This window comes from Ischnura elegans, chromosome 1, assembly GCF_921293095.1.
Source record: "Ischnura elegans chromosome 1, ioIscEleg1.1, whole genome shotgun sequence".
NCBI classification, from domain to species: Eukaryota; Metazoa; Arthropoda; class Insecta; order Odonata; family Coenagrionidae; genus Ischnura; species Ischnura elegans.
The window spans coordinates 123,598,237-124,751,669 of record NC_060246.1 but is presented as its reverse complement, the minus strand read 5'-3'; the positions used below and the strand labels follow the sequence as shown (position 1 = coordinate 124,751,669).

The following is a 1,153,433-nucleotide window of genomic DNA, read 5'->3' as shown; positions in this document are numbered from 1 at the left end:
GTGTCGTTGAAGTTGAAGGCGTTTTTGTTTAGAATCAGTTCAGCTAATTGGGTGATGAAGTTGGTGGAGGGAGAGTGAGGCTGAGGGCGTTGGGCAAGAAAGTAGTTGAGGGCATTGAGGCCTTCGTGGTGGGGAATGGAAGTATAAAGTGAAACGACGTCAATTGTCGCCATTAGGAGATTGGTACCGGTAGGGATAGGGGTTGAGTTAAGTATGCTTAGGAAATGATAGGAGTCTTTTATGAAAGATGGGAGGGTGGTGACAAGAGGTTGCAAGTAGTGATCTAGAAGGGCTGATATTCTTTCGGTTGGGGAATTGCGGCTAGACACAATGGGACGGCCAGGGTTATTGGGTTTGTGTATTTTGGGGAGAAGATAGAATTGTGGAGTGTTGAAATCGGCAGGTGATAGAAGATTAATATCGGAGGGGCTTAGTCCTTCTACGGGGCCAAAATTTTTAAGAAAGGAGAAGATTTCTTTTTGAAATTGCGGATTGGGATCATTGGGGAGGGGAGAATAGGAAGTCGGGTCGTTCAGTTGCCTTAAACCTTCCGCCACATATTTCTCTTTGTCGAGAACGACTACCGTTGAGCCTTTATCCGCTGAGGTTATGATGATGTCTTTGTTGGCGGAGAGATTTCTTAGGGCCTGAAATTCCAGGCGTGTGAGATTTTTAGGTGGGGTGAGAGAATGGAGGAAATTGTGATCACTGATTCTGTTGAGAAAAAGTTTGATGAATATTTCTATTGGGTGAAGAGTGTCATTCGTTGGCGTCGAGGACATGCGAGGAAAGGTTCACTACATTGTCTTGGGGGGAAGGGTTCGCAACATTGTCTCCCTCGTTCTCACTCTGAGTGTCTGGAGGCGGTCGCGGTGGGGGGCGAGGGTTGGGTGGTGCCGGAAAGTCCATTGGTGGGGGGGGGGGAGTTTGAGTATAGTGGCCAGGTCAGGTTTGTAAAGGAAGAGAGGCGGAGGAGTGGGTGAGGGTGGGGGTGTGAGACCAGTGAGGGGGAGGTGAAGACCGGCGCGAAGAAATGAAACACACAGATTTGACAATTTATGTAGATGTTTGGCGCGTCTACGGGCAAGATGTCGCCGGGCGGAAGAAAGAATTTGATTAAGCTCGGTTAGTAAATGTGGCTGGGACATTGCAATGAGTTTTGTGAGGGATATGAGATTGCTGGTGTGTTTGTGGAGGAGGGATTGATAGTGGGATAATAATAAATTGGTGAAGAGAAGAGATTGATGAAAGATTGATATGCGTAGATGAGAGTTTACAATAATTTAATAAGAAATAGAGTAAGACTAAACATGGGAATGAAGATAATTTTAACTCGACAAAATTATCCATTAGTCAAGGAATTGCTGATAAGAAAATAGTAAATGCTCCTTGTTATACGTATGGCCGATACGTTTTGTGGTATTTTTGTGAAATAAATAAGACATTTTGGATTTGGGAGGCTTATTATACATTTTGAAATGAAGAATACCTAATTAAGTGAAGGTTCAATTAAATATATATTTCCCATCAACCTGGGAGTTCGACGTACCTACTGTAACGCCTTATTGTTTAGGCAACACACCTTATCTTTTAATTTCTTGCATAACTGGTAGGATACGTGGGAAAGAGTATGAAGTTATCGAATCATTTCCTCTTCGTTCACCATTTTACCACGAGAGTAGACAACCAAAATTTCATTTCATCATCCTCATCACTGATCAGTAATCCTTAGATTAATTTTACGCAGCTCTCGACTCCATTCTTCTTTCAGCAAATCTTTTCACATCTACGTATTTCATCTCTTTTACATCCATCTTTACCTGTTCCATTTATTGCATTAGAGTTACTTCATTCCCATTTGTTCTTGCTGACTACCTACTTTTCCCTTGATGATTGTCTTTATCAGTCATCATGTCTCAAGATACGGCCTATAAAGCTCTAACGTCTTAACTTAAGTTTTTATGAGATCTTTTCTCTCCTACACTTCTTAGGACTTCCTCATTACTTGCTTTTTACTTATTTCATTTATCATTGAGAACGCTTTAATATTGCTTTAAGCTTATTTATCGCCCTAAATAAACGTCGAATTATACTTCCCTTGTAGCAAGTTATTTTGTCCAAATGCATACAACGATCTATGAAGTATTTTTCCCTATTTATTTGCCATAAAAAGTGGTTGGTCCTATAGTATTTTTATTTTTTGTCATTGAATAAGCAAAGAATTCTAACATTACGAGCATGCGTATTTCGTTGCCTGTTATAATTTTGATAGATATTTCGAGGATAACCCGATCCTCTATCGCTGAAGGTTGCTCATACGAAACAACAAAATGTACCCTTTTCTCGGGAAAAATAAATTAACTTTTCGCTGAAATATGTGTGATTGGCACCTAACTGCTGTTCTAAATTTTCTATACTTTTAAAATGGCTCCTCCGATCTTAAAATTTTATTTCATAGTCAGTGATTAAATTCGTGAAACTCTATTTCGAACATGTGTACTCCATTTTACTGTGTGCCTTGGAGGAGGAATATATCGATTCTTTATTAGGTGGTACCAACTATACGTGATATGATTAGACGATTATTTTAAGTTTGCTTCTAGGGTGCATTATGAATACGTTGGCTATTAGTAATTCTATTTTTCCTGAAATACGGTCGTGAGTTAGGAATTCTTTACCCAATAATTCTTCAAGTCTCGGTTACAGGCCCTTTCCACTGTTATTTTCTGCTCTTCGGTCTGCAAATTTCCTTTCACAGTATGCGGCGCGACAGCACACAGTGGAGATATCGTCAATTTAAATAATAGCAAAGGAAAATATGTTCCATTAAAATTCGTGTCTCCGTAAAATTACAATGAAAACAAAACGGCTGTAATAAATGCAGTAGTAATTTATTTACACATCATTATTTTTAAATAAACAAAAAAATTCTCTGTATCGCAATTTCTTGACATAATTGAAGTTGAAACAATTTTATTCCATAACATTTAAAACGAAAATAAAAACTTATTTTTTGTTCTTTTAGGCATAATTTTTCTTGTTTTTTTTGTAAAAATTTTCACGATTTTAATTCATGAATTTTAGCGGTTATATTTATATTCGGAACTAAAAAATAATTTAGGTTATTGTGTTAAAGGCTTTCTCATTTAAAGTCCATTCGTTACGTTCAATGGTTTTCCCTAATTATCATATTTTTTAATGAAATGCTCTTTTTAATGAAAATTTTTAATGAAAATCTTGTTGTATTAATGCATCAGTAATTCATGGGAAAAAACATGGTTTTCAAAATAGCGTTGCATCTGCTTTCCATAAACTCAACCAATTATCGATATTCTGCTCTTCACGCTATTCCCTCCGGTCTCTATTATTTCCATTCCCTTTTACATTTCTCCCTTACCTGCCTTCCATTCGACCAACGTGCTCGGCCTCAGGAATTGACTCACTCTGCGTGGAAGGTTAGTGAGGATGACTTTCGCATGCGCCATCTTCTTGCAGAATATAAAGTGACTCTCTTTTATGCCAGAAGAACTATTTTTTTTCTTCCCTTTCAAGCCATCATTTTTATTTAATGTTTATAATATCACACCATTTTCTTCCTCATTCAATACCAATCAATCTCATCATTTACTCGAGAAAACATGTTTTATGCAGTTATAAGGCGGGAGTAAAACTTGTGATATAGGTGCTACCTAAACATTTCCATTATTCCGCTTTATGAATCTCTATCTTTAGATGTCTCTTTAGGAATTAGCTTACTCATTTAGTTACCATTCTATGACAAGGTATCTCGTTCTGAAAGCCCACGAGCTTACCAATCCTGATGAAGTCATGTCTTGTTTTCTCCATTTCCCTGCTCAATGGCTTATCTTTTTCTATTATTCTTCACGCATGTTCTCATCTTCCCCCAATTCCGTGCTCATTATCTCATTCCTGTGAAAATGTGAAAGCCTTTTCAGAGTAATTTAATCATTGAAGAAGTCTCCATCAGAGGAGACGAAACTGTTGGTGCATATTTTTATGCTGTGTTACGGGTTTACCCGAAAGAACATCGCTAGACATAATTTATCCCTGACGATCTATACTATTCATGTTTTTTTAAATGTTTACTTGGCACTCTCCATTTATTCCCATGTTAAACTTTTTAAATGTTTTTATCTTCATTTGATTTTATTGTAGGTTTTCGAAAAAAAATTTATTCTATTTTCACCATCATAATGAAAGTAGATGTTATATTTTTATTTCGAAATAAGTAGTGAAGTGCGGAGCAATTTGGTAGAAGAAAGAATACGAGAAACGAATAAAGGTTCGAGGGTAAATGTTTCTTGACCGGTGTTGCAATCGGAGAGGGAGCGTTTAAAGGAGACGTGGCTAAGGGTGGGGAGGACGGGTGCGTTGGAAATTCAGGTGTGAAAGAGCACTCTTCGAATGTCGTTGGCGTTTTTGCAGCGGCAGGGAATAAGTGGCGAGGGCGTCTGCCTCCTCGGAGGCTAATGATAAATGTGGTAGGGTCGGGTGGCGACAGTCGTTTTGCATGGCCAACCCGTCTGCTTATCTTTCTCTCCTTTTTCATCCTTTTCTGCTCTGGAAAGTCAACCATAACGCATCTGGCAGTGTACAGTTTTGAACTAAATTGTTTTAGAGCCCGAGGAAGTACGTGCGTTAATGCATGAACGTGTGACTACGATAAAGGACTTCCTGTTTTCATTCATTTAACCTTTTTCCAGCTGTCTTCTTAAATTTATGTATTTAATCTCCCTTTTTTCACCGCATGCATATTCATACCCTTTCCTAACCTTAAGGTTGCAAATTTTCATTAAAGTGAACTTTATAAATCATGAATGAAAAGTAAATTAACGTGGAGTGCGTTTTGATTGCACCTCACAGGTGAATTCCTTGGCCAATGTATAAAGGACCCTGATAAATATGAATTGATGATAACCACCTAGCTATGTGGAAGTGAACTGTTCGTTTTCAAAGTTTAAGCCGTCTTTTATTTATTGACGTGGATATTCGGATGTCAGCGCTTTCCTTAAAAGACGTATTTTCAAACTTTTTAACCCTTATGCCGGAAATCGTGGCAAGATAACATGATATTTTCTTTTTCACATGCTACGTTCGCCCATTTTCCATTAAGTCTTAAGCCAAGGGGGCTCATCATTTGAAGTGCTCTTTGGAGTGGAATGAAGTTATGACTGGTCAGAATGATAGGGATATTCTCGTATATATTAAAAAAACTTTATTTAAACAATTTATAAAAATATATAGTGAAACAACTGGTAAAATTTTTGCGGGTGGAGAAAAATAGCAGGTGGGAGATTATTCTTAGCATTTTGTAAAGAATTAAGTTTTCATTCAGGGAATTTGCCTAGCATAAAAATGTTTTATTGTGATAATGACTTGGTGACAGCCAAAATATTGAAAAATAGGAGCAGTTGCTCTTGTTTTTATGACCGTTTGTTTAGTTTACCTTGCTTAATGAAGGTGAAGAAAGTTTGAAACTCTTCCATCGTTTGTACACATATTTTTAAAAAAGAAAGGATTGTTATAAAGGAAGCAATAAATTTCATAATATCTCCCTCTTCTTTCTACTCTTACTCATTTCAAATATGCTTGCATCAACTTAAGATTCCATTGTGACATGTTGAGTTTGTTATTATATTTACTTATAATTTTTGTAGGTTGACATCTTAAACTTGGACCACAAGGATGGTCAATATTGTTCCCATATTTGAACTTTTTAATGTTATTGTTTACAAATTTTTCAGAACATGTAAATCCTTTCGCTGCCTTTAGGAACCTCTCTTAATACTGTATTTATAAATAAATCGTGATTGATATTCATTTTACTTCATATTCTGCCTTCATCACTGGGAATATTTGCCTAAATTGAAAATTATGGCTGAAAACCTTCTGAAATAATGAATATGTTAGTCACCCTCGAAGAAGTAAGACATGGATTAGGTAGCTATAAGACCCATTCTAATAAATGAACCAAACTTTCTCTATTGATCAGATTGATCCTTATTGTTATGGTCAATTTATGTAAAAATTTTTACCGCGGCATACTGTAGGTTATTCGATGGTTGCGTAATATATTAGACAATGTGTGAGGTCGTGCAATCCCAGTGAGAGCCAGGTTAGATGATGCTCGAATAAAAGGTCGTCAATGAATTGTCAGTGTTGAAAACCAAAAAACGAAAAACTGTCATTGACTTGGGTGATGGGCATAAAATTAATGATGAAGTAAGACTTTGAAATATCTGGCTCTATGCTGCACCTGTGTAATACAACTCTCATGATGCCTCAGTTCCATTCTATTTTCTTACCTTTTACCATTATAGATATTGAGGGTGGCATTAATGAGGGTAAAAGATACAGGGAATTGGAGAAGTGAGAAATTTACTGAGGCTGGAAAGTATATAATACCCTGGAGTTGAGTTCGAGGGCGCCGATCCAACTGGGCCAACTGTCATCAGCAAAGGCCGAGGAACTAGAATTCAGGGTGTCAATTTGGATGGATTGAGAAGTTGATAAAGACCTGCAAGAAGAGGCGCCTGTCGAGCATTCAAAAATATTTGAAGAGGAAGTGAGGAACGCTTTGTGTGGAGAGAGTTGAGGGCTGGCCCAGACTCCTCATAGATTTTATTGGAAATATGAGTAAAGAATGTGAGGAAGTAGATGTGAAGGGTTAAGGAAGAAAAAATTATGAGATGCTGAAATGAGTGGAAAGGAGTGGTTTAAGAAGGGGAAATGGTTTTGGCAATGTTAAATTCAATATTGAATAAGAGAATCGAGAAGGAATGACCGTGGACGTAAAAAGAATGAAAGATGTCAGAATAAATGCCATGCTTACAAGGAGACTTTGCCTAACTGATGTCAAGAAAGAAGATGAAACCTTTTTTATTTGAAAGTAGACACTTAGATAGGAATACAGTTGAAGGGTTTTGTCCAAATACGCCCGGGTTTGAGAGAAAAAAGCATTTAAAAATTGAAAAATATGGTCACGTTCAATTTAATGTTAAAACTTTCACCTATTGTTTAAAAGCGATTTGGCCGAGTGGTACCGTGCCGCGCTTCTGGTGTGTAAGTTCAGGGTTCGAGCCTCGATGTCGGTAAATTTTTTCCAGTCTGCCACCTCCTCCATTTTTTGTAATCCGTTCCATGTTCTTCTAATTTGTTCATTTCGGACGTTTTATATTTTATTTACTTGACTGCTTTTTGAGACAAGCCCTAAACTGACATTTATGTAGCTAGCTAACCCTTGCTTCGAATTATTCTTTCCATGCCAAGATTCATCAAAGCAGGAGTTATAAAACGGAGGTGCTGGCATCGATGTGAAGGGAACTCATTTCCAAAGCAAAATATTTTAAACATGGATGTGTCCGGAGAGTTTCCCGGGTTCCATACGAGAGAAAGATATAAAATCAAGGGGAACGAAACTCGCCAAGCTTGAAATGATCGACAGATGGGTATACGATCGCTTTGTGGAAGCCAGAAACAGGAATGAGCCGGTGATGACTCGGAATATACAAGAATATGCTATTTCAGCGTGATTTCAGCACATATATCCAGATTTTGAGTTCTCTGCCAGTGCTTCATGGATTGCATCTTTCAAGATGAGACACCGAATCGTACAACGTAAAATAACAAAATACGTATCAGCGGGCGAGCAAGCGTGTGCTGAAGAAATGTTGCAATCGGCAATGACGTTTTCGAAGCAAACAAAAAGCCCCATCTCCAAATGTAATAGATTTCGTAATTAATACATATCAGACCGGGTGTCCGTAGAAGTGGATTTATAGAGAATGCGATCGAGAAAGGGAGAATATTGTTCAGGTTGCTCTTGGGAGCGTGATCAAAGTAATACACTCATATACATTGCAGAATGCTATTATGTAGCTTTCCTGAGGCAGTAATGCCACAGCCTCAGGAAAGCTGCTTCCTAAAGTTTTTATTGTGCTTGTCAGAACCTGGAGGTGATTTTGGTCCGCAAGTGAGCGAAGAAATTGGAGAGTGAATTTTAAATGTTTCTGTTGTGCACTCTAAATCTGGAAAACTTACGAATGGGTTGTATTTCAAATTTTAAAAAAATGTTCTCCGGCCATGCGGTAAAAACAATACATTTTTATTGCTTATTGATTTGTGGGGGACAAAAAATAGTGCCATTTATGATGAACTATTTATCGACGAGGAAGGATAACCAAAATGCAGCGTAAAAACTATACCACCGAAGTCCACATCCGTAAGGCAACCGTGCGATGCACACTTTTACAGGCAATTAAAGCAGTTTATTGCACGAAACCAGAACTGCACCTTACTCCTTCAAGGGAAAACAGATATTTCCTCACGTGAGGATGGAATAAAAATCCATTCAATCGTGCGTCATCAGTTGTCCTAACCAGCGTTCAATGATATGCTGAGGTATGCATAGTATGCCTCGAAGTTAGTAGAGAATTGAATTGTTTAAAAAAGTTAAGGGGAATATGTTTCCTTGAAGATATAAAGAAACACAATGGCGAATGCTCAGGTAGCAGTTTTATAGAAAGAGCATGGTGCTTTTCAATTAATTGCTTTTCTTGTTTTATTACAATTATCACCCGAACTCCTGTAAAGAGGCGAAGCAATAAATAAATATTGGAGAAGGCAGTGGCAATTGCAGATTATTCAATTTGATATATTTGTGCCTTATGTTATGGAGCTATTCCCTCCAATTCATGGTCCTTTATGCAACAGAGATTTCTTGTGGGCATAAGATCTAATGAAAGCAAGAGAAAAACGAATGATATCGTGCTACGGGAAAAAGCAAAAGAAGAGGAGGAAAATTGGAGTCTGGCGAGGCCACGAAAAAAAGGAAAGGGAAGGGACGAGCCAACAAGCCAAACTAAAAACAGTACTATCATTTGGACATAGACCTCAACAGGTGCGGGCCATGAACAAATTTTAAGTTGCCCGAGTAGTATATTCCAGGTAATTAAAAATTCACATGTAACGACAATTCGTTCCCCAGCTTATACAGCTTGTTTGAAATCTCTAGGCACCTAAATACGCGGAAATAAGGACTCTGACAATGAGAGGAGAGTAAGTTTGTGGGAGCAAAGCATACCTCGCCCATCGATCGGCTAGGGCAAGAGGAATAGGGAATAATGGTCGGCAGGGTGCCCAAAAATGGCTTTATGGAGACACAATTCCAACGAAAAATATATACTGTACTTCAACCTACTATCCAGGTTACTATGTGTCGAAAGAACTTCGTTCTAATCGTCTAGCCCTTCAACTATTCAGGTTTTGTGGACAAAATTTCTTTCTTTCCTTCCAAAATCCTATTATACCTACACAAAAAATTAAGTTACCAAGGTGAAAAAATATACTACGGGAGAGCAAAAACAGTCAGAGGAGCAAGAGCGACATTTAACACTTGGAATACTCCAAATTGATCGCATTGGTAGACGAGTGAAAATTGTTGTTTATTCTAAATACTAATACAGCAGGAACCCGGGAGACTCTCCGGACTCGGCGGCTTTAAAGACGGCCGTGCTCGAACCCTATACTTTCACATCAGAAGCGCGGCACGGTACCACTCGGCCAAATTGCTTTTAAACAATAGGTGAAAGTTTTAACATAATATTCAACGTGACCATATTTTTCAATTTTTAAATGCTTTTTTCTCTCAAACCCGGGCGTATTTGGACAAAACTCTTCAATTGTATTCCTATCTAAGTGTCTACTTTCAAATAAAAAATGTTTCATCTTCTTTCTTGACATCAGTTAGGCAAATTCTTCTGTTTAGTAGCCGACTAAGTTAGTCACCCTACTAGCGTGTTTTAGCGGAAATCTATGAATACGGCCGTTAGTGTCGTTCATTTACCTTGATATTCTTTGTGAATTTAGTTTCCACTTCACTGTGAAATGTTTTATTCGTGCATGCGATGTCTCTTATGTTGAAATATAAGGTTTTTGAACTATTTCTCAATTATTTTCATACGAAAGATACATTGAAATAAGTGTGGAAAAGTGCAACTACCTTTTATTATACTATGCCGAACTTCCGCTTTATCACACCAGAATCGTTTGAATTTTATGACTCTGCTATAAATTTGCTCTTAAATTTCATTCTCGTTTGTCTTTAGCAGTTGCGATGGTTAAATTGTCAAACCTGATGAAATACTTCATCAGTTTTAGCATTTCCTTGTATTGTTTTAATTAATAGCGTTCTTATATTGATCCATGTGACTGGATGACTTTCCTGCCTTTTTTAATGTTTCTTGCCTTATGTAAATAGCATGTAAAATGTGTTGTATTGAATTTCTTAGCGAATCATTGGACTATCATTGCTATCCTGCCAACTTTCTTGCCAATTAACATTACGGTAACATTGCATTTTCCCATTAATAACGTTTAAATTGCTTTTTCACCCTTCCACACTACTCGTCTAATTTTCTTTCGTTTTAACATTTTAATTTAACATTTTATATTTCATTTTAGTATTTTTTAAACATTTTATTTTGACACCATACACCGCATTCCAATTAACTTTGGTGAAAATAATTTATCTCTCAGCATTTTAGAAAGTGAAATAGAATAATGTTAAATTTCAGACTAATAATTAACACACACTGTCTTCTTTTTGCATCAAAAGCTTGTCAATATAATCATCCAACAATCTCTTACACAAATGTCACTAAAGTAGATTTTTTAGTATTTTACTTTACGTATTAATTCCCGTTTGGCCTCATCACCTCAGTTGTGGTAGATAGTGAGAATCTTTGAGCGAAAAAGTCTCTTGATATTCAACAACGTGAATTGATCTGTTCAACTCGGAACTAGTTTGATCATTGGTTAAATCAGAAAAATGTCTATTTAAAAAGAGATCTGAACAAACATAGTTCTGATTTGACTCCGAAAAATCCCGTGAATATTTTTATATGGATGGAAGAAAGCATATCTGGCCTCTGTTGCTGGTTAATTTACTGCCAGATAAAATTGAAGTATCCCATTCGTCAAACGCTGCCTTCGAAAAAAAGACGGAAAACTTGAGGGACGGCGTGAGATCAGCAGTTAGCCGGGTCGATCAATTAACGACGCTCCCTCGCCCATTTTGTCATTATTTTTTGCACCTTCTCCTGGAAAAAGCTTCCTCAAGTGATTCACCCGCTTTCTTGCTAAAAAAAAAAGAAATCGCTAAGCAACCCGTTTATCGCACGCCGTGGGTTGGAGCGGGGAGCGATGGAAGTGACTCGGAACATCGACCTGCGGCTGGAGATAAATGGAAGGTGGTTGTGGTTTAAAGGCGAATATGGATGCTTGGGAAGAGGAGAATTAAGTCGAGCGGCCCCACGAATCCACTTCGAAAAAGAAAACCTCATAGCGCTCTGTATCCTCTCGCTATATATCTCCTTCATTCAACGGTCGCCCCCATAATCTTCCCATTTCATCATTTCCAATAACATCTTTTGCTCCTGCTTATTCCGTTCTATTCGTGGAGATTTTCGTTGCAATTTTTCTACGAGATACGAGAGTACTCAATTATTAGGGCGAAGTAACTGGCGAAGCCGTCGCCGTCGAAGTATGGGCACTATACAAAATATCTGAGCTAGTATTGAAAATATGAGCGACAAAAACTGCGTAAAACTATTAGAAGTCATGAATCGAAGATTTAATTAACACGCGGGCCGCAAAAGGTGAAGTGTGGATTGAACAATAGGGTCGTAGCGTAAAAAATCTTAGGTATTTATCGTAAGGCACAACGTTCATAACTAGCAAAATAATGACGACCTACTTTTTAAAAATTCACTTATTCATGATTAACTTTGTGGTATTCCATTATAAGTTTTCTTGAATATTACACAATTACTTATACTAAAAAACTTGTTGAAAAAAACTTCGTTCTAATCGTCTTGCCCTTCCAACTAATCAGGTGTTGAGAACAAAATTTCTTTCTTCCTTTCCAAAATCCTATTATACACAAAAAGTTTAGCCTTTTAACTTTGAACTCAATATCTCCGGTAAATCGAATTCGCTTGAATAGGTTCTTGGCAACAAAATACGAGCGGCAAAAGTTATTCAGCAAAATAAATTAAGTTATAAGGGCATTTCCTGACAATTACCAAGGTAAAAAAATAGACTACAGGAGAGCAACAACAGTCAGAAGAGAAATAGCGACGTTTAGCACTTGGAATACTCCAAATTGATCATACAGATAGACGAGTGAAAATTGTTGTATATTCTAAATACTACAACAGCAGGAACCTGGGAGACTCTCCGGAGACAATATGTTTAAAATCTTTTACTTTGGAAATGAGTTCCCTTCACTTCGAAGCCAGCACCACAGTTTTACCACTCCTGCTTTCATAAATCTTGGCACGGAAAGAATAATTCGAAGTAAGGGTTAGCTAGCGACAAAAATGTCAGTTTAGGGCTTATTCTCAAACAACAGTCAAGTAAAAAAAATGCAAAACGTCTAAAATGAACAAATTAGAAGAGGATGGAACGGATTACAAAAAATGGAGGAGGTAGCATAGTGGAAAAAATTTACTCTCACCGAGTCTCGAACCACGGCCGTCTTTAAACAGGCCGGAGTGACCGATGTGGCAATGTCGCGCGCCCGTCATCTAGGAGGCCTGCGGGATTGCTCTCACCTGCGACCAAGTCTATTGTTTCGGCGTAGAATATCGGCAAAAGAAATCGCTTCGCGGCAAGGAAATCCACTAAAAAACTGCTGTTTTACTTACCACGGGATAATCGTGCATCCATTGCTGATTGTGAAGCAGGAGCAGACAGGAATGATACAAATTAGTCATGTATAAAACAGATGATTTTATTGAAATATATAGTCACCGAATTGAAAGCAGTCGCATAATTGTAGAGTATTTTCTCTTATTGGAAGTGTGTCTAGCGACATCCAATCTGTTATTCCTCACTTTTGTATAATTATTTAGAAATACATTTGTCAGAGTTTTAATAAATCTTGCAAAAAAAATAACTGTTCGGTACATTGCACTGAAAACAGCTGTCTTCATAAATTCCTCTTAAATTATCGTCAAGGAGGACAGTTTTAAGAAATGTAGCCTCATACTTGGGTTCCGCTAGAGTCATCACGATGGCCAATGCATGAAGACCAACACTTATTACAGACATACAAGGAGAAATAAGTCCGTTTTACACGGTACACGGAATTGCGCAATCTGACGTACGTGCGAAGGCGCAATCAAAATTGCGTCAAGTAAAGCGGTGAATTGCTAGAACAAATGCGAGACGGCAAAATTGTAGCCCAATACCAGGAAATCCTGGGTAAGAAACTAGAAGAAGGAGCAGAGAACCTGAGTGTAAATGACTCGGCAGAGAGAAAATGGCTTAATATAAAGCAGGCTATGGAAGAGGCTGCAAAGGAGACCATAGGAGAAAGAAAGAGAACAAGGAATGAAGAATCGTTTGATATTGAGTGCAGAAAAGCTATAGAAAGGAAGAATATAGATCGAAGGAACACCGTCCAGAAAGAGACAAGACAAAATGTCGAAAGATATAAAGAAAGCAGAAGACAAGCAAATAAAATACTACGAAAAAAGAAAAAAACAGTACTTAAAAGGGTATGTGGAAAAGATTGAGGAACTGAACGCACAAAATGAAAGTAGAAAGTTATACCAGGTAATCAAACGGATGACAAATAAATTTCAACCAAGAACAAACGCATGTAAGGATAAGAATGGGAGGTTGGTTGGAACAGAGGAAGAAGTAATGGGAAGATGGACCGAGTACTTTCAGGAATTGCTGAATGTCAATGAGATAGATGAGGAAGATGGAGAAATGTGGAACATGAGGGTGGACACCAATATTAGTAGGCCATCAATTGAGGAGGTGGAGAAGTCGTTAAAACGGCAGCGGAATGGGAGAGCTCCTGGGGAAGATCAAATTCTACCGGAGTTAATCAAGTATGGAGGAAAACATTTAACAAAGAACCTACATAGACTGATATGGGAGAAAGGAGAGATGCCTGAGAAATGGAAGATTGGTTTAATTTGCCCTATATTCAAGAAGGGAGATAAATTGCAATGCAGCAACTATGGGGGAATCACATTACTAAATGTCACTTATAAGATACTTTCTCGCATACTGCAGAGGAGACTTAACACGTATGCTGAAGTAATCCTTGGTGAATACCAATGTGGCTTCAGGCCGGGAAGAGGAACAACCGACCAAATCTTTGTAATGAGACATGCATGCATGGAGAAATGTTGAGTACAACATTGATATGCTACATATGCTTTTCATTGATTTCCAGCAAGCTTTTGATAGTGTCAATAGAAGAAAAATGTTGAAGGCATTGGAGGGATGTGGAATACCAAAAAACTTATTAAGTTGGTAAATATGACTATGGAAGGATCTCAAGCTAAGGCCTATATCGGGGGCAAGACTAGTAGAGTAAGACAAGGAGATTCTCCATCAGCAGTACTATTTAATCTGTGTCTACATGAAGCCATGAAAGAACTGGGGTTAGAGGGGACAATTGTGCATAAATCTACTCAGGCATGTGCCTATGCCGACGACATAGTTCTAATGGCACGGAATATGGATTCTCTGAAAGAAATATTTAAAATCTTAGAACAGAACAGTAAGAATATAGGGCTCAGAATCAATGAGAGAAAAACGAAATACATGAAAATGTCGACCACGGAAGACAGAAGATTGACTCAAAACGTTACATTTGGGCAGTACAACTTTGAAAATATAAAATATTTCAGCTACCTCGTTATTAATTTAAACTGTAAGAACTCAATGACAAAAGAGATCAACAAGAGGATAATGGCTGGAAATAGGGCTTACTTTGCTAATATTAAGCTCCCGAAGTCAACTCTTCTATCTAAGGAGATGAAATTCAAGATCTATAAGACGCTTATCAGACCGGTCGTGACATATGGAGCAGAAACGTGGAGCATCTCCGCTGGAAACGAGCAAGCTCTGCGGATATTTGAACGGAAGATTTTGTGGAAGATATATGGCCCCGTGACAGATGGGGTAACTTGGAGGATAAGAACAAACAAGGAAATAGAAAATATTATCCGAGGCGAAGACATAGTGAGATTTGTGAAGACCCAACGGCTAGCTTGGCTAGGTCATGTAAAAAGAATGAGTGAAGAAAGGATGCCTAAGAAGAATCTACATGGAAATATGGATGGAAAGAGAAAAAGAGGAAGACCGAGGAAAAGATGGATGCTGGATGTGGAAGAAGACATAAAGGCTATGAGGATTGTCAGATGGTGGGAGAAAGTGCAGAACAGGAGAGAATGGACAGGCGTCTTGACGGAGGCCAAAGCCCATACTGGGCTGTTCTAACCAAGTGCTGTTCTAACGAAAATAGAACATGGGCTATTTTGCCGTCTCGCGTCCACGCATTCTCGCATGTGTTCTAGCAATTCACCGCTTTACACGACGTAATTTTGATTGCGCCTTCGCTCGTACGTCAGATTGCGCAATTACGTGTGCCGTGTAAAGTCTTTGAGATAGGCATCTTCACTATCCTCATTTGAAGTGCATGAACATGCACATATATCAATGGTTAAGTGCTGCAATGCCTTCCTGACAGCATACCCACAAACGTAATTGAGACCCGAATATTCCTCGGCAGTGATTAATATTGGTTTACTCATAATTTCCAGGAGGTCGAACTGATTGAGTATGAGCTCATCATCTTCCAACGCTTCAACTACAAATAAATAACTTACCTTCGACTACAGCTAATATGATAGGTTAAAAAATGAATCTTCTAACGTCATCTCCTGCAAAAATAGGGTTTAGAGGAAGAAAATTAACTTCAAACGAGTCATGTCGAATATCTTATTCACCACGAGTCCACTATTGTAGAATGATAAACAAATAATAAACAGGCCTCCTCCGCGTTGTTGCCAAATATCATCCCTCCGGCCTGTTTAAAGACGGCCGTGCTCGAACCCTAGACTTTCACATCAGAAGCGCGGTACGCTACCACTCGGCCAAATATCTTTTAAACAATTGGCGAAATTTTTAAAATTAAATACAACGTGACCATATTTTTCAATTTTTAAATGCTTTTTTCTCTCTAACCCGGGCGTATTTGGACAAAACCCTTCAACTGTATTCCTATCTAAGTGTCTACTTTCAAATATAAGTGTCTACTTTCAATATAGTTACTTTAATCATTATAATTTGCGCCTGAAGGTGATGATAATTCATCGAAACCCGGGTCGCGCTCTGTAAAAAAAAATTGGTGTGAGTAATTGTGTAATATCGAAGGAGACCTACTTAAATCCAGATTAAGAGAGCTCATACGATATTGGTGGAACTCATGGTTGGAAGGCCCGATCTAAGGACCCACCAAGCCGCTGACTCGCTAGAGAGAGCTGCGAATAACACAGCATGTGTAACAAGGTTTACGTATGTACGTTTCTTTTTCATGTAAGTGAAAGACTTTTTTATAGTATGCTACACAATGCGGTGTCACCTGATAAAGCACATGACACCGTAGTAAAATTACAACACGCAATACGTGGCTCAGATTCGGTGATCATTGTTCCTGTGCTACGAAAACGAAAGGGCTACGGGTTATAAGAGATTCAGTGTATTAAATCAATATTTCAAACCTAAATAAAATTATTGTGATAAGTTATGACTTGAAAATAAAAGTCTTAGAGCCATGTAAGAATTTGTTATCTATTCTAGTTGAATAAAAATGAAGGTGCAATTTAACCTTTTCGACAGAGAAAACTAGATAGTGCATTAATTAAAGAATCAGGATTCTTTAACTTAATGCCGACCAGCATGTGGGGCTAATATATGGACCACATAATACATTTGTCTCCCAAATTTTGTTAGTTTTATTGCCGTATTATACTTCGGTTCAGCAGATCTTCATTTCCGCATTTTCAAAATAATTTTAATTCGCCTTTGCGAATGAATATTTTTAATTGATATTTTGATTGTAAATAAGTTATGTTGATAAACTGAAATTTCTACAACTTGAGTTGAGTGATACTAAGTGCGAATTTTACTATTAATTATATCCCTTAAAATAATATCATTAATTATGAAGATCAGGGAAACATAACTGTGTTTTCAACTTTCCTTGAATTAAATGGTGTTTTAGAGTATTCATGGTTAAATAAAAAAAAAAAAAAAAAAAAAAAAACAGTACTATTCCACAACCTTATATTTGCAGTCTACTAGTTTCAACGTTACAACGTCATTATCAAGACTAACTGAGAAAAGCATACAACATCCCGCCTTATTTATCCAACAATAGTGTGAGGGAAGGAGGAGGGGGGGGGGGAACTAAATGAGGAGGAGCATTGAGCATTGTTGGTTGGGCATTGTTGGTTGGATAGGAGGTTCAAAACAAAAAGTATAAAGGTTTGGGGAGGTGGGGTGGGGGCAGGCAGATAAAAGTCAGGTGGTAACGAGGTTAATGAGAAGGGGAGGAGGAAGGATTGTCAAGGAAGAAGTCAGATTTTAAAACAGTAGATAAAAAGTTAGAACATTTGAATACAGTCATATCATTAAAAATTTCGATGTTGCGTGCAAGAGTGCATTTGGTGATTTCTAAAATTTCTAAAATATCCAGTTTTACACTTTTGTCATGTACATGTAAAATTTTAATATTAAAATCACTGTTGTGGCCGGATTCGGACAGGTGTTTAGAAAAATGGGAAATGGAGTCTTTCAAACGAGCACTTCTTTTGTGTTCATCGACACGAGTTTTAAACTTGCGGCCCGTTTGACCAACGTACACACCGTTGCACTCGTCGCATGTCAGGGCGTAAACACCACTTTTGTCTTCAGGATTCACTTTGTCCTTGGAGTTAAAAATCACTTTACCAAGGGAGGTCGGGGAGTAAAAACACACTCTGTATTTGTCTTTGGGTATGAGGTTGTGAACACTGTAAGACAGGGGGCCAAGGAAAGGTAATTTGCACCACCGTTTGGGTTCCGTTTTGGGGACCGGCAGCAAACTGGTTAGGGTGGGCGATACTCTTATTCGGGTTTTTTTGGCCAATAATTTACGGATGAGGTCATAATGATAGCCGTTATTAGAACATATCGATTTAATAACATCAAGTTCCTGGTTGAAACTTGAAGCAGTCATTGGTATACAAAGGAGTCTGTTTAACATAGAGTTAATGCCTGCAATCTTGTGGGAGTAAGGATGGTTTGAGTCTGCGGGGATAAGTACATCCGTAAAGGTACTTTTCCGGTAGATTGAGAAGTCATGTTTGCCTTCTTTGAGGGAAATCGTAAGATCTAGGAAGTGGATTGAGTCACCTCCAAGTTCAGTTGTAAAATTGATGGATCGGTGGAGGGAATTGAGTAGCCCAAGGAAGGAGGCCAGTTGTCTCTTGCTACCGGTCCATAAGCAAATAATGTCATCAACATATCTAAAGTAGTAGCACAAGTTTTTTAAGAGGGGGTGATGAGAGCTGAACAGTTTACTTTCCAGGTTATCCATAAAGATATCAGCCAGGATAGGCGAGAGAGGAGAGCCCATAGAGAGACCGTGGTTTTGTCTATAAAACTGTTGATTGAATTGAAAATAATTTTGGTCCATGCACACTGATAATAGTTTTTTGAAGTCACTCACTAAGTCGTCATTGACGGATGATTTTCTGAGCCAATCTAGAGTTATATCTATGGCTTCTTTGGCAGGTACGGAGGTAAAAAGGTTGGAAACATCAAATGATACCAGTTTTCCATTTGGTGGGGGGGTTCGGGGTTCAAAAAGTGGTGTTTATGCCCTGACATGCGACGAGTGCAACGGTGTGTACGTTGGTCAAACGGGCCGCAAGTTTAAAACTCGTGTCGATGAACACAAAAGAAGTGCTCGTTTGAAAGACTCCATTTCCCATTTTTCTAAACACCTGTCCGAATCCGGCCACAACAGTGATTTTAATATTAAAATTTTACATGTACATGACAAAAGTGTAAAACTGGATATTTTAGAAATTTTAGAAATCACCAAATGCACTCTTGCACGCAACATCGAAATTTTTAATGATATGACTGTATTCAAATGTTCTAACTTTTTATCTACTGTTTTAAAATCTGACTTCTTCCTTGACAATCCTTCCTCCTCCCCTTCTCATTAACCTCGTTACCACCTGACTTTTATCTGCCTGCCCCCACCCCACCTCCCCAAACCTTTATACTTTTTGTTTTGAACCTCCTATCCAACCAACAATGCCCAACCAACAATGCTCAATGCTCCTCCTCATTTAGTTCCCCCCCCCCCCTCCTCCTTCCCTCACACTATTGTTGGATAAATAAGGCGGGATGTTGTATGCTTTTCTCAGTTAGTCTTGATAATGACGTTGTAACGTTGAAACTAGTAGACTGCAAATATAAGGTTGTGGAATAGTACTGTGTTTTTTTTTTTATTTAACCATGAATATCTCATCGTTCCACCAAGTAACGCCTAAATCTGTTGATTTTATTCGGTGTTTTAGAGAATATATTGTGACGAAAAGCCTCGTCACGGCTCATTCTGCGTCCGCGTCCTTTTCCCTATTCATGTTGGCGCGCGGCAGTATCAAGCGATGAGCGACCTTCTTTTTTCTTTTTGTCGTCTGCTATCATTTTAGTATGTCTTTTGTTGTTTAATTGGGTATATAACGCCCGGTATTGTGTGAACTCGGGTCGATTCCGGAGAAAGCGGTGGTTGATTCCGCTAAAGAAGACGGAGACCAGAGGAGACGCGGTGAACGTGCCGAGGGGGGCACAGCAAGAACGAGGCCGCTACAGACGCGGGCTACGGCGTCTTGGAGGTCGGAGAACGCGACTAGGGGGAAGGCGTGCCGGAGAGGAGAGCGTGGAGTACAGTCGAGGAACGAGAAAAGTGTCCTCGCTTTCGTCAAGACATCACGACAACGTCCAAGGATCCGCGGGATGTGGTTCCCCGCGATTGACGCATCGTGATTCGGCGACCAGGATTCGGACCCGCCGTTTGACATTTAAGTACTCTAAACCCTCTCCCGGGACGGGGAAATAATCCCGATCCTCCCCCGCTCCAGCCAGCCCATGCGCCCTCGAAGAAAGTCCCCAGTGTTGATTGATCAGAACGTGGAGCATGTAACATTTGAAAGTATAACAACGAACATTACCCATAATTGTCTTTGAAGTGCCGTGGTTTTTGTCGCAACTCGAGCAAGATTACGAGTGCCCGTGTCATAGCAATCTTTGAGATATGCAGTGTTATTTTTGTCCATTTTTGTTCATTTACCCCAATAATAATCTCATCCTTCATTTATTAGATGTAAGATTTCTTTCTTTTTGTGTCTGGCATATTTGCTTCGTTTTTCTTTTTTGCAAGTGTATCATTGATGTCTCGCCCAAGTCAGCATCACCATTCCATCCCTCATTAGTGTTTAAGGACAAAAGTGTTCGTTTTATTTTCTTTGAATAAATTTTTGTATGACAGTCATTCGCTGTGTACGAGGTCATTCATCCCCTTGCTGTGCCATTGCGTTCAATGCCGTAAGTTCCCATCTTGACCGCGTGTATCATTTTAATCTCACGTTGGAAAACTCAATTAGCTAGAGGACGAATGCGCCATAGGATGTTGTGAAGGGCCCTTATTCGGCCGCCTACTGAACTTTGAAAGGGCTGTGGAAGCTAATACAATGCTCCATGGGCATATTCTAGCATCTAGTCACCAGTAATTATCGCGCTCCGAGGCGCAGGTCGTGAGCTATCTCAGAGGTTGCCCGTCGCATGTATGAAAGGGATTAGAAAAAATGGGTGATTTTAAAATTTTCGTCCACTACCGTGTGAGAACCTTCGGATCATTAAAATGCCTCCCTGCATGTTGGGGCTGGCCGTTTATTGAAATCTCGGCATGAAATGCGATGCCGTCCTTCACGAACCTTTCCCTTGCTATAGACTACGAAGCATCACATCCTCTCTCGTCGGTAAAAAAAAACGAGAGCGAAATGAGCCACCACGTCTGCCTCCGCATAAATTCATTCCCATAGTAACGAGTTGCGCTCCGAAGCAACGACCTTCGTTGGATGGAACAATACTACATTGGCGGCAATGGAAGAGGTGTACGAGGCATTAAAGCCAAAACAGAACGGGCGGAAATTAAAAGGAACCTTCTGTTTGGTCTCTGAATCAACTTTTATTCTGTTTCCATAGAATTGTTTGCAATCTTATTAGGCGTAATTCCTTTTTCAAATTAAAGGAATGGTAACAATTGTCAATGGTTCTTCTCCTAAAATTGGTAGATTGCTCAGCATACCTTGAATGCTCAAATCGAGAGTAAAAATATTCATTTATAAACACTAAATACGAATATAATTGACAATTTTTTATCCAAGTAATGAAGGAATTTTTTTGCACTGCTGTAACAAATAGCGGACCTGGCGGTGGCAGTAAAGGCCGATGATGTATATAATGCGTCATTCACGGTGGTATAGGTCTCTATTTTATAAATGAGTACTTGAGCAAAAATTAATCTCATGTATGTCACGAAAATAAATAAATATTTAAATTTCTCCGAATACGAGTTTATTCATGAGTGATGGAATAAGAATTCAACATTTTTGAACTTCCTACAATTCTAATAAATTTTTACAGCGAACTTTAAAAGGAATTAATTACGCATTAATAGTACTGATAATAAGTACTGTTAATTGAAAATGCTATTTTACTGCCATCACCATCTCCAGTTCACCCCGTAAAAGTCAGCTATTTTTATATTTTTAATAACGCTATTATCCCTATGTTGAAACTTGAGAATACAAAATGTTTATGTTTTATGCTATCGAGATCTCTTTAAATATTTATTCAACCTTCTGAACATGATGATCGTTCGTGTTTTTCTGAGTATCACTCCTGTATGAGGAGACTTAAAATTTCTAAGGATCCCTTATAACGGTGTAAAATGGGCTTAGAACCTAGTTGAAATATATTTGTAGCTGGGAAAACAAAGTTTTAACGGTAATCAAATTCTTGGATATGAATGGAACTTCTCGGTACGCCTGCAACTTATTCTGGCAGTGCGTGACGAATACCGTGATGTGGCTTCGCATTAGTGGAGGGATGGAAAAAATATTCGCTTGATAAGCCGTTTTATTTTGCTTTTAAAACGTGATGGATCATTAAACTGGGTATAACACTTATAAATTGAAAGATTGAAAATTATAGCTTTTCTACTTCTTCTGAAAAGGTTATTTTAATTATTGATTTTTATTCTCTAAATAGCTCGTAGATCTATTAGTTATTTCCCTTTTTAAACAAAAATTTACCTATAGTCACCTATTTATGTGAAAAGTTATCTCATGCCATATCGGTAAAAAATATGAATTTAATATTCCTCGCAAACGCATCGTACCCGAAGAGATCGGCCTACCTTGGTCAAAATGTAAACGTAAAAATAACTTAAGGCAGGAAAAGGAAGCGAGATATGGTATCGGTGATTTGCGGCGTGCCATTTTGATACGGCTGCCCAATTATTGTCTGGGCTGGGTTAGGAATATTATACGGAAACTCGCACGCTCCGCGCGCTCGTTAAGGGGCTCCGCCCCTTAAAACCCCGGTTCCGGCTTCGCCGTCTACATTTGTGGTCGTTCGAAGACTTTTGAAGTTCGAATAATCTCAACACGGCTAGGGGCCGGCTTCGCCGGCCAGGGGGTAGGGAGGTGCCCCACTCATTCCTCGGAACGGCTTCGCCGTTCCTCGCTGAAGGGCGGCTTCGCCGCCTGGGGGTTTAGTGTGCCAGAGGGCGAGGGCATTTCGGAACTGTTTCACCGTCATTCGTTTAAGGGACGGCTTCGCCGCCCAGAGGTGGGGGGAGTCCACAGCGGTTGCGCCGCTTGAACATCGGGGCGGCTACGCAGCCCGGGGGTTGCTGAAGCTCCCCCTCGCCTACGCCAGTTCCTCGTTGTGGGGCGGCTTCGCCGCCTTGGGGTTGAGGAGCCCCCCCGCGGCTGCTCCGCCTAGCCCTTATAAATGGTCTTCCCCACCGAGAGGGGTGCCCAGGGGGATTCGGGGATTTTAATGTGTTATGCATGCGGTGACCAAAAGTGCACAGTGATCATGTAGCGATGATTGTAAAAGGTAGTGCAATGCGGATTAATAGTGGCGACAAGTACCCATAAAAGAAGACTTAATGACAAGTTTTTCATTTTTTTTTTCGGGGGGTTCCTACGGAATACCGGGGGTTTTATACTTGTGTTAAACCAGTGGTCACTAAAAGTTCTCATAAATTCCGTGCCGATAAGTCCTAGGGGACCGGAAGAGTGGTCTTACGATTCTTTTCCCTGGAGAGGCTATTTATTAGAAATTTTTTGGGAGGTTTCACGGGGTTATCAGGGGTTTTAATAAGTGGTAGGGCCACCGGTTAAATTGTGTCGAAAACTATTCGGAAAGGCGAGTTTAAATTTGTTTTATTTTTTTTTCGGCGATGTTCCAGGAGGTAATCGGGGGTGTTCTGGTATTTTTTCCCGTATGGTTTACGGTGGCTCGCCCTCACCAAATATTCCGGATCTAGAGCTCAGAGGGGACGGGTAGTGTGGCGTAATGTTTGCGAGAAGTTCCCAAATAGGAGACAAAATGACACATTTTACATTTGGGGGGGATTTCACGGGGATACCGGGGGTTTAAATGTGTGTACTCCTGGCGGTCACCATCCATTCACATAAATTTCGGGGGGATGAGTCGTTGGGGGCGGTGGAATAGTCACGAAAAGTACCGAAAAAGTAGACTTATTTGAAAATTTTTTTTTGGGGGGGCGGGGGGGGGTGTATGTGGGTTTACCGGGGGTTTATAGGTTTTTACTGCCAGCGATCATCAATCGTCCACATCAATTCCGTAGCGATGAATGGTAAGGATTGGAAAAGCGGCGGAATTGTGACGAAAGGTACCCGACAAGGCTACTTATATGCTAATTTTAATTTTTTAGGGGGTTTTGGGGGGTTAAAAGATGACGGTACTATATGGTCACATTCATTTACTGTCATGTCTAAAAGAATTGTGCCCTATGACATCCATATTTCGAAAGTAATACAATAAAAAGCAAACCAGTCCCTGAAAAATGTTAGCAGTGCCCGCCATTTTTATTTTTTCGCGGTTAAATCCATTAAACTATTATTAAAATGTTTATGTTTTCTGAAAGACAATGCATAGCTGTATGTAACTACAAAGTTTGAAAGAAATCGGTTGAGGTAAAATTGACAAAACCTTGTGTTAATCTTTTGAAAATCGTAATTTTCGGTGATTTTCGGAATATTTTAATTTTATTCTCAGTAACCAAGGACGATAAAAGAAAAACGTTACCTACATTTCGTAGACTATGTTATGAGCATATATAATAATCATTTTCAATATCCTACACCTGTAATTACGACTAGGGGAGCGGAAGTTATGAAATATTTTTGGAAAACCCAATTTTTGGACGCCATTTTGGCAGCACATTTCTTAAAATGAAACTTATAACATAACATAATTACGTTACTACATTTACCAGCTTTCAAAAAATGCATTAACGATCCGTGTGGCATGCACAATTCGCGCGCAGTAAAATAAAAACCGGAAGACGGTCCCCGGAAAAAGCGCGATTTCGGCCATTTTGTCGTTCTAGCGACGACACGTGGCGGAAACTTCCGGTTTTCGGATTTTTCCTCCGAATCATTTCCGGTTCCCCGCACGCGTGCCAAATTTCAGCTCTCCAGCACTTCTAGAAGTGGTCGGGAATTTGTATCCATCAGTGAGTCAGTCACCACGAGGGCTGTATATAGATAGGATATGACGCAGATGTAAATAACTGCTAATATAATTGGATGGCCGTAGCTGTGAAAGTTTTGAAGATTAGGAGGCACCTTTAAGGTGCATAGCTAGAATGAGGATTTCTCTAGAGAGAGGGTTTGCTGGGAAGATTAATTTACTTACTTTGCAGTTTCTATTTGGGAAAAAAAGATTTCTCTAAACTTGGCTATGCATTGCGCTATTGGATGATTAGAGAATGGCTGGATGGCGGTACTTCATTTTAATTCAAATTGTGGTCGAAGTTTCATTTTTATCGTCACAGCTTGAATTTAATTAAGATCATAGGGTAGCTGCGTAGTAGTAGTAGTGGCTAATTATTCTGGCACGGTTATACTCTTTGTACTTCGCGATGGCTCTATTGTCTTTCTCTTACCGTTTTAAATCTGCATAATTGCGGGGAATCGGAGATTAGTCATTGCCTTCACTCTCGGCCGAGTGTTACACACGAAGTCGCTCATTGGAACGCCACGCTCATTATCTTTCTAGGAACAGGGAGTCGTCAAGGAACGAAAATATTTCTTACTAGGGTAGCTACGAAAGTTTTTATTGAGAAAAAAAGCCAGCTTGAGGAATGTTAAAAGATGTTGAGAAAAGTAGGTAATTTTTAAAACTCTGGAGACCAGGAAGACGGATTCTAGTCGGGACTTCATCGACAGGTGTAGTAGTAAAGTTAGTAATTGGTTAATTAGGGCATAATCTGTGAATTGGAGCTCTGATTTGTGATGAGCGAGGTGGATAGAATATTTTCTTTTGAGGTTTCTTGGGAAAATTGCTGACTCCCTGTCGAGAGTCTTGCTCCAGGGGTGAAGCGGATGCATATCAACTGAATGTGAAGGGGTCAGAATGGAAACAGAAAGTAGATGGGAGGATTGTCGCAGCCGACAAGAAAAAGAATTCAGGCGGAGTGAAGCTCTAGGAGTTTACTGAGAGTGTTGAGGAGTGCCATTACCCGCTTAGGGAACAAGTTTGCACAACATGCGTACAGAATTGCGGGCGATAGTACTATTTTGTGCTACTGTAACGTTTTCAAGTAAATGGCTTGATTCAAATCATGGGGCGTTTCTGAAGAAAAAACGAGATTTTTCTCAGGTTCCGTTTTGTAAAAGCTCGTGAGATTAGAGGAAAAGAACACATTGTGGAAAATTGAGGATAGTATCTTTGGTGGTCATTGATATTTCTCGTATTTTCTGGAGTATCCTGGATGTCATGATAATTTAGTTCCTGGCTGTGTCACTTACCATTAGCTAATAAATACCTAACGGTAAATATCTTTTCAGCTGTAAAGTTGCTCATAAAACTCTCAGGAGACCTGCTTACAGATCTCCTAAGGTACTTTTGCAATTATTGGGCCGCTGCTTTGCGATTGATTTTGTTTTAGATGGCCTTTAGTTTTCCTATTCCGAGAAATAATATATTTCTGATAATTTTTTCTTCTTGTTATTGTCAGTGATACCCAACCGTGGTGCTTGTTTTTCCAAATTTTATATGCATAAAAATTTCACTCATCTATGTCCTACTGATAAAGAAATATGAAATGGAAAAGGACACATTTTGTCAAGGAAATATCGGAAAATGTCTCTCTCCGCATCCTAAAAAAGCATTTCTATTGGAAAAGAGGGAGTGAGGGGGTATTTATGGAAGTCGAGCTTCATGCTAAATGGATACGAAATGGTAAATAAATGATTTTCCTCCTACCTATTGCCTTTGTGAAATCCATGGGCCCACGTGGGGCCCATATTGATGATCGGGTTCCGTGAAATATATTCGCTGTGGGTTGCAAATTAATAGTGATATAAAACTCGTAAGAATTTCGTTTATTTTTCAAGTTGAACATTTTACGCACAAATTTACGCGTGAAACTTTGTAATTTGTAAGTTAAATTTATTAATTCCTTCAAAGATGGAAGCTTATTTGAGTAAAATCCACTCAATGCTTTTGAACCACTTCATAATTCATTGTAATAGCATAGTACCTTAGCTGTGTATAAGGAGAAATACTTATCTGTATTTCATTTAGACCCTATTGGCCGTACAAACGAATCAAAATTAATGCGAGTTCGCTGTATTCCTAAAGAACAACTACTTCAAATATGAAACGTATCACCTTCGTAACAGTTAGATACCTTTGATGGAAATGTATACGGTTGATTAATCCGGTATCGAAGTAATAAATAATTTTGCCGAAGCTCATACACTCACAAATCACTTCACTTGTCGTTTCACTCTGTACCATCGTCTATATGCAATCAATTCACTTAGGGGCGCACTGAATGCACAAATTGTGTTCACTTACGCTAAAGGCACAAGCTCACTGCACTTCGCAGCTTCCTCGCAGCTGCACACAACTTTCAATTCCTGTCAACCATTACACTACATACGTTGTCTGCCTTTCTTGAAGAATGGATTCTCGTATTCCATTTTGGCACAAATGCATAAAAAATCTATAACAGTATTAAAATAAAACTTGAGTTTGGTCATCCACAACGGTCCGCTATATTTAGAAGCGCCCTTAGACAAGGATGGAGGGCGACTAAGAGCTAGCTACTAAGATAGTAGCATACTAAGCTTAGTAGCCCTTACTAACGATCTATGAATACAATTGTGCTAGTATGCTACTACTTAGAACGCTTCTTAGGCGTCAGTAGCTTACTAAGGAAGCTATGAATACGGCCGTATCTCTCTTTAAAGACCACGGATTGTTATTACTATCTTCATTTGCGTTGGTGAAATGGGTGTCTACATATCTATCTAATGCAGCAGTAGGAGTCAGCAACATGACATGAACTTATGGTAAATTTTCACGTAATTGTTTCATTACTCTGGGGAAAGTGGTATAAATCATAGCCCATTCCAAAGTTTCAAAAGTCGTTCACTTAGAGAAGAAGTCATTACCGTTGCCTACAGTTATAGTTTCTCTTCTTACAATTTCCTTCCCATAGCTGCCTTATCTCCACCGACTAGATGATATGAGTTCCAATGCACGTCTCCAGATAACGAGCTCATGAATGTGCTTCCAGTTCGTTGAGCAAGCAGAAAGTTACGCACGGACGGTGTAAGATTTTCCCCTCCTTTCTCTCAGTCTCATTCGCTCCATTTAAACACGGTTAATAGGGCTCCGCAAATATCTGAAAGGCCTACGTTATGTATGGGAGACACTATTCATTATAAACAGCAAGGTAACGTTAGAAAAACCTCTCTGAAGGAAGTGGTGTTGGGAAATTTAATTTACGAACTTCGAATGCTCAGCAGTTTCCAGTTTCTCGTGGGTTTTACGACTGAAAGAGTTGAGATGTCATTACGTTCCCAGAGGTAGATAGGATTCTCTGTCATCTCGTTTTACTTCAATTACCAATGAGTTCGGCCATTTCAATTCAGCGGCTCAAATTTACTCCTTCCGAGATCAGTTCAAATCAAAGTTAGAGTATACGGAGAGAAATTCAGGCTTCAGTGTTCCCATAGGATGTTGATGGCTTGATGCACTGTAACACAAAGATATTTATGTATTGAATAGATTTTCCTGTAAATATTTTGGTGAATGAACTTAATTTAATACTAATTACGCTCACTCATTAATTTCACTAATTTTATCGATTTCGATTTTATAATAAACCTATAAATACTAGAAAGAAAACAAAAATGTATATAGCAAATGAGAACTACAGTGTGTGCAGTAAACAGAGTCAACTCACAAAAAATGTTTCAGAAAACTGATTTTTCATGCGAATGAAGGTGAAATTATGGAAGAAATATGGTGCATCGAGCACGTCATGCACCATATTCCACAAGAGTGCGTCAAAATGATTCCAAACATGGGTGCCGTTGAGCCATGCATGACAAATGCGAGTTTTGTTGATTACTACTCGAGGCAGCGCGAAGCATAAAAAGCAATCACCTTTTTCGGCAGCTGCTGGAGGATCCCATCCTGTCAGTATCTGCGATGCACGCCCTTATGCGTTCAAAGTCGCGTGATTGTAAGTCGGTAGCAATATAAACGATCGTAGATTGCGTTTGTATGCCTGCAAACCGTCGTGTATCTGACGTGCCTGTTAACTCACTGCTGCGTGAGCAGGTGTCCGCCCCGTTTCCAATGGACGAACAAGTAGCACAAAACTTGGCCTTGAGCTCAATAAAATAGAGCAAAGGTTATGTAAGGTGTCGCACTATTGCCTCTTAATACGCCCCCGCACCTCGCTTCCCTTTCCCTGTATTTAATTCTTCCGGGCCAGGCTTCAGTCTTCACCGACAAGTGATTTCTCCTCTTTTTCATCCTTCCTTCCTCTCCATATCGCTCACAACTTTCTACTTGCTGTAGGTGCCTTGAAGTAGAATTGAATTTATCTTCTAGAGAGCGAAATGAGCAGCGAGGGGAAAAATTACGTCCTGCGTTTGCACGAGAGCGTACTAAATTGGCATTATTTAATAAAACCGTCCTGTAAACTCAGTCTTACATTTCAAATTTCTCCCACATAGTTTTTTATGGGCAAAATTTCTTTTGTCTTGCTTATTTGAGAAATTTTTATTTGAATTCAAGTAAGTCTCCTTTTTCCAGCCTTAAGAGGACGCGAGTGTGATATTAGGAAGTATTTTTGCTATCGGTGACCTAAAATATTCAGGTTTAACTATTTCCTGTTGGGTAAAACAATCCAGTTCATATCCTATTCCCGATTAATTAAGAAAAAAAAATTGTAATAAGTTAGGCATTTAAAGGAATTTATAACTAAGCGAAGTGAAAAAATTTGAAATGCATATCAGAGGAATAAAAATTTAGAATATTATAACCTATCATGAGCAATGGAATGGGAAGTAACTGAGCAATTGATCTCTGATTATGAGAAAGAATAATGTCTTTTTCTGTGTTGTTAGCACAGAGAAAGTTAAGACTCTCCGATCATTTAACATTTGCAAACAATACGAAAGCTCAGACTTAAAGTCTCGGTTATATCGGATTTCATAATGAATACTAAAACCCGATATCTCTCAAGAGGCATCCAAGATTTCGTCGGCAGAACGGACTCCTTCATAAAAAATTCGGCACATATTATAGAGATCCTGAAAGACCTTCGAGTGACCCAAAGAGATATTTTAGTCAGCTTTGATGTCACGTCGCCAAAGTTCCTGTCCCTGATTCAGTGGAAATTTAAAAACTCTTACAGGTGATGGACTACCAGAGGACTACCCAAAATTGGTTGAATTCTGCCTTCGAAACAATTATTTCCTTTACAACGGGGAAATATATGAACAAAAACATGGCGCGGCAATGGGTTCCCCGCTTTCTCCCGTGATAGCCAATTTATATATGGAGTTTTTTGAGAAGAAGGCACTTGAGACGAGTGAAGAGAAACCATCATGCTGGTTGAGATATGTGGATGATACTTTGGTAATCTGGCCACATGGGAAAGAAAAACTTGAGGCATTCCGCGTACATCTAAATACAGTACATCCAGACATAAAATTCACAAAAGAACTTGAAGAAGGAGGTTGTCTCCCTTTCCTAGATGTCCTGGTTAAAAGAAAAATGGATGGAAGCCTAGGCCATTCAGTGTACAGAAAGAAGACTCACACCGACAGGTATTTGAATTCAACATCGCATCACCACCCACAACAAAAGGCCTGCGTCATTAAAACGCTAACCCACCGAGCCAAAATCGTGTGTGATGCAGAGCATATCAGTGGTGAAATGCAAAACCTTATGTGGGCACTGAAAGGTAATGGTTACAGTGTTTCTTTCATAAAAAGAGCGATGAGAGAAAGACACCCGCCTCAAGATGACGACCACAAAGGGAAGAAGCCATTAACATACGCGAAACTTCCATACATCTCTAGGGTCACCGATAGAATCGCTAGGATCCTTCAAAAAGGCAATATTAAGACCCGCCTCTGCACGGTGAAGAAAATTCAAAATATCCTACCTTCACCGAAGGATAGCCATCCTCCCCTTCAATCTATGGGATTGTATGAGGTTCTCTGCTGCTGCGGCAGAAGCTACGTGGGACAGAGCAAGCGTTCTATCTCCCAAAGGCTTAAAGAGCACGAAAGAGCGTTAAAACTTCATCAGTGGGACGCTTCAGCTGTCGCTGAACATTATGCCTCCAGCCCTGGGCATTAAATAATGTTTAACGCCACACGGGTATTGGCGAAGACGGAAGAACATCATCCGCGTCTTATACGTGAATCCATCGAGATAGTGAAAAGGCCTAATAACTTTAATAGGGAGGATGGATATAACCTCAGCCGTATATGGAGAGGGTTCCTAGCCCAATATAATGACCAACGGCTATCGCCTAAATTTCAAATCCGGATAACAATGACAATCCGGACAATGGGTAACGAAAAACATATATAAGATCGGGACGAGAATAAATTCCTTCCATTCTCTTGATAACGCTCCCAGTAGGAGGAGTGAAACGTTGAGTGAAAATGTTTTCTACACAGCAATACCCGAGAACCACCACCAACATAATGAATACTAATCGCAATAATTCCATTCATCGCCTTTAACTGCTGAAAATGTTTCTTAAACCATTAAACCTTCGCTCTGAGCTGTTACTAATTAGCTGTTTTAGTACCTAATCTTTACTTTCCAACATTTGCTGTAATTTCTGTATTTTCTTCGGGTTCTCACCACGTCCGTTGGGTTTTGTTGACAGCAGTTTCACAGACATTATAGTCAGCGAAATTGTTGTCAACAAAATCCAATGCACGCGGTGGAAACCGAAGGAAATGCAGAAATTATCTGATCAACGCCGTGAAAATCTTTGAACCTAAATTTTTCCGTTATGTTTATCCCTATGGGTGTAGATTTAAGTCATTGCTTATGACCAGGTTTTTCCTCATTATTCAATCTTCTTGTCTTATCATGCACAGTGGAATAAAATGTATTTTATTCTGGGCTAAAAACGACAAAACCGGCTCACGAAATTAGCTCTTAGGGCTAAGCGCATTTTCCTCGTACCACTCGTTTTCTACTAGCTCAGAACTACCGAGCTTTTACAAAAAAGATAAAAAACGAAAAAATTTATTCAGCCGGTTAAATAAGAATGGGTCGTTGAGTCTTTTACTACAAGCCAAAACCGCCCAAACGGCCTAAACGACGTCATGAAGAAAGAGTAAAGACCTGCAACGTAAAGAGGGAAAGAAAGAGTTTAAAATAAACCGGTCAATGAAGGAGGAAGTGGCTGCAATTGGAAACGCGTGGCTGTTGAAATGAATTATTTTCAACTTCTAGGTGATAACGGATATCACGGATAATTTTTAATAATACAGAAAACTTAATGCTTGATTAAATTCTTAAAAGCATTTGCACAATATCTTCTTTTTTCCAGTACTTGCGGAAACAATGAGAATGCAATATTTCCAAAACTCTTACAAAAAAGCTTTTTAACTGGTGCATATTAATAAAGTTTTATTTTTATTTTTTTAAATTTATGAGAATGATAATCGTTAATTTTTATTGATATATTTAACAATTAAACCATGATATCAAATTTCTCTACTACTGCGAAAATATATTTGCCTGTGACTTTGTGTTGTTTTTTTTACAATAAGTGGAAATCTATTATTGCAGCCAAGCAGGCATTACGTGATACCATTCATGCTAATGTCTGTATTGAAAAAACTTCAGATCCACTTACTATTGAAAGAAATTGGTTTGTCACTGGGCTTGATGCTGCCCCGAAATTATTTGAGGATCTTGAAGTAAATTGAAATTCAAAATTCAAAATATATTTACTGTGGTGGATTATTTACAGTTTCAAGATATGGCTATTACTACATGTTTTGGAGAAATTTTTTTATGTTCATGTTTTATGAGACATTACATCCGAAACCAAATTACGTTCGTTTAATGTTTTTGGTGTTCATGATTTTAATGCAGATTTCCTCGCTGATTAAAACTATATCACCAATAAAATTAACTAAATTAATTAACATATCTTTCCTTGACTGTCGAGCGTAATGAATGAATTATTTATTCTAGATCCTGTGTTTATTGATGAATTTATTGTGCTTCCAGCAAATGATTTTTGCTAATAAATGACCTGAAATGGCCGTTTCTGTCGTATGCCTCTTATGTTAAGTGAAAATAATTACTTATGCTGCAAGACGTTGGTACACAATGTCTAAAAAAATCTGCTCTTAAACTTGATGGTGTGAGCGGTATTCATTAACTCATGTGGAAAGATAGAATTTAAATACGGCCAATTTTGCCTATTATAGAAGTTTTTTAGGGTTAAATTTTATATTGTGTTGCGGCTTTTACACATGGACTTAAAAGCGGACGCCACGTGAATTGGGTAAATTCATTAAAGTATGACGAAGGATAACGGCTATTGTCGTTCGTTTGTTGGAAGCTCGGACGTAATGGGAAGATTGGGGACTGCGAAAACTCTTTCGGTGAAGTTAGTGCCAATTGTGTCTCTCTTATTACTTACGGTCCCACGACATTAGCAGTCAACGTATGTCCTCTCTACCAGTTGGCGATTTACTGGCTCACCTCTCTCCATGTACCTCCATTTATTTTGCGCTCACCATCTGGTAACGTGTCTCCCTCCGTGTGCCACTGCCAAATCCCTCGATGCCCATTCTTTCCTCTCAGCCCTTCGACATCCATTCTATCTTTGCCGCTTCCCCAGAATATATCCTCCTTTGTGTTTACAACCCCGTTTAGTCGCCATGTATTCTCTCTGTCCCTTGTTTCTTACCAATTCCTCTCCCGAGAAGTCAATCACATTACTCTTCCCGTTTCAAAGGGCACTAGTTTTGGTAGAATCAAAGCCTTCGCTACCACATTTTCATAATGATGGTTTTTCATTTTTGAGGATTTAATTGAATGTTCCGTTTTCATTGATGAAAATTCTTATTTTCCTCGCAATAATTGTGGGTATTGGAGTGAAATATTTTTAAACTTATTATTTTCAGTACAAATGAGCCAATGACATTTAGTTCAAAACTTGCCCTCTTTCTATCTCCTTATCTTGTTTGCATATGAAAAACGATTATTTACCACGGAGTAATTATGTGGTATTTTTTCACCAAAGTTTCACTAAAATATTTTACGGCAAGGGGCTTTTATTTTAAAAATGTCCTTGAATGAAATGCGTTTCCATAGAGGGATGTGACGGAGCTAACATATGGATACGAGTGATTCTTTGAGATGCCGCGGCGTGGTTTCCTCCCGCGAACTAGGGAGAGCGATCTGATTCAGGTAATATTGATGGGGTTGATTATCGATAACAAATGTTTCGAACCATTAAGTGAGTGTGTTAGCGTTGGTGTAGCGGTGAAATAAATGGTAAAATAAAATAAATTACTTTGTTCTATTTCACACTTTATTTTAAATAGCAGGACCCGGGTTTCTGTATCTTATGCTATCATCAGGTGATCCTGATCCTGATGATATCATAAGATGCAGAAACTCAGGTCGTGCTATTTATAATAAAGTGTGGAATAGAACAAAGTTTATTTTATTTTATGATGAAGCAGTTTCACAAAGTAACGCCTGAGACCGTGTGTTATAAGAAATATATCTTCATAAAATCTTTTTGATTTAACTTTCTCTTTCATATCCCAGAGATGTACTTAAGTACAGGTACATTATCCCTGACCACGAAGCTGAGGAATTGTTTTGAGAAATGCTCGTGTCTGTGGCTTCTATTACAATGAATACATCCGTCTCCAGTTCTCGAAAACGCCCCAACCATTCCCTTTCTCCGAAAACGGAGGAATCCTCACTTCAAGCAAACACCCCGTAATGGACAGGATCAAATTGGCTTAAATCCTTATGTATTCTTAGGCCTCTGAATTCCTAGTTTTGAACAACCCTGCAGATGCTTTTCTTGATCACTTATACTACGTTACACTTTTCATTCCTTTTGTACCACTTTATCATCCCATTGAATGGCTATAGTAGGTCTTACTGTAACATGTAGGTGTATACATTTCTGTGTAGATAACGGAGTCATCATGTATTCACTAAGTAGCTCGCATGTTCATTTTGGTTTTCCACCCCTACATTAAATATTGCTAATTCGAAGTGGAAAGAAATATTTAATTATACTAGTAAATGTCATTGACTTGCATTTAAATTCATTCGTTCCAGAGTTCTGAGCAACATGAACACTTTTGTTATTTCATTTGTCTTCTTTTACTTCGTGAAAGTGTGAACCGGGTGGCAATTTAATTTCGTTAATTCAAATTCATTCACTCCGCCTTGAGGTCATAAACATTCCTGACTATAAATAGCCGTTATCCCTGAAGCCACATAGAATGCACAATGCCATTTACCATCCCAGGCATCGATTCGGCCATTAATTGAGAGATCAGAGGGAGAGGGGAGAAAGCGTGTTTGGTCATTGATGGATGTTGGGACCAATATGGTGATTTTTTGAGGCTGCGGATGAAATGATCTGTTCACACAATGAATATCGCCCGTTAAGAGAACCCTATATAAAGGTCGCGTTGGATATGGTGAAAGGGGAGCATAATTAGAAATTCCAGGCAAATATTTGTTATTATGACTCCAAAAATGGGATGAATACTTTTGAGGCTTGTTGAGTGGCACTGAATCTCTCATGTAGGAGTTTCAGCTGCTGTTATGGATATGGAAAGTTAGATTCAGATAGCTTGATACAGATAGCTTGATAGTAACTTAAATCACTACACACAAGTTGAGCAAAAAATGAGTGAAATACGCAAAAAATGTATCCATAAAAAGGAATGGAATATGACATTCATAATACTACTAGCTGACCCGGCGAACTTCGTACCGCCTAACAATCAATGAACTTAGAGTCTAGTTATACCATTAATAAATCAAGAGCGGCAGTATCATCTTTAGTCATATTTAATTTATTATACTAAGATAAGAATACAAATTCAATAAAACTACGTAAATGAGCATCAAAATTGCTTATCAGAGAGATATTTTCTTTATTGAATAAACATAGGGTGGATCGGAGCACGTTTACGCGGATTTTTTTCAATGAACTTTCTTACGTTTTAGCTTAAGAAATTTTGGGCATGTGGTTTTATAAAGCAATCAATTAAAAAAAATATACGCATTCAGTTATCGACTATTTGTATTATTAACCGTAAACATACCACGTTTAATTGACCATGAGAAAATCATGGGTTTTCATTAGCACATGAGCACAAGCATCACAAAACCTGAAAGACTGACCATGCGATTTCTTAATCGTTATCACAAATGCAACACGAATTGGAAATTGAATACGTTTAAGATCAAAAGGGCATATAAGTTGGAATCATGGAATCTTCGGAATTAGAACTTCCTCATCTTTGAATTTTACTTCGAGTAAAGTCGCGTGAATCACATGCACTAACAATTTTTTTTAATCACCAAACGTGTTCCGTTGGATAGTTTTGGTTAGTTTAGGTTTCAAAAGATCATGGACACAGAGCCTACATTTAGCTGTAAATCGTGCCTTGGTAAGCCAGGTACGTCCAAGGACTTATTATATTCAGATAGATAGTTGGTGATTTCGTCTTCGTTTGTTACACAGTTAAAAGATTTGAATTCATGCAGACTACCAACTATTTGATCTTTACCTCGTTTTAGTCATCCACATCTTCGTTCTAGGCCGTCAAAATTATTCGCTCAATCAACCATTTTTGATTTTTGTGGTGATCAATCATATTCTGGAACACTTTGTTGATGAGCTCACCTTCCGATGAAACTAATTTGCAAACATTCCGAGGAAGTTAAATGAAACTTCTCGATTTCTCGACAGGAACACGGACATTACCGTTTGTCAACAATTGCTTGGAGATTTGTTTACAAACACGGTAGGGGAGAGTCAACTCGAGCTGGGCTTACAATCACCTAAAATTAAATTTTAAAATAAAATTTCAATATTTTGTATATATTTATTAATTAAAATATATTATTGTCACGAAGTTCAGTTATTAAATTGGAAAAAATATAATTTTATTTGTAGTAATGACCGATTTATCAATTGTTGTTGCGTTACTAACTCCTAAAAACATATCACTAAGAAAGAGATGAAATTATTTTGTGAAGTTATGCTTTTTAAATGACCTATATGTTATCCGGGGCTGAGATGAATCCAAGGAACCTAATATCATTAAAATCGGTGCAGCCGTTCTCGAGTTATAAGTGTTCTAACACGATTTTCAACTTTCTTCTGTATTTATAGATTAAGTACTTTCCATCTTACAAAAATGCCTAATGAAATGTCATAGTGACAATTTTTGTAAAGCCATCGCCTGTTTCAATGAAAAAGTAACAAAAAATGACTCTAAATAAAACCGTGGTGAGACCTTTTTTTGCCATGCAGAAACACTTAGACAACAGAAACGCCTGCCGTGAGAATATACGAGAGACTCTTGATACTTAAATGAAAGGAAATGTATTGAGCCTGGGTTGCGCCAAGCTACTTCTTACGCTTTGGAATTCTTAGTAAAATTTCCAGCGTAGTGGTCTTTTTTGGCTGACCGCGAGTCCTGTTTACGGCTGGTAAAATAAATTCAAATCCGATAAACTTATTTACGTTTTATGATTCATATCATAACGAAATGTGTTTATACTACTATTGACCTGAATCGTTTTATTTCCGCTCAAATTGGGCAATAATTATTATCAATTGATATCTTAGGCTCATAAAGCAGCAAATTAATACGTGTGCCCTGTTGGTGAAGGTGGGCATCATATCCAATTTTCCGATTAAATAGTGGCTTATGGACGAAGAAAGTTATAATCGAAATGATAAAAAAATGGATTAAAAGCGTATATATGACGGTAAATGAAAAATAAAAATACTCTTTGCCTTTGTAAAATTCATGTTTATTAAATTTTCCGACGGATCCTGTGTTTCAAATTTACAAAGTTAAAGCCAAATGGAGTGAAAAAAGCAATGATGCAATTATTTAGAAAGTCCCACAATCAATAAAACAGCGTGAAGCTTGTATATATTACCTGCGTGGAATATCAGAGTCTCTTCGTTGAGTAGGAGTAAATATTTGAGGGTCTATCTCTGTTTTCGGTACTGACCTATAGCCTCGCCCATAGTAGAGCTGGCAGTAAATCGGAATCGATTAAACATAAAAAATTGACCATCTTATAGCCTGTAGTTAAGTATTTTGAGTGTGTTCGGTCTTGAATGCATTACTTTTAGGCCGACCCTTAAAATTACAGATACAGGGCCGGCTTTTCCATTATTTTTTCATAATCTGGAAAAGTTTGCTGTTCTACTTTGTGTAATCGCAAAACTATCGTGTATAGGGTAATTTAGTCCATCCCACCCACCCTTACTTTACCAGAGGAATTCAAACCCTAATGCAAGACTTTCTAAGTGAAATCTAAAGTAGTGATAGGCTTGTGATTGAAAAAATGAATTAACTAGACTATCTCAGTGCAGATCGATAAAACTGATGTAGATATACTCAAAGGGTTTAGAATGGTTTGGGGGCATATGCTGAGGAATCACTCAAAAAACTGGTGATTTGGTACGTATAAATAAGTTATGATGTGGTTATTTATGTGCATTCTCGTGCTTGAAACTTATTAATCACTGGTGTGAATTATGTTTGTTGAATTTGCAACCATGGTTAATAAGTGAGTCTATATCAAAGTAAATGGCTGTTGAAATTTTTTAAAAACTATAGCAGCAATTAATTCCACTCCGTCAACAAGCATTTATTTGAGTGGTAGCTTCAAATTGTAAGAAAGGAACTCGTATTCTTCCACGCAATTTAGCTACTGTAGTTTTGATTTGATAAACATTTTGCTTAAAATATTGTGCATTTTATTTGCGTTATTTGAAGCTCATCGAGTCATTTTCTCTTCACTACTTACTTATATTTTTATTCAATAATTATATTAGATTATTAGCTGGGAAACTCAATTTCATGTATAAGCCATGGCTCAGAGAGCATTTCATAAGATAATGAAACACGTCAAGGCAAACTTTTTGGTATCAGAAGTTACTGCGAATTAAATAAATTATATTTTTACCAAGTGTATCGTCTTCATGCATGCATAATAATGGCTAAAGATACGGTCCTATTAAATCTTCCGATATTAAAAAAAGCACCATCATTTAAACAGCTTGCTAGAACACATCAATGAACTGGACGAGAAATTATATTCTTTTAAATACGCGTTCACATTGTTTGAACATATGACAATTTTAGATCTTTGAGATTTTGATTATTTTAACAGTTAATTACGCTAAGGTACTATGCTCGTAGGTGTCGATACAGGACTATATGCATGAGCCCATAGCATCGCTTGGATGTTCTTCCTAGAAACGCGGGAGAAAAAATTTACCTGGTTATGCAAAGGATGGGTATACATCGTCGACTGAAGATAACAATATCAGGCTTTCCGTAATATGGTATCTGCACACTTTATTTGAAAAATAGATGTTTCACGTACGCTCTTGAAGTGGTGATTTTTAAACGTAGGCACTATTGATTAAAATACTAATATGAATGCCGTTGTGATAAAGTTGAATACATAATAAAATATAAAGTTCATTACACCCAAAGAAAAGATGTGATTACCTTCTAGGCATCCACTAAGCTTGAGCTAAGCTAAGCTGGAAGACAAGATGTAGGTGAATCTATATTCTATTCGCCCAACTCTGGGTTTGCATTATATGCTGCTTTTCTTAAACGAGATTATGCTTGGTAATTTCACCGACCTCTTCTTTCATCATAAATGCCGTCCCAGTCAAAAATTAATAGAGTGGAAATCACAGAGCCGTTGGACCCTCCGATGGGGGATGACCATCTGAATCGATTGGAAGACATTCAAAGGAATGGGTGACCTTGCCGGGACTGGGCGGTTCAGTCGACGGGAGTGCCAGCGGTGCTGAATGAAAGAGGCATTTGGGGGATAGCGGGACTACATGGCTTCTATCTTGTTCCGCAGCTTTTAACTTTCCATCCTGTTCACTCTTTCTTCCCTACATTCACCTTATCATCTATTCATACTAGCTTTCTCTCTGCAGCATGTACTTATGTCGAGAAAGATATTAGACTAAGAAATTGCTTGATGCGCGATTTGATTTTAGTCGATTTCCGCAAAATTTAAAGAAATATTTGCTTCGATTTATGGCAGGAGCAGTCTAGAATATTATTTATGCTTCTGGTACTATTCCGTATTTTTTAAATCATATTTCGCTGCTTGGCCATCCCTGTTTTCGCTTATTTGCTTCTGGTTATTTCGAATAATCGATACATACTTTCATAAAAGAGTGCTGCAAACCAATAGCCAGCGATAGGAGATACATCTATGGAATAGACTGCTCGGTTTAGGGCTCCAGTGCGCAATTCTCGTGGCGTCGACCGGGCAGTAATCCTTCCGTTCTTACCCTTCTGCTCGTCCTCAGATGGATCATGGATGTGAAATTAATCGCATCGTTGAATGCACCCCACACTATTCAAATTCGTGCCCCCCTCAACCAACGGTAGCCGCGTGGCTATACCGAGCCAATCACGTGCTCCACCAGGAATCTATTAACGATCACTTAGCTATGAACGGTTACCTATCATCCGTTGCAGCTTCGTGTTAACGGTTGACAATCCCATTCTCGGTCAAGGAATGCTTACAACTGGCCTATTAGCACCCTTTATCTGCGCTCAATTCCCGTTGCTAATTTCCCACCCAACACGCTGCTAATCTCTGTATGACATCAATAGCACTCTTTTTTCTCGCATTTCACACTTTTTTGTGGGTAGATGAAAGCTTTTTATTCGCGTATCTGTGCCTACCCGTGAATCCGTATGTCATTACCTCTTTAGTTTTTAAAGCTACATTTTTAGTTGCTCTTCTTCACGTTTTTACTATAGATTGGCCTCAGGGTCTACCTAGAAATTCTGGCACAATTTTCACAATTTCAATTTTTTTTTTTTTCAAATTTCAATGTCAGTGTCACAATTTTCATCTCTGTCGACGTTCCGAAGGTCCATTGTATGCAGTGTATATGGTGGTGGATTTTTTGATGGGGTCATACATTCTCCATCAGAGTGCATGTGTCGTCTGATTTGCTAGTGCTTTGCCACCTTTTTGGGCCCTCTCATATATTCCTAAGCACAGGTTTCATAAAATGGCTGAATGAGTAGTATTCGGTGTCGCGGTTGATAGTGGCGGTTTCATAAATTGGCTGGGCGCACGTACAGTCTCTGCTTCATCCTTTCTGCCCACTCTTATTCCAGTCAAAATTTTGTTTTGCCTGATCTTTTTTGGACTTATTTTTATTTATTGCTCTGGATCTGGTTTTTAGATTGCTGCATTATAGTTTTTTCCGGATAAATTTCGTGACTCATAGCAGAAAATGGAAAAAGCTATATTTGCAGATTTTATGTTTAACATTCGGAATGCGACGGCTTTTGTCAAGTTACATATCAATCTCAAAGTTGTGCACATAGTATTTACTAGGAACTCGGTCCTTTAATTTCAGAATTTTCTTTTTCTTTGTTTCCTCAACAAAGCGAGTTGGCTCCAACGACGAAAAACTGTAATAATATATATTGTACCCCGAGGTTAATGACAAAAAGTTAAGTGGAAAAAATTCAATAGGTTAGTTAAGATCGTATAATCAGTGCAAGAAATAGATACATTCAATGCGTATATAATGGGTGTCATCCAACTTTTATTTTTTTAGGATTCGAAGCATAGCAGTTAAACCCAGAACTATTTGGTCGGTAACCAAGTGCTCTACACTTGGCCGTTGTGCTAAATGAATGTAATTAGTGCTTTATCTAGTTTAACATCGTGGAGAGTTTTCGTCGTGGCATTTCCATCTTATGACGACAAATGCTGACTAAAATTATATTTATTGGGAGGAAGTGGAAAAAACAAAACCGAATGAGGCGCGAAAATTAAATTATTAGCGGCTGAAACAAAAAAGTAACTAAACAGAAAATTTTGGCCTTTTGTAAATAAAATTCATCTTTATTACACCGTCCATTGCTTCCGCATCCGTGAAATTTATGTGTTGTTTACCCATACGGTGAATAGCTGTGAATAAATCTCCTATCAAGGGAATAATGCCTGTTTTATTTAATGCTAAATCTATACAATCAATCATAGTTTCCTAGTTTTTTCGTTTCTTACGTTCTTTATTTTAGAGCAGTTAAAACGTCTTTCTCCCATATCCCATTTTAATCAATGAGTGATTAATTGACATTACATCATCGTATTGCTTGTATTACAATTATTTTCTTTTTAATTGTAGTTTATTATTGTTTGTTTGGTACGAGAGGAGGGAAGAGATTTCACGCATGGGTTTTGTCTTTCAACTCGTACTTGGTAGGAGAGATCAGTCGAACACGTAAACCCTCTTGGTGTTTCCAATGATTCAGCTAATTTATTCGTCAGGTAACCGCGTTGTTCTGTTGTCGTGAGCCTACTCCTATTGGGGTAGTGACATACAGCTCCATTATCTAGATCCCTTTCCCTAGCAAAAAATCCTTTTTCGTGTGTACTTAATTTATTCTCGTTTTTTAACTCATCTGGAGTTCAAATACGTGTTCTCTCAGTGGTTGACGAAAAAGGTTCGTACTAATGACGATATTTATTCCCATGTATCTCACATGGCCTTATCATCATTGTTTCTTCCCTGATTCTTTTAGAACAGTTTACCTTGTCGCGATCAATACAATTAATTCAAACAAACATTGCTTTAAAACGCAGTTATTTAATGACCTTCAGAGAGCAGATCCGGAAGAAAATCACAATTGAATTAGTTCCAAGGGACCGTATTTACTCACTATTTATCACTCAAATGATATGTATAAATTTTTGGTGGCAAACAGGGCAGATAAAGTCGATGATAACATTTGATTTTGCACCATAAATATACAAACAGAAGTAAAAACGTACTATTTGCTATGCCTACTGATTGAGGGGTCTATTGATCGCTTTTACGCTTATTAAGTCATGTAGCTATTTTCAGAAGTTTATTTATTTTAGTATTTTAGCATGTTTAGCTATTTTTCAAGCTAATACACAACATGTAATTACTTGTTATTTTCTGTCCTCTGGCGAATTAATCTGTGGAGTCGAGGGTAAAAGTGATTCGTATGCAGAATAGAATTTGTTACGAAACACCCAAGTTATATTTAAGTCTCAATTGATTTATCAAAGAATGCTCCTTTGGCATTCGTAATATTGAAAATTTTGTCATTTCTATAGAAATTTTCGACAAAAAATATTCGCATGAGGATTGTTACTAATGCGGGTCATATGGCTTCTTTTCAACTTAAATGCCGTTCCCATGCTTTTGGGTGAAATTTTAAAGCTGCACGAAAAAGAAACGAAAAATAAGCGTGGCAAGGGGGAATGAGAGCATGTCGGGGGCGCTTGTATTCGGATGGGAATTCCCATTCCTGCCCTGCTCCTCATCTGCTTTTGTGGGAAAGGCCCTCTTCACGATGGTGGGGTCAGAATGTACGGCATTCAAGGTGGGAAATGGGGAGAATGCCCTCCGGCATAACATCTCTCCGTGACGCTCAGCGAGGCAGTTCGCACTCGCGTAAATCCCTCAACAAAGAGAGACAGCACAGCAGCAACGACCTAAGTACCTGGATTCACAGCGACTGCCGTCGGCAACGGAGTGGCACAAATTCGGGGCGGTCCATGGGGAGTGGGGGTTCCTTGGGGCGACTTGCTTCGCATTTTGCCCGCCATTTCCAAATCTACTTACCGTCACTCACCCTCACTAACTCTTCACCTCTATCGCTTTCTGGGCTCCTCTCGCCTGTCTTCTTCACATCAGCCTCTCCTACTCCAGCTTTCCTTCGAATACGCTCCCACGTCAACTTTATCAGCTTATCTGTACTTGTGTTTTACTTGTATTAATCTTTAATAAATGACTTTAAAGCCTGTTTCGGAGTTCAATGGTGAATACGTGTGTATTTTTTAAAGCAAATTTTTTTTTATTTGTATCGGTTAGTTACAGAAAATTACTCAGCTTACTCCAACATTCAAGTCCATCAACCCCAGTAATCTTCAAGATATTCTTCTCCTCGTCTATTTCGCTTTTCATAAGCAGCCAACTTTTGTCACTTGTAATGACTGAGATGATATCAGATAAATGATGATAATGAACTTTCAGTGTTAATTGTAAGGCTATTTACAATGGACATGCGCTCGTTGCCTTCATTACCTCTTGGCTAGGCACTTAGTGAAAAATTTGGCTAATTATTCCTGAATTGGAGAAAAATTTGCATGTAAAAATATTAAATGTGCACCAAGGTTGAAATAAAGAAGGAACATAAGCATTACAACATATTTCTAGCATTGGAAACTCATTGTTCGAACGCCAATATCTTTCTGTCCTTTCTCTGTCTCGTTCCTCGCTCGCGAGTTCTTCTGACATCGAGATCTCTTCTCGTGTACTCAATAATTAAAGATTCTTGTGAAAGAAACGAAGGGCATCGTGAAGATGCCAAAGACATTAAAAAAGCTTCAGTATTTTAAAAAAATAGGGGTGTTAAAAATAAAAACACCAATGGTAACGGTTTCTCGTGTTGGTTTCCAAAGGTATTCGAGACTCAAATGACCGATGGCGGCGCTGCTGTCAGTGACGTCAATTTCCAATATGGCCGCCAGAATGATGGTAAAATCAAAACAATCGTAAAGCATTGGCGTACGGAGAGAACATAAACCATAATATCAAGAGATTATAAGATAGAAATATTCTTTTAAAACCTTCATATGGTGTATTTATCGGCTTCTTTCGCCCGTAAGAAGATCTAGAACTGAAGAAAACTGCTTTACGATGTAACTAAAGGTGTTTATAATGTACCTAATCATTACCAGTCAGGTTTGATTCTCGACTTGCATCCATCCGACTCGTATTGCGTTTCTTCCTAGCCATTTCTTTCGAATACACTACAAAAGAACTTAATTGTATTTCATACACAATCTGCCGCTTCAATACATGGGACCTTAATCCATTCCAGGCAGATTTCGTGCTGTATTTGGGCGCCACAGCCGTCTGCTTCACTGATGTGGATTGCTGTGTTCACCTATATTATTATCATATTTCCGGATAATAAATGAACGAAATAGTTATTTGGTGTGATTTACCATTGGGAAATGATTTTGTTTGGTATAATTTAGAAATTTAAGGAAGACTTAAGGATCTTTACCGTTGATTCACATCTTCGTTGACTACCAGTTCTTGGTAAAATCATGGAGACGATAGTTATTCGTTCTTTATCCCCATGTTGAAGTATGTAGTTACTGAACAGCAAGGTTTCAGATAAATAATGTCTACTACTACTAATTTAGCTACATTTAATAATTTCATTAATAATTCCTCAGATGAAAATATACAAGTTGGTGTAATTAATAGGTAATTTGCAAAAGGCTCGTATGTATGTTAGGTTTTAAAAATTGTCTGCTTTGAGTTACAAAAACACATTCATTTGCTCAAAGTGATTACAACTGAAAGGGTACAAAGCAAATTTTAAACTACTATGCTGGATTCAATACTAAACATATCCCATACAGAGAAACAATGCATATTTTGGATATCCAACCGCTGATGGTTAGAAGGAAACTGAATGGCCTGATATTTTTACATGAATCATGTAATAGTATGATAAGTAGTACTTGTCTTAATAATATTAGTTTTAATCGTTCGGTTACCTCAGAAAGGAATTGCAATATTATCTTTGTAATATTCTGTAGAAACAATAGTATTTATAGCAATCTTATTAACACCAGGTTATGCTTATTCGACGGAGCATCACATGAAATTGGCTGGGTTTTGAATTTAAGTTGGGTATCACAGTTAAATAATAATCCGATGAATGAGTTATTGTAACTGTCTACGGGGAAAAGAATTTGGGGACTAAGCTTATTTGCCCACTATTACATTTCAAAGTCGAAATGAAACTTGGCATTGCCTTGAATAGGTGAAAGTCATCCATTTCTTGTCTGAAAGCAGTATGTTCTGTGACTATGCATGACTTCGAATTGTCTACTGAATTGACACCTGGAATCAATCAAAATAAGCTAATAATGTTTACCATAATTCATATATTACTAATTTACATCGTGAGACGCTGTTAAAAATTGTTCTTTCAAAGGTACAGTAGGTTCATCCTCCTTGCTATTGATACTTAACGTCAATGTTGAGTTATTATACTCAGCAACTTTAGGTAAATTGTTCAATAGCACATCGCGCACAGAAGAAAAAAAACACATTTATCAGACTAACACGGGTAAATACCATCCTGCTCATAATAATGGCAATGTAAATATTGAGTGTGTTATAATGAAAATCTCGAGAACCGCGATCACGGATATCGGATACTTTGATGCATTGGATATAAGCTATTTTTCTACTTTTTTCTGCATAACCTGATACATGAACGATTTTCAATTGAAATAACACTATATTAATAGTTATAACATGTAAAACCAACGTATCTCCATTAAAATCGTCCTAAGCAAGAGCTTTCTGCTCCTACCTACGTGCGGGAACAACAGCCGTCGCCTCGCTTTGAAACAATTCCACTTCTGCTGCAGTTATTACAGGGTCGTAGAATTAAAGAATATTTAACCTCAAGTAACGGTAATAATTGCTTTGAAACCAAAAAGTAGGTATCCCCCCGTAACTAGTCAATAAAACAGTGTAAAGGTCTCATATACACTATTCCTCATAGCACTACCGCGTCATGTCCATCGTTCCTCTGTTTCGAGCGTTCTCCGCCAGGTGGTGTCTCCCTTGGCTGGAATCACGAAATATCACTGCACTAGCTGTGCTCCATCACCTCTAATTTTTTTAAGGACTGCTATTTTACTCTAGCCGGATTATCCAGAAAAAAACCCTCAGTAATCGAACACAGTAACTCCGCTCGATCAGCCGCAATATTCCTCGACCTTAGAAGTCGAAGACAAATGCACCGACGACTGCGTCGCTGCGCAATTCTTCAGTCCCCTTCGGTGCGGTATTCAGGATACGGCTTCTTCATGCGTTCCCCTTGACTGTTTACTAAAAACAAATATTGTAGAGATACAGAATTTGACACTTGAGCTTCTAAATGAGGTTTCAGTTCATATGTATGCACCCTGGTTTTATGGACCGTGGTCTTAAATTTTCCGTTGCGTTGGTCTGCGAATCCCAAAATAATCGCGGGCGTGAGGAAACGCTGAGTGACTGCAAGTCCATTTCAGCGATAACTCAGGTTAGCTGCAGCATTATCCAACGTCTTGCTGATTAGGTGTGATATGCATAGTAGAACATCACCACTTTGAAAAAACCTTCTTGCTCTATTTTCTTTATATAGTTGCAGAGGTTTTTTTTTACTTGCTGCCATCAACTTTTTCTTGACTGACTGCATCTCTCCCATATATCCTTAATAGCGGCACGTTCCGACAAAAGTTTACTCAGCTACCATAAATTAGACCAAGTACCATAAGTTAGTCGCCTGGAAAATAAATTAATCATTCCTGAGGAGTGAATTTATGACTTTCTAGCCTTGCTGAGGTAAATGCAATTTTCAGCCAGGGAGTGCTTTTATCCCACGTCGTGTATTTGCGAGCGTAACGGGAAATTAGAACTGAGTGCAAAATTCCTGTGAAAATGTTCCGCGTGTGACGGCTTTGGGTTATCTGGTGCAGTAATAATATGCTTAGTACCATTTGTATTGTAAAGGTTCTTAACATTTCGGGAAGTGAATTAAAGTCGTTATTGGAGACAGTGTTTGAAGGGAAATTGAAATGTTTAAATAAATTTTATTTCAAAACAATTATAGTATATTGATTGTTTGAGATTTCTTGAGAAGATTATATTATTTTACCTTGAAATGTTGCTTTTTTCAAGAGAGTAAGCCATACAAATTAAAAAAAAACGTCTACACAAACTGGAATCATCTTATTTCCCATTTTCATTCAAGGAGCTTACCCGCAAAGCACCCGAAAATGTTTGCCATTGATCAATTCGAAACTTCTGGTGTAAATATACCCAATTGAGTTTTTTGCGCCGACTTTCTAAGGGAACACATTTTACTTCTTAAAGAGAGTGTGTAGTCGTTCAAAATTTTCCACGTCACCGTCATTAAAATTTTAAATAATTCTTTAAGTCAAATGCGGAGCATTTTAACCAGAATTTGCACTCATCTCTCATTGGCTACCATGCAGAAACATAGATGACTTGGAAAAGTCTTCCCTGGTTCTTAACAGGTTCTAGTTCAGCGAGGCGCGAAAGTTCCTTCCACGTCACGACAGTAGAGGAAGGCACTGAATATATGTGTACTGGAAAAGTCGAAAATACTACCGGAAAGAAAAAGTGATGGAACCAACAGTAGTAAGAGGGATAGAAGTGGCGCTTTGGAAGCAAGATGAGTATCTCATGCAGCCACCCGCATTCCAGTTTAGTGACGTAGTCGAGGAATTGCACGACTATGCTCTATATGGCCCGGTCCTCCATATGGTAATTAGTCAATATTCCCTGCAGAACTGCCGCTGCTCGTGGGTCATGCTAACACGACTCAATTTCCAACCTATGACCTGTCGGCAAGAACGTATATTCCCAAGCAAGTTGACATTCTCCTCAGCTACCAACATTTTACGCCTTAAACCTCAATTCGCACCCGCCCTCTTCTCAATTTCTCTCCTTGTACTAGTAACTGCACAGCAGAATGCAAGTCCCGGCAAATATACTTGGACGAACACGCGAAAGCTTACACTAAAGGGACCTTTAGTCGGCAGAAATTCTCCAAAAACCCAAGTCATTATATTCAGAGCAAGTCTCTAATAATGGTACTGAGTGCTTTATCGCTCCGTCACTAAATTCGAGAAACACCGAGCCAAAATACCCTCTCTTTTGTCCAAAAAATATCTTACATTGAGAGATCGTTGCTTTTGAAAGATCAAAAATCATAAACATTAGTTTCCTAGGCTCTTGCCTTATAATATATCTACATTTCCAAGAACCGAAATATTAAAAAAATAAATAGTAAACAGAGTAATATAAGTTTTTTAAAAGGCACTTAAAAATGGAGTCAAATCAATGACACCCAATATACTAAGATATAAATGATAGAAGGCGTTTCAATCTTTTTTACATGCCTTAAATAATTGAGGTTTCGAAGCCTCAAGCCCAAAAACAAATTTTTAAACCAGAATCATAATTACAGCTCAGTCTAGGCATTACTCTCTCTCTCTCTCTCTGTCACGATCTAGCACCTCGTTGGATATACTTTCGAAATTGGATGTATTGAAAGCTTAGGATATACTCACTATCGCCAATTTAGGATCGCCCACTTTTATCCTACTCCTGAAAGCCTTTTTATTTTCCCTACTGGTCACCATTACCACACCCACATCACTTACGGACGTAGTTTGGTGGAGTTTTCATCGCTCTACTCTCCTGTAAGACTGAAGTGTGAGGCGATCGATATATGCGCTACCAAGCGTTTTATTCTTTGAGCTAGTAGATGAGTGAATCACTCGAGAGGCCCTTTTCCAGGGAGCTAGTGAAAAGAATAAAAATGAAGGAAAAATAAAACATGGGAAGAGTCGGCCTCATTAATTGATCGATTTAACCAACGGTTGATCTCAAGCAGAGGATCATGGTGTGGGGACACTATTTTCCTTTTTTTTGGAACTTCTTGAATTAAGGAAATGAAGTCCACAATTCCCTTACTCACCAAAACCGTTTCACTAGCATTAAATACAATCTTTTTCACCCTGATGCCGGATAGTGTGTTCTTTCCACCCTTTTTTTTCCATTGCATTTCATGAACTTTAATATATTCGTTCAAGGAGATAAAATTCATCTCCCTGGAATCTACTCTGATCAGGATAGTTATAATTTACAGGGAAACAATTTCTATGAAAAACTTTACGGTTGTTCATTGGATTGTTCATTTTACGAGTTTTACGATGAATTTAGGCTGGGTTAGATGCTTTCGACTAAATGAACCGTCAGCACTTTCCTCAAGTATGAAACCTACGCTTACTATTACACATTTTCCGCAATATTGCATTTGTGGCAACCATACTTTCATGGAAGTACTCGGGTACATGAGTGAAACTAGTAAGGCATGAGTTCATCAGTTTTGACTCAATATTTTTGAGGAGGTTGGAGCCAATTTCCCACCATGCTGCCTTCTATATTTTTATGGGACAACCATTTACTTTGCTCAGCATGCATAAATAGCAAGTTTTGGGAGAAAACATCGTGATTGGTCTCGTTCTTCTTAGAATCACGTGCATATTACTAATACTTCATTCTAATGAAATTACAATACCAAATCCATAAGTCATGTTTAGACATCTTTGAGCCCTGTGTGTGACTCATGTGGCAGTTGGTCAGCAGAAATGGGGTGCATGGAGGTAGGCTGAAATAGAACAGATGACAAGATTGACGAAGGGGGAAGTTAATCACACCTGAACAGCAAACGTTTAATTGAAACAAATTCACTTTAGCAAGTCATGGCTGGCTCAATTGAATACTGTTGCGAGTCTGTTTATCCTCTTAATTATCTGAATCCTCAAACTCATTTGTTCAAGAACGCTAAATTATTTAGCAAATCGAAAATCAATTTTCCACAATGAACTCTCGTTCTTCAGGTAATCACCTGATGTGGGGCAATTTCCGAGTACCTACACTTCCTGCGTTTCAGCTTCTCCAATATCTAGTCACAATCAATAGTGGCTCATCAGGTGAGACTACAAGCAATGATCCAATTTCATGGACAAATGCGCGTGCTGACATTAATTTAACTGCGGAGATGATGATGTGATTGAGTTTGACTCTCTCTCTCTTATTTTTCACTTTTTCGATAGATCTTTCATTGTTGCCACGGCTCTTCCTTATAATATATTCAATTTCTATTTTATGAAATGTTTTAATTATTAGTTAAGTTTCAATCTATTTATTGCATTATCTCTATAATTTGTAGATTTAAAATATTTTTGGCGCAAGTTTGAAAACCTCCTGTTCTGCTTGTCGGTACATAAAAAAAACCAGTTTAAAATTTTTTGTAAGTGACTTGAAAAAAAATCCCGCCTTATCCCTTTCGCCGAGAACAACATTTTAACAAGGCGTAAATATTACTACCTAAGCAAACGAACGGCACTTTAAAACGGCGTCAATTTTTCTGCTCTAACGAACGAACGGCGTGTTAAAACAGCGTTGCCGCTAAGCTAGCCCCAAGCAAGCCTAAAAGGTATATGTTACAAAGGACTTCTTTTCAGGACGCCTTACGTACACTTTCTTGGTCCACGGGAGAGGGTTATCCCTACCCTTTATGGCAGTGAGCGTCCCACTCGAATGGTGGGTCCGCAGTCAGTTGCTGATTGGTGGAATAACAAACTTAGAGCTTACTGTGTAATCGGCAAATTGAGCACTATAAGTGTTCCTTATGCTCAGTTCCACAGATAAACATTTTAATGGAGCTCTATAGTTACTTTTAACTTAGTTCTTTCGAAGGAATTTCCTAACAATTTACTATAGAGAGCTCAATAGAAAAGTGGAGCTTAAAAGGTATTGCCAAATTTGAAATAATTTGTTTCCGATAAAATTAATATCGTTATTGCAGCAACAACGCTTTTAGCATAAGCATTGCAAATATAAATATTTGACCGCGACGGCATGCTGTTAAGGGGTCTCCAAGCGGGAAAGAGAGGAGATATCCCGAGATATGCCCGAGAAAAAGGTTAGGCACCCCTATGGGGCCAACCAAAATTAGGTAAACGGGTAGCTTAGAGGATTCTAGAGTAGTGAAAGCTCCGTACTCGCAATGCAAAACAGATTTAATGACATTTGTCTGGGAAGTAGCATTTTGTATCATGTGACCCCGTCGCGAATGGGTTATGTATTCATGAAGCTGGTAATTTTTTCTGGAGCTTCTCATCATCCGATTGAACTAAAAGAAATGTGACAAGAGACTCGATATGGGCGTCACGCAACGGCATAATTACTTTTGTCAACTTGCAAAACTTATCAGTTCAGAAGAGGCATTTTGACAAAGTGTTAGTTACACAGTTTTATTTCCGCCTTGGGAACATTTCCAATTCTTCCCCTTCAAATGCCTTCGCTTATGATTTATCTCTTGCACTCTTAATATCTGTAGGCGGAGTCAACATTTTTCTTTGCATAACGATCTTTTCTGTTGCATATTAACCAATTTAAAATAAAATAGATAATATAAAATGCAAACTTAATCTTTAAACTTAATAAATTATAGGGGAGAGCTTATGTGAGCTAAGGATAGATATCTTTCATATCAAGCAACACGGAGAGCATCATATAAGTACCCCATCTATATTGCGACAGAAGGGGTTAATTACGAGAGATTTTTGTCGAACGGATCGGTAAACGAACTCGTTTTTTCCCCGAGCAATAAAGGACTTAAAACGAGTAATAAATTTTAGGCGGAACTTCGTTAGACATTTCCTTTTAATTTTCTAACGGCTGGTTTCCTTACACATTCTGGATATAAGTGCAAATTGTGGTAATATTATGATCATGTGTCGAGAAACTCGGAGTCGGTGTTCGTCCCATTCACGCCTGGTTTCTCTGCACCTTTACTTATCTTCCTTTTATTGCAAATGCGAAGAGATACCGCCCAATTTTCGTCTGCGAACCCTTTCCATTACATGAAAGACCCTTCTTCCTTGAAATGAACGTATCACGCAGACTTTTATGTACTTCCCCGCAAAGGAGTGGTTGAGAACGGGATCAGGGGCCACGAGATGTTCCCCAATTCCCTGCGAGATATATGGCAGAGATTCCTACCCTTTGACTCGCATAACCTGATGGGAAGCGCAGCAGGAATTTTTAATATGGGGGCAATGGAAAATGGCTCATTGGTTTATGGTAGGGTGAAAGGGAGAAGTGCCGCTAATATTGGTTTCGGGTGTACGGCGGGAGGGTAATGGAGGTTTTACGAGCTGTGGTACCAAGATGCTCATTATGTTGAAGGAGCGTGCTAAAAAGTGCTCAATAATATTTTATTTTCATTCATCTCAGAGATCCCACTCGTAATGGATATTTTTTAAACGTACCAGATTAATGCTGTATGGAGAATTTGGAAGACCCACTCACGCCTCACGCATTGTCGTGCATTTGAGTTGTACAAATACATTTTCTCTAGCAAAAATATTGAAATTTCAGTCATATATTGCGGATACGAGTGTAGGGATTTAGTGTACGAAGGTATTTATCAAATTTGATGCGCTTCAGTAAAACTTCGGGAAACTTTCAGCCGTGGCTCTAGATTCAAGTGGTCATGGATATCGTGTGCGCCTGAATTCCAGGACAGTGAATCGCATCTCTCCATCACTGCTCATTGCTCTGCCCGACCGACCTGTTCTCTCCCTCTCCACTCATAATAATGTAGCCCATAGATCAAGAGATCCCTGCTGAGATCGGGGTGTTCCCACACGATGACTTAACACACGTGCACAGCTAGAGGGGCCCCTTGAAGCCACTCGTAGCGTCGATAAGAGTGCATCAGTGCGTCTTGTCGTCTGCCGTGGCCGAAAGCTACTCAAAGCGGCAAGGACGCAGCCTTCGATGGCTCTTCAGCTCATGTCCTGTTACGGTGGAATAGCCCATTCAGTGAGCCGTTTCTCTGTCTCCATCGGTCTACCATGTCTTTCCCTACCATCTTAAGACTTTATAATTAGCATTTAATCTTTATCTGCGTTTTTAAGCAAGCAATTCCAATGGAATTTGGTACATGGTCAATGATCTCGAACCTCTCTAACCTTATGCTAAAACTTTTTGCAAAAAAACGTGGAAAAAGTTATCCAGTGCCTATTTACCTTGATGAGAATGTCCTCGCAAAATCTATTTTACATGTCATTCTGTCTGCGCATTTTTCCTCTTATATATTATAGTCATTATTTCTATGTTTGTTACACGATCGGCTGCTGTAATATTTTCCATAAATTTCATAGCTGTTTCTTGGTGGTCTAAGCTGGAAACGGGTAGTAGATTATTAAGTGGCACATTTATATCTTACTATTTTTCCGTTGGGATTTATATGCACTCCTAGCTTATAGCTTTTTACACTGTTATCCGATATTTTGTAGCTTAAAAATACCCCTTGGCAACATAGAATTTTAATCTTCCCTTGTGTATTCAACGACGCAATAAAGATCGTTGAAATATTCTTTTTACTCGCTACTATCTGCAATGCCTGGTCCCTTAGCCATGATTATACTACAGCCGATCGGTTTTCTCTCATATCTTAGTGTTACATTTCTCGTCTGGCCCTTTTTTCTCCCAGCAATAAAGCCGTGTTCTTTTAAGATTTTTCGCAATGCGGAAGGGTTTAAATAGTTTGTGTATCAATCCTGAAAATGCTGCTGATTGAACTATGCTTTCTATCAAGCTTTCATTTTGTAATATCCATTCTCCTACCGGCCTGGGCTGCCGCTAGGCATATCAATGCAGTCATACTCGTAGAAAGGGACTCATGCGGGCAAGTCGAAGTTCTTTTTTACCTTCCCTCCGGCATTTCCCTGCCCTTCTCTCCTCTTTCTCCTCTTGGCCCCTGCGATACTCCATCTCCCTCTTTCCCCATCCATCTCGCCCCTCCCCTCCTGCGCCCTTGCATTGTTCCTCGCCTCCTTCATCCTTGCTTTACGTTTCTCCTCTCACACCTCGCACCTCTCCCTGCGGCTATTCGTAGTAGTACCACCAATCCAAGTAAAATAATCTGTCGGCTGTAACGTCAAGTCACCTGCAATATATCAATGAATGGAATCCTTGCTATTGTTCCCATTTCCTCAGCTAAACACTTTTAGTTGCCGCTTTGTTCCTCTATAAGTGTTTGTAACCCATCTTAAGCATGGGAAAGAATATGTATGAAGATGCGCTCTTGGTATGAAATAAAATATAAAAACGTTGAAAAAGCTTGATTTTTATGTACCGAGCGAAGGCATGCAAGCTTGTCATGCTTTTATCAAAAGCGGGGTATTTCATGGATGACCATAAAATTAACATTCGTCCTAAAACAAATTTAGGCCATTCAAATACAGTTTGGGTCAATTATTAATTGTTTAGTCGGTCCGATTGATGTAAGGCGTAATTGAATTTTATTTCCAGTTATGTTAAAAAATTATCAATTATTTTTTCTTTGCCAATTAAAGATGGTCAATTGTTTTTTCAAGAAGAAACGAACAACCGTATTTCCCTCAATGTTTTGTCCTGCTTCAGATTCTTCAGAATCTTGAGGTCAGATTTTTATTGTAAATAAAACTTCTTTAGTTTGACACTCCCTTCCTGTCATTCCAATAGATTGCATCTTGGCACATGCATTTATTCTCGAAGAGAGTACCATATTAATAAATCATTTCCACTTGAAACTTATGAAAGGATTCAAACATGGGCTAGCGTTACTGTCGGAGTAATGTATTGCTCTTATCACTGGTGTCATGTTTCATAATATAAACGGGAATGAGCATTGAATTAAGCACTACTAATGGATATTGCCCTTGGAATTGAACTGGGGGATTCGTGGAGAAATAATTAAAAGAGAGGAAATTAAAGATGGGTCATATACCGCTTGAAAATAGAATGAAAACCCAGAGAGTTAGCCTTGTTCAAGGGGTGAGGGCTTGAATAATGCATCTGAGAATGAAAAGAAGAAAGGAATGGGGGCAGGAAAAGGTTGGGTGAATAAATAAGTCGGGGTGTGAGGGAGGCATTGAGAAAGAGGAACGCGAAAACTCGATGTTTGCTAAACTTGCGGATAGTTTGAGACCGTTGTAATAAGACCTTTCATGCTGTGCTGTCCCATTATTCCCATATCTCCTACCTCCCATTATTCACTACTTAATGTAAAAATATTCAATGAAGTTAATAAATTATTAATTTTAGGAAAATTTTTAATAACTGAAGTAACTGGAGAAGTAGAGAACCGACGAAATGAGTAGGAATTTGGCGGTAGAGATATGGTAGAACGAGGTCTAGTGTGATGTTGATCAGTGGAATTTCAAAACCTCTGAAGTAAAAATCATGGGGTCTCATCGATTTTAATTCTGACTGAAAACTAAGCGCAAAATGAAAGATATGGATAAAAGTTTGATGTTATTGTGAGGGAGAAGAAATAAATCAACTCTTAAACTGACATTCAGGTTTTGGAGCTAGTACGGAGTTTTGACCTTGCCACTCCATTGTCGAAATTGAAACATAACTTCTGCCTTAATCTGTGAATGCATTCAAGAATGAACTCCAATGCATTCAAGAAAGGCCAACTTGTAGTATTCATTGTTTTAGTTTTACCTGGAAGCTCGATATGATTGAGTGACTGAATTTTGGTAAGTGTGGTGGAAATAATGCCTCAAATCGTCTAGACACAACTTCCAAGGCCATGTGCGTCACTCAGCTCGGCTTCCTTCAATCAGATTAGTTATTTGGAGATGCCCATTTGACAGGCATGTACGAGGTGTCAGTATTGGTTGGGAAAGACCAAATGAGATGGAAAACCGGGGATAGTGGATCTGTTTAAGTGAAAGTTCTTCTCTTGAGCTCGGCTGATGAGAGGTCTGTCAGTTGGACCGCAACTTTCAGCGAAATATGTGTTGTCTTGGAATTACGAGTGAAAGGAACATTTTAGGTATGAAAAGAAGGAGAATGCCTCTTCTCTTTTGTGGGCGGAAATATTTGTATCAATCAAGCTGTTTAATTTACATTCCTTGTACGTTAAAAAAGAGCCCTGTCGCTTCTTTGAAATCAGGACGAAAACAGAAATAGGAGGCCACTTTTACCTTTATTCTGAATCGGAAGAACTTGTCCAGCCTGGACTCGAGTCCAACAGCTTCGGCTTAGGAGACGAGAGTGAGTAACCACGTGTAAGTACCTAAAGTAACCACGCGTTTACTTCGCATGCAGTGGGGAAAAGTGAACAATGAAATAGATGTTTCTTCATGCTTTGAATCGCTTTTTCTACTGATCGCGCATGTGGACTTAAATTGCCAAAAATTTCAATTGGTTTAAAAACCGTGTTTTCATTTCTTCATGGTTATTCTAAATAAATTGCCGTTAAAATTTTTAATGGCTAGATTGAATTTTTCTTCTTATGTACGTCGTATTTTAGCCTTAATCGATCTTTAAAAATAATTTATCAGAAATAAAATTTCCTGGACTGCGATTGCTCTTGGTATGGACATAAACCTCTCATAACGTTTAATGAAAGAAAAGAATCAGAAGATGCTGGCTTATTTTAGTCGGAGTCCGTTATTGAAAAACTTCCACCACTCTTACTCAAAACAAACGAACTACACGTCTCAACTCGCTTAATCCCTTCGCTCTTATTATCTGAGCTGAAACGCAAGGAGTTGTTTAAATTTGGGCTCAGAGCTTATTTCTTCTTTTGTTTCATGACTTTATCTCCCTGTACAGAATTTATTTCGCCGAGACTAATTTCTTCCATGCAAAAAGTGAAGGTACTTATTGCATATATGTGAGTATGCGTAACTTGGTTTTCTCCGAAGTGAAAGGAGACCGGTTTCATCACGTGAGCCGGATATTGGGAGCAATTTTAGAATGAAAGTAATGAAAGTGGGGATGAGGGAGGGTCTCGTTTGTTGCGACGCCGGTGGCAGCCCGACGTAGCTGTCTGTAATAGGGCCTCACTCTGCGAAAAGGATTGATTGATTTGTGATGGTGAGATAACTTACGGAGAAGAGAAGAGAGTTAAGGGGTATTGGGGATAGAGGAGGGGCCGTGGGAAAAATAGGAATGGATGGACGATAGTGAATGGAGAAGGCGTTGAGTGGGCGGAACCTTGGAAAGCTTATTTCACCCTCTACCTTATTTTTAAAGCCAGCGTTCAACGTTTTGAATGTTAACTTCCCATCGTTTTCATTTCCTACAATTCTGGTCGTATTTATAGCTCCAAAATTATTTACATATTATCCTTAAAATTTTTGAGAAAGGCAGACTTCGGGTTAGGGGGAATTGTAAACTTGTGAATTAGTGTCTTTTGGCGCCTTATTTTCTGAAAATATTCGCGCCTTTTGGGAGCGAATTAGCTTCGTAATCTGAAATGATGCCGAGAATGCCTATCATTTAACGAGATGCCGTGCTTTGCAGTCTACTAATGGCTGTCATCTGTGAAACGTCCATTGCATCAAATGCGACATTTTGAGGAGTTTGAAGTGCGAGATCAAGTGGCTTACTTCCTTGACCTTTAAAACATCAAACAGAATCACTCACGCTGGAGTTTAGATTGATGTTTTAATGATATCGAGAGTACCAATATTTGCAGTATATGATGGTTAATTAATCAATGTGCAATACCTCAAAATAGAACATTTTTTCTCGATATAACTTGAACATTCCCCTACTAAAATATTATTCATGGTATTGATAGGTTTCTCAGGACTGTTGAGTTCTATCTTTCCCGCCATTTTTACAGTTGCAATCTGTGAATCATAAGCGTCTAACTGAGCATATTAATAACGTATAAACCTAATGAGGAACAGATTTATTCCATTATCAGAAAAAAATTAGAAGTTTCAACGACTATTTTTTTAAACCAACATGGCAATAATTTGATGACACGTGAATTGGTTTGATGAAATTTTATGTGGAAATCGATTTTTTCCGTGTAATGAAGTACTTCCGTTTTCAAATTTACGTATGGAATTGGCATAATTTCCATACTGCTTGCAATGGACTACGCTCAAGGGTGTCTCTTTTGAAGTAACACTTTGAGGATTACAAGTAATGTAACTCTCACTCCAGTATTAGCAGTATTCACTTGACACGTTAGCCAAAAAATGTCCGCTTCCGCTCGTCTTCTCGCTTTGTATTCTACAAGATCACCAAAAACATATATCTGGCATCTGATCACACCAAATGTTGCCTTTCCTCCGAATGAAGTACATGTGCGTAGGCAAACGATTTCATACGGGCTAATGCATGCCTTGGATTGGGTATGCTAAGACCATTTTGCGGTGGAGCGGCTGGGACATTCTCTCCGTGTTTTTCTGAGGATTACGGCCTCTATTAGCGGGGATGGTGACTCGTGTGAAGGCTTGAATAGGATTTTGGCTGGCAAGTGGAAGAATATACCGGGTAGGCAGGATGTGCGTTTCTTTTGCCCAACGGGAGTCGAAGACGGCGGACTGGGAGATGAGTGAGGGTGGGCCGCATTGGGACCTAGACGACATTCTGCGTGCTATCGACAACATCCATCCACATAATGAGCGTGTAGGGGGAGGTGACATGATAGGGCGGTGGAGATTGTGCTTAGCTTTTTGCTTAATTGATTGCTGTGATAGCTTTGAGGGAGTAATCGGGGGTGTTGGCATGATGACAGCTACTGAGAATCTTTTATCCAGTACATGATATATTTTTATTAAGAGAAGCCTTTTTTGGCTAAATAACTTTCAGAGATAAGTGCAAAATAGTTCGGTGAAATCATATTTTATGGAGTTGATTTATTATGCATTTGATATATCTTCATCTCTGTATATTCCGTCATTCATTTTCAATTATTGAATTTGATAGTAAGTTCATGGAAATATTTGTTATTTTTAAGCACATGAAAATGACGAGGGTAGACTTCAAAGTAATTCATGTGCTAAATCTTAAACTAGGCCGATAGTTTTGTGAAACTTTAATGAATGTAGGATTCATTAAGAGAATCTGTCCAAAATTTAACAACATTCATTCTTTAAGGACAATAGATATTTATCGCTCTGGTACGTTCCAAAATATGATATACCCAGTTGTTAACTGGTCATATTGTTATAATACTGACTCAATCCGGCTTGAGCGTGTCCGGAATAAATTTCTAAACTTTAACAATGACAAATTAGGAATCTCATTGTGTGACTACAGCACTTCATATCTTCTATCCCATGTACATTTAAAACCCTTACACTGCAGACGATCTTCCAACGTTGTCCTATCCCTCTACAAAATTATTACCATTTTAAAGATTGGTGCTATCTCCTTTCATCACAAATTTTTTTGGACCACGTGGTGTAGTTCTAGAAATCCTCACCCGCCTTATTACCATAGAACAAAGTGTGCCTTCAATTCCCCGCTATTTAGAATGATGAGGTAAAACTAAAACTAGACCAAACTGTCAGTGAGGTCTTGATTTAGAATTCATCAAGAGAATATGTCAAAAATTTAACAATATTCAGAAAAATACATATGATTCTTATTATTAAATTAGGGTAAGCATAGATTAATTAACTAGGTTCAAGTATTGATTTTTTCATGTATTTATCTAAATGTGACAGTTATTTGTGACAAATTTTATCGTGCAATCCTGTATATAACAGCTTTGATTGGTTTATGCTGTATGTGTGTTTATTACTTCCCATCATCTGCGAAGTTTAATGCAAAAAAATGATTAATGTCTTAAACCGAATATAAAGAAATTAAAAAACTGGTTTTGTGTAGTACATCCGCTTTCGTTTGCTAAATAAACATCAGAAAAAACTTACCACTTATATCCTTCCATTACCTGCTCAATAATTTCTTCAGTAGTTTCCATAGATTTTTCATTTACTAGATTCATGTGTAAAATATGTAAGATCGTTTCATGATTGCAATAGTGCGTAAGAAATGTTTATGCATCGGTCTTCATTTTCTTACTGTTTTTTCTCAGTGCACAAGTGCTAACTGTCGTAAGTTGGCAGGGTAGGGTACTAAGACCTACGATGGTAACTCCGCGCGTTCACATGATGTTTTGGGGCTACCATGGTATGGAACGCGATCTGCACGTGATTAGTGTAAACGGCGCATTAGCCGTTACAACTCGAAGAGCTATGCAGTGGCCGAGTCTATGTATATACATACTGCCTAAAGAACGCTACCCAATACTTTCGTATGGCCATCTCCTCAGGGAGAATTTTTAGCCTCCGAAGATTGGTAGTCAACTAAATGGTAGCAGTTGAGAGGCGGTTTAGCTCTGCTCTATTTTACTTGCCTTTAGAATGTGGGGTTTGCTTTATTGGACTCATTGGGCTTTTCGAAGCTGGTTTCTTCTTGGAAAGTTCATTAAACTGTCGGCAATTGGCAAGGCTATTTAGGCCTGCCTTCTTAGTGAGGACGCTACAGGTTTCATGACTGATACGTACGTCCAGCACATCTTAGCTGCTTTTTTCCCGAGGTCAAGCCTTAGGCGAACCCGAAACGCAATGGCTGAAACTAACTGATAAGCCTGCGACGCGTAGGCCCAGACTTCTTCCTGAGAAGAATATTTGGTTCATTTTTTGCAGTTGTATTATTATTTCTGATTCCCGAATGTCTTGTCCTTCAATATAGACCATAGACCTTCAATATAGAATAGATAGTAAAGGTCATGCAAACCTCACCATCGAGAAAAATTTATGGAAGCCCTATAAAAAGCAGTTACGATCTCGTTAGCGATGAAATAAGTTGAAAGCAGATCATAAATATTGGCCGTTGCTATCTTGAGGATATGAATGAATGGCGGAGCTCCAATTTTCTCTATTACGTTTTGATTATAAAAAATATGGTTCATTCAATTGATTTATTTTTGTTATCATACTTATTGGGGTTGTTATCACCATCAAGCCTGTGTGTCCTTTTCTGGCCGCAAAAGAACCTGCTTGCGGAGATTTCAAATCGTGTCATTTTGTGTCAAATTAAAATATCATGATTCAACCGCGCAACGCCACACTATTTATTCCCGTTTTTGCTATGATCGCGGTCTTTTTTCTCCGCTTTAAAATGCCCTATACCCCATCTAAAGAAATCGTCATTTCTTTCTTTGTGGTATTAGCCCACGACTTATAATTGTTTACCTTCATTCGTGTGATGAGAGTACCAGAGATTTAAATGGACTAGTAGAACAAGCGTGAAGGAGTAAGGTGAAAATCGTGGTGATTATGTAATGTGGTCAGAAGTGGTTGAGCTCACGTATTTTATTGCACTTCACTCACGTAACTACCGTTTGTTTATTTCCTAAGCGATTTTGATTTATTAAAATATTTTATGAGATTTGGTCATGAAATGCAAGCGGAGAGTAATTGCAATGCTTTTCATTGCCATCGCTAATGCTCTTGAACAATTTATGCCTTCCTTTCCTTGTGTTGGCATGAAATTAATAAGCTTATCCTTAGTCACATAAAAATAGGTATAAGATTCATATATAATTCTTTTTACTGAATATTTATGGTTTCCTATTTATATCTCTAGCATTAAGTGTCTATATAAGATATATCAGTTTCCGTTAATTGTCATACTTCATTCCAGCAATTTTCATGAAGTTTTACTTAACCTTTCCTTAAAGTTAGCCTTAAAACTTCATCGTCAGCTATGGGCTTATTATTTGATTTTTTGGCAATTGCTTGAATCTGCTCGTTTCACACCCGATAATGGATATCTCTTTGTTATAGATGTTCGTGGATTTCCTGCTATCCCTTCTTCTATCTTTTCGTATTCATGGCCAGTTTTTCTGAGCCTCACTCTAGTTTTTTTCCCCTGGACCCTTCCCGTCAATCCTTCCCTTGCTACCCATCCTATCACCTGACTTTCCCCCAGACATGATCACCCGTTCCTTCTTTAGTCAGCGACGGCTGCATGCAAGCGAGGCTCGTACGTGTGTGGCTTGGCCTCTATCTGTTAGCGATTGGGGAGGGAGAAGGAAAGACATTAAGTAGGGTGACTGTTCTCTCTTCCCCTATCCACCTTCCTAAATTCCTCTCTCTTATATGTATTTGGTCCTCAGTGCTGTGCATCGTCCAATGGCGGTCGGAGAGAGGACACGGTTATAAAAGGAGAGAGCCTGGCCATGTCCACATGTCAGGCCCTCTCTATTCCGTTCGAATAAATGCCTGCGAGATAGTTGTATATATGTTGATCCACAATCATCTTGAGGACCTATGGATATTTTGCCATTTGGAGGCTTTGCCTCAAAAATCATCAAAATATTGTATTTTCGAGATATTTCATTGTATAAATAAACAAAAATTCAAGTATTAAAATAATTATTCATAAAAATAATAAACGCTTACTGAACGAGTTTTCTTGAAATTAAGGCCAATTTGATAAAAAAGATTCCTTTGAAGCTTGCCTGAAAAATCGTTATTGTACTAGGTATTAAAATGTCGTTATTATTACTTTTATAAGATTTTCTAGCACCTAATTGTGTATAAACTTTATATCCGCGATTTATGCACTCTTATTTTCACATCTGTCCACAGAAACAATTTTATGCAAATTCACTCTAATATCGGTCAAAATATATGCTTACTCTAAATATCAATTTTTGTGTATTTGTATAGCCTACTCTGGTGGTAATCATGCAGGCCTAAATGGAATGAAGCATTCTGTAAGACTGTTTTGAGCAATGTTTTAGTAACTATATATCTCATAAGTATACCTGAAAACATCGTAAAGTATAATCTGTCATTATTTCACGGCCTATCTATTTCATTAAATATTTTGATGCGACCTCCCTGAGCAGAGGATTTGTACGTGTAGTCTTGCTTCGGAATTATTTGCAGTGAGTGAGTCTATAATTAAAAAAAAATGGATGCGTATTCGCCTGTAAATTGAAGGATGAGTTCGCCGCACTCCTTGCGTAGCTGCCTGGGGAAGTAGAGTGTCAGACTATGCATTGGAGTGGCTAATAGATCAGTCGGATCCGGGAACATTGCACGATGTGCAATGCACCCGGATCATTGCACAATCTGCAATGCACATGGCAGCAGCGTAGTTTCAATTGCCTGCTGTGGGATGAGGAAGAATCTACTTCTGTGGCCTCGACCTGTCCTACTAACATGCCCCTTCTGCCTGTATACATTCATATACAACGTTATAAGAGCGTTCTGGTTAAATTTCTGTCTCAGAGCTAAAAATTTAAAACTATCCACTATTAATCATTAGTGAATTTTAAGCGATACTTGACTAGGGGATACAATATAAATTACTTTGTGCCAAGCATATATTTTCATCAGTAGGAGTGAATAATCAAATCAGTCCTGGTTTCCGCAGTGAAATAATGCTATGTTCCAAGCGATAATCGCTTTGATTTAATATTCTAATGTAACCCCGCTTTTATTAATAATCATTTTGTCATACTATAGTTAATCATGGCATTCCCTAAACATGTTATTCCACCGTTTTATCAGTATTAGTATAACATTTTTCTTAACTCCTTGAATTTTTAATAGAGTTAAATAATTTATAAACGCTAAGAGTTCATGTAATGAATTTCATTTAATAGTCCTCATGAAGTAAGTTTTACTTTGTGCCACGGAATATTAACTTTGGAAGAGTAAAACTATTTACTTTTATATACTCACAAGGGAACAGTATCTAATACCATAGCAGTTATCTTTCCAAAATGCCGAACGAAATTAGCGGTAAATGTCCAGCGGAAAGTGGTGCACTCGCGAGCTATCCTTTCCGATTTTATGCCATGCATCAGATGCACCTGACTGAGCAGTGGATCCATTTGGTATTTTACCATCTCGAACGTCGCCGACGGGAGACAGACATTTTCTTCGCGCACGAGTCGTAAAATATCAGGATGTGGAATGAAAGCATCTGGTCCCAGGAAGAGTAGACATCCTCCCGGTCACGCAAAAAGAACGTCCTTGGCGGAATGTGGCAGCAGTAAGAGGAAAAGTAATATTTTACCGCCTCGAAATTGAAAGAGACGGCGCATAATTTCATGTCGTGGGGATAGTATTACTCCGCTATTCTTCTTGGAAAGGAAATTTGGCGATCGATACAGTAAATGTAGGCGAACGCTCCGGCACCATAACTTCGGTTCCGAGTCAGTCAGCGGCGAACTAGGCCAAACTGGAGACACTGCCCGTTAGAGAAGAAGACTATAAGTAGTAGAGAAATAAACCAAAAAAATTTCGCTCTGTAGAATTAAAGATTAGAATTTAAGTAGGCTCGAGTTTTAATAATAGAATGTTACAGGTTTCTTACCCGGGGCCTCAGAGATCTAAACTGGATGGTATGACCCTTAGGATCATAACCAGTACCCAGCTAACCCCGAAAGTGCGCTCTCATTAATGTCCCTTCACTATACGCAGGATAACTCAACCTGTATCATGTCAAACATTTATTAGCCTCACCATACTTCAACCCAAAATATTAAGTTTCAATTCAATAGACAAGCCCTTACTAAAACAGTAGCTCTTAAAATCCCCGAAAATACAATATCCGAAGCTCAAATGAAGATAAAAAAAAGTGGTTGAGGCATTTTGAAAGTAAAATTTAATTTTAATTACACCGAAAGAAATTACTGCTTGCGGAATATTTACTAGCGTTATATTCATAAACTGGAGGATTAGGCTCGTGAAGTGGAGATATTAGGTATTTGCTTTTTCTTGCTAATTCTTCCGCTTTCAATGTTGTGTTAGTAAACGTAATCTCTCCTACTTATCATGTTTGCAATTATCAAATGGCAAATATTACCCGAATTCAAATGAGTAAAATCTCTGTAATTTTAGTGTTATGAGCTGCCTGGGTAGCGCTATGGCAAGAAATTCTCTCCCAGACTGAAACTTCCTTGTCGGCATTTATTTTGTTTGATCATGTATCAATAGGTTAAAAATTGGCTATGGATGAAACATCGACATAAATGCAGGTAAACAAATGTCCTTATGATTTTATCTACTCTTTCAGTGTTTAGTAGTGAAGCTCGTATTGAGATGTTTCGTAAAGTTAGTTGGCTATGGATAAACGAAAGCCTTTATATTTTATACTTTTCATTGAGAATAAAATATGTTCTTAAGCTGTCATTTCCGTCATACTTTAGTGTTGTATTTGTACATAGAGAGTCTTTTTTTGAAGTTTTTGCAGCTCGAGATCTAATTATGAAGCTCTTAAAGTTGTGACGCTAAGCTTTGGAATTTTCAATATTTTCTGAAAAGTAGCAATTTAATTCATTTAATACATGAATTTATTTAGAGTACTATTAATTTATTAAGTGACACTATTACAATTGATTTATTCTTCTTTATCGTCACCGGGCGATCACGGAATGCATTATGGCGCTCCGAGCAATACCTAAATGAATCCAACTAATGGTGGGAGGAGGCACGAGAAGTCATCGGAAAGATCGCAAATCCCCCATTTGTACCCATTCTCATCCCTTCCGCTTACTCTCGAGCATTTAAACGCTCTTCTGCTCGCTCAGTCATCGTAAACGACTGGTAATGTCTAAGAACTGGGGCGTGGGTTCAAAGAATATGGGCATAGGGGACGGTTCAAAAAATGAGGAGAGGCCCTTAAAACACCCGTAATCCTCAAATCAAAATGCCTTCTTCTCTTTTGAAATAGGTTCCTTGAACGTACGCTGACGTGTTTTGGGTGTATACGACGGTCGAGATACTCCCTGTGATACGTGATATACGTGTTAACTTGCAGTACTATCACACCCATTAGCGTTATAGTTCCTCCTTTATTGCTCCTAGCTCCGTGGCAAATTATATTTCGCCTCCCTCAATCGCCGTTGTTATCGTAGCCGTCCTATTTCTTTACAACCACGTAAGTTTTTTTGTTATTGCATACGTGCATTTACGGTATATGATGAGGAGGAGGAACGGGAAATGGCTCTACAAAAGAGAGTAAAGCAAATATGTGTTGCATTGTGAGGGAATTGTAACTGTTATTGCACCTCAAAGTGGTTTTATGATTTTCTTTTCAGGTAATAGTTTGAGGGAATGGGATTTAATTTAAGGATCTCCTATTCGCTGTTAAATTTTTAAGGACATTTTGATATATATTATCACGATTTCATTCAGGAAAGTGGATACCTATCCAATGTTAAAAATTCAGTTTACAATGAAATGAATTCAAATAACTTTCACAACTTGTTATTACTTTTGTAACATCCATCGACTAAATTTTATGTGATAGTAATTCCTCTGAATTACACGTATTGTTGCATTCTTTTTGGCCTCATTGTCTTTGGCTCTACTTCGGTTAAGTAAATGCAATTTATCTGGAAAGAATAAAATCCTATATTCTTTTTGAACACTTAGGTATCCTTATTTTTGTGTGAAATCTTAGACGCATCGACGTTTGCAGGTTAAAGGTACGTAAAAACCGATTTCATTTTGTTTTCGTAGTTTTTTGGAGAGTTTGATATTATTTTTCACCCATTAAGTTTGGTGATATCTCTTTATATTTCGTGACTTAAGCGTGCTTTAAATAAACATTTGTGATTCCTCTCGCAAAATGACTTTTCATCTCACTGTATGTAATGAAATTTGGGTTTCTTTTTTACGCATGAAGTAATAGAATAATGAAGTAGATGATTTTATCGAGCAAAATTTCTTCCCTACTGCAATGCTATTGAATTTAACAATGAAATCAGTCATTTTCGCTTTAGCCCTTTCTGTTCAATGCTCGGCAAATTAGCAGGTATTTAGAGGAAAGCACAGTGGAATTACAAGGTTATGGTATTATTGATTAAATCGTAAACTGGAATGTACTATGGATGTTTGCGTTTAGGCGTCACATACTTCGTAGTGAATTTTTATCGGCTTTTAATCAGAAGTACAATTTGATGCTCCGAGCTGTGTGAAGAATGTTCATCCCCGTCCAAATGGTTTAGTTTGGTTATCGTGACGTCCAATTGTCTGTTAAGATGGATATAGGGAAATTATTAATAATGTAACGTAGCTTGTGCAGTAGTTAGGCAGATAGAGAAGCGCCTTGGAGCCCGAAAAACTGTGGTGCTCCATGAAACTAAAACTGAAATGAAAACCACAAGTACGACATGATTTGCTGCGTCCTACTGTATTTTTTTACTTGTCATTCCTATTTTCGTGATTCAGTTCTGTGATCAATTTAACTTTAACACAAAGTTTGGAAGCTTTCAGGAATGCATTGTAATTAGTTTATTCGTATTATGTGGAGGTAGGATATCTAAATGTAGCCGCTGGACTTATTAGTTGAGTCTATTTTTTCCTACTCCTAATACACTTTTTTAGTTTCCATTTCATATTTTCCTGATTCGGTTCTACGACTAATTCCACTCCAATAGAAATTTTGGAGGCTTTCAGAAATGAATTGTGATAAGTTTATTCGTATTATCGGGAAATAGGATAACTGCATGTAGCCATTTGGCTTATTAGTTGTCTCTCTGTTTTTGTATATAATTTTCTATATTTTTCTTAACGAAATTCAAAGTAAGTGATCGAAAGAATGTTGCAGAGTAAAATTTATAAAAGTAAGTCTGTATGACCTTATCGCATTTTTATGAGACCCTGAGATTTCTGAAATTTAAAACGAGGATTAAGGGGTATAAAAATACAAATGCAAGCAATAAAAATATGTATCGAGTAAAAATGTAGTACAGTAACTATCAAATAAGGAAATTCTGTACCTCACTTGTGTATCGTTATGTTTAGCTTTGTGGATGTAGTTACTACAGTTCAAAAAATTTTAACAGCCCGGAGAGGAAATTTTTTATGGATACCCAAGAACAAATTTTCTTTTCAGAAAAAAATCTGGATTGGATGTCAAAGCGACATTGTAGTCGATCCTCCCCACATTCTAGGCCATAAAAGTTCGCGTTCGTTCATCATGTCAGTTGCTTGTTATGCAGGTACTTTTTTTAAATTTCATCTGGGGAAGAACCAAGGAGCGAAGGATGTGGAATACGTGACGGAATGAAGGATAGCATTTTTTTTATTCGATAGAGGTTGCGCATGCATTGTACCAGACTAATCAAACCCTTTAAATGTTTTGATGCAAGAACAATGTGGTGTAAATCACATTTGGAATCCGTGCGGAATTGCTACAGCCGTATTTTATTACGTTTTATTATACTCTCTTTCTTGTTTGTTCGTCCGGGAAAATTTTGCAACTCAAATTTCGACGACTTCCCGAGCGCTGAAATTTTCAGGTTACGTCAAAACCTCGTAACAATCCAATTTTCTTATTCTTTTACTACCATATAAACAGTATTTCGTGTAGTATTCATGAATGAAAATCAAATCTGGAGTTCCAAAAATTGGTCACTAAAAGGCAGGCGCTGCAATCATTATAGCTGTATTTGACTGACTTTAAAGGCCGTTTTACACGGTACACGGAATTGCGCAGGTTAGAGCTGCATTAATTTCTAAAATGGCGTGGAATTGCGCGAATGCATGAACGAAATTAGAACGGGCTATTTTGCCATCTCGCATCCACGCATTTTCGCATGTGTTCTTGCAATTCACCGCTTTACACGACGCAATTTTGATTGCGCCCTCACACGTACGTCAGACTGCGCAATTCCGTGTACCGTGTAAAACGGCCTTAAAACGTAACACTAATGACTTACGTGGTGCGCACTTAAGATTATAAAATTAAACCATGCCGGTCAATATATATCAGACTTGTCAGAGAAAGCGGGTGTAACCTTACATGCGCACCACGTTTTTTGTTTTTTTGTTTTTGATATCTGAAATGCTCTTCCAAAAATTATTTTAACTTTCTCATCAATCACATTTGAATTTTTCAATATTTAAGACGCCTCAGGCCATTATTTTCTTATTTTTTAATAAAACTTGTGTTTTATAAAAATGATATTTTTATATTTTAATATTATTATACTTAAATTATAATTTAAGGTTACTATTGTGGCGATTGCACGGCAATATAACGGAGATGTTCCGACTCGCAACGGCGCACCGTGCGCCCTCTGAGGACGTCCATGGAACTACCCGGAAAACAGCGGCCAAGCGATGCGCGCAAGTTCCCGAGGGAGTTGCTCGTGAAGGAGTTGTGCACCAGTCAGTCTGGCCGAGTCACCGACGCCGCATGTTACGCCCGTCGATGCCACATCGAAGCGCTTGCCTATCTGTACAGTTTAACCGACCAAATAAAATATAGTAAATCGTGCCTGCGTGTTACTATCACCTCCGCGAGCGTACGAAAGTACCTATTATACACTATCTTAACGTATTGACGTAATTATAATGTAAAATAACTATCTTAACGTATTGACTTAGCTGGTTTACAATACTAATAATATTTAAGCATAAAAATATTAATTTTTTAAAATTTTTATAATAATTTTTATGCTTAAATATTATTAGTATTGTAAACCAGCTAAGTCAATACGTTAAGATAGTTATTTTAAATTATAATTACGTCAATACGTTAAGATAGTAACCTTAATTATAATTTAAGTATAATAATATTTAAATATAAAAATATCATATTTATGAAACACAAGTATTATTAAAAATTGAAAGAAATACTGCTTTGCAAAAGATGTGAAGAATATGTTTCGCGACTGTGATAGTATTTAGTTAATATTTTTCAGCATTTGTTATCATGATTGTTACTATTTTGTGGCTGTGACCAATTTATTTTCAATTTTTTTGTAGTTATATTCCTGTATTGTTCGCCCTATAATTATGTATATGTTGGGCGAACGTTAAACATAATAAATAAATAAATTAAAACAAGTTTTACCAAAAATTAGAAAATAACGGCCTACGGCATCTTAAATTATTATCTCAAACACCTTGCCGCTCCTGACCATTTATACGAGTCAAAATTAATAAAAACATTTTGAAAATATTCCTTTTACCTCTAGAAGAAATAGGCAATTTCAGGTCGGCATGAGATATTACAGCCAACCGTCGTGATTGGCTTATACACTGGTTTGAGGTTCTCAACCAGTTGTGGCCTTCTCGAATTCCATTCTTCCTCGTGTTGCCATCTTAGATTGGTCGCGAGGGCTAAAGATCTAGTAGTCCCCCGCGCGCATCTGTAACGCATTGGCCAGGAAATCAAGGTCTGTGGAACGATTCCCACCGCAGGGAAAATTTTCTCGCGGCAACTTATGTTAGCGATGGAACTATTTTTGGACTGCTAAGTTTTCATACTGAGATTTGTGAATGCTCTATTTCTTCTATTTATCTAATATTACTTGACGTGTGGTATTGTTGATTAGCATGCCAGAAAAAAGTGTAAACTGGAATAAATAATATCATAAAATATCAGCCTTGCACCTTTGTTAATTTGATTACTTATTGAATATTTCTTGGAAAATACACAGGGACTTTTTTGCATTTTTTAGTTGAGAAAAATATATATTTAATTAATTTTCCGTGTCCCCTTGCTCCCTAGCCTTTCAAATCTGAAGTATTAAATATCCATAGTAGGGGCTTCCTCAAGATGCTTTTAATATTCACTTAAGAGTCCATCTTATTTTTTAAACGTATCTTTGGATTTCCTCCCCCCGCTCTTCTGAGGACCCCATCCCTCTTCTTGCCACTTACTCTTTCGATTGTCCTGAAAGTTCTTCTTACGACCCTTGTATTATTATGCCTCCCATCGTCTCCCACTACATCTCATCTTATTAAAAATATTCTGGTGAAAAGATCTCATTCCATTTGGCTGATTATCTCCACTTGGCAGTCATTCAACGCCGAATTGAGGGAAATACTCTCTACTTATTAGATATTCTTTTCATATTTACTGTTCGGAATATTTCTAGAGCTAGAGGTCACTGTGTCTAACTCATCCTCATCAGCTTTTTTTTGATATTGCTCACTTTCTAGGCAATAGGTATTCTATAACGTAGTTGTAGTCTTGTTTAATGAATGTTGTTCATTGTTACCGAAATCCTAAAGATTTCACAGTGACAGCTCAAATGATATAATCAAAGTTTTTGGGACACATTTATTAAATGAGGCTAAGAACATTTTGGGGGGATGAGCAATTATTTTATTTTTTGGTTTAGGAGTCGTTAATGAGTGAGCAAAATTTCAGCTTGGATCTTCATGTAACTGACGGTGCCCGATGGCACCTAAGGCTTGGAGCTTCTATTGTGCCAACGTAAAATAAAGTTATTATTCCGTGACAGGGGGTGGACGATGGATTTGCATTATCTTAATTGCTGCCCATTGTTACCCTTTTCTCGTGATTAGCCGTCATATTTCGCTGTGCGAGTCCTTAAGTTCCTATTGAAATTCCTGTTTTCTACATGTCATTGAGCTCTTTTAAAATATCCTTGTTAATTGTTTTCCAATTTCCTATTTTTGTATCAGCTGTTTGAAAATATTTCTGTATAAAGTATATTAGCAGCACTGGTGACTTTCGAGGACGTGGTTAAGTCTATGGTGTCATAATATAATGATTTTGATATGATATGTTTCACAATAACGAAATTAATGAAAATTGTGCAATATTATGAAATAATTCCTGATGTTCTGACATAATTGTTAAGAGTCGTTTATTCCTAAACACCGAAGGATACTTAAATGGTATGATGTTCATGTCAGGTTTGTAAAATTATGACATAGCAGCTACAAGTGATTACTGGCTGAAGTACAAATAAGTTGGTCCTGATAACTTTGTATGGGAGAAAAATAGATTCAACTTTAAACTTAATTTACATAAAAGCTCACCTCTAACATTTTTATTTTAGGCAATCATATTGTCTTGAATCTAAAATATTTCGGCCATCTTACACCTATGTACTACTTTCGTATCTGTGTATTTTTCTTTCCGCGTTTATCTTTCACTCCTAACTCCATTACTTCCAAACCTAATTTCCGCTTCAGAACGTGGCGTAATGCTCGCCTTGTGGTATATGCGGTTTTTGATGCGTAAGCAAAGCGTATAAGATTCAAGCAAAGTTTTCGGTAGACAGTGAGTGAAAATGTGCCTCATTATACCTTGAAACGAGTTCATACCACGTAAAGTCTTCTATCCTTTTTGCATACTTTTTCGTGGTCCCTACGACGCAGAATTTTCTCCGGCGCTGCCTTCCCTGCTGGAGCGTGTCTTCGTGGTCTTATCCACCGATTCTCAAGTTTCCCTTTCTCTTGAGTCAGCTGCTCTGCGGAGCAAAAGTTTTCTTTTGCATCAGCGGTTTCCATCTTCTGCTCCAACATTGTCCCCACCTTTTCTTGCGTGAATCTTCCGCATTTTATAAGCTACCGCAGCATCCCGAGAACGTATTTCATGGACGGGATCGATTGGAATTTCATAGTGCCAGCTAGTAATATCATGTGGGGATTCTGTTCTTACCAGAGCTTTCATTTCCACGTAAGCTTCCTCATGTATGAGCTTTAGGATTAGAAAATTAAAATGTGAACATTGCTCCATCCGAAGAGTTATCTCTTGAAAAGAAAAGAATGTAAGTATATTGGGTTTTTAGCATAGTATTATAATTTCTAAGTCTATTTTACTTGAGACGCACTGAAAAAAGAGACATGTGATCTAATGTAGGCATAAATTCGAGTGCCATATATTTGACAGCTATGGGCGAGAGGTTAAAGAGTAGGTCAGCTATATTAAACGTTGACTAGTTTATGATTTTCAATCAAAGAATTGAGGTAGATTGTAGGTTATAATGGAAATGAAATGATTACCTGGAGAGCTCTCTTGGATCGGCTGATGGTAATGGTGGAGAGGTTGGACTCTATTCAGGGTTATTTTTAAGATAGGGATAGTAACTAAGACTGGTCCGTGATTGGGAATCACTTTTACGTGGATGAAAATGAAGGTTTAGAGGGTACAGATATGTGTATGCATCATACCATGGAGAAAAACAAGGGATACAAGTGACGGAGAGATAATGGAAGACTGATTAGGTGCATCTTGACTTTCGAGTGGGTTCATGATCTTACACGTTCATCTTTACGAGGACAGTAAGTGAGAAATACTTGAGTAAAACGAATCGCTCAACAGAACCCAACGCCGTGCTCTTTTAAGGATCAATCAAGCGAAATAGTATAACTTCGGGGAACGGAAGGGGAGAGGGTGGGGGGAGGAACCAGCGTACGTGTTCTTGAGAGGGATGACTCGAGATTAAGGCAATAAAAAAGGCGTGCAGGCGCTAGACTACGAGGGATTGTGAGGGGCTGTTGGAATTGCGGGGCCGAGGGGTGCTGACGGGGATCGCTACCCCTTTAGAAAGCGTCGAATCAGGCCATCACGAGGATGATACTCTTTTTGCTGGATAATCTTAGTGTTTTGGCAATTTCAGTTGTTGGTATACGCTAGGGGTTGATGAATCTCTGCTTCCATTGCGATACATTTTTAAATACGGAGTTTTGAAGGATAAAAAAGGCTTCAGTATGATGTTTTTGGTTCCATTAATATGATTTTATCCAGTTTTTTTTCCTCAGAAAAAGAAAAGTTATGTCGTTATATAAAGGATTGTTTTTATATGGAAAATATTTTGTATATTTTTTTCCGATGAGGGTGGAACTCAGAACGAATTCGGGTAAAAGTTTTATGTCTTAAGTCTTGCTGCGTCTTTTTTAGGCTTTCGCATATAATAACTTAGGGTATCGTGTGTATTCAAGTATATAAACTAGATAATACACGTATGAAGTAGTTACCATTACCTTCCTCATTAATTGTCTTTTGTTTTTATGTAGTTAATATTGTGATTTTTTCCGGTGAATGGAGTTAAAATATACTATAGCATATTTTTTCTTCTCAATATATGATACTGCTAAAATACAGTCATATAACTGTTGAGGAACTAAAAAATGAAATATTTCTGTTCAACTGTAAATGTTTGTTCAAACTGCTAAATTCTAAATGTGCCTGAAATTACTATGCAACTTAATTTCATCTAACTTCGAATTGCCTGTTATTAAAATTCTTAGGCCTATTTTAAGTGTTGATGATTGAAGGTTAAAAAGACATCCGTTCTGAAGAAGTTGTATATTTATTTTCATTTATAATTGACCTTGCTGTACTTTAATTAGGGATCCTTGGTCTACCCTTATATTTTTACAACCGCAAACTGAATTGGTAATTTTAATGCTACTTTCATGGCAAGAAAGGGAGTAAAAAGAGCGCTTGATACAGTTTAAACTCATTTAAATTAAAAATTCATGATGCGTCTTCAACTGGAAACACTATATGCTCACATTAAATAAAAGAGAAGGAAATCAAATATTGAAATAGCTTAGGTAATTGTAACATTTTAGTAAACCTATAGACAATGTAAACTTTTCTATTGCGATGTATTAAGAGGATCCATTCTATGTAGCCACATTTCTTTGAGTTTTTCATCAAGTGACCTTGAATATTTAATTGCGTTTAAGCAACCGAAAATCAAGATTGATATTTGTATTGATGAATGTGATGGAATTTTATATTAACCATGAGTAAATAGAAACGCGTGTGGTTATATTTCGTTTTTCTCCTGCAATTGACTTCAAATGGGCTCTTTTAATCCAAAGCGTTATAAGGAAACGCCTTTGGTTAGAGATACTATCATTTGCAAAAGTCTTGCAACAAATCGAGCGGCGCCACTTTCGCTCCATTGTCGATTTCTGGCCACCATTAAGTTTGAATGATCACTATCTAGGTATGAATCTTCATGGTAGCTCGGGAACGACTCACGAACGGGTCATCGTGACACGGGAGTGAGACGTAGGAAATCATTACGATGTTCAGTTGAGTAAACGAGCGTAGATGTTGTTAAGTTGCCGCGGCGTTTGAGATTATTTTTGTACCCGTAGTTGACTGAAGTAGATAATTGAAAATATTTACCCGTTAAAAGAGTGGTGAGAGTTACCTATGACGCCTGGCTTCCAATGGTAAACCCCAAAAGGCCGGCTGAGGGCACGAATTCGCCATTAGGAACACGGAAATCAACTCGCTCGTAACCCTTTTTTTAGGGATTCAACGTCGTTCAGGAGACTTTACATTAAGTTGTTGAAATATTTGTTCGATATAGAAGAATTAATAAATGAAAAAAAATTAACTGGCAATTTTCCGAAAAAAAACACGACTCTGTCGTCTCCACCATATTTAATTGATTGGCATTAAATAGTTCTTTACGTCAGCTAATAGGTCCTGCACCTCGTCTTGCCCTACATCTTTATCCCAACTTTACCAGCAAGGGATGAGGAAGTAGGTTACCTGGAGTAAAACTTGCAGGCCGTAAGTGATTCTCACGTACTTCCAAAATAGTGAAAATAGGGCCAATAGGGTAGTTTCTTTCATCACAGAAAACGAAAGGCATTGATTGCGATTCGTTACCCACCATTAGTGTATTTATTTGGTTTTTGAAATACCGGTTTAGACGAATATCAAGGGTCAAATTTTATCCTCATTTGAAAAAGGCCAGATTGGCGCCCATGCGATTCCACTCCACGTGACGTCACAGGGACCTAGTTTCTACACGAGAGGATAGGAGTTATACATCGTCTGAGGTTACCAATGCATGCATGAGGCACAGAGCTCAGGGAAACATGTCTTAATAATCACCTACTAAAACTGGCTAAGGTCGGAAAGTTTTCTTCGTTTGATAAGGTATTAATAAACCTTTTTTAAGCCAAGTGCTACCATTCAGCAAGGTACTCAGCTACCCGCTGGCAGCCTGCGACGTATCAGCGCTAAGCCTCGCCTCAAGGTCACCTCACCGGGCGGGAGGGGGAACCAGAAATACGACGTACGGAGATATTTCCCGACATTCATACTTGAGCGTCGCGTTTTCGCGCGCTTGAAAATTTTCACTTTTCATTTAATCGCGAAAAATAGATATTGTCATTTAAAAATCTAAAAGCGTGAAATACGTACTCCAGGAGTAATAATCTTTCGATTAAGTCAAAAAAAAATAATAGGAAACCACCCTATTTGTAGCCCTATCATATATACATGTTGATGCCACAATTTGCTTGAAGAAAATACGCACTAGAAAAATAGTTGATAAACACCTCAAGATAAGCCTTTCCTATATTTAAAAATAAGCGCCGTGGTGCGTGCACGATTAAGGATTACCATTGCATAGGTTATTCCTAGGATTGTACTTAGTAGATAAGCTAGTCTCACATTCTGTCTCTTTCCAACAAAATTACTGTATTAAAAAACACTGATTGTAGAATACTGAAGCCTAAGGTTTAAAATAAAATTCTTCACTTAATTTATATCTTTTTCTATCTCTAAGAAAAGTTTCCGTCACTGCTCATTTACGAAACGAAAAAGGGTAAAATTGTTCTGAAAAACTTTACTGGAGAAATTAACTTGGTAGGAAATGGCGACAAGTTGATGACAAATAGGCAGCATACAACATAGGCGGGCAGCATAATCGCTGCAAAATATCATTCATAATTTTCTTTTTAATCAGATAAAATTGATTCTAAAATTGATTAAAATTGATCTGATTGGAGTTCCTTCAAGAAAACGCAATTTATTCGTCCTACCGCGCTAACTACGCATGATTCCCGTCGCACGGTCATTTAAATTAGAAATTGTTGCAAAAAATGCTCAAATGCAACAGCTGGTACCCTCTTAACATAAATTTCAAAAATAAAAAAACTTTAAATACGGCTGTGCGGGGGATAAAAATTTTCGGCCATGGGAAGGACTTGAACGCGAGCCCCTCCTCACACCAGCCCGACTGTTTATCCACTGAGCTATTTCTACCTCAAGGTCATCGCATCGTAATTTTCATTATTTGTTCGTATTGTAACACTGAGCTCCTTCATGTGCTTCTGCTACGGCATCTCATTTGAACGAATTTGATCAAAATAATCACTTTCTCGGTATATTAGTCTTTTATTCGTTGCTATGTTTATAACTTGAGCACGGAGGCTTTCGCATACTCTATGTTTCGGCTGGTTAGTATATACAATAGGAATATAATGATGTTGTCGCCTGCGACTTCGGTATGGTGTCGTCTTTTTAAGTTATTATTATTTGTTATTATGTTTCAAACTCGGTACTTGTATTTCTAATGAAGCAAGCGTATACATTCATTACAAATAGAAATTCTGTTAGGATTTGCTTACGTCCTTCTTACTCGACTTGAAAGGTTTTATTAAATGAGCTGCAGTTCCACTGATGCCTTAAACATAAAACGTATGGCCAACAAACACATTTCCTAATACAATGTAACCTACTTAATGCAAGTAGATAATTCAATTAATAATGCTAAGTAAGTATCCTACATTATCCCGAATTCATCAGTGTATATGTAAATGATTGCATCTAAATAAGATAACTTAATCATCAACGACATATCAGCTTAGAGTTATTATTCGCATTCACACTAATTCAGCTGTAGAACATATTATCAAACAATACCTGTTGAAATCCGACAATCATTAAAAATGGGACTTAAGACTGGAATTAAGTTTTCCTCGTCATACTTTGAATAAGTGGAAAGGAATACATCTTTACCGATTGACGGACGTCGGAGAACTCTGTTATTACTTACGCAACGATTAATGCCGATCAGCTTAACTAATTCATACTTTACGTGTTTGCTCAGATATTTATATGATGAAACACTGGGAATTTCAAAGCTGCCTCGTATCATATGCCGTATATATTGTATTAAAACATCAACCCGAGTCGATAGATGTAAACAAAAGTCTACCATGTTCACAGTGAACGACTCGTGATTTCCAGCTCTCTGAAAAGAGCTGAGATCACTCAAAAAGAGCCAAGCTACCAACTTTTTAAAATCTCTCCGAGGAATTACCTTCGATCTTTCCTACTGCATTAATTGCTACAATGTGTTTGGGGGAATATCATGAACATTAATTTCACTTAAATGGAAGCGGTCAAATCCCGAGACTGAAAAGGATGACAAAATACCTCAACCACCCAATGACCCGTTCTCCATGCATTGAACCATGAAGACTAGTATTGGATTGTTGCATACACCGGATATCCATACAATTTCTGGGCACAATCTTTGTGGAGCGAAAGTGGCGCCGCTCGATTTGTTGCAAGACTTTTGCAAATGATAGTACATTATTATCGAGTGAACCAGTGAAAGCGGTTCTGAATGTTCGGTTGGATAAGTATGAAGATGTGAGATGCCGTAAAGGAGAAGAGGGCAATTGTACGAGATGAAAGGGGACGAGTTAAGCTGGAGAGGGTTGTCGTTGGAATGACAAGGTTGTCAGCTGCGTGGTGGAAAAGAGGTTGTTTGAGGTGATATACGCTAAGTTTGGCTCTCCTCTCAAGGGGAATTTTGAGAATAAAGAGAGATATAAATTTGGTGAAGAATAAGGGTAAGTATGGGAAAATGAGCAGATATTATTGCTAAATGGAAGTAATTGGAGAAGGGGTTCAAAAAACATTTTGCTCGAAAGCTCAGTGGAATAGTCTTATTTAAGGGAATTTTCATCCTTTTTAACTTCAATCTGTTCGTTGTCCATGTGTGATTTTTCGTTGTTTCATTTTACGTTATCATCTATATATCTATCGTTACTATCACATTGGTAGTTTTGGCAAAAGTTATATTAATATCGTAGTTTTCTAGAATTTACTGACGGTTAATATTTATTGAAGGTTAAGATGTTGGAGAGACTGAAACAAACCTTGGATTCGGATGATGATTGATGATTAAGTCAGTCAATAAGAAATAATTATAGGGACTTTGGTTGTTTTCATTACTATTAGCGGAAGGTGGATTGTTAATAATTACGGTAGACCATAAAACTTTAAACAATTTAAAGGTATTTTATTTTTGAAAAAATACCCGCCTAAATAAGAATTAAATAAGTAGATAATAAGAAGTCAGTTCAGCGGCAGGAGAAAATATTCTCCGTATGTTGCGTTTCTTTCGGTGAGGTTTGCAAACCAAGGACTCAGGGATCATTTTAACACTTTGTAGAAGTGGGGGATGGAATATTAATGGGGAAGGTCCCTTTATAACATAGCATATATATTATATCATATCATATAAGATAATATGATACGATATCATATAAGATAATATGATATGATATAATATAATATTTTTACTCGTTTTCTGAAGGGCATATCAAACATTAACAAATCTGTCAAATCACATGCGAGAATGAATTCAATTTATCTAGAACGTGATGAGTATTCAATTTGCAGGTATCGTTTTCTATCGGGGAATAAATGGTGATGAACCCGTCGACGAGAGGCAATGCCGGAGACCATTCATCATTCTCGGGTGTCGAGCAGAGAAATGATGGAGAGCAAAAGGGAAGATGCGGGAGGCCGCGGCTGGAATATACGATCAAACTACAGAGGATTCAGACCCTCTGGTGAATATTATGTAATTCAAAGTCACTGCATGTTGCAAGTGACTTACAGTTAGTACGCAGTCGCGCTAGCGGGCGTCAATGTACACCAAGGTGAAATTTGGCATACAAATATCATTTTGCTCAGCCGAGATTCGAATCCGGATCTCCCGATTGCCGGTCGGGTATAGTGGACTTTGTGGTGTAACTTTCAACATTCTTTGCCGGGCGCAAACTTCCCTTTCTTCTCTAATCGTGCTCCTAAACTAGCATCGGAGTCTTCTATTTTTACATTTGTGATACCAGAAGTGACTGACAATGCATTTCTCAATATACTCTAAAAATTTCGCACTGAGAGAGAATTTTCAAACTATTGGCAAGGAAATGTAAATGAAAACTACCTGATGCCTCCTCCTTAGTGCTTGAAGATTGATGATTTGTTAGTATTTTGAGTTATTTCATCTTTTGTGATACCAAATTTGAAAATAAATCGCGATATAGCGATTTCATCACCATTTATTCCCCGATGCAAAACGATGCCGGAAAATTGAATACAAATCACGTTCTGCGAGAAATCAAACACTTTTTGCTGAAAAAAATATATTATATTAAAAAAGTCACGGACTTATCAAACCACCCTCTTAACACCCAGGGATCGCATGGTATGAACAATGCGCATGGGATGTAACGGGTGATAATCCAAGGTTCTGGCTATGATGGACCAGAATATCATGCAATTGGAAGGCATTCTACAGAAAGCGTCAACAAAGGCAAGCCACACTACCGCATACATTTTATGCTTAGCTCAAATGAATACATATCCTAATAAATTATAGTTATGTGAATCTTGTGGGAATAATAAAATATAAAAAATGATTGCGATTATACCATTTGAAAAACCATTCTTTCATCTATACCTCTACGGCACCCTGAAACGTAGAAAACGGAAAAAGTGACAAAAAAATATGATAACCGACTAGCTTTTCCCCATGCTACTAGACTTTATTTACACAGAAATCATCTTCCGAAATAAAAGTTTTATTCCTTTAAATGCATTGATTTCGCGAGGATATTTGGAGATGAAAAGACCTCGCTAGGCATAGGCATACATGTCCTCTTTTTCTCCAATTCACCATGTATTTTACGATACATACGATATTTTATGTTTTACGACAGAGATAAAACGTACCAAATCACTCACTAGTCGAATATCACACAACAAAATAAAATTATTATCCATGAAGAATTCTCCAGCCCTAGTGCCGCCAACTCAATTTGACGCCAGTCAACTATTTAACCTTTCCCTTTGGACGACCGATGGTCGAGGAGAGATCAATCTGAATGAAATTTCAGAAACTAGAATTGCGATCGAGGAGAAAAACTTCCAATTCGACGAATTCGAATATGATTGGATCACGAGATTAGCAGTCAAATAAACTCAATGACAGTGGTCGCAGGGCATGGTTTTATCATCTCCCACCTCCGCCGACAACATATGCTCTGTCCAAAGTTCGACCACTTCAAATTCCTATAAATATTTTCGCCTAAAAACGAGGTTAACAGGCTTCACGAATGCTTGTTTTCCTGCAACAACCCCACTCCTTTTTTCATCTCTCTATTACGAATTGCTCTCAAAGTCAATTTAATATCCAATATTGTTTTCCAAAACTGATTGGAAGTCCAAAGGTTTTCCCTCTCTATCATTTATCCCTACTCCTCTACATCCATCCCGTATCTAGGAAAGGCACGTATAATTCTAATCAAATGTATAATTTACAAACCCCGAAGCAACCATTTCATTCAAAATTCATTATTTTGGCCATATATAAAATAATTTTCATTACCCTTATTCGGGCGAGTTTGTATGAGAATTATTATCCGAATTATTTGATTGCCTTCAAATTCCTCGACGGTTTCGCGACTCACGATTCCTTTTTCACGGATTCCTAGCGTGACGACCTCTTTCCGGCGTCCTGAAAGTTAGGCGTCACTTGTGCTGATACGACCACCACGGAATAAGTAGGGGGAATTTGGCGACTTTGGGACAAGGTCAAATTAAGCGTTCCCTTTCACTCCCAGTGAATTCCAGACACGTGCCGAGCCCATAGCTTCTCCCACTCGAGTTGGATATGTTCCCATTGGCAGTTAGCAAGATCTCCTCATCCGTGGAGGTAACGTGAATCGTATTTCCCCGTCTCGGCATAGTCAATAACTGATATAATACCTCTAACTACTTTTCTATTGAACATTTTTTGAAAATAAATCCTTTTAAGCAAAAGAGGAAGTAATTATCAGTAAAAAAGGTCTCTTGCACTTTTTCGATACAAGTCATAGTTATGGAGATAAATAGTATCTATATAACATGAAGCCCCTTAACGACCACTCATTCATTCATTCACGTATACAAATGTTTGGGGTGAACGAGACGAGATACGGCAAAAAGTCTAATGAAGACCCCCTCTAAAATTGTCTGAAACCCCAGGAAAAATTATGAAAACACTAAATTTACAATTATTTATCCGTCTATTCGTATAAAATTGAGTGTATGAGGATTAGTTCAAAAAATGGCAAACCAAATTCCAATGGCGGCGCGGCAGTCATACAAACGAACTATCATAGCAACATATTTGTTTATGCAAACAAGAGGAGCTAAATTGGGAAAGAAGATAAGGGAAATGAAACGAAAACCTGATAAATATAAGGTAGGAAATTAAGAAAGTAATAATTGAAGTGTCTATTTCTTTGCGTCTTCTTTCCGCAAGAACAAACATCTGTTTAAATCAAAGCGCATTCAAATCAAAAGCGGAGAAATGTAAGGTAAGAAATTAGTTGTTGTTTTTGGTATATTACATCGAGAGTGTGGTGGTTATTAATTTCACAGTTAACAAGTGCTCTAAATGCCATATTAGAAATATGATTCGTGCTGTTGACTATAGTTCGTATCTTGTTGGCGGTACACGATTGTAGTAGAAAGACTTTTAAACAAGTCTTACATAATATAGGTTGGTAAAAATGATTTTATTATCGTGTTTTGTGATGGTGATAACTTTTTATTTTTGTTCACGTTCTTTTTTCCGTTAATTTCCTTTTTAATGTACAATGTTATCCGTGAGCTGCAGGAGTGAATAGGCAGTGAATAATACAATATGGAAGATAAGTGCAAATAAAGGTATTTCTTATTCAATTATTTGTCTTGCGTTAATCACGTTTCCTTGAGTGACTAAGTTATTCAACTGTGAAAATTATCGAAATCTTGACATTCACAATGTCTTGTAAACCAAAGGCTGTGATCCGTTACTCACTCCGTTCTCACCAGAGTTATTGCGCATTGCGTTTTGGATATTAAAGCTGAGATATTTGTGTATCCCGATTCATTAAAACTTTAAATAGAGGCATTTCTGAAGTGAAATCATTCACGATCACGATAAATAATATTTCGATAAAATTCGTTATACTAGCCCCAATTCATGCTAAGGCGCATTTGTTTCTAGATATTGATATTCAGTCCCAACGTAATTCGCTTACGAAGGGGAACAGCTGTTACATCTTATTCGTATATCAAGAATTTGGTTGTTTTGTGGAAAATAATTAATAAACGTGTTTTTCATTGTAATTCGTAAAGTCGTTATGTTATGATATTACGTATGCATTGGGTGTTACAGTGGAACGTGGTCTCAACGTTTTTTGTATTTGAATTGAATAAGTTAGAGAAACTCGTAGAAATTTATTTTACTTTTTTAGCCCCTCAGAAAAACGTTTCTCTTTATAAATATTTACATTCACATTGTAGCCTACGTACCATGCGCTCGTTTTACGTGAAAGTGGAAATATTGCTTATACCTAAGTTAGCCAGCTTAAAAGTAAACGATCCTTAAGTAACAAGTAGCAAACAAAAAGTGTAAGACCTCCCACAGTGAGCATAACAGGCCGAAGGCCTTTTTCGGGGGGGCCTAGGGGGGGCAGAGCCCCCCCAGCGAGCTAAGCGAGTCTTGTCTTATAAACAATTGTTGATTGTTAAAAATCGCAATAACTTTGTTAATCTTTATGCTATGATCACCATTCAAATTCCTATCATCATCAAATTCAATCTAGAATACTTTAGCATTTCCAAAAATTCGTCACCACAGCGATAAATACTCATTTTCAGAACCCTCCTCAAAAACTGCACTTATTGTCTATGGGATGAGGCAAGGCTATAAGTGAAAGGCGTTTCCAAGCGATCTAAGTGGGATGGGTAGGTTACGCCTAGATTTGCCCCTTCCACGTTACCTTCTAAGCAGTATATAAGGCCGTGAAGTCTCTGAGAAAATCACCAGCGGTCCACTTCCGCGTAGCAACCGCGGGGAAAGGCGTCTCGCTGTACAAGCCCCCATTAGACGCACGTACCGAGGTCGCCTCCGCCCTAAACATGACCATACGCATTTCAAAACTTGGTTTTCAAACATAGCTACCGTCGACATAAGAAGTCAATAGAAATTGGGAGGACCACCTCAGAGAGTGGGTGGGTGGGTGTCAACCTGAGTCCATATTCTTTTGGCTATTTTTTTTAGAAGTCCATGGAAGTGTTAGGTCATTAAAACCGATAAAATTGATCTGAGAGCTTCAAAACACCTAACAAGGGAAATTCTGTCAACTAGCATTAATCCCTGATATTTTTCTCGAAAATACCCTTTTCAGGGTATTTAAGGGTATTCAGGGTAAGGGAAATTTAATTTTGTCCTGACACCCCCTATGTACCCCTTAAGGGGTCGGTCAGGGCGGGGGGTATTCACTACTACGTAGTGAGTAATTTCCCCAAGTTTCAGACCGATTGGACCAACGGTTTTGGCCCTATGACCAAAAATCCCGAAAATTTCGGGAATTTTGCTCAATAACTCCTTTATTTGAAGAGATAAAAATATAGTTTAAATTGGAAAGTTGTTCAGTAAGTAACTGGTCATCCATTGCGTATATTTTTTAACACCTTACACTTCGGGTGTGACCCCTACACTCTGGGGGTAGGGCATGAGGATAAAACTTAAACCTCAATATCTTTCTTATTTGAAGTGATAAATGAAAACTGTAAACGGTAAAAGTGATTTAGTTTAACTGTCCTTCGAATACAATAATCAAAATTTATCCGACTCCCAAGGATTCAGGGTCAGGGTAGCCTTGTACCCTAATTTGTAGAGTTAGCATTTTGACAATAAGTATCAAACTTGTTCGTCTTTCAACTTTATATGCGATAAATTAATTTATTTTTCATAATTCCCTCTTAAAGTGCCCAAAAATCGATTTCAAATGGAGTTTGGACTTGAAAATTTTTCTCGTTTGGGGGAAACTTATAAAACCTTAAATATCTTCCACATTTGAATAGATAAAGTTTTGCTTTAAACGGCATAGCTGTGAGCATTTAATTATCCTTAGATTCCAATCATCAAATTTCCTAATACTCACTCAGGGTCCATAGTAAGGGTACTAGGGTATCCAACTTGAAGAGTTAGCGTGTTGACAGTTATTACAGAAAATGTTCCTCTTTCATTGTTATACACGAATCACTGATTATATTTTACGAATTCAAACTGAAAGTCTCTAAAACTGAATGCCGATCCTAGCGCATGACGTCACAGCTTCATCTACCTTTAATATCTTCCACATTTGAATAGATAAATTTTTGCTTTAAACGGCATAGCTGTCAGCATTTTATTATCCTTCGAATGCAACCATCAAACTAACTAAGACTTATTCAGGGTCCAAAGTAAGGATACCAGGGTATCTTATTTGAAGAGTAGGCGTTTTGTCAGTTATTACAGAAAATGTTCCTCCTTTGCCGTAATATACGAATCACTGATTATTTTTTACGTATTCAACCGGTAAGCCTCCAAAGGTGCATGCCGAAGCTGGCATATGACGTCACAGCAGCATCCAAGTTTAATATCTTCCACATTTCAATAGATAAATGTATGATTTAAATGGCATAGCTGTTAGCATTATATTATCTCTCGGATGAAACAATTAAATTTTCTCAGACCCTTGAGGCTCCATTGCCAGGGTGCAAGGGAACCCCTATTTCACGATATATCGTTCTGACGTCTATTACAGAAAATGGTCATCCTTAAAGCTAATAAACGAATCCATACTTTGTATTAACCTCTTCTCTAATATTAATACTTTCTATTCTAATATTCTAAATTAGCCTTAAATTTTACACTGTTTTTAAAATCGAAAGATCATTCCCATCATTCTTATGCAACCTCTAACATATTTAAGGGTTATTGTTCTGGGTAAATAAATTAAGAAATAAATAATACATTTTTTTAATTCGTAATGTTTTTTATTAATTTTCGTGCATAAATTTTTTCATCCCCGTTTAAGTTGTAGAAACATACTCCCCCTTCAGTCGTCTTGAACATCCGGGGATAGTATAGATTTCCCTCTCCCCCATCATAATTAATTAGGGTCAACAACCCCTCTCCGTATCGGGTACTAATCCTCTCCTTCCGATACCTCACCCATCCTCCAACGCTTACTTCTTGAGGAAGGTGAACACCTCCAGTACATCTTGTAGTCTTCTCCTTAATAGTCACTGCCAGAATAAATGGATAGAGAAAATATCAGGTATTGATAAATTAGATACATTATCATATATTTCATAACGAAAAAGAAAAGAAACTCTTTCAAATGAGCAGGAGGAGCTTGCTGTGTTGGTGAGGGTATGAGGTGGTGGTCGTGTAAGAGGTACCGGTCGTGGTAGTGGAGGGGATTTCGATCCTTCCATAACAAAAGGGAGAGAATAAATTAACATCATCATATTGAACAATGAGATTTAAGAACTCCGATTCTTTCCTCCATGATCTGTATTATTTTTTATTGAAGAAGCAGATCTCATTAATTATTTCATTGATTATTATAGCAATAAATTATAGTGATCTTCCTCTCAGCCCGTAAAATTCCTTATATTTCACTCACGATCAACTTAAAGTTGAATCTCAACGTTTACAACACTCATAAATAACACTTTTCACCCATTTCCACGAAACACCGCATGGAAACGGTAGAGTACATTTCTTCTTCTTTATTTTAGGTATTCTAGTAGACATTTTTTCCATTTCCTTTCCTTTCTTAGTTCTGCAACTTTTTCTAGTGAGATTTAGGGGTAGGGGGTATCACAGGGGCCATGACTTCGTAACTATCTATGCAGTTATGCCTGTAATTGTTGAAATAAAAGTGTCCTCCATATTAGATGAGTATTATTTTTTTTATTAGACGAACCATTACTTCACAATATTGCGTCAAAATCGGGTGCTTATACCTATGACGTGGGAAGTCAATGAAGATGACAAATATGCGTTGAAAAGTCGGAAAAGATATTAAAAAATTGGCCCAACCTCAAAATAAACCAGAAGCATCACTAATAACTAGAGATACCTGTAAATAGCACTTTCATTTTAATTTTATAGCACCTACAATTATAGCTTATAGCATTGAGTAACGTCTTTCTTTTCTTTTTTCATTATACATTATCAGTAGATGACGAAAAAGTGCGGTGAAACAGTTATTTGAAAAAATACGGAACAGTTTTAATAATGCGTTGAAAAAAATTAATTAAGGAATAAGACATATACTAAACTATCACACCCCCGGTGAACTTCGTACCACCTGATAATCAATGAACGGTTTCAAAACACCAGTTCTAAATCAAGAACGGTTGTACTGATTTTACTGATTTTTGAATTATTATAAAAAAATATTAGTAAAAAATGTGCACTCAAGAAAACTACAAGAATAAGTATTACAATTGCTGGTTAGAAAGACATTTTTATTTATTCTATCTACGTTTGGTAGACGGGAGACTTAACTTGCCCGCTCTTGGGACAAGCTTACATAACGCTAGACCGATGCTTGATTGACGTAACATTCTCGTGAATAGGCCCTAAGGAAGAGCATTAATATGTTATGACTTATGGCGCGCTATAGTTTTAACTCGGTTAGGTAAAGTGCACCGCTTAAATCTACCCCATGCGTAAACGTACCTCTGTCTACCCTACACATTCGGGTCTATTCCATTGAGCCAAGCACCTTCCGATATACAAGGCAAAACACAAAATATCATCGTCGTATAGATCGCTAACGATCTTTGGTAGCGTTTTTAATAACCGTAGTCAAGGTGACATTCTGAAAAAAAAAAACATTCTCAGGAAGAAAGGTAAAGAGGGAGAAATGCTTCTATATTCCAATAGGGTGGTTTCCTATTATTTTTTTATTGCCTAAATCGAAAGATTATTACTCCTGGAGTACGTATTTCACGCTTTTAGATTTTTAAATGACGATATCTATTTTTCGCGAAGAAATGAAAAGTGAAAAATTTCAAGCGCGCGAAAACGCGACGCGTAAGTAGGAATGAAGGGAAAAAGTCCGTACGACGCATTTCTGGTTCCCCCTCCCGCCTGGTAGGTGACCTTGATCGAGGCTCTGAGCGCTGATAGGACGCAGGATGCTAACGGGTAGCTGAGTACCTTCCTGTCTGGTAGCGCATGGCTTAAAAAAGGTTTATTAATACCTTATCAAGCGAAGAAAACTTTCCGACCTTAGCCAGTTTTAATAGGTGATTATTAAGACATGTTTCCCTGAGCTCTGTGACTCATGCATGCATTGGTAGCCTCTGACGATGCATAACTCCTATCCTCTCGTGTAGAAACTAGGTCCCTGTGACGTCACGTGGAGTGGAATCGCATGGGCGCCAATCTGGCCTTTTTCAAATGAGGATAAAATTTGACCCTTGCCATTCGTCTAAACCGGTATTTCAAAAACCAAATAATTTGTGTATTATGAATACACTAATGGTGGGTAACGAATCGCCATCAATGCCTTTTGTTTTCTTTGATGAAGGAAACTACCCTATTGGGAAACTCACCGATTATGCGCCTTTTAGACGGAAGCGTGCAAAAATGGGCTGGCGGGGGTGGTGGTGTAGCCTGTATGGTCTAGTTTGAGTCTCATTCAATTAGCAGTAAGAGTCGGCAGAGCATTTCCACAGAGCTCGTGACTAAATTTACGAATTTTACCATCGAAAAGACAAATTTGCTGATTAAACATCATAAAAGTCCAGTCATCGCGCCTATGTCGCATTTATTCACGTGCATCGCATCAATGTCGCATTTATCACATTCGCAATTTTTACGTATCACTACAAATAACTTATTGGTCATGAAGCACACTCGTTGGTTCAGACAGGAGATACCCATTTCCTCTCGTTTCTCATTGTTCTCTAAGCTCTCATGCTTTCACTTATTCTGTTTTTATTTTGCTAACTATGTCAAAAAATTGAAGTATTTTCTCAATTATCGTTAGTATACATCTATGCTGGTAATCACTTATTTATTCGAAAATTCAATGGTTTTCATTACAAAAGTAAGCACAATCTTCTACCATAATCAACGTATTTTAATTTACGTCATCCTAATGAGATTTTTTTATTTTGATATTTCGTACAGATAATTTTCTATCACAATTTTTTGTTACGTATCTCCAGCTTAATTTAGCAAATTCCACAAGCAATATAAGTGTTATGCGTCATCAAAATGGCATGTGAGAGTAGTTTCCATTGAGGCAAAGCTGTTTCCTGCTCCGAGTTCGATCATTATAATGTAAAATTTTAGAACTCAGGTCTACAAGCTCCTAACATGACTTATGATCCCACCAATCCAAACAAATATATTTTAGACGTCAATTTACGGGAAGAAATCTCTATCACATTCATTTATAGCGATTAATTTACCCACTGGAGGCGCTCCAATTCCCCCCCCCCCCCGTTGCCCCCCCCAAAGCCTTTATTTCTTAGCTTACCATGATCTAACCTTTATGTGATCCCGATGCGTCATGCGTCTTTCAAACAAAAAATTTTTAGAATGTGTAAGCTTTATTTGAGTGATGGAGTCACAGATGGATACCACTTATTTATCTCCAATGCTCAGAAAAATATGGTTCAAACAGGAGGAAAAATATCAATAAAGTTCAAAGTTCATGCCCTAGAGACATAGGAGTAGGAATAATTAACATATTTGAGTAATTATCAAGGATTCTGACTATGGAAAACGTACATGACTTTTATTCATCTAATCAATGAACAGGTAACAGAATTTTTTTGTAGTATATATATATCAAGCCGTCATGAATCATATGTTGATATCTGCACTGTTTGATTTCCATTTCTTCAATCAAATTAAATAATTATCTCCAAACTTCTTTGCAATACTCTGTGATTAGAATTTTTTTTGGTAAATATTGTTGTGTCCGTAGACGTCCAGTCGCTCTCGTTGCGGCTCGTGAGAGAACAGGATGCGTTCCAAGTGTAAAAGGGCGAGTATTCTGCTCCACAATTGTCAGGTTTTGGTCCAAAGCCGAATCTTAACCTACGGAGCACTAGCCTCCCAGTGAACTAGAGAGAGAAAGACTAACTCAGACGGTTATAAATTCGTTAAGTGCTTTGACGTCTTGACCCTGATTTCCCCCAAGCTCCTCCGGTTGTAGCCCGGACGGTCTACAACCCCGATTTTTCAGGGTCCTGTCCTGATCGTCGTAGGGATGCGACAATATTTTATTCCAATAGATCAGCATTTCTTAGAAAAACAAACTTCCATTACGGTGAAATGCAGGTAACTTACAGTACATATTACTGTAATGAAGTTTATTATGAAGAATACTTAGATAGTTTATCTTCAGCGTTTAATTGCAGGCTATGTTTTATTCACGGAGCCTTGATATTGAAATTTTCACTTTAACCAATTTGTTATACTTGTAGTAACTTGAGTGTTTTTAAACCAAAGCTCCTTAGGCACATACCATTCTTATCATTGGAATAAATGAAATTAAAAGTGACGGCGATTTGGATTTATCGGTGAAAACTAACGCCATCTATTACTATGTATCGTCTTGCATACGGCGATAAACAATCATCAAAAACAAGCAAATGACCATTGGAGAGAAAGAACCACTGGTTACTATTTGGTTTGGAATCCTACGGTACACTTTGGTATTTGGCATTTTTGCTAAATTTGAATATTTTTTCATTTTACTGATTTTCCGATACTTCCTGAATGCAAATATTTTTCACTCCATTAGCAATGTCACATCAGCGACGCCTTGGAGCACACACTGATGGAGTTCTAGCCTTTACCCCTTCATTTATGCCTGGCAATAATAGGATGTTGGTCCTGGAGGGGATGGTGAAACATTCAACCAATCACATTGCACGAAGCGATTGAAGATAACGACCTTGTTCGGATACATAGTAATAGATGGCGTTAGTTTTCACCGATAAATCCAAATCGCCGTCACTTTTAATTTCATTTATTCCAATGATAAGAATGGTATGTGCCTAAGGAGCTTTGGTTTAAAAACACTCAAGTTACTACAAGTATAACAAATTGGTTAAAGTGAAAATTTCAATATCAAGGCTCCGTGAATAAAACATAGCCTGCAATTAAACGCTGAAGATAAACTATCTAAGTATTCTTCATAATAAACTTCATTACAGTAATATGTACTGTAAGTTACCTGCATTTCACCGTAATGGAAGTTTGTTTTTCTAAGAAATGCTGATCTATTGGAATAAAATATTGTCGCATCCCTACGACGATCAGGACAGGACCCTGAAAAATCGGGGTTGTAGACCGTCCGGGCTACAACCGGAGGAGCTTGGGGGAAATCAGGGTCAAGACGTCAAAGCACTTAACGAATTTATAACCGTCTGAGTTAGTCTTTCTCTCTCTAGTTCACTGGGAGGCTAGTGCTCCGTAGGTTAAGATTCGGCTTTGGACCAAAACCTGACAATTGTGGAGCAGAATACTCGCCCTTTTACACTTGGAACGCATCCTGTTCTCTCACGAGCCGCAACGAGAGCGACTGGACGTCTACGGACACAACAATATTTACCAAAAAAAATTCTAATCACAGAGTATTGCAAAGAAGTTTGGAGATAATTATTTAATTTGATTGAAGAAATGGAAATCAAACAGTGCAGATATCAACATATGATTCATGACGGCTTGATATATATATACTACAAAAAAATTCTGTTACCTGTTCATTGATTAGATGAATAAAAGTCATGTACGTTTTCCATAGTCAGAATCCTTGATAATTACTCAAATATGTTAATTATTCCTACTCCTATGTCTCTAGGGCATGAACTTTGAACTTTATTGATATTTTTCCTCCTGTTTGAACCATATTTTTCTGAGCATTGGAGATAAATAAGTGGTATCCATCTGTGACTCCATCACTCAAATAAAGCTTACACATTCTAAAAATTTTTTGTTTGAAAGACGCATGACGCATCGGGATCACATAAAGGTTAGATCATGGTAAGCTAAGAAATAAAGGCTTTGGGGGGGGCAACGGGGGGGGGGGGGGAATTGGAGCGCCTCCAGTGGGTAAATTAATCGCTATAAATGAATGTGATAGAGATTTCTTCCCGTAAATTGACGTCTAAAATATATTTGTTTGGATTGGTGGGATCATAAGTCATGTTAGGAGCTTGTAGACCTGAGTTCTAAAATTTTACATTATAATGATCGAACTCGGAGCAGGAAACAGCTTTGCCTCAATGGAAACTACTCTCACATGCCATTTTGATGACGCATAACACTTATATTGCTTGTGGAATTTGCTAAATTAAGCTGGAGATACGTAACAAAAAATTGTGATAGAAAATTATCTGTACGAAATATCAAAATAAAAAAATCTCATTAGGATGACGTAAATTAAAATACGTTGATTATGGTAGAAGATTGTGCTTACTTTTGTAATGAAAACCATTGAATTTTCGAATAAATAAGTGATTACCAGCATAGATGTATACTAACGATAATTGAGAAAATACTTCAATTTTTTGACATAGTTAGCAAAATAAAAACAGAATAAGTGAAAGCATGAGAGCTTAGAGAACAATGAGAAACGAGAGGAAATGGGTATCTCCTGTCTGAACCAACGAGTGTGCTTCATGACCAATAAGTTATTTGTAGTGATACGTAAAAATTGCGAATGTGATAAATGCGACATTGATGCGATGCACGTGAATAAATGCGACATAGGCGCGATGACTGGACTTTTATGATGTTTAATCAGCAAATTTGTCTTTTCGATGGTAAAATTCGTAAATTTAGTCACGAGCTCTGTGGAAATGCTCTGCCGACTCTTACTGCTAATTGAATGAGACTCAAACTAGACCATACAGGCTACACCACCACCCCCGCCAGCCCATTTTTGCACGCTTCCGTCTAAAAGGCGCATAATCGGTGAGTTTCCCAATAGGGTAGTTTCCTTCATCAAAGAAAACAAAAGGCATTGATGGCGATTCGTTACCCACCATTAGTGTATTCATAATACACAAATTATTTGGTTTTTGAAATACCGGTTTAGACGAATGGCAAGGGTCAAATTTTATCCTCATTTGAAAAAGGCCAGATTGGCGCCCATGCGATTCCACTCCACGTGACGTCACAGGGACCTAGTTTCTACACGAGAGGATAGGAGTTATGCATCGTCAGAGGCTACCAATGCATGCATGAGTCACAGAGCTCAGGGAAACATGTCTTAATAATCACCTATTAAAACTGGCTAAGGTCGGAAAGTTTTCTTCGCTTGATAAGGTATTAATAAACCTTTTTTAAGCCATGCGCTACCAGACAGGAAGGTACTCAGCTACCCGTTAGCATCCTGCGTCCTATCAGCGCTCAGAGCCTCGATCAAGGTCACCTACCAGGCGGGAGGGGGAACCAGAAATGCGTCGTACGGACTTTTTCCCTTCATTCCTACTTACGCGTCGCGTTTTCGCGCGCTTGAAATTTTTCACTTTTCATTTCTTCGCGAAAAATAGATATCGTCATTTAAAAATCTAAAAGCGTGAAATACGTACTCCAGGAGTAATAATCTTTCGATTTAGGCAATAAAAAAATAATAGGAAACCACCCTATTGGAATATAGAAGCATTTCTCCCTCTTTACCTTTCTTCCTGAGAATGTTTTTTTTTTTCAGAATGTCACCTTGACTACGGTTATTAAAAACGCTACCAAAGATCGTTAGCGATCTATACGACGATGATATTTTGTGTTTTGCCTTGTATATCGGAAGGTGCTTGGCTCAATGGAATAGACCCGAATGTGTAGGGTAGACAGAGGTACGTTTACGCATGGGGTAGATTTAAGCGGTGCACTTTACCTAACCGAGTTAAAACTATAGCGCGCCATAAGTCATAACATATTAATGCTCTTCCTTAGGGCCTATTCACGAGAATGTTACGTCAATCAAGCATCGGTCTAGCGTTATGTAAGCTTGTCCCAAGAGCGGGCAAGTTAAGTCTCCCGTCTACCAAACGTAGATAGAATAAATAAAAATGTCTTTCTAACCAGCAATTGTAATACTTATTCTTGTAGTTTTCTTGAGTGCACATTTTTTACTAATATTTTTTTATAATAATTCAAAAATCAGTAAAATCAGTACAACCGTTCTTGATTTAGAACTGGTGTTTTGAAACCGTTCATTGATTATCAGGTGGTACGAAGTTCACCGGGGGTGTGATAGTTTAGTATATGTCTTATTCCTTAATTAATTTTTTTCAACGCATTATTAAAACTGTTCCGTATTTTTTCAAATAACTGTTTCACCGCACTTTTTCGTCATCTACTGATAATGTATAATGAAAAAAGAAAAGAAAGACGTTACTCAATGCTATAAGCTATAATTGTAGGTGCTATAAAATTAAAATGAAAGTGCTATTTACAGGTATCTCTAGTTATTAGTGATGCTTCTGGTTTATTTTGAGGTTGGGCCAATTTTTTAATATCTTTTCCGACTTTTCAACGCATATTTGTCATCTTCATTGACTTCCCACGTCATAGGTATAAGCACCCGATTTTGACGCAATATTGTGAAGTAATGGTTCGTCTAATAAAAAAAATAATACTCATCTAATATGGAGGACACTTTTATTTCAACAATTACAGGCATAACTGCATAGATAGTTACGAAGTCATGGCCCCTGTGATACCCCCTACCCCTAAATCTCACTAGAAAAAGTTGCAGAACTAAGAAAGGAAAGGAAATGGAAAAAATGTCTACTAGAATACCTAAAATAAAGAAGAAGAAATGTACTCTACCGTTTCCATGCGGTGTTTCGTGGAAATGGGTGAAAAGTGTTATTTATGAGTGTTGTAAACGTTGAGATTCAACTTTAAGTTGATCGTGAGTGAAATATAAGGAATTTTACGGGCTGAGAGGAAGATCACTATAATTTATTGCTATAATAATCAATGAAATAATTAATGAGATCTGCTTCTTCAATAAAAAATAATACAGATCATGGAGGAAAGAATCGGAGTTCTTAAATCTCATTGTTCAATATGATGATGTTAATTTATTCTCTCCCTTTTGTTATGGAAGGATCGAAATCCCCTCCACTACCACGACCGGTACCTCTTACACGACCACCACCTCATACCCTCACCAACACAGCAAGCTCCTCCTGCTCATTTGAAAGAGTTTCTTTTCTTTTTCGTTATGAAATATATGATAATGTATCTAATTTATCAATACCTGATATTTTCTCTATCCATTTATTCTGGCAGTGACTATTAAGGAGAAGACTACAAGATGTACTGGAGGTGTTCACCTTCCTCAAGAAGTAAGCGTTGGAGGATGGGTGAGGTATCGGAAGGAGAGGATTAGTACCCGATACGGAGAGGGGTTGTTGACCCTAATTAATTATGATGGGGGAGAGGGAAATCTATACTATCCCCGGATGTTCAAGACGACTGAAGGGGGAGTATGTTTCTACAACTTAAACGGGGATGAAAAAATTTATGCACGAAAATTAATAAAAAACATTACGAATTAAAAAAATGTATTATTTATTTCTTAATTTATTTACCCAGAACAATAACCCTTAAATATGTTAGAGGTTGCATAAGAATGATGGGAATGATCTTTCGATTTTAAAAACAGTGTAAAATTTAAGGCTAATTTAGAATATTAGAATAGAAAGTATTAATATTAGAGAAGAGGTTAATACAAAGTATGGATTCGTTTATTAGCTTTAAGGATGACCATTTTCTGTAATAGACGTCAGAACGATATATCGTGAAATAGGGGTTCCCTTGCACCCTGGCAATGGAGCCTCAAGGGTCTGAGAAAATTTAATTGTTTCATCCGAGAGATAATATAATGCTAACAGCTATGCCATTTAAATCATACATTTATCTATTGAAATGTGGAAGATATTAAACTTGGATGCTGCTGTGACGTCATATGCCAGCTTCGGCATGCACCTTTGGAGGCTTACCGGTTGAATACGTAAAAAATAATCAGTGATTCGTATATTACGGCAAAGGAGGAACATTTTCTGTAATAACTGACAAAACGCCTACTCTTCAAATAAGATACCCTGGTATCCTTACTTTGGACCCTGAATAAGTCTTAGTTAGTTTGATGGTTGCATTCGAAGGATAATAAAATGCTGACAGCTATGCCGTTTAAAGCAAAAATTTATCTATTCAAATGTGGAAGATATTAAAGGTAGATGAAGCTGTGACGTCATGCGCTAGGATCGGCATTCAGTTTTAGAGACTTTCAGTTTGAATTCGTAAAATATAATCAGTGATTCGTGTATAACAATGAAAGAGGAACATTTTCTGTAATAACTGTCAACACGCTAACTCTTCAAGTTGGATACCCTAGTACCCTTACTATGGACCCTGAGTGAGTATTAGGAAATTTGATGATTGGAATCTAAGGATAATTAAATGCTCACAGCTATGCCGTTTAAAGCAAAACTTTATCTATTCAAATGTGGAAGATATTTAAGGTTTTATAAGTTTCCCCCAAACGAGAAAAATTTTCAAGTCCAAACTCCATTTGAAATCGATTTTTGGGCACTTTAAGAGGGAATTATGAAAAATAAATTAATTTATCGCATATAAAGTTGAAATACGAACAAGTTTGATACTTATTGTCAAAATGCTAACTCTACAAATTAGGGTACAAGGCTACCCTGACCCTGAATCCTTGGGAGTCGGATAAATTTTGATTATTGTATTCGAAGGACAGTTAAACTAAATCACTTTTACCGTTTACAGTTTTCATTTATCACTTCAAATAAGAAAGATATTGAGGTTTAAGTTTTATCCTCATGCCCTACCCCCAGAGTGTAGGGGTCACACCCGAAGTGTAAGGTGTTAAAAAATATACGCAATGGATGACCAGTTACTTACTGAACAACTTTCCAATTTAAACTATATTTTTATCTCTTCAAATAAAGGAGTTATTGAGCAAAATTCCCGAAATTTTCGGGATTTTTGGTCATAGGGCCAAAACCGTTGGTCCAATCGGTCTGAAACTTGGGGAAATTACTCACTACGTAGTAGTGAATACCCCCCGCCCTGACCGACCCCTTAAGGGGTACATAGGGGGTGTCAGGACAAAATTAAATTTCCCTTACCCTGAATACCCTTAAATACCCTGAAAAGGGTATTTTCGAGAAAAATATCAGGGATTAATGCTAGTTGACAGAATTTCCCTTGTTAGGTGTTTTGAAGCTCTCAGATCAATTTTATCGGTTTTAATGACCTAACACTTCCATGGACTTCTAAAAAAAATAGCCAAAAGAATATGGACTCAGGTTGACACCCACCCACCCACTCTCTGAGGTGGTCCTCCCAATTTCTATTGACTTCTTATGTCGACGGTAGCTATATTTGAAAACCAAGTTTTGAAATGCGTATGGTCATGTTTAGGGCGGAGGCGACCTCGGTACGTGCGTCTAATGGGGGCTTGTACAGCGAGACGCCTTTCCCCGCGGTTGCTACGCGGAAGTGGACCGCTGGTGATTTTCTCAGAGACTTCACGGCCTTATATACTGCTTAGAAGGTAACGTGGAAGGGGCAAATCTAGGCGTAACCTACCCATCCCACTTAGATCGCTTGGAAACGCCTTTCACTTATAGCCTTGCCTCATCCCATAGACAATATGTGCAGTTTTTGAGGAGGGTTCTGAAAATGAGTATTTATCGCTGTGGTGACGAATTTTTGGAAATGCTAAAGTATTCTAGATTGAATTTGATGATGATAGGAATTTGAATGGTGATCATAGCATAAAGATTAACAAAGTTATTGCGATTTTTAACAATCAACAATTGTTTATAAGACAAGATACTATTTATCTCCATAACTATGACTTGTATCGAAAAAGTGCAAGAGACCTTTTTTACTGATAATTACTTCCTCTTTTGCTTAAAAGGATTTATTTTCAAAAAATGTTCAATAGAAAAGTAGTTAGAGGTATTATTTCAGTTATTGACTATGCCGAGACGGGGAAATACGATTCACGTTACCTCCACGGATGAGGAGATCTTGCTAACTGCCAATGGGAACATATCCAACTCGAGTGGGAGAAGCTATGGGCTCGGCACGTGTCTGGAATTCACTGGGAGTGAAAGGGAACGCTTAATTTGACCTTGTCCCAAAGTCGCCAAATTCCCCCTACTGGAATACAGTGATGCACTTCTTCACCATTGAAATTGATGGTGTAAAGTTTCCCTAGCATTTACAAAGTCTTTCCTTGGTTTCAGTGACAGTTTTTTTGCTCAAAAAATAATGTTTAGTTAGTACGAGAAGTTCGATTTTTTCCGTCTTTGTTAAAATTCACAAGGTAGTTTGCTTTCGGTGGCTGTCAAACGCAAACTAAACGACGGAGCTAGCTCAAAATTTCACAGCTTTTTATTAATAGATGGTAACTAACTGGATAATTGCTGTTTTTATATTAGCTTTGTGGTAAATTCAAAAAGTCACGGGCTTATCAAACAACCCTCGTATTTTCTATGGAATGAATTATCTCCATCTCTATTACCGAGCTGTAATGGATATTATAAAACTCATTCAAGCGAGCAAATAACGTCAGCAGTACTCATGAAAGCAAAATGGAGACCACTCAGTATTTGAGATGTTGATGTTTCTGCGGTGTAATGGAGATCTGTTTTTGTTTGAAGCTGTAGCTTAATGCACTTTCCAAAGGATATCCTCTGTAAATACAAGAGGCAGTGTTCCATTGAGAATAATAATTGAGACACTGTCCATCTATGGCCTGCTGCTCTTTGCTTACACATCGTTCGAGTGAAGGCGAAGAATGGTCAAAAGTAACGATGGAGGGGAGACTCAAGGAGACGGGATTGAAATGCGTTTTTATATTTGAGATAAACAGACGATTATGTGACGAGAGGTTTCTATCACTCATTAGCATGGAAAATCCACCGCGAAGATCTTCTGCACGGGAGTCGTAGAATGCAATCTAGCCACTGTATTAACCTCATAATCTTCCTTTACGAAGTCCATTCCTTTTTTCGGAATATTTTTGTTTCAACCATACGTTTGATTTAATTTTTTATTGATGATTATTTTATATGGTTCTTTTTTCTACCCTCATCCCATTTTATTTGCTTTAATAATTGGTAATGTAAACAACCCTTTTGTTAAAATTATCGATAAGATGATACAATGACGTGAAAGTGCCTTTTTAGCGTAAATTCGTACGTTTTAGCTGTGTATGAGCGCAGCACTATGACACTACTACTTTTGTACCATCTAGTAACTTTCAAAATTATTATTAGCTGATAGACATGCCCATTAATTTGATGTTTCACGAAGATAGCGGCTTCTAACGGAGCTTACCCGACTTATCTATTTTTAACGAATATTTAATATGAAAGGTAATATTAGAGACTGTTTATTGGTTTTGACGGCGGTAACTTCTGTACGTTCTAAGCTTTAAAACGCGTTGAAAACACACATTTAGCAAATATTCAGCGCTCTCAATATAATTAACTTCCTACGTTTCTCTAGTTTCAGTTTTGCCTCTCGTTCCTCGCTCTCTTGCCTCTCCTCATCACCACTCGCTTTTCGACTCAGCCCAATTCACCCGTATTCATCTTCTTCCATCATAATATCCGTCCTAATTTCGGCCTTCCCTTTCCCGTTCTGCATCCTCGAAAGGCGTATAACGTTCCTCTCCCTTTTCCTTCCAGGATTCCTTTATTTCTCCAAACCCTTTTTCTCTCATCACGCCACCGCCGCCGGATGCCGAGTTTCACCCTCTAGATTGCCTTCCTTAATCATTTATCACTCGACGCATCGTCCGACTCATCTGCTTCCTCTCGAGAGCTCTCCCCTTCTCCCACCCCTCCATTTCTCTGGTAGCCAAAGATTCTCCACACGCAATTGATGCTCTATTTCAGAGTTTTTTTGTGCCTAAGAAAGACTATCTTCGCCTTAAATATTTGATCTTGGCTCCCCTGGACGCTTATTTCGCGTGCCGCGATTCTTCTCAACAATGGGCTTGTGAACTATTTTCCTGAAACTATACTGAAAAGATCTTTGCGTCAATTTGTGTGTTTAATTAGTTGCTTTCGCAACCTCATTTTTCATAAAAAATAAAATTAAAAGTTTTTTTGGCCAAAATTTATCAAAAACAGTAGAAGATTTCGGGCGGGTGTGAGAACAGTAGGAACGCGAAAATTTGGGAAAGGACGTCACACGCCATACCTACCGAGTAGCTGATGCATTATTTACTACGGTATCCGTTGTTGTTGAACTGCAGAAAGCCCAACTGCTACACAAGCTATGGCTTCTGTAGCTCAAAGTATGTGGTGGTCTGTACCGATGTGTAATAATACATAATAAAATTTCGCCTGAAATGGTATTTGTTACGGCGAAAAGAAAATGCGAGAAGCTTGGTTTCCGACTTTCACGACCCGATATTATTCTTTTCCCTTTTTCAGTTTTGTTTTGATGTGGCGATTACAGGAACACTAAGCTGTCCCTATTAAACTGTATCCAAAATAATAAAATTCCAATTCTAAGAATGCAACTACTAGTATCTACAGTAGCATCAAAGAGTGAAAATGCAGATAAAATAACTTAGGACGTGTAGCAATGCATCGTTACTCTGACTTATGGATTGATAGATGATTACAGTAAAGCTGTTGTATTTATATATTTTAATCCAATAAATTTATATTACTGTGCAGTAGCATCTGTGTTTTAATGTCTTTTTGAGTTGCGAGAATGAAATGGAAAATTTCATGTATCACAAAACAATGGGCGGACGGATTCTTCGTCCGAAAAGCGGGTCAGGGAATTTAATCAAACTTCGCAAAAGTTACAGACCTTCGAAAGCTGTCCTCGAATCATCCCGCATGTGGGATTACATAACCAACAGTTTAAACTTAAAAAGCAGTTAAACATCGACAGGTCGAATGTATTCCCGTATAAAGGCCTGTTTTCATGGTACATAACAGGCATAAGTTAAGCGAGAATTCATGAATGCTTTTTGTAATGGACTAAAACGGAGGATGTACGAATGCATGAACCAAATAAGGACAGGTTCTATGAACATGCGTTCGCGCAAGTTGGGAGTTTACACGGTGAATTTTCGTGTTCATTCACGTATTCATACTTTTTACATTAAATTGTACATGCTATTGTATTGTGTAACGAATCTTTAAGAGCTCGATTTCTGGGAAGTGTCGTAGTCCAGTGGTTACGGTGGTCGAGTTTTCATGATGACATCCCAGGGCCGATTCTAGCATGTGGCTATTTGTGTCACCATTTATATCCACTTTTTATTTTGCAGAAGCTTGCTTTTCATCGTTATTTCCATGATTTTCACTGAAAAGTTTATTTTCATGCAGGGAATTTTTTCCAAGTAAGCACCAACCTGACTTTATGTATGAAGCTGCATGACTCCATTTAGACAGCTACACAACTCTATGTAGGCAGGTGTGTGACTACAATCATTTGGATAAATAGGATATCACATGCAATCGTTTACATAGGATAGCATCCATTTCAGCATACAATGTCGGTTTTGTTATATTTTCACTAATGCAAAAAATTATCGTTCCAATTAATCATAACGACTCGTGCTTCCTAATTGCTTGAATATTTTCCTTGCTATTCCATATCAGTATAATCTTCATATGGTATTCAAGCAAACGAAATAAATGAATTCGTAAGGAATCTAGCGTTAATTAGCCATTTAAAAAGCAGGCGTTACTAGATGACGCTGGGCAATCAAAGCAGTTCAAATGCTGAATTTTTTCTTCCTTTTCATTTACTGTAAGCGTCAATATGTAGTCCTTCCAAGTAATTTTGTGCTCGGGGAAAACTCGTTAATAAACTATGCAGTTATTTCCCTCCCGCTTCACTTCAACGTACACTAAGGCGGAATCGCTAGAACTCTCTGGAGCTTTTCGGCAAGTAGGTGATTTTGGAACTGGAAATTTATGTAAAAATATAGGCCTACACTGAAGTGTTAATCTTTATTACTTCTCTTTGCATAAAACTAATCATTTTTGCAGCTCACAAGGCACAAAAGAAGAACATATTTACGACCTCTTCTAAAAAAGAAACAAGCTCCAAGCAAGGGAGAGTCTACATACGACGATATTGATGTCTACTACGATTCTCTTTATCATCGCTCCTCTAACCTCGTTGGTTTTGAAACTAAAGCCTCTTCTTAAAAATTGCGAAGGATAAGAATAGCAAATGCAGGTGCATTATCTGAATCGCTTTTAACACAATCTTCGTGATTCGTTCTGAAGGAATATATCTCGCGTGAACTTAGTAAAAATCCACTTTGTCACAGCGTTTGCCGACAATGCATACTTTGTGTGCAGTGGCTCAAGCGACAAGGCTGCCGAGATATGATGTGTGACGTCATCCGTCGCTTTCCCAATGGAAAGGCGTTTGACGGCGCTGCATATGTGTGGTTTGGGAGAATTTTGATGGTGTGCCCTGCATAGTAATGCCGAGTTGCTAAAAACTCATAAGCGGGGTGGAAATAGTCTGTTATTGGTCTTATCACGCTCAATTTTCTTTCTAATTTACGAGTACCTTCATCCGTATCCTACGTCCTTCGAAAATTACCCCACAAGTTCTTTTCTCTGGGTGTAGCTCGCATCTGTTGGCCAAAATATGAATCGGAGCCACCTTGGCCGCTAGAGAGTGAAGCCGATTCATTGCCCTTGTGCACCTGCAGGCAGTCGTTTCGAAGAGTCGATTACACACTGCAGACACCGGCTCTTGTTTGTGCTGCATTTGTAGGACGTCCTTGTCCAATTCCGTCCTTGTCACTCTCTTGTCCCATTTGATTGAATTGACGTGTTTCTCAAGTAGTAGGTCGTGAAGGTGGTTGTCAGCAGCCTCATGGATTGTCATTCATCTGCAACGATTTTTTTCTCCTTTGGATTTTTGCTCCTGAGTTGGACTTTCGCTGGTTCAAATTCTGGTGAGTCAACCTTCACCTATTCTATATTTGAAAAATAGAAGCTCACATGAGTTCAGGTGGCTGCTTATTGTGGATTCGATGACTTAGGCATACCTTAAAATGCGTAGTGATTGGGGGACGTTATATATTGAGTTAAAAGGGAACAATGTTTGGTAAGGGGATACGAAGAGGACGGCAGTGCGATTCATTGATATGTCAATTGAGAAATGGGCATTTTTCGCTATTGTCAAATGGATCGCCTTGTGCTCCATACTTCTCCGTACTCCAACTGATTATTATAATTACCGATTAGGGTAGATTGATTACATGAAACGCATACGAAGTATTCTAGCGGAGTCTCCTCCAATTCATGGGCTAACCTCTTCAATTCGCAAAGCGTACTAGTCCTGAAGGGTACGAGGGAAAGCGATAGCATGGATGCAAAGAGAAAAGCGTGTGAGAATTCACTCGGAAAGGGCGTCAGACGAGAGGAAGTGGGAATATAAAAGCAAGGGAAGCTTAAATGGTGCCGTCGTAAAAAATGCTCATTCCGTTGTCTCCTAATTCCTCTCACCATACTCCTCTATTCTCTCAGGCCTTTCCATATCACTATACAGGTTACAGACGCGTTCTTTTCAATCACTGACATGAACTTCATTTTAGAGTGACTTGATATTTAGTGCAATATTCTCTGCAATGCCTGAGTGGATGATCTGTATTCAGTGATAAAAATTTGGCGACATAAACTAATTAGTAATCTCTTTGAATTAAATCCATAATCGATCCTCCGATAATTTAAATGCAAACTATGGTCCTAACGGAGAATACTCGTTCTAATTTTTGTGTGAGAGAAAAAGTTTTATAAAGAATGATTTACAAAATCTTATGCCATAAACTGTGTGAGGATCTGTCATTACAATAAAATTACAATTCAAATGAAATTAGTGCAGGTTTTTATACTGTTAGGATTTTGATTTGTATATATTTTCAGTTACAAAATGTAGTCTTAATAGTGGTAGGTGGCAATAAATTTACCATAATTCCTCTTGCGTTTAAGCTTTCGTTTTAGTGTATAGTAATCGCATGCACGACTATTTCCATTTCCCCAAAATCTGCGATTGAGTTGTCTAATTTTATCCATTCCCTCCCACTCTTCATTCCTGTTTCCTTTCTCTCTTGGCGAACGAATGACGTCTTATCTGTCATGAGCGCTTTCCTTTGAAAATTATTTGTTTGCACGATTGAAATTTTCTTTCCATTTTACCTCCCTTGCAGGTTTATCACTTTGCTCTCTCGGCTTCACCCCGCTTATATCCCATTTCGATTAATCCCACAACTGGGCTGCCACTCTTTCCTTTTCTCCAATTATTCCGGCTCTACATGAGCGTCGCATACATTCTTCGTCTTATCATGGGCTGTTTTTGTTGAGTCAAGCCATCAATATAGTCGTATGTAGACTGTCCCTTGCTTAGTGTATGTTTCTTTTAATCTCTTCTAAGCACTTAAGAATCCTCATCATTTCTGAGATGTGTATGTATGTTACCTTGCTGTTTTGTCTTATTTTGGTGTTAAACTTTCGGAGAAAATGTTTTATTGTCGCGAGATTCAGAGTTTCGACCAACCTGAAACTCAGCGTAAATCGTGTTATTAATGCACTATCAGTAGCACTCGTATAAAAATCCTTATATATTCTAAGTATAAGTTGTATACACGTGCATTCAGCGACTCCAAAATAATGGAAGTAATATACGATTTGATATTCTGAGAACCTTCTTTTTGATAAATATCAAATTGTATATCCAAAATAGATAAACGCTTTAATGTTGGAAAACTGACATGCGGTCAATAGAGAAATTTGAGTTGAATTATTTTTTTTTTTTAGCTATCATCTAAGCATGTTGAACTTAAGGGAGGCATTATTGGCCAAATGGAAGTTTTTTCTCCGCTTTCTCTCCTTCATAGCCTTGAAGATTGGTGTATTCACGTATTTCATTCACCTCCCCATGGGCACTTCTACCCCTTTCACTTTTCATCCGCCCGACTCCCCCTCTCCCTATACGAGGTTTTCGAGCATGGCTATATTTGTATTCTAGTCTTTTATTCTTTATTTTCTTCTGTCTCGGACTCATGTGGCTTCAGTAAAATGCCGTCTCAGCCTGTCGCGAGAAAGGAAAATAATGGAGCTCCGTGGCTTTTTGCGGATGAAGGGGATGGAGTGGCAAGTAAAAGAGATATTCGAGTGGGTTATTGAAAGGGAGATTGGTGTTGGACGGAAATATAACAGAAGGTTTGTTTGGGTGGCTTCCCCTCTCGGAAAATGAAAAAGCAAGAGACCTGGAGAGCTCATCTTTCATCATAAGGGGAGAGATTCCATGGGTGTACATTTAGACCTTATCTCTTCTTATTCCTTACATATTTCCTCTTCTCGTCCTTCTCTCAGCCCTTTCGATCGGAAGCTCTCGCTTCATCTTTCACGATGCCTCTGCTTTCATATTTCGTCGCTTGATTTTCGAAGGTTGAGTCTGAATGAATATTAACTGACTACCTCTATGTTACCTGGCAATAACGACACCACAATTTTACCAATCATAACACCCCTAACCTCAATCTCATGAGTTTTTTATCTCGCGGAGTCTATTAATTGTACTCAGCTTTACATTCCTCAACATAGCAATTTTTTCAACTGAGGGAAAGAAAGAAAAACTAAGATATAATGAATTCTAGTATATTCCTGGAATCCATTATTTTCATATTCAATATTATATACAATATACATTCAATATTAACATTTTGCATAAAATACTGCTGAAAAAAGTATAAGTATCTTGAGTAAATGTTGAGTAATCAAACAGTAAGTGTTACGTTTCAAGGGTAAGACTGATATTTTAAGTAATCCCCTCTCCAGATCGTAATAGCAAAAATGTAAATGAAAAACGGAAAAGTGAAAGAATGGGAAAATATGAGTTAGAGTTTATCAGGGTATTAAATACTCTCGCGGTAAGTGATATTTTGAAGCTCGTAAAATGTAAAGGAAATTTGATGAAGGTACTATCAGCATGCTTTTTTCACACACTTGACATGTTGCTTAGGTGTTTTTGAGTTTTTTCAATAGTTGAAATCGTAACTAATTGTATGAAATATATGTTTTAATCGATCCACAAAAGACGATATTTTATCGAGTAGCCCAATTCATGTTTCCTCTATGAGCATTGCCATCGAATGAGAGAATCGCTTTCTTCTAAATTCTTCGAAATACTTCAAAGTTCGTCCGTTTAGTTGAATGTGCTACATATCCCTATAAAGGGAAGCACGCCTTCATCTATTCTGCACGATATTCTACGGATATCTTGTTAAAGCTATTTTCTCTAGATAAAATCGTTAATGTTTATTTTTTGGCTATAAAATAATTTTTTACCACCACCCTCACCGTTTTTGTTCTCCGTCATAATTAACTTCCGATAACGTAAACAGAGCAAGAGCACCCGTAGTTCTGTTTACTTTCACCTTTATCTCTTTGATACCATGTTTTTCCTTTTCTATCTATTCATGCTTTTGTTGTTTTGAAAGCCCGACTACCATCTGAAGTTTCATTAATTTTAATTTCATCAATTTACCTTGTTTGTCTCCAGGAAAAGTTACAACAGCGTAAAAATCTTATTTTTTCAATGCCTCAATTTTACTTCGCCAGCCTTACAATTTGCCTAGTATTTTTTGTATTATTTTTGCGATACACTATTGTGATCCCCTAGACATTTTTCTTTCAAAAATACGTTTATTCTCCCGTTATCTCGTGTTTTTGCCTTTTTTTTTGGCTGAATTGAATTCGTTCCTCCATTCCTTCCTTCGTTCCAATTTATTTGCTACATTTTTATTTCCCTAGTGATAACATAATTATCTTCATTGCTAATTCTTCGTTAAATTTCCGTTGCCGATAGCAATATCCTGAAAATTAACTCATTCCTTTGCGAGCTTCATTGCCTTGACGCAGCTCCCCATTCAATTGTCCTATTATGTTTTCAAACCAACGAATTTCTTCTCTTTCGCATTTTTCTTTACTAATTCCATATATTTCATTCGAGGCCTTCCGTTTCTTTCGTTGCCATCTACTTGTCCGTCGACGATAGTTTTTTATCAGGCTATGATCTGTCTTCATATAAAGGTTTTTATGAGGCTTCTCTTGTCTCCTGCTCTTCTTAGGACTTCTTCACTACTTACTCGGTCGATCCATTTGATCGTAATCATTCTTCTTTAACACATTTCGAAAGCCTCCACTCTTGATTTCTCTGCCACTGTTATTGTCCATGCCTCACATACATAGAGAACTCTACTCCAAGTGTATGTTATAATGAATTGTGTCCCTACTTCTATGTTTAAATTTACTGCTGTTAGTACATCTTTCTTTTTGTGGAATCCTCTCTTCCTTTAGTCTATTCTGCTAACAATTTCTTTTTTGCTTTTCATCTCCCTAGTTATCCTCCTACGTCCCTACTTCCCATTTCCCAAATAACAGAGTTCATCCACCTGTAACAGCTTTTGTCTCCCTACTTTTATGTTATTGGTGAATTCTTCTCTTGTACTGCTTATCAATATCATAGTTTTCTTTGTCTTTATTTTCACTTAATATCCACCCATATCCCTACCTATATTAACCTTAATCTTTTTCAAATCCTTCTCTGTCTCTGATATGGCAGCTATGTCATCGGAAAATAGTAGCATACTACTTTTTATCGATGGATATTCACCAGCAAGGCCTTTCCTTTGACTGTATTAAAGACTGTCTTTAAATAAAGGGGCTTTTTTTGTAATTGCATATAAACCACGATATAATGATAATTTTTACTGATCCTTGCTGTACTAGTTGCTGAAGTTCTTCACATGTACAAAAGAAGCTGAAGCTTATCTTTGCTCTTGTAAAATGGAGTATTTCATCTTAGAGACCTGGTACTACTGCCTGCTTCAATCTTTACATGCCTCTTAATATTACGGATTTGCATTGTCAAGTGTGTTTTATGGGTATTTAACTTCGTAGATCACTTTACGTGTCTACTTTTACAAATACACAAAATATTCCATAATCTGTAGCAGTATTGAACTAAATGTAGGTGGAGTTACTCAATTATGGATATAATGTGGGTGAAATTTCCGATACATTCACCGCACCACCGGTGGTCATTTGTGATAATTGTAGAAGAAAAGGAAAGGCAAAGACAGGACCAGGCTCTGGGGTTAGACTCCTCTTGAATTTAATTCACCTAGGATTGTTTAATATTCCATGGACGGGGTTTCTTGAAGTGCCCTTCTTACGATACAAATTTAGGGGTTGGTATACCTCAGAAAAATTACTTAAATCTTCAAAGTTTGAAAATAACCGCATGAGTTGGAAATCCAGCCCTCGAATCAATCCGATTCCCTAAGGAATGAAGAACCTGGTAACATTTTTAATCAGCACGAGGTAATCTGAAGTATTGTACTGCTGATTATTTTTTGTATCTAGTGATTCTATGCGTGATGCTGATGTGTGATGGCTATCTTTATATGCAAAAATGTATTCAATTTATTATTTGAGAGTTGTGATTTTTTTATTTTAGCAGTTCTATATGCATGCCGCACAAAAAGCGGTGGTTTGAATAATTTTAGGCAGTTGAGTGAGAGGTTTGGCTCTCAAGTGGATATTAGAAAACTTTCACCCATCTGTCCCTCATTCCTCTGATTTCTTTTACCCTTTCTCACCCCTCAAACTCGTCCCGTGAAGCCCTTTCACGGTTATAAAAACTCACGCTCTCTATCTTTCTCCGCGATGAGTAAATTCCCTTGTCTTTCTCCTTCCTCCAGATCTGTGAGTCATCACAGCAATGGAAATTTCTCGCTACCCGGATAAAATCCCAATGAATGGAGGTGTCTCTGCTCCTGGAGAATTGATTGACTTAGCAAGCTTTCCCGTTTTTATCCTTTGTCACGTTCCCACGGTTTGATTAACCCGCCCACCGTAGAAATATGGCTTCATCCTATTATTCTTAATATATGAGGCTCTTGAAGAAAGCCCGTACTCCTTTTTTCTGTCTTATTGGCACAAATATGTTATTGAATCATTCAACAATTTAATCCACTCATTACTTTACTTTTGAAGCCGGTCGAAATATGCCCACCGTCTGAAATAGTGTAGTGCGACACGTAAATTCAATATGGACGGCTACTTTCTGTAAATTGCATGTAAGTATCATAAAAGAGATCAATAACTGGCATTTTTTTATTATTTTCATTTTCCTTCATCCAAATATATGCATGCCCTGCATATTTATCCTTTCTAACAAGGTTACTCGTAGAAATTGAACAGCATTAGATTATGACCTCGTTGCAACCCAGTGTAGTTGTATGGCTAACGGTCATTCTAAAGAAAGAAATTGATTCATCACCAAATACTTCATTGGATAACTTAAGACGACCGCAGAAGCAACGTGCATAAATATGTTTCGCAATAATATAATCGCAAGCAGAAAGTTTTCTGGGCATAAATAGGTTAATTTCTCACTTTATTGTCAGAATAGAACGCAATCAGGTACTTTACATGACTAAAAGGCCTTACACTTGTCTAAGATGCTCTTTTTAACGAGGAAATAAGGGTATGAAGTATCTTTAACTACGCTCTATGTTTATAACGGGACCTGGAAATAGGTGTCTCTCACAGAGGTTTCTCACTTATCCAGTTCTCACACATCGGTTGTACTTATATGGTGACCCTTCTTCCGGAAAACAAGAATCCAGGGAATTTATCTGTCGGGAAAGTCGTAAATGAAATATTTCTTACATGGAAAAAATCTGGAGAAATAATGTAGAAGCATTAGGAGAGGTTTTATTTTTTTGCTTCATCATATCTTTTATTCATCTTTTATTTTCCTCTTCCCCTTACTATAGGTAATTGGTGTCTGGATCCATCTTATTCCATATATTTAATATAGATCTTTCTCAATATATGTAGTAAAAATGAAACATCAGTCCATGCAGTCGACACAAAATTCAATGCAGAAATTCCCAAATCGATTCCCAAATCCTTTTCTCGTTAGTTCGTCGCTAATAGATTTATAATGAAGTGCACTATGCTGATCGTAATAATAGATCACCTTGATTGGCTTAGGTGTTAGCCTTCAAACCTTTTCCTTAAAGCGCTGCACCTACACTTATAGGATTATTTATATGTAAGTCCTCTTGAATCAATCCATTAAATCTAATACGGTTTACAGTGTATAAACCTTTCCTGGAACCTGGAATGGAAGTACGCTAACTTATATAAAGATGTACCGGATCGGCAGTTGCGCAACCGTGGTCCGTCTAATACCTATGTCCTTACTCACCCTGAATTACATTTTATTTATGCTCCCCAATACGCGTGTATTTAAGAAGCCCTGTATATGAGAAAAGGATTGAATTTTCTTGTTCTGGGTAGCCTCTGTGAAAACGCTCACGACATGGAGATTGCATAATCGCTTGAATATTATTTACGAGAATAGGAAGTGATACTCTAGGCCTTAGTATGTGAAATAGTAATGATAAATTGCTGTTTATTCTACAGGTGTTATTCAATTTGAGTCATGCTGTTAGGATGAGTGGGATATAATCGGTACATTCGTGGTTACTAAACACAAAATTTGGTGAAGTCCGTTGTACGTATATACTCTTTTAATTTGTAGAAGTGGAATATACCATTTACTATCAGAAACACCAAAGAATCAAGGGGAAAAAACGCTTCTCAATAGTTTCAGATTTTTTTGCATTATTTGGAGAGCATTTGTATTAGTTTTAAGGTAAATTCTTGGGAAAACAAAAATGAAAGAAGGCGAATAAATTAGTGGTTGAAGGGGGAATGGACAACTTGTTGGATAATTCTGACAATAGGGTTATTGGTTAAATAGTTCTTGAAGTATAGGTACCTATATTAATTAAAGAATGTCAAGATAAGAAAAAAATTAATTATATAATAGAGTTTTGGCGGATAACATGATAGGATTTATGTAAATGCAAATTTAAGATGCAAATTAGACTAGGTTATGGTTAATAACCTATGTATCCCCAACTTTCAGATTTTTAATGATAATGTCATTATTTTTGTTTTTTTAGGTGAGTTGCCGTTTCGAGAATATGGTCAATGTTGATCTTATCCAAGTATTGAGTTAGTCCGCCTCAACGTTACGTAAGTGTTATCGACTTTAATAATTATTTTGTTAGGATTGATTTTTATAATGGTAAAATCATTAGATTTGAAAAGATTATTCGCTGTTTTACACATTCTTTTTAAGCATAATTAAATTAGCTAGTAACGTTATGATCATATTTTCTGTAGCTACAACACTATGTGTGTAGTTGTTATTTTAATAATGTACACGAGATTATGAATTATAAATAATCTGTGATTTATTGATGCTCAGCTATAGCTTTTCACGTGTGAAAAAGTCTTTGATTATCCATCAAACTACGTGAAAACTTTCAATTACCTGTAGATTAATTTAATTATTGCTTTCATTAATGAATGAAAATTTTCTGCTTCGGTCACATCTCACGCGCGCTCGGAAAGTGAAGGTGAAAAGTTTTTCTTTTAAGTTGATATTATTACGCCCTTGTGCTGTGAAAAACTTCATTATGTTGTCTTTTGTAGGTTTAGGTGCCTGGAAACTAAAAATATATTGGCAGAAGGGTGGCAAAGAAAGCGTAAAAGAATGGTAGTGTGTTTTTGTTTACTCATGTCCATTCTCTTATCTCTCCACCATTGTGAGCTTGATTTGTTCTCCTCTCCATCGCTCATCCTGTCCGCGGCCCCTTTACTCCATTCGACCCTTTCTCTCGCGTTGTTAGCCCACCATGCACACCCTCCAGCTCCCATCGAATACCAATCGCGAGTTCTTTCTTTCCCAATTCGAAGTTACTCCCTGCCAACGTTCTCGCCTTTTCTCAATAGGACTCTCTCTTTTCCTGAAACGATCATTTCTCATCCTTCTACCTCCCTCATTAACTTCTTTGTCTGTATTATTTATAAAAACTTTTGTGTACTTCAGTTGCAGAACAGAATAGAAATTGTGATGAAATTGCTGATTATCTTTCAATGTTGTGAATTAATTTAAGTGGAAATGCTTTGGAGAAATAACTAAAATGAAAGTATAGAGGATAAGTTTATGGTTGAAGAGGGAATATACTGCTTCCTTTAGAAATATTGGCAGGGTTATAATGGATTGGATGATTGTTTAGCAATTTTAAAGGGTTGATGAAATGTAACTGGGTGTTAATATAAAACTGGTATGTGTTTAATTTAGATTTTGAAAAATGATGTTATGATTTATGATTGTTTTAGGTGAGTTTTTATTTCGAGTATATTCTAACTCTAACACCTACCAGGATTTTAAAGAACGAATAAAAGAATGAATGATCACTTTTCAGGTTTTATTTCAGAATATTTATGGAGTAGTTATTTATTTAGTTCTCAAAATGAACAAACATGAAAGGCATAATGCAATAGGCAATAAAATAATTGGGGAAGAAATACTCCGAAACACATAGTCGGATATTGATAGAATTCACTAGAACGATAATTCTGAATTTACGAGAAATTATTAGGCACGATGTGGTGATGGGTCAAAAAGAACCGAATTGCTAAAGCAAAATTTTCACGGAAATTAAATGGTAGGCAATTCACTATAACTCCCTGCTCACTGTTTACATGTTTGTACTGCACTCGTGTGGCGTATTCAGACCAGTGAGTATGATCACCTAGAAGTATTTTGAACTGCAGGTCAGTAACTAGATGACTCCAGCAAGCCAGCTATGGTTACAGCATGTGACGGTTACGGTGCAAACCATCGCAACGCCGCCACAGCTGCATCGTAGACCACCGAGACTTTACCCTTCCTACTCTCCTATATCCCTCCGCCTTGCCTCTAGTCGGGACAAGGGCAAACGCCTATTCGAAAATGAACAGTTCCATTTTCAATCGATTCGTATTGGCATTCTTTTACATCTGCTCGTTCCTCTGGGTGTTCATTTCATCTAGACGTTAATTTTGTCTGGGCGTTCTTTTACAATCGGGCGTTAGCGTTCACCGTGCCATTAGCGTTCTTACGGGCATTCGCGATCATTTAGGCGTTTGTTAGAAAGAAAACAGCTCTATTTTTTTACAAGTTATCTGTCAAGTCTGCTTCTGCATTATTAAATTGTAATTAAACAATGGAGGGGAAGAACTTCCAACTCAGCCGGAGAAAGTCAACGGAAGCATTTACTCATCATTTTCTGTTTGATGAAGTCAACCACGTCGATTATATTTGATGAGACATGTTATTTTACGGCATTTTCATGAAATGGCTATCTGACCACTCTTCTTAATTGCTCATAACTAAACCTCAGAATTGAAACTATTTTGCATTAGTAATCCTTCACTATTTTAAAATTGTGACTTATGAAAAATGTGATTTAAAATTATGACGGAAAATATTTTTATTGCTTTGGCAAGACGCTTATATTTGTAAAAATAAATAGAAAGGGGAAAGAGTAATAAATCACTTCAAACGCTGTCCTTAAATAGGTTCTCAATATTCCCTTTTTATTTGTGTTCTTACCCCAAAACATGTTGAATCGTAATGCAACTTTTAACTTCACTGTGAAAAAGTTCACCAATTTTCAGGTAAGCTAAAAAAAGTTTTGGAGGGTCGGGAAGTACGAAACCAAAGTTTTGTATCTCTAAAACCAGTACAAAACGCTTTCTCTCACAAATAGACTCGGAGTAAACTTTTTCTCAGCTACCTTGGTTAACCTGTTATCCTTATTGGTTTGGCAAGGGTGGTGATGTGATCGGTGTGAAGGAATACGAGATAGGAGAGAGATGCCAAACCAAAAATACGCGATGGAAATTGAGCATACTACGCGTTTTTGTTGCTATTTCATCGAACAATTCCTATAAAACATATTTTTGACGAGTTTCTCTCGGTACCGGTTTAACTCAATTCCGATGAACTCCATTTCATTGATGACGGCGTCGACCTTGCGGGAAAATATATATCTTACTCCCTGAAGGGGTATGCATCCGATACCAAACGTATCGAAACCCCGATTTTCAATAAAAATTCAATTCGAAAATCTTATCTCTCCTGACCCCATATTATTTACAAGAGGACGTGAATAACATTGAATACCTCACTGAAATATGTCTTCACTCAAGTTTGAAGCGGCGTAAAATTCTCGGAATATTTTATTTGTCCTTCTATCCAATGCAACAAATATAAGTTCATTATTATTACATTTATTTTGCGAAGTTGATATTTCTTACTACTAAGGCTGATTGATTGGCTACTGGTTGAAGGTTATCGAAAGTTATCAGTAAATTTTATTTTTATTCTAAACTACTTAGGCACCAACTCATATCTCAGGAGATATTTACCCTAAAGTATTTAACGGTCTCCCTTTGAAGAATATGATATTATCACATGTAATTTCCTATAGCAGGTTACTGACCACCAATAATTTCTCAATTATATATAGTGCATCACATGGATGCATTTATTCAAAAGTTTGTCATTAATTGAGGAGTATATACATTCAATTATTGCACTTTGGGAAGTCGTCAGCCTCATAAAATTCTGCAGTCCTTATCTTAAAAAAGAGCAGCCTTTAATTGGAACGTTCTCTATGCATTTTAGCTTCCGTAGAAGCTTTAATGTTGGAGAACTCATTGGCACGGAGGCGTCTAATTTTTTTTCATTGATTTATTTCCTAATGAAAAAATGAATGCATACTTTTCCATACTTTTTCAGGCACCCAACTTGCAAAAAAAAGGCACCAGTCTTTTCGTCCAATTTTTTGTGTAACTCTCCTCCTGTGTTTCATTCACCAGAAAGTTATGGTTGGAATTTGAACAAAGTTTTGGTAATGAGCGCATTTGTAGAGGGCTTTCCTCAGTCGAGACGTGAGGGGCGACACTATTCATGGAAGACTAAAAGCCAACAGGTGTAAGGAGGTTTGGGATGTGGGCAGCGCCAAGTGAGGGAGCACAAGACGTGCCAGCTCTTGTTAGGGGAAGATATAAGATGAAGGCTCAAGTCTTCGTGCGTCCCTGGCCCTTTCACCTCCCTCGTTTCTTGAGAGGTAGCAAACACGTAGGAACGTGTGTGCTCCTGTGGAAAGGTGGTTCCGAGATCTTGAGCGTAATTATAGGCGTTGCAGACAGATGGGAACAATGGGACTCGTCTTTTGATTTCGGGCCTTGAGAGTTAGTGACGACTGATTCCTAAAAAGTCATAAAAATTATCTATTCATTCTAAGAATTATCATAGTTTTCGTGCTTTCAATTCACATACACATGGTATCATACTTTACTTTCATATTCTTCCATAAAAAAGTTATATTAAAATTAGTTTCATGTTTCGGCTGATGTATGAAAAAAATTACGAACCAAATTCGAACCACGTGTAGGACTCTTCTAAGAGGTTAAAATTGCATATTTCTTTCCAACGGTGCTCGTATTTATGACTATATGTAATATATGCTAAAAGCCGTAATAGGGATCTAATCGATTTCTTTTCAATTCAATATCATTCAATAATAATCCACTCGGTCTTTCTGAAAATAATTTCTTTTCTCACACTGGAATACTCTGGTTTCCTCCAAATCCACTCAAAGAGCCTGAACAGAATTAAGGTATAGCCATTGCATATTAATATGGTGTATTATCAAAATGTATGCAATATTTCGCTGATTTCCGGGGATCCATGGTAAATACATCATCCAAATCTTGCCATGGCCTAAATATACAGACAGTCGCCAACGAAAATTGGATGTATGCGTTTCTTAAAAAAACTACACCACTAAAACTCAATGCATCGAATGTAAAATATGGTTAGGTGAATAAAATTGTATGCTCTTGGTTGCGGGATACTGCTTGGTTAAGTTTTTCTCATAGAAACACCAATTCTAGGGTAATGCCTTTGGTGATAACCTTTCTTTTGATTATTCTATGTCCTATTCTATATATCTCCCGTATTCTTTTTGATGAGTATTTTGCCATTGACAGCAAAGCGCCCTGATTTGTCTATGGTGTAAATATTTCATGCTTGCAGCAATCCTATTAATCAGAGAGTAGATTACCATCAGCCTCCACGGCTTAGGTTGGATTAGCACAAAAATATTCATACTCGAGGGTCGCTTTTATTTTTTTAAACTCCGATAGCCCATGATTAATTATTATTTCATATCTAAATATTAAGCACACTTGTGGTGTCCTTTCGCCATAATTGCATCGGCAATTGAGGAATTGGTCGTGGCCATGGAGAAGCTTTATTATGCCCTCTTGCCGCTTATGACTTCCAATGAATGTTTGCTTTGTCCTGAAGCTCATCGCTCATTTGAAACCGCTTCCCTTTCAGCCACATCTTCATTTCCGCGTAAAGATGGAAGTCACACGGCACAAGGTCGACATTTCACGGCGGGTGATCGAAAATGTGCCATTGAAATTGCTCACGGAGAAATTGGGTTGAATCAGCCCTGAGATGACGAGCGTTGTCAAGGATCAGAACACTTTCAGATGCCAGCATTTCTCTTTTTTCGTTTTGAATGGTAATGGGCGTAATATTTCGCAGTGAGCAGCTAAATTAACGTTGTCACCGAAGGCATGAAATCCACGAACAACGCACCTTTTTGAAACAAATCTTGCTCGATTGCTGAAAGGATCGCCTGAATTTTATTTGTTTGCCTGGTGATTTTTGGTGCATCTATCGTAGCGATTTTTGGTTTGATTCAAGGGAGCAGTATGTAATCCGTCTCATCTGTAGCCATAATACATCAAAAATATTCTCTTCTATGGATATGAATGTCAAGACATGTCAATTCTGAAGCCATTCGGCGAGATTTCTGGTTGTCGCTCCCCTGTGCACACTTGGCGTGAGATTCAGTTGAGGTAGGGTAGCTGATGACATTGCCACTAACTTTAGACTAACAACTTACGATCACAAATGACTTAAGCGTGTGGTGCAGAAGTCGCACACATGCCCTATCCGCACATTACCCGCATGTCACTTTGTATGGTTTTTTGCTGAGCTATAGGAGGTTGAAAAAAAACCTGCTCACCAATGTTATAGGTAAGGCTCTCAGTAAATCCTCAAGTAGGTATGTCATAATGACTTTTTTCCGTTATTAAGGGCTGATTATACGGAAGATTTTATCTTTTCCAGCTATTGGTAGGCCTCATTTCCTCAAAGTAATTGAGCGACGAACGTTAAAATTTCATCAGCAGAAAACCCACTATAGGCACATAAATAGACGGTAAGAGCTTTTCAATAAACCCTAAAACAGCTTTCCAAGCTTTCAGTAGCTGTTTGATAACCTTAATGGGATTTAGACGAAGATTATAATGCAGTAAAGGAACTTATTAGGTTTATTTAATTCTTTAGAAGCGTACTGGATTGGGATAGATTTTATAAGAAAACTCCAGGAATTGACGACTGAGTTAACAAATGAGTGCATGCTTCCTGTCAGCTAAGTTCCACTTTGACAAAGATTTGCCGAGAATTGGGAAGGAAAGAGTCGGACTTGCATTTGCTTGATTGCATTGCGTTCCCCTCAACTTCCTTCCTCCCACAGAGTTTCCGCGAAATTCTTTTACCTCCGAGGGAATTAAATGAAAAGTTCCATCTCCGCATTCTCCTATTTTAAATTTTCTCTAACATTGACTCCTCTCACAAAGCCAAGCCTTCGCAACTTCCTATCTCCTTAAAATACCGTATTCTAATCCGAAGTTAAGTCTTTGCCAATATTTTTTCTGCTATTTAAGTTTCCACAACGTGATGCCAACCAAACTTTGGTTGTTCTTCTTTTCTATTTTCCTGGGGAATTTTTACCGTTTGATTGGATTTTTTTTATTTTAAGGCTAAGACTTCTGTCTTTGTTATCCGACCATATTTTACGAATTATAACTTTATTCAGAGTTAACTGAGTGACATGAAAACTATAAGCGATGCAATATGCAGGAAGCTATACGAACCTTTTCCCCATTTTTACTTAATTTTTGTTGCGACTCCATTTGATTGAGAAACAAAAGAGCAATGCTTTCATTTTTGACCTTTTTAAATTTTCTACTTCTGCGTTGTATAGTCTTAGAAGAACATAATGGAATATTCCAATTCGGAAAATTTAAAGTTAAGAATTGGATCAAATTAAAGCTGGTAGAAGTAATCTGCTCCGTCAAATAACTTGATATCGTCGAATGAGGAAGTCACAGAGGTATTAGCCATGGAAGAAAAGAGGGCGAGGGAGTGGAATTAGGAGGGGAGGGGATATATCGCATTGGCCCTTATCCGGGTGACTTTGTAAATAATTAGTGATGTGGAGGATGAAGAATACGAGGAAAATGCATTGAGAAGGATGATAAAAGGACAAAAAGTGAGAAATTGAGGGGGGCGTGACGTAAAGGGAAATGAAAATGGTTGAGGGGAATTGAGGGAGAGGCTGCGCGAAGCACTTTAAGAACTCGCTGTGGGTGATTGCCGATTATCCCCGTGGGGAAGCCCCGAACGGATGACAGGAGGGTTTAAGTTTTTAGGGATGAAGGGGAAGAAAGTGAGGATCGGCAACTCTATGGATATATATTGCGGAGATGGAGAATGAGTACATATTTAATGGGTGAAAAATGGGACATAGAATTGTGACAGCGAATTGTATGCTTGAAAGCATTTTTACTCAGGGCCAGCAATTTTCAGTTGTCAATGTTAAAATGAAGCTAGTCAAGGCTAACTTTAAAAAATGAACATTTATTAGGACTATGTTAATTACGCTCCTAAATGCCAAGCTATTATTTACCTCTGAAAGTTTAACCAATAAAAAAATAGGAGTAGCCTACTCCTATGATTATTAGCAGAGACTTAGGACTGAATATTATTCGCCATTAGAATCCAAGGAATTTTTTGAGTAATTTATTCGTATTCAAATTACTAGTCATAATCAACGATAAGATACCCAAAGGTATTTTTTGTGGGAAAATGTACTTCATTAAGCGCAAATGAAGTTTATATAACACATATTTAAAAATTTGACTATGGATTTTATTTTCATATTGATTAAAAATATTGGATATATTCTCAATTGAGCAATTAGCTATGATTATTTCTCTGACAGTATCTTATCGGAATTTCTGGTCTTGTTTTCGTCTTGTCTGGTCTCTGGTCAGCTTTGGTTCGCTGAGACCTAGACCGTATATGCCTTAATTTCAATAGCTTCTAGGTAGAGGAAAAGCCTATAGTTTATCTATTCTGTTACATTACGACTATTTCTCCTACATGTCAAACGGAATTCCAGAATTGGGCTGCCTCTGGCTCCTCGGAATAAAGGAAACCATTTTAGTCATCCATACCCTCTGAAAAGATGCTCTGTAAATTTGGATTCATCGTCGTAATTTATTATCCGTCTCTTTTACCCAAAATAACGTATTGTTAGGATTATTTCATCATAATTTTATTTTCAGCGACCACTTATATTATAATATGATATATATTGCACTTGTTGTGGAGTTTTAAAATGAAATCAATCATAAATTACGGCATAATTTTGTATATTTTCACTCTGCTGCTCTACGATATCTCTACAGATAAAGTTGACCAAATACATTTTGGAGCGTCGATCAGGTGACCAACTCGACGCCGCCAGCAGTCTCATACCAGCATCGTCAATAATATCGGGGGAAATAACTCCTGGAAAAAAGCTCGAGGTATTTAAATTTATTGGAGGAATATGCCAAATTTTAGATTTGGCGGCAAATATCGAAAAAACTAATCCGTATTGCTCCATCAACAACAGGATTTTAGAGCACAACTCTTAATGTCTTAAAATCGACATCTACATCATGCCGTAAGCTTTTACGAGGACTTTATTTTTATAGGTGTAAGAATTGGCCATGAGCGATTAAAAAGATGGAAGGAAGCTCACAAAGGGTGAGCTGACAAAATGCTCCACAGCTCTGCCATCCCCTTTCACCTTGTTAATTCTTCCCCTCACAACCTGGGTCCCCAATCTCCTCCTCCAATTGTTCCCCTCTTCACTACGCTTTACTGCTCCCCGGACGTCTCCATTTGCCTTCTAGGTTGCTTTGGTGCCTTGGGAGAATTGAATTTGTCCCTTTTTGGAGAGTGAGAAACGGGGTGCTAAATGACATTTTTTGCACGCGCAAGAGCGTACCAAATTTGCTTTATTGAATTTTCTTCGCCTTCCCAATTCATCCTCTATTCCTCTTTTTCTCTTCATTTTTAAGGCACTCGGAGTAGAATTTCTTTTGGCATGGCATAGGCATATTTATCTTCAGAAAATAATTCTAAATTAGGCAGATAAGTCGTTTATTTAAAAAATATTTAAAACTACTGTCCAGTTTTGAGACATAATAGCTGAATCTGCTTAAAGTTAAATTTAAGTGCTAAAATGATGTAATATGTATTTCCAGCTGTCATTTTTCAAAATTTTCCTGGACCCCTGTTTGGGGGGGGGACCTAAATTTCGCTCCTCCAACCCCTGCCCAAAGCATATTACTAGTTACGCCACTAATTTTCGTACTTAAGAAGGCTTATTGATTGGTAGATACGCATGAAAATGTAAGCAATTTTGACCTTCCGTAAATGTTTTTTTGATTTATTGAGACATTTTTTACGGGAAGCTAAATAATTGCTGCTTTAAGTTAAAGTGAATGATATAGTTTCCCTTTAACACGAAATTTTATTTTATATCTCTGGTTTTCCTAATATTTATCTATAAAATTTTTTTTACTCCGTTCGTGCTTTCATTTATGTTCCTGTTATTTGCATGAATTAGAGGAATTTTGGCTGATAGCGTGGCACCTAGTCAGGTTATCCAAAATTATCCACCAAAATCTCTTGGGTACATTGGGATGTAGTTGATATAAGGGACTATCTCTGACTCTCGATTAAGCAGTCCATCCAAATGCATTTCGCTTCAAACCCATTCCCATTCCTCCGGCTGCCATCACACTTCGTTCATGGGGAACGTTTCCGAACGTAGAACATGCAACACTTGTCCTCCTGAATACAGAACATTCACCGCAAGACGCTCCAGGAACACATGTTTCACTTTATCCGCTTTGCTTCTCTCGAGGATAGTGGACTCCGTCTCAATTAACAACAAGGGGCCAAAGATTAAACACTAAACTACTGGAGTTGAACTGAGGGTTCGGAAATTTTTTTTCGGGTATGCAATTGAGTATCCACTCCTTAGATCTTGTAGCGACCTTGAAGAAGTACCATTGGTGGATCTAAGTTCTACATGAAATCGGTATTGAACATATGAAAAAGGGTGTCATATCACCAACTGTCCATTATTCCAGGAATAAATGGGGTTTAATCCTTGTGTTCCTCGCTACGTGACTTTTTTCCTGCGTAAAATTGTAAATAATAATAATAATGATATATAATCTCCTACATTTTGTTTTTGCATCTGAATACAAAAATAACAAGAGAAGGAGCTTCAGTTGGTCGCCAAGGTCAAAGGACCAGAATTGAGCTACCATCAAATGACAAAATGTGTGCCAATAAAAACATAATAATGCAATAAATGATACATGGGTTTTTTAAATAAATAACATCAAAATAAATTTTCAATTATTAGCCATTAGCCCTACTTTTATGCCAGTATTAAACAAAGGTTCCAAAATAGCATGAAGGTACTACTTTTTAGCATAAGTAGCAATACCTTAAAAGGTTATTTTTACATTTTTTTATTTTGTCAAGAACAAATGGTAAAATAAACAAAAGTCGCACCATAATTCACCTAACGTCTCTATCTTTTCCGACCGGCATAAAATATATTCACTTCTTGGATGATTTTTATCTGCCAACGGCACTATTATGATGGCCGGGAATAAAAGAGGGGAAAGTAAAAGCCCTTAGAATGAGCGGCTGATTATGGCGCAGGAGGAATTTTTTTGTGAGAAGGGGGAGAGTTATCTGGCAAAAATTGAAGTAGCATAAGTACCTGCGAATAGGAAGTTTGAAAAGAGAGAGATAGGAGAAGGAAGAGAGATGAAAGAAGATCGATGATGGCAAAGCAATGTACAAAACAGCTCTTGAAGGGAATAATTTGGCTTGGAGGAATTATTATTGACCAAAGCCTGAAACACACGGTACTTCTTCCGTCCATCTGAGTGAAAACTCTTGCGGCAGCTTGTCAGGGACCAAAAATTGATCCCTGGACTTAAAATTTTCTGAATCACACGGTCATTCCGCCGTCTGTTTTTCCATCACCTTTGCCACTGTTTATCCTTTGCCATTCCACCACAAAGCTAAGCGTCGCATTACGACCACTCTTATCGGTCATACATTCTGATTGACTGGACAAAGGTGGCTGAGATGGCGTCAGCGATGAAAATATGAGCGTGGCGAATGATGGAAAAGGCGTTGGGATTCCCATTCTTGGAGTCATCACCGAAAATGATCGCGTGAGACGGTCATTATTCCACCACCATTGGCGTCATAACTGGAGCTATCGCTCCAAAAGGGCGGGAAAATGATCTTGTGATGCAGTCTCTACCAAACATCTACTTATTTGAGAAGAGAGAGTGATATAATGATATTTAATGAATTTCGGCACCGTATAATTTTCAAAGCTAAAAAAATGCTTATTTTGGAATCAGCGTTGCATGAATAGTATTCGGATGAAAATTTTATCTTTAATTATGTGGGACAAATTTTAAAGATCTTTTGCGGAAGGAGGGATGAAAGAAGTTTGTTGAAGTTATGGAAGGAAATGAAGTGGTGCGGAAAAAGTGTCGAGAGAGAGGAATGAAACTGAAAGTGGAGAAGTTTGGATTCCAAATTGGCTTTTAGGGAAAGCGGTTGACTTTGTGAAAAGTAACTGATCCGTGCCCGGATTGATTGGCAAAAGTTTACCTAGAGCGCCCGGGCAGATAGGAAAGAAAGAGATTGCTGCGCGATGGAGATAATGGAAATTAGGAAGAAGTTATTGCTGCGAGTTGAGCAGAACAAATAAATTAAACTCGATTCGTCGGGATTCATCATGTTAAAACCTTGCTGAAGAGTGGATAAGTTTTTAAATTTTTGAGTGTAACGGCATCATGTTTATTTACCACTCTATATTGGTCTAATTTTTCACATTAATTTCAAAGGAGGAGGTTATATAGGTGGAAACCTGGAATGAAGAATCCATTTTCCCAATTAAACATAATGGCGTTCTGTAAATAGGTTAGTTTAGCGAGATTTGCAAAAGAATTTATTGTAGAGCTCAAGTCCGAAGACAATGATACTTTGAAGCAGGATAGTACCTAAGGCTTAAATCTCGTTTCACATGAGGCACGTAAAAGCAGAATTTATTGCTAGCTCACACGATAGAAAAAACGAATCGTGTAAAGCCGTGAAATGAATGAACGTGTGTCTAAATTCATTAAAACTTGATGGAAAATAGTCTCTATTCCAGTTCTAAAATTATTTCACGCTAAATGAGAAAAAATGTAGTTTTAAGCAACTGTATGCCCCGTGAAAAACACGATACAATATTACGTCTTCTTACTGTTTATTATCGCATAAATTCTCATCTTTTCTCCTAATCACTCTTCTGCCACCGATGCCTCAACTAACATGTGATGGCTGCAAAAATGAATCACAGCATCCTGGGTTCTCGGGGCCTCATGCGCTATTGCACAAGCGAGGGCTCGAAAGCTAGAAATTCGTTAACGTAAAGCAATGCTTCCTCGCAAAACGACGGCCTTTCAAGGTTATAATCTTCTGGTTGGACTTAGAAAAACGAAAAAAATCCATAACTTCCAAAATAGATACCATAGAGGTCATATTTGTGACTCATGGGTTCCAGCTATCTCTAACTAACATCCCTCAAGCCGAAAAAATCCTAAGTACCTCGCAGTTTGGTCAATGTATTTCAAACAACCCAGGCAATTTTGCCCGACATTTTTAATTATCCTTATATATTTATCATTGATTCCCCACAAGTAAATAATCACAAAACACCTTTTGAAAAAATATACAAGCTATAATTTTTTTTGGCAGCCTTTTTTAATGGGGCGAAGGGAAAATTTTGATGAAAAACGTAGTTTGCATATAGGTTAATTTCGAAGCTATTTTAAATTTATCAGAATAGTTTTAAAACCAGTGTTTTATCATAAAAAAACTTTTGGAAGCCATTTTATTTCATTTTTCTATCATAAAAGATGTCCAGCCAAAATCTTTCCGTAAAAACTGGAGAAAAAATTGGTCAATACTAACTTTTTAACGCCATAAATTTTTATGAAGGAAACGAGACTAACTAATAAAATGTTGTTTCTGAGTGGAATACTTTAAAAAACTACTTGCAGTATAAGTTTCAGCACTGAGAATACACTCCATTTTTTTCTAGTGCTTGTCAAACAATGCCGAAAGCCTTTTAGCGTCGATTTTCGCAGGTGAATATCTAAATAGGAACTGAATGTAAGCAAGTGTAAATTTTATAGAATGTTCTTTATGCACATATAAATATCTCATTGAAAAATTATGCCTTAGACTTTTACATTTAAAGTAGTGGAGCAGTGGATTCCAAACAACATGCAACCACTTCACACGCTCCTGCAGTACAAAAAAAAGTCATGTGCAGTGCAAGTTAGCACACAGGGGCTTCATAAAATAATTACTCAAACAATAAGTTTTGTTTAGTAAGTTTAAGAAAATTTATTTAAAAATAGAAATGTTTTGCATGGTCTGCATCGTGACCACCATAATTTGTACCTTATATAAAGTTTAAGAAATAGAAATACAATATTGTGTTCAAAATTTCATATTAAATATTACCCGTTTTGCTATCAGCAAACGCTGCTGTGGTTTCTGGTCACTGTCTTGAAGACTCGACGGCAACGTGTAGTTTCGCACAACCCTATTTTAATTATTTTCTGCCTTGTCTCCTTTCGACATTTGGGTGAATCCACTTTCCTCTTTTATTGATCATACTTTGCCTTGAAAATCTTATACTTGTTACGTAATGCTGTTTGAATTAAAGGAAATCCGGGTCTTACGATAGTGCAAATACAGCATAAATCGTTCCATTAATAATGAAGTTAGGATGAATTCACTTTTCGTCGCTTTAATTCATTTTTGCACTCTCGGTTCTCATATGTCGACCAAATCGCAAAATAAGAAAGGAGACATGCGATGCGATGGTGGTTGGCGTAACATGGTGAAACTCCTTCATGATGCACAAAGGTTAAGAAAAGACATTTTGTGAAACAGCTAAGTCTTTTCTGAACCTTTTTGCATCAAGAAAAGAGACAACATTGCAGCAGAACAATAAAATGAGGGAAATACATACCATAACAATGGAATAAACTATTGCACCAAAAATGCCTGAACATGAAGGTAAAGGTTATTAGGAAAAATGTAGGAAAACATTTTTCTGCTTACTAATCATTTCAGTCAACGATTCAAAGGTGATTTGGATAAAACATTCTCTTTGGGATATAAAAAGCTTTCTGTGGGAGTTTTGAACTGATGTTATCCCGTATATAATGCTGCTTGCCACCACAATGCGAACGGACAGTAAAAAAGTTTTCATAGAGATTCAAGCGAGTATTTTCTCATATGAGGTCTCGTCACTTTTTCGTGCCACTACTTCCATCATATCTAACCATATGAAGTATTTTCCTATCTCTCCATCCTAAGGCAGTCGAATCAAAGCCTGACTGCATTATAATCTTGATAGGGCATCAAGGGGAACTCTTAATTAGTCAAAAATTGGAACGGATATACGGGCAGAACGCGGGCGCAAGTCATAATTACAATTTTCAAATCGGCCGCAGTTCAATTTACTCTCAGTCTTTTTCTCAGTGCATCTCTTTGTATCTTCACCTAATCCTAGCCCTCTTTGCCTATGTTGTCATGAATCTAGCATCGAATCATGAAAAATATTTTTATAAAATTATTCATCGGTTTGGCGTGATGCTTTGAGATGTGCTACCTTCAAGGAAGGATCAAAGCCTGACGTTTTATTTATAAGCAGCGTTTTTAGCTATTTCATTTCCAAGTGTGAATTATTTCTTCATGCAGCTCCTTAAAAACCACTTTGTACCACCATTCCCCGAAGCTATATCGTCTTTCGTATGCTCTCATTATAGACGTCAGTTCTTGCCTGAATTTTGTGCTGTCTCCTTTTATTACTTACCATGCTCTTATTATTCATTTTCCTTTCGAAGACCTTAGGGGGAGAGGGTTAGAGGGTTCATGACCGCCGAATCTTAAGAGTACTCCTTCTCAATGATTTTCATTGATCTCATCGTAAACCTGAAACGGCCCCTATCCCAAAATGAACCCGTGCTCAAATATTTTATTATTTCAAGAAATCATGGAGCTTCTTCGGTAGCAAGAAATTTTTGTTTTTATGAATTTTATAAATTTAAGTATTAAGTACAATGATCGTATATTAATTTTAGGCAAAAATAGAGATGATATTGACAACTGTCTCTTCAGAGATTGCACTCTTTCAAGCTTCATCTCTCATACCCAGGTGATTGATTTAAATGTAAGAAAGATGTTCCATTTTCTCGTCATAAAATAATTTTGAAAGAGCGACTTATAATTAAATTCCAAACATATGAAGTTGATTTGTGAAAACAATCCAAATTTTTATAATTATGAATCAAAGTTGGTGCTATTTTAAATTAATGAAATTGTGGAATGTGAATTTATGTTCCTCTGCAGACTGACATGATATGCAGCTCTGGATGCCCTGCAGTCATTATAGTATTTAATTAACTTGATTTAAACTATGGTTTTTAGTGAGTTAATATTTTAAGCAACGCTTTAAACTGCATGACGAGACGGTTTAATTATATCCCAGTATAATAGCTCGTCTATCCACTTAAATAGCTCATAGTTTCACTTTGCCTTTTTGCCCATTCCTGCTAATAGCCAATAACTGCAAAGATTTATTCATGACTTTTTTTCTATATATTTATCATATAATAAATCGATAACTTCATGTCTTAGTTTTTAGCTGTTGCACCATTCTGTTCCGTAAAATACATTTTATCAGAATGGCTAAGAAATGGAAAATATGCTGAGGAAATTTTTAAGAATTTCAGGTTAATATTTTGATGGAAACTGAATGTAACTTTCGTGAAGATTTGCAAAAATTCCTTTGGTCAATACTGATTTGTGCTTAAAATAACGGGCTCTCTTAGATAAATGCTTTGATACATTTTGGCGTGTTCACGGATTTTCCGCCTCTCTCCTTGAACCCTCTCTCTCTATCATTCTTGGGCTAACATTGGTGACGTTCTGTATCCCTTAATGGTCGGTTAACAAGGATATAATAGTGTATAATATAACACAGAAGAATTTCAAATGTTTCTTTCCTAGAATCGAAGAAATAATTTGAGGTGTATTCCAAGTTTGGTGTATTCGGGGAATTTTCTGCAACGACTTCGATGAAAACTTTCAGGATGATGGGTTGGCATGCCTATCGACATGCGAATGTCATATGAATAATAAATACATAATTTTAATTATGTCAGTTTGCTTCGTATTAAATGAATCCTTCCTTTCAAGTCTCAAAATCTTTATCAGTCTTTAAAAAGCTGATAGTGGACATATTTTTCGGTAGAGTCGTAAATGATGAAGGAATATGTTAGTAACCTTCTGAATAGGAAAATTCTTAAATTTATCTCTTTGGAACAGCGTTCGACGTAATTTTCTTGCGGCAGTGGGGTGTAGCTCGGTAATTATCGGCGGAAATTGGTCTAATGTTCGTCATGTGTGGAAGTATCTTCGAAGATATGAGTTATTAGAGTGATTAAATTGAGTTCTGCTCCTCTAATAATTAACGCTAATTCTACGAATGGCAAGTGTGAAAGTTTTTGCACGGATAGCATTATCCTACGATGAAAGAGGCTTCTATGTGTCACTTTAGAGCAATAAGACGTGAGTGGACATCTATATTGAGAAGTTCCGCGTAGGAAATATTATTTACTAAGTCCCGATCTAGTTTTTAATCCATAATTTGCGCCTAAGGCACTACCTAGTTAAATTTTGAAGGCGTCTTATTCTCCTACTCATTATTTTTATATTAGGGAAAAAGGCCCGTATCCGTGCATTATTTTTTCTCGTAGATGTGTTGCAGTGAGGGGACTTCCGAGTGCCTCCATAAAAGTTTACAGCTGGCCGCGCTGCGGCTATTTCCTAATCATAGCTCTGTAGAAGGTACTTTGTGCATTAGGATTTTTGGCAAGGTCGTGGGTTTCAACATGAAACATAGGAGACCTGCCTAATTACCAACCACCTGTCCTTATAAGAGGGTCGGTCAAGCCCTAGTTTTGTTCGAAGAGATGCATGTATGCAGAGATGGATGCATGTGGAGGTATCAGGTGGATTAAGTATAAGTGCTATCTATCTTAGTGCATTTTCTAGGTGGTGATGCGATGCGCTGGTAAGATATCTACTATAAATAACAACCAGCAAGTCTTTAGGTTACTTCACCCTGCTCATTCGGCCGTTAGTACAACCACATTGAGTGTGGAAGCCGATGTAGCAAAGTCATAGAACTGCATTGATCCAATGGAAATATTTAACGAAGTTCTTACATGCTAAAGAAAAGAAACGATGAAGTAGTTGAAAAAATACCATTCATGCGTTCAGATATTGTCTTTTTTACTCCCCTTATACACTTAATTGAAATTTTATACTTACCATAAAATCGGAAGTGATTCCATCGAATTTTTCCATAAAACTGTCTATTTCATTTCAAGTAGTGGACTAGTCTTTGTATTGGTCAGTGTCTTTTTGTATCTGCATCGCTCCTTGCTATGGTGAGTTAGTATAGATTGGAGTCATCACGCCTTGTGTTTGATAGTATTGAAATCCTTATCTATGGAAATACATATATACTATAGCTGTTAGTAAAATTTGCCATCTATTTAAAGTTATGACAGCAAATCTTAATGGAAGACCTCCCACGATGACTCTTATCTCATTTAAATTGGGATCAGAGCAGTTTTATTTACTTTGTGTTGTAATATTCATTATTTTCATTTTTCCACCCACAGTTTTATCTCATCGTTTCCGTGATGTAAATTTGATAGTAAAAACGATCCACGACTTTCTTTGCGAGAATGTTTACTGCTTCAGCATCTTATGAGTATTGACTGCTATAAAATACCAATATTTCAAAATCGATTACTTACATTGAACGAAAATTTTTAAAGATTACTTTACCAACCTGAATTCAGTCATTCTTTATAACTTCATTAAATATCCATGTTGCACACGTTCTCTGCAAGGCAAAAGCTAATATTCCGTGAAATTAAATTGTGACTAAGTGCATATCCAGTTCCATCAAAAAAAGTATTCGGATAAAAAGCTTTATCCGTATTATGCAATATTCAGGCAACGACTCAGTTTGGGAATTTTGCATGTATTTCAGACTGAATTTGGTCACGAAAAATTCTAAAATGTCTAGAGTTTTTATTTTGCGTGTCATGTCTCCCAATAAAGCCCCAATATTTATGAATTAAATATAGCGGTGAGAAATATCGGGCTGCATGCTTGCAATGCCTGAGCGCAAAGCGGTGTGCTTTGAATTCAACATATATTATGGATTATGCATCAGTATCACGCATTGCTGTGACTTCATTTCATCAATCTCACTACGGTTCTGCACATTTACTGAACTGTTAATATTTAGTGAAGACCGGGTGGACTTATGTCCAACAGAGTATTCCTAATGGCCGTTTTTTTCATTGCATATTTAATAATTATTATCCCGAGCGTCTCTTGTGCTATTTCAATGTGTTTGCGACAATACCGGAAGCAGACGGCGTTTTTATAGCAAAATAACCATTTTATTTATTTTCTTTAGTAAATTTACAAGGCTCGTCGAAATTATGCACGCCAGCTTACTGGGTTCACTGTGTGTCAGCGTTTCCCCTCTTTTCTCTGCACAAGGCTTAAATGGTAGGAAGAGTCCTGGGATATATCACTCAAGGAACGGGAGTTAATCTCAGTCAAACAAACACGTCAAGCAAGCCTGAATCCCTTGTATTTATGATAGTGTTACATCTACGGATTTTCTGTTCAGGATGAGGTCAGTAAAGCCGAAATAGACCGAATTAAAAAGAGAACGCTGGGATAATGGTTTTTAGTTCAGTGCCTGAGCAAAAAAAAAATAAAAAAAAAGAGTGAGCGGCGGCGTTTTGATTTAACCAGGCTTTGCGGATTCAAGCAAATGAAATCCATAACTTAAACCGTATTATAGCCTGCCACTCTTCCTTGAAATTGAACTTTTGGGCTTTTGAAGAGGCCTTTAAGTGACTTTGATGTTTAAAAAATTCCACTCATCATGCCCGTTTCATATTCCTCTCTTTATCGCATTCCATAGGATATATGGAATTCAAGGTTGAGTAACTTATAGCAGTATTATTAAAACCCCTTTGATACTGATATGAAGAAAGTTTCGGAACAGGTTGGATCAGTTTCATGCTTATTGTCATAAGTCATCGAATCCTGTATTTTACCTAATGTTGGTTACTTTTTTATATGACTAAATATATAAACGTCTTAAAATTGAGATTTTTAGTAAAAGTAATTATTTTGCATTGGAGCACTGCGTGAACACGAATCCAAAGCATTTTGTTTCATTTGTGCCATATAACGATATCATCGAACGATGAATTGAGTGACGTAGACGAGGGACAACGCGGAGAGTAATATAATTAACATTAAATTGCAAAACCTATGGTGTTCACTTCCAATCTCAAAACTGTGGCGTAATGCGTAGGATCATGCAGTCCTGTTGCATTATACTATCGATCTCTATTGTATTGTACAACCCATTATGTTCTTCATGGACCAGCCCAAGAACAATAAATCATATTATAATTATAATAACGTAAGTCTTACAAGATAAGTGATTTAATTAAATCGTATTATAGTATTATCACCTCCGAAATCCGCCGCGTATTACTAGTCAGCAAAATCTCAGTTGCTAAAAAAAAGGGTCTGCGTTTGAAGAGCTTTTTATAACCAACTCCTCATCCAACTTTCTTTTCCTCCCTTCCCTTTCACCTGGCGAACATAGCATATAAATATGAATAAAATCCTTTCCTGCAGATTCCTTAAAAGAAGCGTCAATTACTTGTCGGGAAACTTCAGGGTCAACCAAAGAATGACCAATGGTCAATATCCATCAATCGTAAAATATTTAGCATGACCTTACTATCTTCTTTCAAGTCACTAAATGGGGGTCGGCTTCATTCATTGCTTCTTCAGGTAATCGTTTTTCTCAACAATATATTCCATGTTTATAATTTAATTTCCCGATATACCATTAGCTTACCTGTGTTATTTTTATGGAACTATTACTAGCCAGCTTGTACTCGGTTTTATTTATCTTATTTCGGTTTCTCGGTTTTAATTACCAAATCAATCGTTCGAAATATCCATATTGTATCTAAGAAAATACTATTTAATCCTGGAGAGTTTTTTTGTTTACCTGCACAATATCTGCCAAAAATTCGCTTTATGGGAATGAGAGGATTGATCTGGGTGGGCTACATAAGCATTCATTGATCCTAACTCCTAGTGCTCTCTATCCCGTGGCTGTAATTGCGTCTATAACCTTCCTTTGCGTCCTCTGTCTTTCAATCTGTTGGCCGTCACGGTGACCATTCATTCAACAAATCTGATTTTCTTGTCCCGAAATTCATCGATGTGTTTTTCCTTCTTTTCATCCGTCGAACGTAATCAAGAGGTTGAGGGATTTTTGAAAGCCTTTAATGCGAAGATCTTAATTAGGGACGGGCATTTCATAATTCGTTCCGTGGCCAAAATTATGAGGAAACATACGTCTACCATCGTATAAATAAAAGAATAAATGCTTGTATTCTTTGCGGTGACAAATGCACGGAGTTGCTGTGTTTCTTATTTTATCATCCGTTATTTTGCTAGTCTATTAATACAGACTTCAACTACCGAAATATGCCTTCCTACTTCCAATTTTTGAAACTGAATTCCAATTAAATTTCCATAGTGCTACTTATTCCATTTTTTGCATTTAATATTCTTGCTATTCATTGTTATATTCATTATATCATTGGTGATACAGTTTTTTTTCGATTTACTTTCGAAATTCATTTTATGCCTAATACTAGAGAAGTATTCCATTAATTCTTATCTAAACCTAGAAAATATCGCCCAGTTATATTTCTAATCTTGGTCGTGTAATCTGAAATTATCACCGAATTTATACTTTGATAATTTTATATATTTGGCAAAACTTGTTTTTTTGTGCCCGAATGAAACATTAAAGTTGAAGTTTTGCTTGATACTCTAGGCTTGAATGACATTAAGTTTTTCCCACGCACATTTTACCCATGACGATACGGTGCTAAATTTTAATTTAGTTGTAAATCACTTTAAATAATCTCTTTCAATCAATTATGAGTATTTTCCTAAGTCAAGTAGAATAAAATTAGGCTAGGAAATGTTTATTTGAGATCAGAGGCTTGCGCTTCTTACTGCTTTAAGAAGTTTTGATTAGGATGAAAATAATTTTTTAATTGTATGAATTGCATTTTTTTTCTCTCTTATTCAGTTCTCTTGGCGAGATGATTTCCTTGAAAATTACATTACAAGGTTGTGTAAATTTAAAAAAATCGTGTATATTTCTCTTCATAAAAATAAGACAGTTATTTCTTTGTCAATCATTGAATCGCTAGTCGCATAAAGACTCGATATGCATTCAATATCCTTAGATAACCTTTACATTCGTGTTTAAGACGTATGGAAGTTCTTATACCCATGTAACAAACGCGAGGCACCTATTTTTTTTAGTAGAACTTAACAATGGTGCTTTATCGACCGTATGTACTGAACGTGCTTCGGTGTCCCTTCTCACACCTCTCCGTCTACTACAAGCTTTTATACTCTCCGCAAACATTTGGACTATCGCCATTAACCGGTTGCTTCATTTAAATTGGCTGGAAAGAGTAATTAAAGAAAGTGGTCGGTGTGAGTTTCGGGTGGTCAGTATGGAGCTCTGGACAAAGTAATAAAAAGGAAAAGCAAGTTAAGGACGTAAGTGGTGTGACACCTTTATCACCCACACCTCTTCCTCGCATTCCTAACTCCAGGCCTCTTTAACAATGGGATATATAAGTATCTTTGGAATTGTTTTTGCAGTGTAGTGAATTCCTACTATCTACTCTAGCCTACCTTTTTATTTTTGCCCTTTCTTTCTCTTTCCTTTCTCCATACATCGTTTGCTTCAAGTTCCCTCGTTCTCTTTTTTATCGACGCATTGTTTTTGGAAACAATTACTTTTAGGTATAGCGTTCTCTCCATCCCTTTTGTTATGGCGTCAGGTCTGTTGGGTGGAGCGTTATAAAATCCATAAAAATGTTTGAATATAAAAAGCTAGATATACAGTGAAGACGAATTATAATTCCATTCCTCGTTGAAAATTTTGTTTTTTAAAAAACCTTATTAAACAAATGGTTTTATGATCGCCTCTTAGGATTCCATTTTATTTCATCTTTTATTTCAAATAACTCTGTCTATGACATCTTTTCTCCTCAGTCTATCTCTTATTCCTACATTTTGCATCTGTTTTCTGTAATTGTCAAATTTGCTGTGAGTATATGTATTAATGTCATGTTGGTTATTTATTTCATTATAGCAATCATGATGACAAGAACAAGGATTGAAATGATCTCTTCTTTTATCGTGATATCTTATTAATCCAGAAATCCTAAAATATTGAAGGCTACCACCCTTGAATAAAATATCATAAACCATCTTGCTTGCATTTCTCTTAAAAAGTGACGTGCATTGTACTTAGGAAATGTTTTTGGTGAATTTGTTTCAAATAGCGTTTTATCAGTTTACTATGGATGTATTTCAAACGTTGAAATTCAAATTTTATATTTGGTGATATCAAAGTCTTTCGTTGATAGCATTCGTGTTTCTTAGTCCAAGTACTCCACCCGGAAGTATGGTTCTGGAAAAAATATAGCGAGTGGAACGATAAATGTAGGTAATATGGCGTCTACTGCTTCTATAAATTAGACCTTAAGTCCTCATTTGCAGGAGGTGATCTATGGTAGTTGCATATGACCAAAGAAATCGGGGGTAAAAAGACAAAAGCATTCAAATTCCAGTTTTTGTGGGACATTAGGTTATGAAAATGAAAATTTAGTATTTATTCTTACAATGTACGTTTTACTGCAGTTCCCACTAGCTCTCTAACATACTGCAGTATTATTTTTAGTTTGGGATTGCCAAAAACAATCCACCAGTCTTCTAAGTTTCATATCCAATCATTTTTAATTCAGGTTGTCAAATCCCTTCAGGTCCTCGATCTCAAGGCACTTGAAAAGGTCCTACACTGAGGCAGTTATAACTGTCTTTTGGTTTCTCTAGTATGAGCATGTTGAAAACTCAGCCGTTCTCTCCCTTCAACCTCATTCTTCTGCGTTGAGAGCTATGAAAAAAGGAGGAGGTGGCTCTATCGGCGAGTCACCCTTGGCGACCGCAACCTACAAACATAAAAATTAGCGAAATACCTGGCGCCGATTCTGCAGCCCGCAGTAGAAGAAGCGAAATCATACGTAAAAAACTCTCAACATTTTCTTCGGATTATTAGTGGCATCAAGGTCAAAAAAGAAGACATAATAGTCAGCTTTGACGTGACATCGCTCTTCACTAACATTCCTTGTGACGAGGCGGTAAATGTCATCAAAGACAGATTCGAAGACAACATCGCCAAGCTGGCAGTGATTTGCCTTAGAAGCACTTTCTTCCGGTGGAGGAATAATTTTTATCAACAGACGTCTGGAGCAGCGATGGGTTCCCCTCTCTCCCCGGCAATTGCAAACTTATTCATGGAGTGCATAGAAGAAACAGCGATTCAAAACGCCGCCCACAAGCCTAAGATTTGGGTCAGATACATCGACGACACTTTTATAATTTGGACGCACGGCAGAGAAAAGCTTCAAGAATTTTATACTTATTTGAACGGGATTAACAACAACATTAAGTTTACAATGGAGGTGGAGGAAGACGGAAAACTTCCATTCTTGGACGTGCTCGTGGAAAAGAAAACGGATGGAATATTAGGGCATACAGTGTATCGAAAACCAACATCAACAAATCGGTACCTGCATGCTCTATCTCATCATCACCCAGCCCAAATAAATGGAGTTATTAACACCTTGATTCACCGCTCCTACACAATAAGCGGCCAGGAAAACTTTGCCGAAGAGAGAAGAAAGCTAGAGGCCATTCTACGGGGAAATAGATTCGACAACAGAGTTATCTCTCGTACTTTTAACAAAGTCATCAAAAAGAACGAAATGAAAAACAACGCCGCAGAAGCCGCGAACCCATCCATAAACGACCTCAGCGACCAGAAGAAAGCCTTCCTGCCGTACATTAAGGGGACGACAGACGTAATAGGAAATATCCTTCGAAAATTCCAGATAAGGACAATCTTCTCGCCTCACATACAGATAAAACATCTCCTAAACACCGTCAAGGAGAGAACTCCACTCCAAGTGGAAGGGGTTTACCAAATTCCTTGCCAGACCTGCGGGAAGAACTACATCGGCGAAACAGGCAGGTCGGTCAAAACACGCCTAGAAGAGTACGAGAGAGCGATTCGACTGGGGCAACCAACAAAGTCCGCGGTAGCCGAACACGCAGCGCTTGGCCACATCATCGACCTCAAGGAAGTCAAAATCCTCGCCAGAGACTCGTCAGAGAAGCCATTGAAACATCCAAAGAAGATAAGAATAATTTCAACAGAGACACCGGCATTAAAATTAGCCGTACTTGGCAACCCGTAATAAGAAAAAGCAAGCAGCAACCCACTCCCCCAACCTCCGGCTCCCCTCCCCCCACCTCCTGATACAGACACCTATATAAAAGATCTTAAATTCCCATCTCTCCATAATCCCTTGAAAAAGCGACCAGCATCGGTCGGGAAACGATGGGGCCACCCAAAGCATTGGCGCGGCGACATAGCCCAAAAGTTTTTAATCATATTGACGAGCACCCGCGAAAGTTTTAACGAAGAATTTCAGATTCGTAAATGATATTTGTTATTTTAGGTTTCGAAAGTTCCATGATAAACCATATATTCCAATTTTATTCATTCTCATTGCTAAAAAGTTTTATAAATAGTTATTAACAGTCTCAAGCCGTAATAAAAGGGAAGGATTAATTTTGGTTCGGAGAAGATGTGCTAGAATATTTTTTTCCTCTGAGAATCGCATGAAGATAGGGGCTGACTTAATCCTGTTTTTCACAAATTGGCAAGTTGACTCGTTGAAGGAATGAAAGTGGTTGAAGTGTAGAAGGGAGGTGGCAGAAACTTGAGAGAAAACCTCTGTGGTAGCGAGTATAACGGGTACCGTGAAAGGGTTAAGTGAAAGAACGTTTCAGGAAGAGACGAAAACCCTAATTTCCGTTTAGTAATGGAAGTACTGACTGAGAGGTAAAGTTTGAGTAGGATGTGTGTTAGCCGAAGGTGAGAAAAAGGGCAGGGGATGTATGAAAACGAGATGAAGGTGCTGCTCGTGCTTAATGGAAGAGAGGAAATGAGAAAAGGATCAGGAAGGGAATATTATGCTGGAAAAGGGACGGAGAGGGCTGAGTTGAGGTTTTCCAGTGGATAAATGGTGAGCTGTTAGTGATAGAAGAAGAAAAGGTTGACTGGGTTGTGAAGAGCCTTTGGGATGCTGGCTTAAAGGGCTGTGGGTGAGAAGCAAAAGAACACAATAGATTCCTCTCGTTAGGGTCGTGGGAATTTCGGAAATAAGGGAGAGAATGGAGGGAGGGAAAGGCAGAAATTTCGTGTACATGGTACATGTGAGTTACGTGGCTTAGAGAGAATTGGGAGTGGTCATTTCCGTTGTTGACATTTAGGTAGGCTAATGGTTAGTCATTATTTATTTTATTCATGAGAACAATCTAATGCCTCACATCATTTCTTATTCTTTTTTATAATTTTCATATTGTCATTAAAATACTCAATAAGCGTTAATTTTTCCAATAGCCTTCTTTGTTAAATACAGTTCCCTTGATAAAAAAATCTGTTTTTTTCTGGCGTTAGACATTCAGAAGCTATTTAATCCATTCACATACATTTATAAGGCTTATTATTTTCAAATTTACTCAAGAGTGTATTATTGACAACTACGTGATATTGATAGTGAAATTGTACGAATAGTTGAGATTAACATAGGCTATTATGATAGAGTGATGCTTTATTAGCTGAGACTTAAAAATAAATGAATTGGAAGAAATTTATGAGGCCGGATGTAAAGATCATTGTCCACAGAATAAATGCCATGTTTGGGATCAATGGACCGGCCCGAAACGTTTTCCAATAACCTTGAAAAATTAGTATGCACATTTAATTGAATTTTAGATTTTCTCTCTGAGGTGGGTCAGACCCTAAATATGTCCATCTTTCTATTTAGAACATTATAATTTATGTATTTTTAAGGCTTCAATTTCCCAATCATGTGACTGCAAGGGGCCATTTCAAAAACGTGTTGCATCACTTCTGTTGGAGGCTGAAGTGTAGTCATTTGAGAATTTTGTTCTTTCCTGGAATTGTAAACCTTATGTTCAATGATAATGTTATTTATAATTTACCGAGGCGTTCCAATTCTGTACTAGTAATTATTCTATTCCTGGCCTCTTGTCCCATGCCTGGTAATTTAAGTCTTTAATGCTGCCCACGTTAACATACCCACCGAGGGTGTCCATAAATACCAATGGAAAGATAAGAGCTGCAAGGGATAGAGCTATTGGGGTTATGATTTCCTTTTGCATACAAAAATATGTTCATATTCATTTCACCCAAAGAAGAACTGGTTGACTCGTTAAAAATTTTAATTTAGCGTAGGAATTTGGACTGCTATATTTCAAATTCCACTTTATCATGGTTTGGTAAAACACCTGACTTGCTGATGAGCATAGATTTTTCAATCTGAAGAAATAATAAAGTTATAAAAACTGAATACTATAGTTCAAAACATCTACTAATGCATAAGAGTGGCCTTCGAACATTTCTATAAGAATTGAATTCGTTCATATTGTCATTGAAATGATACTCATCACGGCAGATAAAGCTAAATACTCAGTCAAAGATTTTAATAAGAGAGTGGAATTAATGGTATTGGCGAACTATACGACTATATAATTTATTTAAGTCAAATGATAAGTATATAAGACAAATTTTATTACTCCAGTTATTGATAAAGACACTAATATTATTGGAATTTATTTTATGAATTATTATGGTTCAGCATAGGAAAAACAAGGAAAATATTTGCTTTAAGTTGGATGGTTTTCATTTGACCCTAATTTTTTATCATAGTTATTTCCCTCGTTATGTTCACACTATCGCGTGGAAAGCCCAACGACATCTTTGAGGAGAGACTTTTTTACCTTTGTTAAGTTCTTATCGCTGGAAAGTCGATGCAAGATCTTAAAAGGGGAACAATTTTCTGAAATAATGTGCTCTGTAATGGAAGAGACGTGTTTCGTGTCAAAGATTGATGTAAACACTGCCATGGCATTTAAATTATGATGGCGTTGTATCGTCTTCCACTACATTAATCTTCGAAACATCTTCGTGTACTTCAAGCAAGCAGCTGTCATCTCATTATGTCTCAACTCCGCCGCACCAAGCAGTAAATGAATAAAATGGTGCTTTAGACTAAGATATTTCTAATCCACGTTAAGATGCAGATGTATTTTTCTTTTATTGTTTCCAGCGCATTTTATTCACTCTGGAGCGCCTTCGTGTCGAGAGTTTTTCAGTGGTGCATAGCCTCTATTCTGTGCTTCACCCCAAACTTCAACATCCCTGACACTCACGCATTCCACTTCCATTACGCCCATCAAACATTCTCTCGTCTTTCTCAAGATTTTACAGATTTCTCCATCAGCCGTGTTCCAATGACGGTACTCTCCTCCATTGTATCCCCGCTACACCCTCTCTTCGTCTTACTCGCTTCTTCTGTCTCATACAACGCGGAGTCGATCTGCGGCACTCATGCTTACTCCGCGATGCATAAATATTTTTAAGCCTTTTGACCATTTTATCTCTAGTCCATATTCTTAAGTACATCATTTTCTACACATAAATTCAAATTTTTAATCATATGCAATGATATTCTTTTTCTCTTTGCGCAAAACTCTGAAAGAGGACACGTCCTCTTAGCTTATTTTTGGTAACAGTGCAATGGCATTATCGCATATATGTTTAAGTATGTTTATGATAATAATGGTGAAGCAATAAAACACGGGTACAATATTTTTACCATATGAATATGGTAGAGCATTATACTTATGTGTACTATAAGGCGAGAGTATCAGCTAACGGAGCGATGGAGTCTCCTGTTTTCCTATTTTATATAATTATGGAAAACACGGGATTGATGGGATTTTACTCGAATGTTAGCGCTGGAAATTTTATAGACAATTAAGTTCTTGTTGAAATTTGGTGGAGTGGAAAATATGGTATAAATTGCATTCTTTGCTGTCTAAATATTTGATGTGTCTGATATAGCAATATCTAATACATTTTGTTTTAATTTCGATGTTAGTGACGGTATACCCTGCTTTCGGATGAACATGAGGGATGCATGTTTGATAATGCGATATTTTATTGAGTCAATACGTTGCCGAAGGCAAGAAAACGAGGTATGATACATTCTAAGCTGTATTCTTCGTCCTTTACTGCATCTTTGAGCTATTACGTTTGAGTTGTGACACGGAGATTTGTACATCATGTGAGTGATATGTGTGGCGGCCCAATTTATTCGCAGTTCAAGTGGATGGACTCAAACCTTGATCAATGATTGAAAATGATCAAAATAATCCATTCATTAATGAATTATTAGACAAAAAATTCTTGTTGTCATGAAAGATAATTTATAAATCGGTAAATGAGTCATGAGGACTGTTATTATTTCTTCTTCTCAGTATTGTAGACCATTTTTTTTCATTTCAAGTCTCCTTTGTCGCCCTTAACGTTCTGATGATTATTTGAAGTCGAAGCGGTGCATCATTTTCCACCATCATTCATCATTTTCCACCATCTCGATGGTGGAAAATGTTCATTGTTAGCTAAACGTATGCCCTAGAAGTCTTTATTTATACTCTGTTGTTAACTCTAAATAGGCTATGTACCATTTATTTTAGCCTGAATTTCGCAATATATCGTTGGCCTTGTCCTCTGACTAATTTATTAAGAGCCTTTTTGCATTAATTTTTTAAGTATTTTCCATAGTAGTTTTAGAATATGTTGAACTAAAATCATGGGTACGATTTTGGATTATTTGGATTAATTGATTGTTGTGAGGAGAAAAAATAAACTCGAAATTTGAAATTCAATTAACTTAAATCGTGTATTAGTTTGACATGATCTGTAACGATTCATCTTTTTCTGAAAGGTTTTATTTCCAGCTATAACCAGCGATGTATTTCTGACTAATGTTGAACATTTAAGTAAAATGGATCAAATTGGCTCTTTTTAGGTGCACGGAAGAATTTTTTGTTTTTTGTGCAATGAAGTAGCTCATTCGGAATCTGTTCCGCCATTTCTATCGTTCACGGTTGAAGGGAAAGGGAATCAGCCGAATTGTAATAACTAAAATTTTCAATTCCTGAAGAAGCAGAAATGATTGACGAAGAACTTTTCTTGAAGGTCCAACATCAACTGCAGTAAAATGACACAGCATCTAAAATTTTAAGCCCACATGAATCCATCTGCACATACGAAAAGTGGTGATTCTGATTCAATAAAATAAAGAAAGGGAAAGTTCGTTGCATGACTTCATCTACAGTGCTGATTATTTACATAAAATCTTTTAGCCTTGATATAAACTTCTGTAATCAGATGACACTACCAACAAAATAGGAATGTCAGGAAAGGGTGTGTAGAGAAATATTAAATATTATTCGCTGTTTTTTTGCGTCACCGTTACATTAAATGTGAACTAGCTTGCCTAAAACCTTTTTCATACAATTAAAAGAAACGCTGCATATTTTTTGCCTTTCTACGACGTTTTTCTGCGGTTGTGAAGGGCCTCTTCGGCATAGCAATCTTGTATGATTCGCAAATATTTTCATGTATTTTTGGAAATATCTGATTTTATTTAAAATAGGAAATTTTTATCTAATACTTGGCTTGTGTCGGTCGTCTTGTTAAATCATCTTGTATGGGCGGCTAATGCTAGATAAAGTAGATGCGACCTGCTTTGTGCCGAAAAAGTGTGAAAAGACAGGATGAAGATGGGGCTGTGACGCAGAACTCACTTTTAGCTCGCTTATCGATCGGATATGGTTTGGAGAATTTTTCACTGGGATGCCAAAGGGAGGTTCTTTTTCAGAGATGGGACTACAGGACAGGGGATGGGCGAAAGGGAATAGGACAGGAGAACGACAGATATGATGACGGGAAGAGGACGTGACATTCAAAAGGGCAGGTGAGGTCTAGGTCGACAGGATTCATTGGGTACGCCTGTGTTCCGCTCTCATGGCCTCATCATGCCCATTCCCTACAAGACTTTATTCTGCCTCTCACTTCCCATACCTATCCTTCGCAATCCTTTCTTGTTATTCCCGTCCACTGACAATGAGTCAACTTGCCATTCCGACTTCTCTTTGCCATCGTCTCAAACCATCGGTTCTCTCATTCATGATCACATAGCTTGGAATCAAAGTTTTTTCCTATATCTTTCCTCCGGAATTGATACCTTATCTACCGAAATAGAAATAAAAATGACGTGAATCACTGGAAAAATTAATCAGGAGCCAAAGAATACGCCCCTCTGCAAGAAGTAACATGAAAAAAATTTCAACGGCAGTAATGCAGTCAATTCATTACCGTAGAACCTCGATTAGAATGTTGACTGGGAGAGTTGCTACGAATCATTTCATCGTTTTCTAAGAAACATTTTACACTGAATGTTTAAATACTCACAAATAATTATGGCGGTCAAAAATACAATTGAAAAATATTATAATCTGAATTCTGCTGGTTTTTCCGGGTATTCTTCCGCGTTTATCCATTTGTAGGATTTGTCCTACAAATGGATAAACGCGGAAGAATACCCGGAAAAACCAGCAGAATTCATCATAATCTCCGCGGAAGCCTACTTGGAAATATTATAATCTGATTGAAAAAATATACTTGGTATCCTTCATAGTGTAATAGACTTCCACAAAGTGACACATGAAGATGTCTATCTGATTTTAGTTACTAACTAAACATAGCATTTTAATTTGAAAACTACGTTGCTTGTAAACTATCATCTTCTACTTTTTTAAGTGTTGGTTAAGGTATATTCACTATTTCTGTATAATTAGAACCCTTGTCTTCAGATGCGTATTTCTATTCTCGTTCATGCTTCCTACAACAACGTAACTCGACCTTTTTTACTTCGAGGTATTAATGACTGATTTTCTCGTTTGTGACTCATTTTTAACGTATGCTTCAGCACCGCGAACTTCTGTTCAGTTATGGGACACATACATACTGTCATGTCCCGACAACTCGGTACACACGACTGAAACGGAGAGATTGATCCGAGTGGCTAGATCAACTCTCTGAGAGGGTTGCTGGTACTTAAGAATTGAAATTCAGAGTGATGCTAGTGGGAAAGAGACATTTATTTCAGAAAATCTTACAGACTCCAGAACCCTGGAGTAGCGTAGCCTTTGGCAGCGAGCGAGGTCTCTTCCCGCGAGGTCTATGGATGCAAGGGTTTATATACTCTTATTCCTAGATAAGGGAGGGGGGAGATCAGTATACGTTTCTGAGGCAGGGGAAGGAGAGTGGGAGAGCTTCTCCCAAAATGGGCCTTTTAAGTTGTTCCTGAGGGTTCCAGCTGCCACAATCCCTTTAAGCTGCACTCGTCTATCCCCCTCTAAAAGCAGTGAAAATATCTATGACCCCTTTTAAAACAGGATGCGTCTATTACCCCTTTAAAAGTAATGAGGGTATCTAGAACCCTTTTAATAGTGTCTGTCTTGACAGGCAAATGATCCGTCCAGGCATGCACGTGGTAGGCCGTCGCGACGAACCCTTTTAAAGAAGTGAGAGTGATACATTTAACTGTCACTCTTCCCAGAACAGCTGAGGGTGGCCCTTAGTGTTTTCGTCTAGGCATGCACGTGCTGCAATTCATTACACCTCCCCTCATACCGAGAGAAAGCAACAAATACCTAGTTGCTTTCTCGACATCTTAAGCTTAACGCTTAGATACAGCGCCTCTCGACCCTGGGCGACGGCCTGGTCCTGGAGAAGACATTATTTCATTTAAACAAACCCCCTCTTCACATTGGTCCTTATCTGCCATGACCTCGTTGGAAGTGTGTACCTTATTAACAATTTTTGGTCTGAATATAATAGTAGTGCATGAGTCACCGTTTTCACAAGACCTAAGAAACCTTGGGAAATAGTCCTTACAACATTTACAGCAATAGCAACAGAAAATTAATACAATTACAATTAATCCAATAATTGACATAAATGAGAGATTATATACTCTCTCGGTCTGTTTTTGTTTCCATTCTTCTTCAGACAATAAGTTCTCTACCTCTTGCACCTTATGACTTGCGTATTTTAAGTCCTCTATATTATTCACAATATGATTCAGGTGAGTATCAATTTTCATAGAATTCACCGTTTCTACAACGTTCCCATCGAGACAACAGTCATATGACAAACTCAACGGCGGAATCACATCCTTGTTGCTATAGTTAGAGTTGAACACAAACTGTGATTGGATTAAAACTTTCGGTCCGTAGCCTTTACACTTCTTAAACAACCTTAGCTTTCCAGTTCCGTTAATAAGTACGTCCACTGGGTCTTGTTTCTCACACAAAATGGTAATTGATTCTGGTCTCCCGGACACATATAACCATTCATTATTGTCCAATTGAGTCCAAAGTGTTTGGTTAAGTATGGCTACTCTTACAGAACAATCAGATGGAATTTTTCTAATTGGCTGAAGCATCTTGGCTTCGCATTCTTCATGCAAGTGCTTATACAGAATAGGATACACTTGTTTACATACCCTCCAATACATATTAATTTTCTTACATTTAGATAAATCACTCTCAGTAAGCTTAGAATAATATCTTTTTGCAATATCCATAAAAATATATGGTTTCTCTGGTTGAATAAATAAAAATTTAAAAGCATTCAATTCAGTTCTTATAGGAAATGGAAACACTTGATAAACATTAAATTTTATGTGATCCGTTAATGGTACCTTAATCACATACACAAGAACATTGTGGTTAATAAACACATCAAATTCCATAACATTTAATAAGGCACTACTGTATGCCACACTCATAGGGAATGGAAGGGATAAGTCATTAGGTATCTCATCCCTGCTCCTTTTCATCATCTCAATTACTTGTACCGGAGTAATTACGTGTGGTTGCAATATGCCCTGTTGAGCATTCACTATAGCGTTGACTATCAAATCGTAATCCTGTTCGATTTCATGAATGATGCGGTTCAGTTGCATCATGTGTTTTTCAAGAATTAAGGTGACTGACAATAGACGGATTTTGCCCTTTAACTCTCCGTCCTTTTGATCTAAGTGATCCTCTACAAGTTTTAAGTTTCTTAACAGCGCGTCTTCGTTCTCTTGTACCTCCCTAATGGTTGAGTTTACCGTCCTTAATGTGGCTTTCACTACGGTCATTTGTTCCCTGGTTAGTTTTAATATACCAGTCTGTTCAGTTTCCAATCTATTAATCTTTTCAGTGTAATATTTTGCATCTGCCTCGTCCATCGTTCCGAACAAAACCTTGCTTAATTCCCCTATAAAATTAAGAGCACCTCTTTTCATTCTCAGAGGGCTTTCTTGATTACGTGCTAATTGATAAAATAATTGTTTTTTATTACTAATGTCCTTAATCTTAATTGGTACATAATGCAACATCTGGGTGCAATCTGTGACATTAGTCCACGTATTATTAACATAAGTTTGGCAAAAACCTATCGTAAAATTAGCGTACTTAAGTAGACTTTCGTACTTAACATCTATATCTGACAAATTCACATATGTAACAACTTTCCATTCAGAGCTATATAATTGTGCCTCCCCTTTGTGTTCGTAGTACAGCCCGGGTGAGTCCTCTATTTTCTCAATTGAAAAATCAATCTCCTTGGCGCTAGCAATGCTGGTAAACAGCAGCAGGAGTCTTAGCACTACCTCCATTTTCATTCCTGCAATGGATTAATAGAATAATTTCAGCCTATTTGCATGAACCTTCATGAGTTTTCTTTTCATTTTAATAGTCACATTGACTCCATTTACGCTAATTATTTCATAAGGTCCCACCCATTGAGTTGATAGCTTCCTCGACCTCCCTCTTCTAACAGATTCGTCATAGAGGAGTACTTTGTCCCCTTCTTGAAATAATTCTGCCTTACTTGTCCTATCGTAATACTCTTTTGACTTGACTTTTGATTCCAAGAGACCTTCTCTTGCCTTCTTATAGCAGGTTTGCATCCTTAATTTGAGGTCGGCCAGGTAGTCGTCGTATGTGTAACACCTGTCCTTTGGCTCCACCTGAAAGCATCCAGGTATATTCGGTTTCCTACCGAACATCACTTCATGAGGGGTGAGCTTCGTACATGTATGCGGCGTTGTATTAAAGACAAATACCGCGAATTTGACCCATTCATCCCAATTGGATTGATCACTAGCGATGTAGTGACGGAGGTATTCGGTAAGCGTTCTGTGGCTCCTTTCCAGAGCGCCATTGCTCTGCGGGTGAAAAGCTGTCGTTTGTATCTTTCTTATTTTCAAAATTTTGCACGTTTCTTTAAATACTTCGCTAAGGAAATTTGCTCCCTGATCAGTTAGTACGGTTAATGGCGTGCCATACACGAGGACGATTTTTTCTACAAAAGCTTTTGCAATTGACGTGGCGTCCTGCCTTTCCAACGGAATAGCCAACGTGAACTTTGAGAGTTCATCCTGGAAGGTGAGAAGATATTTAAATCCGCGCTGCGTTACAGGTAGCGGGCCCACGATGTCCAAACTGCATTTCTCGAAGACAAACTCGGGTGTTGAAGTTATTTGCATCGGCATTTTGGTCTTCCTTCTCGTGAGTTTATTCTTCTGGCATGCCACGCACCTGCGGATGTATTCTTCCACATCTTCCTTCATTTCCGGCCATGAGAAGAATAATTTCATCCTCTCATACGTCCTCTTCATGCCTTGGTGGCCTCCCACCGGCGAATCATGGAATTCCTTCAATATTCTCTTCTTTCTCTCTTCCGAAATCCCGTCCTCTTCTTTTCTTCCTTCTTCCCCCTCGGGCAGCTGCATAGGTCCTTCAGATTCCTCCCTTGACTTCTCCCCTTCATCCTCCGTGACGTAATCTTCACTCGTGCCGTCTTCCTCCTCCCTTTCATCGAGGAGCGACATCTGGTGCACTCTGCTGAGGGCGTCGGCGTTGGAGTTTAATTTTCCTTTCTTGTACACCACTTTGTACTCGTACTCCTCCAACTTGAGTCGCCAACGCATCAATCTTGACGTAGGGTCTCGGATGTTAAAAATCCAAGTGAGGGGCTTGTGGTCTGTTACAATCGTAAATTTCCGACCGTAGAGGTAAGGTCGAAAATATTTTGTCCCCCATATTATAGCCAACAACTCCTTCTCTATTGTCGAATAGTTCTTCTCTGCCTTATTGAGGGATCTGCTTGCATAAGCCACAGGCAAATCCTCCCCAATTTCACCTTGCGACAATACGCAACCCAATGCTTCATTACTCGCATCGGTCGTCAGGATGAATTCTTTTGAGAAATCTGGATATTTGAGGATCGGCTCCGTGGTCAGAAGAAATTTCAATTTTTCAAAACTCGCCTGTTGATTACGGCCCCATTCAAATGTAACATTTTTCTTGAGCAGCTCATGTAGCGGCTTCGCTATCTTACTGAATTCGGGGATAAATCTGCGGTAATATCCCGCTAATCCAAGAAATCCCTTCAATTGCTTAGTGGTTTTAGGCAATGGGAATTCTTTTACCTTCCTGACCTTTTCTGGGTCAGGTTTGACCCCATCTTCTGATATTACATGGCCCAGATAATTCACATCTTTTCTCAGGAACTCGCACTTATCCGGGTGTAATTTCAGGTTATTTTCTCTCAATCTGTCTAAAATCTCCCTGAGCTTTTCGTTGTGATTCTGCAACGAATTTCCATGAATCACAATATCATCTAAATAGATGAAACATTTGATGCCCTGTAGCCCTGATAAAACAGTATTCATCAAGCGCTGGAATGTCGGCGGCGCCCCTTTTAAACCGAACGGGGTTCGAACGAATTCGAAGTGCCCGTAAGGACAGCTGAAGGCAGTCTTCTCCCTGTCTTCTCTTTTCAAGGGGATTTGATGGAATCCGCTTGCCAAATCTAGCGTGGAAAAGTAGCGTGCCTTTCCCAGCTGGTCAAGAATCTCATTAATGTTCGGAAGCGGATACGCATCCCCCACCGAGACGTCATTCAGCTTTCTGTAGTCCACGACAATCCTCCACTTTTTCTCTCCGGAGGCATCCAATTTCTTTGGGACGACTAAAATGGGCGAATTCCACGCGCTTTTGCTCGGGACGATAATTCCATCTTGAAGCATTTTCTTCACTTGCTTGTCAACTTCCTCCTTATGTGCCTCAGGTAATCTGTATGGCTTCACGTTGATTGGTTTGGCGGGATCAATCAGAGGAGTCGGTATTGCATACTCTATAGCGTTGGTGCACGAAAGGGTATCACCTGGCAGGTAAAATACGTCTTGGTATTTTTCCAATATATTAATGAGCTCATTCTTTTCTTCCTTATTTAAATGTCCAATCCTCAAGGAATCCATCAAGAGTTGCTCCCTTTCCAATTCTGAGCCAGCTTGATATCCTTCGAGTGCGTTTACCTCTCTAGGATTAATTTTCCCATTGTCAACCCTTGAACTAAAGGTATCACTCTCACAATTAGTTTCATCACTATTAATTGGCATCAATTTCACGCATGGCACCTCTATCTCCAGGTCCTCCTCATTCGAATTTACGAGGCTCGTGATGCACTCGTTTGCTACACTGACGGTAAGTGATGCCGCCATGTGTACTCCTGGGCAAATCTCCCTCTTTTCTACTATGCCCTCGCCGTCTTTCTCTGAAAGACACTTGACTATTACTTCACTTCTAGCGGGTAGTGTTATGTGGGTCATTCTTCTTGCTGGCGGGCAAATTTGCTCATCTGGTCGGGAGTCAAACTTGACGATAACGTCCTGCATGGTTATCATCCTTTTCTCATAATCAATTTTCGCCTGCATTTCGCACAAAAAGTCCTTACCCAAGATCCCATCATGCTTAAGGGTAAGATTATCATCTGCGATTTGAAATTTATGGGAAGTCTCTCGGTCCTCCGTCATTAGGGTGAGACTCACGGAACCTAGAGTGCTCACTACCTCCGCCGTCACTCCCATAACTTTCATCTTTTCCCTCGGGAAGTAGTCTGTTCCTCTTCTCAATAACGATGCCTTTACTATGCTGACATCTGCTCCCGAATCCACAAGGAAGGCAAGGCATTCCCCCTCACATTCCTTGACGAAAAACGACACCGTGTCAACGGCGTCGGCCTGAAGGGCGTTCACCCTCTTCACTGAGGCAACATTTTTACCCTGCCCGTTTTCCCATTTTTTTTTCCACCCCCTAGGTCCCTCGTTTCGACTCTTGGGGCGATTATCTGGGTCACTCTTGAGCATTGGGCAGTCCCTCTTCAAGTGGCCTGGGCGATTGCAACTGAAACATCGCATTTCGTTCAACGCCCTCACACCCCTTGGTTCATCTACGCTTTTCTTCAAATAGCACTTGGACAAGGTGTGGCCTGCCTTATTGCAGTTTTCGCACCTAATTTTCGGGCCTGTGATTAACCCTTTGCTGCCCATTTCTTTCTGTGATAATATTGCACTTTCCTCTTCCAGCGCAATTTCAATAGCAGTTGAGAGAAGAATTTTCTCTCCGCGGCTTCTGACAATGGTTTGTATCCTATCATTACTCAGCCCCTGTATAAAACACGCCTTAGCCAAATGATTGACGAGAGCAATTGCTCCATTTATTTCTTCATTTGTCAAATCCCTCCTAGCCGCGTCTCTCAATTCAGTTTGCATCGTGTCGATGCGACTTCCCCACGAAGCTATTGACTCAGCTACGCCCTGTTTCGAGTTAAACATCTTACATGCGTAGTAGTCTAATGTTCTTTTAGTGGAGTAATTTTCCTCCAAAACACTTTTCACTCTATCCCAAGTGTCTGTTAGATCCCTTACGATCAATTTCGACCTGGCCTCGCCAGTTACTTTAGCCTTTACAAATTTTAACAGTTTTTCGTGGTTATCGGGATGGACGAGTTCAAATGCAACATCGACATTATCTATAAATTCCCGTAACTTCCTTTTATCCCCATCGAAAGGCTGTGAAATCAATTTTATTGCCTCCATAATTCCGCAGTATTCACTTGAACCTGCTCTATTGCTACTCTCGGCCATTTTCTTGGATTTGAGATACCGAACGACAAAATAACTAGGGTGAGGAGAAAGGAATGAGTGTGACTCACCAGTAGTCTATGGGTCAGCGATCCTGCGACAGCTGTTCTCACAGCTGATTCCCCTCTGCGTCGTCTGCGGCGCTCCTCCTCCTCGAATCCTCTTGTCGTCTCTGGCTCCTGCCTCTCTCTCTGCGGCGATCCGGCCTCCCTGGCGGTGCGGCGTCTAGGCAGTCCTTTCTCGTCGGCGGCAGCGTCTCAGCTCCCCGGCGAATCTCGGCTCCTCTCAGTGACGGCAGCGGGCCTGCTCTCCGTCGTATCTCGGCGACCCACGGCAGCAGCAGCGTCTCTGCTCCCCGTGCAACCTCTGGCGTCTCACGGCGACGTCAGCTCTCCTCCGCTCGCTTTTTCTATTCGAATCTACGTCAGTCTTCTGAACGCAGAATCTACCTAGCAATCACTGTACCACACCCAAGCACCTGACACCAATAACGTTTCTATGTCATGTCCCGACAACTCGGTACACACGACTGAAACGGAGAGATTGATCCGAGTGGCTAGATCAACTCTCTGAGAGGGTTGCTGGTACTTAAGAATTGAAATTCAGAGTGATGCTAGTGGGAAAGAGACATTTATTTCAGAAAATCTTACAGACTCCAGAACCCTGGAGTAGCGTAGCCTTTGGCAGCGAGCGAGGTCTCTTCCCGCGAGGTCTATGGATGCAAGGGTTTATATACTCTTATTCCTAGATAAGGGAGGGGGGAGATCAGTATACGTTTCTGAGGCAGGGGAAGGAGAGTGGGAGAGCTTCTCCCAAAATGGGCCTTTTAAGTTGTTCCTGAGGGTTCCAGCTGCCACAATCCCTTTAAGCTGCACTCGTCTATCCCCCTCTAAAAGCAGTGAAAATATCTATGACCCCTTTTAAAACAGGATGCGTCTATTACCCCTTTAAAAGTAATGAGGGTATCTAGAACCCTTTTAATAGTGTCTGTCTTGACAGGCAAATGATCCGTCCAGGCATGCACGTGGTAGGCCGTCGCGACGAACCCTTTTAAAGAAGTGAGAGTGATACATTTAACTGTCACTCTTCCCAGAACAGCTGAGGGTGGCCCTTAGTGTTTTCGTCTAGGCATGCACGTGCTGCAATTCATTACAATACTTTCATTTAAATCAATTGAAGAAAATATATATGAAATGGTAACGAGAGCGAGAAAAAAGGCTGAAAGTTGTTGAAATTGATTTCTGAAGTTTTGGAGGGAGGATTCGAATAAGGATAAAATATTTGAGAACATATTTATTTTATTTTATCTCACAGTGCATTAAGTTTTTTTCAGTGGAAGAATGTAACGAGCATCAACGTAGGAAGATTCAGAACTTTTGTCGTATCTCTTAACTCACGAAGTGAAATATACATAATCACAGCGTAAATAAAATACGGCAGCTCCCCTAGGTACTTAGCAGACCTTTTCCTTCTTTTTCCAGTGATATTAGTGTGTAAAATCAGAAACGTGGGAGGGATGAGATCAAAAGTGAAAGTATTCATTTGGTTTTGATTAGAAAACGAATTTCATAATTATCAACTTCGTTTTCTCATTCTAATTTCTACTTATAATTTTCTGAGAAGTTACTGATGCTCGTTTATGGAGTATAAGTAGTTTATCAATATTATTTATAGGTATTAAAGTATGTCATACGATTGCCGTTTTTGAAGCAACACTTAACCCGCCAACATTCGTTGCAAAATATGTATTCAGATTCCATAAAAAAATTTCTTTAAAAGTTTTAGGAGTCAGTGGGTTAGACTGAGTAATATCAAATCAAAATTTGCTTATTAATTTAGACATTTGTTCAAATCAGTTCGATGTTAATATTTGGTACTTGGATTTATACAACATATATTTTAAAACTGAAACCGTGGAAAATTGAACAATGTAATTTTTTATTATATTAAATGATAATATTGAGAGAAGAGAATCACGCAGTTCAAAAATGTAAGTAAAGGTTAATGTTATCTACTGGGAAAATTAAGCGAGATAAATGGAGACGTATTTACAAATAGTCAATGCTTGGAGTAACAGTCTCGGGGAATGAAAAGTGGAAAAGGTTTTGGAAAACTTAAATGGAAAGAGATAGTAGGGAATGGAAATGGGATGGAGGGTCTCAGTGAACACTCTTGAGAACTCGATTTCGAAGTTGGTGTAGATCGTTTAAGTGGAAAGGGACTCCAAACTGCAGAGGAGGAGAGCTTTCTGTCGATAGCCGGGTATTGGGAAGAATTAAGAGGGAACTAGGCTGAAAGGTGGAAGACGCTTTGATGAAGGTCGCGCTCAAGCACTTGGCGAGATGGTGGCAATTTGATGGATAAAGTCTGAATCACACGATCATTTTCTTTCGTAGAGAAAAGTGATCACTGGAGCGATCACTTTTCGTGACGGGAAAAACGATCGCTTTAGTGATCATTTTTCTGAATCACACGGTCCCTCCCGCCGTCGCCTTTCACCTCACTTCCGATATCACAGCTCGTTGTCATAGGCCCCGCATAACGAAAATGTATAGCGTGTTTGTTTATCTATGTAGTTTCCACGATTGTCAGACGTTGCGCTGCAATCGCTCAATACGGGCATTCGTTCTGATTGGCTGACATGGGTTTTTAGTGACGGTTTCAGCGACGGAAAAAGCGACCGGACGAGTGATTAAAAAAGTGATGGGAATCCTCATCGCGATCGTGATCGTGAAAAACAATTGCCAGCGACGATCATTTGCGAGTGATCACTCTAGTGATTAAATGATGACGGATTAAATGATCGTGTTATTCAGGCTTAAGTAAGAGGAGGTGGTGGTAATGGGCGGAGGCATCCAAGGAAATGGACGGTTCTTGGAATAGGGAGAGATCAGACTGTGAAAGAAATGGGAGGAAGGTCAGTTGGAGGCGGGATCTATAGAGAATATTAGAGTTTGGTGAATTAAGGGGTCCTTGGTATAAGAATAAGTATATGAAAAAAAGGAAGTGCAGGTAATGAAGAGTAAGAGATAATAAGTCCTTTGGAAAGCTAAGAAAACAAGATTTAATGGAAAGCTTAGTCGATACGGGAAAAAATGTGGGGTGAAGTGTGGGAAGAAGAATTTCAAGAAAGATGATGTTAAGAAACACATCAAATAAGGATGAAGAAAGAGAGAGAGAGTAAGTAAAAAGGAGTTAACTGAATTCGGTTCTCAAATATTGGAGGATATGGCATATATAAAGATGCATGAAGTAGATTCCATAGTGACACGGAGGAGTTATTACGGATATACATTGGAAAGCTTTTTCAAATGTGTGATGCAGAAAATGAGGAATAGCTCTGAAATGGTACAATGTGAAGGATTGCAATTTGTTTGATTCCATTACCCTTTGAAATGTGACAGCTTTGCAAAATGGTCTTTCATTTCAGCATTTTCTTTCGACGTTTTCAACTTTTGTTCATATTGGACTTATTATATGGTAAATTTACGTTCAACAGACTTATCATATCTTCATGAGGAAAGTAATTTCTTTCTACGAGCAGTAATAGGTATTGAATTTTGTTCGACGGGCTCAACAGCTGATGCTACAAAGTACGGGCATAATTGACTACGAGCCATGTAAAATGATAACTTCCGTGATTGAGGATCAGCCTAGGGCCACTGCTTAGGATAAAGCCACGATTAGAAAGAACGAGTAATGCTGCAAAGTTTGCAGCATTCCTTTATCAGTTTACTCTTTTATCAATAACTTTTATCAGTTTACTTTTAGAAAATATATTATAACCTCGTTCATATCATTTTAAAATTATTCAGCATTATTCCTTATAGTAATTTGCTTAAGGAAAGGTTTCGCATTTTTTTGGAATCCATGGTATACACTCATTGCGTTCGGTGAGTTTTTAAATAAATGATTGAAAATAGCAATTAGAGTTCTAGATGGTTCAATAGATTTTTTGATTAACTGAAGGATTCCATTCAAGGATATGCACGTAGCACAACGCCTCATTGTACTGGCAGCACAAGCCTACACACTTTCGTGTAGTCGCATAGCAGTAAGGATAATAATAAAAAGGATTAGATGCAAAATAGATTCTTCTTTATCGTTCATTCACTATTTTTTCGGAAGGGAAGGCAATCAAAATGCCGTTCACCATATAAGTACTTCAAATGCTTATTCTTCGCTTATCTGTTGCTCTTAATGAGTTGGATTTTACTTATAATTGCCATATAAATAAAACTATTCTCACCAAATATTGTCGAAAAAATAGTGATATATTATAAAATTAGTGATCGAAAATGCATCTCATTGGACTTACATTTTCATTTTGAATGCTTATTATGTGAGAGAAGAGAAGTTAATTAAACATTGAGGGAAAGTAGATGACATGATAAGGAAGGTTACGTAAACTGAATGGACGTGCGAGAGTTAGTGCTTGGAGTAAGAGTAGGAGAGTGCGATGTTGTTTGATGTACATTTGGAGAGCGAGAGCTGAAAGGAGACGTGGATAAGAGTGAAGAGGCTGGGTGCGTGGGAGATTCAACTGTGAAAGAGTCGAATGTCGTTGGCGTTGTGGCAGCGGCATGGAAGGAGTGGCGAGGGTGTCTGTCTCCTCGGAGGCTGCTGATAAATGTGGTAGGGTTGGGTGGGGAGAGTCGTTTTGCATGACCAACCCGCTTCTCATTCTCTCTTTTATCATCCTTTCATGCTCTGAAAAGTCAACCATAAAGCATCTGGAAGGGGGCATTTTCGAACTTCATCTTTTTAGAGTTAAGGGGAGTGCGTGCTTTAATAAGCTAATGTTCGAATTCGGTGAAGGCCTTCCTGTTTTTCTTTATTTGCACGTTTTTCAGCTGTCTTCTCACATTTACATCTGTATTCTCCCTTTACTATTCTTACTTTTCTTATTGTAACTTCGTGAATTTTCAATTATTAAAAAAATATTTAATGAACACCAAATCACCGTGGAGTAAGTTTGAAGTGAATTTTTCTGGTGAATAACTGGGATTAAGTTTGAATGACTTGCCCTGATCAAGCTTTTAAGATCTACCTCGTGACGTTGGAGAGTTTCTCTAATTAAAAATTTCAAGCCGTCCATAGTTATTTGAGATTCATATTCGATTATAAGCTTATTTTATTGAGTGGAGGAGCGGAAAGCCTGCCCGTTAATTTCGTTCTATCTTGAGCAAGCCAGGAATGTCCAATTCAAAAGCTTTCAATAACCATTCCCAGACGAAATGGTTTTCCTTTATGTCTCCATTTGAGGCGCTCCGTGATGTCACCGCTCGCAGTTGTAGTCGTAAATGCGTCCCGGTCGATGTTGGGTAGGTGTTGAGCCAACAAAAGCGGGCCTAAGTGTTGGAATGGAGCGAGAGTGATTCCATGGGTGAGAGGATTCCCCGGCGCTGGTGGAGCGGAGGTCATTGCGGATTTCAGCGGTGTGTTGTCATCCGCTGAGAATAACACGATTGTGGGTCTGCGCTCTGGGATGCCCGGATGGGCTTCCAGGAAGGTTCAATGGTGCAGTCGTGAAAAAAATGTTTCATAATGGGAAGATGGGTTGTTAGAATGGGAGGACGAGGGTTAGGGTGTATTTAATCGACAACGTCTCAAGTTATTTGAGTCGTTGTCAATCCCCTTCATTTCCATCTGGTCTTCCTTATTTTCTGGTGTTCATTTCATATTCCCATGGAGCGTCTTCTGCTCGTTATAAGCGAGATAAGGCCTTCCGTTGGCCCCGTTCTCCTCACCTTCTGCCTTATATCCATCATCTTCCTACTCTTGTGGGAAATCCACTTGTGATGCATGGATTTGTCTACAAACGAAATTTACGACCTAAGGGAGAGTTTTCGGTATATCCTCGTGAAGAAAAAATGGCTCTCCAATTAAATGATAGACTGGACTCTGTGAGTCCTTTATTTAAGCATAGGAAAAAACGTATCTATCATTTGATTCCTGAGCTAAATGGAATTTTTCCCATGTAAATAAATCCAATGGAAAAAAAGGAGGTTTAAGGGTCAATTAACGCAAGAATTTATGGATATTGGTGTGTTAGAATTTTCCAATTATTGGTCGTACTGTCCGGAGTCATCAAGAAAATTAATTAGAGCTCTCTTCGTTGCATAGAGAGGAGATTAGAATGACTTTACGTGCATCTGAACTAAGCGGATTCGTACTCACAGATGAAGCAGGAGAATTTGTCCTCTTCCACTGTAAGATTCTTGTTGTTGTCACCAACTTATGAAACCTGTTGCAACCTATGGAAGGAAACAGGGCCACTGTTTCATTTTCGAATGAAATACATAGGATCGTGTAGAAACGGAGTGATTTAAATAATTTTGCTGTTAGATAGGACAGTTTGGTGGTATAGCACGGCAAATATAAATAGAGTGGGTCACGTGAAACAGAAAAGGAGGGTTATTATTTAAATTGATTTAGGATTGGGGTTAGGGTCGGGTACGTAATCGGATAATATCTAAAGTATGAGTTAAAATCATAGTTAGTGTTGAAAACTTAGCCTAGGTAGACTCTTAAATCGGTTTCTTAAATTGATTCATTTATAATGATAGTTTCATGTGTTTTGATACAGTTATATTTTACGGCTTATTTTATTGAAAAATGACAGGAACCCAGAAATTTTCCTTGCCAATTAATTACCAGTTCACTGTTCAGAGGGTTGTGCCAGAATAGGACGAGATAATATCTTCTCCGCTGCTCTTCATCTGAACTGCGCGCGAAATTATCTCTTCGATTGGAAACCGTTACGTATTGATGACATTCATGAAAGTAACATAATGGAAGAATGGGAAAAACCAATGAGGAGGAAATTAAGGTGGGATCCATATGCATACATAAATTATGAGGTCGTAATACGTTCATGGAGTCCTCTTTTCTCTGGAACTTAACGGGAGGGCGTTCTGATGAGAAATATTGAGCTAAATTGGATTTTTGCCCATCTCGTTTCGCTCTCTTGCTCTCCGGTTTTCGGAGTTCGCACTTTGCACCTGCATCCTCGGTTCTCGGCAGTTTGATGACTTATTTTTTTGTAGCCGTGACTTATTTCGTCCCAATTTTTTTGCTAGTACCAATAAAACAGAGCTGCAAGATCCATTGATGGATTTGTGGGGGTTATTTGTGGATTTTAGTGGCTTTCAAATTGAAGAAAATCGCTGGGAGAATTCTTTATTCATAGTATTCTTTGATTTTGTCAACTGAAATTGATAACTCCGTATTATTTTACTCCTTTTTTATTATAAGCCCTTGCCTTTTTCGCGAGCGAGCGAAGCGAACAAGTTTACACGAATGTGCTGTTAGATGTTTCATTTTTTTCACTTCCATGGAGTGTGCGAAGCGTGGAAAACTGGTAAACCCTCTTTTTATGGTAGAGCAACGAAAGGAGAAAGTCGATAGAGAAAGTGATTATAATTGGAAGTGAGTATATGCAATTATCGTACCTGTGCACATTGATGTAATAAACACCAGCTCTTAAGAAAGGTAGTGAATCAAAACATCGCAGAGTTTTGCCTAGTCAGATCGTTCAATAATATTTTAAAATAATTGTAAATTTAGATGCTAATGTAATCATAATCTTATGTTGGAACGTGGTAAATGGTTAAAAATCACGTTTTATTTTTAGGTCGTCATTCATCTCTACATATATCAGGAAAAATATTGAGGTCAATAACCTCTAAGTTTAACGACCACGGAGTGGGTAGATGGAACGGAATACTTTCGAATGCCGTCAGGATGACTCTATCCTGCGATCTCTCTTCCATATAAATTGTAATCTAGATTTAGGTCGTTGACTCAGTCTCCATGAGGATTCGAGCACAATGGGGATTCAATGAAGACAATATTTATTAGGGTCATCAGATAGCGATAAAATATATTCAAATAAATAGAAATACAATTAAGAAAATAAAATGTTGAGGTACAACAACAGGTTGGAATAGTAAATGATAAATCAAATCCATTCGGCAAGTGAAACCACTGTAATGTTTTACAAGCATAGTATTTAAATGGCTAATCCATTAACTTTGGCAGTGAGTTCTGAGACGATTATCGGTTGCAGGGATATTATCAAGTTTGGTAGCCGGATTTGCTTATATGCTTACAAGCATCTAAAATTTGTATGTGGATGTTTACATTGCCCTGCATAAAATATTAGAATGCCAAGATAAGTTTTTTAATGCTAAATACAATTTTACATGGGCGAGTTAAACTCAATAGTCTTTTGTGTATTTTTTAAACCCAAACTAAAGGAAGGAATTATACATCGTTGTGTTATGATGGTTAGCTCCCTCTGAAAATGAAATGAAAATATACTGACGCAGTTGAGAGAACCACTGGTTCCGTTGTTTGTTATTAAAAATCCAGAGCTGTTGCAAACGAAGACGCATTGACATTTTGTTGATTCCGCGGTGTAAAAGTTTGGTGGATGAAAGTGGTTTACGTCGCAACTATGAAGTCGCTTAACGGAGCACAGCTAAATTGCACCGAGGAAAGCTTCTGATTTATAAGCATAAAAATTGACCAGTTAAGAAGTTTTCGATTATTCATGCTCCTTGGGATCTTAGAAGATGGCTCCGGTGGAGCAGGTGATATGCAATACCCCGACTGTCAGAGGAGTTTGACGTTGTGCTAACTGCAATTATCCGTGCTTCGTCCGCTTATGAATCTCTTTTTGGGCGAATATACTGATCTAGTACTAACCTATTATATTTAAAGGAATCATATATTTTCCCTCCTTATTGAATGGATATTTATGAAGTCGCAGCATTGCTTTATGACAAGATGTTTTGGACGTATGAGTTGCGTAATATGATCTTGGTTGTAGGTTGTAGGTTGTAGGCTGTATAGTTCAGAGAATGGGGTTTTATCTTTGAACGAGTGTAATTAGACGGTAATTTAGCTAGAAAGAACGCCTACCTCTTCAACATAGCACATGGTTTGAGGATGAATTTTTATGTTAAAATAGCCATGCATGCCAACCTTCTCTGCTCTTCAGGAGGCTTTCATGTATATTGTTTTAAAACCATACCTGAAAGCTACTGACACCCCTAAACAAGTTGCGAAAGCTCTTTATGCTTTAATGTGATGAAATATTGGTTATTAATTAACAAGTTACTTAAAATACGAAAAGGTTGCCACCAACTGTTAATAGCTTAGCTTCCGTTTGAGTCCTTGAAGTATTTTTGTTTCCAAGTTAAAATTCGAGCAAACGAATTTGGCTTGATTTTTGCGTAGCTCTTGCTGTATTATACAATTTTTCTAAATTATAATTGGCTTTCAGCAAAATTAAATAATTTTTATTGGAAATATTAATTTTATGTTCTTCATTGGAGCACGTTCTTTGGAATTGTGATCTTGTAGCAGGTACTAATTTCGGAATCAGAATATTGTTGCTCTGATTAGCAGGTATTTTCCAAATGTCCAAAATTATCTGTGTACCATTTTATAAAATCAAGGGATCTATTCTCTCTCCTTAAATTCAAGAAATATTTTTTTTTCCTTTTTCTTTGAAACCGATTCCATTCATCGATGAATCCTGATATTTACCATTTTGACTCCTCTTTTGGCTTGTAAGCATTTACTTCCGCTTTAAAAGTGGTGATTTAGTGTCTCAAAAAATCAATATAGAGATGTGAGATTTCAAGCGAAACCGCTTCAACGGGGTAAATTGAGCGCCTCGATGAGGAAGGATGGTATCGACTGTGAAGGCTGAGAGAAGATTGAAATATATCGATTGGAGTGAGGAATAAAGTGCTACGTTTTGCCATTTCCACCAGATTAAAAGAGAGAATTTAAAGTCCCGGCAGAAGTTTCCATGCCAGGTTGATAGTGCAGATATGATAATTATTGAAATACATTGATAGGTATCTTCTATAAGAATTTTTACCTCGAAGTCCGAAATTGAAAATGTAGTTAAACCTTGAAAGGCCATTTATTTGTCCATTTTGTAACTCTAAAATAATGTTACACCTTATCCCAAGAAGTGATAAGAGGTAGTAAGTGGCACGGAGCACTTTTCATTTTAATTTTTGCTAAGCTGTAAATAATCCGAGAAAGGTGTGTTCCCCATTTTGTCTGAAACATCATGGCACAAAATTTCTAAAAATAGTCAAACAAATAGGCAAAAGGCTTGATAATGCTTGAGTACGTCCTTAAATCCAATACAATAAGATTAGTGTATATAAGATTGGCTCCTCGGGGATCGGGATGCCACTATTTTTTTGGTGTGGATTTAGACAAAGATTGAATTACACACATGAAATTGAATGAAATTGGTGGTTGGTTAAGAGCAAAGTTGGGTTGGGAGACTTGGATGATAATTTTGGGCAAGTGAAGGAACGAACTTCCTGGGGGTGGATTAAAGGAACGAAAGTAGCAATCAATAAGTCTTATTGTTTTCGCTCGCGCTGTCATCACCATGTTGTCTTTTTATTATCACCATATCTTCTCATTTAGATAGCCTACGAGGCCGTTCATGAGTAAATATCATCACAGCGGAAGGTGTTTCACGAAAAGGACCAGTAAACTATTTGATGGATGAAACAGTATATTGAATACAGAAATGAGTTAGGTAAAGTTAGCCATAATACTTGAGCGATTAGTGGTAATGTAGGCGTTCAATACTAGGGAAAATAACGTCAAATAAAAGATCTTTTACCTTGACTACTGGTCCATGATTTGGTAAGGAGCTTGGAAAGCAAATATTAACAGTGGTAACTAACAGAAATAAATTGGAAGTGCTGAAGAGAGGCAGTAGGTGCCAATGTAACGAATGGAAATTTTATGTGAAGTTAAGGTGAAGCGAGGATAGGAAGCTTTGAATTTTATTAATATTGGAGAATAATATTAAGATATAGGTATCATTGTATGACGTAAAATAAATTGATATTTATTTTTGTTATGGAATGAATGGAAAAATATTTTGAAAGTGTCTTGTGTTCGTGGAATTGAAACATAGCAGTTAAGGTGAAGAAATATTAATGTGAATAGTTAACATATTAAAAACTATGCCTATTTTTCAGTTTCTCATGTGCCTATCCTCTCTAAAAGAAAACTTTGGCTTCTCCGCAAATATTTGAATCAAAGGTTCGAAAGAAAATTGGGGTGTTCAAAGGAATCTCCCGAGTGGTGCAGCCATGTCCATCGGAAGCATAAAAATTTACTGCTCTCCATCACCTCGCTCATGTACCTACCCAGTAGGTACGTGGTTTACAAAAATCGCACGCATGTTACTCAGACCTTTAAAAAATATAAATTACTGCAATCTGTCTTAAATTTTGAAAAAATGCATTGTATAAATTTCAATATTGTTGGCCAGTATTTTCTAAATCACCATTATTATTTGTATCGCCTTTTTACATATGTTTACACATCCAGCTCCTATAGGTTTTTCTAGTCTTAATGTGACCTTTTTTCGGGTTGGCTACCTGCCATTCCTTTTACAGTGGAACATTCATTTAATCCCGAGATTTCAGATAAGTTAATGATGAATTTTAGACTAAATCCCTCCGGGAGTGATGACAATGCTTTCTAGTTTTTGTCACTCACTTTATATTTTTGAAATTTTTTGTTTGATGCTTACTTTCCTGCAGAGCAGTAGAATGAAGGTTAACTTTTCCCGTCCATCTTTAATTTCATTGAGACAATAGTTCGAATATGAAGTGCTCTCCGTATGGCCAATGAATTAGATCAGGGGCGGTTTTGCTCCCTGAGCAACTTTGGCGTAAGGCCATTGGGTCATTCACACCGGTGGAATAATATAGAACACCACCCTCTCTCTACAATGTTTGCAAAACATCTCGTTCCCGTCTAGTGCAATTACAAAGCCTGCATTTCTATCCAGCTACTCAGTCAACCTCTGTGTTCTCCTAAGGGCAAATACAAAATTTTAAATATACGGAAATATCATTTCAGATCATCCATTCATTACTGAATACTACTTTCGTTTACCTTACACCGTATACCCATTCCCTGAGGATGGTATCCCTTGTAGCGAAATTAGCTGTGCGACAGTGTAGATATTTGCTCCTATGGAACGTGCAGCCTTAAAGGACTGTGAAAGAGGGATAGTTGAAATACGTCTTCGTCTTTTTCGTGCCGGGTAGAAAAATAATAAATCTAATGAAGATTTCATTAGACATGCAAATAACGTTCTGCATTCGATTATGATTAAACTAGGGAGTAGGAACTCACAAGGAAGGCATTAAAAATGCAATGTGTTTCCTCGTACGCTCTGAAGTTATTGCACAATTTTTACTGTTATTCGAGTCTCGTCCCTTTTAAAAATATGTTTAAATTTTATTATTATATATGGGTTCTTCTTCGTAAATATTACTACTTCATAATTCCTGGATAATTCGGGCCTTTTGCTCTGATGAGAGGCTTGAACTCCAGTCCTCAATTTTAGCTCTTTGTCCAGAAATCTTCCGAGTAAAATTCGTGTATCAACAGCCAATTCAGCCCATGCAACGTCTAAATCCTCTCGCCGAAATCTTAGAAATGTGCACCTATTCCACTCCATAATCTACTATGTGGCCTCATAAGCTTGTGAACTTTTGATCCAACTCGATTCTGATCGCTTGGACACCTGCACGCCCGATTAAATTGCCGTGATATTTTTTACAGGTAGTATTTTTTTCTGCCATGTATTTCCTGTTGTTTCAAAGTTATATCTTGAACCTATTTCTCAAACTTTATGGATAAATCTATTGTATTTTTCTATATTGTTGAAGGTTACATTCATTAAGAAACCTAAAAATATCTTGGAAATATCTTCCTTTAACCCTCCGGAACTCGCGCTGAGCCTGACAGGCTCACATTGTTGATATTTTCTTAATAGTTCTTGACAAATTCTCAATAATTCGCTTAGATTTTCTCTACCTTTTCCTTACTCTTTTGGCTACGTTTTACATGCGCAGAATATCCCGTTCAACCTATCATAAGGTTGGAATATGATACTTTTACTTCGTATGCACGTGGTGTGAGCCCCTCAGGCTCAACGCGAGTGCTCGCGTTACCTTTTTGATTCTCACCCTTGGCCTATTCTTTTTCTCTGGTTGCCTGTATAGACACAATGTAGGTTGTTATGGATAACCTCTAACAATATACTCCTAGTAAAGGTTCTTTTTCTGCCAAATCGGATTGATATTTTGAAAGTCAAAACTATTTACATGGGAGTATGTCTGAGAAGCCAATGTTGCTCTTCCTACTGTCATTACAAGCGCGCTATAGTTGAAACAAAGTAAGTACTTCTATTGATTTCACACAATGTTATAAGCAACCGCTCGTTATAATTACACCTCTTTTCGAAAAGTGTATTCACTTCGCCACTCGGCGGCCATAAAATTCGGAGGACACGGTCATTCTGACTAGAGAGTGCACAGATATTGGAGGTGCTCTTCTCGCTGAAGTTTCAACTGCGCCAGTTCCTCCACAAAACCGTGAGTATTCTGTTTCAGCATGCTGGCAGTGATTTTTTGCTTGCGAAAATTATAGAAAATACAAATGATAACAGCAAAGAAGACAAAAAATGATAGGATAGCTGTTTTCATGAGATATTTGAAAAATTTGACAAACGTAAAAGTTTTTTCATCATTGGTGAATACACAACCATTTATGAGAAAATTATGAATTTTCGAGGTCTTTTCTCATTCCAGGAAAAAATCCCAAGTATGCCCAACAAATACGGGATAAAAAATTTTGCTTTGCTAGGTAGTTGCTAGAATATTTTGTACTTAGAACTTTGAAGTGTATGCTGGTAAACCACCTGATGGATCGTTTTCGGCCAACAACAGCCCTTCTGATATCATGAAGAGGTTATGCTCCCCATAAGCAGTTCTGGTAGAAATATTTTGATTGACAATTTATTTGCCAGATTTGTTTAGTAAATGAACTCTTGAAATTCCGACGTGCCGTGATTGGAACAATTCGGAAAAATAAGCGGGAATTCCCTACTTTTTTTCGTTGAAACAAAAAATAAGAAATCCAGTTCATTTGATTTCTGCAAGAACTGTTTTTTTGCGTCATAAACTCCAAGAAAGAATAAATTTGTGTTTATGATATCAACCAGGAACTATAACAAAAAAATGATGAATGTCGTGGAGATGAAAGAAAGCCAGAAATGATACCTTTTTATGGCATGACAAAATCGAGAGTAGATACTCTAGATCAGTTATGCAAGGCGTACAATGTATCAAGAAATGCACGGCGTTGTCCAATGCCAAGTATTTACGTTATGGTAAATATTGCTGTGGTAAGTTCCTACATTTTTTTACCTCGGAAACAAAAACTTAGAAGTGATATCTCGTAGAGCGTTATTTAGGCAATTGTCAGCTGGGCTCGTAGATGGACACGCGTAAAGAATCGCGCAATCGCTCCCCAAAGAGTTAGGGCTAATTATAAGACGAGCCTATCAAGACTAACAGAATAGATTAACCAAAGACAACTAAAAAAAACAGAGAACCCAAATTTCACTGAAATTTGAAAAATGTGTGCAGACTGGGGATACACGAAAAATATATTTACCGGGTATGTCTGCGAAAATAGTGGAAAGTGTATTTGTCTCGAGCATACACATTTATTGTATGGTGCATGCTTGCAGAATAAGATCATAGCTAATTTTGCCTTATAATATTCTTTCTGCCCTAATATTAACACTGTATAGTGGTTTTACGAGTCAATAAATCAATAACTAGTAAAGGTAATATATTTTATATTGCACTCGATATGAAGAAATAATTACATATTTTATCAGACGTAAATGGACTTGATTTTCATGAAATGGGCCATTTCAGCATTATTAGTTTGATTTAAACAAGAGAAGAGGTAAAATAATCGACTTTAATAGGTGAGGATTTGAAAAAGAAAATTGAGCCTGACAGGCTCAGCGCGAGTACTCGCGTTCCAAAAAGGGGCGCGAGTCCTGCAGGGTTAATTGATCAGCACGTTCTTACCAACTTTCTAGAAACCTTTTCATTCATAATAATTTAGTGTCAAGAGTATTTTTGGGTCATTACCTGAAAACTTAGGATAAATTACTGCCATTAAAATGTTTATGAATTAAGGTTTCATTCAAATTTGCTCATAAGATCCTGTACTGTTGAAATTTGTTTCCGTTTTTCTGCCTGTTGACTCGGATTTAAATCAGGAGAGAAAAAGAAACGAAATATATATTTTACAAAATGTGAGAAATATTGGTGGAGAAATGGATAAGAATGCAATTTCGCGCAATACGCTCAGATAGGGCCTACGCTGTCCCTTTCCCTTCGCAGCGTGAGGGTAGAATCATCCTATTCACTGCAGGAGATGATGGAGTGGGATTCAAGAATGGTAGGGGCAGGAAGCGAAGGGAATTCCCTCGGGGCTTAAATCAGCGTACGACCCAGCGAGACAGTTCGCACTCGAGCAAAACCCACTGCGCATACTCGCAGCAAGCAATGAGGAAAATGGAGGGAGGCATGAAATGACTGCTGTTGGCGATGTCGTGGCACAAATTCGGGGTTATCCCCTTGGGGCGTGCCTCGGCGACTTACTTCGCACTTTGCCGTTCCTGAACCTCCGCCGCATTACTCCCCGAAGGCCGCCTTCCTCGAACTTCAGCTCATCTGCCCACTGCACCTCCTGCGGGTCCCTCCCTCTAACAGGCAGCTCCAACTTCCAGTTCCATTTGAATACTCTACCACATCTTGGAGCATTTCCGCTTTGCATTTCGAGTGTGCTCTCCGTGATTTTCGAAAGAATGGGAGCTGCCAGACCTCTGATGCACGTGATGAACGCATGAAATAACTCTCATTCAAGCTCTGTGTATCGCGCTTATTTCACTGTTATATTATTTTTCATATTATTTTATTGATAGTTAACCTAATCTCCACTGAATTAATTCGAGCTTATGAGCCCATAATATAAATATGATTTTAATTGCTGTGCCCTTTAATTTTTGACAACCAAGTTAGGAAAAAAGGTCAAAGAAACTTGAAAATTTATTTCTGTGGTAATAATATTCACCATGGAGGTACTTGGTGCGCATACGAGTACGCACAGATAAAAAAGACGTTGAACTTTATATTATATCGTTACTCGTGTTTGTATTGTTTTAATCTGTAACGAGCATTTTAATTTCCCGCGGTGAAATTTCCGCTTTTTGGCAAATAGGTGCTCTCAGGATACAGAGCAATGATTTTGTGAGGAATCTCAAAGAACGCTTTCTGTGGTTGTAGAACAGGAAGCCTCAGACGAAAAAAAATCTCTTCTTCTCATGTTTCATTAGAATCTTCTTCAATAGGTTGCTCGAGGTGTGACCGGAGAGGTGTTCCAAAATGGACCTAATTACTGGGTAATCGAATGCATCGCTAAAGAGGCTAACGATACGTTTCATCCGATCCCTGATGAAAGAAGCTTCGTTGGGGAACTGAGCGAAGCTTTCAAATGGTTCCGTAGTCACTCGCTGGGGAGCATTCTCAGACTCGGTGAGCAGAGTGAAAGGCTCTCCTAATTGGCTGTAACGGATCGGGTGTGGCAGTTGATTATTACTGGTATCAATTGCGCTGGATGAAATTAGTTCGGTGATAAAGTTCACCTCGACAAAACCGAACTGTCTAATGCCCTTGCCTTTTGTTTATCCACTACAGAGAAAAAGATAGAGGATTGGAAATTATGGTATTGATCCTCCTTATATTCATTTTTGAATAGGAGATTCACTTGATGTTAAATTGATTTTGCAAATTTCTTGCTGTTCTTTTCATTTAACACAGGGGTTAAGTTTCTCACCCCAGGAAATGCAAAAAAATAATGCTTACAATGGGATAATGTTTGGATTAAGTAGGCTAGCATTTTTAAAGGTGTCCTTCCAAGGGTATATTGACAAACCTCAGAAAATATTAAGTCATGGCAAAAAATTATTAGAAAGAGACATGATTTCCTCCCTTGGAAAATAATTTGTAGCTTGTAATCAGCGAGAAAATTCCAGGTCAACCTTCAATAGGCGGCCACGAATTCGTCATTAATCCATTCCAATTAAATATCCTTATTGGCAAACTTCTTCTGGATGGAAAATGTTTAAGCGTATCGAGGAGATCTTAATTTCGCTTTGACAAGAGATTTCTCAATTATTTCTTAAAAGAGTTTCTAAAGAATTAGTTAAGTATCTTTAAAATTACAGATATCGAGACAAAGTTCTCAATTCTCCTTAAACTTACATATTCCCTCCATTTCCAATGTAATAAGTTCATTATAAGCCTTAGAAAACAGCCAAAACCCACGAAAGTTTAACTACTCTACATAAATGTAGTTTCACGCCACAGAACAAGTCAATAATATAGATGGACATACAATAAAATAAGGAAGTACTACCTGTGATATTTTCCATTGCAATTTTACAACTTGACCTGAATTTGCTGAGATAAAGAATGCAGTCAATTCAAATTCTTGCGCAGAATACAACAGCTCATTTTTTATCCTCCAAATCGTGACCCTGAATCTGCTCACATAATATGCCGCTATCCTTGACTATCAAAGCTTATCCCTGATATATCACGTCCAAAGGAGTTTAATCCTGCGAATTCCATTAACGGTATTCGAACGGTAATGCCTGTATGTGGTGGAGTCTTAGAGATATCCTGCTGATATGTTAGTTTACCAAGTCCTGGCTTTTATGATTGCATTTCTCCTGGCTTCGCTTGTGTGTACGGATAGAGCGGGAATTCCTGTACTATTTCTAATGTTTTCATTTTTTTCATGTTCACCTCAATGTTGGATACCGTTATTTTTAAGTTTTCTGAAGCTTTCCTTCTTGTTTATTCTGCTTCATAATTTTCCTTCTTATTATAGCTCAATACATGCGATATGATCCTTGAGTAACAGAATAATGGTATTCTCTTTAACAAATTGATTTTAAAAGGGATGAGTAATGTAAGATATGTGAAGAATGGCACACATATTGCGTAACGTCATTATTAAGGGAACATGAAGAAATGATTTCCCGTATATTGGTCTTTATTCGTTTTAAATTCTATGTATTTCTTTTATTAATGATATTTGACTTGTTTTTACAAATATGGAGCCCTTTCAATATTATGTTGGAAGTAAGTGAAATTAGAAACATTAGTGCCGTAAGATTATTGTCTGAAATGAACTAAAGTGGAGATGTCGTTCATCAGAAGCTGTTTAATGGAGTTGGAGGCTAAAATTGGGGAATCATTAATTCGATAGTATATTTTTGTTTAAATCTGATTTTCTGTTTTTCGTAATCTGCTTGAAGATAAATCGCATTCACAGGTTTTATTAGTATACTTTACAATTGTATAATTAATAGTTTTAGTATTGAAGGAGAATCCAAAAGAAAAGAAAATAACGTGAATCCCATTTTGAAAATTTCTTCTAATACCTTATAAAACTGCAAAAGAGAAGTTTTACTCCAAGCTGAGCGAGGAAAAAACCCGAATTATGTATAAGTGATTGAACGACCTGCGGCCGTTGAACAGTTGAAAGAAAATAACTTCCCCAGGGCCGTACTCCTTGGTGGGCAAAGTGGGGGGTGAGAAGTTACAAGGCTGACAGGGGGGTAAACATACGGAAAACGAGCTAAAACACTATGAAACAAAACAATCGCGCAGCTCACTCACGAACCTCGTGAGTTTGCTCCAAGGAACAAATTTCCGCGTAGGACACATGTACTCACTCACACAGGTTTGTGAAGTGTGTGAGGGGATGCGTGTGTCCCACGCGGACATTTGTTCCTTGGAGCAAATCCGCGAGGTGTGTGAGTGTTAGCGTGTTTCTCTTAATTTTAAATTTTTGTCTATTTCCTGTGTGTGAGTGGGTCACTGTCGTAAGCGAGAGCTTCAAAAACCTGTGTGAGTGAGTGCGTGTGTCCTACGCGGACAGTTGTTCCTTTGAGCAAATCCGCGGGGTGCGTGAGTGAGCTGCGCGATTGTTTTGTTTCATAGTGTTTTAGCTTTTTTCCGTGTGTTACCCCCTTGTCAACCTTGTAACTTCTCACCACCTACTTTGCCCACCAAAGAGTATGTCCTTGGGGAATTTATTTCTTTTCAACCACCCAAATTATATTTTCACGGATGAGTCATTAGCTTCATGGAATTTATTGTGTGAAAAAACACAATGCTTCAATGAGTGCCTGATTTATTTAGGGGATGGGGTAAGGAAATCTTATTGTGAAAGTCTGTGAATTTTCACAAGTGCCCAACTTAGTATTGGTATTTTATATCCAATTTTTGGTCTCTTTGGGACCTTTCAGCTATATTTTCTCATGACCGGTTCATAGAGCTATTGTATTTATTTTACGCCTAGTAATAGTTTCGACGTAGTTTCCTTTCCTATTGAGTGACTTTTCGGCCACCGTTTTCACTGACGTTTCGCTTGTAGTCCTCCTCGATTTCTTTCTAAAAACTTCAGCATGAAGGGAGGTGAAATTTATTTTAAGAAATATTTTAGGAAGAAACACTTTCTGGTCTCTCTTGGCTTCGACTAAGTGTATGGGTATAGCGGCAGTTCCTGTGCTCGTTATTATTTTCATTTTGCCACTATGTTCACCTCTCTCCTATTGGACACCATGTTTTTGAAAGTTCCACAAATGTTTCCCTCTAGTTCAGTGTGATTCATCATTTTATTTCTTGTTGTTTCCCAGATCTATCTTTTGCTTGCTTCTCTCACAATTTTTGGAGTGTACCTGACTTTCCTCTGGCTCTGTCAAGGGAGTTAAAGTTGGTTCATGTGAGAAAAAAACAAAATAGGAGTAAGAAATAGTTTTACAGACCAGGATTCGAGAACAAGAACTCGGTGTTTTATGATTTTCCTACCTCAATTCACGTTTCTATTGCCTCCTCATTTTTTGTGGCATCACTCTTCACGAAAAAATACCAGATAATTACATGGCACATGGAGATAATAATATTCAGTTAACGTAATACTTCCAGTACTTATTGCTTGTTAATTGACTTCATTTTATGAGGAACTAATAATAATGGCAAAAGATTGACAAAAGTATTACCCTTAGGCTATAATTGAGCCTAAGGGTAATACTTTTGTCTCTGTCAGCCTGTGTTCTAAAAGATATTCTGAAGAAAGTCATCATTGGTCTCGAAAAAGTTGGTCTGGAGGTGGTTTGTGTTATAAGTGAAAACAAATCCATCAACAGGAAGGCAGTATCTCTCTTCACCAATCCACCAAGGCTGAGTATAGTTTATCCACATCCTTCTCATCATTCTTGACCATTACTCTAAAGGCTTGACTGTCCATATGTTTAAATGTATTCGCAACAACTGGATCAATAAGAAAAACTATTATTTTCCCAACTGAATGCGTTATATATGCTACATTTCTGTGTTATCAGGTAGGACATGGTATTTTTCCATTCAAAACTATTTCCCCAGGTGCTTTAAAGCAGCAAATCCTAGTTCACCGCTTCTTAAAAGGTTACAATTCGCCCCGTTAAGTGCATAAATTGCCATGAAATTATAGTTTGCAGATAGGTCTAATCAAAACAATCCCTATGTCATTTAACAGAAGCACAATCTAGTTTTATCCAAATCTTGTGCATGTGTAAGAACATAACTTTTTTATTTCATTATCGTTTAATGCAGCGATGCTGAAAAAATAGAAGCCCCGTGAAAGATAAAAATCCTATGACTTCTATGTTATAAGTTCCACTGATGCGTAAAAAATGTTTTACTGAATATAAGACTTTTAATGATATTCTCGAGGTTTCGAATGCATTTGGAAGCAAGCTGTTTCTCTTCGAAGAAGATTTTTCGGCGAAGGCGTAGGTCCATTCGAGACAATTATGTTTCCCGAGGTAGGGATTTACTGTTAACATCATTTAAGTGTATGTACATATGATATTATATAAGGAAAATTGTAGCCGGAGAAATGTCTGTTCACATATCGTTTGGTTTTCTTACGCATTCCCCATCAATCGGCGCTATCAATGGCAGTCTTCGCTACTCCCTCCGTCTGCCTACGACTCGTGACGTCACAATTCAGCGCTCAGGCCTTGTCTCTCGGTGGTCGTGCCAATACCCAGCTCCAGAGTCACTCCCGAGACCGTTGTACGCGCGTCAACTGCATACACGGTCGCTAATTTCCAGGCGGTGGGTCCAACATTCTTCATAGGTCAGTTGAGGACGCCGCACTTCGCTTGCTCGCTGGGGTGCACTAAATGGGAGCTATCCGTGACAATGAGAGGCTGGAGTAAACGAAGAAAGAAAAGGAGAATGTAGATAGATAAGGGGGAGGAGGATTGGGAGCTTGGAGAGGTGGGAAAAAAAAGGGCAGAAAGCGCCACAATATGTGATGTTGGGAAATGAAACCTAATTTACATTTCAATTAGTAGATGGGTCTAATGCAAGTGCTTTTATTCCCTGGGTAAATGTGGTGTGGAAGACAATGAAAACCACAGTCGTGTGGTATGTGCAGCGTTAAAAAGGAGATTTATATAAGGTAACATTTTAGGCGTGAAATATAAATTTTTTTGCAATTCAATGCAAAGAAAACAACCGTTTGAGAACAGAAAGACAATGTTTGGGATTTCAGTCTCGTTTGTTTTTCTCGTTAATCCTTTTTTCTTTTTAGAGCAAGGCACGAAACTTGTGAGTTTTTTGTGTGTTCAATAAACCTAGTACTTACCGCAGTTTATTAAGATAGCCAGTAGTTACGCAACCTTCAGACTCCAAAGACAGAAAACTTTGTATCATAGTTAGATATTTTATAAGAATTCGGGGAACCCAGGACTGGGTGAATATATTTACAGTCTCGTCGAAACCTGGCGGCGTGGCGCAGTAAGCCATTTTGGGACAGGAATAATCCTATTTTGCAGAGGTTTTTATGTTATAGGGATTTTTATTGTGTAATGTATTATTATAAATTTATTGCCGTGGGCATATGGGTAACACTGGTGTGGTTATATTCAAAATTTTCTTTGCCAAATATGAACTAAGTCATATTTAATTAATGGATTTTAATGCCTGCCATTCGCTCACTTTTCCCTCTGCATATATCGCGAGGTTTTGCGTGTACTGCAGTAAATGAGTGACATTATCTCTCTTTATGTTCTTTACTTAATGGTTTTAAGACGTTTCATTGAAAATTTCTCGCTTCAGAGTCTGCCAGATTCATCTCTTAAACTGTCGAAACTTTTGCTTGCTAATTTTAAAGAGATACTACTGTGAAGAAATAAAATGGATAACGAAAAAAAATTTCAATCGTATAAATCTTCAGTTTGAAAAATTACATTTTTAAGTATTTCTTCACTGAATCCTCTGTATTTCACAACATTAATTTATTCCGCGTATTTATCATAGGTACAAGATAAGCTTATTGGTAGAACTTCTTAACATTCATATATTTCGCTACCGATGTGTCAATTTCGCTGAAAGAGCATTGGATGCGAGATTTATTTTGGCGGCCATTCACTTTTGGACGAAACCCCTCCCTTTTTCGTCAAAATTTGATTTTTTGATAACACCTGAGGAATCTTGAAAGGAAGAAAATTTGGTGGGTGCCCTTTTACGCTTCTTTCAAAGCTACTGCATTGAATTTCCATGCCTTGGAATACACTTAGCACGCATGTGTATTCATGACTGCGGGTTCTTGTGGTAGCTGCCTTTTTTTGGACCTACCTAGCCTCCTTTACGGCTGTGTAATTTGTTGCCATGTTAACTTGACCTCTTCAGCATGCACGTAAAAATGAAGAAATTTTTTTTAGTATGCTTTATTAAACCTGAGGTATTTTGAGTATAAATGTACTTTTTAACATGGAAAATTTTAACCGTAAAAAATTAATTTATCATTGAAGTCTTTTTCATGAAAATTTATCATGCTGAATCCATCTTGAAAAGCTATATTTAGCACTCACTTCTTTAGGATTTGATTTTGGCGAAGAATAAAAAAATACTTTCCAGATTTTTGCTTAATAATAGAAATATGATTCTTAACTTTTACGTTATTAAATAAAATTTTAAATCGAATCGTTACTATTTTCCACTCAAATCCTTGATTGTCCCTGGAAATGCACTACTTATGCCATAAAATAAGCAGTATTTCGCGGCCAGTCTCTGTTATTCTTATTTTTCGTAGGCATTCTATTTTCTCTTATGATTTGCGGATTAATTTCTCTAATATTATGTATTTTCTTCATTTTTTTATAATCACTCAGCTTCCCGTGTAATGCTCTCCTTAGGCGGTCAATGAAAAGAACAACTCGCAGTTTTTTAGTTTTGAATTTAACTTCTGGTGTATTCCAGCCGCATGGATACCTTCAGCCAATTCCGTTATCCATTTTACATTCAAATCTACTGCTCATTTACCCAATAAGTCACCAGATCATTTATCTACGATTCACTCCGCGCAGGAAAAAGACCCCTGTATTTTTAATAGTACCCACTTTTTCATTCTTATTTTTGATTTCCTCATTCTTGGTAGGTCGATGATGAGGAAAGAGATTTCTATTCTAACATGATAGCGAGATAAGTTCTTGTTTAAATAGGAGTGCTTTCCGTAAAAACACAAGCTCGTCTGTTGAATTTCTTTGTTCATGGAAAAAAAATAATAAAGCGGTAACAGAGATATTTAAAAGATATGAATATTAACGGAATTAGCTGTGCTAAAATATTTTCACATTTGAAATCAAGGATGTTGCTCTTATGCCGGGAAAAATGGTATCGTCGTTGACAGATCATCTATAATTTCCGTTATTATTTACATATATTTTTCATATTTCAATACATTTCCGTCATATTTTAATGTCACAATCGTATGAAAGAGAAGTTGGTGAGTATCGAGACGAGAATGGATTAGGGACTTTCTGACCGGGCGAATAGTCACTTTGCGGGTACCGGGAATCCCTTCTTACGACTGGCGTATAATCCATACGGGTGTCCCTCAGGGGTCATACCAGTCCCCCATGCTCTTTTCCCTCTACATTTACTATGTAACAAGTCTTAAGACCACGGGAAACGACATGATTTACGCTGACGACATTTTTTACTACCGGGAATCAGAAAACACAAATGTCGAAACAGTGGTGGTAAATGATGACCGATGACCTTCATTTAGTTTGTAAGTGGCTAAACCTCAGGGGCCTGAAGGTCAACGTTGGGAAATGTCTGGGGACATTTTTTGGCCATAAAAGTTTTATTAATAAAATCTCTCTGAACACAATGCCAAAAATGTTGGTAAACAGTGACCTAATATCCTATTCGGACCACGTAAAATACCTGGGAATCCAGATGACAACCCTTTATCATGGAATAGACAAGTTTAAATGATAATATCACGCGTCCATTGGGGACTCCGAAGGCTACGTGGTATGCACTTCAGTCCACCCAGCAAAATAAAATTCCTCTTTGTGAAGTCCCTACTAAAGCCCATCATTGACTTTTGCTTAGTATCCTGTTCGGACCTCAGTGGGAGAGAGCTACAGAGGCTTTAAGTGGTGCAAAACGCATGCATGCGGTACGCCTTCCGCCCGGGTGCCTGGGGCCATCTGACCTCCCTTTATGCTCGTGAAGGGTGGCTGAAAATCAAGGAGCGTTGAACACTCGCAGTGCTGCAAACGGGGTGGAAAATTTGGAAGCACCGTGTTCCATCCTTCATCTACAAGAGCATGGCTCTGCTCAGCGATATCCACACGTGGAACCCGCGACATGGGGGAAACAAATTTCTGGTCCCAATCCATAGGCCCTCGCGTATGGCGGGATCATTCATATGCACCTTTGCCCGCTCATTTAACGCCCTGTCGGATGACCAGAGACACGACTGGTCAAGGACGAAGATTATCTGACTGCTGGAAAAAAATACAATGTGGCCTTGCTATATAATATAAATTTATCTACCATCATTTTAATTTTTACTGATGCCTGTATTCCTTTATTTCCGTATTTATAACCTTGTAAAGAGAGCCGTGGTTCAGAGGAAGAGGGGGCCTGATTGTGGTCTGATCACGGCCAGGTAAAAGCGTAAATCAAATCAAATCCTTTTCTCTATCATTTCATGCCCAATTTAACCATCCCCTGTGATGCTATTCCTTGCATTGCGAATGAGGAACTTGCATGGGTCGTAGATTGCTCTAAAAACTATTTTGTATAAGTCAAAAAGATAGATTAGCTCGCAAAAATACCTTCAGTTTCTCCATTCAACATCAAAAGAAATAAAAAAATTGCATTTAAAATCGAGAAAATTTTCTCTGAGCCGACCACTGCGCGAAGACACCCGAGCGTTGCCGAGGCCAGGCGTGACGTCATAGGTGCCTAAACAACCGTAGGGAGTAGGGAAATACGCTGATCGCATGGTGTAAAATTTGTTTTGAGGGAGTATTTAGCCGCTCATCGTCACTTTATTTTGTTCTGTTATTCTTGGGCAAGTTTTCCTATTGCTATTGTGCCTAGATTATTACTTGGGATATTAATAATGCGGCATCGGGATGATGAAGTACAAGCATTTCACTTCGTGCGTTTTGGTTATCAGAAAAATGGATGATAACGTTGCCACTCGTTCGAATAATACACCTGAAATTCATCTACGTCTACATAATACCCCGCAAGCCGCCTAAAAGGCGTGTGGCATGGGGTGTTAGGACACCAGCCTTTTTTTAGGACACCAAAAATTGATGCCACGACCCTCATGGAATTTGTTAAGACAAATTATTGCTATACGTCGGCGGCAAATCGAGTTGTAAAAGAAACCGTCCTACGGTACGAATTCACAGCAAAACAGTCTGCACACAATCCAAATGTGAGATCGCGAATCGGTTCCGCTACACACACAAGCTACAACCTATTCCAATAATATAGGTAAATCCATAAACAATATACTAGCATATACCATAAAAATATAGTGGGAAATAGGCAAATACTCTTATCAAAAACTGGATGTCACTATCACATTCTTATATTCATCACGTACAACCAGGTATAACTTACAATAACAGAACTCGTTATGATGAATACAACTATTTATTCACTGATTTAAACCCTTAAATTAGCCCACACAAGTGACACAGGTGACATTTCTCACTACTATTCGTTGAAATAATGGAATAACAAACTTCACACACAGTTTTTATTTCAATAGCGTGATCGTGAAATGTCATATCTACGGTGAACAACGGAGATTAGCACGCCACTGACAATTTTTACACTACTGTTAAGGCCTGGTTACACGGTACATGAGAATGTACAAGAAAATGTGAGAATGTCTGAATCTCAGAATGAACGCGAAAATGCACCGTGTAACCACGCAAAATGTAAGAATGTATGAATTTCTGAACGCCTGCTCTACTTTCGTTCAGACAATCATACAATTTGAACTCAGAGTCACCTGGTGGCAGACTACGAAAACGACACATTCATTTCATCTGGCTTGTATAGGCGACTTCTTTGTTTACGTACGGCCCCGATAGTTATTTGGATTTGATATGATCTTGCTTGACTTGGATATCTTACTGATTGAATATGCGTAGCGAAAGAATGGAACACAAGAAAAGGGGATGGGTAAAAGGAAGGATCACATGGAAAGGCCATTAATGTATGAACCGCGAGAATTATCCAAGAATGAGATCCAAATGATCGTTAAAAGGTCATAAAAAAGCATGAGATAGCCAAAGAAATAAGTTTCAAGTACTATTTACGATGTATTTACTCGAGTTCCTGTTTTTGAATCAAGACCGACTGCAAAACGAGTCGAAATGTTAGGTGTTGCGTTGATATGCAGCGAACGCTATGGGCATCGCAGTAATAAATACTGAATTTACTTTGCCAAAAGCCTCATATTTCTAGTATATTCCTGTAGCGTGCGCCGAATCACAGGAGAAGGATGGAGGGAAATCACGACACACTCGCTTTCAAGACTAAAATTCAACTGCCTTTATTATGTCCTGTTTTTTACATCACAAGGCTTAAGGGCACGAGAAAATTTTAAAATGTGTTTTTATTATGGAACACTACTATCCAACAAAATTTGAACGATATCGGCGAAAGACACTTCGTGAATATTCCTTGTTAGGGGCTGCTTTCGACGAGAGGCCGGCCGCCCATTACATTCCTTATTTTTCTCCGTGGTTTAAACGTAATCAGTATTTATTCTCGTAAACAGTCACTTTCCTTATAATTTGATCCTACAATGGGTAGAATGATAGGTACATTTATAGAGTTGTTTACAAAGTGAAATAAGTAACTTGATAAAATCCTGCGGTAACCATGATTTAAGAGTGTACTTACGTTGAGGATATCCCGTTGACAATATAGATAATGTATTTGGCTCCATTCTGTGAATCATTAACCACTTATTCCTCTTATTTTTGTCCTTTCGAACACAAGCAAAAAACTTCTCCGGCGAGTAAATAGAGGTACTAGACGACGGAGCACGTTATATGGTTTTATGGGATACACTATTTATATGGTTTTCTCACGTTTTTCTATTGAAGGTCCATGCTGCATTACACTTACTGCATTAAGCAAATGATGTAGGTGTGTAACGTAGATCACAATCTGCAATCAACTTATTTGGATTTAATCTTTCCAAAGCTCCCCAAACAATCGCCTTTATTTATTTCAACAACGCCTTGGCAACCCAAAATATTCACAATCCGAAGTTTGACGTTAAAACAGCAATTATATTCGCCAAATATGCGTTTGAGGCCCCACATAGACAGTTTTTCTACCCACTTCCTAGGCCTGTCATCAGTGGATACCGTGCCGTGATGTAACGTGCGCACGCTCCGTCACGTGTTTTCAAACAGTCGATGAAGATTATTTTTAATGACTCATATCTCAGCTATAAAACATTATTCATCCACGAAATTTTCGGCTAGTACATTTGAGGTAAGTATCTTATTGTTCTAGTACTTTTAAAAAAGTTTGCATGTTCCCCTTTGGTTAATATTTGAAGTTGAAATAATTTGTTGCGCATTTAAAATGTACGAAAAAATGTCCGAAAAAATGTACCGTGTAACCACCCACTCGTGGATCTTGTCCATGAGAATGTACAAGAATCTGTTCAGAAAACCATTCAGAAAAATCTACAGAATCTTGTACATTCTAATGTACCGTGTAACCAGGCCTTTAGACATTTATCGATAGCGTAATAGCACTTTTTACAATTCAATCACGATGGAACACTGATAACTCTTGGCCGATATTTTTCAACCTTGTCAAACTTGATGCATTACAACCACTGGCACTGTGATTATTAGCAGTAGCTTAACGGGAGATGTCACGTTGAAAATTACACTATTTTGGCCCAAAAATGTTCCTAGATGTCTCCAATCAGCGAGCAAAAGTTGCATTGACTGGAACTCACCCCATAATACAAGCACAGACTATCCTAAACGACGAATTCTCCGGTACCTACGAATAAACGGATGAAGTTATTGTGTATAAAAGCTAAGCGGACATTAGTAAACGTCAAAATCGTTCTAATTACATACTTAAATGAATGATATGCCGTCGATAACATAAACTTACAATTAACGTATCCCTCTTCCAATGGCCGTGGCTCAGACTCCTACAACGATGTTATTTAGGTATTATCAAATTTTTGGTTTAACTGCTCCAGGTTTATATTTTATGCCCTTACTCAGATATTAATATTATAAATAATGCAAAATACGAGGGCTTCCAAGCCTCTATCGTCGGATATTTATCTTTAAATATAAAATAATCAACACGTCTAACAAACGAAGCTCTCACAACTGCTGGCAACTATTACAAACAATCACAACAATAGCTTCGCGTGATGTTTAGGCACCTTTGACGTCATCGAGGCTTCGTCTGCAGTGGCTTGGGGGGTGAGGGAGTTTTTCCCGCGCTTTAAAATTCGTTATATTTATCATTAAATATCTCGCGAAGGAAAACTCAGATATACATGCAGTTTTCTTTGTTGTATTCAGAAAATAATTTTCTGTCCACCTATGAAATAAAAAAAATTCATGCAAGTTCCCCATTAGGGCGTGTACTGTTTCTGGAGAGCTTGTATGCGTTTCTACAAGATTGTACTCACGTGATCAACCTGTCAGGATTTCCGAGGTTTTCCTTCATCACATGAAGCAAAATACGGTGTTCAAAAATACGGTGCGCACAAACATTGGGTTCTCAAGTGGTTCGGTATGGCATGATTCAAGTTTTTCTTCACCAGATTCATATTCTCTGATCAAGAACCATATCATCAGGATGCAAAGGAACGTTGCGGAGAAGTATGTAGTACTCATGAATCCATTGAAAGACTTATTCGGGTCAACCATCGCGAAGGAAGTGCAATAAGCCAGAGGCGCTGAACTCATGGAATCGCAAAGGCGGAATACTAGGCCTCCCACTCAAGCACTGCTCGCTGCAAACACGAAGGAAATAAGCCCACCCCCTCTCCCTGGTCACCCCAACTGCTCTCATCGCCTTTTCCTGCCCAAAAACTCTCCACCTTACCCTGGCCTTCCAACCAAAGGCCTTTGCATTCGAGAGGGTGAATTACTTGCATTACATTATTCCCTCTATCGAAAAACAGGTCGCTCAATTCACGTAGGACTCTAGTGGAGCATTAAAAATTTCAATTTCCCTCGATAATGAGGACATTAGTTATATTTTTCCAACATATTTCAACAAATAATTCACAAATGACACCAATCCTCCAAGTACCTAATTTTTGAGTTAGTACGGTATTTTAAATTTAGACCTAATTTGAAGAAGAAATAAGAAGAAATTATACTTATATACCCATTCTTCGTTTAACTTACATTTTTTACAATATTTTACTTTTGTTCCAACATATTTAAAGGGAAGAAAAAATATGAAAGAGTAAAAATGTTCGTTTCCGTTCTCTTATTATGTAGATCTCGCGAATCACTGAATTATGATTCCTCTTTACTGATTCGAAATTTAATGAAAATAATACTTAAGTGTAATTAGCTCCTCTTTTCTTCTTCTTCTCAAAACTCTGAAATAACTGTCGACAAGACTATTGTTTTATTGTGACTCAGCGTTGTTATTTTACTATTAATTAATTATTCTGCTTGCATAATGAATATAGATTGGATAATGCATAATATACATGAGAATTGTAAAGCAGCAAATTGGTTCTCATAAAATCACGTTATTTATATGCACTCCTGACTTTGTCACTTTTTTTAGTCTTTTGTTTTATGTCCCAGTTTTCGGCGTTCTCAAGTAACTAATTTTATGTTTTGGTGTACGCTGTCATATTTGACGTTGCAAAGAAACGAAATTAGCCTAAGGTCTTGGTAGATGAAGCTATCTTCCTATGTATAAATAATGTGGGTATCTACTTGGGTTTTGGGAAACTATTGGGGGCTATCTCAACTTTTGACCAGATGAGGTGGGCTGTATGCTTGTTTGTCGTAATTAGTGTTTTTAGTTCACTTTTGATTGTACTGTCACGTATTATGTATTATCACAATGCTAGTATCGATGAAAGTTTGCAATTCGTGTTTTTATCCTTTCAGAATTTACTTTTTGTTAACACATAGGTAGCTTGAAAACCGATTTAGAAATTTTAGGCTCGTAATTTTACGCAAATTAAGCGCAAAGGCATTAAAATGTTGTATGGCTGTCTAACTGTGCTGAATAGGAACTGGACTAACATAGGATGATTTTTCCTATCCGTAATTTCAGTGATAAAAAGAAACCATGAAATATAAACATGATATCAATATTAATCTTTTTTGACTGGTTTCAGCAATACCATTAGATAATAAAAATAATAGGGACGATGGTTTGATTGGGCTAAATGTTATATACACCGCCTGCTATTTGAGGTCCAAGTATTTTAGCATAGCAATTTATTAAACTAAACACTTGTTTGACCATTTTCAGTGATATTTTTTACTTGGTTTAATTAAACCCTGAATGCACGTCGTTTATCATCACCCCTCCCATAAATGGCAATTATGACTGCTGAATCGAGAAGTAATTCAATAGCATTATTTTTACTTCAACGGCATGAATCTCCATTGCAAGTGGAAATTTATTTAAAATAATTTACTGACTCATTCAAAAATAGTTGCAGGACTAAAATTCAAACTTATTATAGTATTAAATTTAAAAGCTTTTATTTAGCTTTTAAATAAGGGAGTGGTGTCAGGAGAAAGGGAATCCTGAATGGAATGGGAATTGAACAAGGACGTGGCTAACTGACGACGCAAAGGAGCAAGGCCTAGCGTCTTTAACTGAGCGGAAGGACCCTTTGAAGAAGGAGAGATCGTCCCAGGATAGGGAGAAAAATGTGAGAAGTTGAGGCATCTGACTCACATTTTGTGGGCATGAATGGATGTTCAGAATGGAATTTCGTGCATAAAACTTTTTCCTCCATGGAATGGAGGAAGAAGGAAGGAAGGAGTGTGCCATTGCGTCGGGTTAGGACGAGCATTTGAGAGTCAGAATGGGACGTAGAGGACAGGAAAGGAGATTTTCAGTTGCGCTCAATGGTTGCGTATGGGTTTCAGTTGGAGCCTGGGGAGGGAAGCCAAGAGTTCAGGAAAAGGACGTAACCTTTACGACAGGCTGGAGTGTAGAGACGTTAAGGCGAGGATGAGTCGCCGCATGGTTGAATGGGACAAGGTTTTCTCCCGAAGAAAAGTGTCTGGGTGAGGATTGGTGAGATTTTGGCTTCCGCTGATATAATAATGCCTGGAAAGAATGGAAAGCAGTGTGAATGGGTGATTTTACTATTTTTCTGGCGGTATTACAACCCTAGACTTGGTATTCTGCGACTATCCAATTATATGCATCCCATTCCAGTTCATTCGCTTCCATGTGGCTTTTCTTCCCTAAAGTACGCTTGGCCTGCTCTAAATGTACATCTCTTATCCTTTCTCAGGGAGCCTTTTCCTCTCTTTTTCTCACTATTTTCTTCTCTTATTTGCAAAGTTTATTGATATTTCCCATCTGCAGGGTCTTTGTTTGAAGTATAGTCCTCAAAACTGCCCCTTCTTCTCTCATTCTCCGGCGAACTCCCACATTTCTCACTCGATGACTCTATGTTTAGGATTCAGTATTCTCGTCCAGCTTCTGGTTTCAATGGCTTTTATTTTACTATAATCAACTTTATTCCATGGCAATTTTTTCTGATTCTAAGAGTACCATTGATCCATGAGTAGTTTCAGAATGACTTTTTCCTGCGGGGAGGTGATTGACAGCGAATGGCGAGAGGTGGATATTTGTACTCACGGCAGAGCTATTTTGATATAAGGCAATGGATATATGGGTGGAATTCAGGATGTTGAGTAGATCATTCGTCGTTTCTAGGAAAATGTGTTCATCCTAGACATTTTGTATATTAAGCTGTCCGTTATTGAAAACGCAGGTGCGCGTTCATATTTGAGGAGGATTTAGTGAGCCAGGGGAATATCAACTTGAGTGACCGCCATTCTCGATACAACTGCTGTGTGTTTGTATCCTTTACTTGCTCCAGTTGTCGGCTGGGAAGGCCTTCAATCCAGTAAATGGAGGACCAGGCGAAAGCAGAGCTTGGATACTTCCTGGGCTTTGAGGGACTGACAGGGACATGACTCTGACTGTTTCGTGGAACTGGCAGCGGCTGACCGCAAGAATTGAATGACTCTCAGCCGAAGCGCTATTTATATTCCTTTTTCTCCTCTGAACCATAAGTTTGCCTCCCTTTCTTTCCAGAATCGTCCTGAAAATGGTACAGCATTTAATCTCTTTTGAGGATGTGTCATTTACTCATTAGCTCGCGAAAGTAACTGGTGCAAAATAGGGTACTTCTTTTCGTGACTTAAGAATGAGAACGGGTCAAAATCATAAGTTGTCATCTCGTGTGTATGTTGAATTTTGAATGGCATTACTTGTTGTTTGACAATGTTTGTCCACTCTTTCAAAAATAGTTGAATAAAGTATTTTTCCACGCAGTATATGTCTAATTCTTTGTCTATTCTGGTAGTTACGCAGTTTAATTCAAAAATATTAAATTTTATATTTTAAAACATGGATAAAACCCCTCAAAACGTGCATTGAAATTCTTTCCTTTCATTAGAAGGTTTTAATTTCTCTTTGGCACCTTACCGTGCCTTTGCAGAGTACCTTACCTTTACCCGAGTCATACCTTTGATTTCGTGGCATTTGTTGGTGATACTCATGGTTTTTTGGTGGATATAATTGTTTGGCTCAGTTAGAGAGAGATAAATAGTCACTTGAGTGGATATATATTTTGTGATGGATTTGGAGTGACAGAAGAAATACGCGTGCAAAATTACTGATGCTCAAGTTCAATCTCTCCTTCCTATTCCCCTTGATTTTTTCTCTGACGTCCGCTCTACCTGTGCTAATTCTTCTCACAAATGCGCTAATGCCGGCGTGCAAGGTCGACTCCCGAAGGAGTAAGAGAATGCACTATTGACGGTCTATACGTACCTTGGAGTGATTATGGGCGGGATAGAAGGTACAGAGGAAGAGAATACCGGCGGCTGGAGGACTTGCTGCTCTAATTACATCTTGTTCATGGATTCTGCGCTCCTTACAGCCCCTGGAACGCTCGTTTAGAAGCACTTTGAGATGCTTTAATTAGATAACGTGCGCGTAGTGGTCCGCAATGGATACGGTTGGCATTAATTAATTAGGTCATGTCTACCAATTTTGTTTGGAAAATAGCTGTTCCCTGTTATTTTGATGGCCTAAATCTGGTTGCGAAATTTTATGGTGCCATAAAATTTCAACATTTTGATGAGCCATCATTTTTAAATATTAAAAATATATGAGACGACAGCTGAGGAAAGGTATTAAGCGATTTATAAACTAATCGTAGGCTTAATACCCATAAGCCAACTTATGACGGCCAAAGTAAAATAAATATTTTGCAAATACATCGTAGGAACGACAAAACATTGTCAACCAAATGGGAAGGTAAGTTCAAATGGAAAAGAAGATGTGTAGGTTTATGTAAAAGGGCGTGAAATCAAATAGATTCAATCATTTTTTCACACTCTCAATTCACTTAGTGGGATCGATTTCAAGTTAGCGTGACGAAAAATCAATTTTAGTCGTTGAAATTTTTTGTTTTTCTTCCCACAAAAAAGCTAAATCTTTGTAACAGGCGGCTAATTAATGTCAGTATCTAAGGCATACGAAAAATTGGAATAAAAATATTAAATCATGCCGTATGGGGATGAATCACTGCTATCAACTCGTATATTTGCTCGATTTAGAAGTGATGATTTCCATTTTATTTTTTTAATTTGGATTTTCTCACATAATTTTTATGATTCGGGCAGTGGAAGGAGGGCCCCGGGGGGTGGGTTGGTCATTGAGGCATAGATTCAGGGAACTGCTTGTGTTGCGGTTTGAAAGATCGTTGTCATGGGATAGATAGATAGCTGAAGGGTAGGTGTCCCTAGGCCGGTAGATACGGAATGCTTGTAGAAAGGAAGGGCGTAAAACTGGAGGGGTGCTGAGCGCATAGCAGGGCAGGTGAGGACAAACAATTTTGATTCGCTTGATGTTATCCTCTATGCAGGCCGTGCGACAAAATAGACTTCAAGAGCGTGGGAACACTTTTAATTTACCCGTAAATATCAATATATGTATCCATAAGTATTCATTCTCTCCTTTCACGTGTTTGTGTTTTTATTCCATTCATTTTTTTGAAATGCAGTTGGTACAGTGCGAAGTAAGTAAGAGATTGCGTAGTTACTTAAAAGAGCAGTCTATTTTTCTGAAATTAAGCTGAAGATCGTGCATTAATCAGAAGAAAATTGAATTTAACACTGTTAAATTTCTCTTCTAAATGCTGTTAATAAAATGAGCCATTACTATAGTTTTTTTTAATAGGATTAACGTTGAATTAATCGGTTATCCCTGGGGGTAGCTGGGTTCTGATTACTGCTGACGCATTGTCAGCCAGTTTGCCATACCTACTGATAAGATACTCCCTGCAAGCTACTACACGGGAAACATAGAATTGTTGGTTGATCGACTTTTTATGTGTATCTTGCATTTTAGGAAACATTTCACCTTTATATTTTATAAAGTGTAAGTTTAAGTTTTTGAGTGGCTGTGTAGTTTCTGAAATTTGTTCGTGGAAGTGAGTCAAAAATGAATAATGAACTTTCCTGTCTTGTCATTTCAGGTGAGTTTCAATGTTTACTGGAGCGGTCATTCTCCACTTCTTTCTCTCTGCGAAAAAGAGCTGATATATGCCTTCTCGTCTGAGGTATGCTTTTATTTTATCACCTAAGTAACAAAAACGTCTTCGGAAAGCAGAGGAGGTTTTATATGACCCTATCGACGCTTCTGGTACGTACTTTTATGTCCACCCGTTTTTAGTGTATTTGGTTTTAATGTTATATATTTGACGGTATACGCCTCTATCGTTATTCAGAGCAAACACAATTTGGCGGCTGTTGCAATAAATGAATTGAGATTGTTATCGGGTTTTTAGTAGAGAAAGTGCTGGGCTGCCGCAGAATCGTTTACTCATGCTCTTTTCAGCGAGTGTAAATTATTCTTTGAAAGTAGAATATGCTTCTAGTAACTTATCTTTCTTTGACCTGATGTTAAAGATGTACACATTTAATACCATTCTGTAGTTTTATCGTATTGGTTTATGGGGATTTGCTTATGAGGATGTTCGGAAGGTCTCGAAGTGAACGCGGTCAGGGCGTAACGAGGAGTAGTGGGACGAATCAAAATGGGAAAGGGAATTTTATGTAGTCAAGTTTGATTATGTCCGTCTGTGTGCCCGTTAAGCGCGTGGATTGCGAGGTACGCCCAAGAGGAGCGGATACCACGCCGGTAATTGGAAGGGCCGCAGTTCAGAGCGCTGCAGCGCGCTGGCGCGGTGAGAGGTCCTTGCCTTTTCATGCATTCGCGTCGACGCGTCCGACGACCGGATATGTGCTCCTAAATTGTTCTGTTTTGCGATGGGCGGTAGTTACACGGGAGGAACGTTTCGCACTAGTGGACCCTCCTTCAACTCCCGTGCTCTCGCTTCCTCGTCCAAACCGTTACGGAGAACTCCAGTGCTCCATTTCTTAATATCAGTCGAGTAAATTTCAAAATATTTGAATAGTTTAGAACCCTATGGATGTGCGTAGAAATGGCACTTTAAGACTGGAGAAATAATAGGCTCAAATATTGATTTCTCGTTATAAAGATGGCTTCCCAGGTGAAATAACAGAATATATCCATAACCGAATATAGCCATATAAATATATCGAATGCCATTATTGGTGATTGAACTTAGAGGTAAAGGCAAATATTTGAAAAACTTTTGGGCTGTATGTTGAACTTCTGTTTCAAAAAAAAAACTTTGAAATGTTAATTTGAATGCTCAGAAATGGTTTAAATAATCATGAACTTGTTTGTGCTGATTAAGGAAATTATTGTGAAATTATACTTACGTATACTGTTCCTCATTACTATGAAAATCTGTATTTATGCTTCGCATGTCTCCCAAATTCTTTATGAAGTTGCGGGCCGAAGTCTCGTACGCCATTCTCCATCCTCCCTTACTACTTCCCACAATTCAGCCTCAACAATCGAGCTTCCCATGATCCCAATGACCACAGCATTATCATTGCAATCCGTCTACCCTCCCATTCCACGCCTCAACATCACCATTTCCCCTAAAATATTTCTTTCACTCACCTTAATACGAATTTCTCCATTTAATGGGTGTTTCTACCTTTCCCTTTTTTATTTTGCCTTCCTCGGGAGTGCCTCTATGCCTCCGAGCCCGTCACTATTGTTAAAGCTCTCCAACTGGGGCTCCAAGTCGAAACCAAGGGATACATGTAGTCTGCTGTATTTAAGGATATCACTTTCACTATTTTCCTGGATTTTTCACTTCCCTTAGCACCTCCAATTCGTGTTATCAGTATTGCTTTAAATTCTCTTTCACTGAATAATGGGGAGGAGAAAGGGAACCGTGGTGCACCGTACGCCAATGATAAGACTTGCAATAATTATCAGTAATTATTTTAGGAATAAAATGGAGGGAATAGTGGAAGGAACAGTCCACGAATGAAAACAAGAACAAGCTTTTGGTAGTTTACAAGGATCTAGAGACTCAGGGTACAAAAGCAATGTCTTTAGCTTGGGAGAAATGATGGGATGCAGTTTACCAATCTTAGATTTGCGATACTACGAATGAATGAATAATCCGCTATTTTTCTATGTTTCACCTTTATCTAAAACCTCCGCTGAAAACTAGCCTTCAGTCTGTGAATGACGTCTTTAGGATCAACTGGTTGTTCACTGACCTTTTAATCTCGCAAACACTGGATTGGCTCTTCCCCTTATTCTCTGTTTCTTCTAGGATGTGCACCTGAGTTGGTAGCTCGACCTCGGCTCATTTTTCATTGCTAGCTCCATGTCTAGTAATTTTTTCCCTTTTTACCCATGGCTCGTAGCTGTTGCTACAACCACTTTCCTGGTCGAGTTGAAGGATTGTGCTTCCATGCGAGCCTCCTGGTAACGAGCAATGAAAGGGTCGTTTCGCGGGTCACGGATTGCGTAAGACAAATTGCTTACCGTCGAAGGTTGACTCCCGCTCTACTTACAATTTTCACCCCGTTGCTCCTTGCCTACTTCCCTTTAAATGTAGACGCCTATTTCTGGGCTTATTTTGGCTTTTCCTGCGTGTTCTTTTTCTTTGATAAAAAAGAACTCTCTTTGAACTCTCAAAGAAGAATTCTCTTTGATAAAAAAGAACTTTTCTTCAATGGTTTCTTATTAGGTTGTCATCACTTACATATAAAATTTAACTTCGATGGGATTTCATTTACTAAGCTATTTTTCCGCAACGCTTAAGTTCCTATCTCAATCCTTAAATTTCGGTTATTTGGATAATATTCAAGTTATTCTGAAAAAATGCCATCTTAGTGAAATTTTTGCGTGAATAGGTTTCGTAATAAAACTAGCAAATTTTCTCATGCTAATAATTATTATATGTTCTTTTTTTATTATTCAACGCATGAAATCATGAGTAAATAGCAGTTAATGTTAGTTTTAGTTTTTGTTATGTTTAATTAAGCGAATTAGCAAAATGTGTGATGAAACTACCTTCGATTATTTCATCGGATATAGCGTATTAGGTTCTTTTATTAGCATTTATACGTGGCTCTTTTATTATATATATGGCACATTGTGCAAATAGGGGTAAAAATTATCATTCGAAATTGGTAAAACTCATACTTATCCATATGAATTTTGTAAGGTATATGCGCAATAGATGTATTTGATTGACTAAATTACATCAGTTCCCAGTGGAATTAAAAGTGCAATTAAAATTAAGCTTTGTGACAAATAATACACGGCATCCTAGTTCCAGTATATTAGGTATATTCAAACATCAATTTTGAAGCGCAGTCATCTTACAGAATGAATATCGTGTCATAAATATTTGTATTACTTTAGATGATAGAATTAGGCTTAGGATCTTATTTAAGGGTATACGAAAGAATTTAAAGCTGAGCAGATAATTTCATTTCCTGAAATTGTTTTTTTCTTCATACTTTACAGTATTAAAAGAAATATTACTCTTATTAGATTAGAATTTCTTCCGAAGTACTCACTATGCCAATCCGAAAACACCGTGTAACTAACCTATGTAAAGCAAGGTGGCCAAAGCAAATACTTTTTGGGCAATACTATTTACCTTACATCTATTTATTTGTGAGGAATACTAGTAGCTACGACTAGTATTATTGAGCTATGTTTCACTTTGCTTTGTGGATATTCAGGTTTAATGAATCAGGGATCTTACCGGTCAGGGGAATTAGGCGATGATGGTGGAAAGGATCAGGGAAAAATATCAGAGGTGTTGCGAAAAATTGATAAGATGGTAAACGCGCGGAGAATTGCTGTGTTCGGGGGACGAGGTTGGTCAATTGTTGCCGTCCTGGATGGGTTTTCGAGGTTAAGAGGTGGCACAGCCTTAGGCAGCTAGATTTTATTTCTTCTACTACTGCTCTCTCTTTACTTTTCCACAGTAAACCTTGTTGAATTTTTCCATAAATTCCTACCAATTTTCCATTGGTATAAATTCAGGCTCATATAAAATATTCCGACAAGTGATCAGGGAAAAAGCATGGATAATGAAAGTCAGTAGTTGGTATTAATTCTGTGGAGTCTTTTGGCTCTGAATTTTTATTTTGGTTTAATGCTAGTTCTTGCATATCCTTTCTTATTTTTTTTCACTTAAGCATCCTTCTTTTTTATCATATCTAGACTTTCTCCCGTACATATTTGCTCTAATATTAACCAAGTTCCTCCTTGCGGCAGCTATGTCATCAGACAATCGCAGGTTGCTATTTTCTCCTTTTAATTAGGATTTTCCAGCCTCCTCTTTGATATAATCGATGGCTCCCTTGTATCAAGCATTGGTTATTTCTGGATATAGGGTTCAATCTTCCTTTTCGTTCCAACCTTCCAGTTTGAGCCATATGTAATGGTATTTTATTGGTGTTTATGCATAAATAACCTATGAGATTGTAAAAAAAATCATCATAGTTTTATCACATTTACTAAAAAGACATAAAGACATGCTATCAATGCATGGTCAGGATGTACGGTCATTTTACCTAATTACACTATTTTAGCAATAAATAAGAAGGTAAGAAATCATTTTAACGATAATATTTTATATTCAGTCGTAATATATTAAAATTTATAATCGATCATATTTAACCTTCTATAACCCATGAGCAATGAATTCCCTAACTTCCTCTTGTGCTCGCAAATTTGATTTACGTGCCTATGTTAATGTTTGCATGCAGTCTGACCATGTGCCTCCAGCAAATACCCTACTCGACGCACCGCCCCAAAATGTGTGCTCAACTTGTTTACAACTATCTGCCTTGAGCTTTGGAGCTAATTTTAGTCTGGATCATGAACTGAATAGCGTAGCAGATTTGCTTCATTCCAAGGTTTTACATTTAATTTGTGGTTCTTAAAAAGAATTTTCAATTTCTCTTGGTCCGAGGGAAAATATTCGTTAGCCTTGTTGAGTAATTCCAAGACATTGAATAGTTTTCATAGTTTTATTTAATTTCTGCAAGGAAGTCAAAAGTATAGTCGTAGATTTCAATGTTCCACCTTGCATCATTTTGAAAGTGCTTACCGTAGAATCCCCAATAAGTGAAATTATTCAGTAATCTCATTATCATTAATATCAACAATCGTAGTCTAAAAAAATCTACCCTTAAATGCCTAAAGGAACGGAATATTTAGAATGTGTAATTACGGTTTTTCAGACGAGTTGGAGAGGATACAATGAGTATATTACCAAATCTTATAGTCAGATCCCTGGAAAACTTAATAGCAGGCTTCGCGTATCGCCCAGCATATATATCTTTTCGTTCATTGCCTATTTATATATTTAAACTACTTATTTTTTATTTACTTTGAACTCATAGTGTCCCATGTAGCAATTACATTGAGCCAATACACTGAGAAATATGAAAGAGAGGGATTATTTTTATTTTGCACAGGTCTTAGTAGCATAATATTCATCCTTATCTTTCTCTATCACAGTTTTTATATCCTTTCAGTAAATATGAATCTCTTTCGTCAGTTAGTACTGATATACTTTACCATGAAGATTTTTTCCGCTAAATGGGCAAGACTATGCTACAGGAAATTTGATATTCTTCTTCCTCTTCAGCAATCCAACTTCGGGGCTCGCCGTTATTTTCCTTTGTTTGAGGTAGTTTGAGTTTGTGGCGGGACAAAGATAATTGAAACGTGGCCTCACAAACCAATCCCGTGGCTATCCTTGATAAGTTAATATTTTCCCTGAAATTTTCCCGAAATTAGAATGCTATTAGCTTCTGATTCCTCCTTGGTTTTAGCCTCCTGATATTAGGTGATCAATTTTCCTATGCCTCTTTTATCCTGTTGGAAGTTCCTATTTTAGCTCTCAACATACGTTTTTCTGTCTTTCCACACTTTTCCATCTCTCTTGTTAGTATTTCTTCTCATTTATATACTCCGTTTTTTACACTTTTCCCTATCCAACTTATGCTTAAGGTAATATATATCTTAGTGCATTCAAACTAGCTTCATAATTACAGAATTAATTTCATCATAAGGGCTATGAATTTTAAAAAATTAACAATAAAAATACATGTTATAGAGCAAATATTTTCAAGAGGGAAACATTGGGAGCTTGTGGGACCCAGGTACATTGAGAGTTGAGAGTGGATAGTACATTTTAGAATTAAATGAACGCATCAATTAAAGATGTTTTAAATTTTTAAAGTACGTTCAGGACACATTGAACCCTTTTATAATTGAACTTCAATTTCCCGAATCGCTGCATCTTAAGAATGATAATGGTATTAATCCCCTCAGTATCATTGAATAAATACCGGTCAAAATAGACATTGACCTCTGCATAAATTCCCAACAAGCTGAAAATTTGCATGGACGTAAGAGATGCCACTCTATTGAAATCCTGAAAAGTCCTCATCATTTTTTTGACCAAATGGTTATTTTTACGATAAAAATTGCTTAGAACAAAATTGTAAATCAGGAAATTGTCTACAAAATTGCCAGTTTACTTTTATCTCAAGGATTTACCATTTATGAGAAAAATCCATCCGAAACTTAGCTGGAGCTGTATTCTCCGTAATATGCATGACTATATTGTTGCGCTCTTAGAACATTTTTGGACAGCAGCCTAGTCCTTTCCCTTAAAAAGGACTTATTATTGTGGTTGAAATCGATTGAGGTACTTTTAATTCATTTTTTAAAGTGCGTATTAGTTCGATTCACGCGTTGAGCACTGTAATCCCAATTAGATTGCAGGGTCCATGTCGGAAAAATATTAATCTTGATGGTATATAGCACTACCGTGTATCTTCATAATCCTACACTGATTATCTCATGAGAAAGCGGGAGATGCTGGGGGAAGGGGTCCTTGTTTACTCGTACCCTTCTATGAAAGGGCCGTGCAAGCGGATCCACTGCAAACTTTTTCTAGCATCTAGATGCCAGTAATTAGCGCGCGCCGAAAAGCAGGTCGTGGGTAATCCCAGAGGCGGGCCGCTGCGTGCATAAAAGGGATTTAAAAAGATGGATAGACCTAAAACTTGTGTCCCCTATTGTGTGGGCACTTGCGGGTCATTGATATGCGTCTTTTCGGCTCGGGGCACGGCCGATTTTGAAACCTCGGCATCAAATGTGTCGCTGTGTCTCGTGAGCCCTTACCTTAATCTCCATCACGGAGCATCACATCCTTTCATCTAGGCAAAAAAATCGAGGCTGAAATGAGCCGCCTTCTGCTTTCGCGCTGATTCATTTTCACAGTAACGAGCTGCACTGGGAGGTTATGAAAATTGTTGGAGAGGTCAATAGGAGAGTGACGTCAAAGGAAGACTTATTGAAGCTAAAGGAGAATAGGCGGAAGTTTAAAGGAGCCAATCCGCTTGGTCTCAGTATTAAATTAAATCAGTTTTTAAAAATTTCATTGAATTTTATCCTCTCGTTAGATTCACTTCCTGTTTCCACTCGAATGAAAAAACTTCTGCTAGGTTTTTCAGTCGTAGCAGGTAAATAAATGGTTTAGATCAGCGTTTCCCGAACTTTTTCTTTCCACGACCCATTTTAGCCCATACGTTTTAGCCGCGACCCCTTAAAAATGGTTGTCTAAGTCTAAGTACATAGTTCACCATATTATTTGTATACATCTCGCGACCCCCAGTTTGGGAACCACTGGTTTAGATTATCTTATATACGTCAGATAAAAGGATGAAAAATCCCGTTTCATGACTATCGATGACTTCCAAGGATCAATGTTAAGCGTTGAGCTTTTCCCACGCCATATTTGAAAATAGAGTAAGACCCAAAAATTTAATAAAAATGAACTTTGACATGGGGAGTGAATACGGTATGATTTCTGGCTGTATAATTGATTTACCGTTATAAATGGTTTCCGGAGTACAGAAATCTGATGTAATTGTAATTTACTTAAATATTGCATCATTCATGTCGGTACAGTCGTCTCTTATTACAAATGAATACATATATACTAGCCGGCCGGAGGAGGCCTTCGATTTCGATGGACACTTGTTAAGTCTATGAAGTAGACGTTGACCGAAGTGAAATTTAACCGTAGTTATGGAAACGGTAGTACGAGGAATAAACGTGGGTACGTTGTAACCACTGCTATGAGATAATCTCGTAGAGGTGATCACAAAGCACAGGATTGGCGTAAGAATCCTCATCGAGGAACTCGTTTTTGCGCGCCCAAGAATAGGTCACTGGACTGTGACTCTCTCATAGATCTTTGCTGAAGAGAAAATTACTTCTCGCTGGATTTGCTGCAAGCCTACAAGCTTTTGGCTTATACTAACGGTGTTTGACGATTTTTGGGATGGACGCATTGGTCTTAGTATCAGTGAACTGAAAGGATATATCTTGAGTGCCAACAGTGGCGGATCTATGGGGGGGGGGGAGCTGAGGGGGCTATAGCCTCCCCCTTGGAATTCCAATTTCCACTAGATAGAATGGTAATATTTGTTCGGACCTGCAATACCTCTAGGAGTTTACCCCATACTTACCCCCCCCCCTTGTCCAAATCCTGGATCCGCTACTGAGTGCCAATTCTGCTCGTATACTATCGTAATTTGCTTTTTCCCTTATAAAAAATATTTATGCATAATTACTGAAAACATTATTAGCTACTAATTTTATTCATATGAATTATGTTTATTCTTTGGTGCTTACAACTTCAGTCTTTGTACATTTTAAACCAAAATTTATCTCTAACCCCCGTTTTGGGCCCCGAAGAGACTAGCCTTCTTAGGTTGACGCGTTAATGTGAAGAGACCGAATCAGGTGAGGGGACAGGGAAACAAACAGGGAAACGGCCTTGGGGATGGAGAGAGCGGAAGTGGAGAGGAAGGTGAAGGAAGAGGGAAGTCTTATTAAAGCGACCGCCGGTTATTGTCTGAACTGGGCGAGACAAAAATTGCGGAAATATGAAGCAGCTGGATGTAAATAACGACCGATGTAATTGGATAGCCGTAGCTGTGAAAGCTTTGAATAAAATGAGGTTCTTCTTTGGGTTGTAACCAGAACTAATATTTCAGTGGAGAGGCGGTTTCCAGGAAAAATTAATGGACTTAGTTTCCTGCTTCTAGTCGGGAAAATTAGGAGCTCCTTCATTTCATATGCAGTGTGCTTATGCATGAGTACAGTGAGGTTGGAAGGAAGCGCTTCATTTTAATTCAAATTTTTGTCGACGCTTCATTTTCCTCGGTGTAATTTTAATTTAATTAAGCTAATAGTCCGTAGATCCCATAGTCATCCTGGTTGATAATTCTTGCTCACTAATGGTATTCAATGGCTTCATAATTTTTCTGCGGCCATTTTAAATTCAGTACTCTTACTATGAGTGTAAAATGCGAGACCCTTCATTACCTTAACGCTCGTCTCAGAGTGTCTAATACGTCCTCAATAACTTTCTAAGAACGGCGATTCGTGGAAAAATATTTTTTTAAGAATAGAAGCTGTGCAAAGGCCATTATTTACAGAAAAAAATACAAAAAAGTTGATAGGAGCAGTAATAAAAAAAACCTAGTGACCCAGAAAGATGAATGGCAGTCCGGATAAAGGGTTTGAGTGGTCCGAGTTGGCTGCCGCTGAGAGGTAAACTCCGCCGCCAGTATAATGAAATGTTGGGTGGGAATTGACGTGTTGAGGTTCCGAGTGCTCTACGAAGAAAAATGACGTTAAAGGCAGAAAGAGGTAGATTTGTAGGTTGGTAAGTTTCTATAGCATGTGTCGGAAGATAATGCTGAGAGAAGCAGGTGGAAATTACTACGGGTAGGGTAAAAAGGTGCGCGGTATCGTTTTTTTCTTTACTTTGCAAACAGCTGCGTTTAATTCGAAGCAAATACATTATATTAACCGAGTCAACCATTAAAAAAGTCAAACCGTTTTGACCCTAAATTAATTTTACGTAAAAAGGAAACGTTACTGTTTCTCTTCAATTGAAACTAAAGGATCATTATATGGATTATTTTGAAATGTGTCATTTGTTTTCCTATAATTATTGTAATTCCGCTCCCATAGGAACAGAAATTTGTGGATGTATGTGAAATTTTTCGGTAAAATATTTCATGCAAGCGATACAAGTTATAAAAAAAGAGCTTGCTAACGGTGATAAAAGAATGTATTGGATAATATCTAAGGGATTCTAAACAATCTTTTGGTGACAAGAAAATTTCGGTTGTCGATTGATCTCGTTGTAGACTAGGTCGAATAATACCGGGAAGTTCAGGCATGGAAATTATTTTTTTGGTTGAAGTTAGAGTTGAGTATATCGGTCGACAAAAATTTCATGAGCCTAAAGTTTGCTAAAGGGTGAGACAACCATACTGAGTTAATTGCGAAGGTTGTGTACTCCATGCAGTAGCAAGGAATGCTATGTATTCATTAAATACTAATTCATTAAAAGGATCAAATGGATCAAAGTTAAAATGCATTGGCCAGGTATATATACATTAAAACGTAAATCTCGCTGGTGTTGATGGTACAGCTGAGCGTAGCGGATGATATTTCCCTTCTAAATGATGATTGTGCGGATAAATGAATGCTCTTTGTAGCATGAGAGGTCGTTGGAAAATTTCGGAAGGGCATTTCACTGATATAACGCTGTTTTCACATAAAAAATAAAGGAATGATAGGGATGGTGAATGCAGAAAAGATGGTAAGCGAAGAATTGGCTGCTTGGCCATTAATCAAAAGCGAAGCGTCTGCAACGGCTTACGCTCATACTATAGTCGCACAGCGTGTCTAGGGAATCGAAATGAAACGACATTGCCAAAACGAATGAAGAGCTGCAGTGGAGAAAGAGGAGATCCTCACAAGGGATTTCTGTGAAGCCGTCTCGTCTGTCGTGAGACTGATGGACGAGACGACCCTTGGCGAAAAAACTGTTGAAATTTCAATTGCTAATTGGGACAACTGTTGAATCCAACAGTAACTGCTGAATCCAACAATAACTTCTGAATTCATCAATAATTTTTGGATTTATTAGTTACTGTCAGAATTTACAGTTATGGTTAGTTTTAACAGTTACTGCTAGTTTTTAAAGTTACTTTTAGTTTTAACAGTTACTGTTAGTTTTAACAGTGGTCCCAATTTACTGTTGAATTCAATAGTTACTGTTGGATTCAACAGTTGTCCCAATTAACTGTTGAAATTTCAACAGTTTTTTTGCTAAGGGGAGGCAGAACGAGAAGGGTGAATTTAAGGAGGCTGAGGTCGATTGTTGGACACTCAAAGGGGTGTCTAATGTCTAGCCCTCAGGAAGTACCAACTCTTTGGATCTTTCTCTCTTTGTCAATTTCTCTTCGATCATACTCCTTTCCCAGTCTACTACTACTCCGCTTGCGGTCTCATTTGAGTACGCATTGAAAACATGTTCATTCTGTTATGTTATTTATTATATTTACTAATTTATATTTATTATGAGTTATTTTTTCATTATTATAACGGAATTTTTATTTTTTATCGGTCATTTTAACAGTAGGTATTATTCCTCGTTGGCAAGCTATCGAAATTCTTTTTGAGTGAATTGACAATTCGATTTTTTGAGAGCATAACATCCTTCTCTCTCTCATTAAATCTCTTCTTACTTCATATACCATTCATTTTTATCTTCCGCGGAACTTGAGCCAGTTAAAGAAATGTGTGAAATAAATGAAACAATCGTTACGACGGAGGTGAAATACCTTTACCGTAAAATCATTATTCACGTTCAGTTGTTGCCTTAGAGCAGCGGTTGAGCTGTGAGATGGTGAAGGTTGTGGTCCAGCTGACATGAAAGGAGTAGTAGTAATTGTGAAATATGAGTGTGTTGCAGCGCTAAGGGTGCACCTGCGCCTCACGCATTCGACAAACTGACATCCATCTAGGGATGCATAATGGCACAACGTGGTACGGTTTAATCGATCTCTGTTTGGTATGCCAAAGATAACTGGCAAATTCTTAAGTAGGGGGCCAAAGGCTAACTCAGGATTAAAGAAACGATTGAAAAATACGTCGAAGAGAACGAATAATTTACAGGATGGACTATAAATTTTGGGGATCGGTTAAGAACGCCTAACCATTTGTTAAGGCGCATCCTCTCTACTACACGATAGTCAATGAAAATCCAAATACTTGTGTATAATAGCTATAAAAGGCTCTATTTATCCGTGAGAGGCCCCATTGTGAGCTTCATTCTAGAGTGCGTTTTTTCTATACACCCGAAACTAATGTGCCTGAATTGGTATGTGAGTGGAAACCTTTCCAAAAGAGGTGGAGATATTTTGTACGAACTATCTTTCCAAATAACGAGATATATATTACAGTCAGTGGGGAAAAAAGGTAACATGATGGATTGAAAAGGAAGGGAAGTTTTGGCGTACTTGGTATAGGGGTACAAAAAGCATCTCTCTGCTTTTGAGCTGAGGAGACTTTAAATTGGCCCAATTTCAATGGCCCCCTAAATACAGTTCTCTGTGCGTAAGACTTTAATCAGCGTATTAATTCCTTTATTTCCTCAATAAACCATAAATAGTAAGATGCCTAAAAAACAATGAAACGTAGAGGAGTGACGACAAAAATTCTACCTACCTAAAGACGTTCCTCTGACATTGAGAGCTATATTCTCTCAATTACGAGTGAGGGTGGGATTTGGGTATGGAGTGATTACGGATAGCTATTATTCTAATTGTAAATGAGTTTGGAGAAAAACAGCGTTCGATAGAACATATAATCCCTCTAGTGTTCCTAGCAACGAAGGATTTAAGAGGACGTCTTACTCTGAATTTACTTATTTTGTTGAGGTACAATTTTTTCAAACTTACACAAAATGTTGACAACGGTCTTCTCCGTGGTAAAACGCTTACGTCATACATGTGTAGGGGCTTGCGATTGGTAAGCTTTGCTCTGGCTCATGGCAAGTAGAGATGTTCATTTTTAGAAGATAAGCAGGGATTTGCGGATTATTTGCATATTAAGTGTATTATAATGCTTCAATTCGGAGGGAAAGGAGAATACCCGGGTTATGCCACCTAGTCTCTTGTGTGGGATAAGGATTAGATTAATGGGAGTTAGTAGATGCCAATGCTCTCCGAAATCCATGAAGTATAAATTCTGATGTTCTGAACTAAAAAAAAAAATCTCGGAACTGTTGAATACGCACGCTCCATTACACACTGCGGCGAATAGCATGGGGCATTCAATTTCGTTGGAAGCTTTAAATTTATTCATAGATTAGATGTTTAAACAATTTACCGATGTTATTACATTTCCGTCCACGATAGCTAGTTTATAGGACGTTTCTCTGTACGTCACTCCTGTGTCTGTCTGTTTCGATGGAATTTTACATCTGACTTTAACCTAAATTTCCCAAACAAAACTAATGCCTATTTCTCGAATTTTCAACAAATTAATGCAGAATATTGAGGTCCGTTCCAGAAGTTTCTACAAATTTCAAATTGGCTGAATAAGAAATAAATGAAAATATGTGTCACGAAAAAAATATAGTTTAAGTGCATGCATGTGAAAAGCGTTGTTTTATGAATATTTTTACATTTTGTACCTTGCTTCAGTATGGACTGTCATCGACGCCACTGCGCCACGCCTAAGTTTTCACTGGGCCTCCAGTTTCGTCTCAAAACATTATTTCAAAAGTGGCAAGTTCCATGTTGGCGTGGGTTGGCTGTAACACCCATACGAAAGGTAGAGCGAGGTTAGGTGGCTGCCGTGGCTGCTAACACAATTCACCGTGCTCCCTGCGTGCGAGATAAGCGGGTAATATCATGACCACCTAGATACTCAGGTGGTCATGGTAATATACGCCTCGACTTTTGGCTTCCCGTTCAAACGTTCGCCAGCTAACATTTGCGTCCACTCGGGGAATTGTATGCGTTTTCCTGCCACGTTTAGCGTCACCTCGCGGCTCCTGGGACCGATGTCTCTCAATTCTGTTCTGTATATTGCCTATTCCACACGCAACCTCTACACCGTTTCCGCTTCAATGAACTAGAAAATACCTCGTACAATACCGGGCCTTGGGTCTTGAAGGCCTCGCGAGAAAGTGAGGTGGGTTTAGGAAAGGATTCGACCTAATGGCTCTAGGGCTTAGCGCTTCTGAATAAACTCTGATACATTATGGATATGTTCTCGAGAGCAGAATTCGATGCATGCATGAACTTGTGTACAATTTCATGCATGTTAAATGAATAAAAATTTATTAAGTAATTAAAAAATTCAATGAAAATGCTTACCTCTGTGTGTTAAACACAGGAGTTAATCAAAATAGCAAATCTGATGTACGAAACCTTCAGGATGTTGAATAGGAATTACTTCCCGAAATTTCACAAAATGTGTTTGAGATTTTTGGAATTTAATGTTCTTAACTTTGAGATCATTTTAATTAGTGATTAATAGTAATGTTTTAATCACATTAATCACGATTGGTGCGGACTGAGCGCAATTTATTTCAACTAGATTTTACTATAAAATTATTCTGTTAAATACCTAAATTTTGTGATTCCATAGGCTGTAGGCTGGAATTGCGACCCTCGTTTACTATCCTGGAACTGTAGGTGGTAAGATAGAAATTGTACGCGGCTGGGATTCATTCTTTCTTGAAGACTACCCTCAGTTAATTTGCCGTGAGGTGCACTATTTTTCTTAAAAGAAAAATGCTTGTGTATTTAATAATACGTATGATTGATGATGAAGAAGTGGTGGTATTCATAATCATAGGAGGTGAATGGCAAATTAATGTTTTTTGCACTGAAAATTTGGTAAATTGCATCGTCCGTCACTATTCATCCTTGATTTCTGCCATTAAAATCATCCAGATTCATGCCAGTGAAGATATGCTTTATTCATTTCTATAATTTTCTATTTACATTCTTTTTCCATTTGTTTAGTTATTATATTACAATATCGCACTATAAAAATATGTATTAAAAACTGCATTCTAAGGACCATTATTGTACAACCATTTTGTAAAAATTTGAAAATAAAAGTTAAATAATGAAGTAGGAGTTTTCCAAAGCCTAGGATTTAAATAGCTGTAAGTTGTTATTTGTGGTTTTAAGAAAGCGTAAAATTTTTGTTCTCTAACGTAGCTTATGACAATTATGGATGCAAATTATTAACACAAATCACTTTGAAAACGCCATTTCATTACTATTCATAAAATTTGAAAAAAATTCGTATGCCAAATAAGTCTTACACGATTTACGCCGACGAAGCATTTAATATCATCGGTCAGTCTCCAAGGACTGCCATATTTTTTTAATGCAGTTAACTAGTTGGCCTGGCCTCTATTTGCTAACGGCAGTTTTCAGGTTGGATAGGAATGCTTAAGCTCTCAACTTCTGGAACTATGGGGGAACTGTTGATCTTCCTGAACCACGTGATTGCCTAACACAAACCCGTGAACTCCTTGGGTCGATATACACTGAGAGTCAAGTCGGACCCTAAAGCTAAATATTTCCGTGTGTGCCGATCCTTCACAACCCTACTCCTTATCCATCCACCTCGAGGCCCGTGCTCCAACACGTATATTATTGCCCCTGGTATATTCTCAACCCCGTGTCCTAGCTGCCTGTAGACAGGTAGTCAGCTCGAGCGTAGTTATTCCCTACGTTGTATGCAACGTGGCCATTTTGCCTTTCTCACACCTCTCATTATGGTAGGGTATGTAAATTCATACCAAGTTATAGCTTCTCACGGCTCTTATTGCAGCAGCCGTAAGTTATTGTCAAATGCTTAACATAAACCGAGGAGAACATTCTTGTATTAAAAAAATATCCTTGTAATTGCAACAAAATTTATATCTGGGTCAAGAAACACATTTTTGCTGTCCTTGGTATATAGAAGGCATTGTTAATTCTGTACAGTCCTCGCGTTTACATATTTCATGGAGTGTCAGATTACGTATGAGGTAAGGTGTATTACAAGACTTATTCTTTATGTTATCATTAGTGTGGATTGGTGAAAGCACCTATATTTATCTAAGAAAATGCAACGACTCTTTTGACTTTGCGACGAAACGGAATTTTGAGGGGTTACTCGATGCTATTTGGTTGTCAACTCATGTCTACGAATTATTTTTAAACTAGTTGTATTTATTGGCAAATGGTGATCAAAATAATAACTCAAATACTAGCCCAAGGGACCAAGGAAGGCCTTCGAAACCTTATAGTTCCGATCATAAATCTATGATTGGCCAGATCTTTGACTAAGTACTTATTTGTAGAATTTTGAGAAAATTAGCGTTTTTGGCATTAAAAATATAATTATCATAGTTAGTTAATGGTATTTGATTGCAGGTATGACAAAAAATCAATTTTATTTAACACTAGAATGCCGAAGGGTGTCATTTTGACACCCTACGCGTACATTTTTTTACGGAGCTGGCCCTTAGAGAGTGTTTTAGAAAAAAATCTTTCGTGACTTTTATTCATTTTTAGATCTTAACAAAACGGCAGTAAAAGGGATACCCCCCCTAATTTTTTTCGTCTCAACAATTCAAATTTACCTTGAATGCCGGAGGGTGTCATTTTGACACCCAGTATATAATATCATTTCTTTCTTCGGTTTAGGTCTCTCGTGGGATGCGGCTTGATAATTATTTGTCAAATTAGTATAGTTTAGTACATTATCTTCATGTGTAGTACCTTTAGGTATAGTATAGTATATTTTAGTATAGTATATTACCTTCATGATTGTTTGTTTTACATAATTTCAATGAGCATAGGCTGTATACTACTTATTTCAAAAGTTTAGTAGCTCGTAAGGTAAGTATATTCCGCTGCCTTTTTCAAATGATTCGCCTTGAAACCAGCTAGTTTTTTTTACCGCGGTGACACTTATTTGCCCTGAAACATTGCAGTGAAGTGACGCGCGCGACAATGCAGTTAGCTGCTGCCGAGCCTCTGTGTTCGGCTGCCTGGCTCTCGCGCGTGTTTGGCGGACTGGGTCGCTTGTGTGTTGCGACCTGCTGCTTGACTTGCTTCGGCAGTTCTGTCTTGATAATGGCACTGCATAGACGTGTTTCGACGGAGCAAAGTATTGCAATACTAAACGATATTTCTGGAGACGTGTCGGAGAAAGGGTCTGATGCAGATCTTGAGACGGACAACGATTGGGTTGCACAGGAGGTGCAATTTAGATCATCCAAAAATGATTAAAATAGTGAGCACGGTCAGTTTCAGTGTTTTTTATATTACAGTTTAGTAATTTAATCACGAAAGATACACATATTTATTTTACAATACGCATATACACATAATTGAGTTACTGGATCTGCACTGGTTATCGGACAGAAAAGAAATTGTGCGTGGTCGTGACATGGTTTGCCGACGTGGAAGGGGCGCTGGGTAGACTTCAAGGCGACTTCAACTCCTTGTTCAAGATCCTAAGAAGGAGATGGCCATGCTGAGGAATCATAACCTGAGCCTAACATAACCATTGACGAACAGCTGTTTCTAAGCAAAGCTAGATGTCCATTCAAGCAATTCGTGGCACCAAAGCCTGATAAGTATGGGCATAAATACTGGTTTGCAGTATATAAAGAGAGTATGTATTTGGTAAACTGATTCCATTAACTTCCAGATTGACCAGAGGCGTCAAGGACGGCTCTCGTCAAGCTGACGATCGCGTTTCAGATCATGTTTCAGATCACGTATGCAACCCTACATGAGAAAGGACAGGAATGTAACCACTGGCATTTGTTTCACATCACTTTTGCTAGCTCTACTCGAAACAAAAGGGTACTTGCCTTTCGGGAACCGTAAATAAGGGAAGAAAGGAAATACCTGGTGAAATAAAAGTTTCTCGGGAAGAGTTGTAATCAACTAAATTGAACAAAAATAGTGACGTAACACTTACTGTTCATCACGGCAAACAGAAAAAAATGTGTTCTTGTTCTATGATCTCTTCGCCCTCATATTGACATTGGTAACAACTCTAACAAATCGCCCGAAACTGTAAGGTGTTGTAATGAGATAAACTTTAAAGTAGATATTATTGATCATATGGGGCGGAAATATTTGGTCAGAACTAGAACCAGGCCTGTTTTTTCTTTCCGGAATACTTTTGACTTGGTCACTATAAATTCCTGGATAATATATATAAGGAAATAACTTCACAAAAGATGTCCCGAATTATTTTTACAAAATTTATCAGAATAGCTTGCATTTCCTTACATTGCGTCAACGAATATCTAGCAACCAAATCCAGAACTGACTAGGGATTGTCAAGTATAGATAAAATGCAATGAAAACAGAACTGTTGCTTTTTGTAAGCTTAGTGAAAAGTCAGTAAACCTACGGCCAAAACAGACCAAAAGTGCCAGAATGTAGAGAATCTACTATTTAGATGAAGGTTTTTGTAAGTCTGTATGAAAAAGTGTTCGATTTCTTTTTGGGTTCATACGAAGTTTTTGTATTTTATTTTTAAAAATTTCTTAGTTTTGTGGCCGCAATGGTTTTATTTTAATTCTCGTCTTTTGAAGCACACTTCTACATTCTATGACGAAAAATTGATGAAAAAAGTTAACAATAATAATAAAAAGAAAAGCAATCCTGTCATATTCATTTTAATTGTTTTGTGCACAAAATTTAACCAATTACAGTGAACAATAAATACTTATAAAAGAGTATTCAATGATTATATATAGGTATTATTGCACTTTCATGCGTCCTCCGACGTTTCAGCGCAATCTTTTCGATGGATGCCGCATTCTAGGAGTGTATTTTTTTGTAAAAAAAATTTTTACTTCAATGGCACTCTATTAAAACATTAACTTTTTTTAAATATTAGGGCACAAAATCAGTATCAAACAAAAGTTGACATTATTGACTCCGAAATAAAGCTAAGCTGCAACGTAACATGCATATAAAAACATGGGTGTCAAAATGACACCCTCCCGGCATTCTAGGGGATACAAATTTCCCGGCATTCTAGTGTTAAGCTACTGTGAAACCTGCTACTGCATCTAGTAAAGCATTAGCTAATCAAAGGAGGTAACAAAAAATCCTTGTCATCACATTGCAGATTTATACGATGAATGCTCCCAAAAATTTCCCTTCGCTTCGAATTATTATATTCGGAATATGAATGGCCTGTGAAAATTATATATACCGCAGGTACGTATTTTTATTCCTACCAGGTGAAAATGGGCGGAAAAAAAACATTGTTTTCGCTTAATAGCGACTAGTCAACATCATTCTGTTTTGCTGGGATAGTGACTTTTTTGGTGGCTTACCTGGAAAATATGTGTAGTTTTGAAACTTTAGCTGCCTCATGACAGAAGATGGAATGAGAAGAGAGTAAGCCTTGCTTTTCTCGAGAAGAGCATCCTTGCAGCGTCTAGGTTTCGGTAGTCGAGCCCCACCCATGAGAAAGATCGATCTAGATTCCGTCGCTGGCGTGAAGCTAAAGTAGATTGTTAGGAATGAGGAAGGATGGGGTGGTATTTCAGTAAAGGGCTGAGAAGTGGACGGGTATGCTTGGAACATGTAAGGAGGAAGGATTTAATATTTTTTAAATACATACAGTGGAGGATAACATATAAATGTTCTCATTTCCTTGTTATTAAGGCGGCATAGTGGTCGTTAGAATTTTGCACAATAATATTTTATACAATACCTTTTTATCAGCATAAGCATGACAATTAAATTTTTTAATCATCTTATTAATTATTCTGGTCTTGCACATAAAAATATCAACCGTCTACACTATCCATAACCTCAAGAAAGACCTTTATCTTAGCTTACATTGAGGGAATAATTATCTTCACACATAGATAAGTAATATATTGAATTGAAATAATTCCGAAAATTTTCTCAGTACTAAATGTTTCTTTTCAGGTAAGTGATCACAGTCATCCCCTTAACAGTAGTTAATGAAGATGGACATATGTAGTGAATTGTTCATCATTTATATTTTTACAAAAATAAATAAATTATTTCACGATTTATCACATCGATTGCTTTGGCATTAGCCTCCATGCGATGTTGTTAAAAAACTTGACCTGTCTCATTCGTATGTAACTTCAAAAGGTGAGAATAAAATTCTTCATCTCATTTTTTCGATTATTCCAGTGCGCCTTTGGAATTATCCAGTCTTCATTTCACATCGTCATTTGCATAAAAAACCATTCATTTGTTATTCATTGATTTTCGCTTCTTGTTTTTTAATTATATTCAGTTATTATGTTGTTCAAACTTATTAACCATGACTTCTACCTCTATAATTAATAGAATGAATCTAGTGTAGGAGCATCTTCATTACACTGGAGTAATATATTTGGCAGATTAAGGGAATTTTTTTTGTGATTCTCATTAAACTTCATCTTTAGACATATGCTCTTTTTTGTGAAATCAACGGTTCCATATTTAAAGGCTATGTGCTCGTTCAATTATTTACGCCACTTAAAAATCATTAAATGAATTTGCAAGTTGTTTGTTATTTATGCACAATTGCCAAAGTATTATTAAAGGAACGCGAGCCAAAGTAAACCATGGTAATGTTACTTTCTGATAATTTTCTGTGTTATTGGAAAATGTACAAGGGAATTTGAGAATGGCCTTGAATTCTAATATTTCGTCATGGTTAACAAATTCTTGGATGACGTGATATGTAATTGAGTCACTGAATAATTGAAACTGAATTTAAAAAATAGTTACTGAATTTAATGAAAATATAATTTTATAATTACAATCAATGTATCATATATTAGGTCTCACTCAAAAATAATCATGATGAGGAAAATAAATTGCTGCCTAACTATTTTTTCATCTTGATTAAAAATTATCTTGTTTTTGGCCTTACGATCACACACCGTCTCCTTAGAATATATATTTTTCCTTGCTTGATGTCTCCCCCCGCATCGCGTCCTGTATCTCACTCCAACCTCAAGGCACGCCTCTTCGTCTAGTGCTCTGACCGTGGCATACCTGGCCGCATTTGCCTAACTTGGAGCGAGACAGAACGACGCATGAAGCTGAAGCCGGGTAGCGGTTGCATTTGGTGCAGGAAATGCCTTTGAGGATGGATTGAGTGTCAGTGCGAATAGCGAGATGTATTGCGCTCGTCTATTCCACTCCCTCGGATCAGTAGCACTGAGGCAACTTTACTCATTAATTATGTCTGTCTTTTCATATTATCCTATCGTAGTTTTGACTCTCCTGATTTTTTCACTCAAAATAATCGGATATTTGTTAATTTGCTGTATAAACTTCGTTTTATATTTCGCCAAAAACTTAGATACGTAAGGCACTCTATCATTCAGGTATGACAGTACCATCTTCAATCTCTTTTCATGCTCAAAACACCAAAAATTCCAAATAATAGTGTGTTTGCATGGGTGAGGAATAAGCATGAAACCCTTTCCATTTAGTGCATACATGTTTGAAGTTCACATATGTTTAATGAAAATTCCATGTGTTTTGTTATTAATTTATTATTTAAGTTTTAATAACCTTTGTTTTACCATCGAAATTCAGGAGGGTAAAACGACCTGTAATTGGCTATTCGTTACGTGACGTCATCTCCCATAGTATAGTTGCAAGCGGACGGGAGCATTGATGAATAACTTTTATTTCACGTATTTTACGTGATATTTCTTCATTTTTCTGCAAGTAAATTTGCAAAATGGAACCTGGTTTCGTTAAGGCTTGTTCAAATAACCTCCCAGACGTAGACCCCTTCGTGATCGGTGTATACCTAGGGCCTATATCTTCGTTTTTGTAAGGTCTGTAACTTCGTTTTCTCCCGAGTTGGGAGAAAATAGACTCGTGAAGCGTTTCATCCAACACCTAAGTCTCTAACTCGATTGCATATAGACGATGAAGTAAAGAGTGAAGTGAGTTGTGAATGTAACATCTTCGAGGAAATTATTTCTTCCATGCTGGTTTAACCAACCGTATACATTTCGATCAAAGGTATCTGACTATTGCGAAGGGGATATGTTTCATATTTGAACTAGTTGTGCTTTAGGGATACATCGAACGCGTATTAATTTTCATTCGTTTGTTCGCTTCTAAGTTCTGTTTGATTTTATTACGTATTGAACCTATTGCCAATTCATTGTGAGATTTCGCCAGTGTTTACATTTCACGCATTTTGTTGCGCTGTTGTTCGTTTTTGTTTTGGTCATATTTTGGTTACCGTAGGAGTGATAGTGAAATTCGAAGTTTTTTGATGTAACGATAACTGGTTTAGCAATTTGTTTCATCCTATTCATTTAATTGTCTTCGCAATGTTAACGTGAAATAACGTAAACTGATTCTAAGTCCTTAGTGATGTGTGGGAAGTGAGATGTGAAGAATCCTTTCGAATTTCAAGGAGTGCAAATTCTTTTAGTGTGTTCAGAGTGATTGGAAAACCGATAATCATGCTTTATTAGTGTTACATAATAGTGTTTTATATTTATTGTGAGCCAAGTTCTTCATTGAAATAGTTGATTCGGCATATACTGATTATAAGTAGGTATCAAAAAGACAGCTCGTGAAATGTGTGCGTGGTAGTGCTATTTGTGATATGATGAGCAATAAAGATGTACAAGTAAGGGTAATTTTGCATTGTTTTTTATACATAAACACCTCTATTAAACTATTTTTCCCTGTGTTTCCGCACTTTTATGCTGTCAATTTTTGAAAAATTAAATGTAGCGAGGCAGATTGTTGTGTTTCCTCAACTATAACATTTTAGGAGTTGCAAACATGTTACTAATTGCTCGCATGTAGGTATTTGCAATGCATCAAATTTGCATCATTCATACATTTACTGTAACGTTATTTTCTTTACGATTCTTTACTGCATTGTAAAATTTTTAAATTTTCCTTTTCCACTCCAAAATTGTGTATATCTGCTTTTCGAGTATAAACGCTTACAATACTGGCGTTGCAAATTATGTTTTTCCATAGTCATCAAGCATACATGATGAAAGTAAGCATCCGAAGTGAAAAAATATGCAATGTATATCATCAATGAATACACGGCCGTTCGTATACAGGAATAACTGCATCTCAAACACACATATGCTTCAGTATTACGCATTAGTCTCTCCTTTCTGAATGGAATAATGTAATAATGGCATCGACTTAAGATCCCTCCGGGCATAATTTCCGTCGTAGTTCAGGCTTATCGGGAACATCCACAAAAATCTTGTTCGGTGTAGAAACACGGGTGCTCCCACATATCGGAACAAAACAATATTCATTCCGGAATTTTGTCCTACAAGCCATTAATCTATCTTCGCTCATGGCTACGAACTTATAGAATTATTGTACGAAATATACCACTAATTTATAGTAGGACAGGTAGTTTATTCCGTCAGATTCACCTCAGTGTTCGTAAACAACAATAAACAAGGTTTCCATCAATCGCAGGTGATCGGAGGAACTGCAGTCAGTTGAGTATGGGGATTGACGTCACAAGCCGTCTGACATGGCGGCGGAGTGTTTTAACCCGGCGGTAGTCGCGCCCATTTACCGAACATAAACGGTCGCGTGGGGTGTCTCTGACACCCCAAAAGATTTTCTTCAATTTCTTTCAAATACTATATATTAATTAAAAATTTCACACCTCGACGTATCCTTTGTTTATTTAGGAATGGCTATACGATATATTTCAAACCATGAATTCAACTTTAATTTTTTTAAGATAATGTTTTGAATACCCTATTTTCCAGTAGGCAGTCCCAGTTCCTCCGGGAAAATTGCCAATTTATTTTTGTTTCAGCCAAAGAACACAATTGAAATGTTGAGATATATATATAACGATACTTTTCTAAACATCAACCACTGTACCTCATCATATTTTCAGCGTCGACCTCTATTTGCCTTACGTAAACATTAATAAATGTACAAAATTAATTTACTTATCGATATTGAATCGATTTCCCAAAATGTATTCTTGAGGAAAAATTTACGATGATATTACGGTCACTTATAACAATTGAAATACTCCTGTTACAAATTAGATACAGCATTGGAAAGATAAACTAACAAATATGTAGTCCTCAACAGAAGTTCAATTTCGCGCTATTGAAAAGTTTTATTGAATTTAAAGAACGTAGAAAATAAATCATGTAAACTATTTATTTGCTTCTAATCACTTCTCAAAATTTTCAGCAAATGTGTACCACGCATTAGTTTCTAACACAGTTCACAGTATATTTTTGTTTTCATATCAGTTGGAACAAAACACATCTTCCAACTTTTATTCTTTTTTCTCCTCATCCTTTTCTCAGGCTCATTTTACGCATATTTCTCTATTTTTCAAGTCTCTAGAGATCGTGTTCAGTATCGATCTAATTTTACTGTATGGAAAAGTTAACGATCGAGTTATCTCACGAAGAAAACTTCTTTACAATGTGCTAGTGTATTGGTATAACTATGAATAACAAATGCACTGATGCCAGCAGTGTTTGGCTAATGAAAGAAAATGGCCATGGACCATCTCCTGATGTTTCTGTTTGCATGATAGGCGCTGCCTATTTTGTCTAATGTGGCTAGACCTCCTTCAGTGCAGTTATAAAAGGTCAATATTTCCGGTTTTCTTTTATTTTCTGTTCGTCTTGGATTCATTGACAGAAATAGCTGTGTGAATTGTTGGCGAAAGAATTACATTCTTTGCCCATTTTACGACGCAGGAAACTAGAGCTTTTTCTTCCTAAACCAAAATAAACTGCTATTTTCTCCCTTCTTTTACACATACGACTTTCAGTGCTAAATCTCTTTTATTTTTTGCGCACTGTTCCCGCAACCGTCAGATTATTGCTTAGAATTTTATCCGCTTGCGGAATATTATTGAACCAGTACTTCAAATTATGTTCCTCCCGTTTCTATTTACAAAAGAAAACATTCGCTTTAACTCCTCTTTTGGACTGTTATCTACAAAAAATGGACCCTCTGGTTGCCACCCTGAGTAATCGAATTTGCCAATGCAAAAATATTGATGCTATATTTTGCGGGGTTGGAAGGTAAATATTGCCCATATGAACATCTTCTTTGAAAAGGAATCAATTGCTCATCAGCTTTTTCTCATGGCCCAATTCTATAATGTTGCCGTGTATTGCGAGCCAACATCTCAAATACATTTCTACTTTGTGCTAATTTGCCACTTTTCATTTTCTCCACTCTAGCAGTCACGTTGTCGAAACGAAAAGATAAAGGGGAAAAGAGAAATATGTTATGGCTAATGGGGGAATAACATATTTCCACTCCTAATCCATTTTGGTCCCAAACAATAAAAAATCGGTTACTCAGTTTTATTTGCCGTGGCTAAAAGTAAAATTCTATTCAGAAACACTAAGTCTTTCCTTTCTGTTTCACTATCTCTGTTACGAGATAGTGAAACAGACAGAATTTTCAGTGACTTTCTCTACCTGAATATTATATATACCTAATATAATACGAATACAAACCATTCGTGTTTTGAATCCAATTTATTTTGCTTATAAGTCCACTCCTCTCAGTAACACTGCTACAATTTTATGTTCTTATGTTTGGTCTTGATCCCTGCGTATTACACGTTGCAACTCCATAGTTCCCCACGTACATAAGCTCCCTTCCCTTTTACAAAAGTTCATCATCTCTGCACTGTTGTTCAGTGTAAGTGTCATACGCTGCTACATGACACCCATCTTCTTTTTCATCAGAATCAATCTTCTTCCCTCAAAGATTCATTCAATAGAAAAGACTCTTCCTTTTACTCTAGAGGTAGCTGACATCTAGTATCAATTGAAAACGATGAATGTAAATACTACAAGGCCAACCTACAATGGTAAATTCACAGAAACATGTAAATAATGATTTTTTTGAATAACTACTGCACTAACGTAATTGAACGAAGTCTTCAAAAAAATCACTTCTAAAAATCGCATTTTCTACAAAAGTTGACGTCAGAAACAAATAATTCCTCATCCAAATTTTCAATCAAAAGTCAAAGTATATTAGCTTTTTCATTTTTTTAAAAAGACTGCAGGAATCCATAGTGCACTGAATGATCGTGCTGTAAGTATTACATGATCGATTTTTCGTGGCTTACTTCGAGAAAAATCACTGTAACATTACTAGAAATTACTAACTTTCTATTTGTTTACATGAATTTATGCAAAAATATACGAATAAATAAATATTTATTGATGTAAACGTAAAAAGACAACTTTGATGGCCAGTTTCCGAAAAGTAGCTATCAAATGCGATGAAAATGGATGAAAAACATTCAAGGCGACTTTAAATACTCGGCGGCAAACCGTAACGAGAACGGTCGCGTGGGGTGTCTGGCGCACCCCACTCTGCAGAGCTTTGACAAAAGTAATTTTTCTTAAAAACTTGCATTGATTTTATAATAATTCTTAACACGTATCCTAAGAAAGCTTAAAAAATCAGCTAGAGGAGGTTACAGGTCATTGCAGTCACAATTGCAAGAAAAAATAGCACTTATATAAGGCTGGGGTGTCTGGGACACCCCACGCGACCACTGCCGGGTTAAGCGCAACATTGATTTTGGAATGTTTATTTGTTAATAACAAATTCACCCATGGTCGTACGACTGTAGGAATTGGAATTTTGCTTAATTAAACCAAACTGATATTTTTAACAGGCCTCACCAAAAAGGTGCAAATACTCTATTATATTCATACTTATATAGTAAATTCTTATTACCAGGTTCTTTTGGTCCAAATTTTATTTTTATCTCTCTTCCTTGCATTATATATCAAGTCTTAAGTGTGATCTTAGAGAACCAAAATTGATTTTATCGTAAAGATGAATGCTTTAAAATTTGTGAGGAAAGAAAAGGTATATGTCGCATTATATTAATTTACAGTAATTATCCAACTCGCTCTACAAAATCCAAACTGTGATTTCAAATCAGATCGTGCTATTATTCGAAGTAAGTCGGTCTATTTACTCTTTCCCTAGGTAGTGAGGTTAAGGTGGCATTTATAACAGCGAAAATATTTCTTTGGTACTCAAATCAATTATTTAACTTGCCTTTTCATTGAAGTGAACTTGAATATTCTTCAATTACTTTTACGCTTTACATTCTATGGTCACTGGAAGAAAACTATATATATTCACTATTAAAGTTGAAATTTGAGTTTCTCTCAAAAGTGTAAGCTGCAGTAAACTGGATGTCAAAGTTTCTCAATGAAAATAATAATGGCAGGTTCATACGAGATGGGACGTATCTAGAGAGGGCAGTGGGCAAACAAGGAAGCTGGTGCAAGAGGTGGTCCACGTCAATATCGATTCCGTGGGGCCCGAATTGGTTACCACATGTCGTCGAAGCGGTGGTGTGCAGGAAAATGGACGTTTGGATGAGGTGGAGCTCTTTCCTGTGTGAAGTCTTCATATACATTGACCACCTCATTCCTCTCTACTCTCGTAGGGCATTGGAGCACATGCCTAAAGCCGTTGAAAAGCCCATCTCCCCTGTAATCCGATCCCCACTGTCGGCTGAAACTTTACGTGGAGTGGTCACTTTATTCTTATCCACTAGTTCCCACGGGGAAGGCACTTTCAGTTCTAGTATTGTGAAAATTGTTTTCCTGTGGTGGCGGAAGAGAAAATGTAGATTCAACTGAATTCTGTTTACCATCTCTTATCGCGTTTAACTTTTTCGCACATGGCATCCCATTTCTTCCGACCAAATTTAGGTATTAGTCACCTTGGTGCGAGGCAATGAGCGCCGCTAAGATGCAGGCTGCTAGCAGGTAGTAGTGTACCCAGCTAGCAGGTAGCGCTTGGATTAAATAAGGATTATTAATATCCTATCAAATGAAGGAAGCTTTCCAACTTTAGGCAGTTTTAATAGGTGATTATTATTCATCTAAACTGGTATTTCTAAATCCAAGTACATTATTTGTATATTATGAATACACTAATGATGGGTAAAGAATTGCAATCAATGCCTTTCGTTATCTTTGATGAAGGAAACTACCCCATTTTTCGTGTATCTTGAAGCTAATTAAAGTTTGAGAGCTAAAATAGTTTTGCATGCATAGGGTTCCCTTTTATTTCAGCACGAATCTTTCAAATTATTTTTAGAGACATTTGAGAGAACTAATCACCATCTTCACCAATGGAAAAAGTCAAGGCCTGAGGTGAGTAGGTTTAAGAATACACGAGTTCGAAATCGAAATGGGAATGAATGCAAAGCCATTCAATGTTCTTTAAATTCCACGGAATTGGACATATCATCGACCACCTGTAATGCATTAGATGAATGAGGTGATATGAAAAGCCGAAAGCACACAACTAACAATTTTTTTGCCCTTTTATTGTATAGTTAGCTTGATGAATTCTATATTCTGTAAAATATTATTTCTATAGTCATGCGTGAGGAAAGAAGATCTGCGTCAAATAGGTGTCTCGTGCTAATGAAAATTTTTAAATATCAACAAGTTCACTTTCTTTCGTGTGTTTCATAGATAAAAGAGGGTAATGACAACTTTCTGCTAAACTAAAAAAATGTGCTCTATAAATTGATGGTGATGATACACAATGCAATAATACTTAGGGAAATAATGGATCCAATTTCTATGTCACGAGTTTTTCAGGTTAGAGGAAGTAAAATCAATTATTATTTTCTACTATTTGGCTACTACTCGTAGCCGCTGAAGAGGGTTTTATGTGCATCGGAGAAAGACATTAATGTAGTCAGGTGTGATTAAGGTGAATGGTTAATGCCGTTCATTCATTGGAAGCACAGACGGACGTGTTGGGAGGCATGGTGGACTTTGGCATAATGGGTGTGTTGGTCGGTGCAGTCAGTGATAAGAGTGGCTCTGTAATTACTTACGGATCCATGAATCAAGCAGTCAACGGATATCCGCATCACCAGCCGCCTCCTATTCCCTGAATAGCAATTTACTGGCTCCCCTCCCGGTATATTCCTCCATTTACTTTGTGTTCGCGTCATCCTTGCATTTGAGCGTCTCTCCCTTCGTGTACCATTTCCAAATCCCTCGGAGTCCATTCCCTGTACCCTTCGACACCCTCTTTTGTATCATCAACCACATTACGCCTCTTGATTCCTTGCTTTCCCCTGTCACAGTTGGTACATAACATTATTCCTATTTAAAAGGGTATAAACTGGCGGTGGTAGTATCAAAGCCTTCTTTACCCCATTTGCTATTGTGTGTTGCTGGTTTTTGTGAGACGTAATGCACGGTCATAAATTAGGTGATTCTATCCTGTCCTTACGCGCCTCAATATGCGTATGGAGGGGGATATCTGCTGTTAGAAAGTAAAAAAAATGATCTTACGAAGTTTCGCCTATCATTTACTGATGTTCTTTATCATTCGGGGAAAAAGAACTCTCTAACCTATCCGTTCGGCCAAAAATCTCTCATCCAATATCTTTTCTTGTAGCCCTGTGAATATAGTGGGGTCCTAATATGATGTTCTCCGTGTCGCTTCAAAAGATATATTTTCACAATTTCTTTAGCAATCCAATCCTAGCGCGCAGCCCCAGTGTCTCAAGCGGCTTGCAGCTTAATTTGTGTAACATCAGTGAAATGATTTCTGCACGCAAATCATTTTACCTACGTCGGTATCCCGTTCTCCTGGAAGGATATGAGTGGACACAAGTGACTTTTAAGGGCATCGTCCCGATAAAAAGTAAATGGAGTCCATTTCCCCAGATTTTTTTCTCGTGTTTTAACACGCTCCCATCTCCGAGTTGTTGGATAAACTATTTCTGCGAACCCTGTTTATTTCTTGAGTATCTCTGTCAACCTCACTGCATACAAAGCATTTTAGCACACACACCTTAGTGTCCTACTTTCAATATTCATCTTTGCTAGACCTCACATAGTCGTTATTGTAATTGAAGGAAATTGAAATTTAAAGAAATAAAACAATATTTAATTGAATTTTGTCTCCAGAATTTGGAATGAAATCGGCCGAAAATGAAATACGTTTTCTATCACCGAGGTACTGTGAAAAATTTAGTGAAAGTAAAAAAAAGTGTGTAATTGACTAGGTACCTAAATAATATGCAAATTTGAAATTCACCTCCTAAGTGTGTGTAGTTGACTAGGTACATACATAATATGCAAATTTAAAATTCACCTCCTATGGTGCACATGCAACTGCTTCTATAATCATATTCGTATTGTTTTTCCCGTCTCGACTACACATACTTAATTGCAGGTTTGGCAACTTAATAGGAGGGAACACTCAAAATTAGAAATTGGATTTCGTTATTTTAAACCAAAAAGATATGAATGAAAAACACACACGCCAAATTTCAGAGCTCAAATTCGATTTTTAACCGAGGTAAGTAGCTTTAAAAGTCCGCTAGGAGCTTTGGCCACGCCCACGACGCGAAACGTATTTCTATTGGCTGACGCCGTGTGACGTGTGAACCTCATGAATGCCGCGGGAGTAACGCTTGAAGAAGCCGTATACACATTGTGTTCGTGTGAATAGTGGCCAAAAGTTTATCATCATTGTGAAAAAAACGTTAATTATTTTCTGGCTGATTATCAAAATGTACTGACATAATAAACCGAGGTTCGATGATCATTTTTTTGTCTTAAAACGAATGATTTCATTGAAATGAAACTTCTTAAGATGAAATGTTTACAGTTTTGATAGGGACAGTAATCACGGCAATTAAAGTGCATGCTTTAATTTGTGGAAATACCATTGTAAAATCCTTTACTTATTAATGGTTTTTAGATTCCGGATGTAAATTATGTAATAAATTAAAAAATGTGCTATAGTTATAGCTGTTTTCTTGCTCTCTGCTGTGAGAAAGTTCGGGGTTCTCTCCGTTTCTTTTAGGATTAGCATTCAAATTTCGTTGGAACAGCATTTTTAAAGCTGAGGCCAGGCTTTGGTCAACTGTGCTCCTGATAATTCTTCAAGTCAGTTTCGTACTATAAAAAATGGTAAGCAGCTGTCATCAAAATGAGAGAGGAACTAAGAGATGGGGATTTTTACGTGAAAACATCCGTTAGTTTATTTATTTTATTTACATCTGAGTTACACGTACAGTCACTTTCAAAAGTTTTAGGATTAAGTTTGTGGCACCACTACTGCTTCTGAAGAAAATTTAGTATCCTATACTACTTTCGTAGTTTTCTGCTATGCTCCACTAATATTCTGCTTGTAAGTGAATATATATATGCATTCAAAGGGATAAATTATTTTATACTGCTAATTTATCATTCCGCTTCTATTCATGCAGGATGTAATAATTATTTCGTATGCGTTTACTGATTACTTGAACCGGTTTTCACCCTTATTTTTTATAATATTTATTTTTTGAGTAATTTTATGTTACCGAAGCGGCCAAGTGGCCATCGATTTGAGCTGTGCTAGTAAAGGTTGAGGGATCGGACTGTCTTTCATAATTTTTTCAGCTTTTTCTCTCATTTTCTTTCTTATTTACAGGTTTTGTGTATTCGTAATTTCGCTGTCATTGCTAGTACGCTTTCATTGAAGCTAATGCATTTTTTTTTCATTAAGAAAAAAAATGGTGGATAAAATCATGACGTCAGCATTAACGTACAGTTTGAAGTCTAGCGAGAGGAGTCACACGTTACATTGTATAATTTGACACATTATTTTTCGATTGGTGACTGTTCAAACTATTTGCTAGAATTCATTCAGTATGCATTTGCCTTTGGTTTCTCTGTTTTGCTGTAAGATTAGAAAAGTTAAAAAAGAAAGAAAAGTTATTATTTACTATTTGTTCCTCTATTTATAAACCTTGCGGCACCGTAACTCAAATGTGCTTATTTCTGCTTGCTGTGAGTAATACGATATCGTAGTATTTCCTGGAGTACAAATTTGTGATTATGATGTATTACTTTGTACTATTTGACACATCACCAGGTGATCGTCGAAGACCCTTTCCGTTACAGTAGTTGGCTTTTAATGCGCAAGATATAAACAAAGAGTTAAAACCGGGGCAAATATGTAGTAAATGCACCCGACATAATCATTACATTCAATATAATTTGAAACATAAGGATATATTTGCAATTTAAATGTAAAATTTCCCGTTGAGCGCGTATGTATTTAATCACGTACCAACTTTTGCGATGTGTGGCCAAAAACAACAAAAGGAGTAATGGAAACTAAATCCCATTGAGAAGCAGAAGAGACTTACATTAAAATGGCCCTCACAAATTCTATAAGAGCCCATATCTGAAGGAATATGCTGTCTCCGTGCAGCGTTGTACCACCGCCGTCCTCGGTCTGGGTCGTCTGGCACAACAAAAAAATACTTTTCTTGTGTTTAACGAGAGGTAGATTCACATTAGGCACACAGCAGTACACGTAAGGTTTCCTCCCACTCATTTAAAATTCCCCGTTTCATCTACCATTTATTTATACTCGAAATAGCGCCTACGATAATGCACTCCTTATGCAAGCAATGCAGATATCAACGTCATCAACATGGCGTCGCCCGAGAAATACGTTTTTGGCGCGGAATTCAAGTTGAAACTTCAAACTCTTCTTGGGGCGAAATTATTCAGCGCTCAATGATAAAATTTGGTGACAGGCTTTCTTACACCCATTGCTTTATAAATCAAGCATAATATTTGGTAGTGTAATCCCTTCTATTTATACTGCCTCCTGGAGTTTTTTCCGGGTGAAACACATTTTATTTTTACCTCCGTGGCTATAGTATTACTCTAACATCGTGCTTCAAAATTAGCAATCTAGGCATTGGAGAAACGAGAAAATCTACATAAGGACAATCGCGGATCCAGGATTTTTTTCTTAGGGAGGGTACAAGGACAGGCAAGGTGGTGCTTGTCCTAGCAATTAGTGTTGCTGAATTTAATTACTAAATTGAATTTGTGTTGCCCTAACTGTGTTTCCAGCTCTGTTTGTCACTGATTCTTAAGTACTAGGTCACCCGTTGACCTCTTTTATCAATATTTTGCCTAAAAATAAGGATGCAATAAAAGTTATTTCTCAAAACCTTCGTTTCAGCACCAATTTCTTAATTGAGGAAAGGAAATATCTCGTGGTGATAAGAACTGAAATTTTTGAGTGTGCCTTGTATTTCAGTTCATCCGTAAGCTGATAGAAAATTGCCGATTTCGGTGGGTGGGAATCTAACTGCTAGACTGCTGCGACTTTGTTGAATCAAAGTATGCGTGTCTCAAAATTTCTTATTCCATCCATCAGAAACTATTGGTAGGGTGTGTGTAAAAACACGAAAAGCTTATGATATATAAAAATTGGGAAAATTTTGCTCCAAAAATTTCCAGTGACATTGAACAATTCTGTCCTTTATTCTAAAAGACTTTTGAAATACGTACTTCTTCACCAAATGAACCTGAGCATCGTTAACAACATGAGTAATTTATTAAACTCAAGACTTTTCCAAATGACTATTTCTCTTCCAGCTCTCAAAACTAACAAACTATTTTTACAGTGTCCCACAAGCGTAGCTATTCCATTCTAAATTATCTTTGTCAATCGAATACGCTTTATGCCATCTTATATATAAAAATGAATCGCAAAATGTGTTGGTAAGCGCATAACTCAACAACGCCTGGACCAATTTGGCCAATTCTTTTTTTAAAATGTTTGTTGAAGTCCAAGGATGGTTCTTACGGCGAGAAAAAATCGAATAATTGCCGGGAAAACCCTAAAAACAGCCCTTTTCTTTTTCACATACAAACGTTTTCTAACTAAAACGTAGAATCTATATTAAATTGCTATTATATAAAGTTCATATTAAATTACAAGCACTCACTGTTATCTAAGAAATGTAGGTGTATTCCTAACGTCAAAAAGTAAATTTGCACTTTCTTACCGCTATACAAAGTTCAAATTCAATCATATCTATCAAAACAGTGTGCGTGTGTGCGTTGGAGCACAGATTACGTCGTTGAAGGATTTAATGTCGCGTTCCGAAACTAAAAAAAAGTGATTGCGGACCCGACCAAATTGAATAGTCACAAAATATAATAATAACAACTTGGTTGGATTCGCGATATTATTTCTTTTGTTTTACTTTCGGCAGGCGACAAAAAAAATAAAAAAATTGGTATGGCTTTAAAGGATTTGACTTCAAGTCATATCAGATCAAAAAAAAAACAAATTAAAAAAACAACTGTCAATGTCGATTTGCCGCCTTTGCCGGTGTTGTTTTTCTTGGATTTTCTGTTTTACTCTACTGAGTGTGCTTTTGTTTTTTTTGCAGTGTTTTGTTATCTACCTATGAAAAAAAAGTTATTGCATGTGACACAATATTTTAATAATGCCTCCTATAAGACGAGGCAATTTAAGTAGAAGAACACGAAATGCTACAAACCAAGCTAATTACCGATCTAATCGTACTGCACAAGAACGTGACGACCGAAATGAACATGAAAGAATTAGGATATCACAAACACGTGAAGCGCGAGCACGACTTTCAAGTAATAATAATCGCGCAAATTTGAATCGAGCTGCTTTCAGTTACGTAACTACAGTTACGTAAAATTGACTACAGTAACTACCAATGTGTTGTTATTGGTTCTATGAACTCGGTTTGCTCACATTGTAAAGCATTAAAATACAAAAACGAAGCCAATGGATTGTGTTGCGCAAATGGTAAAGTGAAATTAATACCATTGAATTCACCACCAGAGCCATTTTACTCATTGGTTTCAGGAATAGGAACAGATTCCATACACTTTTTGAAAAATATCCAACAATATAACAATTGCTTTCAAATGACTTCATTTGGGGCAACAAATGTGGTTCGGGAAAATTTTATGCCAACTTTCAAGGTATGTATTAAAGCAGTTAATCATAATTATTTTAGCGAACAATATTTTCTGATATATAATTTATAATAACAAATATTATTTAAGTTTGATCACTGACAATACATAAATTTATTCTACACATTGCTTATTTATTTTATTTTATAGTGTTTTTGGTACAAATATAATATATATATTTTTTAATTTACAGATACAAGGCCAAATATATCACAGAGCAGGTTCATTGTTACCAGTGCCAGCTAGCAACTATGAATTCCTGCAAATTTATTTTATGGGCAATTCACAACAAGAAATAGATCAGCGTTGTGCATATAACAATTTAGTAAAGAGGCCTATTGTAGAACAATTACAAACTTTTTTTCATGAACACAATCAATTGATTATATTGTTTAAAACTGCACTTGATCTGATGCCATCTGATAATCACAAAATTGTAATCAGAGCTGATAAAACACCTGCGAGTCAACATGCAAGACGTTTTAATGAACCAACTATTGATGAAGTTGCTATCGTTGTAGTTGGAGAAAACCTTGAATCCCGTGATATTGTTTTACATCGTCGGAATGATCAATTACAACGTATAAAGGAAACACACCGCTCATATGATGCACTGCAATATCCCATTATATTTTGGCAAGGTGAAGATGGCTATGATTTCTCAATAAAAATGATAAATCCCATTACAGGTAATTAAAATATTAGTTTAGCTATGGCGATAATATCTCAGTCAATATATTTTGTATTTTAATTTTATATTTCAATGTTATTAAAACAAAATATATTTACAGGTTCTGAAATCATCAAAAAAGTAAGTTCAATGAATTATTATTCATACCGCCTAATGATTCGGGAAAATGAAGACAATCACATATTGAAATGTCGGCGATTATATCACCAATATCATGTTGTTGACATGTATGTTAAAATTGAAACGGAGAGATTAACATTTATCAGGTTGAATCAAACTAAACTCCGATCTGAAGAGTATATTCACCTTCGAGATGCGATTAATACAGATGGCAATGCACAGAATGTGGGACGGATGACAATTCTTCCAGCAACATACATCGGAAGCCCTAGACATATGCACGAATATGCTCAAGATGCCATGTCGTATGTTCGTCATTATGGTACAGCAGATTTGTTCATCACATTTACATGCAATCCACACTGGATAGAAATCAAGCAGGAGTTATTCCCTGGGCAATCACCCATTGATCGTCATGATATTACAGCCAGAGTCTTTAGACAAAAGTTGAAATCTTTGATGGATTTCATCGTAAAACATCATGTGTTTGGTGAGACACGCTGCTGGATGTATTCTGTGGAGTGGCAGAAACGAGGATTGCCACATGCACACATTTTGATTTGGTTGGTTGAAAAGATAAGGCCAAATGAAGTTGATGCAGTGATATCAGCTGAAATCCCTAATGTACAAGTAGATCCTGGATTGCATGAGGTAGTTATCAAAAACATGATACATGGTCCCTGTGGAACTCTTAATCAAAATTCACCGTGTATGATGGATGGTAAATGTTCGAAACGATATCCACGGACATTAATATCGGAAACAATTAATGGTAATGACGGTTATCCACTGTATCGTCGCCGATCGACAGCAGACAATGGAAGATCAACAATTGTAAAAATAAATCAACAAGATATTGAGATAGATAATCGCTGGATTGTTCCATATTCACCCATTTTATCAAAGACCTTCAAAGCACACATCAATGTTGAATCTTGCCATTCAGTGAAATCTATTAAATACATTTGCATATATGTAACCAAAGGGAGTGATATGGCTGTGATTGGAATTGGTGCAGAGAATTCCAATGATGAAGTTACTCAATACCAAATGGGCCGCTATGTTAGTAGTAATGAAGCAATTTGGCGAATATTTTCTTTTCCAATTCATGAGAGACACCCTTCTGTTATTCACTTAGCTGTGCATTTAGAAAATGGACAAAGAGTGTATTTTACAGCAGAGAACGCAGGTCAAAGAGCTGCTCATCCACCATCTACTACATTAACAAGTTTTTTTGAGACATGTCAAAACGATAATTTTGCACAAACATTGCTATATTCTGAAATGCCAAAATATTATACTTGGATTCAATCCTCAAGGAGATTTATACGACGGAAACAAGGAAAACCAGTACCAGGATACCCAGATGTATATTCCACCGATGCGATTGGTCGAATTTATTCAGTACATCCAAGCAATGATGAATGTTTTTATTTACGACTGCTATTAGTCAATGTATGTGGCCCAACATCATTCCAACATTTACGAACTGTTGATGATGAATTGTGTGGATCCTACAGAGAAGCCTGTCAACGTTTACAATTGCTAGAAAATGACGCTCATTGGGACCAAACTCTCAGTGATGCTGTAATATCTTCACACGCTCATCAAATACGAACATTGTTTTCTATAATCATATCTACATGCTTCCCATCAAACCCAATTGATTTGTGGATCAAGTACAAAGATTATATGTGTGATGATATTTTGTGTCAAATACGGAATAGAATGGGAAACCCAAATATGCAAATCAATGAAGAAATTTACAACGAAGCATTGATTTCAATTGAAGAAATGTGCTTGATGATGTCAAACAAACTATTAATTCAATTAGGCCTGGCCGCGCCCAATCGTCCAATGCATGAATCTTTTAACCAAGAGTTGCACCGAGAAAAACTGTATGATCTCAACACTTTGAAAGAATTAATTCAAACAAATCTTCCACTGTTGAATGAACAACAGAGGTATGTATTTGATACTCTTATGAAAGTAACAAATGATGAAACTGGGGGGATTTACTTCTTAGATGCACCTGGTGGTACAGGAAAAACTTTTTTGATTTCATTAATATTAGCAACAATTCGCTCACAAAATAAAATTGCACTTGCACTCGCTTCGTCGGGAATCGCAGCAACTTTGCTTGAAGGTGGTCGAACAGCCCATTCAGCACTAAAATTGCCATTAAATATGCAAAGCAATGAAACTCCAACCTGCAACATTTCGAAGAACTCTGCAATGGCAAAGGTTTTGCAGCAATGTCAATTGATCATTTGGGATGAATGCACGATGGCACATAAAAATTTTTGGAGGCTTTAGACAGAACCTTAAAAGATCTACGGAGCAATCAGAACCGATTTGGTGGTGCAATGATTTTATTAGCAGGAGATTTTCGTCAAACATTGCCAGTGATTCCACGATTAACGCCAGCTGATGAACTCAACGCATGTCTAAAGCCATCCAATTTGTGGAAATATGTCAAAGTACTTCATTTAGGCAAGAATATGCGTGTTGAGTTGCAAAATGACCAATCTGGAAACATATTCTCTAAACAACTCATTGACATTGGTAATGGCAATTTTCCTATTGACATGTTGACTGGATGCATTAACTTTCCTCAAAGTTTTTGTCATTTAACTCAATCAAAAGAAGAACTCATTCAGAAGGTATTTCCAGATGTTGCTCAAAATTACAGAAACCATGATTGGTTAAGCGAACGAGCTATATTGGCAGCCAAAAACATTGATGTAAATGAATTAAATTTCAAAATTCAAGAACAAATTACAGGCGAATCGAGGATATATAAATCAGTTGATTCGGCAACTAACCAAGACGATGTAGTTAACTATCCACCGGAATTTTTAAACTCGCTGGATTTGCCAGGATTGCCACCTCACAATCTTCAATCAAAGGTTGGATCGGTAATTATAATGTTGCGAAATATCAACCAACCGCGCCTTTGCAACGGCACACGGTTAGCGATAAAAAAACTACTAAACAACGTGATAGAAGCAATATTGAAAGGAAAAGTATAAAGGAGAAGATGTTCTCATACCGCGCATCCCAATGATTCCGACTGATGTGCCATTTGAGTTTAAACGACTACAGTTTCCAGTGCGGCTTGCTTTTGCTATGACCATAAACAAGTCCCAGGGGCAATCATTAAGTGTTTGTGGTATTAATTTGGAAAACCCATGTTTCTCACATGGTTAATTGTATGTTGCCTGTTCCCGTATTGGAAAACCATCAGATTTGTTTGTCTATGCGCCAGGTAATCAAACAAAAAACATCGTTTATCACAAAGCACTACAATGAAAATAGAACTGATTTTTTTTGTTAATAATTATGGTTTACATGATTAAAATTACTTACTTTTAAATTCTTATAGTGTTTTAATTAATTATTTTTAATTCACACCGAATTATTACCAGGGTGACGGTTCTGTTCAGGATAATTTTTTGCAAAGAATATAAAAAAGGTAGGAACAAAACACTGCCACATAACAAATTTTTTTGACAGAACGAAGTCTGTCGGGTCAGCTAGTTTCATTAATATTTTAGGGATTTTCGACATCACAATAGCAGCCTTGTCTTATCATACAACATAGAACACTCAAAAAATTTCTGCATTTAAACACTCATTGGTATCACCAGAATTTAATAACTCCACAAAATATTTTTTTGCGCTTCCATCGTTTCACTTCAAAAAGAGATGAAAATGAGATTGATTATTCATTGCTGCAATTCAAAATGGGCTAGTCTGCATCGATGAGAAGACCGGCAAAAGAGAACGATGTTAAAAGGAGGAATAAAACTACGTTGCCTCTCTCAGCCCTGTAGACATTTAAGCTGTCGAAAATATTTCATCCTCAAAGTGGTTTAATAGTTTTAGTTTTTCATCAGCAGCATTCGTTAATTTATTTATACACTGTAGCGCATTATGGGTTTGTATGTTATTTTCTGGTCTCATTCATTTTTGTGTGTCGGTATATAAATAGTTAATATACAATGAATTTACTATGGATACTTTTGTGTGCCTTCATTCGAGCTCATTCGAAGCGTTTGAAGTTTTTTATGGACACACGAAAATTAATTATGAGCATCATGGGTCATGGGTGACGTTTTACCCGTTTGAGGCAAGCAAATTTTTAATTGAATTTTTGCGTTATCTGTCGTGATGTGTGATGTTCCAAAATGATACTCTATAACTCCGTTCAGGTCATTAATCGGTTGTATTTTTAAGTTTATGCACTCATTTTTTTATTCAGAATTTAATAAAATATTTGGTTTTTTCATCGTTGAGCATCATAAACGTGGTTTCAGTTATCCGATGCTTGAAGCGGATGACAGACTCTCTCCCGTTGTGGTCACACAAAGAGAATGCCATCAATAGAGACTCAGAGTGTTTCATGGAAGCGGATAGCAGAAGGGAATAGAGCGAAGTGATGGGTCATATTTTGACCGAAACCCATCTATCAACTTTTCCTCTATTTTTAAGTGCACGTTCTTGTGATTATTTCATTATTTTTCATCCAAAATTACCTCCAAAATGTGTATTGTTATTACAAATTCCTGTTTCGTTGAATTTTTTATTTGGGAAATATATGCATTAGTGAAGAAAAGTACACGGTGCGTTCCAAAAGTAATGCAATTGGATTTCCTGCGCCGCTTCTTTTGGTCGGAGTGGGATCAAACTACGTATAGTTGGTGGGGCCAACGCTTAGCTTTACAACGAAACCTATTTTAGAGACCTTCAAGCTGTGAATACGGCAGAACGTCAGTCATTGTAAACTTCTACGCGCCGACCTTGTCACGGAAAAAATGAAATCGACATCTGAGCAAAGCTTAATTTTTATGCTAAATTGAAAAATTCTCTTGAGGAGAGAAGCAAAATGATTCGTGAGAATTATAGGGATTCTGCTCTGTCCTATTCACAATTTTTGAGGTCTTTGAAAGCCTATAAGAAATGCTGGAAAGGGGTAAATCTCCAAAATGGCAACAATGAGCAAATCAAAGGTGAAATCAGTGTTCATCGTATTTTAAGATAGAAATTGAGTGGTACGTAAGTATTTTATTTCTCAAGAAAAGACGGTCAATGCTGCGTATTACATGCAAGTGCTGGAAAGACTCCGTAAAAGGGTCATCAGGACGAGAATAGACATCTACGCTTCCTGGTTACTACATTTCGACAAATCGCCTTGCCACAACGCCCTACGAGTGCGCGCGTTCCTGGCAAAACACGAGGTTCAAACGATGCCCCAACCCCCTTTATATAGTCTAGAAGTCACCCCAGCAGACTTCCTTCGATTACCTCAGATTAAGTTAGCCCCGTAATGAACCCATTTTTCGTCCTTAGAAGAGAGACAATCAGTCGTGATGAGGACCTTGCGAGAGGCTTCCAAACAAGCCCTCTTGGGCACGTACCGGTTATGAGCAAATCGATAGAAAGAATATGTAGAAACCCAAGTAAAGAACTTTGAATTGTTTAAAGTGTTTGTATACGTAATCTTTCAATAAGGTTCTTTTTAAATAAATAATTTAATACTTTCGGAACGCACCCTTTACTTCCTGATAGAATGCTTAATATCGACCCATTACCTCCGAGTATTTCCATGATTCGGTGTATATTTTCATTGTTTTGCGTCAGAATTGAATTTTGAATCAGAGGGCTTCTCCCAGAGGATGATATCTTACTTTTAAACATATTTTTTGATTGAATATATCATAATAAGTTTCCTATATTTTTTTTATTATCACCTACACTAATATTTTTCTTGACGGTGACGATTTTATTAAAAATAACTTTTTAGGAAATCATTAATTAAGTGATCCTCCATATGAAAATATTTGATTTGGTGCTAAGTTTTCTTTGCGTTTTTTTATTATTCGGCCATGCGATAGTAGGAGTAAGGAATGGGAAGCACAATTGAGTGATCAGAATCACTGTTGAGTCACATGAGGAAGTGGAATTTTTTGTGCATCAAAGTTGTAATATTATATTGGACGAATGGATGAGGAGACGAGGTATTTGCACTATGGTAGAAAAACTGTAGATTGCATTTAAAGCCTGTAATGGAAAAATGGTTTTTCTCTGAAGCTAGAAAAGTAAGTACGGGTGGGTTCCTCCCAGCGCTATCATATTGGTATGCTTAGTGATCCGTAATTTAACAAAGCCTCGCATCTTTCTTTCAGATTTTCTACGGTTTCATGCACCACATATTGAACTTTAAAGTTAAGAGGTAGAATAACCGTACACATTGTTGTACTCCTTTAATGAAATTAACAATAATAGGCCTGTTCTGCATCAAAGCGGGGCCTTATCTTTTGCTGTAAACTCGATATTATCGTAGATTTTCCGATACAATCCCGTCCTCCATGAAAAGGTATTTTACTGCTGTCGATGCAGACTTTGTGTTTCCAGTTAACTGGGTTGCTAAAAAGAGCCCCCGACCACTTCGCTGCTGGGAACGTTCCCGCATGCTCTTTATACAAGCACATGCGGTGTCTGTGGTTGTGGGAATGCCGGAAGACTGGATAATGCGGGATTATAGGTCGGAAACCTGTGGAAGTGTTTTTTTTTGTGGAATTGCGGAATGTTGGGTTGGAAGTGTTTCCTAAATACTGAGGATTAAATAGCTTTTAATTTAAATGGGGTATCTTGAAAATATTGACCCAATTTGTACTAGACCCTTATCGGTAACCTCCTTTTAACATCGTTCTCTTTTGCCGGTCTTCTCATCGATGCAGACTAGCCCATTTTGAATTGCAGCAATGAATAATCAATCTCATTTTCATCTCTTTTTGAAGTGAAAACTTCTTTAGTGGCGTTAAGCACTTTTGCGGGATGGGGAAAAAGCATAGAATTCGCGTGGGAGTGACCGACCCGACACCGCGATCGCTACAGCGAGATCTACATTTCCTCTTAAAATGCGTTTATTGATATCTCATCCTCGGTAGTGTATTGGTCAGTATCCCCGCCTGTCTCGCGGGAGACCGGGATTCAATTCCCCGCCGGGGAGGATTTTTTTCTCAATCTCATACAATTAAAAAAAAATTACAATGGATATTTCAACTACGAAGGCTGACTAGGTGTAGTAAATAAACTTTGTTAATACATTGTTAATATAGAGACTGTTAAAGTCTTTTTGTTTTGAAAATATTAAAATTGAAAATAAAAATCTGTAGTGTATATTGTATAAGTTCATTAAATATAAAGAGCTCGTGCATGAACGTGCAGAAGTACGTAAAAAAACGCGCATTCATCTTTTTCGTGAATCGTGCGCGTATTCTTTCTGCTTTCAAATTTGAAATGTAATTAGAACTTTGTTTAAAATATTGCAATATGAACTTTTTGAAGTGAAAACTTCTTTAGCGGCGTTAAGCACTTTTGCGGGATGGGGAAAAAGCATAGAATTCGCGTGAGCGTCACCGACCCGACATCGCGATCGCTACAGCGAGATATACATATGCATAGTGTGTATAGTGTATACAATGGTATAGGTTGCGTCACCGCTATACTTTTACATACTGAATACTGGCATCTGTCTGCTTCTAGTTCTATACTGTACATGTGTACTTTTTCTATACAGTGCGTATTATTTTGTAGACTGTAAATAGAGATTAATATATACACTTTGTTGATATATTGTTAATATATAGACTGTTAAAGTCTTTTTGTTTTAAAAATATTAAAATTAAAAATAAAAATCAATAGTGTATATTAAATATAAAGAGCTCGTGCATGAACGTGCAGAAGAGTGTACACGCTATAAAAATACAGGTCAGTAAAATTTAAGGCAGTTTCTTTAATGTGCATAGTGAACAATTATAGGTTTAAAGCATATTAAATAAAAGAAATAAAAGCATATTATATTTTAATATATAAATGATGTTACTTTCTATTCATACACATCGTATTTTTAATATATATTTAATAACAAACAGTTTGCTGAAAAAAATAATTTCAATTTTTTTTTTAAAATGAGTATTACTGGAAAAATTAGTTCTTTAATAATATTAAATCTATATAAAAAATAAATGGATAATAATTATTTCAGTTTTCACTTCTGTCGGCCAGTCCCACGACTGCCCCGTTTTTTTTACCTATTCGCTGCCTTAGTTTCCCCTTTTTTGTTGTTTAACACCGCATGGCAGAGTTTTTTCTTACTATCGGCACTTTGTCTGCTGCCTTATACTTATACTACACTGTCCTTTAGACAACCGTCCAGCAATTTTAATCGTTCCTTATCATTTCTAGCTCGTTCTTTTCCCTTCTTTCACTCCCAGGCCTCTCTCATGCATCTTGTTCCCAGCTCTTCGACCTTTCTATTTCTTCTCAGGCTGAAATTTACGAGTTCCCATGTACGCTTCGGGGTGGCTAGTCAATGAATTTGCTTCCAGTGCAGTGAACAGAAGGTTACACACGGTCGAGGTGGGGTAATCTTTTATTTCTTTCCGTCTCATTCACTCGATTCTCTCCGTTGAATTCGAAATAGTCCTGAACTTTTTTCACATATCTGGCAAGAAAGAGTTAGATCGGGAATGAATTCATGGGGTTGAAATTAGAAATACGAGTGTTTTTTTTCTCCTCAATTTCTTTTAATGCTAGGTAGTGTCTTGGCGTGTAGATCTTTAATAATAATGACAAATTATTGGAAATCTACACTTCAAGACACCAATTAATGGCGAAAATACGAGTGCCATGGAAAAAATCAATCGATTCATATGGCTCTATGTGTACATGGCTTCAGTTTTTCATGACTTGAAGAGATTAAACATCGAGGATGACTATAATACTGATCTTCTTTAACTCAACTGGTCACCAGATTAGGAGATTTAAATTTGGGTACTGATTCCATAATTCTCAAGCAAAATTACTTATTTGATGAAAAGATATACAACGTTATTTCCTCTGTTTCCATTCAGATTTGAGACTGTATTTGTATAATTTCACATTTTTCCCGTAGAGCCAATGATAGAGATGGATTTGGAACTATAGGCCATCTAAAAAAAATGCTTTACGTACCCATTACAAAATTTTAACTATGAGAATAATATTTAATCGCATTACTTTTGCATGAATCTGCTTGTGTAATTGTATCTGAATTTGCACTTCAGTAATGTTTCAGTTTGCTAATTATGGATCAGACTGGGCGAAAATGCAAACGAAACCCTGAATTTTTTTAAGGTTAATACGATAATTTACCTTTTATGAAGATGCTTCTACGTGTTAAAGCCTTAGCTGAATTGCTCATTCAATCTAGAGGAATGTTTATCCGCAAGAAAAAAATCGTACAGCATATAAAAAGTTAGATTTAGGAGAGGTTTTAAAGACAATATTCACCTAAGGTATGTTAACTCAATTTTAATCATATTTTGCGGATATTTTTAGCATAAACAGCCCGGTATATTCTTTTTCAGCACAGGTTTTAAGGTCTGCAGTAATATTCAGTCGCATTTATCCCTTCGGCTTCCTCTCTTCCTGTCTCTTCTTTTACCTGCTTCTCTTCCCTGGCTTAGCTTAGATTTTCTTGGTATGTAGTCTGCTCAGATACTCGTGATGTGACTATTCAAACAAACAAGCATCGAGAGAGGATACTTACGAGGAGGGGATTAATCGATCAAGGAAGCGAGCGCGCAGTCTTCGAGCAATCGACGCCGTCCATGAATTCTCCCTTCCCAGCAGCCCTTCTGATTGTCCTCGGTTACATCATGGATGCGAAATCAGTTGAATCGCAAACCGTACTCCACCGCTATTCATATTATGCCCTGGATACCAAGTAGCAATACCCATTAGGCTATACCAAGCCAACCATTTGTTCCACGAGGAATCTATTAACGATCACTTGGTTCTGAATGGCTACCTAGCATCCAAGGTATCTAGGCTCTACCTACTGTTATTGGGTGATTCCCCGATACTGGGTCAAGGAATGCTCACTACTGGCCTATTAGCTTCCCATATCCCCACTCAAGTCGGTGATTGCTCGCCCAAGATGCTCCCAATCATCATACTGCTTTTTGTAAGTCCTTGAAATTCTTTTATTCACCTAGTTATTTTTTAATTGCGCGAGTCTCGGAAGCAATGATAGATGCTTTACGAAGGGAAAGGAAGATAAATAATTTCATTTGGGACCGTCGATATGTGACAATATTTTTATGAAATAGGATCTTACGAATCAAATTTGTTGGCAATCAATTGAATCTAGAATGATAAAATATCGATAAGAGTTTCTTTCATATCCGGGTAGACCTGCCCATCTCTCTTCATGCTTGCTAGAAATAATATCGTCTTCCGGTATCTCTACGGGAAAGAGTAGATGGAAAAAATTTTATATAACTTAAAAACTTTTATACTTGCATTTTCGTAGTCAGGAATTCAAAGAAACCTTTGAAATTGCGGCATTTCAAATTCGCTGAAAAATAATTATTCTACTTGATACGAAACTATAAGCCATCGTGTTGAGCTTACATCCATTTCCCTGAATTGCTGAATCTCCCACCAGCATAATTACATACCAGTGACGTTTGCGCTTTTAGAAGATCCTGAGAATTTTTGCTGGAATATTTGGCTACTGGAATTTGAACTAAGGATTTGAAACCAGGACTAAGGATCCAGGTCAGTTTCCGAGCGCTCCTTTCTTCAGACCATCACGCTTATTGGATTTAATGAATGACACATATATAATTATAAATTTCAGAGAATTTCCACCATATCACAAACTTTAATCATTAAATTAAACTCTTATCACGCGGTTATCACCTGTTTTTTTCACGCTTCAGAGGAAAAACAAAGGGCATTTAAAAGTTACATTTATATTGGCGGATGGTCTGGCAGGAAGGGAAAAAAAGCATTTACAAACAGGTTATTGCCGTGGAATCCATCGTTCATAAGGGAGGACAGTCGAACCCCTAAACCCACTTTCTCTGTCCAATGAATCAGCTTATGGATTGGGTAGTGGACCTCGTAGGTCTTCTCCCTGCCTGTTGCAATGCACCTTTTGCTCTCGTTTCGTCACTATTCCCTGATCGAAGTTTTTTACTCCCCTGTTGTTCAACTCATGTGTTCAATCAGTGGTTGGCGCAAAACATTCGCCCTAACTACGATATTTACGACCAATGTATCCCAGATGGTCTTTCCATCATTGTCTCACAGTGGCCAACCCCGTTCCTTATAGGACAACAGACCTTGCCGCGATTTACGACCAAAGGAAGGATGGTGTAACGTTTTTGCCTAAGGGAATGTAGTCAAACATGCCAGGCTGCAACAGGGAAGTGCACTAGTGTTTCAAATGCACCAAACACATTCTTTAAATTGGAGTTCAGAATAACATAATGTCGTAAAACCACAGTTTAAATCCTAATAGTGAATACTTTATTCGAGATGACCGTCTGAAATATGGAAAAATTCAAAGGCCGCGAAAACGGGTGTCCATGTTGAATATTGGCCGTGACGTCACAAGGCAGTAGCAGAAGGCAGCTTCTACTCCGTTTAGTTCTACCACATTGCATTGTCTATTGCATAGAAAAATTACAGAATTTGAGGGTATCCGTTTTTTGCTGTCATAAAATATCTTCAGAATATATATATGTGGCTGCTTCTCTTTTGAGTAAACGACTTCATCATTGCGTAATATATTAATATTCATTTACGTGTCAACTTCAAGTTTGGAAAGAGTAGTACGAATAGCACATTGAATCTTTAATAAATGCATGATGGCATTTATTTTTCGCTGGGTATATTTTGACACAATGCCGTTTATCATGCCAAAACGTTTTTTGTAAGAACCGAGTCAAACTAATAAACCTATTTCAGACCAGGCGCGCCGACTTACAAAAAATATTGGGGGGGCTCTAACCGGGGATCTTGCCCTGGGAAATTTTATAAGTAGTGAGTTTTAAGTTTTTTAAGCATTTATGAAGAGTCATATGATCAACATTAGAACACTGATAACTCGAATCTCGATATCTGAACACTCCGGGGAAAATCTACAAGCCTGACACATTATTTCCTCACACCCATAACGAATTTTTGAGGGGGCTCGGGCCCCTTCAGGCTCCATGGAGTCGGCGCCACTGCATGATAATATCACTTAATTAAATTCTTGAATTATTGGGGGGGCTCCGCCCCCCCAAAAGAATTATTGAGGGGGCTCGAGCCCCCTCAGGCCCCATGGAGTCGGCGCCTATGTTTCAGACGTTTGCTGCAAGACTTATTCGTTGCGTATGTATTCACGCCGCGCCGGCCGGAACGTTCGCCCTTCGCAACTAGAATCATGGGATGTTAGCCTTATTTCCGAGCTGGCTGGTTGTTGCAATGGTTCGCTGTCCAGGATGGGTTCAAGAAAAGATAATCTTGGTTGGGAGAAGGAAAATTCCAACGATTTATAAATGGTATACCAAACTTTGATGTATTTATGGTTAATGAATTTTTGAATAAGGAGGACAGGTTCAACGCTCCATAGAAATGCGAGACGTTAAGGCTAACAAGGGGAGACCGCGTACCTTGCTGCATCTTTTTCAATTAGGGCGTTAGTTAGGCTGTAATTAATTAATTTTCATGCGTTACTTTTTACAAATTATATATATAAATTCAAAATGTCCCCTATTTTTCAATGGGTCGGTTGGGGTAGTGGTAGCGTGCACATTTGAAACAATAAATCTCACCCGAAGGACCGTGGTTCACGACTGCGTCACGGCATTATTTTTTGTTGTCTTCATTGTGATTATACGGCATCAAGTTTATCATTAATTATAATTGCAGCAATCATTGACATGAGACAATTTTTTTTATCATCATTATGGCGTTTAGGTATTTTAGCAGTGTCATTACAAACGCAGAGATACGATGACTACAAGGGTTGGTGTGCGCTAAAATGTTAATTTTTTCTTTGCTTATACTGACCAACTTCCACGTTAAAAATGAAAACCACTCTTGCAAGAGCACATACCATTAAAGGCTCGCGGCAAGCAACAATATGCGTACAGGCATAATTAATAAGAACACAAAGCGAATATAAAATGCCATATATCTCGAACACTTGTAATTCACATTACTCCAAAGGGAGTTTACTTACTCAGTACATACCTCAGTACCTTGTACTCACTACCTACCAGTTTACCTCAGTAGCAGTGCTAAAAGAACCATTCTGAAATATAATTTCAACTAACAAATAGGATGAAATAAAAGTTGATAACCCTGGACCGGGCGCGCTGGCGTATAAAATACGTCAATCTTTGAAAACCAAGGATTTCGACATTGTACGTACATTCTGGGCTATAATGGTCTCGTGTATTCTTACAATGTACTTTGACTGCCTATATTGCGAGTTTTCAAAGTTCGAGGTATTGTAGCTAATTTTTTGGATCAGCAAGATGAACCCGTCACCAGTGGAGTACAAATTACGCCGCGCGACCTGCCGTGTACCTTTATATCTGTATCACCTATAAATGTACTAATTTCAACATATAAAGATTAACTTTAACAAAAATCGTTTGTTATCATATATGCACATATCATGGGCAAAGTACGCATTTTGCCCGGTCGTGTAAAAAAACAGTCGCGCCATAATTCTTTAACCAAACTACTTTCAGTTTATAAATTACGTAGGTCTACGCGGAAGATGCTATATTTTGACTCAACACACTTTCTGATGTGACTGAGGTACCTATTAAGTAAATTATTATAATATAAATATCAATTTGATCTTAAAATACCTTCAAATGATCTTCAAAACAGAATATCATCGATAGGTAAAAGTCAGGAGCAGCCTTGAACCATTTATTCCGTATAGCTTGTGCTTAAGGCACGGGAATGAATATCTTCTCAAGGCTTTTGTTTCGACGTCGAGATGAAATTTGGAACAAAAAATCATTTGTAATTATATTTTGAATTCATGTTTTCGGTACAAGACGACATTTTTAGGAAGCAAACTCCACCGATTCCCGGAAACTATCGCCGCGCTAAAGAAGGCGACGGAATTCAGCGATACTCCACTGGTGACTACTGCCTTGTGACGTCACATCTCAATCAAGATGGAGGCACTGTGTTTCAGCGCAACATGAAATTTTCCGACTTTCAAAACGTTTTAAAGTGCATACCCCAGATGCAGAAAATAAAAGTGACTATACTAATGTTTCTTTTTTAGGCTAAACTTTCAAATTCAGCAATAAAAAAAAATTAGTGCACTTCCCTACTGCTGGTATTAATTGGCCTTTCGAGAATGATTCCAAAAATAACATCCGAATTGAATTTATCTTCCCAGAGCGATGATAACTCACTGTTCGTTATTTTTATGAATGATTTTCATTTGTGATGGTAAAAAGAAAAATAAATCTTTGAAGGAGTCATTTTATTTTATGCTATAGGATTTACCAATAGAGTTCACAAAATATATTTTAATGCTTGACGGCTCTATTGATCATAAATGAAAAAAATGTGTAATGATGGTTATGATTTATTTCTCTATCCATTGGTCACCAACAGAGAAATAAATAATTTACATGGTTAAAAATTTTAGTGTGAGTTATTTTCATCAAAGACTTAATTTGGACGGATTCCAAATTTTTACTTAATTTAAAGGTTTGGAAATTTAAATCCTAGAAATTGCATTTTATTGAATTGGTTGTTTATCTTCCCAATCTAAGTCCTCTCTCCGCGTGTTGGTAGGCTTCGTGTTTCAAGCACTATTATCCTTTGTGTAGTCCTCTTCTCAAGTAGACGTTAACCCCCGCCAGTTAACGTTGCTGTATGCATCCGTATTATGCTGCGTTGACATTAATCCATCATTTTCACTATTATGCCTTTGCCGTTAAAAACATGCCTGAAATATCTATCGTATACTCTATTTGAAATCTCACTTATTACCTGAGCATGACGCGTCAGTGGCACGGGCGTCCGTAAAGCCTGTATCCGCGTGTGTGTCTCACCGTTAACCACGAAGTCTAGAGTGCGCACTTGTGTGCTTTTGCCTCGGCGACGCACTCGGTCCGTCTGCTCCCCTTGACGACAAGCACCTGCTTTTAGAAGCCCTTGATTGTCGAATGACACCCACTCCATTTCCCGCTCTCCCCCCAGCCGCCTCTCCTCTGTGCTCTCATACCAGAGTCCACCAGTCTCCATCTCCTTCCCATCATCCTGCACCGCAATTATTTTCCATATGCTCTCGCAATCAACACACTTCTCTGGCAGGAAGAGATTTTTTTAGCGATAATGAAATGATTCATAGCCAATCATCTTATTAAATAATCCATATTTAGTTTATTATGAAATAAATATATTATCAGTAAAACTAAATTGTGCAATAAATATGGAGGTACCAACTTATTATTGTTGCATGCCTTTATTTCGAATTATGGGCGTACAATAATAAATAACGGAACGTGATTGTAAGCAACAGAATAAAAGCTTTCTTCAGCTCATTATGTATTAATAAGGTTTTTTAACGAAAATTTATTTTTGAAAAAGAAAAAATAATCACAAGTTAACTGCAAAGTTATGTAGAAGTTTTATGGAAAATGTGCCTAGTACTCAAATATTATGATAAATTATATCAAAGAGAGTCGTGAAAATTTAGGAATTATCATGGGGAATTTCCTCAAGGTCACGCCCAAGCTTTCATCGGTCAGAATTCTAAACGGGTCGCCTAACTAGAGTTGGCCTTTAATTGGGTAAAACATCGTAATGGAAAACATTCTAGTGAGTACAAGGATACGAATACTTATGCGAAAACTTTTGCTTTTCTTAATAGGTTCCATTGATATATTTCAGTGTTTCAGCTGTTGTAGTCTTGTTTCTCGAGTTACACGAGACGTTGAATGACGTTTTGTTGCGTGATTTGTGTTATTTTTGTATGATGTGGGACGATAGCAAGGCTACCAATATTCAGCTTACAATTTTAGCAAAATATTACTATAAGGTCTACAGTTTTGAGGTCTGCTGAATGGATGCTAGAAATAATGGAATTAATTTAACCTTTGTAACTTTACCCACACTTTTTATTTACCCCAACCGTTTTGGCGGTTACAGCGCCATTTTAAAGGTACAGCTATTGTCGTGGCTGAACCCTTTAAAATAGCGCACTCAATACCGACCCGATAGAAAACAATTTGTGGATTTTACAAAGATTTTATTTCTCTCACCAAAGTACTACTCCTGTACTTATATCCTTAGAGTGCAGTATGAAGCCATACACTCTCATCTTAATTGCCACATATTCTTTTCGAACCTCTTACTGTTAGAGGAAATATGGCTAGGAGGACAGGCAAAATGGAAAATCTCTGTTATACTGCCCCTGTTACGCTTTTCATTTCGTATCCTTCTTCACCCTGCCAATCACTTGTTTATCGTTTCTCTTCCGCCCAAAGGGGACGCCTGCATTTTCCCTCTCCGCCGAATCTCGTAATCCCTTCAATATGTCACCTTTAATGCCGTCCTTCGGAAGGGAAACATTAAATGCATGTGCTATCGCTGGCAAGGGAAGGAGTCTCTTCCGCCGAATTTCATTTACCTCAGATGGCTGTGGTTCACGTCTCCTTGGAAACTTTTAATTCTTTTTGAGGTTTCTTAGAGCAAGTGCGTAGATAGACTTTGATTTCAAGGAATGGGGTTTCCTGTATAATCTATTAAATACATTGAGGAGATGAATGGAGAGAATATCATTACAAATAGAAGCAAAAAAATGGGATATGGCAGCAAATAACGAGATGGTTTAGTTCATCAAAAATGAAGGCATGCTTCTCATTGAATTCTATTTTAATGCGCAATTCACTTACAAGAGGAGCTGATTTATTGAAAATACTATTAGAATATGCTTATCGACAAAAACATTTAATTAGCAGCAAATAGTAAAAGACAATTTGTAGTTTGGCACAATGTAATCGATATGTTAATTTAAAAAAACCTCTTATCACTAGAAAATGTTTTCGGAGACCCAATTATCTCGGGTTCAACTATGTAGTATGGACGACACGACGACATAATTATAGCTGCTAAATCATTTAAGCTGTTTTTCTCGTCATATTTTTGCATAAATTACTCTGTGAAATCCTTTTAAATTTAAAAATTGCATGGCCAACTTCTTTTGCAACCTATGGAATAGGTGTAATTAGCATTTAAAAATGCCAAACAAAATCTTTCGTAATCTTTCTGGAGCTTACTCTTCATCCGCTTCGGATACGGTTCCGACTCTAATATCCACGATCAGTATTTCCGCATTCACATTCATTCATTATATCTCTTCCGCGTCAGAGAGCACCCAGAGCGACATTTTGATGACGGTGCAATGCTGCCTTGCGAATCACAGTTTGTTTTCTATTCCAGTGGTGGTTCTCCGCAGTATAAGAGCCCAATAACCCAAGACAAGTGTTCATATAGAACGAGATATGATTTTCTCATTTTGTCGAGAAAATATTCGTTCCATATTCGTATAGAAAAAATAAATTTTCAAACTGAATCGAATTTTAATTTTTCAGCAGCCTGATTCAACCGTAGCTCTCCAGCCCAGTGACATAGGTATTTTCTCTTGCGTGTATTAATATGCAGGCTCATTCTTTTTAAAATTATCAAGTAACTTAACGTTCTAGTTTGAAATATGACCGTTGAATGGTAAATCTAGTACTTTAACAATAAATGTACTTGCTTTATGTGATATCTCATTATTAATTCTTTCCTAGTATTAATGAATCAATTATCATTTGGTAACATCTGGAAAATTACAAAGAAAGACGAAGTTGCTACAGACGGAGCTAAATAGCTGATTTAGTCGATGATATACGATTCAAATTCCTACCACCAATAATGAAATCGAAGTCTGCCGCACCCAGCATATCTCTTTGGTTGAATTGTTCATAATTTACTGCCCCTGGCATGCACTAGATGAGATAATTGGAGGACAATCGGTTCCTATATTGAACAAACTCTAATTGGGTAAAAGTCATTTATTGACCGTATTCTGACTGACCGTCCGTGATGTCCAGACTCGTTAACCAGATATGTATTCTGATCATTCGTTCTTTCCCTGAATTCTAATCAATGGATCGTAAAATTTTTGTTTTCGTATTCTGAACGAGATTATTGATATCAAATCTTACGCATTTGGTAGAATCTCTGATTTGAGGTAATTGAATGTGTTCCACCTCGGATGCCGCCTTAATTAAAGCTTCACTCAGGTAAACCTTCCTCCAGAAATTTTCTCATTTACGAAACGGTTCTTTGTACTGTGATCTCCCTTGGTGGCCATCGTTGAATATCAAGCGAAGATCCATTAACCTTTGCCCCTTCAACTATCTCGAAGATAGCGTCTGTTTGTCCTTTCTTTTCCCCTCTCCGACTATATATGTACTCTGCCTTTTCTTCTTCTTTCCAATCCCTATTGCCGATTTCCACTTTTTCGTGCGAAAAAAGTTGCATTCATGCAGAATTTCAGTGGTCATATTCATTTTTTTTTCTTTGATAATTGGCCCCAAAATCCGGTGCTTTAGTAAAGGTACTTTTCGTATGAACTCTGGAAGATATTGCTGGGGGTAGTGCGTTACAAAGGCCCATAAAGTTGGTTATGGTGAGATAATTATATTTTGAGTCGTAGTGCGAGAGTCGCTAATTTCGAGGCTAATGGCATAATGGTGTACTTTGAGGTTAAATACCTCGGTTGCGTAGACATCCTACTCCCGGAGGAGTGCATGGTGTTGTAAACCCAGCGGCAGAGGATAAACTCTGTGTTTCTCTGTCTGTCCGGGGAGAATTTAAGATGATAGCGAAGGAGTGCGTTTGTGCTTTAGTTGCCGTAGTTCGAGAGTACGAATTGCGCGTTCTATTGCAGTGACGTGGGTTGAGTAACGTGGAGTTTCATTTTCTCGGGGAGACGATGGTGGAAAAGAATAGTTTGGGCAAGTCTTAACCCACAAGTCGTACCTTATGTCTTCGGGATAAGGCTGCGGAGTTGTTGACGCTATAGAAACTAAACCCCTTCATACTGCTTCATAATTTCATCTTCTATACTTGATAGTGACCGAAATTTGAGTACTCTCCTGTGTGTCTTTGCCAATACAAAACTAACTTGATGATTTGTGTGCTCCTAGAGTTTTCGTCGATTTTTTTATTCATTTGTTTTAGCTTAATGGTACCCATTGGCTAGTTTCATGGCCGTATCCAACCAAGCCTCTATAATATATTTCGCCCATTTAGCTTGACGCGTTATCTTTTTGTTCCCATATGTATATCTTCTGGTTGTAAAATTACAATTTTCTAAGGAATTCGCGAATCCAATGACCCACCGAGGAATTATCCGCATGGGGCAGCACCATCGGGTGCAAACGGCCCATGAAAAGCAATAGAAGAAATCATGATTAGATAACATAATCTATCTTTAGGGTGCGAAATGTTGCCAATAATGCGGTGGATCGCCTTTAATGCACAGTGGGATAATGCACAGTTCTTTTACTCATTTTAGGGTTCTAAAAAAGAAAATAATAATGTTCCAACCCTATAAGCTAATGATTGAGATCAACAGTTGGCTATATCGATCGTTTAAAGAGACTCACTCGGTTTTTTTTTTATTTCTTTAATTTTTTGTTCGTTTCGCTAACTCCCTGGAGAGGTTCTTCTAAGTGTTTCTCTCGTCTCCTTGCTTAAGGACGAAAACGCTTTTAAGCGCTTTCATCGAACGCCGAACACCTCTTTCGAGATTGCAGCAGAGACGAGTAAGCGGTGGTGGTAGCTACTAGAGAAATGTTGAAATTATAGGAACAAAATTGAGCAATCTAAGATTACATTCCGTCAAAAATAACAGTGAAAGCTCTGTATTTGAAAGCCGTTTCGCTATCTCATTGGGTAGTTTGCCTTTCTTTCCTCTTATATCTTCTTAATCTACTCTACTCTCCTCACTCTTGCTTCCGTCAACATATGCCTGCACAAAGACACTTTTTTGCCTGTTGAAGTAATTTTTTTTGTCATAAGAAGTAATTCAATCGAACCATGAAGTAAATTGGACCCTTTAATATGGGTTAATGTACTGAATTCTTCTTTCTCTCGATACTGCGTTCGTATAAATTGTCAATGCAAAGAAACCACAATTTTAAAAAAATTGTTAGGAATTGTTATGTGTGTCATGAGATGAATAACTTGCTGTAATGATCACATCGTGATACTTTCGAAATTCACAAATCGTGTACTTGCGCGTGTTTTTCAGCAAATGATTACTCCAAAAAAAAAAGACTCAATATTCTTTAGCATTAAAATTTCAACAAGTCATCCGAATGGCCAAAGGAATATGAAATATATCAAAATAGAAGTTCATTTTTAAAATACGTAAAACTCAGCTGTCTGTTATTTTTCCACCTCAGATTGTGCCATGATGGGTTCATTGGTAGTATAACTTATTTTGCATCACAAAGAGGCTGGTTTAAACGAATTGATTTATTTAGGAGAGTTCAGATGGGCTCGTTAGCAGTTTTGGTTTTGTTTTATTTTTCCCAAGGAAGACTGAAAGATAATCATGACTCTGGAGATAAAAAAATAACAATGTATGATGCTTTTGTATTACATGTCTTGAATATAATATGACATTGATGAGATTGAGAAGGACCCTTTTTCTTACATTTGGCTTTTTTGATATGCCTCTTGTTTGACGTCTTTCCTTTTTTATATCTCTACATGCATAGGAAAGACATTCAGTTCCTCTTATCTCTAATAAATACTCCTTGGGTATAATTTTAGCATATTTATTCCATTATATTCATATCCTGATGATTTTAATACATTCTTGGCGTTAAGGTTTAGGTTTTCTATTAATCTGCTTGTAGGAAAGCTATGTCCATATATCGTTTGCAAAATAGTAATGCTGTAAGTATTAATAATGGGTCTAAATTTTTCTGACCCTTCATGAAATTTGGTGAGAGAAAATAGCGTCGAGAAGAGGCTTCTTTGGGGATTTTCCATTATCATAATTTTTTGCGAGCTGTGCGACTAGAATTTTTCTCCTGACGCGGGGAAAGTTATCGAGTATAATCTTCTAGGGTGGCAAGAATATTTCAACCGATTATCTCTGAAGATTAAAAGACTGATCCAAGAAATCAGCTAATCTCTTATGCTATTATACTTTTATTGAAAGACGCCTTTACCCTTGAGAGTTCCAAAATGAAACAATTCTGTGCTCCTTAGATTTTCTAAACCTACGCTGAAGGGTTTTATTACATTCAGAGCTTACAAAAATTATAAATAATTGTTTTCTCGTACGTCCCGAATGTTTTAGTACATTGTAGACTCCTTAATAGTGGTAGATTATTTTGTTTCTTCTTGAAAAATACGGTAGTAGAAATTCGCGAGCACCTCATTTTTGCGGAAGAGGCTGCTTTTCCGAGTCCCCCATTTCACATGCGCAGGGAGACAGTGAAGCGGCGATTGGCCGTGAGTGAGTTGAGAAAGCGATGGGAATGTTTCAGTTCACGTTTAACAGCGCTTACGAGAGCAGATACTTTTCTGGTATTTCACTGCCTAGCTACGATATCACTTCAATGTATTTCATTAGAATTGCATCCATTGTCTACGCTACAGTGAATATCATCTAACTGGATAAGTTGGTTCATGCATAATATCATAGATATTGCCTACATCTCTTTGGATTCTCAATAATATTCAACAATGGATCGGAGGGAGTTTTACCTTCAATATCTTCTACTGTAATCGTTTTTTTTACACATGGGTAGTACTTTTGAATTGTCAGGTATTAATTCGTTTACGTTTAATTTAAATTAAGCTTCTCTCATTTTATGGTGAATAAGGTATAAAGCCAGTGTATGTTCTTCTTCCTCATTTTGATTAAAATTTCATAAATACATTCATGGTAGATAGTAATGCTCAAAACTCCTTGTAAAGTTGTACTTGTTTTCTTTTTTTTGTTTTAATGCCAACCGTTGTTTTTCTATAGTAATGACAGCAGCTCCGACATCGCTATATGCTACTAAATAAAAAACAAAGTATGCATTAAAACTTTTACATTAGATTCTATATACTATTAATAGTAATTTATGCTATTATCTTTTACACTTGTTACGTTTTCTTCTTGAGAAAATGTCTGTTACTCTTTCGGAATTAGAAACTGTAGAGAAAGAGTTCCTGAGAGGTATTGTGCAAATATTTTTGTTTCTTTTTAATTATCAGCAGAGGATTTTGAAGTGTTATGAAAAGGTAAGGAATGAGATATGAAGTTTCGTAGTGCATTTAATAGATCGTAGTTTTCTTGCCTGGTTTACGCCGGTGCTTACGGCTATGATGGCGGCAACTGTTGGAATAGTTAAAACGAGTTTCCGGCGGTCGATTTTCTTCCAGCGTAACTGTATTTTTCTCGTTTATCACTTAATGCTCTTCACCTCATTGATGGAACCACTGCCAGACAGCGATAAAATCTTGTTATAGCATTTGAGTGGGTTCTGGTTGGACAGTAATTGGAACGCACATTCGGGCAGTTTACGGCCACGAAACGCTATTATTAATTTTACGAGGGCTGCAGTCGCCACAACGTTGGCTTGCTGTCTTATTTTATTCTATCTGTCTATTATATATATGTATTCGCGCATCATCACTTTTGCTGAAACTTTAATCGTCCATTATTATCATTCCGAAGGACTTTCCGTTTATCATTCGTTTCACATTAATTATTTCCTTTTTAAATTTATGCTGCCCCCGTTTCCTTTTTGAAATAGTTCTTACCTTTGATGCGTAGTTTTCCGCGGCGTTGTCTAGATGATATCTCCATGTTTCTGGGTTTCACCGCGTGGATTTTCTTTGTGACGACAGTTTCTCCGGTATTCCAACCGGCGTCTTCAGGTCGACGCCGGTCATCATGAAACCGCGTCTAAAATTGACCCTTCTTTGCAATATTCATTATTACGAGAAATTAAAGCATACACACTTCATGAAATATATGGGTATGTCAAATATCGCAGTTTTCTTTCAACCACTTGGTCTTGCCTCGTCCAGTTGTCATTCGAGAACTAAGGTACTCATAGCGTTTCCATGAATTAATTCTGGTGCTGAGTAATCTAATAGGGATTTAACGATCTACTTTTGCAGATCCTTTCAAAGTCCCTTTCTCTTTCACCTCTCGCCTACAGCTTTTTTCTCAGTAATAAGTGAAATGCACTATTTTTTACTTACCGTATTTTTTAACCAAGCAATTCATTTTCAGAAGTAAGCAAATTCAAAAAGGAAAGCATTCTCTCATTCTAATTTTCTTATTCTCCTTTCTGAATTCGATTACTTCTCCTTTCTCTGTGCTTTTTGAATTTCATAAGAATTCATCCCCAAAATCTATGCAGCCCGGCCTCCCCGGTCGCTTGAAACATCTGGGAGTTAGATGGAAGAGTAACTCAGAATGATAACATGTGGAATGCTCGTTCAATAGAACAAAGAGAAGAACTTTCTTAGTGGAGCGAGGGCTTCTGCAAGAGCTTTCATTTTTCCTTATGGATCGTGTTTTTATGTCTTCCTTTCCTTAGTTTAAGAATCAGTGTTTTTGTAACCCATTGAGCTGTTAAATCGCAAACTATTGCGTTGAGTTTTCTATGAGACAAGCATGTTTGAAACGTGGGATGTGGTCCTTTTGGGGCTTTTTTTGTTTTAGTGCGGCAATAATTATACTGTAAAGTGTTTGGAGTTTCATTTGCTTAATATCATGATTAATGGCCGATTATATGAATGAGAGCGAATAATAGACCCGTCGCAATTGTTATCTTTGATTGTCTGCGCTTCTACCATTATTTTAAACATGAAAATGACTATCATGAAGTGTAGTTGGATAAAATCATATTTACGTTGCGAAACATTTTCTCATAATTGTGGATGTTCCCGGAAATGTATGATTGCGAGAAATGCGATCCAATACTTATTTTTATAACTCATTCACCATCAGAGAAAAATTTTTGTCTTTATTTCTAAATTTTTAGAAACCTCTTATTTTTTTTATAATTTTTTTTTTAATTTTTAGAAAGATTTTCATGAAATTTACGCGTATTTTGCGTAAATTTATAGTTGAATCCCTCATATTTCCGTCCGAATACTCTTCATCTCTCAACAAAATTTCATGATTATTTTTATTGATATTTTACTCCATGAATATCATGAATTACAGATTAAATATCTGCCATAGAGATCTCTAAAATTGGTAGAAACGAAGCTGTAGATGGACGATTTTATGCTGGTCCTTCATCGAGCACCAGTATTAATAGTTCCAATTAAAACAATCTGTAATGGCTTGACTGAATCATAATTTGATCTTTTTGGTATATTTTTAAAAACCGACTTCCATTTTATTTCATATTCTGCGTCACCGTGTCATTTATTTTCTGAATCCTGATTAGAGCAATTTATTGTAAAATTATGGATTTACTTGATTGAATAAGAGAATTCCCCTACCGTAGCCATTAACTGCATTATCAATCAAAGTATTAATGTTATTCAACTTATCAGTCTTGAAGAGGCGTCACGAGAGGGTGTTAATAACAAATTCAGATTCATCACCTTTGGAACTTTTAATTTTATTTCCCGTCACCTCATAATTGACCTCTTTGCCGCTTAAATATATGTTTGGGAGGCAAATAAATAAGAGCTTACCAACACTATCTTAACACAGGCTCTAAAATAATAGTCAATTTTAATTTCTAGATTTTTAAACCATGTATTGAATGTTTTAAGAGAACTTATTGTGATGAAAAATATTTTCTGACTGCTTGGGAATTTTGGATGAAGTTTGTAAATCTTTTCCAATTTCTGAAACGGAATCTCCCCTTCCCATTTCCTTCAATTCTTTGACAGGTATTTTATATATCTTTTCTCGTTTTCTAGCTCATACAGTGGACAATTTCTATTACTTCTCTACTCTCTCTTGTGTCTGTAGCGATGGCTACGCTAAATAACACACTTCGGTTATCTGCAGAGAGGCGTTTATTGTGACTTGACAATACAGAACTGAACTGGGTAGCCCAGATGGCTAGCTTATATACATGCGGCGAATATTCTGGAACGCCGCGCCGGAACTTCCTCGAACCTTCTAGAATTCCTGAAAAGATATAGGAAAAAATACCGGCCGGCGCCAGGACTCGAACGCGCGCCGTCCGATTAGTAGGCGGAAACTTATCCACTGGTCCAACTCTACATTGTGGCGGACGATGAGCCACACTACTCCCCCCCTTGGAGGAGAGACAGAGTGTTGGCAACAAAACGTTCTGGAGGACGGACGGCGCGGCCGGAGCGAGTGGTGGTATCTGGTGACGGAGTAGGCGGAGGGTCCTCCTCAAGAAGATGGGCTGGCTTGAGACGGTCGATTGATATAGTGGCTGGTTTGCCATTGATGTACAGGGTATACGTCTTCTCACCGCGGCTGAGGACAGGATATGGTCCCGCGTAAGGTGGTTGCAGGGCTGGCCGCAAAGCGTCTTGGCGGACAAAGACCTGGGAGGATGTGGCCAAGTCCTTGTGGATGAAGACACGCTGCGATGAGATGTGGCGTGACGCAGGGGTCGGACGCAGCTGGCTAATGTGGTTACGCAGCTGAGAAACAAGATCCTGGGAGTCCAGATGCTGGGCAGAGTCGACGAAGAAGTCCCCGGGAAGACGCAGTTGCTCCCCGAAGAGGAGTTCGGCAGGTGTTGTCTGCAGGTCGGCTCTCCAAGTTGTGCGGAGGCCGAGAAGAACTGTGGGTAGTGCGTCCATCCATGAGTTGGAAGAAGAGCACATGAGGGCCGCCTTAAGAACGCGATGTAGTCGTTCGACGAGTCCGTTTGCCTGGGGATGGTAGCTCGTGGTGTGATGTAGCGTTGTTCCCAGAGTGGTGCAAAGTCTCTGGAAAAGAGATGACACAAACTGTTGTCCACGGTCGCAGGTGATGTGTTGAGGACAGCCGTAGTGAGCAACCCATCCCAGGAGAAAGGCGCGGGAGACGCTGTCTGCGGTGATGTCTGCTAGGGGTTCTGCGACTGGCCAGCGGGAGAATCGGTCGATAATTGTGAGGAGGTACCGGTAGCCGGAGCAAGACGGGAGAGGACCCACGATGTCCATATGTATGTGTTCGAAACGCCTGGTTGGCGGAACGAAGTCTCCAAGTGGCGTTGTGATGTGACGAGACACCTTGCAACGTTGGCAGGAGAGGCAGCTGCGAGCCCATGCGCGACAGTCCTTTCGCATGGATGGCCAAACATATCGACGGGAGACGAGTTTAATGGTGGAGTTTGCACCAGGATGACTAAGGGAGTGGATGTTGTCAAAGATTTGTCGGCGATATGAGGGAGTAACGTAGGGGCGTGGGGTTGGCATGGAGGTGTCGCACCATAGTGAAATGTTCGTTCCGGGTACAGGCCTACGGTGAAGTTGAAGAGCCGTACCGCTGTGGCGTAGTCTTTGGAGCTCTTCGTCTTCATCTTGGGAGCGAGAGAGAGCGGCGAAGTCAATCGGAGACGGTGTGGATATGGATTCTACCCTGGAGAGACAGTCCGCGACGACGTTGTCAAGTCCGGAGATGTGTCTCACGTCCGTGGTGAATTGTGAGATGAATTCCAGGTGATTAAATTGTCGTGGTGAGCAGGTGTCGCTACTCTTCTTGCTGGGGCCAAAGGCATAAGAGAGTGGTTTGTGATCGGTGAAGATGGCGAAATCGCGGGCTTCAACCATCGGCCGAAAGTGCCTCACTGCTTGGTAGGCGGCGTAGAGTTCGCGGTCGTAAGTGCTCCACTTCTGCTGGGAAGGTGTCAGCTTGCGAGAGAAGAAACCGAGTGGCTGCCAAGAGTTCCCAAAATTTTGCTGTAGGACAGCGCCGATTGCGGTTCGGCTAGCATCGACGACAAGAGCCAGAGGTGCTGAGTCGATTGGATGCGACAGGGTTGCCGCCTTGGCTAGTCCGCCTTTAGAGGCATCGAAACTCTGCTGAAGTTCTGGTGTCCAGAAAATTGGAGTGGAGCTCCTGATATCAGGACCTTGAAGTAGAGCATTGAGAGGGGCCTGTGTGGATGCGGCGTGTGGTATGTGCTGTCGATAAAAATTCAGCATACCGAGGAATCTCCGAAGGTCCTTTATGGTCTTCGGTGGAGGGAAGTTGTTGATAGCAGCTACCTTGTCAGGTAACGGCGAGCATCCGTCAGCGCTCACGTGAAAGCCCAGAAATGTGACCTTGGGAGATCCTAGGACACACTTAGCTGAGTTGACGATGACACCGTAGTCAGAAAGGCGCTGAAATAATATCCGCAGGTGTTGATGATGCTCTTCCTGCGAACGGGAAAATACTAAGATGTCATCTATGTAAGGAAAGCAAAAATTTAGGCCTTCGAGGGCTTCGTCGATGAAGCGCTGCCATGTTTGGGCGGCATTTCGAAGTCCAAATGGCATAAATAGGAATTCAAAAAGGCCGAAGTGTGTAATTATGGCTGTCTTCTCTATGTCTTCGGGAGCCATTGGAATTTGAGTGAAGGCCTTGGCACAGTCGATAACACTGAAGATGTTGCACCCCTGAAGAGCGTGGGAGAAATCCTTCAGATGGCGGACGGGGTAGCGGTCCGGTATCGTACGTGCGTTGAGAGCCCTGTAGTCACCACAAGGTCGCCATCTACTATCCTTCTTGCGAACCATGTGTAGTGGTGAGGCGTAAGGGCTGTGTGAACGACGAGCAGTGCCTTCGCGTACTAGTAGCTCGAATTCTGCCTGTGCATCTCGGAGTCGATCCGGGGCTAGACGACGGGCACGGTGGTAGATCGGCGGTCCAGGTTGTAGGCGTATGTGGTGCTTGGTATGATGGTGGATCTCCCGAGGAGTCCCTGATGGCCGCGTGATATCAGGAAATTCGGCCAGGAGGTCGTGGTAGGATGAAGAGCCCGACAGAGCGCGCACGCTGTCCTGGTAAGTTCGACCTCGATGACCCGATGTAGAATGGCCAGTGATTGCGTCGATTAGCTGAGCAGTGGCCATGTTAGGAATGAGTTGAAAGTGGGTTAAAAAGTCTGCTCCGATGATTGGCTCGGCAACGTCGGCAACGATGAATCTCCAAAGGAAGTCACGCGGGAGGCCGAACTGAAGGCGTAGAAGTAAAGTACCATAAGTACGGATCCTACTGTCATTGGCTGCGGAGAGCTCGTAGTCAGTGCAGGTTCGTTGTTCGGTGCATAATTTTACAGGGTAGATTGAGAGATCCGATCCTGTGTCTACGAGGAAACGCCGCTGGGAGAGGCGGTCGGTGACGAAGAGGCGGCAGCCTGTGATAGAACGACTCATAGCCGCCGTTACGAGTCGCTGTTGGAGTTTACCGGATTCACTGCATTTGCGGTGCATGGCTGGATGCAACGTCTGGCTTCGGCTCCAAATTTGCGATGGTAGTAACACATCTCAGGCTGAGCGGGGCGCGGCGCGGGTAGAGATCTGCTCCAAGTCCGTGAGTACGGAGGTTTTTTCAGATGAGCTTGTATATCTTCGAGCTGCTTTGAGAGTTTCTCAACCCGTTGGGCCAATGACGAAACATCGTTGGTATGGCGTACTGCATGGATGGCGGGTGCAGTTGGAGGCGGAGCCACGGCGACGATGCGGTCGGCCATATTTGCAAGTTCATCAAGAGGCATTGAAGTAACTTGCGTTTGCAGGATGGCTTGAGCGTTGGCCGGAAGACGTTGCAACCATAATGTGCGGAGGAAAGAATCCTCCACACGGGTGGTGCTGATGAGAGACCGCATGCGTCGTAATAGTTGCGAAGGCTTGGTATCACCGAGCTCTTCTGCTGTGAGGAGTTGCCGCACCCGTTGATCCTCGGAGGGAGAGACGCGCTGTATCAATAGGTTTTTCAGCGTTAGGTAACGATTCTCGGCCGGAGGATTCACGATAAGATCGCTTATTTCACTGGCAAAACGATGGTCTAGGTTTCCCACGACGTAATCGTATTTAGTCTTGTCCGAGGTGATGTTGGCCAAAGAAAATTGTGCTTCGACTTGGGCGAACCATATTTCAGGCTGAGCTGGCCAGAAAGGAGGCAGTTTCGGAGTGACGCGGTAGACGGCAGCAGTGTCGACGCCGTAGGATGATGGAGACGGTGAGGCTTGCTGCGATGACAGCGTTGTTTGCTGCTGTTGTTGCTGCAGAGCCTGCTGGTGCTGTTCTTGAAGGAGCGCTAGCTGTTGGCTGTGGTTCGTTTGGTGTTCGGCGAGTTGCTGCTGGAGTCCCGCGATTTGAGCCTGCAGTTTGGCGAGTTGATCTGCGTCTGCCATGGTCGCGTGTTGTCGGGGTCACCACTGTAGCGATGGCTACGCTAAATAACACACTTCGGTTATCTGCGGAGAGGCGTTTATTGTGACTTGACAATACAGAACTGAACTGGGTAGCCCAGATGGCTAGCTTATATACATGCGGCGAATATTCTGGAACGCCGCGCCGGAACTTCCTCGAACCTTCTAGAATTCCTGAAAAGATATAGGAAAAAATACCGGCCGGCGCCAGGACTCGAACGCGCGCCGTCCGATTAGTAGGCGGACACTTATCCACTGGTCCAACTCTACATTGTGGCGGACGATGAGCCACATGTCTTTCGCCCATATGACACTCTCTCCGTCTGCTTTCTATTTTTCTCCTTCCAATCAACTCAATTGGTCTGCGATTACTCCCTTTTCCCAGCTTTTTACCTATTCCTGCGACTCAAGCTACGCATAAAAATCTATTTGCTCAGCCCACAAATGTGGTAAAATCATTTCCTAATGGAAAGCAACTGAAGAAATTGATGGACTTGAGACAGAAGTTGAAATGAGGTTTTAAGCATTATTCCAACTGGTCAGCTACTGGGTCGAATAGTCGAATAATAGAAATAAAGCAGTCAAAAATTAGACTGTGATGAGTTAAGTGAAAGTGATATAATTTTGGATGTATTATTTTGCCGCAAAATATGGCCAAATGACGCTAAATTTCTTCTGGTGGGAAAATTTTTTTTGAGAGACGCTATTATGAATGTCATTTAGGCGGAGAATAAGGAGGACTGAAAAAGGCAGCGGGCATTACGGGCGAATGAAAATAAGTGACAATAAGATGATATTAGTAAAGAGACTGACGTATTAGTATCCCTACCTACATACTTGCCTTTTCTTCAGTAGGACTTATCGAGAAAAAAAATTGGGAGGAAAACTGTATTTTCGAAAGAATCCAGGGTTTTGATCCCCTATTCCTCCCAAATTCCTCCTTGCACCTTAATTCATATATTATTTATATCGCTGCGTATTTTTATGATAATTTCTAGCCAACCGGATAATCATTGTAAAATTTTCAATTTTTCGATGTGCTGATGAAGACGTTTTCGCTAAAAGCATCAACTAAAAAGATAAGCTGCTTAGGATAAAATCGCTGGCGTGATTGCAGGCCATTTTTTATAAATCGACGATAAAATGCCTAATGGAATATCCTCTTTGATTCGGATTTGGTAGAGAGGTGAATTATAGCAAAGGCTACTTTGTCCAGTGAAAAATCTTAGCTTCACTTGTAGAGAAAGTCGGCGCAGGTGTTTTTCTCCAACACGCCGGGTTTTTAGATGGATGATTTCATTAATGATACGGGTGAAGAAATATCTTCAAATTTTCGTATGCGAGCACATAAAATTTTATAAAACAGAACCTATTCCCTAAAATTAACGCCACTGTCAAACAATTACGTCCTTTCTTTCATGTTACTAGCTGACCCGGCGAACTTCGTACCGCCTAACAATCAATCAACTTACAGTTTAGTTACACCATTTATAAATCAATAGCGGCTGTATCGTTTTTAATCATGTTTATATTATTATAATAAAATAAGGACAAAAATTCAATAAAACTACGTATATGAGTAGCAAAATTGCTTGTCAGAAAGATATTTTCTTTATTGAATCTATATAGGGTGGATCGGAGCACGTCTACGCGGATATTTTTCAGCAAATTTTATTATGTTTTAGCTTAAGAAATGTTGGGCATTGTGGTTTAATAAAGCAGTTCATGAAATAAAAATTATACGCATTCAGTTGTTGGCTATTTGCGTTATTAGGTGTAAAAAAATGTTTTTAGGTCCAAGTCTGTTGCGTGAACATGGCCCGTTCATGGGGCAGGTTAACACAAGGCCAGACCGACGCTTGACTGATGCTCAAAATCGTGTAAGAAAAGCCCCTATGAAGCAGCATTCGTATCAAATGACTTTAGGCGCGCCAGTTATAGTATCTCTGTTTGGAAAAAATGCACTGCGTAAACGCACCACGGTGTGCCCTACACATTCGAGTTTAATGTCTTGCGTCAAGCACCCTCTGATAAACAACAGTTTTTGTTTTGTTATCAGGCGCAAGATAAAGCGGATGAAGCAAAATAAATATAGCGAAGCGAAGCAGTGACGTAGCGAGGGGGGTTTTTTGGGGTTAAATACCCCCAAAGAGCTCAGAGAACATTTTTATAAAAACTTTTGTTACCAATATTAGGGGGACGGATGAGTAACAAACAAAACATATTTAACTATTCACACAGCCGCACAACCCACTATTCTGAACTATTTATCTGAAAATAATGTCTGGGGGAGGGCCCCCACACCTCTCGCTTACCTTAGCAAGTTTCTATACCATACAGACCCGTAATATTAGCTGCGCCTAAAAACCCCTATCCTTAATTCCTAGCTGCGCTCTTGAAGCGAAGGAAGAAATACAGCGGATGGTTTACCGACTCGTTAACATACCACGTTTAATTGACCATGAGAAAATCATGGGTTTTCATAAGCACATGAGAACAAACATCACAAAAACTGAAAACTAACCATGCGATTTGTTAATCGCTATCACGAATGCAACACGAATTGGGTATAGAATACGTTTAAGCTCAAAAGGGCATATAAGTTGGGATCATGGAATCTTCGGATTTAGAACTTCCTCATCTTTGAATTTTCCTTTGAGTAAAGCCGCGTGAATCACATTCACTAACTTTACTGCCAGTAAATTCCTCTCTTGTTTGTGTATACCTATTGGTCTGTGATACAAGTGCAACCATTGGTGACTCTGGGTAACTAGTTTCCTCGGAGTGAAAGGTGGCCGGGCTCCTCACTTGAGCCGGAAAATGGGAGCAATGTTGGAATAAAAGCGACCCTTTTAGGGATGAGGGAGGGTCTCGTTTGTTCCGACGCCGATGGCAGCCCGACGTAGCTTTCTGGAGGAGAACCCCGCTCCGTGAAAAGGGTCGATTGATCTTCTGGTAGAGTTACCGAGATTTATCCGATAACTTACCGAGGAGAGGATGGGGTGAGGTGAATGCAGGAGAATGAGGAGTTGCGGGTGAAATAGGAATGGATGGACGATGGTGAATTGCGAAGGTAATCTTTGAGTGGACGGTATCGTGAAAAGCATACGATGTCAACGATGGCTTCCTTTCGCTTCTAATCCCTACAACTCAAATCAAAGTTATCGCATTACCTGTCTTTTGATTTGGTCCTTAAAATTCTTATGAAAGGGAAAACCGTAGGAAACGGTGTCTTCGGAGGTAATCGCTTTAGTCGGATATGATAATCTGACAACAATCCTGGGGCTTTTTTTAAATAGGCATTTTTTATACGATGATTTTGTTGTATAGGTATTATCTTCTCCATATGTCCTCTTACGCTACCTACTACATATATATCTTATTCATTTTCTGGTGGCCCTCGGATTTTTAGGAAAGAACACTTGAACCTAACTTCGATCAACTTCTTCATATTGAAGTTTTTCCTTTGAAAGTCATAAACGGTCCCCATTTGATATAAAAACTATGACTAAATAAGCTTGATATTTTGATTGGTAAGATTGAAGTTTTATTGAAATATTTTAGCTTGCTACTTTTAAAGTTTACCCCAAAAGTTTTCTTTGGTTTTCTATTGCTTGGACTGGTAGGCATATACTTACAATGGGTATTAATGAAATCAAGACTGGACATCCTTGATCTATGTTTTTATAAAAAAATATTGCCTCTTCATAGTTGAGGATTGCGACGTTTGCCTAAATAATGACATCCATTTATTCTGATGCATTATGTGAGCCGGTATGAGAGAGGATGTAGAGATTTTCGGCTGAGACCTATCCACTTGATGGAAGTTGCAGCCATTAATCAGGGGAGCAGAACTTCATAACCTCGGTATTCCTGCCAAAGGACACATATTTCTGCCCAGCAAAATGCGAACACAATTGAGGCAGATCTGAATTTTGCATGAAGCCTTTGCCGTGCTAGAGGAGGCTTGATCATGATTAAACTGTAGGGATGCATGAAGCAGCATAATTTTCCTTACTCTACCGGGTACAGTGTACCGGGATGGCATCCTAACTTGTCTTTCTGTAAAAATGAATATGTAGTAGAATCATTACGATGAGCGATCGACTTGGTTCACATTTTTTAAAGAACCGTTGGAAAATTAAAAGCAATATAAACGATTTTATTTTCTCCTGGTGAATACTATTGACGAATTCTCCTCGAGTTCTCAGCAAGGTTAATTCTTTTGTATAAGCCGGCGTTTCGAGAGACGACTTGTCTCCCATCTTCAAGGCCGTGTTACTCTTAGAATTTCCAGTTTCACACTTTGAAGTAAAATTGTACGTCTTAATTATAATCATTGTAATCCTAACCATTGATTTCACACTTGAGTGTGAGATTGGATTTTCAAAGAGTAAAATGGCCTTGAAGATGGGAGACAAGCCGTCTCTCGAAACGTCGGCTTAAACGAAAGAATTAACCTGGCTGAGAACCCGAGAAGAATTCATTAAAGCGATACAATTTTGACTCATGTTTTGGATACATAGCTATGTTCCCCCGACAAAATTATTAATTTTGGCTCGTCCCCTCGCAATGTGCTCAGCGAGGTCGTCAACCGCATATCTCTGGCGCCACATCTCGTCGGAAGCTGCCTTTTCCTCCTTATCAACGGCGTCCGCACGCTAAAATGACTCTTAACGAGCTATTCCATGCGTTAGATTTGGGATAATAAGTCCATTTGCGGTAAAGCAGGCCTGCTGGGACATCCTCCCTCTGATCCTCTGAGGATTATGGCCTCTATTAGTGGAGTTGGTGGCTCGGGTGAAGCTTTGAATGGGATTTGGGTTGGCGAAAGGGGAGGAGGGACATGTAGATAGGGGGTGGCTCTCTTGTGCCCATAGGAGTCGAAGGGGGTGGACGGAGGGTTGGTTTCACTGGGACTGGGGTGTCATCCTACGTGTTATTGACGACAGGCATCCTCATGCTTCCCATGTGGGGGAAAGGTATCATCAATTGAAATGATTTTGAGGGAAAATTGTTGAGTAGCGTTCTGAAAGTAATCAGAGGTCTTGGCATGAACGCCACTGAAACTCTTTCATCCTAAAACATAAATTTAAAGTATAAATACTTCACTTGGTTGGATAACATTCATTACATAAATTTTTTTAATGCTCCTCAAAAAGATATATTTCGTCGGTACAAGTTCTTGTGGATTAATTACCTATTGCATGGAAACCTAGATCGGTGACAACCTTTTTCATCGGTGATGACGCAATGATTTAATTTAATCTGTTTATACACGTCTTATCCTTTTCAATTATTGAATCTTATCAAAGTGCATGCTAATTTCAATGCATAATAAATAAAGCATATATCCATAAAATTTTGAAATTTCCCCTTCATAAACAGGCTACCCTCGTGGTAGCCTATTTCTTATTAGAGCATTTGCTTCATTTTAGGAAACTACCCACCTAAAAAGTCTGTACCAGCCAAATTGCTGAAATCACCTTTTTAGCATAAGATTGGGTTTTCTCCATGGAATTTGTTTGTTTATTTCTGTATTCTGATTACAAGCAACTCCCGCTCTCCTTGGAAGTACCAATAAATTGAATGCGATGGTGGTTGGCGTAACATGGTGAAACTCCTTCATGATGCACAAAGGTTAAGAAAACACTTAGCTGTTTCACAAAATAAAATATATTGCGACCGGTTTCGATACAGCGTATCATCATGATGACACGCTGTATCGAAACCGGTCGCAATATATTTTATTTTGTGAAACAGCTAAGTGTTTTCTTAACCTATTTGCATCAATACCAATAAATTGTTAATATAGGATGTACTATTTAAACCCCTTGCATTTAAAGGATATTACGTTCGAAAAATTATTTTTGATGGAAGAAAAAACTTCGCATAGGGAACTACGCGAATAAGACCTAGAAAGAGTACCGTTTTGTTCCGCGATGCTCAGGTACGATAATTTTTACCCTGGTATAGGTCTTCATAAGCGTGCCAATCAACTCAGCATAGAAAAGGAAGTGGATTATTGCCGCTCAAAGGCGTTTGACGACGACCCCATCATTGCACTTGCACGGCTGCGAAGTTTATTTCAGACTAAGTGCATTCAAGTAATGAGTAAGGTGAATTTTCAATGTCAAAAACAAATGGCTTGGTGTTGTTAATGATACTGAATTTATGTTAATTAAAGTTTAAAATAAAAGAATGATAATAAAAAGAAGCTGGACATTTTCATTTGGGCCTTATAAAACTACATCACATTCACTGCAATAAATTTTATGGAAATGTCTCGCACACGAAGATACTGTATTGAATTCTCTGCCCTAAGGTCGGGGGAAAGGAGAGTTGAGAGGAGGATCTAAAAATGCAGTGAGTCGGCTGATTGCCATCAAAATGGCCAATTAGGCACTTATGTTAGTTGAATAAAATAAGAAAGGGGCATCTAAAGCAGTGAGCTGCAGATTTCTTTGTTAAGCACTACTCTTTCTCAAAGGAATGGATAAAAGATGGTTTGCCGGTTCTACTTTGATAATTTTTAAAGAAGAATGATTTTATGGCCAGCCAATTTGATTCAAAAGTGGAATCCAGTTTTGGGGAGTCATCTTTCATAATCTCACATTTACTTACATTATATGGCGGGATTTTTTTGTTTCTGCCGCTTTTTAGTTCACATCCAAGCTCTGAAACGACAGTTGCTCAAAAGCAATAAACGGACCAAGATGGTCTTCAATACAATTGAAAAATAAGGGCTCAAGGCAAAAAAGAAAACAAACTCCCGTTACTAAATCGTCTTCTGCCTTCGGAGGGATTTTCTTTAATACTGCTATCAACTGTCAACCATTTCCCGCATATTGGTAAAGTTTCCTTAACTCCTGAGATCAAGCTTGGGTTTTGCCGCCAACGATATCTATAAATGTATGGAGAGACGAATAGAGATACGCTAACGACATCCTTTCCTGCCTTTTGAACTGCAAGAGTCAGAGTTGACAAACAATGGCTCACTGATAGGATATAAATTTCTTAAATATTTTTTGCGATGATAATTACTTGAGTATTGCCATATTAGCATATTAAGTATTAGTAGTGTTTTGCTCTGAAAAATGTTACTTAAGAGGTAAAAACTTGTATACATTACATTCTTTGAGATTCAAAAGTATCCCATTATAAAACGAGATAAAGACATTCGATTCATAAAAACAATTTACACCTAAAGATATGAGCAAAATATTCTGCCCGCGAGGTCTCAGCGGCAGCGTAGCAGAGTTATAATTTTGATTAAGCCGTCAAAAGTTTATAGCACCAAGGGTTAGTGACCTCGACAAAAGTAGTCCGCAGTAACCGTAACCGTCCTTACGGGAACGACTGCCCAAAAAATTAATAGCTAATTTTCGACAGTTTAATACCCTTGCATACTAGCGCCATTCCGCCTTATAAAGCGAACCATACAGCATTAAGGCTATAAACAGGAGCAGAGCTCGCTCTCGCGTGGCAGAGTAAAATGTAAGTGCGTAACGTATCATTCGGCGATGCGGGTAGGATTGGACGAGGAAGTTAATTTACACAGGATCTACTTGTTTCTACCGGATGTATTTATGTCTTATTTTGCATGACCAAATGTTGACGTAATGTCAAACGCATATATTTACAGATCAAGCATTCAAGTTTGTTTTCCGGCGCCGGACTATTTACCATGGGGGGAAAAGCATTCCCACAAAATATGCGCCGCCACTATCGCTCCGCCCGAAAATTGGATTCCTTTTTGATGGTATTAACACTATAAGGAACGAGGCGTGGGTAGATCAAATACGGCCTATTTTCAGCAGCCAAGGTTGTAAAGGAATATCTTTTGCCCACCTGCCCCGAGCGCTATTTGCGCTAGTCACCAGAATGGTAACGGTGCACTGGATATCATTCGAAATTTACATTCTCTTTCCTTCTCCTGACTTCCTTCACGTCCATTCATTTTCTCCATTATTTACCTTTCGACCTTTTTTCTTTCTAAGCTTCGCGCTTACTCTTTCACTCATCAAAATGTGAACCAAGCTCATCCCCACTCATTGGCTCTCTGGTCTCTGAATATTATAGGACAGAAGTTTCCGGGCATAAGGAAGTGATCTTCATTATAAGGTTTCATGGACAACCAAGAATACAAAAAAACAACCAATGGAATACTACACAGTTAAGAATGAGTTTGTGAATTTTATTATTGATATGTTATCTTGAACATTAGAATAAATGAAGAATAATGCTGCATACTTCAAGAAAAACCATAATGTCACATTAATTAGTCATTTATTATATCGTGTATGGAAATATTGAATAGAACTCAAGCAAATCAAAGGAAAAAACGACACTATTTGTTTCTTTTCTAAAATCCAGTATTAAATTATTTATAAAGCGTAATATCAGCTTATTGGAATGTGAAAGGTACTTTTTTCATCGTCACCCGTGCGTATATAAAGTATAAGCAGTTTCTGACTTAATTATCATTCATAAATCAGTAACTTTGAGGATATATGGATAACGAAGACACCAAGGATTATAAAGGATGTTAAAGAGAAGAAATACGTCCCTATGAAAGGACTAGCGGATAGGAGAGAGGAACGGAGAGCTGCGTCAAACCAATCTTAAGGTTGTTGACTAATGACGATGATCATTGCTATCCAAGTGGCTTTCGGTTTCCAACCCAACTACCTTCCCAATAAATAAAAAACACACCACTGGAGTAACTCGCTTAAGCTCCTATGGGAAACAACTCGCGTACTTATCTTAATAAGATTGATACCGCTATTGTGGGCCAAATATCCATGTAATCGGAATATTACCCACGGATTATTCGGGATTTAGCCTCCCTGGATAACCAGATGTGATTAATAAGCAACCTGTCTCAGCGTTGCTGTTTCGGGGCTCAGAGAGAAGTGAGCCACATTCTGAATTCAACCTGATCTGAACTGAAGCCCCATTTATATCCAATGGCACTAAGGAAACGTCCGCTTACCGTCATCCCTATTCAGCTGTCCGCATTCCTAAGATACCAAGTGCGGTAATAACCGCCAGTTACGCTACGGGGAGATATGGAGGAAGGAAGAAGGAAAGGTTGAAACAGGTCTACCATAGAACGCAAGGAAGCAAGCATATTCAAGAGAGGCGGGAGATAAAACTTTTGAACGCAGTCGAAAGATACATAGGTACGCAGGTACATAGAGGTGAACGCGAGAAGAGAGAAAATATTCACATTATGATAAGCTACAAAAAATACAAATTACTTCCAAGGGCTGAAATGATGGTTTTCCTAAGACCTACAAATATGTTTAAAACATTTTCCAAGTGATTCTCATGCCAACATTCTTTTTTTAAACTCACTCCCACTGAGTTATGTATACAAGTTTTTACCTCTTAAGTAACATAAGTTTTCAGAGCAAAACACTACTAATACTTAATATGCTAATATGGCAATACTCAAGTAATTATCGTCGCAAAAAATATTTAAGAAATTTCTATCCTATCAGTGAGCCATTATTTGTCCCCTCTGACTCTGCTGCAGCGTTCTTGTTCTCTCCTCCGAGAGCTTTTCTATCTTTTTTATTCTAGTACTTCATGCGACCTCTACTATTTTCACTAATTCTAAGAAAAAGCGGAAATCATAGCGGCACAGTGGTGACTGACCACATGTAAACTATGTAATAATAACTTTATGAATTCCATTTCAAGGCAACTATTAACAACAGTGAAGGACATAATATGAATAATACTTGATTGCTCATTTAACAGCCTTTCGAGTGTTTACCATGGCTATCATTTAATTGAGTAACGCATTAAACTGAATTTAGGGTATTTATACCGTCAAAAATTGATTTAAAATTTGAATTTTTTATAAGTAATGCAACATTTTTTAATATCATATAAAAATCCATCAGTTATTGCTTTAAAACCTCATAATCAGACATTGCATGCCTTTCTATATGCATAATCTGCGGAGATATAATGTCTAATGAAAAGACCCTTCCTTCAAATCGCAGTTTATGGATCTCCCTGCCTCTTCTCCTGCATCTGCGACTTAATGGTAACTTTTTAAATAAAAATTGCGTTGTGCTCAACCTTTCCCTATTATTTTGGACTCCTCCCACGCGAGTCTTCCTTTGATATCGCTGCAAACAACTTCCTCCCCCTTCTGTGGTCAATGACGGCTGCATGCAAGCAAGGCTAGCACGAGTTTTGCTTTTTCTCTATCTGCTCGCAGCTGGGGTGGGAGAAGACGAGTCTGGCTCTTCTCTCCCGTTAACCTCTTCCCTCTGCGGTCTGTGGTGCTGTGCATCAACAAGCGGCGGTCAAAGAGATGAGAGATAGCAGTAGGAGAGAGCAAGGTAATGTCGTCCTGTCATACTCCGATCAAATTACCGGGAGATGATGTGGTGACTGTCAGGAAAAAATAGCCATTTATTGTTGAAAATTCAGTATGCAACGAAGTCACTGCAATATACCTTCCATAGAATTTTAATAGTACAAATTTATTTGGCTAGACATATTTGCTTGCTTATATTTAAAATTGCGTCATTTAAAATACTTATAAAGGATAACTTTCGCGTTGTCTTCAATATTGAAAGCAGTTGTTTTTCTGATTTAATATATACTACTATGAAGGTTTCGCGAGTTTACATAATGTATAGCCTCATTTAAATACTCACTCCATTGTCAATATAATTCAAAGTGTGCATTCTAAGAAGGATTCTAAGAAGATTTTATATTTTTTAGAGTGTTGATCAAAGTACAGTTACTCTAAATACCATTAACTGCAATGGTAATATGTGTAAAGGATTGCGCAGTTATGCTATTATGTAGAATTTTGAGACTTACAAGAACTAGAACATTCTCGAGGACGAATGCGTCGGTCGAAATTATCAATAAGACAGAATAGTTTAGGCCTGAGGCATGCAAATTTCAGCCCCTAATTATCATTGGGCTATCACTATAGTGCAAATTTCATGGTGATTTGATAAAAAAATTTGATATTTACATTGAAATCAGAAAATGACTCCGGCCAATTTTTTTCATAAGAGACCCTTACCTGTTGCAGTGCACGTAGGTTTTATATTGTGTTTTAATACTAGATAATGGAGGGCCAGCCATCGGACATAATTGAATATACATAATGCATCGTTTTTGTTGAAATTTGAGGTGCCTCCATGTTGCGCAAATTTTATTCAAACCTATAAGTCTAACAGCAGATACTCTTGCACGGCGAATTGAGAATACTAGAAAATTCATAAATCTGTTATTGAATGCGTCTGAAATACATATCGGCTTTCGTGACTTGAAATTTTATGGAAATTGGTAGGGCGTTAAGTTGACGTAGGAGAGTTTTGTCAGTATTATAAATATTGTACAAAAAGTATTGTTTTTGTGACCATATTTTCGTATTTCGATACGTTCATCCATTACGATCTTTGTCTCAAATATTTTATGATTGCCTGACAATCTTATTCTGCTTGCTGCCATATTAAATATTTCTAAGTAATTTATAATTCAATAATAATAAATAATTCCAGTCAATTATTTCTGCTGTTTCTAATCAAGTCAACTATTTCTATTCACTTGTTGGATTATTTTTATTTTTTTGTGAGACGATTAAGGCTTAGGATTTACTCGTTCAAAGTGGATATCCGTAATTTTTACCTGCTGGAAGGAATTTTTTTTGAAGAAATTGGTAGTATTTTTATATTTTCAGCCACTAATAAATACAAATGATTAAGGTGCATATAGCTGCGTTAATAAACTTAAGTAACCTAATGTAATTTGCAAATAACCTTTGTTACACTCTTCAGTGATACGTTCATAATTTTAAGTCTCATTATTTTTTGCTATATGATTCTTACTCCCTTTATATCCCATTTATGCAGTATTACGGCGAGTCTCATTGTTATTCCAGGTTATTTTTTTGTCATTGTAGCTTGCTCATGGTGGTTTTATTTTGTGCCTTTACTTTTGTTTTTCTGATGATGTGGCTGTGAACTGGCTTAGTAGCCTAATCCTGGAAGGAAGAAGAAGAAGACTTGTGTAGTGAAGTGTTTTTCCTCGTATTTATGATTGGTTTTCTTCTCGCCGAATGTATTGAAAACTTAAAGGAATTGTTTCTTACTTCTCGGTAGTGGTAGGAGAAAAAGAGTTTAATTTCCTAACGTGTATTATGGTGATACTTAAATTATTACTGCAAAATCTAGCATAGTCATTTTATTCCTGTTAGCTCGTAATCATCAACGTAGTGGGGATCACGAGTGAAGCAAAGGGGAATTATGGGAGCATGGTAATATTGATTTAATCGTAAACTGGATGCAGTTGGGGGTGTCTGCTGTTGGGTGCCATGCGCTTCATCGTCGATTTCTAATGTCATTAATCGCTAGCAAAATTTTATTTTTTATGATTATAGCCTCAGCCAGGTAGCGCCTTTTGAAATTAATGACAATGCCTTTGTTGAAAACCACCCTTGTTGGGTACACTTTACGACGCATTGACAGTTGAGACAGATATAGGGCCATAACTGGCAATGTTTAGTGGCTAGTGAGGTTTGAAAAAAAATTAGAGCTCTGCCCTTGGGTCTCGAAATTAAAAGTGGACCAAGAAGAGAAAATTGATACCATGCCATCATCCCACTTTTTTGATGCGTACGAAGTAGTATTTTTTGTTTTCTTTCCAGTGATAGTATTTTTGCCAAAAATATTGCTCATAGAGTATGATATATAATACAATACATTACAAAAAATATTACTGATTGAGTATAGTACAATGCAATACACAAATGTTTTCATTTGTTTTTTTATGAATGAACTAATGGTATTTTATTCTATGCGAGAATATGATTATTAAATTAGATTTAGTGCTCCATTACGCTAATGCTTCTAGAATGAGCGTATTTATGCTTTCGACTACATGATATGATAAAATTAATGACAAAATGCGGTATTCCTTGATTCTCCTGCACATTTCAGCACAATATTTTATTAATATCAATACTTCATTTTTTGGGTCATAGTACAAATGCTAAGTTTTACAAATGTGTAATTACTTACACTGATCATGAAAGTAGAAATAATGTACAATATATCCCTGCGCTTTGTACACTCAACTTCTTGATTTTGATCTCAAGTTGTCAATGATATATTTGACAATGATACTGGAAATAAAGAAAAATTAAACTATAAAATACATTCCCTGCTATTTGTTGACCTTAATTACATATTTAATTATTCCTCGTTAAATTTTCTCCTCTATTGTATCATACCAGAAAAATTCCTTTTCGTTTATTTTATCGTGCCCTCCTGCTCCTTCGCCTTCCAAATTGAAATATTAATGACGTTTTACCCAAAGGAGGGGCCTCATCAAGATTTTTTTTCTATTCACTTAAGTGCCCTTCTCATTTTTTAAATGTCTCACCAGAGGGCTCCCTCATCCTTCTCCCGAACCACTTACTCCCTTCATTGTTCTGAAAATCTTTCTTTTGGCCCTTATGTTTCAATGATTTCCACTGTCTCCCATCTCGTATCCTCTCAAACCTTTTGATAAAGTGAAGATTTCATTCCATTTGACTGATTTGTTCCACTTGGCAGTCGTTCAAAGCGAAATCAAGAGAATTTTTTCCTGCATATTAGATATTCCTTTCATTTGTATCCAAGAAAGTGCTCGCTAAATAAATCAGTTCACCTGTCTAATCTCCATATTTTTTGCATCTATGTTACTTTCGGGGCATTATATTCAGAAATGTTACCTAGAAATTTTTTTTCGTCAGTATCTATGAAGATGAACATGATTTTTAACAGATTTACTTCGGAAATTCAGTTTGGGTATTTAACACGCAGAAATATTTCTGCGTGACCAAGGTTGGCTGATGATGTTTTTTTATGGAAATAATTACTAATAATAACGTCATATACTTTCAAACAGATAAGGAATTTCTTTTATAAAAAAAACGAAACTTCATCGCTTAATTTCGCATTATTTTTTAAATCGGTGAAATAATTCAATAATAACGGTACAAAAACTACTGGTTGAAATACGAAGACGTTGCTCGAAAAACAGTGAATACGGTAATACTTGATTCATATTAAACCGTTATTTAGAGTAACGGACAATTCCAATCTGGGCTATTACCGGGAGGCTTTTTTCTAGCTCACACCTCAGCTCATGATAGTGGTCTCCTAATTTTATTTCTTCCCGGTCTAGCATTTCACTCCCAACAACGCTAACCACAAACCTCGTTAATTTTTCCGAACATGACAAATAGAAGGCAATTCTTCTCATTACGTGCATGTGGTTCTCAATTCTTGTGAACACTAGGTTCATGAGATGTTGTTTGGTACGTATTCATTAGCATTGGGTCTCTCTTCGTTAATGTAACATCAGATTCGAACATTTAACGGGATATGTAACATCTATACTAAATTATAGATCCTTTTGCCTGACTTCTACTCCACAAGATTCTTCTTTGTCATTCTGATTCATTCTCTATTGAAGTGCGCCTTTGTGGACGAATTCACGTAATATCAAATGAGAGAGCATAATGAAAGACTATTTAGGAAAGTATATCATAGCTGGTGTGAGTAGGTAACCTTTGGGTAGAAAGGCATGAAATTCGCATCCAAATACCCAATAAGTGAACAAAATCATCCTTTGAATGCATCATTTGAACAAGATAATGTGAGAATGTCTGAATATCAGAATGAACGCGAAAATTCACCGTGTAACCACACGGAAATGTAAGAATGTATGAGTTTCTGAACAGAAATTAGAACCTGTTCAAATTCCGTTCAGACAATCGTACAAGTTGAAATAACAGAGTCACTTGGTGGCAGACTACGAAAACGAATCATTCAGGTCGTCTGGCTTGCATTGCCGACTCCTTAGTTTACGAGAGGCTCCGATAGTTATTTAGATTTTGACCTTTTGCTTGTCTTAGATTTTTTACTGATTATTTTTGGCAGTATTTGCTTCATTTCAAGCAGATTCGTCCCTGTCTTCATTGATAAGACTTTCACTGCTAGATCTTTCATTAAATGCACTCCACAAATTCATTAACAGAATATTGCATTGATAAGACTTCATTGATACATCTTTCATTTAAGGCACTCCACGAGATACTTAAGAGAACATAACATTTTTTATTTGAAAAAGCACTTTGCCAAAATACTCTTCAACTAAAATGATTTCAGTCAAAAAACCCGGAATTAGAATCCATGACGTAGATTTTGTTTGTCAAACACTTGATAATGTTTATGGAAAATTCCGCCTTTCTCCTGCAGGAAATAAATAAAAGAGACAGAAGTTAATCATCCATCGAAATCGTCGGCTGTATGGTGTAGGAATATGTCGTCGCACCCAGGGATTCTACAGTTGACTCCACCGTCTTTACCCCTCAAAAATGGAGAGTTCGTCCCGACTTTTATTCATTTTTAAATAGGCTTCTGGACAAATAATTGCCGAACATCAATTTACAAAAACAAGTGCCTTTTTTTACAAGAAACAGGAGCCGGCAAGGGTATATGTAGAAGTTTTGGCCCTATCAAAAATTTCTCTGAAATATACTTTATCGTTTGGTCCACGGAACACACACCACTCCTCTTGTCAGTGAGAAGATAGTAGACCGCCGACGCCCGGCTCACCCCCCGGCTCACCCCCCGGCCTACCCCCGAGCGCTTGCCGCCATGGACGCACTGGCACCATGAAAATGTAAAATAAATGACGAAAGCATGGAGAGGGGAAGTGGGTTAGTGGGGAAATAGGAAAAAACTGAGCGAAAGGAATAACGGAGGGTGAATGCCGTGGTGGAGGAACTGGGGGTGGGTAGCTTTTAACGGCGTGGGCAGTGAAGATGAAAAAAAGAATACGGTGCAAATCCTATTTTCGGAATCCCACGAAAAAGTAAAAAATTCTGCTTCTGGAAATATTTCTGCACAAAATACATCCCTGTTCAAAACGATCTGATAGAATTCTGGCCAGAATTAAAACACAGGAACTAAGCTCGGAGGGGTTATGGGGAATATTTCATCCACTATTTACATCGCTTTTGGTTCGAATGCAATAAAGCACTACGCCTGTATTTATTTACATTGAGCAATCGCGGATATGGAATTTCATCTCTTTTGTGAATATCATCGCTAAAAATGTAAGTTGCAGCGGTTGATTCAGAGTAGTATTTATTTTTAATCTATTCGTCTGCTGAATAGAACTCGTCGCGTGAGTACTATCCCGAATAATCTGATCGAAGATGTATATTGTCAAATAATATTTCGGGAATTTGATAGTTAAAAATTTTTTTATATTAAAAAACCACATAATAATTTAATTTCTGGAATATTTTAAAATAATTGTTTCCTGATATCCTTTAATTTAGAATAGATTCACAGATAATAATTTTCAGGGTGCTTTTAAACCAATTTTGTATTAGTTCAAAAATGAAGAATACCCTTTTAGGTAATTTAGAATTTATTTCATGAACGCTGCTCATATTTTAGTGGTGAAAGTATAGACTATTTTTGGTGTTCAAAGTGCCAGTACTTATTAAAAGGAGACAGTTAGTTGATTTTCTCGATCATCACTGAGATCTTTAAATATCTCATCCAAGAAGCATTTGGCTTCAATCACAGTCTTTCACAGGAACGAGCTCGAATTAAGGTGTCCCCTATTGTATGAATCATTGCCATTGGAGACGGATTAAATGCGACTAATTTTTTTGTTGATTCTCTCATAGCACATGGACATTTAATTCCTTTCCTGAATGGTTTTCATGGTAGTATCACCATCGCATGCCCAAATGATCGTCGCTGTTCGAGCAGGATTTTTACAATGTTAAAATAATTCATCTGCACCACCAGCTAACCCTATAGTTTATTATATGGGCCTGTGGCTGTGTGTGTTAGGAAATTCTTCTATAGATGGAGCATATATTTATTTTGAGAAATATTCTTACCCATGTCTTTCTTCCTCAATCTATTTACGACGGTTAATGCAACTCAAAGACATTTCTGCTTGCGGCCAGGTTGGGGACTGCACTAATTTTCAATATTTTAAATACATAGTTGATAACGATTGTCTAATGATATCGATAGACTAATCTATATCGATGTATGACTAATGAGCTCTATACTATTGATGAAAAAACAAAAAATAGAATAATATTTCAGGAGGGCTACCGTGTGAGGTGGAGATAATGTGAATGTATATCGTGGTGTGGCGAGAACCTTGGAGTTATCTTCTTTAAGCTTCATTTAGGCCGGAGCGGTGATTAGGGAGAGAGGGAGTTGTGAAATGAGAAGATACTTGCAGATAGCGGCGTTGTTCCCTCATACCTCTGTATTTTAATTCGGTACTCAATTGCATGCGTCTTTTGTCTTCCCTTGAAATCGTTTTATATTTTCGAGATTCATTTTTCGAACAGTTGATAATTCGGGTGACTTCCAGTAAAAATGCTCGCTAGTTCCGGGTTTTCAAAGTATAGCTCTCCAATTTTGAAGGACAATAATCACACGGGACTGCTTAAGGGTTTATTTTTAAAGATGAAAATTTTTTCCCTCAAAATTAAATTAAATTTTAGTGATGGTAAATACTTGAGTCAAATCATACCCTGGTGCTGGTTCCCAGCGAATAATTGAGATTATTGGCGATGGAAGAGGATGAAAGATAATTGGTAGAGCAGGCATGTGTTTTATAATTGATGAACAATGACTTTTGAGTGCTGAGGTAGCGTGATTGGTTGTGAAATAGACACGTGCGATTGTAACTCCGAAATTTATTCCGATAAGTTTGCATATGCTTGTGATTTGTGCGTAATGAAAACGTGTGCAAAAATCTGCTAGGGTGCTTGATATAGAAATTTTAGTTATGCATGTTTTTATAAATTCCACCATTCTTATTAATACCTTAATGTGGTTTTTCTATTCCTTAGATTAAAATTTTATAGCATATTGTTGTCTCTTTACTGACTATACCTTATTTTTCAGGTAAGTGATTATGGACAGCCCAGTTAATTTGGAAAATATAGATGAATATTTTCATGTAAGTAGTGCTAATTGATGTATTTTCTTAACTTTAAGGTTTTTCTTTAAATTTTATTATGCAAGTATTGTTTTTTAGAAATACTTCACCGCTCCATTTAATGTGAAATTATTACTTAAATATTAGTTTACCTCCCTCAGTTGCGCTAAGCAATAATTTATCAGTCGTTTTGTTAGTATGATGGTAATTGTGCAAACAGTTTGAAACAAAATGGTTCGAAGACTTCTTCAGCGTCTATTACTCTTTCATTTCTCCCCCTAGTATTAAGTGAATTTTCCGCTCGAGTCTCTTTATTATAGTTACATATAGAGAAGAATCTTTTATGCCCACTAATTTGGCGCCACCGATTACGCAGGTGAAATAAGTCAAAGCACGATCGGACCATTTTGAAATGTTTAGCTTTCCCATTGTAATCAAATCCTGGCTTTTCTCTAATTTTATTTTCCCCTTCTGTCTTTCGCTATTCTTCTTCTTCTTCCCCATTCTTCCCTTTCGCTATCTTGCCTCTCATTATCATCACTTGCAATTCGAATCGGCCGGAATCACCAACATTCGTCTTCTTCCATCATTCTGTTTATCTCTACGCCGCCATTTTATTTCACGGTCTACTCCCTCAGACACCATATAAAAGTCCATCACCCCTGTTTTTCCCTGCATCTACTATCTCTCCAAACCATTCTTTCCCTCATACCAACTTCGCCGGATGCCGGGTCTCACCGTTTTCATTACCCTCCGTACTCATGTATCACTCATCGTCTTGTCTTACCCCTCTGCTTCCACAAGAGATGGATGATTCTGCTTCATTATCATGGATGGCATAGAGTTTTTTTTCGGCTTCTAAGGAAGCTTAACCTCGTCATTCACGTTCACGCCCTACATCATTTTTTTCTCTTGGCTTTGAACCCCGAGTCGTCCATTTCGATTAATACCACTACCACTTTTTTCAACCCCCTCCTGCCACTCCGTCAATTTTCGAGGTTTATTTATGTCCGTCGCATGCACGGTCCGTCTTTCCACAGACTTTGTCATTCCAGGTGAATATAGTTGCAAGAAGTGCTCTCAATAAGAGTATAAGTTCATTGCCATTTCCCGAAAAAAAATATGATGCAGGAAAAGAGGATACATACACGTTCTCTTTAAATTGCACTTAACCCTCGCTCTGGATACCACAGGTAGATTGATATATGCGTGTATTTCAGAGATAAATATTAGCCTAGGGCTGTTTGAGGACCCTCGCTCCACTTAAATTTTCAGACTTGACGCAAGTCTACGATGGAATAGCAAACCCTGTCTCCTCACGTCACTACCTCACCAAAAGAAGGATTGGTTAATTTTTACATCCAGAGGCTCTTTTCGTCATCGTTCTAGGGTGATTTTTAGTTTTTTGTGCGACTTTTTACTAGATTAAAATATCGTAAATGGGTTTTATCAATATTTTAAGCAAATCCGTTAAGCTCCATTGGATCTTTCAATCATTCTTGAAATCAGTTGAATTGAAACAGATTCACTCTTATACTTCAATGTCTCTTAAAAGTTCTATCACTGCTTATTTTTGTACCTATTTTTTGCTCTTTAATATTGCACTAGTGTTGGGTCTCCATTTCATTACGTGATGTTTTATTTAGTTTTAGTTTTTCATAAAGTCCTAAATTTTATTAACTGAATAAATCTCGTTTAGATATTATTTTTTGCTATCGTATTTATTAATTTAAAATTTATGTATTTTCTCGTTTTATAATTCTTTTAGCGAGAGTTGTTTCAGCATCACTACCCTTCATTTTTATTTAATTGTTTAAATAATCATTGAATAATCTTCTTCATTCCCATTTTCAGTTATTTCAGAAGTATAGTTACCAATTTTATCCTATTTTTACGTTTTCCTGAAATTATCGGGTGTTTTTTCTTTACTCATTGTTTACTACTCCACACATAATGAAAGGCTAAGTCAATGACGATATTTTCTTTTATGTTTTCTTCGCCCGTCTTATGGTTACATTTAGATTTTTTCATCATGAATTCCTTGTTCCTGATTTTTTTCTACTGAAGATTAAGTATAAACTTGCTACATTTAACTTTCTACATTTTACTTGCTAACCCAGGCAGATTCTGGGAGAAATTGAACTTTACGATCTCTCATTTAAAGAAAGTGAAAATCTTCTATTCAATCATAATAACTATGGCAACTAAATATTTCATCGTTAAACTTAACAACAAAAAATACGAAGTTTAAATCTTTCCTTGATAGAGCTGAAAATGTATACATTTTTGATGTTACTTAGAAGCAACATTTGGTCATAATGCGGTATTGATGTGAAATGTTGTAGCTACAGTGGTACGATATTATCTTTTAAATATTCCACTCGATTATGGCTTGTGTCGATAAATATATAAGGGGAATCATGTGGTTGATTGTTTTTGTGAGATTTTGATTTACCTTGGCATGTACCTACAGTTGCCAAGACAGTTAAGAGGGTATATGCCTCTCTCACTTGGCCTCATTTGAGATAAATTTTAGCTCCAGCAGTTAAATGGCTTTTTGAAATTTTGAAGTCAGATTTTTTTAATTTTTCCAATGGTAAACTTTAAAATTTTAAATGACGCCTTACTTCATAACATAAGGTTTGTTTCCCAATTTATATTTTTCTTAAACTTCCAGCTATATATGATCAACTCAAGTGTTTGCGGAAAGTAATTGCTGGATTTTCTGTAAGCTTAACATATTTATCAGAAGTTGTGGAGTATTAAATCTGTCGTAGTCTCAATTTCCTTGTCGCAGCTGAGTTTCTCCCACCATGAAGTACCTCTGAAGTGCCGAATTTCCAACCAATCAGCCGTAAGAAGAGTTATCTCTCTAAGCAAAACTAAGCTTCCAATTAAGAAGTTTTGAGTCCTCGTTAATCAATTGAGGTATCCCTTGAGATAGCGACGTATTTCCTATGAAAGCATATTTTATGAGTGCGCCTGCTCTCAGAAGTTTCGTAAGACGGCTTCGTCTCCACTTTTGTCTTTTTTCCCGTGAAGATATCCTCCTTGTAAGGCCTGAACCGAGAGTGCTTCGTTGCGCGCAGTTGAAAATTCCCGAAACATTGTCAGTGAAGGAAAGGAAAGGAGGAGACAGAAATTCACTTAACCACTGCTTATGAAAAATTAGTCGTGAAAGTAGGAAACTACTTTTCTATAATTTTTCATTCTTAGATACTGCTACCAGGGATAGGCTAGTGCATTTTATGAATTTTATTTCACTTGAAAAGCCTTAATATTAAAAAATTGGCTAATTACCCCCTCGTAAATTATGAACTGTTTCATTTAACCTCAATGGTATCAGATTTCAATCTTTAATTTCTACAAACTACATGATAGCCGTTTCGATTTCAATAATTTTTGGTAAAAATCTTTATTTATCCATTGTTAGCGGTTTTTCTTTGAGTTAGGTCGGTTTTTAATGCAGATGTAATTAGATGCAGTCTAAAATTCTGGCTAATAATGATGTACCTTGAAAAAGTTGAAACAAAAATTGTGTTTCTTAAAATTTCCGGATGAAAGCTCCGAAAAAACGACAATCTGAGATCTTTTATTTCTAGAAACCTCAATATCTGAGTAATTGCGGTGTTACCAAGTACACGCAGTACTAAGGAAAAGACATCAGTTGGCCGTAAAATGTCCTAGTTCTTAAAAAAGAGTTTTTTGCGATGACTTTCGTTCATCAGGCATTCGTATGCACTCACTTCATTAATTGGACCATCTGATACAGGAACGTCCTAAATCCGTATAATTGCATTCTGTAAATGGGCGTAAAATTGTGTAATGCAATTTTTCACATTTTTGGAGGCTTTTGATAGCGATGGAATGACGGAACGAGGAAGAGCATCTTCTCAGAAGGATTTCGGCAGGTTATGGTTTCATGGCGAACGAAACCTCGCATAATATATCCTTTTAGTAGGTTTAATTTGTTTTCGCGGAAAACATTATTTTTTTTATCGAGGAGAGATTATAATGATACGGAGGCATGTTTCACCTCAGAAACGGTCTGTATTTAAGAAAACTACCGCATTAATGGCTAAAAAGTTCCCATGGGAGCTACTTTGAAATGAATTGTGTAATGTATTAGTCAATTAAACGAGTAGTGAAATGAGAGATTAATATCAAGTTTGGTGGAAAAAATATGACGTGTTCATCGCATTTTCTCTAGAAAAAATGATGCGGAAAAAGTGCAATTTCTGTATGGGTCAAATCAATTGAAATTAATGCTTAGTGAAACCCTAATTGTATGAAAATTGTATCATTTTGACTAATAGTCAATAATTAAAGCTTTTCAGAAGTATACGCAGAGTTTCAATTGCAGGAAGGACAGAAAGACAAATTAGGCAAAGGAAATTAAGGAGTGTTCCGTTTATTGGTAATATATTTCCCCATAAACGATGCTGCTCAAAGTTAAGATTAAAATACGTTACCAAAAAGTAAATGATGAATAATTAGATATAAAAATATCGCCTTTGAAAATTTTTGAATATAGATATATTCATATTCAAAACTAATTATTAGTTTTGGCTTTCATACAAACAGTAATGACTTAACTCAAATGTTCTATTTGTTCTAATGTTCTTTGTTCTATTTAAAATATATGGACGCTAGAATGGATGGCCCGTAGTATATTAATATTTACGCATGGAAGTGGTAATGTGGCAGTTATTGCGTGAATGTTCGCGGAAGCAAAAAAAACCTGCCTCTTATGATGTTGATTTGTTAGGATATGATTGAAAAAAAACAGGCTATGTATTTTCGTGTTGAAAATATTATGACTGCTTCAAAACCACTTGGCATCGCAGTAATGCTAGCAGCAGTCAATTCATAGACGTTTAAACTGTGGTGCTGCAAATTAAATAATTAATTCAAGCTGTTTTTCAGCCTGTTCATAGTATAAAATTGAACATTATTGACAACACTGGAAACTTTATTATTTTTTATTAGGAAGTATTTTTATCAACGGAACTTCATATCATAACAGACATAATTTATTTTCAATTTGGTGACGAGGAATCCTCATTGCGAAACTTTTAAATCGTTACTCAATGAATTCATTCGAAAAAAAAGCTATTTAAGGGCTTATAATAGGAGAAAGTACTGTGGAAATGCCTTTCAATAATTTACAAATTTTCAGTTCATTGCCAATAGTCGTGAAAATTATAAGAAATACGCTGTCAAAAACAGTATCGGCTTAATGGGTTCCAGTGCTAGTCTAAAAATTTTATCTTTAAAGCGTTTCAACCACGCTACAAGATGAATGATCTTAAATCCCTTCATGAAATCTAGTGTGGTGTGCAATATTTAAGCATTTCCAGGAACTTGGAATGGAAACAGGCCAACTTCTATGGAGATTTACTGAATATTGGCCATTCGGCAACCATCGGACATCCAATACCTTTGTGATTACTGTCCCTGAATCCAATTAAATTAATGAACCGCAATAGGGTTGAATTTTAGACCTGAATTGGATTTTCTTGTTCATTGTACCTTTTGTGAGAACCCTCAGAATAGATAATCGCTTGATAATTGTTAGCTTAGATTACATCGATTTTTAAAGATTTTTTTAGAATAAAGTCGACTTCTATTAAGTCGAATGAAGTCGATAATCGATTTTTATTAGGAGTAAATGAAAATAGAAAATTACATTTAATTGTAAAATTGATTATTTTGAAAAAATATTTGTTAGTATTAAATTCTACAAGTTAGTGTTATTGATTAATGGTGATACTTTGCTTATGAATGCTTTATAAAGTTACTATATTATTAGAAATTTTACATGTTAATGAAGGCGAAATTTAATAGATCAATTGAAATTTTAGTCTTAATGTTTAACAATCTGAGCTTCAACTTTTTTCCGTCATCAACAACATAATGTGCTTGTGCGGTATTAAAAAAAATGTGCAGGCATTAAGAAAACATAAATGCTGTATGGTTTATTCATGCTCTTTACATATTTTCTCGGAGGACAAAATAATTCAATCATTATAATATCTGACGGAGTTTGATTATCTGAGGATTAGATTATTTGATTCGCTCATGCGCTTGTAAAATGAAAAATGCTTTATATTTATCCAAAAGAAAATTGAGAGCCTTACATTTTTGGGCTTCGAGGAATGATCTATCCCCCTGGCCTTTGTAGATTTAGGCTCATGGTGATAGAAAAGCTGACAGTAAAAAGGACTGAAAGAAAGTGTAAATGAATGGTAGCTTGTTTTTCCCATATTCCATTCTCCTTTCGCTCCGCCGTTGTGGGCTTGATTTTTTCTCCATCGCTCACTCCTTTCTTCACCCTTAAACTCCCTTCAAACTTTACTCTCGCACACTTTTTACTCGCCACGCACAGTGTGCGTCGCACACCCTAGTGCTCCCATCGAATACCAAGTGCGAGTTCTTTTCTTTTTCTAACTCAATCCCTGACCGCATTTTCCCATTCTTTCCACAGACATCGTCTTATCTGGACCGATCATTCTTCTACTTCCCTCACTGACTTCATTACAAGCATCTTAAGTTAATTTTAGAGAAGTTTATGGCGTGATAAAATTTTATTTTCAATTCGAATGTTCCATTTACCAGTATATTTTAATCCAATGATGAATTCGTGATCTCTTATCACTCTTAAGATTTATTTTCAATAATCTTCAGGTTCATGTAGGTATATTCCTTTTAATTAAAATTATTTTAAAAAGTTTTTCTCGATAAAGTTTTTATCCTGTGAAAAAGGCAATATAGATGAAAGATGGTTTAGAGAGAAAAAGGATGGCCGTATTCACAGCGTGGGATTAAAGTTTCAGTTTATTATTACATCTTACGGACGGAATATGATACTTGACGTCTTGATGTTTTCTTTCAGAGAAAAACATTCATTTTTCCGGTATTTTTGTGTGTATGTACCTTAAAAATTCGGTTTAACACCAAGTATGAATGATGCATGAATATAAGTGATGTCAGAACTTTCGAAAATTGCCAACTTCAATTCCTCTGTAACACCAAAACTACAACTCCTAATGTAAAAAATATGGGATTCTCATTTTTTTATTTTATTCTTGCATTTGTTTGCTAGGGGTTACAGTTTTCGTGTTATGAATTAAAAAACGTTAAAATATGATTTTATAGAGGGTTGTTAATGTGGCTCAGTTCTTCCACTGTGCCAAATTTGCTACGGAGTGATTTTTTCATTAACCCGGTTTGAAGTGTCATCTTTGGATTCGTAGTATTATAAATGATAATGTCTTTAGAAAAGCAGGAGAAACTTTCTCCTCTGTATAACGTGTTCGAGAACCCAGTAGAACCTTTAGCGATATAGGCGTTAAATTTAACTAATTACGGAAAGAGGTGACTCTAAAAATTTTATTTTAATATTTGTTAAGTTCACATAAAAACAATTCCAAAGTTTTCGTAAAATATTAGACGGAGTAGGATATTATTCATTGTTTTCGCCCTCGAGCATTCTTAGCCGGACATGGAATCAGCGATTGCATCACCAGAAGCTCCAATCTTCCACTGTTCTCTTAATTGACATACCAATATTTTCCGTGTGAGAGTAGTAGAGGGAGTATGTCAATCGTCACCCTTGGCCAATGCAATTCTTTTGGTTTGTTGTCCCGCCTCCCCCTGAATTCATTTCATCCGAATACCTTTTTCTCCTAGGTACGCCACGATCTTAACTTTATTTCAAACAGTGACCCTACAACGCGGAGAGAGTGGAACTGAAGAGAAAATCTCGTCTGTCAGTTTGCAGAGCAACTTTGTCCGCAAACACCATTAAGCATTTGTGAGGCCGCTGTAGGGAGGCATAGAAAGCGACGAAAGACACTATGCCCAAAAGGAAAAATAAATTCAAATCGCGCTTTCATGCATTAAAATCTTTTTAATGACATATTATTTAGATACATCTTAAATTGATAAGGGGTCAGAATTCAGGCCAATAATGTGTTAAGCTATGAATTCCTTATTGTGGTATTCATGGTCTGCAGCTCGTATTTAAGCTTCTCAATGTCGTACATCCTTGAACTCCTTCTAATTGGACTCTCACACAAATCGTCCGTATTTCTACCCATTTAAATATCTTATCCTTTATTAAATTTTCTTGATAATTTTCCCGTTTTATTTTTATATTTTCTTAGCATATATTATGTTTTTTCTCGTGATAATGCTCATTTCAATAATTAAAACGAAGCTGTTACAGTCAAAGACCGAAAATTATCCTTCTTTTGAACGTTCTGGATAGCGCTTTGGAGGTGACGGCTTAATTAAGCTGCTTTTATCCTACTAAAAACTGTTCTTAATGGTTTATTTGAATTATTATTTTCTATAAGTTTTATCCAATACAATGGTGATTACGTGACGAACTGCGGGAATAATCTATTTCTTACTTTAACTTTTTAAAATAAAATTTGTGAATTCGTCTCAGTACTGAGAGAGTAAAATTTCCCTATTGAATTCGAATAGATGATAAGTGAGTCTCAGATGAGGCATGAAAAACGGCGATTTTGAGTCAGTGATAATTTATTAGGAACGAAATTTTTAAAATTACTTGGTGATAAACCGGTGGGAAGCTGTAACTCGAGCAATGTACATTGAAAAAACGATTCGTAGGAAACCTCTACGGAGATTAGGAAGCTTTCCGAAACAAGAGGTATTCTAAAGGGTGTAATTTAAAATTAGCGACATTTTTCGGATTCCAGCGGTGATGAACACCTCGAAAAAATAGTGAACCGGCGCTTAGTTGAAAAAGGTGGAACTGGAAAGTGTATTACGTCTAATGGTGGATCAGAAGAGAGTTTGAGTGGAACCACTACTATGAGATATTATAAGAGAGGAATTCTATGAAAGAATGTGGTTTATGTTTTAAACTATAAATAAGAGATTCCTCATCCAATGCTGTGAAGTTTTTATGGTCAATACCAGGCTCACGGTGTATATATAATTTTAACTCAATATGGTGTCGTAAACGTTAAAACAGGTGTATTTCATAAATGTCAATTTCATAAATGGAGGTGGCATTTGGCAATATATGGATATTTATCATGAATCATGATCATGGATAGTGAGGAGAGGATGCATAAAGGAATTAGAAATACAAAAGATTAAGAGCAGAAAGGATTTAAGGTGTCCTGTGAAGAGAAGAATAGGTTTTTGTCTTTTTTTGTACATACACAATGCTTTTGCTCTGTCTTTTCTATTTGTGCAGCTATATATACTATATGCTGTGAATTATTTCAGTTTGCACCGATCCATGTTACTACTCGACCATATCCCTTTAATGATAAGAGAACACTGGTCAGCCAAGGCGACGTAATCTCTATTAGGGTCAGGATATAATTACATTTTGCGCTGGTTATGATGATTTGTATTCTTGTCACGGCGCACTTTGAATTATTACTCAGTTGCCAGATTTACCGTAGAAAAGCTGATCCACTCTCAGGTAGGCTAGCAAAAGTTGCATGAAAGGTGGAGAAGTTACGAGAACAAAGTTTTATGCCTCCGGGCCTGCTGGCAAGCTCTTCTCTTGTGAAAATGGTTGTGGAGAAAACTTTTCTTCTCCTACCTGCGTTTAACTGTTATTTCGGGATTCATCGTGTCGGCAAGAGGTTATCGAGGAGCAGATGTGATGGAATGGATTGAATACAAGGATAGAGGGCGGTGCCAAAAAAGAATGCAAGATGGAAATGGAATTAATCCCGCGTTTTGGTTGCTGTCCCAACGGCGTAGAAACATTCCTCTAAAATTTTAAGAGGGATAGGTTTATCTTCAGAATCCATTGTCAATGAATAAACACGTTTGGATGCATATTGTTCTCTGGAAACGTGTGCCTCTGTCGCCAACGCATCATAGCTCTGCGTAAGGATAAGTAAATATTATGAGACTACTGTTAAAACTGTAATCTCATCGTATGCCTTAGGATTCGTAAATTATATAATATTTGCTATCAATTTTAGTATTTTCTGGCCTTCTAATCAATGTAAATCTGTGTATATTGCTCAGAAGAACTTAATCTTCTTTGCGTACAAAGTAACAAATTTTATAAGTTCATTATCGCTTTTCTTTTGTTTAGTAAATGCCGGTTATGCCCCTGCTGGTTATTTATTTTCTTTTATTACCATACCACCGAAAACAAATCTATACGGCCTTATTCATCGGGATTATAACAAATATTAACAGTTTAACGTAAACAAACAACCATGCCGTGGGTAGGGGTAACTTACCCAGGTGGGGATCGAACACGCGACCTCCTGTTTTAATCAATCATATGTAATAAAAAAATTCTTCCTCACTAGAAGAGAATCTTTATTGCCCACTACAAGAGTATATTTATTGCACCTGCTGTTTTCTCTTATTAAAAAGAGCAGCATCCTCTTCGATCTCTCTCTCTCAGCATTTTAGCTGCCAATAAATAAATTATATTTAATATATAAGAGTGACAGAAGTGTTACTTATTTCAATAGCTCAATTCCAATGTTTAAATCCGTGCTTACACCTTGCGATGATTTTGCAGCCATTGGTTAATTCCCAAGTTAACACTTTTCTGCACGCGTTTCAATACTCATGCAGCCACCCAACTCTTAAGCTTCTAGCATTAGTCTTCTCTTCTATGCCTGTTTTCCGTTCTTTCTCAACAAGAAAACTCCTAATTGGGGCTTAGGACAAAGTTTTGGTAATGATTGTAGTTGTTGAAGAGGTTTCTCAGGAAGGAAGTTAAGAACGACAACCTTCATGGAGGAATAATGGCTCACAGGTGTTAGAATGTTTGGGAATGGTTCGGCGTTAAGCGGGGACGCACAAGAGGTCTTGTAAGATTAAGGCCTACGTGTTCGTGTGTCCCTGGCCCTTCCATTTCTCTCATTTCTTGAGAGGCAGAAAAAAAATCGGGACGTGTAGGTTGAAGTGAAAAGGTTGGCCTGGAATATTCGACGTTGCAGACAGAAACGAGCAATGTGAGTCGTCTGCTCAGGAGTGCCATTTAGACTCTTGGGCCTTGGGAATTAGTGGCGACAGCCCGATCCAAAGCAGTGTCTCAAAAATTATTCACTCATATAAAAGACATATTTCTTATTTTCGTGCTTACTATTCGTCAACCATGTGTTACCTGCTTCAATTTCATTACTTTCAAAATAAATAACATATCAGGTGATACTTAAGAATATGAAACAATACTGGAGACTTGTGGTAAATAATGGCACTGGAAACACCGATGAAATTGTATGAACGTGGTCAAAATATTTATTTTTATTATTAAATTTCCTAAAATTAATCGTTATTTGCATGACAGATTATTATAATATGGGATTGTTTTAAGGGTTATTGTTAAAATACGTCTATGTTATAAGATGTCTCGCTCTTTTAGCGTAGCGTATTTGTGAAAAATGTTTAATATAAAATTTCTTATCCAAGTGCATCATATGGAGAATTTATTGAAGTGTACGTAAGTAAGACATGAATGTGCTCTAAACCAATTAATTATTTTAATTTCAGGATAGTAACAGGTTTTTTCTATAACACCTAAGAATAGAGTAGCATAGTCGTCTAGTCGGTAGAGCTTACAGTTCATATTAGGGGGCCCCGAATCCAAATGTAAAGGATGATTTTTGTCGCCACCAAGAATATTCCTTAGTTCGAATGCCCAGGGAAAGCATTTGGCGTCCCTACTCTGAATGTTTCAAATTCATTCTTATTGGCGTATCCCATTGTGAACTCTCTTCTCACCTATTATAATAATCAAAACTTACTTTGGATTGTAAAGCCAAGAGCTAAGCTGAAAATCCTGTTCCATTTTCTTGTCACGTTAAAATTAATATATCATAATGGTTTTCTATCAAGTTTATGCATGCATTGCTTCTTTTTTAAATTTCTTTGGCATAAAATAGTTTGTCTATTTAAATTTGACGGAAAGGAGATCATTAGCTGAATAGGATGGAGAAGTATGAATGTGGTTTATATTTTATTAATCTGTTCCCTAATATTCTGTTAAAGGCTCTCAGTGAATCCTTCATTTGGATTTTTTTGCGTTGCTAAGGGTTGCACAGGAGTTGTATTTCAACTTTTATTAAGTGATATTAGTCTCATATTCTCTGGGGGACAGAATAATGAACACCTGGATGTCGTCTTGCAGGAAATGATAGTTCCAGAATCAGTCGGTGAGAGCTTTTCATTAATAATCTCTTTAAGTTTTCTGAGCTATTAGTAGCGGTCTCATGATCTTAATAGGAGTTAAGTTCGACGTTTAACTAAGTCAAGAGTGTTGGTTCATGGAGGACACGAATAGGACTTTTCCACATTATGGATGAGAGATTCACGAATTTGTGAGAAAGTTGGTGATGGAGTGCTACGAAGTGCTGACGTACCAAAATTAGCAGCATATGGTCAGCGGCCAAAAGGCTATGGTCGACTGCTGCTTTAATATGTTCATTTGTAATTACTATGAAAGGGGAAAAATATTTTGTTGAGACGTGGGCATTAAAGGGATGGTTAGCTTCGGGTAGAATAACAGTTACTTGAAATTATAAAATCATTACTTATTATCAACCTACATTATAATACGATGTCTACCAACCGCAGGGGATTCTTCTGAGTTTCATTTAACGTTAACGAATTATAATAATTAGTGGTAACGCTTGTGGAGAACGATAATTGGTTGACATTTCGTAGTGACTTGTCATGCTTTAAGCTATGGTGAACATTTTATCCCGGTAGCTCCCCCTCGTGGATCTCGGGTCGAATTTTTGTTTGTGGTACTAGAAGTATTTACCCATACCGCCTTAAAACGAAAGTGTTCGATTGTTATAGCGTAATTAATCGCGTTATCACGGCGGCTGACGAATATCGAAAACTTTTCGACGCGAATTTTGCTTAATAAATGATCTCTGCTTATTAGTACTAAGGGGAGATGCTAATTTGCTTTAACTGAACCCGCTTTGTTTTATATAAGTATATATTTATGATTAAAATATATTTCCGTATTTCCGCAAGAATTTTATTAATTCTACCGTGCTGTTGATAGGTAATTGCACTATTCAGGATACATCAATTCATTAGTCAAGTATTTTTAAGTTAGGGTACATTAAACAAAAAGTAGTAAGCATTACGCTTTCGGTTTCAGTATTTCATGTCCAAAATTAAAATATAAGAAACTTCTGAGGAAATTTTATCATCTTGCGCTATTTCGTTGCTAAGTTTTAGTTTAGTATTAATGCGGAAAATGCTGGATATAATAAATAACTTAAAGGAAACCTACATGAAATGCATGTTTTTAATTGTCTTTACTACACCCTGTTTTCTTTAGGAATTGATACATTAGGTGAAAACTGAGGTAATAGAGCTAGAAAAAATCCTTTTTGGGTTCCTGAAGAAAAATGTAATGGCTCCGCCTCAATCCTTGCTTTACCCTTGAGCTTCTTTTTTTCCTTCAGGAAATATTACCAGTTCTTTGGTTGAAAACTTGTCTTTATAAATATGAATTCTTTCCACTTTCTTCATAATTGTATAGAATTCTGAAATTTCAAAAAAGCGGCATATTAGATACCTAAAAGCCTGTTCATTGTAATAAGGTGCAAGTGTATTCAATACGATTGTTGCACGAGATCTTACTCACAAGCTCGCGCAGTGATAAAAGTGACTTGGGCGTCATCCATATCTTTTTCGAGATGGTCATGGTATAAGTTGTTAAATAATTGAGAATGCTTTCACGCCTCTTGAATTTCCTTAGCACTTGGTGACGCGAGGTGGGCGTAAGGAATGAATGTTTTTTTCTGTTTCCCTTCACTTTGCCGAGGACTCCATTCCCATTTAATTTCATATTTTAAGGCCCGTCGTGCTCAGCGGCATAGCGTAAAAGGTAAAAAGGTGGAACGAAGTCAGTATTTGCGACGACGAAAATTTCCGGTTGCCTCTATCCTTTTTGAGTGGTTCTCATGTTATGCGCGAAACGTAAATATGAACTTACAAGTACTTAGGTTTCAGCTCCGAAGTGCTTCTATCCTTTTCACTCGAAATGTTTGTTGGCGGTACACCCATTTCCTCTGTCTCCCCCACAAGTAAGGAATAGCAAAGCATCGAATGTAAACTACGTATAAGATATGGAGACGAGGAAATTCTTGTCAAATATCAAAACAAAATATTTACCAAATCATCATTAACTATAAGTGAAAGAATTTAAATGAATTATACATTTTATAATAACATTGTACCGAGTTTTTTTTTTTGCACAGGGAAAAAATGGATCTCTCTAGACATATAAATTAAGTTCCACGATTATATTTAATATTGAATTTCATCAATGAAAATAATCTTGACAAATAAAGACGCAATACGATACTTAAATTGGCGCTCAACTCCTTGCTGCTGTACAATCAACATTCACCAACATATGTGGGTTAATATATGAGCATGGTTAAAACTAATTTATGTATATGCTAATGTTTTATAAATATGTGCCAAAATTTTACATAATTTACCCATTGTAATTTTACTGTACACATCACATTAGATAAAAATAAATATGTTCTATTCTTTATTCCACTATTAATTTTCGTTCTCTCCGTCATATTACGTAGTTAAATCCGTAAATTGATGTATTGTTGATCTTTATATCTAAATTTCTCAAGCTAGTTCCTTCAGTTCACTGAAAGTCCTTTTGTCCTTCTTTATCTGTCACAAGTATTCATCTTAATGTCTTTCTCAGGGGCCTTTTGTGATAACTTTTCACTCCATTATATTCCAAACTAATTTTCTATGTCTTATGACGGATAGAGACCTATGTAGTTCTACTAGTCCTCTTCCGGCTTATCGTGCTCCACTGTTCCCTTTCTTGTCCTCTTCATTGGCAAATTTACTGTTATCCACTTGATAGAGCCGTACGTTCAAAATGAGAGTTTGTGAATATAACAATAAATTAATTCAGTGCGAATGGCGTCATTGAATTGCTTAAGTGTAGTTGATCGATTGTTATTTGTACCATTTTACCCATGGGGCCCGCCCCGCATGCCGTAAAAGCTTGTCGACCTCTGCAATAAAGCAATGTTAAAAAATAAACTGGGGCATACTCTGTTCAAACATCCATAGTTAGTCAATTAAAATTGGCAATCTGTTGCATTAAATTCATTATTTCTACCAATAAAATGCAATATTACGCACCCATCTATAAGAATGAAAAAAATGAGTGAGCACCTACGAATATAATAAAATTGAGTAAATAATCAGCTATCGCATAAACATACGATAGCATCGCACATTATTCATTCAAGATATCTAATGGCATTGCATTTGCTTTCTTACATGTACTAATTTTTTGAGAACGAATCTAAAATCTGCTATAAATCCGCTGAAGGATGTAAAAATACTTTGCTAAAGACATTACGGGTTTCTTTCTGTAATAAGCTTAAGAACGTTATCTTCATCACAAATTCACTGTATTATTTCTTCCTTTTAAACAATTAATCTCTCTCCTTGGAACTTAGAGGCTTCTGCGAGTCTCAAAGTCTTCAATGCTCGATGAATGGCGAGGACTGACGTGCGGAGAGGTCGAGGTGTGAAGTGAAACTATCGCCACGGCTTTTCAGGGTTCATTGTATTGAGGAGCGATCGCTCTCCAACCAGTCTCAAACCTCGCCGTCTGCATTAATCTCTCCCCTGATGAGAGAATACTTCCTGCTTACTAAGTGCCTCTTTGACAAACAATTATCGTGAAATGGGTGGGAAATAGATTGAGCATGAGTCGTATTGAGCGGAGGGGGCTGCCTGGAATACGTTTCGTTACTGTTATTTGGTGGAGGTTGCCGGAAAAGAACGTAAGGAATATTAACCGGAGTTACATTTCTTCAACTGCATTGCACTCCTCCATCCAGCCTCCCACTATTAATCTCACTGGAGATCTCCCACCTCAGAGGGGATCAAATTAGCAGTTCCATCTCCACAGTCTCCTGTTTTCCATTATTCAGCCATTTACCCTCTTCATAGATAGAGCTTTTAAAATGTTACATCTCTCTGAGAGAATTTTTTTTCTGTACTAATTTCTGTGATTGCTAATATTTTTTCCTACATTTAAGTTCCCTTAATCCGAGGCCAATCAAACTTTAATTATCTACTCTTTTTTTCCTGTATTATTTTACTGCGTATTAGGAATCAAGTAATATTTTCTTTCAGAGAATCCAAGATATTTTTTTGCTAGGAAATTACTCCACTGAATTGTATAATGTGTTCAAATACAAAATTAAATTTCATTTGAAAATCTATGAAAATGACGTACATATACTGTAACGGTTCAAACCGCGAGAGCCGCCCGCTCGCCTCTCGTTCGATATCTCCCCGTACATGTGATTGTTAACTCTCCACTCCCCCAAAATAGAAAATTGCCCGTACGGAGACTTACCGTTTCCGGGCTTAAAATCAAGTTCCCCAATTGTTCGTGCCTGCACGCACACTCACTTACAACAGGATTTAAGGAAATCGTGGCAATAGCAAAACAAATAACTTCAATGACATCCCTTTTACAATTGATTTTTAATAACTGAACTACCGTAGGTTCCAAAATTTACACTGACACTAAAGCATTCCCCAAACACACACAATAAATCCCCGTTCCAAAATCCATCGGCGTCACCTCCAACATGAAATATTCACCTTCGGCTTCTCCTTCAAAATTACAAAAGCACTTTCTCAATGATTATAAAAAATTGATGTTTCCAACAACAAAATATACCCACTCTCTTTGGCGAATAAGCAACGTAAAAAATAGTGACATCAAACTTACACAAAAAAAACTTTCCGTGCAAAGCAAGTATAAATTGGGCGTTAGTCTGGTCACGTGGCCACCCGTCTTGAAGTCGGGCTCAATGATCCGCCAAGTGACACTAACATTCAGATATTATGCTCAAACTTCACCACGTGCCGCACTTAAGTCTTGCAGGGCCGTGACTAAGACCAGCTAACAGTAAATTCACTTGGGCCTTATTGTGGGGAGCACACTTGGGACTTTCAAAGGGGGGAACAATCTGGACACAAAAGGATCTATTCGGGCTTTGGTAATTTCCAAGCTTACTTCCTTTATCCGATGTTCTCGCCACCCCTGAAGAGCTGTCCTCGTATCTGCCTCCACCACGTGCCGTAGCTTGGCTGCTGCTGCTTGTCACTGAACGCCACTATTTGACTTATCTCGTGTCAGACCGTAGGAGAGAGAGAGCACTAGACTTCTCGTCTCTCCCTTTTATCACTTCAGTACTACCCACAATCACCTCTGGTGCACCACAACGCCCTCTTTTTCCCCGGCCGAAAGGCGGGTTTTCAAACGCATTCCGGGAGAGAACCACTGCGTCGCCTCTCCCGGAAATCCACTCTCACACAATTTCACATACATAAAAAAATATACTACAATAAACACAAATAATAAACCCTTTACATAAATCCAGTATAGAATTCCTTAAACAAAAAAATGCTAAAATTGTGAGTGTGCGCGCAGACGTAACCCCCCCAGCCGCGATGTTAAAACATGATGCGTCGGGCCGGCTCCGGTCCGTACCGCTACAATACAAAGACTCGATATAGAATTCGTCGTATTTTTTTGTTTTTTTTTATTCTACTGAAGAATAAATAGGAAATGCATGGCGTTTTTTGCCTTATCATTTTTCTCTGCGATTAGAAAGAGCAGTATAAACCTGAGTCCAAATTGGAAAGCTGATAGTAAAAAAAGTGATCAAAATAAGTTTGGTGAAAGACAGCTTAATCTGCTTATATGAGACCTCTGAATAAGTAAGTGAATGACTTTGGCCGGGTAACTTGGGAAATGATTGGTGAAGTGAGATGTGAAGAAGACGAGGGAAATGCATTGGGAAAGATGATAAAAAGATGGGAAGTGAGAGATTGAGTAGGTTTGACGTAAAGGGAGAAGAGACTAGTTGAGAAGAACCGAGGAAGTGGCTGAGCGAAGCACTTTGGGAACTCGATTTAAGAAATGGCCGATTATCCCCTTAGGGAAGTCTTCATACTGGTGATTGGAAGGTTTCAATTTTTAAGGAAAAAAGAACAAGAAAGAGAGGACCGGTATCTCCCAGAAAATTGTTAGAGGTTTGTAGAAAGAGGTCACATTCACCACAACATAATAATTCACCATTAATATTGTTTGACTACATCTCCTGTATCATTTCCGTCATTTTACCAGAGAAGAGTTTGGTTTTTTAGCAATTATGTCACGAATGATTAGAAAACTATCTGTATTAGACAGGCCTCAATTAAATACCGCGCAGTTCGTAGCAACCCTGATAACAAGGGATATGACAATCTTTAGCAATGCAAGTGTAATTGTAATTATAAAGATTTGTGATCAAAAGAGACAGTGAAATTAATCCGCCTTTGAAACGTAGGCATAGTTAAAATAAAATTAATATCATTCAAATTCTTAATTTATTCATCAATTTATACATGTATAAGCAATAAATTCGTGTAGTGAATTTTGAATAGGATGGGGAAGTACGGATGCCATTTATATTTCATTAATCTGTTCCCTAATATTCTGTGAAAGACTCTCAGTGAATCCTTCATTTTGATTTTTTTCGGTTGCTAAGGGTTGCACAGGAGTTATATTTCAACTTTTACTAAGGACTATTAATCCTATATTCCCTGGGGAACAGATTAATGAACGCTTAGATGTCGTCTTGTAGAAAATGATAGTCCCAGAATTAGTCGGTAAGAGCTTTTCATTAATCTCTCATAAGTTTTCCGAGCTATTAGTAGCGGTCTCATGATCTTACTAGGAGTTAAGTTGAAAGTTTAACTTAGTCAAGAGTGTTTGTTAGTGGAGGAAATGAATTTGATTTTTTTTAGTGAATTTTGCTCTACTAAATGTCTTTTCATCATACCTTATGTAATATTTAACAGCCAAATTAATCAAATACATCATATTTGATAAAATATTTGATCTTCATTTTTTTAATAAATTTTAAATTATTTACTGTATTCTAGAATAGCTGCGACTTTTTGTCACAGCGTATATTTGGTAAAATTAATCCGGTATTCAGAGTCAGAGTTTTATTATTCAGACTTCCATGTTCTCCAAGGCTTTAACATGAACGAAAACTGTCATTGATTGCCTCTTTTATCACCGCCACCTGATATCGTCTTCATGTGGAAGTCTAATCTGGTGATGGACTTCCTCGGATATCCTGGAATGAATAGAAAAGATCCAAATAATATTTCCTGAGTTAATAATAACGTGGCTTTTATTGATATTTCATGTCCAACGCCATCATGCCCGCCTAATTATGTTATTTTTGTGGCATTGATTTTCCTGCTTGTTTCACTTTTTCCCAGGCTTAAAATTATGCTGCGATTAAATGATAATTTTATTTTCTTCGTGGACATAAATTATTATTTATTTGTACAATTTTCATCACTTGACTCGCGCACGACGTCATGCGTAGGTTGATATGTAATGAAATATGCCTGATAAACAAATAATGTGACTGTATTTAAAAATATTTTTTAACTTCATATTTCGTAGGGATTTATTTCTGGTGCATTGGATATTTTTTTGCAGTGCAATTTATTCGTGATGCAACAGTAATAATTTTTTTGTATGAATGAATCTCAACAGTGTTTGCTAGTTTGACTTGAAATCAAAACGTGCGAGAGATAGAGACAACGTAAATGTGAATGGCATGACATCAAATGCAGGAAATATTTACAGAAATGTACCGTTTTACGGGGAGTGAGTATAAAGGATTCCTAAGAGATTTAATCTTAGAATTTGGCCCAGGGTCCGGGCGACGAATGAAACGACGTCCGTATTTAAACAAGCCTCCTTTCCACATTGATATCCTTTCAATTTCATTTTTTTTATCTCCCATAATGTTTAATGTTCTTTGGAGATATTATCTCCCCTTTCCACCTTTCAAAACGGGGAAACCGTAAATGATTTAATTATTTAATAATCTTTATTAAACTTCAATGGAAACGCTTTACAATACGTGCATATTAAATTTTTAATTTTGTCTCCATCACGTCATTGCTGACGACGTATTTAGCAAAATTTTGAGAGGCTAAATATCAGAGTTTAAAATTATAATTCAAATCCTAATAGTTAATATTGCCTCAAAGTCACCAATTCTCGTGATTCATTTTAATTTTTTATGTCTCCGAGTACCTTTCGAAGTGAGTATTTTCCAGTATAATAAAGTAGCGGCGTTTCCATAATTTTTTCAGCTTCAACTCTGAAGGAGCAATTATGTTCAAAATTTGTAATTAAATTATAACCGATAAGATAGTTATACTTGAATTCCCGGAAGGATAGTGTCATAATAAATTATTTGGAATTTTTATTCAAAATATTAAATTTTAGTATAATGAATTACGTAAATTTCTTGAAACATTTCATAAGATGACAATTATTTACTAATTTAATTTATTTTATAAGATACTTTCCTTAAAAATTGAAATCCCAGACAGTGGGAGTTCTTGTTTTTAGGTAAGTTTTTTTCTTTCCAAAACAGGTATTGGAGCCCTCGTGGCTACCTCTACCCTGTGAATCCACTCTGCCTTCTCATTCTTCTATAAAATATTCACAAAAACTACACAGCCGCCATTCATCGTTTTCCCCTCAATCTCTCTTTTTTATTTTTTCTTTGCGGGTTCTTCCGTTTTTTTGGACAATTACTTCACGGGATATTTGTCTTGCAATATTTTTTTTCTATCGTTATACCGCAGTTTTTTTCAACGTAATTATCCAATTACGAGAACGTACTCTTATTCTTGAAGCTAATTCTAGTCAAATTGTACCCTTAGGAGAGTGAATTGACTGCTTTATGTATTCTTTTCCGTTTTTAGTGAATTGTTAAAATCGTATTATGTTAGCAATGCATTTTTTGTCTTCCTCGATTTTTGATACACTCGTATGAAAACGTTCGATTTTGGCATAGGTCATAGAGGAGGGTAGTTTTCCTGTGATATTATTCAAAATAATTAATCACTTGTAGAAAAATTAATCCTTTTTATTTTTACTATCGTTACCATTACCGTTTTGATGACAACGAATCAAAAAATTGAGATGTTTGCATTGTAGAAATTGTTATTTCTCCTCCCTCATGCCTTTTATTTTTCTTTGCCCATATTCTTCACGATTCCGCGATTCTTTTCTGTTTGCAGTACATTCCTTTTCGTCTGCCGTCCCGCGTTCGTTTTATCTTTTTCACCTGAAGAGGGATCTGAAGAGAAGCCTATCTGTTTCCCGATAGCTGAAGTGATTGAATGGCTGTGACAGCATCGAATGAGGGAATAACCTGAAAGTGGTTGAAAGGTCGTCTTTCGTGGGCGATTGAGATTAGTGATGAGGCGTTTGAGTCAACTAGGAGGAAGGAGTGTTTGATACTGGGTTTCAACTTCAGAGAATGAATTGGGAGCGGCATGGGAGGAAAAAGAGTTATTTGGGAATAGATAGCATCAGGATGAAGTGATGCGGTGATGGTAAAAGAAACGTTGGCGAATAAATTAATCGAGTGCTTAACTTTTGAACTGAAAATCTTGCAAATTATGGCTACGGGCGCTGATTTTGGCTGCGAGAAACCCAGCGGTAATTACTTTCGCCCTGATTCGTTTCTCAATTTTTAGTTATAGCTGAAAGCGTGAGTTTGTGAGCAGCTCTGGCCTTACGTCATGATATTTATTTTTTTATGCTTTAACATCGCTCTTACGAGTTTCTGTCCACGAGTGTATATATTGTGTCTCTGTCCTCTGGATTTAAAATAATTGTTGTCGCTCGTCACTTTTACATTAACTATCGATTTTCCCCTATAAATGATATTCAATAATTCACGTTTACTTTTCTTATATTTATCTACTAGAATTATCTTTGTTTACGTGCTTGCTATCATTCTGCTATGCGTGTGAGGTTGGTGTAGGTATTTATAAATTCAAAGAATTAGAATATATAAAATCGGAAACTTGCACTTTATTAGTGCTTCAGAAGAGCTTTGTGTAGCATTAATACTCTGTAATCGCATGTATGATCACATTAAAGGACAGCATCTTGCGGTAAAACCCTCTGTATGCGTAGCCGCGAAAATAGCGCCTTCACCAGGGACGTAACGTTCCTTCCTCGCCTCTGGCCTTTGTAGGTGATGTTAGAGCTAATCCCAACTGTCTCACTACCGATCATCAAGTCCATCCAAACCATTTCGCTTGAAACCCATCCGCTCATACCGGCTAGCATCCCACTCGGGTCTTCTGGAACGTGCAACGTGTAAACTAGGACGCAAACAATTTCTCCTGAAGTAAAACATTCGGTACTAGTCATTCCCTCAACATCTATCTCCCCTTGTGCATTTTGCCTGCCTCGAGGACAGTTGACCTTGTCTCAATTAATGGTCAAAGGAGTCGAGATTACGCGCTCAACCTCTACTGAGAGATAAATGAGGAAAGAAACTGAGAGAGTGGAACAGCTTGGTGTTGGCATTTGACTGCGGGTATGAATTCGAATGATAATGATAACTTGAGGTAAAGTAGGTACATCGGAAAATATATTAGAGTACAATTGGTTTATATCATGGAAAACAAGTAATCATGTTGCCAACTGTCCATTATTTCAAGAATCGTAAAATCTTTGTCTCGTTTTGCGGTTTCTTCTCGAATAATAAATTGTAGTAATGTATAGTAAATCCCTAACAATATTTCATAATTTTACAAAGGTGGTAAAAAGACATGAAGGCACAGTTATAATATTTTATTTTTACCTAATCATTCCTAGTCTACTAACTATTGAAAAGTAAAATTTTAGGACATAACCATTCAATCAAAAAATTGTTGCTTGAATCTCTTCACACTTCACCCTATTGTAATAACTGCGTGTTTGTGACTGTGTTCTGTGTATCATTAATATTATGTGTATGACGAAGGGTCAGATATTTTCAATGTGCATGGTATGTCTTTGTCCCAAGGTGCGAGACGGTCCTTTGAGCTGTCGTCTCGTCACCATATTCGTCGAAGGCAAGGGTTCCCGCTCATAAATTTGGGTCATCGGTCGTCGAGGCATATGTAGTCAGTGTCTCCTCGACCAGTCGTAAACGTCTAAATTTTCTGGACAAATGGTCATTGTCTCGCTGACGAAGATAAGTTGCTCACTTCCTAGGGTGGATCGAGTCAAGCCACCCTTCCCCTGATCTTGGAGGTATTGACCTGTGCCCTGACGACACGAGCGCGGGATTTAGGGGCAGTCTGTGGGTAGACACGAGAGCGACGGGGTTTGTCTGCCCGTCGCAGTTACATTTGTAAAATCATCACCAACCTCGGTCAATTAAACTTCTCTGAGATCTGATTTGCGTGAATTTCAATTCTTTGGTATCCTAAACCCGATTCCGGGACACGCAGCCACTCGACTCTCCCTCCTTGATCGTGTCGATCACATCGAGGTTTTTCACTTATTGGTCGATTTTTATTGTCAACTGCGCCATCAAATGACCAGGGAATATCAGTGAAGCGGGAAGGTTAGTAGTTTCAGAGATAATGATGGGGACTGATTATGGTTATTGATTGATAGAGAGCAATGTTTTGGGAAAAGGAGAAACATTTTTCTGGAAAGAATTTTAATTAGAATCAACGAATGCGAAGACTGAAAAGAGAGCAGTGAAGGGATGGAGCGGCGATAGCATAGCATTGCACCAATAAATAAAAGAAAAGGAAAGGCTTGGTGTAATGGGTTCGTATACACGTTTTTTGCCCATTGTTGAAAATAAATAGACCCGTATCAGTTCGTTTCTCGATTAATCGCATACTTCTTTTGACATTCGAAGCGAAACCATGTGGCCTTAACCCTTTTGTAAATGGTTTTACGGTATCAAAGACTCAAATATAGTGTCACATGCTCTCTACTCCCCCTTAGATTCGCGTTTCAGCCCTACTTGGTTCGTGGTTGTTTCCGCTCTTCTTTCCCCAGTGTCTAAGCGATACTTTCCCCAATGAGTGGACAAGTGAAGGAACTGGAACACAGGTGAAGCTGCAACATCAACTCGTTAACAGTGATTGCAAATTTAGCATTATTCTTACTCTAATTTTATGAGCAAATGACTGCATGAGGGTGATTTATTTCGTTATAAATTATCTTTCCCTCCCCTCCCCCGATTAGTTTTATACATTGCGATTTCTTTTTTAATTGGACTATCTCATTTTTATTTACAATTCATACTTCTCTGAGTGTACAGTTTACCAATTCCATAAGTGACGTTTAAAACCTAGTCAAATAAATAATGTTTGTTTATTTTCTGGGAAAAGGAGTGCAATGGATTTATTAGGTTATAATCTTCTTTATAATCAAATTCTTCACATGAGCTTCGAAGCAAAATGATTAAAAAGCTATAAACGTTATATGAAGAAGCAATCCTTCCAATAAATATTGCGGAGGACGGTGATAAAAATAGTTTCGCGTAATTTTTGAAGGTATTCAAAGTTTCTTTTTCGACTTAATAATTCCTTGATATAAGGCAAAGCTCATGCCTTTTAGCTAGCTTTACCCGAGCCACACAAATTCATAACCATGAGAATTTATGATTTATCCTTGTTAAAATTAATTTGACGAATCATTGTGTAAATTCGTAAATTTATGATCGCGTTTGCACATGCTTGCACACGCATACAAGGTGGAAAGCGGAATAGAAGTATCAACAACTTTGCTATATCCACATAGTAATTTATTGAAACCGACCATGGTTTCGTTACACAGAAACATTATCAGGGTGAAAATGTTACTCTGTAACCACCTTGATAATGTTACTCTGTAACGAAATCATGGTCGGTCTCAATAAATTTTTATGTGGAAATCGGAAAGTTGTTAATCCTTCTATTCCTACAATTATGGATTTCCACCAAGTTACGCCCGCTAATATTAATTACAAGGTGGAAAGTCATTGCTCTAACTAGAAAATGATTTCACGCCCAACTGAGACAAATGCAGATTGGAGCAATTCATTTTCCAGGAAAAAACTATCATTAGAGTGTCCGAATATGCCGTTCTAGTATTCTTTTAGCCGACACGTCTTCATACTCAGCTTTTCGCATAGCATTGCGTCGCTTCTTCTGACCACCCTTTCGCCTCGGGACAAATAAGTGGAAATCACGTCATTCTGGGTTCTTATGGCCTCACGTGCGATTGCATGAGCGAGGCCCTGTAAACGAGGGACCCGTTGAGGTGAAGTGTCTCAAAAGCAACAAAAAAGTAAGCCTTTCAAGGATTAAATTTTTTGATAGAATATAGGAATATGAAAAAATCACTAAAATCCGCTGTAGATGCGCGATCCATAAGTCACGAATTTCTGCATAAAACTTAAAAAATAGAAATAGTAGTAGAAAATAAAAATGTCAGCTTGTTACATTGAAAATAAGTATTTCAAATATTAATTAAAACGAAATAGCCCCCATGAAAATGTAAATTCAATAAATGAATACCATATTTTTCTGTCTTCAGTACAAATCATCGAGTGATGCAAATGGGTGAAGCAGGTACGTAGGTTTAGTAGCTACTTATCACGGAAATTCATCGTGGTTTTCATCGCTGTATTCGGTCAATTTATCATCATCATCATCAATATTCAACAATACTAAGATTGGTTTGACGCAGCTCTTTATTTTTCTCTCCTACCCTAACGAGTCTTTTCTCAGCGACGTATTTCTTCTCTTTTACATCCTTTATAACCTGTCCAATGTAACTCATTCGGGGCCGTCCCTTGCCCTTCTTCCCTTCCACTTGTCCTGCTACGGTTGTTTTCATCAGGCCATTATGCATTATAGTGTGGCCAACTAAATTGTCCCGTCTTCCGCACTTCCTCGTTACTTACACGGTCGATCTATTTTATCTTCACCATTCTCCGATAGCACCCATCATATCAACTTATATTTTTTTTCCTTACCTTGACCTCGTTTAATTCATGCTAAAATATTTCTTGTAGTATTCTTATATACATCATAGCAATTAATGTCATTGATCGTAATTAAATATTTTTAGTACTGGGATCACTAGAGGGAAGAAGAAGAAGCTCTGTAAGAAATTTGAATCGGGCGGAAAATTGTGTGGTAACGATGTACTAATAGTCAAAACTCATCCCCATTCAACGACGTAAAGCGAGGAGTCGTCACCCCATGGTTTATCTGATCACTGACCTCGGGGAAATCTGTTCGCTGTGTTTGTCGTATAGCCGTCCTCCCTCTCTCTCCTCCCGACCCCCTCCTCTCCTTACAGTCCTTGGTGCGCTTACTTCAATGCCGTCTCGCCCCAGTGCGCGTGCGTCATGAGCGAGGATTCGGTAAGCGACCAAGGGCGGGCTGCTAAAGGTTCAGTGCACGTGTAGCCGACCTCCAAGCAGGAGGAGGTGCAGTGATACGAGCCTGCGTTCCGGTGATCCCTCTCTTTTCGTATCGTGCTAAATTAAACGACGCACGCTGTTATCCTTTCGCTTGTGTTGTTCGTGTGGGCTGCCAAGCTGTTCACCAACATGACTTTGGGTTGTCAACGTCCTGCTGCTATGTCGCGCGTCCTTGGATTTATGTTCCTGATCTGCGTCTTCGTCTCTTCTAATTCTGGTGAGTTGAATTCGTTTAATTTTCGCGTTTCTGATCAATGCAGTGGAGAATTTCCGCGGAATTTATTTCGGATGTTGCGGCTCTTGAAAATATTTAGGCTTGCCCATCATCCATCCTTCCGTCTCCAATAATATGATAATGTGGTAGTGTTGAATCTATGGGACTATAGAGCATTGTAATGTTCGTGTTTGGGTTCTGAGTATGCGAAAACGGTGCAGTACCATGGTGGTGTCAAATGGTACGTCGTATCATTAATGCCAGTAAAAAACTGCCCCACGGGACAGTCTTATTGCAAATGCTGTCGTCTTAAGGTATGCTTGACATAAGTTTCGTAACTTGCGCAATGTTTACGTTTTAAATTTGTTTCGAAAGATTGAAAATGATAAGCTGCGCGCTTATTTGCCTCTTATGAGTTCAGCAAGCCTAAATTATGAATGCAATGATTCGTATGATCCTAATTTTATTATATTATTTATACCTCAGGTAAATGCATGCAGTACTTAGTTAAGGAAATTTTTTCATTAAAATGTATGCTACCTTTCATGCTTCATACACCTTGAAGTACCTCTTTAAGATGAACATCATATTAATTAACTGTAATCCGGAACTACGAGGGCTTGTGAAAAGTATTTTGTGCCGTACAGTTGTATTATGGTGAGGTAAGCGTTTATTTTGCATGCGTATAGTTCAAAACCTTTGTGAGATACGGCACTTTTCAGCCCTTCTACTTAGATAATTTTCAGTTGACCACGGCATTTCGTCAACAATTGCTCTGCTCCTACCATTTTCAATTTTTATTCGTAAGGTTGATATACACAGCGACCCTTGTCTGGGTTTGCGTTAAATTTCTGAAAAAAAACTTTGTAAAGAGATTTATCTTTTGGCGAATAAGATTTGTCATAGTTTTGCAATTCCATATTTGAATACAGATTTGTCAAAAACTGAAGCAATGGCAAAGACAGATAAATATTTGAAGCGATGCGTCACTACATGCCATGAGGTTGCATGCACAAAGGGTAAATTTCTGTGCAAAAATATCAATGAACTTCTTCGTAATTTTTATTCCCTCGATTATTGCAGGATTTCCAAGAACGTATCCTAAAATATGCCCTGCGAAGTGATATACACTGAGGGATGAATTCTTTGTGAGTGTATCATTCCGTGAATTCTTCATTGCATTCGACCATATCCACTCCTGTTTTTCCTTTCGTGCGCCATACCTTTGTTCGACTTTTCTTTGCACATATTAAGTGATCCTTGTCATGAGACCGGTTCTGAAACTGTTCTTTGAGCTCGAAATACATTAGAGAGGGATTACAAAAGTGGTTCTTCTCTGGTGCAATATGCGACGATACGATGATTTTAAGGTAAACATCTCTGTACTTACAGTGGGCTTGAGGGTAAAGGTGGGGCTCGGCTCCTTTTCATGTTGACTAGATTTGCAGGGTCTACTGATGGAGGATGAACCACGCAGTGAGTCCTCTTTTAATGCTTGCGACTTTCCAAACAACGTATGAACCATACTACTTGATTATCGCACTCAAGTAAGCGGTATGCGTGTTTCATTTGGCTGAATGGCTATTGAGCCAAAAATGTTTCCGCATTCCACTGTGTGATTGATCGATTACAATTATTATTTCATGAAGAATAATTGAAAATCATTCTAATCTACTTTTACAATGCTAGCTTTATATATTACTTTTGATTATTTAACTTTTTTATATTCAGATGCGAGGCATAAATTTTGCCTTGCTCTAGAACACTCGACAAAAAATTGCATGAACTGTCATTGTGAAGGCCTATTTGTGAAAGAGATTACTTTCTTGAAGAGTAAGTCTCGAATAATTTTAATGCAAATCATTGCCAACGTTTCGGTATATTTATTTTATCATTATATTATTTATTCATCAGGGCTTTACTATATTCTAAGGTTTTTCTTGGATAGTAGTCAAAACTTTTCATTTATGCTACTCCAAAATATGCGTTTCTGTTTGACGTTGTTTTACAGCTTACTTCCTCCGATCCTTTTTCTTTTACTTCTTTACTGGTGATTAAAATTGTCCTTTTGTTTTTATATTGATTCAGGGATAATGAAAGAAACTTTTCGGGGTTATAAGGGGTATTAAGGGAACCTCATAAATGTTGGTGTTTTTAGTAACTATCCCCCGATTCCTGTGGTTCACTTGACGTGTGAGGAGAAAGCGTCGCATGGAATTTTTTGATCTAAAGATTCTGTCTGAAGAAGTCTGCCGCTATCATCTTTCTCCTTGCCTTTCAGTAAACTTTTCGTGTTTTAGTTCCCAAATCACGCCCTAACATATATTTACAATATATCTGTGATATTGAGCGGCATTAACTACCTTAATTCTGTTGGACGGTATTAGTTATTTTGGTTTTGGTCCCGATAGAGGTCATGCTGATTCTCTTTCACCCCCATCGTAGCATTGATTTTCATCCCCTAATCCTCATAGTCCTTGCATTAGCGGTTCATCCTAGATTCTACATATGGCTCTATCGTCACTCCCATCAGCAGCAGCTTCTCGCGCGAGGGAACCTCCACCTGGCTTGAATTTGTGTTTCAACGCGAATGTCCTACATCGTATACACACATTCTAAGGGATCCCTTAAGCCAGGGGCAAGTTGAACACTGGAGCAATGACCCGATATGAGTGCATCGGTGCGTCACGTCGGCAGTCCTCGCAATCGACTCATAGCAAGCCTCCCTTGTCTCTGCATCCCCTGACCTTCATCTTCTCTCTCCCACGGTCAAACAGTTGAACCAATCTCCTGTGCCTGCTTTCCTCTGCGCTGCCCTTTTAACATAAAATTCAGTGTACAAGTAAACAAGAAAGATTTTAGGCTTATTCCGAGTTGAATTTCTGCTTTCGAAAGAGATTAAAATTGAGCCGAATCCCAGATCACGTGATGATTGACGGTTCTGTTGGCTGTTTAAGGCGATTAATTTGTTTACATGTTACTTATACCAATAGGATATATCCTGCATTAACGGAGAACTATCAGAATTATGATGATATATTTATTGAAATAAGTATATGTTTCATTAGGTGCCATTTCCATCCCTTGTAGGTAAAATCTTTGAAACCCTTGGCCAATGGTTTCTCATACTCCAAGTAAAGTTTTCGCGATTGTAGCTTTGTTATCTGTGAATTGCGGATCCAATGCTTGCTTGTCCTTGACTTTTTTGCCCCTTGATTGAGCCTTTGGTGACAGATTCAACACTTACTGCTCTGATAGTCCACAATTATGAATTTTCTTTCTTTTATTTTGTGTTGGCCATATTCAATCCTTAATCTTGCGTAAAGATAAATGCCATAATCTCAGAGAAATATGAAAGCGTTAAAATATTTTCCACAGCTTTTTTGTTCCAAGGAAGTTTCTAACTTTAATATTCGAAACCAATATTCTATCATCGAATATTCATCGCGTGAAATGAATTTTCCATTACAATGGCTGTTTATGAATTTGCAGGAAAAAATTTAAAAACCTTACTTCCATTGTACTTTTCATACTTTCGTTTACCTTAATCCTCGGTGGGGAAATTTAAATTCACAGTGTAAAAATAAAATTAATAGCGGTAAGGTCTTCAGCTTTACAAAATACGCCATTAAACAGGGCGAAAAGCATCAGTTATTTTACTGGAAGTAAAACTCACTTCACCCTCATAAATATTTCCACCATCAATTTGTATGTACTGACTTCTTATGCAGGATAGACTTGGTTTAAATAATAGCCAATAGGATACTGGAAAAAGCTTCAAGATATAATTCATTTGAGCATCTGCATCTCCCTTAATATCTGAAGACCTTTAATCCATGTGTCATTTTTTCTTTAAAATTATTCTAAAAACCAGAGCATATTTTTCAATAGGAAAAATGTCATTCAGAACATAATGCGCCTCAACTGATCCTATCTATGCTTTTGGGACGGCATCCGTAAACTGGAAAAATTTTCATCATTTATGCAATAATGTTATCATTGAAAACCTATCCAAGTGGGTTATCAGACGATCCATTTGGTTATCAGGTTTCGTTCATGGAAGTCATAGAGCACGAACAGGCTTCAGTTTCTAGGGGGAAACCAGCAATCGGGCTAAGCGCAAGAGCCTCAAAGCCAGAAGTGAGTAAAAAAATAAATGCATATAAATCCACGAATATTTTAGGAATTTCTCGTCTCTCATGTTGGAGTACAATCCGAACACTAGAATGAAATGATGTAAAATAAGTTTCGGTAACCTGCGGTCTCAGAAACAATTTAATGCAACCTACAAAATTATCACTAACCCTTCAATGACACATCGGCAATGGTAGTTCAAACGGAAAATTTCCTTAAAAAGTAGTTCCTTAAATTTTACACATATCGACAGCTAAATATTATAATTTTGCAAGCCATTTCATAATTTATAATAGATTAAAACTTATTTATAGATCGACCCAAACCTTAAGAAGCAATGAGTAACAGGTTCACATTATAAGCTGATTTGATATTCGCATCCGGGAAATGTCACAGGCTCTTAAGGATTGGGGATGGTCTGAATTTTTTGGATCCCAAAAATGAGAGAGACGGAGAATAGAATGTAACGAGGGGTTTGGCGGAGGAACGCCACAAAGACGGATCAACGCCCACCCGTTTATTTTAGCAATCGGATTCACCCAGTAACTGCTGCCATATTCCCCGCTACACTCCATATAAGTCACTCAGATACAGATATAAGTAACAGATAAGGGCATAAATACCGATATCGCAAACGGAGGAAAATTGAGCGTAAAAACGGAAGGAATGAAAGCAAACGTACTAAACATACTCAATTAAAGAATTTTACATCCATGCAAAGGAGTTCAGGCAATCCATCAAGGCCAGCCTTCTCCCCTTACCTATCCAACTCTCCCTTTCCTTACATCGCCTTACTTTCACCCCAAAATCTGTATCTTTCCAATTCCTTAGCGCTTAAAATATATTTTTATCAATAAAGTACAAATTGCTCCATGAGGAATTTTATTGTGTAATATCATTATCGATTTTAAGTTAGCATAGGTACCGATGGTTATTTTCACACTTAGGGGAAATATTATCAGAAATGGAAATAATGGTTTATGGTAATCGAAACTAACTACTACGATCATGTACTACGTGGTCTTTTGATTAAGGAACTGATAATTAAATGTTTCAGAAAATCGATGGAGCACAATATTTTTTCGAATTTCACTTTGATCACGTGCTTTCTTATAAAAAAAGGTCTTTGATGCTCTTAGTATAAAATAAATGGGTCATTCAAATGATATATTTCAATGTGCTATAATTTAATTGCATTCTAAGCAATGGTATGCTTCCACCACATTGGCAGTAAGTGCTCTAAATAACCTTGAACCTCATGGAATTTTTTATCAGAGGCGAGTGGACCTTTTCTGGCCCTCATTGCTTTCTGGGACGTGATAAGTCGCTGAGAAACTATTTTTGAGTGTGGAGAGCAGTTCCTCTCCCTTTTTTGCAGTTGCATTTGTTTTCTACCCTGTCTTTTAGAATTTTTATCTTCCATACTTCACGTGTAAGTGCATAATACCTTCGGGACTTACTCTCCGTTTTCTTGAACGTATTTAGTATATTTTTTATGCTCTTATCTTTTCCGTCTCTTTCATCAGTTTCCTCTTCCGTCTGGAATTGCAAAGGCAATTGTGCCTTTTAATAGCACTTCCTCATCCAAACTTCAAGAAGGTTAATGTTGGACAACGGTTCGTTTTTTTTTTGTCCTTCGATGCACATTTCTTCTTTTTTGCTCTTTTTTATTTCTTCTCAATTTATTTTGTTGGGAAGATGGAATGGATGAATAGATTAATCTGAAAATATGAAAGTTTTGAAATGCATGTGACTTGATTGCGGAGGAGAGTGAGGGTTGGAATAGTTCTGGAGACGGCTCTCCCACGTCTAGGATTCTTGAGTTGAGCTCCGCCTTCGGAAAAGATCGATCTAGGACCTGCAGCAGGAGTTTGGCTGTGGTGGCTTGCAGGAGGAGAAGAGGGTTAGGTGAATGAGGGACTTAAACACATGAGTTGTTGTACACGAAGACGAAATGGATGAGTGAGATGGAATGGGGAAATTCCTGCGCTGAGCTAAAGTTACGTTAGGGAGCACTTTCAGGTCCGTATTAAGGTTTTGAATTTCTATTTAACTTTTCCTCTCTTGCCTCAATGTAAGAGTGTTGATTCGGGTAAATTATTTCCAACATTATTTTAAAAATCATTAATTTAAATTAGAACCTGGAAAAAGCAGGTATTTCATGAATGAAGACAAGAATCTTTTAAGTCGGTGTCATTGTACCTACACAGTCTGCGGTAATATTTCCTCTATTGTGTTAGGTAAAAGTTTTAATCTATTTTGGGGTAAGTTTATATTGCAATCTATCTTTACGCCGAAATTGCCTTACCTCTAGCTAAAATCATTTTGTTCCATTGTGTAGGTAATCAATTTGGAAATATTCGTTTGATAACCTGGAGCCATAATGAAGCACAGTGGTTATAATTTTCCTTTTCCTCACTCAAAGGGAATAAAAAATTTTATTTGCTTTTCAACGTCGGGATCGGGTTACATACTCGGCAGCAAATTCGGAAAGGAAGAAATACAGTTTAGATAGGCTACGCTGGGATAGAGGATAGAATGGTATGAATTGGTAGCAAATTTCTCCCTTTTGTGTAAATACAGAGTGGCTGTGATGATAGAGGGAGCTTCGGAAAATTGCTGTTTGAGGGTTGTCCGCTGAGTTCCAAGCTCTGCCGTCTGGTTATCCTCAGGATGAGGAATTTGATGTTTCCCAGTGGATAATACGCATAAAATCGTCTAGGGCAGTCAACCAGGTGAATGGCTCCATATCCAATGTTCCGGCTCCTCACACTGCTATAGAAGAGTGTAACATTCCTTGCTCCTGAACACAGTAGCTGAGTGAGCTACTAAACGATGGAGATGGAGTCATTCAACCAGTTGACAATACGGTTGATACTATTCATATGTATGATTCTATGTTAATGCAATCGACGGTTGTCCCCACCACTTACCAGCCGCCTCTTATTCCCTTTGGGGTTAATTCACTTACTCTTTTCTATTCTCGTACTATGTACTACTCCCATCTTTGCATGTGGTAGTTTCTCCTGCTTACTTTTATGCTCCCTCCAAGCTCTGAAGGAGAAATGAAATCTTGAACCGGTAGTTGATTCTCAAAATACTGATCAGGAGTAACAGGGTTTCTCAGCAGATACGAAAATATTTCATTGAACCTTTTTTTCTGCTGAACTAGTGGTACTAAGTAGTTCTCTTTGTACAGAAATTTCTTCCTTTCCTTACCGGTTTCTGCTATCACACTTAATTGAATTTCATGTAGATTTGTTGGGAAACTGCAAGTAAAAAGTGAAGTAAAGAGAGGGTAAATGGCTTTTATGTGTAAATAGGCTCCACCCATTAATGGTTTAATTAATTGATTTCAGTCAAATAGCCAAAATAAAATATTAAAATAAGATGGTCATGGTTTTTATTTTCCTTAACACATTTACTACGATGACCTCTTTTTTGAGAAACCTGGCAATTAAATAAATTTAATTTTTGTGGAAAGATGTATTGTCATGGATAGCGACAAAATAACCTTAAAAATCGTGTTTTCTTCTAAGACTAACAATAAGTTGTATTTTTTAATGAATAGTTTTGGTCCTCGATAAGATTATTTAAGCCAAGAATACCCAATTTTCGTGGTGCTCTATGTGTGTCAAAATAATTCTTAATTTAAATATTTATTCAATCTACTTAAATTCTTCGGAGATTAATTTTTAAAATCTTATCAAATTTGTACCCTGTAAAGGGGAATTATTTTTTTAATAAATAGTATTTATCAGGGTGAAAATAACGGAACTTTATCTGAAAATGTCAAATTTCAGATTTAAATTCCAATGGCCTTCTTGATTCTCAGCTCTTAGCTTTCCTTTGACACACGTTTTACGAATTTTCCGTCCTCTGACTAGAGTTGGGGAGATCAAATTGGCCGAGGAGGTGTAATGACCTCGGTTTAGATATGTGATCTAACGGATGGAATCGTTCGATATATGTGATTGCATCGATCGGCTATGCGAGACAATATATTTATGGGTTGTCTCGCGTCGACCTAGTTTCGTGACAGCCGCTGCGAATGGTGACGAGGAAGGTATTGTTTTCCGAAGTGCGCGCTTATGTCTCCACCACAGTAATTGATGCATCCGTCCCCAGCACTCGGAAGCATTCTTCGACATTTTTCCATCATCCTTCCGCTCTCTCTTGGAAGGCGAAGTATTTCGCGCGTGTTAAAGGCACATCCAATTTAAAGTGTGCCACCGACTTGAATACAATATTTCTATATTTTTCACTTCATGTTTTTGCTTCTATAATTCCTATCGCCATCCTTCCTCAGGGTGATTCCACCATAAGAGGAAACATTTTGGTGCTCTGCGAGTATAATTTATGTCATGTGAAATCTGGTTTCCTCGAGGCCTACGATGACAGTGAAGATTTCTCTGGTCTTGCGTCGAGTAAGGTTCTCCATGTATCTTTCCAACAGTTTGTAAAGCAAATTTCTCAACATCTTTTGATTCCTGAATCCTCGAAGACGATAGGCGAGTTGTTTATTGGAAGGATATATGGAGGATCTTACCCAGTATGATACTCGAGAAATCCTCACTGCCATAATTTAGGTCGTTTTCGAGAGAATGGGATAGTTGAATTACTTTTGATTGTTTGCCGTTGAAGTATTGTAGTCTGGGACCAAATTACCTTAGATATCCGTTATGAAACGTCGTTGTTGCGTTATATGACTGAGTTTCCTCAGTGCTATTGTTAATTAATGCGAGTAGCTATTCATATGGCTACACTGTGTCGAAAGTTTTTTTTTTCATTTTCCTGGCAACCCATTGTAATTGACTATTCTCTCCGCTGTGGCGTGGTATCAGTTGTTATTTTAGTGAGCGCGGGCCAATCATCGACAGTCCTTTACGCAGCGTACAATGAACCAAAATGGCGTTTTTTATGGATCCAAAGTTTATTATCCGCCATTATTGATTTTTGGCGATATAATGAAATGAGTTTACTCTTGAAATAGATAGCGCAGTGTATGCGGTATCGTCAAATGTATCTCACAGAATATTCCCTAATAATTTAAGTTTAAGTTTTATGTGCATATTTTTGCACATTTAAATAACTAGAGTATCTTAAAAAAAAACATGTATTGCACTTTTTGGTGATATGATAATTGAAAAGGGACTGTTACCCTTAATTATCACTATATTGGTTATTTCAATGCTGATTTAAGGAAAATTTCAAGACTGAAACTCATTCTTGGTTCATGTTAAGTGGTCTATATTTGGTTTAGTGTTACAAATTTTCCAATAGATTTTTTTCCTCTTTTAAAGAAGTCTGCGATTTTCCATTACTTTTATGACTTCCCATGAAAATTGAATTTTGCCACTTGGGATTTTCATCATCGAACATTAATTCCGCCTTCTCTATGTTCCATTAGCTCTCTAAGTGGACACTTCGTCTCTCCCCAATTTTCCACTTCACATATTCATGAAAAAACGTTGTTTTGTTATTTTTTATGTTGCAATTCTTTTTTTTATTGTTGGAGAGTCGTAATTAGCTCCTTTCTGAAGATGCACTACTTTTTGTTTTCCAAAACAATTGAATAGATCTGTATGCATAAGGAAAGAGCCTTATGGTCAAGCTCATACGTTGGCGCATTGATTAAACCATAGCTGTGCCAGTAAATCCCGGATAGCATCGTTTTAATGGGTCTTATGGAGCTTGTCGCCATTTCAGCCGGGCAATGCGACGTTTGTATCGAAATGGGATAACATTGGTGCATTACGGTTCAGACATATGCTCTGTGGGGGAATGTTATGAGGAATTGTCATTTCTCTTGCTAGATTTCGTGCTCCTCATTGTCTTAATACTAAATTGGATTAGACCTAGTGTTTTTTATTTCTACATGAAAATTCAGGGAATTTCATATTAATATTGAATTGGTAGCTTAGAATGTAATTTGGTGGTTGTATAACAGAAGAATATTGTAGGCGTTAGAAGGTTAACGAATAAGAGAATTCAGTGAAGCAAGCTGCGTCAAACCAGTCGTGCTTTTCATGATGATGGAAAGTGGGTTGTATACGGGGTAATGTGGAAAGGCAGTGGTTTTCATCATAAACCGCAGGAGACTTTAATTATAGGTTGAGAGAAAGGGTAGGCTTTATCTCGGAGACATAGTTTACCTCAATGTTTCCCTTTTGTCGGGAGAGAGGCCTCCTAGACGTAATTAGGTTCAAAGATATACGAAAGTGGTCTACGTATAAAATCTTATCAAGTGTGTTTTTTCGATGAAAAAGTGCTGCACCGGTGAGAATTCTATTATTTAGATAACCACGAGCCACAACCGCTTTAGGATACATCACTATGCGTATGCAGCCGTTATCTAGTTTCTCCATCTGCGGCATCCTATGGATAGCTAGAGAAAATACAAACAAGTGATGATTGCGCAAACCTTGTTAGAATAGTTATTACGTGTTGTGACAAGTCAAGTAAATCCCATTTGTGAATTCCGAATATAATTTTCCTACACTAAAACGTGATTGTATATGTTTCATCAAATTTTACGGTGGTAAACTTGATTTATTCAGCAATCGAAATGTTTTAGCAATGCATTTCGAATTATTTGTATTTTACACCTGCTGTAATAATATTCACCTTACGAAATATGAATTAGAGAATTAAAGCTAGCTAAAATTTTCTTTTCAATTAAATATGGCGGCTACAGTAACTGCACGTTATAGCTCGTGTATAAAGAGCAATATTTGAAATAAATCGCGCCGATCGATCAAAAATTCAGTTTGTATTGCATACTTCAGTTTAGTTAACTTTTGGCTTCTTCATGATTCTTAAATCTCTATTTCATGATTGAGATAATTTATTTTTCTTTTTTCAGAACAATCAACATCTCCTTATTGTACCTCCTGGCATTAGGCATACGGTAGAAATTCACTGTAAAAAGTAATTTATGCAAGGGGGATATGACCACCACTGTTTAAAATGAAGGAGAAACGTTTTGTGAACATTTTTTAATGTTATAATTGCGGCTCGATATTGAAATTTGATATGTGCGATACACTGAATTTGGCTGCAAAAAGAATCTTAGAAAAAAAGTTTCATTTTGCGCGACATGTTGCCCACCAAAAGCCCCACTATTTACGAGTTAAAGATAGCCGTGAAGCTTAGTGTGCCTGCATGCTCGCAATAACTTGGCGCGAATTCTATTTGAAATGTACGAGTTGAGTATGCAGCATGAATTATGCATCAGAGTTGCATAGTGCATTGGCATTATTTGACCATATTCTTTGCTTCTACTTTACTATTCATATCCTCTTATTGCACTCAGTATATTTGGTAAAGACCCGGTATCCAACAGGTAAGTCCAAATGGACGTGTCTTCATTATGAATTTGGTTCTTATTTGCCTGAGCCCCCTACTCCCGAGCAATTTTTCAGCGAGTTTGTGAGACTACCAGTGGTGCTGCGATTGTAAAATTTATTTTTTTTCACTCTCTTCATGGAAACCGGCTTACTCACAACGCCGCTTGTCAGCGTTTCCTCACTTATCTCTCCATACGATTCAAATGGCTGGAAGTGTCCAGGGATATATCGTTCAGAAAATGGGAGTTAATCCCAGGTAAACAAACACGTCGAGCACGCATGAGTCCTTTGTATTTATGATAGTGACACGTCCGCGGATTTTCGTTTCATGAGGCAGCGGTCAGTTAAGCCGAAATGGAATAACGAGACAAATGTGATTACGTGGCATAGTGGTCTCTCTCACAAGCGTAGGTTGGGATGAAGAGGATTTAGGCATGCAGCGTGAGTGAGAAAAAATAGGTCGGTGATGAGGTTTTGAATATACCGGGCTTTGCATGTCGTACAATTTGGAATCCATTCCCTGAAACGTACCGTTGGCTGCTGTTCTCCTCCAGCTACAGATTTTTGGCTTTTGAAGAAACCTATATTTTAATGAGGGTTTAATAATTCCTACCTATTTTTTCCCGCCTCTAATCCTGCTTTCTATCTAATTCTGTGGAATTTATGGAATTTAAGGATAAAAAAAAATTTGGTATAGTTTAATTTATATCGAACATGTCACCCTGATATGAAGGTATTTTGTTTTAGAATCAGGTATTTACACCGATTTTCGCTGGATGGTTTCAATACAATTTTAATGCTTTGAAAATGATGTAGTAACATCGAAACTCGAGTCGAATTAAATTTTATTTTTGTGGAAAATTGCAAGTCAGTGTTATGAATTAATTCCACTCCATCTCGCTTGATTCTTCGAATTTTATGCTCATATTCTGTTTTGTAATGCGGCTTGATAGCTTATTTTGGTGTATAATTTAAATGGCTTAGAGGTTTAAAGCTGAAAAATTCAATTAAATTCATGTTGTACCGTCAAAGTGTTTGAATTCACCCAAACAATTAGCTAATCAAATTCGATTTATTTAGATAAGACGATGTACGCCATTAGACATCACTAGTGAAGAAGACCGGCGCTCGGCCTCCCATCTCCCCCCGCCACGCGTGGGCGTCGGGGAATTCTAGGCCTTAGCTGGAGAATGGCTTTTATTATCACCTTGATGCTAACACTGGCACACTCAGACACTCATCGGCTCTCATTATAGTTAGGCGGAATGAGGAATATCATGGTGCGCGCGGTCCTTCAATTTCCGAATCTTCTCCCCCTCTGGTGTTTACAGCAAGGTCTTCATTCGCATTCTCCCAGAATGATACCATGATTATGGGTCATATCGTTAAGTTCAGGAGGGACGCCTGCGCCCTTTTAAAATTTTATTGTTAAAATTAATGAGTGATAGCCTATACTGCTCATCTTTACACTCGCAACTGTGGCGTTATGTGTGCGGTCATGTATCTTTTTGTTCGTGGAAGCCTATTTTGTGAGACGATTCAATCATTTTTTTCTTCTTTTATCACCTCAGGATCTACTGCGGATTAATATTCAGCTGAAGCTCAATTGTCAAAATTGAAGCTTCTTCTGAATACACGAACTCTTAGTCTCTTGGGGTTGTGCTTGAACCGCTGCATATCATATCTATCGCAAAATCACGATATAAGTGGACTAAAATGAAGGGTTAGTGAATTAATACTTCATTAAACAATGTAGGTGAGTCCTTGAGAGTATGCGCACGCAAAATATATTTATAGCCGCGGCCGCTGTGCATGGGACAAAGAGTCAAATCGCAAAATCCGAGATCAAGTGACAGATGTGTTAAGCTGACCGCGACGACAGCCTTGTTTTCACTCCTTTTTTTCGATTGTAAATTCTATTTCAAATGAAACTCTCGGACAAGGAGAGGTATTAGGATTTTAAGAATATTTTATCGTTCAAAAATGTAAAAAACTTTGTAATACCATATAAATTTATTATTTTACGACCTAGGTTTTAACGTGGATGTTATCAACTGCATTTGCATACAAGAGTACTTAGATGATGACGCTTCTCGTTGACACCTGAAGTTGCAAAGTTTTTCATATTTCATTGCTATGTTGATTTCATGAAGTCACATCCGAGACGATGAATTATGTCGTTAATATTCTATTCACTAACTTTCTTCATTTCTCACAATGATGCTGAAGTTGAGGTTTTAACATTGGCCTCTTATTATTGGTCTGCGCAGCCATCTTGAATCACATGTATTTAATTTGAGTATTAATTTAGTACTTGTGCGGAGTTTGTCATGACTGGTGTAATCCAGTGTGATTCCAATGGAACAGACTGATTAATTCAGTTTGTCGGTAGGAAAACCGTCAAAAACTCTCTTTTTTGAACTGGACTTTAATCTGGGAAGATTATTAAAGAATATTCTTTGTGTCCAAACTGTGGTGCTCTCGATTCCATAGCTTAGATTTTGTTCCATTCTACATCCTTTTTGTCTGTTGTCCCCTCTTTCTGCCAGCCCTTGCTTCGCCTTGAATGTCCATTCTAGAAATACTCCTTTTGTGTCTCAAAAATCACCGATTTTGTGATTTTCCTTCTTTTCATCCATTGAGCAAAGAAATTTTTCAAGAGCAAAAATTTTTTTTCAGGCCTTTGATGGCGAGATTAATTTTCGATCCGGGTATTTCATAATCCTTATCGTCGCCAAAAATCTCATTCATCACAATTCTACAGTCATCGTACTGGACCGTCGTACCTGCTTTCTTTCACGTAGTGGCCACTGGCCAGTTTTACTCTTCAGTAGCAACTTTTTCTCTACGCTTTTAAATTTAACTAAGCCTATATTTTCATTCCGCTTTCATGTGTGTGTTATTTAATATCCATTTTTAGAAAAAAAATGGAAGTGACAGCTCTGGTAGCTCCAAGGATACCTAATATAACTGTACGAGAATCACAATATTAACTGGATATTTTTCGTAATGTTCCCACATCCACCACCTTCCACACCATTTACATTATTTTGGCAATTACTATGCACCGGTATACTCTCGTAGATTGCCTTCAAAGGAGGCAAATAATTGGTTGGTTTGAGTTGGATGTGGTGGGCCGCTAGCTGTGGGAATATCAATGAGAAGGAAAAGTGAGAAATGGACGTGGGTAGAGTAACACCCTTATACTCCGGATCCCATCGCCCACGTTCCTTACTCGCAGTCTTTTTACGAATGTCTCATTAAGCGCTCGTCGGATGTGTTTGAGCAGCCAGAGGTATCCGTTTATTTTACAGCCGAACGAACCAAATTTTTTCGTCCGTCCTCTTGCCGCGAGAGACTTTAGTCTACTTTTAAGGTCATATCCGATATTTCCATTGCTAAATGTATTAATTCATCTTGCTGGCTCTGTAAAAGTTAAACTGACCCCTCCAAGTTTTTGCCACGTCTCACTTAGTGTAACTTAAGCAATCCCATTCCCAAGGGTGAGGTAGATTCAATTAAAAATGCTCTTTTTGTTACCTGAGTTCATCGTGGTAAACAGAGACTTCACAAAACTAATATTGTATCTCAAATCCTCCGTCATAACTTTAATGCCTGCACGAATGTGTTCATATCGATTTTATATATCTAACATCTATCGGTTTTTACCATTATCGTTTCAAACCATTTCATTAACAAATTCAATTCAGTTATAAAATTTTAAATATGACTTAATATTTCCCAAGTTATCATGCTATGGGTAAAAAAACTGGTTTGCGACAGGTATTTTACAGACTTAAGAAAAAGCATTTTATTTCCAATATACTTATTGTAAATTTTTTTGTTAGGAAGTCGAGGTTAGGTAATAAATGAAACACTATATCCCCGAGCAATGCGATCGATTTCCGTGTTTGATGTCATTTGCTTACGTAATAACGGCCATGGCATTAAATTAAGGAGTGTTTTTTTGATGTAGTTAATCCTCGTAAGATATTCGTGTGTTTGAAGCTAGCGGTTCTCATCTCATTATATCTCTACTCCGTCACGAGCAGAAGAGGAAAAAAATGGCGCTTCAAACTCATTCCTCATCCGCATTAAAATTAGGATTTTTTGTTTCTTTCTTCTTTTATTCCTTCCGGGGCGCCCTCATCTCGAGTGTTATCCGCTGAAACGTAACCTCTTCTCATATCTTCACCTTGAACTCAAGCATTTCCGTCGCTTTAGTTACTTCAATTTTCCGTCTGTCATATCCATTACGCCCGCCGCGTCTTTCCCCATTTCACTGAAGCATATCGATGGCTAAGTTCTAACAACACGTATCTCAAAATTTGCCGTTCTGACACAGGTATCTTATGCAAAGTGTAATAACATTAACAGGAAAAAATTCATGCAAAAAACAACTCTTTTTGGCATGGATGTGTTTCTATTTTCCGTTTTGTGAATTTTTGGTCTTCAAATTTAGCGTACAATTAGAAAAAATTAATCGTTTTTTTTTCTCTCCTGGAAAGTTTCTATTTTTGAGATACGTGTTGTTAGAGCTCAGCCATCGATATAAATATTTCTTCAAAAACTGCGTTCGTATGACGGTTCGTTCCCATAGCAAATTTATCTCTCTAACAGAGCGATGATTGTATTGCTATAATTCTGGGTAAAGTGGCCGTTTCACACGATGAATTATCATATTAACAAACATCATTCCATTAAAACGGATAACTCAGTGAATTCTTTGTAGTTTGCAAAAACATTGGAGTATGTTCTTATTTTGCTTGAATGATTCTTTGCATGAAACGAGCGCGCGGCGTCCATCTTGTGAACTGCCACCACCTTCGAATTGTTCTATACAATACAGCTTTAAATGCTCACTGATACCAATAATGGCAAATTTATTCATTACGTGTGTTAAGAGAACGCACATTCACACATACCAATTTTGAAAGGTGGGTCGTTAAAACCATGACGGCTTTTAATCAATGAAAATAGGTTATGCCACGGGAAAATCGTGGAAGGTAATGTGAATGCAAGTAGTCTTTCTTGAAATAGAGGTGAGGATTGGTAGACATAAAATGTGTTGGAAAACTTAAATAAGAGAGAAGTACCTAGATGGGATCGGAGGTCTCGGAGAACACACTTGCGAACCCGATTTCGAAGTTTTGGTGGATCGGTAATTGAAAAGAAATGTTGAGCTAAAGAGGAGGAGAGATTTCTATCGATAGCCAGGTATTGGGAAGAGTTAAGAGGAAAAAAGGGAAGAAGGTGGTCCACTTTCGGTAAGGTCGCGTTCAGCTAGCGTCAATAGGGTAGAAGGCAAGTTGATGGATGAATTTTGGAGGATAGGTAGATGATGGTGGAGAGTGGAGAAATCCATGGCAATGGACGAAGGTATGTGGAATAGAGAGCGTTCAAGCTGATAAAGAAGGGGGATGAGTTTCCTTAAGAAGCGGAATCGATTAAAAGGTTAAGCTTGGGAAGTTAGTGACCCCATGGGTAACGAATTTTAGATTGAAACGAAAGGAAACTGAAGAGAGAAAAACTGTCGACATGTATGGCAGATAGGTCTTTGAAATTTTGCCATAATCATTCATGGATAAATGGAAAGCCATTTCGATCCTGGAATATTCGTAATTGAATTCAAAGTTTCTAACACAAGTAGAGTAAAAGAATCATGGGTGGTCAGCTTAAGTGGTGATACCGCGATACTTCAAAGATATGGGCATAAGATTGGCACTGGCTAATCAAAAACAAATAATTCGAGATCTGGATTTGAGTTGGCTTTACGGCGTTCACGGTGACAAAATGCATAGAAATAGAATAAAAGTTCAGGAACTCCGAAGATTACATTTATTGTACCACCCGGTCAGATATAATTTGTATATAAAATAGTATTTCGTTGTTTTTTTTAACCTGGAAATACTTGAAAATAAATTTCTCTGAGCAAAATGATACCAAATTTACGTAATAACTCCTTAGCAATTTTCGGCTCTTTTGAAATTTAACCTCATTTCATGCCCTTTGCCAACGCCTCTATTAGTCTTTTTTTCGAATTCGTAGAGTAATTTTCAATTGAAAGTTCACGCAAACTCGTGCCAAAAGGGTTTTAACATATGCCGTGTGAGGCTATGCTTAGGCTTATACTTATTGCATAGACATTATTCCTCGGTGAATCGTATATTATTGCGGTTGCTGTGTTGTACTCCAGCCGTGCTGTATCATAGATTGATAGTTCTAGATATGTGCATATAATTACAGGTGTAAAACGAAATACATCCTTACTATAGCGGACGAGTTGTGATGAAACTATAGGTAAAACAGAGTGAAAATTTTAACTTCGGCTGGGAAATTTATTACGTATAGTTTTACCTCGCATGCTCAGACCAATTCCCTGTGAAGACTACTTTTATTGCTTCGGGATTCGGGAAAGTGGGGTTTATAGTATTCTTAGGTTACATAAGTAAATTTATTGCCAAAAAATCTCATTTCATTTCCAGTTCGTTAATCTCTTTTGTAGAGTAATTTTGGATCCAAGGCGCGAGTGTTTATTAAACGACTTCTAATATATACTCCCTCCACCCTGATTTTTTCGTCATTGATGGTAACAATAAAGGCACTCCGTGGCTTCTCCGTGATTGCTCTCTACTTTGATCGTAAACGCGTCCCAAAATGTATTTATGGGGCCGTTGAGCCCGCAGATGCCAACATAACCATTGGAATTAAAGCGAGGGTTATTCTAGAGGTGAGTGGCTCAAGTGGAATTTCTTATTCAACCTTTCGGATAAATAGCGGGAAATATACCATTTAGATCACTTTTAAAGGGGGACATTTCCAATGGCATCCTCACTTCTCACAGAGAATATTAAGTTTATTGTATAGATTTGAAATTAAAATGCTGGATACGCGAACCGATCTAACGCTCAAATCGATCTCTCCTCTCCGACCGCTTTCATTTCAAAGAATGTCACAGAACTGCATGGGCAGATGTTACTTGTGAATGGTGGTGCGATTCTGCAGTGTGGCGGGAAGTAGCATATTCGGCGGTGAACTCGGCAACGAGCTTCCTACGGAACGGAACAGAGCCTCACGGAACTCGCTCCATTTCGTATTACCCTAATTTACTGTGTAGTGGGAATTTTTTCCATTCTATTACACTATTATTACAGTAATTATAGTTTACTTTTTCATTGGATGCTTTGAACAGCTACTATTATACCCCTTTCATGCCAGCTAATTAAATTGTTGGCTGATGAATTCTATTGTTTCTTTATGGAGACATATTTTTTTTAAATTTTCAATTAATTTTTGGATGAATAGTACATTGAAAACCAGCATTAATTAGGAAATGTATTTTTTAGTTCTTAATTGATTAAATTTTAGATATCCTTATGACCCAAGTATGTGATTTTGTTCCTCATTTGATTAATATATCTTGCTTACTAGAATCTCATTTCAAATCCTTGCTCGTTTCACTGAATATTGTCCCTTTGATCCATTATTAATCTTGTACCATTTGTGCGGATCCAGGAAGCATCTGATCTCGGTAGACGTTTTTGTTTCTACTTTGTTCATAGATATCGAAGAAATAATTTATGCCTGCATTCAATCAATTTCAATCCTATTGAAATCCTTTTCTCAGGATAATAAACCAATAATTCTCATCCTTTCCTTCTACCAATATTCCGAAATTAGCTTTCCCCTCTAGATAAAATATTCTACTGTAAACAGCTTTCCGCTTTAGATTAAATATTCTACTGTAAACAGCTTTCTCCTTTAGATAAAATATTCTACTGTAAATTTTCCACTTCGGTGATTTAACCATTCACTCATCTAGTGTCCACCATATTCATTATTTTACGTTTTCCTCGCAATCGCCATCTCCCCTTCCTCTCATAGGTCCCTCCTCATATTCTCTTCAATATCGAGGGCTCTTTACCATCTATTCCTTCTCAAACTCTCGTCCTTTTCGTGTCTACTCTCGCAGAAAGAAGCCAGTATTTATGCAGGTCTAGATTAAACTAGCTTATAGATTTATTTTCACTTCACTTAGCGGAAGAAATCGTATGGAGTTATCTCTTTTCCTTGCTATCCATTTAAGCTGAGATAATCCTTAAGTCCTTAATCTTCTTTACTCGTAGAAAACGTTAGAAATGGAACCTGTTGTAGGAACTAATGTGACGGGGTAATCTATAAACCAATGAGGAAGAAACTATCGCACTTGTGAGGATGTAATTCAAGAGGTTAAAATATCTATGTGGTCCCCGTTTCTCAGAAACTTAACGGCGCGACGGGAAGAGAAAGGAAAAAAATCGAACCTGGATTAATTTCAACGAATCTCATTTCCGTTGGTTGCCCACCCGATTTATAAATACGCATTTCTGAGAAATATCACTTTTCCTCTGGGGTCCAGAGGACATGATCTGCCTGATGCCAAGGCATGATCTGCGTTTCCCATACTTCTAATGGTGATGGTCTAAGCTGGTAAATGCGAGATCATAGCCCTTTGTCGCTATTCATCTTGTTTTTGAGTGTCCTCTGTCGATAAGGAAACTGTTACTAGTAAATTGCAGGTATTGCCCGATATTTAAATTGCAGTGAAGTAGAGTTTTTGTATTTAGCTGATCGTATTGCGGTTTTACTTGAGCTGAAGACTCCATAGCATTTCATTCCTATTTTTCTACATTTTTGGAACACATAACTGCCTATTTTATATTTTTGCAATGTAATAATATGTTTTTGCGAAAGTAGTTTTAATAAACTACTACCCACTCTTCATTACTCGAGTGTCTTCTCCATCATCATTACAGGATTGCTATCATTTAATTACTATAACTTGATTCGACTTTTTTGATCCGTTGTCCTTAACCTGAGAACACCGCTCTGACCCCATTCCTTACGTTCATGGTTCATAATGCGTATTTTATGGTGATAGAAACGCAGAACGCACGGCGTGATTTGTCTCATTTCTCTTATTATTTTCACGCTATAAATTCCCTTTTCCATAGGATTCAACACCTCTACTGTCCAAGCTTCTTTCTGCCTGTCATAGAGATAATTTTTCACTTTTGTCATCTTATGATTTTGATTTATAATCTCCCTTTCCTCTCCTAGACCTCTCTTTCTGATGCAACAGTTTTTCTCGCAGGCTAGCCAGTGCACCTGTTGTCCGCAAGCTAACTGACGTGGGAAAAAAACCGAGACAAATGCGGAGGTAAAACCATTACGGCGGAAACCTTCGTTCAAACTAGTTAAAGTTTGGCCCTCTGAAATATTTTGGGTATATTAAAAGAAAATTTAGATAAAAAGATGCTCTCATTGCTAAGGATTGATTTGAAGTAGGTAATTTGATTTATGTTAGTATCTTTTGAAAAGTCATATTAATCATACACTCTGCTCTTTTTAGATGATACATAATATTCGTTAGTAACATATTGGTACTGAAAAAAACTACATTGTTATAGCCAAAGTAGAACGTCGTAGTGATGTAGATTTGACTGTATCCCTATGTCCTTACATTAATGCCTCTGGAAGCAAAAGCAAAATTAGAGGTTGGCTCAACCATAGCACTGCAGATGGAAATGGACGGGTGAAGATTAGGAAAAAATGATAGGGCTGTTAGGACGAAACGTAGACACAGGTATTCTAAAGTAGGGCATGAGTCGCCCGGTGCATGTGATCCGTAAACATTTGGTGACATGGCAGATGTAAAGAATGGTCCTCACTTTAGGCGTTGCAGATACCCACGAAGTGTGAGGCCACGCTTTTGTAACGCCAGAGAACGTCGTTACGTGCTAATTGGCATTCCGCTTAAAATGAAGCGCTTAAAATGGAACCATCTCTGTTGAAAGAGAAGCAAATGAAGTGATTTGAAGTGGATCGTGTCCCTTCATGTCCTCGGTTGCTCCAGTGGCTAAAGCTGGAGGCCTTGGAGCTCAAAACGTTGGCAATCGTCTTTTGATTAGAAACCGTGGCGCGAAGGTAATGGCTGTTTTATGTCTATGAAATTGGTCGTAATCTGGAAATGAAATCGAAGTTTTCCACTTTTTTGAAAACCTATTTTCATCTTGTTCAAATGCCAAAAGATTTCTTGCCCGTGCCCATTCTATCTTTCTCTATAAGCGACTTAGACGTACTATTCCTCACACAAACTTTTCTCTGCCGCTTTTCGCTTGCCACCTTGCGCCGTCCGTCATGGCCATACCGCACCTTTTTTTCTACCTCCAGTTTTATTTTCCCCATCCAATATGCTCCTTTGAAAAATATGTGAAATTATTAACAAAAAAAGCACACCACTTCACCACCAAAAGCAATTTTCTCCCTCCTCTCCTACGATTCTTTTTAAAGATTTGCTTTAATTAGTACATAGTATTTTTCCTTCCGTGGCTTTTCCATCCCTATATTACTCCCCTATCCCATCGTCTTTTTATTCCACTGCTCAAAGAAATAAGAGAGCATTGTTTTCAGCTCATGTGTATGTATTTATGTATTCATGAATTCCCACCGTTGCGTCCAAGTGGTTACACCTAGTTCAATAAACAAACAACTGGTCCTCTCCTCCAATGAGATTTTGGCCTGGAATTTCGGAAAATTCGCCTCTGTGCGTCGGCTGGCAAGCACTGCCCAACTAAGTGACGTCACGTCGCGTCGGGGAAAATAATTTTTTTCATTATTTTTTATCATTGAACATTTTGATTTCTTGAGAAAAACTCGTATACTTGGAGGCTACTGGTATTTTTAGAAATCTGTTTGTATATGATTAATCTATTTACCATTTTATATAATCTAAGGTATGCCTGCATAGTATTAGCAGAGACTTAATATGGGAAATATTTTCGAGTCTTTAATTACTTTCAATATATCGTCTATATGTTCTTTTTGCTTGTTTCGTCTAATGAAGAGTATTAGAAATTTGTCGCTATCCAGTTCTTTCAGGATTTTTTCAAGGTGAAAAAATAACCGAAAAATTCTGATTGCTAAATGAATAAATGTACGACTTATTAAAGTGATTACAGTTCAAATTTTGTTGTCAGACCTAAAAATCCCTCCACTGCATACAAAATGATGACTTCGTTTGTCTCCGTAGTTTACGACCACGCTGTACGCCTAAGGAAGAGAATATTTTAGGGTGACGCCAGGATGACTCCATGCTGCAGTCTCACCTCCAAAGCTATTGTTAGTGTTTTACTCATATGTCTTTTTTACAATCTCCAAGGGAAGACAAGTAGCATAGGGTCTTAAAGGAATACCGTGTACGAAAGGTCTAACGTTTAGCAAAAAATTATTTTTTAGAGGCAAAAGTATTACCTACCTGAAATAATTAAATGGCCAGGTAATTAATATACGTAATAATCTGGGACACTGCAATATGAAAAAATCAAAGTCTAAATTAAATACACTCGTTAATTTTTTGACAAGCAGATACTATGACGCTCAGCTATTGATAACGACAGTAGGTGCCATGTGCCAGTAGGTGCTGAAACCATGGTTCGTTTTATCATCAAAATATTGACGGAAAGTACTTTTCGTTTTTAAATGCTTAGTACAAATTGTCATAACCTGATGTGTATATATTCGAATAAATTGATTTAATTAGGGTTAATGAAGATATTGCGTCATTCAATTGTAAAATGCCAAGAAGAGTGTTATTATACATATTTTTATCTGGTTAGAAATTACCACGTCATAAAATAAACTGGGAAATGAGCGTCATTATTGTAATTTATGTGAACACAGGGCATCAGCTTTTTAACGATCATAATCGCATTAGAAACAGCGCACAGTGGGCTAGAATCGAAGAAAGCTGGCCAAAACCTCAAAATCGATTTTTTTTGAGCTAGGAAGTTGAAACTTCGCATATATATTCTCAACTAAATTGTGCATAACTTTCCAGATTATTTTTTTCCTGTGTTTTCACGTTAACAATATATGTGAGGTCGAAGTTGAACAAATTTAGCGAAAAACGACCACCCTCGACTTTTTCTGAAAATTCCCAACTTTATCCTCGTGTAGTGATTTCATGAATAGTTATATCGAAATGACTGTTATACCACCTCAATTGGCAAATTTATTTCTTCAATTTGAAGGGTTTTTAAAGATTTTGTTTCATCAATAACCATAGATTTATAACAAAATGGCGGAGCCTCTTTTCAGCCCATTTTTTTTACATAAACGCAGAGAAAAAGTAGACATTATCATCTGCTTACACTAAGTAACTTATACCATGTCGTTCTTTGAAGCTTCTACATTGTGAATCTAAAGTCAAACCTTGCACCAACTTGCAACTCCGAATTTTAAATCGTTTTTTCGAGAGTGCGGACGACTACGGTTCTGGCCGGCGCGGCGGCGGCGGAGAGTACGGCGACGCGGCAAGCGTGTGGGTGCAATATGGTCTCATTCACTTTTATATCTGGATAATAGATGTAATAGTGACAGAAAAGAATCACCAGAAAGAAAAATTAATAAATATTGCTACGAATGACTCTTATTATGCAATCGCTGGGCGCTGCAAGAGATGCAATGAAAGGCTTCTTTCTTTTGAGTGTATTCCACATACTACTACGAAGAATGGACTTAAGTCGTGTGCTTAAAGTATGAAAACGGAGTCTTTTATTAAAAAACAAACTCTATTTACAGGCAACAGCTATTGACAATCCATGCACTTCCTCACCTCCCATAAATATTTACAGGTCTACCGACAAAGTACACGCGAGTCGTTTTCTGCTGATATTTTCGCGGGTAATGAGTTCTTGAATTGAATTTATTTTGCAAATACGTGAGGAAGTGGAATGAATGTTCATGAGTGAATAATAGATTCCTTAAACGTGATGGAAAATGGATTTTGCCGAAAATTCAAGTACTGTATTGCTGCTTGAAGATTACATTATTCTTATCCAATAAGTTTATTAGTTTATAAGTATCCTTGATTTAAAGAAATAAATAAGGTACACGCAGCACCCTTATGCAGCATAATGAACACGTTGCTTTAATTTAGCCAGTGCAGGTGGACGTTAAGTCGTATGTTTTCAGGGTAGTCAGATAACGAAAAGGACGAAAACGAATGGAAAGGAAGATACAGTGGCCACACCTCGGAGGCAAGAAGGACACTTGCCAAGTAGATAAAATGCAACCCCAAGTCTTATGTGATGTCAGATTAAGAGGCCCCCTCACTAAGTAATTGTGTCCATGCAGCTCACAAAATTTCAGTACAAGGGTCTTCGGAAATCTGAAATGCCATGGATATAATCTTAACCCCAGTTATGAGAGAGTGAGGCGAGCATAGGATTCCATTTACCCGAGTGAAATTATTGTGGCAGAAGCTATATAAGAAGTTTCCAAAAATGGTTCTGCATCTTACTGCGACTCGAATCACAACATGCATTTCCACAGATCCAAGTCTCGCGTCGCATATAAAGTGAACTTTAATTTGCAAACACGGCTTTGACAGCAGTTAGGACATGCGCAATATAATCTTACGTGGGAACGAGAGCCTATGTCTCATGAATTCTTGCTCGTTAGCACCCTTGAGCCTTCTTGTTTTGGTGAAAGATTCTCTTCGTTTGGCAAAGGATAAAACAGGTACGAATATTCAAAAGTCATCACAATTATTGTAGATTTCCTCTCTAAATAGCCATCACTTACGCTTAAAAATATTTGTTTGCCACCGACCGTACACAAAGTCTTCATTCGCGAAGAGTCCATTCTTAATTGTGACAACTGCCAGGGGAAACAATAGAGGCGCGCAATAAGTACGTGAGAAAGTTCAGTGAACGGTTGACTAGAAATATGTCACGAGTGGCCACAAATCAGGATTTATTCCAAAGACAACACCCGGCGTCATAACTGATAATTACAAAAATTACACCATTTACACAGGAAGACATTTACACCGAAAGAAACATACAGCTTGCCGAAAAATGTAATGGATCTGTTTTCGAAAAAGGAAAACAATAATTAATCTCAGATATTGAAAGTGATAAGACTCGTCAGATAGTGAACAAAAAACAATAACTTTTTATTGCTGAAAGTGAGAATTGCAGTATATTAGTCGGGAAAAGTATAAATTGTGTTATTTTTGTTTATGATTTGTTTGTACGGTAAAATATTTCTGAGAAATAACGATTTTGTCAGCAGCGCAGTTAATTAAGAACAACAACTGTGATATATGATTAAGAGATTTATATCAATACTTTAAATTGAGCATAAGGCACAAATTAAAATAAACTATTTTTTTGAAAGAATACATTATCCGATGTAAGTAATATGCCTTTCAAACCTTCTACAGCTAGCAGAATGGTATACCAAAAAAACCGAAGGGATCCGCAATTCAAAAATACTACAAAACGACCGTTTTCAGCATGCTTTAAATATTTATGGGAGTTTAGGAAGGGCATGGATCGTCAATGGCTGTTGGCTGTAAATAGAGTTTGTTTTTTAATAAAAGAGTCCGTTTTCATAATTTAAGCACACGACTTAAGTCCATTCTCCGTAGTAGTATGTGGAATACACTCAAAAGAAAGAAGCCTTTCAGTGCACCTCTTGCAGCGCCCAGCGATTGCATAATAAGAGTCATTCGTAGCAATATTTATTAATTTTTCTTTCTGGTGATTCTTTTCTGTCACTATTACATCTATTATCCAGATATAAAAGTGAATGAGACCATATTGCACCCACACGCTTGCCGCGTCGCCGTACTCTCCGCCGCCGCCGCGCCGGCCAGAACCGTAGTCGTCCGCACTCTCGAAAAAACGATTTAAAATTCGGAGTTGCAAGTTGGTGCAAGGTTTGACTTTAGATTCACAATGTAGAAGCTTCAAAGAACGACATGGTATAAGTTACTTAGTGTAAGCAGATGATAATGTCTACTTTTTCTCTGCGTTTATGTAAAAAAAATGGGCTGAAAAGAGGCTCCGCCATTTTGTTATAAATCTATGGTTATTGATGAAACAAAATCTTTAAAAACCCTTCAAATTGAAGAAATAAATTTGCCAATTGAGGTGGTATAACAGTCATTTCGATATAACTATTCATGAAATCACTACACGAGGATAAAGTTGGGAATTTTCAGAAAAAGTCGAGGGTGGTCGTTTTTCGCTAAATTTGTTCAACTTCGACCTCACATATATTGTTAACGTGAAAACACAGGAAAAAAATAATCTGGAAAGTTATGCACAATTTAGTTGAGAATATATATGCGAAGTTTCAACTTCCTAGCTCAAAAAAAATCGATTTTGAGGTTTTGGCCAGCTTTCTTCGATTCTAGCCCACTGTGCAGCGTGGCTGCTATAAGTTAGAATTTTTTAAATTCCTTTGAAAAGATAAGGAAGTGCTAACCAAAAGGTGACATTTGTGTTGTCATTTCCCACCCGATGTTTTTTAATCATAAATTTAAAGATGGTGTACAAAGTCGCATTTACCAGTCCTAAAATCCATGATAAGTTTCTAGATGAGAAAACTATTTTGGAATTCATAAAAAAATATAAAAATGAAGGACTCTTAATGATTGCACTGAGGAAAGCTTTTACTTCATGTGGGAAAACTTTTCTAATTAAGAAGTTTTAATTCATAGATGCTCTTTGTCATCACGCGGCAGATGGTGCCATTAGAGTGGATGTTCGTTGCATTATCCCGTGGGGCCGAAGAGTTTTGTGTGGGAGAGTTGCAATCATTCGTCTTTAGTGCATTTGTAATTTTAATTTCTACCGCATTTTTGCGCTAGTAAATGTCATCCTAGCCTGAATATAAACCAGCGCTCTGATATAGCAACGAAAATGATAGGTGCATGCAAAATAACATTTTTTGTAATTATGAACTTGAAGATGAGTTATTATCGTGTGTCCTGTTACATATGCGGGTTGTGTGATATTAATTTAAGTGACCTGCGTTTTTTTCTCGCCATATATTAAAATGCCGGGAGGCAAGTGAAATTGAGTAACTTTCAGAGAATATTGAATCTAATCCTTCTTAAATTCAAGTCTTTAATTGCATAAACATCAGACTTGGTATCCATATTATAGTACTGGACAGAAATTTATTTCATATTCATAGTGTAACAAAGAAAGAGTCCGGTCATAAGATTCAAATGCCCGTATAATAAGCGGACCAGGGCTCTTCTTAACACCCATAAGGTAAGTGTCCTGACTCGAGCCATTTTTCAACCTATATTCGTTTTCATGGTGAATAAAGTTTTGGGGATAAGAGCGAGGAAATATGAATCTCTAAAACAAACCTATAGTATTTATGGTATTTGGAAATGTTTTACTGTCACTGCGAAATTTCAAACTAAAAAATGAATTGGAAATGATAATAGATTCCTGGGAATACTTTTCGTAAAACCTTTACGGGAGTGGCAATGACTTCCTTTAAACTATGGGTATGTTTAAAGTGTACGTACCAGTTTTCGCAGAAGTAAGAAAATTATAATTGAATTGAGTAATTCTCTGTTTCGGAAAAATTTTCGTTCATTATATTTTAGCGTCATCTTATTTTTGGACCTTTATGCTAAAATTTGTAAAGTTAAAAGTTCCTCATAAAAATTCAATATAAATGGGATACCACTCAAATTAAAAACAATATCGTTGACCATATGAAACTTCACTCACTTTTTGTGCTTTTTGATTCAAAGCTACCTTAAGGAGAAAAAAATGGAAAAAGAGAAATCGGGGATTTGCCAGATATAGCTATCGAGAGGAGGAAGGTGATGAGGAATGTCGCTATACTGCTCAGGAGGAAAATCCCATGTTCTCGCTTTTCCTAAACCCTCATGAGGGGTAAAATCTACCTCTTGATTGTGCGATTGATGGGGTTGGAATTGGAGGGATTCGAGAAGGGGACGGAGTGGAAGCGAAGGGAATTCCTAAAGGGGCTACATCCGCATGACTCCATGATACAGTTTGAAGTTGATCCAAGTCCACGCTAAGAAGTAGAAAGGCTCACAGCAAACAGTGAGGAAACTGATGCTGGGAGGTAGGCATCAAATGACTGCTGTGAGCAATGTCGTGGCCCAAAATTAGAAGCTGTCTCCGCGGAGCTTGCTTCGGCGACTTACTTCGCACTTCGACGCTCCTAAACCTCAATCAAACCTCTACTGTTGCTTCTCCTCCACTATTCACCGCACCTCTTCCGGCTCTCTCCTTCATATTCGCACCTCAAACTCACGGTTACTCACAGCATACTCCCAAATTAAATTTTTGATCGTTTTCGCTTTGCAACACGTTTCGTGTTTTTCGAAGTAGAGAAAGTAGGTGAAACTGTCTGAGATCTCCCGTTGCGGTTGGGAGCACATACTCAGTCATCATGATCATCACCGATTAACGACGAAAATACAACCAACCAGCTCCATTCGTCCCCGCCGTGAATATTTTCTCCTGATTGAAGTTGGTTTGCACTGCGCATTTTGGTAAATTACAGTGCTACTTATTTAAAAAGGACGTGCTTTACCTGATGTAATAGTGGATTATAAAAACGAAAACATTCTGATCAACTCATGTTCTATTTGAGTCGTTCAAAAAAAAAAGTCCACCTGGTTCTGGTCGGTACCAAACTCAAAAATCAAGCTAATTACCGTTACGTTCTCAAATGCATCGATGAAACAAGCAGATTGTCTGGCTCACCAAATCCCTTGTAAAAGAAGCTTCGTTGGACTGACGTAAGCTTTTTAAGTGGTCTCGTCATCATTTGCTGGCGAACATTCTCAGACTCGGTGTACAGAATGAAAGGCTTCTCCTAATTGGCTGTAGCGTGTAGGATGTCGCAGTTCTTTGTAACCGGTGTCAATTGTGGTGCGTGAAATTGGTTTCGTTGTCAAGGAAACCCTCGTTAAAATCGAACAGCGAAATTCCTTACTGGGGAACCCTCAGCCTTTCATTCGTTCGGCATAGAGAGAGAGAGGGGAAAGGAATGGATGATCTCAATCTGCCTTACGGTGCGATCGTCCGGGTACATTCATTAGTAAATCGGAAATTTACTTAGTGTTATGTTGCTATTGTAAATTCTGTTTGAAGATTAGATTCTCCGTTACCAGTTTAGTTCCTTCACTATAGGAGAAGCGAGAAATTGAAGCATTTCATAGGTTAAAGTTTGGTGTGAATATGTTAAAAATCGAAAATGGTTTGTTTTCGTATCTTAAGTGGATTTTGGCATTGTTTAAAATAAGTAATTATGAGTATATAAGTAAATTTAATCCGATGGAACTACAATTCATTCTTTAAAATTTAATTTAATCTGAGAATGATGTTCCAGAATATGTCCAGTAAATTACTGGAAATTTCATTGACTGTGTGGATGAGAGTACTTTTCTCAAAAGGTTGTCACTAATGAGGATTTTTCTTATTGGTACCTGGTAGATGATAAATGGCTAATAACGTAAAAAGGAATTAAGTTTCATTTTATGTGATTTCAACAACTTTTAAATGCTCTTCCATCCTAATAGAGGGAGATTACAGTCGTGAACGAATTTTAAAATTCATTATAGACATGATCTTCATATAATTTTTTATTCCTGTTTTCCGTCTCGGCGTGAATATGATGATGATGAACTTTTGGAAGGGTTGAAAGTCTGTTTCAAAGGAAAAACTCCTCCCAAAGGTACAGAATTGTCGCAATGGCAATAAGAAGATGCGCCACACATCACCACCTGAATAAAACAGAGGTATGCCTTGTCTCCCTTGGGTAATAATATTTGGCTAGCAATCAGTAAGGATATTCAACTATACCTAACCTTCGTGATTGAGCAAAATATTGCGAGGTGAATAATGCTAACTCTGTCCATTGAAATACCTGCTGTCTCAATTTTTGCTTTACATGGACTATTCATAAAGAAGAGAGTACCTAAAAATGCTTATAAATCCATACATAGCTCAAATTACTCCTAAGAGTACAGCATTCCACCTCGTATTTTCATAATTCCGTAAGCTATTGTGATAGCCTCAAGGTGTAGCCACTAACCAGTGTAATAGTAGATATAGGATGAGACCCGATCCAATAATGAAACACCTTCCAATAGATTTTTACATTTCCTGTTTAATATCTTTTTTTATTTCCCATTTATACTGAAATGAAGAATGCAGTTAATTCAAATTCCAGCGCATAATTGAGCACTCATTTTTGACCAAAAAAATGAAGCATAAATCTTGCCTGATGACTCATTTCTTTCCTCCTCACTCACATTCCTAAAGTTCAGTTCTTGCAATTTTTAACTAACGTGCCTGAACCATTTTCTAATGGTCCGCCTTTTTACAGTACTGAATGATACTTTCTGCTTCTTATAATGCCGATGTATGCGTGATATAATTCATAAGTAATCGTACCATTTTAGTCACAAAATTCATAAAAGCATAGGTATATGGCCGAAATGAGAATGGCATACGCGTTGGGTAACAACGTATCAAGGTTGCATCAGTGTTACCACCTCCGTTTTTTTCACCTCCACGTTAGTCGTGCTGGGTTCTTCATTTCTTTCATTCAGTGAAATATATGGTTGGTATCCGTTATACCTGCTTTTCAAAGGTTGAGATCTGAATGACCAATTGTTAATGTAGTTCTTTTGGAGGAATTTTTGTCTTTGCTATTTCATTCAATCCTATTTCACAATTTATGGCGGCTGAACATCGCTTTAGAGCTGGATATATCTAGTTTGTATTACTTGTATTCACTGCAGTCACCATGACGGCTATTTTCGTGAATTACATCCCCAATTACCTGGGGAAATGAATATAGTTTAAGATTAGCAGCTTGATTGCTGTTGGTAACGCAATAAGTGGTTACGGATAAAGTTTCAAATTTATTTCACGTGAGTTTTGATCGAATGCAATTTTAAGTGAAAAGTAGCAGTAATGTAGCATATCAAACTAAGTGTCTTTTTTATTTATTTTCAGGTAAGAAATGAAGTCAACCTCTGGATTTTTTGAGCCTGATTATTTTTTGGATGGAGGTGATCGATGGGGATTACCCTAAAACGCCGATGTGTGGTAGAAAATGGACGTATAGTAGGTATTTTAAGAAAATATTGATCATAAGTACTGAGCACTTTATTTTTGTATTTATTACACTTGATCCAAACTGAAAATCTTGACCACCAATTCATACTTTATTTTTTATATTTCCATGTGTTTCCGTCCATTTCTTTTATTTAAATCAATTTCTTTCCTTGTGGTCTATTAAATATCATATTCGTCTATGCCTTTTCATTGCTTATTTCTTCTAGCCGTTTCTTGGAATTTCTTTGTTTCACCATTGTACAGTTATTTCTTAGCAAACGTACTCAATTTGTGATATCTCAATGACCAAATTTATAAACTCAGGGAATATCTTGAATCGTACATTTACACCTTTTAATGTGCTTGGTGAATATGAGTCACACGTAAAAAACACTTTTATTAATGATTATTATTTTATGTAAGCTCTTACAGCTTGAAACCGTTTTCATAAATTTATTTCATCTTATTCTGTTGCTTTAATTTAAGTTCAGCTTGTGCTTGTATTATATGTGCTGTAAAATGTGTTCAAGTGGGCGTAGTTGAATTTAGCTTTTTCATTAGTATTTCCGCGTTTTGGCACGGCACCGTTGTCGAATACTCTCTTATATCCGCTTCATTTTCTCCCGAAACCCAAAGAGTGTCAATTTTCCCACCCCTCTTCTACTACGAAGTAACTCCATAGCGCATTGTATGAACGTCCAGTGTATTCACGGTCGCTAATTTCCGTGCGGCTGGCTAAACATTCCCTGTGGGTCAGTGGAAGACATAACATTTTGCTGCTCGCCGAGGTGCAGGGAGCTTTCTGTGAGAATGGGAGGCAGGACAAAATAAATGGAGACAAGGATAATGAATGGTGAGGATTGAGAGGAGGAGTGGAAACTAGAGGAGAAAGAAAAATATACATTAGAAAGCGCAACAGTTCCTGGTGTTGGGAAATGGAACCGAGTTTCAATTTTCGATACGTTACGAATGTGTTACAATTCTAAGAAGAAGAGAGTTATAAATAGAATGTAAGTCCACTTTATCTTAATTTGCACTCCAAAATTGGCCTTTTTTCTGAAGTTTATTAGCGAGGTTAATTCTTCTCTTTCACGGTTTGTATCTTTGTCACGTGGCCGAATCAAACTAAAGGCTTCGTATCCATTGATATTTCTTCTCATTAATTAATCCTCGCCCTGTACGAGGATTGGAATAAAACGAAGCCTTCGGAACTAGTCGAGAGAAAGTTTTCTTAGCCTCTCGGCTGTGAAGCTGGTCGCATTCATTCGTTGCTTCAGAGCTGCCTCTCATCATCACTAACGATTCGTACTGATTCTCCCTCTCTCGCTTTTTTCTCTCTTCACTTTCCTTTATCATAAATGCTTTCGAAATGTATAGCTGCAGTGCACGAAAATCTTACGTCATTGAAGAAGTGAAGATTTTGGGATAAGAGAGGTTTTTTTCTAAAAATTAAGTGGTTGACGAGGGTGAAAGGGTTGCACCGGCAGGGTAACATTAACGATTTTATTTAATTGCTTGAAATGGGTCAAACATGGCTTCGATTAATGAATACAGCTCTGTCCCATCCTTGACTTACCTATTAGAGAAAGTGGTACAGCAACCACTATCCACTTCGTTTACATCGAGTGGAATATTCGACTATTGATAAGAATTCCATTTCTTCGCCACAACAATATTTCAGCCATTCAGCTTACCTGGTGCTCATATTTCCCGCGAGTTCTTTCTCGACCTCTCCTATATGAATCGACCATTCCCTGAGCCTGGACTTCAACTCTCCAGAGGACTGTTGAATTAGTGAGTTCTCCTCTTCTCTTGCCCATCTATTTATTACATCAAAATGGTTGATTGAATGTTAAATTATCTCAGAATATATCAGCTCAACCAGCACGCTTAGTTTATTGAAATACTTAGTCTGACTTGATGTTCCGAATAATTTGAACCAAAATGAGTTTTAAATATTGCATGTCTTTACCACATTATATGCCTCCCTATTTTCATGTATAACAATATAACTTCCATAACTTTATGGAATTTCTTGCGTGCATTACTTGTTTAGGATAAAATGAAAGAGTTATAAGAAAAAGAGAACCATTTAAGCATTTATTCATTCCATTCCCACGATGTGCGCCAAGTTCAAGGGAGAGTAGGTATTGGTAGATATTTTTATCATTCAAATTTTCAAGTGCCCAAGAGTGAAATACGCTATAAGAGCAACGGGTGCGAGATATTTTTTCGGCAACCTTTTACTTTTTTGGGCAAATTCCTTCTGCACTTTGATAGCTAAGAATTTTTTTTAAGGTCTGACTTTTTTTAAGCGTTAAAAAAAGAGGGAGTCTGGTTTTCAGAAAATTACTCGTGTGCGTCTCTTTGAAAGTGGCTCCTTAAGCTACTGCATTCAGTCTCAATACATTGAAACGCACTTTGCGCACATGTGTACTCACGAATGCGTCCGCATGTCGCAGCAGTTTCTTTTTTTTTAATGCTCACCTCCCACTCTTTACGATTGCAGAATGTTTTGCCCCTTAAGTCCGCCCTCTTGTGGAACTGCATTTTAAAAAACGGGTCACCTAGAATGAATGCAGGAAAGCCTGGCGTATTTTAGGCCAATACGGAGCTTAAAAGGTGACAGCATTCATAAAAACACGTAAAAATTTTCCATATGACTATTTCAACAATATTATTATGCCAAATTCATCACAAATTAGATTCAGTTGACATTAGTTAACCAGTGGGACAATGCATCACATGTCAGATTCAGCTTATATTAGTTTACTAATGAGACAAGTGTTTTAATTCCTGTATTATTCAAGTGTGTAAAAAAGGGTAAAGATACAATTTTTCGTCAGATGTGTGTTCAAATATTGTATCAAAAGGGGGTTCAAACATCCAAAAAGTCCCTGCCCATTCCTTTTCATTTGCTAACGGCTGGTGTTCTTACACCTCCTTCCACACGTCTGTTGAGACGGCTTGTAGTGTATTAGATTTGGGGACATGTAGATTTAGATGTAGATGCTGTTAAAGTTGTTTCATCGGAAGCCTGAGCTATACATGCTTTATTTATTGTAAAAAAGTCCTCATCACTGAAAAAAGGGATTCAGATCATTACTACATCTCCTTTTTTGATCCAAAAAATGTAAATGGCTTCCTTTTCTGTCTAAATCGATTAAAGTTAGCAACATATATTTTTCGGAAAAATCTGCATTGGCTTGCAAGTAGCGTTCCGCAATAAAATTTGATGTTTCCCTTTTTAGCCCCTTATATCTTTTAATGTCGCCATTCAAGCAGCTCATATAACGCACAAATTTCTATTCAATCCTTTTCGCTAGCAGAAGACATTCAACTGATGCTTTGTTGCTTCATTCCGTGTAGTAAATCCGGCATTTGAATTTAAAATTTCGGTTAGCCTTTCATTCTTATAATCTCTTGATGACGACAAAATAGAAACTTTTTGCTTTAATTTTTATGGTGAGACAGTTTTTTTATGGCCGTGCTTTTTGTTGATGTACTAGTGCGTGTCTTTAATGTCCATGTTCTTCAGAAAGTAAATCTGTGGTGAAGAAAATGTGAGTTGGTACCGAAAATTGCTGCTCTAGTATTTTGTCTGCACTTGGCTTGTAGAGCACTACTTTCTTGTATAGAATAATACTGCTGTAGTAATTTTTCAGTAGTACTTTTTGGTAGTTTTAGTTTTTTTTAAATGAGTGATGTTCTTAATTATTCGAAAGAGCTATGAGTGGTAGTTATATAGTCTTTCGATAAAATGTTACGCTGATTTACTCGCAACAGCAATTTTTTTCTCGAACTTTATCTAACTTCGTCGATATAAATATTGTTAATTCCGTTGAGCGTTAAAACTCCTTGCTTGGTTATAAATTTTACCTTTCATTTTTTAAGACCCTTATTCAAGGAAAATTATCACCTCATTCTAATTATATGCTCACAAACGGTATTGCTTCCGCCGCTTGTAACTCGAAAAAAAATATTTCTCCGCCTTTGTTTTGGATGTAATTTTATTGATTGAATCCGTTGGAGATCTTCATGTGGGACATTAATAGCGGCAGGGGCTAACGTAATTTTTTTAAAGAAAATTTTTATTTCACGTTTATAAAATCAGTTTCCATTAGCTAATATTTTTTCAGTGGGATTACCACGTTTTAATCCATATTAAGCTATTGGAGTTGGCTTATCCCCCAGGACTTGGTATAGTTGAAAGTTTTTCCAGCCTTTTAAACTTAAAATATGCCTCAAACCCCATGAAGTAGTTGATACTTGAAAATATAGGTTCCCAATAAGCAGTGGAGGTTGAGCAAAATTATATCTCATTTCCTCCACCTCTCGTTTGACTAATTTTAGTCTGCCGTTTCTCCACCTTAATTTTCATCAATTAGCCGTCAGCTGTCGTTTTCTAAGCTATCACCTCAAATTATTTTTTTTCTGTGACTTTCGAAACTTCTCTTCATTAAATCTCTTGGTCTTAGGTCTCTCTCCCTCTGTTTTCCCTAGAAGTCCTCTCCACCTATTGTCATTCACTTTCTATTCCGCACTTCTTTTCTTCTTCCATGTTACCCCCTCTCCCAGATATTTTTAACCCCGTCCCTCTCCTCACAGCCTTTGATACCCGTCTCTTCTTACTGAATCCTCACCATTAATCATTATATTATTAACCATTATATTATTAACCATTAATCATAATAAGCGCGTTGTCTTCGGGAGCACATCAGGCGATATAAATGGGCAATGGGTGGAATTAAAATACTTCGTTTGGCGGAGTGTATCCGTTGAAGAAATGGGGAGTAAGATTAAAATATGGAATGGAAGTTTTTATTGAGGGCATTTTGTAAGGAAGGTATGAGGTTGATAATACAGCGATGGGATGAGAGAATCAGTTGGTTGGATGAGATTGGATTGATCGAGAAACTGTAAGGGGGCGGAAGGAAGTGGAGAGGGAAATGGGATAACTAGCTTTATATACGTAATCAAAAGGGTTGTCTCGAAGCGTACGAATGGTTTCAGTCACCAGCGATTGGTGTCGTTAAGTGGAAGAATGAGGGTAATAAATTGGGCTCGTGAAAGAGGGGAGATGAGCAACTGGTATCATGATAAAAAAAACAAGAATTTAATGGATAAGGGAAAAAATCTTGGTATCTGACGTAACATCAAAATCTTTTGCTTTCAAACAACATGTACTCCTATTAATATTATTTTAATTTCTCGAGTTATTTTTGGTATATTATTTATGTTTTTATAGTAACTAATCATCAATGATGTGACAGTTGTTCGGGAATTTCTTGACATTCACAAGCGAATACAAATTTCATAGGGCATTTTTTATATTCATTCTTTCTTTTTCCTCACATACTCCCTCGATCATGTTTGGAAATTGAGTGATAATTGAAACAGCTCTATTTTTAGCTTAATAATGTACGAGGAATAATGTGATATAAAATTATGCACTCCAATGATTCTATTTAATGATTTGAAATTGCGTGAGTGTCCTTAAATTTGAATGAAAATTGCCTGGGATGATCAGTCCCTCACACTCCTCCCTCCGATCTCACTCCTACCCTTCTTTCCTTTCCGATTTTCTACTCCGTTCAGCTGCGCCCGCTGGTGGCGTTGCTATTATGGAGGCGATGCTATGATTATGAGATAATTAAAATTGCAAAACAAATTTATCACGGTGGGAAACATGTTTGTAGCGTGTGAACTTTAACGCTTTTACATCACGTTTTTCTTTTCGTCATCACCGTTGGATCACGATAAATTAATGAGAAATAAACACTTGACTTTCCGTAAATTAAAACGGAATCGGTTGTTACATTTTTTTGGCTATATCACTGCGATGACATGGCGTCCTTTCAATCTTTTCATGTGTAAAGAAATGCTAATTGATATTTCCAAAATCTATTTTATGTCCGTTTTCATCACCACAATCTATTTTATCCCCATCTACATCTTTTAATAATGTTTATGCTTTGTTACACTACATTTTACGCCCGTTTTCATGTAAGTTCTTCCAATACTTTCCCCAGATCTCTTTAAAGTTTTTTTCTTCTTCTTGGCGTTTAATTTTTTTCTTCCTAGTTCCCCTCACTTCAAGGCCTTATTTGTGTGACACTTTTGATAAGGAAGTGGCTCGCTTACATTCACGAACATCCTCTAAGTAATCTGCTCATGGTTTTACATCGAGATCTTCTGAGCTGATTCCATTATTTCTTTCAATTTCTCCTGCCATGTTTTCAGCATGGAAATCTTTTTATCCCTGGATTACTGCTCATTCACTCACACCCTTCAGTGACTAGAGAATGAAAATTTTATTTCATTTTAATCCAAATGATATTAATGTTAAAATAGAAATCGCATCCAAAACAAGATACTCCTAAATGTTTAGTTCCTTGCATCTTGAAAATTACTATGAAAGGAAATTTTGTGCATGAAATATGCAGTTCTATCAGTTATTGCCAACATATCCTCAGATGTATTTTGCTGGTGAATTCCTGGTGACTAAAGAATATAGGGGTTAAGAATATTCAGAAAAGTAAAATTTAACGCTTTAATTACATTATCTATCACCTTGTTTATCTCGACTATGCTCTCAAGGTCCTCGTATTTATAATCCACCGCAAATGCTTTCAATCCTATCATTGGAGTCATTGACCATTCACAGTCGATAAGGCGTTTTCAGCGCTAAATTGTATACCGTTGGATGAGTTTGAGAGTTCATTTTGTCATAACTTATGATTATTAGGGCACTAACTATCTCTTAACGAGTCGTCATCCAGGGAGTTATTGTTCGATGGTGGAGCCCAAGATATTCCTTGAATATGGCGTAGCAATATGACGCAGCCAATTTAAGCTGTCCATTTCATCAAATGCGAGAAAATAATACGTTTTCTGATTTTTTTCTAGGAAATAGCTGTTCTAGCTTGTATTCCTATTTATCATTTCAGCTCAGTAGAGAATATTTGAGCGGAAAGGCCCTTTGAAGTCACATTCTATCTATTCAGCTTCAGACCCGGTTCGTCTAGTGGTTATATCAGTAAGACATTTAAATGAAAATGGTTGCAAAACAAAAATTAATAGTTTTTACTTCGAAAACGCCCTTGAAAAGAATGCTTTTCATATTTGAAAGAAATAGTTGGACCCTGTAGCTAGTTGATGTGCTACTTTACTACATTTCATTCGTCAGGTCTTCGAAAAATAGACGAAAACCTTGAGTGGCGGCCTGAGATCAACAGTTGGCCCGGCCGATCTCTTAACGACGCCCTCTCGCCCATTATATGTTTTTTCACTTTTGGCTGGATCTAAAAAACAGCTTCATCTTAAGTGATTCACCCGTTTTCCCTTTTTCAGAAAAAAGAACCCGCTACGCAACCCGTCTATCGTACGCCATGCGTTTCTCTATGGAGCGAAGCGATGTGTAGGTGACTGCAAACACCAGGCTACGACTGAAGAAAAATGGGAGGTGGTTGTGGTTTGAAGGCCAAGATGGATGCTTGGGAAGAGGAGAATGACTTTAGGTGTCCCCAAGCATTCAGAAAAAATACCTTTCAGGACGCTGTCTTCTCATGCTATTTATATTCTTCGTTTAGCGGTCGTCCTCATTATCTTTTCTTTACATTATGCTTTTGCTTATCTTTTGCACCAGTCATTGTTTCTCCATTTGTACATTCTTTCGTTGCTAGTTGATCACTCCACGAGATACTGAAATAAGTTCATGTAAGTTGAAAAATTATGTGTTTTTTATTAATGTTAATATGATGAGCGTTCTTGGTTTTGCCTCAATGTTTACTCAATTTTCTTGAAAGTAGTTTTTTGGAAGTATTTTATGGTAATCGTTAACTACGAAGGGGATTCTTTTTTTCCTAACACGAAAACGGATATACAACACTTGCAGTTAAATCAAAAGACTTTTTGAATGTGGAAATGCTTTATGAGTGCGATATATTTAATTACTAATACGAAAATTTCTCCTTTTAGTATTACTGCAGTGATTAACGGAAGTCTGAAAACACAAATATGTGACCAATATTAATCGTTTCTGACTCCGCATCTGGTCACTGGTTCAGAAATTCCCCTTGATAATAATGCAAAAAACTACGGTGAGCGTTAGCTCTGTTACCGGATATCGTCAACTATGTTAGATCGAATTATTCCAGTATTGCCATTAACTAAACGAACTGTTGTTTGGTAGCCAATGCTAAGTTATTGCTTCTAATAATATTAATTCACTTCGTTTAATGTGTGTCGTTAACCACTACTCTTACTTTTTCATTATAAAGAAAGCTGCTGAGGAAAAAGTTTACACATTGCAAAATTAATTGTAGGACTAAAATTTGATACGTTTTTCGGATCAAATTTCATATTGTCTTGTAATTTTATATCGAAAATATTTTTAAAGCACTAGTTATTAATTTTGACTTAATTATGTGGTACTTCTTAGCCATATATAGCTTTCGAGCTTTTATTTACTCTTGATTTCTTTACCAGGCCATGAATGTTAACCGTCGCTTTGCAGTACCCTGCAGGACTTTTCATTGGCTATGGCGAGCACGAGAGCGAGAATGAGGTGGGGATAATTGGCAAGGCATGGAAGGGAAAAAGGAAATCTTAGATGGAAATGAAAGACAGTCAAAAGGCGATGCGTGAAAGGAGCATGGACGAGGGTAGTTTTGTGAGCGGAGCGACCATAAAAAAAATTAGAGGTCGCCGAGAATTGGGGAAAAAAATAGAGAAATGGAAGCATGTGATTCACATGTTGTGAAGATGCAGAATAGACTTTAATGGATGGAGCTGAAATGGGACGAAGGGGAAAGAAACGGAGAGTTTCAAATTTACTCAATGAATGTGAATGCTTGGGTTTTTAGAGAGAATATGGGGCGAAGAGAAAAGAGTTTCGGGTGGTGGGACAAAGTCTGATGGAAGACGATACGTTGAGGCCTTACGGTGAGAATGGTGAGCTACATGGTTGAAATGAACTGGCTTTTCCTCCCGAAAGAAACTGTCGAGAAGAAAGTAGAATTTTGAAAGTTTCCGCGGCAAATGCTTCTGAAGAATAAAGAGGCGTGTAAATGAGGGATAATAGCTTTATAACCCTAGGTTTTATGTACTGCAGTCAGCTATTACTCCCTATACTATGCCAGTTTTTTTTCCTTTCCTGTTGATTTTTCCCTGTAGCTCTATATACCCATCTCAAGGTCTCGCTCGTGGTTCTTCTCCTTCAATTTTTATGTCTATCATCTTCCACTCCCAACGGGGGAGTCTAATGATGATTCACAGCTGCAGGATTCTTCTTAGAGTTATGATCATCCACATTGCCCTCTCTTATCTGGGATAGTTACATCCACTTTTCTCACACAGTAACAACATATTTAATTTTTAGTATCCTCAGTGGCTTCATAAACGTCAGTCGTCAATCGGGGGTCGTAAAACTGCTATTCTGAGCTTTCAACTTTTTTGACGACCACGTAATTACAGAAATAGGTTTAACATCTGTGGCATTTACATAATTGACCGATTGGTCACTAAAGTTATACCTAATTTACTCTAATCAGTGCCAGAGTGCTTCAATTAGTTTCAGTACCACATTTTTCTGACTTATCTGCCTCCTCATTATCATTATAGTTAAAAGTCCAGACTTAAACAGGGAAGAGTCGTCCCCAATGCAAGTAATACCATTTTTTTCTCAGAAAAACTTTAGAGGTGATTAATTTTATGCATTGTGATATTTGGAATTGTCATTTTTCAAATAGTAACTGCTAAGCATTTTACAATAAAAATTTATCTGCTGATTATGAAGGGTTCATTACACCATTATAAACTCATCGTTAGTGCGTCATGTGGACCTTGGGGCTGACTTATTTAGTCGTACACCTGGGAATTGAAAGTAGTCGACCACTGGTATTCATTATTTTAGGATTTCTTTTCTACGTAAAAAAATTGTTCATAAGACCTTCAAAATTTCCTGCTTGGGGTACCCATTATAGGTGAATAATATGTCTTCCAAATCTGTGAATTACGAAATACGAATCGAAAAATACGTAGTGCGGAACTTGGAAATGCAGGATCCCCCCACCTCCTCAGTAATAATCATTGGTCGTTAGTTCATTCCGTGTAAAGGAGGATGAAGACAATATGGTTATAGAATAGGGTAGTTGTGCCGAAGGCAATGCAAGAAAGAAATAGTTGGCAATAGATGAGCAAAATCTCTGAGCTGAGGCTGAGGCTGATTTTGCGTGCAATTTGATTGGTGTAATATCCTTCGTTGCCCCTATAACTCTCACCCCTGTAACATAGGCAATAAATGCCGGGACGAGGGGCACAAGAGGTCATTTCCCATTTTTATGCGAGGCACAGGGTTTATCGGCTGTGGCCTCGCAGCAGCGTTAATGCGTAGGCCTTCCATGAATGAGGGGGAGAAGGAAGGTCGAGGTAACAAGAACGGCAGAACGGAGCGAGGGCGTGGCGTAGGAGGGAGCTTAGTATCTCTCTCAACGGCCCTGTCGTGAATTCCAATATCCGTTCTCTCACATGACACGTCATGGATAATTGAGCTCTTGCCATAATACATTTTGCTCATTTTTGAGCTTGTGGATGAGGCCATCTAAGTCCTCAAATACAGATTTTAACCACGTCCAAATATTCTATTTTTTAAATTTATTCTAATGGATGGAAATTATTCTACATCCATTTAATTAGGTACTTATTTTAATGATTTTGTGTTGGGTTTAGGTGTATCATATTCTTTAAAAAAAACACACAATTTAGTTATCAAATGGTTTTATGGGTCAAAATGTATTGTTCTTATGGGTGAGGATATAGATAGGAGATAATTTTGGGAGGAGAAATGGAGGACCTGACCCGGTGCGAAACTTGAGAAAACTTCACAGCGGTGAGGATATAGTTTTGCAACCCAATATATGCATTTTCAATTCATTTTTAAGGTAAAATGAAATGGTACTGCGGTTTAAAGGAAAAGTGACACAAAATCTTTCTTATTTTATGGTTTTCTTTCATAGGAGGTCGACGAATATTTTTCTTCGTTAAGAGTTCCATTTTTACCGTGGAAATATAATTCTGGTTTTATAGCTAATGCTTTTAAAGTTTGAACCAATAATTTCAAGATGTGAGCAAACCCAAATATGTGCTTCGATAGAGTAGTTAAAATAATTGGCCTCCACTTTAACGTTTCAAATTATTGCTAGCCGCTTCGAGTTTCAAGTAGGTACTCCAGGGAATGGAATGATCCCGTACCCTGCATTGCCAATATTGTTAAGTAATAGATAAAACTGGGGTGAACTACCTTCCCTAGCTTCATTTCAACGTAGTTTTATTTAGTTTATTCAAATTATTTTTTAAATGAGGAAGGTGAATTGTAGAATCACAAATAACGAGTGCTCACTTTTTTTAGAACGAACCAGTAGAAATGTCACATGGGTGAAAAAATAAGGCGCTAAATTTTAATTAGAGGGCCGAAAATATGCTCAGAAAGTTGAGATTTTGTATAATTATATACATTTTTTAGCTTTTCAGTTAAAAATATGAATCCAAACTATGCTAAATAAATTCACTATCACTTGTATCCACATATATATTTCACATGAGCATTGAAAATTACCGACAACTGCATACTTTTTCGTTACATTAGCTTCATCGCAGTTTTAATTTTACTTTCATACTTTTAGTATATGAATTATTCTTATATTTTTGTACAATCTAAGATTTCATTAGATGTTCTTAAAAACGTAAGAGCAGGGAATAAATTTACTCTCTCTAATAATTTTACCAAGCTTTACTGTTTCATCTGTGCATTCAAAATATAAGCCATACTTTTTGGAGACAGCATTATTTGCATATTCAGTTACAATGTTTTATTATTTTATTTTATCACATTTACCTTTTTAATACCCTTGGTCTGCACACCTTAAAACTACCCCATTTTCCCCCTATTTTGGAACACCTGCGTCTGATTGTGTTTGCTTGCAGTCTGTGTTTGCTAAGCCGTGTGCCTCCGACAAATACCCAACCTGTCGGCCCTGAATGCATGCACAACTCGTTTTCTGCTGTCTGCAGTAAGCTTTGACTGCCATAAGCTGTGGGTTGGGGCTGAATCAGACTATTGTTTGAAGTATTTTTTTCTTTAGAAAAAGATGCTTGTTTGTTACCATAAATAGCTCATTCAAACAATTCCGGTGGCAATTTTTATGCCAGTGAAGTTACCTTTGGTGTTTGATGATGATGACGAAATGCTAAATATTGGTGATATCCTCATCCCTAACCATTACCGTCGTATGTTATTGCCCGTTATAGCTCAAGTAAGTGGTGTTGGTAGGCCTCAGGAAATTTCCAAATTCCATGTCTGCGTAATTAAGGGGAGAATTCAATTTTTGCTCAATGTATTTATTTATTTTTATTTTTTGTGTTAATTACGTTATTTAATGAATCTATTGAAGTGAATTGACAAATTAATACGCATTATACGCTCAATGCGTTCAATTAATTTTTTTTCGGACAAAGTATCACGTGCATATGTTATGTTTAATGGTTCTACACTTCGTTTCAATCTTTTAATTTCAGAATTATTTTAGAAGCACTAAGCGATGAATGTTTCGCAGCTGATTTTAGAGTCTCTAAATCATTCATGACTTTTTCATAACTTTTTTTGGGTGGTACATAATGGGAACTTGGTAACTCAATTAAACATTAAGGTAATATCTCTAATTTTAAAGACGAAAGAGACCTTGTTATCCTATTACAGCTTTCCATTTTCAGGTATTGTAATACGGAAGGCTCATATGTAAACCTAATATGGCATTCCTATGACTTAACAACATTAAAAATAACTTCGTTAAAAATTCGCTATAAGATCGTGGAACAAAATAAAATTGCTCGTGATGGTTAATAATCTAATTGTGTATATTTTTAATCTCAATCAGAGAGAAAGAGAGGGCAGGCGCGTTAGAGGATTCTGGGAAGGGCCCTTGTTCGTCCGTGCCCCTATTTGAAAGAGACATGGAAGCGGAGCCACTGCTTTTTTAGGCGTTTTCTAGCATTTAGACGCCAGAAATTATCGTGTCCCAAAGCGCGGGTCGCTAGCTGCCCCAGGGGTTGCCCATTACATGCGCTAAAGGGATTATAAAAAATGGAAAAAAATGAAGCTCTGCCTTGTCCACTACCGTGTGGGCACCTTCGGGTCATTGAAATGCCTCTTCGGCTAGGAGCTCACCCGTTATTGAAACCTCGGCCTCAAATACGCGCTCTCTCGTCAGTTTTACCCTCGCTCTATACCATGCTCCTATCACATCCTCTCATCCCGGTTAAAATGAAGTCGAGGGCAAAATGAGCCACCCTTTTTCGGCCTTCGCGTCAATTTGTTTCCATGGTGACGAGCTGCGATGGAGGCGGAAGCATCGTTGGAGAGAACGATAGGAAGTGCGACGAGGAAAGAGGTGAAAGAGGCTTTGGAACCAAAGCTAAACAGGTGAACAATAACCTTTTTATTTAATATCTATCCTATCAAGCTAGTTATAAAATAAATTTCCTCCCTTGGAATAATATGAAATCAATTTTCCTATTTGACGTATTTAAATTTTCTACTGAAGTGCAGAACGTTATTTCTGAAAGATTTCCTGATAAAGATGTCAAATGGTTTAAAATCTCTTCCATGCGGCAAAATTGAGCTTCCTGTTTTGTGTAATTTCTCAAATAGTAGAAGCCATTCTGAAGCGGAGGATAATGCATATGCTAAAATATCGAGTGCCGAAAATATCAAATAGTGAACGGAGCGAGAAAATGGACGGTGCACGAGTTGTTTCGTGACTTTACATCACTCTCTCCAAATTAAATAAGAGCCATAAGACTTTCAACCATGAAGAACTTTTAAAATATGTGATCCAATCTCTCATCTGTGTTATTGGTTGCATATTTTTTTGAGTGGCCCAAGGGTAATTATGACCTGCCTCAATCAGTACCCTCAATCAGTCCATGAGAGAGGGAGATAAAACTTCTAGAAGCCTTCTTGGTCTATGGGTTCATGTGAAGGGTTTGAAGAAGGCGGCGATTAATGTGGAAATTTTCTACATTCAGGGAGCACATGTTGTACCTACCACAGAGAGGAAGTAGCCATCGATTGACTAATAATTGAGCTCTGCTCCCTGACCAATTCATATCTCCTCACTGAGAAGAGAATACCACCTGACTGCGACGAATGCCACTCGTCTTTAAACGTCCAACCTGTTCTGACCAATTTCTACGGGTACAGGAATGTATGAAACAGCCTAGAAAGCAGCATAGGGTTGGAATATTCCTGAGGTGACGGCCCTGAACGCGTAAGCCATTTAATATTGTTTTAGCTTCCTTGATTCATAAATAAAGTACATATAGGCTTATACTCCGTAGTAACTTCGACTTTTTAGTTTAATTATTTTTATTTTTTATTATATTTATTCAGCAGACATACCGTGCTGCCAATCACCATAGTTTTCGCACCTTCGTTTTACTAAAATTTATCCTAATTCCCTCATTTTCGTTCTCTAAGAGACCGACATGGTTAGCTCGACGTGTTAATGTGAAGAGATCGAAGCAGGTGCGGGGATGGATTAAAGGGACCGCAAGAGAATGGAATGAGCTCGTAGAAGGTACGAGGGAAGGCGGAGGAAATTTGGAGGGAAGGGGGCGAGTCATGTTAAAGGCGACCGCCCGGTGTTTGTCTGGGTTGTGTGAGGTAAAGATTGCGGAAATATGAGGCAGCAGGATGTAAATAACGGCCAATTTTATTTAACGACCGTAGCTGATCGAGTCGTGAAAAAAATGAGGCATTTCTTTGGGCCATAACTAGAATGAGGATTTTGCTGGAGAAGAGGTTTGTAGAATAAATCAATGCGGGTAATATAATGTTTCCTGTTTGCTATCCGGGAAAATGAGGAGTTTCTTCATTTGATCTGCAGTGGTTATATGCATTATCTAGGCAAATTTGGAAGGATGCACTTCGTTATTATTCAAAAATTGGTCGGTGCGGCATTTTCATCAGCACAATTTGAATTTAATAACAAGGATAGGTTAGGTACGTAACTCGTATTGGATAATGATCCTTGCTCGTTTATGCTACTCCATAGCTAAATTGTATTTTCATGGATACATTAAATCAGCAACCTTAAGTATACGAGTGTTAAATGCAAGGCGCGTTAATGACTTCACTCTCGGCTGATTGCGAATGTTAACAGACAAGAGTCGCTAATCCTAGGGAATGGCGTCGCTCTCAATAAATTTTCTACGAGCGGCGGGCCATTGAGGAGCATTTTATTTTTTATTGAGAAGCTGAGATTAATACTGTTTGGGAGAAAAAATCCGGCTGGAAAATATACGGTGAAGTCGAGAAAAAATGGAGTAGGAAAACGCAGTGACCCAGAAAGACGGATATTTGTCGATGTTAAGGCTTTGAAGTTGCCAGAGTTGGCTGCTGTTGAGAGGTAACCTCATTTTGCAATTAAATGTAGGATCGCGTGTTTCATCAAGGCAAAAGCTTGAAGAGATAGTCTTGTACCATGACGATTTTTCGCTGCAAGTATTGGAAATAATTCAAAGAAAGCTTTATGGAAATAACTACAGCTCAGGTTAAAAATATGTAATGGGTGAGATGAATTAGGGTATTATGTCGTCAGAGTTGAACAACTGTCGCTATCCAGTCACTCCTCACACAATCGAATGGGAAGGAAAACATAAATTTCAACACTCTTCACTCGTTGGATAACCCATCACATTTTATAGTTGGATTTGGAAACTATATCGAATAGCGGATGGTAAAAAGAATGAGAAAGGTTGCCGACTGGCTCGCATGATAGGAGCAGCAGCAATTTTGAAACATGAGTGAAATGCAGCGCTAATGGTTCACCTGAGCCTCGCGCATTTGACGACATGCCATCCATCCCTGGATTTAAAATGGCAGTACACAGTCCGGAATAATCGATCCCCGTTTGGTATGCAGAAGATAATGAGGGAGGCCTAAAGCAGAGGGCTATCAGCACAGCTAGGATGAACGTAACGATTGGAAAAGTCGTCAAAGAAGACGAATAATGGATAGGATGGATTATGAGAGCTAGGGATCGGTAGTGCTCGCAACCCACTGCATAAAACCTCATCCTCCCTCGCACAAGATATGCTTTGGAACTCTACTTAACTCTTTTACCAGAAATGGTTCTCTCTATCCCTTAGAGACTCTCGTGTGGGCTACATTCTAGCTTTCTTTTTTTTCTTTTCCCCTGCAATCCAGTACTTGTGGCGATCCGGGGATGATGTGCGTTGCGCGTTAGTGGAACGCTTTCCAAAAGAGGACATACGTTGCAGTCACATGATAGATGGAGCATGGGGGTACGCTTGGAAAGGGATATGCTAGCGGGTGTGGATGAGCATCATCTCTTCGCTTTGTAGCTGAGAAGAATTTTACATCCTATCTTGCCCTCGCAGATGTTCCCTTAAATATAGATGTGGTCCTCAATATAATGAGAGTCGCTTTATCTAAGTAAATTCTAATTTTTTCGCATTATATTATTTTAGCGTCATCATTATTCCATTAATTTCTCACAATAGTCTTGCTCGCCTATTGTCTCAAATATTGATGCTAGTTCTAGGTAATAATTCTTCAATTAAAAATTATTTAAACACATTAATAAATCATTTTATCGATACAGTTGTCATGTAAGTGATTTTGGAAGAGCAAAAACCGTCTATTGAAGCATGAATGAATCTTTTAAGTAATTTATCGCTTTTATATAGGTCCCGTAACCGCGATGCAGTTTTTTGCACGAGTTTCTTGCGCCAAGGAAAATCATTTTTACTAGAATTCCTGAAAAGAGTTCATTTATGGTGATATATATTACTGTCATTTTTATTCTTTACAGTAAATTTCCTTTTTCCAATGCAGCTAATCATATTGTATGTTGAAATTGCTTAGCATCGCATTTCAAAAATAAAAATGAAATAGTCAATTTTTGTTTAGAACAGAAAGAGATAAACATATCTGTATGAAATAATGCCCTTTAATTGCATTCTTTAATTTAATCATTGCATCATCGGTGAATAAGTGAAAAGCACCTCCAAATACTTGACAAAGGATTGTACTATTTTGGTAATTGACAGTGTCTTGTATCTTCCATGCAGCTATTGTATTTCTCTACTGTATCTCGATTAGCCAGAAATAGTGATGTATGTGTACAAGAAGATCGAAAAACAAAGTTTAAAGTAAAGAAAACGGCTACTTAAATATTTCTTGTAGACTTTTTCTGAAAATGAGATGAGATTTTTCTAAATGACGTGTAAAGGCGGTGGATTGATATGGTTTATGATCATTCTAATTGAAAGGCTATTTCTAGACTAACTAGGCTGTTGCTAATGCCGATGAAATACTTTCTCTCTCTGATTTACCTATTAACAAAGAACTCAAGGAAACGCATCTCCGTCTGGAGGTATAGCTACTTATTTGTTGTGTAGCAAGTGTACGATATCATCTTCCAAAAATACATAGCCCTTCTAGCACCTTTATATCAGGTATAAAAGTTTGCTTTCGAGAAAATAGTGATGTAAAATATTCAAATTCAAGATGCAGAAAATTTTTGACAAAAGTGTGCCCCAAATATTATGAAAATCTCGAAGTGATATTGTAAGCTTTAAACGAGTAATGCACCACGACAGAAGACCATTCAAGCATGAGTGCTGCGTCCTCATAGTGTGATGCTATTGCTTGTGGATACTTCGTGAGACGGGCATTATCATCAGAATAGCAAGTGAGATGCTCTTTATTCCTCGCTTAATGCATTGTATCTATGGTGATGGAGGTAAAAATCCTTGGTGTCGCTTATAAAGCGTTTGGGGCGGCATGATTAGCTCCGTCCCGGGAACGGACAGAGCTTCTGTCGTAAGAGGATCCGGAGGGATTAGTGGAGAAATGAGGGTCTTGGAAATAGAGCGTCTTGGAATGTCTGGCTTCGGAAGAAGAAAATAGAGTGGCGGGTTGCGCCGCCCAGTCTGTTGTGTGGGAGTAGGATAAGGTGAGTTTGGGATTGTGTTTCTGCATAACTTTTCCCCTTCCTCCCAGTCTGATTCCATTTTTGGTAGCGTGGAATATTGATTGTGGAAGTTAGTGTTGGGGAGTACTCCGTGTGGATAAAAGGTAAGGCGAATGAAGGAAACTGAAGGGGTAGAATACGTGTCAATCATGGGCGTACACAGCGAGGGTCAGGGGGGGCAGCTGCTCCCTCCTAGAAGCAAAAATCGCAAAAGTCCTCAAGCAAAATCAGCACTGAATTGAAACGAAAGTATTCATAAAATTTTCTCGTACACACGAAAAATGATATGTTTTAGTATAAGATATGTAGCTAAAACAAAACTGAATTTTCAAGGTAATTATCTCATTAACTAGTAAAGCGCTGTTTTAACTTTCTTGGAATGTTGGTTTCATTCACCTTTTCCATGCTATAATGTCACAACTTGGCTTGCCCCCATTGAGTCTTGGTATTCTCCAGGAAAATAATTATTACTTTACCGATATCCTTAACAAACGAAAAAGCTATTATTGTGTTTCGGCCGCCTTGGCTACGCATTATCAGATATTAGACTGAGCGAATTATTACTTATGCGCAATCTCAAAGTTTTAATAATCCTTAATGCCTTTTTATTTTGCCGTCCGAATACCTAATAATCGTTATCATTAAAAGAATAGCAAATCGGTAATTCTAGCATTGATGCTTTCCTTCAGTAAATATTTAGGTTCTCAATAAATCTATCAGTCATTCCATTTTACATTCTAAGCTACTGATGGCTTATTGTAGTTTAACCTTCTTACTTAAAAAAATCCATTGCTAGGAAATATCTACGCACATTTGGCTTTTTGGTGAATCTGAGTCTCATTGAAAGTGATGAGTGTATTAAGAAGGGACTGGGAGACGAGTAATATCCTATGGATGATTTTTTCGTGAATACTGTACAAAAGTAAAAATATTTTAGCCAAGGAAAATCACTATGAAAGGGGAAACTAGTAATCATAGGTGAAGATAATTAAGCAGAGCTGATAAGTGGATGTTAGGTAGTGATTTGAGGGTAGCTCAGGATTTTCAAATACGCCCTCCCTCATTTTCGATGCGAGGGTATTGCTGTTGTTGGTACGTGGCAGGTCTGGTGGAGTGATTGGAAGATTTGGGGAAAGCAGAATAAGCACGTACAGTTTGCTCACTAATCCACGAGATAATTAGTCTCCCTCTGCCAATTTCTCCATTGGAATGGTAGGCTGCCCTTTTCTGATGAATCTCCTAAATTCCTCTCCATCTCATTCTTTTGGCTTCCCGCTTAGAGAAGAATGCTGCCAGTTTGGACTATCGGAGCTGGCATTGGATCGAAGAGCTGAGAGAGAAAGCATTTAACATCCAAGTGTGTTCATGTCAATAAACGGTTCGTGTAATGATTAATGGTCTGTGGTTAAACCCCTATTTCACTCTAACAACCAAGCAGCATTATGTATCATCCAAATTTCTGCTGAGTAGGCATTTTTGGTGAAGGAGGAATGGAAACCCTCCCTTACCCAAGTATTACCCAATTCCTCATTGCCGTCCCGTGTCAGATACGATTTTAGCTTTCCGCAAGACTCTGACATTCTTTTATTTTTGGATCGACTTTCTGTGTAGATCGTGGTATTCTGTCCCATGCAATACTAAAAGAAAATACTCTTCTATACATACTTACAAAAATGGTTGATTGCCATTTCATATCGTGGCATATTTTTTTGTATTTAAATGCATTTATGACTAGGCGTATTATGTTTCTAAACCAGATGGCATTTTTGTAGGGGTTGCGCTGCTTTCATAATTTCTTTTTGTCTTACAAAATTCAAATCTGATACACTCCTTTCATAGCAATTCGTGTCTAGTTACAAATATTTAGCCTTTATCAGAGAATATTTTCTTTCCTGCATGACGTTGAGTCGTGCTGATACATACACTGAGCAATACTTATTTATTTCAAGCTAATTTTTCTTGAGTAATTGAGTTCAACGTGTCCAAGCATCGAAATGATTATTCTCTTTCGCACAAATATTTCAAAATGCTCTAGTTAACAAGAGCGTATGGCCGCTTAATTTTAAATGAATGAGAAGTCTTAATTACCTTCTATGAGATTTTTATAGTTTAATGTATATATCAAACTCCCGTTTACTGCAAATTATTTCTAGTTGTGCACCCCTCACGGTCGTTTGAAAATGAAGCGTTGTGTATCAATTTATCGATATGAGAAACGTAATCCTCCCATTTACCGCAGTTCCACACAAATGGGGATCTAATCTAGTTAATTAGAGTAGACGCGGCCAAATTCAATATCCATTTGTGGTAACTGAGGTGGTTGGGGTATTGCCTTCTGAGAGTCCTCGCTAAAATTGCTGGTCTCATCCCAGCGGAGAGTCATGCTCTGGGCGTTAGGCGGGTGGGTGCTGACTGAATATTGAAGCGCACGAGTGGCAACGGTAAAAGAATGGGGAAAGGGTCGCTCCTGGAGTGACTGAGTTTCAAGTGGGGTGAAGTTGAAGGAGTATCCAAGGTTTGATTGAACGGTTGTTGCACACCGAGGGAAAACGCCGCCAACTTTCCAGAAACCGCGATGATATTATGCTTCCTTTTCCACAGTTTTATTGAGTAAATTGTTGGATTTGAATCATGTGATTTTTATTTGAAGAAGGTGTTTTGCATGAAGAGTTCTCGGGATCGCCACCGGGTACGGACCTGCATTATAGCTGACGTTTCGATGTCCGACTGAATTCATAGCATTGAGGACTTTAGCCTAGCCGGACATCAAAACGTCGGCATTACCCGGTGGCGATCCCTCTTCATGTACTCTATTTGCTGGGAAAACTCCGAATCTTCCTTCAAATATTTTTTTTCCCAGGTTTTTCTCAGTGTAATTTCGTAAAAAGATTAGCGAAAAAAATATGTGTTGTAAGGAAAAAAATGGATGGTATCGTTTCTATTTCACTATCATTCTTTTCCATACATGCAATATTCTGAATCATGGTTATCATAGTCATCCTGGATTAGTTTCTTGCCCTTAGAAAATAAAATTTCTTCTTATAGAATATGCCTGCATAGTCTACTTCATACTTTTAAATTGCCTCAAAATTTATTATTTGTTATAAATATTTAAACTCAAGCTGCTGCGGAAGTGGAGCTTTATTATTCGTACACAAGTTTTCTGATAGTATTTCTTGCAGTTATTTTTCTATTCAAGTATTCTACTCGCGAATTAAGTAATCTCTTTTGATGTCGCACATTTATGGCTCTCATTAATTGCAAATATTCCTATTGTAATGGAAACGGAAGCAGAAAGTTCATGAATGGAACTCGGTGGCGGTAGGATAGTCAGTATAGGATACCAAGTTAGCCGTCCTAAGAATTGATAAATTTATTTCTTTGCGTATTTTTCAATTAAGTAATTTCAATCCTTAGTTTTTTGACATTCCATTGAATGGTTAGGGTTGATTTTTATGGAAACGCTTTGCTTTATAAATAATCTGAGTTTGATGGACCGGCTATTAGTCTCTAATATTAATTTCTTCTTTTCGTTGAAGTTGTAAATATCGCATTACCATTTCATTCCCTATCACTTTGGCACAGACCGAGGTAAGGAAAAAATGCAAGAATAAAAATAAAAAGACAAGACTGAGCTAATACACGCACATAATGTGCCTCTACCGCCGCAGCCCTTTCCGGAAAGAGATAAATCTTTTTGCTCGTACCACCGGTTGTTGCGACCGGGTTGTTCTTCTCAAAGGGCATTCGCTGCGGCTAAAGAAACCTACCGCTGGGAGTCATTACAGCGTCTGCTGATTCTTCATGACCTCCTTTTTACGGATAGTGCAGCTGAGTCTTTCTCTCCCCCCCCCCCCCCACACACTCACACGCTTAGCTTTCAGCTCACGATTTTGCGCATTCACGCGTTTTCGATGGCTACTCTTTGTTTTTTTTTCGTGCGCAATTTTTTCTTTGTCATTCTGTGTTGATAAATTAGTTTTCATCTATTCGTTGATAGGATATTTTATTCATTGTGCTTGACAATTAAATCCTATGCCTTTTCAAAATCTGAATGGAGTGTTTTACATATTCTTAAGTAATTCAATATCGTTTGAGTCCCAAAGTATTCTAGGTATGGGGTTATTTCCACACTTCCAAGATGATTCTGTTCTATGAAGCTCGCGTAAGTGATGGGTAGATATATTTCTGAAACATACATCCAAGAGAATAGTGGAAATCATGCTACTCTTTAATTAACGATATATTATTGCCGATCAAATCATTTAATGCAAAATTTTGTTTTTCAATATGTTATGAGTAGAAATCTTTTCTCAATGTGAAGTCATAATTTAAAAAGGAGTATTAATTCGACGACATCCAGTAAAAACATGTTCTTCGAGCAATCGCTTGTTCAGAGCATTCTGCATGAGGCACGATTTTTGCGTGTTATCGGGCAATATGATAACTTTTAGCCGATTATTTACCATATATTCTTTGCATATAAAAAAACTTCATTGTTGGAAAGTGAATTGGCCTCTCTTTGCATGTCATCAGACCCTATTGGCGAAACCTTGGGATTTATAACTTAAAATTCCCTGGCCTCAACACTGAAATATCATTCAAGGCTCTTATTGAGAAAGTCAGCATCTAAATATACGTATAAAACAAAAACATTAAACTCAACAAAGAGTGGCTCATTTACTTTCCATCTCGCTTCTGATGTGTCGCACTTTGCAAGAGACAAATCTAACTTTTCTCATAATTTAGGGATCTTCTTTAAGGATGGTCGAAAAGAAGAAAAAGGAGGGGTTATCAAAAGTTTTGATGGCTAATATAATTTATACTTTCATGACTCTGCCTAACAGGATTTTCAGTGGTGGAAATGCGTTGATCATTTCATTTATATTATTGTCATCTTACACTCAAATATGTATTAGTCGTCTATATGCTTCCCGTTTGTACTTTCAGACATGGGAACATTTTCTTTCGCGCAGGAGAGGCGAGATGGATGAAACTTGAGATTGGTTAACCAGCAAGTCTCGTCGTTTTCGTTTTTTCTGTGATTTAGTGCGCTGAACTGAAACTTTGACCCCACCTTTGGTCGCATAGGTGCGGGAGAGAAGGCTTCAACCAAGCCTTGGTAAAAAAAAGCCTTTTTTTTGTTATTCCGTCCAAATTTCGGTCTAAAACCTCGTTCCCGTTGCATACGAATGAGATAAATATCCTGGGTTCCCGAAATATTTCATACAGCAGCCAACGCCATTTGTTGCATGTTAAATTTAACCTCATGTCAAAGTATCCTCGTACCAGGAATCCCCCCCTATTGATTTGACTGAAAGATCATTCTATCCTCGACAGCATTTCCTGATAATGAATGCCTTCTGTTGTCCATCCAAACCTTATTTCTAAAAAGGTTTTACAAAGAGTATTTGTATGATTTTCTGATGTTTAAGGTAACCCTTAATTTTATTACCCATTCTTTCCCGGGCATAAGTATTTTATTTGCTTTGAAAGAATTTCCTTTAACAAAATATGTTCTCGGAGGCTTAGTAGTCTCGAGAATCATAATTTAACTGTCTCAGGGAGCATGCTGTGATATCAGTCGAATACATATCGATTTTCCTCGTGTGGAACCCAATTTTACGGCTATCATGGAGTTATTTCTTCTCTATATTCGCATTATAGTAGAAAAATAGCGAAGTACTTAGATTGTAAAATTTTAATTCCAAAGCTGTAGACGATAGGTATGGAGTGATTCCAATGACAACTGCTGTTCGTCATCCCACGTAAATTGCACGCCTCGTTTCCTTGGATTGAGCTGTTGAGATGCTACCTATGAGAAATTTGGAATGAACTTACTGCAGTAATTCACTATACCGATGAACCTGGCAATTACTTTGCGAGTTCTGAGTGATTTATAACTTGAATTGCCTTGGTTCTTTCAGGAGCAATCCGCACCCAATTTGACGATGCCAAGTGCACCAAAAAGATATTAAATTTACCACAAACCTAGCCGTCTGAAGATTATAAATATATCTTTGCTTTGTTGCCTGTGGTTAGCACTGGGTCAATTTTTTTCTTTTTTCCTCTTCTACGAAAATTAATTTCAGCAGTTTTTGGTACGTCTAAGCTTTTGTCAGGCCACCTCGGGAAATTAACGTACACGTATATACCAAAAAAAGTCCCTTTCAATGCAAGTTGGAATCAAAATTAGCGGTGCAAGTAATCAAAGGCAAATAATATTGAGAATTATTTGCATTTTTCAACAAAAAAATAGATGTCGGGACTCATATTAATTTTCATGTCATAGTCGCAGTTGATGGCAGCTGACTATTCTTAGCCTGCACTCTTTGGGGTACATCTATTAAACGTTGACGTGAAAATATAATTGAATTATTTCACGAATTAGCCGGCTAGATTTATAACTTTTATGCTACAATCTTTCCTTAATGAGGAAATAAATGTTCAACGCCTAAAATAGTGCAGATTAATGGCTTCACTTGTTAAATTGTACCTTGTACCTTGATCTTGAATCAATTAAAATTTAAGTAAATTTTATATTTTGCCAATATGTATTCATAAAAAATATCCATCTTTCTATCTAAATTATCAGTGAAAACTTTTTGTGCATGACTGTAATTAAACAAATGGAATAAAATCATATGTTCTTTCTTTCATGTGGACCTGAAGATAAATTAAATGGTGTGGAAAATTTTCGCCAATTCTTTGGTGCATTGCTATCCCATTATCCCAAGTTATTGGGAAATATAAATCCAAAATCTTTACTGTCGTGTACGCTAACAACTTAAATTTTATTCCTGCCGTCGTTTACTTTCGTCATTCCTTTCTGCTTCCAGCCTTTGGAAAAATCTTATTATTTTGAAATTCGCAAAGATCTTTCTCATCGTCTATTAAACTATGCTTGCGTTTTCCCAAGTCTCCGAAATGCTTTTTTTTTCTTATTTACTCCCGAAGAAAAATTAATGAAGAGTATTTAGTATATTTTAATTAGGTAAATCTTTCAATAAATTTTCTATAACCTCTTGCCGTTTTTTTCTGGCATTGTCTTCAATTCATTTTAAACGGGGTTTCTTATACAATTTCGCTAAATTCGGCCTGACTGTGACTCGAACCCAGATGTTTACGCTTATGTTGTTGTGTACTATATAAATTCATAGAATGGGAAGGATGTGAAAGAGAAGTGACCTCAGGAAAAGGACCAGGATAAAAACTGGTTACTATGTGAGCGTGGGTTGGTTGTGGTACGGAAAGAGATATAGAGCGAGAGGAAGCTTCTGCCGTGGTTGCTAACGTCATTTGCCGTGCGCCCTTTCAGCGAGATAAGGGAATAACGAAATCCTTAAAGTTCAACTTCCTGTTCAAACGTTCGGCCATCGCACTTGTGTTGCCCACCCGAGGAATTTTATGCGTTCCGTGCCTTTTTATGAGTCACCTCGGCGCTGTTGAGTCCTCGTAACTGCTACCTCAGTGTGCTGGTCTCTGTATTGCCTACTCTCTACGCAACCCTTACGTCGTTCCCGATTCACTCAACTTGAAAACACCTTGCGCTAAACCGAGCCGTGGGTGTCTATCCTGCAGGTCACAGGGGAGAGATGGTGCGTTTAGGAAAGCATCCGACGTTGTAACGGTGCTCATGGGATTGGCTTACCCCGTTAAACTTGAAACATAAACATATTATTCCGCGTAGATGAAACACTTTTCGACGCTTAGGAAGAACGAGGACAATAATAATGGCGATGGACATCTAAGAGCTCCCATCGATTTATGCTTCTTTTCTTGGTACCAGTAGTTTTTATCCCATCTTCCTCGACGTATTTTGCATTTTTATGGCAAAAATTACACTGTTCTGCAAAGAAATAGTTTAAAAAAATGCCCCGCTACAATTTAGGGTGTTTTTGGCTAATTTTGGGTCGCTAAATCAGAAAATGACCTCCGTTTTTTTCTATCACCCTCCATTTTTATGCAACCCCTAAATTGGGGAAAACCCCTTATCTAAACTTATCGCTTTTCAAGGTACTTTTGCTAATGTTATATGCTTCTGATTGAAAAAAACTGACGTTTTAAAGCTATCAGGGTCAAGAGAGAGACAAACTTCACTGGGGTTGAAAAGATTTAGGGGGTAAAAATAAAAAAAAACTTTAAAAAACATTAAAGTTACCATTTTTCTTCGTTTTTTATGACATATGATATGGTAGGTAATGGAAAAGTTTTTAAGGGATGAATACACTGTTAACCCCCCCCCTATTTGTAAAGGGTTAATATAACATAAAATATAAGAGGGGGATATACGAGTGGTACCACTCGTATATCCCCCTTCCCCTCTAGGAAATTTGTTCATTTGCAACAATATCTCGCATTCTTTAAATAACTTTTATCAAAACGCGGCTAATTCCACATTCAAGTCTCCTGTTGATACGTAAGTATGTGTTATCATGTGCGTTTAACAGAGGATAGTGTAATTACTTCCAATGTTGTGTTTAAAGAGTGACCTCTGACCTCAATTTGTTCATGAACATTCCAATTAAATTTGCACATAAGACTCTGCCTTCTTTTTTACATTTTAAAATTAGAAACGCGCCTATCCCTCTGTGGACCTGCATTTAAAAAAGCGGGGGAAGCCCGCTGGGAGCGGGCGCAGCACGCTCGTAAGTTTTTAATTTCCACTTAGTTTTCAACTTTTTTTCATTTTTTACGTTTTCCATTTTTGGAACATGTACCTACGCAACTTATATTCATTCTATCTCTTCCATAGTTTTTTCATACTTTTCCTTTTAAACCTTCCTTTTCGGTGTGTTGTTCCTGCCCTCACGCTTAGGTTTGTGGCTTTTCATCGTTAAACAAAACACCTTTCCCCTGAATTTTGACCTTCCTACGCTCTTTGAACATTATTCTATCCCTGATTTCATCGAAATTCGAAAAAATTACATTGCACCAATTTTTTCCGCTAGTTTATCGTCATCAGTAGTAACCTTCTCCATCGTTTTCTTCATTTTGTACTTTAAATATTCCTGATCATTTATCGCAGGCACATTTCTTCTTCTGTAGTCACCTTATCTCATCGATTTTGGATCATTTACCAACGTAACTCATACATGTAACATAGTAATATAACATGTACACATGGTAAAAAGCCTCATAAAATCTATTCAGTTTGTTTCTTATTCTGGTACCAAGAATTTTAACCGGTATTTATCTGCGTGTGCCATCTAATATCTTTAATAATTTTGAATTTATAATGTACCCAACCCTCTTCCTGTGACCATCTTACATATTTCAGGTAGATCTCGAAGATAACCATGCATTATTGTCGTTGGATTGATGCCGATTATATCAATGGTGGTAATTTTTTCAGTAAACCTATAAAATGGCTAATGACTCAGACTATTGTTGGATATGATTGTATTTTATGCATGCAGTGCTTGTTCGTTGCAAACTGTGTATGGAAAATCGTAATATGAAATAATGATTGATTTGATGTCTATGCCATTTTTTATTGCTTATTATTGATTTTTACATTTTTTTCTCAGTCTTTAACCTAAATTTTTCATCTCATTGAAGCGTAAATAGCTCAATTTAGCTCTATTATCTTGTTTATCACCATCAAATTTTTAATTTACGGATGATGAGAATATTTCATACTTTTTTACGCAGAGGGCGATAGTTGATGAGGTTGTTATAGATTTTATCGAAAATGAAAGTTTCTTTTTTCCATTTAAATTTTTATTAATACGCGTTAAGCATGATAAATTTAATTAGAATTATTGATAATGAAAAAATTATTTTGCATAGCTGTTAATTACTATCATTGGCTATGCAAACTCAAGAGTTTTATTGATAAAAATAATTATCAAAAAATTAATGCTAGCCTTGAAACAAATAGTATTTCCGCCGCCGATACTATAAATATATGTTGGAAGGCGAGGATATATAAATATCTTTTAACAGCCGCAGTTATTTTTTGGAGTGATTGTTTTACATTTTTTTATTTTCATTAACGTCTTCTTTTTTCTTCAATTAGTTTCGTTTTCTTATGAATGACACTCGAAGTAATGAATAAAATGCCAAAGGGTCAGCAGCCTTATATCCCCTGTGTACTAAATACGACGAATTCCCAAAAATAGTTCTTCTGCTCTTATGACCGTGGAATGTCAAGCAAAGAAAAGTGCCGGATTTATTTTTAGGCAGAAGGACGTGAGGGTAAAAGCTTGCGGAGAGAGGAAAGACCTCGAGTGGATTGAAAGTGAAAGAGTGAAAGGACGATGTAGAGGCGGCAATGAAAGGACTGCGGGTTTGACTCGTGACGAAGTGGAAGGAAAGTGGAAGTGTTTTCAGGAAATGAAACCGAGGGTGGAAAAGTGCGGTTGCAGGGCAAAGGAGTCGAGATCAGTGGTTCGGTTCTACAGTGGTCGGAAGATTGAAGCGAAGCTAAGGGATTCATAGATACGTAGCGTTGCAGTCCGAAGATTGGTGTACCGCAGCCCTCCATATCTCCTTATTCCAAGATAGTTCTATTACCTCCCTTGGGTTCTTTCTTCCATAACCTTCATGCTCTGTCCCAGGTACTTGCCTTTGGAGACTTTTCCATCATTTTTTCCTTCCAATATGTTTCCCGCGTATCACCTACGCCTCCTGACTGGTCTTTCGCTAGCGTACAGTGACCAAAACTGCCTATTCCTCCCCCTTCTTCTTTATGCGTTTAAGTTTCCCACCCTATCCCTTTATTTTATCTTCAGCATCCTTTCGTACCACCAGGTCTCTCAAGTTCTCTAAAATTTTGTGATCCCTTTTTTGGAACAAGCTTCTGAACTATAGAGGGCCAATGCGAAGAAAACAATTTTTGACGTACTTCTATTGCAAGCTATAAATGCGGTGGCATTAAATGGAAACTGATAGAATATAAAATGTCCCATTTAGAGAAATCGGATTTTGGAGTGGAATTCATTTTAGGGGAAGGAAAGTACGCCACCAGACTCTATTGACCGCTTAATAAAGAAGGCGACGGTGGCATTAGGATTTCAAGTAGAAGTGAAGTACAGAAGTAAGTGCAGTTTTCTTGCTTCCATTGACGTGTGTTTGCTGGTGCTTGTTTTGAACGAGCGAGCCAGATGTTACACGGCTTGTTTTGATGGTTGGCGGAAACTAGCAAATTGATTGAAAATGGTGGAAAGGTACTCATCGAGATCAGTGGTACAAGGTTTCTTTAGTTTTGCATGTTTTTACGTGCTAGGAAGTGGCGCAACATAGCATCGAAAGCTGTTTCTCAACGAGCCTTTTACTAGCACGTCCAACTTATTCTCTATATCTGTGTTTCTAACCATCTAAAACCCTTCCATATAAGCTGCAGTCTATAAATGTAAATACCAGCTGGGTTATTGATTATTAGCACCCATCTACCCGTGATGATCCATGATAAATTATTTTCCAGAGGTATGCAAGTGATAGTGTGTACCTGTGAAATACCGAAATGTCTTCTAACCTGCATGCGTCAAGGAAGCAATGCATTTGGCACAAAATTGTATTAATTCATAACATGTGTGCTCTTGCTTATTGTCATCTAAGACTATATTTTTATTAGGGTTTAAAATTCTCATAATCGTCATTTTCTCCCTCAAAGTGTAGTTTGACCAGTTTTGGTCGTCATTCAATGCAGATTACCAAATTTAATTATTTTTGTAATAGGATCGACTTTTTTCCAATTAAATGTCTTTGTCTCCTGCACATAATCGTATTCATGCTTTAATTATATATTTTCTCTAACATTGCCGAGGAAGTGAAGAAATCATACTTAAAACGTGAAATGAAAGAAAGGTATCAATGTGCTAATTATTTTATCAATCTGTTTCTTCCAAAGTAGTCTCGCGTTTAGTATTTTTTTTTATTTTTTCATGGCAGTCTTAATTTCAGTGGACATTTTTTTCTTTCGCTCTTGGTAAGAGAAATGTAAATGTGGTTGATACGAAAATTACTGATGCATCTATGATCAATTTGCGAGAGCCTCTCGATAATACTCTTAGTAGGTATCGGAGTTAGTTGTAGAGTATTAATGAGCTTAAAGGGAGTTCTATTGAAATCTTGTGTGTAGGAACGAGGGTCTAACTTATGGAGAACTTGATGAAGAAATCGGATTTGCTTCCTTTGTGAGAGAGGTACCCGCGACTCAGCGTTGAAGCCAACGAGGTAGTTCTCGAATGCTGATACACCAAAAGAATGTGGAAGATCTACAGGACCGAAGGGCTGTAACTCCTTCGTCCTAATTTTAGGGAAGTAATAAGTGACTATTTTCGCATTCAAAAATTCAAGGAGCTAGGTAAATTTTCTAAGAAAAATATTTTAAGTAAGATAATATTCAAAGACTGCTGGGAGCCATTGATGATAACATCGAGGTGTAACATAAACACTTAAAACTTCTTAATCTGTCTTTTCCTTTAGGTCAAGTCATTACGCTTTTGGCTAACAATTTTGAGCAAAAAATAGCCCGCAGTTTTCCAAAGTGACAAAAAACTCAAAGGTGTGCTTTCTTCTACTCATATTGTATATTAAAAGTTCTATTTGATTAATAAGTTTTGCAGCAACTTTTTAAGGCACACAATCAATATATTATCGTCCATTCAACGTAGGCAATTCCTTCAGGGATGGAAAAATCTGTGAATAAAATGCAATTATTACTCTCGAAAAAGTACATTGTATATTATTAAATGAGCGGAGTAGCCGATTTTGAAGAGTGACCTCATTTCAGTTCTTTGAAATCGAAATAGTTATTGCCGGAAATCGTTTTCGATATTTCATCCGACCCAAATCTATCTTCTTAGACTGTAGTTAAATCATAACTACCTTTTATGGAAATGGGTTATTTATAGAGTTCTATTTTTAGCAAATGCAATAGGAGTAAGCGTTGGTAGACCTATAAGTGGTCTTAATTTCAATGAATCGTTTAAGGCCTCCGGAAAAAAGGAAAAATGGTTCCTAACATAATCTATTCCAAAACTCCAAAAGCCATTATCTTTGTAGAACACGGTTATCATCCTATTCTAAAATTTTAGATTTTTATCCCGCGTTATTCTAGTTCCCGATCTCTCATAAGTTCTGCCCTATCTCCTCCGGCAAGATGATATGAGATCCAATGCACGTCTCCAGATAACAAGCTCGAGGGTGTGCTTCCAGTTCGCTGAACGCAAGGTTACGCACGGACGGGGTAAGATTTTCCCCTTCTCTTTCCCTGGCTCATTCGGTCCATTTAATCAGGGTTCATAGGGCTCGCCAAGTACCCGAAAGGATAGCGTTATGTATGAAAGACACTCTTCTTTATAACAACGGGGAACGTTAGAAAAACTTATGAGGAGAAGTATATGTTGGCAGATGTAATTTACGAACTGGGTTTCTGGGAGAGTTTACAACTAAAAGAATTGAAATATCATTAAGTTCCTTGAGGAAGGAGGGGATTTTCTCTTATCTCATTTCACTTGAATGCTCACCGAATTGGGCCATTTCAATTCAGCAGCTGATTTCCGCTCCTTCCGAGATTTGTTAGAGTTATAGTTCGAGTCTGCTGCGAGAAATTCCAGCGTTCCAATAGGGAAGACCGTCAGCGTTTCCATGGGATATAGGTTATATATAGGTTCCATGTATATTATGAAGCTCTGCAAATAAAAGATAGTTCTATATTAAATAGTGTCTCAGTAGGGCAGAAAAGGATAGGCAAAAGGGATAGGCGGGTTCTGCTGCCATAGTGTGATTGAGCTGGTAGAATTTTTTCGCAAAATAGTAACGTTTCGTTTAAGCGAATACTTGCGCGCAAAAAAAGCTTTCTCGGTGCTATTCTCTCTTTACTAACTCTTAACTAACTATTGTTTCATACTTATAGGATACTGCCAATAAATATTTTTGAGAAAACACTTCAGTATTTTTGCGCACCTGCGTGAATATTCAGCTGCCTCCTTTGGATATTAGTATGTCTTCCATACTTGTATCGTGTTCATACTATTTTTTTCAATTTTCAGGGAGATTTTCATCCTCCTATTCTACAAATACACATAAAAACCAGTGGCGGCTCGAGAGTCAATGCTGGGAGGGGCACACTCCACCGGGAGGGTCAACATTTTTGAATATTTTACGTATTTTAGTGAGTTTTGCAGGCAATATTGAAACCTCTAATACACAAAACAATCACTAACACTAAAACACAAACAATCACTAACTCAATTAACTCAACTACAACTAGGCCTATTTACATTAAAACAATTTACACATATTAAGTCAACTGGTCACTAAAACAAGGTATTCGGCTGCCGTGCGGCGCGGCGATGTCAACTGACTAGATACGTCTTTCTGCGCATGCTCGGGCGGCGTCCCAAGACTTCCATAAGGCACAAGCTTATTCGCGTCATAGCTCCAGCAGCCCCCACCACTACCACTATTCATATAACTGCATGGTGATGGATTGGGACGTTCTAGCCAGCGCCCCGCGGCTACAAATGCGAACTTCTTGCACCATTTTTGCGTGTTTTGTCCTACATTTTCGATCTATGCGATTGAAAAAAACACCGTGGTTAACAGATGTATAGTTACAATTGAATGGGTATTTAATTTTTTTCCTTTTTCAAATCTTTGGGAGGGGCAGCGTCCGATAGTCCTTATGTGCTAGCCGCCACTGATAAAAACCATGCAATGCATCTGTATTCTTTCATATCTTCTTTTTAAATCTCCAGGCATCATGATTAATACGGGAGTGATGTGATCTCGGCAAGCAGTGGAGTAACGCCTTAGGCTCAATGACGATAACAGAATATGCTCCAACCCATTCTATAACGGCTTCATATTGTGACTTCGTTGATTTATTCAGTGTTTAACACCCTCAGCTACCTTATATGTTTTAAAATGTCACTACCAATTGGAGAGCCCTCACCTTGTCTGAAATATCTCTGAAATAAGAATCTTCCTCTTCGAGGCAACTCTTGCATTCCGTTACAACTGAAGTAATGGTTATGCCTTGACAGCATCGTCAACAAAGATGTGGCTGTTGGGGAGACGAGGATGTTAACAGCTGTCGACACGGTGACATGACGTGTTCGGGATAGCGGATTATAATTAACATTGGCGGCAATGGGCGGAAGCAGAAAGGGATAAGCGGGGTCTTCTGCCATAGACGAATACAAGCTTCCCCTTTGAAGAGAAGGCATAAGGAAACGACAAGCATCGTTTTTGCCGAGAATGGTATCCTTGTGGAGTCTAGGATACGGTATTTGAGCCCCACCCTTGAGAAAGATCGATCTAGGGCCTGCTGCAGGAGTTTGACTTGGGTAGCTTACGATAGATGGGTGGACTCCGTTGCCAAGGAATGAGATGCGAGCAAAAACAATTGAAGTCGGAGGATTAAAAAAAAATAGTTTTTTTATCGGAGCAACGCTGTATGATGTGACTACGTAGATTTCCGCGGTGTTCAGGTTCCAATTTCTCCATATTTCCGGTGCAACCGCGTCGGTTTGTTGGTGATGACAACAGTTTCGCTGGCACTGCTGCCAGCGTCTTCAGGTCGAAGATGATGCCGGTCCACGATTTTCGTCCTCCTTATATAGGGGGTCAGTCCCGCCAGTTGTGGCTGCCGCTCTCCTATTGGTCCGCCTAATGAGCCTCCTCCAATGGGCATCCAGATGGTAGCCGTCGTCTCTGTTAAAATTGTCCGTCCGGGCTATCTCAATGGATTCGCGGATGAGTCTGGGAAAATATCTGCCTTCTTTCACTATTATCTTGGCGTCGTCAAACTTAATGTCATGTCCAGGGGTCCAGGCGTGCTCCGATATGGCAGACAGCTGGAATTGCCTGTTTTTCGTTGCCCTTCGGTGCTCTTGCATCCGTATCTTGAGTGAACGGCAAGTCTCACCGATGTATGCTTTTCCAATAATAATAAACAATAATTACTACGAGCAGATAAAAGGCGCAGCAATGGGTTCGCCTTTGTCACCAGTGATAGCGAACCTGTATATGGAGCAATTTGAGAGAAAGGCACTGGCCTCTGCGAAGCACAAACCATCCCTTTGGATTCGATATGTGGATGATACCTTTATCATCTGGCCCCACGGCAAGGAAAATCTACAGGAATTCCTACTGCACCTGAATTCCCAACACAAGGATATACAATTCACCATGGAGTTAGAGAAAGACGGCCAGCTACCTTTTTTGGACGTCTTGGTAAAGAAAAGGAGTGACGGTCACCTCGGGCACTCTGTATATCGGAAAGCCACGCATACGGACCGGTATCTAGACTATGCCTCGCACCACCATCCTGTGCAAAAGGCATCCTTGATAAATACACTTTTTCACCGGGCCCACCGCGTTTCGGATGCTGAGTCGCTGGCAGAAGAAGAGAAACATCTAATTGCAGCATTGAAAAAGAATGGCTACCCGGATTCGGCCCTGAAAAGGACCATTAAAAGAAAACCACTTTCAAGTGAAAAAACGGAAGACGAAAGAGCTTGGGCCGTCATTCCCTACGTCGCAGGAACCACCGAAAGGATTGCCAGGGCCCTGAAAAAGCACGGCATCACCACCAGGTTTAACTGTACGACAAAAATTGGTGACTTGCTGCCCACAGCCAAAGACAGACTACAGCACGACCTTCATGAAGGTATTTACAAGGTACCTTGCTCGTGTGGAAAAGCATACATCGGTGAGACTTGCCGTTCACTCAAGATACGGATGCAAGAGCACCGAAGGGCAACGAAAAACAGGCAATTCCAGCTGTCTGCCATATCGGAGCACGCCTGGACCCCTGGACATGACATTAAGTTTGACGACGCCAAGATAATAGTGAAAGAAGGCAGATATTTTCCCAGACTCATCCGCGAATCCATTGAGATAGCCCGGACGGACAATTTTAACAGAGACGACGGCTACCATCTGGATGCCCATTGGAGGAGGCTCATTAGGCGGACCAATAGGAGAGCGGCAGCCACAACTGGCGGGACTGACCCCCTATATAAGGAGGACGAAAATCGTGGACCGGCATCATCTTCGACCTGAAGACGCTGGCAGCAGTGCCAGCGAAACTGTTGTCATCACCAACAAACCGACGCGGTTGCACCGGAAATATGGAGAAATTGCAACGCTGTATGAATTGTAAATCCATATTACGGTTTGGGATACAACTATGAATAAAAATTTCTCTTCTCCCGCATAAATCCAGTTTTGAATCGCATTTTTTCCGTCACAATCAATATTTCTGGGAAACATTAAAGTTATCATTATTTATCAGCTAGGTTATTTTTATCGGCATATTGGAAATTATATTCAATTGTATATTTTTTGGTCTTCAAAAATTTGAACGGCTACTGCTATCTCCAATCTTTACTGTATGTATAAAAAGAAATTTAAGATTTTCCTTTTACTTTTGTTCTCTTCCAGAAAGGATTCACAGCAAATTTCATTATGAACTGTGAAAAATATTTTAACAATTTTTTTAATTTTCGGAAAATCATTTCCTTTTCATGTGGATATCGGCTTCGAATTGAAATAATCCGATGTGTGTCCAAAATATGTTTGAATAAATTCAAACTTTCCAAATTTGAGGCCCTTATGCTCAAGCACCTTATTTTCCTAATATTTTGAGATAATTTTGATCCACCTGAAGAACTTCTTTAAATGATATATTCATGCCCTCCATACCTACAGCCCCGGTAATTAAGCGACCCTCATAACTTATTTTTCCCGGGTATCAGCCGGCCCTGTAACCTGCTTTCCCCATAGTCTAAACTCAAAAATCATAAGTTCTCCTTCAAGCGTAACGGTTTCATGCACGGCACCTTCCATCGCAGCGTGATACCCGCTGTCAATGTACACTCCATCGATTTATATACTCAAGTGTGTGCCTCGCCTATTTGTTTAATTACCACTTACCTTGAGTTCTCCACCACTTCCCTTTGTTAGCGTGCCTTATTATAATATTTTTTTAGCTTTCTCCATTTTTTCACTATTTTACCTCTACGTAGAATTGAAAAATCATTTATTTTTTCATCCACCCGTTATATATTCTCCCGTAACAAGATTCTTGCCCTTGCTAATTGTGATCTTCTTTCTTGAGTCATTTCGTTTTTTTTTGCCTCATGACTACCTGATTTAAAGGAATAGTTATAATTCAAAGTCATTCTTCATGATATCGTATTAATAACACTGACCGTCCAAATCTAAGCTTTACTCTACCTTAAATTCCATGCTTAACAAAAAAACCTTTAATATATGCTTGAAATTAGGTGATAATTATTTTTGATGTTCGATGTTGCTCATCTATTAGCTTTAATTCATTTACATTTTATTTGTTATTCTGAAATGTTTCCTAATTGAACATTTTTTGTTTTCAGGTGAGTGATCACGATTATCCTCGCAAATGGCGGGAACCGAAGACAGGCACATTCACGGGGTTGGTACGTCATTTATTTTTCACGGACAAAAATGAAATCGATGCAAATAATTTCACGAACTTATGTATGTATTTTTATTAGATTTTTGTCATTTTTTACCACCCGTCTCGGCTGTATCCCAGTATGACAGGTGCGCAAATTAGTCTCCCATCTTACTTTTTGTTATATTCTCCTTGCCTTTGTACCAATCGTACCTTATTTTAATGTCGTCATTAGTACATGAAACCACTGATCAGTAGTCCATTAATACCGTGGCTTATCATTTGATTGATCTCAGTCATTAAATTACAAAATAATCAGAAGAAGAAAATCATAACCTTTACTCTCACATCTAGATACCTTTGGTAGGATGAAACTAGTTAATTAATATCATGCGTATCGATTGGTAGCTGAACTGATTTTCTTTTATATATTGACATTTTTTTGAAATACGCATTTGGTCTTGTTGTGGCTTTTAGGACCTAAGGAGAAAAATGATAAGGTAGTTCATTTTAGCCGTGCAACTAAATAGATCTTTTGCAAGAATTTTCATCGCAAGTACTCAAGTGTATATTAAAGGCGCGTAAACCGAAGTAAACATAAAGACATAAAAATATACTGAACATTTGAATTAAAATATTTTATAAACCTTTCCCATACTTTTATACAGCATTGTGCTCAACTCTTGACAAGCAATGGCTTTGTGAATCCACTGTTCAAATCTTACACATCTTTATGGTCATCCCAGGTTTTGAATAGGCAAGGTGTTATTAGTACAGTACCTAATTTGAATAACAATTCAAAACTAATTATAGTAAGTTCTCATTGCGCCAAACATTATTCCTATGGAAAAAGTCATTAATATACAACTATATAATCTTAATATTTTTTTCGGCATATCTAAAATGTTCCAGTGCTTTCTCAAAGACACTCCATCTCCTAGGCGCTGGTCTATTTGGTGCACCATAATACTTTGCTTGCTTTTTGTTTTACCGGTTTCATTTCTCGCTTCCCGTGCCTTCTGATGATCACCCCTCTTGGCTCAATGTGCCATCTACTTATCCGTCATCTCTGTTTTGACATATCTCCCTGCTATTGTCTTACTTGGTATCCGGGGAATGCAAGACGGGACGTCATGCGGAGTGGAAGTCAGGTACCGAGTATACTCTGTGCAAGAAGTGCATTTGAAGATGGATTGGGTCCCTTTGAGGATGGAGGAAATTTTTGGTTCGTTCATCTCTGTCTATGCCTTAGATCCGCAACATTGTGGCAGCTAACACATTAGTCATGTCTTCCATTAAAGACTTGGTTTTCCTGCTAAAATGAACGAACTATGGGAACGTTGTAGAATTAACTTGGAATTTACTCATCAAAACCCTAAAGTGCGAGGTGGCCCAGGAAAAAGAACTGGTCTCTCTACGCCTGGGGTTTGTTAAGGATGAGTTCTACCCTCACCTATCCAAACCAACATTCGGGGTAAATTATCGAGTGGAGTGTGTGAGGGAACTTAGTTTTAAAAAGTTGACCCCGGTATTACCTTGAGGAATTTTTCAATCAATTTAAGAAAACATTTCCTTGGTAATGATCCACCCTTTCTGTTTCAACCCTTTTCATAAAACACACTCCGGTCCAGGCTTCGTGGGGTGGCACGTGGGTTGGTGTGTGTTTATTTTAAAAGTTAAGATAATTAACCGAGTAGCGCTATTCTTCAACCATAATGTTATTTTTACTCACAATTGAACACTCATGCACGAATGATGCCCTTTCCTGAAGCTATGAGTGATATAAGACAGGGTCTCATTCGTTACTTTGTGGAAATACTTCAAAATAAAATAAAATAAATTATTTGATTCTATTCCACACTTTATTTTAAGTAGCACGACCCGGGTTTCAGCATCTTATGCTATCATTCAGCATCTCATGCTGATGATATTTAAAATAAAGTGTGCAATACAACCAAGTAATGTATTTTATTTTACTATAAATGATACGTGTTCAACGTTTTTTTATGATTGAGGGTCCTTATCGATTTTTCCGAAATAAAAACATAAGTACATGCCTAAATAAGAAAGTCTAGAAAAACCCAGATCTGCGCACCGGAATACTTTAAAATATTTAGCATTTACACGTTTGAAACAAGTGATTAATTGTTGTATTGATATGAAGCAGATATGATATGACAGAATTCGGCATCATGAATATTACAGAAGTAGAAAAATATTCCATTCAACTTAAATGTCAGGCGAATTTATTGACATGACAATCACGATGATTTTTTCAGTTTTATAATTTTCACCCCTGTATGCGATCACTGAATTGAGATAGAGAAGTTATTATGAACTTTAATTCTATCCCTCTATAAATAATGGCTGAGTTTTGAATAGTTATTGGGAAAACTACTACAACTCATTATTCTATTCTGGGCTCTTATCACTTCGAAATCAACTTCAAAGCGTTTAGCTTTACGCTATTGCTTTTCTATAAAAATGAATGAAGAGAGACTAAGCCCATGGCTTGGAAACGATCACTATTTCACTGCTAAGAGATTAATATCGAATTTAGACGGATGATACTGAACCTGGTAAAATAATACTAATGATTTCTTCTCAATGACTAACTTTGGTATCTAAAGCGGGCGTCGCCGTATATATTCGCGTTCAGGGCAGGTTGAAGAAATGCACTGAAGTAGATAAGTGTGACAAAGGAGAATTCTTAATGGCCGTTCAAATGTAGGAGACGTTGACACGATGAAAAGCAAGGTGGACTTGGGCGTAATTGGTGTGTTAGGTCGAAGCAGTCAGTGTCACGAGTGGCTCTGTAATTACTTACGGTTGCATGAATCAAGCATTCATCTGATATCCGCAACACCAGCCACTTCCAATTCTCTGAATGGCTTCCCTCTGTGCAAGTGCCTCCATTTACTTTGTGAAAACCCCGTTCTTGCATTTGAGCGTATCTCCCTCCGAGTACCGCTGCCAAATCCCTCAACGGTCATTCTCTTCTCTTGACCCTTTGACATCTCACCACTACTCAGCATTCATCCTCTTATTTGTCTTCACCCTATGTTATCGCTTCTCCCTCGTTTCTCACCACTCTCTCTCTCTCTCTCTCTCCCGCGAAATCAATTACGAAATTATTCCTATTCCTAGGGGATTAAACTGACTGCGTTGGAATCAGAGCCGTTACTTCTCCATTACCCGGCAGTTTGTTGCTGATAATGATGGTATTTCATGCTGAAGTACCGTAGTTGAATGGCAAATGAGAATCTCTAACCGCTTATGTAACTAAAATTTTATCCTCCTTCAAGAGAATATCGGCTCAGGGGAAAACATTTACCATCTTTCAAATTTTTTTTGTTCACTGGTAGTCATCAATTTTTCTGCCACAAAAGCAAATGACATTGTAAGATATTTTCTCCGTGATTAGCCTTCTCATCTCATATACGTTTTGAGAATTCCCTTTTTGTCACGCACTAATGAATTGGTTTCATTCTGTAACAAAATAAACTATATCACTAAAATATTCTATTTCAAAGCGCTTTTAAGTTCAAATAATATTGTTTAATGCATTGTGTTTCGCTAGAAGAATGTAACAGAGCTTCTGTGGTGATAGCGTTGTTTTTCTTAGTGACGATAACGCGTACTCACCCATGAACTGCATGAACTAGATGAAGTGATGTGATTTTGGAAATATTCATGTGTGGGTGAGACCGATATACATGTAAAAAACATATTGTACTGTTCAATTAATGTTGTTTAATCCATGGCGTGGTGAAAAAAAATGAGCTATAATTGTATTCGCTTCTATCTTTGCTCTTCTTCGCATCGTCCTATTTTCGTTCGCATTCCTGACCATGAAGCCAGCGAATGTATAGCTTTGAGAAACGCTTTTGCCTGGTGCTACCATTATAATTGATGTTTCTTTCCCAAGCACTCAGGAAAACTCTTCGCCTACCTTGCTAGTGTATTTCAAACCGTTAGCGCAAATGAAGCGTCCACGCATCACATGCGGAATCCACCGACAGGATGCAACTGACTCCAATCCTCGGTTTCTACATGTTTATTTTGTGTCCGCCTTTCCCTAAATAGCAATGTATTCCCCAATAAATTGATGATTTGGCATACACTACTCATGAAAACAATTTTCAATAAGAAAACTGCAAGAGTCATAAAAATGTGGATTGATCAAGATTAAGGTTTTCAATCGTATGCATATTTAGTTAGCTATGCTCCAACAATGACGTTTTAATAATGAAGTCCTCTATTTCCGAAGACCTCATTATTTTTCCATGCCTGCAACCCACATCAACCCGTACCATCACTTTCAGTTCCCTGTTTTTTATCTTTCATGTATTTTTCATGACTTTTTCTAAGTACCTTACCGCTAATCTTACTTAGGGAACTTTTGCTTTTGACCTGGGGATGTCGACTGTTCGATGGAACCGTGGATGTGAAATAAATTGTCCTTTGTAGGTTGCTTTAAGTTTAGCGGGACTAGCCACGGAGATAACTATGACGGAGTCACCCACAATGCACAAATTGTGCAAAAATTCGACAGAGATAAAAAAATCAATCGCCTTGACTGGGATTCGAACCCGTATCACCCCCGAAAAAAATCCATGGGGAGGAATGACGCCTTGGTATCGTAACTGGCAAAAGCACTCGGTCGGAAATCGCGGGTTTGAATCCAGGTCAAGGCGAATGATTTTTTTCTCCGAGGAATTTTCGCACAACCTGTGGAGGTTTTCAACGGTTGCCTCATTGGTTCAAAGTGCGGTTATCCAGCCAATTTATCCTACTAACAACGAAGAAAGTTCTAACGAAATTACGTGAATCTTGGATGTAAGACTGGTTCGGTGACTGGATTGAGACCGTTTGCACAATGTGAAGGATTGAAGGGAATATTCAAGGGATAAAGGGGTTTCGCGGGAAAAGTTATCCTACAACCTCAGCATTGGAAATCACAAGGGAAAGGGATTGACTTGTCTAAATCTCGGGGCGATGTCCCTCAAAAGGGAGGCATCCCTTCCGAGTGAACGAGAATGAGGACGCATTGGTGAGGTTAGAAACTTTTTGCATGCTGAAAGACCGGATGGAATCACCTCGAGCTAGATATTCATGTCTTTGGAGACTTAGGGCCAGAAGGGATTCGAGTATGTAAAAGTTCGGATAAGGCTTTTTTGAACGTGGAGAAGCTAAAGCCGGAGGGAATGCGTAATGGTTAAGCTAGAACATAATCTAAAATGCCTTTTTTCTCTTACTGGAAATAGCAATTTTATGACGATTGAAATTCATTTATGATTATAATTTATGACAATATTTTGTCTAAAATTTCTCTTTTATTTTTTAGCGTCTTTTTCTAATGATATCGTATATTTATGTATGCCTAAAGGTAGTATTTATCTAAGTGTCCCACACTTCTCTTCATTTTTGAGTTAACTAGTTAATATTTCATTTTGTATTTAATGTATCAAAGTGGAAACAATGGCATGAAACATGCAGAGAGAAAAATTACCCAAAGTTACATTACATAAAGAGGAGAAAAAATTTTGCAATTTAACCTGTTGTGTACTTGAGATGGTTTCCATTGTTTAAGATCTTATTATTTGAAAGCACCACTTCGTATTCGGGTGAAAGGAGACGCTGCTCAAATTCGATCAGGGGCCATTAATGTTTTTGTTGGGATAACGAAATACTGTATTGATTATGCAGTCTACCTATGCTCAAAATGGACCTTGCTGGCAAATGCTTGAAAGTATTTTTTTTTCTTTTCTCTTTTGTCATTTTTGTCGTAATGAATCCGATTAAAGATGGTTGGTCAGTGAAATTTTTTGACGCATTGGAAGACATGGAAACGCTTAAAATATACATACATCTTCTCAGAAAATTTTCATTTATATTCGTCTCCATCAAAACCCACACACCTGACATAACACCCCTTTTCCCACAGCCAGTCATTGACTTGGAGTCATCTGGTGGCCCTGAATTCCTAGACCTCCGTATGCCAGTGATTCTTAAATTGATCTCAGTAGCCAGCACATTTTATCCCAGGAAGCGCCTACAGCTTCAGAATTCGCCATTCCAGAGGCACGCTGAGCTTTTGATTAATTAGTAGGCGACAAGTGGGTAACAAAGAGCCATCTAATCCTGCGCCTCCAAATGCTTGTTCTCTTATCTCTAGTTAGAACATCTGTTGAACCGGTAATTTCTCACTGCTACCATCGGATTTTTCATTCCTTCTGTCGTGGCAATGAATTGCGCCATAAAATTAGTATTTTTCCGTTAAATGAAAAATTGATATTTTTAGTACCTCCATGGTGTTTTGGATTTTATTTGATTGCTTTTATATTGACTCTTCAATGGATATAGAAAATATTCTGTGAATGTTAACTTCCCTTTCTGTTAGTCATTCCAACAGTGCACTTGAAGAAATTTTCATAAAATTAATATATCTCATGACACATGAATGACAACAGTAAGCCCTGGTTTCAGTGGTATGTTGTATATATATCATCACAAAAACGTCTATCCAAACTTTGTCAGGCAACTGCTAAACAAGTTAGGCTGAAATAATTCATTTTTAATTTACATCTGCTCCACAACTTAAATTTAAAATACAAAATTTTGGCAAAAATATGATTGCTGAGAAAATAATCTTATATTGATAGAGAGAAAGTATATCTTATATTCCGCAGGGTTTACTCTAAAACATACGAGTAATTTAATCTTCAATTGTATGTTATTTGGTTTTTCATTTGCTTCTAACCATTTTCGTTTTTATGGAGATTATAAATACTATTGGCTAATGCCAGTCTGGCTTGTTCCCAACTTTAATACCATTCCCATGTTCTCTGGAGTAAACTTCTTTTTTGGTGGAGAAGGAAGGAGCATATGTAATGAAAGCAGAGCATGTAGCTCCGGCATGCAGATGGGATTTCTCATTCCTACGTTGCTCCTCATCCCTTTTTGATGGAAAAGTTCTCGGGTCTGAGTGTGAATCAAGGTGGCAACAGAAGAGAAACCTCCCTTGGATTACATTCCTCTGTTTGCCTCGGCGAGGCATTCCCACTCGATCCAAGTCCACTGCAAGAGAGACAGGCATGCACCAACAGCCTAGGTGACTGCCTTCAGCGACGGGGCGGCACAAATTCAGGGCACTCCCTGGCGGCTTGCGACTTGGTTTGAATTTCGTCCAACATTCCTATTCCTCCTTAGTGTCACCTCTCACGTCTTCCACTTCCCCTCTGTTATTTGCTGGGTCTCTCATACCTGTCACTTCCCATCTCCGAAACTTTTTACTCCCGGTATGCTTCAAACACGTTCCATATTAAGTTTTCTCAGCATGTTTTATGCATGATTGTTTCTTATATTCATCATTTAGGCTTGATTATGAGGTTGTTGCAGAAGGTAATGGTGCATACACTTGTATATTCAACGACGATTATGGGAAAGAGGATTATGCTATTTTGAATGTGGAATTGCTGACGCTTCGCGGCTAAATTACTTTACCTTTTCAAACCCTTCTACCGAAGAGTACATAGATATACTCTGCTTTTTTCTTGTATTGATTTTCATTGTTAGCCATTAATTGTATCGTAAAAAGATAACAATGATATCAGGCAAATTATGATGATGGAACATAGTGCTTTTATAATTTACTTAGGTGTTGAAATGATAGCATGTCCATAATAACCTTCTGGCTACTCTCTTTCCGAAACATGGTAAATCGGACCAAATATTAAATTAAAAAGTATACTACCCCATGGTTGAGAACGCCAAAGGAAGAGAAAAATTATAACAGTCCGACGATGAGGAACATGGAGAGGAGTCGAATGTGGAGAGTTTGAAACCAAGCTCATCCTGCCGCCTCGTTGGATTAGTTTTTCCTACGTCTCATCCTTGAACCAATCCCGGTCGAGTTTTTGCGAAAAGGTTACGTAATCTCCGATCTTCCTGCCCCCAATACCCCCTGCCACTCCGCGTATACTACACCGACCCCTCTACCACCCGGAAAGCTTTGTTTAGCTCCCCAAACCACCTCAACACTGCTAAGGCTTTTATCCCAAGTCTTTCTCTGTTGGGTTACCATTTCACCTCTACAAAATCTCTACCCAATTCCACCTAGTACTTGTTGCATCGAGTCCCCTCCTCATATGCTCGAGAATTGATAATCCTTGTGGAAGAGATCGTTGGAAACAGCGTTACGGGAAAAGGTTACGTGAAAAAGAGAATTGTGAGAACTGAAATAGAGATTGATATTTTGTTCTCAAACGATCTCTTGCTCAAGCGCGACGACTTTCTTTCCGTTTCCAATGCTAGAAGTTAACAGAAAATAAACAGATATTGCATAAAATAAGGAAGTATTTGCATGATGAATGAGGTAACTTAAGCAATATCCAAAGTAGGGGAATACTCATATGAATTTATCATTCAGTATTATTGCCCTATGTTATCTATTTTCTGCTCGTCATATTTTCTGCTTTATTCCTCCGTCATACAATTTTTTTTTACCAGCGAAGCTTACAAATTTGTTTGAAAATAGGTGACAACGGATCAATGGAAAAGATAATAATCAACACGGAATGGTCTGAACATTTCGTTTTCGTTAAGGTAACAAGAAATTAAATTGAGACGAAATAATTGTTAATGTAGTTGAGGAAACAGGTATATGCGAATGCTTACTCAGTTCAAGAATGTTACGTCTCCTTCAGATAGCCAAATTTCCGTTACTTTCTTCCGCGGCAAATTAAGCAGAAACACTGCAGTTTGCTGGAAACCAATTCCTTCAGTTACTTGTGAGACCTAAAATTTTCGCGATGGCAGCGTTCGTGATCATTATTTCATGAAAAGTGTTCTGGTGAGGATGTAATCGTTTCTTATTAATTACTCTGGCCAGTATTCTTAAAATTCCGAGCGTTGTGTCGCAGTAGCATTTGCTATTTCAGGCATTTCCCTGGGTTATTTTTCGTCATTGAGAAACCTGGGTTATAACACGGAAAAGTCTGAGTTCCCGTTTTCTTTTGTTTCTATGTTTCAAAATCTAGTTATTTATTTCTTTGTGTGTCATCGCTCAAAGCGCATTCCTCAAAATGCATGCATCGGCCATTCAGTCCACGTACCTACTTTTTTCCTCGTGTTCGTCGTCTCATCAGTACCTGCACCTTCTATAACACCGTTTTTTTTGTGTCTATCTTTCCTCCCTTTTAATCAATGTTATATACTCACTTTTTTCGGATAGTATTTGAGTAGTCAGGGTTTCGCTTTCTATGTTTTCTGATAAAAGAAATGTATTATGAAGATGGATTAAGCAGAGAGCGAACACCTGCCGCTAAAAGCGTTTCATCTCACTAAAATATCACCTAAACGTGTACCACCTTCGTTTTCCTAGCGCCATGCCTGCTCTAAACGGGTTGGTTTAGGTGAGTAGGGTTAGCTCGTAGGCTGACGGCTTCGCGGCACCGTGACTATTTAAAGGAGGGACGGAATTCAGGGGATTGGAAGGGTTGTTGCGCTAGTTGTATCGAATACCTAGAATGTGCACAGCTTCCTCCTCGTGTGGAATGCGTTATGCGTCACTCGTATTTGTGGCGGAGTAAACGGTGACAGCGGCCGTAATAGCTCGGAGTAGGGATTTTCGGGAAATTTCGAGCATTTGAAACCCTTTGATGACAAATTAGGTTCCCTTTATGATCAGTGAGGGGTCACTAGTAACTGCCACATTTGTGTAAGGAATGTATCTATCTAAAAATTCCAAGCGGGTGAATTCAGGTCTTCAATGGCTGATAAATTCCTTTCTTAGTGTAGTGTATTTTTGAACATTATATTTCAGTTCAAAGAGTTCCGTGCATACAAATTTCTGTTCAAGGATGAGAAGTACAATGAAAATAGTTCATCTTAGAGTTCTTGACTACCATCATTCCTTCCGTGATTTTAAAACGCCTTTTCTCCCTTACATTGCAAGAATTGATTATTGTATTCCAGGTGTTTCTTTGCAAAGTTTTCGTTGAATAGTTCCCGTGAGGGGAAGCCTTGCACATGAGATGAGCCATAACTCCGGATGCATTATACCCACACCCATCGTTTCGTCAATCTACTCTCAAGAGACCCTACTGCCCCTTCGCGTCTCCGAAATCCAATCTCCTGTTCAATCCCACGAGCTTAGCACCCTGCCATTCTTTTTTCGGCAGCCATCCTCGAGAGACGTGAGAATTGAAAAGGCGTATGAGCACTTAGGTCGAGGATATCGAGCGTTGATATCGATAAAATGATGGAAGCTGCTGATGGAATAGTACGTGTTCTGATTTCGAAGAAAAGGCTGTTGAATTTACTCGTCATCTTCTATTTCCATTTTGATTCCTTTTATTCATTTATATTATTATTATACGCCAAATAATTTGAATACGATACTTTTAATGGTTCGATTTGTTCATACCATATTATGAATCGCAGAAATTGAATTTTTATACGATTAGATGTCTATCAGCAAAATATGCATTTTTCTGTTATTCGGCACATGGATGAGAGAAGTATGCGCTAAAGCTGACCACTTCCGAAATTCCGCTTCCGCCTCTATTCCGTTGCTCGGGTATAATTTGTCAACGGAGGCTACCAATTACGTTAATCATGCTGAGATTGAGGTAGAAAAACCCGCGATGGAGGCGTTGCAATTCCGTTAATTTTGAGTACAGTGTGCGTAATCGAGTTGGTTTTGGTTGAACTTTTTATGCCATGTACAAGTAAGAAGCAAAGTTGGTAAAATCAAAATTTTCACGATCAGCTTTTGAAATGTTCAACCCATTTTTATGTGTTATTTTTATTATATGATATTACTATTGCTGATATGTTTACTCAATAGTTATGCTTTCCAGGCTTCTGAGGTCCTATAGCCTCCTACGCATTGTTCCACTTATTTGCTGTTTCATATTTTATTTTTCTTATATATGACCTCACCATATATTTATATATTTTTAGCGTCGTACTTTTCGATGAATATGATATTTTTTTCTATTAGGTTTTTTAAGCATGCCATTGTATAAAGTACATATTTTAAATGGAATTATCTCGTGATCGATACTGAGTTCTTAATTTTGTAGTCGATTCTGCTGCAATTAATTTTACTTTCAAGAAATCCCTTTTTTTTCAAATTCTCGTTATGAAGGAGATGTGAGTGAATGTATCATTGAACTTAGCATCCTATTTTTCTTTAGGTCGATCTGAAAAACTTATTGTTTAGCATAATTTTCGCGGCGTTAATCTTTTGTAAGGTTAACGCCGCCAAAATAGGTGTAATCATTATGTACTGTCAACAAGTACATAATGATTACCCCGACGACAATTTCGTACTATGTTATATCAGCGTAACATATGCGATTAGCTCAACGGTCAAGTTTATCTTAGTAAATATTATGGCCCATACGTGATTTGGGAAATTAATCTGAAAAAACAGTAAAATATAAAAAAATAGTAGAATTTATGGATATGGAACATCTGTAACAGCTGTTGATTGGAGAAAAATTTCACTTCCCTAATTGGCACGGCGATGAAAAAATTGCTCTTTGGGGCAAAAGATGGCAAACAGATGCCTTGAGGGACATGAGACACCAAAAAACGGATGGGGATGGACCGTCTAGGGTGCCCCGGAAGGGGTAGGGAGAAGAGACAATAAAGAGTGAATGGACCAGAAAGGATAGGATCAACAGTCACAACAGATCAACGGTCGGCGTATGGCGCATATTCTACGACTGTAATAACGATTTGTAGAAAACTAAAATACTGTCATTTTAAATCACAACGTTATATTTATATTGACAACCCGAAGATGCAACACTAATTTGTATTTATAACATGCACAAAATAAGATAAAAATTCTGTTTCCGTCGAGCAAATACCTGCTCACTTGGCCTCGCCAAAATATTTCATCCGAGCAATGCGGAATCGATTGATTTATATTACATGTTCAGGTGATTCCAGATTCGTGAATTCGTTAGTTATTAGCTTTTACGTTGCAGACCTCTGCGCCTAAATCCAATCTCCCTTGCTTTTATGCCATTTATGTACTCATAAAAATACCTATTTATTTGCGGTCACTGAATATATTAGGCTTCTAAAGCTTGAATGCATGTGGTTTTCATCTGACTCGTTCCAATTACACCTATTACATATCACGTTTATATATATTAATTATCATCATGAAGCTAATCAATGGTGTTATTTCGCGTTGTAACTCAGGGCTTTGTAGATCACAAAGAAAAATATTCCCTTTGTCTCGACGTTCAATGTTCATTAGTTAAAGTGTATCATTCCCTTTACTGTATTGTTGGTTCGTTCTTATTTATTGTTATTTATTCACAGAAAAAATGGAATAAAGTATTAGCTCGTTCCGACGCCTCTCGTTCGTTTGATGTGTGGTGGGAGATTTTCCTCGCTGACAGCCCCGGGTACGATACAAGCGGCAAGCGGCGTGGGCGGCGCCACTCTGATATCGGTCCTCATTTAGTTGCGTGTAAATCCATTGAGGGTGGGTACGATATGTTTGAGCGGCGAGCGACAGTGAGCGGCGCCGCCCAATGCCGCTCATGGTTCCAAGTCCAGACCGATTTCTTTTCCACTGCCGCTCGCCGCTCAGTAGATTCATCCTTCAGTGTAGTTGAAAATGTAAGCAGAGAAACATCAAAGTAGTGAGAATACGGCCAAACAAAGGAAGACTGAAGTTAGAAAAGGTGAGAAACCTGAGTGGTTAGAAAATTGCCGCTCGTATTGTAGCCACCGCTGCCGCTCACGTGCCGCTCAGGTTGCCGCTCGCCGATTGCCGCTCGCCGCCCGCCGCTCGTATCGTACCCGAGGCCACTCTCCCGTTATGGTCTCACAAACGTTGCTTCATTAACAAAAGAATCTCATACCTCCCTCCCGTCCTGCTAACGCTCTACCCATCTTGCACCGCTATTCGCCAGCATTTTCCTTCCGTTGCTCCTATTTATATTTCTCTTTGGAACTTATTTATTTCAATATGGAAAAAATTCCACTCCATCACGCATGGGTCTTCGGATTAAGTGTCTGCCTTTGTTAGTCGGCGTCAAAAGACATACAGCTATGCACTCGTTAAGTAAGCCTGTTTTGCCTATTTTAAGGTGAAAATCAGTGATCATAAGTAGAGATACGTGAAAATCGCACTTTCATTTTTATTTTATCGCACTTTCAATAACATTTTATCGCATTTTGTAGCGTCTATTTTTTATTTTCATATTGAGGTAGATGACGATAATATGCAGTGAAACACAGTTACATGACAAAATATAGAGTATTTTAAATAATTATGTTGTTGAACAATAATAAATTAAGGAATAAGACATTTAGTGGCGGAGGTATAGCTAGCCCGCGCCCACTTGTAGTTCGCGGCCACGTAGAGTCCCAGCCAACTAGCAGCTGGCCAGTCGCTTACATGCTTTAAGCGGTGAGTGTCGGCGGAGCATTTCAACTGCGCTAGGCACAAAATGTACGAATTTTGCCGTCAAAAAGGAAAATTTACGTAAAAATATCATTAATGTCCAGTCATCGCATCTATGTCGCATTTGCGATTTTCACGCATCTATAATAATAAGTCACGGGCCCCTCACAAAGTGAGCTAGCATTATGTCAAGAAATAACAGACCTGGGGGAAGGGAATAAAATAAATTTCTTATGGGCTTTCAATGTTAAAAAAAATCGAGATAGAAAAAAGTCTGAATTTCATTGGCCAAGATATCAATTCTTAGGTTTTCGGGCGCGAGAAATCTGAAAATAATACTTTTATTGCTTTATATAACCTATTTAGACAAAAAAATTATGTCATATAATGGCTAGATCTTCCTTATTTTGCATGCTATAAGTGATAAGGAAATATTATCATCTGCTGAGAAAGGAAATTATGACTGCATTTCGAAGATATTTGTGTGGTTTAATGGGTAGGGCATGTAACGTATTCATTATTCAGTGTTTTTTGCAACCCCCTTGATGTTTCCCTGCTCTCCGAGGCATCTTACTTCTCTCCTTCACCATCTATTAGTCTTGCAAATGAAGGGGCTGCTCATTGGAAATTCCACCTCCTCTTTGTCGTCCTTCAACGCTCCTTTTAACGCGCCTGGGCCTGATATCTTCCCTTCCCTTGAGGGCGTTAAACTCACTTTTTTTCTTCCTAGAATTGCACCCTGATATTATCGCTCCACCTGTTTGGCACACTGGGGCTTGTTTTTCTGGGTTCTTACTCCTTAATGTACTTTACTTGAAATCACAAAAGAAGAGATTCAATGAGATTGACTGTTTGTAAAGTAGCTAATACTTTCACTTGTGAAGTAAGAGATTGCGAGGATTATTTAGGGTATTCAACAGATATACTGGAACATGGATTTTATCTGTTCGACTCTTCAATATAGTCTTCGATAAAGGAAGACTTCTTACATCTCCCATGGAAAGACAATGAATATTCCATTTAATTCATTTTCATCCTTGTCCACTAATGGAGTGATATGATTTACTGTAGGTGTCTTATCGTCTTTCCAGTCACATCGACTTTGCTCCCAAATTGATCAAAATATCCCAAACTTTGTCTCTATCACCATCTGTTTTTGTTTCCTCATTTTCGTCTTTCTTTTGATTCGCTTCTTATGTGCAGTTTTGAGGAAGCCGTTTTGTCTCGTAACATTTAAACACTCTGTACTTCTCCTTATGGTTGACTTTTTCATTTTTATTACAGTATCTCGCAATTATGTGAATTATCGATTAATCGATTCTTTATACTGTTTTGCCTGACTCTTATATTTTTTAGTTAATATTTTTGAAAGAAATCTTCATGAATAAGGTATAGCCCTGTTGTGCTTCATTTTTGTTTGCTTATCATTTTTATCTTGTCAAGCCTTAGCTGATTTGAGCATTAATTCTGAAAATACATAAATTTCTCCCGCCATTATTGTGATACCAAATTCGGCTGAAAACAAAATACTTTTTTATTTTGTTGGTTAATTGTGTAAAAATCGCATTAATATCATTTTGTACAATGTAATTTTTTTTTATTATTCTTGCCTTTTTTATTACTTGATTGCTAAGGAAGAAAGGTGAAGGAATGTTAAGAGAAAATAAGCATTGTATTTTATAAGTGTTGAGGGGATAGGGCAATAGCTGAATTGAGAGAATTGTTTCCCCTTCAGTGAAAAAGCCTGGCGGGGAGGGAGTTTGGATTAATTGCGCGAATTAAAGAAGGTGAATTGAGAGGGTGGAGCAAAGAATCTTCAAAAGTGTTGAAACGAGCGACGACGACTGATGGAGAAATTTTAGGAAGCCGTGAAAGTGAAAGTTTCAAGGCGAAGGTTGGCAATGAGGAAGAAACGTTCCCTGAGGACATTTAGAAAGAGCTGGAAACGGAATGACTGGGAAGAATATTCACATTTTAGTTTCTATTCGTCTGGGGAAATCATTGAAACCATTGCGCGGATATAATTAAAATAAATGGGCATTTAAAATACCTTTTCTCTGTAGATCATTAATTTCAAAATTGGAGAGAGGTGCTTTCTCTTTACATTGCTTTCTCTCTCTTCTCCCTAGAATTTCCTCTTTGGATCAAAGCATCGTTATTTTCTAAAGTATTTAACAATCCATAGAAAATTTATAAAATTAAAAGATGTAATCTTAAAATTCATAAAATATTTATACACCTGGTAAAATTGGCCTAAGCTTTATTTAGGGCTGAAAATTTCAAACGAGAAAAATAATAATACGCAGGACGTGGCTGGGTATGTGTTGAAACTGCTTTCAATGCCGCGAGATTATGGATAGTAATGATAAAAATAAAACAATATTAATGGTATGAGGAGAAATTTTCGCGTTATTTTTAAACCTTGGATTGAAGCTGCCTTCTAGGTACATGGAGCTCATTTTATTCGGTCACTTGTGAATGATCATCTTCAATGTAACTCACCTAATAACCCATTTACTTTGTTTGATTATGACGCTTAAATGTCTCTCCAGTTCGTTACTCGTTGCACAAAAATACGAAATGGCATTTGGCTGTTCGTTGGTGGAGTATTTTTTATTATTTTTTTTAGCCAAAATGTTCACACTAATCTATTTTTATGTTAGAAAACGATTATTGCGTGGAGAAAATACTGTTCTGGAATAATTATTCAACCGTGGCATCGAAATTAACTTAAATGTACTTATTTTATATTAGATACTACTATACTTATCATCTTCCCAAATCGTATTTTCTATGCATTTAATGGGGAGATCAATACCCTAATGGATAGAGCCTTCAGCTGCTAACCGAATGGTCCCAAATCTTGGGTGAAACCCCTTGCCTCGAAAAAACCCCTGTCAAGATTCCAGGGAGTACAAAAAGGCCCAGGGAAACGAACTCCCCCCCCCCTGAATTTGTGATTTCCATTGTCTGTAGTTTTGCAATCACGAAAAATGATCAAGATGTTTACACTTACGGTAAATTGTCATGTTGTATTAGCTGGTTATAAGTTTCTGGCCAAAGAGAGCAGGGCTGAGAATATTTTGGTAGGTTTTGCTTTCCGTCCTTCATAATATTTTTTTTTATTTTAACTAATAGTTACACGGAAAGAATTTCAAGTAATTCAAACCTGTTGTATATTTGAATCGTTGCCAATATACTAAGGAGATGTGTGTACTACAATTTATGACAGTTATTGCGAAAAGAAGGAATTATCCTTGTTCGTTGCTATTGAATATCGTTTCCAATAAGTTCCTTGTCAAAGCTTCCGCTGAATTTAGGGATCAGTAGGAATATTCCGTCGAAATAGGAAACTAGAAACGTTCTCTGAATACGTTGATTCTCGAGTCTCAGTATTTACTCCCTCAACCATCTACCTAGTATGTCATGTCTCGCATTCGTCTTTTTCTCTGATATCGTTTCCTCACTTCGTAGCCTGGGACACTGAGCATGAATGAACAAGGGAAGAGAGCAGAAGAACAGCTCCTTCTGCTCTGGTTTACCCTCATACTCTCCATCCGCTTGATTTGACTCTTCATTTTCTCATTCATCCCCATGCCAACCACTTGTTATTCTTTTCTCTTCCGCCCGAAAGGGAAGTCTCCAGCCGTGCGGATTCTCTCTCCTCCGATTCCCTCGACCTCTTCAATATTTCCCCTTTAATGTTTCTTGATGGCGAGGGAATACTGTGCGTGCGCGATAGCTAGTGGAAACTGCTCTCTTGCCTTTTACTCCCCTTTGCAGACTACGCGCGTATTTTTTTCTCTTCACCATGGTAGCTTTTAGTTTTTTATTTGGGCGCTTGAAGTGTTCCTTCTCGTGGGGGATTTTTAACGAAGAATTTGACCTTTTTTCCCATTTAATTTCCTCTCTTGTCCTGAAATTCAAGCATAGAAGCTCTATTTCTACTGAACTCTTGAATTTTAATAATAATATATCCTTATTGTTGACTTACCGTTGTAACCTGGAGTTATTGCTTCCATCCTTCAGAAAAGATTTCCGTGTTTTTTTTCTGGCTTGCACCTGATGGCATGGCCTTCATTTATGACCTTCAAGTGATACCTGTAAGGTTTTTTATCAGCCCATTTATAATTCATGTGTCTTCTTCTCTCTTCATGGATGACGTTTCGTGAGAAGTGTTGTGATTCACACCCATTTTAAGTCACACCCCTTTGCAAGAGCAAATTATGTCAACTTAAATTCCTCATTTTGATCATCAGAGAAGGCATGTATATTTATTATCTCTTATGATTCAATTATAACTTTCATTTATATTTTATTCCCGGAAATAATTCACCGTTTCAAGCTGGCTATTATTCTATACTGTAAAACGTACTTTTTATTCCCATCTAGGAGAATTAAATATTAACGGGTATCTTGATTAAAAATGCTTATTTTTCTTTTCCTGCGTAACAGCTCTTCACGCACATGAAAATCAGTAACGCGGTTTAAAAGATCAGTAACCGTTACATCTTCCAAGTTATCGTCCCAATATACTTGGCGATATAAGATTAAATGGTTGCACGATGTGAAAATATTATCATATGAGTTTTGTTTTTCTTGTATCATCAACCTTATTCCCATCCTCAAAAATGCTCTGCTAAGCAATTTACTCTCATCTCTTAAAAATTGTTTCTTTTATGTGTGAAATTTTTACTTGGACATCTTGTATAAAATGTTATTCATTTAAACGCAGCACAACTTTTTTTTCACCAAAGCTGACTGAAATCCCTGTCCAGACCTTTACTTATAGATTTTAGAAGTTCCCTCTTAAAATTGCTGCTTAAGGTGGTCCCTGGGTAAACATACCGATCAAGATTTCTCCGCCACGAAAGTGCTTAATTACACCGTTATTTCTCATGATGGTTCTCGTTTAATTGGCGGTGAAATCCATTGCCTTCTGTCCTTCGACACCCAGAGGATTACACCTGATCTCTCCTTTCCTCCACTTACATGTTGCGCTTTCATATTCCTTCTACCTCAACATTTTCACCACTGGTTAATTACTTTAAACTTATCATCTCCATTTTTCACAACTTCGTCACACTTTCTGAATGCTTGATTTTACCTTGTAGATGATTCGACAGGGAGGATGCCAATTGTCTTGTGGATGGAGATTAAATATTTCGATGGTAAATGTCATCAATGAAACTATGACCACAACAATCACACCAATTACACCATTCCCCCACCTACATTCGTCCCAGTGCCGTTAGAGTTTTAGTTTTTGTGATAATTTGAAGTGTGATATTTCTAGTAAAATTATAAATTCCAATTAATGTTCCAAGTATTGGAAATATTTACTGCTTCGAAATATAATTTTTCTTAGTCTTATGCCGCATCTGTTCTCCTAAAATGTATCTGTAAGGCTTTTTAAATTTAATTCCTGAGAATAAATTATCTCTGCATTTCTTCAAGACTGAATCTTTGGAACCTTGCAGTATATCGTGTACGGGAGTAATCTCCCACCACCCATTCGTCCCTTGTCTTTCTCATAATGAAGATTTTTGAAGTTTGAAAATTAAAAAAAAAATGATATGGTTAGAATATATATGCAAAAATATGCATAAAAATTTATTTTGGCGTTTTAGGGTTGAAAGTTGCCCTAAAACTTTCTGCCACGTTGCATTTCATTTTCAGAGCTAAATATTAAATAATTTCAAATTTTGTCCTTTTCTAATATTGTTCGCTTATTCGTTTAATATCAGAATACCGCTACAGAAACGTTACTGACTCCGACGGAAAGTTTATTGGAGTAACTGAAAAGCAGGAGTGTACCTTGATGATGGCCGAAAAATAATATTCTTTTTCTACAGAGCAATCATAGAAATTATTTTTTCATGATTTTTGACGTTGGTGGAAGACGTTTGCTTGGGATGTAATTAGTAGGTCTGAATTTGCAGTGCATGTATTAAAAACTCGGAAGCAAGAACGAATGGAGTTCCTGTTTGGAAGTGATAAGGCCCACACTGCTTGACCGCTGAGCGTGTATATCTTCAAAATGCGTTGAATTGAATGAGAAACTAAAAATTTCCCGTTTCTAGAATCGTTTTTGCAATTAAAAAAAAATCTATTGCATCGCATTCCTATTTCTTACATCTATGTCTTTAGCTCAATGTTCTGTGAATTGCCTTTTTCTCTTGCGCAATATGATAAATGAGCCGGCAGTGAATTGTGTGAAATGAATCCAATTTATTAGAATTATTGGTTGATAATTCTATACGGCTTCCTTTTGCCATCCATATTTCATTCAATCCTCTCCATCATGTTCCGCAAGAAAGACAAGTGACGCAAAAACGGAAAAATATACGTAGTTAAGTGTGCAATTTTTTAAATCAAATGTTCATAATCCTGTTTTCAAGTGAGAGGAATCTTGAAAGGTGAGAGTCTGTTTCTTAGAGAAATAGATTGTCGGAATTCATTACTTAAATTAAGCAATATGTATCAAAGTAGTTATGCGTATTATAAGTATATTATAGTTGTAGCAATGAATTTGGCGATTCGGATTCAGAAGAACAGAAATCGAATTTTTTATGGGTTAAGAGTCGGACCCAATTGTTTAGACATTCGATTATTTCGATGCTCGAAGTTTTTCTTTACTTTAGTTTTGAATCCAGGTTGTTTTTTTCTCATCATAGACGGCTCACGTGGTTATAAATGGGATAATTTGAATGCATCTTCGTTGTTTTTTTCCTAGGCCATAAATTTTAAGGATATTTATTTTATTTTAATAGTATTGCTACACTTCGGAAAAGATAGCTGGAGACCTTAGAACTGACTCGCAATAACGTAATTGAAATAGTCTAACGCTAATTTTTCATGCTATTTATGAGAGATTATTTTTACGATTCAGGCTAGTTAAGAATATAAGAATACGAAGGTAGGTTATCTAGAGCATTGTTTAACTGGCGATGGTTATTTAAAACAGGTAAAGAATATTCATTGAATAATGTGGTAAAATTGGTTTCTTTCAATGAGAGGAATAAGATGCTTAGAATTTCTCTGCGGACTACGTCCATTGAGATGCTGTTAACATTCCGTCATTGGCCACATATGTGTTTTGCTCCGGCTTCATGGTAAATGATGTGCCTAATATAAATTTCCATTGGCAAATTTGTCGGTAAATGAAAAACGCGTCATTTTCATTATGTTTTGTACTTAGAAATACATTTAAAAGCAATTTAGGAGAGAAATGAATCTCTATTTTGGCTTTTACACCGTGTGAAATTCTGCTGTTATAGTTTTAAAGATAAATGAATGGGTTTAGGAAGCATAAACGTGGTTTAATAAAGTATTGGGGTACCGATCGCGGTGTCACGGTTATAATTCCGGGTAAAGCGTTTGAATACCCTTAAACATTAATGCTAAAGGCCATGGGATAGGAATAGACCCCCTACCCTGAATGTTTGATATTATATGTCCATGGTATAATCAGGGGCGAGCTCTCTTTTAACTAAACCAACCTTCGGGTTTAATCAGCTTGTGAATCATTTGAGTCGGTGAATGATTTAATTTTTGTAGCTTTAAAAGAATTATAAGTGGTGCGCATGCTCTTATGTGGGATTCAGGGAAAGAAGTAGCAAATGCAAGCTCCGGCATGGAGTCGTTCATTAAGACTCATAGTCACAACCCCTCAAAGAATTCAGTAGATGGAAGGGTAATTTTTGATGAAGGTGGAATAACGTACCTCGCAGAGCCCTTTCTCTATAATTTCAGGTTAAAATAACGCGAAAGTTTTCACTTACTTTAAATGAGTGCGTGATGCCAATAGAGTTTCGGCTCAGCAGAAGACGACAGAGGAGTACTACATGATAGTTATCACTAGTGTCGTCGTATGAAGGTGTTACGATGGAAAACTATGGAGAAATGGATGGCTAGGGAGATAGCATTTTTAGAAACAGGAAAAGTTTTAGAAAAAAATAAAATTCAACCGTTTCAAAACAATGAAATGGGAAAGAGGAATAAGATTAAGCGATGAAGTTGCAGGAAACCTGCGTCTTTTTGTAAGCAGAGGCGCCTGTGTTAAAAAAAAGTGGACCACCTTGGAGTACAGGAAAAGGAGTGAGAAATGATGGTATATGATACGCTTTTTTGGGCGTGAATTGTTGTGTGGAATGGAATTTTTATACGTAAAAGATGGTAGCTGGAAAGGAAATTTGTTTGCCGTTGAGTCAGAGGGAACGGAAAGTTGCGAGTTGAAATGGAACGATGGAGACAGAAAGAGAGACTTATAATAGTGCTCAATGGATTTGGATGGCTTGGGTGGCGGAGGGAATCTGAGAGGAAGAGCTGAGAGTTACGAGGAAAGGATGAAACCCCGATGGAAAGATGGAGTGGAGAGCCGTATCTGCGCGGGTTGGATGTCTACATGTGTTAAAGGGGTTGGTTTGGCCTCGAGGTGGAAACTTTCATGAGGAAGGGAAAGGTTTCGTTTTCAGCAGCGGATTCCAGGAATACGAAGAAAAGCAGTTTAAACCACAAAATCACGGTGAATTTTTTTACCAATTTTCCTAATCAGATTTTTTCTGTCCAAAATATAAAATTAAAGTTATTTGTCGTGAATTCTATATTTATTGTGAATTTTTGTCACTGCTTTCAAGTTACCCATTTTTGAGATGAGTAGATGGTATATTTTGCAGATTACCAACTAGATATGTAAGTTAGTAATGCTATGCACTAGATATCTCGTATATCCTCACTTTTCTTGGATCACAACGAGACAATAAAAATGACTTTCCATGGTTGGAACTGTATTTAAGGAAAGCGTATCCTTGTTCTAATTTTTCAACATAACTGTCATCAAGTCTTAGTTTCGAAGGTGGCCGCTGCACTATTGGGAAGCCGAAAAGGGTGATAGTGTAACCGCAGGGACCGAAGGAGAGGAAGAGAGGACTCGGAAGGTCTGTCGAGGAAATTAAACATGGTGATTAAAAGATGTGTCGTATTACAGGGTGAAGGTCTTTACTGAGGAGGAGATTAATTTTTTCCTCAGGCATCATTTGACCCCGGTCTTACCTGACCCATTGGACGATGCTCCTTAACATGAATAGTGGTGAGAACTCTTTGAGGCTGCAAATTTCGCGAAAGCCTTATTTTCAGATGAAATAGGCTTATAGAAAGGGGAAAATGAGAGGGAAGAAGGAGTCGGGAGGGACAGCTTCTCAAGAAAGCAGCTTCAGTAGGGAAAGAAGCAGCAATAATATTCACGCTTTAAATTGACGAAAACCGTGATTCGGGCCGAAGACCTAAGTGAGGTTATTACGTAACTTATGAATTCAAGCTTTCTCTTTCTATTGAAGGAGAATGTAAATTTGATTTTTCTGCAACAATTCTTTAGTGTTTGCTTTCTACGTCTCAGGAGTTGGAGGAGAAACTGAGATACCTTTTTTCGTAGTCCTAGAGCTAATTATCATAAATGTTACCTATCAACCAAGATTCAAACGAAGGAATTGTTCAAGTCTCCTCCTATAAGTCGTTTTACATAAATGTCTATGAAAACTGAAGACTATATAGTTGCTAGTGATCTCGCAATTGGCAAGGTCAACTTAGTATGCAAATGCCACTTTATTTGGGTAATAGGTTATCGGTATCCGAGATCCTGAAATCCTGCCTAGCACTAACATTACGTTACGATGCTCTTTAAGGGTTTAGTGAAGATTTGTAATATAACTTAGGTTAAAGAATATCAGCATATACGTCCATATAAACCCGTAGAACTGTCCTGTTGCACATATTAATATCAGAAATATTGTTGATAATTACAAAATTGCACATATATTTTGTGTCTGCACTTGCATATTGCCGGTGCTACTTCACAGGATTTAGGTTGGTATGCTATCTGGTAGTGTTTCGGCCACCCGTTTACATCCAAGCTCTCCTATTCGGGTACTGTGGAAAGTGTTCATGAGCCCTGAATATTCAAAGGGAGCGACTGGGACATTTTCCCTTCCCTCTATCGCAGCACTCACATTGAATTATGCGCCATGAAAGGAAGCGGCGCATAGCTTTATGAGTCGAGGGAGCAAGAGTTGCAGGACAGTCGCCGTAGGGTGGCGCTGTCCGCTGAAGCTGACCTGAATTTTAATTTCTGCTGCTGCTTCACTCACTTCATCAGCATCCTCCAGTGCAGGCCTCTGCTTATGGCAGGGGCTTAGTCATCTACTGAGGGAAACTAAGGAGAGAAATTATTCATCTTCAATAACTCTGTTATATTTATAAGTTTTTAAAAACCTTTTTGGTACTTTATAAGTACATAATGAAATGGCAAGGTTGTAGGTTGAAAATAGGAATGAATTGTTTGCTTTTCCGTGTTGAGAACGCAGAATGAAACATTATCATAATTTTATATTAATTATAAATCTTTGAAAACTAACTTGTTAGGGTAGGAAGAAAGAACGTGAAAGGTTTTATAGTAAGGTTAATTAGGCCAGTTCAAGAAGGTCTGAAACAGTGGGGTATAGGGATACACTGGAACACTATAGGAACAGGATTCAAATCTGACTCCAACACAATCCCAGTATATTGCTTACATTATGTTTATCATTCGAAGGCGCTTGTATTACGTGGCTTATAGAAAGTATGCTGTGCCTTCACATCTAACTAAATTGTATTGAATTTAGGAATATATTTTTCGCTTAATTTGTCTCCTCTTTCATAATCGTTAAGTATATTCTAGCTCCACTCAACAATTAATTTATAAAAACCAAGGGATAAATGAAAAAAATAATTTGATTACGTTATAACTTTGTGAGCGATATTTTTAAATGAGAAACATTCCGCTATATCAAACACTCCGGTCCGACAAATATTTTTTTTAATTTTGGAAGAGATCCAAGTAATTCGTTACTTTGAAATGTCCACAAAGTCCTTATCGAAGAATTCATACTTACGTAAAAGAATATAGTTTACCTTGAACAACACAACTTACTGCTGTCCTTCTGGATGTTATTGGTAAGAAGAAAAAAGGTTCTATATCCCGTAAGAGTCAAAAAAATAATATAACTTGCTAGTTTCAGCACTCTTTGGCATTCTCTAATAGTTTCATTCATTCACAGTCTGTTTTAAAATTGATATCTTTGTTCAATAGGCAATGGAAGACATAAGTTAAATTTATTTGCTGAATTAAGATTTTACCTTTCATTTCCATTCCAAGTATTATTTTATATTTCTTCTGTCTCGAGTTTCATTGTTTTCTTAAAGCTGCGGCTCAATTCCTCATTGCTTACTACACAATTAATAAATAACAAATTTACCTCGATAGCGGGCGTTAGAATCCTTGCCTTCCTATTCCGGGAACGCAGTTTCCTGCCTTAGCTTACCCATCGAGTGACAATGATTTCGTAAATGTGTTCCCTGAATCGACAAAACTGTACGAATAAAGCTTGGTTCCCCAGAATAGCAGCTGCATTTGACTTCAAGATCAACAAACTGGCGCCTGAATCTCACCCCCGTTTGATTCCTCGGAATTCTGGCGAAGGGAAAAAATAAAGATTAAAAAATTATTTTTCTCTCTATTGCTATCTCTCGTTCGGGATTAAAATTATAGAGGGCGGAAAGGAGAAAAAAAGTTCATCGCAAAGCCGAGTCGATCAGCCGGAATGTGTGTGCACGAACATTTCTCGAGGAAAAAATATTTCAAGAAAAATATTGAAGAAAACAAAAGGAAGATGTTCTTAGGTAGTTTTCATCGTAAAAGGGCACGATTTTGTTTTAAGCTGGGTGGGCCAAAATAATTTATTTTGCTCATTTTTCAAACGTAATAAAACCGAATATAATCACTTTTAGGTCTAGTTTTTCCAATAATTTTTCAACCTCAAGGAATACTATGGCATTGGTAAGAATATTTAATTCAAGAGTTGTAATTTGCCTTGTACGCAAATGAACTGTCAATTATATTTCTTTCAAATATGCATTATATGCTATGCTGGGAAGTTGAAAGAGAAAATACGCTAATAATTCATGTAAGTTATCCAAGAAAATACGCAATAAAATTTTTGTCGTTACCCATATTACTCTCTAATTTGGCCGCTTAAACGCTCAAACATCGGTTTCTATCTTTATTCTTCCGCTCCTATGACGGATGTTAAATTTTACTGGCCAACCCCACGTACCAAGCACTCAGCCCTCGTCTCATAGTACCAGAACTTCTGCTTCGGTACTTCTCCAGCGTTGTAATTTGCAGTTGGATTTCTCAACTGACAGTGGTGGCTTGTCAAATTACGAGTATATTGGAAATTAAAATTTAGGTCCATCTTTTGTGCAGTAGGGATGTAAAGGGAGAAAATACTGGCACATAAGATTGGAAGTTCTAGTGGCAATATCGATGTCTTAGAGAGATATCATTCAATTGAAGTAAGTCTATATAAATGTAATCATCTTTCATTTTCCATGGGCTGCCAGAAAATGCTCGCAATCTCTTTATTCCTACAGTCCATCCTCGACTAACAGCCACAGCCATAACATCTTTCCTCCGCACTGCCCTCCGAACCACTGCTGCTGGCTCCTACTGCACACCACATTCGAAATGCCTCCCGCGGGAGCCTTGAAACTCGGGAGAGAGGGCGATGAAAAGTATATAACTCCAGAGGACGGAGGGAGGAGGGAGACCAATTACATACTATTCATGTGGTACATAGAGGCCATAGGCGATGGCGTGGAGACGGAGAAAGAACGTGTGAATTTGTGGGAATGGGGTGAGGGTAGGTAGGAAAGGGCAATCACCAAAGAGTGTGGGGTGGAAGAGGTGGAGATGAGGTCAAGTGCGGCAATAACTCCTGAGAATGTCATTGGCGTGAGCACGCCTTTAGTACTGCATGGCACGCCGCCTCAATAGGCGTCTGGCGGGAGGCAACCGTTGCCCTTAAAAGAATACATCTTCTGCGCTAAGAACTAAAATTATTAGTGAAGTGAGTGGAACTACGACGTAGCAGTTATTACCACTCCTTTATTGTTCAAAGGGAAGACAATTTCATAGAATCTATCCGCTCCATAACGCTTCTCTTTTACTTAATCGTTTCTGTCAGTCCTGGTAATATATTGTGCTTTTGATTTCATTCCAAGATGATTTTCTCCGTGTGACTGTGAAAGATGTTTTTAAATACTCAAGCATTTCGTGCCTACTGCATGGCAGTCGCTCCTTTAGCAACTACCGAGTTAACCCTTGCAAAAATTGTGTAACTTTTGTTCGCTCATTGCAGCTTTTGAGGCATCGCGCCACTTCCCTTTTTACTTAGTTCACGAATTATATTTCTTTGCCCCTTGACTTGCAGCAATAAGTAATGCTTATCTATCAGGAACAATTTTCCCCGATTTAAAATTATTAATCCCCACAAATTTTATATGATTATCATGGCCCCAATCTTCATATAACGCTTTTTTCTTCAAAATAAGCTTGAAAATTATTCCTTTTATCGAATACTGGCATCAGATTTGATTTTGTGTGCTTGGTAAGTTATAAATGGGTAAAATTGGTTGTAATTTTTCTTTTGCGGCCGATAATAATTAGTGATGGCAAAATTGAATTATGCTATTACTACCCCAACAGACCCATTATTTCCAAGAATCTGGTTCCCTGCGGTTCATCAAATTGGGCCATTACTCACCTCTCCCAGCAACCCCAGTCTGGTGAAATGAAACTTCAGCCTGATATTTACCCATGTCATAACAGTCATTTCGTTCATCATACTCAAAGCCTGGCAACACCCTCTGGTGCTCAATCTAAGTCCTTCGGCCAAATTTTGGTCCCATCGCTCCCATGCCACCCTTCTCCATCCCTATCCACCTATTTACTCGCCCGAATACTCAACCTTCGTGAGCTATGCCTTTCATATGTCTCCTGCCAAATCCTAACAGCTAATTAATCATCACCTTCCATCTCTTACTCGCTCCATCAACCATACCCAGGTGGAAAGTTTCCCTTTCTCTTATCGATATTAGGAGCCATCTCGTGTTTATATGCATATAATTAGTTTTTCGAATGACTTTACTTGAATAATAAGCATCGATTACCCTCAAGTATTTGTATTTAATCTCAATTTTCAGAGGTCTTACCTTTAAAGCTTACGCCGTCATGTTGAATTTTATCGGATGGATAGAATATACACCTCACAAAATTATATCTCATTGAAAATACTTGGGTAGTATTTTCATATTTTAGATACCAATATTATTTTATAAGGCTCTGCTCAATTTAATCTACTGAATTCCAGATGATATAATAATATTTATGCAAGTAATATATGAAGAAATCAGACCAACGAAACGAAATCGCAGCGTCCTCTTAATGTTACTGATTTCATCAAAATTTTAACAGGTAATGTTTGCCACAGTGGATCATTCCGAAAATTTAATAAAAGTAGGTTGTAAGACCGGGCAGTATTTACTATTTTGTTCCACCAGGGATAAATAAAGTACCATCGTCTGAACTTTCACTAATTGCTACCGTCGTGATGAAGGCTATTGACTTATCAGGATGCCTTTTCCTCCCGTTGACTGTTCAGATATTCCAGTATCGTGGTTGCTGTCCTAATTTATAAGTTACTTTTGCAATGTAATAAACACAATCACGCAGGCAGCACCTCTACCCCCAAAATTTGCTGTTGTATTTAGTAAATCGACATTTTCATGATTTTTTTAAGTGTGCCATGCCTAATATGGCCATTAAAAATATAAATTTCCACATTAATTCGTTTCTCTTCCGGAAGATCCCGGCGATACTTAGGCCAGTGGTAATTTTGAAGTCAAAATTCCCGTAAATTGCTAATGGGCAGAGGCAGTTGTGATAATGTCATTTTATGCATAATTTTATCCAGACGGATCATATGGAAAATCAAATGAACTCATAGAAAAAGACGGACGTCAAGTAAAATGTGTATCCCGCGTTAAATTGTTTAATGCCATGTATTGGCTTTTTACTTTTCATTCCTAATAGATTGTCTTAAAAGTCAATTTTTTATTCGAACTAGCCATATCACTTCTCTCATTTTTTATCGTAATGGATCGTTGCATGATAAACTTTGTCCTCCGATGTATGTTTCCATCCACGATATTATGAACTATATTTTTCCATTAATAAGGTACTTTGGAATTTTAATTTTCTCGTCATTAAGTGGCGTTTAAAATTCATTTGCCACATAATAAGGCACTTTTTCGTGTTTAAGAGCGATTATTTATTCCCTTGCCTCACTTATTTCCTCCGCCGTCTTTGCCTTAAAGGCTCTTATATCCCTTTGCTGAAAATTTCGTCCCTGGCAATTTCCTCCCCTTTATTGGATATGCCCATCCTACTCTTCTTCTCCTTTCAGTTCGTTAACTATCTTATCCTTTTACCCTTTTCTCCAACTTTCACATTTACCCCTGTGAAATTTTCGTTTTAACTATCCTTAACCGAGACATCTTTGTCGCAGTCTATCTCTTTGGTATTTATCACCTATGCACATTATCTTTCCTCCTTCATTTCCTATTAATTTATTTTGTGACTGAATTACTTTGCACATAGTTTTCTTTGGTTATTTTTTTCTGACGGTTAAAATCCTGAAATGTCTTGGCTAAAATGTTAGACACGACTCTTGAATGTGATTTGGCCACTCATTTGTGATTTTTCCATTGCTGAACCTGAAAAATTAAATATCTGCCGGCTAGGCTTTCTCTGTAAGCTTGGACCCTACGATCCTATAAGAACTTAGATGAGCCGCTAAAATGAATTTATGACTCCAAAGGACTTACTTAATAATATTTATTTTGGATTTAATTATGAAATACGATGGATCATTTATTTTTGTTAACTTATATTCTCGATTGAGATATGGGTCCAATGGGAGTAAGAAGAAGAATATAAAAATTCTATGCTTTTTTATACTTGGGGGTTACAAATGTAATGCAAACCAGAAAAAGTATTAAATGGGCGAAAAGGGCCATATCTAGGAGCCGGAGTTTAGAAAGATGGGCTGCAAGGTCGGTTCTTTTGCGGCAGGTTAAAGATTTCAGGAAGTTCAAAAAATAGGGAAAGGATATTAGCTTTGCTGGTGTCTTTGTGGGTACGCAAACCTTGCGTTTCTCATCCTCACAGATCTATTCCTATTTCCGCTTTTTTTGCTTAGTTTTTACTAATTTTCGCTCTCTCTGTCAATCGGTCATCCCTCCCCAAACCTTTCAACCCCACAATCAATCCTCCAGACGCCACGATTGAAAATCGTGCTTCGGCTGGTGTTCCCTTTCATAATTTCTCCTCCCTAACCTCTCCTATTCGAAAGACTATCCCACCAATCCTGTCCAGTTTGGCCAGCGTTTCAAAGATTTGACTCGGTCTACCAAGGATCATTTTTTCCACCTCTCATCTTCCGGACCGGTTGATTTACTTCCTCCATGAGGAGTATTTCCTTTATGCGAAAAATCCACAGTGGAAAAATCATTCGCCTTGAACGGGATTCGAACCCGGATCCCTCGATTTTCGGCCGAGTGCTTTAGCCAGTTAAGCTACCGAGGCGTCATTCTGGGCATATTATGCGACTGACAGTCCACGTCTACCCTTATTCTCCCCCGATTCTCTTTTCATTCTTATTCTAATATGCATTGGTACACAAAAACCTTTTAATGCATATTTTTCACTGATATTATATTAATATATTCATGTTTCCTTCATTTAGAGGCGATAAAATTTTTGATGATAATTGGCCATACTTTCGGATTTTACCACATTTTACTTTACCTTAACAAGTTTGCCTTTGGAAACAACAGTGCAACGCCAAATAGGCAGGAAAATAATCAAGTGATTCCTAAGGAAGTGTGTAAGAATTTCCATTGGCGATGATGACTTTCAACTTAGTAGGAACATTTTTGGAAGAGCGTATTAACAGGAGAAATATTCAGTTTGTTGGAAGATATTTCTCTCTCGTCTTCCCAGATGTAGTGGAAAGTAGAAATTTCTCTAGGGAGATCGAGTCGCGATATGAGACCTTTTTGATTTAATTATTAGAAGAAGATTCATACACAGGTGTAATTTAGTCCATTAGAAGGCTTAAATGCAATTACTAACTAGTACTCGACTGTGATAAATGTTACAGAATGAAGAGAGAAAACTACTGTTAAGGCATACTTATATTCCTTCAAGTGGTGTTCGAAAATGAATGAGCGATTAGATAAAGTGAGGAATGCTTATACTTCTTACAAGTCAAGTTCTCATAATACCTAAACCTATTGTAAAGCGGCTAACATGCATGTTTGCTCTTTTGCCTAGTAAGAAATACCTATTTATGGCTATAGCTTGGCTGTAAAATATTAAGTTTAGTTCTTACGATCTTATGGTTCCAAATGTCACCATTCTTACATTTTCAATATCTACTTTATTGCGATTTCATAGAAAAAAATCATAAAAATAATCATGACTCATAATTTACTTAAGTTTATTTAAAAAGCTGTAGCAATATTTTCCATGTCACCTAGTGTCAAGCTTTTTTTAAAAATCATTGAAGTATGTATGGAATGGATGAGGACAGGGAGAAATATACATGAGGGGTGACCAGATCTACACATCCTAGGCTCAGGAACAGAGTGAGATGGGATGGGAAGATAAGCAAATTAGAGGAACCCTTGGAAGATTTAAGTGGGCGAGAGGGGTTGAATTGTGGCGATTTTGTAAATTATTGGGTGTGCAAACGAGGTCGGGTAAGGAAGGGGTAAATTGGTGACCGCAGTGTAGTTCGTGTTGGAGGCGATGTACAGCATTTTGCTGGTTTTGAGGGACCCTGGGTGTATGGTCCTCTATCGCTGATCCGGTGATCTGTCAATCCTCCATTCCTGCTTTCCCTTACGCCATCGATAGAACAAGCGTGCGTGGAGGGGGACTGGTTGATTTCGCTCCCAATAGTGTAGGCCTTGGGGCAACTTTCCACCTCTTCTTAATCTGATCTCCCCTTCATTTTTCTCCCTTTACCTTTGCAGCATCCTTTGCTACTCTTTACCATACTCACTCGCCCACCTGAGACACCCTTTCACCCTAGCCAATTTCAGAGGGCTTAATTCACTTTCACAAAAACTTAACTTAGCATAACCTGATAGCCCAGACTTATAAGAGGAATTCTCCTCCTATCCTAACTCACACTGTGTATAAATCGTGAAATAGGAAAACTTGGAATAAAACATATTGCTGACGATTTATGTTATAATTTTCCTTGCTATTGGCTACTCCCAAGATATAAATCATCTTTTTTCAACTAAAAACCATTCCAGTCCTTTTACGACTCTTTTAAGTTGCTATGAACCGGTCGCTACCCTTTTCAATTGTTCAACTTCTTTCCTACGTTGAGTTAAGTGTTGTTGTGCTGTAGGGATCCTTACCCTGGTACTTTATCATCAATCCATTCCTTCGCGAGAAAGTGTCGAGGTCGGGTTATCTTTAAGGATTGGATTTTGCCGAGATTTACCCTATACATGTTTTGCAATTGGAGTCATTTATCAAGCCTCTGCTAAAGACGTAACTACCGGGCGGGCCCGAGGTAGAAATAATTGAAAGAAAAGTTGACAATACCACGTGGGATTATTTCATCTTCCCTTACCTTGGAAGATAATCGAAGAGGTTATTGAATGGAGATAATGATATGCTCTCATGGGAAATCAAGTAACAGCCACCAGTGCGGAACGAAGCAGCCAAAGAAAGCGCGATGGTCTAGGCCATCAATCATACGCGAGGTGTCGCCAATGGCTTATGCTTACACGGTAGGTGCTCATTCGGCCTGTCCAGAGCGAAATGAAATGGAAGCGTGCCCCAAGAAAGAATGGTCTCGGTTTCATGCTGGCGAAAGGCGAGGAGGAATTGAGGAAAGAAATGGATGCGTCACCATGTGGAGCCAACCCCAGCATCAATCGCCGAACGTCAGGCGAGAGCCACTTGCGCTCGTCGGTGGACGAGGTGGCGGATAGGGCCTCGTCGAGTAATGTCGAGTCCTCCAGCCAATGTTCTCTTTGACCCTATCCTAGTTTGAACTTCGTTGGTCTTTCCAGGCAGTTTTTAGTATGTGCCTCGCCGTTTTTCCTTTCTATCTTCCTGATTAATTCCATTTCTTTGCGCTTCCCCTTCCCCTTCGTTTATATTTATTTCTTGACGCGACTTTTTCCTAATTATTTATTATTCAAATTGAAAACCAATGTAATTTTCCTGTAAAAATTTGATAACATAATGAATTTTTACAATAGCATAACGGTAACTACTAAATGTGATGTATTTATTTGTCGACGTCGATGTAACTATTTTGTGGATGTATTTCCCATTTTACCATTTATTTATTGTCATCATGCTTCTATTTATTTTATCCACTTTATTATAAATGGCTGCATTTTTGTGACATTAGTTAATCAGTCAATTAGAAATAGAGCATTTAAAATTAATTGTGGTTTTTTTATAAGTTACAGCTGAGAAACAATGCTGCGAAATATGTCACTATTGAATGGAGGCATAACCGGTAATGTTATTCGGGTAAAACACTTGAGAATAAAAATGGATCGTGATTACCTCGTGAAAAGTATTAAGTTCATGATTGAGGTATTTCAGGAATAATCCTGGGTAACTTTAATAAAAAATTCTCATCATCCAGGGTGGCCTAAGGAAATTGAACCTAGCCCCTAGCCAAGTATATGTAATGGGAATTGTGTTTGTGTACCTATCCTACAGGAATATTGAAACAGGCCTGAACTGATTGGTTGGAGATGTAACCTGGCACATTAAATTTACTTGAAGGATAGCGTCGTCACTTTAAACGATTCGTTGTCATAAGAAGATACGTTTCGCTTAGCTTGTAGCTGACCTATACATTTACAATAGATCATTACTAATTATCTACATAAAAGAATTTTAATTGGTTTCGGTTTATTTAAATCTATTTTATCTCTCTTGTTGTGATGTTATGAGTCAAATACAGACGTTTTAGACCATTGTTGATTCTTCCCCGCGTATAAAATTGATTAAATCCTTTCTGGTTCCTTAGTGAATGTTTTAATTACTGCCTAAGTTCACCTAAGGCGATTCGTCATTACTAATGCCAAAATATGGGACAAAATGGAGTGACCTTGTTTAAGAACCGTAAAATCATCATGAAAACAATTATAACAATTTCCAAACGTAAAAGGAAATGAAAACAGGAACAATGGGAACGGTGATCCCTACGATTCCTCGAGAGACACCTCTGGCACTTGGAAACCCTTACCCAAAGAGTTGTTGGAACTGGTCCTGGGCGTAGAATGTGCGGGATGAATGGTTTCAGAAATACCAAGTTTCTGGAATGGAACACGGAGGCGAACTTAGCTGTCTCCTCCAGCCGATCCAATTTCTCCTTTCGTCGGAGTTCGGCGCAAGAAAAGGGCGAACTCAGATTTGCACAATACCGGTACTTGCAACTTCTCCTAGGAAAGGATCTTTATACTCACATGAAAAGTGGAGGGCTTTTTATTCGCTTGACGTGTTGCCTGCAGGATGGTGGTAAATAGGCAGCTTGGTTGGGCTGTTGACCTTGCCACTTCGGTAAGAGAGCATGTCTCACTCCGGTGGTGCCTACCCTAGTACAGAGATAAAGTTTCGGTCGTGAGCCGGATTGGTGGGGATTTTCGGAAGAATGACGGGCGTATATATTGTGTGCATTGGCATATTGGACCGCGTAAGGAAAATGTAGGATGTTGGTGGAAGAGAAATCTCGTTTGCGACGTCATTTGAGGGAGAGTGGATGTATGCTTAAGGTGTAATGGAACTGGAATGTGTTTATCGTTCTCTTCCTTGTGGGAACCCTGTAGAGCATGGCCTTTGAAGGTCTGATGGTGGTGGGATATTAATTGATAGCGCTATTGAATGTTTGAAAAGGAAGGAGATGTATTGGTTGGAGCAAGTAAAGAGGAAAAGTTCAACCAATCGCGGAAACTGGGACAACGGGATTAAGTTTTAGGTAGCATCTCGTCGGATTCCCCGATAGACTGGACGTCTCCTAGGTTTCAGTGGGAGATTCTTAAAGAAACGAAATTACTTCCCATTTCATCACTTTCCTATTTAGGGCCAGAGTTTTTTTCCAAAAATATTTCAATGGTCTTCTTGTAATATCTATCAGTATGCATGGAGAACGATGTGGGTTGTGTTCAGTTCCGCGGTTTTTTATACATAATAAATAATTTAGCCGCGAAAAGTCAATTGTTCTTTCTGCATAGCAACTTTCTGCTGCTAATTTATTCATGGATTGTATTGCGAACTAGGTGTTTTATGAATCAGCTCTCCATTTCTCCGTAACCAATTTATTCAGATCTCTTTAATTGATAACCCTCGTGTCCTTCGTGATCTGATCCAAGTACATTTCATTTTCAACTGAAGGCTCGATTTTCCAGTCTAGACCTCCATGTATTTCATCTGTCATTACTCTCTCTCATAACATCGCTAATCCAACGTATTGTTCTTTTGAGTTTGGTTACTATTCCCTGTATTTTATTATTATTAGCCATTCGTTCTATACTCTATCCTCCCATTTTATCTTCGGTACCTTTTTCACAGCATAGTCTATTCTTTCCAGATCAGTTTTTTTCCAAGCGCCCATATTACTTTTAATATAAGTACCAATTTTCTCCGTTATTGATACCACTGATTTCATTGCGGAGTATCAATCACGCAGTATAAGTGTTTTCCAAATACTTGCACCATGTTCCGATAAATAGTGTTAATTTTTTTTCCATTTTCCATTTTCATGTTATGATTTTGTGTTTTAATCACTCGTTAATATACATAATTATACTCGTCGCTTGCTCGCATTAAAACGGTTTCATTTCTACCTTTTACTGCCACATACCGGTTCTATTTCATGTTAAATGGAAACCACATCTTAATTACCTAATCACCCTGTTTTTAGAAGCTATACTTCATAATTTCACGGATTATTTTTTATCTTCTTATTAACCATTTAGTCCGTGCAGCCGAGGCTTGAAAATGGTATCTATACAGAATGCAACGAGGCGATGGGAGTATCTTTAGCCTTCCATTAACCGCAGCTCTATACAACCACGACTATAATCGGGTTGATTACAACAGAAGCGGTGAATTGGAAAATCCATTTGCGGTAAGCGAGGCGGTTAGGGCATTGCCTTCTGAGCGCACTCGGGCAAATTTATGGTCTCATCCCAGCTGAGGTTTACGGTGAGAGTATCGGGTGTGTGACAACTGAATATGGGAGGATACGCCAGGAAAGGAAGGTGGACATATAAGGAGTCGCTGGAGTGGAAGGGGATTCAAAAATGGTACAGAAAAAAATAGATAATATATAAAATGAATAAATAGGTTGGATTTGGGGTTCCGGCTATCATGACAAGCTTTTATTTTAACGGAAGCAAAGTTAAAGGGCAGATAAATTAAAATGAAAGCAAAACACTTTTAATTAATTAAATATAGTCGGTAGAATTTTTCCTTTATTCATTGATATTTTTAGGCGGTGAAGTTAAAACTGAATAAAACGTACCTATAAAAAATACGTGTTATACTTCTGATAAAACAAAATAAAGTTGGTAAATACGTGGAAAAGTAATTGAAGCAAAGTCACTAGAGCCATTAGCCAGCGAAACATTATCAATAATGAAATTTTAACATATAAAAGGAAAACTACCCCCTAGTTAGAAACATAAAATCCCTTCTCTAGAATTCCCGCCTAGTCAATTCGACTACCGTCTGAAAATTTTCAAAGTTTCAGCATTGAATTGTTGCTCTTTCCTCGCTTGAATTAATCTTTTGTCGTTATTTTCTCTCAGTCGGATGTAAGGCATGATTTAAATGTTGACGGTGCGCATAGTTGGTATTCATTATTTAAACTAGCCCTATTTCCTCATTAATAAGTATTTTTATAGATTATAACTTATGCACACGCAAAAGTTGCGAATGAAGATGTGTAAGGCCAAGGCATATTGACATTTGATTTTTCTTGGAGCTGATTGAAATCCATCCCACTGAGCTCAAGACTCACCGTTATTAGCTGCTTATCATTTTATAGATAAATTGGTTGTTTAGTTGCATATGTACATGTTTTTGATTTCGAGAAAAATCAGATTACACCTAACACCTTAGGAGAAAAAAGTAACCAGAAAAAAACCCACTAATGTTTAAAATTGGCCTTTGGATGGTATTATTGTAATAAATCATCATTTTGACGCAGTTTATCTTTAAAAAAGCAGCATATTTACTTTTATTATAAATTCTATATTATTTTGAATTATTTCCATCTATTACATATTAATTATCCTTCCTTCGCGACGTTATGTATGTGTTTACATACGCACATAGCTGTGAGAGCGTCGGCGCTGCGTCAGCCTCCTCTCACTAAAAGTAAATGTCTGTTGGCTTTGGGCACCCTCTTTGGGTAATTCTGCTCAAAGACCGTTTACTGCTGAGTAAGAATCCTGCTACCGCCGCCAAGCGTCATTACTGCGTCCTCGTATTCTTCATTTCCTCTTTCAGGCGAATTGTGCGGCTAGAGGTTTTACGGCATTTCATTGCTCGCGCATCTCACGCGGAAAATGGCAATGCAAGAGAAAATGTAGGAGTTGGCGACGCCGCACCGGTGGCTAAGCACTCATTTTCCGGTTGCCCCAAAACTTTTTTTTTTATTATTATGAAATGCTTCTGGGAAAATAACTAATTAGTCCTCGACCTAATAGCTTTAAAGAATAAAGTAGAAACCGTGGTAAAGGGTTGAAATATTTTTTTGTAGTTATTTCCATTATTTTTTCATGACATTTTCGTTTTGGTTTTGAATGAAAATGAGACATATTTTTCTATTTTTTGCGGAATTTATAAAGCCAACGGATAATAGAGTTAGTAATGCAAAGACTTGGATTTTCTCACTTTTTTTCGGATTGATTTGCGTATGTTGCAAGCTGCAAATATTGCAATATTTATGGATTATTTCATATTTTTAGCTATATTTCACCAGATATGAAGTGAAACACTGGACCTTCCACATAAAAATAAATGCAAAATTTTTATGTGGGAAGTGCAAAGTGTTTCACTTCATATCTCATAATGGATCTCCACAAAGTATCTGCCTCATCCATCCAATTAATGTTTCACCACTTCCACGCTATGTTCATTTACTCTGTTCTCTCGTTTATTTATTCGCAAAGATGCATTGTTTTCAAAAGTTTTATAAATACACTCGCTTTCATTCCGTTTTGTTTATTTCATCTCTGTCATCGATCACAGTTCGCGCCGAGCCAAATTTATTCAAGCACATTGCCTGTGGCTCTGAATGTTTTACGTACAAAGCAGCACACTGTGGGCAGATTTTGCATTGAACAGGGTTGAATGCTCCCGGCTACTTCGTTCACTTCACTGGCGCTACCTCTCTTCCTCCTACCTCATGACACTCTGCTGTTACTCTTTGTGTTAGCGGCTCCACTGATCCTAGTGGTCCCACCAACGTTGTTGTCGCGTCCCTTAGAGCCAAGTGCTCTTTATTTCCTTTCGCCAGTGCGAAGAGCGCGGTGCTGATCAGGTGAGTGCGGCTGATGTATATACAGGGCGATGCTTTGTCGCGCGGGAGTCCATCGCGGAGATTAGAGGCGAGCTAGGGCAGAGAAGATGGGAAGGGGAGGAGTAGAATGGTATTGGTAGAGGAAAGAGGCAAATACCGGCTGAGTAAAGTACACTTTGCGGACTAGTTCGGTGGCGGACAATAGTGCACGAGTATACGGCCCGAAAGGAAAACGATGCGATTTCAGGATAGCAGTGTAATTTAGGTGATAATTATTTCAGGACATTTGGATTGAGGATATCTGGCAGACTTGAATAAATGTTTAGGACCGCTTAATTGTTTTTACTCTAATGTCATACAGATTCCTTTTCCACGAGCCATTTCATATCTGTCATTGATCACAGTTCGCGCCGAGTCAAATTTATTCAAGTACATTGCCAGTACTATTTCCCATGATAAATTCAACGATAAAAAATGATTGGTTGACTCAGGTTGGTTGACTTAGGTTAGGTAAATATTAGGTGACCATGTATGCGGTAACAAATTCATAATTTTTGGGACTGTTTTGAAAGGTGAAGGAAGAATGATGGTACTTTGTCCATGCATACGGTTATCATGTGATGTACTCAATGAGTACTACTCATTTCCTAAGCCAAATAATTCCTCTATATCGTATTCCATTGCAGGATATTTTAGTGGCTACATACGCACTCCAAATACCTATCCCCTAGACCAGCGTTTCCCAACCAGTGGGTCGCGGCGTGGCTCTTGAAAATGTACCAAATTTAACTGATTCACCAGATAATTTTAATTTTATGTATGTGTCATTTTTATTATTTTTTTAACATAAAAAATCTTGGTGCAATGCTTGCCTATTACATTGAAACGAAAACAATAGCGTATATAAATGTACTAGCTGACCCGGCGAACTTCGTACCGCCTAACGACCAATGAATTTACAGTTTAGTTACACCTTTTATAAATCATGAGCGGCTGTATCATTTTTAATCACATTTAATTTATTATAATAAAATAAGGATACAAAACCAAGAAAACTACGTAAATGAGTAACAAAATTGCTTGCCAGAAAGGCATTTTATTTATCGAATCTACATAAGGTGGATCGGAGCACGTTTACGCGGATTTGTTTCAATGAATTTCCTAACGTTTTAGCTTAAGAAATTTTGGGCATTGTGGTATTATAAAGCATTTATTGAAATAAAAATTATACGCATTAAGTTGTTGGCTATTTGTGTTATTAACCGTACACATATGTTTTTAGGTATAAGTCTGTTGTATAAACTTGGCCCGTTCACGGGGCAGGTTAACGCAAAGCTATACCGACGCTTGCCTGTTGCTGACCATGGTGTACCCAACACATTCGGGTTTAATGCCTTGCGTCAAGCACCTCCTGATAAACAACAGTTTTTGTTTTGTTATCAGGCGCAAGATAGAGCCGATGAAGCTAAATAAATATAGCGAAGCAGTGACGCAGCGAGGGGGATTTTTGGGGGATAAATACTAATATTATACTTTGATAAATACTAATAAATACTTTGTTACTAATATTAGGGGGACGAAGGAGTAACAAACAAAACATATTTAATTATTCACACAGCCGCAAATACCGCTATTTTGAAAAAAAATGTCTGGGAGATGGCCCCCACACCTCTCGCTTACCTTAGCGAGTTTTCTATACCCTACAGGCCCGCCAGTATTAGTTGTGTCTAAAATTTTATCGCTTATCCTTAATTCCTAGCTGCGCCCTTGAAGCGAAGGAAGAAACGAAGCGGATGGTTTACCGACACGTGAACATACCACGTTTAATTGACCATGAGAAAATCGTGGGTATTCATTAGCACACGAGCACAAACATCACCAAAACTGAAAGACTGACCATGCGATTTTTTAATCGTTATCATGAATTCAACACGAATTGGAAATTGAATACGTTTAAGCTCAAAAGGGCATATAAGTTGGGATCATGGAATCTTCGGATTGAGAACTTCCTCACCTTTGAATTTTACTCAAAGTAAAGTCGCGTGAATCACATTCATCATCAATTTTTCAAATCACCAAATGCGTTCCGTTGGATAGTTTTGGTTGGTTTAGGTTTCGATAGATAATGGACACAGAGCCTACCTTTAGCTGTAAATGGTGCCTTGGTAATCCAAGTACGCCCAAGGACTTTAAATATTCATATAGATAGTTGGTGACTTCGTCTTCGTTTGTTATACAGTTAAAAGATTCGAATTCATGCAGAGTTCCAACTATTTGATCCTGATTCACCTCGTTTGAGTGATCCACATCTTCATTCTAGGCCGTCCAAATTTTTCGCTCAATCAACCGTTTTTGGGGGGTTAAAACCCCCCTAAAAGCTCAGAAAATCTTTTTATAAAATATTTGGTTATTAATATTAGGGGGACGGATGAGTCACAAAATATTTAACTGTTCACACAGCCGCAAACCCTACCATTTTGAACCTTTTATCCTAAACAATGTCTGGGGAGGCCCCCCACACCTCTCGCTTACCTTGGAGAGTTTTCTATACCCTACAGACCCGCCAGTATTAGCTGCGCCTATCCTTAATTCCTAGCTGCGCTCTTGAAGCGAAGGAAGAAATACAGCGGATGGTTTACCGACTCGTTAACATACCACGTTTAATTAAACATGAGAAAATCATGGGTTTTCATTAGCACATGAGCACAAACATCACAAAAACTGAAAGATTAATCATGCGATTTGTTAATCGTTATCACGAATGCAACACGAATTGGAAATTGAATACGTTTAAGCTCAAAAGGGCATATAAGTTGGGATCATGGAATCTTCGGATTTAGAACTTCCTCATCTTTGAATTTTCCTTTGAGTATGGTGGCGTGAATCACTTACATTATCAGTTTTTCAAATAACCAAACACGTTCCGTTGGATAGTTTTGGTTGGCTTAGGTTTCGAAAGATCATGAACACAGAGCCTACCTTTTGCTGTAAATCGTGCCGTGGTAAGCAAGGTGCGTCCAAGGACTTTAAATATTCAGATAGATAGTTGGTGACTTCGTCTTCGTTTATTACAAAGTTAAAAGATTTGAATTCATGCAGAGTACATGGACATTACTGATAATAAACAATTGCTTGGAGATTTGTTTACACACACGGTAGTTATGTGTCTGTTGACAACTCAATTCGAGCTGAGCTTACTTTACTTCTAATTCAATAATTTTAATACTATTTTAATATTACTTTAATATGTTTAACATGTTTGAACATTTAAATTTTTTTTAATATTGTTAAAAAGATCAGTCAATACATTAGTAAAAACGAAAAAATATCTTAATTTTTTGACCGTCTTAACAATCAACTCCTAAAAACATATCTCTAAGATAAAGTTGAATTTTTTTTGTGAACTTTTCCTATTTTTTAATGCCCTATATGTTATCCGGGGCTGAGACGAATCCAAAGAGCCTGATGTCACTAAAATCGGTGCAGCCGTTCTCGAGTTATAAGTGTTCTAACTAACACGATTTTCGACTTTCTTTTATATATATAGAAGATATAAATACCAATTAAGTGTACAATATGCATACATACGTATTTGTATGTGTGTGTGTAACAATGGGTGGCTCGCGAAAATGGAAAAAATTAAAAGGTGGGTCGCTAGACATAAAGGGTTGGGAACCACTGCCCTAGACCATTACCCGAACAATTCTTGTCACTACCATTTTGTACGGGGTCGCCGCTCCCCTAAGGTATTTGGGACAAGCTTCCAGTTGAGGCACTGCCAAAATTATTTACCAGCGAAGGGGTGGAAGAAAGCATTTTGATGCAATTGTGCTGCCCTCATTGGCTGCCACTGACAGGTAATTGCCACCTCTTTTGGCCAAACTACGGATATTGGGTTTTCTACTACGTCTAACGGTAGAACGGTCTACGCTACCCGTATTTGCAGAATAGACTACGACCATGTCACCGAAGCGGGAACAAATTGTCTCTTACACGTCTTTTTTGCTTCCTCGCCTTCATCCATTTTGGCTGATCTGGAATGGCTAGCTTGTGTATTTCCACCACTTTACAAGACCGTTCTTTTTCAAGCAACTATTCCAATATCCCCATGACATGACACATTTCTATCTCATTTACCACCATACGCTCAACGGTTAAATATAGTTTTTACTTCCCTGTAAGGAAAAGGTATCTAATTTAGACTTTTTCGACATTCAGACATTTTTTTTGATAGAATACGTTCATATCCATTTAATTAAAAGATAACTACTTACATTTCATGCGCGTATTTAATAATAATTTCCTACAGAGATGAAAGCGTACGATTTGCTGAGAAATGGTTGTTTTTAAAGCTGAATATGTTGAATTATTGATTGTTTCATTTTTTAAATTCATTTTATGAATATATACATATATATATTGTGAATGGAATTATGTAAATTAAAGGAATCTTTGCGTCGTATGGGCCCGATGAAGAAGTAATAAAGAACTGATTGCAAAAGAAGATCGGCATGTCTTAAGTATCAATTGTTTAAAATATTATACCGAATTTTAAGCTAGCTTATGCAGAAAAATCAGTATACATTATTGGAAACTGTTTTAATTTTTGATGTGTTTTAGCATATTCTGTTATTAGTATTTTACGCATGAATTGAGGCTAGCTGAAACCTTTCTCATATAAAAAAGAAAAATTAATATTTTACATGCATATGGACTCAGTAGTTATTCAAAACAAAATTATTTGCCAAAATTCCTCAGAAAAAATTAGCCCCCTTAACCTTGACCTGAATGAGAATCATTCCAAACCCTAGATATCCATTGAAATCGATTTTAAGGAAGAACACCTTCGCCTGCAGTTTCAATTGAGGGTTGAATTCAATAGCATAATTGCCAAAATGATCGTAATAGATATCGGGTGTCCTACTTCATATCCAGTTAATGGAAATTCATTTTTCCTCCATTTTACTTGCACACTCTACTAGCGCTTTGAAAAGAGTGCATAATTGGTCAATGACGGCAATTCCACGGTTAACTTTTTCATTTTTATTCTTAAAATATGATATTATTTTAGATGTTACCATGCATAGCGATAGTATACGTAAAAAAGTCACAGTCACCAACGTGAAGCGAAATGGGAGAAAGTCGGGAAATCGGCCCAACATTTATTCCCTAACTAGTGACTTGTTGATTATTTACGACTTTCCAGAGGTCAATGCATGTCTGCCCCAACAGCCGCTTCCTATTCCCCGCTTGGGAATTTACGTTCTCCTCTCTCAGTATCTCCATTTACCCGCCCGGTGCACGTGAGTGCCATACCTCCGTGTCCTGACTTACTTTGTCTATCCTCTATCGCAGCGGTACTCAAACTTTTTCTTTCCGAGGCCCATTTTAGCCCATACGTTTTAGCCTCGACCCCGTAATAATGGTTGTCTAAGTTTAAGTACAGAGTTCACCTTATAATTTTTATACATCTCGCGACCCGCAGTTTGGGAACCACTGTTATAACGGATATCCATCTATGCCGCCTTCTGTTGGCCTTTCTCTTCATCCTCGGTACTTCTTCTCTATAATAGAGTCAATATCTCATGTCTATCTATTCAAAAAGCCTGATGCTTTTCATTAAAACGCCGAAAATATCAAACCCCTCGCTGTGTGTATTTATGTATTTTTTATGGTTATATCTTACGTAATTCTAGACCTTTAGATTGGATTCTGGGCTGTAATAATAAATACATATTGTTATTTATATTATTAACTTAGGATTGATAGCGGAAATAAACTTTAGTCCCTGAAACATCATATATCTGTACCCCAGGAAAATTCACGCCGCATGCCTCCAATCCATCTGGCCTGATAATCTACTTATTTCAGTAAGCATAGGCAGTAATTTATAGTTTTATTGTGTCATTTGAGCAATTTTTTAGGAACTTATTATATTCCAAACTATTACATTTAAATTTTGAATCGTTGAAATACTTAGATGTAAACTTGTTCTTGTATGGATTATGAAAGCTTTCTCTTACATTATGTTAGCCCCTCAATCGATAGCCTTCCCCATGACGTTTTTGACGGAGGTCACAAGAAAGTACCTCAATTCGCACGCGTGATGAAAATTCGTACGTTTTCTTCTCAAACCGGAACTAAGGGAGAGGGGTTAGAGTTAGCGAATGGAACAGTCGCATACGGGATGATCGGACAGAGTAAACCAATCGATTAATTTGATTGCTTTTAATGCGTTGCAATATAAATATTTTGTAAGTGTATTTATAAGCTGTGCTCAGCCTGCGTCAACCTATTTCCGATCGAATTTATGGCCATGGAAAAAAGAACTCTATTGTCTTCGAAAGAGCACGCATCTGGAGTCAACATTATCATAGATAAATCCGTCCCTATCACTCAGAAGTACTCATCATCATCCCGGATCGTCGCTTTTCAACCGCTCTCTTTTGTGGAAAGCGGGCAAATAATCATATGAGAGCATAGCAATTGACGGGATACAACCGACCCGCATCCCTAGCATCCCTACCATCCAGTAATGTCAGCACCAGACTGTCATTCTTTCGATTCGAGTTTTTTTATTTCCTCTGAACAGAGTCCTCCTCCCAAGAGTTTCGGAGGTAAGGAGTTGGTAGGAATCCCTCCTGACTTTCCTCCAAGGAGGACTCCCAAACCCTGCTTTCGAAACGCTCTCCGGAAAAAAGTACAAATGCCCATGTATGTTTCCCTCACATATCCAAGTCATTTCATTTGGAATTTTGGAGATCAAATAAGATGAAGGTCAATAAGTGAATTGAACAAATAATAAACGTACCAGCGACGTTTGCGCGGCGTTAATGGGGAAAAGTATTATACTTTGAATCATTTTATTATTTGAAAATACATTAACGTCCCACTGGTGGAATGAGTGACTCCTAAAAACCTACTTACCCTCAAGAAGGCAGTCTTATTGTATTTCAGCATGTAGAAATGTCTTTAAAGCTTTGAGATATCACGTAATATCACGTAATATCACGTAATATCACGTAATAGATAACAATAAATATACTCATGATCGAAACATCAGCCAGTTTAGGACAGCATTATTTCCGTTTGCCCTCTAAATTCTTATTTCCCGCGATGTTTCAGAGTGTAGAGCAAGAAATAGTCTTCATGCTAGTTTTAATCGTAATTTAAGTCACTTCATCCACAAAAAGCTTACTATTATCTTAAATTAGTCTTGACGCATCAGTATTAAGTTTATTATAGATTCCCGATAAAGAACGACACTTTTCACTTTGTCTTTTAATGGGTAATTTAGCCTCTAGTCTATTTAAAAGAGAGTAGAGAAAAAAATCCACTGTCAAAAATCCCAACCTATGACTATAGCTTTGGATTGGCGAGAGGGTGTTACTACTGCAATGAGCTCTATGTATTATGGTCTCTCTATATCCATGGTCTATTTTCCAGATCTTTGTCAAATGTACTGCTTATCTTTTGCAATTATTTCCACCAATTACTCAACTATTCTACCTTTTGACTATAAAGATTTAAAGCCGGCGCTAATCCATTGTTAGAGTTTTATTTATTTTTTATCGTTTTTTGATATTCGAACATATTTTTTAGGCGTGGAATTCAATAGAGAGGATGCTTTCACAACACAGCTTGGAGGAGCAAAAGCTTTGATAGCAAGAGCAGCTTATTTCATCAGCCTTTCCCAAATCGTCATTCACCCTTGGAATGAATCAATCATGCTGCTACAATTTTCCTGAAAAGTAGCCGATGCTTTACCAACTTTTAACCGCATCAAATAGATTATTTAATAGCAGTTAGACTCTCGTTCTTTGTAAGTTCTACCTATCCCAAGATGCCCCAACTTCTCTTCACCAAGATGGTACACGAGGAAACGCTAACGAATCTCGAACAAGATCAAAGCTATTCACTCTCTTTGTGTTAAGCTTTGATCTATATTCTGCAAAACTGAAATATGTACGGCACGTAAAATTTCAAGACCAGAATTCTTCATAAATTAAGTGTTGTGTTGAAGTTCTGTGACCTTATTTTTCAGCATCTCTTGTCATGTCATGACCATTCATGACGCCCTGCATATTTGACGTGTACCAGGTGGACTCATCAGCATTCAGCGTTGTATTCCAAATCGCCGTTTTTCAATTTTAAATTCCGCCGCACGCTTGAGCTTATCCAATGATTTTTCGGGTGACTTCGTGATACAGAGCTTCCATATTGAAAGGCTTTTTTGTCTCCTCGATTTGTCGAAAACATGTTATAGGCGAAGCGCATCGACCTTGTTTCAGTCGTCAGCGTTTTCTTGTGTACCATTTCCTCTGGTATAGAGAAATATGGAAATCTTGTGATAAGTACAACTTGCAAAGACCGGGAGTCTGTTATAAAATAATGAATTTTATGAGTTTAAAAGTTGGTAAGGCATCGGCCATTTTTTAATAAATTTATAAGTGCATGATTGATTCATTTCAAATGGTGAAATGAGTGACGGCTTGAGAAGAGCTAACGAAATAAGATGCTCTTGCTATCAAAGCTTTAGCTCCTCCTAGATTAAGAAGATACCCATATTTTATATTCAGCTAAATGTCTCCCTTTTGGATGTGTATCCGTATAATGGTTACTCTGAGTTTCCCTCCACGTCTATCCATATTTGGTCCCAGGCTTTGGACAGTCATCGAAACAATCTCCGCTACTTTATGAGTCCGTGGAAGTCTTCATTTGAAATTCAATTAGATGTTTAATATTTAAAATTGAAAAGTTTTCAGTACCTATCTCTTTGGTAATATTATTAGCGGAAGGAGAAATAACATGTTTGACAGGTGAAGTATGTGTACTTCCTGATAAATAAGGCGAATGCGACGAAAGTGCCTTATATCAGAGGTCACATTGGCATTCCCCGTGTATATATCGCGGGGTACGGAGCTGTGAGAACAACGAGGATATTCAAATATTTGTCATCCGGAATGACTTTAAAGGGGAATTGAAATGAAATATGCTATGGCGTGGAATTGATAGCTCAACGAGCACGAGGCTGAATTTTTTTCGGAGCGGAAAATTGTGTAGAGGAACGATGTGTGCAATGCACACTGTGCATGTAAAGATTGCGAAGGACCGGTGAACTGAAAAACATTCGGCCTGAGGGAAAAATATGCGTGAAATAGATTAGCGGTATTGAAATTGAATGAGGGCAAGGTCTTGCTACTGTGGGAGCCAATGCCAGCTATTTTTATGCAAAAACACGCATTCCTGGTAATGTTCTATATTTTATTTATTATTTTAAGAGTTTATCAGTTGGTAGGTACCTGATATATGAATCAGCTTGATATTTTTTAATGCTAACTACCTATACATGCATAATATTACAGTAAAAATTATTGTCAAATCATGGTATGGCTGTTGTCATGAATTATAATAAGGAACATTTAGTATAATTTAAAATTGTAGGAAATACGGCCGCCCAAAGGTGGTCCAAAACCTACGTGGCTTGTGGAGAATATATATCTTGTACCATAGAAGCCGCGTAGCATGAAGGAAGCAATTCCGTTAACGATTTCATGTGAACTGAGAAACTATGCTTTATACACTGATTATGACTGGATTTTAACAATGGAAGTTCCAATATGGAAAATGTACTGGCCAGTAGTGGTACATATTGCATCGCTTAATATTAAAAATATCTTGTTATAATGCTTATATATGATTCCCAAGTGTCTATTTCAGTTGAAATACGCTGTCCCTGCACTAATAAAGATGGGCGACCTTGAGCCTAAAGGGATATCGGTGAGAAAGCGTGTGAAAATCAGGATCGTTCCCTAATATCCCTCTATATAAAGGAGAAAAGACGGAGAGATGTGACTAAGGGATTAGTTGTTGACGGAGGGTGAAAATAGGGTAATACACGTGGTTTTTTAAAAAAGCTGTGTTTTTTGAAGAGTTTGAGGTCGAAGGAATGAAGAAATGGAAATGTGGTGAGGGCTGAGCAGAGGCTGTCCAGTAGGTCGGCCCTTATATTTGATAATTTGGAAAAGGCATGGTTTCATTGTCTCAAAGTTAACGTAATTTTGGTTTACATACATGTGCTAAAATTTAATTACTTCCAGAAGCGGGAAAACGTGTCATAGGGTATATTTGTCGTAGGTAGAAGCAACTAGAATAGAAAGATAGGACCAAGAGTTAAAGCGGGTTTTGGAACGGATTTAGTTGAACCATTGGTATCTCGCACACTCTTATTGGTACATTTAAAAAAAACGAAATTTCGGCAGTGAAGGGATTACTTGCATGTTTTTCAGGGTTAAAATTGGAATTTTTTCAAGCCAAAAAAGTCCAATTTTGCATCGTTAGCACTTAGCACCCTTGTAGCATAGATTCTCATTTTTTTAAAGCTACCAAATTTTAACGAATGAATATAAACTTAATTCAGGTATCATCATTATTCAACAATCCTAAGATTCGTTTGACGCAGATCTCCATTCCTCTCTCCTATCCGCTAGCCATTATATGGCTACGTATTTCTTCTGTTTTACATCCTTTATAACCTGTTCTATATAAATCGTTCGGGGCCGTCCCTTGCCCTTCTTCCCATCCATTTGTCCTACTACGAAGTTTTTCATCAATTAAGGTAGGTACATAAACGTAATTTTGTAACAACAAAAAAAACATTATTTTTACAAACTGTCGCAGATAAGGGCCGAATTACCCTGGTAATCATTAGTGCGACTCTAATTGGTTAAGGTAAGCAGGTATTATGCTTGGCGAACGTCATACATAATTTTTTTGGTAATATTGAAGTTTACCAAAAATCAAAGACCTCACTTTTCTCAGAAAGAATATGTGAAGGAAGTTGCACTTGACATGGGTTAGTATATATGTTGGAGGCACGAGCATCTAGAACAGAAAGATAGTACCAAGAGTTTAAGCAAGTCTAGATGAGTCTTTCATAATTTACCTGTCTTAACCCTTAACAACTGGCGCGGCGTGTTGGTAGATCCCTAGGCTGGTATTTTTTTGTTTACTTCCAGAGTGATTTGGCAACATCGCTTAACTACTTAGTAGCTTCAAGTCTACTCCCCCTCTCCCACAAAACTGGTTTCTGTCAGTCTATCTCACCCTTGTGAAGTGTAAACATAGTGCAAAGTGATCTGGGGACTCGGTATGTCCCCGCGCCAATAGTTGCGTTATGGATACCTCGTTTTTTGTGTATTAAAGTAACCACTATTGTGAAGTGAAGTGGTGTATATTAGTTTATTTTGCTATTTGTTATAATAATTGAATTATGAGTTCCCAGGACCTGAATGAAGAGAAAATTAAATATGATTTTACTTTTTCACAAAAAAATGCTGTTTTTTCTAAAAGTTTGAAAAAAACATATTGCAGTAAATGTTGAAAATATCAAAATATAATAGTCTGCTACTGTTGAAAACAATTTAAACTTTTAAAAATGCATGGTGATTTTTGACAAAATATCAGTAGTTATTAATAAATTAAATAAAAAATTTTGGGATCTGGTATGTCCCCACGCCAGTACTGACGGCTCAAAAACCGCGCCAATAGTTAATGGTTAATGAGTTTAACAGCAACGTTATTTTTTATTTATTGTTTGTTATAAATTCGTATGTTATTTTCAAGTTTTTGTGAGAATATAAGATACTGTACCTTTAAGTACTTAAACATACTTCAAAATGCAATTGCTGTGACCAAAATTGAAAACTGCGAGGAAAACGTAAATTTCCCATAATTATGTGATGCTAAATATGAGTCAGCCCGCAGGATCAAACGGTATTCTGCATAATGTTTTCTGAACAATAAAAAGGTGTAGAATCGGAATTTCGATAAGGTATAAATAGTAGCTATTTGATATTAAATTATACTTTTTTGATTGGTTGCGTAATAATAACAATGGTTTGAATGAAGAGTGGTAAAAGGTTGCAACGTCGTCTTTGGAATCAAATTGCCGGTGCTGCGATCTCATGTTTGCCTCTTGCAACATCAATTTTGTTGTTTTAACTAAACTTCCCTTGCCTGATATATTGTTTCGTCAAAGATCTGCTGCAGTGAATATATCTAACATTTTATGGCCGGATGACTTTTATGTGTAAATAAATTTTTGGTTAGCCATGAGTCATTTTTCTCCACATAATTTCCGTTGGTGTGCAGTTATTCTTTGTGCATAGTGTCCGTTCATTCAGATTTCATTTGAAACTTTTATTGGTCTTCATCGAATCATGCATTTTTTATGTGCATGGAAGCGATCAGAGGTGGGATTTTTCACATAAAAAGCTTTGTGAATATTCTAACAGAATTAAGCCTTTTGTGTTATGACGTGTGGCGTTCATAAATGTCAATGCGTGATTTTGTTTTGGTTATGTTTGGGTTCTAGTCTTTTCATTTCTCCACAGAAAGAACGGATTTAACTATTAATTCGTTCCCACGCCTCTCGCGCAGAAAATAAATGGTTGGAGGTATTTGATGCTATTTGCAGCTGACAGATTCTCTCTCTTTCTCCGCTTGTGGTTTCCCAAGTCAAACGCTATGGACAAATAAACCCCAGCACATTCTCTTCTCTCAACCTTTCTTTCCCTCTATTAATGCCTCTTCGCCAAGAATGTTTGTTCATGGGTTTTTTTCAAGCATTATATATATTTGCATTATCCTATCGCATTTGAGCCTTTAAATTCGGTTTTCCTGGTTACTTGGCTGTGGAAATACCGACGGCCGTGTGGATTTTTACTATCGCTGCCATGAAATGTTTGACTCGGGAAATGGATTAAAAAATAAAAATATGCGGGTAAACTTTCTATTAGTAATTTTTTACAATTCACCAAAATTTTGTCGCGAAACATTTTAATATGTGTGCGGAAAGACTACTAGGGCAAATTTATATCTGAAAACGATAACACTTCATTTATTTGTTTAACAGGGACAGTCTTCACTTCGTGAAGGTTACTAATATTCATAATTATATATTTGTACTTCTCCACTAATTTTTAATGTTTGTACAACATGTGTCACCGGTAAGCGGTATCGTCCGATAAATCAGCATTAAAGAATTTTTGTTTTGAAATGTAATAATCCCCTGTGTGTAATACATGTAAATTATATGCTGTCGCTAGATGTTAAGAACAGAGAAAAAGTCCTACTGTATGTATTTTCATGCGTATAATATTTTTTTTGCCCCCACAAATGAACTTTCGTTATCATTGTCTTTTAAAAAGGCAAAACCTTCTTATTTCTAAGTGTAGTCAAGTTCAGTTCCTTCTTATTTAAGTTAAAAAATTTCTATTGTATGCATTATTAAGCATTCTAAAATGAATTCTTATAAATCAAGTTTTATCGCACCTTTCATCCATCTAATCCAGAAAAAGAAAAGGGACTCGGACTTAATCTGAGCAAATGCATGTCGGTACATTTCTTGCGGAGTTCGTCCAATTATAACCATGTTCTTGCTGTGGATGGTATTGTAACGTTTTTAAATATCCACTACTAACTTAACGAATAATTTCAGTACAATTCAAAAACAAGCTCTACATTTTGAAACTTGGGAGCAAAAAAACAACATCAAAAAGCCACCATGACTATCACAATCCCATTTATATTATCCGTACTACCACTCACTGAACCACCACCATGAACTGCACCAGTGTGGATCTTGAGTTCTGCCGTATCCCTTTCCTCCCGTTCTCTTCTCCTCTCGTAGGCGCCTCCTTTTCTCTGCGTTCTCTTCTTCTCCCTGCCGATCTTGAATTCTGCCGTATCTCTTCCTCCGCTCTCTCAATACACCGCTACTTCAGTCTTTCTCCCGATCTTTCTTTATAACTCGTCTACCTCCTCCTTCTCTCCATACACGACTCTCCCTTTTTCGTTCACAACAATCTCCCCGTCCCTCACTACCATTGTTAGTTTTAAATTATTTACAAACAACATGGTGGATTGTTTACATTATGCAACAGTATTAACAAAAAGTATTTACGATAACCTCAAACCTCTTGTGGGGAAGACATATAAGGAACATTTGCGGCATAGCCCTGAAAAAATTAGGATTCGTCAAGCGTATTATGGGAAGATTTTCGGATGAGAAAATAAAAGAAAGTTGCTATTTCGCACTCGTCCGACCGCACCTTGAATATACAGCGAGCGCATGGGATCCGGTTCAGAAAGACTTAGGCACCATTCGCTTAAGTCTTATGCACCAAATCAATGAATAGCTAATGAGCGAAGGGGGCGGAAGCGTTGTGTGCTGTTCTGGGTGTGGAGAATTCGGTTTCTAGGCGACGGATTAAGGGATCAAATTCAGACGATTAAGTGGTTGGACACTCCCAAAATAAATCCATGCTGATCGAAGTTGGCTTTGGGAAGGAAATTGGCCTTTTTGCCTTGAAAGTGAATGGGTGAAATTCTCACGCCTGTGGCTTACATAAAATTGAAAGTCAACGGTAACATATAAGTTGTTAGCGTATTTGCTGAGTGGTTAATAATTATTTTCAATGAAGAATTTTATTTGAAGTAGATTTTCGGTTGTGTCATACCAATATCTAATATATATCAAAATTGGCAATTCATTTATGCTCATCATATTTCTATGTCCCGGTTTATTTTTTTTGTTTAGCTTCGTATTCATTTTACTTTGAATCACTATTCTCGATCGTTATATACGCTTAGCTAGTTCTGATTCACAATAGGAACATCTGGGCCTGCCATTCTGTTGATGGCAAACTGCGAAACACCGTCATCTCAGGAGATAGAGGATTGGAACACTGGAAATGGCCATATAAGTTCATGGAATGTTCTCGAAGATATTTTGAGTGCCGTCGGATATGACAATTCATTAAAAGTCCTACGCATCATATGCTCGGTGTCATTTTCTTACACCCAAAGGGAGGACCCGCAAACGCTGGAAGCGGAGATTCGTCATTTTTGACCCGGAGCTCATTGTCGGGAGGCGGTTACCCACGCTCTAGAGTTGTAAAACTAAATACAACTCTCTTTAGATTAACAACGTATTTTTCATTTCCTTGAAACTGCCTCGCCTTGAAGACTACTTCCATAGTCCGGAATTCTTCAGCGCCAGTCAATGATCCTTCAGTGACGTCCCGTGCTGAGCTGTTCACGAGGGGACACGACAATGATGACCAATTTTTTGCAAGTTTCAGATTTATCCTCGTTAGTAATGGTTCAGATAATATCGAGCTGCTATTCAATTGAAAATAAACGAGAAAAGATTTACAAGTGAACGCTTCCATTAAATCAGTACCCATTCATTTTCGGATGACAAAACATGTGACTAGTGAATCATTCGAACGGATCTACGGTTCCGATTCTCCTAAAATGTAATGAGAAGTTTTTCGTCGATTCCTTAGATTCCTTAAATTCATCGATAAGTATTATTTTTTTCATAGAAACCGAATCTTAAATAAATTCTCAGAAATAGTATGAAGCTACTTATGTAAGGTGAAAGTTCAGCTGTGATCAGTACGAAATATAATTATTATCCACCAAGCGTGCACGAGCTCCATATTTCTGCCTTCACAGTTACTTACGTTCGCCTTAAATTCTAAGTTTTCCTAGTAGAAACAGATCGCTTTCAAAGACATTTAAAATGGACCTTAGGAGGGATAAAAATTATCGACGCTGGGAATGGTAACCAAATGTTTTCATTCCGAACACGCGATATTCGTTGATTCATATCAAGCTATGACATTTATTGAAGTAATGGGATGTAAAGGTCATAAATATCCCATGAAACTCATTCTTGATGGATAGCTGCATCAACGCATGCTCGGTCACCTGTGAAGGCGGAGGGTAAATGGACAAGCTTGAACGCGGAAAATTGAAATTGATTTTTGATGATTGCGCTACTAAAGTGAACACATCCAACGTGTGAATAAAATGGTTACAAGGAGAAATATCGATGCATTTAATGATTAAGCATTGAATATCGATAAAATCAATTGATAATGCGGGTAGAGAAGAATAAAAGTATATATTAAATTGTCTTAGTTGCCTGAGTTGACTTTTAATACTGATTTTCTACCGTTAAAATATTCAATTTGATGCCTGTTTAGTTTTTAATACTTCTGGTGGAATCCTGCTAAGTGAGTCCGAACTCATCTTAATTACTAGTGTCATTTGCCCGTGCTCGAGGGCCCTTTTACCTTTGAAATCTTTCTGCGGCAAAGTTATTTTTATACAATTCATGAAATATAACTCTTTTTATATCACGCTGTTATATTCGAGAGGGAAAAATTATCGTAGTTGAGGCACATTTTAATATTTTTGCTCTTAAGATGACCCCGTAACAATTATTTTCCGTTCCTTACCTGTTCTTGTTACATTTTAATCCCTGCAAGCACACGATCACAAGGAAAACTTCTACACCTTCCCCCTTTTAAAATCGTCCATTTTAAAGGGTTATATTAATTCATTGTTGGTTCCCCCATTGTTATTTACCCGTTTATTTATGTTTACCGGTCATATACCATTCTCATTTTCGATAGAAACTTATTGTCCCTCATTTTATAGAAGACTAAATTGTTTTCAAATTCGGAAAGCCTTTATTACGGTGTTGACTAAAACAGATTACCAGTTTTTTCCTAGAAAATATACTCATTGGTATCATCTAACCTCGTACTTCATTCCCGAACAGGAAATCCTTAAAATTCATTACACTTCGAAATTCCTCTTTTACTTTAAACCTCCAGAAGACTACCGTTTGGGGAATGCAAAGTTTTAGATGCTTCTGGCAGACTAAATGTAAAGTTGATATTTCATCATCTCCACGACGTCACTGGGAAAAATGTTGTTTTCGTCCTAAAGGAGTAGTAAATGGGAGATGCGGAGATATGAAGCATCTGGTCCAAGAGCGGGAGGCTCCAAAACCACTCAACTACTATCTTCTTAGGAATTCAGAAGCAGTAAATCGAAAAGCAATATTTTTCTCTCGCCAAAATTGAAAGGAAGGCTATTATTTCGGTGTTACAGTACTTTGATGAGTGTATCTCCTCATTTTTCATGCGTATCGAGTGAGACGTAAAGGGAACGCAGAAGAGGGCCTCAGCGGTTGAAGCGGTAAAAGGGCACTACTTCGCGTTTGTGGAGGACTCTGGCGAGTAAGAACTAACTGAGAAATATCTTCAAGATGCGTTGCGAAGGGCATAAGAGGATGGAGCTTAAGGAGATATTGCGAAAGATCTTTTATGTAGAATTCATGCCGTTATAATATAGCATAGAGCATTTGCACGAGTTTGAGAGGCTTTGATTCCACGAGAATCCTTATTATATTGGCCAAATCCACTGGTACGTGCATCATATATATGCAATTTACCAAAATATATGTTGGTATGTTTCTAAAAGTTTAGATATATTTCTAATAACATTTTAAATACATATCCGTCGATTTTTAATACAAATTCAATGCAAATGAGAAAATCTTAAAAATATAATTCGTGATCTTCGCGATTTTAGAAATCCAAAGGTTAAGAAAAAAGTGAGGACGTTGGTAACTTAACAGTGATGGTCTACATAATGTTTTCTCTTCACTTAACTCGTCAATTAAGAAAAGATCAAACGTAATTGGAAATTATTGAGAAGTATTTAACGTATTACATCTAAGTAAAATCATTATAGCCAAAGAGTAATGCTGATGTTTCGTTGCTGTGAGAAATTAGGAAAAATGACGAAGTATTTTCCAAGAGAAGATTGACTATTAAATGGATATATTGTAACAACTATTGAAATTTCTTTTTAAACCCATATCATTTGATATCATCAATTTACTAAAGCGTGTTATCATAACTACGAATATCATTTTACCAAAGCTTGCTTATTGTATCTCAGAGTATATTTTTCTTCCTCTTGTGTTCAAATCCAGGCATCTATCTTGGTCCCCATTATTTCCTCGTCTTATTGCATCGCATTCATCAGCTGGATCCTTTCTTCTTTCTTCCATGCGTCGCAGTTCCTCAAGCATTTCCCACACACTTTCATCTACCCTTCATCATTTATTCAATTCATTCCTGCTATTTATCAATGAAGACACTCACCGCCACCATGAAGCCAACCTAAATGACGTTCTTCCCGTCCGTTTCTCGTGATTGACATATTTATTCTCAAATTACTGTCCATTTTTATCATCTTTCTGCTCCATAAGTAGGTATTATTTAAGCTATATCGTGTATTGCAGTGCATCCTGCCAGGCGCGCCTGCTAATCCGTTTTATCACGGGATATATTCCATATGCCTAGGCGGGGAGAATATATTCCGCGATAATCTTGTCTTCTCATGGAAAGTTGTCATACCAAGGAGAAATATGAAATTAATATGCTTTTAGGTGTTCAATGTCAACTTCAAATCGATGTGACATACAAATTCGAATCAATTGCTTAAAAATTGGAATACAATATATATGATAATAGTTTTCCAGTAAATAGGTACTCCAGTATCAATCTATCAACCGGGTGAGGATATGATTTAACATCACGTGAGAGTACGCTCTTGTAAAATGCTGATTTTATTTTCATTTTCATTTGGTGTATTAAGTCGTCGGCGAGATAATTTACTGTAATGAAGTTGAAATTAGTTATTTATTAAAATAATATTACAAATTTATGCTTTCATATTGATGAATGGAACGGTTCAGACCTCCAAATGAACAAGTAGGAAATCAATGCACACACAACTGTGAACGATGCAGCGATAAAATATGCCGCCTAGCTCCAAATTTATCCAGGAGAAGAAAAGATAACGTACCAAAATTTCCCACCTTAATTACTACAGAACTATCTGTTTAATTCAAATGCCCACCCTTGAAGTCTAAAAAATTTATTAACATTTGCAATATTAGGAGACATTAGTAATTAATCACTGGAATTAGCCACTTATCCCCCTCTGATCTTGCTTCTTACCTCCCCATTGTTCCCTTCACAACCGCCGCATCCCTACACTTTGCGCAGACACGTCGATCTCGAACTTCCCATGCGGGTTTTATATCGACCCTTATGGCTGGTGAGGTCCTATTCCTGGATGCTTTGTAGCTTCTGTAAGCGAATCTTCCTACAAGCAAATCCAAACATTCTCCAACCTCGCCATTACCGCTTTTGGAGGCCATTAAAAGCCATCTTTTTTTTCATTTTCCACTCCACGTGGTCAAATAAACCATGTCTCTTCTCCCCTTTGCGACAGGGAAAAATAAAATATGCGAGCTAATGAAGCATTCTGATGATTTTGCCTTTTCTCTGAAATTAAAGAGGAAGATATTGAATCTGACTGGTTACCAAACTAATTTTGCTCTTTCCTGTTACGGTTTTTTACTTCATTGCCTTATATTTGCCAAAAACATGCGGAAGCAGTGTATCAATCGCCTTATTTTAGTTAAGCTAGTCCTGGAGTAAACAATTAAATGGAGAAAAGGCAAGTCATGAAATCCTTTTAAAAAATTGGCGTATTATTGGAAAGCCAAAATAATGTTTGGCATGAATACAGTTGAGGACATCAATATATCTTGCGTCCAATGAAAAGGATAACTCTTTCTCGGTTAACGGTTTCTCTATTTTCATTTCCATTTTATTCTTCATGTGACCTCAATGTGTTCTGTTAAGAGGATCATTCACTCTTTAATATTAATAATCACCTCATTTCAACAACTTAGCACCTTTATTTCTCTCATTTGAATGAGAAAGGCTGGCACTGGTGAATTCAGGCCTTATTTCCTCGCTTGCTCTCTCCTTTATCCAATCTTTCACTAAATCGCTCTCATTTAGGCATCATATTCATATTCATAAATTTTTATGAGGCATTTATTTCTCAATACGCTTCCATCAAACCGTTCTCATGGCCTCGATCTCCACCTTTCATTAATGACTAATTATATTCCGCAACATTATTACCATTGCTTGTGGATGTAACAGCTGTATGGATTGAGAGACAAGATAATTGAAGTTTTCCTTTGTTATGCATTCCCTTTTCGACCTCTTAGATATTATCATTCTGGATCCACTAACACTCTATGCACCTTTGCTGATTTCCCCCTTTTGACTAAACGTCCTATAGGTCCTACCCTCAAACCTCTTACATTACTCCGAAGACCGCCAGTGGGGGCTAACTGATTGAAATAACTAACCATAATTTTTTAAAGTTACCTCACGAGTTTTAATGCTTATCGTGCATTTTATTAAAATAAATATAAGTTCAATCATTTAAATATTTAAAACTGTTCTGAAAACTATGATTGTTATCTTTTATATCGATTTACAATCACAGCTAAAGTCTCGGGTATGGACAAAGTAACCTTATATTGCTCATGCTCTAGAGGTATTAAATTTTCTTAGACCTCCTTTCCGTTAACCTGAGAGAGTAAGTTATAGTATCAAATCAGAACTAAGTAATCGATCTCGAAAAATCCATGATAGCTGCACGCATCGAATAAAATGGCGGTCGAAATAGACGTGTTTTCCCATGTTTAGCATTAGGAAGTAGTATCAAATATCCTAATCAAAGGAAATGGGAGCAGGTAGACTGGACTTTGGATACTTGAGTATGTGATCATGATCCGTTGAGAAAAGAGGCAAAGAGTTGTAATCATGGTCCACAATTTATCCATTTCAAAGTATTTCTCTGAACATCTGCGTCACATTAATTTCCTTTGACTTTATAGGCTTTTCGATATTATTTAAAAATTCAAATATACTCCTTCAACTTTCCCTTTATATCAATGCATCCCAGTAAAAGTATTACATTCTCTGCCAAAAAAACTTCTCATCAGGTGCAACAACATAATGCATATATGGATATTGGTGTATAATAGGAAAACTAAATTATATAGTACGGATCTTGTAAATGTATTTTCATCTTGCTATGCAGGAATTACGTTTATTTAGCGCTTTTTTCTGTTAACCTTCGAGTGTAAATTTCCGTATCAGATCAGAACTAACTAGTAAGTGATTAATGTAGATAACTCCATAATATTTATCTACTTGTCGAATATTATGGCAGATGAAATTAATATGTTTTTCCCACGGACTTAATTTTCAGCGTAAAAATGTGGTATCAAGAATCCTTTTTAGAGCAGATGAAAGTGAGCAGACTGGTCTTGGGATGCCTACATATATGAACATGATCCGCTGGGAAAATAGAAACAAAGAGTTGTAATCATGGTCCACTATTTATTCAATCATAGTATTTTTCTGATTTTCATGCGTCACGTTACGATTGGCTTTTCGATTTTACCTAAACAAAATCTTTCCTACTATAATACATCTTCAACTTTACCCTTACACCCCTCTATTCAGGCTGAAATATCATTTTCTTTTCCTAAAAATTCATGCCTTCCCTATTTTCTCCAATATTCGACTTTAAATATTAACAGCTTTCAATGGTGAAACTTCATCAGGCGCACCTACATTAGAAAATGTCGACATTATCACTTCACAGGCTGTGTCTAATATGTGCCGTACCACTCTTGGTTATTAAAGTAGTCTTCATCAACTCTCAGTAAACTGCACATCCAGTGAGTTTACTATAACTGCTATATCATTGCTTTCGATATTAGAACATTTAGATATTCTACGAAAGTTACTTCAAGCAAATCGAACTAAGGATGAGGTCTATGGTGGTTCGCTGACGCCGAATGCAAATAGGAAACAATAATCGGTGTGAAATAGGTAGATGCAAGTTTTCTGGGATTTAGGATCCTTGGGTCAGAGATGGTTCAAAAACATCAGCGTCCAACTATGGGCCCCTCCTTGTCTATTCGACTCTCAGGCTCCTTCCTTCTGCTTTTCATTCTTATTGGACTTTGACCCCACTAGGGATTACGGGTGATGGGCATGAGTAGGGAAATGATGGGTCAGGAAGTTAGGAGATTGAGAGGAATAAGGAACTCGGTGGGGCGTGAACGCAGAGATAGGAGGTCGTTTTCATTGGGCTCATTGTGGGGGCGGAGACACGAGGAACTAGAATTGAGGGTGTGAAGTTGGAGGAGACAGGAAGTTGAGAACTGAAAGGGAGGGTGAGAGAGTGAATTTTCTGAGAAAGGTGCAGAAAGAGTGAGACAGATGCTTTGTGAAGTGCGGAGGGTTTAAGCGAGGGATCGGAATGAATGGGGACGACGCGAGGTAGTAAAGGGGAAGAAGTCGGGAAAGGCGCTGAATAGAGAAGCACTTAATATAGATGGAAAGGAGAAAGGAGGGGTGAATTCCAGTGTTAAATGTGAAGACATTAAATGAATCCACAAAGTTGTTGTTGGGATCCAATGTGACCGATATGAAGGCATTTTGAAATCAGGAAAACTCGAAGTGTAACTATAAAAGCCATCAATATTGTGAATCTCAAGTTAAAGGCATCAAATGCACTACTTATTTTATGTATTCAATGCCAATTCAACTATTGCCTCAGTGGAAATGATTCATGCCTTGAGGAACCCTAGCTGAGTATTACTACGAAGGAAGCACCACTGTATTAGTTACGAAATTTTTTCTCGAAATCATTGCTCATCTCATTGGCCATGTTTGAAAAATGAATGACTTCCTCCAGGATGATATTAATCCTTAAATAAAAAGTGGCTAAGAAATAATTTCTGTAGCTACTTTCATTCGATGATGCCCTTACAGAGGCATAGCCTCAGTTTGCATAAACTATATCTGCTCTTTTTCACTGCCTATAGCCAATAGCTATTGGAAAAACGGTGTATTTCTTTAGCGTTTTCTTAAGGTTGAGACAAAACATTAAAGGTAATATGGCGAACACAAAGATTCAATATTACTAGAGGTAAAGGTGAGAGTTAAAATATTTTAAATAAAAGGATTAACCAATGGGTTGGGAAGTTTTATTATGATCTTGGTTCCCCTATTAACTAATGGTTTTCAACATAAGATTAAAATGAAGTAGTTGGCTACGATTACGAATTTACCGGCGAATATTATTGGGATATAAAACAGGAAGTAGAGAGTATCATATGGTAAATAAAAGATGGCAGGGTGTATTAATACGAAAAACAACGAAACGTTTGGCAGATACAATGCGAGAAAACTGAATAAAAAGATGAGTGACAAAATGGAGAACTATTCAAATCAGCGCAGCACTAAGGAGGAGGTCCGTGGACGGAAAATTGAAAATTCTTAAGTGGCACTGCCAAAAATTTTCTTTTTCTTCTTCTGCTATGAAGAGAAGTAATACGAAATATGATGATATGCGAAAGACACGATGAATATGGTGAGTTAACTGCATTAACATTGAATCGGAGTGATATTATTCGTAAATATGAGGAAGATGATATGCAAAGGAGAAAATATAGTATTTTTTTATAGATCTTCCGAAAAAAGCGTAGTATCGAAGGAAAGAGTAGATGAAATGGAAGTCTCCTTCATTTACTTTCCAACGACGAATATCGTATGTTTAAGGTCGATTACGTGGGTGAAAGGACAGAGATGGCACGAAAACTAAGAGAGGTTGAAACACTTATATATATAAAATAATAAAATGTTCACGCGTTGTTGATGCTACTATATATTTTTATTGTTTGCCGTTCGTATCATACCAACGCAGATGCTGCATCCTGTTTTTGTATTTCTTTCCCAAACTTTTATACCTTGGTCGTCATTTGCCTCCCAATCCTACAACTTTCCCTTCAAAATTTTTTTTGCTTTTGTATTGTGTTGAGCGACATTTCCATTAAATTTTACTATTTTCTTGTTTTCCATCTCCGTCAGTAATCTTCTGTATTATTGGAGACTTCCGGATTTCATTTTCTTTCCTTTTAACTTTTTCATGTAATCTTCCGTCATACCCACAATGCATTAGCCTCAATTTTGCTCCTTTTTATTTGCCCATGGTGCAACTTTCACTTTCATTCACCAATTTTCTCCATTTAATTTTTTCTAGAAATGATTTTCCATTACCTATATCCTATAGTCTACCGATCAGAATTGAATATTATGCATGGTTACAATTTCTTGCTCTTCCAAAGCAATCCCTCAAAGCACGAAAATAATACAATAAATATTTTCTCTAAGAATATGTTGGGAAGAGGTAAAAATTAAGGAAGTACTCTCTATTGGTTGCAGATTACCGGAGATCCATCTTTAATGAGTTAATGAAAAGAGAGAGAGAGTTGCGGGTTATGCAATGTAAAAAAGTAATATCTTGCAAAAAGACTAGAATTTCTAATACACTTTACCGAAATGTCGATTTCGCTGCTTGATTATCAATATCAGAGCAAAAAAGAGACTAACTGAACCATTTTAAAGTCTCAATTACTAATTATTTTGTACATTTTTATCCTCTAATATACTGGTGTCCTAGCCGTCTGCCGATCACTAAGCCTGAAATTACACCGGCAACCCCACTCCTTGGCTTCTCCAGGATCAATTGTAACCCATGCTTGTAACCAAATTCAAAGATAAAATATATTTTATAGCATACCATAAATTCTTGAGACTCATGTACAACCTCGTTTATTTCCACAGTTAGTGGCAACATTTTTTTTCTTGCAGACCACTTTCGAGACTTTCTCGGATAGTGGACGAAGTGTTGAGAACCCACTGTTTTGAAGTAAATATTAAACACAAAATATGATAACTGACTGTTTTCCTGTGTAAAACTTGGAATTTATATTTTTCCATTAGATTTTATATCATATGTTTTGCTTTCTAATGACGCAAAAACAAGTAATTTCATTCCATTTCTTTTGATGCTGCTACCACCAATCCGTTTTCTTTTCTTTAGGTAAGTGTTGAATTTCCTGCCATTGGATTTCCGTATAGAGTTACTAGCTATGCGGTGCAATAACAGATGTTGATTTCAATCATAAGTAAAGGTTAAAGAGCCTTTAAACTTACGAATCATTTTCATGTCACATAATTTATCCCGTGAAAATAGACAATTCAGACGTTAAAACGGGAAGGATGAAGGAAAATAGGGAGGAATAAGAAGAAGGGTTAGCGAAAGTTTTCAGGAGACAGAAGGAAGGACGCGAAAATGACATTAAGTATGATAGCTTGCGTCAAGAAATGGTTATTTTAAAAACAGAAAAATAGAGGTTCTAAAAGACATGGATAGGCTCTAGAGAGGAAAAATACTCCCACTTATGCTGTGCTAATAGGACGACCAAAGTGGAGGAGGCGAACTCTTCTAGCGCAGGACCTTTTAAGAGAGAGGGTTTTTTTGGTTCAGTCTGCGATGCGAGAACAATGTGGGCCGGAGAGAAATGAACGTGAGGCATTAGGGTGTGGTGTGGTTCTGACAGTTGGGCGCCAGCAAAAAGTTGCCGTGAAATCGGGTTAAGGGGTGCTTTGGCCCGAGGGGAGGAGTGAAAGTCTAATGGAAGAAAAAAATGCACATACGTTAGCGTGTAGGTACTTTTCATTCTCGTGCGATGACAGCCAACTACCTGCGGGAACATCCGAAGATAGTATTCCACCATCTCAGGGCCACCTTCTACGAGTGGCACTGGCGATATATGCCGAAGATATTTAAATATAATGTACCATCTTGGAGAAAAAATATCTGTTATATTATTTCTGGCACATCCACATGCTGCTTTGATTTTACTCCTATTAATTAAGGCTAACTGTGTAAGTAAACCTCATTTTTAAATCAAAATTTTTGTTGCTGCGTTATTATTAGCGCGTACAATTAACTGCCTAAACCCTGATATTACGGCTGGTGGCACTTATCTGCCAAGGAGGAAAAGCCTATATGTCGGTCCGCGGCACTTTGAGGGTGAAACCATTAAATCATATGTATAAGTATTTATTTGGCTGTATTTAGAATAGAAAATGCATTTATCAAACGGTCGCTCCACGACCTATCGTTCTGAGTAATGATACAGGCATGTCATTGCATTCTTTGGAGTCAGCGTGAATTGCTTTTTTCCTTATCCATGGAATTCAAGAAATGAAATGAGAATGTTCTGAGGAAATTTTATCTCCTCAAACACGAAGATAAACACATAAAGGGAAATCAGCTTAATTTTGTAATTTCCCTAGCATTTCTTATGATGGACCAAGCCGAGAACATAGTTAAATAGAGTTAATATTCTTCAAATGCATGTTATTTGATGCCATACAAGCAACAAAATGATGATAATTTCGTTAGATTTACACACTGGGTCATATGCTCAGATTTTAAATATCTTAGTAGAAAATACTGTATGTCCTACTGTGTTGCGCTTTACACATTAGGTACTTCTTATTGCAGTTATGTGGTGATGTATCACTATCATCTTGCAGCTTTGTTGGCCTGTACCATTATGTGGCCATGTAATTTGATTCATATTCATCTGTGGATAATGTTCAGGAAAATACTCGTAGATTCGCAGTCGGAGATGAAAAAAAGACATAAATTTACTGATTAATTTTTATTGATGCTCCTACGATCCATATTCAGACTGCATTCACGTTATTATCATGAAAATCTAAGATTCAAAAAGATAGAATTTTTTGTGTGTACATTTTGGAAGAGAAATAAGGCTTAGCGTTTTGATATTAAAGTTTAAATGTCTTTTCTAAAATGGCGGTGAGCATTGGAGTGAAACTAAGAGGTGAACTTGTCGACACAGGGGACTAAACTGAACTGGATTTCCGTAAGTGGTCGTCCTGAATCCAAATGGCTCTATTAAGCGTTGGACTAAGTTTGGAGATAATGAGGTAAGTTATGATGGCATTGTAGACGAGGTGAAGATCAACAGACTGAGAGAGTGGAAAGGGAACTGACGAAGAAATAAAACACAGGGGTATCGGCTAAGTTCTTACAGCTAAAAAAGGGTGATTTACTTTAAAGAGTTCACAAAATGTAAAGAGAATCCGTAGTTATGCCTGATTATTTCCTTCTTTCTTCTAATGAACCTCAATAATAGCGTCTTTCAGCTGTGTCATTTATGAACTATATGGGTGAATTCCTTGAAAAAGTATCATCAGCGATAACAAGTCGTTCATGGCCTACTAGTTTCCTTGCGCACCAGTAATGATCGATAGGCTTGAACTAGCCCTTGTTTTTATATATACCCTGTCTGCTTCCGATCATTATCTCATCATGCGTAACATGGTCACCGTTCATAAAGTATTGAGCTTTGGCGCCCTCACCGTTAATGATCACCGTTGTGACGATCATGACTGTATTATCAGCGTGCGTAGCGAAATGTGATGCTGAAGAATTTTTCCTTAAAGAATCAATACGTATTGTGGCTCGGACATAAATTTTAGGTGATAATTCTGAACTAATCTATTTAGTAATAAATAATAATGCGAATGACCCCATAAAAATTTTTCCTTTGTTATAATTTATTTTTACCCAATGCCTGAACTTCAAGGCATAGAATTTTTCTACTTTTCGAAACACCGCGGTGTCGCATAAATAAATCGAACTTTATTATTCATCACATTAGACTACAGTGCAATTTATGCTTAATTTTCCTTTTACTGGTATTATTTCCATTCACGAAATCTATTTCTTGCTCCTTACGTTCCCAATTCTCTAATGAGGTTTTTTCCTTATTTCTGGAGAAAAGGCGTTAAATATTACTTTTTGGAGCCTCTTCTACTAATCATAATGGCATGGTTATCCCCCCTTCTTCGTCATCCTTCTTGCAGTTAGAATCAGTTGCTAGTTGCCAACCAAAAATAGATCGCTAAAAAGATATTTAAGTAATTACTGGTAAATCGGACGGAAAATATAGTTAGATTTAATCGTTATCTGAATGTAAATTAACTGGATATTACTTACAGAAATATATTACTTTCTTAAGATGTAAGCAAGTAAGTTTTCCAAGCTCCGATGCATTGCTCTGACTGCGGTTTATGAATGTATGCGGAAACAAGGCCATTTTTGTTCTCCAATTCAAGATCCCTAGTCCTCAAATGCTGTTTTCTCCTTTTTTCTGGCTAAGGAAATATTGACTATGGGAAAAAATTATTATTTAAACGTTTTTATCCACTTTTTTTGTGTGAAGTAAACTAGCAATAATACGAAATTATCTATCCATTTCTCTTTCATGGACTATGTTGGCAACTTGCAATGTGTTGGGCATACCTTTTCAAAAATTTGGAATGTTGTCGTTACGTCACTCTGCCCGAGGACTAGGGCATTGTTGATAAAAGAAGAAAAAGTAGTTTGAGGTTTTTATAAATAAAGGCAAGGAATCCGATGCCGTAATAATTTAATGACTCTGATTTTTAAGGCAACTTTTGTTCTATTTGGCATGGGAATGGTGACTTAATCCCTGTTGTCCGTGAAATTAGTAGACTATTCTACATTGCGCTATTAATTTTCTTTTAACGTTGACATCATAGGGAATTATCTTTAGGTGTATATTGCTGTATTTATTTTCACAGAAATTACCTTTTAGTGTTTTTTACTGATCTCAAGAGTGATTCTGTTACTGTTTGTGATTTATTTAACTCTTTCTCTGAAGTAGTTTGCTAGGTTTTTTTTCATATTTTGAACGGAGTATAAATTTTGGTGCCATGTTAAACACTCTAACATATAGCGTACAATCCTAGACCCTACATCTGAGTACTGAATGAAAAATATAATCCCCCTTAAATCATGGCGTGAAAAACAACATTTTTATCCGTCTTATATTTTGATGCAGTATCTTTAATGGTTTCTTCAAAAAATTACGATTAAATTTTCACACTTTCAGATTTTATTTCGAACATCACATTTGCGTGGTCACTTTCCCTGGATTAAAATAAAATTTCGACAACATCACGATCTCTCCTTTGATCGTCAATTCATATTAGAGTGATTTACGTGAGGCACTCTAGTTTTATTAATTTAAGGACTGTGGTGTGTGGCAGTATGGAGGCGCATACACCAATTACGCAATCCATTTAAATGGAAGGCATTTGCCCGCTAATATAGGCATGATTATCCATGGTTTATTACGCCTCTACGTGAGCGTTTGGACGCATACAGACGCATCCCTCTACCTTTAAAAGCTTCATAATTCCATCAACTTTAGAGGTAACAGTGGATGAGTTGACTTTGTGAGCTGTGTTTATGATTCTATTTTTGTGGTATTATCTCTTTTGGGATTTTCTTTGATGAGATTTTATGTACTTTGAATACTTCAAATTATTTTCCCCAATGCTAAGCTATCAAATTACCAAATTGATTTTTCATATGAAACTGGTTTTAAGGGATAGGATTTATGATGGAAGTCTATTCGAGTAACCAATTCTAACTTAGGCCTGTCAATTTGCTGACTTGTTTGAAATTAGGTTTTATTATTATTTAAATATTAGAAGCCTTGAGCTACATTTAGCCTCTAAAAGATATTTCTTTTGGCTCACCAATGTGTTATCGTAGTGAGAGACAGAATTATTTGTGAAAATCTTTTGAAGAGAGGTACTTATGAGTTGTTACCAAAATATTGGCATAACTTTGCAGCGTATAGGTCTCAATTATTAGGCTCCTGGACTTTCGTTGTAATTCGAACTTGTATGCAATAGTAAGAGAACTGGTCTGTCATGAACACCTAATTACAGACATAAATTTTACACCCAACGAAATTGTCCGTGAAACTTTTTATGTCTACTTTTTAATTTCTAAATTGTTGATCAGGAATGCTAACGATCACACTGGTGGTTGATCGGATCGCAACGGGGTTCTGGGTTCAAACCTTGGTAAGTTTTTACGATTTTCATTGGAATTTATATGTCCGTTATGCATATTTTCACACCCATTCAAGTCATTACTCTCCAGCGGCGTTATTTTTTCTTTCAATTGTTGAACCCACTTATCATAATAATATATTTTTTAACTGCTGTAATCATCCGAATATAGTCTATACTAAACTAGCCTACACAAAGCATAATATATCAGTCTTCGGGCAAAGCTATACATTTTAGAAGTTAAGGACCAGCCCCCTCCAACTCCCGGCCGCTAGGTGGCCCCAAAAGCTTCCGTGCGGATGGAATCGCCAATAGATGGTGCTAGTGGGTGTCCGCGCGTACAGAATTACGAAATGGCATTGAACCAAATAAGATTTTTGATCGCTAGAACAACGAATTTAAAATGCATTTAACTGAATTGAACACTAAGAAGCAATTTAATAACCTTTTAATTTCATTGACAGCCAGTGAGAAAGTCCATGTACACAAAACTTTGCCGTTAGAAGGAATAGAATATGCGCTGCTATCGTCTGCAAGCGGTCGCATTTTATAGCTCTACTACATCAAAAAGAAGTTACTTGCGTCCTGATCATCATAAATTTATCGCTAAACGGCATACTGCCCGACATATTATTAAGGAACCGGTCCCTAAAAAAAATTGGCGATACAGACAATCGAGTCGGCGTTTCCTCCTCCTAGGAACTCCAGCGCAATTATTCTGAATGGGGAAATGAGTTTTGGCTGCAGAAATTTCCTTTAAACTCTCATTAGGTCACCTTAAATAGGCAATCCTTAGCAGGTAACTACGAGGAAGCGATAATCTCCGATTCAGAAATTAGGTACTAGATCCGCAATGAAAAATAACTGCCCCAAAATTAATTACTAAAAGCTTCCCATAATGACACATATTAAGGTTAGATTAAGACTTAATGGTTATACTGAAATGTTAAATGCACGTTTGGGAACCCTAATTAAGAGTTGGCTGAAAAACACTTGGCTAAATTCTTAACTCAAGAAAGTCACAGAAATACACATCACAAGATCAACCGAAACAGTAACCAATATAAAGGAAAAGGGGACAGTTGGGAACGGTAATTGAAGAAAATGGTTGTTGTTAAATTTTCAATGCATTCATTCATGAAAGCACAAGCACTATCATTAACACTGTACAGGCGAGCTGAAAGGATAAGGACAAAGGTTGAAAGTGAGAAAAATGTAAATAAATCTCAAAGTTCATGAAGATTTGAGGGTTTTCCAAGGTTGTGGCAGTATCACTTCCACCAAAGAATCTGGAGATGAATGACCGCCTAGAAATAGAAATTTTAAAAAATTAGGCAGCGTTAAAAAATAATATAAAAAATAACGGTTACAATCCCAGGTCGTATCAGTAATAAGTATGGAATGACAGTAATTTTACCACGAAAGATCCCCACAGTTTGCTAATAATTGCTTTACATGAGGTTATGTCACACAAAAAAATTGAGGCTTTGAGGCATGAGAAAATTATCATCATGAGAGGGTGGGGCCAAATTTTCGATCACAAATATCAAGAGCTAAATTCATCCTTTTAATTCTCAATGTTACCACCATTTACTTTATTCTCGTGACTTCCTTTTTGATTACAACTAGTAACCCCTGCCCCCTTTCAGCAAAAAATATCCTGACCACATTACTGTTGCACTTTGGTTACAACTAAAACAATTTCTAGACTACAACGTCAGAAAATCCACATAAATAAAAAAGAATATGGAATAATGCCATGTCCCCTATAATAATGTCGATATTTGCGTAGGCGGATCACCGTTAGTCCATGTAGATTATTGTACGCTACACAACATCAATTCTTGCATAAAATGAGCATGGATGCAAGCATAACTAACGCCAGGTCACCATAAACCTTATCCCACCAGATAACAGAAGTTACCATAATAATTTCACTGTCATAAGAGTCCTAAAATTAGAGTAGGATACACATCAACACTTTCACCATGATCATAAAAACACTAATTCACTAAACAAATGTATCTAATAGAAATAAAATAATACAAGTTTTCCCTATCATTATAAGTAAACATTCGTGGTGGTGCGATATTTTTCCTCCACTTTTCTGTACTCACACAAAATTCCTCTCTAAATATCTAAAGCCATCCATTAATTGGAAAGGGAACTACGAAATCAACGAGGTAATAAAATTGTAATTAAGTACAATGACACAATAAGTAAAAACTGATGGAGCCATGCCTCCACGGCTATGTGGCATGTTATAATTTCGGTATTATGTGAAAAACATGAACCATTGAATTCCCGCGATAATAACAATAAAAAGTTCACTAAATAAATGAGGAAGGCTAATGTACTCTGCCTAAAATTCACGTCAGCCAGTTAAACAATCAAAATCATTAAAAAAAACCACGTGGGGTATATGAGATGGAATATAAGTTATTCAAACGCATGAAGTAAAGTCAACGTAATTTAAGCTTCAGCTTGAAGCAATAACCACGAGAAAATTAAGTGAATAAATATCGCATGCTTTGCAGTCTTTAAAAACAAGAGAAAGGGCATGCATGGAAGAATAAACAAGGCCGCCATTGCAGATACTGTAGTATTTCCACTATCTATTTGCACCGCTAATTTATTCTTAGCGAATAACACATATTTTCAATTAAAAAATTAGGTCGCTGAGGTCTAAAACCATGAAACAATTACCAAATTAACGATATCAGGAGCCATAAAACTAACATAGGTAACCCACCGCATTTTGAGTACTTACCACTGCTTTGAAAAAACTTTTAATTTCAGCTCAGCCTTCCTTCCTGGTTTCCCTGTATCTTGTAGAATTATTAGACACATAACAAAAGCGCGATGCACGGACCACCTTCAAATTTAATACCTTTTAGCAATATGAAACATCTTCCAAGTGACGACATTCACTGGTTCACCGTTGAAATTAATGAAACGGCAACGCGACACTGGACGCGCGACAAGCTTGCAGCGCCACTGTTACCAACTAAAAAAAATTGAATGACGTGGGAGGATTTTGGGGCTAGCCAACCAACGGCGTAGCAGCCGAGTTGGAGGGGGCTGTTAAGGACAACGAAACTTGAATATCATTCCACTACAATTAGTAAAACCTTCATATTTGCTACCATTTAAAAGTCTTTATCGGGTTTCTTTGGAATGAAAATGTGATCCACGAGAAGGTAATACCTTTCCTTAATACTTTCCGTTTTTCCACTAATCTTACATCTTTCCTTTCATTAGGTTCCTCTTCCAATTCCTCTGCAGTCTTCGTTCTGTAATCGATCATCCCTCTTTATCCATCCCTATCCCCATCTCTTATTGCCATTCCCCTGAAAATATTCCTCCACTCTTTAGTCGATATTTAACGGTCCATGAATTTGTTTCATTGTCGTTCTTTATATTTATTAATATGTCGACAATTTACTTACAGCATTGTTATTCTGCTCATTTAACAAAGTTTCATTAGCTACCCTAAATTTCTAAGCTGCTTTTTCTATTCATATGCATACTATTTCATTTTTTAATTCAGAAAATTCACAAAGAAATGAGAATTCCCTGTTCGCCGCTTATTCCATTTATCTCGTTCTAATTGACAGCAAGTGTATTTATTATTACAGCTTGCACTAGCCATGACGCACATATAGTGATTAATATGAATTATAAATAATCCATTTTAAGTAATTTACCACTTAGATGCGAGAGAGATTGTTTCACGCTGATGATGGGTAGATATGTATTCCACTTTTTTAGATATTAATTTTCACATTTTTATCTAACTCTAACCATTTAACTTAATTCTGTTGCGATAAATAAATAAAATGCTGTATAATATATTCTGAGGATTATGCACTAAGTACGTTTTACTTCCGATTGCTTTCATCACATTCCCCAAACTGCTCTTATGAAATATTAAATACTGTAACCTGTAGTCCAAATATCTCTCTCCCGCATGGCATTAATATATATCTATAACGATTAATATGAGGCCAATGTATTAAAATACAATTAGTATAATACGAATCAATGAGGAGCCTTGCAAACTGCTATGTTTTATTGGAATATTATGCTTCGTTGTGGATGAGGAGAGATGTATAATTTGACAGTGGGTGGAATGGTTTCGAAGGATAACGCTGATGAAGTTTGAATAGAATGTGAGTGTGCACATGTGGAATACACATTGTCTCGTACTGATCCGTGGAATCATTCTTTCAAAGTTAATGTTTGTTTTGCCCTTCTTTATCTGCATATTTTCCTTTTCCATTCTTTAATATCTCACTTTTCATCCGCAGCCCCTTTTCAAATGACAACTCAATGGTTTCAGAAGATATGATCATTCCCTATTCCTGCAGTCCTGTTTCATCAGTCTTTTCCACATCTCCCTCCATTACGCCTTCTCTTCCAATTTTTAACGTCAAATGCTGTCGATGATCTCTTCTTAGTGCCCGGAGTACTTCAATTACTAATGCCCGCCCCCATTTCTCTCCTAGTGCAGTGGCGCCGACTCCATGGGGCCTGAGGGGGCCCGAGCCCCCTCAAACATTCGTTTGGGGGGGCGGAGCCCCCTCAATGATTCAATAAAATAATTAAGTTATATTATGCTTTGTGAAATCACAAAAATATATTGGTAATTTTTATTTCCCATGTTGACGATAGTTACCTTTTAAAATAAATTCAACAATGTGTTAAAACAAATAATTATAAGGTTAAGCAAAACTGAATCAAGTGGTGTGAATCATGATAGTGTTTCGGTGCTGCGACACTGCTGCTTGGTGCTGCACTGGTGCTGCTTGGTAATATCTCTTCCCGGGGCAAGACCTCCGATATGGGCCCCCCCAATATTTTTTATAAGTCGGCGCCCCTGTCCTAGTGCAATACACTTTTTTTTCGCGACAAACTCTTCGTCCTTTCTCTGTCTCGAAAGTTTCGCAGCAGCGGTGATGGGAAAAGTGACGCAAAATATGGATGTCTCGTCGAATGAAGAGACTAATTCAAAAGAGAGAAACAAAAATTCTTTTTGAATACATCTGCTTGAAACTTCGTTGTGAAAGCTTTGAAACGTAGGCGGAATATGAAAATCTGCGAAAGTCTGTCTTTAAGGGACCGTTATTCCGCGCCTTGCTCTTTTTGTGTCCAACTGAGGAGTTCTTTCCCTTATTCACCATTTATTCTCCATCATAACATGTTCTTCTCTCACTGAGGGAGCTGATAACTATTAGGAAAGAAAATGCGCATGCATACAAACTAATTGATAGTTGTATTTACCCAATAATCCAAATCAGTAAAGGGAGATTTTTCCATATTAAGACGATTTTTTGTATGAAATATTGGATGTCTGTCCTTAATAACGCGTTGCATTCTCTGCACACTGACCTTATGTTAAAGTATTCTACCTATTAAGGTAGGTTTCAATAGAGTACTTAAGATGCATTCTGGGGGTCTCCCATTCTTTCTAGCATTTCGCTCTTCAATTCACTGTAAGGCCTATTCTCTTTCATCCTGTCTAAAAATCCTACCCTTCTACCTCCTCTCCTTCATTTACCCAACATTCTACCTTCTAACACGCTTTTCAATATCCCCTCCCCGCTAAGTGCTCGCTCCATCCATACCTTCTGTCTCCTGCGTATCTCATCTAAAGCTGCCGTTCCTCACTCACCATTTCCAACACTTCATCGTTCCTCCTCCTCTTCGTCCACTTCACCTTCTCCATTCTTCGCCTCACCAACATCTCCAATGCCTCCAGTATTATCTCGTCCTCCTTCCTTAGTTTCCACGTTTCGGCACCATGAAGAGCTACACTCCAGATCAAACTCTTCACTAACCTTTTCTTTAAACTCTTATATAACGATCCTTTCATAAGCTCCTTCCTGTTCATGAACGCCTCCTTTTCTAATTCAATTCTCTTCCTGGTGTCCTTAATGCTGTACCCGTTTTCCGCTAATGTCAAAAACATGACTTTCATGAGTTCTAGACTTCAATTCGTAAAAATCTTACCATATTGCTCAAAATTCCTTTAGGAATAATTCAGTTTTGTCACGTTGAATTACTTTGCATTAATTACGAATGGATTGAAGTTTACTCTCACCAGTTCAGTTTTACCTGTGTGACTCACAACAAAGTCCTTTTTTTGTGGTTCTTGAGGATGATATAATGAGATTTCTTCTTTGTCTTGGTAATTACATGCGGCTGTGAGATCATAAATTTTTCAAGAAAGACATATATTTTCAAATTTTGGAATTATTTATAATTTTTTCTCGAGATCGGGTGTTTGGCCAGCTTTGATTAGCTGAAATAATGAGATAATCATATTTCATCTGGACAAATCCGGAGGCATTTCTCCACAAGCGTGTCTCAAGCGTACCTGCTGCTTCCTTCCCCTTAACACGGCTGCGCGCGGAGCGCATGCGTAGGGTAAGAAGGGGAAGCGGCGAGCGGGCGTAAGCGAGAAGCGAATGCGTGGAAAGACCCAGTACACGCGTGGCGGCCTTTGCGAGAGTAGCGTCTGCTTGAGAGGAATTTGACAGTGCATCGATAAGATCCTCCAAAAGTACTTATTCAGCATCGCGACGTTTGCAGTGACGCGACTGCCATCTCGTTGGATAGTGTGTGGTTCATGGATGTTGTGAAAGTGCTCACCTACGTTCCCTTGGATATTCATCGGCCCTCAGCCATGTCGAGGTTGTACGGATTACTGTTTCTGAGTTGCATCGTCGTCGCTTCTAATTCAGGTGAGTTGTCGATGAGATGATGTTAGATGAGCTGTTGTAGTGATATTTTATTCAAAATTTTCCGTTATTTGTGGCATAAATTCCCACGAGTCAGTTGGACGTCATTAATCATGCGGAAGCTATTATTAGTGCACTATGGCTTCAAAAATGGTTTACTTTTCCATGCCTTCATTTTTAAAATTTAATTTATGCGTGTTTTCTTGTTATCTCTACATCCCCCTAATCCTAATCTAAGATTAATGCTAAGATCGTGAGCTATCAGGTTTGGAGTAGAGAGACAGAGGGAAAGTATAAAGGAAACGCGGTTTCTCTTGCGTAGGAAATGCGATGATGTGAGGCATTTGGAAAGAGCAGAGTCCAGAGAGGGATTTTTTGCCGTGAGTTGGAAGAACCTCAAGCATAAAAATGGAATCTAGAGAAAGGGAGGGATGGGGAGTGTGTGAAAAAGGGGATAAACTGAGCTCATGTTGGAGGAAGAGGAACGGTTTCAGTTTTCTCACCCGTTTCGTTTTTATATCGGACCCTAAAAATAGCGTACCTGTGAATCGAAAAACCCTTTTGAATAGCCTTTGAAATAGAGAAACTCTCCATGTTATCTACGAAATTTGAAGTGGAAAGTATCACATCGTTGCCTTTTATATATTTCTCGTTTACCTATATCAATTCTTCTTGCGTTTCCCAGCGGTTGATAGGCTACATATAATCTGCGAATGGAAACCCAAGAAAAATTCTTTCTACATTGAAATAACTTTAGTGCTTTATGCATGTATTTCCTTGTTCTCAGAGTCTAGACCAACATAGCGAACTTATTCTGCACTGTACTGTGTTTGCCTGTATTTTCAGTTTGTATTTTCTATCTTTATTTCTTTTCTTTTCTACGGCCTGTGCTTATTTATATCTAAATTATTTGCGTAAAAAAAACTATTGATCACAGGATTCGAGGTATTACGCCGAACTTTGATGGCAGATATATATTTTTATATAATATTTTAAATAGTACAAAACGGCTGAACGATAGGATTTTTCTCTGAGTAGGTTATTTATTTTAGGTCATAAAATTAATGGTAATTTATCGTTCAAGAAGTACTTAAGTAGTATCTGATGTGATTCTATCCCGCTAAAGGCCCAAAATATGGACTATCAGTACTAACAACGACTACAACGCTAAATCAAACACGACAGCATACGTAAATTCAACACAGCACACCAATGAGTACATTCAACCGAGAGTTTTGTCTATTATCAGTATAAAGTGCAGTATTTGTTGACTAAGAAACCGCTGTTACTGACATGTGTACATACTACTGGAGTAACACTGTTATTAACTAACTGAAAATTTATTTTCAATCAAAACTCAATCGGTAAAATAGTGATATAGCGTATTTTTTATAATTAGGTTTATGCTAAAATAAATCCTAGCATCGTATGTCCCTTGAATTAATAGTCTTCATGATAGGTGGCGCAATGTGGTGGAAAGTTTTAATAAGTAGGAAATTTCAATATTTTCACTGAATTTTTTTCGTAACACACGTTTCATTTTACAGCTAAAATATTGTTGCAATAACAAAACGCTTTGTTCAAATATGAACTAAGTTGAGACATAACAATGCCTTAAGGTCTCGTTAAGGCCAAGCAAACATCGGATAAAAATAGGAAACAGTTTAATGTTGGGTACAAACTCTTTAGAGATCTGATTGCCATCGATTTTACGTACGATTTCTTTATACGAATTTTAATGCCAATGATTCCATCTCCTCCTATGGAAAGGTTTGAACATATACATTTTGGACGCGATTTTTACAGTTTTAAGGTTCATTTACACTAAGATTGAAAATACATATTAACATCTATTTTTATGAGTGATCTATCAATTTGTTGATGATGCGATACTGTGAAATTTAATCACAGAAACTTTCATCCTCTAGTTTTTTATTCCAAATCATCCTGAAAGTTTTACCATTATATATTTATAAAATTATTAACAAAATTTCAACAAAAAGATATAAAAAATAGGAATTTATTCACAGATATATTTACTGATTTACGTGTGCTCTAAAAAGCCGTTATTTACATGTTCTCTCTCTTCAGCGTCATTATTTCTAGTGGTTTGTTCATGTATTACATTTTATAGACCGCGAGGAAGGTGATCTTGTAATAAATGCCCTATTTAAAATTGCTAAAGAGAGATTAGCAAAGTTCCACTTAAAATTTATGAGATTATATTTTTTGTGCCACAATAACTTTTTCCGCTGCGTCCAATTTTTCTCTCGTAGCATTTTCATGGTGTCCTCTTTTAAATCAGTTGCCAGTTGTATTTTCATAAAACAGAAATACGAAACACTCTTAATTTATTTTTAATTACTTGCTTTTATGTAGTCTTTGAATATCAAAAAAGCTTTTGACTACCTTAGTAGTCCGTTAAATTCCTCAGCACTTTAAAATACTACATGATTTAATGTCTACTATTCTGCTTCTGTCAGTTGTTGAGACTGTACAAGTATTTATTTTACGTTTGCATGAATTATTTCATTAACAAATACACTTTTGGTGCTGAAGCTGCAATGGAGATTATTTTAAGGCCTAAAGGGATTTATTTTGCGGATTTCGTTTACTTCACTCTCGAATATTCTTTAGCCATCTTTCCCTTTGATTAGATCATATTTTTCTATCATTGAGTCTGTATAGTGTGTACCTTTAATTTTACTCAGGAATTCTATTCTGTTCACTACTTCAGTAAATTCCTATCTCACCTCGCATTTGCTGTAACTATATCTGTGGTTGAACTCATAAAATTTGTACTCGTGGTTGTTTTCACGCTTGTGTGCAATAATTTCCTTCGCCACACATCATTGTGAGTAGATGCTTACCTTCACAAGGATAATTGAAAAGTTCTTTCGAGAGATTAAATATTGGTCTATGAGTCAAATCACATCCTTGAGATCACCGAGCGTCTTGAATTATTTCATATTAAGTTGAGGAACCAATGAAGATTTTAGTTGTGCTTTTTTCTCATTACATTTAACGATAAATATTTGAAACCTTTAGGCTTTCAAATTTGCATATTATAACGGCTAATTTTTCTAATCATTCTTTGGTGGACTCACTTGTTATTTCTACTCATTGCATTTCCCTCCATTTGGTTCTAACTACATTAAATATATGCCGTAAATGGTCATGAATGTTTTTTTTATCTTCTGAAAACGTTTACAGGGCCAAAATTGCTCTTAATGCGGATAAAAATCATTCAATGCGTCAAATAAATTTTAAATTTCATGTTTGTTTTTCTTGGATTTTTTTACGCCTTAAATTTTGATTGCCATACCTATTCATAACAACCTACGCTACGGGTTGAATCACTCCCTGAGTGAAATTTCGGTTGAAAAAAAACTATTTTCCAGTCATTTATCTTTATATCAATTTTACACTGAAACCTTAGTGGAATGAGTTCAAAACGCTCTTGGCCTTGAATTCATAGGTTTTGCATATTTAGAACGTTTTAAACATCCATCGCATATTGGCTTCTTTCCGTGGCCACCATCATAGAGTAAGTATATATACTTACTCTATGCCACCATCCAGGGCCCGCTGGCACCACCCAAGCCATTTTACTCTTAATTTAGCGAGCCTCGATAGAATCTGATGAGCCCTCATCTGTCAATCTATTCTCAAATATTATGATGAAAATTACATCAAAAATGAGAATTCGAGGTGTTAACAGTGCTGGTGAGCATGTGAATTGCAATTGCAGGTTGCTAAGACATCATTCCAGTCTTCAACCTTTGAGTATATATCGGAGAGTTTTAATCGACACAAACTTCTCTTAGTGATCATGTTTGTGTTCACCTCTATTGCTACGCATGCAAGCGTTAGAATATAGCATTCGAGTAAAAATTATATTTTTCGTGTGAAGGTAAATATTTGTGAAAATCCGCCATTTTCGCCGCAGATATTGGCTGTTTATGAGAGATGCATTTTGGTTGCGGAAACTGCGTCGCGACGTGTCGTCAGAACGTGAAGGTCGAGATTGGGAAGATTCCTCTTCATTCTTTCCTTCCACTATGAACTTCGAGTTCTGCTCCTGCAAAGAGAGCCTCAGGTTTAAAGACTGGTCTCAAAATTTGTTTTTAAACTTCGTAGACGAAGTTAAGTCGCCGTATGCATCATCAATCATCCCAAGTACATTCACAACCAATATTTTTTGGAAAAAAGGCCCTCAAGAATTTTCAGGTCCTGTGAAGCGGTGCTCTATTCCATGGATATCTCATATTCCGAGCGGTAGGTTCACGTTTGTGTCCTGCGAAGAGATTTATTTCGTCGCTTTTTTTATGGAATTTCAGTCGCTCAATTCTACATTGCGCTACTAATGCTACTAATTATGCTCTGCCCCGGAAATATGATTGTAAGCAAGGAAATTCTTTGATCTTAATTTTTAGCAGCGTCTTATTATTTTTCGGCCGTATCTAGTCACGCCGTTAGCGTAGTATATGGCTGTTTGTTGCCCTATTTATTTTCCTAATCTTTTCTAATAATTAAATCCTTTTATTTTTTTAAATTCAAGGTATGTAGGTTGGACAATTTGAGAGATACCCTCGTACCACAATAGCCGACCCCGTGACGCTGTATTTAGAAATAAAAGATACTCATGAAAAAATTTATAAAACAGAAGCGACATGTCTGAACCCGCTAATCATGGACAATAGAAATTTTTTAAAAAACGAATCAAATTATGACTTTAACTGTAGCCTACTCATTCAACTCACAAGTTAGAGACCCTGATAAATGGGTCACTGTCTCAGGTAAACTTAAACTACGTTGGGCATATTTTTAAAATCCCAATTGGTTACATAAGGGGTATATTATGAACTCAACACCTGAACTTTTAATATAATTCCGAGACGTAGTCACAAGACACCCCTCCTGTTGATTCCCTTGCCGCTCAGGACCGTCTGCTTGAGGAAATCCTTCCACAGCCCTCTTTTCAAACACCATCGTCTTTCGTCATCTCCCCTGTATCCCTCCTACGAACAGTGTTCTTCCTCTCTGAACTCCATCTGTCCACCGCTCCTTTCAGGAGTCCTCCTTCATCCCTAGTCCCCCCTAGCTCTCTTCTCGACTCCCTTTTATTTCCGCCCCAAGTCCCCGGTACTTGTTGCAGCAGATCACACATTCGATCGACCGTGAGTTTCCATTAGATGAAGCAAGGAAATGGATTTGGAATCCTGCGGAGGCAGAAATAAAGGAAAGAACAGGTAAAGAAGTGCGATTCCCGGGAAGAACAAATCCTGAGTCGAGATTGAAGTGAGCAGGTATTCTCGGAGAGATATTTTGTGGCTGCCGTACCAGATGGCGGAAATGATGGACATTGGAACGTGGCGGATTCTGTGTGAAAACTACCGGGAACCTTTTTTTAGGCAAGGGGTGTTTATCTGCGAAATAATATGTGTATAGAAATATTTGAAAATGAAAAAAAATTGAAATTTAAAAATTAAGATGTCTTTTTTCCATTCAAATTACTATACTTCATGCTATTTGCTCCGAACTCTATTTGCATGGCTTTCCCATCCACTTAGTTACCCGGTTAGTCGTTATCCTCCTGATTAGGTCTTTGCACCTACATGAGGATTTTTTTTCAGATTCCCCAGGGCACAAGGATTGATTTTGTGGTGATAGAATAGAGTGAGGAATGTAAACGAGGCGGTGATTGAGGAGATGAAGATAGAAAAAATATTTTCGACTTTTCTTTTTCCTTCGAAGAACCTTATTTACGAACGTGCCTATGGTTCGGCCAATAAAGAAGGTGGGATTCGAGTTAATTAGTGGTTACCGAAAAGTGATTTTCAAAGGAGCAGACGTCACGGTTCACCGCCCCTATTGAAAAGAGAACCCTGAGTAGGACTGAATGGACTTGTGGCAGTCCTTCCTCTCATTCGCTGGAGAGTATTCATTCTAGAACCAAAAGGCGAAAGAAGCGACTAATTAGCAATCGGTCGGGACAGAAATCTATCGACTGGTATGGGCCGCAATTCCACTCAATTGATTCAGCAGGCGCGTAATCTAGAGAAAATGTAGGTCGTAGAAATACTTAATTACTTAAGTCTGCTGTTTTTGCGAAGGTTTAATTTTTTTCTGAAGTAAAATCTAATTCTGTTCACCATAGGTTTTTTTCATGATTTCAGTTGACTCTATGGAATTATTTTTGTTGTCGATAAAACTTCATAAACTTACCACTCGATTTTCATCATCTTTTTGCAACTACCACCCAAAACTTTGTTTTTTTTCTATCTCACCGTTCATTCATCTGCAATATTTGATAGATAATGGTGTGGATGCTCACTACAGGTTAGAATTATGCCTTCAACCATGAATCACATAAATGAATGCTCATGTATAGCGTTTTCGTATCTTAGTATCTCCTCGTGTGAAATAAGAATCCGCTGAAATGGTATTTTTTTCATATCCCGTAGGAGTAGAATCAGGGAAGTTTTGAGTGAGAATTTCTCCTGTTTCCCGGCCATGGACGGTTTTGAAAAATATTTCAGGTGTCCAAATTCATTGGCGTAGTATTTCCCAAGTACCAAAATAAGTTTTTGGGCAAATCGGTGGTTACTCGTATCTTTTGTGATCTATTTGTGTTTCTTGTAATAAATTAATGGTATATGGAGTTAATAGTTCTAAATTCTTGGAAGGTCAGCATTAATCTAGGTCTCCGTTTGCTCGGAGAAAGATCTATAATGTAGACGAAATTTCCAAATCGTCAACCTAGTTTTGTGCGTAAAATAATTAAGGAAGAAAGTTATTTTTCGTTACGTTTTCCCATTTTTTTCCTTGATTATGAGGTTTTTCTCTCTTATCATACTGAGGTAGCTCTTCACATGTTATTTTACGATTCTTGATTTCACGACGCTTATTTCATTATGCTTCGGTAAACTTAAGTTTTTCTCTTGCCTTTTCAGACTTTCAGTAACGATACCCTATTTGAGCCTTCGCCTCTCGGCCAAATATTGTACTACTCATTGAATCTTGTGCTCGTTGAAATTCTTGTTAATGGCTGAGTGACCTCCCGCGACCCGTTTGTAATACAATATGCGTTTTAGACATATGTAGATTGTCTTTGTCGTCCCAGAATGTGATTCCGTAGCTCAGTTTTCGACATTTTTTCCTTCCATGCCTGAGTCATTGCAGCTATTTGAGAGGAATAAGAAATATTTTAAAATATCAATCGTGATATTTATGTGACTATGTGAATTAAAGATGATGAGATAACTTTTTTGCATTGGAAAAGTGTCATTAAAAAGTGAAAAACGAGGTAAACAAATGGAATTACAGCACGATATTTAAGAGAAACGGGGAAACTTATTTTTTTTAGCACGTAAAACAAGAGCGATTCAGCTTTAATTTCCTGCCTACTATATCAAAATAAATTTTGCTGAAGCTACAATATTATCAAAATATTTTTTCATTGATTGGAGTAATAAGCGTGGCAATCAGCTAATAAATTATAACCGTTATTCCAATACTACTGTTCAAATTTTATTCAATGCGGTTATTATTTATGAAATTGCAAATTATATATTTACCAGAATATTGTCATTTTCTAGATGCATTATGAATAATTAAATCGGTTGCCAAATCGGATGGAATTTACCTTGGTACTTACGCTTTGTTATTTCCGAAAATTATGGAAAGTGGCGTGGAACTCTGGCAATAATCTGGCACCAAGTTTACGTGATTAAGTAAGAAAGACAATTACTTTAGCGGCGTAGAGAAGACCGGAACAGTACTCACACTCTTAAATATCAGCTTTTTTGGGAATACAAGACCCCAAATGAAAACTACTCAATTTTCACCGCTCAAAAAATCGCTTTAGTCATCGTACCATAAGTAATTACACTTCCGAGCAATAGCGTACCAAGCAGACTGGTTGTTTTAGTTGGAATGGGATGAGAACGCTGAGGCCATGTGATTCTTGAAATAGTATCTAAAGTAATATTTCATATTTTTAATTTTTCTGAAGCAGAAGTAGGTCTTATAATGCATTAGAAATCTTGAGTCCTAATTTTTGCCACTTTTTTATCATCCATAAAAGTTTTGAGGAAATATTTTCAGCATTTAAGTCTTCTCAAAGCACGCATTCTGTTGCCTATTTCTTCGCAGTCTTTCCTCGTTCATTTTTAAAACTTCAGAAAGGAATTTTGTGATTTTTCATCAAAGAGGATAATGAGGAGAGCAAATCTCTTTTGAGATAATCAAAGTCTAAATAAATCAAGTCAATGTACTTCCGTGAAATAAAAACATCTTTATTTAGGGCTCTATAGATTTATTTTCAGTTCCGCACACGTATTGAGACCTAGGTACTTAATCGCCTTACCTTATCATTTGATAAAGAATGGAACCATTTGGCTGGCAATCTTTGAGCCAAGTAAAATAGTCTTTTGTCTTCGTTCAGTTAAGCCGAGTGCAAATTTTAATATGAAAGTTATTAACATGACATGAAGTGATTCAGGCCTAATACATATAAAATTACACACACACATACTTACATTATGGTATCCAAATAATATATCTTGTCTATTTTTTAAGCTCCTGGGGGGGGGGGGCGGACGTGCCCCCGTCCCCCCTAAATCCGCCCATTGTTGTGAGGTAGAGTACTCTAAATATTATTCTACTTTCGCTTACAGCAACTGTAAATGAGTGTCTTGAGTGTAAAAGAGTGTAAACATCTTGGAATAAATATAAATGTGGGAAATACTGGTTATCACGGTCCATGAAGTCTTTCAAATTTCAATTTTCGGTCCTCGCGTAATTGCCAAGTTCATTTGCGGTCTGCATGTATGGAAAGATAGCCGACCCTTAATCTGAGATACGACCTAATCTAAATTTAATTAGAGATTCACCAAAGAGCCCGTGATGAAAGTCATTGATCCTTACGTCGCCACAAATAATGGCATGTTCATCGTTTTTTCTCCGATCTTCACAGTTTGACGCACTCACAAAAACCTTCCTCGTGAATTCCTTTCCGAAGAGTTTTGGTTTTATCAACTCATTCGAAAATTCTTATGGCATTTTTTAAATTTAAGGAGGAGTATTTTCTTGTACTAATTTTCAACAGCTCTACAAACAAAACTTTTTATAGAGTAAGTACTCACTTAAATATTAAGGGTATTTTCTTATTTCTGTGGACCTAAATTATAAAACAATATATATATAATTTACATGTATGCCTAATCTATTAATGTAACTTAATTTTTATTTTCAGGTGAGTGAGAATGAGCTCCGTAGAAAGTAAGTGATATCCTTGATATTACTGAAACCCTGAAGATAACTTTTTAAGGCCATATAGCTCTATTAGAATATGGACATGGAGTTCTTCAAGAAGGTAAAAGAGATTCTCCATCGCATTTTTTTACAAAAATAATGTTTTTATTTGTGATCACTGTATTTATTTGAAGGTTCTCAGTAGTGTATTAATTTTCGTTTCAATTTCCAAAACTATCCGTAGCAACTGCAAGCTTAAAATTTCCTTTCTCGATAACATATACTAGTATAAATAGGCCAGAGGTCTTTGGAATTTTCTGAAACCATCAATGCTTTTAAATCATGACAGGCTTTGTTTATTTGGCCATTCAGGTAAATTTTATCATTCAAGCCATAATATAATACTTTTTCTATTGTCGTTTGATTTTCTGTGCTACCTTTTTATTGCAATCAATTGCCATACCCTGAATCGTTTTCCGTTACCAATTTTTATTCTTTTATTTCCAACAGTTTGATTCGAATATTCGCACTACTCGTGTAACATTCTAGTAAAATATAACTCTCTGAAGGTAATATTACTTTCCCACAGAGAGAAACAACCACTCAGTTACAGATCATCACCGCATTATCGTGATTTCTTCTTTTGTTACATTTATTCTACCCCGAAATATCATCTTCAAATGCCAGCACCGCCCATGGTCTCCCAGTTTTCTGTCATCGCCCGTCCTATGTGTCTGGCCTCTCTTCTCCTCTGCCGCTTCCTAACTTGATTATATCACTCACCTCTTCACTCAGTGTCATGTATCGTAACTCGTCTTCCTGCCATTCGCCTCGTTTCTGGACTGCCTCCAAATACAACTATGCGTAACCCTTCTTTTTTCCACAGTGATTGTTCCTATTTAACTTCTATGGTGGTTATTTGGTATCTTATATAAGAGTTATTCAAGGAAATAGCTTTAAATTACCTTGCGATTTACCTTACGGAGCCTCCCGCAAGTGCACGTTAAAGCCGAAAATTCTGCAGAGGAAAAATCATTTGCCTTGGCTTGAAAAAGACAACACAGATATAAAACATTTGTGGTCATTAATACATACAGGGTTTGTCCGGAAAGTAATAGGACTGTTTTTCTTCCGCCGCGACTGTACTTCGAAGCGTGCACGTACCGACTGCATTCGGAGGGCGTTCCTAGCTAACGAACGAGTGGCTTGTCGTTTGTCTCTGAGCACCTGGAGAGTCAGGACAGACATTTTTGCACTACGTGTCTCTGTTAGTGGTGCAAGCCGAAAATGCAGCGTTCTTTAGAGCAGAGGTACGCGATTAAATTCTGTGTGAAACTCGGTAAATCTGCAACAGAGACGTTTAATATGATCAAGCAGGCTTACTTAGATGTTGCTTTAGCAAGAAGTGGAGTGTTTCGGTGGCACCAGACCTTTTTGGAGGGCCGGGAAGAGGTCGCTGATGAAGACCGTGCTGGAAGACCTGCGACTTCGACAAACACCGACAATGTGACTCGAGTGAACAAAGTTTTGAACTCAGACCGTCGACTAAGTATTCGTTAAATTGCCCAGATGTTAAATTTATCGAAATCTGTGGTTCATGAAATGATGACGGAGAATTTGAACATGCGCAAGGTGTGCGCGAAGATGGTCCCAAAAGTGCTCACTGACGACCAGAAATTGCGGCTCGCACCGCCCTTCTTGTGATCAGCTACCTGACCGACGGACGCTTCCGCAGCCGCCTTACAGCCCAGATGTGGCCCCCCCGGACTTTTTTTTTTATTCCTTGCCTGAAATTGCCGATGAAAGGCAAGCATTTTGAGACGACAAAGGGGATCCAAGCAGTATGCACCTTGGCTCTCAAGGCTATTCCGGAGAATGCCTCCCGTGACGCCTTCAATGCTTGAAAATCGCGCTGACAGCCCTGCATCGACGCAGAAGGAGCCTATTTTGAAAGTTTTTAAAGAATTGTAACGATTGGCTCAATAATTTTTTTTAATCGACTCAGTCCTATTACTTTCCGGACAAACCCTGTATAATGGTTATATTTCTAATTATTATTCCTTGGTAATTGGAGGAGATGGAGTTCAAATCAATAAGGAATTTACATAGGAGAGAACTTTTACTGTTTGCAAAGTTGCTATTTAAACTCTTTCCCCACGTTCAAGCCGGGTCGATATGAATCTCCCTTCGGAAAAATCACTTAGCCTTTCTCCCGTATTTTCCTCTTATTCGATTACACCTTGGTCCTAAGCCAACCGTCATATTTCTTGGTTCAAACATGGAATAGTTATCATTAGTTGCCGCTAGATATTGCTACTCCAAAGAAAGAGTGTTAGTCCTAGGAAAAGTAGCCAGCCTATTCCCGGATAAAGGTCAAAGAGAAAATTTCCTAACCAGATAATGCAGGATATGAAACAAAATATCTTTAAATGTGCTCGAGTCAACCTTAAAATGGTAATACTTCCTGATTACGATGGAAGGTAATCTCGTAATTTATTTGGGACTCGGCGAGGAATAATAAATCTATCGTAACTACTCGTGTTAGGTATGATGCCATTATTTTTATCTGGAATTATTTTCACTGTCAGTATGACTGGTGGATACTTTTCTCATGATTGCGATGTTTCGCTGGCTTCGCGATAGACATTTAATTTTTTTAGCGTGAAAAAGAGATTTCTTCCCATTTTCTTCTTCATTCTTCCCATTACCTTTCCTAAGGCGTGTTTAATGCATGAATCTTGAACAATTCAGAGAGAAATGGAAAGAAGATGAATATATGGGATGAATTTAATGGAAGCGTTGATGGAAACTGATCGGAAAGATAGGATTCCTATCAAATTTGGATCCGCGTGGGCGTTCAAAGAATGTGATCGGAGATTTTCTGAAGGTTTCCGAAGGTTTGGGGCCAAGGGACCGGCTAGGGCGTCATTTCTCTTTCCGCCCTGAAGGAGCGATTGAGGAGGAAATTGCTGGTACCAGGAGGAAAGGTTGGAGGGAGGAGCCAAATAATCTGTTTGAAAAGCGATACTCGTGCGTATCTATCTCTCGACTAGAGAGTTCTCTGTCCAATAAACCCTCACCAAATTATCATTTCGCTTCACTCTTCGAGCCCTTTACGAAGCCATCCCTGTTATTTATGACTGATGGTGTTTTTTTTGAAGATTTAAAGGGAAATGCTTTTAAAAAGTGAAAGGGAGGAATACTTACTACCTTTTTTAGTCCATCGTCTACGCTTGTATGTTCAAGATATTTTTGTTGCTCCTTGAACCCATTTACTCCTAGGTTTTGTGTTGCGTCACTATGCTGTCTACTCTCTTTTTACAGTTCATCGCTCACTGAGTGTTTAGTTATTTCCGACGCTGATTCCAAGGCCTACCAATCTCAATATAATTTTCTATTCCTTATTATTAACATTTGTAAAACTTATATGGATTTATTTGAAACTTTAATCACGACCGTTCTGTAAAATACGTGTTGATGAAATACATACTGAGGTAAAATTTGTTTCCAACTTCAGACATGAATTTTAAACTTAAAATGCATGTTTTGTAACCGAAATATTCATCTCTTTTTTATTTATTTCCTCACCACCGAAAACAGCGGTATTTGACTTTTACATCGGGGTTTTGATAACATGTAACCATAAAACGTACACAAACATCCATTCCCTGGATAAAGTTAAATTACCCAGGCGGAACTCGAACCCGCACCTATACCGAAATACTTAACCTCTTGGTTAAGAAATCCTACCACTCCACACTACAGTTATTTTTTCTGTACCTCTGTTTAATCATCAATCACTCCTTTTTTCCATCTACCGTTCCCTCCCTAGATGTTCCCTCCCGTTTACTTCTAGGTTTTTGTGTTGCCCCCACAATGCTGTCTGCTTTCTCTTTTGCGGTTTGAGTTTTTTTGTTAATTTAGACGCTGATTCTAAAGACCGCTATACACGGCGAATGATTTCATTCGCATGATCATTCACCGTGTATGATGGAACAATTCGCGAATGAACCTTCATGCGCATGACCATTCAGTGAAAATTAGAACATGTTCTATTTTGCATGATCCTGTGAACGATCGCCTGATCATTCAGCATAATCATTCGCATGATCATTCACCGTGTATAGCGGCCTTAATGCCTACCAATCTTAATGTCATTAAATATTCCTTTATAATGGGCATTTCAATGCAAATTCTAAATGGATTTTTTTGTATTTTTAATCATGATCATCCTGTAAAATGCCTGTCGATGAATTGTATCCTGAGATGAAATAATTGTAATCTAACTACTGACGAAAATTGCAAATTTGTGATGCATGTTTTTTTTACCGAAATATTCATTGCATGGTAAACAAATCCTACCACTTTCCTTAATACTCTTATCTCTATCTTCAGCAATGGCCTGCCAACCTTCCGTCATCATTTCTCCAGAATGGACCTCCTTCAATTTTATTTTGTCCTTTAAATCTGCCTGGACATCAGTGACTACTTTTATTTCCATCTTCCGTTCCCTCCGTAGATGTTTCCAAACCCTAGTTTACTCCGCTTTTCCTACCTGACACCTCATACTGATTATAGCGTGGAAGTTTTTTATTTTATTTATTTTTATTTACCACTTCTCGGTAAATAGCACAGAACCGCCTTTACCACAGAGCTTCAATATTATAAACAGAACCTCACAAATAGCCATGCCCTGGATGGGGACCACCTATCCAGGCGGTATTCTAATGCTGCACTTTGGCAGGCGAGGACTTTACCCCGCCGCCGCCGAAGCCGGCGGTATAAGTCGGTATAAGTATATCCTCTCATTCCCGATACCTTCTTCTTATTATTCACGAGATAATTCATTAGCTATTTGTCTCCTTTCTGCTGTTATTTTTTCACTTTAGAGTTAGAGTAATCAATAGTTACGGTTTAACAATCAGTACAACTATTTTTGCGCATTGACCTTCTCATACCATCACTTGAACGTAGTTTATACTCATTGCAATAACCTTTTTTGCGGGGAAAAGAAAATTCATGCACATGTTCCCAGCACACGATGGGGAATTAAACCTAATTTAGCGCTAGTCAATACCTGTGCGTGGGCAGTGTATAACGTACGTTCGTATGTATAGTACATTAATCGCAAGTAAATTTGCGCTTGGTCACCTCGAATCTCAGTTTGAATAATACCTATAACTGCAATAGATTGCATTATATTCAATATATATTGGCTTTATTTCGGTGCCTTTTCTGAATATTCCTCTCTGGTATTTAATTTTCCCAGCTCAGTCTTTTTTATTACAGCTCTCTCTCCATTTATATCTCTCCTGCGGTGCAGTTATGTGCTACTTTTGTTCCAAGAGAATTAACCTGCTTATGGGCCTAGCTTTTCACATGTCATTCTTCTGAGTTTCATGTGTTAAATTTTCTGTCTATAAAATTAACAAATCTGCCTTTAAATCTCTGCGCATTTTTTTCTTTTTTTTTCGCTTGGGCAGTCACCAATTAATTTCAGTGTAAATCTATCTGTTATTTATCCATTCCATCGTTTTATGCTCTTTTCTCTTTCAGTTAGGCTTTTTTCAGGTCAGCTCTAACTCTAGGCAGTTTCTTTGAGCCGTGGCTGCACCTTTGGCTATTCATAAATTTAATGTCCCTAGATCCTTTCTCGGTTACTTCTCATCATCCCGTTTACCTTTCTCTTTCTTCCACTCTTTATTTTCTGTAGCCTACCACCCAGGCTTTTTGCGTAGCACTGCTTAAAAAAAACAATCCCATTTTTAGCGCCCTTTACCCAGCATTTTTTCTACATGCCTTTAATTTATCTCCTCCCTTCACCTTCTTTTGCCGCAAACGGAACTCAAACACAGTCCTAACACTTAGAGTTCCTCTGGGAATCCCAAAGCATTTTTTGGTCTTTTTTATGCGTTCCCTTTCGTTGTTTTCCGCCGTGTCCCTCCTCTACAGACCTCGACAGTAATGCTCCACTTTTATGGCGGAGCACGTCCCTTGTCTTAATCTCGTTTGTGCTTCCTCTCTTGTGTTCCCCAACCCTCTTGATTCTTTCTATACACTCTCTTTCCTCTTTTTTTCTCTCCTAATACCTGCAGAAGATTTCTCTTTTGTTCCCTCGAATACAGCGGAGTCACTGGCCGCACTATCCTTACTATTCGGTTTGCATTTTCCATTTTTGTCGTGAAAAAAGTATTATGATCTACCATAGTACCAACTAGATTTTTGCAAAAATTCCTAAAATAAGCAGATTGTATTTTAAATCCGCTATTTTCATCTAACTGTATTTCATATGGCTGTCTCACGAAAGCTAAATCTTGGGCTAACCAGTCAATAAATGATGTTAATCCTTCATTGCATACCTCATTCAATTTTCTGCCGCATACACTCCAAGGTTTTTTTCGTGGGCCTTTTTCCATGATCCATCCTTTATAACCCAGAGCTGATTTAGGGAGAAATCTAATTTCAAGATTTTTAATTCTGAAAATTTGAAAATTTTACACTCAATGATAATTGTCGTGGCATCTATTCCATCATTAAAACTTACACTAAAAAATAATGGGTGGTTTAAATATTTCCTGAATTGAGCTGAAAGTTTAAACATTTTTTATATTGCTTAGAAGCATCATTGGGTTATAAAGGGTTAAGTGTGACTTAATTTTGTTAACTTTGAGGTGAACTTAAAGTGTGTTACCCATATTCAGTGCAATTATCTCGCACAAATGTGTTATGCATTTTTTTGTTTCAGAGTAAATGGCGGATGGTATCGCAAACACTGGTCAAGGGAGAGAACTCATGCAAATCTTATCCTCTTTAGCGAAAAAAAAATCGTATGCTTTTTATTTTTATATTAATGTACTTAATGCGCCTTTTATTGGAACGATCCATTCTCTGATTTTATTTTAGTTAATCGGATATGAAACATTCAGCTTACTCCACCTACATAATATATTCGTTTGCCTGGACTCAACATACGTTGTTTCTTTTAGTTTGCATGACCTTAAGTAGCTAAAAATCAAAATATATTACGCAAGAGGGTTGCTGAAAGTGATAAAAATATTAACGGAAATGCTACCTGGGCCTCTTTATCAAGGCCAAAATAATTTTGCCTTAGCTCAAAGTACCGTTTGATTGTTGTAAACAGCGTTTTTTATGATTACAAGAGTACTGTGTGGGCCGGTATTGACTTCTATGTATCTGGGTGATGGACTTCAATCACGTTAGCTTTCCTTTCCAATTTATTATCATCTAAGGGAATGATAAAATAATTTTCGGTGACAGCAATTCTAAATGGTTTTCACCCACACTGCAGTCGCCCCCCTCACTTTGTGCTGGCTTCCTCCAATATTACATGAACGCGGGCTTTGTGGTTTTAATATTTTTTGTTCGACGCTTATCCAAAGCGGCATTCTATAAAAATTTTGGTCTCCACTCACGCAATTACGTGCAAATTCCCTTGCTTTTACCCTGCCCACATCCAGTGCCACCCTTCATATCACCCTCTTGCCCTTTTTAGCCACAATTTCCGACGTTATTCGTAATTTTTTCTCGGCAAAAGAAATTGATCCCAAAAAAGTTTTTAAAATCATTTAGGTGCTATGTTTACAGTTTTTTGTCCAAAAACAATTATGGACATAAATTATTGGATATTTAAAAAATTATTATGAAAGTTTATTTCCTGTGCTCTGGATCTAAAATTGGGAATAAATACTTATTCATTCTCTTTGCCATGAAAGCGTACAATAAATATATTTGTTGTTCCTCGGAGTGTTTTACTTTGCGTTTATGATTAGGAAAATACGGGAGTAGATTAAAGGTAAAACAGCAGATGAGGATGCCTTTTTCCATAATGCATACCCAAATTCTTTCTTCTTAGTATAATTTATTTTTTTTGAAATTGTTGATGGCTACTGAAGACAATATTAATTACCAGTTCTGGCCGTTCCATCACCTATTTTTTTATTCAATTTTCTCATCCGGATTCCCCGAAATTGCGCGTAGTTTATTTTTGACGCTCGAGCGCGCTCTTTAATAAAAATTTCCGCCTAAGATTCACAATAATGAAAATTATTGGTTTTTCCGCTATAAAAAGTTAATAACTTCATCACAAATTTTTAATCATGATTTGATTCACCAAGTTAATCAAGGGATTAATTATTCATTAATGTCAGCGTCCACGAAAGAATTGTTTATTTTTTTAATGACATAAGAGATATATTAGGTATGAGCCAATTTTGGCCTTTAAACATTATTCAGTAAGGCACCTTTCCGTAAGTCCTCAAGAAATTCGTCGAGAGATGAGAGAGCCATACGTAGCGATTTTCGTCGGAGTGGGTAAGGAGGAAGTCATTCAATTCTATTGAGCGTGACAGTTTGTTATATAAAGCGAAAATTAGGAGGAAAACAGTTCTCCCGTAATTTCATTGATTCGGTCGAGGCTATGTCCAAGATCTCGAGAACGGGTGGAGTTTGTGTGTGAGGATTTTTAATCTTCAATCATTCCGTCACCTTCTGTGCAGTTTTGCGGTGGGTAGTAAATTCGGATACTGTCTAATGAGTGGAGACTCATTTAAACAGGAAGCCTAATTGAAAGAAACTGCTCGTGACCTACCAAAATAAGTCAAATTATGATTTCAGGCAGTGAGGCGTGAGCAAAGAGCTTTCAAATACATATGTTTTTATCGTGATAACCAAATTTAAAACAATGTAGATATTTAATATCCACATACATCATTAATACAACATATTCTGCGTATAAGTATAGAATGTATCTACTCTAAAACTCGTGTCATTTGTTTTTAAAAAAAACTTTGCGAATTTTGAGACTTATAGAATAGTTATTTTTTGGCTGCTTATTTTGGATATTGTGGCTATTACGTATTGTTTTCTACGTATGCCTTTGTTTTTCTATAACGTGAGCATCATCAGAAGTTAGAAGGAGACTAATTAACTTAAAATGGCATTTCCTTGAAAATAAAGCATCAATTGGACCCTACGTCATACACACGTATTTTGGCGGTTGTAAAACATAATCAACAAATACTAAAAAGGAGATCATTGAGAGGCAATAAGATTCATGATTGTGAATCAATTTTACAGTTCTCGTTCTTTATTACCTTAAGGCTAGTAATTTATCTATCCCTTTTAAGTCTTGGAGATAATTACGCTTTCCGCTCAATCAAATACCTAATTACCTCGATAAATTGCATTAACATGCCATTTGATTATTTTTTACTCCTAAATTAAGAGCAGTCAATAGCATGTTAGAAAAATACATATTAGACGCATAACACTTGCTATATATATTTTTTATATTTAAGTCATTTTTACTCTTCAATATTTCTCCATCGCTGCATCACGCGTTGACACGTCATTTCTTTACTGAAGCTTCTAGATTTTGGTCTCAAGCCCCTATTAAGTAAATGATTTCCATGCCGTCACCCCAGCCCTTGGCATTGCTTTAGTTGCTCCATTTCTCTCATTCTTCCGTACCACTCTTCCTCTCCTTACGTCCGCTTTCTTTGCAGTAATTTATTTCTCCATCCGTGCTTATCCCTCGTTTAACCATTTATAACCGTACCCCTCCTCACCTCTTTGGAAACGAATCTGTCCTCACTTTATCCTCGCCCTTAATCACGATAAAAGCTCCGTCTTCGGGAACACAGAACAATTTAAAATGCCGATGGGTGGAATTAAAAAGGCTCCGTGTGATGGAGTGTATCCTGTCTGAGCAATGGGAGTGAGAGAAAGGAGTACGATTAATGGTGAATATTTGGAATGGGGTTGATTTATTGGAGGTTGTAGCTGATAAAAGAATGGTTGTTTTGTGGCGAGGTTAAATGATGAGTGAGTGTCACTAAATGCGATTCAAGATAGAGGTAGGGAGGCTTGAAATGTAAAATGGGATATAAATGCGAACTCGGAGGAAGAATCGTTAAGGGATTGAGAGGAAGAGAAGAATGCGCCACATATTTTTGGACTCATCTCCGTTGAATTCCATTCTTCGTCTGTCATGTCGCTCCACCATCATTCAGTCACTGATGCGGGATGGCGTCGTTAACTGGTGCTTTCAAGTTTCAATATGAAGCATTCAATAATCCTTTGATTTTCCAAATTCTTCCCTTTACCTCGGTATCTCCTTCCCTTCCTGTCTTTCCACCATTCCTCTCCTTTCTCGGTTTCTTCATAACAATAACAACCATTGCTTAAGAAATAATATCGATCCATGAATGTGTTTTAGTTAGCTTAAATTTCTTTCGATTTCTGTCGCGAGTGAGGAAAACATTCAAGACAGTAAAGCTTCGAAAAACTTATCTTGAGCCAGAATATTTAGTAAGCGATTATCTCATTTATCGATAGTTCAAATAAATTTTGACGATAATACTTCCTCGATTTTTCTGTGAAATGCGAGTAGAAAATCCGAGATGACGGACTGCCGTCTTTTTTTCATAATCAGAAACAAATGAGACGTCGACAAAAGCAAAGGCTCTCCTTTGGTGCTAAATTATTTTGCTAAATATCTCAACCTGTAAGAATAAGTATTCAAAAAATGCCTGTTTCCCTTTCCTGGATGGCATGCGAATGAACTTATTCACTCAACGTGTGATAAGATCAAAAAAAATTCCGCTTTCTTCGAAAACGGTACAGCAGTGCCCATACCACTTGTAAGTTACTTTAAAAATGAGAAAATTGGTGTAGGGATCATAATATATATATATAAATTATGAATTGCTGGCTTATTTCAAGTCGTTAGTAAGCAAGAAAGGAGTGATAGCGTCCACCGAATGGTGAGATACAAGGAAGAGAAAGGGTAAAATCTGCTCCTAAATGTCTTCCCTTGGGGATATTCTTCTTCCACTCACCTTCCCCGAATCATTACTGCCCTAATTCCACAGAGGAGACGTAACCACTAAAAGCTCTTTCAGTCCCCCAGTACCGCCATTCTCGCTTCGCAGGGGCTACGCTTTCGACCAATGCCGCCTAACACCCGGACAACCTTGATATGCTCCACTGACCACCATCCGTCTACTCCCTCTCTTTTTCCTTCTCTCTCCTTCACCGCCTTATTCTTGCCGAAAGTCCTCTCAATTCTTCCAAATACTTCCTTCTTGAGTCCATTACTCGAGTCTATGCACAATCTACTGGAAGCTTCTCGTGAAAGACGGCTGAAAAAGGAGAATAAACGAAATGCGTTCCTGCAAGCGTATTATGTTGTTGAAATTCTCAGATTAGCGGGTACCCTGGCTCGGTAGATGAAATATTTGCTATTATTTTGCACCTGGAAGGTCACTAGTGGCATGGGCACTACTGCACCGTTTTCGAAGAAAGCGGAAAAAACGTTTGATTCACAATCGTTAAATACTTGAAAATCGTACATATTCGTTCACTAGTATCAAACTCTGAAGCATAACACATCACAAATTACGTCAGAAAACATTACCTTGCTGTGGTTATGACACCTTATGCTCAGGTGGTTTTCATAATTTTTGGTCGTTTTGTGGTCCCAGGAACCGTACATTTGCCCAATGAAAATGGTTCTCCGAGTTTCATCCGTTTATCCTTCTATACTCTTGAGTGATAATTTCCTTCAGTGACAGCAAGATGCACATTATCTGAATATTGAGCGTTTCTGTGTCAAAAATTACAGGTATTAAAAATAATACCAAGTATATACCTGTCATTTGTACCTATAATGGATAATTTAGACTAAATATAGCCATTTAGCCATTAAAGTGTAATTGTATGCTGAAAGAAGGACCTGATTATCTTTTTGTCGATGAGTTATAATCTCATTTTGTGTTTATTTATACCCTTTGCCCTCCGAGGCCTTGCTTGAGGCGTTTCATGCACACCTAAAAAAATAATATATTGATCAGTGTCAAATTAAGTTTACTTTTTTTTGTAGGAGCACCGATGAACAAATTGATGGATACAGTACCTCTACAATTTTCCGACACATCACAACCGTTCATCCCATTATCAATCTCTATAAATTTGTAAAGTGAAGGCGAACCCTAATTATCACGAATTATAAATTTTCAAATAGATTTCACGAGTATTTTTAGCAGCAAATTTATGAATTGTAATCGCACAAAGAAAGCAGAAAGTGTGGAGGACCACAGATGATCTTTGTGGCAACCTCTATGGCAAACTTCTCAATATTTTCTTCTTAAGACCTCTTATTACGCTCACGTTCAAATATCTCTAGTAGCACTATTGGTCTTTTGGCAGTGAAAGTCAGGATCCTTTAACACAGTCGTTTCCTTCTACCACAGCCTCTTCATCTTGCTCTATCGGCCCCGAGTGGCTTATGTATGTTCATTACATGGTAGGTTTAAAATGAAATAAGACAACGGATAGAAGAGAGAGTTTCTTCACACACCTAACTTTTGAGGGAAGCAGTAAAAACAGGATAGCCTCATAAAATGCTGTCGTAGAGGTCGGAACAATCTTCTCCTTCGCCCTGCAGCCAGCATTCTCTCCCTATCCATAAATCTCACAGTGGCCGTCAACTTTCCTTATATCCATTTACTCCCTCGCAAAGAAACTTTCTATGGAACTATCCTTCAAGACGATGCTCACACTTTTTGTCAGGTTAAGTTTGCTCACCTCTTGAGAAGACTGAAGCCGAGGTGTGATGGACTTTTGGACCACGAAAAAAGGGTGTGGGAATTCGATTTAAACGTGTATGTTCAGGAAGTTACATCTTATTACGTCACTCAAATAGTTACTTTAAAAGGACATGCGTTATGAGTGCTTTCAAATATTCGTTCTTCATTTCATAATATTTAACTGTTGTTGCTTGGTCACGTTTTATGGAACTTATCAGAATCATGTGGATAATTTAACTAGCAATATTATGTATTTTGGCCATTCTTTGAATTTTTTATTTTGCAACCTACATAATTATTTCATACGTATGATTTGGCATAAATATTTCAGGCTAAGGAACAAAAGCTATACCGAAGGAAATGGTTAGCGCTGTCATGCTAATTATTCATTCTTGCGTATTTATTGATTTACCAGGTAGATTACTGTTGTATTTCAAGTCCATAAAAAATGAAATTGTTGAAAGGAACCGTGGGTAAGCGATGAATCATGGGGAAAATGTCAATCTGACTAGGAAAAACTACTATAAAGTTTTCGAACAATTTAACGTTGCTTGCCCGTGTTTCGCCTATTTTCCAGCGCCGTCGACCGTTCCAGGTCATAGTTTATCCTTTCATTGCCTACACCCTTCTTGTCCGTAAGTGGAACCAACCTCGCTCTCCGACGCCACCTGATCTGTGCTTCACCGCGCTACCACCGCCCGGGCAAGCAGAGATAAGCAGCCGCATCCGTTGCTGGGTGCAGAAGGGACGATGCCTTCGCTTCCGCCGCTCTGACGAATTGCAATTGCTCACCCTTTTGCACCTCACTGAGTTGATTCAATCGCCTCCGACCGCTCTTCAATATTCTCTTTTTCTCTTCTCTCCCCTCCGTTTAACTTCCCGTTCACAACGCTATAATTACATCCGCCGACTCCCAGCTACTGATTAGTCAGTCGAAATTCCCCCTATCTCTTTCGCTTTCTCCATCCTTTTTCCCCTTCTTATCGTTCTTTATCCTTTATGTACACCAGAATCAGCTCAAGTAAAATGGCTGAAGGGCTCGCGTGGAACAGTTAAGTATCACAGCCAACGCATCCGTCACTCCTTTATGTTATGATAGAATATGCACTTCGTTTGCATATTTATTTTCATATTTATTTTAGAAGGTTTTGCGTTGCTTATCTACCTCTTTTGGATATATCTGCGCATTGAGTACTGTGTTTACCTTGCGTGTTAGATTATGAATCTCCCATTATTCTAAGTGTATTATGCTTGCACAATCTGTCAGCTACCACTACGCTAGAATTGCGTTGCATCCATGAAATCGTGAAAAAGCAATAATTTAAGCACCAACAAGCATCGTTCTCTGTTGAATCGTATTTTTTAAATTTTTCTTGATTCGTGTGATTACTTCACTTTAAAAAATATTGCACCCTATTGGCTCGAAGTTGTAAGCACTATTATGCAAATGACTTGGATAGTTCATTTTTGCTTCTTTTTCATTTTTCACTTTTTAATGCAAACGTAGTCTCAGACACTTCATCTCATGCATTTTATCGCATCCATCAATGCTTCCATTTGATAAATATCCTTCATAGAAAATTTATTATTTTCCACAATAGGAGATTTTTAACCTCATATTCGTTTGTAAAGTGAGAGCATTTTAGTTAGTCTGCTTAAGTGTCGGCTGTTGGCCTGATCGATTGGCGAGGGAGTTGAGCCTAAGTGGTGCGAAAAATTAATACAGGAACTATACCAGCAGTTTGGTGAGGTGCAACAATAATAGCTAATATGAACGTTGATTACATTTCCTACTTTTGTAAGTTGCGTTTAACTTTCCGGTAAATACCTTTTTTTTAAATAATGAATTCACCTTCGTAGTCAGCTTTTAGTTTCTAGGGTAGATACTAGAGGATAATTTAGGTTGATTATGGGTGAGAAAGGGAATATAGAGAAGATAAGGGATTGCGGAGGGAGGAAAAATATTTGTTGAGGGACAGCCTTAGTTTAGTTAATATTTAAAATTTGATCTGCAAGGCAGTGGGAGAATATTTAGGGAAGGAAAACTGAAAATTGACTCCTGATCAAAATTTGGAGGCCTCTTTTGCTACCATTCTTCCGAACACAGCAATTCTTTCCTCTCTGTCTCTCTTCATCTTCATGCCAGCGTAGCCCTGCATCTTCATTCACGGCATAATATGCTTCTCCTATTGTGCTTTTCAATGGGATCTTACAACGCTTTCATCTCTTTACGATTACTTTCTCCTTGCAGTTTTTTTGTGACAGTGTCCTTAGTTATCATGTTAAACGGTCAATTTTTAGGTTATGACTGGCCAAAAAAAGTTAATAAAATTTTGACGATACGGAACTTAGAATATACCTATTCTTAACCTTAGGCTGTACTTACGGAACGTTAGAGGATAATAATGGAAACAGAGAAGCTTTATGAAATGTGATACCAACCAGTTCAATTAAGGAACTGTCATGCAAAACTGTCAATGTATTTGGGCACAGTTGTTTGAAAATGTAGAGTGATGAACTCCTTTGTGATGGGTGCATCGCGACTTCTGGAAAAGATATATCTCTGTCCATATTATCTACATTTCCTAAATTCGTCAAAAGATTTTATGAGCACTACCCTAGTAATGTTAGAATGTTTACTTTTATTTTAGTCGAAAAAATTATTTTCTGGCTCTAAAACTGCCGAAGGAAAATGCCAGGGATAAAACAATTAATTTCAGCGAAACTTAATGGAAATTCTTCTTCACAGTCATGTAACAACGCAGTTACATAGCATGCAAAATTAAAAATATTTTTGCATCCATTGTGATTTTACTTTCCCATTGTATATTTTGCGTCATGCTTTGATAGGAGTTTAGTAGCATCTCTCTAGCTCTCTTCCGTCCGTTGACCCTTGTAATGCTTGACAACCGTGTTCTCAAGTTTTTTTGATTCGGGTCGGCTTACTTATTTCTTTGACAGGTCTCTCATTTTGTGATATAATTATGACTTTGCCTTCTATATTTACCTTACCTCAAAAAAGTCACCAATAGAGAGGTCTTCAGATGTAGCAGTATCCTTTCAAAAAATATTCTATAAATTTGCATTCATTAAAACTTCCGATTCATAAAATCGGGTTTGGGTTTTCTCGATTCCTTTTCATTTGTTTTACTCCAGCTCGGATTGGTATTTCGATGGTAAGGCCATTTAGATATTGGGATTGCCGTTGAGGTTAGAATGATGGGTTAAAATGAATTTATGGGCTCCATTGGCGGAGTTGATGGATTCTCATATCCGCATGTAATCCTGAATGTGTTGAGGAGATGAGATACGGTATTCGGGGTCATTAGTTAGCGAGTCATTGAGTGATGGAGAGAAATCGGGTCTAAGCGTTTATTTCGAGATTGCAATGTAGACACTTGGTTGCTATTGTATGGGGTTTCTCAATTCAATTACTCTTCCCTGGGAAGTTTGACCTTTTGCTTCAGATGAGCATGGTTGGAGGTAAACGACTCGCCACTTTTTACTTCCTCTCAAACATTATTCGTGCGACCCTCTGCTCCAGCTTCCATTCCCTGCTTTTCCCAAAGAAATGGAATTGCTACCCCACAGCGTTGTAATCTTGTTAAGGCCCTAGGGAAGACTATTCCGTGTAATATACGAGCGGAATGATCGCGACCGTATCTAGATTATTTCTTAATTTTATTTTGACCCTTGCATTTTTTTCCTTCGTAGCTATCTAATATTTATTTTAGGCGCTAGTACAATTCAGCCCATCACTACATCTCACAAATTTTCTGCCTCATAATCTTGTTTTAATGCTAATTAAAATGACTAGATTTGATTTTGTGGCTTCCTCCACATGAAAGGAAACTATTTTTAAACGACTCATGTGTCGTTTTCCCGCTTATTTTTAGTTGAACTACAAAGCCTGGGTCATAATTAAAGTAATTATATGGTGAAAAAGTACAATAGAGTTTGAGTCTGTCAATACTCTATCCGGAGGTTATCAGATTCAAATGTTCTCGTGGACTACTTCTTCAATTTATAAATTACTAGCAGGCCACCCAGCGTTGCTCCAGTAGAATATTACCCAGTAAGGGGTTATTAGGTAAATCAACAAAGCAGGTTTGATAATGGTATGTATATATAACAGCAAAAAATATTTCGGCGCATGGGATCAACTTATACTCCGCCCCAAAACATTGTACTTTATGTGTGTCCGTACGTGCGCTGACCAAAAACGTCGTGTGAACGCATACCCCAGCAAAAAGTTTCACACTTAGAGGATTAATATTTACACGCAGAATCCTTTATAGATACGTCTTACCATCGATCGTGTCAAGAGGTGTGCCTACCTGGTAGGATGACCAATCACAGAAGCAGCATGGCGTAACGTATATCTCAATGCTTTTTAGAGGATGTTGATATTGTCTCTCTAAAACAGAGCATCATATATTTATTTCACATTTCACTCCCTTTGACTGCGCCTTTCTCAACAGCGGTAGACCAAGGTTTTAGGTTAATGGAACAGTTGTTGTGACGTAATAGAGTGTGGTTAACTTTCTCCATAATTAAGTATGTTAGAGCACCCGTTTGAAAATCCTAGGAACAGAGATTTTTACTCGAACGTCACAATTGAAACGCGCTCTCATCTCCGCTCAGTGTGACTTTAACAATTCCCTTTCCATCCCATATTTCATTCCACCTCTTGTGAATTAGGAAACTCATTATAGGTCACGCTGAACTTATGTTATTTTTAACAGTCCCTACAGAGTTGTCATTCACCTAAGAAATAATATCGCTGTTATATCTTAGATATGTGAATGAAATATGAGTGCGTCTTAATTTAGGTGGAAATTAGTTTTAACCAATACCATGCCTTTTTATAACACAGTCAGTAAATCTTATCGTTGTATAACGTTTCTTGGAGGGGAAATTAACCCTTTATATGATGACTGAGGGACAGAAACCCTGGATTTATTTGTAAGAACTACAGAAATATGAACTAAGAATTTCTATGAACTAAAAACTAAGAATTACCCTATAAATCTAAAGATTGAATCCTTGCTGTCAGCAAAAGAAAAGCAAGACGCCCGAGTTTGAGGAGTTATATCGTCTAAACGAAGCAATTGCTTTGTTTTGGACTGCCTCAATAGGCAGGGAGAAAGTGACAACCAGAGCTCAAAACAAGAACAAACATCAAACTCTATTTATTACACTGCTGACATTCAACGTGTATAATCTACCTACCTGCATTACTTACATTTTACGGCACGCAACAGTACCAATCAATTTTCAATTGACCTATTAGTTTCGAAGTCAGTAGAGATTTGCGTTTTTTATAACAAAATCATCAACTTTGGTGGTGTAAAAAATTTGTTTTCTACAAACTGTTGATAATAGAATTGGATTTTTTGAAGAAAAGTTCCAGGTTATGAAAACGAAAAGTATGGGATTATCCAGCGCTCAAAATTAGGCAACTTGATTTTACGCGCATAAAACGGATAGTTTTTTTAGATAAAATTATATACAGATAATACTTTGGAAACAAAATGTTACTAAGTAAATTACGTAGAATTAAATTTTCTATCGTATGCTTTTTGTTGCTTTAAATTTGACTGATTCGTTTAGACGATAGAGCTTCTCAAACTAGGGGTCTTGCTTTTTTTACAGACATTTTCTACCCTAAAAGTGTGTAATTTCATTAACTGTCACGTTGTCCTCTTCTTCCAATATGATATAGAGAATTAATTTTTGAAATTGGATAAGATTGCAGACGTCAAAATAGCATCAGAGTGTGAATGAATCATGTGGTAGCTTAATTTTAGGAATATTTTTAATATTCATATGAGGGAGGGATATTTTTCCTAGACTTTAACTCAAAAAGCTCGTTTTGCATGAGTTTTTTTTGAAGTGGTGTTCCCTTTTTTATTTTCCACTTAAAAAAATAACCTTTGAGAAATTTAATACGATGTAAGGACTTTGAATTACAAATAATTGAGGTAAACCATTATTCTTGCATCATTTTATACCCTTCAGAAAATGATTTATTTCCGCCTGGATATCCCGAAAATTTGATCGAACTTTGTAACATACGATCCTCCATGGGATCTTGCCATTCGCCGAATGTCCCTCTCTTGCGCATCTCGTTATTTCTCCGTTAGTGGTGTCCGATGTCCCTTGGCAGGCTTAATAGGACATTGTAACGACCTTGTGTGGGATAGAGGAGACAAAGGGATGGAGCAGGTCACTACTGCTTAGATTCTTTCCTCGTGAGCAGCAAGGATGTACTCCATTATTCTATTATACCCATTGTTGTGGATGTGGGTAATTTTTACTCTGTATTATGTAGCCTTGACTCTAAGTGGCTGAATTATTATAGTTGGCCATGGCCCGTTGAATCTGTCTCAATACATAATGACAATTTCCATGTTCCTCAAGGGTATTTTATGCGGCCAGAATTTAGAGATACTTTCAAGACTCAACAGTGATTTATACTCTTCCGTTTTTATGAATATATTTATGCTAAAAAATGCATTATGGCATGTAGTTTTAATTACGTGGGAGAACTATTTTGCGGGAAGCAATTCAGCTAAAACTTTTTTGTGTATTTAATCATTAACATCTAATAAATCATTAGGAGGTTTATTCAGAAAAAATAAATGGTCTAGGATGGTAAGTAATTTCCCTTAAAAGAAGAAAGCTGGGGCTAGTAAAAACTTAGGTGAGACGTTCATTGGTCTTGTTTCTTTATCCATTGTAATTTTTCTTGGGTATAAAAATGTGATCTGACGATTAGAAAAGTGAAAAATCTGCATGGCGTTTAGGCTTTTTGTAATACTCTTTGATTGTTAATTTTAAAAATTGTGAGAATATATGTATTCATGATAACTACTCGTAAGGTTCCTCAATTGCTTGAGCTACATAAAATGTACTTTGCATAAATATCATGTTATTACGTGGAGCTCTATTCTCTAATTGATTATGTTAACGATGTGTTTTTCTTAGTTTTATTACTGTCCAATGTATTAAGAGTAATTAATTTTAATAATTTAGATTAATCATAATTAATTAATATTAGAATGACGCACGAAAATCTTTTAATTTCATAGAAACTTTAAGTACAATGCTAAGTACTTCCTAATTTGCGCTAAAGCTCGTGTTTGAACTCGCGATTAAAATATGTGTTCGCAACCAATACGAAGAATGTTCCATATGATATTCAAATGCAATTTGGGCATTTTGAATGCATTCGTTATAATTTCTGATGTGGAAGTTTACATAAATGTAAATTGGAAGATGATTACCCGATGGAATTTGTTATTCAGTATTCTTTTTAGCACGTCAGTTGTTTTTTTGCTTCTCTCCGAGGTATGGCGCCCTCGTCTTGAGCCCCTCTTAGCTTACTTAATGAAGCGGCGTCCTCTTGGAAAATTCACGTACTCCTCTTCGACTTTCGACGCTCCTTTTTGTGCACTCATCCCTAATTTCCTCCTATCCCTTCAAGGGGATTCCCAACAACCTCCCTCCCTTTCGCTTACACCCCTCTCTGCTTTCATTGCCCCACGGCTTCCTATTCCTTTTTCCAGGAACCCTGCTCCGCCAATCTCCCTTTTATTAGCTTAAAGATATTCAGCCAGTTGTAGTGTTTAAAAGTTTTAGGTTAAAGATTTCTAGACGAGCGTAATAGCCAGAAATTTGGCAGTCGTGTACGGCATTGCTAGGTAACCTTGCAATAAATAAGTAAAAGGTGCAATAATGTCTTTCTCGTCTAAAATAAGCATAGGAAGCGGCACATTTAGATATATAAATATCTAGTTAAAGAAAAACATTAACTAACATTAATCCAATTAACAGTGATATATTTATAATACTTGCATGTTGTAGTTAATAACTTAAGCCTCAAATTATATACCTTCAATATCAATTTATTCCGCATAACTATCGTAGTTTTAGTGGATCCGACGTGTTTAAAATGCATTCCGGAATTATGTGCAGCACTGAACAGGGAAGCTCTGTAGTACCTTTTTGTCCTGTAATCACTTCCTATAGACGGAATGGCTGAAAATTTTGATGGGGCCAATGGAGAGAATGTTCATTGAAATTGAATGCTTGTGACCTTGAAACAAGTAATGGCAAAGAGTATCTTTCCAAAACAGAGAAATATCTCCATTCTAGTTACTGTATTGTTTCCTTAAAACCAAAATTAAACTTCGTTACTCACTTGCCCTCTAAATATTACCTCATTTTTATAGATATTACTGCCTTACACTTCAACACGTCAACGTCTTTCTTTATCCCACGGAAAGAGCACTAAAGAATATAAAATATAGCGGAAATTTGAGTTCGCCCTCTTAGAAGCGATGTTTGGGGCTTGCCCGGGGTAATCTATATATTCCACTTAATGTAGACTTCTGATTCTGTTATTGCTTGCAAAATAAACTTCTTAATGCCGTGTCTTACGTGGGAAACGTGCAGAGGAATTTCGATGAACAACGCTGCAACAGATTGAATGTTGGTACTTTTGGAATATTGGTACACGAAAAGTCTGTAGCGCATAGCCATCTGGCAGAACCCAATATCCGAGTGATATTATTTTCGTAAAAATTACGCATAAAGGAAAAAAAAGACAAATGTCTGGCTCATTGAAAGAAAGAGAATACGATAAGGCGACAAAGTGACGTGAGACGAGCGTCATTTTGCGGGCAGATGGGCCCCAGGAAAAGGCGTTCGAGGTCACCATGTGTCCTGGGGTAAGAAATGAAGGCATCTGATTCGCATTTGTGGGCGTGAATTGAGGTTCGGAATATAATGCCGTGCGTGCGAAGATGAGGAGACGAAGAGTCGAAAGGAAAGGTGGTGTGCCATTGAAACGGAGAGGTCGAGCCGAAATGGGACGTAGAGAGGGATTTTCAATTGTAGTCAATGGATTTGGAGGGGCTGGGGTCCGTTGGAGGGAAAGCCAAGAGTGGTGGGAAAAGGAAGGGACCATGATGGAAAGATGGAGCAGAGAGACAGTGCGGCTTGCTAAAGGTGTTAGTGTCGTTCCTAGAAGGTAGGTTTCTATGGTGATACGAAAAGCGAGACCTGCTGCTGCGCATCCCGGTACAGAATGAACAGTATTATAAATTACACATATCCGTTGAATATTTCGGTATGTAATCCTCTCCTTGTGTTTTAATTGCAAGAGCTCTATGTAGAATAGCTTTACTTGTTGCTGCGTCAACGATGCAACGAAAAGTTTTCCATGCGACACTTTTTCCGTAGCATGAAGTTGTAAGCAGTAAGAATGAATAACATCGGTTTCCGAAGCATTTTTATCTTATCATTATATTTTCCATATAATAGGGCTATAATGGGAGATTTTGAAATTAAATCTTTTATGCATCATCATCATACATGACTCTGATTAGAAAAAAGATTTATGGAATTATATTATTATGGAGATATTTTCTTCGACTGGATCTGTCATTTTTCACATCCTTCTTTCAAGTTTTGCTGGAGTGGACCTTCACAAAGTGGATCTTGATTTTCAACTTAACCTCAACCAAATAGACCTTTATAACTTTCTCCCGCCTGGAGTATAGCGATACTACATGGAGAAAAAAGGGTAGATAATGAGGAGTGGGAGTGAGGATGGCGGCAGGGAAACGGGCCGAGAACGCATGAGTGTGACGTAATAATGGAACCCAGACATGGTAACCCTTTTAGGGGCCTAACGTTCCGAACCCTATCTTGGCGAAGTAATACTACCCTGTTCTTCCTAAACTCCCTTCTCTAGGTCTCATGGCAAGTGATCACGGGCCTCAAAGGCCCCAATAGAATGGCAATATTATCCTCTCTCTCACTCTCTCTCTCTCTCCCTCTCTCTCTCTCCCTCTCCCTCTCCCTCTCTCTCTGCCCCACAGCAGGACAGACCCAGTGATTATGGCCCATGATATGGTAACGACGTAAAAGCCTGGACCTCTGTGAGATGGAAAGAGAGCAGGGCGTAGAATGATGGAGGGAGTAGTTCCGACAGGACAAAGGTAGGGTGTTGGAGGGAAATATGTAAAAACTGTTTAAAATGTGTAATGACTTTATCAATTTAAAGTAATGTATGGAAATTATAAAGTAGAGTATAATAGAGTCGAGGAATGCATGGGTAACACTATCCTTTGCGGGGATTCATGCACGATTTGCATTATTCTAGTAAACTTGTCAATTTATGACAGAAATAGTGGAAAATTTTCTAACATTCTGACAAACTAATTTATTCCATATTTATTCACTATGCATTATAGCTATAAAACAACAACGAAAATTATCTCTTTTGTATATAACTCCCCACATTCAGTAATTTCCAAATTCTTTTCTAATATATGTTCGTAACATAGAGTCGTTGGCTTTTTCTATGTTACGAACGACTGTTAATTCTGTATCATTTTCACAATTCACACACAAGTATTGTTCTTTCCATAAATTCTACAGGTAGATTTATGATATTAATACCCGTGTAAATTTTACAGTGTACGGTATCATTTCCTATCCAGGAATAATAAAATATTTATTCCCCAGGAATTCTTCTCATTTTTTATTCCTACAAATCTAATGCTTTCCTCTTAAAGTAATAATATACAAGATAATATAATTAAAAATTAACCACTTACTTTAATGATAGCAATTGTAAAAATATAAGGTGATGAAGTAGATTAAATTTATTGCAAACAGTAATATTCCTTTCACCTGCATACTTCATTGGTACTCAGAATTTTCAGTACTAGCCACTAAATAAGTACGTATATAGATTTTAAGATCTTTGTCCACCTTTTCATAAACTGTTTTTCATGTATCTAAGTGTTTAATGTTAGCCTTATGAAATAACTAGCATGCGTCTTTAGTTCGTATGTTGGATTTTGAGTTTTAGTTCAACGTTGGATTTTAGCTTCTTCACATCCAAAAATGGTCTTTCAATATCTTTGAACCATCCTTTTTCGTGCCTTGAATTACTTCCGTCAACTTTTATCCGTATAAAATTTTATGAAAATATATATGTATAACTGTGTGCTCCTTTTTTCCTGTAAAGAAAATCTAACATTGTCGTATGTTTCAGAGTAATTACCGATCCCAATGTAACAATATGTTGACGCGCTTATGAGCACCCTCCTGACCTGGAGAGTAACCCTTTGCCTTCTCGTTCTCTCTCGTCCGCTCTAACTCCAATTTGTGCATCCGCCTACATCGTTCTCAATTGACTTCCTTGGACGACAATTACTTGCCGAGAAAATGAAAGTTTGAAAGGTCAAGGTTAAGGATGTTATTCTCGAAGACATTAAAAAATGGAAGGCTTACTGTCTTCAATATTTCTTGGGTATGCTGCAGACGAGATTTGCAACCGAAGGGAACATGTGATAGACCAGTGGCGTAACTAGGAATAGACTTTGGGGTGGGGGGATGGGATGGCCTGGAGTGGCTACCCCCGGCCAGGAAACGAGGGGTTCGGGAAATGTTTTGAAAAATGACATGCCTGGAAATACATTTTACTTCATTTTGGCACTAAAATTTTAAATTTAAGCAAATGCAGTAATGATATGTCAAAAATATACAATGGTTTTAAATATTTTTTCTCATGAGGCTTTGGGGGAGAACTATCCATTCATCCCCCTCCCAATAGTTACGCCTCTGTGATAGACAAGGTCTTATACTTCTGGAGAGGAAAAAATAGCTTCCTTTATTTTTCCTCTTTTCTTATTGTTTCAAGTTATTCTTTTGTACGATTGATTTTGTTTTCTTTTTTCAGCCATAATTTTTCTAATTTTATATTTTTGTCTGATTTAATGAAATATAAAAACACGGGAGAGAAAAAATAAATTAAGCATTTTACACTAGGGTTGTCCTTATTTTTCGATTTTTCGAATATCTTTCGGGACACCCCCTCATTTTGTGCCAATTGTGTAAAAGCATATCCTGTAAAATATTATTGCAATTGAATAAAGGGAAAATGTGCTGCATCGCACTCCGGGTTGAGAAATGTTTGCATTTTTGGCTGTTTTTTTTATATTAATGGCGATAAAAGGTGCAGATATTTTTCAGCTGATTTCCGATGATAACCAACGATGGTATCTTGCGATTGCACCTTTGATACGCTGCACTTGGAATATTTTCCAATTTTGACCTGCGCTTCCCGAGATAAGGCCCCAAGAGTGAGCGCGTGCCACCCTAGGCATCATATGTGTTGTACATTATAAGTTGTATCTCATCTTAATGTCAGCTCTGTTATTATATTATTACGCATATGTATTTTTCTCTCAAGGTATTGTGTATTTTGGTTGTATGTGTTATCATTTCCGCAATTTATGAAAATTGAAGTTAGCCCAAACACAGGCTTATTGCCTTATGGGCTACCTTACTTCCTTGAATGGATGTAATAGTTTGTAAAAAATATGTATGCATGGAAGAATAAATTATTATTATTATTATTATTATTATATTTTGAGCGGCACGAAGGTTGCGTTCCCTCAATATTTGTTGACCATTCTCACTCATCGTAAAACCATAAAATTCTTTAGATATACTTTAAACGCATATTTGAATAAAAGTCGTTATTATAGATAAGTTTAGGAATATGGATGTACTTTACTTTTTAGGTAAATTTACTGTTGTTCTGCAATTTCCAACGGAAAATGTTAAAAATTAAAAACTATTTGCAAGTGATGTTAGTGAATATCAGGTAAGAAACTTTTATCGGGCCTCAAAAAATTGTTAAGAGTGTAAGTAGGTTCAATCTATGTGGACATAAATTGGTCTTTGCCGTGATTAAAAGTACTTAACGGGTGCATATCTTAATTGAATGAATCGGTTTTAGCGGTGATAAAGAGGACTGCTCCAACCTGGTTCGAGATGCTTTCCGTCTGAGCGCTAAATCTTTTACGGACGCATCCAAAAAAATCTATTGGTTTTTATTCCTCATCCCCCAGCTCTTGCCGGCTCGCCTCGTCGGCGAAGACGTGCTTCCGGAGAAAATTAAGGGATCCGCTCGCTGAGCTATTTTTTTCTGTATTCCGTCCTTCTTTATCATTCCGCTGCTCAAACGCTCAAACTCCCGCCTGTAACTTTACTCTTCCGCTCGCTTTAATTTTTCCCGTGGATAATTACTTTTTTCCTCAAACGTTACAAGTAAACGCCTGCCATGCATTCATTACTCGTCCCACATTTATTAATCCATGCCCACAGCTGCTTTATTGCCCATCCGAAGTTCCCTCGCCTATGGGGTGAGCTGGCCCAAAGGGTGGGTTGGTGGATTTCTAATAAAAATAAAATGACCGCCTCTGTGAGCAAAAGAAGAAAAATTTTATTTGAAGGACAATAGGAATTTCCGCGTTCGCACGCACACAAAGGTGCGCGGACTAAAACTCGTCCCTTGCCGTCCTCTTCCCTGAATGAAACTCTCTTCCGTGAAATGATTTCGAGAAAAAAATAAGAAATACCTGAAAGTTAGTCATCCCGAACTAGATGCTTCCGCGTGTTTGGTTTCTTTTTTTTGTCACCGGCGAGGACATTTTCTTCCCTTTGCTAGCCTCTTCTCCTCCCACTGCTTCCAAACTTCTCACGCGGTCTAAACAAGGGAGCCTGACATTCAGCCTGGCAGGAAAATTAAGGCTGGAACGAGAGGTATTAAGTAGGTAAAAGGGAAAAAATAACTTAACCCCTTGAGTGGGAGGAGAAAATGTGTGAGGATGTAACGCGAGCGACTGAAGGATAGACTCGCTCCGCGATGAATAGCTTCCCTCATACCTCAAACTGCTTCACGGCCTTTGTCTTTGTCGACATGAGGAATCGGGAGTCATTTCGACCCCGCGGGATTACAGTACACAAGACAAGTCGTCGACTCCCTTTAACTCTACATTTTGGAAGGGATTAGACGGCCTCGAGATGGGATTATGGGCAGCCTCGGCGTCAACCTATTCCTCAGGATTAGAATTTGTGCGGAAGTGAAACGCAAGCAGAAAAATGGAGAATTTCCCTAATTATGAGAGGTTGCTGCAATATATCTCACTGAATCATCTCTTTCGCGCTTGACGGGAGAAGTATTTTGCAATTTGTTGCACTCTCGCATTTTTGTGGAACGATTGACTCGTCCATTGTGCATATTAAAGCTACCATCTTTAGATAATGATTGATTTATTGATTCCTTCCAAGCATGTAATAAGGGAAATTCGATCGATTTATGTTTTTAGCTAGCCTCTTTGTTTACGGATACACTAGTGTGTATAAAAATAATTGGTCAGTTAATTTTTGTATACTTAAATCCGTGGATAGCAAAAAAAATTAAATGAAGGATCTCTCTTCTCTTTTTTTCTCTTGATGACTAGAGAATGAGGAATTTTTCAGCCCTCGTGCTCACATTCTTTTGCATTTTCCTCTTGCTCCTTTCCCGCATCATATGCCTTCTCCCTCAAATACTATCCTCCGGAGTTACTAGTACACTACACCGCATCTAAATCCCTCCCACTGCACACACTGTGGCGAGTGCCATTCTCTCCCACCCCTAACTTCCCTCAACCCTCCTCCCACGCATTCCCACGTTCTTTCTCCGCCCTCGCGCCATCACCTAGGGAACCATGTAAGGAACTCATCCATTGGTTTCCTCTATTCCTTGGCTCTATATATTTTTCATCGCCCACTCTCCCGAATTCTCAATGCTCCTGCGGGAAGTGTTTCGAAAAAGGTGTGCTGGTGGAGCCCGCAGCAGCAACAGTTTAGAGGGCAGTGCGGAGGGAAGAAGTTACGGCTGCGGATTTTAGACAAGGGTAAAGAGAAGAAGTAAAGAAGTTAGAAGAAAAATATATATTAAATTCCTCATGAAATGAGTGTTTCTTTTTCCTACGCCCTTATTGTTCATCTTCAAGCGTCACAGAAGAAACAGACGGGGTAAACTGAAAAAATGTATGTTTCGCCCTAAAGTAATTCCACTGCTGATAAGTTTTACATTTTGTAGCCCAAAAAATTTTTATATTTTCGTTTAAGTTTTAAAAAAGAAAAATATAAAAGAGGGTTCTAAGAAATTCGTGGTTTCATTCATGAGCAAATTGAAGTAACCTAAAAAATTACAGTTGGCTTATTTCCCTGTAATTCAACTGGAATTCAGATAAATTGCCTTACTTAATCTGACAAGGAGGTAGCTGTAACTCAAAAACTCTGTTAATTGATAAAAATCAATATTGCGAGACAGGTCCCTATTCTCACAGCAGTGGTTTCCTTTGTGAGATGCCATGCATCTTTTAATGTAGGGGGAATTTGCTGCACAAATGCATTCTCGCGAGGAAATTTTCTGCAGGCTTTGAAGTTATTAATGGTGCCATTTGTGAGGTTGATCTTGTACCGGAATAGGTTGCAGTTTGATCAGATCTGAATTTGTGAAATTTATGGAAAAGTCATATGTTCATCTGCTGTAATTGTGTCTTATTTGATCAGTAGTCATGGTGAATTAAAAGGGAAAATTGGTATAATTGGAAAAGCTATTGGTATAAATTACACCCACATAAATCTTATTCCATATCAAATCGTGACATAAATATTGCTAATTTACTTTCAGAGTACGACAGGACTGATCGATAAGTAAGTTAAAAATAATTGAAAGTTTACGCAGGCGATATAAGAGATTCACATCTTCCACGGTGAATGTCCAAGGTCGCAGTGAAGTATTTTGTGTTTTATTCCATTCAAATTAGCAGTTCTTTTTTTTAGTATTCACAGATATTCAAATCTAGGCAAATTCACATTTGCGCATTATTTAAATGAATTGTGGTGCTAGAAATTGCTACTGGATTGAATTTGATGCCGAAAATTTTTTTAGCACATTTTGAATTCCATATTTTATTCTGTAGCATTATTGTAAACGTTTTTTTTTTATTTTAACCTGTTAAAGGAGGTATAAAACTGCATTCACTGCATAATAAAGTGGTATACATTTTTACTAGCTTTTATTTTATTTTCTTACATTTTTTTCCTCCACCTTTGCCGTCGAGGTCTTTCTTTTATGCCTTTGCCGAAAATTCGTCCCCGCCAATTTCCCTCCTTTTGTCATCTTTCCTCGATTTCCTCTCCATTGTCGTGCCATTCGTTGACTTAGGTTTTCATTTTCGTGTCTTTTAAATTTTCCCCTCATTTTCACGTCCGCCTAAACTTCCATCCCCCTAAAAACTGATGTGGATGTTACGCTTTTATCTCCGTCGTTCCCTGTTTGCCACCTCCATGATTTATTACTTTTATTAACATTTTTCTCGTTTTGCGAAGCAAAGTTTTATGGATATTTATTGATATAACTAATTATTTATATTTCTCCGTTTTAGTTACTTGTGCAGCTAAAATATTTTTTTCTGTTAACGTATAGTGTGTGGCATTGAAAACATTTATACACTTTAAGAAATCCTTCGTGTAATTAACGAATCACTATGGAATCTTATAATATAGACTTTTTTCACTAGATATTTATTTTCATTTTTAGGGGTTTTATTAATGTTGCAGTGATATATAATAACTCAACTCCAGCTTTTCTGGAATAAAAAACAGCAAGAGTCCTTTTATTAATGCATGCAAAAATGCGAAATATTTTATACATTTTAATTGAATCATTAGACAGAAAAACAGACTGATCGATAAATAAGATTCCCTGGTTTAATTTCTTACTTTTTAGCTGTTCAAAGTCGTTTTAGGACTATTTCCTTCCAAAGAAAATATTATCAAGAAGTACAAAGATTAAATGCTTCCTGAACGATGCTTTCTCTAGGGGACTAATGAAAAATGAAAAACAGGCAATTTTGTATTTTAAAAGAATAATTTGTCTCAGAATATCTGTATAGAACGCATTTAACTCTTCAATTATTTTTTGTCAGTAATTCGCTTTCAGACTTTGGTTCTTTCAAAATTGTTTCAAAAATAGTATTACGTTATGTATTCTGCTACTCAATTACTGCGGCACCATGAGGTTATCAGTGCATGGACAATTTAATGTCACTAAATGGATTATTTGAAAAGTTAGATTTTGGTGAAGGATATTATAAATATCACATCACATATTTTTTCCGGAAAGTTTTTAAATTGGTATTATTTTATCTAAATAATATTCTATTAAGAGAGAAGAAGTATAAACAGTATTATTAAAAATATAGCAGATGATCTTTGTGTTATTTTAAAGATGGATGTCAAAAACGTAATTACGAATAAGCATAAAATCATGGAATAGGTAGCTAATTATATACCTAATAAAATGATCGATACATTATATGTTCGCCATTCCTTTTAGCGATATCCACTATTGTTTCCATGGGAAGACAGGAGCTAAAGCAATGGGAAGGGAGAAAGATTATGGGAAGTTTGAGGATTTACAGTGGCAGTAGAAAAAGAAACAAAGGGATGTGGCTAGTGGTAGTGTCTTTGTGGGAATTGATTTGTGTGATTTTGCTTTCTCGTCACTTTCAAATCCTAGATCTCTTCATCTTCTCAGATCTTCTTATTCAACAACGGTTTTTGCCTTTTTCTGCCTCTTTTTAAAGCACTCTATCCTCCTCCTCAGAAACTTTCAAACACTCAATCATTCGATGTCAATCTACCATGTCGAACCCGGTTCGCGCCTCAGTCCGCGCTTATAATGTTTCTTTTCCCTGGCCCCTCCTATTCAAAACATTCGCCCGGCATTCAATCATTTCCTTCGCTCGTCTGTTACTAAATCTGACTCAATCTACCGGGATATATTTTTTAGAGCCCTCGGGTCATTGAATCTAGATATCACGTATCCACCAATACTTCTGCCGAGTCTCTTTTCTCTACGCCATCTATCGTGGTCTGCTACCAGCACTCGTAATTTCTTTACACATGCAGCCTCTAAGAACTTCTTTTGAACTTTTCATAGCAGACTTCCAGTACCTACTTGTCTTTTCCATGTGAAATGCTTTGACGCTCTTGATGATACGAAGCGATGCTCATGGGTTTTCCAAAAATATTAACTAGAGTTAATAAGCACGAACATGAACAATTTATTGGAACAACAAAATTATTGTTATTGGGTTTCTATTGGCGTATCTTTATCCTTCCTCGTCAATCATACACTTGGATGGGGGTTTTGTCGAACATTAAAGGAAATTATGACCAAATATTTAGACTTTTGAAAATTTTTGAGGACCTACCCGATTTGTATTGCAAGCACTTTTACCAATAGTAGTTTAGTGCATTAAATCGAGATCAGTGCCGTCTGCAGTCGGAAGAGTCATCCTTGATGTATAATTTCCATGGTTTATATTTCGAAAATATCCACGTCCTCGTTTTTTGGGCCGTGAATAAAAAATTTAAATATGCTCATTTTTTTCGACTTTTAAGAGGGAAAAACCATTTATGATATAATTAATTATTATTATTGTATACTTCCATCTGTATTAAGCATAGCAAAGATTATTAATTTCTTGCACTATGATGCTAATTTTGATTTTTAATTTTGGATGTTTATAATATTTATCAATGACGTATTAGCAATGTAAACGTTAATGAATGGTATTAAAAGTTAGCAACGTTATCAATGCTATGAATTTCATTTGATATGCTTTGTAGCATAAATCCGGAATTCTATTCAGAAATACGGCCTATTACTCAAAACTGATGTCTCGAAATTAATTTTTTAACGTTTTCGTCGTGGTATAAATCGATCAATATTAAAAGATATTCTAAAATGAAGCTTTTGGAATGTTTTCACTGCATTCGCCTTATGAGTATTTTATACAGATTTTTTGCACTTTTCATATTGTGATCCAAGTGCGCTCAAGTGTGGAGTGTATCGGCGCTTAAGTACTATATATGACGACGTATATAACTAATAAGTATTTTTTTGAGTTTATTTAGTTCTATCTGAAATGCTTTTACTTACGATCATTTTTCTGAGTATAATAAGTAATGGATAATCACCACCAAATAATTCAGTAAATCAGCTTAAGTATATATAACTAAGTAAATTATTTTTTGAGTATTTTTTTGTATTTGAAATGCTTGTATTGTCAATAATTGTTCTTGATAGAATAAATAGCCGTAATGTTTTTAAAATAAATCAGTGAATTAGAGATAAACTTTCTCCTTCATCACTCTCTTCCCATATTGCTCCTTTCCCACTCTCCATTCTCTCTTTTCATTGCTTTGCTCATCATCTCTCCGGCCCATTTGTTTTTAATTTTACCTCACACGCTTCTCTTCAACAGGTTCGTTCTCATTTTACGCCCTTCTCTTGTATTTAATTAGTTCTTCGAACCGAAGTTATCTCAAATTTATCCGCTCCCATTTTGTTTTTTTCTCCTCCGTTCTCCTACCCAACTCATTTTCTCTGACCCTGAGTTCTCAGAGCCCCGCCCCCCTTTTGTGGACCAGCGTGGATCCATTCTCTTCTCCAAGACTCTTTGCATTCCCTACACTACCCGATTCTCAGAATTAGGGAAAAACTGAGTTCCAGCCAACCCCAGTCTGACTCCTTTCTTCTTCTTGTGCCGGCTCCTCTGCTATCTCCTCTTCTACCTTTGCCTTCCATTCCATTCATTGGCGTACTCCTCTCATCGGCATGTTCGCCTAACAGTGTCACTAATTTAATTTATTGGCTGCATTAAACTGAGAAGGGGATGTTTAAACTAACGGAGGATTAATTTGGATTTTTTAAAACTGAAAATAGAGAAATAATGCTTTTTCATAATCTAACTGTGACTTTCCAACTATGAAAATCCGCCTGGATCTAAAATTTTGAATGCCAAAATATTAGATTGTTTGTTGTCTTTTATTAAAGGATTTTCCCAGTACTGCAGTCAAGAATATTTTTTAGCTCTCACCAAGGCATTTATCCTTAGTTACAAGCTAAGCGGGGATTTTGCTTTATTTTTCGGGAATTTGAAATAGCGCGCTCATTGCGTGCATATTACTGGTGGCACACTTTCGTATTCTATTTCTTTTTCCTCAACCAAGAACATTGTCGTTTTTAATTCCTTAATAAATATTATTCAAATTATTTATCAAGAAGTTTGCATATTTTGTATAATTTCATTTATAAATGAAAGAGAAAAATATTTAAAGTGCTTTTAATTATTATTAGAAGTTATCCATATGCGTTGAAATACCCTAAAGCTTTAAGGTATAACTAGGAAAACCAGAAATAAAGTGCGGCAAAAAATCCGCAAGCGTGCACTTGCGCTATCCTCCCGGGCGCGTGTTGCTAAGGGTTAAATATTTCGTAGTAATGCAATGGTTGTAGCTTAAACTTTTTAAATAAGCTATCAATTTTGTATCACATGTATAAATGATGTATATTAGAGCGACAGTAATTAATTAACTTATGACGTTGATTACAACAGATTTCGTTGTAAATTTCGTGGGATAGGGTAAATTATCGTATTGCTTCTGTAGGATCATCAGTTTACTCTGATGAAAAGTGTATCTATGTTCGATCATTTTCTTGTTTCTCTGCTTCACTGTTTTGCCATTCCTCTCTCATCCTAGCCATTGATTTACTCTTGCATATAAGTACTTCTGGTTGCTAGTCCTTAACTACTATGAATTAATAAGGGTGGCCTAATTTTCTTCTGCTTCGGAAATAGAACAGGACTGAGAGGGGTAATTGTCAAAAAAATCATCTCATATGATACCAGTCGATTTTTTCCATTATATGCATTCAAGTACTGTGAGATATCTGTGAGAAGATTCCTCACAGAATGATTACTGTCGGAAGTAGTCGTTTAGGATAGAGCTTCTTTACGATGGCTTCTATCTGACTTGGTCTGGAACTTAATAATGTGGTCGGTGAAAGGCTTCCCTCCATTTTCCCACCCACGTAGTTCATTCTTTTATCGTCCGTTTCCTCGCAAGTCATCCCTATCGGCCATTTATCATCGGCCGCTCAGCCCTTTCTATCCCTCTTTTTCTCCTCTCCTTCATCTCCTCCTCCTTCTTCTTCGAGCTCTCTTTGTCCGTGGCCTCACTTCTAATGGTCCCGCTTCCCTGAGGTCCCATTTCCACCCTTATCGCTCTCTTATACCCTATCTTTCGAACTTTCGGCAGCACGCTTCCTCATAGCATATGCCATACCTTTCCTCCCACTCTGAATCATTGCATATCTAGAGCCGTTTTTTGTGCACATAATATCCGTTAAACTCAGGAGTTGCTCGCTCTTTCTTTGTTATCTTCTGTATTCTTTCCCCGCTTCCATATGTTTTATATTTTTTGGTACTCCCGTCTAATTCCACGCCATATCCAGATACCATGGCCTTTTTTCTCCTTTTTTCGCACAAATTCATGTACTACGTTTTTAGTGCCAAGTTTTCGCCTTTCTCTGTTACTAACATTGAAAGTTTTACTTGAATTTTCCAGAACCACTAGGGAACCCAAATAAAAAATTTTATTTCTTGACGCCGAGTGCCTCAAACGCCATTTTCCAAATTCTCATCGTTTAAATGTATTCCATCGGCTGATCTACATTGCCTTTTATCTCAATTTCTGTAAGTTTAAGTTCGAAACTGGTGGAATTCTAGAGCCAGTCCTCAGCATAAAATTTATGTTCCTTTATTTTCCAAAACTTCTCTTTACATTTATTTATGTTATCTACCGCATTATTTCTCTTTATCTGGCAATCTAAAACTTAAAGAAAGACAGTTCTGGATCTTTACCGTCATCTCTGATTATGCTATGTAACCTTTTATGCAGCATACCATACCTATACGTAATTTTATGCTTATATTTTAGGGAAAGGAACGGATGTGTTATTTTTGGGTTACTGATGCATCAAATTTTCTGTGACTCTAAATGCACTTTTAGGCATTAATTTTTTAAATTAATAGCAATTAAATAAAAGAAAAAATATCGAGTGTGATACACTTTACATGAAAAGATTCAAAAATGAAATTTTATTAGCGGGTTCGTGAATTCGGTTCGCCATTAAATTAAATTGCACCTGAAATCATAAATGATGGTACCTACTAATTTTTTTATTCCACGCGTACATTTCATATAAATTGCCATAGCATTGGGTAAACTCTTCTCGGGATTCCCATCGGGTTAATTTTTCCGTAATAGCCAACGTTTCAAGTTCCTACTCGGAGCTCATCCTCAGGGCTAAAACAAATCATACTTCGCCATAGCATTGTCCACTCTCGGGCAGTGCTGAATGGACTCCCGAAGAGATTTAACATTATTAGGCGAGATGTGATGGGGTGGCAGGATAAATGACTTTAGTTTCAAATTTTCATTGTTGTCTCCTTTTTTGTTGCGAAAATGAACCACGCGCATCGATTCGTAGCATCACCATTAGGTGTATAAGATCAGTGAATTTGATCAGCAGAGAAAAACTGCATACTAAGGAAAAGATTTCATTCATTCCCAAGGTAAGATATTTTCCCTCTCCACAGGAAATTCAACATAATTTCTTATTCTAAGGCTTAAAATATTATGCATATACTGAGATAACGAGTATATAGTGTATAAAATGTTCCTATTCCTCCCATCTTCGTTGCAATCTTTCCACAAAATTTCCACAGATGCCTCCCGCTGTACGATCGTCATTGGAGTCAAAAAGTTGAAAAATATTTTTCATTCAAAGAATGGGGAAATGTAGCGGAGAATATCTGTAGCGTGGGACTTGTGGGACTTTTTTTAGCGCAGAAAACGTGGTCCGTTACGAGGATCCGCTTATTTCCGTCGGCCTTTGCCCTTCCTTTTCTTTGCCTCCTTGAGCCATCCAGCAACTTTCCCTACCAAAAATGCCTTTATAAAAATTTCCTACTCGTACTTCCTTGTAAGCTACGATGTCATCATACCTCCTTAGCCTTGATACTCTATGTGATCTCCAGCAGTGGCGGATCTATGGGCTAAGCCCCCCTCCCCTTTGGGTATCCAATTTACACTAGATAGAGTGGTAATTTTTTCCGACCCCCACTACTGTTGGAATTTCAATCCCCACTTAGCCCCCTTGTCCCTATCCTGGATCCGCCACTGATCTCCAGCAACTTTATAATCATTCCCAGGAGTTTTCCAGGATCCTTTTTTTTCTTTTTCAATGTTTGATATGCTCAACTTTCAAATATGGCAACGGATTAGTTACGCGTTTTTACCTTAGATATCGTTGAAACTTTAAAATTCTCTATATTTTCCTGTCGAACCCTCTATTTGCGTAATACTAGCATTAATGCCTTCAGAATGCCATCTAATTTGAAAGAATAGACCACATATTTACCACAGCTGTCTTTTTATCCACGTTTTTACTCGAATCAACCTGTTCACTCGATCGGCTATACATTACTCTGTCATGTGTATTTTCTTGTTTGGTGTGGATCTATTCAAGTTGGTTCCTTTTACCCTCAAATCTAATAATTCATAAATTCAACATTCTCCAATTATCAGAACCCAATCTTTTGCTGCCCCATTCCATTGTGGAACTCCCACTTTTACCCTTTGAACTATCTTCCAAATCAAATTGACTTTGAAGCTACGAGTAATTTTCTATGACCCTCCGAATGGTCCCTGTACCGCAAAAATGCCACGTGGGTGTGAAAGGACAGCGAATAAAAAAAACAAAATTTTCCAAGTGCTAGAGGCGATGCCCGACACATATTCCCTCTATCTATATCTCTCTCGTTTTCACTCCAAAGCAAATAAAGTGAACCTGATTCTGAAATAAGGGCTTGAAAAGCTGAAAGTTGGGACCAAGAGGGCCTCAGGGTTCACAGAGTTGTGGGCTCACTATTGACTTGGGGGCTGGGTGGTTGAGTGTCTTTCTCTCCATGTCCAACTCTCTCGGATGATAGCCAAAGGGTAGGAGCCAGGGGAGGGACAATAATGTACTTTCGAGTGAGAGAGTCCAGGAATGGAGCGGCCGATGGGCAAATGTTCCCGTTGATGACGGCACACTCGTGGTTGCCCACTGAAAGGAAAGATGGGAATGAACGAGGTTTGGCTTCTGCGCATGCGTTAATGTTGGGGATAGAATACTTACTCCAATCTTACTTGATCATCTCATGCCTACTCTCCAGCCTCTCTCTGGACCGCTGAGTGGCTAATTCCGTAGCGTGAATAGATTTCCATTAAATTTAGAGCGTAATAGGAAAACTACATACTTTCTTGTGATCTTTTTAAGGATTTCCTGTAAAATTGTTTGCTATTTTTTATTGTGATACAGGCTGTATTTTGGGGTAATGTTGCTCCAAGTTGGTCTAAGCTTTCAGCTGTTGTGTGCCCACGTTGGGCGTTGTTTTATATATCCCTTTCTCACTATGAGATGTGGGAAAGATCGATGGGGGAATCTGGAGATCATACTATTAAGCATGGAACAGAATGAGTGATCAATAGCATTGTGTATACTCTGTAGCGTGACAATATTTAAGAAAGTTTTGATGTTTGAACGAGTCAGGCTTCTTCGCAAGCATTAAAGTTAGGGGTGGAAAAGCTTCAAGTTCTATTTCATGAGGGACCCTGAATCTTTATCAAATATGAACCTTTTCCTACAAAAAATCTCCGTATCCAAAGCAGAAACGTAATTTTTGGGATTTCTACAAGTACCTCCCACTTTACTATCGTATTCCTATTCAATTCTATGAATGTATTCGGTAAACCTAATTGTATGAGAAAAAATTAAGATAATTTATGTACTGAGTTTATAGGATGAAAGCCTAGATGATGATCATGACATCTAGAAGGAGATAGCATAGAATGCTGAGAGATATAATTTATCATCTTCGATAGGATGTCTTGCTGCTTCTGGGCTGAGATTGTGGGTTTGAACTCAATTTCCTTTAAGTACTGGCATGCAAGTGAAAGATGGTGTGGCGGAGATATGGGGAATATAATACCAAATAAATATAATACCAAAGTGTGCCACGAGTGATCTATACGCAGTAAACGCGCTATTTTGAATTTTCGGAAAATAAGGCAAAGAGTGTAACTAAGGATTAATGCCTTGGTGAGAGCTTTGCAAAAGTGCTGGGAAAAACCACTTATGAAAGACAGCGAACACACTAATATTTTGGTAAATTTCACCACCCAAGCATTAAAAATTTTAGATCCAGACGAATTTTCCAAGTCACAGAGTGTGAAAAATCTTTATTTATCTATTTTCAGATTTAAACTATGCCAATTGCTAAATTGGAGTAAATGGAGGATATAGATATGTGGAAGTGGGTGCGGCGAAAGACTTCTGGACCAGTGGGAAGGACTCAATGAAAGTCTTTCTGCCAAGGTGCTTACCGAGTTTGAACCGATCTACAGAATGTGAAGCTACCCCTAGAGTGGGGAAGCTCTGTGGGAGGTGACGAAGGTTAGGGAGATTTGAAGTGGAGTGGGGTTGAAATGTGGCCCCTTGTAAGGGCTTGCAGTTGCTAGGATAGGTACGATCTTTTGGGATGCCCTCGAGGAAGGAAGAGTGAGATGGGGAGATGGGCTTGAGAGGAAAAAGAAGAAGAAACTGGGATTGGAGAATGGCTCAAGGTGTTTAGAATCGATATAGGGGGATGGTGTGCGGATTAATAGGGGGTTAAGAGAATTTGGGATGAGTGAAAGAGGCTGATGTAAAAGGAAGAAGTGGTGAAGGTGTAGAACGGCAATGAAGGAGTACTTAAAAATAAAAATAAAAACTTTTATTGGGACAATATTGAGACTGTGATGGCGGATGAGGAGTAATTAAAGATAAAAAAAACCTTCCATCGAACTGCTCGTTAGTTGACAAGAAAAAAGTATTTATTACGATATGTTTAGTCACCTGAAATATTACATGAAAAATTCTAAATACAGTCACGTATAAAAACAATTATTAGCATTAAAGAATATGGGCATTAGGAAGAATTACACACATGCAAAATATTTCAATATCATGGTTTACCACAAAATAGTGAGTGATATAGGTATAGTTGAAAAAGTGTAGTACCTTTGTGGTGGTGGGCTGTGAAAACCTAAGAAAAAAAGCACGAAAGGGTAATATGTTTTTGTTAGGAAGAAAATAAGGAAAAAGTGAAGTAGAAGAATGAAGGATGAGGAGATGCAAAACTTTTTGAGGATTAAACGGTGCTGCCTGAGTATGGATGACGCCGGTATTGTGTGTAATGGAAGCCTATGTTCGAAGGTTTACTTTTAGGAAGGGACACTAATGCAAGAGCGAAAAAATGTTTGATTTTAAGTAAAACAACTGTGTATTGCAATTTCATTACTTACAATACCCTTGACAGATGAAATACAGCGAAAGTAGAAAATGTTCCTGAATGTGGCGAATGATTAACTTTTGAAGTGCCTGGATCTTACGGGAGTGAAAATTGGTCACTTTCGTGAAAGCGTTAAAATGACATTGCTAAATCAATCCCCTTTGTTGTTCCGAAAAATTCAATTTAGAAATATATTTCCTGTAGTGAAATAAGTTCTTCCGTATTTTAACTGGACGTAAAATGCTAATCAAAATCAAGTCATAATATATATTCCACAATCCTCTCATCGTGCTCTTCTTATGAAACGAGACGTGGTACAAAGAGAAGAGCATGGGAGATGGTAAGGCGGGTGACGAAGTGGGAGAAGATTATTTATTCATTTATTTATGCCGGCTCTCATCATATGGCTTTGAATTCCAGCCCAAAAAAAATTCGCTCTGTATTTGCCTACGCTTGATATGATAATGTTTCCACTTTTCATTTCAAATGAGTACATTTTCGCTCACTCTATTTCGCAATTAGGTAGAGGGAGAGAGACAGGAAACTCAACTTTTAAATCAGTGTGTGTTCCATGAGGAAGCTATGTCCTAAGGCCTGGGTGAGCGCTGTCCTTATAAGTCCTTTGAGAGCAGGATATAAGGGATGAGGTCGTAGCAACTAATTAAAGGGTAATTTCTTGTTCAGGAGGTACCCGGAGGTAATTTCTTGTTCAACATGCTCGGAATACGAGGCAATGAAAAAGTGGAGGGAAGGGAACTAAGCAGGTAAATGCTGATTACACAGTTAACAAGTTCCTGCAGCAGTAGTCTCTTTTATGAAAGCAATTTTTCGTGGGGGAATGTTGGCATTAGCGGACAAACGTATCCAATGCATTCACTTGCCAATCATGAAATGTTTCGTTTCATTTATTTATTTTCTATTAATTTATAAGTCCATCACTATTCGGCATAGTTGGTTTCGTAGGAGGCGTCGTTCCCTGAGGTGATTGAATAGGTGGTCACTTAGAACACAACAGGCAAAATAAAATTGAAGTCCGATCTAGTCCTTCCTTGACGTAGTCACTGTGAATTAGGGTTAGTGCTCCATTGCCACGGCACTGGATCACATTCTTACTCTGAGACTACATTGGATATTCTATCCGTCCTGTACACACTTTTTTCACTGTTCCTTGCCCTTATTCATTCAAGAACTCTTTAATTCCTATTTTGGTCAGCTAGAGGTACTTTCGGTTCCATCAATTTCAGTGTGGTTTTTCGCCAAGAGAGCGCTGAACTGAAGACAAAGCATTGACTCTGCATAAAAACGTCACCCTTCGATGCTTTCATGCAATTTACCGTTCTCTTTTTGGGCCTCAGTACTTTTGTAGGTGGTAGACGAAAGATTTTTGTCCCATGTAGTTAATGTGATGGTGAAACAGACTTTTGAAAATACAGTTCAAAAAATGCATAAAAGTTAGATTTTTTATAAATATCAAATGCTATGTGTAATAATTTAATTAAACTCTCCATGCGAAAAATAGATTTGATTATAGTTTTTATTGCACATGGGTAGTTATTATTAAATCACCTTTTCGTTTTTGTTGCTAGTACCTCTACGAATTTCCTTGCCTGTTTTCCAAGCTTGCCACTGGAAATCGCACCATGGTGCATCTCCTCGAGGCTTGAAAACCGAGTATTGAAATATAGAATTAACAGAAGAAAAAGATCTTAACTCAAAATTTATATTCGTTGGATCTATGAAAATAAGTTGAAAGGTAGGACAGTTTTCCTTTCTTTTTAAATACTTCACGAAAACTATACCGCCGGCTTGAAGGATTATTAAAAGATGGATAATATGTTCCGTAAATAGGTATCTTATTGAATTGTATTCCTCTCAAGTAGGTGCAAAGTTTTATCTTGTGAGCTACCAAAAGCGTTTTCCTCTATTGATGTAGATAAATTTCTTTGTATTTGTATTTTTTGTCAATGTGTTGGAAAATTTGGACAACATATTGCACCAGAATTTTCATTCCTTTAAACTAATTTCACCTTTTTTCTACTTCCAAGTGAGTAGCGGCTTTCAGTCACGAGTGACTTTAAGCCCACAAACTCAAGAAGGATAATGATTTGCTTAAGTATTTCCTGTCCTCTGAGGCCAATTTATAGCTGTGCTCCGAGAGAAATAACAGTCCTCGGGGTGAATACATAGCGTTTCAGGTGGCACTAGAAATAATTTAATCCTATGAATATCGCCATTTTAAACAATATGGTCTTACGAAAACTTATTTTGTGACTTGACTCACTTTTGGTGTAGTGCATTACGATGAATGGATTGAATACATGAATTTAAATGGAATGGTTCTGTAAATTTCCCAATCAATAGAAAAAATATAAATTTATCTTATTAGCCATCATTATAGAGCAACATACTTTTGATAGTTCCCTAGAAGTCAGTGCCTCCTTGCAAGGCGTAACAATTAATGACTGAGTCAACAGCGTCCATCTAACTTATTATTATTATTCAACGTATTTTCCATTTTTTAAGCAATCCTGTTCAGGCGTTTTGGACTGGGCGAATCGCGTTAAAAGAAAGGCAACACTTTAGTGCATTGACATTTTTTCAATTTTTTCCATCCATCGTTTATGCACTGTGCAATATCCATGTTCTTTTTAAATATTTTGGCAAATAATAATTAAATAAACCCGATAAATTGAGTTTGTTGAGTAAATGAAGATCCCTGGGAATGTCGGGGACGGGGATAAATGGACGGGGGTAAATTGAGGAGAGCAGATGATGCGTGTATCATGACTAATGAGGAAGGGAAGTGGCGTGAATTTAAGTTAACGTAGGTATGCGTGTCCGTTGATGTGCTACCGCTACGGAGGGTGATCAAGCAAGCATGCTGAAATGTGAAGTGCGCACGAGAAAAGCAAATAGCAAGGCGGTAATTGGGAGGGCCGTCGTTCTCAGTGCTTTGGGGTGGCAATGGTCGGATTCCAGGCCTCGGCCTTTTTCATGCTTCCAACGCGTGCGATGACCGAGTAGGTGCGCGCTAAATTTTTCTCTTTTCGTCAGCAGCGAAGCGGAAGGACGTTGAGCGGACGGTGATCGTCCTTTTTCCTCCTCTCCCGTTTCCTTCTCATCTGTGACATGCATTCCATGCGCTCCTTTAGCCGATACCCTGTAGAAATACTTGAGCATGTTGGGCTTAATTTGATGCGGATGGACGATGTCCGATATTTCCGGTGTTACACATGCGCGGAGGTACTTTTTTCAGCGAGGAGCTTCTGACTGAACGATAACTTTGTCGGCGTTAGCATAGCCATTGGCATGAAATCATGAACGCAGGGATATTATTCGCCGTTTTCATTAATGTTTATTGACGTGCTTTAGCGCAAGAATGTAGCATACCGAAAATATATTACTTATTTGAAATATTTTTTACGTTTTCTTCTCTTAAAACGTTACAGTGGGAAATGAACAGTCTCTCTTAAAAGTATAAAATGGAAAACAGTTCTCTCTATTCATTTTCATCCATTTTTAATCATTTCCGTCAGCTACTTAATTTTTTTTGTTATATTTTTTCCCTTTCCCACAGTCGTAAAATACTCATTGAATTTACTAAACAACAACATAAATTCTTTTTTTGTCGGGTTATGTTTAAAATCCCATTTACATCAATTTTACCATTGCTGGCTGGTCTGTTTTTTATTTCACTGCGTCAACTCTAGTCAGAGAAGTATAACGAAGGTAGGAAGTATAGCAAAATCATATGCACGGCGATAGTGTTTTTTTATGAAGATGATGGATAATATTTTCGGAATATAAACAGCACAGAAAAATATTGTTACGAAAATGCTTTCTTTTTTTATGTGCCGATTATTTTATTAAAAATTCCAATACTATTCCGCTTGAGATAGGGACTAATTGGAGTCAGGAGTTTGACGTTCCTTTAAATATTTTGCGTTAACTCCTTATTGCGTTTCTGAGTGTACACATTAATAATGATACATTCATTTTATTCACATTCTTCTCCTCGAGGTTAGTGTTCTAAAATGTGCACGCGTCACTGCGGATTATTCTCTCTGCCTTTTTTGGTTGTCTTGATTTCTCCTCCATTTGGGCAAATCGTCTTCTCTTTTTGAGATCATTCACCCTCCCTTCCACCAACCTCAATCTCCTCCGATATTCTTCCATCGAGCCCGCAAACCACAACCATTCAATCCGTTCGTTTGCAATTTTTCTTCCGAATGGGTGCCTCCAACCCTTTCCCCGATGGCGACTCCATCGCATCGCCACTCCACCCCCTTAACCTTTTGTTCGTTCGCCACAGTATCACATCCCTCCCTTTCACAACCACCTTTTAGCTTTCATTTCTTGTATTCCTTTTACTTCCTTCGGAAGTGCTCTGCCTTCCAATCCGACTCCATTGTTGATTCAAGTCCTCAACCCGTGGTCCGTGATCGATTATAAAGGCTTCTTGTACTCTAGGATATTGAAAGCTAACACTCCCATCGTTTTCAAGGGATTTCTTCTCTGCCTTTTACATCCTCTACCTTTGTCTGCTCAGCAGTCGCCCCCATACCATCCAAACCTCAAATCAATCAGATGTAGGTGTACCGTCTTTTACTTCACCAACCCCTTCGTTTTGCTACTGTCAGCTCTCTCTCCCGTACTGGGATGCTCATCTGCTAAGCCCCCCGTCATCAATGCAATACCATCGTGTACGATATCCGAAGTTCCGGACGGCGGAATACGACTTCCGGATTACGCTCAGCCAGAACGCACGATTTGAAATTAGCCATTCCACATCACCTATGCCCGCTCTTATTCCTCTTTCATTGCAGGCTTTCCGTCGACCCTAGTCTTCTCGTGACAATTTTCAATTCAAATGTGAGTGACGGAGTAATTTACTCCTTGTCTTTATTTGTTTATTTTCTATTATTCATAGTCTTTGTAATTTTACTTTTTTAAAGATTCATATCATGATTTTACCGTTGGTAGGAATATATTTTTTTTTCAATTGCTTCGGTGCGAAGCTTGGGACTTCTTTTTTAGGCATCAAATAGTTGATCAACGAAGGGAACGATTTTGTAAATATTGGTGAATGCTTAAGGTTGAATTTCTTCTTCTTCTTCTATATATATAAAAGAAAGTCGAAAATCGTGTTAGTTAGAACACTTATAACTCGAGAACGGCTGCACCGATTTCAATGAGATTTGGTTCTTTGGATTCGTCTTAAGCGGGGTTAACATATTGGCTATTAAAAAAAGGATAAATTCACAAAAAGAATTCATCTCTTTCCTATGGACATGCTTTTAGGAGTTATAGTAACACAACAATTGATAAGTCGGTCAAAACTACAAATTAAATAATTTGTTTTGTTTTTACCACTCTACCAACATTTTAATTACTAAATATATTCAAAATATTAATTACATTGAAATAAAATTTAAAAAATTTAATTCGAGCTGATTGTAAGCCCAGCCGTGGCCCAGCTCGAGTTGACACTTCACTACCGTGTTTGTAAACAAATCTCCAAGCAATTGTTGACAAACGGTAATGTCCGTGTTCCTGTCGAGGAATCGAGTAGTTTTAACTCATTTCCTTGGAATGATTGCATATTAGTTTCAGTGAGCTCATCAACAAAGAGTTCCAGAATATGATTGATCACCAAAAGGATCAAAGATGGTTGATTTAGCGAGCAAGAACGAAGATGTGGATGACTAAAACGAGGTAAATTCAAATAGTTCGTACTCTGCATGGATTCGAATCTTTTAAATGTGTAACAAACGAAGACGAAATCACCAACTATCTATCTGAATATTTTAAGTCCTTGGACGTACCTGGCTTACCAAGGCACGATTTACAGAAAAATGTAGTTTCTGTGCTCATGATCTTTCGAAGCCTAAACCAACCATAACTATCCAACGGAACGTGTTTGGCGATTAAAGAAATTGGTAATGAATATGATTCACGCAACTTTACTGAAAGGAAAATTCAAAGGTGAGGAAGTCCTCATTCCGTAGATTCCATGATCTCAACTCATATGCCCTTTTGAGCTTAAACGTATTCAATTTCCAATTCGTGTTGCATTCGTGATACCGATTAAAAAATCGCATGGTCAGTCTTTCAGTTTTTGTGTTGTTTGTGCTCATGTGCTAATGAAAACCCATGATTTTCTCATGGTCAATTTAACGTGCTATTTTCACGAGTCGATAAACCATCCTCTGTATTTCTTCCTTCGCTTCAAGTGCGTAGCTAGGATAGGGGGTTTTGGGCGCAGCTAATATTACGGGTCTGTAGGGTATAGAAAACTCGCTAAGGTAAGCGGGAAGTGTGGGGCCACATCCCCCAGACATTTTTTAAGATAAATGGTTCAAAATAGTGGGTTTTGTGGCTGTGTGAATAGTTAAATATGTTTTGTTTGTTAGTCATCCGTCCCCCTAATATAATTATCAAAATCTTTCATAAAAAAATTCTCTAAGCTCTCATGGGGGGGGGGGGGGTTATCCACCCAAAACCTCTCCTCGCTGCGTCACTGCTTTGCTTCGCTATATTTATTTAGCTTCATCCGCTTCATCTTGCGCCTGATAACAAAACAAAAACTGTTGTTTCTCAGAAGGTGCTTGACGCAAGACATTAAACCCGAATGTGTAGGGCTCACCGTGGTGCGTTTACACATGCAGCACGTTTACGCAGTGCATCAAACAGAGCTAATAATAAAAAACAGAGTAATACTAAAACTGGCGCGCCTTAAGTCATTTAATGCGAATGCTGCCTCATAGGGGCTTTTCTTGCACGATTTTGAGCATCAGTCAAGCGTCGGTCTGGGGTTGTGTCAACCTGCCCCCTGAATGGGCCAAGTGTATGCAACAGACTTGGACCTAAAAAAATTTTTTTACAGCTAATAACGCAAATAGCCAACATCTGAATGCGTATAATTTTTATTTCATGAACTGCTTTATTAGACCACTATGCCCAAAATTTCTTAAGCTAAAACGTAAGAAAATTTGTTGGAAAAAATCCACGTAAACGTGCTCCGATCCACCCAATGTAGATTCAGTAAAGAAAATGTTTTTCTGAGGAGTAATTTTGGTACTCATTTACGTAGTTTTATTGAATTTGTATCCTTATTTTACTATAACAAAGTAAACATGATTAAAAACGATACAGCCGCTCTTGATTTATAAATGTTGTAAGTAAACTGTAAGTTCATTGATTGTTAGGCGGTACGAAGTTCGCCGGGTCAGCTAGTGTTATATAATTACGGGTCAATTATCAATTTAAAATCAAATCATTACATTTTTCAGATCTTTTTTATAGGTAAGAAAGTTTGGCCAAATATATAGTGTGTTCAATATTACTACTCGTTCAAGTGCGCGGTGTTAAAATTGAAACAAATTTCCCTATGAATATATTTACCTCCGCAATAAATAAAAAAAATGCTCATGTCGTCATAAAATTCAGTTTGGGAACTGTCTTTATCACCCTAGCAACTCGCTGTAGCTCGCTAGGGGGCTCCGCCCCCTTAGAACCCCCGGATCCGGCTTCGCCGTCTAATTTTGTGTGTGTTTGGTGAATTTTTTTTACGAATAATCTCACCGCGAATGAAGAACGAGAGCCAACCCTCGGCTACGCCACTGCCGGTTTCGGCATCGCAATCTTCGCAACGGCCTCTTGATTCGTCGAAGTTCTTTCCATTTAGTTCAAAAACCCCTTTTCCGTCCAGGGGGAACGTTAGCTCCCGCTTGAGCCGCCTTCGTAAGGACTCGGTCGGCCGAAAGTACGATATTTGTTTTCCGAATCTTTTATTTATCGAAATTTATGTGATTTTTGGAATTGTTCTACTTACATCTCTGTAGCAAAGGGAGATTAAAACAATCTGTTGCCAACATCCGGTTGAAGATATTGCCAGCATGTATGGTAATCATTTTCATTATTCAACTCACGAAAATAAGTCGAGGGCAATGGAACGTATTCTTTTTTTCCGTAAAAGGTATTCACAAACGGATTATCTGCCGGCTTCGCAGAAACACCACTTGGAAGCTCAGTTCCCAAAATTACCGGGTTAGAAAAGGGCCTGGGTAAGGAAAACGCACCCTCTACAACGCTACGGTCTGCTTCACCGGCAATTTCTTCGGTACGGCTTTGTCATTCCTCGAATCTCTGTGCACAAAGTCCTCGGGGCCGTATTCGCCGTCCAGTGAGGAAGGATAGCGCACACCGACCCACCTTCTCCAGCACACTCCTTGGAACGGATCGCCGTTCCTTGTATCTTGTCCATATAGTTCTAGGTACCGGATCCGCCGGCCATTGGGTAGGGTTAGCACCCGCCACGTCCGTCGTGGCCAGCGAACTCCTAGTAACGGCTTCGCCGTTTCCTGATCCTCCGCTCCCAAATCCCCGCTGATCAGAGCGGAAGGGGGAGGGGCGCGGCTAAGTTGACTTATTCCGAACTGTAATGCATACTTTCATGTAACTGCAAGCTTTGTAAGAGATCGGTCGTACAATAGGCGTCAATTTTTAATATAGAATCCCCTTGTTCGGCTTCGCCGTCTTAGTTGGTGGTTGTCCGAAGAATTTCTATTCGAATAATATGACCAAAAATTGAGAGGCACCGTCTTCGCCGGCCAGGGGGTAGGGAAGCGGACCCTTGGCTGCTTCACCACAGGCATCGTCGGCAAAGTCTTCGGAACGTTATCGCTCATTCTCCTACCGCTGTCCACAAAGTCCTCGAGGGATATAGGGCTCGAACCTGAAGAACCCACTTCGCGGCCAGCTTGGTCGGCCGCCTCCCCGAACGGCTTCACCGTTCCCTGCCACGGTCAGTCGGAGGGAAGAGTCGTTAACCGCGGCTGCGCTTCGTAAGGAATCCCCCAAAGCTGCGCTGCCTAGACCTCTAGACGGCTTCGGCATTCCTCATTGTGGGCACCACGCCGCCCGGAGATTAAAGCAGTCTAACCGGGGCTGCCGCGCTCATTCCCCTGGACAGGTTCGCAGTTCCTCACTTAGTGGGGGCTTCGCCACACCCGGGGGTTGAGCGTGCCCCCCCCCCCCGGGTGTACCCCGATTAGTCATCGTAACTGTTTCGCCGTTATTCGTTAAGAAGCGGCTTCGCCGCCCAGGGGGGGTAGAAGCCCCCACCGGTGCGCCACTTATTCTTCCGGATGCCTTCGCAGTTTCTAGTAAAGGGTGGCTTCGCCGCCCGGGGGTTACTGACGCCCCCCGCGCCCACCTCTGTTAGTCCTCGTAACGGCCGTCGCCGTCTAATTTTGTGGGTGTTTGAAGAATTTTCATACGAGTAATGTGACCGAAAAGTGCTTGTGCAGAGGGGAGGGAAGCGGACCCTTGGATGTGCCACGACCGCCATCGACGGTGAACTCCTCGGAACGCCGTTCCTCGTACGTCTATCCACTAAGTCCCAGGGACCAATTTTACCGGCCAGGGGAAAGTAAAGCGCCCGCCGCAGCCAGCTTCGCTAGCACACTCCGAAATGACGTATAGTAGTACGCGGTACAAAATGCGTGAAATGAAATATTTCGTGAATTATAATAATGTCTGGATAGTATTATACTGCGTTACGTTAAATTGTAAGTTATCCAAACAATGATCATAGTGTACATACACGGAATTGCCGTTCTTGGAACTTAAAGTATGGCTTAAGTGTATGTATTTAAAATGCGGGTTTAACGCAAGATTCCAAATACATATATACGTAAATAGAAGGTGATAAGAGTTATTCATTTAATGAAAGCTGTACAGTGATTCCGAAAATGTTGGTGTTCTTTTACCTCAAAAATGCGACAAAACATGACAATATAGAGAAATACTGCATTTTCTCCCGTTATGTGTACGATTCGAAAGCTTTTCGAAATGACTTACTTAAAAAACGAGTAAAGTAAATTGAAGAGAGCCTGAAAACATTCATTAACTTTCCTAGTAAACTGTAACCACCTGTATAGTATCCCAAGGTCGGGAGTATGAAATTAATAGCATGCGTATTTTCGGAAAATAGTAAAATTCAAAGATGGTTTAATTCTTTTCACTGGAACAAAGGTTGACGGAAAGAAATCGTTATTCATGTTAAGTGGAGAACATTTTAGGAATGCATAAGGTATTACTTTACTTCGTCTTACTGTCACAAGTACGAGGAAGGGAGCACAAAGTATTGTAAAAAGTACAAATTCTGCGTTTGAATGATGCTATGTAAATTAATTTTCTGTCTAATTGCATAATTTTATAGGCCGTAATAACTTCAATTCCATTTCCATGACAGATTAACTTCCACAGATGTATTTGATTATGCAGCCTACTATTTGGCTATAGGAACGCGGAATAAAGTGAAACAGAAATATCACCAGACCTGTAAGTTTAATGTTTTCTAACATCTTTAAAATTAGCAATTCTAAAACTTTTTCTTCTACGTTATGCGAGACATGGCAATAGGAACGCGACTTATCGAGACAAAAAAACTATCACCAGGCATGTAAGTTATTTTCATTAACATTATAAATAAAAATAGGTATTCTAAAATATGTTTTTATTTCTTACGGGATGCATGGCTTCACGAACGCAAATCAGCGTTAGACTTTAGTAACAACCAGTTGCGCAAGGTATTTTCACTATTATTATCCATAAAAATTTAAATTCCAAAACATGTTCATTACTGTTACGCGAGAGAGGGCAACATTAAGGAAAATCAGGGTTAGATGACACCCATAACCACTAACTAAAGATTTTTCACAAACATTTTCCGCATAAATTTACATTCAAAACAACATTCATCACTGCTACGCGAGAGATTGTGCCAGGAAGGTAAAGCAAAGTACATGGGTGCGACAACCAGGAGGGTTATTTTTCTACAATATTAACAATTATAATTTTAATTCAAACCATTTTCATCGCCGCAGCGTGAAATATTGTGGTCGAAATTGGTCGCTTAGGCTTTCTGTTATGTAATAATGCGTGAAATAAATAGGCAGTTATTCTGGTTGAAACAAAAGAGTGCATATTGCATTGAAATCAGTGTGTTATTTACCTACTTTAGTTGAATTAAGTTATTTAAACTCACCTCGAAAAGTTACATCGCTACATCAAAGTCGCTTTCACTTCCACTCCATGTTGAAATCGATCGCTTGCCTGAGCGTACAGGTACCGTCAACAAAGAACACCATACGTTTCCTGTGGCTCCATTGATAATCGGTTCAGTCTCCGGGATTCCTGTACCCCAAACACTCTTCCCTAACTCCTACGCATGAGTGCACGGAGGGTACCTTTCACCACCGCTTACGCTTTCCAGATTGGTCATTTTGCATTGTTGCTATGAAGTAAGGCGTTGCATAAATAAATAAATAAATAAAAATAAATAAACAGTTATTCGGGACGGAACAACAATAGAGTGCAAATTGCATTGAATTCAGTGTGTTATTCAACTCTTTTATTTTAATTGAATTATTAAAACTCCCCTAAGATCCCTTAAGTATATATTTTGAGAATGTATTGAAAATAGTACATGCTTGCATTCGTATCTTTCCTTGTTTACTATAGCTGTCGATCTGATCTTTCATCTGCCGAGATTCGCCATATTCATTAACCGCATGATTGGTGGCAGGGGCGCAGCTACGAAATAAGGCTAGGAGGGGTTTCAGGCACAACTAATACTGGGGGGTTTGGAGGTATATTGCATTACCACCAGGGTAAGCGGGAGGTGCGGAGGCCTTCCGCCGGAAAAAAAATTAAGGTAAAAGGCTCAAAATGGTGATTTTTACGGCTTTGTGAGGGATATTTTTATTAATTCTAGCACTATTCCGAAAGTTATATTAACCCAAGTAAGTAAAATATATTTAACTTATTTAGAGCCTTGAACATATCCCACATAACCTCTCCCCCTCGCTGCGCCACTGGCATTCATAGCAGTACATATTTGCATTCATATCTTTCCCTGTACAGTATAGCTTTTGACCTTATCTTTCTTTTGCCTAGATTCGTCAAAATGGAACCCAGTAAAGAAGAGTTCACTGGTTTCTCATTGACCTTCTTGGGCCTATGAGGCCCTGGAAAGGGTCAGGAGTCGTTTCCATAAGAAATGCAGATAAAGCTACTTTTTAATACCTGCAGACGTTTTTACTTTTGCATATTTCGAAACGAGATTCGGCGAAGCCACGGCGCAACCGCGGGTAGCGACTCTCCCCTACGACCGACCTCGTCAAGTCAAATCTATTAGTAATGGTTGAGGGGCGGCTTCGCCTCCTCGGTGGTTAGACGGGTCTCCTCCTCCGACAGGGGCTCCAGAGGAATGTAGGGGTTTTAATGTGTGTTATACGTGCGGATAACAAAAATCCACATTAATTCTGTTGCGATGATTGGATAGGGTAGGGCAATGTGGCGTAGTGGCGGCGACAAGTACCCATCAAAGAAAAACCTATTTGGAAATTTTAATTTTTAAGGGGAGGTTTCAACAAAATACCGGGGGTTTCATATTTGTGGTCAACCAGTGGTAATAAATCGATCTCATAAATTCCGTGCCGATAGTCGTAGGGATCCGGAACAGTGGCGGAATTCTGGAGATAAATACCCAAATAGGCGACCTTTACTAAAATTATTTTTTGGGAAGTTTAACGGGGTTGTCGGGGGTTTTAATAACTCGTAGGTTTAGGGAACACTGATGAATGGTGAGGAAAACTACCCGTAAAGGCGACCTTAAAAAATTAAAATTTCCTGGGGGGTTCCAGGAGGTCATCGAGGGTTTTCAGGTTTTTTCCCCGTATGGTTTACGGTGGCCCTTTATTGGCAAATATTCCATATCTAGAGCTGTGACGGGACGGGCAGTGCGGCGTAATGTCGGCCAGAAAGTCCCAAAAAGGAGAGTTAATGTCACATTTTACATTTTTGAGAGTTTCAGGGGGATACCTGGGGTTTATATGGGTGTACTGCTTGCGGTCACCAGTATTTCACGTGGCCTCCGTAGGGATGATTCGTGGAGGTAGGGATCAGCGGTGAAATTGTGACGAAAAGTACCCAAAAAGTAGACTTCAAAATGAAAAATTCAACTTTTTTCGGGGTGTATTGGGGAAACGGGGTCACCAATCGTCCACATAATTTCCGTGACATGGTAGGGGTTGGAAAATTGGGGTAATTGTAACGAAAAGTACCCGAAAAGGAGACATATATGCATGATTTAATTTTTGTTGGTGTTTCCGGGGTTCGAAGATATATGGTCACATTTATTTACTATCATATGTAAGAGAGGATGCCCATATGGCATTCATATTTTGAGAGTAATACAGTAAAAAGTAAGACATTCCCGGGAAACAAATGAGTAGTGTCCACCATTTTTATTTTTTCGCGGATATATCGATTGAAATATTTCTGAAACGATTGCCTTTCCTAAAATCATATGCATAGTTGTATATTATTGAAGAGTTTTAACTATATAGCCAGGAATAAGTTCAGGAAATCTTGTGTTAATCCTTTGTAAATCGTAATTTTCTGTGATTTTCGGAATATTTTAATTTTTTCTGAGTAATCAACGACGTTGAAAGAAACTGTTAACTTCATTTCGTAGAACATGTTATGAGGAAATATCATTTTCGTTATCCTTCACCTGATATTACGTAATGGGGATCGGGAGTTATGATTAAGAAGAGTTGATTGGTTTCTTATTGAGCTTCTTGGGCTCATGAGTCCCTGGAATGTGCCATGAGTCATTTCCATAAGAAATACATGTAAATTAAATTTTTAATGCCTGCAGACGTTTTTGTGTTTGCACATTAAAATTAGTGGAAATGGTCACATTAAGTTAAGCCACATATCATTCGAAAGGAAAAGAATTGCACCTTCTTAATGCTGCAGATCCACATCGTTTTATACCTGATTTACACTGAATTTAGAAATAAACATCCAAAAAAGGTTCAAGATTAGCGTGTTTCGCTTACTGTCCCCTTGACGACCGTCAATATTGTTTATGCCGTTTGAAATATCTTTCTATCACACAAAATTATAAATGGCATGTTCCAAGGAAATATATTACTACCACGAATCCCTATTATTCCGACAGATGTGCCAATTGAATACATACGGGTTCAATTTCTAATTAGATTGGCAATCGCAATGACAATAAATAAGACCAAAGTATGTCTGTTTGTGGCTTAGATATTGGAAAACTTTGTTTTTCACGCAGACACAATTTTACGTGGCATGTTTTATCGCGTGCGGTATAACATCCAGTTTATTTGTGTTGGCTAGAGATTGAATTACTATAAATATCGTACATTTCATCGCACTAATAGACAAAAATTTCGGTCAGGTACGGTTTATATGGTAGGATAAAATGTCACCGACTGATATAACTTCATATCGATACATCTTGATAACAGGATGTAGTTCTGCTAAATACTTAATTTGTATGAATACTACCTTGCCTTCAATCATACCATTAAAAGCCTTATCGCAGCAAATACAGTAACAGGTCTGCAAAAGCGATGTATAAAACGCACAATTTTTTCGATTAAAACTTCAACTGTAACTGCTGCATTACTTTTCTTTAACTTTTATCTCGTTTTGTACCTTATTTTTATCTACCAACTAGAGTTTCAGTCCCTAACCTAAATAAATAAAACAGATATAAGGGAGAAATACCTGCTGTGTATCTATTAATCTTATTCATAGCCCTGATTATTATTTAAAATAATTCGAAACGTTGGCTATAACTTGGTGACATAAATAGGCTGTTATTCTGGTCGGAACGACAATAGAGTGCACATTTCATTTAAATGAGTGTGTTATTTAACTACTTTATTTGAATTAAGTTAATTAAACTCCCCGCGAAGAGTTATATCGTTGATACAAAGTCACTTTCACTCCCCCTCGATGGTAAAAATCGAACGCTTGGTCAGGAATAGTTTTACGAAATGTTGTGTTAATCCTTTGTAAATCGTAATTTTCTGAGTATCGGAATATTTTAATTTTTTCTGAGTAATCAACGACGCTGTAAGAAACTGTTAACTTCATTTCGTAGAACATGTTATGAGGAAATATCATTTTCGTTATCCTTCACCTGATATTACGTAACGGGGATCGGGAGTTATGATTAAGAAGAAATGATTGGTTTCTTATTGAGCTTCTTGGGCTCATGAGTCCCTGGAATGTGCCATGAGTCATTTCCATAAGAAATACATGTAAATCAAATTTTTAATGCCTGCCGACGTATTTGTATTTGCACATTAAAATTAGTGGAAATGGTCACATTAAGTTAAGCCATATATCATTCGAAAGGAAAAGAATTGCACCTTCTTAATGCTGCAGATCCATTTCGTTTTATACCTGATTTACACTGAATTTAGAAATAAACATCCAAAAAAGGTTCAAGTTTAGCGTTTTTCGCTTACTGTCCCCTTGACGACCGTCAATATTGTTTATGCCGTTTGAAATATCTTTCTATCACACAAAATTATAAATGGCATGTTCCAAGGAGATGTATTACTGCCACGAATCCCTATTATTCCGACAGATGTGCCAAATGAATACATACGGGTTCAATTTCTAATTAGATTGGCAATCGCAATGACAATAAATAAGACCAAAGTATCTCTGTTCGTGGCTTAAATATGGGAAAACCGTGTTTTTTACAACGAAACAATTTTACGTGACATCTTTTATCGCGTGAGTAAACCATCCAGTTTTGTTTCTGTTGGCTGAAGATGGCCTTAATATAAATACCGTACTAAAAGACGAAAATATGGGGTAGGTACGGTTAATATGGTAGGAGAAAATGACACTTATCGATATAATTTCATAACGACATATCTTGAAAAGGGGATGTACTTCTGCAAAATATTTTATATTTATGAATCGTAAGTTACCTTCTAGCATACCGTTAAAAGTCTTATCCCAGCAACTATAGTAAAAGGTCTGCAAAAGGAATCTCTACAGTACACAATTTTATCGAACATAACGTCAACTATAACGACTGCATTAGTTTATTGAAACTTTTATCTTGTTTTGTACCTTTCTTTATCTACCGGTAAGAGTTTAAGTCCCTTTCATAATTAAATAAAAAAATATGTAAGCGACAAATCGAATTCCAGCATTTTAGATTCGATTTTTCTTGTTGGAAAACGGGTAGAGCGGGATGTTCATCATTGCTAAATGTGACCTCTATGGTAAGGATCATGTCCTTATATTTTTATTAATCTCGCAAAAGAGGAAACTTGTATAAAACGATATCGATATATCCCCATTTACTTAACATTGAAAATATATTTCGCCATAAAGTTAAAACTATGGTTTTCCACGGAGACCAAAAGATAACAGAAATCTTATATCACCAATCACGTACTATCCTAAACACTTCAGACATCTACATTCAATAACAAAGGAGAAAATGAGGCATATCGATATTATTTCATTTCGATATATCTTCATTATGAATCATTACTCATCAAAATATGTTACATGTACGTATAGTACGTTGCTGTCTAAGCAAATAATTAAAAATTTTATCCCCGTAACTATGTAAACAAGTCTGAAAAAGACATGTATCGAATGCACCCTTGGATCGATTATAACTTCGCTTCTAATTATTCGATCCGCCTGATTTAACTTTTGCCAGATTGAGCACGTCAACTTTGGTATTGCATTTGAATTACGATTTCATATCTTGAATAACAAAATAGTTATTAGCGAAGAAAGCGTATCCAAGGAGATTGGTATCGATATAACTCACACATTAATCTATCGAGAGAATTGGTTATCATTGCAAAAGTTGTCCTTTTTGATATTAGTATTACCCTGAAAATTTCGTTTGTCTAACTTGAACGGTTGCCAAGTTATTCAAGATCGTGTGCTTGTGAGGATATTTGTATAAAACGATTTTGATATATCCCCATTTACTTTACATTGAAAATATATTTCGGCATAACATTGAAACTATGGTTGCCATGGAGACCAAAAGATAACAGAAATCTTATATCACCAATCACGTACTATCCTAAAAATTTCAGACATCTACGGTCAATAACAAAGGAGAAAATTAGACCTATCGATATTATTTCATTTCGATATACCTTCATTATGAATCACTACTCATGAAAATATTTTACATGTACGTATAGTACGTTGCTGTCCAAGCAAAGTATTAAAAATTTTATCCCCGTAACTATGTAAACAAGTCTGAAAAAGACATGTATCGAATGCACCCTTGGATCGATTATAACTTCGCTTATAATAATTCGATCCGCTTGATTTAACTTTTGGCAGATTAAGCACGTCAACTTTAGTATTACATTTGAATTTCGTATTCATACTTCGAATAACGAGAAAGTAATTAGCGAATAAAGCGTATCCAAGGAGATTGGTATCGATATAACTCTCACATGAATCGATCGAGTGGATTGGTTATCATTGCAAAAGTTGTCCTTTTTGATAATAGTATTACCCTGAAAATTTCATTCCTCTAACTTGAACGGTTGCCAAGTTATTCAAGATCGTGTGCTTCACAAAATAATGGCGACAATGATTTCCTCACGTGCAGGATATTTTTCGGAATTTTATTATGAATTAACCAAGAGGGTTATCGGAAAAACAGGGTAGGGCGTGAGGGTACGGAGTACCCTCTAAGGGTTTTCACGGAGATTCCAAATTTTCATATGCCGAAGTCTCAAAGCCGAAATCCGAAATTTAATATTCGTCTCCTCGACAATGGAAAATCGAAAACCGTTTATTCCTCGGAATTCTTTCGACTTGTGAATATTCCAAGATAGCCAAAAAATCAAGCAAAAAATCTAGTATCTTGCGTTTCAAGGAATTTGTCCTACTTTTATTGCAAGTTGGTCAAAAAAAATTCCAAAGATAGGCCCGTAAGAAAAGCATAGGAAATTTTCAAAAAATCATAAAAAATACTTTTTATCAAAATATCGCAATGGCAATCACATCGAAAAATTGAACAAAAAATCTAGTTTTCGTCACAGGAATCTCATATTCCTGAAACATTAACAAATACGGAATAATTGGGAAAAAGTTTTAGTCCCATAAGGCTCCCATGTTAATTCAAGTCGATATATCTCGAAAACTAATCGACTTTTTCGAGTTTTCGGAATTTTCCTCCCGATGAATATTTTTTCTCCACCTGTGCAACATATTTCAGCTCTCCAGCTTTTCTGGAAGTGGTCGGGAATTAGTATACATGAGTGAGTGAGTGGTTACACATGCGATGTTATATATAAGGAGAAGACTCGCATGGCTCGCTGGGGGGGCTCTGCCCCCCCTAGGCCCCCCCGAAAAAGGCCTGTTATGCTCACTGTGGGAGGTCTTACACTTTTTGTTTGCTACTTGTTACTTAAGGATCGTTTACTTTTAAGCTGGCTAGCTTAGGTATAAGCAATATTTCCACTTTCACGTAAAACGAGCGCATGGTACGTAGGCTACAATATGAATGTAAATATTTATAAAGAGAAACGTTTTTCTGAGGGGCTAAAAAGGTAAAATAAATATTCAATTCAACTACAAAAAACGTTGAGACCACGTTCCACTGTAACACCCAATGCATACGTAATATCATAACATAACGACTTTACGAATTACAATGAAAAACACGTTTATTAATTATTTTCCACAAAACTCAACCAAATCCTTGATATACGAATAAGATGTAACAGCTGTTCCCCTTCGTAAGCGAATTACGGAGGGACTGAATATCAATATCTAGAACAAATGCGCCTTAGCATGAATTGGGGCTAGTATGACGAATTTTATCGAAATATTATTGATCCTGATCGCGAATGATTTCACTTCAGAAATACCTCTATTTAAAGTTTTAATGAATCGGGATACACAAATATCTCAGCTTTAATATCCAACGCAATGCGCAATAAATCTGGTGAGTAACGGATCACAGCCTTTGGTGTACAAGACATTGTGAATGTCAAGATTTCGATAATTTTCACAGTTGAATAACTTAGTCACTCAAGGAAACGTGATTTTCGCAAGACAAATAATTGAATAAGAAATACCTTTATTTGAACTTATCTTCCATATTGTATTATTCACTGCCTATTCACTCCTGCAGCTCACGGATAAAATTGTACATTAAAAAGGAAATTAACGGAAAAAAGAACGTAAACAAAAATAAAAAGTTATCACCATCACAAAACACGATAATAAAATCATTTTTACCAACCTATATTATGTAAGACTTGTTTAAAAGTCTTTCTACTACAATCGTGTATCGCCAACAAGATACGAACTAACGTCAACAGCACGAATCATATTTCTAATATGGCATTTAGAGCACTTGTTAACTTTGAAATTGATAACCACCACACTCTTGATGTAATATACCAAAAACAACAACTAATTTCTTACCTTACATTTCTCCGCTTTTCATTTGAATGCGCTTTGATTTAAACAGGTGTTTGTTCTTGCGGAAAGAAGACGCAAAGAAATAGACACTTCAATTATTACTTTCTTAATTTCCTACCTTATATTTATCAGTTTTTCGTTTCATTTCCTTTATCTTCTTTCCCAGTTTAGCTCCTCTTGTTTGCATAAACAAATATGTTGCTATGATTGTTGTTTGCTTTTATGATTGCCGCGCCGCCATTGGAATTTGGTGGCCATTTTTTAAACTAATCCCTATACTCACTTTTAATTGAATAGACGGATAAATAATTGTAAATTTAGTGTTTTCATAATTTTTCCTGGGGTTTCAGACAATTTTAGAGGGGGTCTTCATTAGACTTTTTGCCGTATCTCGTCTCGTTCACCCCAAACATTTGTATACGTGAATGAATGAGTGGTCGTAAGTGGTCTTTATAGTAGATAGATGCATCGAAGGGAAATGGACTATTCTCTCACAGGTAACGACTGCCTTGATGGACTCAAAATAAATTTTTTACATTCCACACGTCATTTATTTAAAAAATACTCTACCGGTTTCGAACTTTTTAGGTTATCAAGATGTAAAAGAACATTTTATAGTTTTTTGTGAGATATTATGAAGTTAATGCCTTTCATATTCGTTGAGTAAATGAAGCTTTTAATGAATAAAATGCATTTTCGCGCGGTAAATGCATCCATTAAGTAAATTAAATGGAAAACATCCTAAAAATTAGGTGATCATACAATTCAATCGAGGGTGAATGTCATGCTTAATGATTAGTGTTACCAATCCGTGTGCCAGTTTTCTGCATATTTCTACGACTACGCTGCATATTTCTACGACTACGCTGCATATTTCTACGATTTCCAAGACTAGCTTTCATCCGTTTATTTCCTGTCCGGTGCTGCTCTTTCTGCATCGTCCAGGAATATGTGAGATATTACTCCTTATTTAACGTATTTCAATCCGGTTTTCTTAGCTAAAGCCGCATAAAGTGATTCTCTTCCTCTTTTCCACCCTCCAATTGCTGCCCGTCTCTTTTCTCTTATGCCTTTCGCTCATTCTTCTGCTGTGCACTGTTTCATTCTTCTCTCTCCCTCGGGATCGGCTGAAACATCTGTGAGTTGGGGGGAGGTACAAGGGATTCTGAATAAGAAAACAATGGGTCACCGTCCAATCAAACAAAGAGAAGGAGCAGGACGCTCATTGTGTGAAGTCCCACTCAACCACTCGCGACGAATGTTTCCTTTGTTCCTTTTTGTGTAACGGTTTTGCTCGCTGCCATGAGGAAAAATATTCCCCCGTCTACTTTTTCAGCCTGCTGGCTACCTAGCCAAATACTGATGGTATTTTAAATTAACATGAGAGTGGTTGTAAATTATCGATATATAAAAAATCTGTGCACCATTTTATTCACTGAAAGTATGCTTATGGGATATATAATATGTTCATTTTTTTAACTTTTACGTATTGCCTTGGATTGATGGAAAATAAAGTAATAGTTTATTTATGAGTAAATAACTAAAGATTATTTATCGTAATGCTCGAGAGTTTTATTACATTGGGATAATTTAAAATCAACATTTGAGAATCCTAAGTAAAGCAAATTGTATTTCCATTTCCCTGCGTATTGCATCCACTCTGGCCATAGACGTTATTTATGATAGTACATATACAGGTATATTTTTTCTCTGACAAAATATTCTCTTGAATTAGAATTCACCATAGGCATTGAAACCTACTAATAATTCTCACAATTACATTAGTAAAAAAAAGTTCAATTTTGCCCAAGAACACGTAACTATGGCAGGTCGCAGGGCGTAATTTCGACTGCTAATCCTTGCTTTTAGATTGTATTACAATTGTCATGTTTTCCCAGCCAGTGTTTACCTTTTTATCTACCAAAATGATATTTCGTTCCTTGATGATCATTATCCCTTTTTATATGTATAAGAAATTGTTTTACAAATATTGTGTGCTGTAGTTTAACTTTTACTTTAGACCATACCTGACGTATTATGAAAAGATATAGCATTTAGTAGCTACGCGTGGCTTGAACTTGCTTCGCTTCACCTTCTTTCTTGCGCGTTATGTTCTTCGTACCAAACGTTCTCCAATAAATCACCGTTACAGTCGTTGCTCAGCGTCGCGTCTTTATCCCGCCCCTCTGTCTCCCTCTCCCCATTCCTTCCGTCTCCTACCTCATGAAATTCTGGAAATAACGATAAGCCTCCCGCAGGCTCTGTAGAAAATGATTGAGAACGACGGAGGTAAGGAGACTGAGCGTGGTAGGTTGAGAGAGATATCGAGTGATTGCTGGACGAATTTTTTTGGCTTTATATATGATCGTCATATTTCTTCATAGCAACAGAGAAAGGGGGAGACTGGCTGCGACAATATGGAGTAATTCGATTGTGCTTTTGTTTTTACTGGGTATCAAGCTATCCTGTTGGGTAGAGCGCTTGGTCGCTGGCAAAAGGGGTTCAAATATCGGGTAAAGCCCTCTGAAACACCCAAATAGAATTCTATAAATGCGACATATCCAATGAACTGGCCATCCACCCCGAATTAGTAATTTAGACGTCTGTGGCTTTGTCATCGGTGGGCTTAACCCTCACGTATCCTCAACAACCCTTGGATTAAAAAATCGAGCTTATTTCTTCCAGTGCTCTTCATCCGCGTTTGTCTTTGAAACACGTATTTTCCTTTAGGTATCCTCTTTTAACACTACATCTCTATCCCTCATTGTTATTGACAGTTAATGCGTTGACTTACCTCTCTATGGCTATCGAATGAGCTGCTTATGGTCTAGTAGTAGATCCCATCCATTTTCCCTAAATTGTTAGGAAAACTTTCTTTGGGTGTGACATTATGGTTACCCTCGCAAAAATGTTTTTAAAAAATGTAATTCTGACAGAGGATAAAGTATATAAGCGGTCCTTAAACTTGATTTGATGTTTAACGTTCTTTTCATAATAATAATTTAAGGAATCTGAAAACTCTTCATTAAAAACTCTTATTTATTAAAAAAAAACATCCATCAGCATTTGATTAGTTTTCCATCTTGATCCACCTTTGCCTCGCTCATTGAATAAAATTGGAATACCATCCTCTGAGATTTAACGGAAACTTTTTTACGGTGGGTGAAATGGAAGCAAATTCTGCCTCCCGTGATATCAATTTTTATATTTTATTTGATTGGCAAACTATATGTCAAGTTACAAAAATGTTAGTGAATACAAGAAAAAAATCAAGATAACTTTGTTTTTCTCGCTTTTTCCATTCAGTAATTTCTGCGGTACTTAACTTTGCTCTCACTATCGAACGGAAACTTTAATGTGAAAGAAGTCAAGTGGCACATTTTAACTATTAGTCTATGAAAATGTCTCCAACGAAATGTAATGAACGGTCAGATTTGTCAGCGAACTAGACCTAGTTCCGCAAAGCCCCGTCGTCTAATAGCTAAGAGGAGTCTTTTAACATTGTCAGCGAAAAAATAACTTAAAATGACCTTACCAAGAAACTTCATATTAGGATTGAAAACACTAATACGGTGGGAAAAGGAACTATGACTATAATGTTCATGATGAAGGTAGTTAAAAAAGTTCGGCCATAAATACTTTTAATATGAAAGGGAAAGGCCGTTATGTCAAGAAGGCTTTGGAGCAAGGGGGAATGACAAAGAAGATACCGATGGTGACGAAGTATTGAGGTAGCTTGGCCGATCGGTTGCCGGAAAGGAAGAAGGGTATTTTAGCTTCGACCATCTTGCTGGATTAGATATGTCGACGACACATTTGTCATATGGCCACATGGAAAAGACACGCTAAAAGAATTTGCCGATCATCTGAACAGCATCCACCCATCCATCCAATTCACCATGGAGATAGAGATGAATGGAGAACTACCCTTTTTAGACGTACTGGTGCAGAGGGGCATGAACGGATCGCTGAGACACACGGTGTACAGGAAAGCAACACACACGGACCGTTACCTCCACGCGCACTCCCACCATCATCCTCAACAGAAAGCATCGGTCATGAAAACACTCCTTCATAGGGCCAGAGTGGTTTCTGACGATGGCGCTCTGAAGAAAGAAGAGGATCGCGTGAAAGAAACCTTCAGACAGAATGGATATTCGGAAGCCTTCATCCATCGCCAGGCAAGAATTCCGAATAAACGCCTACCTGAAGATTGCGCGGAGAGAAGAGAGAAAAACAAGCCAGTGGCCTATGCCACCATCCCATACGTCGCTGGAACGTCTGAGAGAATTTCGCGTGTGCTGAGAAAAGCAGGCATCGTGACGCGCCACAGAGCATTAAAGAAGATGAGCGACTTGTTTCCATCTGCCAAGGACCGACTACATCCCCTCAACGTGGAAGGCGTTTATAGAATCCCGTGCTCATGCGGGAAATCTTACGTCGGGCAGACAGGGCGCTCCGTGACTTCTCGTCTCAAAGAACACAGCCGTGCGATATTACATCGTGACACGGAGAAATCGGCGATAGCGGAGCATGCCTACTCAGAAGATGGACATCGAATTTTAATCGACGAGACGCAGGTTTTAGCCCAAGAAAAATTTTATCATCGACGACTAATTCGGGAGGCTATTGAAATTGAAAAATGCCCCCAAAATTTCAACAGAGTGGACGGCGTTAAACTCAGCCAGACGTGGAAAACGATTTTCCGAAAGAGAAGACGACGAATATGTTACCAACAAGGTTATTCGCTAGACAAGAAGAGTCCGCTCGTCGCTCAAGGACAGGGGTGAGAGTTCTGCTGACGTCAACTCCGCCCCCCTCCCCCACTACTCCGGTGGATGGGGGAGGTGGACGAGTATATTAATTGACCACCGAATTCCGTAATTTCATTCATCGCCTGATGATGCGTCCTGCAACGGTCGCGAAAGCAGGCACGACAAAGCGCAACACGCAGCTGCACCCGGAAGCCATTATCAACGATGCCCCTCGCTGCGAAAACCTACGTTCAAAGGGTATTTTAAACCAAAGTGGAAAGCTATTATTTTCTTCATGTGCAATCGGCTGTTGCAAACTTCAGGAATGTGGACTTGTCACTTATTAGTCTCACTTTTTTTTAGAGCAACTTGGAGTCACAGCCCCACATAGTCACAAAAAATGTTTATTGGGAAAAATTTCCTTTCTAAACTTGTCTTTTTTGCTTCTTGTTTAATTAAGATCCCAGAAGGTCTTACTTGAGACCGGAATGGTATATAATGAGCCTGCAAGGCTTCTTTCCTTCTGCTTCTTTACCTCTTCTATCTATCCGCAAGGAAAATGCCATTCTCAAAACTTCGTGATTGGAAAAAGGAAAACTAATTGGAGGCGGGTGGAGTAGATGGTGGATCACATGGAAATGAGGCCATGGTTGGGATATATTGATAAATCTCTCCTTTTTTTGAGTTAACTAATGACAATGCACCATGGAATTTGAAAATGATAAAGGTAACTCTTTTATTATTTACTTCACCTTCGTACTTAAACAATCATACTACATTAAAAATCGATTTAGATATCACATAGTGACGTATTATTGTCATCATGACTCTCACGAATTTCTTCATGAATTAAAGTAGAAAAAATTTGTCGTACACGTTAAAAAATAAATAATATACAGAAAAAAAATCAAATCTCTTTTCCTGTTTGACTATGTTTTTAATAACGCACAGCTCAAAGTAACGATCAAAAAATCTTGAAATTTTGAAAACACATTTGTATTTGCTTTGAGTAATGTTATATTTAGAAAGAACATTTGAAAAAGTAATTCTTATGTCATTGGACTCTACTTGTTCGGCAATTTTCGGTAATCGGCAATGGGCAGTCTTTGAATCCTAAGTTTTATGAGAGTTAAAAAAGTAGGCTTCTCTACTTTAAATAGCGGATCGAATTTAATATTAATGGCTACATTAAAGTTTTCAATCTTCTTTCGATCAGTTATGTTTTATTATTTATTTCAACTCACGAATTGTTTAAAGAAGCAAATAAAACCATTATTTCTTAACGTCTAACATAGATATTCTCTTCCAATTGAGACCGGCAGGAAATTATTCCAATGTGGTATCATGGGTATTAACAGAATATTTCCAGTGTGAAACTAGTGAAATCGTTGGTCAAGTTTCCCATCAAATCTGCAGCCCCTATTCTCGTATTGATATTGTAATTATATTTTTATCGTACAACTCTTTTAAATTTGATCATTATCTTCACAAAATACTTGTAACTTTCTTCATCTTTGGTAATCTCCTATGCCGGCAATTAATGTCAATGCCATATTTTGCGCAAATGCGTCAGTTCTGTCTACCAAGTAGCTCCCTATATGGGCAGAGATTCCTCTGACTTAATCTCTTCCCTTTCTCTTGACTCCTATTTGATGGTATCCGCGAATCGATAATGAATCCAAGTGTGCCATGCTTTGCCGCACTACATTCATCAACCACTTGTTTTCATTTTTTCGATCATTTTTCGTTCCTGAGTTATTCTTCTCCCAAGCAATCTTCGCCTGCCAACCATACCTTTTTATTATAACCCCTGAAGCCTTTGGACTTCCCTCCCTCACTCCCAGCCTCTTAACTATTCATTGCTCATACCCATCAAATTGTAGCCTAGGAGCATAAATATTTAATTTTTCGTGGAGAGCTACTCTTTAAAGTAAAAATCAATTTGCGGAAAAAACAATCTGAGAAGTCAATTTTGTGTGTGGTAAAAAAGGTTTCACTTATGTGGAAAAAAGTATCTATCAATCTCTGGCCATGGGTAAATAAAATTAATTTGTTATAGTCAATCATTTGATCACAATTGATTTTGCCTCTTATTCATCGACTGTCGTGCAAATTTTACTCCACGTAATGGTTTTCTCATTAAAAATTAAGTTTTTCCTTTCACTACTTCTATCGCGTGGCACTACATCCCATTTATTAGGACTAAGATGTCCAGTCGGAGCTTCAATTGAATATTATCCTTTTAAATCCTTGGTTAAGCATGAATTTCGGTAATATTGCAAAATTTGGATCATTTTAAAAGTTTAACAAGCAAATAGTTAGTTTTGAATTATCCATTTCCTATTACTCCTATCGCTTAATTATTTTCAAGAACTAACTGGGGGCACTGTTATATAGCTGCAATATAATCCACGTTAAACAAGCTAACTGTACTGGAAATTATACCCATAGAGACCGCCCTGTGTGTCATGCGTAAATAATGTTTCATTCTGAGCAAACTAGCTTCTCTCATTTATTCCTATTCAATTCTCGTGCATTATTTCGTTAAAACCAATTTATTGCGTCGATAGCAGAAATGAGATAACGAATAACTACGTGCTTGAAAACCACTATTTGGGCACCGTTCGTTTTGTCCATCCGATGAAATCAAATTAATTAATTAGATTTAATTATTAAATCTTTTCATGCAGTGCATCGATTATGGTAATGAACGAACGAATAGATTTACCCGTTGTACTTTGTTTACAAAAATCCATGCTCCAATGCAAGGTGCAACATAGCGTTTTGCAATTGTGCTGTATTATTGGAGCATGAAAATTATTTAGCATATACGCCTCGGAGTGAATTTTAAGGTTATTCCCTCCTAACTTTGACTAACTAATTCCATGCTATCTTTCCCAAAATTGATTGCACCAATTTAAATTTCATTCTCTCTAAGTTTTAAATACGTCCTAAGCCCATTTTATTCATTTTCATTGAGTTGATGGGTAGTTAGGCCTTACAATTTCAGCAATAAATTTTAGACAAACAGTGGTGGTAAACATTATTAATAAAAACAATAATTTCTCTCGGTATGATTTATGTAATCGCTCAAATTCATTGAATTACTTATGAAAACTGCGCAATGGATGAAACTGGTGAACTGATTTTTTTCGCTATAAAGGCTCTCGACTGGCGTACCGGTTTTTTTCTCAAGATAAGTCCAAACAAACGTACCAGTATTTTCCCAAAAAAGTTCTGAAAATTACACACAGCGGATATGTATTGAAATTAATCAATGGTTTGCATTTTTGTGGAATGGTGACATGATAGATTAAAAAGTAAACATTTTTGTATTCCACACCGTGCTTATTTTTAAAAACTCAACCGGTTTCGACCTTTTCAGGACTTAACCGGTTTCGACCCGATTATCAAGAGGTAAACTTCACCTATTGATAATGACGTGTAAAGGTGAAAAACCGGTCAAGTTTTTTAAATAACGATTTTGCGTAGAATTCAGCAAAGTTCACTTCTTGATCTATATCTATATATTCACATTCTCATTTCCATGTCGCCAGTGGTTCGCTATTACCAAGTATTGTGGGAATATTGTGATAAATACCATTGGGCTCTATAATATTTATTCTCAAAAGAAGAGACAGTTCAGGCTTTTGAATCTGTGCACCGTAGTCGTAGACGATTTTTATTCAGAGCCGTGACCCGGTTCAGGATATCCTCCCTCCATCCTCCCTCAGCACAAGCCGCAGCATTCTCCGATGATAAGCGCATCCCGACAATTGAATGCGCTTCGGAATGACTCGGAGGCATGCTTTTGAGGAAAACTCATTAAGAGCACTAACTTGAGCCGCCCCCATACTCCTCCTTTCAACTTAGTTCCCTCCACAAGTCTTCTGCCCCTCCCTCATTCCTCTGTCTTCTCTCATCTTCAAATCCGTTCCTTTTCTGAAACGTATCGGGAACCATTCTTATGTCGCCAGTATATTGGACGACCAGTAAGTAAGCATAGGAGTTTTGCAGGAAAGGCCTCAAAATAATATATACTCATTTTAGACCCCGTGCAAATCAAGGTTCTTCACTAGATAAGTATACATTTCCAAATGCTTTTTACTTATTCTCAACATGGTTACTAATTCATTTTCTTCCTGATTATGTCTATTTTTGCTCATATCAACACCCATCGAAGTAGTCGTGGTTTTTACCTGATTTGTATTAATTTCAAGCTTGCTTTCTCAGCTGCTGTCAATTTGGTCCTCTTTTCTGAGAAGATACAGAGACATAATGAATAATGGTAGTAAGTTTCCGTCGAATTTATATCGATCCCAAAGGTTTTTATAATATTTGAATTTACCAAAAGAACAGTTTGATACTGTTGGTCATATAGTGTTGATAGTTGATAGTTCTTTTTTTTAATTCGTGATTGCGTAGAATAGCTTGCAAGAAGGGTTTTTCAGATTCTCCCTCGCGTTACTCTGTGTAAGATCGACTCTTTGTTTCGAAAATCTTCCAGTATTCTTCTTCAGATCGAAGACGCGTGGTAGACGAGTGTAGTTTCTCTAATTGTGGGGTGTTTTCTATAGCAACCATAAAGCGCCAGTATTTCTTTCCGTATAGTGTAAATTATTTTTTATGATAGCATGAATCGCTAGAATTCCTACCTCCGTAAACTAGAACTCTGACTTCCCAGAGCCTTGACGTTTGTTTCCTCTTCCGAATTATCCCTGTGCCTGTTGACACTGTTCCACTCTGCGTTCTCTTCACCAATATGTCGCGGAGAGTTCCAAAGGCGGATGGCGGAGTCTCTCCAACCTACCCGCGTCCACGCGTTGTTCACCTTTCATTCAATGCGAAATCTCCCCTCCGTGACCTTTCCTTCTGCCTTCCTACCTTTCACCCTAAGTTTCGCTTTCATACATACAGCGAGCAGGCAATTATTGTGAGCCCTGAGATTTTGGTCAGCCCCCTTAAATTTCCCTGCCATCATCACAAAAACTTAGAGGAATCTGCAAGGGTTGTTTTCACTGTCTGATGGGGTCGGATAATTGTTTTGAGGCTGTTGACCATGCTTTTTTTCTGTAACTTTTAATCGTTGTTAGCACGGCATCCTCCTCTGCTCCTTGCCGCATCGCTATCTTATTTACTTGTATGTCTCATTGCAGTCAGCTCGAATGTCGTCGCTTTACTTCTCCATGTGACTTAAGCTACACTGTCTTTTTTTTCGCTACTTTAATAATATCATTTTCGGTCTTTATTATATTGGGAGAGGGTCAGGCTTAATATGCTGTGCTAATTAGTTTTTTTAATATCCTTAAGATAATCTAAATATTTTATGGTTGTGTACATAAAACTATTGAGTGGGATGAATTCCTCATCTCGTGGACATTAGAGAAATAGAATGGGAAGCTTAATGAAAGTAGCGTATGAAATAAAGGACTATGGGTTTCCTATATATAATTAGTCGTTGCAAAGTTGAACCTGGTGCTCCTTGTTCGTTCATCACTCGGTATTATAAAATGTTTTTTTATGATTTTTAAATAAACTTGATAAATATAGGCTATGTACTGAATGATAAGAAACGTCCGAAGTAAAATTTAAGTTCAAGTTCGCTATTTTAGCTAGGTATTTTTAGTATTTTTATTTTAGCAGCTTTTAATTTAATTCATATAAATAATTTACTTGCTTATTAGCGTTTAAGTTGTTTTTAGTCGTACGTGGATAGTCTTGTTTTATCACATTGCGCGCAGATGGCGAGAATTCTCGTCATTTATTTTCCCAGGCGATCCGCACGGGTGACGAAGATTTTCGTGATTGAGGCATGTCAGCTGAAACAATTTAAAATCATTCTACAGTATTCGGTGTTTATATTTTCAGTTGTTATTCGTAGCTTGCTATTAATGGGCTTATCGTTTTGTTTGATTAGGTAAAGTTAAATTTAACATATTATCTTTTAACCATGTTTAAACCAAATGCAGATCGCCCAAATTGCCAAATTTTTCAATATGAACTCCCCTACCAAAGTAGGTACGTAATTCCAATGCATTTTAATACCCCGGTATGCAACGTGTTAATCCCCACATTGAAGTTTTTTTCGCATTTTTATATCCAAGAATCGCTACCCTTTTATTTTTTTAGTGTTTTTATCCACCTTATCCTGAATTCAAGCAAAAGTCTCGTGAAAAGTTAGTTATATTTTCAGTGGTACACATATAATTACAAACTAGTCACATTTTCTTAATGGCTTTAGAAATTAAATTTATTTGGAGGTATGTTGAGAGTTCTAAGCATTCATTAAACTAGACACTGTGATAAAAAAATGTCTAAAATCATCTCAATATTGATACCTATTTTCAATTGGAAATATCTTAAGATAAGTAAGGTGATACTTTTTCCCGCAGACTTTGTATGTAAATTATTTCCTGAGCTTTAGATTACCCTAAAAAAAAACTAAGTGAAATAATGTAAGTTCAAATATCTCACTGGGTTGGTACCCCTAGATCTAAACTTCATCATCGAAGATATTGGTTTCCGTTTTTAGGTGTACCATTCTTTGAACATGTTCTCGTATTTTCAGCGATCAGTGAAACCTTGGAATCAGCCAAAAAATAATTAATCTTTATCTATATCTGTTTTTAAATAAGTTAATAAACAGTTCATCATTTTCTTAGCTGCCTCTAAACATCCTCATTGGGTTCCTTCTTTTTTGAGGAATAGGAACAATATATTTGCAGTTATGTGAAGTTAACTCACATTTTTTCAGAGTTCTGCTTTTAAAATTTGGCTCTGAATCCGTTCAAAACCAGTGACAACTCGCTAAGTGAATATGATAAATCATTACGCCAAATATACCAATTCGTTTAAATAAATTTGGGATGCACACAAGCTAATTGATATGAACCCAGAGGAGAACAGTTTTTCTTAATATTGCATCATTATATCAATGATTTTTTTGTTGTAATTAGTATGTTTTAGGAGTAAATATGGCCAAGCTTTCTATTTTTAATGTATCATGAGGCATTCCATCATTGATTCACATTATTGCCCCCAGGCTATTTATTCTCCGTCCTCTTCTCGTGATTGCAGTTTAAAATTACATGCATGTGAGCGTGTTTGCCCTGCGTCTGTGTTTGCTTGTCCGAGTGGGTCTTGCAAACGCCACACTCATTGTCTCGCTGCAATGTGTAGTAACTCCCTAGAACTTCAAATTTGATCTTCCTTATCCGTTATAAAACACTAGCACATTTTGCTTACCCATTCAGTGGTGTAGCGAGGGAGGGTTTAGGGGATATACCTCCCCCCCTTCCCTAAAGCTTTTTTATTTTGAAGTTTAATCCATTTTACTTAATTGGATTAATACTAGTTATAGAATAGTGTAAGAATTAATAAAACATCTCACATAAAGCCGTAAAACTCACCATTTTCAACCATTTATCTTAAAAATTTTCTTGAGAAGGGATAAGAATCCATTCCCCCATATTTTTTGGCATTGCTGATTCTCCCTTCTCATCGGATTGATGACGAGAAACTCAAGAATTTTCGTTTAAATTTGCTGATCTATGAACTCACCTGCGTTTATTACAGTTTCGACTCAAACGAGGTTCTTAACTGTTTTTGCAAATACTTAAGATAGTAATAGAAAATTCACTCTTAATGTTTGAATATTGAATAAATAATAAAAATAAAAATTACTGTATAATTTTTATACTTACATTAATAATTAAGTTTTATTCATGTTTCATCTATGCTTAAAATATATTTTTAAGCAGAATTGTTAAAACTTGATTTACTGTTTAATATTCTAATAAGTTGCTCTGAATTCGATATCTTGTATTACGTGAGTCCCTCATGCAAGCATATTTGATCTTATTCGTGCATAGCGTAAAGCATGTTATAGTATTTTGTGAGCATAAATATTTATTACTAGCCCCATTTGCCATCTTAATCTTGAAACTTCCTCGACTTTTTATCGACTTTTTTCGTACAAACCTCTACATTTCTCTCTTGCATATAACATTTTCATGGCAACTAACGTTTGTGCCAAGAAATTTCACACATATTTTTCGGTTAACTCGGTAAAGAGGTACTTTCTCGGTGTATTACCTTATTTTTACCACTTGCAGCTTTCCAACGTCGGGTTCCACCATTAATTTCCTTGATTTCTCGCACGCGTGAGTTCGTGGTGGGTCAGAGATAATTGAAACATGTACCGCAGCCTTTTAAACCGCTCCTCAGGCCAACCTTGATTAAAGTGGCGCCGAAGTTAATGTTCTGGTAGAGATTTCGCCACGATTAGAATGTTTAATAGCTTCCAAATTCCCAGAAGTTGAGTTCAACTTAATTTGTACGAAGCCATTATCCCTTCCTTATCCATCTCCTTCGTGTATTACTTTTATCCTATCTTCCTTTTATCCCTCTTGATGCAATTTCTTTCATTTTACTCCTCTATTTCCACGTTTCACGTTTTCAATCTTTTAATTCAGTTCAACTATTTTCTATATTTTGTATCATCAAGCTAAGTAGACTTGAGTATTACACACAGCGCAATTCACAACAACATAACTCACAAAATGCGTTTAAACGAATGGAAGTACGTATGAATGGTAATATACTAATATCTTATCGTCTCCCATTTAGATACTCTACGAAAATAGTACTCCATTGAAGAATTTTAATTCTTTTATGATTTATTTCTCACCTTTTTTGTTAAACTCTGGGGTTAGTGTGTTATTTCGACCTTTCTGCGTTAAATATATTAAATTTTAACTTATTTACCATGTGATAATTGTTACCTGGAGCAGGAAACTTATCAACGGCATTTTGTTTTCCGGGACATTACCAAAAATGTTTCTAAAATTCATAGGGCGGCGGGATCGCAATGCATGGGAAATAATTCCAGGTCATTGCCGGCAGATAGAATAGCTGTAGTCAAGAAGCACTCGCAAATCCTATAATTTTTGGTTTTACTTGCGATGTTAATGTTGCCTAGCAACTGGGTTTCTGGAGGTAAATTTCCATTGCTTTATGTAACTCCAGATTTTTTAATGTAGGAGTTTAAGGCCTTTTTGCTGTAAAAATACCTTAAATATTTAGGTTTCTATCAATATTAAAAGTATGCTCATATGAAGCTATTAATCCTAATTGTTATTAATGCAATATACCAAAGGATATTTTTGCGTGTCCGGTATGGAAATAATACTTTACTTGTCGGTCAGAATGACTATCCTCTCGGAATAACCGTTAGAAAAACCTATCGAAAAATCAAACCTTTCAAAAATCTATAATCTTTCGATCGAAATAGGGAATTTCATCGAAAAAAGGATGAATCACTTTCTTCCATAATGAAGTTACTAAGTGGAATGGTAGTCCAGGAAAGGATTTGCAAGCTCTTTGCTTAATACTTGAAATGCTTACGACCGGGATCACCTTAGTCCTGATCAATGATAACCAACCTCCTGTTAGAGAAACGAGTAACTGACCAAAATTCAACTTCCTGTTTGCCTTGGGGAACATCTCTTCGGGTTTAATTTAAGACACCAAAATAAAACTCAATTTTGAGATTTATTTTTTCCGTATTACACGTGACGAATTGCATTATCAAATGTATTATTTTATAACAAATGTGATTTATCTTTGAACTTTGCATCTGATTATCTCAACATGAGAATCTCTTGCCCTGAATATTTAAAAAATCAAGTGATAAGTATCCGTATGCATGAATATATTTTTTTAGCTTTGCAATGGGTACTCAGCCCATTGTGGGTAATTTATATTGCATTTCACCTTTCCTCAGCTTCTCTGCTAAAATCACCGTCTGAAAAATTGCACGACTTATCGAAATCTTTCATCATAAACATATTGGAAATTTTATTCGGTGAAAATGTTAAAATGGAACATAATTTGTTTGGATAAGAATTCAACATTTGAGGTTATTTTCATATTTTTTCGACTTTGCGGATGCAAGCCTAATTTATTTTAAACATTAATGTTCATATGTCAGGTGGTTTTCTCGATGCGATAAAGAGTTCGGTTGGCGACATGATGCATAACGAGTTGAGAAGGCCTCTATTGGGATCATGAGGAAGGAGGAAGGTGGCCATCATATTTTGCTTCCTATTATGCTACTCGTCGTTCCGTGACAGATAGGAGGTCCATTTCATTATTCTATTCCCCTCCGGCTTGCAAGAGGCATCGCCCGTGGGTTTATCGCCAGCCGGTATGACTAGCTCTCACAGTTTTTTTCCGAGATTCGAAGTGGTGCTTTGTCGCTATTTTTTGCAACGTGATCCGTATCCATCCATCCAGATTCGTTATCGCTCTTTTTTTAACTCTATTCACATTCTGTCGAGCTGTTTATTTATCCCTGCCGTGGATGCACGAGGAGCTAGCATTAACGCGTGCTTTCATCTTTGCCAAGCGCTTTTATTCTGCCGTGTTTTTTTCTTACCATTTTTCATTCAGGCGACGTTTTAAATATCTAAAAAAATACCATTTTCATCTACCGGTGATAATTGATACGTATTTATTTTATTGATTAAGGTTTTGATATTGAAAATATTGACTTCATCGGATGACTTTCAATGGAGAGCATTTTCACGATTATTTTGTAGTGTTTATGATTGAACCTAGAGAATCAATGCTTAGGATTATGTTTTACTAATGGTCGCCTCTAGTTAAGAAAAAATACCATAACTATTCTTCAATATATATTTGCGGCGAAAAAAAAACAAAGTATTTTTTTGCGAAAAACCTTTTATTATTGTATGTTTTGACTTTGCGTTTCGCATGCTTCCCACTACTATGTTAGATTCTTATTTATCGTCCCCTTACCTTGAGTTGGCTGTACTTTCACAACTCTTAATCGCATTTTCAATCGGATTTTTATAGGATCAGGTATATTTACTCTCAAAAGGTTTTATTTAATGGACGGAAAATGAAGCAGATGAAGATTTGAGGCATGATATCTCAAAACCAAAAATTTTAAAATGAGAGATACAGGTCCCGTATAAGGATAACTCCATCGGAGATGCCCGTAGCTGAGGAAACCAGTATACGCCTAAGGTTTTATAAAACGATGTTTTCTGCATCCGGTGAGTTTTTTTTTACAATTAAAGAAAGTAATCAAATAAGAAATTGATCCATCTTATACCTTTACCATTAGCATCCGGGTGGCGTGGAGTAATTGGCTTGGGGTTTAAGTCTTCAGAAGGAGAGAAGAAAATGAGAATGTGGAATGCGATTTAAAGCAATCGATTGGATGAGACGGCCGAGGAATCGAATATCGCCTAAAAAGCTGTTATCGACGGAACGTGACGATAATTTTGGGAGCCGATTTTCTCTAGTACCCCTTTCCTACTTTCCCCTCCGAATCTCCATCTCCCGCATTATTCCTTCCCGTCGGCAGGAACTCTCAAGAGGCTTGGAAGAAGATTATACCACTGAAGGTCCTTAGAAGGATCATATCTCTTTCACATAAATATGCATGATGATTTGGGTATTTCCAACCATTCCTTCCATTCTTCTCTTCTTTCAGGGTTAATGACCTTGCAAAGCCATTGTTTACTCTTCCCTTCTCCATTTCCTTACCCTGACCATAGAGAATTTCTTGTGCAAACCATAGTTAGAAATATTTTTCGTCAGGAATTGGCATATAATAAAATTACGGGAAATTTCAAATTTGATGTGTCAAAGTGGGTGTTGATTACAGGAATGCAACGTGTTAAAAAATAACCCATCATCGTGAAATCATTTTTTTTTTTATAAATATATATAATAGTAACAAAGATAACAATTCATTCATTATCCACAACAGCTCCAAATATACAGATGAAAGTTATATGAATGGCAATGACCTTCATCACATTAGAAATCGTTGGAATTACGCGAAATAATGCAGTTTCACCACCAAGTTCGGAAGTGCTGAGGCATAGTCTGTCAGTGAAAGTCACTGTTACCCGTGGGTTCCAGGCCAATAAAAATGGACCTCGACGCTAAGTTTTCCAGCCGTGTATTTCTTTTTCATCTTCGGCTGGGAATCTCATTAGAAGGAGGATGAGCGCCAGAGGAAGGTCCCTCGTTCGGCGCACACCTCGGTACTCTTCTTTGAAAGGACCAACACAAGCGAATGCATCTACTCCGTTTAGAAGTTGGCTATCCTCTAGAACGCCAGTAATTTTCTCACGCAGGTCAAAATGTGGAAATTACATAAGCGAGCCCAGTTCCGAGGGTCGCTTGCAGATCGTAATGGTTCTCATGAACCTGGTACTTGACAGTTTTCGTACCATATTATCAACGAGTCGCTCGTTGAAACGTTGGTGAGGTAAAACAAGAAAAATTGTTGAAAATCCCAGAAGACATTATATATGCGCAAATAATTCACCAGAAAAGAATGGCAATATATCGAAAATTTACTCTAACCAAATAGGATATTCCAAGAATGGACCATTCATGAATTAACCATGTAACTCCATTCGTTTCATTCCAGTACTAAATACAAGGTGTAGTGATCCGGAAATGGAGGATTTCCATTTCCAAAATATGCATAAATATGTTGTTGTGTGACGTCTCAGAATAGCCAGCTGTGACAAACTATGCCTTGGGATTTGCACCTTTTCACTTTCAAGAACGCCTAACCTTCCTCTTCCCCTTCCTTTCCCCTTCCTCTTGGACGAAAACATCCTGGTTCCTCTTACCTATATAATGGCACGGTGTAGATGCAATTGGCACTCACGGACGCACTCAGGAACTCACTCAGTAACTCACAGTTTGAGTCGAAGCACGGGCCGTATGGCCCGTGCGACCTAAGCGCCTCGCCATCCACCCGTGCCATCACCAGCAGCTCCTCTCCTTCCCGAGACTTTTGGTAATGTTCTAAATTTTGGCTATTCTAGACGCAAAAATTCATAATTACTTCATGCCTTTTGCTTGAATTGATTTGGAAACTGGGATTTCAAAGGGAAATAAACTTTGGGTTAAAACTTCAAATACTTGTGTGTGATTATTCGCTTCCCGACACCAAGGGCAAGAACCCCCGCAATCCTTACAAAGGGCTAAAAGTAATGGCAAATGCATATTGACGTAGAATTGTATTATTTTTAATACGGCATAGCCAATGTGCATCCACTCATCTTAATACGAAATTAAATATTTATTTATGATAAAGGTTATGTAATATTTTTTAAACATAGGTTATATAAACCGTTTAAGGTTATTATTAGGGTTATGTAATGTCTTTGAATTTTATGCATTCCGTTATCTGATGGACGTCAATTTCGCTAGTTATTCTTCTTGCGTCTTTAGCCCTTCACGCTGTAAGAATTACCTATAAAATTTTCGCCTTTTGTTAAATGGAAACTCGTTTTACAGGAGTTTTAAGGCTTAAAAAACTGGTGATGTGGCATAAAAACCTTGCCAACGAAATTCTATCAACCAAGCCTCCCGTAAATTATTCTAAACATTCAGTCGTCTCAACGAGCTCCAAGTATTTTTATTTTTTTCGGGTTCTGAACTGCCGACAAGGGCGCCAGAATCCTGAGAGGAGAATTAATTGGTTCCCATAGGTCTCTTTGTACCTTAAAATGCAAAGGCTCTGGAGAGAGATTGAACTATGTGGAGAATGAACGAAGGGAATGGTCGACGAAGTAGATAAGAAGCTAAGGTCCCTTAGAGATTTTTTTATTGGTTATGATGCTGCTCTTACGAAGAGAGACACGCGACACGAGCACAGAGACTCAAGAACGCGGGACATAATGATCCTTGCGAGAATAAAATGAGTGGGGGAGAAGCAAGAGAAAAGGCTCAGGTGATTTTATGGAGGAACGGGGAGGGTGGTAAGTTTGGGAGTGGAACTATGGTAGTCCCAGCCTTATTAAAGAGGCCGGCTGGTTATTGCCCCGGCTGAATGAGGCAATGACTGCGGAAATACGAGGCAGCTGGATGAAAATAACGCCCGGTATAATTGGATGGTCGGAATTGTGCAAGTTTTGAAGCGGAATGGAAAATGAGGCAGTGCTTTGGGAGTTAACTTCAATGAGTATTTCGCCTGATGAGGTTTGCCATAATAATTGATGCACTTAGTTCCGTGTTTCTCGTTTGAAAAATATAATTTTCTTCACGTGATCTGCAGTGCGCCAATGCAATTGCGGATAAGAATGAATAGGAACTTGCCAGTGACTTTTCAGAGTTTTGATACTAATTCCCTTCTTATTTCTCTCATCCTTTTTAGTGAAAAATCTATAGAACACGGTCCTAAAAGTTATGGAAGGAGTTTGACTTGGATATTCCGGCCTGCAGTTTAGGTTAGCTGCCTACGGGATATATTTTTTGAGATTTTCAGGATAATATTTGACTTAATGTCCCTGTAAGTATATTTTTAATCTACTTAATAAAACCATTGCTGAGTCTCCTGGGCAAACTTACGTAAATGAGAAAAAGAAGTCGTGGATGGTAGATGGGTGATTATTTTCATTCACCGCTGAGCTGCAAGCAGAGTCGCTCAGCGTGACAAATAGTGACGTCCCCAGTCTCTCTCTGAAAACGGCTGGTGGCAAGGAATGAAAATAATTTTCCAGGTAAGGAGGAAGTAGCGGAAGCTTTATTTAAAGTAGAAAAAATTGATCTGTAATGCGAGGTTTTTCTGAGAAAAGAGTAAGAAAATGTTTGTGACCAAGAAAAATGCATTCTTTTCTAGATAGAGTCTGGGTAGTGGTCTGGGAGAATTTGGTAACTTCGCGGTAGCTGGTCCAGCAGAAAGACTTTCTAATTGTATGGTAAATTTAATCTTTTTTTAACTTTCACTCTATCAGTTGAGTTAGTAAATTAAAAGTTAATCAGTCAATAATTAGGCGTGAGTTATTGATATACGAGGAAATTTGAAGATTGGATAAGATTTTCAAAGATGAGGCACAAAGAGTCTAATATATTCATCTACAATCCGGCGTATGGATTTCAAGATGGACTTTCTCTGGAGATAAAAACAATGATGACTCCTCGCTCCCGTTATAAAATTATATTTCGTTTATTTTGTAATGGAGTTTATTTTAAAAATGGGGTGCCGTTTTATTTTCGTACATAGCATTAGTGATTGAGTATCTCTTTAACGTAATTTGGTAGCCTATGGAGTGCTTCTCCGTCATTGGTAATTTTCTCCCTACTCGCTCGAAAAATCTTTTTATGTGTGAAAGTTTCTGAGACTTTATATTTGGCCATGGCTTTGAGCCCTCCCCTGCAGTTCCTACAGGATGGATTGTATTTCTGAAAAACCAGTTGGGGTTAAATTTCCTACGCATAACCATACTAAGAAGAAAACACGAATAATTTCTTTTCCTGAAGATCTCGCTTAGCTATCCCACCTACTGCTTATTTATGAACTTCTGTATTTCTGCACAGTCACGATTCCATGAGAGCTAAAACATAATTGAACTCAGCCATCTTCCTCTTCGTCACGCCCACATTTCCTTCTCTTGCCTGCATCTCTGCTAAATTCACCAGTTGGTTATGAAGAAACCACGGGCATTGAATATTTCTTTGGATTAGACTAATCTTGTTCTGTGTGTTCTCCTATTATGATTCTCAGAACTAACAATCATGCAGAGAAGTGACAAGGAATTTTGTAGGAGCAGGTGGGGTATATAGGGTAGACAATTGAGTGTTGCCCTTTTCAGGAGACAGAGATATATTGCTGTTATTAAAGGAGGAAGGTCGATTCGAGAAAAGGGTTGGAAAGAGAAAAATCTAGACCCCTTGAAGTTCAAAACGTTCTTAAAGGAGTATATTCTTGAGCCTATAGGGTAGATAGAAGGAGACGGTTACCTGGGAAATCAAGGGAACCTGGAGGGTGGCAAAGCAGTAAATATACAAAGTTCACAGGCGGAGTTGGAGAATAAACGCTTAGCGGGTCCTGTTAATTGAGTGAAGCAATGATCAAAAAGCGAGTGGAGTTGAGCTTGGAAGTAAATAATGGAAATTAAAGACGATACCCGAGGCACATTACGGCATGCTACTGAAGAGAATGTAGATCATGAAAGGGCTCTGCATTCAGGGAACTGCATACTGCTTGAGGGTTGTCCCGCAAGTAAAACTACTTAGAGGCTGCATGAGGAGTGGGAGAATTATAATGGAAATTTAGTAAAGGACACTTTCATAATATACGGAAGCTGATGTTTTCACTAAATTATTACTTTAAATACTATGCATAGCTTAGCCATCGAATGAAAATGACATCGTTAACCCCCGAGCGAGCGTGCTGGCGTATTAAGTACGCCAATCTTCGAAAGCCAAGTTTTCAACATTTTACCTACGTTCTGGTCTAGACTGGCCTCGCGTATTTGTTACATTGAGCTTTGATTGTCTATAGTGCGACTTTTCAAAGCTCAAAGTATTGTAGCTAATATATTTTTAGTCCGGCAAGAAGAACCGACACACGTGGCGTACAAAGTCCCTGCCCTGTACCTCGTACTTTTTTTAAAGCACACAGTATTGTAACAATTTTTTTTAGACCGCCAAGAGGAGCCCAGCACCCGTGGCGTATAAATTACGCCGCGCGACTGGCCGACGACGACGACGATCGTCAAAATTTGACGGGCTTATATACCCTAAGTTCGTCCAGCCTCCGGTGTGTATATAATATATATACCACCTCTTCGGTGGCGATGATTTTACGCGAAGTGCGTAAGCAGGGGAAAAATGACGATACAAGTGTATAGGGACCAGTGTAACCTTTCCAGTGTTAGTGAAGAAGAATTAGAAAGACAGGCTTCTTGTGAGCACGTGCAAAAGCACTCTAAAATTAAGAAGACTACAAACTAAACGGCGTCGGAAGCCGGGAACGGCCCTGATTGGCCCCAAAATGACACTTCAAAATTTTAACAATTTTGTTTGAGTTTTTCACATTTATTTCATTTTTTTGTCGCATAACAATGCATTTTGTTCATTTTGCACCATCTGTGTACCTATATATCTGTATCGCATATTAATGTACAATGTTGAACTAATTTTTACATATAAAGATAAATTTCAACAAAAATCAAGTGCTATCATATGAATGCATATCGTGGACAAAGTGCGCCACGCCCTCGGTCGTGTAAAAATATCAGGCGCGCCCTCTCGGGGGTTAAACAAGTATGATACATTAAAAGCAATTATATATAAACGCATTTTAAATTTTTTTATGAATCTATTATCGTGGTACCCATCTCCGACTGCCTTCTTCCTCCATAATTTTTAATGCTCATTGGCTTTTCAAAATAGGTATTATGGGTCATTAAAATTTGAGAATTATTTTATTCGCAATTTTAAAATAGCATGTATAGGAAGTGATAGTGAATAGAGAATTTGAGAAATCCCAAAGCCACGCACTCAAAGCCATGCCAAAGCCATGCATAGGCTCAGGTGTAGAGTTAGCTACGACAGGAAGATAAGCAGATTACAGGATGTCATGGCGGACAAGAGGAGCTGAATTGAGGCGGTGATGGCAATTATGGGGTGCGGGAACTAAGTCGGCAGAGGACCTAAATGGCGTTTGTCGTGTTAGAGGAGTCCCTTTGTTGTGAAGGATACGTGGGTGAAGGGTCCTCTGTCGTCGCCCAAACGTTCTGACACATCTTTATCCTTGCTTTGCCTCACGCCTTCGATTGACAAGACGCGGAGGGGGACCGGCCAATTTCGGACCCGATGTCGTCAGCTTCGGGACAAGTGTCCGCTTCTTTTCAATCTGATCCTCCCCTTGCCTTTTCTCGTTTCCATCATACCTGCTTCATATGCGTGAGACGTCTCTCTCTCTCTCTCCTTTCGTAGCCGTTCCATCTTTCAAACCTCATCAATCCATTGTATGGTCGGAAAGCTGCATAAAAATACTTCTAATGGTTCATATAGCCGCATTATTTTTTCTTACAAATTCTATAACTCTTTTTAAAACATTCCGTGATTTGCGTAAATATTCTATTTAGCTGCAGACCCTTCATTCACATAATGTGGCTTAAAATAAGCGAAATTGGAATGAAAACCGTATATTAATGTCAGAGTACCAAGCCTATTTAATTGGATACATATTTTGGTAGTAAAATATTCCTCGAGTAAGCGATGCTTTTTTTATTTTCTTCAATAATAATATTTTTATACAACTTGGTACTTTTGATATTGGGTGAAAAAATATGGCATGCCGCAATGGTAATGCTGCCATCTCTTGGAAAATAAGGGAACAGCCATGAGTAGTGATCGGCAAAAGGCAAGAGCTCGGCTTGCTTGTTCATTAATCAAACTCAAGTGTTCTGTGGACATACGATACCCGCACGGCCTGTCAAGAGAGAAATGGAATGTAAGCATGTGGCAAGAAAGAATGGGTAATGTTTCTCATTGTCAGAAGAGAAGGATGGATAAGGAGAGAGAGAAATTCGTCGGCCGTGTCGCCCGCGGAGCCGACTCCAGCATCAGTCGCCCGACGAGCCAAGGGAGCGAGGGAGCGAGGGAAATAATGGACGGGTTGGTGGGTGCTCGTGAGCGAGACGTCTGCTCCTAAGCTTTGGGCTTGACGCGCACGGAATGGGCGACGCGGTCGAATTGGGGAGACGTGGAGGTTGTCGCCCCCCCCCTCTCTTGCGTTGTTTTGACTGGACCTTTATCTCTCTCCCTCTTTCTCTCCGTCCTACCTCAACCTAGTCCGCTCCTTTTCCTTGCCCTCTGGAAAACTGACCATTGTTGCGGTGTGCATTATTGCCTCCTTATTGAAACACTCCTGTTTTCGATATGCTCGACGTATCTACCAATCACACAGAAACCTCAGAGGACATTAATCGAATATCAGCATTTTTTTCTACTACACGTAACCATATATGCATATTTATTGATGCATGGGCTACATATTTTCACCCAAAGGATCGCGAAAGATTTTTTTCCTCGACGAAAACTTCTCTTTGGAATTCGTGATGAAATGTCGGTAAAATAAGACGGCTGTTTCAATTTGGTGAAAATTGGTAACTGAGGTCATCAAGGTGAAGCGGGAGGATGTAATGACTAAAATAGAAGAGAAAGTAACTTTTTACTACGTCGCGTATCGTGCGGCGCGTATCACAAGGCCTTCATCAGCTACCAGGCCAAATTTTACTATCAGAAGTATATTTTCTCGGGGCGAGCATGCATTGTAAGTAATACATATATTTGAAAGCTACTGACCGATTATATTTACCCTCTTGCCTTTCAAAAGGAACATTAAGAACTTATTTTTTGTGTTTTTGCTACTTTTCTGTAATATTTATTCCCAAAAATTCCTTTTTGAATGCAATACATATGGAATATTTTCCCTCTCCTATGCTAATAATATGGATCTATTTCCTTGCTCCGAACTCCTTTCGAAGCCCTCAATTCATATGTTAGTTCCATTCCTCACGCCCCCAACTCTCTTCTTCACACAGTCGTGTCACGCGCCACAAATGTAATTCAAATGGATCCTGTCCACTCCCGTCTTCGTCATCTTCCTCTTTCGTCAACCTCTCTCTGCTACAGACACCTTTCATCCGTGTCCAATCTATCGCCATACTAGCTTCTCGGAATCCACAACTTTTGCTGCGAAGATAATATATACCAGTGACGGAGTATTGGGAGCTCTCCGCCAACCTCCCTTCGAATCCTACTCTTCCCAAAGTCATGATAAAATAGCAAAATAGTAATAATGGAAGTGATTTTACAACGATAGTTTTTGTATTGCCAGTTTTATGCGTACACATTTATGAAATTATTATCCTTGCTTTACGCATTGTCAATATAAAAAATAATAAAATATCCATTATTTTACCTAGGCGGATTCTCACAACACCGCATTTCGTTGTAGTCGTTGCGTACCGTCCAGGAACCACGAAAATAAGTGATACCCCATCCCCTTATGAGTGAATTCTCTGATTTCTACTTGTTGTGATTAAGTCCTTTAAGTCCAGAGGATTAAGAAAGAATGAGGAATTTGAGTTGAAGAAGGGAACCTGAGGGGCTCTATTTACTCAGGAATTAATTTATTTAAGTATCCTCCATTTTTACCAGGGATGGCAATAGGAACTAAACGAAAGTCAAAACCAGTCAAATTTCAATAGCTTAGTTCCCAGGAGTGAAATATAGACGGGAAACGAAATGGATTTAAACCCGGAGAGCTAAACTGATGGTCGAAACGAAATGGGAGTCAAAACTACTTCGGGTTGAAGCTAAACTATAACTCTGGGACGAAACGAAACGTAGATAATGTTTCGCACCGGAAGGACCACGTGCTTCATCTTCGAACAGTTTAGTTTCGACCCACAAACCGAGAACGAATTGTGTTTGAATGAAGGAGAGGTTCGGTCTACCGCCTTTAGATTCATGGGGAACTCATGTATTTATCTCTAACAGGAGAAGGTGAACGCAAACTGACCATTCATTTTTAAGCTCGACGTTTTAATCCAACTACACGCATGTCAAACGTAATGGGTCGAAGCTATTCCCTCTTATCCCCCTCCACTCTACTTCTGGAATCGAAACTTAACTATCAGCAGCGGAGTTTCCTGCTTTAGTTTCGTTCCTGGGAGTAAAGTTTCGTCCCAAGTCGAAACTAAACTCCTTGGTGATTTTAATTTCGTGCGGGAACGAAATTAAACGTAGACCTCATGTTTTCGTTTCCCTCCGAGTCGTGACGATACATTTTCGTTAAGTTGCACTTGCCATCACTGTTTTTTACCCTGCATATATCCACGGAACACTCTGTCCTCTTTGTTTACTAAAGCTCCGTTTGGAGACTTTGTCACACTCTCTTGGCACAATGGGGAATTGTGCTATAAAAATAATAGGAAATGAATCCATTGATTCTACTTTATTTTAATACGAGTAGTATTTTTTAACTGCTCACGTCCAAGATTCACGAAGATATCCTCCAATTCGTGGAGCTGGTGCAAAATTAAAAAATCTCGGTCTGACTTTGTTCATGAAATATTTGTCTATTGAGGATAATTTAAAATATTTTTAGATAATTAGATTACCTTAAAGTCGAGTCGTGCAGGTATTGGCATAAATACATATTGTCTCAGGAAGAAAGCCTCAAGGGTACTAATAAGTTATAGGTCATCTTCACATACTGACTGCGATACTGACAGACAAAAGTGTGACAAGTTAAGCAAAAATTGCTCATTTATTGCTGATAGCCCGAACATGAGGTTTCACTTTAAAAAATCGGATGAATACAATTGGATTTAAATTTAAATAAGGAGTTGGAAAGGATTTAGGGGTACGTAGGAAAGTGTGCTGCATTTGTGATTAATCAAGAATTATACTGGTGCTTTGATTACTCTTGGTTCCTTATGTTCAACTAACTACTACTATCTACCTAAGTACAACTGTCGGCGCAAACAAGGTAGAACGCCGAACTTTAAGCATAACTTTTATGTATAAAATCCTGCCGAATATCTGTAGGGTCGTTTCATATATCGTTTTACTAATTGTTTATTTGACTACAGCAATAAATCATTAAATATTGTTTAAACGTAAATTTTTAGCTTCTATGGTCGAAAGAGTGAAGAAGAATATGCGAAAAACTATGAGAACGGCGAAACAGCCGTCTTCTTCATCTCGTCACAGGCAAAATATTTGATTGGTGCATTTCACTGATTTTTTTAAGACAGAACAACGTCTTCGCAGGTTAAAGAGAAATTTGACCTATACATTATTTTAACTCGATGGTGATCTTCTTCATTGCTTTCTCCTTTCTCATGCCAGGCTTTGCGTATCTTAGTTGACTATTAGATTTCAAAATACTTTTTCTTCTTTAGCTTACGTTTTGGTCTATTTTTTAACCGTCCTCTGGGTTGGTATTATCAGTTGAGCTTATTCCCTAATTACTTTACGTCCATGGGGTAGGGGTCGAGAACAGCTTGAGTTTGCGGATTGTCTTTTTGAAACTTGGTTGCGATCGCAAAAGCCAAAATTGCTTTTTCCAACCGTTTTCTGAAAGCGGAGTACAAGCAATTTAGAGCATGACGTCGCTGCACTGATAGTGCACCTGGACCCTGCACGTACGGCAAACTGATATCATCATGGGATACAGCCCGTGGTTAAGCAAAGATTTATCTACAAGCGTTATAGGGAAGAGGTGTTGGGGGTGGACGAACATGCGGAGAAAGACAAAGCAAACAGAGAAGATGACGAGCATGAAGCGAAAAGACAGAGTGAATATGAGCGTGGCGTTGGAGGCCACTACATGCTGCTCGTTTATTTTTGCGTTCCTCCACTCCGATACACCCACTAGCATATACATTTTTTTTATTTTATCTGAGAGCGTAGTGCTGTCTGTATGTGAGGGACTCAAACGTGAAAGTGCTCCATCTGTGATATGAGCCAAGCTGCTACGCAAGAGGAGGTAATCTATTATGTGGAGGTAGGGTAGATATCAGACAGAAGAGGTCTGGTGGAGATAATTTTGTGCGGAAGGTGACGTGGAGTGTGGAAATATAACGTTTTCAGGTCTGAAATGAATTTCAATGGGAGTCCTCACTATCAGACGTATCCGCGCAATGATGATTGAGCTCGTAATTTACCACAACAGTGCATTTCCAATGTAAATTGTACCAAAAATTTGCTGAAAATAAGTTATCATAGGAAACATATTTGCACTGACAGTATGCTTCTGGAAAAAATTCCTCTATCAGTAAATGTGACGTATTTTTTTTTAATGTTTCTTCATCGGTTCTTAAGACGAACTTCGGTTCAATCATATGGATATGGAATTTATTTCGGATCGGATGCGCTGGTAAATATTCCGGGATGTAGTCGGATGATTTCGTTCTAATGCTTTCTGAAACGGAAAAGTATATATCTCGTCTTCAATTGCTTTATTAATTATACCTAATTTTTGCTTGAATGTACTTTTGACTATTAAACTAGCAGGTCAGCGTTTTCAATTCAATAATATTGTGGTTGTGTCATCGTTTCTGACTCGACAGTGTGGTAGTGCTATCAAGATTATTTATTCTTAACGCAATCGCCATTATAACTCCCAATAGTTGTCTCCATGACAACCTTTTTCTTCGTGTTCGAATGGATCTATTTCTTCGTGCCTTGATTCCTGACAAAATTGAAAGGAATGGGCATCTTTAATGGAAGTGGAGCCAATGGAACAGCAAACCTAAAGCTCTTCTTAAGCTAGAGAACTGTGGTATCCGAAATAGGTTTGGCAGCAAGAGGCCGCGGAACGGGAAAGATAAAAGGCGTCGGTAATACCGAGATGCTGGAAGAGAATTACAGAGGCACACTCAGTCCTCTGTGAACTCCAGTCGATAATACTATATTTCTTCCGTACAGTGTAAGATGTAACAAAAGACCAGATTAAACCTAGGGCGATGTCGGTACTTGCAACTTCTTGGTGAGATAGGCTTTGCACTCGCTTGAAAAGTGTAGAGCTCTTTCTTCTCGCTTGGCGTGTGTTCCTGAGGATGACGGCAAAAACCCTGAGCCTCTTCGGTAGAGCTGTCGACCTCTAGTAAATGGTTACACCTCTCTCCAACGGTAGGTTCCAATTCTTGGCCGGGAACGAAGTTTCGGATTAGGAGGGATTTTCGGAGGAAGGAAGGAAGGTTGTATACATTGACTGTCGTAGCGTATTTGGGAGAAGGTAACGAGGAGGGTTGTAGAGAAATCTAGAGAGCGTTGTCCTTTGTCCGTAAAAGGATAAAGGTGTTTTGAGGTCTGTTTGTATATCCTCCGCTCCAATGACGTCATGGCAAAATTAGTAGTGCCAGAACTAACTTTTTCTCACCTTTTTTTAGAAGTGAAATATTATTTTGTGTGTTTTTATTACTAGTTATTATTCACATTTTATTATAAATTTTTTCGGTTACGTTTGTATATATTAGAAATTTTGTTGTAACAAAATTTATAATAGCGTTATTTGACTTATTTATGTCTTTTGTTAACCAGTGCTGGAATGGCGTTCCGACGCGTTCCGGTATCGTGACATCATGGATCTTCCCCCGTTTCGGAAACCGTTCCTTTTAAGGGTGAATTCGAGAGTATGTTCGGCTATAGAATACGGGGACTTTGAGGGTAAGTTAGGTAAAGCGGATTTGAAGGCTGATATCAGTGTTCGTAGGAAAACTATGGTGGCAGTAAGAGGTAAAAAAAAATGATGCTGATAAATTTGATTATGGAATACATATAGATCTACATAACTTCCCGCAAGCCGCCTAAAAGGCTGTGGCAGGGGGTGCTAGGTCAATAGCAGTTCTTACATAAAAAGGAAGTGCTCTGAGGAAATTACGACTAGCATCTATTAAACTCCTTTATGGTTCGGTTGAAAAACGAATTCGCATATCTATCAGTTCGGCAAAACGTCTCTCTTAATCTATCGCTTTTGTCGGATCTGGAAATATAGTGGGGCTCTAATATTATGTTCTCCGTGCCGCTCTTAAAGATATCCATTCTCAACTTCTCAAACAACGTAAGCTCAGCGTGCAGCCTCCGAGTCTCTAGCAGCTCCCAGCAGATAGCGATTTAAGAGTAGCATTTGCACGTGGAATGCAGCTTATTTCATTTTCAGTGTCAATGCGCTAGTTTTCATTGCGTATTGTTTTGCAATGTGCATAGTAACTGAAACGTGTAAGAAAGGATAGATGGAATTGTTCGCTATACAAGTCCCAAGACAATTAGATTCATTCCGCCAATTTCTCAGTGAGCCCACCGGGTCTATAATTCAACCAGACCACCTCAATTCCTCTCCGTCTCAAATTAATTTGAACCTGTTTGAGAAATCTGCCTATTCAAGTCGAGTCAAAGGAGCCAAGAGAAGCGTTGCATTTCCTATTCATCGCCTGTCGATGGAAGTCCACGTAATCCTCTCCTCAAAGCGTCCGATCGTTACAGCCGGCTGCACGTTCGGCTGTTCTGTTCGACAAGCCTTAGACGAACGAAGCAGACCCTTTTAGTGAAACTGAGATAGCGAATGAATCCCAAGACTACCGCATTTGTCATCAAACCATCATTTGTGGAAACTGAGTTTTATTTCTACAAATATTTTGGTGACCATTTATAGAATTTTTAGTTTTTTCCGTGCTAATTTTAAATATCTCTCATGATTGGTAAACTTCTTTTTCATTATTTTACAGCTATTAGAGAGATTATTCTGATGCTAAATTTTATTGATAAGAGTATCATAAAACTTTTTGCATACTTTAAAATTTTTTGCAATGTATATCTTGAGAAACGCTTTGAAAATATTAGGGCTACTTGGTTATTCGTTACTTATACGATTTTTTTCATATTTCGCAGAAAAGCTTTCTCCTATGTTATTAATATCATCATTTTGAATAATTTCTTCTACTAAATGTTTTTTAAATTTTTCTCCATTACTTTTAAAGTTGAATTTAATTTTTACCGATATAGATCTATCATTTCTCTGTCCCTCCTGGTCTCTGTTTTTCCGTAAAAGTGAAAAAAGTTCTTAATTATTTTTTACTGCAGGTATTTGAACCCGGTTGTTTCAATATATCGTTGAACAAATTTAAACATCGACATTATAAATTTAGTCTCTACCTATGAGGCTAAAGAATGGTAAATCCACAACGCAAGACATCGGTGTGATGAACTAGCCTAGTCTACCCTAAACCACAGCTTTACAGAACTGCGACTCTTATCTGGTTAATTAGAGCAGAAGTGGTGACATGGAAAATCCATTTGTGGTAAGCGAGGTGGTTAGGACATTGCCTTTTGAAAGTCCTCGGGAAAATTGCTGGTCTCATCCCAGTGGAGAGTCATGGTGTGGGCTGCGGGAGCGGGTGAGTGCCAACTGAATGTAGAAGGGTGTGAATGTAAACGGGAGGTGGATAGGAAAAGGGTTGCTGCTGGCGTGAAAAGGGATTCAGTAGGAGTAAAGTGAGGGGTGGAGACGGCGTAGGCCTGCCATGACGCTTTCAGGGAACACAGCAGTGACGTGTCCACAGTCCAAACCCGAGTGTTGTCGTGTACGCGCTATTATAATCTGCTAGCAGGTAAACACCCAGCGTTGCTTGGGAAGGATAGTACCTAGAGAAGTGGGAAACTTGGAACTTGGAATTCATGGTCACATGTAAGGATTTTTAGGTAAAGGATCAAAGTAGGCATGATGATGGTATACGTATGTAACAGCAAACGATGGAAGGAACGATTTCCAGATACCACGCACGGGATAAGCTTATACCACCCTCCACAACATTGATCGTTATGTGTAAGTTCGTAGACCAAACACGACGCGTGGTACGAACGCGTATCCCGGCAAAAAAGATTACTCCGAGAGGATTAATAGTTAAATGTAGGATTCTTTGATTTGTGCTTTCCCTTTGAGCGTATAATGAAGCGCACTTATCCATCAGGATGCCCAAACAAAGACGTTGAACGACGTGACGTATAATAAAGAAACCAATGGTACCATCCAGGGAGACATTATCAGAAACATATTTCATTGATGAATTTAGAATCCTTTAATGCTTGAGCGTCAAGCGAAATAGTTGATTTTTAAAAATGTACATCTTTCGCTGTGGAAATCTCAAGTGACAATTAATGTGAGAAAGAGGGATTGTACATTTTATCATTTATCGTAGTCTTTAATGTCATTAGTTTATTGAAATCATTATAACCCGCTCTCATAGACCAAGGGTTTGTGGCTATAGGAATAACATTTAATGACAAAACTTAAGTGAGCACGTTACTCTTATTGCTCACAATCTTAATTCGAAACAGTTATTGTACTTCTGTCATTAAATAATTTGATAAGCAACTTTTAATATGGTCTTTTTCAAATGCACTATTCCTTCATATTCACTCGTGTTGTTCAAATGATGATGATTTTGAATTTCCCAGTTCTAACGTTTAATACCTGCCGCGGCTTCTCTCCTTCTGTGATGCTTACGTTTTCATACGAAAGGCTCTTGGATGAAAGTAAAAAATTTCTTCGCAGATAAACACAAATTCGCTTTGTTATCAGTAATTTCACATGTGAATTTACCGGTGAATATGTAGAGGCACCACATGACAATGTGCTTGTGGTTTGTATTTAAAAGGCTTCTTTTACATCGTAGGACACACCATTTTGATGAGTCATTTCACAAGTATATCTTATTGGTACTATTTTATACGCCCCACTTTGATGACTTGATGTGTTTTGCTTCATTTTAAGATCGATATTACATTTTGTATTCCTTCCCTATCTGATGTTGTCAAAAATTTTCTTCTTTTATTTTGTCTCATCACACTGCACAGTTCTGGCGGGAGACGATCAATGGATAAACCGTCAGAAGAGGCAGAGAGAGCGATTGTGATGAATCCTCGCCCTCAGCCGCCATCCTTTTTACCGCTGGAGATAAATCTTTTTGCTCCAGCCACCTCCATGCGCCCTCGACCGGATTATTCTGCTCAAAGGCCATTTGGTGCGGATTCAGAAACCCGCCGCCGCCGCAGCCGAGAGTCATTACTGCGTTCGCTTGTTCTTCATTTCCTCCTTTTGGCGGATGCTGCGGCTGTGAGTTTCAGCTCGCATTTCTCGCTCGGAGGACGGCGATGTAGCGGAGGACTGGGGAAGGAAACGGCGTCGTGCGGATTTGCGCTCGTCTTGCCCCTCCTTCGGAACTTTTAATTTTTTTCAATTTCACCTCACCTCGCTGGAAAGAGGACTAATTAGAGATTCGCCCGAGAGGGATTTAAAGCCGAAATAAGGATGTTTAGAAAATGTTTGCATGAATTTTACTGTCCCTTCCCATCGTATTTCAGGCAAATTCGTGCTTGGCTAAATATTTTATTAAAAATATGTCTTTTTTCTAAAATTGATACTGATGTATGTTTTCATTCATTTATGACATTAAAATCGTCCTCCGTCCGTTTTAAATTTAACTATTACTCTTTTTAACGTATTATGGAGTATATTCATTGATCAAAAACAAAATGCTGTTCCGCGAGCAAAACGAAACTACGAGGGAAGGTCATCTGTTACTAAGTCTTCTTCTTTCTGTTTTTTTTTTTTTTAGTGTTCATTTTTTGAAGTCGCTCAACAAATCGGTGTGGTTAACCACTTCTCTCTTGTTTGTAGTGGAGAGAATTATTAATAAAGTCACGGAAGCAAAGATATTTTAGGGTATTTTGAAGAGGATCCGGCAAAAATTCAAATTCCTAAGTATCGTTGCTAAATAAATCGTTAAGAGAGTTAATGGAGATAATATGCCTTTTATGCTCAGATAAGATTTCATACTCCAATTAAAATAACTTTCTTAGTTCCGGTATCTAATGCCATCTTCTGTTATCGGTTCAAATAAAGTGAAGATTTCTAATTACTCTATATTATTTCACATGGTGAAGGCTCCAAAGAATGACGCCGGACCCAGCACCTTGTATGATAGTGTTTTTTTGAGAGCTCTTGTAAAAGACAATTATTTCTTCGTATCTTGAGTCGAAATACGGTTTCCTGGTTAGCCGTTTGGCTTTTCAAATGTTGGCCTTGTGGCGATAATTGAATGCCGTGGATTTTAAAATAGCCGATGATATGGAAGCTTTGCCTTCAGACCCATAATCTGCGAGCGATAATTTTACTCTGTTACCACCTGCAGCCTCAAACCACAGCAAATTTCGATCCAGCCACGAGATCAGGATTAATGGCCTACAAAGAATCCTTGGTAGAGGAAATTATCTTCGCAATATTTTTGCAAAATGCCCAGTTTTGCTAAAGAGCGTCGCTAAACCATTCAGAGCCCGCACCATATTCCTTGGCATTAATTTGAGAAATGAAGGGATGCAATATATCTCGGTGAAATTAGAGTTTGCGCGTTGATGCTGGAGGGTGGACCATCGCGATGTCAAGCCGAGAATATATCACTCCCTGCATTATCGCGTGCCGTTGGCGTGTTTCCATAAACTCGGAAGCTCTGCGCCATCGGACTAACTTGGCGGTGTGTGACCTTCATTTTATAAAACATGCTGAAGTAAAAATAGGATTGAGCGTAGTGGCAAATACAGAAGTTATCCAGAACATATAGACTCCTTTATGTAGATGTAATAGGACTGTGCATTTCTTAAGTATTTTCATCATTTGAGAGGTTTTAACTGTGTGTATTTTCCATGCACTTACCGATGAATTTTGGCGGAAGCAGTGGCAGTTTTTGTGTACCCACATCAATTCAGATGCTGAGATAATCACAAATATTTAGTCACCTAGTATACTAGAAATGAAAAGGTATGTTTATTTCTCAAGTATCTCTCATGCCATTATCATTTTTATGATCACATAACTTAGCCTTGCATTGATCTTGATTCTCCCAAAGATATAATCCATGCATTAAGAAGACTTTTACGGCTCTGGAAGAAAGAGATTTTATGAAGCCAGAGAATGACCTCATCAATTATGAACGACAATAAACGGAGGAAAAGTAATGGATTCGTTTTTCACTTCCTATTCCCAGAAAATAGGGTTGCAGATGCATTTATCTCCGCTTAGCGTCAAATCATCGATTGGAATTCTCTATAAAATTTAACTTTTGTGCAGCAGCTCATTGTCAAGTCAAGAGAAAACTTGTATCATAAAAGTAAGCAATTAACCCCGCTTTAGCGTATGCTAAAAACACGTAACTTATTTTCCTATCCCGTATGTGCTCCCCTAGTTTTCTGCCCTTTGAATTAAAATGAATCACATATGTTTAAAGTGGGAAAATAAATGAAAATCAAAAACACTTCTCCGAAATATAGCGATCAATTTACGTAGATCTGCTGCACAAGAAGTTACTACTATGTTAGCTTTGATCATATAATACCTGGATGATATCAAAACGTGTAAAAGAAGCAACAAGTAAAATTCTTATTTATGAAGATTATATATATCATTCGTATCATTTATTATTATAATCTAATTATTATAATCTACTAATCGTATTATTTATTATATTATCTAATACATTTCATACTTTGGTGACCGCAATAAGGACCCTTATACTTCGTCATTTTTCACCTGCCAAGTTTTATCGAGATATATTCAAGGCCAACGGCATCTAATTGGTGTGTCAATATCAAACGTCCCAACCAAGTATTGAGTTGGCCATATCTTTTTTTTCTCAAAATGTTGTTTTCTTAGAAATCGGCCCAAATCGGCTGTTAGGCTGCGTATCATTAGAATAAGGTACACTACTGATGTTGAGCGTATATCTGTGGAATTTTTCGTCTGTCCTGCGCATCTCCCCTATGTCAGCCCATCCACTTGCTACATGTCTCTTACTGAGGTTGAGAAATATTTGAGCATAGCAGTAAGAGGGAGAGAAAAGGCCTTCTCCTCATTTCCGGCCGTCGCGCCCATTCTACGCCTCCGTTATATGGAATGTCTGAGCAGACGACTGAGGGCACCATCGCGACGAGATATATACGGGACGGATATTTTTCGTCGGGATCCCTTCTTTTATTCAAACGACAAAAATGTGCGTTATAGACTGGTTGAGTTTTCTGTCTCTGGCAGATAGTAAGCTCAGATGATAATTTACCTCTTTTCAAAAAAAGTTTTCATACCCATACGTTCAGTCATACTTTTTAAAAATACGTTTGCTGATGCATCTTAATTTTTCCTTGTTTTATAACTGTTTTGGTATACATTGTAAAGCCGCATTCAAGTTGAGAGGAAAACTTGATTGAAAATTAGGGTTTTAAATGAAAACAGGGTGGTTATCTGTGGGCTCACGATTAGGTTCGCGACAAATATCATTCAAGTCGAAGGAAGGAAGAAGATGGTTCAGGATTACATTATTCGAGGAATAAAATTGTGCTGAAAACGGCCATAGCCATACATTACATTTAATTCCACTTAAAACGGATCGCAAGATTATAAGTCCAATGAACACGTTTTTCCGTTGCGGTCTCACATTTTGACTGGTCAGGGTCCTTACCCATAATTTATTGTGGATCCTAGGTGGTGGCCTCTTTTTTCACCGCTGGCGTAAACATTTCTCGACGCCACCGCCTAAGGAGCATTGCCTTCCCAGCCGATCCAAGCCAGGAGAACTTCCCCTCCGCTGAGTGGATTCCTTCACCTGTTGGAGGCTCCCTCTCTCATCCCGTGCAGCCAGCGCGCTGTGTGCAAGTGAGGGGGCAAGTTTCGACAGAGACTCTAGCAGATTCGTCCAACGTCTCTCAAGTATTCTATAGGTACCTATGTGAGATCTGGGCGATATTAAATGTGTTCCACTTTGGATATCAATTCCAGTTGAATTATGGTTATTTTCACTCCTTACCATGTTCTCCAAATCTTTTCTCGTTTTGTTTTGTATCCCAATGCCAATGGTAATTGCAATTACTACACGTATTTCTCTTTAACGAATGCAATTTCAAATAGCCTTATGTGTAATGAAACTAACTGGCAATACACAGGTAACAAAGCCCTCACTATAGTCTAACATTCATGATATATGACCTTATGGCGTCAATCGCCAAGCATAAATTGACTTGAAATCTGTATCGAGAGCTGCTTCAAACGAAAATTAGAATTTCTGACCGATTATGCTGGAATTTTAAGGTCACTTTGGCTTCTTTAATTATTCTAACTTTTTACACAGCGCATTTGAATTATTCAGAGATAATCATGCGCCACAATCTGGCATTTTGGTATTTTTAGGTCATTTCATTATTAACCTACTTGTATATTTTCTTTGTAGCCGCTAGAAAAGTATTTATTTGTAGTTAAACTTTGTGTGATGTAGGAAAAACTTTGAATTAAAGTAGTTTTATCTCTTCATGCTTCAAATCGCTTGCTTCGCCGATTTCCCATATTTTCGGGTAGATAGGTTGGTTGAAACAAAATTATACCTCTACATTCATTGCTCAACACAATATTCAAATAATTTCCGTTGTAAATATAGTATCCTTCCATTATTGCTTTTATGTATGTATGAATCAAAAATATTCTTTCATAACCTAAGAGGGATATTGCCTGAAAATGTAGGCTAATCAAAAAAGGAAGCTGTTCATTACTAAAAACCTTATTGCCCCCTTCCACAAATGTAAATAATCACTCCATGCATCTCACATTACTCATTCTGTTTTCTATATGTGAATTGAAACGTGAATATTTGCTTAAATTTGTAGAAAAATTCTGTGCAAATGAATTCCACTGTCAATAAAATTTCATAATGGCATAATATCCCTGCACATAATGTTTTACACTGCCAGTAAATTCTCTCTTGCGGATGTGTACCTATTGCTCCCTGATGCAAGTGAACCTGTTGGTGAGTCTTCGTCGCTATTCGTCGTACGTGAATATCTCAAGGGTTCATGCCAACGGCACTTGGAAATACCTGCTAATGAGTTTTTCCCAGAATTTGAAGTGCTGGAGCTTCATGCGGCCATCGAACAAGGTCGCTCCTTTTGGTTGGTGGTACCATGGCTGCGAAAAATCACCACGGTAGAATTTTCCGTTTCAAGGGTTTTCCCCCAAAACCCAAACATCAGACGATCAGGTGGTGGAATTCATAGGTTCGAATCAGTGTTGAAATTTTATAACCAATGGACTTCAGGTAAAAACGAATAATGAAAGGAAAATGTAAAGAAATGAAAATATTCCGTATATTTTGGAATTCATTGGAATAAGTTCATTTTGGTATTATGAATTTCTACATCCGTTTTAGAGATTCATAGGGTTTGGAAATGAGAAAGTTCTCATTTATAACCGCAAAGACGATTACCCCATACCTGATTACAATCGATTTTCTTAATTGGTTGGTGAAGAATTTTATGTTCTGCTTAATTTTTGCGTAGTCATGGAGATAGCCGATGAGAATAATCTTCTCAACCCCCAACGATGAATAGTGGAATCACTTTACGTTTAGACCCAATATCTATTGTAGTTAATCATAAATAGAATTTCTATGTTAAAGACCGGCGCGTCGGCGAGGGATTACGTTCGCTTTCGGGGATTCTTTCAGGTCGCCTCTTTCGAAGGTTCGTACCCGGCGCGCATTGAGTCAAGAACCGGTTAACGGGATTGGACGCCGGCAGCCAATCGTAGTTCCTCTACCATGGGCAAATGGGCTCGGGGAAACTCTCTAGTGCACAGAAACTCTGCGAGCACTATAGCTTTTACGGAGTGAAAGGAGGCCGGGTTAGTCACTTGAGCCGGAAAATGGGAACAATTTTGGAATGAACGCGACCCTTGTGGGGATGAGGGAGGGTTTAGTTTGTTCCCACGCCGATGGCAACTCAACGTCGCTTCCTGGAAGAGATCCTTGCTCCATGAAAAGGATCGATTGATCTGCGCTAGGAGTTTGGCGAGGGTAGCTCACGGAGGAGAGTAGGGTGTGAAGTGGATACAGGAGAAATATGAAGGCCCGCGGGCGAAATGTGACGACGGTGAATAGAGAAGGGAAGCTGTGAGTGAAAGGCATTGTGAAAATGTTATTGTATATTCTTTTTTATCCTGGAAGTCTATGTTAACTTCCTTCCTCTACCCATCTTCACTACCCAAATCGAGGTTATTGCTTAACGCGCCTTTCACTTTGATCATAAAAATGTTTGAAAATGGGGGACTCGTGATAGACTGTATCTAATTGTAAGTAGGTAATTGTTCTGGTCAGATTAGGTCATTCGGCCATGTCTTGGGGAACGGGATTTTTTTAAAGTTTGGTTTTGTTAGTGGGATTTTGTTGGATCTTTTCTCGGAATGCTCTTTTACATTCTTTTATTAGATTTCTCTTAGTGCAGTTTCTCATTGTCCTTGAATTTTCAAAGAAATATTTTGAATGTATATCAATTAAACGTCTGGTTTTCAAATTTTCACATAAAAAGTAAAAAAATCTCAATTTCGAGTGCAAAAAAATTTTTACATTAATTTGAATTTAATTTATTTATATTTATATTAGAAAAATCCATAACGTTTTGACTTTTATCCGAGTTAAACCTAAATGTTTTTACAGGCTATGTTATTTATTTTTTCTCAAATTTAGCCTTGGTTCGATTTTACCTACGATATATGGGCACAGAAAAGCATTAAGAATTCATATAATTTAAGCATGACATCCTAATTGTAAGTATCCCTCTTCTCAATAGTGATTGCTTCAAGATAGTAGAGGATTTCTATGCTTGCCTATACACTGCCATCAAGTTATATAGATGCATTATGAGAGTCTACATGTTGTGGATGTTGAGAATTCCGGCTAAAGCCTATCCGCTTGAAGTAAGCTGCCACCATTAATCAAAAGGTGCAGAACTTCATTCCCTCAGTATTCCTGCCGGAGGACACGATTTTTCTACCCAGCAGCGCAAACCGTCAACTCAATTGAGGCGGCTCTGAATTTTGCATGAAGCCATTGCCCTCAGAAATAGGAGGCTTCATTATAATTCAACCGTATGAATTCATTAAGTAGCATAATTTATCTTACTCTGCCGCGTTCAGCGATGATTTATGCAGTGGCTAAAATGCATATTTCGCAGAGGACTAATACAATGGACACAGGGCATGGTTCTCGTCTTTTGAAAGCACCGCTGAAATATTTTAATTTATAACACTTCCACTCAAGTTTTTGGTCGATTGCAGCATATTCTTGAAATGATGATGAACAATTATCTTTGGCCCTTTGTTCAGAGAGATCGTCAACCACAACATATCTCTGTTATCAGATCTCGCCAGGATTTGCCTCTCCTCCTAATGTGAGTGCTCTAACACGACTATAAACGGGTTAAACCATGCGTTAAGTTTGGGATGCCAAGTCCATCTGCGATAAAGTGGGCCTGATGCGACATTCTCCCTGTGTTTCTCTGAGGATTACGGCCTCTATTAGCGGGGATGATGGCTAGGGCGAAGGTTTGAATAGGATTTTGCTGGCGAGTGGATGAATGGGCCAGGAGGGAGAGAAACGGGTAGGGTCTCTTGTGACCATGGAAGTCGAAGGGTGCGGACAGGGTGGGCTACGTTGCGTCCGAAGTGACATCCTGAGTGATTTCGACGACAATCATTCGCTTATTCTCATTCAATCAATCTTCCACTTCAGGGGAGAAAGGAGACATCAGTTGAGTGGATGTCAAGGGAAAGTGTCATGTATTTTTTGCAATATTTTATATTTACGGTAACGCTGAGGAAGTGATCATAGGTCATTGTATGAGCGTAGTTACTGAGGATCCTTCTTGCCAAAACACCGTGCATATTTTATTGCAAAAAATTCATTTAGTTGTGTGATATTCAGAGATGAGATGGAATCATAATTATTTATGCTCCTCCAAGCATATATAATTTATAAACCTAAGTTCTTAAGGATGACGTTTTGCATGGAAGCTTAGGTCGGTAAAATCAACTTTTTATGGGTAATCACACAGTGGTTAATTTTCATCTCTGCAGTGTATTATCTTCATCTAGCCGTCGGCTTTTTCCTGCAAATATTGATAAATCGTAAAAGTTTCCTTTGATGCCCTCATTCCCAAAAATAAGTTTTAGATTTTAAACTTCCGTTGTAGGGTTTGTAGCAAAAAGATCAGAAGAAAATCGGTTGGAAGGTCAACAATGTAAATGTTAATTCCTGTAATCAAGCTTGGTTTTGCCACCTTGCCGTTTTCTTAAATTTAATGAGGGATGAATAGAGATGCGTCAGCGACGGCATTTCCTGTCCTTTGAACTGCTTACTCATCCTCCGTATTTGACGCTTTATGTATGTTCCGATAGTAATGGTCGGTAGAAAAAGACCGAAGTTGGATTTGCTGTGATCCTGCAAGCAACAGTGTTATGGCAAGAAATTGAGAAACCTGGCTAACCATGGGGGAAACCAGTCCCTATTTTAGTGTGTGCCCTACACCACCACCGTTTTTGCCTGTGACGAAGATTTCTTGGTCGGTCTCGGCTTTGGAGCTGTGAGAACTTATCAAAACACTACCCCATTTATTCTTTAATATGTCTTTCCCCTCAATTTACTTTTATTCTATTACGTTCATTCGTCAACCTCATTGTCCGTTTAACCCCCCTCCAGAAACATTTTCAAGTAATACCCTAAGTTAGGGATAATACCCCAATACCCCAGTACGATATTGTCGTTAGCTACTTCGTTACTTATTACCGGACAGCAAAATTGTTATTTAAAACATTATTTGCTCGCAGAATTGAATGAACGTTGTCAAATTACATGGTGTCTTTTCATAATTGTTCGTATTTGGTGTTTTTTCTCATCTACCAACAAAGGTTGTTAATATTCTTCGATCATCTGATGTGTAAAAATAATATTCCAACATATTTGCAAGACACAGCTTTCCTTAGACAATTAAAGACGAAGTATCACGTTGTAGTATCGCGGTTGGTATGCATAATTTAAGGTCATCGGAATGGCTGATTCCTGTTCATCTTATACGTTACATATATAAATGAGAAATGTGTGGTAGGGAGGAGGTAAACGTGTGTAAGGCTTAGTGAATCATATAAGAAAGAATACGTGGAGCTTTGAAACGTTTCATCCCTTGAATTTTTTAGTCTCCCGCCATTTGAATGCACAACACCAGACATTCAACCCACGAGAACCATTTAAAATGGTGCAAATAGCGAGTTTATATTTACTTTATGTGCGAAAAAGTAGATTTTTGACCGTACACAACTTAGGATGACTCGCTAGCAGAGGAATATTTTTTTACTTATGTAAACTCCAATTACACTACCTTTGTGGCATTTCTTTGCTATATTTTTCCTACTATTTATAGAATTATCTCACTCGAATAATTCAGATGAGCATATCAAAAATTTATCGCCTAAAGTGTTTTTGAAAAATAATGTTTTGAGAATCACTTGGAACTTGAGTAAATATATGGCTGTTAAGATAACAATTGCTATCAACCTCCAGAAGTAAGTGGGCCGTTTGTTTTCAACATCGTATGAGTCATGAACAAAAGACGAAGTGGTTGATTAAAAATTATTTCATCGCTAAATTTTGAGCACATTTGTGGTATCCTTGCGACGTAATCGCCTCGGCTATTACGGAATTGGTCGTGCCTGTGAACAAGCTTTACTATACCTTCTTCATGGGATGTTTCCAATGACTTCCTACGTTTTTTGCCTTTGCGCCTGAATCTCATAACCAGTTTGGAATCGCTTCCATCCTAGCCACTTCTACATTTCGGCGTAAAGATGGAGGTCACATGGCACAATGTCGACATTTCACGGCGGGTGATCAAAAATATGCCATTGAAATTGCTCAAGGAGCAGTTGGGCTGCATCAGCGCTGAGATGACGGGCGTTGACATGGATCAGAACACTTCCAGAAGTTAGCAGGTCTCTTCTATTGTTTTTAATGGAAATGGACGTAATTTTTCACACTGTTTCACATCCTAGCCACATTGCATTTAAAAAATTCTTTTATCGGCATTCAGGTTAGGATATGTGAATGCTGAAGCCATTCGGCAAGTTTTCTGGCTATCTCTGCGCAGTGTACACTTGGCGTGAGAATCAATTGAGGCAGTGTAGTTAGTTTGCACGCTGCCACTCAAGTTTTATACAGTAGTAATATAAGCATAGAAGCAATTGTTGACTTGAATAACAGAGTCCTGCCAATACAGGCGTTCTTGTTTGTGTAAATCTACCCAGTCGCAGTGATTGCGCGATGAGTCTTGTGTACGCTTTACCCTTTATTGATATATTGACGCACATCTATACACCCAATGCGAGTGTTTTATGTACAAACTGAAAGAAAGAGTTGACCTCCACACAGATGTACCTAGTACAATAAAGTTTATCTAGGGTGTGTAAAATGATGGGGTGTGGATGAAATTTTAAATCGCACGGTTATTTGTAGATTGTCTATTTTTTCTGTGTTAAGTACCATACATGACAAGTTTCTATATGATTTAAAAATTTCAATCCATCTGTCTCTGAGCATGGTATATTTTTCGGTGCTGGAAAAAATTTTATATGTAAATGTATCAGTATCACATTTCACCTTAATTTGGTAATATAAAACGTTTATAAGGGTGAAAAAGAAGCAGATACTTGATCTACTAACTTCCCCGATCATTAGGTAAATTTTCTCAAGTTGGGATAATAATTCAAACGATTTATCTTTGATGAAAATAGTAACATGCACCCAATGCCAAATTTTCAGGGGTTTATGCCATATTTTGCCGTTCAATAAGACACAAGAGTGGGAAGGAAATTTTTTTTTCTCTTTAGATTGAAAACGCACTCTTATTGGTCTTAGCCGTCGCGACGCCACTTATTTGATTCGGAAGCCCTGCCAGTGGTTTTATCCTGTGCGCACGTTACGTTCGTTCTACTGTACGTGTGAGTACAAGCAACAAGTACTCCTCTCTGGTGAAAGTGTGGGAATCAGTTATCCTGCTTACTTAAGAGATCCGTAAATGCATCACCTTTAGCGTTATAAGATCGAATGACGTTATTCGTACTGAGTAGTTGGCAAGGGCATTAAACTTTCTACTAGAGCTCTTTCACGGGAGGACATTGCTAACTTGACAGTTATTTCGTCAAGCACATGGTAGCTGCTCTTTTGTGATCAATGACCCTTGGTGCTCTGACCAACTGACGCCTGAATCGAAGTTATAACTCTGTGAAGCAATGGCCTGGACTTAGCGGGCAGAATATTTGATAAATTTTTGTAGGTGGAAATTATTTGCACGTGCTGAATATCTTTATTCTTCAGTTTCAACCTAATGTGCAAGATGTTGCAGGAGTCACCACCAAGAAAGAGTCGCAGGATCCTATGAAAAAGCAGATATTATCTTGCAACGGTGAAATTAGGTGGAAGCTTTTGAAAATGTTGGTCGATCCTTTTAAATCCTAAAGATATGCATGAATGATGGAACTTTTTCTTCGTTGCCTTATGATTAAAAACATATTGTTCGTTAGATATTTTAGTTTTATCACTCCATTTATTGGCGTTATTATATTCTGTCCTTTTTTACACGCAAATTAACCTGCATGTTAAGATTCGCACTCTTTTCCATCAGTTGCTGATGAAAAGTATAAGATACAAACGTGCGCAACGGCAACGTAACGCTGGTTAATTCCTTTTTTGTCTTATCCGCGGTACCTGTTCTCCGCTTTTAGGAGCTCAATGCTTCATCTAAAGAATTGGAAAAGCTGAGAATTAAAAATTCTCCATGTTATCTGTTTATCTGAACAGGTACTCTCATGTTAGGAAAAGGAGAGTAAAAATGGGGCCAAAGTGAAAAAGGGCGAAGGAGCTGGGTCAAACTCACAGTTTAGTTGTGTTTGGATTTTTATTACACTTAATCCTAGTAACTGTCGTTACATAATCCCTTAAAAAGTTTTACAAAACGCAAAAGTAATATGAGGGTACCTTATCAAAAGCACGTACTCTATGAGTGTTCTTTCAATGTTATTTTATTTCCAGTACAACTTCTCTCAAAAAATGTACCAATCAGTACAGCTATTTCGCATGAGATTATTTAACTTTTTAACACCTATTTAGGGCCAATACAGAAATATAATTCTCCCCCATTCATTTTCACGGAATCTGTTTGGTGTATAATTTATATTACTAGCACTTTTCGTACCTATATATGATATTTTCGTTTGCGTTAATATCACTATCATAACTTTTACACCAGATTCGTGAGATTCTTTCATTCCTTGTTCTTCTTCAATCGATAGTTGGATAATTATTTCCTGTCTTGAAAATTCTATGAACCTCCTCGTACCGCTATTGAATTAATTAGTTTATATCCGAGTTTTGGTAGTTTCTGGTTATTTTTTTTAACATGGCTGTGTTCACACTTTCCCTGAATTTTTGGACGCTTCCCCTCAAGCCCTCCCTTTCTCTCCTACACCTAACATTCCCCCGGGCATGCTGTCGCACCGCTTCTGTAGTCGGCGACGGCTGCATACAAGTGAGGCGCGTACGTGTTTGTTTGGCTTTGCCACTCTCTGTTGGCAGCTGGAGTGGGAGGAGACAAGGCATTAGGCCGACGTATCTCTATCCCCGTGCACCTCTCCCCTGATGTTCCCTCTCCCTCCTTTTGTGGTGTGCGGTTCTGTGCATCGACGAATGGCGGTCGAAGAGAGGAGGGAATAATTACAGGGGAGACCCTGGAAATGTATTATTGGTAGGCTCCCGTACTACCACCCGATAAGATGGCCGGGAGATAGTTGCAGATTTTGGTACTCCATTGTCTAGAAAAGTACCTTGAATTGCTTTGTTGATGATACGTTTAGCCAAAAAAAGGCTAAAATATTTTTGGACGTGATATAGTGTTTTTGGCTAGTGTGAATAATAATTTAAGTGTCAAAATAATTTTTCATGAATAAAATAAACCAATTTTCTTTGAAATACAGGAAGAAAATATGCTATTTAAATGTCACTGATACTCAATTTTAAAGCACATCAATTATAATTGCTTTCATATGAAGTTCCTACTCAAGACTTATATATTATTTTACGCCAGTCAACGTAATCGATTTGTTGTTAATTCACTGTAATTTCATTTAAATTAATTCAAAAAATTCTATAAATACCAACATATTCATGAATACCTGTAGTTATTTTTGGTGGGAAACATAGACGCCATGGTAAAATCAACCACATCATAAGACTATTTTGTTGAAAACTGTCCTAATAGCAACATAAACCAAATGTACTTTTGTAAAAGCAAATCGTGCAGACTTTTCACAGTGGTATTGAAATGACATTGAATATTCCGATGTGAGCTCTGTGTGGGGAGGATATGTGGGCGTAGCCGTGCAGTCGTTCGGTTCGTGTGCTTGGTCTGCAATGATGCCCACCGCAATCCAGGTGTAGCTGAACAGCGGAGCGAAACAAAGAGTCTGATCAGAAAGGGTCTGGAGCTACCGGGAGCATCACTGACGGCATCCAGCAGCGCACAGTAGGCCGAATCGCGTAAAACTTGGCCATAAACCCCGAAAGTCTTTTATGGACATAATTTTTCATGATATCAGAGAATGTTAAAAGCATCCTTTTCACTAAGAATTATTAATGGAAATATATTTTTATTCACCAATCGCATCGGTAAAATTAGATGTAGGAAATTAAATCATAGCTGAATGAAAAAACTACCATCTCCATCGGAAGCGACATAACATTTTTTACGAAACGTTAGGATTTGATTATTTTTTTTATGTTCGATCAAATTTTTCTATCTCTGGACATCTTTAAAGCGGCTTGTTTCAATTGCCTGCTATTAGAGTGAGGAGGGATCGAGTTCCGTGGCCTCGACTAGCCTTGCTATTCTTCCCCTTCCGCCTACTATCTCGTGCCCACGGAATGTCTTTTATTCTTCGATTCTCACATCTCCTCTTTCTGCTGTTGTTTTCGTTTCCAATTCAAGGGAGATAGAATATCTGCACCTTGTATTACAAAGTTCTATGTCGAAGAGATTCATGTATTTTCGGTAATTTCTAACGGATAACGAAGCGTTAAATTAAAAAAAAATGACAAGTCATAAGTTAACTTAGGGGACCTTTTCAAATTAAGTACAAATTAAATTTTCTCGGATGGTCTTCTGAATCTTTCTATTGGTAGAATCGAATAATCCAGGTACCCGTTGTAAAATAACTTTCTATTGTAATTGATATGCGCTTTGAAGTACAATTTAATTACCACTCTATATCGCCATTAAAGCTTTTTTTGATATTGTATGCCAGTTTTCCCTAAATATTTCCTCCGAACAAACTATTTGTATTCATCCAACCCCTCAATCCCTCAAATTTCTCGCATTCTCAAAGAATTTTCGATTAGTTCACTTTCGTGAAGTAATTTTTAGGGGGTGTTACGGCTAGTACTACTGCAGTTTCAGTGATTATAACGACATCTATGTTTTTTTCATGATACAACTGAAAACTTGTTGCGGAAATGGAAATGTTTTACTATTTTTCGTCGGCACCACAGAATTACATAAGGCAAATGCAAAGTTGCGATCAAATCCTCGGTAACCAGTAGGAAGACGTTTTTTACCATATGAAGAGATTAATAGATGTGGATGGGCACAAGTTTACGGTGGATCTATCGTTGTATGTATAGAAAAGAGGAGTGTGCCAAAAGTAGCGTCGCGTTTGTACGCTCTACCCATATGGAATTAGGAGAGGTAGACGGAAAATGTTATGAAAGGAATAAATATTTGAGCTGAGATAACACGACGGATCCATCCTTTAGTAGATTACTTAAGGGTTAGTAGAGGAAAATGTTTGCATTAGGGAAGGTAAATCTTAACGAAGAGTTGATGATGGACATCATTAAGGCGAAAATGTTGTAGCGTGTGGTAATCCAATCCATGCGCAACGAGGGAATGATGTATTTGAAAGGCAAGAGAGTGTAGGTTTGGAAGTTACTTTCGATGAACATCTAGAACTGTCGCTTTAATTTCCATCTCATGAGATTTTCACGAGGATATTTGTAAAATATCTCCCCCTATCGAGGCACTGTTTGCTGTTATAAGCAACTAATGTACTATGTGTTAACTGGAGAGGTAGTCCGGAGAGCTCATCACGATTTTAGACTTTTGCACACACGATGGGTTGTATTCAATTGGGAATGCAGCTTTTTTTCATTCCAGCAGATGAATTCTGTTTCAATGCACTTTTTTCTTAGATCTATGGATATTTTGTGGGTCCTCACAATCTGAGAAAGAGAAAGGTGGTTTCTATGCCACCGATTAGGTATGTTGAGTTTCAGAAAAGCGGATAATATATTTTTCCGACGTAATTATTTATAACGGCTGATTATCTATGTTAGAAGTTTGTAAATGCTCATTGTAATTCAGGAACTACTTGTCTTATGAATAAAATGTAAATCAAACTGCTTTGGTCCGGATATAAAAATAAACGAAATTTTGTTCGTTTTTAAGATTTGGGAGTAGACTGGCAGCGTAGATAACCCGAATTTAAGATGCATTGCACAGTACTGAGTGAATAAATATGCTGCAGATGGTCTGTAGATGGAACCCATCTTCGGAGTTGGGTGGCTATTATCAGTAGTACCAAGGGGTATGCTATACAGCGAAGATAGTCTTTGGTGCCTCAGCTTGAGTGTACATATTAATGCATTGTTAAATCTCAACCATAATTAAATACTTATTTAAACTTTAAAATATCGGTATATATTTTTTGGTGAAGAGCCTCTCTAGAACTTGTAATTTTTGTCTTTTGGGGTGGCCATTTGTCTCCTTTAGTCCCGGGGCACTGAAAGCTTTCGCCCGCAATGGTGCAGTGCAATTTCGGTTGAATGAAGCTTTTCAGTTGAATAAAGTCTCTCCAAGCAGCTCTCGAGGTCGTATCGCCATTTTTCCTCGCTCATCACTGTCTCAACCACTCGAGGCATCTTTTCAAGGGATATTTGTATTTTTTTCCTTCATTTGATTCTATTTCATCACTCGTATTTACCTCTTATCAAATAATATTTCGAGGCCAGCCACGTTCGCTACGAAGTGACTCGGAACGACCGAAGTCACAGAGTCGCGAGCGTTATTTATTACCTACATTCATTCAGCAGCTGCATTCATTACCTAGATCGCCAAATTCCCTCTCCATTAAAAATAAAACTGAGCAATAGTATCCCCCAACTGGAAGTCATGCACCATCTTTTTCAATTCTGAGACGTTAAAATGTTGCATTTTTTTCTGCTGATGCCACACTCCTCGGGCGATTCTCTTTATGCGAGGCCTGGGGGATGTCTGCTCTTCTTGGAAGCAGGTGCTTTCATTCCACCTCCTGATATTTTTTATGACTCGTACGCTAGGAAAATTTGCTTCTCCCGTCAGCGTCGTTGGAGATGATAAAATACCGAGTGGATCCACTCCTTTACCCACAAGGGTGCATCAGGAGTATGATCAGGCGTGGTAGTTTGCGAGTGTACTCGTATTTTATTCATCCCCTAGGAAGTATAGCATCGCTCGAATGAGGTAAGACGCGGTTGCCTTGTGAGCCTAGGTATGCTTAAGTTTTTATCGCCCGAAGTTAATGTGTCCTATCATCCTTTCCGGTGCATATCAATATTTATGGATCATGCATTATGCAATCATTCTCGCCAAAATACACTTCATTTTTCCCACTAGTTCATTTTGCTATCAGCAGTTTGCTTTATACGGAATATGGTACTTGTCACACACGTCTTTCCCCTTCCCAATCAACATACTTCAGGGCTATTGCCCATCATTCTATCCATTATCAATGTTCTACTCCTCACCCATCATCACTTACCCAAAATATTTCAATCAAACACAATTTTTAACACAACGAGTTTATTATATTAATATTTCCATGCATAAAGTTGAGTAGCGTTCATGCTGTAGTTTATAGCTGCTTCATAAAATAAGCTATGTTTTAATTTTGAAAAAATATATTGAAAATAGAATTGAATTTAAATAATTTACCTCCTTTTGAAATGATTTGTAAGTGATAGGAATATCTTTTCAATTTCCAAAAACCTGTCTCATTCCATAACAAATATATAAATTCAAATTGAGTACTTATTTCATTGCAGCAAGCAGAGCAAGTTGTTTTCCTATTCTTTTCTCTACAAAAAAGGCTGTAGGGAAACAAAAGGTTTGAATTTGAAAGACCGAGATATTTAACCTCCAACGAGTTATAAAGAAAGCTGTACTTCATTCAAAGAGGGAACAAAAACTTTGAATGGGCCACCATTTTTACGCAGAATTCTAGTGTAGATGTTGGAATATTTTTGTCCATTAAGCGTAGCAAAGAAGGCTTTTATCTCGAGGCTACTGCGAAGAGTAAAGATGAAGCTATCGTTCGAGGATAAAAGGCGGATGCAAACCCATTCATCCCTTAGTCTCTTCGAGCAGATGATATGACGCACGGAGTAATATCACTCCTTCCCTTTCTACTGTCTAAACGGCCTCGTCTGATGTCCTCGGTTGCTTCTTGCCCACTAAGATGCGGTCCCTTGGCGACGCTTTTCCTGCCTTTAAGTGTCCAGAGACTCGTTTGAGGGAACATCATTGCCTCCTCTATTGCGGCTTCACTCTTGGATTTCCCTATTTTCTTTTTCTCCATTAAATCCGTCCATTTTCCCATCTCTGTTGTAGGAACTGGTTGTATTAGCTATTGTCACGGCAAAGGAGAAATGATTCGACGAACGAGAAAGAAGGATAGCCCTTCTGTCGTGCCGGTAAAATCCAAAGTCGCCCATCGTGCTGTGGTGCTCTTCAGTTTCGTCAAAGAAGGATAGGTTCGTCACTTCCTTCCGTGGTTGCGGAGCTTCTTTGGTAGCTTAACTGCCGTTTCACTTAGTCATCCAGAAATTACTGAAAATTATGCAGCCTTGTTTGTATTCAGCTGCAAAAAGTGGTCAGTGATGCGTTAAAAGAGCCTGTGTATTGTATATTGTAAGTTACGTTCTATCCTTCTTTGTCATTTTGGTAGGATTCACTGCTTAAGTTATCAAAACAGAAAATTTATACTTAAAACTTCGTCGTGATCTTTCGTCTTATTTTTTGGTATGAGTATTTTTCTTTCCTTGTTGTTTCGCTTTTTCTCGCTGTCTAAAGGCTATTCTATATCTCATGGCTGTATTCCACCAACCTGCCTATTTCATGTATAAACTTTATTTTCCTCTTTTTTACGTTTTTAGCCTCATGCCCGCTTCTTCTTTCTCTGATCCATTATATTCAATGTGACTCCTATCCTTCCATGCATACTACTTTTTTACATCGCGTGCTCTACTTTCACAGCTACATATGTATCTTTCTCGCAAGGTCTTGTGGGAGTCACATTATCCTCTTCAAACTTCTGTTGTTCCGGAGACTTAATTCCTTTCTCAGGGTCGCTTAGTTCCCTCATATTCAGACACGTATCGTGTTGATTGAAAGGATTTGCCAAACAACCGAAGTTGGCGAAAAACTCCCCATCCTCTACGTCACTCTACAAAACATATTTAACCCATGGAAGGCTTATTGCGCAACGAAATCGTCTTTTTATAGATTGGGTTCATTTTTACTGTCGTGTTTCAATGCTTTCATTTTCCTTTTGTACTCGTTAATGGTCTTGAAGTCCTTTTTTCATTATCATCTAACTCCTTCTGCTTTTCCTCTTTTTATCCGCATTAAAGAATAGTTGTCCCATGCGTACACCTGGTCCATTTTGTCTTGCAAGTAAAATAATTCTGATGAAATGAGAAAATAGTTTTTTATTAGTACCTTGAATATATCTATATGCCGACTTGAATACTTTGCTACACCACTTGCTACAATAAAAAGTATGTGAGCAAAGAAACACCTAAGTTTTCATCCTACGGAGGAATATAATTTTATTTTACCTTGCATTTTTGTGATCACTATAAATGAGATACTTATTCCGTCATCTTTGTATGACAGCTATATTTTTCTCCTCCAGATGAATTGAGTCCGAAGCTCGCAGCAACATGGATGAATGGTTTCTCTTTGCGTGATCGGCATCTAATTATGATGAAATCCAATCAAACTCAGCAATTGAACTTTTAATTCGGATACCGAATAATCAATGATAAATAATTTAAAATGGCATACACCGCAACCACAAAATGTCGATAGAATTCGCTGCCAAGGGTATGTGTTATTTTCTTCTATCTAGGGCTTTTAATTTAGGTCGCAGTTTTAGTATTTTTAAAGTCGGAAGAATAAATACACCGACGATGAAGGAAAATAGAAATACCGCGGAAATAGAATTCATAAGCATCACACGATGCAATTCTGTTCGGGATATTACATTTAAAGTCCATTGGATGCGCATGCCAATAAGAAAAACACCGATATTTATTTGCTAAAATATAATCTGAATTTTATGACAAATGGGTAGTCTGATGAATAATTTGGGGTCATTTCAGTGTACTGTCTTAGGTAAATAGAAATTTATAGGAGTACGAAGTAATTCTGAAGCCGTTAAAGACAAGAGTTCTGTGTGGGTGACGACGATGGAGCGTATCCGAGAATAGGTTGTGATATTTTAATTAAAACTACCAATTTTAATGATGATTTTTGATGGCAGCTAGGGTAAACCCTCCAGTTCCCAAAATGATACGAACAAGGGTGTCATTGAATATTATTTGAGAATGTACCTTGATGTTGGTTGAGTGTAGGTTGGAAGAGTGTTAGTCTTTCAGTTAGAGGTTAGTGCGTGAATGTGCTTTCTGGTCCTTCGATATCCGCGAGATAGCGCCATTTTTCCTGTTAGTGGAACACATTCCATCCTATTTTCCTCTTTTCTCTTTTCGTCATCTCCCACGCGATACGAGGAGTGCGTGGAGGACATAGTGAAGGAGCCCTTTGTATAACTTGAGAAAGAATGAATGGGCCTGCCCACGTAGGGTAGGGGCTATTTCTGGTCCCGCATACCTCGATGGAGCACGCTGGGAATTTTTCATATATATGGAAGGGATGAAGGTAATGGTTGATTAATGCTCCAATTTACAGTAATTGCAATTGAAAGTGCTCCTTATTCTGAAATTTTCAAAATTTTGGATGGAATAACAATTTACGAGTACCAAGTGAAATTCTAGCAAAAAAAGACCTACTAAATTTCCAAATTACCCGATCAATTTTCCTGCCATCATATTATAGATCAATTGCTTCTTGAAGATTAGCTCCTCAGTTTTATTTTTTGGTATCAACTAAAACACATTAATTTCGATTAATGAACTCAGTCTCTATGTCAAGAACATGTCGTAGAAATTTGTACCCTAAATTAAATGTGCACTGAAGATTTATGGTTAAACCTACTTATTTACTATTAGCGTTTTTCAATTTACTCTTTGTTTTAGCATTGATTTCCTAAGTGAAAGCTGCTTTAATCACCGGAAATATATGATTTTTTACTGAAAAGGTAGAAAGAAGTGGATGATGCTTCTATTTTTCATAAGAATTTCATCAAGAAACTGAATAAATGATAAATGTATAGGATCTGAAATTGTAAAGGAAAAAAAATGCCGGATTTCAAAGGACAAAATATCGTTTTAAAGAACTCATGGGTTCCTCAGAATTTGTATAAATAAGTATTTAAACTAATGTATATAAATAAGTATTTCGATTTAAAAATCCGCTTTGATGTCAGGTATTTTACATTTCAGGTATTTTACATTTTTCATAGCCGCCTGTGCACCGTTTAAACAAACTTTTCTGTAATACTTAATACCGTGTTTTATTCAAGTATTGGAATATTTCTGTATTTTGGAATTTAATTTTCTACACACCATTCTCCCATGTTTTCCTCTATTCCCACCTTTATTACTTCTTCTAATTCAAGCTAATATCAATCTTTTTTTTGAGCGAATGCCCGGGTATAACTCCCGCCAACCCCTGTAATCGTGTATTCCTTTCTGCTAACTCATCTCACTTTACCTCTCCATTACTCAACGTCCTCTACTATTCCCTTTTAACAAGGTCCTCCGTGTTTATATCAAGTTTTAACTGAGTGCGCCCTTCAACAATTAAATTTGCTCTGGGACGAAGATTCATTCAACAACCCCTTGACATATCCGTCTCTTCTTCAACCTCTCTCCTTCCGTCTACCTGCCCCTTGTCACCCTCTTTCTTGTTTCCTTTATTATGCTTCCCTCTGATTCTTTCTCTCCTTTACAACCTGCTTCAGCCTAATTCTTCTTATTCTTGGATATAAATGGGACTCCTTCATATATTTTTTGTCGTTTCCTAGAAGCCACGTTACGAAAAATTCAATTAATGATATGCACACTCTTCAGGCATAGCTTCATTAGTGAGTAGAAGATTCGTTGATGACATCACGCAGGAAAGATATTGTGAGTAAAATTATTTGGACGAAAGCCTTTAGAAATTCAGAACTTAATTTTTAATTTGGTCAAAAAACAATTCTCCCTCATGTTACCTCATTTATGATGGTAATTACGTATCGTGACTGCTCAGATGTTTATCATATAAAGATATTTGAGGATAATTATTACCATAATGTACTCTAGAAACATCTCGATATCATTTGCGAGTGGGTCAAGGATCACCTACTTTGTGGAAAGGCATGATATGTGAAAATAAGCTATTAAGTTAAGCATTTTTTTGAAGGTTGAGATCGATTTAATTTTTTGGAAATGAATGGACATGGAAACACACATATCAAAGCAATTATTCATATTTAATGCGCATTATTGAGACTTGGTATTATATTCGAACTTGGTTACAACATGAGCATCTAAGATAATATAACATGCTCATCTAAATCCTGATACGAATTAGTTATTAAATTATATCAATGTTTCTCCGCAAAGTGATACTCCTTCCGCCAAAGCTTCGCGTACTCGCCGCGGAAACCCGAGTAAATTTTAAATATTCTGTTTACCGAGAAAGTTTAAAATCATACATAAAGTCTCGCTTGTTTGCCCAGGTTCATCGCGCCCTAATCTGATGCATTCTATTCGCACGATTGTAAAGTACAAACTCTAACAGGGAGCAAGTATGGTTTCCTTTTATAACTGACACAGCAACGATATGAAGAAAACCGAAGTTCGAATATAATGTCAAGGGAATAATTGCTTTGATATGTGTGTTTCCATGTCCATTCATTACCAATAAATTGATCTCAACCTTCAGAAAATGCTTAACTTAATAGCTTACTTTCACATATCATGCCTTTCCAAAAATTAGGTGATCCATGACCCACTTGCAAATGATATCGAGATGTTTCTAGAGTACATTATGGGCATAATTTTCCTCAAATATCTTTATATGATAAACATCTGAGCAGTCAAGATACGTAATTACCTTCATATATGACGTAACATGAGGAAGAATTGCTTTCTGTCCAAATTAAAAATTAAGTTCTGAGTTTCTAAAGCCTTTTTTCTAAATAATTTTACTCGCAATATCTTTCCTGCGTTATGCCATCAACGCAGAAGAAATTTCATATATTTGTTTGAAAAAAATTGGCGTTTTTTAAATATTTTTCGTACCAAATTTACATGTGAAGCAAGTAGATGAAAAATTCAGCGGAATGGTTATGAACGCGTAGCGGTGGCAGGTGAGGTTTTTCTCGCGTTGGGTGTTACCGTGAGTTTGGATTGAAGGCTGAATGCGCCAGAAGGTTTCAGAATGTGGTGAATTGGATACATTTTAACCAGTTGGAAAGTCAAGGCATACTTGGAATGAGGGAGGTGTGGTTTGATTTCACGAGGGTCATGGTTTCAAACTATTCCGAGGGCGCGTATGTGTGCTATGGTGAGGTCAGGGTGGTTTTAGAAATTTTGGTTGATTTGAAATAGGTGTATAGGAGTCGGCGTTGAATTCAGAGAATATGTAAAAATAAAAAGGTATTATTTTTTCAATTTATTTACAAGGAGTGGAAGCCAAGATATTCTTTTGATAAAATGTTATTGATGTATTTTATTGTTTTCTCGTATTAAACGATAATGTTTAAGATAAAAGTAAAATGTTGTGAAACTTTAAGTAAATATTTTTGGAAGAGATTCCTGTAAGTTATGCTTGAAGGACTAGAAAAAGACAAAAATAACTTTACAAGGGATCTAGGTTTCAAAATCTTTCTATCGATAGATTCGGTGCTTACCTTATATTAAAGAAAGTTCTGTTTTGTTTTCGAATTACTTTTCGTTGACCTCTCCGATTATCTGAGGAAAGAGAATTGTTTCTGAATCACAACCGTGTTATAATTTCCCAGAATAATTTTTGGCGTTATAAATTCTATTAACGTCTGCTTTTTCCAAATTTCTGTAGAGAGATGATCTCCGAATTCATAAAACTAACGTCTACCCTTATTAATTTCCATTGAAAGTAAAAAAAAAACTATTTTTATGAATATTTCGCTCCAAAAAGTCATAAAAATGAAAATTTGCCATGAATTCAGTGAATTGATCGCCAATAAAACTAATAAAGCCAAAAAAAACTTATTAAAAAATAAATAGGTGTTCAATTAGAGAATTGAACAGATATACTTGGTAACAGGTAAGCCCTGATGAATAATATATAATAATAATAATATTGTTGCGGTCATGCACAGATGCTTAATGCATCAATTATGTGGTCTAGACCCGAGTGATGTCGATGATTTCGAAGATTCTGAGACCAATTTCATGCGAGAGGCAAAGGTGGCCGTAACTCTAGTTTCAGATTATATGCCGACAACTCGCACCCCTCGATAAGCGTCAAGCTACCTTTTGAATTATTTTATCATACAATGAAAATACTTAGGGGACGAGTATATTATTTATTAGTTGATAATATCTGGTGGAAATTAAGATATTTGCATTCCTCGCAGCTTTGCTGATTTGAACGTGCGGGACCGCGGGTGAAAAATTTGCCGACCTCTGCCTTAGATGATCATAAATTTAAGGCGGGACATAATATTCATACATCGACTAAAGTATCGTTCCTTCTTACGAGTCATCACCTCACGTGTACCGCCAATAAATGTTATTTGTAGTGCTTTAAATTACGGCGCGCTCTTATAATTTAGTTTCGTCCATTCTTTTCTCATGGCCATCTTTTTTCCCATAACCAGCTCACCCGTTCCAAAACCTTTTATTTTTTCCTTCTCTTCTCTTCCTTTTAATGAAGATCCCTCATTTTCTTCCGGCGCCTTCCGTCATTCAGTTCCTCAACACATCCCAGCCTCCAGAAATCTTTCCCCACGGTTCTCTGTTAAAGCTCTTACAGTCACTGATTTAGTTTTATTGCGTAATCGTAGATTCCTGAGAGAAAATACGAAATAATACTTATTTAGCGGAATAACTCAGGTAACATTTTGGGTTAAACGGTGAAGGGAGGAATTTATTGCAAATGAGGATATAGTTTTAATAATATGTGAGGGGTTATTGCCATAAAATAGATTGTGTTGTATCCGAAATTTCCAAATAAGCCTTCATGGATCAAGTGCCGCTACAAAGCAGCCAGTTTTCGGCACTCGGATCGGAGAAGTCTTCTTCTACGCTCCAAACAAAATTTACTAGTGGGCTTGTGTCAACTTCCAAACAACAAGGTATTGATTTTAAATCTCGTAATCGTGTCATTACAGAAAATGTCTATCCTCTGAAGAACCGTTAATAACGTTATCGTATAGATGTTTGATTCTTTCAATTAATAAGGCTCCTAGTCGCAAGGGTTGGTGCGTCTATAGCCTGTTTATCCGTTAATTTGTTATTACGGCCTTATAGAATTTGAAAACTGGTTTTAAAGAAACCTAACATTTACGGCGTCTCGTTCATCGATGCACAGAATCATACAACTGGAACATCATCTTTCATTGCCACACCTCCGGTGTACCCGGTCATATTCAACGTTTAGATTTGCTGTCCTCGACCTAGGTATGAAATCAGTTTGAGAGAATAAATTTTTACGTGATTTTTTTGCATTTTTCTTGTATTACTCCAACGGGCATGGAACAATTTCAATTCATTGTGTAATATTATTTTTCCTTAACTAAAGTGTTATCTAACTGAAAACTAATCCTTCGGTCTGAGGTGTATATTATTGAGCTACCGTTCGGAAGAGAGTTTATTGCACCTATAATGATTGCAGCGCCACTTTTGGGTTTTGAGGCCATTTATTGACCTCTACATTTAATAAATATTTCTGAATATTATTCGAGAAACTGTTCCTGTCATGGTGGGAGTATAAAGAGACTGATAATGGGCAAGAATCAGCTAGCTTACGTAAGAAAAAGTTAGAATGGGTAAGACTGGAATATATGAAGGGAATGAAAACGTCAATGCATTTTTAATGGCTACTCAAAAGATGTTCGCTTGAGTATGGGAGTGTCAGAGGAGGGAATGAGACAGGAGGAAGTTTGATCAACTTGTAATAACTGTCAATGAATTTTCAGCTATCCAATAAGCCAGGAAAGTTAGGGTCGGGGAAATAATTAGAATCGTGACATCTGAGAATAATAGCGGCTAGGAGCAAGAAATAACTCGTAGTAGTATTCCAAATGGCAGCATACCCAGCATGAATACTATCTGTACATTTAATGTAGGCTAACTAATAGAACTAGTTTATGAAGTTTCAAAATTTTATTCTAACATTAATAGTAAAATAGTCTGACATAAGAATCAAAAGCAAAACAGATCAAAGGGAGGTTGTTCCTTATAATTAGCAACTTCCCTTTTGTTCACTGAGAAATACGTCAGTATTTGCCTCACAAAATTGCTAATAACTCATCCGTTTAATACACTGTCAGGCTAAAGCACAAGTAAATAAACCGGCCAAACATCTGTGTGCCATTTATGAAATTGGCCACCAGATATCAGCTAATACTTTGATTCCTGTTGTCAATAATAAAACGTTGTAAAATTGATGCTTCTTGTGTAACCTGTGAATTGTATTTTTCTCCGTACCAATTTTGATTCAATAATCTGACCGGAGATACTATTTTTATTCTGTACATAAGTTGTTGCTATTGATGTACAAGTAGATGACACAGTTTCAGTACGACAACCTACTAGTGAAATGAGGGTGACCTACAGAAAACAAAAAACAGTGCAACTTGCTTTAGGAAAATGGTTAATTTTTTGTAACATTCCTTTTTTTCCACGGTTTTTGTCCTTTATTGCAGACCCAGGACAAGCACTGAGGGAAAAACACTCTGGCCATGTTTAATTTATTCCTGAAGGGGATTGACCCGTTCTAAACTAGGAAAATAGGTCGTCGCTGTATCCTGTGGCGTCGGTGTATTTTATGGCGTCCTCTGTGATTACTTATCCCTTCGCGCGGCGGCCACAATGTTGGACATTCGTTTCTACACGATTTTTCTGTTTGTTATTTTACATCCAGCGACCATTCACTCTTTCCTGCCCTTTGTTCCTACGCAGAGCTAGGATAAGGGCGGCTTTTTTCGGCCTTTGATGCGTAAAGCGCCATCTAGTATGGATTTTTATAAGCGTTATTCGCCTGAAGGTTCTCTAATATGTATTTTTATCCGGACTCGTGACGGTTACTTATACGTATTAGCTCGTGAGCGCTCTTCATTTACTCTTATCTGTCCCAGCAGCAATATCGTTACAGCCTCAATCCCCATGTGGTATTAGACGAGGTGACCAAACCATGATTTCCCTCTGACAAATTTATGCATGACCGCTTGCCTACCGCGAATCATGGGAGAGGTCCATTTCAATCCCTGCCATTCCGTCTCTTAAAATCCGCCTTCAATAGGATCTGTAACATTTGGGTCATAAACTTACCCGTTAAACGACCCTTTTCCACTTTAAACTAAGCAGTTCCTGAAAATTTTTATTCTTGGAAACTTTACTGTCGGTGTTGTAAGAGAAGTTAGGTCTGCTAAGATACCCCAGCAAAGTAAAATTACTATGAAATTCATTAGAAATCCATAAGCTTCCATGTATGAAGCAATACATGCTTTACCTTAAAAATGTGTATAAAGCAATTAACGTTTGTAAAAATGATAAGGACGACAACGATGCTTTGTTCCTATTATTTTTATAAGCAAAATATACGTAGCAACACATCTTCTGAGCTCAGAATTTCATATTTACCGATGTTTTTAGGGTAAAAATAGGTAAATATAAGTCATCGAGTATCTCGCTGGGTGTAAACGTCGATGGAATGCCATGGCATCGAGAAAAAAGTAATAACTTATTTGGTAGAGCTTCTTATGTGTTTAAATCCTGAGGGAAGCCTCTGGCCACTGAGGTCATTGACGGTTTATAAGTTGTCGCTAATATCAATTTTGATCAAATATTCCGTTCCACAATTAATTTTAAAATGTATTGAAACTCTTCGAGTTGTCAAGCTCTCTAACATGGTTTAAAAAGATGAAAGTTCATTTACATATTTACGACATTATTTCTTTCTCTGGCTGGTATTTTACTTGTCATTCGTATTAAGTAAGCTCTTGTTAGTAAGTACGTGTTTTTTCCGAATGTATTTAACATTTTTGGCCTTTTCGTATTTCCAACCTTTTCTCTTTTATTACAGGTAAGAACCACTACAATGCCCTTTCTTTAATGAGGAACAGGATAATAATCTTCAAAGGAAAACACTTTCCTATTTTGATAAGTGGTGAGTTATTGTGTTTAACTTTAATTACTTACTAACATGGTCAGTTCTAACCCATCATCTGTGGTACTCACAATTTATATCTATTTTTTATTAACTGCCATACCTTCCCTGTCCTTCTTCTTGTTGAATCATTGTTAGGTATGGTCTTTTATCTCGAGTTGATTCAAAGAATTACAATTTGTGTGTTCGGTCGTTTTATTCTGGCTTGCTTGGCTCTAAATGGATTAAGCAGTCCATAAGTCCTAGCGTTTGAATTTCCCAATTTAACGGCTCACGAAGGCCTCTAGCCGCAGCGCCGGGATATGGAGACGGAAGCCGAAGCGCCGTGAGGGAGAGAAAGGGGGGGGGAAAGACAACTCCCCTCCCAACTTCACCCGCCACGACTCCGAGGGGAAATTTGATACTCAGGATAAATTTGATACGGGTCGCTGGAACAGGGGTCTTACTCGGAGTTGATATGTGACACCTAAGTGGCGGCGAACCAATTAAAAATAGTAGAAGCCAACTTCTGGTTCCTCTCTCATGCCCTGAAAAAATAGGCCTGTGAATGCGAAAGTCCTTTTGAGTGTACACCTTTTCCGAAATTGTTGACGATGTTATCTTCATCATGTAAACAGGCATTTCGTCAACATCACGCCGCCGACCTCGGTGGCGGCTGGGTAAAATCCTCGCATGCCATACAAGAAATCGCGGGTTCGAGTCTCGCCTGGGTAGGTTTCCCCTATCCATGGCTTGGTTGTTCGTGTAAATAATTGTTAAACTTTTTGAATACTAAATATAAATGACTCAATTTGAGCTGTATTCGGTGGTTTGGGATTAAAACAAAATTAAAAAATGTCAGCATTGAATTGTGGTTTATGATGTTATTTTAACGGAATGTAGAGTCTTTTTACGTAATGAAGATATCATCTCTCGTAGTTTTCGAAACGGAAGGGAAAAACGGGTGGCAAACGAAAAATGGAGAGGTTTCTCATTTGATATATACTTACGAGAAATATATTCCACTGACATAATTAATTATTAATAAAATGTAACAATATATATCAGCTAGCTTGCTTGAAAATCACACTTGGATGCGAAAAGCAATTGTTACTTAAGTTACAGCTAGAAATATTTTTTATTAACACCGATGAAAAGAAGCAATAAAACAGAAAATGATGAAAAAATTCTGTGGGAGAGCCGAAACCTGCATTTCAAGACAAAAGTAGTAAGTACTTAATAATAGTTGAACTTTGTGTCATCATTTTTTTCTGATATAACACTTCTCAGATATCACCTCGCAAGCATTTCATATTTTGAAAATGCAATGGATAACATGAAATTATATATGAACCGTTATAAATTAACAAAAGTATTTAAATCATAAGAAAACATCAAGAATAAGTTCACTAGCCCCACAACTAGTTTTCATTTGCATTCAAGGGAAAAGTTGACCCCGTGATCATCACTTAATCTTGGCATTGATACTATGATGTGCGAGGCTGTGTGGTTCAGAAGCCCTTGAAGGTCCGCTTTAAATTTTTTTTCTTCCACTGATGTCCCCTCTGGGTATGAAGATTGTTTTTTCGTCTAGCCCGATTTGAGCTTTCCAAGACTGTTGCTGAAGCGGGTCAGAGTGTCATGTGAATCACACTCGCTCGATTCCAATGTAAATGGTCATGAGCCAAATTGCGTCTTTTCATTTTCGTCATTTCTATCAGGCCCTCCAAGTCTAACTTATCCATATGATGCAACTATGCTTTCCCCTGTGAGATATTTGGGAACTAGGAATCACAAATCAAAAAGTCACCAAATTTTTCCTGGGGTAAAATGTTCTATTTGCTTCACCTATCACGAAAATATTAATCCTTTAAGTTTAGGCTACCCTTTTAATTCTGTCATTCTTTTAAATTATAATCAAAAGGGTTGTTGATTCTCGTTGATCGGCTCTTTACTACTTTTTGCGACAGAGGGGATGTATAACCCCTTAATAAATGAGCAAGCCGTAGAGTTCCTTCTGACGTACTGGTGATCGATGGATCTGGCAACAACGTGTGACTCGATTTCAATCGATGAACGCATACGTTTTGGCTGGACTCCAACCTAATTTCCCACAAAGATCTAACATAATTTTTCAAATGCAATTTCTTCTAAGGCAGATTTTTTTGTGGGCTTACCTTAAAGAATGCTTGATTCTGTTTTTTATTTAGGCGCTGGTTATCGGATTTCCATTTATACACATTTGGCCTCTATCTTTTTTATAAGTACACGAGATTCCAATAACTATATTTGTAGCATATCTTAAGTTGTGGATCCGACTTATTGAGGGAGCAGGCGTGAGATGTTATTGGGAAGATCGCGAATCCGCCCTCTGTACCCCTCCGGCCCCTTCCTACCGCATTCCTCACGAGTCTAATAGCGCTGATATGTTCTCTCCTTTGCTCTCGCAAACAACTGGAGCAGTCGGCAAACTGAAGGGCGGAAGGTGGAGAAGGACGAAGTGGAGAAGGTGCAATGAATGTGGTGAGGGACCAACCGCACCTCCCTAAACCCTGCATCCGAATTCCTTCTCGCCCTTCTCCGCTTTGGAAGTCCGTTGAACTTAGCCTGACATTTTTCGAGGGCAAATGAAGACCGAGTCACTCCCTGTGACGTATCAGCGACGTGTTTACTCGCATTAATATCACATCCCTTTATGTGTTCCGTCCTTCTGCATCGCTCAAGCTTTGCTACATTTTATATTCTGCCTCTCTCCATTGCCCTCGTTATACTGGGCGTTGTTGTTTTTATGGCCATATTAAATAATCACATTAATTTCCTATGCATGAATTCCACTCCTATTTGGCGTTGGGAAAGGGAGTTTGCATGTATAATGCGGCGGCTAAAAATTGTATAGACGTTTGTTGGAGGTTGATTTTTGATCGAAAATTAATGGGTAACTCGTGGCGCAAACTGGTAAAATTCATTGATAGCGATCATATTTTCGCGTATCTCGATGCTTAACTGCCATGATCTTTGTCTCCAATGATTGAAACTGAAATTAATTTAAGTCTTTTATTAGTTGTTACATGATAGTTACTTCCTTTATGTCTAACATCGAAATCGTTCTGGTGAAGGTCCTTGTAATCACACCATATTTTCTTGCTAATGGTGGTTTGATTTTGGGACTGTGTCGTGTTTAAAATTTGTGTTTTCCTTCGTATTTACAATTGCAATTCACCTTACTCCATTTTTTACGAACGAAGGGATTGTTTATTTCTTCTCTGTAGAGTAATGTGGCATGAAAGATAAATTTATTGAGTTCAATTTCTTCCCATGCATTACGGTTCACTAAAATTAATACCAAATAATATGTCATCGTCGTTTTATCCCATTACGTTCGGTATTTCGAAATGGAGTTTGAGATCAAGAGTGGAATTCTCAGGATATGTAAATATTGACCAAAGATAAAATTAGGCGCAGTTACAGTTTTCTGCTCTAAGGCGTCAGTTGCTACATTTTTGATTTGTATTGACCATTTTTATCACAAAAAAATACTACAATAATACAAAATATTATTGAAAAATGTTACTTTCCATATGTTTTCCAGTATATTTTAAGAAAATGTCCAACTTATATTATATGTAAAATTTTTAATTTTTCTGCCGATATTTTCTTAACAGAGAATTTTTTAAATTTATTTTGTCTTTCCCCTCTTACTCCTTGACCTTTCGAAATGAAAGAATTAATGATATAATTACCGAAGGTGTGGCATCATCAAGTTGTTTTTTGTATTCACTTAAGACTCCATTTCAATTTTTCAATGCCTCCTCGGGTCTTCCACGACTCTTCCTTAGATACCCCTTTCCTTACCACTTACACCCTCCATTATCGTGAGAATCTTTTACCCCATGTTAGCCTTTCACCGTCTCTTATCTTTAATTTTCTCTCACTTTTCGATGAAATAAAGTTTTCATTCCATTTGACTGATTTTCTCCACTTAACAGTCATTCAAAAACGAATTAATGGAAGCATATGTACTGCTTCTTAGATATTCATTACCTTAGAAACCAAAGAAGAGCTTTTTAAAACTACTGCACTCGTCCAATCTCAATATTTCTGTAATCTATTTCACTTTCTGGACAATTGTTCATGTTCCATGTTTAACAGTTGAAACACTAAATTCATAAAATGGTTATGTAATTGGATGAAAGTTGTTGGAACACCCTTTCAGAATAAATTTAAAGAACAAATTTTAGTTTTCCCTTTGCCAGTCGTTAATTCAAATTAGTAGTTCTCCTAAAGTGCGGCCTACCAAAATTATGACATAATTCAATGCAAATGAATGTGCTTGTTATTAACTATTGCTTAGACTTTCTGTTTTTTATATTATTAAACACAATTATTTTTCCGTGACAGAGGATGCGTGATGGATTTGCTGGAACGATTTTAATAAAAGTAATCCCGCAGTAATGACAGATATTCGCACTTGCTAAGGGATTTCTCTTTTGAAATGCCAAAACGTAAATGGACTAATCATCGTATCATTTTTTAAGTTGGTGAAATAATTCCATGCCACTAATAATTATTAGCTGAAGTTGTAGAAAGAAATCGCCCGAAGAGCAGTGAGATCAGTAAAACTTTATCCAAAGTGAAACGTCACAAGTATAGACGACTATACCGCAAGTCCGATCATTTATTTTCTCTGGAAGCTTTTAGATAGCTTTCACCCCATCTGATGCTAGTCCTTTTTCATTTTTATTCCTCTTTCTTCCTACTCATGCACTTCACCTTCAACTTCAGTACTTTCAAACTTCACTATCGCTTCATGCTCGTCTTGTGGTAGCTGCGGTTATCGATGTGTGTGCATATAAGATTCAAGCAAAGTTTTCAGTGAGTTCGTATGATTTTGTTTACACCTATTCATGCATTGAAACGAGCCCAGAGAGTATGAAGTTTCATCTCCATTACATATACTTCGTCGAGTTTCCTCCACCGCAGGCTTTTCCTCCGTCGATCGGCTTCCTTTTCCGTTGGAGCGCGTCTTCGTGGTCTTATCCATCCGCCCTCAAGTTTCCCTTGGTCTCGAGTGAGCTGCCCGGCCAAACTGAAGTTTCCTTCAGTATCAGCGGTTTCAATCTTCTGCCCTAACATTTTCCCCCTTTCCCTGTTATGAACTCTGCCCTTATCATGACTATCCGCACCCTCCCAAAGAATTATATCCGACGGCATTGAGTAAGATATCATGGCAGTAAACCGGTGCTGTATTCACCTCCAGGGTCTATGTAATCAAAAAGTCTTCATTTTTACGAATATCGATTAACGTAATTTTGAGAGCAAAATAAATTACTTTGAAATAAAATACTTTTACCATAATTTACATGCATTCCTGAATTAGGCAAAAGTCACTATAGCCAGTTTCTATTCATCTTAGCTATTTTAATCGCAGTGATCAGGTTTTTTATGTCTCCGCTCTTGTCAAGGAGAATTAAATTCTAGCACAAATAATTATTTCATTTTTATTGGCTTTTTCACTAGTTTAATTGGCCGAAATAGAATAAGTGAATAGGAAATCTAAGTAGAATGAGAAAGGTTTTCTGTGATTAAAGGAACTTGGAGATCCGATAGCATCGCTGTTAAACTTGTAACTATTGTACGGCCTTATCGTCTATTTTATTTATTATATATTGGGTGAACGGACACTATTTTAAGTGGATTTATGTTATTAGTATTAATCTGGAAGTTTTAAGAGAGGACCACTCGAGTTGTATATTGTCATTAAATTTGAAACCTGGATTTTCTACAATGTCACCGCAGCTGCCAGCTCATATGTTCCACTTAGCGTGGAGCTTTTCGGGATTTCTTTGTGTAGTTGGTATTCTTCATCTCTGTGTTTTTTAAATTACTTCAGGGGTCAGATGTTTAACATTTCATGACACAGAGGGAGTATTTCTCATAGCTTTTGGCTTACGTGAGCGTATTTCGAACTGAAGGAGAAAAAAGTAGAGTTTAGGAAAAAGTCTGTGTGGTCCGTTCAGGGCTCAGACGTATAATATGTTCCATTCTCCCTCGCCAGCATGTATCTTTTTTTTTCTCCTTTGTCGTGCGGTTTCAACCTTACTAGACAAGAAAGGAGGTAAGGGAGGTAGCTTCCTTTTGCTTACACTGCATTTCTCGTCGCCAACCATTCAGGCGTCTTTATTGTATCTTTAAAAAATAATATACCTTTCTGCTCGAATATCTGCCTCCGTCTCGTCGTCCTCCATTTGCCATCGTATCCTTGTTTACGTTTCGTCAACAAGCAATGCACTAGGTATGCAATATGATATTTATAATCCATCTACTAATTATTAATATTTCATAGCTTATTGTGAATATTCTTATCGTAAGAATTTAATTATTTTTTGTGTACGTATTTTTCCATTACTGGAAGTTTATGGTCATTTCATTGGTATTACTGAGATCTTAGAATTAATGGTATATAATAGAAACGAAGGCATATCAATAGGAGCTAACCTCGACAAAATATTTTACTTAGAGATAAATTCTTATACTACACCTTTCCTTATTCCTCTTAATCTTGCTTTCCAGTTTCTATTGAAACAACAAAGTTTGCATTCGTGCAAGAGTTGCATGAATGAATTATTATTATTATCTAAATTCTTTGAATCCTCTTTATAGCTCGCTGTTGATAGCATCTTGCTTTAGTTTTCTGGAGACTACGAATATGAGGCTACGCTTGTTTAGAGTGAAGACAGAGGAAAGGAGAAGCAGAAAAAATTAGGACATTTTATTGAATTTGTTGAAGCAAACTTCTTTCATGAATAATCTTCTCTCATAAGTCGAGTAGCCAATTTTAAAGATGCGGTTTAACATTTTTCACTGTTGCGAAGTGTGATTTGCTTGCATAAATATTTCACTTTTTATTTAGTTAGATTTGTTTATTAGATTTTTAACAACCAACTTCTGCATTTTCTCCTCAGTATTCTTGTCTTAGCTCTCGTAAAAAGTGATATCATGATGGCACTTTTGCATTTATTATGGTCGCTTAAACGTTTTGGCTTACTTGTACTTCCTCGGTACCTCATGTTCTATCTGTGGTTAAATTAGGTACCTTTTCATACTTCGCTGTAATATCTTTCATTTATTGCCACCTTTTACCTTAAACATGCTTTTCCCGCGTACTAATAGTTTTGTTCACTGTAAGAATATATGAGTGTAAAGATGGCATGTATAGAATGTGAATGTTTTGGGTGAATTATTCTCATGACTGCGTATCATATTTGCTAATACCTGGAGTAAATATTTTTTCTGCAAAAACGAATAAACTTATTTTAGTAATCCTACATCAAAAGTCCTGCATGCATTATGAACTTCATTCAATTGTTTTAGGCACCATAGTTAAGGAAACCTTATTCTATGGTATGACAACCATTTGAGTTAAAATCTCATTGCTCTCATCCAATTGCATGAGGAAAAAAGGGATGGGAAATAAGGAGTTATACTGCTAAATTATTCCTCTCACCTTTGCGAATACGATGGCTATTACGTCGGAGGTTCATAGTAAATCAGGTATCTTTTCCGCTGTTTGCTGATATATTGTGCTTTATATTTCTCTTTCTCGGACGATTCCACTTGAATATTCCAATCCCGCCCTTACATAAAAGAAGTATGAATTTGCAATTATATTCACTTGGTAAGCTCCCTGATCCTAATCGAGTTTATTTGATTAACATCCTTGAGCTGATAATGGCATCGTAATGTAGTGCATATTTTAGGATAACGATCTTTTGGGAACCACACATGTATTATCGTTAATCAATTAGCTAAGGAAAGAGATCATATGATATTCCCAGCTTTCAAGCTAATGTATACAGGAGAGATATATTTTTTTCAACAGTAAAGGATGTAAAGTTTCGTGACTGACATGAAAGTTACCTTAAACGTTCAATACTTTCCCCATCAATCTAACTGAGTGAATATTAAGATATGTATTAGTGTTGAAAGTTTTTAGCAAGTGATTTTTATCCTATTTTCCGTAGCCCTTTATGCAGGGCATGGGCGTGAGGAAATCTATTGGACTGTTGTGAGAGATTTTTTATGGGGGAATAAGTATCCCAACATAGTTTGTACCGCCACCATCGCTTCGCAGGAGAATGGATTACCATTCTAGCGGTACGACACGAGGGAAATTCAAATACGGTATTTTTTTAGCCACCAAGGTAGTGAGGTAAACTTGTCTGTCTCGAACCAAGGCTCGAACGTATTTCGTACTGCTCACCAGAATGTAGGCGCAGCAGTTGAGCCTTGCTTTTTCCCACTATCTCCCTCTAACTCTTCTTTCCTTTCCTTCTTCGCACCTACTCTGGCACTCGTTCTAAAATTCATTTAGAGCCCATCTCCACTTCCTCATTTTCTCGTCTCTGAAAATTTACGGCATAAATATTCGCTGACGTAATCTGCAAGGCAATGGCGAGGAGCGATTTAAGCATCAGGAATTACTCTAAATACCTAATCAATCATCACTTAAAAGGTTTCAGTACGTCATTTGCGACTGAAAATATATCTCAATGCATATGCACATAATTGCTACAAATTTAAAGGACGACACACCATTTTCCGAGGTAAATTCCATAAAACGTACAAAATTAAAATTTTATTTTTTCCTGGTCAGTGGCCAAAGCAAAAATAAACTTTTATTTCCTGCAGGTTGATACATCCCTTTCTTTTCAATTGCTTTGAAAATTAATTTTGTAAAATAAAAAAATGCATGACATTTATTGTTGTCAAATTTCTTTTGACAATATTTAAGGGTCAAGTAAAACATCTAAATTAATGTGGGCAAAATATTCAATTCACGAAAAGCATACTCCAATGAATTCACACTTCACTTGGGACAAAATCTCTTCTTTTATTAAATTCGAAATCTCAGCAGCACTTCGATGTATTATATATCAGCGTCAACATCTCCCGAAGCATACCTAGGCCTCCCTCTTCTCCGATTTTGATATGCCTCATTACCGTCCCTGTTGCGTTTCTCCCAACAGTACACGGTACTTCTATTTTTATTCATCCTTCGCTTTGTTTCCGCTGCCCTCAAGTCTGCCTCCAACAAGCCGACTACTTTTCCTTCTCTCGCCTGCTGACAAAAGCATCTCAAATCAAGATAGGAGCATATCCTTCTCGATCCAAAGAAAAACGCACTTTGCCAATGTGCTTGTCAGTCCATCCAGAGAAAGCTAAAACTTTTTCAAAGTCAACACTATACAAATACGTGGCCTGTCGAATCTGCTCGTTGAATTTCTTGTTTACCTCAAAAAAAAGCTTGCTATGGTCCGTAGTGATATTTGTCGTTTCGTTGAGATATGCGAAGGAAAATTCAGAGGATTGTTCCCAATGTGCGCACATGAGGTAGTCGACTGCACCTTTATTCTACCGAGTTCATCGTGACTCATGCTCTGGGTTGCGGGAGACTCGGTGGTCGGCCGTGTATTCTAACGACGAAGAAAAGAAATGGTTTGCTTCGTTTGAATTTCTCTCGCTGACCAAAGAATAACAACCCATTGCAAAGGAAACCCACTATCCCGCGGAGCGATAGTTGCTGCACAACCGTTTTTTGGCTTTCTTTTTTCCCGCCTGATGCGAAGTAGACGAGATACACCGTTGGATCATGGAAAATATTGTTTTTATGGAAATTGCATCGACAACATTGAGGTATATTATCCGAGAAAATAGGATTTTCATGGGCTCTCGTATAGCTGGGCTCGACCCACTTCCCAACCCTTTGGTGACGGTTGTTGGCACGGATCATATCAGCTAGATTGTAGTTTTGTATTAAAAAATTCATCGAATGTACGAGGATAAATCCACTCGTATCATTTAGAATCTAAGCCTTCATAATTTTTCTTAAATCGCCCAGTTCTAATCGATAAGTGGCGTTGGATATTTCCGAAGTGATTAATAGACGGTCTCTTCAGTGAAAATTTTCAGAGGGTTCAACAATACATATCGATGGCTAAGTTCTTACAACACGTATCTCAAAAATAGCAACTTTTCAGGAGAGCTAAAGAAACGATTTATATGTTTAATTGTGCACAGGAATTAAAAACCAAAAATTCACAAAACTGAAAAAGAAGCATAAATTTGAAAACAAAGATTTGTTTTTTGCTTGAATTTTGCTTTAATTTGATATAGGAGAGAGAGAATATATATGAAGTTAAATGAACGATTGTAGCGGGATATTCATCAAAAATAGTATGAACAGGAATACTACGAGAAGATAATAATGCAATTTACCTCAAAAGATTCGATTAGCTATCTTTAAGTATATTTAATTTATCTTTTGAAGACAGAAAGTCACTTTGTCTAAACCCTCAACTTTTTGAGAGACACATTTTCTCTAATTTTTGTTGTATCTCAAGATTCGTCACTGTCATTGCGGTAAAAGGAAAGACATTTGGTCAACCAGATAACAGGGAATGCTCTTTCCGGAAGTTTTCTCTTTCTCCAAAATGTATACTTTTTTCGTATTTAACTTCAAATGAAAAGTTATTTTGGTATTGCAAGTAGTCTACGCAATTTTCGTGAAATAGAGTACCTAGATTTTGTTTCAAAATATCATGAAAATTTTCAATTAAGCGAACATCTTTCGAATGCAGGATATTCCTACTTCCGTTGAATCATCTAGGTTTCCATGGTGAACAGCAGTGGGTCATAGATGTGTAATGGGACCATGCGGGCTGTAAACGCATTGATGAAAGCATGGATTGCATAATTGGGATAGAGTAGAAACATAAAAAAGAGTTGAGAGAAACGAATAATTGAGATTGAACGACAAATAGGCAGCTTTTAACGGTGGGATAGGTCAGCCCTGGGAAGGGAGGATAGAGAGGGATAAGCGTATTCTAAGAAGATATAAGCGTCCAGTCCAAATCTGATTTTCAGAGGCCTATTTAAAGATAAAAACATTCTGATTCAGGGAATCTTTCTGCAAGAAATACAATTGTAACAAAGGTATAAAATGTGGGTTAAAATAGAAGATCTGAGTCCCGAGATGTTATAGGAAATATTTCATTCGCCATGCATATCGTTTTATTTTTGAATGAAATAAATCAGTACAATTTAATTACATTAAGCTCTCATGGAACTGAAATTTCATCTTTTTCATATGATACTCCGTTGAAAAATAAAGTTCCTATACTTAATTGATTTGGAATATAATTTTTTTCAATTCTTCCGGCTAAATATAACTCGCCACGTGAATGTTCTCCAATGATGTGATTGAGGATATATATTGCGAAATAATTGTCCGCTAATACACCCGTAATGAACTAAAATGTCTTTCACAAAACCTCAGTAATTTAATATGAGGATTTTTTATAATTCCATTAACATGTCCATCAATTTGGAATGAAAGAATAGATTTGTAATTTTCAGTGTGTATTTAAACCAATTAATATGATTTTTATAATGCATAATATCCATTTATTGAATTTAAAATTTACTTCATAAACACTCCTTTTATCCAATATTTACAGTTTAGAAAAACATTTTTCAAATTACCCGTATATATCAAAATCAGCCAGTCCATCGATTTTCTCGAATATCAACGATAACCTGAAGGATCTCATTCAAAGAGAACTCGGCTACCATGAATCTGTTTATACAAGCGAGCTCAAATTTAGACTTTCCTCATTGCAAAATTTACTGCCACATGATACCATTATTAAACGGACAATTTTCTATTTAATTACATGAAAAAATTAGGAGTATATTTAAGGAAGGATATATTACGGGAAAGGCTGGTAGTGGATTTAATGTGAAGGTAGATTATAGCGCATCGCTAAACTTAAAGTTTAATTTAAGCCGGAATGGTGAGTAGGAAGAGAGAGGTGTCAAATGAATAGATGGGAAATGTACATGACATGAAATGACATTTATATGGGAAAGTCACCCCCCCCCCCCCCCGAAACTCTCTTTTTAAATTCATTACCCAAGGGCATAAATTTTTCTCTTCGTTTAAAATCGCTTTTTTATCGTATTAATTCGGATGGTTTCCATTAATACTGTACGATATTCCACTGTTGTCAAATAACAGCTCTCAAATCGTCAGGAAAAAAATCTTTTTCTCCGAAAGAAAGAAAAATTCCTGTCGGAGCTGAAAACTATCTTTCCTTTTCATTTACGTTCAGTCATCGGGTGAAGAACGTAAGTTGAACTATATACTAACTATACCATAACCACATCCATATCATACTGGTCCCTTGAGAATAATTTGGGTAAGTAAAGGTGGAAGTCATGGTGGGCTCTTACGCATGTTTAGAATTGAACGATGCCTTTTCAATGCTCTATGTTGAAATTGGACTTGAATTATCGGAAGTAAAATAGTAACGTTGAATTTATATCCCACAAGTTGTGGTGAGCAGTAGAATCTGGTAACGATTTTTCCGGTTAATATTAGTAAAAAGTTGCAATATGGTTGATAAAATCCTCACATAAGCAATAGACGCTTTATACTTAGCCATGCATAAGGCAAGAATGTGATGATGTTGATTGATGTAAGTCCCATTGGAGATGAAGCGAATGAAGGACAGTTCTAAAAAAAATTAGTATAATACAAAGACTGGAAGAGCCTGTGCGAAACCAGAAAGTGTAAATGTGATGCAGTTCACGCAGTAACGCGAGATGACCGGATTTATCACTATTTCATGTAGGAATTGCGTCGAGTGTGCGGATGGAAACGTTAGTAGTGGGAGGACCCGGAATCGGCCGTGGGCCAATATTTATACCAGCGTTCTGAAAGACATGCATTAATCAATCTGTCTAATCCAATGCGAGAGTTAATTAAATTTAGAGAGAACGAGTGTATATTCACTTTTATGGCATCGTCATTTTTTCGGGAAATAAATGCTGATGAACCCGTCGACGAGAGGCAATGCATGATACCATTCATCATTCGCGGGTGTCGAGTCGGGCAGTAATGGAGAGGTTGGTGATGGAAGACGAAAGAGAAAGTGCGAAAAGGCACGGCTGGAATATTGGATCAAACTGAAGGGAATTTAGATGGATTAAATGTTGGCGTTCCACGATGTATGACGCCTCGCGCGATGCTGAGACGCGGCTATATTCTTGGACAATCCGAATAGGTAACTAGTTCAGAGATGAATGGGTGAAAGGCAAAAAGGGGGTCGATAAAAAGAATATAAAATGAGTCAGAGCTAAGGATTATATCACTTATGCTCGATCAGACGCATTATCTGACGCATAATTAGTTTAAAACACGGCTATCATGTTGAAATTTTCCTGATGTTGAAAACCTGTATCTCAATTATCAAAATTTACCTTTGTAATTCTACGGCTCATTGCGGCGGTAAAAGTGTCTTATGTGAGATTCTTTAATGCATGCCTAACATTGCACTTTCTGCATTCATACACTATAGTTCTCAATTTCTCGATATTCAATGGAATTTGCAGTAGTCTTTCCATTATTTTCTTTTTCCTCTTGTCTTTCTTGATGTGCAACAAGTGCTTTTCTCTTTGTCTTAACCTTGGCATTTTCCTTTTATTTTTCAATCAGGTCGATGAAGAGATTCCTCTTGATCGACCTGATTAAAATAGTTTTCTGAAGATTGTGTAAGTAAAATATCTCCCCCATATTTCATTCCTCAGACGCAGAATCTGTGATTGAATTTGAATATTTTTACCTATTTGGCCCAAATATTGATTTATTGCTCTCATAAAATGAAAATATTTATGTTCTCATGTCACTAACAATTCCGTCTGAAATACCTTCCGTCCGCTTTATTTTCATGGTAGAAATTCTATCATTCGGATCCATTTCTCTTCCCATTCACATTCAGCATTTTCTTCTCTTGGCTTTAACCCACCAGCTCTCCATTTTGATTAATCCCACAACTTGCTGTCCACCCCTCCCACCTCTTCTCCAATTTTCCCTGTTTACATATCCGTCGTGTACACTTTTTGTCTTTCAACGTTCCCTTTTCGTTGGGTTGTGTCATCCGTCTTCTCCAATGAAAACTCCCTTAATTCATTCTTGTAATTCCTTATAATCTCTCACAAGAACCCACGAATTCTCACCTTTGCCTCCATTACCACGCTTAATTTCCTATTTCATTGTGATCTCTCAATCTTCTTTTGCAACTTTAGAATGTAAACCTTTTTCCCGTTTTGAAGTTCCGTGCATGGATAACTCAAATATTTCCTATTTATCTCGTATTAATTCAATGTTGTGTTTGATCTATATAAGGTATTTTGTGCACATGTGAACGCACGATTCCAAGTTTATAGGAGTAGTATTTTGATTTTTAGGCAAAGTTCCTACATTTCAAGCAAAACAATTTAAAGCTGATAAATGCTTTGAAGTTTGAAAACGAGCTGTGTTCAAAAATATACGTTGATCTGTTTTCCATTTTCTTCCTGCAAGCCTGTTGAGCATCTGGGACTTAACGGAGGAAATATTAGCCATAGAATAAAGTTGATTCCCTCCTTCTCCTCTCTCTCAACGCATCGATTTTTTGCGTCTTTTATGTACCACTCCGTGAACACTTTCTCCCCTTTCACTTATAATGCGTCCGACTCTCACACTCACTCTTTCTGAATTTTTCTAGCGCGACAATATTTGTATGCTTATGTATTTTTATTCTCATTTTTCTCTTACTCATGGGGCTTCGAAAAACTGCTGCCTCAGTGTGTCAGGAGAAAGGAATGGAATGGAGCTCTGTATTTTTTGCGAATGAAGGTGATGGAGTGCCTCTGTAAGGGAGGCATCAGGGGTATGGGTTTTAGGAAGGGGCATTGGTGTGGGACGGAAGGAAATGGAAGCTTTGTTTGGGTGTCGCTCCCTCTCAAAAAATGAAGAAGTGATAGAAATGGAAAACTTAATCTTTCATCCAACTGGGAGAGACCCTACGGTTAAAGAGTGTATATTACAACCTTCCCTCATCTTTCTCCTTGTGGATAAACCTATTTCCTCATCTCGTCCTTCCCTCAGCTCTTCAGATTCTAAACACTCCCTTTCTCTCTCTGTGCCTCTACTTCTATATTTCATACCTTAATTTTCAAAGGTAGATGCTGGAAGTATATTCACTATTTACCTCTCAACTTATCTGATCTTGGTGTCACCGCGTTTTTACCAATGTTTATACTCTTCACTCTAATCTCATGAGTTTTTATCACACGGTGCTTTTCACTCGTCCTCAGTGTTACAGTCCACGGAAGACTATTAATTGAGAGAATTGCAAATGCGAATATAATGACGTTGTATAGTGTTTTCTTCCTGACCTCATGTGCAAATGACCCTGCTGTCGACGCACCCCTAAAAACACTTCCTGACCTCATGATTTTCCGATCCTACCCCTATTTTTATTTAATTTTTTAACAATAAATTGATGCTAAATTTGAGAAACTTTTCAGTTACATGAGATGATGTTTAAATGCTTGTGTTCTGAGAGTTAAATGATAAAAAGCGTCCCATGTGATGAATAAATATTTTTCGAACTGCTGGACAGGCAAAACGTGCATAGTGAAAGCCATCAAAGTGAAACATGGGCATTAGCTTTAAGTTTTATTGTTATAAAACTTTGCATAGGTAACCTATGAAGAAGTACTTGGTGCGTAACCACACAGAATGGTTTACGTTCAAAAGTTTGGTTCGGAAAAATTAAAAGCCTTGAAAAGTGTTGAAATAGAAAGTAATGCATGCTAATGAATCTAATAACAACAAGATCGGAAGAAAAATATAAGCTAGATTTGAGTTTCTGCGGTGGAATCTTTCATTCGAGGATTAGCTTAAAGCCAGCCAGAGCGTCCACCAGGTAGCGGATGTTGGGTCGACCTCTAGACATAGTGGTTTGCCGCGATATATGAGAGTTTACTCGCGGAATGAGCAGACGTGGACATAAATCGAAGGCATTGCCTGGTGTATTGGGTCTATCCCTGGGTATGACAAGCCATTTCAATGATACTTTGAGCCTTGGAAGACTCACTGATTTGGTGACGGGAGGCCGTAGCCGCTGATAGATGAAGGTGGAGACCACGTTGGTCAGTACAGCGACACTCAATATACTGTAGGCCTGGTGATATTTACTTTAGCAGCTGTAATTGCATATGTGAAAGACATGGGGAGACCACGGAAATGCTAGGATTGGTATACTGCTCAGAATAAGCTCTGAAAAAAGATTTGAAAATCTTCCTGCCGAATAATGAAAGAATACTTATAGTAAATTTTGAGACCAAACTTGCGTATACAGTAGTGGTACAATTTAATATGCTTACGACAGACTACGAGGGTAATGAAGCTGCAGACCTCAACGAAGATATCACGGAAGTAATTAGAGTGGTGAGACGTAAAGAAAACTGTAATGTTTAGTTAATGCATTTTGAACGCAGTCGTCAGTGAAATCCAGGATGGAACAATAACTGGTAATATGGATTAAGAAATCGAAATGAAAGAGTAGAAATAATTCTGCATGGAGCAAAATTAGTGATGGCCAAAACAGTGTTTATGAGTCACAGGGGAAGAAGATATGCATAGAAGGGTATTTCAACTACCGTATCTTATAATGGAGCAAAGGTTAAGGGACCAGATAAAAGACTGAAAAAGCTACCCGGTTGCAGATGTCGATAGTGATCACAATCTGATGTAATGCCATCTAAAAAATTTTTTAAATTAAGAAATAAGTTAAAAAACAAAAGGCAAGCAAAGCCACAACATCAATGTGCATTTCAAAAAGTAGTGGAGAGAAAACTAGGGCTGAGAAACACTGGAGAGTTGGTGGAAAAATAATATAAGTGGACTTTAAGATGAAGCAAGAGAAGTTTTAAGGGGAAAGAAAGCTATAAAAATCCATTGATAACGGATGAAGTCCTAGATCTTGTTATGAGAAAGTGGTAAGAAGAATGGGAGAAAAGGGAAGTATTTTAAAAAAACTAGAAGGACTAGATAACTTAGTGAGCCACATTATGAGGTATGATGAAAACAATGATGAAATGATTGGTGGAAGGGAGTCTAAAACTCAAGGATCAGTTCAGTTTGGTATTTAATGTTTCTGTTGAATGGTGCAATTATTTTGGAGTTTACATATAGCTCTACAACATATATCATTTATAAGGATTTCCGACGTAGGATAGTGAAATATTAGTTCCTCAAATTAATCGTGTCTCACTCAAACTTCAAATCCTCCGTTAAGGAGAATTTATAATGCGCATAAAGAGCAGATTGTGTCTTCTATTCTGGTCGTTCTACGAATTTAATGTCCTATCCTCCTCTAGATAAAATCCAGTGTTATTTTGCCGATTTAACTTTTTTTCTCTCTCCAACATCCCTGTTTGTGTTCCTCGTGACAATATTTTTTCCGAATTTTTAAAAGGAGTTGACACATCCGTGATATTGTTTACATTGTCCTCAATCTCTTTGACATTTTCATGGCATATCCCCTCGTATCCATTTTCAACCTGATTCAATTAACTCGAAAGCCTGCCCATCACACCTAGTTTCATTATTTTTAATCTCATCACGTTATCCCGTTTGTAATTTTTGGGACTGGCATCACGGCGTAGCAATGTGTTTGTTAATGCCTCAATTTTCCCCGGGTGCTGTATTAATCTCTACATTGTAGTAAGAGTTTTCATGCTAGTTTTTAGCTCTTCATCAATATGACATTCTTCTCTCAAAACATTTTTTTTATTTCTCCTGATATTAAATTTATCAGCTATGTTACTCCCTCCCCCACCCTCGAGTGTTCTCAAATGTATTTTATTTCACTGGTGATAATTTTCATCCTTTATTCACCGCAAGGAATATGCTAAAAATCTATCTTTTATTTTTCAACCACATGGAAGTAAATTCTGTGATTTTTTAGAATTTCAAGTTTGCGGCGATGACCATGATAATTTTAATCACTTCTTTACGTATTTTTATCTCGCGGTCCTCATGCCATAAATTGGATTTTTATACGTCAATAAATAATATACATTTTTTTAAACCCTGGATATTTGCTTTCTGATTCAATTTATTTCTACCTTTTAACCCATTTTTCTCTCTAATAAATGTACTTCATTTGAACTTTCCTTCCAGGGACCTCAGTTTTCATGTCAACCATTCCTGAACCATTAACTAATAACAGATTAAAAAGTGTCCTAATACTGAATAGTGGAAATGAGAATAATTGATTTTTGAGAAGTCACACGACAACTGAGGTCATTGTCGCTATGAGAAGAAAATGTGGAGAGAAACCACGTTTCTGTGTTAACTTTCTGTCAAGGAAATGCGAGTGGAAACAATGGAATTAAGTTCTATTCGCAGGACTGAATTACTTTGACGGCTCTCCATTCTGTATGGGGCATCTAAGCATAGGGACATCTCCGACGTACTGTAACTATTATCGCCTTGAATTGAACCCAGTCCCAAGATTTGGGAGGCCAGCTTTCGAGCATCCACACGAACCCGATTCCCTAAATTATGAAGAAACTGATCACTTTTTAATTTATCACTTTGCCATTTAATGGATTATTTTGGTTATGTTCCCGGTGTTTTTTCCAAGATAATGGCGTACGCTAGTTTTGTATGTAACTTTTTGTCGACGGAAGATATTGCAAATATTTTTACCTGCAGTTCTTAAGCATTAAGCGGTAGTTTAATTAGTGTTTAATGTAGTTGATTTAGAGGTTAGGCTATCTGTCGAAGGATATTTGCCAAGATTCACTTATTTGAATGTTCAACATCCCTCTGCATTCTTGTACCCCTTCCTAACCCTTCAAACGTGTCCCGTTAAGCCCCTTCAGAGTAAACATCTCACGCTTTCTACTCCTCTCGGCAATGAGTCAATGCCCTTGTGTTCGCTCTTCCCCAATGTCTGCGCGAGCAACTGCTGCAGCGGAAATTGCTCGCTACCTGGATAAAATCCCGATGAACGGATGCGTCTCCTCTCCATGCGCATTCATTGATACCGAATGCTCTCAAATTTTCAGACCCGTTTCACGCTCGCAAAGTTTGATTGATTTATCACAATCTCGTTTGAAAAAAGCACCGCAGGGGGGGGGGGGTGTTTTGCATCACTTAGGCGTTGTTGTGCGTACCACTCTGACGTGTTGTATTTCAACTTCATGTACAGAGTATAAAATATATTTAAATTCTTTGTAATTTTTTCGAGTGAATGACTTGCGATTACTTTATTTCAGTATGGCACTGTATTTTTAGAGAAGCTTAAACCTAAGACTGATTTATACCCTTAGTTTTAATTGTATTTTCCTTGGAGAGAGCAGTCATGCACGCTTTTCATCCAGAAAACTATCATTAACAGTCATTTATTCGCAATTCGTTTGATATTTCCAAAGCATTGATTAATTTATGATAGAATTTATGATTATAATGAAGATATCGTTATCTCATTGAAATTGAGTGGTGTATCTTCATTATATTTCTTTGTACTTTATTCAATAGATGCATCTTTCTCTCCCACCTCTTTCTATTCGTAGCTCAGTGTATAATATGCAATTGTGACATTTCTTCCGGAAAACCTTGGAATGCATGGTTTTTCATTGTGTATAGAAAGTCATAGAACGATTTAGGAAATTGCTTAAAAATGAAAAAAGCTATTTATTGCATCAAGCGTATTTCATGTTTTCCTCGTCCACTAAAATTCTCTATTTTTTAGATCCTATTCCTAACTTGGTACTCCTCTAGTGTTACAAATCATTTCATATCGCTATAATACTTGAATTACTTAATTTTTAATATTTTTATGTCTTTATTAAATTTTTATCAGTCATATAATCAACTACTATGAATAATATATTCTATCCAAGTATTTAAAAAAATAAAGTAGCCTGGAAATAGTGGAAAGTCAGAGACTTACAGTTTTTTGTTCAACTGGTCCCCTTACCCTTCGTTTCTACGTCCTAATTTATTTTTCATTATCTCAAACGGTTTTCCTTTTTTTTAATTTAGGAAGTTTACACTTTATTTTGTAAACGCTTTGGCGGCGTGAGATTTTCAATGGCCTCTTTTCCAGCGTCTCGATACAAGCAGCGGCATTTATTTTCTCCCTCACCCTGCATCAACCGGTCTTGTGTATTCATGCCCCCCACCCACTCAAATCGACCCTCATTGCTTTCAAATGCAGCAGATTTCCCTGAATTTAACGGTGCTGCGACACTGTTCAACTTGACAGGCCTCACCCTTCCTCTACGCAGCTTTGGGTCCTTGGAAATCACGAAGAATGAAATGAGTTCATTCGGTTCGAGGGTATTCCCTTTGTCTATCTTTGTCTATCATCGTACCTGCTTTGGAAAAGGGCTTTTAACTTTCTATCTCTCTCTCTTAGAATATGGTTCCTATTTTCCCCGGTATGTCCCCATTGTAATATATTTAATAAAACTCTTTCCCTGGTGAAGCATGTTAATTGCAGAAGTTTGTTTTTCTGTCATCTATGCTTTGCATATATTTCTGTGTAGATAAATCAATACATGAAAAAAGGAGACATTAGAGAGAACACTAATTATTGTCATTCAGTGAAAGAGCTGTTAGGTATTAACAGATTTCATTATTACTGCCCCAAATGTTTTAACGTTATAGAATTTTACTATATTGAATTTTATTTATTATTATTGGTTATTTCTATTGATGTCTCTGATTAACTAGAATGGAATTTTGTGTGCGCAACAGTGTCACGATTTTGTAATAATAAAAAGGATAATCCATAATCGTATTTGCTTGTTCAGGACGATCAGACCATCAGTGCTTATTTAACTTTTCGTAACTTATTAATTTGCCAAATCATTACTGTGTAACTTGCTTTAGAATGTTTACGTGTTTTGGAAATCATCTCCAATATCAAATAAACTGGCTCAAAACTGACCCTTTCTGGGAATCAGTCCAATTTTTTCCTCAAGCATCGACTTTTCTGCAAACATTAGTTTTTCATAGCTCCGTTGATTTTTCTCACACAGTTATATCACACGAACCAGCTTATGCTTTCCGCTAAAGCTATAATTTTCAGAGAAAATAAGAATTTCTGGTAATAAATTTTCAAAACGGGATGAACTCTATCCTGTTACATATATACTCAGCCTACGATTGAAATTAAAATTGACTTTCCCATAATAGCCATAACTGGAAAGGTTCGCACTCCCTGGAAAGGTATCTTATTTATTTTCCTCGTCTCTTCTAATTTTCCTTTTGTCTCTAATAATTAATGGGGAGAGGTATTTCTAGATCGGCCCTTTGAATGTTGAAGAAGATAACTCGGCAATTGGGCTCCAGTGATAATCGAATATAAATATAGACGTCATTAAATAAATTACTCATTACAGAATAAGAAGTATTTTACGGGAGACGGTCGGCATAAAAAATTATTTTCTTTTCTTCCATGCTTATGAAATTGTCAAATTGCAGAGAATTGAAAGTGGATCGTTGCATTAGTTCTAGTCTCCTGTATGTTTATATGATTTTATAGGCTTTATTGACGCCTATCACGCTTAATAAGAACTGATAATGTCAAACCTAAGAATAAGTACTAGATGAAATATAGGCCTATATATCCCTAATTTCTAGAAACTTCTTTTTATCATATTTCCCCCATTTTTGTGCTCGAGTTAAGCTTCCTTTTAACCATTATCTGCCTTGCAGGTGAATGAAGTTGAAAATTTTTGCTATCATGAGATGTCATTTAAAGTATCTGATCATTATGGTGAATGTACTACATTCTAATCTAAAGCGGTAAAATTCTGTGAATATTTAGCAGTGTGCCACCAAAGAAAAATTAAAAGTAAAATGTTGCAAATACTCGGAATTTTTTCGTTAATCAGAGGAATTGACGAATTTCTATGTGTGAATGAATTTTATGAGTGTTAATGCCCTAAAATATTTTTCAAAAGAATGAAAATATCTATCCAAATTCTGTTAAGGGATACTTATGTATTACCAACACGTTTAGCAATATTAGGTTTCCATTTCATCATTCGAGATATGGTTTCTTTTCAGGTTTGCATACTGCATAGCTTTTTAATGACTTGCTCAATGAATATCATTGAGATATTTGTTCCGTTTAATAATGCACCAGTTATTTCTTTCCTTTTTTCTTTTAGTATCTAAGATATTTTGTTCTAGCATCACTCTCCTTTATATTTATGCTTCTTAGCTATTCCATTCCTCAGTGATTAACCCTTTTTCCCCGTATCTACACTCACTATAAATTTGAGGAGGCCTGTTTGATTGAAATATTTTCTTCGAATTGCCGGGTGCTTTTTATTTACTCAGTTAATGTATCTGCATTCAAGCATTCAAAGAATAAATTATGCAATTTCGACCTTTTTCCTTAAATGCTTTCCCCATCCATCTTAGAGAGATATTCACCTGTATCATTACAAATGCCATGATAGTGAGCATTTTTATTCCTAAAATTAAATATTAACTTGTTATCTATGTTAGCTGTAAAATGTGGTGACTACAGAGGTACGAGAGTATCTTTTTTAATAGTCCAGATAATAAAGATTTGTGTCGTTCACTTTTTCACGTTTTTGTCGTTCACATAACTCTATCTCTCTCTCTTCATTTGGGATTCATTCCAACTCTTAGTTGAATGTTCTTTGAAACGAGGAAACGGCGAAGCGTTCGCTTACTCTTCTCTAATTTTATGAAAGTTTCCGGTGATAACTATTAAAAATTGAAGCCCTTCATAGTAATAGATGGTCTATATTTCTCTTTAATAGTTTATTTTTTACAAATTTCAAGATATATATGATCATATTTACTTTTTGTGGAAGTAAATGCTGACTCAGAGGCCAAAATGTATTCATCAGAAGTTGTGAAGTGTTCAATCTGTCGTAGTCAAATTTTACCAGTCCTATTTGTTCCTCGGATCATTTAGTACTTCTGAAGCGGCAAGTTATCGTCTAATCAGCCGTAGGAAGAGTTATCTCTCCAGGGGAAATGAAGTTTTCAATTAAGAAGTTTGGAGTCCTCGTTAATCAATTGAGATCTTGAGATAGGGACGCATTTCTTATGGAAAGGTACTTCATGAGTGCGCTTGCTTCCAAAAGTTTCGTTAGACGGCGTCGTCTCTACCTTTTACTTTCCGTCCCGTGACAAGATTCTCTTTACAAGGCTTGATTCAAAAATGCTTATGTGCACGCCGTTCTTTATTACCGACATATGTTTCATATAAGGATAGTAATGGAAAGGAAAGCATTTAATTGGATTAAATATAATGAAAAATGAGCCGTGGTAGTGAAATTTTTTTTTGAAACCCTTTTACGAAATAATTGCTCATACTTCGATTCTGATACTATAGATAGATTTGCATATCCACTTTCTTGTTCGCGAGAAGCCACCATTTCTCTTTAATGGTTAATTTATTCCGCGATATATTTTAATAGAGCTCATTCATTTTAGCTTGGTGATGTCGAATTTTATGTTTATCTTACGCGCTAAAATTCAACCTTAGCCTCTTTATCTTTTATCAATTATCAGCAAAAAAATGTTTTATTTTTATTCATTACGGCTTCTTTTTCCTGAACTATTTCGTATTTTAATGCTGCCAATGATAAATTGTAATAAAATTTAAATTAGCATAAACCTGTATAATGTAACTTTTCGTATTTTATGAAGGCTTGTAATAGCGGTGGAATAGCTTAATGGAAATGAAATACTAAACGAGTACACCTGAAAGGTGCAATACATGCTTCGGTAAAACCATTTTTATGATCCACTCAAAATTATCCAGGCAGATTTTGAATTCTCTCTTATGCACAAAGTTATGCATATAATAGCACGAATTTGTAGTACTTATCAATCGTTTTCCCAAATAAATATTTTCTGTCCATGAAATGATAATTTTGTATGACTATGTTGTACCTTATAAACGCTTTTTATGACAAAGATACGAACATTATAACGTGAAAATTTTCCATCTGTGCTGAAATAATTGCATAAAAAAGAATTTTATAATGTTTAACCAACCATAACTACAGTAAATGGAGTGTAAATTCCCAAGTTTAGGAGGAAACTTCCGATGTGTTCACTGCAGTTTCACCTCGAATACTAATATGGGAAGGTGCAATATGTGCTTGGGTCAAGCCATTTGTGTGTTATGCACTGTGTGTACCGTAGTTCTTAAACATTGAACCACTTTGACTGGCAGTCGATGAGATGTGACTTTCACAACTTTCTCCTTCGTCTAATGGAGAGAGGGACAGAGAGGTGAAGAGTTAAAATAAAGAGTAGTTCGCTTTTTTGGAATATAACAACAAATATTTCTTTGCAAATGTTGTGGCTCAAAATTTTATAGACTACCCGACCCCTGCTTGAGTTTCACTTCAAGTGCAACACTCCGTCCGCTGGATGAGGTCTGAAGCCGTGCTCTCCATGGCGTATTTCGTTTAGATTAGGCTGATACCGATAAGTGTTTGAGTCGTATACATATACAGTTTCGTAGTATTAGAACTTATTAGGTTTACAGAGTAGAAGAGAAACTCTCTCATCAAAATCAGCAACCGAGAACCCAGTTAAAGCCTAAATTATGCTTTAGCGGGTAAATTTCTCTTATTTGGGGAAGTGATACTACCAAAAGCATAATAATATTAATTTTCAATTTCTCAAGTCATGTCAGTGTATAAAAAGATTTATGATATTTCATAGACAAATCGGTGCTCATGTGCTAACCGGTTGCATTTGCTGAGGGTGACAAAGTTTTTCAATCATTTCTATGGGTTTTATCATTTTCAAAATAATTAAGTGAATGGAAAGCTTTTTTTACATATCATTAATTGGTTTTATCAAAATGTATCACTTTTTTATTATCTGTCAGTTTTAAATTGAATCTGGTGCCATATTGAAATATCGAACAATGCGAGTAATTTTTTTCATTCAATAGTTTTCGTGTTGCACTCTTTATAAATTATTAGGATATCACATTTTGTGTTTTTAGAACTCAGAAAAGAGATTTATTTTTTTAAATCACAATCATATTGAATAAATAAATGAATGGAAGACTTATTTTTCTGGAATTTATTGGTGACAGAGACAGACAGATGGGATATTATCCATTGATTTTTCTCAAAAGCATTCCAAACTGGGTACATTTCAGAAGCAGCGAATTTATCACCAGAAGCTCCAATCCGGTAAGATTCTCCCAACTTATATGCCACTTTTTGTCGTGCGCGAGCAATAGAAGGCATATGTCAACCGACACCCTCTGCCAATGTAATTCCATTGGTTCGTTGGCCCATCTCCTCCTGCATTCCTGTCATCGAGAATTCCCGCTTCTGTACGCCACGTTCCGAACGTCATTTCAAACTGTGACCCTACAACACAGAAAAAATGGAAAGGAAGAGCAAATCCCGCCTGTCACTTTACAGAACAACTTAGGCCGCTAACACCTAAAAGCCTTTGTGTGACAACTGTGAGGGAGCACAGAAAGCTTCCTCACGATGTCTTTTGGCATTTTTTTGCGACGAAAGAAATTGTACTCCCGCGAAAGAATAAATTCTAATCCCATTTTTTATGAAAAAAAAAATTTTCTCTTAATGGAGAAAAAAATCCCAATTATATCTGAAATCGCCCAGGATGAAGACCAAAACTGTCGTAAGCCCATAATCATATAAACTCTAAATATCCTATTTTAAACTTCTCAAGCTCGTACGTCCTTGAGGAATTTTATAATTTTCTTATCGCACTAGAAGTCCATTTTTCTACCTTAATTATTTTGTTATTCCTTCTCACTTCACCCAGCTCACATTCAATATTTTAGCACACTTATGTTCTTATTTTTAGTCGCGTATTTTAAATTTTTTCCTGATATATACTTTCGCTACCATTAACAACAGTAACGACGGTATTGCTATATAAGATTAATACGTATCCTTATTTTTATCGTTCTAGACAAATAGCATTTAAGAAGGCTTTAATTTGCCTCTTTTTTCATAAATCGCTGTTAAAAACGGTTAATATGGTTTAGTTATTTTATACTGATTGTAAATATTTCCCTAACAAGGTGGGAATTAATTCATAGTCGAGAACCAAATTCATTCCCTTATGCGTGAAATTATGTATTTAAAAAAGTGTGCATTCACTGTAGCTGTAATCTCGATGCTGAGAGAGTGTTGGGAAGCTCAAACTCTTCACAACGCTTGGAAAAACAACAAATCCTGGGAATACGTGTACAGAGAATAGGAAACTTGAGAAAAGGTCGAATTCAAAAGGGCTCAATTAAAAATAAACGACGTTTTACAGAATCCGTCAGCAGTGTGCACCCTAAAAAAATGATTGGTCAGCGCTTAGTTTGAAACGGAAATGGAAAGGATATTACGTCTAAGTGAGGGTCAGATGAAGACAGTTAATGGAACAAAAAAGTTACTTAGTATTCAAATTTCAACTAACAAGTGCATAAGAATTAAACAATCATGCAACACCTCTTGGCAGTCCTCTGGACCCCACACTAAGGTCTGGAAAGGTTTTCTTAGATCAGATAAATGTCCATGTTGTGTATTAAGCACCCAAGATTTCATTCGTCACCAAGATTAGATCAACCTCGGCTCAATAGCATGATACTTTACCCACTACACCACCAGAGCGATTGTGCTTGTAAGTAGTTTCAATTCCCAACATATCGGTCGTGTTCACAAATATCCCGACATCATTAAATTCCATTTTTGGTGAGACGAGGGCTGAAGCATTATTCGAAAAACTGGAGGAAGAATTCGTTGTTGGTTCTTTTACATGTTCTCATACTATGACGAATGAATCTCGACGGCACAAGTGGTGCGTAATTTGAAAATCCTCGGTTTTATGAGAAAATTACGAGGAAAAAATTTTGGAAGTCTTAATTTTGGTCTTCAAATGGTTCCTGAGCTTACCCCTTTCAGAGGCCAATGAGCTTTGCATATTGGATGTTATCACGGAAATTGCTCGATAGAATTACTAAGTCGAAACCATGATCAATTCTGTAGTTGGAAGGTGTGAATATTTTTCCTTCTAGATATTACGCATGGTACATAATTCGTAAAATGGTAGTTTCCTTCATCAAAGAAAACGAAAGACATCGATTGCAATTCGTTACGAACCATTAGTGTATTCATAATATAAAAATTATTTGGTTTTAGAAATCCCAGTTTAGACGAATTTTAATGGTCAATTTCAACCTCATTTCAAAATGGCCAGATTGGCGCCTATGCGATGCCACTCCTCGAGACTTCGCAGGGACCTAGATGCTATACGAGTAGTCAGAGGAGTCTGAGATTACCAATGCATGCTTGAGGCACAGACCTCAGGGAAACATCTCTAAATAAACACCTTTTAAAATTTCCTATGGTCGGAAAGTTTCCCTCGTTTGATAGGGTATTAATAATCCTTATTTAAGCCAAGCGCTACCTGCTAGCAGGGTACTCTGCTACCTGCTAGCAGCCTGCAACGTAGCGGCGCTCATAGCCTCGCACCAAATTGGCCTCACGCGGCGGAATGGTCGCACCAAAGTTGCCTCAGAATGACGTCAAGGTGGGCTCACACAGCGACAGCCGGAACCAGAATGACGTCACACGGGTGTTCCCCAGCATTCATACTTAGCCGTCGCGTTTTCGCGCTCTTGAAAATGTTCACTTTTCATTTAATCGCGAAAAATAGATAGCCGTCATTTAAAAATCTAAAAGCGTAAAATACGTACTCCAGAAGTAATAATCTTTCGAATAATAAGACAATTCGTCTTAAGACAAAAAATTAGGAAACCAACCTATCACTCATAAGCGTTATATTAGAAACATATGTATTCTTATTGCATTGAGTTGTGAGGTGGTATAATTACTGCGGTAATTTGCATGTGATCATTCTCCCAAACGTGAGAAAATTAAATGTTTTCTTGCATATTTCACTGTTACTCATGCCTCCACTTTTTTAATAGTGAAATATCCAAGAAAACATGTAATGGAATAGCACAAAGTTAATAATGAGTTCCTGAATTTTGTTCGTGAGTAAATTGCTGGCGTAAATAATAAAAAATACATTATGCTTCCTTCGTATCCTATTTGAGGTGGACCTGGTGCCTGTAGTTCATATTTGAGAATGCTTTCCCACCTCTCAAAATATTCCAGGCACTTGCTGACAGAGGGCGAGGGTCAGGGATGGACATTTTCTCAGTTTCCCATCACTTTGCCATGGACTCCATTCCCATTTCGTTTCATATTTAAAGGCCTGTCGTGCTCAGTGGCATATCGAAAACAGAGGACGGGACGACGTCGTTTTTTGGGGCGACGCAAATTTCATATCACCTCTCTCCCTTCAGAGTGGGTCTCACGCTATGCGCAAAACGTAAATGTGAATTTACGAGTGTACTGCTTGGGAGTACTTCGATTGCTTTTTGGCAATGTATCCGTTCCTTCCCCCGTAGCGGGGAGCCATAGCAAAACAACTAAATCATATAACGCCTAATAAATGGATAAAAGGAAATTTATGGAGCAAAATATCAAAATTAGGTATTGGTCGTGGATGAAAGGGTACCAATGAATCGCAGATGCTACATGTAGATTTAGTATATTCTTTTCCGAGGAGGTTTCCAATGGTTCCTTAGGCTGGTAGTAAGATGCTTTAAAGGGCGCCCACCAATTTTCTCCTGTAAACGCAAACCTCATTGATATCTGCAGGTGAATAAACGAGAAAGAAAAAATCCCATTTATGCATATTTTGGGCTTTTCCTTTCAGCTTTATTCAAGCTACTTCCTTCAGATCCCTGAATTTCATCCTTTTGTACTTTTTTATCTGTCCCAAGTACTTGCCTTTAGGTCTTACTGGAGTGTGTTTACCTATAATATTTACCACCGTTATGTTCCGAACTCAATTGATGTGTGTTATGACCTATGTACTGTATCCTTTCCTCGTATACGGTTGTTCAAAGTTTCCTTTCAAAGACGAAGAAGAAAATAAAAAATTCATTTTTTTACATAGGCTTGCGTTCAAAAAATTACGTTAATTGACATTTTAATAGAATAAATACAGTGTGAATGACGAGATTAAATAACTTAAGCCTAGCTGATCCATTTTTATCTATTTATTTTAAAAATCTCACTAATTTCGTGTAATTTTCTTCCAAGGTGGCCACACCGTTTTGACTATGCGACCCGCATGCCCTAAGCAATGTTAATATTATGAATAGGGTCGCACTGCATTGAAATATCTTCAGTGCGCCATTTTCAATTATAAATTCATTGCATTCACCATGTCTTCCAATTAAATATTATATTGTGTATCTATAATAACGAAAGATGAATTTATTTGTGGTAAATTCACGAAAACAGTGAAACTAAGTCAATAACTTGCATTCCTTTTAAAACTTATTTATCTCTTCGAAACTTAGCTGTATAGTCTCCAATGTTCAATGAATAGTGAGGACTGAAATGCGGAGAGGTCGAGGTGTGAAGTGAAACCTTCGTCAGGGGCTTTCAGGGGCATTGGCCGGAAGCGAATGGCTGTTGAAACCTCGTCCCTCGCATTGTTCTCTCCCCTGTTGAGGGCATACTTCCTCCTTGCTAAGGGCCTCTTTGACAAACAATTGTCGTGAGAAGGGTGGGAAAGAGATTGGGAAGGGGTCGTTATGAGAGGGGAGACTGCCTGGAGTACGTTTCGTAACGATTTAGTGAAGATAGATGGAGGAGAGAAGGAAAAGAGAAAGTGGACACTGTTATTCGCAGTAATATTTCCTTAATTGCATTGCGATATTACCACCTGGCCAGTTGCCAAATTGTAACTTATGCAATAATAATAATATTTCCTGCAACCCCCCTCGCTCGCAAAGTCTATGAGGACATCTCACACGTCTAAATAAATAAAATGAGCAGTTCCAGCTCCGCACTCGCCCATTTTCTATTTTCTTCATCATTTACTTCTCTGGAATAGTGGAGTTTTTTCCGATTTCCTATCCCTTTAAAAGAACCGCCTTACTACCAAAACTCAAATAATTGCTACATTTTGTCCTGGAAACTACTGCGTGGATAGAAAGCTAGAAAAAATTTATTTCTTAGAGGCTAAGAGTTTTTTTCCTTCCTAAGAAGTTACAGTGCCACATGTTACAAAATGTCTCTTAACTAATAATTAGTATGGTTATTGAAAATGTATAAACGGTGACTGAATGTGAAAATTATATACAAATACTCAAGTTACAAAGTGTTTCATTTTCCGGTTTCATTTCATTTAAGAATTAAGAATTAATGCATGTCGTTCTGGGCCTCGTCAATTTTACTGCGCAAGAAAATCTGAGAACAACGCAGTGGAATGTTTCAATTGGGGAAGCTTAAATGAAATCCAGATAAAGCTAATAGAAGTGATCAGCCTAAACAGATAACAGACATCTGAATAAGCATGTGAAGGCAGCATCAACCATGGATAAAAATATGGGAAGGGAGAGGAATTAGGAGTATATTGATCGGACCTGTCGGCCGGGTGACTTGGGAAATGATTGGTGAGATGAAGCGTGAAGAAGACGAAGTAAATGCATTGAAAAAGAGGATAAAAGGATAGAAAGTTAGAGATTGAGGGGTCTGACGTAAAGAGAGAAAGAAATGGTTGGAAGGAACGAAGGAGGAGAGGCTGTGTGAAGCGCATTAAGAACTCGATCAAGGAAATTGCCGATTATCCCCGTGGGGAACCATGAAGAGGAGATGGGAAAGTTACGATTTTTTTAAGAGTAAAGGAGAAGAAAGGTAAAAGCCGAAAATCTCTTTAAAATTGTTGGGAAGGTGTGTAATGAGATCGTATTCATCACAATATTATATTTATCTATCAGTATTATTTTAGGAAGTAAGGAAATAAAACTTTGTAAGGTTCACTGTTATTTAATTATGGGCTCGACCCGGGTTTCGTAACTTGGTTACATCGTCAGGTGACTGATCTTGCATGCATCATACATTTACGCACAAAGTACACAAGTGACTGTGAGGACATCTTGTCACTTGTGTACTTTGTGTATAAATGTATGATGCATGCAAGATCAGTCACCTGACGATGTAACCAAGTTACGAAACTCGGGTCGTGCCCATAATTAAATAACAGTGAACCTTACAAAGTTTTATATCCTTACTTCCAATATGGAGAGGTTTCACAAAGTAAAGCCTGAAGTTATTAGTTATAGTATTACTTTACTTCATCTCTTATATCCTTTTCAATATATTAACAAAAAACCACGGATTGGCGTATTAGACATTATTATTGGAATGGAAAGTAAGCTGTCAATAACAAGAAATTTGGAGATAAAGACACATAAATTTTCAAACACTCCTACTAGAATTTGAAAAGCCATTATAATACAAGTTTAAGAATGAAGAATTTGATATTGTGATCAAAAGATTTAGTGGATTTTATCCACATTCTTCATCGTAGTTAAAAGTAAATTATACGCGTCCAAATTCTTAGTAATAATTGTAGAATAGATACTTCGAAGATAGATTTAATGTATATTTGCGGCGTATTTTTCCCTAAGGAAAAGGGTTTTTGGTCATTAATTTAGTAAGATGAAGTAAGGGGCGATATTAACGCGAAGAGGGATTAGAGAGTTGACCATTGTGTCCAGAACCGTATTGTATGGAAATGTAAGTTAAATAGGGCATTATTTATGAAGCCCTTCGCTTGAAAGAAGTGATTTAAGGAATTCTAGTATCTTTTCACTCATAGTAATTCTTTATTATCGTCGTATATTACGCGTTAAATGCAGCTACGTCTATATTACTTTATGCCAGAGAGAGGAGTGAGGGAACTGGAGAGGAAGGTGAGTAAATATTTGAACGTATTTAATCGGTTGCTGGTGGTTGTCGCCCTTTGCGAGTGGAACCGAGTATTTGCAGATTCCGCAAGCAAACTTTGGAGACGAAAGGGTGTTGGAACGGCCTAACTTTCAAAAGAGATGGGTGGAGTATTGATATAAGGTGAACTCTTAGGCTTGCTTCTATTTTTGGTGTAAGGGAAATATTTTTAGAATGAGAGTTTTTCAAGTGAAATGCAAGGTACGTAAACACGTGTATACAAGCAGTAAGAATTGAAATACGGAATAGGGGCTATATGTAGAACGTTATAAAAGTAGGTAATACATGTTTTAGCTCCGAGAAGTAGTTACTATTAAATGTCCTACTCCTTATCACCTAGATACCTCATCATCAAACTGCAAATCAAGGCCTTTTTAACTCTTTACTCTCATTTTCCGTTAATAGGCCGTTTACACTCCAGCAAAGTCAGTGCCTTCACTGGCGGTGGTGTGTGCCGAACGAAAAGGATCGAAAAATATCGTCGCGCTGGACGAGAAAATAAAATAAAAACGCAATAATTTCGGCAGAAAAATGTCAAATCTCCCGCCTGTGATCACCTCTGTGGAGCAAACTACCCACAATGTGCTTATGATTCTTTGCTTTATCTGCAGCCACTCCTCTAAACTGATATTTTAGTCAGCATTATGTATTTATCGAGGGTAGTCGCTAAGGGCAGGGTTCGGTAAATAATTTATGTAAAACTTAATATTTGCAGAAAAAAATAAAGTTTATAATGTGATTCGCAATTGAGTAGACATAATGCTACCTCTGAAAACTTCTTCCCTCATCGTATACGCTTACTGTTACCGTTCTTTTTATATTTTCTCAGGTTTTAGAACGAGCATTTGTCGAAGTTGGTGATAATGCTTGGTCCTTCTGGAAGTTTTTCTGGAGCAATGAAGATGGTTGGTCGGTATTAAAAAGGATGAAGGCAGTTGGGACAATAGTCTAAGAAATGAGTCAGCGAATTACGAAGTTAGTATAAAATCAAGTGATTAATTCGCGAGCACCTGAGATGGGAGTTTTATGAAAACTTTGTCTATTCTACACACTATATTTGGTATACCTCGATCGGTTATGATTATCCTAGGTACTACCTTGTCATTTTCTAACGGAAATGGTATTTCGATTATTTTCAGCTGCAAATGACAGGAAAGTGTTGAAACCAGACGAGGGGTACCAAATAAAGTGTGTGGAAAAGGCAAATTCGATAATATAAAATATCAATACGTATACTGTCTAGTTGCCGTGGTTTAAGCACCGAATTAAATAATTCCCTTGTAATTGATGCAAGTACTTCCCTTGGCAGCTGATGGAAAGTAATAGCAAGTGAAAGGGAGCCGAATATTTAGTGCCGTGTTTGATAAAGGAAAAAGTTGAGGTAACCTCTTAATAATTAGCATATCACCACTTCTACTTTTGCAAATCGTAAATAGAAATGGAAAAATGTTTTGATCCACAATTTATTTTTCTTTTGTCTACTGGGGATATCCTGAGCGTAGTCCCTATTATTTTATCCCACCGCCACAGAAGAATCAAAAGTTGCCTTATGCAGTAAAAAGTGGTATCTCTTGTTAAAATCAGGTTCTATTAGACTATGCGTGCAGTCAGTTATTCTCGATTGAAATGGAGCTGTAGCGGACGTTTTGCGCAGGCATTCTTAAAATCAACCCATATTTTTTGTTATACCAATAAATGCCGCGAATGGATGAATAATTGAAAACTTACATCGAGCAATTAGCAATAGATTGATATGATGTGAGAGCTGTTAAAATCTTCTATGTAAAACCCGAAAGCTGGAGAGATCAACAACTTCTCTGTAAATAATCTTGAGCAACTGGAGACAAAGAATTCATATTTGCTACAGCAAGAAATAATGCCGTCCAGCGAAGGATATTATGCTATGAAAAATAACCGTCTACCGTAGCCGGTAAAACAGCGCCCACGCCGGCTATTCGAGGACGTGACGATCCTCCACGCCTCGTTGGCCCACCTCCAACGGAACTTCTCTCTCCAGGTGATGCAAGAGAGCTGCTCTCCATTCTCTCGCCTTCGACCATACAGTCCATTCAAATGCATTTCGCCTCCCACCCATCCCCTCTTCCCGGCTGCCCTCCCACTCGGGGTTCGGGGAACGTGCCGAAACCTCAGTTGCGGACGCAAACACTCCCTCCCAAATACGGAATATTCAGTCCAAGGTGCTCCCTCAACATCTATCTCCCCGTGAGCACTCCGCTTCTCTCGGCGACAGTTGACCCGGTCTCAATTAACGACCAAGGGACTAAAGGTTAAGCTCTCGACCGCTGTTGTGAGAGTGGAACAACAGGGTGTGGACGTTTGACTGCAGGTCTGCATTTGAATACCTACCCTTTGGATCGTATTGTCTTGTTCTTGAGTAAGTGGCCATCGGTGAGTCTATGTAAGTAATCGGTATTTACCATGGAAAACGATTCACCATGTTTCCAAGTGTCCATTATTTCAAGGATGAATGTTTATATCGCTTGTTTGCCTCGATTTCCGACTTTATTCTTGAATAAGATTGTAAATCCCTAACAATATCCTATGATTTTACAGAGGTAACAAAGAAATGTGAAGATTCAATTGAATAGTAATCTAATTCAGGTAATCTTTTTCCGTCTTAAATAAATATTCAACAGAAATTCTCCACTCCATTGATTGAAAACACTCACCAGGACTAGAAGAAGGGAAGGCAAAGGTTAGGAATATAAATCCAAGCACGCGTACATAGCAGCAGGGATATGAAAATCCAAAGGCGTGTTGGTGAAAAATTTGACAGCCCTAATGAAGCACGCAAATAGTATTGTAAAGTAAAAAGGATGCAGCCATGCAAACAGAAGTTGTTTTTTGATTCTCCTGATCATTTCCCCGAATTCCCAACTACAACCGAAGTTTTCTTCTGATTGGCTAATATTTATTGGCAAATGCGTTATCTAATAACCACGGTATATCAGTGATACGTGGAGGTCAGTATCTTCAGAGAGAATGATGGGGGATTGATTCCGGTATAGAGAGCAATCTGTTGAAGAAAAAAGGAGAGCTATCTGGCAACAATTTGACTTGAATAGGAAGCAAATACTGTAAATATTAAAAGGAGAAAGATGATAGGTGAGGACGAAAATGGCAAGATATCATTCAGACGTAGGACATCGTATAAGAATCATCTACATCTACATCTACATAATACCCCGCAAGCCGCCTAAAAGGCGTGTGGCAGGGGGTGTTAGGACACCAGCCGTTTACAGCTATTAAAAAAAAGAAGTGCTCTAACGAGGTTGGGACAAGCGTTTATTAAAGTCCTTTATTGTTCGGGGGAAAAGCGAATTCCCGTATCTATCCGTTCGGCAAAACATCTCTCTTAATTTATCGCTTCTGTCGGACCTGGAGATATAGTGTGGCTCTAAGATTATGTTCTCTGTGTCGCTCTTAAAGATATCCATTCTTAATTGTTCAAGCAATCTAAGCCTAGCGCGCAGCCTCCGAGTCTCCAACGGCTCCCAGCCTAATTCGCTTAACATCTGGGTAACACTGTCTGTACGCCCGTAGCGGTTTTTGACGAAACGCGCAGCCTTCCTTTGTATTTTATTCAGTTCGCGGATTAAGTCTTTCTGCACTGGATCCCATACACTCGCTGCATATTCAAGGTGTGGTCGGACGAGAGCGAAATAGCACCTTTCTTTTACTTTCTCATCCGAAAATATTCCCACAATACGCTTGACGAATCCAATTTTCTTCAGGGCTATGCCGCAAATATTCTTTATATGTGTTCCCCACGTGAGCTTCGAGGTTATCGTAACTCCCAGGTACTTCACTTCGTCTGTTGCCTTTATGTTAATGCCATCCACTGCATAAACGTGGTTAGAGTTGGACGAATTCCGCAAGAAATGTACCGCCATGCATTTGCTCAGATTAAGTTTGAGTCCCCACTCTTGGCTCCACAAATGAACGTTGTTTAAGTCAGATGATAGAATTTCATAGTCAGAGTGATCACTAATTTCGCGATAGATGACAGCGTCGTCAGCAAATAAACGTATTTTACTGCTAATGCGGGAGCAGAGATCATTAATGTATATAATGACCAACAGGGGGCCGATTACGCTTCCTTGTGGAACACCTGATGTAACGTTTACAACATCGGAGCTAATTCCGTCAAGAACAACTTTTTGTTTACGATCTCTGAGAAAGTCGCGTATCCAGTTTAAAACTGTTTCGTTTAATCCGCATGACTGTAATTTGTATAAAAGTTTGTTGTGAGGTACAGTGTCGAAAGCTTTCTTAAAATCTAGAAACAGTGCGTCAACTTGTCTTTTCGATTCACCAGATTTTATAACGTCGTGAAGAAAGAGCGCGAGCTGTGTTTCGCATGATCTACCTTTTCGGAATCCGTGCTGACAGTCATGGAGGAAGTTACGTCTGTCCAAGAAAGTCATGATATTGCTAACGACGATATGCTCAAGTATCTTGCCTATAATTGATGTTAATGAAATCGGACGGTAGTTACCTGGGTCATGTCTGTTTCCCTTTTTGAATATGGGTGTAACGCTTGCAATTTTCCAGTCGGGCGGTAACTTCCCTTCGGAGAGTGACTTCTTGAATATGATCTCTAAATAAGGTGCGATCTGTGGAGCTAACTCCCTGAGGACACGCGCGGGTATTCCCTCCGGACCCGGAGATTTACTATTCTTAATCGATTGTAGTTGTTTAGTTATCCCATCACGTTGTATAGATATTTCTTCCATCGATTCCTCAGTATATGGGATGTCTAAATTGAACTGAGTATCGTCAGTAGTGTATAAACTTTCGAAGTGGAAATTTAAAGTGTTAGCTTTGTCAATATTTTCGGTGACAAGTTTACCATCTTTATCAAATAACGAATCTACGGTTGAATGTTTTCCCTGAAGCTCTCTCGCGTACGACCAAAAGGATTTCGGATTTTCTTCGAGTAATTCACCAAGTACTTTTTTCTTAAACTTTCGCATTGCAGTTCACATTGATTTCTTGGTTATTGAGCGTTGAGCTGCGTAACTTTCTTTAGCTTCAAGTTCCTTCGATTTATTACGAGACGTGATGGACTTTCTGTACAAGCTGTATAGTTTTCTCTGTTTCCTAAGTTCTCTTCTGACATCGTTGTTGTGCCAGCGAGGTTCCTTATTATCACATTTCAGTTTTTGCGGAATATGTTCGTTGATTCCTTGGCGCAGAATTTCTAAGAAACGTGTCCATATTACATCTGTGCTTTGGTCCTTTGATGTAACAACGAATTTTTTGTAGGAGTCATTAAGCATCTCGCCAAATTTAGTGAAGTTACATTTATCGAATAGGTAAATATTGCGTTTTGGTTTTACGGATGACACCACATCAACTTTTAACGTTGCAAAGATTACTCTGTGGTCGCTTATACCGTCAATAATATCGACTTGTTTTATCAACTTAGGATGGCTTACTGCTAAAAGGTCTAATAGCTTGTTTCCTCTCGTAGGTTTGTCAACTACTTGGGCGAGAGAGTGATTTGCAAGTATGTTGAGTAATACCTCGCTGATTTCTTTATTCCTTGAATTCGGTTTTACAGTGTAAGTATCCCAGTTTATGGATGGAAGATTAAAATCTCCCCCGATTACTATTACACCTTTACTGTCTCTCTGAGTAAATGCGGATATTTAATTTTCTAGAAGGTACATAATATCGACTTCGGAGTTCGGCGGTCTATAAAAAGAGCAAACATGAATACTCCTTTTGTTTCGTTGTTTAATTGTACACCATACGCTTTCAATTTCGTTGTCAATTAATTCGTGGGCGGCGCTTTGTAAATGGGATTTAACTGCAATAAAAACTCCGCCACCTGTTCTATTGCGTCGATCGCATCTGTAAATTTTATATTCTGGAGGAAAAACTTCGCTGTCACTTATATCTTCCGTAAGCCAGCTCTCTGTCCCCATGACCACGTCTGCGTCCTGAAAAATATGCTCGATTTCGGCGCGCTTGTTTTTTACGCTACGGCAATTAACTACAACAAGGTTAATGTCATATTTTGTAGTTAGAGTTTCGGTTGGTTCTTTTCTAGGCTTTTGTATACTCAGCGGGAGAATTTTATTGGCAGTACTAATAATATTTGATATTTTTTCTTTCTCTGGAGCACGCGTTTTGGGAATAATGACGCTATTGTCCGGCGTTAACGCTTCTAAGCTTACTTTCTTGTGTATTTCGCATTGCGGATTTCCTCGGAGGCTACGTTCAATTAAATCTTTGATAACCCCGCTAGATGACCTACCCTCTAGTCTAAAAAATACCTACAGTGCTCAAAAATCCTACAAGCCACCCGTTCCGACGCCTCTTTGGAATAATGCACCCCAGACGAATTGAGGGGAGCCCGGCACGATCTAAGCACCGGCCGAAGATCCACGAACTCTGCTCCAATGCTCACACAGAGTTCCCACAGCCTCTTGTTGATCCAGGAAATCCTGTCCCAAACTCGAGGGCCGCAGTCCGTCCGTGGAACAATGCTACAGATGGACAGTCGCATATTGACACCAGTGCCCCTCCGAACGCGTTCCACTTCCGAGCTTAGATCCCTGAAGGAATTTAAGATCTCATCAGCTCTGCGTTCGGAGGCATCATTAGTGCCGACATGGGCCACCACCCGCAGTTTAGAACAGCCCGTGTCCTTCACCGCTGCTTTTACCGCCGCCGTAGTGTGGGATACAAGACCTCCTGGTATACACCAGGAAGAGACCCGTTGGTCCGCTCCGTCTCTCCTTGCCCTCTTCTCCAACTGGGGGAAAATCCGCCGGACATTGGAACTCCCTAACAGAACAATCCCCACCCTCCCTCTCCGGCTGCCTCTCGAAGCTGCATCCCTCGCGACAGGGGGTTCCTTCACGACCTCGCCAATTAGCTCCCCGGAATTGTCCTCCGACAAAACCGCGAAGCTGTTGTGAACGGGGATGGGGTTAGCCTTCGCTTCCCCCACTCCCCGACTTGGCCGTGCCACCGCCCCCCGCCCTTGGGGTACAGCCACCCACTCGGGCCTCAGGTTATGAGTAATCCCCCGACCCGAAGACTGCACCGTCCTCTCCAAGGTCTCCGCGCAGACTGCCGCCCCCGAGCTTGCTTGCTCCACCTTGGAATTGCGCGGACCCGTAGAGGGGACGCTACGATCCCCGGACCGTGGGATTTCCACAAAACCCGTTACCCGGGCGTGTATTTCTGCCACTAATTTCTCGAGTTCGGTGACGCGTGCCTCAAGAAGGTCGCTTTTCGCCTTACTCTTGATCTTGGTGACGGAAGATCGGCCAGCCATACTACTCTAGGGGCTTTATCGGCTTAATAAAAACGCTATGAAATTACAGAAATCGATAATAATGATACAAATATTGCGTAAGAGGAAGTTAGTTTTCTAAACGAGTTAGTTAAGACAGGTAATAATGATGAAGAACAAGGGTGAATGATAGAGCTCGCACACAAATGAAGGATCAAGTAACTTTTAGGAATTAACACTAATACCTTAAATCTGTCAATAAGTCCTAATAGTATTATAACTAGGCAATCTTTACAAGCAATTATGGCAACTTGAAATATGGAAGAGAGAAGAGAAATTAAAAGCAAGTAAGTTGGTCAGCGACTACTTATCCGTTTCCCCGTCGCGTGGCAGGCACAGCAGCAACTACAGGACCAGGCGGCTTCACAACACTACTTCACTATTACACTTTTACTACTCTTACTACTTCGCAAAATATGATTAGCAGAAGTACACACTAAAATCACTACACTAAGAAAAACGGAAGCAACGGCGTGAAAGCCCAAGGTGATCGCTGTCGGTCAGTGAAGAACCGGTTTCAGGAGCGCACGGCAAACACAACCTCACTCTACGAGAGCTGGTCAGCTGCTATATCTAACGATTTGATCGTTGGATTATTCTTCCTCATAGAATAATCCTCTAAGGTCGTTAGAATATCAATTGCGTACGCACGGTTTCGCTGATGGTAGGACCTGCCCGCCTTGTGACGGTGCAGGATTCCTCGTCCCTTCCTTCCTTCCCCGTCCTTTCCTTGGAGGCGTCGTCGGGCTCCTATCGCGGCGGCGCCTCCTTTCCTTGTTCCTTCCCGTCCTTCCCCTTCTGGGGGCAGAGGAGAAAAGCTAATCGCTTATAGTCCTCGCCCCAGGAGTGTATCCCGCGAACCCGACCCAAGGGTTTCGTTACCATTGGTCAGCTGCTATGTATCCAGGTCAGACAGAAACGATAAATTAAAAAGGACCGAGCGGATAAGTATGGTAATTCGTTTTTCCCCGAACAATAAAAACTAATAAATTCTATGTGGAACGTTTTTGTGCATTTCCTTTTCATTTAGCAACGGCTGATGTCACACCCCCCGCCATACGCCTATTGAGGTGGATTGCGGGGTAGTATGTAGATGTAGTATTGCACCAATAACTGCAGTGAAATTAAGCTTGAAGGAATTGGCTCGTTCAAACATTTTTATCGATTATTATAGTGCTCGAAAAATAAAGAGATCCGTTATGTTTTCGTTTATCGATTCACCGCCTACTTCTCGAGCTCTCTGTGGTGAGAATTCTACCTACGGCCTTAGTCTTTTCGCAGATGACCTGATTACGCCACTAACTAATTTTTACTATTTCACTGCTTTCTTCACTATTCCCTGTGTTTGCGCATCAAGGGTTAGTTTTTTTGTACACTCTTATGATCCATCCCTTCCTTCAGTGATTATTCCTGAGCAAGTTAACGATCGACAGCACAAGCGAGACCACGTCAATAACTCATTAAATGTGAGCGGTTACTTCCGAGTTCACTTACTGTGCACTTGTGAGTGAATAGGCGAATGCGGGTGGTTTTTTTCGTCGTTAATTTTCTTTGCTATCCATTTACTAATTTTTAAATGAATAGAGGGAGCTCAGGTAATTGACCGCATTTTTATTTAATAACCAAATATTTACTTTTGCGGAAGAAGTGGTAGCTATTATATTTTATCAATTTTTGTTAAATGAAAATGAAAGAATGAACTTTGTCAGGTTCACTTATACATTTTAAAAAGCATGACCCAGGTATTATAGCATAAAAAACATCGCCAGGTCAAGGTCAGTTGACGATGTAACCATGGATGCCCACTTACAAAAAATATTGGGGGCCCTAACTGGGGATCTTGCCCCGGAAAATTTTACAAGTAGTGAGTTTTAAGTTTTTTAAGCATTTTAAAAGAGTCATATGATCAACATTAGAACCCTGATAACTCGAATGTCGATATCTGGACACTCCAGGGAAAATCTACAAGCCTACCACATATTGTCCTCACACCCATGACGAATTTTTGTGGGGGCTCGGGCCCCCTCAGGCCCCATGGAGTAGGCGCCACTGGATGTAACTATAATATGAAACCCGAGTCGTGCTTGTTTAAATATATCCGTGAACCTAAAAAAGTATATTCTTTCATTCTCCAGTACGGAAAGGTTTCACGCAGTTAAGTCTGAAATGAGTTGAATTTTTGCTTGTTATGGCTTGCCACGTCAAAAATATATATTTTGATACGAAGTTGTATGAGTGGTATTTTCATGGAAACCTGTTCAATAATGATGGTGGGCCACCTTTAAAAAGATCTTGCAAAAGAAGGGATGAAAGAAGTTTGTTGAAGGAATGAAAGGAAATGATCTCTTGCAGAAAAATTCCAAGGGTGAGAAATGAAACTGAAAGTGGAGAAGTTTGAATTCAAAATTGGCTTTTAGGGAAAAGCGTTTCACCTTATGAAAAGCAACTGATCCGTGTCCTGATTGACTGACTAAAGGTCCCCAGCGAGTGAGTGCTGGTAGGAAAGAAAGAGTATTCTGCGCGATTTAGATAGAGGGAAAGAAGTTAAAAGAGCTGAGAATTAAAAAAAGAAACCCAATCTTATAGCCTGAGAGTTTATCCACAGCCGATGTGACTTTTAGAACCTGATGGAAGAAATAAGATATTTGTAGTTTTCGAGTTTAACATTGTCATGGTACCCCCTTCACAATCGGTTACACTAACTTCAAATAAAGCGATTAGAATAGAAAAGATAGAAGCCTAGGTTGAAAGGTAAAGCCCTCAAAGAATAAATCGGGGGGCGGTGAATTCAATACTTATGCAACATTTATGAAGGTATCCAAAGTTTCTAGTTAGAGGGCATAGGCAGTGTTTTAATATAGGGCAGTACTCATGTCTTTAAGCTAGTAAGTCGCTTGAGTTATGCATGTTCACAATCAGATTACCATAGGCAAAAAATGTTGTAAAAATGTTATTTCTATAAACACATTATCAACTTTGTTAAGGCAAGGAGAGAAAATAATCCCTGTTCTAACTATACATGATTTCACATTTCCTTCAATTTTCGCCCGAGGGAATAAGGTGTGGGATTGGTGATTCTGACACGATATGACAGAAGGGAGTGAATTTTTGCAAAGTATTAATATCCCCAATTATCGATAGATAATTCATTATGGTGATTGGTGATAAAAGACATATTCCATTTTTATTATCGGATTAACAGGTGAATAATAATGTTGATTAAGGAGGTAGTTATAGTAAAGAAAAGGATTTTTTGTCCTTGGGTTTCCAGCTACGGTTTCAAAGGACTCAGATCTTAGAAGTTAAAAAATATACTCCAGAATCAGCAACCAAAGTGAATTACGCTCAAATTCTGTTGATTCTGTTACCTAGAGTATAAATTTGAAGGCAATATTTAGTTGCAACGTTATTTTCCTCAAAAATCATATTGGTGTTTCACCGTCTCACTTATTTTCTGCTAAGTCAGTCACTGAGTGTTTCAGCGCGAGGTTTGGTAAAGTTAGATGAGAGCAGAGCCTGTATATAGCCAGTTATGTAAATGTAACTTTCTCTTTTCGGGACAGAGTGGGGGTTCTTCTTCTCATGCCACATTGTATTTCGGGATTGTTTTTAAATGCACGAATGGGATGCCTGGAGGCTTAACTCAAATTTGAACCATTTAAGCATTTAATATTAGCCCAACGAAATCAGGGCGAAATTAAGTCCACAGATTTATGTAATCTCTAAAATCGATAAATACAAGGTATTCTGCAACTCTGTGTTATTTTAATAGCATTTCCGAAGCTGAATTGATTTCGTTAAGCGAGTACTAAAAACGTATACCTTTCAAAACAATATTTCAAAAATACTGGCATATAAGGCTCCATTAAGACCTGTGTAATTGGGAATATTCAGCTCGCAGTTGCGAAAAGGTTGCCAATACAAGCTATAAGTAAATTAAATTCATATTTTAAATTTTCCACTCGGTGGAATCGACCCATCTTCGTGTCTAAACTTTTCTAAACCGACCAAATCCTTTCTAGACATACTAATGGAATGGCTGATATAGGGCACCCACAATGGATTTTATGTGATCACTCAGAAAAATCGGAAGCAATTCACAATCAGAGTAGTAAAGGAGAATATTCCCTCCCTCCCCTCTTTTCGCCGCTGGTTGCGCTGCCGTCTCCCTCGCCCCAGTGCGCATGCGTCATCAGTGCCTTTCGGGAGGCGGCAACGGGCGGGCTACTAAAGGTTTAGTGCACGTGCGGCCGACCTCCCAGTAGCAAGGTGTGTGTGGTATTTGACTGTGTTAATTTTTTGCCTACCTTTTCGCAATGTGCTCCTTTTGGATGTAGCGAATTCCAAATCGATAACGCGCGCTGTTCGTTTCGTTTTTGTGGTTCAAGAGAGTTTTCAAGTTGTTCATCAACACAGCTTTGGATTCTCAACGTCCTGCTGCTATGTCGCACGTGCTAGGATTTATGTTCCTAACCTGCGTGTTCGTCTCTTCGAATTCTGGTGAGTTATGTACACGTCATTTGTGCGTAGCTGATTAAAAGAGAATTTCCGTTATTATTTATTTGTATTTTCCATTATTATTATTTATTATACCGTTATATTTTGGCAGCATTGACTCTAGGGGACAACATGCAAATGTAATATTCGTGTGTTGAACTATTAGTTTTCTGAAATGATGCACCACTAAGTCAGGGTCAAATGGTCCTTCATACCATCAACGCTGGTAAAAAAAAAACTAGCCTGTTCCTTGAAAATGCTGTTGTCTTTAGCAATGATCGCCATAGATTTCTTATGATGGTATACTATGGTACAATATTTTTTAAATGCTCCATGATTATTTGCGCCGAATGAATTCCACTTGTCTGTCTCATTTCGGAAATTGACGCTTTTAATGTTTCACGATTTAATGTCCTTATTAGCATCTCAGGTTACTTCGGCCCAAGGTGATTTTAGCCGCTTTAAAGCATTTTAAGAATAGATAGGGCCAAAGAAAGACTTGTATTCAAGGGTAAAGCAATAAATTTAATAGAAAAACACATTTTAGATGCGGTTTAAGTTAAACGTATTTGTTTTAAGGAAAGTAAAAATGTATTAAATTGTTAGTGTTGTTATATTTTTAATTTTTTTACATATTTAACTTTAAAATAATTGAATAAAATAGCTTCCTTTTTTAAATCCTTATCTATGAAAATATAATAGAGGTACATAACTTAACGTGGAAGGTTACTACCTACATCGCAACCTCGGCCGAGATGGAGCTGGAGAACCCGACCCGTTGGATTGCCGAGTAACTGTCCACGATTCTATACGCCGGGAAAGCCTACGGTCGTTCTTCACGTAACTTATCCTGTGACCCCCAACGGACACAGCATGTTGATTACAGTATTTTTTTAAATTGAATAAATGAATATATGCCGACATATGGTGATACATGGTGATTCATATTTACATAATGACATTTTAAAATGTTTAAAATAAGTTTCTATACATTTATTCGGTTATACCAGCGAAAGAGCTGTAGCCGAAAACAGGACAGATATGATAAATAAACACTAAAATGTAGGCCTACTACCCACTTTGACTCAGAAAAAAAGAACACAACATGCATGTAAAAGATTTATAATGGGTAAAAAACAATTTTGGCAAAAGTACAACCTACTTTGTCTCAGGAAAAAGCTGGGCCAAAGTAGATCTTAATTTTGAGGTTAGGAGATATGTTGCTATTTTGAAATTTGTACATAAAAATCTTATTACTAATTAAAATCTCAACGATAACAATGTCATAACTATATAATAGTGCTTATATTTAGATACTTTCCAGACTTATAACAGATGTAGAGCTATTTTCACAAACAAAACTTTAAGAGCACAGAAAAACACGTGGTTGCACAAAGAATAGAAAACCAATAGTGCTAATCCAAGGAGTGAACAGTCAATGCTTCGAGTACATCGCTAAAAGCTTGATGTCGCATCCTAGTGGAAACTGCTGGGATCAGTCGAAAAACTGTTCCCTAAAGGTAATCAAATTGAGCTGTATTTTTTTCTCAGTTTGGACCAAAGAAGGACAGCAGGGCCATAGAAACCCACGTTTACGGTACCCTAGTTTTCATGTTTCAAAAATTGGTGCCGGATACTTTAACTTCTCCGTTGTTATTATCTACCAGTTGGGTATTTAATTAATGCTTGCTTGGCCGAGGATAATGGACAAGTAGTAAGTGAATCTGCCCTCGTAATTGGTCGAGGAAAGATATTTTTGACGACCCCCGTCGTATCATTCCATTTTCTTCATGTTTTAATTTATTATTCTTTGTTTCTTAGTCAGTTAAAAATTGTCCTAAGTTTTACAATTGACTTGGGGACTGAACTGACGCCCCATACCTTACTTGAGACACAAAAATGATTTATTCTCCCGTATTCTTAAGAAATTTTCTATTAAATCAATGCTATAGGTTGCTGTTGCCACTAAGTAATATTACTGAAAGCTTTAAAATTTCTTTTCTATTATGCTTGGTGCGCGATAGGTTTTCTGAGAATAGTGCCCCACCCAAGTGTTTCCCGTTATCTCGACGAGTTGATTTCCACGCCTGCTTTTCCATTTCTCATGTTATATGAATTTAATCTTGCTGCGACCCATCTACTTCCAGTCAATACTCCTTCTCCCCTTCTCTTCTCTATTCAATTACATTTCCTTGTGGGAGGATACTTTTATAAGCACTACATAAGGTGCTTTTCTGTCGCGAACAAACTAAGTGTAATTACCTACCTAGTGAAACAGAAAGGAAGTTTGGAAGAATAATGGGATATGTCGTTTCAATTTTGGGAATGAAACATACCATATTTTATGGAAGCCGTGAGCCTACTACATCTGCTTTTGCGAAAGTACAATGTGCTATGGGGAAAAAAGTATCCCAAGATAATTTGTGCCGCCACTATCGTTTAGCGGAAAAATAGGTTTCCTTTACAGTGGGTTTTTATTCTTTAGCCGACGAGGGAATTCCAGCAAGGGAAATAATGCCCATTCATTCGTCATCCATATGCGACGGAATAGTGGGTATCCCTCAACATTATTGTCTCGATAAGGTCCCAAATCTGTGGAATGGCATAATTTGCGTATTGGAAGCGTCTCCTCGAATTAGACTTCGCAAGTCTCTACGAAACGACAACATCCGACGGATTACCTTCTCAAAATACGAAATACCACGTAGAGTTTTTTTCTAAGAAAAATATACAGTCAAATATCATATTATATGGTTTACGTATTTGGATTCAGTTGTACTTGAAGACACATTAGCTTTCCTAGGAAGACTGACCAGTTCTTTTACAGAACTTTTTTATTTGAATTAAGAAAGGATATCAGTCCCCTTTTGGGATGCGGTTTAGTGTTGTGAAGATGGCGAAAGTAGCAGACTTAATTGATACAAGATTAACAGTAGCTGGAGTATCCACGAAAATGAATTTAAATATATGCAGCGTGTATTAATGGTAAAGACATTAGAAAATTTGAGAAGTTTAGGGAGACTACTTTCGGAGCATAAATTATGTGTCATCGAGACTGTTTAAAAATAGCTAAATAACGCAAAGGAATACAGAAAAAAATAGTTGCATCAATACTTTTTCTGGTTTGCAAGATAAACTGAAAATGGCATATAGAGATGCTTTTTAAAGCATTTAGCATTATTCTTCATACTTTCAAAAGAAGCTAACACTTAGCTGCTTTCCGTATCTAGATAATATTGTCCTCATGTAATTTGTGACGAGAGAGGATGGGCTTGGAGCACATTTCAAGATTTGCGCGTGTGTAAGAGCAAGTGCGAAGCATCGAAGGAAAGGAGAGTGAGAAGGGAAGGGTGTGGAGGGTGGGGATAAGAAAGGCGCGATAGTTAAGTAGAACGTCAATTTTAAGGATATTGAATGCTCCCTCCACGAATACTACAAGAGGTTCTATCAAGTAGGTTCTAAATGTGTTGTCACCGACCGCGCATTTAATTGGGTTTGCATAAGTCGCTACTCGCGTCGCTGACCGGCTAAGTAATCCTAGTTTCACGCTGGAAATAAGGTAAAATTAGGAATGTTAAATGTCGAAGACCATACTGCAAAATATTGGAAAAAAGTGGATCGCATTGAACTCATCACTGCACCGCGGACATTTTTGAAAGCTGATTAAAACGCGATCGAAGTGGGACCAGAAATTAGCGTAGTGGCGTAATGTAGCCTTCTATGGAATTTAATTGGGCCTCCTCTAAGCAAACCCCTGGGCTCCCTTAAACTACTTACCAGCTCAAAATACGCTTGGGGTAGGTTGTTGGGCGAGGGACAATCTTTGTAGCTAACATAAAGTACGCATTTGAATTTCCCCCGTTTCTGCGGGTGATATACCGGGCGGGAAAGGAAACCAATTTTCTAGCAGAATGATAGTGACAGTGGTAGTTTTGGAAAAAATTTGGTGGGATAGGTACTTGTTGTCGATACTAGTGGCACATGTTATAACTACAGAAAAAGTGAGTTTTTATGTATGATTATTGAATTTTTTTTTCATAATTGTAAAATTAAAAAATGATTATTTTACACATCGTGATCGATACGCTCTATGACTCAGTATTTTTTTTCATTTGTTTTGCTCAATCGTTAATTACCCTCGCCTTCCTCCCTGTCGTACTTTATTTATTTTCCTCTGAGTGAATTTTTTAAATTCAGTTTTTTTTTCGAGTAAATTCGTTTGGTTTACGTTGTCCAAATTCCTGTTTTGAAGTAAATTAAGCTTTAGGTTATCCTGAGGGACGTAAAATTCTCATTATTCCCAAGTTTTCATGCTACATACCAGAATAATGCAGTTATTAACTGCCGAAATTATTAAAGCATGAAATATTTTTTGTCATTGCGCTGTTGCGTTTTCTTGGGGTAGGTGCCTATTTTATGTGGATGAATAATTATATAATTCTAAAACCTTTGTGGGATAAAAATATGGTGGATGTAAAGTGAAATTCAGGAAGATATGCTTTCTGCGTGATCTAAATCATGCCGTAAATTATTTCGTATTTGACTATATCCCAATGCCGCATTCCCTCTGTACGTCTGATGGATCAAGTACATAGGCTTGCTCCGTCACTATCCTTTACTCATCCCTCTTTCATGTTTTGTTAGCCCACACTCAATCTAATCCTTTTAAATCACTGGAGTTTCTTCAGCCTAAGAATAACGATTTGATTCGTCCATCCCAATACATTGAAGTGTGGTTTAGTACCTCAAATTTTTACAAAGAAACCTTGTCGTCTCTGTTTTTGGTCTGTACTTGTAATACATTAGATTACTATCGTGTTACTTCATTGGTGATCGTATGCAGCTGTCCGTTTCCCTTGGGCAGCTGTGGGTTTCCCTACGTATTCCTTTCCTTGTTGAAAAAACTACTGATGGAGGATGACACGTACAGTGAGTCTTCTTGTTATTTTTTTAACTTGCCACACAATGAATGAAACTATCACTTGATTATTGTACTACGTACGTAGGTAGTGTTTAGATGTCCATTACGATGGGTCAAATCTCCTATGTATTAGTCTTTCTTGGAACAATTCAATGGTGAGTAATATGTCAAATGCTTTATGGGCGAAAGAAGCGTAACATTCTTTTTACAGTAGGAGCTATGGGCTGCCGTTGTCGCGTTACAATGGAATGCTTGCGACCCCTATTTCATCGATGGGTAAAATTGTTTGCATCGGGATTCATGCGTGCATTGTTCCCGATGAGGGCGTTACTCTCTCGTGACGACACCCCCAATGCCTTCTCTCCCTCTCTCGTATGGAAATGGAATCAATGCCTAACTGCAGTAAAATCTTGTTAGGACATCAAAGAGATATCTGAATAGTAATTGGAACGGATATCCGGGCAGAATGCGGACTCAAAAGAGTCATTATTATTTTTACCGCGGCTACAGTTCTGGGTTCACTACCCTTATCACTCCGCCACTCACTAGTCCCCTATAATCCCAAAACTCGATCCTACGCTTTTCATACGAAACTGTCATCAAAGCATTTCACGAGAATTATTTTCATTTCAATATTCTGTGCTTCTTGTTCTAATGTTTTTTGACGTGATAGCACAAAGTCATTTTTTTGTGCAGGTACTCAAGAACCGTTTTTTTTTTCAATTAATCCCATATATACTTTATTCCATCATATAACTTCTTTATAATCGAGGTATGCTATCTTTTCCTCTGGTTGGATTCACCTACAGCTACGCATGAATTGACTCATGGCTTTAAATATTAACTGTTATTTTGTTTATCTCGTATTATTTTTGCGATTCCCGCATTCTTTATTTTCTTCTAAGTATAACGTTATTAATCTCTTTCGATCCCAGCTAATGACTACTGTCCGCCGCAGTTTTAAGCATCTTAGCCTTCAAGGAAACGAGTAATTTCGAATGGCGTATTCTGATAATTTCAAATCCTCGTAAAGAAGGTTCTCAGAAAGGTATCCCAGTTGTCCTGTACATTTTCCTCATTCTGTATTATCCCCGTCTATATCTGGCCTTCTCTGAATTTTGTTTTCCTGCCTATTCTCCATATTTGGTCCTTGATATCGAAATGTTACTCGACATAGTATTTAAAGAAGAGTTCCCTTTTAGTCCTACCATGGATGAAGAAAGAATTTTAATACTTTCTTCCTATCCTAAACCTCTTTTATCTCCATATTCTTCTTATTTACTCAATTTTACAGATTTATATTGATCTTGTATGCCGTTTAACTCATCCTTGGTTAATTCGACGTTCACTTTTTCCATGTGTGGCCTAAGCTATATTAACTTCATTGTATCAGTAGACAGTGGCGCCGACTCCATGGGGCTTGAGGGGGCCCGAGCCCCCTCAATAATTCGTTATGGGTGTGAGGAAAAAAGTGTCAGGCTTGTCGATTTTCCCCGGAGTGTCCAGATATCGAGATTGGAGTTCTCACTGTTCTAATATTGATCATATGACTCTTCTAAAATTCTTAAAAACTTAAAACTCACTACTTATAAAATTTCCCGGAGAAAGATCCCCGGTTTGAGACCCCCAATATTTTGTGCAAGTCGGCGTCCATGTCAGTAGAGTTGTCATAACAATTTTTGAAATATGTCATTAGTAACTGTTGCCGTGATAATATGTTTCCCCTCTATTCTTTAATTAACTTAAAACATCGTTTATTCTTGCTTATTACACACTGATCATGCCACTTCAAGAGATTTTTCTGCTTCAACATTTCCATTTTTCATGCCTACGACTTCTAACTTCATTTTTCGGTGTATTCATTTTCTTGTATCCTCATTCCTATTGTTTTGTCACATATTTTTGTCTTTTCTATTTCTTGCGCCTCAGATTCTTGTACTTTCTACCAAAGTAGTATCACTCATCAAAACTATTGACTTATGAAAAACTATTGTCTCATATTACATTCCGATCCGTTCACTACCTATGGCCTAGTTATTCAGATTATCCCTCATCTATCTTGGTGTTGACTTCGGCATCTTCACTTGTTTTCGGCTGATTCAACCATCAATGCCGAACATTTGTGCTTGCTGCCGGCAAAGTAATTTGTTTACGGCTTTTATACGATCAGCAGATGTGTAACTTTCAGTCTGAGATGGTTGGATGTGCTTTGAAAATCAATGCTCTATCGGTAACGGCTTTCCTTGATAGTATCTTATCCGAAGAGACCTTTCATGTTCCCAAAGGGTTGAGTCATTGCGAAATAAGTCCCTTCTTAAATATGTCATAAAAGGGCTTTTATTTGGAAATTAAGGGATTCAGTTAATTCTGAAAGAGAGAAAACTAGTATTTGGAAAAATTAAGAAAATGGCTTGGAGTCTTGTAGACGCCGCGCGACCAACGGAGGGTTAAAACTGCAGGTTAATTCATATGAAATAAAAAATTCTTATTCCATGCGAATTACACCTACTTCTGTGGCTTTTTCGAGTGTTTTTGATTAATTATGAAAATGATTTGAATCACGAATAAACTGAGGAACTTGCTTACCGCTTAGTTATTTTCGATTAAGATAGTGTTCCATAAATAAAAAGATCGATATTTTTCATTTACTAGATTCGTGGCCTAATATGTGAGCTATTCGTGGCGAAAAATTGATGGCATAACCCTTTCCCACATGAGCCGATGATGAAATCATGCGGAGCGGATAACCACTTCTCCCCTGGTCTTTGGCCTCGCGTCACTTAGCTCGTTGATGCTTGCACTTTTGTTAGCGGTTCCTTTTCTCAAAGAACGATTCTCCCTAATTTCCCCCTAATCGCTGTACCTTACTCTTTACCACTAACTCATGAGAAGTAGCTGTCAGCTCTCACGTTAGTTTTGTCCTAAAATTATGAAAGAACGGATGAATGAGGAAAATTTTTTTTCGTCGAAATTTATCTTTGCTATGCCTCAGTGGTGTTTTTAATGAATTTGTGTCTGTTGTTTTGTGTCTGAGCAAACAATCCCCTTAAATTACTGGTAGTCATCGTGATGGTACCAATAAGGGGCAATGCATTTAAAATTGACCTTTTGGCACTTCTGTTTTTTCCTAAGAAAATTGGTGAACTATAAAATTAATAGGTCATACATAGGTGGGGAATTAAATAAGGTGAGAGTAAAAGTTAGACTTGAGGGCCTCTGATGACTAGATAAGGATGTTAGTGATGCAATACTGGAACTCATTAATTATCCTTGTATAATTGTCTACATGTTTTATTTTTTTTACTCTTCTGTTTCCTTATTTTTTAGCTGTTAAAGTGAAAATATGCCTTGGAATTTAGATCGGAAATAATCGTATTTAGTGGGGCTCTTGTGCCTTCGAAAGGATTAAAGGAAAATCAACGTGCCATCGGAGGTGGATGAGGGCTAAATTGCATATCTTCCTATTGACCGGCATGCCAGGGAGAACGCTAGGAATTTTTCATATAGAGGGATGAATGGTCTATTGGTTTTCGGAGGAGGCAGGAGCGAATAAGTGATGCCAATTTGCGATTCCAGGCGGAAATAGATTAGGGACACGGATGCGTTGAACGGCTTTTGGTTCGTTGCCAGCCTTAATTTAATTTCCATGCCATTTATCCTCCATTTTGAAGCTAAGGTACTCAGAGAAACTCAACCCATCATCGTTTTTACTGCTTCCCTCAACCGTCACAGAACAGCAAAGGTTTTTGCTAATTTTGTTTTGGAGGTCCGTGCTATTTTATCAACGCTGGAAGTTTCTTTAAACCCGAAAAATAATTGGTGATGAGTGTGAAATGTATGTTTTAGACTAGTCAATTTTGAGTGAAATAACCCATGAGCCATGAGTAATGGACTTTATAGGGGATTATTTTTTATGCTAAGTGACCGTAACGGGCCTCAAATTACACGCCAAAAATTTAGAAAACGCCATGGCGTCGTTGAGGAAGACACTTGCACAAATAATTAGAAGTAATGTCTCAATTGATATTAAGCTGTTGTCGCAGCTGTTTCCTCGAATGATGGTGTTGTTTTTGCACTCACAAATTTCGGTGTGAATAACATTTGAAGAAATGTTGTTCATTTCAATTGGTTTTGAATTTGATGCGCTACGAAATTATTTGGATATTTATGACGCTATCTATGTATTAAGTATGTGCCTGAAAGGTAGGTCGCGACTGAGCTGAGCCATTGGGGGGTATTCTGAAATTGTGGCTCCCTTCATATTCAGTTCTTTATCCTGTTCTAATTTACCTTTTCCATTTAAACTTTAAAACTGTATCCCCCTCATGTTTTTTAAAAAAATTATTTATTTCTGTCATTTTTCAGGTGAGTGATATTTTCCAAAATATCATCTGCAAAGCTGCCGCATTACAACAAGGTTGTTAAGGACAAGGTATGGTCCAATTATTTGACTTTTAATGATAAGTTCGGCTTTTTGTTTTTAAGCTCTTCGGGGAGTTATGACTGAGTTATGAAGGGATCTTCGTCCTCAGAAATTGTGCTCTTATTAATGATTATCCCTCGATCAGTGTGATTTACTTGACGAGGCAAAAACGAGAAAGTTAAGCGTGGAATCTCTTAGTTTCCAGGCACTTTTATTTCACGTTACTAAGTTTAATTTTTCTCGGAGTATAGTTGTAATGAATTCTCGTCTATCTAAGGGCGTTTATTTGCTATTACGACGATTTCTGGATTATGGATCTGAGTGAATGATATGAATCTTTTGTGGTGGTATATAAATCTGCGCAAAGCTTTCAAATATGACTTAGGGCTACTTGATTGCATAAACTAGTATATTCTGTCATATATTTCAAAAATATGTAGAATAAAACAATGATATCCCCCATATCTTTGTCATACTTAATCGCAGGTTTATAATTCTTTTGAAGCTCATCTTGGAAGCGTGAAAAAACTAGGCTTTTTCAATGCCATTTCGCTGCTTTTGTGCTTACTGTGTCTTTATTGGCCCGGAGAGATTTGATGGAAATAATGTTTTGTGCTCACGAGATTCTAACTCTATCACAAAGAAATTAAAACTCATTAATTCCACAATACGTAGCACTTTAAATTAATCATCCGGGTTTCACTTAGTGCAGGCAAGCATTACTGCCGTCTTTTCTTTCAAATTTTATCAAGTTGAAAGTATCTACTCACTATTGATGAAAGTAAATTTTAAACGTATATGAAGTAGGCAGTTACGAGTTTCGGGGTGGAAGTTTGGTGGTTCGAGGCAGCATCGTCAGTGATCAAGTTTCAGGTATCTTTCTCGGATATTAGTTTCTGAGTCACGCCCTCCCTTAAATTTTCAATGTATATGCTATATTAAGCGGCATACACTGCCTTTCTATCGGAAGTTATTAGCTATTTCGATTATAGGCCTGATTAGAGTTCTACCCTCTTCCATACCGAACGTGGAAGTGGAGCATTGGTACACATCCATTTGGTACTCCTTGCTGGTGCGGTTCATCCTAGATTCTCCCTGTGGCTCGATCGTCACTCCCGTGCAGCTTCTCGCACAAGAGAAACACCACCTGGCCGGAATCTGTTTGTCAGCACCAATATCCCACATCGCATGTACACAGCCGGAGGGATCCCTTAAGCCAGGGGCGAGTTGGACGCTAGAACGATGACCCAATACTACAAGTGCGTCGCGTCGGCAGTCCCCGCAATCTATGCATAGCTAGCGATGAAGCCTCCCTTGGCTCTGGCTCTAGTCCTCCCAATCGTCTTCTCCATTCCTAGGTCGAGCAATGGTTTCAAACCTTTGGGCCTGTATCTGTCTTCGTTGGCTCTTACCAAACCCAGAATAATTATTTTGAGAAATTATTTTTTATGCTCATGGGAACAAAAATAAAATGGGGCAATAATAGCATGGTGCCCAAACGTACATGTTTTGGAAATTTTATTGGCACTGAAACCAACCACTGTCCCTGTCCTTTGAAATCATTGATGTATTTCACACAAACTCTTACACACGTATAATACCCCCGCAACAGACCCCTACAGGCGGCTTTCGGGGTAGTATGTAAATAAAGACAATGGCGTAAGAATGAAAAAAACGTGATTTGAAAGGCAAGTGATTCCGCTTATGGTATTCGTGAATAGTATTCGTTATGGGATGAATTTCTTTTATCCATGTAAATATTATTTTGAATAAACCCAATCGGTCGAGCATTTCTGCAGTCTGTTTTTTTTCAACTTTTATCAATTTGAAACAATCTATTCGATATCGATGAAAGTAAATTTGAAACGCATATGAAGTAGGAATGTACGGGTTTCTGTATGGAAGTAGGGCGGTGTAACGCAGGACACGGAATAAGAGGGAAAAGTGGTAGCCATGATGGATAGCCTGGACTGTTCTCCATAAATGCCTCGTTTTTAATGGAACGTGACCCGCATTCTTATGCTTGAATTTCCTCCATTGTAACACTCAGAGCGCAACCCTTTGCGCTATTTTTTTAAATTCCTGAGGATGCGCCCTGAAATGGCCGCTACAGTGACAAGGAAAAATGCGCTGCTGGAAGAGAAACTTTCAACTCGTGACAGATCGCGCTGCGAAAACCTACGCACCAAATATTTAAACACTTTTTATATCCCTCTGGACTAATGGAACATAACACCAAGCAAGAGCTCAGAAAAATATCCTAGTTTTTCATATTATTTTGCTTCAGTTACAGAGTTGCAGAGTCCGGCCAGTGGAAATAAAGGCGTAAATATCGCGGTTGGTGTATCATACCACAAATTTTAAATTGAAAAAAGGTGATTTTTTTCAATATTTGTTATTGTTATGAAATTTAGCAAATGATTCCAAATATTTTTTCCACACTTCAGGGAAATAAAATCCACGATGGAATCACTGGTGTACGGCATTCTTAAGTCTTAGTGAAGTTTGTACTAGGTACATACAATCTACCCTGCTAACAAATAATCTATCCCGTCGAGAAACAAAGAGACACATCTGTCTCTAAAATCACACTACTAAAGAGTATGTGTGAACTTAAGAGGAGTGCGAAACAATCATCGTAAAGGGAAGATATGCATGTAGTTTTTTGATTAGGGGACTGAGTATGAAACATTTCTTAAGCAATGTAAGGAGCTTAATTTTTATTGAATTCAACTCTGTCACCGATCTTTTTTCCAGTTTCCAAAACATATGATTGGTTTTAGATTGAAAAATGTGTCATTCAAGTGATATTGATCGTTGTGCTAACGGTTAATTGCGTTGTAATTAATGGTGAGCCTCTACCACATTGACAGTAAGTGTTCCAAATAGCCACACTTATCGTGGTAATTTTCATCAGGCGCTAAGCGACGTTTTCGACCCTATATGCTTTATTTGACGTGATCAATTTGAGTGAGACTTTCTGACTGTGACACCAGTATCCCTACTTTTTGGTAAATGCGATATTAATTTAACCCATTAGTAATAATGTTTCTCATCCAAACTTCACGTTCAAGGGCATCACCCATCGGGTCTTTTTCTCTGTTTTCGCATACTTATATTTTTTTCATGTTTAATTCTCCTCTATCTATTTCACCAGTTCCCTATTTCCTGTATAATTGCAATGGCATTGGTACGTATTAGTAGAACTCCACCTCCTATAAACCTTAAGAAATTTTACGTTCCACCAGTTCTTTTTCTTGGTCCTTTTGATGAATTTTTCTTTTTTTCTCGTTTATATTTCTCTTCATTTTCACTGTGAAGATGAAAACACTCTATTAATTAACCCTAAAGTATACAAGGCTATGTTATGACAGCAAGTCAATTGTGGAGGTGAGCGAGGACAGGGACAGTCCTGGAAATGTCTGCTCCTCGTCTAGGATTCGGGAACTGAGCCCCGCCCCAGTTTGAAAGGATCGATCTAGGACCCACAGCGGAAGCTTGGCTAGGGTATTTTGCAGGAGGGAGAATAGGTTAAGACGGATGGGGGACTTACACATGGTGTAGACGAAGTTGGAATGAGTGAGTAAGATTAAATGGGGAAGTTCTAGCTCTGAGCTTACGGTAACTTAAAAAGAATCTCAAACCCACATTCAAATTCTATTTCGATCAAATGTTTCCTCTATTGCCTCATCGTCAGAGCATTGGACTCATATTTAATTTTTTCGAATTTATTTTTTAAAAACGAAGAAGAGTTAGACCCTGGAAAAAACATGTTATGAATAACATGTGAAGATCCAAGTGTGATGGAGTGGTATTTTTATTTTCGGATGTTATTCATAACGCTAGCATGGCAGAACAAGCGGAACTATATCTTAAATTGGGTGTTAAATTTTATGATCGTGGAAAATTGCTAGTATTTATTTCAAAAGAAGCATGTAATGCATTAATCCTTTGAGCCAGTATCACAATAATTACGCAGCCCATAGCAACATTTTTTTACTATGGAAGGTAAATGTTTGAAGCAATTTGGTATAAGCGAGTGTTATAATAGATGTTTTCCCTTGAAAGATGATTTTTCAATATCTCAACTTAACTTGCCCTTATCTTAAAATCATGTAACCCCATTGCAGGGCTAATCGTTTTGGAAATATTTTATCCGAGATAAAAGTACAGTGCTTCTAATCCTATTCCTCACACACGAGTAAAACCAACACAGGTGGTGTTGGTAAAACCTTTCAATATGTTGAATGATATCAATTGGCAGCACACTTCTCCATTTTCTGTAAATACAGATGTATTATGAGGACAGGAGATCCTCAGGAAAATTCCTGTTTGAAAGTTTCTACTGAGTGCCAAGTACTGCTCTACGGTATTTCTCAGGACAATATAGTTTTGAGCTTTTCCCTCTGGGTACGCAGAGCATGTTCTCGCTTTCAAATTGGGGTTAAATCTTTATATCCATTTTTCGGCCGCTCAATCTGCTGGACAAGTGTGTGACACTCTTCGCTCCTGAAGACGGAAACGGAGTGTGCTACTTGGGGATGGTGCCATTCACCCGGGTTACATGCCGAGTAGATTATTTGCACGTAAACGGTCCTTTTTACAGGCAATAGACGGATGTCGGCAACGCTTATAATAAAATCCCACCGTTTTTTGTGAGCGTTTCTTCCTTCGTTTATAATACCTTGGATAATTTCAGGCTTCCAGGATATTTGAGTTGCCAAACTGATTGCGTAGCTATTAGCTTTCCTTTACGACACGTTATGCAAGGTTTCCATCTTCTGACCTAAGTTGCGGGCATTAAAGTGAGATTGGAGATTTTATGACTTCGGTAAGATAAGATACGTGATCTGAAGGATGCAATCGTTCGATGAATGACATCGCATCGGTCCAATCTTCGAGACAATATATTTATGGGTCGTCTCGCTTCGACCTAGTTCCGAGACAGTTTCTGGCTGCGGTGACGAGGAAGGCATTATTTTCCGAAATTTGCGCTTGTGGCTCCACCACATTAATTGATGCATCCGCCCCTAGCACTCGGTAACACTCTTTGCCATCCTTCCATCGTCCTTCCCCAACCGCTCCCATTCGTCGAAAGTGGAGTATTTTTCGCGTCATATTAGCACACCTCAATTCAAAGCGTGCCACCGATTCGCATACAATGTTGCTACATTCTCTACTTCATTTTTTTGCTTCCAAAAGTTTCTATCGCTATGCTTTCCCTCGTTTTGCATGCCACGGGAAGAAATTCTTGGTATCATTCGAGTGCAATGTAGGGCGCTTTTGAGACAAATTCAGTACGGAATTTCTTTGAATTACGTATCGTTAAAGGATTGTTGCCTGAAATAAACTGCCGAGAGATATCCGTAGTAAAACATCCTTGTTGCTCTTTACGAATGAAATTCGTCAGTAACATAGAAAATCTATGCGGAAAGGTGTCCGTAATAAAGGATGAGCTGGTAGGAGTATTAAGTGCAGGCCTGGATTGATGGCTTTTGATGATAATGTTGGTTTGTATACGGGACTTTTCGGTTAGGTGGTAGGTTTCAGCGTTAACCGTGGGAGATCTTCATTTTAGGTACAAGGAAGCCAGGGCTTTATTTCGGAGACATAATGTATCTCCCTGTTTACCAACCACCTCGCCTCTGAAGAGGGTCGGCCTAGGCGTAATTTTGTTCGCTGAAATGCGTTTGTAGAGGAACCAGGTGGCCTACGGATGAACGTTGTCCCAGTGTTTTTTTCTCGAAGTGAAGCAGTCCGCTGATGAAAATTCTATTATATAGCCTAATCAGGGATTCAGCCGATTTTGGTGACTTAATCAACTGTTCTCGTGCAGCGTTAATTCAATCGTAACAAGCGTGGCCTTTAGTGGTACAGGAGCGTGAACGAATAAATGATGATGGCGCTAGTCTAATCAGAATTTCTTAGGTAAGTCAGTAAAATCCCATTTTTCATTCACAATGGAGCATTTATGAACCAAATATAATCACAAATGATATGTTTTTATATTTTTAGTTCAATTTTCAGGAAGCAATACCGAATTTATTCAATTATTTTGAAAATTCTTAATATTTATGTTTTAAAACGCTCTAGCTTTTGTTAATTGATCATTCTGTTCTTTTGAGTGGTTTCCTTTTATTACTTAAAACGCTCTATCTTTTAAACGCTTTAATATATTGAAAGTCTCATCGTCATTACCACCTGATAATGATTTTTCTGAAAGACTTCTTGGTGTCTTCGTTTAACTGGGAGTTATCAGATGATGATATAGGTAGCCATTTTATGGCGTTACTTCTGAAATGCGCTCCTCACACGTCGACGGCACTTAAACGGGATCGATACTTAATAGTACTCCTACGTACTCCATTGTAAATTATTTCTAATTTTCCACGTAATTTGTAACTAATAAATGTAGGTGGCATAAAATAGTGAGCGGAAACTCGCTACGATTTTGTTACTAGTAAAATTACCAAATTGGAATCGATCGCTTCTTTCGATCTAGAATTCCGGCAGCTTACTTCTAAAATTTAATTTAGTCAACTTGAAGTAATTTATGGTTCATGAACCACCGTTTTATCACGAAGAAGATTTTTTTTTATATTTCATTATTATTATTTAAACCACTATCTCCTTTTATCATTTTGATATAAGCAGATGACTGGCAGACGGTAGTAGTGCACAATAAAAAATTCAATTATGACTGGGCTATGCCACAAAAATTTAGCCACAGAAAACGCTATGTCAATATAATATTAAAACTAAAATTTAATTTTGACATTTTCATGTGTACTAGACTGAATTTGGCTACACAAAAATGTAAAAATTCTTCGAAGTTTCATTTTGCGCGACATGTCCCCCTACTATATCGCCAATATTTACGAGTTAAATATAGCGATGAAGCATAGTATGCTTGCATGCTCGCAATACCTGAGCGCAAAGCGGTGTGCTTTGAATTCAACTGAAATACACGAGTGGAATATACAGTATGAATTATGCATCAGTATCACACAGTGCTGCGGCTTTATTTGATTATTCTCTTCACTGTGTCATGCCAATTATTACCCTCTGCATATTTGGCGAGCACCCGGTGTCCAGCAGATAATTTCAAGCGTATATTTATTCGCTGTACATTTGATTATTATTTGCCCTTAAGCTTGTGAGTGAGTTTGTGAGATGACCGGCGGCGCTTGGATAATAAAATTAAATTTTTCTTTTTCATTCTCCCCATGAATGCGTGTGGCTTCACTCGCTTTGCTGTGTGTCGGCGTTTCCTCACTTATCACTGCATGCGACTTAAATGGGATGAAGTGTCCTGGGGTATATCATTCAGAGAATGGAGTTGATCCCAGGTAAACTCATGTGTCGCGCACGTCTGGATCCCTTGTATTTACGGTTGTCCGCGTCTGCGGATTTTCGTTCCTCGAGGATTCGGTCATTTTGGTCCATATGGAATGACTGGAATATAGATAACGACGTTGGGATACAGTGGTTTTAAGTTTGAGTGGCCGTATGATTGAGAAAAAATGGGTCGGTAGTGAGATTTTGTTTATACCTGGCTTGTTGTGTTCCAGTGTTTACATCCAATGCCTAAACTATAATTCAGTCGGCTATTCTTCTTGAATGGAGATTTTTGGATTTTAAAGAAACCTACTTTTGTTTTAACGCTTACAATTGCTTATTTTTTTAGTTTCAAGAATCATGCTTTCCAATAAATTCCTCTTCTAAGATTAAAAAAATTTGGGAAGCTTCATTATTGCGGAACCTTTTGCCCTGATTTGAAGGTATTTTGTTACAGAATCGAGTATTTCTTTAGCTATTCACCGGGCTCTTTCAGTTCATTGCAAACGATCATTAGTCATGGTATCTTGTATCATATAATGCGGAAAATTGGTTACCTTAACGAAGTATTTCAACGATTTTATGTATGCAGTTTCAATAAAATTTCTTTCGTTACCTTAATCGGTTAGAATTCACGCATTCTTTCTGTTAATCCAATGCGGTTCACTTAATTAGTCTCCTAATTTTTTCTCCTATTTTACTTGCTAATTTTTTTCATACCTCATAATTATGCTGAAATATGGGTTCCAAGTAGACCTATGATTTTGGCTCTAAACAAGTAACGTAAGACACCTCAATACTTGCTCTAAGGTTCCGTCTTCCTGGATCGATTATTTAACGATCGGAATATTATCGTGCGGTTCAAACACATCTTTCCATTCGAAATTATCCTATTTTCCCTAAGCGGAAAATTTTTCTTCTATCTCGAGTATGTCACAAGGAAGCTTAGGGAGAGGTAAATAGTGTGGTTCTATGAGATTAAGTGCACTGAGTTCAGGGTTAGTGCGGACGGAATGATACGAGGTCAGTGGGAGAGGGCTTGAAATCGCGAAATAAGCTTGGTCTCCTCTCAACATCGAAACTCACTCCGATTCAATTCTGCACCACTCTCCTTCCCTGGCATATCCTCGAATCTCAGTTACCTCGTATGGTTTCCTGCCTTGTTATTCCGGCCCCATAAATCCTCCCATTGGCCTTAATGTTTCCTGTGACGGGTTAAATTTCCTATCCGTTAGGAAGAAGTCCTTTCCGACAGCATTTTAGTTTTTTGCTTCCTCCGATATAGTTAATTCCCTTAAACGATTTATAATATGGGCTCAAATTTATTCCTTTATTTTTCAAAAGATTGGATGGGAATGATTCAATGATCGATCTTTGGACATTCTGCAGACGATAGTGTGTTATCACTCGGAGAATGGTGCATTTAATTTAGAAAAGATAGTCTGTATCGTGGGTCAGATTATTTTTTTCTTTGCGACTTGAGATTTACTCTTTGATTATTATTCAGGGAGGTGATTGGTCCCTGTTTGAAAATGTCTTTTATTCAATTTCGAGATAAGTATGTTGTTCGTTATATTTTTTTTTCCTTTTTATTCGTTCCAGTCAGGATTCCTGTTGTCATCTTTCAGGATTCCTGTTGTCATCCACATTTCAAGCATCTCTTTGCACGTTATTTTTCCGTTGTCTTTTGATTAACTCGAGAGGAGCAACTTCAGAAAGTTTCTCAGTAAATATGAATTTCAGAATCCAAGTAATTCGTTTATATTATTGTTTTTTTTTTGCTTCAGGCTCTAGATATTTTGACTCTGAGCAAAGCAGTTGTTAAAAACCGAATATTGATACAATGATGTATAATTAAATAAGTCAACTATTTGAATTAGTTAACAATTATACCTATCTTTATGAACGCGTTCAAATGTTTTCCAGCCCAACAAGAATCTCATCCCCTGGCACACCTTTCTTCGTCTCTGGGTCCCTGTAAAATATTTTCTTTCCTCCACTGCCTACTCTTGCATCTCTTTACAGATGATGAGTAAATTTACTAAATGGTCAAATCTCTTTTAGCTAGGTCACTTTGATGCTCGTAGCAGTCATAAAAATGAGAACGTTTTAAATCTGTTTGTATTGTATTTTTTTCAAATCCAAGATTATGATTATTGTGTTTCTTGGTAATATACCTGATTTTTTTTCAATTTTTTTAAATTTATGTGCCGAATTAAATTTTTGAAACAACCTTTTGATAAATTTGTTTTCTTAGTCTATTATTATCGAGCCTCAACCGATTGGTGGTTGTAAAGTGAAGAACTTACACACACCGAGGGGTGGAAATTTTGGATATGTATGTGACAAAAGTGATAACAGACCAGCCACGAGAGATAAAGGGACTTATGCAATCTAAAGTAAGTCCACTATCGTGGGAGATTGAGTCACTATGTTGAATAATTGAGTTCGTGTTGTTGTAAGTTATTATAATCTTTCTGAATTCTTCTTTGCAATTCTCTATCCCTCGTCCTGAAATCCCACAGTCTCAGGAGCAACGGTATGATTCTACCCCGAGGCTGTTAGAACTGTTTTTTTGGTTGTGAAAAAGGCCGCCGTTCTTGTCCTCGAGTCTGTTCGTTTGAGACTCATGAAGGGGAAGGCGGTGGTCGCTTTTTCGGAGAATCGCTTTCGGGGACAGCATAAGATAGCCATATTATCTCTTCCCTGAGCATTCACCAACTACAATTTCGAGGAAAAAAAACAAATGCGTCTACTGTTTTTCTTCATTTGAATACCACTGTTAGCCCCTGAATGTACGAGAAATTTCTTGCGTATAGTAATATTTGTTCATGTATCATACGAGGAAATCGATCGTTCATTCCGACCAAGAGTAAAATTTATTATGCTGTAAAATTATATATACAACTTTTAAAATATCTTTATTCATTATAATTCTTGATATTGAACTCTAAATTGGCTGTGCATAAAAGCTAGCGTTGTCTTGTCTGGTATATGATCTATAATTATTCCTATTTATTTAAGTTAAATGAGTCGCGTAAATTTCAATTGAATGTCTCGATAGATATTTACGATTAACAACCTATTTTAACTTACTTTAAATCTTCTTTTTTACTCATAATGGCTTTTGAAAAAAGATATCTGATATTATATTCCGTTAGTTCAGAATTCAGATGTTAGCATTGGTATGATAGCATGGATGATAGCATTCGTAATATAACGAGTTCCTTTGTATCATCGGTGCCATATTCTCTGTGTACGCTTCGGCATGAACTTTTGCTGACCAAAACCCCACTTTAAGGTAATTTATTGTTACCCACTTGAAGGCCACTGTTTGCGTGATGGTGCGGGTAAAGCTATCGAAAGTCCCTTTCGGAAATTATCCCGCAATTGCAGCCCTTAATAGCTCTGAAATTTCCAGTAATGGAGTTTAACCTAATCCGTGGTTAAACCCATTAGCTTTGACCCACTTTTCCACCAAAGGGTTCCTACCTTTTTGATCTCACATCCTATTACCCCTTCTCTCATCTTCTCTTTACTTTTACCTTTCTCCATCTTGCTTTGAAGCTTCTCTTTTAATATCCTCCTATTGCTCCTCTTAATTTTTCTTAGTTTCATATCCCTTACAGACTTTTAGGTGAGTTTTTCAACATTCTGCTTAAAACTGAAAAAGGAAATTTAGCCAAACCATTTCACTTAGATGCAGGAAAAGAATAAAATTAATATTTACCAAAGTAGCATTGAGGCCTGTTCAAATGAAACCTCTGCCGTCTTTATTTGTTCCAATAGCAGTTACTAAAGCTTCCATTCTGAGTATCATTCTTGCCTGATTCCCTGTTTTTCTATCGCCACCCTCCATACTTATCATTTTTTTCACTTCATCTCCAATAAAATAAATCTCTGGTCAATTCATTTTCCCATCCTGGTCAATTCATTTTTTTTCAGCTACATTTCAGCTAAAAAAACACTGACATGTATTCTGATAAATTAAAATGGTTCGTTGCTGCTTGTGAACTCAAAAGACACAACTTAGACGTTGCTGGTATTGAAGCATTTGAGGAGAATTTGAGTGTACTGTCAAGCTTGAGGAAGACGGTTAGTTTGTCAATTTCTTTTCTATTACTATTTTCAATTACTATTCCGTTAATCATTCAATTTCTTTATATATTTCCATCCGGTAACTTTAGTGAATGATACAATCAGCGAATAATAAGGTAAACAGGGCGTTGTGTTGAGTTGGACGGACTCATCCAACTGCCCTCTCGATATGAAAAGTTTTCCTCGCTAGTTCAAATATATGATTTTGATCATTTAATGTTCAGTTATATTTTATTCATTTTTTACTCATATTATTAAAATTGTATCCTTAAGTAGGAGTCGAAATATTTCATGAATAATTTAAATGCGAACACATTGCCTCTGCTAAATGTGCATCTGTTTCAGGTACGGAATTCCAATTCATTCATATAAGTTTCGAAAGTTTAGCACAAAACTGTATTATCTTTCTCCAAAATCTCTTTCCCGTGTTTTTTTTTATAAATAGTTTCCAAATATCTTCTGCCATGACGAACTGCAGGAATAAAGAAGGAAATTTATTTGGTCACTGGGAATATGAGCCGGAATGTTTATTCCTCTGGAAATCGTTTGAAGAGAATGTCTGTCTTAAAGCTGTTTTCACAAATTCATGAGAAGCAGTTTGGCTCATAGGGGGAGATGAATGGGATTTGAAGGCGGGAGGTGGTTGAAAATTGAACTGGAACCTGTGCGGTGGCTGCGTGGAACGGATTATTCCGAGAAGTAAAAGTGAAAGGTAGCGTCACGAAGAGATCCTGGCCTTAAGTTTAGGGATGGAAGTAATGACGCAGAGGGGAAAGGTGGAGGGCGAGTGTTAACTGAGGGTTAGAAGAAGGGGAAGGAGTGGAGGAGGGCTTTGGTGGACGAGAGGATTTCCGGAGGTAATGCAAGAGGGAAGGGTGAGGAATTGGTGGGTGTAGCATTTCAGGAGCCGAGTATAAGTGGTTGGTCCAGTAGATTAATGGTGTTGCTGTGAGTGATGGCTGCTGAAGAAATGGTAGCCACGGATGGAAGGAGATTTAGGGATACTGGCTAAAAGGGCAATGGGAAAGAAGCAAGAGGTGTCCAATGTGCAAAGTATACTCCTAACGCTGCCTTTATTGATAAGTCAGAGGTAAGAGGGAATGAATAAAGCAGGAATTTCGCGTAGGGTTACATGCAAGTGAAGTGTTTCGGGCGGTATTGAACTGTAATTGGTCAATCGTGTTAATAGAATTAACACTTTGAGACCGAGTGCCATCTATAGATCTTCGATTTTTTCCCATCGATAGATATAGATCAAAAAAGAAGTTTTCTTCCCTCGTCATATTTGAAATGAGCCGCGAGAATGTTTAGCCTGTTTTTGAGGCCATTTACACCGCTATTTTTTCATATTGTGCTATTTTGTCATTTTTTATTCCCTTTTGAAGAGATAGATATAATATTCACATCAAGGCAGCGAGTTTCTGTTTGTCAGCGAGAGTCAGCGAGTCTCATTTGTTATGTTCCACAACCTTATTACAAATGCGTCTTTGCCTCGTTTTCCCTCTCACTAGGCTAAGCTATTGAAAATGTGTGACTAACTAGGAATAAGGAGGAAATGCCGTTTGTTAACATAAATTTGTGATTGTGATTGATGTTTTTTGTAACCATCTTCCTCGTGGCGATGAGCAACTTCACAAAATGAATTTCGTATCCCGAATTCTCCTTAAAAACTTTTCGTCTTGCATGAACGTGTTCATATTTATTTCATGCTTGATAGAACATATTTCACTCGTTACAAGCATCTCAGTTAAGCAGTATCATTTTACATGTTTCACATTACCATCATATGGGTAAAAACTGGTTTGTCATTGGATTTTTACGTAATTTCTGTAAAATTATTCCTTACTCGTTTTCTTAATATAGATGCAAAAGAACTGGTTTTCTACAGGTTTTTTCGTCATTTCTGTTGTCGGGAGAAAAAATATTCCGGCACTCCAAAGATCTTAATGCAGTTTAGTTTAATTTACCATATTTTCAAGCCATAAATTGGGATTAATATTACTCTTGCAAATTTGCATACAATTGAAATATATACCTATAGATAGTTTTCAAATGTAACAGAAAAACTAGAATGAAAATATTCGCTTAAATTTTTCAGAATTTCGTTTCATTTCAACTGGTTTTACTAATGTATATATTAATTGCAGCACTCCTCGCCATTTACTGAATTAGGTTGATTGCCAATTAGCATCTATGATAAAAGTTTTACATATGCTAAGTGTAATTCCTAATTGCTAGAAAGTCGATTTTAGGTAATAAGTGAAACACAATTTCCCCAACGAATGTTCTCAGTAATCGAAAACGTGTTTGATGTCGCCAGGTGACGTGAACACAGCCATGGCATTGAATTAAGAAATTGCCTGCCTTAGTTTCTACCCGCGTTAGTTTAATACTCGCAAGATCTTGGCAAATTCATAGCTTCCAGTTCTCATCTCATTATGCCTCAACTCCTCCATCACAAGTGGACAAGGAAAAAATACGGCACATTCCTGCACTCATTACTCATAGACGTTAAAAATGCATATATTTTTTGCTTTCGTCTCATTTTATACCTTCTGCAGCGCCCTTATCTGGAGTGTTATCCGCTGAAGCGTAATGTCTCCTCGCATCCTCACCCTGAACTCCAGCATCTCCGACGATCAAGTTGGTTTTATTTTCCGCCTCTCATTTACATCTTGCCCTTCAAATCATCCTCCCTTTCCACTCAAGTAATTCAAGATTTCTCCAACAAATGCGCTTGCATGACAAAACTTGCTCCCTTTGCTTTAACACTGCGCTTTATTCTCGCCTCACGGTTTAAATATCTCAATTAACGAGGACAGTGTGCTGCGGAAATGAAAAACGCTGTTCAATAAATTTATCGGAAACTCTTTAGATCGTCTTATCCTCCTCCTCTTTTCTGTATACTAAGGTATTTTCATACCACCGAAAGTTCTTAAATTCAACTTTTAGAGCAAGCACACTGAAATTCTGCCTCTATCAATGCGACATTGTTGATGAACGCCTTTAAACGAACTTGTAACAATTTTTTTATCGATTACGCTTTGATGGCATTTTCAAATTTATTTTTCGCATGAGATTCAGATAAATATGGTCCCAAACCCTTTGTACACTTGTTGTCTCGCAGTCTTCCGTGGCGTACAGAATTAGTGGATTTCTCCATTTTCGGGTTATCGCCGCGTTTCGTGGTCAGAGGTGACGACAGTTTCGCCAGGATTCCACCAGAAGTCTTCAGGTCGGAGTGGTGCTTTCCGTGTTTTTGCCGCGTATATATAGCTCTCCCTCCTGGCGGCCGCGGTGTTGTTGGCCGGTTACCCTTGCTGCTGCGCCGTGATTGGTTGAATTTCTAAACACTCTCTTCCAGGCGTTGGTTATATTGTATCCGTCTTCTCTATTAAAATTTTTTTGGGCGTTTTGATGATCTCTATTGCCTCCCTTATCAGCCTGGGGTAATACCTCTTTTCTTTTGCGATTATTTATATCTATAGCGACCGCGCTTACAAACTCTCGGATGCATAATCACTGGCCAAAGAAAAAGAGCACCTGATGAAGACCCTCAAGAGGAATGGATACAACAGAGAAATGATCCTAAAAAGGACTGCGCAAGTAGAGAAACGCAACAGGACACTAGACAAGGAGATGCAGCCAAATGAAAAGCCAGAAACATACGCTACCATCCCGTACGTCGCCGGCACAAGTGAAAAGATCTCTAGAATCCTAAAGAAGAAGAACATCGTCACAAGATTCAAATGCGTGACAAAAATAAACCAGATTATCCCAAAGCCGAAAGACAAGATTCCAAATAATCTCAAGGAAGGGGTATACCGCATACCATGCGCATGCGGTAAAGCATACATCGATGAAACATGCAGATCCATGAGATCCGCCTGCAGGAGCACAAGAGGGCCACGCAGAACAAGAAATTCGACCTCTCAGCAGTTGCCGAGCATGCATGGAGTGAGCCTGGGCATAATATAATATTTGACGAAGCTAAAATCATCGCTAAAAAAAGAGGTATTACCCCAGGCTGATAAGGGAGGCAATAGAGATCATCAATCATCGTGAATGTAAACCTAATTTGGATCGTTCTGAGACAAGGAAAACATAATTTTTCTCATTTCTGAAAAATAAGGGCCGCCCTTGTGAACACTCTTGAGAACTCGATTTACAAGTTGGTTAAGATCGACGAAATGAAAAGGGGCTTTAAACTGCAGAGGAGTGGCGATTTCTGTCGATAGCCGGGTATTGCGAAGCGTTTAAAAGGCACTCGCACTCGTCCATCAGTTCCTTGATGAACATCAATAATTCTAGCGAACGGCCATTGCAAAGGAGGGCTATTCTCCTTTTTAAGAATCACTAAATCTCCCAGTTCTAAATTTAGATTTCCCAAAATCCATTTTGACCTAGATTGTAATGTGGTTAGATACTCGTTCGTCCATCGATTCCAGAAATGTTGAGAGATTCTTTTCAAGGCGGAAACGTGGTCCCCGGTAGGGAATATCGCGCTCAAATGCGTTAGGAGAAGGTGAGTTAGGTAGGAGGGTAGGTAGGGCAGAAGGAAGTTGATGGATTGTTGCTGGAGGATGCGGAAGTAGCGGAGGAATCCTTGGCGATTAACGAAGCTATGTGGAATAGGGAGCCATCAGGCTAGGGTAGAAAGAGGATGACCTCCAGTTAGATGCACGGTCTGTAGAATATTGAGCATTTGGGAAGGTGGAGAGATTTGAGATGGCTGTGTAATTATTTATAGGTTGAACGGATGAGGTAAAAGAAAAAGAAAAATAAGACTTTCGACGAAAGGTGTGGTAAATAGGCCTTGGGATGTGTTGCATAACAGGAAATTTATAAAAGCCAGGACGATCCCAAAATGTTAATTAAATGATTTTAATTACATTAAATATTTTTGCTCACCTACTTCATAGTTATAGCTCGATGCTTCGTAACTCTTGAAATAGGCAACACTCATAGTATTCTATTATCACATGACTGCATATAAATTAGGTTACGTTGTGAATGTTATGTTTCTGATTTTACCGTTTGTTTAGACGCTTCTTTATCCGAAGAGTAGAAGGTCAAATTTCGTTTATCTTTGAGCAAGTTTAGAAAAATATTCTGAGCTTCTACATTGCCCATAATGAGTGGCATGGTCATATGATTGGATTTTGGTATTCTGCTCAAATATTTCTTAAATTCTTATTCTTTTTAATATATCGCGGTAGGTCTTGACACTAAACAATTAATTAATTAAAGTTAGAAAGACCTATAATTTGGTTATTGCTTTAATTAATTGAAATAAATATGTTAGTGATTATGTATCACATAGATATTTATTCCTGATTGATAAAATACTGTACTTTGTTTTGATGGAAATCTGATTTGATACCGTTGAATCAAATGTAATAGGTATGCCTCTGCTTATTTCCATGTTTATCTCCCTTTCATCATCTCATCAGTTCTTCCATCAATTCCACAGTTAGTTACCTGAGTTGTTTACACATAAATATAGTCCAGGAAATGAAGCATTTTGGCTTGCAATTTTGTCAAACTGAATCGATTTTCTTGAAATGTTCACAATAAATAGGGAATATGCCAAGAATCAAAATCTATATCATGCCCACGGGCGCTTTTACCCTGGGGGTGGTTTCCACCCCATCTCGGGGGTGGAAAATTTTAATTATATTATGACCACAGGAATCGATAGAAATATTGATTCTAAGAATAAAATGTTCTATCCATTTTTTGCGTAACATTAATATTTTTCGAGTTATTCGCGATTGAAAGTAACAGTTTTTGACGAAAAAATCAACGATTATAATCGGTTATAGGCAAATAACTTGAAAAGTATTAATTTTATTAGGAAATTGTCAGTTACAAAACTGTAGCTTGTAAAAAATCTTATTTTATATTTCCTTTATGACCAATTCGGACCGAGCTACAACTTGTTGATGGTTATCTTTTGTTTGTCGTACGCTAAATTTGAAAGATTCAATACCAAAAAGCGGGAAATATGTATTTTTCGAGGAAAACTTATGAAACCTGTTTAAAATTATTTTTAAAAAACTTTCTTAAAATGAGAAAAAAAAATTATCATGAAATTTGAGCGAGTTATGATTAAAAATAAGATCAGTCCCAACTTTTTTCTACGAAAAAATCAGTGAAAACAACTCCTTATTACCACATTAGTCAAAATTGATCAATGCCCTTCAGAATTTCTCTTTAAGTATTGTTAATTGATACTAGAAATTTTTTAAATTTACAATTCTAAATTTTGAAAAAATTGGAGGAAAAAGTGAAAAGCCATTTTTTACAATTTCGTTAAAATTGCTCTTTTTTCAAAATAACTCCAAAAAAACTTGAGATATGAAAAAAATGCATCAATAATAAATTGTAGCTTCTTTATTTTCATATATTTTGGTGTGTTTAAATGTTCTGTACAATAAATATTTGGTGAGATATTGATAATTAAAACCTCTATTTACAAGGGAGCTCCACCTTATTTAAACCCTTAAATCCCTCCCCTTTCAAAATTATGGACTCGAAAAAAATTTAATTCACATGACCTCGTAGTCAGTAAAAACCCTACCAAATACTATTTAAATAAACTTTCTATCATCAAAAATAAAGGAGCTATGTTTGAAATACCAATCAAATTTATTTTCGAAAAATTCGTAATCCACAATTCAGAGCATAACATTCCTCATAACCAGTATATACTTTTTTTGCTTTACGTTCGAAGCTAACGATACACTCAAATTTGCTACAAAATAAACACACATACCCATAAGATGTATATATACCTACACATATGTGAGTATGTGTGCTCTCGCTCACAGTGACCTGTGTGCATGCATGTGGTTGGAAGACTGGAAGCCATACAGCCTCCGTTTGATAGTGTTTCATGTAACGTCTACATAAATGTACATTTATTTGTTTAAGTCACCATGACGAAGTTTGTTCTGTTTGTCCTATTGTTATATATTTTTAATGCTGTGATTAAAATCATCAGAGAAAAAAATGAATACATGATAAAAGGAGTAAGAAAGTGAATGAGAAGATACAAAGTGATAAATAATTTATATTTTTAGGGTACATAATTTTTTTAAATTAACCCCCAATAAGGGCTTAAATGTTCTTAAATTATTTTCAAAACATAAAAAAATAATTATACAAATAATTTAAACTAAATTTTACCCGTATTTAGCTTTTAAATATAATGTTATAAGTTTTAGCTTTTAGGGGTAGTTTTCACCCCTAAAAAGTAAAAAGTGCCCTTTGGCATAGTATAGATTTTGAAAAGTATGATTAGTCTAATCCCAAATTTTTATGCAAATCAATTCAGTTTGAAAATTCTTTTTTATATTAACCCCCAATAAGGGTTGATTATTACGGGTTGAAACACCTTAAAATTATTTTCCAAACAAAAAATTAATTATAAAAATAATTTAAACTAAATTTTACCCGTATTTAGCTTAAAAATTTAATTTTATAAGTTTTAACTTTTAGGGGTAGTTTTCACCCCTAAAAAATAAAAAGCGCCATTCGGCATAATATAGATTTTGAAGTAATCGATTCAGTTTGAAAAAATTGCAAGGTTTTGCACTTTTATGAGCTTCATTTCCTGGACTAATAGTAAATGTTACATTCCCAATATTGGTATACTGTAATCCTCCTTAACCCAAGTTAGTTCTTTTATCTCCCTGAGGTTCTTCTTCCGCCTATCCTTCCTACCTGTTTCTGGTACTTGTCCCTAAGGTACTGGAGACTTTTCCCTCAATTTTTCCTTTCTTTACGTTTCCAACATAACTGCTGTCTCATTACGTGGCCAACAAATCGTGTTCTTCTTTGGCATACAGTGATAAATATTGTCCTGCTTTCTATTTTTTTCTGCATACCCTCCCGAATCGTATTGTTTTGAAACCATGAAGGATACTTTTGAGGGATGGATCAATTTTGTATTTAATGAAGTTATCATAATGCATGAGGACCAAAATAGTGATAACTTCATATCCCCCCATAATATGTTTATTGAAGCATGCAGTAACGTCTTCGCTGTGAAGATAGTGCTTATGTTCTTTGAACCTGGTTACGCATCTTTGTTCTTTACGAAGAATATTAAGACACTGGCAATCGACGCGCTGGAGTATATATATGCCACTCATCATTCGAGGTTTAATGATGTCCTTCGCATTGCACAGCCGTCGTCCTAGGGTGTTAAGATTGTAATAACTTTTAGTTACTCTATATAGGAGGATCACTTTCTGACTGAAGAAATTACTTTTTCCTTACACTTGAATTTTACATATTTTTTATAACATTATATGAATAAACTTAGTGTGTTTTCACCTCCTTGAATAAATTCCATTGGGGAGGGTAGAACAACCTGTATTCATCGTACTTCATATTTGGAAAAACATTTTTGTAAAAAAAAGCTGTTGTCTCTCATATTCCATAGATACCCAGTATCTGGAGACATTGCATCGGAATTTCTCGTATATCACCTCATTCTCATATATCATTCTCATCGAAATCTCTCTCAAATACACCCTAGAGCACTTTTCAAGGATGGCATTTCTGCCAAGAATCCCTCACTTCCCACGGAGGTCAACGTCCTCTTAGGAAAGCGATGAAGGGATACACCCGAGTAAGAACGGGAGCATAATTGCATTTCTTACCAACCCACCTGCCAACAGGCGTGCGTATTGAATTCTATTCGTACTACTTGCGAGAATGAAATGAAATTAGAGCTATTTGAATGCATAACGTAGGAAAATGTGAAATGGTGACGGTGGATTTCTCTCCGACTACGCACTTTTTTGCTACAAAACGTTAGCTGAAGTTGCTACTACGAGCTGCTACGGTGCCGCATTGTGCCAGTAAGAAGCATATTTGGTGGCGGACTCGGAAGTAAGCCCCCTAAGCTTCAGAGATGGAACTCGTTCTATTTCGTAGCACCCTATTTACTGTGAAGTGAGAATACTAATTTTTTGCTTTCACTGCGACAGTTATACATTTGTATGCTTTGGATTGAATGTCGTCTTCTTCCAGCTAATTAAATTTTCGGAATATCAGTTTCTTTGTTCCTTATCCAGAAATTATATATTGACTAGTTTTTCGGATGACTTTATTGAAAACCAATATTATTCCTGAAACACATTCCGGATTTATTAAATTCTACATATCACCATATTCCAAGCGTGTGATTTCGCTCGTCATTTTTGCAATCTCACTAGCCTATCTAGGATCCAATTTTAATTCCTGGCTCCTTTATTGTCCCTTGGCTGAATAATTTCTCGGATTCGATTTGTGCGGGCCCTGGCGGAAACTTTCCCCATAACCGTTGTTTTTTGCTCGGTTAACCAATATCGAGGAAATCATGCTTGAGCTGACATCTGGAGTCATTCAAATTAGGTGATTTCGATATTTCCTTCTGAATCGTCTTCGGTCCTTTTTTCTCTTTAATTCAGGAAACCCCTTCGACTTTTCTTCAGTATTCTGACATCTCGATCATCTATTCTCCATCATTTATTCGTACTTTTTGTGTCTCATTTTGATGAAAAAAAACAGTTACCATACATTCTCGAATCAACTAGCCAATAGATGCTAGCTAGTATTCAAGTTACTTAACTGAAGGTTACGCATGAATAAGATGAGGTTATCTCTTTTCTGAGAATGAGACCTATGTTTTCTCCTCTTGTAGAAAGCAATATAAATGGAAGTAATTCAAGGAACTACTATAACCACATGAGGAGAAATCTTCGAGGGCAGATATAATTTGCGGAGTAAAAACATCAATGTGGTCCTCGTTTCAGTTTTATTTTATTTATTTTAACAGTACGACGTGATGAGGAGAGAAATCGAGCCAGAACAAATCGCTGATATGGTTTGCTTCTCGAGAAACATTCTTTAATGTCCTTAGCTTGTAGGATTAATTTCATGGGGAAGAGCTTAGATTAAAACTGACTAATTCGCTTATTCCTACATCTCCATTTTGTGCACCAACTTTCTAATTATTAGGAGAAAGACGTTTATTTCAGTGTCTTGGGATATAAAGAAATCGAAAGGAAGGATTGTGCTACTGAGAAATGATAAGATAATTTTGGGTTATGGGCGGCTAAGAGCGAACAAATAACTCCATTTACAGAAATAATGGAGGGTACTTTCTTCAGTATCCTTGGGTAGCTTGCTGCATCTGAATTAGTTTATTCAAATACATTATGCTCATAATTATTTGATATAGTTATGCACGGTAGGTTTATGTAATCCTTAGGGTTATTTGAAGGTAATAAACGATATTTTCTTTCACAATTTCTAACAGGTTGGATCGGAAATCTTCTGAAGTCATGCTATAGATTCTTGCGTCATCATGAATTTTACCTTTCAGCCTTTAAGCCACTCTTGTGAGGCAACCTATCACCGCATTTTAATTATCTTCCTCAATAATGTTATTATTACTCTGAAACCATAATTTATCAGCTTTTATTTTGGATGCAGTTAGTAAAACACAGTGAGAGCGTTGTAAAACACTGTGTGTATTTTAAAATAAAATTCCAATTGTGTATAAAGAATTAGTTTTCCTTCTTTGAATTAAATTGAATGAAATGAATAAAAATTAAATATTCCTAGGTGCACATTCCGATGCAGTTAGCATCTCTACCAGACCATAGTTTGCTCAGATTTTTAAGCATAAAATATTAGTCACATCATGTGAAGTAATTGATTCCTGATAATGCTTTCCTCCGACATAATAGTAGAGAGCGAGCGGAGTTAAATTTAAATTCCACGACCTCTCGTCTGATTAATTCAGTCTGGATTTTCTGCACCTTAATCCTCCATGAGTGTCGGCCAGCGCTTTCTCCTCTACGCTGTCATCTCTAACTTCAATTATTTCTGCGACTTTCGAACCCTCTTTTCATTTCACTCTCTGCCTCAGGTATCTCTCTCCGGTTGCGCTAAAACTTCTCTTCACCCATTGCCGTGCACTTTCTATTCATTAATTTATTTCTTCGTCCCTTCATCCCCCCTTCAGCCATTTATAAACCCGCCCTTCTCCTTACCGCCTTGGAAACGAATCTCTTCTCGCATAATCCTCGACTTTAATCACGATAAACGTGCTGTCTTCGGGAACACACAAGATGGTATTAAATGGCGATGGCTTGAAATAAAATGCCCCGTTTGATGGAGATTATCCGGTGGAGGAATGACGAGAAAGATTAATAGAGGATATGGGAGGGAGGGTTTAATTGGAGGCGTTTTGGAAGGAGGAGAAGAAAGGCCGCTGGTATGGAGATGGGGTGAAGGAATAAGTGGCCCTGGATGGTTGAGATGGAAATGAGTGAGATAAAGGAGGGGTAGTAGGAAATGGGGAGCAAAGGACTGTAATAGCTGCGTAAACGTATTCGAAAGAGAAGCCTCGAAGTGTACTTGCGCGTTGCTTCAGCCACAGGCCTAGAGTCAATTAAATAGAAAAATACAGGAAATGAATTGGGCTCGGATATGAAGGAGGAATAGCGACTAATGTCGAGAAAAAATTAGGACTGTGTGAAAAATGAGGGCAAATCATTGGAATCATGAAAATCATCAAGCCCTTTGCGTTCATTTAAAATGAAACTATTTTATTCTTTTTCATTTTAAAAATAAATTCTGGTTTTAGATGTGGATTTTTTCATACAGTTATTACGATACGGGTATGCCTTTAAATTCGGAGGGAAGTTAATTTTAATCCGGCATTCTTTTTTTATTTTTTACTTCTATTTTTTTATCAATGCCATCAATAATGTTTGAAAATTTAGCGCTAAATGAAACAGCTCTATTGGAGGCCAAAATGTGCGAGTAATAATGTAATATGGAATTATTCGTTTCAATGATTATATTTAATGATATGAAATTAAGTGAGTGTTGTCGGATTAGGGAATGCATTGCGTAGGACGGTCAGTCCCTCACGCTCCCTCCCTCCTCTCTCACTCTCACCCTCTTTTTCCCTCACAGTTTCAACCCCGTTTGTATTTGCTTAGTGTTTTAACGGTGATTTTAAAATTGAAAAAAAAACAAATTTATCGTGATGGGTGACATGTTATTAGCGTGAAAACTTAAACCTTTTCTACTTTGCGTTTTTAGTATCATAATTGCCGTTGAATCCCATTAGGATATTGAGAATAAGTCTCTAACTTTCCAGTAGCCATAACATGGCTGACATTTAAATGAAATTGAGCTGTATCATCGTGGTGACTTGAGGGCCTTTCAATCTGCTTGTGCAAAAAAACCACTGATAGGCAAGGGTTCCACTAAGTAAATTAGAAGCTACTGGCCATTCCGCAAATTACTCAATATATATTTAATCTTTTTTTGCTTACATGTTATAATGCCACCAGATCAAGCCTGAAAAAACCCTTTATAAATGATTTCACTCCCCGCCCTCTGTAAATCGTCCGTTTTCATCCGCTTAGTTCATTCTAAACTTCGTCATTTAAGTATACTTGCTTTTCCATTTTTTTAAATTTATCCAGTTCAGATCAAAATCTTATCAAAGTCTTATTTTTGCTGTTTAATGTTTCTCCTTATTCCGTTCACTTCAGAGCCTCCACTTTAGCGATTCCTTTATTTAAAAGTGGCTTTCTCGCATTTACCAACGCGTTCTACCTAATTCATTCATAATTTTTCACCGATCTCTTGAAGGTTTAGCTAAATTATATCTTTCAGCCCCTTCTTTCAGAAGTTAAGCACATAAAAATGATCGTCTCTGGATCAATTCCTCTCTGGAAGCTATTCCATCGGTGCATGTTTATGGAGAGTTGCAATATTCGTCAGTATCTCCTGCCTGGATATTCCGTATCTAATTTTTCATGTCTTATTCGTGATGTAATATTACTTATTCCGTTTTTTTATCCGTATCGTCCTATCCCTTCGTCCAAAATTTTCTAGACTTCAGTTATTTTGGCTGTCACCCCGTGCTCATTTGATTAGTCGTTCAATTTATTTAAATTAGTTTAAATAACTTAGGTGTAACGAACCCCCTTGAAATAAACCCTGTTTGTATACGCTTTCTCAAACATATTATCCAACCTTTTTATTCTTGTCTCTTTTTTCCCTTTTGGATCATAAGATTACTTTTGCCACTTCTTCCTTGGCTTCTCTCTTCATCCGATTTGAATAAGAGTCCCCTTTGCGGATATACACTCCTTTGCGTATACTATACCTCTGTATAAATGGACAATTGGATAGGGAAATTCTTTGATTTTTCATTATTTATAAATTATAAAACGGTTGTACATCAATATGAACATTACCTTAAATTTTAATTGTTTCAAAATCAAACATTAGTACTCTGAAATGCATTATATTCTATCATCCCTATTTTCTGCGATGACCTTTTCGTACCTTCATCTTGAGTGACTAGTAATTAACAAGTACCTTTTTTTCATTCATACCGATGGATATTCTTTTTTAATCATAACCAAAATTAGGTACTTGGTTGAATTCCGAGATCGCTACATGCTTCACCAAAAAAAATTGAAGAAGAAAATTTGGTTGAAAAAAAGTACAGCCATTTCTTTCCTTCAACTTGTTATTCTACCGCCGAATATATTTTGCCGCCAAATTACCAGTGACCGTAGTTGTTTTGAGGGTTAGAATATTCTGAGAGGTGAAACTTTTTACTTTCTAAGTAGGATTCATCGCCTCGTGTATTTCGACGCTATACCCGAGACCCTCGTATTTATCACTCACTTCCGAGAACCTCCAACTTCTTCCCTACTCAGGGTCTCTCCTACCACCCTTGGTCCATTTTTGCTCCGTCTACTCTTCACGCCCACTCAGCAAAACCACCTTTCATCTCCACGCCACTCGCATTCTTTTTCTTCTGGCATTATGTGCCGTCATTCGTCCAAGCCTCTAGCTATCCTTCCTCTTTCCCCTCTACATGGTTCTATTTCCCGTTCCATCTAATTCTCTCACCTGATAATGCCATTCCCATCTATTATACAGCCTACTTGGATTTAAGTAATTCAGCTTTGCGGTTAATCCACGTGAGCTCAAATGCCCTTCTCATTCTTCACCACTTTGCTTCCTTGTGAACATCGGCAGTACTTAATCGTATTTTCATCTTTTTTTGTCTTTTTCATCCCGAAGCTCGTTTTTATTGCCCTTTTTATTGTTAATTCTAGGCGTTTCTCTTTCACAAATCTATCCTATAGTAACACTTTTCTCCATCCAAGCTTCCAGTATTATCACAAAGCACCCTCTTTATTCTAGTTGCGAGATGATGTTAGAAATTATGGATGGTACTAAAGTTTATTTATACAGATTTGGATAAGTTTTTTATCAATCCAATGAATTCCAGAATTTGGTGCATCGGTGGACCGCTGCGTCATTCCTCCTTAATTCAACAAATAGTTGTCCCTCAGAGACTCAGTTTTTTTATTTGAAGTTCTGCACGAATTTATATTCACTGATCTAACTGATCACCCTGAATATTTTCGCTAAAAAGATTTTATGTGCCTTTTATAATAATATAAATTAAACGACTATTTTCCATGGCGAGGGAAGAGTTTACCTTGAAACAAGCAAAGACTTGGACGGATCAAACACAGCAACGTTAGTTTAAAGTATCCAAACAGCAGTTCTTTTGAAAACCTTACCAAAGTGCATTTCTGCTTGTTCACAGGGCGGCGCCGTTGACTATTTCAGAATTAATCAAACCTACACCATATCATTACCCCACTTTCTATGCACAGAGGTCGGTCAGTTTCTGTTAACTACCTCATCTGCGAAATTAGGATGCCCTAAATCGCCAACGACTTCCAACGGCCGAGCAGTGATTATTATCAACTGCTGCGAATATAGGAGCGAAACATTTGAGAATAATTCAGGAGAAAATTTGTTAATTAGTTAAAAAAGGCTCATTGGGAACAATAGGAACTAATCGGGTGCAAATGGATTGGGAATCAGAAAGAAAATGACAAGAAGACAAAGCAAAGATTACTTGTAGGCGTAATGTTGCTAAAAAAATAGGCGTTTTGATGATGTGAAAGGTCAAGGGAGAGGAAAATGCTTTTGCTACTCTAATACACCACATAGGGATCTTAATTAAGCCAAAGAACTCAATCAAATTAAAAACAGCTAAAGGTCATGACTATGCGTCAAAATTTCGTGTCGAATTAAGAGTCATTTTATATGGCATTATTTTGTTTGAATTCACGACCATATATTAGGCTTGTATACAATGCCCTGTTACATATGCTCCAAAAAATAAAGGTATCATAATAAGGTAATTTCAATATTGTATGCGGTAATAAATATGCCTCTAAATATCAATACAATGCCACATTTGTAGTTATAATGGCAAAAATAACTTTTTCCTCTCACCAAAATTTTATGCTTTTCAGAAAAGATTTTCTTAGCCAAATGCTCAAAAAACCACTAAGAAAGAGGCATGCCCAATTTTGATAGTTAAATCTTCCTAATAATGTAAGAATATTGAAAACATCGATTAGTCTTTTAAACTTACCTAATTAAATAGATTTTGGAAATTTATTAAAATGACAACTGTATTTTGAAAAATGGCTGCATTAATACTGTTACTGGCTAAATATAATAGCGAATGGTACAAATATGATATATTCAATTAATAAAAAAACAATAGGTACATCACCTTTTGGACAACATGATTCAACGCATCGCCACACTCTCCATCACATAACAGATTTATAACATAGTTTTTCGATGCAATAGGAGTATTGATTAGGAAATTCTAAAAGGAAAAATAGTCATCCCTGAAACGGGCTTACGAGTTTATAAATGGATTTTCACTCCAAGTTATCATGCTTCAAAATCAAACACTTTAAAATTATCCAAATCCTTTTTATACCAATAATTTCAATTCTCCTTGTCCCCCGAAATGTCCTTAAAACGGCTAGTATGAGTGGGCACTGGTCTCTGCTGTCCCCTCTCTGCCTTTGTATACATCCATGTTTACATGAGCTCTTTCTCTGCAGGTTTTTCACTCCCCATTTCTTGTGTGGGCGTTTTCCCGCAGTGTTTTTTTCCAATATGGACGAAAGTCAACATCCTTTGGTTTTTCCTACGTTTTTTCACCTCTTTTTGCATTTGGTAAATGTAACTTTGTTCACTTTACTTTTGTTCTAAGCATTTTTCTGTGTCTCTTTCGTGATAATTTGACTGCATATAATTTCAAGAGTAACTTGACAATGTATTTCTCTGCAAATATTTAATGTATGACGAGGCGCTAAATGGCATATGGGGCTTTCTAGTCCCAATCTCGCCCAAAAAAGACGATTTACCATTATATTATTGTTGCATCTCCCCTTTTGGCCTCACTCTTTTGAATCGCTTATTCATTTACATCCGCCCATCATTTTTCTCTCTTCTTACCTCCTTCACTCCTTCCCCTCCCCTCTCTCACAGCAGAAGAATATATGCGTTCGCTTTAATTACTTCCGCCTAAACGCAACAACCGATTGGGTACTCTCCATTTACGACCTCATCTTTCTCTCTTCCCAGTCTCTTACTACCTGTCTGTTTGTTCCTTTTCCTTCGCGCCGCTTCTAAAGCCGCCAAAACTCGTAGCACTCGAGCAGCATAAATGGAGCGGTGAGACATACCCATTAATCCTTGATTTTTCTTCTTCCTCCTTCTTTTGATTTTGAGTTTGGGCACGTTCTATTTCCGGAAAGCTTCTAAATAACTGCACGAAAAAGGTAACTTCGTACGCAGTCACGCGCACGTGTGCAAAGTTATGTACACCAAGGATCAATTCACTATGAAAAATTCATTAGATTTATCTGAGTTTCTGGGAAGCTTGTGCTTGTTCCAACATATTACGTTCATGTGTTCTACCAGCGTGCATTGTCAACGCTTTGGTCCATTCATGTAAGGCTAATAGAACGTCACATCGCTACGCTATCTATTGTCTTCAATTAGCAAGATATGAATTGTGAATACATGGTTAGTGCTTATGTTTACTCAAACCTTGTTTTGACATGCTGTAATGCGTCGAGCAGACCTCAGCAAGCTTAAATTCATAACTCGTATATTTTAAAAGGTTTTATCGGCTCGTATCATGTACATTCATTCAATAATGATCACCTTAAATAGAAATAAGAGTGAAATTAATTTTCCTTTGTATTCTTGATGTTAATGCCCAGTTTCAGTCGATGAAGCGTGTTCGGCGCTCATTTGTTCACCGGTGACTGAGTTTCAGAACCTATTCATTAGTTCCTACCCAGTCACCACTCAGGGATATTGTCAGAATTTTGATCCCTGAGCCAATTTACTCCATGGATTTCACCGAATTCCCAGACGGATTCCAATACAAACTTCGATTGCCATCATGTTTTCACCACAAGCCCTTCTTTTATGGCTTAATTTACATCATTCAGACTTATACGATGTATAATGCCATTTTAATTGGATATACTCTGGTTTTGAAACAATTTAAAATATGCACATTTCAAGATACTTCAACATCAACAATAATGCTTCCCATTTCAATGATGAAAAAGTTATTTCCCTGGAAGTCGTTCCAAAGTTGGCTGAAAATTACCCCATAAATAAAATATTTCTCAATGTAATATAAATTTTATATGAAAAAATCCATTAATCAAGTTCAATTGCTTCAAAAAAGGAGTGGCTTAAAGTAGCTCGTAGAGTGTTATATATGCCTCGGGTGTTGTTGCGTGTGGTTTCTCCTTCCAATTAATCTCTCCAGGGTAGCTGTGAACTTGGTATCGGACGAGTGGGGGTTTGAGGTAAACGACTCTTTGCCTCCGCCTCATGCCTAAGTCCAACGACCCTTGTATTTTCTTCCCAGACTTATTTCAATAAATCTAAGTAATGCAGTCACGTCCTTACAGCATTTTAATCTTACTTGAGCCCAACGGAAGTTTATTTGATGGCTTACAGGGGTAGCTGGTTGGCAATCACATCAAGAATATGCCTTCGATTAGTTTTTGTACCCTTGTAATTTCGTCTGGCGTACCCGGATTGGATGTATTGCACCATTTCAAAAATATGTCTCCGTAAAAAAAATTACAGCTAATACTTACTCGATGGATCGATATCATTTGTTCTGGGACATTTTCCGGAGATCATATTTAGTTTCCTGTGGAAGCATTTTTTTAATTGAATTTCAGCCATCTAGCCGCCTATCTCATTCCTTCTTGATTTTTTAATTTTTAATCCCTTGCCTTCGAATTCTTAGCAGAGGGAAGTACGTTGAATTGACTGTCTTGGCCAATTATTCCGTATGGATGTGGAATTATCTCATTAGCAGTTATATAATATTACTGTTTATTAGGCAATAAAAATTAATAAGGAAATATTTCCCGTTTGTATGGCCAAAAGAAAAATAATTTAGAGAAGTATAAAAATCCGTATGCTTAATTTTGATTTTGGTCGGAATTTCATTCAAGTGGCTGCGGAAAAATATTCGTAGAAGGATAATGTTTTAGCAGTTCCATTTTGAGCAAACAGATAGCTTGTGAGCAACTTCCTCATTCTCTCAAAAATTATGCTGAAAACACTGTCCTGAGGCAACCACTCCTGCATCGCATTCATTTCACTTTCCTGTAGATAAAATGAATTTTTCATCCATTGAAGAAATATCATATAAGTTCTTAGATCCACAAAGTGGAATAAATAGCCCCAATTCAGATGGTTAGGTATGGTTTTGATTGAAATATTCTGTATTTGAAAATTGTGTCATACTCTTGGCTCTAGCATCATGTCCTCCGGACATTTAAGCAGAAGTACGAAGTGCTCATGAATCCGTTAAGAGGCTTCTACTTGAGTCTACCATCGCGATTGAAGTGCAATAAGCCAGAGGCGCTGAACTCATGGAATCGCGAGGCGGAATACAAGGCTTCCCACTCAAGCACAGTTCCGTGCAAACACGAGGGAAATAAGCCCACCTCCTCTCCCTGTCCGCCCTTACTGCCGTCCTCGCCTCTTCCTACCCGGAGAACTCGCCGTCCTACTTCCTCCACGGCCTTCTGGTCAGACGACTTCACATTTGATGATGAATTCCTTGCATGGTAGCATTCTTTCACTCATAAGATGGGCCGTTTTATTCACAAAGGGATCGCATTAATGTAAAATGCTGCAAAATTTTAAGTCCCCTCCAGGTCATTGGTTATTTATTAATTTATGTTTACTTACTCATATATACTTTTTAACACAGAATTCTGGTACCACTTTCCTTATTGTTAAATAACTCTATTTGATGGACCGTCGGAAGGAACTAATTAGCTTTGCGAAATGATAAGCCTACTTTTTCACTCGAAACCATGCATCTTATGCACATCCATTGTTCTACAAAACTAGATGCTTTGTGTATAATTGGGTAAATTATTACCTTATGGAAAAATTAATTTTATGATAGAGCAAAGAAATGTTCTTTTACTACATACCAGAGATGACATACATTCTCTAATTTGTGTTGACCGTTTGAAGTTTTCCTGTTCTTCGAAGGCATTACATCTCCTGTCTTCACTTAGGATTGGATAAAACGGATTTCCAAATCTACTACAAATGTACTTCAAATTCTTTGTATTGTACTATTCCTGGTTTAAACAGTAAACCTCAGTTTATTTATGTTTTACCGTGATAATTCACTAATGAATATGGAAAAGATAAAATAATGTCATCTATCTCCTTATGCTTCATGTGGTTAAATATTGTATCCAGGCACTTAAAAGTAGAGCGCAGTATTATCTCACCTGTTTTCATATTCTCGCGTCTTTACAGGAGTAAATGCATTTATTCACGGCTTCTTTGTTTTTCGATAAGCCGTGTAAGTCGTCGGCCATTACATGAGACTTTTCTTTCTGGTTTCTAATCAAATCCGAAAGCCCTTTCTGAACGCAGAGAAACGCAGAACGGCTGCTTCTTCTCCATTTCCTTCCCTATGATTAGCGTGAATAGATATTGATCTTCATCGATGAACTCTTGCTCAATTGATTTCTTACATCGATCATATATGAAATTTCTTTCAATTAGTTCTACGAATGAGACGTTGGGATTACGGATCTAAAATTATTTCATTTCTCATCCTGTTACGAATTAAAATTGCTATTTTCTTCTTTAATACCCTTGATCTCTTTACTCTTGATTGCATTTTTTCTGTAAATCCTCGTCAAATCTTTCTTGTATTTTTACTATACACACTAGAAAATTCGGAAAACCCTTACCTATGCGTCAAATTCCAATTTTAAAATGAAGTATCTCATTTAATGCTATCCTCCTTCCTCCTCTTCCATTGCGGAGTTTATAAGCTGTCTCTGTTTTGCAACTGTGACTGTTAACCCCACCATCTCCTCTGTTTGTTTTTGTTATTAATTAGAAGACTTCCATTATTACCCTTTATGAAAATGAATCTTGTGCTCTGTTCTTCAAAGTGGCTCTTCACCATCCCTCCTTTCCGAAAATTTGAAAAAAAATATCTATTTTTGCAAGAAATTTCGACTGATTTAACATTGATATTTGGCTCTTATGCCGAATGAGCTTGTCAACCGCTAATGTATAAAACATTAAGTACACCCCGATTGGGGTATCCAGCCAGACCTGAACTCTATGCTATTTACCCACAGTTTTAACTGGTTTCAACTACACCGAATCTTCCGTTTCCTCTTTGCCTTAGGAATACCAATGACACGCATTGTTTATTCGCTTCGAAGGGAGACGGAGCTTGAAGTGAAGACGTGAGAGGCGTTAGGAGTGCTCTCATCGTTCTGCTCTCCTTCTCCTCTCCTCTTTAAATCCGTCCTCTTACCTCCCCAACCACTTGTTCATCTTTTCTCCTCTACCCAAAGCGGAAATCTCAAACTTTACGTATTCCCTTTCCTCAGAGCCCTTCGAGACCTTTAACATTTCCCCTTTAATGTCGCTGAATGCCGAGGGACATTGTGTACATTCACAGGAGAGAGCTCTCGCGTTTTTCATTAACCTCGGTATATTCCGCTCATAGTATTTCCTCTTCTCAATAAAGTAGTTCATTCGTTGGTTGAAGATGCTTGATGTGTTGACACTAAAAGTGGATATTATTATTAAATACGAAGTATTTAGCATTAGTGATTTATATTGTTTCCCTTTTTATCTATTTTGAACCTTTTCTATGTTCATTGTGTTCTTAGCCCTTCTCATATCTTCCAGTTAATGTCTGCTATAGTTTCTAGAATTAAATTACCGAATTGAAAAAGTTCTTTTTATTTCAACCATTGCCGTATGAATTAAGATTGCATGGAGAAGAATTATTTTTATCCGGAAGGGCACGCACGCGTTTCATTTTTAATATTTTTTAGCGGTACTATATTCATTAATTTAACTTGCTCACTAGTCTTTCTCGTTTAGTGTTCCATATTTTTTCTGGTAAGCAGGCAAGACCTGTGCTATAATAAGTCTGTTTCTTTAAGAATAATTTTTTTCGACCTAATTTTAAAGTGGTGTAATTATTACGACAAATATTTTTCCTTCATTAATTATTATGGTTGGTAAAATCATTGTAGTATCGTAGTTTCTAATCGTTTATAGTTAAATGTATTCTTCAATCTTCGAGTTTTCCAATCTATTTTCATGATTTTTTTAGTTTTCTGATGTACCGTTTTGATAATATGTCTGATATCTTTCATTTCTGTGAATTGGAATGGTTTCTTAGCTGTATTCCTTTGTCAAATCAATTCATTTCCCGCAACCCTCCTTACTTTTCTGTCTTTTCACTAATCACGAAATAAATCCTCCGTCTATGAAAAATGAGAGTAAACTCTTTCAGCGCCAGTCACGGCATCAATTCTAAACACCGTTTTAACACCGCCTTGAATTTCATCCAAAGTTACTCACTTGAGTGTAAGTATTTGGGCAGTGTTTTAATAGTTCAAAACTAACATTTCATGTATAAATAAATATTTCCCGTATTTCACTGCATATGTGAAGCCATCCCAAGGACGAAATATTCCGAAAAATTAGTTATTTGAATCATATTGGACCCAGATCCTAGTGGCCGCCACATACACTACGAAGTACACCACCAAGTCACCATATTTCTTTGATGAGCTCGCTCATTGAATGTGAAATTTATTAATTTATCATACCCCTTCTTCGTCCATGGGCAGTAATGCCTCTTCCGAAGCGCTGCTGCGAGGATTGCAGTACAAGGTGCTCAAGAGGATATTGGAGGAGAGAGGCTAACAAGTAGAAAAGGGCTCTATAGGGATATGAATGAGTTAAGCGCAATGTCAAGGGCTTAGAACGATGAGCGACGCAGATGGGAATAATAGCTGACTGCACGATTGCAATGGAGAGTATCAGAAACACGCGATGTATAAAAGCATGCACGGCCTTTATAATGCGTTGTATTTAAATAAACCGGTTGGCTAAGAGGTCATATCGCTAACAATATACCGTTAAGATGCTACTATATAAACATTTTATTTCTTTGCAATGATTATGCACTTACACCGACTTCCTTATACCTTTCCTTCGTCTAATTTAGTTCTCTGCAAACCATAGAGAGCGAAGTAATCATGTTTACTAATACTATTACGGAATATGCACAGAGTCGGAAAAACACTTCATGAAGAGACTTTCAAACCTAGGTAATTACCCTCGAATTGTCTGCCACGATTGCAGCCTGCGCCCCGCCGGTGAAATCGGTATGTTTGGAATTGAGCTTTCAGCAACGTATAGTCATTAAATCGATATTGGCCGAGTTCCAGGAGAGGTTCCAGTTTTCCTGAAAAAAAGGAAAAGACGAAACATGTTTAGAGTTAAATGAAGTTCTTCAAAGTCATAAGATACGTAAGCATTTTGTCTGCGGGAATTACGCTTAATGCAAGCCAACCGCCAGTTTTCAGTAATTAACTTTTATTCTAAAAAAGGGCATACAATTTGACGTGTTTGAATTTCCCTTGTAGTGAACCAAGTCCAATTATAACAGGCTTTAGGAATGAAATAAGATTTTTTCTCGATATGATCACGGCTTCTAAAACTTTGTCGTATACGTTTTCTCCCATTGTGCTTACTTTCAAGTAGTAATTTGTGATCGATGACAGATAAAATCGCGTGACTAAGATCATTGGTCTTGGAGGTTGGTAAATGGAATTACTGGAGTAGACGACAAAGGCACTTATTCTATTTGCGATGGAAATGGGATGTATTTATCTCATAAAGGAATCCGATATCTTGTCGTTCACGATCGAGAAGCTAAGAAAGGAGTTAAAAGAGCTCCACTATGGAATTATTCAGTGGCCCATCCCATGACTGCAGCGTTTTATTTAATATTTTATTGCACAAATATTTTTAGTTAGGTGCTAATTACGTTTCATTGCGCTAGTTTTTTCAAAGCACATATTCTAGCTGGCATCAGCACTAAAAAATTATTTCTATTACAAGGAGGCTCAAATAGGTGTAAAGTTGCTACGACAACATTAATTCCTGCATGTTTATGTTATTATTCCAGGTACGTTGAGCCGCGGACAAAATAAAAGTTCCCTTAATATTTTACTTGGAACTTTTAGATGGTTTGAAGGGTAATCTGGGTATTTTTTTGAGATTGTGTATCAAAATACGTCTTTTAAGTTGAGTAAATAATGAACGCCTTCTTCATTTTTCTCGATCTTCATGAAATTAGCTGTACTAATTTTTAGGCAAATTTATACTCAGTTTTATTCTTTTGTTCATTTAGGGATCTTTGAGCGACAGGGTCTATTAATATTCATTCGCAAAAAGCGATCTTTTCAGCCTTAGACCGGGTTCATCTAGCGGAAATGTCAGCAATGGAAATGTAATTATCGAATTTAAATGAAAAGAGGTAAAAACGAAATTTATTCGGGTAACCTTCGAAAAAGCTCATGGAATCAGGATTAGTTGGCCCCTGTTGCTAGTTGATTTCCTGTTTTAATCCTGTTCATTCGTCGGATCTTCGGAAAAATTCTGAAACCTTGAGCGACTGCTTGAGATCAACAGTTGGCCAGATCGATCGGATAACGACGCTCCCTCACCTGTTTTTTTTTTTCAATTTTTTTCCTCCCTTGGCTCGCTCCTGGAAAAAAGCTTCCTCTTAAGTGATTCGCCCGTTTCCTTGCTCCAAAAAAAAGAAACCGCCACGAAACCCTTTTATCGCACCGTGCGCCGTGGGTTTCTCTATTGAGCGAGGTGAGGTGAAAGCGGCTACGAACGCCGAGCTACGGCTGGAGATAAGTGGGAGGAGATGGTGGTGGTTTGAAGGCGAAGATGGATGCTTTGGGAATAGGAGAATAAAGTTGGGCGGCCCAACGAATCCACTGCGCAGAGAACACCTCTTGGAGCGATGTCTTCTCTCCCCATTTACTCCTCCACTCAGCGGTTGTCCTCATAATCTTCCTCTTGCATCATGTTTCTGCTCATATTACGCTCCAGCTAATGTCATTTGTGGTTTTTTTGTTGCTTGTCTATTACTCCACTATAAAGGTAAATGAGTCTGTAATAGTTGGACAACTATTGTGTGAGCGAATACGAAGGGCATTCCTGGTCTTAATTCAAATTCATTTTCCTCGATGATTGTATTTTGAAAGTATTCTATGAAATCTCATTTATTACTGAAGATATTTTTTTATGGATCACTTCAAAACAGATTTAGAACAATTTTACTCTTGATTCTACGGGGAGGCATTTTAATATGGCACTGCTGTATTTCTGCGCTGCATTCAGTCTCTCATGCAAAGATTTTTACTTTCATTATTATTACATTAATGACTGGAAACTAAAAACTCGAACATAAGACCGAAATTAGTCTTATCTGAGTTCAAATTCGGACGCTGTTAAACATTTCCTGTTGATGATTATCCAAAACGACGCGTCGCGACGGTTTGCTTTAAATAGATATCACGTACTATTTCAGGCCGAAGTATTCTAATGTTGTCATTTTTTTAAACGAAACGCCTGTTTGGTAGTGGATGCCTGATTACCAGTTTCAATAATATTGATTCGGTTGGTTTAATTAGTGAAGATCAACCGCCTCCCTTTCTTTTTCATGGTATAGTACCTACACCGCTGAATCATTAATAATGGGAACATCATGTTTTTGAGCCACTGGCGAATTTATCCATTCCAAGTTAAGAATTCATTCCAATTAAATGTTATACGCATTCTAATAATAGGAATAGGACTAAAGTTTGAAATTTTTTGAGGATTTATTGCAATAGCTTATTGTCACTGGGTATGAATTTTGTCCTCATATTCGGTCTCTACTCAGACAGTAGAGCGTTCTCGCTTGTTTCAATTTACTCACGAGCTCTTTTCCATGTCACCGATTTTTAACCGGGTAAGCCAGTTCCTTCAGTTCAAGCCAGGGCTTGAGTGGTTACAGCTGAAAACAGAGCAAGTATGAGGCGGATATTGCAGAAAAGTCATGGAAGGGGAAAGGGAATCGTGGATGGAATCGACATTGAATTAGAAGGTTTGCCTATGACTTGGAGGGAGCAAAGGGAGGGAGACCGTGTTTTTGTGAGAGTGAAATTGGCATTGCTTTCGCAATTCAGGGAAGCTAACTCCGCGTCAATAGCGATACCATCCTCTTTTCTGACTTCATCTAATCAAATTTACATCCTAAGACTCTCCGTTATTCCTTCTTGCGCTAACAATCCTTTCACTGATCATTGCGTTTCTTATGAGGTGATTGGGTGCTTTTCAATTTAACTTTTAGGAAATAAGCAATCTTGCATTGGCCAGAATAAGCCATCTTGAACAATATGTATTCTGTCGCCTTTAAGACAGCATTAAGCACACCCGTGATTTTATTCAGATTTGTGGCAGTACCTTCGATAAATATCGTTAACGTATTCGCTCTTATAAGGCTTTGAACAAAATTAACTTAGCTTTGGAATATATTTAGAAAGAATAAATCGCGAAATAGCTAGGCATGCATTTATAAAATGCATTCGAAGGAAAATTTTAACCTAGAATATTAGCTGAGTTATTAACTGAATCTTCTAAAAAAAATTATCGATTTTAATTTTTAATAATTTTTCTTTTAAATTCTGAATTTATGTATAATGCTTTCTTTGCCATTTATGAATGATCTTTTTTTCTTATAACGGATAAAGGTTTGGGCATTTGCTTATGATGAGTAAACTCTAATGTATTGCCTTTCATTAGTATCCGTTCTAAACTGCAATGTTGCCGTGTATTTCGACGTAACCCTGTATTCCTTCCACATCTTTGATAGCTGCTGCTTTTATCGTTGCTCATGGCTGATGTCGTTTTCTTCTGCGTTGCCGGATACGAGTTGTGGTAGATTGAATTTCAATCTAAATTCACTTAAAAGATATTTACACAAATATATAGGCAGATATTGGCGCCATAATTCTCATTTTAGTGAATAGTTAGTTTCTATTTGTTTTTAAATAAGTATTTCTACTTTTCATTTCCCAAATTTCTCTTCCATTTGGCTTATAGAATCCATTTACTCCTGAATGATGATTTAAAGACTATAAAAAACCAGCCAGTGCCCTTGTTCCTCTCCAATCGATTGAGCATTCTGACCTACCGTTCTCACATCCCTCAGATTTCCTCGGAATTAATTTTTCGTTTTAGTATAGTTGGATTTTAGGCTAATTATTCTGAAGCTTAAGTGGCAAAGTCACAATTCAATTACTCTATTTACAAAGGGAGCAAAGCGTTTTGGTTCTGACGGCCGTTCTCTAATTTCACCGCTTGTGCATGTGTTCTTAGGTGATGCTATCAATTTTGATTCCAAGCACTCACCGTGGCTGGATAATGAAATATTTCGGAACATCTCTGATTCTGTCCAAATGAGATACATGGTGTCTGAGTTCCTCACAAATCACCGATTCATCATCATCCAGGGATGAATCCAATCTCCTCTCTGTTCCTATTTGTGTAGCACTCTCATCCTGCTCTTCAACACGGTACTTCGTGTGTCAGGTATGATCACCTGGTTCCATAGCGTTAAGTAATTTTATATAAGTAGTTATCGCATGGAAAGTAATGAATACGAAAAATAAAGGTATTCTTTCGAAGTTATATCGGAGTGCAATTATATATCGATGTCTAAGTTCTAACGATACGTATCTCAAAAATAGCAACTTTTCAGGAGAGCAAAAAAAAATATTTATTTTTTAATTGTATGTAATTTTAATTGAAATTTAAAACCAAAAAATACATAAAACTGAAAAAGAAGCATACATTTGCAAAAAAATAGTAGTTTTTTGCTTGAATTTTATTGTTTATTAACAGTATTAGCAATAGCTCAAACCGGCCGAATTTTGAGATACGTGTTGTTAGAACTTCGCCATTGATATGTAATCCTTGTGTGGGCTTTCGCGGTGTGGTGAGGATTCAGCGTGGAGGTTTTCGGGGTTATTACCGCGTAGATTCATCTTTTTGCCGGCAGTGCAGCAGGCTTCTTCAGGTCAATGAAGAGGAGATCCGCTGAATATATGCTCCTGTATTTTTTACTATAATTATGGCTATGGTAATGGGTAATTGCTATATTTTCAAGGTAAAATTACGTCGCCATTCAAAACAATCGTTTAATGCTCAATTGGATTCATCGATAGCTCTTTCAACTCCTTTAATTTTTTTTAGATTCATTTACTCAGTAGAAATATTTTTCCTAAAGCGGTTTCCTTAACTCCTTTCTTAGAGAACAAAACTAATCGGTTATTGAAAATTGAACACTAAAATGGTAGCCAATTTATCAAACGCCGCACATTAAAATTTGGGAACATTTTCCTGTGACTCAAACTCGAATATTTTTTCTCAGCATTTACTCAGATATAATTCTTTTTAATAGGTAAGGTAATGAATGTTCGTATACATCTATTCTACTTACCCTTACAGTTTTAAGATGATAGGAAACGTTTTATGTGAATAGCTCGTCATCGTATAAAGATGAAGTATGCACGAATATCGAGTGGGAGGCTTGCATCCCCTCATATTTCCAGCTCCGTCACCCATCCAATCCCATTCTCTGGAGTCAGAGCAGTTTGACCGCTTCTCCACCTCTTCCACTCTGTGTTAACTTCCCCACCCCCACCATGCGATCCGACGTTCTTCTCCCGCCTCCACACCATCGCTACCGGCTGCTGCGTGAAGACTATCTCTTACCCCACCCTCTCAAGCGTTATATTATTTTCTTCGCCCACTCTATTGCATTTCCATGGCTCCTACGGGAGGCGTTTCGCATGCGGCAAACCGATGGAGCCTGCAGTAGCGGTCCAAAAGGCAGTGTGCCTGCAAGAGCTGCAAGGTAATGGCCGAGGTTAAAAAAAAAATTAATTCCCACCGAGGGATCACTGATAACATATTACTTACGTATCGGCTTATGTGGTTCCTGAAAGTGGAGGATCAGCGGTTGGGTTCATCAAAAAATGAAATATTATTCTTCATATTTTAATTCTTTGCTGTGATTGCGAGCTTCAATGCAACACTACGCAAATAAGTTATTTCCCCAACAAATTAATGAATACATGGAATATTAGGACAAGTTAAATTCTCTGATGAATTAGTATTTTGAAGGCTCTGAGTCTCTAATAGTTTCTTTTTATCAAACTACATTTTCTAAAATTTCCCTCCCCCCCAAATTAAAATCTCCATGCCTGAAATAACAGCTGAATCTCAAGGAACCACTCATCAATTCTTTAGTCAAGAATTCTGTACATGAAATCATGTTCTCAGTTCAAAATTCAACAAGAATTCTTCTCCAAATAGAATGTTAATGTGCATTTCTGGTGTTTAACAATATTATTAATCGTGGACTTTAACTGATCTGATTGCAGAGGTTTGTGAACTAGTATTTCAGGAACCTTGCCTCAGATTCGGTTGGTCTGGGTCCAAACCGTGGAAGTGGTGAAGGTGAAGAGGATAAGGATGATCTGTTTTCTGCACGATTACAAGGGAAAAGGGAGACTTTAGTCAATTGAACAGAACCTTAAGCTATCTGATTGTCCTCTCCTTAAATTTATCTTGAGAGATTATAAAATTTTTTCGAAGTTTTGACGCACACTATCCCGAAATTATCATCCGTGCAGAAATGCAAGCGTTTATCAAATCATCCGCTAGATTTCCTTGGCTTTAGGAGGTTCCACCTCGCAATGGGTATTGTTAAATGTGATCAGATTGGCAAACTTCGTTCATTAGCGTGAAGTAGAAGCCATTTCAATGCTGAGTGATTCCATTCTATTTTCTGTGAAATGCAATTATGCTCCAAATTTGTGCGACTTAAGGTTTGAAATTATCCTTTTCATTTCCATGCTCATCGCGTGCACTCAATTGGAACGGTGCTAACTGCTAAGTAACCCAGTTAGAATACTAGCGCAGCGCGAGTCTGAAATTTGATTAATATTAACCTTCGTGGAGAAGAGTTTGTAAAGAGATGGTGAAGTGAGGTATTCGATTGTATATTTGTTTCATCGCCGTAAAATTCTACTAATTCGATTTTTCATAACCTCCTTTGGACGTTGCCTGATGCGTATATTTTTCTTTTACCGATACATTAGTCAGTCTTGGTTTAGTTGTGAATTCAGAGTGGAAAAAGCTCTTTATCTGTTCCAATCTGTGCACCTGTCTCATATCTACAACAGCAATCCTTCAGAAAAAAATTAGGTTTCCCAATAGCTTGCAGTTGGATTCTTGCCTTCATATTTGCCATCCACAGTATGATACCTATGCATTTATTCCATGAATCACTGCTCCACCACAGTGATTTCACCACTCTCAGTGTTGATTCAAGAGCTCCGGTAATTATGAAGGGGTTTTCGGAATACAGATACCTAAATTCAAATTTCTGATTGGTCTCTTCGTAGTCAAATCATATTATCACGTCTCCAATCGACCTCATTCGTTCCATACCTTGTGGTCCTCGATCGATCTACTTTTGCTACCACTATTCGTCCTACCTAACTGAATTTTGGTGAAGTGATGCTTAAACACGGTATTTTCCCATCCCTTCCACCAGTAATTTCGTCCTTTATGCTGTCAAGCTGTGTTTAGACGATGAATTTACCCGTTATTTACGTGGTGAAACTAATGCTCAGCTCACCAAAATTCGTTCATTAGCTGTCGGCGCAGTCATCAATCGCAAAATTAGTGATCATTATGATTTTGAAGTTTTATCATCGGACTAGAACTCAGGTAATCTGAGCAAATTAATGGTGGTACATACATTTCTATTTCCTTCAATGCTCTTCGGTGCTCTGCTTTAACGACCTCCAACACATTTCACGCGTCTTTCTTCACATGAGTTTGCTCCTCCCTCTGCCGTCATCAATAAATCTACGCAGTCGCTTCCCTTTCATCTACGTCGCCTTCTTCTGCTCGTCATCTCCAACCCCTAGGTCGAAACTCTGCCCGTTTCGTATCTTAGCATGGAATCGATCTCTTCCGCAGCTTACCTATCATTCTCTATCCCCTGATTCTCTCATCGTTAGGAACTATGGATCCCATTAGTCTCTCTTCTTCAATAGTGCTCTCTTGTACCATCTGCTCTGTTCTTTATTTTTCTAATCCTCCAATTATCCCCTCTCCGGCGACCTCCTTTGTTCGCCATATTCCCTAAACAAAATGGGATTAATGGTTATGAAGTGTTTTAAGGCGGTTTATAACGCATTTTTTATACATTTGGCTGTAATGTAATTAATTAATGTCAATTAGCGAATTTTTAATGCTCTCAAGAGTTAATGAAGTGATGCTTAACAATATCTAATCCAAGTAAAAGTGTTTATGGGAGCTAGGGAATGAAAGTTAGCATTTGTATTTTACCAGTTTTGAAAGAAATAGATAAAAAAGGTGAGAAGAAGAGACAACTCATTATTTTCACTCTCCGCTGAGCTGCGAACAGCTTCGCTTAGCGTAACGAATGGTGACGCTCTCAATCTCTCTCTGGAAGCGGTGAGTCGTAAGAAGCAAAAATTGTGTTCCAGGAGAGGAAGAAGCTGTGCCAGGCGTTATTAAAATAAAGATGCTGTTCAGAGTGGAGGAAGAAAAGACTTGGAAGCTACAAAAAAAAAAGAATGACAGAGGCAGTGACCCAGAAAGACGGATTTTTTTCGGGAAGAAAGCATAGTAGTGGTCCGAGTGGGATATTGTTGAAAAGTGACTCGACCGCTGCTGTGATGGCGCGTTCATTGGACTTTGACGCGTTGAGGTTTTAAGGCGGGGAATCAGTGTGTCACCCTTCGAGTAAAGAAGACGGGACGAGTGAAAAAAAATGGACCCGCGCTCAATATAGTATCCGTTGCAAGTAAAGAAAGGGGTGGCAGGAAAATTTCTCCGACTCCAGCATGAAGATGCGAAATGAGCTTTTTGCTGCTACCGAATATCGTCTTCACTGTAAATCGAGTAAGCGGTGTAAGAAATGACATACGTTGCTATGCTGTGAATTGATAGTTTTCATATCCTTTTTGACATTCGTGATATTTTACGTGAGATAGTCGCTTCCTTGTTATCGAGGGATCAACTCGCCTTACCCTTAGATTTTTTTGTATGAATTGCTAACCCAGAACCATCTAGAGATACATCTCTGGATATGTAGGGAATATCAAATGTCTTGTTGGAATGTTAGACGAGAAAATCCTCACCCTCCTCTGCCTTTTCCCACGAGAGAGAATTCAAGCCATCACCATGTGCCGTAGACCGGGTTATACTGCTCAAAGGCCATTCGCTGCGGATTCAGAAATCTGCCCCCGAGAGCCATTACTACGTCCACTTATTCTTCATTTCCTCCTTTTGGCAGAACGTGCGGTTGGAAGTCTCCTCCATCCCTCACTCCCAGGCCCTTTCATCCTACTCGTACCTGGCGGAAAATCGTGGTACAGGAGAGGATGAGGTAGTAAGCGTCATCGTGGTGGGCTTATATGTCGTTTGCCCCGCTAGAATCGTTAACCTTTTGAATATTTCTTTGTTACATTGGGAAGAGAACAGTTATTGCTTCACCCGGCCGGTTGAGAGGATCTACAATGCCATTTATCATGGCAAGAGCAATATGCAAGTGAAATCCACGTTCTCTCTGACTTGTCAACCTCTTAGATGCTACATAGCTACTGAGACGTTGGGTGGATAATTGCTTCAGATATCAGAAATATTGCCTCATACGGTTAAGGCTTTTATCAGTTTGGAGATAGAAAAAATCAATTCATTCCTAAAAATTTTCCCCTTAAAATTTGACGACATGACCTAGTAAGGAAGCGACTAAAAATCACGCATTACCTACTTTGCGTTATCCACAGTTCTTCCGACAGGAAATACCCATTCGGCTAGGAGAAGTTTTAACCCTTCTTTCAATTGTCTCTGCTCACTGTGCGAGTGAGTTACTATGTTTAGGACCTGAGGGGAAAACTGTTGTCTTATCTCGTTTTGATTAGCTCAGAGTTGATTATTTCCATTCCATTTTTAGTTAATAAATAATCTGGAGGCCTCTGTCGTTACCTTTGGTAGGTGATCCTCATGAAGTTTCACTAATTATGTTACTATGACATTTAAATTTGGGATTTAAATTGATATAATATTTGCTTTTATTCATTAGTCGCTGTTAGCTACATTCTGCTATAGTCTGCCAGGCTTATTTATAATATTTAGTTTGCAATTACTTTGTTTTATTTACTATTCCTGCACCATTCCTTATCATTGAAATCTAAGACAGCAGGAATCCAGCTTACAACGTTTTCCCGTATGAGTAAGTTTTGCCGAAGTCGTTAACATAATTTGGAGGATTTCGTGGCTTCAGAAAAATAAATCGTGCAGTGAAAAAAAAACTTGTGAATGCCTTGATGTCAAAATCCACGAGACGCTAGCAGATAAAAAAGGGATGCTTGGAAAGTTTGTCTTCTCAAGTAGAATGGAGAATCTTTTTTCTGGTTTGTATTCTTGAAATAAACTTCGTTTATATAGCTTTGGATCTCCCTTCTTTTTTTGATCGCAGTAGATGGGCGCAATAAGCTGGCGCGGATTCTCGTGGCGATACGGAAAAAGCATTTTGAAAAATGATAAAGTCCAGTTCTGTAAAATAGGTGGACAACTTTTGCGTTGGAATCCTATCATCCGTGAACGAAATAAGGCTGCGAGTGAGTCGCGCCTTTTTTTCAGCACTCTTGTGATAATCTCAATGGCTGTCTAGCATTTTTGCGCTTTGTGTTTTTCATAAGCGCTAGGATTATGTGGAGCACAATAATATGCTATGATCCATAATGAAAAACACAAATGGTAATTTCCACACTTTTTTAATTCAACACTCAACACCGACCATGGCTTCAACACATTGTCTCATTTTCAAGATCCTAAAAAAGTGTAGCAATTACCATTTTTGTTCTTCATTATGGATATAGCGAACTTCCACAAAATCAAGCCTGAAACGACCTGCCAAAGGGCAGCCATGAGTTTGGCAGGGTTTTAAACTATAAAGTTGATGTTCCAAATTTTTGAAATAAAAATTAAGTTTTAATTGTGGTTCTAGCACGATATGGTCCGTTAGTACATATTTTTCTTTAGTACGAATGGTTTGTTTTTATTTAAACGTGAGTGAAAAAGAATGATTAGTAGAGAGAGCGAACGGTGGAGTATAGGCAAGTAGATATGGATGCTTAGTTGCCTTGATGGAATGCGCCGTCTCCCGAAACTCTGATCCCTTGCTTGCCTAGCTCTCTGAATGAAGTTAGCTCCCTCTTTTCGTCGTCCGTTATTCCCGTCTGCTCTATACCCTGCGTCAAACAGAAAGCTTTCAGCGTGATTTAATGGTGCTGTAAGGTAACACGGGAACACCAATCGCCAAGTATTTATTTTTCAATTTCAATTATCGAACAGGACAAATACTCGATCTAATGATGAATGAAAGAAATCGATATGCCATGATGTAAGCGCCACACTCCTTTGTCATATTATTGATGTCTAATTATTGTTGTCTAACTTGCGTGCATAGTGTGATGCACATTTTATGAATTTCGTTTAATGTATTTGGGTGAGATTAATTAATTTTAGATCATTCGGTGTATTTTTTACTGTATCAATGTCAAGTTTCGTTGCTTTCTTTCCACCTAGGTCTCGAATTATTGTAGCAATTTTCGGATTTAATCATTTCTCTGTACTCCCCTCGTGCAATACACATAACTTGTACCACTCGATTTAAAGTTTGTGCGTTGGCAAGAAAACTTCATTCGTATAGCCTGAGACCGGATTTGCTAAACAAAATATTCTCCGAAGCAGTGTGAGAGTAATCCTGAATATGGAGAAATATGTTACATATCTACCGCCCTTTATGCTTAAAGAATGTGAAACTTCTAAAACCATCCTCTGTTTAGCTACACAGAAAGTCTGTTCAATAATGAAGTGGAATGCATGAGCTATTTCGTTTGATAACTTTTCGCAATTTCCTAGTAGAACGTTGTATCGTATAACCTCTGCGTCTTTGTCTCTTTCTCATATTTTAGGGTATTGCATGGGGTGGAAATAAAAATCTGAAAATACTTTGCCTTAATCAGAGAAAAGAGCATTACGGAGCGTACACCTTCCACGACAAATAACTTGCTCCTCAGGTCAACGAGGCTCCGTCCCTTTAATCATCTGAAGAGATTGAAATACAGAGACATTAAATGACGAGGTTTCTTCTGCCACTTCGACTTACAAGGAGAGGTCACTTACCTTGCTCCGCCTTTTTTAATACCGTATTTTTTTAAGGCATAGCAATTAAAAGTAATACTTGTCGCCGTATGATCAAAATGAAGACTGCAGAATATACTGACGTGACGAATGCCCGAACCCTGGCCCCCTGTGTGAGAGTGGACGACGCTAACCACTACACCAACTAACCAATCTGCTGGGAGGTGCAGGGAGGATTTTGGAATTATATAAGGTTTGTTAAAAGTACCGCATGGACATTAATTACGGCCAAACTAAGGCCCATTTGATGGAGCTACTACCAGTATACAGATGTGTTCGCCATTCTGAATGCCATAAAAAATACGGCATTGAAAAAGTCGGAGCAAGGTACGTGACCTTCCCTGGCTGGTAGAATACCAACTATCGGGTTCTTAGCTTTACCAAAGAATAACTTTCATAATATCGATGAAAATGCGGTACCATCTCAAAAATCGCTCTTATTATTCAGAATTGTCTATTTATGATAAAATACAAATAGCCGAAGTGATTTTCCACATTAATTTTTTCGCTGGGCCAGTTTCAACGTATTCACTTCATTTTCAAGACAGCTCTTTATAATGACTTTTAAACGTTGAAACCGTTTCAGTGAATATATATTTGTGTGAAAAATTACTACGGCTTTTTTTATCTTATTAACATGAATTTCCACAAAGTAAACACATCGACCATCGATTGGTCTGATAATGGACGCAAACATGATTATTGTATTGAAATTATGTCTGAGAAATTTAATATGCTATTTCGTCCAATTTTTGAAATTACAGCGTGCAGTTCTTTTCTGATTGCCTATTGCTAAATATGAAGTTGGAAATATATTCGTTGCGCATGGTACGCATTCTCCATTACGGTTTAAAATAAACAGATAGTTTTTCCTTTTCAGCAGTTCTCATTCCCTCCATAGCGCTGTTTTGTTTTATTTCTGCTCGCACGTAACCTTGCATCAGTTCCTCACCCTCAACTTCATCTAGTATTTTTTATTTTCTCTTCTCCCCACCGTTTCCGCGTGCCCTTCTAACCTTCGGCCGCTTTACTCCAGCGCTGTGTGCTCCCTTCATCAGAGCTACATTCATATGCTGGCACTCTCCTTCCCTTCAATCCACTGCACTTGCTTCTCGTCTCACTTCCCTGCACTTTCTCATTTAGCGAGAAGTGCTCACCGTCTTAATTAAAATATCACTCCGGTATATCAGTGGAGCTGAATCCTGAAATCGTTCCGGTTTCCGGCTTATGTCTCTCTTATCTCCTCCTTATTCTTTTCTCACGCTGATTTACATCACCCTTTATCTAGGATCGGATTGAAGTCAGTTTTTGGAGGTGGGTGAGAAGTAACTTGATTATTGCATTGAAAATATGCTTAAGAAATTTAATATGCTATTTCATCCAATTTTTTAAATTACAGCATGCAGTTCTTTTCTGATTGCCTATTGCTAAATATGAAGTTGGAAATATATTCGGTGCGCATGGTACTCATTCTCCATTGCAGTTTTAAAAAAAAAACATACTTTTTCTCTCTCCGCTAGGCGATACCTCATGACGATAATGCTTCTGCTTGAGAAACCGAAAAGTAGATATTTCCTTATTATTGTTAACTATTTTCGTTTTCGTGGCGGGAAAAATCTTGCTCAAGATATCAACCTTAAATATTACAGTTTTAATTTTTTCAAGAATATCAGGAGAGCTTTCCCTCATTTTTTTCAAATTAAGCAACCAAAAAAAAACAACCTTTGCGTTGAATCATTGAGTGAGTGAGCTCGATTTATGCTTCCTGAACCTGAATTTAGCTGACTAGTGGGGATCGGGTTGGTGTGGTGGCTTGATTGTTGGCTTCCCACCCGGTGGGCTCGGGTTCAAATCCCGGTGGAGGCAGAGAATTTTCAGAAACTGCCCGATCCCTGCTTGAATGTTGCGTGGAGAACATTTCAAGCGCAACACTCCGTCCGTCGGATGGGACGTTAAGCCGTGGTCCCCTTGACGCCTTTCGTTATGAGCAGGCTAATGCCGACGCCGGGTTTCTCTCCACCGTTCCTCACCTACCCCTTCCCTCATAGCGCAAATGACCTCAGCTGTCGGTCGCCTCCTTTAAATACCATACCATTATCTGACTAGTACCCAAAGATCTAAATGAGGGAATGTAAGGTCGCGTTTAGCTTTCAGTGGAATGTCAACCACACATAGAGATTTAATCTTATGGTTGGTTTACATACGTGAGCTCGCCTCTATCTAATCCAAAGAGGAGTAAACTTATGGCGTTCAGAGTAGGGGGCACGTTCCTTTCTGTGGACCGTGTCTCTCATCGCGGATTTCTGTTCGTGGGCGTTTGAAGTCATCTGCCGTTTGAATATCAGTTGTACTGCGGAGGGGATTGAGAAAATAGTAGGAAAATGGATGCAAAATAGGGACCATAAACATAGAGAGTGTTATTTCTAATATTATTAATATTATTTTTACGGTCCCCAGAAAAGTGTGTCGCCGTAGGGTGGTCGTGTGATTCAGGCTGAGGTTGGGACCTTTTTTTCTTCGCCTTGCACCAAAACCTTCCTTAACTATGCAGACTCAACATCTTTCTTCTTCTATGCTGTACCCTCTACGGCCACTCGAATTCATTGGGATATTGAGCTGATGAACTGGTTACCTCTCCGCTGATTGCAAGGTTTAAAACGACAATAGTCTTCATTTTCCTTCCGTTAATGAGTTATAATCGCAATTTAAAGCGATCAATTATTTTACTCATTTTATGAATGAAACAGAAAAACCCGGGATGGAGACGTTGGAATAAAATTTATATTGAGCACGGTATGCATTAGCAATTGGTTTTGCTTGAAATTTTTATATCACATTCAAGTAGTCATTAAATTTACTTTTTAGGATTTCTGTTTCATTTCAACCTCTTATTTAACGAATAAAGCTTAATTAAAATATTACTGAACTTAATATGTTTCATTTCCTATGGTCCATCTGTGGCATCATTTTCTCAGTATAATTTTAGATGCGGCAACATAATCCTGACTATAATTGACTAAGCCCCTGAATTACGATTATCCGGACGAAAAATTTGCACTATATTTTTTCTTATTGAAAAATTATGCTCCGATTATTCATTTTCCTCTTAAAAATACCATTATAACAAAATAATATGATCTGCGTTAAGGTTACATTTGTCATAATAGACATTATGATCCTTGTGCAATCTGCGAAATCAATTTGAAAATACGGTAAATCTGAAAAATATATTAAAATTTAGAGGTAATAAACATTTAGAACTGCTGTTGATATTAGAAACATATAACATCCCTAATTTTTATTTTATCTTCAAACTGTACAAAATAAGGCAGAAATGTTGTTGCCGCCAAGCAAATACCAGCTAATTAGGCCACGCAGAAATATTTAATCCGAGCAATGCAGGTTCTATTGATTTACATTTTGTGCTCAGGTAGTTTCTGCTTCGTGATTTCGTCAAATATTAACTGGTTGCAGACTCATGTGCCGAAATTGAATTTCCGTTGCTTGTATGCCAATTAAATACTGCCAAATAAATAAAAATTCCTAGTTATTTGCGGTCTCTGAATATATTTAGGGTGATATAGCTTGAATGCTTATAGTTTTCACGTGACTCGTTTGAATATCTATTACAGAACACGTTTTTATATTAATTATGATCATGAAAATAGTCGGCAATGACATTTAGCTTTACAGCACCGAGCTTTGTAGATTACGGAGTAAAATATTCTCTTTGTATCTCGACGTTTGATGTTCAGTAATTAAAGCGTATTATTCTCTTTGCTATATTGTTCGATCGTTCTTTTTTATCCGATCACAGAAGGAATGGATTAAAGTATTAGCTCGTTCCGACGCCTCTCTTTCGTTTGATGCTTGGTTGGAGACATTACTCGCTGACAGTTACTCTCCCATTGTGGTCTCACAAACGTTGCGTCATCAACAAAGGACCCTCATTCCTCTCTCCCGGCCTCCTAACACTCTCCTATTATTACAATGCTTTTTACCAGCAGCTTTCTTTCTTCTACTCATATTATTTTTATTTTTTCTCTCTTCCCTTATTTTAATTCGTACTATTTCATTTTATATTCTGCCTTATCTATTAATATACGTACACCGACACCCTCTAATTGAATTGTTTTTAAAGCACCTTTAAAAAAAAATTATATTACTTGATATGTTCATACTTAAGCCGTCCCTTTTCTAATACATTTTTCAAAGCATTGATAAAGTATTCCTTAAATGAATAAATTCTTCTGGTTGTATTATGTCAAATATTTATTCAACCGGGAGATATCTTTGCATATATTAATGTATTCATGAGCACGTAAGTGGCGTTGTAAGGAGTAAAATCTCTAAATGGAAGCATTCATTTGGTGTGCAACCAGTGGCTTTCCTCTTTAGGATGCATAAGGTACTCTCGCACATGACAAGAATTTGGTGGAATGAACCAGGGAATTGTGACTATTGCCATATCTCCTAATTAAAATTAGGGCTCTCTTTCGCGCTACTGAGTAGTTTCAAGAAGTGACGTTGAGTTTCGACACCGCGTTCTAAGGAATTGCCTCCTTCCGGCTCTCTCTAATTAGTCTAGAAAATGAAGCACTTTGGCTCGCAATTTTTTCAAACTGGATGGATTTATTTGAAATTTTGACAGTAGTAATAGAGACAGTAGGGAATAGACAAAGCATCAAAATCTATATCATGCCGACGGGCGCTTTTATCCTGGGGATGGTATCAACCTCATCTCGGTGGTGGAAATAGTAATCGATGAAAAAACTAATTGAAGCAGAAAATTTTATAAGCATTTTTTTCGTAGCATTAATATTTTTCGAGTTATTCGCTATTGAAAAATAACAGTTTTTCATCAAAAACATAAATGTTTTTATTGTTTTTCTCGCAAATAATTTGAAAAATATGCGTTTATCAAAAAAACTATGCATTATAAAATTTTAGCGTGAAAAAACGAAGAAAATTCTGTTTTTGTGTTGCCTTGGCGACCACTATGAATCGAGATACGGCTTGTTAATGACTAGATTTGGTTTGTTAAACACCATATTTTTTTTTTTCAATGTCGAATAGCTGGAAAACTATCCTTTTTACGGGAAATTTAAAAAAAATTACTTTTTAATTGTTTTAAAGCCTTTTTTTAGAAACATAAAATTCTTTAGCATGAAATTTGAGGGAGTTTTGATTAAAATAAAGTCAGTTCCGACTTTTTTCTACGAAAATATCAGTGAAAACAGCAACCAAATGACCAACCTTACTAAAATTATTCGTATTTCTGTTGCAGTTCTCGTTATCCAGATAGTATCAATAAATGATAAAATTTTCATCAATTCACAATTATTAATTTTGAAAAAATGGAATCTAATAGTGGAAAACGATTTTCTACAATTTCGTAAAAAATCTCCTTTTTTTCAAAATAACTCCAAAGGTACCGGATATACGAAAACTTTCTGGCTTAATAAATTGTAGCTACTATAATTTCATACATTTTTATTTGTTTAAAATTCCTGTAAAATAAATATTTTGTGAGATATGGTCATTAGAAGTCTCTATTTAAAATTAAGCATCGTACGATTCGTGCTATCGTTCATATATGATATACGTCCATATGCTCAGTATGGTATACTGGAAACATTAAAAAGTAAAAATGCTACGGAGTTTGCACTCTTTTCAGGCGCAATATAAGTAGATCATTATTTTGATACAAATTGTTGATCAATTAGGTTTCATTCTATTATTCCTTATGTTCATTGCACAATTTTGAAGATATAAAAACAGCCGTTTTGAGAATAAACTTACAATTATTACACTAACCGAATCCCAGTATCCAACAATGAGGGATGGGAGCAAGAGGATAAGCTACATGAGTATATTGCGATATCTAATTACCCTTTTGTTTCATACAGATGTCTATTTTATGCGGAAATTGTTTATGATTGATTCAAATTAAGTGAACCCACATGGGCTTCCTAATAAAAACCTATTATTTCTTGCAGTAACTTAATTAATTAGGTTGGATGTTTTTGGATTCAATGCTGACGACTTCCACGCATACTTAATGCGGTATGTTTTTATACTGATACTTAGCCTATATGAAACGCTTAAGACGTATCAATGATTAAAAATGCAATGAGTCAATTGTCTTACGTTTGATTCGTCCTGGAATTTAATTCTCATGGTAAAACAGCATTTTTGCATTCGATTTTATTAATATGTTGCATATTGAACATACGTAGCATGTTAATATATTTAAAATTCATGTTTTTAATTTCAGGTAAGTGATTGAGGATTGCTGTTCTGAAAACCATCCCGTTGTGTAAAGTTACTTTGAAAACATCAAACACAGTTGAGTATACATTGTAATATTTCCTCACCAAGTGTGGTAGTAGCTTAATAAATCAGTTTAATCGTAGACAAATATTTCGAGTCAATATCAACAAAATCTCCTTCCACTATTTCCAATTCATGAATATATCGACAAAAAATTTTATAAAATGATAGTAACAATTACATTTCCAGATGAAATGTTGAGATTTTAAAGATCCCATGGTTATTAATCTTGGATTCTTATTAATGTAGTCTTTCTTTACCCAGGCAAAAACGTATGAAAGTTCGTATTTCGATAAGTATTGGATAAGTAACTATCTTTTTCCAATACTAATAATGTTACCTTGAAATGAGGTTGTGAAATCCAGTTTAGCTTTTCGCCTGCGCTATTTGTTCACCCCTGGTTTCTCCCCGATTCCATTAAGTTCTGACTCCTATTATTGTCTTCTAACCTATTTTCTCCTCTGACTCTCTCCTGATTAGACTGTAAGTAATCGGATGCTCCTGGTGTTTTATTTTTGTATGCACATTCATTCATGACTGATAATGATTGTTTTCCTGATTTTTCGCTGAACTATTTATGTCATCATCGCTGGAAACCCCAACCCCGTCTTCCCAATGCAACGGATGTTTTTTTATAGGTGCTCTCATGGTAGACTTGTTTCATAACTTGATTATTCTGAAACCTTTAAACCGGATGAATAAAATAGTAGTGGAACATATTGCAGTGTGTAATTTTACTATCAAATCACTCCGCAAGGTAAACCCGTAAAGCTTTATTTATGGTTAAAAAATTAGATGGCGGAGGGTATGAGGTCGAGTGCGTCTTGAATAAAAGTGTGTTAAAGAGCTCCTTGAATGTCCTTGCTGTTTTTTTGTGATATTTAATGCAAAGGAAGTGGAGTTTTGCGCTGAGGCCGCTGATATATGTCGAGAGTCAAGGGACGCAAAAGCCATTTTTCTTAGCTCCTCTGTATACTTCTTAGTACCTCATTTTTCTCTCTTGCTAACGATTAACTTTCAGCCAGTTAGAATCTGGAGGTACATTTTTCGGGCAAAATATTTTAAGTGTTGGACGTTTTAGTAACTGCATCACGTACGCGCTTTATTTCGCGAATGTGAATTTAGGCGAAAGGACTACATTTTTTAGTCTTCTGAGACTTGTTTAATTTTTCAGCGTATTTCCGTCACCCGTCGGAGTGCATAAATTATTACTTTTTTCCGCTTTGTCTTGATTTTCTACGGTCCCGGCTGGTCTAAGAATATAACCAAAACTGATTCTTAGCCTCTGTCATGCATAAATTCTACACTTCTTCACTTAAGTTTCGCTAAGCAATCAGGTTTAACAAAAAGCGATTGTAGTTTTGGGAGTTTAAATATTGCCTCAGTACTGGCTTCGAATTTAATTGCTAAAAGCTATTATGCACTACTGAATTCAATGTTTTAAAAGTGAGACTTTAAAAAGTGAGGCATATTATTTATTAAAACCCCGACATTTTCGATTGCGTTTCGTTTTGATAAGAAAATATTTTTTTTCAATCCATTTCGAATTGAACTTTTGAAATTGACTTTGGTAACTTGAAATCCAACCCCTTCAAGAAGAAGATGCAAAGGAAGTGACTGCGTGGTGGATGGAAGAGAGGAAAATAGAAATATCTTTGGGTAACTACTGCTCTCTTTCCTTCTCAATCTGTTTTCCACTCGTATTCTCGCGCTTTGGTCTTTCTGTGGAAGGCCGATAACCTCTGGTATTCGACCTGCCCTTTTTTTTCTTCAATTTCCGTTTCTTCGTGTCGCTCTCATTTTGCCAGCTTTCCTACCGCTTCCTTCCATATCTCCCTTCGCGTCCTTTTCAATGCATTCCATGCTTGGGTTCAGTCAATTTTTCACCTTCCACTATCCTGATACATATTTTGCGACTGTTTCTTCCGGTCATGATTTTTTCGTTCTGTGGTGTAGGTATTCAGATCGCATTGCTCTGAAGTTGCTACTGGGAAGCAGGTGAAATAAATTTCATCTATTCTTTACTTTTTATTTCTTGTATGCAACCGGAAAGGTGGTTGCGGCTCTTTTCGGCCCATTGTGATCGGACAAGAGAGTTCTAGTGGAGTGTGAAGCGGAAACGATGAGATTGACATATAGAATTCAGTGTGAATACCATGTCCTCTTGATTCTTATGCTACTCAAGATAAAATTGTCAAAAGATGTTGAAATTTGGTACGTGCTTATTCAAATTGATCGATTTCCATCATAGCAGATTATGTTGTACGTTTACTCGTACGATAGTGTTGGTTTTGTATCTAGTTACGTTTACAGTGATGCTTAAATGTATTTTTTTTTAGTATTTTCAGATTATATTGTTACTACATGGTTCCAATGTTAATTGGAGTGCGCGCTGGGGTTTCTAGTGCTAGGAGGATTTTTCCCACCAATTCATGTTCACGAATCTATCTTATCAGTAGGAGGTATGAACAGGAATTGGTGTGTAGGTTTTCAGGGTATTATATTGAGAAACTATGACCAATGAGATTAATATGGCGAGAATATTTACGCCAATTTTATCTACCTTCATTAGCCAACATCGTCTATTCTTCAATCAGAAAAATGTGTGCTTAATTCTCTACTTGGTCCCGAAAAGCCTATAAACCTTGCATTCCTGCTCAGGGAGGGTTTTTTTTTAACTCTTCTCCACTTTATTTACTGTGCTATGTATTGTTGGACTCGTCACTCCTGTTCTACCCGTCTTTTTACGTCACCTTATATTCGTTTAAAATTCATGCTATCGATTAGAAAATTTCCTGCTAGATAAAGTAGACTCGTATAAGCATTTTCCTGTTTCTCAATTTTGAAATATTTTATTCAATTGTTTCTTATATCTGTGACTTTTACTTGGTTCATACGCGAGGTGGTCCAGGGGAAGCATCCGATCCCCCTACCTTGGATTAGTGATATTCACACACTAGTGGTATTGTCATGAATGAGGTCTACCCTCATCTATCGAACCGTAGGGTTGACAGAGAGAGGGCGAAAGTTCCTAAAAGAAAAAAGTAATTGGTGAAATATAAAGGATTAACAAGAAAGGAAATAGCGTGTGATTATCAAACTTTAATCTGAAAAGCCACTTTAGAATTACAGCATAGGTGCGTCAAGCTCAATTATTACTCAGTTCATCCTCTTGGTTGCCCCAAATTCATTAAACGCTTTCCGTAATGGGCGTTAATTCATTTATTGATTCAAAATTTAATTCTTGCTATCATGTTCCCGGTTGGACTCATCATCTGAAGTTGGGCAACTGCCAGATATCCTCATTATGTGACATCTAGCTTCTCCTATTTACTACTAAACCCACCTGGTGGGTTATGAGGTGAGCTATTGAGTGTCAATCGAATTAGAGGAGCAATTTTGCGTGCTCATATCATAATTTTAAAGGAATGGTAACGAGTTACGAGTGTGGGTACCTTTTTCTCATGCGATCCAATCCTTCTAGATGTCTTTCTTGCGTTGCATAGGACTTCATTCATAGCTATAAAACGCATTAATTTACACTCATTTTGACTTTTTTGTTTCTTGAGAAAGGTACGTAAAGCCTGTGATTAGATTGAAGTTTGTAAATAAATGGATAAAGGCGATAATTCGTGGAATTTACGTACGTTAAACTAGGACATTTGGAGGAGAATTGCGCTAGAAAAGGAGGCGTTCATGAACAGGAAGGAACTTATGAGAGGATCGTTATATAAGAGTTTAATGAAACGATTAATGAGAGTCTGATCCGAAGTGTAGCGCTTTATGGTGCGGATATATAAACACTTCGAAAGGATGACCAATGAAGACTAGAAGCGTTCGAGATGTGGGTGAGGAGAAAAATGGAAAAGGTGAAGTGGACGAATAGGGGAGAGGAGGAGAAACTAGGACTTGCTGGGCATGTTAGGTGAGGAGAGGCAGCTTCTAAAGCAGACAGTTTCTAAAATATTGAATTTTATGGCATAGATATGACATTTTTGAAATCATCTGAAAAAATCTTATCTTAAGTACTGTTGAGGTGTGTCCCTTGATCTGGTATTTGATGCGTTCGATTAAGAAAAAAGAGACGAAAGATTCAGAGGAAAGAATGGGGATTATCGCAGTAGATATTGTGAAATGCACGAGGCATGGTATTTTTGTCATGTTTTCAAAAACATGGAAAGTTTTTGCCGTCTGTATGAGTGTCAGTAGTCCTTCGGCCAAAAATTTCCTTCTATGGACTAGTGGGATGCAAGGTTGAGAAATTCGGTTTTTGCCTATGATGTGTCTTTTTTAAAAGCCACTAAAGAATGGTTTTCATCAAGAGAATTGTCTTTAAAATATTCGTATATTCCGGCAGGCGATCTAGGCATGAAAAGTTAATATTATATTTTGATTCCATTTAAATAAATCATAATCTACGCTATTTCTTGTGTTATTCCGAGTGTTTAAAAAGCTAAAAAGCACCAGAATTATTGGGTATAATTATATTTCGTCTTCAAAAATGAAGCAGCTCCCAGCGAGCAGCGCTGTCTCTTCCAAACCCCCGCTCCGTCTTGGAGGCACTGTGTGTCGTCCAAGTCGCCCATTGCGCATGTGTCGGGAGGCGGGGAAGCGGCGAGTTCGCCGTGAGCAAGTTGCGAAAGCAGGGTAAGGTTTAGTGCACGTGCAGCCTCTTCACGGAGAGGACGCGTTCCCAGCATTTTACTGTCCTGCGATGATAACATTTGAGTGTGTTTCTTTTGGATCGCATCCAGTGCCTACAATAGTGCTAAAATCCTCTAATTGAAGCTGTGGGGTTCATGGATACTGTCTCAGTGCTCGCCTACATCACTTTTGGATTTTCATCAACTTTCAACCATGTCCTTTGTGTCTGGATTGTTATTCCTCAGCTGCATCTTCGCCACTTCTAAATCTGGTGGGTTTTCTGACCGTTAATTAAATGTGCCTACTCGCTCAATGTCATGATAAGAGGAGACAGAGGACATAATAATTTTTAGTTCAGTGCTAAGCGGAAATGACTTAATAATGGTGAGCTATGTCGCCACGTTTATTCTTATTTAATTTTCGACTTTTCCTCTTCACTTGTTTAGCGGCTCTCCGCATAAAAATTTAAGGTAATCGATTTTAGTTTGTTGTTCTTAGTCTCTATTATTCTATCTCGACTTCTTTCCCTTGCATAAAGTGTTTAATGTGGTTGGTTCGTCAGGGTAAAAAAATTAGCTTGTACATGGTAATTAGTGTTTTTTTCAGTATGATATCTCCATGATTTCCGTTCCTAAACATGAGTGTTTTCTACCATTCATTTCTTTAAATTCTAACGACATACTTCCGTGAAAGTTGGAGTACTGGCTGGTGGGAGGTTCTGGCCGCATTCACAAAAATAAAATAAATGTTAATTACATTGATCAGTCTCTTTGGTTCGAGAGAAAAACAGCTTTGAATTTTGATACTCAATTTTGATCAAGTAGTCTATTAAAACAACATCACTTTTTTCTGCAACAGATGGGAGACTAAACTAACTGCATGCTTCTTCTTTGCTGCCACGGCAACGCGATACCAACCCGCTGAATTTGAACCCTTTTTTGGGAATTAGCTCGCCAAGAATTTGATGAATAAAAAAGATAAATAAGGTTAGAATAGAAAAAATGGCCGTCATTAATGTGGTTTTTAGCTTAAACAAACCATCGAGGACTGGAGAAGATCTATCCCTTAAGAATAAATATCGTTGAGGAGAATTGCAATCACTATCTAGAAATAAAACTGAAGATGACATCTTGCCTGCGCTTTGTCCTTCTTTATGCCTCATCTCTGTTTTACCGAAAAAATACAGTTAACATGACATTAAAAGTTGTTTTTGAGACTCGGATCTGGAGACGGAATTCAACATTTGCAGTCATATCTATAATCATTTTGTTTTTTTTTTTTGACTAGCCTGTAAGCTTTGCGTAAAGCTGCATCGAAAGTGATCTTTGAGCTTTGCTAGAAATGTCTCGAAAAATCATTTCCTTTTTTCAACTCATTTTAGTGTCCAAAGAGACTTGGTACTGGAAGGGTGTAAAATAGCTTAAAAACAAAATTTTTTCTCTAAATTCTTTATTTGATGGCTAAGGGAATAATGCACCGATGCCTTCAAAAAATTACAGTCCAATTTAAACATTGTATATTTTTTTGTATTCAATTGCGTGTCGCCCGCTAATTTAGAGTTAATAAATCATTTTTCGCGTTTTTGGCTCCTTTGTATTTTTTCCAGATTTTCCCAGCTTGAGCGCTTAAAAAGACTGAGAAAGACCATTATTTTCTGAATTAAATGCGAGAATATTTAGGTTGTAGGAATACAGAAATGGAGATGAGACATCGTGTTTTTTCAAAGAGGTTCAAAGGCCCTTAAATGCTTTTCGTTTCTTCCACCCACCCTTGAGTTTGGATTCGCAGAGCGAAATTGGGTCGAGTATGAGAGGGAGCGCCATTTTTCAAGGGATCCACGGCCGACACTCATCCTTCATTTTTGCACAACAGTGCACCCTTTGGCTTGGTAGAGGCACCCGGGCGCAGCAACAGGCCGGAAGGCTGCAAAGGATTTGGCGTGAAGTGGCTGGTGTCAGCTGTAGGGTGGTGGACACGAATGAGAGGATAACCAGGATAAAATATAACGCGAGGCACTACTTATTTTGTATGAAATTGCATCTATCACCTCTTCATATCCTTTCATTTGTATTTCTCCCATCAACAGTCCAAAAACCACTCATTTTCCTGGTATGCTATTTGGAGGAGGCGACCGACAGCTTTGGTCATTTGCGCCAAGAGGGGAGGGAAGGGAAGGAAGGGTGTAGAGAAACCCGGCGTCGGCATTAGCCTGCTCTTAACGAAAGGCGCCAAGGGGACCGCGGCTTAGCGTCCCATCCGACGGACGGAGAGTTGCACTTGAAATTTCCTCCACACAACACTCAAGCAGGGATCGGGCAGTGTCCGAAAATTCTCTGCCACCGCCGGGATCTCATTTTCCGCTATATCTATTCTGGATGTTCCTCTCTCTTTTTTTAAATTAATTCATCCAGTTAGTGAATTTTAAGGTGAATTTTTTTCTAAATAAATTACAATTTGATGCGGTAGATACCAATCCTTTGGGGGAAGCATTACTAGTCCTAAACTGGGCTCTCTTCGTGACGTATTACTTTTTTTAAACCTACCCTATCATTTTCAAAATTTCAGGGTATTTAGAGTCGATCATTTTCAAAACTTGCTAGTATTTAAATATGAAAGTTGGTCCTTTGTATTATTCAGAAGTAAATGTTTTGCTGTGGAAACAGGTAAATGTTGACTAGTGTTTAATCAATGTGTAATGGAAATTTAAAAATTATTTTATAGTTTCTAAATGAGATATGCGTCACCATACGAGACCAACGTGAATGATTCAAACTCGTTTACGTTAATCTTTTGCATTTATCTTCATTTCCACCATTTTCTACTCGAGAATGAAATTCATCGACATGCTCTGCAGTATGGTGTATTTTAGTGCACTGGGTACTTAGGTAATATTAAAATTCTTGCATTGAACTGGTCCAACGTGTAAGGTATCCAGTGACGATTTTCACTGTGCATGTGAAATGTGAGTGGAGTTTCTTGATGGTGAGGGGGCAGACAATTATACGGTCGTTGGAGATGAAACCAAAATGGACATCCTTCTACCCTTTGCTTCTTTCCGTTTTGAATTTCTTGTATCATACGAAGTGTATTTTATCTGAAACTCTTCCTACGCCGTGTGGTACTCAATCTGAGCGGAGAAGCCCTCCCCCGGCCTTTCCATTGTTTAATACGGCATTCCCCTATACCATCTTTAATTCGATATATCCTGACGTGAACCATCAATTCCAGCATCATATACCTTGATCCCTGTGTCCATAGCCTCTTCTCACCCTTTATTCTCTGTTTCTCCCATCTTTAAGATCTCGTCTAAGGTATCTTACTTTGAAAGGCGTCCGAGTCTGTGGTACTTAATGCTGGGTGGTGTACAAAATCGTTTCTCAAAACCACTTCTCGGTTGTAACCGTTCGCACCGGGGTGCACTCCATTAAGAGATGGAGCTTCTTTTTTTACATCTTATATACTTTTGGATGACGTTTTCATTCAACCTGGTTTTAAGAGTTTTGCCGTTCAACTAAGTCCTTCGTAATCGCACGGGTAGGCGTATTTTTCTCTTTAAAGTATTAGTACTTGTATGTGAGGCCTGGTCATTAATTTAAATTTATTGTTCAATTATCAAATAAATATTTGCACTAAATATGCATATATTTAGGAGAGCCAATTCTTAAGCTATTTCGATGAGGTTCTCTTTGGTCAAATTGAGTGAGAAGGTACTATAAGTGATAATCGTAGCGTAAATCATCGGCTTCACCTGGTCCCAACATGAGTATCAATTCCCTAAAGACTCAAGTTTTACCACCACTTGACGGGTGCTTCGGTTTTGAGTCGCTTTCCCGGTGCACCGGTTTTTATGTTCCATGTAACCGGCCTGTCAGATCTGGGAAAAAGGTGAACTGGTAAAATTGGAAAAAAGGATCCTCCTGGTTATTGCTGGTCCTTTAACGATCAGGTCCGAATCAAGCATTCAACGGACGGATGGAGGTTTCATAATATGGAGATAAGGAAAGGACAGTAACCCCTACGAATACAGAAGTGAAGAAAAAAAAGTGGCTCGGAAGATGTATTTGGGAATCGGAATTTCTGTGTTGGCACTGAAATGAGTATAGATGGAAATACCTTTTAGGATTTGGATGCCGGCAGGTAGAAGCACACTTTCTCATAGGGAAGGTATCCGTGGACTGTGGGAAGCAACTGCGTAACATATTCGAAACATTGTGTTTGCCCATCTGCTGAAATTCCACTCTGAGTGTGTGGTGTGCGATTCTTCCTTTGAGTGGATGTATACCCTTGTTCATCTCGTGCAGAAAGCTCCTTTTTGATGCTTCCTAAGTTTTTTTAATATATGCCGCAAAAATCTGGACTATCGTTTTATGTACTGTTACGCCTGTCGTTACGCTCTGATCTCATTTGATAGCTCAATCCGCAACAATTTTTAGATGCTAAGAGTGCTATCTCTTAGTGAAGGATTAAGGAAAGAAAAACTTTTTTTCGTTGCATCATTATGTTCGTTTTTTCTCCGAGAAGGTCATTTAATGATATTTTGCGCTAAAACTTTCTTTCAATATCCACCGAAATTAGTCAAAATGTGCATCTTTTCGAACTTCCCGTTGAAGCTTTTTTTCCTTTCGTACACATAGAACTCCTTACCCTCTGCTCTACACCAGCATCCTAATTTCATAAATGTGTATTTTTTCCCTTACGTAATTAGCTAATGAGGATGAATAGCGAAATTTCGTATGTTAAATTCGTCAGTACACATTTTTCTCTCGATCCAAAGACATAAAGGAGTTTGTTTTAATTGGGCACCGCAGTCAGGTCATCAAATGAATGAAATAGCCCTGAATTGGTAGTTTTTGGTATATGTTTTCCTAATTAGGATGCCTACCTAAATTAAAGAAGAGTGATTGTAAATGGATTCTAATTATAACGTGCGGTGATCGTTAGCACTATCTTTTTTTTAATTTACGATGTAAATGAATGATCTCGTCGTTTAAAAAAACTGTGCAAATAAAATTAGGAGAGCGAGTTGATTATAGTTCATTGATCTCGCGAATTTTAAATTTGGGAATTCATTAGGTAGTAAAAGGCAGAGCAATGTCCGTGTGGTTATTGATGATAGATATGTTATTATTCATTGAGCTAATTAAACTATTCAATGAATTTTAAGCCAGTTATAATTTAATAATTAAGTTCGTTAAAATTTTTTAATAGTAAAATCATGAAAAACTTCATTATATTTAAAGTAAATTTGTAATATGCTTAGCTCCACGCATTTATTTAGTTCACGTTTTTTTGTGTAATGATTACAACTTTATGGACTTGAATCCATTCTAAGTAAACGTATCGTTCTGCACTGATCGCTATCCGGCAACGCTCAACGTCACCTACAAGTGACACATTTTGTGAACACATGACATAAAGCATCGTAAACTTAGAGGCACGTATTTTTGTTTCATTTTTTAGTCTCTTTCTGAGTCACATAATGGTATAAAATGCTTTGGCTACAGAGAAGTTTTCAGTACGCCAGTGCATAGAAAACAGTGAGGTAGCTTGCATGCGACTGAGCATGGAAACCCATCAGTTTCCATGCTCAGTCCCATGAAGGAAAGAGAGAAAAATGGAGACTGGAAGCTAGAATTTGATCGGGAGCGCATAGTTTTGAGTTTCGATAGAGAATTTGGATACCATAGCACAAAACTCTACTCATTTAAATGGGACGTGGCTGAAATTTTCGTGGGAGAGTTTCGTTGGGTAAAGCTATCTATTACCACGCATTTCTATGTCACGTTTGGGATACGATTGTACGATTTGTCATTGCGCTAGAAGCGTATGGAAACTTCTTGTCCATCTTGTTCATTATCATTCAATTTTTACCTTTGTTAAATCTGCTTTGAGAGAGATCCCTGAGATAATTGCATTTAATGTCTGCTTTCTGTCTTAGCTCTTCCTGCGCCCAGCCCATTTACTCTAAAACGTAGTAAGATAAAGTTTACCATCTCAATGCTGGGATTTTTCTGTATTTTTTTGGTTTCATATTGAATTTTTCTGATTATTAGATAACTATGTGAACTAAGGACGACCTGTTTTTTTTATAACTCCTCGTAAAGTGACTTATGCCGCGTTAAATTTTCTGTAGCATATGAAAAAAAAGATGTGCAAGATATAATATTGAGTTGAAGTGAGTGATACTTTGCCAAAAGTTAAACTTTATGCGACAATATTATGTCTCAAATCTAGTTTGGTGCTGGTAAAATATTTGATGGAGATTTTTTTAAAGATCACGTGGTTACAGATGCGTCGCAAGATGAATTATAATTAATGTTGTCTATCATATTTTTTCAAGAGCATTTTAATACATCTATTGCATATATTGGTGTCAAAATGGAGCACTTACAGTAATAAGGTGGAATAAAATAGTTCAATTTATAATTGCATTGGATTTTTTCTATGGCCCTTTTTTAAATTGCTCAAAACCTTTAACTAAAGACTCACATGTATGAAATTTCCCAAAGACCAAAAAAATGCAAGAGAAAGAAGCTAATAGGGATATAAAAAAACATTCCGTGATATTTAGCATTAAGGTGATGATTACAAATGGGTCAGCGATATGAGGTGGGTGAGATGATTGCCATTATTGTTCTCTGTTCACTTTCTGATTCAAATGTACATTTTTCATTTAATTGTGTGTGCCTTCTGTCCTAAGAATAATCGTTGGTTAAAACTTAACTCATGGAAAACAAAAATATCATTTTTTTACTGATTTGGAAGGATCTTACTGCACTCACTAGCCTTTTTCTAATAGTTGAGTACTGGTAATCTCTATCTCACTAAATGAAAAATAGAATTATTTCAATATTATCTATTGCATCGACGCAAAACATTAAGTTTTTCAACTTTTCATGCGCATTTCACCAAAGAAAGGGACGGCAATTTCCACTAACTTTCATCGAAAAAGAATTTGAATTATCAAATCGTCTCTTAGATAGGTAATTGTTTTTCAGGAAATAAAATAACTGAACTTTTATCGCGGTGAGCAGTGGAAACTTTTCTTTTCAAACGAACTTATTTAAAAGTTCTTTTGCCTTCAGCGTTCCACTTGGGAAATCTTAGGGACCAGAATGGGTGCTCTGAGAAAATCTAGGTTAGAACTCCAGAACTTCAGGAGGGAGAAGGATTGAAAGTAATCAACCGTCGTGTAATTCACGGAAAAGTTTTCTATTCCCGGAAACATAAAGTATTCCAAAAGTTAGTTTTACGAATTTTGATGTAATTGCATCCTCTCTTCCACACCTGAAGGATGGAATTACTATCGTTTTTAGTTGTTAATGGAATTTTTCTGTGTGCACATTTATTTTACTGTGTAACAGATGTCGTCATTCACTGATTCTCATACTTAATTTGTAATCTAAGTCGAATATAAAGATTTTTTGGCAATGTTTCCCTCTTCGGTCTTCGCTCTCAAACTTGCTAATTCAGGAATTAATGAATCGAATGAAAAATTGTTTATAGGATAGGAATAATATGTTAAACCTGCCGTACTATCTGAGGCCTAGAATTTGCGGTGTACTGATAGATCTTTCGAACTAATAAAGTGTACGAGTATAGACGCTGGGGAAGAGATTAAAGTGACGATTTGAAAAGAATCTGGGTATATACTTGGATACCATAACACTGAATAGTTTTAATAGTAGCCGTATCAGCCCTATCAGTTTTTCCCACGCTGTGATATTATTCTCTGCCATTTTAGGCCATGCGCAAAGAGCCAAGAACACCATATATTATATAATATTATCAACTACCTCTTCCGTTACTTCTCTGTGTTTGATATACAAAATACAATCTCGCACCACTGCATACTTATCCATTGAGTCGATGTTTTTATTCTTTCTCGAAAACTGTAATAGGGATAATTCATTTTCACAGAATGTGACTTATTGTTATGAAAGGGAGGGGTCATAAGTAATTCACGCTTCTCGGCAAAAGTCCTAAATAATGAGGTATAAATATTTTCTTAAAGAAAACTAAGGGATGCCGCAGGATGCAAATAATAAGAATGGGAGCGAAATTGCGGGGACAGAAAGTTCATGGTGTCATTTAAAGGTGGCGTTGTCATCCCAGGGAGACCACGTATATTGTCGCGTCTCTTTCCCCCTCTATATGAGGAGAAACACATATTGAAAAAAATGCAAGGCTAAAAATTGCGAGTGAAATTAGGTATTTACTACTATTAAAGAATCGTAATTATATTTATCCTATTTAGGAAGGTATCTTACCTGCTCGAGAATGTATCTTATTCCAATGTTATATTTACCTTACCTCTTACTCCTCCGCAAGAAATAAGTTGTCAAGAGAAAAACGGGTACCTCGCCTTTAGAGATATAGTTTCAAACTTACGTTTTAGTATTTTCTTCTCGTCTTCTACTGGAATGGCCTTTGAAGGCAGAGCTATGCGACGTGCCGCCGAAACCGGAAAAAAGCTCGCGTCACGGCACCGATGCCGAATCAGCTGAAAAAAAAATGCCAGTATATACCTATTACGAGGATACATTTACAACATTTTATTCGAGGTTTGCACTTCTTTATTCTTGGAAAAAATTTGTAATAGCTAATGATTGATTCTCACGGTGTGCGATGACGATATCGGGTGCCGCACACCGCCAACAAATACCTATTAATGCCGTCGACATCGAATATTTATTGTAGGTGAGCGCAAAAATTAATTAACTCCTCCTGAGGAGATCTTCCATTGCACTTTTTTGCCGGTAAAATTTTCTACTCAAATTTCTGGGAAAATATTCAACGCCTATATCCGTTAGTAGTACGGAGACATTGTTTCTTTGATTATTGGTAATGTTACTTTAATTTTTTCATGGGAAAAGCAATATTAAGTTGGTGGGCCGTTCGATTTTGTGCTGTGTTTCAGGGTATATTTGAAGAATAGAGGTCAGAGAGATCTTAGAGGCACAGGTGGCGTTGAATTTCTTCCAATGTTCCAATCCAATGGTGAGGTCGTGCTAATTCTTTTTTTCCTCCGTTCCAATTTCTCGTTACGGAACCGAGCACGTCTTCCCAAGTTTTCAGACAGCCTTTCCAGTTTGCTCCTCCATTCAATTCTCAGTACCTGGCGTATCCCCGATGCCGCTTTTGTGTCTCGGTAGGCTCGAGGTGCACCCATCGAATCTCGGAAGGCGGATAATGACGTTCCGTTCAGGGTTATTTTCTCTCCTTGTCTCCCTTTACAACCCTAAATTTCTTGTTTGGCTGAATGAAAAAGGTTGTCGAAAGAATTTCTCGCTAAATAGATTCTTACTTGAAAAGGAGTTTCATCTTATCGTTTTTCATGAATGTATGGCCAACTATGGAAAATATGACTTATTAAATGCTCAATTAAATGCCCTTATTCACCACTCAATTCCATGTAGAAATTCGCAGAACATAAGAGGGTAAATCGTGAGGGTGAGGGCAAAATTCGAGAGGGTAAATCATGAGGGAGTTGTGGACTTGGAAGATGGTTAGTTTGGCCTGGTGGCCGTAAGCAAAGAGATGGTGGGCAAAAAGTAACTGACTATGAGAACGTAAATTCTTAGAACGCTGTTAGGGAAGGATAGCCGAAGTTTCGCAAAGTGAGCGATGAAGAAGGGAGGCTGGGGAATGGAAAGAGCAAACGAATCGGGTAGTCCAGATCGGGATCCGATTCCAGCACTCCTGGTATTAATTTACTACTAGTATATAATCAGGTAAGAAATAAACACAATAAACGGCAACAGAACTCTCTTTTAAGATCTACATGTACGCAATTTCCCGCAAGCAGTCTTAAAAGGCGGAGGATGGCGGAGGATGTTAGGCACCAGCCGTTATGAAATAGGAAACTCGAACGAAAGTCCTCCTAGCATTTGTTACAGTCCTTTAATATTTGGGGAATGAGAAATTTCTAAACTTATCCGTTCGGCAAAATACCTCTCTTTTATTTATCGTATCTTCCGGACCTGAAAATAAATTGGGGTTATTATATGACGTTCGCCGTGTCGCTGCGAGAGACATCTATTCTCAATTGTTCAAACATTCGATGCCTAGTGCGTAGCTCCAGGTTATTTAGCGACTCTCAGCCTGGTTCACTTAACATCTGTGTTATTTTTTATGTATGTTAATTTTAATCGTATCTCAAAGGGTCTTCCGCGGTGGTCATGGGCGGATCTATGGAGGAGAGTAGCTGTGGGGGCGGTCGCCTATCCCTAAGAGCTGAATTTTGCATGCACCGAATTCCCTTCAAAATAATTCTGCTTAGTTTTTTTAATAGTCAACTATCGACGATTAAGGCTGAACCTGACCATTTGCAAGCAAGGAAAATACGTCTGCATAAAACTATGATAACAATTGTACGTGTTTAACATTCACTTTAGGTTACATCAAGACGCGTTTAAGAAACACAATAATGAACGAAAAATGTTTTACATGACAATGAGCTGTAGGATAATCTTATTTCTCTTATACCTTTACCTACCTTATACCTTTCTTATTTTCTCATCATTTTACATTGTTCTAAGAAAACCGTGAGTGTGAGGCATGCGTTATCATCTTTGATATTAAAGGTACTTTACGTCACAGAAGGCAAAATAATTAAAGTTTTTGAGCCGCAAAAATTTATTTATTTCTCGAAACTAAACGGAACACATCGAAATTTATTTCATCGCAGTATTTTAGGCATGGATAAACCGATTCTAGCAATGTAAAATCAAAAAATATTGGGTCTGTACACCAGACGAGTTTAAACATATTGTTACTCACAAGATAGAACAAAAAAATCAAATTATTAGAGCCTTTTCGGGCACCAAGTGAGTGATTTTTATACAGCCAAAGGTTTTGTCAGACTGAAACCGTCAGGTCTTTGAATAAGAAGATTTATTCTTTAAAATAATCGTGGAAGGCGTTCTGATGACGGTGTCAAAGTCTGACAAAAAAACGCTAACTGTAGGGAAAGCACCCACCTGATGAAGTTCCGAGAGAACTTCACACATAATACGCCAGGAAAACAGAAAAACTTAAAACGTATACACCTAAATTGTTTGTATGATGCTGACTTCGACAACTACGTCGCTATCACCAGGCCTCCAATATATTTTCTTTTTTATGAGATTCCGTAAAAATCCTTTCAATGACTCTTTCAGTGTATTCTCTCAGCCTGGTATTCTAATTTACTGAAGTACCGGATCATTCGGATAATTAAGGTAAAGGAATGCTTACTTTCTACTAATTTACGTATTTTATCAATTGTGAGAGTATTTTTTCGCCGCCGGTACTACCGGGGGAGTACTATTAATGCCTTTAAATTCTCAACACAAACATACCAGTACTTTTATTAGTACCGCCCGTACCTAGTTGTAGCCACATTTTTACATATATTATTTAACTCATTGCTACGTAGTAATAGTAGCCGACAATTTTCCGATTCTAAGTTAGGTTTTTTTTCTAATCACAGTGAATTTTTCTTTTAAAAACGTATTTACAGTAATTTTAATAGGGCGCCTTTGGTAATTTATTCAAAATTATTTTAAATTTCATCAACTTCTGTCGTATATTATTGAAGTTCAATTAAACTGATTAATATTAAGTAAGTAGTCTATGTTTTGCATCATCTTAAACGTGTCTGGAATTACGAATTTCCTTGAATTTCTTAAAATCATATTTGCTCCGACCGACGCGACATCTTCATCTCAACTGAGGGAATAGTTATACATAATTGCATTAACTCGTGCCACGAAAGAAGCTCTATATAGGATATTTTTTCCGCATTATCGCTACCTAGTTATAAGCTTACGAATAATAGTAGTTTTTTCGGCAAGAGTGTACTTCACTCATTTACTTTAGATTACCTCAGATATATCTCCCCTCGTATTTTATCTCACTTGCTCACATCATAAACTGTCTCTCTTGGATAGTGAAGGTCTTCTAGGATAGTCACGTAGAAAGTGCTCATAAAATTGCGCAGAGTTCTTTAGTTGAGTCGGCTTTTGTAAAGGAAGCTTTCAGTTCTGGAGACATAGAGATCCATGAATCCCAGGACGGAATACAAAGCTCACCACTCAAGTACTTCTCGGAGCAAATGCAATGTAATTGTTCCCACCCGTACTCCCCCCCAAGCCCTCAGTTCCAAGTTCTTTCCCTCTGATTCGAGGCCTTTGAAATCGTTCAGTGCTGTTCCTATAGAGATATTTTCTCTTCATTCTAGGAATGGGAAACTTTACTTTCCCGCACTGGCTCGCGTTTCATAGCCCATGATAAATTTACCTCCATTCCAAGAGGAGGTGGTAATACAATCATTCGAATCTGTGCATAAGATATTTGAGTTTGAATTCATCTTCTCAGCCTTTCATTTGGGAATGACTGAAGTAAAATTGTTCAACTTCCTCGCTCTGCGAAAATTAAAAGTTAAATTAGTACAACTACATGAATCAGTAAAATTAGTCTGTATCTATGTCTTCATCTTTTTAGACCATAATGTAATATAATTCGAACATTTAATATGATGGTTATATGAAGGAAAAAATATCAAAAAAGTTAGTGTAAGTTACTTTTAGGCTAGTTTTTAACCAATTATCTAAACTTTTCCTCAAGTCACGTTTCCTTCCCTCCCTTTTTGTCAAGTAAATTTTCGTCAATTTATGGAAGTAAATATTTAAAAGATATTAGATAAAATCTTTGAAGTTATAAATATTTATTTTTGAAACTTGAAAAATGACAGAGTGACATTCAAATGGCGCGGATAATGGAAAGAAGAGTGAATTGAAATTACTTGGTGAAATTTCAGGGAAGATATGGTAGAATTAAGTCAAATTAGTATCCTCTTCTTTATTTCTTAGAGTTGAAAAACTTATTATAATTTTTAAATTATTTGAGCTAATTTGCTGTGAATTTCTCGGTAGTCAAAAAATAGGCAATCTATTGTTATTTTAGCTATTTTATTATGCTAAGAAGTTTTATTACGTTTTTAATTAATTTTAACTATAATATTTTACTTTATCCCACCAACGAGCATATTTTCAACATGCTTACTGAAATTTTATTTTTCTGAGAGAGAGATATACTTTTTTATTGCGAAATCCTCGGCTTACCTATGGGACAGGGAATAGATTGAAATACCTTGTCGCCCCCGAGACTTCCAGAGCCGATCCCACCTGAATGTTGTTAGCATTATTTTGCAGGAATTTTATCCCTCGAGGACACATTTATAGCAAAATCCTCGGCTTACCTCAGCTGCGTTTTGAGGGGAAAATGGGCGGTAAAAAAATACCATTGAAAGTACATCTACATAGTCGTCGACATTTTAAGAGCGATATCATGCTTTTATTGAGATGTTCCAGAATTTCTTCTTGGCTCACCTTCATTCAGTCTTTGTTTGCAAATTAAGAGTTTCCCGTTAATATTTCTCCCGAATTATGTCCCTGGAGGCAGGAAAATAACTACCCTGTGAGGCATAAGCGTTGGCATATGCAACAAGAGGATACGATAATATCGAAAACGCAGGAAGTTAGCTTTATGTTACCATAATCATTCATTTCTTTGGTCTTTCTCGCGCAATAAAGAACGAAACAGTGATGCGATGTTGCGCATTGCTGATCAATTTTCTGTGGCTAAATAATCTTCATAATGAACCCCGTTAATCATATTTATTTAAAAATTTCTGAACAAGCGCCGTGAAGTCGTAGTTTCCAGATGGGAACTTCTCTAGATAGTTAACATATTTCATCGCGAATAAAATAGCAACTTAAATCACTTGGGACATTCTGTACAAGTTCAACAAATTCTTATAATATATTCTATTCTATACTTCGTAACGTTTCAAAGCCGACTGCGCCACTCATCTTTATCATCCATTTTATGATTTACACGGAAAAATCTCTCTTATAAGAATGAAAAAATGAAAATCTTCATTCGCTACAAAGTAACGACCAACAATTATGTTACATTATAATTCGATTTTCCTCATTATCAACGCTGAAGCTGATTTGGAAATATGAATGCATTTTGGCGCATAGTAAGGATATGCTGACTGAAATTCCGTAATATTTGCGTAGTGTAAAGGTTAGGAGTATACTTTATTCATCATTCAGTTTTTTGCAGCTCCTTTGATGTTCCCCAGCACTTCCGAGGCATCTTACTTACCACCTTCGCCCTCTTTATTCCTTCCAAATCAAGAGGCAGCTCATTGGAATTCCCACCTACTCTTCCTAGTCTTGCAACGCTCCTTTTTACGCGCTTAACTCTGATATCTTCCCTTCTCTTGGGGGCGATCACACCTCTTTTTCTTTCGCCAACATCGTAGCCTGACTTGCTCCACCTTTTTGAAACTCCTATTCATCTGGGTTCTCCCTCCACTATTTTCTTTTCATGAAATCACAAAATAAAAGATTGAAAGTGATTGACCACATGTAAAGGAGCTAGTGCTTATATTTGTGTGTAATTAAAAGCGAGGAATAAGCTCTAAATATTGAATAGATAACCTAATGAGAAGTGACAAAATGGATGTTTTCGGTGTGACACTTTTACATAGAGTAAGCAAAAGGGAGACAGCTTCCATCTTGCTTGGAAATAGAAATGTTATCAAACTGAGGTCATTCTAGTCGTGCTCGAAAGCTGTAGAATTACGATTTACTACCAGCATCCTATTGTCTTCCCTATTATGTTTCCACTTAAATCCTAAAATACTTCAAAATATATCAAAATTTGCTTCTTACATTCCATATCATTTTATCTTTTTACTTTTTAATCGTTTCCATAAGTGCATTTTCGAGAAAGTTTTTATGTATTACTACAATTTCTCTCTCTATTTCTCACTCTACACTGTGATTGGTTTTCATGTTAGTTTTAATTTCATAGTCTCTCATTCAAGGATATTACTCATGTCGCTTCACACTTCTGACATTCTGTCGTATATTTAAATGCTTCTCACTCCACGATCAACTCGAAACGAAAAATACGTACGAAATTAATGTTATTTAGTTTTGTAGAGATCAAATCCGCGGAAATTTTGAAAAAGTAATGATGAAACATGTGTCCTATCATTTTTATCATGTGATTTTTCTGTCAATGTGGCAATAAAATGGAGGGATGTTGAAAGAAAAAAGTGTTAAATACACGCTAAGTATTGAGTTGGTGGAGCAATAGCGACATTGGGAGTTATTCCCTTGAGTTGGAATGCATGCCCGGAAGAATGCGTGGAAAGATATCGCGAAGTAAAGGAAGTGAATTAAGAGGGGGAATCAAAGAAACCTCAAAAGTGATGAAAGGAGCAGCGACGGCTGATGGAGAAATTTTCGGAACACTGGAAAGTGAAATTTTCAAGACGAAGGTTAGCAATGAGAAAGAAACGTTCCCTGAGGAAACGGAGTAAGAGGTGGAAGTGGGGATTATTAAAGAGGATATAGACGTTTGTATTCGTTTGTATTCGTCTGGGGAAATCATTTGAACCATTGCGAATGTTCAATTAAATTGCATGGGCATTTTGAAATGGCTTTTTTCTGTACAGCATCACTTTCAAAATTGGAAAGGACCGCTTTCTCTTTATGTATCTTTCTCTCCTATCTCCTAGGAATTTCTTCTTGGACTCCTGTTATTGTTTGTGGCATAAGTAGTAAAAATGCTATCCAACATTTCTAAAATAAGAATATACAGAGGTAAAATTCATGAGATTAACGCATATTTCGAAAAAAAAACTTAGATGAACCTTATTAGGAACTGCAAAGATCAAGCGAGAAAATGAGAGAAATGCAAAACGTGGCTGGGTATGCCTTAAAATTGCTTTCAGTTCTACAACTTCGTCTCAAAAAACAGGTATTGTATTCTAATAGTAATTTCGAAGTAATATTCACATAACGACGAGAATTTCCTCGACATTTTTAAATTACGGTAGTTATGTCTATCTAGGGACAAATAGCCTATTGGATTGAATGAATTGAATTCAAGATACCTATATATTTCTGATATTTGAGCAGGTACTAATTACCCAATATCTCATTTTCCGGTCTTTTTAAATGTAACTCACTGAACGGCCAATTCCATTGTTTGATTATAATTTTCACATGAATCTCATGCTCGCTACCCGTTGTGAGAAAAAAAGGCATTTTACTTTTGGTTGGTGAACACTATTTTCATTTTTTACTCAATTTCTATGACGTGTAAAATCTTCATTTTAATGTTTGCAAGATTTTTTACCCAGAGGAAATAATTTTCAAACACAATACTTCATTCTTAGCATCACAAACAATGAAGGAATTGAGCGCTGCCGAACTTTGCTGCATCCCAAATCATATTTCCTATGTATTGAGAGCTTGCTAGCTTAATGGATTAGGCACTTGGATGCTGACCGGATTCAATCAGATTCCTGAATTTTAATTTTGGATGAATCCGTCTTAAACCGCTAAGAAAATTCCTCGGAGTGCGAGATGGTTCAGGGAAAGTAAATGGCCTCCCTACCGTGAATTCCCACACACCTGCAGCGAAGTCCTGCGTCAGCTCTATTCTCATCCATACAAACGAATGAGCAGGTTGAATCTGGGGTACGGGCTGCGTGAGTGATGTATTCTATGAAGAATCTGAGTTTTTGTATCCGGTGAATAGTATGGATAAAAACTTCTCAGATTTCCAACCGCGTCAGGTTCTGCATGGTGTAGGCCGACGTTTCGTTGGGAGACTTTCCCAAAATCCTCAGGGATGATGATGCCGATGTCGCTGCGCTTCGACATTTATACCCTCCTCCTTCACCTGAGTGGTCTCTGATTTGTATATTTCTCTTCTTTCATCTTACGTTTTATTATTTCCGAACACGTGTGCAGTCTCTGTGCCTATACACATACTCGTCATTTCTCCATTCCCCAGTTTCCACCGTGTTTTCTTGGACATCCTTCACGTTAAGTGCTCCACTCGAGGGAATAGCAACCTCCCGGTGGATGTCGGTGCACAACGCATTCCTGTTGTATAACTTACTCGTTATTTGACTTGCACTCCAATCCCACTCAGTTTCCTCCCTCTATAAACCAGGGCCCAGCAACCAGCATGAGAAAGGTGTTTCAGCAGTCATATCTGACTCATAATGGCTGTGATGAGAACTTATTTCTGCTATTGTGGATTTGCCTACCGTTGTCACTGCCCGCTGTCAGTCTGCCCACCATATACTCTTGTTGTAGTTCTTCCTATCTTCACTTCCATTCACTAGCGAGAATAGGGACAGTGAGGTTATATTCCAAACATATCATATTTTGGTATAAATGTTGCCATTGTGGGCCTTCAATGTGGTTTCAGGAATACTTCGAATGCGACTGCTTCTTTTTATTAGACAAAATACATTATTTTAATTACCAATTAGGCTAATATGTGACTTAGGAAAAATAATCAAGATAACTATCAGTAAATAATACTTGGTAAATTCGTAAGCCTTATCTTTAATTTGATTTACAAGATAAGACATTTAGAATACCAAAGTGATTGTGTGAGAAGTCTTTATGTCTAACTAACCATAACGCTGGAAAAAAATATATTTCGTAATGGTTTGTTCTGCTAGGCATGAATTAGGGTATAAATTCTGTTCAGTAATTAGTAAATAAATGCTGAAGTGTGTTACTTTTCGAAATAAAATATTCAGTCTCATCGATTAGCATTAGCAAGAGGGGCATCGACAAAGAAAACTGTCCCTAAAGTGTTTGTAGTTGAATCCTTATTCTTATTTATTAGTCATTATTGGTTATTTTGATTTAATTTTGGCACACTGATTAAAAAAATCATAATTTTTTTCCGTAATATCTAAATTTTCAATCCTCTTTCAGAGATGGGCCCGTGAGTTTATTCCTTGCTTTTCTCAAATCATCTTGCGTGTTGCGCAGTATTTCTTCACCGTTGCTTTATTTTGCGACATTTGGTTATTCCCTTGACTTTAGAATGGGCGGCAGTCTTAACAATTGTTTGTCTGAAATCACAGGAAAAATATTTTTTTAAATAAAATATTTTCCAATCAATCCTCCCATTTCTTGTCTGGACAACCCAGTTATAATTAATTGCGATTATTATCCAATGCTTCGCCATTAGGAATTCACGCGCATTCAAATTATTTAACTGCCTTCATTTCCTGCATTTTCACATCCCCCCTCATTAAAACTTAGCTGCTCATGCGTCCATCGACGTGCTCTTTAGGTGTTTCGGTGCACTACGGCGCGATCATACCTGTGCACTACGGCGCGCGTGGCCGAAGTCTCAAGTGCGTACTTGTATGCTTTGATGCCGTAGCGACACTCTTGTCTGTGTGCTCCCCTTGATGCCAAGCACCTGTTTGCTGAGGCCCTTGATTGCTGACTGACGCCCACTCCATTCCCCGCTCTCCTTTTTGTCCCTTACCTTGTACTTCGCACTAGCGTTTGCCTTTTTCCACCATTCTCCGATCTTGCATCACGGTCATTATTTTCAATTTGCTTTTGAATATTTTGTGTTGATTCCTAACTAATAGTTTTTTCAACTGAATCCATGAATTTCCCATGTGGTCACGATGTTTTCACAAATGACAAAATTTGTTATGTAATGATGTACTGGTTAAAAAGTGCTGGATGAAGAGTGGAGGGCTGAGAATATTTGTTTTGTTTGCTCTATCACAATCAGCTTTATTACAACGAGTTTGGATGTGTGGAGAACATCTCATGCAAATTAATCCCTTGCCTGTGCTGCATTTTATTTTCCTACGTATTCAATTTGACACCCAATTTCACTTGAAATTATTTGTTTGCCAAGAGACCGTTGCTAGTTTATTGCGGGTAGGTATTTCACTTTGAGACAGATATTGCAAAAAGAAGCCTTAGCCTTCTTTGATGTTTGCGCAATAAATATTGTAAGACATACAACGTTCCTCAGCAAGGCCTTCGCCAGATTCACGGTACCATAGGCATCTACCATCTGAGTAGGACACTGTATATGTTCTTTGGATACGTTGATTCTCAAATCTCTCCATAGCGCCTACCTTCCATCTCCTTTACCACTTCCTTTTTTTCAGATCTCGTTCCCTCCCTTCGTTGCCTGGGAGACTGAGCATGAAGGGAGAAGTAAAGAGAGCAGAAGAACAGTTCCTTCTGCTCTAGTTCCCCTAACACTCTCCATCTACTTGATTTGACTCTCCCCTTCCTCTCTCATCTCCACGCCAACCAATTGTTTATCTTTCTGTCCAAAGGGGAAGTCTCCATACTTGCACATTCCCTCTCCTACTATTCCCTCGAACGCTTAAATATTTACCCTTTAATGTCTCTTGACGGGAGGGAATACTGCGCATGCGCGATAGCTGGAGAAAGGAGGAAACTGCTCACTCGTCTTTTGTTCCCCTTCGCAGACTCCGCGCGTATTTTTTTCTCTTCGCCATGATATCGTTTAGTTTTTTGTTTGGGTGCTTGAAGTTCTCATTCTCATGGGGCATTTTTAATAAAGACTTGGTTCTTTCTGTTCATTTATTTTCCTCTCCTGTACTAAAATACCAGCAGGGTCTCGCTCTTTGTTCTTAACGTTTATCTCATAATCACTTTGTATAACCTTAAAGTTTGCTTAAAAATGTCACCAGGCGTTAATTTCTTTAATCCTTTCCTTAAGGCTGTTCGCGTTTGGTTAATTTTAAGGCATACCCATGAGGGTATGAATTCATTCGTCACTTTAAGAGATGTGATCTCTTTGATGTTGTCTGAAAGGCCATTCATGTGCTATTGTGCTCTTATTGATCCACGTTTCGTTATATGTTTAGTATTTCGTACTTAATTTAATTTGCACATAAATCCTAGATCAAAGAAACAAAACACCCGAAAATAGTCCGGTAATTCACATGCTGTGGTAAAGCATAGAAACCTGCCACACGCGGCATTCATATGCCGAAATTTATTGTAGCTATTCTCAGCTGCTTACTACTACAAGCTTTGCTGCATGTTAAAGCCCCATTTTTGATCATCAAGGAGGAAATGTTATTTTTTCTCTTATCATTCACTTTGTTCATTGAGTACTGTGCTTGAGATACGCACTAATCGTGGTGGTGGTTGAAAGGATGTCGAAGTGCCAGAAGAATTTTATGGTTAGAACCTTTTTATGATCTAAAAAGGAATAGTGCATGACGTAGGTATCTACAGTGATAAATGATGGTCATGTTAAAAACTTTCCTTTTACTCCTCATTTCCATTTCACCATACGTATTTCAAATTAAGTGTGAATATTTCAATTCATGAAATTCCCATTGTTTAGGCATCAATTCTATCATATTCACTCAATAAAAATATGTAGTGCTGATGCATTATCATGTATATTTTATACTCTAAAATTACTACGTAACATCTCTTCACACTCATAAGATAAATAAAAATATCATAAAAATGAGGGCGTTAAATCCACAAAGTAATCGCCCCAGTATTTTTGGTGATAAATCATTCAATGGTGGCAAGACATCAGATCATCATCACATTTTTTCTGTTGGGACTACTCAAAGACTATTCCCAACCCAATAAACACTCTGATTAGCATTTACACCCCATACAAATAGGTTCTTTCATGTGTGTCATTTTTACTCCCAAGGGGAGTGTCCGAAACATTTTCAGGCCTATTTGATTCCCTCAGAAATAAGTATTCTGCAACTAGGGGCAGTAACCCGGTTTTTATGGTATTCGGCTCCTATAGCGTGGTCCTTGGTTCGATTCTTAGAACTTTTTTCCATTATTAGTTACTACCTTTCATTTTACAAATGCCTGCTGTTCATCATTATTTCCATGATTATTATGATGAAATAATTAAGTTTTAGACTAACCAAACATGCGTATTGCGAAAACACTTCGTGTTGCGACACGGAAATAACGCAAAATTGAAACTAGGCCTCCGTGTTAAAGAAATGGTAAAACATCCGATGCAGCTGCACTGCAGAAAAACATATCCACGCAGAATTATAAAGTTTATATTGAAAATCTGGAATAACGATGAACAGCAGGCTTTTGTAAAATGAGAGGTAGAAACAAAATGAAAAAGTGCCGCTTCCAATAATCGAACTAAGGAAGTCGGGGTAGGAGCTGGATACCATACCCACCGGGCTGATTTCTATGTTGTAAACCAACGTTTTACCTGTTGGTCTTACAACCCCAGATGGGGGTGATTCGTGGACAACTCCCGAAGGACAACAACACTAAAAAGTTTGATTGAAATCTGAGACCCGGTATGCGGACACTCCCCTTGTCAGAGTTCTGAAATTTAAATTTCAGATTTAAACGCAGGGCAATATTTTTCTTCGCGAAAGTTAATTGAAATCCGTTCCAATCCTTTAAACAATGATTCAAGAAGTTTACCCTTAAAGGAATTGATTAAAGCGGTTTCTGAGACTAACATAGCGATCGAGATTTCCCCTCGATGGAAGTGCTTTATCACACTGTAATTTCCCATGGTGTTTCCCGTTTAATTGGTCGGGAAATCTATTGTCCTCTGTCCCTCGGCTCCCTGAGGATCTCACCTGATCCCTCCTCTTCTCAACCTCTACTCTTTGTGGCATGTTCCTCCTGCCCTATCATTTTCACCTGCTGTTCTCTGGTTAATTATTTTACACTTATCGTTTCCATTTATCACATCGTCGCGTCGTTTCGAATGGTGACATTTTCTGATTAATTTATTTTACCTCGTATTTGCTTCAACAAAGACAATACCAATAAACGTTTACATTCAATAAAGACAAGTTTTTTCGTCGATGTATGGTTCATCAATTAAATTATGGCCATAGCATTCATACCAATTAAACCAATCCATCTCGTTCCATGACCAGCAGTTTAACATTTTTGGGCAAATTGTTTTAGTAATACTTTAAATAAAATATTAAATTCCAATTAATATTGCAAGTAATGGTTTTTTAATCCATAGAAATATAATATTTCTCAGTCGTGAACCTCATCTGTTCTTCTAAAAATTTGTTCGTAGTACTCGTAATTTTTTATGCATATGATTTTATTATCACTGAATATTATATCAAAGCCGAACCTTCGGAATTCTGTTGTAAACCGCGTGTGTGAGCTATTTCCCACCATTCATCCGTCCCCCATTTTAGGTTGGGCACTATGTGTAAGTTCCCAGTTTAACTTTTTAACGATGAGGACATGGGCAGAGGGAGTGTGGTATTTAGAGTTGGTATTGCGTTGATATACTCTTTGATGGTCACGGGTTGAAATCGCTGTTGAAGTATTTCAATACCATAAGCCTTATTTTATTATTGTATGCAAGTTTTTCTTGGCAGATGAAACAAGTTGGAAGGCCATTTGAATTTCATATGAACGCAAATGATTCCGTCCAATCCTCAATAACTCAGAAATTTTCTCCTTTAGTACGCCTCTTTCTTCAGATGGCCAGATGCCATTCTAGACGCATTGATGATATCAACATTTTTGTTATTTACTTAGCTTTCTAAAATTGCCAATAAAATGCTATAACGCCTCCGTTTTTCAAATAGTTACCAGTGAATTTTGTTAAATGCTGATATATTATTGAAAAAATATTTTATTTAAGCGTTAAAGCGTACATATAATTGAGAAAATAATTTTCTTCTAAATCGTCTTCTTCTTGAAACCACGGGAAACAGTTGTGATCACAAGTCGTAAGCGATTAAATTAATACACATACACACGCAACCGCGCTCCGAAGAAGACTGACGTCATGGATGTAAGAACGGGAGAGGATGACCGTCTACGATGCATTCATTTGCCGCATGAACATTCTGGCGTTGCTACCAGCTGCTCAGCTGAAGTTTCAACAGTGCTTAAATTTGACTACCGGCAATGTTTTTATATCAGGGGCGCTTTATCTTCTCTCCTGCCTACATTCATGGTTAGCATCCTGTAATACTGCAATATTTTTGCACTTTATAAAATAAAATTATATTATAATAAATGTTTGCTCATGAAAATGGAAGATATATTAAAGGAATTTGATATCAAAAGAGCCACATGCGGGTCCAAGGTTGCCGACCCCTGCCCTAAGGAGTAGCCCCCTACCTTGAACGTGTGAAATTACATGCTGTGACATAATTAGGGTTCAGCTTAACGCTATTTTTTCCCAATCAACCTTTGGGTTGAATCAGTCTGTGAGTGATTGAAGGGCTTCATTTCTGTGAGTGGAAAGGGATCTGACAAGTTGGGGTTCGGTTTGAGAGGGATTCAGGGATAGCAGAAGGAAATAAAAGCATCGGAATGCGGAATTTCAGTAACCTTAACGTTAATTCATTAAAATAATTCTGTAGATGGAAGATAAAAATAGGTTACTACGAACAATAATCTTCCTCACTCAGTCCCAAAATTTGAAGATAAAAAAAACGCGAAAGTTTCTGCAAAGTTTTCGTGAGTCGGTGACGTAATTAAAGTTTCGGCTCATTATACAATGACAGTAGAGTACTTGATAAAAAAATTCCATGGCATCGTCTTATGAAGGGGATACGATGGAAATTCAGAGCTAAATAAACAATTTATCAATGACGAAATTAGAATAAAATATGCTACAAATGTCTCGTATTAAAAATTAATATTATATAGAAAAAAAGTTTAAATGACGTAGTTGCGGGAAACGATCGGTTTTTTTTGTGAGATGAAAGGTCAATGTTAAAAAATTGTGGAGATCGCGCTGGGATTCCAGGAATAAAGTGAAAAAGGGTGGCATATGATTCACATTTTTGGGCGTGAATTGAGGGGTAGAATAGAATTTTATGCGCAAAAGATGGAAGAGTAGATGTGAAAGGAAAGTGTGTCTGCCATTGAGTTAGAGAGGAGGAATTTGCGAGTTGAAATGGGACGAAGGGGACAGAAAGATATTTTCGATTGTGCTCAATAGATTTGGATGGCTCGGGTGGCGGAGGGAATCGGAGAGGAAGTGCTGAGAGTTACGAGGAAAGGATGAAACCCCGATGGAAAGATGGAGTGGAGTAGCGCTACAGCGCGGGTAGGATGTCTACATGGGTGAAAGGGGTTAGTTCGGCCTCGAGGGGGAAACTTTCTTGGAGAAGGAAAAGGTTTCGTCTTCAGCAACGGATTCCAGGAAAGGAAGGGAAGCAGCGGGGACGAGATATTCACATGCAATTTTTTTAACGGTTTACTCCTTAACCTCCAATTTTTTCAGTCCATAAAATAAGGTTAAATTATGACGATTTATCATGGATGCGAATTATACCATCTTTTTCGTGAATTTCGATCACCGTTTTCAAAATATCGATTATTTTTAATTATATGGCATGTATTGACGCGTTTTACCAATTATGTAAGTTGGGATTGTAGCTAGTGCCCAAGATATCACGCATCACCTCGTTTTTATAGTGTCACAATATCGGCAATGATCAAGAAAAATGGACCTCTATGGTTATAACGTTATTTAACGGTAATCTAGTTTTCTGGAGTCCTGCTCCGCTCATATTTTAATAATGCGATGCTCTTATAGGTATAGTTAGAAATTCTTTTTTAACTTTATAAAAATGCTATTGTTTACAGTCATAAAATGATGCACATATATATAGCTTGTTTTTGGTTACGTGCCCGTGCTGCTGTACAAGGTCTAGTTCGGCCCGCTATTTGACAGCTTTAAGACCAGCCGTTCACCCTCATGCCCTCCTATTCGGCTACTTTGTAAAGTGTTCATGAGGCCTGGAGATTCAAAAGGAGCGGCTAGGGCATTTTCCGTCCCCCCCTACCACAGCACCCGCATTGAATTATGGGCCATGAACGGAAGCGGCGTATGAGAGAGAGCATTACGAGTCAAGAGAGGAAAGGGTGGCAGGACCAGGTCACCGTAGGGTGGAGCTGTCCTCCGAAGCTGACTTGAATTGTAATTTCTGCTGTAGGTTTACGATGCTTTCACTCGCATAGTTCCCCTCTGTGGAGGACTAAACTTATCGTGGGAACTACGCTATCTACCGAATTAAACTATGTACCAGGAGAGATGTAATATTTTAAAAATGTGTAAATTTATTAGGTATGAAATATTTTTTAAGTTCAAAACCTTAAATAAATCATAATATTTTTCCAAAGAACCAAACTGACGGTAATTTAAGGGCTTTCATTACTCATTGACCCTTAATGGTACTTAAGGCTTCCACCTTTCAAGTTACCGAAGATAAGCTTGAAATTACGTTTTAAAATACAGGGATAATTAATCTCCATATTTTCTTTGTCTATATGTTATCATTATTCGTTATTCCTCCGTTCTTAACTTCCTCCCTCCTCTGAATTAAGATCAGTAAATACTAAAATATAAGTTTGATGGTGACTGAGAGGAAGACGCCAGCCCATCAAAGTTAGCCGTACTAGGGCGTAGTATAGTTTAACATTAGAATGAATTCAGCATTTGAATTTTTAATCATTTAAAATTATTTGTCATCACAGCATTGAGAATGAAGCTTCACTTATAGAATTACTGACCTGTCAACTAGTGAAGGAATCAGCCAATCAATTTCGAGGAAGGGACGTGTGAATAAAACGAAACATATTTACATTTTTAAGAATAATTTTAGGAAAATAGAGCCTGTACATTTCTTATTTTTATTGATTGGCATGAGCACAGTTGTTGTTAACGAAATCGTATAAAAACTCTGGATGGCGTAATTTATTCAAATATAAAATAGAGTGTAATAGATAGGAGTATTCTTTCAGTTATTCTTCAGGTTATCTAATAATCATTATACTTTGATTTATTATTCTCACGCATAGTTTTAAAATGAGTGCTTGGGTTTTTCATTGTTGAAACAAGTATTCGAAGTATGAATATCTGGTATTCTATATCCATTGTGTTCAGTTGGCAGGTGACGACATGCATGCTGAGCTGACACGCTGCTTCTTCTGATTGAAAATAATTCAGTGATTTGGGCTCTAAGGCCGAGGGAAACAAATTATTTAAGACAGCGAGATTTAATGAGGCATTTGAAGACTCTCTGTTCCATTTCTAAAGTTGAGGTTACTAACTTATAGCCTATTCAGTGGGTCATGGGAAGACATTCTCCTGGAATAAGCTTCGAACCGCTAACTCTGTCTTTCTGGGCCAGCGTGCAGACCACCACGTCATCCAGGTTCCCAAAATAGATTGACAGTTTTATATATAGTGTTCCCTGATCCTTGGTAAAATGCCCATTGGTTGAGGGTGAAGGAATTTTCATATCGAAGTGGTCCCGGCAGTGATCGGAAAAGAAAATGCCCATGCTCAATCAATACTCGGGCCAGGGTACCATATTTCTGGGGGTTAAGTTATAAGAAAGTAATATTAATTTTTTAAAGGGATGCTATTGCTTCTGCTATATTCTATCCTCCGCCCTTCGCTTTCTTCTAAACTTCCTCATCTACGCCCATCAATTTCATCTAAGGAACGGGTTGATGATTACAAGAAAGGCTGCAGTGAAGGTAGGGGGTAAGTCTAACATCTAGCGACATGGTACAAATGATAGAACTGGAAGAAAATGGAGGGCGCTGGAGGTCCTGACAAGTCGCATTGCATCACATCCATGGAGTACGCACTACTCGTTCTTCGTGGAGCGCAGTGGCATCCATCTTCATTATGTTTATATCTCAAATCAATTTTTTTAACTAAAGTAATTGATAATGAGGATAATTTGAATGTATAATAGAAACCATCAGCACACCCCTAGTGTATCTTTAGGTTCAAATTTATTGAATTCTGTTTTTAAAACTAATTGAAAAGCACGCAATGCTCTTCTTGGATGTGATATTAATTATAAACTCTCGGCCACCCGAGTACTTAGTAATCTCTAATATGAAAACATTAATGGCATAATTAATTAGTTACACATATACAGATAATCACCCTCTCACGTTAATTGGGGATTAACCATTCATTTTAAATGTAGATACCGACCCTATTACTTACAAAGCAAACAAATTTATTCCGAAATTTGAAAAAAAAAATTATAATGGCGCTGGGCATGCTTTTCTTGCTCAAAAGCTTTCGAAATACCTTAAGAATGTAGAGAATGTTTTATGTCCTGCTTTCACAATAGGCTACAGATTTCTTATCAACCCTCCATTTTTTTCATTACCAGAGTTACTTCACTTTAATTGTTATTCAAATAAGTTCGCTTGGATGAGCATCCGGCATTATTAACAATACCCTTTTAATGCTTGCTGTTAAAAATTGACCGTGGCTTGCCATCAGCCGTTTTTTTGCTCTCACTCGGAATGTGCTTATATTTCACCGTGGCTAAGTAGGGTTTTCGTGTTCTCTTCCCTGAGGGTGACAGTTTTACGAGTGTGGCAGTTCTCAGTAAAGGCTTCTTTTAATGGCGGAATGGTAATCAAGATGGGGAAAACAGTGATGATAATGACTTGAAGTGAAGTGGCAATGGATCATTGAACTAATGAGCCTGGATTTTTTTAGATTGTGATTTGGTGTAAATGGTGAGGCTTCTGCTCTCTCATGATCTTCTGGATCGAAATCCCTCCGAATGTCACCGCCGCTTCAGTGCAGGAGTTTGTTACCCTGTCACTGCCATACTACCCAGAGTTTTGCCATTCACCGGAGGATTGATGGGAGAGTGCGAAGTATCCTTCAACCATTCTTATGCTCCATATGTTATGAGTTGCATTATGCTTTATTGATCATAATATAATACTATCTTTCTGGTTTAACTAGCCGTTTTTCGGATTAGGACTCAATTTTTTATCATTGTAGGAATTTAAAAGAATGACAGTTCGCCCTGGTATGTATTTTGCTATGTTGACGTTAGATAAGTTGATCGTTATAAATTTTTCTTTTTTATATTTTACGATACTTGAAAAGAAATTAATTAAAAAGCAAGGTTGATTCCCTCTATTTTGGCAGAAATTGTTTTTCAATGATTAATTCATGCCTCGTTTTATTTTCAAGACAAATTTACATCATTTTGAGCGTATATTTTGATGTCAAGATCATAAAAGCGCATTATTTTAATGTAGATATGAGTAAATATGAGCTGTGTGGGATTCCAACTTTTCTTGATTATTTTGTATTGTTGCCTACGAGACATTCCTTCCTCGGCCCTCGCCATATAGAATGAGAAAGTGTGAGGGAGAAAAATTCTTTCCTTCGTTACCTCTTGAGTGGTTGCAATCTAGCAAATGTGTACCTTAGAAAATTAGAAAAAAAGTATGAATAAAGCTGGGTTCCCTAGATAGCTGCTGCATTTAACTTGAAGGTCGACGAACTTGATGCTGGACTGTCCGTAACTCACCCACCGTAACTCACTCACCCACCCACATTTTCGTGGAGGCTACGTTCCACGGATTTTTAAAATGCCTTTCTACTATCTTGGTATTTCTCGCTAGAGATTGAACTTATAGAGGAAAAAATGGGGAAATAGTGTTCGAAGTAAAGCCGGAAATGTGTGTGCACGAGCATTTCTCGAGGAAAGATGAAAAAATGGGTGCTGCTCCATTTTCCGTCCCGCAAGAGACTTATTTTATTATTATTCTTTTCTCCCCGTTCAATTGCACATCCACCAACTGAAGTGGGAAATGCATTCTCCCGCTATATTTCGCAGCTTCCCCTTTCGAAGCATTTTCATCCCCGTTTGCTTTCATCTCCTCATTCTCCCCTCCTTTCTTTTCGAGATCTCTTCTGGAGGACCGTGCACATTATCTTCCAGAATCTACCCTTTTCTAATCCTATGCGAGCCCTCCACTGATCAATCGTGTTTCCCATGGCTTTATTTATTTATTATTCATCTGCCCATAAACAACACCTTTACGGCCTTTACAATGGGGAAGCAACAATCAACAAAGAAGGACATTCGCAAACGCCCATGCCCTCGATTTGTGCAACTTACCCAGGCGGGACTCGAACCCGCCACCAAGGCCAGCCATTGAATCCGCGAATGCCTTCCAGTATCTTTTTCCTCATCCTGGCTATGCTATGCTACCCTTTACTACATCCATATTGGCGTCCCACGTGGACGTAGTGCCGAGAAAATAAATGACGAACCGTTATTAACGTTGACGTTAAGTCGCTATTCATTAGAGCAGGATATTTTATTCCTGACGGTTGTGCTATGTCTCTGTAGGTTGTGAAATTTATTATTGAAAATTCTGATATCATTTTATGGCTGAATTCTAAGATATATTTGTTTTACTGAAATGGTGCATGAGAAAGCCTGTTCTCATTAGATGTGAATCAATGTTTATCTGTAAAATGTAACAAGGAATCCGAATCTTACGGATTAGCATAATTTGGGAAGAAGATTGCTTAGTAGAGAGGCCGTTTTATTTCACTCGCCGCTGTACTGTAAGCAGAGCGCACAGCGAATGACGACGATCTCAATCTCTCTATGGAAGCGTGAGGAACAAAATATTTTTAAGTTGGAACAGGAATTTCCGGCAGCTGTTGCTAAAAAAAAAAAAAAAAAAAAAGATACTGTTCGGAGCGTAGCAAGGAAATACTGGGAAGTTAAAGGAAAAGGTAGTGACCCAGAAAGACGAATTCTAGCGGAGATAAAGGATTTCGAGTGGTCCGTGTTAGCTGCCGGTGAGAGGTAAACATCACAGTCGCTGTAATGAAATGCTGGGTGGGAACTTATGTGTGGAGGTTTTAGCCTGAAGGAGATGTGGAGCTCTCTTTGATGAAGGAAAGATATTTCACGGTAGAGGGAGAGCTGCACCCGTGCTGTATGCGGTATCCATCGCACGTGCCTGAGAGTTTTTTACTGGAGAGACGAGTGGAAATAACTATGGCTACGACTTTGAGGCTGTGATAAATCTGTTTTGAAACGAATAGTTTTCTGAGAGAAGCATAATTTCAGGGCAAGGAAAACAAATATCGACTTATTAACTGAAGTCTTTGGAAGAGGGTAGGATTCTGGAAGGATATACGTCATCATGATTTCGCTTACCTTGACAGGACTTACCAAGTGTAAAATTGATACTGTATGGTAGTGCTTGGAGCCAGAAAGTTAGGTTTCGTTAATGGTTTTTGATATTTTCCTTGTGTTACAGGCTACCTCTCTAAGAAATAGAATAGTGGCCTGAAGGGTATGCTTTTAGGCTTGCTCGACAGGTGTCTAAAAATGTCTCCAAGCAAGAACAGGCTAAAATAAATGTAAAAGCTCTCGCATATCCCTCTTTTATTATCGATTATGTTGATGGGGTCCATTATCTTATTTTCACGCTCTAAGTGCAGAGCAATATTCAAGTAACATCTATCATTAAAATCACATTATCATTTCCTGATAATTTGTTTTACGAGTCCCGTTTTTCGACATGACAACATGCTCATCTGGCGAGCATATTCATCTTCGACAGATACATCTTTCCCGCTAGAGCCTGCAGTAATGATGACTTCTGGCTCACGGTATGTGGTAGCGTAACTTTATAAATATTTTATGTCTTTTGGCTTTTTTCTCAGGAATCTGGGCTCTTTATTTCATTATTTACCGTAAAATTACTACACCCCTCTGTAATTGAATTGAAATCTGCCGATGCATCTCGATCGGACTTGCGTCAACTTCCCTGCTCAAAACTGTATCATTTGGCGTAACTTGACGAAATATCACCAGACCTGTAATTAAAATGTTTTATCTATTCAAGCTAGTGAAATAGGTAGAGAGGTGAAAGTAGGATATTCCATTTAATGCTGTCCGAGTCGTGTGAAGAAAGAATTTCCCAGTAAGAACAGCCTAAAACTAATGAAAACGCTCCACGCCTTGCTTTATATAATTTTGTCTTCGATCATACTTTGCAAGTGTTCACCAACCTTGCTGAATGCTCTAAGAACGGAGCGAGAATAAAATAAGATATTTCATTTGCAGTAAATTCGCTTGCACTGATATTTAATTTTATAAATAGCGGTCTTTGACGTGCTTCCCTGCAGATTTCGTTAACTTATGTTCCCCAAATGAGCCTACCCCCAAGAGTGACTTCTATTTCTCATTATCTCGTAACTTAACCTTGCGAGTGGTGTAAGTATTTAAGGTGCTTTTTCTGAGATTCGGTTGCATACATTCAGTATTAATTATTAAAAAAGCCCACACACACACACACACATCAACACCGTTTAGAAATGTAAGAAATATCAGCTGATTTATGCCGATCACACTTGTATTAAATTCCTTGTGCAAAATTGTATCATCTGCGAAGAGGATAATCTCTTTTCATTAAAATTCGCATTGATAACGTCCCTGTGAAGCATTGACAATCTAGTTACTTTAAATTTTTTTTGTGCTTTCAGGACCACATTTAACCTGAGTTTTTAGTACTCTCCAAAACCACCCTCTGTTTTCGACCGTTTGAAATACCTATGATGCAATCCATTTGTTTCAAATTTCGAATGCTGTTAACTTTGAAGGGGTTAATAGTACCGAGTATTTTTTGATCATCCAAAAGTATCACATCATCTTGAACTTGTTTCAGATGATCATCTAGATTTCCTTGGGGTGTACTATGCGAAAAATTATTATAAAAGGTTGGAAGGCGATTAGATAGTGGAAAAAGGTAAAATTGGATGGGTGGATCACGCATTAAAAGTAAAGTAATATACGACACCCATAAGTATGCTAATCGCTGATGGTTAAATTATCCTGAAACACAATTAGACGAAAAATTTTTTCTTCTTCCCCTCACCATGCTTTGTAATTGGTTCCATTGGCTCCTGAGTAGCCCGTGAATATTTTAAGTATCAAAATACTCAATATTGTTCTTTGTTATCTTCTCAGAGAATAAGGTCCACTTTTGAATTTGGAAATTCAATATTAGAATGAAGGGGTTAGAACGGAGATATATTTTGTTTCGGATAGATGAGGACAATAAGATTATGAAATGATTTAAGGTAGTAACTCGCGGTCCTAAAGTAAAGAGCAGAAGCAAATTCCCTAGGAATTCACAAAGTTATAGAAGAAGGTAATTCATGCACCAATTTTTTGGCGAAAGAAAAGCGTTTAAAGGATAATGTCAAGAGCTGAAAGCTCGGCACTAAAACAAAGATATTGAACGACGCTGTGGATAGCCGCTCTGAAGGCACTCAATGGGGCGAATGGAGTCTCAGGAAAGGAGTTAGTTGAGTGCGGTAAGAGGTAGTGGAAATTAGAGAGCTCTTAAGGGAATATGAGGCATGGTATGAGATCTATAAGAGGGAAATATAGGTCATAAAAAGACTCGAATGCAGGAACTTTAAGCTATTTATGTGTGATGCAAGTGACTGAAGGAAGAGAGAACCTCGCGGTTAATGAGTACCAGTGTACCCTTAAAAGGTATATAAAAATAAATGGCTAAAGAAGAACTCTAACTTAAAATGCGGAACGTACTTATCAGTGTCTATACCGATTTTTAGCTCAAACGGTCGTCGCAAATCGTTTGCAGAGCTTTATTTGCGTGTTTTTGCTTGTTCTATGAAGTTTTATGTAGCTAATAAATAGTAGCGGCTTCTATTGGTTTTTAATTTTCTCTGAAGCTACTACAGTCCTACGATTTTATCTTTCACCAGTCATCTATTTTGAGCATCTAATATAATGCGATTTAATAATGTACATATTTTGACGTATCGTAATATATTCCCAAAACCGTTTCAAAAAGCGGTTGCAACATAATGCGTTTCTTGTAACGTGAAATTTATTTTAAAATCATCATAAAATATAGGGAGTAAATAAATTAAGGGGGAGAGAGATAAGGGATGACTTTGAACTGAGCATCCAAGGATGAGGAACAGAGTTAGTTTGAATGGAAAGATAAGCAAATAAGGAGATCCTTGGACAATTTAAGTGAGCTATTTGGGTTTGAGGCTGTTTTGGAAATTATTGGGTATGCAAACGAGGTTGGGTAAGAAAGGGCTTAATTGGCGACCGGAGAGTAAGTCTTACCGTATGACGATGAATAGTGTTTCGTTGGTGTTGAGGGACCCTGGGTGAAGGGACCTCTATCGTCGATCCGGTGATCTGTCTCTTTTTTATTCCTCATTTACCTTACGCTATCGATCGAATCAGCGTGCTTGTAAGAAGGCTGTTTGATTTTTTTCCCGATAGTGTCAGCCCCAGGGCAATTTCCCGTCTCTTTTCAAATCCGAATTTCCCCTTAATTTGCTCCCTTCACTTTTGCACCATCCCTTGCCCATCATTAACTTCCTCACTCGCCCGAGGCACGTTCTCACCTTGTCAATTTCAGAGGGCGTAACCTGTCAGTAGATCATCAACCAAATTCAATATTAATAAAGAAACGTAAGAATATAGAGATAATTTTAGCAACTAAAATATATATAATCCAACAATCAGAGTAACGTATTGCATAAAATGACACGTCGAAAAGTTGAAATTTAATTGCTATAGTTGAAATGAATTTGTCGACTCGGAGCAACTTTGAAGGTACATCCTAATTAGTTCATGGGTATATGGGTGTTGCAATAGGTATTTATACTTGTTTTTTAGAATTGTGGTCATTTATCTAGCCATTCCTGGAGACGTAACTGGGGATTCCACTACCAGGCGGCACCGAGCTGGAAATAATTAGGCAGAATTGGTAATGCCTCGTGGATGCGGTTTCGTCTCTCCTTAGCACGGGAAATAGCTGAAGAGGTTAGGGAACGGAGATAATGCCATGCTCTCGTGGGAAATCAAGTAACAGCCACGCGCGCTGAGTGAAATAACCAAAGGAAACGCGGTGGTCTTGGCCATTAATCATAAACGAGGTGTCGCCAATGGCTTGCGCTTACACGGTAGCTGCTCATTCGGCCTGTCCAGAACGAAATGAAATGGAAGCGTGCAGCAAGAAAGAATGGTCTCGGCTTCACGATGGCGAAAGGGGAAGAGGAACTAAGGAAAGAGATGGATGTGTCTCCCGGGAGCAAACCCCAGCATCAATCGCCAGACGAGAGAAGAGAAAATGTGAATGGAACAGGAAGATAGGCGAAAGCTGCTATCGCTTGTAGGGGAACGATGATGGCGAATACGGGGGTATCTGGCAGCCATTGTTCTTTCTGAACCTGCCCCTATTTTGAACCTCGTTGGTCCTTTCAGGTAGTATGCATTATGCCCTTTTCCCTTTTCTCGCATGCCTTCCAGATCCATTCTATTTCTTTGATCTTTTCCTTCTTTTTTCGTAAAATTGTATGCTGTTATCAATGCCAAAATTCATAATTTATTGACGGTAACGTTTAAATTGTCAGAGTGAAAATAAATTACAATTTGATTTTTTAAATTAAAATAGGTAACTGATTAAACCATTACCCATTTTATTATTTCTTCATTAACATTATATATTTTTATTTATTTCCTTTGATCATTTACAATATGACCTTTTATTCTCATTGTATTTTTTAATAATTTCATTTTAAATGGATTTGCAGTATTTAAAACCCATATTGTGTGAATCATTTAGCCTATAACAAAGAGGAAAGTTTGTCCCGGGCGAAATCCTTGACTACATCAATTTAAAATTCTCGCAGTCCATTGCGGCCTAGGGAAAATTTCTCTTTTTATGTTTCAATGAAATGTTTCAAATACAGGCACCTGAGAAAATTTCTGTGATTTCCCGGCTGATAATTTTGATAAAGGATGTTCATGTTTTCAATTGTACTAGTTTATCTATTGCTGACGAAGTTTATCAATGGCGATTCGGCATTATTAATGTCGATAATGTACAAATCGGGCTAATTAAGAACCTCAAAAAACCTTCAGACGAGGAAAATAGTTCCCAAGAGAAGGAAAACGATAATCGAAAAAATAAGGCTAGTTTGTCCAAAGATACTGCCTCTGAAACTAGGGAACTATCTTTTCATAATGAGCATTTGAAGCAGGAGTCCAGGCATGGGAGAGGCAGGATGAACGGCCTTAGAAATACCGAGGTGCTGGAAGAGAATACGGAGGAAAACTCAGCTGTCGCCTTCAACCGATCCAATTTCTCCTTACGTCTGAGTTGGGCGCAAGAAAAGGGCGAACTCAACTTAGGGCAATGCCGATACTTGCAACTTCTCCTTGGGAAGGATCTCTCCACTCGCATGAAAAGTGGAGAGCTCTTTATTCTCGCTTGGCTTGTCACCCTTAAGATGGCGGTAAAAAGCCCGCTTGGCAGGGCTGTCGACCTCGCCACTTCCAATGAGATAGTATGCCTCGTTCCAGTGGTGCCCAACTTGGGCCACGGATAAAGTTTCCCTCCTGAACTGGATTGGGCGGGATTTTCGGAAGAATGGAGGGCGTATACATTGAATGTCTTGGCATATTGGACTTTGGAAGGAGAATGCTGGAGGCAGGTCGTTTGCGCCATCTTTTGTGGAAGAAGGATGTATGATTAAGGTGTGATGGAGCTTGCGTTTGTTTATCGTTTCCTTCCTTCCGGAAACCCTGTAGAGAATGGCATCTGTAGGTTTTGGGAGATGGAGAGGATAAGTGAAGGGGAAGAAATGTGGATGAACGGAAGGGGCTAGTAGGATCAAAGCCGATGGCACTATTGAATCTATTTGAAAAGGAAGTAGATGTATGAATATTTTGAGGGGAAGAGGAAAATGTGAACTGATGGTACTGAGGGAAACTGGGGCAACAGGAATTGTGAGCGATGTTGTGTGCGCGACAGACGGAATTACAAATTATGTTTCTCAGCGCCTGGAAAATAAGCGGGAGGAGAAGTTTGGTAGATCTCTGGATCAATCCTCCATTAATTGTCAAATACGTGAACAGGGTTTCGGTTTTGGAATCAGGCATTTTAAAAGAGCGTTCAATCTTGCCCTATAGTTGAAGTTGATTATGCATATTGCGCTACGTCCTGGTGAAAAAGTGCAATTTTACTGCATTTTATTTTTTTATTTTTAAATCGCTCACAAATTCACATGCTTACCTACAATGAGGTTCAATTTTAAACCTGCTTCGGCGACATCATTTCATGCTAAATGGAATCGACGGCTTAATTTTCGTATCTCCTCTGTTATTGAGAAGCAAATTTTCTCAAGTTCGTGTAATTTCTTTAATTACCTTATTTACCATTTTTTCCGTACATCTGAGGCCTGCAAATAGTGTCTACACAGAACATAACAGGGCAATGGGAGTAGCTTAAACCTTCCACTAAACGCAGGTCAACTCAACCACGGCTGTAATCGGGATACTTACAACAGAAGCGGTAAAATGCAAAATCGAATTGCGGTAAGCGAGGTGATTAGAGCATTGCTTTCTGAAGGTCCTCGGGAAAATATCTAGTCTCATTTCAGCAGAGGTTTACGGTGTGAACATTGGGCGGGTGCCAAACGAATATCGAAGGATACGAGAGGAAACTGAAAGCGGGCAGAAAAGGAGTCGATGGCGTGGTAAGAGGCCCAAAAATTTTGCAGTTTACGTGTCCATAAATTGGTTGGATTTGGAGTTTGGGCTATCCTGCCATTCTTTCAGGGAGAAGTTTCAACACAAGTCATTCTTTTGCGTGCATATCCCTTCATACGTTGATATTTTCAAACGTTGATTCTAATACCGACAGTGGAGCAATAGATTAAAATAAGTTTTCTTGGTGAAAAATAAGTATTCTTATTGTAATGTGATACGAGAAAATATGGTAAACATGTGGAAACATATTTGCGTGGAGTCACTAGAGCCAGAAAACAATCGCTAAAAATGAAGAACGAACACCTTGACACCGAAAAGCAAAATAATAGTTTGGTAACATAGTACGTTTCAAGAGCCTGTATCCTTGAACCTGAAGAGAAGACCTAAAAGAGAGGGCTTTACGTTTGACTCAATTAATGTGTCGTAGGAAGTTTAGTATATTGTCTGCTATGAAGTCTACATTTTTCACAGTCAAAATAAAGGAAAGGCTCCAAATTTATGGAATTGTAATATTATAATAGTATTTATTTTCCCAAAAGTGTCAATGTTATGTTATTTCCTTGGGTTATAGGTGAGCTTGCAATTAAGGTAACATTTGGTGATTTAATCCTAGGCAGGAAGGTCTTTGCAGCCAGAGATTTTATTGATTTGTATTAACATTTTACATTCATCTGTATAGATAAGTGTATTTGCTTGTATTGGAGAAATAAAAAAGTTACATTGTCTATGAATAGTTTGAACTGACAAACTCAAAGAACACTATCTCGAGGAACTTCTTATGTAACCGGAGACCGTTGAGCTGGAGTACTTGAAATTATAACTCGCTTAGTTCAGTAATTCAAAAAAGATTTGATTAGCTCAAGAAAACTGCGGCGTATATTGAACCGTTGACTTAGTTGGCCAAGTTGGTCGAGTCAATGGCTCCATTTAAATCAAGAAAGATTGCATCAAGTTGCGAATTTTTCTCGCATTGAGTTCATAGCTTGGTTTTGAAAGACGACCAACCTAGTAAAACATGTTCGCCCAGGAATAAAACCATGTTGATTGCTCGATATATGACTTTATGTGGAATATATAATCTGCTTAGTACAATTCTCTCTATAGATGCCGAGAGAATAAGAGGTGGTGAAACTAGATGATATTTAGTAACTTCATCTTTAGGACCGGTTTTAGGGATAGATGTATTATTTTCCATCTTCCACTGGCATGGAAACACCCAAGTATAAAACAGAGATTCGATTTAAGAATTAAAGTAATCGTAAGAGAAGCAAAACAACTACGGATAAAGATTGGAATTAGACCATCAGGAAGTGAGGATCAGAGAAGAGGATTTTTGAAAGATATATAAATATCTCCTGCGGATCTGTGCAAAGCTGGATTTAAAGTAATGGTCACGACCAGTCGGAAGACTGCATATAGGCGTTAAGCAATCCAAATAGAGTTTAAGAAATAAATATGTTTCTTTGAGGAAAGTTTCCGGGATGCGGATGTGATTACGACCATGGTACACGAAATTTCAAAACATTTTGGGGATTAAAGTAGTGGTAGAGTACTCACTATACGCATACTCGCCTCGACGAATGAGAGTTTTAAGAGTGTCTGCATAGCTCCAAGAAAATGCGATAGCTGTGTTCATTCAGAATGAATTTGAATAGGTACAACGCTTAATTTTTTTTAACTAGGGGATGAACGGCCCAGGAGATGAGATCAACGGAGCAATTGACGTTTAAAACGATTAAAACCACAAACATTGTGCTAGCTCGAGAAACACGCAACCACTCCTATCTTGGCGAATGAAATGACTCAGTCTAGGAAATTTTGGCATAGATTTTTCAAGGAGCTGAGGACTGTCCTTCCCGCTGAGCTAAAAACTCGTAAAAAATATCAAAAAGGAAAACACTTAACTCACAAATGTTACAAATTACCCTAAAAAATGTTTCGGGAGTGATAATTGTTATTAAATTTTATTTTGACATAGTTAAACTTTTAAAAAAGCGTCAGATGAAGATATTGATGCTATTATTATTGAAATTATTTTTCATTTCTTCTATATATTGAATCTTATCCTTTCTTAGCGTATTTCCATATTTTTCCGCATATGCACGTAACTATGAGTGCGTGGGTGCTGCGCCAGTCTCCTCCCGCTAGAGGTAATTATATGTTTACTCCAGGTGCCATCTTGAACTGTCTCTGGGTTATTCGGTTCATAAGACATTTACTGCGGAATAAGAATCTTGCTGCCGCCGCCAAGAGTCATTACTGCGTCCGCATATTCTTCATTTCCTCTTTTAGATGAATGGTGCGGCTGGGAGTCTCATCCGTACTTCATAGCAGACGCATCTCATGCGGAAAATGAAGTTGAGGTGTCCGTGACGTTAGAGGCTATGTGCTAATTTTTTCTCTACCTTTAAACTTTTTTAAATTTTCAAACGAACCTTGCTGGGAAGGGGATTAGTTAGCCTTCCACCCAAAGGCGATAAAAATTACCTTAAGTATAAAGTAAACTAAAATGCTGTAAGTAATTTTGTTTGTAATAATTCCCAATTTTTTCATGCCATCTTCATGCCTTTTTATTGTTTTGAATGAAAATTTGTTGAATTTTTCTATATTTTAGTGAAATTTTGAAAATATTTGTATAAAATTTTGCCTGAAAGGAATTCAAGGTGAAGGCAATCTGGTGGAAATAGTGTTTCTTTGTGGTATGAGAGTTGGAGATACCTTGGTAGCCATGCAGCGTTAGTACCGTTCAAATTTAAGACTTTTCATATTACACGACGTGATTTAATGATTTAATCGTTCACCATACTGCACCGGTGGGTGGTAACTTCCACCCCAGATCTGTGGCGTATAGTGCCGGAAACTCGAGAGCTATCTTTCTGAATTTCTGGAAATTTAAGGTATATTCCGTTAATGTCTTAGGATTGCTATTCCTCTACTTTATCGAAAAGCTACTTAATATAACTATTTGGGTGCAGTGGGAAGGCATTAAAGGGACTGAGGAGGCCAACATTTTTTATTTCATTGCCAGCTGTTGTTTACATCGCCCCGCTCCAAAGACAGGATATAAAGCTTTATGCTAGAAAACTGCAATCTCTGATTGGCTTTGGTCAGTGATAAATAATTGAAATAATATACGCCTCCGGTAGTCAATGGCGTATCCTCGGTGGCGTTTTCCGGGTTAAAATCCCCCCCTCCCTATGATCCTTTAAAAGAGGCGCCAAAAATGATTAATATGGCCTCAATAGTAAACATTCCTACAAAATTACCGTTTTTGAATCCTAAAAATAACATTTTTAACATCAAAAATCCCTAAATTTTCCGGACCCTCCTCTGTCCTGGGGTGTTTTCCATATACCCCGGAAGGGCCTCGAAATCTCCGGTAATCCTGGCTACGCTACTGCTGGTGGTCAGGCCTTCCTTTGAAATTTTCAATCATTAGCATAATTCTAACCAAAAATTTAATTTGTAGGGCAATTCTCATTAGAGTAGAAGAATAGCTGTGCATGGCAGAATAGGCAGGCTTTCCTGGAGTTACCTCACCGGGGGAGTTTTGAGGGGTGTTATAGGAACTCATAGAATTGGAGGAGGGTGAGAGAACGGTCTGCTCCTTATTTCCGGCCGCCTCCGCTTTCATTTCGCCACTTCCTCTGTCATGCATCCTCTGTCAGAATTTCTGAGAAGCTGACTACGGTCGTCGTTGCGAGAACGTGTGAGAAATGCTTCAACTTTTCCCTCTCTCCCATTCTTCATTAATATAGTGTCTCTCTCTAAAGACCCAGGAAATTGATATCTATTTCACTGAACTGGAAATTTTAAATAATATCCATATCTGGATGTTCTTCAATGATGTTTTTATTGTTTAGATGATAACTGATTTCGATGACCTCGAGTGATTTATAATAAAATTAAGAGTTGAAGAGATAATTCGGATTAAATGGGATTTCCTTTTTATTGCGTGATAAAGAAATTATCAAATTTATGCATTGTGCACCAGGGGTGAACTGAATTATATTTTCCGATTTAACTCTCGTCATCTAACAGGCTATAAAATTGGATGCTTACATATGGGGTCAACCTAGAATAAACAGGAGTTAAATTATTTGAAAATATTTTCTGTAACTTTTTATTTAAGAATTAAGACCCGCCATTTTTTAATTAAATGAAAAAGTTTTATTAAAATATATTAAAAATCCATCCACTTAAGCCACTGGCATTGTAACTCCAGAAAGAGGGTCAATTATTCATTCTTCAGGATCACGAAAGCGTGTCAAATAAGTTGAAAACTACTTTCCGCATTAAATAATCGTTTAACCAATTTCCTTCTCTTTTTCCACGTACCACAAAAACCCCCAGCATCAGGAAGAAATTTGTATTTCTGCCCACACTGCATGCTGCGCCGACAGGTCCTCATAATGTTAAAGTGTATCTATGATTACGCGTCTACACCGGTAAACATTTTTCCTAGGATAATTTACGGTTTAAAAATTGCCTTACTGCAGTTGAGGCTTTGTCGCAAACTTTAATAAAATACATGCTGAAGACTCCGTTTTCTTTTTTTCACCTTTATCTTACAGATTCATAATCTGCGAGCCATTTATCTCCTTCGTAGATTACGCTCTGCTCGTAGCCACGGGCGGATCTTTGGGGGCGAGGGGAGATAAGGGGGCCACAGCCCCCTTGGGTATCCAATTTACTCTAGATAGAATTTTAGTTTTGTTCGGACCCCCACTACTGCTGGGATGTTACCTCCCACTCAGGCCCCTTTTTCCTATCCTAGATCCGCCACAACACGTAGCGAAATTGATTCAAGCACATTTCCTGTCGCCATGAATGTTTTCCGAAACCAGCATCACACAGTGGTCTGAGTTAGCATCGCACAGGGTTGGATGCTCCCGGTTGCCTCGTTGCCCTCAGCGCTCTTGCTCCTGCCTCACACCCCTTTCAGTCTCCCAGTGTGTTAGCGGTCCCATTGACCCTCATCGTCCCACTAAAATTGTCGTCGCGTCCCACGGTGCCGGAGAGGGCTCTTAATTTCCGGTTGACTGTGCGAAACACGCGGTGCGGGTCAGGGGAGTGCGGCGTTTGTGTGTACAGGGCGGCGCGCTATGTCACGCGGGAGTCCATTTCGTGGACGCTAAAGGCGACAGATGGGCAGGAGAGAATAGTGGTATTGAGTAGAGGGACGAGGTAAACAGAGCCTTAGTTGAGTAATCCATGTGAAATGGTGGCTTTGTGGTGTAAAATAGTGTAGAATACGGTTTGAGAGGAAAATGATGCTGTATCATAAACAAACGCGCAATATTCTAAGGAGGAAAAGAATTTTTGGGAGCATCAACGAGCTAACTGGTCCTTTCAGGTAGAAAGTAAAGAGGCATATGGATATATGTGTACGAAAGAGGTGAAAAATAAGCTCTTAATGCTCTAGTTGTAGTGTAAATAAAACTTTAAAATTTTACTAGTTCCTAAGAGTAGGTACCCGGAATGAACACGACGGATGCGATGAAATAATCTATCTTTAGTTATATTATTATCTCAGCGCAACTTTTAATTTTGATAACTGATATACTCTAGAAATATAAAATTTTCTATTTCTTTCAGAAAATTCTACTAATATACTATAAATAAAAACTATACTATATAAATACTATTTTGCCTTATATGTTCACTTATAATGTGCTATTTTTATGTTAATATTTTTCTTAAGTAATGGATTCTCTTAGATCATTTTTCAGCAATTAAAATTAGCCATTGCGTACGTATGACTTAATTCTTAGCTCTTTTTTCCATCACTTGCCGTTAAAATATCTCATTCATAAGATTAGACACTTATGATGATTTGCAATTTATTGAAAGCTCTTTGTTGTTCCCCTTTTTTGTCTATTTTCTGTGTTTGCTGACTACATTTCCTTGAATACCACCAAAAAATATTTAATGATATTAGTTCCTAGGGTTTAATCCATCCACTGAATCCGTAGATGGCCTTTGCAGTGGGCATGGAGTGTTCTAGTACCTTGTTCTAATTACATAAATTTATGACATGTTTAGTAATACTCTCGGCTACTTTACATATAAAAGTATTTTTTCGCATAGAGTCATTTTAACAATGTTATCTTAGAAAAAGGTGATTTTATTACCTTATACAGGGACACTAGACCATGTATATTTTTATGTATATCACAAAAACGTTAGTTTTTATATTTGGAATCGATCACATCATGAGGGAAATGTGAATATATTTTTAGTATGATTGAAGCAAGTAATCTAAATCGAAAGTGGTGTATGCGGAGAAAAATATCGTTGAGACTTTCCGCGACTAACTCTTTGCAATGTCTCTTTTAAGTTGAGTACGGGTATAGACACCAGTGAAAACAACACCTTTTTCATGATAATTTGCTTAATAAGTATTTCATTTCATTATTTCCTATGATCAATAATAGAAACAGTGCGGTGGGCATAGGAGGTATGATTTCGGTGGTTTTCCAGGAGCGGCAATACGAGGCATCCTATATATCCTGGAGTTATCAACACTCTGTGCATGTAAGCATTGCAAGTCACATATAATCACGGCGTTGCTAATGTAACGTATATTTAACGCGCCGCAAATAATATTTTTTTTCTTTTTGAAATCAATCGGAAAATATATTTAATATACATATTTTGCCTGTAAAAAATAATTAAATCATATATGGTAGGTGCATAAATATCAGATCAGATAAAGGCAATTTTTTAGATCGCTGCTGTAGGAAAAAAACGTGAAAACTTTTTTTCAAAATGGACTCCATACATTATTCGGGAGGTCTCGAGCATCCCGAGTACATTGGCATTTTGCGAGATATTTTTATTTTGAATAAACACACTTGGCAATCATGGATCGATAAAGCAGCATTTTGGCGTTGGAGGCAAAAACACATGGTAGGAATTTTTAAATGCTCTGGCTTCTATTCTTTGTGCTCTTTCTCTTCTATGAGGATCTTATGGTGATTTTTAATTAAACTTTCAAATTATAATGCAAAATTAAAATTTACACTAAAATGTTTTTAAAAAATAATGTTAATATATAAACGAATGCCCGCTCGATATAATGAGTGAGGCATGGCGCACGTTATTAACGACCCAAAACTGTGAAGCTTATTTATCACTTTTAGATAAAAGTTTTTTATAGAATTCTTCGCAAATTTATTCCACAGATCGGGTTAAATGATACTTAAAGTAGAAAAAAGTAGGAGAAACACATCACTGCTTTGAGGTTCTAGCTGTCGAATCTTTGAACACCGAATATTGAATCTAATATTTTTCCGTTACATGGAAAGCTTATATGCCTGAAGTTATTTAAGAAGGATCTAACTAGTCTCATGAGATCCAATGCCTCCAAAATTTGATCCCATTTTTACCATACTATTCAATTTTTATGTGAAATTTTGCATCTTCAGTTCTCTTCGTCTGGAAGTCATCTCTCCTTTACCAAAGCCCTAGCTCCCTACCAACCCTCTAGGAAAACTCCATTTTCTCCTTTACACTCACCGCCTCCATCTCCTCGCCGATAAATTTGCTTTAATTTCACATAGTCAAGTTCTCGTCCTCACTCTTGCGTACCCGGAAAAAAAATATCGCCACCTCCACGCACTTGAGCCTCCATACTAATGTGCCTGGTTTTATATGAGATCACCTTTTTTTCAAACCCTTCTCTTATTATGGCCGTGCTACTTGGCCCAGACCCTTCCATCCTCTCGATTTTGTCTTCCCTTTACTTTTCTGGTTGCCATCCCTTTCTTTAATTTCACATAATTACTTTCAATTATGGAAATTACTTCCACTTATCCAGCAGGATCAGCACCTGTTTACTATATCTAGATGATTTGAAGTAAAGTTTTCTTACTATTTTCACGTTTCGATTTCGTTTCACGTTCATTTTTAGGGAAAACCTGGAGATGAAATTTTTATTACTTGTGGTAAACCCCCATAGTATGTTTTAGATTCTAATATGCCATCATTCATTGGCAAAAAGCCTTTTTATCAATGCTGATTTTTAAATTGTGGCTTATTTTTATTAAAGTTGATTTTTCAGCCAAAAACAGCGGACTTCCAGGGATCGAAAATGGTTTTTATTTAGGCATTTCTTTCTTAATAGCTACTGCATAAGAATCACATTGTCCCCTTTTGGTTTTTGTGGTTTATTGCACTAACTTAAGTAATTTACTATCAAATTATTTTGGTGATTCCTTTCTGTTGTTTATTATGGTATAATTTCCAATTATGAATGAAGTCTCTCTCTTCAACTACTACGGACTTCTTTTTTTTTCCTGTGTTGATTTTTAATGTGGTAGTTTACTGATTTGTGAAAATTTTAAGATATAATAAACAATTTTAAAAATAGTTCAAATAGTAATAGGTCAAAAAATTTGTTAATAAATATCATCTTTTTATCCTCTGTTTCGTTATCGTTTATCTTGTAAGTGGTGGATGTTCTTAGTGAGTCATTGCAATAAAATCCATTGGAAATATTGCAATATCTCATTTAATTAATTTCATGATCGTAGCTTTTTAAGGCTCAAATAGCCTTTCAGGCATGAACACATTTATTCAGTGAGTCTTTTTTGCGCTGCAATCTCGCTTTCAGGAAATAAATAGTTTTTCTGCCACATATTCTAACGTAGCTTTTCCAAACTATTCCAGTAATTTCCTCTCATCTCGTTTTGACGAAATCCTCTTAAATTATTGGTACACCATCTTCATCCCCATTGATTATCATCTTTAATCGTCAATTTATATCCGCTTCTCATTTTATCCACGTTATCCAACAAGTATATTTAAGAAGTCTTGTGAAGTACTCGTGGGTCATTGAATGGCGCTGGAAATTGGGGTCATAACTTTCCATCGACCCGTAGTCCCTTATTGAGGAAGAGCCAGGAATTTTTCATATCGAAGGATAGATGAATAATTGATTTTTCTGCTGGAGCAGGTGGGAATAAGCGATGCCAATTTTGAACAGAGAATAGATTATGGAGATAGAATAGTTTTTTGAGCGATGGCATTCTTATTTCCTTTTCAGCCCCATGTAAATGGAGGTATTCCGGAAAGCCCATTACTCTCAGCGTTAATTAGATTCTCTCGTCACGTAGTGAAATCCGTGATCTTTATAATTAATTTACCGAATATAATTGGTAGAACATAGTCCCTTTAGTCTTACCTCTCATTTTTTTAGACACTTGGAAATATTTTTGGTGGAAATGTCCTGGGATTCCATCCCTCAGCACTAAATATTATGAATTGTTGTTTGATCTTCCAGGAGACAATTGCAATTATTGGTGTATGCATGAAATGTCCATACCCGTTTTTCGGAATTAAATTAACCCATTATTCCCCAGACTGCATATAGGGCTTTTACCTTAAGTTATTTCGTATTTTACGGTTTATTTTGGCCTAATTAAGATTAATTTTCAGAAAAAAATATTATATTCATCATAATATATGATTTACATAATGTTGCGTTTACGCAACGCTGGGAAAACCCCGGTAAATTAAAACAAAAAATAATTTTTTAAAACTTAGGTTGCGTATTTTATTTTTCATCGTCTTTTCTGATGTAATGTTCAATAATATTCAGCGTGGAATTAAACGTTGCACTTTTCACAACATAACTTATCTTTGATTTACACACTCGACATCTTTGCCGGAAGTTATAAGTATGCTTGCGGATGAAATGCCCAATTCTCCCTTCACGGGCATCTCTTGGTATGTCATTTTTCCTAAGGTGTCCCGCCAGCGGCACCGATACTTTATGCCAAGTCAGCATATTCATCAGCATTATGTATTGGAAACGATTACTTGCCTCAGTAAAATTTTACGATCTCAGACCGAAATTCTAACAAAGGAATTGCTTTGACCGTGACTTTGGCGTAAAATCACCATGGAATCAACTTTGGACTACCAACCCCTTTTCGGAATAGAGGTATTTTGCCCTAAATCTGGATATGGTAACGTGCAACATAATTATCGAGTAAATCTACCCCTCCAATTCCCTGCTTGTAATCGTTGATGATATTTCGATTTTCCTCGGGAATCTTCGTGAACACCTTTCACGAAATAACACTTTCAAGTTCCGCCTCTCCATATGGCAAATATTGATAAAAATAGCCTGTAGAAGAGACCAGACACTACAATGTATAACCTACTCTGAATTGTTCCCAACGAATAACATTTTAGCTGTGTGCCACCTGAAATATGGAACCATTTGTTAGGAAAACTCCTAACTGAATGGAATTTTCGTTTTGTCTGTTGAGAATAGATCCGACTTTCAAAAATTTATCACTTTGTGTAGTTGAGAATTATTGGAGAGCTGCCGATTTATTTAGGTAATTCATCAAATCGAATCCGCGTCATATATTGCCTCACAATTGCGACAGACATCTCCTCTTAGCTTGTCCAGTACAACTTAGTGCGCAGTAATACATGATACCCCGACAACATTAGGATTCCAATTATATTTTTTAAATCTGCCTTACTCTGAGTAAATGCATGGTTATTTATCTCCTCATCGTAGTTATTTGATTAGCTCAAAATTATTTCAAGTAATTTTCGACTGAGAAATAAGTGACAGATTGGTGAGTGGCCTCCATACTGAGTAATAAGTGTTTCTATTACTTTTTTCACGCAGAAATTCGGGACTACTACGGATGTAGATTCTATTTTTTCACATTTAGATGAACCTTTTGTTCTCTGCATCTTTTGCCTGGGCGTGCGCGTTAACTGGACGATTTTTCTTTAGATACTACTTGAGTAAACTGTGATTTGCCTTGAATTGCTTACTGCAATCATCCATATTTGAAATACTGAGAAGATGTAATCCCCATTGTAGTTCCAAAGTTTAGAAAATATTATACATCACCTCTCCTGTTAATTATATTCTTCAGGTACCTTCTTGACGGTTCTTCTATAGTATACGTCTAAGGCGTAGAAATAGCGGGTAACATTTTCTTCACATTTAAATCTGAATGATACCCCTGGTTGAATCATTTTGCAAAACGCCGAGCAAAAACTACTGCGGTATAATTGGTATGATTATTGGATGAGAGATAAAGATGCATTTCAGAGGACTATCTAACTGATACGAATCCAACTGAAGCTAGATTATTAGCCTTACATCACCTAAGCGATAAAAGAAAAAGTAGGTAACTCAGGATTGCACGGAGAAAATTACAATGAGTGAATAGAGGAACACTCCTGATTACTCCACCTTCCATCACAATCCTGCTTCAACTAATACGTTTCTCACCCTCTCATTCTACCATCTCTGCAACTGAATGCATCTGAAGCTGAATTTAACGTCTACTAAGTAATCCTTCCACTCAACGACATGGGAGTAACATTGCCCTGTATCAGTTCCACGTGTGCGCGCAAGTTTGACCCCACGAAGTACCAGTGTTCAATGTAAAATTCGTACCGATGGCCATTTTGGAATTCAAGATGCCATTCACCTTTTGGTTTGCAAACTCACAACCTTTGAGTGCCAAAAATGCAGCTAAACTGCCTCCAAAAGACTAAATTGTCGATTAAAAGCCATACTGACGAGTTTCGTTATGCTTTGAGAAAAGCTCTCTGGTCTACCAGAGAATTCCCATCGTTGCGTAAACGCAACATTATTTACAACAACCATATTTATGCCAGTCACGACGGAAGTTTGTGACAAATATAAACATGATGAATAAAGAACCTTCGAACTAAGAGAAAACATTACCTATAGTAAGATTACTCAATAAATCTTTATAAAAAATTATTTATAATATGTAGTACTTCAACTCTTCAAAATAGGCAAATTTCGAAGTACAATAAAAATTGTTATTTTAGTGAAAAATTTTCCAAAAATAACTGAATAAGAACAAAAGGTATTTCAGGAATACAGAAAACCAGAGAAAAAAATATCCTGACGCAAAGGTTTTTTATAATAATTACGATTCTATAATGTTGCGTTTACGCAACGCTGGGGAATAATGGGTTAAATTGAATTACCTTCCTATTTTTATACAATTGCTTCACGTTTTTTACTAAAATTGGTTCATAGATACTATTCGCTCGTTAGTTGAGTGATAATGATTTCATGTTATAATTTTTCATTCTTGTCCTTACGCTCTGATTAAATTGAAAATTATTGGGATTATATGTATTGCTAGTTTTTCTGCTATAGTTTGCTAGTCAAACAGATATCTTTCTTTTAGTCTCTCACAGTTGCGATCTCTAATTTTCCCGGAAAAAGTCTTTTGAGGAGACTATATGTCTGTACTTTACTGGATATATACTGGATCTTGTTAAATTTTAATGGAGAAATTGAAATTTATTAGTATACGAAATGAACTTTGTTTTTACGAAAATGCTTTTAGGCTGCTCCTTGACATCATATACACCTTTTCTGACCTTAATAACTTGGAGATGAGATTTCGACCCCATTCATTTTTTTCTCGTCGTCGAGAAATCTTTATCCTAAAATTTAGGCATTTCTTTCTCGCACGCGTTTTTCCTCGGTTATACTTCTTTTTTTCCATGTCCCCTTCACTGTCTACTTCCGTTTTGCCCCTGCATGTTACTTCTCCCACGCTCTCCAATTTCTGTTGGCTCCAGATCTGGTCATTCCTCCCTCTCCCTCTTAGTTTACATTTCAAAAATGGAGTGCTTAGACTAACAAGTATGAGTCATCTTGGAAGGCCTCCTAGATTGCTAATTAAATTTCTTGTCTACTCCAACAACTCCATTCATTCCCTTCCTACTCATTTACGTTCATACTTTCAACATATTGTCTCCAAACCTACCCTCCGGAACCGAAAAATGGCAGATGAAAGAATGGACGTTTATGATGGCGAGTATTGTTCCTCGAATACGTCCAGTAGTGGGTCTCCCTCGCTGTTGAGCATGTTGTCGCCAATCCTGGAATACTGAAGCGGTGGTCCCTTTTCCCTAAAGCAAATGGCAGAAGATACGGCCAAGAAATCATAGAGCCCGTATGCAGATAAAATTAAGTGAAAAGAAGCAAACAAAAGCGCCCCAAGGAGGTCAGCGTAGCCGGTTACCGAAAGCTTGGCGCGTGATCCGGGCCTCGCCAGGGCGGGAGGTCAATATTACGCTTTCTTTCTTATTTTATTCTTTCCCCTACATTTTTTTTACTTGTAGAGGGTATAACAACAGCATATAAAAATGTGGGAAATCGAAGTGGTAGTCTTTCAAAATCGATTCGAAAATTTTAAATTCTAAACATCTAAATGAAATCGATTACATTCCATAATATGATCCACTAATAACTTTTTAAATTCACAAACCTAAAAATAAGCTATAGTATTATTTTCTATTTTCCTTACATCCGGATATATGACGTATAAAACTAAGACGATTTTGTAAAATCTCAGTTTACAACAAAGCAAAATCTTGTAAGCCTTTGCGTATATTTTGAAGAGACTTTTAGGGTTTTCGTATTCAAAACATGTGAAGACGATTTGCAGAATTTGGCCAAAACTGGAGACCTAATACTCATCAGAAATGGCTGTGTTAAATATTGTTATCATGATGCTGTGGAAGTAAATATATTTTCAAAAGAAGTCAAATTACATTAAGCATATAATATTATGCGTGGATACTGTCTCGAAATAAAGGACGAATAATATTTCAATCCCTGCTTTGAATTTTATTTGCCTTCAAACGCGCGGATACATTTCCGAAATGATGTTTTGATAACGTTTTTTTTTTCTTTTAGCGGGCTGCATTTGGTAAACCATAACTATTTAGTTTTCATGTCATAAATAAATGATGAAATTAGTCCAAATATGGTCAATATTAAGCAACCCATCACCTATTCATTTTATTATTTTATATGCTGATATTGCTCATGCTGTCATCTATTTATATTCTGGAGATAGTAATCCTTGGTGGGTCATTTTTCTGTTTAGTTCATTCTTTGTAATACGTTTATATCTCATACATTTCCATCTATGTATCGTAACAAAAGTATTAGTGGCAAGAAAATGAGATCTTATGTGCTATATGCTCAGTAAACTGGTATTAAAGTATTCTTATGCTCCACCAACACTCTTTCTCACCTCCTTCTTACCATTATCCTGAGAATACACTTATTTCCACGTAGCTCTGCTCAGTAATCCTCCTAAAGTGCAAGCTGTCCTCTTTTTCTCTCCAAAGATGTTTCTTAGATATAATATAGTCCACAATACGTACATTATGATTGAGGAAAAAATTTAATTGCAGAAATATTAGAGATAAAATGTGGTGTTGGAAGCTAACTAGGGAGCCGGTGCATATGCAGTACCAAGTTCGCAATTTTCGGGGCTGTTTGGCCAAAAGTGAGTTTTCAGTGAAGCAGTGGCATGGAATAGGTACTAGGTAGGGCATGTACGGAATATGGAACTTGGCCCATGCAAGGGGTTATGACGTGAGGTACCCATTTCCGAAGCCTGCTCAATACCTTCCTATTGTTTTCTACTCAGGGGCATTTTAGTGGCTACATACGCCCTCCAAATACCTTTCCCCTAGGCCATTAACCGAACAATTCCAGCCACTGTCGTTTTGCACGGGGTCGCTGCTCCTCTTGCAGCATCCCGTGTTTGGGATGAGCTTTCAGTTCAAGTGCTACCAAAGTTGTTTACCTGCGAAGGGGTGGTGGAAATAACTTGGATGCAATTGTTCGGCTACCCTCATCGGTTGCCACCGCAGACAGATATTTGGCTCCTCTTTCAGCCAGGTGATTGGGTTTTCCGCTGCCACCGGTGTACTGTACCCGTATATTCTGAATAAAGTACCCTATTACCCTAACATGGAACCTTCTCCCTTTCACTTCTTTTTGATTGCTTCGTCTCCCTCTATTTCTCGAGTGGTTGTCTACTCTCTCCACTTATATATGTAACCCTTTTTTCCAAGCAACTAATCCAACGTCCTCATAACACGATACATATCCGTCTCATTCACCCCTTTACGCTCAATGTCATTCATTATTTCTCATCCTGTGTGGAAAGGCCATCTAATTTAGACTTTGTCTGCATTCACATATTGTTTTTGATAATGGAGTACGTGCGAATCCATTTAAATATAAATGATAACAATAAAAATGTGATGCCTGAGGTTAATAATAATTTTCTATAAGATAAAAACGCGTTAAAGATTTGATGTTGTAACTTTTTATTTTCTTCGCTGCTTTTATAAACAAATAATTCCAATACAATTCGAAACAAACTCTATATTTTGAAAATTAGAGCATAAAACCAACATCAAAAGCCACCATGATATCACAATTCCATTTATATCTACCACCACCACTCACTGAACCACCGCCATGAACTGCACCCGCGTGGATCCTGAGTTCCGCCGTATTCCCCTCCTCCCGCTCTCTTCTCCTCTCGTAGGCGCCTCCCCTTCTCTGCTTTCTCTTCTTTTCTCTGCCACACCGCCACCTTTCTTAGTCCCTCTCCCGATCCTTCCTATAAACACGTCTGCCTCCTTCGACTCTCCATACACAACTCCCCGTTTTCCTTCACAACAATCCCCCCGTCCCTCACTACCATTGTCAGTTTTAAATTACATAAAAACAATATGGTGGCTTGTTTATGTTATGTTACATTGTGCATAAAATTTTTGTTTTGAATGTTGAAAATATTGAATTCTTGATCATGTCTTCTTTAAAAGTTTATTTCTTGAATCAAAATTTATTATAAGTGGAGGTAGGTCGGTTTAAAATATCTAAGCGTCGTCTAGGCTAATGAAGAGGTAATCAAAGAAGTGATTGCCCAAGAAGCTCGATATTCTTGAATTTTGCCGATATTATACTTATAATCGCTTATATGAGGAAATCAGTACACATTAATAGATAATCATTTTATTTTTCATTGCTTATTGTTAGCATATTCTGTTACTTACAGATGTTCTGTTTGTGAATTGAGACAGGCAGTAACAGGCATCATATGAATAAGAAATATGAATAATGCATATGCATGAGGACTAAGTATTTATGCAAAATTATTTGCTACAGTTCCTCCGAGCAAAAATAAGTCCCCTCAACCCTGGCATTAATCAGAATCCTTTGAAAACTCGAACGTACATTAGCATCAATTTTGGGGGAAAACAACTTCGCCTGGAATAACAATTCAGGAATCGCTTCAGTAGCTTAATAGGCTACATAAATCGAGTAGATACCCTAAGTTAAGTCCACTTCAAGGGGAATTATTTTTCCTCCGTGAAATTTGCATTCCCTACTAGGGCTTTGGAATGTGTGCATAATTGTTCCGAGGGCCATGAAGCGGTTTTCTCTATTTATAATTCTCAAAACATGGACATTATTTTGGTTTTAGGCTTTTGAAAAACATAATCCTTAATTGCACTAGAATGAAGTGTACGTAGCAGCATCACCAGCGTGTTTTTAACTTGGAGGACGTCGGTATATTAGGTTTATGATGGTCCATCATTCATCCGCTAACTAGTTACTCGTTGATTACTCTGTGAAAGGTTAATATATGTCTACCCCAACAGCCACCGTCTCTTCCCCGAATGGAAATTGACATTCTCCTCTGTCTACGGCTCCATTTACCCTCCGCTTCCCCTCTCGAACACGTGAGTTGCTTACCTCCGAGCTCTGTCTCTTCCCTTCTCGACGTCTTTCCTCTCCGTCTTTTCGCCTATCCTCTATTGAGTACCCTTCTATACCACCTTGTTTAACCTTTTTCTCCTGCTCCTTGTTACTATTTCTTCATACTATAGTCAATACCGCATTTACATCCATTCAGAGTACCTGATATTTTTGTTATAGACATCGTAACTATCGAATCTCTCGCTCTTAGTATTAATTAATTGTGACAATGAATCCACATCAGTACAGACCGTTAAATTGCATTGAGGATAGTAAAATTCTCTGTAATCTACCAGGTCTAGATGACTACGGTAATATACCAAAACCTTACTTATTAAACGACATATTCGTTCACCCCAGGAAAATCCACGTCAAAAGTAGCCATACTTCCTAACTGTCTTACTGAAGTTTGCATAGGCTGCAAGTTATAATTTTTTGTGTTATCTTCACAACCGCTCTTAGGAATTCTCTATCTTTCAAGGTATAGCAATTAGGTTTTTAATCTTTGAAATGTTAATTTATGAGGATGCTTAGGCGTGGGATTTTAAAGCTTTCTTATGCATTATGTTCCTTAAATGATAGCCTTCCCGTAGAGGTTTGTGACCGAGCTGACAGTTGGAAGTTCAGGAAACAACGTTCCATCTCAGACCGAAATTAAGGTATATTAGTTTGACTTAGGGGTTGAAATTGTCATGCACGGGATGTGTGATCAGACAGAGTAAACCAATCGATGAAAATGATTCAGTGGATTGCTTTGCGGAAGAATTCATGAGTAAACGTAGGTATGAGGTCTTCTCTCTCTGCATCGATCTACTACTTCCGTGCACATCTCTGGCTATGGAATCGAGGAATTTATTGTCTTTGAAAGTGCACGCATCTGAAGCCACCATAATCATGGATGCATCCGTCCCTATCACTCGGAAGCACTCGTCATCATCGTCCTGGATCGTCGTTTCCCTACCGCTTTCTTTCGTCGAAAACGGAGAAATGTTCGCATCATATGCGCACTCCTCCTCAATCGACAGAATGCAACCAACCCGTATCCCCTGTCTTCGTCCGTCATTTAATATATTTTTCCCTATTATTTTTTCGAAATCCATTGTGGAAAAAGTGTGAATGTCCATGTATGTTTCTCTCTCATGTCCATGAAATTTCATATGGTTTTTCGAAAAGTATATCAGGGGAAGGTCTCTAAGTGAATTGAATACAAAATAAAGATACAAGCGGCGTTCGTTTTGCGCTTAGTGGAAATAACTGTTTTCTTAATTTTATTTAATGTAAGATGTAGTTTTATTGTAATTATAATTATGAAACGGTGATTGTATTGACTCTTTAATTCTATGCGAAGGGATAGGCTTCACCGGTCCGCGTCTTAGCCTTATCGCTTCAATCTTGTTCACTACAAAGTGTTATCTGCACGTTGTGAAAAATTAAAATTCCAATTTGATTACTTTTTTTAAATAACAGTTTTTGTAATAATAAATATGATCGTTTTTGTTTTTCTGCATAAAGGTTATAATAATACCCGAATGTTATTATTGAAAAAGAAATAGCTGGTTAACTATTAATAATTCTTTATAAGGCAGTCGTGGGCAATCAAAGATTTAAGAAATGTCTTCATAGCTTTACCGAAACATGGATAATCACTGTGGGTGATCGTTTGCTCGCGCTTTAGGTGTTGTCTTCTCTTTGTGTCCACTACTTCAACGTCTGCTAAACACTTCAGAAAATGATAGTTAACGAATATGGAGCTACGGTTAAAGAATTTAGGTGGAGCATTGCTCTTCATTTAGTCTCGCATGTTAAAGGAAACCAGTTTGGGCTTAATTTTCTTTCCCTATCATTTTAATAAAGACTAAATCAGCTGAGGTATGGGTTTTCCGAGTCTTCCTCATTGTATTATAACGGTTTGGAACGATCATCACATCAGTCTCCGCATAATATTTAGGGATAGAAAATTGCCATTTCATCATTAACTGCTAATATTATTTACGGAAGGAGATGAAGCCGTGTTCACTGGGTAAAAAGAGTGGCTGATTCCCTATAAATTAGAGGAATGTAACGAAAATGCCTTTAACCAGAGTCGCATTGTCCTTCCTCGTGTTTACATATCATGGGGGACTGAGCTGCGAGGACCACGAGGATATTCATATATTTGTCATCCGGAATGAATTTTAGGGGGATTGAAATGAAATATGCTATGGCGTGGATATGATAGCACGACGGTGGCGAGGCGATTTTTTTCGGAGCGGAGGATTTCAGGGAGAAACGGTTTGTACGTGTAAAGGATTTGAAGGACCGCTGAACTGGAAAACATTCGGCCTGAGGGAAAAATATGGTTGAAATGGATCAGCGGCGGTGAAATTGAATGAGGACCAGAATCTTTCTGGAATACGGTTTCCTGACAGCAAACGTGTTAGGGAACCATGGGTGCCAATTACAGCTAATGGGTGAAGTAAACTACATGCCTTACTGGCCTAGCGTGGTTTTATTTTGTAAATTATGGCAAGTGTTTACTAGTTGATAGATCAATGATATATAAATCAGCCTGGTCTGTTCTTTTAAGCCCACTACCCTTTTCAACTGGACCTTAAAACTTCTGAAATACTGGATATAACTTAGAAACATGTAACTGTAAATAAAGAAGGAAGGCATTCTCAATTAACGGTTGTGAAGTTTTGAATTTATCCACGTTCTAGATCATTCCACTGTTGGCGATCCACGTTCTCTCATCTCCCTTCAGATGAAAGAGTAATGACAGAGAGACGTGATGCAGGGATTAGGTGTTGACGGAGGGTGAAAAAAGGATAACGCATGAGGTTCGTGGAAAAAAGCGAAGGTGTTGTTTAAAAGGGTTTGAGGTCGAAGGAGTGAAGAAATGAAAACATGGTGAGGGCTGAGGAGAGGCTTCCCAGGTGATTAATGGTGCCAGTCTGATTGATGGAATACAACTGGTCTTATTCTAGGCGAACCAAGTGCAAATACTTATTCAATAATATTGAAGACTCAAAAACATATTTAGGGGTCTCTTTTTGTTATAATAATGAAAATATTTTTATAAAATTCGAGGAATCAAGCGAGATGGAGTGGAATTGATTCATAATGAAACAATGACTTGCAATTTTCCACAATAATAAATTTACTTCGACTCGAGTTTCGATGTTACTACAGCATTTTCAAGGTACAACTGAGAGAGGAGAAATGGGATGGAAAGTCCTCAAGGAGGTGGCTGGAATGGGTAGAAGTGGAAAGCGTGGGGGGGTCCACCAGGAGAAATGGGATGGAAAGTCCTCAAGGAGGTGGCTGGAATGGGTAGAAGTGGACCCCCCCACGCTTTCCACTTCTACCCATTCCAGCCACCTCCTTGAGGACTTTCCATCCCATTTCTCCTCTCTCAGTTGTACCTTGAAAATGCTGTAGTAACATCGAAACTCGAGTCGAAGTAAATTTATTATTGTGGAAAATTGCAAGTCATTGTTTCATTTTGAAAATATTTGTGGCAAAATGCATACAGAGGAAGATGTAAAGTGAATAAGAATGAAAAGAAAGGACGTCAAGTCTAGTTTTGTGTTTTATTTTTATCGATATTGCTTTATGAATCGAATATAAATAATGGCAAGAGTTTATGTTGATCTTGCATTCACTTTTGTGTGAAACTTTTTATGAAATTAAAGGTAATTGGAGGTGTGGTATATGAAAAACTGAAATGTAAACGACGTGAAAGAAACGTAACTACAGCTGTGATGACTGAATATGAGTCGGCCGGCTGCATGAAAGGAATTTTGGTTGGCTAAGATTTCATAAAAAAGAAGAGGGAAATAAATAATAGTGGGATTGTTACTATTTTCTTTTGTTTTCGACGTAAATTGTAGCGTAGTGTTAAGGATGATGTGGAATAAGTGAAGTTTGAAGTTGCAACATAGTTTTTGGATGTAATTTTTCCGATGCTGTAACTTTATGATGCTGCTACTTTATCATGCTGCACATATTTCATTTTTCTGGATGTCTTGAATCTAATTACGGGCGATGATCTGCAGTTATTCAGTATTTTTCAGTTTTATTTTCATTCAGAGCAAAATTTTGGTATTCGGTTTTAAGCATGTTCCACTTGACGCATAGGTAGACGCTTGGTATAAAATCAGTAGTTATATATGTGTCAGATAATAAAACGTGTGAGTAGTGAACTATTTGAATAAGGATATGGTTCTGATTCACTGGCTACGAGTGCCGCTGGTTGCAACTTGATCATATATCAAATATAGGCCAACACAATGGAAACCATGCTAGGTCAGGCTTTTGGTTGGTAAAATGAGCTTATAATCAAGTAATGCAGGACGATTTGTGCTGAATTGGCAGACATGATGCAGAGCATGGCTTTTAGGAAACCGTAAAAATCATACTCGATGTACTGTACTATCCGTGGTCGTAACCAAAGCAGATTCCCCATGCAACACATATATATTCGTAAGGTATCCTTGTAATTTTCTTGCATACGCAGGAAAAATCCGGAGGCTTAGAATAGCAATCTCCTACGGGGAAGCTGCGTAAAAGTGACCATTTATGACACACTTTTCTTCTCAGAAAAAAAGCAAAAGGGTTCACGAAGGGCGTCATCCTCATCATTTTTGTGGATTTAATGTTATATTCTCTATAAAAACGAGGTATTTATGCTTATTCTAATTATAAATGCTTTACTTTCTTCTAGAACGTGATCTGAATTTTAGTGAGGACATAGATGATCAAAATGTTCTTTTTTGGGTTGATTTAGAGGTGAAAGTATTATCCTCGTATTGTCCACTGCGCTCGCACCCGATATTTAGAACACCAAGCCTTATATCATTCGTAAAGTCTCGCAATATTGAACAATCATGAATATTAAATATTTTGTGGGCACCGAGTTAATTATACATCCCAAGCAGGCTATTGCTGAGGATAATTATTTTTATGGGCTCGTCCACCAATTTTCGCTGCTGTCGATTGCTATAGAGTTTTACAAGTAAGTATTACTGTAGTTTTTCGATCCAAATCTTCGACAGACCTTTCCCTTCTTCGCTCATAAACTGTTTAGCTTTTCATCGCGACATTGAGGGGCCTTATTACTGAATTTGACTAGATTTTGCACGGGTTTATGTTACTGAGCTCCCATCTCCTCTAACGTAGTAGCCCACAGTGAATTCAGTTGCTGCATTTCTGTAGAATTGCGTGGTTGGAATAACTGGACAGTGAAATATCATCGTTAGTCGGTTAAGCTCGGGTTTTTTATTTGCCTAGACGTATATTGTGTCTGCGGTTACTGGCAGTTTGGTGGAGTGACGTATGTGGGACTTAGGGTCGAGGGTATTTGGTTGTGTGTCGTTTGCGTACATGTGGGATGACCAAGTCGTAGAATGCGGGCAGATGCTGCTTGAATGTGGCAGAAAGAGAATACGGGCTGCACTAAACGGGAAAGAAAGGTGTACATAGTCGGTGGTGTGGGCGGCTTTTGCTTTAATTCTTTATTGACATTCGCTCTGGTCATATTGATGTGAACGCCCATCGAGAAGTATTATTTTGGTTATTGGAACTGACTTCTAACCCATAATTTTTCCCTTGAATACTGTGCAGATACTTTAGTGAGATGAAATTTGAACTAAAATCAATGTCAAATCTATTTCTTACTCGTGAAGTGTAGATGACTCCCATTTATTTTAATGATATGTATCTCATCATCGCCTTCCATTCCATGCTGTCGTAATGGTAACAGACCGTTTTAAATAGCATTAAGGAATGATCTTAGAGGGGTAAAAATGTATTTGATCTAGGGTCTCAACAATTGGAACGGTAAATAAAGTTTTCATCTGGAACACACGGTATTTGTCGAGTCACTGCAAGATATGGAAACTATTTAAGTAATCGAAAGTATTTAAGAGTCATAAATGTCGCATTAAAGGTCAACCTTATCTCAGTGATTAAATGAGTTTCAGCTCGTGGAATCGCTCTTCCGAGGTAACGGCCGTTTGATGGCCCACATAATCAGTCAGCTGTGAACACACAGTGAAATTAAACAAGCCTAAACGTATAGAATTGAAATCATGTTTGTAATTGTGCTGCTTAATTAAATACATCCAAAGTGCAGAAAAAATGATAAGGTGGGTTAAATATCGATGTACTGAATGAATAAGCGTATGGTATATGAATAAAATTATTTTATAAGGGGAGTAGAGAAAGTATAAACTTATATATATAAGTGTAAAATTGGCCTAAGGTGACATTCTATCGTAATTTACTGCCACTGAAATGCATGAATTCGCCGTCAAATTGAGTTAAAATAATCCCTAGTGCTAAAATTCACCTAACTTAGCCTACTGGTGTTCTTTTCCCGTGCTTGAAGGTGTTCCTGCAAAAGCCTTCTATGGAAAATTTATTTTTCAAACTTTCAAGAGACATAACTATTTGGATGTTACGCTGACATATTGGAGATGGAAATATTTATCCTGGTTGTAGCTTATTTAAATATTTCTGCTGTGGAAGTGATCGTAAAATTTTTTTATGCTCCTTACCTTGCATATTATTTAGTAATCATTCGAACGCAAATCACTTTCAAATTGTCTATCACTTCACTTTTTACTGTCTTTCGCCCTACAGATTTGTATCGATTAACCGTTAAATACCTTCCTGTTATTAACCCATTTTTATATTTCTGTATGTATCATTGAAGTTTTTTTTTAAATATAATTATCATTTACGATATAAAGACTTCTTTTTTTCATCATATTTCAATCTTAATTTAACAAATCATGAAAGCCTTTATCTTGTTGTTGACCTTAGATGACGTGTGTTGTGTGATAAGAGAAAATTAGTGTCATTTTCCGGAAAAAAACACTTCTGTTTAACTAACACTCTTCTCCCGTCGTAGCTCATTCCTCAATAGGATATTCTTCAGCGCATTTCACTTCGAAATTTTTCTTTCCCTTCCCCACAGTAAGCCTCCAGAAGATCTCAGTTTGGAGGAACGCAAAGCTTTAGATCCTTCTGGCGGACTAACTGTAAAGTTGATATTTCATCATCTCCACGACGTCGAAGGGAAAAATTTTGTTTCCCTCAACAAGAGTAGTAAATTGGAGATGCGGTGAGATGAAGCATCTGGTCTGAGAGAGGGAAGCTTCAAAGACACTCAGATACTATCTCCTTAGAAATTAAGAAGCAGTAAATCGAAAAGCAATATTTTTCTCTTTCCAAAATTGAAAGAAAGGACATTTTTTTCGGAGGCAAGGTACTGCGAGGAGTGAATCTTCCCATTTTTCATGCGGATCGATTGAGACGTAAAGGAAACGCAGAAGAGGGCCACAGCGGTTGAAGTGGTAGAAGTAGCGCTACCTCACGTCTGTGGAGAACTCTGGCAGGTGAGAACTGAGAAGTATACTCAAGATGCGTTGCGAACGGCATAAGAAAATAGAGCTGAAAGAGATATTTCAGGAGAACCTCTTATCACGGATGCACGTTATAGTGCATTGAAAAGGATTCCGAGTATCACCTTCTTGCCTCGTCCTAAAATATTTTGAAATAACATTTCACGATTCTGTGAGTCTAAGTTTTACGAGTATTACCACGTGTTCAATATAGAAATTGCGACGTTTCGCGAACCCTTGTGGTCGCTAGTAGGACTTGTTGAATCAATTCCCACAGAAGGAGCGATATGCAGTTTTCGCGTACCATCAACCCTTCCCTTTATAAATACGAGTCAATTCCTCGCAAAAAAAATTACCCATATTATCACCATAAATCATGAAATAACAAACCCGCAGTTGGAAATGGGCGCTTTATTTATATCACTATTGTGCTGATGAATAATTTGGTGGCTTAGAAATAACTGCGATATATATGTATATGTGAAAAATATATATTTTAGGCATAAATATTTCTCACCTATTACATTGGGTATTTTCACGAGTTTGAGAAGTATTAATTTAACAAAAAATCTTGCTAGACTGGCTATCTCCGCTAGTAAATCAAATAAATGAAACTTAGGTCAAAAACTATGTGAAGTACCTTCTAATTCATAGAGCATATTATTGGCTAAAATTTTAAATGCTTATTTCATCGTGTGCTGAAATAAAAATTAGATGCCTGAGGTTAATAATAATTTTCTATAAGATAAAAACGCGTTAAAGATTTGATGTTGTAACTTTTTATTTTCTTCGCTGCTTTTATAAACAAATAATTCCAATACAATTCGAAACAAACTCTATATTTTGAAAATTAGAGCATAAAACCAACATCAAAAGCCACCATGATATCACAATTCCATTTATATCTACCACCACCACTCACTGAACCACCGCCATGAACTGCACCCGCGTGGATCCTGAGTTCCGCCGTATTCCCCTCCTCCCGCTCTCTTCTCCTCTCGTAGGCGCCTCCCCTTCTCTGCTTTCTCTTCTTTTCTCTGCCACACCGCCACCTTTCTTAGTCCCTCTCCCGATCCTTCCTATAAACACGTCTGCCTCCTTCGACTCTCCATACACAACTCCCCGTTTTCCTTCACAACAATCCCCCCGTCCCTCACTACCATTGTCAGTTTTAAATTACATAAAAACAATATGGTGGCTTGTTTATGTTATGTTACATTGTGCATAAAATTTTTGTTTTGAATGTTGAAAATATTGAATTCTTGATCATGTCTTCTTTAAAAGTTTATTTCTTGAATCAAAATTTATTATAAGTGGAGGTAGGTCGGTTTAAAATATCTAAGCGTCGTCTAGGCTAATGAAGAGGTAATCAAAGAAGTGATTGCCCAAGAAGCTCGATATTCTTGAATTTTGCCGATATTATACTTATAATCGCTTATATGAGGAAATCAGTACACATTAATAGATAATCATTTTATTTTTCATTGCTTATTGTTAGCATATTCTGTTACTTACAGATGTTCTGTTTGTGAATTGAGACAGGCAGTAACAGGCATCATATGAATAAGAAATATGAATAATGCATATGCATGAGGACTAAGTATTTATGCAAAATTATTTGCTACAGTTCCTCCGAGCAAAAATAAGTCCCCTCAACCCTGGCATTAATCAGAATCCTTTGAAAACTCGAACGTACATTAGCATCAATTTTGGGGGAAAACAACTTCGCCTGGAATAACAATTCAGGAATCGCTTCAGTAGCTTAATAGGCTACATAAATCGAGTAGATACCCTAAGTTAAGTCCACTTCAAGGGGAATTATTTTTCCTCCGTGAAATTTGCATTCCCTACTAGGGCTTTGGAATGTGTGCATAATTGTTCCGAGGGCCATGAAGCGGTTTTCTCTATTTATAATTCTCAAAACATGGACATTATTTTGGTTTTAGGCTTTTGAAAAACATAATCCTTAATTGCACTAGAATGAAGTGTACGTAGCAGCATCACCAGCGTGTTTTTAACTTGGAGGACGTCGGTATATTAGGTTTATGATGGTCCATCATTCATCCGCTAACTAGTTACTCGTTGATTACTCTGTGAAAGGTTAATATATGTCTACCCCAACAGCCACCGTCTCTTCCCCGAATGGAAATTGACATTCTCCTCTGTCTACGGCTCCATTTACCCTCCGCTTCCCCTCTCGAACACGTGAGTTGCTTACCTCCGAGCTCTGTCTCTTCCCTTCTCGACGTCTTTCCTCTCCGTCTTTTCGCCTATCCTCTATTGAGTACCCTTCTATACCACCTTGTTTAACCTTTTTCTCCTGCTCCTTGTTACTATTTCTTCATACTATAGTCAATACCGCATTTACATCCATTCAGAGTACCTGATATTTTTGTTATAGACATCGTAACTATCGAATCTCTCGCTCTTAGTATTAATTAATTGTGACAATGAATCCACATCAGTACAGACCGTTAAATTGCATTGAGGATAGTAAAATTCTCTGTAATCTACCAGGTCTAGATGACTACGGTAATATACCAAAACCTTACTTATTAAACGACATATTCGTTCACCCCAGGAAAATCCACGTCAAAAGTAGCCATACTTCCTAACTGTCTTACTGAAGTTTGCATAGGCTGCAAGTTATAATTTTTTGTGTTATCTTCACAACCGCTCTTAGGAATTCTCTATCTTTCAAGGTATAGCAATTAGGTTTTTAATCTTTGAAATGTTAATTTATGAGGATGCTTAGGCGTGGGATTTTAAAGCTTTCTTATGCATTATGTTCCTTAAATGATAGCCTTCCCGTAGAGGTTTGTGACCGAGCTGACAGTTGGAAGTTCAGGAAACAACGTTCCATCTCAGACCGAAATTAAGGTATATTAGTTTGACTTAGGGGTTGAAATTGTCATGCACGGGATGTGTGATCAGACAGAGTAAACCAATCGATGAAAATGATTCAGTGGATTGCTTTGCGGAAGAATTCATGAGTAAACGTAGGTATGAGGTCTTCTCTCTCTGCATCGATCTACTACTTCCGTGCACATCTCTGGCTATGGAATCGAGGAATTTATTGTCTTTGAAAGTGCACGCATCTGAAGCCACCATAATCATGGATGCATCCGTCCCTATCACTCGGAAGCACTCGTCATCATCGTCCTGGATCGTCGTTTCCCTACCGCTTTCTTTCGTCGAAAACGGAGAAATGTTCGCATCATATGCGCACTCCTCCTCAATCGACAGAATGCAACCAACCCGTATCCCCTGTCTTCGTCCGTCATTTAATATATTTTTCCCTATTATTTTTTCGAAATCCATTGTGGAAAAAGTGTGAATGTCCATGTATGTTTCTCTCTCATGTCCATGAAATTTCATATGGTTTTTCGAAAAGTATATCAGGGGAAGGTCTCTAAGTGAATTGAATACAAAATAAAGATACAAGCGGCGTTCGTTTTGCGCTTAGTGGAAATAACTGTTTTCTTAATTTTATTTAATGTAAGATGTAGTTTTATTGTAATTATAATTATGAAACGGTGATTGTATTGACTCTTTAATTCTATGCGAAGGGATAGGCTTCACCGGTCCGCGTCTTAGCCTTATCGCTTCAATCTTGTTCACTACAAAGTGTTATCTGCACGTTGTGAAAAATTAAAATTCCAATTTGATTACTTTTTTTAAATAACAGTTTTTGTAATAATAAATATGATCGTTTTTGTTTTTCTGCATAAAGGTTATAATAATACCCGAATGTTATTATTGAAAAAGAAATAGCTGGTTAACTATTAATAATTCTTTATAAGGCAGTCGTGGGCAATCAAAGATTTAAGAAATGTCTTCATAGCTTTACCGAAACATGGATAATCACTGTGGGTGATCGTTTGCTCGCGCTTTAGGTGTTGTCTTCTCTTTGTGTCCACTACTTCAACGTCTGCTAAACACTTCAGAAAATGATAGTTAACGAATATGGAGCTACGGTTAAAGAATTTAGGTGGAGCATTGCTCTTCATTTAGTCTCGCATGTTAAAGGAAACCAGTTTGGGCTTAATTTTCTTTCCCTATCATTTTAATAAAGACTAAATCAGCTGAGGTATGGGTTTTCCGAGTCTTCCTCATTGTATTATAACGGTTTGGAACGATCATCACATCAGTCTCCGCATAATATTTAGGGATAGAAAATTGCCATTTCATCATTAACTGCTAATATTATTTACGGAAGGAGATGAAGCCGTGTTCACTGGGTAAAAAGAGTGGCTGATTCCCTATAAATTAGAGGAATGTAACGAAAATGCCTTTAACCAGAGTCGCATTGTCCTTCCTCGTGTTTACATATCATGGGGGACTGAGCTGCGAGGACCACGAGGATATTCATATATTTGTCATCCGGAATGAATTTTAGGGGGATTGAAATGAAATATGCTATGGCGTGGATATGATAGCACGACGGTGGCGAGGCGATTTTTTTCGGAGCGGAGGATTTCAGGGAGAAACGGTTTGTACGTGTAAAGGATTTGAAGGACCGCTGAACTGGAAAACATTCGGCCTGAGGGAAAAATATGGTTGAAATGGATCAGCGGCGGTGAAATTGAATGAGGACCAGAATCTTTCTGGAATACGGTTTCCTGACAGCAAACGTGTTAGGGAACCATGGGTGCCAATTACAGCTAATGGGTGAAGTAAACTACATGCCTTACTGGCCTAGCGTGGTTTTATTTTGTAAATTATGGCAAGTGTTTACTAGTTGATAGATCAATGATATATAAATCAGCCTGGTCTGTTCTTTTAAGCCCACTACCCTTTTCAACTGGACCTTAAAACTTCTGAAATACTGGATATAACTTAGAAACATGTAACTGTAAATAAAGAAGGAAGGCATTCTCAATTAACGGTTGTGAAGTTTTGAATTTATCCACGTTCTAGATCATTCCACTGTTGGCGATCCACGTTCTCTCATCTCCCTTCAGATGAAAGAGTAATGACAGAGAGACGTGATGCAGGGATTAGGTGTTGACGGAGGGTGAAAAAAGGATAACGCATGAGGTTCGTGGAAAAAAGCGAAGGTGTTGTTTAAAAGGGTTTGAGGTCGAAGGAGTGAAGAAATGAAAACATGGTGAGGGCTGAGGAGAGGCTTCCCAGGTGATTAATGGTGCCAGTCTGATTGATGGAATACAACTGGTCTTATTCTAGGCGAACCAAGTGCAAATACTTATTCAATAATATTGAAGACTCAAAAACATATTTAGGGGTCTCTTTTTGTTATAATAATGAAAATATTTTTATAAAATTCGAGGAATCAAGCGAGATGGAGTGGAATTGATTCATAATGAAACAATGACTTGCAATTTTCCACAATAATAAATTTACTTCGACTCGAGTTTCGATGTTACTACAGCATTTTCAAGGTACAACTGAGAGAGGAGAAATGGGATGGAAAGTCCTCAAGGAGGTGGCTGGAATGGGTAGAAGTGGAAAGCGTGGGGGGGTCCACCAGGAGAAAAAGGATGGAAAGTCCTCAAGGAGGTGGCTGGAATGGGTAGAAGTGGACCCCCCCACGCTTTCCACTTCTACCCATTCCAGCCACCTCCTTGAGGACTTTCCATCCCATTTCTCCTCTCTCAGTTTTACCTTGAAAATGATGTAGTAACATCGAAACTCGAGTCGAAGTAAATTTATTATTGTGGAAAATTGCAAGTCATTGTTTCATTTTGAAAATATTTGTGGCAAAATGCATACAGAGGAAGATGTAAAGTGAATAAGAATGAAAAGAAAGGACGTCAAGTCTAGTTTTGTGTTTTATTTTTATCGATATTGCTTTATGAATCGAATATAAATAATGGCAAGAGTTTATGTTGATCTTGCATTCACTTTTGTGTGAAACTTTTTATGAAATTAAAGGTAATTGGAGGTGTGGTATATGAAAAACTGAAATGTAAACGACGTGAAAGAAACGTAACTACAGCTGTGATGACTGAATATGAGTCGGCCGGCTGCATGAAAGGAATTTTGGTTGGCTAAGATTTCATAAAAAAGAAGAGGGAAATAAATAATAGTGGGATTGTTACTATTTTCTTTTGTTTTCGACGTAAATTGTAGCGTAGTGTTAAGGATGATGTGGAATAAGTGAAGTTTGAAGTTGCAACATAGTTTTTGGATGTAATTTTTCCGATGCTGTAACTTTATGATGCTGCTACTTTATCATGCTGCACATATTTCATTTTTCTGGATGTCTTGAATCTAATTACGGGCGATGATCTGCAGTTATTCAGTATTTTTCAGTTTTATTTTCATTCAGAGCAAAATTTTGGTATTCGGTTTTAAGCATGTTCCACTTGACGCATAGGTAGACGCTTGGTATAAAATCAGTAGTTATATATGTGTCAGATAATAAAACGTGTGAGTAGTGAACTATTTGAATAAGGATATGGTTCTGATTCACTGGCTACGAGTGCCGCTGGTTGCAACTTGATCATATATCAAATATAGGCCAACACAATGGAAACCATGCTAGGTCAGGCTTTTGGTTGGTAAAATGAGCTTATAATCAAGTAATGCAGGACGATTTGTGCTGAATTGGCAGACATGATGCAGAGCATGGCTTTTAGGAAACCGTAAAAATCATACTCGATGTACTGTACTATCCGTGGTCGTAACCAAAGCAGATTCCCCATGCAACACATATATATTCGTAAGGTATCCTTGTAATTTTCTTGCATACGCAGGAAAAATCCGGAGGCTTAGAATAGCAATCTCCTACGGGGAAGCTGCGTAAAAGTGACCATTTATGACACACTTTTCTTCTCAGAAAAAAAGCAAAAGGGTTCACGAAGGGCGTCATCCTCATCATTTTTGTGGATTTAATGTTATATTCTCTATAAAAACGAGGTATTTATGCTTATTCTAATTATAAATGCTTTACTTTCTTCTAGAACGTGATCTGAATTTTAGTGAGGACATAGATGATCAAAATGTTCTTTTTTGGGTTGATTTAGAGGTGAAAGTATTATCCTCGTATTGTCCACTGCGCTCGCACCCGATATTTAGAACACCAAGCCTTATATCATTCGTAAAGTCTCGCAATATTGAACAATCATGAATATTAAATATTTTGTGGGCACCGAGTTAATTATACATCCCAAGCAGGCTATTGCTGAGGATAATTATTTTTATGGGCTCGTCCACCAATTTTCGCTGCTGTCGATTGCTATAGAGTTTTACAAGTAAGTATTACTGTAGTTTTTCGATCCAAATCTTCGACAGACCTTTCCCTTCTTCGCTCATAAACTGTTTAGCTTTTCATCGCGACATTGAGGGGCCTTATTACTGAATTTGACTAGATTTTGCACGGGTTTATGTTACTGAGCTCCCATCTCCTCTAACGTAGTAGCCCACAGTGAATTCAGTTGCTGCATTTCTGTAGAATTGCGTGGTTGGAATAACTGGACAGTGAAATATCATCGTTAGTCGGTTAAGCTCGGGTTTTTTATTTGCCTAGACGTATATTGTGTCTGCGGTTACTGGCAGTTTGGTGGAGTGACGTATGTGGGGACTTAGGGGTCGAGGGTATTTGGTTGTGTCGTTTGCGTACATGTGGGATGACCAAGTCGTAGAATGCGGGCAGATGCTGCTTGAATGTGGCAGAAAGAGAATACGGGCTGCACTAAACGGGAAAGAAAGGTGTACATAGTCGGTGGTGTGGGCGGCTTTTGCTTTAATTCTTTATTGACATTCGCTCTGGTCATATTGATGTGAACGCCCATCGAGAAGTATTATTTTGGTTATTGGAACTGACTTCTAACCCATAATTTTTCCCTTGAATACTGTGCAGATACTTTAGTGAGATGAAATTTGAACTAAAATCAATGTCAAATCTATTTCTTACTCGTGAAGTGTAGATGACTCCCATTTATTTTAATGATATGTATCTCATCATCGCCTTCCATTCCATGCTGTCGTAATGGTAACAGACCGTTTTAAATAGCATTAAGGAATGATCTTAGAGGGGTAAAAATGTATTTGATCTAGGGTCTCAACAATTGGAACGGTAAATAAAGTTTTCATCTGGAACACACGGTATTTGTCGAGTCACTGCAAGATATGGAAACTATTTAAGTAATCGAAAGTATTTAAGAGTCATAAATGTCGCATTAAAGGTCAACCTTATCTCAGTGATTAAATGAGTTTCAGCTCGTGGAATCGCTCTTCCGAGGTAACGGCCGTTTGATGGCCCACATAATCAGTCAGCTGTGAACACACAGTGAAATTAAACAAGCCTAAACGTATAGAATTGAAATCATGTTTGTAATTGTGCTGCTTAATTAAATACATCCAAAGTGCAGAAAAAATGATAAGGTGGGTTAAATATCGATGTACTGAATGAATAAGCGTATGGTATATGAATAAAATTATTTTATAAGGGGAGTAGAGAAAGTATAAACTTATATATGTAAGTGTAAAATTGGCCTAAGGTGACATTCTATCGTAATTTACTGCCACTGAAATGCATGAATTCGCCGTCAAATTGAGTTAAAATAATCCCTAGTGCTAAAATTCACCTAACTTAGCCTACTGGTGTTCTTTTCCCGTGCTTGAAGGTGTTCCTGCAAAAGCCTTCTATGGAAAATTTATTTTTCAAACTTTCAAGAGACATAACTATTTGGATGTTACGCTGACATATTGGAGATGGAAATATTTATCCTGGTTGTAGCTTATTTAAATATTTCTGCTGTGGAAGTGATCGTAAAATTTTTTTATGCTCCTTACCTTGCATATTATTTAGTAATCATTCGAACGCAAATCACTTTCAAATTGTCTATCACTTCACTTTTTACTGTCTTTCGCCCTACAGATTTGTATCGATTAACCGTTAAATACCTTCCTGTTATTAACCCATTTTTATATTTCTGTATGTATCATTGAAGTTTTTTTTTAAATATAATTATCATTTACGATATAAAGACTTCTTTTTTTCATCATATTTCAATCTTAATTTAACAAATCATGAAAGCCTTTATCTTGTTGTTGACCTTAGATGACGTGTGTTGTGTGATAAGAGAAAATTAGTGTCATTTTCCGGAAAAAAACACTTCTGTTTAACTAACACTCTTCTCCCGTCGTAGCTCATTCCTCAATAGGATATTCTTCAGCGCATTTCACTTCGAAATTTTTCTTTCCCTTCCCCACAGTAAGCCTCCAGAAGATCTCAGTTTGGAGGAACGCAAAGCTTTAGATCCTTCTGGCGGACTAACTGTAAAGTTGATATTTCATCATCTCCACGACGTCGAAGGGAAAAATTTTGTTTCCCTCAACAAGAGTAGTAAATTGGAGATGCGGTGAGATGAAGCATCTGGTCTGAGAGAGGGAAGCTTCAAAGACACTCAGATACTATCTCCTTAGAAATTAAGAAGCAGTAAATCGAAAAGCAATATTTTTCTCTTTCCAAAATTGAAAGAAAGGACATTTTTTTCGGAGGCAAGGTACTGCGAGGAGTGAATCTTCCCATTTTTCATGCGGATCGATTGAGACGTAAAGGAAACGCAGAAGAGGGCCACAGCGGTTGAAGTGGTAGAAGTAGCGCTACCTCACGTCTGTGGAGAACTCTGGCAGGTGAGAACTGAGAAGTATACTCAAGATGCGTTGCGAACGGCATAAGAAAATAGAGCTGAAAGAGATATTTCAGGAGAACCTCTTATCACGGATGCACGTTATAGTGCATTGAAAAGGATTCCGAGTATCACCTTCTTGCCTCGTCCTAAAATATTTTGAAATAACATTTCACGATTCTGTGAGTCTAAGTTTTACGAGTATTACCACGTGTTCAATATAGAAATTGCGACGTTTCGCGAACCCTTGTGGTCGCTAGTAGGACTTGTTGAATCAATTCCCACAGAAGGAGCGATATGCAGTTTTCGCGTACCATCAACCCTTCCCTTTATAAATACGAGTCAATTCCTCGCAAAAAAAATTACCCATATTATCACCATAAATCATGAAATAACAAACCCGCAGTTGGAAATGGGCGCTTTATTTATATCACTATTGTGCTGATGAATAATTTGGTGGCTTAGAAATAACTGCGATATATATGTATATGTGAAAAATATATATTTTAGGCATAAATATTTCTCACCTATTACATTGGGTATTTTCACGAGTTTGAGAAGTATTAATTTAACAAAAAATCTTGCTAGACTGGCTATCTCCGCTAGTAAATCAAATAAATGAAACTTAGGTCAAAAACTATGTGAAGTACCTTCTAATTCATAGAGCATATTATTGGCTAAAATTTTAAATGCTTATTTCATCGTGTGCTGAAATAAAAATTACGGTCAATGATTGAATATTATTGTAGATGAATAAATTTTGAAAATTGAAGCACTTTTTGATTTTTATCTTTCATAGATAAGAAAATAATGAGCGATTGTACTCATTTGATATGGCTTATATTTATGACTTCTCGTCACCGAACGTGTCAATTAAGAATAGGCCAAACATAAGTACATGTTCAGCTTAAGTTTTGGTGTTACATTTAAGGAAATAAATCAGTACATGATAAAAATAGCTTACAAAGAAAAATGCTAATCTTTTTTTGCAATTTGAAACTACGAAAAATGACTTGGGAATTTCCAAGGGAAAATGGAGTATAACATTCAGTATTTATGTGAACTACTTTTCATATTTCTCTTTCATCCAATATTATCTGTTTTCATCATTTAATCTAGCCTCGATGATTATTTTCACCAAAGCATCTCATTTCATCGTAGAGTATATTCGTCTTCCCGCGCTGTTTAAATCCAGGCATCAGGCGTCTTGATCCTCATCATTTATCCCCGTCTTATTACATCGCATTCATAAGCTAACTCCCTTCTGCTTCTTTCTTCCATGCATCGAAGTTCCTCCAGCATTCCACACCCACCTCCTTCTACCCTTCACCATTTATTCATTTCATTCATACTATTAATCAATGACCACCCTCACCGCTATGATGAAGCCAAGCTAAACGACGTTCTCCCCATCCGTTTCTCTTTATTTATGTAATTTTTCTTGCATTACTGTCAATTTCCACCATTTTTATGCTCTGTATGTGAGTAAGTTGTTCTTTCAGTATTATTGGGTATTTCATAGTATTCATATTTATAAGAAGAAAGGAAATATGTTTCCCTGCTCTGAGCAACCTTAGGATTGTTGACTTTTGATAATGATGGTCAAGGTTAGAACTACGTGATAAGTTTTATCAATATATCGTTCACTGTCGAGCGATTTTCCAATAAAAATTTTGGAACGTTTATCAGCTCTACTCATTAAAAATATTGATTAACATTCATTTAAAATTTTAATTTGTGGTTTACTTTAGAAAAAAACTACCTTAACTTCAAATTAATAACCAATCACGGATATGGTTCGATATATTTCCACGCAAATCAAAATGAAATCAGTGCTTAATTAACCCTTTAGTGACTGTGCCATAAAAACTTACGCGAACGGCTGTGTGGGGTATTTCAAGTACTCCATTTATAATTCAAAAATTATAATTTGTATTTTCATCTTTCTTTTAAATCTACGCCATGGCTCGTTTTGTATAATATAATATATTGTTCTGTATAATTTAGAAATACGTTTTAGGCTACAAAGAGGTTTTTATATTGATTTTGTTCGAAATGGCAGGAATCTTTCATATTTTGCTATTTAAAATGTACATTGATTAACATGCTATAAAAAAGTAAAAAAGGTGCCAACATTTAGAATATTGGCGTTATTGAAGTTAAAATATGATCAAATCTATGGCATTCAACTTTTATCCCTGCACTCAAATAACTAACAAGTTTTTTTTCTTCCCTGTGATAGCTGCTAACTGTTTTGTAACACCCAGTGTAATGCACCATAGTATTTTTATCTTATTTTCTGAGAATCAAAATTGCAAAGCATTGATCTACTTGGGAATACAGCTATGCTCTTCGCCTTTTACCTTTCACAATACTGAATGTTATTCTTTCAAAAATTTATGTATTGCTTTCTTACAAGGTAAAAGATATCTATTAGATAACGGTTTCCTTTGGAGAATATTATTTTGATAGACTTCTTTTGACAATTCCCTAAGAATAAAACCTTCCTCTTCGATAATTAGGTTTTCATATGGAATATTTTTGTGCGGTTTAGCCATACGTGCCCTGAATTCCCTCGGCAACCGCCGCTTCTCTCCCTTTCCCGCAGACTGAACAACTTTGAACTTCACATGCGGGTTTTATATTGCCCCTTCTGACGGCGAGGTCCTCCTCTTAGATACATCTCAGTTTCTCTGAGCAACTCTTCTTTCTAGGAAAAACAAGCACACTCCGCCATCATCAAGGCAGCTTCTGGGTGCTATTAAAAGCCACATTTTTTCTATTTTCCACTTCTTGTAGTCAAAGAAACCACTTCCCCGCCCCCTTTGAGGGTAAGGAAAATGAAAGATGCGGGTTCATAAAGCAGTCTGATGCTTATCCTCCTTTCTTTGAAGTACAAGAGAAATATTGCGAGGTAGACTCGTAGCCAAACAAATTGTTCCCTTTCTTATCGTATTTTTTGATCAATGCTCCACTTTCGGGGAGTGTGGTAGCCTAGTGAGTAGAACACTTGGCTGTTTTCAGAAGGATTTCGGGTTCAAATTTCAAGTGAAGACTTAGGACACCCCCAAATAAAATCTTGAAAGTGCGAAGTGGCCCATCCTATCCCGAAATCGTGATATGCACACCCCTTAGTTTAGGGTGAGATTCTCCCTCACCTATTTAAACCAACCTTCGGGTCGAGTCATTGGCGGAGTTAAAGCGTTATAACGTGTTCGTTTTTACTGATTTCTCCTGTTTTGAAAAAAATCTCTGTTCATGATCTATTCTCAAACCTCATGAATAATTCCAATGACTATTCGTGATGGCTCGTGGTTATAACTTACCTATTTTACATCGTAAAAACTATTCCATCAATATTTAATTATTATCGTGCGATTTCGTATACTAAATGCGAGTCTATAACAGTGACTTGGGTATTGGTCATTTAAAATTAAATTCACCAAGCTATAGTGCTCTAATTTTTGAAGTGAAAACTTCTTAAGCGGCGTTAAGCACTTTTGCGGGATGGGGAAAAAGCATAGAATTCGCGTGATCGCCACCGACCCGACACTGCGATCGCTACAGCGAGATATATATTTGCCTCTTAAAATTCGTCGTTCAGTATTACATCATCGGTAGTATAGTGGTCAGAATCCCCGCCTGTCACGCGGGAGACCGGGGTTCGATTCTCCGCCGGGGAGGATTTTTTCTCAATCTCATACAATTAAAAAAATTTACAATGGATATTTCAACTACGCAGGCTGACTAGGTATAGTAAATAAACGTTGTTAATATATTGTTAATATATAGACATTTAAAGTCTTTTTGTTTTAAAAATATTAAAATTGAAAATAAAAATATATAGTGTATAATGTATAAGTTCATTAAATATAAAGAACTCGTGCATGAACGAGCAGATAAGTGTACACGCTATAAAAATACAGGTCAGTACAATTTAAGGCAGTTTCTTTTATGTGCATAGTGAACAATTATAGGTTTAAAGCATATTAAATAAAAGAAATAAAAGCACATTATATTTTAATATATAAATGATGTTACTTTCTATTCATACACATCGTATTTTTAATATATATTTAATATTAAACAGTTTGCTGAAAAAAATAATTTCAATTTTTGTTGAAAAATGAGTATTACTGGAAAAATTAGTTCTTTAATAATATTAAATCTATATAAAAAATGAATGGATAATAATTATTTCAGTTTTCACTTCTGTCGGCCAGTCCCACGACTGCCCCGTTTTTTTTTATTTTAGCTTCTTTTTAGCCGAGATAATAAATTTTTACCTTCAGGTCAAACTGAATGGTTGAACATGAAAATTCCATCATTTTTGTATGTATTGAATCAGAACAAAAGGAACGTGTACATCCCACCGATTGAATAGTCAATATAATTTAGGGGTATTAAATTTCCTAATAGGAACGCACGAGAGCAAGCAGACTGGAGTGGGGATACAAATGGTCATGATCTTTTGGAAAAAAGAGGCATGGATATGGTCCACTATTTTTCCATTTTTTCATCTTTTTCTAATTTTTTTAAGCGTCTCACTAATTTCATTTGACTTCATTGCTTTTTCGATAACATGTTATGAAAATGTTGAAAATACTCTGTTGACTTTACCCTTAAATCAATTTATTACATTCAAAATATTATTTCCTTTTCTGAAAATCATGCAGTCCCCCATTTTCACCCAGCTTCAATTGTCCCGTATCAGATAGATTTCTCCATAGAGGCAAATTGTATCTTTCATTGGTGGAACTTGTCACCATCTCACCTACATTAATAGTGTGGCCATTATTACTTCACAGGATTTGGTCAACAAGACGTTCCACTCTCAGAAATTAAAGGGGCAGTAAACCATACATCCAGTGAGTGTACTATCTGTTTCAATAATGCTTTGAATACCAGAACATTCAAACAATTCTAGGCCGTTTGCACGAATCAAAATATGGATAAATTCGATTGTTGGTTTCCCAATTCAAAATGAAAGAGGAGGTAAACCTAAATCAGTGTGAGATAGTGGTAAGTTTTAAGGGTCGTATCGTGAGAAACTTTGTTCAGGAGATGGAGGGAAAATATCATAGTCAAAGCATGATCACTTCCTTGTCCGTTCAACTCTCAGGCTCCTTCCACCTGCTTTTCACTCTTTTCACCTCCGACCCCAATAGGGATTAACGGAGATGGGCATGAGTAGGAAAATGATGGGTCAGGAAGTTAGGAGATTGAGAGGAATAAGGAACTCGGTGGGGCGTGAACGCAGAGATAGCGTGTGAGTTGAGATCGAGGAGGTCGTTTTCATTGGGCGCATTGTGGGAGCGGAGACCCGAGGAACTAGAATTGAGGGTGTGAAGCTGGAGGAGGCACGAAGTTGAGAAAGGCCTGCGGTGAGAGAGAGGGAGAGAGAGAGAGAGTGAGATTGCCGAGAACGATGCAGAGGGAATGAGACGGATGCTTTGTGAGGAGAGAGAGTGGAGGGCTTAAGCGAGGGATCGGAATAAATGGTAAGGATGCGGGGAAGCAGCGGTAAAAGGGGAAGGACGGAAGTCGGCCAAGGCGCTGAATAGAGAAGCATTTAATATTGATTGAAGGAAGGAAGGAGGAGTGAAATCTAGTGTTAAATGTGAAGAGATAAAATGATCCCTCGGAGTGTCCGGGAAATGTTGAAGGGATCGACTTTAACGGATATAATGTAGGAATCAAGAAAGGTAGCGGAATTTAATTGTTCAAGATTGTGATTTGTGCGTGAAATAGTGCATTTAATACCCTTACCACCTTTGCATGCAAAGGATTGTGCATACCACGAGGAAGCCAACCTTGAGTTCATTACGTAGGGGCAGGAATGATCTGTGAATGACTGAGGCTACTGTTTTCTCTAAATCATTGGTCATATCATTGGCCATGCAAGAGACGTGACCATTTTTTTTTAATCGTTCAACTTGCCAAAAGCAGCGAAGATATAATTTGGCGGCTACTTTACGCATTCAATGATAGTGATAAGAATGGGGTATTACGTTTCCTGATTAAAACGCGTGAAAGAAAGGAGACTGGTTATAGGGATTCTTAAGTATATGATAAAGATCCACAGGAAAAAGAGAGGTATACAGCTGTAATCATGGTTCTTTATTTTTCCATTTCATAATTCTTATTCTGATTTCAGAAACCCGATGAACTCCATTTCTCTACCTTAAGAAAATCGGTATAAATCTTTGGACGCTACTTTTAGTTGGAAGAAAAAGGAAGGTTGAGTTGAAGGAAAATGAGGAAAGGTTGCGTCTCTGTAGGTATACCATGGTAGCAGTGATATAAGGGTCATAAATACCTCATATCGGCTTGAATTTGCGCAAATAGAAAACGGAAAGGCACTTCTCTTCGTTTCACCTTCGCGAAATATGCAACGCGCGTACCTTCCTCACTTTAAAAGCCAAGTCAGAAAAGATCTACTTTCTGGTACTGAGTGGCTGACGTTTCGGGGTTGGCTGGGCAATTGAGAAAGAGACTGAGAGCATACGGGTGGGCCGTGCAAAGCGGCTCTTGCCTCCCACATATATCAACTTCCCCCGCACCAGACGTGAGGTCCCCGGCTTCAGACGTCTCTACAAAAACGGCAACGACGTTCCAAGGGTGCTCCATCAAACCCCTTATGTCCGAAGCACTCGGTCTCGTCGACTTCCGCCACATCCAGCGCCAACGTATTTCCTTCTTCGTTTTGCATTCACCTTGCACAATTTTGGAAACTTCCCACGCCATCTTCCACGTCCTTTCTTGCATGTTATCCTCTCTTCTAAATCACATCCTATGCTTCTCCCGTCACGTATTTTATGAGATAACTGAATTTTTTTGTTTGCAATTGTTAACATGAGTAATTTTTGCTTCGGTGTATTTTTGTTCTTATTTTGCGAAAAGAATCGTCTCAGGTGTATTTATTATATTTTTGAGTAGGAATTATTGTATTTTGTGTTTTCTCTTATGGAAAAACCCAGAGTATTTAGAGACTATTCATTCACCCTATTCATTACTGCCCTCTTATCCGTTTTGTCCCGTTCACCTGTAAGTGGTGAGTTCGCTCGAGATCATCCTAATATGCAAAAACATTTTTTATCATCTTCAGGTCACCAGAATATAGCACGGAATTTATCAAAACTGTGCGGTTTAAATTAAAGTTTGTTTGTGGAATATTGATTTATAAATATTCCCTAAATTAATAATGAACCAAAGTTCCGGAAATGCAAAAATATTTTTCAATTTTTCCGGGATCGTGAAAACAAATCTAAAATTCGAAGATGGTACAATACAATTGCGAGATTATTTGATAACGGAATGATGACAAATTTCATGAGTAGATTTTCATAGGTTGTAAATTTTGCATGTATATCTTTACTTTAAATAAAAAGATGAACCAATGGCAAACTAGGCAGTTTATTTAGAACCATATGTTTTCCTTCAAGTGTCAGTTTCCTAAGTTCGATTTTATAGTGAAATACTTTGTCATGAAAAAGACTTAAAAGACTGTTGGCTGTGGGTTGTAAATTGAAAAGCGAGGTAGTGGATTAAAATTCAGAGCTATTCAATGCAGTGCAGCTCTTTGGAGGAAGTTCATTCGCGGAAAACTGGAAATTCTTTAAGGGATCAGCCTCATATTTTCTTTTTCTTCTTGCGCTGAGAGGAGAAGGACGACAAGATATGGTTTCATACGAAAGATAAGAAAAATATGGTGATGAAACTGAATAAGAATTGGAATGGGCTGATATTATGAAAAAAATGAAGAAGATGATACGAAAGAAAGATAATGTAGCCTTCCTCTGATAGATCTCAAGAAAAAAATGCTTTGCATTCAGGGAGAAAATGGATGAATACGGAAGTCTCCTTCATTAACCCTCTAACCACGAGTATCATATCTCTAAGGCCGATCACGTTGGCGAAAGAGCACGTATGGAATTAAATATAAGAGAGTATGAAATATGTGTTTCTTTGGGGCATAGCCTTGTCTATGCGACTTCATCTTTTTGTCATTTTCTGTTCGCTTCTGATCAACGTAGGTGCTGCATCTTATCTTCTTTCTCTCACAATTTCTTCTCTCTAGATCGTTTATTCCATTCCCAGTACTTTTCCCGCAAGCATTTATTACATAAATATTGTGTTTGATGACTCTTCCGACAAAATTTATCTCCGTCAGTAATCTTCAGTCTCCTAAGAAGTTCCTTAAAATTGCCATTTATTATTTCCTTACCACCCAGCTTTTTCATAACGTCTTCCTCCATGCCCACATTTCATCAGCTTCCATTTTGCCCCATTTTAATTTGCGCAAAGTCTAGCCCCCCCCCCCCCTTTCCATCCAGCAGTGTACTCCATTCCTTTTTTTTTAAGGAATTCCTGTTACTTGTATTAATATATTATATAATTCACATATTATTTATATATATTATTATATTCATGGGTGAATATTTGCAATGCAATCCGTCTCTTTGAGTAGGAAAATAATTTTTTAAATACGAGGGTCAGTCAAAAAGTAATGCCTCCTATTTTTTTTCTATGTTTAATTGTCAGGAAATTTAAATGCAATTACATAGGTTGAAAACCACAACATTGAGGATCATTTTGTCATTTTTCAATGTAATCTCCGCCCATCTCTACAGTTTTGGTCCATCTTTGAACAAGGGCATGTATCCCAGCACAGTAAAAATCACAGCTCTGCTTGCTAAGCCATTGACGCACGGATGTTTTGACGGCCTCCTCATCTTCAAAATGAATCCCACGATGAGCTTCTTTTAGTGGCCCGAACAGATGGAAGTCTGATGGTGCCAGGTCAGGGCTGTATGGGGGATGAGGCAAAACTTCCCATCCAATTTTGACAATCTCGTCAGAGGTGTGACGACTGGTGTGTGGTCTTGCATTGTCATGCAAAAGAAGAACATCTGCCATTGATTTTGTTGGGCGAACTCGCTGAAGACGTGCTTTAAGTTTTTTGAGGGTTGTGACGTATTGAACAGAATTTATTGTGCATCCCTGCTCCAAAAAATCAACCAGAATCACACCCTCTGTATCCCAGAAAACTGTTGCCATAACTTTCCCTGCCGATCGCACAGTTTTGAATTTTTTCTTCCTCGGCGAGGTTGTGTGATGCCACTCCATTGACTGCCTCTTTGATTCGGGTTCAAAAAAATGCACCCATGTTTCGTCCCCGGTCACAATTTTTTTCAGAAACTCATCTCCCTCCAAACGGAAGCGCTGCAAGTGTTGGGAGGCTATTGTTTTCCTTGCCTCTTTATTCTGATCGGTTAACATTCTTGGAACCCACCGTGCACAAACTTTTGAGTACCCCAATTGTTTAATAATCGTGATCACACTGCCTTTACTGAGAGAAATAATGCGACACACTTCATCTGCAGTCACCCGACGGTCACCACGAATGATGTCATCAACTTGCTGAATGTTGTGTGGAGTCACTGCACTCACCGGCCTGCCGCTCCGCTTTTCGTCAGTCAACGGTGTTTGCCCTTCAGCTTCCTTACAACGACGAACCCATCGTCTAACAGTGCTGACATCCACTGTCACAACACCATACACCTTCTTCAGTCTTTCATGAATGCGTATGGGCGTTTCACCTTCTGCATTCAAGAATTCAATCACACAACGCTGTCTCAAACGAACATCGATGTCGGCCATCTTACAAACTTCTGCTGTGCTGCCACCTGTTGACACAGAAAGTTACTACTGCAGTGGATTGCAGAAGAAGGTTTGAGGAATGGCGCCAAATTCAAATTTTTCACTTAACTTAATTTTTTTAAGTAGAAAAAAAATGGGAGGCATTACTTTTTGACTGACCCTCGTATATCCTTGAAGACTATGCTGGGGAAGTTAGAGAGAAGGTAGGGATTCTCTTTGCTTGCAGATATCCATCTAGTCGTTAGCAATGAGTTAATGAAGGGATAAAAAATACGGAATATGTATATTAATTAAAGATTAAATGCCGATTTCTTTATGAATATACCTAGTGGAATCAACAAGGGACTAACGGAGCCATTTAAGAATAGGTATCTCACACATAATATTTTACTTGTTTTTGTCCTCTAGTAACATAATTGCTCTCTCTAATCTGATTGAACACCCATGTAAAACCTCGCTCACGATACCCAGATAGTGGCGCCTTTTGTTGCCTTCACCAATTTCGCAAATTTTTCTGTAGAATTAATTATACTTAATATTGTTCCATTGCTTTGACGTTATATGTATTGATTTCTTATGACATAAAGACATTAATGATTGTAAATATTGTAAAACATTTTTCGTTGCTTATCTTTTTATGCTGCCATCACTAATCTGCTTTTTTTGGTTTTTTTTTTGGTAAGTGATCACTTTGCTGTCATTGGCTCCCCGTATGGTTACGAAAAAAACCATTGAGAGAAATTTTTCAATTATAGTAAGTATTTAATCATAATTAAGTTTATTCACTTCTTCTTTGAATTTTCGTACGGTTTTTAATGGGAAAAAAGGCCAAAAAAGTAGCTATGCGGTCCATTAACGGATGTTAATTTTTAATCCTACGTAAAATTGAAATCATTTTGACACTTATGAATCATTCGCAAGTCGTATACTTCGTCCTCTCGAAATAGAGAAGTCAGGAGGAAGGAAGAAGAAAATAAGGGAGGAGTAAGAGGAACGGTAAGCTAAAGTTTGCAGGAGACAAAAGAAAGGACGCAAAAATGAGATAAGTTATGATAATGTGCGACAAGAAATGGCTATAAAAAAGAAACAGTGGCAGAGACGCTCTCAAAGAGGCGGATAGGCTTGAGAAAGGAAAAATGATCCCAGTTATGCAGTGGAGATAATATGACAAAAGAGGATGAATAGAGTCTGCTGCCTTCAAGAACAGGAAGTGATGAGGATGAGGAGTGCGGGCCGGTAAAAAATGAATGCGAAGTACTAGGGTGTGGTGTGGCCCTGACAGTTGGGTGCCAGTAAAAAGTGGCCTCGAAGACGAAGTCGGGTGAATGGGATCTTTGGCCCGAGGGGAGGATTAAAAGGGTAATACAAGAAAAAATGTGCGCTAACGTTTTGGTACTTACCATTCTCAAACAATGATGGATAAAATGATTTTACTTAATTCCAATTTAACTAATGAAATGACGGGAATATCTTTCTGCTTAGATACTCGACTGATCGTAGGACCTGATCTAAAAACTTCCTTGTAAAAATGCGATTTGCCATTTATACTTTATACACCATATGTACTTCTCGTTGCAGTTATAACTTCATGCATCACCACTATTTCGCAACTTCTTCTGCTTATAGCATGATGAGGCGAAGTGTTTTGAAGCACATACGTCGTGGACGGAGAAAAGGAAAAATCTCATCGGTCCACAGCAGGAGATGAAAATAGAGCTACATTTACTGATTGCACTTGGATTTTTTGATGCTCCTACGAACCAGTTTCAAAGTGTATTCGAGTCATCACCATACAGATAAAACAATCAAACTGTTGGAAATACCGGCGCATACCTATTAGGTAAGAAAAAGACCGCGTCGTGATATTAAAGTTTTGATGTCGTTGATAGAGAGGCGGTGGGCATTCGAGTGATACTAGCAGATGAACTTTGCTCTGCATTTGAAATGCCTAAACTGGATTTGAGCTCGATATCCGTTAGAGGTCGTTCTGAATACAAATGGCTCTATTAGGAGTTGGACAAAGTGTGGAGATAATGAGTTGAGTTTTGATGGCATTGGAGAGGAGGAGAGGATAAACAGACTGGAGTAGTAGGAGGAAAATAAATGAGGATAAAACACAAGTTTTTCTACCGAATTCTTAAAGGTAAAGGGGGTGAAATGTATGTTAAAGAGTTCACAACAAATGCAAAGAATCCCTGCGTGTTCAAGGCTTGTCGTTATGACCCTCACTAATGGCATTTTTCAACTGAACCTGCAACTGAAATGTACCTTCTCTTGAAACTTTAAAGTTTAAAGTTTAAACTCTTGAAACTGGAGCTTAAACAGTTACCTTTAATACATATCTGGCTTACCTTATTTCCAAATAAAGACGTAGAAAACACGTTTAGCATCACTGTGAACCGTCTTCATTTTTTCTTTTGTCTAGACATAATGCCTCAACCTTAGGGCTATAACTCTCAGAAAACATCGGATTTTTTTCCATCAGGCTTCATGATTTTTATTCCACCTGTAGCTTTTCAGTACGAAATTTCATATGAATAAAAGTTGCATCGATCTATTTCCACTAAGACGGTGGGACTACACTTTGCAGGCAGAACGGAATTTTTGGAGTTTTGCCAGAATAAGTTGTGCATGTACATTCTCTTCCAAATTAATGGTGCTCCAGATAAAGGTCGTTGACTCATTCTTACTGCGGTAGCGAGTGGTGTTCGGTTTTCAAGGTATTTCATAAAATCTGGGTGCACAGAATGACGTTTTACTGTTAGGCAGGATTTGATAAGATATTTTTCAGACTTTATTAATAGCTGTATTGAGTTCAATTCTGAGGATAGACGGTTAACCGAAACGTTGAAATATTAATCGGAAGATATTGAAATAAATCACAGTTTACTAAAAATGCTAGCTAGGTTACATAACTTACGTAAATTTCTTTACACTGGAGAAGATAATTCAAATAAGTCAATTATCTACCCGCTGTCTGTTATAAATTGATGAAAGTTACCCAGAAAATAGTTTATAATCTAAATAATACATAAAAACCTAATATAATACATAAAAACTCTGAGCTTCAGTTTATAATTTATATATTTTCAGATTTGTCTGAAATCTAAAACGTTAGCGTATCGTCTCATTATTGATTCTAGGCCACGGGCAGTAAGTAATTGCAGCCAACATGGAGAAAGTAATTGTGCTCTTTGCGTATTAATAGGCACAAAGAACTCGAGTGAATGTTGTAAGATAGATCTGAAAGTATGTCCATTTTTTCCTGAAGAATCTGTGTTCACACTTTTTATGCAGTAATAAACTTAATGTAAGATTTTTGATCATTTTCATGAGGACTGTTTACAGTTACATCCATATGTGTCTTTAATTCGTTTGGTGAACTTTCATAACAAATACACCTTTTTATTCGGCTTATACTTTTGACTTTTAATCATTATTACCCCATGATATTACTCGACCATATTATAACGTAAAAATAATTAACTTTTAATACTGGCATCATGGAGAGTTATTTTGAGATCCAAATTAGGTACTATACACTGTCTTACGTGAGTTGCCTTTTACTACTTTTATTTCGAGCTCAAAAGTGATTTGATACTATTTGTAATTACAAAACAAATTTCCCTTGAGCATTTAGATTGCTCCATTAAAAATCTCTTATTTTAAATAGAGTCAAAATTTCGCTTCAATATCTAACACCGTAATAATTGTGCATAATACAAGACCCTACGTAAGTAAAGTGAATCGAAAATATTTCCCTTCGAATCGTGGGGTGAAAAAAAAACATTTTAGCCTTCTTATATCTCAACTTTTATATCTCTACTCAACTCTTTAATGGTATCACCCTAAAATTGCGATTAAATTTTAATATTTCGGGGTGTGATTGCGAACAACATACCTATGTCGTTACTTTCCCTGTGATAAAATAGAATTGTGGCTCAACACTTTCCTCTCCAGTGTTATCAAACCTTTGATATTCAATGCATATTATAATGCTTCACATGTGATACTCTATTTTTGTCAATTAAACTTCTGTGGTGTTCGGCAATATAAAGGCAAATGCATCAATTACGCAAGCCATTAAAAATGGACATCATTTACCCTCAAATCCGAACATGATTAGAAACTGTTTATTATGCCATTACTTGAACGCCAGAACGTATGCAGGCGCTTCTAGCTGATTTAAAAAGCTTCAAAATTTTATATATCTTCTGAAAGCCACATTGGATCCACTAAAGAGGAAAATAGTTTAATTTTGAAGCAGCATCTGTTATTCTTCTTTCGCGACAAAATCTCTTTTAGTACTTTTTAACATTTCTTTGCTTTAAATACGTGAAAGCATTCCGACTAATGAAATGCTCATCAATTAGATTGTGAGACAACTTTCAGCGTCTTAAAATTTCATAATTCATTGTGCTATCTAAATAATCTTATTACTCTTAGGGCAATTACTCTTAAGGACAAAATTCTCCAAAGCTTACCAAAATACCTTGAGCACCGAAGTCTTTATCATACTCTAGCCTATATACTGTATAATGAATCAATATTAATCTCAGGTTCAAAAATTATGCTATTGTGTAAGTTGAGTATGATAATATTGGAATAATATTCTATTCAGTTGCAAAAAACCTTCGTATAATTTTTGATACCTTGTGTAAACCTTAATCGGATCTCCTAGGGATGAAAATGAGATCCTCTCTCTATCAGGGGAATACCATTAGAGACCCTTTTTCCCCTTATCTCGTATTTATCCTTCCATTGCCATTCTCTTCCAATTCCCCTTGAGCAATTCGTTTGTTGATTCAACGTTTCTCTCTATCACTCTCTACACCATTTCCTTCTTAATAATTACTCATTTATATATCCTCTATTTACTCCCAATATTATTATAATCTTTTTAACCCAGCGCTACATTATCTACCCTGAATTTCTTGGTGACTTTTTCCATTCGTACGCATCCTATCCTCATATCTGATAGCCTAAAATTCATAAATAAAAATGATTTCCCTGTCCTACATTTGCTACATTTATCTTGACGATGAAGGCTAATTAAAGGGAAGTGGATTTATGAAAATAGCTTTAGCCCACCATGATCTACAAATAGTAGTTTATAATTATTATAATGATTCCAATGCGATATAATTTACCACAAATTTAGGTGAGACAGAGTTTCACACTAATGGTAAATGGGTCCAATATGTTGAGTACTTCTCGAGGCATTCATTTTTAATTTTACTTTTACCGTTCTATGTCATTTTGTAGCGGATAATAAAGAAGTAAAATGCTGCTATAATGCTAAAATATTCAATGTCTTGATTAACTAACGCTGAATTCCCATGTGGAATAATGAATTTAATAACTTGTAGTTCCAACCGTTCTCTTCTGGATGAAATATGATACAATATCAATAAAGATAAAAATGGGATTATTGTATTATGTTACATTAAAAACTAATTAAGAATCTTACGAAACATTTGTCATTAAGAGAGAGGCAGCATGTGAGAGGGGGTGGAATTGTTTTGAAGGATAATGCTGGTAAACTTTGAGCATAGTGAGAGATGCAACATAAGGAATTCACCGCGTTTCGTGATCAGCAGAATATTTTTTTTAACTAAATCTTTTTTCTCCTTTCCTTATTTGCATTTTTACCTTCTTCTTTTCCCATTTTTTCATCTCTCAATTTTTATGTGAAAGCCCTTTTCCGATGAAAACATCGGTTTTTTAGGTCAAAATCACTCACTAGTCATGCATCGTCCTGTTACATCAGCCTCATCCTTGTCTAAACATCCTCCTCAAAGAATTGGCTAAAGAAGACTATTCAAAGACTATTTATGAAAGACTATTCAACGAAATGGTTCACATATCTAGATCAATCAACAGCTGTAATAAAAAAACAGAAAACCTTGGCAAAAATTATTTTTATTTAATTATCGAAATTAATGGTAACTACGTTAGGTAAAAGCTTAGTTACCTTCTATTAATAAACAAACATGTGCAAAACTAAGGTATGTCAAAATTCTTGTGTAATCCCTTCTCATTTTTTTATTACATTATTGTAAAAAACTGTTTTGTATCCTTTACTTATGTATCTTTATGTAGGAAGGTTTTCAAATAAACCGAAACGTTAGCAATAAAAAAACTTTTTGCATTATATGACCTATACTCCAGGAATTATTGATCATTAATTAAAAGTAGTCAAGTCAAGAGAAAAAAAATCTAATTACCCTCCTCTTTTCATATCCATCGTCGCAAAATGCTGACAATGGTCTATTCTAATTGCCTGAGGTACGTTAATTTTTATTCCCTGCTACTATTTATCTCCTTGCACATTTAATTCCTTTTTCGCAGCAAACTCATCGACTCTTCTTCATCCGTCTTGGGAGTTCCACAGCAGTGGAGGAGAGCATTATAAGCAGGAAGTTCACATGAAATAACGCTATATCTCTCGTAGGATGAGGGGACAAATTTGGCTGAAAGAAACAAAACTTGACTGCGTCTGCTCCAAAACTTTGCCATGGAAGCTTTAAAACGTTGGGAGAAATCAAAAATCTGCTAAAGTTTGTCTAGAAGTCACTGCAATGCCGCTCCTTTTCCCTTATTTGTCCAACTGTGAAGTTACATCACTATATCCCCGTCTTAGCTCCCTCATCATAATGGTTTTTCTCTCTCTCATTTGGAAATAGCGTCATATTATTACCGAAGAAGTATGTAGCCGTCAATAAAAAAAATGATACTTACATCAAATTGATTGTTTGAGGCGTAACTTGGTGAAAGCGATTCATAATTAAATTAAAAAGAAGAACGTTGTGCTTTCACAATCACAAAGTTCTTCTTTTTAATTTAATGATACTTATATCTTTAAAGTTCCATTCACCATATCCAGTCATCAACCATTCATCCCATCAAAAATGTTTTTACCATCATTTGAACGAATAAAAATATTAGCTTATTTCTTATTCTGTCACCAATTGAAGCTAAGGATCTCATGTGATTTGTAACCCATTTATAAGTATAACTTTTTCTATTAATAGTAATGCACGATACGTTTACAAGTTACATTTGAATTTTTATTCAAAAATCCAGGCTTGATATCAGTACATACAGCATTTTATTTTCCAAACGTAATATAATACGCCGCTTACCCTATAAGTGAATCAAATGCAATTAGTAGTATACTTGGACGCTGGTATGTTCTTTCTGCGTTAAGTCTCTTGGCCGTGAACTTCCCTTTTAGTTAAAGTGACATGGACGACTGAGAACACTTCCATTGCCGTCACCGTTTTTTCGCTCTTAACTAAGCAGTAAGGCTGCGTTTTTAAACTTAATTATCTATAGACCTATTGTCATTCATTCTTAGTACTGCTGTCCGGAGATTAGTTCGCCCTCCATCTCTAAATTTCCGAAGCCATTTCTTAGAGTTCCGTGATGTTCTTCATTCTCGTTTGCTTAATTATTCGCCCAATTTATTTTTCGTTGGCCTTCTCAATGGGACTCATCCTTAATTTTTTATTTTCATAATATTTCTTATGTAAGCATTTTTTTCTAATATGCCAATTAATTTTAATTTCGTCTCAATCTCGAGTATTTGGCCAAAATACTCGAGACTCGAAATTTAGACGACGAAATAATGAGAGATAATTATATTTCGTTTTGAAAAATCCGGAAGCAGTTCCCTGGGAGCGCGTCGCACGCGTGCCTGTCCTTCCTTACCCTCCCCTCTGTCTTCGGCTGCGCGCAGAGCGCATGCGTCGGGGGAGGGGAAGCGGCTTGTAGCCGTGAGATGGTTCCGAATCCAGGGGAAGGCTCAGTGCACGTGTAGCAGCCCTAGCGGGAGCACCGGTTGCTTTGTGAGGGATTTGACAGTGCTGCGATGAGACCTTCCAAAAGTACTTCTTCCGTATCGCGACGTTTGCAGTGACGCGACTGTCATCCCACTGGATTAGTGTGTGGTTTATGGATGTTGTGAAAGTGCTCGCCAACGTTCCCTTGGATTTTCATCAGCCCGCAGCCATGTCTAAGGCGTACGGATTATTGTTTCTGAGCTGCGTCTTCGTCGTTTCTAATTCAGGTGAGTTTTCAGACCGTACGTAGTATGATTGTTCACATAGCGGTTTTTTCTCGAACACTGGCTAGATTGGTTAAGGCCGCTATGCATGTAAATTAATTTCCTTATGGATGCTATCGGTAAAATGGCACAAGGAATCTTTTTTACCATCGCTTTTCATCACTTCTAATTCTGGATACCTGTCTGACCGTACACATTACGGTTGCTCTCTGAGAGGTTTTTTTTCCCTTGCGTTGTCACTGAGGAGAATTTTGGCTAAGGCCGCTGTTAATTGGAATCTCTTGCCAAGTGGTTTGTGGCAGTAAAATGGCGCCTTGAGTCATTTTTACCAATATACTACTTACCGAAGGAAGTCTATTTGATTTTGTCGTGAAGCATTTTTAGTTCACGGGATGAAGTATCCATCTTTTTTCTCCTGCCAGTGAAACGGTTTCCCATTTTATGGGGTAGTTAGGATATGGGGTAGGCAGGATACAGGAGGAAAGAATGCCACCTATATTTCAGGCAGTTTGACATTGCCCATTTGGAATGCGACAGTCTCTTTCATTGCGGAACTCTTTTTATAGCCTATTCACCCATTACGAAAATATTTTATGCATCAATACTTCCTGTAAATATTAAATAGTAGCGAAATAATAATTTTGAAATGATGAAAAGCGGGAAATGATGAAAATAAATCTCTCTCTCAAAGAGTTACTCAGTCTCCTATTTTCTCACTGAAATATTTCGCCAGATAACCATCACAGTACTTATTAAGAATTTTCTATGAGAATTATTTTCATTGTGTGTGCTATTGCTGATTGACTTAGCCTGGAAAAAATAAAATTTTCCTTTAATAATTTATAAAATATAAGTCCTAAACTCTCCGTTAATTAAATGTATTCTTAAATTCCTTAACCATTCATTTAATCATTTTCTCACCTTCAACTCATACTTAGCTTTCTTACTCCCTTCTTGCAGAATTCATTAATTCCTTTTTTTCTGTTTTCGGTTTTATATTGCTTGTCGTAGCGCAGAGGCGCGATTTAATGCCTATAACAAACTTTAAACGATGACTAAAGGCAGTTTTACACGGGGCACGTTTGCGCAATCTGACGTGTGTACGAAGGCTCAGTCAAAATTGCGTCGTGTAAAGCGGTGAATTGCTAGAACACATGCGAGAATGCGTGGATGTGAGATGGCAAAATAGCCCCTATTATAATTTCGTTCATACATTCGCGCAATGCCACGCCATTTTAGAAATTAATTCAGTTCTAACCTGCGTAATTCCATGCCCCGTATAAAACATTATTAATTCTAAGTACTTACTAATTCTAAGCTTCCTGCGACGCAATTCGCACGAAAATTGAGAGTATGACTGAGACAGAATGATATCGGTTACGAAGATGGAAAATAAATGGGATGGTATGATTGAGCAAGATTTGAGCAGTGAAAGATGGGGAATGGACGATGAGATATGTTACATATTTAGCATTCCTCTTACAAGGACTATTTCATGATAAAATAAAGACAATCTTTTGTCTATTCCATTTGCCATTTATATTTTGTCTCACATGTTCATAATAAATTAAGTGAGAAATATGATTCATGACACTTGTCTATTTAAAAATCATTAACACTGTAAATTTTATCAGATCCTAACTTAAGTTATCAAACGGATTTTAAGAGCATTTTAGATGTATGATTCAGTCTTATGGATTAAATAAAATCGCATTGGCCTCGGTTTTGCATTGCAACTGGACGTATATGACTTTTTTTAAATACATTTCAAACGTTAAGCCAAAGGAATTCATTTTATTCAAAAATGCTATTAAGTTTAAATTCTTAATTATCCTGTATTCTTGCTATTGTCCGATCCTATTGTAATTTCCACCGACGTATAAGTTCTTACGAAGGCCATGATAAGGGTAATTATTCGTTTGAGTCATGGGCTACTATTAACTGGGGACAACATCCTTGCACAAATGATTTTTTTCCAAAATTTAAACGTGATAAAAAGTTCTCATTGTCGATCGTACCAGACTAATTACCTACACAATTATTAACTGAAGCTAAAAATTTAATTTCGTGAAAATGGGCGGTTTATGGTGATAAATAAGGTTGGAGTTTTGCTTTCAGTTAATTTTCCTTGAACATATCGATTGAACGCAATTAGATCCTCACGAGGAACAAATTTTTGGCTGGAATGGATAAAGGGTGTAGTCTTCCATGTTGGAATGTGGATAAGAAATAGTATTTTTGGGTCGGTATGAATAAGTATGACTCCGCAAGTAGGTACTTTTTTCTTGTTTCTCTCGGGTAACCACTTATGTAGCTCATTTTAATTAGTGTAAATTGTTGGCGTTTTTCATCATGTATATTCCCTTTAACCCTGGTATAGGTTTGCATCGTCATAACTTGTCAACAATGCTGAGATTTGTTTGACGCAGTTGTCCACCCAGTTCTATGGCGAACGATTTTTTTTTCGCGTTTACATAATTTTTCCCTTGTACCTACACGATTACCTGTGCCTTATTATTGTCCTGAACCATCATATTCTTTTACCAGTCCCTGTGACATCAAAGTAGAGAGTAGTGGTTGCTCTTGAGGAAACGTCACATCATCGGAATTGGGAAAAACACTTGGAATTGGAAAAGGGAAAGAACTCACAGCTTGAGCAAATATCAGGGGCTGATATTTGTGATGTAAGACGTCGAGAGAATTGAAAGGAGCTGGAGGTAGAGGAATTTTGACGGAAACCATTGATTTGATCGTGACAAACAGGATGGAGTTTTTCTTTGAAAAACGAAATGGCATCCAGACATGGATTGATGTGGTTCAGAAATTCTGCATACGAGAGAACTGTGTTGTAGTTAACGTGCAAGCATCCTTATATATACAAGCATAAAAATGTTGCGCGCCATCCTTTTCCTTCCTCTCAAAATCCTCGCAAATGTTATTTATATTAGAGTATAATGTTGAAAACTAAATCGTTTCCTCGACTATATACATATGTAAAACAATTGTATGCAAAAGAAATATTTTTAGAAAGTTTTGTGTTGGTATCAGTTGTTCTTTATTCTCTTCCCCGGCTTCTTTGTAAACAATTTCATCATTAGTGCCATTTTTATGCATTCATCAAGTTTTTCATGGTGAGGGCCTTCATTCCAAAAATCATATTTTCCTGTGAGTGATGGATTTTTCTCCTCAGACTTTAGTTTTCTTGAATTCAGAAAATCAGTCTTATCTCCCTATCCCATATTTATTTCAATAAATTGCGAAGGGAATCTCTTTACTTTAACGTAAACATTGTTTAGTAACGGCAGAATTGATTATTCAATAGTATTCAAGCAATTGAAGTAACAGTATGAGTTGCTTCCTTTCCCTCTTTTCTCCTCCTTCTCGTTCTTTATCATAGTGTTTGCAATGAACACATATGAGAAATTCTATGAAGACGGAATTTTTTATAATTGTGGTAAATGATAGATACTGCTGGTGTACTTTTAGCTCTTTTGTTAAATCTGATGCCTAGGATGGAGGGCTCACCCTGGGAAAGTTATGACCGCTGGTTGTTTTCCCTGAATATTATTTTCGGGAGAAGGTGGTGAGAGATGGCTTCGAACTAGTTCCTCCGTGCGATTCAAAGGCGAGGTGTTGCAATATATATTCCATTACGTGTTAATGTTAGATCTTAAACATTTCCACAGAAAACTCTAATCGACCTCAATAATATGTTAATGTTCATTCTACTTCGACTTCGACTTGATTCATTTTACATTTTCCGAGATAAAATTGCATTGGAGATAGATATGGTTATTGGGGATAGCTAAGACTTCGCATGGCTATTAGGTTTGCTGTTTAGCATAATAAAATATTAGTAAGAATTGCTGGGCCGTAACTTTTTAGGATAACGATGGTAACTTACACAAAAACTTTTGGTAACATTACCATCACTTCCCGCTTCCCCCATACCTCCCATCTACTCATCTTCTTGTCTCCCAGGCTTTTTTCATGTCCATGAACTCGGATATCGGGAGTAATCCTCGCATATGGCGAGGGAACCTCCCCATTTTAGCATTCTTGGCTTGGAAAGGAAAGTGAGCCATGTGCCATATCCCTCAATTTGCATTTACATTTTGATACCGTTCACAATCCCCATTCAAAATTGACAATCTTTGAGAGGAATATTAACGAATACCTTTTAGCAACTGAGGGGTTGGAGAGTTAACTGGTTTCTCCCCTGATGTTTTGTTTCGCACGAAGCCGTGGATTCAAGGGTGAGGTAAGCGGAAAGCTGTTACTGATAGTTGCTTTTCTGCAAGATGTGTTTCAGGTACGATGACAGAAACTATTGTGGCCAAAGAGGAATTGCTTTGAGGCATTGCACTGGACTCTATTGTGTTTTGTTAAAGGCGAGACGTGAGACACCGATGAGGTCCTTATCAAAAGGGGGCGAAAGCACAGTGATTTGAGTTGCTGGTCATGTAATCGAATGCACCGCTCTCGCAGTTCTATTCCTCATATGTTTGATCCCGTCACATTGCGTCGAATTCGGCAATTCTGACTTTCCTTCGTCCACTTCCTTCATCGCTCACTACGCTAAGAAAGAAATCCTCCCCGATTTTGGAAAGGATTGGATTCTTCCAGTGGCACCCAATATTTCCTAAAATCTTGTATTTCTTCTACAGGTTTTTAATATATTTGTTTTTCAGTTCCCTATTCTTAGTTGGAGAAATTATTTTGGGTTGAAAAAATAAGAGCGTTCGATACTAATTTGTCTCTATTTCTTTCAATTGGTGTTGTAACTTCAATGGTTGACTCGTGAAATTGTCTTCAAAATTTTGATCAGCGGTCTTAAATACGTTCAATTGACATCTTTTTGCTTTTTTTAGCCGACTGGTCCCTTTTTTATTGGAAAGAGGACTATTTTCTGATTGAGCAGGCATGCGTCTCATGTAATTATTTTTTTGTTTTCTTTAAATTGAAGATTTTATAAACTCTTAACATAGAACTTATATTTTCACGAGATCGACCGAAAACTTTGTACAAAATATGATATTAATGTTGCATGTGATGCAAGTTCTTTTCGTCAGTTCAAGGAAGTTATAGTTTGTATGTGATATTTGGGCTACAGTTACGTATTTTGGTCGATACATCTTTCATGTAATTTATAATTTTTCTGGTTAAGGTAGCGTTCATCTCTTAAAATTAAGATCTTGACATTTATAAAACGCTATGGCGGATCAAAATTTGGATGATATATTTATACGTAATCTATTATATTCGTATTAAGAGAGCACCGTGTTACGAAAATTATTAAGTTTTTTATTCCTTTAATATTAACTTTACGTTATGCGTGTTGCTTCAACATCTCCTCGTCGGATGGTGAGAGGATCCGTAGTGGGAGAGCCAGCTGGTATGGAGCAGGAAAACAAAGGGAAAGTAATGAAGCAAATCGCGTTGTGTCTTGTTAATGTAATGCGATGGAATGGGGAATTTGGAAGAGCGGAGGCCTGCCATGGGGAGAGGGTTTTGTTACCATGGGTTGGGGGAATCCAAAGTGGAAAAATAGAATCTAAGGGAAGGGAACGATGGGGAGAGTGTGAAATAAGGGGATAAACTGAGATTATTTCGGAAGAAGAGGAACGGTTTGAATTTTCTGAGCCGTCTTGGAGATATCTTGGATCCTAAACTTAACGCAACACATCTTGTGAAGCGAAAAAGCCTTCAAAAATGCCTTGCAAATTGAGACTCTCTCCAGATTATTGAGAAAGTTGAAGCGAAAGAATCGCACGATCTTATTTCTTTTGAATGAATTTTTTCCAGCGGTTGATAGCCTCCATGTAATCTCCAGTGAGAAACCCAGTATACATTTATTCTGCTTTGCCAAAAACTTGGGTATTTTATGCGTCTTTTTTCTCATAGAATGTTGTTTGTGCATCTCAGAGTCAAGTAACGGCATAAAAATCATTGCCAGTTAACCGCAATGTTTTTCCTATATTTTTCGTTTTTGATTCCATTCTGTTTCATTCGTTCACCTTTCTTTATTTCAAGTTCCTATACCTCTTTATACATGAAGTATCAGAAATGACAAAAACTACTATTAACTAGCTTAGAATAATGATGCCGTGGAATAGATCTATTTTTTAATAGCACAAAAAGTTCAAATGATAGGATCTATTTGTGGGTGATTTGTTTACTTTAGGTTATAACGCATCTAGTACTTTGTCATTGAGGGAATACTTGAACTGATATTTACCTGCCGAACGTTTAACATATCTAACTCTCAGTCTCAACAACAACTGCAACTTGATAGCTTAATGTAACACTAACGATGAAAAAATAATTTTATCTCGAAAAACGTATTAATACGTTCAGCCGTTTAGAAGTTATATCGTGGTCTTAACGCTTAACATGTGTGTAGGATTCGTAATTCAGTTTTGCAAGTCCCTTCGATATGATATGGTTATTTTGTTTCTTGGGATCTTTCAATGATGATAACTCTGAGCTGTATAATAGTATAACAGCTATAGATCTGAAGGAGTCGTGTAAGTCCTGTAAAATCTAAATCTGCAATGCCTGTTCACAACTTCTTACTATTTTTGGCCCTATATAATGATTTAAAGTTATTTCATCTCCCATCCTCATTGTCGACTGGATATTTTGGGACTATTTAGCCATCATGCACTTATTAAAAATCCTGTGCGTTTTTAATTCTACTTTTTAACTCAAAGAATAAAAGTCAGAAGATATTATTTTGGGATAATCAAACCAAGTGTCACTTAATAACTGCAAGTCCCTGTTGGGTGAGTTTTTTACCTTATGTATGTATAGCTGAAGCAAATAATGACCCAGAAGCTGCAATTGATTAACATGTGTGCATACAACTGGAGTAACTCTGACATAGATCCGATATTTCATGCGCCTGAATGATGCGAATACTTTGAGTGGGTAGATTTTTACGCTCATTTTCTGATGACGAAAACGAGCCAATACGTCTATTTTAAGGAAATTCTAAATGCCGCAACTAACTAAGAACGAATGTTAACTAAACTTAAAGTAGCTAATAGTGATTGCTGAATAGGTTTGATTTAGTCACATTGATTGGCCACCGTTCATTTGAGATCAATATTTTAAATTGGATTTCAAACTGCAATTAGTATAAAGGTGCAGAACATTTTGGAAAAACGTTTTATTCCTGGTATTAATGAGCCATATATTTTGTCCATTGCTTTTTGAAGTAATGCAAATCCTTTATTCAGGTTGTGAGTGTAACCATGTTGATTTATTGACTTTTGATCTTGAGCCATATGTAACAATCATCACCTTTCAATTTGCATGACGGTCGGTTATGTTATTTTCCACATTAAACGTCATTCCCTCTTAGAATTCCTTTCTCCGTGGCTCATCTCCTGAGACTTGAGGCATTGGGGCTTCGTACTTACATTTTATTTTTGTGTTAAATTATCTTTGTGTGAGCACTCCCCGTAAAATCTCTCTCTTTTTCGCAGCCGTTATTACGGAATTTTCCTTTCCTTTTTCACGCTTGCTTTCTCTTCACGCATCTCTTGTCCCAACTCCACTCTCGTGCGAGGCCAATCGCAGGGAACGTGTGCACGAAAGGAGATGGGGAAATTTTTGCTTGGGAAGTGAAAGGCAAAAGGGATAGGAGATCCCAAAAGGGAAGAAGAATAAGAGATATGGATGGAACGGGGGACAAAAAGAGGATGGGAGATGAAATGGAGCATGAAGCAGAAGACGTCTGAGCACACACCCGTGCTCTCTCTCTCACTCGCTATTCTTATCCACCACCACCTGCTATTAGGATTTCATGGGTTTCCCGACAGAGCCTCCTGAGAAAAATTTTGGTAAGGCTAACGTATGAGAGCATAAATCGGCGGAATACAACTTCTTCTATCTAGAACCGAATCTCTAGACAATCTTTCCTTATGCGGTGGCTCCCACTTTTTCTAGGAAGAGAAACTTCCCAGTTACGCTAGTGTTAGCTCTTGACGCACCATCGGCGGCGCGGGATTTCTCTGTCCTGAGACATGTAAGCATGCCTAATCCTTGGTGGATTCGTTGAGTACATCACGTCGAGATCTCTGTTGCCTACCGTGTATATTAAGTGTTTTTGTAACTGTATCAATATCCGTTTGAGACTTATGTGTCATTTTCCAACGATTGCAGTGATATCTTCATTTGTCTTCACTGGACATAGCTGCACTAATCGAAGCCTTCATTATGATCATTTGTAGTGAAATACATGCATGGAATTTTTCCCTCGTTGACGTGCGTCGGAGCCGGGAATATTTTCACATTAGTATGAATTCTGTTTTTTTATATTTATATTTGTTCTCTGACTTCAAGATAAATAATTCACTAGAATTCAAAAATCAAGAGCTTGGTGTTTCAATAAATGCGCAAAGGGTTTTCTAAAACTAGTTCTACTCATTTCATCTTCAATACTTTATCTGAAATGTTATCCGATCTATCTTATGCCCAACTCTCCTGATCTCTTTTAGATATCCATAGTCTCCACGTTCCTCTCATCCAATCGTCAGTGCTAGTAAGCTCCCTTACGCCCGATCGATCGTTCAACAAAAGTTTTCTTTTTCTGCAATTAAAATTGCTCGAAGGGAAATTCATCAAGACCTTCGCCAACGGTCTTAATTTTGTCCTTCCCTCTTCCCCTTCTCTACCTCGTCTTCTCTCTTGTCTGCTGAGTTCATTCCCCATTCTCCACCCCTTGCCATTTCCCTCTCTCTCTCTTTCCGCGCCACCCCCCTCTATCCTCCCTCAATATTTCCCTTCCCGTCCCCCCCCCCAATCCATTAGTCCCCTTTTCAACTTGGCATGTCCGTTCATTGTGCCCAATATGAATCAAATTTATTTTTTATCAAAATTGTCATTTTACTGCTTGACTCACTGACTTTTAGTGCTAGCGTCAAAGACGAAAGTAATTCGTCACCTAATTCAAGAGCATTATAAAAGACCTATGTTAAGCATGATGTAACGCATGAATCGGAAGACTAAATCTTTTTTATAGGAAAGTGAGAAACACGTTTTTCAATCGACCTTGCCTTGTTCATTACTTGATCGAAGCACGGGGGAAAGGAATAGATTCCTCACACTTTGGCACTTGCTATCACATTGGAAATTACATATTCATTTTATACCATTTCAGGCGTAGATATTGCAATTTTTTATATTGATTACTGAATTTGTTATTGCATCATACATCCGTCTTTAGGCCTAATTCCGCGTTTAGTTCGGTTTACTCAAACTAAAATTTTCATTGATCGCAGATGAGCATTTTATTTTCCAGTTACATTAAAGCCTAAAGGGTAAAGTTTTTGGCCGCAGATGCAAGGGTTCCATTCCCGGTTGAAGCCTTCGAACATTCTAAGTTAAAATCCTCAAAGTGCGAGGAGGCCCAAGGAAAGTAACTGCCCCCCCTCCCCTGAATGAATTATATTCACACGCCTGTGGCTTAGTCTATCGTATGTTCTACCCTCACCTATTCAAACCAACCTTTATGTTAATTCATTGAAAGAGTGTGTGATAGATTTCAATTACAAAAAATTTTATCAATTTATCTCATTTAGTGGCGAATATTTACGGCTGAGACAGTGTTATAGCTTTTTAACCACTTCGAAAATATGTTTGTGGATACGTAAAGTTTTTGGTGAGAGAGCATCAAAACAGGCACACGCGGTCTAGAAGTCGTAAACTGTTTCCATAATTTTCGATAACATTTTTTATATTTCAAACCGAATTCCTTTGCTGTTGTATCCGAATAAAATAATCTGATGACGTTAGTTTGCGATTTAAAAGTTTAAGAGGAAGCTTAGTCCGATGGGGGTGAAATGTTTTTTTTATGGTGGGATGTTATTCATTCATGCTTGACGTACTCGCTATGTTGCTTTGAGTTCACAGAGCGGAATTGGGTCGAGAGCCTATCCCTTCAAGGGAACCTCCCGACTCTCATCCCGCCACAACATGACAGTTATCCCTAGAGCACGTCCACGGCAGATGCAGGAGGGCACAGCAACAGGCCAGCTGGTGATTTCTGTGACTGGCGTCAACCGTGGAGTGTTTGTTGCGAGTAGATGGATGTCCCAGGAACATTCCACCGTTAGTCGCTTCGCATTTCGTCTCCAACCGCAACTACCGTTCCCACCTCTAGTCATTTCTCTCCATTTTATCATCCCGTGAAACACCTAGCCTCTTCCAGGAACATGTCTCTATGCACCTGCCTTTTCGTCGTGTCGATTGCTTTAAAAAGGTAAAATTCTGTTGTAACTAATCCAGGAAATGGAAAAGACCCGTAAAGCTACCTCCATCTATTGATTCAAGTCTTGGAAATCAAATGGATATCTGTTTCAAATGCAAACTTTGTGCAGATATAATTTAGCGTAAAAATAATAATTATTGTTTTTATACCTCAAATTTATATATTTTAGCCGTAATATGAATTAGTAATTCTTGTTGCAGAATTATATTGCTGATTCTTCATCGGGGATACTGCTATCTTGCTACTTGTGTGTTACATATCGGAATAGCTATTTATGCAGCAATGTTTTTCTATTTTGAGTCGTAAATAGTTTTAGAAATTTATTTCAGCAATATACATTTGAGGTAGCCGGCATGATTTTTGTGTAAGTATATTGGCATGTGATGAGAATGAAAAACCATGATAAGCAATATCTTTACGAGGCAATATCTAGTTTGCGTTGCGTAGTACAATTTATTTTTTTAAAGACTGTTAACTGTTGAATTTGCTTTGATATTATCCTAGATTACCTTAATCATAATGGTATATTTGGTAATTCCCTCCTACTGTATATTATTTTACATTCTCAATTGCTTATCTTGCCAGATATGACGTGAATTACACGCTTTAAATTTCGGTGCAATTGCCGCTAACCGTCATGCAAACTTTGGTTATAAATGGGAAACAGTTTTATGTCTAGCACACCTCTGAAAAATGCTCTCCATTTTACCCTCTACGCTACATGCGATATAGATTGCTTTCTACGTTTTTATGTGAGAATGATTCGATCTACTCACAAAAATCCAACGTAATCCTATACATGGTGTTTAATTTTGCCAAATTTATTTTAATAAATGAGAATTCATGTTACTTGGCCCTTTTTTGACAGAATACTTTATTTTGAGGGCACAATGCGTAACATCAGGCAAACTACTTCTTCGTGCCCTGACAATATTCTTTTTTGATCTCCTCTCATCTGAACTAACTCCGAGGATGTGATAGGAAGTGAAAGTATTTTATTCGAGTGGATATTTTGCGCACTTAACTGGTTATGTAAAGACGAAATAAACGCCGAAAACGTTAAAATGTATTCCGAGACCCGGTCAGAATACCCCTCCTGTCGGCTCCCTTGCCTTCCAGGACTGTCTACTTGAGGAAATCCTTCCACTTCGCTCTTTTCAAACACCATCGTCCTTCGTCATCTCCCCTCTATCCCTCCTCCGAACGATGTTCTTTCTCTCTACACTCCATCTGTCCTTTCAGGAGTCCTCCTTCATCCCTAGTCCCTACTAGCTCTCTTCTCGACTCCCTTTTGATATCCCCCCCCCCCCCAAGTCCCCGGTACTTGTTGCAGCAGCCCCAGATCACACGTTCGATCGACCGTGAGTTTCCATTAGATGAGGCAAGGAAAAGGATTTGGAATCCTACGGAGGCGGAAATAAAGGAAAGAACAGGTAAAGAAGTGCGATTCTCGGGAAGAATAAAGCCCGAGGAGTTTAGATTGAAGGGAGTTGTTATTCTTGGAAACAGATTTTGGGGCCGTCACGCCAAATGCCGGAAGTGAAGGGCTCTTAAACGTGGAGGAATGTTTCATTGTCCGCAAGACGCGTCTCCGTGACAACTACCGAGTAATTTTTTTAAGGTAATGTGTGCCAGTCTGCCAAATATGATTTTTTCATTTGAGACCCGGAAAATGTACATCATCTTTAACACCGCCGTCATATTCTGAGGCCCGTTATTCGTTGGTATTTTAGACTGGAAAATGAAAGAATATACTTTGTTATGTTCACTGATATATTTCAAAATGCACAACTCAGGTTTCATAACATAGTTGCATCAGATGACCTGACGATTTAATTATGTTATGAAATTATGTCGTGCTTTTTCATACACATTAGTGAGCATAACAAAGTTTATTCTTTGATTTTCCATCATGGAAAGGTTTCACACATTTAAGCCTGAAATCATCAGTGGTATTTCCGACGCCAACTTTTTACATTTAATCCCGGTAACGGTTATCCGTCTTCAGTGTCTTTCCCTCACTCATTTGCAGAGGTTGAGAATGAGTGTGCACTGTCATGAAGACAGTGTAATTGACCAAATTACGTCAAAGAACTTTTAAAACAGCTCGGTGGCTCGTGAATCGTTAATTTTTGCATTTTTATAGCTTTTGTAATTGTATAACATTTCATTCAGTATTTTTAATTTCTTAGCTAAACTGAAGCCGTAAAATGTATGCAGATTATGCATATTTCTTCCTCAGCATTTTTTTTAATAGCTACTTTTATTTTGAGTAGATTGTTGCTCACCGGTTTACATAATTGTCCATGCACAAACATCTGCTAATAATGAGTGCACTACTTCACAGCGCGGTAGAGCCAAAGATGTATTTTCATTGTGGATGTAGTGCATTGTGGAAGAATTTGTAGGCTCTATCTTTGCATGTTTGCATATTACTGTTGTCTTCAATTTTGCTCATTGCTTTTGGGTGATGCTGGATTATTAAAATTTATATCTCGTGCTGGATTAGATAGTGAATCTGTACTTAATCGTATCGATCGCACTTCCTCAAGAGTAATGGCTCATCGCTTAAGGAAGTAAACTTAGATTTAAAAGCGGTAACTAAGTAGAGTTAAGCATATGGTGCTCTTGGAGTCGCTCTTATCGTGAAGCCCTGAATACCAGCCCTGCATTGTGACTTTTGTGTTTGGAATGTTTCTTTTTATGGGTTAGAAGCCATTTCAATGCCTTTTTCGAGGACATTCGTAGAAATATTTATACAAATGCAATGATGAACGCAAATACGATTAGTCTCGGTAGTGAAAGAATAACAAGGAACTGCTGAATAACTCCCCATCACTTGATCCTCCTTTATTCCACGCAAAAGCAGATCTAACGTTGTGTGCGAGATGCAAATTCATGTATGGTTTCCGTATTTATTCCTGGTATCGTATAGTATTTGGAGGAGGCGACCGATAGCTTAGGCCATTTGCGCCGTAACGGCAGGTAATGAAGGCTGGAGAGAAACCTGGCGTCGGCATTAGCCTGCTCTTAACGAAAGGCGCAAAGGGGACCACGGCTTAACGCCCCATCCGACGGACGGAATTTCCGCTTGAAATTTCCTCCACATAACATTCAAGCAGGAATCGGGGCAGTCTCTGAAAATTCTCTGCCACCGCCGGGATTTGAATCCCAGCCCACTGGGAGAGAATCTAACGCTATAGCCACCGCGCCAACTGGATCCCCGTGCTTATTCTTTCTAACTTAGGTTGCTCCGGATAAGTGGTACACCTTTTGGGGCACACTTAGGGGAAGATTTTGGTATTTGGGAAGGAAGAAGGGGTTTAACTCTTGTTATTTATTTCAATAACGTTTTAGTTTTGAAAGTATCGCTATGAAGCTGAAAAGTATATTTTATGGAGTGTATGTTAAATGCATTCTCCAGCCGTGATGTACATCTACTCCAGTTATCTATGACTTCGTGCATGTGGTAAAAGGAATAACCCACGTTAGAAATCCCGTCTTATTTTGGAAGCCTTTGTCGGGGAGGGAAAGAAAAGGGTTTTAAAATACACTACCGAGCCACTAGCACTTGAGAATAAGAGTTTAAGCGAATACTGGGAAAATCTTTAAAGCAGTGTCATGACCGAAATTGAGATGGAAGCCGAATACAATGAATTGCAACGGGCTGTCGGGAAAAGTTTAGAGTCACTATGATACACCGTTGCTTGAATGGATACCAAATTCGAGAACACGTTTTCCCAGAGCGCGAGCGAGAGGGGTAAGCCCAGGCGGAACGAAAAAAGTGCATCGTGGAAGGGGAAGCCATATTAAGGATTTCGAGGAGCTTCTCACTGTCTGGGTTACACCAACTCAGCAACCCCTCCGGCGTCTCATGTCTGGGTCATCTGTTAAGTAGGGGATGCCCCATAACTACTGTTACTCTTTCACAAATGGCTCACTCAATTTCTTCTGAGAAATATCTGCGATTGCTAACATCATTGAACTTAAAATTACAGCGTGTTTTTATGGCTGATATTTCATAATTGGCGTACCATTTGGTGAGAAGACATTATAAAATGAAAGAAGGATCAGTGCCATAACGATACTGGTCAAGAGTGTCGTCAATGGTCAGAGTTATATGGAAGGAGAAATAGAAGATTCATTTGCTACGTGGACAGTGAACGAGCTGGACTAAGGTTTAAAATAAGGGTAGATTGTGCAGATTATGGAAGAAAAGGGAACTTTTAAAAGGAAAACGCATATTAAACTGCAAAAATCCATTTATTCGGAATAAATAGATAAATTTGTGCACTGTTTCTGCTCTAATTTTAAGAGTACGGAGCCCTTAAGAAAAGATCACGGCTACATAAAATTCTACCCATCGTCTCTTCTGCTGCTGAACGAAAGGTTAGGTGATAGACATTGGACATGGTGAGGACCAAATTTTGTTTCTCATCATATCCCTAACTATCGTTTTTCAACTGAAAAAAGGAGATTTAAAATACTTACAATTCAGTATCAAAAGCCCTCAAGCTGTCTCTAAATTACACCGCATGAAGGTGAATGCCTTTTGTATTTTCGTTCCAAAGAAAATACCGCATTCTTCGCGCGAAAGACTACTATGATTATAGTAATATGTAGTAACCTTTAATATTTTTTTGTTATTTTCATCAATTTGCAATCTTTGTTTCAATTTTTTTCCTTCAATTTCGGCTATTTCGAGTCATTTGAAGGAACTGTCTGAGGATAGATTAAAGCCCGTTTCTCCGACGAATCCTTTTTTCACACTGTCCATTAGTTAGGCATCCTATCTCTCATACCCTTCATTTGAATTCATAAAGCTTTTGTTTATCAGTCATAACTTTATTTAATCAATTACACTGCATTTCATTCATTTCCTTGTAATTTCTTTTCGCATCCCAGCAGCTTGTATTTTGATTGGGAAAGAGAGCCTGTAGCTTTTTTTTTACCCTTAAATTTCAATTTTACGGCGGAATACAACCCAACACGAAAACCCTCTCGCTGCATATTGCCAATGAATCAGCTTGCAGGAGAATGAGTCCAGCGGTCCGTGTGGGCTGGACCCTGTCGGGTCACTACCATCAGTGGGAATGATATAGGACACCACTCACTTACTTCTACATACAACACATCCTCTCCCCATGTTTCTCCATCCCGAAGCATGCTTTCCTTTCGGCTAGAGTCGAACTGCCTGTTGAACTCAGCAGTTGCAGCAATATGTTCATAAAAACGAAATATACCACCAAAACGTCCCAGTTGGCCGATCCATCACTGTTACACTGTGTCCTTTCCCACTCTTCAGGGACGTCGCGGCGCCAGCGGGCTTGTTGCTAATAACGGCCGGCTGGAGGGTAGTTATGCTTTACACTCCGGGGATGGGCTCGACTGTGCAGGGCTTTGCACTTTTTGTCACTTAAGGTCAAATATATGGCGGGTTTATCTTAGCTTATTGCTCATTTATTTTATAAAACGTTTTTCACCATGCCCTTTTGAGTAAATTAAAAAATTAGGACAAAATTTGATGTAAGAACATAAACGCACGATTATAGATTGTAAATAGAAAATAATAAGAGTACCGTATAATGCGTTCCATGGTTGATTTTTCCGGTTGCAAGCTAAACTGATGACATAACTCGAAATTAGTGACACTGACTTATTTGAGTTTGATGCACTTTTAATAAACTTAAAATATTTTCAGTTTAAGTATAAGAATTATTCAAGTGTAGTCTTAGTTTAAGGAATTATCATTTGATAACATTATTTCCATAAACATTATGGATATGATGCGGTTCTTAGAGTGTAAATAATACCATCATTTTTAACATGTCTCAAGGCACTTGTTTATAAAATACTCGTAAAATAGATTCAAAACGTGTACCTCTATCAACCTATTTTTCGAATCGTTACTTTTTTACGTTTATTCGTCATTTGGTCACTTAATGAATAAGACAGAGTAGATCAGAGATAGAGTGTTTAACATAAACAAAAGGGATTTTTCAGAAAGCTATCTTTTTGTTTCCTTAGAGACTTCAGCAAAGTCCTGGAACGTCGCGTCGTTCGGCTCCAAATATTTATTGTGTTGCCTACGTAATTTAAAAGCCTAGAGATTGAGACTATTCCCGTCATAAATTATTACTCCAGAAAATTTCATTTGATTGTTTACTCCTTTGTTCTGAAGGGAAAAGGTATTGCATAATAGAGCAATGTGGAAAAATAAATGAAAAAGAGAAATGTATGATTTCTGAAGTTGAGGCTCAGCACTGACGCTCAGATTGGATATTCCTTGCCTTACATTTCGCTCATCTTTAGGTGCAGAAATGTACTCGGGGCCGTGTGAGGTGATGGTATCCGGGAATGGGTGGAATTCAAGGTGTGAAGGGATAGAGACGAAGAGAAAGCCCTCCGGGACTGCATCCCGTCGTAGGCCTCGGCGAGATGCATCGTATTCTATCGAAGTCCACAACATGTCGAAGGAAGAATCCATGGAGAAGCTGAAGTTGGGTGTGGTATGGAATGATTGCCGTCGGTAGAGATGGCGTGGCCCGAATTCGGGTCTTTCCCCGAGGGCGTCTCTCGACGACTTGCTCAGAGGTTCGCATCACTCACCGCTGCCGCTTAACCACCTATACTCGCTGCTCGTCCCTTAGCTGCCTCTTCCACGTACACGGGTCGAGACCCAATTCCTTCAAATGGGATGCCACATCACGTTTTTGAGTGCTTCCTCTTTGGATCTGTTTTCGTGGTTCTTTTCTTACAATCGGGAGAATGATAACCTAGAGGGAAGAACGCTTTCTTGCTGATCGAAAGGTATCGGGTTCAAATCCCCGGTGGATCTTTCGGACACCCCTGATCAAAATAATCGAAGTGCGAGGTGGCCTAGGGAAAGGAACTTTCCCCTTTCTGTTAACTTTGGGGCGAGCTCGGACCTCACCAGTCTAAACAAACCTTCGGTTTGAAACACCGAGTGACTGAGTGATTTTCTAAGCAAGGAGTTTTAGGACTAGAGAAGTTTTTAGTAAAGGATTCATATTTTTAGCGTAGCCTATTAATTGTACTCTTGCCGTATAATTTCAAAAGATCAATTTCCATCTCTTTGGGTCGAATTTAAATCATCTATCCGCATGGCGTTGCTTCCAATGATTATTTTAAGAGTTTTCACATTGCTATCAAATTATAATTGATGAAGGGAAAGATATATATGGCAAGCAGGCAGCAACATAACCATGAATTTGGGTTAAATGTGGTTTAAATGGGATTTTTAAGAAGAAAATAATTGTTACTTATCGATATTTCATTATCGATATGTCGATTGTCCATATCAATACTTTATTTCCGGCCATTATTTAAACTCTGTTATGTCATAATCTAAATAATTTTATGAATTTAATGTGACTACCCAAGTATCTAGATTCTGTGGCCTATTTAAAACCTCCAAAAAAGTTTTTTTTACTTAATATAACCACAAATAAGGTATTACCGTTTTTTCCCCAGCTTTTTATTTTTTTTTACTTTTTCACATACACTTTCTAATACTATTTATATAATTCTGACTATCATTCGCAATTTTAATGGCATGTTCAACCAAATTCCAGAGTTACTCGAATAGTATCTTCGTGATACTCCCAATTAGCTCTTTGCAACGGCATTAGGGTTTTTTTTCATATCCCTCAGCGCACTATGAATGATTTTGTGGTGGTTGAATGGAGTGAGGAATGACATCGAGGTGAATATTTGAGGTGCGAGAAAAGAGAAAAATATTTTTCCAACTTCTTTTTTCTTAGAAGAACCGAATCAACAAACGCGCCCACGGTTCGGCCAATACAGAAAGTAGGAATCGAGTTAATTACTGGTTCCCGAAATGTGACTTTCAAAGGAGCAGACATCACGGTTCACCGCTCCTATGAGAGAGAGGTCCCTGAGGCGGCCTGAATGGGACTTGTGGCAATACTCACTCGGAATTCGCTGGAGAATATTCTTTCTAGATTCAGAAGGCGAAAAAAGTGACTAATTGGGGGCAAACCAGCGCATAGCTATCGATTGGTATTGGCATGATTCCTACTGAATGACTAGCAGGCGAGACAACTAGACAACAATGTGGTTCGCAGAGAACGTAAATTTCCTTTATCTGTTTTTTTTGCGAATGCTAGATTTTTCTTGAAATAATATCTGATCCTATCCTCCATATTTGCTCATAATTTCGGTGGGCTCCAAGAATTTATCATTGTCTCTGATTGAATATCAAATACTAAGCACTCATTTTTCTTCATATTTTTACTCCTACCGTTTTAATACTCTTTGTCATTTTCTGCTTTTCTCTTCCGTAACGTTAATTCATATGCATGATTTGATAGTTAATGGTTGATAACGGTGGATAGATAATGGTTGATCGATGATAAGGGTTGGAGTTGAAACGTCGTGAAACAGTAATTCTAACAAATAACTTTCAGCGTTTCGATGTCTTAGTATCTCCTCGCGTGGCATAGGTCCCCATTAAAAATATTAAATAGATGTTTTTAATCCCGTAGTAGTTACATCCGTAATGTTTTAAGGGAGATTTTTTTTCCCGGCCATGGACGGCCTTAAGTCATATTCTGGTTTCTCATTCTAAATCCTCTAGCGTGGATTTTCCACGAACTCCAAGGTCAAAAATAATTTTAGAGCGCATTGAAATGAACTCTTATCTTTGTATTTTATAATTTCTTTTTCCTTTCATCAAAATGAATTCTGGCGAAAGAGAAATACTAATTACAGCATGGGATAATTAGATTAAATAGTATTCTATGCTCGCAAGGTCGTCATTTCCCTTGGTATCGGTTTGGCTTGAAAAAAGGCTTAAAATTGAGGTGAAATGTACAATTACGAAACTAGATTTATTTACAATACTTGAGGAATGAATTCATCTTTTATAATATCCTTTCCATACCTTGGTAATGTTTTTTTTAGAAAGAAATCTCATATCACTTAATTGTATGATTCTTGATTTCTTGAACTCAATAAATGCCGCAGTTATGCTCGGCTGACTTCACTTTTTTCTTTGACCTTACAGGCTCATTCAATGACGACACCTCGTTAAAACTTTCTTCGTATGGCCAAAGATCACATCTACTTCTTTACATCAGACCTATCTATTGAAGAAAGTTCATTTGAATTCCTGTCCATTATCAAGTAACCTGCTAGGCGCTGTCTCTGATGTTATATTTGTTTTAAACTTATATAGTGTACATTCATCCGTATGTTGAATAAATATTTTAGTATTATAAACTCATAAATATTGCGTAAATTTACCTTGTTGCTTGTTTTTAATTAATTACCCAAATAATGGTAACTAGGGAATGGTAGCTAACTCCTGGAATAATTTGAAGGAAGTCAAAAACACCACTTTTACAATGCTTTTTCCGAGGTTTCTATTCTCACTCATTCTTCACGTTCAATCCATATCGATACGAACTTCTCATTTGCAAGTGTTAATCTCCTGAGCCGTGTGCAGGATGACCGGAATAGTATTTTCACTCTTAAATTTCAGATCTTTCGAGAGGAAGACTTGACTTGACTTGACTTTTCGTTTTATTTAACCTGGCCCAGATGAGGCCACAATCCGGCCCCCTCTTCCCCCGGGCCAGGGCTCTTTTACAGTAGATGTTTCGTAATTTCACTACATTGACTGGCACGTATGCCGGTAAGTCCATTAAACAAATGTGATGCCTTGAGGTGGTGTTATAGAGCTGTCAAGTCTTGAGGCTGCTGCTATCTGGAGACACTCCTTTCCTCCAATGATGTAGTCGCAGCAGCCTTCGTTTAGCGGGCACCACGGGACTCACCACGGTTATATAATAAATAAAGATAAAAAGACATTGATTAAAGATAAAATCGTAAGACGGTAATATATAGTTCTATTTACAGGATCAGAGATATCCTCAGAAATGTTATGAAAAGGAGTCTTTTGGATTTAATAAAGATTGAGCATCTATTTCTACAGGAATCTCCTTACGGAGACGCAACTTGAGGGCCTGGAATTTAAGTCCTTTTTTAGAATTTTTAGATTTTCTAGAAAACGCATACCAACTGTTCCTAACCGTCACATATAAGGCATGAAGGTCAACATTAAGATCATGTAAATATGATTTGATGTCAGTTTGGTCATTAACATCCTTTAAGACTTTATTGACTATATCATCACGGACCATAGGCAAGTCATCCTCGTCAGTGTTACCAGGGTCAGAAACTGACTCATCAAAAGAACTGTTATAACTAGAAGTCAGGTCGGCCATGTCTGAGTCATGGCAGTCGTCGTCATTGGAAGATAGGCGGTCCTCTGTCTCCACCACCGACCTCTTCGCCTGGAATTCGGTGGGTGAGTCAGGACTCCGTTTTGGTGGCCGATGAGCTCCATCCCCGGAAGGCCTCGGTACTCCCTCCAACGCAGAGATCTCCGCGACCGAGGACCGAGGCACCTCCGCGACCAGCGGTAGAGACCCAAAGTATGAGTTTCGTCAAGCTGTCATCACTAAAAACAACGTGCATTCGCGCTGGAATATCCTTGCAACATCATACTAGGCAGGTGTATGTGGCTGTATGTGTTGGCAGTGAATGAGAATGCTGAGGTCCTGTGATTAACAATGAAAGCTGAAGAAATGACATTTCTTCAGGTATCATTTTTATTATTCTAAATATGATTTCCTGGTTTGATATTTCTCGAATCAGGTTTTCTTACATATAATATGTATTTGATATATGAAATCCTAAATTCTCATTATATGTCATTTTAATTGGCATATGCGCCGGCGCGGTTTATTTGATTGGTTCGTGTGTTTTTGTTATTTCCTGCTAGAAGGTGGGGTAAGCCCTGCGATGGACATGTGCTTTGGTAGGCAGTAGATAGCAGTGAGCCACAGTAATGTTTGGTTCGACCTAAGTGAAGAGCGGAATAAGGAGTTCCAATAATCTGTGCTAAGCGATCTGTATTTATTTCTGGAGTAAAAAATTGTTTGTTGGAAATGCTGCAGTGCCATTCTTGCTTCGGCAGCTCGCTATATTAGCATTAATGCCGTCATCACCGTGTTTAATTATAGTCCACAATATTTTTAAGAATCTTCTCGAATGACGCAATCCTTCTACTCTTTCCTCGCAGTTTTTCCTCGTTCAGGAGTTTCCTCGGAAGTTAGTGAATTTTCCTGAAAAGACGAGTGTATTTTCCTCAAGGTGGAGAGAAAATCTTTCCGATCCCTCTTGATATGAGCATTGCCTAAATAATTCAGGCGCTTCTCCGTTCGAGTTCAAACCTCTACTACACCTGCCTCCTGCTTTTTCATGCCAGTCTTTACCGCAGAGAATTTTGAAGCTCAACTTCTTGTACAGTCTATTCATTTTATTTTTGTCCCCACGTCGAAGAATTTTCAACTCTTCTTCCTCAACACCCACCACAGAAGAATTGTGAACCTTTTACGTTGCTCGGTTCCGGGGTAAGAATATTCTCAGGAAGATGGATTACGGACCCGAAAAGAAGAGTGAGGAAAAATTGACAGAACTTGGTCATCTGTAAAACATAGATATCTTTATTTGTTCCTCTTTGGATTTTTCCAGTCCTGTAAACCTAATGACACTTGATATGATTTTTATGTAGGCCGGGGTAAATGTGGGAAAGCGGAATCCTCCTCCACCGCCGCGCGGATCATTTGATAAAGAAAGAAGCTTTTTCCGGGAATGAGTAGAATAGTAATTTCTTTGCATTGAGTAAAGCCATGTACAAACGCACTATTAATATAGCCTTAATGCAGTCAAATACTCTAATTAAATCGTTACCTCCATAATTGTACCAACTTAAGCCAATAAAATTAGCTATATTTGAATAAGAATCTCGGAATAAATAAAAATAGGATAATCTACATGTTAGAAAGTACTAGTTATTACGGTCCATGTAATCTTACCAATTTGCGTTCCTAAGGTAAGAGCCACGTTGGATATATTCGGCCCGCACGCATAAAAATGTTGCCGTCCCTTGATGTAAAATGCACGAAGTGTACAACAAGGGAATTGTACATTTGCACTCGTTGTAACAAGTTCAGTTTTCCCTCAGGTCTTCTCAGTTTTCCGCACTGACAAATATACCTTTTCTAAGTGAAAGTCTCCCTTTAAACTTTTCAATTAGATTGTGAATTGTAAAATCTTTATTATTTAATGTAAGGTCTGTCATGCCCTAACTTCAATTTGATCAAAACACACACTTTTTGCTGGAGTGCTCACCGGGAGCGCAACGTTATTTCCTTATTTTGGTGGGCATGGGTAGCAATGATATAATTTTTGCGATTACGTTAATTTATAAAAATACCGATTTCTTTTATTTTCAGGTGAGTGAGAATGAGATGCCCGGTAGGTGAAGTTACGATTCCTTTCTGAAGCTACCAATGTAAATGAATCTCCAAACATGACAGGTTTTGTTCCCTTGGCCATTCAGGTAAATTTCATCAATCGTGTTACATTTATATAATTTTCCTATCGCTTTTTAAATTTATTCTGCTACCTTTGTATTCCTATCCATGGCTCTACCATCAACCGTTTTGCGTCTCCCCTCAATTTTCCTTTCTCTTTATGTCCTCTTACAATTAGTCTTATTAAAAACGAATCGTTTATCCTTACTGCTCATATAATGTTCTCGTACGTACAACTCTCACTTTTAATAAGATATTAGTTATACGTACAATAAATCAGTTGCACGTCTTCACCGTGATTTTTCCGTATGTTCCTTTATTCCTCCCCTAATTATCTTCTCATGCCCAGTATAGATTTCTGCGTCCAGGGTCACCCCATTGTCTATCATAGCCATCTACGGAAAATCGTAGAAATTTCCTTCCTCATAGGAAATGTTTTCCTTTCTGTAGATACATTAAATCATGGTTTCGCTAGTAGTGGGCCCTGGTCGCTTCCATAGCAACGAGGGTTTTTCCCTTCCCGCCCTTCCATTCTTATCCTTACCCTGGAAGCGCCGCGGCGCTTCCATCCTTTTTTCCTTCCCTTCCACTCCCCTCCCTAGGTGCGCGGTGTATCATTCAAGTTACTGGACCCCGGCCCCGGTGTGCTGTAACCCTCACAGGACCCTCCTAGGGACCTGATCACTGTCTGTCATAGCCCACTCTCTATGCCTGCCCTCTCCCCTCCTCGGCTGCCTCCTGGCTCAATTGCGTCACTCACCCCTTCACTAAGTGTCATTCATCGTAACTCTCGTCTTCCTTTCATTCGTCTCTTTGCCCGAATACCTCCTAAAGTGATTTACATTAATCCATTCCGTTGCATCTTCGGCGCATAACTGTTTTTTTTTTTGCTCCAATGATCCTAAATGTTCACCATCCTCTCGTTTGATCTATACATTTTCGTGTTTAACTAATATAGTGGTCATTTGTTAAATGTACATTGAATAAGTTTGGGTTATTCCATAAAATGGCCTCTAAATACAAGCTAACGGCGTACTTTATGTAATCAACCGCAAATGCACATAACGCAAGCGAAAATTCTACACAGGAAAAAGCATGTGCCTTGATCGTGATTTGAACCTGGAAACGAATATTATATAGCACATAAATGGTTTATTTATTGTTATGTTATTCCTTGGCCATGCGAAAAGGTGGAGTTCAAAATAATAAGGAATATACGTGCAAGAGAAGCTTGACTGTTTTCAAGGTTTTGATTCTCGCTCAGTCCTCACGTTTAAGCCAGATCTATATCCATCTCCTATTGGCAAGTCCATTAACATTTCCTCGCATTTTGCCCAAATTACATTGGTTCCAATTGTATCAAAGTGTTCCGTGGTCCCTTTATGGAATTCTTATTTATCCGTTGCGGCAGTTAGCCATGGCTACTTCAGTTAAGGGAGTTAGTGCTGATCGTGGGGAATGTAGATGGCCATTTCCCGGGTAGAGTTGAATTGAAAAAATTCCAGTCCATATAACACATAATGTGAAACAAAACACCCAAAAGTGTAACAATAACTTTATAAAATTAAGTGATGTGGAAATCCAACATTTGAATGGCATGGCGGTGGAAGGTAAGCTCAGACATTATTAAGTACTTATTGAGGAAGAATAAATTTATCTTGTAACATTGCCTTTATTCTTATCTGTAATCCCTCGTGGTGACAGGTGGAAACCAGTTTCTTGATTGTGCTGCTAGCGTAGACTTTGCGATACATGTTTTTTTCGGCGTGAAAATGTTATTCCTTCTCATTTCTTCTTACATTATCTCAGGCATGTTTAATGCAAGAGGCTTGAACAGTCCTGGGATGGATTGATGAAAGATCGATGGATGGAATGATGGAAATGAGAGCGTTGGTGGAAACTGAACGGGAAGATAGGATTCCAATTGAATTCGAATGCGAACAGGCGTTCGGAGAATGTGACGGGAGATTTTCTGAAGGCTTCCGAAGGTTTGGGGCTATGAGACATTCTCGGGCGTCGCTCGGAACGTGTGTCGTTGTCCGAGTACTTAATCAATTTACAACCTGACTTCTAGCATAAATTTTTACATGTCAATTTTATTAACAATTTTTATGCAAAAATGATAAAAATTTACGAGAAATGAGTTTCATTTTTCAATTACGGCTGTTTTATGAAAGGTTTTGTCGAATAATTTCATCGTTTTGCGGAATTTATTCGGTGTTACCAGTAGTTTAAATTGTAAATTAATGACGAATGTTGTTAAACCTTAATAATATTCATCCTTTGCCCCCACCTCCTGTTTCCTCTGTTCCTCTCACTATCTTCGGCCCCGTCTTCCCACCCCTCCGTCATCATTTCCTCAGAATGCTCATCACCTTGTGTTATTATTTTTCTTCATGGTCACCAGTCAATCTTTTTTTCCATCTTCCGTTCCCTCCGGAGATTCTTTCGAGCCCTAACGCACTTTGCTTCCCCAAAACGACCCCTCATTCCACTTGAATCGTGGAAGTGTGCAAGCGTATCCTCTCATTCCGGATACCTTTCTCTTTTTAACTTCGAGGCTCCTCATCCGTGCTCGTAGTTACATTTCTGTTATTCATTGTCACACTAAAGATATGGGATTTTGTTTTAAGGTTTAGTTAGCAATTTCATTATTTTTCGTATTGAACTCTTGAAATATGTATAATGGCGTAGTTTACATCCATTGAAAATGCATTTTTTTATGCAGGGGAGATGACATTCATGTGCTCTTTCCTAGAACCTAGTAGTGAATTGAATCTGTTTTACAGCTAGTCATTACCTTTACGTGTACTTTGTGGATCACACACTCGTTTACTAAACTTTTACTGTGATTGCTGTGAAAGAAAACGGGAAACTATCACACTACCATCCCTAGATGATGCATCCTTGCATTCGATGTAAGCAATCTTAGAATTATTGTGCTATGAACTGTGCAATGTATGCTTGGGTATCCCCGTATCCCATGCCGTGTTTTTTTTGTCATTCAACCATAAGCCAGTATTACTCGGTGTCCATAGGCATATTGGACAATTAAATGGATAATTGTATCTTACCCTCCATACTTGCATGATTTTGGCTCAGATGATATGTTTTGCAGAGCTTGGTAAATGCACTCAACGGTAACGGTAAATCCAGTAACGGCAAATCGAAGAGGACCGGTCTTTCGTGAAAACTGCGTCCTGTAAATTATCCTTTCATTATTTGCGATCCAGACTTAACGCATTTATTCTGCTTCGCGAATTATAGTTTGTTTTCCTTGCCGAACGAAGATATATTTGTTAAGTATTTGGTTCACATGCTATCTTTCAAGTAATCACCTCGAATCTCAGTTTGAAAATGTATATAGAATTCATTGTTGTTCGTTTTATCTCAGGGCATTGCAACAATTGCTCCTGATTTATTTTGCACAGTGCGATTATTTTCGATACCGCTCTTTCTCCATCTTTATCTCTCTAGCAGTGCAGTTGCATGCAGTTTTTTCCTGCTAGAATCCACCGACCCCATTTTCCTAACTTTTCTCTTGTCATTCTTCGTTGTGGCATGCGATGTTTTTTTTAATCATAAGTTGAGAAATCTTCCTCGATCTCTCTTCGCATTTTTTTCTTTCACTTGAGCTCTCATCATTTACTTTTAAAAAGAAATCTATCTGTTATTTATCCACTCCATCCCTTTATGATCTTTTTTCTCTCTCTAAATATTCGCCGCGGCTGCAGCTTTGGCTTTTTTCACTAGAGTTCTTTTCTCAATCATTTCTCATCGTCCCAATTATCTTTCCCTCTCTTAAATTGGTTTATTTTCCATAGCTCCCAACACAAACTTTTTTCCCACCTAACCTCAAAAACAACCCCATTTTTAGCGCCCTCAGCACAGCATTTTTTCTCTAGCTTTATATTTATTTCCACCCTTTGCCTGCTTTCCCACACAGGAAACCCAAACACAGTCCAAACACTTACTGTTCCTCTGGGATACCCGAATTAATTTTTTTTCTCTGGGCTATTTTAATGCCTTCTCTTTCGTTGTTTTCGGGCCATATCCCTCCTGAACAGCCCTCGACGGTAATTCTCCACTTTTATGGCGGAACACGTTCCTTGTCTTAATCTCGTTTGTGCTTCCGTCTTGCGTTCCCCAACCCTCCTGATTCTTTCCCTACATTCTTTTTCTTGTTTTTTTTTCCTTTCTATTATCAACAGAAGCCTCTCTTTTGTTCCTTTAAATGAAATGGAATTGCTGCCCCACCTTATACGTACTGTTTGGTTGGCACCCTCCTTTTCTCGTCGTGGAGAGAGCATTGCATCATAATGCAACTACATTTCCGCATACATTCCTAAAATTGTATTTTAGATGTCCTATTTATTTTGTGATTGTGTTCCAGAAAATTATGTTGCCTCATTTAAAGGTAAATCTTTCATCAAGTAAATTCCGCCCAAATATAGCACATAGCAGTTCTATTGGATACGCTCATAGATGATGATATTTTATGATAATTTGATGTATATTATGATAATTTCGCGGTATTGCAATTTGCGATACGACAATAATTTACGCATTGTTGTTTATCTACAGGAAGAGTTTTGTGTAGATTTAGTTATTTTATCTCGAGGATATTACTAATGCGTGGATACTGAAGTAAATGGCTGATCAATTTTTATCGCAGAACCCCATGAGCGTTTTATTAGGACGCTCTTGTCTCTAATTTAATTTAAGTTTATTTTGCATGACTGCAAGTGGTTAAAAAAATTATTAGATAATTTTTAATGGAAAACTCTCACTCGATCACTCCAAATAGGTCAGAATAACTTAACTTTGAGTGTAAAACTTAAACATTTGAATAAAAATGTTAGAGTAAAAAATTAAAGTAAAAACATTGGAATGTGCATTTTTGATGTAATCATTAATTCTCTTCATTAAATCTTCAATATTTTACTGAAATTATTTTTATTTTAATTTTTTCAAGTAATTTACATGTTCTGAGGTCTACTTTCCGAACATTTCACTTCTCTCTCCTTCTCTTCTCTCGATAATTAAGAGACGCACTACGTTTACACTTGTCCAAAAAATGTCAGCGTAGAAGAGTGCATTTACGGCCGGAATTGACTTTCATGTATCTGGGTGATGGACTTCGATAACATCAACTTCCCTTTCCAATTTTATATTAGCTGAGAGAATAATGGAATGACTTCGTTTTACGGGACCTGTGAGTGGTTTCCATCCCAAACTGACGTCGCCTGTACTCATTTTATGTGGTTGCCTCCAATATTACATGAACGCCCGCTTTGTGGTTTTTGACGCTTTCATTTTTTGTCCAACGTTTATCCGCGGCGGTGTTCTATAGACTTTTCGATTCCGCTCATGCAATTACGCGCGATCTCCCTTGCTGTAATCATCCTCATAACCAGTGCCTCCCAATAACCCCACCAATTGCTCATATTTACCACAATTTCCATCACTATTTTTCTCGAAAAATAGTAAGAGGCCGAAAATAAGTTTTTATAACCTTTTGGTTGTAGTTTTTTCAATTGTTTGTTCGAAAATAAATATGGATATCCTTATGTAAATATTTAAAAAATAGTATAAAACTCAGTAAGTTTTAAGTGACATTGCACTAGATCCAAAGTAAAAAAATGCACTCTTGAAAAATTAATAATCATAATGTTCTTGGCTCCATCATAAAAGGTTGAAACCAATAGGAATAAAATATAATAGGGCTCTTTTGATGGTCCTTTAGGCTTTTGCTAGTTGGTGAGATGAATATCAAAATGTCTTCTGATGTAATGAACAACTCCTGCTACATTAAGTAGCACACAAAAATTCTCATAACCATGAAGAAGTCCGACAGAGAGAATTGTTTAACTTCAGAGTTGTTTAAACGAAATCAGGTGAATGTGAGAATAACGGGAAAAGATGCTCACTTATAATAATTCTTTAATACTAATCTAATTTTTAGTTGGCGATACGGAAGGTTACTGAAGACTTCATAATTTCCACTTCAGGGGGGTGAGATGAATACAAGGATTTTAAAACCTCTTAGAACCCTGAAGATAATGCGAGACTGGTGGATTTATAATTAAGAGAATTATTAGTGTGCTAGGTGCTGATACCAGTGAAAAACAGAACGAAGCATGTAAGTACATAGCACAACATAGAGCGCATGTGCTGAAATCCTCATGCTATGGTGATCGTACCTTCATCTATGTTTATATTCAATTTTCCCATCCTGATGTCCTAAAATTTCGTATTGTGTATTTTCCACGCTCCGAAGACAAAACTTCAAAATTGAACGTTATTGATTTTACCGCTGCAAAAAGTTAATTGAGTTTCTTACTTTTTTAAAACGTCCATCGATTTATGCGTCATCATAGTTATTTATTTTTAAAGACAGTAACCACGAAACAGTGTTAAATATTTGCGATAAATTAAATTTAAGTAGTAATATCGGTTTTTTGCAGAGTTCGATTGTTAAATATTATCCTGTCAGTCATTCTTTAACGTACCTTTCCTTAAGCGGACGTGAATTACGCAGGAGAGGTGAGAGAATGATCGGTAATGGCTGATGTTGGAGTAGGGGAGGAGGAAGTTCTAGGTTTCAATTAGATTGAAGGTGACAGCTTGCTATCAAAAGTGACGAGGAGGGGGAAAACAGCGCCCCGCTAACTTAATTGACTCGGTCGAGACAATATCAAAGAACTCGAATACGGGTGGAGTTTTTGTGTGAGGATTTTTTATTTTTACGGGAAAGGCGCGAGCGTATGGTTTCATTCTCATAAGAGAAATAATGCAACCTTGGCATCAAATGGAGAAAAATTATAATTTGAGGAGGTTGAGGGAAAGTAAAATTTGAAGGAAAAAAAATATCACTTTATAATTATATGAATGAAAAGATATGTGAAGTAAAAAGCTGGTTTTCGTATCAATTATTTATGATGCGGAATAAAATTAGGGGTAAAGAACTAGGCATTGATGCATAGATTAAACTATGATGAATAGCATGTATGGTCTTAAGACGAAAGGAATAAGAAATATTTTTAAAAATTGCAGACATTTCGCCTAAATAGGAGAAAAGAAACTGAAATTCCGTATCTCCTCCAATTGTTCCGTAATAGTGAACTCCGGCGCAGAGCGATATGCGAACGGCTGGCATCGGTTGCCCAGAGCGACTATAGGCCGTCTCTACCATAGCGCCTTGATGCTTAGAATTTATCTATCCTATTGATGTCTTTTTATCCTTTTACTTAAAATGAAGGACATGCAATAGCTTCTTTGATGCTCACTTCGTATCTCCAGGGGCAAAATGATCTTTTTTTAATTGAATTTTCAATTATGTTGGGGATGGATCGGATTTTCATTTAATTTTCTAATAATTTATGCATATTTGAATCATAATTCTCGTGATACATTTTCGATTAGAGTCCGTTTTCAGCCATTCATTTTGTTCCATCGCTTCGTCTGGCGTTCACGTGGAACTTTTTTGTAAGCTGGAGTTTCAAAGTTTTTGTCTCAAGTCTCAATTAACTCTGCGATTTTCCAACCTTCTTCCCAAGACCTTGGCCTTACTTCATTGCCTCCCATTCCTCCGAATCTTCCGAACTCCTCTTCCCCGCCTTCCATCCGCTTTCTTCCTGGCAATTTATTTCTCCGCACGTACTTCCCCCTCGTTCAACCATTTATAACCCTTCCCCTCCTCACCTCTTTGGAAACGAATCTCTTCTCACTTAATCCCCGCCCTTAATCACGATGAAAGCGCCGTCTTCGGGAACACAGGACAAAATAAAATGGCGATGGTTGGAATTAAAAGGCCCCGTTTGATGGAGTGTATCCGGTGTGAGGAGTGTGAGTGAGAGAAGGGACTACGATTAATGGTGGATATTTGGGATGGGGTTGATTCATTGGAGGCGAGTCGCAGCCAAAGGAGTGATGTGGGCAAGTAAGTGATGAGTGGCTGTCGGTAAATGTGGTATAAGATAGAGGGGTAGTTAAAGTATTCTACGTATAACATTATTCGATAAAGGTAGGTTTGATTGGAGTTTTTAAGAGGTATTCTGGCAATCTCCCCTTCCTTCATGTACTTCCCTCTTCAATTCCTAATAAGACCTCCCTTTCATTCTAGGTAAAACATTTTATTCTCTTCCTTCTCCCTTGCTTACCCAACATTCTACCTTCTAAAATTGTTTCAACATCCCCTCCCCGCTCAGTACTCGCTCCATCAATGCCTTGTGTTTCCTCCGTATCTCATCTAGCAGCTGCCTATCCTCAACCACCATGTCCAGCGCTTTGTCGTTCCTCCTCCTTTCCGTTCACTTTTCTTTCTCCATTCTTCTCCACACCCACATCTCGAAAGCCTCCAGTCTCGTCCTCCTTTCTAAGTGTCCATGTTTCCGCATCGTAAAGTGCTACACTCCAGATCAGACTCTTCATTAGTCTTTTTTTAAACTCCTACACAACGATCCTTTCCATCGCTCCTTCCTGTTCATAAACGCCTATGCTAACGCAATTCTCGTGATGCTATCCTGATATCCCTACTGCTGTAATGGTTTTCCTCAAATGGGCTGTCCAAATAGTTTATCAATCTACCTGCTCCAGTTTTTTCTGAAAGATAGTAGAAGGGGGACTTAACAGGGGACTATAAGAATGCGCCCGATTTTACCGATGATGAATGGATTTGATGCTAATATGAGAATTAGTAGTTCTGGAATGTAACGAAAGAAGACGTGTTGCTGAATTCGAAATTGTAGTTGATATCTTATTTCCTGGAGCTATAATTTCATTGCTTTTTTTGTGATTTATCGGACACTATGACCATTACCCTTCATTTCTTATTTTTTGTTATATTGTGTAAAACTCCATTTTATTTTATTATTTCTTCGGCCTTCTTTGGTTGGTTTTACGAGGACTTTTAACTAATTTCAATCAATATACCACTTTATATGGTTATCGTGGGGTAATTGTCTTTAAAATGTAATTGCAAATGAACACTTTGTTTGTTCCAAATTCTTTTGTTTAATTTTGAACGTAAAATTTTGTTCAAGGGATCATATTTGCCATGTGCGCAGTAATTCTCATAAATCAATGGAAAGATTTGTTTTTTTGCATACTCTACTAGACTACCCCCTACTAGACTGTAAAATGGAAAATGCTTAAAATAATACTATTTCAGAATTTCAATGGTCGATTTTTGCATTTGCCTTCTTTTTAAATTATCGTGTACCCCAAAAGGATGAGGTGTAAATTGCATGGTAAATCGTGGGATATATTCTTCGAAATATTACTTTGAACTACAGGGTGGTATCCAAAAGTAGTAGGACTGATTTTTTTTTAAATTTATTTATTGAACATTTTGATACATCGCCTCAATACTCTTCGAAATAGGCCCCTTGAGCATCCACACACTTCTGGTAGCGAGTCTTCCAGGTCGTGAAGGCCTTCCGGAAGTCGTCCTCCGGGATGCTGTTCAGCGCTCTCGTCGTCGCCGCTTGGACCGCTTCCACCGTGTCGAAACGATGCCCCTTGAGCTGCCTCTTGGTCTTGGGCAACAGGAAGAAGTTTGGTGGTGCCACATCAGGGCTGTAGAGGGGGTGAGGCAACGTGGAAACGCCGAATTAGGCCAGGAGATCCCTCCTAATCCACGCGCCGTGTCACGGTGCATTGTCATGGTGGAACTTCCAATGCCCCACCAGGTCTGGTCGCACGCGTGTTATCAGATTTCGCAGCACTTCCACGTAAAATCTTGCATTTACAGAATGTCCAGGAGGTACAAACTCCTAATGGACAATTCCCTGACGGTCGAAAAATGCAATCAACATCGATTTCACTTTCGATTTCGAGGTTGCCGGACGCCCGGCGCGTTGGTCGTCCTCGACGGGCTCCCTACCATCCCGAAACAACTTGTGCCACTCAAATATCGAGGAACGGCTCATGGTAATCTCCTTGTAGGCCTGCGTAAGCATTGTTGCCGATTTTCCAAGTTTGTAGCAAAACTTGATGGCGTACCGCTGCTCTAAATTTTGCTCCATTGCAACTAACGACGAGGCGTCGAAACTGGAGGTCGCGAAAACAGAAGTCCACACTCAACTAATGCACGCAGGCGACTGCCGCACGTCGACACTTGTTCCCAAGGCTCCCCCCCACAACATCTAGTCTTGCAGACCCCCCTCAATCTTTCCATCCGCGCGGAAAAAAAACAGTCCTACTACTTCTGGATACCACCCTGTATTGTTCATGCATGTTTTGATATTCTCACCATCACATTTGGGTGTCATAATTTGACTAATAAAAGATGTTACTTCCTCTAAAATAAGCCATACCTTTACACCCGTGTCGTGTCTCTTGAATTAATCCATGGACTTTGAATTTGGACTCTCACTCCAGTTTTACACCTGGTTGCACGAATGCGTGCTTTCCATTGAATTAAACTACTCATGCGTATCTCGAGTCAGATCAATTTTAGCAGAAGCCCTCTTTATTTAACAGTTGATCATGTCCGGTAGCTTAACCTCCTCCTGCCCCTTACAACCTGCCGATAATTAACGCTGGTTACATGAAGTGGTGGGATATCTTGTGCCTGGCCTTTACGGTAAACTTCACTAACAAAAATATCATTATCATCAAAACCCATTTTTCTACATAGGGCGAAGCGGATTGCTCCTTACTCCTAAAGCTCTACTTGACGATGCCCTAACAATATTAGGAAGTATTTCCTTTGGTAGCAAGGTATAGAAAAAGAGTACCTTTTTCTATATCTTGCTACCTTTATCGTATGCCCTAATTGTATTCTCTATTTTTTATGACTTACGTGCAGCTAAATCTTATCATTTTGGCTCTGACACTTTAAGGCTAATCTTGGCTGCACCATACGGGCCTTCCTCGGCATATGAGCACTCTCACCTCCGTGCTATCAACGAAACCTCACGAGGATAACACCTCGAAATCTTCACCACTCCCCATTGTGACTCGCAGACCTCTCTTTGATCTTCTCTACGCTTTGAGATTTGAGTACGTATGACGATAATGAAAAGCATTGGCGGCGAGCGACACTCATTCCGTGCACCTTAATCCTCGGTTCCACATTTTCTCAGACCTTTATTTTAAAGACATTCTCACCTATCCTTGTCTAGCTGACTCCGCAAGAAATGAATCTGCTAATAACATGTCCTATTCGCACGTCCTACGCTTTTTCAAGTAATGACTTGCAGTAGCTATACTTTTAGGGATTTTTTGAGTTAAAATATGAGCGTAATTTACTTAAACCCGAAAATTAACAGCTCTCTCATTACTTTTTCTCAGGACAAAATTCTGGCGGAGTTCAAATTGTCGTGTACCTACGACGTAGTATACCGGTAGGATAATCATAAAGATAACTACTATTAATTTTTATTTTTATCAGAATTTAAGTATCTTATTTTTCTTATTTAATTTTAATATACTTTATAATTTTATTCTGATTATTCCTTATTTTTTGTCTATTATATGAATAGCATCTATCTCACCGCTTGCGCACTGGCTGTCTCTTACCTCGTGCTCTCTTATTTTTGGGCTTGGGAAAGCAGAGTATCTTTAGGTATAAAACGAATCCATGTAAGTGTTTTTATTTCGTTTAAGGCTCTTTTGAGTTATGGTATGTGGAAAATAACATGAAAGAAATTTTACAGCTTAGCTTGGAATAACTTCTTTCGAACCTAAATATTTAGTTATCCACTCTCTTATTGATCGACATTCTTCTAAGTATTAACGTTGATAATATTACTCAATTTTTCTGTGAAATACAAATAGAAAATGCGAGATGACGGACTGACATATCTTATTCAAAGCCGCAAAGATCTCAGACGGTAATACAAGCGAAGGCTCTCCATCCTTTTTTATAACCCCTCTTTCATTTTTCTCATCTCCTTGTGAATTACTATAATCAGGGTCATTTAGTCCATTATGCTCTTGATAAGCCTGAACAATTTATAAGTGACTATTAAACGCTTAAAAAATGCCTTGTTCCCTTCTTCTCTAGATGATATACCATTGCACTTATTAGAAAATAATGTGGTAAAAATCAGGTTTAAAGAAGAAAAAAATTGCGGAGAATAATTCAAAAGATTGAGAATTACAGTCATATTTCTATTCGCCAAAAAGGAGCAAAGGAGTGATAGCGTCCCCCGAACGGTGAGATACGAGAAGAGGAGAAAGGATAAAAGCTGCTCCTCAATGCCTTCCCTTGGGGATATCCTTCTTTCACTCCCCTTTACTGAATCATTCCCGCCCCAACTCCAAGGAGGTAGGATATCCACTAAAAGCTCTCCCAATCCTCCAATCCCCACACGTTTCCCACTTTGCAAGCGGCACGTTTGGGACCAATGCCGCCCAACACACGGACAACCTTGATATGCTCCACTGACCGCCATCTGGCTACTCCCTCTCTTTCTTTCCATCTCTCTCACTCCCTCACCGCCTCCCACCTCCAAAAATTTCTCAAATACTTTATGCTTAGAGTCTACCAGTGGCGCCGACTCCATGGGGCCTGAGGTCCCGAGCCCCCCCAAAAATTCGTTACAGATGTGAGGAAAAAATGTGTAAGGCTTGTCGATTTTCCCCGGAGTGTCCAGATATCGAGAATCGAGTGATTAGGGTTCTAATTTTGATCATATGACTCTTCTAAAATGCTTAAAAAATTAAAACTCACTACTTATAAAATTTACCGGGGCAAGGTCCCCGGTTTTGGTTCCCCCAATATTTTTTGTAAGTCGGCACCCCTGGAGTCCACACCTAGAGTGCATGCTCGATCTGCTGTAGGACTTTGGTGAAAGAAGGCATAATAAAGGGTATTGACGGCTAATAGAGAGACAGTCAATTGCGTTGTTGGAATGCTCCAATTGACGTAACAACGTGGCACGTTGGATGAGTTATTTGCCGATTGGCCGCGCTTTGAAGCTCACGAGTGCGATGATCACGGCTCTACCGTTGGGTGTGTACGAAAGGATAGAGAAAAAACTATCTAAAATCTTTAAAAAAAAACTTTTAAGACATAGATAATTGTTCGTAATTATTTAAATATGACGCATAACATACCTCAAATTAAGACTGAAATCTTATTCATACCTAGTTAATGACAATATTGAAGTCCATAAACTGACGAAGGTCGCTCTATTTAAGGTATACATTTAATGCTACAGTCATTCTAATAAGTTCAGTAATCATACGAGTAATTCATTGGCTGAGCTACTTAAATTGAGGTAACAAATTTGGAAAATTCTAACGGTTATCAAATTTAATAAGGTATCTTCTATTCCAATAAAAGGATTTAATATTTTATATTTATAGCTTATAAACTTTCGGAGGGACATAAGCACATAAGAAGCCATGGTACTTTTTCAATGCACGATCAATGTAGTAAAGCCAAGCGAATTTCTAGTAATTTAATTTTCATCAGTTCCCGTTGCCTTCATTTTGATACCTCTGAACACCTCTTTGACACCTCTCCCAATAGTGTTTTACGGTGATCCTCTATTCATGTTAACGTAGACTCAGAGGCGAGATATCTTAGTGGTTTAACTGCGCCTAGTAATATTTATTTTATTATATCTCTTTATCACCATTGTAATCCTCATACTTGAGATTTATAATCGTTCCCTTGTGTAATCCGTTAACTTGAGAGTTTTTCCCTGTGGCTATGAGATGAATACGTTTTAATTGCTAAGTATTTCTGTGACAAAAATCATAGCTATCAAATATGATGGCCTGCTTATACACTGCATTTGTGCCCATAATAAATAACTAGTATTAATTATAGCGAACTAAACTTAATCTACTAATTACCGCACCATATTTCTTTTTATCGAAGATTGATGTCATTTTTTTTATTTTGAGATCGCGCCCTCCACTGACTCGCTCATGTGGCTTCATGCTTCCTTTAAAAATACTTTTGAGCGGGAGCCTGTTAAACTCACTAAATTTTTATGCTAGGAACGCCTGTGATGAGTTTATGTATATTAACAAATATACTCAGGTTTAACCTTGTGGAATGCTATCAAATATGATGGCCTATTGCCATCCCAATTTGGATTCCCAATATATCGGCCGTGTTCACGGATATCCCAACGAGAGTAAACTCCATTAGGAGAGACGTTGGTGGAAGCATTATTAGCAAAAGTGGAGGAAGAATTTGTAGTCAGATTTCCGGTACGATGAGAACATGAGTTTTGAGTTAATTTTTCCGCCACAATGCTTCTATCGTTTCCAGAAATATCAGGACCGTTCCCTTTAGTAGGAGTCGTTGGAAATCTGTGAAATGGTGCCGTATAATATTCCTCCTAAATTCTACATTTTCAAAACGATTTCACGAGTTTGTGTTGATCAGGGACTCGATGAGATGTAACTGCGTAAAGAAAGGAGATAAGAGTGCTCGACCACAAATGGGTCTCCATAGCAACCTGTAGGGCACACTCACTCAAGACTTTACTTCTTACGGGTTTTTATTACGCTCAAAATCAAGTGTATCGAGTCGCTCCCGTGGTCTTCTCACCGTGAAAGTCAGGATATTAGATCCTTTAACGCCGCCATTTCCTTCCACCGCGCCCTCTTCATCTTGCTCTATCGGCCCCGAGTGGCTTGGGCACGTTCATTACATGGTGGGTCCCCGATGAAATAAGACGCCGGATAGGAGGGGGAATTTCTTCACGCACTTAATTTTTGACGGAAGCCATAAAAGCGGGAGAGAGGAGCCTCATAAAATGCTGTCGTAGAGGCCGGAACAATCTTCTTCTCCGTCCTGCAGCCAGCATTCTCTCCCTATCCATAAATCTCACAGCGGCCGTCAACCCCGTGGCGAATTCTGTGCCCGCACCTCTCCTTCCATCCCTTCACTTCCTCGCGGAGAATCTTTCTATGGAACTAGTCTCCAAAGAGATGCGAGCACTTTTTGCCAGATAAAGTTTGTTCGGCTCTTGAGCAGCCTAAAGCTGAAGTAAGGTCTTATGTTGAGCTGCTGTGCCACGAATGATGTAAAAACAGATGTGATGTGGAATCTTGAGTCACTCTTGTTTGCTCGAAAGATTAAATCCTATCATATCACTAAGATCTTAAATGAATAATGCAATGTGTACTATTTATTAAACTAATTTAAAGGTAAATTTAGTCACATAATGATAGGGATAAGTTTTGGGATGAGTAAGAAAGAAATTTCTAAGCAATTAAAAAAATTCATATTTTTCTGATGACTTAGAATATTTTGTATATGCCATTAGTATTAGTGTTAGCTGATTCTACTATTGCCTCTTTAACGGAAATTAACATTTCATTGATAAACCTCATCATCCGTTGTCATAGAAGTATAGGTAAATGTTTTAGGCTGACAAAACGAGAAATTTTTAAGAACTTATCTTATTTTGTTGACTTGATCGAGAGCCTGTTAAACTCACTAAATTTTTATGTTAGGAACGCTGGTGATAAGTGCATGTATATAAACAAATATGCACAGTTTTAATCTTGTGGATTTAATTTGGATCCCCAATATATCGGCCGTTCACGGATATCCCGACGAGAGTAATAATAATGGCATGATAAAGGCACAGAATAATAAAATCCGCCTGCTCCATTTTGTTGGTCTTAGTTTCAGAAGTCTTCCTCTATCATCCCCTCTACCTCATCCGTCGTCTTCCTCCGCGAATATTTTTAAATGCCATTAATAATGGTTTCATTTAATTTTCCTATCCTCAATATTACCGGAAATCGACTCTTCACGGATAAACTTCACCATTCTCGACGTAACTACAGTGTGGAGCGAGATAGTAAATGCTTCATTCCTCAGCCATCCTTCTAGCGTCCATTACCCTATATTTTGCCACCATTTCCCTTTCCTGCTTTCCTCAGGATATCATGATAAAGGCACAGAATAATAAAATCCGTCTGCTCCATTTTATTGGTCTTTGTTTCAGTAGTCTTCCCCTATCATCCCCCTCTACCTCGTCCGTCGCCTATGCCACCGCCCTAGGGAGGGCGTTAACTTTTCTCTAATTGTTGCCCGGCCGTCGATATTTTTTCCGCGTCCTTGTCGGCCGCCCGCTTCTCCTCCGGCTGCAGCAAGTTCCCAATGTTCTGGCTTCGCAAAGCCTTTCTTGCCTTCAGGGAAGAGCCTTACCACAAATGGGAAAAGGAATGCCCAAAAAAATAAGAAAATGGCCGACATTTCCCAGAAGAAAAAAATTCTGCTGAGAGGACAAAGGGACTGCCGCTCTCAATTCATACTATACTCACTTTTCCAACTCCGTCCGTAAAATGTGGGCAGCTTTCAAACAATCCGCGAAAGTTGGTCTTCCCTATTCCTCGGCTCCTGCTTGTTCTTTTTTTTTCCTTCCAACCGTAGAATTTTATTCCGTTCCACCTCGAGCTTTCCATCTAGCCGTCCTCCCGTCTAGCTAACCGTTATTATTGACATATGATGTTAAAAGTGAAGCTATAAATGCACATGTTAAAGAGTTGTCGGAAAAGGAATCAGTGGTTAAATGCTATTTATGTAATACAGCAGGAGATTTCTATAGACGTCGGAGTAAAGTGGTACATATTCAACGACTTATATCTTATGAATTGATGTATCAACCTACTGCTTTTATAATACTGATGAAAAACAATTTTTTTTTAAGTAAATGAAAGATCGTAGCACTTTTCCACAAGAATTTTTAATGCGTTGTACGCATTAAAAATTCTTGTGGAAAAGTGCTACGATCTTTCATTTACTTAAATATGCCTAACTTCCACCAATTGAAGCCTGAATCTGTTGAACTTAAAAACAATTTTGTTTACAAATTTAGAAAAGTTTGTTTTTGCTTGTAATGAAACCTTTATCGAGCTGCTTTAATGGATTAATAATTACGACGGCTTTCTGAGATATATTTATTTTTTTAAATAAATTCTTGCAATTTTCCACGATTATAAATTTATTGGCGTTGGTCATCGTACAATCTTAAACTTTTGTGGTTCTTAATCATTTTATGGTGCTTAGCAACCATTGTATACGTAGATGCTTTGACTAGCAATATTTTGTATTTTGGCCGGGTTTCGATTTTCCACCTAGAGCAGGCGAACAACCTTTGCTACTTTCATCATGTATGATTTGGCAGCAATATTTCAGACTAAGTAACTACGGTTAATCCGAAAAAAAATATTTGTGCTGTTATCCAAATAATGTAATCCGGTATTATTGTAGGTTTTCCTCATGTTCTTCAATCTGTCTTTAAGTCCCACATGAAAAGAAATAATAGCAATGTGCTGAAGACCAGCCTGAAAAGTGATAAATCATGGAGGGCGTAATAGTCTAATTTGGACAAGCTATCATAAAACTTCATAACTGTTGTAAGGTTGCTGCGTGTCCTTGTTTCGCCTATTTCCCGAGCCATCGACCGTTCTGGATCATAGTTTTTTCCGTTCAATGCTTTCAACTCACTGTTAGCGTGGCTAAACTCGCGCATTGACGCCACCACATCTGTGAGAATTGGAGCGCTTCACCGCGCCAGCAAGCTCCACCGTCGTCCGGGCAAGTACAGATTAGCAGCCGCATCCGTTGCTGGGTGCAGAAGCGACGAGGCCTTCGCTTCCTCCCCACTCCCGAATTGCAATTGTTCACCCTTTTCCGCCTCAGCCGCTTGATTCAATCGCCTGTATGCCTCCGCCCGCTCTTCAATATTCTCTTTTCTCTTCTCTCCCCTCCGTTTAACTTCCCGTTCCCAAACGCTGTAATTACTTCCGCCGACTCCCAGCTACTGATTAGTCAGTCTACATTCCCCCTATCTCTATCTCTCTTTCTCCATCCTATTTCTCTTCCGCCCCATCCCCGAATTGCAACTGTTCAACTTTTCCGCCTCAGCCATTTGATTGACCCCTTCTCATTCATATTTGTGCCTCCATTTCTCCCACCTCCGTGACTGCCAAAACGAGCTCCAGTCTGGGGGTAGAAAGACACGCGTGGACGATTTAATCATCACAGCGAACGCGTCTTTCCCTTCTTTGCGTTGTGGTGGAAGATGAGCATCGTGTTCATAACGTTTTGGGTTGCATCTCTGACTCTTAAGCCTCCATTTTCGCATTGAGTCTGTAAATCTTTCATGCTACATCTCCTTATATTCGAGGCATGCTATGCTTGCACCATCTCTTAGATACCGAAGTGCAGTGAGTGCTTTTTCGTTGCATTTATAAACTCGTGATAAATCAATAATTTCACAACCGACCAACATCTTTCTCATTTGATATACATTCTTTTATTTTTTAACACATGTGATTGCGCTTACATCTTTTAATTTTTTAAACTAAATTGGTAAATTATTGAAATATGAGGAAATATTCGGGTTATCAGAGCAAACCAGTTTGGCCATAGGTAAGTGCATTAGTGTGTGGTCAGCGCACCCCAAATTCACGAAAACATTAATAGCTGTTCATCATGGGAGCATTTTATAAAAATGTCGAGAAATTTGATGGGTAAAAATATTTTTTTCAATAATTTGGGCCTTAAGATCGTCAATATGTTCAAGGAAAATTCCGCAGAAATCTCAAGGTATTTCGTCATCTTTCAAGTTAATTTGAGTTCCTTTAGTCTTGTTATAACACAATGAATAGCACGCACAATTTGAAAATACTTTTCAGAGATGCATTTCCTTTGCATCTATCAGTATGTTAGCGGACTTTTTTCTGGTTTGCACAATGCTCTGATTAGTATTAGGTCGCATCTCGCTAGCTCTCTTCCTTCCGCTGGCTCTTGAAATTTAGCGCAATCATGTCTAATTATTAATATGGCACCTCTATTAATTCGGCGGGGTTCTTTTTTTCACCTAATGAGGCTTTCAGTGCTGGTCTTTATGATACAACTATCATTCAACATTATTTTTCTCTATGTTACTCACCTTAAAGTGATTAAATACAAATTTCTTAAAAAGCCAGAGCCCATTCCGATAATTTTCGGGCAGTCATACTCATTAAAACTTCAATTGGATCATTCAGCAAATCGTGTTTGTACCTACTCGGTCCCTACACATTTATTGCTAAGCCTCGGATTGGGATTTCGGTTGTATGGCCATCTGGGCATACACCCGAATGAGGATTTCCGTAGTGGCAAGAATGAGGGGTTGAATTGAATTTATGGACTCCATTGGCGGAGTAGATGAATTCTCAAATCCCCATGTAATCCTGACAGTGGTGAAGAGATGAGATACGGTATACGGGGTCATTAGTTGGTTAGGCAGTGAGTGCTTGGGAAAGATCGGGTCTAAGCGTTTATGCCGAGATTGCAATGTATACACTTGGTTGATATTGTATGGGGTTTCTCAATTCAATTTCTCTTCCCCTGGAAGTTTGACCTTTTGCTTCGGATGAGCATGGTCCGAGGTAAACGACTCGCCACTTTTTTCTTCCTCCCGAACATTATTCCTGCGACTCTCCACTCCAGCTTCCATTCCCTACATGTCCCGAAGTAATGGAATTGCCACCCCACAATGTTGTAATCTTGTTAAGGCTCCAGGGAAGGCTTTTGCTTGGGATATACCGCTGGTCGGATCGCGACCGTGTTTTGGATTTTTTCATTACTTTACTTTTACCTTTACAAAGGTTTCTATCGTATCTTTTATTTTTTGCTCCAATTATGCTCATCAATCCTTCTCGCAGGCATCCTGCTCATGGCCCAGTGATTTACTTAAAGTGAGGAAGGGTGTTAAGTTCACAGCTAAAAATTATGTTTTTGTCGACAAAACAATTTATTCTTACTGCTTGGAGGCCATAGTGACCCAAAAATATTTAAATTGAACACTCTTTTTGTTTTTCTGCTTACTGATGATCTCATAGGTTATTTTTAAAATGTTAAGTCAACAGGTATTTTTCATAACTTCCGATCAACACTTATCGAACGAACTTGTCTTCATAGAGAAATTTCATTTGGATCCCTTTCCTTGTCTCCTTTTTCTAGGGATTTTTCGAGTCCTTACTATTGTGCGAAATATTTGGTACATCCTTTCATAATATGATTTTTTTGGGCGACTGCTGAACATTTTCTCTTCTTCCTCCCTCAAGGCCTAGGTTTTCTTACTTCAAGTTGCAGTGTATTTTATCTTATTGAATCGACTTCACTCAAGTGAAATTTTTCCTTTTAATTGCGACGCCGCGGTGTCACGATATGACACGATAGGTTTGCGGCTGTTAGGAATAATGGAGAGGGTTGAGTCATTCAGGGCGTAAATTTTTATTTCATGACATTTTTGGCACCTAGGGCATCTCGAAATGTAAAAAAAAATTGTTTCAAAATGAATCACTTGAGTGTGAAATTATTCGCCTTATTCACAGTCTTCTCTTTTCCTCAACTCGATGACTGTCTCCCCTAGATGCAGTGTAACGTTAGGAAAGAGAGATGAGAGGTACTCATGAATTAATTAAGAGTCTCTTAATCGGGTTGGGCATTGCAAAAGGAGGCCTTTGGGCTGGAGAAGAGATCAGTGAATCACGAGACGAAATACGTGATACAAGGCTCCTCACTCAAGCACTGCTCCAAGCAAAAAGGACGGAAATGTGCCTTCGCATACCCCACGTATAACGTTCGCGCTCTTCTTACCAATTCCCACAACTCAAGCACTCTTCCCCACCACCTTTTGTGACCAGAGGCATTTGCATTTCTTAAGTGCTTATTCTTCGAGAGGGCCTTTGTCCTTTCTTTTACGGAATGGAACACTTCTTCTGCTATCGCGTTTTATATTTCATTTGGCATAGATTTACCGCTGCTCTACGACGAGACTTTTGATACAAGCGTACCATGAATTGCAAGGGATATATTACAGCTTGTGAACTCCAGCATATAAATTGTGGTTTTCATTCTTAACTATATAAAATAGAGTGTAAAACAGGGGTACTGACTTATGAAATATATTGGGGGGCCAATGCTAGGGGTCTTTCCCCGGGCAGTTTTATAAATAGTGAGTTTTACATTTTTTTTCATTTTAGAAGGGTCATATGATCAACATTAGAACCCTGAAAACTCAACTCTCGCAAACTCGACACTCGGGGGGAAATCGGCAAGCCTGGCACCTCTTCTCCTCCAGTCTATAACGAATTTCTGAGGGGGCTCGGGCCCCCTCAAGCCCCATGGAGTCAGCGCCACTGGTGTAAAATCATATTATTTCTACATTACTCTTATATGCTCTATTAATGTCATGTTCATCACGAATCAAAGGTGGGCATTAAGATAAAGAAGAATTTAATCAAATCAGTATAATTTACCTTTAATTTAAAACCTCTTTTTTTTTGCTATGACTGTACTTTATTCCTGGTCCATATCCAAGTCACTGTTTCAAATTTTCTTGCGCCGGAGTGACACATTGTTAATATGTTTTTGATGAACCTTGATCTAAAATCGTTGACATTTTCCTTGTTTTCATTTTGCTCTCGATAAGTAACGCAGAGGCAATAGTACTCCCGAGTGGTTTATATTCCTCTTTCTAAGCCAGAAAAGGTTCCTATATACTATTTGCATTGCTATAACTTCCTTGAATTTTATTATTATTATTATTACTAACATTTTTCTCCGTGCCGTTCCGTAATAATTTATACATACAACGACGACCAGAAACAGCATTAATAAATGTAGGGTATTAAATTTTAGGAGTGAAAATATTCCTTTGCCGAGTGGTACCAAAAGCTGGAGGTAGTTACAGTGGACCAAAAAAGAAAATGTGGAATATATGAGATGAGTATTCTTGAAGTTTTTAATATGTGATATGCTTTGTTTAAGATAATTTATTTGTGAATATGATGCATAACTTATCTCGCTCTGCATTTTATCTATATCGTATCTTTGAGTCGCACAGTTAAGATAATTTGAAGCAGTAATTTACCTTTATTTTTAATTCTGGTATATTTTTGATACCTCCTATTCAATCCTTGACATTATCAGAATTTTAACTTTTATATATTATTTATTATTGCTTTAATTGATCCTTGAAAGAAATTCGTTGTCTTTCCTGTAGGCAATGGCGATATCCAATCTACAAGCACAGAGTTCATCTCATTCTGGAGACAATTTTTCTGCTCCAACTTGATTTGGCAGATTTCTCAGAATGATAATCAGGTCATTAAATGAATCTATCAATTATAATTCTGACTGCAAGTAATTAATCATTTTTTCTTTGACCTTGTGGTATTTAAGATGCATTTATTTTATCATTTAGGAATAAAGTCGATTTATTTTGGTTGAAATAGAATCAAATAGTTGCTAGTTACTAATTTAAGAATTTTAAAGTTATATCTTGCAATATGACTAAGATAAGCACTCATTCTTAATCTATGTTCTTTGAGAGGGTATGGGTATTATCTGTCGATAACAGAGCATTACATCTTTGTTTTACATTTCACCTCTCTGACTGGGCCATTCTCAACGGCGGAAGACCAAGGTTTTAGGTAAACAGCGCTGTAATTGTGACGTAACAGAGAGTGTTTGACTTCCACCATAATGAAGTATGCTTAGCGCACCCGTTTGAAAATCCGAGCAAACGCCACGAAAACGCAGCCTCTGCTTGCAACCGAGAACTCTTCCGAGGAACAGAGATTTTTACTCTAACGTCACCATTGAGACGTGCTCTCATCTCCTCTCTGTGTTTCTTTAACAGTCCTTTCCATCCCATATTTCATTCCACCCCTTGTGAATTAGGAAACTCAATATAGGTCACACTAAGCTCATATTATTTTTTTACAGCCCTTATTGAGTTGTCATTCACCTAAGAAATAATATCGCTGTTTTGCCTCGCATATCTTTATTAAATATCATTGAAGCGTTATTTAGGCGGAAATAAAAATTGAGCCAATGCAATTTCCTTACTTGAGAGGGAAAGTTAAACTAGGAGTAGGTTTGTAGGAAATATTGAAGATAATAAGCACATAATACGGTAATTGAGGGGCTGAAATTTTGGATTTGTTTCTACCTAAAAATAACCATCCAATTACTCTATAATTTTAATTACTTTTACTTTGCATACTCTACTCAGACTATTACGTTGTCTTTCCATTCCAATGTAATTTTGAGAATGAAAGTGTAAAACTGAGCTTGATGACTAACGTAAAAAACGAATGAGTTTAATGAGCGATGGCATAATGTCAACCATATTTTTGGTGTTCTTATTGAAAGCTCTACATTAGAGCTATTTTTTGTCAAGCCTCAGCGCCCAAAAACTGCACCCCAGTTTTCTGTTGCTAAAACTGATTTCATGTGAAAGCATAGCTAAAATAGCTTGACGCACTTTGGTTACATCTGAAAATCAGATATATGTCAAATTTCAAATTCAGAACGATACCTTTTCATGCGAAGTACTTTTTCTCTCAATGCAATCGTGTAAAGAAAAAGAAGAATATAATTGTGCGTCAAACTTCACCAGGTGTTGCTTCTTTTTATGGGGATAATAAAAGAATCGCTGCAGTAATCATCATACGTTTTTCTGTTTGAAAAGTTAAACTGTGCTAAACAATCCCTATTATTTATTTTTTTCCATGTAAAGAATAATATTCCTCCAAAATTCTAAGTTTTAATACCTGTTACAGGAAAGGGTGCTGTGTCGCGATCCCAATTACTCGATTTTCTTTGTATATACCGTAAAATCACAAAATTGAGCTTAGTGGAGAAGAATTTTACTTTTTTCATTACTAAATATCCTCTATCTACATACAATTTCGATAATCATATCGCGAGTTTGACTAATCCTTACCCTTGATAGCATCAATTAGCTTTTACGCAAACTCCTCGTAAGAATCACAATCATTCAGCTAAAATCCTGATCCATCATAATGCTCTCATTATTAATAATATTGACTTCGGCGGAGTTTATTATCCATGCTAAATATGCATACAAGGTTTTTCGCGTTGTACCGACCCATGAATTAATGTACACTGTGTTTTGGGGAAGTTAACCACCAGTAAAGTACTTTCCAGAACTTTCATACAGAAAGGTACTCGCTCTGCTGGCATATGTTGATGATTATAATTATAATTATCAGAGATAATCGTTGATTGTTACAGTTTTGTTGACAATTAACCGGTTTATTTGTCTATGTTTTTTCTGATTGGCAAACTATGGTATTACAAACTTCTATTTATGTTTTCAAACTTGAAAAAGGTAATTGACGTTCCAATTGAAACATTATTTTTTTCAACTTCGGAAAAATAATCTTGGATAAATTTATTACAAAGCTAGGAGTAAGAATGAAAAAATTATTAAGTTAAATAATTATTCTTGCATTATTTTACATCCTTCAGGGTGGAAAACTAATTTCTTCCTTGGGATGCCACGTTAATTTTGTCTAACCTTGTAACTTTTTTAGCCTTCATGGACTGTTGCCATTCGTCGCATGTCCTTCTCTTGCGCACCTCGTTATTTTTCAATTTGGCAGGCTAGATGGCGCAGGGTGAGGACCACGGGTGTGATGGTAGAGACAAAGGGGTATCACAGGTCACCACACCACCGAGATTCCTCTCTGTCGAGCAGCGAGAACCTACTGCAATACTCTGTTTTACCTATTGTCGCCGCGTTGTGCAATTTTAACTCTGTATCTATAACGTAGCCGTCAGTCTACTCGGTTGAAATATATCAGTTTACCAGTGTGGCCCGTAAACTCTCAGTCTATGTTCCTCATTTTCTACGAGTCTCAAGGGTATTTTATGTGACCTGAGTGAATAGATATTTTCAAGAATCAGCAATGATTTATTATTAACCTTTTAGATATAGGTACGTATCTATGTTGGAAAAAGTTAAGCTGGATTTGGGGTTGCTTTCTCATGGGAGAGTAATTTTACGTCTAACTATTTAGCTAAAATTCTGTTGGGGTCGTTATTTGAAAATTCATTTAAATGAATATCTTTGGTCATTATAACCGCTTGTACTGTTCCTCCATTCCTTGAACTACTCGAATTTGCCTTGAAATAATCATCACTAAAAGCAATTTCATTTTAATTAAAATTCTACGCTACAATTTATTAGGTTTTCCATGTATTTTAGCTACTTTTATTCTTATTTTTAACCTGTTCCATAGTATTCGTATGGGTTTTATGTGAAATACGCTTAGACCTCCTATAATGCAATGCGAAGTGGTCCATAATTAGTGCCAAAACTTGTGTACGAACTTGCCATTTACATATGGAATCGCAAAATATGCGAATGAAAAATTCACCTTATGCTATGCGGATAAAATTAGGACATTATGAATGCATTATAAATAATTTATGATGTGGAAGTTTGCCTGAATGTAAATTAGGGGATGATAACTCGATGGAAATTATTGTGCTGTATTCTTAGTAGCCCGTTTGATGTTTTTTTTCTGCTCTCCGAGGCATAGCTCTCTCGTCTTGAGCACCTCTTAGCTTACTTAATAAAGCGGCGTCCTCTTGGAAAATTCACGTTCTCTTCCTCGACTTTCGTCGCTCCTTTTGCGTGCCCGACCCTAATCGTCTCCTTTCCCTCGAGAGGATCCCCATCCTCCCCCTCCTCCTTCTCTCCCTTTCGCTAATAGTGTCCCCTGCTTTCATTGCCCCACGGCATCCGTGAATCTCCCTTTTATTAGTTTAAAAACATTCAGCCAGTGGGAGTGTGCAAACATTCCAGGAGAAATATTCCAAGAAGGTGACACAAACCAGAAATTAACAGTCATCTACAGCGTAGCTAGCGAAGTAGCTAAAGTTTCGACTTGGTGCCAATTCAAATAGAGGACGGGCTAAGCTTTTTTTCGGAAGATAATTCTATGGCAATGATAGGTTTCTTAATGACAATCAGCATTTACCATTCCAAAAATTGGTGTCTTGTGGCTATTCTTCTGCTTAACTCAAAATCGGCCCTCTGTCACCCCTTTTTTCCCGAATTATTATGTCTTTCCTTTCAAAGTTTTCAATGCCATTACCGAATGAGATAAATTTTTGTCTTAAAATTTTTTCCGGTCAGTTGCTAAAACTAAAAAGAATAGTGAGAGATTGTTGGGTATCTAATGATTAAAATTGGTGTGTGAGACAAGGGGTGGGAAAAATATGCAGAAATATGATATGATGCCGAGAGAGAAATGGATTGTGCGAAACATTGAAGGGAGTAGATATGAACAGTACAGAAGGATGAGAGGAAGTCAAGATGCCTTTAGACGCGATGGAAGAAAGAGGGCTTGCATGAAAAGCGCTTGAAAGTAGACTAGACAGTATACAGTGCTTTGAAGAGAGAGAGAGGGAGGAGAAATGTAAATTTCACCGTAAGGAAATTAATAAAAATAAACAAAATAATATGGAATTCAAAATCGAACGAATTATAGGATGATCTAGTGCTGCCTTATAAATAGCGTGTTTCGCAAACATGCACCCATGCCCCGGATGATGGATATCTCACCCTGGTAGAATTCAAACCCGTGACCAAGGTTGGCTGGCAAGGACCTTACCTTGCCGCCATCGATGCCGTAGTGGTATAAGAGTTGGAATGGTGAAGGAAGAGGCGTTCCGTAATCGTCTGGGGAAATCAGTCGAATCGTTTCATGGATACGTACGTTCTAGAACATAATATATCCCTAGGTATAATTCTAGTTTATGGCGGAAGGAAATTAGTGAAATTTCCTTTTCTCGCTGCTGGAACGCATGACACGTAATGCATTGCATTTTCCCAATTCTTTTGGCACGCCTTATTTCTACTTTAAAGCGTACTTTTAAATTCTAACATCAAGCCGCAAATGTATTCACGATTGTATGTCGCTTTTAACAAACTAGTTTAACAGTTATAAAATTAGGTGCAAAACAAGCTTGCGGCTTCCCTTTTGATCTGTAATTTGAATAAAAATTAATATTTTAATGTATCTAACGACTTTTTATCTCATTAAAGTATAAGTTTAATGCCAAAATGTAAGTAGAAATATTTAAAAATTGTTGGACGCTTATGATTTTCGCAGGAATGGCTTCTAAGTTTTGGTGTTTTATAATTTGTAGATTTAACCTTAATGTACAAATTATAAAAAACCAAACCTTAATTTTGAGCCCAACGTGAGTTTTGTGCAATTTTCATGTTTATTAGCTCATTTTGTCTTGACATTTATTTTTAATGTAACATTTTTTGCTAGTATCTGGATCAATTTAAAATGCTGGAAATTGTGCGACATTTTGCATCAGTGTAATTTTTATGTATGATGCATAACCTATTGTTAGACGATAGTCTTAAAAAAAGGGTGTCATTGCAATCGGCAAAAAGTTTACCAGGTGCATACGCATTACCAATTTATTTTCACCCATCAGTGTGCAAGAGTTCTGCAATAATGAAATTGAATCATCCCTGTTCCTGTATTCACTGGGAGGAAGACAAAACATATGCTATAATATTTTAAAGCTTATTTTCTGTTATTGAAGTCTGTAGCTAAAAAAAGTCTCGTGTTCGGTAAAAAGCTATTTTTCGCTAAAAGAGATGTCCATCAGTAGGCCCACTAATGTGTTCACTGTTCATATTTAGAAACCTTCAAATTGTAACGATATCTATTTTGAAAGTTTATGAGATATATGAGAGTAGAATCCTGTCTACAATGGTCCGTCTCTCAAATTTGAAAATCTAACCTCAGTATCAACTCAGATGTCAATACTTACATGTTAGATACAGGAAGTGTTTGCAAGAGTGTACTTTATGCAACCTAAATTTTCTCAGTAAATAGGTTAAGTTTAAGCATGTGACGCGTCACGAAGAAGATAAAATGCAGCCGGTTTAGTGGGTGTTATACGTCCTGTTAAGGATTTTCTCTCATCTCTCTGTTTCATTTCTTCTCCCTATGCTAATCAAGCTTGCACCTAACCTTGTCCCCGAAACGCTTTCCTTTGTTCTCCGTTCTTTCCACTCCTTCAGCCTCTTAAACATTCAAGCCCTTATTGTTGGCCTCAGGTGGCTACATGAGACTTCATTTGGAACCGAATGGGTTTAAAATTTCAAAGTTCTTTTGGGCTTCCCATTCCCGCCCTGCTGTTCCTCCGTTTTCCTCTTCTTCCTCTCTTATCGCCTCTTTTGATCTCCTAATTTCGTTTCATGGGCGTGCCTTTCCAACATGTTTCTCTCTGAGGGAAGGAATCGATTTAGTGAAAGAAGATGGAGGTGTGAAGGACACCAATTTGAATAAAATTTACATTCTTAGATCTTTCAAGGAATTAAGTATTATGCATTTTAAAGTCTTTCGATATTTGCTAAAGAGTTTGTGACTCGGTCGCAAAGTTTTCTTGTAATCGAGGTGGATATTTTAAGAATGGGCCGAAATTTGGTAATTCTTTGTGCCATTTACAATATTGACTGTCGAAAATGCAATAAATATTTAGGAATATAGCTTCTTATCATATATATGCTAACATCAGCAACTGCACACATATTTTTCTGTTATCTTTTAGGATATATCCTTAAAATTAGCAAAATACTTTTAGTAAATGCCAAACTGAATTTACTCTAGAAATATTTGTGTAAGCTTCTAATGTCCTCACTACCTTCTTAGGTAGTAAGAGGTTAAGAAGACGAAAGCTGTTTCGAATTTGGTGATTATTTGTTGCTGATTGTTATTATTAATACGATTTGTGTTCGTGTGCAAGCGTCTTCTCTAATTCAAGATGCGAAAATAGTGTATGCGAAGGGGAATTTGAAAATATCTCCCCGCAGCATCATCAATAATTCAGGAACAAAAGAACCATGGTCGTACATACTGCCCTCAGAGGCAAAATTTGTCCTTTTTTGTACTTTTCCTAACACTTTCACATCTTCCATCTTTCGTAGTACTTATACTGTGCTCAAATACGAGTGCCGTTTCCGAGATTGAACTTCCTCGTCATCCCCCATTCTCGGCTGGCGGCCTACATGCTCTTCTACACCGTCAACCGTCATGTCGAGTGTTCCGCTCGAGGGATCACCACCCGCCTATTGCCGCTCCGCGCAATCCTAGGATGGCGCTTCCTCCGTGTTTGCGCTGCACTTCCATCTCCAATTTGCATCTTCCCTCTACGCTAGTCGCCGCAAACAGCGTAAGGGTGTAAGTTTCAGCATGAACACTCTGGAATAGCCAGTAGGGGAACTTTTTTTAGATTCTGGACCCTCCGCACCAATCATTCCCTATTCAGCCTTCCCGTATTTTATTAGTATGATTTATTCTTTCCATATAAATCACCCGACGATTCTGTGAACGAAATAATTTAGATTTTTAGATTTTAATATTAATGAAGTTGAACATGCCTATTATTTTTACAGGTGACGTTTTATCTCTACCTACATTATCTAATCATCGTCTTATGAAAAAAAATTAAACTTCCTCAGCCTTTGTCTAATTCTTTCTCATGGGCGCCCTAATTAAGCATATTAACGTCATGATATAGACTAAGTGCCGAAGTGCTTTATTTTAAAATCTCTCATCTGTAGCCGAAATGTGTTGTTTAATTCAATGGATTGTGCCACCCTATTCCATTCATTATACTATTATAAGGCATGAAATAAAAAATCGATGAGGATTTAGGCATTTTCACAATGGGGCTGTAAAGAATGATGGAAAAAATTATATCAAGCATCTCTTTAGTAGACTGATTTTTTCATGACACTAAAGGCGCTATCTGTAGTCACAAATGAACGCTTTTAAATTGTTTGTTCATATTTTCTCTACCCCTGTTGCACTAGTTTATCATAATTGGAATTTTTTTAGGGAGCATAGATGAAATAGCATGCATGATGGTCTCAAATATTATAGGCTCATATATTCCTTTCACCTGCTTGTGACCGCAATATGACGTTAATGCAAGTGAACCCGCATAAATCTTCACTTCAAGTAATTCAGATATTTTTTATTTTTACACGAATATTTCCACGAAGTTATGCGAGCATGTCTTCAGCAATTACATTAAATTCATAATATGGTTAACCTGTCTGAATATTATTGCTTTTTTGTTGATAAGTATCCATCCATCGCACTTTTATTCCGCACCACAACGAAACATTATCGCAATTTGAAATTCGCTGTCAGAGAGAGCCTTCCTTTCTTACCGCGCACCTTTGCTTTTTAAAATCTCCCCTCTACCCTATTTATGGCTGGCCTGCTGCTCAGGTGTCCGACGACGCGTTATGCTCGACTTCGTTCGTGCACTGCATTACGGCGCGGCGCGGCCGGGGTCTCAAGTGCGTACTTGTATGCTTTGCTGCCATAGCGACACTCTTGTCTATCTGCTCCCCTCGATGCCGAGCACCTTCATTCAGAGGCCCTTGATTGCCGACGGACGCCCTTTCCATCTCCCGCTCTCCTCTTTGCCCATTCCCTTGTACTTAACACACACGCTTGCCTTTTTCCATCCCTCTCCTATCTTCCTCCTCCGTCATTATTTTCAATGCTTCAATCAAAAGTTTTAATTGCCCGCTAATTATTGTTTTGGAGTGAAACCTTCGCCAGGCGCACTTTTGGGATGGGGTGTGAAAGTGATTTTGCGATCGGCCAAAAATACCGTAAGGCGTTTGACCACACCTGCGATTCGTTTTTCCGAAGAGTCAACCTACTGATGTTATAGCCGTGAAACTTTCATAGCGTTTCTTTATAAATATATGCCTTCCAGAATATTTATTATGTTCTTGTAAATTTTTGGATGATTAGTTATGATTTTTTTATAATAATGCAGTCATTTTATATTTTGCGACTGAATTGATTAACCATGGTTTAGCTCGAATGGTTGCATGTAGCGTCTAATTTTTGTTTTAATTGTGATTCTGACTTTTAGGTGACGACAATAATTCTAATTCAAAAGGCCCCGCTTGTGCTGCGTACGGTGGGCAAGACTCCTTGCATGCCATTTTCGTATTTAGTTACATTCTTGTATTTCAAGGGTATTGGGAAAAAGAAAATGACGATAGCCAACATAGAATCAGTGTTGGCTACTTTTGCATGAACAAAAGGATTGACGGAAATGGCAGTTTAGGACGCCTTGCAGTTATCGAACTTCTGTTTGCGATGTACCCATTGCAAGTTTCTTAAGTTAGAATAAATCCGATTCACATACATACTACCTTAGCAATTATAATTGTTGTAGTTTCACGTTGTAGTTGGTTCTAGAATCTGTTCAATCTCCCTGAAGCGCAACACATGTTTTTCAGATTTCTTGACGGTTTTGTCGGGTATTTTGTCTTCGCTTCGTCGCGGAGACAGAGCAAGAAGAAAATGAGTGGGGGAAGAAGGGAGGGCTTTCTGACTAATTCACTCCTTCCCCTCTTCATTCCCCTCCCCCTTTTACTCTTCTGTCTCCCTCATCTCCATGTCAACCACTTGTTTATCTTTTTTCCTCCACTCAAAGGGGAGATCTCCAGCCGAGCATATTTCTTTCCTCTGAATCCCTTGGGCCCTTCAACATTTCCCCTTTAATGTCGCCGACTGGTGGGGGAACATTATGCACGATAGCAAGAGAGAAAGAAAGAGAGACAGCACTCCCGTTTTTCATTTTTCCCAGCACACTCCGCGCATATTGTTTCCTCTCGACCGTGAAATCGTTTACTTATGTTGTGAGGGTGCTTTAAGTTTTCATGCTCATGGGGGATTTTTAATCGAAATTTCTTTGTTTTTTGGTTTAATATCACCTATCTCGTCTTGCGTTTTCACGGCAGACGCTTGCTTTGCTCAAAATTCTTGTCCCATTATCTTGGGGTGTGCTCTTGTGTTTACTGAACAAGTACCTGCGCTTATTGCCATGAGAAAATTGTGGATTTTTTTCCAAAATATATCATGACTCATTCAAAATCCTGTGATACACGTCAAAATCGAAAGAAGCTAGCTCTGCCACTTGCATGTACGGGAATATATTTCTGGGCTTAGATTTGTAAAATAAAGTGGAAATACTTTTAAATGATGCTGTAACCTATCCCTCGATTCCATAAAAGCACCATTTGTACTTACCCAAGTCAAAAAATTGCTTCGACCACATCCAAATGAATTTTATAATACTTCAATGTCTATTATAAACTTATCATTGTCGGAAATTTTAAATTTTTATCCTTCTTAAGTATATTTATGATGCACTTTCCTCGTATTTCATAATAAATTCGTCCTTCTGAGTACTTTTGACGGATCTTCAAAACCCTTAACAATATCTGTTCAGCTCTAGGTAGTCTGGTTCATTCTCCGGCCAGCCCGTGCCCTCTCTCTTTCCAATATCGATATTGCTCTCATCCTACCGCACACGAACAATATCTCTTCCCCTCTTTTGTTCCTCGTTCATCGTGTTCTTTCTCCATCCGCAAACTCGAAGATCGCTTTGATGTCTTTCGCACAATGGAAGAGCGTGTAAATTCCTGCACGGCGGATGTAATGGAAAAGGAAGGGCTGAGCGAACGCAGTCTAGCGCAGCACCAAGGGCAGAGAGTTGCGGAAAGCGGCGTTGCGGCCGGGAGATGTGACTCACTGTGAATGGGAGTGGGCGGAAGACGGGCGAGTGGAGAATGGCGGGAGACGGGCGTGGCGACGGCCGCCAGACCATGTCCCACTCTCCTTCCACCTCCCAACTCCTCCCCCCTCGCGATGACGAGATGAAAATGAGGGGATGGGATGGGGGATGAAAATTCACGCGCGAATGGAAAGAGCTGGCGAGAGAAAAGAAGGTTCTGAGCGCGTTGAGACTCGCTTCTATCGGTTGGAAATGTAGGAAAGGGGGCAATTCAAGGGTAAATCTCCTTGAATCCAAGGCAAATCCCTAATTTCGCATCCAAAATACTCTTTTCTTACTTCGATGGCGTGCTTGTTTCTAGTGCTAGAAAACTTCATCAAATCGAAATTGTATTATAATTTAAACCGAATATGAGTAAGTAACTAGAAGATTTTTTAGAGGCCTTTCGATCCATATAACGGCATAAGTTGATATTTAAATTTGTACTTACATGCTTGAATTCATACTTCAATTTCAAAAGAATGCTTTATGAAGCGAATCTAAAATAAGTTAGTAGTCTAATGCGATCGCTGTCTCACTGATTGTGAGTAGTTTTGATCTTACTTTTGTCGGCTAGATTATTTTTAATCTACTGTTTTTCTAAGATTGATTATTATCAATTAGATAATGAATTAAAGAGTATTTTACTGCGCTAAATACCCTACACCCCGACCGTTATCCATCTCCACTATCCTTCTATGCATCAGGGAATTTTCATATTATATCTCTATGCTAATACTAAAAAATAGAGATCCAGACTTAATCCTTCATGAGAAGTACGTCCTTAAATTGTTTGACTGATTTCTAAGGAATACTATGTGGAACTGGAAAACTACTTTAGAAACTTTGAATTTGCATGGTACATGTGGAGTCTAGAAAGTGGGCCAAAGATATCACGTTAGCATCCAATCAAATCAATGAAATTTTATGCTTGAAGAAGTATTTTCTTATGGCTTGAAATGTTCATTAAAATATGCTTAAAACACTACCATAATGACAGTTTTTATAATCAAACCCCTGAAAAAGGGAGAAAGTAAGCCATCCTGTTGAACAACTCTATTTTCTTGATGCTTCCGCCCTTTTTTTCGGATTTTTCCGAGGTCCAAGAAAGTTTGAAATTTCCGAACATCCCGGGTGAAAGGCGGTTGCCACCTAATATTCATGGCGCGACGGTTCAGAGAAGGAAAGGGGAGTTTAGGGGAATGAAGGAAGCGCTTAATCGGGTAACTTCGGACGGAAAACGTCCCAGTGCGTGATCCGCATCCTACTTGCAAACGTCGATGGCTTTCCTTCCTCCCGTCTACCCTTCCGTTCATCGAATAATGGATGCGATTGCAAACCCATCCCAGTCACCCCTAATATTCCTCCTCTCTCTCTCTCTCTCCCAGCCAATTCCTCCCTTCTCTCCCACCCACACGGACTTGCTCGTTCCTCTCCTACCTATCCCGAGCTGCGGAACCCCACAAGTCAATATGACGTGCGCAAAAGGGATTTCCCAGCAACCCTCTGTCTCTCATCTGTATGTCGCCATCTTTATTTCATGCCTTAGTCCTCATTTTCTTCTTACATGCACCATCTGTGAAACTGTCTTCTTCCGATATTACACTTATTTCAGGATAATGTTATTTTTGAACCTTTGTTTTCTTTAGTTTTTAAAATGGGGGACTGATATTGATTATTTTGCACATAATTGCTCTCTTTAATATGTTGTATATAGTCCTCTCCCTCTGGTGTGGTTTCTCTTTTTCTTTTTTTCCCAAATTCTCTTGATATCTTATTTTGAACAAGTAACAAATTGACTATTTTTGGCACGCTTGTTTTCCTGAAGTATTCTTATCATCTTCGTCGAGTGCAAATGTTAGCTAAAATTAGGCCATACATTCCTAATATTAGTTCAACCCTATTTTATACTATAATCCAAGAAACAAAGAATGATATCGAGTATAAATTCAAGCATAGCGAAGCGAAGACCCAGGTGAAAGGTGAATGAGAATAACCGCCCTGGACTCAAAATTCTTCCAATGCTACCGCTACTCCTTTAACTATAGCTGAATGTGGCTTGAATAACATTTTAATTTTATTTATATTAATATGGCCTTATTTTGAGCAAGTTGAACTGAGTTGAAACACGAAGTGGGAAACCCTGGAAACCTAACGCATTAACATTGCATTTAGGTTTCTCAGGAATAACATTATGCCCATATACACATTCACCGCGGTATTGAGCACAGGTTTTATAGTTAGATCGGAAATAGGTTTAGAGCGCCCAATTCATTGGTTTTAAATATTAAATGAATTAATAAAAGTTTGGTTTAATCTTTATTCCAGTTTGCGTTTACGTTTTGTGTGCTGCAGATAAAATCCTCAGTCGCATCACAACCTAAAATATTTCCTTTGCTTTTAATTTGACTCTCAGTATTACATCTCTATAATCGAATCTCATATGCGACACACCAAATTGTTCGCTCCAGTACCTCCAGCATGTTGCTAATTGAATTTACCTATCTGCAATTTTGAATTTACTTTGGAATATTGAATTGAAATTTTATTTGAATCAATTGTATGTACGTATCGCATCCGCGCAAATAATCAATTAGTAATCTAACAATCCCGATTTTTTTCTCAAATAAAACAAAAACAAGAGGTCACCTACGTTCTTCTTTGAACTAGTATCGTTGGAGTTCGAACTTAGACAAACTAACCCAGCGAATTACCTAGCTGTGTTGGAAACTAGGCTCTACCTATGTACACCTTTTTCTACGCCTACATAATATGTATTCCAGCCGATAGGTATAAAAAATATTTTAATGCCAACAATCGGTGCATAGTGTGCTAATATGCTTCGAAATCACCTACTTAATCTCTTCATTCTTTACCGTTATTGTAAAGCCTAATGCGTCTTTGGTTGTCCGTCCGTCGGGGGCAAAATAAAGGCGTCAGCTCGTTTATAGGCCCATGTTATCATTGCCGCGTGTTCAAATTTGAGTATCAGTTATTGCGGAAAGTAGGTCAGTAAAAATAAAGAGTTGAGTGAAAGAGATGAGAGTGAAAACAGAAACCGGGTTATCTCTCAGTAATCATCCGTCTCATTCATTCGTGTGTCGATGACGCTCTAATTCTCTCCGCATCACCAATTTTTCCTCTTTGTTTTCGAATCACGGTTGTTTGCTGAGTCGCAACGTTCATTTCGAACTCCGAATTTCCATGAAAGCGCCATGGTCCCCGATGGAAAAAGGTGTTGATTCATTTCGGGATTGTCTTTTTTTTTCAGGATGAATTAGGACTGGCGTAACAGCGAACTGTAGGGACCCTGAGCGCCCTGGAATGGTGCGACATTTTCTAGCCGGCGATATGAAACGAGGAGTTATGAAAGCCGCCATGAGGGATGATGTCGCCCTACTCTTTAGTTCGAAAAAACATACTCCTTAACGTTAGAATTTTTGCCTCTGTACAAGCTAAGGCAGCTTGAGATAGTCCCTAATGTGATGCGTAAAAAAATAATCGCTGTTTTTTTCTTGGACAAAGAACTGATTGTAATCATCTCCCATGCGCATCCCTTACTGTCAGCTTCCAATTTAATTATGCAAACGCTCAATATTTTTAATTAATTATGATTCTGATGGGAATAAAAGTGATTTTAGTATCTTATATTTTGTGGAACTTAATTATAACATGTTAACTAAAATAACGTTTTAATATGTATTGACAGAAATTTTGGAAAGTTAACTAACACATACTATTCTGAAGGCTGTTGAATATGTCTAGTAAATAATTATAATGGGTCATTAAGGAGGCAGTGTTGAATGTTCATAGATGCGCCTTCCCCATTGAATTGTACATCCTTGATTGAGGCATAACTTAATGACTAGTTTAATACGCAAATTTGAGGCGATTGACGTTCACAAAATTTTTCAATTGAAATATTCACTCAAGTTATACTAATTTTAGAGGGGTGATTAGTGATGGGAATAGTACTCCGAATAATTATTCTAGGAGTTAATATAAAATTATGGTAAATGAAGCTTTGTACAGAAAATTATTAGGTGCTAAAAAAGTGATTGCTATCGATATTTTTAAAAATAGGTGTTAGTAAGGCTAATGGGAAAAATAAAGTATGGGAGTAGGTATTATGGCTAAGGTATTAGGTACTGTTTACGGCGGCTCTTGGAGGTTATTATGTCTAAGTTACAATAAGAGTTAGAGAATAGATCAATGAGGTTCTGCAAATAGATACGCTGAGTTAATGGCTTCAATGTTGAAGCAGTTGAGTGTACACTAAAGGTTATATGGAAAGAAAATTTTAAATGAATGATTAACACCGGAGTATAAGCCTTGAAGTTTACCTGCCCCAAAGAAATCCCGCACCCTGACGACCTGTAGTGGTTGTTATAAACTCAATGAGCCTCGATCTCTTTGGGAAGTAGGATCAAAGAAGCATTTCGCCCTCTTAGTGTTAATTTTTAGGTACCTTAGTTAAGCTCATACTTACTGGCCATCTGACTCCGGCTTTTACGCGTTGCCTGAGAATACCGACTACCCGTGTACTTGTGATATCCCAGCGTTATCACCGCTTTTTGAAATGAAATCGGTGGAATTTCAAATACGAATTCATACTAAGCTTTCCACGAATAAATATATAAAAAGAATGATTTTCGGTTAAGCGCATTAAAGCGATCGTAGCATTTATTCGTATGTTTTCTGCATATGTCAACATATATTTGTTAGATTTAAATTTATTATTTTTTCGGGATTCCATTGATGGGACCGAAGTGAAGACCGAAATTGGGGGTTTCAATGTTGTCACCTTTCAATATATTCGCAATACGAAGCCTTTTTTGCATTCTTCTCTATATTTACGTGGGTACTACGCGAGTTTCACTCATATGTTAGGGTTAGACAATATGTACAGTTAAGCGAGTAGTATGAAAGGGCCTTAGATACGAGGTTGATGAGTCTTGTGATGAGTCAGTAAGGATTTTGGGTGCCAGAGAATAAAGAGGTCACAATTAAGAACTCAATGATTGACTTGAGAATATTATAGTGAGAGGCATTCAATGAAGATACTTTGTTTACCGCTCGAATATAACTCGGGTTGAAAATAACCAGTAGGTCCTACTGCGAATACTTCGATATATAGGGCCACCAGTCCCGAGATCCCCATTCACTGAGAGAGATGTGTGATTTAGGCATAAGGAGAGCGTGTGGTCTTAACTGCCAAGACGCATGGTTACAGCTGTCGAATGAAACGAGCGTGCGGTGTGTTGCCGAGATTAAGGGGGAGCGAAGTTGGTGCAATTTGGCCGGGACCAGGTCGTGTCAAGGGCGTGGAGGAGATTAATTGAGGCATGTCTTCCTCGACGCGTCGCACCTAATGTTTTTAGCGGATCCTGCGGTTCTCAGAGGGAGTGACGTGATGGAAACTTAGCTCCACGTACATACAGAGAGTGTTCCTTTGTTTCGACCAGTTGCTTCCCAAGGTAATACCCTCAAGATGCACAATATCTCGAGCGTAACGTAACCTTCTCCGAGATAATTGAATTCGGTGCTCCCTCCGCGAGTTTCTTGAATTACAGGAATGATTTGTACAGTTTAAGGTTCCCCAAATACCTGTTAGGGTTACGTGCGTACCACGCTAGTCTAAAATGGTGGAATCATATATTGAGATTTTTTAAACAAAAACTGATGCTGCTGTGTATAAAATTCGTTGGATGTAATACCTTTGTTGTAGAGATGGGTCAAAAAGAACCGAACTGCCAAAACGAACTGTTCACTGAAATGAACCGGTTCGAAAATGAACCGTTCTCTAAAACACCCTGTTCACTGTTCATGTCGGCACTGCACAATGGCGGCATACTCGGTACAGTAGGTATGATCATCAAGAGGCATTTTGAACTGCAGCTTACTCGAGCAAGTGCGTTGTGGGTACAACAGATGGCGGTTACGACGGAGGCCATCCAAGGCCGCCGAAGTGCGTCGTAGACGACCGAGCCCCTCCCCTTCTTTCTCTACTATTCCCCTCCGTCGACGAAAACGAACAGTTCGCCACTGAACAGTTCGTTCTAACTAATATTTGAACTGATATTTAAAATATCAGTTCATTCGAACCGTTCGTTCTAACTAATATTTGAACTGATATTTAAAATATCAGTTCATTCGAACCGTTCGACATAACTAATATTTGAACTGATATTTAAAATATCAGTTCTTTCAAACCGTTCGAAATATTAGATTAAATATTAGTTTCCTCGGGGCGTTCAGTTGGGATATCGCGTTCATTTTGATTTCGTTTTTTGAACATTTGTGGATTTGTGGATGCATCTCCAAAAATATTGTTTAAAACGCGATTCATGAACTTAGGAAACGATTGAACTCATGATTGTGGAACATTTTTTTCGGCCCCTTTACCAAGATGATCTTTGGACTTAGTTTTTGGCGCCTACGATGAAATTTTTTAATGTGGATGCATCTCCAAAAATATTGTTTAAAACGCGATTCATGAACTTAGGAAACGATTGAACTCATGATTGTGGAACATTTTTTTGGTCCCTTTACCAAGATGATCTTTGGACTTAGTTTTTGGCGCCTACGATGAAATTTTTTAATGTGGATGCATCTCCAAAAATATTGTTTAAAACGCGATTCTTGCTCGAAATTACCATAACACTCTCCACAAACCTTACGATACCACACTAAGCTTTCATGTACTCTAAACGCATGATAAACAATATTTTCTACCGAATGACCCTACCTGTTCACTATGAACCGATATTTTGAACTGTTCTTTTTACTGAACAGGATCAAAGTGAACGGTTCATAAAAATGAACAGTTTAACCCACCTCTACTTTGTTGCTATCCCGAAAAAATTGGTTTTCCAATATGAGCTTCAAAATATTTCATGCTTGATGAAATATATTGGTGATGTTTCACATTACCGTCATGTACTTTTTACAATACTCAAAACAGGTAGCAGCTATACAGGAGCTTAGAGCACTATTCGCAATAAAAAATTGCTCTCTCCTGTTTCTCGAGATTGCCGCTAGACAATGTTATTAATATTACTTTCGTATTTACGGGGCTTTCATGCTCATTGAACGATTGACTACTCCTACTTTGCTTCATTCCAGAAGGATTATTTTGAAACAAATATTGGCAATTCTTAAAAAAGGAAGGATCCAGAACGCTTTCATGCCTATTTCATAATTTTACCGGAGCCGAGGAAAAGTTTTTTTTTCACGTATTTTAAACGCTTACTAATTGTCCCTTGACAGTAAGAAGGGGAAGCTACTGATCTATAAGTAAACTAAACTGATTCAAGGTTCATTCAGTACTTATTCTTACTTCAGTTATCTACCACCAAAATCATAATTTAGCTCGCAACCCCTTCCAGAGAATCATCACCGGTGCATGCAAAGTCAATCCAGAGTGTCTGAAGAGGCAATTTTTGAAGCATTTATAAAAATCAAACGCGGTTCAATTTGAATTTGAATTTATTACTCCAACCTTGAATGTACAATTTTTTTAACAGCACAACACAAATAGAGCTTTAGGTAGCTTCAATGGTTAAAAAAACCAGCATGGGAACTACCATCTTAAAATTTCAAGGCAGACCAGAAAACAAAAAGAAAGTATATATAATTTTTTGAAAAATTATCACTATGAAACATATATTTGACAATAACTTACAATAAACAAGAACAAAGTATAATATATGGACAGAACAAAATTAATTTCTTTTTCCTCCTTTCACAAAAATATAAAAGTAATATGTAATAATATGTATATTATTCACAAACATCAAAAAGATCATCCATATCACCATGGGACAACAACCAATCTTTGGCCTTTTTACAAAGCTTATTTATACTCTTTAACTCTTTGATCAAACAAGGTAATTTATTAAAAATCTTCGGCCCCAAATAAAGAAATGATCTTTTAAATAAAGAAAGATTAGGCTTAGGAACTAGAAAATTTACATTCCTACGTAAGTTTTAACCATGCTCGGTTCCAGAAATTGCTGGAAAACTACCACTTCGCAAAAAAAATAACTTTAAAGTTTTATAAACAAACATGTACCTTAATGGCAATAACTTAAGACTAACAAATAGGGGGTAAGAAGGATCAAAACGATTTTTGTTGGCAATTATTCTAATTAACTTTTTTTGAAGTACTTACCACTGCAGGGTTCAATGCCGTTTTGTGGGCACCACCCCAACATATCAAACCGTAACTTAACTTAGAGCCAACCAAAGCGTTGTACAATATTACTTGAAAATAGTAAGGACACTTATGTCGAATAAAATAAAGCTTCGATGCATAATATCGTAAGACTTACTAAATCATTTAATACCATTTCAAGTATTTATCAAATGTTACTCCTAAATATTTTATGCTGCTGACCTGCTCAATTATTAGACAACTACAGTTATGCTTTAGGCAGTCTACATTATGGTAATATAATTTAAGATTGATTGCATAGCAGTTGCTAGGATCAAAAAACATAAATTTGGTTTTTTCACTTATTTCAAGGCCATTATAATCAAACCATTTACGTATGAAGTACAAGTCATTTTGAACGTCAATTGCAATGCTTATTTGGTCGTAACCACTGTAACTTAAGGCGACATCATCAGCAAAAGCTGTCAAAAGACCATTAAATTTAAAACTACACAAATCATTTATATACATTAAGAATAATATTGGTCCTAGTACAGAACCCTGAGGCACACCAGTGTCCACTATTTTAAATTCACTATACTTTAGGCCCACTCTAACACACTGAGTACGTTCAGACAAATAGGATTTAAACCAATTTGATATTACCCTACGGATACCAGCATCATGCATCTTTTGTAATAAAATTCCATGGTCCAGCGTATCAAAGGCTTTCTTTATATCAATAAATAATCCTCCAGTGCGTCTATTTGCATTTATTTCGTTATATATATTAGTCATAAATTTTGTCAAGATATCTTCAGTTCCCATATTACGTCTAAACCCGTACTGATTAATACTAAAATAGTTGCCCGAATTAAGAAAGGTAAGCAGCCGGTGCTTAACTAACTTTTCCAAGACTTTAGAGGAGGTTGAAAGCATTGAAACAGGCCGATAGTTTTGGACTTTCTTTCGATCACCTTTTTTAAAAAGATGTATCGTAACTGCTTTTTTAAATATGTTTGGAAATTCGCCTGAGGTGAAACTTAAGTTATATGCATGAGGTAGTATAGGAGCTATATCATGAATAATCAATTTGAAAACATTGCTATTTATTCCATCAAATAATTTAGAAGCTTTATATTTAAATTTGTATTTCATGCGCAAACATTACCGTTTTTTATTTCAGGTAAGCCCCTGCATTATTATGAATATCAACACTAGCCATACTGTTTAAGTTAGGTAAGTAATAAGAGGTGTTGCTCTTGTTAGTGGATCCAGAGATACGAAAAACCACGCATGCGATTATTATACCCGGCGCATCCTTGGCAGGATGAAAGGAAAGAGTCATCCACCGCATGCAAAGAATGTCCTCTAACGTAGTCGATGTTTTACTGGCACATTGAGGAGCTAATTCAGAGTAAAATATTTCTTCCGTTGTGCAAATATCAAAACAACACATTTCTTTCATATTCAAAATCTTCACTATTCCGTTGTTTTGGGAGGCGGCCTTTATATTGAGATCATACAATCTTTGTCTAATCTATTTATTTTGTCTTATTAAAGTATGAATTGGCTATATCTTGTATTAGTGCAATGGTAAAACTAATTTTAATTGATAAAGGTTGGAAAGAACCAGAATTTGTTAAGGCAGCAAAGAAGCCTGTAAAAAGAAAAAGTTACATTGCTTTACAGTTATTATAGTTTGTCTCAAATGGGAACTCCGTCTAAAAATGAAGTATCACGTTCCTCATTCGCCCGTTTGAAAAGTAGCACTTTCATGCACCTTTAATTTTCTATCTGGATTAGCAATTTCCTGGATCGATCGCTTTACAATGCTCACTCTTTTTATGTTGACTACTTTTGTGTTCGTTGCTGATTTCCTTTAAGATTCCTCCTCTGTAACTCATCTGTCTACTCCCAGCAAAAGGGGAACCGCGAAGGTACCCATTTATCGCAAATCTTCGTTTCCCTCGCGAGCGACAGTGGGGAAGGAGATTTGATGTAGCGAATCGGTGCCCAGAACATCGGCTTGAGTTAGGGAAAGAGTTATGCTGGTTTCTTTAGGGACAAACGTTTGTTGAATTGAGGTGAAATGAGCCGCCTAAAAAAAGGCTCAAGTGATTTAATAATATATTAAAAGGAAACGGCAAATATAACTTTACTATGAATATCACTATTTTTTCAATGCTTTTTGTTATGATTTTCCTTTTATGCCGAGTTGGAATTTTTGACTCAATATTTCTCTAATGCTTGAAACGTAGGCTTTCTGTAATGCAACTGATTGTTGATAGCCCTTTGAAGATTTTTCTGATTGGCGTTCGAGACTTTCTTAAATAATGTAGGGTGTTTCTCTTTTTATCCTCCCAGTATTATCTCGCTTCTCTAGATAATACCGACTTTACACTCGAATTAAGAAAGTTGCAAGTAAGAAAGTAGGGGAGGTTAATAAGTTTCTTGAACGAGCAGATTTATAGGCCTTGGACAGGGCAATGCCATCTGAGTTGTAGACTGTATGAGGAAGACTCCGGAAGTGAAGAGTCTGGCAAATTCAACATCAGAGAACATCCCGATTAGGAGAAAGTAGAAATCTTAAATTTATGGGTAAGACCCTAGGTAACTTTCATTCATGCTCTTCAAAAGTTACGGATGGAAGGAAATAAATACGAATGGAGCCAGTATAGTAATTGTAGAGGGAATTTGAAGTGCTATCAATGTGTGAACGAATTCAAATAATCTCAGTGGAAGATAAGTAGATAATACTATAATATACTAATTTTTCCATTTTTTTTTAACGCTTCAGGTATATTTTCCTTTGTTCGAGGAAGTATTTGGTACGATGTTATTCACTTGATTTTTCACTTACTTTCCATCATTAATCGTGTCGTAAGTGAAATATTATTGAGTTCCTTGTAATGAAGTAATCGCGTTTCGAGAAGCAACGTAGGTATAGGTAAATTGCATCCGGCTTCTAATAATCGCGAATAACACAGGAGACATGGATATGGTGATTTGAGCTATGAGGCTGCCACAGATTAGACGTTGGTGCTGGGGCACTACATGACGAATACTCCGTGGTGCATAAGTATCTGGCACAAACTGAAATCAGAAGGATATCATGTTTGTAGAAATGACGTCAAAAGGAAAAAGTATAAACGCCTGGCTCATAAAAAGAAGGTGGAACGACAAAGGGCGTGAGCAGAGCGTCTTTTTGCGGGCAGTTGGGCCCCAGAAAAAGGAGTTTTAGATCGCCATGTGACTTCGGGTAAGAAATGGAGGCATCTGATCCGCATTTGTGGGCGTGAATTGAGGTTCGGAATAGAATTTCATGCGTGTGAGGATGTGGAGACGGAGAGTCGAAAGGAAAGGTTTTGTGCCATTGAATCGGAGAGGACGAGCCGAAACGGGACATAAAGAGGGATTTTCAATTGTGCCCAATGGATTTGGATGGCTGGGGTGCCGGAGAGAAACTGCTGGAGGGAGAGCCAAGAGATACGGGGAAAGGAAGGAACCCTGATGGAATGATGGGGTTAGGGGGGCACGTTACGGATTGCTATAGGGGTGATAGGGGTTAGTGTCGTTCCCAGGAGTTAAGTTACTACGGTAATGTGGAAAACGAGACCTTCCGTAGTGTATTTCAGGAAAGAATGACGACAATAGAGATTGAAGTCACATTTACACATTTACAAAAGTTTACATTCCTGTTGAACTTCTCGATATCTTCCTTTCAGCCAATGAACTATATGGGACAACGTTACACGTTACAGCATCAACGATGCAACGCAAAATTTATCATTCTTTTTTTTCTTAGCATTAAATTAATGGAAGTAGGAATGGAAAATACCAGGTTTCAAAGATTTTATTTATTTATTAGTTTTATAATGATTATTTATAGCTAAGGATATATTTGGTGATGTTGGAGATAGAATTTGAAGTAAATACTGCATTTATAATAGAAAAGGGGACCGAATGGCTACTCTAGACCGTGAACACACCCCTGAGGTGTAAATTTAAGGACGCATCATTCTGCCAGAATCTCTCCCTAAGTCAGATCTCCCGATCAATTTTGTACTTTCTCTGTTTTAAACAATCTTTATATTATTTAAATGATTTTAAGCAAACAAAGGAGATTTTCTCGTCATTCTTTTTTCACACTTTCAAGAAAATCTCAGATTACATTGAAAGAGTAGTAGGAAGTTGATTTGAATACATTTTCAACCTCGGAATAACTTAACTATCTTAAATAACCTCGGAAAAGAACTTCAAAAGTGGTACATAGTAAGCCAACCTCTACCAACTAGACCTGCTCATTCATCCCCCACTGTCTTTTGGTTTTGTGTATATTAAAAGGTGTACATAATGAAATACGTAAGTGAGGATCAAGAGGAAAGTGAAGAAAATAAACCTAGATCACATGTGTGTCACGTAATAATGGAGCCCAGTAAGGCAACCCTTTCAGGAGGTTGTCGTTCCATAGGTATCTTACATTTGTAATGTCACCGGTTCTTTCTGAGCCCTGAGTCTATTAGGAAGCTCTCACTGGGTCCCAAATGTCAAAATAGAATGACAATGTCATCTTCCCTTTATCCTACACCGAAACCGACCCAGTGATTACGGACCATAGGATGGTAACGACGTAAAAGCCTGGAATTTGAGAGATGAAGAGAGAGCGGAGTGAATAGAAGCAGAAAGTGCGACAGGACGAAATGGGAGTAGGGCATAGGAGGGAATGAGGAACTTGCATGGGTCGTAGATTGCTCTAAAAACTATTTTGAATAAGTCAAATGGATACATTAGCTCGCAAAAATACCTTCAGTTTCTCCATTCAACATCAAAAGAAATTAAAAAATTGCATTTAAAATCGAGAAAAATTTCTCTGAGCCGACCACTGCGCGAAGACACCCGAGCGTTGCCGAGGCCAGGCGTGACGTCATAGGTGCCTAAACAACCGTGGGGAGTAGGGAAATACGCTGAGCGAATGGTGTAAAATTTGTTTTGAGGGAGTATTTAGCTGCTCATCGTCACTTTATTTTGTTCTGTTATTCTTGGGCAAGTTTTCCTATTGCTATTGTGCCTAGATTATTACTTGGGATATTAATAATGCGGCATCGGGATGAAGTACAAGCGTTTCACTTCGTGTGTTTTGGTTATCAGAAAAATGGATGATAACGTTGCCACTCGTTCGAATAGTACACCTGAAATTCATCTACGTCCACATAATACCCCGCAAGCCGCCTAAAAGGCGTGTGGCATGGGGTGTTAGGACACCAGCCTTTTTTTAGGACACCAAAAATTGATGCCACGACACTCATGGAATTTGTTATGACAAATTATTGCTATACGTCGGCGGCAAATCGAGTTGTAAAAGAAACTTGTAATACTGGAGGATAACGATCGTAAGCTGTGCTGTTGACATTAGAGTAAGCTGTGCTGTTGAATTTGGCAACGCCGGATTAACGGAGAAGGTAGTCCTATCCGTCCTACGGTACGAATTCACAGAAATACAGTCTGCACACAATCCACATGTGAGATCGCGAATCGGTTCCGCTGCCAACACACACACAAGCTACAACCTATTTCAATAATATAGGTAAATCCATAAACAATATACTAACATATAGTAAAATATAGCATATAATAAAAATATAGTGGGAAATAGGCAAATACTCTTATCAAAAACTGGGTGTCACTATCACATTCTAATATTCATCACGTACAACTTACAATAGCAGAACTCGTTATGATGAATACAACTATTTATTCACTGATTTAAACCCTTAAATTAGCCCACACAAGTGACACAGGTGACACTTCTCACTACTATTCGTTGAAATAATGGAATAACAAACTTCACACACAGTTTTTATTTCAAAAGCGTGATATGAGCGTGATCGTGAAATGTCATATCTACGGTGAACAACGGAGATTAGCACGCCACTGACAATTTTTACACTACTGTTAGACATTTATCGATAGCGTAATAGCACTTTTTACAATTCAATCACGATGGAACACTGATAACTCTTGGCCGATATTTTTCAACCTTGTCAAACTTTGTGCAGTACAACCACTGGCACGACTATTTGCAGTAGCTTAACGGGAGATGTCACGTTGAAAATAACACTATTTTGGCACAAAAATGTTCCTAGATGTCTCCAATCAGCGAGCAAAAGTTGCATTGACTGGAATTCACCCCATAATACAAGCACAGACAGTCCTAAACGACGAATTCTCCGGTACCTACGAATAAACGGATGAAGCTATTGTATATAAAAGCTAAGCGGACATTAGTAAACATCAAAATCGTTCTAATTACATACTTAAATGAATGATATGCCGTCGATAACATCAACTTACAATTAACGTATCCCCCTTCCAATGGCCGTGGCTCAGACTCCTACAACGATGTTATTTAGGTATTATCAAATTTTTGGTTTAACTGCTCCAGTTTTATATTTTATGCCCTTACTCAGATATTAATATTATAAATAATGCATAATACGAGGGCTTCCAAGCCTCTTTCGTCGGATATAAATCTTTAAATATAAAATAATCAACACGTCTAACAAACGAAGCTCTCACAACTGCTGGCAACTATTACAAACAATCACAACAATAGCTTCGCGTGGTGTTTAGGCACCTTTGACGTCATCGAGGCTTCGTCGGCAGTGGCTTGGGGGGTGAGGGAGTTTTTCCCGCGCTTTAAAATTCGTTATATTTATCATTAAATATCTCGCGAAGGAAAACTCAGATTTACATGCGGTTTTCTTTGTTGTATTCAGAAAATAATTTTCTATCCGCCAATGAAATAAAAAAAATTCATGCAAGTTCCCCATTGTATACACCTCAACGGAAGCTGATGTGAATTCTAATGTCTACTGGGTTTGCTTACGTTGCAAGTTTCCCTAAATGATCTGAACTGAGTGCATGAAATAAAATTTATGTAATCTAGGGAGCTCTCAACACAACTTCGTTACTTTATAAAAAGAAGAGTCAATGAATTTTGCCAACCAATTTCTCCAATTTCGTAACGATGAAATTTCCATAGTCATTGTTCTCTGTAGACCTTCCTGTCATATGCCAGTCTGGGTTAATTTACCGTAGTAATAATTTATACCTGTAATCGCATGCCATGTTGTTGGTACGCTGTGGTCACGCTTAATTCACCAAAGTTGTTCAGGGTCACGTTTTTGTGATCTAGCTTACAATTTAACAGTCAGATGGAGTTTTATTTTAAAAAACTGATTCACTGCCTAACTAGCTTTCCAAGAGTATTAATTGCATGTTAATGTTTTCCATGCATGTGATGTATTTCACTTACATCGGTTGGAGGTTTAACAATGTTGAAGGAGACTATTTTTGCAATACATACCGTATTTTTTGGATCGCTACTCACTGTTCTTCCTTTTTTCATCATCGTCAAAAGAAACTCTCGTGAATGGGTACTTACTTTACATTTTTGTCACTTCTCCTGAAAAAAAAATTCCAAAGCTTAGTTAGTTGTCACATTTTGCTTAAAACAGACTTATTTTATTAATGGTCGAGATTGAGCAAATTTAATGAGTGCAGTTAGATTTTATTTTGAGATTATTGCACTGCTTATCGCTAAAAATCATTGGCAGTAAAACTTTTTGCGCATTTTTACCGGACTAAAATTCTTCAAGATTCATTATTTTTAAACAAAAGTAGCTTATGAGTAGAAAAAGAGTGGAACTGTGGATACAGGAGCAATTACCTTTTCGTTTGCCTAAGCTAATTTATTTACGGCCAGATAACTTTTGACCTAACAAGTCGTTATCTCTGTAAATTACTGGAAGTGTAGCTAAAAATAAGCTGATATAACTCGCGGCGATTACTGCTGAAGATATGTATAATATAATAATATTAAGATTCATTAATAGTCAGTCAGTATATATTTCGAGCTTTGTTGATCATTTATCAACCACATCGTGGTTTTTTAATTTGTTAATCATTTAATTTAAATAAAGTCGTTAATAATTGGTAATTAATGTGTTTATTCCATTTTCGGCATCTTTACGACTTATTTTTACGCTAAATGTATTTTTTTGCAGCGGTTTACATGTAAATCAAGGTATTTCTTTACTTATAAGCAGCAAGCATGCTCCGTTTTCGGGTTCAAGATCCCATTTCCTCGTTTGAATCTCACCGATCAAAACTATATTGGTATATAAACCACTGCACCATTTCGTCTATTCAAGTATTCATTATGATCTCTAATTCTTTACTATAAATGTTTGAATTAGTCGTGTATCTAGTTTTACTAATCATCAGGTTAAAAGCTAATTATTTTATTTTGTACGAGGACGAAATTTTTAAGATATCACTTCAAGATGCCGAAACGAAGACGGTCTTGTCTTACGATCGATAAAAACTCTTGTGGATAAGTTCAATAGATTATTGTCACTACAAGCTACTTCCACGATGTCGTTGCAGCGATAGGATAACCAACTTGAATACGGAGGTCATATGATTTTACTGGCGCCTGAAAGATAAATGGGAAAAGGTGGATTAGAATTTCGGTAGGGAACCAGCTAAGGTATAGGGGACCCCCATCCCGTCGTGTAAGTGCTAGCGTGTTCACTTAGGCATGTTCGTCGGTACGGCCGTTCGGTCGTTACTAGGGTGATTTGGGAGGAGCTGAGGAAGGGTGGGTGCAAATTGAGGTTTACGGCGGAGACAGTCACCACGGCAGTCGAGGAGAATGTCAGCTTGCTTGGAAATGTTTGGTCTTGCCGTCATGCCATTTCTCGGAAATTGGGACGTGTTTGCATGCTTCACTTCCTCTGGCGTCCGGCAGAGAAGGCCACCAATTTCGAAAATGGGAAAACTGAAGGAGCAGAGCATGGACACTTCCAACGGTACGACTGACGACGGCGGGACAGCAGCCAGCCCCATGAATGGCTATGCGCCGAAGCGCCCGTGGTTTTTATTATCCTTCTTTCATTCTTCAATATTTTCCTTCAGTTTACTACGCATTAATAATATCGTCATTAAAGTCTTTGTTGGGTATATTCTTTTTCCGTTTCTAAATGATGGTACCTCTTGTATATAATTTTCATTGGTATATTATTTAGGATTAAATTATCACTTTTCTCTATAACCGATGCTTTTTATGTAAAATTCGATTTTTTTGCATATTTTCGCCAATATTTATATCTCTTTTTATTTATATGATAAAAAAATGAGGCACGGTTGAGCATGACTTTCATCTCCCTTTTTAAGATGCAATAATTTTAATTTTTCGTAATTGTAATCCGCATTTATAGCAGCAGCTTGAATTTATTGCCAAGGTTGGGAAGAATCATTTTACTGCCAAAAATATAAGGGGATAGTTAATGTGTTTCACTCTTTATAATTAAGTATACGTTTAACCTGACTCAGAGTAGGAACGATCACTTACTTAACTTATAAAGAGTGTTTTAAGAGGTGGTTGAATCATATTCATGGAAATAAATTATCTTTTGAGTTTCAACGGATTGATATTTTTGAATTGTTGCGACGTTCTAGTGGTACTGCAATATTTCATTATTTTTCGATGTGTATTTTAAAATGTCACTGTGATTTAATCCGGTTCCCTAAGGTTCTCATAGCCGAGTGTTTCATCCACTAGACTGTAACGCCAAATTAGAAAATGGACATAGGTTATGAATTTCTTTTGGAACGGATGTGGCAGCGGAAAAATGTGGGGGATTCGCAGGCGAGGAATAAACGTCGGAGTGACGTGCTGTAATGGGGTCCAACCTGCCATCTCGCTCGCCGGGAAGTGGTGACATTTAGTTCCCCAGCTGTCACCCGGAATATCCACCCTTAGGGTGTTTTGGCTGTATGAAATTAATTCTCTCCCAGAGTAATGTGTCACCACAACTGGAGAACGTTTTGATGGGAAGAAGTCAGAAAATTATTGGAGTGCGTGTTTATGGAGAATTGAAAGCAGTCGTTGGGACCGTATAAACGAGGAAAAGACTTGATGTGTCTTTTCAATGGATTTATATCCAATAATGGTGGTAATATAATATGTTGTTCGGGAGAATAGATGGAAAGTGCTTTATATAATATCATTTATTACTGTGTCCCACTGCTTTCATGGTTTTTATTTCCATCTCTATGTTACAAGGCATATCGGAAATGAAAGTGCCTGTTGTATTTTTTGTGTAGCAGAAAATTGAAAGGAAACAAGAAATAGTTTATGGGATTCAATTTTTACACTCACTCTTGCAATAAGCAACAGGTCTCATTCATCATCCTTTGGCTTTTTTTCATAGGATACCTTATTACCTATGTCTGACCCAAATGAAAAAAATGGAACCTACTGTGTTGGGAATGAAGTCCTGTTGCTACACTCTCTCTCTAGTGCGGTCCATTTAAGCCTCCTCTATAGGCAAACGAATCATATTTTACTTCTGCGGACTTCAACTTCTCTCGGCACATAGTATTCCCATATCCCAGTGTAAGTTCTAACTGATATAAAGATGAAATATTTTCCTTTACATATTCTTAAAGCAGCCTCTAACTGTCGTCTCATTTTTATGGATTAGTGATTTCTTCTACTTTCTGCATCACTATTATGGAAAATCATTTTTGTGTGTTGACGTGATTTGTTTTCCATCGTTAAGGTCGTAAAGTGTCATAGTTTGGTACAAAAATACTAAGTGCCCTAATATTCATATATATTTAGCAGAGCGATTGCCGAATTATATTTGTTAGATATAATTTTATATATTCACACCATCGACACAGTGCGTTTTATGTGTTTTTTTCTCACTCTCAAGGGTGGATATGTTTCTTACAACGCGATTAAATATTCCTATGCTTTTTAATCGTGGCTATCTCTCCTTAATGGGCTCGCTTGTCAATTTTACTTAATATTTAAATTGTGATAGTGTGTAAAAAAATAAGAATACCCGTATATTCCCGTTTTTCGATCCGTCGCCTACTTTTCGAGCTGTTTGCAACGTAAAATCGATGGCCAGAACCCTTTAGTAGATAAGCTAATGACGTCAAAAACTTTTACCGTGCAACCAACCGCTTATCCTCTGCTCCTCGACCTCACCCATCGTCATCTGTTATTAGCACTCTCGTGAGTGATTATTTTCGTCAAGTATCTGATCTCTCTGATTGAGTTAGTGAGACCAAAGCCCACTGACGTCGCAAATTCTTGATAATTGGGCGGCAACTTTAGCGTCACTACATTTTTGATTTATGAGAAAATAACTGAATAAGTAACCCTTTTTTCCGTAGTCTCTTACCTTTCTCCACTATTTACCCAATACTTTGAATAAATTGTGATTTCGAGAATTGATTAATGACCCCATTTTCATAGTTTGCATGTATCTAATTGCCTTGAGAGATACTAATTTGGGCTCATCACTTTTATCGTTTTACATGTTGGATGAGGCAAGGCGGGGATTGAACACGGCATGAGAGTGAACGGTTGCTGCTCAACCGCCTCCTCATCTCCTTCGCATTCCTCTAGAGCACTCTTTACCTCCGCTCCAAGTGCCACTTCTGAACGGCTTAAAGTAGACGAGCAAGGTCGGATCAGAGTGTTAGAGAAGAGGTAGGGCTTAGTAGTTGACGCCGTGGAGTGTCTATGAGAGGGTGAAAGATCGGAGCGAAAGAGGAAGCAAGAGCTTCGGGTACTCGCTGCACCCATTGCTGCGAAAAGCTTGTCTGAAATTCCCTCTGCTTCCCACTTACGGAACGCCAGTTATGCGTGACATAATTAAAATGGATTGCGGTGGCGTATGGTTGAGTGTAATAATAATCAATTCAAACTCTATCGCACCTTAGGAGTCATTTTCGTTATCCCTTATGTTGATGGATCAATGTTTTCCAGAAACTTTTTTGTCGTTTAATATGTATTTCACCATCAAAACACGTATTCCTCCAATTATAGCGGAGGAACTTATAATGGATTCTATTTTGACTCAGTTATCCGCTTAATCTCTGATCGAAATGAGCGAATGGTGATATAGTTTTGAGGTAAAAAATTGAGTTGACAGTGGTAATTTACAGTTGATTTGTAATTTCTAGGGTTGATATTTATCTTGCGTTTGCATAAAGCATGCCTCCTTTTATTAACACAGTTGAGTTTTTTTTAATGGGCGGATCAATATTTTTTTGTAAATGGAATGTGATCGATATTCTGGGACGTTATATTTGCTCGAAGAGTACTTGAAGTCTTCGCTTTTGTTTGCTTAGATTCTTTTATCAGTACCTTAGCCACGGGTTTGTTTGGCCCAGTAGTCATTGAAAGCCCAAAAACGGAAATTATCAAGTCTTTTCTAATTGCTTTCAGGGACGTCTGATGACGAGAGATGAGTTCCCAAATTAATTTTAATTGTTAACATTAAAGTTTATCTCCAAGAAGGTAACTTAGTGAGGTAAGAGTCTCTCGTGTAGGTCATTAGTCACATTCCAAGTTGTACCTCTTTCGGAAGTTTTATACGCTCCATATTATATTTCATCTTTCTGGATGTCTTTTTCACTACTTTTAATCTCCCTAATGTCGTTACATCAGCTTTTAGAAATTATGCTCAATCTCTTAAGCTCTTAAATTTGTCCCTAGCTAAATACGTACTTCTATGGAACTATACCTCTGAGTGCTTAGTGTTTTTTACTAACTTTTGTAATTACGAAAACAGTTGATGGCACCATTTAATTGAAGATACGTTTGCGGAAGAATATATTTCTCTGGAGGAATTGGTGTAAAGAGTAATTACTGAATTGAAATAAGGGTCTTCTTTCTCAGAAAGATCCTTACTTTGAAGTCTCTTAGAAATTATTTATGTATAAAAGAAAATAAAAATCTGTGATTTATTACGTAATACAGGGACATTTTACCACCAAATTTTGCCGCAATGGAACCAATTAAAAAGTAGGATATCATTATTAAATTTTTCAAGTATTTCATGCAAGCTTATCTGATAATTTTCTATGTTGAAGGGCCAACATTCAATCCATATTTAGTGGATGAAAAACAATCAGTAAATTTCCACACATTTTTAAATTAACAAATAGTTTTTTAATGAAAATATTGATTTTCTTTGTTTCGCAGACTAGCTGATCACTCTTTGCTATCAGATCTCCAGAAGATCAATAGGATGAGTTAAAGTTGAATGTGAAGAATTTAGTATAAACTGTCATAATATGGTCGGATGACAAACTTTTCTGACTAATCACAGGTAAATATTCATCATATTTCCGACGAAAGCATTCTCCTTTTGTAAATATTCTCGTTAAAACTGCCATTTGGGTGGTGCAAAAATAATGTTATCTATAAATAGCTCCATGCTTAAAAGTAACCTTGGTATTTGGGTTATTGGCCGTTCAACTGGCATGAGGTTTATCATATGCATGTGTATGTATAAGGTGCCCATTTGTGTATGAGCCATGCACGATGTAATATTAATGCTATGTATTGTATAATTCCACGGAAGTTCTTTTCATATGAAGCCCTTAAATGAGCAGAATTAATTTCATGCACGTTCTAAATCGACGGAATTGTAGACGTACTCTTTCAACTGGGACACAGTTGCTCTTAATTTTTCTCGAGGGTCGACGAACTGGCGCTTGAATCTCGCCGGGGAAGCCCTACTCACCTGCCGCATGATCCCTCCTCATGCTCACGGCGGGAACGTATCAGCGCTATTTTATTTTTCCGCCAACTTAGCGTTTCTCGCCCGAGATTGAAGTTGTAGTGGGGAGGTACGGCGGAGAAAAGGCCTCCTTAAAGCCGAGCATGTGTGTAAGTGAACATATCTCGAGCATAACCGAAAAAAATAGCCTGCCTCTCCGTTTTTCGTCCCGTGTGAGATTCCGCCATTTTTGTCATTTTATTTTTCTGCCACATGCTCGCATTTTACCTCGTCCGACGGAAAATCCGCCTCCGGATATGGAACCCGCATGCTTCCTCTAGGCTCCACAGAATTTCCCCATAGCTTCTCTCCTTCTGCTACTTTTCCCTGCGTTTCCTCTTCCACTCGGTGACGTCGAATTCTCCAACTCTCTTTTTTCGCAGATTTGTCGGTGAAAGTCTGGTTAGATATCCTCCAGTACCCACCTTAAGAACAGCTGGCTATTTTTTTAACCGTGATCTCCGGTTATATCCCGCAACCACGAGTCCTTGCCATAGTTTTTTTCATTAGTCTAACGCTAACTCCCATGCCATATTTTTAGATCCTCGAACGGAAAATTTTCTGTCAAAGCAATAAAAGTGCACACTATGTTTTCATCTTTTACATAATCAGGTGCAGACATGTCATAGAATATGTTTCCCATTAGTTAAATATGGCAGTTGCCAGATTGGATTGAAAATTTTAATACGGAGGTCTTGTTCGATCATTCATACAGGTAAATTATTTATAGTGATGAGTAAATCAAAACATTTTAGCTCCAAAAATAGCAATAATAAAGATGGAATTTGGTGAGGCAGTTGAAATATTTTGCAGACATTAATATTTCTTTCAGTCACACGTACACTCGTACAGACTTTATTGGTCTTAGAGACTGCTCTAAAAATTTGATGAATAGCTTGATCGTTTTAAGTGCTTTTTTATTATGTTCTTATTCATTATACCTAGATAGGGGTGATTGAACTTATAACCAGATATAATTGGTTTCCTTAAATTCAGTAGCCTTGAAGGCCTCAATTAACGCCAAGTATGTCGATTTCATCCTAGTGACAGGAATTTTTTAGGTACCTTCACCGTCAACTAAGACTTTGGAGAGTGGTAAAAATTTGACGTAATACGTGACAATTAGAGGAAAAAAGAAATTCAGAATTTTTTGAAGCCCTCTTCATAGTCATATAAACCTATCAAGGTAAATATACAAGAATATTATAGTAAATGACGTAAAGAATAAGAATTATTGATAGTATTTTGATGAAAAAACAAAATAAGATGATGTCGTTCAATCCGTTTGATTGAGGAAATCATTTTTTTCATAACAACGCTGAGAAAAAAACATAATAATCATGGCTAAACATGTATAAACATCCATTGTATTTGGTATATCCTGCATTTGTGCCTCAGCATAAAATATGATCTTGTTGAAAGTTGTACAGGATTTGCCCCCAATATGCAGCCTCTTGGTGCGCTCGCCCTCCTAACCTAGAGAGTCCCTGTTGGTCCCTTCCTTCTGTCTTGGCCACTATTTCTCCAAGCTCTGCATTCTCCTTTCTCTTTCCCCTATCGACTTACTTGGGAAACTTTGAGCCGAGAGAAAAGAAAAGAGGCTACGAAGGTCGAGGTAAATGATGTCATCCTCGTAGAGATAAAGAAAAAGAAGGCTTAGTGTCTCCACAGCTCTTGGGAACCCTACATTTCCTTATTTTGCGGCCAAAGGGCAGACGTGATGCTGGCCTTATGTTGCTTAACGTCTTGTACTTTGTGCATTAAAAGATATTTTCTTATAAATATATGCACTCCACTCATCTTTTCTAATTTTTGCGACTAATTTTCATGAATGATTGAATTGGTTTTACTTAATTTCGGTAATGCATTTTAAAAAATAACTCTTTTTATGACGCTTACTCTCCAACGATAATATTAGACGAGAGAAAAAATAAATTGAATATTTTGGGCCTGTGCAAACGAGGGAATACTCAAAAATTCATTTCTCTTCAACTTATCCTTTTTCTTTCTCGCTAATTATACCAGGAAGCAAATAAATACAACTGAAACTTCGGTAAGTATGCAATACAAATACTTTCCTCTGTTCTACAAATAAAATTTAATCAAAATATGTCGCTGAACAATAGCTCATTACCCATTAATTCATGATAATACGGCAATGAAGTGAAACATATTGGTGTTCTCAATAAATATGTATGTGACATTGTTCAAATTGATTATTTTCAAGTAAATTAAGAGCTCAACGAGTTCCTATTGAGATTACTGAAGTTAATTATTATGACTAGGCTAAACTAACGAAGCAAAACGTTATGTAGCACAGATGTAACTAATTACATGTGATACTAACGAATTGAAAACAAGAAACTTTCATCTGAGGTGAGGTAAAGTGAAGGCTCAAGTATAAAGATGCTAAATTAGGCCAATGTAGGTTAACTTGAATTAATCTTTTCTGCAATTGAGAAAATAGAACGCGTGCATACGTATAATGTAGGAATTGGTGTTAGCAGGGGAAAAAGGCTTTAACGTGGTTCGAGATGCCTTCTATCTGCGCGCTAATTTGTTTGACGGACGCAAACAAAGAAAAAGTTATCTTTTTTTCCTCATCTCCCAGCTCTTGCGTGCTCGCTTCATCAGTGGAGATCTGCTTCCGGAGAAAATTAAGGGATCCGTCCGCCAAGCATTTTTTTCAGCATTCACTCCCTCGAACTCATTCCGCTGCTCCAACGCTCCAAATTCTGCTTATAACTTTACCCTCTTCCGCACGTTTTAATTTTTTCCGCAGTTGTTATTTTTTTTACGTTGAATTTTTTTGAGTCAGTGTCTGACGTGCATTCAGTCCTCGTCCAACAATGACTCTTTCATCCCCACCGCTGCTCGAATACCCGTCACCCAAGTTCCCTCGCCTTTAGGGGTGAGCGTTCCCCAAGGGGTGGTGGATTGTTAATTAAAAAAATAGTCGCCTCTGTGAGCGGAAAGAAAAAGTTTATTGGAAGGACAAAGGAATTGCCGCGTTCGCGTACACACAAAAGCACGCGGACTAAAACTTGTCCTCTATACCGTCCCCTTTCCTGACTGAAACTCACTGGAAATCCGCCGTGGGAGGAAAACCGTTTTTTAAAAAATAAGAAACCCCTGAAAGTTTGTCTTCCCGACTACGATGCGTCCGCTTTTTTTTTTTTTTTTTTTCTGACACCGGTCGAGGAAATTTTCTTCCCATTGCTAGCCTCTCATCTAACAATTCCACCCGACCACACGCGTGGTTTGTACGGAGAAGCCTGATTTTGTTTGAACGGGCGAATAAAGGACAAAACGCTAAGTATCAAAGTGATGAAAGGTTAAAAAAAAAGTGAACCTCGTGAGTGAGAGGAAAAAATGGAAGGGAATGTGATGCAAACGACTTAACCCCTTATAGCCCAATGTTGCTCCCCAGCAACATCAAAAATTTATACATTTTCAACTACATTCAAGTAAGGTTTAAAGTACCGGTAATTATGGTTGAGAAGACAATTTTCATATGTGTCTTGAAAAAGTCTTGAAATTCAATTTCTCCCATAAGCACCTCTGGGTTATGAAGGATTAAGGATATTATTCTTCCCAGATGAATACCGTCCCTCAGACTGCTTCAAAGCCTTCATCACTGTCGTAATTTCTTCACTACAGAAATAGGGTCCGCAAGTCTTCGACACACTATTATTATGCATGTCGAGAGAAATTGGAGGACTTCAGGAATGGATTGAGGTATGGAGTCTCAGCTTATTGAGCTCGATGTATTCCCCAGCGTTATAATAAGTTCGGGAAGTTAAAGAAAGGAAACTGCATTCCGTTATATGGAGTCTGCGTTGGCTATCATCAGGAAAACCTGACGATACGTCTCCTAGAGAAATGAAGCATTACTCTATGAATAAGAGATTAACGTGATATTACTCTATGAATTGTCTTTATTGCAACTTATGGAGGAAACTTTATGCAATTTATTGCAATCACTCATTTTTGGGAAGTTTCACTGGCACATTCGTTTTTAGCACCTTTTTACTTACTTCTCATAGCTGGATACCAATGATGCAATTAGGCATAATTTCATTTTTCATTGTCAAATTCGATTTTTTTATGTTTTTTAACCTCATTTTTGCGTACTCAGTCATAATACCTTCAAGTGCAAAAATTATCTCTCATTTTATTTTCGTATCCTAGACTGTGAATTTAAGAAAAAAATTTTGGAAAAAGAAGATATGTCCATCTTGCTTCGATTTTTCCATTACAAATTATAAATGTTACTTTTCGAACTCTTCCCAGCGCCTATATACATTCAAAATCTATAATTACCAGCGTATCATTTAATCTATTACCCTTCTATTTCAACTGGTATATTTTGTTATTCATTCCTATACTTACGTAATTTGACGTCAATAAGTAGTATTTTACCGTATCGAGGTATTTTGAAGACATGCTTGGTCTGCTGTTCAACATATGTTGATTCTTCACGACGCGGTTGAATGGATTTAACTTTTCAGTATTAAGTTTAATGGAATCGTAAAAAAGACATTAGGACGTGTAAGTACCACGAATTCGAAGAGCATATTCAACTGAATTCGAAGTGAATATTCAACTAACAACGATAGGTACTGGACTTGAGAATTGACAGTGCTGAATTTGGATTAAAGTGTATAAGGATATATTTTCCGGCCGTCATAGTAAAACATAGAAACAGTATCAACCTCCAAGGCGATGCATCGTTCTTCAACGTAGGGACTAAACGGGAAAGAAAATAATATGGAAAATATGCAACATAATACAAATATTCATAACTTTTCTTCCTACTGTACGTCTACAGGATGAAAATGAACGGTTCTCCAAAATGAACAACATACTCCTCCTCTGAGAAGTCAACTATTTTAATCTTATCCTGTGTGGTAATGCGACCCGCTTCACAATCACGTCGTAGAAGTTCTCTATATCTACGGCGTTCCACTGCAGCTTATCTCTTTTCCGATCAACAGAATAATAAAATGCCACATATGAATAAAAGCTTTAACTTACAAATTGGAAGTATATAAATAAGTACACGAGGTTGTCTTGGGAGTCATTGAAAGTGATTATGTTGAAGGATGTTCCTTTTGTTCTGGCAAAGGGTGATATTATTTTCTCAAAATAAGAATTATTAATTGTCGTCATAATATATCTCACTTGGTTATTGTGTGACTCCAATATTTCGGGAGTGGTGTGGTCGAATCTAATCACGGAATACCATAGATAAGTCGAGGAGCTGTGATAGTACTCAAGAGCAAATTCGCGCTGATATTTGAGTTCGTTCCCCTGGAGCGAACATTACTGAAGGAGGGATCGCAGAAGGAATGACGAGAATTCATTTGATCAGGCTTATTATGTTGCACAATATCAGCCATGATCTAAAATCAAGCCATGAATGCGCTCCTAAGGTAAACATTTAAATAGAGTGATATTAGTTATCCTGGTGGACTTTGTTAAAAACTCCTTCAGTGGTGAAGCGTATAGTTTTGGCATTTCGGTTTTAATTCCTACCAGCCGTCATGTTCCCTTGATGCTTCAAGGGTGAGGAATCTTTCATCCCACATGCTCGTATTCTTTTGCTATTACCACTTGCCTCTTTGCCGCATCAGAGGCCAGCTCCCTCCAATGCCATTCTCCGGAGCTACTGCCGCACTCGACCACATCTCCACCTCTCCCACCCCACGCTCTGTGGCGACCGCCATTCCCTCCCCCCCTCTCTCCCCCTCCCCCCCCTCCCCCGCATTCCCACGTTCTTTCTCCGCCTTCTCGCCCTTTGCCTAGGGCCACCATACAAGGACCACATCCATTGGTCTTCTCCGTTCCCTGGCGTTATATACTTTTCATCGCCCACTCTCTCGAATTCTCAAGGCTCCCGCGGGAGGCATTTCGAGAGTGGCGTGCAGGTGGAGCCCGCAGCAGCGGTTTAGAGGGCAGTGCGGATGGAAGAGGTTACGGCTGCGGATTTTAGACGAGGGTGAAGTGAAAGAGTAAAGATATTGTGAGAAAAATACTTTTCTCAACGTGGGATAGAGCCTCACTTTTCGTTCGGCGTAATTATTCATCTCTAAGCGTCATGGAAGGAACAAGCAGCGAAAAAATATTAATGTTTTGGCTTGGTTTGCATCTTATTTATAGTCTTTAATATTATAGCTGGATTTACTTTTAATGTTGATTACGTATTACTGTATGAACCCCAAATATTTTAAGACAGTATGTATTCATTACAAGATTTGAACGAGTTAGGCGTCATTTTGGAGCCCACAGCAGTGGTTTACAGGGGTATTTGCACAATATAGTTTATAGGGTTTAAGGTACACAAGCCTTATTCCTCATCCCTACAAGAAATTCATCGGCGCCCCCTTTCATAAATCACCGTAAAGACTTGGAAAGTGGAGTTTTCCAGATTTAACAATACCAAAAATTATGAAATTTTTGCTACTTTTTTTACATAAGCAGCTGTTTTTACTTTCAAAGTTCAAACAATTGAACTAAATTTTTCCCTTCGTAAACAACATTCATTGCTGAATTTGGATACATTCTGAATTTTTATAGCCTTGTGAATAGGAAGCTACAAAAGGGATTTTTTCTGACGGTGACGTTGCGAAATTTGAGAAAATTTTGAATTGATAAGCTAATAATAAGCATCAACTAGAGTGCAATATATATTAGTAAAGAAACAAAATAATGAATGTTATACGGATGGACGCAGTGAATTTACACCATTGCATGTGACTACACTATTCAACTTCTTGTCTCTGTTGCTCCCTTAGTCACCTTTTTGTCAATTTACGAGGTAAATCTTGCACGGGTATGGGTTGTGATTGGATCAGGTCTTGATTAGTAAAACTACTGAAGTAGTCATATATTGATCAACTGTTACCTTGATCTGTTATTAAATTTACTTCCTTTTTATTCATGGCGCATAACTGATCAAAGTTTAAATATGCTATTGATTTAAACTGCAATAACACAAATTCAAATTTCATATTAATCATTACATGAGTATTATTTATGTGCTTTCTGAAGCCCGTAGCAGTAATTGAAATATTCTGCGTACTTATACTAGTAGGTGAAGGAAGTGATGTAATTCTTTCACCCTGGATGTCCGCAGTCCCAAGAAAATATCTCATGCTTTATATTATGTGAAATAAGTGATTAATTTACTCTAGGAACTACGGGTAATGCAGTCTTCACATATTCATGCATGCATATTAGTTGCATATATCCTAGAGGTAATATTTAGCAATATGAACTTCAATAATTTTATCATTAGGAATAGAATTCACTGTTTTTTGCAGTGGTAATATAACGTAAAAATATTTCTTTTTTATTTCCATCTAATAAAGGGATGAAGCATCATTCGCCGTAAAATAAGGTGCTCTTCGTTTTTACGAGCTCCTCTTTGCTCTATTTCCTCACATTGCTCTCCGTCGCCTTTGCCCTCGAGGACTCTTCATACCTTTGCCGAAAATTTCGTCCACGGCAATTTCCTTCATATTAAAAATTTTCCACACCTTTCTCCTCATCGTGCCTTTATTCGTTGACTTGGTTTTTATTTTTCGTGCCTTTTATATTTCTACTCATTTTCGCATCCTCTGAAAATCCCTTTCCCCTATAAACTTATGTGGATGGCATGCTTTTATCTTCATCGCACCATACTTTCCGCCTCGTAGGTGTTCAACTTTGTATGCGTTTTCCTTTATATCCATTGAACTAAATATTACATATATTTATACATGTAATCTCTGCTATCATGTATATTTTTGTCTTGGGTAATTCCTCTTACAGATAACTCAATTCACCATGTGAACGTACTATATGCGGCATTGGAAATACAGGTAAATATTAATGTGTTCATTTTTCAAGCAATGAACCAGTATATTACCACAGAATTAAAGTAATTCTTTCCAAAAACAGATCGTCCTTTTCAGTATTGTTGGTAGGAGTACAAGAAATCGCTCTATTCCTACCTTTTCCTAGTAAAGTTCTCTCATACGCGTATGCCTATATGAGGAAGATTTTTATATAGGGTATGCAGTAGGACAACAAAGTAACCGATAAATAAGTTTGACTTGGTTACTTTGTCATTTTTGGGTGACCAAAGGCATGTGTTTTAGGCCACTGTTTTTATTTCCTACGAAAATCTTAAAGAATTTAAAAGCTAAAATTAACCCTGAACGGCTTTATTTCCGTAGAACTGGAAGAACATAATTTTTTTTTGAAAAAACTATGTAACCATGAATGTTTGTAGAAGACCAGAGCCTCTCAAATATTATCGGCCTCAAAATTTGATTATATATTTTAGTACCGTTAACACTATGTCGAAAATATTGTACGTTTTCTGGTCAGTTATCCGTGATGATATCTCGTGCTGCTGAGTAGGTAGACATTTCCTTTTAAATTATCGGTATAATTTGGATTGTTGTTTAGTAAGTATTAAACATGACAAGTTTTCCCTCCTGAAATTTTTAAAATTGGCGTTTTAATTGAATACATTTACTATCTATAGAGATTTAGTAAAAATGGAATCCTTTAAATAATAGAGGGGTTATAGAATAGTGAAAACTTATTTCAAAATTGGGAGCCGAGATCATTTCTTTATAATTACGGTAAAATGGCCTGCATTAGATAAAACTGATATGTCTTATAATATGAACGATACATCATATGTTATATTTTTAATTTTCCGGTAACCACCGCACCCTCCATTGAGAAGCCAGAGGTAAGTTAAATAGGCTGTGGCTGAATAAAGGGTTTATATTTAGGCTGTTTAAAACTACCGAAGTGATGTGGCTAGTGGCAATGTCTTGATGGTGTGTCATCAGTGTGATCTTTCTTTTCGGCTGTCCGTTTCTAACAAATTCTTGAAATCTCCATCTCTACGGATCTTACTCTTATTCAACTGTGTTTTTTTCCTTTTTCTGTCTCCTTTTTAAGTGTTCCATTTACGGAAACGTGCGTGCGCGTGAGACCAAAGCAGAACTTGTCCCTCTGAACCAATCTGCGAGAGGTTGATTGAGCGCGTGTCTGATTTAACTGTATTGTTCAGAATTTTAATTTTAAGTAAGTGTGGTACCGTGGTGAGTGAATCCTCTCAAAACGTGCATATCTGACACCTACGTGGATTTTAAGTTCCTTGGGATTCTGCTGGGTGAGTTAGTGAACTCATAATGTGTTCTGTCCTCCTTTATTTTCTCTCTATTTTATGTGTTCCTCTACCACACCTAACCCCTTAAACTGCCCATTAAAATGTACGGCTTTGGGAAAATTCATTTATCTAAATTAGTGTATAATGATAAAAAATTTTAACTTCAATGCTTTTAAATAATCAGTTAATTATTAACAGTATTTCGAGGCGCACATTCGGAAACATAATCTTTAATCAAACTGCTGTCTCCAAAATAGATTTCCTTAATATTTTTTATGGTGTTAATCGAGAATCATTCTAAACTACACTTTAATGAATGGCTTTTAGTAAAGACGCCTTGTGGGTAGCTTATCACATCTTTTTGTTTTTTTACATTTTGATTGAAGCCCCTTCAAGTGTGTAAAGCTAACGAATATCGACACTTTCGTACTCACGGCAAAGTAATGATTTGAATTATGTCCCTACTGCATTTTTTACTGTTGATCAGGGTCTTTTATTTATTAAACAGTAGTAAATCAACTAAATAAGTCACTCAAACAGCACTTAATTTCCTTTAAGGGCCCTTGCTCCCGCATCGCTATCCTCCGACTCACCATTCTGCTTTTCCATTTCTGTGGTCATATTCTCTCCGACCTCGATCCCTTATTTTTTTCAATATTCCCTCACTCACGTCTTTTCAACAGCTTCCTCCTCATTTTACGCCCCTCTCTTGTTTTTAATTAGTTCTTCGAGCCACCATTATCTCACATTTATCCTCTCTCAGTTCCATTTTTCTTCTCCGTTGTCCCCCTCCCCCACCCGTTTTCTCTGACCCTGAGTTCTCAGAGCCCCGCCTCCCTTTTGTGGCCCAGCGTGGATCCATTCTCTTCTCTTGGACCCTTCGCATTCCCTACCCTTCCCGAAATTGGGAAGCCAGAATTCCAGCCATCCCCAGCGTGCCTCTTTCTTCCTACGTGTGCTTTCCTCCGTCATTTCTTATCCTGCGTTTGCCTTGCATCTCATTCATTGACATACTCCTCTCATCTTCATGTTCACTTCACGATATCGTCAAGTGAGAAAGGGATGGTTAAATTCTGGGAGGATTTTTTCGATTCGAATCCCGAAAGAAAGTAATCCTCCTCCTCAGCATCCTAAATGTGCCAAAAATATTTGCCGGGATCTAAAATTTCTATTGTTGGTGGAGTTGAGTCAACCAAAATATTGATATCACTATGTAGTCATTGCTGCCTTAAATATGGTAAAGCTCTCACCGACGGATTTAAAACTAGGGTATAAGCACGTGGACTATTTTAAAATTTTTAATCTGGAAAGATCAATTTCATATCAGGTATTGGTATTCAATGACTTAGAGCAATTATATATAGGTCGCTTTGAGCGTTTTCTACAACACATTTCGACGTAATTTTCTTAGGAAAATCTCTTAATCGCATGGTTCCCGTTGGATACATAGATTACTCGCAAGAAAAGTAAAATAATAATATAAGTGACTGTGAAATTATTTAGTAAGTACAAGTACTAAGATTACATAACCATCTCTTTTCTCCACTTAACAATTTTGCTAATCTTTCCTCAACTATTCCAGCCATTTCTTAACTCTACTTGCAAGAAAGTGGTTCTAATAGCTGGTCACGAATAAAAAATAGTCGGACAAGGTGGAATATACCTTAGATTCGGCATAATAACTTGGCTGAGAGAGGTAACTTGTAAAAGAAAAATCATCTTATATAAAAATTTAGTTCATTCTATCGCATCCATTCGATATATTTAAAGGACTTTGCAGTGAGATGCTTCCCTTCATAAATTTAAATGTTTGAAGTTGTCGTTTGTAATTCTAAGTTTCTATAATGGTTTCTATCTGGAATGGACAGGAACTTGATAGTGTGGTGGGTGCAAGGCTTCCATCCGTTTTCCCTCCCACGTGGTTCATTTCTTGATCGTCCGTTTCCTCCGGAGTCAGCCCCATTGTCCATTTATCATCACTCGCCCCGCCCCTTCCCTCTCTCTAGTTCTCCTCTCCTTCATCTCCTTCCTCTTCCTCTAGCTCTCTTTGTTCTCGGCCTCACTTCTTGTACCATCCAGCTCCGCAATTCCACTCCTGTACCTCTTTTACTTCCCCTCTCCCCAACTTTCGGCAGCACGCTTCCTCATATATACCATATCCTTTTCCTCCCACTCTGAAATCATTACATAGGTACCTACAGCCGTCTAATGTGCACATAATATCCTCTTTCACTCAGGCGAACCGCCTTGATAGCTCTTTCTTTGTTATCTTCACTCTCTTTTCCCCACTTCCATGCTTCTGAATTTTTTTTGGACACTTCCATCTCACTCCACGCCATATATCACTACCCTACCCAGATAACGTACCCTTTCTTTTCCTTTTATAGCTCATATTCATGCCATACACAGTTCTTTTTCAGTCTTTTTTGCTTACTCCAAAACTTCCATTTTAAATTATTTTTAGGTATGCCCAACTTTTTTAAAACGGTAGTTCCTTGACGCTAAGTATCTCGAACGCGATCTTCTACACACTAATTGGTTATTTTAATGCATCTCATTGGATTTTTTTTGTTTTAATCTCATTTACTCTAAGTTGAAGTTTGAAGCTGGTAAAATTCTGGATTAAGTTCCTCGGCGTAGCGTTTTTTATTCCTGTAGCTTCCGAAAATACTCTTTCTCATATTAATTTTTCCTACCGGGCTTCTTTCTTATTATTTATTTCTCATCATTAGTTCTTATTGTTTGTTCTTCTTTTTTAGTATTAGTTTTTCTTGATTACTGATGTACAGTATGGAGTATATTATCCATGGTTGTAAATCTATTTTTACCATTGATCTTTAAGATGAATAAGTCTTGGTCTTTCAGAAGAAATATCATGTGTGAGAATTTTTCCTGAGAAGAGATTTGGGAATGTAAATTTCTTTGCAGAAATATAAATAAGATAAAACATAAAATGGAATTACGTTTGAATTCATGAATGATGTTTCTTTATTTGTTCTCATTCGTGCATCTCATGAGGGGTAGCCTCCACCACACCACAGCATCGTCCACGTGCAGCCAGCGTTGAATGTAATTCCGAGGAGAATTCACCTCCCCCGCGAGAATCAAAGATAACTTTTTTCTTAGGATTAACCTATTCTGCAATTTTGGCGATTAGAGGTATTTAGTGTGTAAAATGTTAAAATTTTAGCTATCTAAGTGGCAATATATCCACAAAATGTAGTCAGTTGCCTCCTTTCATCGACGATAATAGAATCCAAAGAGTGGAAAAGTATTTTTTTTCTTCACAGAAGGGAGAAATATGGCGGAGGAAATCTGCGGCTCGGGCCTTGGAGGATCTTTTTCAGTGTGGGAAGCGTGGCCATTTGCGAGGGTCCGCTTATCTTTCTCGGCCTCTGCCCTTCCTTTTCTTCACCTCCTCGGGCCATCCAGCAACTTTGCTTGCCTTAATCTAAAAGTCCTACTCAGACTTCCTGGCAAGCTGTGAAGTCATTATACTAACTTAGCCTTTAAATAATATTCCATCCCCAGCAACCTTTTCACCATTCGTTAGGAGTAGGCCACTATCCTTTTTTTTGTACTCACCTTTCAGTTATGACAACGGATTATTTACGCGTTGTAACCATGGAGGTAAAACTTTAAAATCCTCTCAATTTTCGTATCGAACCTTTGTCTTCCTTGATATCGGCAGTTTTGCTATCAGCATGTCATATATTTTAAACACTGAGCGCCATCTTTCACCCTACCTATCTTTTTTCTCAACTTTTTTACTCGAATGAAATTGTCCTTATATCCGGTGGTGTTGGCGCAATCGCATTTATGCCTCTCTTTCTGCCTCTGAATCCTATCTACTCCCATCAGTAGTATATTTCGTTAAGTCGGTCCCGCACATCTTTAGTCTCCTTTCTTCTTGTCAGACTGACAATGCTGAGCACTCATAATTCCAACATTACCCGTTTCCCACATCGCCATCTTCTCTTTCCTCCTATTCCATTCCTCCAATTCCATTCCAACTACACTTTCTGCCCCATATTTTCAAAATCAACTTAAATTTCAGGTTAGAGATGGATAAATAATTATGGTTTGTGCAAATGTGATATTATCTTTGGTACAGACTAATGGTGTAACTAAACGGTGTGTTAAAAATATTTTTATTTCTCTTTTGCTTCTATGTGGGTTCTTCCTAATGCATCTACATGCCTTTTTTAACTCATATTTTTCTAAAGATAATGGTCAAAGTGTTAATTCTTGTGATTTCATTGCCCATTTCAGTACCCATTTCAAAAACTCTTCAAAGAACCCTTTTTGTCAATAATTGATGTAGTTCAGAATCCCCTAGCGGTGGAATTTTCTCTAACTTTTTATGGTTCTGGTTCCGCCAAATATGCTAAGCGGGTGTGTGAAACGACGTTGATATGAGAGAAAAACCAAATTTCTTCCAGTGCTAGAGGCGGCGACGGACAGATATTCCCTCTCTCTATCTCTCGTTCTCACTCCAAAGCAAATAGCGTGAAGCTTAATCTGAAGTAAGGGTTTGAAAAGCTGAAAGTTGGGACGGTGAGGGCCTCGGGGTGAACAGGGCTGTGGGCCCACTATTGACTTCGGAGGTGGGTGGTTGAGTGGCTCTCTTCCTCCATGTCCAACTCTCTCGGATGATAGCCAAAGGGAGAAGCTCGGGTGGTAGAGGACGGGAGAGACGATAATGGACTTTCGAGTGAGAGGGTCCGGGAATGGAGCGGCCGATGGGTAAATGTTCTCGCTGATGACGGCAAACTGGCGCCGATGCGACTGCGAACTCAAAGGAAAAGATGGGAAAGAACTAGTTTTGGCTTCTGCGCATGCGTCAAAAAGTTTGAGATAGAAAATCTCAGATCTCGCGCAATCACTTAATCCCTACTCTCCATCCTATTTGGGTGATAAAGAAGACCACTGAGAGGCTAATTCCGTCGAGATGGGTGTTTTAAAGGGGCGCGGTGAATCGAGAGACAATTAATATTCCTTTAAATGTTGTTTTTGAAGGAAAAAATTTCAAATTTGCATAAAATATATTATTTAGGATTATATTTTTTATATGATACCGGTAGTATTTAGGGGTCTCGTAGTTCCGGAGTTGTTTTCAGCTTTTAGGTATTGTACAGACACGGTAGGCACTCTTTTATGCTTATATGTAGGTTGTATCGCACCGTGAGATGTAGAAAGGGTCCGCTTGAAAAATCTGGAGATCATACACTGATAACAGAGAACAGAATGACTGGCCCGTCACACTGTGCATAGATACTCAGCAGCAAAACAATTCTCTGTTATCGCACGTGTATTTTTAGTATTCGTCCGTTATTTCTTAGCTATCATAACGGCTTTTTTAATACGATAGTTTAATTATTGTATTATGTGTAAGGTTGGCTTAGATTTCGAAAGACTATCTCACCATCTCTTGTAATTATCTAATATGACAGTACACAATTTCGTCTAAAATTGCGAACAAAAATTTTCACTCTCTCATTACTGCTAGAGTATGAAATAAAAACTAGTATTTTAGTCCTGAAGTACCATCTTTTCAATATAAAGTAATTTTATTTTATAATAATTTTTTAGATTTGAATTCTATCCTACACTCATGTTATTCATCTTTATGATAAACTAGATATAATGTGATGCAAATTATATTTCGAAGAGCAGGATGTAGAGTGATTTTTTTCTTTCGACATATTAAGTTTATCATTGCTCTCGAAGAAAAATAACGATTTTTCATTTTACATAAGAGCTTGTCTGACCTAAATGAACGATTTCGCCTAATTTAGACGCTGAACTTCTAACCTCTTTCTTTTTTCGTAATCATATACACGTTTATTGAGTTTTGATCATAAAAAACACAAAAATATAGTGTTTCATTAAAATAATTCTTGTTTCTTTGATTTTCATAGACTCTATTTGCTGTACTTTCAAGCTTCAAATGGTATTTTATAAGGAATGCTTAAGCTTTATACAAATTTCAACCTTTTTCTACCAAAATGTACAAATTAAATAGATGGAAGACATTTATAGCGGAAATGGAGTAATAGGGGGAAATAGATATGCTGAAATGGGTGCGGCGATAGACTTGTTGGATAGCAGGAGGGAGCAGTGAAAGTGTCTCTGACAAGTCATTTACTGAGTTTGAACCGATCAACAGAATTTTGAAGGTACCCCTAGGCTGGGAGAGGGTGGAACTGTAGGAGGTGGCAAGGGTTTGGGAATTCTGAAGTGGAGTAGGGTTGAAATTTGGCCCTTTGGAAGGGCTTGGAGTTGGTCGGATAGGTGCGACCTTCGGAAATGCCCTCGAGGAAGGAATGGTAAGATGTGATCAAGTGGAAAGAGGGGAAGAAATTGGGATCGGAGAATGGCTCAAGGGTTTAGAATCGATTTAAGGGGATTTTGAGTCGATAGGGTAGGAGGGGGGTAAGAGAATTTAAGATGAGTAAAGGAGGCCAAGTGAAAGGAAAAAGCGGTGAGGATTAGGAGGCAATGAAGGCATAATAATTTATTCAAAAAAGCATTTATTGAGGCGATGTTGAAACTTTAAAGTCCCTTCTTCAATTGACCCCTCGCTGAAGGATCTAAGGTTTTCCCGGCGAATAGACTGGAGGAAGAGTTCTCGGGTTCCCAGCCGGGTGAATGAAGACCCTGAAGGCGATGGCAGACTTAGCCTTCGAAACGTCGGTGCTGAAAAACCCTTGGACCCGGCTGGAAACCCGAGATCTCTTCCACTTACCCCTCGTTATTAAACTTATACTAAATATTTTCCAGCAAATTGCATATGGTCAATTGAAGTAATACATGACATTTTTAAATAAAGACACATGTAAAAACGGTCAATTGCATAAAATACCATGGCGATATAGAGAATAACAAACATACGAAATATGACAATAAAGACACTAATATATCACAAAATAGCAATGTAATACGTAAAAACATTCGTTGGAAAAACCTTAGAACTTCATGTGATATATCCTTTTCAGAAAAATAACTGTTCAGGAAAACACCCACACTAGAAGATGACTCTAAAAAACCTGCGAAAACGTACTAAGAAAGAACTAATGTTCTTGTGGAATTTGGAGAGGAAAAACCGAAATAGAAGAATGAAGGATGTGGAGATGCAAACTTTTTTGAGCATTAAAAAGTGGTGGGACTAATATGGATGACGCTCGTATGGAGGGGAAAGGAGGAGGTCAGTTCTCGAAGGTTTACCTCTTGGGAGGAACACGGATGCGAGAACTTAGAAGCTATTTATTCTAAGTAAAACAATCATGTTAAACACTTTTAAGTCTTACCGGACCCTTTATGGGGTGACAAAAGACCCGCAGAGGAAGAAGAAAAGGTTCATGAATTGAATATGGTATGTTATTAATTTCTGAAGCGCATGAATCGTTAGGGAATGAAAATTGGTCATTTTTGTGAAGGCGTTAAAATAATAATACTATAACGGTGATTTACGTTGTTCTGACTAACTAAATGATCTGCTATTGCATCCATGGAGTCAGGTGAACCCTATGTAAAATTTAAATTATTTCATAGCAGTCGAAATTATTAGTTTTAGCGATTGATTTATTTTTAGTTTGATGTTGCGTTGCGCCATATTTTTTTATCAAAATGCTTCTGCAAACAAGCTTTTAAACTCAATTCTATTTCAGAGGGTGACATTATGATTTTTTTAAATTCGAGTTCTAAACTGAATTTCTGTGGTGAAATAATTTCTTTCGCATCATGACTGAGCGTAATTTGCTATTATACTCATCACAATCAATTTGCAATATACGTTCCACAATCCCCTTGTCGTGCGCTTCTTGTGAAAGGAGTTGTGACGTGGTATTAAAAGTAGAGAATGGTAGAGGTAAGCTGGGTTACGAAGAGGGAAAATATTAAACTCTCATTTATTCATGTCAGCCCTCATCATATGGCATTGAATCTCCACCAAAAAAATTTGCTGATGGATTTTCCTACGCTTGATATGACAATTTTTCCTGTTTTCATTTGAAATTAGTTCATTCTCGCTCACCCGACTTCTCCATTAGGAAGAGAATATGAGACATTTGGACGGAACTCAAATCTTGAATTTTAGCGTGTATTATGTGGAAGGTATCTGTTAGTGGTGTTTGTTCGGTTGCTGGTCACTTTCTCTAAGGGACTATCTTTATTCCTGAGGAAAAGTGACCAGCAACCTCCACGAGACGTCGGGCGCAAAACCGAATAAGTACGCGGAGCAAACCCAACAAAATATCACCAACAGCTACAATGACCCGCAAGAGCTTCAGCCAAGAAATGAGGAAGGTATGCCCTCAGGCTGGGATTTAATCGCTGCCCCTAGTTACCCTTTGAGAGCACGAGAAAAGTGATGCGGCGGAAGGAACTAGCTGTTTCGGCCCCGAAGAAATTTCCTGTTCAACATTCACGACATTTGGGTGAAAGGGAAAATCGGAGGAATTTAAGCTGGAGTGCAGTGGTGATGTGAAGTTCCTTCGGCAGCATTGAATTGTTTTCAATGGCAAAATTGTCGGCAGATCAAACAGGAATTTTCTATTTTCTGAAAACAATATTTCTATGGGAAATAGTGGTTTGAGAGCTGACGTGACAATGCTTTTAGTTAATTAAATTTTCATTCATTAAATTTTTCATTTATTATAATTTTTCAATTAATATTATTGTCGCTAGCTAATCACCACAATGATTATTTTGGAGAGCTTTCTCCCCTGGGGTGGAGGAATGGGGTACGTTGGGGCCGTTTTTCCTCAACCACCCCAGGATAAATACGCCTCTAGTCCAGTTCAGGAATTACTTGGCGTAGCTTTCATGGGAAATGCGGAGAATGATTGGTTACGTCTACATGCCGTGTTCCAAAAGTACGGCATAGGATTTCATTCCTAATATGAGACGCTATATTAGCCATTCTCTTCGCCATTTACGCACTGTCCCACTTTCCCTTACCCATCCAAGAAATTTAACTCTCTTATTTCGGTCACCTAAAGGAGCTTTTTGAGCACGTTAGGAGAGACTGTAGTTCTATACCCTCAAGTATAACGCCCTTTTCTTGTAATACCATTTTTATAGATGGTTGATTACAGCTTGTTTCCTCATTATGAAATAAATCTATGAGTGGAATATACATTTGGAAATACTAAAATTTTAACGTAAACACGTTAATGCTTTTTTATAAATGTCAGTTTCAATGTATAGTCATTTATTCAAATCAGTTGAATGAAATCAATTGTATATTTATTATTTTTACTTCATGTTTTTATTATTTAACCACATTGCCGTTATTTTACCTTTCGTTGACAAATTTACGTAGATATGTGCATACCTGTGAGGATTTTTGTACGGGTTTAACAAAAATTTCCAGTTGAGTAAGCGTAGTTACTCAAGGCTGGAATCCGTATCTGAATAAATGAAAAGTATCCAAGGGAAGAGAAGTATGTATTTTAACGAAAAATTTGGAATTTTCGCAAGAGCTCAAGGGGCATGCGTTGAAAGTTGGTTAATTTCGCTTTTCTTTTTACGTGCTTCGTCCAGAGTTTAAGTCCGGAAAGAAGGTTCTTAACTGAATATTGGAAAAACACATTGATTAATTTATATAAGCCTTATTCGATTTCTTATTAATTATTGTGCCTTGTAAGAAGGGACAGATCTAGCAACTTTCTTAAGTATGCTGCTCCATTTATATGAAAAAAATTGGATATAAGTGTATATTTTGTGTGTTGAAAAATCTACTTATGACTGTTATCCAGGATTAACTCATTTCTCTTTTGTTTTCTCCTTACAGGTGAGTAGCAGCATTCAGTCAGGAGCGGCTTTCCTTCATACCCTCAACTCGAAGGAGGATACTGATTTTCAAGCAGTTTATTAACCTCTGAGACCGCTTTATAACTGTATTAAGAGGTAAAGAGCAGCGCTCGGGTTGAATACAAAGCGTTTCTGGTGGTACTAGAAATAATTTTAAACAAGTGATATTTTTATTTGAATGCCACTGGTCCTAGGAGAAAACAATTTTGTAATTTGACTCACTCAGAATTTAATTCATTGCGAAGTTCCATGTACTCTAAATATTTCGTGTGCGTGTTGTGCATAAGCTACCATATTTTTAATTATTCATGAATTGAGTATGTTGAGTGATATCGAGGATCTCTGAGGAGGTCGTGGAATGAACTGGGACAAAGCGAGGGGAGCAGATGATGTGTGTATCATGTTGAGTGAGGGAGGTCAGTAGAGTGAATTTAAGTTAACGTAGGTATGCGTGTGCGTTGATGTGTTACCACTATGGCAGCGAAGTAAGTATGGTGGACTGTGAAGTGCGCACAGGAAAAGCAAATAGCAAGGCGGTAATTGGAAGGGCCGTCGTTTTGAGTGCTTTGGGGTGGCAAGGGTCGGGTGCCATGTCTCTGCCTTTTTCATGCTTCCGACGCGTGCGATGACCGGGTAGGAGCGCGCTAAATTTTTCTCTTTTCGTCCGCAGCGAACCGGAAGGGCGTTGAGCGCACGGTGGTCGTCCTTTTTCCTCTTCCTCCTCTCCCGTGTAGCGATCTGTGACATGTATGTCCACACACTTTTTCGGTCGATACCCGGAGGAAATTTTTCAGCATGTCAGGTTTAATTTGATTCGGATGGACGACATCCGATATCGCCAGTTTACAGATGCGTGGTATACATATTTTTAGCAAGGGATTTCAGGCTGAAAGATGACTCTAACTTCGCTAATGTAGTTTTCGACGTGAAATCATAAATGTCGTCATATTAGCCGCCGCTTTCAGGTATATGTATTTTGTGGCAAGCCAAACTAGTGGAAACATATTTTACCTATTAGAAGTATATTTATAACGTTTAATTCCACGAAAATGCTGCGTTTTAAAAATTAAATTTGTCCATAAAAGTTAAGGATGGATGAAAACTCTCTATGCTCACTTTCTGCTATTTTTAATAATGAGCTTCATCTGTTTAAAGCATATTTTTGCTGTATCCTACGGCCCCAAAATGCTTTTTCAATTTGGTGCATATGCAATGCTTAAATGCTTTTTCAATTTGGTGCATAGCAACTTTATGGCTTTTTCAAAGAGGGATTATGTTGATACAGAAATTTTACTATTAGAGGTCTGTTTTGTGTTTCATTTTTTTTTATTTTTTTTATTTTTTTTTAACAACTTTATTTGCAATATACAGCAAAAAGAAAATATGATACAATGTCTTGTATGAAAATCATTACATGATCCTATCTTTTGTTTTTTACAATTAAATCATAAATACATAAGTGGAAAAATAATCCGAACAAAAATACAATCTTGTATGCATATTCATATATCAAATGAATAATTACATTTTAAGTCCTCCTGAGCCACTGGCTCGTTAGGAGGTGCTTATGTAAACAAACATATAGAGGGCAAATTAAACTCATCATGACAATTGATCATTAAACTTATAACTAGAAAAATAACTAAGAAATTATTTTACACTAATTATACATATTTTCAAAATTTGTAAGTAAAAAATAATGATTTTACATTAGTTTTTTGTATTATTTTTCAAGTAACATTTTCTTACAATTTCGTTTTAATTGGGAATAAGTTGTTATATTTTGTATTTTGTGGTTGACATAATTGATCAGTGTTGGTACTTTTACTTTTAACATTCTCATTCCATAGTTGGTGTAGGATTTAGGAATTTCATACAGCTCTTTACCTCTAAGAATCATTTCAAATTTGTTTACTTTCTTAATTTTATATTTATTACTAAAGTAATTTGCTGTAATTAGTATGTACTCATAAAGTTGATTTAAGGGTAGAACACCTATGTCCCTATACACCAGTTTAATATCAGGTACCTCTGTATAGTTTTCTAAATTATGTTTACATCTGTAGATTGTTTTGACTATTCTATTTTGGTAATTAATAAGAGGGATTTTATGAACATTTGCAGTATTACCCCAGACTGTCAGACCATATCTTATTAGTGATTCTACCAGAGCATAATAAATATTTAATAGAATATTAGAATTAACATATGGTTTGATATGGTACATTTGGTAAGATATTTTTTTTTAACTTGTTATTTACTTTATATATATGTTCACCAAATTTAAAATTGCAATCAATAATTAATCCTAAGTACTTGTATTTTTCAACCTGGGTCATTTTGCAGCATCTACACATTGTCACTAAGTAATTGTTATGCATGCAATCATGATCATGTATTTTTAAATTGATGGATTTATATCTACCCATTTTGCTTACTATATGCATAATTTTTGATTTTTTATTATTAATTAATAAATCGTGGTCATGAGACCATTGAGAGATTGAGTTTAAATCGTTTTGCATTTTTTGTTGTGCTATGTCAAAATCTTTGTGCGTACAGATTAATGCTACATCATCAGCATATAAAATTACCCTGCTATGCTTAATGCGTGAGAAAATACCATTTATGTAAATTGTAAAGAGAATAGGGCCTAATATAGAGCCTTGGGGGACACCATGATTCAGATTTTTCTTATAACTTGTAATATCACCCAACTTAACAATGATCTGTCTCCCTGTGAGATAACTTTTGAACCATTCGTGGATATTTCCTCTGATACCAATATTATAAAGAATGTGAAGTAAAATTTTTATATTAACAGTATCAAAGGCCTTGCTGTAGTCAATAAAAGTTAATAGTATTTCATTTTTCCTATCCAGGTTGAAATTTACAATTTCTGAAAAAAGTTCTAATGCATCCTTGGTCCCTTTTCCCTCTTGAAAACCAAATTGTAGCTTATTAATTATTTCATTTTTATTTAAAAATGAAATCATGTAGTTAGCAACATACTGTTCAACAATTTTACTCAAAGAGGGAAGAATAGAGATTGGTCTATAGTTGTTCAAGTCAATAAATGAACCCTCTTTATGAATTGGTCTTACTATAGCTGTTTTTAAAGCCTCAGGTAAAAATCCTTCTTTAATACTTAGATTTATAAATTTAGTAATTAATGGAAACAACAAATCATTATTTTTTAGGTCAAACATTCTGATATTATCTAAGCCAGGGGCTTTCACTTTCATTTTTGACATAATCTTTTCTACAGAGTCATAAGAACATTCTGATATTACAATAGAGTTCATGTTTGTATCACTGTAATTGGTATTGAATTTTTTATTGCATATTATTTTTAAATTATCTATGCCGTCTGTAAAGTGGTCAACAAATAAATTACATATTACTTTTATGTCACTTCCTAGTCGTCCAGTTAAATGTGTCACTATGATATCATCTCCTCTCCCACTTGTTTTTCTATCTAGCAATTCATTTATGATATTCCACATTTCTTTTGTATCTTTGATATTGGCTATTTTTTTATGATAATAAATCTTTTTATTTTTCCTGATTTCAATCAATACTCTGTTTCTTAAACTCTTATAATCCTCCTTATACTTTTTGTTGGAAATGTTACTTTTCCATTTTTTAAAAGCAAGATCTCTATCCCTAATTAGCTTTATAGTTGAAATATTCATCCATGGTTTTACTGGAGATTTATGTCTATTAACTGTTCGCTTTTCACTTGATACACTATATATTTCTTGTAGAGTTTTGACCAACACCTGGTACATTACCTCAAGATCATCGATACAATTTATATTCCCCCACTGACATTTTTTTATGTTACTTTTAACTTTATGTTCAACCAAGAAACAATCCTGATTAATGTCAGAGATGAAATCATTAGATTGAATTTTATGTTGTTCATCCAAGAAAGACAGTCCAACCATATAGTGATCACTAATTTTTGTTTTGTATAGGAGTCCTTCCACAAACTTTAAATTACCATTATAATAAATATGGTCAAGACAAGAAGTAACCAATTTATTACCTTTAATCTCTTCTCTAGTATACTCTGAAATAATTTCTTCATAGCCATATGCAGCTAGGAGATTCCTATATTTTGTACAGCTGATATTTCTTTTATTTTTTATATCAATATTGATGTCCCCTATGATAATGTTATGAGATCTACCATTTAATAAGAATTTGTCTTCTAGTTCATCTAGAAATGCAGTTATAGAATTGTTTGGGGGCCTATATACACCAATGATATTAAGATTAGTTTTACCAATTGAAACATTTCCACTAATACATTCAAAACTGTCAGTTTTGATATCTTCTATAGTGAATGCAAGACCACACTTAACGAAGAACATTAATCCTCCTCCTCTCCTGTTACTCCGTGGTTTACAGTATGTTGAAAAACCTTCTAAGTTATATGATGTTGTATCATTTGAATTTATATTTATTTCAGCCAGAATGAAAACATTCACATTTAAATTCTTAGACATAGCCATGAATAAATACTCTATTTCTTCCCAATGAGCTTTTAATGATCTTATGTTAATAAAAATAATTGTGCCAGAAGAGCTTTTTCTATCAATATCATCTAACTGTTCATAAATTTTTACCAGAGGTTTAACGCTTTTAATAATCTTTAGAATATCCATGATTATATCTCAAATAAAATTTTAAACCTTAGTAAATATTGTTAACGTCTCTTACTGATTTAATTCTAATTACAGAAGCATTCGGATCCTTTTTGACAAGTATTTTCCCATGGTTTATCCATGCATATTGAAAGCCCTTTTCTTTACATCTACCCTTAGTTTTCCAAAACAGATTACTATAATAGCTAGTTAGTGATTCATTAATACAAAAGGATTTCCCTTTGTTAAAATTAGATACAACATTTTTAAGGTGCTTCCTTTTTTTAACCATTGATCTCTCATAACAGTTGATATAAATTTTACAATAATTTTATCACTTCCACCATCCCTCGTTTTAGGAACAGTATAACAATCATCAGTACCATCAACTGTAAATTCATCAATACCAATGTTTTTGGCTATATCACAAATTATATCTGAACATCTACGATTTTCCGGTAAGGAAACACCAACAATGTCCAGAGATTTACTCAATTTGGATTGTTCAAGATCTATGATTTTATCCTTTAAATCCTCAATTACTCTGTCCTTATGTGCCAAATCATTTTTTAAGGCATCAATAACACCTCTGAGTTCATTTATTATGTTCAATTGGCCGTGTAGATCATCATATTTTGAGCATAAGAACGATAAACTATTTTTAATTTCACTAATATCATCTTCCATTTTTTGGAGTCTATTAGTGTTCTCACCGTTAGTAAATGCTCCATGGGAAGAAACCGCTCCCTTTTCCTTTCCCACTTCAGGCGTCCTTTTCTGCCGGCAAGAGATGCACTTCCAGGAATCTTTATTCTTACGAGACATGCATCGATATGAAGATTCCTTCAATCCAGCACACTCAAAATGTATGTTGCCGGAACAGAATCGCGAGCAGTTCATATTATTCACAGAACACTGATCTTTCAGAGAAAGGCGCTTTGGAAATGCTTTTTACGAAAATCGATGCTATTTTGTTTCCTCAATAATGTAAACAAACTTATCACAACGGCATACTCTGCACAATATCTTTGTAGGGAATGATATATCACTTTCACCCACAATCTCAGCGAATACCCGTTCACAGTTTTATCTGATATTGCACTTACTATAACAGAGAACACTCCAAATATCTGACAATTTCAAGATTTTTAGAGAGCCACTTCAGAACAACGCCAACACTACTTAACCGCCACCTGCCCTCAGATCTTTGACCCCTTTTGATCAGATCTTACAAAGAAAAACCTTTTGCAAGAATTTTTGTATGTGTTTGAACCGTATATGAGGTTGTCAAACTTAGTAGATAAGCTGTGTTGGAAAGCCGCTACACTCTCGGTTATTGATATTTTTCCTAAGTTGTGAAATGCTTTTTATAACCGTTAGATAATACTTTTAGGAAAGGGGGATGCAAAAAAAATAAAAATACTTTTATATTGATTCCCTAGTTGCCAATGATTGAGGCAGCTCGCAGGAAATGAGGGTTTGGTCTACTCTTTCAGATATATATTAAGTGAAAATCCAAATAATAAGGATTTTTGATATCGGTGAACTAACTTTTTGATTTTCATGTAAATTTATGCCTAAAAGTCAAATGAGAAATGCATAAATATTTCTCATTTTTAATGAATTGATAAAAATTGTGGTACCATTTATTGAATGGAAAACTTTTATGGCAAAAATTCTCCCTCATTTTGTCTATGCTTACTACACGGATATATTCTCACCATTTTACCGATCTAACACTACTGGTTTAGGCCGTGCACTGATGAATAATTTAGCCGGGATACATTAGTTATGGTTCCCATTTCGTCACTTTTTTTGCGTATCACGGGTTTGTTTTTATGCATCATCCAGAGAGTCTTTGAGCGATGAAAGGAGTTTACACGTATAATGTGGTTGGAAAGTGGTTGTTTTTCGTTATAAGAAATATGGTTCTGCTTAGTATTGCATGCTCGAGAATTGGGATACAGGAAAGGTTCTTGAAGTGGTCGGTCGAGCAAAGATTGAAGCGATAGGTATATATACTGCCACGGTTTACTCTTTACAGGGACTGACGAAACGGCTCAGTTTCAAATCGCCAAGGGAATATAGATTCTTAATTTATATAATGTCTTCATGCTTACTTTGTCAAAAATTTTACCAGCCATCTCCCAAATTTCTGACTAAATATTCAATGAAATGGCTATAGCATGTCATTCTACGCTCTGAAATTTTAAGGTATTAATTATTTTCTTGAAAATTCCATTTTAATTCCTCTTGAGATTGAAATTTCTTTGGATTCATGAGATTTGACGTTCCTCAACACATTTTTTTCTTAGTCTGAATTTCGCCTATGGGTGGACAAATGAGTTTAATACATTGTTTTTTTATATTACTTGTTCATTATTTTCCCTAAAATTTCATATTCGTCAGTGCGTTTTCTTCCTTTTTTCTGCCTTTTTGGGCTGTCATTGTTTCTCCTCCATTTAAGAGAAACGCTTCTCTTTCCGAGATCATTCACCCTCCCTTCCATCCTCCGATAGCTTCCATCAAGCTCAAACTCTTCCGATAGCTTCCATCGAGCCCGCAGACCACAGCTATTCAGTCCGTTCGTTTCCAGACTTCTTTCCCAGACTTATGATTTCCGCCCCCAACCCGTTCCCCCGATGACTCCATCACATTTCCTCCCCCGACCACTCCCCTTAACCTTTTGTTCGTTCGCCGCCATATCATGTCCCTCCCTTTCAAAACCACCTTCAACTTCCATTCCTCGTTTTTCTTTTACCTCCTTCGGAAGTGCTCTGCCTTCCAATCCGACTCCATTGTTGATTCAAGTCCTCCAACCGTGGTCCGTGATCGAAAATAAAGGGTTGAGGTACTCTGGGATATTGAAAGCTAACACTCCCATCGTTTTCCGGGGATTTCTTTTCTCTGCCCTTTCCATCCTCTACTCTTTTCTGCTCTTCCCTCGCTCCCCCCCCCCCCCCTCCACATCATCCCCAGCTCCAATCGACAGAGTTTCATACCGTCTCATACTCACTCCCACCTCTTCGTCCTGCAGTCTCCTGTTCTGACTGATAACTGCCCTTCCTTCCTTTCTGCGAGCCTCTGCAGCAAAGCTCCTTGTCGTCAGTTTACACTGTCGTGTAATATCTTCCGGATAACGCTCAAAAAAGAAGACACCGTTTTAAATTTATATTTTTCTCGTTATTTTTGTATCCAATTTCATTTTAAATTAGCTTCGTGTCACGATTTTATTGCTGGTTTGCACATATATTTATTTATTTTAATTACATTCGTGTGAACTTGGGTTCTTTGACTTAGGCCTTAAGTAATTAGTCGTCGAAGGGATTTGTGGTGATTTTTTGCATTTTTTTGGTTAAAAAATATTATAGCTAAAGTTCAAATATCAGCGGGAAACAAAATCATAAAATTTTTCATAAGTTCCTTGGAGCCGATTAAGTTTGACCGAAGGTAAATTATTTCGTCTTATAAATCAGCAATTTTGACAAATTTTTAACACACCTGCATTCATTGATGGGAAGGTTTCAGAGGTTAATATCGCATCGAAGATTTTTTTTTCAAATTAGGTGTCTTTTACTAGAAGAAATGATCTCTCGGTAAGAATGCTGTGCACAAGTGTTAAGAATATTCTGACCAATGGTAGAACGTAATTTTGCGAGGCAAATGAGCGTGGACCTCTTGGAAGGAGTATAAGAGTGCTTCTCAGGTATGGTGGAGGACGGATAAGGTTTGAATGACGAAGAAGATAAAGGAGGTACGCAATGTGGTGGGATGTGGATGCCATCAAGGATAAATAGGAAAACGGTCGTCTTCTTCATCTCGTCACGGGCAAAATATTTAGTCGGTGCAATTCATTTTATTTTTTATAAAGAGAACGACATCTTCGCATTACAAATAGCTTTTAAAAATTAAATTGTACCCATTCCTTGATTTTTAAAATGGCCGAAGGGTAAATTTAAGTTTTCGAGGTGCAGAAGAAAATATGAATATCGAAGTTACGAATGTTATTGTTTTTAAATCTAACCTTTTCATGCAAGGAAACGTTTACATTCTTCCTCTTACTTTAAAAATACAGTACAGACGTAAACCGCCCCGCGGCAATGCACACCACCAAAATGGTCGTTCTCGTAGTTTTCCGCGTGTTTCTCTTCACTCTTTCGACCGTAAAAGCTAAACGTGTACGTTTAAGCTATGCTTAACGATATATTGTTGTAGTATAATAAACAATGAGTAAATCGAGATATGACACGATCCTATGGATCTTCCGCAGAACTTCATACAAATTCTAAAAGTTAAGCATTCTACCTTTTTCGCGGCGATATTAGACTTTCAATCGGTCTTAAAAATTGTTAATTTTTTCGTAAAAAACGTGTAGTATAACAAATGTTGATAAAGAGTTTTTTTGCTATAATTATCTTTCTTCCTTCTCGTTCAATTAATATTCCAGAAGGTCGTACTTGAGGCCGGAAAGGTATAAGATGAGTCTGCAAGGCTTCTTTCTTTCTGCTTCTATTCCTCTTATAATCAATTGCAGGGAAAATTTCCATTCTCATAACTTCCTGATTGGATATAGGAAAACTAATTGGAGGAAAGGGGAGAAGAGTATGGATCAAATGAAAATCAGGTCACGGCTAGGATGCATTGATTTTTCTCTACTATTTTTCTTAGTGTGGAATTCAATTTCAGAATTGTCAGAGTTTACTGTTTACAATGCGCTTTTGAATATGAAAGTAATATGGGTATTTTTTTTATTCGTAACTTCACCTTCGTATTTAAAAATCATATCAGATAAAATATACTGACGACTCAAATTCATTATGAGACATGCACTGACATCTACTTAAACCTGTTTTACTCTCTTCATTTCTCCGTCGTCTTGAAGCGTTATTATATATTCCTATATTTTGAAATATTATGTGTAATATATTAAATATTCTTTTGGTGCATATCTTGAGGAATTAAAATGGAATTGATATGACATACTCATAAACACCCTGCAATAAAGGAAAAATAAGAATATCTCTGTTCCTTCGTAAGTTTTTATCAGCTGGAGCCCAAAGTATGGTCAAGTGGCCATCGATATAAAAATGGAGTTTTGTAAAAATTTACTTTTTTGGGTCATTGTACCTAGTGTAACCTGTTACTTCCGCAGAAAAAGCAAACAAAAGGTATTGACGATCGTCGAATCCCTGGATCATTGATATTTTTAGTTAGTTGTGTCCACTTTTAATTGCGGATTAAAATTCACTACGCTGGAAACGTTGGGATTTTCTTCTTTTTTCGTTCAGTCTTCTTTTAGGATTCGTCTTAATTCAACATTAGTTTAAAGTATAAATAAAGGGTTTATTTCTTTATGCCTAATTATTATGTGATACTAATGCAATGTGGGGAATATTTCCAGTCGGTTAATTTTAAAAAAATGATTAAATGTAATTAACTTTTTCTTCCATAATTGCTGCTACTCACTTCATTTCATATAATGGACTCTTTCAGTGACTGCATTAGTTTCTTACTCGTAGTTTTTCTCATCAGTAGGTTTTTGCGAATTTCCAATGCATCCCTACCGTCCCTAAAGTAGCTCTCTATATGGGCAGAGATCACCCCGCTACCATTCTTCCCATTCTCTTGACTCCTCCCCGTTAGCATCCGCATTGCGAATGGATAATGAATGCAATGATACCATGCTTTACAGTTTGTTCTTCGCTAACCTCATTTTCACAATTATTTTTCATTTTTTAGCTCCATTTCTCCCAAGCAATCTTCGCCTAACAATCGTACATTTTCATTCTCACTGTAAGAGCCTGAATTATTTCTCCCCACACCCACCTACGCGTCCTTTCGTCTATTCAAAGTTCATCCCTAAGAAATTATGACCTTGGAACTTTTGTATTTAATTTTTCATGGATAGCGACTCTACACGGGAAAAAATCGATTTATGGTGTGGCATTTTTTAGTGTTCCCCCCCCCCCCCCAAAAAATTTCTGGTACCCCCCCCCAGAAATTCCTTCGAATTCCTCCGAACTTCCTCTGAACTTATCCGCAGAACTTCTCCCGCTAAGGACTTTTCGCGCTAAGGTTTTTCGCGCAAAGGATTTTCGCGCAAAGGCCCTTCCACAAAGGCCCTGCCTCCAGAAAATCCTGTCTCCGGAAAACCTGCATCCGGAAACCAGCATCCGAAAACAGCACCCTAAACCAGCCCCGAACCCCGCGTACCTGCAATGCAAGACTTATATAGGACTACTGCGGAGGAATACTTACTCCTTAGCAAGCAAGGGGAAATCGGTGCTAAGTCCCTAGTATGCACTTTGGAGTGAGAAGTTTTAACATAGTCCTATCACAACTCTCTCTCTCTCCATCACCTCACCCCACTATGTCTCTCCCCTCCTTGTGTTCCAATGAATATCCCTCTGATTCGACTGATGTCTCCAACCCAGAAGTTCGAGGGGAAAATTCTGGCTGGCATGCTGTTCACTCCAACCCAGGGATGATGTTTTGCGGAGCAGCCTGTCAACAGGGGTAGTGACGCAGCGGATAGAACATCGGCCTGACTACCCCTCCGCTCCTTGGAAAAACCCCTCCCCTCAATCCTGTCTCGTCGTGCAATAGCCAAGCCCTCTTCTGCTCGGGCCCTGGTCGTGGACGCATGGCTAGTGGGACATGGCCGATTTAGAAAAATTATACTGCTGGTATTTAGTTGGTAATGTTTCCCATGGGATCATTAGTTATCATCATTGTTTTCTGTAATACTTCTGATTTTGAATACTCTACTTGGAATAGATATTGAACGAAAATACTCGTAAATTATTTTTGGCAATTTTTTTCTTGTGAGCTGATTTCTTGTTTGTGGAGTCTTTCCCTGATCCAGCTTGTGACCGACGGTTGGAGTTTTCCCTGTCTGGGCTTACGTGAACAATCAACCAGATTTATCGACGAAATTCCACAATGGGAAAAAATAATGAGAATACGAAAAATTCGGGAATGAGATTTTAAAAAATCCTGGTTTTCAATCGCGTCGCCATGATGAACGAAATATGGGAATATTCTCTTACTTACTTACTGTCCCCCTAAGTGAATGACTGTGATAATGATATTAGCAATTTTATTCACTTCTGCCACGTGGTGATGTTTTCACCATTTTATGATCAAGAAGGCCAATTGATACTTGAATTATTTAGCTTCATTTTTTCTCAGGCCTTCATTTTTTTAATCTTGAATTTCAGTAATATTGGCATAATTAGAATTATTTTCAATGTTTAATATGCAATTAGTCATTTTACAGCATATAATCAAAATTAGTCGTACTCTTCCGATCGCTAATATTTGTTCAAAAAGCATATTTATGTAGCTATGATATTGAGTATTCCACATTTAGCAAACTATCTGACTGGAAATTATACACATGGGACCACTATGTGTGATGCGAAAATAACAATTCATTCTGACTAAATTTGTTTCAATCACTTTTATCCATACAATTTTCATGTATTATTTCGTTAAAACTCATTGTTGTGTTGATAGTATAAAGGGGATATAAATAAAATGCTATGAGTTTGAAAACCACTGTTGTCACACCAATCGATGTGTTCATCCTAGTGCGTTGAAATCAATTATTTGGAATTGGTCGTAAATAAAAATGTTGCCTGCAGCGGTACCGATGCCTTTATTGAACGTACGGACACAATTTCCAGTCGTACTTTATGCTTGCGAAAATCCATGCTCTAATTCATTTAGCAAAATAGCGCCCTGCGATTGTGCCGTGTTATTAGAGCATCAAAATTATTTAGAGCATTAGCTTCAGACTTAATCTGAATTGTATTCCCTGCTGATTTGGACTAACCAATTCTGTGCTATCTTTCCCTAAATTAACTGCACCGATTTACATTTCGTTCCCTCTTAGTTTTTATGCTTACGTTCTGCACTCATTAAATTTTCTTTTATTGGGATAATTAATTACTCCGTGCAAATTGAACGATAACTGTGGGAAAACAGTGTTGATAACCATCATTAATAACTATAATAATTTCCTTTAAGTATGTGACTTAGCATCCCCGGAGTAAAAGATGCTAGTATTTATTTGTTTACACGTCATTTATGGCACATGCGTCTCATGATTTTTCATACTTATATCAGCAATGTCGCTGTAGGTTTAGTCAGTTTTTTTTATTTATTTGACTATTTTAAACGTTATTTGTGACACTTCTAGGGAGAAATTCATTTTATTAAATCATGTTACAAGGTACCTATCCTTTTTTTGTTCCCAGCTTACACTTAAAAACATCCGTAGGTATGTAAACTTTATAGCTGCTTGAAATCAACGTAAGGTTTTATTTGTGGTGCTTACCATTTCTAGTTTATGTTTTTCGTTTTTTTGCAAGCCTGCTGTCTTTTGATCCACTATTATTATATTCATTTCTATGATTCCAACCAAGATAGAAGTCTTCCCAGAATGTTATTATTCTTAATTGTATTGCATTCAAGTTTATGGTTTGCATTCTAATTTAGCAAATCAGATTTTAAGGAACGTAAAATAATGAATAAAGAAATTTGAATGCATTTTGTTTTCACATTAACGTATCATGTGAAGGTATCAAGGTAAAACCTGCTGATGGTGCTGGAAAATACATTTTTGAACCAGATCAAACACTTATCGTTATATGCGAAAGACTTGATGATTATCTGATCAAGCCATCATCGCATTTTCTAATCTTTTATTTTTCGCATGATTTTCCGTAGTTCTTCATTTTCTCGAGCCATTCTCGTTTATTTTCGTAGCAATCTTTTCACAGAATCTTCTTGCAAGTCGTTCCTGTGTAGGCTTATCAGTGCTTTCTTCCGAGTGGAACCCCCCCTCCACTTACAGCTATGCACATCTTGCGACCCACGCCATAGGCGGACTGGCCAAAACGAGTAGCCTAGAATCTCCGGCCCTGCTGGGATATATCCCCGGATGGCCTTGGGGAACCCTGGGCTGTTTCAGCACCTGCCATTTTCCGGGGACCGCTCAAGTATTTGAACGGTAAAATGAACACGCGAGACTCCTCTAGCGGTAACAGCGCATGTGTCTTTCGTCTCGTACTCGTCAACGATATAACAGTGGATTTATCTAGATACATTAAATTTCTAGACACATTCGATAGGTGTTATTTTTGGGCAGTGAAATAAATATTTTTATTGTTACTATTAAATCGGGAATGGAACCCATAGCCAGCTCCCTTTTCGGCTTAGTTCTCGCATTTTAACTAACATAATTATAGCATTCGAGATAGAAAAAAATAAACTTGTTGGCAAATTTTCAGACGCCAATAACTAGAAAGACTGTTAATTTCAAATGTAAATTGAATTCTACTGCTGGCTCTGTTTGCTTATCATAAAAGAACAGGCTCGCCTGAATGTTACCTCTTTCTTTTTTCAGCAAATTTGCCCGTTAGGACCCTGTGACCGCATTATCGTCGGGGCCCTTGGGTAGCTAGCGCGTCCTCTATCATAGCCTTAACCAACCGCCTCTCTTCTCTGCAACCTAACTCTACGCTTTCTCTCGCCTCCCTCCCCTCCACTATACTCACTCTGTCCCGGACCCCGCATTCCTGAGTGAGGAGCGCATCCCAACAATTAAATGCGCTTCGGGATGACTCGGAGGCATCCTTTGAGGAAAACTCATTAAGGGCACTAACTTGAGTCGCCCCCAGACTCCTCCTTTCAACTTCTTTCCCTCCACAAGTCTTCATCCCCTCTCTCCTTCCTCATTCTTCTCTTTCCTCCCATTCCGTTCCTTTTCTGGAACGCATCGGGAAGCATTCTTATGTCGCCGCAATATTTCACGACCAGTAAATAGGAGCAAGAACTTTACATGAAAGGCTTCAAGATATTATATAATATTCTCTTTTTAGACCTTTCTTTTTTCGTGGAAATAAAGGTTCTTCACCATGGTATATATTTATACAATAGCATTATAATTCCGATTGTTTTTTCTTATTCATGTCATGGTTACTAATTTGTATTCTACCCGATCATTTGTATTTTTTCTCCTATCAGCACCCATCGAAGTTCGAAGTAGTTGTTTTTACGTGTTCTGTAGTGGTGCTAAGCCCGCTTTCTCATATGCGGTCATATTGATCCTATTCCCTGTGATCGGCCTGGGACAATAGGAAGGATGAGAGAAAATGTCCACCGAATTTTAACCGATCCCAAATACGTTTGCCAAATCGGAATTTGCGAATTTTTCATCTTTGATGTTAACGGTCTCTTATCTAATTTGATGGTTCTTTTCTTCTTCTTTGCGCTTCCGTGTATTACCTTATAAGAAGGGGTTTTTCAGTTTCTCTCTCGCGTTGCTACGTGTATGATTGAATTTTTTTCGAAAATCTACCTTTTCTCTTCTTCAAATTGATGGCGCGTCGAAAACAAATATAATGTATTCGAAAAAATTGTGTTTTCCAACTCAACTAAAAAAAATAAAGCATTTATTTCCGCATAAAAGTGAATAATATTTGTGATAGCAGGAATTGGTACAAATCTGTTTTCGTAAACTATCACTCTGATTTCCTAGAGCCTTGGCGTTCATTCCCTCTTCCGAATCATCCCTGTTCCTTTGTTGACTCTATTCCACTCACTGCGTTCCTCACCAAAATGTCGCTGAGAGTTCCAAAGGCGAATGACGGAGTCTCCCCAACCTACCATCCACGTGCTGTTTACCTTTCATTCAATCCGAAGTCTCCGTGATCTTTCCTTCTACCTTCCTGCCTTCCACCCCCATGTCTCGCTTTAATACCAACGGCGAGGAGGCAATTACTGTGAGCCCTGAGATTCTGGAGAGTTCCCTTAAATTTCCCCGCCGTCATCACGGAATCTTCAAGAGTTGTTTTCACTGCCTGATGGGATCGGATAATTGTTTTGAGACTTTCGGCCGTGTTTTGATTCAATGAAGATTTGGAAATGGAAAATGTTGGCTTGCTCTCTTTTCACAAAATCTTTTTCTCGTTTTGGTACGGTATTAAACCTTGCCGCTTCGCTGTCTTATTATTGGTGTTTACTTCATGTCTAATCCTCCCCAGTAACCTAAAATGTCGCCGTTTCGCTTCCCAGGTTTGCTTAAGCTACATTTGTGATCTTTTTTATTTAAGGAAAAGGTCAGGCTTAAAATGCAGTGCCAATTTGTGGTTTATAACATCCTGAAGAAAATATATTAGGGAATTTTCGGTTGTGTATATTAAGCTATTGAATAGGGTAAGTTGTTCATTTATCTTACTGATGCATTAGTGAAATGTATTGGGAAACAGAATTTTTAAAAATGCATACAATGAGGAACTATGGGTATACTATCTGTAATTACTCATTACCAAGTCGAACCTGGTGCTCTTTGTTCGTAAATCACTCAAGAATATAAAGATTTTGTGATTTTTAACTAAATTGGATGTACCTATATAGCGATGTATTGAATGAAAAGAGACTCATAAACGCCCACCAAGTGTCATTTATGTTTATTAGTCACATGATTTTCCAATAATTAGCTCGTTGAAATGATTGGGCTTTTAATTGATATTTATTCTTATCTTGCTCTTTACCATTTTAGTAATTTGTAATAATTTCTTTATTATATTGCTTTAGTTTTAATCCCTATGGTTAAGTTCCTCTCGCATTTGTATTTCGATGAATCTCTATACGATTATTTTTTCTCATTTAACCAAACTTATTACCATCAAGTGGCCTTTTTCCCTTTCTTCTGTCCATTTTGTAGGTACTTTTTCATTTACTGCTCCTTCATACTTCCCAATGCTATTCTTTTATTGGGCCAATGTGTCTTATCTGCAAGTAACGAAAGACTCGCGAAAAATTAGACTTACGTTTTCACCGATGCACATTTAATGACTTACTAGTCATATTTTTTTAAATCACTTTAGAAACTGAATTGACTAAACGTTGAAGGAATGTGATTATGTGTATTCTATCTAATCTAACCAAATCAAGGTACTACAATTAAAAAACATGTTTAAAATACTTCAATACGTTGGTAGCTATTTTTAATCGAGAATATCTTCAAGGAGTAAAATGATTTTTAGACCCGGCTAATTTGAGCGGATAGTAGTTTTCTGGCTTCAGATCGCCGTGAATAGAAAGAGAAAACTTCTCTTTAAAAAGCTAACGATCAAAGTTAGAATATTTCACCCGGAAGGAATCCCGAGAAATATTCTCCATTATGAAGGAGATCGGCTTACTATTTATGGTGTACCAATTTTGAACATGTTTTCAGTGAAAATTTTCATGATCAGTGAAACCTTAGAATTGGTCAAAAAATGAATAAATATTTATCTATATCCGTTTTTTTAATACATTTCAAACGAATACATCTTCTAATTAACTCCCTTCTAGCATTTTCATATTCCATTTTACCTCTTCTATTTAGGGGAATAGGAACATGATACTCATTACACTGGCAGCTTTGTGGAGTTCACAACCTTTTTGCTGAAATCTACTTGTAAAATTGGCTTCGTGTTAATTTAACGCCTAAAGCAACTCATTGAATGAAGATAATAAGTCGTCACGTACCATATAATCATTAGTTTATAAAATAAATATGGTAGACACACAAACTAATTGCAATGATCTCCGAGGCATTAGGTTGTTATCAACATCAAATCCTCATATCATCGAATTTTGGTTGTAATCAATATATACATTTTGGATTAAATACTACCAAGCCTTTTATAGTATTATGAAATACTTCGTCATTTACTCATATTATTGCCCCCAAGCTATTTATTCTCCGTCATCCTCCGTGTTTGCAGTTTTAAATTCCGTGCATTTGAGCATGTTTGCTTGACGTCTGTGTTTACTTATCCTTGTGGGTTTTGCGAGCACCCCGCCCATTGCATCTAAATGTGTGTGCTTAACCTCAGCTTCCAAATTGGTGCCAATTCAGATGGAGACCCTCGACGTGGACTTCGAACTAATGCATAACATTATTAATGCAGAGAAATTATTTTCCTTTATCTAAACGATTTACTGAGGGTAAGTCACCTATGCCAGATGTGGCAACTCCTTAAAACTTCCAATTTGATTTTCCTTATCCGCTAGAAGACGCTAGATCAGAGGTGGGCAAATTGTAGACCGCCGCAGAGTTTGTGATGGCCCGACATAGAATTTAAAAAAGTGATAGGGTACTCTTGTCTCATTCAGTGGCGTAGCAAGGGGGGATCCGGGGGGTCCAGACCCCCCCCCCCCCCGAAATTTAAAAGCAAAGTTATTTTCCTTCATATAAGAAATCATAATATTGAAAAATCATAAATTTACCAAATATTTGTTTAACAGATGAAGCTTTTACGATTATGAAAAATGTTAAAATTAGTTTAAAAACCTCTACTTAGTACCCTGTTTTTCGAAAATTTTCCCCCCTGCTTTTGGACCCCCCCATCCTCCCGCGAACGAAATTCCTGGCTACGGCACTGATATCATTAAATTGAGTATATAATTAAATGCGCTAACAGCTAGAAATCTAACTATTATAAAATTAACCAAATTAATAAATAGAATAGAACTACCACTATTGATTAATTTTTATTATGCTATTTATATTTTTTCTGGAATTAAATATAATGTTAACTGATGAATACAATCATTGTAAACTGGGCGGCTCTCCGTTAACCTCCGCTCATACAAAGTGGCCCTCGAGCCCAAACAATTGCCCACCCCTGCGCTTGGCCATTGCACTGATCTGATCCAACAAAAACTCCAAAAAAAATAGTGTGAATCGTTTACCAATGACTATTATCAATATAAGTTGAGGCAAACGAATTCGATAATAATTTACGTCAATTACCCTATAATATTTGGCCTAGGCGATTCTCCATTCTCGTCGAAATACCTATGACGAAAAATAATATTTTTAAATTTTTTATCTATATGGTCAACCGTTTTTTTCAGTTTTGACTCAGAATGAAATGTTAATTGCTTTTTCAAGTACATATTAAAGAAAGAACAAATCGATATTAGTGGATGAATAAATTAGATAAATTATTTAACACATTTTCAGTTATTGTCCATCTACATGCGTTATTTAATATAACTTAAAATGTGTTCTAATGGTTATACAAGTTTTTAATTAGGGTTGATGAGAATTGGCTTAGTGCTTAATATTTCATAGAGTTTCTCGAAATTAAATATCTTGTATTCCGCGACTCCGTCCACCAAACATCGTAGACCTTATTTATGGATAGCGTAGAATAAATTATAATATTTTTATTAGTATAAATATTCCATTTTCGCTCCATTTACCATCATTATTTTTGGAATTTCCACTAAAACGAGTTATTTTCGTGCTAAATAATCACTTTAATGTAGCCTGATAATGGTGGCTAATGTATGTTCTAAGGAAGTTCACACAGCTTTCCCGGTAAAGAGAGTTTTCTTGGGGGTATTGCGATGTTTTCTCCACTTGAGGCATTCTGACTTCGAGTTCAGCCATTAATTTCCTTGATTTCTCGCTCGCGTGGATTCGCGGTGGGTCAGAGGTAATTGAAACATGCACCGTAACCTTTAAAACAGTTCCTCTGGCGTCCCTTGATTAAAGCGGCGCCGAAGTTAATGTTCTGGTGGAGATTTCACCACGATTAGAATGTTTAATAGCTTCCGAATTCCCAGTGGTAGTATCCAACTTAATTTGCACGAAGCTATTATCCCCAACTTCTGTATCCCTCTCCCATTATACCTATTCTCCTATTTCTCATCTCTCCCTCTTCCTTTATGTCCTTTCATTTTACTCATCAACTTCCTCGTTTTCAATCTCTTTAGAATGTTGTGTGCGTTTTCTATGCATATTTCGTACCATTAAGCTGAAAGGTAGACTATCAAACTTAACGCATTACACAAAATCCCGCTACATGCAAACGTTTCGTTTAAACGTCTGAAAGTGTGGATTAAAAGTAAAGTCTTATCGTCTATACCATTTTATATTTATAGTTAATTTATTATTTTATAGTACATTTTATACTGAATTTTTCAGTGGGTACATAGCCGATTGTGCACTATCACTTTTACATTTGCCCACTCCACCCCTTCTCCGTTAAAATCATAGTCTAGAAGATTACTGCGGTAGTTTTCCTCTCAAACACCAGAGAACGTTTCTGTGGTAGGTATATTCAGTGGCAATATTAAAATGTGGTATAATTTTTTTGTGAAACACAAAATTAAAAGAAATTTTCATTTTAGTCGACTCCGTTAGCGCAAGCTTTATTTGTTTAAACATTAATTTTAATAGTTCAGGTGCTCGTCCCAGTGAAGAATTCAATTGGTATCATCATGCTGGACGAGTTGAGATTGCCTCTATTGGGGTCGAGAGGAAGGTGTCCGTCATATTTCGCTTCCTATTATTCTAGTTTTCGTTCCGTGATGGATAGAAGGTCCATTTCATTATTCTATTCCCCTCCGGCTTGCAGGCGACTTCGCCCACGGGTTTATCGCCAGCCGATATGACGAGCTCTCACAGTTTTTTTCCGCCATTCGAAGCGGTATTTTCGTCGCTATTTTTTTGCAACATGATCCGTATCCATCCATCCAGCTCCTTTATCGCACTTTTTATCTCTCTTCCCATTCTGTGTGCTTGTTTATTTATCCCTGGCGTGAACTCCGTTTGCTGTACGTGGAGCTAGTCATTCCGTGTGCTTTCATCTTTACCAAGCGTTTGTGCACTGCCGTGCTTTTTTTCTTCCATTTTTCATTTTCGCGACACTATAATTAATTATTAACATCTAAAAAAATATCAATTCTCATTGACTTTCAACGATTACTTCGTATTTATTTGCGTGATACCATTTTTAATATAGAAATCGTTTTCTACAATGGATGAATTCCATGATAGACCATATTTACGATGTTTTTAGAGTTGGTTTTATTGGTCTGACAGCAGCAATGCTCGGGCTTACTTTACTCATGCTGTCCACCATTCAAGAAAAATAACTACCACACCATCTTTCAATGCATTTGCAATTAAACATAAATAATGTTGCAGTTAGCTTAAAGTACTTTTTTGCGAAAAATTATAACGAGTGTTACTTTTTGAAGTTTTCATTAATACTATAATATACCTATTATGGCTCTGCTTTTTTCATGGGTACCCCAAATATGGTGGATTCTTATTTATCGTCCCAATATCTTGTCTTTGATGTCATTATTTGTAATCGTAATTTCTATCGGATTTTTAAGTAGCCGGTTTATATATTCTTAGAAGTTATTATTATTTAATGGACGATTAATGTAGCAGATGAAGAATTGAGGCATGATATATCAAAAGAAAAAATTGAAAAGCTAAGGTGACGGGTTCCGTATGCAGATGACAACTCCATCGGAGATGGCCGTAGCTGAGGAAAACACGATATGCCATAGGGTCCTCTAAAACGATTTTGTGCCTCTGATGAGATTTTTTTGACAAATGAAGGAAAAGTTAATCAAATGAGCGATTGACCCATCTCACGCCGTTGTCATTGGCATCCGGATAGCGTGGATTGAGTGGCATGGGGATTAAGTCTTCAGAAGGAGAGATGAAAACGAGAATGTGGAATGCGGTTTCAAGCAATCGCATGGATGAGATGGACGAGGAATCGGAAATCGCCTAAAAAGCTGTTAGCGACGGAACGTGACGGGAATTTCGGGAGCCGATTTTCTCTAGTGCCCCTTTCCCACTTGCCTCTCCGAATCTCCATCTCCCTCCGAAACCAGCATTATTCTTCCCGGTCCGTAGGAACTCTCAAGAGACTTTGAAGAAGATTATCACACTTAAGGACCGTAGAAGGGCCATATCTCTTTTTAACGGATATGCGTGATGATGCAAGTTTTTCTAATCATCTTCCCCTATTTGCCTCTTCCGTCAGGGTCTATACTCTTGCAAACTCGTTGCCTACTCTTAATTTCCCCATATTCTTACCCTAACACTTTGATGTCGTTATAGTCATTCAGATGTTTGAAGCCGAGTAGGAACTGATCTGCAGGTTACTTGATGGATTTTTAATTTTGTTATTTAATGGCTACTTGATGACTCAAAGGAACTCTTTCGAAATTTCCCTATTGCATGAAATCAAGTGAATGCGACCACTTTTTGTAGATTTTCTATCCTGTTTTTTTATTATTTTCTGCTTCTAATTTCATTCTAACAAAAAGTACATTTAACTATGCATTTTGAATTTCTATTTATATTACAATAAGAATAATATTTTCGTTTTTGTTGTTTGCTTCTAAAACTTATATTCATTGTATTGCACTCAAAGTAATGTCAAATGATAGGAAAAATGATATCGATTTGAAATGAAATATTGTCGTAGTTTTGATATCCTAGAACCGACCTTTACTATTTCGATAGATAATTTGTACGCTTCGTGTCGATTTTATCTTTAGTATCACTCTTTTTTAGTTATTTAATAAGTATCCCTGGATGTGTTTCAGATAAGCTATGAAGAGTGGGATGCCTCGGCTGTATTATTATTTGCTTTTCAATGTTTTCTTCGTTTTTTCGTCTTATTCTAGAAAAAAGAGCTGCTTCTGTACATGCTCTAAAATACTATTACAAGATTTTTTTAAATATGTATAAAAATATAATTCTGAAACAAAATAGTGCATTTTCAATGGAAACTGCGGTTGGAAATTATTTTAATAAGTAATTTGCTTGTTATCAAATTATTATGGATAATTGTAATTTTCATTTCAATTCTGCAAATAGGTTAACGATGACAGGATTGAAACGTGTGAGAAAATGAATCTATTCACTGAAATATTTACTTTTTCATGACAATAGAATATTTTTACATGGATCAAAACTCAGCAACAAGCCATATCAGCTCAAAAAATACGGTTGAAGGCTGTAAGCGTTGTAATGACCTTAATCTCGTAGCAATTCCTTGTAACAATGCAAAATTCTTTCTTTTCTTTTCTGAAAATTCTGAAATTGTGTTATGAATAACACAAAATAATGCAATTTTAACACCGAGTTAGAAAATGGTTGCAGAAAAATAGTCTACGTTGGTCGAAGTCACCTCAGCATGTGGGTTCTACGTCGCGCCGATGAAAATGAATCATGACGCTAAATATCCCAGCCGTGCATCTTTTTCATCTACCGCTGGGAATCTCATTAGAGGGAGGACGAGCGCCAGAGGATGCTGGTAAGGTCCCTCGTTCGGCCCACATCTCGGTACTCTTCTTTGAAAGGACCACTGAAGCGGATGCAGCTGCTCCATTTAGGCGTTGTCTAGCATCTGGAACGCCAGTAATTATCTCGCGCAGGTCACGAGCCAACCCAGAGGTTCCAAGCCGCCGCTGGCAGTAAAGAGAAGAGAAAAAATGTGGAAATTACAAATATGAGCCCAGTCCCGCGGGTTGCTTGCTGATAGTAATGGTTCTAGTAAACCTGGGACTTGACAGTGTACTATCTACCTCGCCATCAGCAGCGCCATTTACCCCAAGGTTTTCCCCTGTACCTGAATTCGTCGAATCCCACGATCCCTTGATAAAATGTGGAGGCCGAAGTGAAACAAAGTGAGTCAACCCCCTTCTCGTCTTTTGTGTCAATCCGTTTCCATGGCGACGAGCGGCTCTCGGTGGTGAGGAACGTTGTGGGGGAAACTGTGACAAAGGAAGAGGACAAATAGGCATTGGCGCCAAGGCGGAAAAAGATGGAAATTACAGAGACCAATCCGTTTAGTCTTCATATTAAATGAATTCTCGTCCTTAAATTTCATTTATTTATTTTTTCGAGATTCCCCTTGATTCAACAATAATATTATGTTTTCTAACACTTTCTTGCTAAATCTGTCAACATTTTCTAGATTTATTTTATTCGCTCACTTACAATGCTCAGGCCATATGTAATACGAACGTAGATGTTATGGGATTCATATATCTAAAAACGAAAAAAAAATGTCGGTCTACTCCAAAGATCTGACTGTAATAATGGACGTGGACGTGAAATAAATTCTAGAAATATTCAAAATAATTTATTTTATACTTTATTAATTTTTACCATCGGATAAATTATCGATTTAGCAATAAATATGGAATATTTTAAGTGGTGAAAAATGATTTCTCCAAGTACTTATTCCAAGAAAAAGAAGCATTTTTATTTATATGCATGCAGGACTGTTAGTAGAAGTGTAAACAATTTATATTTTGGCCGTAGGTTAAGAATCCAGGTATAGGCAGGTATTGTACATTTCATGCTATTTTGCCCTTATGCCCTTTCTAAGAAGAGGTAACTGTTTTTATTCACGTGTATTATAATATAATATACTGTGCCTACCATTCACTTGTATACACATCTAAGTAACATGCTTCTGTTTGCGTTCGAATTTCAAAATAAACTTAAAGCCTCGTTTTTAGGTGAAGATTCTTCGGAGTTACGCCCGCGTTATCCGTTGTCTTGTGGACGTCATTTTCGCTAGCTACTTATTCCGCTGGCTTCTGCAGGCTTTCACGCCTTTGATTACCCACAAAATTGTCACCTACCATAAACTGGAAATTTTCGCGTCATCTGTACTGCCTTCACGGGAGTTTTCAGCTCTGCAAACATGGGAGAAGCGGTATAATGTCTTGTAAACGAGATACTATCAGCCGCCACCCATTAAACATGCTGGAAATACAATCGGCCCTACGAGTTCAGTAGTGGACTGTCATTTTTATTTATTTCAAATTCTGAATTGCCAGCAAGTGTACCAGAATCCTGTGTGGGGAGCTCCCAGTGGGTTCTTTGTACCTTAAAACCCAAAGGACCTTGAGAGAGATTGGCATTTGGGGAGAATGGACGAAGGGGATGGTCGGCTATATAGACACGAAACTAGGCCTCTACGAGATCATAACATTTGATATTACGCTGTTGATACGAGACAAACGCGACACGAACGCTGCGACCCGGGAATGCGGGGCAGGAGGGAACCTCGCGAAAATGAAGTGAGTATGGGAAAGGCAATGGGAAAGACCCAGGAGATTTTATGCCGGGAAGGGGAGGGTGCTAAGTGAGGGAGTGGAACAGTAGCGTGGTATCCCAGTCTTATTAAAGAGGCCGGCTGCTTATTGCCCCGGCTGAATGAGGTGATGACTGCGGAAATACGAGGCAGCTGGATGAAAATAACGGCCAGTATAATTGGATGGTCGGAATTTTGCAATTTTTGAAGCGGAAAAGAAAATGAGGCACTGCTTTGTGAGTTAACTTGAATGAATATAACGCCAGATGAGGCTGGCTGGAATTATTTTTTGCATTTAATTCCCTGTTACTTGTCCGAAAAATGTTTTATTCAGTTGATACCGCAGTGCACCAATGTAATTGCGAAGTAGACTGAATAGGAATTTGCAAATGATTTTTTCCGGTGTTGATAATCATTGTATTTTTATTTTCAGTGGCATGTTTTCTGAACAACGTACTTAAGGTAACGGAAAGAGTAGCACGCGGACTTTCAGCCTTCATTTCAATCTTCCTGCTTTGTGATCTATTTTTTGGGATTTTCAGAATAATGTTTGATTTAATGCCTTTATATGTACATTTTAAAGCTACGTAATTAAACCATAATTGAGTCTTATGGTTAAATTGATGTAAATGAGAGAAAGAAGGTGTGAATGGTAGATGGGTCATTATTTTCACTCGCCGCTGAGCTGTAAGCATGGTCGCTTAGCGGGACAATTAGTGACGCGACGTCCCCTATCTGAAAACGGCTGGCGGCAAGGAGCGAAAATATTTTTCCAGGAAAGGAGGAAGTAGCGAAAGCGTTATTAAAAAAAAAAAAAAAATCGATCTGAAATAAAAGGTGTTTCTGAGAAAAGGGGAAGAACATGCTTGTGACCCACAAAAATATATTCTAGTCTACATATAGGCTCAGCAGAGGTCCAATTTGGTCGCCGTTGAGAGGTGAACTCGATCTCCACTGTAATTAAATGTTAGGTGGGTTCTATTATGCTGCGGTTTCAAGGAATAGGAGCGATGCTGGAGGGAGGAAGTGGAAACAGTTGAATGTGCGTTTTAAAAATTTGTTACTCGTTGGATATGTTGGTGAAGAATGTTAACAGAAGATAGGAAAAATCAATCCACTGAGGGTTATAAGTGTGCAGGAAGTGCTTCAATATCTGCACACAATAGCATTTACTAGGTGTCGATTGATCGACTTGACAACTATGAGGAGATGACAGTACAGCAAAGCCTTCCTGACTTAGTAGGGCGTCAGCAGAATATGAGACGGAATCTATCACAGATGCATTCAAATGCATATTCGTAATTTCCATCGCCACTTTAAAAAGTGGAGATAGCAATGTAGAGAGCTTTGGAGAGAGCTTTAGTACCGTAGAAAAGGTATTGACCAGAATTTTCCAGGTGAAATACATCAGCAGCAGCGTAGAGTCATTGCTTTTTACCCATGTGATTTTCATGGATTTTAAATTTGCTTTCATTCAATTCTCCGAAGTGTCATATTTTTCTAATTTCCAGTTTTTTGCGGTAAAAAATGGTAGTGAAGATTTCTCGGATTTCACACCTGATAAGAATTTTACATATCTCCCTCCAGTTTTTCGGCGAGAGAATCCAAATATACCAGTAGGTGCATCTCTTTTTATTTCATTCATTTATTTCGTATGATTCCTGAATCCCTGAAAACGAAGGGCGATGGTGAATCTTATCTGGTGTGCAGCCCGAGACATTTTGCTCTTATTTTTTGTAATCTTGTTGAAGGTTTTTGATTGGATATCGCCTAAATTTATGTTATTGTCATAAATAGCCAAGAGGAACGGTACATCCTCATCTGCCGCGAAGCCGGGGAATTTTCAATGTTTATTTCCATTTTATCCACGGAGAGAAAAAGGTTGCAGAGGCGGCTGCGAGCATTAATATGCTCACCAGAGGAGCAACTTTGTCCAAAATGTGTCTTTTACTGTTTCATTGGTTATGCTAAACCATGAATAAATGCAAAAGCGTGAGGGTGTCTTTTTTTATTCCTGGCGAATGGAGACGTTTTTCTCACTCCGGGGGTGTTGTACTTAGCATGCATTAGCGCGTATTTTGCCGAATTTCTTTGTAATTGGGCCTCTATCCACCACAGAGGAAGGTAGATCTAAGTAAAAATTCCATTAATATGGAAATGCTTACAATATTGAGTTCGTCATCAATGGGGTTATTGTTTATTTATGGGATTTATATTATAGGGTTTCCATTTTTTCATGATTTTCATAACGATAACTTACCTTAACATTTCATGATACACATGTACCTATAAGATAATAGCCAAATATATTAAAACTCTTGTTGAAAACTTGTTTTCCAATGACCTCATCAAGAGTCTCTCTCTATATAAACTACACCCAAACATTTCCTTTTTTCGTTGAATTCTCTATTGAGGACGATTAAAGAAGAATGGTGTGTTGGATTGGGAAGAAGAATGTATGCCGTTGATAGAATAATCAAAAGAAGTTTACCTGCACGAAATAATTTTAGAGTGGGATATAATGAGGAGAATGTAAATAAATCCATGAAAACGGAAAGAAAGGGCTCAAAGAGATGGAAAGACTCAAACCTGAAGTGAGTTTAGTCATTCACGATGGCACCATCACACGAAAGCGCGCGAGTATTTCATAAATTAACTCGACGAAAACCTCTATCGGATTTGAAACTTTGTTTCTAATATCTCGCGAAAATTTCAAACTGTAAGTGAGCGTGTGGAATTTCGGAAATGAAAGAGAAGAGGGATTTGAGGCGCTAGGATGAGATCTCTTTAATTTATAGCATTTTCATGAAAACGTGGAACAGCCAATTTTAACCCAAGGTTTTATTCGTTCCGTGTTCGTGTCTAAATTACTTTGAAGGAATGAACAAAGTTTTGATTCAAATGCTTCTGATAGTGCACCATATTTGAAGGAACAGAATTTTTAGAATGATTTTGTCTAGAGCAGATTTCAGAAAAATTTTCATGCCAATGACATTTTTGCTCCAGTTACATACAACCTATCAAAGTTACGTAAGCACATGTTGTACAGCGCATACTTTTCAGGTTAAAAGCATATATTTGTTTTTTTCACCTCAATAATTATATATCACGCCAAATCTTAGATAATACACTCTAGATTTGCACTCCCGTTGCCTAGGTTATAAAATATTGCCGCAAGTAAAAATGGCTTTGACACGTAGATACTAGAATTTTCACAATGTCTTAATGAACCTTTCTTGCCCAATAATTTGAAATATAAACACTAAAAACGCGCTCCCATTTCCTGAAGGGTATTACCCAGTCCTTGGTAATACTTCGTCCAGCCTTGCTTGAATGGTTGATTTTTTAAGTCTAATGGAAATTTCTGGAACCCAATTTTTGGTCATCGCAGGAATTCCTCCCATACAGATCTTATAATATGGAAAGTGTATCTGAAAAAACAGGTTGAGGCCATTTCTTAATCAGTTTCTTACTCACAACAATGCTAAGATTGCAATAAATTTAATTAATATTTCCCGGAAAACTAAGCATTTCAATTCCACTTACCGTTCATTTATGACTCTCTTTTTTTCTGCACAGTCACGTTTCCATTAGCACTCTAATATAACCAAATTCAGCCACCTCGCTCTTTTTCACGCTCTTACTTCATTCCTTTACCCCCGCATTTACATTAAATGCACCAGTTGCTCCTGAAAGTATCGCAGGCATAGACCATCTCTTTGTATTCGACTAATCTTAGTCTTGACACTCTCCTCAAATGGTCTTCACGAACGACCATCGAGAAAAGTAGAAAAGAGGAATTTAGTGGCTGGAGGTGCGGGTATTTGGTGCACGGAATCGTGTGTTGGCCTTTTCAGGAGACAGAAAGAGATATTGCTGTGATTTAAGAGAGTGGCTCTAGACGATGGAAGAGTAGAGGGTTGGAAGTAGAAAAAGCTAAAGCCTCTTGGAGAGCACAAAATTCTTAAAGGAGGATATTCGTGAACCTGTGAGTAAGATGAAAGGAGAAGATTATCTGGGAAATCGTTAGAACCGGGAGGGTGGCAAAGAAATAAACATTCAAAGCTCACAGATGGAGTTGGAGGAGAAACGCTTAGCGGGAGCTGTAAACTGAGTCAAACGAGCTTCAAAAAGCGGGTTGAGTCGAGTGTGGAAGTAAGAGATGGAAATAAAAGATGACACTCCAGGCGCATTATGGTATACTACTCAGGGAAATGTAGATCATATAAGGACTTTGCATACATGAATACGCGTAAAGCTTGACGTTTGTACCACTTAAAGAACCTTATTTGAGGGTGCATAGAACTCCACTTGAAAGAAGTGAGAGAAAAATAATGGAAATATCAGAAAGGATGCTTTCATAATGTGCGGGAAGATGAGATGCTGACATTGAATTATTACTTGAAATACTGTCTTATGGCAGATCAACCTGCAAGCAATATTGACAATATTAGACAAGTATTGGACGACAAAAACAATTAAATGTGTACATATTTTTAAATTTTATATTAACCTATTGTGGTAGTACCCATCTTCCAATGATTTCAACCTCTCTTATTTTATACTCATTGGCTATGCACAAATGTTATGGGTCATTAAAGTTTGAAATTTATTATCTATAAAGTTTTAAAATAGTATATATAAGAAGTGATGGTGAATAGAGAATTTGGAAAGTCCCGAAGCGCTGCAGTGCTGAGGCTCAGGTGTAGGGTGCTAAACGATGGGAAGATAAGCAAATTACAGGATCCCACTGGGGGAGAATAGTGGACGAGAAGAGCTGAATTGGGGTGTTGCTGAAAATTATGGGGTGTGGAAACTAGATCGGTAAGGGACGACAAATTGGAGACCAGGGAGTTGGTCGTGTCGGCGGAGTTCCTTTGTTGTGAAGGGAGCCTCGGTGAAGGGGCCTCTATTGTCGCCCAAATGATCTGACACTTCTTTATCCTTGCTTTGCCTTCGATTGACCACGCGTGAAAAGGGACTGGCCGATTTTGGACTCGATGTTGTCAGCTTCTGGACAGTATTCCGATTCCCGTCAACCAGATTCTCTCCGTGAGTTTTCACATTTTCGTCACACCTTTCTCTTCTCATACGCGCGACACGTCTCTCTGGCTATTCAAAGCCGTTTCATCTTTCAGACCTCATCAACCCACTGCATGTCGAGGAAGAGGTATAAAAACTCCTCTTCTGGTGCATTATATGCACATTATTTTCACGTTCAAGTGCCGTGATTTGGAATATTTTTTGCATTCTATTCTTTTATGTTGATGACCGTCCATTCATGAGATACAGCATAAACTCAGTACAGCTTCATTGAAACACCAGAGGGTGTTGAAAAAAAACACCGAAAACGGAGGTGAGGTAGTATTTTACAATGTGTTGATCATTTCTCAACTAGGTACCAGAGTTGCGTTGATGCGTTTAGAAATGATGCGTTTTCACAGTATTGCTTGTTAATGATGTCTCAGGGTCAGTTTTAGTTCAAAATAATTGAAGATTCCTTACTTAGCAACATCTCACAGGTACCTACGGAACCCGTGATACGTGAAAAAAATGTCGGGTCATCAGTGTCCCTCGGGCTTCGAAATCACCTTATCTTAACCCTATTGGCTACTTGTTGTGGAGTTACATGATACAGTCTTCACTTCGTCCTTGAAAGCGTCCTTTCTGATATTTCCATTATTTCTCTCACTTCTTTCAAGTGAAGTTCTATGCACCCTCAAAGAAAGTTCTATTTGTGGTACAAACGTCAAACTTTATGCGTAACCCTGTGTGCAAAGCCCTTATATGATCTACATTTCCTTCAGTAGCATACCATAATGCGCCCCGTGTATCATCTCTTATTTTCATCTCTTATTTCCTCACTCGACTCCTCCCGCTTTTTGATGATCGTTTATCACTTTTCAGGATCCCTACCGATGAATGTCGTGCTATCGTTTCGTATTTTCAAGGAGTTTATATTTCTATACTCCTAGGTGGTTGGGTGAAAAAAATTGAGCTCGCCGCAGTTCTAACGCTTCCCTCTCGTGGGAAATAAAGGAACAGCCGTTAAGAAGTGAATAAACAAAAGGTGGGACATGGAGCTCGTCTGCTCGGTCATTAATCAAAAGCAAAGTGTCGAAAATGCCTTGTGCTCATACGATACTCGCGTGGCCTTTCGGGAGAGAAATGGAATGAAAGCGTGCGGAAAGAAAGGAAGAATGGCTCGTGTTTCTCCTTGTCAAGAGAGGGGGGCGCAGAGGAGAAAAAAATTCGTCGGCCGTGAATCGTGCGGAGCCGGCTCCGGCGTCAGTCGCCAGGCGAGACGAGGGAGCGAGGGAGTGGTAGACGGGCTGGGGCTCCTCCTGAGCGAGGCGTCTGCTACTAAGCCTCGGGGTTGATGCGCACAGAATAGGCGATGCGGTCGAATCGGGGAGGCGTCGGGGTTAATGCCTCCTCCCTTGCGTTGTTTCGGCTGGACCTTTGTCTCTCTCTCCCTCTTTCTCTCCATCCCGTCTCCAACTGGTCTCCCTTGACATTTTCTTTACGCTTACTGTGTCCTCGAAAACTATTCATTCCTGTGGTGTGCGACTAGGCCTCATCTATGCAGCTGCGTTCGATTTATCCACGTTAAAACATAAACTACAAATGGCGATTTCCACACTTTTATATAAAACTCCACTACCGACCATGGTTTCGATATTCTATGTCCTCCTCAAGGTCTTCTTCAAAGGATGGTCGGTAATGGAGTTTTATATTTAAGTGTGGAAATTAGGTACCATTTGTAGTTTATGTTTTATACTGAATACATCCCATTTCCACCATGTTAAGCCTGACGCGATTGCACTGTTTGTGTTTGATTTACTCCATCGAGTCGTTCCGAAGGAAGGGTTGGACAGCCTCGAAAGCTACCTACGTCATCGCTGCCTAGAGTCAAAAAATAGATTAATACAACTCATGGACAAACTCAAGGCTCTCGCAGCTAAATTGATGTGATATATTAATCCTGCAGCGCTGCTCACATAATAGAAAAGATCAGGACTACTAAATAATTCTAAATACAGAAAATTTTACGCAAAATTGATCCTACCAAATCGATCATAAATATACATTTTCCAGCTCTGTTTACGATCACTTCAATAGTAGAATAAATACTTGCGAGAGTTCTATAAAATAGTCGTTAAATTTAAATATAGTATTAATTCTTTTCTAATTCTATAATCTCTATTTTCAGTGAACTTTTCCACGTAATATCTTTTGATTACCATAGCAGTGGTGCTCCGTTAGGTACCTTTTAAGGTTGCCGAGGGGGAGGGAGAGAAATTTATTGCTTTCAAGGACGCTTCTCTCTTTTCTCTCCCTCCCCCTCCCACATCACTAAGAAACGTTAATGGATACAAATCGAACCTCTGTAAATCATCTACTTCAAATAACCAGTTATTCGTGAAATATTCAGTTTATTTAGCGATGCATGGGCTGCGTATTTCTATCCAAATGATAGTGATAGATTTTTTCCTTGACGAAAACCGCTGTTGGGTAAGGATATCTAAGGGATGACAGAAGAGTGTTTCAAGTTAGTGAAAATCGATACCTGAGGTCAGAAAAATGTAATGAGAAGGTATAATAATTATCATAAAAGAGCAAGTAACTTTTCACAAAGAGTTACATATACTACGCGTATCACTGGGCAGTCATCAGGTACCGGACCAAATTCTATCCTTTTACAATTACCAAAATCTTTTTTGGCAGCATTTTTTAAGAAATGCATTGTAAAGAATCCATAAATTTTAAATGCAATGGCCGATTTTATTTTTCCCAATGCACTTTCAGATCTTCATTCAATGTACAATGCCAAAGATTTGTATATGTATCGTGAAATCTATTTACGAGTTTTTAAGTATTAGGTATTTTAAAAACAGGTTATTTTATCATTTTTATAATTTTTACTGTTTCGATTTTTCTTTATTCCTTAGTGCACTTCACTTAAAAACATTCCCGAAAAATTCTTTTCGACTGATATGAAATTGAGATGTTTTCCCTCTCCATCGTACTTAATATGGACCCATTTCCATGATCCTAACTATTTTCCGACTCCTTTCGAAGCCCTAAATTCGTATCTTATTTCCATTCCACGCGCTGCCGACTCTCCTCCTCACACAGTCATGTCACGCACCACAAATGTAATTCAAATGGATCCTGTCCACTCCCGTCTCCGTCATCTTCCTCTTTCGTGAACCTTTCTCTCTCTCTCTCTGCTGCAGACACCCTTCATCCGTGCCCGATCTATCGCCAGATGACTTGCTGCTTGAATCCAAAACTCCTGCTGCGAAGAAAATGTATACCAGTGATGCAGTAGAGGCTCAGGAGCTCTCAGCAAACCTCCCCTTGACCCTTGCTCTTCCGAAAGTCATAATAAAATAGAGAAATGGTAATTATTGAGCTGATTTTCCAACGCTAGTTTTTATGTTGCCAGTTCTATGTGTGCAAATTCATGTATTCTCCTCTTTGCGTTAACCTCTTTCTAGTTGGATTCTCCAATTTTATGACTGGTATTGAATGCCCTCCGCGCACCAAAGAAATGACTGAATTCCCATTCACTTCCCCCGATGGGCGACGTCCTCCTCGACGCTCGTTAAGCGGGTCATTGGCTGTACAACCGGAAGGCTACTATGTTACTTCGTGGCGTTCGCATAACCACGATAAATATTATTGCGTAGGATTAATCAATATTTAAGTGCGGTGTTGGTAAAACTACTGAGAAAAAGTAACGACTCCTCCTTCACTGTTAGGATTAAATTACAATTAAAAATTACATTTCGTAAAAAGTAATCATTACTTTACAAATTGCTCCAAAAATAATCGTTACCAGTAATCCGATTACTTTCATTCGCTTACGTACCGACACTGTTTTAGTTCCGAGTGTCGTTTTACTTCACCCAGTTTTCTCCCTATTTACGCTGCTTCTTGCGAAAATAAATTACTAGATGCTTGGCAAGACCCCCTCGTGAGAACGGATCTGTCCCCACTCACTCTCAAACATCGCACGTAATTATCGACGCCCCCCTACCAGAAAAAAATTCCGGGGGCTCTATTAGGGTAGGAGTAGCTACTCTGCGGATGGTTTCATTCTGAGGAGATAATTTTAGGGCTGATTTTTAAATGTCAGGTTTGCTTTAGCCGTAGTTTGCTACTGCCAAAGCCTTACCTTGAGAATAGCTGGAAGCTAAATTAACATTGTGGCAGTGGTAGCTAAAGTTAATGGATAGTTAACATAGTGGACTTAAATGGAAGAGTTCGTCAACTTGTATTATGCGCTCCACAAATTTTTAACTATGAATTGTAAAAAGTAGCCCTAAGATTATATCTACCAGACATTTCAGAGGGTTTCAAGCCCTTGACCCGCTCGCTACGTCCTCGGAGTTGGGGTCGAGTACTGCTTGAGTTTGCGAATTCTCTTTTTAAATCTTGGTCGCGATTGCAGCCGAAATCTCCCGTTCCCAACCGTACTCTGAGCGGGGATCACGAGCAATTTAGGAGCATCACTACATCGCAGCACTGATGGTGCACCTGGGCCCTGTACGTAGAGTAATCTGACGTCATCTGGGAATTAAGCCCGTGGTCACGGAAAGATTTATCTATATGCGTTGTATCGAGAAGGTTTTTGGGCAGACAAACATACAGAGGTGACGGGCAGAGAAAAGAGAGAAATTGTGGAAGAGGATTCGAAAAGACGGAGCGAATATGAGCGTTGCGTTGGAGGCCACAAAATTCCGCCGTTTATTTTTGCGTCCCTCGACACAGATACACGCCCTAGGATGCGTATTTTTTATTTTATCTGGGGCTAGTGGGAGTACCCTCTGTATCTGAGGGCCTCAAAGATGACAGTGCGCCCTGGATTTTGTGAGCATAGCTGCTGTGAAGGGAAAAGGGAGGTTTCAGCCAAGAGAGGTCTGGTGGAGGTAATGCGGTGCGGGAGGCTATGCAGAGTGTTGGAAAGCAACATCTTCGTTTCTGATAAGAAATTAAATGTGTATCCTCACGTGCAGTTGCACCCACAAGTTGATGTATAAGCTCGGATATAACTACAGCAATAATTTTCCACGGCTTTGGATATTAAAGAACATGGTTAATGTATCGTACCAATCGTATAGTGATACCAATTCTCCTTCAGGCTACAAATTATATGCGACGAATTTTTTCTCAGTTTTGCTTCACAAAATCTCAAACTGGGCTTTGTTTCAATCATTAGAACACGGAATTAAGTTCAGTTCAGATGCGTTGGGAAATATTCCGTCCAGTAGTTGGATGAATTCGTTTAACTGCTTTCTTTAGCGGGAAAAATGCACATTCTCGTATTCAGTTTTAGTTTTACAAATGAATAGGTGGGAAGCCAATGGGTACAAGTGGCTTCTTTATTCTATACAGAGTTAGGTACAGAAATTAGGTATAGAAAACAAATGAGTTAACTTTTTAAAGAAAAGGAAACACGTTTTTCCATAACCGGTATAAAATGCACTAAATAGTAAAAATAGATAAGCTTTTCGTAACTCGGGATAAAAAGCGTGAGTGCAAATTAGGTTTTGTTTTAATTTTGCGTGCCAATCCTCACTCACCCATCAGGCTCTTCTGCACTCATTTCTAAGAAACCGAATCAGCACCCACGCTTTATACTCCGAGGGATGAAAAACTTATTTTTTACTTTTTAGTGCATTCTATACTATTTTTGGAAAAATCCTGCTTTTTAATTTTACTTTCTATTGGCGTTACCATTAAGACTTTGTGTGGTAGAAAAAGAGAAATAAATTGAATTGACCACACCGTGACCGAGATAGCGATTTAATGATAGAATATTGATTTTGAATGCAGCCTTTTCCGTTTACGGTTTCATTTCAATATTTTCCATTTCACGCTGTGTCATTTTACTATTTTTCCACTGCGCAGTGTTTTGTAATGCCCGTGATGATTGAAACATGTGAGAATGGAAGAGCAGAATATCTCGTTATCCAAGTACCGAGGCAATTGGATTCATCCTGCCGATTTCTCGGTGAGTGGACCGGGTTTTGTAATTCAATGAGACCACCTCAATCCCTCTCCGTCTCACATTCATTTGAGCGTGGTTGAGAAATCTGCCGATTCAAGTTGAGTCAAAGGAACCGAGAGTAGCGTTGCATTTCCTATTCATCGCCTGTCGATGAAAGTCCACGTAATCCTCTCCTCAAAGCGTCCGACCCTTAGAGCCGGCCGAACGTTTGGCTGTCCTGTTCGACAAATCTCAGGCGAACGAAGCATACCCTTTGGGGGAAACTGAGATAACAAATGAACCTCAAATTTACCGCATTTGCCATCAAAGCGTCCTTCGAAACGAAGTTCAACTGCCGCAACAATTTAAGTGACCCTTTTATACATTTCTGTGTTTACTCTTGGCCTAAATTTTATCATTTTCTATCATTGATAACATATTCAAACAAATATTTTCTTCTTCACAGCGAGATATTTCAATTTCTCGATATTAATTGAAAATAGCGTTATCAATCATCCTTTTCGCATACTTGCAAATTTAATTAATTGTTTGTCTTGAGATGTGCTTTCAAAATTTAGTGCTATTTACTTTTCTCGTTGATGCATCAAATAGTGCGAAATGATGCACTTTGTAATCTTCCACAAAACTTTATTATTACGACCCCTGGTTTCAACTTCTAGGTAGTCAGTGTCAAGTCAGTAGCTGAAGTTGAAACCGATGGTCGGAATGATAAAGTTTTGTAGAACATTACAAAGTGAGTTATTTCGTACTATAGATATGTGGTTCCACCAAATAATGCCCGAAAACTTGATAGATATATCGTTTTTACATATTTTGCGGACAGGCTTTCTCTTTTATTTTTATTATTAATGCGAATCATCTCTTCTCCATAATTTTTGTATTTTACTCAAATAATTGACTCTCACCCTTAAATTTTGTTTTTTATCCACTCTAAAGTCTTATTTTACCGTCCTTCTTGCAGTTTTATTACATTATTTTTTCGTGAAGGTTAATATAGGTCTTAGATGCTTTCATTACTGCTGATTTTTGGAAGCAACTTATTTCAAAAGATCATGGAGCCTATTTTAACCCCACATTTTTAGTTTAGCCTACCTATGAGGTCAGCAAAATTTAAATGCGGAACGCGTGACAACGATAGCAGTAACTCTCCTTCCCTAAACCACAGCTATCCAGAACTGCGACTCTTATCTAGTTAATTAGAGCAGGAGTGGTGAAATGGAAAATCCATTTGCGGTAAGCGAGGTGGTTAGGACATTGCCTTTTGAGGGTCCTCGGGAAAATTGCTGGTCTCATCCCAGCGGAGAGTCATGGTGTGGGCTGCGGGAGCGGGTGAGTGCCAACTGAATGCAGGAGGGTGTGAATATAAACGGGAGGTGGATAGGAAAAGGGTTGCTGTTGGCGTGAAAAGGGATTCAGAAGGGGTGAAGACAGTGTCGGTCTGCCATGACGCTTTCGAGGAACAAAGTGGCGACATGTCTATGCCAGAATATTGTCGTATGCGAACCCCTATAATCTGCATGTTTTTAAACCCATGATATTGATTATCCTATTCGGACGATCTTGACGCATTTGGGAAAAATGTGTTGTTATTAAGGCATACCTCAAATCTTTGATACCGAAAAGAAATGAATGGTAGAGTCTAGGGAGCTATTATCAAGCGTATACTTAATTGATGAATTTGTAATCCTTTCATAAGTACCTGGTTGAACATGAAGCGAATCCTTTGATTTTTTTTAATTTAGGTCTATTATAATGGAACTCTCAAGAGGTAATTTCTACGAGAAAAAGAAATTGTAAATACTGTTTGTCGTAGGTTTTACTATCTATTAAAAAATTTAACCCGCTGTCAAAGTCCAAGAGTTTGTGACTACAGGAATAAGATATCATGGCAAAACTAAAGTGTAGGTATTCTTTTTGTTTTTTACATTCTCAGCTCCAAGTGTTTATCTGTCATGTTTATCTTCTGTTACATATTTTTTGAAGTGAATATTTAATGAAGCATTTTTTGCCCCCTTTATTGCATGCATGCATTGGCGTGAAAAGGGATTCAGAAGGGGTGAAGACAGTGTCGGTCTGCCATGACGCTTTCGAGGAACAAAGTGGCGACATGTCTATGCCAGAATATTGTCGTATGCGAACCCCTATAATCTGCATGTTTTTAAACCCATGATATTGATTATCCTATTCGGACGATCTTGACGTCTTCGTCTTCGTCTTGATGAGCTTCGTCTAGTACATTTTTCGATATTCACTCGTATTGTTTAAAGGATTATGACTTTTAATTACTCGGATCTTAATTTTTTTAACCTGCCATGCCTTCTCCCATTCTATGATAAAACGTTTTGATATGAAAAGCTCTAGAATTAAGGCAGTAATAGTTTTTCACTGAAAGACGCGAATTCGTTCGATGATCAGTAGTTTCACAGATGCGGTGTTTACATATGGGCACAACAAAAAAAATCCCCAGTGATGTGTAGTTAAAAGACTTCCTTCACCGCGTGGGATACAAAATTTTTGATGAACCATTACAAAATCGTGTCCAGTTGAGTTGTACTTTCTACGCATACGTTTGATAATTGGATTTGCCATACTTTATTTTATGAATGATCTTACAGTTGGTGTTCTCTCCCTAATTTGTCGCCTAAAATTGTCCTCGTTAATTTTGTATTATTAATGTGTACCTCATCACGCCGCACAGTTCTGACTGGGAACGATCAAGGGATAAACCGTCAGAAGAGGCAGAGAGAGCGAATTGGGATGAATCCTCGCCCTCAGCCGCCATCCTTTTTACCGCTGGAGATAAATCTTTTTGCTGCAGCCACCTCCATGCGCCCTCGACCGGATTATTCTGCTCAAAGGCCATTTGGTGCGGATTCAGAAACCCGCCGCAGCCGAGAGTCATTACTGCGTTCGCTTATTCTTCATTTCCTCCTTTTGGCGGATGGTGCGGCTGGGAGTTTCAACTCGCATTTCTCGCTCGGAGGATGGCGATGCAGCGGAGGACGGGGGAAGGAAGCGGCGTCGTGTCGTGTCGTTGGTGGCAATGCGCTCGTTTTCCCGCTCCTACTGAACTTTTTTTTTCAATTTCACCTCGCCACGCTGGAAAGAGGACTAATTAGTCCATCGCCCGAGAGGGCTTTAAAAGGGGACTTTGGGATGTTTCGTTAATTTAAATAATTAATTTTTCTATCCCGTCCAATTTTATCTCGGGCAATTTTATGTTTAGATGAATATTAGAAATTAATTATTAGGAATGAGTCTTCTTTCCATTGTTAATTTTGTTTTTATACGTGTTTGACATTGAAAACTGGTCTTCGTCTCAATTAAATATCGCTATATCTTCTTTTTAAGGAATTTTGAATTGTATCAGTTCACTAAAAACCAAATGATATTCCACGAAGAACATGAAATTACCAGGGATGGTAAGCAGTTGCTAATTTTTTCTCTTAGAGTTCTTGCAGTTGCCCATGCTGTGAAGTCGCTCCACACCTCGGTATGGATTAACCCTCTTCCTATCATCCTTAAGGGGGAGCAATCTTTATGATGCCACAAAAATGACACAGACGTTTTAGTGGAGTTTGAATAAGATGATCCTGTAGTGAAATTCAGATTTCTTAAAATAATTGCTATGTAAATCCCTGAGAGATGAGGTGGAAATAAATTTTTTCAATGGTGAAACTGTATACTCTATTTGAGCCAAATGCCTAGGTTCAACCATTTCATGCCATCATTTATTGTTGGCTAAAATAAACTGAACATTTCTGATTGCTCCAAATTTTTTCAATATGAATAATTTCCAACGAATAATGCCACACGGAGTGCCATAAGTAATATTTTTCGGGAGATCTGTGGTGGAAGGCCATTCTTTCATCGTATCTTGCGTCGGAATAGGGCTTCCTGGCTTAACATTTGGCTTTTCAAACTGACCCTGTGGTGAAGGAGTGAATTTCTGGATTTTAAAATAGCCGATGATTTGGGACCTGAGCTGTCAGACCCATAATTTGCGAGCGATAATTTTACTATTTCACCACCTGCTACCTTCAACCGTAGCAAATTATGATCCAGCCGCGAGATTGGGATTAATGGCTTGCTCGGAATGCTTGGTGAGGGAGATTATCGTAGGAATATTTTAGCAAAATACCTAGGGTTTCTGAAGAGCATCGCTAATCCATCCAGGGCCCGTACCTTATTCCTTGGCACTATTTGAGACATGACGGGATGCAATACATCACGGTGAAATTAGAGTTTGCGCGCTGATATCGGAGGGTGCACCACAGCGATGTCACCCGTGGATAAATCACTCTTCGCATTATCGCGGGCCTTTGGCGCTTTTCCAGAAATCCGAAAGCCGTAAGCCATCGGACAAACTAACGGTCTTTGAAGTTCAGCTTAATATGCATTTTTGAAGTAAAAATAGGAATGGGCGTGGCGGCAAATACGGGATAAATCCCTGAAATATGGTTTCCTATTTTATTAGGATCAGAAAATTTGTTTATTTCTATGGTATTTTCACCAGTTTAGAGGTTTAATTTTAGTCAATTTTCCACATAATTTCCATTTTGGTCGATGAGTATTCGTAAAAACTAAGGCTTTTTATGTGCACCCATATCATTCCAGATAAGAAGGTAATTCCTAAAATATACCTAGTCTCCTAGTTTTTAAAGTGTAAAAATTTGGTTATATAAACGGTATTTATCATGAAGAGTCCATATTTTAAATCTAATAATCTAAGCTTACATTCATCCCGAAGATATAATTTATATACTACGCCTAGAAGAAAGGGTTTTAATGATGCCGAAGGGCTACGTTCAAACCATTTGATACTATCGAGGTAGACAATGGCTAAAATTGAATTGTCTACCTTAGCAGCAGATAAAAATCAGTATTAAACGGCTATTTAAGGAGAGTAAGGAAGAGTCGTTTTTTCGCTTCCCATTCCCAGTACATAAGGATGCACTTGCAGTTATCTCCACCAGCAGCAAATCGATTGGAGTTCACTTGAAAATATGACTTCCGTGCCGCAGCTCATTTTCAAGTCAAGGGAACGTTTATAGGTAATCCATGTATGTGATTAATCCATTTACTAATTATGTTTAAAACCTACCATTTACATTTCCCCCATAAGGGTACTCCATAGGTTGTCACTTTTTTGAAATACAATGTATCACGCCTTCCAGGTGTGAAACTTCTAACATAACCACGACCTATTGTGATTGATTTTTATCTGCTGCTAAGGTAGACAATTCAATTTTAGCCATTGTCTACCTCGATGGTATCAAATGGTTTGAACGCAGAAGCAAGGAAAATCTAAATTTAAAAGTAGCTTTAGGTAAGTAGGTATGAATGATATGTGAAGATTTTTCCCTAATTTCTTTTCTAATTCTCGTCTAGAAATCTAATAAAGAATATATTTTTTGAAACTTTTTCTATCCAATTCCTTCAATGTTTTCGTAGTCGCAATAAAGACTCATCTATCTCGCTACTCGTCATTGAGGAAGTTAAACCGAGGAAAGTTTTAGGGTAACGGGTACTCATTGATATATTAATATTATTTCTCCATGCCCAAAATGCCCGTTGACCGCGTATTTTTTCTCACGATGAGGATATTTTTTTAAATTCTGTCATAATGTGCTATTTTAGGCTGTGCAATACATAATATAAAACACTCCTCATGGTGAGCGTACTTCTGCGAAATATTCCCACTGCTCTCCGCATTTTTCCTCTGTCAGCCTATCCACATGCAAGCCGACTCTAATTGAAGTTGAGGAATAGTTTAGCATAGCACAAGGGGTTGGGTCTCCAGGAGTTCCTCCGACAAGGATGTTTTGGGGAGGATTATTGTATAAGAGACAGCGAGGGGGAGAGAAAGGGCTGATCCTCGTTTCCGGCCGCCCCGCCGTCGCTTCCATTCCATACCTTTGTTATGTGGAATGTCTGAGCAGCCGACTGAGGCCACCGTCGAGACGAGGGTGACGCGTCGCCTCGACGAGGACGTGTGAGAAATGCCCAAACTTCGACCCGCTCCCCATCCTTCTTCTGCCCTCGCGCTCTGACCGCCAGAGGAAATTACTCCATCAACCATCGTCCCTGCACCAGCCGCATAAAACTTCCCCATGATTATCATAGCTGAACTGGTACCAAACTATTTTTATCCATTAGTTAACTCGCTCCTACTGTACCTTGGTTCATGGGCATACCCAGCGAGGGGCAGGAGGTGGCAGTGCCCCCCCCCCCCCCCTAGAAGCAAAAATCGCAAATTTCTTCAAGGAAAATAATACTTTTTCAAGCAAATAATTTGAAAAACTAATAGAGAGCTGTTACAGTTTCCTTAAAAATGTTGATTTAATTCACCTTTTCCATGCTTAATTCTTACGTACAACTTGAACAACCACGGCTTAACCCCCCCCCCTGTTTTGATCCTGGGCACCCCCTTGCCTGGTTAAAAATAATGGGGAAAGTGAGCTAATAGAATAAATTGGATGGTCCCTCAATTTGTGACGAATAACTGAACCTGATGATTTCACAATTTAATTAACACTTTTTTTAAATAACTCTGGACCATTGTTTGGTAAAAGAATTAAAAATATTATAAATATCGTTCCATGGTTATGGAAGTACTCTGGACTTTTTACGTTTAAGTTTAAGTTTCTTATCTAATCTTACTGTCCAATCAGACAATATATAAATTTTTAATTACTGAAAGTCCGTACGAATAGTTTGTCGCTTTGAATTATTGTGTGGCTCGATCGGAACCGTGGTACCCCTTTACGCTATCAACTCATAGTTATCATGGATCCAAATAATTTGATTATTTTACACATGCATGGTGTCGAATAATACCTTTTATATAATTTTTTCGATTACGGCAATTGCTTTCTGTTTCTTTGGCTGTTTATTTCTTTGCTCTCGTGTATGCGGCGCTCATCCACAGCAAGAACCGTTTTAGCTAATCTACAATATGAATACGTTTACGCCCATTCAACATTTCTGTCGATGTTTTTCTGCATAAATCATGTTTAAATATGCAGGTTAAAATATGGCCTACATGTATCTTTTTCTCCTTCAAACGATTTAGGAAATACGTTTAATATTAAATTGGTATCAGTAAGAAAGAAAGCTTACAGAACTTTCTTTCACTTGGTTTTGTACGTTCGCGATTACTATCCATTTGCTTCCGTATTCGGCACTCGTATCGAACAGCAACACTCTTTTAGTGCTACCCGGATATTACGGACGAGACAGAAGATTCATTTGCGAGCACATCTTGTTTTCCCCATTGCCTGTGATGTTGATGCTGAGGGCAAAAACGTCGGCCCCACCGCCGATGTCGCCGAGGTCCGAGAATAGTGGGCTCCCACCAAGGTTTGGCAAAGCGAAACCCCTTGTTTGTCATTCTGTCCCGACCTCCCGTCCAATCCTTCGGTGCTTGAAACATGTGGGGGATTAATATCTTGGTTTCCAGAGATATTTCAACCTGCTGCTCAAACCATTTGTTAAAGGGTCAAATGGAACTATGGTCTGGATATCCTTGTCCCAGAACTCTCCGTAATAGTTTGTGGAACAATAAATCTCTTGAACCGCTGTCGTAGCATCGTACTGTTCTTTGATACTTTTTTGCTGAGATTAATTACCTGAAAATATGTACTGTAGTTTGTATATTTATTGCTAATCTTTTATTGTAATTAGCTGATCATATCCGAATTGAAATCTTTCTTTTGTTTGAGAATTTGACATGAATACGCAATCTATCCTATCAATTCCCTTAATTGGTAAACATTTTATGAAACGTGTGAGCAATTTGAAGGAAAGAAAGGGGAGGTGATGGAATGGGAAGGAAAAAAAGGAGGCGCGCCGCACAATGGGCGGAAATCGTAAAAAACCGGACAAAATTACAAAATGGCTTTTTTTGAGTTACAAACTTGAAACTTCACAGGTATACTCAAAAATGATTGAAATTTATGAATATGTACTTCATTTGACATAAATCCCACCCGTTACTGAGATACTGAGGCTCAAACGTGAGCAAATTTCCATAAAATCGGCCGTCTTCAATTTCCTCTGAAAATCTTCCAAAGTAGATGGTGAAGTTATAGGTGGATTCTCACGGAATAAAAAACCACAAAATCTGTTGCCATGGTGTTTCTTCTTTAATTTTCCGTAATATTAAACAATATCACCATGCAGTAACAAAATACCGGATACCGTTTTTCGACAAAGTTTTAGATTTAGGTAGAGTTTCAAATGGGTTTTCGAAGAAGTCACGCAAATTAACTCATATGAGAGCATTCTTTGAAGATTTCTTGAGGTGTTTATGCAGTTATCTTTGAAATAAGTTTGCGACGCCGGAAATTACATTGATTTTTCGATCGCGCGGTAGGGTTCGTCTCCGCGCGTCGGGAGTTGGATTAGACGCGACGCGGTAAGGTTATTGAAACTGTTTTTGGGTTTTAACTGGATTTTTACGCTCAGCAATCACCGTTTTTATGTTTTTCTCCAAGAAACCGATTCTCAAATGGTCTTTGTTGAAGACAGTGGAGGATTTTCAGCTGAGGTAAGTGTACGTTTCATTGAAGGTCATTTCGTTTTCTTTGGAAATGATCGAAGACCATGCTTCTATTAAAAGCGTTCAAACCTCGAAAAAGTGAGTTGTTTTCCTGGGACTCTTACAAAAACGACCTACCAGAAAGACACCACCTGAGACTCTTATACCTTCTTTACTCTCCGATCCCTAACCCCCAGGATTCTACTGCGAAAACGGTCGTTTTATGACACCGCGGAGTGGAGCCTTTTAGCGATCTTATTCTTCAAACTACTTATCTAAATTTTTAGACAACTCTAAGTAACTAGGCTGTTAGGTACGTTTCTAAACATTTCTGAGTCATTACGAAGCTTTGAAATGTCCAGTGGATTTGTTTCAGTGGATCAGCAGCAAACTGCTGGGATAAAAGTATTTTTATGGTGGAACTGTAAAGGTATTGTGACTCGTTTTTTCGCGCTTAGTTATCGAATTTGTCACCAACCTTTTCTCAGTAGTGTGATCTTTTGGAAATACAGAAAATATATTCCCGATAAAACTTAACGAGAGCATTAAATGAAGAAGTTAAGTTGTGAGTTTTATGAAGGCATTCAATGATGGAATCAGTTAATAACTGCTTTCAAAGGTTCTCATGAGGAAGATCAAAGGTTTTTGTGTTTTTGTGTAAATAAAAGCCGAAGACGGATCTGACTTTCTAGTGACGGAAGCCATGATCAAGATAAGAGGAGTGTATATCGGACGAGGTTTGAGGATAGCGTATATAAAATATTTGATTGAGGAAGAGGAAAAAATGCGGCTATATTTAATCCATCCTGGTATTTTGCTTTGTGGTGATATTAAAATGAGTCCCATTCTATTTTATGAGTTCTGATCCAAAAGATTCGTACGATCTTTTCATAAAGACCTATCACATGACGACGAAGAGTCATGGATTTCCCGATGCCTTGTCCTCGTGATAAAAAAAATTCTTTCTTTTTTCTCTTCTTTTATGTTTTCCCCGGCCTACTCATTCCAATTGTTAGTAGTGTTTCTGACAGGCTCTTATAATGGTCTTATCCCATTTATATCCAAAGTTACCTCAACCCCGCTTTTTTCACTGGCACATTTCCTTGTCGTTATGTTGCCTTATTTTCTGCAGACTTTGCAAAGGCCGTTTCATTTCTCTTTACGCCCCCGTTGCATCCAAACTATTTCCATGCATTGCATTGAGTCCAGTAGGGAATAATATTTATTGTGAACTACCTTGTGAACTATGCGCTGAAATTTAAACTACGTAATACATGGAAAACTGATCGCATAAAAACAAATTATTTTTAAAAATTATAAAGTATTTTCTTAAGGCCTGTTTACACGGTACAATAGCACGCACGAGTTATGTGAATGGATGAACGATTTTTGTGGATCGGAACAGAACATGTACGAATTCATGAACCAATTTAGAAGAGGTTCTATATTCTGTTCATGCATTCGCACAAGTTGGTCGGTTACACGGTGCATTTTGGCGTTCATTCTCGCGTCCATGTATCTATACATAGGCTCATACTTGTTAACGTATCGTATAAAGAGGCCTTTAGGGAGGAAACCTCACTTACGGAAGGTGGACAGGTGCTAGAGTTAAGCTTGTTTGCTAGATACAATGCACGGCCCAGTTAAGCGAAAAATAGGCTTGAAAAAACTTTTAATGTTTTCTTCAAAGATTTTAAACTCGCCCTATCCTGTCTTCTTCCAATGTGTGTATGTTTTTTTCGAGGTCAGAGAATCATCCGATTGGAGAGCAGAAGAGGGATAACTTCCACTTTGTCGCCTTTACATTGGACCCGTCCTAATCAAGATTTCCTATGCGTATATTTAGCTAGGGCGTGTCTATTTTTTTTGCTAATATTTTCTAAAAAAGGACCAAGAGTGGAACGGTGTCTTCATGCTCTGGGGCAGATTATTCCCAGTCGTCTCATAAGCCTGGATCGATCTATACATGATCTTACCCAAATCCGAAGAAACCAACAAGTATTCATGTACTTATGCAAGGTCATGTATTAAGAGAGAGAGAGAGAGCTTGCTGAATATTTTGCATCATCGATTGCAGGTATTTTTTATTTTTTTATTTATTTTATTCTCAAACCACCGGATACAGCTCTTATTGGCTATTTTACACCGGGGTAAAACATATGTAACAAGTAAACGTACACAAACAACCATACCCTGGGCAGGGGAAACCTACCAAGGCGGGACTCGAACCCGCGACCTCTTGTTTGGCAGGCGAGAACGTTACCCCGCTGCAACCGAGACCGGCAAAGGTATGCTTGTTTTCTAATTTGGTTCGGTCCTATTTTCACTCTCGCTCTCATTAGTAGCATAGTAGCCTTCAAACAATCAAGTTCACTCAATTAATTGCTCAAATAATATTTTATCAAGTCCAAGTATCGTGTGATTTAGTCAAGGACGGTTTCGATCAATCTTCGTTTTGTCCTGGAAATCTTGAGCTTTCAAGCCAACGGGAATATATCCAAATTGGGCATTGAATAAATGCATTATATCATTTGGGTCATTCTACATCAAAACAAAAAACTTTTGTCCTATGGGATCTCATGGATTAGGATTTGGATGAAATTTCCTGTATGGGTGTATATTCTCCTCAATCTGCATCTAGGACTTCGTTTTGAGAAAAAATATTTGTGCATTTCATGCTAATTTTAATTTTTTCCAATAAAATGTATCTTAAAATCATTTACTTCCTTCTATTTCTCCACTAAATTATCGTGGATCCATGATTTGTGGATTATTCTCTTATATTTCGGTTAGACTCTGCGTGAGACTTTTATTGTAACAAAATTATTCAATTCGATTTCCTATTAATGCTATTATATCTAAATGTTTAGAAAAATTGTTAGCTGACATTACTCAAATATTCCCAGAATTGGCACAAAGCTATTTTTTCTTAATTTAGGCTTATCTTCCGTACCATTCGAACAATAAAATTCAGTGGTAACTCATGCATGGGTTTTTTAATATTTAAAAGTTAACATTTTTCTCCCGCGCTTCGTTCTGGCCTCCCCATTAGAAATAAATGCATATTGTAGGCTAACAATTAAATTCTATGGATGTTTTAACTACTCCATACTATAGTAATATGACCTATGGCATTTATGATAAACTATCAACACCGCCAATAATTGTTATCTATATCATTAACAATATGCCTATGACGAACCTAATGCGAGAGCTAAATTAAAATATTTGGATTAGACAACTTGCTGGTTTGACTTAATTTTTAATCTAATTAAAGCCATAATAATACAGTAAGATATAAATTATTATCATGCAAAGATGAGATATCATTCAAACAGATATTGATTTACACATATTCACGAGTAATCCCAGATTTAACGCTCAATGCGTTTGTGGCCCGACTCCATACCTCCTATTATTCTCCACTCCCTCTCGCTCTCTTTCTGTTTGTCCTCGAGCGAGCGGTGTCCATTCTCCCTCTCCGCCGGACTCCCCGTAGTGATTGTCGTCGCATCCCATGGAGCCGAGGGCTCTTAATTTCCGGCGAATGTCAGCGGCAGAGCGAAGCACGTTGCGCAGGCTGGAGGAGCACGGTTTAGTGTGTTTGCAGAGAGTTACTTCGTCGTGTGATACTACATCGAGGAATAGAGATACGAAATGGGATGGGATACAGGAATGATAGCAACGGCTTTGGGGCAAGGAACATGAGAGTAAAAAAGAGAAATAAAACGTTAGGGATAGTATCGGAGCGTGAAGTGGCGCACAAGAATATAGTTTGACAGAAATTTAGAGAGTGAAGTCATTACTGTCAACTCTGCTTGTGGAATGCAAATAGAGAAGAGAAGCTGAAAGGAATATTTGATTTTAGAATAGTCCTACAGCACTATAACGAATTTATTATAACTTAGATCTTGAAATGAAGGAAGACGATATTTTTTCACCATTTCAGTTTAAATGTACTCGGGTTTATCGGAAGGTATTGAAAATACAAAAAAATATTCCTTTCAGATTTTACTCACAAAAAGTTAAATTATTGAAAATAGAGGCGGTGTTTTTCCTTTTGCAACTCTCGGGATCCGGCATATTTGGACGTACAGGCGCGTACATGGAGGAATGTGGAACACGGAGTAGAAAAGAGGAGGAAGAGAGAAGTAGATAGAAGAGAACAAGATCTTATTTGAGAAGTAGATAACTTGTCTCGGATGGATGTGAGGTTTTTTGGGAGGAGAGAGAAGAGTTTATGGCCGCAAAGGAAGCGCTCAGGGCGTGTAGGTTGAGGAAGCACTCATTTTTCCAAAGCGGATTCTCTCGCGCAGAGGGTTTACGAAATGAAATTGGTTGCTTGAGGAAAATAAAATGAGAGTGGTTCAAGGATAATCCTCTTTCGAAGGATATCGAGGGAGGCTTCGGGTGGATAAGGGTTATTTAGGCTGACGTCGCAGCCTGAAAAGGTGGTGGGAGCGGGATGGAATGAATGTCAAATGGAGCACCGAAAATATCTCTCATTTATGCCTTCCGAAACATGAAAAAAACAAATGTTTTTTTTTTAAAAGGGAGATAGTTAGCGGAAAACTAAGGTATCACCGAGAGAAAGTAAAGCTTCAGATATTATTTAAAGTTGACAGGGTACACATTTGAAAGGGGTCCATAATAATGGATCAATACACCATTATGGCATCAGCTGTAGTAAATCATTAGTTATAGGAATGATAGCCTCTACATTAGAGTGCTTACATCGATACCGTAACTCAGGAACCTGGAGCAGCAGTGGAGCAAATCGAATGTCCATTTTTGCTCCGCTTATCCACGACCACCGTGGCTTAGCTCCAGCCTCCAAAAATCGACATTGACTAAATCCCTAACTGTTAAATTACTTTCAAGCAATTCCCAGTTCACACGCAGACAATTGAACGCTGGTTAAAACTCGTCACAAAAACCTCAGGAAAAGTTTGTGGAGCTGAATCTCGAGTGGGATTTATAAGAACCACTCAGCTTCCCAGATCATTCATGCCTTACTGCACCAGCAAATAAGTCGTCACAGTACATTCGGCCTCAAAATTGACACTAGAGCAGGTTGAACTAACATGGACTATTTGAATAATTTTTCCTTTTTTTATAAAGTAAGTTTATTGTAAAAACTAAAGTGTACCTAACTAAAATATTTGAGCTCGTAAAAATGTGAAATTTTCAATATTTTGGCAAATTTTAGGGCTTATGCGCGACTGAAAGACATCAACTGATCTAAGCCAAATTAAAACACAATATTTTTAGGCTTTGATTGAATACGTTACAAACTAAGTTTTAAAAAATAACACAAAGATGGCAATATTCCACAGGTTTATTTTCCGTACAACGCGTTTCGACCGTTAGGTCATTATCAAGTACAATTATTACTCATTCATCATTGTACTTGATAATGACCTAACGGTCGAAACGCGTTGTACGGAAAATAAACCTGTGGAATATTGCCATCTTTGTGTTATTTTTAAAACTTGGAATGTCATTCCACTATATAACGCCTGCTTCTGTTACGTTACAAACTATTACATTGCGTAAATATCTAATTCAATAATTTAAAAAAATAATCGCAAAATTGATATTATTTCTTATTTTGTCAAGCTTTAGGCCAATGCGTGACCGGAAGATGTCAACCGATTTTGATATTTTTATTTTCATTTTTCTATACAATTCGCAACTTTTCCGTGATTTCCCAAGTTCGAAATAAAAAAATTGTTTTTTTCGGCCCACCCTAACATGTACATATTTTTATAACACGCATATTTCATCGCCGTTCACGCGGCAGGCTTCGAAAAACTACGGATGGTTTGTGATTGTCCCTTTCCTATAGCATTCGACAGTTAAATGGGGTACAACAGCCGCACCGCTCCCATTTCACGAAATTCACTTTGGCATATTCCGCTGCGCGCGTCTTACGCAGGACGCGAGGTGAGCGGGCATAGCCAACGGCAGTGAACAGAGTGTGGGAGAGAGCGCTGCTACATTAGCGGGAGTAAAAAGTTCTCCAGCATGTTATCGCTTTCCCACCCTCACAGCAGAGCGATCGTTTGGACCTGTAGAGACTCAAATGCTCCGAAGCGAGCTTGGGGTAGAAAATACCCGTCGGCAGAGCCGTGCAGCGTTTGTGACCCTTCAAATCTGCGAGGAATAACGAAACCCAATCAACGCTCTTCAAATGAAACTCATTTGCGCACAAAATTTTCCCCGACAGCTAATGGATTCTGAAATGAAATGCGGCTATGGAAATATCCAACGCGAAATGAAGTGGTCCCTCGCAACGTGAAAATTGATATTGGGCCCTGTAAAATATGCATAGTGCATTGTCTCCTCCACAGAGAATTTTTTCCAAGATTATTCTCTTTTCAGCCCATTCTCTGAGTACGTCGTGTGAATAAGGACCACTTATGTGATAGGCCTACTTTTTCTCGGTCACAAGTTTTAAATTTTTGAAAAAAATATTAGATAATAATAGCAGGATATACAAAGAACTCCCTGCGTGGCAAGGTACCGAACCTTCACCGACAGTTCGCAACCATACTTTATAACGTGACGGTAATCATTATTCATTTATCCGATATTTTCAAAAAAGTGTCCTGTGGGCCCTAGGTTTTGAGCCCTAGAGTTTCCTTGAGTTAAAATGTTTTTTAACGAACGCCACGACCTTTGCGCCTTTCTGATGCCCTTTTAAAGGCTGAAGAGGAGTGATTGAATCCTCAAAATAGGTAACCGAATTAATAACTGATAAAATTGTGTAAAATGATGCCAGGGGATTTCAATTTTCAACATAAATCCACATTTCCCTGGAATTGTCACACAGAGCAATTTCTGCGTATAACCGCTCGTTTCCCCTTCCACTAGATGCCATTGTTATTGGCATGGATTGAAATTTTTCTTTGTGCTTTTCTACTAATTGAGTAATCTCAGTACAGTTTTGGTCCTCATGTTTTTTATCATAAGCATGTTTTCATGTTTTTTCTGTTGAATCAACAAAGGAATACTCCATTTCAACCGCTCAGTATTAATTTTTACACTGTTTTCCTCAAGTCCCCAAGCTTATGTATCTATTTTGTTCGACGTTCTTCCTTGCGTAACATCTACTAGCTCCGTCATCTACCTTGCCCTTTCTCTCTTATTCTGACTGTATAACTCTATCACTGTCTTCATCATACCCTTACCCGTGAAAATGTGGACTATCCATTGCATGCCTTTATTTGATACTTTGAACTTATTTGAAACTTTACGAACGGAATATCTCTGATAAAATACGTATTTGTATTTCAACCGGATGGGGATAGCAGTACGTTTATTAAAATATCTGATCTTTGTTCTTAACTGCGGGGAACACTTTGTCGTAAGAGACTTATTGCTAGGGTGCCTTACGTGACGAATATCAGGGACCGATTCCTTTATTTTTTCTAAATATTTAAAAATAAAATGAGTATTTTGATGCCGTTTCAATTACAGTCTTTGCGATAGGAGAGTATAATTTTACAAATTCGGGGAGCTGATTATATATTCTCTGGTATATTCCCTGGTATTTATGTCTTCCGATGTACAACAAACATTGAAGATATGTTTTTTATCTATTTTGAAAAAAAAAACTTGAGTTGCATTGCATTTCTCTACTCTCATCTACAAAATCCAATCTCTGTCACTATTTTTCAATTAGGCTATTCTTAAAAACCATTGTTTCCCAAAATTTCCATCACGCCATAGCAAATATCCTTAACGTCCTACTCTATGGCTACGATATTTTTTATTTCATTTATCCCTGCACCGCCCGCGGGTGAAAATGCCGCCAGGAAGTCGTTTGGGATTTTGACTCGCACAATCAATCACCCCTTGCCCTCGCGACCTCTCCCTGTCGCCAATCCCCAAAATCCCGTGTCCCATGCTTCCTCAGATCCCTTCTCAGCATCACATTTCTCTCCCACCCCCCTCCCCACCTCCTTCGCCTGCAAATCCCCCCTACGTCCTCTTCAATCCGTGCACCGCTCCATATCCATCGGCTCCTGCTGCCGTCCTACCCGCCCTTCCACCTGCTCGGCTTCCCGGAATGTCGTCGTATCTCTCCCATGCCCTTCGGCCTGGCTTTAAACCCCTCCAGCTTCCTCCCCACAGCGTCCATAATCCTTTTACCCCCAAATCCTCTTCTTCATCCCTGTTGATTGATATTTTTTGGAAGATAAATGGCAAGGTCACTTTTTCAACTGACTGGAAAATCGAATAATCTGCGCGTAAATATTTTCTGGTTGCTCTCGTGAGAGTTGTGGTATAGTGGGTTGAGCTTGTGGCCACCGATTATATGGTAATGGTAAATTTTGGTGAAAGTCTTAATAAAGTACCTCAGTTACTGGTGGCCTAATGTGAGTTTAGCAGCACGTGTTGTAGACTGCGTTGGATGAAATTCTCAGTTGCTATCATATGCTAATTTTATTTAATGGTGTAGCTTTTCATTTATGCCATTAGTTTTACTGCACTGGTACATTCCTAGTGCTTACATACAAAATCGATGGCTGAGGTTAAAGTAATTTTGTAGCTTCGCGCTGTGGTATGACTCACAGGACCTATATAATATGTATATATAATATGTCTTTCTTATGCTTCAAATTATTTTGCTGTTTTGTCATTCAAGTGTTTTATCAAGTCAATGGAAACGTTTAAACGATAATTGAAGAATAAATTACACGAATACTAGAGGAATACTACACCTGTAGTAAGTGAGCAAAATGTAATAATATAATAGATATATTGTAAAATGAAGAGTATATTACGCTCTGAAGCGGAAAGCGAGAAGATAAAACAGTTGATATCTCCTGTCAACTAATTCAAGGGTTGAAATAGAATAATGTGATCGAGCAAGACACTGATCTTTACTCTTCTTTGCTTTTGAACACACCAGTAAAAGTAACATTTTCAACTCGAGTCTATCTTTGTAAATTTCTACCTGTTTTCTGGATCACTTGGATCCCTGTTCGGATGTTAATTTTATATTTATTTATTCATATACTTATTTATTTATTATGACACTTCTGGAAATTTATGCTTAGAATATCACAAACATAATTATTTTGAACAGTTTTCTTTCTTAGCATTATTTCTTTTCGCCAACGGTTACTCATTTCTCGCTAGGGTCATCGAAATATTCGTCTCTGATACTTAGAATCAATTGTCTTTCATAGTTCCTCTCTGATCGGAAAATTAACGCACCACTAAATGTTAAATATTTCCTTTAGCATTATCACCTAGTTATAAAATGTTAATATAATGAGTAACTAGTCAAGAGAAGGTGAGAGAGGCTTGACTAAGGAAGAAGTGCGTTATCACATGCCGCAATGTCTCTTCAGATATTTACCTGATCCTTGGGCTTGGTCTCCATGATCTTTTCTTAGTTACAGCTATCTCCCTTCCCTCGTCCTCCCTTTGTTTGATCATATCTGTAGATTACGGGAGAGGAACAATATCCGCTCGCACAGTGACCCACCTAGCTCTTTCCTCACAAATATCCTTCAGTCCTCCCCCTCGAGTCTACATCCTCGCTATCTCTTCTCCTTCTAATTTTAGCGCGGTTTATGATAGTTTATCCCTCAAACGTGTGTAATCTAGAGCACTGTATTGCCATTCCATAAATTCTACCTCAATTTTTCTTTATGATCAGTTTATTTTGTAATTGAAATCGCTAACTACTATTTCTTACTCATAATTGGGCATTCCTTTCGAAATAGGATTAAAGCCTTATTTTCACTATGTTGTAGAAAACTAATAGGTCGCGCATAAATATAGATTATATCTATATGGTTTCTCTCACAAAAATCCATGCTTTGCTTAATTTATACAATTGCCCAAACTAGAAAAAGTGGTGGTAAATACTATACATTTGTGGGCATTGTTGATTGGGAATTAGGCATACGTATCTTTTTTTAGGCCGCCTAGCCTTGCAAATTTATCCTTCTCAGTTTTTTTCCTGTGGTAACCTTCCCCATTGAAGTCAAAGCCGTCCACATCCAACTGCTTGCAACGTCCACATCCAACTGATTGCTAAGTTTTCTCTTCGAGAATTGGTTTCCTTTCAGAGGTGGAATGTCAGGTAAAAAAAACGACCACGGAGTTCGCAAATTAAGAAAAAGAATCGAATGAGGGTGGAAAAAAATTTCTCCGCGTTCGTCCGCGGATCTCCAATTCGTTCCACCGGTTCGTTCTCCCAATGCCTCGCTGCTCCATCCACTCCGAAGTCTTGTGACAGCTACCGTAGGACGACGCGAGTGGCTTTTAAAAAAGGAGAACTTGAAAGTTTCTCTTCAGAGTCTTTTTCTCCCTGATCTCGTCCGCGAAACTTCGTTGCTGTAGTTTCGGGTTCTTTCTTTTTTTCCGCCGCAGTAAATTGCTTCGAGAGCTGGGTGTGGAATCTCGTGGTGAAGTGAGGAAGTGTTCTGAAAAAAAAAATTAAAGCAAACCAGAGAATTTGGGAGAAGCGCAGAAGAACAAAAGGACTTTCACGTACGAGCAACATTTCCGAAAAGACAAGCAAACTAGAGTTTCATCCCGCGAACCTGAACTAATCAGGTCATACTTCTTAACTCTAGATCAGACAAGATCAGGTTGGATCATACCTGATATATTCACATCAAACTTGATTGATTTTCGTATCAGATTGTATCAGAAATTTCCGCAAGGGATGCCACATTTTGTAAATACTGTCGACACTTTTGGGGCAATTTCTTTGATTAGTTCTCGAGGATTTAAGGTTAGTATTAACATTTGTAAACGGATGAACGTATCACTTAAAAAAAAAAACGAAAAATTGAGCCCCTCCTCTTTGAAGACAAAATTCAATGACTTCTTGTTTTTGTGTTCTTGTCTTTTTTTGCATACACTATCATCCCCTGTTAGGTTCTTATTTCCCTATTTAGTTTGTAATTCAACTGCATCATGAAAAATGCGTGGCCACTGAAATGTTTAACCTTGAAGCATTGTAATATTAAAACAATTGTATTTCATGGGCTAGTTGTGTCAAGTATTATGAAAAATTTTTCAAGGAACTAATACACATCAATGAACCAATGCAATGTTATCAAGTGTATGTTTGTGCAATGTATCATTAAATCCACAAAATTCAGTATAAATTGTCCTCTTTTTACTTATTAATGTAGAGATAAAAATCTTAAATTTTTGAAGTCTTATGCAATATGTCATTTATTGAGGTTCTATATTTTAGGCTTTGTCGTTACCCCATCGGAAAGCTCATGCTCTCCTAATACTTGTAAAATGATACGGCTTTTATTATGTTCTGTCTTGCAATTGTTTTCATTATATTTCATCTCTCAAGGTCATATACCTAAAGGCCAAGAAGGACGATTTATTTTTCACTTAGAGTAAAAATATATTACTTACTATCTGAGAAATATACCTCGAGAAAGACACAGGAGATAGTATCATGTAATAGTTATTAACAACAATTATGTTAATACCCCACGGCTATCCTTTATATCACCTGGATAACTAAAGCTTAGGAATGCCTAAAAGTTGTATTCTTTGAATTACCAGCCTTTGCATAAAATATGAGTGCTCTTGTGATAAAACACTAAGGTATCCGAATGATATTACTAACTGAACCACCAACCTAACATTGTTTCACCCCACAAACTAAAGCTTGAGGATACCTAGAAGTTTTATTCCTACAATATCTGCCTATAAAGTCTACTAATTGCTCTTATGAGTAGATGCAAATTTACACGAATAAACTTACTTCCTGAACTGTAAACCTTATATTGTCTTTGTAGTTTCTTTGGCTTGTTTAAGTGGATTTTGTCTCGAAACATTATTTGTTATGCTAAGCTATTGTGATCTAATAAATTATGTCTTTTATTTCAGGTTAGCGAATATCCATACCTGAGAAACTTAATGTGTCGTGGAAGAGGGAATGCATCCTAACTCATTGAAGTCATGAAAGCATTAAGTATTTCATTTTCTATTTACTTGTTTTATTGCTTTAATGACTGCAAACGAAACATTTATCCTTTTAAAAGAAAGGGAAATGTAATATTATCAGCTCTTGTAACATGGCCTAATTATTTCAAGTGTATCTATTTTTTCCTTCCTGCAAAATATAATTTTTTCTTACCACGTGCTTACCACGTCGTTGGGCATGTATGTAATATAATGACCTTTCTTTAAAATGGCCGAAAATGCTTAAATAAATTTTTGAGTGGTAAAAATTGTAAATCTACTAAGACGTTGAATAAATCGGTATTAAATTTCATTTCGTGTCCATTTTTTAAATTCGTTATACGTTCCATTTTATTAGCCTTCTGATAAAGGCATCGTGTGCAGTCTCCGCGAATAAATGCTCCGAAGTTATATCATTCACTAAAAGTTCCTCTGAAATTTTTACCATTTTCATCTTCCATGAGGATTGTGTAATATATTTCTAGTTCCCGAGGTCAGCATTTATTCGATTAATTCATTTTTATTATTCAAACACCTGCTACGGCAACACCGCGTGATTACAGTTAAAATTTGAAACGTGTGGTCAATATTTTTAGAATAAACCTGTAAAACGTTTTGGTTAAATTAGAAATACATGCTTTTAAGCGATTTTTTACACATAAAGGAGCATTCTCAAATTTGCAGTTTCTTGTGTAACTCAATGCACATGTACCCCTACGTAATATTTTTAATGCCTTTGACGTATCTGCACGCCATTTTTTAGCTAACTGTCTCACCGAGCTAGTATCTCTTCTCCGACAACTCTTCCTATAAATATCCCCCATTGGTGCCATAGAGATTTTGGTTGTTTGGGATGTTCAGTTAAGCACTGTAGAAGTAGGAATGGAAGGTGTTGATTCATCGGGTTGATGACATCGTTTGCCGTGAGTCCTCGCAAGAGATAGGCAAATAATGTGGGCTTCGAGGTTCGTCTTCTCTTCCTTATGCTCGGTCGCTCACATTGCGTCCTGTAGGTACATTCCCGTGAGACATTTTATGCCCTCGCTACCACCTCCTCAACTGTTACCCTTCCATTTTCTAACTCATTTTTTAGCTAACTGTCTCACCGAGCTAGTTGACTTAATCTGTTATTCGGTGCGCGGCCTGTTCGCCGTCCATGCTTCCCGGGACGTGAAAATACCACACGCAACACCGGGTCATAGCTGTCGGTCGCTCAGACTTTAAGCAAGAGATTAAGGAAGGTATAGGGTATGATAACTGTGGTGGCAGTGGAGGAATTGACATTGAACACAACATTACATGTGGTGACGGTGCTCAAGGGATTGGCGATTCCCGATAAACACAGATAAATTATGACACGGGTCGGGAGCGAAGCTGCTATTCGAACTCTTTCTGAGCGTTGGTACTACTGCGAATTTGGTGCCGCGCCTCAGATGCCGGGCATTCTATTATTTCGATGTTTACTTTATCCTTCTTCAACTTATTCGTAGTTACAGTGGAAAATAAATAATTCTATTTCTCGCAAAAGAGTGGGATCCTTAAAATGTTTCTCATTTTACCATTGTAAACATTTTGTTTGTTTTCTTTCTATATGAATAATTCTTTCAGGTTTTCACGTTCGTCAGATTCACACTCGATTTTTATTATTACAGTATTATTAAAGTTTGAAATTTTCCCCCTTTATGCTAGTCATTGCATAATTATTTATCTTGATGTCGGTCATAAACTTAAAACTAAGTAAATATGGCTTGAATTTTATAAGCGTTTATTTGAGTCCGAATTGAAGAAAAACAGATATTAAAGCGTTTTGTTAAGCGTGAATACAGCTTTTATGAGATACGAAGGATTGAGGTTCATGTCTTTGTTTGGCGGGCCATTCAAAAATGTTTTTGGATTGCATTTTGGTGCGTATAATGAGTATATTGGAAATACCATTTACGTTGATTAATAGCCTTGTTCAAAACTAATTATTTTCAAAGATAACTACGTTGTTTGGGGGAAAATATTCATTGAGCTATTCAACCGTGTACGACTTTGCTATTCCGATGAATTTTTAAATATAGTTGAAACATACACGACGGAATGTAACGAAAAACAGCTCTTTTTTATATTGTTCCATTTACTTAAAACAAACGACGATTTTCGTCTTTTTGGTAGAGTGCATTGCCGAGGAGCGATTTTCGTCTTTTTGGTTTATTTTAAGTAAGAAGAACAATGTAAACATTTTCTCAGATGAAAAGTTAGAAATATTTTTTGCATATAGCATACGAAACTGCGATATTCATTTTCTTTTCTATACCTCAGAAATTTAAATCTACCTTTCAAAAAATCAAATAATGGGTAAAATGTAATTTTAAAATTCTATCTGTAATGCAAAGATGTTGTTCTCTCTATAAAAATTTCAATGAAATGCACCAATAAAATATTTTTCCCGTGACAAGATGAAGAAGATGACCGTTTCGCCTTTCTCATAGTTTTTCGCGTGTTCTTCTTCACTCTATCGGCCGTAGAAGCTAAACGTTAACGTTTAAACAATGTTAAATGATTTTTTGTTGTAGTGGAATAAAAAATGAGTAAAACGATAAATGATATGACCCTGTGGAGTTTCGAAAGAATTTTACACAAATGCTTGAAGTTCAGCGTTCTACCTTATTTGCACCGATATTAGATGTCCAGTCTCACTTCTTCTCGCAAAATTATTTATTTTCAGATACAAAATCATAAAAAATATTCTCGTTTTACTGAATTGAATGTATTATGTGACAAATTCATCAAAATATTTGCAATAATTTAATCTTTTGCAATCAAAGATTTCTAACCTCTGTAGATTACTGCTGCCGAGCCCTAAAATCCTTTGAGGAAAACTATCGCACAGGTCGCACTGCTCAATTTTCAATTCCTTAATCCCTCTTGTTAACCTTTTACGATCCTCTCTCTCAAGCATTGCCTTCGAATTAAATTTCACCCATTTTTACTGATTTCGATTATGTAAGCTTTTCCGTTCAGACATCTGTCTCTAAAGTAATTGTATCCGATAATGCATTTTAATTTCCCATTATTTTACACTTTGAATGTTTAAAAGAGGAACTCTGAAACCACTTAGCTACCATATGACCACATGGTCACTTCCTTTGCCGCGAGGATCACTCTGACCGAGCGAGAAGATACAGCTTTTCTTAGTGTGATAGTCCTTTATTTTTTATACCAATATTCCTGCAAGTATTTCTCTCGTCCCTCCCCTTGCTCTAGTCCTCAGCCATTATCCATCTCTCTCCTACCATCTGTTACTGTTCTCATTCTGTCGCTACAAAAGCTGCGTGAGTCGATCTTCGAAAGTTCTTTCCTCAAGGGCGCCCTTTCCTTCCCAAACCTTATCTTTTCTTCATCGCCGAGCTCTTTCCACGTTCCTTCGTACATACCCGTGCCCAAAATTACGCAAAAAAAAATCCGCCTGAGCTTTTCTCTTCCTCCTCCTTGAAGTTCCTCGCGTCCCCTAGCAATCATCTCTGTTCAAACCAATCCACAAGTTCCTCTCATTTCGTCCAGACTACTCCCTTGGCGCGCTGACTTCATTGCGAGGATGGAAGTTGACTTGTCCTTTTCATCCTATTTTAACTAGGTTTTTTTAAAAATTGCCGAGTTCAGCCATCTTCAATCGCTAATGTTATCAATAATATCGAATATTGTTGTTAATTAATTTCTTAAGTTTTATTTTGGCTGAAAAAAACTTTGCTGTCCTCTAAATTCGACAAAATTTGTGCTCCGGCCTGAAATACCTCGTGAAAAACCAATTTAAGTGTTTACGCTCGGAAGAAGTGTATTGCTTGAAGTGGAGATGCAAAATGTCTCTTACTTCTAAACTTAGGTAACGCAGCAGTCCAAGGGTAAATGAATGAGGGCGGAACGACTTTTCTTTCCCAGAATATCAGGTGAATAAATTTTTTTCCATAATTCTGCGAAATCACGCGGAGAATTTATTGCCCCATAAAGTAGTCATCACCACAAATCAGTTTTTAAACCAGCATCTGTATCTTAATTCATCTGGCGGTCCTTGGAAATTTTCATAACCATGAGCCATTTACGAAATTTCCCATCCTGCTTCAAAATACTCATATGACCACTTTTTACCCTCATCATTGGCCTAAAAGTTGTAAGCTTGTTGCGAGATCATCTAAGCTAATCATCTCGGATATACATTACACATTGTATTGCTCCGTACGTGTACTTTCTCATCGTTGTTTTCTATTGCTCAATGGCATAGGTTTAGAGCATCAAGACAATTTTATATTTGTCTTCCTCATGTTTGAAGTGAAATGGAAGTTTCTAATGCATATTAATACTTTTAACATCACTAGCTGCTCCATAATGCTTTATTTTGTTTCATAACCACTAAAACATTTTGAAATGGATATCATTTTTACACTTACGCACACAAACACACACACGAAAGTGTTTCTGGATGGACTTAACGGCGCTCGTTCAAAGGACGTCAAATTCACTACTTGACTTTAGTCTGTTGTCTATGATTTCAAATGGATTTAAAAGGTTTACACGCGGGATTATGATAATTATGTGTAAAAAAAATTGCCTAGTGGATATTCATTCCATTTCGAATATAATTTGAGTAGGAAAACACGACACCCCTCAGCAAACATATTTGGGCCACCCTGATGGTCGCGTCAACCAAACTGAAATAGAGAAGAAGGTGAAGTCATTTGCTATGCAAGATCGCATGAACATCTCTAAGAATCCGTGACATCTTAAAGTATGCTTTACAAATAAGTTTCCAAACTTTGAGACGTAGTCACCCCTGTTGACGGTACTTAATTTTTTATTCATTTCAACATAACTTCGACTTAATATTATCTTAAGAGTATAACCTGAAAAAATGCTATTATTACATTTTCAACGCCTTTCAAGAAATTGCACTAATGGAAAAAATAATTGAACTCATGAATAATATGAAACTTTTTTCCCGTTCAAAGCATTTACGTAGCAATTGGAAGGCTATTTATAATAATTAACGCCAAACTTGTCGTATAGCATAGTAAATCTTCTCCATATCTTCAGTAGAAAGGCCTATCGAATTTTAGCCATGCAACAACAGAGGTGGGACGGTAATATTTGGCCCCTCATTCCTATTCCAAAAAAATATGAAAACCATGTATTTTTCTATTGCATTAAATCAAATTGTTTTGTTTTATAATGAGCATGAGTAGTAATACCACTAGTTTGCATATCAGCAAAATAAAAATGCATCATATTCTACACAATTACAATCCTGAAACTTCTTACACTAGTTTACCATTCTAAACTCCAAGATTCACATTCATTTACTATTATCTTTGAATACGTATTTAACTTAGTTTAATAGATAAACATTGACTGATTTAAAAAATATTTTTCGTATATTTAACACGCACTCATAAATATCTCTGCGGTTGCCAACCCTCCTCTAGGTCTTATGAACATGACGCTGAATTACATTTCAACTTAAGCGTTTTGCATTAATAATGCGATTTTAATCAGGAAATTTAAATAGTAGCTAATTTAGATTAACAAACCAAGAGATAATCGAAGCCTCGATTGCGGAGTATATAACTTTGAATGGTGTGACATGAACGCTCAGCCGTACAAGTTACAAATTTTCTTGTTTGCCGGCTTTAAAATCGGTGCGATGACTCCGTTGCGACGTGCCTGTTATCCCAACTTATCTGTGGTTACGAGGGAGATTGCACTCACATTTGATAGCGGAGGTATTCTCCTTTTGGACCGTCGTACTTCCATTTGACCCCCAAGTGACGATATAGCTTATTCTCGTCAACTGGGAGAGGAAACAATTCGAACGGCCGTAACGTGGGGACCTCGTCGCAGGTTTGAACACTGTGATAGTATGCTGGAACGAGAAGATCCTCAGCAGTGACCAAACCCCAGCCTCTCCCCCGAAAACCCTTCACAATCACTCGCTCAACTCTGAAGGAACATTAGCGAGGGTTTTGGGGCCTCGCTGAGGCTGCTCCCGTTGAGTAATCACACACACTCAACTAACACTCTGTGGGCTGAACTCCTGGAGAAATGCTCGGAATTGTGCGATGGTAATGTCTATTAAGTAGTTTTGTTCTCGTCTACCAAAGCATTGCATGAAACAAGTCACGAACTTTATAAGAACGAAGTGTAAATAAACGAGTAGTGCTACAGTTGTTAACAAAGTTAAAGATTTTTGTACTTTTCTCACTGTAGCATATTAAGTGTTTTCATTGGTTGTTTGCTTGCTGATATGATCATTAATACATTATCTGAGCTCAGTCATTGTAAAAATATTCATTCTTTTCCTTTAGAAACTCATCATTTCCAGGCTTTTGCGTGTGCTTATGCCAGGTTTAGCAACTTACATTAAGCTACATAGTGGTGGAACGTCTATAATCCTACGCACTTTTGATTCAACCATTTCTATGGCATCCACTTACTGCGTCATTATCATAACCTAAATTACTGCGACATATAAAGTCATCACAGTTGTGGGGGGTGGAAATCCGCTATCGAGTCCTCCCTTCCACGTATTTTTCTATTTCTATGGAATGAGTCTTAGGACGTTGCACCTCACCCATCCAAGTCACACGGAAGTTGTCGATTTCATGAACAAACATTAAGCTTTCCGTCGCACAAATTCCTCCGTTGACCTCTTGCAGTTAGCTCGTTAATAGAAATATACTCGTATGAGTGCCCTAGCTACCTTTACTGGGTTTTTCTCGGAAAAAACACACTTTTACTCTCATTGCAAACTCTTTTAAATTGATGTAAGAATTTTGCTGTGCACGAATAAGTTTTAATGCTAAAAAATTAAAGTATTAGAACTTGAACTAAGCTTTTAACACTGCCAAGAATTCTGAAGTTTGCTGCCCTACAGAGAAAAAGCTATTGTTTGTTGAGAAGGCTCCTCGCGGTTCTCTTTGTCGTTTCGAGATGAATAATAGCTGTCAGATGCAGCCTACGTCTCGCTGGCTCTCTGAAAATTTCTTACTCCGTTCCATCGGACAGCTCATTCATCATATCCTGTGCACCGAGGCGAATCACCATCGGCAGTACGACTCATCCTGGGAAATGATAGGGTTCGGCAAAATACACTTTAAGTCCCTGGTAACTTGGTTCGCGATATAAGACGCCTACTAACGCTTTGAATCAATAAGAGAGCTATATCAAATGAATCATTAGTGATGCCGTCTTTTCTCCTCATTTAACAGTTAGGTTGATCAGTTTGTAACAGAATGATGGCACATTACTTCGTTTGCTAAATTGCCCAACACTTCATCAATATGCTTACTTTACCTCATGCTTAAGGCCGGGTCATAGAAAACCAAAAGCACGAAATCCACTAGCGCCACGAACCTCGGTAAATTGACACGAAAAGGGACCTCGATTCGAAATGTTTTTTTATTTTTTTTTTATTTTATTTTTATTTTATTCTAAAACCACCGGATACAGCTCTCATTGGCCATTTTACACCGGGGTGTTCAACGTATGTAACAGTAAACGTACACAAACAACCATGCCCTGGGGTAACCTACCCAGGCGGGACTCGAACCCGCGACCTCTTGTTTGGCAGTCGAAGACGTTACCCCGCCGCCACCGAGGCCGGCGCCTTTGTGCTTTGGCCAAAAAATCAAAGGTTCAGAGTTCGATTCCCAGCCCAAGGGAATTTTTTTCAATCGAATTCTATGTGAATTTCACAGCCATTCTTGCAGCATGGTAAAAGGAATCGCATTGGAAAATATGCCGAATCAAGCCGCCGCATCCTTCAAACATCAAAATGCCTTGCATTTTAAGGGCATTAGATCTCCCTTGTCCCTTGAGCAAAAATTGCACGTTATTCTCTAAGCATTTATTAAATTGATTTCATCGAAACCTAATTCGTCTTTATATTGCTGGAGTGGATCAAACTGTAACCAGTGATATGCTACTTCGTCATTTTTTTTCTTTTAACTGCTGATATTTCCTCATTCAGTTCGTGTTTGAGAAGATGTTTTTTTTTCATTAGAGGTCTGAAAGAAAGAAAAACAAGCTGATGAAACCCGGGCAGCTTTCGGTATCACAAGATCGTTTCAAACACCCAAATTAATATTTTACTCATAAGGGTCCATAGGAATTTCTAGTGATAAAAAGTGCGGGCATCCGCATTGAACCGCAAAAACCTTCCGCGAATGCCAAGGATATAGCTTCTATGGGGAAAAAGTCTAATTTATTTTCGATCGCTCGCCATACCGTGCTGAGGAAATGTTTCTCTATGTTTGCACATGATATATTTCCACGACAGTGGAAGAGCCCACTGGACCGAAACGTTTCAGCAGGCTATTTTATTTTTTTCCCTATTTTTTTCTCATGCCGTTTCTTCTACGTCTTCTCTTGGAGAATTATGCGTATCCCTAACCTTTTTTCTCTCTCTCTCTCTCTCTCTTTCATCCATAGCTCTTGTTTTTTCCTTTCTCCACTCTCTCACCAAGTATATGTATTCCCTGCTCTTTGAAATACGCCTTTTCGTCGATATTTTTTGCTATTCCGCGCTGACCGGAAAATCCGCCTTCCTTCCCTCGCTCCGGCATCACCGGCCTTGCCTCGCTGCGCATGCCTCGGCGGAACCCTTTACTTATGCCTTCGCTCTACTTCTCTCGTAGCCTCTCGCTTTCCAGCCCCATCATTTTCGACAGCTCCTGCTACAAACATTTATGGATACTTACTCGCCTTCTCGGCCTTCGACTTCGGCCATTCCGCAGGAGAAGGGTTCCACATGGTATAAAATAAATTGCAGTTATATTCTCGCGAAAATTGTGAGACCGTCGGTTTTCTAGCAACCCTTAAAAAGGATAATTTTCAATACAAGTATGCCGGAGCGAACCACGGTGAAAACTTTACGGAGTCACCCGCAACGCACAAGATATACGTATAAGATAAGTCGTACAGGATGTTGCTAATTTAATGGCACACTCGTGGCTCGTGTATACTTTAAAAAAGTTATGGCTAGAATTTAATTGTTTATGGACTCTGACAGCGTGAGATTAAAAACATTTCGACCCTAATTGATGATCTATTTACATGATTCGCGTACTCCAGGGCGAAAGCCATAACTTTATGTTTAACGCCCTTAAAATGTTTGTACAAACTAACGATTGTACTCTAGTATGAAGAAACTAGGTACCTAAACGTTTATACGAACCCTCGCGTGAATGTCTTAATGACTGAACGGAAAAGCATCCAACTCTGAATCCATTCGCATAGGTGTGCATTTCAATACATTTTTGCATTATCTTTTTATGCGTAGAATAACGTTCCAGGTTTAAAATTTACATTCCCAACCTTGCACAAGTCTGAGGATGCTATTGATTACAGAATTACCAGTTCCAACTCCAAAACTCTAGAAATTGTCTCATAAGCTACAAAACCATGCCTGCATTTGCTCGAGGTTTTGTTTTCATTGTAGACCTTGCTTCATGTACGAGTGGGCATAATTGCAGGAGTTACTGATGTAATAACGTGAAGACTGCTGGGTGAATATAAAACCTAATGCGATAGGGCGACGGATCCAAGGTCGTGCGGATAAGTTAGTTCTGGATCCATAACGGAAACCAATCACCGAGAGGTTAGTTCATATAATTGTACTCTTTCGCTCATTATATCGCACGTATTATAACATCAAGTACCATTAAGCACGAGGATAAGAATCGTGTGATTCAAGCTTAATATTTCAGTTCTCAGCAGCTGTTGGAGGTTTAGAAGTACATCTATATAATACCCAGTAAGCCGACTCAATATGCGTATTGAGAGAGGTATTAAGACATCTGCCGTTGACAAATAGAAAGGATGCGCATACGAAATTCCGCCAAGCCATCTGGGTACCTATGAATATGGCATTTATTTGGCCAATAATTTTTTCTCTTCAAAACTGAAATCATTCCCATTATCTTCCTTACTGACAAAGATGTTGCCATAAATAAATATGTTGTATACGTCCGATTCTTTCTCATTGTGCGTATATCAATCATTACTGATGTTGTAGAGTCACGGAATTGATGCCGGAATTATTCTTCGAATTCAAAATTGAAATAGTCATAGCTGCATTTGAAAAATGAGCGACTTACGAGATCAAGTAAACCATTCAGCGTAAATAGATCATACCAGACATTGTGTACACCTTATCTCAATCGTTACGAGTGAATTATGTTAAAAGATGAATCATACGTGTACAGTTAAATGATAGTTGAAATGATTGATCTAATTTCTTCGTGGTGATCACTATGCTTGTAGTCTCTAAAAGGTAATATTACTTATAGAATTTTAATGGCCGCCTTTAAATTGAATTTGGCTATAACTGACGATTTCCTACTGATCGTCATTGCTGACTGGTGATGATCATTCGAAGATGCTTTCTGCCATTCTCTTTATAGTGAACAATACCGATGATTTTCTTGCAATACTCTTTAGAAAGTCTTTTCCCTTCAAAACCTTTGACTTATTGGAAATCCAAGCTAATTCCATCCAATTAAGTCAGTTACACAATATCAATCGAAATTTCATAGCGGCAGACAGCGACAATTCTGAATATGGTGCCGATAGAATAAGCGTACAACGAATGTATTTTAGTGTAAAACTGGTACCACATGAATAAAATGATCAAAGATATTGTATTTTCCACTGGTAATAATAGCAACGCTTTCCGAGGCTTAGCATCATCAACAGGTCAAATGGAAATAACTAGTCTTGTTATATCTAATTCTATTTGACCCTATGATGACGCTAAGCGTCTAAGCGCATTGTTATTATTAATTAACCAGTGGAGAGTACAATAAGGTCAATAATTTTATTCAGCATACTGTTCCACTATATTTCTCCAAACATATTTGGTACCACATGGGTATTTTTTTCTAGTTTCGTGTGGTTATTTAATCTTATCCCGTATCCCGGAGCCATGTTGAGCGCGCTGCTCCTAGACCGCGGCGCTAGACCCTCATCTCTTACTCTGCTTTTCCTTCTTCCCTCTCTCTCCCTCCCTTTTTGCTTTCTCGTTTTCCAATCTTTATTATCTCGAACCCTACTTAGTTCGTGGCCTCCCCTCAAAACCATCAGCCTTTCAAGTCCAAACCGCGTCCAATTTTTTGTGACTCCATTTTGCATCCCCGCGACCTCTTCTTCATCCGGAAGTCCCACACACCCCTTCCCCTTCTGCCCTATTATCCCCCTACGGAAAAACATCATTCCCTTCCCCTCCACCATCCCCCATCTTCACTCCACTGACTTTTCTTTCATTCCCCGGAGCCGTGTTTTTCACTCCCACCTCCCCTTCGGAAAAAGGCCCTTCTCCTCTCTCTCTCTCTTTTTCTCTCTTGCCTCCATACTAATGTCCCTGTTTTTTTATGAGATCATCTCATTTTTTCCAACCCTTCTCCTTTTACTCCCTTGCCACATGACCCAGACCCTTCCGCTTTCTCAATCTCATCTTTGCTTCCTTCCTCCGATAGCTTTCCCTTCCCTAACCCGCCCAGGCTCATTATTCCCACCCAGTCCCTCCCACACCGGAGCAGCCAGCTCTTTTGATTCAACATGGTAAATCAGAATGGGTTTTTTCATCTATTTTCTTATTTTTGCATTTTTATATTCAGTTCCCTCGGGTGATAAATATGTTAATTAATCTGTGATGGGGTATCATTTTTTTTAGTTGTCGAACAAATCCCAAGACATTTATATTTTGACGCAGCGCAGATTGATGCGCACTAACAATTATTTTACGTCGTATTGCGATTTACTTATACTCAGTAGCTGCAAATACTATTTTTGGGAAAATATTTCATGGGAGGGAGCTTTTTTCATCACAGAAGAAAAATATTCATAAATGAAAAATTACTGGAATCCCATAATTGAATCTTTAAAGGTCCTCGTGTTTCAATTAATTTCACTATCTCCGTAAGCATTATTTTTAAAATTGCATCTGGGTCAAATTTTTCACAACCTCTGCAGACTTTGTTGACAGATTTTTGCTCTTAGATACTATCAAGTAGATATATTTTCTTAGTGGCTCATAGGTTCTACCGCCTGAACCACCAAACCATCCTCCTTTGTGAATTATTCGAAATTAACTCTTCAAGACGCTGGTTTTGGTAATTTTCTTATGATCCTCTATCATTATCCTCTGTTATTATCCTCTTAAAATTACATATTAAACTTGTTTGAAGTTGCGTTTCCAAGTGATAATTTTATGCATCAGCATATATTTTAATCTATCTGCAATAATTTTTTGCACCATTGACCCTCCCCGTTGTGAAAAACTTCCTTTATCAGACCCTCATTATAGATTTCTGATGGGCAACTCTCAAGTTTTTTCACTACGACTCCATGTCGTTCTTTCTTTTATAGTTCCATTCCAACCTTTTTTCCTTTTTTCTTGCATTTTCACTCTTTCTTTGTTCAGTCTCAGAATACCAAGTTTTTTTCTCGGGAGGTTTGTGTGAAATGAGTTCCTTCGTAATGGCTTTGAAGTTTTTCTCTGAATATATATGTCATTTTCTCATTTTATTGTTTATTTTTCTCACTGCGTAGAGCCTCCGCCGACCATTTATTTTCTCATTTTCTCGCGTCGAAAATTTCTCACATCCCCTTTCTCATTACTTTTGCCCCCTTTTATTAAATCCTTAATTTTATTTATTTCGTCTTTTCCGTTAGTTAAGTCCTTGTTGCACGGCAGATTTAATCTCTTCTTTTTCAAACTCTCTTTCTCAGATTTTTTCAACTCTTTCACTCGTAGTACGGAAGCTCATCAGCGATTTTTTTTTCGTTTTCCATCTATCTGATATATTCTAAGGATATTGTGTAAGGGCGTTTTCGCAAGCCTCAAGGAAACTGACTTTGGCGCCACCTCTGCCCTTTGTTTGTGTTTTATCATATCTCTTGGTCTTCTCTTTCCTCGCATTAAGCTCCATCTTCCACTGCTTTTTTAATTCTATCAATAAGTCTCTTAAATTTCTCCATTTTCCTCGAGTCCACAACCTTTCCCTCCCTATTCCTCTTTTTTCCACGATTGATTGTGAACGGTATGCCTTTGTTTAAGGCTGCCAATTTATTTCATTCTTTCACCTATGTGCTGCGACTTTCTTTTTTATCAAGTTATCGAATTCCACGCATTTTTCCCTGCATAAATAGTATACTGACATAGTTTTTGCTGAAGTATTGGATAGAAATTCGATTGACAAGGTTTTTGTTTTAGGTTGGAACAAAAATAAAAGAAGTAAGTCTTCAACGGTTCAACTGAGTAATAAGTATATTTATTACGGAGGAACAATTTGTAGCTTTCAAATATCCCTGTGACATGTAGATTCAACAGGCAGCATATGCATATGTGACATATTTCAATTGACATAAAGCTTTATTTCCTCAGTTGTCATTAGGCAGCCTTCCAATTTCCTGGGTTCACTATAGTGTTCTCCATCCTCCTCTTCTTTTAGAGTATCTTCGATGCATTTTGATCTCAAGGGTGTACGAGCACCCAGCGCATACTGATGCATAGTCGCATTAGGTACCGGTGTGTCATTTTTACTGTTTTTTCGGTTCCTCGCATATCCCTCCCTCTTTCCTAAGCCGATTCTGAGAGTGGCGGGAAGTGGATTTGGGTCGGGGGATTGGTAGTGTGGGGAATGAAAAAGGGCGGTTGGGAGCCAGAAGAGCTGACCTATAGAGGTCGGAACTGTCGTTCCCTCGACGCCGAAATGGTTTTTAGATCCTTGCATCCGATGGAATACATTACGACGCGATCAATAGGCATCGGCGGCACCCGGTAGTGCCTTTTGGCTGTTTTTCTAACCGTAAATATTTTATAAGGTGACTGAAGGATCTGTATTCCCGATTTCAGCGAATAATAAACGGAAAAACCCATCAACATTTGGGAAATGTTGGTCTTTCATCCGCGTATGGGCATGGAAGACAGGTTAAATCGCGAGGGATGAGTCGTGGCATTCGGAAGAAATTAAATTCATGCCTTTTATGTACTCTTCTTGCACGTCTTCCCAGTAAAACTATTCAAATTTTCTAATGTGCTATATTTAATTTTATTTGATTTGAAGATTTCAATCTTATTGTGGGAATGTAAATGGCAGATTTGGAAATCCGAAAGCTTCATTCTCTACAATTTTTCATAGCAAAAGGTAAAAACGACTCAGCAAGTATCTAAATATATTTTGGTAATTTGATGTGGCTAAAAATTTTAAACTTTAACTTTGATTCCATATTTTGTTCGGAGCATAATACACTTTTTAAGTACTTACATTATTTTAATTTGTTTGTGAATAGGTATAATATTACTTTTCTGTATATTTATTCTTAAAATTATCTTTGATTTGTGATTCTGGCGGGATGCCAATGTGTTTCTGCGCATGCGTAATTTTCCTTCATTATTCGCTATTTACCTTATTGCGCTTGTAACCGCCGATAGTTTAGTAGACCCGAGTTAATATAACTTTGTGGTTTCCATGTCCAGTAGTAGTAAAATATCTTAACGATACTTGACATATTGATAACGGTTAACATTATTTCAGTGAACATGTACATTTTTATTTTACGTAGTAGCTGGTTAATAAATTTTTACCTATAAATTTCTTCACTTTTTTCTCGAATATAATTGATACGCTATTTCAGATCTGAAATAAATGTTCAATGAATCAAAAATATCACTTACGAATTTCATGCAATGAATATCAGGAAGATTAAGCCGCCCCTAACCACTTCAGTAATAGTCGAGAGATTGTCAAGAGTTAGAGTACGTTTCTATTTACCCTAGTGGTGAGAAAGCTTGATGGAGAGGAAAAACATCTTCTGACCCGGCTAACGATAATTACTCCCGGCTGCTTACCTGAAGATAACCCTGAAAATGTCTTGCTTTAAAATAATAGGAGAGCTGCGTTACTTGAGTATTTAGCTTACCTTCTTTTGTCGCTCGTGGCTGAGGAAAATAGGCATCCATCGAAAATTGGCGAAATAATTGTAGCGTATCTTATTGGTTAACATATTCCGCGGAACGCGTAAGAATTTGCTCGGGTACATCCTCGGCCCGTTCTCAATGAACCTACTGCCAACTCGCCAGCGACCAACCCCTGGGGAAAGCCTCGGATTAGGTATAGAAGAGACCGATTTTTATCGGTGTCGCTTTCGGCAAAATTGAACGGAAATCCCCGAACGCACGTGTTCCTGGAAATTGTAGTGACAGGGAAAACTGTTTATTCTCTAGATATCAGTGTACTAATTAATGTGAAGAGTTTTTCTATATTAATGAGTGAAAACTGTTTTCTCATTTATATTTCAATCAAAGTCTCAAACAAAGCATAGAATCTAATTCTAAGGCTTTAATTTTCTAACTTCCCTGAACGCATGTTTTTTTAATATATACAATCTGACAGAAAACTAAATAAACCCATCACTTGAATGCGTTCATTCCTCACTAATAAATTTATAATTCACGTTCCTAGCCAACATAAGCTTATCCGCCCGATGCTCGCCCGGTTATTTTTACACCTTTACGACCCGCTATTAAGCTCTTCATTGGATCGGTGAGAATACGTTCAATCAATTAACTATTCGCTAGCGCCTTTTACTAAGAGCAATTAACACGCATCGAGGTCGGATACCGAATTCGGGCAGGGTCAAAACCCCTGGGCTTCTCTGCTCTCCTGAAATCACCATTCTCCTACCCTTTCCCCTGATTTGGTACCGGCGTGCATATTTCCCTACCTCCATCGATACCGTTCTCCAATTCTCGCTTCCTTCCTCCCAAGAGCCGAGTAATCGGACGCTGTAATTACTTCCGCTGACGCGCGAGCTGATTACACTGTCTCTGCCTTTCTCTTCCCAGCCATAATCCATCTCTTCTCCCCCTCATCTCTCCTTCCCCATTTCCCCTATATAAACCCCCCTTATTTCCTCGCCTCCTCCGCGTTCGCAACGTTGTGTTACAAACTAGAGCGCTCGATTTTCTTGCGTAGTAAGGATGTGCGCTATTAATCAGTACGCCGGTATATCCTGTATACATTTCCCGATGTACCGATTTACCTTGTGAGTGAAAGGAAAATTCCCAAACTCACGCGTTCCTAAAAATTGTCGCGACAGAAAAGACCGCTAATAAACTGAGTATATATTTACGTGGTCTTTAGCTGATTCACTAAAAGAGAGATCAGATTGCGCAATTCCGTGTACCGTGTAAAACGGTCTTTAGAGAATCTAGGTCCCTCTGACGTCACGTAGAGTGGCATCGCATGGGCGCCAATCTGGCCTTTTTCAAATGAGGTTAAAATTGACCATTAACATTCGTATAAACTGAGATTTCTAAAACCAAATAATTTTTATATTATGAATACATTAATGGTTGGTAACGAATCGCAATCAATGCCTTTCGTTTACTTTGATGAAGGAAACTACCCTACTGTTGCTGCTCCTGTACGAAAAAAGTTGCTTGTATTAAATATTGTATTTTCGCAGCACTTTCCCTTTATTATGATTTTATATACCAGTGTCGTAAAATATTCTGCGTATTTCCAAAACTTACATTCGTAAAACTAATTGGCATACCTTTTATCTACGTGTGTATTTATTATATTTTCTGATATCGAAAGCACTCCTGCGGGATAACCTTGGTTTCAAAGATTCGTCAATATGACTCCTTATCCCTAAAACTGTAGATCATCATATCGTCAGGATTTCCTCTTTCGTCCTCGATAGACTTGTTATTAACTGCACATTCCCATTGAGAATTCAGTTCTTCAACCCGCGGGTTGTTTTCAGTTAGACGTAGTTAGAGCTCACCTAGGATTATGCCTTATACGTGAGACTTTCTTACTTTGAGGATATAGGGGACAGTTTCTTTTCCCTGGCCTCCTCGCATGACGAGGATGTTTGTCCAGGTTTTCGATAATCTTCACCCGGATTGACAACCGGAACCCTAAAGCTTTTCTCTCTAGAACTTCGGATATTTAAAAGCACAAATTAAATTTGGATTTAAATCAGTCTATAAAGTGAATCTATTGAATAAAATTTATGAAAAATTTACTTCCGCTCTTTTTCTCTAGCTCTGATGCGAACCGTTTTATGAATACGGAGATATCGTTTACTTCTCAAATTTTAGAAAGAGAGTGATCCAGTGAAATGCAAACTAAGATAACATGATCGGAAGGGAGGTAAATGGAGTTGGCTAATGGGTAGATGAGATGACCGTTCTAGTGTGTTTGCACGGAGAAAGCGAAAGAGTTGAGAGCAAATGGAAGCCTGGGTTCGAGATGTGGAGTGCGACAGATTATGGACGGAGCCACCAAGAACCTCTATCTATAATGGCGGAAGGCCATTTGCGCACCTCCCCTGACCTCTGTTGATCCTTTCACAAGCTCACTTCTCTTCTTTTTTGGTTCTCCCACTACGCCCTGATTCCATAACGTCTCCCCTTCACAAACAGCCAACGGTGATAGTAAGGTTTTATCCGTCGGGATTTCTTCTCGCGTGCCAAAGACACGTGTTCTCTTAATACACATATGCATTGATAAAATTGATAAGAACTTCATCGTGAAGTCTCACTCAGTGCTTAAATTCGAGGGTTGTTTTTAGGTATGCTGTGGGTCAATCTCACCCATGATTTAGTCTTGTGCGTGAAACTTTCATATTTTGTGAATGTAAGGGCATTTTCTTTTCCTGGGCCACCCCTTACAACAAGGATGTTTTAGTCGAATCGCCAGTTTTTGTCGGTTGGCCACTTAACCTAAAATTTGTAACTTTTTCTCATTCTAAAAATACTATTTATGGACGAAAGCGCTGAAAATAAATTAATACATAATACATATAATACCTGGATACTCGTCTCTTGTTAAGATGAATAGGTATCTCTATTGTTTTGGCAGCCGTAGTAGATGACAAAGGACGATTGAGTTAACAAGCGGCTCGGCAATATTTCAAAAATGTAGTCAATTTCCACCATGTTTTTCGTGTCCAAACTCTAGAAATACGTTTGAATAACTTACTTCTTATAAACACTATACCCTAATCGCTTCCTTGCCCAACCTACTCCAGCATATTACGACCGCCAGCGTATTATGGAAAACGAAGAAAGCAACTTACCCAATATCTATCCCTAGGATCATCAACAAAAGTACCTTATTTTTTTATACTTGAAATTTTTTCGAAGTGTTTTCATCTATATCTAGTATAATGTGGAATGGGAAATAAGTAATGGATACAAAATTTGGTGGCCATCCGACAAAAATCAGCAATGAAAAAGTGATACGTGGGTTTATGCCGCGTGGTATATCGGATTTTGCCCCGACGTTTCGTGACCGACTGCTGGTCACAAATCGTCTAATGATTGACCATTCCCTTGAAGAAGTGACCAGCTGTCGTCATAGAAATGTCGGAGAAAAATCCGATATACCACGCTACACACACCAGTATATCACTCTTAAATCCTCATGAGCCGCGAAAGTTTGAATCATGAAAATAAATCTAGTAATTCAATAAAACCCTGCTGTAGCCTAGCCACCCCACTCAGCTCTATCGAAAGCCCAACAGCCTCCTCCTATTCCTTCCATTTTCATCATTACGGGATGTGTGGGCCTCATTATCGGTGTTGGCCACGCACATCTCCGCGGTCTCTCTTCGGCAGTGGGCCAAGGGACCAAATGGAAGCGCGCAGCTGGCGTTAATTGCGCCAACAAGCAAACTCTCGCCCCATTTCTCGACCGCCATCATTAACCCTCTCCTCCACGCGCTCAAGCTCCTCCAGCCTGTGTGGTTGCCACAGCTCTCTCCCATCGTTGCCTCCAGAACTTATTCGCCTCATGTCATCCCTCGGGGTTTTCCGCCTCTACTCTTTTACCACGATTCTATGTATTTTTTTTATTTGTAATTTTACCTGGCCCCCATTCTTATTCCCTTTTGCTGAAGTTTCGATTACCTACTGCTTCTCTCGCAGTGATTTTGCGCGACTCCTGACTCTATTAGAATTTTAAAATGTATTTCAAAATTATAAAGATCCATTTTGGGAGGGCGGTAACTGAGTGATTAGTGTGTTTGGCTGCATAATACAAGGTCCCGGGTTTAAACCCCGAGTAATGCATTCTGACACTTACTAATAGAATATCCGCAATGCGAGGTGGCCTAAGGAAATGGAACTAGCCCTCCTATACTGAATATTTGATATTCACACGCCCGTAGTTGATTCTGGGGTATAATCTACCCTCACATATGAAAACCAACCTTCTGGTCGAATCACTAAGAGAGTTTTTGAGGAGCTTTTTATCGAAATTTGACAAGGTCACTTTCTTCCTTCCAGTTGTCTGAGAAGTGATTCTGTTCTCCTCCAACGGAGCCTTTTTATTCTCTTTCATATCGTAATCAAATTTATTGCGTTTTATTTTTTTTATTTTGGTATTGGTAGTTGAATCCATTCTCACGATCGGATAAAAATTGTATGGATTAGTAGCCATTAGATACGTCATTTCACTGCTAGCGCTAAAATTCATCGCTGAATAGTAACATTACTGAATTCTTTTAGCTCCTCTACTTCAAATAGTTATATATTTTGACGTCTAGATTTTCCCCGAATCGGTTTGCGGGTAAATTAAATTTGGAGAGGACGTATTTATTTTCCCAGGCCCGGCTTCCTCATTTGTTTCGAGATAAACGACGATAGAGTCTCGCGGTAAATAAAGTCCCACGACCATTTTTCATTCTCAGGCCTCGTGAGTTGGAAAACCGGAGGACGGGGGATGAGGGAAGTACGGGACATTTTGGAATTAAATTCAGCGAAATTTATTGACTCTGGATTTAGAGAGCGCAATCGGCGGTGCTGCATTTTATTACTTCAGTGGTGAACAAAAGAGTTTGTGGATGCGAGGGGAAGGGAGGAGAGGTAGATGGAGGGAAAAAATAAAGAGGGAATAAAAAGAAGAAGCTTTGCATTTGTGAGCGGAGGGGAATGTGGGCTTGCGCCAGGGGATACTGGGAGCATTTCTGAGGTGACGAAACAGGAAGCAACTTAATCATCATCGCCGTCGAAGTGGATGTATAAAAGTTACGCTAACTCGCATCCATCATCAGAGATAATTGCTGACAATCACGTCCATAAATGGACGTGGGGCAGTACAGCCTTCATGTGAAAAAAAAATCCAAAAATTATACACGTCGATCTGCATTGGGCCCTGAACATCATTTTATGTGTTCTGGTCGGGACTGAGTTTTCATATTCTCTAATTTATTTATTGTGAACAGTAGGTTTTTTAACAAGCACTGCATCTGAACAAATATTTTTCACACATTTTTTTTCATTTTTTAGTATTCCCGCTCTTAGCGCCCACGAATTTTAGAAACCATTTCCGTTGATCATTAAATTAAATGAATGCTCTCGCCAGGTATTTGTTATTACAATTAGTCCAACTTTGCTAGTTAGTATCTACTTACATGCTATGTTGCATCATTTGGAAGCGTAATAAACCTTTCTTCTCTTGAGAAAAATAAGTTCCACTGGATGAACCCATAAGGCATTGAGACACGTCCTTCTCAAAGTCCACTATCAATATATGATCTTGTTAATTATAATTTAATCCACTATCAATGCTTAAAGTCTAACAATCGACGCATACTATGAGATTAATCGAAAATTTTCATGTAAATTCCTAGATATTGTACTTCTGCCTTCGTTCGATCTAAAATTAATTCTTAGTAAACTCTTAGATTTGAAATAATTTGCTGTTACTAAATTGGAGAATAGAAATTGTTAGTAGGTAACTTTAGGAGTACAATTTAGTGTAGTGAAATAACTGCATTGAGTTTGTGCAGTAAACGGAAAAAATTGCGTCACCATCTCTTTGCAGTCACCTAGTTATTACGTATCATGTTCCTTTGACTTCATTGCGTATGACACATTCAGGTCACTCATATCAGGGCACTTTTAACAACCCTCGTAACTCTATAATAAGTGCTTATCTTTAATGAATAGATGAAATCTGGAGGAAAATTCTCCGGTTATCCGCAGATTTCTATGGAGAATTAGGGCAATAATCGTGATTTCAGGGTCACTAGTTACTCAGGGTCAGGAATAAGATTGAGAGCTAACCAATCAAAAACTTTCTTCAAAGTATAATAAAAACTATCAAAATAGAAAAGAATAAAGAAGAGACAACAATTTTAGGTTCTCGCTGCGTGGATTCGAGGGAAGAGGAAACCATTTTACTCATATTGAGATCTCCCTGCAATCCTTTGCTGTCATAATGGTCATAAAAAACTGTTAAGAACTAACAAAGCAAAAGCTTTCTTCAGAAATAAAATAATAACTATCATTACATAAAATACCAACCATAATAAAAAACTCAAAGAACAAGGATGATTTGAGAAGTGGGAAGAGAGGATTGTTAGGCCGGTCCAAGAAGCTTTTTGAGGTCTCTGTAGGCTCGTTGGTGATTTCGTGCGTGTATCTATCAAGGTGGCAGTACCTACGTTTGTACAGTTGGATCTGTCGCCTGGGTTCAACCCTCTTCATGTCTCAGGCTCGTTTCGAATGTCACCCTACGTGGGCTCCTCGTTTATCCTCCTGACCGTCTCCCACGCCACGCGATTCATCTATCGCACTGTCCTTCCTCTCCCAACGAATTTAGCCTTTCTCGTCCACCCCCTGAGTAAGGATAGAGAAATGTCTTATTCTGGCCATAGCATTATTTGAATTGAATTGGCGAGTTTTTCCTTCCGAGTGAAAATTTTATTTCCATTACATTTTGGACTTAAAAATTAGAGTAGACATTAGATGCAAAATTAGTTCATTTTTTAAAACTTTAATTTAGCAGCTTTCTCCAGTTTATTGAATGTATACTAATAATCCACGTTAGTGAAAACGCTGGCCTCATAAGATATATTGTCAAATTACAGCTGCTGCGAATCCAAGTTTAACGCTTTGTTTAGGTTTTCTCTTCTACTCCTCGAAGTCCTTCCTTCGGCGGGCTTTTCTGACTCATGAATTCACCCCCATCTTTCTCTCTCTCTCTATCTATCACTTTTATTTAAATACACAGGTTTGCAACTACTAGTTCAAAAAACAAGTAATTTTCGCATATTTATAAAAAAAAATTTATTATCATAGACAACATCCATCGAGGCCATGAAGCAGAGCAAGGGATCGGAAGATGTTATTAATCTTACCATTGTATTTTGGAAATAATTGCTTCCTGTCCTCTGGTGATGATGATGTAAGTGCCATACTTCATACACTCGGTGAGGGTAAGTTAAAATCAATCTCTGTGGTTTGTGAAAATAAAATTTGTAATCTCATTCCACCCTGTCACTGAGATGTTTGTCAGAAAAATATGACTAAGAAGATGAGACACTTTTTCTGAATGTGCAATACTCAATACTATAAAGCCTATAGCTCAGATTTTAATGCTGCAAGCAGAAAAAAATCACTCGTATTTTTCATCAATATTTTTAGCACTATGTTATTAAACCGTACACTACATTTTAAATAAAATGGATAATAAAATTTCTTAATTTTTACAGCTTAAAGTTTATTGGCGTACAACCTTTTTGAGTTTATTGACGTTTATGGGTTTCAGCGGTGACCAACTACTTAACTTAATCGTTACGTTTCAAAATAGTTGACACACATTCTTTTGTCATCCAGTAACCATCTACTTGAATCAAAACTATCTTCCTCAACCCTTTTTAAATGGCAAAAGAATTGCAATGGCTTAATAATCTAATCGTTGCCAATTTCAGTCTTCTCGTGCTGATGTATCTTTTCTCATATGTTTTATTTTTACACAAAAACACATTTCACGAGCACACATTAGTTCGCGAGCGTCGTAATATTCTAGGTCATTGGCTCTCGCTTCCAGCAACCTGGATTCCATCATTTTTATTTTTCTCTCCCCCTGCGGGCGCCCACCCACCAATGCCATCAATTCATAGCGGCCTCCACCCGCCCACCCGCCGCGCCGCCCGGGCGGAACTCATTATCGCAACGGTAGCGAAATAAAATATCGCGAGGGAAGAGCGGAAGCGAAATGAGCCGGGAGCAAAATCAATGGGTGGAGCAGGTCCTTTTGGTATCCTCCTTCGCCGCATTCCACCCAACCCTCCCGCACCTCTTGGTTATTGCCTCCCCACAAAGCCAATCGCCGCTCCCGCCGACTTTTTTTTACCCATTTTTCTCTTTCGCCTTCCCTCTCTACCTCCGACTTCGCGATTTTCTCTCCCGTCCCCTTGTCACCAAATTCCATTCGCCAAATACGCCCCTCGAGGGATTTCCCTTCCCTTGAGTAAATCGAATCGAGTACTTTCTTTTTAAGCCTTCAATTTATAAGATCCCCAACGGGGTCGCTCTCTCAGAACCGAAATCGCAATTCATTGAAATTATTTAACGAATGGAAAGGAAAGATGAGTTTCGACGAAAAAGAATCTTCCTCAATTAGCTTTTGTGCGATAATTTTTAGTAAGAGGAAACATGATCACGGATACATTAATATTGTATGCTCCAACAATTTCTTAATAGTCTGACGCACGTTTCGACACTATATAAGTACTCTCATTCTCAACGCAATCTTTGATACAGTGTATTGTGTCGAAACTTGGATTTTTCGCCTCTTTTTTTGCCATGCCCTTTAAAAGCTATCATTTTTCATGAAAGACCACTTCGGATTTTTTTCATTTTTCCTCATTAAATAATATTACATAATTTGATAAATATATTCTAAATAGTGTATACTTTTTGCCCTCTTTTGATTTTCATCGCACAATATTCATTGGGACAAATTATTCCTCGTTTCATTCCAATTGAACTTTTTTGGCTTATCATTAACATCCCTATGGTGATTCGCCTTTGATGTACTTCATCTCTAAATAATCGGGAAGCATTTCAATTTGACGAATGAAATCGATATTTTTGGCTACTGCTGGTCAAATGGGACTCATAAAGTGTTGACTTTATACTTATTCTTTGCTATGCAAGTGATTTTTTTCAGCTACTATCAATACCATGAATGTAACCAGTTTTTCTCCTGAATCATTTACCACGATAAATAATTTAATTTATTGGATTGATAGATAATGATTTATTCAGAAAATCGTATTTACATCTACGATACGTACTCATAATTTACGTGAATTGAAGACGGCGAATATTTTTCTTTGGAAACCCCTATTACCATGGTTCTCTCTCGTTTGGAGCTCTTTCCTTGATTTCCCTTCCTCGTTTATGGTTCCGACTGTAGGAGAGAGACTTGCAATACCAAGTGGAAACGCCACCAGCCCCGCTGTGCATCCCTGAACCATGGAAACTCTCTGGGTCGTCCCCGTAGCTCTCTCCCTCCATGATAGAATCACTCTCCAGCGGAAGAGTCGTCCAAATTGCTTGCCTCCATGAATATTCAGGAGGGAGGCTGAGGGCAAAGGTCTCGGCTGCGTGGAGAGTGGATTGGGTGCAAGAAGTTTTGAGTCGTGTGGTGTGCTAGGGAAAGTTTTAAATTTACAGTGATGGTAGCCGAGAAGAAAACAAGCTAACCAACGATTGTGACGAAATTAAATTACGTCGAAGTTTACGCCGAATAATGATGCAAAAGAGAGACGAATTGAACTACAGTAAAAAACCTACAGGTACCTACCTGTATATGTTAGGGGAAATGGCTCAAAGAATGTAATTTACTTAATGAACGCTCTGATGGAAAATCTTTTGGACCTGTTTACTCCAAAATAAGAATTTTAAGCGAAATAAATGTTTTGTTAAAATTTTCCGGAAATATCTGGAACTTATTGTCCCGGAAATCTTTAGAACTTATTTTCTCGGTAATTCTTCAAGCATATATTCTGGAAAGAGTATTGCGGCCACGGGTTCAATTCTTCGAACCTGAGGCTACGTATTTACAGGTTATTTTGCTTATATCTATTTTTTATTCGTTTGTTTAAATGTCAGTACCTTAAACTTAAGCATTTCACTTCATACAGATAAATTGACTTACCGCAATAAGTGCAATGAGCTGTTTTACTTCTGTACTATCACCATGGAGTACGTGGCATCGTGAGAGTTCTAATTCATAAGCTCGTTCAGGAGGAATCGTTCATGGAGGATAGTAATCATAAAATAATATTAAATATAATGAAATAACATGAAATATCTATGCATTTCTCCAGGGTTTTCTTCCGCGTCAGATTGTTGGTTGACAACAGTTTCGCTGGCTATCCTGCCAGCGTCTTCAGGTCGAAGGTGTCGGCTGTTTTTCAATTCAATTCAAAATTTGTTTATTCCACGAGCAAAAGGTTACAAAAATAAAAACAACAATAACAACATAACAACTACTCGTGGAGCTGGTGTAGGCTTGCGCCTCTTCAGCATTACTGGGGATTTTCACTGGTACGGGAGTGGTGTCGGCCCGGCATTCGCCCTAAGGAGGTGGGAAACCCGTAAAACCCTGTTGGTTTCTGCCTCGCTTATATACTGTAGGCTGGATGGGAGCTGCACTGTGATTGGCTGTCTGACTGGGTGCTTCTCTCTGGTTGGCTCTCTCTTTGATCACTCTTTTCCAGGCGCTGTGAAGGAAGTATCCATCTTCTCTATTGAAATTCAAAGGTGTTTTTTGAATTTCTATTTCCCTGAAATTCAAAAAACACCTTTGAATTTCAATAGAGAGAAACCAACAGCCGACACCTTCGACCTGAAGACGCTGGCAGGATAGCCAGCGAAACTGTTGTCAACCAACAATCTGACGCGGAAGAAAACCCTGGAGAAATGCAGAGATCAAACCATCGCCGCGGAAACCTACGCTCTAACAATATGAAATATTAAAAAAAATGAATTCATGAGAAAACTAGCCGCTAAAACCTGTAGTTTTGGTCACATATTTATTTCAAGGGGATTTCTAATTTTTTTTATTTTTGGCGATAATCCATTGTCATTAAGTTCTTTCACATTCATGGAAATGTTTGCAAAGCATTTACATACCTCTTAGAAGAAAATAATTGGCCTATTTGGTGATGTCTCGCACATAAGCTACTTAAGAGGAAAGATGCTTCCGTTTGAGAGACCATATCAAAAGACTAGTCACAAGTGACATCGATTTTAATTTGAAAATCAAAATATTTCCAGCTCGCATCACTCTCCAAGTTAAGTTTAGTTGGCATTCCTATTAATGGAATGATTGAATTATTTTTAAGAAGCAAAAGTACGGCTCGACATGGAGAGCGGCCTTTCGATGAACTCCCTCGTAGGTCCGGGCTCCTGTCTGCGGGTGGTCACCTCTTGGTTACGCTGGAAGAGAATGGGATGGTTAAAATGGTGTAAGACCGAAATTGTACGTACATATATAAGATTATATGATATTGCGTATTATTTTTCTGCCCTTTTTCCAAGAGGCATACTTTAGGAGGCAGCGGAAGAGGCAGGCGCGTAGCCAGAATATTTGAATATATGTGAACGGCTATTCCCAATCCCGAAAAGCGACCATGAAACACATAATAACTAAATTCAGCTGGTCATACGTCAAGTATTTCATAGGAACAGCTTCAGGAACTCTCTAAAATGAAGTGGATTTGCTTACCAAAATATGTTTTCGCTGCATAAAATTCTGGAACTACAAATGACGGGACTTGATGGCATGGTGACAAGACTTCATATGATTTCCGTGAAACCAATTAATTTTATCCAAATTTCACGCATATAAAAAGTTAAAATAGTTATAAAGTAATTTAATTATTAATTAACTATGCCTAGCTAATTTTATTTTTTTTTTTTTTCATTTTTTTATCTCATTGTCGGCCATAATCTTAGAAAGCTTCATTCTTTTTTTCATTGAGGCTGCGAAGCTATACTGCGTAATTATGATTATTTGCGTGTTTTACTTTATTAAATGTATATGATTTTTATAAATATTAATTATGTTATTGAATTTCATAGTGCTTTTTCCAAGCTTAAATATATTTCATCGAAAAGTTGCCTTACTTTTCAAATTCACTTTTTCAATTTTTTGTCACAAATTTTATGCATTTAACTAAACTCTATACGGAAAGTCGTTCTCAATTTCAGAGAGCTGATGTCTTGATGCAAGCAATATAACATCAAAGCAACCGTTTCACTAAAAGCCTCATGAAAAAGAGATTGTTTAGGATATATGTAATGTGTTATGACTCGTCTGAAACCACAGTCAGCATGAGATTTATATTGACTTTTAAGCAAATATTTCAGTGTGTGATAAACTAAAAATCGGAATTTAAATGCATAGTAATCTGTTAGGGTAATAATATCCCATTTTTCATTTTTAACGGTTTTTTAGGGCATAAGTACCATTTTGGGGCTTTAGCTAGGATTTCGGTCAAATTCGTCACAAAACGAGAAAATTGGTGGACGAAGCGATTTAAATGCCTTGCGTCTAAAAAAAGGGGCTTCAACTAGGATTAGCTTAAAACTGTACGCGGTACACAGGTCATTGCAATGCCTCATTTTCTGACTCTCAACTCCCCCTGTATTTCATTATTGTCAGCGTCGTCTCGGGAAATTCATTGCCACGATTTTTTAATTGAAATATCGCAATCAAGATTTCAAATAGAACTTTTGTAAATGTATGTAGGAGTAATAACATAATGAAAATTTCTGTTCCGTAGGCCTAAAAAGTTTTACTTATCACTACACAGTTATTTATCACTATTCGTCATCTATAGTTATAATTTTTATGTACATGTAATACACTCATGAAATCTAAACTTAGTGAGTACTAATTATACATTTTTATTTCAGCTCCGATTGCCACTCTGGACCCAATCTCCAACAATGGCCTCCGAAACATCCCAAAGAATTCTTGCCACGTAAATGGAGAAGTATTTGAAGATGGGGACCAGGTAATATATATTTTAAACTAGCTTAAATTATACCTCTGGTAAATAACTTGCATTAGGGAGAGTTGCCTAGATCCCGCCACTTCTCAAATCGCACCACCTTCCTAGAAACTAATGCATAAGACTTGTATGAAATCTAATGGCTGAATTTGATACTTCCTTCATCCCCTAGCACACTACGCTCCGGTTGTTGCCACCGGTGTAGTGGCAAGTATGGAGAGAGGTTATTAAGAAAAGATGTGTCTTTTCTACTATTTTTTCGTCTTTTCACAAGAGTATTGAAAACAGATTAGTTGTATTCACATAGCGTTAGTTACATACTATATATCTGATGCCTATTGTGTTTCATTTAGCGCCATTACCAGCGTGGTATGATCACGTGTTGAGGCAGTGGAAATGATATGATAAAAAATACCGGTCGCTCTCAAATCGCAACACGTCTCTCTGTACGCTTTGGTTTTTCGTTCTTTTATCGAGAGTCAAGAGAAACGGAGGAAAGGAAAATAGGAGAAAAGGTGAAAATTATTTATGGCAAATGGACCCCCTGAATTTGCCTTGAATAAATACAGGCCCTTTGAAGATATAATTTTTGAAGCCCTTGAAACAATTGTTAATGATAATATAAACTAAACTGTTTTCTTATTTAGTGTGGATGAAACAAGCTTTCAAATTGTTCAAAATAAACAGCCAAATGTTTTTGTAGAAAAGGGAAAACTACAGGTTGGTGCGATTTATTACAGATTTTTTTATCCAGCAGAAAAACTGCGTATTTAAATCTATTATTAATTTCAAATATATGCCATATTTTTACCTTTTTCATTACCTATGTTCCACATATTTTAATACACATGTTTGCACTGTGTAGAGATCTGAAAATAACCTTTAAAAACTTGCCTCTCTGTCTCTCATTGTCGCTGAAACGTCATGTCCTAATTTTGGCCCCCGGGGGTGCGATTTGGGAAACCTGTAGCCTATCAATCGCACCGTTTGCAAAGGTTTGAAATTCAATTTCTATACATGTGTTCAACTTTGAATTAACTGTCCCCAAATTTTTTTGATAGATAGTAGACATACCTCCCTATATGAATCAGCGTTAAAAACTTATGCGTCACTTATTTTTCAGTAAAGTCGTTTTTTTTCCAAAGTGGTGCGATTTAGACAACCTCCCCCATCAGTTCCGTTCGAGGCTTTTTAAAACTGCGTTTGGTTTCGTGTCATATATTTCGCGGTAAACTCTCTGGGCTTGTATGCAGGAAATTCATTGTCTTTAATTTTTGTCACTAATTTTTTTTATCTTTCTTCGTGTCAGTCAAGACAATATGTATAGGATACCTCGTTTATTACATAAATAGATATGAGATGAGAATATGTATGCAAGGGGATACAGGTTCGACTCAAGTTATTTTTTGCAGCGATTTTTCTCCTTTGATGTTTATACTTACAAGTATTTTTCCATCTTCTCAGTTATCGTTATTTCTACTTAAGTTCTCCAAAAATACGTAAACTAACTTTAACTGATTCAAAGTCAGAGGGAATTTTGCTGTTTTCATCATATCTCTTTTTTACGTCAATCTCTTAGGCTCCAAATTATAAATACGTCATGGCTCATTGTCAGTTCTGATATAAAGTTTATTTTTTACAGCTTTGCGGCAATGATGAGTGCATGATTATACAATATGGAACTTGCATATATTTCAAATATAATCAATAGCCCAAAAATTATATAAAAATATATGTTTGCATACCTCGGTGAAAGTTTTTTTTTATTTTATGACGTGGTTTGCGATATTTAATGCATCAAAGTTCACGAGAATTTTCAAATGCAAGTGAGAATCGAAAACACCCGATGATTGGCTGGTAGAAAAGTGACGTCATAGTTCAGTACGAGGAGGCACGGCGGCACGGCCATAGTAGAGGTTGCATACGTGAATACAAGCGACGGCGCGGCGTGGTTATGATTCATTTATTGAAGTGCAGACGTATCGGAGTTGTTCATTGTGACTTCAGGGCTATTATTTGATCTATTTCTCCTCCATTGAAAGCGATAGATTGCGTAAAGATGAAGGAATATGGTTATTCCTAGGCTGATCCTAGCAAGCTTCCTGTTACTGATTCCATCATGATGACAGGGTATTTTAGTGAAACTGTAGACTTCGTCGGCGCCGAAAGTCGATGCCGAGAAATGGAAAGGTAGCTGATGTGCATCTGAAATGTTTTATAGTTCATAACAAAGTGAGACTTGCGTATAATATTGGCGAAAGCGTATACTCATGTGAAATGTGTATTCTTTTGGCAGTCCGGTAGAGAGTCTTATGGTGAACTTATTTCCACCTCGAAGCTGTCGATGATACTTTCAACTTAAAAATACCTTGCCTGGAGGGCGACAGGAAGCTCTGAGGAAGCCAGACTATCATTGTTTCAATTTAGTAGCGATAATACAGACGAACTTCCAACACAATCTACCATCTTGTGACTCAAAAACCCTGAAGCCACTTCCTATTCTGCAGAAAGAATCGGTCAATCGCACTTCGATCATTATAATAAACACAACGTCTTCAGGTTTTAAGAAGTTACTTTTGTAATGAAAGCCTTCCTAAAGTAGCATTAAAATGTGAATATTTTCCAAACAGAGTCTTTAATACATTTTGGGAGCTTTTCTCACGATATATGTATCTGAAACCTACTCTAAAGGCGAGCTCATCGTCATTGCGATCGGTTGTCACTTAAAAATTCCGTATCGGAAATCCTAGAGGGATGACCTTCGACGATGACCGTGATCACCTGCACTTTCACTATCACTGGAACCCGTGGTGAAAATATCATCCCAATCCAATTTCTATTTGGTTTTAACTGGGGAAAGAACAACATAGAACTGCACATTCTTTGGGCACCTTTGAGTTTAACTTTCCCTCAAACACCCCATTTCCCCTGTGGTGCACATCAGTCCTATTTTTATATGATGGCCTGACAACCTTTAAATGGATCCTTGGTTCATCCTGACAACCAACTAAATGGAAATTGCTGATCCACACGTCTTCCTCTATCTCCACAGTTTCCAAATCATGGGCCGCGGAAAATTCCTCTTGTGACTCAACTTTTTCTGAAAAGCAAACAACGGCGTAGAATAAAATCAAAGAATGCTGCGATTCATTTTTTGTGACCACCTCTGGATTCCATTCTTTTTCCATCTACAACTTCCTTTATCTTTCGGGGTAAACTATTGGGACAAGATAATGTTTAAATATTTTCATTAATTTATGACAAAATATAAGTTCTAAAAATACCCAAAAGCCATTTTATTAATCCGCACTGATGAGTGTAAATTAATGTGGAAGATGAATGCTGTAGACGTAGTAGTTTTCCCTAGGTTGAGTTGCAAAGTTCATGAAGTTGACAAAACGGCTAATTTTTCGGTGCGCGGAGTCATTCAAATAATTAATAGTCAATAATTATTGCACTGGCCGTGTCTACATTTTTCAATTTTTTGTAATAAAATAAATCAGAATTTAAGATAAAATTTCCTTTAAAATGACGTATAGTTCATTATTGTAGTATGCAGTTAAGCCAGGATATAACTCCATCGTAACCATCGAGAAACACCTATCTCGATTTTTGTTGAGAAGTTGAGTTTTTATTCTACGGCGGCCGAATTATCGAAAAATCTCAGTTTCAAGTTATTCAGTCGATGAAATATGGAAATATTATTTATATTAAAGTTATCTTCGCTCACATAGCACACGGGTTTATCATTCCGCTTATTATACTCTTATTTTTCCGTAACGCTCATCCCGACAGACGGCATGCATCGAGGCTTTTCTTCTTATTTCCTCCGTGGGAATGCAGACGAATTTTTTTCTGGGGTGTTATTGCACAGAGGAACAATGCACCACTTGTAATATTTCCTCATTTCAGCCATGTTCTCCTTTAAACGCAACGTGGCTTTTCCAAACCTGCAGTTACTGGGCTTGGATCTTGGACTCCTACTGAACTATGACGTCACGGCCTAAGATTAGTGGGGGCGGTATTTTTTAGCCCGCGAAACTCGGGAGACTTTTGGGAGTCATTTTCTAGTGTATAACTGAATTTTAAGCGGAAAAAAGTATATTTCGGTACTAAGTGTTTACTGTAGTATATCAGCATACTGTATATAAAAAGTATGCAATTTCCCTATTTCCTATTTTAATATCCCTACTTTCAGTCTCCAAGAGAGAATTTTTCTTCATTTTCGCCCATTTCATTTTGCAATGCACCTTCTACCAGTAGCATATTCCTGTTACCTAGGTACTTTGTTTGCCTAACAAACGTTTGTCATAAGTATAATTTATTTGGTATGATTAATCAGATCGTTCAGACCGTTATTGAAATCTTTCTTATACACATTTACCCTAATATGAACTCCGTTATAATTAAATGTGAAATGGCGATTAGTATGATTTTCTGATTGCTAATGTCTGGTTATTTTCATTTCTGCGCACACTCCCAGGTGATAATGACGAGAGCGGACCTGAATGGCGAAATGGACCCTTGCGAGTCGTGTCTGTGCGTCCGGGGTGAGGTCTTCTGCTGGTGGGGCGGTTGTCCTCCGCGGCACTCCTACCCACCCCCGACTCCCAGACCCCTCTCCGGACACCCGAGCTCCATCTCGCCGCCTTCATCCACCAGCTCCCCGTCCGGCGCTGGGGCCAGCGCGTTCGGGGAGCGGCCCACGCTCTCTCCACCACTTCCGCCGGCCGACGAACCCTCCGCCAGAGCCCGGAGCGCCTCGTCGCAGGAGACTTCAACGCCCGAGTACCCGGAGGACGAGGAGGAGGAAGAGAGGGGCGAGTCGGCCCCCCTTGGTTTGGGTCGTCGCCACGAGGGGACCAAGTCGGAGGGGTTAGGGGAGAAGGGGGAGTCGTTCCTGGGGTCCCTCACCGCCAAGCCAAACTCCGGAGGGGGGTCAAAGGAGGGCGCCAAACGGGCCGACGACGACTTTGAGGGAGACATGGGTGTTGGGGGACTAGAGAAGAGCCCTCCGGCGGAAGGAGCGAGTGAGTTGGTGGACACCGTTTCTGAGACTGGTGATCTCGAGAAGCAGTCGAGGCAACAGCAGTCTCCTAGCCTGGACATGTTCGACGTGGATGCATTCTAAGTCGGATCTTGCGTGGAAAGGAAGAAGAGTGCGGAAGCGGAAGGGAAGTTGAGATGGGAGGGGCCAAAGTGCTGCTGACTTTTCAAAGAGTTTTCCAATCGTGCAGTTTGGAGATCATCTCAAACTGCCTGCAACTAAAAGTTCATATCGTAATATGTGAGAACGTGGGATACCTTGATGCCAATGTGGTACCAAATTTTATTCCCCCTTCATGCCCATTGCCATTTTATCAAGATAATAAAGTATCGGATGAGGTTGGGAAATTTTTCTCACCTGCTTCATTCCTCCACTTTGTTCAACATTCAAGACAATATGTTTAATGCAAAGGCATGAAAAAAAACAAGCCTAGCAATTTCCAAGAGTGCAACTGCTTACCAATATTCAGGACTGTAATACTCCAGGTTAGGGGAAGTTGGGTGTTTGTCATTATCCTTTCTCTCCAGGAAAATGAAAAATGATTTTCTGGCTAGGTTCCCAAGTTCACTTTCTCATATCAATTTTTGTGCATACAATGTGCGGACAAATAACTTCTAATTTGTTACAAAATCCAGTGTAGAAAAGTAGGATTGAAGTAATATTGCAAGGTTATCAGGTGCCACAATTGACTTCATTAGTAAAATTTCAATTCAAGAGAATCAGTTAGGTTTTTTATATTTTACCAGAAATTAGAGTCTCTCGATGAAAACATATTCAGACGTATGTATCTATGAATAACCTGGTGACCTATTTTTTTTACCAAATACGTTTGTGATACTTCTCCAATGCCAGTGTAGATTCAGTCAGTATAGATATAATGGTGTAACAACTCCATGTAGAATCCTTATTACTCTAATTTACAACAACCAAAAATTTAGCTATATCCTATGTGGATTCTGCATTTTAACTAATGCATTATCACAAAAAAATGTTGAGTATGCTAATTATAAATATAAAAAAGTAATTTGGCAGTTTAATTAAAAGTGAATATATTCTTAATTCAATGGTTGTCATTTCAACACTTCTCTGTGAAATTAAAAATTAACTGTTGTAATCATGTAGTCACTTATTTTTTATGGATTTCTTTGTTCATGTTTAAGTTTAAATTATTGCTTTATTATTTTGACTTATTGCACTTTATTTCTATTTATTCTATTTTTATTTTCCCCAATCTTTGAATGAATAATCATTAGTTTTCAATATAAAAGTGATATATTACAGAGTGTGATAATTATTTTTATCCTAGTTTATAGAAATTGGTGTTAAAATGCCATGCTTAGAAGTTACTCCCTAATTTTCATTTGTCACCATCAAGGAGGTGGATAGCATAATTATTGGTTTCAACATATTTTCAATTTGTGGTCAGCAAATAGCCTAGGTACCACAGCTGTAAAATATTTTCGAAATGTGCTTTTATTCTTGTCTTGAATTTTTTAGGTGCATACATTAAAATAATTGATGTGATCATGGAAACGGACCTAAGAACTTTGCTGCTTTAAATTTTACAAAGTTATAGTAATAGTTACCCTAGGCTGATTGATGATTTAATTTCTTTTTATGGACCACCCTGTGATATGTGAATGATATTACTTTTGTAATGTTTTAAAATTTGCATTAATTTTTGGCTAAATTTTTTTTAATGGATTACCATTACAAGTAGGTATATCAGAACTTGCTTCATTTTGAGGAACTTTACTTTTGAAAGAAGTATTTTCTTTAATCAATGCTTTGTTATGGATCCAAGACAAGGACAGTGTTAATGTATAAAAGGACAGCATGTATTAATGTCTTAAAGAAGTCTCAATCTGAAAATCTTTTTGAAAGCATCTCAAATTGAAGTTCTGTGCAACTTAAGATTGATCAAGTAAATTCTTCCCGTGGATTCTATCAGAGGGCAAATTATTTACGAATATGAATTGCAAAATTGTGAATATCTATGTTGCATGTCATTTTTTTAATGGATTATAAACTAAAAATGTGTCTAGTATCTTAGTTATGAGGATATTAAGACAGTGTAAAATGTAGCAAAATATATTTTTTTGGCATTTCATTTGTGACAAAAAGTAATGGACCTAAAAAAAGGTATTTATGCATGCTCCTTCTGTTTAATCTCCTTTGCTTTTTATATTGACATATTTCTCATATGGCAGGAATTGCATAAAATTTGTGTAAAATATGTATAATTTGAAGGTATTATCTGATTTAGTGCTCTATTTTCTCTCTGAATGCTTTGTTTAGACATTGTCATGTTAATACTGCTTTTGGGCAATCATTGCCTAAAATAGATGGAATGAAGAAAGGTTTTGTTAAATTGTTCTTTGGATGATTTTTTTAAAACGTTGCATTAATTTTTAGTCACTTATTAATAAAAAAAACTTGATGTCCCGAAGAATTCCAAATGAGCCATTAAATTCATTTTTATTAATGGTTAAGTCTACCCTAAAAATATGAGGTATGAGTGGTAGTTATGTAACCAAGTATATTAGTTGATTCCACTGTACACAGTTTTACATGTAAAACCTTGTTGCATATACATATAAATATGTCCATGAGATGTATAACTTTGGCGAATGTGGGTGATTTTAAGTGTAAACCAACCTAGAATACATCTTTAAGAATGCATTGTCAAGTGGTGTATTTGTAGTCTACTTTGTATGCTGTAGATAAAGAAAGGTTTGATTCTGGTATGTTGTCTTCCAGATAACTGTTATTTTTTGTCTACTTTATCAATTGTAATTCACCCTGTGTGAAAATAGATGGAAGAAAATTTACTGGTAATAAATATATTTAAATGTCAATGACTGAATTCATTGACTAATCTAAAATAATTTTCTTGCAAAAATAATTATACATAATTTATTTTACTTAGAAAATTTGATACATACATATAATTTCACCATTTTTTTGTTGTTTTTGCTTTTGTCCAAAGCTGGTATTTTTGTGTTGCCTTCGTACTTAGACATATAATTTATAGAGGCCACCACTTATCATTACTGGTAATTAGGTATGTTAGTGGTATATTAGAACTGTATGTCTACAAAGCAGGGATAATTTACATATGTAGTGCCAAGGTAGTCCAAATAGGGATCACAGTACACATGGCCATGATCCTACGAAATCACTTATCATTTTTTCTTGGAAAGTTCTATAGTCGCCAGGGGATTGCTACCTAGGCTTATAATGATATTAAAATGGACTTTTGTGGAGCCAAGGAGTTCATAGAGCAGTTGATGTTTTGAAATTGTAGCTTAGGTCATCATTATTGGTCAAATTTGCAGGGAGGAAGTCAGTGGATCCCACCTGACTTCCTCCCTGCGGATTGGCAAATTTACTATTTTCTTTCATTTTGCTGCTGTCGCCATGTAGCAAAATGAGGAGTTAGAGACATAAAACCTGGGAAGCAAGACCCACCCACCAGTGCGTCACTACATCAGGACGAAACTCTTTCCACACAGGGGTAATCCAGCCGCAAAGGTAATCCAGCGTTGGGTCACACACTCACCAAGCTATGTAGTTGGCACCATGCAAAATGGCTGACCAACCACAACCTAACCCACCCCTTATGATCAGAAACAACCCATCAGCATACAATTTTGTGTGACACACAGACATTCCATGAGTTTTAGGACCCCACACCCTGTTGTCTCATCAGAATGAAGTTTTACAATTAAAGCTGAAAGAATGGGATTTATGCCACCTGGGTGGTTCTGCTCCAAGTCAGTTCTGGCTGACACTAACCTCAGGTTGTGAAAGACAAGAAATGAGTGCTGGCAGGGAGTCTGTGCCACATCCGTCTTCCAGTTTCCAATGCCAAAAGAAAACAATAGGTTGCAAGGAAAGAGGAAAAATGCTCTAAATACCAAAATAAAGCTTTCCAAACTTCCTGACACATAAGTTGAACTCTCAATTGATCTACAAATTCATAGTTTTTAGGTATGCCAGATGGAATTTGAGACTTATTTGACTATTTACTCACTTTTCAGTACATCCAATGCAGTTGTTAATTCAGATACCTTTTCTGATCATTGGTTATTTTCACTATTAACAGTATTATCTGGAAACTTTGATGGAAGCACTTCAAAAGGAATTTTCTTTTATTATTGAGTTTGTTTAGTTCATTTTTGGTCAGGGGAAATAATTTTTTTCCCCTGACCTTTTGTTACTATGGTATTTAACCCTTTTGCCCTGACCCCTGAAGTAACCCTTACATTTCGATGAAGAACCAATGAGGGAACTTATAGTTCTACACTTGCCAAGGAGTACTTTCCAACACCTAACTCTCTCAGTGTCAAAAAATTGGAAAATAAGCGATGGTCTTCCAGAACCACATGAGGAATTTATCATTCAGGGATGTCTGTGGGAGTACTAAATAGTAGTAAATAGCATGGGCCCTGCATCCACACAATGACCTTAAGGAGTGAATACTGTTTAGAGGACACATGTCTCTCACTTGACACATCTGTTTACTTAACGTTTTATTTGTTTTCATCCTCCACTGTCATTGTGTGAAATATCCACAGAGAAAAAAAATAATTCGTCTTGACCAGGATTCTGGCTGTCCAGTCAAGTCCACAATTATCCACAGGGAAGAATGATGCCATGGTAGCTTAACTGGTTAAAGCATTTGACCGGAAATCGGGGGATTTGGGTTCGAACCCTGGTCAAGGCAAATCATTTTTTCTCTGTGGATATTTCGCACAATTTGTGCATTGCAAGTGACTCCAGTAAAAGTTATCACTGCGGCTAGTTGCAGTTAACTTAAAACTTCGACTGTCATCCTGAAATTTTTATGATGCAGAAAGTGGATACCTAAGTCATCATTTGCCTGTATCTTAAATATGAAAATTTTAACCCAGTATTACCACAGAGGTGAGCAAAAATTTCAAAATGCCAGCATTAAAAGTAATAATCCATGGAATAGACATCCCATTGAGGGGGAGTGATGTCCTCTGAACACTGATGTTCGCAGCATATCAGGGTATGGAGAAGGAAGAAGACTGCAGAATGTGCTGAGCACACCCTAAGGCATTTAAGAAACTCCTCTCGTTCTACCAGGACTGATTCAAGTAAGTATACTTAGCTTGATACTATGTTACAATGCAGTGCTCTGTTTCAATCTTCCTTTTCATGTCATCAAAGAAAATAATGAGTTACGTAGTAAAATGGATAGTTTGAGGATGATGTCACACAATGACGAAACTGGTCAATATTAGAATTATTGATGTGAAATGTACAAGGTTTTTTGATTCAACGTGTCACCTAGTGATGTTTTAATTTACTCAAAATGCAGCACATTCAGATGATGAGATCTTCTCTTGTGTAATATGCCTGTGCCAGTTGTCAAGTTCAGCTGAAATCAACACGTTGCGTGGGAAGTGGAAAAATGGTCTAATTACCAAAAATTAGGTCTCCCAACTTCCTGAAACATAAGTTGAGCTCTCTAATGATCTACAGGTTTCAAGTTTATTGGTGTGCTGAATGGAATTTAAGAGTTATTTGGCTGTATTCAAACTTTTCAGTGTAGCCACTGCAGTTGTCAGTCCTGATATCTTCTCTGAGCATTGATTATTAACATTTGTCTCAGTATTACCCGCAGCAGTAATCTGTTTTTCCCAAGGTAATTTAAGAGTGATCTTTGTTGAGAATGAAGTCTGTGATCATTTTTTACAATTACTACACAGACATAAAAGCTAAATTTGACAAGTAGCAGCATACCTTTTAGTCATTCACATGAATAAAGTATGCTGTACTTCTGAATCCATCAGCGTAACCTGAGGTAATAGTCCACCCTAATTTTCTCGTGATTTGGAAGAAAAGAGACCATTGAGTCTCTCATCTGAGCATGAATCTCTTGTCTCAGAGTGACCCTCCCAACCCAAGTCTGAAACCCATTTCTTCACGTAACAGATAAGCATTCTCCCAGTAATGGAGGAAATAGCTCTAATTACACCCATGTCTCGTATAGCACAAGGGATGCGTTCCTTGGTGTCTTTGCGCTATACGAATTTGCGTTATACGAGAGCGTTTTAACATTGGGAAGATAGGGATGCGTTCCTGGTAGCATAGGTCTTGGGTATTGAATTTCCTCTAAAACATATATATTCCCATAAATAGCCTTAGAAAACATTATTTATATAATTTTTTATAGTTTAAAACATCTCTAAAGATAGTATGCACGCATTTGAAGACTTTTATTCACGTTAAAAAAAATTCTTACGGGCTTTTGAAATTCCCTCTTGTCGTGCGGGTGGGCTAACATCTGCTATCTCAGGGGTTCGTAATGCATTGCCGGCAGTGGACGATTTTTCAAACCAGTCTAAAAACAACTATTGTGTCACCCAGGCCCTTTTGTCGCTCATCGAAGTGACAGGCAAACGCTACTTTGAATGCCATTTCATATCTAGCGAAGTTTATGAATGATAAATCATTTTAATTTGAAGTCCTCCGAGTCATTAGCGGCTACGTGAAACAGTCTTTAAATGTCTTGAAGCCTTCTCAGGTTTTCCTTCCCTGAAAATGAATGAACGAGAATGCATTCTTTTCCAGAATATCGTCTCGTCAACACTAACAACTAGTTGAGGGGGAAAGGAGCCACTTTCAATCACAGCTTGGAGTTCATCAGAAAATGTTGTGGTGACTGCGCTATCAACACTTGCAGACATAGGCGGATCCAGGGGGGGGGCACGGGGGCACGTGCCCCCCCCCCCCCCCCCCCCAGACTCTTAAAAATATGCTAGATTTTTAATACGGTCCCATTATCATTTCGTTCGTTTTGTATGACGAAGTATCCTTGTGCCCCCCCCTGAACAAAATCCTGGATACGGCCTTGCTTGTGCCCCTCCCAGAAAGAAATCCTGGATCCGCCCCTGCTTGCAGATTCACCTGATATCGCCGCACTGAAAATACCTGCTTGCCGTTTAAATTCTGGAACCAACCGGAGCTTTCACTAAATGTCTCGGAGCGATTACCACTCTCGTCTTTTTGTACTGATTCACTATGAACTTTCCGTATGTGTAGACAGCTTGGTTGAAGTTGGTGCGGCTGAGGTCACTGATGTTTTAACTTCGTCTTTATTCAGAATGAGGCATCGTGCGTTTAAACTTCCGCGCCATATCGCTTTGACGTTCTCCATTTTCAAAGCAATTGACCTCTTTCAATTTCTCTTTTAGGTTTATGGTTTTTCTTGATAAATTCTTGATTTTTTTACCCGCATTCCTATTTTTTGCCATTTTCTCTTGGTTTTTACTCTGCATGGCTCTATCGATATCACCTTCTACTGCTGAACTGTGTTCTTGAGACGCAGAGGGCCTACGACTTCGGGGAGGGAACGAACTATTGTGTTTGAGACTCTATAGGGGACCCTCTTATATGTTGGTGCTCTTCATGCGCAAATCGGCCACCGCTCCATTTCTCCCCCGTGAATACCGATGACCTTGAAGGCTTTAGCGTAGACCCTCTACCTGGAAGTCAAGCGCCCGATAACCTATGACGGCAAAAATTACGTCTCAACCAGTATTGCTTAAAAAACACTCATTTCCACTAGCCCCACGCTTAATTAATGATCTTAATTAACTCATTCTGTTAAGGAGACGAGATAAATTACTTCGGTAGGCCGGCTATCTGGACCCAATGACGAGTAATCCTTTTGGCCATGGCACAGCAATGGATTTCGATTAATATATAAACAAAAAAGAAGATTTGAGGCAAGCAATAATATTTGTATGCGTAAAATGATAGAAATTTCGTGTGTACTCATCGCAAGTTCACGTTTTATCACGAGAGCGTTTAAGATTTTTGATAAGGCTACAATGCGTTGCAATGTTTCCCCGAGGAACGAATTTGCGCTATATCGAAATTGCGCTAATCGAAATTGCTCTATACGAGACATGATTGTATTCAAGTCTGTAACTCGATAGAGAAACTAATAGCAACCCAAACTGACTTTCCAAGAGAAATTTACTCTTTTAGCATCCTGAAGCACATGGAACACTTGGATGCCCCTGTATTGATGCGACCCACAAATCACATCTGAAGGGAAGGTTAGGGTTGCGATATTAACCTCGCCTTTATTAACACACTTAAGTATTTTCGACCACGTTTATTGCGATGGTAAGCGATACACTTGGTCAATGTCTCTCACGCGAGATAGTCCTTCTCCATTCCCCTCTCGTCAGCGTCTCTCTCTCTCGCGGCGCCTTGCTGGCGCTATCTTCCGCGTACCCTGGCGGCAGCGGCAGGGACCTCAGGGTCCCAGGGTAATGACCTCAACCAGGTGCTGACCTTGGTGACGGCGCTCGTAATGAAGGGCTCCACCACATCACCCCCCTGGCAGTGAGTAACCCTAGCGTGGAGAAGAAAAAAAGGAAAAAGAAAGAGAAAGCAGAAAATTTGTAAATATGTGGAGGAGAAAAAAAATTGGAGAAGGTTAGAGTTGGTAGTCCAGCAGATGCTGCGGGAAACGCACACGCCTCTTAGGGCGGCCACTGGGCAGCGTATATTCTGCCCCTGGAGCTGCGGGTGCAGGAGTTGGCCCATCAGCTGGAGGGATGCTGGTAGATGGCAACACCTGGGTTGAAGGCTGCCTCCTGGTGGTCGGAATGAGGATTTCACTCCTCTCTTCAGGGATGATTGGCTCCTCGGAGGTGATGTAGGCAGGTTTCAAGCGGTCAATGGCAATGTTCGCATCACGGTTTGGCAAACGCACTTTGTATGTTTTACCATCCCGCTGTAGGACCTTGTATGGACCGTTGTAAGGGGCCTGAAGGGCACCGTGACTTGCGTCATGACGCACAAAAACATGAGATGTTGATGGCAGGTCCTTAAAGATGAAGGCATGCCGTGTGCCATGGCGTGCTGCTGGTCGAGGGCTTAGGCCTCGAAAGTGCTCCAGGAGCTGGGAGGTGAAATAGGTGGCGTTGGGGGTGGGGCCACTGGTTGGGGAGAGGAACTCGCCTGGAAGTCTTAGTGGTTCACCGTATACGAGCTCCGCTGGGGTGGCTTGAATATCCTCCTTCAGCGCAGATCGGAAACCCAAGAGGATTGCCGGCAGTACATCCACCCACTGCTGCGTTTGGTGGCAGCGGATGGCAGATTTCAATTGGCGGTGGAAGCGCTCCACCATACCGTTTGCTGCCGGATGGTATGCTGATGTCCTCAAGTGGACTGCACCGGCTATATTGGACAGCTGGCGGAAAAGGGCACTCTCAAATTGCCTGCCTTGGTCCGTGGTAATTCTCTGAGGCATGCCGAAGCGGGACAACCAATCCCGAAGGAAGGCACGTGCCACAGTTTCGGCGGAGATGTCCTCGACAGGAATGGCCTCAGGCCACCGTGTAAAACGGTCTACACAGGTGAGGCAGTAGCGGTAACCACGGCAGATGGGGAGGGGACCAACAAGATCTATGTGTATATGTTCAAATCTCCTTCCTGGCAGAGAGAAATTAGAAAGAGGTGAGGAGACATGCCGTGTGATTTTAGATCACTGGCAGGGGATGCAGGAACGAGCCCACTGGCGGCAATCTTTTTTGATTGATGGCCACACAAAACGAGTTGTCATTAATTTGGTGGTGGCTCTCACTCCAGGGTGTGAAAGGTTGTGTATCGAGTCGAATGCTTGGCGACGGAAAGCTGGTGTGACATATGGTCTAATGTTTGAGGTAGATGTATCACACATTAAATGTACACTGCACCCGGGGATTGGCACTTTCTTGAGAATTAAAGTTGTTTCAGATTTGATAAGGGAGGCCAGTTCCTCGTCAGTCTCCTGGGAACGGCCTAGTGCCTCAAAATCAATACCACGAGCCACTTCCTCAATTCGGGACAAGGCGTCCGCAACGATATTGTCGGCCCCCGCTACATGACGGATATCCGTTGAAAATTGGCCTATCAGGTCAAGGTAGCGGAATTGCCGGGGTGAGCACTTGTCGGACTTTTATTTAAATGCATATGTTAATGGTTTGTGGTCCGTGAAAATCGTGAAAGTTCGCCCTTCGAGCATATGTCGGAAGTAGCGAACTCCACGGTAAATGGCCAATAATTCCCTATCGTATGGGCTATACTTCTTTTCTGCAGCATTGAGTTTTTTAGAGAAGAAACCCAAGGGTTTCCAACCGGTGTCTGTTTGTTGTTGCAGAACTGCCCCCAGGGTAAAATCCGAGGCGTCGGTGAAAAGGCCTAGGGGGAGGGAGGGAACTGGGTGGGCGAGGAGGGCAAAGTTGGAGAGGGCGTCCATGCACTTTTGAAATGAGAGGCGCAATTCGGGCGTCCATGTGATCTCGTCATTTCCTCGCACTCCACCACGTAATAAATCATTGAGTGGCGCCTGTAATGACGCCGCGTTGGGTAGGAAACGTCTATAAAAGTTGACCATACCCAAAAACTGACGTAACTGTTTGATAGTCACCGGCTCAGGAAATTCTTGAATGGCACTAACCTTGTCTTTTAATGGCTTTGTACCGTCAACACTTACGCTATAACCTAAAAATGTCACTTGTGACACACCAAAAACACACTTGGAGGGATTGATAACGACACCGTAATCACTAAGCCTAAGGAAAAGTTCGCTTAGGTGGCGCTCGTGCTCGTCCTCGTCTTTAGAGGCGATCAAAATGTCGTCCAGATAGGCGTAAGTGAAATCTAGGCCTCTGAGCACCTCGTCAATAAACCTTTGGAATGTTTGCGCCGCATTGCGGAGTCCATATGACATAAAAGGAAATTCAAAAAGTCCAAAGGGTGTGGTGATGGCGGTTTTGGGAATATCTTCCTTGTGCACAGGAATCTGGTTATATGCCCTTACTAAATCTATAGTTGAAAAAATTCGGGCTCCACTAAGGGAAGAGGAAAAGTCTTCTATGTGAGGGACGGGGTAACAATCGGGTATAGTGCGGGCGTTCAAAGCGCGGTAGTCACCGCAGGGGCGCCACTCGTTACCTTTTTTCGGGACGAGGTGGAGGGCTGACGACCAGCTGCTGTCTGAACGGCGAGCGGTACCCATCCGCACCATCAACTCGAATTCCCTCTTGGCTGCTTCGAGCTTATCCGAGGCCAGGCGTCGGGGTTTACAGCATACGGGCTGGCCGGGAGTGGTGCGTATGAAGTGCACGGTTGAATGTTTTGTCTTTCCGGGGGTTCCTGCCGGGCGAGTAATCTCCGGGAAACGGGACAAAAGGGTATGGAAACGGGACTCACCAACAACCGCTTTTATTTGGTCCCCGGAGTAGACGCCGATGCTACCGATGGCATGCAGTGAGGTGGTGCCATCGATAAGTTTGGCGTTTCTCACGTCCACCAAAAGTCCAAAATGGGTTAAAAAGTCGACGCCAATGATTGGCTTCGATACGTCGGCAACCACAAAACGCCAAGTGAAGTCACGACGAAGGTTAAAATTCAAATTTAAAGTTTCCCAGCCGTAAGTGTGAATAATTGAGTCGTTCGCGGCGAACAATTGATAATCTGTCCGCGTCCGTGGTCCTTTTACATATGAGCGCGGATACACTGATAGGTCCGCTCCGGTGTCCACCAGGAATTGCACCTTAGTGCACACGTCGGTCATGAAAAGGCGGCTGGAAGTAGGGCAAGGGTCGGCAGCCGCATTTACAACCTGCCCGGGATGTTTTCCGGAATGTAGGAGCAGGGGGGAATGCACTTGTCAGCGTCCTTGCCGAAGCGCCAGTGATACCAGCAGACATTCGGGTCGCGAGGGCCTGGTGACGTAGGGCGTGAGGCACTTTTTCGGGAGCGGGAACGGGATCTGTGACGGCGATAATGAGGGTGCCCCGAGACGGAGAGTGCGCCTACCTGCCGGGTGAGCTCGTCCATTCTGGCGATGAGGGAGGCCATTATCTGCGAACAGCCTGCGGCACAGGTTTGAGAGGTGGGGGCAACTTCACTTACACTGAGGGAAGGGGGAGCCGTTGCACGGGGGACCACTTCGTTTATGCGGTCCGCTAAGGACCCAAGGGCGTTGAGGTCTGGGGCATCGTGAGCCGCTAAAATAGCGTGCAAATGGCTCGGTAGACGTGAAAGCCACAGCGATCTTAGGAAATCGTCCGTGACGGAGTTACCCGCTAAATCCCGCAAATGTCTCAAAAACTGGGATGGTTTCCTATCCCCCATCTCCTCATGCTCCAAGAGGAGTTTTAATTTATGCTCCTGCGATGCGGAGAGTCTTTTAATTAATTCACTTTTTAAAGTATTGTACTTATCAGAGGTCGGAGGGCACGATATAATGTCTTTTACCTCCTGCGCGTAGCGGTGATCTAGCTGCGAAACCACGAACCAAAATTTGGTTTCGTCCTCCTTGACGCCAGCAAGATAAAATTGTCCTTCTAGCTGGGAAAACCATAGAGAAGGCTCCTCCGGCCAAAATGGTGGTGCTCGAACGGCGATGCGGTCCGCGCCGGGTTGCGATGCTGGTGGATCGGGCATCTTCACAAACACAGTATAATAAACACAAAATAAGGAAAACTATTTACACACGCACATAGCACAGGATCACAATAAAAATATTAACTTAGAGACTTGATGGCCAAAGATTCGCGCGATGTCGGCGGCATGGCTAACGGAACTCGGCGTGGTCGCGCACGTGGTTCGAAAAAAGTTTTTTTTTCGAGAAAATAATTCGCGCCGGGGGTCACCACTAAAGGGAAAGGTTAGGGTTGCGATATTAACCTCGCCTGGATTAACACACTAAAGTATTTTCGACCACGTTTATTGCGATGGTAAGCGATACACTTTTTCAATGTCTCTCACGCGAGATAGTCCAACTTCATTGCCCTCTCGTCAGCGTCTCTCTCTCGCGGCGCCTTGCTGGCGCTATCTTCCGCGTACCCTGGCGGCAGCGGCAGGGACCTCAGGGTCCCAGGGCAATGACCTCAACCAGGTGCTGACCTTGGTGACGGCGCTCGTAATGAAGGGCTCCACCACACATCTATACGATGAAATTCCCTACAGCAAAGTCATGGTTTTTCGATCCAAATAAATTGTTGTAAAAATAAATAAGATCGAGGTTTTACTGTATTGGGAAATTCCATCATTGGCTAACATGTTCAGTCTCAACAAATTACCCTGTAATATACATATAATGTTATGCACCCACTTTGGTTCGTGGGGGCACTGAATACTGGGGCAGATTAAGGTTACTGCTTTTTTTGTGTGGGAGAGGCTTGCATGGCATTCGCCACTTCTTACCCAGTGAGAAATGGGTGGTGGAGTGCACGTGGAACCCACGTGGAATCCACGTTGAGTGGTGGATATTTGGTGGTGGTGGATATTGAGTGGTTGGACCCACGTGGAATCCACGTTGATTTCAAGTGGATTTGTGGTGATTAGCATAAAATGGTAAACAGAATTTCTAATTTGTGGAACTTAACTCTCTGGTGTGACATTGCGTCATTTATCATCCCGAAACCACGCTAGTTATGTGAAAATGTATCGCACATTCTATTTTTATATAATTCGTGGAAAGGCAGCCATGAGAGCACATGAAAAATCGTAGACACATATATAGAAGGTTTAGCTATAGAGTGGTTGAGGTTTTAATGGTTTTAGGACAGCACCTACTGCTGTTTTAATTTTTCCACCAAATTTCCACGTGGGTTCCACGTTGATTCCACGACCAAAAACACGTGGTATCCACGTTACATTTTCACGTGGATTCCACCAATCATTTCTCACTGGGTAGTCGCCTTGCAAATACTTCCTAAGGATAATTTGTTTGCTTAGATAAGTGGCTTGTATAAATATTCTACTACTATGTTTAAAAATTGTTGAGCTGGTAAAAGCAATACTTGCATCAATTTTAGACCTACCTTGGGTACCCAGACGGCACAGAACCCTCCGTATCTAATTCGTATGTACATAGTACCCATTGACTAAGGGGATACTATGCCGCTCCGTCGCTTTTCGTCAATGGATACATTCCATTCGCGGCCTGTCGACGAAGCGCGTACGCAGCATGTGAATGTCCGCTACTAAGCACGTACGATTGGATACAAAGCGCGCAGGAACACGGCACTCAGGCTAATCTCAATCGATTAGGTCGAAATTAGTTATATCGTAACTCGCACGATCGAAAAATGTATCGAACGCAACACAATCGATAACTACCGACCGTAGCGAGAACCTTGATACGAATCATTATGAATTGTAAGTTCTCAATAGGTAAATAACACCATATCATGAATTCTAATTACCATGAAAGACTCACGACCGACAAAGTTTTTGTCGGTTGTGAGTTTTTCATGGTAATTAGAATTCATGATATAGTATTATTTACCCATTGAGAACTTACAAAACTTACTCGGCCACTTAAATAACTCTGCGAAAAATGAGATTCTCACGGCTAATTCACGCATCCCCAGCATCCAGAATTCTTAAGTGGCTCGTACTTACATGGAAACCTTGAGATGTTAATGAGAGTAAATTCTTATTAATTTTGACACTAAATAAGACATCACATAGCCCACGAGCATTAAAAAGCTTACCCTAAAGCCTGACGAAATAAAAGTTTTAAATAAAAATTGCCGATGAAACAGGATTGCTGACACATCTGCTATTAGTATGATCGAATTCATCAAAATGCAAGCAAAAATTAACGTATAGTTCAGTCTCAGCTACTAAAACTTACCCATATCAGGCGCTAAAGTATTTGAAAAATTATTTGGGATGAGTAAAAGTCTCTAGGTCACTGCAGTAAATGTATCAACCTATTAAAAATATGAAAGTCCTGCCAAATCACCAGCATAAACACTTGTAAAATAAAACATGTTATCTCTTAGATCGCACCTCCGATTTTATACTTACTTTGCATGAAGTCACCACCGCAAGAAATTTTAAAGAGGCAGGAAAGAAAAAACCCACAGAAATACAATACATATATTATGTATTTTCTATTGTCAACCACAATAATATTTCCAATTTTCTCTTCTATCCCACATCTAATTTAGCGAAACAATTACTCTTATTCTCTTTCGAATAGAAAATTATTTAAAAGAGGACTGGTCGATACATACAAACTATCGTCAATACTTTCTCCGATAAACGTCTACTATCACTGCACCAACTTGCACAAATCAAATCCACATCCACAAATATGTCACTTCTGCCACAATGTCTGTCTTCTTGGCGACAGGTAACAGTGAAGCAATGGTACCTTCCTCCAATCTGGGCACCTTCAATTCAGCAAGAATTTTCTCCTCGTCTTCTCGTCCAAGGCCACAGATTATTTTCTGATATCACAAGGTGCGATGTGAAGCTCACACACCTAAAATTAATAAATAATAAAATACCATGTAACTTATTAGGTCAAATCATTTCCAATTTTTGGTATTTCTGCATGAGAAATCAAATTACTATAGGCTCGTAAATATAGTAAATATTTGTATGCCTGATATTTTTATTGTTTTAAACTATAGCATAAGATAATTTGAAATGATGAAAGCCGACGTGTAATACACCATAGGGCAAGCTAAGAAGCAATATTCGATCCTATAAACTTGGCAGCTTATTCCTAGTTTCTCCTTTAACCACACGTTTACCGAATGAATTAATACAAAAAAGACAACTAAAATGCAAGAATTTTCAAAAGAATTGCTGCTACAATATTTTGAATCACCATTTTTAGTACTGAATAGTAGTATAGTACTTCAGTACTGAATAGTTCGGGATGTTGATGCATCAACATCCCGAAGCCACTTCTAACTTAAAATTACATCCAAATAATTACAGCGAGAAAGAGTACATACCTCACAGTTTTTCGTGGGGGTGAAATGTTTTCTTCTTATCGCCCAAATGCACTTCTTCTTCAACTCAGGATCTTTTGGAAAGCTAAAAACTTGAGCCATGTCCCGGAGTTTCCATTACATCCCGACATTACACACACGGAAGGCATTTTTAACAAAAATATCTCACAAACACGTTTCTGAAGCCCAGAGAATGAAATTAAAGAATAAGGGAAACTTCACCATTACCAGACACTATTTTTCACAAACTTAACCACAAAAATCCCTGAAATGTGGTGAGACGTGACGTTAACCATGTCATCTCCAACGGCTTGTGAAAGCATGTGATCTTTCTAGGAGGATATGGCACGATGGCACCAGATGGCACCACCCGCGAAAGAAAATAGTCCCAGACCGAATACAGTTTTATCGATGAGATACAATTTTATCGATGCATATGAATTTGCCAGTCCTCTTGCATCTTTTTTCGTCATTAAAGGAAATAAAGAAACAAAACCTTCTAAGTAACTTCCTAAGCGCGATTTTTGTATCTTGATTGTCCACCCTCGTATTTAGGTACGAAAACTTCCTGTGCCGTCTGGGCAGGGGCGGATACAGAAAACACTCAAGGGGGGGGCGCAAAAGATATATTGAGTTGCCTTTACTTTTTATCGCGATATCGCAATAAAAAATAATCAAGTCACAGGCAGAGTAAAATAAAATTTTAATTAATGTAATTACACACATATATAAGACAATGCCATCTTATGATATAAAAAAAGTCACAATCGTGGTTCTGCCATGTTTGCCAATACGGCCGGACCCGCAAGGGAGGGGCGCGCGCCCCCCGCGCCCCCCATCTGTATCCGCCACTGCGTCTGGGTACCTTAATGATTACATACCATCTTTATGGAGGAATTTCAGAAGAGTGGCATCATCCCTCTATACACATCCTTTAGAGTGAGCTTTCTCATTTGTGATGGCCTTTTGGAGGTACATATGTACTAAGTGTGATTTTTGTTACCAAAAGATAGTGTTTTTTATAGTGTCTGGTTCAAACCATTGGAGAAACTTTTTGTCTTCGGCTTTTTCTAAGGGAACAAAATCTTTTATGACAGCCTTGAGGACAAAGTGGAAAAAGTCTGCTCTTTCCTTAGAGGATGATGAGAATAATAGACCCCACGGAATGCGGTCTAGGGAGTGGTTGATGTCCTCCCAATGAACCTTCGACTGTACATGAAAGGGTGCAGGTGTCGAGTGGGGTGTGGTGTATGAGCGATTTCTCATACTGTATGTTTTTGCTATGTTGTTTCTCATGCTCTGCGCTGGCGCATTCTGCTGTATATAAAAGCAACATGGCCGCGATTAGTTGAATTTCTGTAAAATGTGCTTACCCAAACCTTAGAAGGAACGCATAGTTGATCTTTAGGGCGAAACACATGAAGTTCGATGAGATTTCCACCAGCCTCACAGGAGGAAATGAGACTGATAGATCAGCCTTGAAAATATTTTGCCTGGGGGTGATCGCCTCAAGTGCAGTAGTCAAGTCGAGCAGGCCAGGGGAGCAATAGTAATTAAGCCTGGGGGGGGGGGGGGGTTTAGGCGCAACTAATACCGGAGTGTGTGGGGGTATGGAATACCCACCAGGATAAGCAGGAGGTGCGACATTAATAAATTGTGGAATTTTAAGTTAAACGGTTGGAAATAGTGAGTTTTACGACTTTCTGAGGGATATTTTATTGATCCTTACACAATTCTATTAGTAATATCAATCCAATTGAGTAAAATGGATTAAACTTAAAAATTTCTCTGAGCTGTGGGGGGGAGGGGGTTTCTCCCAAAACCCACCCTCGCTGCACCACTGGAGCAGGCTGTCCAGGCTGAAAGGGGAGAGCTCATGACCATAAGAGTTGCATGTGGATAATTTGTCAATAATGCTTCATTTATGTTTTGTCAGCAGTTGCTCATGATAGAGCGAGAGGAGCCGCGGTTTACACTCACATCACATGTAGTAAGAGAATGAGTTCATTCCCAATGTCTGGCATCAAGGCTACAGTGGGAACGAAACCCTAGGGCGGGCTCGCGGGGATACACTCCTGGGGCAGGGACTGTAAGCGCGAGCTTTTCTCCTCTGCACCCAGAAGGGGAAGGACGGGAAGGAACAAGGAAGGAGCGATGAGAGCCCGACGACGCCTCCGGGGAGGGGATACGGAAGGAAGGGTAGGGAAGAGGAATCCCGCACCGTCACAAAGGCGGGCGGGCCCTACTAAAAGCGAAACCAAGCATACGCAATTAATATACTTATACGACCTTGGAGGATTATTCTATGAGGAAGAATAATCCAACGATCAAATCGTTAGATGGCATCAAGGCTACAGCAGATCATTAGGACCTTGACAATACGGTGATGGGATACCATAGGGAGGCAGACAACATGATGAAAAGCAAAATGATTTTCATTAAAGCCAGCCAAAGCAGCTGATACGTAACATCCACTTTTTTGGGGCGATTCGTTAAGTAAATTCTCACGCACACAGGTGTAGCATAGGGACCGTGAGGCAAGGAACTGCGGACTAATTCTCAATTTAAAAACTCGGAATGCATTTATGAATGCAAATGGTACGGACGCAAACTCCATTATTTAATTCAAGGTATATGTCTATTAATACGTTGCTTGGAGTGGTGCCGTGCATAGTGCCATGCAAGACTTCAAGCTTCGCGCCGCACATGAGTTACAAAATGCGCAATTCATGAAATTCGTAAACAATATTCTTCTGAATCCAACCTGCCCAGCGTTTGAATTAAGTGGCTTCTTGGAATGATGTCATAAGAAGTGATAATGTAGATAACGAAGATTGACATGCATTGGATTGAGGACTGGCGTGTAATCAGTTCTTAAACTCGTGGAATGATAGATAGAGGTTATTACACGTCGTTTTCTAATGATAAAATCGCGTCAATAACTTTGTTCGTGATATGAATTTATCGTTCGTTGAATACCGTACATGTGTGCTTCCTCATGGTATTTTGCGAGGTTAATGACTTACTCACTTTATTAAAATTACTATAATTCCTCTTATGAATTACGATCGTTATCGTTCGTTTGCGGTTTATGATAATGATTGCGGGCGAAGAAGACGACCAATGTTTTCCAATCAGCAAATTAGAAGATGTGTGGACTTGGAGCGATGAAAATGCTTGCAAATGGGATACCAAACCTTTACAGCCCAGCACAAACTATTGCTACAAGGGAAGTGGTTCATCGTGTCATTTGGATTGGAAGGACTGGAAGCTGTCACCACGAATAGGGAGGGAAACTGTTCCTAAAACATTGGTTTGCCATGACATGAAGGGTGGATATCTAGGTGATAGGTGAATGCAAACGTTGTAGTTAATTAGATTATTAGTATACCTAAGTATTAAAACCTGTTGATTTATATATCCAAATTTACGTGATTCCTTTCTTGATGAATATGTAAGTTCTGACAGTGTGACAGTAATGTGCTGAACACGTTGACATGGCCCGTTGTCTCGGTGTGCAAACATTGGGCGCATTCAGAGGAAGTGAGCACTTATAGCATTTGTAAGACAATGTTTCATCCATTGTTAAATTAAATAATTAAGAGGATTTATTGATGGTGATAAAGATTGCAGTAGACTTAATGAATACTACAAGCATCCCACATGATTGCAACTGCTCATGTAGAGCAGGCGAACCATTGACGTCATACTCTGCACCACCAGCATCAGTAACCTGACTGGCACCTATGGCACATTTTTTATCGACATATTCTTGTATGGCATGGGTGTTTTCCAGTGCACTCCTTTCCCAACCAGAAATTTGGAAACCTGGGATCTGATCCTTTCCTCATTCAGTATACACTCTCCCACCACATGCAGGAATATATTCAGCTCCAACCACTCCTCGCTTGAGTTCTCATTACCAAGCCCCTCCCCCAACACAATTCCACCCATCCTTTACCATAAGCTTGGTCAGTGAAAACGTGGAAGAAGGCCGCCTTGAATGCTATCAACTAGACCCTCCCTCCTACCCTGTGACCTCTTAGAAAGTGAGCCCCCAGACAATGCCATAGAAGTGTTTTGCATGACTTTGACTTGACAGACAAAGAATGACTATGTGCATGGAGTCACCAGAGACTTCATTCCCTCCCAGAGGATATGGAGGAAAAAACCCATGTGGCTCACGGCTGAAACGTACTTCAAAACAAGCAAGCAGCTTGGAAGCTTTGGAAGTCTTTTCCCTATCCCCATGCATGTGCCTATTTTCTTGTCTTGGCAGATGTGAGGAGAATCTCCTACTCAGCGATTACAGCTATAGTATATATTGAATCAATTACAGATGGCATGGTTTCTAGCCCTACACGCTTCTGGTCTCTATTTTATTTGGAATGGAAATCGTCCTGAATACTTGAGTGTTACTTTCGACCCCAAACTCTCTTCTGTTCTACACCACAATAAAATTAAATCGAAGGCCATGTCAGTTGTTGGAGTTCTTTACAGATTCACTTGTCAATTGCCTTGAAAGCTATAATCTCTGGCTGTGTTCTCCTAATCCTCGAATACTGCTCTGCCAGCTACACCTCTGCCTTTCTCTCCAACTTGAAACTTCTTGAACGCTCTGATAATTTAATCATTTCAGTAGTCCTAACGGCATTCCTAACCTCAGTAATTCTTCTCTCTGAAATAATGTTTGCCCTTTCATTGGTCCAACTATCTACTGGTTGGAATATTTATGATTTTTCTTTTATTTACAGTGCCTCAAACAATTAGTACCATTCCTGTGAAAAACTCCCATTCTTTTCACTTCACATTTCAACCTGCACCTTTCGTATCAACCACCAATACACCAACGTAAATTCCGTCTTTCTCTCTCCCAGAGATCACTTTTTTACAGGCTTTCTATCTTGTTCAACACCTTTTTGTCTACCTACCCTTCCCTGGATCCCTCAATCCCCTTGGGAACATTCAAGATGCAGCTTCGAAAAGCCTTCTTCTCCAGAAACTTATTATTAAAGTATTTATTCTTTTTGTAGTGTTTTTACAGTTGATATTTATTAAAGCTGCAGATTATAACTTTTATATTCAATTTAAAGGCCAAGTCAGCTGATTCTGAATAATTAAAAATAGGAACAACAACCAAAAGAACCTCTGGAAGTCACATTTCAGGTTCCTATGTTACGTATGAGTCATGCAGCACACCCTACTTTTTGCAGCTTATGACTTATATGATTACCCGACTTAACACTTCTTCTGACACCATTTTGAACTTATAGGCAAACCTACTCGGTGAGCGAAGGATATCATGCATGTGCATTATTAGAGTGAACTGTCGCACTGATTATCACACATTAAAGATACTGCCTCACCTCTGTCATACTTTTCAATCTGTCCTTCTCAGAGTATTTTAGTTAGTGTATTGATGACTATATGGAGGTCTTGATAAAGCAAAGTGATCAAGAACATTTTACTGCCTCTAGGTGCTCATTGCCTAGTAAACCCTTGAAACTACAATACCCGTACTTGAGGCTGTAACAGTACTTTCATTTTTGTGGGATTGGATGGATATCTATGTAATTCACTTCTTACAGAAAATTTTCTGTCAGTAATTTATATATCTACAAAGAATCTAACATTTTTTTATTTATTTACACAGGTTTATCAATGGAACTCAAGTGTATGACGAATATCGATTCTTTCACTGGGCAGGAATAGACATTTTTGTGTATTTCAGCCACCATCTAGTCACAATACCTCCACCCATGTGGATAAATGCTGCTCATTTACACGGAGTGAAAATTTTAGGTAATCTATTATATAGTATTAGTTATAGGGGTTGTCATACTTGAGGGTAATTGCAATTATGAGAATAATATGTCGACTCAGAGGGAGTGGTGCTCCCAGCAATGATGACAACTAAGGAGTTGCTTCATGTTTGCATTTGCTATGAAACCACTCATTGTTTATATTCAATCATTTTTGGAGTGATTTTTTTTTGACAGCTGCATGTCTTATTAGGCAGACATTCAGACATGTCCATCCACTTTGGTTGGTCACTAACAATTCCATCATTTCATTCTTTGCATACATTTCTTCTGCCTCTTTTGTTGAGCTGTTAAGTCTTCTGTGTGTGTAGAATTGTATTAGAATATAAGTAATTAAAACTTTCCTTACCTTCCTTTTAACTCCTTGCATTGCTTGGTTGCTGTATTAAATTAGCTCCTATAGAAAATGGATGTGGAATTTATTGAAAGTTTTCTTTTTCTTAGTTTATGGAAGCATTATTATTCAGGTCATAGGCGTAACCTCATTGTTCTGAATAACATCTGTTCTGAAAATCCCTATTTTAATGAATTTATTTGTTGTTCTCCACAAATGGGAACACCCGTTATCTCTCATCATATTTGCAAATTTTCGATTAAAAAACTTATGAATTTTTGCACGTTAACAAAATATGCCTCATGGTTTGTTTGTATGGAAAATTTGTTTGTAAATAACACGTTAGATAGCCATTACTCCTCAGGAATATATAAAATACTAGGAACTAAGGATGAGTCTGTTCTTAAATTTTTTCGGTTCTCGGAACCAGTCCGGTTCTCCCCAATCGGTTCTCGATACTCAGGCCAAGTATGAACTAATATTACCAGAATCAATGGCAAATTTAAATGAACAACCACAAGAAGTGAATGAAAATAACTTCACTAAAGATGTACATTAGCGGGAAAGCTCTGTAAAAAAAACTTAAGATCGTCTCCATAATTTTATTTGCCAAGTAATAAAGTTTAAATACCACTCTGTTAAAGAATGTATGATCCACCAATATGTCACATTACATCAGGTAGCCACTGATTCTTTCTCCAGGTTTTGATTTTTTTAATTCAACTTTTTTACCTTATTTATTCTTTTTTTTGGTAGAAATATTGCCTGCTGTACTGAACAGGCGTTCGCGGAAAACAATAGTGATCAATGTTTATTTTGAAAGCCCACACAAAATATGCTTGGAGCACATTTTACATACTGTATAACATCAGGATAAATGGTGAAACTCCCCCAACTTCTGACGACATAATCTGTTAATTTGTTGTAACTTGTAAGTCAGTTCGAAATATATTCTGTATTCTGCGATGTAGCTTAAATTATTACTTTAATTGACTACTTATTGACATGCTTCACAGTCACAGTTCTTATAATCTCAAAAATAAACTGCTCAACACGCCGGTAAAGCAACACCGTGGATAAACTGAGCGGCCGTGAGCTAACGCAAAATTGTAATGCGGTGTTGCATTCTGCAGGATAACCACACTTTTCGATGCCTTGCATAGGTTTATCAACTTACAAATGAGCTCTCAGAACGCATCATGCTCGAATGTCAAAGAATTACTGTACATGTACATGAATCAATCGTAAGACCACTTTCAGGTTAAACGATTCAGGCGAAAAGTCATATCGTCTGAAATCGGCCTCAATGTAGCATTGTCTGTATTTCATGCTGTAGACGGTGCAATGCCGGGCCAGATAAACCTATGCAAGGCATCGAAAAGTGTGGTTATCCTGCAGAATGCAACACCGCATTATAATTTTGCGTTAGCTCACGGCTGCTCAGTTTATCCACGATGTTGCTTTACCGGCGTGTTGAGCAGTTTATTTTTGAGATTGAAATGGGTGCCGTGCCGTCAACGGCGTGATTCAACTCATTTGACATAGAGACCTATTAATGCTCGTGTTAGCTGGCAACTCTCAAAAGAAAAAAAAAACATGGATTTGAAATTTAAATTCTAGCGACCGTTCCGAGCTGGTTCCAAAGTACTAACTTCATGCGATTGGTTCTTGATACCGCTTCCATAGGCCAAGAACCGGCAGTACCGAAAACCGGGTACCGGAACCGACCCATCTCTACTTGGAAACTTAGCACCTTACTCATTCATACCTTTTCCAGTGAGAGAACTTAACTCCCCCTGATTCCTTGCACATCGAGATTCAATCTTTGCATCTCCATCTTAAGATTTTCTAGCCTACTGTTAGTGATCTCACGTTCTAAGTGATTTCACGTTCTAAGTGTTAAGAAGTAAGCAAGTAGTACTTTTTGATTTCGAGTCGCATTGAAAACCACTCGCAAGTATCGAGTCGAGTAGAGTATGACAATTGTGAACCAGGCTATACAGCAATGCATGCTCCAACATATTCTCATTTTTCCTATCCCCAATTTTCTATTCTGATTGCTTAGCAAAGCTTGATGTAAAAAGTAAAAGATAATGAGGAACGTTGATGTAAACCCTGTCAGAATTAGGAAATGAATGAAGATTAATGTGTCTTAAACAGTTCCATTAGCACAATGGAATGAATTAACCTGTACTAATATGTCATCAATTTAATTAATACATATATGCACCCTAACTACTGAGAGTTCTTATTATGTATAAGCTATATGGACGATTTTTATCGATCTTGAATCTTCATGGAATTTAAGTGGAAGAAGAGAACGAACTATGGAACTTAGCTTTAGCTTCATGGACCAAAAATTTTTTTCTTTATTTCTTATTTAGTTTAATCAAACACAGCAACTCTTTTTTGTAAGTCCAAGAAGGAAACCACAAACAATAAAGGAATAATCGAAAATTATCATCGGAAGTACGTAGTATTCAGTAAGACTAAAAGATGGCACATACTTGTGACATCAAACACATGGAAAAACCGGCATTGCCTGTTAAAAGGTAAAAGTAGAATTTTTTTCATAGATACCTTAGCAATTTTTATGTATTCTCTCATCGTTAGAGTAAAGAAAGTAGGGTCAAGTACAAAAATATCGCATAAAAAAGTATGAGCAGTACAGCAGTCCACTAAGATTACACCGCCGGGTCCGAAGAGGGTTGGCCACCGCAGCTGACAAAATGTATCCGGCACCCACGTTGACTACTATAGTGGTTGACTACTACATATACAACAAGCTGAATCTTCTAGGCCAAGGAATGACTTATTGACTTTAAAAACTATATTATTATGAGTGAGTGGTTGTGTTTTGCAGTTGGAGTTTTTTTATTGTAGTTCCAGCTTTAAATATCGAACGAGGGATAGGAATTTTAAAATGCCAAAAGCTAGTGATACTGCTCATACCAGGGCTTGTGAATTCAGCTTAGAAGGATTTTATGTGAAAGACAGAGTATTACTGTGCAAAGTTTGTGATAAAAGATTTGAATTTGAAAGATATGACACGTTGTTAAAGCACATCAGTAGTGATAAACATAAACGTGCGAAAGAAAGGGGACCGGCAAAACGACAGCTATCCTTTGAACGCACAGTCACTCAGTCAAAGAAAGAGAAGGAGGAGCTTGTTGTTGCTACTACTGAAACATTTTTAAAGGCTTAATTAGTGTAGAGAAACTTAACAATCCAAAAATTCTGGAATCGCTCTCGTAGTAAACACATATAAGGTAGTGAGGATTTGCCGTTTGCCGATCGTATTCGCCAAGACTACATACTTGAACCATTCATGTATGTACCTTGAATCAATATAACTTGAACCATTTCCTTCATTTATTTTTATCAGAAATTTTCCACAATGGAAATTGTGTTAAATTTTGCGTAAAATGCTTAATAAAAGTATAAGTATTCATGAAACGTGTACCATAAAATAATAAAACACCTATAAACGTGGAAAAATTGTAGCATTATAATAACACCGCCAAGATTTCCTATAACACCAAAATCATATGGTTTTAAAACGAATTTTAGCAAAAAATAAAACCACTTTCTCAGACCTCTACTCATTATTAAAGCTTATCATCAACAACAATGGAATAAATTCAACTTTATCTCTTGCAGCCCTTCAATTTTAAATGGAATCATTTCTCTGAATTTATTGAGTTTTTATACCAGTTCATATCACCAAATATCCTCACCTCTCCCCTGCCACTGTGATCTTGCACTTCCATGGACTTTTCTTGGTCTAGCTTCACTCTCTCCACTCTTGCTCCAATCGGTTCCAGTGTATACGTATGCATTGGAACCAATTACATGCATATATCCAAAATCTTTTTCTGCGTTTCTGATCTCATTTCTCATCTCTACTCATGGACTCATTGTGAAACTGGGTGTCTTTTCAGGAACATTTATTACTGAATGGAAAAGTGGAGAAAAAATATGCCAGGAAATTCTTAAGAACCCTGAAAGCATTAAAAAGTTCATTATGAAACTAGTTGGTATAGCTGACCATTATGGGTTTGATGGATGGCTTGTGAATATTGAAAATAAGGTAATTCACTCCTATTCTCTTAATTTGTACCTAGTATTTTTCCTTTATAAGGCCTCTTGTGAATGTATTTTTATTCCAAGGCATGTAATGAGTTATGGCTTTTTATGACTCTTATGTTTCATTGGAATTATGTATATGAAGAATTATTGTCATTGACTCAGAGAGAAATGCTAAAACCATTAGATCTCTTTGAAGTTATGACACGCAAAGCTATTTCTTCACTGGGTAATAATTGCTGGATGCAAGGAACATCGCCCTGGACATCATCGTAACTGAATTCGCAGATTTGTATCTGGATACATGTGTGTATCTGGCAAGTGGCTCTTGCCTAGAAATTTTCTACCCCTCCCTCATCCCCCCCCTCGAAGCTTGTATGGTATACGAGTTGCCTATAGTGGTAATCATTTTATCTTAATCTAAAATATTTAATAATAAACTTTATTTAAACTTTAATTTTTCTTGATATTTTAGACATAATTAGTTACAGTAATTTTAATCCTCTTAGTGCTATCCTTCTTCCTGGGGTACTTGCAAGAAATGTGGAGGGTATTTATACTAACTAGGAAAATACTAGGACCATAGCAACTAGGAAAAAAAACAATACAAAGCTCTCTTATTACATATCCATGAGCAGTTTTTTTTTTCATTTATTGAGGCTAAACTGTTTAATATTGGCAAAATATTTTTATGTTTACTGGAATATAATATGTCTATGTAATAAGTTGTAGCAAATTAAATAATGTACCACGTAAGAGTCGATCGGCCTACTACATCGACCCGCCACACTTTTTGCCCGAGTGGCTAAAGCGATATATGGGCCCACCGCACTAAAAGGGTTAATGATGGTGTATTTGGGAGCTCATAAATTGGCCTGCTGCATTAAGATGGTTTATTAACATGCATTGCAAAATCATAAATTTTATGAAAGAAGCTATAAATATCATTTGTATAATGCTGACATGTATTCTCATCATTAGTTTTTACCGAAACAGCAGTAACGTTTATGGTCTAGTCTCTGTAGGTACTCGTCAATTGATTAAAACTTTCGGGGTCCATGATGTTGAAGCAGTCTAAACTTATCGCTACTCTGAGGAGTTCCTCAGAAGAGAAGATGAAACTTTTGGTAGATATTTTAAACTGTGATGCGGGTATAAATAGAAGATTGCTTAGACTCTTTAGGTATTTGTTTGTGAAATCTGCCTAGTTCAAAAAAGAATTGGAACTTTAAAGCATTGGCAGTAGTTGTTAATATTATATGATTTTGAGAAAATTTTGGACCTGAGGCCCTGATATCAGTCCACAACTTCTCTAATATTTTACAGAAAGATAGTGGTCACAGATGAAAGATAGTAGTCACAGATATCTGGGCTATTTGTTTCCTTAGGGGATGTATGCAGGCAGTTGCTACATGGGAATAAATTTTGGGGGAGGCTGGAGCCCCCTAAGCCCCTCCCCATCTCTGGCGTTGTACTTTTCTGGCAATATTGGCTGCCCACACAGCTGTCATTGAGTTGGCAAACTTATTCCAGCTGAAATTACATTGTTTAGTCCAGTTCATGATGTCCTGTTGTTCTGTTCAATTGCAAGTATTGCTGCTGCAGTAAATTTTGATGTGTTTGATGCTAAAGCATAATAGAAACTAGATAATACTGAGGATGGCATTTGCATCAATTTTGCATACTTTTCGTACTCATGAAACTAACATGCTTATATCTTTATTGTCCTGTAGGTGTGTGATGAAGTGGGCCAAGTTAAGGATCTTGTGTCATTAGTAGATCAGCTTAGAAATGAAATGCACAATTCCAATCCTGACTCTCTGGTGATATGGTATGACAGTGTAACTGGTATTGATGGTAAATTGGACTGGCAGAATGAACTTAATTCTTGCAATAGGTAAGCTAACATGCTTTCATATATTGATATTAGAGATGTGCGAATAGTGTCCGCGAATACTCGAATACTAGAATGTATTCGAAATTCGAGGTCTCGAATAGTTATGCTAAAGGTACCGTCTCGAATACCTCGAATACTTGAATGTCGCGTCATACACTGTCGTACGCACGTCATTGGTAGTTGACTCGGAAAAATGTAGAGAACTCTACTCTTTTAGTGCATGCAGCGCCGTTTTAGGCAAGTTGACGAACTAGATCAAATTCGCGGGTTAGAGCGGTGAAAAGAGTTTGACGTGGGGAATCGAAATTGATCGGGTGAAAAAATCCGAAAATCCCTGGTGTCCTCCATCAGGAGAACCTCAGTGCCTTGGGATAGTAACTACGTAGCACAATTCCCAATATCCGCTACCACCTCCATCCATCAGCCCTCGGGCCCTACTCAGACGCTTTTGTCCTCTTCGAAATCAAACAAAAGGCCCCAGCTTTCGCAGGGTTCGTATTACGAAGACCATAAGTCAAAAGCTTCAAAATAAAATATCAAGTTACAGGAAAGTAATGGAATCGTGTTTCACCCTTCCCTCTTTCTCCCCAACTGACCATTTTCCCGCATCCATCCAGTGCTGTGGGAAAGCAACATTGGCGCATTTCCCACAATCCACTATCCCCCTCCATTCAGCATTCGCCTCAACCTCTCTGACGATTTCCTCTTCCCCAAAATCAAACAAAAGGTCCCAGCTCGTGCAGGAATCGTATAACGAAGACCTTAGCTTCGAAAAAATATCAAGTTACACGAGAACAAAAAAAAACGTGTCTCATGCCCCCCCCCTTTTCTCACCCACTGACCTTTTTCTGCTTACCTGCTTCGAAGTTCCCCATTTCTGGAGGTCAACTGCTGCATGAGTCATCAACTAGCCCAAAAGTTGTCTAACAATGACTTTCGGCAATTGATATTACACCTTTATTGGATTGAAATATTGGTAATGTGCGCGTAATTTAAAAAAGAATATGACCAAACACAACGTATTTCTGACTTTATTTCTGACTTCATTTTACGGAAGAAAATAAATGTCGGAAAGACGAAGAAATACGACGGAGACAGCATTATGGCGAAACTCGATATCCTCGCAGCTGAGCTTCTCGGAGGAAGTTGATGCAGTATTTTTTTCCGAAAACATATATCAAGTTACAATTTATGAGTTGTGCTATAAATCTCTATTGTTACAGTCACAGACGAAGGGATATTTTCTCAGGATACTTGGTTTCTCCCTGCTACCAATTCGAATTCATCTGCTATCTCGTGAGAACTTCCAAAGATGGACTGAAAATAATTGAAGAAAATCCGGTGGAGAAGCATGTGTATTTTGCAAACGCCTCAGATTGTCCGCTAGCACTTGACAGTAGGAGAGGGGGTAAAGCGAGCAACCTGTTGAAAATAAGAAGTTGGATGAAGCCGAGTATCAGATGGGCGTGCCGCTGAAATGGCGTTTGGTAGATAAGAATGTATACATCAGACAGTAATCCATCGTAGCAGTGTAAATGCCGAGATGGCATGAAATCATTTTTTCGCGAGGTGGTGTGTCCCCTTAGGATATTTGAGAGAGATGTTAGTTGAATCAACAATATGCCCAAATTGTTTCCATAAAATTAAAATATTCCATTAATTAGCTAAATTCCTATTTGAATCCTTTAAAGGAAATCACTATTACTCGCCAAAATCTTGGGTTTCCTGCTGCATTGGCAACCTAGTCAAACATTCCCGCATTCATCGTTTAGTACCTATTCGAGGTATTCAAAAGTCGAGGTATTCGAATATTCGAGCAATTATTTAATATTCGAATTCGAGAAATCTGATATTTGACCCATCTCTTATTGATATGTTATGAATATCTTTAATCTGAGTTCCATGCTATTTGTAAGTACATACCCTCTATTAGATCTGTCACTTCAGCAATAGAGGGATAGGTGCCCTGTCGATTTCTGTAACAATAACGCCTGTTTGTTGTCTGTTCAGTTGGCTGTTGGTTCCCTGTTCCTTAACCAAGAGAGAACAGGCAGGCGACTGTTCATAGAATGTAAATTGGAACGCCTTGTCTGTGAGAAAAGGGTTACTTGTCTGTTCCCTCCCTGTTAAGGAAGCGCCATTCTTTGTTCCTTACTTGTTGGACCACAGCCAGTGAACAGGTGGGGGACTGTGCGCTGTCAGTTCGTTGCCTGTTTTTTAAAGGTGTTAGTTCCCTGTTCCTTGTCCAAGTGACAACAGTCAGGCAACTGTTGGGAGCGTGGTTGGGAGAATGTAAATTGGAACGCCTTGTCTGTGAGAAGACGGTTACTTGTCTGTTCTCTCCCTAGGCACATGCTTTGTTCCTTACCTGTTTGCTGTTGCTAATTTGGACATAATAGACAAGAGATAATTTATGTAAACATAGAATTCAAAGTTTAAATTCATTTGAATGATTGTAAGAAAAACTTTTATTGAACAAACAGAGTACAAACTCTTTGAAGGCTGTTTGTAAGTTGTTCCCATTTGTGTGTGGCCCGAGATTGTTCGTAGGCTGTTTATAATCTGTTCACTAAATCTCCAACAGGCTATCAACTGACTTCAAACGGACAGCGAACAGGCATTGTTGTTACAGAAATCGACAGGGTGGTAAGAATATGAAGTATCATGTTTAACTCAGGATAATGTCTAAGGACATCTATGTCAAAACAGACAGTGAGAATTTAAACCTATCTTTCACAGAACTGCAAATGGCGTAGCAAATGGCAGAACTGCAAATGGCAAAAGCAAATGGTTCCTCTTATTACTTCATGTGGATTTCATACACTGTTGTTCTTGATCTAGCTATTGGTATTTTTTTACAAATTATATTTATCATATCTTTACCACGGAAGTAACATTTACCCCTTTTTTTTATGTACATTTCCATCATTCAAGCCATGCCTTTTTTCACCACTGGTTCAAAGTTATAAAAAAATTTATTCGGGTTAAGTTGTTGTGCTGGATTTTCAGCTATTTAGAGATAATGTCGGGAGTTAGTACAAACATAAGGTGTCTGAATCATCCTTAAATGGTTGGCTTTCTAGAAATTTATTTATGGGTGTGAAATGATGGGTAGGAAATGAAATACATACACATAATTATAGGGTTTCCCTTGGGTTACTGAAATGTCATAAACATCACTGGTACATATCCTTATAATATGAATGGGTTGTAAAGCTGCAAGGGGTTAGTGTGGGGGACCAATAAGTCAGTACATTGCAGCATTTCTTTCAAGAATGAATTTTAGCATATTTCACAAGTGTAGGTATTTTCAAAATATAGGCTTAGATTGTACATATCTCGCTGGAGAGTTGGTCAGCATTTTCTGCATGAAGCGGCTTGGATCAAATCTGGAGCAATATTCTCTATATTACAATTCCTATTGATAAATCCTTGAATATGGTGAAACATTTACCAATGAATTTGAGGGAGAATCATAGTTCAGCATAGATAAATATACAGCAAACTCCCGATTATCCGGGCTAATGATGGGGAGTGATGGCATGAATAATCGGGAAACACAAATAATGCAAACTTTCACTTTATTTTCTTGTAATTTTCATAATTCACACAAATCAAACAATCTATTGTTATTTACACACATTGCCTTTTATTTTAGATAGCTTTCCTGAATCATTAAGAACTTTCTTTTTTCCACCGCGATCTTTTTTAGTGGTGATAACGTGTTTATACATATGTACTTGTTTTCCTAATGCTCCATGCAGTACGTAGTTTGCAAAAACCACGCACCCGTGGCTGTGAGATTACGGATGCAGAAAAGTGGTGTGCTCGAATGCTTCAAAACTGCTCCGCACCGTCGGAAACTACAATATCACCACGCCACGTAGTCATGTATCGCACAAGTTGCCCGGGATGCAACTGCTGCCAGATCCATGATCACTGAGCACGATTGCACGCCACGATGCTTGGGAAACAAGAACATCTGTGAGGTCAAAGCCCTGGTTATAGGAAACCAGGGCTTCAGCAAATTTTCTATGCAGGCGAGTGCCTGGCTATGACTCATTCTATCTCTACTTTTACTTTCCCGGCTGCATTCACTTCTACAATTCCCTTCCTATCCATTTTGACCTTAACCAGTCACGGCATAAACATGTCCAAGAGCGACAAAATCTCCGGCTCCCTTGTGCCGTATTCAACCGCATGCGTGGCCACAGTTATAATTGCGCATTGGTCATATGAAATGTGCAATTTAAGGTCATAGATAACATTTCTCTTAATTTACGAATGGTTAACCATTGAAGAATCTTCTAAAATTAATCAGGAGTTTTTTCCCACCACTGATAGTCACCTGCAATGCTAGAGCAGACGTTTAAGTAAACTTGAAACAATTCTTGTCAGCAAGTAAATAAAATAAATCCATTTTACAAAGGGTTTTCTCATGGAAATAGTAATCCTGGTGTAGCTTTGCATTAAAATGCAAGCATCCCGGTGTTTTTACATCCGATTTTTTTTTTTATAAAAATCGAGGAAAACATTGAAGGAGTGTGAAATCATGCATGGATAATCTGCAACACCAATAAACCACACCTGGATAATCAGGAGTCTGCTGTGGTTTAATTTTTGAACCTCGGAACAATTTGCCACAAATACTTGAGCCTGCTATAATCATCTCCTGTAGATTTTCAAGGTGAAATACTATGCATACAGAGTGCGCTGAAAAAATATTAAATGCATTTGAAATGTACTTATATTACTGTTTTCTGCTTATTTATTGCTGTATTTGAAATACTATTTTATATATTACAAAATTTTGAACCACACTCAAGAATGAATTTCGGAAAAGTAAGGGAGATGGTTGTTATGCGTGTAAATTAAGACTGATCACCAACAAACATCGTTTGGTCTATAATTTTAAAAAGATAAAATAATTTTCTTTTTAAAAATATCTTAAAAGCTGTTGAGTTTTCACCAAAAAAATTTGATAAACATTGCAATGATAAAACAATGGATAAGAAGAAAAAACTGCTTTTAAATTGATAAAATGTAGTTGGGTCGAATGACCTGCAGCCATCCTGCTTATTGGTGATGCAAAACTCCCTTCTTCCTTAAAACAAGATTATAATTAAATATGCAACATGAGATATATCATTCCATCAACATGTGTCTGCCAACATTTCTCCCTTTTTCTTTCATTTTCATATCCGAGAGTGGCATACTAGAAAATTCATTATGGATTTTGACCTTTAGGAATGCATAGTCACTCTTATTCAAAGCGTATTTGAGTATGAGGCAGTAATGATTTTCTATCTCGACTGTTTTAATTTCTATAAGCTCATGTCAAGTGACGCGAGAGTTTAGTCAGACTTCAGTCAGTGTCGGCAATATTTTTGAATTAGCTGCTGACTTAGAAATTTCTTGTCTGGTAACTAACAATAATATTTTGTTTTTCAGAATTTTTTTTGATCACTGTGATGGGATATTCCTAAATTATGCTTGGGAGGAAAAAAATATTGAGAAGAGCAAAACAAATGCTTTGGATAGACTTCATGATGTTTATGTTGGAATAGATGTTTTTGGAAGAAAATTTTATGAAGGTGGAGGTTTCAACACTTATAAGGTGAATTTCTCCTGTAATCTCCTTTCCTTTATTATGTCAGTGAATTACCAAATTACTTATCACATATTATCAGCCCATGGTTACAATAAAATGCCTATTGCTCTATTTTTGGGGTTTCATTTTCGGAGCTTGTAACTGTTATTTGTAGTCACTCGTGTTAAGACTTGTGTGTGTTGGGCAATGTGCTAAAAACAGCACTATGCTCTAATGAAGCCTTAGTTTTTATGGTTTTTGCTCAGTATTTTAAACATTTCAGGCTTTGGAAGTTGCCCGGAAGTATAATCTATCTGTGGCAATATTTGCCCCTGGTTGGGTCCATGAGATTCATGGGCCAGAGAACTTCAGTAATTTGGAATATTTCTTCTGGAAGACTCTCCAACCTTATCTGTATCTTCATGGACCTACAAAGTTGCCTTTCCAGACCTCTTTTTGCCATGGTGCTGGTTTAATGAAATACCACCTTGGTCAGGTCAGATCTCTTACAATTATTGTATTCATTCTTGCTCTTAAGTGTTGCCTACAACATTCATTGCACTCATGTTACCTTTCGTATAGGTAGTTTCGAATTCTCCATGGTTTAATCTAAGCTTGCAACAATACCAGCCCAGCACAGGATCATGTCGTTATATATCTTTTGAAGATAATAAAATAAAAACTGGTCAAGAAGTGCCTGGTTGCATAGAAAATTATGTGGATGATGCTTTCAATGGTGGTGGTTCTCTGATATTGCAAATGCCAAGAAGTGGCTCCAACATTCCTCCTGGCAGTGATATTTCCAGCCCTCAGAGGTATGTAATCAAACTTCAAAATTTTTACCTAGATTTTTGGTTAGTCGTAGAAATGTATTCTTACAGTCAAATCTATTGTTGCTATAATACCACCATAAAATAATTGAAGATTGACCATGGGTGCTGTTCCTTTCCTAATGATTTTTGACCCATATGATGCCTGTGGCATTAACATTACTGACCCGCTGGACTTTCAGGGTCACCCACAGGGGGATGGGGCAGACTGCTCCGGGCCACACCCAAAAGGACTTTGTTTATTTAATTATTAACACTTATTGACAGGGGAGGGGCTCACACCCAAACTCTACCCTGGGCCACAAGAAGTCTGTGGGCAGCCCTCTGGACTTTTGTTAGGCTGACTACACACAAGATAGATTTCTTTGTAGCAGTGGATTTACCATTTCCGCCATTCTAAGTCAAATCTTGCACACAAGCTACTTAATTGCATGGAGGAGACAAGTAGTTGAGCAGTAGTTAGCCACCCTGCAAGAGTGCATGAAGTCATTAGCTTGTCTTAGAAAGGGTTAAAATTGTAGATTTTTTGCTGCAAATCGCTAAAGAATTAGACAACTGATGAAAAGAACGAATAAATATGGTCCTTATACTAGGATTCTGTCACGATCAGCAATTTAAAAACATGGGTATTGCCATTTGGGCCACCTTGGCCTCGAGTTTCTTATTATAGGTTAACTATTGATCTCTTTAAGGTATTTGAAGATAAATCAATATCCTACAACATGCAATTTGCGATGCAAATATACTAAATTGCGAGGGAAAGTCGAAAAAAGAAAGTGGGAGACTATGTTCAATGCAGTAGGTACTCCATTCAGTTCAAGAGGTATCATGTGCTGCCAGCAGTGAAATGATTCATTCTACCCCAGTGGAAGAAACTACCACCATCTCTAATTCATCAAAAGCTTTTGCCAATTCCATGAAAATAAAAACCTCATTTATGACTCAAGTTTCAATAGTAACAGCATTGTCAGATTTTTAAGAAAAAATATTCCTCTTATAAAAAGGGTATAAATTATATGCTTTGGAACAGAGAAATTATCCAGTGATCTAAGCACTATTCCTGCTCCTAAAAAAAACCTTGTACTGCCGGAATATCCCCCCTCATATCCATCAACTTAAACTAGCCCTCTCCCCACCCCTCCCTCCCTCATACCTGCAGACCCTGTAACACAGTGCAGTACCTTTAACAAACTGTGTTTGATAAATTCCCATGGAACGGCAAAGTTACTGAATTCCAGTCAAAATGAAACGAGCATATGCACTTTAATTTGTGGCATTAAAACTTATGGTAGATTGCATTCTGTATTCAAGAAAGTTTTCATAAATTGCTAAGTTGTTCTTTATTGATAATAAAATTTTCTGCTGGCATTTGTATTTAGTGTCTAAAATACAATTTAAATTTATTATGCCATCTCTAATGATAGAGCACATTAAAGTCTTCAGAGAGGGGAAAATTCATATATATAATATATATCGTAGGGATTCTGATGGAAAACTGAAATTAGAAGATGCAAGCATGCAGGGGAAGATGAGCAAGCATTGGTAGTGAATGGAAAGAATGAATTATGGGGCTACTTTTCCTGTACATGTAGTTACTTAAAGTTACTTTCATAGGTTAAGCCAACAGCCTTGCTAGTTCAAAACTTTCTGAAAACTTGTTTTCAAAGCCTTTGAGGAATTAATGTTTAAAAGAACATTGATGAGTTAGTCCGTCTTTGAAAGCCTCATCTTTACCTGTCATCATTTCATTTGTACCCTAAGAAGACAGTGTACACTATGTGTTGGACTCATCTGTTGAAAACGAAGGAACGTGTAGAATCGAAACTCATAGAACTATTGATCTTAAATGGTGTTTCCTTAGCACCAATTAATTATCAAAAGGGTAATACTTTAGAATAATGATCATAAAATCAAGTACCTGAATATAAAAGATATTATAATGAAATGATAGAAATCCAGTTTACATGGGTACCAGGATTTACTTTTTTCATCATTTTCATTACTTCATCTCAAATGAGTAATGGTTGAGGTAATATGAGAATTAGAGAAGATTGTCATCATGGCTAACACTAGAAGGTTGTACGTGACGCCTATTGATTTCTGCATTTTGCCATTTTTTTAATTTGTTCATGCGTTAGGCTTGTTCACCAATAATCATGACTTTCTGAACTCTGTCGTAAGCGGAGACGAATTCTGGATGTTTGAGTGTGACCCAATATCAAAAAGGCAGAGCAGCAAGTGGCTCACAAAATCATCCCCAAGAATGATCGAATGAGCAAGCCTTGCATCAAAACAATGCTCATTGTCTTTATTGACGCAAAAGGAATCGTCCATTTTGAGTTTGTATTGCAGGGAGAAATTACCAACTCAGCCTTTGACCAGTAGGTATTACAGAGATTGAAATACTGCAGTGCACTGAGTTGTGCATGTGAGGGATGACATCAAAAACACGGACAGGCTCCACCATGACAGTGCAACCAGCCACACAGCCTTCATTGTTACCTATTTCCTGACCCAGAGCAACACTCCTGGTCCCATAGCCCCCTTACAGTCATAACTTTTTTTATGTGACTCTATGTGACTTTTTTTGTTTCCCCGACTGAAGAGAGAGCGGAAAGGAAAACATTAGGAGTCCATAGAAACCATCCAAAGCATGTTACAACATTCCTAAGAGGCACTCCCGTTGAGGAATTTCTAGGTGCCCTCCAGGCAAGACAGACACATCACTGCAATTGCATTGATGCTGGGAGAGAGTATTGTGAAGAATTTTAAGCATTTCTACCGATAGGATCAATAAATATATTTTTCTGAGAATATGCACATTACTTTATAATGGACCCTGTTTCATTTATTCATGTATCCTTATTCTCATTGTACTTCAAATGCCTCTTTTACAGAATTTTATTGTGCAGCTTATTTTGTAGTGAGCAGTTTATATTGTCAATTGCCACTAAAAAGCTGGATGAGGATGCAGAATTGGGAATTCTAGTAAAGGTGAAGACAGTAAAGGGAAAGCATCAGTAAGTGCAACTTAGATTTATAAATAATATAGATTTAAAAAATGACTTCTTGTTATATTTAACAGGGCCCACTGATCTTTATAGCCTTCTCCTCTTTCCCATCCCCTATTCCCCACCCTCTCCCTACCACTATCTTATCCTAATCCCCTCAGCCTTTGGGCATCCCCTGTCCTCCTCCTCAGTCTCTCCTTGTCTCCTTCCCGACGAAGACCCAAAGGGGTCGAAAATTTGAAACTAATATACATATATATGTGTGTGTATACACTAATAACTAATTTATAACTTTTGTGCATGCAGTTCTTTTCTCCTTCAAGAAAAGAATGAAACTGTTCTTAAGTTTCCTGAGGATCTCCAAGTAATCTTGCCAGTTGATGATACACAAGAAAAGAGACTGAAAGAGCAATTTGATATGTTGGGTGCGATTCCATCTGGGCTTTCAATTGACCGCAGTGGAAATTGGGAAATGAGGTTAGTTAATGTGCATGCTGAATGTATTTCTGAATGATACGTATGTATAGTGTGTTGAGAATTTCTATTGTGGGCTAGCTGGTTATGCATCATTGCTTATGCTGCCTTTTGTTGAAGAAATGGGTGGAGTCTGCATTCTTGGCTCATTGAATATGTTTATAGTCGATAAAATGTAGCTAAGTGCATTCGTATTCAGCCAACTGCCTATCTTGAAAAGCATACCTAGCTTGTGCAGCTGTAAAGATCTCTCCAGGGATTTTACTTTAAGCTAACTTCCATTAATACTGGCACATATGGACAAACCATTGCGTATGGCATGCAAAAAAATTAATCTGTGACATTCAATTAAATGGAAGGTAAGAGGAAAAAATGAAGTGATTTCAATAATTGCTCAACAATCTAAGTATCACTGCCTACAACAAAAATTATTTGCAATAAGCAGTGTTACTTTGTTGCTAAGCTGGTGAAGCATGAGTAAGAATTAAATTAGTGCCCCACTTTCATGGGTACTGTATTTCTCCGAATATAGTCCCCTCCCTTTATTTTGAGGCTTCATTTTAATTTGACAAAATTAAAAAAATATGTTTGAATACAGTCCCCCTTTAGTTTTACCAAAGGCGTCTTTAGAAATAAGGGGGAGGCTATATTCAGATAAATACAGTATTTGAACATTCTTTGAGTATTATTATATGAGTGTATTTCTTGGAGTTCTTACTATGTGGCAGCATTAGATGATGTTGTGTCTGCAAAAGTTAGTTTCCATTTATTTACTGGTATGAAAGCTAGTAAGAAATTCAATCTTGGCATTCTTGACAAAATCAGTTATTTTTATGTTTTTTTCAATTCACAGGTACTACTTGATTCCCCAGCACCAGGTTACCATACTTGAAATTGGAGCTTTGATTCATGTTGGATCAGTGTTACTGGGCTTCCTCGATATACGAGAGCTTAAGCCAAGGGAATGATGTTAAATAGGAGGATTTCATTTAAAACTTCTGGCGAAAAGCAAGTGAGTTTTTAATAAAAGAAAATTTCATGATTAGTTGTTAGCATTTATTTCCATAAATATATAAAACAACACCTGGATAATATGGAAAAGTATTATGCCCTGCCATTAAAAATGCTCCCCATAGTAAAAAATATTCCAATAGCCCTATACATTACAAAACTAAGAAAAACAGCACTTTGCCTTAAGATCAGGCTTTATTCCAAGAAAAGCTTTCAAAAATGCAGGCAGGTAAGATGAAACTAATCATTAGGTGCTTAATTAGCACTGCAATTGATGGCACACAAACAGCACAGGCATAGGCATGACACATTTCCTAAGAAGGAACTTAATTTTCTGTACAGATAACAGCCAATTCTTACCAATGAAATAGTCCAATCAGGTGATTAAATGGTGACTGCAGCACTGTTACCTGAACGTGGCTACACACAGCTTTTCCATTTCACTGACATTCTTAACTTCCATCTCAATCCAGTATCAAAATTAATATACTTTTTGAGAACAATTAAATCAACCAATAACTTTCACTTTTTCAATTATCACCACACACAATAATCCCCACCAACAGACTTCAGTTTCATTAATTACTTGCCAAACTTCCAACTACAATGCCTTCCAAGAAAAAAGCTCAAGGACTCACAGAACTTAATAATTTATACATTACTCATTATATTTATACATCCCTTGAATTAAGCTCTCTTCTCTTCTTGTCCACACACATACACTCATGGCCATCAGTCATTTGAGGGAATTGAGTAGCTGGAGCTTGGATGAATGGCCCGTACTAACTAGTAGCTTGCACTCCAGTTTTTGGGTTTGGATGATTAGGTGGAGGAGATGACGGAGGAGGAGAATTTGCCTCAGCATCTCCAGGAGCTCCACTTGCAGCTTGATTATTTGGTGGTCCGACAGGGTTAGCTGTAGCACCACCTTCCACACATTTCCACAAGCCATAGGTACGTCCTACAGTGGTTTGCCAAAGACGAAGAGTGCCATCCTCTGAACCTGATGCATACAGCTCTCCATCAGGAGAAAATCGTACACAGTGAATTGGTCCAAAATGGCCTTTGAATGATTCTGTAAATAATCAAAAGGAAATATTATGTCATCCATCTCACTGCGAATATTTCAGGTTTTCAAATATTATTATTGGAAGAGACTTGGTATTTCATTCTTAGTATCTCACCAATTTCTGCTCCAGTGCTATAGTCAAATTTATACATCTTCAGATCCTCACCACCACAAACAAAAATTGATTTGTCTGGGTGTAAAGATGCGGAGTTCACCTGGGTCGGTACAGTGAATTCCCTTATCTTCTCCAAGCTGAAAATTTCAATTAATATTTATGGGTAAAAGTAAAACAAATGAATTTCAAAGAGGGATGCATGGAAACATACCTTTCAGACTTCCAAAAGCTGACAACATTACCATGAGCAACAGTCAAAGTGCTTTCATCTTGAGACACTTCCAAACTATTTGGAATAGCATTGAAGTCTTGTCTTTGAACTTCCTACAAAAGATCATAGCAATCACCCACTTTCAAAGTGAAAATCAGAGCATATATTAGTAGCTTCCAATATAAAATTCAACCTAGCATAGGATCAATGAATAACTACCTGACCAGTGGCCCTGTCCCACACTCTCAATGTTCTATCATCACCACAAGAAACAAGATGGGTGCCATTACGGAAGAAGTACACATGCCTTATCCCAGCTGTGTGACCAGGCAATTTTGTAGGCTCTATATCAAGAAAATGAATGCATCATAAACAACTTGGACTCAAAATTCTCACACAACCTTAAGGTTAAGCTTAAACAGCTAAAACTCACTAAAAACATATACTATCCAAGTACATAATCATTGAAGCAAAATCTAGAAGATAATTTTGATTAGCCAAATTTAGGGAAAAGTTTGAAAATCAGACATTTTTTAAAATGAAAAATTAATCTTTTTCTTTGCCTCCTTTGATACACCCTTACAAACAGAGAACTACAAGGGTTATTCACAAAGTAAGGAACATTATGGAATTAAAAGAAAACTACGTATAGCAAAAAGATTTTTTGATATACATCTGAAAAAGCGACTAGAATACTACTTTTGTAAATCATCACTAAACAAAGTGAGGCATTTATCAAAGCAATGGATAACCTTTGAAATTCCTTCATCATAAAATTTTTCTGCCAGCAAACTCAGCCACTTGGCGATGTGCATCCGGAGCTTGTTGTCGTCAAAGTGCTGTGTTGCTAGCCATACTTGAAAACATACGAAAGTTACTTGGTACATGGAAGGGACTATAGGGCAGATGAAAAACCTCCCACATGAATGCATTAAGGCCGTTTTACACGGGGCACGGAATTACGAAGGTTAGTGCTGCATTAATTTCTAAAATGGCGTGGAATTGCACGAATGGGCAAACGAAATTAGAACAGGGGCTATTTTGCCGTCTCGCATCCACGCATGTGTTCTAGCAATTCACCACTTTACACAACGCAATTTCGATTGCGCCTTTGCACGTACGTTAGATTGCGCAATTCTGTGAACCGTTTAAAACGGCCTTTAAGGATTTCTTGGGTGCAGTTTGCTGTGCGAGGTTGGGCGGGCTTGTCACTGACTGTACCTCACAACTGGCAAGATTTTTAATTACAGCACACATTTTTAATTTGAGTATCGAAAAAACAGGCAGTGTGAAGACATTCCCATTGTCACGACTGGATATGCCCGACATGCCAATCTCACAGACACTAAGATATATGCAACTGGCACAGGCCAAGTGGTGGCAGGTGGAAACATTTTTTACTTTGTGAATAGCCCTCATACAATATTTTAACTTGTGTACTACAAGTTTAGCATAATTTAGAGTTGAAAAATAATTTATCTAATAGCAACTCTTCATAAATTCCATATTTGATGGAGAGTCATGGAATTTCATTGAATCATGGAATATCAGAGTAAATTAAAAATAAATCTATACATATCATCACGCTATGTGGTTATTTCCCATAATTTTGCAAATACTTAGAATCTTCAAAATTTGACCATGTCATTTCCAAAATATCATTTGATGACTCTCAGTAACAGTCAAAATTAATTTTGCACCTGAATTTGTTGTATTTTCTTGGGGGCACTTAAAATACTTTTACTTTTGTGAAAATGAATATTCCATGAATGTTTATTTGAAACATGTCAACAGATGGTCTAAGTAATCTGGAAAGTCAGGGAATTAATGTTTGACTATTGCATCAAAAATTACTTAAATACACGCATTTACAGTTTTATTTTCATAGCATCAACTGTGGCACAAGGAAAAATCACACTTTGCCTAGCCTTTTTTAGTATTCTAAGATCTCTGAAAGAAAAATGGTAACCTATTAATAAATTCATCCAGGAAGGCATAGCACTAAAAATGACAAATATTTTATACCAGGACTTGAGTTCGGTTTAGAAGAAAAATCAGCAATAAATTATCCATCCGGAACACTTCCTGTGAGAACCCATATATCAATGGTGGCATTCATTAAAAAAAATAGCATGAGGTTTGGTCAATTTTGAATCAATGGGAAAATTGGGGTAAAAAAAAAGGAACATACAGGGTCATATTCATTATTTTCATGATCTTCGCAATTGTTGGAATAAAATATTTTTATAAAAATGTTCAAATTTGAAGTAAATTCAGGTAAAGAAATTGATGCAGCTGAGAAACAGCTCTTGTCAATTAAAAAACCTTATATGCGGTAGTTCACTTCTATAGTCCAGCAGAAGAATGATAGATGGGATATAGTCCACGCTTATTTTTTCATTAATCCTGATTTACATACATCGCAATTTTTTTCTGTAAACTGGCTTTGACTTTCTCGTAACTGGGCTGATCGATTATAGAATGAACAAATTGGGATGGTAAAAATAGTGACAATATACACAGACCCTTTCCATGAATACAAATATATAAAAGGTTGTAACCAATAAAAGGTGACTCAAATTTTTTTTCTTATAGACACGGTCTCAGGCGTTACTTTGTGGAACTGCTTCATCATAAAATAAATTACTTGGTATTTTTCCACACTTTATTTTAAATAGCACGACCCGGGTTACAGCATCTTGTACTATCATGATGATAGCACAAGACGCTGTAACCCAGGTACAATGATGATAGCACAAGATGCTGAAACTCGGGTCATGCTATTTAAAATTTATTTTCTTAGCTACATAACCAATTTCGTTTACTTTGTACAACAGTCAGTATATTTATTTAAGTGCCAGAGTACAAGAATATTCATTAATGTGGGCATTTTACTCACCAGCTTCAGGTTTGTTCAGATCAAAAATTCTTATGAGCTTCTCATTACTTCCAGTGACGAACAAAGAACTATCCTTAGAGAAGTTCACACTCTTCACAATGTGATTGTGTTGGAATGAATGGACCTCTTCACCACTGACAGCATCCCACAGCTTGTAGAGAAGCAATAATTTTATTTAAAAAACAAAACATGACATACATCGCAAAGAAATAAAACCCTCATTCACAAGGAACACTCACAACAATGAAAGAGCTATTGTTAATCATCACAGGGAAAATCAAAATATTTTGTCTAAAAAAAAAAGGGGGTTGCACACTAATTGTAATCGGTAATGCTTAAGAAGAACAGGCTATTCCTCAGAGGAGGTATGGCAGCATTTTCAGAACCAGTTATGTCACCATATGATGGAAGACGGTTTAAATAGTTATTCCTTTTGCCTCAGGAAGGAGGAAGGAAAACTAGAAAGGTAAGAGGTAACTGGGATTCAATCCCCGCGAACTTCATGGAATTAAGCGAAGTTATGACGCCCAATTATGGGGAGGTCCGTAAGTGTAATTGCCACAGATTTTAAAGTCACTCATACGTGTTGCAGACGCCTTCTCCTTCCTGCGAGGCTATAGACCGAATGTAACACTTCTAGATTAAAAAGTTAAGTAATGCCATCTCTAAAAAATGCTCGGAGTACTTAGGATGCGCGGAATAGCCAATGCAATTTAAACCGTAGCTTACGATATCAGAGGGTTAGCAACTGACCAATCCATAGTAACTACTAAGGCTACTCTTAACCTAATTATTGTATTTTTCCGCAAATGGGCCTTAATTTTTAACTTGCGATACCTTAGCATTGAAGTCGGCCGCTCCAGTTGCAGCTCTAGTAGCCTGAGAATTTAAGGCCACCCCCCAAACAGCTCCTTTGTGTCCTTCAAAAGTTCCAATCCAATCTCCAGTGTCGCCCTGCCGCAACATAGGTTTTCCATCTGAGAAAATACATGGCAAAAATTTGTCATTATACCAACGCTAGGTATAATCGAGGTGGTTTCATACGAATTAAACGCTATAACACGACCTTGCTTCCAACCTCAACGAACTCGTTAGTCATTAAAATTTATATTAAATTGACTTTCATGACTTTAAAATCAATTTTATGAGCCATAAGTAAGTTCAAAATATTAAATCCCAAGTCCTCATACAGGACGATAAACAATAACACCTTATGCAATGCTATGGAGATGACCCGATGAAAGTAGGCTACTGCATGACTTGAAACATAGAAAAGCTATATTACCTTTACACGCTGATATGAGAAAATACCCGCCGTCTGTGATATCGCTAAATGCAAGCTGAACTACTGGGCGTGTATGGCCACTACAGGTTAGAGGAGTTTGTCTTAAAGTGGCCATTTCTCCCTCACAGAAGTGAAACAGCCTTCAACCTGACGATGGAATTTAGAGCAAATTCAGGCAAACTGGTGAAATTTAATATCGAAGGAGAATATCGAAAACAATCGTTTCTGTACCTATCGATGTTTGCGGAAAGTCGATAGGTGTTTGTTTGAAGTCAAGCGCAGAAAAGAAGAATATTTGTTTATAATGTGAGCAATCTGTGCTTCAGTGGAACTGGACGACCGTTTGGAATCTAGAGAAATTAAGAAATTGGTAGTAATTGGTCATGAATCATCAGAAAGTCATAATTAGTGCTGACGAATACGTGGCGTTTGAAAATTAAAGGTCACTGGGGCAGATGCCTTTTAATTTAATTAATGTAATTGTTCCGCAGTGGAGGCTTACAGACTGTATGTCTGTTGCATCACCATGGATGGCAATGATATTTCGTCTGGTTCAGGGAAATCACAGCCGAGTAGAAGTAATTCTACTAAGAAACTATTAGCGAAGCTACTACGTCATAAAAAGAGATCCAGTTCTGTGCCTCCTCCACTGCACAAATTACCTGCAATTCAGAGGAAGAGCTTCGAAGAGCCCTCAGATAATTATCTTCTTTTGGGTTCCAAAAAGGCTAAGAGTTGCCGTAGAAATTCTGGGCCACCCGTGCCTGGCCAAGAATTTTCTATTCGACACGGCTGTTTCACGAATTCTAATGCTAGTTTATCTTTGGCTGGAGGTTTATTCAAGCAAAATACTTGTTTGGCTTTATCAAAGGAGTGCCTGATAGTTGATACCGCAAAAGAAGATGATAGAACCGCACGCTCATTAGGAAGTACGGCTGGTATGTCGGAGCACGACGACCAAGAAACTAAATTATCTAGCTGTGGAGGAACGAAAGATGTAGTTAAATCCTCTAGTAAAATTAAACTTGCAACGTCAGATAGTGCAACGGATTTATATTTACGCCAGAAATATTTATCAAAGGCAATTCGTAGTAAAAGTGACCATGATGTCAAAGGAAATATATTCATGAAGGGAGGGAATTCCCAGGAAAGTTCTTGTTCATCCTCTTCTGCATCACTCAATTCCATTAAATCATCTCATGCCGTACCTCTGCGGAAGAATTCGCAGAAAAGTAAGAAAAACATACAGCTAAAAATATGCAGAAAAGAAGAAAGATGTGAGGAAACAGAAGAAGCAGGCAATGAATGCACTCAAGAAGAGATAGATAGTGAAAAGATGTTGAAAAGAGAAGAAAGTACGATGGTTGTGTTATCAGAGCCCTCTGATTTGAGTCCGTCAATGGAGGGGTTAGCCAAACAGGCTCTTCTTGCAGCCAAAGTGTTTCATCTCATACCGACTAACAAGGCGAGGGAGAGGTAAGTTCTTTGCGAGCTCAACTGAGACTTAGAATGTAACCTTTAATTAAATTGGGAACCTTATTACTATAGTAGAACTGGGTAGTAAGGGGTATGTTAATCAGACTTAAATGATGGTTTGGAGAAATACTTTAATTATAATTTATCTGCCTTTTTGTAGTAAAGTATTAAGTATAGAAGTTTACCATGAGTTGACTCCTCAGGCTCTATAAATTTATTCAGAATAAAAAAAAATTGAAATTTTATCTCCTTTCCCCCCCTTCCGCCGAAGTTACAATTTTAAGTCTCATTTGTCATGGCTAGTTGCTTGGGTCCTAAAAATTTTTACATTTTAAAAATGCCTTTCTGACTTGCACTCTCTTGATCCAAGCACTATTTTTCAGTCCTATTTCTCGAGAATTATGTGCCCTATTGCCATCAATTCAAGGTTTGTGCTGAGTCTCTGCTCTCATTCGCTAAATGCTTCTCCAGGATCATGATCTAGGTCAAAGAAGTACATGTTCTTTCAGGCTCTCCATCTTTACTATACTAACCCAATGCAGTACACTGTCGTGTACATATCTGCATTGCCAGCATACTCAGCTATATTACCAACATAACTGTGAAACATACATTACCCTTCTCCATTAAATTTTTGGGAGAATTTTTTTTACCATAGTCAAGCGTGTTAAAGATTTGACTGCTATACAAAAACACAAAAAAAGCTGTACAAAATTGAACAGAATAGAAATTACTATAAATCTAATGGGCTTTGAAATGATTTTCCATGGACGAAGGACTGGTTGCATAAACTTGTAGTTTCGGACAAGAGCGTACAGGACTAGATGCAGTGTCAACAAGAGGACACACAGATGGGGTCCTGGGCTCAACAGCAGAACACTGAGTGACATGAGGGGTATTAGGGTTCTGGGGTGAAGGAACAGTAGTAGCATTTAAACCCACCGGTATCTCGGGTGTGAGTACATCACTAATCAATTCCTTCTCACAGAAACAATGGCACCAGGTTAGGACAAGCACACTTGATTGTCACTTAATTGAATAACTCATATTACCATTTGCAACTTGAAGCAAAGCAGGGCTTATTGTTTTTTAAATGGTGATGAAAAAGGGTTAATGATTAATTGGCAGCTTTAGTTCTACAATATCATTTACATTGAGGTACCTTTGAGATGATACATAAGCATTAGGATTAGGCCTTACCATACTAACCAAAATTCTAAACTCATAACCTAGCATTACCTCAGCTGGGGACATTTTGGTGGCAGTACATGTGGTGGTATGATATGCTAACAAGAAAGTTGCCAATTTCATAGCAACAAACAAGCCATTGTTTTTCTTAAGGGCTTTGTCCAAATGTGATTTTATGGTCTGCACATGGCCCTCAGCAAATTCCTTGGCTTCAGGGTGATGCAGTGCACTTTCAGAAACTAAAATCAAATCTGATCAGTTGGTGAAAAAAGCAATAAATTCCAAAAAATAAAATGGTGGTCCTTTATTGCCAACTATTATAATGGGCAGACCCCAATAGGCAAAGCAGGAGCTAAGTTTTTCATTCACATGACTGGCACTGGTCGTGTTCATGTGAAAACTTTATCCTTTTTAGTGTAGCTATCAACACACAACAGGTAAGTAAGTCATATGATTTAGAAAGAAAAAATCTATGTAAATTTTTTCCCACGGATGCAGAATCACTTTCCACAGAAGAATTAGGGCTTAAACAGGCCTGCATTTGGTTGGATTGAACACTAGGAGTACATTTATAGTCAAATTGTTCAATGTCTGATTAGACTACAGACGGAGCCTTTCGGAGACGGAGAGTTTCATCCACACTTTGCCTGAATGACCTTAATGTAAAAATTCAAGCATCCTAAATCTTAGCACATTAAGAACTATGAATTTGTCAGCAAATATGGTGCTCACCTGCAGGGGCGCAGCTAGGAATTAAGGCTGGGGGGTTTAGGTGCAACTAATACCGGGGGGTATGGAATACCCACCAGGATAAGCGGTAGGTGCAAGATTAATAACTTGCGGAATTTTAAGATAAATGGTTCAAAATGGTGAGTTTTACAGCTTTGTGAGGGATATTTTATTAATCCATACACTATTCTATTAGTAATATCAATCCAATTAAGTAAAATGGATTAAACTTAAAAATTTCTCTGAGCTCTGGGGGGGGTTTTATCCCTCAAACCCCCCTCGCTGCGCCACTGCTCACCTGTTCTACAGATAAGGCAAATGTAATATCAAAATAAGGTTAAAAATCAAAGCAGAGCATTTCTTTGGCCAACCTTTAATTACTAGGGATGTGAGGGTCCAGGATTTTTTTCAGATCCGAATCAGATACCTGATTTCAGATGTCGGATCTTTGGATATTTTCAGATCCAAAAGCATTTTCAATTGCCTGCTATACCATGAAGTAATTTTTCAAGTTTCTTCTGGGTACATACAATCAAGAAATGCTATTTTGATTTTCATACACATTTCAATATTTTTACTGATTAAGCCTTTCCCGCTGGGCTCCTTCACTGGAAGTTGCTTTTGGCTGTACGGAGGGTTTGAGCATTGCTTTTTCGCCCTGTACAGAGTTTTTTCTCGGCTTGGGACTGTCCAGGTAGTCGCTACCTCCCCTTAATGACCTTTCCTAGCAGGGTGCCAGACCCTTTCCTCTGCAACTGGGCAAATACAATCCTCGACCCTTTTCCTGAAGGCAGCCCATCACAACATACTTTTGCGGTCAGTTTATTGTTACTGGTGCGATTTTAATTTTTTTTTATTGTTACTATTGCAATAAATGTCAGTTCATCAATGTATTCCTTCCGTTTTGCAATGCCTGTATAACTTTTAAACGAAGTTCTATGGTTATTTTTAGGGTTTTCAGCAAAAAGGCATTATATCATAGGCCAACAAATACTTTAAAGGGAATGAAATCTTTCAATGTTCCTAGCAATCTTCTAGGTATTTACGATTTATGATATTAACATATTTTAAATCCATGACGCCCAAATCCACACTCTCCTCATTTGCGTCTGCACTCCACGAGTTCTCTAAAAACATGAGAATGAAAATTTTCGAATTTTTTTAGAAGAATATTTTCCCGAAGAATTTCATAAAACTACTTGAATCTTACAAATTTGTTGTTTGAAATGGCGAAATTATATTTATAAAGCGATATCACTTACATAAATATAAATTCATATTACGCACGAAATAAAAAAATACAAAACACTTCCACTTCCCTTCCCTTCCACCTCCCTTCATCTTCCACGTACATATTTCAGTAGGAGGATACTTACACCAATATACTCTTGGGTGTGCCAGTTGGAGGGTAGTAAGTTTTTCCAAGAAAACATTATTGCGCTAATGTGTCCCGAAGTAAGTCCGTGAGGTGCACAGGGCAGACCACCTTAATGGATCCTGACCAGAGAACCAAGATATGAGAGTAATTACCTGGGAAGAGCAGTTCTCTTTCCACTCATGGTATGGGCTGCATCGCACAGCAGGGTTCTACAGAAACCATCCCTGGTATAGGTAGCGGAATGCATACAGTTAGTTAACGGCTATATTTGAATACACGCCAAGAAAAGTTTGAAAAGAAAATGAGTTATTCCGAGAAGAGTGAGGTTATTTTCTTCCATATATTTCAGTAGGAGGCTACTTGCACCAATCTACTCTTGGATGTGCCAGTTGGAGGGTAATAAGTTTTTCGAAGAAAACATTAAGGCGCTAATGTGTCCCAAAGTAAGCCTGTGAAGTGCACAGGGGAGACCACCTTAATGTAACCTGACCAGAGAACCAAGATATGAAAGTAATTACCTGGGTAGAGCAGTTCTCATTCCTGCAGTGGTATGGAATGCTTCTCACAACATGTGTCTACGTAAAACATTCCTTATTGGTACATTAAATTTACGAATTTTTAGGATATGCATTAATTAGTATTTATAGCAAAATTCATTTGTAATACCTTTGTATTCAAAGGTTGATATGAGGTTATTAAAAATAGTCGCTGTAATTTTGGCTCACGACAAAGAACTGAGGTAATCATATTTTATTACATTACGAGGGCTTTTTTTAATAGGAGTTAAATCGGATATTCTATCGAATTTCACCGCAAATGTACACTTAGAATGTGGCTAACAGAGTAACGTATATCTTTATATGTAAATCATTACAATATCGCTCCTATAAATTTGCTAGTAAGTTTTAAAAATAACAATTAAACATCTAACCTTAGTGTCTCCAAAATTTGTTGAAGGTGATGATGAACTCCGTTAATATGAACGCTAGAGTTCCATTTAAAATTTGGATCCGATCAGCAGAACATCCAGAATGTATTTCCTCCTATTGATTTTCAATAAATGCAACATGTAAGTTTTTAGTTATTTTAACTTATAAACAAATAAGTGACCATGAGCTCCTTCCTTGAGTGGGGCGCTAACAGCCGGAATGGGCCGAGATAATCCCCACACGGACAATAGGAAAGGGTCAGACCTCTCTCGCCAAAGGGACCCTAATGGCGGTTGGGACTTGGCATGCTTGACCGCACAGCCGTGAAAACACGGCCTTCGGCTTTTTTTCTTCGAAAAATTCAAGCCGTGAAAACACGGCCTTCATCCTTTAGCATCGGAAAATTCAAGCCATGAAAAAACGTCCTCTGTAGGGAAAAGGTTAAAAATCATTTTTATAAGCTTTCAAGTTATTTTTTTTTAAACACTAATATTTTTCCATACTCAGGAGCTAAAGTGTTACACTTGCATTTGGGAATGAAAATAGGTATCAATCTTCGGATAAACCATTCACTGAATTTTAATTTTTCTCACACATGTTTCCCCCGAATTTTGTCAATTTCTCTTTTCATTCTTTTGTTTCACCCGCTAATGCTTTAGTTGTGCTGAGGCAGATTTTGCGCTTCCTACTGATAGTTTCATGACACAGTGCACGCACTTGGTCCTCTTTACGTCAATAAAAATCCCAGTCAAGGCAAATGATTTTTTCTCTGTGGATTTTTCACACTATTTGTGGATTGCGGGTGTCTCCCATAAAGTTATCACCATGGCTAGTCCCTTACACTAATGGTTCTACACAAATGGAAGACATTTTTATTGCTACATCATAAAATTAAATTGGTACTGCTCAACCAGCAATACAATTAGCAATGTTTATAACAAAAGTAATGCTACATGCAACAAGTTGTAGAAGCAGACAACCACTCAGTGAGTGGAAGAGGTGGGCAGCAGAAGCACATAAAGGATATGTTGAGGGGAAGGAGCGTGCTCCCTCTGTCTTTCAAGCAACGAGGCTAGAATGAGGAAGTTAAGGACGAGCATGTCAGATCTTGCTATTTGTGACACCGTTACCTTCAAAGCGAAGCTGGGCAAGCTATGTGATACATATATGCAGTTGTGTGTTTGCAGGCGGTATCTTCTTGTTTGACAGTGCTAATGCCACGCTTGTTTCTTTGAAAATCGTGCTGTTTGCACAATGTTGAATATTGGTATAGTCTTTCTGTAACTAAAAACTATGTTTCAATCAAGTAGAGCTTAAAAAAGCCTAAATAATGTTAGAAATGCAACGTGTTGGGTCTCATTCTTTTTTGAATCTCGTTATACATCATCTCTCATCTAATTGCCAAAAGCTATCAAGACATCATCAGGTCCAGTAAGTCACTCACCTAGCATTTGTACTCCAGAAACAGATAATTGAAGCAGTTAGGATGAAAAAGGTCAGTGGGTGAGATAGGGTAGAGATGAAACAGGTTTTCATTGTTTTTGTGCAAATTGATATTTTCCTTTGAAGATAATGATTTATGGACTGTATGATCTCAGAAAGGAAAAAAAAAATATCAAAGACATGGGCTGATGGAGGGCCGAGGATGTTTTTTTAAATCTGTAACATAGTCACTTTTGACGTGGTTATTATCCTATGGCGTTTCTTCCTATAATGAGATTCTCCCGCTGTTAGTTCAATGTCTTGGGATGAGTGTCACTATGTGCCTGTCGTATTTTGCCGTAAAATTTTCCATGGCTGAAATTCTGTTGTATAAACCCTACGAGAGCTTTTTAACAAAATGGTTTATGAGTAGGACAAGCGTGGCAGTGTAATGATGCATGCGAAGAGAGGATCGGAACTCTTTCGAATCCCTCCTAAGGAATGCTGCATTCACTTAAGTATCAATTTAAAGTTTCGGATCCAGATCCGATGCCTTCAGCGAATTTGGATCCGAAGTATCCAGTGAAGGGCAATATACGCAGATATTTGGATCCGTGGTATCCGATCCGACCATCCCTTCTAGGAACTTAACTTGGCTTAGCACCAGGTCCTTGTCAGTTTCTGCAGTTATTGTTTCACTGCTATTTGGTAACATTGGCAACTCATTTGTAAAACAACATACATCTTTGGCAAATTTTTGAAGTAGTGTAGATGATGAGGCAGTGCTCTATTGTATAATTGTAATACCGTGTATGTCTGAATGTAGTCCCCCCTTTTTTCCCAAAAATGCCTGTGGTAAAAATAAAGGGGGGGACTATATTCAAACACATTTTTTTAACTTTTCCCAAAACTGAAGCCTCAAAATTAGGTGGGGGACTATATTCAGAGGGGAACTATATTCGGAGAAATACGGTGACTCAATGTGAGTGTCCTGCACTGCAATTGTCGCACAGCCACCTTTGAACTTACCCTATCTGGGTCAAATAAAAATTTCAAAGCTGCATATCAGTCACTAAAATAGATTTCCTACCCCACTAGAACTTTCCAATTTGGTCAGGACAACCACGATGGCAAGAGCCTCCCTTCCTGCCTGGGAATATTGCTTTTGCGCATTAGTGCGGGAACGTAACATGCCGTTAACGTAGTACCAGCATTAGGAAAGAACATTATATAATAATTTTCCATGTCCATATAAGCCTTTACCTCTGACTTCTGTATTTGATAGCACAGCACACTCTCAATTGGCTTTTACCTTCTTTATTGACTGTTTTATTTTGGGAAGGGCCCTACTCATAACCAAAAAATTCCACTTTTGGATCAAATAACTGGAGCACTGGCACTTGCCAGACTGTATGGCAACTTAGTTAGGTTTACCAAACCCAAACATGTATTCAGCACAAAAATATCTTGAGACGTTTCATCAAGCTCTAATTGCATATCTGCATCAGCACAATCTACTACACAATACACACTATTAGCTAACACTGAGTGTATTATTAAATATTAGCATCAGAAGATTTTTTTGAAGAATTGTAAAGGCTTGTTTTCACAAGACATTTATTTCTTTGGGTTCATGTGCATTTGAGTGAACTGTTTTAGCTAAGTAGAATTGAACTTGTATGAATATAAGAACCAAAATATGTAGAGCCATTTTTTTGTAGATTTGTACAATTTGAGTGTTGACATGATGAATTTTCACATTCATTTCAATATCCATCCTCTCACATTTTTACTTGCATTTGTTGATTTTAATCACATAATCAGGCCCCCAGGTTCAAAATCTCACCTGTCATCATAGCGTCATTAGTTTAAGTCCCACATGAGCCATACTCGTCGCAAGGCTTGGATACTCTCTTGGTGATCCCTGAGACACTGGTAGCCATCAGCTTTTTGGAATCTTAGGGTTGCATGGTCTTTTAGAATTATTTGGGAAAAAAGTGAAAGATAAAATTAAATATCTAATATAACATTTTTTATTGAATCTGTGTGTGTATAAATTTTATCAGAACTTGTATTGTTTGTACATATTCCATTTTTACATTGTAAAACACTTTTGCATATGAATTATGTCAATTCTTATCGGATTAAGGCGATTGGCTTTCTTAATGTGATTGTGGCTGTCATGAGATGATTATACATATTTACTTTCATGCAATGCTTATATTGTTTTTTGTCTTTTTATTCTGGTTTCTAGGAATTACCTTCATGGTCGAATTGCTGCAATGTCTTTAATGGGTCCATTAGAACTTGAAAAAGTTCTGCCTTGTAGAGAAATTACTATTTTCATTGGTACCTGGAACATGAATGGACAGGTAATTGATTTTTGTCTTGCATGATCAATTGCCTTAACCTCTCTTTATCAATTCTGAACTTTATCCTTAGTAAATTCTAATATAAGTTCCTAGAATATAGTGATTCAGAATTCAAAGCCATTTTATATTTATTCACTGCTTTCCTAGAGATAATTATGAATAAGATTAGCACCTTGAATTAAGTGTGCTTTTTCATCAGAAAGGCTAGAGCAAAGTCGAGATTAATTGTTGTGCATGACTGTTTTAATTTCAATTAAAGTCCGAACTATTCAGCTGTATAATCTCTCTCTCCTAATCATGCTTTACGTACCTTGGCCATTCACTTTATACAGTGAGCACTCAATATATAAATCAACTCATAGTGCCTCAGTGCACAACGTTCTGCCTTGTGGAATTGTATGTCTGGAAACATAAATTAATTTGTCACTTAAAGCTGGTACAACTATTCAGAGGAAGAAGACCTTGGTAGTTCTAAGTGATAGAACACCTGGTGCGAATGTGGGAGATCTGGGTTTGAATCCCAGGCAAGGGAAATGATTTTTCCTCTGTGGAATTTTCACTCTATAAGTGCCATTGAGGGTGACTTGGTAAAGGTATGCTTCAAGCTATTTCATGGTTATTCCTTGAATTATCATTTCTATACCCTAAAACAAGAGAGTGGAGAACTGTGACAATTTGGAACCATAAGCTTGACAACGCACAAGACAAAGATATTGGCAAGGATCATCTACAGGAGAATAGAGCAAATAGCAAAAGAGTTATGTACTGGATCAATACCAATTAGGATTTATCGCCTTTTTATAACAGGAACTAGAATTGAATGCTTAGAAATATAAAATATACTAAAGTGCTCTACTATGACGTGAGAATTATGCATGATTTACATAAAAACCATGCAGTTTTGATTAAATCTAGACCCAGCTGTGAAGAAGTAAAAATAAGGAGTGAGACTAGAGTGTGCACTGTCTGCAATAATTTTTCAATGTTTATATCAAGAAAGTCATCAATCAAATCAAATAAAAGGCTTAAAGAGTGAATAGCCATGGGAAAAAATAAAAATGCTGTAAAATGCTGATGAACGGTGAAATATCCGTAGGAATCTTATGTGGATTCATGCTGATTGGCCATTAGTCTGTTTACTTGATGTGGAAGTGAGTAAAATAATAACCATATGATTGCAGTTATGAGCTATTAATTAATTGTGTATCTGTTCACCATCAGCATTACTTTTTTGTAAGCTATAATTCAGCCTATATAAAGTCCCTTCCCTGTGTGCCGAGACTTGGAATCATTCAAGAAACTAGTCTCTTGTCCTACTATCATGGAAACTAGAAGAGGATTATAAAGCTTATGCACATAGTGGTTATTTCACTCATGTAATTTTGGGTATTTCATCGGTCATATTACCCTTATGCTTCACCTCTGGTGATGGCATGGCAGTCATTGCAGAGATAGAGGAGGATGAGATAATGCATGGTATGCATGGAAATAACAATGGCTGGATATCCCCTGAAAATAAATTTTAAAAATAATATTACAATGCAGCGGTAGAGAGAAGACTTATGCTAATTTTTATCGTGGGAAAGAAAACCTTAAAGAGGGAGGAAAGAGTTGAAACCTGAAGGTCTTGTGTCCCGTGGTAGCAGCAATGGAAGAAACAGGAAAGGCATCATTTATGGAATAGGCCAGAAAAATAATTCTATGAAAAAAATAATTTATGTGCTTACTGCTGAGAATGTGAGGGTACCAGGATCTAAAAGAGAAGAGTTCTGATGGTTGGAGCTGTTATGAGAATTTGATCCGAAGCTGGCTAGAGAATTAGATGGAGAACTGTGTTTAAACAATCTTGGATCAGTGATGACTTAATTCTGGAATCTCTCATAGCAATATTGAAATATCTATGCAGTTAAATGTTACTTGTACTACCTAATTTTCAGCCCAAACATTCAGTCTCACTCACGCTCAAATTTTTCAAAAGTCATTTTTTTATACCATAATAATTAGTAATGGCAACATCAATAATTCAATATAAGAACCATTTATCATTGGCTGGAAGCCCAAAAAGCCTTCTTTGACTATTTGCCGGAAAGCATGAGATCTTACTTCCATAAATAATATAATAAATATATTATTATGTGCGTAGGTGATAAAGTATGGTATTTGAAAAGTCGTATTATTTGTCTTAATATATTCTGATTAAAAAGCAAACAAATGCATTCATTACCATGTTACATTCATTCATGTGCGTAGCTTCACATTAAATTTCAAAAGTGGAGAAATATAAATTTTGTTGAAGAGCATATTTGGTTCTATTTGTTGGGAAATAGTTTTGACTTATGTTACAATTAAAAGAACATGTAGCAATTCGTTAATATGTACAAACAAAGTGTCTGATGCCTTGTTAACAAAAATGAAAGCTTTGGAAAGATGAATGGGTGAATAAAGCTGTTTGAGCATATGTGGTTTACGTGATTTTATAACAATGCCTGTCAAGATTGCAATTCATTTTATCAATATTTTATGAAATGGCTTCCAAGAAATATGATCTTATTAATAAATTTTGACTGAAATCAATTTTTATTGACATAAGTTATGTCTAAGTAGCATTGAGTACTTGTGTCCTTCTAGGGAAGTGACCTTCTAGGGACATCAACAATATGTTTACATCTTCCTGAACCAGACTTGCAAGTACATAATGTTTCATTAGAAATCACATTGAAACTTCGATATGAGCGTTTCTACGCGTCACTGACTGACCGTCACACCCGGTTTTTGTTCATATATTTCCCCTTTGACTTAATACAAATAAATTTGGGATATTTCTGGAGGATTCTGCCAAAAGTAGGTTAGTGAAAGCATACATTGGCTTTGGTACCACCCTCTAACCCCAGTAGAACCGGAGATTTTAAACTTCTAAGTCGCCGTCACTGACTGACAAAAATGAAACTCCGTTTTGTGACGTTGTCACATTTCTTCGCATTGCTCTGAAATTATGCAAGATAAAGAAAATCCACGAAATACATAAACTAGTTTTAAGTGTTGCCCAAACGTATGGAAAATCGTGACTTTGTGTAAGTAATGGTTTCCTCACTTTGGTCATAAAAACAGAGTGTCACTGACTGACAGGAATTGTCACTGACTGACACATGTGATTTAATGCTTGAAAATTTTTATTTTCCATGGAATAATCATTACAAAGTACATACATTTTTTGGAAAAAATTAATATAAAAGGGATATAAACACGTATTATCCATTTTTTCCAGTAAGTTTTTCGATTTTTAGATTCTCACTTAAAACGGTGAGTACGCCTGGCACTGTTATCTAATGTCAAAGGAGACACCTTGATAACGTTTACAGCAACAACCTCCACATGATGAATAGAGAGAGTGTTCCTTATGGTTTTAATATCATGCCACTGTTGGTCCAGCATTATTTTGGTGGCAGAAGTTTCGTACACAAGGATCTCTGCAAATTTTATTTTGTTGCTGGTTTTACTGCACACTTGCACAAAATTAGCGGCATTCATTAGAATAGAACCCGACTTAGAAGCTACCCAAGCCATGTTTTTGGCTTTGCCCCCAACTGCGTCAACAGCACCTTTGCCATGATATGATTAAAAAAATTCCATTTAATGGAAATTCCGAATATTTTGGACAAATATGTAATGTTACACAGAGTATATTTATTTTTAAACTGGCTTGAAGAGCCATCCGAGTAAATTATCAACTCTTCCATGTCAGGTTTAACCACCATTGCCTCTCTTAGTAGAAATTTTAATGCACAGTGAACATGGTACTTGTCCTGATCCGTGTTATCACATGCCATAGCATAAGATTTTATTTCAAGGGGTCCGTTTGGATCCGTTTTGTACCATAATACAGCTGTGAATATGGACACCTTTTTATGACCCCATTGCGCACTCTGAATCTCATTCTGATGCTGACACTCATATTTGCTCGCAAAGTCAACCTGAGCTACTACCTGTTTGGCCGCAATGTTCTCCCTTGCACGTTTAAAAGACTCACTCTGCTGACGCTTCACATATGTATGGCTCTAGAAAAACGGTAAACTTTCAGTCAGCATTTGAAAACACTCAAGGACTGTTCCTTTTTTAGCATTCAAATTTACCCATTTGTTTTCACTAGCCTCCCACCGGTTCCATTCGCAGGTATCATTTGCCACGTAGTCGGGCATTTCAATAAACGCGAGCCCTGGACAATGCTCACATCCTGACTGCATGCATTCACTAGATGTCTGGTCACAAACGACCTGGCTAATGAACTGTCTAAACTCTGTATGAATTGGCAAGCCTTTCTGGTGTAATGCAAGTAACAAGAAACGAATATTTTCATGAACAATGCATGTGCATACATAATGGGGAGTGTCCTTTCTTAGCAAGACATTCGGTGGCCGCAGCCTGGCAAACATTGCAAATCCTATGGGAAGCTAGGCGTTTTCCTCGTGAAATATTGCGTGAGCCTCTTTCAATGACATCACGAGATACCGAATAGGTACAAGTATTGCGACCCCATCTACCTGTACTTTCCGACAGTCTCTCTTCCCTGGACACTGGAATGATATAGTGTCACTATTATAAAATTCGTCGACAGCTTTCCGAACCACTGTGGATACTCTGGCTGCCCGACGAACCGGCTGGATGGGGGCAGGGGCGTTCTTGACCACGAGACCATTAATCCGAGCAATCTCAACGATGAGCTCCTTCCTCTTGCGAGGCGACGCTGGCAGCGCATTCGAAACACGCTTGATGCACTTTCCCCGGTGCTGACGGCTTGCAAAGGCGCTCGAAGCAGTTCCAGATCCTGTCTTAACCTATGGAGACAAGCAGTTAATACTAAAGTAAACATGTACACTATCATTTATATTATTTATCTTGTTAGATGACGGACAGCATACCGGAATACCCGAAGTTGAAGGTTGGTCTCGTGGCGCCGCTCTTAGCCGCTCTCGACGTGCACTCTGGTGCTTCTTGTTCTGATGGCGTACAATACGTGACAAAAAAGCGGAACGACGATCTCGTTGTTGCTCTCTGTTCTTCCTCCGTAATTCCTCGTATTCACCGCTTCGCTTTTTTCTCTCAAGATACTCGCGCTGTCTCTCTGCTCCCTACTTTCCCATCTTAATCAATCCTGACTTATCCCACGAGTAACGATTGCAGTTCCAAACAATCATTCCGCTCTTATGTTCCGCTTTCACAACAAACGTACCGATGCGACGCGACGACAATGAAGGTGACGGTGGTACGCGTTACGCCGAAGCCAACAATTGACAAAAAATACAATGCTCCGCTGAATAAACAATAAATTTACCAATAAAAATAAAACGGATATACTATAATTACTTGAGGAACATATTACTCGAGGAATTTAGGGTACCATTCGGGGGCAGTGAAGCGCACGCACCGAAATTTAAAACTTGAGCGCTACGAAAAGTTAAAATGTCAGTCAGTGACGGCCCTCAGGAACAAAATCGGTGAATACTGGGGATTTTTTTTATTGTGATCTTTCATCCTTGGGATGGACTTGATTAGGGTACGAAACGATTTATCTCCCGCATTCTTCGTTTTCGGTCAGCGGAAAAAAATGGATGTCAATCGTCACTGACTGACACCAAAACGACGCACTGTTGCATTACATTCCTCTGCAGGAACATGTGACTTTCAAGTATTGATGAAATGGATTGGTAAGTAATAGTCATGATTGGGGAGGATGGTTAACTGAAAATTTTCACGGAAAAATCGTATCTTCGTTGCAAAATCTTCAGTAAAAGAATGGCTCTGTAAACGGAATCATTTGCTCATATGAAACAAGAGCTCAATTCCGCGGCGTTTTCGTAAAAAATGGTTGGAGTATGGGGATAAACAAGTACGGATTATTAAAATTTGAAATATTTACACCATTTCAGGACTTTGAACGGTTCATTTATCTCAAATTGAATTTTTGAACCCTGATATGACAGTTACGTAGAAACGCTCATATAAAGATCAAAATTTTAATCTAAGAAGGTATTCTATTGAATCTACATGTCTGAAGCTCATGCCCAACGACAGATACTACTGCAGGCAAGCTATTGCTTGTAGAATGTGTAATTATTCACTTCGCTAAATTAAACCCAAAAAATAATTCTTTGTAACATAAAATACATATGTCCATTTACACATGATCACCTCTCCCCCGATGATGGTGCTGCCACCATTTGCCATTAGATTGTGAATTGTAAATATAGGAGTGTTATATTAACTTAGTATACTTTATAATTAATTGTAGAATTTAATTTCCTTTATGTAGGCACCACCAAAGGGATTGAATGATTTTTTACTGCCAGAAGTATTAGAGAATGTGCCTGATATTGTTACCATAGGGACTCAGGAAAGCTATCCTGAAAGATTTGAATGGGAAGTAAGCCTTCAAGAAACCATAGGACCATCTCATGTTCTTCTTCATTCACATTCTTTGGGAACCTTACATTTGGCTGTGTTTGTGAGGAGAGATCTTCTTTGGTTTTGTTCTGGTATGTATCTCATTTTGCTTTCAATGTTATTTGATTATTTACGTCCTGTTTCTTTTTTTTGCTTCAGTGCTGTTAAGATATATTGTTATTTTAAATCATTTTTAACCTTTAACCGGTGACGTGCGGTCTGAGAGACCGCTGTGTTTCTAAAATTATGAATATTTTCAAAATTACTATTTCAAATCATCTATAATTCTCGATAGCTTCAAATTTTTGTATGATAAGGACATTGCACTCTTAAAATTGAACGTTCCTATTATTAATTTCTGTAAATTAGCAACTGAATTCGAATTGTGATATGAGAGACCACACATCACTAAATTGGAAAAATCATTAAACGTAGTGCTGGCGGAAATGATTCAAAAAGTTGTTAAAAACAATTTGTGGTGATTTTTCAAGTATAAGAATAATAAATAATTTTTTAGGAAATATTTGTAATAACACAGCATGGATAATTAGGAACTTAATTTTTATATGCTTATACATCATGTAAGAATAAGTAACTATTCACGTCTTTGCTGAAGGCGAGCGCAAAACAAATGAAATCTATTTTTTTGGAAATATCACCCATTTATTTCCTTAAAAGTTAAGATTTCTATAGGTGTTACAATAATTAGAATAAAACAGTGGTAAATTTTGTGTAAGCAGGTAGTACGCATATAATGCATTTTGTAATTTGGAACCAATTGAACCCCGAAAATTCACGTGCTTAAGTCGGGAGTGTAAGATTCATTTTTGCCTATCTTTTGAAATTCGGTCTCTATGTATTTGGGGACAGAGCATCTAATATTCGAGTTTTACCACAAGAAGAAATAAAAAGAGCCTGGGAAGCACTGAAAGTAAAATGTTGGAATGCTAGTGCCGTTACCTTTACATTTGTTCGAAGCATATTTTTTTATTATTTAGGTTATTTTTGTCGGCTATTTTTTTTTTAAACAACCAGAAAAGTCCTCTAGTGCATAGTTTCTAAAGTAGTTGAAAAATCTGTCGACTCATGCCAACAAATACAACTGATACTGAAAGAGGGAGCATAGATTATGACAGTAGTGACGTAGTAAAAATTGCCCCCAGGCAAGGAAAAATTTTTTACCGGAGAAATCGCTCGCAGTGGTTATCAAATGAGCTTAAGAGGAAAATACGTACAGCCTTCCATAACATCTTTACTCAGAAACCTGGTTTTAAGGATTGCATTATATCACTAGGTAAGGATATTGATCGTCTTGATTATTGGTCTCAGATTTTTGATGAGCGAATGTTGCAATTGATTTTGCACTGAACAAATACAAAGCTTCAAGCTATAAGAAAAAAGTATTGCAGGCTGAAGCTACAAAACGTTGATTTTATGAAATTAAAAACTTTCTGGCTCTTTTGGCTAATTCTACGATTTTCAAATCTAATGAATCTGGAATCAAATATGGCCGCCAGTGAAAGAACGTGTGTTTCTCGCTTTCCAATGGTTTTCATTTTTATAGCAGTGTTTTGTGTCATTTCGGTGTGTCCTGCTACTAGAGTGTGTGTGAACTCAACAGTGACCTCCTCACCAATTGTCCACGATTTTCTTCAACATAGATACAGCTATAGGAGGTATTTTTTCTCTGCCTTCGCTTCCTGTGACCTCTCCCTTGGTTGCCTCCACTTCCCAAGCTGTCCCTCCCAACACTCCTCGCGGGTCCTTCGCCCCTCCCGGGCATACCTTTCGCGGAGACATCGGTCCTGGACTGGACTATCTATCCTCTTATTAGCTCTGCTTTCGGGAGACATAAACATCAACCCTGGCCCTTCCAGAGCATCATTGGTGAGCTTTTACTATCAAAATGTGAGAAGCCTAAGGAACAAGTTGTCCACTTGTGATTCACATGCTCATGAGTTGTCGTCCTTCGATGTCATTGCCCTCTCCGAGACATGGCTAAATTCATCCATTAGTGACAGTGAATTGTCTTTTTCTAGCACCCATACCGTATATCCCCGAGACAGACCATCGAGAGGGGGAGGAGTCCTTCTCGCAATTAATTCAGCTTATCAGTCCAAGCGACGGAGAGATTTAGAGACAGGATGTGAAATAGTTTGGAGTGAAGTGTCTCTCTCTTCTCATAAATATCCCAAGAGTAAGTCGAGTAAAACACTCATTGGTTGTTTTTATCGCCCCCCAGCAAGTGACTCAATTGTATTAGAAAAGTGTTTTGACTCTCTGCTAAAGGCTGTTAACATCGGCAACGTGATTCTGATTGGTGATTTTAACTTGTCTATTCGCTGGGACTCCCCCACCTCATGCTCACCGCTCAATTCCCGTGATGATTACTTCATTAATCACTTCATTAATGCACTCCGCTTATCGCAGTTTAATCTTCATGCCACCAGAAACCTGGCAACATTGGATTTCCTCAGTCCCCCCCATCTCCATCACCCCTGGCCGAAACATTTTCGTCTCCGACTACGAGTCCCTCGACGCTACGTTTTGTTTCCAAGGCTCTCAGAATCGCCGCGGGGCGCCCTCCAGACCCCACAAACCCTTTCCTGCTTGGCCGAAGGTTTCCTGGAACGACCTTCACCGCGCACTCGAGTTAATCCCTTGGTGTATCCTCAGCTCATTGTCTCCGGATGAAGCAGTGGACTTCTTCTACTCCGTTATCGACAGTGCCATAAAAGACTTTGTTCCTTTTGTGACCCCAAGGACTAAAAGATTCCCTTTGTGGTTCAAGCCCGACACAATTCATACCCTTGGGAACAAAAATCAAGCTTGGTATCTATATAGAGACTACCCCAGTGAAAACACCTACAAAGTGTTCTCAGACCTTCGTCGCCTATCTAAAGCCCTAATACGCCGTGACTATAAGGATAATGTCTCTGAACTGTCTTCCTCCATAACCTCAGATCCGAAAAAATTCTGGACCTTTCTCAATAAACGCCGCAATATCCCTCGAATTCCCGATGCTGTGTCTCTCAATAATTCCTGTGCCGTAGGAACAGACAGACCAAACTTCTTCCTCGAATATTTCACTGGAAGTCAAGCACCGACGTCAAATTTCTCACTTACTGACGACTTTTCCCTCTCCCCTGTCAACACCCACTGCCTCTCAGAAATTCGGACAGATCCCAAGGAAGTTGCTAAATATCTATCTAAGATTCCCCTCTGCCGCTCACCTGGGCCTGATGGTCTCAGTCCTGTATTCGTTCGCAACTATGCTCAGTCTCTCTCAGTTCCCATTGCCCTCCTTTTAAACCATATTTCAGCAACATGCCATACAATCGATGGCCTAAAAGTCCCAACTTGACGCTATCTTTCTTGATTTTTCCAAAGCCTTCGACACCCTTAACCATAAACTTCTCCTGCATAAACTCGCCTCCCGCTTTAATATCCATGGCAACTTCCTCAGTCTCTTGTCCAGTTTCCTCCGTGACAGATCCCAATGAGTAATACTCGCTGGTATCTCATCTTCCTGGTCTAACGTTACCTCCGGAGTGCCCCAAGGTAGCGTTCTTGGACCTTACCTCTTCAACCTATTTATTGATGACCTTGCCCCCATTGTCCGTTCTTCCCAAGTCAATACATTACTCTATGCTGATGACTGCAAACTGTTTAAAAAGATAAATAATCTCGCAGGCTGTAATATGCTACAGGATGCCGTAAAAAAGACCACAGAGTGGTGCACTCTCTGGAGGCTGAAATTGAACTTTAAAAAGTGCACCACAATGACAATATCAGCAAAAAAAAACACCTTTCCTTTTTGATTATGCTGTTAACTCCTTGCCTCTTAATCGTGTGTCATCCATGAAAGATCTTGGAATTATTGTGGATCAAAAACTTCTGTTCTCTGAACACATTCATGCGATCAAATCTAAAGCCATGTCACTCTTAGGACTACATACTCTACCGGTTCACGGATATCTCCAGTACTAAGGCACTCCAATCCTACTTCACAACCATAGTTCTTCCGGTGATCAACTGTTGCTCCCCAATTTGGTCAATGTCTGCTCCCACTAATCTTGCCACCCTTAACAGTGTTACAACTTTTTTTGCAAAAATTGTAAAATTTAGAAACCCAAATCTCCGCGAATCACCTGCTAGTGCAGTTTTATCCTCTTTATCCGTCCCTAGTCTATCCCTTCTCCAACTTCAATCAGACATCAAATTCATTCATAATACCCTTAACTCCCACGTCGACAGTCCTGACATTGTTTCCTTCCTCAACATTAGAGTACCTTCCCGCAACACCCGATCTACTTCTTTACTCCACATTCCTACACCCAGGCTATCTGTAATTAAGCGCTCACTTTTCCATAGGCTTTCCCTTTTAATAAATACCTTACCCGGTGATATTGATCCGTTTGGTCTGACACTTAAAAATTTTACTCATCGGGCATTAACATATTTATCGCATAAATGACTAGATAGCCGGATAAATGTTTGTTTTTCTTTTTTATTCTATTTAAATTTGTAACAAATAATTATTCTTTAATTATTTAATATTTGTTGTTATAAGTGCACTTTAAATTGGCATTATTGCTGTAAGTGTATCTCTTTATTAAAATAAAAATTAACGACATATGCAGAATATTTGTCACAGATGGCGCAGTCAGGGAAATTTTCCGATCAGTAATTTACTATACTTCTTAGGAGTCTCCATTTTGATAACCCAGCAGATCGAATGACCCAATGGTAGCTCCAATTTTTGAGTTATTTCGCTCTTTAGTGTAAAACTCCCAACACTGCTACTTGTTGGGAACAATAACTTCCATTGATAAAATATTAATTGCCTTCGGATGCTGATGCCGTTTCAAAATATATATTCCTAGCAATGACTATGCGTGCAACGATGCGTTTGACTGATGCCAAAAACAATTATCTGTTTAACACATATTTGTATGCAGGAAAAGACACAAATGGAATAGGTTTGCCAGACAAATACAAAAAGTTATCTTAACCATCCCAGTCAGTTCTTCATCTCTCTGAGACAATCATGGGGTCCCACAGAAATATCGGATAACTGGTACACACACTATTAAACTGGTAGAAAAATTAAAAGAAAAAGGCTGACGTACGTCGGTACAACCATAAAAAATAGAAGGGGCATACATCAGGGGCGGATCCAGGATTTTGTTCTGGGTGGGGCACAAGGATACCTCGTAATACAAAACAAACGCAATCATAATGGGACCGTATTAAAAATCTTGCATATTTTTGAGGGTCTGGGGGGGGGCACGTGACCCGTGCCCCCCCCCCCCTGGATCCGCCTATGGCATACATTGTGATTTTGTGCCATCCAAAGGAAGCATACTGGGCTCTCCTCTCCACGGATGCTCAGCCAACATGACTGTAATATCCCATGTCCCCAAAATAAATAAGGCTGTTTGCTTAGTTTCATTAATTCTTTACAGGGTAAGTGATGATATAGAGTCAAGGAAACCAGAGGTAATTGCAATTTAAAAAGCAACTAAGGGTAGCGTAGATGCTTTAGAAAAAATGTGCTGTAGTCACACATCTGGCCGATGGACAAGAAGGTTGCCAATGGCAGTAGTTTTCAGAATATTAGATATGTATTTCCTTTGTCAACTCTTTTATGCCTCAGTAGTCTGCGAAAGATAAGACATGAAAGATATGACAGGATTTAATTTCATTAAATCGATAGCTGCAGATCTTGTTGGAGCCCATATGGGAAGGAGAATGTCAAATCTTAGACTCTCCGACAGGGAGGATTAATTAGTGCGTAACTTCTCCATCTACTGTTAGAAGAAGCTGAAGAGTTGAAAGGTTCGAGAAACGGGCAACATGTAGACTGTGCCTGCCATACAAAAAAACGGAAAACCTCTTTCTTATGTTTCTGATGCATTTGTGCTATTGTGAAAAAATGTAATTTTGATCACCTGCAGAATGCATCAAGAAAAGGACTAATTGTAAGTAGGATAAATTCCATGCTTACTTATTATTTAGCCTTCCAACTTTAACATTTAAGTAGAGATGGGTCGAATAGCAGATTTCTCGAATTCGAATATTAAATCATTGCTCGAATATTCGAATACCTCGAATACTAGAATTGCACAAAGCATATTATTTCTTCAAGCTTCTTATTTCTTACTAAGTTTCTATTTCCCTTGATGAATGTATAGAAACCAACGGATTTTGGCGAGTAATTAAGATTTCCTTTAAAGGATTCAAACCGGAATTTAGCTGATTAATGGAATATTTTAATTTTATGGAAACAATTTGGGCTTATAGTTGATTCAACTAACATCTCTTTCAAATATCCTAAGGGGACACACCACCTCACGAAAAAATGATTGCATGCCATCTCGGCTTTTACACTGCTACGATGGATTTCTGTCTAGCTATCTAATTATCTACCAAACTCCATTTCTGCGGCATGCCGATCTGATACTCGGCTTCCTCCAACTTCTTATTTTCAACAGGTAGCTCGCTTTACCCTCACTCCTACTGTCAAGTGCTAGCGGACAATCCGAGGCATTTTGCAAAATACACGCGCTTCTCCACCGGATTTCTTCAATTATTTTCAGTCCATCTTTGGAAGTTCTCACGAGATAAGCAGATGAATTCGAATTGCTAGCGGGGAGAAACCAAATATCCTGAGAAAATATCCCTTCGACTGTGACAATAGAGATTTATAGCATAACTCATAAATTGTAACTTGATGTATGTTTTCGAAAAAAAATACGGCATCAACTTCCGAGGAGCTCAGTTGCGAGGATATCGAGTTTCGCCAGAATGCTAATTGTAAGTCTCCGTCGTATTTTGACATTTATTTTTTTGCGTAAAATGCTTAAATAAACTCAGAAATACGTCGTGTTTGGTCTTATTCTTTTTGAAATAACGCGCACATTACTAATATTTCAATTCAATAAAGGTGTAACATCAATTGACGAAAGTCATTCTTAGACACCTTTTGTGCTAATAGATGACTCATGCTGCGGTTGAACTCCACAGAAATGGGGAACTTCGAAGCTGGTAGGGAAAAAAAGGTCAGTGGGGGAGAAAAGGGAGGGCCCCAAACACGTTTCTATTGTTCTCGTGTAACTTGGTATTTTTTTGAAGCTAAGGTCTTCGTAATATGATCCCTGCGCGAGCTGTGACCTTTTCTTATTTCGAAGAAGAGGAAAGCCTCAGAGGGGGGCTAGTGCTGAATGGAGGGGGATACCGGATCTTGGGAAATGCGCTAATGTAAGTATCCCACGGTACTCACGCAGCAGTTGACCTCCAGAAATGGGGAATTTCGAAACAGGTGGCCAGAAAAAGGTCAGTGGGTGAGAAAAGGGGGGAGGGCGTGAAACACGTTTTTATTGTTCTCGTAACTCGATATTTTTTTCGAAGCTAAGGTCTTCGTAATGCGATCCCTGCGCGAGGTGGGACCTTTTGTTTGATTTCGGAGAAGAGGAAAGCGTCAGAGTGGGTGAGGCGAGTGCTGAATGGAAGGGGATAGCGGATCGTTGGAAATGCCCTAAGGTTGCTATCCCACGGCACTGAGGTTCTCCTGGTGGGGGGAATCGGGGATTTTCGGATTTTTTCATCCGACCATTTTCGGTTCCCCTCGTCGAACTCTTTTCACCGCTAAAATCCACGAATTTGATGTAATTCGTCAACTTGCGTAAAACGGCGCTGTGAGCACTAAATGACTACAGTTCTCTACATTTTCCCGAGTCAACTACCAATGACGTGCGTGCGACAGTGTATGACGCGAAATTCAAAGTATTCGAGGCGGTACTTTTTGCATAACTATTCGAAACCACGAATATCGAATACTTTCTAGTATTCGAGGTATTCGAGTATTCGCGGATACTATTCGCACATCTCTACATTTAAGGCCTTATTTTTAAATCTGGCAAAATATTAATGCTTAAAAACGATAATAATAACTCAAATGTCTTTGAAATCAGTTTTTCATCCCGTTTCAAATAAGAATTTTTACTAAAAAATTGGTTTGTATTGGGAATGTATAAAATTAAATATAAGTTTTAGAATAGTTAAGTAGTTAAAGAAACATTAAACTAAGCAATAAAAATGACGTTGCAACATTTTATGAATTTTTGATCCATTGCGGTCTCTCAGGCTGCATGTCACTGGTAGTGTTACAAGAATTGCACGTCACTGGTTAAGGGTTAAACATCAAGTTACCGTATTTCTCCGATTATAGTCCCCATCTGAATATAGTCCTTCCTCCCCCCCTAATTTTGAGGCCTCAGTTTTGGGAAAAAAATATGCTTGAATATCGTCCCCTCTTTACTTTTCCCCCAGGCATTTTATTTTTAAAGGGGGGGACTATATTAAGATAAGTACAGTATTTATCAATCATCAAAATGAGTCCACTACTAAATTTACATCGCAGAGTGTTATTATTACAACATTTTGCAAGTTTTAAGTAGGTCATTTATATTTCAGTTTCCACATGAATGTTGCATTTACTGTTTCATATTCATTTATCTTCCTAAATTGAATCGAGTTTTGCTATTCAAAGACTTGTAAAGTTTTGTTTATGTGATTAAAGGAAGGAAAGAAGGAAATGATGGAGGAGTTATAGCTGAGTGCTTGTTGCTTTTTAACTGTCATTTTCAGCAAAAATAGGTGGTGAGATTACAGGAATCCCTTGAGGTTTACTTGGCAGCACTGTGACACACTCCCTTACCCCATATATCTGTGACAAAAGTTTGAGTCCCTTATTTTGTAAATGTTGGCCAGTCAATGAGAGGATGTTCCCGGGGGACAAAGCTTTATGTTTTCAGAGCTGAATGAAGCCCAGAGTTAAGAAAAATATATTTAAAATGTATTTTAGCTACAAAATACCAATTTCTCTTAAAAATATTAAAGAATAAAAAATAATATTTATATAAAATACCACATTGAAAGGAAGAAAATAATGGCTTACGCCCTTGGCTTAAATTACTAAAAATTTCAAATATGATTATCATTAAAATTATATTTACTTTTCTTAGGATACAATTCTTATATGCATATATTAAGGGTCCAGGCCTTGATATTTTAACTACTCATTTGATGCAACTAAAATTATTCATGGTCTGATTATTTCTCTTTTAAAGCTGAATTTTCTCAAGCCACTGAAAATCCATATCGTTACTGTATTTAGCCCAGGGATAAAAAAGCTATTACAGTAAAATTTAGATTTTATACACTTTAATTATACGTCATGCCATGATTTTATGGTGCAACATTTAAGTACAAGCAGGAATATTGGGAATTGCATTAGTGAATCCTTGGTTGTACACCTTTTATTGATTTTATGCATATTTTTGTTTTTCACTGCATAGTTTTGTCCATACAGAACCAACCAATCTTAATTTTATGCAGTTTTTTGTGCATTTGCATAGCTCATTTGCTTTGCCTTACCTCAGTCTCATATAGAAAACTGATCTCAATTTGATGCAATATTTCATCATGTTCTTAAAGAATTATGCATTCACATATGAGAATTATGCTTCTACTTATGAGAATTTACTCAACTAGTATTCATCCAGCCTATTGATTTTACACACCACCCATGCTTCGGTCCCTCTTAACTGCATATAGGTAATCAAGTTTTACTTTAATGGTGGTTAGAACGACTTTTGAGAAATGCCTTATTATTGGAGATTTTGCAGTAAAGTATTGTTAAAATTATCCATTTCAAATTCTCATAAATGTGTTAGATCAAGGTGAACTTTTGCATGTACATTGTGGTTTTTCAAAAGAAAAAATCTTATGTAGTTCAAGTTGATATTGAAAATTATTTACTATTTCTTTGAAGTATACTGTATTTATCTAATAGTCTCCCTTTTTCCAAAAATGCCCATGGTAAAGGGGGGACTTCAAACCCATTTTATAAAATTTTTTCTGGAAACTCAAGCCTGTAAATTAGGGGGGGGGGGGGGGAGACTATATTCAGAGAAATACGGTATATATTTAGAAACCATTTCAAAGAAAATTTATGTGTGCTAAATTATAAAACTATGAGTATCTGTTTGGGCATTACCTAATAAATTTATGATGTTGATTTTATGTCAGCAATTCTGTTTTACATTACTGCAGTATCATCCCATTTTTTATTATTGACAAAGATAATTCTTTCTTTAGTTGCTGAAGATGGCAGCATGAGTACAAGACCTGGAAAAGCTTTCCGTACCAAAGGAGCGATAGCAATAGGATTTCTGCTGTTTGGAACTTCATTTCTATTTATTACTTCTCACCTGACTGCCCACACTGAACGCGTCAAAGACCGAATCCATGATATTCGACGCATCTCAACATCTATTGACTTACCTAAGCTTCTGCCAGTGCGGCATAAAAGTCGTGGTTTGTTGCATTGCCAATTTATGCATGCTGGATGAAATATTGGAGTAAGTGTTTCACCTCATTAAGTAGTATTGGCACATTTAAAGCCCCCTTAGTTTCATCATTTCATCAGAATGTTTCCTCTTGTTTTTTCTTTCAAAATTCAATGCATTTACTTAAGAAATAAGTATATTTTTGGATGTAGTAATTACTTTTTTTCTTCAAAAAGTAATGAGTGTGTGATGACTAATTTATTGCACATCTATTGCATTTTTAAAACTTTTAATTTTTGCCAAAGTTATTTATTGCAACTGATGTGTTTATTTTACATTCCTTGCTAACTTTCTTTATTTCATTAGTGGAGGGGAGCACTTGCAGATATATTTCCATACTGGTCCTGTACTCTTCAAGAAATACCAGGTGCACAGCAATCATTCATTTGGTAATGACATAGTTTTCTACATCAAATTTTAGAGGCTACCATATTTCATTATCGTATTCTTTTGTAATTTCATATCCTCAAAAATATAGCATTTTCATTCTTGTTTAATCAGTCATTGTACCAATCCTAGATTGGTATTCATGCACTTTCCAATAGAAGACGCACAATCTTTCTTCCGATATCCATCCCTGTTTGGTGATTGATTCACAGCACATATTATCACAGGTTATCATCTCCTAAATTTTGAAGTGTGAATGGAATTTTCCCCTTATTCATGCTTGAAAGTCTCAATTATAATTGTATATAATATCTTTTTTCCCATCTCTAGGACTGAGGTTTGTATCCAATGGTTGAGTAAATATTTTTAAGAGAAACCATTTCCTGTGCTAGAAAGTCCGGTATTGATGACAAAGTGGCAATGCTGCTGAACCACGCCTCTTCATCAGATAATGAATAACCCTCTGGATTGAGAAGGAGAGCATTTTCTTTGGGACGACTGAAGAGTAATATATAGTTGGTCGAGGAAAGGAATTTAATCAGCAAAGTGATTTGTATGATGGGGTTCACACGAGTCTTGGCCTTCCAATGGGTGTGATTTCCTCATGGAGTTGAGTTATGAAGTATACTGTAGCTGTCATTTCCTCTGATGAAAGCATTTTTGTGCTTGTTACTGAGTAGGACAAGAAAGACGTAGAAATCATTTTGTTAGTCAAATTCCTTACGGCAATTGGCTTCATACTATTACTTTTCAACTGCACCAAAGAATGATGAAATGATGAAGATGCAGAGGGTTTGTAATTCTCCAATGTGGAGGCATAATAAAGTGACATTGCCAATTCATTGTCAATTCCAGACTTATAAAATTTTTTGGCTCCTGGGCAGTGAGATTTTTGTATCTGGGACTGTACAGCATCCCAGTTGGGTTTTTATGCCGATACTCGGTTCCTCCCTCTATACTCCCTTTCCTACTCCCATTTTCCATTTAAATACCTACTTGATCATAGTCTATATGACTTTCTTTCACTCTCAACTCAAAATATAATGTGTAGTCTATTTTTTTCTGTAGATAAAGATGGTCTGACGAGGTGGGATTTTAACTTCGGTAGAAAAATAATGAAAACTAAACTGCATGTGGTAATCCACAGGATACCTAAATGTAAGAGCTTATATGCAAGACTTAAACTGTAGTCATTTACCTGGAATTAATTTATGTTCAATGCAGTGGAATCAATAGCTTTTTTTTTATTGTACCAAATTTTTTTAACATGCTAGCATGGGGGGCACAATGCAAAATGGGGCATGCATACCAAAAGTATATTACAATGACACGATCAAATCGAAGAAAGACTGGGAGATGTCTTTCTTGAGGCTCAGTTTTAGTAATTTTTTAGATGGCAATTGTACATTAGCAGTTTAAATTAAATCCAGATAGCAGCACCAAAGTCATGCCAAATGTAAAGGTAAACACCCTCATTAGCATTCATCCATGTAGACTGATAGGACTTCAACACTTGATTCTCCTGAATGATTCTCATTGATGCTCCTGAATTATTGTTATTTTGTATTTTTGATGAGTTATTGTTTGGGGAAGTTTCCTTGCTTCATAATGTGTTACATATTAGACTTGGGGGACTGGGAAATTGAAATTTACATAAGATATCCTGCATTTGTTTCCATTCATCCAGTGGCGTAGCCAGAAATTTAGTTTGGGGGGGGGTGCAAAATCAGGGGGGGAAATTTTTGAAAAATAGGGTACTAAGTAATGGGTTTTAAACTAATTTTAACACTTTTCACAATTGAAAAAACTTCATTTGTTAAAAAAATACGTAGTAAATTCATTATTTTTCAATATTTTGTTTTCTTTTATGAAGGAAAATAATTGTGCTTTTATATTTTGGGGGGGGGGGTCCTCCCCCCCTGGCTACGCCACTGCATTCATCACTAACATGCATGAACTTGAATATCACTGAGGCTATTATTTGATGTGTTATTTTGCTAAATCATTGTAGGAAGAAGTTCAGAAGCAACAAAATTTCATTTTTGTCTTCGCAGACTGGAAAATTGGCTCGCATGAGAGAATCATTGATTGAGTAATCATTTCCTCACTTATCTAAGAATATCAGCCTTGATTTTTCCGGATACGTGGTTACTTCAGATATTTAGCTGCTTCCCATCCTCAATCCTATGTTTGTCGCAGAAGATGTAACATCCTAGTATGTGTCAGATATTGTTGGTATGTGACCAATCTTGCAGTACTCCAAAATATAAATTTTGAAATCCTGTGTCTCATTTTATGCTGCATTGCGCTTTCTGCATAAAATCATTTCGAAAAAAAAAATTTAACTTCTTCAGAGACCTTAAAGTTTGTAAATTGTATTTCAGAGTTGCTATTCATTTGTTCCATTTTCCCACCTGCATTTGTCCCAAACATTTTTAGTATAACTCCTTTTCTGTGTTTCTAAGGAACTCCTAGCTTTAATTGCTTGGATTAGGGAATTCAATTATTCATATTTCGTGATTCTACCAGTTGCCAATATCTTACCTGCAATATTATCATTGTCAATTACTATTATTCCCATTTACATATGCTTTGATATGCGAGCAATGACATAGTATATCTGTTGCTGGAAATTGCAGTCATTTGGATATCTGTCTGTAAAATTTTCTATGTAATGGTCTATAATTTTCAAACCCTCCCACTATACTAACTGAAACTCAATATGATGGCCTAGGTCCTTCTGTGCTAATTACAGGTCTACAGTAAGAATTTCACCTGAGCTACATGATTTATAACAACTTTATTCCAGTTTTTGTACATATTGTTTGAAGAAACTGATTTCATGGATGATATCTTTGCTTATTCAGAAATATAATTAGGATGATAGCATGCAGTTAAGTGAGTGTAAATTTCAATTAACAATTCCTCCGTCTGTGTTACCTAAAAGTAATGCAGTTTTCATTAATATATTTTGCTTTAGGTATAGCATAAATTACTTAGTAACTTCAGAGTAGCATGCTATATGCTTAGGCTTTATTTTTTACCCTGACTTGTAAATTGTGCTGCCTTCTTTATGAGTGTTTTTAACAATGAGTGGGAAAACAACAGTTTTGGTGAAAGATGGGGAAAAAAATTTCCTGGAAAATTTCAGAATGAGGAAAGGAAAAAAATTAACACAGTGACTTACTGTATGTACTGTATTTTTTACCTCAGTCATAATTTATTCAAATTTGTCCTCTCATTTAACAATCTAGCAGATGTATTTATAGATCTCAGTCTTGGTGTGTTCAACTGCCCCTCTGATTTATTCACAGTTATGGCTCATTTAGTGCAAGGGATGAATTTCTGATATATATGTAGTCTTCCACTGAATTCACAATATTGTTCTATTTTACCTGGATTAACCTGGATGTACTGAATATATTTGAAATTTTACCAATGTGAGAGTGAATTGTAATGCCCGCTAAGCAAAACCTGTATTGTTATTATGGAGTTATTATCGATATCAATCATTATAAATGGCATATTTTTCCTTAAACTTTGAAATTTCCCCAAATATAAACATTTTTTTTATTTTTTCAGTCTGAGTGATAGTAATTTTGACCAAAAAGGCATAAGTTATGAAGAGTTATATTAGCATTTAAACATCAATTTAGAATTTTTTTACCAATCTTTAATCATTGAGTTGACTTTACCCTCTGTTAGTCGCATAACATCTATTTCATGCCATATAGTTTTCTTTTTCTTCATACTTCATGTCTTCATGGTTTGACCACTGTCATTCTCTATATCTTATTGTTTTGTGGCTCAAAAATATTCACTGTATGTATTTGTACTGTCATATCAGTTTATTATACACAAATCTTTTTTCGTTTTTGGCATCTGATATACATACACCACGTGATTACTTGTGTTACACTTGGTTTCATGATAACTTCTACCCTTAAAAAGCTTAATTAGCAAGCATTTGTAGTACTTTTTGTAATTGACTTACAGCTAAATATTTAAAATAATAAATTGCTTCTTACTGCTCATCATTATTTACAATTTCTTATAAGTTGTATAATACAAGATATTAGAGTGGGGCACTCTTCTTGTACTACAGAGAGAGTCTGTCTGCCAAGCAGGCAACAGGTTTATTATGTTTTACATTCTCATAATATTGGAATCAGTTTTGTAGAATGCATTGCCATTTATTTTGTAGTACATTTTGATTTCAACTTCATGGAAATCTTTCATTAATGCAATCGTGTTTCTCTGAGTTTCCCTCATTGTATTATGGCAAGTTTAGTATTTGGTCTACTCTTTAGCCAAAGTATACAGTAGATTGGTTTTAAGGTATACTTTCTGTGAACCATGTCCATGTTAAGGCAAGTGTCTGCTTCTTTAAAGCTAGCCCAGGTGTGTATTAGGTTAGCAATGGATTAATGAGAATGATTATTAGAATACTATATCTTCTCATGTACAATGCACATCTAGTTCTCCTTTTTAGTGGCACCAAAAATAGGGCGAGTATTATACAAGAGAATGTGTGGGTTACTTGAGTATTTCCATTTTTAATGGTATCCTTAGGAATGACAATACATAATGCAATTCTAATAGGGTGGTTTCCTATTTTTTTTAATTGCCTAAATCGAAAGATTATTATCCTGGAGTACGTATTCATGCTTTTAGATTTTTAAATGATGATATCTATTTCTCGCGATTAAATGAAAAGTGAAAATTTTCAAGTGCACAAAAACGCTACGGCTAAGTATGAATGCTGGGAAAAGCCCATGTGACGTCATTCTGGTTCCTGCTGCCCCCATGTGAGGCCACCTTGGTGCGAGGCAATGAGTGCTGCTACAATGCAGGCTGCTAGCTGGTAGCAGAGTACCCAACTAGCAGGTAGTGCTTGGCTTAAATAAGGATTATTAATACCCTATCCACTGAAGGAAACTTTCCAACCATAGGCAATTTTAATTGGTGATTATTGTTTCCCTGAGCTCTGCGCCTCATGCATGCATCTCTCATGCAATCTCAGACGATGTAAAACTCCTGACTACTCGTGTAGTATCTAGATCCCTCTGACGTCACGTGGAGTGGCATCGCATGGGTGCCAATCGGGCCTTTTTCAAATGAGGTTAAAATTGACCATAAAAATTTGTAAAAACTGGGATTTCTAAAGCCTAATAATTTGCATATTATCAATACACTAATGTTGGGTAACGAATTGCAATCAATGCCTTTCGTTTTCTTTGATATAGGAAACCACCCTGTTCAATCTACAAGCTCCAGCTGAGCAATTAATGTGTTTCTTTAAATTTACTCTGCTGGATGCAGTGCTCAAAGTTGAGCCCATCCCTCGTATTTCGTCCCAGGTCATCTCATATGCATGGTGCAAAAATAAGTTGCTGGGGTTGGCGTTCACAAATAGTGAAAGTATATTTGGTTTTTCTCGGGGAACAGCAGAATACTTCTAAACAATAATATTTTAAATACAATACAATAATGTATGTACTACATTATTCTTACAATAATGCAAATGCTTTTGGTTTTCCATTTGATACTCATTACGTTGTGCTGATTTTTTCAAAATTAGTTTGTATTTTCCTTTATTTATTGACCTAAAAACAAGTTGCCCATCTACAATGGGGCAGGTAGTATATGAGAATATATGCTACATTTTTGGGTTTCGTATCATCTCAATCCATGTCCTTCCATTTGTCAGAAATTTTCGTTGATGCTCAATAGGGAAGCATTTCACAGATTCAGCCTATCCACAATGTATCTACATCAAGGTAGGAAATGAGTCCTCATATTCTTTTTGGGTATATTATTCAAATGAAGACTTTATAAGGTTAACTCACTTCGGTAAATGTGGTGAACACCATCTGCATTGTCCATAAGAAAAACCGTAGGGAAATTTATCATTTGCTTAAAGATAAGACCCAAGTGTATGCTTCTTGCACTTACATGGAATACTTTTAGACTTAGTGTAGATCAAATAATTGCTTGCTACATTGAAAGTTGCTGGATCAATTAGGTATGCATACATATGTATAATTTTCTATCTGTGCATGATTGTATGTGTTCTTTACTTTGTTTCAAAATTGCCATTATGAGTATCATCAGTAGTTTATGACAAGCTTTCTATATTTTACAGATATTTGTCAGAACTTTGATTGCACATTTTGGTGTGGTGATCTCAACTTTCGTCTAGATCGTCCCCGGGAAGAAGTAATGGAGTGGATTGCTTCACAGCAGTTTCCATCCAAAGACCCTCTTACTCTGCCATCTGATCAACTTCAGAAAGCTATTTTAGAAGGTTTGACTTTGAAACCTCATTTCTGATTTTAGAGAGTCGATACTCAATCAGACAGTTATTATCATTATGATTTGTTTTCCTAGGTACCGTTTTCAAGTCCTTTGGAGAAGCCGATATCAAGTTTCCTCCTACTTACAAATTTGATCCTGGAAGTGATCACTTTGATACATCAAGCAAAATGCGGACTCCGTCGTATACTGACAGGATATTATTTAAGCCATCACACAAAGATGACAGAAAAGCAGCAAGTCTAGAATGCCTTCATTACTATTCTGCTCACAGTATCAGAACTTCGGATCACAAGCCAGTTTGGAGTGTTTTTAGAGCTTCTATTCGTCCTGGGAAAGACACGTAAGATGTTGTTCAATCCAATAGTTTTTAGCTTTATATTCATTAAATCTTCAATAATTGGAACCCACTTAGTGCAATAAAAGTTTTCCACCAGGCCTTAGCAAACAGAGTACAAAATGAAATGGTTTTGAAAAATTGCAAATACCTTGACCATGAAGTTAACCCAATGAGTGCAGCAGGCATACATATGAGCTGTTGCATTTCTCAGCTAAAAAGTGCCGTGAACCAACATATTGGCTTTTTCGAAATTTTATTCCTCAAACTAATAATTATGCAGCAACTAAACTTTTGAATAAAAAAACAAAGCAAAAAGTTCACACTTAATATAGTAGGGTGGTTTCCTATTTTTTTTATTGCCTAAATCGAAAGATTATTACTCCTGGAGTATGTATTTCACGCCTTTAGATTTTTAAATGACGATATCTAGTTTTTGCTATTAAATGAAAAGATAAAATTTTCAAGCGCACAAAAACACGATGGCTTAGTATGAATGCTGGGAAAAGCCCATGTGACGTAATTTTGGTTCCAGCTGCCGCCGTGTGAGGCCACCTTGGTGCAGGGCTATTAGCGCCGATATGATGCAGGTTGCTAGCAGGTAGCGCTTGGCTTAAATAAGGATTATTAATACCCTATCAAGCGGAGGAAACTTACCGACCATAGGCAATTTTAATATGTGATTATTAAGAAATTTTCTCTGAGCTCTGTGCCTCATGCATGCATTGGTAATCTCAGACAATGTAGAACTCCTGACTACTCGTATAGCATCTAGGTCTCTGTGATTTCACATGGAGTGGCATCGCATGGGTGCCAATCTGGCCTATTTCAAATGAGATTAAAATTGACCATTAGCATTCATCTAAACTGGGATTTCTAAAACCAAATAATTTTTATGCTATGAATACACTAATGGTGGGTAACGAATCTCAATCAATGCCTTTCATTTTCTTTGATGAAGGAAACTACCCTATTGAAGTTAAATAAAAAAAACATATATTGCCATCACAAATTTCTTTTTTCAAATTTTTTACATTCTATTAAAAACCTTTGGAATTTCTTGCTAATACCACTCCCACTAGGTTGCACTAAGAGGGTTATTGATCAAATATATTTCTACTTTGTAAAGGAAGTGTCAGTTTTCAACTTAAGTGACTTTTTATTGGCAATATGTAGTTTTGATTCACTTTGTATTTCAAATCTACGTATTACCAATAAAAAGTCATTTATGTGTTGTATTTTTTGTCAGGTCTGGTGAATTTACATTCTACTGCATGGTATGTTTCCAGTGAAAGTGAGGGGAGTGTGGTAGGGAAAAATCATTTACCGTTTGGGAGACTAAGAGTTTGCCAGACTTAGCAATGGTTCTGTGTATTGATACTAGATGTGGCGGATAAGAAAGTTTCAGGAGTGGAAAACTGCCATTTCTTTCGAAAAAGAAATATAGTTGAACAGTTCCAGTACTTCGTCAAGATTCTTTTTTTTTAAAGATCCAATAATTCATAATCTAAGGATAGAGAGTAAAAATATATCACCAGTGTTTATTTCCATGTTGTTTTTAGTCTTGTATTTTTGAGTACATTCAACTCCTGACTTTGGTGGGATGGTGATGTTTTCATGCCAATGATGCAATGCAATGAGTGCTGCTGTTTAATAATAGGCAAATACAGTGAATCTTCCCTGAATTTAGGGGCTGCCTTCCATGATAAAGCAACATTGTGCAAATCCAAGCTTCAGGAGGCACGGACTACAGTTTTTTACACGATCTTTTACCAAAATTTTCATGGGTTATCGTTTTTTTTTTATATATTAAACAGGTACATAGTACAGTAGACTCTCGTTAATACGAACAACATTATTACGAAGTTCTCGATATTACAAACCAAATCGTTGGTCCCGACGAAAGTGCCTATCCAAGCTACAATAAAAGAAACATTTTTATGAAATTACGAACCACAGTCCCGGTGGTTACAAAAAGAACTTTATTACGAAGTGCCACGAATAAGCAGCGGCATTTTGGGTGGATATACACTACGCTAAGATTTAATAGTCACGCCACATTTCAGTTCTTCTCGTGTACTGTGCTCAAGAGTGTCAACTATGGTTCTTTATTCAGTGTAAACGCAACATTATATAATGATGATCGCAGAATGATAGATTTGATAAGCTGAATTCCCGTGGAGTCATGGTGACCCACTCATAACTGCTCGTAAATTGGACGTACAGTTAGTCCTCTTCCTACGCACATTCGATTTATGAACTTTCAGAGATATGAGCTTTCAAAAAATTCAAATTTCGAATTTGGCGCCTTTCGATTTGGCCGATGATACGTGGTGTGGCTTAGAGGAACTCGCACTTTGGGCACAATCTGAACAAAGTATCATTGCATCTGGTGTGAATTTAGGAACTGCTCAGCGTTTCGCCTGGTCTCCCTTACCGTGGGGAACTATTATTTTCGGCTCTGGATGCATCGCACGCCCAGCTAGATCAGTTCGTCACAATCATGAAGTAGTGCTCCATTATGATGCAGTGTTGCATTCTGCAGCATAAACGTATTCCTCGATTCCTTGCATACAGTTCGGCCGGCGATAGTTGTCCGATGACAGCACAATGGGAGGGCGGAAAACCCTGCGCCAATTCAGTTTACAGCCAATCGCTGTCCCACAAACGTACCTCACACCCTAGCCTAGTCATCGTTGTCAAATGCATATGGAGCACCTAAATAAGCCTAATCCACCAAAACAAGCCCTTTCTTCGAATCGCCAAAACAAGGGATTTGTCCTTTGGGTCCTTCACGCTCGTCATCCCTTCCGGCTCCCTTATTCACGGAACCCTTTTGTTACAAGTGACACAGGCATTTTGCTTTCTTACCTGGCAACCTTGCAGTTTACCCCAAACTAGACCATTTTGCCTGTCATTGGACAACTCTCAGCAGCCGGACTGTAGGCTTATCAACTTACAAACAAGGTCTTGGAACGCATCTAGTTCATATATCGAGGACTTACTGTATTCGGTAAGAGATCAACCCTTGATTGTGTCATGCCGCATTCTTCTATTGAGAAACTGAAACGAATTTTCCTGTTTATATATATTTGCAGAAAATTTAATCGCGTTTATTATATACTGTTTTTTTTTTCAACGATTCCTGAAAGAAACGTTCATACAAACTTTGTTATTATGAACATCCAGTTTTTCAGTCCAGTGAACTTCGTAGTAACGAGAGTCTACTGTATGCATGAAGGATCTTAAAGCAAATGCGGCACTCTCTGACATAAATTGATGGAATTTATCCATCATATGTATAGATAGGTATAGAAACACTGCTTTTCCACATGGATATTTCAATGCACAACCTGGTATTTGTCAGTGTCTTGTATCATTACATGTATGAATATATATATTGATCATAATAACATATAATAGAAATTGAAACTAAGGGATAGAAACATAAATACAGGATGATGACACTGTGGCGTGGAGATGGAATGAAGGCCGAAAACACATGGAAAAAAGTTCACCTGAACCGGGAATCGAACCACGGACCTCATCTGCCCGGAAAGCAGAAGGTCCGTGGTTCGATTCCCGGTTCAGGTGAACTTTTTTCCATGTGTTTTCGGCCTTCATTCCATCTCCACGCCACAGTGTCATCGTCCTGTATTTATGTTTCTATCCCTTTGTTTCAATTTCTATTATATGTTATTATGATTGTATATTCGCCTGTGGCGACCTGTGTGAATGTGAATTTGAAATGAGACGGACCATGAAAACGCCACATATTTTATTTGGTGGGGAGGGCATCAATAGTCCCGAGTACGGAATGATCGAACCATTATTGAGTACTTGGAGACACAAAAAATATATTTTCCACTTCAGACATAGCATACACACACATTTATCGAAATTAAATACCCTGATGAAGATGAGGTGAACGAAAAATGCACAATATGATATGATTCAATTGCCCCCCCTCCAAAAGAATACAAAAAGAAACAATTTGTGATTTGTAGAATTCGTGGGCTGATTTAACAATTTGCCCAAATTAAGTTTTTAGGCTGCTTTCGTGGTAACACTGAATCAGATTTCTGACAAGGAGTCAACAGTTTGGTGATTAGTTACGGCGCACCAGTATAGAGAGAAAGAACCCAAATATTTTGGCTACACAATTTGGGGATTACCTAAAATCGGGTCTGGGCGAACAAGCACGGGGACGGGTCGCTAACTGCGACGTTCTTACGGTTTCGTCGGAGCCTTGAGCAGTAGGAGCCGTCGATGATGCGACGCATTGGACCCCAAATGTCCACGGAATCGAGGGCTGTCTTCCTCCCGACCTCTGGGCGTTGGTCCTGTGTGTCGCTCGTCTGCAATCTTGCTTTCCGCTGCTGGCTACCTCCGTAGAACAATCTCGTCCCGCTAAACAGCACTCTCTGGTTACACCCAGAAAAATGACGACCATCAGGCACGTCACCAATCCCGTTCTCTCTCCGTCGATCAGGCTAGCGTTTCTCGCCCCGTCGACCAAACTAGCATTTCTCGCCCTTAGGCTCTCTCTCCCCGCAGATTTATACTGATCTGGAGGGGGATGATGCACAGGGGATGGGGTTTTTTGGGACAAGAGGGGTTTCACTCGTGCTTCACTGTTGAGTGGGGCAACCACCGGTCTGTGCTGACCAACACAAAACACTTGTGAGTCACTTGTACCTCATGCCTGGGGCATGACAATCTATCCACGCACACACTCAGTCATACGCACGCTTATCCACACATATGTGATCATCCCCTACTCGGGTCATTACTCAGCGAAAGAAAAAACGTGACATATGGTCGGTATGTCACAATATATTGATGTGTATATAACTTTTCATCTGTGCTGGTGACTGTGAACAAAGTCACTGGTTATCTGCAGTGCTTTATTCTTTGAGTTCTTGTTTTCTTGGCATAATCACTTCCTGTAAGTCCCTCATAGATACTTCTCTGCCCCTCAGTTCTAAGGGTACTAAGCTTCTATTTAGACTGTTAGGGGTAAAAATAATAATTATCATTTATTTGTCCAGCGATTTGTTTTGCATACTAATATGGGACACAACAAGACTATGGTAATACATACTCAGTGGAACTTGGTTAGTACGTTCCTCTTTAGCATGTTTTCCTCCTTAACAGGGTGATTTCTCTTGGTCCCAGTACCATCCGAGCAAAATACAGGTAAAACTATTTGGTTAGTAGGTTTTAAATAGTGGTGCTTCCTGGGTAGTAAGCTTAATTATGCAACTTGCTAGTCGTTTCCTCGTATCTTATAAAGGTGCTTAAACTTTTGAATTCATAAGTAATTTTATTATTATCAGCCATTGACCTTCCTACTTTCATCCCACACCTCTCTTTCCACAACCATAAATCCATCTAAATGCATTTCTCAATGCAATGGGGACGTGCATCATTGCTTGACAAGTGTTGTGGGAGCAGACGATGCTTTGGATCTCCACGCGAAGCTTAACGCAAAAATACTTGATCTCAGCACAAGAAATAGAAAGTAGACTACATTGGACAAATTTTTTAAGTGAATTTAAACTGAAATATTAAAATGTGCTTGTAATAATCTTTAAGTGTGTTATTAATTATCATATTAATATCGATATATCAATCGATATGGTTTCCTTCTAAGAACGAATGCGTTAGGCGGTTGCTGTGATTATTGGTAAATAAAGTTTTGCCAATTTTTATGATGTCTTAAAACAACCAAATGATATACTCTGAGTTATTGTCATATTCTCCAAATAAGCAGTGAGAAAGAAGAAATTACTTAGCTAAACTTCTCTTAAAACAAATACATGACAAATGAGGGTAGAATGACACCATTTTTATGTAATTGTCTCAGGGAAATCCATGAAACATTGATTTTCATTCACATGGTACTGTTTGTGCAATGCAGTGCTCATTTTCTTGATTTTCAATGTTTGAAGAGTTCAGGAAGGCGATCCTATGAGAACTTCCGAAAGTAATTGTAATTATGATGACTTTTCCACAGAGTGCAATTACCCCAATTGCTATTATCTACTTGCCTAGTTAGCACGATTTCCTGGATAGTACGTTCATTTTTTGTGGTCCCTTCAGAAGCATACTAAACAAGTTCTACTGTACATATAGTTGCATAATTCGCCAATATATGTAGTAGAAAACATTTCTTTTTAATATTCAACCACTTTAAATTTGAGTGCATTGATGCATTCATATTTCTTTATAGGCAACTTATTTTAGAATGCAAGGCCCATATTTTGTGATCCGAGTTCAGCATACCCAGTTCTGACACACGTTTGGTACAGATTTGTAGCACTGTTGGTGTTGTAGTCATAGCAACTATCATTCCTGTTGTAGCTGCCAATATTGAGCTTTGCATGGAAGATTGCAACATAGATATACAAAGTTTTTTTTTTTTTTTAAAGGGTGACATGACACATTGAGAGGTACATTTCACATAAGTTGAATTACTTTTTACTGTATTTTAAAAATGACTCTGGCCTCTGATGAGGAATCCCAGAAAAGAACACCGTGTGTTACATGGGAGTAAAATTTCTTTGAAATAAACAGACAATAATACATCAGCGTTAACCAAACGCCGACTAGATCTGATAAGTTAACACAGAGAACTCAGTTTTTTCCCATAAATTGTAAGTATGACTCTCCTGAGATGTCAATGTTTGTTCTTGGAAAATGAAAATTGTGTTATACGGTGGTATTGGTTTATCCTCATTATTAATGATGATGTTTGCTTAGGCTTGTTTTTGTTGGTAAAATAAATAAAATTGGATTTGATAACATTTAAACTAAGAGAATTGCCATTACACCGCTCATGCATAAGAGCAGCAACAATATTCAACTTTGAAATTAGGATGTCCATGGAATTGGACACCAAAACATTAGTATCATCAGCACACAGCCCTGGAAGAGTGCCAGGTACCGAGTGGAGAACATGTGGGAGATCAGAGAACATTGGATAAATTTTGATCGTGCAATATAATTATCAGAAGAAAACAGTGCTTAGATATTTTCAATAAAACATTGAACATCAGTATTCATTTCCTAGTGCCATTATATAATTTGCATCCAATATTTTGTGTAGAAATAATTTGAAAGCGTACTAGAAAAAAAGGTCTGCATGGATTTCAATGCTATTCTTGTGAGAGTGACAAAGTCAACAAAAATGGGGTGAAAAAATTGTTTCTAGCAAAAATCCAGTACCTTTAGATCCAGATTGCTTTGAGTTTGCATTATGTTCTTACCTTTTAAGATGTTTTTAGTGTGGCTATTGTGGTAATTGCCGATTCTGAGGAAGTAGAGGTTGTCTGAAGGTCACAGAGGTCCACTCATTGTTATATTCACGGAGGTAATGGCAGCAAACCACTTGGGACAGCTGTTGAGATGACTCATCAGCTGCATCCTTCTCGACTGTTCATGGTGGGAATAATTTAATGGTGCAAAAGAATAAAGGTCCTCACAGAATTCAATGCTATTAGTAATGGAGTCAAAAAGTTAACATAAATGGAGTGAAAACTACCTCAAAAAATTTTCCTACAAAAATTCCTTTTTTTAGTGTCCTTTTCAATGCACCTGGTACAATAGTTTAAATGCTCCTGGTGAAATGGATGTATGCTGAAACTTAAGTTGTTGTATCTTCAGTAGTTTGGGCTATGCATTGATGAGTGGCTGAATCGGTCGGTAAGGACTCTTTGCTTTTGTTTAGTTGTTGTATCTTCAGTAGTTTAGGCTATACATTGATGAGTGGCTGAATCGGTCGGTAAGGACTCTTTGCTTTTGTTAAGAGAAGTGCCAAGGTACATGCATATTTAAATTTTTTCCCTCTCACTGTACTATCTAATTTGTTTTATGTTCTTTGATTGCTTGAAATCAAAAAGGCCTGGCAGCACCCTTTGCATTCCTACACATTAATGCTTTTGCTATTAATGTCATACTTTGATGGGTAAAATTTTGTTGTTCATTTGAACAATTGCCTTGCTGTACCATTGTGTGACTTTACTCCTCTTCATATTAATGCATGCCATTTTTTTAAGAGAAGTTGGTACAGGTGTGTGGGGAAAAGCTTTGATGGTCACAGGAGCGATGAGGAACCCCGTGTCATAGTACATATATGTATGGTCCTAGGTTATTCTAACATTTTTTTCAATAACTATTTGTTCAACCATATCTTTTTGGTGTAGTTTACTCTCTATAATAAATTTAAAGTCCCTTAAGGTAAGAGATGATCGCCCCGTTAAAAGATTTTCCTAATTTGAGTGATGAGTACGATACTGTCGACTTGAAACCTTGGGTAATATATAATAGTCACTGCATTTTTGACAATTGACATAAATTGGAAATTGTAAGTTTTACATGTTGTAATTAATTGAATATATTATTTTTGAAAGAAACAGTCACAACAAAAGAATTCTAGCCAAGTTACTAGTCTAATACAATTTTTAAAACCAAGATATGTGCAGTTATCTATATATATAAAAGAAAGTCGAAAATCGTGTTAGTTAGAACACTTATAACTCGAGAACGGCTGCACCGATTTCAATGAGATTTGGTTCTTTGGATTCGTCTCAGGCGGGGTTAACATATAGGCCATTAAAAAAAGGATAATTTCACAAAAAAATTCATCTCTTTCCTATGGACATGCTTTTAGGAGTTATAGTAACACAACAATTGATGAGTCGGTCAAAACTACAAATTAAATAATTTATTTTGTTTTTACCACTTTAATAACTGAATTTAGTAACAATATAACATTTTAATTACTAAATATATTCAAAATATTAATTAAATTGAAATTACATTTTTAAAATTTAATTTGAGCTGATTGTAAGCCCAGCCGTGGCCCAGCTCGAGTTGACACTTCACTACCGTGTTTGTAAACAAATCTCCAAGCAATTGTTGACAAACGGTAATGTCCGTGTTCCTGTCGAGGAATCGAGTAGTTTTAACTCATTTCCTTGGAATGATTGCAAATTAGTTTCAGTGAGCTCATCAACAAAGAGTTCCAGAATATGATTGATCACCAAAAGAATCAAAGATGGTTGATTTAGCGAGCAAGAACGAAGATGTGGATAACTAAAACGAGGTAAATTCAAATAGTTCGTACTCTGCATGGATTCGAATCTTTTAAATGTGTAACAAACGAAGACGAATTCACCAACTATCTATCTTAATATTTTAAGTCCTTGGACGTACCTGGCTTACCAAGGCACGATTTACAGAAAAATGTAGTTTCTGTGCTCATGATCTTTCGAAGCCTAAACCAACCATAACTATCCAACGGAAGGTGTTTGATCATTAAAAAAATTGGTGATGAATGTGGTTCACGCAACTTTACTCAAAGGAAAATTCAAAGGTTAGGAAGTCCTCATTCCGTAGATTCCATAATCTCAACTCATATGCCCTTTTGAGCTTTTGAGAATGTATTCAATTTACAATTCGTGTTGCATTCGTAATAACGATTACAAAATTGCATGGTCATTCTTTCAGTTTTTGTGTTGTTTGTGCTCATGTGCTAATGAAAACCCATGATTTTCTCATGGTCAATTTAGCGTGCTATGTTCACGAGTCGATAAACCATCCTCTGTATTTCTTCCTTTGCTTCAAGTGCGTAGCTAGGATAGGGGGTTTTGGGCGCAGCTAATACCACGGGTCTGTAGGGTATAGAAAACTCGCTAAGGTAAGCGGGAAGTGTGGGGGCACTTCCCCCAGACATTTTTTAAGATAAATGGTTCAAAATAGTGGGTTTTGTGGCTGTGTGAATAGTTAAATATGTTTTGTTTGTTAGTCATCCGTCCCCCTAATATTAATAACAAAATCTTTCATAAAAAAATTCTCTAAGCTCTTGGGGGGGGTTTATCCCCCAAAACCTCCCCTCGCTGCGTCACTTCTTTGCTTCGCTATATTTATTTAGCTTCATCCGCTTCATCTTGCGCCTGATAACAAAACAAAAACTGTTGTTTCATAGAAGGTGCTTGACGCAAGACATTAAACCCGAATGTGTAGGGCTCACCGTGGTGCGTTTACGCATGCAGTACGTTTACGCAGTGCATTTTTTCCAAACAGAGATACTAAAACTGGCGCACCTTAAGTCATTTAATGCGAATGCTGCTTCATAGGGGCTTTTCTTGCACGATTTTGAGCATCAGTCAAGCGTCGGTCTGGGGTCGTGTCAACCTGCCCCCTGAATGGGCCAAGTGTATGCAACAGACTTGGACCTAAAAACATTTTTTTAACAGCTAATAACGCAAATAGCCAACAACTGAATGCGTATAATTTTTATTTCATGAACTGCTTTATTAAACCACAATGCCCAAAATTTCTAAGCTAAAACGTAAGTAAATTTGTTGAAAAAAATCCGCGTAAACGTGCTCCGATTCACCCTATGTAGATTCAATAAAGCAAATGTCTTTCTGACAAGCAATTTTGGTACTCATTTACGTAGTTTTATTGATTTCGTATCCTTATTTTATTATAATAAATTAAACGTGATTAAAAACGATACAGCCGCTCTTGATTCATAAATGGTGTAAGTAAACTGTAAGTTCATTGATTGTTAGGCGGTACGAAGTTCGCCGGGTCAGCTAGTTAAGTAATAAATCAAATAATAAAAATGACAAAAACACAAACCGTCGGAGGGTGTCGCCAGGAGCGAGTTGGGGAACTAGAACGTCTCATCCACTCAGCGGGAGGAAGGGGGGGCTGCAAGAGCATGGGAGGGTAGTGGCAGTGGTGGGGATGGAGAGTGTTCTCTGGGTGTTTGGGAGCTCTGCTTTCCTTGCGGTGAGGCACTGGAGAGAATACGGACGGGAGCAAGGGAGGAGTGTATAAGATTAGGAAATTCTGTGAAGTATTTTTTTTTGGCAGAAACGTGTGAGTTAACAAGTGTTAGTGATTTTTTCAGTCTTGAGTTTCCAGTCTCGTCTTGTTTGGGGGTAATACTGATAACACTGGCTTGCGTTTTTACGTTTCTACCATGTTCTTCAAGTTCTGTTGATGGGGTACCATATATTTTTGTGTGCTGAATCCAAAAAATGTCTTATTTTTACTAGATTTAGCCAGAACTTTTCTTAAATTCGCCATCTATTTAAACTGTCATATATGGAAGAAAACCGAAAATGTATGACGCACCATTATATGGATACTAACATGTAAAATACAACATAATGTGCACATACCTACTTTTTCTAATTATTGGGTGTACTCCTTATTACTTTCATCTGTGGAAATGATATTAATATTGTTATGCTAATTCAAGCAACATAAGGCTGTTGTAGTGAAAGCTTCTCATCGTATTTTGGGTGCGGTCTAATAGAGGAACTCATGTTTCATTGATAAATTGATAAATGAAAGTGACGGAAAAGTGATTAACAAAGCTAAATAATGTCGAAAATGCATCATATTTGGACTCATTCTTTTTTTTTTGTGCACATTCCTATTCTTGAAATCATATGGAGGTAAAAAAGTAATTGAAAAAATTTATTGGTAGGGACATGCAAAAGGTGGGGATGTCATAGCCAAAAGTGGTGATATTTTTTTATAAAAGTGGTGTTATATTTCCCTGAAAGTGGTGCTATTTGACTGAAAAATAATTGATGTTGATTGAGTGCCAGGCTGTCAGTGGCCTACCTAACCCTAAATTTTGGATGCTATTGACCAGGGATATTTTAATCAATAATTTACATGGGGTATTGACTTATTTCACCTTTTTATATACTATTATTTGCATATTCATTTATTAAGCTTACATAATGACAGAAATTACTATTAAATATCTGTAGTTTAAAATGACAAAATTGCCATTGTAACCAAATTTTCTTCTTTTAGATTTGTTCTCCTATCTGTTTACACTGTTCAATAGCAGGAAAGAAATATTTCTAAGTGCTTATTTGCAGAGGTGGTCCAAATTGCTTGTATGCAAAGGATGACTCAGACAAATTGAGCTCCTGCATTGCCTTAATTATGTTCACTAAACCCTGGGAATTTTGTTTTTTACTAATTGCTCTAATTTTTCAAACCACAACATCAACTTCACTGTCTCCATTGACTCAAGACAATGAATTTTTTGTAATTATGTCAGGGTTCACCTTTCTATTCAGACCTTCTTGGGGATCAAAAAGTGAGATGTTTTCAAATATTTTTCTGTTTAGGTCTTCTACCATAAGAGACCCTCCAATAATTTCATTAAGTCAACCAGCCGTTTCCCATGGCATTTCGGCTACTTTGCAGGCATTGTGTGAACGTGGTTTAGATATACTCCTGACAAACAAGTCGTCTTATTTCCTTGAATTTGTCACTTAGTGGGCACCATGAATTTTTTCACTGTATTTCATTATTAGACCACTTTTAGATGAGACGACTTTCTGTGGGCCGCTGTTCACGGCTCAGTGCCATGAAATCCAGAGAGTCGTCTCATCGGAAAGCGGCCTGAATTTCAAGGCACCATGAAATGGGAAGATGGAGATGGCAACCAGTAATATTTAAATATCTCAAGTTAGCAGAGCAATAATTTAAATCTTATTTATGCATTACACCTTTATGCATTACTCTTCCATAAAGTTTGCCCACAGCATTTTGTTAAAAATATAAATAACACATGGATAGTTGATTAATTAAGCAGTATATCTTAATACCTTGGGCTGAAACAGTTAGTGCATTCACAGACTTGCAGTATAATCAGTTGCAGATCCAACATAGCGACAAAGGGGGGCTAGTTGGGGGTCCTTTCAAGGTTACAACACAAAGGGGCCAAAAGCCAGAACCTAGTTCCAGAACTGATTCACCCTGTCAACCAGGGAGGGGATTGGAAGGGAAGGAAAAAAGGAAGAAAGCACTACTGCGATTAGGAGCCTGCCAACGCCTCCGGGGTGAGGAAAGTGATGGAAGGGGGGGGGGGGGGGGGGGGGGGGGAATAGGAAAAAAAGCAAACACAATTTTTAGTTCATATTCATTCTAAGCAAGTGAAATTCCAATAAGAAAAAGAATCATTGTATTCATGTACATTTTACATTATAGAATTGTATTCAGAGGATTTAATTCATCTCATGTCATATTCACAAATGGCATAAATAAAAATGAATTAAATCTTTCCATTTCACAGCAATTTCCGTTTTCACTCCCTGGAAGCTCAAGCCCAATTCCAGAGCACATCAGACGAATGGAAGAAGAGACAAATTTCTTTTGTTTACATGGCACTCTTGAGTACTGCAGAAGAAATATCATTTCATCGGGAATGATTAAATTTTATTTAAATCTCCAGTGTAAAAGTGGAACTTAATCAATACATAATAAACAAACATTTTAAAATGGGGCCGATATTTATCAGCACCATGAGTAACTAAGGCTTAAATCTTACCTCAGTATTTTGAAGCTCATTAATATGTCTGTACTAGGAGGGTGGTTCGAAAAATTCTCGGAATCACCACGAGTTGTCAGTGCTAGTGCAACAAACTTTTCGTGTGATATCCATAGGACTGTTCACTGTAAACACATGCCACGTCAATGCTCATGGAAAAGAACTGTGTCGGTGACGTGGCTCTTTTGTTGTTCCCGTATAGTGATTTGCAAAGATGGAAAAAATCATGATTCGTGCATTGATTAAGTACTTCGTAAAAATAGGTATGAAAGCAAAGGACATTCATGCTGATTTCCGGAATACACTAGGGGACTCTGCTCCTTCATAGTCAACTGTTGCCAAGAGGACAATTGAATTTAAATTTGGTCGGGAGAGCTTAGATGATGGTCCACGCAAAGGTCGGCCAAGAAATAAAACTACTCCAGAAATCATTGCAAAAGGACACAAAATGGTAATGGAGGATCGCCGATTGAAAGTGGGTGAAATTGCTCTTGCTTGCCAGATGTCATATTAAAGGGAGTATTATATTTTAACAGAAAAATTAGTAATGAAAAAATTATCTGCAAGATGAGTGCCGCGACTCTTGACGCTGGATCAAAAACGCATGAGAATGGACATATCGGAACAATGTGTGACCCATTTTAGGGAAAACAAACAAGTTTTTTTGCCCCGGTTTGTGACCAAAGATGAAACTTGGGTCCATAATTATTCCCCAGTGACTAAAAAACAGCCAAAGCTGTGGAAAGATGATGATTATCCACCACCAAAGAAAGGAAAGACAATTCTTTCGACTGGAAAGGTCATGGAATCAGTGTTCTGGGATGTGAAGGGGATTCTGTTCATAGATTGTCTCCCCACTAGGCAAACAATTACTAGACAATACTATGCTAACCTCTTGGACTAATTTCAACAAAATATAAAGGCCAAGTTTAGCAAGGAAGATTGTCATCTTTCATCAATACAATACGTGCCTGCACACATGTGCTGTCACCATGGCAAAATGACACGAACTATGGTATTAATTGTTGCTACTTCCGCTTTATTCACCTGATGTGCCTCCGTCAGACTTCCATCTCTTCCCAAAATTGAAATTTCTTGATGGTGGACCTGGTGGATAAAATGATTTACTTCAAATGAAGAACTGATAGCCGGAGTTGACAACTATTTTGCAGGCCTAGAGAAATCTCATTTTCTATATGGGATCAAGGCACTAGAATATCGTTGGACCAAATGTAGTAATCTACAAGGAGACAGTATTGAAAAATAAAAGAAGTTTCAGTGATGTAAGAACATATTTTCTATTCCATTCCGAAAACTTTTCAAACCACCCTTGTATTTTACGCACTTTTAAATTCTCTTTAATTACTACACACAATCATGTATTGTATTACATTAGTTATTGGGTTTTGTAGAGTTTTTTTGTGATGTTTAAAGAGTAGGCTAATGCAACATCTATATTTTTTTATACTGTCCCCGTGTCAGATAATTGTGGTGGTTGACAGATTTCTCCTTTGAAAATAGTTTTATTTGTTATCTTTGTAAACATTTTGGTATAATTTTCCCTGACAAACCTAGCAGTTTACTCCCGAGCTCATCCTAATTTTTGCTGGTTTCAGATGCCCTGCTGATAGTAGCATGCCAAATAATGCTCTTATTTATGTAAAACCACAAGAAATACAATTAATCCGAGGAATCCATTTCTTTTTCATCATGTGTATTCACATTTTTAGCCTCCCTATTAGTGACATAAAATATTTAAGCTGCCTCTGAATTGTCAACAATGGGTGAAAATTTCGTCTATGAGGTTCTCTAAATTTTTTTAATGGTAAGACTACTAATGTTATGGACATGACATTTAAACCTACCTCAATCAGTTACTTTTCTTGCGTTGAATTATTATATGACTCTAAGAACACAATTCCATTTTACATATTTATTATATATTAGGCTACATATAAGTATACACTAGTGCGTGCATATTGCCAGATATCAAATCAAAAGTGCATGAAGATCTCTTATTAAATGACCAGATGATCTTCATGAATCATGGGCTGAAAGGTGTTTCCTAACCTCCAAAATTATCAAAATAAGACCACCTAGGTTATGTAGAAGTAGCTTATGATAATACCCCCCTTCTATAATCAAATCATGATTAGTGATTAAACATTGATTTTCCCTTTTGGTGCTGCATCCTCATGTTTCTGGGTCCATGAAAGTTTTTCTCAAACACTGAATCTTTTGTTGAATAGGTTTTTAACTTAATCCTTTACCATTGTCCTTTATATTAACTTGTATGGGCATCACCTTTGTGTGTTGAGCCATTTCCCAATTTTGGATGTGCTCATGAGGGAAAATATGTTTTTCCTTTTTGGCTTAGAAGTAGTCTCTCCCATGGTGACATAATCTTGGATGGTGTGATTTATAATAATAGTAATATCTTTATTCATCTGTAGCACAATAATAATTGTGGTAGATGTCGTCAATTTAACTGCCAGGCACTGGTATTTTTGGAAAAAAATGTGTTCTGTCTCCAAAATTATCTATAAATGTGTTGTGTCCATCAACAATAATAAAATATCTGCAGCCCCACAGTCGAAATATTTGATGAATGAAGGTTATTTTATCTGAGGAAAATTTTTGCTCAGTACTTTTTTGTTTGAAATTATCTGAATGGTTGTGAATGTTTTTTCTTTCAGAATCCCACTGGCTGCTGGGTTATTCAACCGTGATGTGTATTTGGAAGGAATCAAAAGGCGTGCAGCTGCAATCCATAGTCGGCATGGATATTCAACTGTGTGCAATATTCAGTAGTCTAGCTAGTTCTCAACCTAAATACAATAGCAGCTCAGGTTGCTACCTCCTACTTGGAAGTCATTCACTGTGCTAAATAGTCATGTAAAACTGTGATATGTAAACAATTAATGCAAGTCAGATGTCTTTTGTCTGAAAAAATTTATTCGTGAAGTAAAGTTTTAATTTGTTGACGCAGAATGAATTGTGTGATACTGAGATATCTTTCACCATTTCATTCAGGTGTCCAATAAAATCAATATTTATGCCTTGTATTAGCTTGCCTTGTACTTAATGGATCTAGTCATGTAATTGCCGAGATTAAAATTGGCATAATTTTAGTGTATGTAATATTTTTCGAACATATTGCATGATAAGAGCATAGTGGTTGAAAAGATAACCTTTAAAAATGTTATCCAAATTTGTTGGAAATAAAGTAAGCAGTATTTTGCTTGGAATTTTTCCTTATTTCCAAATACTCAGGTATGAATGAGATGTGTATTCAAGGTGTGGAATTGGAACGGAATCTGTTGAAATAAAAATATTTCTGCAAATGTCACTGGATTTAATTTCAAATTGACAGTATGCATCTTAGTTTGAAATTTGAATGTTGCCGCCTGAATTGTAAAAGTGTGATGAGCGAAAATTCATTTCCGCGTACGAATGAAATGTTTTTGGCTTCCTATATTTAGGTTTCTGTTCCTGTAAGTAAGTTTGCGAAATTAAGGCGTGATTTTACAAAATACTCTGCGTGTCAGCAGAAAAGCAACATGGGAACAAATAAACATCAAAATACTTAGTTGACTCCATTGAGATCTTAAGAAGGTTCTCGTCTATGTGTGGGAGAAAGAATTTTCAGCGCCTAAAATGAGAATTTCTCTATCGTTCCGTAATTGGGGTAGGAAATATTTGCAAAACTTATTGATAGCATTCATCGCCATGAGGTTATAAGGTGCAATTGGAAGCGCATGTGTGACGCCGAATAGGGGCTAGTTGTCCAATATTCGTACGGTTGCAGTCCGCCATTTTGTTTATTTTCCTACAGGACTTGGGTCGAGAACGCTGCTAAGTTATTTAATTTTCTTAATGTAGTGGCCTGTGAATTACAAAATTATATATAATATATATGGTTGGGTTGTTTCCCCTGGCAACAGGGGGTGAAAAAATCCGCAGACATTGGGCGTATCGCGAGTAAACACGTCAAAGTGACCGTGTCCGGTAAAAACTCCTACAGTGTAAAGAATAGTCGTGCGGTCACCCTCAGCTTGAAGAAATCAAAAATTCAGAACAAAATTACAGCGATCGAAAACATGAACCACGTCAATGACAAGGAAAATCAGAACAATGACGTTGAGGAAATGGATACTCAAGAAGGTATGTCAACCTTTTTTATATTTAGCCTTCTTTACTAACGATGCCGTATTATTGGCGTATTATTAGTTTTCAAAGTAATTTTCAACTACAACTGCGTTGCATTCCGCGGTTGGGGCTAAAGTGAGGCGTAAACTCATTGGCATGTCTACGTACTCCATTGATTTCATTAATATGAAACCTTACGATCGTGGAGGAATTACCGTCAATACTGAGAATCATTGTGGGGCGTATTTGGCTTATTTCGAAATTTATATTCTAAGCTAATGGAGATTCATATCAATGATGTTTAGTGCAATTAAGAACAAAATCCGTGTTACTTGTGTCTCGGCAGTGGAAACAGCCGAAACCCCTAATGATGCCGGTGAAGGAGATGGTGGAGGCGAAAATAGGCAACTGAATGGTGAAGTTCAAGAGCAAGCTGCTACGCAAGATACCGAAATGGAGGAAGGTACATATATTTAATAAGCCTTGTCTACTGTGGCCTACTTAATGTCTAGTCATGAATGTTGTAATTACATAATATTGGTTGAATTTCATTGTACATTTTGCAGACGAATCACGGTCAGAAGCCACCTTCCGTTATACTGTTCATGGAATAAGTAAACTTAAAGATTCCGAATTATCGCCACCATGTATAGTAAGGAATTTACCATGGAAAATTATGGTAATGCCGCGGAACAGTACTGGGCCTGATAGAAACCAAAGGAGTTTAGGGTTTTTTCTTCAGGTTTGTTTAAATTTATTTTGTTTAATTATATTTTGTTTTATTTTTATTAATAGTGTGTGTTTCTCGCTGCACGTACGTTCCTTTATTCTTCCTCTGTTCAATAGAGGTTTTGCTCTCAACTCCGTGTTTTCCCTTAATCAATTATTCTTATTCAAATTATTAGTGAGTCACCCCGCATTAATGATAGTAATAATAATGCGTTGTTACAAACTTCGGTGAAACCATGTATTCCCTCGCATGCGTCAATTGCTTACTTACATGTAATAAATAAAGCCAACTCTTAATTTTTTGGATGTAGGTCAATTTTTAAAGGTAACGTATTGCATTATTTACATCATGTTCCTCTTCCCTTAGTGTAACGGCGAGTCCGAGTCGTCCTCATGGAGCTGTTTTGCCCTCGCCGACCTGAAAATTGTTAGTCAGAAGGAGGGCGTTGAATCATTTACAAGAAGTGAGTTCACATTGTAATATTTGATTGTCCCGTAAAACTGATATTCTTACTGCATTTTGGATGAAATATGCTGACTTAACTCCTGATGAATTTCAGAAATACAACATCTGTTCTTCAACAAGGAAAATGATTGGGGTTTCAGTCATTTCATGTCCTTGAATGAAGTGTTAGATCCTGAGAAAGGTTTTATAAAGGATGATTCCATAATTCTTGAGGTATGTAACGAAATTTCGTGAATTAAATTGATTCAGGTAATGTGCTTGGTATTAATATGTCTCAAACATATTCAGGTTCATGTTGCAGCAGATGCACCCCATGGGGTCAGTTGGGACTCAAAGAAGCATACAGGGTATGTTGGGTTAAAAAATCAAGGTGCAACATGCTACATGAATTCCCTTTTACAGACTTTATATTTTACCAACCAGCTGAGAAAGGTCAGTATTTCACTGTCTAATATTAGTCTTAGATTTTAGTGGAATTATTCTTCTAAATTGCATCTCCTTATTCAGGCTGTTTATAAAATGCCAACTGAGAGTGATGACTCTGCAAGAAGTGTAGCCTTAGCTCTACAAAGGGTATTTCATGAACTGCAGTTCAGTGACAAACCTGTTGGAACTAAGAAGTTAACAAAATCTTTTGGTTGGGAGACCTTGGATTCCTTCATGCAGCATGATGTACAGGAGTTTCTTCGAGTGGTAAGACTTCTTAATCAGTTATGCTTTGCAGTGAAGACAAAAAATAATTTCCTGGTTTTAATCTTAATTATGTTATTCCTTGTTTGTCTGTTACAGTTACTGGATAAATTGGAGAGCAAAATGAAGGGAACATGTGTAGAGGGCACTGTGCCAAAGCTCTTTGAAGGGAAGATGGTGGTAAGTATTTGTGTATTTAGTGGTCTTATTATTTAGTCACTGAAATTGTTTTTTAACAGAATTTCTTTCTTTCAGTCATTCATAAAATGCAAAAATGTCGATTATGGCTCAACAAGAATTGAAACCTTCTATGACATACAACTCAACATTAAAGGAAAGAAAAACAGTAAGTGAGGAAGAAGTTTTCATGTTATCTTATTATTCTAATAGATACATACAGTATATAGTGATTTTTTCCACTCTTTCATAAACCCCTTGAAAAGAGGCTGACACATCATCTGGTTCCACCCTATAATGGTATATCATATACAGGGTGTGTATTTGAAGTTATGAAAGTTAATTAATTCATGAATATTTATTAGTGATGTTGGTACAAAACTTTATTAGTCTCCTAAGTATGCTCCTTCAACATCTACTCACATATGCTGGCAAGTTTTTCAAGCCTCATACTCTCCCTGGAAGTGAACTACAAAAACATCCTTCAGGCAATGTATGCAAGCTGCTTTGGCAGCATTTAGGGTATGTGGGTACCTACCACAGGCAATAACAGTCATTGTAACAATTCCCAAGCCAGCTCCAATCTTGCCCCAGCAGACACTTTTTCCTCTTCTCCAAATTATAAACCACTCCCGAAATGCCTCCCTGGGACCCTCGATGATGTCAAAGAGGGTTGTAGACATGCTCTGAAGGATAATTCGGTTGTTCACTTCCAGGGAGAATACGAAGCATGGAAAATTTGCCTGCAGAGGTGTGTTGATGCTATGGAGCTTAATTTAGATTTTTCTAAAGGTTTTTAGTTGGGATGGACGGATGGAGGATTTTTCTCGGATTCGGATTGTATTGTTGATTTTCAGAGCCGGATCTTTCGGATCGAATATTTTCGGATCCAAATGTATTTTCAAATTCCTGACACTGAGATTCCCCTGATGATTGTTCAATCTCTTGGGAAGAGTCACACTTTGTGCCAGTCGTATTTTGCCTTTTTTATTTTCCATGGCTGAAATTCTCCTTCGTAACCTCTGCGAGAGCTTTCAAACAAAACATTTCATGAGTAGGACAAGAATCGCATGCAACGGCGCGTTCGAAGATAGAATCGGAACTCTTTCCATCCTAATGGGGTGCTGCATTTACTGAAGCTTTTATTTAAAATATCGGATCCAGATCCGATGTCTTCCGCGACTTTGTATCCGATGAAGGGCAATATCCGCGGATATTTGGATCCGAGGTACCCGATCCGACCATCCCTAGTTTTTAGAGTTATTAACTACTTGGTAAGACCACAATGTCTAAAATTTTGTAAGTAGAAATATATAAATTAAGAAATAACTTTTTAAAATCCTGAAAACGTTCCCCCGTCTACTCTGTTGATTTAGTAAAGAAAATGTCTTTCTATCAAGCCATTTTAAAACTTATTTTTGTATTCAGCATTCTTTCGGGCTGCATCCACGTCCATTGTCGAAGAACCAAAACAGTTTCGCCAGCTCTCCTGCCAGCGTCCTCAGGTGAAGGATGAAGTGAAGCTTTTAGTCCTCTCACTAGTGGCTACTCTTGTTAACCGAGCATATAAAATTTGCGACTCGGACTCAATTGCCAGCGAGAAGAAGCACCTGACATCAGCCTTACTAAGAAATGGATACAGCGCCAACATGGTCCTGAAAAGGGCCGAGAAGGAAGAAAACAGAGGATAAGTGCCCGCAACGCCTGACCCGGAAGATGCCACCAGGCCGGATCCGAAGGCTTATGTCACCATCCCCTTCATCGCAGGGACGTCTGAGAAAATCGCGAGAGTATTGAGGAAGCATGATGTAGTGACCAGGTTCAACTGCGTCACTAAGATAGCTGACATCCTACCCGGGCCCAAGGACAGAATTTCACCACTACTCTCCGAAGGCGTGTACCAAGTGCCATGCTCTTGCGGTAAATGGTACATTGGTGAAACATGCAGAGTGCTGAACACCCGTATGAGCGAACACCGAAGAGCGACCAGAAACAAACGGTTCACAGCCTCTGCCACCACGGAGCATGCCTGGAGTGAATCCGGACATTCAATTTTATTTGACGACGCCAAAATAATTGCGAGAGAAGACAAGTACTTCCCGAGAATGATAAGAGAGGCCATTGAGATAGTCAAAAGACCAGCGAACTATAACAGGGAGGATGGCTATCCTTTGCACAGCACGTGGAAAAGGTATATTCGACGCAAATACGAGGACGTTCCCTGATTGGTCGAAAGAAATCCACCGAATTGGCGCCAAAAATTGACTATATAAGAGAGGACTAAAAGCTTCACTTCATCCTTCACCTGAGGACGCTGGCAGGAGTGCTGGCGAAACTGTTGTGGTTCTTCGAGAACGGACGCGGATGCAGCCCGAAAGAATGCTGAACTCAAGTAATCACCGCGGAAACCTGCGTACGAGCACTTATTTTTGTAGTTATGTATATTGATTTTTTAAAATTTTGTTATATGAAGTCGAAAAATATTAAAATCTATAAAGCCACTCTTGATTTTTAAATGGTGTAACTAAACTGTTCATTCATTATCAAGTTGTACAAAGTTAGCCGGGTCAGCTAGTAATTTTATATAATGACTTAATTGTCATTACTTGAGATACTTGCCCTGTATTTATGTAAAATATTTTACTACATGTATTTACATGTATCATGTAAATTTATTTTCAATTATGCAGCCAAAAGTTGATAGTGATGCATTCCATGTTGGAGTATTATGCTTTTATAATCATTAATTAAGATTCAGCGAAAAGTATTATGTAAGCAAGAGTCCTTTCCCTTTTCTTTCATATTGATTCTAATTCTGGTGACAAGTACAGTAGAACCTCACTTATGAAACTTTCAGCGGAAAACCAAAAAAAGTTTCATAAGTGAGGAAGTTTCATATGTGAGGTTTTTTGGTATTTAGCATGAAATCCTTTGCTATAGGGGCTGGTTTGTTTCCAGGATGCAATTACTCATTTGGAGGCAAGAAATTGAAGCCTAATGATCTTATTTTCTCAAAACTAACACCCCAGATGATGTATTACTTTAAGAGAAATATAATTTTACATTCCTGAACAACTTTACCGACGGTTGAACGACTAGCATTTCTGGTACTAAGCTGCAAGGCTATCACACTGGAGAGATTTCGGAATGATGACACTAAATGTTCCCAGAGAAGCCAATTTTTTAAAAAAGTTGACTCATTAAAAGCGGTTTTCAGGAAATTCATTATACCACCTATAGGCAAACCCCAGATTGGAGATTGAAGAAATGAAATACCTGAGGAAAGTCATCCAAATTAACCATGTAATTTTTTATAGGGAGCAAAATTTCACTAATGCATCACGAAGGCTTCACACCCTATGGACCCGGGTTAATGGCAGAGGCAGAAAGTTTTCAGAGATGGCTCTATCCCTGCTTGAGAGTAGTGTGGACGGAACTTCCAGTGCAACACACTGTCCGGCAGATGGGACATTAAGCCCTGGTTAAGCCTATCGTTACAACCTGGCTAATTCCAACACAGGGTTTCTATACTCCCTCTCTTACCTCATGGCGCAAATGACCCCAGCTGTCGGTTTTCTCCCTCTAAATACCATGCCATAGATAATATGGAGCACCTGGCAGTGGCGTAATTATGGTTGGGGGATGAGGGGATGGATCCCTCTCCAAAGCCTCAGAAAAATGTAAAAAAATTTTAAACACAAGTCTAGCTTTGATAAACAGCTACTGCATCTACTAAAAGTTAAATTTTATGTGCCAAAATGATGTAGAACATATTAACAGGCATGCCATTTTTTTAAATTTTACGGGAATCCCCATTGCCTCGGAGGGGTGGGTGGTGAAGCCGCCCCCCAGGTACTACCGTCACCCCCAAAGCATATTCCTAGTTACGCCACTGGTACCCCGGATATTCCGTGACTAAGTTCACTTTTCCGGTGCTTAGAAGACTTTTAAGTGAGCATTTGAAATAATCGCGCAACTGCTGTCAGTGATGAATGGACAAAAATAGATTAAGAGCCCGGAAAAATCTCCCCTCTCAATAATGTTTACGCACTAAAAAAGAATTTTCCCATGACATTTTAGTAATAATAGATTGAATCTACCGGGTATAGCTTCTCTGCCGGCATTCTTCCGCGAATTCAGCGCCGGGAACTTCGACTCACAAGCCGTGTGACTCATCTTCACGTAATATTTTGCTTCCCCATATCTGAAAACAACACCAGACCGTTTTTGTTCTTCGATATAATGGTTATAAGTCATTCCTGAGTCGAAAGGAACTGCCTTATCTCTCGCGTTTTGAATTTGACTTAAATGATTACGTTACTACTGACGACGCGAGTTATTCTCCGAGGGCATTCGTACTAACTCTCGTTCAGTTAAAAAATACACGCTTGCCACCAGGCAGTCAAGGTCAAACTATATTTCATTTAAACCCGCAGATACATGTTGGGTCAGTTTTGATCTGCGCGCCGCGTAAGCAACTTTCCTCCGGCTCAATTCGTCCCGCGGATGAGGGATTAGCCCGCGGAATGAGTCCACGCATGCTGTTTTTGCCATCGTGTTGAATCACCAACGGCTTACGTCCATACTACAAATACGATAATCTTTTTTGAATGGCCTTGGAAGCCAAAATTTTGGTATGCGAGGATTTTTAACGGCTCATTCAGGTGTTATTTCGCTGGGTGACGGGAAGCATAACCTTGGAAAATTCTAGACAATCTTCCGTTAGAGATAGATATTCCGGATTAACGATCATCTACTGCAGTTAAAATTAATATATAATAAACAGCATCACTCATTATTAAAACTTATTATTCTTCATTGACATATCTATGTCATGAGCGCTCACTACCCCCGCTCCTGTGACTAAAATCGGCGCGCCTACCGCATTCTTCTCGTAGATCAGTTCTCTGACAAGTCGTACAAGTGAGGTATTTTATCACATTGGACTGGAAAAATACGTTTCATAACCGAGGTCGTCGTATAGGTGAAGAGTTTCATAACTGAGGTTGGAAATACATGGGTTCATATGGGGTTATTCACCGGACCAAAAAAAATCGGCGTATAAGTGAGGTCATCGCATAACTGAGGGTCGTATAACCGAGGTTCTACTGTATTTTTGTTAATTGGTAGGATGTTGATATACTGGTAGGACATAACTATTAATTATATATACATATGTAGTGTTGTCATCAAAAGCAATTATGTCACTTTAAAAGTTTATTGATTAATGGGAATGAGCAATTATTTTCTCATCTTTTAGGGTTGGCTAAATACAGTAGACTCTCGTTAAATGAACAACGTTATTTCGAAGCAAATCGTTGGTCCCGACGAAAAGGCCTATCCAAGCTATAGTTAAAGAAAGGTTATTACGAAATTACAAACCTCAGTCCCGGTCCCAGCGACTACAAAATGAACTTAATGACGAAGTTCCACGCATAAGCAACGGCATTCCGCTGGATATTAACTTAATACGAACTGAGGCTTCCTAAATGTGGTCTATTGCCCGTGATTTGAATTTCAGTTGAAGAAATCAGCACCGTTTTGAAGTATACAAAGGTAGAATGAAGATAATGCATGCAGACTTGCTTCTATTTTGGTGCCCCTAGAATGATGCAGCGTGCGTATCACTTCTGGGGAACCAACTCCCGATCAACGAAACGGCCTAATTTCGGTCCCTTGAGTTTCGTTTAAGAGAGGTTTCACTGTATAGGTTTCATAGTTGTTTTAGTAATTTAACATGTTGGACAGGATGCTGTGCTGCGACAGGATGTTCATTGACATAAGGTCAACAAGTGGGGAAACTTTATTCAACAATAATCTATTATTGGCCAAATACTGTAATGGAAGGGATTAAGAAAATGAAATTGTGGGTACATATAAGACTAGCATGAATAAACACTCCTCTGGACATTGTGATAATTTCTAGCCAAGAGTCTTAGTTTGCATGAGTAGTGAAAGAAACAGGGTAGTTCTTCTACTGCTTACATTGTCAAATCGACGTCTTTGTATTAACCCTTTCACTACTAATGACGAAAATATGCTGCTGAGTGTTTCTTGACTTGTGAGACGAAAGGCAAAAATTTTCATCGGAGGATTTTCTACCCAGAAGACCAAATGCCAAAGATGTACATTTCCTGACTCTCCCCTTTTTAAGTCAGCCGCAGGTTCGCGAAGTATTAGTTTCGGGACCCAACAAAGCGGGACTTAGGCCGTACCCTCAAAATTGATACTTTGATAATGCGACTCTGTAACGAAACCATGGTCGGTCTCAATAAATTACGATGTGGAAATAGCAAAGTTGTTGATCCTTCTATTCCCGCGTTTGAAATAAATATTTGTTCCTTTCTCAAAAATTATAAAGTAAAAATTGAAATCTTTTGTCTTTGGAGTAACGTTTACAATTTTTGGAGGAAATTCTACAATGCATATTAACTTATATCCAGATTTTATTATAAGCATCAACATGGAAATTGTTGCTGCATTAAATGCATTAATATTAACGGTAGAGCTTCGTTTAAAATTTGGCAATTCTCAGAATAAAATGAGGAATTCTGTTCAAAGTCTGTAATTTGCATGCAAGCAACAATTATCCATACAGCTAATTCATATAAACAAAGCATGATTGATGGCAAACCTGGCTGCTGGTTGGGTAATAAACCCTGAAAGGAGGGAGCCGAACTACCCTATGAGTCTTAGATAATGAGTAGTCCCCACTAAAAAGGGTAAAAAAACGTTGGTGCTGAGAGTATGTGATTATCCGTGAGAACCTTCTTAATGAATATCCTGCAAAAATGCTCCATACAGAGGGGACAGAAAAGTATCTTCGGGCTCAGTCCAGCAGTCATGCTAGTGGAGAACTCCACCGTCTCAAAAGGGTGAAGTGTGGATTCAGGAAGTCCTAAACTTTACATAATCAGCATTCAGAGTCAGCCACCTGGGAAATTTTTTTTCAGACACTAAATTAGGACTTTCCTGCTCAATTTCAATAATGCTTCATATTTGATTGTGGACTCTTTTAATTTTCAGGACTAATTTTGGATGCTTTGATTTTTCTTCTGAGAGAATGCTCCTTCTGCATTCATTCCTATTATTAGTTTGAAATCAGGGATTAAGGTTTCACTGTGTTTTTCTCAGTCTGAGGATAACACTGTTATTAACAAGGAAGTCAATTGCTTGACTTTGTTGCACATTTTCTGGAACAGATATCTACAAATTTTGAAGGCCTTCTGTAAATAAAATTAAAGGTTATTTAGTTCAGTGCCTTTTCGATATATACAGTCTGGAACAAAGAAATTGCACTCAAGCACTTCGGGAACCACTCTCAAAAGCTGTGCTAGCAGCTTATATATTACAATGCTGCACCCTCACCCTGTGTCTTTGAGGGTTCATTTGTGCAGGTATCATCCCAGGCAATGTATGCCCAAAAGAAGGGCTTGCTGCAGGGTCTGAAAATCATCTAGTCTTGAGGGTAAATCCTCAATTTTTCTTAGTGATCAAGCAGGATCCCAGCTGAGGTCAACGTGTCAGCATTCAGCGCTTAGGCAGAGGTGGGGCTATAGAAATTTGACGGCTTCCTCTATAATTTCTACTACTTAAGAGTACCAAAGATAGCAGCTAATTATAGCTTATATCATTATCCTCGTCAAATGATGTTTAATCTGGTTTTTTTGATCAAAGTTCTATGACTAATTTCAGTGATATCTCATACCTTGAGAGCAGTACAAAATCATTGCAACTGAAATATGAAAGAAAGATGAGAATGACCATTATTTTCTCCTCATGCTTTGAGGTAGTCCATCTTCAGATTCTCTCTGTCCCTTGTTGTTGTTTGTTGCCCTAGTGGAATGCACCACAAATGGTGTGGGTGCAGAGTTGCCACTTCCTCTGAGCCTCTCTTTTTGGGATAAGGTATGCCTTCCTCCGTATGAAGGTGGTTCATTCATGTTGTCGGGGAATTTACTTTCAAAGTGAAATTCACAATCTGAAGAAAATAAATTAGTTAGGTAATGAAAATAAGTTAGGTAATGGCTCACTTATGGAAAATTGCCAGTTTTAATTTGGAATTTTGTGGACATAACTTAGTAATTTATGTACTTTATCTTAGAAAAGTCACTTGAAAGATGAAGTGAAATTCTTGTGTGAAAATTGGTGGTGTAATGGTGTATGCTTTCTTCATTTATTATAGTTGATGAGTCATTTCGGGACTACATAACTACTGAAATTTTGGATGGAGATAACAAATATGATGCAGGGGAGCATGGGCTGCAGGATGCTGAAAAGGGAGTCATATTTTCTTCTTTTCCTCCTGTCCTCCACCTGCACTTGATGAGGTTCCAGTATGATCCTATTACTGACTGCTCAGTTAAATTTAATGACAGGTAATTGAATCTATCATTTAAGTCCTAGGACTTATCTCAAGTACTCTCTTTCAATTATCTTTCTGTTTTCATGAGCTGGATTTTGATTTCATTTATTAATCTACTCATTGTCTTTGTAGGTTTGAGTTCTCAGATAAAATTAGCCTAGATCCTTACTTACAAGCAGCTGAGTCAACTCGTGCTGATTATACTCTCCATGCTGTCCTTGTACACAGTGGTGACAATCATGGAGGTCACTATGTTGTTTTTATCAATCCTAAGGGAGACGGAAAGGTAAGAAACATATTTCCCATTTCAGTTACTTAATATTTTATGTGCAAGAGTAAATATCAACTTTTGAGTGTTTTGTGATGGTATAAAGTAGATTTGTGATACCATGTCATCAGTAGCTCTGTACTCTCCTCACAAGCACACCTCGTCCTCAATTGACATGAAATTCCTTGCAGTTAACTACTTATTCTTATATAGAAAGATTGATGTCATTTGTTTTATGGTATGTTTGACCATATATAACTATAAGTTTAGGTTAAAAAAAGAGTCTAATATGTTTCAAATATTTATATTTATCTTTTTAATTTTCAGTGGTGCAAATTTGATGATGATGTTGTGTCCAAGTGTCCTAAGCAAGAAGCAATTGATAATAACTTTGGGGGACATGATGATGACATGAATATGACAGTTAAACATTGTACAAATGCTTACATGCTTGTGTATATTAGGGATAGTGAACTAAAGAATGTTTTACAAGAAGTGACAGAAGAGGATATTCCTCAAGAGGTAATTTTTTTCTTTATTTAAATGTGGTCATTCGTATAACAAGTTAGTCTGTCGACACCAGAGCTGGTTGCATTGGTTATGAACATCTTTTTTCTAAACAAATCTGAGTTGCAGCAGTTTCTGTAATATTGAATTCTTTAGTAATTAATTTCTGTTTTCTGTGGTCATAATAAGCCATCTCATACCTACGAAAGTTGCTTTTTGGTGCCTGCAACTCACCTGGTTTTATCTATTAACACACAGAATAAAATTCTATAATAGGAGCGAACAACATCGGTGTATGCATAGTACCGTCTAAACTCGTATAAGGGACGCACCTTTTTTCCCAGAAATTGCTGCCGAAAATGGGGGTGTGTCACTCACACGAATTCCTCCCCTTCCCCAGTTGGAAGTCCAAGGGGAACTGAGTGGCCTTGGTTTTCAACTTGAGTCAGTCATCTGAAACCCTAGGTCAAAATCAAGCAGCAGGCAGGAGAGTTTCTTCCCAAGAGACATATTTTTACAATGTTCCTGTTTGCATTTCTTACTCGTAATCATTTCGCTGTGGTGTCAGTACCTCAGAGGTGAACATGGAAACGATCATGCGGGGGTTTTCACTCCGGAGGGCACGCTAAATTTACTACTACAAGAGGGCATCCCGCTGAATTTATACTGCATATAGTAATCGCATATCAAACATCGGGAAAAATTGCTGTTTTGAAGGGCGATACCTGGATAATATTCTAAATATGTCGTGCCGAGTAATTTCCATTACACTATGGGCCTGATTTTTTTTTTTTTTTTTTTCACAAATATCTTCAGACGCTATTATCGCAATAGAAAGTTATTGTGTTAAAACTGTGGTTTAAAAATTCAAACGAGTGTGTACATTGTTGAACTAAATGGCGGATAGAAGAAATAGGAAATGCTTGTAAGCGAAGAGCTCTAGAGGAGAGGTAGAGGGGAAGGAATGCGTTCCATCCATCTTACAAGCAACGAGGCTATGAGCGAAGGAGCAAGGGAAGAACACGTCTGATCTTGCATGTGATGTCGTTGCCTTCAAAGCGAAGGGGCGAAGAAGCAGCAATGTGATCTATGCAGTTTGCGGTGCTTGAAGTTTCCAGTCCATCTCATCTTTTTTCTTCAGTAATTGTGCTGTTTGGTCTATGTTGAATATTAATAGCCTTTTTGTAATTCTAAAGCTTTGTGTCAATCATTGTTTCCATTGTTTCCATGTATATTAATATTTTCCTTCGTAGATAATTATGTATTTATGGTCTGTGTGGTCTTGTAAAGGAAAAAAATCTTGGGGCATGGGCTGATGGAGGGCCGAGGGTAGTTTTGTGGAATCGATGCCGTGGTTATCATCTTACGCCGCTGAGATTCCCCTGTTTGTTCAATCTCTTGGGAAGATTCACGCAATGTGCCTGTTGTTTTGCCTTAAATTTTCCACGGCTGAAATTTGATTGCAATACTCCTATGAGAGCTTCTAAACAAAATTGTTTATGAGTAGGGCTGGCGTTGTAGTGCTACGGCGTTTGCAAAGAGAGGATCGGAACTCTTTCTATTCCCTCTTCTCTTATGGGACGTTGCATTCACAGAAGCAGTGATTTAAAATTTGGGATTCAGATTCAATTTCTTCTACGAATTTGGATCCGAAATACAAGGTGAAGGACATTGTCCACAGATATTTGGATCCAAGGTATCTGATCCGACCATCCCTAGTAAGCATCATAAAGTTAAGACTTCAAGTGAATATCTACTTATCTCCGGGCACCTTTCATATCGTGCAATTTTTGATGAAATTACCGCTACGTATCATGGAAATTTTGATAGCCATTGAAAGTCCAGGCATACGTCTGCAAGACCGTGCAGTAGGATTAAAAAAATGCAGCAAAAATATTTTTCTTTAGCTCCAATGCTCAAAATAGGGGTGCGTCTCTTACACGTGTTTATATGGTACTTCCAAAATCCGGTGAATACCACTACTAGATCACGCAGTCTTTGTCAATCAAATAATGGTTGTAAAAACTGACATTATACCTTAAATTGTTTATTCCAACCATGTTAATGACTTTTAAATTCCAAATTTTTTACTGAAATAGCAATGAAACAGACTCAAATAAGGAAAATTATTGATTACTGTGTTGATATCTCTTTTAGTTAACTGTTTGAAGATATGAACAGCTTGAAACCAAATCCGTCGGGTGTTTTATAAAAATTTCAGTGGACTGGCCACCAAAATAAGGCTCAATAGATAACTTACGTGAGAAAATACTAAACCGTAAAAATCTTCAGTTGAGTTCGTCTAAGTATGGGCGTAAATTAGAAATGTAACCCTCTTTGTGTAAACTGTTGTTCTCTAACAGATGTAAGTACTTCTTGATTTCTTCAAAAATTTTCTGGACATTGATGCAAGCTGTGATAGCCAGTAAAGAGAATGCCGATAAAGTTCTACTAGTCCACTCATTTAAAAGAAAACTAATGCACAATATTGTTTTGAGCAAATTTCAATATGAATTGCAGAATATTTTGACAAAATAAAATTCAAGTATCTGGTCCAGAAACTCCTTGCTAATGAAACATTAAACATTTTAATGGATATATGTAATATGTTGGAGCAGACTATTGGTTCTGCTTTAGAATTTTTTCTTACCTGGATGCTATCCCAAATTATTTTTGCCTCAAGTTGTGGAAGAGTCTGCGCTGGAATTGGTATGAAGTTCAAATGTTCCTCCCAGATCTGAAGGAAGACTTCAATCCTTCTTTAACGTCCTTAAAACATTAAATACTCTAAAGGCAGGTCGTGAAAATGTCCGTATTCCAAGAAGTAATTTTCCCATAATCCAAGTTCATTTATTTCAACTCATTATTATCGCATGAGTGTTCTCCTAATGACCCGCATCCTCATTAGCAGCATGAGTTGCTTGTTATCTTCAGTGTTCCATGTACTTGAAGTTCAGAGAAAGTAGTACGATAATGTTTTTCCTACTAATCCTTCCATTCTTTTTCCTTACTCACCAACCTCTTGCAGCGAGATGATTCCGATGGATGACAGATTATTGTGGTGCAGCCTAACTATGCCTTTTTTCCCTCCTACACCCTCCTCTCAACTTCCTACTAGACAACACCATGCAAAGATGGCTATGCCTTTCCTCTTCCTGACCCTTCCTTTAGTTATCTAACTAAATTTAGAATACCTCTATCCAGTTGCAAGCAGATCAATTTTACTTTAGGATACCGGTGTGAGGTGGCCCTGGAGACGTGCTCATAAATTGATGCATTTTGTGTACCATTGCACAGTTTAAGTTTTGAAGTTTTGATGCATTTGAATCGCTAAAGCATAAGTCTAAGTATAAAAGAAAATGCTGTCTTTAACTTGCCCATTACATGGATCTAATTAACGATCAGTTTTCTGTCCACTAGCAGGTTTCAAACACCTAAGTTGCCTCCTCCTACTCCTGTCCCATGTCTCCTCCTTGGTTTCCTTGCACAGCAGACTCCCGGTTATTCAGCTGCAGATCATCTGTGAGGCTGATTATCCGTGCTTGAGTTTCACACTTAGTCGATGTTTTCCACAGTCTTTATAAAAACTGAAGTCTGTCAGAAAAGCACAATGATTATTGCATTTTAATTCAAGGCTTCACTGAGCTTCTTATTTTTGTTGGAATTCCCTCGGTATAACAATTATTTACTTGCTGACAAGGAATATTTCAAGTTTACGTTGACATCTGACTTCTGAATTTTCATGCATGTTAAAGCGACAACCAGTTAAGGTCAAACTTGAGTGGATCAGAATAGTAGAAGTAAAGCAGTGGGAGAATTGGAAGCGGGGAAGAAGAATTAGATTGTACGAGTCTCAGCCAGGCAATAGCCTACTTGGACACTTTTCTGGAGTATATGAGCAGTGGGAATATGAGTACAATCACGTTATCGCCACTAAAAATATTGAGGCCAGGTGAAGAATGCACTCAAGGAGTCAGGGAAAAAAATCGAAAATAACAGTCTATGCAAAATTATAGTATATCGATGGCAAAGTTGTAACAACACATCTCTTAAAAATAGCAAATTTTCAGGAGAGCAAAAAAAAAATTTTCTGATTGCATGCTAAAATTAAAAACTGAAAAAGAAGTATAAACCTGCCAACGAAGAGTTGATTTTTGCTTGAATTTTATTTTTTAATGTTATTACACTTTAAGATACCTGTGTCAAACCGGCCGAATTTGAGATACGTGCTGTTAGAACTTAGCCATCGATATATTGTTCATTTTACCTTAATTATGAACATTGCAAGAAATTAAAGTAAAAGTTTGGATTACGTGTGTTTTCCGATTATTTGTGCTGCCTCTCCTCGTCACTAGCTCAGGTAATCGGGAGTTTTCTGTAACTTCTTTTTAACCTAACATCATCTGCCATCTTCAGCCCTCATCTTCCTCTTCTCTTCTGTCCTTCCACTGCTCCCTCGACTGCTGTTTTTATATCCCCTTTCCTCTTAAAATATGCCCAATCCGTTTCTCCTTTCTCTTTTGAATGGTTCTCAATAATTCTTTCCATCTTTAGAGTCTAATGATATCACACAAAATTAACCCTCGGTGAAAACTCACCCCTTGCCAAACATGTTTGTAGGTACACTCCAGCACATATGACTATGTAAATTACAACTAGAATGTTGTATAATTGCCTAAACTTGTAGTTTACGATGACAATTTAACATGGTCTAGGGAAACTTATTATTTTCGAGTCCCAATTGAAATGCTCCTAACAATGGGGAACATGCATGGAATTTGTTCATCATGCTAGTTAGTCTCATTGAATAGAAAAATTTCTCACGAGTCCAAATATATAAGCCAAAACTCTCCTGGTACTCCACAAACGTCAATAAATGCTAATTAATAATGCTCGAATATCGCTTGAAGTCACGTGACCTGAAACGCCTTCTGACGTCATCGCACGGAACACCATTCACTTCGCTAAGAGAGTAGAGTGTTAGAGGCTTGAATGCAAGATATTTAAAGTAAAAATTGCAATTATTATCGCCAAATTTGCATTTGAGCCCTCGTAGATCGATTTTCTATCCACTTTCTCAGTCTGTCATCAGTGGATGCCGTTCCGTGACGTCACGCTCCGATGACGTCGTGTTTTCAATCAGCCGATGAAGATCAATTTTTAAAGACTCATAACTCAGCTAAAAAGCATTATTCATACGCGAAATTTTCGACGAGTACATTTGAGGTAGAGGCCTTCTTATTCCAGTACTTTAAAAAAATTGTGCATGTTCCCCATTACCTACCTTGCCTGTGATTGCTGGGGTCCTTTTTGCATGAACACAGCTTTAAGACTCGTTTATTCTTGAATTACATAGTTAATTTTGCCTAATTTTTTTCTGTGGTCTGGATTTCATATGGAAATAGTGCATTTATTGCATGCAAGGTTTTTTAATAGCATTGTCTTCTGTTTTTCTTTTGTGGGGTGTAAAGTGTCAAACTGATCTTCATTTGTAAAGCAAAATGAAAAGGTACCTCTGATGTTATTTTTACTAAGAAAAGTCTATTACATTTATGGAATTATTTCAGAACTTAAAATTTCTCTCGAGTTGATGGAGGAATGAGTTTCAGTCTGTATCACTCCAATAATAAATTGTAATCATAAGTCTTGATTATGTATCTCACAAGGAAATGTCAAAACCATGCAACTGCAAGCCACCAACTGTAGGTTAACTCCATGGAGGTTTCTGGATATGAAAACTAAACTTTTGTTTAATTTTGCCTGATCATGCAAAAATAACATGAATATAAATAAATATATATGAATGTAACATAAAAATAAATGATTTTATGCCTTATAGTACTTCTTAAGATACTAAAATTCCAAGCAATCTGCAAGTGAGATAAGAAAAATGTCGAAAATAATACGTAAAATTTTATTAATAAAATAAAAAACTATTTGAGGTGGGTTGAATGTGTTTGTTTGAAAAGATCAACAGATGACTGCAGTACATAATATAGTGGCCTTTTCTTTACTGTCTAACTCTGCAATCTTGTCACAATATTTTCCTTTAATCATCACATCCTTGCTTGCGAATTCAGCATGTATAGGAGGAGAACCCACAGCAAAGTGCAGGATAATGCTTTAATCAGTTTCTCTTGGATTTTTCCTTTTAAAAAAATCCAAGGCAAATTATTTAAAACAGTGGACCTATATATTTTCTATTTTCTACAAACAGAAAAACTTTTAATGGTTTATGGAAGCTTCACCAAATGCTCATGTCAAACCAATGATTAGACGTTTCACATTACATGATTTTCATTGATTTCAGGACATTTTTTAAAGCAATTAATAACATATGTGGTTGACGTTGGTGTGGTTTAAGATATTTGTATTTCTGTAAAATTTCTCCATCTTATCGATGGCAGTTAAATGAGTGACTAATTTCATGCGTATTGTCCCTGATATACTAAGACAATCACCCTGGGTACTTGCTCATTTTGATTGTAATAAATGAATTTGTGTTGTCATTAATTACTTTACGTTTTTCCATAAAATCTCAGTACTTACTGATGAATTTTTTATATTTTCAGCTGGTTGACAGGCTGCAGGATGAGAAAAGGATGGAGCAAATTCGTAGAAAGGAACGAAATGAAGCTCATTTGTACATGTCTGTTCAAGTTTTATTGGAGGATAGCTTTGAAGGGCATCAAGGAAATGACCTTTATGATCCTGACAAGGTTTCTTATAGGACTTTCCGTGTAAAGAAACAAACCACTCTCTCAGACTTAATTGATCAATTGGCTGAAAGTTTGGTGAGAAATTTTTAAAATAATTTAATGCATGCTTTTTTTATTTCAATAGAATTGTATTTAAAGGTTATTGTATTATATTTATTCAGTTATTTTGAGGGTAACTTAAATGTATTATATTAACTTCATTACTCATCCATGATGATGATAATGAAAATAACGAAAGTGCCTATTTGAAAAAACTCGTTTAAATTGGCTACATCTTTGATCCTGGCTTTCTGAGTTCATCAAGGGTGGTTTCCTATTATTTATTTATTATTTTATTGCCTAAATCGTAAGATTATTACTCCTGGAGAATGTATTTCACGCTTTTAGATTTTTAAATGATGATATCTATTTCTCGCGATTAAATGAAAAGTGAAAATTATCAAGTGCACAAAAATGCTACGGCTAAGTATGAATGCTGGGAAAAGCCCATGTGATGTCATTCTGGTTCCAGCTGCCACCATGTGAGGCCACCTTGGTGCGAAGCTATGAGTGCCGCTACAGTGCAGGCTGCTAGCTGGTAGCCGAGTACCCAGCTAGCAGGTAGTGCGTAGCTTAAATCAGGATTATTAACACCCTATCAACCGAAGAAAACTTTCCAACGTTAGGCAATTTTAATAGGTGACTATTAAGAGATGTTTCCCTGAGACTATATTCAGTGCTATTAAATATTAAATGCAAATCGTGTTTTACTAGTCCCCTTGTGCAGCAAGTTCATCTCCTATTTGTATGAGGACTTATGTTGTACTATGCTTCTGTAAGCACCATTGGCTACCCATAGTAATACTTTCTCTCAGAGAAAATTTGAATTACATGTTTGAGATAGTGGAAAAATCCCTCAACGGTAGCGAAAATCCCTATTCACATCCTCAAATCTTCTATTTCCCATGGGGTTAGGTTTATGCAAACAAAAAAAAAGACTAATGAGACTCGGGACTCAGTGGTAGCCCAATGGTTCAATGTTGCTTAGACTTTTCAGTGGCACAGTGATATTTATCTAATTTTATGCGGTGAGTCAGAATAATCAGCTTATGAGGCGGAAACTGTAACAGTCTTAGTATCTCCTCTGTTACTCCTATAATTTTTATTCCCAGGGTCATGATGGTAGACCTCATTGAGTTCCGAAATTCACGAGGAGAATCACTATATCTTGGCATCCTTGAATCTACTTGGACAAAAGTTCCTTCTGAAGGCTGTACCCTCCCCTGGCCATTCCGTTTCAGAGAACCAAGGGATATCATAGCCTTGAGATGCTATTTAGGTTTCATCTTTCAAGTGCACCCTCCTCCATTTCTTGCCATTATTCGGATACAGGGACTTTGAGCTCCATTGATGTCAACGGCTTTCGGGAGCAGCGGCATATTGTGCTTTGTTACCGAATTGTTAATGAATCATTCATCGCCTAATGATGCGACCTGCAATGGCTGCAAAAGCTCACGTGACAAAGCATAATACACAGCTGCTCCCGAAAGCCATCGGCATCAATGAATCTCGCTGCAAAAGTCTACGTTTCAAGCTAACTTGAACTTCAGTCCAGACATACATGCAAGGGAAAAAGAGAGGGTGTTTCAGGGATTCCATATTGATATTTTGTCATGTATTCTCTCCAGCTGCTTCCAAGAAAATTACACTGATAGTAGAGGCAACCATGCACTCTGCTTCCTTCACTTCTTTGAGGCTCAGAGAATCTCAAAGCCACAAATGTAGGAAAATTTATTTTCAATGTCAATAATAAAGTCATTTGTATTTCAATGATCATAGAAAATGCATGTTAACTGCACTAAATCATGAAATTGAAAAACTTTGATAAATGAAGAAAGAAAAGTGGAGGAGAATACTGTGTGTGCTACAATTAGCGCTTGATAGAAAAACTCTTAAATATGACCTCTTTAGTATGTATGACATTTTATATTAGCAAAGTTTGTAATCTCATCATTCTACCTTTTTTGGACCAATACTAATATATGGTCTTTTTAGTAGATGGATTAAAATCTTAAGTGATATATCTGTATTGGGTTTTTTCTGAAGTTATCTCCTCTCATTGCTTTTCTTTTGCTTAAGATTTTAATGCAAAGATTACCCAAAAACATGATGATATCCCTATTTTTTGTTTTATTTATAACAGAAATACCCTGTGGATCAGATTCGACCATGGCCATTTAATTATCGCTCTAATCAAACATGTCGACCTACATTGATTGATCTAGAAACAGACATGTACAAGTTTGTAATAGATGTGGCTGAGAATACCAACCCATGGAATATATGGGTCGAAACAGTCAGGCCAGATTCAGGCCTGAAAACTTTGCCTACCTTTGACAAAGATTTGGACGTACTTCTGTTTTTTAAACTGTATGATCCGAAACATAAACGCATTCATTACTGTGGGCATCACTACATGCCTGTTGCAGCTAAAGTCCGTAAGTATTTTTATTTTATTTAAGGGCAATTGTTTGATGATTTCTCTTTTTTGCTTGTGGAAGTTCATGTCTGGTTATTTTTATTATGAATTTCATGTTTTCTTTCATCTGAGTTTAATAACTTTATAATACTTTCACAGAGGAACTCATACCAATCCTGAATGAGCGAGCTGGATTTCCTCCAAATACAGAATTAGTTTTGTTCGAGGAGATCAAGCCTAATCTCACAGAAAAAATTGAAAATTATAATGAACCTTTGGAAAAGGTACGTTTAAATCAATCGTTATATTCTTAATAATTGATTGCATTGTTTTACTGGGTTTATATTGTTAATATGTACTTAGTATATAGCCTCAATATTGCTAAATAACACCTTCTATCTTAAGTGTTTTAGCTTAAAAAGACAACTTAGCGAATATTATAAATAGGGATCATTCTGTCTAAATTCGAATGGGCTATTTCTCTTTGGGTCGCCAGTTTTGACCAAATTTGGTGTATTTTCTTCATTTGATTAGAAAACAATAACCTCAAACTATTTGTGTTACACATACAGTAAAACTTCGATTTTACGCACTTCGATTTTACATCAAGTCTCGTTTTTACGCAGCGGCACTCAAGTCCGGCCGGAAAGCATAGGGAATTGCAATGGTGAAACTTCGATTTTACATCTTTTCTTGACTTTACGCAGTTTTTCGATTTTGCGCAGCATAACCCCAGCCCCTAAGAGGTCGCTAATCTTGATTTTACGCAGTTGTCTTTCGGCTTGTTTTGAAAATCCGACTAGAGCAATATGCAGTTAGGTTATTATTTCGTCTCAATGAGTTGCAAAAATGAATACAGGAACGGTTGAAATGACATCGCGCTGTTGAACGTGAAACTAAATACATCGCGAATCTAATTATTGCTTCCCCGTGAGCCCTCTCAGTAATATTTCAGGCTCCATTACGAACGCGAATGTCGCTCTTAGTTCAAATTCGCCGTAGAAGGATATCGAAACCTAAAACACACGGCAATCGCCGTGTATGCGTAACTACTTTTGATTAAGACATGATCGCTGGAGATATTAACATTATCACCTTTCGTTTATTATTCGACTTATTGATCGACGCTGTTTATATCCAGAATTATGAGCTACGGAATATGTATCCCCAACGCAAGGCTTTCTAGAATTTTGCCAACGCTATGTTTTCCGTCGCCCCAGCGAAATATAACGGCGAAATGAGTCGTTAAAAATACTCCCGTGCCAAAATTTTGGCTTCCAAGGTGATCTAAAAAAGATAGTCGTACTTCTAGTATTGACGTAAGTCGATGGTGATTCAACACGATGGTAAAAGCAGCATGCATTGTCTCATTCCCGGGCTAACCCCACATCTGCGGGACAAATGGAGGCGAGGGAAAATTGCTTGCGCTGCACGCTTATCAGAACCGACTCAACTTGTATCTCATTGTCAGACGGTTTAAGTTTAACATGGTTGGAACTTGAATAGCTATTAGCTTAACTCCGCTAGGTGGCAAGCGTTTTAACGGAACGGGAGTTAATGCCCTCGGAGAATAACTCGCGTCGTCAATCGTCATGTAATCATTGAAGTCAAATTCAAGACGTGAGTGATAAGGCAGTCCCTTTAAACTCAGGAATGGCTTAGTACCATTCAATCGAAATACAAAAAGTGTCCAGTGTTGTTATCAGATATGGGGAAGCAAAATATTACGTGAAGCTGAGTCACACGGCTTGTGAGTCGAAGGTCCCGGCGCTGAATTTGCGGAAGAATGCCGACAGAGAAGCTATTCCCGGAAGAGTCAATCTACTAATGCTAAAATTTCATGGGGAAATGCTTTTTTAATGCGTATTAATTATAGAGAAGGAAAAATTTTCAGGACTATTAGTCATTTTTTATTCATCACGGGCGGCATGACGGCAGTTGCGCGGTCATTTAAATAGCTCACTTCAAAAAAGTGATCTTAGCACCGGAAAAATCTGAATTTCCGAATATCCCGGGTCCTGTGTGCTCCGTATTATCTATGGTATGCTATTTGGAGGTAACCAACTACTGGGGTCATTAGCTCCGTGAAGTAAGGGCTGGGGGGATAGGAACCCTATGTTGGCATTAGCCAGGTTGTAATGATAAGCTCAAAAGGGACCAGGACTTAACTTCCCATCTGATGGACATAGTGGTGCACTGGAAGTGCCCTCCACATTAGACTCAAGTAGGGATAAGGCCATCTCTGATAAGTCTTTGCTACTGCCAGGACTTGAACCCAGGCCCACAGGGTGTAAAGCCTTTGTGATGTATTAGCAAAATTTTGCTCCCTGTTAATGGGGTTAATTTGGATGACTATCCTCAGGTATCTCATTTCTTCAATCTCCAATCTTTGTTTGTCTGCTGGTGGTTAAACGGATATCCTGAAAACTGCTTTTAATGAGAATATTTTCGAAAATTAGCTTCTCTGTGACCATTTAGTATCACCATTCCGAAATTTCTCCTGGGTAACAGAAGTAATCTTAGTGCCAGAAATGCTGGCATTTCAACCATGGGAAACACTGTTCAGGAATGCAAAGATATTTCTCTTAGGGTAACACGTCATCTGTGGTGTTGCTTTTGAGTAAATAAGATTATTAGGCTTCATTTTCCGAGCAATAATGAGCTAGTGTTATCCTGAAAACTATACTCCTCCTCAATACCAACTCTTGATTTTACACACTTTGATTTTACACAGTGCCCATATTTCGGTCCCTCCAACTGCGTAAAATCAAAGTTTTACTGTACTATGGTTTAAAAGATATTTAAGTGTTGTAAAATAGAAATTTTATGGAGACGTGTTGGCAATAGGCGTCAATTCTCCCAATATGAGAATTATGGAAAAGCCTGAAATGGTTCATTTTAAAGGTCTTGTATTAAGACTCTCCAGAATTCCATTATTAGAAATGCTAAAATTTTGTTTAAAAATTGCTTACACACACACACAAAAAGAATTCGTTTCAAAATATAAAAAATTAGAGCATGCAATAAAATTTTTCTTTGAAAAAACAATTGACAATTGAAATACTTCAAAACGGATCATTAATGAGTAGGTGGGTTGAGGCCAATTGCCGAGGAGTGACCCTAAGGTCTCGCTAAGCTGGGTTTCAGGCAGGGCCTGTATGCCTCAGACAATTGTTTCCTCAGCAGTCACTTCCCATCCCCAGCACCATATATAGCCAATGTTCATTCCTTTGCATTGAAAATTCCTGGCAGCAAGAGCCAATGTTAGGTCTTCTGCATATGAAAGTACTCGTAAAGGGTTAAAATGAGTTATTTCATGCTTTTCCTTATTTTTATATCAGAAGATATGGTGTCCTATTATGAGGACATTTTTGTAAAATTTCACTTTTACAACTGCAATATCTTGTAAACTGTTGCATGTATTACACAAATACTTTTCAGTTTTCATTTTCATCGGTAATCCTTAGTCAATATCATAAACAGTTTTATTAATGGATATTGCAATGAGAACTCAAACCTTGTTACCTTTGCTTAATTAATTTATATGAAAGAGATAATGATCAAAGAGAGTTCATGATGAGAAGTTTGGTATGTGTGTGATAAAATGGAAAAATTGGTGGGTGAAAAATTGTGCAGGACAACCAGTTTAGTTTTATAACTGAGTTATTTTTTGCCCAATTTTGCAGTTAATGTTCTCATGCAGTTAATCTGATTACTTGTGGTTTCATAAGTACATAAATGATAAATGATATATATTTGCACAGGTCCTGGAAGAATTGATGGATGGTGATATTATAGTTTTCCAGAAGGATGAGAAGGATAATTTGTATGATCTTGCCACATGTCAGGCATATTTCAGGTGGGTTTATCCTCATTATCAGTTATCGATGCTGTTATCATTCCATGGGCATTTATATATTGATGGGAAGTGAATTTTGAATTATTTGTCACTTATTGTCACTTTATTTCTTTGATTCTGAAGGGATCTTTATTATCGAGTGGAAGTAACCTTCTGTGATAAGACTATTCCCAATGATCCTGGATTTCCAATGGAACTTTCCCAGCAAATGACCTATGATCAAATGGCCCGTGCTGTTGGACAACGGATGGGTGTAGATCCATACCTGCTGCAATTTTTTAAGTGTCAAAAGTAAGTTCAAAATTTTAACCATCGATTATGGACCAACAATTTCTATTCAAAGAAGTCTATTTTTTATGTATCAATGTCTTTATTAGCACTACTTAATGAGCTAATGTGCTCCATGAACTTAACCACTATGTAATATTTCGCTCTGGAACAAATTCTTTTTGAACCCCTCTAATCTCTTATGATTTTTGGTGAAAGAGTGTTGTTAGTGACATTAAATGCTGTGATCTTGTATTGAAGGCACAGTTAAATTTAGTGAAGGATATACTTAGTTCCAATATTTTTGGTTCCAGTTTGGTTCTGAGCTTGTCTTGGTTCCAGTCTATAATTTATCGAATGCATTGCCCCATTTTCTATAGCAAAAGAAGTTTTGTTGGAATAATAGCATCTTTGCTGGTATTATTTTTGTTCGATGGATCATCTAATTTACAGTATTATTTACAGCATAAGAGTACTTAATTTTAAAAATGTTACGGAATCCAGATCACTGGTTTCCAAAATAAAAAAGTTAGCTACAAAAACTACAGCAGTTAAATTACCTTCTTATGCATATATAGCATATAAATATGTATGATGAAGCGTATGTTGATTCTGTGAATTGTTGCATGAAATCACCACGTCTGTATATCCTAAGTCACACAATGAATTATTTTGCAGAGGAAAATTACGAATTAGTGGACTAGCTCCTGCAGGGTTAGCAAGTAGACAGCCAGGCATACAGCAATTGAACCACTTAGATAGCCATATTTTTGGCGATGCAACTTAAAAAATAGAACTTTTGAAAAACTCCAGAAAACCTTACATTCTGTAGATCATTCTTTTATTTAGATTTCCAGATTATCAGTCTTCCACTGTACATTAATAATCAGTCAGCACAACACTACATGGGAAGAGGAAATGTTGCACAGTCATTTTTTCCATCCCTTGAAAGGAACAACTCCTGTAACTACCATCTGTCACTTAGGCCAATTCTCAATAAGTTTAAGAGCCATTTTTTTTCTCTCTCTTTTTTATTAAGAGAAAACTCTTCCTCGCTTAGGTTTGATAAGTAGTGCATTTCTCTGGAATATTTTATCAATTAAAAATGTTCTGGTAGGACGATGTTAACAAAGTTCAGTCAAAGTTATAGAATTAAACTTTGATTTCTGGTTTTAAAAAAACTATCTTAACTATAGTGATGTTATCATATAAATTCTGTGAAACCTTATGGTTTTGGAAGCCCTTCAAAAGTGGTAGCTTGGAGGCAAATGATAATTAGGTTTTTTCCTCTTCTTACATAAAAATTAAAATTTTAAAAACTATAATTTTATTTTTTTGCTGTCTTAAATTATAACTTTGATTTAGTAAGAAAAGAGCTATTTTCTCTTGTCTCACTTCTAACTTTTTATGAGAATAAGAACTATAAAATTATTAATATCTCATCATTAGCCTAAAATAAAATGTAAATTATTAGTGTATTCATCTGCTAATCATGAAAAAACATACCACCATCAAGCATCAAGGCTTGCTTTGCGCTTGAGGATTTTTTTCTTGAAGTAGTACATTAGACTCTTGTTAGTACGAACAACGTTCTTACAAAGTTCTCATTTATTCTAAGTAAATCATTGATCCCGATGAAAAGCCGAATCCAATCTACAGTTATAGAAACATTATTACAAAATTACAAAGACCTGGTCCTGGTGGTTATTAAATGAACCTTATTAAGAAGTTAAACGAGTTAGCAATGGCATTTAGGTGGATATACACTACGCTACGTCATAATCTTTGCGCTAGGTTTAAGTTCTCCTTGAGCACTGTCCCCATATTGAAGATAAAAATAATTTTGGCAAGGTATGGTTATTTGTGATGATTCCCTAAAAGAGACACACTTACGAATCTCGGGTATTTCGGTCTCGTGAACTTTGTAATGATGAGAGTTTAATGTACTTAAAATTGAGATAGGGGGGGGGGCTTAATAACATATTTGGAGGAATTCTGTAAAAATTGAATTCAGCATCCATACTTCAGTCAGAGTAAGAAATAGTCTCAGTGCCCTATCTGTTCATATTGTGTTAAGACATACTCTGGTAATAGTTTGTAATGATAATGACACTGACCTGAGCTTTGGCTACTTTGTCCAAGTTTTTATGTTATTCAAGAAAGTAATTTCTGATCCATGTGTCATAATAAGGAAAAGGACACATGATGAGGTTACTGAGTTTCAATATTAAATAAATTGTTAAAAAGGCTAAGGTAAAATTGTTTTTATTTCTTGGTAATTTAAGAAATTAATTGCTACGATAGCTAAGTGGCATCTCAATCTCTCGGAATAATTATGTTGGTTACTGAGGTATTCAAAAAGTTTCTTAGCTAGGATTTATATTATTATTTTATTTGTGTTATTGGCTTCTTGTAACTTACTAATTTCCAACACCTTCCAAGCTTCATTTAGGTTTCATATTTTCTAGTTATAGGATTTAAGTAGTAAGTAGTTAACTTTCCTAATGACCAAAATTTTAGGCTATGTTCAGTTCCTCCCCAACCTCTGGGAATTCAATTGGTCTTTCAGCTAACTCTGGCTTTGTGGGAAAAAAATTGATATCGGAGAGCTCCTTAGTTACACTCAGCTTCAAATCATTTTAAGTTACCAGAAACACTATCAATGCATAGAAAAGAGAAATGTGGAGAGAGGCAATTTGTATTCAGAGAGATTGGGGAAGAATTTAAATATGTTAGTGAGGTAATTTATATTAACTTTAAACTCGATATTCTGACTTCAATCCTTGGTTTTAAATGTTTCTGGCAGCTTTTCCCTCAACTTTCATCATATTTTTGGCTCATATTAAGTTTCAGTTGTAGTAGTTAAGTTTAAGTTCTAGTCAGTTAGTAAAAACTAGTAAGTTGAGTATTTTGTGAATTTCATTCAATTTTTTTTTATAGTTACAAGGATAGCCCCAGTCATCCCTTAAGGTGTACATATGAAGGAACTGTCAAAGATTTGTTATCTAATTATAAGCCAAAGCAGCCTAAGAAAGTTTATTACCAACAGCTAAGTATAAGGATCAATGAACTGGAAAACAAGAAACAGTTCAAGGTAAAATTTTACGATATTGTTTGATCACCTGAAGAAACTCCTGTCGGGCATGTTTAAAGCATTGGTTGTATTTTTTATTGTAGTGTGTTTGGGTTGGACCAAAGCTGAAGGAAGAGAAAGACTTAATCCTTTATCCTAATAAAACTGGCACAGTTGCTGATCTCCTGGAAGAAGCTAGAAAGCAAGTAGAACTGTCAGAAAATGGTTCTGGAAAACTAAGGTACATAGAATTATTTACCAAGTCAAAAAATAATACCTTACTAAGGTATTATTACATACTATATAATAATATATTACATAGTAAATACATTTACTTCAATATTATCAATTATACATCGATAAAAAAATTAGGTTCAGCTGAGATGGAATTTTTGAGGAAGCTGTTCTTCTGGTAGATATTTATTCTACCATTTTCCATGAAATCTTATACGTTCACATTAGCTGAACAGAGATGGTGAAATATGTGGGAAAGGTTTGGGTGAAAGGGAAAGATAGGTGTGTGTGAGTGTGGAGGAAATGGTTGGAGGAATGGCCAACATATTGTCTCAGCTTATGATGGAATTCTGAGTTGTGTTGAAAAATTTGCCTTAGAGGATGCACGTTAGCACATTGCTACCCTGCCATCTTCTGCCAACTCCATCAAAGAATGGACTACGTCCCCTCCCCCCTGTAACCTGCAGTGTCAAATAGCTTGGAGCTTACAAATTCATTGTAGGCATATTAAACTTTTTCACTTAAACTGCTTCTACTTATAGCATTTTGGGATTTTTCCTTGTTAGCCCAAAATTGTCTATTGTGGATAGATATAAGCTTTTTAGTAAACTTCAAAAATATTTTATTTAACCATTTTGTTATTAATTTCTTCTTGTGTTAACATCACTAAATAATACCTTTGTGTTAAGTATTCAATCTCCTTGAAATTTCAGGTTTTTGGAAGTTACCTGCTACAAGATTGCCTGTGGGCCTCATGAGGACACACTTTTGGAAACCCTTAGCTCATCAGCCAACAAAACCTATCGGTAAATAAGTATATATCTAACTTGGTACTTAAATCACTTTGGAGGTTTCAGAGTTGTGACTGCATATGTGTTTATGTAACAGTTTTGCCATGACCTCTAGGGACGTCTTCAGATGAAAAAATGGTTCTTTTCCGTGAGATACCTGAAGGGATAGTGGAACTCTTATACAAGCACACTTGTGACCTAAACCCGGAAGCCTGTGATTTTAATTATTATATGTCCTTGTTTTCTTTGAAATGGTTTACAATTTTATTGCAATTTCAAGATTTTTGGCATAATAGTGCCATTAAATTACATTGTACTTGAAGAAATATCATTTTGTAGTTATCCACATCTTTTCTGTGTTCTGTGCTAGAAAATGTTAAGACATTTTCAAGAAGTAGGGAACCATTATGAACATTAAAAAGTACTTAGTTCATTTTATGGATAAGTTAAGTAATCACCACAATCAAGTAAAATCAACTAAATTTACATTGTCAAAATAAGTAAATCATTGCAATCATTTTTGGTTGTCTCCATTTCCTGGGGAACAAATAATCTTTTGGAAACAAAATTGAATTCAAAACTGAATTCAGTTTCTAAATTATATTTGCCATCTGTTGTCTGTGAGAATGGGATGGAGAGATTTAAGTTTTTTTAGGTGATAGGCAGCCATACTTTGCAAATGCATTGAATTGCCATGTAATATTTATCCCTATATTTAGTGATGATATTAAAGTAATTTCTCCATCTCCAAATTCTTGTATGAACTTTTAAGGTAGCAAATTTGTGGGTATCATTGGTTGGCAGTATCTCTTGAAGATAAATTAATTTCATTAGTGTTACATGAAAACTTAAGAAACCTTTGCCCTTTTTAGGAATACTTATTTTGAAAGATTAGTTTATATTAACCCTTTTAGTGCGGCGGGCCGATATATCGGCTTTTGCTGCTCGGGCGAAAAGTGCGGCGGGCCGATATATCGGCTTCTACGTAGTCCATTATTTAATTTGCTATAACTTATTACATTTAAATTAAATGTTGTATGTTTTTTGTTCTTATGAAAGTGTACATTCTCTGCTTTACGCAACAAGTTTCAATTATTTTTATCGTCACTTTTAATTACATTTGACAATGCATAAATGATACCATAATTTCAGTTGGTTCTTTCTGAGTCAGGAAGCACCGCCCAATCTAAGGCTTGATTTTGCTGCTCAGTTTTCTTTTCTTTGCGAACATATACCAGAGGGCTTATAACCTGATAGTTCTGCTATGAAATGGATGTGTTTTGGTGAGGTTGTTTTGATTCAGAACTGCTAACTCAGTATATTGTGTTACGTTTCATATGAAAGGATTACTTTGTAATCATTTTGGTATCTCCTTTCATCCTTCCAAGCTAATCATTTAGACTTTGTGGAATGGAGTTGCACTGTCAGCAGTTCTCTATGTGTTAGGGCTTTATTTTTTTCTGCCTTGAGATAGTGAATACATTGTCCATATTTCGCGAGGAAAGCACTTCTCTCTTATGACCAAGGAGGCTCAGTGTGGTTTTTACCTTGTGAGTGTGCGGTTGTCTCGATAGCTATTTCAAGCATACTCATACGTTTTACTTTTGTTTCGGTTACCTGAAATGGCAACTTCAAACAAAAAATTAGACGAAGAACTTGTAAATTACTTGTTATCACTTAGTGACGATGATGATTATACAGAGGAAGAAGACTTGAGCGAACATCTGAATAATGAAGACAATTCTGACTCTGGCGACTCTGATATTGTGACGCAGAAAAAAAGGCCAAGGATAATAGAGGAAAGTGATGAAGATGATGTGACCAGTGATGTGACCGATGTTATTCCACCACCAGAATTCAACGTGGTAAATGAAGGCCGTGACACCTGGAATACTAACGCCTTCGAGTATGCTGAAATGCCAGGTCCCAAGCATGCGCCATCACCAGCAGCTCACCCCAGAGAATACTTCAATTTGTTTTTCACGTCCGTACTATGGAATCTGTTCACAACGGAAACTAACAGGTATGCTGAGCAGTTCCTTGCTGCCCATGATAAATTGTCGCCAAGATCAAGAGTGAGGCAGTGGCGGAATGTGACAGTAACTGAAATGAAAGCATTTATTGCAATTTTACTAGAAATGGGTATAACAAAAAGACCAACCATCTTTTCTTATTGGGTGAGCAATTCTCGTGCCATACCATGGTTCGGAAAAATGATGTCTAGAGATCGTTTTCAATTGCTTCTTAGATTTTTTCATCTCACTGACAATTCCAAACTTGTTTCACCTGGAAATGAAAATTATGACCCTTGTGCTAAATTTCAGCCCATTGTTGACCATGCTAATCGCTTATTTCGCCATTATTATACACCACATGAACATCTTTGCATTGATGAAACTTTAGTTGGTACCAAAAGCCATTCACAGTTACTGCAATATTTACCAAGTAAACATCATCACAAGTGGGGCATAAAATTCTGGATGCTCTGCGATTCGGTAGCGAACTATTGTCTGGCATTCTATTGCTATCGTGGTGCGAAGAATAAAAAAGATAAGAAAGAATTACAGGAACATGGACTGAGTTTTGTGGTTGTGAAAAAGCTGTTGACTCTAGGTAATTATCTTATGAAAGGCTACCATGTTGTTGTGGACAACTTCTTTTCGAGTGTTGACCTGGCTCGTGAATTATATAAAAATCAAACATATTTGACAGGGACATTGCGAAGAAATCGGAAGAATATTCCAATGGAATTGAAGGAAAAGTTTCGCGTTGGGGAAAAGAAATATGTTAGAAGTGACGCGGTTCTTTTATTAGGGCAAAGGGAAAAAAAATCCCAAAAAAATCCTGTTCTGCTGATTTCCACGAAAGCTACAGCAAAAAGCGCAAATACAAGTAAGAAGAGGCATGGTAAAGTGAAAGATATAGTGAGGCCAGAAATAATAAATTTATATAATAGTTACATGGGTGGGATTGATGCATCTGATATGATGGTATATTCATATTTAGATGAAAGGCGTACCGTAAAGTATTGGAAGAAAGTTGTTTTTTCGGTGATTGCTCGTATGGTGCTCAATTCCTACATAATATACAAAGAAAACCATCCCACAAAAACAATGACAAGGCTTCAGTATACTGCAAGCATTATAGAGTCCCTTGAGGTGGAATGGCTTGGGAAGACAGGGAATGACTCATCTCCTAGTACAAGTGGACCTAAGGCTGGACTGCAGCAACTTTCCGGGAGGAAAGAAAAAAATTGTGTTGTTTGTAGTGGAAAAGATGCAAGAAAGAGAAAAAGGTCCCGCACAGTGTGTATAAACTGTAATAAAGGAGTGCATAGCATTTGTATGGTGCAGCATAGATGCTAGATGGAAACAAATACAATAAGGCGAGATTCCCTGATGCTATTCTGCAATACACTGAGATGGGACTACGCAGAGGATGGCAAAAAGTTATGCAATTCGCTAGGTTTTTCTTATTTATTGATGATTTTTTCAAGACTTATTTATAATTGTCTTTAGATTTTTCAAAAAGCAGCTTCATTAGAAAAAGTTTTAAAAAATATATTATTTTTGTGTTTGAAAGTAAAAACAAAATATTGTTAAAAATATTGTTTAACTTTATCACATTGAAATAAAAAGATTTATATTTCAGTGCACGTAAAAACATTTTGTAAATATAGACCAGTTCAACCTCATCTACGTAAAAAAAACCGCATATGGATATGTAATAAAATAGCTTTGAATTGTTTTTTTTTCATAGATGCTACATTTTATTAAAAAACCCTCCGCATTTCTCACCAGTACCAGAGGAATAAGGATAGCACTAAAAGGGTTAAAGGTGTTTATGCTAAGTGTTTTCTCATGACCTCCAATTGCAGGATAGAAGAAGTTCCTCGAGATGAATTGAATCTTGCTGATGATGAAATGCTCATTGCGGTGGGCCATTTTCACAAGGATATCTACAACACTTTTGGAATCCCTTTTCTTCTAAAAATTAAACATGTATGTATTGTTTCTTTTTGTCATTTTTATTGTTTTTACATTTCATTTTAAATATGTAATGTGAAATGTACTGTTATCTTTTTAGGGAGAACCTTTCTCCAAAGTGAAGGATAGGATACAGAAGAAACTGGGTGTACAAGACAAAGAGTTTGAAAAGGTATTGCTTATCAAAAATATATTTAGTGCTTGGTTTTAATTATTACCATCCCAAATACCTACTCTGTTTTATTGTACTCTTACGGGTTTGCAATGTTATATCTACAAGTAGTGTTATGAGCCCTTACATTACCTTTCCCAACTTAAGGCAGTTATTTTCTACTTCAATTACTTCACTTGAGATTGCTTGGTAATAATTAGAGTTACTTGACTTACGTGTTGGTGGTGCTAAAACATGCACAAAGTTGCCCCTAGAGCGTGCTTGTTTTCAAAAGGGGTGGCTTTCTTCAGCACAAAAATGAAATTAAAACAAGCGTATGCTACTAATTATTATTTCAAGACCATTGTTGGTCCACATTGGAACATGGTGTGGTATGAACAGTGTTTCCTAATGCCTCCTCGTGACTGCTTGCTCCTGTGTTTACATTAGGCCCTTATTAGACGAGGTAGCCAGGCGACGTCGCCAGCGACGGTAGCTGGCGACGTCGCTGGCTACCAAACCTAGTAGCCAGTTATGTAGCCAGTTCAGTAGCCAGAATTTTTCCGTTTTCTCTCAGTTTGCTGTGAACTATAGTGGACTGCGTTGTGAGTGGTAACGTTATCTTAATTTTGTGTCGGCCAACTTCTGGCACTTTTTCACGAGCTCTTCATGCTTTTTCTTTTGGTCGTCTTTCTGCGGCTCTTCTTTTTTCTTCTTCTCTCCGCGTATTTCTTCCACTGAATCAGAAGATGTAGGCATTTTCTCAACTGGCGTGGACATACTGAACAACTCACCCACTCACAACAGAACACAACACAACCGTGAGCAGTACCAAGCGAGGTGTACTGACCGAGTAGCCTGGCGACCTCGTGTAATAAGCTCCGTATGCTACAACGCAGCGTCGCCAGTATGGGTAGCCAGTGGCGACCGGAGTGGCGACGGGGCTCGGTAGCCAGTCAGTCGCCAAAGTGTGGCTACGTCGCTGGCTACCCTCGTGTAATAAGGCCCATAAGAATCAATGACCCACGACAAGCTGGGTAGCCAGGTTCGTCGCTGGCGACGTCGCCTGGCTACCTCGTCTAATAAGGGCCTTAGGGTTCTTAATTATGGTCACTAACTCAAGTTCACGAAGAAATTAGAAACTTTCGTTACCATTGTTGTATTATCTTATGACTAGCTAATATTAGCTCTAGCTAATGAAAAAATTTGAATGAGCAACCTGGTCATTGCATGCCAGAAGTGTTGGAGAATTTATTTGTATGTAGATGATGATCCATTTTTGCTTGTTAGGCCATTTGTTTCCTGTTGCTATGGCCAGCAATTACCCTGCCTGATCAACCTCACTGAGCATTTGGATTATTTTTAGAATTCTAAGATGGTCAATAGACCAATGAAAACTTGTGTTCTTGAATATGGCTTACCCATACACTTTCGTTGTGTATCTCGATATATGAAGTGCTCGAAGTACTCTTTGTCAAGTGGAATGTTTCTTTTTAATAGTTCTTTGGTACCTAACCATTTTTTCGAGAATTGTAAAGCTCCATTGATCATCTGTGGAATATATTATTATCTTATAGATGAATTGTGCCAGTAGATTGGAATTTCATTCCAGATTTATTAGAAGAAAATGTACCATCGTAACTGGTTATATCACACGAGCTAACTATGCAGTCATCATACTTGATGTTATAGTATTCATTCCATTTTTCTTAAAGTTTTCGTGGACAACGATACTTTCCCTGATGTAGCTTCATGGAATTGAGATTTTAATGTAGGGAGGTTGTAAGTTGATGCGCTGCTTATCTTAGTGGTGTTTGATTCTTGGCTTATATGCAGGTTCTGAGTGAAGAAATATGGAAAATAGAAGGTTGCAAAGGCTGTTATCACTCATGTTCAGGGAAACGTCATTTCTTTTTTTCCTAAAAATTGGACTTCTATTAGTGAATATTTGCTCATGTAAAGATCAAAAGTAATTGCTGGAAGTTGAACTTTATGGTTCCCATGTTTAATGTGTCAGAATCAGCTTATAGCTGTGGTTTAGCTGTCATGATTAACTCAGAAACACAGAATAGAGTATTTTACATACTTCATTTTAAGGGGAGAGTAGGTTCCTTAATAATTATGCATCTCATAAGAATTGATTTATTTATTTGTGCAACAGCAATTAAGGCTAATTTTTACCAAATTTATCATAAATAAGGGGTAAGTTTAAATTTGCAAAAATCTGACGTTATGAAAGAAAATATAGGTCATATTTGGATTTTGCTCTGAAGGAAATATTATCTTCAAACTATCCTAAATTAAAAACTGATTCTCCTTAAGCTTATTTAGTAGTTTTTGGAAAAAGCTGTTTTTTATAGAGGACAAAATACACCAATTTTCGATTGGCGGAGGAGCCTGATCAGGTAATTGGAAAAAAGGCTGATTGGTCGAGATTTGTGAAAAATTTTAAGGCATTTAATATTCAATTGAAAAGTTATTTGTCGTAAGCTGGGAGGCTGTGATTTATAAACTTTAAGCAAAATTGAATCAATATGACAGTGGTGACAATTGGTGAAATAATTGTGTACATAAAATCAGTATTGTAACCATGTCATTTGCGACTCCAATACTTTAGTGATGTACTTAGGTGTGAGCATTTTGTTGAATGCTTCCTGTTCTGATAATTGAATTTGTTGGAATATTTTATAAATATGCTTTGGTAGCATGTGTCAGTTAATTTCCTCGCTACAAGAGTAATTTATGATGTTTACTTCATTGCATTAATTGCTTCAATTATGTAATTGCAGTTCAAGTTTGCCATTGTGATCATGGGTCAGCCTCAGTTCATTAAAGAGGATTCAGATTACTCAATCAATCTTGCTGACCTCAGACCAAGTGTAAACCAAGGTGAGTGATATTTTTGTTATTTTTGAACATAAAAGTATTGTAATTGGTAGTGGATAAATCATATTTATCACTCTCCTGAAGGAGAAATACAACTATCACTCAAGAGTTGGGAGGCATGGTCCTTCTTCCCTGCTGCTCCAATTAAGGTTTGAAGCCCATTTTTAATAGGAACAGATTTCTATGATGGAATATGTAGAAGTCATTAACTCCTCCTGGATGTGAATTCATCACAGAATTGAGTTATGAAGTTTTTCGTTGCCATCATATCCTCTGAGGTGGCATTTTTGTGTTCATTCCTGGGTAGAACATATTGGAATATAATTTGAAAAGTCATCATGCTGCAGCCATAAGATGTGACAAAATTTATGTTTAGAATTTTCTTGCTAATCGGGAATAGGTGGGATGTCTGACTTGTATGAGTTGTTTCGCAGAATGGACGCAGAGGTGGGGAATAAAAATTGTGGGCCATTCTTTCATTCTGTGATTTATGAAGGTGGTGATTTTTTCATAAGTAGTGCCTTGTTTAGATGTGATTCATTCCATTGCCAGAATCTTTTCTGCCCTGAAAAGCATGATCGAATAAAATGAATAAACTGCATTGGTTTCTTTTTTGTTAAGTATGTATGGGAGAAAATGTGTCGGTTGCTGGATCCATTCTTTTATCATTACCTCTCATTACATACTTGCAATTGCTTATTAAAATGTTGTTATCGGTGGAGTCTCATAAGCTTTTTTTGGAAACTGAGGATTTTGTATGCTTGCATAAAATCAAACTTTAAATTCAAATAACCACGTACTGAAATCCTTTTGAAATTGACACATGCATGTTTCACTCTACTGTACACTCCTTTTTTAGATTCATGAAATGAAATGTCTCAGGGATAGGGAATGGCCAGCCTATAAATTTATGACTTTCATGAATCTGAGGTTAAATTGGGGAGGAGCTCTACTTATTCACACCAATACTGCATATTCTTGGGTGGAATTAACGATTGAATGATTGTTTGTGGTGTTTATGTGGGCCATCAAAACCACATAGATATGGAAATATGAGGAAACTTATGGCATATGCAGATGCCTCGTTTCAAATATAGTAGTATACGTAGTGTTAGCACCTGTTACATCGTTGAGTTGTTTGTATCCAATTGCTTTCATCTTTATTTCATGGTGGCTTAATGAATATTTTTCTTTTTATCAGCATCTTTGATGTGTACTAATTTGACTTATGCATACTCAGTAAAAATGAAATGTTATCAATTGCTACCTTTTAAATTAATTCTTTTTATACTTTATTTCCATAGTTGGGAGTGCCACCCTGAGGCCATGGTTAGGTCTGGAGCATGTTAACAAGGCACCAAAGAGGTCCCGTTATAATTATTTGGAGAAGGCCATCAAAATTTACAATTGAAAATAGCATGTGTGAACATTTCAAGCTGTACAGACATGCTTCGTGCATCTGCCTAACTTCGTTGCAGGGATAGGCTGTTTGCAGACTGACTAAATCAGTGTGATCAAGTGGCAAGGTAGTGGGAATAACTGGAGACAATAGGATGTCTTGTGAGTGATGTGTTTAGTGTCTTTCGCAATGGTGTCAAGCAAGAGAAGATGTTTGAAAGGTTAACTCCCCAAGCCTTGTGATTGTTCTGGAACTACCTAGTGTGCATGTGTGAGTGGATGGTAATATGAGTGTAAAAATTTTAAAAGAAAGTTTTTGCGGGTTGTGCATTTTTGGTCTCCCTTGCCATCATGTATCAGTTGTGTGTATAATTCAAACACCCTGGCATCTAAGTATTTTCCCTTGCCCCATAAAAATGCTATAGGAGAGTCGTAAGTGATGAATGGAAAATATGGTGATAACAATCCAGTGTGATCATTAAGCAGCCAATTCCCTTTTGGTTGCTGTTAATTAGCAAGGAAGTCTATTTATGTGAAAATGATAGTTTGACTGTACTTGATACACAATACTGGTGAACTTGTTGCCTTCCAGTTGTTAATCATCGTACTCTCCCAGTAGCCTGCCTCCAAGGGTCTTATTTTCCTTTGTAAATTTTGTGCCCATAATATTTAAATATTTGGTTGGAAGAGGTTATTTGGATTGATTTACCAACACTTCTTTGGCCTGTTTGTCTCATTTTCCAATGCTTCAAAGCACTTTTCTGATAATAGTATAAGTTGCATTTTTGGCCTGTGCCTATCTTTGCCCAATTTCATCTTGCTCTGAGAGGTGATAGCAGTGGTCAATGAATTTTTGCCCTGATGGAAGGAAATGAGCATATGCTGGTCTGAAGATACTTGTAATTTGGCAGTTTTTCTGGGAAGCTAAATGTAATTGGTTTGAATTGTCAGATAAGTTTTGCTTGGAACCAATATGTAAGATTTTTCCATTTTACTAAGCCTGATGGGATGACTTACACATATGTAGCGGTTAAGATTTTTAAATTGACTGTCAAACTCAATTTTGTATTATAGAGCTAATTTTCCTATTAATTTTTTGCCATTGCATTTGAAACAAAAATTTCTTATCATTCGAATAACATGTGACGATTCCCTGAACTAGAAACAATAAAGTCTATAAGAATGAAACATTTTAGTTCAAAGATCATAGTTGATTGTATTCATCTTCTATGAACAGCTTCTATTGTGTATAACAGTGACTGAGCAAGAAGAAATGTCTTTGAATTGATTCCCATTGGTGTGGGAATAATTTTCTGCATAAACTATAAGTAATAGTCTTAGTCAACAAAACAAAATAAACATCAAATGTATTTATAGCTAGCATCCAATTATTTTGATAGCAATATTTCCCAGAGCTAAATTACCTCACAAGTGCCAGTGTGCTACCGTATCCTATCCATCAGTTTTTAAAGAGTTGCTTCATGACTGTAAATAATATGCACGATGTGTACATAATGTGCTGAGATTGTTACCTCATGGTTTTTTTGATGGAGGTTATTCAATTTATTGGCATTGAAAAATGTCCAAATTAATTTCCATGTATGTCAGATCATTGGTGAATGTTTGAAGTTACTCAAAAGTTATAGATATTGAAGGAATAACCACCCTCTGTTCAGTAGACATTTCAGTGATTAATGTGATTTTTGCTAACTGCCATAAACAGCAATCTAGTTCAGTTTTACTTACTGGTTATTTCACCATTTGAGTAAATTTACATAATGACTTCAACGAATTCATTAAGCAATAGGCATTCTGCTGATAACCTAAGCACTCAGAAGAGTTCAACTTCTGTTTCAAATTTTCTCAACAGCTTGTTCATTTTTATTGCATATAAATGTTGCTCAGATGAAATAAATTGCATGTGGAGAAGACAGAAAAACTCCATAGGAAATTTATTTTTAGTAGTCCTCTGGGGAGCTACTGGATTATTGTACCTACCCATTCAAACTATCAGTTCTTAATGCTGTATTGTTTATAGCAGTGTTTATACTTCATTTAAAAATTGAATTGTCTCATAGAGCCAAAGGTTATGTACAGCAAAAAATTACTGGATTAGCTTACCTTTTCCGCTGTTATGAAAGATAGTTATGTGGAAAAGTATTTGATAGTAATTCCTTTTGTATTGTCTCAGGTAGAAATTACTTACAAAGAGAAGAAATTTTTAATGTCATTATGGGTAACTTTTAACCAAGACACCAGTTTCTCTTTGTGTGTGCTTTTTATAATATACCCTCAAGTTAGGTTTGTGAAAGCCCTTTGCCGTGACAGCTGCTCAGTATGACAGTTTCTTTGGAATCAACTCTAACTTCCTACATTTTTTAGTAATTACACTCAGGATGACTTAACAATTTTTATGTTTTCCAATTTCATGGCAATAATCATTGAATTGAAATAAAATTTTATGCCACCCTTATAGGAAATAATATAAAATTGTTTGCAGCATTATTCTAAATAAATAATGGCAACTTAAAGATCATCATAGTACATGTGTGTCACCTAAATTAATTAGTTCCAAATACATATTTTGGTTTGAAATGGATTTGAAAAAGTAGATAATCTTTGTTAATCATGGAATTAGACATTTTAGCATCTATTTTTACATCGATCCATTTTTTCGTTATTCAAATATTTATGAATAAGTAGGATTAATAGAGTGAAGCGAGAAGAGGGAGAGAGTAGAGAATGACTGTGAGATCAATGGTACTAGGATTGGAAAGGAAGTCAAAAGAGGAAATTCAAAATTAATTTGTAGACTGGAAGTCGGTAGTTGTTGAGATATGTTTAGGAAAGACGAAGTGAAAGTTGGAATACTGTCTGATTCATATTTTAGACTTCTATCTTATCAATAATTCTTATGTATCATTTATACATAGGTCTGCAGTTGCCTAAGCAACTACTAACCCCATTATTTCCCCTCAGGAAAGCAAAAAATTGTGCCTTTGGTAACCACCAAAGTAACCAGCTGGATAATTTTGTGTAATACTTATCAGGATTGAAGAGTCAAATGGTTCTTTTGATAACCACTGATACTTCGTAGTTTTGCCAATTTTTGGCTTATGATTAATTGCTACGGGTTTCATCCCGGGGACAATTTCTTTGGCATAAAGATTAATCATTTTTTCATTATGTACATCTATGGTTCTAATATTTCATTCTACAAAGAAATTACCTCTGGGATTATGATGTCTCATTCTCAGAATGACTTATCAACTTCGTATTTTCCAATAATTTTCTCTTTTGGGCTTGCTCAGTGCCAGAAAATTTTTCCAAAAATTATTAGTTAATCCTTGCATATTGGATCTATAAGGGCCTTGGGCTTTCATTCCTAAGCAAGTCTAGAAATTTCTTATACCATGAAACATACTGCTTTTATGAGTTCCTTTTTGAATTTTCTAAATGAATCTTTTTTACCATTAATTTTCCTAATTTTTTTCCTGAAATTGATTCGGTTTATCATTATTTTCCTATTGATGGCAGTAATCATCATCGAATAAACCTAATGCTTTTTATGTTTTCATTTTCTAAATATTTTATGTAACCTGCCTTACAATCAGTATGGCACCAGCTCCTACTGAGGACTTTACATTGCCCATGGTTTTCTGTAATTTTTGTTTTGTATCATCTCTTGTAATTGAAGTTGTGATGAGTTCTCAAATTGTGAAGTACAAAAGGCATTTCACATTCCTCTGAAAGCATTAGTATTAGGGGGTTAAGGAAATCTCAGTGATTGATATTAACGGCCAACAGGTCTAATGCATGAGCAAATTTAACAATATTTTGAAGCACTTAAGAATATTTACATGTCTCATGCATTAATATGAAGGACGAAAAAGCATTTATTTATTGTTGCAGTAATTTTCTTTGAACAGCTTTGCCATGGAAGCATTCTATAAATTTCTTAGGAATGCTCAAGATAGTACAAGTTTAAAAATTACCTTTTCTTTCATTTGCGCAGTATTAAAATTTCTTGGGATTACTTTTGATTGAATTATTGTTGAAACACTTTTTGTAAACCTATGAATATGTATGTGATTAGCATTTTTGTTTCTTCTAAGTAATACCATAAACGTTGAATTTCTAGCTAAAGCAATATATAAGGCACACACTGAATGATAAAGAAGGAATGAGTAATCAAATAGCCTTGGATGTTCATTTATGAAGCTCCTTTGACACATGATGACTTGCAGAATTTTTTATGAATTTCTCTTGCAAGAGTTCTGTTTATGCTGTTGTAGTGTAGCCAGCATCCAGCTCTGATCATCCGTACTTACAAACCAATAATTTCTCAGATACTGAACAGCTATGAAGGGATGTTATGTTTGAGGCTCTTTCTTACATCTCTACCCCATCTTTAAAAAAAAACATTGATTTTTATAAGAAGACCCCTGAAAATAAAATCTCTTGATGAAGTTCTCTTTCTTACACCATTTGGGTGGCCCTGTCCAAGCTGTATAAGTTCTAGTTGAACATGATAAGTTAAATGTTCATGATATTGAATATTTGATGCCTTGGTAAAGATATTTCTCCTAAATTTCATCTCCTGGCAATCAATGTAGGCCATACATCTAATGCTCTTAATTTTTCTAGGTTTTAAAATTGTTCCATTGAGTAAGGCAGTCCCATGCACGAGTTAAATCCCGGTTGCAGTTGATGAGGGCATGAGTAATTCTATGACTTACTGGACAAAAAAGTTAAAAAAATTCTGAAGACATTTTTATGCTTAGTACTTAAATTTAATTTTGCTCACGGTATATAAATAAAAGAATGAGTATTAGTGGCCTGACTAAATCTAGGATCTTACATTTGCTTCCATTTTTGAGAAATGCAGTCAGTTCTCTTTCCATGGATGCAATCCCTTAGCGGCCACAAACATTCCTGTCCCTCCTGTTTCTTTAACTATAGCTGTTTTTTTGACAACAGGCATACAAATTGCTATGGCCATACTAGGAAACAGGGATCAACTGTGTTGTCTCATCAAAGACAACTTTGGACTTTTGAATTTTTTTTCTCCAAGGTGTTGACTTCTTTTTAAGGATTGATCTTTTTGTGGAATGCCCTCTTCACCTGGACTATTCTGCTGATTACTTTGTTTTCTCCTTCAGTGGTAGCCACTGTGCAGCATCTTCAGGTTTGATATATCCTTTAGATGAGACATATGCCAAAATGTGACTGCATAATCTGATTGTATAAATTTTAGGAAAAAAAGTAGTGGGAGTACAAAGTTATAAACATGAATATAAATCACAGCATGCATTTTTCTAAAGGGAATTTTGCAATCAAGAGTCTTCTCTTGGATTGATGGCCTTCATGATACAAGGAGCAAAAATTATAAGGTACTCTGCTCACTCCTATTGTTGTTCTTGCCTCTTCTTAGCTGGATCAGGATTTAATTGAGGTTGTTTGTTTATCACATGAACTTTTCATTTTTCTTATGCCATCGCCTTATGTATTGTAGAGCACTCTTCTTTCAGAATTCTAATAATTGAAATCAACCCATGCTACCAAAAGCCTTCTCCATGTAAATACTGTTTCTCTGAGTAAATATGTATAGCTTCTCTTGTCAGGGGTGCAGGTAGGAATTAAGGGTAGGGGGGGTTTTAGGCACAACTAATACAGGGTGGGGCAGAATGGACTCCCTAGTTTCAGACAATTACCGTAGAGCGTGCAGGTGTGTTAGCGGGGTGAGAGTAGTGTCATTAGGTGGGGGAAGCGATGCCATTTTCAGTAATTGCAATGAAGTGGTCAGGTGAGCATCGAGGCTTTGTCATAGAAACGTTCTTTATAATCAATAAGAGTGTGCTGGCAATGCAGAGGGCTTTTCGGAGGCAGTTTGGTTTGGCTCGTCATAACAAGGTTACTGATGCAAAACCATTAGGAAATGGATCACTATTGTGCAGGCGACAGGATCTGCACTTCCTAGAAAACCAGCAGGGCGACCTAAAAGTGTGAGGACACCTGAAAACATCGTGGCAGTGAGAGCGTCCATTGAGCAGTCTCCATCGCGCTCTGCGCTGGAACATGCTGCTGCCTTTGGAATATCGTCCAGAACACTAAGGCAAATTTTACACACTGACCTTTACTTACACCCGTACAAGATGATTGTCGTTCAAGAATTGAGTCCACAAGACAGGGTGAAACGTACGGATGCTTGCAATGCAATTTTAACCTCTGTGCAACCCGACGCTCATCTGTGGTCTAGCGATGAAGCGCATTTTCACCTCTCCGGCACAATTAATAAGCAAAATTTTTGGTACTGGGCGACTGAAATTCCTCATGAACTTCACCAAAGACCTCTTCATAGCCCGAAAGTGACATTTTGGTGTGCCGTGTCCTCCATAGGCATTATTGGGCCTTACTATTTTGAATCTCGAGGTTTAACTATTACTGTTACCTCTGAGCGTTATTGTGAAATGCTGGAGAACTTTTTTCAACCTAAAATGGAAGAGTATTGTCAGCAATATGACACACAAGCCTTTTGGTTTCAACAGGACGGTGCCATGGCTCATACCGCCCTTCGTTCACGCCAAATTCTGCAAAGACAGTTTCGCCTGATCTCCTCACGAGGCGATGTTCCGTGGCCCCCTCGCTCCCTGCATGTGAGTCCATGCGATTTTTTTCTTTGGGGATATCTCAAAGCTGAGGTTTACAAAGTTCGACCAAGGACCATGGAAGCTCTTGAGGAGGCAATTACAGATGTCATCGTTGGAATATCAGAAGATATGCTGAGAAGAGATTTCGAAAACTTTTTTGAACGACTCAATATGTGCATCGCTCGCCAAGGTCGTCACCTGGATGAACAAATTTTCAAATCCAAATAAAAATAAAATGGCATTGAATATAGTTTTGGAAAATATAAACATTTTAAAACTATATTTGTTTGTTTTTTCACAATTCACCAGTCAAATCAGGGAGTCCATTCTGCCCCACCCTGTACTTACGGGTGTGGGGGTGTTGCATACCCACCAGGGTAAGCAGGCCTTGCGGGGGTCCTCCTCCAGAAAAATTGGAGAATAATGGTTCCAAATGGCGAGTTTTACGACTTTCTGGGGGATATTTGATAAATTCTAACACTATTCTATGAGTAATACTGATCGAAACGAGTAAAATGTATTAAACTTAAAAATTTCTCTGAGCTCTGGGGGGGGTTTTATCCCCCAAAACTCTCCCCTTGCTGCGCCACTGTCTCTTGTTCCCTACTTTTTTCTGGAATCCAAATTGGCCTTCATCCAGGAAATTCCATACTCTTCATTTTATTGTTCTATCTATGATACATGTCATTATCTTTTAGTGTGAGCTGTCAGGTCTTAAAATTTCCAGTTTTTCTCTCTTCTTTCACACAATAAGAAGTTTTTTAATGCCTTCTGACACTTTTCGAGCGTCATCTTGACCTCAATTGCCATTTATAGAGATCATGGGCTTGTTATCCAGAAGTGCCCACATCGGTGGGCTACTTCATTCCTGGTGTATTTAGATTTTATTCTCCACCTTCAGGTTCCTCCAATCTTCTTTAGTCCAGAGTAAATATCTTTTTCACTGCTAACATTCCCACCCTAAAAATTATTGTCACACTTATTACGTACTCTTTGGGCATACCCTACCTATAGTTTCTATTTTACCACCAGGATATTTTATCAATACCACCTCAGAATACAGTAACTTGTTCTCCACGACTTCTTACATAATGAATAACCTTGCTTATTTCCCTGATATCCTCCATGCCATCCATTAGTGCAACAACATTTTTTAACAAGACCATAGTGGCACGTGTAGCCCACCAGGGACCAAAGTTATGATACGTGAGCCCTCTTTACTGCCAAATCTCAAAAATCCATGTGCGCACACCTTCTCATCTGGGCCTATTTGTCCCATTATACATGAGCATATTTTTACCAGCCATAGGTCAACCGTAAATATACTCGCTACGCCATAATCGAATTAAATTTACCATGCTTGGCGGGTCAAATTTCGACATTCATTTGTTTATTTTAACTTCTTAAATTATCCGCTGCCGATTGTACGCGTTAGTTTCGCTTTGTTTTGGTCGCATCGCAGAGTTTTTAATCAGGGTTTGTTTGTATTCTGCAACCCAATAGAGGGATGGATATTGATTGAATGTGAGGGGCTTCGTCAACTCCGTTGAATTTTGTGTGCTGCATGGATGTATAGTATTATTTTTCCCCTCTTTCTGGCCAAGTGATACTTTTTTCCAAGTTTTTATTTGAATAACAATTCATTTTTCGCCACTTGTTGAGTTTTGTAAACGGTATTAGTGATACCTGGGTCGGCTGGTGGGCTGCACAATATCGTGTTTTGTTACTTCCACCGCCGATTGTGTAAAATGAATATCCAAGCCCAGCAACAGCAACCAGGTACGCCTCAACAGCAAGGGCAACCGCCGCAGCAACAAATGCCTCAGCAGCAAGAGAGGCTAGATAACATTTCCAAAGTTAAATCATTGATGCCTGCTCTGAAAGAGTCTTTGATGGTAACTGTGTTACATATTTATCTTTTGGCAATGCAGTGTTCGTGGATACTTCAATCATTTGATCATTTTTTTCATGTAGGCTGTGTTCAAGACAGCAGCGCAAACGTTTCATCAAAACAGTCTTGTTGACATTGGATCATTGTGAGTGAATGCGAGATACTCGAGTTCAACACGTTCCGCAATTTTAGTGCTCATTTCAATTCTTATTTTTACAGAAAAGGCGTGGATGTGCCACTTCCTAGGTTTGATAAAAACATCGAAGAATTTTATTCTATTTGTGACCAGATTGAGCTTCATTTGGTAATTATCTTAAAATAAACTAAGCCACTTTCTTCTCCTGTTTTTTAATGACAAGTTTAAGATTTTAAGTCATTGTCGTTCAAAGTGAGTGATCAGTTCTCAATCAATCATGTTGCAATCGAGGATGGTTTCATGTTTTTTTCCCGTTTAACCCTATAATGTAACCATTCACTGCTGGTAATCATGAATATATTTGCGGACCTCTCCGTTCTATGATTCAGACACGTTAAGGTGACTCAAATGAATCATTTTTCAGAAAACCTCTATCGCATGCGTTTCCCAAGGCGGAAGCAGTCAAAGATATCTTCCTCTTCCTGTGGCACTCACTCGGACCGAAGCATCTCCGTCGGTTGTCAATCCAACTCCGGCATCTCCTCAGGTGGCTGCTGCCGGAACCAATCAAGGAGGAGATCCATCTGGAGGTGGAGCATCTGTGCTTACTTATTCCCAATTTCTTGCCACTGTCAGGGCTCAGGTATCCTATGCTAGGGAAATTCATCATGAGTTGGTGGCAGCTGCCCAAAATGTGGCATCTGGTGATTGATACTTTTGAATTCAACATTGGACCTTAATTTTTAATGTGGGTGCCCTCTGGGAAAAGACATTAGGTATTGGACAATGAGCATGATATTATCCAGTAAATACAAGGCCCATTTTGTGCAAAAAAATGGGTATTGTTCTATTTGGTGAAGTGGCATTCCCATACCACTCCATAGTTTAAAAATTATGATATTAGAAACATTCAAACTCCAAGTGTAATAGTTTTTTTGCTTTCAATCATCAAAAACAAATCAATTTTTGATTTTTATCATGGAATATTGTTATTAATCTTCTTGTGTCATAGAAATTCTCCCAACGCTGTATTTTGCTTTTGCCTTCCGATTGAACAACAAAAGGTCATGGCCTATTGTTGGAAGTTCCCAAGCCCATCCCAATGTTCAGTTATGTCAATTATACTGAAGATTGCTTCTTGATGTCTCACTGGATGTAAAACTAATAATTAAGGGAATAACATTCACTGTGATAAGTAATATTTCTCAGAATTCTATGCTCACAATCAAATATACTGTCACTATAGTATCTTTATTTATTTCCTTCCTGGTAATTAGTTGGAAAAGAAAAAAAGGCTGAAATAGGTTGTCATAAATTTAAAACTGATTTTGTTTGCATATCTCACCTTTGAACAAATGATTGAATGGAGTGTTGGTTAGTGCCTCGGAGTAAATGCATATTTAAGTGCTCAAGGTGGCTGTGCAGTAACCATAAAACTAGGCCAACATGGAAACCCCCTGTTTAAGTACGTAGAACTACAAGAATTTATGAAATAAAATACTTTAGGTTGCTTTTTGTTTCGATACTGATACTACTCCTTCCTTAAGAGTTAATATTTATTTTATTCATAATTATTTAAAAATGAAATTAATTTCATATCACAGTAAAAGTATGTAAAGAAATGCTTTTGTCAGTATCTGCCAATTAGTACCATGACATCATCTTGGATCTTGTCACTTCAATCTTGGTTGCTTGTGTGGATGCCAATTACCCCTTGCACTTTTATACACTGGGTTAATATTTCATTTAAGTTCCTTGGGATAATTATCATTGCTTGAGTCAGCAAAAGGGACATTTCACTTCATTTTGATAAACTATCATGTCTTATGTGGTAGTGATCCTACTCCTGTTTTTGCTTGCTAAGTTCCCTCATTCAGTGCTGGTGTAATGTCCCCGACCCATACTAAAGTCAAGTCAAACATATAGATGTGGGTTCTTCCCCTTTCAGTATCGACTGATTTGAAACTGAACGGAACTCTGTTGATATTAATACTAGAACTAAATTTAAAATTTCCATATTATTATTATTAAGTATTCTACCGATTAAGGTAGGTTTGCATGGAGTACTAAAGAAGTGATCTAGGAGCCTTCCTTTCCTTCCATTACCGCCTTCTTCAATTCACTATAAGGCCTACTCCCCTTCAATCTATCAAAAAATCCTACTCTTTTCCTTCCCCTCCCTCGTTTCCCTAACATTCTACCCTCTAACACCTTTTTCAACATCCCCTCCCCGCTGAGTACTCCCTCCATCCATACCTTCTGTCTCCTCCGTATCTCATCCAAAAGCTGCCTCTCCTCACCCACCATATCCAGCACTTCGTCGTTCCTTTTCCTCTCCGTCCATTTTACCCTCTCCATTCTTCTCCATACCCACATCTCGAATGCCTCCAATCTTCTCTCATCTTCTTTCCTCAGTGTCCATGTTTCGGCACCATAGAGAGCTACACTCCAAATCAAACTCTTCACTAACCTTTTCTTTAAACTCTTACATAACGATCCTCTAAGAAGCTCCTTCCTGTTCATGAACGCCTCCTTTGCTAGTGCAATTCGCTTCCTGATGTCTTTGCTACTGTGTCCGTTTTCCTCTAATGTGCTGCCCAAATAGTTAAACTGCTCTACCTGTTCAAGTTTTTCCCCACCTACTTTGATCTTGAGTCTCACATTCCTCGCTCGCGATACTTTACAAAACCGCATTACCTTAGTCTTCTTGTGATTAATCCTCATCCCATACTCCTCGCACCGCTCGTATAACGCATCCACTAGAGCCTGTAATCCCCTCGCTGACTGGCTAATCAGCGCCTGATCATCCGCGAACCTTACCGATTTCAACATCATTCCTCCCACTTTCATTCCAGCTTCCAACTCGTCCCACGCTTCTCTTACCATCTCCTCAGCGTATACGTTAAAAATCAGCGGCGATAGAGGACAGCCTTGCCTTACACCTCGCCCAATGCTTGCCCACCCAGATCCCTCGCCCGCTACCCTCACTTGCGCAGTCTGGGCCATATAAAGATTACGAATCAGTCATCTATCCCTCCAATCTACACCTATTCTCTTGAGAATATCCATCAGCTTAACCCAGTTCACCCTATCAAATGCTTTCTCAAAGTCCTCGAAACAGGCATATACGTCTTGGTCATATTCTAAGTTCCTCTCGACGAGGGACCTCATTACTGCTATTGCATCACGAGTTGATTTCCCTTTTCTGAAACCAAATTGATCTTCGCCCAAATACTCGTTTGCCCTTGCCTCCATTCGTCTGTTCAATATCCTCAGTACCACCTTCGCCGCATGCGATATTAGGCTGATAGTTCTATAATCTCCGCATTCCACAGCTTTCTTCTATTTCGGAAGCGGAATTAAAACCGTCTTCACGAAATCTTCCGGCCAACACCCCCCCTCATAGATGCTGCGAACTAGTTCAAAAAACCTTTTCTTACTATCCTTCCCTAGATTCTTCAGAAGCTCACACGGGATATTGTCAACTCCTACTGCTTTCCTAGCCTTCATATCACGAAGTGCTCTCTCTATTTCCGAATCTAATATCCCCGGCCCAAGATTGTCCTCCTCCACTGCACTTTCATCCTCTAAACTCAATCTCTCCGGCCTGTTTCTTCCGTCATACAGATCCTCCACGTATTCCTTCCATCTACTCTGTACCTCTTCTCGCTCGGTTAGCACTCTCCCATCTTTAGCCTTAATTTTAAACATGGCTTGTCCTCTTTTGCCGCCCGATAGCGACTTAACTTCGGCGTACAACGCGCCTACTTCTCCAACCTTCTGGAACTTTTCCATTTCCTCACACTGTACTTTCCACCAAGCCTCCCTTGCCCTCTTAGTTTCACGACGTAATCGATTATTTAGCTCTCTATACATTCTTTTTCCCTCCTCTGTGTCCACGCTCTTCCACTTCCTTCTCTCCTCCATCTCTTTTACCATCGCCTCCGTAACCCAAGGCTTCTTTATCCTTCTGCTGTCAACGTAGCCAATTGACTTCTCCGCCACATTAGCTATTCCAGTTTTAATATTATCCCATCTTTCCTCAACAGACTTCGTACCTTCAATCTCCCGTACACTGATGTCCACTAGTTCCCGATATTCTCTCCTCATACTCCCCTTCAGTGCTTCTACATTCCATTTCCTCACCCTCCTGCCTTTCATGAGCCTTTTGAATCTTACATTGCATTTCATAAGTACTAAAGTGTGGTCTGAATCCGCATCTGCTGCTGGGAAGCTGCGCGAGTTTTTCACACTATTCCTAAACCTCTGTCTTACCATAATGTAGTCTATTTGATATCTGCCTACATCCCCTGGACTTTTCCACGTGTACCTTTGCCCTTTATAATGTTTGAACCACGTGTTTGTGATACATAACTTGTTTCTCTTGCAAAATTCTGCTACTTTCTCGCCCCTGTCGTTTCGAATTCCTAATCCAAATTCTCCTATTTCGTTTCCATCCCTAACTTCCCCGACTGAAGCGTTCCAGTCCCCCATCACTACCAGATTTTTCTTACCCGGTGTGTCTCTAATTATTTCCTCGAGCTGTTCATACACCTCATCTACTTCTCCCTCCCTATGATTGCTAGTGGGCATGTAAACTTGGACCACCACAAGGTTGGCAGGCCGCGCCTCAATAATAAGCAAAAAATAAAAATTTGTTCCTTACTTTAGATTCATATGGTAAGCACAAATATTTTTTTTTCTTTGGAAAAAACACTGTGCGACTGCATGGAGGGGATGGGAAAGGGTTGATCTGAGCGTCTGAGGAAGGGCCTGGGTCCCCATTAAGCTGGGTCTATTGTGTCCACGGTGGTCACTTTCCTCCACCTAGCACTGCACCGATGCAGCTTTTGTATGTTTGCGAAGAAAATTCTTGCCGTAAAATGTGCGGCATTTGGGGAAAAAGGGTTAAAATCCCAATTGCAAATAAAGTCAATGAATGAATATCAAGTAATGAATTTGTCTCTCTAGAGTAGCCAAAATTTCAGATATTACCAATGTCTCAGGAAGGAGAGGAGCTGCTGGCAATGGTATGGTGGATAGTGAGGTGCTTTGGTAGCATGGGCTTTAATGCCTGCACTTTGACTCCAACTGACGGCTACATTGTGACTGACCGGTGTTGACTGGAGACTAGTCGACTAAGTGACTGGTATAGCACCTCCACTGTGCCATTATATGGGAAAAGTGAAACAAGGATGTTTTTGACCAAGAAGGGAAAGGGAAGGTTTATATGTTCTTGAAAGTGAAAGGTACAAATCCCGAGCCAAAGTTTGACATTGCTGGCTATTCTAAGATGTCACACAACATATTTGTGTATGCTTTTGGAAATGAAAATTTTCCATTTCCGGATCACTACACTTGTTGTTACGGAATATCTCAGAGATGAAAAAACAGTATTGCAAATAGGAATTCTGCTTGCCTTTCCATCCATACACGACCTTTTCCTTAGTGAGACTTCATATCAAAGAATAAGCAACACCATTATGTCATGAAATCATTTTTATTTTAAAAAATTAATTATAAAATCCTGAAACTGAAGACATAACAATACTCCTATCATAGAAATTACAATTTATTCCCCATCACTGGCAGTTAAAATCATTTCACTATTTTCGTTACATAGTTAAAATCAATGGTTGAAAAATGCAAGAACAAAGATACTGATCAGTCCTGGCAATCCCGGGTCTTCTTTTTCTCAATGGACTACGAGGCATGTTAGTATACTGTCTCACATCTGGAAAGAAAATTAGCATATTGATCACAAGGCACCAGTAAAAAATCATTTAATTGCCAAGAACACAAGCTAATTCAATCCTCTAACCATGACAGCTGGCATGCCATGTGAAGCTCTTATAAAATTAGATTTTTTTGGTCACAACATCACAGCACCAAAGAATATGCTTTACTGAAATGGGATGAGGTAAAACTTACTTCTTCCAAGTCATTTAACCAATTGTGTCAATTAAAATATTATGCCCAGGAATGGAGGCTGACTTTTCTGATCTAACTGGCTAGTGCTTTCACAGCACACCTAATTGGATAAAGGTTAGAAGTTGTAACAACACTTTCTTACATACAATACCTCATCCTGGAGAAAAACAGAGAGGCTCCTTAGAAAGCTTTACTATAATCGGATTTGGAATGTGGTCATTTACTTTTTAATACCATAATAGATCTTATCTTGGAAGTAAGAATGATACACCTTCATATCCAAGACAGAAAGCGGAGTAAGTTTATCGTTTTACTGAGCAAATTCTCAACTGGGAACCTTCATGCCATTGCACATGAATTATCTAGCTGCAATCATTTACAACATGCTATTTAACTTGCAAAATCAATTACCTACCTATCAAATGAGTTCATCCATAAACTCCTAATGAAGAATGGATTATGTGAAGAGCATTGGTTCCATGTGAATGTTCATCCAAAAGCTTCTTGTGAAGCATATGTGATGTAGAGAAAGCCATCTTCCTCTTTGTATGCACTGTATATCTGCGCAATAGTCTTGGACATAGATGTTATGCTTTTATTATTTATTAAAAGATAAAATGCTTGATTGCTTTTAATTTCACTTCTGTTCCTGTAAAAAAAAGAATGAATTAGTAAGCATTCATGATGAAATCAAATGATAAATAATTATAGGAATAATTACCTGATTATTGATACAAACTGTGACATTGTAATTTCTTTAGGTACAAGGAATTTTGTTCTGTCAAGCAAAGGAAGGCTTGTTTCCCTTTCATATCTCTCTACAATTACCTGTGGAGAACCAAGCATTAAAATAGCCAATATACTAATACTGCTGGATAAATCCAATTTGCACTATATGAGGAATTTCTATCAAGTCTTTTATATTTACTATGAAGTCAGGCTGAAAAAGTATTAATTGTTGCACAATATCATATTTTCTTTCTTGTAAAAATGGACTGCTAAGTTTTTCCATCTGACTTTTCTTAGCTACCACTGAGAATGACCAAAGTTGTCACTAAGACTTCAAATTCAGACAGTGCGTGACTTAAGCCATGGGTATGTGGCACAACTTAACACCATTAAAAAATCATGAAATATCTTCATTCTAGGGAAATGAATATCACTTTCTTGACAAGCTAGAATGCAATAATGCATGAAAATATTACAGAAATTCATCTTTTCTCCTGTAATCAAACATATGTCCAGGATATGTTTGGTTGTGGTCACTTATGCCAGTCATAGAATTCTTTTCCACTGGGGGGTTTAAGGGTGAGCGAGTTTAAATATGAGGGTGCTATTCGTAAGATGCGTATGTTCATCTGTAAAGATAAAGAATTTTTTTCAAAAGTATCAACAAGAAATCGCGCTTCTGATTTGAGACTTGAAGGGGTATGGCAAAACTAATTGGCACTCGCCTTAGATAAGGGAGAGAGAAACACGAATTAAGGAATTAGAAGACATTAATCACTTGCGCAATAGTAACAACAGCTCGTTTAATTCCTACGATTTCTACCATTTAGTGCACGCACCCTGATGAAATTCTCGCCGGAGGAGAGTGCTGAAGTATGAATTACTTTACTACTACGACAATATCTTTTGAAGATGCTATATAAAGTACTTACGGGGACTTTGGTTGGAAATTTTTTCCTTATGGCACTCACTTCCTCCTTACGCGTAGCTGAATGGAGAAGAATGCCGGATAAGTAAGTAAATAATGTTAAGACAAATTTTTACTCCTACAAATTCATCGGTAAATACTCATATCACAGCATAAATACGTCAATAACCCGTCGACTTTGGTGCGCAGTGCGGGTAGTTATAAATTTTCGCATTGTTTAACGTCCGGCTGATTTGATACTGTCAAAAGGCACTGTGTACTCACCGAATGATTTCCTCATTTTATACGGCCTGTAGTTATTTTTACCGTTTTGGCATTTCCCATTAGTATGAGATTCCATGTTAGGCATTGTTTTAGAGTGATTACGAACACAAATAAAAGCACCCAATTTGGCATTCACGGGAGAGCTCCAAGAAATGACAAATCGCCGACGTTCACTAGGCCACATGAAATCGCGTTCTTATCCTATCGCCCTTCCGTACTCACCGTTCGTCAAACAATGACGTTCCGCGTTTTCATTGGCCACTGGTTACAAGGGAGAGGAGCGCCAAGAGAAACCTGATTTCTGTGCGTTTCACTCAATTCCATTTATCAAAATTGTTTTTTGATCGGGTTATATTACTGTAGATTGTATTGCTTGCTAATTAATTCGTTTATTTTTCTTCGAGCGTTGTCTGCGCTTGTCCATTTATACCTATATCTGTCAAGTATTCATCAATGAATGTCCAGTACGTGTTCTACTTTACGACCCGTGGCTGTATCATCTGATGCATATCTGTATCTACAGGAATGTTATTTCCTTCGAGCTGCTATTCTTCTGTTTTTCAACTCCGACGGTAACTTCCCTTTTAATACGTAGTTATCTACACTTCCGCACCCATTACCACGTTAATTCTTCACCACCCATTCTATTCCTTCCTTCTGAATTTACTCGCCCCTATATCCTACGTCTCAAAAAAGCCTTTTCAAACGATGAAGTCTCGTCATTCAACTTTTTTCTTCTATAAAATATAAATAATATCTTTTCCTTTTAATAATTTCTTTTCCTCATAAATTTCTTTTCCTTATGCATCCGGTTTTGTTCCATGCGGCTGTATTTTATATTGCATCTCGCCAATTCCTAGAGGATTTTAACTACTATAGTTCAAACTGCATTCTCATACTTATACATAAATATCGTGTTTTACATATTTATTTGGATTTAATTCGAAATTTAATTAATTTTTGGCATCAGATAATTTTTCTCTTGCGGCTTTCTGTCTAAAATTTCGAAGCGGTTTGCAAAATTTTATTTAGATGCTCTTCCACAGTTGTTGACATAAACTAATTATATTTTCATGCTGTACCACTTTATCTATTTTGACTGTGGAATGTTAATTAATTAATCGCTCAAGTCCGGAGTTGATCATAATTAGGACTTGACCGCATATTTTTACAAACATATAGCATGAAAATGCCCCTGAAAATCTCAATAGACTTTTAATGGCAATGACAAGTATGAAAAATAGGTTTGTGTTTGACTTCAATGCTTTCCAGGTTGATTTTTATGGCTTAAATTTATTGAATGTTTAAACTAAATAAAATTACAAAAATTGATTACCTGTGAGTTTCAATATAAAATATGTCAGCCCGCTCATCCACCGCATTGGTATTGAAATGGATTTTGTTAATGAGATGGAAATGTAATTTGTCGAGCTTTGTCGCTTTTATCTACAGAGTGCCTTTTGTCAATAGGGTGGTTTCCTATTATTTTTTTATTGCATAAATCGAAATATTATTACTCCTGGAATACGTATTTCACGCTTTTGGATTTTATAAGGCGATATTTCTTTTTTCGCGGTTAAATGAAAAGTGAAAATTTTCTAGCGCGCGATAACACGACGGCTAAGTATGAATGCTGGGGAAAGCCCGTGTGACGCCATTCTGGTTCCCGCTGTCGCCGTCTGAGGTGACCTTGGGGCGAGGCTCTGAGCGCTGATGCGATGCAGGATGCTAGCAGGTAGCAGAGTACCATGCTATCAGGTAGCGCTTGGCTTAAATAAGGATTATTAATACCCTATCAAACGAAGGATACTTTCCGAACTTAGGCAATTTGAATGGGTGCTTATTAAGAGATGTTTCCCTGAGCTCTGTGCCTCATGCATGCATTGGTAATCTCAGGCAATGTAAAACTCCTGACTACTCGTATAGAAACTAGGTCCCTGCGACGTCACGTGTTGTGGCATATCGCATGGTCGCCAATCTGGACTTTTTCAAATGCGGTTAAAATTGACCATTGCTATTCGTCTAAACTGGGATTTCTAAAACAAAATAATTTGTTTATTATGAATACACTATTGGTGGGTAAGGAATCGCAATCAATGCCTTTCGTTTTCTTTGATGAAGGAAACTATCCTATTTTATTAGATACAGTCAGAAACGTCTATACGAAATATATATTTATAGCTTTTATACCAATATCTGAAGCATAGCAACTAATATTAACCCCCGAATAGATTTATTAAATTTTATATATACTGCTTATCGATTGATTTTTCTCTGTTACCATGTACTCGCAGCTCATTCTTTTTGCATGGGAAGTAGAAAAAAAATATTTTTTTTAATACCACTGGTATTCATTATTTTTTGTAATCCTTCAATAAAAACATAACTTCAGGAGAAGTGGGATATATTTTTATTACTTTTGGGTGCATGAACGTGGATTGCCCAAAAACTCCAATATTCGTAGCCGCCTGCGAATAGCTTAAAGTTGATCCATAATTCCCGGTACCCATTTGATCGGACGGAGGTCGGAGTGGGTAGTTCTCAAAGTTAGCATGAGCACGGTTAGCGCTGTTTCTGTGTCCGCTCGTGCTGCCACGAGTGTCTGAAAAATCAACAACTAGAGCGGAGGAGATTCGTGAAGGACGTTTCATATGTCCAAAGGTCAGGCGTTGCCGGAATATTCATAAATATTGTGTGGAAATGTTGCAAGTTGAAGAAAAAAAGCCGGTGAGTCTTATCATCGGTAGTAAATTTACGGAATTAGATAGTTGACGAGTAGTTGAAGTGGTTGGATGTGGCTTTCTATCGATACATTCTCATCACAACAAATAGGAGAAAAAGGCTGTTGGCGAATCGTTTTATTTCTATGGAATGGAATGTGTGATAATTGAAATTTGATTTATAATCTCCATTTGTAATAGGTCACTTATGTTTTCCCCTAATTACTTTTATTATTTATGGACGATAATGTCATAGAACAAGACTAACTGAATGCCTCTTTAGTGTACGCTTGTTGCATTTGCTTGAAAGCTGCTGTATGTTTTCATGTGCATTTCATACTTTTAAATTTTTAAAATCTATATGATCGTGAATGTGAGAAAGGGATCGAGTTCTGTCTCAATGTATCTGAAAACATATTATTGTCTACAGGAGGTTCCGAATATTATCTTCATTGTGCTATCATGGACTTAATTGTGAATGATTAATTCTGTTGTCTTCGTTCTAGAGTGAACGTTTGCTCTCGCATATATTCATTGTTTTCCAAGGTACAACGGGTTTCTTGGTTAAAAAATCGGTCGCGTCTAGCATTCTTGGTACACCATGCAGCAATTAAGTTAATCTAAAGGGCATGAATGGAATTTATATGTGATATGTGTGCGAGGCCCACGAATGTGCGAACACTTATGTTGGAAGTTTTGCATTCCATATTCAGGTCGGTACATTCTTCGCGAGGAATTCTGTACCCTCACATCCGTCAGTAAAACGTTGTCATCCCTTTGTTGACTAGATATGGCGTAAAATTTCCTCTAACTGCTTCTATTCCCAATGATGACATTGCCTGACTTGGAATCATACCCCGTACCGTAACATGGGCATTGAAACCAATTTATTTATAGCTTTTCTAAATCCTATAGTATTATAAACTGTCAGTGAGAATTTACATTAATGGATTTAGTATTGCTTTTCCATTGTAAACTTATTCGTAGGGTGTAGCATGAGACCTTGTGTATGTACATCAACCTTTTATATTCCATGGTGCTCTTGTATTTCACCTTTCCGCCTCACCAAAATTATGATTAGTCACCTTTCGAGACATAAAATGAAGTAATTTACTGAAAAATGTTTTTAATTGAGGTAGATTCCACCAAGGAAATAATCAAGGTCCATTCAAGGTCAATAATGAAATTCACTCCACCAAATTTAGCTGTTTGGGGGTTAAAGGAATTAATGAGTTGTCCCTTTCATTTGGCAAATGTGTGCTGTTCTTTGAGATATTTCTTTTCCATCCATGGTTCTCGCAAGCTCTCTAACCTTCACACAATTTAATGCACATATTGAGTTTGTGCTTCTTCAATGGGAAGTGGGAACCTTTCTCAGTTAGTGGAGGTTGAGGTATTGTAGAAAATTGAGATAAGCTTGTGAGAGGGCATAGTGTTCATCCTCTCTGTTTTTCGATTTTTTTCACGATTCGAACATTGTGAGAAATTGTCACCTTCCATTCTCTTCATATGTTTCTGTTGTAGTACAGCTGCATTTATCTTTAATATACCTAAATACGAAGTAGTTATATTTGCAATTGAGTCATTTTAGAAACATAATTAGCTTGGCAATCCATTTGTTATAAAATCTTAAGTTTTATGAAATAACTTGTTACACGATGCATGTCACTTTAATGTGGTGGAAAATGATCACCATTGGGTAGGTTACCTATCAAGTTTGTTTTTACATATCAAGTACTCTTTGCATCCTGTTTCTTTGAGAGCACACAAATTATCGCTTGTAATTACACATTACCAACTAGGTAAATACTTCTGGGATCAGTGGCATAACAAGGGGGGGGGGAGTATGAAGGGATAGATCCCCCCTAAAGCCTCAGAGAAAAAAAAAGTTATGTAAAACTATTGTCTAATTTTGAATTTTAATACCTGCATCTCATTAAAGTTAAATTTTTAGCGCCAAAATGATGTAAAATCTACATCAAAGCGTATCATTTTTCAAAAATTTTCCCGGACCCCCATTTGTCTGCGGAGGGGGTTGTCACACAAGGCCATCCCATCCCCCCTCAAAGAATATTCCTTTTTAGGCCACTGGCCTTGACTGTATATCAATCTTTTTTCTAAGATCCTTTAGACTTGTTGATATATTACCTAATTTTGTTTTTAAATTCCTCTGGAAATGTACCTAGCCATAATTTATGTTAGGGTCCCCGAGTGAGCAGCAAGGAGGGAGATCCTTTATCTGGTTCTGTCCATCTGATTGTGAGTCAAAGTAAAACATTGGGCAACATGGTTTTTCCCTCGCTTACTCCCATATAGATTTGGATCGTGCCCTAGTTGTCATTGCACCATGGATTTTTGAGGATACCGGACTAAGTTGGCACAATTAGAGTTCATAAGTGTGCTTTGTCTTCTGCCGAATACTATTTCATTCTTGAGAGGTACAAATGTAAATTTCACACATAATTTGGACGACCGGTGTCGCCGTAGTGTGACATCATCTGACCAGATTTTATATATGTGAAATTTACTAAGTTTTTTATGTTGAAAATGAAGAAATTATTCCAAGTTTCGTCTCATAATGTCAGATATGTACTTTGAAGATCAAATGTCTGGGACACTGAGGTCTGCTGATTGTACCCTTTGGAATGGAAGTCTAAGTAACTGAATTAGATGACCCATTGAAGTTCACCCTTGACTATTCTAAATTTGGATTCTTATTCTGATCAGATGCTAGGGGGAAGATTTATCCTCTTTTATCAGACAGTTGAACTCATAAGATGATGACATGAAATCCTGATTGGCTGTTTGTAATGTTTTTAATACAATTTGTGTAAGTTGCTTCATTTTTAAGCAAGAATATTTTACCTTTGGCAACATGCTGATAAAAATTCGACTATGTATTCACATAGCTCCTTGGATGGTTTAGAGCATTCTAGGTTTGGCAAGGAGAATCTTGGGCCCTCTAGAATACTGATGCTTGGTCAAGTCTCATCCTTTAACTTAGCTGATTGTTTGTCTATTTCCTTTATTGCTTCATGTCAACTGTGCCAAAAGTTATAAGCGATTGAACAAGCGATGGCCGTTGAACAGTTGGAAGAAAATTAATTCCCCAGGGCCGTACTCTTTGGTGGGCGAAGTGGGGGGTGAGAAGTTACAAGGTTGACAAGGGGGGTAATACACAGAGACAAGCTAAAGCACTATAAGATTAAACAAACGCGCAGCTCACTCACGCACCTTGCGGATTTGCTCCAAGGAACAAATGTCCACATAGGACACACGCATTCACTCACGCAGGTTTGTGAAGCTCTCGCTTACGACAGTGACCCACTCACACACAAGAAATAGACTAAATTATAAATAAGAAAAACAAGCTCTCACTCACACACCTCGCAGATTTGCTCCAAGGAAAAAATGTCCGCGTAGGACACAAGCACATACACAGGTTTGTGAAGCTCTTGCTTTTCTATTTCTTGTGTGTGAGTGGGTCACTGTCGTAAGCGAGAGCTTCACAAACCTGTGCGTGTGTCCTATGTAGACATTTGTTCCTTGGAGCAAATCCGCGAGGTGCGTCAGTGAGCTGCGCGTTTGTTTAATCTCATAGTGTTTTAGCTTGCTTTCGTGTATTACCCCCCTTGTCAACCTTGTAACTTCCTACCCCCCCACTTTGCCCATCCAAAGAGTACGGCCCTGGGGAATAGATTTTCTTTCGAGTGCCAAAAGTTATCCTATCATTTCTTCAAGTCAGTGCACGGTAGCTCTTAAACCTGTAGATTTACTCCTCATTATGTAGTGACAGTGTCAAAACCGGTCAGGTTTAGTTTGAATTATGTAATGCATTATTTATGTTTCTAATATGCCATTTGTATATCCGGAATAATTAGCTGAATCTATTAACATTATTAAAAATGTTCCCTCCCAAACTACTTTCTTAAACTTGAAATGTTCATGCCACTGTAGCAATCAATAATTTTGTTTCCATGACTGACTGTATTATATTCTCTTTACTCAGATACGTTTGAATGGTCTTCCTTTTTCTCTTTTGTTTCTTTGTTTTGCATTTTTTCAGGTTAACTTTCAAGTGAACATGCAACAGCTCAAATTTAGGGTACTTGATAGAGTTTATTGTCGACGTTGAATGCTTTCAAATTTTGTGGTGCTTGATTCTGTATGGGATTCGCAGTCATTTCAATGTAGCATGAATTTTGTAAACAGCAGGAAAATTTTATACTACTAGTAGTACTTTGCCGGTGTCAGTATTTCAAGAGATACCATCAAAACCAGCTAATTCCGAAGAAAAGCAGGGAAGAAGTTAGATTCTATCGTATTATCTAAATTAATTATAAATTTCCTGCGGAAAAGAACTGCTTCAACGGCAAGACTTGCATTATTTAACAAAATGTTGACCATTTTTTGTCGGGTGGAGGGTATTCGCGCCCTCCGCTCCAATCTGGCTGACGGCCATTCGAAAATCTCAAAGAAACACGTAATCCACCCCCCGGGTTTATTTCGCCCTCGATATCTTCGGTGCCGTCGCAAGCCAGCAATGCTGGCCGCCGTCGCGTCGTTTCGTCACCCCTTCGCATGATGCTTCATACCGCTTCTTGGAAGCCAGCTACACTTTCCTTGGCGGGCCGCCCTTCCTGTGGGGCGTAGGGACAAAGAGGGGTCGCAAACACGATGTGATATTACTTATGCTTTGCCGCGTGATTCCTCATCCCTCTTGATCTATTTCGGTAACATACTCGGGCGCAGCTTGAGTTGCCGACGATTTATCATCTACCAATTATTATCGTCACGAATTTTAATATGATTTTCATCGATGTCCCAGAATATGGATGACTTTATGACGATAATCTTACGCTGATACTATGTTTTGCGTCCAATCCTTCAGCACTCGCGACTATCCGACGCAGCAACGTAACGTGGAGAATATCGCGCGAGATTCTATCGAGGATACCACACTCCTCCTATGTGTCCGTCGGAGAGTTGTTTTTAATGTTCCTAAAGAAAGAAAAATGATACATCATCTCAAGATTTGGGATTCTGACTTTTGGAGAAATTCTAATTTCGTTCCTAATACCATCTTTTCTCCTGTCAGAATGCAAGTTATACGAGCGTTCAAACTTCGAAGTCGGCGGACGATACGCTACAAATGAAGGGAAAAGCGATAGCGAGGTTAAAAATGCTCATTGTACACTGCAGTCACGTTTGCTTGGCGTCTATTTACCTGAAGAATCGTAGAAAGCACTGGAATATTTCTGAAATTGCCGTGTTTACATATGTACGATTTCGTACCCTGCAGATTTCACTGTGTCTTAAATCCATTAGGGCGAAAATATCTTGGGTTGGGTGGAGGTTATGCTATAGTGTTGTCTTGGATTCAATTTTAAACATAGTTGAATTAATAGCCTCATATTTTCTATTGCCCTATTACTGACAAGTGAGTTGTGAGTGCATTTTTTCAGTCCCGGTGTCCATTCCATTGCTGCTGATGTAGCGAAAAGACGTTTAGGTCCTGCGATTCATCTCCGGAATTTAAGCTGTTGTCAAACGGAAGTTACCTGCAGTGGAGTGATATCCGCTTTACTAAGTGGGTGTACTGAATCAAGTTATTATCATTATTTATCTGTTACCGTTGCATAAAGTATAGAAGAAATTTTTTGCCGCTCGTGAGAAGCAGCTATTCCATTATTTGAAAATTGCTTGAATTTTCCTGGTTAATATTTATTATTGCTAATGGAGAAATGATGCGTGGCATCATTAGAATATCCTCAATGTTTTACTCTCTTTTGCTTCTACATTTTAGATATTTTGTCAAAAATTGAATTGTGGGTTGCCTCTCACGAAGAAGTTTTTCCAACGTAAATACTACCCCCTGACAAACACAATAGAGGTGGCTCCCAGGGTATTATGTAAATGTACTTACGCCTGAATCACTCGATCATTTTTCTGTCCCTCAGAGCGATAGCTTTTCAGGGGCCATAAAAGGGTTTGCTCCACCCATTATTTTTTGAACCACACGGTCATTCCGCCGTCCCTTTTTTCATCGCTCCTTCCGTAGATTTTCGAACTGTCGTTCCATTGAAATCCGTGTGTAACTTTATGCATCGGATTGGCTTAAAGACGGTGCCAGTGATGATTTCAGTGACGGAAAAAGGGACGTGCTGAGTGAGTGAAAAAGGGATGGGATATCTATCCTAGGGACCATCGCGGAAAATGATTTCGTGAAACGGTCATTTACAACGTCATTGGAGCGATCACTGATGCCTTCGCTTGAAAGGGATGCAAAAGATGAGCGTGTGATTCCCGTTTTACTCTTGTTTGAACCTCCTGACAGTTACGTATCTGACAATGAGTAAAGTTTTCCCCTCATATTCTGCCGATTTTTAGTATCGATTTTTGAAATCGACGGAATGCAACCTAACATTCCCTGATTGGGAACCTTTATTATCTTTTTCCGTGAAAAATATCACTTCAGTATTTTCCATTATTTCAGTGTACCTTTCGACAAATCAAACTATCTATATGTTTCAGGTGATTAAAAAGGTTTACTTTACCTCAGTATTCAAATAGGTCGCAGTTCTTTTTTTTATTTACTCGCGTTCCATTGAGTCGCGTGGTTTTTATTACTATTGGGTGAAGTCCATCTACCCTTCACAGGATTCGTGGATAAAAGACCCAGGTTCCACGACCAATTTTTTCTAAACTTGGCTTTCTCGTGCTTATTCTGTATCCTAAGCATCGGTGTACTTTGGGATTACAGTTTGACCTTAACTAAAAGGAGTCGATTAGAAGACGGAAGTTCGTTAGAGGAATAATTTAGTTTTCCGTTGCTGGCACATATGTGAATACAATCATTTTTCAAGTTATTGATTCCTCGTCACCATTGACTCAGACATATATTTACTCATTTTTTTGTTTGTACACGATTCCATCGGTTCGCTTCGGAGTTTCAAGGTTCTTTGTTTATGTATTTAAGTGGCGGTTTCAAGCGAAACGCTCTTCATAGTAGTGTTTTTGCCGGCTTTCCGAGCAGTGGATTTGACAATAATATGAGGACAATAATATTTGTGCTTTGATAGCATTATGTATATTCCTATGGTATATTCAAGGGCAATGGGGTGCCAATCAGAATGGCACATCCCAATCCCCAATGTTTTCACTGACGCAACTTGCGCCATTTGAGGGGCACAATTATGTATAGGGTTCATTTGAAGATGGTACGTGGGATCATTTGGCGGGGAAATACTTAAGACTGTCACTCTAAATACGAGTTTATCTCTTATCGCAGTTGCGGGGGTGTTTGAACCCCTTAATCCCCTCTGGCTGTGGCCTTGACGTGCACGATATTTCCAAGTATTTGTGTACTCGAAGTGCATGTTTTTTCTATTCTTCTTCATCTGCCATTATATTTCGTTGGTTTTCTTGTGTATTCCGCTCGTGGTCATATATTGGTGAGGTGTTATTTCTTTTAACCTTTGCTACTGTCTGAAATTCAGTAAAAACTGTGAAATAGATTGCCCACATTAACCAATATCCTAGTATATGGCCAATCAGGGTACAGCGCAGATTTAACCGTAAATAATAACTTTTATAAATCCACAGTGTGCCATTGATACACACCGCAGGTGTCAACGATTCATCGTCATCATCAGACGCTCACAGGGTTGGGCAACTGTCTGAAATACATGTTCACAGTAATGGGTGGAGGAATGGAAGAAATGGTGAACGGTGGAAGGGATTCTTAGGTGATGTCAGGGGTGCTAGGGATTGTTTAATCCTGGCATTGTTGGGTGGCGCAATGGCTGTAGGAGGATTAGGAAAATGAGTATGGGAGAGGGAAGGAACTGCATTGAGGATAGGTGACGAAGAGGAAAACAAATGCTCATTTGTCAGAGTGACTCCAGGGTCAAACTAGTTCTTTAAAATTAGTAATTGTTCCCGGGACTTAACCTCCTGTCCATTGAAAATTCATATTATTTTTACCTGGAGATCTCTGGTCATCGTCATGAGGTAGAGTTCTCTTATCAAAGTTGTTCATATAAACGTCAGTAGGTGCTATTGTCCCAATGCTAAAATATTGTTGTTAGACCAACGTTCGCAGCTTTACAGCCAATTTCATTAAGGCAGATAATACTATCTGTTGTCCTACAGTAAAATGAGTTTTGGATTTCACTTTTATTTTTTCAGCGTCATACGCTGATGTGGAGTGACGCGGTAATTTGCTTAGAAACATGCTTTGCAAATTTTTTTAGCATCAAGTACGATATAGAGGTCATCATTGTGTCACGGGTCGCATTAGGCGGTGGGTATGGGTAAAAACTCAGCCTTGGGTCGGGAATATAAAATAATTTCTCTCTTATTTGTTGTTAATTTCTGTCCCATTCCTCGTATTTCTCTCACAAAAAACTAAAGTATGGCAATTGGCTGTTTACAATATATTTCAGCCGTTTCATACTCACATCTGCGGGTATGACATAAAATATCTCCTACATTAGTGAGTGGAATGAAATATTTTCGCCCCCATTCAAGTTACTCTGCCTTCTACACAGTTTTTTTAGACCGGCATAGTTTCAGAAATTTTATTAAATAATCGAGGCGCCTTCTTAAAAACCAATGCTTCTATTATAAAAAACAAGACTTCAGTCTAGTACGATTTGGTTTATTTCTCAATTATTTTGCTTCTTCTGGATCCCATTTCAATATAATGGACACTCGTAGGTAAGGTTTTCTATTTTTGATTTTTTTACGCGGCAATACGCATACGTCTATTTGGGCATTCTTATCTTCCGTCGAATGCTTGCGACTTCAACGTAACGCCATGGTTACGGTTCACTTCAGCGATAGTAAAAAGAAGAAAAACCCGCTGGTCATTGGCAGACGGGCGAATCTGTGTATTGAATGACGCGCTTTCATATTTGTACGTGCCCTCAAGGTGACAGGTTTACCTCTGGCCTGTTTTCCTCGCACGCTGGACAGTCGCGTGCTGGCTCTGTGGCGGGAACCGCGTGAATCCATCGCGACCATTATGCTGGAAGACGTAAGTCTGAACTTATAAATGATATTTTCTTCTTAAAAGGGATGTGACTCCCGTTTGATCGGTCGTATTTTTCACATTCCTTTCGTGTTTCTTTTTTTTACGTTGGCTTGTAAATATTGAACTATTTCTCAAATATGAAATTCAGACCTCAATCCGCGAGTTAATAGTTTCATTTCTGAGATGCGGTCGATTGTTGTTAAAGGTCTGCTCTCTATGCCTTGAAAATTTCAAGGTGATAGCTGATGTCGTGAAGAAATAATTCGTAATGATAGTGGTGAGCAGGAGCAATGCTTCCTCTTTAAGCTCGTTATTTTTTTTTGCTTTCGAGAAGGTCATTTGAAGCAATTAACCTCTACACTAGTTATTTTTCCAGCATCCGCTTGAACGCCAAAACTAATTAGCCTATCACAACGTTAGTTGAAGCCAGATTTCCGTATTGTAAGATCGTAGGCGTTCACCGTCGCATGCTATCATCAACTGGCGCGATGTCTCCCTCTGCGTGAGTAAACGGTAATAGGTTTCCTTGATTACGAAGGTTTTGAAATCCTCTTGGCGTGATATCAACAACCATAGTTGTCATTCCTATAGCTGTTATCTCGGAGTCGGTGATTTTGCGAGTACAAGCTATTGAGCTATTATTCTCCGAATAGCATCAGAATTGAATTGTTATGACCTTGGCTGTCGTCTCTTCGGCAATGATGTCACACATTTATCTATCATCGGTTTATATCCTTCCCTTAATGGTTATTTGCCATTTTGAATTATTTCCTTTCTATGTGGATTCGTAATTTATTTTGTTTTGAATTGAATCATATTTATTGGATGCCCACGTGTAGGAATTATTTTTTTGATCGTAAAATTGAGTGAAAATGGTGATTAATTATTGTAGAAAAAATAATAATTATTGATAATGACTTCTAAATTATTTTTGGCTACTAGGCACCATAGCTATGTCGATTTCGCTTGTCTTACGGGGTTTGTTTATAGTGGAAAGATGACCTACGGCCGAGGACATTAGGACTATTTATTGGAAGGATTTTGAAAAACTGGGAAAGTAATTAGTTTGCTTTTAACTTGAAGCTGCTTACGGACAACTTTTTTGTGACGGACAAAATCTTGTTTTTGCAAGATGATACTGGATTTTCCTTGAAAATCATCGTCACAGCCTGGTCTGTAATCCATGACGCTGGGGTGGGATGTCATTCCTCTACCTTCTGAACGAATCCTTTAGGGTATGTATCTCCCGTTTCTCTCATGGGTTGCTATTTTTATAGCGAATAGCAAGTAGCTTTGTCTTTCATTCTCAGAGCGCTACTGTATTGTATCTAAATAAATTATTTATAGTGAAATTTAATATTGAATCCTGTCAAGTTTATTCGGCTTCATACGTGCGCGAAAAATGGACGAAATGGTGGAGATGTGTGGGATCGAATACGATATTAATTGTTTTCTGAATTAACATAACCCACTCGATTAACAATGGTTCCAGGTTACGGACAGTCCAATGAAATACTCCACCTCAACGAGAGCATCAAAGATCAATATTTTCAGTCATTGAGCTCATTTTCAGTTTGGGCTCAGGATTAGCTGACTGGTAGTCACGGATATTTTCCATGGAAATTGGAATATTTTCTTGAGTTTGAGATTAAGGACGGAAGCGATCCTTCCATCTCTAAGTACATTTGCCTTTCCTTTCAGCCCTAGAACTCAGTATCGAATACAGAAAAAACTCGATGGGGGGCCCAAAAGATATCTTGAGTTACTTTTACTTTTATCCTAATAAAAAATAATCAAGTCACGTGCAGAGTTTAAGAAAATTTTAGTTGAATTTATTAAACACGTAAAAAAGAAAATGCTATCTCATGATATAAAACAGTTATAATTGTGGTTCTGCAATGTTTGGCAATAAGAGCGGGCCCACAAGGGGGGGCGCCCCCACATCTGTATCAGCCACTGCTAGAACTTAAGCGAATCTGCGTAAAAGATTACGACAGCGTCTATACAGACAGGCTGAGAGTGATCAAGCGTAAGCGTGTCCCTTGGAAATGAGGACTAAAAAAATCCGTTTTTCCAGGATTCAGGGTTGGATCTTTCATAGCAGCGCTTCCCCGCCTACTCAACGTTTCGTATTTGTACGTGAAATCGTCACATTTGGAGAATTACGTTTTTGTGATCACATTTTTAACGATCCGCACCAATGCAGAGACGTTGTTGATGTTTGTTGATGCACGCCTTGGGAAATGGATGTGGACGCTATAACGTGTAGGTACGTTAATGTTCGTCGGGAGCGTGTTGCTGCGTTTAAACTACGTCGCAGTATGGTTTGAAATATCTTAGTCATCCAGACGCACGAGAAATGAGTGCCACTTCACGCGATAGGATCCTTGGGAGATGACCAGTTCGTTTTCAGTAGGGAATGAGGATTGGGGATGCGGAAGTGGAAAGGAGAATAGCCGGAGAATGGATCTTAAACTCAGGATGACTTGGCTCATTCCTTTTAATTTGATTAGTTCGACTGAGCGAGTTAAAAACACAATTCACAGTTGTAATGAAAATGTGAATGAGTGAGATACTCACTCACTATTTACTCTAGATTCATACACAATTTTTACTGGTTGCCAAATAAAAGCCGTTAAAATATTTTAGTGTGTAATAATTTGGCTGAGACGATGAATGTGAATTATCTTACTGACTAAAGAGCAGAAAAATGCTCAAAAAAAATAATAGAAATAGTGTAATGAGGAAAATGAAAAAAAACGGGCGCGTTATATTATTATTTAGGCTCAACAATATTATGTGAATATTGATGCATTTTCATTGAAGTTTAATATTGGGAAATAACAAGGTTTCGTCGTAAAAATATGCGTCTTAGAACGTGATCATTTTAATGAAACCAAAAATGATCTAACGACTTAATAATGATGTTAATGCGTCGAAAACTTTCTTATCCTTCATTTACATATATGGTAAAGTTAGAAATTCACTCTATTGTTTTAATAGAAAATTATTTAATTAAAAATTGGATTTATTTCTCTTTACTGAAATGTCCAATATTATTTTAATCTTTAATAACTTTGCAGCAGAAAATAATACCTAGTGTGAGATTCCAAGCCTTCCAATTGTATCAATATTAATACGGACACTCTCACGATAAATTTAGTCGTGGTTAACTTTTCGTTAACGAGTGAGGAAATCGTGAAACCACACTTGAGATCACGCTTGACGTAGCTCATTTTTGGCTGTTTACCGTTGAGTCTCCGATAATTCCTTGTTTCTCCTGTAATGGATGTGCTCGCGCTTAATTTGGCAAGTAACGATCTGTTATCTCGCTCTCTATATCCTATATGTGTCGATGAGTCTTTTATCTTTTTCCTTTTTACGCTTGCTCCCAAGAGATTACCGGCAATATATCTATTTCGTCGGTCGCTTATCGGTGTCACCCATATGCCAGTCGGAAAAAGAATAATTACTTCGCTTAAATCCTCTGAATAAATTATTTACATTGTTCGACATGTTTTATTTCCTCTCAGCATCATCAGAAGTCCTGCTGATGGTGTAATGGGACGAAACACATCTACTCAACAAAATAACACTTCGCTGGTGGAACTGTACCAAGCGTGTCTTCTTTTTCCTACACCACCATTGATTTCTTCAGATGCGCTATTAGTTTTTTTGCCATTTACCTGTCATTTGTTGACTTTTTCATATTTTATTATTAACTTCTACTCCAAGATCATGTGAATGTAGGTATATCTATGTATCACTGTCGTTTATGATTCATGTTAACCTTTATTTCGTAAATATTCTGTGCCGTTTCGTCCTGTGTATTTATTTTGTACTTCCTTATTTGGCATCGGGTTCTTTTTATCCTTCTAGATTCGGTATCAATCCTTGTTGTGTAGATTATTTTGTATGGAATCACGCCTTTTCTGGAATTTTCACGCAAAAGTGACTCGTAATATTTTACTCAAGCGGTGATAAGCTTTTTTATCTTTTGAAATCTTGATATCATTTCATTCATCGTACATGGTCTCTTCGGAATGACGAATTCGACCTAATCTTTAGATTTTACCCCCTTTGATTTTTGAAACTACCCTTAAATAATAGCGTTGTATTATATTTACGAATTCATTGTTTTATCCTAATGTGTGACATTTTTATGACGCGTGAATTTTATAACCTCGAAATGCACATGGGGGGAGGGGAGCTCAACTCTACTTTCACCGTGCTGTCCTGGGACTGTCAAATCTCCTTTAAATAATGACATGTTGAAAACGCTGTAAATTTTCACAACTGCTTCACGTGACTTTAGAATTTAGCTAGTCATTCTACCGAACGTGGCATATCTTCTCACGTTACGGAGATAAAATTTTTACGCGTCCAAATATAAATTTGTTGTGCCATTACAAATGCAAGTACAGGAAATATAGGCGATGCATAGTATAGTGCCATCCAGATAAGCAAAGATTTAAACAGGAGTGTCATGCCAACTGATTGTGGGATTTGGTTGCAGAGTCGTTATTTGATTGTGAGGGTCGTTGAAACTTCCCATTTTCAGATATTTTATCGGCGAGCATTTATGCACAACAGCCTTAAAAGCATTTCGAAATAATGTAAAGATAAATATTTCCTAATTTTTGCTATAAATAAACAACTATCACTCGGTAGTATTTGTCGAATAATTTTGTTGAATGATGTACCCCTACATCTATCACCATATGGTATGACTTCGTCAATTTTTGAAACGATTCCTCAGGGCGTTGTCTTAAACCTACAATTTTGATGAGGAGTAATAAGGAGACTAGGCATGTAACTTGATGCGCATTTCGGTATGGGTTTTCCAAATGGGGTGAGGCAGGGCCGGAACTAGGAACTAGTTTTGTGTGGGGAGGGGGGGGGGTAAAGATCAGTTTGCCTTCCCCCTTGTTAATAATACTTTCCTATTGTAATAAAATTATGCATATTAATACATACCTTACAGTTACATTAAGAAGCACTTATATTAATGATAGAATGCACGGTTTTCGCGCCCCCGACCCCGCTCAGGCAACTAATTCATAACAATAGTAGACAGTAAAACACTCACCCCAGACCCATGAGTTACGTTAATTCTTGCGTTATCTCTCATAATTAAAAAAATGATGCGGCATTATGTGTGATCAAGTTGATAACATGTGCAACAAAATCAAATGAAATGGGATACAAACAATATTCATTGTGGTATTATAATTTCGTGAAAATCAATAAATTTTTTAAATAAACTTTTACAATTTTGCAGTCCCTTTAAATCTGCCGCCAGGGTACGTGCCCCCTGCCCAGCCTTAGTTCCGGACCGGGGATGAGGAAATGCTTAATAGTCTAAGGGAAATGCCCTAGTTTGTGCATCAAAACTCGTGCGTGAGATGTAGCTTTCCTCAAAGAAAGCCTTGAATACTTCCTGAATGTCTAAATAGAAATGCATGGACGCCCTTCGCTTTTCATTACATTCGACGTGCGTGCGCTAAGCTAGAAGGATCGCTGCTGCTGGATCGCTAATGGGGCCGGACGGGGAAGCTTCCAACGCTCGCATGTGTGCGCGACTCTTCGCATGGTTGCTCCCACGTATGCATGATTTGCGTGCTCTTCTTTCACTGCTCGTAAAAGGGAGTGCTTTATTTTTATTTAACGTCATCTTGCATATTTTACATCGTCAAATGGAAACTTTTTTAAGTGACCAAGGGCGGGTGCAGGATTTTTTCTGGGGGATGGGGGCACGGGGTTTTGACAGGCAAATGGTCTTCTCATATTTGAGATTTTTTAATTTCTCTCACTCATTTTGAGGCTCCGTAATACACTAAGCAAAACGAAAGCAATGATAACCGTATGAAAAACCTTGTCTATTTTTTAAGAGTCTGGAGGGATAGGGAAGGGGAACGGGCGCCCCCTAAATCCGCATATATAGGTGACCTAATGAGTGGGATGTGTGCTCGCGTGCAGTGACGCTTCTAGAGCGATATGCATGAAAGGATTGGTGCATGGTCGTTTTCACCCAGAAGAGGCATGACACTATGGCCTTAGGGAACTCGTAATGTTGAGTTTTGTTTATCATTATATAATCACTCATGTCGGCAATTTCGTCTCCACGAAACTGTTTGGGCATTACGATTAGCTCGGTTGTGTATTTCACTCAGGTTTTGCTTTCTTGCATTCTGTGATATATATATTCGGTGGTATTGATGAATTTCGGTAAATACCGCTGCAGATCGTGGAAAAGTATCAATTTTGCACAGACTTTACTCAAAGGTAATTCGTGAATCTGCCGATTACTTGGTAGAATTGTCGCCGGGTTGTAGTCTTTAAATTTGTCGTAATTCATGTTCGCCCCTAATGCGTAGTTACTAATGCGGCAGGAACAGAGCTCTACTGATGGTATATAGTTGCCGGTAACTCTTACGATAGTAGTCTGAGGTTTCAGGCGAGATGGAGTGGAAACGTGACATAATGAAAATGAAAAAGCAGGAGCAATTTCCACAATTTTACATTTATTAATACGACCGGTTTCGCTTTTCAGCATCATCAGGTACCTGTTGTGGAAATTGCTCCTGCTTTTTCATTTTCTTACGATAGTTTTGAAAATTTTGATGGCAAACCACTAAGTATTTTCATTAAAGCAGCTTAAATGAATGTACGGGAGAATGTGCCTTACTTTGATCACCATCTTGGAGGTTTACAACTTCATGTCGGCCTTCGTGCCGGCTTTGGTAACAGCGGGGCAGCCCTCGTCTGCCGAAGCGATGGTTGCGGGTTCGATTCCCGCCTGGGTAGGTCACTGCTGTGCAGCGCATGGGTGTCAGTGTTATTCCATTGTAAATGGTTTTCAACTCTTCCTATTTTAAGGCAATGGCGCTGTTTTTGGGGTGATTGGAATTAAAGAAATGCAAATGCGCACTTGTCGATTGCTCTCATTCGACTTTTGGCATCCGCGGAAGCCATAAAAAAAACTGCTGAACTCGTAAACAGGGAAATGATAAGTGTATATTTTCTGTGTGGTTTAGTGAGGTACAAAATTATGTTATTCCCATTCGTGCTGTTTTCCTAAAATTGATCGGGCTGAAAATAGTCCGTTTTGTACTCTTGTATGCGTGCTTTTTTTGGTATGGAGATTAACGGATTAAATTTTGCATTATTTGTTCACCTAAAGGAGAAAAGAAAATAGCAGTTCTTTATAACTACATATAGTTTGAACGTCGACAAGATTCCTGTTGCATCCTTAGTATTGTTCTCATGGTCTTATTTATTTAATGGCCTTATATTTATTCCCATTCTTGAGGAATGTTAGTTAAATTAAAATTTTCTCTATGCATATGTTCCATAATCAAATGATAATCACTGTTGTGTGATTGCTTTAGTTTTTCTCTTTCTAATTTTCCTTAATGCTATCTTAGTTCATATGCTTTAACTTTATGCTATCTTAACTTTCGTATCATATTTGTTTGTTCACTATCGCATTCATCGAACAGTTAATCTTCGAAGTTCTCATTTTTGGTGACGGCTCTTCCGGTTGGTCTTCCTTATCGTTTTCTTTCTAAGCGTGGTAGTGCATCTGATGCATCTTCTGATCTTCTTCTATTCACTGCCCATTGGTTCTATTCATTTAGACCTATTTGTAAACGTGATAGTTTCATTGATCTTGGCGCAGTGGTGACATACTCAAGACCGCCTGTAAATATCAGTGATTGAGCAAGCTACGGCTGGAAATTTATCTGATGGAGATTCAGTCGAGTGTGCATCAGTGGGTAATTGATTCCTCTCAGCAGATATGCTAAACCTTTGTTACGTCATTCAAGGTTTTGAAAATTTCGTCTGTTTTGGTTACCCCAGCCACCTCGGCTAAACATTATGACAGTCGGAGAACATAGTTCTTCTTCCCCTTCCAATTCTTGTGCATCTTTAAAATCCCAGAAGATTTTTCCGAGTCACCTCTCATCCAGCACTTCTCAGTATCTGTGGAACTTCTTTAGAGATTCGGCAACGCTGTGAGGCAGTGATAAAGCGGCATATATATGATGTCGTAGCAGGGTGAAGACGGACTCTTTTTAAGTTATGAATGCGAAAATCATCAACGGATTTCCTTACTTCGATCTCATCAGTTGACCATCGAATAGTGTCCTCCTGCTTTGGATATGCTTTCTCTTTTTGATGCGGTAAGTTTTTTTTCTTTTTCCCTAGTGCGACTTAAGTGATCAGTGTGGTCGAGAGTGACTTTAAGCAAAATGATTATTCAAATAGTGCCTTATCGAGGGTTAAGCTTCGCTAGTCCGACCTTTTTTTCTTTCACCAAAATCTCCCCATAATGCTGCTTGACTTTTGAACCTTGAGAAATGAATTCCAGTGAATTGAAAGGAGTGTTAAGTGCTAATTTGTCGGCAGTGCCCTACGTAATAGTTGCTGATTTTGTCATTCCTTCAAGATATCCAATCGCAATAATGGATGCAACTGATAATCACAAATGATATTTTATTGGGTGCTTTACTCTTTTCAAGTTGTCGTGGCTGATTCGTTAATGTTTTTTAGCATTCATCTCTCTCATTAACGAAACGTTTTGTCTTGAAGTTTTTCAGTGACGACGTTGTTTTCACTTTTTACACCGAGAGTGCATCGTTTCGGGTGTTGGCTTTTTAAAGTGCTTTAACAGCTTTCAGTTGTCTCTTTTTCTTATATTTTTATAATTATCTTCGTAATGAAAGCATAAGTAATCATATTTACCTTTGTTTTCCGTGGCATGAATGAGGTCTGCCTCGGGAAGGCATTTGTAAAAAGCATACTTTTCGCGGGAAAGTAATTTTGTGCGATGCTCACTTTTCTTGTTGCGACCGTGTTCTTGACGGGCTCTAATTTCAAGTTCTTGTGATGTCTGGACGCCTTTTCACCCTTGACCTTGTCGGTAGAGAATACTTTTTTTCATATCGAATGACCTCTGGAAAATGATGGGGTAACCTCTAAGCGTGCGTAGGTGACCGCATAGTATCATTCGCCGACGTAATGCGTCACGCTTAAGTTTTAATATTTGATTTTTTGCAGTCACCGTGATCGAGGACGTCCTTCATTATAGGTATTTGGTTTTCAAAAAATGTTTGGCCAATGCGTCAGCCTATGAGTGTGAGGATTTTCTTTTTCGTCATGTATTCCATTGGTATTGTCTTCAAACTCCACGTTGAATTTGCTAAGTTTATACCGGTAATGACTATGTTTTCACATTGTTTCGTTTGTTTGTTCTCTGTGATTATCAGATTTTAAAAATTACTAATGGGATTCTGCGTAATAGAACTCTAGTTTCAGGGAACGTAATAGAACTTCGAGATAAGAGGGAGCGAATGAGACTTTATTTAGTATATTTTTACCATGCTTCATTAATCATGCTAGGTCATCGGTTATTTACCTGTGTTTTAAAGTTCATGTGCAGAAATAAAATTATTAACATTTCTTCAATGTGGTCATCGTTCAAAAAAGTACCACAACACACAAAGTTTTTACCCATGGTATAGACTATTCATAATAATTATTCAGACAATATCCTGGTAAAATAAAGAAATAAAATTCTAATTGGAAAGTTATTTAATAGTTGTTAGTATATTACATTGGTGATTATAATTTAAGCATTGCTACTAAAAAAAAGATTTACTGTCAACTTGTATAGTTCACTGGATTTTCTATGATTTAATTGAAATAGTTATTTGAAAAATCCATGATCAAAAGACTTGCTTTTCAAGTATTAAATTAAATATTTTGCTTTCCATTTTAATATCAGGGGATGTTAAGTTTTTTTTATTATTAGGCTCCTTCTTTTGGTTAAATTGGTAGATATTTTTCCATAGTTCATTGGCTTTCATTGAAAGTAGTACAAAATAGTTATGTGTTACATATAAAACTTGGTACGTCTGTTGTATAGGTAACCTATGTCTTGGAGTAGAACCTAAGTGTGACCCGCCGACGGGTCATGCAGTTCAGGAATTACTCAGTTTGCGCAAGGGTAGAGCATGACCCACTGTAGGGTCACACTCTTGCCAGACTGGATTGCACCGCTAGAATGGGGAACATGCACAATTTTTTATAACCAGATGAATCGGAAGGCCACTATCTAAAATGGATGTGGTAAAAATTTCACAGGTGGCCTGCGGTTTTTTACTGAGATATCACTCTTTAAAAATAATTCTTCCTCGGCAGCCTGAAAACACTGCGTCATGGGGCAATGGGCGCGTGACGTCACAGAACGATATTGCTAGAGACTATTGTTTATATTTTGACAAGAAAGTAATTGGATGCTAATGATGGAACGGCATTTAGAGTAAATTATTGCTTTTGTTTCTTAATTAGTGATTTTCACTAACCTTAATTGATTATTTCATTCAAGCACAACAAGCATAATGGATGTAAACGAGAAAAAAGAGAGATAGGTTTACAAATCTTGTGTCGTACCCTGTTGCTCAAATACTTCAAATTCCACGCCGAAGGAGGTTTTCATTTATGTCCCGAAAGATTCGAAGAAGAGATTAAAATGGTTGAGAGCCTGCAGAAGAGACGTAAATTCTATATCGAAATTATCAACAGCTTTCTGTTGTGAGGATAATTTCAGCGTACGTGCCAGTAAGGTTGCAAGTCTTATTTTTTTGAGTTAAAAAATATTGAATTGAGCCAAAGGATGTTATTGCCACGTAATATAAATTGAAAAGTTACAAACAATCACATCAAAGGAAAAAAACTTAATTATGAACGGAAAAAGAGTTATTATATTTCAAGAAAAATATTATTATAAGATTTTTCTACCGTGTTGATGGAGACTTTCGCGGGGTGGTGCAGCATGAGCAAGGTTTTCGGGTTGACCTTGCTGCGCATTTTTCTACCGGTTTAAGTACGTGTGCATGGAGCTTTGATACTTGCATTTTTCAATTCATATATATAGATAATTGAGCACAGGTTCCAGTGGCAATGAAGCTGACAAACTATGTGAACTTGAAGCTGAGTCAGAGGATGACCGGGAGAGTAGTTCAGGTATTTCCTCTCAAGTAACATCAAGTGTTGGGGTTCAAGTACGCACTAAATTCAGGAGTAAACAAACGCAAATAAGGACATGTGTTTCTGATAGGGCGACATCACAAAAAAAAAATCTGTAAATACCCAGACATCCCCCATTCAAAGTTTGAAGAGAAGGAAAGTCAGTGAAACTTGTGAGGAGTCGAGCTCTGAGGAGGATGTGAGTGAAGAAGATGAGTACAGTTTTTCTGATAATTCATCTAATGACTCAGAAGCTGAATTTCTTAATGAAAATGACTCAGTTGAAAGAAAGCAAGTAGCAATTGCAGGAATAAATTTAATTAATAGAAACCCTAAGCTATAAATGGGTGTACCTGAAAACTGTAGCTTCATTCTGGGCACTCTTCAGAGAAACACAAATTTACATATGTCCATGATCATGCTAACTCTAAAAAAGATTAGACTTAATGAATGCTTTACTATTCTCTCTGATGAGTTTAGCATATCATTCAGCACAGCTAGTAGGGTGTTCCATGATGCTGTTCCAAAATATCCCAATGTATGAAACAGCTCATTATATGGCCAGCCAAGAAAAAGATATTAGAGTTACTGCCCATACCATTTCGATCAAGGTATAGCCATGTACAATCAATTATGATTGGTTAGAAGTAGAGATAGAAAAACCATCGGACCCTGTAAAACAAGCTCTAACATGGTCGGAATACAAGTCTGCAAATACTCTGAAGTAATTGGTGTCTAGCACACCTGATGGATTAATAAATTACATATCTAAGGGCTTTGAAGGTCGGATATCTGATTCACTGCTTGTAGAACAATGTGATTACTTTAAATACTTGCCTTCTCATTGTGCTGTGATGGCTGATCGGGGTTTCAAACACATTGATAGCTTTCTTGGTACAAAAGGCTGCACATTAAATCCACCCCCCAGTGTTAAGTCTGAAGAAAAGAGCACCAAAAAGGAAGTAATGGAGACGAAAAAAATTGCCAGCTTGAGGATTCATGTTGAGCGTGTTATCAGATGCATTAGGGAATTTAAAATGTTAGTACCTCATGCCTGTATAGATCACAACCTTATTACCTTGATGGATGATGTGATTATTATATCTTGTGGCTTAATTAATCTTCAGGCTCCATTAATAAAGTAGCATCTTTGAAAAAATGCTGACAATGAAAGGGAGAGCAAAATAAATTTATTACGAAAATATAACAAGAAGGGTATGGGGCCAGTTCTGGGGTAACTAAAAAAACTAATCATGTTTACAGCTGTTGAAAAGAATAGGAAAAATATTTTTCTCCCAAAACCTTGTGGCGGCAGCCACAACATTCATTACAAAATCATGGTCATACTCAATCCATAGACAAGAAATATTCTTTGTCTTCTCAAAATCAGGAGCAGCAACACAAAGTGCAGCTCTTTTTTCTTTTTTTTTCAGAGATAGTGTCATATTATGAGACACATTTAGTTTCCTAAATGCCGAATCATATTTTTGGTGAGTGAAGATGTAATAATTCAGAATTATTTAGGCATTAATCATACCTGAAACATATTTGTACATTAGTCTATTATTTCATTACTTATATGAAAACGACTATGGAGCTGATATAAGAGAACCGCATGATAATTTGGTATTAAATTTATGGATAACTAATAATTAACCGCTGATGAAGGATAGTTTATTTGATTTCAAAAATAAGTATTTATAAACAGAAAACAATGTTAAAACTTAAAAATTTTCCTATGCATTAAATAGCTTGTTTACCTGCTTGCTTTCACTCCACGCATCTCGGCGGCGACGAAAGAATCACTGTTTTTAAGGAAGGCGGCCACGATAAAGGAGTCAACCATAAGTAAAGTGTCTGACTGCGCCTTCTTAAATCCCACTTCAGTCATTTTGTCAATCAGTTTTCTTTTCACATCATTCCTCCAACAATCCCCCTCTTTTTCCATCAACAACTCCCTAACGACATTAAAGATCTGTATTCATTGAAAAACAGCAGTATTTAGACATCGAATTTTACGGAGAACTGAGGCCACTGAGACTGAATATTGTTCGGTGACGTCAGGCCAATGAGAAAGCGTTTCGGGTCACGTGACTTTCGTCGATTTTTTTTAGAATTTCATTAGCATTTTACAGCATTTGTGATTGACGTAGACAACTTTGGCTTATATATTCGGATTGGTGAGAAAATTCTCTATAAGATAGGCTACAATAACGGGAGAAACAAAGTTCATGCATGTTCCCCATTGGTGAACTACTCTCAATTTCGCCCTCCACTTATGATTTGATCAAAGCTGTCTGCATGCAATTTTATTTGCAACGCATGCATTAAGTGTGTTAAATAAACCTACTGCTGAAGTCACCGCAGAGTGGAATTTGGCATCTAAAATTAAAAAAAAATTGGTATTGGTGCCGCCTGGGTGGCACTTACAAATTGGCTTTGTTTTACATTGGTCTCAGTCTGATGCCCAGGTGACGACATATTTATCAGATATTAACAATCCCGAGACCTAATAGTGGCACTTTCTAGAGGCAAGTGTTGGAAGGGTTTCACAATAAAGGGCATGCCCCATGTTCCTCTTCTTCCCCTCTACTGGCTCCCATTGGCAGATGGCGACTGAGTGCCGTGCCATTTCTGGGCTGGGGCTAATTGATGAACCTAGCCGTTACCCAAAGTCATGTCACACCACACAAAATTAAGAATGACTCCAACACACTGTTCTCACTTCTGTCTTAACCAGGGAAGGGAGATATAGCACTGCAGCAAACTTCTGACTTAAAGTTTTTAGGTATTCAGTTGCTAATTTCTTTAATTTTTTTCCAGCTGCGAAGTCATCAGAGAGTCCCCTCGGGGTCAAGGGAATTCAAAGAACTAACAAAAAGAGATGCCCAAGCTCAGCTCATCCATGAACTTGATAAGTTGTTGGAAACAGCCCCAGATGACAGAAAATCTGTGAGTATATTTTAGTTAAGAATGGCCTTATATTAAACTCCTGTTTACTTAAATTTTATAGTAATTTCCAAAACATATTTTAAATATTTTTTTAATCATTTGAGGTGACGAAGTTTGAGAATACTTTATATGTACTTATAACTTTGTTGGAAATTTTTTTTGACCTTTTGGGTCAAATTCTCTACCCTCTTCATTCTTATATAGCTTTCATGTATGTAATGTGGCGTATTCAATTTCATTTCTCTTTTAAATTGACGTATTAAAAATATCTCAATAATATGATGGAACTGCTACTTTGAATTTGAGAGAAAATTACATAGTATGACATTTAAAGTTATATGGACGTAGTTTTTACTTGAAGAAATGGTATGAAAATCTTTAAGCATAATTCTTATTCCATTTCTAATTTAAATACTTCATTGAGGAATAAGCCTTTTTCAGTACTAATCTAAAACTGTAAGCATCCAAATTGCTATGCTTTTTACAGACTGTCAAGAGTGAATTTGACCGATTCACAGAATTATTTGGGCGATTCCTGTTGGAAGAAGGTCCATCGGTAGATTGGGAACGTCTGGAAAAGCTTCCAGAAGATGCAGTAAGTACTTATAGTTCTACTGGTTTTTTCTTAATGATAGTATGTCATGAAATATATCAGTTTTAGCTTAAAATTCGCTTTCTATCAGGTTAGAGAATATGGCACCTTGCCCAAGCCGCCTCCTGATATGGTCAAAGAAATGCTCAGTGGCCTGGTGGTGGTTAAATTGAATGGTGGTCTTGGAACTTCAATGGGATGTAGAGGTCCCAAATCTGTTATTCCCGTACGTTCAGACTTGACCTTTTTGGATCTTACTGTCCAGCAAATTGAGGTGAGCAATTAACTTAACAAATCACATGGATCTTATTTCTGATGGATTTTGCCAATGGAAATTAATTAAAGTATTTAACGTTTCTTTTCAGCATTTGAACAAGACTTATGATACCAATGTGCCATTAGTGTTGATGAATTCATTCAACACTGATGAGGATACAGCTCGAATAGTACGCAAATATAGTGGTCTTCAAGTAGAGATCCATACATTCAATCAGAGCTGCTTCCCTCGTTTAAATCGTGACACACTGCTACCCATTACTAAAGACTGTAATGTTGAAGCTGATATAGAAGCGTAAGTCTATGCCGAATAATATTAAATTGGTTATGTGAAATTCATATGAAGCTAATTTTTCAGCTTCTACTTAATGCATTTCTGATAAACTTATGTTATTTTTTTAGTTTTTGTGAATTGAATTATTGTTTATTATTACTTTTATCATGGGTTATTGCATTGCATTTTTAACCAAAGAAGTGGTATTGCATGTAACTCAATCACATAATATTCTTTTTCTAGTATCTACTTAATGAATGTGTACTGTGTGAAGTTCCATTTTCCACGTAAATTTTTTCAGCATAAAAAGGCTAAATGGCAAAACTTGGTTTTCTTTCAATTTCAAAGGGAATATAGGATAAGGGAAATTTTCTTTTTCTTCTCCTGTACCTTATTTGTCCTTTATCTCATTAATACATTATCTGAGATGTGTGTGTTTCAATTCTAGTAAGTGCAGGGTTGGGTATTAAGTATAATTTTGTATATTTTATTTGGAAGCTTTGTATATTCTGCGCTACATGTCTTTGGTGCCATTTTCTAGTTTCTTTCTCAATTTTTTATGCCATCATCATACATGGTGTTAAAAAAATATCAGTCTCTTGTCATCGGAACTTAATTTTAAATTTTTCGTCCATTAATTTGCCTTTCAAAGCATTTTCACTCAAAGACCACTCACAATTTCCATTGTTTCCTACAATTATGTATATGGATATAATTTGACTTGCTGTTATAGTCCTTGGTACTGTTATTTTCAGTTCAGTAGTGACCATTTGCTCTCAAATGGAGAGGTGTGGGTGTTGCTTTGCAAGGAGGATTTTACTTAACCTCCTCTCTATTCCACATAATTGGCTGACATTTTTATCTACCATGGAATGTCATTATAGCCTATAGTAATTGAGCCTCTTTAACTAGAGTTACCATATCATAGCACATTTTTTTGCCAAAAATAATAAATTATGTACTCTCTATTTACATACTACCAGTCTCCCTTCCATTCTTCACATCTGTCATGATCAAGCATAGCGAATTACATATTGCTTTCTAGTTATATTAAAAAAAGAGAGCCAGTCTATTGCTTTCCTACTTCCCTCTGTCTAATTTTTAAAATGGCCTTTTGAGATTTTACTGTGCATGTACAGAATGTGAAACATGACTTGAATGGAAAGGAAAATGGAATATGTTAATAGAAGAGGTTGATGCAAAGGTCAATATTTGAGAATGTGCATGATCTCATTCACTCTAAATCAATTGTTTTGAAAAAGTTAAAACCATTAGTGGAAAAACTAAGGAAAGTATTAAACTCATGAATTAAAAGGAAATATTTTATGCGATCAAATTTTGGTTTTGCCTTTTATGCAAATAGCGATATGCTTTAAGTGCATTCCCTTACTTTGGGAAGTGGTATATAAACTTATATGTTTAATATTAATTTATTCTGGTTTGATTTTTAGAATCCATTCTTGGTTGATGATTATTGGTAACTATTATTTTACATCGTGTAATGATGTTATAATTTGTTTAATGCTACAGTTATGTGTTTGCTTAACCTCCAGGTGGTATCCACCCGGTCACGGTGACTTTTATGAAAGTTTTCAGAATTCTGGTCTTTTAAGGAAGTTCACTGAACAGGCAAGATTATTTTCAATACTTGCAATTACCTTGTAGTTTATGTATGCTTCATCATTTTTTCACCTTTTTGAGTCTTGGCTTTCCATTTTCAATATTTGTGAATATATTGCCCTGGATACTTTTCATATGGCTTGTATGGTATATTATGTGCTAATTTTAACTTTAAATGCAGTTTTGTGTTAAATATGTAATCCTTTTGGAAATCAAGTGCCATCAGTTATTAGGGTAACATTTTCTCCATAAGTCATCGATTTATGCCAAAGTTAGTGTAAATTTCAGTGATAACAACTAACGAAGCTGTTTGTTCTATGTAGTAATTAGGTAATGTTTTGCCCTTATTGAGTCGTGTTATCATTTCAATTTGAGCTAATTCTTAACCTCTTTAAGTGGAAATAGCTGAGGGCCTATTTTCGTCTAAATCTAAATCCCAGAGACAGGTTTTCTAATATTGGGAGGAGGTAGGGATTCTTATGTGAAAGTCATGTCGATGTTATTAAATGGCATGTTTCTTTTTTGGAAGAGTAAATGAGCTTTGATGAGTTGATTGCTTAAAAAATTAACACGGCTGGACTACATTCACTTAAGCCAAGAGGTAAAATATTTCAAGTATTACTTTTCAAAAATGTCATTTATTTCAAGCACTTACGTTACATTTAGATTATTAAATATTCTACAAAAGTCTTCAAGTAGCACCACTCCAGGTTTATTCTGATAGCTTACAGTCTTTTAATCATTAAATTATATTACCATATCATTCTAATCATTTGACTTGAAAGTTGACTTGTACTATAAGCATAAATATCTATGGTAGTTGACTTTCATGAAGATTGGTTTTAAGCTATAATCTCTTTTCCACATTATTGAGCATGCCATCACTTTATTTTACAATTGATCAGTAGGTTTCATCATTATGTCTAATTAAGCCTTCTAATGGTAAATATTAGGTCAGTTATCAAATCTAGTGTATTTAGAAAAAGAATATTTGTTGAAAATGGTCACCTAAAAACTTGTATGCTTCTGCTATCCATTCAAAATGTATGCATAGGAAATGTACATATTTTGCCATTACTTTAGATGGTTACCTTTTCTCAAAACTTAGCCAAAAAAATAACTCACTGAGCTCATTTTTCTCATGATTATTGTGTCATCATTTTATGTATATATTTTTTCTGAAAACATGGTAGTTGAGGGAATTACGTTACCTTACCACTAATCTTAAAACCTGATCGAAACCTCCTGGCTTGTGTGCCAAAGCCCTTTTTTGACTGTGTCATATCTATTTTCAAACTTGGTTTCTCCAGGAGTGCAGGTAGTCGAGGATTAGTCAGGGAAGTTACCAACAGGTATGGGTTAGCTGTAGCATTTGCAGAGGACAGCTTGTCATCCAAGTTTCCTCCTCTTTATTCACTCTCTCACCATTTGTTTGCATTTCATGCATTAAGGACCTAGGAGCTTTCAAACATGCTACTTCCATGTGTATATTTAAGGGACATGGGGTCTCTATCATTTCATTTAACTTAAACTCAATAACCATAACATTGTTTTGGTGTTGGATTTTAATTTCAATTTTGTCTTGTTTTATTAATGTTTGAATAGTAAAGAATTTCAGATAATCTCATGTGTATTTCTTCAAATAATTTAACATTTTTTATTTTAAACTCCTTTTGTGCCAACCTCTTATACTTGACATATTCTAAATCTCCAAGGTTTTTTGTACAATTTGTATCTTTTCACTCTTTACTCAAATCAAAGCCTATTACATATATGCTGAACTTTTATATTTTTATTCTATCTATTAATGCATACAAAATTGATTATAGAATTATTGTATTTCGTTTTACCTTGTATAGTGGATAAGAGACGTGATTATTGGTTGAGAAAGCTCATGAAAACTCCTCTCACATAGAATGATTTATAATATTCTTATCTTATGCCTCATGTGGTTATGGACTAGCTCTCTGGCACTCAAGGTGTTCATTATGACCCTGCTTTATTTTGATATTATTTTGCAACGTTAATTCTCTCCTGGTAAAGTTCTATGTTTGAACAGTGTTCATGAACTGAATTGATGGCATCAGTTAATTCAGTTGACAGTGTGATTCATGTGTATAATGGCTTAAGGTAATTATACATTAACCTTTAGCATCATTAATTTTTTGTTTACTTTCAGGGACGGAAATATTGCTTCATCTCAAACATTGATAATTTGGGAGCCACTGTTGATTTGAGTATATTGAACCTGTTGATGAACCCCTCTGAAAATGGTCACAAATCAGCTTCAGAATTTCTTATGGAAGTTACTGATAAGACCAGGGCTGATGTCAAGGTAAGATGATGTGGCAATTTTCATCAATGCATTATCATAATACAGTAGACCTCGTTTAAAATTTTAATTGGCTCCGGCTATTACAAATTCATGTTTTTCATAGATTATTTTATCAATTAAAATGCAAAAGTTTGACTGGAAAGCAACTTAGCTATGTAATAGCTTTCCTTTTGGTATTGATTTGTAAAGGAAATATTTTTATCTGGGGACTCACTTGCTTTAATCTTGACGAAAACTGGGGCCATACATATGCACAATGCTTTTACAACTTAAGCTTCCTAAAGCAATGCCTTTACAACTTAAGATATGTCTTTCCTTGTGGATTGCTGGTGATTTTATATGACAAGGTATATTGCTGCTGGACATGTGATACTATGTACTAGGCATCATGTTTGAGTGTATAGCACCATATTCCGAGGACTACAGACCCTTTTTCAATCTCAGTCAAAATGTGAGTTTAGGATTGCAAAAATAATTACATATCTGTTGAAAACCTATGTATATGTACATTTCAAAGCGAGTACAGTGAAACCTCGATATAACGACACCCCACGGTGCACTAATAAACACTCGCTATAGCGAATTGTCGCTTTACCGGAGGTGGAACAAATAATAGCCAATATACCTGTTGCAAATAGATATACAGGAACAGGAGTGGTGCGGCGACAGATAAACATCTATCCGATAAACGTAAGCATAAATTCAGACGAAAGGCGATGTTTTTTTGCATCACTAAATTTCCTTACTCAAATAACGACTAACTATTCAAACAATTTATAAGCGCCGCACTGAATAAAAATCATGCAAAGCATTGTTTCGCCAATCATTATATTTATCGAACGACAGTTTACCACATAAATTTGAGACTGAGCACTCCATTAACTTCATTTCTAACAGATCGCTAGCAATAACAGAGGTTAAGGAGTCTTCATGAAAGTCTTCCGGCGGTGAAACCCTCGCTATGGCGAGAGCCAACACCGAAAGGGTCTCGTAAAAACGAATTTTTTAACACGCTTATTATAGGGTCAATTGACGGTGCATCGGCTATCTCTCGTAATAGCGGGGGTGTCGCTATAGCCCGTACTCGCTTTAACGAGGTTCCACTGTATATTAATTTACTGGAATCAGCAATCGATATAATAATTAGCAGGCTAAAAATAGTATTCAAATAAGGCCAAATTATCCTGGTTTTACAGTAGGAATTGCTGGTGTGGAAGTAATGCCAATAGTTACTGAAGATGCTGGATAGGAGAAAATGAAAATTGCTATGTATATTTGATGGTCAGAGAAAAAATTGAGAAAATTTGGAATGTAAATACATACTGCATTTCTCCAAATATAGTCCCCCTCATAAATAACCCCCCCCCCCCCTAATTTTGAGGCCTCAGTTTTGGGAAAAAATTTAAAAAATATGCTTGAATATAGTGCCCTCCATTACTTTTAGCACGGGCGTTTTTGGAAAAAGGGGGTACTATATTCAGATAAATACGGTAATTGAGTGAATGTGACTAAGGTGTTATCTGCTATTATTAATACATTCTTTGAAGCAGCATTAATTACCTACTTATTTTATACAAATAGAAGTAAGCTAATCTAAATTTTCAAGTTGAGTGAGGTAACTAATTCAATAGATCTTGAGCCATGATATCACTTTGAAGCTTGAGGGAGCACAGTTGCACAACCAGCATGCATACATGTACTCCTCTTTCCTCATTTTACTCCTTACATTATTGACTATACCACGTCATTCTGGTGATAGCCAAATGTTATTGACTTTTTTTTATTCTTTACATTGAGACATGACTTTTCTATGAGCCAATAGACCTGTTTGCGGTGTCTAAAAATTTATACACTTGCCTCTCACTTTCATGTGCTATGCTAATTATTTGGTTTTGTCTCTTGTATAGGGTGGTACCTTGATTAATTATGAAAATAAGTTGAGGCTGCTTGAAATTGCTCAAGTTCCTAAGGAACACATCGATGACTTTAAATCAGTGAAGACATTCAAGTTCTTCAACACTAATAACCTCTGGGTGAAGCTGGATGGTATGTAGATACTGCTAAATTTAAATATTTCCTAACAGATGCTAAAAAATTCATTAGTATTTGAATTAATCAGGCTTCATTTTAAATATAGTCATTAATGCTCCCATAAACTTTAGGTGTTTTCTTCTTCTTTTCATTTCTCCTTTTTTTCAAAGTTTTATCTCTTTGGCTTTCAACATGTTGGCATTAACTTTGCTTTTATTAATTTTTGCAGCAATTGAACGAGTTCTTAGACATGGCACTCTCAACATGGAAATTATTGTGAACAAAAAGACTGTACCCAATGGGCTTAATGTCATACAGTTGGAAACAGCAGTTGGTGCAGCTATGAAATGTTTTGAAGGTGGTCTTGGTGAGTTGTTAATTTTTTTCCATCATACATATTTCACTTACTAGAACTTACTGGCCTAAATCTTCATAAATCTGTTGTGCCACATATCTTTTAGCTATAGATGTGTCCTTTTTATTTTGTCTGTGGAATCATTCATAAGAAGTATGATTTTTGGAAAATCTTTTATCAATACCTCCACTGCGCATCATCATCTTGTGGTGTTTTGCCCATCGGCAGGTCCCTTGTGCCAATGCTGTCTCCATTCTTTCCTGTCTCCGACCATTTCTTTGAAGTCTATATATTTTCCTATTTTTAAGTTGTCAATAAACTTCAGCCTTCTCCTTCCCCTTCTTCTGATCCCTTCCATCGCTCCCTCCAAGGCTGCCTTCACAATGCCATTCCCTCTCATCAAATGTCCCAGCCAGTTACCCTTCCTTTCATTTATTTTATCCATCAGCGTTATTTCCTCTTCTATCCTACTCAACACTTGCTCATTCCTTACTCAATCTGTCCACCATATTCCCTCCATCTTCCTCCAAACCCACGTCTCAAGCGCCCCAATCCTGTCCCTGTCTCTCTTCCCCATCGTCCAAGTCTCACATCCATACATAAACACACTCCACACATAGCACTTCTCTTCCTCAATTTTAATTCCAGTCCCTAGTTACACAACACTCTTTTCTTCTTCTTAAAACTTCTTTCGCCATTCCTATCCTTCTTTTTATTTCTCCTATACTTTTCCAGTCTTTGGTTATCAAAGTTCCCAAGTAGCTGTAGGTTCTCACATTCTCCATTTAATCTTCTTTTGTCTTCACCCTCATGACATCTACATTGCTCACTTTCATCACTTTAGTCTTCTTAACGTTTATTTTCATTCCATATGTTTCCATTCCTTCCTCCAACCCTGTTACCAATATCTGCAATGACTCTGTGTCCTCGGCTAAAACCACCATATCATCAGTACAAGGGCTAAACAATCGCCCACTGAATCAAGTCCTCTTATCTAGGTGCCCAACAATACGAATGCGCTCAGCTGGCAGCAGCTGGAGTATAAAAGCTCGCCTTTAATTCTCCAAGGTGAGGTGAGTGTTTGTGCTCTGGTTATTGCCAGCTGTGTACTGTTGGGCTCCTAGATAAGTGGATTTGATTCAATGGACGATTGTTGAGCTCTTGTGCGGTGGAGGTATCATTATGTCACTGCGAAATAATGATTTGCATTAACTTTAAACCTGTATTGCCTCGAATGAAACCTGATGATAAGCTTTATGGCTTAGAAGGTACAAGTTATATATGCAAATAAAGAAGGTTTTTATTACTGTATATGTCTGAATATAGTCCCCCCTTTTTTTCCGAAAATGCCCATGGTAAAAGTAAAGGGGGGACTATATTCAAACGCATTTTTTTAACTTTTCCCGAAACTGATGCCTCAAAATTAGGGGGGGGGACTATATTCAGAGGGGGACTATATTCGGAGAAATACGGTACTTAAAAAATGCCGGCCTCTGAAATCAAGCATATTCATACATACATGCTATTGTGGACCAATTGTAATGCACAAGCATTTGTTATTAATTATTTAACACAGATGCCACTTATAGCCGCAGGAAATATGTTTTCCTATGTGCAAAATGTTGGCCGTGATATGCCCTTCATTTTACATTATAAAAACATTATGTTTGCCATTTTTTAGATAAGTGAAAAAGCTCTCAACTTATTCTTCTTGGGATGGCACAAAGTTGGAAATTCTTCGTGCCCTAGCCAATTTGATAGGAGTTGTGGCATGTTGGCATTACTTATTTGACTTCAGTATCAAAAGTGAAGTGTTTGCGTGTCAAGATTTTGTTATTGGTTTGAAAAATTGTGTGTAGTGTAACAGTGTCATATTATCAACTTTTAGCTAACCATGAAATTGCATACCCATGGTTTATACCAGTCATTGAAGTCATGGTAATGTCAGTGAAATTACATTATGGTCAGGGAAAAACACCAGAGACTGTGATGAAAAGAGAAGAAGAGATGAAAACTGTGGTTGCACATAGAGAGCATTACTTCCTTGAGCAGTGGGGTGCGCATTTTCTTGCCATCCTGGGAAAAGTCAGGGGAAGTTAATAATGGAAATTTGTATGGACTCTGATTCCATATCAAAAGATCCACCCATGTTATTATTTTCTGTCCCATTTGAACTGCATGTGAGGCACTCTCTGAATAGTGCACTATGTGAAATATCTGCCTGTCATTCACCACTTCATACCCTGTGCCTTAAGAATGTTCTTAATTCCATATGGCAGTTAGAGCAGCTTGACTTGTAATGGGCATGTTGTCATCAAAACTTTTTCTGGAGGTTAACTAACAAGGGGAGACCATGAAACTGCTCCGCCTTTTTCAATGCCATATTTTTTTATGGCCTTCGGAATGGTGAACACGTCCCTGAACTAGTAGTGGTTGCATTGAATGGGCCTTAGTTTGGCTGTAATTAATTAATTTTCATGCAGTACTTTTCACAAGCCACATATAGTTCCATGATATCGCACCGCTCAGCTGGCGGGTCAGGTGGGGTAGTGGTAGCGTTTGCAGCTGCCACCCAGGGGACCAGGGTTCGGGGCTTCGTGATGGCTGTATATTTTGTTGTCTTCATTATGATCATACGGCATCAACTTTTTTATTAATTTTAATTGCGACAAGCATAGACATGAGACTATTTTTTTATCATAATAATGGCGTTTAGGTATTGAAGCAGTGTCATTTCAATCACGGAGATACGACGACTAAACTAGCAAGGGTTGGTGTGCACCAAAATGTTAATTTTTTCATTGCTTATATTGATCAACTTCCACATTAAAAATGAAAACCACTCTTGCGAGAGCACATGCCATTAAAGGCTCGCGGCGATCAACAACATGCGTACAGACATAATTAATAAGAACACAAAACGATTATGAAATGCAATATTTCTCGAACACTTGTAATTCACTTTACTCCAAAGGGAGTTTACTTACACAGTACCTATGTGCTAAAAGAACCATTCCGAAATATAATTTCCGTTAATAAATAGGATGAAATAAAAGTTTATGACCCTGGACCGGGCGTGCTGGTGTATAAAATACGTCAATCTTCGAAAACCAAGGATTTCAACATCATACGTACATTCTGGGCTAGAATGGTCTCGTGTATTCCTACAATGTTCTTTGACTGTCTATATTGCGAGTTTTCAAAGTTCGAGGTATTGTAGCTAATTTTTTTAGATCAGCAAGAGGAACCCGTCACACGTGGCGAATAAATTACGCCGCGCGACCGGCTGTGTACCGACTGTGTACCTTCATATCTGTATCACCTATAAATGTGCAAGATTTTACTAATTTCTACAAATAAAGATTATTTTAACAAAAATTGAGTGTTATCATATATGCACATAACATGGGCAAAGTACACCATTCGCCCGGTTGTGTAGAAATAATAGTCGTGCCCGCTAGAGGGTTAAAAGCAACAATTACACCAAATGTGTCTTGTGCTCGCCGCTTCCCAAAATCTTCCATAGCCCTTCCAATAAAATAACAAGAGGCCCACCAACAAATGTCATTTCTTCGAAAAAAAAGCCACTGTTTCAGCCCACCGTTAATCTTTCGGTATGTTTTTGAGGAGAGTAGAAAGTGGAGCCTTCACTTCCCCACGTTGGAAATGACACTGTTTAAATACCTAAACGCCATTATGATGATAAAAAAATAGTCTCATGTCTATGCTTGTCGCAATTAAAATTAATGAAAAAGTTGACGCCGTATGATCACAATGAAGACAACAAAATTTACAGCCATCACGAGGCCTCGAACCTTGGTACCCTGGGTGTTAGTCTTAAACGCTACCACTACCCCACCTGACCCGTCTGTTGAGTGATGCGATATCATGAAACTATACCCGGCTTGTGAAAAGTACCGCATGAAAATTAATTAATTACAGCCAAACTAAGGCCCATTCAACGGAACCACTACTAGTTCAGGGATGTGTTCACCATTCCGAAGGCCATTAAAAATTGATTGAGGCTTTGAAAAAGGCAGAGCAAGTTTCATGGTCTCCCCTTGTAAGTGTATTTTCCTAAATTGTATATTTTTATTGTAGTTCCCCTTAGAACTTGATTAATGTAATATTGTAATTTTGTAATTAGCAGTGCATTATTGTGTGCAAGTACTAATGTTGGGGGTTTCAAGACATTCAGGAATATAATTTTCTACGATGGCATTACATGAGTCAAGTACTAAAGCAATAAGTCAACTAATCTTTGACTGCTTTAACTGTTTGGGAAACTCATGAACAATTCCTATTAATCATTCAATGAAAATGTGTCAGATCTTAATAAAGTCCATTAACATTGTAAATATTTTATTTCAGGAATAAATGTTCCAAGAAGCCGATTTTTACCAGTCAAGAAAACATCAGATTTAATGCTTGTAATGAGCAACTTGTATAGCTTAACTAATGGATCTCTTGTTATGTCTCCGCAAAGAATGTTTCCAACTACCCCATTAGTTAAGTTAGGTGACAATCATTTTGCAAAGGTAAGACAGTACTGTATTCAAATCAGGAATAAGACTTCATCCCATTTGATTTAAGGGATAAAACAAAGATTTGTCAGTGATTCAATTTTTATCCAAAATGGATCTGTTCAACTTAATTCATGGGAAGGTACAAGAAATACATGTGTGTGCTGGTCTTTTCTCCAGCTTGCTTCATTCACATTGATGCAAATTGTTTGATTGCATGATAATAACTTATTGATTTGCTAACAGGAGTACATAAGAATATGTTTAATCATCAGTTGGGAAAAGATGCGAATGTATTTTATTTTTCAGTTATATTGCGTAAATTTTCCAATTTAAGATTTTGTATGTGTGACATTTTAAGATATGAAATTTTTAAATGCCCATTATATATTGGTTCCCTCATATAATTTTGAATTTCATAGAGTAAAATTAAATATCTTATATGAAAGATATAAGGAATTCTTAAGGGATCTAATATAATAGGTAGTTATAAGAGGGTTCTTTATGATTATGGAGGCATTTTACTTCAACAAGATGAAATGCTTTTGCTAGTTAATTGTAAAGTTAAAAATATTCTAAATTTTTTGGGTTATAATGAATTTTTAAAAAAATCTTTGGCCTTAGGTGAAGGAGTTTAATAATCGATTTGCAGCTATTCCTGATATGATGGAATTAGACCACTTAACAGTATCTGGAGATGTGACTTTTGGAAGAGGTGTTTCACTTAAGGTAATTATTAGAAACGAGTTAATTTTAACACATTGACCTCAAATATTTATGTGTTGTACATTTAAAAAAATACATTGATTTCATCTCAATCACTGAAAGTGTCGAAAGAATCACCTCATTTTGATTTTCATTAAATGTTCCTACTTACAAGTTGTATTATTTTAGTAACCAGTGAGCATATGGTATCACTTGACATCAGTGGCGCCGACTCCATGGGGCTTGGGGGGGCCCGAGCCCCCTCAATAATTCGCTATGGGTGTTGGGAAAAAAGTTTCAGGCTTGTCGATTTTCCCTGGAGTGTCCAGATATCGAGATTTGAGTTCTCAGTGTTCTAATGTTGATCATATGACTCTCCTAAAATGTTTAAAAAACTTAAAACTCATTACTGAAAAAATTTCCCGGGGAAAGATCCCCGGTTTGGGCCCCCCAATATTTTTTGTAAGTCGGCGTCCCTGCTTGATATGCTTTGCCACTGGCAGAGGTTGGAAAGCAAGTTGATAGATATTCTCTGAACTCAACATAAAATTCAATTTTGATTGTAAATTCTTTTGGAATTAGGTAGAAAAGCATATTATAAATGGGTTTACCCATTCACTGAAGGTGGATTACCCTATGATTCATCTCAAAACTAATTTTTTTTAAGTTACTGAAAATTATCCTTTAACTTCTGCTTCTATTACATAGTCTTAAGTTCTAAGGTTGTAGTATTGCTCTTCACATATTTTTCTTCCATCTCTATACTTCATTCGCTAAGGCACAGAAATGTGCAAGCATCCACAGAAAAATGTGCCTCCTTGCATATCTACTCATTTGAGAAAGCATGTGAGCTGAGGGTATCTCAGTTATGGTGCCAATACAGGGTACAGAGGGTCCTCTTGCGGGGGGGAATGAAGATAATATCTGCTCAGCAGTTTAAGGAGAGGGTCAGCCATTCACTGAAACTTGTCCCTGTAGGTTGAAGGGCATAACAGCCCAACAGGTTTAAATGAAAAAATGGCAAATGTAGGGCATTAAACTCACTAAATGATTTTAATGGAGGACTAAGATAGACGAGATTTGTGCCATAACCATACAATCAGTTTTTATCTGTTTTCTATTTACTATTTAGACCTTTAAAGGCCACTCTTGAGCGGAGACTTGTGAATTAATCAGTATGACATCCTAATAGAGAACATCGCACTTACTGTTTCTAACTATATGATACTGTTTTCCTTCCAGGGAACTGTGATCATCATTGCAAATCATGGAGATCGTATTGACATTCCAGCCGGAGCATTGTTGGAAAATAAAATTGTGTCTGGTAATTTGAGGATTCTGGACCATTAATGGCTGAAGCTAAGCGTGTTGTTACTAGCCAATAGCTATTTGGATTACAGTGTTCCAAAGGCACCTTACTTGAAACAAATGCAAAGCGTAACAATATTTCTGCACATATTATGTACAGGGAGGGTGTCATTGTGTCTGTGAAACGTTGTTTTAAATATATAATCTTTTTTAATTCATTTTTCATTGCTGCTAAGTCAAAATAATGAATACACTCATATTGAGATGCAAAAGTTTGCTCATAATACAGTTCTATCTATTTTGCCATTGAAATGCTTTCACTAAATTTATCTTTAAATATGGGAAAAATATGGGTAGGTACCTATTTATTTTTGAGATTGTATTTTTTATTTAGAAACTCGAAAGCTTCATCATCATGTGTGGAAATATTGTATGTTTCATGCATTGCACTACATTGTATTGCAATAAATAATGGCGTTTATTGCTATTTAAAAATGTCATACATGATTTTATAACAATGTAAAGAAAAATAAATTTTGGTAGCAGAAGGTATAAATTCAAGTCAAAACAGCCTGTATGCAAATTTCCTCATTACTAATCATCAAAATCAGTTTTATATGAAGTGCTGCTATTAAATGCTGATGTTGATTTTATCACTCTCAGGAAACAGTGTCATAGTATGTTTTAAATCATCTATCCTTTGCAAGGTGATGAAATACACCTGTATTAAAGTATTTATATGTTGGTGGGGATAGTCGCCTAGTCAAAAGAGATATGTATATTTTGTTTGACCAATTGTGTTCCTCTAGTTAAAATGAAAATAGTAATACAGAAATATATCATTAGAAATATTGTTCACCTTAATGTAATGTCATTCTTTGTCAACTATTTTATCTATTTCTTTATACTTCCTCTGGTTACTTCAAGTTGCCTTTTTTAAGAAACTGAACATATTTACAGCGTTGATTTGCGGTAAAATTTGGTATCTACTGATTCTAACTTTCGTAGGTTTTGAAGTGTGAAGGCTGGTTTATAGGGAAAATTAGCTAACTACAAAATTAGCTCTTATTGAAAAATCCTTCCTCTCTGTATTTTCCAGTTTACTTATAATTTTTTATTTTATCCATGTTATTTTTTTATTAGGAGACATCTTATTCCATGATTTACAGTTTGAGTTAACTAAACAGAATACAAGTATGTACATGCATGAAAAGAATTAATGCTACACTGTATGTTCCGAATACTTCATGCTAATTCACAATTGACCATACCTAGCAGAAATTCCCCTGTTGATTTACCAAGGCTCCATGCTAATTATTCCGGTGAATGACGCCATTGACTTAAGGGTAGTTAAATTTCCTGCTAAGTTCTCTTTGTAGTTGATTTTTTGCTAATCTTTTCTATCAACTGGCCTAAAGTGAAAAGGAGGCATAGCGAGAGTGATGTTCAGAATCTGAATGTCAACGTTATTTTCTGAAACTATTCCTGTAATATAGAAAAAGTGTCACGGCTGCCTTCCCCATAGATCTGGATTCGAGAGATAATCATAATCGTTTGGCATGGCATCACTCCCATCCAGTGTGTGCATGTTTTCTATATTTGTATGGCGGAGTGCATTGAAGCGTGCCCTTAACTGTTGCCACAGGTACCTTGGGTTTGAATCCCATTGTCACCAATTTTTACCATTTCGTATAGTGTAAGGAGTATATGTTACAACTCTGCCCCATTCAGTCAGTTAAATTAGTATTTTTTTATTTTCATCTTATTTTATGGATTTTCAATGTAAATCCACCTATACATTAGGTTTAGAAGATTTCAAAGATCTGTGAATACACCTATGAATACCAAGGACTTTATTTGTTCTCTGAACAACTTGAAGACTAAAGAATGTGCATTTTTATTACCCTCCAGCAGGTGCCCTGGTGAATTTCTCATAACTGCACTGGAATAACTGTCGTGGAATTTTCACTTTTATCACATTCTTTTCCTTAAGTAGTGAGAATGATATTGGAAGAAAATATAAGGGCACGTGAAACATATTACAATGATTTTTCTCATGGAACAGAATATGAAATTGAAATGAATAGTGAGTAAAAGTAATGTAGTGAACATAATTGGAAAGAATAGACTCACAGCGCTTCTGGTATAGGATTATTTATTTCCTCCACTCATGCAGTTTCCATGCACACTTGGCTTCCCTATGCCTGTCACTAGCACTGCCTCCATTAGCTTTGCCTACTTAACCTCCCCTACCTCAGGTAATTGTAGCTTCCTAATATTATTCTACCACCAATTTTACTTCACGAGCGACTTTGCTACCACTAATTTTTATTTGAATTACCTACTTTTTGTTTGTAATTTTTGCATTGTCAGAAATTAGCGGTTTCTTGTTGTCTGATCATCGCTCGCTTGAACTAATCACCACTTTTTCAAAAGTATTGTAGTGAAAAACTGTGGACATTTACGGTAATCAAATATGTAGGAATGATTCGGCTTGGCTCCATTGGATTTTACGCTGAATCAGAACTGAAGCCAAAATGAATTGGTACAGAAATAATTGGTGTAAAAGCTATTTTGAAAAATTTTATCTAGCTCAAATTACTTAGTGTACTTTGAACAATAATTTTATGAAATCAGTGCCATGCAAAATAACTTATTGTGTTATTTTAGGTGGTTTTCATAATACATATATCAATGAAAGCCATTTAAAAATCAAGCAAAGAAAATGAAGCACCTTTTAAGAATTCCATTTTTTTGTATAGTCACATTTCATTATGATTGCCAATAGCCAGCGATGAATTTTACTTTTAGCATTTTGCAAACAAAATGTACTGCTGATTTGATGAAATGAATGGTTTTCTGATGAGAGTGAATTGACAACAAAATATAACTATTGGCAACCCGCATGCCACCTGGGATCTCTGAAATTAATTTCTGGGTTTGTGTCACATTGGTGGCATAAGTGCTGTAGGAAATCTTTTCCAACATCCTCAGGGCTGGGGTTCGATATCATGTTCTATCAGTACTGATTATTTATGCTGATTTTGGGGCCTCTGCTTTCTCCGGCTCACAGAGTCAGAGGTGGGGTCTATGTTAACGCGAGACATGGTATTGGTGTTTTTGGTTATGTTGCCAAGCATTTTCTCTTGTACTCTCAGGGTTTCTATTACCAACCAATGAAGGTCTGGAATCATGCTTAATTTAGCTCATTTCTACTTCCTGAAAAACTCAGTACAGTAGAACTCCAATTATCCAAACTCCAACTATCCGAATCACCAGTTATCCGCATTGCTTTCAGAAAAAAAATTTAAAACCAAAAACTCATATGATCCGTAAAATAACAGTTCTGTTCTAAACCAAAATTGTGCACTGAGTGGTACGATGAGGTTTTCATCCCTGAAGTAAAAAACCACCCAAAATCTCTGACAATGTGCCAACTCATCCCACTGAATAATCGATGGAATGAGGGAATGGCCAGTTTACAACAATCTTTTTAATATGCCATACGTAACAACCTTATTGCAACCAATGGACCAGTCTGATATTGGTATCCGGAAGGGAATCTAGGTGGCAGCACTAAATTAAGTGTCATGGCCGAATTGAGGTGATCGGTTACGTTAGTACGTTTGTTCGTGTGAAACGATAGCCAGCCAGCACTATGCCAGTATTGTCTCTTAGCCGAATATCAATAGCACTATGATGAAAAACATAGAAGGAAAAGATCATGAGCAATAAAATGTGTGGCATTTATAATTGCAGTAACCAGTGTGAGACAAAAGCTATCTCTCTTCATAGATTCCCCAAAACACCTAATTTGAGAAAAAATTGGGAGCACGTCTTGAGAATGGGTAAGAGTTAGCTGGCTTACTTAAAGAAAAAATTAGAAGGGTCATACAGAAATATATGAAGGGCATGACAACGTCAATGTATTATTTAATGCTTACTTAAAAGATGTTCGCATAAGTATGGGAGTGCCAGAGGAGGATGTGCGGACAGACAGAAGGAAGGTTGATCACATTTTTAATAACTATCAATGAATTTTCAGCTATCCAATAAGCCAGGAAAGTTAGGGCTGGGGAATAATTAAAATCGTGACAACTGAGAATGATGTGAAGCAGCTAGGAGCTAGAAATAACTTGTAGTAGTATTCCAAAACCCAGCACGTATACTATGCTCAAGCAATACTACGAATGCCACGCATCTATATTTTTAATGTAGGCTAAGTAACAGAACTTGTTTATGGAGTTTAAAATTTTTATTCTAACATAAAAAGGGAGATAGTCTGGCATAGGGAATCAAAAGCAGAACAGGAGAAACGGGTCAAAGGGAGATTATTGCACCGACTTTATGTCAATGAGGGTTTCTGAGTGGGAATACTCGTAAGTGATACAGGTTGGATCGCTATTCACAACCTTAAAACAAAAGATATAAGCGTATTGAGGGCGGATGGCTTATGTGAGGAGATGCCTATCATATTGTTTGATGATTTTAATAATGATCTATTATATGATAGATGGTTATACTCATCAAACATTGTGCACAATAATGGAAAAAGAAGCCCCAATTTTCTTCTGAAAAGCATATATCTCGTGTGACATGACATTAATAACGCTTGTTTGTATGTAAAAGTTCATTATAAGAACCAAATACTCCAGCGCTTCAACCACGACAACTTCCAATATGTGATTACAGCGTTCCACTTGATTGCCCTCAACAAAGGGTCTATTGAAATCTCAATTGAACTCCAAAATGTCGGATATGGTGAAAATTACTTCATCCATATTAAAGATTAAGATACACATCAGTATTTGCTTCACAAAATTGCTGAAAACACACCCGTTTCACCCACCGCCAGGCTGAAACAATAGAAAACAAACCGGCCTATATCCTCTGTCTCATTTCTGAAATTGGCCACCAGATGTCAGCTACTTTGATTCCTCTTGCCAATAGGGACAAAGAAATTGCCATCAGGAGTCAACTATATAGGAAGCTTTCAATTACTTAATTAACATATTCTGGCTATCAATTTTGGATGGCTTGGAGTTCATGTTATTGCTTACAATCCCGAAGGCCTCCATTTTTCTAAAAATCATGGCTTTAGTTCTACAATAAATGCTTGTAATATTGAAAGTAATTTTCCAATGACATTATTTAAGCTCAGTTAATTGCTTCTGATATTATGGCGTGTGCAATGTTTGCTCTTCACTGAATAAATTATTGCAAGAATTCTCTCAAAACTCTACCATGACATTAATTGTGATGAAAAGGTTTTTATCTTTTACTTTCCTCTCATCCCACTGTTGAGAGGAAATAAAGTTCGTCAAGACAGTAGCATACGTTATTACTTAGCATTATTTTCCTGGTCATCACTGCCTCCCGTCGGAACGTGAGCACAGTAAGGCTTCACTAGACTAACCGTGGTCCACCAAATACCCGAAAGGATGTGACGAATTACAATATCCTGTAGCGATACAGGTACACGCCAGCAGTATAAGGGCCATGTAAAACACATGGATAAAACGTATTTGCGGAAAAAGCTCTCCTTTCAACAATCATCAGGTAATAAAAACAAAATACCGCTCACATGGCTGAGTTCGTGCTTATGGGGTTCAGTGGTGCAGTGAGGGAGGGGGTTTCGGGGGATAAAAACCCCCCCCGGGGCTCAGAGAAATTTTTAAGTTAAATCTATTTTACTTAATTGGATTAATATTGCTTATAGAATAGTGTTAGTATAGTAAATATATTTACAAAATATCCCTCATAAGGCTGTAAAATTCAACATTTTGAACCATTTATCTTAAATTTTTTTCTGGCAGAGGGCCCCCGCACCTACCGCTTACCCTGGCGGGTATACCACACCCCAGGCACCCCAGTATTGGTTGCGCCTGAAACCCCCCCTAGCCTTAATTTCTAGCTACGCCCCTAATGGGGTGAGCCATGGCCTCTATTACGTATTAAAGGTGGCCATGGGTGAGCCCTTTTGAACTGCCGCGTAAATCCTTCATTTAGCAAACGTCCGTAAGTAGTTACTTTTGGATTTTGAATGTAGACATTAAGACACTAGAACTACGTTAATTCATCGACCCTAATCGTCCTAGTGACTTCTTTCACTTGATTTTTAATTCGTCGTGCAAGCCATCTAGCTATCAGAAATTTTCACGAATATTACAAAAGAGGATCCTCAGTTGGCCTAGTGTGTTGACACCCACGCATTTAAATGGGTTTACCAAAGTCGCCACTCGCGTCGCTAATGGACAACTTGATCCGAGTTTCACGGGGTAATAAGGTATAATTAGGGGTGTTAACTGAAGTTTATATAGTACATGATGATGTGATCTATAAAATTCATTCCTTTTAAATGCTATGTTAATCCTTGCATTTAAAATATTTTACGGCAAAATATTGGAAAAAGGGGATCGCGTTGCACTCATCACAGCGCCGCGGACATTTTTGTAAACCGATTAAAATGCGACCGAATTGGCAACAGAAAACAGCTGTACACGGAATAGAGTCGAGTCTCCTTCATGCAGTCCCCTAGGAAATTTTAGTTGTCATTGTGCTGATTTTTTTGCGATACTTTTATTTACAGTGACGTGAACAAGGAGGTTATCTCCTTGGATGTGATCGATTCTGGAGGATTTAAGTGGATGGGGGAGTTACGTTGATGAAGCTGACTTAATAGCATTCGAGGTGATATTGGTGAATTATCCAGAGTTAATGTGCTGATTGAAATTTGTGCTGATTTCAGTGAATGGTTGATTCGGAGAGGAATTACTCACCAGTATACCTGTTGGTGCGTAAGATTTATTATTAAACATACTAAGAATGTCTTTTTTGCGTGTACAGTCTCCTTAGTGTCTTTTAATGCGTAATTTAAAGTATTAATTGTAGTGTGTATTTATGGCATTGGATTGATTATGCATTTAATGATTTAAAAAATTTAATCGCACACTGTGTGTCATGGGAATGTTCTGGTGTGATACTTAGGATGCTTAATTTCAATTACTTTCGTCTCTGTTGTTTCCTTAACAACGTGTTTTTCTGAAATCACGAAACACGTTTTTCTGAAGTCACCGTACGAAACGCTGCCCGTGGAAATGATATCGATATATTTTATTGGTTTTAAATATTAGATACCCTGCAGCGAAGGGCGTACCCAGGATCATAACTGGGGGGGGGGGGGGGGGGCAAACCAAGTTGTGATATTTTAGCATGGAAGAGGTGAATGAAACAACACTTTAAGAAAATTATATCAGCGCTTTATTAGTTTATGAGATTATTTCCTTGAAAAGTTGTTTTATTTTAGTTAGATATCTTATAATAATACAATTTACATTTATACTAACGAAAGCTACATTTTTCGTGGGCTTAAAGAAAATTTTTGAATACTTTCAATTTAGTACTGATTTTGTTTAAATACTTATGCGATTTTTTCTTCTTGGGGGGGGGGGGGGAGACCCCTCGGTGGGTACGCCCATGCTAGCAGCTCCCTACGCGTTCTATAATGTATTCCCCTTTTACAGAGCAGCTTGGAAAAAGCAATTACTTACCCTGGTTACTTTTACAATAGGTTAGTGAGAGCTTCCTCATGCCTACCGTCAAGTAATCACTATGTATATGTATTCACATTCACCTGTATTTCATCTAATAATTTGAAAGTGTGGGCCTTCGGGGTGTATTACTATGATGGAAGATTCGGAGGGGATCCCCGTGTGACCGCCAATGTTTTTTTTTGCGCATTGCTTTTTTATTACTTTCGCTATCATCTTGAAAGTATCAAGTTCCTCTGACAAAAACGAGGTGATATCATAAATGTTTAAAAAAAAAAAAGCCAATGTGCACCAGGAAATAAGACCGTTGGAGCAGTGGCGTAGCCACGGGGGGTTTTCCAGGTTACAACCCCCCTTAAGTCTTTAAAAGCACTGCCTTTACTTTATTTCAATAAATACTCACTTACTTTTTACATATTTACTGTGTTTGAGTCCTAAAACTCCCGTTTTGAACATCAAAAATCCCTAAATTTTTCGGGGGAGGACGCGGACCCCCTTTGGCCAGGGGTGTTTTCCATACACACCAAAGGGCCCCTAATCGGAAAGTCCCCGAAATCTCTGGTAAACGGCTGATAATAATGCCGATTACCCCCATCCCATAAAATCCTGGTTGGAGGAGGAGTCCTCATAGGCGCCACCTGTGAAATTCAGCTTAGGTTCGTTAATCGGCATTATTATCAGCCGTTTCGGGTTTCGATGCGTTCTCAACACTTCCTGAGCAAAAATTGAAAGTAATTTTCGTAGGTATAACTGGGAGCGGGAGTTCACTGTTGCACAAAGTGCATTTTGGTTCTTCCAAGTAGAAAAGTCATTAGATGCAGGGGGTCGGGTAGGTGGTTTTTAGACTAAGGCTCTTGCGTTTTCTCTCCAGGGGGTCTAGATTCGATGCCACATCAAGGGGTTTTATTTCATCGCCGAGTGGAACTGATTGCGAATTTATCTCGGTCCGTCCTCATTCATCAAGCGTTCTCTTCCTTATAACTCATGTATGGATGACCGAACAGTGTTTGTCGAATATTTCAAATTGCCATTCCAGGAGTCGACACTTGTCACGTTTCCGTTTATTCAAGTGCTAAGAAAATTTTCCTGCATACGTCATGACTCACGGATGAAATTGTCTAACCTGAATAACTTTAATTGTGTCATGGGCAGCGCCCCCCCCCCCCCTCCCCCCGCTAGAAGCCAAAATCTCAAAAGTCTTTAAGCAAAATCAGTACTGAATTGAAGTGAAAGTATTCAACAAATTTTCATTAAACCCGCGAAAAATGATATGTATTATTATAAGATATGTAACTAAAATAAAACTATTTTGTCAAGGAAATAATCTCATAAACTAATAAAGTGCTGTTATAATTTTCTTAAAATGTTGGTTTCATTCACCTTTTTCAAGCAAAAATGTCACAACTTGGCTTGCCCCCCGTAGACCATGACTTGCCCCCCTCTAGACCATGGCTTGCCTCCCCCCTAGTTATGATCCTGGATACGCCCTTGAATTGTGTTTAGATTTGTTGGATTCTCTTTTTAAAATGTTTTCCTATGAATGATAGTTTTGCAACTGAAGTGGTTCATCTTCAAATTGAGAATTGTACGAGTGAACGTGATCTTTAGGTTGCGCTGTCAGCCTCATTAAATATAAGAAAAAAAGAACTCACCACGAGTACTTTCTCCTCATAGATGTATTAGCACTTCGCCTTCACTCCCCTCACGTGGAAGGCAAACTGTTACCGTCCCGTTGCGCGGGACGTACTGTGAGGCTACTATTTTTTCCATCACTGGTGACGTTAGGCCCCCCATAATTTTTGTCATAAGTTCGAATGTTACTCTCTTTAATAAAAGTAAAGTCAATGGTAGAAAATTTCAAGGTAATTGGGTCCCATATGTACAAATTAACAAGCGCGAATTATTCTCTTGAAATGCTTTAGTTTGAAATTTTGCTGCAGTCGTACCTTACGGAAAGTCCTCCAGTGATTCTGCCCCCTACTTCTATCTTCCAGTCGCCGTTTCTGCTTTCATCGGCCATCCAGTGCCGTATCCAGGAGGATTCCGAGGGGTCCGGACCCCCCCCCCCCCCCCGAAATATAAAAACGCAATTATTGTCCTTCATAAAAGATAACAAGATATTGAAAAATCAGGAATTTATAAAATGTTTCTATAACAAATTAAGTTTTTTCGACTGTGGAAAGTGTTAAAAGAAGTTTAAAACCCATTACTTAGTGCCCGGTTTTTCAAAAATTTTCCCCCCTGGTTTTGGACCCCCATGAACGAAATTCCTGGCTACGCCACTGTGGCCATCCCGGTGGGAATAATTGCCAATAACCTAAATAGAGTGGAGTTATTTTTGAAACGATGATGCGATCAAAATTTGGCAACGTATTTTGCCTAAAGTGTAACAGGAAATAAAACTATTGGCTGCGAAAATTTGGCATCACTATCATGATCATAGAATGTGGATGATTTTGGCTAGAAGTTTCTGAATTTTTTTTAAAAAAACCTCTTGTTGCGACTTATTTTATTTAAAGCGTTTCGGAGGTCTGACGTGAAATGCCCTGCTATATTGTCGCGAGTGTGTCGAAACCGGTTGGTTTGGAAATTATTTGTGTGGAAAATTTCGAGCATTCTTCTGTTATCCAAGTTACATTCCGAAGATCCGTAACGAAGTGGAGGGTTGGGGCAGGAATGGATAGGTTAGGATAGCAGTTCCCAGCCTTTTTTCCTCTCGTATCCTTGTATAGCAATGTATATAACTAATATTTTACCCCAAAAAATGTAACGTGCACATTTTATTACATAATTTCACTACGGTTAGGTAACCTTTTTAGCTATTAATAATTGTATAAATAGAAACTTTGTTTTAAATACCCCATATAATATGTATACATATTTCCTGGTTAAGAGATAAATAGTTCCCGGCGTCCAAAATTACTGATTTTTTTTCGGCGTACACCCACTGTTTCGTTGCGTAACCCCAAGGTGTATGCGTACCACCGCTTGGAAACCGCTGAGTAAGGAGGATGTCACCCTTCGGATCTCTCTCGTGACCCCTGTTTCGGTGCATAGTCCCAGCGACCCCTGCGCCCTTTGTCTCCTCGTCACTTTCTACCCGAGCCGACCCTGCCAATAGTCTTCCCCTCCATCATGCACTCCCATCTGCCGGACAATTCTAAGGTGACAACGTGCTCTTGTGTTGCTGTCTCATTATGCTCGGTTTGGGAATGCGAAAGGGTCCAGCTGGCAATCGCTTCGAGTCTCCTCACTGAAATTTCATAGTCGCCTTGTCCAGACAGTCAGGAATTTTCTTGCTGTTTAGCCCTCACGTTTTCTCGTAACATATCTTGCTCGCCAGAGGTGGGAAAAAATAAACTGATCGCTGTTTTAGTAAATATCGGTAAAAAGTAAATGGGCTAAAAGTTACTTTCCTAAAAAGTAACTGATTAAAGTAAAAAAAAGCAACTTTTACGTCATTAAGTGCCCAAGCAGCAATCAATATCCCAACAATATCCAGTTATCATTTTCGGCATCGACATATGACATTAGTGCAATATCCAGATATCCGTCAAATCTTCATTGGACCCGCCAAGCAACGTTGCAGCGATGTCCAGCAGTGGATATGGAGGTCCATATTACAACATCCCTTAGATATCTTCACAACATCTAATGAGTAGATTATGGGTGTTATAATTATGGTTTTTCGTAATCTCCGACAAACACACATAACATTCGTGCTCTTCAATTCTATACAGAAAGTATGCTAACTATGGATACTCATTAATAAAATATTTTCAATATCACTGATATAACAACTTGGATATCTACGTAAAGTTCTTTTTACAACTTGTCGTGGGCGTTACAAATAATATATCTATGCAACTTTGTTAGACATATCCATCGTGCCATAACAACGTGCTTTAGATATACATATCAACCTTAGTTAGATGTCTGATGGATATCGTGTGCTACTTGGGTGATATCTTCAGTTACTTAAAAAATAATCAAGTAACCTTTTTAAGATAGTTTTTCGCAATTAAGATAATATTAATGCAAACTTCAAGTTCAAGAATAATGTATTTAATTTTAGTTTTAAAATGAATTAAACTCTAATAACGTTATCACTTCAAAATTTGCATCGGACATCTTTACATTCCCGTCCGCAAAAAGAAGTCTCGCAGCACTAAACGTCCTTTCGCATTGTACTGATGCACGAATACCAGTATCATGCACGATAAAGATATCTCTGATATAGCTTGAGAGCTCGTCATCAGTGCTTTACTCGTGAAAATATCTTACTGCCTCCGAAACCGCGGTGGAAAAAGCCTCTTGGCTGTTATAAGTCGGTTGATGGTGAAATGTTGAAAACAATGCATTCAGTCCACTCAACCCCGCTTTTGGATGTATTCGTCTGAGCCTATTTATTGCATTTTTTCACAACTACCGAGTTAAACTGCATTCTCAGAAACCGTTTCATTTGACCCTTTGTCTGTTGGTAATTAGAATGAGAAGCTTTGTGCCAAAATTGGAACTGACCGATGTTCACCAAAATTTAACGAATAAACTTAACTGAAGGTAATTTTGAATCAAATAACGTAAACTTTTAGCGGGAATAGGTTTAAGGTCAACTTTCATAAAAAATGCGTTAAAATTAAATAGGTACTTTATTTTAAATATTTATTTTGATCGTTGATCAAAGCTGAGCTGCTCAGGGACACCAGTATCAAGCATATTCATATGATTCATATTCACTATCGGTCAAAACTCCTGGATCTACTTTGACGCTCAACTTTCCCAACATAGCTATATTTTCGGGTTTACGTGTGACTTCTCCTTCTCCCTTATAACTCAGCCTGTAAGGCGTAGTATAGTGCATCATTCGAGGCCTTGCTTTACGCCCAATATTTTGCTTTGGTGGTAGTCTTACTAAGGTCATTAAGCCTCAAAATCTGGTGGATAACGTTGTTTCGTCTTCTATTAGGGTTTGCGGAAGACTTCCCGTGATTTTTATTTTATTTCGAAAGTCAGTAAAGCCTAAATGTGCCAAGATAAGCCAGTTTTTTGACATTTTACATAAATGATATCAACGACCAAATTGATAATTTTCTGTTTAGGCACATCGTCCTTTCATGCTGGTGGTAGAGTGAACATTCAAAACTCGCCGTACTTGGAACTCCTCATCCGGCTGGATACCCAAAAGGTTTATCCGTAGAGCGTCCCTCGAGAAAACCGTAATTTTTCTTCAAGAAGACCTACATTTTTATTTGTAACGATCAACTTATTGTGATCCACTTACCTCAAGGCTTTTGCTCTTGCTCTTCGGCGGTAAAATAGATTATGGGTACAACGGAATCGTCTCGGAGGTGCAAAAAAGTCTAGAAATACTCGAAAAGGAACTTATTAAGTATCAGACTCTCTTTCCGCAATGTCCTCACCGGGAAGACATTCCCTGGAAACTACACGCTTCCGAGACGACAGTAAGCAATAGCGGTGCGTCGTTATGAACTCGCCGTGGAACGCGGAGACATGGAAAGATGCTTCTCGGCGCGGCGCCTCGAAATAAACAAAAGAAAAGCGATACGCGAGAAATGCGAACCCCTCTCTGTTAACGGTGGTGTCGCCCTCAACGGAATGAGTCCTCCTGCGCGTAGGTCGGCCATTCCTCCGCCGACCTGAGAATCTTCCACTCTCGGTCGTAACTTTAAATCTAATTTTCTCTCTCTCTCTCTTGTAGAAAACATGCTCCTGTGGCAAAGGCGGTTATAAGTTTCGGGGAGGGTCTCTGGAGAGGGGTTCCCTTCCCGCCCCCTTCCCAAGGCCCTTTGGCGTCCTTCCGAGAGCCGACCTTCCCCCACACTCTCCACCACCTGCACCTTTATAGTAAGCCCGCCCAAAACATCCTGCTCCGCTCGCCTCCCACTCGTCTGAACCTCTGAGATCATGAACACGTGCGTATGGAAGGCAGCGGCGATGACTGCCCTCCTCTAGCTCTAAGGAGCTCTTGCCTAACAAACACACCGGCAATGAGTGGTCAGGTGAGGTGAAAACGATAAGGTGTATCTATCACACGCTCATTTTATCATTACCAAATTAGTTGTCATTCCTATGTTTCTAAAGACTGTTTTACAGGCGAAATTGCAGAGGTTATAACTGCATTAATATCTCTGTATGGCGTGGAATTGCTCGAATGCACGAACGAAATTAAAACAGGGGCTATTTTGCCATCTCACGTTTATGCATTCTTGCATGCGTTCTAGCCATTCGCCGCTTTACACGACACAATTTTGACTGCACCATCGTATACCGGTCAGATTGTGCAATTATGTGCACCGTGGAAAACGGCCTTAACAAACACGCCGGCAGTGAGTTGTCAGATAAAATGAAAACAAGTTGGTGTATCTGTCACACGTTCATTTCATCAATACCATATTAGTTGTAATTTTTAAGTTTCTCAAAACCTGTTTACACGATACATTAACAGGTACAAGTTAATGTCTGTTTGTGTGAAAGCTTTTTGTGGACCGGAACGCAACATGTACGAATGCATGAACCAAATTAGAACAGGTTGGTTAGTAATAAGAAAGTCTTTAAAAACCCTTCAAATGGAAGAGCAAGAAGTTTTTATTAACACGGTATAACATTTTTGTCAATAAAGCAATTCATGAAACCAGTGCTAGAGGATGAAGTTGACAACTTTCACAAAAAATTGAGGTGGGTCTTTTTTCACTAAATTTGTTCAGTTTTGAACTCATATATCGTTAACGTGTGGGTAGAGGAAAGAATAAATGGGGAAAGTTATGTGCATTTATTTGAAAATATTTATGTGAAGTCTCAACTTCCTAGCTCCAAAAAAATCGTATTTGAGGTTTTGTCCACCTTTTTTCGATTTCAGTCCGCTGTCCACCGTGACGAGGAAGCCTGTAGGGACTCCTTACCCGTACAACAACTCTTCCAGCTAGACGCGTCCTTGCTGAATATCCAAGCCATCAATTTCTAGTGAGTTGAAGAGAAAGTTATGAAGTGATCATCATGGAAAAATGGTGAATTGTCGTCTAATTCTTCTTTCTTTTACTTACCTTATTCCTCATAATTATTTAGGGTATAATAACACTTTTTCATTCCAATTAGCCGCAATTGGAAAGGAAGTGATTATAATGAAAATGGCTGTTCAATTTTGCCCTTTGCTTTCCCACCTTACTGTCGTACTACATTTATTATCCTGGCTTTTTCGGGTTAGGTCACTTATATCAGCCACTCAGGTGTTCTTGATCAAAATCGTTTACTCGCTGCATATGAACACGATTTTTCTATAATACTAGCGTACTGAATATCGCCAACTGACGCGTGGAAAGCAAGTGGCGACCCCAAATGTGGTAAGTAATGCTGAATACCTTACATACTGAATCTGAATACTTGTAATACTTTAGAGGTCATCATTTTTTGTAAATTTTACTGAGCTCGATGGCGGCGGGGAAAAGTCTTCGTGTGGGTTCCAGTCCCGCCTAGTTAGGTTGCCCTTAACCAGGCCATGGGTGTTTGTAATTTTCCAATGTTGTTGATTGTTAAAAATTACCTGTGTGCTGTTTACAGGGAGATGATAATTAAAAAAAAACATGTTCGTTGTGCTAACCTTTTGCTGCATGTCCGAGTTAAATTGTTCCTTCAGACTCTATGTTGTACTAATCAATTTCCGCTTTCAACACGCTGTGAAATAAATTTCACCAAGGCATCGATACCATGCGCAAATATCTCTTTCCCTATGCCATGTGTGTGTGCATCTATATCTTAGGCGGTGGTAATTAACCATGGGTTTGGGCCGTTTAAACTTTGAAGTAGGCATGGTTGTTGAAGCTACGAAAGAGGAACACAGCCATTTACATACACGGACATGGAAGCATATTCGTTTAGTGTTTGAAATCGGATGGCGCTGCATGTAAGCGTCTCACACAAGCAGATATTTCTTCTGACATGGAGATTTTGGATATGCCCGAAAAGACGGAATCTGAAAAATAGACCCTGAATTATATTAATTCTATGCATTAAAATTCATAAATAATATCCCTAAGACACGGTTTGTGTCACTCACAGTCAGTCAGTCGTTTTGCTACCTCAGCCATGTTAGCAATTTAATCATTTGATGATTTAATTTTCCATCATTTAGTATCTATTCTACCATTAGGATTAGTTAACCATGAGGCTTCGTAGCTTCAAAAAGTGGTTGAGGTTGCAATAACACGCCGTTGTAGGATGCCACCCGAGCCCAAGGGGTGGCCTTCCGAGGCCACGCCAACAATCCTCTTAGGATCCGCCCCTTCGTCTGCCCATGCCATGGACGTCCAACTCTTTTGAGGGCCGCGCCTCCTCTGCCCACCCGGGGAACGAGTAATGTTTTCTACCCCTGCGGCCTTCACAATATTCGACCCCATCTCCTCCCTCGATTCCGATCGAGCACAGCAGCGGAGCGATATATCGATTCCTTCGGGCGTGGAAGAGAATAGTGGCCCCTTGAAACGACGGCGAAAGCGAATCTCGTCGTGGAAAAGAAGCGTCTTCAGGGGTTTTTCTTACCTTCGGCTGCTAAGAGCCAAAAATAACCATGAGGTGCTAAAAATGTTTAATTGAAAACGTGTTTTTCGTTTAGTTTTTAGTAATTGTCCATAGTAGTACTCGGAATTGCTTCTGTTGGATGCCTACACCTTCTTTTGGACTTAGTGCTTTCATCGCCGAGTATGTTGGAATATACGATTTTATACTAATATCCAACCTCCTTGTTCAATCGCATCTATAACCTTAGATACAAGTGAGTAGCTCTTTTTTCGCGCAACCCGGATTACTGCTGTACTCACTAAATATGATTTCAATAATTCCTTTTTGTTTTCTATGAAAATTAAACAATTTTCTGGAAAAATATTTTACATGAAAGTTCACTAAATTTTTGCCCGATAACTACGGTGAAATCGTTGATTTATTTTTTTCAATTTGATGGATTCAAATAATTTACTCCACATATAGGCATATCATTGATTTCCTATTGTCCTATTTTTCTTCCGAAATCAATGGCAGAGACTCAAGAGTTATTAATGAAATGATTTTAGTTTCTTCATCGAGGTTTGCTTTCGGATTTGATGCGGTTTTTTATCGCACGACCTTGCAGTGTTTTACCACATGCTGACCCAATGGTACAAGCATAAATTCAAAACTTTCACAGTTGCGGTTAAAACATGTTCTTGACGAAAATTTTGGCGATTTCAGGTCATTCCACACCACATTTCGTTGGTATCCAGGAAAGATAGTCGGTTCGTTGGAACACGACTATAACGTCGGGCTGTGAGGCCGCTGCCCTAGACTTTTGCTCTTAGATGCTCTCTTGAAAGGCTCACCGTTAGCCCGTCACCTCTAAATTGGCGGTAATAACATCTTCGAATACGGGCTGAGAGTTTTTTTTTTCGATCTTTCGAGGGAAATTCGGAACGCATTCTCGCCCCCGAGGCATTTAGTCTGGGAACGAGAGGCGGAAGTTAGCTAAAGCTCGGGGCAATGCGGTCCCGACGGCGTAGGCCGACCCCGCAGGATGGCGCTATATAATCTTGCTCTCCACGCCCTCGAGTCGCGGGGTTAAAGGGTGAAAGGCTTTCCCATGGAATTCCGATCGAAACCTCAACCTGTCTCTCAATCCCAAAAGTTCTTTTCCTCTCAGCCGCGAACTTTCACTTCGGCCCCCGACTGACGTTCCCGATATATTTGCCGGTCGTGATAACGGCTTCGGGAAACTGGGAAAGGTGTAGCCGCGGCCTTTTTTCATTTAATATTGCCTCTTTTCCAAATTAATGGTAAAAGACGGCGAATGGCTTATTCTCGTACTCTTGCATTAAAATTTTAGTGGAATTTCAATGCGGAACCTCAAGAAATCTGCAAACTTATCTCGTTGCAGAGAAACAAAATAGCCACTTACGAAATGGTATGGCATTGGAATTAGGGCAGCCTTGCGACTCGTACCACCAAGGCTGCTTTTTCTAGGAACGCGAATGAATACATTTGATTTGACACCAAAAGGAGCTGAAAGATATGTCGTTCGTGTATACACTGATGATGATTTAACGTAGTAATTCGCAGGTCATCTCAGTAGAAAATATCGATGTGTTTACCCAAAACATTTTCTGTAGAAATAAGAGGAGCAGCTTACCAAAGGTGAATTAGATATTCCGTGCTAACTCGTGAATATGTCTGATATAGGAACTTGCTTAGGAGTTTTTTCATCCCACCTAATCAAAGAAACGGATGCAGTTTATGATGATCTTTCGAGATAATGCCATTCTTCGTTAACCAATGTCAGTGTGTCCCTAAATTGAATTTTAGCAATATTTTAACTCATTTTTGCATCTCTTCATATGATAGCATCGTAATAAATATTTTGTTGTTTTGAAAAATATAAATCGTAGAATTGCACAATTATTTTACCTTAATTTTTGTATCTCCTTGACCTATCTTCACGGAAGGACCATTTGTCATTGTCACAGTTTCTCATACCAACCAGGTATGATAATGCATTCCTCCCTTAAAAATGCGATTCAATGAATATAATTAAATGTACTTTGCCAATGCCCCCAAAATTCGCCTGTAAACGTTTATAAACGGTGCAACTTGCAATATATATTAAGCTCTTTAATATTTAAAAATGTATTCAATCAGTGTACAATTATTATTATTCAACCCTATAGTTGTTTCTGTTTATCGTTGGCTTTATGTTTTAGTAATAGGCAGTTGATTGATGGCAGAGCAATAGTAGTTCACAGCCCTTTTCCATTTTGGAGTAGCAGTATACCTCGCACAAATACCCTTTTATTTGAAATAAATGTTTTTATATGTAGAAAGCCTTCCTGTTTGCATTAACTTTTTGACTTCTCACTACCCCGTCTCCCTTACGGCATATTCAACTTGGGGAGCATATAAAAAATTACGAAAGCAAGTTCTGATTGTGATGTTCTCTTTCATCATCATCATCGTTAGTCAAAAATCCTAAGATTGGTTTGATACAGCTCTCCATTCCGATCTTCCATCCGCTAGCCTTTTTTGGGGACTTATTTCTTCTATGTTGTATATTTCATAACCTATCCTTTGTAACTCATTCGGGGCCGTCTCTTGCCCTTCATCCTGTCCAATTATCCTTCGACAGTTGTTTTTATCAGGCAATCATGCGTCGTAATGTGGTCAAATTAGGTTTCCCATCATCTCTTAAGGTTTTCAGGAAAGTCCTCATTTCCCCACACTTTTTTGCAATCTCTCATTACTTATTCGGTCGATCCATTTTATCTTCATCATAGTGCATCACTAGTACACCAGAGCCGAAGGCCGAAACATCGGGGAGAAAGTTTATCTGGATTGGACCACAGTCAGCCCTCGGTGGTGCATGGTGTGCGCGTGAGAAGAAAGGAGAGGAAGAACGGGCACGATTTTCGTATTTGCTCGATGTGGGATAATAAATTATTCCGTAGGC

The 1,153,433-nt window shown here is 37.7% G+C and overlaps 9 protein-coding genes across 20 annotated transcripts; 6 read left to right on the top strand and 3 right to left on the bottom strand.

The window, feature by feature from the left end:
• Positions 1–248,380: 248,380 nt before the first annotated feature.
• Positions 248,381–249,352, bottom strand: LOC124163228. The gene has a single exon (XM_046540015.1). It carries the CDS (start codon positions 249,350–249,352, stop codon positions 248,381–248,383), a length of 972 nt encoding a protein of 323 aa, XP_046395971.1.
• Positions 249,353–435,936: 186,584 nt separating this feature from the next.
• Positions 435,937–948,600, top strand: LOC124169252. Of its 4 annotated transcripts, none has more exons than XM_046547818.1 (3): positions 435,937–436,173; positions 940,598–940,698; positions 945,179–948,600. In XM_046547818.1, exons 1-3 carry the CDS (start codon positions 436,059–436,061, stop codon positions 945,824–945,826), a joined length of 864 nt encoding a protein of 287 aa, XP_046403774.1. In that variant the 5' UTR covers positions 435,937–436,058; the 3' UTR covers positions 945,827–948,600. The 4 variants fall into 4 exon arrangements, with proteins under 4 accessions (XP_046403774.1, XP_046403788.1, XP_046403783.1 ...); XM_046547832.1 differs by lacking the exon at positions 435,937–436,173 and adding an exon at positions 606,640–606,784; XM_046547827.1 differs by lacking the exon at positions 435,937–436,173 and adding an exon at positions 673,221–673,462.
• A 15,672-nt stretch (positions 948,601–964,272) lies between these two features.
• Positions 964,273–984,631, top strand: LOC124169224 (cytosolic endo-beta-N-acetylglucosaminidase). 4 transcript variants are annotated; one of them, XM_046547792.1, is made up of 11 exons: positions 964,273–964,442; positions 964,659–964,893; positions 967,196–967,344; positions 971,640–971,788; positions 973,518–973,681; positions 979,133–979,298; positions 979,555–979,767; positions 979,854–980,086; positions 982,999–983,121; positions 983,419–983,589; positions 984,440–984,631. In XM_046547792.1, the coding sequence occupies exons 1-11, from the start codon at positions 964,430–964,432 to the stop codon at positions 984,552–984,554; spliced, it is 1,731 nt and encodes a 576-aa protein (XP_046403748.1). In that variant the 5' UTR covers positions 964,273–964,429; the 3' UTR covers positions 984,555–984,631. The 4 variants fall into 4 exon arrangements, with proteins under 4 accessions (XP_046403748.1, XP_046403738.1, XP_046403730.1 ...); XM_046547782.1 differs by having other exon boundaries at positions 964,656–964,893; XM_046547774.1 differs by having other exon boundaries at positions 964,273–964,543.
• On the bottom strand, positions 984,621–990,381 carry LOC124169244 (serine-threonine kinase receptor-associated protein). Its single transcript, XM_046547802.1, has 7 exons — positions 990,177–990,381; positions 989,729–989,868; positions 988,892–989,042; positions 986,212–986,336; positions 985,993–986,105; positions 985,782–985,918; positions 984,621–985,672 (listed from the first exon to the last, which is right to left on the bottom strand). The coding sequence occupies exons 1-7, from the start codon at positions 990,289–990,291 to the stop codon at positions 985,380–985,382; spliced, it is 1,074 nt and encodes a 357-aa protein (XP_046403758.1). The 5' UTR covers positions 990,292–990,381; the 3' UTR covers positions 984,621–985,379.
• Positions 990,382–990,445: 64 nt separating this feature from the next.
• Positions 990,446–1,040,284, top strand: LOC124169212 (inositol polyphosphate 5-phosphatase E). Of its 4 annotated transcripts, none has more exons than XR_006867057.1 (7): positions 990,446–991,652; positions 999,553–999,670; positions 1,005,978–1,006,200; positions 1,016,273–1,016,491; positions 1,016,830–1,016,912; positions 1,018,922–1,019,145; positions 1,019,666–1,021,399. XR_006867057.1 is itself a non-coding variant. In XM_046547734.1 (7 exons), exons 1-7 carry the CDS (start codon positions 990,703–990,705, stop codon positions 1,039,749–1,039,751), a joined length of 2,055 nt encoding a protein of 684 aa, XP_046403690.1. In that variant the 5' UTR covers positions 990,459–990,702; the 3' UTR covers positions 1,039,752–1,040,284. The 4 variants fall into 4 exon arrangements, 2 of the variants coding, with proteins under 2 accessions (XP_046403699.1, XP_046403690.1); XR_006867058.1 differs by lacking the exons at positions 1,018,922–1,019,145; positions 1,019,666–1,021,399 and adding exons at positions 1,023,056–1,023,217; positions 1,023,301–1,023,446 and having other exon boundaries at positions 990,449–991,652; XM_046547734.1 differs by lacking the exons at positions 1,016,830–1,016,912; positions 1,018,922–1,019,145; positions 1,019,666–1,021,399 and adding exons at positions 1,023,056–1,023,217; positions 1,023,301–1,023,568; positions 1,039,637–1,040,284 and having other exon boundaries at positions 990,459–991,652.
• A 186-nt stretch (positions 1,040,285–1,040,470) lies between these two features.
• LOC124169204 (ubiquitin carboxyl-terminal hydrolase 7) lies at positions 1,040,471–1,080,052 on the top strand. Its single transcript, XM_046547724.1, has 24 exons — positions 1,040,471–1,041,104; positions 1,041,436–1,041,552; positions 1,041,656–1,041,831; positions 1,042,186–1,042,282; positions 1,042,379–1,042,497; positions 1,042,573–1,042,716; positions 1,042,792–1,042,977; positions 1,043,074–1,043,154; positions 1,043,230–1,043,320; positions 1,051,337–1,051,529; positions 1,051,649–1,051,802; positions 1,052,112–1,052,306; positions 1,058,864–1,059,085; positions 1,061,193–1,061,487; positions 1,061,628–1,061,752; positions 1,065,233–1,065,327; positions 1,065,451–1,065,618; positions 1,068,535–1,068,688; positions 1,068,772–1,068,908; positions 1,069,615–1,069,707; positions 1,073,570–1,073,693; positions 1,073,779–1,073,850; positions 1,076,619–1,076,718; positions 1,078,020–1,080,052. Exons 1-24 carry the CDS (start codon positions 1,041,041–1,041,043, stop codon positions 1,078,124–1,078,126), a joined length of 3,309 nt encoding a protein of 1,102 aa, XP_046403680.1. The 5' UTR covers positions 1,040,471–1,041,040; the 3' UTR covers positions 1,078,127–1,080,052.
• Positions 1,080,053–1,086,197: 6,145 nt separating this feature from the next.
• On the top strand, positions 1,086,198–1,088,036 carry LOC124169194 (mediator of RNA polymerase II transcription subunit 29). The gene is made up of 4 exons (XM_046547713.1): positions 1,086,198–1,086,658; positions 1,086,738–1,086,799; positions 1,086,874–1,086,958; positions 1,087,215–1,088,036. The coding sequence occupies exons 1-4, from the start codon at positions 1,086,512–1,086,514 to the stop codon at positions 1,087,500–1,087,502; spliced, it is 582 nt and encodes a 193-aa protein (XP_046403669.1). The 5' UTR covers positions 1,086,198–1,086,511; the 3' UTR covers positions 1,087,503–1,088,036.
• A 4,235-nt stretch (positions 1,088,037–1,092,271) lies between these two features.
• LOC124169184 (microtubule-associated proteins 1A/1B light chain 3C-like) lies at positions 1,092,272–1,094,850 on the bottom strand. The gene is made up of 5 exons (XM_046547703.1): positions 1,094,643–1,094,850; positions 1,094,383–1,094,438; positions 1,093,443–1,093,549; positions 1,093,137–1,093,370; positions 1,092,272–1,092,524 (listed from the first exon to the last, which is right to left on the bottom strand). The coding sequence occupies exons 1-4, from the start codon at positions 1,094,824–1,094,826 to the stop codon at positions 1,093,211–1,093,213; spliced, it is 507 nt and encodes a 168-aa protein (XP_046403659.1). The 5' UTR covers positions 1,094,827–1,094,850; the 3' UTR covers positions 1,092,272–1,092,524; positions 1,093,137–1,093,210.
• A 2,397-nt stretch (positions 1,094,851–1,097,247) lies between these two features.
• Positions 1,097,248–1,135,268, top strand: LOC124169165 (UTP--glucose-1-phosphate uridylyltransferase). 3 transcript variants are annotated; one of them, XM_046547678.1, is made up of 12 exons: positions 1,097,248–1,097,369; positions 1,120,257–1,120,385; positions 1,120,873–1,120,980; positions 1,121,069–1,121,251; positions 1,121,343–1,121,548; positions 1,123,081–1,123,156; positions 1,125,327–1,125,482; positions 1,127,390–1,127,528; positions 1,127,743–1,127,880; positions 1,132,240–1,132,406; positions 1,133,016–1,133,120; positions 1,134,339–1,135,268. In XM_046547678.1, the coding sequence occupies exons 1-12, from the start codon at positions 1,097,343–1,097,345 to the stop codon at positions 1,134,444–1,134,446; spliced, it is 1,542 nt and encodes a 513-aa protein (XP_046403634.1). In that variant the 5' UTR covers positions 1,097,248–1,097,342; the 3' UTR covers positions 1,134,447–1,135,268. The 3 variants fall into 3 exon arrangements, with proteins under 3 accessions (XP_046403634.1, XP_046403647.1, XP_046403640.1); XM_046547691.1 differs by lacking the exon at positions 1,097,248–1,097,369 and adding an exon at positions 1,106,376–1,106,402; XM_046547684.1 differs by lacking the exon at positions 1,097,248–1,097,369 and adding an exon at positions 1,114,260–1,114,585.
• The last annotated feature ends 18,165 nt before the right edge of the window (positions 1,135,269–1,153,433 follow it).

Excerpts from the sequence above, each read along its gene's own strand:
- LOC124163228 (XM_046540015.1), bottom strand. The coding sequence starts at position 249,352 with ATGGCAGACGCAGATCAACTCGCCAAACTGCAGGCTCAAATCGCGGGA.
- LOC124169252 (XM_046547818.1), top strand. The coding sequence starts at position 436,059 with ATGGATGTTGTGAAAGTGCTCACCTACGTTCCCTTGGATATTCATCGG. Across the intron at positions 436,174-940,597 it reads CGTCGTCGCTTCTAATTCAG|CTCCGATTGCCACTCTGGAC; the intron begins GTGAGTTGTCGA and ends TTTTTATTTCAG. Across the intron at positions 940,699-945,178 it reads TATTTGAAGATGGGGACCAG|GTGATAATGACGAGAGCGGA; the intron begins GTAATATATATT and ends GCACACTCCCAG.
- LOC124169224 (XM_046547766.1), top strand. The coding sequence starts at position 964,498 with ATGAATTTATCGTTCGTTGAATACCGTACATGTGTGCTTCCTCATG. Across the intron at positions 964,894-967,195 it reads GGTGGATATCTAGGTGATAG|GTTTATCAATGGAACTCAAG; the intron begins GTGAATGCAAAC and ends TTATTTACACAG. Across the intron at positions 983,590-984,439 it reads AGTGGAAATTGGGAAATGAG|GTACTACTTGATTCCCCAGC; the intron begins GTTAGTTAATGT and ends TTCAATTCACAG.
- LOC124169244 (XM_046547802.1), bottom strand. The coding sequence starts at position 990,291 with ATGGCCACTTTAAGACAAACTCCTCTAACCTGTAGTGGCCATACACGC. Across the intron at positions 986,337-988,891 it reads TCTGAACAAACCTGAAGCTG|AGCCTACAAAATTGCCTGGT; the intron begins GTGAGTAAAATG and ends TTCTTGATATAG. Across the intron at positions 985,673-985,781 it reads TAGCACTGGAGCAGAAATTG|AATCATTCAAAGGCCATTTT; the intron begins GTGAGATACTAA and ends GATTATTTACAG.
- LOC124169212 (XM_046547734.1), top strand. The coding sequence starts at position 990,703 with ATGGATGGCAATGATATTTCGTCTGGTTCAGGGAAATCACAGCCGAGT. Across the intron at positions 999,671-1,005,977 it reads CCTGGAACATGAATGGACAG|GCACCACCAAAGGGATTGAA; the intron begins GTAATTGATTTT and ends TCCTTTATGTAG. Across the intron at positions 1,023,218-1,023,300 it reads TCAGAAAGCTATTTTAGAAG|GTACCGTTTTCAAGTCCTTT; the intron begins GTTTGACTTTGA and ends TTGTTTTCCTAG.
- LOC124169204 (XM_046547724.1), top strand. The coding sequence starts at position 1,041,041 with ATGAACCACGTCAATGACAAGGAAAATCAGAACAATGACGTTGAGGAA. Across the intron at positions 1,041,832-1,042,185 it reads GTTTAGGGTTTTTTCTTCAG|TGTAACGGCGAGTCCGAGTC; the intron begins GTTTGTTTAAAT and ends CTCTTCCCTTAG. Across the intron at positions 1,042,717-1,042,791 it reads TTACCAACCAGCTGAGAAAG|GCTGTTTATAAAATGCCAAC; the intron begins GTCAGTATTTCA and ends CTCCTTATTCAG.
- LOC124169194 (XM_046547713.1), top strand. The coding sequence starts at position 1,086,512 with ATGAATATCCAAGCCCAGCAACAGCAACCAGGTACGCCTCAACAGCAA. Across the intron at positions 1,086,800-1,086,873 it reads CTTGTTGACATTGGATCATT|AAAAGGCGTGGATGTGCCAC; the intron begins GTGAGTGAATGC and ends TTATTTTTACAG. Across the intron at positions 1,086,959-1,087,214 it reads ACCAGATTGAGCTTCATTTG|AAAACCTCTATCGCATGCGT; the intron begins GTAATTATCTTA and ends ATCATTTTTCAG.
- LOC124169184 (XM_046547703.1), bottom strand. The coding sequence starts at position 1,094,826 with ATGTGGCCTAGTGAACGTCGGCGATTTGTCATTTCTTGGAGCTCTCCC. Across the intron at positions 1,093,550-1,094,382 it reads AATTTCCAACCAAAGTCCCC|GTAATTGTAGAGAGATATGA; the intron begins GTAAGTACTTTA and ends GGTTCTCCACAG. Across the intron at positions 1,093,371-1,093,442 it reads CAGTTTGTATCAATAATCAG|GAACAGAAGTGAAATTAAAA; the intron begins GTAATTATTCCT and ends TTTTTTTTACAG.
- LOC124169165 (XM_046547678.1), top strand. The coding sequence starts at position 1,097,343 with ATGTTGCAAGTTGAAGAAAAAAAGCCG. Across the intron at positions 1,127,529-1,127,742 it reads CCTCTGGGTGAAGCTGGATG|CAATTGAACGAGTTCTTAGA; the intron begins GTATGTAGATAC and ends TAATTTTTGCAG. Across the intron at positions 1,133,121-1,134,338 it reads GAAGAGGTGTTTCACTTAAG|GGAACTGTGATCATCATTGC; the intron begins GTAATTATTAGA and ends TTTTCCTTCCAG.